At 48.3% G+C, this 925,958-nt stretch overlaps 1 protein-coding gene across 5 annotated transcripts; it reads right to left on the bottom strand.

The window, feature by feature from the left end:
- Positions 1 to 184,288: 184,288 nt before the first annotated feature.
- MARK3 (microtubule affinity regulating kinase 3) lies at positions 184,289 to 791,171 on the bottom strand. Of its 5 annotated transcripts, XM_069638123.1 has the most exons (18): positions 790,622 to 791,121; positions 702,248 to 702,439; positions 677,911 to 677,964; positions 614,201 to 614,249; positions 610,284 to 610,349; positions 557,966 to 558,036; positions 555,931 to 555,987; positions 436,842 to 437,078; positions 436,583 to 436,702; positions 423,737 to 423,836; positions 399,873 to 399,985; positions 323,497 to 323,650; positions 300,997 to 301,214; positions 253,422 to 253,525; positions 249,310 to 249,567; positions 223,682 to 223,708; positions 186,578 to 186,622; positions 184,289 to 184,850 (listed from the first exon to the last, which is right to left on the bottom strand). In XM_069638123.1, the coding sequence occupies exons 1-18, from the start codon at positions 790,670 to 790,672 to the stop codon at positions 184,505 to 184,507; spliced, it is 2,262 nt and encodes a 753-aa protein (XP_069494224.1). In that variant the 5' UTR covers positions 790,673 to 791,121; the 3' UTR covers positions 184,289 to 184,504. The 5 variants fall into 5 exon arrangements, with proteins under 5 accessions (XP_069494224.1, XP_069494226.1, XP_069494225.1 ...); XM_069638125.1 differs by lacking the exon at positions 186,578 to 186,622 and having other exon boundaries at positions 790,622 to 791,143; XM_069638124.1 differs by lacking the exon at positions 223,682 to 223,708.
- Positions 791,172 to 925,958: the final 134,787 nt, after the last annotated feature.

Here is a 925,958-nt window from a genome sequence, read left to right as displayed (position 1 = left end):
GTGTCTTGCGTAAGACCCACCATAACCAATTTGGGCCCAACTGTAATTTTTTTTTTTTTTGGGGTGGACGGATACTACCGGATGTGAACTGGTGATGACAATCCATTGATGCTGCTTGGTGTGGTGGGGAAGGACTGGAATGGGATTCTGCTAATCCTACACCTAGCCACTGTCCTAATTCACAATCTTCCCCAGCAAGAATATCAGTCATGTCTGTCCCTGTGCATGGTGGGAGCAGGCAGCAGAATTTGAATACATCCCTGCATGTAGATCAAACGCTGTGTGCCATCTGTTTGCTGATTAGCATGACCAGTGTTCTGCGCTTGTTGCCAAGCATTTTCCAATATTGTGTCCTTGTATGGCTCATGAGGAAATTGATCCAAGTCTAGAATTTACTTTCTTTTAGTATCGGCAATGTCCTAACTTTCTTTTTCCTCAACTTGCACGGATCCATACACTGCAAGCTGCCTAAACCGTGTTTGCCTTTTGACTTCTCAGCTACTCCAGTTTTGCAACATGTCATAGCTCCGGGTTCTACTACTTTAGGTCCAATTCCAGCATTTGGTTCGTTATTGGAAAATCTGGTTATCTAAAAGCTAGTCTCCGGGAAGCCCCCTCCCCACCCAATTTTCCATTGACCATCTGACTTCCCCCTTTGCCTAATACAACCCCACAGTTCATTGTGAACAAAGTTTGAATGCAGTACCTCTGGGAACACAACTGACTACAGGTATAGGCAACCCAACCTTTGGTATAAGCTTGTACTACAGTTTTGGTAGCATGTTGAGCAGCCAGGCTTATCTCAAAAGGGGAAATGTGAGCTGTAGTGGAGTTAAACAAAGATTCAGTTAGATGTATTCAAAAACTCTTACAAGGTTTCATGCATAAACATTATCTGTCAGTTATAAAGCCTTTTTTCGGAAGGGAACAATATACTAGTAACGCACTTCAATACTGTACACTTTAAGTTTCTGAACCAGTGAAGACCCTTTTGGGATGGCCCACAGACACAACCTACACCCACGGGTGATTTCAATGACTAGGGTGCTGGGGGCATTAATATCTTTCTGGTGACTTTTAGAAATTGGAGGCAAAGGTTATTGGAACACGAGATCACAAATATTCTGTAGGCAAACACTTTTAGATCCCCCAAGAAGTCGTACAATTTAATAGGCTAAGCCAAAGTCAATGGGCAAAAGTCTTGTATAGGATGAAGCACTTCTGGTAAGTAAACAAAAAAGTCTTTGCACAAGTTCTTAGTCTTTGATGCAAAGAATCAAATGTAGGACCACAAGCTGATTAGGCTTGTGAGATGTAGAAGTTTCAAAAAACTCTACAGTAAGGTAAATTCTCTTTAGCTTGATTTACAGTCCCTTGGAAATGAAGAAAAGATGCAGCTGATGACTCTTTTCCTGTGCACATCTCACTGTTCCTGGGCCTCTGTCGTGGGGACAAGAGGGAGGACGTCGGGACTCCTGCAATGCACTGGGACGGTCAAAACTGACAACCGGCAAACCTAACTTTCAGTGGCTGTTTTATCATGTTTCAGCTCCGCGTCTACTGCAAATGGCAACACCACGGTTCCTGGCTGTTGAGGTGGGCTTTCCTTGATTCTGGGGTGCCGCACTCTGAAGGGGCTCAGGCTTGGTCAGTCCTGCTTCTTGGGAGTACGGAGGATCTTCCAAAAGCTCTAGGCCAGCTTAAAAGCAACGCACAAAAATCTGGTGTTCCTCTACCTGGCTATACGGTTTCCAGCAGCAACTCTGGAAATTCAACCAGCTCTGAGATGGATGTCCAGGTGGCTTACTTTGGAGTTGACTTACTTTGAAGTTGATTGTTCCCACCAACTCAAGGGGAGAAGTCCTTGCAGGGTCTTCTCTGTGAATGCAAACTTAGCGGTTTGGCACTGCAGTAGGGTGTCACTGGGCAAACCAACGGTCCAGGAGTTGCTGCAGGTGTCCTCTTCAAGCTCTTTGGTTTCTTCGTCCAGTGGTCAACTCTGCCTTCCAAACAGAAAGACCTGCCTTTTATTCAGTTCTCTCCCTTCATTCCAGCCTAGCTGTCACTCGGCCAGCAAGGTGGCTGTCTTTGCCAGACAGTCGGCCAGCCATCAACACAGTGCATTTGGGTCTCCTAGGCGACAAAGCAGTTTCGGGCACCTCACTTCCAGCCTACCCTAGACACAATGGAGCCAGAGGCGGGTTTCACTCCTAAAGCCTGCCAAAGGCGAAATGAACAAAGAGACACAACCTGGTTTGGCACGCAGAGAATCTCTAGAAGGACCTTTCCACAAAACTGGCGAAAAGAGAAGACTGGGGCCGGGGGGATTTTGTCAGATGGCTCTGCACTGTTTTGAAAGATGGCTCCTGAAGTTTTTACTGGAGCCGCGAACACAGCCTGCTGTATAGACATACTATGGTAGTTCGAACGCAACCACTGCCACCAACCATTCAGTGAGGAAAGGGTAACCTAAAATGTTACATAAGCTAGACAAAGGGGATACTAAAAGCCCTCCAGCACTCTATTGTAAGATGGTGTGCTCAGTCTAGAAAGTTACAATGGTAAGTAAAGTCAATTGCATTTTACTGCTCTGGGAAACAGTAGTTTATCCTAGAGAAGGTATTTAAACCTTTAGGAAATCTGGAACTTCACTGCACTGAAGGTGCTGTGACACAATGTAAAAGATGCCGATGGAGTTTGTCGGACTCCACAACCACAAGAGAAACAGGTAAAATTCACACTACATGAGTGGGGGAAAAAGGGATGCACTCTCTCCAGGTTAAAAAAAAAAAAATCAAGTCCTCAAAATCCAGCAAAGTTGCTGGTGGTCTCTAAGGGGAAGGGAATTGGCACGTTTTTGAGAATGCTCCCTAACTTGTTGGTGCAGTGGAGCTTGGTTACTCCCTCAAGATTAATCCAATCATGGGAAGTCTCTGCTTTATTGACACAGTAATGGATCATAGTTCAAGGTCAGACTATTGTGCCAGAATGTCCATATTCAGTCTACCCATGTAACATACTTGTACTATTTGGTCTTTTGCTAGAATTATCCACTAGCGTGCCCTTTCTTAGAACTGGGTATTAGTGCATAGCGTAACCATCTCTCCTTGATTACTTGCACTGCAAGTTCACCCAGCATCCTGATTTGCCATTTCTTGAATACATATGCTACGCTCTGCTATGTAGATTGATGGTTTTACTCCAAAGAGGCCATGCGGATTACGTCTCCTTTGCACAAGGGTAGCCATGTCTCCTGGCAGTTATGATGTTGTGCCAACCCATCACATCATGGATGCCATTGTAATGACCGTAAATTCTCCTGGCAGCTGCCATACGATTGAACATGTATACGCCCTTAGTGTTGGAGGCCATATGCAGACTAGTGATCTGAACCCAAAAGGGGCATTCCTGTCTAAACCGTTTAATTGCATAGGAACTACAAGGCAACAATATGCAACATCAGTCTTTGTCCACATGTGTAAAGTTGGCCATTGGAATTTCCTGGCAGATCTTTGCAAGATCTGAATTTGGTTTGTCAACCTGGTGCATTCCCTAGCCCTGTATATATTTGGAGTTTTCGGTAGGCCTAGGGTGTTCAATTTTGGTTCTGCTATGATGTCACAATTTCATGACTGTTGACGGAGCTATTCAATGTGTGCAAAGGTATTATTCAACAATGTGTGCAAAGGTCTCCAGTTATAATATCGAAAAGAAAGTGGAATGCAAAAATGTTTTTTTTTTAAAAATTTGTATGTTTTTTGAGTTTAGGTAGTACAAATAAACAGGGGGAACCCCCATTAAAAAACGCATTCGAATTTTTTTTCTACATTATTTTTAAAACCTTTTTGCAGTCGCTATTTTCACTATAAACCGTGTGCAAATGCTTCCAGTCTGGTGTGTAAGAAGCATAAACCCTTGGCTCCATGATCCTCTGCATTGATGGCTGCCTAGGGCTAATGCAGACCCTGTATGCACGCAAACCTAGGAGTCGTCCTTTCCCGCTCCACTAGAGCCATTGACCACCGACGCCGCAGCCCAATATCTGCACTGGGTCTATTGCTGGTCTCATGTGCAGGACCCGAGCAGTATCTTGGTCTGGACCATGAGCCTCAGGGGTGGAAGGTGTAGCTCAGACAGTTGCCTTATGCTTAGAAGACATGATCTCGGTGAACAAATGTGGTCTCTAGTTTGGACGGAAACAGGAATTTACTGGGTTGAGGGGTTGATCCTCTTGCGAGCACAGCTATTCCCATCTGAACGGTTGATGGGAAGTGTCAGTAGTGTGGCTAGGGTAGTTGTGGCCACCAGCTGGCAGCTTTCTGCAGAAACGGCACAGGAGTCTGGTGTTTAATAGTTTGAAGGAGCAGGGCATATCGATGGAAGGCCTGGCAACCAAGGCACCTTTTTTTTTGTGTGCATCAGTTCAATGAAGGGGAACTAATTGCACTGGAAAAGTTAAAAGGAAACCATAACAAAATACATACTGAGACTGCATACGAAACATTCATTTCATTTAAAAATGTAATTGAGGCAAGTCTGCTTGTCAAAGCATTCTTTACGAATGCTGTTATTGAGGGGGGTGGGCGGGGGCAATGTGAGATTGCAATCTACACGATGGTGGTGGGGATCTTATGTTACGCCCAAACCCGTGGGTGTCAAGTGTGTAAATGGAAACGGATTCATCGATAACATTCACAAATGGCTGCAGTGGATACAGTTAAATACTTTTACAGCTGGCAGCAACGGGTTCACAATACATACCAGTCAGATAAAGGGACAGGTGCACTGGCCTAGCATTTATTGAATAGCCAGGTTTTTAGGGACTTATTGAAGCAGTGGTGAGAGGGCTCATTTCTAGTGGGTAATGGGAGTTTTCCAGATTTTCGGAGCCATTACTGGAAAGCCGCCCCCCCGCTCTACAGCATTTGTAGCATGGGACAGAGGTGTGCATGTTTGTTAAATCTTAGTACTCGCTGTCTTGTTCATAGTGAGATATGTAGGTGCCTTCTTAGCGACACATTTGTGGGTGATGAATATGATTCTGGCTCTTATGGGTAGCCAATGGTGGTGGGCTGCTCGCAGAGCTTTATTTAGCAGAAATTGCAATTTGGCCAGGTTGGTGTTTGAGGTGCTAAGCACTAGAACATTAGCTGTCTAACTTCGACACAATGGGCCTCATTACGAGTCAGGCGTTAAGGGGTTAACGGCGCCGACCCTTAACGCCTGATTACAAGGTCCCTTAGCGCCATGGTGATTTTAACGCCTGGTCTTTGCAGGCGTTAAAATCCATGGTGCTCAGGGACCATGGTGCTAATTACACCACCGTAATTTACGGTGGCGTAATTATCGCCTTCCCCACTCCCATTATGCCCTATGGGGCAAAAATGGGGAAGGGTAAAATGGGGATTTACCGCCCCTCACTTTGGAATGGGGCGGTAAATCTGCCATCCACCATGGTGTAAACATGGTGGTAAGGGTACGACCCAGGCGGTAACTTACCACCTGGGTCGTAATGAGGCCCAATGAGAGCCCGGGCTAGGGTGGTTCAGTTCTGTGAGGAATTGACGACTTAATGCAATCAGTTTGGCTGTGTGGGAGGTGGCTGAAGATGGCGCATTAATGTGTTTGGACATCTAAGTAGACCCCTCATTTTTTGACCTGGTTTAGGACTAGAATGGTGGTTCCATCGATGTTGATTGCTGAGGTCTGCGTGCTGCAGGGCATTGATTCTGGCTGGGGAGCCTCCGATGAGTATCTGTTTTCTCATCGTTGAGGCAGAGGCTGTTTATTGCCATCCAGTTTTGGATTATTGTGCAGATTTTATTAATCATGGTTGTATCCTGGTCATAGTTACCAGTGATGGGGATAAGGATATGGGTATCTGCGAAATTTGTATAAATGGCATCCAGTGCAGCAAATGGATTACTGTATGAATTGTATAGCGTAGGGTACAGACTGGATCCTTGTGGGACAGGGATGGGCTCTGCAGCCTCTTTGCCAATGGAGACACGGGCTGTTCAATCAGCAAGGAAGGATTTGACCCAAGAGGTGGCATCTTGGAGAACTGGACATCCTTAGCTAGTGTGGCACATAGTTTATCATGATCGACTAGGTCGAATGCTGCTGATAAATCTAATGGCAGAAGAATGCATAGTTTGCCAGCGTCTCTTTGGAATCTGGATTTTAAGATCCAGAAGTGCTGTTTCGGTAATGTGATCGGGACGAAAACCAGATTGTCATGTTCTTAGGAGGTGGTTTTGTTCAAGGTGGGATTGAATTTGAGAATAGGTTATTTCATCGTTCATTTTAAACAAGAAGGTGACCGTAGTTATGGGACAATAGTAGTGGGGACTGTCACATCCAAGGAGGTTTGTTTTTTTTAGGAGCGGGGTAACCCATGCTTCCTTGATGCTGGCAGGGACGGTGTTGGTGCTGAAAGAGGCATTGACAAATTTGATTATGATGGGTGTAAGAGTGGGGGTGCACAATTTGACTGGATGTGCTGGAAAGTGGTCTCCTTTGCAGTTGGTAGATTTTAATTTGGAGATGGTGGCTAGCACTTGTACTTAGCTTAATGGGGTAAATTTGAATGGGGTATTGGTACTGTCGCTGATTTTGTCAATTGTAGGTGGAGGTGAGTTTAGCCACTAGTATTCTTTTGGTGGCAATTTTGGTTTGAAGCATTTGGATTTTAGAGGTTTGAGCATTCTGTATGATCATGCACCATGCTTTACTCGAGTTGATCTAAGTAGAGGGTGGGATAAGATTTTCAAACTTAGTGTTGTAAAGAGCTCTTTGCAGTTAGAAGCAGCATTGCTGCTAGGCGTGTTCAAGGCATTGGCTTTGAGCTATGATGGCTGCTTTGTATGTTTGGCTTGCGTTTAGCAATGCATTGGCACTGTCCATTGTGCAGTTTTTTTATGGATACGTTCCATGGACCTTTTGTTATGCCAGTGCTACAAGTTCATTGAACCAGAAATGTGAGCGTTTATCTGGACGTTGTGTTTTGGTTGTGAGTGGGGCTAGGGAATCAGTGGTAGTTAGGAATTTCTGGTAGATATCTGCTAGACAGCTGGGGTTGTCACTCGAGAGGGTTTTCGAGGCGAGGGCTTCCTCCAAAATGCGGGTAAGGCTGTCCGTTTCAAGTATTTGTCTCAACCGTGTCCATTTTGATAGGTGTGAGGTGGGGTTTCTCATAGCTGGAGAGATTGAAACTAATAACTTAGTGGCCTGTCCAATCAACTGGTACAATGGAGTCTATTGAGAGAAGTATTTAGCGCGAGTATCCAGTCTAATACTCTGCCCTTGTGCTTAGGCGCATTGACTAGCTGAGAGAAGTTCATATCTGAGTGAGGCGTGGAAGGCATTAGCTTTGTGCTCTAGTTTGTCGAAGCCTAGGTTCATATTGAACGCTGTTGTTCACCCCCTTCTCAACACTTTCTTCCTCTGGATTCAAAGGCTCTGTACTTAAAGGGATGGTTCGGCCAAAACATTTTATTTAAAAAATAGATGGGCAATATTAAACGATTGGCATTTTTTTCCAAGTCCCTATGTAAAATTTTGAGCAATTCAAGCTCAAAATTTGCAAAAGCAAGCACTGGGCGCATCCATTTTGTGAAATGGATGCCCGCCTGTGCTGGCTTTTGCGGCACTAATGAAGGAAAAGCCAGCCAGCTGTAGTAAACAAAAGCTTTTCCTTCATTGGTGCCGAGACTCGGAGGACGCGGACCGGAGACTACAGGCAGAAAAGCTGCAGCTGCATCTCATTTAAAAAAAGTAAGCACTAGCTGCGTTTTTTTTTCTAAGTTTTCCTGGCTGGAGGAGCGCGGAAAACTTAGAAATAAAACCGCAGCTTTTAAAACGTTGTATTTATGTTTGCAGTAGCTTTTGAAGCGACCGCAAACATAAATACAACGTTATTGTGTTTGAAAACGCTGCTGTTTTTCTTTCTAAGTTTCTCAGGCTCCTCCGAGCCTGAGAAACTTGGAAAGAAAAACCGCAGCATTTTCAAACGCAACCGCGTTGTTTCTGCCTAAATCTGCTTTACCGTTTGGGGCTCTGGGGATCCCCATGGGGAGCCCTAGAGCCCCAAAAGCAGATTTAGGCAGAAACACTGCAGCATTTCCCATTTGGGGCTCTCGGGGGGGGGGGGGGGCCCGTGGGGAGCACCAGAGCCCCAAATGGGAAATCAGCTGTAGGCAGAAACATTGCGGCATGTAAACACAACCGTGTTGTGTTTCTGCCTGCCTTGGCTTTCACTTTGGGTCTACGGTGCTCTCCTGGGGGAGCACCGGAGACCCAAAGTGATCGCCATGGCAGGCAGAAACACAACGCGGTTGTGTTTGAAAACGCTGCGGTTTTTCTTTCTGGGTTTCTCAGGCTCCTCCGGCTCGGAAAAACTTAGAAAGAAAAACCGCAGCATTTTCAAACACAATAACGTTGGATTTGTTTGCGGTCGCTTCAAAAGCTACCGCAAACATAAATACGTTTATAAAGCTGTGATTTTATTTCTAGGTTTTCCGGGCTCCTCCAGCCCGGAAAACGTAGAAAAAAAAACACAGCTAGTGCTTATTTTTAAAAATAAATAAATAGCACTTACCGAGATGCAGCTGCAGCTTTTCTGCCTGTAGTCTCCGGTCCCCGTCCTCCGCGTACAGCACCAATGAAGGAAAAGCCACCCAGTGGTAGCTTTTGTTTAATACAGCTGGCTGGCTTTTCCTTCATTAGTGCCGCAAAAGCCAAAGCGAGCACAGCGGCGGGCATCCATTTCACAAAATGGATGCCCCTCATGTGCTTTCTTTGAGCTTGATTTGCTCAAAATTTTACATAGGGACTCGATTGCCAATCGATTTTTTAAAATATTGCCTATCTATTTTTGAAATAAAAAATGTTGGGCGAACCATCCCTTTAACTGGCTATCCTCTTACCTCTCCTCCCGCTCATTCACTGTATCCTTGGGTGGCCGTTCCTCACCAACCCAGCCCTTGGAATACGGCGCACCCCAAGGCTCGGTTCTTGGCCCTTTCCTATTCTCACTCTACACCTCCCTCCTTGCCCCTGTTATCTCCTCATTCGGTTTTTCTCACCATTTCTATGCCGATGACCATCAGCTCTTCTTTTCCTTCTCTTCCTTCTCTACCGACCTCCACCTTAAGCTCTCTTCCTGTCTTACTGACATTAAAAACTGGATGCCATCCCACTTTCTTTCCCTCAATACTGATAGACTGAAGTCTTATTCTTCCCCTCCAACTCTCTTCCCCCTCACTCTCCTCCACCAATCATTCGCTTTCCTCCATCTAATCTCCCTTTCTCTGCCCACGCTCGCAATTTAGGTATTCACTTTGACTCCTCCCTCTCCTTTTCCCATCATATTTCTCATCTCTCGTGCCTGTCGCTACAACCTCTTCAATATTCGCAAAGTCCGCCCCTCTCTCACTTTCCATGCTACTAAACTTTTAATCTCCTCCCTTATCTTCTCTCGCCTCTTCTACTGCTCCTCCCTACTCTTTGGACTACCTACTTCTCATCTCGCCCCCCCTTAAATCTATCTACCATTCTGCCGTCCATACCTTGTCTCCTTACCTCCCGAGACTCAATTTCTACTTCCCTCTCATCCCTTCGCTGGCTTCCCTTTCACTCCCAACTTAAATTTCATTTCCTCTGTTTAGTCTTTAAATCGCCCCATGGTCTTGCTCCCCCTTATCTCCTCCCTCCTCTTTCTACACTCCCTCCCGCTCCCTTCATTTAGCTGGTCACTTCCTTCTTACTGTTCCTCCATCCCCGTGTGCCCCCTCCCGTTTCTGCTCCTTCCAGCTCCTAGCTCTCCTGCACTGGAACTCCTTACCTCCCTCAATCCGCTCTATACCTACCTTCTCCTCCTTCCGCACTTCCCTAAAATCTCTCCTTCTCCATCCACCGCCATGAAACCCTCCCCGCTTCTTGCTCCCCCTCCTTCCTTTGTCTCTTCCCCATGATCCTCTCCCTCCCCTTCCCCACCCACCCCATTCTCACCCTCATACCCCCTTCTGTTTTCCTCCTCCGTCTCCTCCTCACCCCTCCTTCTTCCCTCTGTTTAATTGCTCTATCCCTCTTCCCTCCGTTTAATTGCTCTACTCACTGTTTTGTTGGTTTGATTCATAATTGTAAATTGCTTCTACGGTTGTGTTATATGTATCCAGTTGTTAAAATGTACAGCGTTTTGGAGTAAAACACTATATAAACATAATAAATACAAATATTGGCAAAGATTATGAACTTGGTATTGGGTTTGAGGTGGGAGGTAAGGAGTAGTGGGATGTCTGATTCAGGGTGGGTGGTATTAGGAGCTCTGTAGGTGATCAAGATGTTCATAGTGCTTTTCGGGTTTATTGTGAATTCCTTTGCATACAGGAAGCTAGGTTGGAGCTGGTGAATATACACTTTGACTCGAGTAGTGGAAGGTGAGTTTATTGCACCCTAAAACCTGTGCCAAAAGGAGACTGGCATGTTGGTTGTGTATTGGCCAGTGATTGGAAAGAATCGTAGTCTTTTGGGAACGTCTAGAGATGGTCTCAAGTTTCAGACCACATGAAGGGTAGTGCCCACAAGGCAGGGCACTAGCATGTCTCCATGCCCAAGATATGCCTTCTATACAATCGGATTTACCAAGAGACTTGCACAAGCAGTTTCGAGCACAGATTGGAGAAGTCTTGCCAGTTGCATGGGGAGCTTCCTACTGGGATGACCTGGTGCACAACGTTTGGGCAGATGGCGTTCTCTTCCCTTGAACTGTGCATTTATACAGTGTAAGAACCATGTTTCCATCTATGAGGAGAAATGTCTGGTTGGAAAATGTGGTGGCGATGAGGCAGCTTTATCTGCCCTCTTTATGACATCGTTTAAGCTTAAGTGTTCATTGTATGACTCCCTAATTTACATGTTATTAATGACTCCTGGCAACCAATAAAGCATCACAATTTAGACCACCAAATTGTACAGCGACGAAGAATCGACAAAGTAGTCTCAAGTCCCTGTCCTTAAGGTCCCTGTCCTTAAGGTCCCTGTCCTTAAGGGGAATTTGCATGGGCCTGGGACATTATCGTATGTTAGCCATGCTTGATGCTCCTGCCAAAATCTTTGCCGGAGTGCTACTGAAAGAGTTGGGAACTTGATCAGATAGTAAGAACATTATCCCCTACAACCGAACAGGCTTTCGCAAGGGCTTGAACACTTCTACCAACTGCCTGACCTGTGCCACTATTATGTCTTGGTCTACCCACAAAACTCCAGTTTACGTAGCCTGTATTGTTTTCAGGTCAGCCTTTGATATGGTGGCCAGAGCTAGGTTAATGGGAAGGTTGCAGGCATGGGTATTCCGCCAGGCCTCCTAAAATGGATTATTGCTCTCAATCAGTGAAAAAGGGTTAAAATCTACTTGGATCAGCTTGGTACCCTAACTAGTTGGTTTCAGACCTGGAAGGGGGTCAAGTAGGGCTGAAACCTTGCCCCATGCTTTTTGATCTATACTTGGCTGATCTAAACTTTCTAGTGCACTTGCTATTCCATCAAGTAAGGTGCTGCTGCCGCCATACAATGGCTGCGTTATGCCGTTGACTTGGTCCTCTTTGACCTGTCGCTGGGCCGCCTGCAGTCTAACTCTATGAAAGTCAATCTGCAATAAACTTTCATTTTCACCCCATGAAATACAAAGGATTTAAATGGGGCAGTGAACGGATGATAGCACAGGGGCAACGCGCTGGTCTTTGAAGCAATACCATGCAGTGCAACAGGTTTGAATCCTGGATTAGTGCTTGGAAACCGATCTTGGTTATGGTATTAGGTGTGTTACTGGCAAAGCTGCACTCTTGCTCCTCCTCGATCTCTCTGCCGCGTTTGATCTGGTTGACCATGACATCCTCACCTCCCACCTCTCAAACGCTGCCCATTTCTCTGACAAAGCCACCTCATGGATAACCCCTTTTCTAGATGGAAGGGCCATGAAGGTCTACTCTGACCAAGCCAACGCAGACCCCACCACCATCAATTGTGGCGTCCCCCTGGGTCCATGTACTGGGTCCTCCCCTCTATGATCTGTATACCAAACCTCTGTTTGACCTGTTGGATGCACTCTGCATAGCCTATACAAATTATGCCGATGACACTCAAATGCTCCTCCCACTTACTGGAGATTATGATCATGATGCAAAAGCCCTCCTCCAGATATATACCACCATCCAAGCTTGGATGGCAATCAACGGCTTCTGCCTAAACGGGGACAAAACAGAGATCATCCTGAGCCCCAAGGAATTTCTTGCAAAACTAAATACTAAATACACTTACTTCACCATTGACCACACAAATATATCGGTCTCTACATCTGTAAAGACCCTCTGAGTCTACTTAGACTCTACACACTCTGACAAGACAGGTCAACGCCATCTCTTCTGCCTCTGCCCACACCACAAAACTTATAACTGCAATAAAACCCTCCCTAACCACTCATAACTGCCTATCCATCTCCAGCGCCACAATAGGAGCCAGACTCGACTACTACAACGCCATTCTGGCGGGCACCTCTACAAAAAACATCAACAGGCTCCAAATAACACAAAATAGTGCACTCCGTGCAGCCCTACACATCCCCAAAAGTGACCACATATCCCAGGCCAGACGTGAAGCCCATTGGCTCTCAGTCAACGAATGAATCAACTTCAAAATTCTCACCCTCAGACAAATGTATCAATTTCTCTGCCCCTTCCTACCGCTCAAACATTATCAAAAAACATCTCTGCCCACCCCACAAGAAGCTACCATGCAAACCAACTCCGCGTACCATCCATAAAAAGCCACATAGCACTTAAGCTTTGGAATGCCCTACCCAACGCACTTAGAGCAGAGCCCTCCCTACTTGCTTTTTGCAAATCCCTCAAAACCACTCTTCTCATAACCTTTACTACACCCTGACGCATTAGCCCTTTCTGCACTGAATTACCCCACTACTGCAACATATTTGCCATTTTACGTGTAACTGTAACCGTTAAGATGAACCTCAAATGCAATATATATACTTCTTTCTTCTCTTTACTTTGTAACTTCAATTGAACTGTAAAATGCAAATATCTATGTAACCAGCAAGATTTCCTCTGCAACCAGACATGCCTTCATGTAACAGCGCCACAATGCCTTTGGGCTGATGTGCGCTTTAAAAAATACAAATAAATTAAAAAAACAAAATATGATGGGGAAGGCTAGTAGAGGTGGTGTTGGACTACAGATGCGTAGGTATCCAGTTGGACTGTAGAGTACAGGCCTTAGTCGCCTCTGATATTAAGGTGAAAACTGTCCAGCTTGCCGTGCAATCTTTTCTTTCTCTCGTGTGGGGAGTGGCCCTGCTCTGTATCATGCAAATATGTTGCCAATTATCATTTATGGGGCAGAGACCTGGACGCCCCGGCTCCCCTGCAGATTTCCCCATAGCTGGCTAAACTGGAATCTGCCTCACTAAAGAGGCTACTCGGGCTCCCTGTTAACACGGCTCCTGAGGCAATATATTTGGAGTTTGATCTGGCCCCAAATTTGATGCGTTACCAATTGAATATCTTGCGTATTGTAAATTGGCAAATGCGCCGGCTGGCACCCAGAACAATTTAGTCTATGGTGTCTTACAGTCCAGAGCCACTCATATGCTGGCCAGTGCAATTGCAACTATTAAATCAGTTGCTGTAAAGTGGCTTGGCTTTGTGCCGGAAAATATCTTGGCAAGTATAAGCAGTCTTTGAATCTATTTTACGAGCTAATAGCAAGGACCAACTGATGAATCTGGACAGCAAGCTCTGCTTCTTCCTTCATTGACTATATTCAAACAAGGGACTGTTTTCCTGTACATTCATAATGTTTTGAGTAACACGCTGGTGTGGGAATATCAAATTCAATGTAGTAAGGACTCTGGAAATCAGGAGAATGGGAGGGAGCCCGAGTAGCCTCTTTAGTGAGGCAGATTCCAGTTTAGCCAGCTATGGGGAAATCTGCAGGGGGGGGGGGGAGGCTCCAGGTCTCTGCCCCATAAATGGCAATAAAATCCCCAGACACTCCAGGAATTGTAACTATGTGGGGATACAGTACTGGAATCAGCCAAACATCTGACGTGTTCCTCTGTGAAACCAACCTTTGCAAGAGGCCTTACTTGGATCAGCTGGTCTGAGAAGGGGCATATCGGCCAATGAACTCTGGTCACTCTATATGAAGGGTTCCCATGAGCCTGAAGCATGTATGGTTTATTTGATTATCTTCTGGAAAAAGATAGCAGCAATTCATTTGATCAATCTAACCATCTGATTTAGCCCTTTACTTTGAGAATGGATCTGGAGGATTATATGTGTTTGCTGTTTTATGATTTCATTATTTTGTGATTTGTCTGGATAAATGTTTGGAAAAGACATATGTATTAAAAGTTGATTTAACTGTAAAATACTAAATAAATAATTGTCATTTCAACACAGATTGAGAAATTCCTGGACCTTTAATAAGGCAGACATGGGATTGGATACTATGCCTTCTCCTAAAGCACTGTTGCAATAAGTCAGTGTAATTGATTCTGTGTCGGGAGCATCCTGCTATAGATTCATCTTAGCATCTCCCTCAATTGTCTGCGAGGAGGCTGGCCGCACAAGATTTGATAGGTCAGGCTCTTCCAGTTGAAGATCGCTAGGCCTATAGCATTGCCTAAACCTACCAGATTAATGAGCATCTTTGTTTGTTAAATCAAGTCTAAGGAACACTAACTGCAGACCTCTGGAATACAGATCTAGTTTATCAGAGCACAGGTTGGTGATGGAAGCGCTCTGTAGGTTAGTTTCTCATCCGTTTGGTAGTGCTTAGATCTATTGTGCGCCAATACACTGCGGGCCTGTATTCATTGGTCTCTGCGGATTGGCGTGCATGCCAGTTTTCTTATTGCATGCATCTTTCATTCACTTGGTCGTGTAACGCCTGCATGGTCTGCACGGTTTCTCTTGTACTTCTCTGTACCGTCTGTTGTCTCGAATGTTCGTGTTTTCACATGTGTAAACCTCGAGTCCATTTACTATGCTCGACATACTGTTTCTCCAGTATTGGCTCATTCATAGATTCACATGCTGTTGAATATTTCCCGTTGTTGGACCGGAAATCCTCAGCCATGTCGATGGAAATGCAAGAAACACTCCCTTCATTTTTGTTATTCATTTTGTGTCATTTACCCTGTAGCCAATAGGCAGTGCTTCCCCGAGCTGCACCTTCAGAATGCAGTCCTCAAGTTCTCCCTTTGACATTTGTACATACGCCTTGTAGCTGTAGTTGGAAGAAATGAATCATTTTACCGAAACGGATATATTCTTGTTTCAGGTATGTAGCTACACTCAGTAGGTACTGTAGGACGTGAGGGTCACAGGTTATCTGTGTTCCTTCAGCTTAGAGTCCATTGAGGTGTCCCTTCTTCTCACCATGACTGATCCTAAGCCTATGAACAGCCCTCTCCCCTTTTCCTCGACTATTCTTCAGATCGTAATACAGGCATTATTTTGAATTCTTAACTTTCTTTCTCCACTCACTTTTTTACTATCTCCCATTCCTCTCGTCTTCTCACCTCCAAGACTGCAAGGCTCCTTATGTCTTTAGTTTTTTCCTGCCTTATTTTATTGCTCTCCTCTCCTTCTTGGTGTCAACTTGTCTCTTTGTACAATCTGCCCCTTTTCGGTTCACATTCCATGTAGCCTAGCCCCTCATGATTCCATCTCTGCGGCCTTATTTCCTCTGCGTTGGTTCTTTTTCATCTCTTCTGCATCATTTTCTTTGTCTGCATATTGTTTAGCCCCACCCTATCTGTCTTTGTCTCTTTTTACCCTCCACCTCGTGCCCGCTGTCCAAGTACCTTTTTCTTGTGTCCACTCCTCATGCCACCTCTTGTGTCGCTTCTCGTTTTAGCTCCTTTTCACTTCTAGCTCCTAAGCACTGGAATATTCTCCCACTAGATATATGCCCAATTTCCTTGTTTCAAATCTCGTTTGAAACTATCTTCTATCTAATTAACTTGTACTACTTTTGATGTGCATGTATTGTACCTTTATGACTACTCTGTAAAGGGCTTAGGTGGCTCGTGCTATGAAAGCTCAATAGAAATAGATGCCATTTTACGATCTCCACTTGGAGGCTGTACGCTGACCATAACTTGGACACTGTTTCCATTTCTCAGTCTTTCTCCAACATGACCGTGAAGGATAGACACAGGAGACTGTTGAATGGCTAGAGGAGGACTTGGCGGCGTCTGCTTCAGTTAGGAGCTGTGATTCACCGCGTCCTCGCGGGCCACCAGAAAGGTCTACCTCTTGCAAAATAGCAAGGTCCCCTGAAGAGATCACCAGAGGGAAAATGGATGATTCCACCCAGTCTTCAAAAGGGTCTTGATAAGCCCTCCATGTGCGTCTTCCTCCTAGTAGTGCCTCGGGCTGTGCAAAGTGTCCAGGTCGGGACCAAGGATTTGTCTACGGAGTCGTCTGGAAGGGACCAGTCCATGAGCCAGGCAGTTCTCCACCCACAGTGCTATTGACGAACAAGTCTTTGCTGATGGCCCTGTCTACAAAGCTCACCCACAAACTCAACAATCGCTTTCCGACAGACACCAAAACCTTCAGTGACTAACCTGTCAGTGGCCATTCCACCGGTAGTGACTGGTGGCCTTTGTCCATTGACCTGGCTAAAGGGACTTGGGAACAGCAAATGACTAAAGCAAGCCATTTTCACGTTAAAGCCCTATGTTCCTCCTGTTTTGCAAGAGTACTCTAGTGTTCCTTCTGTGGACATCCTGGAACACATTGACTCCGATTCTGACTGCCCTGAGGGTGTTTTCTCCAAAGATGAGAAGGGGTGTCATGGTCACACCCGCTACCATACTGTCAAAGGCCCCATCATGTCCAATGGAACAATTGGGACCGTCTCTGGGGCTGAGCTGCATTATTTGTCTATGGACAGTTTGAATACCTTACAAGCGTCAGTATCCGAACTTCAGACAAGTGTGTTCCTAACTCCCCTCCAAGGCCTGATCCTTTGGCCCTGACTCAGTGCCATAGTAGACTGGCTGCGGCTGAAGAGTGTCCAGCTCTGCAACAACTGATCAATGTACCACTGGACTCCATCTCCAGTTGGCTGTCCACATTAATTGCTTTTTGTCAGCAGGCTATTAGGCCACTACCTGGTTGGCCAAAATCACATTCCACAAGGGCTGTATCTTCTAGTATGACTCTCTTAACAGATGTGCTGCTGTTGAACATTTGTAGTGGTTACATGGAGGTCCCTGTATATCATCACCAGATATTACTGTATAGAGACCAAGGAGTCCAGGGTCAGGCAGTGTTGGTAGTGCCAACCAATGCCTGGGGCAGTGTTGGTAGTAGCAACCATGGCCTGGGTCAGTGTTAGTAGCAACCAGGGCCTGTAGCAGAGAAACCGGGCCTGGAGCAGTATTGGTACGAGCAACCGGGCCTGGGATAGTATTGGTAGGAGCCACCAGGGCTGTAGTTGAAACCGGCCTTGTAGCAGTATTGCTAGGAGCAACAGGGCCTGGAGCTGTATATGGAAGAGAAACTGGGCATGGAGCTGTATCTGGAATAGAAACTGGGCCTGGAGGAGTATTGGTAGGAGCAAAAGGGTCTGGAGCTGTATCTGGAATAGAAACTGGGCCTGGAGGAGTATTGGTAGGAGCAAAAGGGTCTGGAGGAGTATTGTCAGATAAACTGGGCCTGCAGCAGTATTGCTAGGAGCAACAGGGTCTGGAGCTGTATCTGTAAGAGAAACTGGGCATGGAGAAGTATTGGCGGATAAACTGGGCCTGGAGCAGTATTGCTAGGAGCAACAGGGTCTGGAGCTGTATCTGGAAGAGAAGCTGGGCATGGAGCAGTATTGGCAGATAAACTGGGCCTGCAGCAGTATTGCTAGGAGCAACAGGGCCTGGAGCTGTATCTGTAAAAGAAACTGGGCATGGAGAAGTATTGGCAGATAAACTGGGCCTGGAGCACTATTGCTAGGAGCGACAGGGCCTGGAGCTGTATCTGTAAGAGAAACTGGGCATGGAGAAGTATTGCTAGGAGCAACAGGGTCTGGAGCTGTATCTGGAAGAGAAACTGGGCCTGGAAGAGTATTGGTAGGAGCAAAAGGGCCTGGAGCTGTATCTGGAAGATGCACTAGGACTGGAACAGTATTGGTAGGAGCAACAAGGCCTGGAGCTGTATCTGGAAGATAAACTGGGCCTGGAGGAGTATTGGTAGGAGCGGCCAGCTGTAGCTGGAAGAGAAAAAGGCCTAGACCAACTTACAGAAGACTAACGGGGCCTGAAGCAGTATTGGGAAGAGCAAAAAGGCCCAGAGAAACGTATAGAAGAGAAGCAAGTGTTTTCTGGTGAAATGTACTCAAGGCTGTGAACTGTGCTACAGCAGCCTATTGATTTTGTCTAATTGGCACTGCGAGCCGTCCGAGGCTCTTGCCACTACGAATCATCTACGCGCTTCCTGGAGGAGGCGTGTCCTGAACTGCACGTGACTGCATCACGTGTCGGGTTGCCACTTTAAAGCCCGGAGGCTGCCGGCCGCTCAGTGCAAGTGTTTTCTGGTGAAATTTACTCAAGGCTGTGAACTGTGCTACAGCAGCCTATTGATTTTGTCTAATTGGCACTGCGAGCCATCCGAGGCTCTTGCCACTACGAATCATCTACGCGCTTCCTGGAGGAGGCGTGTCCTGAACTGCACATGACTGCATCACGTGTCGGGTTGCCACTTTAAAGCCCGGAGGCTGCCGGCCGCTCAGTGCAAGTGTTTTCTGGTGAAATTTACTCAAGGCTGTGAACTGTGCTACAGCAGCCTATTGATTTTGTCTAATTGGCACTGCGAGCCGTCCGAGGCTCTTGCCACTACGAATCATCTACGTGCTTCCTGGAGGAGGCGTGTCCTGAACTGCACGTGACTGCATCACGTGTCGGGTTGCCACTTTAAAGCCCGGAGGCTGCTGGCCGCTCAGTGCAAGTGTTTTCTGGTGAAATTTACTCAAGGCTGTGAACTGTGCTACAGCAGCCTATTGATTTTGTCTAATTGGCACTGCGAGCCGTCCGAGGCTCTTGCCACTACGAATCATCTACGCGCTTCCTGGAGGAGGCGTGTCCTGAACTGCACGTGACTGCATCACGTGTCGGGTTGCCACTTTAAAGCCCGGAAGCTACCGCCCTTGTGGCTGTAAGCCCGGTGGACATAAGCCTTTTGGCTGTTATACGGCTGTTGTGCGCTGGTGGCGCGGTTAGTGGACGGGAGACTGTGGAGGTGTTCCCTCTTTGATCCCGAACCGTGAGTTAAAGCCTATGCTCTTTTCTAACCTATCTCAGGAGTTCCTCTGAGCACGAGGGGTGGTATATTCATCTAAGTGTATAGCAATACCTGCAAAGCGACATCCTTGTAGGCACATATCTTTTCCAGCATAAGATCGAAATTCCTCCTTCGTTTGTCATACTTGAAGAACTTGAATATCGAGCTGTGTCGCCCAGTGATTAGTAACTAAAGTACCTTATAATTTATATTGAGCATTATGTCATTTACACCCAAGTCGATAATACTTCCCGTGTTGGATGCAGCAAACAGCCCAATGGTTGCTGTTGCTACGCGATCCAAAAATAACAATCTGCAGAAAATTCAGTCAACAACGTCTATAATTCTGACACCGCGTGCAAAAACACGACAAAAAACTCAAATGGCAAACAGAGATATAAGACAGTTTTGTCCAACGGTTAAAAATCTTTCTTCGTCTCATACTTTACCTGTTACGTCACAAGAACCTAATGACGAACCCAATGTTCAAACTTTGTCTAATGCTGCTTCATTATTACAAACAGAGTCTGTTACAAACTTGTCTCCTGGTTGCCATGACAAATCCAATGAAACGAGTCCAAACATATTGACTCTTGTACCAGACTCAAATCAATTAGACCCGGTGATAAGTGAAGTCTTGCTCGTGCACAGCAATGGGGATGATAAAAATAATCTGCCAATTTCCGATAACACCATGATCCAGTCAACTACCCAGTTGGATCACAAAAGAGATCCAAAAGTACATCTGGATCAAATCTCTGAAATTCCAGAGGAGGAAAGCATCACAACCAACGAAGATGTTTTTCTAGATAGGCAAAAGCAGAATATGCAGAGACCTGTAAATATATCTCCAGATAAATCGAATGTCGACTACTATAAACGTGGCTCCATGGATTCATCCATTTCGGAATCTGCATCTTATATACTCCCTACACCAAGACATCGTGAATCTTCTCGTGAAAAAGGACACGTCCCCCCAAATACAGGTCTATTGGAAGTCACTCTTATGGCAGTAAACACGACAATCCAAAGTTTGTACAAATTATTTGAAACTCTCGAAAATAAAATAACCACACAATCTGCCAAAATCGACCAAATCTCGGCTTGGATTCAAACTCAAGCGAAAGAAAAGGAGACTTTGTGTCAGTTTACTGCACCTGTGAATGATCTGTCTCAAGACATCGAGATCATGACCATCCCCGCAACCCAGTCTACCACCTTGCCCATGTTCAATGAAATTATATACCCAATTGAAGAGGCGGTCAATGAAAATTCACACAAAAACACTTCTTGGATAAGTGTTGAAAGTTCTCCTAAAGCATCAAAACGCCAAAATGATAGAGCTCAATATGAACTTTTTAATAAACATCAACGAAATAAGGGTCGATCTAGGCATCTGGGAACTAAACCTTTTCAATCTACAAAACGAACTACTAAAACAAATAATCGCATCATGCGACCACATACAGTGGACTTGACTGAAACTGTAACTTTGCACATAGATCAAGCAGGTGAAAATGACATATCGAGACACAAGTCTCCTATCACAAATCCAATAAATCCAACATTGAATACACAAAATACACTTCTTAAACAGTCACCTTTAAGTCAACTCGTTGCAGTATTGGAAAATCGGAAATTAAATGACCCTTTATCGTCCAACAAAAACACGACTCTTGACACTAACTTAAAAGCAAAATCAGTTAATGTCAGTGAAAGTGTGGATCATGCATCGTCGCAGCTAGTGGAATCTCAAATCGATCAAATCAAAGCAGCAGTAGATTTATATATCCTGTGACGTGCGTCTGAATTAAGTGATCTGACAGCTAAAATAAATCTGCAGAATTGTGAGGGGCAAAGTCATCTGAACAATGCCCATCACATTGAACAGGCTGCTGACCATGACACTGCAGAATTCAGTGAACATGCATCTCAATGTACATCGGAGATCTACGACGTAGAAGTTAAAAAAACCTTCCAGAATAGTGTGGTAAAATGCTCCGCGGATAATACCCATCTCACCGAACATGATGTCGAACATGAAAACAGGATCTTCTCAGAACATAGAAGCCAAACTCCATCAAGGCGTGGCGGTGGACCTCCGCCAGTACGTGCATCACAAATGGTGGACCCTTGGAATACTCAAAATGAGAAGATCAAATTAATGGTCGATTCCTACTTGGCAACTCATATGGGTTTAGCACTTGCCACTCAAGGCTCCATGGAAAAGTTGACAAAAGTTAGGTTCTCTGATGACGTTAAAGCGGTCAATGACATTAATCCATGCCGAAAAGAAAAAGAAGCAAGCAGTGACTTGAACTACAATCAAATTCTTAAAAATCAAGGTTCAGTGAGCAAACAACAAAAACACGAGCTCATAAGAAAAAAAGAATTAGCGAGCTACCATACACTAATCCTGAAATGTCGCGCGGCTCCTCATCCTCAATATGATTTGTCCCGTGCGAGTGTTTTAAACATCTTTAGCGATGTGCCTGAGCTAGGTGATCTTACATCCTTCGATATTAATCAAGTAGAATTTATTTGTGACACCAACCTGGGTATAGTCCGATTATGGATGAAATCAGGGTTAGTAATGAACTCTCTATGGCAGGCTCGAATGAAGCTCTTTGCAATGGGATTTTTACTTACCCAAGATCCCGAAAGAAGAAATTATGAATATATCGTTGAAAAAGACGCAACTACAAAGTTATCATCAAATACTTGTCAGTGTGCTAAATGTAACGGCATTGATTTGGCACCCAAGATTCTGGCCACCTCACAGTCATAACCATCACTGACGCCAGAATTTCCTGACAAAAAAAATGGCTTGATAACCTTGGTTAGCTGGAACACCAGAGGTTTTTCCCATCTACTCACCAATGTCCATCCCGTTCTGATTGATGCAGATATTATAGTTCTTCAAGAAACTTGGTTAAGTAACCCTCCCCTATGGGATCATCATGATATCTTAGTTAACCCAGCGATTATAGCCCAAAAAGGGCGACCCATGGCAGGATTATTAGTCGCTGCTAAACTGGGATCTAAATTAAAATTACAGGCATGGGACAATCCAAATAAGTTTATACAGTTGGTAAAACTTTCGAACGAAGTCCAAAAATTGGCATTAATCAATGTTTACAGAAATCCAGCCGCTATTACAGATGACCGATTCTATAAAGATCTGTCCAAAATATTTGTCTTAATAGCACAAACTCCAGGAATAACAGATGTCATTCTGGCTGGCGATCTTAACATTGATTTGGTCAAAAGCGCATCGAAGAGTAAAACAGCTGAATATGTCAAGAGGAACCATATTATGAAACAATTTAACATGAGAATGGCCAATGGATCACTCCCGGGTGATATACCTCATCAAGTTACATGGTACAGAGGAAAGACGACAAGTACCATTGATTATATATATTTATCTGCAGGTTTATTCATGGCATCTAAAGAATTTGAGGTAATAACCCAATCAAAAAAAGGGATCATCACATGCTAAGATTGACATGGACGGGAGCTAACCAACAAGATCACGCCAAATCGGAATGGATGCCACAAAATCTATCAATTAATAATGCTAAATCTCGTTTTAGGTGGACATCGATTAAACTTGCTGCACTGAATGAAAGCATTAAACAACAAAATGATTTTTCGACATCACAGTCCTATGTGAACACTTTGTCTATATACAGAACCTTTTACCTCCCTTCAAACCGTTCTCACCTGCATACATTTGATCAACAATTATCACAGAAAAAAAAGGAATATCATAGAGAGTTGAGACAAGCCAAACAGCTTTCATGGCCCGAAAGGCTTCAAGTTTGCAAAAGGTTAAAAGTGCAGTATAGATCCTGGATACGCATGTATAAAGGAAAATTATTCCATCAGGACGGAGAGATCTTTCTTTCAGCTATAGCAAGCAAGACCTCTGCTCAAATTTGGCAGATACTCAATATGAACTCAAATTTGAACAATTTAAAGGCACAATTTAACGGAGTTTCAGAAAATCTTTGGGTTTCACACTTTGCTCTATTGTACTCGGATAAAGCCTTTCATACTCACAACTATAGATCTCATTCTTCAGGCTCATGGAATTTAGAATGCTCGGAAAACCTAATTGAGGCACTCATTCTTAAATCGTCTTCCTCCCGCGCGGCAGGCCCAGATGGTATCACCAACTTTATGTTTAAGCAACATCCTCAGATATGGGCGAAAATCCTGAATAACATCTTTCAACGTATATTAAAAACTCGCAGCATTCCCGATTCATGGTGCTCATCGGTCATTGTGCCAATTTTTAAGAAAGGGGATCGCTGCGTACCAGCAAATTATCGCCCGATTGCACTTTTGGATGCTCCAGGCAAAATCTTCAATCGCTTAGTGCTATTGGCCTTTAACATCTGGACATGTAAACACAAGCATCGTGATAGCAATCAAACTGGATTTGTACGTGGGTTGGGGACGTCAGTAAACCTCATGATTCTCAATACATTGAAAGCTCAAGCTCATCAAACTAAAACATCACTGTTTTTCGCATTTATAGATTTAAATGCTGCATTTGACTCGGTTTCTCGTATAAAACTCTTTCAGAAATTAATGAAAGCTCAGTGCCCTCAAGACATCGTGGAAATCATTATTGCTCTTCACACAGACACTTCCATACGAGTCCGCCTATCTACTACTGGCCTGCTATCCACAGTCATTAAAACATCAAGAGGATTAAAACAAGGGTGTATTCTGGCATCGGCGCTATTTAATTTCTTCATTCATGATGTACAAGAAATTTTTCTCAATCTATCCTCTGATTCACCAAAAATGAATGGCTCCACAATCCAAGCGCTCTGGTATGCTGATGACCTAGTCCTAATATCTAAGACACCGACAGGCCTTCAAAAACTAATTGATGTACTTTCAACGTATTTCGATGACAATGAGCTATCCATGAATATCAAAAAGTCGCAAATTGTACCCTGCGTTGCGAAGCGATCTCAGAGAACAAGGTTTGTGTGGAGGGTAAAAAACATCGCCCTTGACACTGTGTCGAGCTATAAATACCTAGGAACTCAATTTGAAGCCAGCTCGGTGACAACAGAGCATTTTCAATTACTTCAAAGTAAAGTGACAACTGTGATATCACAATCCAAATTGATATTACATAAATATGGTAAATTTTCTGTGGAGTCTGTTCTGCATTATTGGCAGCAGAAAGTAATACCAATGATACTCTATGGCTTAGAATCACGAGACATTTCAGATGTGAAGGAGCTCGACAAAATTGAAGCCAAATATTGGAGAACCCTTTTGCATCTGCCACAATCTGTACCCATCGCGTGTATCAGATATGAACTTGGTCTCATCTCTCTTAGGGCTAGATATCATTGGCAGCTCTGCGCCTTGCTTAGAAAATGTTTAATGAACATTGAATCTGAGACCATAATTGCTGTTCTGGCAAAACACCTGTTTCAATCACCTCAGAAATTCGCAGTGAAATGGACTACTTATGTGTACGAAATCATGGCATCAGCAGATGTTGATGTTGAAACCTTGATCCTGAACCCCGACCGTGCAAAAAAAAAAGTGCATATTCACGATTGGCGGACGAATCGTGAACTCTGCTTGAAATATAAACATTTCGATACGCATTCTTATCCTGATAAGAACATGAGATGTCCAGAAAAATATTTGCTAAAGTCACCATCTCCATACATACGCAGTGCATTTATGCGAATACGACTTAATCTATGGTTGACTAGAGACATCTTGGCTCAGCGTAAGCAAATACCCTTGTCGGAGAATTTTTGCCGGTTCTGTCTTGTGTCTCAAAAAGAAACTCTAGAACATCTATTAGTAGATTGCACGGCACTCTGCTCAATCAGAAACAATACATTTGGGAAAAATATGTGTGTGGTTGCTTCGGTCCACCCATCCTTGAGATGGTCTTGTCTTTTAAACTTAGCCAACATGAGTTTATCTATTGCATCAGTAAACTTTTTTAATAAATTGCGCTTAGATACCCCTGAACCTATCTAAAATCGTTATAAAATTAAAATACGTTGAATATGTATATATTATGTACACAGATAATGTAAAATTGTATGTTTTAAAGAATACCAACATCATTTTTTATTGTTAAATGGGAAATGTTTGAAACCTTCTTATAAAAATGTTCTTATAAAAATGTTCTTGTAAAAATCTTATGGTTAAAACAAGAATAATAAAAAAAAAAAAAAAAAAGAAGCTCACTGCTTCCAAAAAAAAAATTAAAAAAAAAAAGAGAAGCCAGGCCTGAAGCACTATTGGGAGGGGAAACCGGGCCAAGAACTGTTTGGCAGAGAAACATGGCATGAGCATTTAGGAATCGGTTAATATGCACTCGGAATATATAAGGAAAACTCCTGATTGTAGTGAATGTTTATCTCCAGTCCACACAGTAAAGAGAACAATTTCTGCTATTTGTTTTGTGAAGGCTGAAAATAGAACTAATTTATGAGTGAGCTGTTTTCTATACTCTTATTAGTTGTAAAACACTTTAATATGGCGGGCACTTTCGACACAAATAAGCACTGGTCATATTTCCGGTCTCCCATGGCGAAGGGGGAACTTTCACTCCCTGAGTCAACATTAACTGGAGTGGGGCAAAGTTAGAGGTTGCCCCCAAACGCAGTAAGTGCAGGCATATTTGGAAGCGTGGAGCCAGGAGGGATACAGTATTTTTGATCTGATAGATTTATTGATCCTTTGCATGCAGTAGATGAATTACTTAACAGCTCTCCGTGTCATTTGCACATTGGTGCAAGAGGCAACAGATCTCAACTCAGATACAGTTAGAATTGAGTTCAACATATTCACCTACTGATCTCAGATAAGCTGTGCCTTCTGTGTAATACAAGATAATGTGACAATCAGTTCCCTCTGAGCTGCCATTGAGACTGGGTTAAGTGTGTCCGGCCAGATGGTCTATAGTGGTGCGCCGACAACCAGTGAGATAAGTGTCAGGCGAGCCTTCTTCCTGAAGCACTGAACTGGTCTCGGGCTGTTCACCACTTGGTTAAAAACTCTAGATTGCTCATGCCTCCTAAGATGAATCTAGGTTTCTTTGGGGAACACGTGGGAGCCAATGCTATGAGTTTTGATCAGGTGTTCCAGCTGACCTGAATAAGTACCTTAGGAGATCGGCAAAATAGCTGATCCTTCTGGTACTTACGCTGCAAGTGACGTTGAATGTTCTAGAGTATGGATCTTAGGCTAATTTGGTTGGAGTGATTATATAGAAAATGTTTGCACCATGTTTAATGACGCCACTCTAATTGTCAATGTATTTAGGGGTCACTTTTGGATCAGTAGTGTTGAAAGCTGCGTATAGTTAGAGTAGAATAAAGGTGTACATTTACCTTTAACAACTATGGATAATGAGTAGCTTTTTTTCCAATGTTGAGTAGGGATTTTTCTCACCTCTAGTGGCCTGAAACTACACTAGAAATCTCTGAACCGGTCATTCAATATGAGAATTAAATTGGTTGATCATCGCAGTTTCAGGGCCAGAGATTGGGTGTAAATTGTGAGGATGTTGCATCTGTGGATTTATTTTTGCGCGAAGCGTTGCGTGCATTTTCCAATATTTGGTGGAGATCCCCAGAGTGCAGCAAGTTGAGTCATGTCTGTATGGGATAGAGTACAGCGAGGCCTAGGTTGATGTGTCTCAGGGCTATGCTATCAAAGGTGGATGTTTGTTGTTCCTGTGCCTTGGGTTTATGTTTTAATAAGCATGGCTCTTGAGTAAATCATAGCATGCTACATTTTCACTTGAAGTGTAGGTGTTGTGGGGGCAATTTGCTAAAGTCGATTGCAATCAATTTCTTTTCTAGGTGTTCATGGCTGTCCGTAGGGGGACACTAGGATAGAATAATTTCCTTGGGTAAAGGACAGATCATCCCACATCATGACCATGTCAAACCATGATATTGGCTAGTTACTGAGATCTGACTTCCCCATCTATGATGGGCTGAGTGGGGTCGAGCGAGGCCCAATAAAGCTACGACTAGACCTCCTGCAAAGGAAGTGTTGATGTCAGTCAATTCGATCAAGAGGGATCCAATAAATGTGATCACAAGTTATTTTGTAAGGAGGATGTTTTCATTCTTGTTTCCAGCCTTGTGATAGGGGTGAAGATTAAGAGGATCATGTTGGCTGTTTTGTGTCAAGATCGTGTCATAGTAGCTCACTTTGGCTTGCATTGTATGCATTTTATTGGCGAAAGCGCCAGCTACAATCTTAGGTGGGTTTGGCTAACTCGTTGTAGATCATGAACTTTTCCAGCATTGGATCTTTCACAGATTCACATGTTTGAATATTCCATGTTGTCAGACTGGGAATCCTTGGTAATTTAAAAAATAATACATATAAATAAATGTTTCCCTTAGTAAAAGCAATGCAGATTGCCCATTGTGCATGAAATGCACTCACTTATGTAGTCTTACCTCTTTTTGGTCCCTTTTACCCCAACCATTGAGGTGGCATGGTTTAATTTCGGTATTCGCCTATTTGACCAAATTTGACCTTTTCTGAATGGTCCAAATTGACCTTTTTTTTGCATCCGGTCAAAATTGACCTTTTTGTTTTTATGTCAACACTTACTTACCTGAACATGAGGTGCAGGATTGTCCCCTGCTCTTCATGTTCATGTATGTAGGTCAAAATGGGGTTGCAGGGATGTCCCCCGCATCCTTAACAATGGAAGTCAATTTGGTCAAAAGGTCAAATGTTTTAGGTCAAATTGCTGAGGGCAATTTGCAAAAGGTCAAACATACCCAAACCTTCATTTCCACCCTCGGCAGCCATCTTGAGATTTTTCACTGCAGTCTAGTGACTAGGGAATCCTCCACAGCTCTCCTGTGTATGGAGGGGTGGCCAGGGGGGTCTCATCCTTGAAATGATGGCGAGTGAGAGCCTCTGTTGTGTCCTTCAAGTACATACTTAGATTATTTTGCGACGTTCAAGCAGGTGAAGGGTTGTGGGGGATTGCAAGTAGGGACATCACGACAACTCCCCTGCTAGATCTGTCCCCACCAATATCCCACCCCCACTCCAAAACGATGTCCTGTGATTCCACAGAGGCCTTTAAACTCAATCATCTGTGCTTTTAATCCCAGAAGCTTGGTCTACCAGCACTCCGGCACCTTACTTCAATGTTACCCACATAGACGGTCCGGCCGTACTTACCCACATGCCCTCAAACGTACAAGAGGTACCTCTAAAAAATGTACAGCCTTATTCTTTCATTGTACACCCCTTCCACAATGTGCTCTGAAGCATCTGTCACGCAGTATAAGCACTATACAAACGAAACAAAATATGCAGCCTATTGTGACTGGGTTTGGGCTTTGTTGCTAGAGTGCAGGCTGGATCAGAGGTGGTAGCACGGTGCTAGTAGTTGCTGGCAAGAATGTACTTACTTAGGTACTTTGTTAAAGCAGGACACCATGTACAATCTGTGTCAAGATATGGCCAGAGTGGGCAGACCCCACCGGCCTGGTCTGCATCTAGGTTCTTGCTTTCTGCTGTGACTTCAATGGGATGGTCAGTCCGGTCGTACAGCGGTCTCTCAAATGTAAAAAGTCATTTATTTGATTTATTTTTAATGTGATTAGTTCATTACAAACTTTACACCTTTTTTTTCAACCAAGCATATTAAGCATTTCAAATTGGATATACATTGACATCCCAATAGCATTCCGAGTAACAACTCATCACACAAGACCAATAAAGCATTTCTTTCTGCAGGACCGTTAGTGGGGTGTTACTCCGTCCATCCTCTCAGAGGGCCTGAAGTGTTGATTGCTCAATCCTTTAGTTCTTTAGTCTACATTGTCCTGGAGCCAGCGTGTCAGCGGGGGCCTTCTGGGAAACCCTGGATATCGTTCTGAGTAGTCCAAGAAGGGTGCCCATGTGTTTAGGAAAGTGTTCAGGTTCCCTAAGCGAATCAGTTATTTTCTCTGCTACTACAATTTCCCAACATTTTGACCACCATAACGGGATTGAGGGGGCTTCTGTATTCTTTCATAGCCGGGCCATTGCAGGAGGTGAGTGCATAAACGCCATATCTGCCCTGAGAGCGGGAATTCCCCTCCCCCCGTTTCTCCCAAGAGTATTATTCCGGGATCCCACAGGATTGTCAGTCCAGTGATTGCTTTGATGTGGTCCATCACCCCCACCCCCTCTCAGTACACAAGTCCACAGTAAGTGGAACAGGGTACCCCTGGTTGCGCATCCTCCATCAGCCTGAGGGAATGTCCGAGTTGGTTTTGTTTAGTTGGTCTGGGGTAACGTAGTATTGATAGTAGACTTTATATCCCCCTTCTCTATTTGTGATGCATTGGGTACTTTTATGTAATAAAGCCCAGATCTTAACCCATTCTTCTATGTCTATTGCACGTCCCAGGTCCTTCTCCCAATTAAGCTTGTACTTTTCTTTTTTGGTAGGGTCCGTTTTGTCCAGAAGGTGATACAGCGTAGAGATTTTACCCCTTGGCGTCGCCGATATTAGGGTCAGTTCTAATGCGGGCAGGTCCCTCGCCCCCTTGTCCCTGACTATTTTGTGTGAGATCCAATGTTGTAGCTGGGCGTAGTGGAACCGTTCTGTCTCTGCTACCTTACATTTTTCTTTACATTTTTCGAATGTTATAGGAGAACCCTCTTCTAGGAAATCTGATATCTTCTGAAAACCTCCCTCCCTCCATGTTACAAAGCGTTGTGGGGAATTTCCTGGTGTACATGCTGGGTTGTTCCAGATTGGCTTGAGTGGGCCTAGGGTGCTTTTACAACCCCATTTCTGAGCTGCTTTCCAACTAGATACAGTATTTTTCGTTGCTGTGAGGGGGCCTTGGTTCACCTGGGCTTTTAGAGTCAGAATGTGCGGGACATCAGCCAGGGGAGTTGGACACCATCCTTCCTCTATTTTCCTCCAGAGAGGCTGGCTTGCTGTCTGTACCCACGTGAACGAGTGAGATGCTTGTGCTGCGTGCTTATACCTAGACACATAGGGGACTCCCAATCCCCCCAGGGTCCTCCCACAGAGCATAATCTTCTTTGCTATTCTGGGTTTCTTCCCCCCATATGAATTTTAATATATTTCTCTGTAGGGAGATTAGTTTGTTTTCTGGGATATGTACAGGAAGTGCCGCACACTGGTAGATTAGTCTGGGTATTAGGTTCACTTTTACTGCGGTTATTCACCCGAGCGAGGAGAGCTCTTGTTTCTTCCAGTGCTGCAGGTCCTGCCGGAAGTCATTGAACAGCTGTGGGAAATTGCTTTGGTATATTCGAGAGGTATCTTTGGGGATCTGAACCCCCAGGTACCCAATCGCAGATTCAGCCCATGGGACCGGGAGCAGGGGGCTAAGGTCCACCTTTTCCTTCTTTGTGAGAGTGATTGCCAGTGCTGATGACATCCAAATTCATCATTGGTCGCAGTCAAAAGCACATCATCTGCGTATAGTGCAATTTGGTATTCATGACCCCCCCCCCCCCCCTACCGTGAGTCCCTTTATCTTCAGGTTTTGCTGGTTCCTGTTTGCGGAAGGCAACATGGACAAGGAGAAAACCAGAGGCAATAGGGGACAACCCTGCCTTGTTCCCCTGGTAATGTGTATTGATCTAATGCCATTAATTGTCCATGTTATGAAGTTAGGGCCAAATCCTAGGTGTTAGTGTGTTTCTAATGTAGCCCCTGTCTGCCATGTCAAATGTCTTATGCGCCTCTAATGAGATGACCACCAATTTTTCCCCAGCCTGTCTGCACGTTCTATAAGATTTATGGTACGCCTAATGTCATGCGTCCCCCTCCCTGGGATGAATCCCGTCTGATCTCGGGCTATTATTTCTGGGAGGTGTGTTTTCAGTCTGATCGCCAACACCATAGAAAATATTTTCCCATCTTTGGTCATCAAGGTTATTGGTCTGTAGGAGGTTGTCTGCTCAGGGTCTATCCCTGGCTTGTGGGCGAGTATCATCAGTGATTCTGCCATTGATCTCATGATGCTACCTGTCGTCAAGATGGAGTTAAACAGAATGGTCAGTTGCGGGGCCAGTATGTGTGAGTAGGGCTTATAAAATTTAGCAGTTAGCCCGTCGGGGCCTGGGGCTGTGTTTTTTAGGGATTTTATGGCTTCCGCTGTTTCTTCCAACGTGATTCGAGTTTCTAAGGCTTTCAGTTGCATTCTATTTTGTTGAGGCTTGGTAGATCGCAAATAATGGGACTGCCTATCAGGAGATGTGGGCGGCCCTGCTATTATTGCCCTATGGTGATTCACTAGTGTTTTATTTTTTCCCCCTCAGTATATCGGGCTTTTACCGTCTTTTCCCATAAGCTGTGTAATGTTATTCCTCTTTTGCACCTTTTGTAATTTATATGCAAGTACCCGGTTTGCTTTATTGCTTTTACTGTAATGGAATTGTTTGGTATAGGCCAGAGATTTAGCTGAACGGCCAGCCCTGTGCATGTCTAATGCTATTTTGGCTTTTTTCTTTAGCTCCCTTTCAATTTTCCTAGTCCTGTGGCTTTTTGACTCTTTCTAGTGATGTTACCTTTTCCTCTAGCTTGGCTACTGCGATTTTCGAGATCCGCCGTTGTTCAGCCCCTGCGCTAATGAGTGTTCCCTTCACTATAGGCTTCATGGCATCCCAGACTATATCTATTGTAGTGTCAGCTGTCATATTTTCGATAAATTAATTGGTTAACATTTCACTAGTTTCCCTTATGATGCCTTCATCTAACAGAATGGCGTCACATAATTTCCAATATCTCTGGGGGGCGGGGGTGAGGGTGAACCTCTTATACATAGGACGGCCAACACTGGGGCATGATCCGAGATCATTCGAGTGTGTATCTCCACCTTGTCCAGGTAGGGGAACAATGCACTTGTGACCAGCAATAGGTCGATTCTTGAAAAATCCTTATGCACACTGGAATAATGGGTGTAAACCCTCCTCCCCATGTTGGCCAATCTCCATGAGTCCACCGTTTCAGTTTCCCTGAGGAGCTTGGCTAGAGTTAACGCTTGGACGTAATCTTACTTAGCTGGGGGGAGAGTTTTGTCTTTTAGTGGATCCGGGACCAGGTTGAAGTCTCCACCTATAAGGAGGTATCCCTCTGTGAATGCAAAAATAACCGGGATTAGGTTTGATAAGACTTTGTCTTGGGCGTTGTTAGGGCAATATACAGCGGCAATGGTGATTGGTTGTTCTAAGAGTTGCCCTTTCACTAAGAGATACCTGCCTCCCGGGTCTCGTTTTACCGTGATTTCTGTTAGAGGGACATTCTCACTCAATGATATTGCTACTCCCCTCTTTTTCTCCCCCAGATGTGGCAAAGAATGACTTTTGGAATCTTTTGAATCTGATGCGCCGCTCGTCTGTCTGCAGCAGGTGAGTCTCCTGGGTGAGCACTATATCTCCCACCAGTAGATTGAGCCTGTGCTCTACTGTTCTACGTTTCCACGGGAAGTTGAGGCCCTGGATGTTCCATTTAAGGATTTGGATTTCACTCGTCATCTGACCCCATGAGGTTCCTTAGTGGTTTTGGTTTTGAGTACTTACGGAACTTGTGTTCCCTGGATGGTATTGTTCTGGCTGTGTGCTTTAGTGATGCCTTTGGATGTCAGTGTGTTGCTAACTCTCGCTACTTGAGAGTAGGACTTTTGATCCACTCTCTTCAACCCCTTGCTACGCCCCCTCCCTAACCCTCTCCCCCTCCCTTGAACCAGTAGGGGTAACTGGCAGTGCTCCAACATCGAGCAAAATGAGGCCAACAAGGCCCAACATGTCAGCAGCGGGGTATATTAGCAACTCGTACTTTTAATTCCCTATAAAGCGGGCTTGCAACTTTTCTTTAGTTTGTTCCTTGTCTTCTGTCGGGGATTCCCGTAGTTCCCTGACCTTTGCCCCTGCTACCCCAAATTTCCTCTTTTTCCCCAGGAGGTCTAGAGTTGCAAGCCGCTTTTCACCACTGTTAATTGGAGACCTCCGGGGAGGATCGACTGACCTTAGTAACTTCTTTGACAGCTCAGCAAGGGTTAGGATTTCTTCACGGAGGACCTCAGATCCTGCATCTTCTATGTTGTCCATGTTGCTTCCGCCTATTTCTTGGTGGGATCTTGAGTGGCACTTTCTGTCTCAGATTCCCCACTACCCACCCCTGCGCCTATGAATTTTTCAGCTTCTTTCAAGGAGTAGATCTGTTGTTGGGCTCCTTCCCAGGTGAATTTTACAGAGGTTGGGAAGCCCCAACGGTAAGGAACCTTTCCTTCACGTAGCCATTCCGTTAATAGTCTGAGGGTTTTCCTTTTCTGAAGGGTGGAGTTTGCCAGGTCTTGATATAGTAGGATAGTAGAATCTCTGAAAGTGATTTGCTGCATTGATCTGGATTCTCTCATGTTCCCTTCTTACACTCTGTAAAAGCGAATCCTGGCTAGAACATCTGGTGGGGATGATGCTGACTGTCTTGGGACCGTTCTCTGTACTCAGTCGATTTCCAATGGGGAGCTGTCCCGGAGAGTTATTATAAATCTAAATAAGTCTGTTACGTATCTCTCCAGGTTTGAGTCTGGAATTGAGGTTGGAATTCCTTGGAGGCAGAAGTTATTTCGCCTTGATCGATTTTCAGCATTCTCTTGCTTTGCCTCAAGCGCTTCACATCTGGCCTCTAGGGCTGCCATTCTGTCAAGACCTTTCTCCATTTCAAATGTTTGGTCACATAGAGTGTTCTCGATATCTGCTGTCCGGTTCTCTACAGCTTCCACCCTCTTGTCGAGGGAGTTGATCTTCTTCATAACTTCTTCTGTTCCTTTTTGGATCTCCTACGTTAGGGCTGTAAGCAAGTCTTTCATGTCTGACTTTGTGGCTGATTTGGCTAGTTCTGGGGCCTCGGAGCTGAGGCCTGTGTTTGATGTTTGCTCCCCTGCTGGGTCACCTTTCTTCGGCTTCTCCGGGATGGTGCTGCTCATTAATGTCGCAATATCCACTTGCTTGGTCGCTTTTCTGCTTTTCGCCATAGTCTCCTGTTTGGTGCTAGGATTGATATGGGAGCGATAAGTCTTGCTGCTCCTCCGGTGATTCAAATCACCCCAGTGTCGTCCTGGGGACCCAAGGACTGGTGATCAGTTCTTCGTGGAGTTACTTGTTGTTCAGGGTCCCCTAAGATCCTTACTCTGTTGGTCCTTCCAGTGATGCAGTGTAGCCGGAAGTTGATGTTGTTCGCCTTGATCAGATCTCCCTGTTATGCTTAGAGCTTGTATTTTGGTGATTCTCCTTTTAGTAGTCACCTTTCAGTGAGGCGTGTGGTTACTCCACAGGCTGGATCTTTGGTGTATCGAGCACAGCTTTATTGCAGGTTACGCAGACCAGGTTTAGGATGCCCTTTTGGGAAGGTTCCGCGTGTCACAGTGCGTTCCGCTGTCGTGGTACTTCTTTGGTGTCTCCACTTTCACCTGTGTCCGCCTGGTGGCCCAATGATGGGTGGTCAGTTCTTTGTTGAGTTGCTTGTCGCTCAGGTTTCCGCATGCTCCTTGCGCTATTAATTCACCCTGTGAGGCGGCGTTGTCGATTGTTGGTACTATCCACCTTGTCTAGTTCTCCCTGGTATGGCCCAGTGGTTCTCTATTCAGTGGTTCTGCTTCTTGAAGCCTTCCAGCTCCACTCACCTCTCAGAGGGGAGAGTGGTTATTCCACAGACCAGGCTTTCGGAATATCAGCCACCATTTATTGCAAGTTGCGCCAGTCAGATACAGGATGCCCCTCTGGGTTGGCTCCGCTTCTTATGAGGTGTCACGCTGTCACTGGTAGTGCTACTCGCCTTGTGGGAACATCAAGCTTGCTGCGTGAAACAACCACGGTCTTCTCTTTCCCCAAGCGTTTCCTGGGGTGACTGCTCCTCCTTCAGTCTCCCGCCAACTTGTTATGATCCTCTGTTAGCGGCAGGGAGTGGGGGGTGCTTGGAGTATTGTCAGCAATCTTCTGCTTCGCTTTGCTGCAGCTACACCTACCACTCACTGGGCAGCTCTGGGAGATTGGGTTATTGTTGGCCCTGTGTGTTGAAGTGCACTGCATAGTACTCCTAGGGCCTGCCAAGGCTGTGTTACGCCTTTCAACTTGTTCTGGTCGCGGGCTGGCGGATCGGATTCTGGAGCCCCTTTTTGCCATGCTCCTGCAGCACGTCTCCCCCAGGTCCCGGTTGCCGCTGTCAGGTGTGGAGGGTGGAGGATGGGGGGATTGCCTACCCCCGCTGTGATGGAGGCCGCATACTCACCAACTCTCCCCTTGTCTGCGGCTTTGTACTGCAGCAGTGGGCTGGCAGAGATTGTGTTCCCTCCGCGTCCTCCGGATTGCTTGTCCGTTAATGCCTCGCCTCCCGACACGTTCGGCACCACTCGCCGTCGGCGCGCTCTGAGGGACTGGTGTTTGGGCCCAGCGCTAGAGCGGGCACTCGTCAGCGGCGCAGGCAAGGCTCCCGCAGAGACCGAGCTAGGTCTTTAATGCATCAAGGTATGTTGTTGCGCTAGTTTTCCAAAAGTCAGTGTTGTTGTGTCTGAGTTGCTACCTGCTGCGACAGCGTTAGGCTCCGGCGCATACCCTCGTATAGTGGCTCCTCCCTCTCTTGATCGCCAGGAAACTCCAGAATGAAGCGGCCGCCATTTTCTTTGTGTTTCCGTGCCGGTCCCAGGAACTTATTCCGGAATATACTCTTTCACCCCAGCATTTCTCTGCTTCACTTTGCAGGCGATTCCCGCTCCATCCTTCCCTCATTCCATATTGTTAATTTTGTGGCTTAACGGGTCTTCGACCCTGCGTAATCGCTCGATGTTCAGAGCTCGCCAGGAGCATCGAAGGAGCTATGCCTCTCACGGCAGCTCCAAGCCACACCCCCCAACATTACACCGATTTTAAAATAAATGTTCTTATACATCAATATTAATTATCATTTCTTAAAAAAACTCAAATTCATCACTACTAACTATAAACTTTTTCAATATGTTTAACAGCTTGCTACCAGACTCTATAAAGTGCCATATGCAAAGATGTGTTGTTTGTGTTTAAGCAATGGTGCCAGAAATCAGTTTCTTTTAAGGCATCATAGTTGTGTATGCAGTTTCCTAGGAAACGCATGTATATGGTGCCAGGTGCCAGGTGCCTGGCACTCCTTCATAACATGCTCCACAGTTCCTGTTGCAGATCTTATTTTGCACATACGACAGAACCTTTTGTCTTCAGGCAGTTTTAACATAGTATTTATTTATTTATTTATTTATTAAATTTATATAGCGCGCAGGCAGCCCAGGGGCATTGTGGCGCTGTTACTTGCAAGGAAGACTTACTTACAATGTGTGCAAACATATGCAAACATATGGGTTAGTATCCTTGAACTGTGCGCTAGGACCACTTCACTGCGTTATGTAACGGCAAGCTGCGCCATCTATCCCCCAAAGCCAACCCACAAAGGCCTTGATTAGATAACAATGCAAAAGAGGGGTTGCAAAAGAGTGTCTCGCGCTCTGCCTCTTGAAGTTAAGCTCGTAGTTGGTAAAGAAATGAGTCCTATAGCTCCTTTCGATAATCTTCCAATAGGTGGTTTATTGACAGAGAAGGTCAGCCGACGCGTGTTTCGCCCCTTAATCGTCCTCAATATGTCACGTCTCATGTAGGTTGCCCGCGTTAGCAATAGGATGAGTTAGTACTCGTTCGTATAGGAGCAGATTAGAGATTGATCAGGTGCGCGTGTTCATATATTGAATGGACAAAATCCCCCAAATGGTCTTGTGCGTATAGGTCCATGCCCATTATCTTGCTGCAGTCCCAGTTCTCACTGCCAACGCGCACCTGATCAATCTCTAATCAGCACCTATACAAACGAGTACTAACTTATCCTATTGCTAACGCGGGCATATTAGAAATTGGATCAGCGATTCAAAGTTAGTTAGTTATGGTCTATATATTTGTGTCGGATTACGATTGGCCTTGAGGACGACTAAGGTCAAACCACGTGTCGGCTGACCTTAGACTGACTTATAGGACTAATTTCTTTGCCAACTTCGAGCCTACTTAACTTCAAAGGGCTGAGTGTGAGACACTCTTTTCCAACCACCCTTTTGCAGTTTTAACATAGGCCCACGCAAGGCTAAAACTGGCAAACCATGTATGCGCATTAATAACAGAAACCTATGGACAGCTGGCAATGGGCACATTATTATATAACCCTGCAACTGTATATATTCATATGCTACGCGCACAACATCCCTTTAACCAATTGTTTATTATTCCGAGTCCAATCCCAGTTCTCCACCGTAACCCTAATTCCAGTTTTAATGTAGTAAAATAACATTACCAACCAGGATTCCATCCAATCCATTCAACAGAATTGGTATATCCCTCCGCATTTTGCTTCAAGGCACTCTCAATCACTGACAGCTGAGGGCATCTCGTTTTGTTCTTGTACTTAATGTATAGTATACCCTGCCTCATTAATGCCTGGCCATACAAAGACATGAGGCCAAGCTCAGGCCTCAATATCTCCATCGGGACAGCCAAAGGAACACCTACAATGTTCTTCCAAAGTTTACCTTCAAGAGTCTCAAGCCAACATGGGTCCTTCAGTGAGAGTGCCTCAACTCCATACAATATGGCTGCACAATAACTTTGCATAATCTAATTATCCCTTCTAGACAATGACCCCAGTTTGCTTAGAGAAGTAGGTAATCAAAAGAATAGGTTCAGCAGCTTTTCCTTCTTGCAGCTGCAATTAACTCTTATCCTAAATGCCATCAGCACAGACTTTCCTATATGAAGTTTTCAACACACCAGCCCAAATCTCTGGGTCATTTTTAAGACCAGTGTTAGCCAGTCCATTTGGGCCAGGGGCTCTTGATCCTTTACGTTTATGATCGTTTCTACTATTCCGTCCCTATCAATCTGATTTCTAAAGCTGGTATTTCTGGTGCGCACTTCACTTAAATCACGTGCCTTACGGTCGCAATTTTCTCACCTTTTCTCTATGGACAGGCCTCGCTTTCAGCTAGACTCTTGCTCTGTGGACAGGCCTCGCCTGCAGCTAGGCTCTTACTCTGTGGACAGGCCTCACCTGCAGCAAAGCTCTTCCTCTCTGGACAGACCTCTCCTGCAGCAAAGCTCTTCCTCTCTGGACAGGCCCCACAGGCCTCGCCTGCAGCTAGGCTATTTCTCTGTGATCAGGCCTCGCCTGCAGCGAGGCTCTTCCTCTTTGGATAGGCCTTGCCTGCAGCTAGGCTCTTCTTCTCTGGACAGGCCCCACAGGCCTCGCCTGCAGCTAGGCTCTTCCTCTCTGGACAGGCCTCACCTGCAGCTAGGCTCTTCGTCTCTGATCAGGCCCCACAGGCCTCGCCTGCAGCTAGGCTCTTCCTCTCTGGACAGGCATCGCCTGCAGCTAGGCTCTTCCTCTCTGGACAGGCCCCACAGACCTCGCCTGCAGCTAGGCTCTTCCTCTCTGGACAGGCCTCACCTGCAGCTAGGCTCTTTGTCTCTGATCAGGCCCCACAGGCCTCGCCTGCAGCTAGGCTCTTCCTCTCTGGACAGGCATCGCCTGCAACTAGGCTCTTCCTCTGTGGACAGGCCTCAGCTGCAGCTAAGCTCTTCCTCTCTAGACAGGCCCCACAGGGCTCGCTTGCAGCTAGGCTCTTCCTCTGTTTGACAGGCCTCGCCTGCAGCTAGGCTCTTCCTTTCTGGACAGGCCCCACAGGCCTCACCTGCAGCTAGGCCCTTCCTCTCTGGACAGGCCGCACCTGAAACTAGGCTCTTCCTATGTGGACAGGCCTCGCCTGCAGCTAGATTCTTCCTTTCTGGGCAGGCCCCAAAGGCCTTGCCTGCAGCTAGGCTCTTCCTCTGTGGACAGGCCTCGCCAGCAGCTAGACTCTTGCTCTGTGGACAGGCCTCACCTGCAGCTAGGCTCTTCCTCTGTGGACAGGCCTCACCTGCAGCAAGGCTCTTCCTCTCTGGACATGCCTCACCTGCAGCTAGGCTCTTCCTCTGTGGACAGGCCTCACCTGCAGCTAGGCTCTTCCTCTTTGGATAGGCCTTGCCTGCAGCTAGGCTCTTCTTCTCTGGACAGGCCTCACCTGCAGCTAGGCTCTTCGTCTCTGGACAGGCCCCACAGGCCACGCCTGCAGCTAGGCTCTTCCTCTCTGGACAGGCATTGCCTGCAGCTAGGCTCTTCCTCTCTGGACAGGCCCCACAGGCCTCGCCTGCAGCTAGGGTCTTCCTCTCTGGACACGCCCCACAGGCTTCGCCTGCAGCTAGGCTCTTCCTCTAGGCTCTTCCTCTCTGGACAGGCCTCGCCTGCAGCTAGGCTCTTCCTCTCTGGACAGGCCTCACCTGAAACTAGGCTCTTCCTCTGTGGACAATACTCTCCTGCAGCTTGGCTCTTCCTCTCTGGACAGGCCCCACAGGCCTCGCTTGCAGCTAGGCTTTTCCTCTGTGGACAGGCCTCGCCAGCAGCTAGTCTCTTCCACTCTGGACAGGCCCCACAGGCCTCGCCTGCAGCTTGGCTCTTCCTCTCTGGACAGGCCTCGCTTGAAACTAGGCTCTTCCTCTGTGGACCGGCCTCGCCTGCAGCTTGGCCTTTCCTCTCTGGACAGGCTTCGCTTTCAGCTAGACTCCTGCTCTGTGGAAAGGCCTCACCTGCAGCTAGGCTCTTCCTCTGTGGACAGGCCTCACCTGCAGCAAAGCTCTTCCTCTGCGGACATGCCTCGCCTGCAACTAGACTCTTCCTCTGTGGACAGGCCTCGCCTGCAGCTAGGCTCTTCCTCTGTGGACAGGTGTTGCATGCAGCTAGTCTATTTCTCTGTGTTCAGGCCTTGCCTGCAGCTAGGCTCTTCCTCTGTGGATAGGCCTGCAGCAAGGCTCTTCCTCTCTGGACATGCCCCACAGGCCTTGCCTGCAGCTAGGCTCTTCCTCTCTGGACAGGCATCTCCTGCAGCTAGGCTCTTCCTCTCTGGACAGGCCCCACAGGCCTCACCTGCAGCTAGGCTCTTCCTCTCTGGACAGGCATCTCCTGCAGCTAGGCTCTTCCTCTCTGGGCAGGCCCCACAGGCCTTGCCTGCAGCTAGGCTCTTCCTTTCTGGACACGCCCCACGGGCTTCCCCTGCAGCTAGGCTCTTCCTCTAGGCTCTTCCTCTCTGGACAGGCCTCGCCTGCAGCTAGGCTCTTCCTCTCTGGGCACGCCCCACAGGCCTTACCTGCAGCTAGGCTCTTCCTCTGTGGAGAGGCCTCGCCAGTAGCTAGGCTCTTCCTCTCTGGACAGGCCACACAGGCCTCACCTGCAGCTAGGCTCTTCCTCTCTGGACAGGCATCTCCTGCAGCTAGGCACTTCCTCTCTGGCCAGGCCCCACAGGCCTTGCCTGCAGCTAGGCTCTTCCTTTCTGGACACGCCCCACAGGCTTCGCCTGCAGCTAGGCTCTTCCTCTCTGGACAGGCCCCACAGGCCTTGCCTGCAGCTAGGCTCTTCCTTTCTGGACACGCCCCACGGGCCTCACCTGCAGCTAGGCTCTTTCCTCTGGACAGGCATCTCCTGCAGCTAGGCTCTTCCTTTCTGGACACGCCACATGGGCTTCGCCTGCAGCTAGGCTCTCCCTCTAGGCTCTTCCTCTCTGGACAGGCCTCGCCTGCAGCTAGGCTCTTCCTCTCTGGACAGGCCTCACCTGAAACTAGGGTCTTCCTCTGTGGACAGGCCTCACCTGCAGCGTGGCTCTTCCTCTCTGGACAGGCCTCACCTGCAGCTAGGCTCTTCCTCTGTGGACAGGCCTCGCCTGCAGCTAGGGTCTTCCTCTGTGGACAGGCCTCGCCTGCAGCTAGGCTCTTCCTCTGTGGACAGGCCTCTCCTGCAGCAAAGCTCTTCCTCTCTGGACAGGCCTCGCCTGCAGCGAAGCTCTTCCTCTCTGGACAGACCTCGCCTGCAGCTAGGCTCTTCTTCTGCGGACAGGCCTCGCCTGCAGCTAGGCTATTTCTCTGTGGATAGGCCTCACCTGCAGCTAGGCTCTTCTTCTCTGGACAGGCCCCACAGGCCTCGCCTGCAGCTAGGCTCTTCCTCTCTGGACAGGCCTCGCTTTCAGCTAGACTCTTGCTATGTGGACAGTTCTCACCTGCAGCTAGACTCTTCCTCTGTGGATAGGCCTCACCTGCAGCAAAGCTCTTCCTCTCTGGACAGGCCTCACCTGCAGCGAGGCTCTTCCTCTCTGGACAGGCCTCACCTGCAGCTAGGCTCTTCCTCTCTGGACAGGCCTCACCTGCAGCTAGGCTCTTCCTCTGTGAACAGGCCTCGCCTGCAGCTAGGCTCTTCCTCTGTGGACAGGCCTCTCCTGCAGCAAAGCTCTTCCTCTCTGGACAGGCCTCGCCTGCAGCAAAGCTCCTCCTCTCTGGGCAGACCGCGCCTGCAGCTAGGCTCTTCCTCTGTGAACACGCCTCGCCTGCAGCTAGGCTATTTCTCTGTGATCAGGCCTCGCCTGCAGCGAGGCTCTTCCTCTGTGGATAGGCCTCGCCTGCAGCTAGGCTCTTCTTCTCTGGGCAGGCCCCACAAGCCTCGCCTGCAGCTACGCTCTTCCTTTCTGGACAGGCCTCACCTGCAGCTAGGCTCTTCCTCTCTGGACAGGCCCCACAGGCCTCGCCTCCAGCTAGGCTCTTCCTCTCTGGACAGGCATCGCCTGCAGCTAGGCTCTTCCTCTCTGGACAGGCCCCACAGGCCTCGCCTGCAGCTTGGCTCTTCCTCTCTGGACACGCCCCACAGGCTTCGCCTGCAGCTAGGCTCTTCCTCTATGCTCTTCCTCTCTGGACAGGCCTCACCTGCAGCTAGGCTCTTCCTCTCTGGACAGGCCTCACCTGAAACTAGGCTCTTCCTCTGTGAACAGGCCTCGCCTGCAGCTTGGCTCTTCCTCTCTGGACAGGCCCCACAGGCCTCGCCTGCAGCTAGGCTTTAACTCTGTGGACAGGCCTCGCCAGCAGCGAGGCTCTTCCTCTCTGAACAGGCCCGACAGGCCTCGCCTGCAGCTAGAATCTTACTCTCTGGACAGGCCTCGCTTGAAACTAGGCTCTTCCTCTGTGGACCGGCCTCGCCTGCAGCGAGGCTCTTCCTCTCTGGACAGGCCCCACAGGCCTCGCCTGCAGCTAACCTCTTCCTCTCAGGACAGGTCTCGCCTGCAGCTAGGCTCTTCCTCTCTGGACAGGCCTCGCTTTCAGCTAGACTCTTGCTCTGTGGACAGGCCTCACCTGCAGCAAAGCTCTTCCTCTCTGGACAGGCCTCACCTGTAGCAAAGCTCTTCCTCTCTGGACAGGCCTCACCAGCAGCTAGGCTCTTCCTCTGTGGACAGGCCTCGGCTGCAGCTAAGCTCTTCCTCTCTGGACAGGCCCCACAGGGCTCGCCTGCAGCTAGACTCTTCCTCTCTTGACAGGCCTCACCTGCAGCTAGGCTCTTCCTCTCTGGACAGGCCTCGCCTGCAGCTAGACTCTTCCTCTGTGGACAGGCCTCGGCTGCAGCTAAGCTCTTCCTCTCTGGACAGGCCCCACAGGGCTCGCCTGCAGCTAGACTCTTCCTCTCTTGACAGGCCTCACCTGCAGCTAGGCTCTTCCTCTCTGGACAGGCCTCGCCTGCAGCTAGACTCTTCCTCTCTGGACAGGCATCTCCTGCAGCTAGGCTCTTCCTCTCTGGACAGGCCCCAAAAGCCTTGCCTGCAGCTAGGCTCTTCATCTAGGCTCTTCCTCTGTGGACAGGCCTAGCCTGCAGCTAGGCTCTTCCTCGCTGGGCAGGCCCTCAGGCCTTACCTGCAGCTAGGTTCTTCCTCTGTGGACAGGCCTCGCCAGAAGCTAGGCTCTTCCTCTCTGGACAGGCCCCACAGGCCTCGCCTGCAGCTAGGCTCTTCCTCTCTGGACACGCCCCACAGGTTTCGCCGGCAGCTAGGCTCTTCCTCTAGGCTCTTCCTCTGTGTGTCGAAATCGAAATAATATTGCACCTCCTATTGCATTGTTTGAATGTATGTTGGCCTACGCCAAGTTGTCTAAAAACATTGTGTAAATAGATTCCGCGGCAAGGTCTTGACCTTAATGTATTGTGTGAATCGCCATCTTGGATTTAGCCGCCATTTTAGGTTCTCTTGTAGTGTGGAAGTCACCCTGAACAACAAAATGGAGGCCGAATGACATTTCGAGTGGGATTCTGACCGTTGTGACCTCCGCACACATGAATAAGTAATATGCCTGCAGGCCTCTTGTTGGGGTCGCGAACTGAGACCTTGTCCTATCCCTGACCTATGTGTAAATGAACAACTGTATCAGCGAAACTGATCGAAATGCATACATTATGGGATCGACCTGGCAACGAACTCTAGCCCTGGTTCTAGGAATGGTTAACCCGCGAGGGGGTTAGCCAGAGCTGGATAAAAAGTATAAAAACCTGAGTATCCCAATGTACGGTCTCTCACACTAACACGGCGAACTACCGTTGATAGTTCGTTCTGTTACTCTGAGGGCCGAATAGCTATCCGTTTATCAATTGACTTTTGGTAATTGTTGTATCTTTGAATAAAGCGCTTTGTATGTTCTTTGTAACCTGTGTTGGTGTGTTTCCTTTGGGCTTCCCGGCCTCATATCAATTTTTCTGTTTCCACAGTTGGCGCCCGAATAGGGACCCTCAAGATTGATGCCGGATCATTGAAGGTTGACGCAGACTATCGAACCGGGATCGGACGGTGTGATTCTGCGGGCCTGACCGATCGAGACGCGATACCTCGGCAGCGCTGCACGATCCGATCCTTGGACGATAGTCGTGTGGTCTGACACGGCATCTTGACGAGGGTCCAATTTTGAGGCGGGCAGATTTGCCGAAACCACCAAACACAAGGTAAAATTCGTTAGGTAAGTTCTTTGGTAAACCGTACGGTCCTCCTTAGGTTTGGTCAGGTGCAGTCGTGACCCGGCTCTTAATTTAACCCTGACAATTAGAATTTGGCGTATTGTATCTGCAGACAAAATTATTGAACCAGGTAACACCAGTTTTTTGTGAAATGCCTGGGAAATTGTCTAGCTGCTTTAGGGCTCTGTTCCGCAGCGATCGATCGACAATCCTTGGAATTTAGCCGGCCAGCACCACAGGAGGGGTCGCCGGCGTGTACTATGTACTGTAAGTATGGCATTGGAAGTATAGTATTTAATGATATTTGGCACAGACAGACCAGACATGCCTCCGAATTTCAGTGGCCAATCAACGGTAGTTTTGAGATCCCCCGTATTGAATACTTAGAATCGATTTTGTTAAAGAAAAAGGCTAGAGCAGCAGCCTTTGATGTGTTACACAATTGGAAGAAAAAAAGCATTACAGCAGCTTAAAAGTAGGGATAAACATGCACGTCGTCATAAAACAAACGCTGAAAAGGCATTATTATATGATAAAGAAAAGCGGTCAGAATTAGTTAAAAATATGGATAGAGCCTTTTCACTCGGAATCCAAAAAATGTACCCCTCTAAAGATTTCCATGTTTCTGAGGAATTTATTGAGAAGTTATTAAATGAACGCAGGCCCGATGCCTCAGGGCCACCTCCGTATGCTCCTATTTTGGGCGCCCTACCCGTTCCTGTTGTCGCTCCTGTTGTTACTCCTGTTCCCCCTATACAACCTATTGTTCCTAGTCCTTTGGTGGTTGTTCCTCCGCCTATCGCACCGCCCCTTCCCTCTGCACCGATAGTTGCACCTTTGTTAAATTTACCTATACCTCCGCTCCCGAGTGGCCCCGTATTGACTGAAGTCGATCCAGGTGCAGGATCAAAGATTGTGACCCATAGTACTGTTTCTGCAGATAAGAAACAGGAATTGTTTGCATGGGCTAAGCATTGCATGGAGAAAGGTGATCAAGTTAATGTTTTTTCCACATTATCTAATTTGAATAGTTTTCCCGAGAAAAATGTTTTTATCGAAGGTCTGGGGACTCATTTATGGGTGATGTGTGGTAGATTACAAAATTCAGATCTTCCACAAGGGGTGAGATCTGAATGCTTTGGCACTTTCGAGGGACACGGAGCAGAAAGTATATGGACATGTTGAAAAATTGTTTGAGTTTAGGAAAGACTTCGAAAAATCGCGAGATGAGGACGATGAAGATGATAGAATATATGTACAGACACGGTTCCTCCCGTGCCGTAGAGCGACACCTGAGGAAGTACGAATTTGTACTAAAGATGCAGTTCGATGGATCTCGGATTCATTGATACCGCCAGACGAAGTGTATGACACGTATAGTCAGTATACAGTAGAAATGCAAAGAAAGGTAATTCAGGTGATGGTACAGCACCTGCAAGAGGAATGTGTAAGGAAGAGGGTTAGTTGCCCCATAGAATTATTGGGGATTTGTAAAAGGGCTTTTTCGCCCGATACTTCTACAGCTGCCTTAGCGCTCGACCTGGCTCTATTGCTTAGTAAGCGGCCGGAGGTACCTATATCTCAGTTGCCTATGAGAGAGGTTCCTCCGACCTTTGTCCCAAAAGTTGAGATCCCCGCCAATGCTGGGACTGGTGCCCCCGCTGTGGATATCCCTGCACATTATGCATCGCAATTTGTTCACGTCCCGTTTTCACGACAGGAAGTGAACACAATTAGACAATCAGTTCCCGATATTAGGAAAAACCTGACGGGGTTTTACAAAGAAATAGAGTCCGTTTTACAGTCCTCTGTGTTCACCTTGAGTGACATTGACTTGTTATTCTCTGTACTCCTACCCGTAGATGTATGGAAACAGGTTCGGACAATAGACAATGTGCCGGGGCTGGGAGATACGTGGGCAAATATGATTAGAATTGATGGAGAAAGACCAGCTGGCGAGAAACCACCATAGGTAATACTTACTTTACCTGATAGGATTGTTACGAAACTAAAAACTATAATTCCAGAGAAAAGGATTATTTGGGACAAGCTTACGGCCTGTGTCCAAGGGAAAACTGAAGGCGCCACCGAATTTTGTAATAGATTCGAGCAGGTATTTTCTGACTTCAGTGGACAGGATTTAGGTACAGAGTCGGGGAAGAGGTTGTTCGTGGACAAATTTGTACGTGGATTGTTACCGGACATCCAGTCACAGATTATGTCCTCTGAGAGCGCTTGGCAGGCAAAATCTCAATCTGAGGTTTTGCACATGGCTCAGTATTATGAGAACCGTGTTAATAATGAGAAGGAGAAAATTGAAAAGAGAAAGGGAGATTTGAAAACCAAAGTATTATTGCAGAAAATTGTTAGAAACCCCAGAGGAGGTACGACACAGACTAGAGGTCAGTACGTCCCAAAAGGAAATACTCCTTTGAGTCCTGTGAATATTAATCAATGTGCTTATTGCCGCCAGGAAGGTCATTGGCGAGCACAGTGCCCTGTCCTTCGCCAGAGGTCAAACAGTGCGTTTGGGGGTATGGGTAGACGACCTAGGGGCCGCCCTGGAGCAGGGGGCCCTGACAGAGGTCAGATTTTACAAGATTCTCAGCAACCTTTTTCACGGGAAAATCAGACCTCGAGTATGGACTCGAGAAACATATTTGATCACCCTTCTGCTGCCTACCTTTCTGAAGAGCTTCCTTCTGACGAGGCTCTGTTCCATTAGGATTGCCCGAAGCAGGGTTTGGAACCTTCGCCTATTCCTGTTAATCAGAAAGGCCCCTACGTTGAATTATTAGTAGGGAATAGGAAACATCAGTTTTTGATTGATACTGGAGCACAGAAGTGCTCCATTGATCATTCTCGGGTTCTAAACATCCCACTGTCAGGGCAAACAAATGTTTCCGTAGGGTTTTCTGGTATTACCAACTGTCTGTCCGGTTTCTGTGCCGGTATCCGTTTCTTTGGGTCCCTTTACGGACCATTGTCCCTTTCTTCTCACTTCAAACTGTGGAGAGAATTTGCTGGGGTTAAATTTGTTAAAGAAATTGAACGCAGTAATTCATTGTTCTTCGGATGGAGTACGGCTAATGGTTTCACCACAGCAACTTCCTAATTCTCAGTTTCTGATTCGACCTTTACCTCCCAAGTTTAGCATTGTCCCGGAATGTTTGTGGGCGGTGGACGACAATGATGTCGGTGCGTTACAGATTGAGCCTGTTAAAATAGTCCTGAAACATGAGGTGAAACTGCCACGCATTCCACAGTATAAAATATCGGTCGAAGGCGAACGTGCTTTGAAATGCATTGTCTCCGATTTTGTACATCGTGGGGTGATCGAGGAGATTACAGGTAGTTTGTGTAACAGTCCGATCTTACCCGTATATAAGAAAGGCGACAATGCAATTCCATACCGGTTTATAATTGATCTTCGTGCTATTAACCGAGTGGTCGCCCCACAATTTCCTATTGTGCCTGATGTGACGACGATATTGACAATGATCCCTGCTACGGCTACGCACTTCAGCGTTGTGGATCTAAAAAACGCTTTCTTTAGTATCCCTATACATAAAGAAAGCAGATATTTGTTTGCGTTCACCTTGGGGGGACGCTCATTTACATTTACAAGGGCACCTCAAGGGTATACTGAAAGTCCCAGTATTTATAGTAGAGCTTTAAAAGAGCAGCTCGACACCCTTGAATTGCCACCCACTTGCACGCTGCTTCAATATGTTGACGATTTACTTTTGGCTGCAGATTCTGAGAAGGCCTGTAAAGAAGGCACTATACTGTTGCTTGTTCATCTAGCTAAAAATGGTCACAAAGCTTCGCTTAAAAAATTTCAATATTGTTGTCAGGAGGTTGCCTATCTAGGCTACCTCCTGTCAAAGGAGGGGAGAAGATTGACACCTGAAAGAATAAAACACATTTCTGGCATGTCTGTTCCAAATACACAGAAGGAAGTCAGAGCCCTGATAGGTATGGCTTCTTACTGTAGGTTGTGGATCCCGAATTTCGCACTAGTGATAAAACCGATGTTGGCTTTGACGAAGAAGGGCATTTCTCTGCCACTGCCATGGGAATCGGAACATCAACGATCATTTGAGCTTCTCAAAACCGCGCTATGTTCGGCACCGGTTCTGGGTACTCCAAATTATGACAAGGCCTTTGTGTTGTTTGTGCATGAATGTGATGGATGTGCTTTGGCTGTGTTAACACAGGAACACGGAGGGAAGAATAGGCCGTGCGGCTACTACTCCTCCGCCCTTGATCCTGTTGCATGCGCTTTGCCAAGATGTTTGCGCGCTGTCGCTGCTGCCGCGTTTGTAAAACAGAGTGAGGGAATGGTCCTAGGCCATGATTTGATTCTGATGGTACCTCACTCTGTTGATATTCTATTGAACAAAACCCAAACGCAAAACCTCACCTCAGCACGGTTAACAAGGTATGAACTAATTCTGTTTGCCCCTCACATTCAAATTAAGAGGTGTTGTGTTCTTAATCCGGCTGAACTCTTACCTTTCCCGCAAAATACTGATTGCGGTGACGAAGAATTACATGACTGCCTGTATACCACTGAACAAGAAACGAAGGGCAGGATAGATCTCATAGATACTCCTTTGGATAATGCAGAAAGGGAGCTGTTTTGTGATGGCTCCTGCTTCAAACTTTCGAATGGTACATCTACAGCTGCTTATGCAGTTACTACATTGAGCAAAGTTGTCGAAACTAAGAGAATTTCGCATAACTCCGCGCAGGCCGCAGAGATTATAGCGTTCACCCGAGCTTGTGAACTTTCCCAAGGGCATAGAGTCAATATATATACTGATAGTCAGTACGCATTTGGGGTGGCTCATAACTTTGGAAAGAGGGTTCCTGACCTCACATGGGACCAAGATTTAGCATGGCCCCTTGATAGTGCAATTACTTTCGGCACTCTCACTCCCTAAACAGTTAGCGATCATAAAATGTGCAGCACATCGCAAGGTCATAGATGATGTGGGCAAAGGGAACGCTTTTGCGGATTTGATAGCCAGACAAACGGCCACAGACCTTAGCACGGACATGTATGCCTCAAGGGAAATGAGAGATGCTTGCATAATGGATGAAGGTATTGGGTCTGTGCGAGATATTCAAACTGATGCCACGACGGAGGAATCTAAAGAGTGGGCTGAAGGAATGGGGAAACTGGATGACGAAGGGTGTTGGGTGGATACATCCAAAGGGAAATGGTTGCTTCCTGATTCTTATGTATTGGCAATGGTTACGATGGCACACGGTCCTACGCATGTGTGTGCCCAGCAGATCACGAAAATGTTAGAACAGGTTTGGGTAAATGACAAGATTCTGGACACTGAAAAGAGGCACGTCCAGAACTCTATGATCTGCCTGCAGCACAATGTGGGTAAGGGGAAAGTGACTCCAAGGGGAAGTTTTGGGCCCCCTTCTGTCCCCTTTGAGGTCATTCACTTTGATTTTATTGAAATGGAGCGATGTAATAATCTAAAATATGTTCTTGTAATTATTTGTGCCTTCAGTAAATGGGTCGAGGCTTTCCCCGTCAAAGATGCTACCGCCATGACCACTGCAAAGATTATGGTAAAAGAATTCTTTCCTCGATTTGGGCTCCCGAGGATAATTTGGTCAGATAATGGTCCTCACTTTATCGCAGCAGTAATTTTGCAAATATGTGCAGCCCTGTGTATTGAGAAACGATTTCATTCAGCTAGACATCCCCAAAGCGCTGGGTTGGTGGAAAGACACAATGGTATTCTAAAGAATAAACTTGCAAAAACATGTGCTGATACCAAACTAAAATGGCCAGATGCCTTACCTATTGTGTTGTTAGCTATGCCTACCACACCTCAGACTAGAACTTGGCTTTCTCCATTTGAAGTAGTAATGGGGAGACCTGCTAACATTTGGGGTCTCACGAAACCTAAGGCCCTGAGGGAGGTGGAAAATGTATTGCTTGTAGACTACTGTAACCAGTTAACTAAAAACCTGTATTTCATTTATCACCTGGTGTATTCTGCTTTACCTGTACGGTTCACGGGCCCAGGTCACGATATACAGCCTGGAAGTTGGGTCCTCGTGAAGGCCTACGAGAGGTCTTCCTGTCTCGCACCTCGCTGCCGGGGACCCCATCAGGTGTTGTTGGTCACCAGGACAGCACTGCGGGTGGCTGGAAAGAAGAACTGGATTCACGCGACGCATGTCAAGAAACTTCCTCACACGACGCCACACGCTACAGAAGAAGCAGAACCCCTTGCTGACGCTACAGTCTCTGATCTTGGAGTAGCAAACAGCGCTGTGAGTGCGTCGGAGAAGTTCTCTGAGCCTGAGGAGCTTGGGGAACAGTCCATTTCGTCTCCGCACTCTTTTGAAAAATCACTTCCGGAAAACACTGTTTCGAGCTCTGCGACTTACGTCGCCACCGATACGTCGCTTCCCTCAGGAAGTGACGATACCTTGCTTCCGGTCCACACAATTTTGGGTACCATCAGGTACAACCTTCGACCAAGGAAATAGAACTACGGCACGAGTTTCGTGCATCTGGAAAAAAGGAAGTGATTGGAAAATTGTCTTGTTATGAGAAAGTTTTGTTGAACAAAAGGGATTCTGCTGGCTAGGGTTGGGAAGGACTAAGAAATCACGCGACCGTAGTGTCGCCAGCAACGAACATTGGGGCCGTCGATTGAGAAACTACGATGCCTGCCACCTTCACCGCTGCTCCCCGTACTGAACTTGTAAATAAGGGGGTGACCAAATCGAACAATGAACAATGTGCCTGGGCCCCGAAAACGTACTGTTGTCTTTTGATAATGATTATTGTTATTTTTGCAACTGCTGCTGTAGGACTTTGGTATTTTGAAGAAATCTATCCTTTGAAACAACTGTTTCGACTCCCTCTGTACACCTTCACACTCTGTCCCCTAGAGACTCCCAACATAGACAAAAGTATTATAATAACACTCTGATGATAGTAATGAATGCTACTCATGCCATTTTTAATAAGAGTAATTGTTGGTTTTGTACGCATTTACCGCAACATGGGAACAAGGGACTGGGATGGTATATACATCCTCTACCTTTAACGACTGCTTGCTATGCCTCTCTTAGAGCACTATTCTTTGGCCGATGGAATGATAGCATCTCAGGGAACTTTGATGGAACTAATTTAAATGATTTTGAGAAACGTGAATTGACTCCCCTGGGATGCTCGCTTTTTGCAAATAGAAGTAAACCTAACATCGCTTCTATTAGGCCGTCTGACAAACTATCTCTTCCTTTTCAAACTCTGATTTCCTTTAAAATGGCTCCGATAGGCAATAAGGACGCTGTACCTCCTTCTTATTCTATAAATCATAGTCCCGACTCGGTTCCCTTCTGTGTACAGAGAAATGGCACTAGGCCAATGGGAGATTTCGAAGCTTGTAAAAACATTGTAAATTTGACTGGGGAAAACAGGCCTCTGTATGTAGGGGGGCCTGTTTATTTTGTTTGTGGTAGTTTAGCATTTCCCTGGTTGCCCAAGGATTGGCAGGGAACCTGTTATTTAGGAATATTGTCACCCGGGGTATTTGTAGCAAGTACACTAGAGATTTCTAAGGCTCACCCGCGGCGAGACGACAACGGAGATACCCCTGGGCAAGTATTGGGGGACATAGCGAAATCAGTTGTGCCCTTTTGGGGACAAATAGCAAACTCAGAGAACATTAGGGGATTAGCAAGGGTACTGGAGAGAACGATCAACCGGACCACGGACATACTCTACAATATGACCTTAGAGCAAAAGGCGATAAGATTGGTAGCTCTTCAAAATCGGATGGCATTAGATGTCATCTTGGCAGAACGAGGTGGAGTATGCAAATTAGTGGGGTCCGCTTGTGTTTTCGTACCAGACTCCTCACCAACAATTTTTAAAGCAATTCAGAACTTGCATACTCTCAGTTCTGAAGTCCATATCCCTGTAGGAGACTGGAACCTTAGTACTTGGTTCTGGGATTCTTTGCGATCTTGGGGTTGGAAGTTGCTTTCCGTTATTCTGGTTATTTTAGGGATTCTGTTATTCCTTTGTTGCTGTTTTCAATGCCTCCCAAGTATGTGTGGAATGATAGGGGGATGTTGTGCTCAAGCAGTGAGCACAATAGGGCATAAAATATATGCCCCAGATACAGCGTCTAAAGAATTCATGTTACAAGAGGTTCTTATGAACGACCTTATGGCTATAGACATTACAGACAATGATGTGGAATCTATGGATGATAATACATGGAGTTATTTTCGAAAGTATTAGGGATGATGTTTAGCACTTGGCATAGGCCAAAAGGAGGGTCTGTGGAAATCGAAATAATATTGTACCTCCTATCGCATTGTTTGAATGTATGTTGGCCTACGCCAAGTTGTCTAAAAACATCGTATACATAGATTCCGCGGCAAGGTCTTGACCTTAATGTATTGTGCAAATCGCCATCTTGGATTTAGCTGCCATTTTAGGTTCTCTTGTAGTGTGGAAGTCACCCTGAACAACAAAATGGAGGCCGAATGACATTTCGAGTGGGATTCTGGCCGTTGTGACCTCCGCACACATGAATAAGTAATATGCCTGCAGGCCACTTGTTGGGATCGCGAACTGAGACCTTGTCCTATCCCTGACCTATGTGCAAATGAACAACTGTATCAGCGAAACTGATCGAAATGCATACATTATGGGATCGACCTGGCAACGAACTCTAGGCCTGGTTCTAGGAATGGTTAACCCGCGAGGGGGTTGGCCACAGCTGGATAAAAAGTATAAAAACCTGAGTATCCCAATGTACGGTCTCTCACACTAACACGGCGAACTACCGTTGATAGTTCGTTCTGTTACTCTGAGGGCCGAATAGCTATCCGTTTGTCAATTGACTTTTGGTAATTGTTGTATCTTTGAATAAAGCGCTTTGTATATTCTTTGTAACCTGTGTTGGTGTGTTTCCTTTGGGCTTCCCGGCCTCATATCAATTTTTCTGTTTCCACATGTGGACAGGCCTCGCCTGCAGCAAGGCTCTTCCTCTTTGGACAGGCCTCACCTGCAGCAAAGCTCTTCCTCTCTGGACAAGCCTCGCCTGCAGCGAAGCTCTTCCTCTCTGGACAGGCCTCACCTGTAGCTAGGCTCTTCCTCTGTGGACAGGCCTCGCCTGCAGCTAGGCTCTTCCTCTGTAGACAGGCCTCATCTGCAGCTAGGCTATTTCTCTGTGGTCAGGCCTCACCTGCAGCTAGGCTCTTCCTCTGTGGATAGGCCTCACCTGCAGCTTGGCTCTTCCTCTCTGGACAGGCCCCACAGGCCTCGCATGCAGCTAGGCTCTTCCTCTCTGCACAGGCCCCACAGGCCTCGCCTGCAGCTAGGCTCTTCCTCTCTGGACAGGCATCGCCTGCAGCTAGGCTCTTCCTCTCTGGACAGGCCCCACAGGCCTTGCCTGCAGCTAGGCTCTTCCTTTCTGGACAGGCATCGCCTGCAGCTAGGCTCTTCCTCTCTGGACAGGCCCCACAGGCCTCGCCTGCAGCTAGGCTCTTCCTCTCTGAACAGGCCCCACAGGCCACGCCTGCAGCTAGGCTCTTCCTCTCTGGACACGCCCCACAGGCTTCGCCTGCAGCTAGGCTCTTCCTCTCTGGACATGCCTCGCCTGCAGCTTGGCTCTTCCTCTCTGGACAGGCCTCGCTTGAAACTAGGCTCTTCCTCTGTGGACAGGCCTCGCTTACAGCTTGGCTCTTCCTTTCTGGACAGGCCCCAGAGGCCTCGCCTGCAGCTCTTCCTCTCTGGACAGGCTTCGCCTGCAGCTAGGCTCTTCCTCTCTGGACAGGCCTCACCTGCAACTAGGCTCTTCCTCTGTGGACAGGCCTCGGCTGCAGCTAAGCTCTTCCTCTCTGGACAGGCCCCACAGGGCTCGCCTGCAGCTAGGCTCTTCCTCTGTGGACAGGCCTTGCCAGCAGCTAGGCTCTTCCTCTGTGGACAGGCCTTGCCAGCAGCTAGACTCTTCCTCTCTGGACAGGCCTCACCTGCAGCTAGGCTCTTCCTCTCTGGACAGGCCCCACAGGCCTTGCCAGCAGCTAGACTCTTCCTCTCTGGACAGGCATCACCTGCAGCTAGGCTCTTCCTCTCTGGACAGGCCCCACAGGCCTCGCCTGCAGCTAGGCTCTTCCTCTCTGGACACGCCCCACAGGCTTCGCCTGCAGCTAGGCTCTTCCTCTAGGCTCTTCCTCTCTGGACAGGCCTCGCCTGCAGCTAGGCTCTTCCTCTCTGGACAGGCCTCACCTGCAACTAGGCCCTTCCTCTGTGGACAGGCCTCACCTGCAGCGTGGCTCTTCCTCTCTGAACAGGCCCCACAGGCCTCGCCTGCAGCTAGGCTTTTCCTCTGTGGACAGGCCTCGCCAGCAGCTAGGCTCTTCCTCTCTGGACAGGCCCCACAGGCCTCACCTGCAGCTAGACTCTTCCTCTCTGGACAGGCCTCGCTTGAAACTAGGCTCTTCCTCTGTGGACCGGCCTCGGCTGCAGCTTGGCTCTTCCTCTCTGGACAGGCCCCACAGGCCTCGCCTGCAGCTAACCTCTTCCTCTCTGGACAGGCTTCACCTGCAGCTAGGCTCTTCCTCTCTGGACAGGCCTCACCTGCAACTAGGCTCTTCCTCTGTGGACAGGCCTCGGCTGCAGCTAAACTCTTCCTCTGTGGACAGGCCTCGGCTGCAGCTAAGCTCTTCCTCTCTGGATAGGCCCCACAGGGCTCGCCTGCAGCTAGGCCCTTCCTCTCTGGACAGGCCACACCGGAAACTAGGCTCTTCCTCTGTGGACAGGCCTCGCCTGCAGCTAGACTCTTGCTCTGTGGACAGGCCTCGCCTGCAGCTAGGCTCTTCCTCTGTGGACAGGCCTCACCTGCAGCAAGGCTCTTCCTCTCTGGACATGCCTCACCTGCAGCTAGGCTCTTCCTCTGTGGACAGGCCTCGCCTGCAGCGAAGCTCTTTCTCTCTGGACAGACCTCTCCTGCAGCAAAGCTCTTCCTCTCTGGGCAGGCCCCAAAGGCCTTGCCTGCAGCTAGGCTATTTCTCTGTGATCAGGCCTCGCCTGCAGCTAGGCTCTTCCTCTCTGGACACGCCCCACAGTCTTCGCCTGCAGCTAGGCTCTGCCTCTAGGCTCTTCCTCTCTGGACATGCCACGCCTGCAGCTAGGCTCTTCCTCTCTGGACAGGCCTCCCCTGAAACTAGGCTCTTCCTCTGTGGACAGGCGTCGCCTGCAGCTTGGCTCTTCCTCTCTGGACAGGCCCCACAGGCCTCGCCTGCAGCTAGGCTCTTCCTCTGTAGACAGGCCTCATCTGCAGCTAGGCTATTTCTCTGTGGTCAGGCCTCACCTGCAGCTAGGCTCTTCCTCTGTGGATAGGCCTCACCTGCAGCTAGGCTCTTCCTCTCTGGACAGGCCCCACAGGCCTCACATGCAGCTAGGCTCTTCCTCTCTGCACAGGCCCCACAGGCCTCGCCTGCAGCTAGGCTCTTCCTCTCTGGACAGGCATCGCCTGCAGCTAGGCTCTTCCTCTCTGGACAGGCCCCACAGGCCACGCCTGCAGCTAGGCTCTTCCTCTCTGGACATGCCCCACAGGCTTCGCCTGCAGCTAGGCTCCTCCTCTGTGGACAGGCCTCGCCTGCAGCTTGGCCCTTCCTCTCTGGACAGGCCTCGCTTGAAACTAGGCTCTTCCTCTGTGGACAGGCCTCGCTTACAGCTTGGCTCTTCCTTTCTGGACAGGCCCCAGAGGCCTTGCCTGCAGCTCTTCCTCTCTGGACAGGCTTCGCCTGCAGCTAGGCTCTTCCTCTCTTGTCAGGCCTCACCTGCAACTAGGCTCTTCCTCTGTGGACAGGCCTCGGCTGCAGCTAAGCTCTTCCTCTCTGGACAGGCCCCACAGGGCTCGCCTGCAGCTAGGCTCTTCCTCTCTGGACAGGCATCACCTGCAGCTAGGCTCTTCCTCTCTGGACAGGCCCCACAGGCCTCACCTGCAGCTAGGCTCTTCCTCTATGGACACGCCCCACAGGCTTCGCCTGCAGCTAGGCTCTTCCTCTAGGCTCTTCCTCTCTGGACAGGCCTCGCCTGCAGCTAGGCTCTTCCTCTCTGGACAGGCCTCACCTGCAACTAGGCTCTTCCTCTGTGGACAGGCCTCGCCTGCAGCGTGGCTCTTCCTCTCTGAACAGGCCCCACAGGCCTCGCCTGCAGCTAGGCTTTTCCTCTGTGGACAGGCCTCGCCAGCAGCTAGGCTCTTCCTCTCTGGACAGGCCCCACAGGCCTCACCTGCAGCTAGACTCTTCCTCTCTGGACAGGCCTCGCTTGAAACTAGGCTCTTCCTCTGTGGACCGGCCTCGGCTGCAGCTTGGCTCTTCCTCTCTGGACAGGCCCCACAGGCCTCGCCTGCAGCTAACCTCTTCCTCTCTGGGCAGGCTTCGCCTGCAGCTAGGCTCTTCCTCTCTGGACAGGCCTCACCTGCAACTAGGCTCTTCCTCTGTGGACAGGCCTTGGCTGCAGCTAAGCTCTTCCTCTGTGGACAGGCCTCGGCTGCAGCTAAGCTCTTCCTCTCTGGACAGGCCCCACAGGGCTCGCCTGAAGCTAGGCTCTTCCTCTGTTTGACAGGCCTCGCCTGCAGCTAGGCTCTTCCTTTCTGGACAGGCCCCACAGGCCTCACCTGCAGCTAGGCCCTTCCTCTCTGGACAGGCCACACCTGAAACTAGGCTCTTCCTCTGTGGACAGGCCTCGCCTGCAGCTAGGCTCTTCCTTTCTGGGCAGGCCCCAAAGGCCTTCCCTGCAGCTAGGCTCTTCCTCTGTGGACAGGCCTCACCAGCAGCTAGACTCTTGCTCTGTGGACAGGCCTCGCCTGCAGCTAGGCTCTTCCTCTGTGGACAGGCCTCACCTGCAGCGAGGCTCTTCCTCTCTGGACATGCCTCACCTGCAGCTAGGCTCTTCCTCTGTGGACAGGCCTCGCCTGCAGCGAAGCTCTTCCTCTCTGGACAGACCTCTCCTGCAGCAAAGCTCTTCCTCTCTGGACAGGCCCCACAGGCCTCGCCTGCAGCTAGGCTATTTCTCTGTGATCAGGCCTCGCCTGCAGCTAGGCTCTTCCTCTCTGGACATGCGCCACAGTCTTCGCCTGCAGCTAGGCTCTGCCTCTAGGCTCTTCCTCTCTGGACAGGCCACGCCTGCAGCTAGGCTCTTCCTCTCTGGACAGGCCTCCCCTGAAACTAGGTTCTTCCTCTGTGGACAGGCGTCGCCTGCAGCTTGGCTCTTCCTCTCTGGACAGGCCCCACAGGCCTCACCTGCAGCTAGGCTTTTCCTCTGTGGACAGGTCTCGCCAGCAGCTAGGCTCTTCCTCTCTGGACAGGCCTCGCTTGAAACTAGGCTCTTCCTCTGTGGACCGGCCTCGCCTGCAGCTTGGCTCTTCCTCTCTGGACAGGCCTCGCTTTCCGCTAGAATCCTGCTCTATGGACAGGCCTCACCTGCAGCTAGGCTCTTCCTCTGTGGACAGGCCTCACCTGCAGCAAAGCTCTTCCTCTCTGGACAGGCCTCTCCTGTAGCAAAGCTCTTCCTCTCTGGACAGGCCTCGCCTGCAGCTAGACTCTTCCTCTGTGGACAGGCCTCGCCTGCAGCTAGGCTCTTCCTCTGTGGACAGGTGTTGCCTGCAGCTAGTCTATTCTCTGTGGTCAGGCCTTGCCTGCAGCTAGGCTCTTCCTCTGTGGATAGGCCTCGTCTGCAGCAAGGCTCTTCCTCTCTGGACAGGCCCCACAGGCCTTGCCTGCAGCTAGGCTCTTCCTCTCTGGACAGTCCTCACCTGCAGCTAGGCTCTTCCTCTCTGGACAGGCCTCACCTGCAGCTAGGCTCTTCCTTTCTGGACACACCCCACGGGCTTTGCCTGCAGCTAGGCTCTTCCTCTAGGCTCTTGCTCTCTGGACAGGCCTCGCCTGCAGCTAGGCTCTTCCTTTCTGGACACACCCCACGGGCTTTGCCTGCAGCTAGGCTCTTCCTCTAGGCTCTTGCTCTCTGGACAGGCCTCGCCTGCAGCTAGGCTCTTCCTCTCTGGACAGGCCTCACCTGAAACTAGGCTCTTCCTCTGTGGACAGGCCTCGCCTGCAGCTAGGCTCTTCCTCTCTGGGCAGGCCCCACAGGCCTTACCTGCAGCTAGGCTCTTCCTCTGTGGACAGGCCTCGCCAGCAGCTAGGCTCTTCCTCTCTGGACAGGCCTCACCTGAAACTAGGCTCTTCCTCTGTGGACAGGCCTTGCCTGCAGCTAGGCTCTTCCTCTCTGGGCAGGCCTCACAGGCCTTACCTGCAGCTAGGCTCTTCCTCTGTGGACAGGCCTAGCCAGCAGCTAGGCTCTTCCTCTCTGGGCAGGCCCCACAGGCCTTACCTGCAGCTAGACTCTTCCTCTGTGGACAGGCCTCACCTGCAGCGAAGCTCTTCCTCTCTGGACAGGGTTCGCCTGAAGCGAAGCTCTTCCTCTGTGGACAAGCCTCGCCTGCAGCTTGGCTCTTCCTCTGTGGACAAGCCTCGCCTGCAGCAAGGCTCTTCCTCTTTGGACAGGCCTCGCCTGCAGCAAAGCTCTTACTCTCTGGACAAGCCTCGCCTGCAGCGAAGCTCTTCCTCTCTGGACAGGCCTCGCCTGCAGCTAGGCTCTTCCTCTGTGGACAGGCCTCATCTGCAGCTAGGCTCTTCCTCTGTGGACAGGCCTCGTCTGCAGCTAGGCTATTTCTCTGTGGTCAGGCCTCGCCTGCAGCTAGGCTCTTCCTCTGTGGATAGGCCTCACCTGCAGCTAGGCTCTTCCTCTCTGCACAGGCCCCACAGGCCTCGCCTGCAGCTAGGCTCTTCCTCTCTGGACAGGCATCGCCTGCAGCTAGACTCTTCCTCTGTGGACAGGCCTCGCCTGCAGCTAGGCTCTTCCTCTGTGGACAGGTGTTGCCTGCAGCTAGTCTATTCTCTGTGGTCAGGCCTTGCCTGCAGCTAGGCTCTTCCTCTGTGGATAGGCCTCGTCTGCAGCAAGGCTCTTCCTCTCTGGACAGGCCCCACAGGCCTTGCCTGCAGCTAGGCTCTTCCTCTCTGGACAGTCCTCACCTGCAGCTAGGCTCTTCCTCTCTGGACAGGCCCCACAGGCCTCACCTGCAGCTAGGCTCTTCCTCTCTGGACAGGCATCTCCTGCAGCTAGGCTCTTCCTCTCTGGACAGGCCCCACAGGCCTTGCCTGCAGCTAGGCTCTTCCTTTCTGGACACACCCCACGGGCTTTGCCTGCAGCTAGGCTCTTCCTCTAGGCTCTTGCTCTCTGGACAGGCCTCGCCTGCAGCTAGGCTCTTCCTTTCTGGACACACCCCACGGGCTTTGCCTGCAGCTAGGCTCTTCCTCTAGGCTCTTGCTCTCTGGACAGGCCTCGCCTGCAGCTAGGCTCTTCCTCTCTGGACAGGCCTCACCTGAAACTAGGCTCTTCCTCTGTGGACAGGCCTCGCCTGCAGCTAGGCTCTTCCTCTCTGGGCAGGCCCCACAGGCCTTACCTGCAGCTAGGCTCTTCCTCTGTGGACAGGCCTCGCCAGCAGCTAGGCTCTTCCTCTCTGGACAGGCCTCACCTGAAACTAGGCTCTTCCTCTGTGGACAGGCCTTGCCTGCAGCTAGGCTCTTCCTCTCTGGGCAGGCCTCACAGGCCTTACCTGCAGCTAGGCTCTTCCTCTGTGGACAGGCCTAGCCAGCAGCTAGGCTCTTCCTCTCTGGGCAGGCCCCACAGGCCTTACCTGCAGCTAGACTCTTCCTCTGTGGACAGGCCTCACCTGCAGCGAAGCTCTTCCTCTCTGGACAGGGTTCGCCTGAAGCGAAGCTCTTCCTCTGTGGACAAGCCTCGCCTGCAGCTTGGCTCTTCCTCTGTGGACAAGCCTCGCCTGCAGCAAGGCTCTTCCTCTTTGGACAGGCCTCGCCTGCAGCAAAGCTCTTACTCTCTGGACAAGCCTCGCCTGCAGCGAAGCTCTTCCTCTCTGGACAGGCCTCGCCTGCAGCTAGGCTCTTCCTCTGTGGACAGGCCTCGTCTGCAGCTAGGCTCTTCCTCTGTGGACAGGCCTCGTCTGCAGCTAGGCTATTTCTCTGTGGTCAGGCCTCGCCTGCAGCTAGGCTCTTCCTCTGTGGATAGGCCTCACCTGCAGCTAGGCTCTTCCTCTCTGCACAGGCCCCACAGGCCTCGCCTGCAGCTAGGCTCTTCCTCTCTGGACAGGCATCGCCTGCAGCTAGGCTCTTCCTCTCTGGACAGGCCCCGCCTGCAGCTAGACTCTTGCTCTCTGGACAGGCCTCGCTTGAAACTAGGCTCTTCCTCTCTGGACAGGCCCCACAGGCCTCGCCTGCAGCTAGACTCTTCCTCTCTGCTGTGACTTCAGTAGGACGGTCGCACAGCGGTCGCTCAGGTGCAAGAGGGCGCTATGAAACTGCGGGACGCCAGGAGATGTTTTCTGTGCAATTAATTACAAGTTGAAGAAACAGTAATGTGCTGTGATTGGTGCTTTAAAGGCAGTGCACTTTTCTAGCGGGTTTTGAATTATTTCCCTGAAGTACTTTTGAACCTGTTGGATCATCGCTCTCGACGTGAAAATACTGCCCAGCGCGGAGTGACAGGTTGTATTAAAGTAATGCCGTGTTAGCCCGCGTGGGTTTGCGAGCGCAACCTTTGAAAGCCGCATTAATCCCTGGGTCTAATGGCCGCCTGTGGGTCAGTGCGCAGTAATAAACGAGCCGGCGGCCTTTGATCTCTGCATGTAATGTTCAGATTGCAACCCCCAGGCGTGTCCATGCTTGTCTCCTGCTCACACTGCGACGGGTGATTTATTTTCCACCCACCCAGGGCAGAAAATGCGCGCACTGTGGCTGTGCTTGGAAGCAAGCCACCACTTGGCCTTCAGGTCCTGTTAGGGTACGGCCAAGGCTGCCCCGAAGCCCAGAGAGTTATTGTGAATGCATTGAAGTAAAAGCACATTAATACTCGATAGTGCTACTCGATAGTGCTAGTATGGGCCTTCAGAACACTGCACATAAATACATCAAACCATTATATTACAGTAATCCGTATTGCACTGGGCTCTATTCTAAGATAATTGACCGCTCCACGAGGTAAGGTACCGAGACGCAGGCTCGGGTGTCTAATGCAGGTCAAGGTCACTTATCTCATGGTAATGCCTTCATATTCAAACAGCTAAACCACTTTTCTTCTTTTGATGCCCTAGTTGTGCAGGGTTAGTTTACAGGCAGTGTTTCATGGCATCTTAGAAATGAACCGTCAAGTGAGATTGTCATTGGCTGGTGCTGCGTTAGGTTTTGTTAAATTGATTTATACCACGCACTGCTACCATGGTCTCCAGGCGCTCACGTGGCTCTGTGAGAAGTGGGTGGAGTAGGAAAGAGGTTGTGCTCTTCTGTTGGTGCCTGCAGAACCAGGTGAAACTGGCGTCTGCGCGTGCCAGCTTTCTGACTGTCCTGGGATTGTGTGCACTGTGGTTATTGTGTGCGGTGGGGCAACGTCCAGTGCCTGGGTTGTTTGTGGCAGTTTGTTCTTTTGCAGTATGTGTGAGTTACATGTTAGCAAAGGCTAGCACATGAGGGTGTGGGAGGTAGGCAGGAGAGGAGTGGGTAGCGGGGTGGTTAGTAGTTTGTACAGTGTGGTTGTTTTATTGTTGGTTCCAGGATCCGTACTCTCCCCCGATTGCCTTGGGCCCGAGGTAAGAGTTGTGTGCATTGGCACAACAAAGGATTCTGAGTTGGGAAAAGCGGGCCACTGTCACCAGTTAACCCCCTCATTCTAAGAGTCTCATTGGTCAATCAGTGGAGTGCATAATATACTACTCATTACCTTCCACCCCCCCCCCACCCCTTCCTCCATGGAGGATATATACTAGAACCCTCTGCCCTTCTGCAGCGGGGTTCACAGACGCGAAGAAGAACCAGACTGCAAATCGAGACGAAGGGGCGATCGAGGCGTTTGCCAAGGAGGTCGATGCCGAAAGCGGACCTTGGCACAGCAAGGGCTCCCTTTAAAAGGTCTGAACGAAGCACATATGCCAATGAATAAGCCAAGCCGGCCCTTAATCCGATCAGCGGTGAGGGCCTTCCAGGGCACTCCGAGAAGAAGAGACGGAACCGACGGGTAAAGTCAAGAAGCACATCGTCCAGTAAATGAATTACTCTGGCACGCCCTAGCTTCCATACTGGAATCCTTCAAGGACAGCTGCAGCTCTCAGACTACCTGGGTGCAGAACCCCGAATCATGGCTTTCTAGGTCCTGCTCCCAGTGGCCCCTCCAGAAGGGAAGAGACCAGGCTGCTCCATGGAAAGCAGGCCCCGTCAGGACCATGGGCATTCTAAGGACCACTAAATACTGTGGGGTCCTTCCTCTGGACCACCAGAGTCCAGGGCTGAAATGAAAGAATCAATGCATCTGGCAATAGCAGAAGCTCCAGTCAAGGAGGGGCGTACCCAGAAGCCGGATGACAGGGGAGAAGTATCAGGTCCTGATGCTAACGGGCTATACGTACCAAAGGCATCGAGGCAAGCCCCGGCTGTAGCACATCTGGAAGGCGCTGGCATATCCAGACATGCGAGCGGACCAGGAAGACGAGACGGACTTCCTAAGTTCTCAAATTCCCATTACTAAAGCCATTCACAAGGCCATGACAAGAGCCGGGAAAAGGTAATAGTACCAAGGTGCTTATCAAGAGATATTTATTTAAGGAGTGTCAGCCACACCTATCAAAGCACACAGTGGACTCAAAGATTCCCAACCTTGCAGGCAAGCTGTCCATCGTAGCCGAAGATATTGCGCCAAGGGATGCCACAGACTAATGTCAATGCTGCACTACAAAAAGGCTACGTGGGCTCTAACATGACACTCAGTGATGTATACTACGTCTATGCTGCACAAGCCCTGTTTAAAGGTCTACAGGAAACATACAAAGTGATGAAGGCTAGGACCATGCCTTTTGTGGGGTCCATGCTGCCAAAATCCTACAAAGATGAGACTGATTCCCAGCTCTTATAAGGACATCCCTAGGAGAAGAGTCCACACCAAAGATCACAGCAGTCCAGGACTTCCCAAGGGACTGAGGGCTTCCCAAGAACTAAAGAACTAAAGACCACAGCAGTCCAGGACTTCCCAAGGGACTGAGGGCTTCCCAAGAACTAAAGAACTAAAGGCCACAGCAGTCCAAGACTTCCCAAGGGACTGAGGGCTTCCCAAGAACTAAAGAACTAAAGACCACAGCAGTCCAGGACTTCCCAAGGGACTGAGGGCTTCCCAAGAACTAAAGAACTAAAGACCACAGCAGTCCAGGACTTCCCAAGGGACTGAGGGCTTCCCAAGAACTAAAGAAGTAAAGACCACAGCAATCCTGCGTATTTTATAGAGACAGGTAGGAGAAAGACTGCAGCTCTTCAAAGAACGCACGGTAAGAGCTGCTAAAAGACCCGCACGCCACAAGTACAATCTCACAAGGTGCGCCACAGAACTGCCTGCCGCTCCTCGTCAGACAGAAATAGTGACGACGCAGGCTCAGAGATATCCAAAACAGGGGGGGGGGTCTGGGAATCTCTCTACCAGCACGAACACAGCCCATTGACCTGTTCTTGGGTGAGTAACCCCTGGGAGAGACTCTACCAAGTCTATAGCTCACTGTCCCTTTCACAGAGAAGAAATGTCCCTGCATATCAGAGATATCCAGTCCGCAGAAGAGTCTCGCAAAAGATGATACAAGAATTCTTACAGAAGAAAAAAGGCTAGTGGCGGCTTTCGATTGGTCCTAAACCTAAAAGCACACATTTGGATCCCCTGTATCCATGGTGCCACGGAGTCTGGTCAGAAGATGGTGTAGATGCACGACCTGACATCACTGGACCCCAAGATGCTCATCATAATCCAATCATGAAAGCTCACCAGAGATGTCTCTGGTTCCATTGGACGGGAGAGCGCCTTAAACATGCAATCGTCTCCGTCGTCTTGAAGTCGAGACCAAGGATATTCAGAACAGTCATAGCCCCAGTCAAGGTGGTGACAAGTACAACGCTACGTACCCATCTCAATTATTTAGGGCTCCTGGTGAATCACAAAACGTCTCAGTTAATTCCAGGTCAAAAAAACTGCACAACAGAGATCCCCAGAGGTCGCAGGCAAGATGGAAGCCTGACCGTGGAGCTCCCATGATGAGCCCGAAAAGGAATCTTTAATCTCCCAAAACGTGCACTATGAATTAGGGAATGCAGTGGTAGTTCTCCTCTAAACTATCCGGCACCCATACAGAGCATTGGGAGGGTCACGATTAGAGAGGAACAAGGAAAGCTACAGCCAAAGGAAAAGTAGGAAATCAACTCTGAGGGGACCAGTGTCCAGATTATTCCGGACCTCTCCTCTCTGGCACGAGCAAAACCTAAGAATTGTGGGTTGCTGACAACATGGCTTAGAGAGCATGGTGTGAAATACAGAAGGGGGTTCCCCTTTCTGCTGATGTTTCAATATCAAAGGGAGGGGGGGGGTGGAGGTCCCTCTCTCATCTAAAAGATCGAGACCAGGGCATTCGCCCGCCGCCAACCCTTTTGGTAAATTCAGCTTGAGATGGAGACCAGAGAGGCAACCACCAGAGAAGCCAAGCTGATGGTCCCAGAAAATGTAGGAAATTTACACTAGGAAGGTGACATATAGAGGGGCACTGGAACAGAACCAGAAAAGCTGAGTAATACGGTCCTGATCTCTTGTAGACTGTGTTCACGCCCATGTTGATGTTTGTAGCTCGAGGAAAGTAGAGGATGGGGCCCTTTAAAGAAAATTGGCCATGTAATGGGCTTGCTCTTGTGGTTAAAACATGTTTGTGAGGGACTGAGGCCATTTGGGGGGCACAGGGAAGATGGCGGCTGCTTAGCTGTACTCCGATCTCCCATTCTCTCTTCCAGTGGAGGGTGATAGAACCGAGCCACCTAAAGGACCCAAAGGAATAGCTTGAGGTGTGAAATGTTCTTGCCCACTGGTTGGTGTCTCCGGGGGCGGGAACATGGGATGGCCAAGTAATACGTTATGAAGACCGGATGCGAGGAAGATGGGGGTGCGGTGGAAGAATAAAAGCCACAGATCCCCTCTCCGTGACACCAGCTCCGGGTTTTAATACGTGTGCGTTGTTTTTTTGTTTTTCTTAGCATCAGATGGCTCTCCGGGTGGTACCGCTGAAAGCCCCTTACAAATGTTTGAAACCGACCCAGATTATGAGGCTTGGAAGACGGTGAAGGGGCAGAAACAACTGGTGAAAGTGGAGTTACAGGGAACCCCCCTGGAGTGCATGAGAAGGCGGCCATCTTGGGTTGATTTATGATGCCGCCTATTACAACAACATTATGAGAAAGGGGAAAAAGCGATGGGCTCTTTGCCTAGAGAATTAGAGAACAGAGAAAAGCAAGAACGGTGAGCGGTATCCCGAATAGAGAAGGTTGCTTACGGAGGGATAGTGGGGGCATTTGAGGGGTTTTATGAAACTTTGTACGTGACGGAATGGAAGGGAAATAACAAAGCAGATTTGTAGATTTTTGGAGTGGTTAGGCGTCCGCAGACTCAGCACAGAAGACACTGGGCTTCATCACGAGTTGGGGGCTAACCCCATTACCGCCGGGGCTATTAGCCCTACCGCTAAACACCCCGGCGCGATTAGCGCTGGATCACAGGTTTGGCGGAACTGTAAGTCTCCATTCCCCATTGGGCCTATTTGGGAATTTCGTATTCCCCATTTGGCCCAATGGGGAATGTTCGGTGCTATTACCACCGGCGCTATTACTGCCAGCGGTAATAGCACCGAAAATCGGCAAAATCGCAGCAGATTTGCCCCCAGCTCAGAGCTGGGAGTAAATCCGCCAAGCCCATGATTTGGCAGACCCTTAATTGCGGCGGTAATAGCATTACCACTGCATTTAAGGGTTACCACCAAACTCGTGATGAGGCCCACTATCTAGGAAATCCCCAGGGGAGGATGGGTTTACGTTTTATACAATGTTTCGCATTCTCCTGGCCCCCTAACGTGCACAATAATTTAATGGGGTACTTGAGGGGAATTCCTTGCCGAAATCCATACTAGGAGCAATATCACTGTTATTCCAAAGGACAGGAAAGACCGGACTAAATGCTCCTCACATAGGCCCATCTATCTGTTGAACATTGATGTAAAAATACTGGACAAAATATTAGACAAGATATTGGATAGGGTTCTTCCAACCATATTGCATGGAGATCAGGTGGGATTTATCAGGGGTCCGCAAGGCTTGGATAAAATAAGAAAAAGCCTAGCCCAATCCACCTGGGCAAAGCTCGAAAAGAGGAGGTCTATCTGATCTCTTCAGATGCCGAGACGGCATTCGATCGGGTGGAGTGTGAAAATATGTCCGTAATCTTGCCGAAGTCTGTATTGGGGGAAAGGTTTATGCAATGGGTGATCTCCCTACACAATTGTCCTATGGACAAATGTATGGTTAATAGTGTGCTGTCAAACCCACTCCAACTAACTAGAGGTACTCGACAGGGATGTCCTCTGTGTCCCTTTCTTTTTGTCTTGGTGAAAGGACCATTAGTAATGTCTATAAGGAATAACCCCAAAATACATGGGATAATCTGCAGGGGTTATAATTCAAACTCTTCTTATTTGTAGATAACATTCTTGGATACTTATCAAACCCAGGGGAACCACAAAGGGAGACGATGAGGGTCCTACATGAGTATTGGGAGTTGGTGCGACTTCGGATAAATCAAACCACCTTGTGCGTTTTTCCAATAGAAGCACCAGAGATACTCCTAGCTCAGAAAAAGGATCCATGTGGAATGATCATTGAACGACAGTACACAAAATACCTGGGCATTATAATTCCCAAGAACCTGATAGAGCTTTCTGAACATAACTATGTGCTCTTGCTGTAGGTGTAGAAACAGGACTTGAAAAGATGGGCCGAGATCAGGTTATCTTGGCTTGGCCGGATCATAGCAGTTAAAATAAACATTCTCCACAGTTTCCTTTTCCTGTTCTCCATGCTCCCCATGAGCCTTCCGGAGAATTCTTTTAAAGAACTAAACTATATCGCCTATCAGTATATTTGGCAAGGTCGGTGGGCTAGAGTGGGGTGAAAAGTTCATACTGTACCCAAGGATGAGGGTGGCTTTGAGTTTTATGATATTTTCCTACACTAGAAGGACACACAGCTGAGGCTTATGCTAGAGCACATGTGAGCAGACCTTAGGACCTATTGGCAGTTGCCCAGATAGGATTTGGAAGTGGGAGTATTTTACTCCCTATTTTTTAAAGTTGGGAGTAAAAATTAAAGTTACTTACCGTAGTGACGAGAGTACTCATAGTCCTAAGTCTCCTTTCCCACATCCTTGTGGGTGTCCCCCTACATGGGGATGGTACCAGAACCTTTGGCAGTGAAAAATGAAATACCCCTTTAAATTTAGCATATTGGGCAGAGGCATGGACCTCGGCGTATGAAAGCCCTTGAGGCCCCGCCCTCCAGCTCCTCACCTTAGTCCCCTTTCGACATATCAGACGCTTGAATACCTGGCTGTACTGACAATTTTAGCCACTGGCATACTAGCGGGGGAAGGTGGGTGGGACGTATGGAGGAAAGGGTACTAAGGACTATGATTACTCTTGTCACTACGGTAAGTAACTTTAATTACTCATACGTCCCGTCCCCTTTCCTCCATCCTTGTAGGTGATTCAACTGAAACAAGACAACAGGGTGGAGCTGAAACACATGCCTCGAACCTAGGTAGAAGCAAAAAGGTTCCTCAGAACTGCCTTAGCAAACACTGCATCCCACCTGGAGCTGGTATCCCGAGAGTGAGGCTTACAGAAAGCGGACAGAGTGTCCCACGTAGCCGCCTTACTAATGAATTCTCAAGAAGCATGCCTCTGAAAGGCGACAGCTGTAGCCTTGGCCCGCTCTGCTTGAGCATGATTACCCGTCGGCACTGTCTTACCCACAGCCATGTAAGATTCTGAAATGGCCTGAACCATCCAATGGGCGATGGAGGCCTTGGAGGCCTGGGAGCCAGGCGCCACACCCCACCCCCATATGTGATGAACAAAGCTTCCAACTTCCAGAAGAGATAGAGCTTGAGCACTCTTCAAAAGAAAATCCAGGGAGTGCAGCACTCTTTCAGCCTCTGATTGTGGATTTGGAATTAACACGGGCAAGCACATGTCCTAATTTGAATGCAACGGGGCGACCACGGGGCAAGAGTTTTGGATGAGTGCACAAGATCACCTTGTCGCTGTCGAACGATGTAAAGGGTTCACAGGAGGACATGCCTGCAGCTCGCTGATTCTACGCTCTGAAGTGAGAGCCGCCAACAAAACCACTTTCAACGTGACTCACCTGATGTTGACAGATGCCATGGGATCAAAAGGTTTACGCTGTAAGGTGGGGAGAACCACATTCAGGCCCCAGATTGGATGTGGCCTATGCACAGGAGGGAAAAGTCTGGACAAACCCTTGAGGTTGGCCTTAACCACTGGGTTAGCCGCTGAGAAAATCTCATCCAGCGAGTTCTTGTACATTCCGACGGCCGCCAAGTAAGTGCGGCAAGTATCCACTTCAACCCCCGACTGGCCCAGGTGCGCAGAAAAAGACATGTCGATTCCAAGATGGCTGTCAGCTGAAGCGGACTTGTGTGCTCAGTGTGCTCAGTGCTCCGCTCCGGCTCCGCTCTGGCAAACGAAGAAAGGCGCCAAAAGCATCCAAAAAAGGCATCTTCATGCCTGAAAATCTTGTTTCGCAGCTGCTCTAGAGTTGGGTAACAGTGGACCCCTCACTCAAGTCCGTGTGCTTCAGAAGCCCGCAGTGGAAGGGCGGGAGACGTGAGGGTGGGCAGTCCTCGGGCGGCCCCGCGGAGCGAACAGCCAAGTCCCCGACCGGGTGTGGGAAGCCGGACCGTGCAGCGGACATTGGCAAATTGTGAAGAGGAGGAAGGAAAATGAAGAGCCCTATTCGGGGGTTAGGCCAGCCGGCCGGTAGCTGGAAGCTGCGCCGGCGAACAGCGAGCTCGGAGAGCACCTCGTGGTGAGCAAAGTACCTGAGGGGGCAACGCGGGTCCCACCATCGGGCCGGCGACAGGGCCCGCCCCTGGAGAGGTACGCCCACAAAAGGAGTCAGCAGCCGCTCTGCTCGCCTGAAGGAGGCCGGCGGCCCTGGTCGGAGGAGGAGCAGGCCTGGATGAGAGGGCCCCCCCAGCCCTGATAAAGCAGTTGGAGGCCTGCCTGTAGTAGATCATCCGCCTCATTGCGCAGAGATACAGCACCGAGGCTGACGGACCCGCTGGGAACGCGCTTGAACCGAAAAGCGGGTAAGGAGGTGTGGGGGGTGAGAGAAGTCCCCAAGAAGTCCCCTGTCACGCAGGGAATCGGGCATCTGCCGATCCTGCAGAAGCACTGAGGTCCGGTGGCAAGATGCAGGGAAGAGCCACAAGAGGCGCATAAGGCCCATAGAGCTCATCTGAGCATGAAGAGTCCAACCCATAAGCTCCAAACTATCTATACAGCTGGCCCCCAGACTGCCCCCTCTTTTCACACCCAGATCATCAGACCTCAGAAAGGTGGACTAGAAGCTGCCCCGGGGTGCCACATTTGGGGGCATTGAAATTCTAAAGCTTCTGTTACTTATTTAGTCCCTGATTTAAAGCTGTGAGCAATTGCCCCCCCCCCAATGGGTGCAATCTGGTAGTGTAAATCCCCAAACAAAAGCAGGACAGCTCACTGAACCCAGGGAACATGGTCAGACGCAACAACAGACAGTAAAGGGGGGATCCGAAAAGCGGGAACCATACGCCGGTGGGGGGACCCCAGATCAGGAACACCGACAGAGAACAAGCCTGTAGATCCAGCTAGCAGTGCCCCTGGGAAACAGCACGCCGGAGTGGGAAAGGCGAGCGGACAGCCCAGATGCCAGGCGTCAGAACCAAAAGCACACCCCCAAGAGAGAAATGATCCCCTAAAAAACAGCAGGAGAACCAGCTCGATAATCTCTGGAATCTAAAACAGTCACGGGAATAAGCACCACCACAGACACTGCCGGACCAAACCGAATCAGGCGCTATCCCAACCCGAGACGTAATGAATACAGACAAAGAGGAACATCTGAACTGCCTAAAGGGTATGGAAATGAGAATGGCAAACGTGTTCCAAACCCAAATTGGCCAGCTCAAGGAGGACCTAACAGCCTCCCTGCAGGATGCCTGCAGAGAGGTGAACGAACTGGGAGATCGGGTAGATACGGTCGACAATGACGTCTCCAACCTCTCAGAAGAAACCAAACAGACAAGCCTATTGCTAGATCAAATAGCGACAGCCACAAACAACCTCGTACTGCAAGCTGAGGACCTCGAAAATAGGTCATGTCGGTCAAACATCAGAGTCGAGGGCCTTCCCGAGTCGATCCTAGAGGGGAAACTTAAAGATAATCTGCAATAGACATTCAGCAACATGCTGCACGACACTATGTCTGAATCAATCGGTTTCGACCGAATACACTGCATGGTGCTCAGGAGGCTGGAGCCAGGCGCGTGCCTTAAGGACGTGCTGGTGGCCCTCACCTCATACGTCATAAAAGAGAACATTTTACGAGCTGCCAGGACTGCAACCGACCTGACGATCAATGGCCACCCTATTCATCTATTCCAAGATCTGGTGCTCACAACCCTTCACAAGAGGCGACTCATGCGTCCAGTCACAAAGGCCCTTCGAGAGAGACAGGTATCTTACAGTTGGGCATATCCATTTGGCCTGATGTTTACTTGGGAGGGCAAAGTGAGGAGGATCAGCACTTGCGATGAGGGCCTGGCGCTGTTGAATCTGGGAGAAAATCAGAACAGCGGGGACATCAATTTGACACGAGATGCTCACTCTACAGGGACCACTCCCTGGGAAGGGCCCACAGCACGACGAAGCAGGTCCAGGTGAGAACTAAAATTGTCGGGCCCACAAGGCACCCAATCACAACAAGAAACTCAACGGCGATAGCCTTAATCCGAGAATTAAGGCCTGAAGAGGGGCATGAAGTTACACTCGAATGAAACACAAGATCCAACGACCTGCTGGAGCGGTAGCAGGCATAGTCACATCTTGGAACTCACCTCGAGTCTCGGACCTTCCTGGTCACTCGGAACCAATGTATCTTACAATGACCATACAACCCAGTTCATTAGAAGGGGTGGTCCTCCAGGACCCCGGTCATGGTAAACACAGGGGAGTAGAAGGGGTGGGGTTAGGGGTTGGGGGTTGGGGATGAGAGGAAGGGAAAGGGGGACGGATGGAGGGAGGGAGGAATCGGGTGTTCAAAGAATAGATAAGCGATGCAGAGTCTGGGAGGGGCAACAGGGAACAGGAGCCGGCTGTGAAGGGACACCACATGGTAGAATAAGTAATTCGGGGGGGCCAACAGGATAGGCGGGGAAGACAACAGTGCGCCCCACTATATTGATTAAATAGGTGGCAAAGATCCTCTACTCAGTAATGGCTGAGTCAAACATAATATCACTGAACGTACAGGGTCTGAACACGCCATTCAAACATTGGATTATTCTGGACAGGCTGAAATCAATGCAGACAGCGATAGGGATTGTACAGGAGACGCACCTCCTCCCTAAAGACGAGAAGAGAATGGCCCATTGAGCCTCTCCACAGCAATATTTTGCATCTAGCGGGGAGAAAAAGAGGGGGGGCATACTAATAGGGAGGGCTCTGGACTTCAAAAAGTCACAACTCCGCAGAGATAGAGAGGGAAGATACCTCGGGCTTAAGGGAAGGATAAAGGGTAGAATTTACACAATTCTGGCCATCTATGCACCTAATGAGCGTCAGGATAGGTTAATCAAGGACTTACTAGGCAAACTGGGCAGCTGGTGTGAGGCCCACTGATTACAGGGGGGGGGCTTTAACTGTGTTATGGACCCACAGCTAGATAAAACACTCCCTCCCACAACAGCCGAACAGAAAAACAGACAGGCTTTGGGTCGCTTCCTCAGAGAATTAGTAGTCTTGGCGATTCTTTCAAGGGGACAACAGAGAGTACACCCACTACTCGGCCGTCCACCTCGGATACTCCAGAATAGATATGATCCTAGTCTCCGTTACACAAATTCCACAAATAACAGGGGTAGAAATAGGAGTGGAATATCACTCGGACCACGCGCCGGAGTTGGTGGGGGTAGACTAGGGAAAAGAGGGGCACAAGGGAAAACCACCCTGGATGCTAAATGAAATTCTCCTGAAGGACATAGCATTGAGAGCTCACTTGGAGGCCTCCATTAACAGTTACTTTAAAGAAAACAATGGGGAAACAGGCTGGGTGGTGATTTGGGATGCAGAGAAAGCGGTGATCAGGGGAGAATTTATGTCACAGGCAGCGGCATACTACAGGAAAAGGGCATTGGTGATGCACCAGCTGGAAAAAGAGATGAAGGATGCAGAAACCCAACACAAATCCAGACGCTCAAGAAAGTCCCTGAGAGCGCTCCGGAAAATCAGAACCCAACTGGAGAGCCATACTGCAGACCGGATTGCCCAATCATTACTATACATGAAACAATCCTATTACATCCACGGGGGCAAGGCAAATAGATTCCTCGGTGCAAAATTGAGAAAACAAAAAGCCAGGAACTACATAGCACAACTGAATGACGAGCACAGAAAACCACACATGGCGGAGCTGGACAAAAAAGAAATAATGAAGCGTTTCCATGAGGAACTCCTTACTAGCGAGAACCTTGACCCAGACCGGCAACTCTCATATATCAGCTCTCTCCCCTTGCCTCAGATCGCAGAACAAGACAGAACTAGTCTTGGGTCCCAATCTCGTCACAAGAGGTCAGCAATGCCCTTTCAGCACTGCCGGCAAACAAGGCTCCAGGTCCAGATGGCCTCGGCAATGGGTACTACAAAACATTTCATACTCAGTTACTCAGCCCGCTGACTAGGCTATTTAACACAATCAGAGACGAGGGGAGGGTCACACCCGATATGGGGAGGTCCATATAACTATACTGCCCTTGAAGCCGGGAAAGGATCCCCACAACTGTGCGAGCTATCGTCCTATAGCTTTGCTGAACATCAACGCAAACATATATGCGAAGATTCTTGCCACTCGCCTGATGAAAATCCTCCCGAACATAATACATGATGACCCCAGGCGGGGTTAATCACAGACAGGCACACACAGGATAATGTAAGGAGAGCATTGGATGTAATCGAAACGGGCGACGGACACAACAAGCATTTGCAGTGGCCGCCCTAGATGCCACTCGGACATTTGACAGCATGGACTGGCGTTACCTGAAACTGATCCTGGAATGCTTTGGTTGTGGCCCAGAGTTCACCAAGATGGTGCTTGCCAACTACCAAAACCCATTGACAAGTTTCAAGATCAACGGGCAAAGCACAGTGTTCGTCAATATCAGAAGAGGTACATGCCAGGGTTGCCTACTCTCCCCCCTGATCTTCGTGATGGCAATGGAACCATGCGCAATGCAAATCCGACAGGATGACGACATCAGGGGAGTGCCGTTCGGTCAGGAGACCCATAAAATCACGCTATATGCGGACGACACCATGCTTTTCATGGGGGACCCGGAAGAAACAATGCACGGCTGGAGGAATTTAGGCAGGTCTCTGGGTTCTCCATAAACCTCTCCAAATCAAAAGCCATGAATATCACATCAAGGAGAGAAGTGATCAAGACATTGGAGAGGACATTCCCGGTGATCTGGGTGGGGGAAACACTAGAATACTTGGGCATCCACCTCACCAGAGCATTAAACAAGCTATACCGGGCAAACATAACACCGCTATGGAAACAGCTACAAGATGACATGCTCAGATGGGAGTCTCAAGAACTGTCATGGTTGGCCCGCATCACTATCCTCCCTCGTCTTCTCTACGTAATAGGATCAATCCCGGTACCCATACCTCTAGCCAAGATCAGAGAGTTGCAAAACGCAATATTCAAATTTATATGGCAAGGCAAGAAACCCAGGATCCAGAAACGAATCCTAATGCACCCCCCACGCCTGGGCGGCCTGAGAGTCCCAGAAATGGACTGATATATCTTAGCAGCACAGCTTGTGCCAATGGTGAGGTGGGCAAAACCTGAGAATCACAAGGGATGGTGTAGAATCGAGCAGTCCGCCTCGTTAACTCCCCTAATAACCCTGTTGAGCCTGAAAGAGGAGCATTGTGAAAGAGGGGGAGCGCTTTTAGAAATGACGAAATGGTCGCTACAAAGCTGGGACAAAGCCCGGAAAAAGAAACGCATCCCGCGTGGCTTGGGCCCATACACGCCGTTGATGTACAACCCAGACTTCACCCCGGGTCTCCAGAGAAAATATTGGGCGGGATGGTCGGGTGTTGAAACCTTGACCCTGAAAGACATGTACAAAGATGGTTTCCCCACTACTCTTTACAGACTGTCAGGATTGGGGGAAATGGGAAAATCCTCTAAGGCAAGGGGTAATTCAACAAACTGAACGGCACGAACACAAGAAAGGTACTGAATGTCGTTAATAACTGAGTGTAACTGTAATATCATAATCACCTGTAAGCCTTCAATTAAAAAATAAAGTTGTTTTAAAAAAAAAAGACAACATGTCATCCAGAGAGCAGAAGAGGGGATTGAGGCCCGCAACACGAGCCCAGTGACAGAACCATGTCCACGTACTCCTATATTGCGAGCAAGTGAATGGCCTCCTGGCCTCTTGTAGGATCTCACAGTTTTCTTCAGCGAACAGCGAGGAGTTAAAAATCAGCTGATCAGGAGCCAGGCCGAGAGATCTAGTCCAGCTGGATACAGGTGCTCAACTACCCTGCGCTGCTGAGTAAGGAAGCCCATGACAGGGATCGGCAGATGGACCAGGCCCTGCGTCCACAGCTGGAGGAGGTTGGAGAACCATGCCCTCGAATGCCAGTGGGGGGGGGGGGCGATCAGGATAAGTCTGCAGCCCAACGAGGTCCGAAATCTGCAGAGTCAGCTGGAGCAGATGAGGAGGAGGAAACACATGGCACCTGCAGCCATGCCAGCAGAGCAGGCTCTGACCCACCCATGACGCAAAGAGAGGGCACTTGGAGTTCTGAGGAGAAGCAAATAAGTCCAGATCCGAGAACCCCCACCTCTGGAAGAGCGGTAACAAGGAGTTGGTGTGTAATTCCCTATTGTTCACCCCCTAGTGGCTTAGCTGGTCTGCCTCTGCATTGCTGTACCCAGGGAGATGAACCGCAGTGATCCAGATCCCCTCCGACTATACCCACTCCCAGATGAGACCACTTGCATGTACAGGGGGGAGACCGGGTACCCCCCTGCTAGTTCAAGTAGAACATTGTTGTCCTGACTATGTCCGACTAACTCTTGATGACGGGCAAGAAAGCTTTGAGTGCTAGGCCCACCGCCCTGAGCTCCAGAAGGATGACATGGAGTTGGGCTTGCACCCTGGACCATGCACCATGGATCGAATAATCTGCCAGAGTCACCCCCCAGCCTAAGAGGGATAATCTGTCGTCACCACCAGAGTCGGATCCGGCTGAGAGAAGGGGGCCACCACTGCCACATTGCTGTCAAGGAGCCACCAATAAAGATCCAGAAGGTGACTCGGAGGGTTGGGTAGGTTGTCCGACTGTGCCCTCGTTTCCTGGTCCCAACAAGACACCAGGTGGTGCTGAAGGCTTCGCATCTTGAGTCTGGCATGCCTTACCGTGAGCATGCATGAGGCCGAGCAGGTGTTGGAACCACAGCGCTGAGGTAGTCGAGTTGGTCAGGAAGTGACGAATTGCCATCTGGAGGGTCAGAAGCTGGTCTGCCATGGGAAACACCCTCTGAACGGAAGTGTCCCACTTTACTCCGAGAAACATAAGGTCCTGGGAAGGGTTAACTGCGACTTCCACTGGTTGAGGGAAAACCCTGATTGGTGCACATCTGCTAGCCGCTGGCAGGAGTGAATGGCCCTCTGCATAGAGCTGGCCCTCACCAGCCAGTCATCCAGATAAGGATATAGGTGGTGGCCCTCCAAGTGAAGGAGGCACGCCACTGCGTTCATAAGCTTCATGGACACACAAGGAGCTAAATTGAGGCCTAACGGCAGCACTCTGTATTGGAACATGTAGGTACGCATCTTTGAGGTCTAAGGAGCACATCCAGTCCCCCCCACACAGCGACTCCACTATGTGAGCAGGAGTGATCATCTTGACGCTTTTGAGGGGTAAAGACAGGTTGAGGAAATAAAGGTCCAGGATAAACCTCAGGCCCACCTGGTTGTTCTTGGGCACCGCAGAAATCCCAGACTAACCCAGAGCCCCTATCTGAAGGGGGAACCTTTTCCACCGCCTGCATGTCCAATAAGAGCAGGATCTCCTTCAGAAGTGCAGGCGACCCTATCTGCAACAGTAGAGGAGAAGAAGAAGGAGGGGGAGCGGGAAGAGGAAGACTGAACCCCACAGAGACTACTGAAAGAATCCAAGGATTCAGGAAAAAAAATGCTTCCAGTTGCTCACAAAGAGAGCCAGCTGGCCCCTGACAGGAGAACTGTGGTCCCTGACCAGAACAGCGAAAAAAGCCCTGCAAAGTCTTCTGCTGCTTCCTCCTGTCAGTAGGTGACCTGTCTGGTTGGCGGGTTCTACGGTTGTGAAACCCCTTGAAACCGCTAAACGAGTGTGGCTTGAAATCCGACCTGCCCTGGCTCTTTGGGTAGGATTTCGGTCCCGGCTTGGTTAAAATCTCCAGGTACTTTGGCAACTGGGTGGATGTCTTTTTCTGTGTTAGTTCATCGTCCATAGGTGAGTGGAACAGATCTGGCCCCGCAAACGGGAGGTCAAGGAGCTTATCCTGCAGGTCCGGAGAAAACGTTGCGTGCATCCTTACTGTCTGCCTCATCTCGACACCCAAGCAGAGGCCCCTGCTGGCCGTATCAATGTTGGAGACGGAGGACTCTATCAGATCGGGCACAAACGTGTATGCCTCAGCTAGACCCGCCTTGAAGGTTGTCTGGCTTTACGGAGGCAAGCATGGGAGGAATTCCCCAATCTCATACAACAATTTCTGGTTCTCCCGACAGGATGGCCCCTGCACCCATTTTTGTCAAGTGGAGGAGAGTCCAGGTCCTGTAGCGGCGGAATCAGAGCAGTCCCCCCGGTCCACCCCTGGAGGAGACTGTGGAGCCACAGGCGTCTGTGGCAAAGGTGGAGGAGTTGGAGGAGAAGGAGGAGGGGATCCAGGACTTGATCGGCCACTGACTGCGGTACCGAGACTCCTGGTGGGACCAGAGGAGGGCCCAAAGGAGGGGGCCTTGGAGGCAATTTGGGGTACCACCACCTTAATCAGATCCTTGAGGAGTCCTGACATCTGTGGAGAGCGCATAGTTAGAAGGAAGTGCTTGAAAAAATGATCCTCGCAGGCCGCCGGATCGCAGGAGGGGGCTTTCCGCCCTCAGCTGGTGGGCTGATAATCTTATGGGACCGTGCCTCAGACTTGCGCTTGGAACCGGAGCTCGAAAGGCTTTGCTAATCTCATTCTTGTTAGTACTTCTTCTACCAGTTGAGTCTGTAATAGAATTAATTGCAGATTCTATTCTTTTTTTAAATATGAAGCTAAAAATTACCTGCCTTATTAGAGCCTTCATAATATTTAGCTTTGATTGGGAGCAGTTGCAAGCTTTTTCTGTACACATTTTATTACATTCAATACATCTAATCATTAATTCTTTTAAAGTATTATCAGATGAGTGATTATAATAATCTGTTTCAAGTGATTAAATAGAATGGAATAACTCATTGGAAATTTGATCATCTTGCTTTTTCTTAAAAGTGACAAATTGGATAATAAAGCCCCTGAGAGCAGCTTTAAATGCGCCCCAATTATAATGAATGGAAGTATCCTCGGAGCAACTATTATTAATGAATTCTAATATGAAATCATTGTTTTTTTTATAATAAAAGTGGGGTCTTTCAAAAGATATGAGTTAAATCTCCACCTGGAGGAATTATTATAATGGGGTTCCCATTCAAGGAAAGTAAGGACAGAGGCATGATCCCCAATAGTAAAGGGATCCATCTCGGAATTCTGTAAAGAAGAGGCTAAGGGTAAGTTAACAAAGATATAGTCCAGTCTAGAAAAAAATTGATGTGGTGGGGTGAAGGAATAAGTTAGATGTAATTCCTGTTCTCCAGCACTGTGTTGTGTCACTGGGGGGAAGCGATGGGGCACGCGTCAACCAGTTGTCCAGATACGGGTAAACATGAAGGCCTGAACACCATTGGTGGGCCACTTCTGGAGCTAGGCATTGGGAGGGTCACCTATGGCGCTGATTTGAGGCCAAAAGTCAGAGCCTGGAATTGGTATTGTCTTCCTGTGACCTTGAATCAGAGAAGACGCAGGTGCCGCCGATGAATGGAGATAGGAAAGTATGCATCCTCTAGGTCTAGAGAGGAAGTCCCCTTCTTTCAGCTGGTCCATGGTGTGCTGAAGGGTCACCATGTGAAAAGTCAGAGACTTGAGGAATTTGTTGAGTCTTCTGAGGTCTAGTATGGTTTGTCAACCTCCTGACCTTTTCTTCACCAGAAAGTATCTGGAGTATACACAGGTGCCCCGCAGGCACGCTGGTACAACCTTGATTGCCCCTTTTTTTTTTAGGAGGGATTGTACCTCTTGCAGTAGCAGGCATAGGTGTTTTTCTACCTTTGGGGCATGAGGAAAGTAGGGGAGGGGCCCAATGAACTCGAGTTTACGGCCCTGTTGAACGATGGATGACACCCATTTGTCTGTGGTAATGTATTTCCACTGTTTGACAAAGTTGGCAAGCCGCCTCCTACTAGGGTGTCGAACTGGGGGTGGTTGGGACCATGGACTGGTGAGGCCAGCTTCGGGATTTGCCCTCTTGAGGAAACACTGCATCGTCGCTGGTTCCCTCGATAAGAAGACTGATCTTCCTTTGTAACCCCCTTGGGCGACGCCCGTGCAGGATGTCAGGGAATGGTAGGAGGATCTACAATCCCTCAAAGTCCTTGAAAACCTTGAATTTCCTGAGCGAATGTACTGATGACGCTGTTGCAGGGTACGGTACCCAATTAACAAGCTTTTTTGGTGTCAGCCTTGATGGCAGGGTTTCATCCACCTTCCTCCCAAATAGATTGAATGAAGATCCTCAATGTACGTGTTCTTAAGGTGACAAATCAAGCAAGCCTTGAACAGACTTTTCTTCCTTGTGTCTGTCATGATGTCCACCGACTCCTGAATGCCTCAAATGGGACGGAAGAAGTACAGCGACCCCAGAGGTGACGGAATGGGCCGAACTTTCACACCAACCAGCGCCAAGCGAAACAGCACCTAACCAGATGATATTATGAAAATAATTAATCAAAAATAAATAAAATCATTGAATAGTGGTAGAAAGGTTTCTTAAGGACTCCCAACACTTAACATGCAGTAGAAAATCTGAAGCGAGCCACCATGGGTGGAGCGAAGGGGACCTGTCTAATCGACTGTCGGTAGTATGACCAGAAATTACTCTAATAGAGCACTAAAGTGACAAGCGGCCATTTTAAACATTTAAAGGTAATCTGCTCTAAAGTGACAAAAGTGCCACGTGTCAAACACATTTAAATCATCTTTGAAGTTAAAAAAACTCTTGTGGGATTTTGAATTCACAAACTCGGCCTTTGATTTACGCTCCATTAAGAAGTTACAAATCTGATTACAATCTCCACAAATGATTAAACAATCAGAATCTCTTCTGATTCATTTTTTTATGGGTTAGCAGTAGTGTCAAACCGGATATTAAATTATGCCTCCTATTATAACGATTTGTATGAATATTGGCCTATGCCAAGTTGCTTAAAATTGTACGCGAATAACTCTCTATGGCAAGGTTTTGACCTTAGAAATTGATGTAAGCCACCATCTTGAATCAAGCCTCCATTTTAGGTTAGAACCGCCATTTTGGGGGTTTTGTACAAAGTCACCCTGTAATCTAAAATGGCCGTCTTGTGTGCCCTTGTTCTTGCCTTAACCTCTCCAACCTCTGTAGGAGAGTTAATGTCCAACCTGCCTTCAGGCTACATGTTAGGGTCATGTAGACCTTGGCCCTCATTACAAGTCAGGCGGTGGACTGTGGTGCTATTAGCCCAATGGTCCATGCCGGATTCCGCCATGGTGGATGGCGGAATTACCGCCCCATTCCAAGGTGAGTGGGGCGGTAATTCCCCATTCACCATTTGCCCTTCCCCATTCCCATTTTTGCCCCATAGGGCATAATGGGGATGGGGAAGGCGCTAATTACGGCACCGTAAATTACGGTGCCGTAATTAGCACCAAGGTCGCTTAGCGCCTTGGACTTTAACGCCTGCAAAAAGCAGGCCTTAAAGTGTGAAACAGGCGTTAAGGGTCAACGGCGCCGACGGCGCCGTTAAACCCTTAACGCCTGACTTGTAATGAGGGCCCTTGTCCTTTGTTGACCTCGGGAGCAGGGGATTACTTGAATTAGCAATGTTAAACTACAAGTATACAAGAACAGTAATGCTATCCAAATATAATAGGTGAAACATTTGTTTGGTCTGTATTAAACCAGCATGTAAAGAGTGTAAATGTTAAATTAAAGAATAATGGAGTGTGTTAGTAAATGTATTCAAAAATAAACCGCATGCATGATATATGTAAATTAGGAAAGTGAACCTGGCGCGACCCTAGCCCAGTGTATGATTAACCTGTAAGAGGGCTGGACATCATTTTACAAATTGTATAAATGTGTCGATGTCCAGCTAGGAAATTCTGTTCACTGCTCACATTGAACCCTGCTGGTGGTCTCTGTGATGTATTGATGGCCAAATAGCCATTTGTGTTCTTTGTTGAATACTGTTCAGTTTTGTAATAAGGATTCTGGGAATCTTTACAAGCCCGTGTCGGTGTATTTTCCTTTGCTTGGTGTAACAGCTGTAATATTGTATTTTTTCTGATTCCACAGATGACGCCCGAATAGGGACCCTCAAGATTGACTTCGTCTCGTTGAAGGTTTGCTCGGCTATCGGACCGGGATCGGACGGTGCCAACAGAACCGGCCACTCTAGACGAGAAGTGAATTCCTCGACGAAACTGCACGATCCGATCCCTGGACGGTGAGCTGTAGCCCGAGACGATGTCTTGACGAGGGTCCATATATTTGAGGTGGGTACATTTGCCGAAAATCACCAGACACGTGGGTCCTTAGCATTGTCCTTAGTAACACAATCGTGCCTCCCAGTCCTTTGGTCAGGTGAATCGTGCCCCGATTCTTAATCTAACCCTGACAATTTGAATTTGGAGCATTGCACTCGCGAGCACAATTATTTAACCAGGTAACACCAGAACTTTGATATGCCTGGGAAATTTTCTGCCTGCTTTAGGGCATTATTCCGCAGCAACAGACAATCTTTGGAAGATAGCCGTCCTGCACCACAGGAGGGGTCGCCGGCATGTACTATGTACTGTAAGAAAGACTTTGGTAGTATAGCATTTAATGACATTTGGCACAGACAGACCAGACATAATTCTAATCTTCGGTGGCCAACCAATGGTAGTTTTGAAATCCCTCGTATAGAATATTTAGAGTCTGTATTAGTAAAGAAAAAAGCTAGACCTGCAGCATTTGACGCGTTGCACAGTTGGAAAACAGAAGCTTTGCAGCAACAAAAGAGTAGAGAGAAACACATGCGTAGACATATGACAAGTGTCGAAAAGGCACGGTTATATGATCAAAATAAACAATTGGAGTCAGTTAGGAACACGGACAGGGCATTTCAATTAGGCATTAAGAAAATCTACCTTTCAAAAGATTTTCATATGTCAGATGAATTGATTAATAAACTTTTGCATGAACGAAGGCCCGATGCCTCCGCGCCACCTCCATACGTCCCTCCTCCTGGCGCTTTGCCCCTTCCTGTTGTAGTTCCCCCTCCTATAGTTCCTCCGGTCCTCCCTGCTGTTCTTCCTGTTGTTCTTCCAGCCGTCGCCCCTTTGCCTGCCCCCTTGCCTTCACCTGTTGTTATTCAGAATGTGCCTACTCTTCCTCTTCCAAGTGATTCTGCATCGCTTGTAGTAGACCAGGGAGCAAGACCAAGGGTTGTGACTCGTAATACTGTGTCCCCAGACAAAAGGAGTGAATTGACTGCTTGGGCTAAACATTGTATGGAGAAGGGTGAACAAGCTGATGTTTTTTCCACATTCGAAAATGTAAAAGATATTCCTGAGAAAAATGTTTTTATCGAAGGATTAGGGACTCATTTGAGTATAATGTGGAATAGACTAAATGATGTAGATTTCCCACAAGGGTTACGGGATTTGAACGCTTTAGCGTTATCCAGAGATACTGCGGAGAAGGTATATGAGCATGTTCAGAGGATTTTTGAGTATAGGAAGGAGTTGGAAGAGTTACAGAATGAGGAAGCAGATGGTGGTAGTTTAGGTATTATGTACTTACAGAAACGGTTTTCTCCTCACCGTGAATTAAAAGGTGAGGAAGCGCAAATTTGTATAAAGGATGCGATAAGATGGATTTCGGATATGTCGATAACTCCAGATGAAGTATATGACACATATAGTCAGTATACGTTAGAAATGCAAAAGAAAGTGATACAGGTGATGGTAGAGCACCTGCAGAATGAGTGTGCAAGAAGAAAGATTTGTTGTCCCGCAGAATTGTTGAGTGTTTATAAGAGAGCCTTTTCGATTGATACTTCCTCGACTGCCTTAGCGCTTGATTTGGCTCTGTTGCTTAGTAAGCGTTCAGAGCTGCCTACTTCTCAGTTGCCTATGAGAGAGGTCCCTCCGACATTTGTCCCGAAAGTTGAGATTTCGGCCGATGCTGGACGAGGAATAGTAACCAGAGAAATTCCTGCACATTATGTTTCACAGTTTGTTCATGTCCCGTTTTCAAGACAGGAAGTGAACACCATAAAGCAATCTATTCCCGATATAAGAAAGAATCTGACCGGATTCTATAAAGAAATAGAGTTGGTCTTACAGTCGTCGGTATTCACTTTAAGTGATATTGACCTATTATTTCCCGTACTCCTGCAAGTTGATTTGTGGAAACAGATTAGGACTATAGATGACATACCTGGGTTGGGAGATACATGGGATAACATGGTTAGGCTAGACAGAGAAAGACCAGCTGGCGAACAACCACCTCAAGTGATATTAACCTTGCCTGATAGAATTATTGTGAAATTGAAAACTATGGCTCCAGAAAAAAGAATCATTTGGGACAAGCTTACGGCCTGTGTCCAAGGAAAGTCTGAGGGTGCTACCGATTTCTTCAATCGTTTCGAGCAGGTATTCTCAGATTTCAGTGGACAAGATTTAGGCACAGAGTCAGGGAAAAGGTTGTTTGTCGACAAATTTGTACGTGGATTGCTGCCTGACATCCAGTTACAGATTATGTCTTCAGAAAGCGCTTGGCAGGCGAAGTCCCAATCAGAAGTACTGCATATGGCTCAGTACTATGAAAATCGTGTAAATACTGAAAAGGAAAAACTTGAGAAAAAAAAGGGTGACCTGAAAACTAAAGTTTTATTACAGCAGATTGTTAGAAACCCTAGAGGGGGTAATCAATTTAGAGGTCAGTACATTCCACAGGGAAGTGCGCCCTTTGCTCCGGTAACCATTAACCAGTGTGCCTATTGCCGGCAGGAAGGCCACTGGCGCGCACAATGTCCGACCTTGCAGCAAAGGTCATTTGGGAACATGGGTAGATGATCCAGAGGTCGCCCAGGTGCAGGGGGCCCTGGCAGAGGTCAGTTTACACCAGAATCACAGCAACCTCCTTCACAAGATAAGCATGTTTCTAATGTGGATAATAGAAACATTTTTGATCATCCTTCTGCCGCGTACCTCTCTGAAGAGCTTCCTTTTGATAATATTCTGTTCCGCTAGGATTGCCCGAAGCAGTATTTGGAACCTACGCCTATTCCCGTTCATCAGAAAGGCCCCTACGTTGAGATGGCGGTGCGAAATAGGAAGCATCTATTTTTAGTAGATAGGGGAGCACAGAAATGTTCCATTGATCATTCACGGGTTCCAAATATTCCCCTGTTAGGGCAATCCAACGTTTCCATAGGGTTTTCAGGCACACCTGTAGTTTGTCCGGTCTATTTGCCGGTACCGATAACACTGGGTCCCTTCACGGAACAGTGTCCATTTCTACTTACCACAAACTGTGGGGAGAACTTGCTGGGGCTAAATTTTTTTAAGGCATTGCATGCAGTAATACATTGTTCTCCGGATGGAATTCGGCTAACAATTTCACCTCAGCAATCACTCGCCTCTCAGTTTTTGACTCGACCTTTACCGCCAGAATTTGGTAATGTCCCAGAATGCTTACGGGCAATTGATGATAATGATGTGGGCATTCTTCAAATTGAACCTGTTAAAATTATTTTGAAACATGGAGTAAAATTGCCTCGCATCCCGCAATATAAGATCTCAGTTGAAGGCGAACAGGCTTTGAAATGTATAGTTTCTGATTTTGTACATCGTGGAGTAATTGAGGAGATTACGGGTAGCATATGTAACAGCCCCATTTTGCCCGTATACAAAAAAGGTTATAATGTGATTCCCTTTCGTTTTATAATTGATTTACGCGCTATTAAGAAAATTGTGGCTCCTCAATTTCCTATTGTACCTGATGTTACAACGATACTAACCATGATTCCGGCTTCTGCCACTCATTTTAGCATTGTTGATCTTAAAAACGCGTTTTTCAGTATTCCCATACACAAGGATAGCAGGTATTTGTTTGCGTTTACCCTAGGTGGACGCTCGTTTACATTCACTCGTGCACCACAAGGGTACACTGAGAGTCCAAGTATTTATAGTAGGGCATTGAAAGAGCAGCTTGATACCCTCGAGTTGCCTACTACTTGCACGTTGTTGCAGTACGTAGATGACCTCCTCTTGGCTGCTGATTTCGAGAGCGCCTGTAAAGAAGGCACCGTGTTGTTGCTTTGTCATCTAGCAAAACATGGCCACAAAGCTTCACTTAAAAAATTCCAATATTGTTGTCAGGAGGTCGCCTATTTAGGCTATCTCCTGTCAAAGGAGGGAAGACGGTTGACACCTGAACGAATAAAGACCATTTCTGGTATGTCTGTCCCAAATACACAAAAGGAAGTTAGAGCCTTGATAGATATGGCTTCTTATTGTTGATTGTGGATCCCTAATTATTCGTTAACGATTAAACCAATGCTGGCTTTGACAAAGAAGGGCATTTCTTTGCCATTGCCATGGACTTTGGAACACCAGACAGCATTTGATTTGCTCAAATCCGCGCTGTGTTCAGCGCCGGTTTTAGGAACTCCGAATTATGATAAGGCCTTTGTATTGTTTGTGCATGAACGTGATGGATGTGCTTTGGCTGTATTAACGCAGGAGCATGGACGGAAGAATAGGCCGTGCGGCTACTATTCCTCCGCCCTTGATCCTGTACCATGTGCTTTGCCAAGATGTTTGCGCGCTGTTGCTGCTGTGTCTGTAAAACAGAGTGAGGGAATGGTCCTGGGTCATGCGTTAACTCTAATGGTACCTCACTCTGTAGATATTCTATTGAATAGAACTCAAACGCAACACCTCACTTCTGCACGATTGACAAGATATGAGCTGATCTTGTTTGCCCCCCACATTCAAATTCAGAGGTGTTGTGTATTAAATCCGGCCAAACTTTTACCTGTCTTTCAAGATACTGTTGATGGTGACGATACGTCACACGATTGCCTTTATGTGACAGAACAAGAAACTAAAGGCAGAATCGATTTGAAAGACACGCCTTTGAATAGCCCACAAGGGGAGCTATTTTGTGATGGCTCTTGTTTTAAACTTCCAGACGGTACATCCACGGCGGTTTATGCTGTTACTACTTTAAGCACGGTTGTGGAATCTAAAAGAATTATGCATAACTCTGCGCAGGCCGCAGAAATTATAGCGTTAACTCGAGCTTGTGAACTTTCTGAAGGGCTTACAGTGAATATATATACTGATAGTCAGTATGCCTTTGGGGTGGCCCACAATTTTGGTAGACTTTGGAAAGAACGAGGTTTCTTGACCTCGCACGGAACGAAAATCCAGCACGGCACTTTAATAGTGCGAATACTTTCAGCACTTGCATTCCCTGTTCAGTTAGCTATCATAAAATGTTCAGCACATCAAAAGGTTACAGATGATGCAGCAAAAGGGAATGCTTTCGCCGATCAGATAGCTAAACAGACTGCCACTGATTTTGGTTCAGAAATGTACGCTGTAAAAGAAATTATAAATGTTTGCACTCTGGGTGAAAGTATCGATGCTGTAAAAGATATTCAAGCAGATGCTACCATAGAGGAAACTAAGAGATGGATCGAGGGTGCAGGGAGATTGGATGACGATGGGTGTTGGGTAGACAATATTGAAGGGAAATGGTTACTCCCTGACGCCTACATTACAATGATGGTTATTATGGCTCATGGTCCGACACATGTTTGTGCGCAAAAATTGACAAAAATGCTACACAGTGTATGGGCCAATGATAAGATTTTCAAAACTGCGGAGCGTTTTGTCCAGAACTGCATGGTTTGCTTACAGCACAATGTAGTAAAAGGTACCTCGACTCCTAGAGGAAGTTTCGCTCCACCTTCTGTCCCGTTTGAGGTTATTCACTTTGATGTTATTGAAATGGAACGGTGTAACAATCTTAAATATGTATTGGTTGTTATTTGTGCCTTTAGTAAATGGGTTGAGGCCTTCCCGGTTAGAGATGCAAGGCCATAACCACGGCAAAAACTCTGTTGAAAGAGTTTTTTCCTAGGTTCGGGCTGCCGAGAGTCATCTGGTCAGATAATGGGCCACACTTTATTGCCACTGTAATCCTACAAATTTGCAAAGGATTACAGATTGACAAGCGTTTCCATTCAGCTAGACATGCCCAAAGTGCCGGATTAGTAGAAAGGCACAACAGCATTATAAAGAACAAACTCGCTAAGACGTGTGCTGGCACCAAGCTAAAATGGCCAGACGCCTTACCGATCGTGTTACTGTCGATGAGAACAACCCCTCAAACTAAGACTGGACTCTCTCCCTTTGAGGTGGTAATGGGGAGACCTGCTAATATTTGGGGTATGCCAAAAAGTCGCTCATTACGGGATATAGAAAATGTGCTTCTTTCAGATTACTGTAACCAGTTGACTAAAAATCTGTTTTCAATTTATCACCAGGTGCGAGAGGCATTACCTGTGCACTACGAGGGTCCTGGTCACAGTCTGCGACCGGGGGACTGGATCCTCACGAAGGTTTTTGAGAGGTCGTCTTGCCTTGCCTTGTGGAGGGGTCCCTACCAAGTCCTGCTAGTCACCCAGACTGCCGTGCGGGTAGCGGGTCGTAAACACTGGATCCATGCGATGCACACCAAACGGATCCCACAGTCCATGCCATACGATACAGAAGACACAAAATCCCTTCCCACTGCTGTAACTAGCGTGCCTGAAAGAGCAACAACCAACAAGGGAGAATCGGAGACCGCTTCAGAATCTGCAAGGCCGGACAAAACGGCCATCTTGTCTCCGCACTCCCCAACAGTGGAACTTCCGGATCAATCCTTTTCTGATCCCATTTCCGTCCATTCGCCACTTCCAGGAGGAAGTGACGACACTTTGTTCTCGCCAGAAACTGCAAAATATAATTTGCGCCCAAGGAAGTAAACGTACAGCATGGTCTGACTGTGCGATTGAGAAAATCATTTGAGGGCTTGCCTTTTTGGCCCGACTGTGCGGGAAGATTCTGTCGGCTAAGGGTTGTGGGAAAGACATTAAGAAGACGCGCGACTGGAGTCGCCAGCAAACAAACAATTGGTGTTTTTTCGGTTGAAGACGACAATGCCTGCACCCGCTACCGCTCGTACCGAACTTTTAGATAAACATTTGACTAGCAGAGACAATGATCAAGCATGTAAGGGGACCCCCAAAGTATATTGGTGCCTTTTTGTGATAATTACTGGATTTTTAGTAACTGTTGGGTTTGGGTTATGGTATCTGGAAGAAGCATATCCGTTAGAGGACTTTTTACCTATTGAAAATGTATCTGTTATTCCCACTCCTTCTGTGCAATTGCATACTTTGTCGCCTAGGGATTCTTTGCATAGACGGAACTATCAGAATAATACCCTTTTGTTAATAATGAATGCCACTCATGCAATTTTTAAAAAGACCAATTGCTGGATCTGTGCACATCTACCGCAACATGGGGATAAGGGGCTAGGTTGGTATATTTATCACTTACCTTTGACAACTGCCTGTTACGCTTCTCTTAGAGCCCTATTTTTTTGGTCGGTGGAATGACAGCATCTCAGGGAATTTTGATGGTACAAATTTCAATAGTTTTGAAAAGAATGTTTTGATGCCCCTGGGATGCTCGCTTTTTGCAAATAGGAGTAAGCCAAATGTTGCTTCTGTTAGGCCCTCTGATAGATTGTCTCGTCCCTTTCAGTCTTTAATCTCTTTCAAAATGGCTCCTATAGGCAATAAGGATGCCATGCCTCCATCTTATTCTGTTAATCATAGCCCCGATTCAGTATCCTTCTGCATACAGAGGAATGGAACACGGTCAATGGGTAATTTTAGAAAGTGCGCCAACGTTGCGAATTTGACTAGTGAAAACAGACCTGTGTACGTAGGCGAACCTGTCTATTTTGTTTGTGGTAATGTGGCATTTCCATGGTTGCCCAGGGATTGGCAAGGAACCTGTTATTTAGGTATTCTATTACCTGGGGTATTTATTGCCAGTACTATAGAAATTTCGAAGACCCGTCCACGACGAGGTGTAAAAGGGGATACTCCAGCGCAAACTCTAGGAGATATTATGAAATCCTTTGTGGGGACTAGCGAGAGTATTGGAGAGAACCATCAACCGGACCACTGACATACTCTATAATATGACGTTAGAACAGAGAGCGTTAAGATTAGTGGCTCTTCAGAACCGGATGTCATTAGATGTCATCCTGGCAGAGCGAGGAGGAGTATGTAAGTTAGTGGGGTCCACTTGCTGCGTTTACATACCAGACTCCTCTCTAACGATCTTTAGGGCTATCCAAAATCTACATGTTCTTAGTTTGGAAATACATGTTCCTGAGGGAAACTGGGAACTTGGTACATGGTTTTGGGACCTCCTACGGTCATGGGGATGGAAGTTGTTCTCGGCCCTGCTGATTATCTTGGGAAGTTTTCTGTTTCTCTGCTGTTGTATACAGTGTCTCCCTGGTATATGCTCAGTATTAGGGGGATGTTGTGCGCAAGCAACAAGTGTATTAGGGCATAAAATATACGCCCCGAAGGAGATTTCCAAAGAGTATGTGTTGAAAGAAACTCTGGTGTCAGATCTAATGGCAATAGATATGTCCGACAATGATTCGGGGTGTATGGACGATGACGTATGGAGTTACTTGTAAGCAGATCAGAAGTAGTGTTAGCACTTGGCATAGGCCAAAAGGAGGGTTTGTCAAACCGGATATTAAATTATGCTGCCTATTATAACGATTTGTATGAATATTGGCCTACGCCAAGTTGCTTACAATTGTACGCGAATAACTCTCTACGGCAAGGTCTTGACCTTAGAAATTGATGTAAGCCGCCATCTTGAATCAAGCCTCCATTTTAGGTTAGAACCGCCATTTTGGGTTTTTTGTACAAAGTCACCCTGTAATCTAAAATGGCCGTCTTGTGCGCCCCTGTTCTTGCCTTAACCTCTCCAACCTCTGTAGGAAAGTTAATGTCCAACCTGCCTTCAGGCTACATGTTAGGGTCATGTAGACCTTGTCCTTTGTTGACCTCGGGAGCAGGGGATTACTTGAATTAGCAATGTTAAACTACAAGTATACAAGAACAGTAATGCTATCCAAATATAATAGGTGAAACATTTGTTTGGTCTGTATTAAACCAGCATGTAAAGGGTGTAAATGTTAAATTAAAGAATAATGGAGTGTGTTAGTAAATGTATTCAAAAATAAACCGCATGCACGAGATATGTAAATTAGGAAAGTGAAACTGGCGCGACCCTAGCCCAGTGTATGATTAACCTGTAAGAGGGCTGGACATCATTTTACAAATTGTATAAATGCGTCGATGTCCAGCTAGGAAATTCTGTTCACTGCTCACATTGAACCCTGCTGGTGGTCTCTGTGATGTATTGACGGCCAAATAGCTATTTGTGTACTTTGTTGAATACTGTTCAGTTTTGTAATAAAGATTCTGGGAATCTTTACAAGCCCGTGTCGGTGTATTTTCCTTTGCTTGGTGTAACAGCCGTAATATTGTATTTTTTCTGATTCCACAGTAGGACCATAAATGTTCACAATGGTATTGGGCATTTGTATAGTGCCTTTTACCATTTGCACAATTCCAAAGCGCTGTGGGTTGAACGCCCTCAGAGACTGCAGTCTAGGTCAGTGGAGAGAGTAATGTAGTAAAACGTGCTTGGGTGCACTCGGTATGTGTGCAGCCAATGCGGAATATGTGGTGTGTAGCTGCATACTAGTGCTAGGTGTGGTTTGGTGGTTGTGTCAGATCAGTAGAATGTGCACAGCAAGGCCAATGGACTTGGCTAGCTGCATTCCGGTGGCGCTGGAGTTTTTGAATGAAATGATGTGTGCAACTAGGCCTAATTAGAGGGGTATAGCAGCGTTATAAAGAGTGTTGAGGTGATTGTGGAGGTGTATAAGTGTGTGTGCAGCTTGGCCGAAGTAATCGAGGGGTGTAGCTGCATTCTATTATTTGTTGGTAAAGAGGAAAGAGTTGGCATAATGGTGTGTTTGAGTGTCTGTGTGCTTTCCAGGGGGACCCTGTTCCTGTTGAGCTTCCAGTGCATGTTGAGGGGGTGCGATATCCCCTTGGGTCTCGGTCTTTTAGGCTAAAGCCCTCCACGTGTCTTGTTAGGTCAAATTGCTTTGGCGAAGACGGACAGGTGGCGACAGGCAGATCTGTCCCAACTCATTTTGTTACTGTATAGGTGCTAGAGACGTCCTCGGTTGGTAGTTCTGCTAAATGAATTCCCCCGATAGGTTGATTCTACTAAATATATTCCCACATAGATGGGATTAGCAAAGAATAAGAGCGAGAACGGTCCTTAGTATATAGTTCTGCCCACGGATTTCCAGATGTGTAGGATTAGAAAGCAAGGGCATTTCCTGGAATGATAGCGTAGTGCATATTTGCAGGGCAATGATCAAGTTAATGAGTGCTATTAGTGCCTGGGTTGGTAGCTCTACTAGATAGATTCCCGGGAGGTAGTTCTGCTAAATACATTCCCAGATAGGTGCGATTAGCAAAATAACAGTGACAGGTATGTTATTAATAGTTGCGTCACTTGACCTAAGGGCCTGCAACGGCAGATTTGGCAATAACCAACTGGCTAGACATGTGTTCTTTGGACCAAATGGCTGCTCTATAATTGACTACATCTTTGTATCGCTAACAGGCTGGAAAAGGCTATCTGGGTTTGAGATTTACGATAGACACGATGGCGATCACAAACCTTTATCAATTTCATTTTTGTGGGCAACTTATCCCACTGAGGCTAGTAGGGCTATGGACCCAAATGAGGCAATAGAGGTCGTTAGGCATGCCAGAAGAGGAGTGAAATGGGTTAAACGAATGGAGCGCGATATTAAACCAGCCCTTCCCTCTATTGGGACGATCTGTAGCGAAGCTACTCAAGACCAAGACGTCCTGGATGAATTTGACAAGATGATATTATGAATTCTCCTCCTTGTCATGCATACTAAAAGGGACCTTAAAAAGCATACATTGGCACGGGTAGGCTGGTTTGACCACGACTGTGAGCAGGCAAAACAAGTATTACTGGCAACTCTCGCACCTGGGATTAGTGTTGACAAGGTACGGCTGCAGTCTAGAATATCACAATATAAAAATTGAATTAAGGAAGAAAAAAGATGTGTATCTGAAGAAACATTGGGAGACGTTAGAGGCCTGTGAGGATGACTATTACCTCAAATTTTGGCAACTAGGCTCATGTGTGGAGCTCAAAGGAGATGCATCCATGCAATGCAGTATAACTCCTGATGTCTGGCATGACCATTTACCTGGCCTGTATGATGAGGGTACAGATAGAGGTGTGTTAACCGCCCCCATCCCAGCTCGTGCTGTGGAATATAACAGGCTCAAAATTAAATTGGAGGAGATTTTCATTGCCATTGATTCGCAAAAAGCAGCAACGCATCAGGCCCGGATAGAATGCCCATAGATATTTTTAAAGATGAGCCGACTATTTGGACCCTTGTATTTTGGAAACGTTTTAGAGGCTGTATTAATATGTAGAGGGTTCTGGCATCCTGGCAATTGGCAGAAATCATCCCCATCTTTAAAAAGGTGGGAGAGGGGTCAACCAGCCAACTACAAGCCAATTTCGCTTCTAGATGGTACAGGAAAGGTTTTCGCCAAAGTGATTTTAGACCATATCAAATCATGATCAATTGAAAACCGAATCATTAATACTCTGCAAGTGGGATTCCAAGCTGGCAGGGGCACTGTCGACCAGAGTTTTCATCTGTTTTTAATAATTCAGAAATGTACCACACGGTTGAATATGAAACTATATGCAGTGTTTCGTCAATTTTAAAACAGCCTTCAACAGTGTTCCCCCTAGATCTCCTGTGGCAGGTGTTAGAAAATAGGAAGATACCACACCACTTGTTGACTTGTGTACGGTCACTTTACAATAACTATAAAGATCTAGTGAGGTTTGGTTCACCCAGGGAAACAACATCTGAGTTCGACGTCTCTAAGGGTGTAAGGCAGGGGTGCGTCCTCGCCCCAATGTTGTTTTGCAGTAATAAAAGGACTGCTAGCAAATTGTTGGATCCTCCGAAAATGTGTCATGATATTTACTCTGCCTTTTATTTTCTGTGTGCAATGCCTTGTTATTGTCCACATCTTCTCAAGGCCTCTGGATCACACTGGCGGCTTTTACTACGAAGTGCTAGGAAATGAAACTGCATCTGAATATCGGCAAGACTAAATCTCTAGTCTTTAAACCGAAGCATACCAAACCCCAAGCTGTAGACATTAGGGTTGACAATCAAAAACTGGAACAGGTTAACCATCATGATTACTTGGGCATTCGTTTCCATGAAAATGGGCAGTGGTCATCACAGTTGGTGAAGGCTTGTGCAAAACTTGAAAAATATAGTGCTGCTACTTGTGCTCTTTTTAACAGATGTGGTAGGGAAGAGGTGAGACCCGCTTTGGACGGGAAGCAGGCTGTTGTAGCTGCTACCTTTGGAGCAGTACTCTGGGGCCACTTAAATATGTCAAACTTGGTGAAAGTTGAGAACAATTTTCTAAAAAACCTGTTGACGCTGTTGCATGATTCACTGAATATGGTAATTCATCTAGAAACCTATGTTTCACCAGTCGATACCACGGTTTCATTGAAACCAAGAAAGTATTGGTTACGACTATGGCAATCTACGGCTCTAGGGGATTTTATATATTAATTGATCCATATAATTAATCTGGAAGGGAAAAAAACATTTGTACGAAACAGGAGAACAAGACCTTTGGTTCAATCCTGATAACATCACTAAGGCCAAGATTAATAGATTGAAAAAAAGAAACGTCTTTATCCTTTCTAAGGAAAACTGAGGTCACGGCCTACGAATAGTTGTAATTGGGTTCTAACTTTCTTGGTCATAAATTGGAGTTTGGGCTCCAAACTTATCTCAACCAAGTTACCCAACAAGCCCATAAGGCAGAAGCCTTATTTCTTACATTCAGGATGGGCAGTTTGATGTTGGCATCATTTACTAGATTGTGGGGTTCTAATGGTTCAGGAATGTGTCCGCTGTGTGAATACTGTACAAACCGAAATGTCCTTCCTCTTTATCTGTCCGCAGCTTTGGGATGTATATATTTCAAGCCGATCTTGAAAGCATCAGGTATTAGAACAACCTGCAGAGCGTTGGAGTATTGGAAACTCTCTGATGACCCAATTGAAGTACAGAGAATGGCCAAATGTATACATCGCACGTGGCTGCTAAGACCTAAACACCGAAGATTGTGTATAACTGCTTTTAACAGGGGCTGTGATTGTACTCTCCGCAGTTTTTGTTTGTTATTCTTTTTGTTCTTTTTATACATATTTCCAATTGGCAATATGTTTTGAATGTGTAAATAACAGGATGTGTATGGGTTTTTATCTTGTTTTACACTTACTGCAGTTTGTATAAATGCACTGAACTGTACTCTTGTTCTAATTAAATGTTTTATGTGTTTGCTTTTAATGGTTTTTATGCCAAATAAAAGTAAAATGAAATGAAAAATATTTGTATCAATATTAATCCATCGGCAATTGAAATCCTTCTCTTCATTAATTAATTGATAATGACTTTTCTTGTTGGTAAGTATTGCAACTACATGTTTTTTCTAAAGAGAAGTTGAGAAAAAAAAGTAACCTGCTGACAGTTTTTTAAGTTTATTATTTTCACTTTCAGATTCCAGATGTGTTTCTGGGATGCAGGCAATGTCCATTTTAAATTTAGAAAATGTAGACACTTTTTACAGCACTTGACTGGATGATTAAGGCCTTTGACATTCCAAGTTACAACTTTGATACTCATGCAATGTTGATAAAGAAAGAAATACACCTGAAGGCTATAAAAGTAATAATAGGGATAATGGGGCATACATAATTGTTACACCAAACGTTAAGTTGAAAAACCTTAAAAACATATGAAGTGAAAACGCAAAGAGGATGACCCAGAATATAAAAGGTAGAGATGAAAAAAGTTATGATGTTTGAAAGACATAGAAAAAAGACTAGATAAAGAGTAGAGTAAGGAACATGAGTAGAGAAATTTAGAAGAAAATGAATGAGATAAAAGGGCAAAAAGTGATGGGAGAAATGGATAAAGAAGGACTAGCATTCATTGGGACCACCAGAAGTGGGAGAAAGATTAGCTGCAATGACTCCAGAAGTCTCTCACAATGAGAGAGAAAAGTGAGAGTAAGAAATGAGAGAAATAAAAATAACTGCGAGCACTGAGCTAACTAAACATGAAAGATAAGAAGAGGCATCATTAATACATCTAAAGAGAGACAAATAGATCCAGATAAAATACTAGAAGATGTATATTAATCTTGTAGAGATGCTGAAGTAGAATCATCTATTTTAATCGGACATCTAGAGGTATCCCTTGCCAGAGTCTTTTCTATGGCATTTATGGGCAGATTGTATAGGATGCGGATCATCAGGACTGATTTGCATGATATAGATGGATGATCTACTGAAACGGTTTCCATGGAATTAGCCTCAAGGAATTTTATAAGAATAATTTCCAACAATTCTTTAGTAGCACCATTCGGTACTGTGATAATCATTCTGGCAGGATCAAGCAAGCCATATCTAATTCCAAGTTCCGTTAAGACAGGTCTCATTTCTAGGAATCTTTTCCTTTTATTTTATGTTGCTTTTGAAAAGTCCAGCGATATGAAGACTTTTTGGCAAATATTATTGGTGATTGTTTCTTAGAGGCGGATAGATCTGACTGTGCTTGCTGATGTCTCAGGAAGCAAGCAATTAGTTGTCTAGGTGAGGAGTTATTAGCAATGGAACAAGATTGTATCCAGCGAGCTCTTTTGTTGTTCCAAAGGAGGAGAAAAGTAAATGCCCAGAATTGTAGGAATCCAGTTTTCTAGAAATGTAATCGGGTCATTTTGTTCAGATTTCTCTGGAATTCCATAGAAACGAACATTATTCCTGTCTTCTAGCTCTGAAACATCTGTTAAATTATTCTTTGCTACATATTTTCCATGCCTTCCATTCTATCTTCAGCGCAGGAGATGTGGGGGCAGATTCATGGAACAAATGTGCGCCTAAAATCGTAAGGAAGGCCCTGCGTGTGTTTTCCCCGGGATGTGCGCCAAATCCGTGCGTGGCGCACACGGGCGCACACGTCATTGCAACATCCAGAACCCCATGGGTGACGCACACAGCGAAAGTGCACAACGTTAGCGCACACACCAAAAAGGGGGCGGAACACGGGGCGGAACGCGCGGAATGGGGATCAACGCATGAAAATAAGGGCGTAACTGGGGAAGTACTGCTGGGAAGTACACGGAACGCCCACACGCACATGAACTGCATGCATTCATGGATTAGAATAGGGGAAAATGGCCAAAGACATGCACAGGCCTAAACACGTCCGCCACATGAACGCAGGCGGTAGCGTCCCTGCGCATTACAAAAGTGCGCGCAAACAACAAATACGTATATACAGCTACGATGAATGTCCCATTCTGTGGCCCCCTAAGAGAAATGACGTGTCGCGCAACACTCAGGCATCCCAAAAAAGCCACAAAAAGTAGCCCACATGCATGTAAAAAACACACGCAGTATGCTGTGGTAGCCAGGAACACATAAAATGCGTACGTGATCAACACACAGGCTAGTATGCCCGAAAAAAAAAGGGTACGCGATTAACAGGGACACCCGCAGTAGGAAAAATAGCATGTGCGACTCACCGTCTGCCTTGCATGTAGAAGAAGAACGCGTAGCCAACACCCACGCCAAAAGAAGAAGTATGCACTGTAGCCGCTGTGAAGTAATCGAATGTAAACCCCAACGTCTGGAAAACACACGCAGCGCTTTCCACAAAAAGCACATGCAGAGCAATGGAAACCCACGCGGGACCTTCAACCTGTGCCAGGGAAATGCCCATGTGCACGTTACGTCACCTACGCGCTTACGCGCCAAGGGACTTTCCTCGGAATTCATGCAAATGTGCTGTTTTTCACATGCCAAATCACTCCGTATCAAGCTGGCCACGCGACAACACGCGGAAGACCACGCTCCTGCCTAGAAAGCCGAATTACTGCCCCCGAGAGCCCTGAGCAGCCTCCCACGAGCCATCTGCTGCTGCCTGTCTGCCTGCTGCCACCGTGCCCTGCCATTTGGTGCCTGCACATCTGCCATCTGCAGAGGTCCAGTTGCTGTGACCACCCCTGCTGGAACAGAAGACTCCCGACTGGTGTTCCATCACTCCACAGCCCAGCCCCAGGACCCAGTTGCCCACCCACACCTGCCTCGGGGGTTGCCATGTCTGACACAACGCCTTCTGGCACCAGTGGCAACCCCCCAGCAGAGAGGCAGAGGGCTACCAGATTCAGTGAAAAGGAAGTTGGTATCCTGGTGGAGCAAGTTCTGGGGCATTATGATGCCCTCTTCACACCATCATGTGCTGACAAGGAAGGACGGAAGAGGATCTGGAAGGACATAGTGGGTGCCATCAACGCGGATGGGGTGGCACCCCGTGACATCAAACACGTCCAGAAGCGCTGGGAGGACTACAAGTCCAGGACCCTCAAGAAGGCCCGGTGCCTCTTGGAGGCAGTGGAGGCAGTGGGGTGCCGGGCCCCGCTTACCACCCAGCAGATGAGGGTCCTGGAGCGCATTTGCCCAGTGCTTCACCACCAGATCTTCAGGATGCAGGCCCGTCTGGGGTTGTGCGGTAAGTGGCCATTCATTAACATTTAAAACAGTGCATGTTGCAGTGTGCTGGTAGTTAGCTACTTGGCTGCATGTGTGACATGGGTCATGTTTGGATGTGTGGGTGCAGGGATATGATGGTGCTGCATGTGATTCCAGTTAGGCATGACCCACATGGATGGCGTATGTGTTACAATGCATCATGCAGTGCTGCATGCAGAATGCACACATGTATGCAGGTCTGGGTCTGTACTTTGACATGTTTGGGGTGTGAGAGATGTGTGCTGCTGTCATGGACATGCATGATGTATATGTCCGTGTGTCTGAGTAGTGTGTGCACCATGGGTGCATGACACATGTCCGTGACGATCTGTTGATTTACTGATACAGCCTACTCATCCTTGTATCCACTGTGTCTGTGGGTATACGTGGCCAGATGCATGACCCTCCGGTGATGCGTGTGCATGTGATCAGCATGTCCCATGATGCATGTGAGTTTCAGCCCACCATTGGATGTTTCTACGGTGCCGTGGAAATGTATGCAAATGTTTGTTGCATGTGCCATGCCGGTTCCTGCATGTGTGTTGCCTGCACTGACCCATGTGTTGTTGGGAGACATGATGGAAGTGACGTTTGACAGTGCCACTCATGTGCTAGTGTTTCTGTCTAGGGGACTATTGTACAGTACCCTGATGCTTGCGTTCAATGTCTCCCTTTACACAGCGGCGAGTGAAGAAGAGGAAAGCAGCAGGGATGCCTCCACAGGCCGGCGACGCAAGACCCAGTCACCCTCCCAGGAAATTCCATCATCCAGGAGCAAGGGAACTGGTGCCGCGTCTGTACCTATGGCTGCAGCGGAAGGGGTGGATGAGCCCCCACAGGGGCTTGCAACAGCAGAAGATGGTGCAGAGCTATCCAGGTTGGTGGTGTGTATAGAGAAGGAGGCCGCTACAGAGCCGCACATGGGGCCTGGTGGGCGTGGTACCACTGGTGCAAGTGGTGCTGTCCAGGGGCAGGAGGCAGCACAAGTCGCCTGTGCATGTCTCTGTCCCTGACACTGTGACTGCATCACCATGCACCATCAGGGATGCCCAGGCCCATCCGCAGGTAGGGGGGAGGTCCAGGTCATCTGGCACTCCTCTACCTGCGGACGAGGGGACCCGTGACCGGATGGAGTCCGTCCTGATTGGTGTCGCGTTGCGCACAATTAACATTCGTGATGACGTGCGTGCTTCCTGGGGGGACCACACACGTCATCACGAAGAGCTGTGTGCCAACGTGGCCCAGTTGGGAGGGTCCATGGTTGGGGGTTTCCTCCATGTGTCGGCCAGTCTTGCAGCCCTCTCTTCCTCTGTGCACACTATACGCCAGTCGTTCTCCGTGCCGTCTTCCGGCCCAGATGCCACCAGTGCCCCCTGTCGATCTGCCCCAACCAACGCAGCCAGCCTGGTGGAGATACCATCCCTGCCACAGTCGGGAGTCGGAGGTCCAGCAGGGGTGGACACCCCACCAACTGGACCCCAGCGGATGGAGGATGTGCCGGCATCATCGGGCAGGGCACGTGCACGATGGCGCCGGTGGATTGCATCATCCCGGATGCTGTTGTGGTGGCAGAGGCAGTTGCATCAGAGGCAGCGGCAGGCTCATCGTGGGAGGCATCATGGCTCGGGGCCATCAACATCACAGGGGCAGGCATCGGCCGGAGGGCAGGAGGACCCTGGATTGGGAGTGTCTTCCGTGTGGCAGCGGTTGGGCCAGCACATAGATGCGGAGCGGCGGGTGGAGGAGGCACGGCTCACTATGGCCAGGGCAGAGAACTCCATACGCAGAGCATTGAAGTGGGCTGAGTGCCTCGAGGCAACTTGCAGCGAGTTGTAGGAGGGCATGGCTGCATCCCTGCGAGACCTCGGGGCCAGGGAAGAGGCCCGCCTCTGGGACGTTGCAGAGGAGTTCGATGATGCCCTGGCCCGGAACATCAAAGAGTGAGCCGTAGGACTGGCCCGCCGCCTTTGAACATAGTCCATTAGGGTTAGGTTTCCTTTGTTTAATATTTTTATTTGCAGTTCATGGCCATTGCTCCACTTTATGTATATAGTTTTTTATTCATAGGACTTTTTTGTAGGTTTCCTTTTGTTTGTGGATCATGGACCCTTTGCACTTCCATTGTGTATAGTTGCAGACTTGTACATACTTTCTTTCTTTGGACATTTAATGGCGCAATGGTTTTTAGTTTATTTTAATGTACTTTATATGGACAATGGCAATGGACCACTTTTGTACTTTCCTGTTGTGGATTTCTGTTTTACATTGGAATTTTTCATTTTATTTTTTTCCTTTCATTATTTCTTAATTTGCACATTTGATTTTTCATTTAGTTATTTCATTACGTTTTTCAATAAATATCATATTAATTCATTATTGGTGTGGTGTACTCTCATTGGTTTTGTGCATGTCTCTATGAGCATTGCCTCAGTCATGTGTTGCCAGTTTGTGGCTCTGTTGTACTCTCATGCATGGCCATGCTGGTTCTTTTGAGACTCTCATGGTATGGCTAATTTGGGAGTGGGCACAGTGGATGGTTGTGTGCTTGTACTGGGGGGCAGGGGGATTGTGGTTGGCATTAGGGCCATGGGTCTGTTTAGTTATGACATTTTGTTTGGTGGGCCATGTGTCGGGGCCTGCTGGTAGGTGCCCATCACTGGTGGGTGGGGGGGGTGGCGTACATGAGTTGGGGCCTGCTGGCGCAGGCCCGTCAATGGGGGTGTAGGGGGACATGAGTCGGGGCCTGCTGGCAGGTGCCTGTCAATGGAGGGGGGGACATGAGTCGGGCTCCCAAGTGCATGGTGCCATGTGGTCTGCCTGTGGGGCATGCCCAGGGCTGATGGGCTGCCTGCGGGGCATGCCCAGGGTGGATGTGCTGCCTGGGGGGTATGGACTGGGGTGATGGGCTGCCTGCGGGGCATGGGGTGGGCACACCCGGGAGGACACACACAGTGGCTAGTCAAATGATCGACAGACAAATGGTCGACAGACAAATGGTCGACACAATTTGGTCGACACAATTTGGTCGACAGGACAAATGATCGATTTTTTTTTTAGTTATATATATATTTTTTAGGTTTTCGTTTAGGGAAAAAAAGGGGATTTTAGCAAAAAAAAAAGGGGGTTGGGTCCCCCCAAAAAAATAAAAAATAAATGTGAAAAAACAAAAAAAAATTTCGATCATTTCACCTGTCGACCTTTTGGTGTCGACCATTTGTCCTGTCGACCATTTAGATTCGACCAGCTGACCTACAACCCCTGCACACCCCTGGAATACACGTACCCCACTCGTGCCAGGCCAATCGTGTGTAAAACTTCACACGCACACCTCGGAATACACGTACCCTGCTTGCGCCAGGCCTATCGTGTGTGAAACTCCACGCGCACCCCCGGAATACGTGCAGGCAGCCCATCCACCCTCCCCATGCCCCGCAGGCAGCCCATTCCCCCTGGGCATGGCCCACAGGCAGCCCATCACCCCAGTCCATACCCCACAGGCAGCCCATCCACCCTGGGCATGCTCCGCAGGCAGCCCACTCCACAGGGGGGACTTTTCCCACATGGTTTCACTGCCGCGAGTGGGGTGCTTGTATTCCGAGGGGTGCGTGGGAAGTTTTACACGCGATTGGTCTGGCGCGAGCGGGGTACGTGTATTCGGAGGGGTGTGCGGGAAGTTTTACACGCGATTTCGCTGGCTCGAGCGGGGTACGTGTATTCCGAGGGGTGCGTGTGGAGTTTTACACGCAATTTCGCTGGCACGAGCAGGGTATGTATATTTTGAGGGGTGCGTGGGGAGTTTTACACGCGATTTTGCTGGCGCGAGCGGGGTACGTGTATTCCGAGGGGTGCGCAGGGAGTTTTATATGCGTTTTCGCTGGCGCGAGCGGTGTACATGTATTCCGAGGGGTGCGCAGGGAGTTTTACATGCGTTGTCGCTGGCACGAGCGGGGTACGTGTATTCTAAGGGATGCGCGGGGAGTTTTACACGCGTTTCCGAGGTTGGGGGACTGTATGCTGGTCCGCTGGCCTTTGCGCCATGTACTGGATTTGAGTGATGTTTTGGCGCACACGGCGGGGTTGGGGGCGTAACTGCCGCTACTGCAGGGTCGCTGCGCCACTCTGCGCCACGGCTGCTTATGGATGTATAAATCCATGAATAGGGTGTGCGCCTAAATGGGTTTTGGCGCACGTGGCTGGCACAGACTGCCGCACGCACACTCTGTGCACCAGCTGCGTGCGCCACTTGTGCGCTGAATTCTATGAATTACCCCATGTTCTTTAGCGTTTCCTAATCTTTCTGAAACAACTCTCATTTAATTTTTAAAGAAGTGGAAATCCTCTTGCGTAGATAATGAACGAGTGTCCAGCATTGAAATAGATGAGTGAATATTGGATAATTCCCTTTGAAAGTTGTCCAGGTGCAAATTTAAGGAAGAAATATCATTAGTAGAGATTTTTCTTTTCTTTTTAAAGCTTTATTTATAAACAGGTTCACGTCACCAACAATCAACGAAGAGTACACAGGATTATGAATGAAAACATGAGAAATAAACAATACAGGCACAAATTAGGGCAATGTACATAATACAAGTGCAAGAAACCTAAAAACTAAGCTCTATTCAAGCCAACAATAGACAGCATGAATTGGTAGGTCCTCGTGCCCCACTCCAACCATGCATACATAAGTCTCAAGTCCCTTACAACTTGGGAGGGTAAATGCGACAGGCGTGCCCGCCACCCGACCATAGCCAATACTTGTAATAAATATATCACGCAACTGTCCCCTGCTTCCTCCTTTCAGTGAAGACTGCAGTTATGAACTGGGAGTAGGCTTCCTCAGCCCTCATTTACTTCACCACCCGCCATCATATCGTTACTTGCAGCTTCCCTGGACTGTAAAAAAAAAAAGCCTGTACCGGGTCCCATATATCACTAGGCCTCGATCGGGCTGGCTTCATTCTACAATACTCCTGTTCTTATATCACAGCACCACACTAGGTCTTTTAGCCACTTTGCTGCAGTTGGGGCAACCAGCCTTGACCAAAGAATCAAGATACAACACTTTTGCCACTAGCATACATATGGACAGTAATTCTCCCCTTAGAAATCCCTGGCAGCCACCCAAACACGTCATGATATATCATACACCCGTCATTTCAGTCACTTGACGCCAAAAAGTCGCCAGGGAAGGGCACTGCCATAGAACGTGAATGAATCCAGCATTACCAATTTCACACCTTGGGCACCGTCCATCACAGGAGCTATCAAATTTCTTTAGATAAACCCGACGAAGAATTTTAAACTGAATAAGCTTAAACCGGGAGTTAATCGCCACTTTCCTAGTGTCTAAACACATATAATGCCACCTCTTATCCCCTAGGTCTGAGCCAATATCCGCTGCCCACAAGGATCTACATGCTGGAACCCCCTTGGAGCGGAGCTTAGGACCATCTGATAAATTGTAGATGCCACCCTCTTCGCATTCACAGAATTAACAGGGTATTTTAAAAGGGGGAATGTCTGTGGTTCCGAAGGAAAGGATGGCCACCAGGCCCGAAACACCTCGCGGATCCTGATGAACTGAAACCCCAATGCATCTCCTAGCTTGCCCCTAACTAGTTCCCAGGAAACAAAATTCCTGTTAGCATAGGAGTCAAACATATTATTATCCCCAAGTCGGACCACTCTCTTTTAATCCTGCTATCACTTGTCGGTGCTAGCCACTGAATATCCCAGATCAGGAGCTCTTGGGTATACAGAATTAGCACTTGCATTCTCTGGCACAACCTCTGCCATGCGTGGACGGTGCATACCGCAGGGTAGAAGGGGCACCTATCATTAATCTGCATAGCGATCAGGGTACTCTGAAGCGAATACAGGTTTGCCGACATCCTCTAAATCCTAACATGTGGGAAGGACTCGGAGCCCAGCATCCAATAGGAAAAAAAAAACAGTGCAGCCAGATAATACAGCTGTGAATCAGGTACATTCAATCCCCCCTGTTCCCACAACCCAGTCAGTAGGCCTCATTATGAATGTGAAGGTCCGGAAACAAGGGTGCTGGTAAGATTACGGGCACCCATGTTTCCGTACCGCCACTCCCCGAATCTGCCTGCCGGGGCCGCTGCACCCGACAGGTCTGACCCTGACGGACGCTGCCGCACCAGTAGGCAGACTCAACACGGAAGCACTGGGACCGTTATTGACAGTGCCAGTGCTTCCATGAACCCATTCCCGTGGAGTGCCATGGGAATGGGGAATAACATTTTCTGGCACCTAGCTTCCCGGTCCACCAGAAATGTAATGTCCTGGTGGCAACAGGAAGCTAGGTGCCCGAAACGGTGTTATGAGGTTACCGCTGACCTCATAATGAGGCCCAGTGTCTCCCACTTAATCCTAGGTGCCTTCGGGCTCCACACCAGTTTAGTCAACAGTGACTTCAAATTTGTAAACAATTGGGAGCCTGGCCACACCGGGACATTAAGAAATAAGTACAATCATTCAGGAAGTATCACCATTTTCATTATTGCTACTTTATTGTCTTTTTTTCATCTGCTTTTCACTGAGAGTGAGGTCCTGTTTCCACCCTCCTGGCCATCTGTTGTTTCCTGCCCATGTGGAGTTTGTGCCTGGGTGCTGACCCCTCCATTAGGTAGGTGCACTTTCTGTGCACTACTGCACCTCCAGGGGAATTATTGAACCTGAAAAATCGAGATTGAAAAAAAAGAAGAAAAAACGAAAATGTCTTAAAATTGTTGGAGTAGCACTGTTTTATTGGGCATTTTCATTGTGCTGTCATTTTTTAGCTTTTTAATACCTGAAGCTGCCTTGCTATTTTGAAGGCACAAGTTTTCCCACTATTGCCTACTTATTTGACTGATTTTTGGCCCTTCCAAAATGGCCACCATGGTTTTCCTTGCTGTGCAGGCAGGCTGGCTGAATCTACCTCTCCCTGTGCAGCACTCCCATTAGTTGCTGAGTGTTTTCTTCCCTCCAACCAGGGACCTGCAGGCTTTAGCCGGCCCTCTCAACAAAGGCCCACTTCTAAGGCCCCCTTCTGCTCCCTGTCCGCTTCTGGAACGCTAATTGAAGTCCTCCCTGCTCTTTAACCACAATGATGCTGCCACCTCACTCCTCTAAAAATCCAGACTGCCTTGACATTGTCACCTCCAGAACTATGGGTTAGTTCCCTCCTCCTGGACTCACTCCTACCACCTTTGACTATCACTGTTCTTTCTACTTGTTACTCCCATCTTGTCATCCTGATTCACAGTGTTTCTTAAATCCCTTTGCTAACATGTGAATCCCGGATTAGAAAGTCAAATATTGCTGTTTTTGCTTTTTTGTTAGAAAGTCAAATCTTGGTTGTTTTTGTTTTTTGCTAGATAGTCAAATCTTGATGTCTTTGCTAAATTCTCTGTATTTTGCTTGTATACTGTTACTTCTCTGTAACTTGTCAGCCCAGTGACCTCACCACTCTCTTTTGTGCCACACCTACCTGCCTTGGCCCCCCCGGTTTCTCCATCCTCTCCTCGCTTCCAACCCCATGGCGCTTTCTGTTTCTCCTATCTTTTCCAACTGCTTCTCCATTGACTATCCTTCCCTTCTCACTAAGTCTGGTAGGAAGAAGTTCAAAAAGGATATCTTGGCCTCTAACCCTGATCTCCAACACCTATTCCAGTACTTCCTCCAGACAGACCCTCACAGACATCCTCTCTGTCGTTCCTACGCCAGATCTATGGACTCTTCATATGATCTCTGTGCTCTGTCCTATCTCCTCCTCTCCCATTAATGGTGGCACTTGCTGGGAAGTTCTCATGGCTTCTTCGACTCCTCTAAAGTCATCAATAATGTCTACCTTAAAGGCACTGTCATGGTCCAAGGCCCTCAGGCCAATCTCCTCCTCTTTGATAGGTGCTTCCCTTGCCTCATCAATTTCCTTTCATCTCCTGCTGTCCCCTATGGTCCCCCCTTGGCTAACTTACCCTCTCTCTCCTCCTCCTCTGCCCCTCCTAGGGCTCTTTCTCCTCCACAGGGCGTACCTTGGATCTGTACCCCTCCTCGGAAGGTCTTTAAGGCTGGCAACATTCTTCATATTGCCACTCTCAACTCTCGCTCTGCTGTCAAACACTCCTCTGACATCTGCCACCTCCTTGAAGAACTAGACCTTGATGTCCTTTTTCTTACTGAGAAATGGTTCACGGCCAGCTCTGTCACAAGCTTTGACGCTCTCCTCCCTGATGGCTACAAGATCCTCTCTGCACCCAGATCCTCCCGGTCCAGTGGGGGAGGGGGTATCCCTGACATTTCCTGAGGGGATTCCTGCCTCTATCATTCCCACTCAGACCTACTCCTCTTTAGAATGCCTTGTCTGTAGGCCATCCCTCTAACTCTCCTACTCATTTTCTTACTGTATCTACCATCTACTGGCCTCCTGGTCAAATCACCTAATTTCTCTATGAGTGGGTGGACCTCCCTCCTGGCCTCCACCACTCAACTCCTACTCCTTGGTGACCTCAATATCCATTTAGACTCTCCTTGTTCCTCTGTACTCTTCCGTGACCTCTGCGACTCCTCCTCCCTGTCCATCCTCCCCTCTGGCCCAACGCACTCTGCAGGGCACACACGCAATGTCTTGATCTCCTCTGACCTCCCCCTCTCCATTGCTCTGACCACTCCTCTCTCCTGGAGCGATCACTCCCTCCTCTCCTCTCATTTCTCCCTCTCTTCCCCCCAAGCTAAGCCTACCCCAACACTGCCACCTATCTTCTCGAACATCCAGCCCATGAAGCGTGTGGCAGTTGAGGCTTTCGCCGCCACCTTCTCTCCCCCCCCCCTCCACCTCTGGCTTTCTCACATCCTGACACAGCCCTATCTCTGCTCTACTCTTCAATTTCTGATACTCTTGATGCTTTTGCCTCTGTCACAAGGATCTGTTTGAAGTCCAAAGCCAATTGCAATTCCTGGTATGACTCCAACCTAACTACACTTAAACATAAGTGTGGGGCAGCTGAGAGGAAATGGAGGGCTTCTTGTTCATCCTCTGACAAACTGGCCTGTCGCCTGCTCCAAAGGCAATACCGACTCCCTGTCCTTGCCAAGAAGAGAGTCCACATTCAAGCTCGTGTCTCTGCGGTATCTAACAACTCAGCCGAACTCTTTGAAATCTGCAAGGAGCTGGCCAACCCTGCAGCAGTCTCTACCCCTCCTGTTGCCACCAGGCTCTTTGCAATGCCCTTGTCTCTCACTTTATCTTAAAAATCTAGGACATCCTGTCCACCCTCTCCCCCCGTACTCTCCCCTCTACGTCTGTGCTTGCTGACCCTCCTTCAGCCACCTCCCACCCTCCTTCTTGTTCTTTCCTCTTTTCTCCCCTGATGAGGTCGCTAGACAAGTCCGTTCTATTAAAGCCTTATCAAAACAGGTTCATCCCTGTTCCTCTAAAACCATCAAGGACCACATTGACACCCTCGCTCTGGCCCATGCTGATTTTTCCACCACTCCTTTGCCTCAGGATCCTTCCCCTCCCCTCTGAAGCACTCCCTTGTGCATCCTCTTCTCATGAAACCCACAGCAGATCCTTCTTGTCTGGCTATCGCCCAATTTCCATTACTCCCTTTCTGGGCAAACTGCTGGAAAAGTTGGCGATCTCTCAGCTTAATCTTCATTCCAGTTCTGTTGGCTGTCTCCATGAGCACCAGTCTGGCTTCAGAGCTGCCAGAAGCACAGAAACTGCTCTCCTGAACATCCGTGAAGATCTGCTCTCCAACCTTGACTCTAAAATTCCCTCTGTCCTCATCCTCCTCGATCTCTCTTCTGCCTTTGACACAGTCAACTATACCATCCTGCTCAACCCTCTCCGTGATAACCTGTGTATCACTGATCAGGCTCTAGCCTGGTTGACCTCTTTCCTCTCAGATCGACCCTCCCAGGTCCAACTTGGGTCCTTCCTATCATCTATCTTCTTCTCTACCTGTGGTGTTCCCCAGGGGTCTAACCTCTCGCCCTGGCTTTTCAACCAATACCTGGCAACTCACGCCCACTGCATTGCCATTTAATGCTCAAATTTCCAGCGCTATGCTGACGACACTCAACTAATTTTCAGGCTGCCCTCGGCCACCTCCTCTCCCTCTTTCATCTCTGATTGCCTAACTGCCATTCACGATTGGTGTGCCGCCAATGATCTTTGTCTGAATGCCAGCAAGACGGAGATCCTTCTCATCGGCACTCCTTCACCATCATTTCCCCTCACTCTCTGGCCGGTCTCCCTTGGCCCTCCTCCTCCTACCCCCAACTGCGAGGCTAAGAACCTCGGGGTCATCTTTGACTTCACACTTTCCTTCTCCGCCCACATCTCTGATGTCTCTAAAAAGTCAAACTTCCTACTGCACCTCCTCAGAGGTACTCTGCCTTTCCTCTCCTTCCCCCAGAAGCTCATGATCTTCCCAAGCTCTGGTTCTCTCTAGGTTAGACTATTGTAACAGCCTCTTTCTAAATCTTTCTGCCTCTATTGTCCGCCCTCTGCAACTAATACTGAACAGGACTGCAACACTTGTCTTTGGCCTCAAGCCCTTGGACCGTATCTCTCCAGCTCTGAAATCTCGCCCAGTGGGTGCAAGGATTAAATTCAAAACTCTCTGCATTGTCCACAAGGCTTTCTGGGGCCTGGGTCCAAAATATCTTCAGCTATCCCTCTGCAAAAACCTCCCCTTTAGAGCTCTTTACTCCTCTACCTCTAACACCCTCAGGGTCAGTTGTTTTTTAAAGAAATGAGCTGGGGGTAGCTCTCTGTCTTCGGCAGGGGCCTTCCTCTGGAACAGCCTCCCTGCCACTCTGAAACTTGAGGAGAACCATCTCTGGTTCCGGAAGCACCTCAAGACCTTCCTCTTCGCCTCTACCTTTGTACCCCCTCTTCCCTGCTGATCTGTGTCTCTCGGCACGTGCACCTGGCCACCCTCTGTCTTCTGGGGCCCAGCAACCTGCTCACCCGCCACCCCCCGCACTGCCTCCGGGCCACCCCTTGCACTGGGTTCTGTATCTGTACCCATACTGTTCCCCCCTTTTTTTTCTTCCTGCACTTATCAGACCTACCATGCCTGCTGCCTTAAACCCAGCACTTGCCAATTGCTGGCTGCACTACCGCTGTTTGTTGCCTTTATTATTTATTTATCTGTTTCTCCTTTGCTCCGCATTTTCCACTTCTCCCCCTTCCATGCACTTTTCCCCTCCCCCGCTCCCATGCACTTGCGCATTCTCAATGTAACTGGGCCTAGTAAGATCGTTGTTTTGTTCTCCCTTGTTCCCCTTCCTTGCCTTGTCGTGCTCTGAAACACTTGCGTACGAGCGCGATAGAAATAAAATATCAATAGGGACTTCAACTTTGTAAAAAAGTGGGAGCCTGGCCACACCGGGACATTATGAAATAAGTACAATCATTTAGGAAGTATCACCATTTTAACTATTGCAACTTTCCCCATGTGAGAGATTGGGAGTGATATCCACCAATCAGCTTTACTCCGAAGTGTCTCTAAATAAGCCCCATGATTGTCCTTAAGCATTAGTGAGTGACTCCTACTAACTTGTAGGCCCAGATACTTTCTCGAAGTCTATTCCCAACAAAACTGTTCAGCGCTCCGAGTGGCTTTTGGGCTTCCGAGTGGCTTTATTCAGTGGGAATAGGATCGACTTAGACCAATTTACCCCCAGCTCTGACATGCAGACCAAATGCTTCAATTTCCTGCGAGAGAGGCTGTAGATTAAAATCCAGGTCCTTAACATAGATGATGACATCATCAGCATAGAGTGAGATGTATTTATTTATTCGTCATTTGTTAGGTGCTTTTACAATTAGCAAAACTGTTTCAAAGCGCCCACAGGGCGACAAGGTGAGGACAAGGGGAGGTAGACAATGAAATACAACAAAGATAAGTAATTAAATTAATAGTACAAACAAATAGTGAAAGTAACAGGGAGGGGAAACAAACCTACTATGCCTTGTGAGTGTTCAGAACGTGCAACTGCAGGGGGGAAAAGAACCTACTTGATTAGTTCTCAGACCCCTCCCAATGCCAGCCACCGATGGCAATGCAGCGCTCTCAAGCGAACTGCGAGCGGTACCATGGCAATTACAAATAATAGAGGAGACAACGAGCATCCCTATCGAGTCCCCCATCCCAACTGAAAAGCAGCCAAATGTCTACCAAAAAGTCCAATCCTCACGGTCACCTCTGAATACAGACCTTTAACGCATTGTAGGTAGTACGCCGGTACCCCCACCCTTTAGAGAACCGCAAACAGATAGTCCCAGGTAATGGAATCAAATGCCTTTTCCATGTCCGAAAAACGCTCCGATCACCGGCACAGATGGGTTAATCTGGCCAAGGACCGCAAACAGTTTCCGTAAATTACCCGGGATGAAGCCAGCCTGATCTAAATGCATTATGGAAGGGAGAAAGGGAAGTAGCCTATCACCCAGGATTTTAGAGAATATTTTCTTATCCATGTTAATGAGGGATTGCAAGACTTCCTGCCACACTTGAATTAAATAAACGGCAACCCTGGAGCCATACTCCTTAAAAAACTCTGACGTGATGCCATCGGTATCCGAAGCCTTAGCAGTCGGGAGATCTTGAATTGCTTTCATGATATCATTAACACTGATAGGGCAAGCCCCACCAACACAGCCTCCTCAATAAAGAGCTTCACGATGTCCTGCTCCGCACTACCCGTGGCAGCATATAAATTACCATAAAATTAGCAAAATCCTGAAAGGATTAAATCAGGGTCTGAAACCAATGTGCCATCAGCTCGCCTAACCACAGAGAAATCCGTTCGGCCTCTTGCACCCTTCACCAGCCTAGCTAAGTATCTGCCCGGCCTCCCCACTTCACCATACCTTCGTGCCAGTCGAGGAGTCGCGAGAAACCACACTTCCCTATCCACCTCATCCCTAAAGTGATCGAGGGCAGTTCGGATCGCCGCCAAGTTCTCACTAGCAGGCTTTCGCACTTCCACAGACTGTAATATTTTGAGCTCGGCTTCTAACTCACCCAACCACCTACGAATTGCCTTGAGCACCCCACATTCAATAAAGGTGCAGTGACCCCTCAAATAAACCTTAAACGCCTCCCACAGGGTCCTGAACAAGCAACTGACACTGTATTGCAGACAAAAAATTACTTCATAATCTCTAGCACTTCACTTCGATATGCCACATCTAATAACGCTTGGCTTTTCAAATGCCAGTGGGGTCTTGCAACCATTACATTTTCAATCTGAAACTTCCACAGAATTGGTGAGTGGTCAGACAATGGGTCTCATTACGAGGTCGGTGGTACGGGGTTAATGGCAACGGTAAGGGTTCCATTGTCGTTAACCCCTTATCTCCGTATTACGAGGTCCCTTAGCGGTAGCCGCTAAGAGACCAGGGAGCCAATTAGCTGAGTGTTGGAATATGCTAAGCACTTAATCCAAAGGGAGCCATAAAACCCAGGGTCATCCATGTTCGGACCATACACGTTTACCAAGGTAACTAACTTCCGAGCCGGGGTGCCTGACACTATGAAATATCTCCTATCTGGGTCACTTTCTTGGTGCAATGGCCGAAACCCCAGTGACTTATTGACAATAAACGAGACGATCCGTGAATAGGAGGAATAAAATGTGTAAAACCGTGGGTCTCCCCAGGATTTAGCGAACCCCTCATTCGATTGCCCGATCAAATGCGTTTCCTTGCCCCATGGCGCTCCCCATAAGCCAAGATCTTGCGCATCTGTGCGCGGTTATTCAGCCCTCATACATTCCAGCTGCGGAGGGTGCATTGTTCCCGCAGCAACAGCTTAGCCATCATTTAGCCAACGTACAGCCTATGCATGCATGCCTCCCCCAAGTATAACGTAACGCGACCATAACATTGTGTACTCCGCGCAGCATTCAAAGCAACTTGAACCCTTTTTACTTGAAATCCCAGACCCTCAACACACCGCACAACCTACCCCCTCCCTGTCACACCCCACCTGCCTTGATCACCCCACCTCTTCAACTTGCTAATGTCCCCCCCACCGCCACCCCCACTGTCCAATCCCAACTGTCAGTGATATCCCCCCCCCCCCCATTCCCCCCAAACAACTCCCACCTGGGCACTTATTCGGGAGCACGGGACTACGCTGCTTTGTTGGTCCGACCACTGTGAGCAGCCCCCCTAGAGGCTGAGGCCCAATTTGCACCAGGATAATTAGCAACTGGCCAATTTGTTACATAACCAAAAGAGAAAGACAACATTGTGGGTTCTTCACAACTACTACCCTCCAAGAACTCACCCTCCCTAGTTACCCACATATAAGTGCCCTGTCCAAAGCACATCCATAACCAAACATTGCAGGGAAATCCTATCATTGTAATGCCACACTCCCCCAATCCACCGCCCTCTCAGCCTTAGGCAGGGACTCGACAAATGCTATCGCTTCAGCTGGGTCTGTAAAGAAAAATGTCTTGTTATGAATAACACGTAGTTTACAGGGGTACAGCATAGCATATTGTATTCGCCTCTCTCTCGTCAATGTTTCACAGCCAGAAATGAGAGCCTGGCCTGCTGCACAGATGGAGTAAAGTCCTGGTAGAACAACACTCTGGATTCCTTATAATGCAGGTCCCCCAGTTCACCTGCCCTGCGTAGTATAGCATCGTGGTTGCGTTAATGCAGCACTCTCGCGATGATCGGGCATGGGTTCTGCCCAGGTCTAGGCTTCTGCACTGATACTCGATGAGTTTGCTCAACCAGGAACTTGGAGGAAAGCAGAGGATCACCTAGCACCTGCCTAATGATAGATTTCATAAACAGTTCCATGGTTTGCGCAGGCACTGATTCCGGGATCCCAACCACTCTCATGTTATTATGTCGAGACCTTGCTTCTAAATCTTCATTCTTGTCCCAGATATCCTTCACCTCCCGCTGCAGCCCTCGAATAGCCTGGGTGACCTCGCTGCTCGTATCTTCCAGCACCCCCACTCTGTGCTCAGCCTCGCAAAGGCGACTGCTTTCCTTCTGAATCCTCTCCTGCGCGCGGTCCATTTTATATCCATGCTATCCAATTGGGTATTCACTGACGCCAAGCCACTTTTAATTTACGCTTATATTAGGCTCAGGTCCGTGGTCTAGCCCATGGCTGGGGGCAGTTGGGGCCAACCCAGCCATCGCTGCCTACTCCTGCCCCGCTGTTCGATATGTAGCCATAGTGCCTTTGTACAAAGCAAAACCCTCTTTCTGAGTGAACTGCAGGCGGCCCTGCTTCTCATTCCCCTTAGCCATCCAATAACTGCACACCGACACCCTCGAAAAGTGCCTGCCGCCTCAACGCAGTCCACCAAGATAGGTTTCCAACAGGGAGGTTCACAGGGACACCAAGGCCTCCAAACTCCAACTGCGGTCACACTGTGCCCGTCGCTGCCGCCCTTCACATGCAACGGTGGATCTAGTGTCAACCAATGTGGGGCAGTATTCTACAAAAATGTTTTTAAAGGGTGCCGTCCCCCTCTGGCGTAAGGAGGGGGGGCGACAGAAGCTGACTTTTCACGTTGTACCACACCAAACATATACAGGCATTGCCTACACTCTGACGGAAGAGCGTCAGGAGTGCAGGGTAATTCAAGTAGTGGGATGGCCAGACTACAACCTCACAAGGGTCATGTTAGACCTGGGGGCAGGGCAAAGTGAGAACAGAGATGGGCTTGCAAAGACACGCTGTTTAGGGACCCAGTGTTTCGCACCGAGATGCAGGAAAATATTACATTTTCGGCCGCCTATGATTGACACTAGAGAGATTGGTACAGATATATCATGGGAACCCGCTAAGGCTACGTTTCAAAGGTCAGAGACTACCAGAACGGGCTGCCAAGAAATGAGAAAAGGGCAATGCTGAATGTGGATGCCAAACTCTTCACACGTATCTAGGTAGAGAGTCTTGAGCGATTCCCCCCCAGACTAACCAGTCAGATCGGGTGGGATGAAGTAGAGGGAGACGGGGCCAAGACAGCATTCGAAAGACTTTCGTCCTGATAGTAACCAGAGACGGGAGACTCATGGCTACTTTCCCTGGATGCCGAAAAGGCACTTGCCTGTGTTGGTTTGGCCATTCCTCTTCATGACCCTCAAGAGGATGAGGTTTGGTCATAAGTGGGTTCGAGGAATAGAAACACTGTACCGAGAACCATCAGTAATGGTTATGGTGAATCGAGTAGCTTCGTGAGAGTGAGAGAGGCGCTCTCCCCCCTCTTATTCGTTGTAGCCACTAAACCAAGGAAGAAAAAGCAATCCAGCGACTCCGGGAAGGGGAACATATGTATAAGCTGGCCTACTTTGTAGATGACATTCTGATATATATATGATGTATGACTTTTTGTTGGGCTTTACTGTCAACTTGAACACGTCCATAGCAATGCCGCCCCAGGAGGGCACAATAGCATCTAGAAACCTACTGACCAGAGCACAGATTCGAGTAGAAGAAGTGGGCATTCAATAAGTAGGTGTTGTAAGGGTGTGGAAGGAGGAAACCAACACAGAGTTTCTGTCTATATACTTTTATTGCAGTTAAAGCAAGAGAGAAAACTGTATCTGACACCAGTTCTAAGAGGAGTTTCCCTGCCTCAAATACTACTAGCGAATGCATCAGGAAGTCAGTCTAAAGCAAAGAGTTCAATGGTCCTGTGTCCAAAACCCTTTTTCACACTGTATTCATCTAAACGAAAGTGGCGGGATTCTGGATTCAGAAAAAAAGGCTTCTTTCTTCGGGGTGATGTTCAAAAGTTCACTTCTGGGTGATTAAAAAGGAAATGTTCTTCTTAAGGGAATCAAAAGTCTCAAAAAGAGTTCCTTGGATTGAGGTTCCAATAAGGCAGATGGAGCAAAAGAGCATTGCGTCTTCACTGTGTCAAGAGAAGGCCCCCCTCCTCTTGATTCCTTTTACAATGTCCACAAACACCAGGGGGGATGCCTCCCTTCCCTTCGTCCAGGCACATGGAACACAAAATCTAGTATCTTTACAATTTTCGCTGTGTTCACAGTCTCTCTGGTTCACTATTCTGCCAGGCACTGTCATTTTTACAAACGTTTTGTGTGTGGTTTGTTATTGTCTGTGGATCTCAATTTCTTCTTGCCTTTTCCTGGCTCTTAACAATTTGTACCCAATTCACTATCCCGCCAGGTATTCTTGCTGTCGGGGTCCCAGAGCCCTGTAGCATTAGCTTTCTTCTCTTGGTTCCCAGACCCTTTTGGCATCTTGCTTTTGGGTCCCAGGCCCCTTTGGCATCTTCTCTTGGGTCCCGGGCCCCTTTGGCATCTTGCTTTCGGGTCCCAAGCCCCTATAGCATTCATATCTGGTTCACTTTCCTGCCAGGTATTCTTGCTGTCTGGGCCCAAACTCCTGTAGCATTGGCTTTCTTCTCTTGGTTCCCAGACCCCTTTGGCATCTTGCTTTTGGGTCCCAGGCCCCTTTGGCTTCATACCTGGTTCACTTTCCTGCCAGGTATTCTTGCTGTCTGGGCCCAAACTCCTGTAGCATTGGCTTTCTTCTCTTGGTTCCCAGACCCCTTTGGCATCTTGCTTTTGGGTCCCAGGCCCCTTTGGCTTCATACCTGGTTCACTTTCCTGCCAGGTTTTCTTGGTATCGTGTTCCAGACTCCTGTAACATTGGCTTTCTTCTCTGGGATCCCAGACCCCTACACCATCTTCTCTTGGGTCTCAGACCCCTATGCCATCTTCTCTTGGGTCCCGGGCCCCTTTGGCATCTTGCTTTTGGGTCCCAGGCCCCTATAGCATTCATATCTGGTTCACCTTCCTGCCAGGTATTCTTGCTGTCTGGTCCCAGACTCCTGTAGCATTGGCTTTCTTCTGTTGGTTCCCAGACCCCTTTGGCATCTTGCTTTTGGGTCCCAGGCCCCTTTGGCTTCATACCTGGTTCACTTTCCTGCCAGGTATTCTTGTTATCGGGTCTTAGACCTTTTCATTACTATTTGAGGTATTCCTGGCTATTATACGGCAGAACGATTCTTAAAGGAGACAACCACTCATCCCGTTGCGCTTCCACAACCGTTCCTCGATGGAGGACATATGGTGCCGGCCGGTCACATTTCCTGAGTATACCCAGATTAAAACATGGATCTGTCAAGCCTTCATGGGTCGGGCTAGTGCGAAGTGATTAATGTAACGAGGGCGTGCCGTTGAAGCAATGGGGATTACCATTTGTAATCAAGGCATTACCTTACAACCCTTGCCGCTTTCCTCACTATTTGAACACATATCAGAGAGCTTAACATACAAAAGCACATGGGTAGAGAAGTTTCCACTGCAACACCCTAGTTATTGTGGCTATAACCATCACATACCAAGTTCCCTGTGTTGAGCACTGAACAAATGACTGTGTCATTACCCGGCAGAGTAGCTGAATAGTGCTCAATTAGCATTGGTGGTGAGGCCCAGATAGCAGCCCTGCAAATATCCTGGAGCAGGGGCCGCTCAGTGCTTATGCCCGAGTAGCCGGCAGGCCCTAGTTGACTTGCCCTGAATGATCGACTCAAGTAGTATGCTACAATTGGAAGGCCAGTGCTGATACCAAGCGTATGCACAGGCTGAGGAATTAAATGACTGTTTTAGACCCTCTTTCTGAACATTCTAGCGTGGTCTGACCGAGTCTGTTCTCTACAGATAATTAGATCTACCCTTCCTGTGGAAAAGCAGAGCTACATAATCACCCTGCTCTGAACTCTCCGAAGACCCAAGGCCTGGAAAGATCACACCCTCATCCAATGGAATCAAGAGCATATTTGGGGAATGAGATTTGGACCTGGCCTCAGTATTAACGAGGCACGTAGGATTCTCTGATGGCAGATCTGTAGCATGAAGCCTCTGCTCAGTCCTCTAGTATAAGCTACAGCTACAAATGATATAGTCTTACGCGACATGATCTGGAGGTCCACATGGGGCCTGTAGTAAGGATTTAACTACAAGGGGAATAGCCCCAAAGACTACAAGGGGAATATCCCCAAATTGTAACTGACTTCATCCTTGTAGGGATAAACAGTTTAAAACCCAGAGGTGTTGCTAGGGGGGCTGGGAGGGCTATTGCCCCGGGTCTTTTGGTTGTAGCCCCGGATAGAAGCTCAGGGCTTGCAACCAAAAAGGCTAGCTAGCCCCCAGTCCCGACAGTCCCAAAATTTGCATAGCTCCAGATCTCTTACAGACCGAACAACACCCCTGATAAAAACCCTTTAAGAGCTTGTGTACCAACTCCTCAAGAACCGCTAGATAGCCCAAGGGTTTCTAGTGCTGCCCACTGGACCTTGAGGGCTGACACTACCAGGCACTTCTGGAGCCCCTCCAATAGGAGGTTCAGGCCTGTGGGGGGTTCGCAGTTTAATGGATGAAGACCTCAAGTAGACCTGTGATGTGAATCGGCCCGACTTGTTGCAGGACTTCGAGCACTTTGTACTGTCACAGCAGGTTCCATAGATAACTCTAACTCTTGGAGGCTCTGCGCACAGTGCTCTGCCCTCCTTAAGGGCCGAACTAAGTGAAGCAGTCATTGGACCGTTTGCCCATGAGTCACCGAAAGCCCCAGAAGGAGAGAGAATCAGATTCTCCTGGACCACTGAGGGACCACCAGTATCACCGCCACACGGCCCCTTGTCAGATCTCCTCAGTCTCTTTGGATTAGGGGAATCGGAAGGAAGACATGAAGGAACCTCTTGGACCTGGTCTGGAATGCACCGCCCCTGATCCTCCATCCACCCAGAAGATCATGGTAGCGCTGCATCCACCTAAATAGCAATTGAAGCCATCTGAGGGGTTCTGTTAGTGTAGCTAATGAGGGCAGAGGTACTGCTGAACAGTCTCAGCAGTAGGGACCAGGCCGCAGCTGCAGGGTCTGCAGGAGGATCTCTGCCAGAGCTCTCTGCAGTATGTGCAGGAGCTCAGTAGTGTGCCTGCAGGAAGACAAGTAGGGTGGCCACAGAAGATCAATGTAGAACCTGCAGGATTTATTTGGGTACCTGCAGGAACTCAGTAAAGTCTACAGGTGCTCATGTTTGTCCCTGCAGAAATCGGGCAAGGCACCTAGAGATTGACCGCATAGTTTATATGCAGGAACCTGAATTCGTTCAATGGGGCGTCTGCAGGAGCTTAGTGCGCCACCTGGATTTATTTGCTGTCAATGCATGCTCTGAAGTGCTCAGTGCAGAGCCAAACAGATGTCTGTTGGGTGGCCATAGGGGCTCAGTGCATGCCTGCAGGAGTTAAGGGAAATTCCCACAGAACGTCAGGCGACTACTTGAGTTTGGGGTTTGGGGGTGGGCGGGCGCCTCCAGGCGCTCCATGGAGTGTACCTGCAGGAGCTAGGCAAGTTACGACCGGGATCTTGGTGGATTTATGAGAGATTGGGTATCATTATGGGTCAGGTGTTCCCGTGAAAACTCTGCAGGCGGGTGCGGGTGCCGTCCCACCCGGTAGGTCTGACCTGCTGGCGGAAGGCACTCTCTCGCAGCGTTGTAGTGTGCCGGACCGGAAACAACTATGCTGGTAAGCTTACCGGCACCATTGTTTCCGGACTGGTACACTTAGAATGAGGCCCATTATTAGAATCAGATCAGCTGCATTGTTGGGTGTCCTGTTGGGCACCACCAGCACTCATGAGCCCACCGGTTCCAGGTACACAATAAGCACACAGAGACTGATCTGGTGCTTATGGGCCTCGCTCGTGCACTGAACTGCGTGACGCCCTTTTATCAACCCAACGTCCACATAACACGCCTCCTTTTCCATAACATTAAGCAACTACAAACCTTAACTGTAAAACATTCAATACCAAGCAACGTGTGAATCACATGAGAACGTCATGGCCTTCAAATTACAATAATATAATCCTGCAAGTGTGCTGGGCAGCCTCTTCTCTGTCTAAACGGGTACAGTCGTTCTTCTGCCGGATCCCGACCATTTCCAGTTGGAAACTCTTCCGCTCTCCGCCCGCCTGGATACTACTCGTCATCAGCTGGTGGGGGCTCTTCACATTCTCCTTCTTCGTCAGTCTCGACCCCTGAAGGGGATCCAGACCTTCAAACTTCTTGAAGAAACAAGAATTTCTCATGACCGTATAACATCCGCTAGACCCCGTGACCATCGTTCCCTTTACATCCACCACTTCAGAAAGTAGAGGTTTATAGGTGAAGGATAATTTCCCAGTCGGATGTCGGGACCTCACCAGCACTGCATCCCCTAAAGCTACTGTAGTCGCTTAGCTTTCTCGTGGGATTCTCATCTTCATTGGCTTTTCTCCTCTCATCCATCACTTCCTGATCATCAATCTCACCGGGGATCCGGTGCTCAAAATCTGGTATTAGACCTCGTGGACAACTGTTGAACAGGACCTCAGTGGAGGGCACCACGGTGGAGCAATGAGGCGTCATGCGGTATTCCCTCAGGAATTAGTTCAGGGCCCTTTTGAGACACATTCCTTGGCCATGGACAATCTTAAAAACCTCATTGAGCTTCCTCATAAACTTCAGGCCTTCCCATTGGCTCTCGGCCACACTGGGGATATCTTCAGGTGATGAATTCCACACTCTTGCATGAATGCAGAAAACCCCTCGCCCTGAAAAAGTGGTCCATAGACTGAACATACTTCTTTCGGCAGACCACGGGACGCATACATCTTCTACATTGCTGGTAGAACATCGGCCAGAGCCATGGAGGCAACAAACTCCACTTCGGGATACCTGGACCACTGATCGATCATTACCAGATAGTGAGTGTCCCTGCAGGTGGATCCGAAGTCGATTTTCCCTATCGCCCATGCCATGCAACTTCGGGTCATCGACTCAATCCTCGGCTCCTTTGGACCGGAGCCACCACCTGGCACCATATGCAGGCCTTCACAAAATTGTTCATACTCTCTTCCAATTTTGGAAAGCACACCATCATCCTCAGGCATGGCTTTGTTCTGGCCGTTTCCTGATTGCTCTGTGGGTGAGTTCGATCCCTTTGGGGATAGGTTTAAAAGGTATCACCATCTTGGACCACCTTACCAACAGGCCGTGTTCTGTGAACGTCATTTTGTTTTTTGATGCCCCACAACTGTTCTAGCGCTACTCTGGCGATGTTAGTAAGTTTGTCCATACTCGCCAGCTCCCTTTTCCCGTCACCACTGGTGATGGCGGTTCGCATTATCTGGAGACATTCATCATTTTCTGACACCACCTAAGATCTTCACTGACAGTGATTTGAGTGTAGTTGCTTCTATCAGCAATCTTACAAAATCTTCAGTTCCAGCCTCCTCCATGATCGACTCAAAGGTTCGATGTACAGGATGCCTGGGCAGATAGCCTGCTGCATCGTCACTTCCAGGTCGATATACTAAACTGACATTGTACTCAAGGAAGGCCAGCATCCCCCTCTCAATTCTGGCAGGTGGCTTGGATGACCACAGGGACATCATTTCACCCAAGTGCCAGGGTTCGCGGAAGTGACATCCCATGGCCTCTGATGACATCACAGGAAGTTATGTCATTTGACCCCACCCCCAAGACAGGGGCATGGAATGGCAGGGTCCTCCATAAGGAGGTTTTCGCACACTGAAATCCCATTTAACACATTTAATATGCAAGGATATTTTGTGTGTGCTCACTGCTCATACACTGAACAGCCAGAACGTACCATCAGATTTTTCACACACTAACCGGCATAGTGTCCTCTAGGTCCTCACACACACAACTCTATAGTATTCTCCAAAGAGTTGTGCTCATGCACAGAACAGTCTGATGCCCCCAGTGTGTGCGTGCTTGCACACTGACCATCGGAGCATGCTCCCTGGGTGAGCACTCAATCAGACACTGGGTGTTGTTTGCTCTGACACTGAATACTAGAGTGAAATTACCTTTTACTTATGCAACACTTAAACTGCTGTAACTTCCTATGTAAGAAAAGTGCCTAGATGCCTTTTGGGTAGGCGCGCTATATAAATAACAACATACATACATGAATAAATAAAGTGTCCTTCGCGAGTACATGCCCACACAAAGAGCATCCCTCATGCTTTCCTTTATTTCATGATCACACAATGAACAGACTGGATTGTTTCCCTGTTCAGTGTGAGCAAGCTCAAACAATGAAAACGCTCAGTGGGCCTCATTAGGACCTTGGCGGAGGACCATGGCGCTATTAGCACCATGGTCCATGGCGCTAAGTTGCCAACTCCGCCATGGTGTTTGGCGGGCTTACCGCCCCATTCCGACCTTGGCGGGCGGTAAGTCGCCAATCCCCATTTACCCTTCCCCATTCCCATTTTTTGCCCCATAGGGCATAATGGGAGTGGGGAAGGCGTTAATTACGCCACCGTAAATTACGGTGGCGTAATTAACAACAAGGTCCCTTAGCGCCATGGATTTTAACACCTGCTAAAAGCAGGTGTTAAAAGCTCCATGGCGCTAAGGGACCTCGTAATCAGGCGGTAAGGGTCGGCGCTGTTTACGCTGGCGTAAACCCCTTACCGCCTGGGTCCTAATGAGGCCCAGTGTCTTTTTTGTGTCGTTTGCTCTCACAGTGAATACTACAGTGTGCTGCACGTGAGCTCCCACATTCTCTACTCCGCAGGAATCCAAAACGTATGTGCATTTACACACTGAACATCCCAATGACCTTCTTAAGTATGAGCTGTTACACCATGCATCCTAAAAATGTTCACGCACTCAACATACCAATGTCATTCATGAGTGAGTATTTACACACTGAGTATCCATTGGTCCTCAATGAATGAATGTTCTCCATTAGTGTGTGCTTATGCATTGAACATACCAAAGTCAATCATGAGTGGGTATTCACACACAGAGGATGAATGGGACCTTCACGGATGCTCTCTGCTAGTGTGTGCTGTTAGGAAGGCACGGTATCAAGAATAGACAGACACAAGTGATCACAGTTCAATGGTGTTTATTAAACTGTGTAATGGGTGAGATAAATGCCTAATCTAAACCTAAGATGGGAGCGAGCTACGACCATGAAATAATAATAAGCCAGCCCTAGTGGCGTCCTGTCAAATCAAAGGGTCTATACTAAAAGAAAACTATTGCCAACCCTTACAGCTTATTTCAAAAGAGTGTGGGATAATGTTCATAAGAAAAGAAAGAAGTGTTCACAAATGATAAGTCAGGATGTTATAGCCAGGGGTCTCCCTTCCCCACGTTTTTAGCACAGGACAAGGCAGGACCTTTGAACACAGCACACTCCTGAGCCTCGCCAGCACGAGGTTACAGTTTGTTTCCAAAATGTCAGGGCCTTCTCTGGCCAAGTCTCTTTCACCCAAAGTCTCTTGCTTCAGAGGACCTGATATGTTGCAATCAACCAAAACAAAAGTTCCTTCAATAAATCTTCATGTGGGTGTGGGGGGATTACGCTTCGCCTTAGGATCCCCCTTTGCCAGGCTCCGGTCCCTCGTACATTGTGGACATCCCTCATCCTGGTTTACGATTGTCGACACTATGTTAACTTTGCTTTATCAATATGCAGGATTCACTCTCCTTAGTTTTCACCTTGGTATCCCTCTGTCATGTTCACACAGCCACACAGTTCATGGTTTGCTCATTCTCATCAGAAAGCGGGGGTTCACCTTCCCCTAGCTTTCTTTCGGAATCCCTACATCGGGTTCACACTTGCCAGATTTTCCAAAGCTCACTTGGTGTTCACCATGTGTCAAAGACTTCCGACTGTACGAAGGATTTTACTTGACCCTTGTATGACCACTTAGACACTACTCACGGCCACCTTTACGGCCCCTTGGTCTTTGTAGTTTCGTTAGCAAAGAAATGTTCTCAGTTCAATACTTTCTCTTTCTTTCAGCAATGGAATACCATTTAGAGTCCTTCAAATGAGCAACCACGTCTCTCCCCGCCCTGGCAACCAGTACAGCAGTGTTCCTTGTACTACGGACCTCTGATACGCCACTCGCCATCTGCAACTCCCGGTTATGTTTGCTTTCACCGAGGCTTCGCAGGTCTGGGTTGAAAAGGTGAAGGGCTATTTCCTTCTGGTCGTCCTTTCAAATTGTTCTGCCTTTTTCCTCCTCTTGAACTGCCGGTCCGGTATGGCTGCTTCCTTGTGCGTTCGGCCTTGCTCGAAGTGTGCTTTCGTGCTTTGCCTATTATCCTTGTGGGGGAAGGGAAAGGGCCGTCAGGTGTGCAAAGTCAAGGTTAATTGCCTGACCCTTATGTTGGGACATGTCAGGTAAACGGGCCGGGTGTTGGTCCGTTGTCTGTCTCGGTGTAGGAAAGTGTTTCTGTTGGAAAAGGGGGAGGGGTGTGAACTTTGGAGTATCCTACGAGGTTGGATGGAGAAAAGGTGTTATTTGAAAGGGGGTACCGCGTCTCACCCGTCGGTGTCCCGCTTCTACTTCCCAAGGACCCCTCATCCAGGTGATCCTCTCGCACTGGTCCACCACCCCCAGGAGCTGGATCCAATAGCGATTGCCGTGTCCTGGCCACCTCGATGACAGCTCCCTGGGGACTAGTCAGGGAGGAACACCCATGGGTCCTCCGTGGGTGCTCTTCACTAGTGTGCGCTCACACACTGATCTTTGCTGTGTACTTCATGTGCTGGACACGCACATTGACCATTCCAGTGGCTATATGAGCACATGCTCACACACACTACGGAATTTCTTCAGTCGTGCCCTTCACAAGCGTGTGCTCACATACTGTGCGCCCGAGTGGACTCAATTACCTCCCCACGATTCTCAGTGAGTGTGCTCTCACACACTGCTGAGCATTCCAGTGTTCACCATCAGTGTGCGCAATCAGCCCCAAACACATACAATCTAAAGTATTACAAGGTAAAGCCCCTGCGAGGTGCTTGTGCCAGTTAGAAGAATGGAGGGGCACCTCAGCTGAACTCTCATGGTGGCATTACTGGAGACACTCTTGGGGTTGGCAGAACAGCATTTGTGTTTTTTCATTAGACAAACAGTCTTCCCGGATCGACTGGTGCACGGGTTAACCATGGTATCAGCAATACCAACCAACCAGCTGACACCCAATGTGCCCCCACACACCCACTGTGCCAAGCCAATGCCAAGGGCATTGACCCAAAATCGCTGCACAAAACACCAAAATAAACAACCACACAGAGACACAACTGTGTGGAAATGGAGGCAACCTCTCCCTACCCTTCCCACAATGCCCAGCTCTCCACTCACCATGTAGTGCCCGGGCTGCCGCTTGATGTCAAAGAAGCTCCTGGCACCGGATAACATGTTGGGACCTTTGCACCAGGGCAGGCAGGTTAGTGGCTGCTGCCAGGAGCGGGTGCCCGCTCCCTCCCCGGTGCATGGCCAGCGGGTGCGGAAAGGTTACTTTGTTCTGCTGCTCAGGGCTTCTGGAAGGGGGCTGCAAGCCGCTGCCAGCCTTGCTTTCACTGGATGCTGGGTATTATTTTAGTTTTGGGGGAGGTTTAGCTTTCTCTTCCTGCCCATTCCCTCCAGCGAGGTGCCTTTTCTGGAGAAGTGAAGGGAGGAGAGCGGGGTAGACTCTCTGTGCTCCAGTGAGAGCTGAGAGAGGTATAAGGCCCACGCAGCATCAACGAATGGAGCTGCAGGTGGTCAAGGGCACACTTTCATATGGAAGTTCTGATGGCCTTGGGTGCCAGGCTTTTTTACACGTGATTCGTGCATCGATGCTTGTATTTACTGAGGCCGCAAGTAGGATGTGGTCCAGGGCAGCTCCTCCGTCCCCTGTGCTTTCAAGATTTGTAACTTTTCATGGTTGCTAAGCAATCCCTGAAAGTTGCACATCTCTTTAAAGCAGCCTAAGCAGGAGACCCAGTGGCGCCTCAGGCAGGAAGCCACCTGTATTGGAAAAAGCGGATGCAATTATGTCTGTTTTTTTCAAATGTTAGGGGTCGCAAAGAGTAGCCGTGGGTCACAAGGGAGGACTGCAAGACATAGGACATCCCTGGATGAGGACCGACTTCCCATAGATATAAAGATGGAAGTGTCTACAGCCCCACAATGCGGCAAGTGCTGCAGTTTGTAAATATCATTGCCCTGCTTACCAGGCTCTACTCGTGTCAGCAAGTTTTCACTTCACCCCTCTTGTTGGACTGTGTGAGCACAGGCCCTATTCCTAAGGACCTGCGTTCACAAGTAATTCAGAATCTTTGTCTGGGTCAAAATACGGCATTGTGCTCTGAGCCGTGAGTGCACACTTGATCTCACCGGTTGCTGACTGCTCCAGAGGTGCTCCTTACCAGCTGTGCTTCTTCTTTCTCATATTGCAGAGAGGCTCTGGAATGGTGGCAAGAGCCCTGCTGAACCCCCAAAATAGGTACCCATTCCTAAGAAACTCCGAACTTCAGACACATTTGGCTGGGTCTGCTAAGACACCGCCCTAGTGCAATATGAACTCAAAAAACTTAACGTCGTTGTTTCAAGAATTCACATTTTTCCTTGTGAAGTTCAACTTCCTCATATTCTGTGCATCGCTGGACCAGCAGGGTATAACGGCGTGGACTTCATGGTGCGATCATTAATTTCCCCCGAAGCGTCAACATACATCTCCAACCATTCAATCCACAAGTTACAGCGTGGACCTAAACTGGACGGGGACCCTGACACACCAAACTCCACCAAAGGGGCCAGTGGCCCTTGTTGTCTAGGCAACCTGTCTGCGGCCGGCTCTTCATCCACCATAGCATGACTTGAATTCCAAATGTTCAACACAACTGTCTTATAGGCTTGTACATGGGAGACAGGGACGTGTGCAGTCACAAACAGCAACCACCCCTTTGGCCGAATAGCCCAGTGTGGCCGTACCATAACGGGATATATTCAGGATTCCAGGATGTTTGATATACGTTTGCTGTTAACAGTTACCAACCACTAGGAATTGGCACTTTGGGATTCAACTCAGAATGAAATGAGCCTACCGGTCGCACAAGCCGCAACCTTCCCAGCCACTCCATGCATGGCTAAGCTTTCTTTTTCTTTTTTCTCTGGCCTCAATGCAAGTATGCCCCTGAGGTATACGAGCACTCCACACTGGAGCGGCAGTCTTCGTATTGAGGCCTTCTGAGTCTCCCTATCAGGCACTCCTACGCACTCTCCAGGCCTTCGACCATCTGGCGATCGGCTCCGCTTCTGGTCCGCAGTGAGGAGCAAGCGGAGTGGGCTGCAACATTCCATCTGGCTGTCTGCATTGAACGTGCACCGTGATCAGTGATGCACACACCGCACCGCTCTTGGTGATCCGCTGCACCACGTTCAGGCAAGTTATGAGGACGGTCACACGGCCTATACCACCCCGTGGCCATTGTAGGTCGTCCAGTGGGGAACCTCCAGCACTCACAAGCCCACCAGCTCCAGGCACACAAGGAGACTGATCTGGTGCTTAAGGGCTGCCCTTTTATTGGCCCCTGTCCTGACATGGGCATAACACAACCCTTAAAGGCACCACACAGCACGCATTTGCATTGGAAAAGTCCTTAAGCTAAAAGTGCAGCTTGTTGAAAAATAGAGGGGGGTGGGGCACTTTCAGCATGTTGCCCAGGGAGCCACATTGACTAGAAATAGCCTTGTTCTGCCTCCTGCCTTGTCAGTTTCCATCTCATGTTCCCCATTGCAGTTTCCATGGCGCCAGCTCTGGTTTCACCCAGCTCCGGAGTTTCCGCGCGTTACATCATTTTGTTTAGTGCCTTGTTTGCTTCCTCTGGGGGTTTGGTGAAGTGACCGCCCCTCCCCCAAGGCTCTGATTTCTTCATTCATGCCATTGTACTCACAGGAGCTCCCTTGTCTCAGCCTGGCATGAAGCAGAGCCATGGGTTGAGATGTATGCCATGTCGCCGCCTCTTGCCAGCTCACCTCAATACATGTCACTGTTAAGATACCCTCATTACCCTTTCCTTTTGTACCCTTCACCTTATCTCTGTTTTGTGATGTTGCTGTTTATGTCCTTTCCCCCTTAACACATTCTTTTAAATGATTATAACTATGGAATTTATTGAGCGTGGACCTAGCTTTGGGAATCAACGGAGTGCTTTACAAGTCATAGGGGGAAGTACACAGCGGGGGAAGCAGATTGCAAGGGGGCAACACAAAGCAGCAGAGGGCTAACAACGGTCAAGGGATGTAATTTGGCAGCAAGGGATCTACCAACAACCAGGAGAGGGAAGAGGAACACAGATCATCCAGTGTCAGGTTAGGTGTGGAGTGGAGGGGAGGGGGTGTGGACCTACATGTTAGGGAGGAGCTATTCCTTGAAGAGGAGGGTCCTGGGCACCTTCTTGAAAGGTAGATGCACCCGGGAGAGTCAGGTGCATTTTACCTTCCTCAATATACACCCTTCGTTAAACAATTTGCTTTTTTATTCCAGTGAGTTTAATAGGTTTTGTTATATTGATAAGCGGTTTGTACTGTGCCCATCACAACTGTAGCAGTCTTGCAACACCGGGCATAGTGGCATATTATGCCCCTGTGCAGGGTAAACCAGGCTGTGGTCTGTGGAAAATGGGACAGTTGAGTGAACAGAAGCGGTAGTTTGATAGAAACAAACATACAAACTACAGGAAAGCTACAAAGAGGTAAAAAGGGAGGCAGTCCCACAGTACTAGAAGTGGTGCGCAGATAACCTTTCGGACGGGTCCAACTAATGGTGATTGGTGAAACAGGGGCCAACACCTGTACGCGATGCCAAGCAATCCCACTCACAGGCAGTTTCTAGTACATTAGTTGTTTGGCGCTACAATTAGCCGGCACGTGGTTGTGTGATGGACTCGAGATGCGCTCATGCGGTCAAGTGTGGTGCCTTCTTCACCAGATAAAGTTTTTATACATTTCCCCCTAATAACCAGGCAAAGCCAACATGCCATTCAATGAGTGAATATTCAGGGAACTGTTCCGTTACCGAGTCTGAAATATCTGGCAATGATAATGTGGGCAAGATACTAGCATACCCGCTGGCTCGCCCACATGCTGTTTTGCCTGCCTGGGATGACATGGTTAGGAGTTGGTATTCAAGAGTGGCGTTAAGTGGTTTGCTAAGGCTTTGGTGTCGACATTGCAATGACTTTAATCTCCTCTGTTAGGAAGAAAGATAGATAGCTGCTAAATATTTTTGCATAAGAAATGTCCTTGAACACGCTTTGTTTGAGGGTGCTATTGAGGCTTTGGAGGAATAGGGACTATCTGAAAATGGGCATATATGGGTAGACGTAAAAAAAGGTCTGAGTGGAGGGCCGGGCACTAGAGGACATGCATCATGTGTCTCCTCACTCAGTCTTCAAACCTTTCAATCATGGACTGGAAGGAGGAAGAGGAGGAGGAAAGGGACCCTGCATCTTTTCCAGAAGTAGTGTGCACGCTACCTGAGAAGAACAACAGTTTTGGGTACTGAAGAGCTGTGATCAAAGCTAGTCCCAGTTCATCTCATGGAACTTAGGCAAAGGAGATGCTTTGGGAGTAAATGAATGCATGAATAGAAAATTGTTCTGCACTGGTCTCCTAGCACCAATGCTTGTCCTGAGTGTGGATTGGGAACACGCCTGGGACAGCCCCCTGTGTGCACTTTCTCTTCTTGTGATGCATGCACAAGTCTTATTGGTGGCGATCTTCTTCTTTCTGGACCACAGTCTTGGATATCTGACTTCTCAGAGGCCAGTGGGGCAAGCATACAATCCTCTCATGGGGGCGAGTCAGGAACGCCTGGGTGCTTTAACATGGGGCATCTCCAGGCGTGTTTCACAAGCACCAGGGCCACACTCAGACCTCCACCAGCTGGTTGTGTGGTGTTTGGGGTCTGACTCCAAAGTTTAGTGCCTGCATTCACAACAGGTTTTTAACCCTGACTTTGGATACAAATTCTACAAATGCCCTCAAAATATTTTGAAATAACTCAAGCAGAGGGAAAGCAGTTTGCTGTGGTTACGGTGTTTCATTACACCCCGGCAGGAATTTAGAACTCACTGATGGAACTGGACTCGGAGATGGCTGGTATGTGGCAGTACCCACTGGATGAAACGCCGACCTCGCTGAGGGGAGACCTTGAGGTTAGTCTTCAGAACAGATCATTAAATCGCCTGGTATTCGATAAAAGTGTGAATGATCGGCGTAATGATGGGCGGATCAGTCAAATTTGTAAAATTCCACTAATGTGTGCAAATATACGACATCATTGGAGGTGGAGGTTTTGGTGACAGCATCTAAAGTACGGCTCTTTGAAACCACCCTCCCCCTAACACCTCCATTAACTCTTGCTCTGTTCGTTCTCCCCTTGTTCGGTCAGGGAACACAAGGGACTTAGAGTCCCAAAATGTACCTGTACTACTAGTGAAAGGAGGGTGGAGGCCCACAGCGACGTCTACAGGAGGTGCAGTGCCGGGTGCAAGGGTTATATCCACACCGAAGCTGTGCGAAGTAAAATTGGTTCGGAAATCTGGTGTTTCCCGGTCGTGCTCTTGTGGGGAAATGACGGACAGACCACAAGTAGTGGGACCAAGGAGTAACCGTCCAAGAAACTTAACACTCAACTTCCTGTGTCAGCAACAGACTACTCAGGGCAGCCACAGTTAACGATGATACTACCATCAGTGAGGCCGAGAGTTTGTTGCCCTTGAACACATTAAAAAAGACTCTAAATGGTGTACCAACTGAGGTCAACGACAGCAATCCACCTAAGCAGACCCAGGCTAACTTGAAGGGGAGAAAGCGGCGAAGAATTGAGCGGGTTAGGGATGATGACTATTCCCCTATTGAGTGTTAATCAGGATCGCAACTATTGGAAACATTGCTGCCTTCCCTCACCAATGCTAAGGGTAACGTGAAACCTCAGATGATACACGACACAAGACAAGATGGTGGGTCTGGTATTAATGCAAACACGGTAGCGGCCATGGCTATAACCATGTCCCCTTTGACAAAATTATATGAGTCAATACATGATCAACGCAGGAACCAGTCAACACTGTCCACAATGTTGCTCTCAAAATTTATTTTATTGAAGGCTTTGTTACTGCTGCTCAAGACGACCTAGATAAAAGCATATAAGAGATCATAAATATCCTACACAGCATTTTGGATCCGATTATAGAGGGAAAGAAATCAAAAAGACAATCAAGGGTAAGATGTGAATCCAGCAGCGACAGACTTGAGAGACCCCCTACACAGAGGGGGAATTTGGTACGTGCAAAACCTACCTCGGAACATCAACAAAGACATGTCCATCGAGTCATAGAAGTGGATACAAGGTAATTTTCAACACAAACAGCGCACGCTAGCACCAACAGAGACACTTCAATAATTGGGGCAGGGTTGACTGTAAGGAGCCCCAAGTCGGCCCAGGAGAACCTCATAGAGGCAGATGTGTTAGAAGAACAGGAGGGGGGGGGCAAGGTAGCCCAGTTGAAACAAACTGAAGAAGATTGCATTATGTTGAAGCCTATAGTTGCGAAAAATCAGAAAGTATATTCGAAACCTAGCGCAAAAAGGAGGAAAAACAGGGGAGCAGCCATCCCCTGAAAAGGTTCTAAAAACTGGAGACTAAAACATCTCAAAAGTAAAATCGAATGATTCTAATTAAAAAAAAATTACTACTCCGGCAAAAGAGATTAGATCCATCAAATCGAGAAAATCAAAGGAGACACAGAAATGTGTGAAAGGGCAAACAAGCAAGTCTTCCCTGAGAGATCGGTAGAGGACAGTGTCAGATGAGGACATGCTTGAACATCTCATGGGGCTGTCGACTCACTCACATGAGGAAGACTTGAATAATGACCAAGAATCTCATAGACCAATAATACACAGGTAAGAAGCCAATTATATGATATTCATATTGGAAGACAATAAGAAGAAAACTCTAGAGGCAACTCATGAGAACTCCGACTTTGAGTTTAAAACTTTAGAAAATAAACAATTGGCTTCGAAGGGAGTGGAAAAATTGTCCAGCACTCCTGTAGAGAACAAGAGATCTTTAACGCTGAGGTTCACCTATGCTACAGTAACTGAAAGCAAGGGTACCAGCCCACAGTACAGCAAATATGCTCACAAAAGATCTAGAACGGAAAATGGTAATAAGCTTGCAGATTTTGGAGAGCCTACAACTGCATTATAAAGGACTTCATTCATAGATGATGCCCTTATCTTGAAAAGAGGAAATGTACTTAGATTGTTGAATCACATCCCTAGGTTGACAAAAATCACAACCACAGACGATTTCCTGGATTGAATTTCTAAGTGAAGATCGCTTGGATAAATTGGCTTTACATTTAGAATCCAATCATATCAAGCAAATTATTTTGGAAGACATTTCCCCCCGCTAGGGTTTGTACTCACTGCAGTGGTGCAAAAGTTAGAGAAGAACGGTAGAGGGAAGGATATTAAGTAGAGGGGTGGATATTGACAAGGCCCCCGTGCGGTAAACACCCAAGGGTTGAATTAGAACAAGATAAGCGCCAATAAATTGCCATGTCCCGGAAGAGATGTGACTTGAGGGAGGTGGTGAAACCTACACTCTGAATTACAGTGGAAAATCCAAAAGCAATAAACAGAGAAGTTGCTATTGTGAAAGGTATTTAGGCAAGTAAAAGAAATTACCACGCGGCGCAACGGGAATACTGCGTGGCGATTGGCTCATTTGCGAGCCATACCACACGGTATTCCCTTTTACGCCATGCGTGCCGGCTACTCTGTTCCCGGTGAGAGGCGTAGCAGCCCCTCAGCCAATGAGGAGGCTCAAAACGGGGCAATCCCCGCTCCGAGCCTCCCCATGGCTGGAGGCTTCCTTCGTCCCCTGGCGGGGACTCAGGTAAGAATTTTTTTTTTCCCTCCCTCCGAACACCCCCCACCCCACCTGACTTACCTTCTATCCTGCGATCTCCAGCAGGGGACGTTGGAAACCTCCAGCCGTGTGAAGACTCGGAGCGGGGCCATCCCGCTTCGTTAAGGCCCGAGCTACGCTCGGGCCTGTAACTACGGCCCCGGGGGCATTACCTGGGGTGGTATTGGCCCGCCGCCTCGGGTCTTATTGCCACAGAAATGAGCAGAAAGATTCTTGGTCATGGTTAGCGCAAGCCTTACCTTAAAAAAGGATGCATCATAACTACCTTCTGAGTTGGCACAAGACATCTGGGTGACAGGTAGTTGGGACGCAAGAGAATTTGGCCACTTTTTCGCAAGTGAAGTGATTAGTTGGGATGTTTACGATATTGTCTGCCTGCAAGAAACTTGGCTGAAAACTACACCAGTTATGGACAGCTTCACTGCCTATTTCAATCCACCTGTAAAAGGAAGTAGGGGCAGACCTGCATCAGGGCTCCTCACTCTAATAAGAAATGGAAGCACCCTGGAAACAGTGAAGATATCGAATGTAAACACCTATACGGAGGTGTTGCAAATCCGGATAAAGGGAATAGAGACAAGAAGCCCAGATTGGTTGATCTTGTTCAACATCTACTGGAATTCAAAAAGAATCGCAGATCCCATGTTCATAAAAAGGATCATGGATCAGATTGATACTCTGATTGAAATCTTAGAAGATCCACTTATCATAATCTGTGGTGACTTTAATATGACAACCACAAAGAAAAACTTGAATTCATGTATTAAGGAAAACAAGCCTCTGTCTGATTCTGAAAAAAAGGCTTACTTTGGGAAGACGAGGGCAAGGTTTGTGGGCTACGTCAGCTAAATGGTTATACAAAAGGAGATATTCCGGCATGCCTGACATGGGGGCGACAATGGATATCCTCCACACTTGGTCCCACTTCCCTATATTCTTTGCGGAATTCTCAGGATGATAGCTCAGTGGCAACATGCTCGCCTTGGAAGCAAGACGACACGGAGCAACACAGGATCGATTCCCGGGTCCGCGCTTAGAAACCTCTGGGTATTAAGCATGTTATAAATAACATAACATATCATATCAATTGGTGGGACAGACTATGTTGTACCTGAAATCGGCAGCTCCTTCCGATTCAGTTCCTCTGGATGAGGTTAAACAAGCTGTGGCCATACCTCGTTTGAAAAAAACATCACTAGATCCTTTAACTCTAGCTAACTTTCATTCTATCTCGCTCGTACCTTTATCGATGAAGCTTCTTGAAGCTTTGGTGCCTCCTCTTCTTTCTACTTTTCTGAGTCCTCTGGGCTCTTGGAACCCTTCTAGTCGGGTTTCCGTCTGGGGCGTGGCACAGAGAGTGTCCTGGTTTCCGTGATTGATGATATGGCCTGGCTGGTTGACAGCGGGGGAGTGGGTGCCCTGATTTTGTTGGATCTTTCAGCGGCTTTGGACACTGTCGACCACTCCATCCTGCTGTCCCGCCTGGCCTTGGTGGGTCCCTCCGGTTCCTTCCTGGAGTGGTTTACCTCCTTCCCGACGGAGAGGGGCCAATCGCTTTCACTTCCACCATTTTCTTCCCCATCCCATTTACTATCTTGTGGTGTACCTCAGGGATCCGCCTTGTCCCCCATGCTTTTCAACATCTGTATTCAGCCTCTTGTCCGTTTTGTCTGCTCTTTTTGCCTCCAGTGCTACTCGTATGCCGACAACACTCAAATTCTGATTCGCGTGGATCTTAACAAGGTTGAGGTGTTGTCATGCCTGCGTCAGTGTTTGACGGCTTTTGGAGAGTAAATGAATAGCAATTGGCTGAAACCTAATGGGGACAAGACAAAGGTCTTGATGGTGGGTTCTCCTCCTATTCCTACGCTTTGGACTCCTTCATTTTGGCCGCCTACACTGGGTAATTATCCTCTTCCAGTGACATGGTGGAAAACGTGGGGGTTGCTCTTTCTTCCACTCTTTCTATGGCTTCTCAGGTAGGTGCAGTTTCTAAAGCTGGCCATGTTAATCTGAGGATACTTCGGAGGGTTCTACATTTTTTACCTAGTCTTCTTTGTCCTCCAGTAGCGGCTGCTCTTGTGCATAGCCAACTGGACTATTGCAATGCCTTGTTCCTAGCTCAACCAGTGCGACTGATCCATCGTCTCCAGGTATTGCTAAATTTAGCAGCTCGAATTGCTACTAACTCTCCTTATGGTGCCCATACTTCACCAGTCTTTCATTCACTGCAGTGGCTTCCGGTGGCCAGGCGCATTGACATCAAAGCTCTCTGCTTAGCTTTTTATCACCAGGGAGTAGTGCATCTGTGGGATAAATCTGTCCCTTATTGTCCTGGCCGTGGCCTTCGTTCTGTCAACGCCTGTCAGGCGGTGATCCCTAGGTTTCGTCTTTCTGGAGTCTGTGCATTTTCTACCGCTGCTGGTAAATTGTGGAATGCTCTGCTTTTTGCACTTAAAGCTACCCCAAATCATTTGGCTTTCAGGCGTCTTCTTTAAAAGCTACTCTTCTAGACTGAAGTCGGCTGTCTTCAGGTTGTTTCCTAGCTCCAAGATGCCCTGGGGCGAACAAGCGATTTATAAAATTGGATAAAATAACATAGCTTTCGTGCTAAAACAGTGGTCTTCAAGTTGGGGGGCCTGGAGGACGTCCAGGGGTGAGGGGTGTGCAGACTCTCTGAAAAGGGATTAAGATGACTGTTTTTAATATAATTTTTTTTAAAGGATTAAGGTGACTGCTTTTAATAGAAAACATGAGCACTAGACAATATGCTTCTATTTTAAAGCGCCCCCTTTGGACAACATTTGGGCCCCCTAGGCCCAGAAACAATATTTTTGCTCTCAAGAGGGGCAGGGGAGGGGCTTGATATCCCAAGACTCCTGTACTGTGTTGTGGTGGATATATGGCTCCACATAAAGTTGGAACAACAAAAGCCACCTGATGCTTCACAAATGTATTTTTGTTCTGCAAGGCTTAGTCTCTGGCTTCCATGACAGCCACGGCGTTGCCGGGGCGTCGCCGGGGCGTCCCGGTCACTCTTGCGATGAATGCTCATCAACGGCCAGCCCAGGCAGCCATCTGATGCCAGCTGTCTTTGGTTACACTTGGTTTGACAATCTACACATCAATACTTTACAAGTAGTGCGGCCAAGAAAAACACTGCGACGGTCCCGCGCGACGTCATGTGGTGGATCCAATGCTCCAGGATCCGCTGGACCGGTAACCGTGGAGAAAGAAAAAAGACCCATGGCATTTGCATACACATTGAAAGGCAAGAAGGCTGTTGCCAGGCGCTGGAAGCCACTGGGGCCATTCAAGCTTACATGTGCCACAGAACAGACTGAAAGTATTTGATGCTTTGCTCTTCCATTGTCCTAGCCAACAAGCCTCAATTTCCATTTACCATAAGCAACGTTGAGTTGATGAGATAAGGGGTCGCTGGTAATGCTTTCATAACATATATATGTCCATTGTAATGCCCGTCTTTAGGCAGTCTTAAGGAATGGCAGAGCCAGTGCAATCAGAGCCCAATTGAAGACCAGCCAATGACACATAGCAAGCAATAGCAGGCCACAAAAAGTTGCAGCTCCTCCAAAAACCACTGTGACCCTCATGAACTGTAAAAGGCAAAACTTTACCCAAAGCAAACTTAAGATGTAAACGCAACACACGCATGGTTTACACATTCAGGCCCCTTTTTGCTCAATGTTCAGGGACAGACAAGCTTCTTGTTTGTGTTGCATATCTGTATGGGAATAAAGGTCTAGACGCCGGGCAGGGGGGACTAAAGGAGGTTCTACAGGAAGCATTCTACAACCCTAGACCCAGTTTACAGAATAGCCCAGGCATTTACAAAATGGCTGCTCCTAGCCTAACAAATGCCATTGTGCTCAATTTTCAGGGACTTATACATTTTTTCTTGGTGTTATTTATTTTAGTTTTTCGCTGGTTTCGCATGAAACAATGGAGGGAAATATCCCATTGATTTTGTGGTCAAAGGGCACACACAGCAGCTGCACAGTTTAGGAGCCTGTGGGGGGGTCTCATGATGCCTTCTGTGACATTTTTCCTTAGACATCTTACCAACTTGTGCAAAAGTGGTAAATGTAAGAGCACAATTCAGTCACTACACCACATACTTCAGTGAGATAGCCTGACAGACAGCCTCCCTCTCCTCTTCAGTTGAATAAATCGCTGTTAATAAGTGCGGCAGTACCTTCCCTGCTCCAGGAGACCCCCTTTGGGGAACAGCTCGCACCTTGTGCATATGCTAATCCGTGACAGACACTCCCTACACTTGGGAGGACAGCCCTTAATATCTAGATGCAGAAAGGCACGGCTGAATTTGGCCTGGTCCCATCTTTTAGCTGCAGCCCAAGAAAGGAAATCCTCCCATGATCCTTAGCCATCAAGGGCTCAGAGAGACTGTAAACTTGAGACTAGAGCCTTAATGGAAAGTCCCTGACCCTACAAAATCCTGCCAGTCATTGAGAACACACTGCTCTTCAACATCCAGCAACCATCACACCTCCCAGTTGCCCCTATTAGGCCAAGGTGCTGCACATTTATTTAAGAAATCCTCACTCCACCTTCCATATTTTCTGCTCCTCCTTTCATCGTGAAGAATCCCCTGCTTGGTTGCAGCATCACTCTGATGCAGAAGGCCTGGTGCCACGTCAAAATTGGTTGAGTTGTGGCTTTTGGGAGGAGGGCAGTGGGATTTCATTTTGCACTGTGTGAAAAGAGTTTGGGGCTTGTGGGAAACAGCAGGGTAAACCTCTGGGAAACATAAGCCAGGACTCTGGCCTCTGGCCCATGCCCCAACCAATAACTGCTGATGCCTGACAAACACCTTGATCTGCCTCAACAGGCCCTGCCCACAAGGGGCACACGTCCCAGCAGGCCACTGAGTCTAGCACCTGAGCATGTTAGAGTGAGGTTTGAGTCATCTCTCAGCCTGCTAACCAACATACTAAGGAAAGTGAAATGGGTGACTGCTGTTCTTAAATTTCAAGCTGCCCTTTGTCTGAACCTGACCTTCTTGTCTCCCATAGGCCTTAGCAGGTTATGGTAATGTCTGAGTTTCTACACCAACCCTTTCCCTCCTCTGCAAACTCGCAGAGGCTAGTTTTGTTCATCAAAAGATACAATGTATTTATTTGAGAGAGGTAGGAGAGAGGAGAGGAGCAAGGTAAGGGGGGGGGAGAGAGAGGTGTCATTAGGGGCTATAGAAATGGGACATGTCTGCAAATGGCCTGGGGTAGGAGTGCAGGGTTGCAGGTTGTTTTGTCTTGTAAGGGCTACAGCCACCTTCCCCCCAACTAACTGACTCGTTTCTAAGATCACCTACTACCTTACACTACACAAACAAACCACAGGCCTATCCGTTACCACATCAACACTATCCGATCCACAACTAAGCTTTCCTCTTTAGCCCTGTTGCACTTTCCCACATCAGCGGCTAACTAGACGCAAAATGATGTAGTCTGTCAGGTCTTAGGGTATACCCTATGGATAACATACAGGTGTCTCCACCAAACCCATAGAAAGTAGATTGGCACTCAGGAACCTGGTGCTGCCGACCTGCACCCATTAACACCACAGATTTCAACCACTGTCCCATCAATGAACCCCACACCCTTTCTTTCTTATAGAGTCAAGCGCAGCAAGGCCACACTTAGTGGCAGAAGGACCATTATACAAGACCACTTCGATTACACAAGTACTGACTATTTCAGGGTTCTGGAATCTGTGGCTCTCCAGATGGTTTGCACTCTGACTCCAATGATCGCTTGGAGAGGGGAAGGTTGCATACTGCCGTTTTTGGATTTCAAACATTGAATTTCCAGCACAATTCCTGGAACAAGTGACTATGTAACATATCACTGTGCCCTCAAAGAATTATAATCATGGATTCATAGAGAGCACACCTAGCTGACAAGCATATTCGCTGCAGGGGGAGGAACATACAGCATGGATTGGGTTGGGAAGAGTTGGAAGACAAAATGTTTCCATCTTGGCGATGATGTGCTTCTAGTGTTAAGTTGCACACCCAAATAAAGTTGAGGGTGGATTTAATAGCAGGCTTCCAGGGGTGACCAGTGCAGTTCCCTGAGAAACTGGGTGATGCAAGGAATCAGGAGTAGGACGCAGACACAGGGGTGGCATGGTGCTTGGAAAAAACCTTTATTAACTAAAGTAAAAAGGGGGCTGGAGAAAATCCTATCTCGTCCTAACTCTAAAAGGGAATTTCCAGCCTCAACAAAACCAAATGGTGTCTGTGTCAGAATGTCCAAAGTAACATTCTACATCCTCTGTTCAAATCCTAACCTGACCCTTACATGGTAAATGCAATATAATGTGAAAAGGAAAATGTCTCTCAGTTGTTCACTCGCAGCTCTTTTCCAAAGCTCCAACATAAAGATCAAAAGAAAGGTGCTGAAAACAAAGTTCCAAAAGTCTCAAGTGGGGGTGTGGGGAGGTGGGGGGCTTCTCTTCCCCCGAGTTCTTTCAGACTCTCAATGGGTATGGGCCTTCCCTTGACCTTCCTCTGATTTCTACAGTTCACAACCCCACAGGGTGTGACTCTTCCTTTAAGCTTTCCCAGATTTACGCACGGTCAAGAAGTGAGCAGTTCCACTTCGCTTAGCCTCTCGACCGCACCAGGGGGAAATGATTCCTGGTCACAATATGTCCCAATTCTAGTTCCAGGGGGATGGACTCCCTTCCCCCGGATTCCACACACTTCACATGCCCAAGGTATATGGGCTTTCCGTGACCTTCCTCTGATTTCTGCAGTTGACAACCTCACAGGGTTTCACTGTTACCTTGTGTTTTCCCAGATTCTCACAGTTCACAATATTAAGAGGCATGACTCTTCCCTCGAGCTTTCCCATATTAACATACGGTCAAGAAGCAGGTCCACTTCTCTTAGCCTCTTGGTAGGACCAGGGGGAAATTATTCCCTGGTCACAACATGTCCCAATCCAGTTCCAGGGGGATTGACTCCCTGCCCCTAGATTCCACACACACACTCCTGAAAATTCAACAAGCGTGAGATTGAGTCCCAGACCCTCCTCTGTCAGTCTAGTACACTATCCAATTATACTTTAATGATTTGGATCAACACAAATGGGTGTGGGTCCCAGACTTGTAATCCTTCTGCATGGTATACTCTCCTGCCAGGGATTTCTTGTATAGTTTGTATGTGTTTGGGTGTGGGTCCCAGACTCACAACCCTTACGCCTGGTCTACTCTCGTGCTAAGGCTTTCTTGACTTGTTTATATGTATTTTGAGTGTAGGTGCCAGACTCAAAACCCTTTTGCCTGGTATACTCTCCTGCCAGAGCTTTCTATCAATGAACAAACGTTCCTTCTTTCTCAATGTTAAACTGTTTCAAGATTTGATATTTGCTTCTTTCATTCTTTGGGTCCTCGGCCCGTTCTCATCTGCCTTAGTTTCTCTCACCAAATGTCTCAGCACCCCAGCGCCCCTGATCGGGCTCACCAAGTTCCTACAATTCTGTTCTAATGGTACACGATACACACCACGAAGCGCCCCGGTTTCCCAACTTCCCTCAGTTTGCTTCCTTGTCTGACAGGCATCTCGTCGGCTCTACAGATTCCCGCGATGCCTGACATCACTCGGCAGCTTCATCCATTCACGGCATTCACATGGCAAACCTGTTGCTTCAGAGCTTCTTCTGATGGCACCTCCAGGAGCTTCCTCGTTCCACTCTGCAGCGTGCTTCCATTGGATTTCCTGACTCGCGTCGTGAGTAGTGAGACTCCATCTTTCCTGACTCTTGGTGCTTTTGAATGTCCCAGTGTTGGGCAGAAACCTGTGCAGTTCCCTTGGGGACCACTGCAAAAAATTTAGGACTACAGGTGTTGGCAGTAAACCCACTTGGTAGCAGTCTGTACCACCCAGATTTACCTGGTAGCTGTGGCTGAGCAGTCAGACTTCCCTCAAGAAGAGTTAGGCAGTATGCAAAGAATACACAATAGGCACTCAAGTACAATAGCACAAGCAAACACTGACCAGAGCTTTGGTATCAAGGTATATAATTATTAATTTAAAAACACACTTATTGAAACACTCCAGCACTATTATGGTAAATCACTCTAAACACAGTTACTATTGTTATATATACATCCCTTATTCCTTATCAGACAAGTCTTAGTTAACACCACTTATTTCCAGACAGAGGTGAGCGCTTAACTATAGATGGCACTCCAATAAGTTAACGAAAAAGGGAGGGAAAAGGGCAGAATGTATGAAAATACACCACACTAATACTTAGGAACTCTTAAGCAAGGCAGGAAAGTCCAAAGTTACTTGTGAGCCAAAGTCCATAGGCCGGGCCCACTCTTGGAGAGAGCAGGGCACAAATGCACCCAAGATCACACAATGACAACAGGCTTAAAAAGTCTTGCAGGGAGCTCAGAAAGGTTTTAGTTAGGTTTCAGAAAAGTTTAGCCAGGGTGTCCCAGGCTAACCCAGGGTCGAAAGCCAGGGGCTAAAACTACCCCGTACAGTCGGTTGCAAGGGAAGCCAGGCGGAACACGGTACCTTATGTGGAAAGGATCCTCCAGCGGGGGCAGTTGTTCCTGGCAGCGGGTGCAAGTCGCGGCGTCGTCCAGAGGAAGAGAAGATCTCGACGTGAAGGAAAGATGAAGGTCGTTGCACTGCCAGGGAAGAAACCAGCCGCAGAGTTTTCCGGTTAAAGGTACTACCCTTTGATTCGCGGTAGTGGTAAAATGTGGTATCCCGGTTCCCGGGGTGCTTGGCACAGGCAAGGCGGCCACAAGATGCTCCAGGAAGCGAAAAAGGAAGCAGACTGGTTATCCCCACCAGTCAAAGGAAGAAGACTCTCTGGGCTGGAGATCTCCTCTGTCGTTGGGAAAAGTGGTGAGACTGTTCACCAGGGCTCAACCGGTGGTGTCGTTGTAGCAGGTCGGCTCAGCTTCTCCCTCGTCGGATTCTTAGGTCCTGTGGCGACTTCTAAAGTTCCAGTCCCCAAAGCCCTGCTTTTATGCAGAAAACCCCCATTCACTCGGCCTAGCTGTCACTCAAACATGCTAAGTGATGAGCCGGCCGGTTCACCACTTGGGCCAATCAGGGCGGAGTGCGACTTGCGTTGCCTAGGCAACTCAGTCCAGGGTGCCTAAATCCCCCTCTACCCCTCCTAAGTACCCCAGACAGAGTGGCACCACTTTGGAGGGCTTCTGTGGAGAAGCCCGCCAAAAAGTGGAACAAAGAGATCAACTTGGGTTGGAGCTACAGAAGCGAACACAACCGCCATTTTAGAACAGAGTTCTAGCAAAAAAAAACAACTGGAGAATTAATATTAAATAAATAAACCGGCGGTATGTTCGAGGCTATAGGAATTAAATAATTAAAGTTGGTAGCCTCGAACAATGGGAAATCCCATAGGGATATATTCGCGGTCGAATATAAAAAGTAGTATCCACTGCCACCAGCCAAAACTCGATCAGGGGGGACGGAGACGTGCCCCCTCGACTAACAGACCCCGGGGCAATTGAATTGCCCCAGCCAGTACGTCCACAATATTATGGTTTGTACTGGTTCTGTTCAGAATTTAAGACTAGTAAAGTCAATGGTGACTTTGCATGCCCTGGGAGACAGTAGTCAGTCCCAGGGTATGGAGTCTATACTGGGGAGTCACCATGACACCCCTGTGTTACTGCACTGAGGGTGATGTGTAACACACATCACAAAAACACATGAAGCCCTATGGAGTAAAAGACCCCATCGCCCATTAAACACATCTAGAGTCAGAGACACACTCAATTCATGTCCAAGAGTGAGGGTAAAAGAGTCTCACTCTTGGCAGGAGAAAAAAATAAGCGCCAAAAATCCAGCAAAGCTGCTGGGGGACTCTCTAGGTTAAGAAATTCAGCCTAAACAGAGAATTCTCCCTAACACCCAGTACTTATCAAATCCTCTTAACTAGAGCGCATCTCTTGCTTCTCAGCCTCAGAAATCCTCATTGCTCTAGTCCTCCTCCTCGTCTCAGTATTATCAGACCTTTTCAAATAAATATATGAAAGAGCTTTACTATTATTCATGACTGGAGGTTCTGGTCTAACATTACAATATGCTATGGAGGATTGGGGAGTTACAGGGGTGTTATCGGGCTCTAAGGGGAAAGGGAGATACAATGTTCAACCAAGCGAGTTAATTTCACTCCCATGAGGGTCGTCTTCCCCTCATGTGATCCTCCCGCAGGTGGCTGCACGCAGGGTCAGGATTGCGTAGCTTCTGCCTTTCCCTGGCCACACAAGGAGAGTCTTTCCCCGGGGAGACAGTGGTGTCATCACTAGATTTATCACAGTGATGTGTTTGAATTTCTGCCCACCCAGGCTGTGTCAAACTGTGGCATGGTGGACGGCCTTTAATGGCTCAAACGTGGAAGTTGGGATGCCTGCAAGGAAAACATTGCTGCCATCCAGAGGAGAGAGAACCTAGGCCTGGATAGCGGCCTCAAGTTTGAGGCAGAGAAAAAGGGATTAATTTTACATAAGAGGGAGAGCTGGCACCAGGCTTTTAAAACTTTCCTGCTGATTAGGTTCTTGAAGAAGATCACCATTGAGTGTCTGGGGAGAAGTCACAAAAAAGTAGGGATGTCCCAATGTGCTATTGTGAATTTTTGGGGGAAGATAGACAGTATTCAAACAAGAGAGAAGGAAAAATCCACATATGTTCACCAAGTTATTTGGAGGTGTTAGTCATGAGTGTTTAGAGAAGACCAGTACTAATGCTCAAAAGTTGAGTCATCAAACAAGAAGGAAAAGCAAGAAGAATACAGATATGTCTTCAAAATTATGAACATTTATTTTCAACATAGAAATTATTTCAAATATTCATAGGTTTGTAAAAAAGGAACAGTTGAAACAAATAAAAACACAATTAAACAGGAACCACATTCAGAAAATTACTTGAAATGGTTGTGTGGTAACAGAAATGTAGAAAAGGAAGGTCTGGAAACAATTAAATGTTTTTATCTACCGCTACTATTTATCAACATTTTCCCACACAGGTTAGAATTAAATCATGTAGGTGGCTACATAGAAGGGTAGAGAATAATGTGTGTGTATGATCAGATTCTGATCATATCTGGTTGTATAAAACTTTGCCAAATCTGCGAACCTGTTTGCCTGTGTTACAGAATAGTCATAAAAGAGCTTCCTAAAGTAATTAACCACAGCGTAATAAACAAAGAACAAAAAAGGAATGAAATTGGTGTGGTTAAGTTAAGCTCTGTGACGCGTTTCGGCTGGCCGGGTTTGGCGGCATCAAAGGTTCAGCCTTCTTCGGGGCAAAAACAGGGACCTCAGTCTCCCTGAATATTCGGCCAGGGGTATTTTGGAGGTGTAGACTTAGTACTGGAATCGCAGACTTCCTATGGTGTGGCCGTGCTGGGCAGTGCTCTTATTTAGAACAGAAAGCTGCAGTAGTTTCCTGAGTTGGCTAATGCAGATGGTGACAGGGGGATATGACTTAACCCAGGTAAAGTACCATGGCAGGTAATGGTTGCAATTGCCTCTAGGAAAACCGATGTATGGTACTCGAAAGTATAGCTGTGCATGTATATTAGCCGATCGATCTGCACATGGACGTGAATACTGTGGATTGCGGTGCGCAATACAGTCAGAGTTCAAAATTCACCCAGGACGAGGCCCCGTACGAGTGGGGATCGCGCTGCAGGATCCTTTCAGTCTTGCTGGCACATCGATCTGCCGGAGCTGGGACCGTGTCTGTGATCCGCGGGCGTCTTCGTGTGTGACTTGAGAAAGGCGGAGTCTCGGGAGAAGTCATTGACTTTAATTTCTAACTACCATATCTCTACTTGTTCAAAGAGTTTCCCATACATTTTATGAAGTCACGCAACATTAATTGGATACAAGGCAGTGTTTGGTCGATGTCGTTCATGAGCGGAAGATTGCTCTGTTGTGTGTCAAATGGATGTTGGTTGATTGTGATGTAAATGAGATGTTCCCCTGTGGTTCCATGTAGTAGCAGAGGAAGACGGCAGAGAATACGTAGCCTTCGGGTGAAACTCATATGATGGGGCAATGTTGCGATATGTTGGTGCCTATCAAGATGACCCAGCATCTGTTGTCTGGATTTACCACAGTATGATGGATTTGTCGAATCCCCCGTTTTTGGCAAGGATGTTGAAGAGGTGTTTGTGGGCAAAGGTGTCAATGGCGGCAGAGAAGTTGAGTAAGACTTGCAGCTAGGTGGCCGCCTTGTGAAGGATAGGAAGCGAGGTTGAGCAAGGCCTGCAGCTAGATGGCCACCTTGTGAAGGATAGGAAGAGAGGTTGAGCAAGGCCTGCAGCTAGGTGGCCACCTTGTGAAGGATAGGAAGAGAGGTTGAGCAAGGCCTGCAGCTAGGTGGCCACCATGTGAAGGAAAGGAAGAGAGGTTGAGCAAGACTTGCAGCTAGGTGGCCACCTTCTCAAGGATAGGAAGAGAGGTTGAGCAAGGCCTGCAGCTAGGTGGCCATCTTGTGAAGGATAGGAAGAGAGATTGAGCAAGGCCTGCAGCTAGGTTGCCACCATATGAAGGAAAAGAAGAGAGGTTGAGCAAGGGCTGCAGCTAGGTGGCCACCATGTGAAGGATAGGAAGAGAGGTTGAGCAAGGCCTGCAGCGAGGTGGCCACCTTGTGAAGGATAGGAAGAGAGTTTGAGCTTGAGCAAGGTGTGCAGCTAGGTGGCCACCTTGTTAAGGATAGGAAGAGATGTTGAGCAAGGTCTGCAGCTAGGTGGCCACCTTGTGAAGGATAGGAAGAGCGGTTGAGCAAGGCCTGCAGCTAGGTGGCCACCTTGTGAAGGATAGGAAGAGAGGTTGAGCAAGGCCTGCAGCTAGGTGGCCACCATGTGAAGGAAAGGAAGAGAGGTTGAGCAAGACTTGCAGCTAGGTGGCCACCTTCTCAAGGATAGGAAGAGAGGTTGAGCAAGGCCTGCAGCTAGATGGCCACCTTGTGAAGGATAGGAAGAGAGATTGAGCAAAGCCTGCAGCTAGATGGCCACCTTGTGAAGGATAGGAAGAGAGGTTGAGCAAGGCCTGCAGCTAGGTGGCCACCTTGTGAAGGATAGGAAGAGAGATTGAGCAAAGCCTGCAGCTAGGTGGCCACCTTGTGAAGGATAGGAAGAGAGGTTGAGCAAGGCCTGCAGCTAGGTGGCCACCTTGTGAAGGATAGGAAGAGAGATTGAGCAAAGCCTGCAGCTAGATGGCCACCTTGTGAAGGATAGGAAGAGAGGTTGAGCAAGGCCTGCAGCTAGGTGGCCACCTTGTGAAGGATAGGAAGAGAGATTGAGCAAAGCCTGCAGCTAGGTGGCCACCTTGTGAAGGATAGGAAGAGAGGTTGAGCAAGGCCTGCAGCTAGGTGGCCACCTTGCGAAGGATATGAAGTGCCTCATTAATTACCTTGATTGCTGCGGTCATGAGTTTGCATCTTGGCTGGAAAACAAATTGGTAGTCACAAAGTAGTTTGGAGATTGTATCGCGATTGGTAGATGGCCAATTATTTGTGTATGGAGGTAAGATCTGATCTGTCTTGAGATTATTATGGAAGGTATTCAAGATCTAATTTTATTAAAAGTAAATGTAATTTTCAATGTATTGAGTTATGTAATTATACGAAAACTATGTTAACTTTGTTTATAACATATCTAACTTCATCTATTAATAAAAAATGATTGAAACAAAAATAAATTACATCATAGCGTAAAACTTGTCATAAGTGGCCAATGCCTTGCACAGTTACATATAAAGTTGCCAGAAATAAAAATCAATTTCAGAAATGAAACACTTTTTGCTGAGAGAGACAAATGTACAATAAAAAAGGCCAACTAAACAAGCAAATTAAAAAAGCACAAGTATAAAAGCACAACTAAACAAGCTAAAAGCACAATAAAAAAGCACAACTAAACAAGCCACCAAAAGCCTTCACAGGGGACACTTAACGAGAGGCATTGGTGGTGGTGAAGAGTGGGGTGATAGTTCCATGTGATGGATTTCACGAGGGAAGCAGAGAGGGTGTCTTGTTTGTAAAATGTTGACCTGGGGTGGTGAAGATGAAGGATAAGGTCTTCTTGGGTTACAATTTTCGACTTGCCCCATTTTAGGTTGTTTCTCAATGGGAAGCGCAGGATGTCTGACGTGGGTAGAGTTTTGGAAATATGTTGCCTGGTCTTCTCCGGTTTGTCAGTGGAGAATTCATGGATAGAGGTGCATTTTTCTGTTTGTGTAGAGGCCTCTGCTTTCGTTGGCTGCTTGGTCATATGTGCTGCTGGTGGTGGTGGTCTTGTTCCTTTAAGCAAGACATAGGGACTTGAGGATGGTGTGGTATTCCTTTAGTTAGCACTCATGTCAGATTTATTTTCTTCAGAGCAGAAGTTGTTTGCTTGTAGTAATGCTTCCAGGAGCCAATATGCAGATGTGTTATGCCAGTTATGTAACGGTTTTGAGAACCGTGTTGGAATGTTCGATGGATCCTGTTGTCATAAGGTCTGTCATTTCACAGAGAAAGATGGGTTTGTTGGTCTAACAAAGTGAATAGATCAGGCGGGGGGGGTTGCTCTCTGTGCGTGCATGCTTTGGAAGAAACGGGTGAGGAGTTACATCAGGTGAGAAGGGAGAGCTTGCACATGGCATAGGATCACGAGTATATCTTCTAATCTTCCCTTATGGTCACGGTGTACCCGTGTGATGAATTGCAATCAGGCAAGGCTGTGAAAGCCCTGGCTTTTTTGATTTGTATTAACTTAATGACATGTTGCAGGTAATTCCATCTCTGAAAGGGAGATCTGCTGATCAGATTCCCCTTTCATAAGCGCCATGCCAAAAGCACACTGTGTAACCTGTGTCCTGCTGCATCAGTACCCTGATTTGTAGCGCCTGCCCTACCACTGGCACAGAGCAGGTTCAGAGGTCACAGGTACACATTTGACAGCTAAATCGCAGCAGCTCACAGACTGCATTTAGGATATGCACTCCTGTTCCAAAACCCTTTAATTATGGGGGTACCTCCCTGTGGCAGAATAATCTTCAAATATAAGCCACACCCGAGTTAGGGTTTGGTGGATGTTATTCTCGTCATTATTACAGCCATATCCAATTTGATATCACAAATGTGTCAGCTCCTCTGAGCCAAGCTCAGCTGTGAAAGGGAATGTGTATTCGGGCTACAAGGGTTGTCATCGACAGGACAGAGTCCTGAATGGCCAGGCCTCTTCTTTGAGCTCTTTGTTGGAACAGGCAATACCCTCCACCAGGGACAGCCACACTGCAACCAGCTGCCCTATGCGCAGGCATCAAAGGAGCACACCCATCCATAGGGAGTAGCCTCACACCACGGTGCCGCACTTCTAAAGGCCTTTGTTCCTACTGAGCTGGAAGAGGAGGCGAGTTCGGATGAGCCAGAGAGGGGTCTGCATAGTTTCCAGAGGATGCTGCAATTTGGATTCTCTCTGCCTCTCTTTCCAGTCCTCTCCACTTCCTCTGGAGCTAAGCACTTTGGGTGTGACATCATAGGGTAAAGTCCACTCATTTTAAGAGGAGAGATTGGACCCCTAAAGCAGGCTAGATTTAGTCCAACGGGCTCCCACCACTTTTCTGAATCATCTTTGGATCATCATTTGAGAAGATGGCACTGGACCCTGCTGAGAGAGCAGTCCTTTATAAAGTCCTCCAGTTGTGAGCTGAAGGCAGGAGTTCCAAGGTAGATCCCAGCTCTGTCCCCCAACCATCCCCAGGGACCATTGTGGGTGATCTGCTCCTGGAACAGAACCTGCCCCTCTGCCAGCCACAGACGTACCCAGGTTCTCACTGTGTTGAAAGACCCCTGCAGTTGCATGCCTGCCTCCTGTGTGTTTAGGAGCCTGAGAACAAGGAACTATCTTGTCCCCGAGCCCCTGAATTGGGACTTGCAGCACCCTGGGAGCCAAGACACTCAGCATCCTACTGCTTTACACCATTGAACTGCTTGGAGCGCGTTTCAAGAACTGTTCAGCACTTTGAAGCAGCAGAACCCGCTGTTGCTGCCTTTTGCTTTCTCCGAGCTTCACACAGTGCAAGAAGTCTTGTTTCGGCACTGCTGAACCACCAAGAACTGCATCCATGGTACTATTGACTAACTGACCCCATTGTCCATTTCTGGGCCCTAGGGACTGGTTACACCACTTTGAACCGTGTTCACTCACAGGTGCATATCCTTTTCCAAGAACATTGTTGCTCTTGCTTGCTTTTCACCCCTGGCTCAGTACCCACAGTGCTGCATCTACCATCGTTGTTCATGCTATGTTCTTTCCTGGGGGGTGGGTTTTGTGTAGTGTTTTCCAAGTTGGTTATTATCATACATGGTGTGTTTAATTAAAGTGCATATACTTTTATAGAACCTTGGTTGGACATTCCTCTATTTTGGACTGTTAAACTTCGCCGTTTGGGTTGCTACTGAACCACATCCATACCCTTCTTAGGAATATAGCCGACCAACGTTACCACAAAAGGGAAAGCAGGTATGTCACTTGACTGTGCCTGTATTACCTTGACGATTGCGCTGTCTCTTGGTCTGTATGGCGTCTGAGGGCAGAGTGGGCGTTTTAGCCTCTACTCACCCTTGTACTCCTGCAGGGCAGAAGTCAGTTCATCACAGCCTTGCTGAATTTTGCAGAAACGGGGCATTAGGGGGGAAACACTTCTCTGTGATAACAAGCGCGGCCATGTGTGCAGTAAGGATCTCTGCAGATTGTGTGTCCGCGAGTGTGAAGTTGCATGACTGGTGAGTAAGGGTAAGCAGGAGGTGGGAAGAGTTTATGGGGGTTTCGGGGCATATGGGTGGTCAGTTTTTGCATGCTTGACTGCGGGTACGAATGAAGCTATGTGCACGTTTTTTCGATGCACACTGTGGTGCACTATGCTTAATGCACTATGCTCTGGAACAGCATTCCTAGAGAGACGTTCTGCTAAGAAAGATCAAGACCCAACAGATCAAGAGAATTCTGTTCAACTTTATCCTTTCACTCAATGTATACTTCGCATAAGGTTGTTATATTAGCATCTGGCAGGCCAGGAGTCGCCCAGTTGGTTTGTAAGGCTTCTTAATCCTTCATGACTAAAACAAAGCTCCTCAAACTCTCAAAAGTGGTAACCTACAAATGTGTTGAGGTCCATCCTTCTGTGGCTTTCAGCTTGGCGAGCAGGAGTGAGTGGCGCATTACATCCAGTGGCTTATCGTTAGGATTTGAGGCGGGTAATCTTGAAGTTCGTATTGATGGCTTTCACCATTCTGGATTGTGGAGGACTTGTTCTGGACTGGACATGCTGCAGCGTGCCTGGGGATGCTTGTGGTCCCGTGCAGAAAGGATGTGACCAAGCAGTCAGTTTACACAGGGCTGCCCCGTCTGGGGTGGGACCAAGCTTGACGTGCATAGGTCTTCCCCCTTCTCTAATGGCTTGGGAGGCTGAAAGACAATGCTCGGAGGTCATTCTAGAACTTCCAGCCATCGCTCTTCTGCATAAACCAAGCCCAGCTATGTCCTTAGAAAGTGGGAGGGAGAGCAGAGTAGCCGCGTCTCCAGCCCACTCTGAATCATTGGTGACCCTTGGGGGTTTTAATGATGACGGCGGCTTCTTCCAAAACCTCAGAACGAGATGCTAACAAGTAGTTTGACTTAAAAGTGTTTGGACACCAGAGAGGCAAAGTTCTATGACCACACCCCACCCCGCGACCCCGTGGCTTGAGAAGTGTCAACGAAGCTTCCCAAAAGTTCCATTAAAAGGTTCCTAAACATAGCGGACAGAGGTTGGACGGCGAAAACCTCCGGCTCATCTGCTTCGCGTTAAAAGTCAGTTTACGTTCCCACAAGCTCATTAAAAACAGGCGTCAAGCGACAACATTAAGTGCAGTTTTCTTCAGAAAAAGGCCTTCTTTCTTTCTGCTCGTCAGGGGAATTGAGCTGAAGGTTAAGGCAGCTCTCCTGTAATGCTTCACACTCACAACAAGGGAATATTAAACCAAATTTAAAAAAACCTCTGCCTTGGACCAGCTCCTCTTCACACAGCCCTGCCCTTGATGATTTCCTGACCACAGGTCTCCCCTCTCCAGTGATCCATCTGCTGGGCAAGACTTTGGAGGAGAGAGGGTTCTCTCACCAGGAACAAGGCTTGGTAGAGGGTGGAGGATTTCAGTCCAGTGTTAGAGTCAGTCGCGTTACGGAATCCGTGGGATTCATGGCAGTACGGTGGCAGAGGTCTGCATGGTCAGGGGCATAGCTCACCCTACCCCCACTCCAGGTGGAGCTGGTGTCCCATAGCACCATGGGGCCTGATGGATGTCCATAGCAGGCCCCACCACATAGAGAACACCACAAGTCGTGGTCCACCCTCACTTCTAAAGGGCCTCTGGGCCCCCTTCCCCGCAGAAGAGGGCGTTTGAGGGCACTCAGGGGCTCGCACCTCATGTCTATGAGGCGCAAAGATGTGTCTTTATTGACTGGAAACATGGGCTCTGTAGAACACATGTCGCCTGCACGAGGCGGAGGCACCCATCGATTCAGCAGGAAAGCGCGAGCAAAGCAATTAACGGAAAATCAGGTCCATAACCTGCCCGTGGAAGTCAATTAGACGCAGCGCCTCAGACCAATTAAAAGGGTCCTGGGGAGGTGTTTCCGGCTTGTGGTGTTCGGCGGTGCGATGGCGCCCCCTGGTGTCTGACAACACGTCACACTAACGTGAAATGAGTGCTCGTTTCAGATCGGACTTCGTCCATACTTGAGCATGAGCAGCCCCCGCCCCTCCCTCTCCTATTCATTCTTCATGGTGTAAACCTAGCACATAAGTCGAACCGTACTGTTGTGTTATGTTACTTGCCATTTATATAGCGTCTTCTAGATCATTGGTATGACCTCAAAGCGCTGTACTCGGGTTTCCATGTGAGATGTACACTTGTGGCAACACAGATGGTAAATATTGCACTGCTGTGCATGGCAGGAGGCCTTACCCTGGATTCCTATGGACTTGGGGGGAGGGGGCAGGAGGGGCAGGGTGGGAGGGGGATGTCAGGATTGGGTGAAAGGGCCGTTTTAAAAATATCAACAATTGCACTGGACGGCGCCATGAACATTTCCACTTAGGAACAAAAGTCTCTCTGTAGAGTCTACCTTTCTAAAATGCAATGCAAACAAGCACTGGCAATGCCAACAGTTTGGGATTTTGAGCAAGCATGATGCATGCATTTGCCAGGCACTGCCGTAATGGTACTAACTGGCCATTATGGTTGAAGCTGCAAAATGGTGCGAGTACCTGCGGAGCGGCTTATAATGACAGTGCCCGGCAAACGCCCATCTGTACAAGCAAACACCACTGGCTTTGCCAATGCTTGTTTTTCCCAGGACCCCAGTGAAGGACTGAAGGCACACTTCATTTCGGGCAGTCTTACTAATCCATGAATGCATTCACAGCTCCAATTAAACCATTAACTCTCAGAAAACGGCTTTGAAATAACACTGGCAGGCACTTACAGCACACAGTTTGACATCACTGCTTGATAGAGCCAGCTCAAGGAGATCCCAGTAGAATGGGTTTTGTGAGGGGAAGAAAGTGGGTGCGAATGGCCTTAGGGGTTACCATGGTTAGTCAATGGATGGATACACATCACTAAACTGCACCCACAATCTTTGTGCCCCTCCTCATATCCCATGTACCTCCTAGCTGTACTCCAATGCAGTAGTCGGCTCCTGGCACTGTAGCACCACCTAGAGGGCAAACAAAAAAAAAGGCTCTTTGTGTTTAATCTTCACTTGCCAAATCAGTTTTGGCCAATACGTGAAGGCACCCAGCAATTAACGATAGCGCAAGCCATTCACAGTGCATTCTGGGTAATACATTCAAGTTGACTACATTGCATTACGGCCAGCATGACAATCAGGTGCTGGTGCTTACGCAGTCGGATTTTGTCTGCGCATCGAAAAAGCTAGCAGACATACTAATTCCGATCAGGCTTGCAAGTCCATCGAAATCCCCGGGCTGGTAAAAGCGGCAGTAACCACTAGCAACACTAATGACCAATCCGAGGGTCTACAAAACGCCCCCTATGCCTGATTTTTTACAAGTGCAAACCAACATCTGGATTCCATGTTATTTTGAAGTTTCTCGTACTGTGCAAGGTTGCCACTTGCGTGGCCTCTTGGCGCTCTGGCGGGTCTGCAATGGAAAGAGGATTGCTGGGTTTGTTAGTGGGACCGAGCGGGAGAAAGAGCAAGAGTGCTGTGATGTGCTGTTGGCAGCTTCAGTTCAGAGAAACCGGTCACTGAGCGGTGGTGCGTTTCCGGTTGGTAGCCGTCATGTGGTGTTGCGCTGTGGTTTGTTTTCATGTAGGAGATCAAAGCATATGCGCGTCATGTCCAATTCAGATGCGGGTGCAGATGCTGTCGGATCTGTGATGTGGAGCTCAACGGGGGTGACCAGTGCCTCTGCGCTGCCAAACTGATCCACCAATAGGGGGCAGTGTGCAAAAAGCTTTTGCGAATGGTCTCTCCTTCCTGGGAGATACAGAATGGTGCTAGTCAATCGTTTCTTTGTTATGGAGATATTGCAATATAAAAGGTGCATTTATAGAAATGGAACTAAAGTATCACATTTCCAGCAACCAACAATAACTTCTACAAGCACGACAGAAATGCTACACCCTTCCCATTACTCGGAATCAAAATTAAATACAACTTCTCTTTTTTGAGTGAGTTAAAACATATCTTGCAACCTTTAAATAGAAACATCTTATAGCTTTGAAAGCATAAAGGAGTTTTTAAAAATCCATACACATTCTTATCCAAATCCCACTGTTAGAGAAGGCACTAGTTGGTAGACACCTCTGAACAAAGATTGCATTTCAAATTGGTGGACGCAAAAATGGGCCACAATAGCCATTTTCTGAGGAACACCTTTTTATTTTGATCGAACTGTCTCTTCTTCCCTTTTTTTTTAATACTGCATCTTTCCCCCTCTGGGGCCCTCTTTTACCTTTCTTTTCTGCCTTTTAGTGACCTTTCCCTGACCCCATTCCACTCCTCTGGGCACTACAGGATGTGTCAGTGACAGTCACCATGACGAGGCAGGCGTTTTTTTTTCTGTGTGCAGCATAATTCGTGTGCAAGGACCCCTTTCGCGAGGACTCTTCGCACTAAGCCTGGCCCTTTATTTCCAGGCTTTCAAACAGCCCTGTTGCCATTTTTCACACTACAAAAACAATCAAATAAATAAATGGGGCAATTTTGGAAAGTGACATTTAAATTGACACACAGTTCATAACAGTTTACAAATATTTTACTCGGGGCTGCTTTGAAATATGGTTTATCTGAAGAGGCGAGTTCTCAGGTCGCACGCAGCCTCGCCTGCTCTCGCAGTGGTTACCTCAAATGGCCTCCACCCAGGCCCCAATAGCCTCTTCTTCGGGTGGCTTTGGTTGGGACTCAAATACAGGAAGCTGGGTCGTTTATTTATTCAGGGGGTTAAAAAGTTGCATTGAAAAGGTTCATAAGACAGAGCAAGCAACATTACAATCCTTACCAAGTGCCTCGCAGAGGGCGACAGACGCACACAAGAAGAGTTCTTGATGTACACCCGAGGCCTGGCACAGAAGTAAAACGCTATTCGCTTGGTATACACGGAGAGCCACCATGTCTGAAACGGATGTATTTACACCGAACATGTACGACCTCTAAACATGAATAGGTAATAGAGGGTTTATAGTCATAATTTCGACAACAAAAATGTCGAACGTCAAAATATCGAAAAAAAGTCGAAAAAAAAATGTCGACTTTTTTTTTCAATGCATTTTTTTTTTTAAATGGGGGGTTCCCCCCCCACCCCCCTTTTTAATTTTTTTTTTTACATTTTTCCCTTTTTTTTTAACTCCCGAACCCCTAAAATAAATATATAATTAAAAAAAACGAAAGTCGACATTTTTTTTTCGACATTTTTTTGTCGACATTTTTGTCTGTCGACATTTTTTTTTCGAAATTATGACCACCCACCGTAATAGAGATCTCTTAGTTACATAACCTAGAGTTGAGCGGGAACGGAAATCGGGAGAGGAGTAAGATAAGGTGGAGAGAAAACAAAGGCCACCTGAAGAAAGAGGAAAGGAGGGGGAACCAGCAATAAGCTCCGTGATGTAATGATCTGTGCGCGTCCTATGGGGGGAGCTTTGCAAAGTAATTGCGCAGTATAATATGAGAGAGAGTTTTGTGCTACAATTCTGAGGTGAAGCGGGGAGATGTTGTAATTAGTGTGCGCTATGTAGCAGTATGAGAATATATTGTAAGGGGTGGGGTTGGGGGGGTAGCCCAGCTATGAGTGTCTAAGAATTAGCGTAGTTCTTTATTATGGCCTGTGATGAAACCGCCACGAAGAGCATTTCTTGTGTGATATGGAGTGCTTCGAGCAAGTGGAGCCGCTGGATCACTGCGATGATCTGGTGATCTCTTGGGAAGTGCTTCATGATGCCCGATTGACAGATCCCAATGGGGCAGTGCTCATTAGCGCCCGGTGTTGTAAAAACGTTGTGCGAGGAGGTTTTTGGGAACCCCGTCGGTTCTGGCGCTGGATTGATGGAAGAAATACTCCGGAAGCTTGTGCGTGGGGCGCGTGAGAATGAGGACTCATACCACTGCAATGAGTTGTACAGTGGTTTTTCTTAGTATGATATACCGTTTTTTCCAAATGCAAAGCCAACAAGTGTTTCAACCAAATGGTTCTTTGTCAAGGCTGTGGTATAATGCAGGTGGAGTTCCAAGTGATTTTTTTTTAGGTGAGTGGTCATTATGCGTGAGTGGTGATGGGAATCGTGAAAGGTAAAACATACGTCAATTGAACCAAAGCGGGAGGATCCAGTTTTCAGCACCTCGCACCAAAAAATTGGAATGCCTTGCCTACCACACTAAGGAATGAAAGATCCTACACTACCTTCCGCAAAACTCTAAAAACCCTACTATTCTGCTAAATGTATCCAATTAACCAGCATATACATGCTGTTTCTCTGTAACCCTAGCAACAGCAGAATGCACGCTCTTTTTCTGATGTCATCGTCTGATACCGGTTTACTATGTATTCGATATTGTTGTGTTACCTATGTAAGCTAAGCACTCTGTAACAGTGCCACGATGCCCCAGGACCGTTGTGCGCTTTATAAATGCAAATAAATAAAAAATAAATTGAGGGGATAATATTTACAATGCATTTGAACACAATTATGTAGTGACCATATGTAACATTTAACATTGTATACATTTCAAGTCAAAAAGACAGCAACAATACATATATAACATGTACAGTTCCAAAAGATTGAGAGCCCCGTTAACAAGGCGATGTGGCAGCACCAAGGAGGAAGGAGAAGTGGAGAGGTTCGATAAAAGTCTTGAATGATATGGGCTACTGCTAAATAGTAACGAGATCTTACCATTGTCGGTATGTGGTAATGGGATCCTGTATACAGAAGCTGGAGGGCAGCTACAAATCGGAGAGAAGGGAGTTAGGTACACAGTGGGTAATACTGTCCCCGGGGTGCTGAATGCATTCCCCTGTATGGTTTATCAAAAGGTGCAAGGAAGGCCAGCTGGCCGTGGCATTCCATGTGTCAGTCAAGGTTGTTGGGAGACTGCTGGGAGGAGGGGGGGGGGTGGCTTAGATTGGCCATCCGGAGTTAAATTGTGCCCAATTCTGCCCATGTGTGATTGCCAATATCCTGGATGGTTAATGCCGAAAGCATAGTTAAAATGTGGGAACTGCTTAGATTCACATGCTATGCATATGCTGACATCTAGTGGAAACTGCAAAGTATTACATTTTTTGTTTTCGAAACTCGAAAAGGGACTTTGATAGGGCATGCCAGTAATGCTATGCCTAGTGTGACGTCTATGGTACCCATGGTCCTTCATGTATCGAGGTCCCTCAGGTTGTTTTGTTTCCGACATGAGGTATCATGAAGTGTAGCGTGAGTACAGATGAGATAAAAACAGAGGAGAGCAGATAAAAAAAATAAAAAAAAACAGAGACATCTATGCACCTTCTCTGCCACAGTGGGTGGGTGCATGTGAATCTAAGCAGATACAAGCATCAGAAATACGATTACGGTAAGTAATGTATCCCTTCTGAGGCTCGTGGATCTGCTTAGGTCACATCCTATGCATAGATTAGCGAGTGGCGTCTGGAAAAGGTGGTGGGCTGTGAGAAGGTACAGTAGTAAATAGCACTGCTTGTCCCACCTGCGACTGCTTTAGAACCTGTCAACGCAGTAGTGCTGAGTAAAAGTATGAATAGAGCTCCACATAGCTGCTTTGCAAATGGCATCCAGCGGGACAGTTGCAATAAAGGCCAAAGTAACTAATGTACTCCTGGTAGAGTGAGCTCTTGGTATGAAAGGCAGAGTTTTATTTGACAGAGTAGCAGAGTTGTATGCAGCCGAGCATGCAGAACCAGGTAAATGCATGAATCGATCATCCCGAGAAAACGTATTCCATTGTGTAGTCACTACCACTAGTACCTTGGTAAACATCCTTGGAGCGGAAGCTATGCCGAAGGGTAGCACCTTGAATTGGTAGTGTTGATTTGCTATTTTGAAGCGCAAGAATCTTCTGTGCGCTGGGAACATTGAAATATGAAAGTATGCATCTTTCATATCCAAGGTTGCCATGTAGTCCCCCTGTTTTAGCAGTGGGATTACTTCCTGTAGCATTGTCATGCAGAATGTTTGTGGCTGGACATGGGTGTTTACAGGGCACAGGTCTAGGACAGGGCACATCGTTGGATCTTTTTTCAGCACATTAAATAAATACCCTTGTTTACCTGGATCGACGGGACGATTTCCAAGGCGTCGCTTAGTAGTAGTGCTTTGACCTCTTCCAACAGGGTGCGTTGTTATTCCTGTGACATCTGTCTTTGTCTTGGCGGGTGGTTGGCTGGTGTTTGAATTAGCTTTATGATATACCCACCCCCTGCCACGGTGGAAAGTACCCACTTGTCCGAAGTGATCCACTGCCATGCGTGGGTAAAGTGTGAAATACAACCCCCTACTGGAGTGGCATGGGAGGGAACCTCTAGCGGGCGGTCATTGCTTAGGAGGGGTTGAGCCCCCTCTTGAGAAGGATCTGCCCCTACTCCTAGACCTTCTTTGGCCTCTTTGAAAACCCTGTTGGGACGACTGCCCTTGTGAGTAACCCCAAGATAAACTTTGCCCACCTAGGTTGTAATTAGAGCACCGCTGGCAGTTCAGTCCTCTAAACTGGCAAGAGTGTGAGCCCCCTCTCAGCCAAAAGGGTTCGTTAGTGAGCTGTCCCACCCCGGGATTTGAGGGCATTATATTCCTCTTTCGCGCTTTTAAGTGCATCCTCCACTGCTTTGCCAAATAAAGCGTTGGGTTCAATGGCCAGGTTTAAGAGTGTAGCCTGGGTTTCTAGTTTGAAGCCTGATTGACGGAGCCATGCGTGCGTTTGATCAGAGTGTTTTCTGCTGCGTCCAGGTTATTTCTTTTTAAGAATGCAGCTGGCTACCGGTTTCCCCTCAGCAATGGTGAGCCAGAGCTGTGTCTTTAAGGGCTCTGAGGCCGAGTCTATTTGTTGTGCCATCTTGTTCCACTTGTGGTAATTATAGCTGGCTAATAGCATGTTATTAGCTATCCTTGTTTGATAGACTGCCGAGGAAGCTACCTTCCTGCCAAGGGTGTAAATCTTTTTACTCTCCTTGTCAGGAGGGGCTTCAGCAGAGACCAGAGGGGTTCCCGCTCTCTTTCTTGTAGTGGTGACTACTAGGGAGTCAGGCTTTAGCTGCCCCCCTAACGTATAAGGGATCTGAGGGGGCTGGTCTGAACATCTTTACAATGCACGGGTTGACTGCCTGTGGCAAACTGGGTGTAAGCAGAAAGGGCTGAATACGTCTCTGCACTGATTTTAACAGGGGGATGCATAGAGTTGCTGATTTTTTTTTATCCTTTTATCCCCAAGGATGTCCTCCCCAAAGTCTTTGTGAACTTGGGCTTTTTGGGTGTCTACTTTGAAGTGTTCTGCAGCTTTCAGGAGCTATTATTGCAGGATTATATTGCAGTTGGTAATCTCCCGGGGTAATCAGCCACCAGTGGGCCGGAATCTGGATGATGTAAACGTCCTGATCGTCATATAATTGGTCCAAGTCTCCTGTGTCCCCTTGGTCCTCTGGGTCTATGTATGAGCCAGTGTCCTGTGAGCCCTGAGTGCTATAATAATAAGTGTCATGACCCAGGTGTCACGACCTCCATTTTAGGTGTCCCAGCCCCCATCAAATCATTAGCCTACTCAGACACACAGGCCACAAAACCCTTTAATAGGCCTTCTCACTCCTGCATCACAAGAAGAAACCCGGACTCAGTTGGACCAGAGCATGGTGCATCTGGAACCAACTATGGTCATCAACACTTGAGGGGTAACCCAACATGGAGGAGCAAGTATCAAGGCACTAAAAGCAACGGGCTAGTTGTTATCACAGCTCTGGGTGTGGCTGGCCATATAAGCCACCCCCAGGCAAGAGCCCACGCTTCGTGTTGCTTCTGTTGTCAACAGCAGACGCTCACCGCAGACCCAGAGCATTACTGCATGCTCATTCTTATCCAGCTTCGTTCCGTTAGACTTCACCGCAATAATACTTACCAGTTATCAGCTCTGACGAACAGCTCAACAACCTGTTACCAGCACCGGAGCTCCGGCCGCGCCCCTCGCCTTTCACATCTCAGCTGATCACAGCTCCGCAGTGGCCTCTCTGCATCGGGCCCGCACCTCCCGCCTTTCACATCCCAGCTGATCGCAGCTCCGCAGCAGCCCCTCCTCTGCATCCAGCCCGAGCTTCTGCCACTCGAATCAGTGGGTCAGCTGTTCTCCTGGCTTCAGTCATCGGCTACATCCCCAGGCCGCTCCGAGTCAGCTTCACTACATCTGTAAAAGAAGAGATCACACTTAAAAGGAAAAGTATCCAGATAAAGACACTACCCTAAGAAAGACTGCAAATTAAGGACTCACTGAAGAATAAGACTGAAGTTCCTTACAGCAATTACAGGATCATCTGCTAAAGCAGAGACATTCCAAGCCACAGCAGGTCTGTGCTTTAGAGGATCAGTGAAGTAACTGGCCCTAATGGACAATTGTGCTCCTGCTCCCACACACACATATATATATATATATATATATATACACACACACACACACACACACACACACAATCAGGCTCCTAATCTCATTGCTGCGCTACCTTATTCCCACAGAACAATCCTCCCAGAGAAAGGTGTCACGCTGAGTATCCGGATACCCCCGCAGAGACAAGGTGAGCGGAACACCAGGTCCTTATGTGATGAGGTGGTAGCCTGTATGGTGTCCAGGTAGGCTTTTTTGGCAGTGGCTCAGTGACTGCTGCACCACTCTGTGAGGTCCCCCTGAAGGTTGTGGAGAACTTTGGAGTGGTCACCAAATCAGTTTCTGGACATTCTCCTCATGACCCTATCGAATAGTTCTTTGGTCCATTGGGAGGCGCTTGGCAACACAGAAAGAGTAAGTGGGGCAGGTGTGGGTGGAGGTTCTGGGATAGGGGTATTTTTATGATGTACAGCGCCTGAAAGGGTGTGTTCAGGATTGGTGTAATACCTGCTTTTAGTAGTCTGTAATTTTAACCTGGTGCAAAGATTTATGGTTTTTCGACGTTCTGGCCTTTAATAGTGTGTCAGGAACATGTTTTTAAAGTAACTCACTCAGTTTTGAGGTTTCTCGAGGCCATCAACGGGTCTTTCGACATCCAGTCATCGGCACCCAAGGATTTCCCAGACTTAGACCTGGTGTTGGAAACCAACTTTAACATGTTTTGGGGGCCTGTCATGTGGTGACCACGATGGCAGAGGACCGAGAATGTTCGGACCTTTCTCCTCAACACCACGTGTGGCTTATTGGTCGACAACATGGTTGACATTCAGCCATGGGGGGTGTGATGTGACTTGATGGTGCTTTAGCTGCCGGGTGTCGTCCCCATAGTAGAACCACTGGCCTGCCTGTTGGGTTCAGGGGCTTGCACGCAGGAATCCAATGGATCCCGATCACCCTCGGCATCACTTAGGACGTCGATGTTACCATCGCTGGAGCCTCCCTCAACGTCCATGACTGCCTCAGCCTGCATGGCATGGTGGGCCCAGCACTTAGTCTTGCCGTCCTTTAAATTCTTTGGGCCGAAAAGTTTGCAAGAGTTGCACTGTTCTTTGGCATGTTCCCTGGGGAGACAAAGGTTGCACACTCAATGCAAATCCTTCCAGGGTAACTTTATGTTATAGGAAGGACAACATTTAAAAAGGAGTGTTCTCCATGAGGTATAAGGATGGCAGCATGGCGAAACAAATGGGAGTAAAGAGGAAGGGAGTAGTTTCTTACCTGTAACTCCATTTCTCCAGCGTTGGTATCTTTCATGGATTCACACGCTTAGAATATTCCCCGTCTTCCCAGCCTGACGACGGAGAATATTCAAAGCATGTGAATCCATGAAAGATCCAATGCTGGAGAATATACATTCTCTTAGTAAGACTGAAATATGAACCACGTCCCACTCTCCCTACTGTGCAGGGCCAACACCCGATGGGCCTGGAGAGTCCATAGACAAAGGATTGTCAAGACAGGAGTCACTGTCGCCGACAAATGAACTTGTCTTCACGGCCATTACCAGAGATCTTGCAGTAAAAGGTTGTCAAAAGGACACAGAAATACTAAGATGAAACCTTTACTAAGTAATGGCATCAGCCAAGAAGGAACTCTGCGATGTGTGTCCAACTACGATGGCAGAAAAAAAAACAATCTGAGGGACCCCGCCGCATGAAGGACCACGGGTACAGTAGATGTCATTAAGGATAGTATTACTGGCACACCCAGTCAACGTCCCTTTTCGAGTTTCAAAAACAAAAAAATGTAATACTCCGCAGTGTCCACTAGATGTCAGCCTATGCATAGCTTGTGATCTAAGTAGAACCACAAGCCTCAGATGCTCTCTTGCAGCAGGACAGGCGCATGCGACTCAGCAGATACAAGCCTCAGCAAGATGATTACTGGTAATATTGGTCCTCTGTGGCTTGTGAATATGCTTAGATTCACATGCTGTGCATAGATTAGCAAGCGGTCCCTGAGGCAGGTGGCGGGCAACCAGAGAGTAAAAAAAGAAGTACTGCCTGACCCACTTGTGAATCTGAACATGCATGTATATCAACACAGTGTTGTGTGAAAATATAGACTCCAAAATCGCAGCCTTGCAAATTTACTCCAGTAGTACTTTGACAATAAAGGCTAGAGAGAGGCTGCAGTGCTGTGTGTGGAATGTGCCCTAGGTTTAAAGGGCAAAGTCTTTTTTTGCTGCATTCACTTGACAGTCTGTGTAGAAACGGTGGCCTTGGTAACTGGGTCACCCTCTTAACAGTAGACCAAGAATTGGCTTGTGTTGCACAATTCTTTTGTTTCGAGTAAATAGAAGGTAGTGTGTAGTGCCTTTCATTCTATTGATTTGAGGGGGAAGCGGGGGCGGGGGGAGAGATGCCCATTTTATGGAGATGAACAAGTTACTTACCAACTGGTAACTTTCTTTCAACTGGATGTTCCTCCAACATATTCCACATCTTTGACATGTAATGTCCACAGCTGTGCACTTCAGAAACTTTTTCAGCAGAGGGCATTCTGCGTCGATGGCGTCGGGTCAATGTCCATCGAAGGCCTCCATCGAGGGCAACATCACAGGATGTTATAAATAGGACGCACGGCCCCCATAGCCTCAGTTTAAGTTTTTTCCCCCCAGAACGTGTGGCACCAGTCTCATGCCTGCTTGACTGCACTTAGCATTGCGGAAATGGAAGCTACAACCGCCTAAGAAATTCTCCTGAGGGGCAGGCAGGGCAGTACAGCCCGTTTCGGCGCGGGCCAGTTTGTCGCGACCGCTTTGGCACGGGGACCAGTTTGGCAAGCCCATTTTGGCACAGAAGCCTTTCTGGCGCCGTCGATTTGGCGCGAGGGACGTTTGGACGTGGCTGATATTGCAGCCACGTCTGAACTCCCTCACGCCAAATTCAAAAGCATAATTCTTTTCAAATGCAACACGTTGGCAGGTAATGTTAACGTGTTGCATTTGAAAATAAATGTGGGTGTGGTACCAGAGCAGAGCCTGCGTGAGCAACTGCTGTGAGAGCCAGCATGCCAGCCCCCCACCCTGCCCCAGCGGTGCACTGCTGGCGGCACAGCGTGAAGTGCACCAGGATCACACAGCTCTCTCGTACAATCCATGTACTGCATGGGTTGCTGCAGTGCAAGCTTCTCTCTCGTACACCCCATGTACTGCACGTGTTGCTGCAGTGCAAGCTTCTCTCTCGTACACCCCATGTACTGCACGGGTTGCTGCAGTGCAAGCTTCTCTCTCGTACACCCCATTCTACACCGCACCAGTGTACATATAAATGGTTCACAGCAGTGCAAGATTCCCTCTTACACAAGTTCTTCTGAAAGCAGCAGCCAAGCTTTACACTCAGACTGGGGCCCTTCAGCATGCAAGCTTCTATGGCATGGGCAGCATCAGTACTGCAAGCTTCTCTGGCATAGGCAGCACCAGTACTGTAAGCTCCACTGGCACTGAGAGAAGAGATGCAGTGCAGGCTTCCTGCACACCTGCCTGGGAGTGGCAGCATAACTCGCCGCATCTGAACATCAAATGCCCTCTGATTTCTGCTGTTAGACCCGGCACCGCTCATGGGTGTTACACTCTGCCTCACCCCAGCAGTGGCGCGCAAGTGCTGTTCGCTGGGTCGCACCGGCAGCGGGCCGTGCAATCTGCCTGTGCTTTCTGTATGCTGTGTTGGTGGATTGTAACGTGAGATTACAGCTGAGGTTATAGCGGCGGTGCGAGGTTAGTGACCCTGCTTATGGTATTGTATAGTTGGGATTGTATAGTTGGGTGTTGGTCTGCGGTCCCCACTTGTCTCTAATGCCATTAGCAGTGCTCGAGCCTCTGTTCGGATCGGGCACTAGTTGAGCGCTTTTTTTTTCAGCACTGGAGCCCGTTTAGTAAAGAACCATCGTTCTAGTTCCCTGTACTTAACGAGCAGCTGGCGCTTACCTGGTTCAGCTGTATAAGAGTAAGAAAAATAGTCTCACAAGCAGTGATGTACTAGTTAAAAATACCCCGCAGGTTAATAATGGTTGTATTGTCATAGAACGTCACTTTAGAGGGTGAAATAGCCAATATCCCGTTCGATTCGAGCCAGCCCAAGAGGCATCCTCTGAAACGCGTGCAATCTACTGCCGAGACTCCATGCAGCCCGATCAGAGACCTCTGCTCACTGAAAATAAGGCCTTATGACATTAGCATGGCTCTCCCATTCCATCTTGGCAAGGTGGACGTGAAATAATAAATAAAAGAAGAAAGAGGGCGAAGAACATTGTTCTGGCTGAATTCCAGAATATCTTTGAAACAATAGACATACAAGTCGCCTCTAAGTGTTCTGGAGTTATTAAGCTCAATCCCCCCAACAGGCGCAAGACGGAAACCTCAAGCAAAACTGGATATAATTGAGGGAAATAATGATGGATAGGCAATCCCATGAGAGTGAACCTCAGGACTGCAGACACGCTCTCCAGTTGCATGTAATACAGCGCACCCATGAAATAGTTCCACTGAATCGAGCTGTGCCACTTTATAGTATAGGGGAGAGCTCTCCTCCCATGCCAATACCCGCACCAAAACATGCTGGCGCCCGAACATCACTGCGCCGAAATGGCCGCGCCAAATCGTCCTGCTCCGAGGCTGGGAGGGCGATGTGGAATACGATGGCGGAGCATCCAGTCAAAAGAACGTTACCAGTTGGCAAGTAACTTGTTCTTCGAATGGATTGTGTCCGCCAACATATTCCACATCTTTGACAGACTCCCAAAGCAGTACCAGTAAATGGAGGCGGGAAAAGAATTTAGAATACCCAATTAGATAGCGGAATAAAGAACCGCCTTTCCAAAGGCCCTATCCTGTCCATGGATTGTATCCAGGTAATAATATTTTACAAAGGTGTGGATGGAAGCCCATGTAGCGGCATCACAAATATCCCTAATAGGAACACCACGCTGGAGGGTGGTGGAAGTAACCACGCCCCTAGTGGAATGAGCCCTCAACAACCCTTCAGGAGGGTCCTTACCCGCCAATCGGTAACACTCTGTAATGGTAAGGATAATCCACCGGGACAAGTTCTCTTTGGAAACAGCCTGGCCCAATCAGTGTCCAGCATATTCTACAAAGAGTTGATCGTCCACTCGGACCCTGGACATCCTAGAAATGTAAAAGGTCAGAGCTTTCCTAGGATCCAACCGATGGAGTCGCTCCATCTTTACCAAGAGGAGAGTAGAAAGATGGAAGAACCACGTTTTGTCTCAAACGGTGGTTCAGAAACTACCTTAGGTAGAAAAGAGGGACGTACCCGCAGTATAACCCCGTTCTTATGAAACACAGTAAAGGGTGGCTTAGATGAAAGTGCCTGCAATTCACTCACTCTGCGAGCAGAAGTAACCGCAACCAAGAACAGTCTTGAAGGACAATCTCAAAGGACAAGAGTACAAAGGTTCAACCGGTGCACCCATGAGAACTTTCAAAATCAAATTCAAATCCCAAACCGGCACCCGGAAAGGGGACGGCGGGAAAACATTAGTGAGTCCTTTAAGAAACTGAGAAATCAGAATGAATCTTAAAGTACGAACGCTTAAAGATGGACAGCGCCGCCAGGTATCCTTTAATGTTACCTACTTGAACATCCCTGTGGGCCAAAGTAAGGCAGACAAAACCATAGGAATAGAGCACTGAAAAGTAACAATGCGATCTCTGCACCAGTTGCAGAACCTATGCCAACAGTACAGGGATTTTGTTGCAGGCCGCCTGGTCAAAACCAACACCTCCATCACGTCATCCAGGAGGTCCCAATCCTTATACCTTAACTCATCAGATACCAAGCATGAAGGTTGAGAGTATTGACCTCTGGATGGAGAACCTGACCAAACACCCTCCTCCCGCGAGAGCAGATCCTCTCGGTAGGGAAAAGGGCAGATGGACATTTCTAGAAGGCCCAGGTACCATGCTCTCCTGGCCCAATCCAGAGCAATGGGGATCATGTGGGATCCGAACCTCGTAACCTCCTAAACACTTGAGGAATGACGATGACTGGAGGAAATGCGTACAGCAGTGGGAATGACCAATCCACCACAAACGCGTCTAAGAAGGCTCCTCTTGGAGGAAATTCCCTTGAGCAGAACCTCTCGCACTTGCGGTTGCCACTGGTGGCGAAGAGATCCACTTGCAGGGTTTCCCCAAAGGGCGAAGATTCCATGAAGGACTTCCTGAGCCAACTCCCACTCGTGGGAGAACGTGCACTGTCTCCTCAGAACGTCCGCCGCCAAATTTCCGTCTCCAGCCAGGTGAACTGCAGAAACCGAAAATTGCTACTGGATGGCCCAGAAAGACAGCCGCATTGCCTCTCTCCACAACGGAAGTGACCCTACCCTACCCTACCCTACCCTACCCCCCCCCTTTTTGTTGCAGTAATGCATGGCCACTGTTGTCCGTCATGATCGGGACACTCCTCCCCCGTACAGAGGGCAGAAAAGCCTTAAGGGATAGCCTGATGGCCCTCAGCCCTAACAGATTGATGTGGAATCTGGACTCAGACGGAGATCAACGACCACTGGCAGTCAAGTCGTTGGCACGGAGATCAACGACCACTGGCAGTCAAGTCGTTGGCATGAGCACCCCATCCTGTGAAGGAAGCATCCATCACTACCATCACCTCCGGCCACAGTTGCCAAAACTGTTCCCCCTTTCATCAAGTTCCCTTCGTCAGCCCTCCACAGAAGATCCTGGGAGACCAAGAGTGGAATATGAACGGGATCCAACATCGTGCCGGAAAACTGACCACTGCATCTTGAGAGCCCACTGCAGGGATCTCATCCACAGCCAGGCCTCTGGCACCAGAAAAATGCAGGAAGCCATGAGGCCGAGCAAACCTAAGAATTTGAAAGCCGGGAGACTCTGGGCATGTTGAAACTTGTCCACCAGCTGCACATTGTGATGAGCCCTTACTTTGGGAGGCGAACACTTTCCCAAGGACGTGTCTAAAACAGCCCAGATGTACTGGAGCTGTTGGGAAGGTGTAGATGCGACTTCTTGAAATGCAGGGAGAAGCCCTCCCTGTGGAGGGAGCAGCAGGTGACACTGATGATCCAACGCCAGCTCAGGAGAGCTCGCTCGGATCAGCCAGTTGCCCAGGTAGGCGAGGGAGGACTCGCGTCTACCCCTGAGGTAAGCTGCCACCACCATTAGCTTGGTGAAGTCCCTCGGGCAGAGGTCAATCCGAATGGCAGGACCCAAAACTGAAAGTGCGAGTCACCAGTTGCAAACCTCAGGTACTTCCTGTGCGCAGGATGAATTGGCACATGAAAGTAAGCATCCTTGAGGTCCAAAGACACCAACCAATCCTGAAGTTGAAGGGCCTGGAGGACTTGAGAAAGAGTAACCATCTTGAACTTGTCCTTCCTGAGAAGTTTGTTCAACCAACACAAGTCCATGATGTGTCTCAATCCCCCCCCATCTTTCTTTGGGATAAAAAAAAATAAGGGAAATACCATCTCTTGTTCCTCTCCGATACAAGCACCAGTTCTATAGCGCCTTTCTCCAGCAGGCTCAAGATTTGCTGCGCAAGGAGCGGATCCGGAAACTTCAAAGAGTTTGCCCGTTGGATTGTCGCGAGGCCGCTGAAGGAAGGGAAGGCAGTAGCCGTGGGCAATGGTATCCAGAACCCACACAACTGAAGTAATGGCACGCCATTCTTCGAGATGCTGAGACAGTCTGTCCACAACCGGCAAACCATGGGACATGGCCTCCTGACTGTTTGGAAGCAGCTGCGGCAGTGTCTGAAGGTAAAGAGGCAGCTGCCTGAGCGGCTTTGGCACTACAATTTCCACGACCACCACAGGTACTTTTTCGCTGGGCCCTTTGACTGGAGGCCCCTCTTGTTCTACCAAAGGAGGAGTAGTAACAAAAGGAACCTCCCCTCCACTGCTGTCCCCTAGGACGAAAAGGCGGAGGTTGACGCACCGCGCCGCTTAAAGATTTCTCTGCAGCCTTTGAGTTCTGCAACCTTTCAAGGCTCTCGTTAGCCTTGGTGCCAAACAAATATGTGCCATCAAAGGGCATGTTCAGAAGACAGACCTGCACATCTGGAGCCAACCCCAACTTCCGCAACCATAGAAATCTGCGTATAACAGTGCTTGTAGCCTTGGACCAGCTAACACTGTCGGCCGTATCCAAACCTGACTGAAGGGATTCACACATGGCATCTTTGCCGTCCTGAACGAGAGCAAGGAACCCATCCCTTTCTTCCCCCTCAGGAATATGCTCAGCTGCCAAAGAAACAATTCCAGTGTGTGAAATCCTTGCCAAGGCACACATGGAGTTGGCAGATTTCAGAGCCATGCTCCCAGCAGAACACACCTTCTGGGCCCAACCGTCGAAGCGCTTGTCGTCCCTATCTGGAAGGATGTTCGGGTATGCTGCCTGCCCCGAGGTGGCCGTAGCCAACAACCACCAAACTCTCGGGAGTGGGGTGAGTAGATAGATAGCGGGGGTCACTAACGTAAGGGCGGTATTTCTTGGTCAAAGAACAGCCAGAAGAGATTCCAGGGACTGCCAAGCAGCTGCCACCCTTTTCTGCAAGGTAAGATGAAATGGCAAAACAAGGTCAGAGGACGGACCTTATTCCAAAATGTCCGTCAGATCATCCTGCACAAAGTCTTCAGAAGGACTAGCCCAGCCCAGATACTCCAAGACACACGCCATGAGCCTCCCATAAGAAGACTCTGCATGAGCCCCAGGCTCATGTCTACCAAATTCCACTTCCAGGGAAGTGTCCAGCCCACTGGCATCATGGAGGGTCTGCCTCAACTCCTCCAACTATCTATCGCCAGAAAAAAAAGTGGATCATCAAGGTCACCAGTTTGCTCAACCTCAGACCTTTCCTCCTCTTCTTAAATATCATCCAGAGGGAGTCGAACACCAGGTCTGGGGGACAGAAGAGGGCTTGGATGCCAAAACCAGCCTCACAGACTTCGACGTAGCCTTCCTTGGAGGATCCACGATATCCAGGTACTCCAATGGCAAATTTTGAGGGGAAAAAAAAAGTCCCTGAAGGCTTCGACATCGAGAGCATCAACAACCTCGACGCCGAGATTGCAGAAGGCTTCAGCGTCGACACAGGTGCCAACGGCAAGGCGTCAATGTCCGAACGAGTCGACGCGGGCCCCAAGCCCTCAATACGTTGCTGCGGTCTTGCTGGAGACGAGGACCGAGACCTAGAGACAAGTCTCTTCGAATCCTTATCCGAAAGGGACCTCGACAGAGCCCGATGCGAATCACGTGGTGTACCCGAGCCCGAAGGCGTGCAAGCCACGGTACGAGACCGATCCTGGCCGGCTTCATCAGAAGGCATGACCGGACCCGTGCCCTGCGATTGAAAAATCACTAACATGGAACGCTGCCCATTCCTCCGGAGTCAAGGACTTTGTAGGGCACATAACCTTCCTCGAGGCACCATCCTCCGAGGACGACGGGGAAGGCGACTGGCGACGGCACTTCCTAGAGTGCCGGGAACCACTCCGGGACCGAGATCCCCGGGACTCCTTCCGACGCAGTCACCCCTCGAGTCGTCGGTGGAAACCCCCTTGGACTTGGAAGTCCCGGACTTAACAGGCTTAGAGCCCCTACCTACCTGGAGCTTCCCCTTCCGCTCTTGCAAGGCCTTGGCAGTCAGCGACTGGCATTTCGAGCAGTTGTTGGTGTCGTGCGACTCACCCAGGTCCCACAAACAAATGCAGAGGGGGTCGGTGAGCGTCATCTTCAACTTTCAGACCCGGCAGGTCTTGAAGCCGGACCGGAGTTGCAGGGGTCAAAGAGAAAGACATCGTAATGATGAACACACAAGGCGTGCAGTCTCACAAATTAACACGTTTGTGGAAAAAAATTGAACTGAGGCTACAGGCACCATGCGTCCTATCTATAACATTCTGTGACGTAGCCCTCGACAGAGGCCTTCGAGGGACATTGACCTGACACAGGACACCCTCCGCCAAAAAAGTTTCCAAAGTGCACAGTTGTGGACATTACATGTCAAAGATATGGAATACGTTGGAGGACACAATCCATTCGAAGTGTGGGTGGGTGTGAAGCACTACCGTGTGTTTATATATTGAGATGAAAGGCTCAGAAACTGACAATGCTTGCAACCAACTCTCCTGTTGGATGTGATGGCTATTAGCAATGCTACTTTATAAGAGGCCTTTTAAGGTGGATTTGTGCATAGGTTCAGCAGGAAATACAATGGGTCTTTGTAACAGTTTAAATCCCAACCCATAGGGGGTGGGAGCATGCAACAGGTGGGTGTATCCTGCGACCTCTTCCATGAACGCCTTAACCACTGGGACTCTCCACCAGGATAAGTCTCCTGAAATGTGGAATAAGCTGCTAACACTGCCAGGTGTACTTTAAGGGAGTTGTAACCTAACCCAGAGTCCACTAGTAAAATGAGGTAGGTAACAATGTGCATTGGTGAGCACTCAAAAGGCGCAACGCTATTATAATTGCACCAACTAAATCTTTTTTTCTTCCCCCACTTGTCGTAATAAGTGTCCTGCATTAGATTTTCTTGCCTCCTTTAATAGTTCCTTACATCTGGGGGTAACTGAATGTGGCATACTCTATAGCTTCCGGAGCCATGCTGCTAAAGTCATTATTTGTGGACAAGGATGCACAGGTTTGCCTTGTTGTGTTAGCAGGTTGTGAACTGGGTGTAGGTTGAATCGCCATGTGTAGAAAGCAAGGATTCCAAGTCTGTTTTGCCACACTGGTCTATTTAGCATAAGGGGGCGTACGCAAATGTCCCTAACGAACGTATCCATAGTATATTTCCCAGTGACCCTTTATGCGGGTACCTGGATGCAAAGTGTGGGCATCTTCTTGTGTTGTGCTGTTGTAAACAGATCCACTATTGGCATTCCCTACATACTTCCCATTTGTGGTTTTGTTGGAAAACCCTGCAGAGGTCATCTGCCAGGTGATTGCTCTCGCCAGAGACGTGCTGTGCTGCATGGAATTCCTTTATTCATACACAAAGCTCCCGGGCCAGAATTGACAGTGCTTTTGAATGTCTTCCTCACTGCTTGAGTATGTAGCCGTGGTATTGGTCTGCATCGATCAACACACTTTTGTTGTGATATTCTGCGTGAAAAGATTGCAGTGCCATCTTTATCGTGAACAGTTCCAGCACGTTTATGTGCTGCATGGTTTCTTTTACAGTTCACGTACCGGTGCAGTGAGTTATTGTCAATGGCGTACCCCACCAACCAGCATTGAGGCACCTGTTGTGATTGTAGCCTGCACTGTTGGGAGTTGGAAAGGCCTGCTTTTTAAAAGGTTATTTTTTTTGTCCACCACTTCAGAGCACTTACTATTTCCTTTGTTGTCCCCACTAGATCGTACCATTGGCCTGATAATAGGGGGGGGGGGGGGAATAGTGACACTATGTAGCTACACGACTCCCTCGTATATAGTAGTTTCATTACCCGTCTCATTGTTACCCAAACACCATTCTGGAAACGGGGATTCGGTTTAGGAATGCATGCATCATGGCTGTGGAGAGGTAAGCTATGGCTTGTTCCGAATCTATAATGGCTCCCGGGAACATTCCTTTTCTGGGGTGCAACCAGGCTTGCTTTGTTTAGTTTATGGTGAAACCCAACATGAAAAGCAGGTCCACCATCCTCTGGGTGTTGTGTAGTCAAGCCGCCTTTGACTCCCCTTGGTATCAGCCAGTTGTCCAGGTAAGGGCAAACGGGGACCTTTTTCCCTTGGTTGGTGTACCACAAGCCCTATTCCAAACGGTATCTTGAGCTAGTAGCGACATTGCCCCATTTGCTTTATGCGGGGGAACATGGAAATATGAAAGTATGCATCTTCCAGGTCTAGCATGGCCATGAATAATCGTCTTCTTAGAAGTGGAATGACATCCTGTAGAACGGTCATACTGAACGATTGGGGTTTTACATACCAAGTTGCTTGCAACATACCGAACATTAGCCTTTTTTATTTTTCCATTTTGGGTAACAAAACGTCAAGAGTGAACCCCCTCCCACATTCACCTCGTTTGGACAGTCTTGCTCAATGACACCTCTTTTTAGTAGAACCTCAATCTTTTTCTGCAGGAGCTCCCGATCGTGTGTTTGTTCTAGTGGCAAGTTGCAAGGGGTCTCTACCAACGCTATCCAATATCCCCTTGCAACTGTCTCTAGCACCCAGTGGTTGAAGTTATCCACTCCCATGCATGGGCAAAAGATAATATGCAACCCCTCCTCACATGGGAGGGGACCTGAATGATGGAGTCATTGTTTAGACGCTGAGAACGCTCCTCTGCTACTAAGAGGAGAGGACGCTCCTCTGGAGGTAGGTCATCTTCCCTTGGGCTTTCCTCTCCATCTAGTGGGGCATGAATAGGTGCTGTTGCCAATTCCCTATACCAGCTACTGCCCTGAGCCTGCTGGCATTGGCCTGTTGGTTGTGACTATGTACTGGGCCAAAAGGAATGGCAGTTAGCCTGTGCCCATCTAATTTAAAAAGATCTGTCTCAGCATCTTTAGTGTATTGGGGTCTTTTTGGCCCTTGCCAGGTTTCCATCCACTGCCCTACCAAATAGAGATGCCTCCTCTTCGCCATGGATGTCATTTTACAACAGTCAGCCCTGCCACTTTTCACATTAAGCGTTTCCTCGATTATGGCATTTGTAGTCTTGTTCCACTATAAGATGTTTTTGCGGAATGATGCCTGAAATTCAATGATATGCTTGTCTAGCTACTCAATGTCACCCCACTGTGTTCTACTGTACCCATATTAAAGCTGTATTAGCAATCCTCACGCTAAATGCCACAGACGTTGCTGCCTTGCATCCAAAAGTTAATATCTATCTCTCATCCTCAGGGGGGATAGTCTGTGGCAGATATCGGTGTGTTCTGCCTCTGTCTTTGACGACAACTACTAAACCTGGGGCAAGTTACCCACTGATTTGCATCAGATATGAATTTGAGGGTTTATATTTCTTCTCCATCCTTAACAGGTTTAGTGGAGACCGGTTTGGATAATGACGGGTATCCTTTCCTTAACTGGTGCCAGCAGTGGGATGCCCATTTTATCTCCAAGATGTGTTCTACACAATTCTTATCATGATCTGATATCTTTGTAAAAAAAATACCAAAGCATTCAGCTGCCCTCTTTAGGTGGACTATAGCAAAACAAAAGGGGTGATGGCTGGAAATTTTAGAATTAATCTCCACTGCTGGCATTGCTCTGGCCTGGCCAACCCAACCAACCACCAATCCCCCTCCCCCTCCCCCCCCCACCCCCCCCCCCCCCCTCCCTCCCCTCCCACCGGACCATTGTTCTTTGCCCGCCAAGCCATTACAAAAGAGGAGAGACCATATGCAAATCAGGCTTGGTCCAACCCCAAAAGGGACAGTCCAGCCAAACTACCTGGTCACATCCCTTCTCCAAGTATTACTAATTTAACTGCTTTCTCAGATTGACTATGGTACAGGTCAGTTAAATGAGCGAATGCAATTAAAAGCCTTTGTAGAAATCCCTTTATTAACATATCAAATAAGTACTGGTTTAATAAGAACTATGTACATGCACTGGAAAGCTCGTTAGATCAACTAGGGCCTTTCTGAACCAGTGATTGACCCTTCATATACAAACCTGATAGAGCAAACCTTCAAGGGATAACAGTAAAAAGAAAAAGGCACATTCCCATTGATCCCGATAGGCCTAAACACAGAACTACTGTGATCACATTTTACACGTGCAAACACCTGCAATTCCATAAAATTGGAGAAAAAAAAAATAATTCGTACTGGCAACCATTGGCACTTCAGCACGCTTTAAGAAAAACTATAGTTGGTAAGAAACATTAGAAAAATGTTCTTAAACTGGATCCGCCAATATTTAGCACCACTTAACACAAAGTAATGCATAGGACTGACGACCACCTTTCCACTGAGGCATGCCATTATATGGCAAAGTAAGAGTACAAGTTATTGCCTCTTGTACACAGTCCATAGGCCACTTTCCTCCATAATTAAACAGTATCGACATCGAGCAGGGACTAGACCGGCCAAGATAAACAAGCGACTGGGCAGCCATGATCGCATCAAGCCCTTGTATTAAATGTGTTAATTCAGCATCAGATAGGGCGGGGTCGCCCCTTCTACAGAAAGCAGAGGTGGGCGGAAGAGCTCCTCCGGGTGGGACGGTACAGGTATAGAAACGGCAGTCACTCCTTGAAAGACAGCCTTGCAGAGATGCACCTTGTGTACCATCGGCTCAGGGAACCTTTGTATGTCGCAACAAGATTGGAAATAAATCCCTGGTAAACACATTTAGCAGGGACGCCCCCAGGTTGGACCTTGCCTGGGAAACCTGCACAGAACACATGATCAACTCACTACGGGCCAGGGAGGAGGGAGCCAGAGCTCAAGCTACAAGTCACAGGCAGACCAAAGCAGATGACAACACTGGGTGATGTAATGAGGACAGAAAACCAATCCTACAGGTACTCAGGGGCAGAAGAAAAATAGACCTGAGCCAGCGAATCGGTCACAGAGCCACAAGTGCCTATGGGCAGGTGGTTGTGGGAATGGGAAGCTGAACCCAAGAGGACCACACAGTACATTTCTATGTCCCTGGGACGTGGCCAGCCTTCAGAGTATCTACCACAAGGTTTGCAAAGCTTGTTATACAGCAGTTACTTTGTAAATGGCTCCCTTCCCACCAGAAGCGGGGTGTCTAATGTGCCTTTCACGAGGGGAGGGGTCACAAGCAACGCCACATGGGGAAGCAAGATGGGAGACTGTTGAACGGTTAGCTCCAATCACCTTCTACTAACATTCGTTAGGATAGGACAGTGGAAACAATGAGTTTCATGGGAATCTGGGAAAACATGAAGCATTTGAGCTGCAACTGTTTCTAATACCCTGCCCACTGTATTCAGAGTATATGGAACAAGTTACTTACCTGTAACTGTTCTTCGCCAGCATGCGTGTGGCATGGATTCACATGCTCATGAATATTCCCCGTCCGGCTGAGAATACTCCGGAGAAAGTTCAGAAATGAAACTGTTTTTCTTTTACTAACAACCAATCACTGAGCTCTGGGTCATACTGAGCTCTGGGTCATACTGCCCTCAGCCAATGACTGCCCTCAACCTAAGCCCCTCCTATGCCAGTCATCTTCAGATTTGGTAGCACGTAAAGTGGCCTTAGGCCCAAGAGAAGAGCTGCAGATTGGCATTGATTCACCTGCAAAACCTTCTGCCTGACGCATTATGAAGAACAACAGTTACAAGTAAGTAACTTGTTCCTTCTCCAGCATGGGGTCTGGCATGGATTCACATGAATAAACAATACATAGAAGTACACACATGCACAACCACAGGAGGTGGCATTGCTCAACATAAGCATCTCTTACCTCCTCACCAGGCTCACCAAGCAAACAGGTTGCGCAGCACTGCTTGGCCCACTCTGGACTCCTCCCCGGAATCCGTGTCCATGCTGCAGACTCTCGTGAAGGTGTGCATAGACCTCCACGTAGCAGCCCTGCAGATGTCAGCTCCAGCAGGGGCACCCCAGACAGGAATGCCGTTGTAGCAGCGGTCACTCTGGTAGAGTGGGCTCTCAACGGCACGCAACGGTCAGTTTGCCAACCGGTGATACAGCCGGAGAGCCACCTGGAAATGGAAGCCTTGGACAGGGCCTGGCCTTCCCATGGTTCACAGGACCAACGTTCAAAAAGTTGAGAAGTTTTTTGGAAACTCTACATGCGGGCCACTTAAAACTTCAGCGCTCAAGCCACAGCGAGTGCAAAGTTCTTTCAGCTGGCAACAAAGGCGTAGGAAAAAAAAAACAACAGGTAACACCAAGAGTTCGTTGAGGTGGAAGTCCGACAGAACCTTGGGCATGAAGGAGGGGTGCATCCGCAGCACCTCCCTCATTTTGTGGAAAGTTAAGCAAGGTGGTTTACAGGAGAGTGCCTGGATCTCCCCCACTCGTCGTGCAGAGGTGATGGCCACGAGAAACGCTGTTTTCCATGACAAAAACTTGTAGAAAGCATAGGCGCGAACGGAGGTCCCATGAACCTAGTAAGCACCACATTGAGTTCCCACGCCAGGGCCAGAGCCTTTCCCCGGCAGGAACCAGCATAATAGTCCCTTGACCAGTCAGTGCAAACAAAAGGATGGTTGTCCTGGGGATCTGGTGTAGCGGGAGATAGCCGCCAGATGAACCTTGACGGAGGCGTGGGCCAGTCCCCAATTGCCCAACAACAGCAAATAAGGAAGTATTCGAGGAGCCTTGACCCTCAGTGTGTCGAGCTTCTGGGAAAGACACCAAATGGCAAATCTCTTCCACTCGAGTCTGTAGCATTACAAATTAGAGTACTCTAGCCTTGCCAAGAACTTACTTGCAGTCCGCTGGGAGGTCACAGCCACCTTATTCTAGCACTGCAGGAGCCAGGCTTTCAGGTTCAGAGACCCTGGATAGTGGTGAAGAATTCCCGGGCAAGAAGATCCGTGACCACAGGCAGCTTGACTGGTGGTGCTATGACATGCTGAGAAGGTCCGGTTACCAGACCTGCCTCGGCCCCACCAGTGCAGCGAGGATCATCCAGCACAGACACTGAGTAGATTGATGACTCAAAGTAATAACGGCGGGCACACAGAAAGAGGCCTTCCGAAGGGAATGAGAATGTTGTCCCCCATGATGCCCTGCTGGGGAAACATGCTGGCAAACCTCTGGCACTTGGTGTTCGTCACAAACAAGTCCATCTGGGGATTTCCCCATTTGCGAAACAGATTCTCTACTAGGTCCTGCCGAAGCTCCCACATGTGGCACGAGCGAAGCTCCCTGCTCAGAGAGTCGGCAACCATGGTCTTGACTCCTGTTGAAGACTTCCAGTGTGGGCTCCTCATTTCTCCAGGGAGGTGTCCATCGCTCCCATCTCCCGATGTGGTGAGGCTTGGAAATCCACACCTCTGGTCAGATGAGAGTGCATGCCCCACCATCTTATCACCTGACAGAAAACCTCGTCGGGAGCAATCTTGTCCATGAAGCTTCCGGATACTTTAATCCAACAGGCGACGAGGAACTCTGCATCTGCAGGCTGCAGAGTCGGATGAGGTAAATGCATGACGGCATCATGCCGAGCAGAGACTTTATGGCCCTCACTGCGGCAATCTTCAGAGTGAGCAGCTGTTGCACCTTGCCCAGGATGGACGCCACTCTCCTCCGACAGTGACGCCAGCATGACACCGTGTTGAGCCGGGATCCCATGAACAGCACGACCTGCGATAGAGTCAAGCATAATTCACGGAGAACCCCAGATCAGTCAGTAGACAGAAGGTCCGATGTTCCTTGAGAGGGCCCAGATGAGTCATCCAGGTAAGGTTAGACGTGGATTCCTTGCAGTCACAGATGTGCTGCCACTGGCACCAGGCACTTGAAGACGCTTGGCGCCGACTTCAATCCGAAGGGAAGGGCCTTGAATTGTTAATGCTTCCCCCTGAACGACGAAGCACAGAAACTTGTGGTGTCCTTTGTGGATTGGGATGTTGAAGTAAGCATCCTCCAGTTCCAACAACAGAAAGTCTCCCCTCTTCTAGCTGTCCGCGCACGTGCTGAAGAGTGACCATTCAAAACTTCTGGGACTTGATGTATTTGTTCAGTTGTCAAGCCACAACAAGTGCAAAGTTGTCAGAGGTCAAACATGGACCTCCTGCTCCCAGTCTTTTCTCACAAGGAAGTACTTTGAGTACACTCGGGAGCCCCAGAACCACTTTGGGACAAGCTTTATTACCCCTTTCTTTAGCATGGGCCGAACCTCCAGCAGCTGAGGGACATGGTTTTCCTGATGGGCCACCAGTAGTATTTGGGGACACTTCTGTTGAAATTCCAGTGTCCGTGGGCAAGAGCGTCCAGCAACCAATGGTCAGTAGTGATGGTCTTCCACACGCTGATGGAGTTCGCCACCCCAGCTCCCGCCGGGGTGCACAGGTAGGGGCCCAACGTCACGGCCGGTTCATTCCTGCTTGGACGTCGATGAGCGCCTTGGGGTCCCCGGCGACAACGTCCTCCTCCGAAAGACTTGGAACAGCCCGTTGGTCTCTTGGGCCAAGGAGCGGGAGGGTTGGCTGAAAAGATGGCCTCTGTCAAAGGGCAGATCCAAAACCCTCATATGGACATCCTGTCGAAAGTTGGTGGCCTTGAGCCAGCCACAACAATGACAAAGGCAAACACCATCGTCTTCGGCCACCTTGATGGTATGGTCGAACAGCATCTCGCCTTCTTGCAAAATTTCCAACACCTTCAACCTCTTGTCGTCGGGGAGGAAGTCCAGGATGGAATTGATCCCACAGCTCCCGGTCGTAGGGCGCTACGATAGTAAGCGCATCGGCGGCCTTTATGGTCGTCGCCGCAGAGTAGATAACACGTCGTCCCATGGCATCTAACTTCTTCCACTTGCTGTCTGAGGGGTGGACCCTACCCAGGATGAAGCACCAGACGACTTCTTATCCCCCTGCCGAGATCACCGAGTCCGGTGACAGTTGTGTCTGCAAGCACTTGAGCGCAGAGTCTGGCACCCTGTACTACTTCTCAAGGCAATCCCTCTTTGCTGGGACCGTAGAAGGGTTCTTCATGAGAGACAGGCCCTCGTCCCAAATGTCATCCAAGAGTGGGACCGAAAGGATGGTCTTTCTATTCGCCTTGCAGCACTGGTACACGAAGCCCTCCTCTGGAGCGAGCTGGCAGAGCTCCAAAAGTCTGGAGATCATTGCGTGAAACAAGTCTCTCTCGTCCGGCACGGAGGGAGGATCCGAGAGGCAGCGACAGGAGGTCCCCCATCCCACAGTCATCTCCTCATCCCTCGTGGCGAGGGGAGGCAGTGGGTGCCTCTCTTCTTGGCCCGTGGTTACACTGTCACCATAGGGTCAGCCATCATTGGGGCCCCAGCACAACAGGTATACTCATCTATCTCAGAGACAAGAGTATGTAGAGAGAATGCCCACAGAGAGGTCTCTAGGCAGCAGCAGAGGAATAGGAAAGCTGGGGGTGCAGGAAGAGAGCCAAGGCCTTCGTCGACCTGTGGCTTTCCGTCACCTTCCTAGACTGTTATCCTTATCATCGCCGCCCTAATAGTGGGGCCCAACTCAGATGTTCTCCTCCTGGATGGTCTGAAGGTAGATAAGTAAGATCCTCCGAGGAGATATATGTGCCCTGGAGGACCTCCGGGCCCACCCCCCCCCTTCACATCCAGAGGGGCCGGTCTCAGGGAGATGACAGGCATCTTCTCCAGGGTCTTCTCTATGAGCTAAAATGAAGACTCCCTCCTGTCAGGGAGGGAGACTTGCATTCGGGGATGCAAAATGCAGGTCCACCTCTGAAGCCTTCGAGAGGGACACCGCCACCACCTTGATGGAAGGCGGGGCCTTCACTGTCAGAACCAGTCCCATGCCCTGCTTGGCCTTGGTCATCCAACGCCTTGTCCTGCAGGGGAGGGTCAGAGCCTCGGTCCCCCTTGGCCTTATCCGGTAGGTTGTTTTGGCCTTCTTTCCAGTCTCCAGGGCCACCATGAGTTTGCCCGAATGGTCAGACTTCCTCTTGGATGACTATCCTGAGCTCTAACTGGTGACTGAAGTTTCTGGAGACGTCCAACGCACACTGGCCGCTGAGGAGCCTGCCACAACGACGCTCCCAGTGGTAGTGGACTCGCAGTCCTTAGCCTTTTGTTTGACTCCTGCGGGAGGGCGCCCTCAGAGGACTTAGAAGCCCACTCAGCATTCCATGGAGAGGCATGCTCCTGGGACCCACCCAGTGCAGAGGCCTTGGCCTGTAGCCATTCCTTCAGCCATCTACGCCGATCCTTCATTGTGCGAGTCGAGAGCTCCCAGCAAAACGCACATTCTTCCTGCTTGTGCGTAGAGTACAGGCTGTAAAGGCACTGGGAAAGATTAGCGTCCATATAAACATTCCACAGACGGTACAAAGCTTGAAGAGTAGGGGGGGGGGGGGGGGGGGGGGCGGGGATTCCTTCTCGCCTGCCATGATCCACGTGGTGTAGGCCTCGAAGAATCTTCTGGAAGCCTCTGCAAAGAAACTCAATAAAATTCATCCCCTTGAGGGGCGCTGAAAAGAAAAAAAAAAAAAAAAAAAAAAAAAAAAAACAAAAAAAAAAAAACAGGCCCCCGTTAATCAGAAGGTTGATCGATTGACCGAAAAATAGAGTAAAACTCTTCCAAAAAGCAAAAACGCAGAAAAAAGCTTGAGAGCTAAGCACAAGGACTCCCAACACTTGAACGTGCGGTAAAAATCTGAAGATGGCTGCCAGCGGAGGGGCTTAGGTAGAGGGCAGTCATTGGCTGGGGGCAGTATGACCCAGAGCTCAGGGATTGGTTATTAGGAGAAATGTTCTTACTGAAGATTCCCAGCCGGACTACAGGGAATATTCATGAGCAGGTGAAACCATGCCAGACCCCCATGCTGGAGAAAAGGAATGTTCGCTCTATGCCCAGATGTCATCTCTCATCAATCAGTTCAGTTCAACTCTTGTTTGATTTGTGCTCACCGATCATTGCTTCTTGCCTGGTGTTTTCTCTCATCATTTTTATATGGTTGGATTGGAGGATGCCTAATACAAGCCCCCCCACAACCCCCAAGAGCTATACCCCAACTGCAGGTTATTCGATCTTTTCATTCTAGGCATGTGCAGGGGCAAGTACAATTATCAGGGAGCCGAAGGGGTGGGGGTTCACTACCAAACAGAAGCCAAGTCTCCATGGTCAGTAGCTTCCATTTATTCTCCCCTCTCCCGCACGTCCCCCACCTCATCTCATTGCCTTTCAGGAGATTACAAAGCATAGTTTAGAGAGGGGGTCAGGGTGGGGGGTTGTAAGGTGGCAGCCTGGGAAACCAAGTTTAGACAACATGGTTGAACTTACTTCTGCTGCCATCAGGCTTCATTCCTGACCCTTTCCCAAAATGACATCCCATAAGTAGAGGAAAGAGGACAGGATGTCTGAGTAAGAAGGAGATGAAGGCGGCAGTGTGGGCAAGCAGGAGTATTCACACTGGGCATCCTCCCGACATTAATAGTCGAGTAAAAGCTTTGCAAAGGCTAGGGCCGGTCATCAGCAACTTTTGGAACGACAGATTTGGACTGCAACTCCCATCATCCCTAGTTAGTGTAGTCAATGAGGGGTCATAGTTCAAAGTATCTGGAGAGACTGAGGATACAGACTCCTGGGCTTGGGCAAAGCTGGCACAGCCCTGCAGTTAGTCAATGGGAACATTCCTATGGAGGAATTTTCTCGGCTGTACAGCAGTCCAGAAGATGGAACACAATCCAGTGAGCAATTAAGGCCCTACATTCTGTTTGACAAAGTGCTGACGTTATTCAGGCAATCTAGTCAATAAGATCAACCCCTTAGTGCAACCCTAATAGAGTCACTGCTTCATGCACAAATGGATCAATGACTTTTTGCTTGCAAGGAAGGTTGGCAATTAAAGTTAAAATCAAACTAGATTGAACGTGGGGGTTGCCCACACCACAACCCTGCCATTGTGGATAAACTAACAGTTAAACTGCCAAAATGGATTAACACTCACTGCCGATGAGCTCAGGTAATTTCAATGAAAGCATCTCCCCCCAACAATTAAGATTTCATAGCCATTTAGGTTCAGGAGCCCTGTAAGCCCATGTTTGAATAACAAACAGGGCGAGTATTTTTCCATGTCCTCATACATTAAATTGCATCTTCCCAACGATAACCAGCATGCAATACCAATCTCAGATCGGGAACTCATTCAGAACTCCACACGAATAACAGAGCAGACCAGTGACAAGTAAACAGCCAGGTCATGAGGGGCATAGGGGCGGGGGGAGCAGTCAACGCAAAGACCTTTGGCAAAGGTGAATCCACATGCTCTGAATTTTAGTATGTGGACTCCTTCATTGCAGTCTAAAGACTATCCTGAGAGCACCCAAGTCACAAAATTCCACACTTCCTCAAGAACCAGACAAACTTCACCTACCAAGGGAAGGGGTGATCTAGACTGTTTATAACATGCCTGTACACAAGTGTTTCCAGCACAACAAGACAAGGCAGACAAGACAAATGATCCTACGAGGCCTTGTGACATTGGGATTGTGCAAGTGAGAAAAGAAGTGCAGGGGGAAAGAGGGGGAATGTGCAGGGGAAAGGGTAGGGCTGAGTGCGATTTGGGCAGCATGGGTCTGAGTAAGTGCAGCCAGGGCAGCGCAGCTCTGGAAAAGTGCAAGGAGGCTGTAGCAGTAACAGTTACAGCACCTAAGTGCGCTGAAGGACAGAAGACAGTGTAAGGAAGACTGGTCATGGAGGAGCCTGGAACCCAGTGAGAGACAGAGGGTACCAAGCGAATCAGTCAGCGCAGCAGACAGTTAAGTTAGGGAGCGAGAGAATGCAGGAGAAAAGGAGTGTCTTCAGCCACTTCCGGAACTTCACGTGGTCCAGCGCAAGTTTGAAAGGTGCAGGGAGGCTGTTCGAGGGAGGCATCTGCAGAGGTGCGAGATTTAACCCCTCCTCCCCCACTCTGCTTGGAGAAGTGTCTGACCTTCAGAGAGTTCAAGGTAGCTGAGCAAAGGTCTCTAGAAGGATGGCATTTAGGCAGAGAGTTGGATATAGTGAGGGCACCAGCCCCATAACGCCTTGTGGACGATGCAGAGGGTCTTGAACTTGATCCATGCCGCCACTGCGAGCCAGTGGAGAAGATTTCAGGGCAGAGACATACTGTCCCTGGGCTTGAGGCCAAGGATAAGTCTTGTAGTCCTGTTCTGGATTAGTTGCAGGGGGTGAAGAGTAGAGTTAGGAAGATTGGGAAAGAGGCTGTTACAGTAGTCCAGCTTGGAGAGAACTATTGCTCTGGAGATAGTGAGCTTCTGGGGGAAAGGTGAGAAAAGGTAGACTACCTCTGAGAAGGTGCAACTGGAAGTGGGCCTTTTTGGCAAGGTCGTGATTGTGAGGCAAGATGGAGAGAGTGGAGTCGAAGAGGACACCAAGGTGTTTTGCCTCACAGGAAGGCACGGGAAGAGGGCTCAAAGAGGGTGGCCAGAGTGAAAGGGAAAGCAGGGGTCCCAATGAGCAGGATCTCAGTCTTACTGGCATTAACGCAGAGGTCATTGGAGACACACCAATCATGAATAGACAATCTGGAAAGAGTGAGGAAGGAGAGGAGGCTGAAGGAAGCCCGTTCCATTATTACCTCTTTTTGGCTAAAATAGCTGGAATCACTGAGGATAAGTGGAAAATAAGAAAAAAGCATACATTTACATGGAAGTAAGACCACTGCCTAGGGAGAATTCCCCTTTTCTGCATCCAGGACACCAAGGTCACTTGTTGGACAGTATTGCAAACCAATCCACCGGCACATAAACCCATATCTGGAAGATTTGAACAGCCAATGGACAAAGGCCCCCGATGTCCATCTGACATGTATCAGGGAGATGGGTCTCGACTGCACATCTGCCCACAAATTGAGGGCCTATACAAAGTGAGTGGCCATTGTGAGCTCCTCCCCCCACTGTCACACTACCCAACCCCCAATGCTCGCCTTTGGCACATAGGTAGCCAATGATGGAACAAGGAATCCAAGAAGATTTGGTGTGTTGACAGAACCAAGCAATGACTGCATCTGAACCAGTCACTCTTTAAACATTCCATCTACAAGTGCTGGATCTGAACATGTAGAAAATTGTGCCAAGACCCGCTTTACCTCAGCTCTACACAGGAAAATCTTCAGGATCCCCTTCATGGACCCCTCGCCCAGGGCTCTCCTACGGCATGCATCATTTGGAGTCCTACTACTTCAATCCCTATTAGGATAATCAGATGAACCTTTGGCCATCTCGAAAGATGGCCATGAATTAACTGACAAGCATTAAGTGGGAGGCAGGCCTGAACTTTAATAAAAGGAGGTTCCAATTGTTAGAATTTGTGTTTCGAAGTGGAGTCCTGACCCAAGAAGGACTAGAGTTCATTACCACGCTGCAGACTCCCACTGCACCAAAAACTAACAGTGCCACAGAGAATATGCATTTTAAGACTTCTAAGTAGTCACAGATGTACATTAGTCAGTGAGCAAACAGAAAATTCTGCCCTAAGGCTATTAGTCTTTAACTTATTCAACTTCTTACTTGACAAGAGTGAGAACTCCACGAGAACTCCACACCATCAACGGGCAACTAGAAGAGCTCGTCTCAGGACCAGAAAACACGCTTGTGGCCTTCAGTCTGCCCAGCCTCATTTCACAAGTGATTACCTCGACAAGCATAGCACCCGGGCTGCTCTTCCACTTGTGATGTAAGCGATATTGGCAGACTTCTAAATGGCTTCCAGGTAGGAGCAGTACTACACCACTCCTGGGATCTGCAACACTGTCACAGATGCAAAGTGCCAAGAAAAATGTAAACATTTAAATGGACCTTAATGGCTTTCTTATGCACAGAGTCACTCCAGTAAGGAAACAACTTTTAACGCTTCCCACCATTGAAGTCCCAGGCAAAAAGTAAATATGTTGCACTAAGGCCAAAAGTGACAGAGGACCAAACAACCCCATCATAGCATACAGGAAGAGAGACTTAAACCAGACATGAGCAGGAAGGTAATGGAAAAGAACTGGAAAGGCTAGTGAAGAGAAAATACATGCATCTTGTAAACTTTAGAAACCCTACCACGAACCACACAGCAGGGAAGCGTCCACGCAGAGATAACTATTGGCCAAAGCAGGAGTGCATTAGATGGTGGCTGGGGGCATGGTCCCAGCTTGCACTCTGTTTTCGCAATAATTACACAAGTTTGCCTTGTAAAAATCACCAGCCCTGTCCCGTGGGGGGAGGGGGGAGTGGTGGACGTCCTATAAGTAAGGAGGAAATGGGATAAAATATACAAGTTTCGTGTGTACATAAATCTATGCATTTTATAACTAATGTCACTTGACTGGAGAGCTGCCAATTAGTAATTTGTGGCATATGTCAAACTAAAATTCCTGCATAAAATCTGGCAAAAAGGCATTTAATTTACTTTCCAATTTTCGGTTCCATGTATGGCATGAGTCCTAAAATGCACAAAGCACTCCAACAGACGTTGAAAGAAAGATAAATTGATATCTCAGGAGTGTGCGGAGAAACGAGTCTCCCGGCTTCCATTGCCTAAGGGCATTTCCCAATACTGGATGAACCATGGGGCCAGTGGTAGGGTATGTATATATTTATATGATTTACACACAGGCATACAAGGGTGTTCAAGTGCAAGAACGAGTTTCATGCCCCCCTTCAAAAGAGCAACTGAAACCGGGCACAGCTAATGTACATGATAGGCAAGTTTAATGCTGTAGTGCACTTGGATATATATATAAAAAGGTCCAAATGCTCCCTCCTAGTGCAGCAGCTCAGATCCATCCCAATAATGGTGTACTGTATATCTTGATTCAGAAGATGCAGGAGTTATTACACTATACATTTCAAACCGTGTCCTGAAAAAAAATAACTTTGAAAATGCTAATTTACAGGTCAAATGTCTTTGTTACAGCTTTAACTCGTTGGCGATTTTGGAAGCAATGTTTTTAAAGGCTATGGATGTTCCTGAGATCCGTTTGAAGCGCACTCCGTTAAGCGACAGTCTTGGGAGCTTGCACACCTCCATCTCCCACTGTACAAGGCTTTCTGCATGTCCATCTCCATGGACACAAAAGAGCAAGAAACGTTCCCTCTGCTCATAGTCGCAGTTATTGACATCCAGGACTTTGCGAATTTCCTTCATCATGTCATTGGGATCCATGGAGCTTGTAGTCTTCATACTCCAGGTAAATCGCAAGGAACGTGGCTTGGCCTCCTTGGTTTCATCCTTCTGATCGCCGGATATATTGCGACTAAAAGAAAAAACAAATCTGTTCATATCAGTCAAACTTGTTGGAAAAAAAAACATGGCCAGTTGGCAACGACATTTGGTACGACATGTTTTGAACCTCAACCATTTTCCTTTAGATAACCAACATCTTAGAGTACCTTAGCTTGAAGACTGAAACATTTTGAATGTGAGCACCACCGAAACCCAACCAGAACAGTGTTGCCCAATTATTCTTATTTGCAGGTAAGGTACACCAGCAGCACATGAGATCGGAGCACCACAGTGACAAGTGTGGCACAGTTCAAGGGTAATAGGAAGATACTTCTAAAAGAAAAGGGTGGTAAACGCAGAGTCAATGCAAGACCCCCATCTGAAATAAAGTGGGGCAATGAGTAAGAACAGAGATGGGGAATAAGTTAAGCCCGTAGTGAAGCAGACAGGTTGGATGAGTCTATGCATGAGACCCAGAAGAAAAGGGGAATAGGGTACTTCACACATGTAACAACTAGTAGTTGCACAATTTTATTGACATGTTGCCGGTGGCAAGTCCTGAAACGGCTACAACTGTTAAAAGGCATATTGTATAACACAACTGACTGCCCCACGTTACCCATGACACATTTTCCAGACACAGTTCATCCAGACCCACTAGAACCCCTTACATGCACCAACTGAACATTCCCAAATTCAATCTAAAAACAGCACGTGGATCTAGTTTCCCTGTGCTAGCAGCAAAATGCTGGAACGCACTCCCCATGATAATCTGGGACGAAGAATCATTCTGGCCATTCAGAGCCAAGGGGAAAACGTGGCTTTTACTGCAGTAAGAATTAAATTCCTACATAAATGTAATCTACTTTGTACTGCAACCGTGTCACAGACCACATTGTAGCTGGTCCTCTTGCTACCTACTGTATTTCGCATGTGCAACCTCTCTAACTTTTGTTGTTCATCAAGTCTATGCACCCAGTTACCCTAGGGTTTGGCTGCGCTATACAAATAAACTAACTAAACCACTTCCACGCATGCCGACTGAACCCATTCTCAACCTGGAACACCCTAATCCTTAAATTAGGAATTTACAAAGATGGATAAGAAAACCGCTACACTATGGCTGAGTCAGGGTAGTTGGGATTAAGCATTAACATTACTAAAGGCCAATCAATGGGCTGTAAATCGGACATTAGGACGTGCATTGAAAAACAGCACAGGCAAACTGTCAAAAATACATTCAGGGCAGAGTCAAAAGACGCATATCACCCCGAGAAAAGACGCTAGGCTACATCTGGAGATGGCATGGCCTTCCTCATGGAGGGTAGCCTCTTCAATGTCCTAGCAAAATGAGAAGGATCCTGTAGTGGGACATTGGGGTGTTGGCTGCCTTGCCAATAGACACGAAGAGCAATGCTAGCACATTCTTGGCACCAGTCTCAGTGGCGCCTAGTCTGGATAAGGAAGTCCCCCAGTACTAGCATTAACGTTCCCAGCTAAAGGGTTTACTTTCATAATGCAGCTATGAAAAACTATAAGCTTCACCATGCCCTCTTGAAAATCTGAGATGGTGGACATCTGCAAATGGCAAAGTATCAGAGAATTTGCCTCTCCAGGAGCAGGAATTAACTATTCCACTAGTTACCTCTTAAATAAAAGCAATATACACAAGCACAATATGTGTAAAACTTGAAACATTTAAGTGCATATTCATGACATCACAATGCAGGCATTTGAAACAAATGGGATTCCCCTCACCTGGAGCCCTCATATCCCACATTTCGCTCTGATTCGAAAGGAAGCCTCATTGAAAAGAACATGGAAGCAGGAAAAAGAAAAGAAATCTTACACTAGACAGTAGGGTCTAGAAATCATCATGGTAAAGGTTAAGCGAAGCATATAAATTCCATTGGGATTATGAACACAAACAATAGTTTTTGTTAACATTCACAAGTTACCCAGTACGAAGTTACTTGCCTGTAACAGTGTTTTCTAGTGTTCGTTATTTTATGGAGCATATTTAATGTTCCCGTTGGTGTTAAACTAATCTGGATTTAAAAAGAAAATGGTCAAGACATCCACAGGGCTGAAAATTCCTTTTTGACGAATGTCCTCAGAGAAGCTGTAAAGGCACAGTCCTACCCCAACCCCCAGGCAACACTCATGTTTCAGTAGGAAGAGGATGATAAAGAAATTAATTAGAAAAGTAATTTCTTTGGAGAACCACTGACAGGAAAGTAACGTCGGAGGGATTTCCTCTGCTTTGGATTAAGTACAAGTTTGAAAAAAGAAACAAAAAAAGACACATCAAGAGAACCAAGAACTGAACCTTCACTAAAAGGTTTCTGCAAAGCGATCCCTTCAACAACTCAGAAACGGTGCTTGAAGAATGTGTGTTTCCAAAAGGTATTCCTAGCTTTGCTTTCAGACTAGTATTAGAAATTCTATGCAATGTGGACACTATGCCATAGTGACTATTGTGTTCCTAGTAGGTAGTCCCAATTCTCCATACTTGCAGTGGTGGTGTCTGTGGGACAGGGAGGACAGGAGGACAATCCAAGCATGGGGGACGGGCGTAGTCTGCTAAAGCGACAGCTGCCTTGTGAAGATGCAAGCAATAACCACTTTAAAAGCAAACCTTTACCCTTTGTGTTTCTCCCCAAAGGCCTCAATCTTGTCCTAGTACACTACATCTTGAGGAGAACAAGATACTTACCAAGTGGTAACGTTCTTTCGATTGGATGTTCCTCCAATTTATTCCACATCTTTTGACATGCAATGTCCACAGCTGTGTACTTCAGAAACTTTTTTGGCAGAGGGCGTCCTGCGTCGAGTCGATGTCACTCGAAGGCCCCCCCATCAAGGGTGCCGTCACCGGATGTTCTAAATCGGACGGACGGCACCCGTAACCTCAGTTTATGTTTTTTCCTCCATAACGTGTGACATGCACATATCCAATGCCTGCTCGACTCCACATAGCCTTGCATAAAAGTAAGCTGCAATCGCATAGGAAATTCTCCAGAGGGGCAGGCTGAGAGGGCGATGTGGAATACGTTGGAGGAACATCCAATCGAAAGAAAGTTACCAGTTGGTAAGTAACTTGTTCTTTGAATGGATTGTATCCTCTAACGTATTCCACATCTTTGACAGAGTCCCAAAGCAGTACCAGAAAATGGAGGGAAAAGAATTTTGAGTACCCAATCAGATGGCGGGATAAAGAACCGCCTTGACCATGGATCGTATCCAGTTAATAATGTTTAACAAAGGTGTGGATAGAAGTCCATGTGGCTGCATCGCAAATATTCCCAATAGGAACTCCCTGTTGTAGGGCTGTGGAAGTAGCCACGCCCCTAGTGGAATGAGCTTGCAACCCTTCAGGAGAGTCCTTACCCGCCGATCAGTAACATTCAGTAATGGTGAGGCTAATCCACCTGGACAAGGTCCATTTGGTAACAGCCTGGCCCAATCGGTGTCCAGCATATCCCACAAGGAACAAGTTACTTACCTGTAACTGTTCTCCAGCATGGGTCTGGCATGGATTCACATGCTCATGAATATTCCGTCGTCAGGCTGGGAATCCTCGGTAAAGAAAAAAGCAGTTTCAGTTTTGTTTCTGAACTGTCTTTCTCCCAATAACTAATCAGTGGTCTCTGGGGCATACTGCCCCCAGCTTATGACTGCCCTCTAACTAAGCCCCTCTGGCAGCCATCTTCAGATTTGGTAGCACGTAAAGTGGCAGTAGGACCAAGTGAAGAGCCGCAGAGGGGTAGGGGGGAGGGTTTGCATGTGAATCCATGCCAGACCCATGCTGGAGAACAACAGTTACAGGTAAGTAACTTGTTCCTTCGCCAGCACGGGGGTCTGGCATGGATTCACATGCTCATGAATACAAGAATACATAGTAGTACACACATGCACGACCACAGGAGGTGGCAAGGCTCAACATTAAGCATTTCATCACTCAACGTTAAGCATCTCTTATCTCCTCACCAGGCCCACCTTCAGGCTTACAGGTTACGTAGCTCTGCCTGGTCGACTCTGGACTCCTCCCTGGAATCCCGGTCGACAGTAGAATCTCGTGAAGGTGTACGGCGACCTCCAGGTAGCAGCCTTGCAGATGTTCAGCAGGGGCACACCAGATAGGAACGTTGTGGTAGCAGCGATCGCTCTGGTTGAATGGGCTCTCGGACGGCCTGGCAACGGTCAGTTTGCCAACCGGTGACAGTGCATGATGCAGCCGGAGAGCCATCTGGAAATGGAAGCCTTCGAGAGGGCATTCCCTTGGTTCACAGGTCCAAAGTACACAAACAGCTGTGATGTCTTCCGAAAACTCTTCGTGCGGTCCACGTAGAACTTCAGCACTCTAGCTACATCCAGCAAGTGCAAAGTCCTCTCGGCTGGCGACAAAGGCGATGGGAAGAAAAGAGGCAACACCAAGGGCTCGTTGAGGTGGAAATCCAACGGCACCTTGGGCATGAAGGAGGGGTACATCCTCAGCACCACCCTCGTCTCGTGGAAAGTCAGGTATGGAGGTTTACAGGAGAGGGCTTGGATCTCTCCCACTCGTCGTGCGGAGGTGACGGCCACAAGAAACACAGTCTTCCACGAGAGGAACTTCAACGGTGCTGAATGCACAGGCTCGAATGGCAGCCCCATGAGCCTGCTCAGCACCACTTTGAGCTCTCAGGCCAGGGCAGGAGCCTTCACCGGCGGGAAGGATCGGAACAACCCTTTCATAAACTCCTTCACCAGACGAAGGGACCACAGAGAGGATCGTCCTTGAGTTCTGGTGTAGCGGGAGATCGCCGCTAGATGCATCTTGGAGGCGTGCGCTAGCCCCGCCTTGGCCAGCAACAGCAGGTACGGCAGCACCTGGGGGGCTGTAATCCACAGAGGGTTAATCTTCTGCGCACGGCACCAGATAAAGAACCTCTTCCACTTATGTCCATAGCACGAGAGTCGAGGATGCCCTAGCCTTTGCAAGCACCTCCTTGCAGTCCGCCGGGATATCGTACCCTCCAAACTCTAGTACTGCAGGAGCCAGGCCTGCAAGTTCAGCGACCCCGAGTTGTGGTGGAGGATGGCGCCTCCTTCTCTGGCGAGGAGATCCGAGTCCGTCGGCAGTTTGACTGGGGGGTGGGGGGGGAGAGGGGTGGACACTGACATGTATACAAGGTCCGTGAACCAGATCTGTCTCGGCCACGCCAGTGCGACGAGGATCATCCTGCACCAGGACCGTCTGAGTTGGTTGATGAGTCGCAGCAGCAAAGGTAACGGTGGGAACTCATACAGGAACAGACCGTCCCAGGGGAATGAGAAGGCATCGACCATGCTCCCCGGCTGAGGAAACCTGCTGGCGAACCTCCGACACTTGGTGCTCGTCGCGAATAGGTCGATCTGGGGATTGCCCCATCGTTGGAATAGCAAATCCACTTGATCCTGGCGTAGCTCCCACTTGTGGCACGAGCACAGCTCCCTGCGGAGTGAGTCTGCGATGGTGTTCTTTATTCCTGCCAGGTGGAAGGGTACCAGAAACATCCCTTGGGTGACGCCCCAGTGCCACAGATCCTGCGCCTCCTTGGATAGGGCTGGGGATCTGGTACCTCCCTGCTTTCGGATGTAGAACATTGCGGTGGTGTTGTCGGTGAAGATCCTCACCACCTTGGCCTTGTGGTGATGAAGGAACGACCTGAGGGCCCAGAACATGGCCCGGAGCTCCAGTACATTGATGTGGAGTGACCTCTCCTCCAGGAGCCAAGGGCCTTTTGCGTGGAGATCTCCGGTGTGCGCCCCTCCCCCCCCCCATCCCTCCAGGGAGGCGTCCGTCGTCACAGTCTCCTGATGCGCTGGGGTCTGGAAGTCCATACCCGCCGCCAGATGCATGCGGGATCCCCACCAGCGGATCGCTTGCCGAAAGGTCTCATTGAGCGAGATCCTGTCTTCAAAGCTGCCCGTCACTTGCATCCAACGGGGGTCGAGGAACTGTGGCATCCGCAGTGTGCACAGGCGCACTAGGAAGATGCACAAGGACATCATGCCAACAGCCGCTGCACTTTCCCCATGATGGCCTTCGTCCTTTCCTCTGACGGCGAGGCCAGTCGCGCCACTGTCGAGCTTAGTTCCCAGAAACAGTGCATACTGCGACGGAATATGGTGGGATTTGGCAAAGTTGGAGAATCCCAGGTCCGTGAGCAGTTGGACGGTCTTCAAAGTGTGCCCGACGGCAAGATCTCTGGTGTTTGCTCGGATGAGCCAATCATCCAGGTACGGATGGACGTGGACCCCCTGCAGGCGCGCCGCCACTGGTTCTAGGCACTTGAATACCCTGGGCGCCGACTTCAATCCGAAAGGAAGGGCCTTGAATTGGTAGTGCCATCCTTGGACTACGAATCTGAGAAACTTTCGATGTCCTTTTAGAATGGGGATGTGAAAGGAGGCATCCTCCAAGTCCAGCGATGAAAGGAAGTCACCTTTCTCCAGCTGCCCGAGCTGGAGGGTGACCATCCGGAACTTCTGGGCCTTCATGTACTTGTTTAAACGACTTAGATCCAGGATGGGTCGCCAACCGCTGGTGGTCTTTTTTACGAGGAAGTATCGAGAGTACACTCCGGAGCCTCTTCGGTACGAGATCGATGGCTCCTTTCTTCAGCATCGCCCTTACTTCCAGCAGCAGTTGTGGTACGTGGTTTTCCTTCCTGCCCACAGGTGGAATGCAGGGGCACTTCCTTAAAAACTGGAGTGTGCCCGTGGGCCAGGGCATCCAGCACCCATCTGTCGGTGGAGATTGACTCAAACACGCTGACTAACATTGCCAGCCAGCCTCCCACTGGGGTGCTCAGGTGGGGGCCCGACGCCACGGGCGGTTCAGTCCTGCTTGGCAGCGCCCTTGCCACCTTGGCGACGAGATCCTCTTGACTTGCCGCCTCCTCTGTAGGCCTCCTGCAACGATGAGCGGGCCGCCTGGCGGTACGTCGAGGAGCCGCTGCCGCATCCTTTGGAGTCACCTTGCTTGCCTCTGGAGTTCCAAAAGGGCGGCCGTCGTTGCTGCAAAACCCCCAAGGGCCGGACCGTCTCTGGCCTTGATGGCCTGCAGTGACTCGTCCACTGTCTTACCAAACGGGTTATTCCCGTCGAAGGGCATGTCCAAAACTCTGGTTTGCACGCCCTGGCGGAAATCAGTCGCCTTGAGCCAACCATGCCATCGAAGACAAACACCGTTGCCCAATTGATGGAAACCAGTGTCAGCAATGTCCGTGGCCACAGTTATGGCGTGGTCCGATGCCACCTCGCCCTCCTTTAGGATCTCCAGGGCCTCCACCCTCTTGTCTGGTAGGAAGTCCAGCAGAGAAGCCATTTTAAACCAAAGCCCCCTGTCATAGCGGACCACAATAGCTAGGGCATTGGCCGCTTTTATAGTCGTCGCCGCCATGGCCCGTTGCCCCATGGCATCCAGTTTCTTTCCCTCGCTGTCCGTGGGGGGCAGGAGGGAGGTTGAAGTCAAAGCCGTAGCCCCCCGTCACCTTCTTCTTGGCTGCCACCGAGACGACTGAATCCGGGGTCGGCTGCGCCTTAAGGCACTTCTTTTCGTACTGGTCTCTCTTGGCAGGGGTCGTGGACGGGTTCTTCAGGAGCAACAGCCCCTCGTCCTAGATGTCAAGTAACGGGACCGAGGGGACCATCTTCCTTTTGGCTTCACGCCGTTGATAGAGGAAACCTTCCTTCTGTTCTTCGGGGCATAGCTCAAGAGCTCGAATGCCCTGGCAATCATGGCGTGAAAGGAGCCAATTACGTCGGGCGGGAAGGCCCGAGGGGGTGGTGATGGAAGGCCTATCCTGTCGTCACCACCGTCGTCATCCATCCCCGTCGTGGCCATCTCTGTACCCATGTCCTCCCTAGGATCAGGGGAAGGAGATGAAGGCTGGAAGGGTAGGGGGTTGGGGGAGTGAACTCTCCTCTGCTTGTTTGGAGGGCTCCCCGACGGGCCAGGCTCTGCTGGATCGTCCGTTTGGGGGTAAGGGCAACCACGTTCTCATCTCCGTACATAAGGCCTGGATCGCAATTAAGATGGCTCCTGAGTTGTCCTGTGGCTCGGGTACCGGCTGCGACGGTTGGGGAGTGGAATCATCCGCCTCCACGGGAACCTCGTCGGCACCGCCGTCGCTCTCTTCGTCCGCCTCGTCGGGATCCCTCCCGTGGGACCGGATGACCTCAAACTTCTTGTTGAGGATCTTCACGACTCCAGCCAGCTCCTCTTCAGAGGCTGTATCCGTGTCTGTGATGGCCATCGCCCCCCACCAGGGTTCTCACGGGGGCGGGGGGGTCACTGCCTCGCTCCCCCTTAGCTGCTTCCATCAGGATCGACCGGGGCTTCTCCAGAAACTTACCTGGGATCTCCGATTTGCTCTTCCGAGCCAGAGCGTTGGCTTGTGGTTGATGGCGTTGGTGAAAGTGCGCCCTGCCTGGCAGCCGAGGAGCCCACCGTTCGGCACTCCCGGTGCCCGCGGACTCGCGGTGCTTAGCCTTCTGTTGGGCCCCTGTCGCCGGAGTGCCCTCAAAGGACTTAGAAGACCGCTCAGACCTCTTCTCACCTACCGCTTGGCTCTTCCCTTGCAGCCAGTTGGTGAGGCGGATCCGCCGATCCCTCAAGGTCCGCTCCGACATGTTCTTGCAAAATGCAGTCCTACTCCATGTGCGTTTTGTCTTCGTGAAGGCAGTAGAGGCATCTAGAATGCTCGTCCTCGAACACATTCTGCAATCCGCATCCAGGGTAGTTCCTGAACAGCTTGGATCCGGACGTCGAGCTTCCTTTGTCCTGGGCCATGTCCACGGGGTAGGCCTCAAGGTCTTCTGGAATCCTCAAAGAAGCATAGCTCGACAAAAACTTCACCCTTAAGGGGCATCGAAAATTCCAAAACGGGTCCCCACTGATCAGAAGTAGAAACGGTGGCGCTTGAGGCTCGATTGACTGAAAAAATTAGATTAACTTTTTTTTTCCCTCTTCAAAATCACAAAACGCAGTAAAAGCTCGAGAGCTATAGCACGAGGACTCCCAACACTTGAACGTGTGGTAAAAATCTGAAGATGGCTGCCAGAGGAGGGGCTTAGGTAGAGGGCGGTCATTGGCTGGGGGCAGTAGGACCCAGAGACCAGTGGTTATTAGGAGAAAGACCGTTCAGAAACAAAACTGAAACTGATTTTCTCTTTACCGAGGATTACCAGCCTGACGACGGGAAATATTCATGAGCATGTGAATCTATGCCAGACCCCATGCTGGAGAAAGTTGATCGTCCACTCCGACCCTGGACATCCTAGAAATATAAAAGCTCCGAGCTCTCCTAGGGTCCAACCTATGGAGCATCTCCTCTTCCTTACCAGGATGAGGATAGAAAGACTGAAGAACCACTTTCTGGCTTAAATGAAATTCAGACACCACCTTAGGTAGGAAGGACCGACGTACCCGCAGTACAACCTTGTCCTTGTGAAACACAGTAAAGGGCGGCTTAGAGGAAAGTGCCTGCGATTCACTCTCTGTGAGCGGTATTAACTGCAACGAAGAACAGTCTTGAAGGACAATCTCAAAGGACAAGAGTGCAAAGGTTCAAATGGAGCACCCATCAGGAATTTCAAAACCAAATTCGGATCCCAAACCGGCACCTGAAAAGGAGACGGCGGGAACACAGTCAGTCCTTTAATAAACTGGGAAATCAAAGGAATCTTAAAGTAAGAACATTCTTCAGACGAGCGCTAGAAGATAAACAGCGCCGCCAGCTAACCCTTAATGGTACCCACTTGCAGGCCCCTGAGGGCCAAAGAAATCAAGAAATACAAAACCACGGTACTGGAACACTGAAAAGTATCAACATTTTGTCCTCTGCACCAGTCACAAAACTTACACCAACAGTACAGGGATTTTGTTGCTGGCCTCCTGGCTGAAAGCAACACCTCCATCACATCATCCAGGAGGTCCCAATCCTTATACCTCAACCGTTCAGATACCAAGCATGAAGGTTGAGAGTCCCAACCTCTGGATGGAGAACCTGACACCACCACCACCACCACCATCCCCCCCCCCACACGAGAGAGAAAGGATCTCTCTGTAGGGACGACAGCATGGAGGACAAATGGAACTTTTGTTAGGCTCACCTGGTCACTGCAGAGGCATTGGGGCACGGTTGCAGCCCTCCCTGAACTTGAATCTCCCCCTTCAGGCCTCTCCCTCAGTAGAAAAGCTGTGAGTGGTGGTACGTGGTGATACTGCTCCTGCGTGGAGATGTGCGTGAGTGCACCAATGTGCGATTGTTGTACCTCTCGAACCCTTCACCCCCAAAATATGGTTTCTGTGAGCATACGCCGGTCCATAAAGCTCACCTGTGAATTATGGAAGATAAGTTCTCCGTCTTGCTTCTTCTGGCAGGGGTGCTTCAAATGGGATCTATTTCCTTCACTGATCCCTGATAAGGATTAGTCCAGTCCAGCTGTGACTATGCTTCTCCTTATGATTGGTAAGTCTTTCTTGAGCTCTTGTGATGCTGCTCATTCTGTTTAATGTCTCTATATGTTGCTCCCATTTATGCTCGCAATAACGTCTCTTCTGTTTTCTTCCCTTAGATGGAAATGCGGCCTCAATGCAGCTGTGAGACGCGAGACGCGGCCGGATGGAAGATGGATGCTGCCGCAATGTTCGACAGCAGGTAAGTGATGGTTTAAGGAAAGCGCGAGGTATGGCAAAGCGCAACCTTAAACTGTTTTTCAATGTCTAACCTCGTCTTCCGTTTTTACTTGCAGGCGCTGTCGTCGACGATGGAGCGTGTTGTGCTGCAGTGCAAAGATGAAGATTTCAGCGTTCCGGAAAGTGTAAAGATGAATACTTGGTTCGCCGAAGAGATGTACAGGTAAGAACAGCTTCCCCCATTTGGTAAGTATGCCGGCAGGATGTCCAGGAAGCAGGATCTTCAGAAGGTAAGTCTGACCTCAGGCGATGGTGAGCGTTACGCTGCTCGCAAGTGCAGTGTAACGCAAAGCGTTTGTCTTGAGGATTAGGGCAGCTTATATAGCTGAGATCATGGGCACACCCATTAGGGCCGGCTTACCAGCCACACCCTGCCACTCCTAGAGAGTGAGCACGTGCAAAGGCAATCCATTAGCAGCCACACCCAAGAACACATTTGGAGCTGCTTAATGGATGGAATGTTCAAGGTTAATGCATCCTGCTTAATGGATGGAATGTTAAAGGTTAATGCATCTGAAGTGCGATGTCCATAATAAAAGCTGTGTTAAATGGATGTTGTTTACTTTTGTTCATGAACCTGGTGCCAAAGGCCCCAGGACAGTGTCCACCCAGGTCTCCTGTGCATGCAACCCCTGCATGCCTGTGCCCCAGACTTCATGACTATGACATATTTCTAGAAGATCTGGGTACCACGCTCTCCTGGCCCAATCCGGAGCAATGAGGATCATGTGGGATCCAAACTTCCATAACCTCTTTAACCCATGAGGAATGACTGGGACTGGAGGAAACTCGTACAGCAGTGGGAATGAATAATCCATTATGAATTAGTCTGCTAACACTCCTCTCAGGAAATTCCCTTGAGCAGAAACCCACACTTCTGGTTGGCGCTGGTGGTGAAGAGATCCACTTGTGGGGTTCCACAAAAGGGCGAAGATCTCCAGAAAGACTTCCTGAGCCAACTCCCACTTGTGGGAGATCGTGCTCTGCCTGCTCCAAGCATCCGCCGCCGCATTGTCCTCTCCGGCCAGATGAACTGCCAAGAGCGAAATTTCCTGCTGGATTGCTCAGAACGAGAGCTGCATTGTCTCTCCCCACAAAGGGAGTGACCCCATCATCCTTTTTTGTTGAGGTAATGCATGGCCACTGTGTTGTCAGTCATGATCAGGACACACCTCCCCCGCAAAGACGGCAGAAAAGCCTTCAGGGCCAGCCTGATGGGCCCTCAGCTCTAACAGGTTGATGTGGAATTTGGACTCTGATGGATACCAACCACCACTGGCAGTCAAGCCTGCGGCATGAGCGCCCCAACCCATGAGGGAAGCGTCCGTCACTTGTCACCTCCGGCCACAGTTGCCAAAGCTGCTCCCCCTTCATCAGGTTCCCCTCATTGGCCCACCACAGAAGATCCTAGGAGACAGATTGGAATCTGAACGGGATCCGACATTTTTCCTGAAAACCGACCACTGCATCTTGTGGACCCATTGCAGGGATCTCATCCTCAATCTGGCCTCTGGCACCAGAAAAATGCAGGATTCCATGAGGCCAAGCAACCTTAAGAATTCAAAAGCCGGGAGACTCTGGGCATGTTGAAACGTGTCCACCATCTGCACAATGTGATAAGCCCTTACCTTGGGAGGCGAGCACTTCCCCAAGGACGTGTCCAGAACAGCCCCGATGTACTGGAGCCGTTATGAAGGTGTCCGATACGGCTTCTTGAAATTTAGGGAAAAGCCCAGCTTGTGGAGGGAGCGGCAGGTGAGCCTGAGGCGATCCACTGCTTGCTCGGGAGAAAAACGCACGGATCAGCGAGTCGTCCACGTAGGGGTAGACATTAATTCCCCCCCCCCCCCCCACACTCCGCCTGAGATACGCTGCCGCCACCACTATTGGCTTGAAGACCCTCGGGCGGTGGTCATTCTGAATGGCAGGACCTGAAACTGAAAGTGCGAGTCGCCAGCTGCAAACCTCAGGTACTTCCTGTGCTTGGGATAAAACGGCAAATGAAAGTAAGCATCCTGTAGGTCCAGAGACACCAACCAATCCTGAAGTTGAAGGGCCTGGAGGACTTGACAAAGAGGGACCATCTTGAACTTGTCCTTCCTGAGAAGTTTGTTCAATCAATGGAAATCCAGGATGGGTCTCAATCCCCAGTCTTTCTTTGGAATAAAAAAATATGGGGAATACCATCCCTTGTTCCTCTCCGCTACAGGCACCAGTTCTATAGCGCCTTTCTCTAGCAGGGTCAAGATTTCCTGCATAAGGAGCGGATCCGAAAGCTTCAAAGAGATTCTCCAGTGGATTGTCTTGAGGCCGCTGTAGGAAGGGAAGGCAGTAGCCATGGGCTATTGTATCCAGAACCCACACATCCGAAGTAATAGCTTGCCATTCTTCGAGATGCGGAGACAGTCTGCCATCAACCGGCGAACCATGGGACATGGCCTCATGACTTTTGGAGTGGCTGCGGCAGTGCCTGAAGGCAAAGAGGCAGCTGCCTGATCGGCTTTGGCACCACAATTTCCCTGACCACCACAGGTACTTCTACGCTGACCCCTTTGACTGGCGGCTCCTCATTCTACGAAATGAGAAGTAGTAACGAAAAGAACCTCCCCTCCACTGCTGTCCCCTAGGATGAAAAGGTGGATGTTTACGCACAGCTGCGCTTAAAGATTTCACTGCAGCTTTTGAGGTCTGCAACCTCAAGGCTCTCGTCAGCCTTGCTGCCAAACAAATGCACGCCATCAAAGGGCATGTTCAAAAGATGGGCTTGCACATCCGGGGCAAAACCCGACTTCTGTAACCACGCAAATCTGCGTTTAACAGTGCTTGCAGCCATTGGACTGGCTAAACCTGTCGGCCGTGTCCAAACCAGACTGAAGGGATTCACACATGGCATCACTGCCATCTTGCACGAGAGCAAGGAACCCTTCCCTTTCTTCTCTCTCGGGAATATGGTCAGCCGCAAGAGAAACCATTCCAAAGAGTGAAAATCTTACCAAGGCACAAGTGGAGTTGGCCGATTTCAGCGCCATACTCCCCGCAGAAAACACCTTGCGTGCCCAACTGTCGAAGCGTTTGTTGTCCCCATCAGGAGAGATGGTAGGGTATGCCACCTGCCTCGAGGTGGCCGTAGCCACCTGAACCACTAAACTCTCAGGTGTGGGGTAAGATGAAAGGTAACTGCAATCGCTAACGGAAGGGCGGTATTTTTTAGTTAACGATTTGTTAACTGCCGGAAGAGATTCCGTGGTCTGCCAAGTAACCGCCACCCTTTTCTGCAAGGTCAAATGAAAAGGTAAGAGGACAGACCTTGATCCAAAATATCCGTCAAATTATCCTGAACAAAAGCCTCAGGAGGAGTGGACCAACCAAGATATTCTGTGACCCCAGCCATCAGTCTCCTGTAGGACGACTCCACATGAGCCCCAGGCCTACCAAATTCCACCTCAGGAGAGGTGTCTAAGCCACTGGCATCATGAAGTGATTGCCTTAACTCTTCCAATTGGCTATCCCCTGAAAAGACAGGAGCCTCATCAGGCTCAACAGGGTCAAAATCGAAATTTGACCTCTCCTCCTCATAGATGTCATCTAGAGAGGTAAAAGTCCTGTCTCGGGACAGCCGAGGGCCTGGAGTCCTTAACAGGCCTTACAGATTTGGAAGTAGCCTTCCTTGGAGGATCCACCATACTAGAGACCTCCGACGGCAAGGTCCCGAAGGCGTCGGCGTAGAAGTCAACAACTGTGCCGATGGCTGGTACTAAGACAAAGCTTTGACGTCCGTACCTGACGGACACAGGGCTGACGCCGAACTCGAGCCCTTAGCAGGTTTCGGCGGTCTTGCTGGGGACATGGACCGAGACCTGGAAGCACATCTCTTGCGACCATCCTGAGCCTTGTCCAAAGGAACAAGTTACTTACCTGTAACTGTTGTTTTCCAGCATGGGTCTGGCATGGATTCACATGCTCATGAATAGTCCCCGTCGTCAGGCTGGGAATCCTCGGTAAAGAAAAAAACCAGTATCAGTTTCGTTTCTGATCTGTCTTTCGTAGTAATAACCAATCACTGATCACTGATCTCTGTGTCATACCGACCACAGCCAATGACTGCCCTCTACCTAAGCCCCGCCTCTGGCAGCCATCTTCAGATTTGGAAGCACGTGAAGTGGCAGTATGACCAAGAGATGAGCCGCAGAGGGGTAGGCGGGAGGGTTCGCATGTGAATCCATGCCAGACCCATGCTGGAGAACAACAGTTACAGGTAAGTAACTTGTTCCTTCTCCAGCATGGGGTCTGGCATGGATTCACATGCTCATGAATAAAGAATACATAGCAGTACACACATGCACAACCACGGGAGGTGGCAAAGGCTCAACATTAAGCATTACATCAAACTCAACATTAAGCATCGTACCTCCTCACCAGGTTCACCTCAGGCGAACAGGTTGCGCAGCACTGCTTGGCCGACCCTGGACTCCTCCCTGGAATCCCGGTCGACGCAGTAGAATTTCGTGAAGGTGTGCGTCGACCTCCACGTAGCAGCCCTGCATATGTCCAGCAGGGGCACACCAGATAGGAACACCATGGTAGCTGCGATCGCTCTGGTGGAATGGGCTCTCGGATGGCCAGGCAGCGGTCGGTTTGCCAACCGGTGACAGTACATGATACAGCCGGAGATCCATCTGGAAATGGAAGCCTTCGAGAGAGCCTTCCCCTGATTGACAGGTCCAAAGTTCACAAAGAGTTGTGACGTCTTCCGAAAACACTTTGTGCGGTCCACGTAGAACTTTAGCGCTCTAGCCACATCCAGCGAGTGCAAAGTCCTCTCAGCCGGCGACGAAGGCGACGGGAAGAACACAGGCAACACCAAGGGTTCGTTGAGATGGAAGTCCGACGGTACCTTGGGCATGAAGGAGGGGTGCGTCCTGAGCACTACCCTCGTTGCGTGAAAAGTCAAGTACGGGGCCTTGCAGGAAAGGGCCTGGATCTCTCCCACTCCTCGTGCGGAGGTGATGGCCACAAGAAACGCTGTTTTCCACGACAGAAATTTCAACGGAGCTGAGTGCAGAGGCTCGAACTGAGGTCCCATGAGCTTGGTCAGCACCACGTTGAGCTCCCACGCCGGGGCCGGAGCCTTCACCTGCGGGAACGATCTGAACAGTCCCTTCATGAACTCTTTCACCAGACGATGAGACCACAAGGACGTCCGCCCCGTGGTTCTGGTGTATCGGGAGATCGCAGCAAGATGAATCTTGATGGACGCATGTGCCAGTCCAGCTTTGGCCAGCGTCAGCAGGTACGGCAGTACTTGGGGGGGCCGTAATCCGTAGAGGGTTAATCTTCTGTGCGCGGCACCAGACAGAGAACCTCTTCCATTTGTGTCCGTAGCATTTAAGAGTCGAGGACGCCCTTGCCTTTGCAAGAACCTCTCTGCAGTCGGCCGGTATGTCGTATCCTCCAAACTCTAGCGCTGCAGGAGCCAGGCCTGCAAGTTCAGCGATTTCGGGTCGTGGTGGAGGATGGCGCCCCCTTCCCTGGAGAGTAGATCCGCGTCCACCGGCAGCTTGATTGGCGGGGACGCTGACAAGTCCAGAAGGTCCGGGAACCATATCTGCTTCGGCCACGCAGGTGCGACGAGGATCATCCTGCACCGTGACCTCTTGAGCTGGTTGACGAGCCGGATTAGCAGTGGCAAAGGAGGGAACGCGTAGAGGAACAGGCCCTCCCAGGGGAACGAGAAAGCATCGCCCATGCTCGTCGCCTGGGGAAACCTGCTGGCGAACCTCCGGCACTTGGAGTTCGTCGCCGTCGCGAACAGGTCGATCTGGGGTGTGCCCCACCGTCGGAAGAGGCGATCCACTAGATCCTGCCGTAGCTCCCACTCGTGGCACGAGCGCAGCTCCCTGCTGAGTGAGTCGGCGATGGTGTTTTTTTTATCCCTGCCAGATGAAACGGCACCAGAAATATCCTTTGGGCGACGGCCCAATGCCACAGGTCCTGCGCCTCCTTGGACAGTGCTGGGGACCTGGTTCCGCCCTGTTTCCTGATGTAAAACATGGTGGTGGTGTTGTCGGTGAAGATCCTCACCACCTTGCCCTTGAGGGACGGAAGGAAGGACCTGAGGGCCCAAAACACTGCACGGAGCTCCAGGACGTTGATATGTAGGGATTTCTCCGTCGAGAGCCAAAGGCCTCTTGCGTGCAGATTTTCGGTGTGCGCTCCCCACCCTTCCAGGGAGGCATCCGTGGTCACTGTCTCCTGGTGGGCTGGGGTCTGGAAGTCCATGCCCGCCGTCAGATGCGCGCGGGTACCCCACCACCGGATCGCTTGTCGGAAACTCTCGTCGAGTGTGATCCTTTCCTCGAAGCTGCCCGTCGTTTGGATCCAGCGCGCGTCCAGGAACTCCTGCAACGGGCGCATCCGGAGCCTGCACATGGGAATGAGGTAGATGCAGGAAGACATCATTCCGAGGAGGGACTTGATGGACCTCACCTTGGCCGCGTCGGCCACCAACATCCGCTGCACCTTGCCCAGGATGGTCCTGGTCCTCTCCTCCGACGGGGAGGCCAGAAGGGACACTGTGTTGAGCCTCGCTCCCAGAAACAGAGCGTCTTGCGCGGGTACCAGGTGGGATTTGGCGTAGTTCACGGAGAATCCCAGGTCCGTGAGAAGTTGGACGGTCCTTGCCGTGTGAACCACGGCGAGCTCCTTCGTCTTGGCTCGGATGAGCCAGTCGTCCAGGTAGGGGTAGACGTGGACCCCCTCGCGGCGCAGCTGCGCCGCCGCCACTGGTGCGAGGCACTTGGTGAATACCCTGGGTGCCGACCGTAGTCCGAAGGGGAGGGCTTTGAACTGGTAATGACGCCCTTGGACCACAAACCTGAGGAATTTTCGGTGCCCCCTTAGAATGGGAATATGGAAGTAGGCATCCTCCAAATCCAACGACGACAGGAAGTCTCCTTCCTCCAGCTGACCCAGGACGTGCTGGAGGGTGACCATCCGGAACTTCTGTGCCTTGATGAACTTGTTCAGACGTCGCCGGTCCAGGATGGGGCGCCATCCTCCAGTCTTCTTCACGAGGAAGTATCTCGAGTAAACTCCGGAGCCCCGAAGCCTCTTTGGGACGAGTTCGATGGCGCCCTTCCTGAGCATCGCTTTTACCTCCAGGAGAAGTTGAGGGACGTGAAGTTCTTTCCTGGCCACGGGGGGGACGCGCGGACACCGTCTCTGGAACTCGAGCGCGTGGCCCCGGGCCAAGGCGTCCAGCACCCAACGGTCGGTGGAGATGGACTCTCACACGCTGACGAAGCTCGCCAGCCGGCCTCCCACCGGGGTGCTTCGGTGGGGGCCCGACCCCACGGCCGGTTCAATCCTGCTTCGACGAGGCTTTGCCGCCTTGACCTCCTTGGCGACGACGGCGGGGTCCGCCAGACTTGCCTCGTCCTCTGTAGGCCTCCTGAGACGACGAGCGGGCCGCTTGACGGTAGGTGGAGAAACCGCCGCCGGAACCTTTGGAGGCGCCCTTGCCTCCGCTGCTCCGAAAGGGCGTCCGTCGTTGTTGCAGAACTCCCAGGGCCCGGGCCGTCTCAGTGTCCGCTTTAATGGCCTGAAGGGAATCGTCCACTGTTTTCCCAAACAGGTTGTTCCCATCGAAGGGCATGTCCAGGACTCTGGTCTGAACGTCTTGACGGAAGTCCGTAGCCTTGAGCCATCCACGCCGCCTAAGGCAAACGCCGTTGCCCAACTGGCGGAACCCAGTGTCGGCGATGTCCGTCGCAACGGTAATGGCGTGGTCAGAAGCCACCTCACCTTCCTGCAGGATCTCCAGGGCCTCTGTCCTCTTGTCGTCCGGCAGGAAGTCCAGCAGGGGAGCCAGTTTGTACCAGAGCTCCCTGTCGTAGCGGGCCACGATAGCCAAGGCGTTGGCCGCTTTAATCGTCGTCGCTGCCGACGAGATGACTCTGCGTCCCATAGCGTCCAATTTCTTTCCCTCACCGTCCGGTGGGGAAGTCTATGTGGAGGCCGCACCCCCCCCCGCTTTCTTCCTGGCCGCCGCGGAGACGACGGAGTCCGGGGTAGGCTGCGCCCGGAGGCACAGGGGGGCCGTGTCCGGGACCCGGTACTTCTTCTCGTACCGGTCTCTTCTAGCTGGCGTCGTGGAAGGGTTCTTGAGGAGGGTGAGGCCCTCATCCCAAATGTCGTCCAATAGAGGCACTGAGAGGACCGTCTTCCTCTTGGCCTCGCGCCGCTGATAAAGGAAACCTTCCTTCTTCTCCTCAGGGCAGAGTTGGAAAAGCTTGGATGCCCTGGTGATCATGGAGTGGAACGATCCAATCTCGTCGGGCGGAGAAGCCCTGGTGGGAGGCGACGACGGTACATCCTCGTCGTATACCTCGTCGTCCGTACCAGTCGCTGCCGTGTCAGTCCCCGTATCATCCCCTCGGGTGGACGGGGAGGAGGGCTGGACGGGGCGCGACGGCTGAAAAGGAGGTGGAGGGTGGATCCTTCTTTTCTTAGTAGGGGGAACACCAGAAGGTCCCGGTTCTGGGTCCCCAGACGGGAGAGGTTCCTCCGTCGGCAACGGTAGTCTCGTCCTTATCTCTGAGCATAAGGCCTGTATAGCCAACAAAATGGCCGAGTTGTCTCGCGGCGCTGGCAGAGGGGAATCCGACGGGCGAACAGGGGCCCCGTCGGTACCCTCGGCGATGTCGTCGTCACCTGCGTCGGGATCCATCCCGACGGGTCGGTCTTCTTCCACGCAGAGGCCGTGGCTTAAGACCTCGACCAGTTCCTCCTCCGAGGTTGAGGCCGAATCTACGACGACGCCCTGCCCCCCCTTTCTCTTCCCCTCGGGGGATTTCACGGGGGTCCTATCGATGGGCACAAAAGAGGACTCCCTCCGAGGTGGTAGGGAGACTGAGCCCCGAGGTCGCCACCACTGGTGTAGCCTGCACAGGCTGAGCCAGGGCCGCCGCGACAGTTTCGATAGAGGGCTTGGCCGGATGGATTAAGGCCTTCACCACCTTAGGTGCGCTCACCGCCTTATCCTTGGGGGGGGGGGGGACACCGCCTCGCTCCCCCTCCGCCTTCGAGCTCGACCGGGGCCTCTCCAGGAGCTTCGCCGGGTGCTCGGCCTTCCTCTTACCCGACCCAGAGCGTTGGCTCGTGGTTGATGGTGCCGGGGAGGGTGCGCCCTGCCTGGCGCCCGTAGAGCCCGACCGGTCGGTGCTCCCGGTGCCAGCGGACTCGCGGTGCTTGGCCTTATGTTGGACCCCCGTCGCGTCCTCAAAGGTCTTAGAAGACCGCTCGGATTTCTTCCTCTTCTTCTCGCCGGACGGGCTCTTCCCTTCCAGCCAGTTGGCGAGACGTTGATGGCGGTCCTTCATGGTCCGCTCCGACATGTTGACGCAAAACGCACAGTCCTTCTCCACGTGCGTCTTGTCCTCATGTAGGCAGTAGAGACAAAAAGAGTGTTCGTCCTCCTTGAAGACGTTCTGCAGCTGGCATCCAGGGCAGACCCTGAACAGCTTTCCGGGCGTCGAGCTTCCCTTCTCCTGGGCCATGACCGGGCCCGAGAAACTTCTGGAGTCCTCCAAAAGCGTAGCTCGACGAAATCTTCACCCTTGAGGGGCGCAGACGAATCCGACACGGGTCCCCGTTGATCGGATAGAGAGTCGGTGGAGCTTGAGGCTCTTTTGACCGAAAAAAGGAAGTTTTTTGAGAAAAAACGTGAAAAAATAGCACTAACGCTCGAGAGCAATAGCACGAGGATCCCAACACATGAACGTGCGGTAAAAATCTGAAGATGGCTGCCAGAGGCGGGGCTTAGGTAGAGGGCAGTCATTGGCTGTGGTCAGTATGACACAGATCAGTGATTGGTTATTACTACGAAAGACAGATCAGAAACGAAACTGATACTGGTTTTTTTCTTTACCGAGGATTCCCAGCCTGACGACGGGGAATATTCATGAGCATGTGATTCCATGCCAGACCCCATGCTGGAGAACGGGACCTTGATGGTTCCCAATGAGGATTGCGCCGAGGACCCGAGCTCAAAGGTGCACGAGCCACGGATCGAGACTGTTCATTGCCAGCTTCATCAGAAGGCGTGGACAGAACTGCCCTGCGATTTGGGAGGGGGTGGGGAATAGTAAAAGAAAATCCCCAACATCTGCTCCCTGAAGGCAGCAAATTCCTCCGGAGTCAAGGACTTTGTTGGACAAGCCACTTTACTCACGGCTCCATCCATCGAGGAGGAGGACTGGGAAGGCGACCGGTGCCGGTACTTCCTTGAATGGCGAGACAAGGACAACCAATGGCGGGAACCACTCCGGGAGCAAGACCCCCAGGACTCCTGACGCAGAGAGTCGCCCCTCGAATCGTCAGTGGACATACCCTCAGACTTAGATTTACAGGACTTCCTGGGTTTAAAACCCCCTACCTACCTGAAGCTTTCCCTTACACTCCTGCAAGGCCTTAGCAGTCAGCAACTTGCATTTGGAACAGTAGTCGGTGTCGTGACTCTCGTCCAAGCACCACAAACTGTGATGCAGTCCCGGCAAGTCTTGATGCCAGATTGCGGAGTCGGGGAGGGGGAGAATACACGAGGCGCGCCGAGTCTCCAAAGCAAAAACCTAAACTGGGGCTATGCGCCATGCGTCCCATTTATAACACCCGGTGACGTAACCATCGACGGAGGCCTTCGAGGGACATTGACCCGACGCAGGACTCTCTCTGCCGAAAAAGTTCCTGAAGTACACAGCTGTGGACATTACAGGTCAAAGATGTTGGAGGACTCAATCCATTCGAAATGCTAGTTTTCCATGCCAATCAATCTGTCCATGTCTTCTACAAGGAAATGTTTTGAACTTCTGTGCCCCAAGTGGCTCAAGTAAGACTTGGATTCAGAGACATGCCACTGAAAGAGCCACAGGAAAGCTCAATTGCAACAGCTAGTTCTCCCAGAGCAACCTATACCAATACAACATGTTAAAGGAAATGGGATTGCTGTTTTGTGAACTTCAAGGCAGCATTTGACAGAATGGGCTGTAGCAGATTCTGAAGACACTGCAGAATAGAGGAACATTCCTGGTATACCTTAATGAAAGCCCTGCACCTACACACCCAAGCATTAGTGCAGACATGGGCATAGTGGTAGTACCTTTTAATGGTAAAGATTGGCAATATAATGACCACAAGTCTATATACGGATCAGCCTATAGTGGTTGTCCTGGTCTGCAAAAGTGAAGTACTGGAGAGTAACACAATAAGTTGTTGCTCTCAAATGTAACCGCACAGAACAAGCAAGCACAAAAACGGGTAAGACTTTAAAGTGCAGATTCCCGGTCAGACAGCTGATATTATCCCACACCTATTAACCAAAGAAAGGGCCTCAATTCTAAGTCGGACGCTCCAGTAAAAAGGTGCCAGTATTCATGGGTACCAGCACTTTACCATACCAGCCGACTCTAGGTTTGCCAGTGGCGGGGGGGGCACCTGTCTAACCTCCAGCTAAAAACTGGAGGAAAGGCAGGTGCTCTACCGGCAAATAAAAAGCCCTCCTTACCGGCAAATCCCCTCATGGCGTCCTATGCGACTCCATAATGGGGATTTACACCGTCACAGGCACTCTTAATCCGGCAGCAGCTCAACATGGTCGCTAGCAGGGTCTTGGCCACTCCCATCAACCTTCATATAGGTTGAAACGCACAGTCTTAACACCCCTGACAAACCTTCCATACCACAGACTTTGGAACCCCAAAGGCGTTTAACAGCATTATGAGGCCATACCAAAAGGCGCTATACAAATGCCATATACATTACCTTACTTGAAAACAAACACCAGATGCCTTTTAATGAAGCAGCCAGAGATTAGAATCACAATTAAACCCACAGAAAGAAATGAAGAAATTGTCTCTTAAAATGTTTCTATCCCAGAGTCTTCTAGATCTTCCAGTCCAAAGAGACCTTGCATGCCTAAATAAGCAGCGAGTATGTATGATCTGAAACTTGATATTTTGGATTGGTTGGGTGCTTTTGAATATAACTATTGGATTCAGGGTATCTCAGGGAATCAGTTGATTCCTTGGCTTTTGTCTAGGCTCCCCCAGGTTGCAACTGATGCTGTAATAGAGGTGGGGGAACTTGAAAGGTTGGAGTATGAAAATGCGAAGCTAGCTTTGATAGCTAGATTTGAGAAAACTCCCTCCCAGTACCTCAAGAGGTTTAGGACCCTCAAAAAGACTGATGGTACCCCTTGGGCTACCTTGGTGTGTGAATGTTTGAAAAACTTAGATGGTTGGGTTAAGGGTTACAGAGTAACTACTTTTGAAGGAATGAGAAATCTGTTTGTTGGAATCTATTTTTGATGCCTGCTCTCCTGAGCCGAGACATCACTTGTCGGACTCAAGAGATTGATCCCAAGAAGCTAGCAAAAGCTGCTGACTTGTGGGTTGCCAACAGGGCTACTCGCAAGGATTCTGGGGATACTCGCAAAAAGGATGAGGGGAAGCAGCACAAGAAAGATGACAAATCTAAAACCTCCCATCCAAAAGAGGGCCACAAACATAAGGGTAAGCCATTTGGGAAACCAGGTTAGTCTAGTGAAACCAATGGTGCCAAACCAGAGGGAGGTCAGCAGAAGCCCCCATTTCTGGAAAATGTTATGCTTGTGGGTCAACTGACCATGTGAAAGGGGATCCAGGTGCAAGGGTAAACCTTCAGGGGTCCACACCGACTCCTTAGCCTTCATTCCTGAGGGAGCAGTACATATGGCAAGTGGAAAGTTTCAATTACTGGCTGAAGACCCCATTGGAGTCTCTGCCAGAGTTTGTGGCCCTGGGTCTGTGGGAACAGCAGAATGTAGATGTGTATAACTATACCAGATAAAACAAAATACTACAAGGACAGTGTACTTGTAAATGGTCGGGAGACCCCTGCCATTAGGGACACTGGGGCTAACATCACAGTGGTGGATGAAACCTTTTTCAAACCTGAAGATGTTGCTAAGGCACCCAAAGGCCCTACTAAACTTGCTGGCGGCCCTATCCAGATGGTTCCAATACTATCCGCTCTCATCCAGTGCAACAATATGACTAAGAATACCCATCAGTGTACAAAGTGAGGTGCCTGGGAGAGTCCTGACGGGGAATGACTTGGCCTCCCAGTAGAAGTAAGCAGGAGCAGAATAGGAAGGCCAGAGAGCTCACTTTAAATGACTCTCGGTGGGTTGTTACAGAAGAACCTATTACACCCAGTCCACAGGAAGAGCAAACTTCTATTTCCAGGAAAAAAGAGCCAAAGGGGACACCCAAGGTCTCAGGAAACAAGAAAGATAGCACTCCTGTGCATCAAACCAGGACATCCACGAGAGGAAAGTCCAAAGTCACACCTGTGACTACTCCCCCTACTGATGACAAGAGCTGGAAGAAGACCTGGAACAGGAGGAGTGCAAAGCTTTGTTAAATCAGTTTGCCCCTCTGTTTTAAACATCAGGCTTGACCCCTTGGGGCCAACATGAGATTCTCACTGGTGACTGTTTAACTGTTAAAAGCAGAGGTTACAGGATGTCAGACCATGTAAGAACCCAAATAAAGGAAGAGGTCAACAAGATGCTTGGTCTCTGGGTACTAGAGCCATCTACAAGTCCATGGTCTAGTCCAGTTGTGCTAGTACCAAAGGCAGGATCCAAGGAGTGGTGATTCTGTGTGGACTATAGAGCCCTTAATGCAGTCACCATGACTGATGCCCATCCTTTATCTAGGACAGATGAACTGGTGGGCAAACCTGGTTCAGCCAAGTACCTCAGTACATTTGACCTAACCTCAGGCTATTGGCAAATGGCTCTGAAAGACGATGCCAAGGAGAAAACCGCATTTTCTATCCCAGGAGGCCGCTACCAGTTTAAGGTTATGCCTTTTGGACTAAAGAATGCACCTGCTACATTGTTCTGAATGGGATGAGGACTTCTGCATGGCATACTTGGATGACATTGCAGTTTTCAGCCCTACTTGGAAGGAACATATTGGAGCACCTGGGATATGTATTGCAGGCTCTTGAGCAGGCCAATCTGACCATGAAGGCAAGCAAATGGGTCAGAGTAAAGTGGTCTTCCTTGGACATGAGGTAGGAGGAGGTGAAATAAGGCCACTGCCTAGCAAAGTACAAGCTGTACAAGACTGGGCCACCCCCACTGCTCAAACCCAAGTGAGAGCCTTTCTAGGTCTCACAAGCTACTATAGGAACTTCATTGAGAACTATAGCTTCTCCCTTGAATGTGGTGATCTCACCCAAATTCCCCAAGGTCAGGTGGAATGAGGAGTGCATTAAGGCATTTGAAGGACTTAAGCAAGCCCTTTGTCAAACTCCAGTCTTAGGGCTCCAGACTATAACCAATCCTTTATTTTACAGACTGATGATTCCAATACAGGTATAGGTGCAGGTCTGAGTCAGCTGGATCAGAAAGGCAGGGAACACCCAATCTGCTTCATCAGTAGGAAACTGAAGAAACCTGAGAAGGTGGTCAACCATAGAACTTGAATGTTTTGCCATTGTGTGGTCTTTGAAGAAGTTTAGACTATACTTGTATGGATCTACTTTTGTAATTCAAACAGACCACAAACCCTTGAAATGGTTAATGCAGATGAACGGGGAAAATCCTAAATTGTTAAAATGGTCAATCAGCCTACAGGGGTTTGATTTCACCATTGAACAAAGGTCAGGGTGTAATCACCAAAATGCTGATGGTCTCTCCAGAAAGTAAGACCGACTGGAGTAAGGAGATTCATCCAGGGGTGGATAAAATCCTCCTGTCCATCAGTTTTGGGGGGAGGAGGGGGGGGCGGCGGCGAGTGTTAGGGAGAATTCTCAGAAATTTGCTAATTCCCTCCTCAGAGAACCCCAGCAATTTTGCTGGATTTTGTGGACTTGATTTTTTTAACCTGGAGAGAGCGAGACCCTTTTCCCCACTCATGTATTTTAATGTGATTTCTGGACTTTGTGCGTTTTGGTTGTGCAGTCTGACAAACTCCACAGGCAGCATCTTTCACATTGTGTCACACAGCACCTTCAGTGCAGTGGCACAGGGAAGTCTTTGAGATTTCCCAAAGGTTTAAATACCTTCTCTTGGCTAAACTACTGTTTCCAAGAGCAGTAAAGTGCAATTGACTTTACTTACAGTTTTAACTGTCCAGACCCAGCACACACTATCTTACAATAGGGTGCTGGAGGGTTTACCTATTATCACCTTTGTCTAGCTTCTCATGTAACATTTTTATGTTCCCCTTCTCTCACTGAATGGCTGGTGGCAGTGGTTTCATTTTAACTACTGTGGGGTGCATGTACCGCAGGCTGCGGTCTTTCTTTTTCCAACATTTCTTTGTGAAAATGTCCTTCGAGATTTAATCTGCATGCCAAACCAGGTCTGGTCCCATTGTTTGCTTTGCGTTTGGCGGGATTCACAAGTGAAGCACGCCTCTGGCTCCAGGCTGTCTGGGGTGGGCAGGAAGTGAGGGAGGTGCCCGAAACTCCCTGTGCTTGGTCTCCAAGGAGACCCAAATGCGCACTGTGGTGATTGGCTGGCTAACTGTCCGGCAAGGACAGCCACCCTGCTGGGTGGCTGAAATCTAGGCTGAAATGAATGGGAGAGAACTGGACGAAGGAACCAAAGAAAAACAAGGACGTCTGTTGCAACTCCTGGATCGTTGGTTGGCCCAGTGAAGCCCTGCTGCTGTGCTGAAACTCCAAATTCGTATCGACAGAGAAGCCCCGCCAAGGACGACTTCTCCCCTTGAGTTGGTGGGACCAATCAACTGGACATTCTCTCAGAGCTGGTTGTATTGCCATAGAGTTGCTGCTGGAAACCGAAACACCAGGGAGAGGAACACCAGATTGTGTGTGTTGCTTTTAAGTTGGCCAAGAGCTCCAGGAAGGTCCTCCGGACTCCAGGAAGCAGGACGGACTGAGCCTGAGCCGCCTCAGGGTGCGGGTCCCCAGAAGCAAGGAAAGTCCACCTCGACAGCCAGAAACTGCAGTGTTGCTATTTGCAGTAGTCCCAAGGAGCTGAAACACCGAAGTGCCACTTGTTTGAAAGATTGCCGGTTGCGAGCAGTGACCGTCCCATTGTAGTGCAGGAGTCCCTATTAGTCCTCCCTCTTGTCCCCACGACTGAGGCCCAGGAACAGTGAGATCTGCAGAGATGCACAGTAACAGAAGTCATCTGCTGCCCTTTTTCTTCAAAACAAAAAGGTACTGTAAAGTCTGAGAGAACTTACCTCTCGTTGTAGTGTTGCTTGCATCTTCTACTACTCTCAAGTCTCATCAGCTTGTGGCCCTACATTTGTTTCTTCTTTTATTCAAAGACTTCTAAAACATTGTGCAAAGACTTTTCTTCTTACCTACCAGAAGTGCTTCATCCTATATAAGACGTTTTTTGCCCATTGACTTTGGCTTAGCCTGTTATACTGAATGACTCTGCTTAGAGGATCCAAAAGTATTTGCCTGCTTAAGCATATTTGTCTCTTGTTCTAATCTTTTCCTTTTACCAACTTCTAAGAGTATTCGAGATGCCAAAAGTAATATTAATGTCCCCAGCACCCTAGCTGTTGAAGTCACCCGAGGGTGTAGGCTGTCTGTGGGCCATCCCAAAAGGGGCTTTACTGATTTAGAAACAAAGTGTACAGTATTGAAGTGTATTTGTGTTACTTTTATATTGCTCCCTGCTGAAGAAGGCTTATTCTAACTGACTGATAAATTAATAATTGTTTATTCAAGAAATCTTGTGTATAAGAGTTTATTTGAATACTTGTCACTGTGAATCTCTAACTCCACTACAGCTCACACTGACTCCACTTGTGATCAGCCTGGCTGCTAAACCCGCTACCAAAACTGTAGTACAAGCTTATACCAACGGTTGGGTTTCCTATACCTGTAGTCAGTTGTGTGTAGTGCACCCAAAGTGTACTGCCTACAAGCTTTGCCCAACAGTAGAAAAATGAAACTACCACCAACAATTCAAAGTAGTGAGGGTAACTTAAAATATTTTACGTAAGTAGCAAAAGGGGCTACTAAGTGACCACCCCAGCACTCCACATAAGATGGGGTGTGCTGGACCTACAAAGAGAAAAGTAAAGTCAATTTCACTTTACTATTCTTGGGAGCAATAGTTCTCACAAGAAAAGATATTTAAACCTTAAGAGAAATCTACAGGATTTCGCTGCAACACTGCACTGAAGGTACCATGTGTCACCATACAAAAAGTAGATGCCTATGGAGTTTGTTTACTTTGTTTTCTGAGTCTCACAATCTAAATTAGGTCAAAACACATGAGTGAGAAAAAGGGCTTTCACTTCAGGGTTAAAATTAAAAAGTCCTAAAGTTCAGCGAAAGAGCTGGGGGTCTCCAAGGTTGAAGGGATGAGAATGCTCCCTAACATACGGCAAGGGGGCGGTCTGGCTGTCCGATCAGGACAGCCAGCCCCCACTGGGAGTGGTTTCATTTCAGGCAAGGTGGCAAAGGCCTGCAGAGTTTTGGACTCCTCACTCGCTTTCTGCCTTTCCAGACACTCTGGAGCCTGGGCGGAGAATCCAGAGGATTCCTGCTGAAGACAAAACAGCCACTGAGGTGGTTCCCTCCTAGAATGGCAGGGGACCACCTCAGAAACAGCAAACACAAATGGCAAAAGAAGGAGCCCACCATTTTAGAACAATGGTGGCCCTTCAGTCATTACCGAGGCTAAATTAACAGTCAGAGTAGAAGACTAAAAGTCAAGGGTAAAACCACTGCCACCAGCCATTCATGTTACCAGGTAAGTAAGAAAGGGGATGCATTGTAACCCCCGCGCACTCTACATAAGGTGGGGTGTGCTGGCTCACTATATAAAATGTAAAAAGGGAGGAAAATCCTTCCTACATGGGAAATGTACTTCACCCAAGTACATGAAAGAGAAATTAACAGGGGAGCTGCCCATAGGGGCAACCCAGCCTAAGCTCAAAAGTTGTAGGAAACTAACTTCAACCATACACTATGGAGAGACATAAAAAGGTCACCCATAAAAATAAATTTAAAAAAAAAAGTGTAAAAGACTAGATGAGCAGGGGGGACGGGGGGGGTGAGAGATTCCCACTCACCTAGGGACAAGGGAAATCGATACCTAGTCAACGCAAAATGTTCTGAGGTTGACACAGGTCAGGAAGATTCATCATTGATATGAACATCTTACCTAACGCATTGCTTCTCTGCACAGTGGTAGTAAGCCTACACCACCTCTTCTTGAGGTAGTACATGGCCACCATGTTGCCCGTCATTATCAGGACATTCTTTCCCCATACAGAGGGAAGAAAGGTCTTCAGCGCAAGTCTGATCGCCCTCAGCTGCGAAGGTTTGATGTGTAGTTTGACTCCGATGGTGACCAACGACCGCCGATTGTCATATCATTGGCGTGGGCTCCCCATCTCATGAGTGAGACGTCCGTCACAACAATCATCTCTGGCCATGGTTGCCAAAAAGGTTCTCCCTTAAGAATATTTTCCACGCAGACCCACCACAGTAGATCCTGTGCAACCCTGTTTGGAACCTGAAGTAGGTCCGACATCTTGACTGAGGATTGAGACCACTGTATTCCGAGAGCACATTGAAGTGATCTCATTCTCAGGCGGGCCACTGGCACCAGAAAAATGCAGGACGCCATGAGGCCCAGCAACCTCAAAAAAATCCAAGGCCGGAAGACGCTGAGCACTTTGGAATGTGGTGACCATCTGCAGAATGTGGTGAGCCCTCACCTCGGGTGGCAAGGCCCCCCGCCCCCCCAAGGAGATGTATCCAGGACTACTCCGATGAACTGGAGTCTTTCAAAAGGTACCATGAGAGACTTCTTGTAATTGAGGGAGAAGCCCAGTCTGTGGAGAGTGTGGCAGGTGACAGATGTTCCCAGACTTGATCAGGAGAACTTGGCCTGCTCAGCCAATCGTCCAGGTGGGAACGTTGTGAATCCCCCAGTTAAGGAGATTTCTCAGAAATGTGCCAATTCCTCTACCTTAGAGACCCTCAGGACTTCTAATTTTCAACCTGGAGAGAGGGAAACCTTTTTCCCCACTCATGTATTTTACTGCGATTTAAACTCTTGTTCCTTTTGGTTTTTGGAGTCTGACAAATTCCATAGGCATAATCTTTACATTGTGACACACAGCACCTTCAGTGCAGTGGCACAGGGAAGTCTTTCCCAAAGGTTAAATACCTTGTCTGGAATAAACTACTGTTTCCAAGAGCTGTAAAGTGAAATTGACTTTACTTACATTTGTAACTTTCTATAACCAACACACTTACAATAGGGTGCTGGAGGGGTTACTTAGTATCCCCTTCGCCTAGTTTCTCGTGTAACAATTTTATGTTATCCTTTCTACAATTAGTAGCTGGTGGCAGTGGTTTATTTTTAACTGCCATTGGGAGTTGTTACCACGGGCTGTGTTTGCAGCTGCAGTAAAGCAATGAGGGGGACCCATTTTGTCAAAATGGCCCTGCTCGTCTTTTTTTGCCATTTGTTGCTGGAAAGGCCCTTCTGCGTGCCAAACCAGGTTTGGTCTGTTAGTTTTGCCTTTGGCGGGATTCACGAGTTAAGCCCGCCTCTGGCTCCAGTATGTCTGGCAGGAAGTGGGGGAAGTGCCCAAAACTCATGTCTTAATCCCCATGGTTACAGGAATGCGTCCAAAAGTGATTGGCTGGCTGTCCATCAAGGACAGCCACCCTGCTGTGCGATTGACAGCTAGGCTGGAATGAAGGGGAGAAACTTGCATAAAAGGCGAGGCTTTTTGGCTTGGAGGCCAGAGTCGACCGCTGGACGAACAAATCTGAAGAACTCAGAAGAGACGCCTGCTGCAACTCCTGGACCGTTGGTTTGCCCGGTGAGGCCCAGCCGCTGTGCTGAAGCTCCGAATTCACCTTGATTAGAGAAGTCCTGCAAGGACGACTTCTTGCCTTGAGTTGGTAGGACCAATCAACTCCCAAGTGAACTCGTTTGGACACCCTCTTGAAGCTGGCTGTACTTCCAATGCTGCTGCTGGAACCGAAGTATCCGAGAACCACAGTATTGCCATTTGCTGTCAGACGCGAGGAGCTGAAACACCCAAGTGTCACTGAATTGAAGTTTGCCCTTTGCTGTCGCCGCCCGTCCCAGGAGTCCCCAGAAGTCCTCCCTCTTGCCCCCACGACTGAGGCACAAAAACAAAAAGGATCTGCAGAACTACACAGGAACAGAAGCCAGCTGGAAACATTTCCTCTAACCAAAGGTAATGTAAAGTCTAAGAACTTGCGCCTTGTCTTGTAGCCTTACTTGTTCTCAGTTGAGACCCGTCTTGGTCGCTCCTGTAGAGTTGCTTGCATCTTCTACACCTCACAAGCCTCCCAGCTTGTGATTCTACTTTTTCTACAGACTTCTAAAACATTATGCAAGACTGACTACCTGCAAGAAGTGCTTCAGCTCACCTAGACTTTTGCCCAATTGACATTGGCTGGCCTGGCTCCCTGAATGACTTCCCTCCTGTGTATTGGTACCTTCCTTCCAGGAAAGGGTTAACTTACTTTGCATTGGGCGGTTCAAAAGTATTTACCTGCTTCAAAATATTTGTGATTTATTGTCTTATTCTGAAACCCCTTTACTTTGACACACATCTCAGCATTAATCAAAATGTGCCAGTGATATTAAATCCCACTGTGTCCTACCTATTAAAGTCAGCTGAGGGTGTAGGAAGTGTATGTGCCATCCCAAATGGGAATTTGTTGATTTAGAGAAACTAAGAGTGTGTATTTTGGGGTCTGTGTGTGTAACTATTATATTGCCCCTTCTGAAGAAGGCCTATTCAAACTGACTTAAATTAATAATTGTTTAATCAAGAAATCTTGAGTGCAAGTGTTTATTTGGATACTGGTCACTGAATCTCGAACCACCCTGCTGCTCACATTGACCCCTCTTGTGATGAGCCTGGCTGCTGAGCCACACTGTCAACCTGTGTAGTATAGACTTATACCAAAGGTTGGGTTCCTATTGCCAGGAGGTCAAGGTTTTTGTAGTGCACCCAAAGAGTACTTCACCAAATCTTGCCTAACACCCCCCCCCTCTCCTGAGTCTTGCTGCCACCACAGCCATCAACTTGGTGAATACCCTCGTGGCAGATGTCAGCCCAAATGGCAGAATTTGAATGGATAATGAGAACCGTCAACAGCAAACCTCAGGTACTTCGTGCTTCTGCTGGATTGGCACATAAAGTAAGCATCTGGAAGGTCCAATGATACCATCCAATCCTGTAGCTGGAGGCCCTGAAATGGTAACCATCTTGAACTCGCCCTTCCTGAGGACCTTGTTCAAGTTTCTCAAGTCCAAGATGGGTCTCAATCCTCTGTCCTTTTTGGGGATTAGAAAATAGGGAGAGAATCACCCTTTGTTTCTCAGTCACAAGTAGTACTGGTTCTATGGCACCTTTCTCTAGCAGGCTCCATTTCCTGCACAAGAAATGGATCTGGAACCCTGAAAGGGTGGCCCCCAGTGGATGGTCCAGAGGCCTTTTTAGAAAGGGGAGGCAGTAAACCGGTGCTATGGTTTTCAATGCCCATGCATCTGAAGTAATGCCCTGCCATATTTGCAGATATAGTGGTCGTCTGCCTCCTCTTGTGAGCTAAGGCATCAAGAGGTTTTGACACGACTGAAGCAACAGCTAATGGTAAGGTAGCCGTTGCTTGTGCAGGTTTTGCACCTCTCCCTCCACCACGAGGGAATCTTCTTTGGCCCCTTCTGACTTGCGAATCCTCTCGCTCTTCCAACTGAGTAGAAGCGAAACGACTTATCCCTCCAAGATGATCCACTGGGATGAGAGAGTTGAAGCCTACTTATAGCAGCTGCAATGGACTTGGCCGCTTGTGTTGAGGTCTGCAGCTTCTCCAGACTCATCAGCCTTGTTGCCAAACAGCTGGGTGCTGTCAAAGGGCATGGCGAGGAGCCTGGACTGCACGTCAGGTGCAAAACCAGACTTCCTCAAACACGCAAATCTATGCATCACCGTGATTGCCGCCATGGCACTGCTGGTGCGGCCAGCTGAGCCCAATCCTGCTTGAAGAGACTCGCACATTGCCACTTTGCCGTGTCTTACAATGCTCAGGAAGCAGTCTCTTCCCCCTTCGGGAATACGGCCAGCTGCCATAGCTACACATTCCCACAGGGTTTTGCTAAAGCGCGAGTGGAATTTGCAAACTTGAGCGCCATGCTGCCAGCAGAAAAAAAACTTAGGGTACAAAGTCTGTTTTGAGGTTTTCACCGCTGCCTGCACAAGCAGGCTTTCAGGTGTAGGATGTTTCTACAAATGGGTAGGGTCGCTACTAGATTGCCTATATTTTCTGGTGAGATTCTTGTTCACTGCAGGGTTTGCTTTTGGAACCTCCCAATTTGCCATGACGCTTTTCTGGAGATCTACATGAGGAAGTATGGGATCGTTTTGTGGACCTTTATCCAGGATTTCTGTTAGGTCGTCTTGCTCAAACGGCAGAGCAGGACTGCTCCATCCTACATTACTCTGGTCATTAGATGCCTATAAAATGCACCAGCATGGTCTGCCGGATCCAGTTTGCCAAAATCCATCTCGGGTGAAGTGTCAATCCCACTAGCAGACAGCAAATTCATATACATATCCTTGAGTCTAGATTCTTGTGAAATCTGACATTCTGGGACGGTTCCATGTCTTTACAACACCCTAAATAAACAACACTTAAAACTACACCTGAATAACGATTAAACATTGTTTTTTTAATTTGGGGGTTCCCCACAAACATCCAGTTTCTACAGCCTTTTTACCCCCCCCCCCACTACCCTTACCCCGCTTTAATTTCTTACCCCACACCCATATATACTTATACGTTTATTTTTGTCAATATTTTAGGTGTCGTTAAAAAAGTGTCATTTTTCTTTCGTTAAACACTGCATAACTCTGGGACATTAGGTGTGCTTAGATCTAAACCAAATGGTGGTCAATCTTGATCCGATGGCATATTACTCAGAAATTCAGGATACAGACTACAAGAACTTCTTTGGTAATGGCTTGTAATAGTTCTCAATTTCTTTTGGTATTGAAGGTAAAGGTGTTCATGGCTTGGGTAAAGGTGTCGATGACCAACTAACTGCATCAACTAATTTCGATTGCGTTGACTTTCGACGCCAAGGTTGTCGCCGTTAGAGTACTTCGACTTTGCCTTCGACCGAGCACGCAAAGGGCTTGACCCGCTACTTAGAGTCTTCAACGATTTCTTGTTGTGTCGAGTTCTTTAAGGTTCTTGGTGGGTCTCCGATGGCTGGAGATTGTGAGGTTGAACCCGCCCTGCCCATTGCAGGACCCGCTTGCGCAGCGACTCCAACAGAAATGGACTCGCAGTGCTTGGCCTCGTCTTGGGCCCCCACAGATGGGGCGCCCTCAAAGGGCTTAGAAGCCCGCTCCTCATACCGGTTGGTCCGGGGTGAGTCATTCCCCTGCTTGGGGGCACAGGGTAGAGGCCTTGGCGCTGGGCCAGACCAAAAGTCTACTCTGACGATCTTTCATGGTTCTCTTGCTGAACCCGAGGCAGATCTCACAATCTCCTTCTCGATGGTCTGGGTGGAGACAGTAGTGGCACTGAAAGCGTTTGTCCTCCACAAACACGTTTTGCAGTCCGCAGCCGCAACAGAGCTTGAAAAGAGCTTTCCTCCTTCTCTTCCGACATGGTTGGGATTGTAGAGTAGGCCCAAGGGCCTTCCAGAACTTTCGATGAACACCTGACAATCCTTGCCCTTGAGGGGCGCCAAAATTCACTTGACAAATGGATCCCCGCTTGCCTGCCGATGTAGTGGAAGAGCAGAGAGACGGTTTGACACCCATAACAAAACCTGAGGACTCCCAACAATTGAATGTGCAGTAAAAATATGAAGGTGGCTGACAGCGGAGGTGCTTGGGGAGAGGGCAGTCATTGGCTCAGGGCAGTATGACCCAGAGTGCAGTGATTGGTTTATAGGAGAAAGACAGTTTGAAAGGGAAACTTTTTTTCATTTATTGAGGATTCCCGGCCTGACGGACTATTCATGAGCATGTGAATCCATGCCAGACCCCATGCTGGAGAAGGCCAGCTTCTCCAGGAGTTTCCCCACAAATGGGGTGATAGAAATAGGGTAGTAGTTGGCTGGGCAGGTAGTGTCCGCTGAAGGTTTTTTCAGGAGTAGGCCACAAGGGAGGGCTTGAGGGAGGAGGGGAAAGAACCAGTAGCAAGAGAGGGGTTGCAGAAATCAGCGAGTGCAGGAGCAAGAGAGACAATGTTGAACTTGATGGTTTTGGAGGAGCAAGGGAAACTGGTTTGGGCAAGATCTTCCTAAAGCAGACAACTCTAGTGACCTCATCCAGTGCAACAGGAGAGAAAGGAGGGTGGGATGCCATAGGAGGAATGTGTGTGGGAAGGGTTGGGGGGAAGAAAGGGTGTTCAGGATGTCCAGCGTTTTATTGGTGAAGTGTGTGGCCAGCGCATTGTAAAGGGCCTGGGAAGGCACTGGTGAAGAGGAGACTGGAAGGGTTGGCTAGTTCCCTGCAGAGTTCAGCCGTGTTGTTGGATTCACCCGATACCCGTGCCTGGATGTGGGCTCTCTTCTTGGCAAGGATGGAGAATCCTATTGCCTTTGTAGCAGGCAGCAGGTCAGTTTGTCAGAGCTGAGCATGAGGTTTGCCACTTCTATAACGCGACTCTGCACTTGCATTTCAGGGCTGCAAGTTCGGAGCCATACCAGGCATTACCCTTGGAGGCAGGTTTTAGGCGGATCCTTATGACTAGGGCAAGAATGTCTAGAGTGTTAGTAATGGTCATATGGGGGTTGCTGAGAGTAGAGGTAGAGTCTGGGGTGGGGATAGAGGGGGGATGAAGGTGGAAGAGAAGGCAGCAGCTAACACTTGTTTCATCGGACATATGTTATTGAACGAGGTTGGCAGGGCTGGAGGAAGTAGAGGGCGGAGGGGACCCAGGTAAGAGGAGAGTGTTCTGCCCAGGAGAAGTGCGATCAATGGGGGAGAGATCAGAGTGGCTGAGAGTCAACAGTGTGTCCTACTGTGTGGGTAGGGCCAGAAGGGAGTGTGAGGTACAGAGGTCAGGGAACAGAGTGGATGCTGTGATAGCGGAGCCCAAGTGCATGTTGCAGTCACCCAGGAGAAGGAGTTTGGAGGAGGCTGAGCGGAGAGGGGAGCAGAATCAGCCCATTCAGAGGGGAACAGGGTGGTCACTCCCGGGGGCCTGTAGATCGTGGCAATGGTCAGAGAGGAGGAGGGAGAGATTGTCCAACTTGAAAACCAGGCTCTCAAAGGAGGAGTAAGGCTGGGTGGGTATGAGTGAGGAAGGAATCCACTCAGGGAAGATTAAGGCACCAGCACGGTTAGGTTGTGGCTTGGAAATGATCTTGTAGCCATTGGGGAGAAGGGAGTAAAAAGCAGTGACTGAGCTGGCATTGAACCATACCTCGGTAAGAGTGAGAATGTCAAGGTTAATGTCTTCAAGAAGGAAGCAGATGCCTGAGTGTTTGTTGGCTGAGCGGGCGTCAAGTGTGGTCATGTGATAGAGGTCTCCACCTTTAAAGGTTTTCTGAGGAGGAGTACAGGGACATGGTACACCAGTCAGAGGGGGAGGAAAGGAGAGAGTGGTTGGGGGAGAGGCAGGTGAGGGAAGGAAGTTAATGAGGGACGACAGGCACCGGTTGAAGAGAAGGCGGTTGAGGTCCCTAAACGAAGATAGTGCTGGTTTGCTAGACCATGATACAGCGGGATGATGAGAAGCCCACAAAGAGAACTTCCCACTTGGTGCCAACATTAATGAGAGGATATGAAAAAGAAAGTAGAGATGAGGGGTCCATAGATTTGTGGAGGGTACAGAGAAGAGGATATCGGTGAAGACCTGTCTGGAAGTTGCACTGAGATAGGTATCTGCAATAGGTAGGCCAGGGTTGGTGATTAGGATGTCTTCTTTGTGCTTTGGTCTTCCAGACTTCGTAAGAGCGGGGTAGGTGATAGTGTAGCAATTAAAGAAAATAGAGTTGGTGAGTGCCATCATGGTGGAAGAGGATATCCGAAGATGGAGGAGTAGTTGCACTGCACAGTCCTAGCCCAAGGTCACCAAGTGGCCTACTAGTTACAGGGGGACACAAAACAATGCAGTGGGGTGCAAGATGTTTATGGTGTGCGCGCGCACACAAATTCGAAATCTGAAACAGGGCTCAATAGGAGCATGGCTTTTCACCTTTTCCTTTGAGGGGGTCAGGGCCTCTTTCTTGAAGACTTAACACAGCCTGCCTGAAATCTTCCCACTGAGCTGGAGTAGAGGATTTGGTTGGACAGGCTATACTTCTCTACGGAGAGGAATCAGATACACTGGCATAGTGCGACCGTTAATGACTTTTCTTCGATTTCCTCGAAGACTAGGACTGCTGTGACCCACTCCTGGAGCGTAATCTTTTTTATAATCTCTTCCTCCGAGGAGATGAATGCCACGACTCGGTTAATCTTTTTCTCAATGGGGTCATCGAAGGGGATTTAGTAGTGGTCCTAACCGCCGCTAGTTTTCCTTTACGCCCTTCAGAGCCTTACCGGTCATCGACTGACATTCCGCCATTTCATGTTCAGCGCCAAGGCACCACAGACAGTCCCCGTTGAGGACATATTGGCACCACAATTGTAGCACTTTTTGAACCTGGTCTTACAGGGTTGTCAGACACAATCCATTCGAAAGGCCTGCTTAATGAGTTATTACATTGCAATACAAGTCTGGTGTACATGTATTGGTCCTAGGGCTTGGCAGCCTACTTCTTTAAAGGACAAGTTCTATCCAATTGGGGACCAAATCACTCATGTCCCATTCTTAGGACAGCCCAGCAACTTCAGAGCCACTCGTACAATCTTACAATACACCCACAACATTACTTGTAGCCTTTCCAGTCACACATTCACACATTTCAAGCTTTTTCCTTTTCTCATTCACTTTCTATTCGCTCTTGTCCATCTCCTTGCCCTTATTTTTTTCTCATGCAGACTAAGGATCTTGAGATCCTGGGGCATGGACAGAATACGTACTAAAGCTCCCGACAAGGGCTGGCGCTCGGAGACCAATACGATGGTGATTCAGCGCATCATACAAGCCAAATTAATATACATGGATATGGGGAAGAGTGCTGCCTGGATCAGTCCGCGTATTGAAACAGTTTGTGCAAAGCCGTGGCAGGATGGGGGCTACAGCAGTCTAGGAAAAGACACCAATCTAAGGAACTTTTGGGTAAGTGAAATTGTGAATCTCTCCTTCATAGTTTACCGCCATATTCAATGTACACAACGCAGTGAGTGCTACTCCTCTGACTAATGATGTTTAGCTTTCTCTTTTTTGGAAAAGAGACTCGATTCAATGCTGCAGGGAAGTGACACAGGGAGCGTGAAGCAGCAGACTACATTATCCAGCCCCACTTCCTGCAATGCCCAATGGGGTCTGAACATACACCATGAGGAATGTCTGAAATTTGGGAATTTCATATTTCAGGATTTGGCAGCACGACGGATGAACTGTGTGGAACTTGCCACATGGTGGCAATAATAGGCTGGGTATGTTCAGGTGGGGGCACTTTTGGGGTTTAGGTATCATTTTTCCCCCATTTTATTTGCAACATGGCTGTTAGTGAGACTTCAAAAGCAGAGGAATCTGTAGGGATAAAAGTGAGGAACAGAATCATTCTTCAAGCAGGATGAACAATTATTATTGTAGCAATGCCTTCATGGTGTCCATATGCTGCTTATTAATGGTTTACATTGACCCATTCAAGAGCTGAACATTTCTGCACTTGCCTTTAATAGGACAGCAACATTTCAAACTTAACACAATCACACAAATCAGTCATATGCATGCCAAAGGGATTAGTAAAGAGTAGAAACAATTATTTCAGCCAATCCCCAGGACTGCCATCAGAGAGCAGAGTGCTTCAGGCATGCGTAGCAGTGTTACAAGAAGTCATGTCCTTGGAGGAGTCATTTGTCAATGCCGAAAAAACCTAATCGATAGATTTAGGAAAAACAGATCCAGAAAGCCAAGCTTAAACATAATTACAGAAAGCAACTTCATCCTACCTTTTGATTAACCTGAATGACATGTTTCTAAAAAGAAATTAAGCACAAAATAAATAAAAATGTTGGAATACAACATAAAAACAGTGCATTAATCATGTCAAAATGAAACAATGAACTGTTAAAATTAGCTGATCAAAAAAACAAGTCTTCAGAAGACAATTCCCATTGAAAGCAAACAATGCATTTACCCCAAACCTTCAAAACAGCCTGCCTAATATGCACCTGAATGAAGACTTCTGGCATTTGTGCGCAGGTGGTTGATACACCTATCCGCACGGATTATGAACATAATTTTAGGCTGTGGCGATTCTGCAGAGTGCAAAGATGAACTCTACACCAATCGCACTAAAGCAGAGCTCAGGTTTTCTACGTTCATTAAATTGGCCATCAATTAATTTCACAATTTTACAGACACTAGGGTCGCTGTATATGCTCACTGGCAAAGTCGGAACTACCAGTCAGGCTTGCTTGGTCGGAGAATATCAGTGCTCCAGTAAAGTTTGAATTGACACTTATTTCTACACAGTCTGCCCATTCTACCATGTGCTCCAATCAAAGCAAACACCTGCCTAGTCACTAAGAGTACCAATTCATTTTAGTTTTCACATCTCAAGTGAATGGGTCTGAAGACCAATTTATGACCCAAGTCCCACTTTTCCTTGACCTGTATGTGTGTAGACTACCTTGCCCCTTCTTCCCTGCGATTAAGGAAACAGAAAATCCGATGTTCGAGGCCGATTCTTCACCTGCCTATTGTAACCTCCCTAATAACTTTAATAGAAACAGCCAGCCAGAATAATTTATTGATCGAAATGCGTGGAATTGCACCGTGTTCAGACAGGGCTCGAACTTGAGGGGAGATGGGAGCTATTCAACTCCCGCGTGTAACCTAGAGGAACCTTATTAGCTTGACAGAACCAGCTACCAGGAGCTACTTTGGTCTCCCATGGTCAACTGATGACGAACAAGCACACCTATGTGAATTTAACTAGGTTTTGGGGACAATCTATAAATAAACATTAGGACACATTTACGATATTTAAAACAAAGTGCCATAAATGGACAAAATGGGTTTCTATATTACGTGGAAGTTCGAGTTGTGGCACGCTATGTACTAGCTCCTCGTTCCCCAGTGGTAGCTCCTTGTCACTAGTTAATGCTGGATACCCAGGAGCTGCTTTTAGCTCCTGCGTATCCAACATACATTTTCAAGCCTTGTTCAGATTACCATTAATCCTTTGGCGCACTATGAAGGGTCAATTGCTTGAAGCTAGCCTGTGCGAGACAACTTCTATTAACCCACTTCCCTCACCCCAATATCCAGTCCCTTTCATCTCCACTTAAGTGGAGCCCCCCACAGCTAGGATGGAGGCCCACATGCTTTATAACAAAGCACACAGACAATTACACAGACAATTCACCTCGTTTGAGCATTGTATGTAATTGTGGAAAGAAAACCAGCAGCTGGGAAAATAAACCAAATACAAATGACACTGGTTGAAGTTTAGTCGGGAGCTAAAAAGCTTAGGTCATTAACGACACTACGTGCATAACACCATATGGTCAGGTAGCATGACCGCAACAGGTAGCCATTGTGCTACTTAAATATATCCAGTGCTAAAGCTGGGCCTGTACGAAAGGCATCATTTCACATGAAATGAATGTGAACAAGTTACTCGCAATCTTAGTTAATCGCAAGATCATTACCAACTTCATAAAACCTTTCTCCAACTATGTGGAACATATCAGATATTGGTTTAATACATTTTAAACTCAAGAAATATTGCCTATCGGGATTACTGTTTTTCACAATTGTTTGACCTTCAAAGGAATATGAATGTTTTAAAAACAATTCCTACACCATAAGAATAACGGATAACTATCAGCCAACATCGGCGGCCATATACAGATCTACAGAGGTAACTCGCTTTGCATGGTGCTGGCGGCTACTGGAACGGAAAGGAATTTTTTTGAGATGTATGGGGCAACTGACTGCTATTGATTTACAACCTGGTTACGGAGAACTAGGAATACAAGCAACTTCCCTTTATCACTAGTTCTTTACTGATTTCCAAACAGTAAAAAACACAGCAAGTTAATTTCTTAAAAGAAGGGTGGAAAGCCATAAGAGGACAAAGAATGTGTGCCATGGAAATATCTTTCATATGAAATTACGTAAGGTTTTTGGAATATCTGAATACATTACTCGGATTTCTCAAGAGCCTGGCTGACCAGAGCGTCTGCCTAGCATCAACTAGAAAGGACTGGCTGTCACAAGTGTAGACAGACTTGCAGGATTCTGCTATGCAAATCTCTGCAGTAGGGGCGCTCTTCAGAAGAGCAGCACTAGCCACTTAGTGGTGCGAGTTCTGGGTCTGCCCGAAAGGAGACCATTCGCTTCCTGGTATCAAAGACGAACCATCTAGCAATTCATTGCTTGCAGGCTGGGAAAATCGTGAGAATAGCTTCAAAGTTCCAAATAAATGTGAAGATTTTCCAAGGTCTTTAGTTACGTCCAAATAGACGCTTCAAGGGCGTAAGGACTTCGGCAGGATTAAAAGAACTTTGTTGTAACAAGACAATTTCTTTGTGGTTCATTTTCCAAAGTGCATGGAGGAGATGTGGTCTTATATTTGCAAACAGTTAATGGCACAGGGGCAAATAGTCTTTATTGGGCAACTTTGCTTGCAGAAATGAAGGCCATTATAATCGTCTTCCTTTCATGACCGATTAAGGAGGTTTTTTCATGGACTCAAAAGCCCTTGCTCTCGTATGCTGGCCACAATATTAAGCTCCCAGAGGGGAGAATTACCTCCCAAAGAAAATACTATTTATTCAATGTGGTGTACTTCATGTAGACTAATGGCAGATACAGTAAACATATGAAGAGAAACTGAAGGGCACGTTTATTCAGATACAGGTTAGGTCATCTGTTCCTTCTTGACAAGAATTCAAAGCAATAAAAAGTAGAACCTCTTCCATCAAATACATATGAGATCTAATAGACTATTATTCTTGCTCATTTTAAGGCTAGAGCCAGGTGAAGGGTGACGCCATCAAACCAAAACTTATACAGGGATCCAACCACAAGATGGCCAAACTCTTTACCAGTAGCTACGGCAGAGCAGACAGGCTTCACACAAAGAAGGTAGGTGGATATGTACAGTGAGTCCCACACAGATAACCCAGAAGACAGTACACAGGTTTACATTATACACCTTAATAAAAAAGTAAGGCACAATATGTATAGAAGTAGTGGAGGGCCACAAGACCCTTTGCGAATCTTACGTGGTGGTAAACACTACCTATAATGCTAAGGAGAGGGGAGAAAAGGGGAGCCCTTCACAACAGTAAAAGGGCATTTACATAGAATCAGGACCTATAACAAACTCTGTACCTAGAAACACTTGTAAACAATATGCTAGATTGAGAACACTTTAACAATACCCATAGGTCCACCAAAAAGTCGGAATAGGCCTAGCCATCCAATACCACACCTGAATGCTTGTATCTGCTTAGATTCACATGTGCATAGGCCGACACGACATCTAGTGGAAGCTGCAGAGTATTCGTTTTTTTTCCCCTCGAAACTCAAAAAGGGGCGAACTAGGGCATGCCAGTAATACTATCCCTAGTGTGACGTCCACTGTACCCACGATCCCTCACGCATGTTGGAACCTCAGATTGCATTTCTTTCTGACATGAGGTAGCATGAGGAGTAGCGCGAGTACAGTGTATCCAAGCAGATAAGATAGATAAGACTACAAGCATCCATGCGCCTTCTCTCAGAGGGGAGGAAGGGCGGACGCATGTGAATCTAAGCAGATACAAGCATCAGAAATACGATTACAATGAATAATGTATCCCTTCTGAGGCTTGTGGAATCTGCTTAGATCACATGCTGTGCATAGATTAGCGAGCAATGTTAGGAGGTGGGATGTGAGAAGGGTCATGAGCGAACAAATGTCTTAGAACCGCTTGTCCCACTTGAGTGTCTTGGAATGAGTGACAATACAGTAGTGCTGAGTAAAGGTGTGAATAGAGCTCCATGTAGCTGCTTTGCAAATGGTGTCAAGGGGTACATTTGCAATGAAATCCAGAGTGGCCCCAGTAACTTGTAGAGTGGGCCCTCGGCATGAAAAGCAGTGTTTTATCTGAAAGGGAGTAGCACAGTTGGATACATCTGACTATCCATTTAGAGATGGCATTCTTAGAGACACGATCTCCCTCTCTGCCAGGAGCTATGGAGATGAACAGTTGATCTGTCTTTCTTAGTGGTCTGGTCTTGCCCACGTAGTAGAGGACTGCTCTCCTCACAACAGCAGAGCTCTTGGGTTCTTGGAAGAAGGCTGGTAGCTCAATGGACTGGTTAACATGGAATTTTGAAATGAATTTAGGTGAAAACCTAGGGTGAGTGTGAAACCAGTTTATCCTTATGAACAGTAAAAGGATCCTGCACTGACAGAGCCTGAATTTCACTGACCCTTCTTATGGATGTAATGGCTACTGAGAAGGCATTTTTATAAGTCCTGTGTTTGAGATTAGCTTTATGCATGGGTTCAAAAGGAGGTTCCATGAGTTTGGCAAGCACCACATTACGGTCCCAACCTGGTGGTGGGTTAGAAATTGGAGGGTGGAGTCTCTTTACCCCTTCCATAAAGGCCTTCACCACTGGTACTTTCCACCATGACACCTGGTTATGGGAGGTGGTGTAGGCTGACAGCGCCGCCAGGTGTACCTTGAGTGAATTAAATACTAACTCTCCAATAGGTGGAGCATATTGGAGACAATATTGGAAGGAGTACAATCAATTGGGTTTGTTTATTCTGGCACCAAATAACGAATCTTTTCCACTTATTAAAGTAACAGTGCCTTGTGTTAGGTTTTCTAGACTCAAGATGTCCATACATCTCTGGGGTAAATTGAGATGGCCAAACTCCGACTTCAGCAGCCATACTGCCAAGTTCGAGTTGGGCTGAGGATGCACTGTTTGTCCTTTGTGCTGGGAGAGTAGATTGTACCAGCCTGGGAGCTTGATGGGGTCGCACACCGCCAGCTTGTGTAGGTGTGGAAACCATGGTTGTCTCGCCCACATAGGAGCCTGATGGAACCTGGATGCAAAGTCTGGGCACTGTTTTCGCCTGTGGCGAATAGGTCTATAGTGGGGAAACCCCACTGAGAAGAGATCTTCTACGACTTCGTGTAGTTGGCATCTACGACTTCGTGTAGTCGGCATTCGTGTTCCTCTGGGAAGGGATCTCTGCTCAAAGCGTCCGCTAGTGAATTGATATCCCCCGGAACATGTTGGGATGACAGGTAAATGATCCGTCTGAGTACCTATTTCCAAATTTTCTGGACAAGCTTGGACAGATTTGGCGAACGAGTGCCCCCTTGCTTGTTTAAGTAAAACATTGCCGTCGTGCTGTCTGTTAGGATCTGCACTGACAGGTTGGATAGGAGGGGTTCGAATGCCCGGAGCGCTCTGAAGACTGCCCGAAGTTCTAGCAGATTGATGTGATTCTGAGCCACTGTGAGAGACCAGAGACCCTGAGCTGTGTGGTGAAGGTGGTGAGCTCCCCACCCTGCCAGGGAGGCGTCTGGATCGTAGAAGGGTTTCCCCTTCGTAAGATTCTCTTGTCCACCAGCGAAGACTTTGTACTAGTGTTGGTGAAACGACCTCTAGATCGTCCCACTGACCACTTGCCTGAGACCACTGTTTCGCCAACGATTCCTTCATGGGTCGCCGGCGCGCATGGGGAACCAGGTAAATGCAAGATGCTATCATGCCCAGCAAACACATCTCTTTGCGCACCCTTATTTGGCTACCGGACTGAGAAATTTGCAGCAACATGTTCCAAATTCTTTCCTCGGATGGAAAGGCCAAGCCCTCTTGTGCTTTTAGGAGAGCTCCTAGGAACTGATTTGGAGGTGCTAGGCACCAGGCTTGATTTTTTTCTCGTTGATTGAGAAGCCCGATTGGAAGAGGTTGATTGTTCTTTGAATATTTAGTCTGCAAATTAAGGGGGTTTCCCCTGTGATGAGCCAGTCGTCCAGGTAAGGGTACACTGTGATTGCCTCCCTGCGTAGGTGGGCTGCCACCACCGCCAGTACCTTGGTGAATATTCTTGGAGCCGAGGCTATACCAAAGGGCAGCACCTTGAACTGGTAGTTTATCTTGAAACGCAAGAATCGTCTGTGCGCTGGGAACATGGAAATATGATATAGGCATCTTTCATATCCAATCTTGCCATGTAATCCTTTTTTAGTAGGGGGGGGGGGGATTACCTCTGGAGTGTAATCATGCAGAATTTGTGTGGCTTGACATACTCATTTGCAGGGCTCAAATCTAAAAGTGGGCACATTGTTAAATCTTTTTTTGGAACAAGGGAGTAGGTTGAATACATACCCCCGTTTACCTGGTTGCCCGGGACGAGTTCTATGGTGTCCTTTGCAAGTAGAGTGGCGATTTCCTCGAGAAGGATTTTCTGGTGCCCCAACAAGTACCTTCTGTCTTGGAAGATGGTTGTGGGGGCGCGCTAATAGTTCTATACAGTATCCTGCAGACACTGCCCAGCAACCACCTGTCCGAAGTGAGCCCCTCCCATGCGTGGGTGAAGGTGGAAATGCGCCCCCCTGCTGGGGATGCATGGGAGGGGACCCGCAGCGGAACATCACTGTTTACTAGGTGGCATAGCACCTCTGGCGGTGCTGCCTCTATCCCTACTACGGCCCCTGTGCTGGCCTCTGGTGAATCCCTGTGATGTCTGGAACTGATTGTTGCCCCATGAGGTTCCTTGATTTTGGTAGTAGCTGGAACCCCTCAGGGAGCCTTGACCGCGAAAAAGGGACAGATATTATAATTTCCCCTCTGACCTGAGGATTTATTTGCGAGTTGACCGAGAGATTTTAGGGTCTCGTACTCCTCTTTAGCAGTCTTTAGTGCCTCCTCCACTGCTTTACCGAATAGAACGTTCGGCTATACTGGCATGTCTATAAGCATGGCTTGGGTCTCGGGTTTGAACCCCGACTGCTTTAGCCAAGCGTGGCGTTTTATTACTGTGCCTTCGGCTATCAGTCTTCCAGCATTATCTGCTGCATCAAAGTTTGCTTTAAGGATGCATCCAGATACGGACCTTCCGTCTGCTGCAAGTTGGGCCAACTGGCTCTTTAGTGGTTCAGGTGCAGAGGCTACTAGAGCAGCTACTTGTTCCCATTGGTGACAGTTCTAGCTTGCTAAAAGCGTGGTACTGTTAGCAATACGTTCCTGATAGGCTGACGTGGAGGCAACTTTCCTACCCAGAGCATATATTCTTTTGCTCTTCTTATCGGGAGGAGCTTCTGAAGAAGAAAGTGGTGTACCGGCTATCTTTCTGGTGGTTACCACCAGGGAGTCCGGTTTTAATTGACCCCTCATGTACATGGGAATCGGAGGGTGCGGCTCAGAATAATGTTTCCACTCGTGGATTCACTGCACAAGTACGATTTGGGGTTACCACCGAGGTATCAATTCTATGCTGGACTGATTTTAATATCAGGATGGCTTGGGTAATGGCTCTTGTCACCTAGGATTTCTTCTGCGAAATCCCTATCTTGTTGGACACCCTGTGTGTATCTGAAAATGGGCTGCTGCTTTGGACAGTACCTCATTGAGAAGTGGTTGATTATCAATTGGTGAGTCATGCAACGGGGGGAGGGGGTCCTTAGGAATTGGGGAGTCAAGATTGTAGGCTTCAGCCTCATCCTCCTGGCCCTCGTCATCCCCTTAATAAGAGACCCCCTGTCGGGCCATCTACCATTTGTGGTTCTGTCTCCTCACAGTATGATTCAGTGTGGTAAGATTCAACCACCAAAGGGTCTGTGACCAAACTGAGAACCTCAGAGTGGAGTCTTTTAACAGGGGGCTGAGAGTCTTTAGAACCCGAAGGGGCAGATGTAGCGGGGGTGTTAGCATAACTAAGAAAATAGTTTGGGTCTTTCTCATAGAAGTCTGCCATAAATGACATTCTTCTCATCACCCTATCAGTTGTGTTCCATTCCCTGGAACTGGGAATAAACCTCTCCTGTTCTGGTACCTCATCCTGAGGAGTGGGAGGGACAATTTTACTCTTTGGGGTAGTGTCAGTGACTTTGGACTTCCCAATTTCTTTAGGAGCCTTATGTTTGTCCTTATCGTGTTCTGCAGGTTTGTGTTGTTTCTCCCCCTTCCTGTGACTAGAGGAATGTTTTCTGGAGGTTTTAGGGGTTTCAGAGGGTTTCGCCACCTCGCACTGAAGTTCGGAGGTGGTCTTAGACGCTTTGCGTCGAGTCAGATGGAGGTTGCTGAATCTCAGGAGTAGACGCTACGCGCTTTGACTTGGGAGCATAGAGGTCGGAGTCATCTGACGAAGGAGCCTCTAGGACTATTGGGAGTGGCACCCTTTCCAACCATGGTCGGCATTTGTCATGTGGCGAACGAGAACGCCCAGAGGATACAATCGTCGGACCGTTCTTTCGGTGCCTTCCGTTGCCGAGCGCTCAGATTGTTGGCCAGTCCTCCGAGGTCAGGGGCTTCTGCATGGGTGTCTGAAGTCACCCCTCTGCCCTGGCCGTCCGATACAGTGACGTTGCTGCCATCGCTTAACGATCCCTCGATGTCTATGGCCTCTAGCTGCCTGGTGTAGTGGGCCCAGCGCTTCGTTGAGCGGTCCTTGAGTGTTTTGGAATTTTAAAGGAGTAATCTCCATGTGTTACAAATTGGCAGCGGGCAGGTATGTGTAGGAAATAAAGTGGGAAAAGTTGTATGACCACCCCCCACTCTTCCTACTTGTGCAGGGCCAGAGGCCTTCGGAGGCCGAGAGTCTGTCGTGTAGTCCAGACGGCTGGTTCCCTTGACGTGGAACTTCAGCGTAGTGTGGAAAGAAACGGGGATGTTTTGTAATATTACATTTCTGATAATGGCTATAGTCGAGGGAACTCCGCAATATGCATCTGACAGTATGGCGGAAATAACAATCTGAGGGTCCTAAAACCCATGAGGGATCATGGGTACAGTGGACGTCACACTAGGGATAGTATTAGTGGCACGCCCTAGTTCAACGCCCCTTTTCGAGTTTCGAAAAACAATAATGCTCGGCAGCTTCCGGAGAGGGAGGAGAGAGATCACAAGTACAAAGCAGTCATTTAAAGCAATTAAATATGTAATAAATTGAGCACATGCTACAATGCTAGCCTTTTGTAGAAAAATTCCAATGTTCAGGAGAGTGCCTTTAAAAGTCCAATGTAGAAGAGTTGCAAAACTGCAGGATGTTACCGTAGGATTATAACAGGACAAATCCAATCAGCAGTGTCACAGTTCGAGGAAAAGGCAGGTGTCTTTTCAAGCCCACAGGGGCAGGAAAAGAAGCAACCAGCCCTTAGAGCAGGTCAGAGACGACCCCCTGAAAGCATTTCATAAGCAGGTCAGATTACAGTCGACGAGAAAGGAAGCAGGGGGGTTTAAAAGGTGAACCGCAAAGGAGGAGGCCTGTATCACCCAACCAATCCAGGACATGGGCAACTCTTGATGGACAATGTGAGGAAAAATCCAGGAGTACAGAATCCAGGCTCAAGTACTCCCAGTGCCAGACTCAAAGGACTTGGCAAGAAGGATGTTCTGCAGCGAAAAAAAGAAGCCGGAGGAAGAGGCAACTGAACCAGAACTAAGCAGGTATGGCTGAACCGGCTCGTAAAATCTAGAAGCCCAGCTTCGCTGAAAAACCCTCCAGCATTTCAGTTAAGAATCAAACTTGAGAAATGACATCTATATTGTCACTCATAGGCGGCCAAAGCCAGTCCAACAATCACAAAGCTGGCCGATGCAAACTCTTTGTCAGCCAGTTTATCAGGTTGTATCTAAAAACGAGCAAACACTTTGGTCCACCTGCACAGTTTGTGTATTGGGAGTTTTCGGGGCAGAGGAACAGTCAAAACCAGTCCAAACCCCTACACATTTGTGCACAACAGCCATTCTAAGGCCCAACTTGCGATCTCACAAACAAAGGGATCCCAAAACAAGAGGGCTGGCAGTAGGACTCAAAGGACTTTAATAACCCAATGGCTACTATAATGGTACATTGGGCTACTAATGTGGTAAAACTAGCTGCACCCTGGGTGAAACCATAACTTAATTCCAGCTGCCACTAGCCTACACCCCAAAAACAGGGTAGTGTGATTTTTGGCAGGTAGAAGCCTCTGATAAAATAGTCAGATATCCAGAAAAGCCACGAGGAAAAGCAAGAAAGGTCAGAGCTTCCATAAAACGGGACAGCAGAACCCCCTAAAACAAGCCATCAAGCACCCTCCTAGAAACTCAAAAATCCATAGGTCAAGTAGTCTGAAGCCATGCTGGCAAGTTCAGCATGGGGAGCGGATGGTTCACAAATTCTAAATAGATCTGGTTTGTAGATTGTCTCAACAATGTGTGGATCTTGGTGCTGTGAAGCAGGGGCAATCAGATCCGATTCACCTCAGAATACTTTAATTTCAGTACCACCTGAGACAGAAGAGGAACGATCAGACCCATACTAAAAACTGTCCAAACAGTTGATCAAGTGCATTCCTGATGGATGCCGGATCTGGGAACATTGAGGCAAAGTCAATAATTTGCGTTTTCTGCCTTGGCAAAAGATCCAATTTGTGGAATTCCCAATTTTTCCAAGAGAACTTGCATTTGTTGCCATCTTAAATTATGTTCTCAGAGCATCTGTTTAGGCATTTTGTATTGTAGGAAGATTTACCTCAGATTGATAAGTTTACGGCAAGGAGCCAGAGCAGGCGATCAAAGTATCCCCGATCATGGTCCTGGTGCTCGTTCAGGCAACTTATTGTGATATCCGTTTAAATCAAGAATGAAGTCGACTTTATGGACAGATGAAAATTCAGAGCTATGTGGAGTGTTCTAATCTATTGCCCATTTGGCAAGGTCTACTCTTCCCAACCAGGTCTCTTGGGTTGTCACATGGCGAATTTGAGTGTCTCAGCCTATGAGTGAGGCATCAGTAAACAACAACGGATCTGTGTGATCCGACCGCAGCTTCTTTTACCGCGACTGAAAAGATTGCATGGGAAATGCACGAACACAAAATGTTCATACATTTCCCATGCAAACATTAAAAACACTACAAAAACCACACCCCTAACCACAATACACCCCCCCACACACACCCTACTTACCTTGCGCCAGTTCCCTTTCACTTTTGTGAACGGGAACTGGCACCACAGAGTCCCTTTCTTTTTTTGCGGGCAGCTGTGGTGGTTCCCCCTGCAACCCTGGCTCACTATACTGTTTTTTTTTCCTTTTCCCAGGAGTGCTGCAGGGGTGTACCCCACAACATCCCGCTCACTATACTGTACAGTGTAGTGAGCGGGGTGCTGCGGGGACACCCCCAGAATGTTTTTTTCTTTAAATGCATGCCACCAAAGGTTTGAACTTTTGGTGTTCAAACCTTTGGTGTCAAGCATTTATGACCTTTTTGTATAGGTAAAACTTTTTTTCAGTAATTTCTACCAATACCAACAATAACTGAGGGAGACCTTTGGAAGGAAAACTTTGTATGAGATTTCAGCCTCCGACTAACAAAATTAAGCTGCATGATGTGTCGGGTGGCCAGCCTGCTTGCACAAATTCTTTAGGTGGGAGGGTAATGAAACAAGTTGGGCAATGTTAGGGAGAATTTTCATTTTAGTGCTTAATTCCTCCCTCCTTAGAGACCCCCAGCTCTTTTGCAGGACTTCATGGCTTTTCATTTTAACCCTGGAGTGAGAGACCTTTTTCTCACCATTTGTTTCGACCTGATTTGGATTATGAGTTTCCTCTTTTTAGGTCTGACAAACTGCATAAGCATCTACTTTTTGTATGGTGACAGAGCACCTTCATTGCAGTGTCACAGAGAAATCCTTTAGATTTCTCATAAGGTTTAAATACCTTTTCTTGTGTGGACTGCTACCAAGAACAGTAAAGTGAAATTGACTTTACTTAGCTTTTCTCTTGGAAGGACCAGCACACTACCTTATGTGCACTGCTGGGGGGTTACCTAGTATGCCCTTATCCAACATTCTCATGTAACATTTTGAACGTTACCCTCAGTACTTTAAATCGCTGGTGGCAGTGCTTTAATGTTCCTACCATTGTGCTTTTCTAACGCAGGCTGAATCCTCGATTGCAGCATAGCAATGGTCCCGGTCGTCTTTTTTCGCCATTTTCTGTTTGTGAGGTCTTTCATGGGTTTTACTCTGTGCGTTGAGCCATGTTTGAGCCCTTTGTTAGTTTTGTCTTTGGCTGCCTTCAGCCCCAAAGCCAGCCTCTGGCTCCATTGTGTCTGGGAAGGCAGGATGTGAGGGAGGTTCCCGAAACTCCCCTGTCCTTTGTCTCTAGGAGTGCATACATGCAACCAGTCCAGATAGGCTGGCTGGCCTTTCAAGACAGCCACCCTGCTGTTTGACAGCCTAGGGTGTGCATGAATGGGAGAAATCTGCTTAAAAAGGCAAGGGTTTTGGGACTAGAGACCGAGTCAACCACTGGGAGAAACACCCAAAGAAACCATGAACGAAGCTTGCTGCATCCTCCTGGACCTTTGACTTGCCGTTGAAGCCCTGCTGCTGTGCTGAAACTCCTTCTTCCAAATCGACAACAGAAGCTCCGGAAGGGATGACTTCTTCCCTTGGGTTAGTGGGGCCAACTAACCCAGAGATGAACTCCACTGGACCATCTTCCCTGATTGGCTGTACTTCTTTGTTGCTGCAGGAACCGAGTGCCAGGAGTCGAGAAACCTGTAGTCAAGTGCAACGTCTGAAATCCAGCCAGAAGTTCCAGGAGTCTCCAAAGAACCCCTCCTCCCCAGAAGCAGGACGACCAGAGCTCAAGTCCCCTCACCACAGTGCAGGATCCAAGGAGTGAAGGAAGCCCAACCGGTATCCGGAATCCGCAGTGGTGCCGTTTACGTGAGCGCTGAAACGGCAAAGTTCTGCTGATGCGAAAAGGGACCATTCACGCAGACAACCTCCAAATTGTTGCTGCAGGAGCCCTCCAGACAGCCTCCCTCTTGTCCTCGCGAATAAGGCTCAGGAACCCATGGTCTGCAACCCCGCAGAAGGACAGAATCCAGCTGAACCACTTCTTCAAACCAGAGGTACCATTTAGACTTGGGTTACTTACCTCATTGTCTTTTTGGTTGTGCTCTTCTCAGTTCAGCCCTCTGTCGATTTATGCCACTCTGCCAGTGTGTCGGTGTGTACCCTGCCCCCATGATGTTGCTGTGTATCCCACTGTATTGCCCTACCCTCTAGTCCCCATGATGTTGCTGGGTGCCCACTGTGCCTGTGTGTCACTGTATCCTGCTTTCCTGTTCTAACCATGATGTCGCTATATATCGCACTGCCGCCCCTCCTGTCGCTGTAAGCCCAGCCCTCCGTCACCGTGTGTCACTGTGTACCCCTGCCTTCCTGTTCACCTACCTGGTCTCAGGCGCTTTAAGATGAACCATCATATCACATCACTACGCCTACTCTCTACTATACACCATCACACAATTAGAACACAGCTATACCACTGAAAAATTCGGCCTAGCTGTTCACATACGAACACTACCCCATGAACACCTCATCGCCCTAATAAAACGCAGCTATCCCGTGACAACCGGGCTTATTGCTGACATAAGCATCTTCCAGGCCTAACTCAGTCAGAACCCAGTCTGGGCGTCCACCCACCAGACTGCACACATTCCACTGATATCTTAACCACCACACTCAACGCTAGGATGCAGGTACCATCCGACAATCACATCAGCTGCACACATAACTGGTGCACCCACACACCATCTCTCACTGACAGACTACGGTTCCCGAGGGCGTTCAACCTACCAGCGCTTTGAGATCATAACAATAATATATAGAGCGCTATATAAATGCCAAATAACATATGCATTGGCTGCTTTTGAGAGTGGATTCCAGCTCTTTCACAGGCTTTACAGTGTGACCCTACACGTGATTTCTACAAAACTCTGTGTGCAAGACTAAGATATGCCTCAGCTCCGTAGACTGTTCCAATTGACTTGGCTGGCCTGGCTCCCTGCAGACTCTTCTAGTCTATGACTTTGATATTTCTGTCCCTCATAGGTGGTAACTTGTTTAAGACAGTTATTGCTGGGAAAGGCTTGTCTAGATCGCATTGGAAGATTTAATTATCCTCACCTATACTGAGAACCTGTTTAACCTTTTTCCCTCCTTTCTGCAACCTCAGAATCTACAAAGTATAACTAGTGATATATAAATGCCATTACTGTCCTTGTGAATGAAGGCACCTGCAGGAGTCAGAATTGTGTAAGGAACAAGTTACTTACCTGTAACTGTTGTTCTCCAGCATGGGTCTGGCATGGATTCACATGCTCATGAATATTCCCCGTCGTCAGGCTGGGAATCCTCGGTAAAGAAAAAACCAGTATCAGTTTCGTTTCTGATCTGTCTTTCGTAGTAATAACCAATCACTGATCTCTGTGTCATACTGACCACAGCCAATGACTGCCCTCTACCTAAGCCCCGCCTCTGGCAGCCATCTTCAGATTTGGAAGCACGTGAAGTGGCAGTATGACCAAGTGAAGAGCCGCAGAGGGGTAGGCGGGAGGGTTCGCATGTGAATCCATGCCAGACCCATGCTGGAGAACAACAGTTACAGGTAAGTAACTTGTTCCTTCTCCAGCATGGGGTCTGGCATGGATTCACATGCTCATGAATAAAGAATACATAGCAGTACACACATGCACAACCACGGGAGGTGGCAAAGGCTCAACATTAAGCATTACATCAAACTCAACATTAAGCATCGTACCTCCTCAACAGGCTCACCTCAGGCGAACAGGTTGCGCAGCACTGCTTGGCCGACCCTGGACTCCTCCCTGGAATCCCGGTCGACGCAGTAGAATTTCGTGAAGGTGTGCGTCGACCTCCACGTAGCAGCCCTGCATATGTCCAGCAGGGCCACACCAGATAGGAACGCCGTGGTAGCTGCGATCGCTTTGGTGGAATGGGCTCTCGGACGGCCAGGCAGCGGTCGGTTTGCCAACCGGTGACAGTACAGGATACAGCCGGAGAGCCATCTGGAAATGGAAACCTTCGAGAGAGCCTTCCCCCGATTGACAGGTCCAAAGTTCACAAAGAGTCGTGACGTCTTCCGAAAACACTTTGTGCGGTCCACGTAGAACTTTGCACTCGCTGGATGTGGCTAGAGCGCTAAAGTCCTCTCAGCCGGCGACGAAGGCGACGGGAAGAACACAGGCAACACCAAGGGTTCGTTGAGATGGAAGTCCGACGGTACCTTGGGCATGAAGGAGGGGTGCGTCCTGAGCACTACCCTCGTTGCGTGAAAAGTCAAGTACACGGCCTTGCAGGAAAGGGCCTGGATCTCTCCCACTCGTCGTGCGGAGGTGATGGCCACAAGAAACGCTGTTTTCCACGACAGGAATTTCAACGGAGCTGAGTGCAGAGGCTCGAACTGAGGTCCCATGAGCTTGGTCAGCACCACGTTGAGCTCCCACGCCGGGGCCGGAGCCTTCACCGGCGGGAACGATCTGAACAGTCCCTTCATGAACTCTTTCACCAGACGATGAGACCACAAGGACGTCCGCCCCGTGGTTCTGGTGTATCGGGAGATCGCAGCAAGATGAATCTTGATGGACGCATGTGCCAGTCCAGCTTTGGCCAGCGTCAGCAGGTACGGCAGTACTTGGGGGGGCCGTAATCCATAGAGGGTTAATCTTCTGTGCGCGGCACCAGACAGAGAACCTCTTCCATTTGTGTCCGTAGCATTTAAGAGTCGAGGACGCCCTTGCCTTTGCAAGAACCTCTCTGCAGTCGGCCGGTATGTCGTATCCTCCAAACTCTAGCGCTGCAGGAGCCAGGCCTGCAAGTTCAGCGATTTCGGGTCGTGGTGGAGGATGACGCCCCCTTCCCTGGAGAGTAGATCCGCGTCCACCGGCAGCTTGATTGGCGGGGACGCTGACAAGTCCAGAAGGTCCGGGAACCATATCTGCCTCGGCCACGCAGGTGCGACGAGGATCATCCTGCACCGTGACCTCTTGAGCTGGTTGACGAGCCGGATTAGCAGTGGCAAAGGAGGGAACGCGTAGAGGAACAGGCCCTCCCAGGGGAACGAGAAAGCATCGCCCATGCTCCTCGCCTGGGGAACCTCCGGCACTTGGAGTTCGTCGCCGTCGCGAACAGGTCGATCTGGGGTGTGCCCCACCGTCGGAAGAGGCGATCCACTAGATCCTGCCGTAGCTCCCACTCGTGGCACGAGCGCAGCTCCCTGCTGAGTGAGTCGGCGATGGTGTTTATCCCTGCCAGATGAAACGGCACCAGAAATATCCTTTGGGCGACGGCCCAATGCCACAGGTCCTGCGCCTCCTTGGACAGTGCTGGGGACCTGGTTCCGCCCTGTTTCCTGATGTAAAACATGATGGTGGTGTTGTCGGTGAAGATCCTCACCACCTTGCCCTTGAGGGACGGAAGGAAGGACCCGAGGGCCCAAAACACTGCACGGAGCACCAGGACGTTGATATGTAGGGATTTCTCAGTCGGGAGCCAAAGGCCTCTTGCGTGCAGATTTTCGGTGTGCGCTCCCCACCCTTCCAGGGAGGCATCCGTGGTCACTGTCTCCTGGTGGGCTGGGGTCTGAAGTCCATGCCCGCCGTCAGATGCGCGCGGGTGCCCCACCACCGGATCGCTCGTCGGAAACTCTCGTCGAGTGTGATCCTTTCCTCGAAGCTGCCCGTCGTTTGGATCCAGCGCGCGTCCAGGAACTCCTGCAACGGGCACATCCGGAGCCTGCACATGGGAATGAGGTAGATGCAGGAAGACAACATTCCGAGGAGGGACTTGATGGACCTCACCTTGGCCGCGTCGGCCACCAACATCCGCTGCACCTTGCCCAGGATGGTCCTGGTCCTCTCCTCCGACGGGGAGGCCAGAAGGGACACTGTGTTGAGCCTCGCTCCCAGAAACAGAGCGTCTTGCGCGGGTACCAGGTGGGATTTGGCGTAGTTCACGGAGAATCCCAGGTCCGTGAGAAGTTGGACGGTCCTTGCCGTGTGAACCACGGCAAGCTCCTTCGTCTTGGCTCGGATGAGCCAGTCGTCCAGGTAGGGGTAGACGTGGACCCCCTCGCGGCACAGCTGCGCCGCCACCGGTGCGAGGCACTTGGTGAATACCCTGGGTGCCGACCGTAGTCCGAAGGGGAGGGCTTTGAACTGGTAATGACGCCCTTGGACCACAAACCTGAGGAATTTTCGGTGCCCCCTTAGAATGGGAATATGGAAGTAGGCATCCTCCAAATCCAACGACGACAGGAAGTCTCCTTCCTCCAGCTGACCCAGGACGTGCTGGAGGGTGACCATCCGGAACTTCTGCGCCTTGATGAACTTGTTCAGACGTCGCAGGTCCAGGATGGGGCGCCATCCTCCCGTCTTCTTCTTCACGAGGAAGTATCTCGAGTAAACTCCGGAGCCCCGAAGCCTCTTTGGGACGAGTTCGATGGCGCCCTTCCTGAGCATCGCTTTTACCTCCAGGAGAAGTTGAGGGACGTGAAGTTCTTTCCTGGCCACGGGGGGGACGCGCGGACACCGTCTCTGGAACTCGAGCGCGTGGCCCCGGGCCAAGGCGTCCAGCACCCAACGGTCGGTGGAGATGGACTCCCACACGCTGACGAAGCTCGCCAGCCGGTCTCCCACCGGGGTGCTTCGGTGGGGGCCCGACCCCACGGCCAGTTCAATCCTGCTTCGACGAGGCTTTGCCGCCTTGACCTCCTTGGCGACGACGGCGGGGTCCGCCAGACTTGCCTCGTCCTCTGTAGGCCTCCTGAGACGACGAGCGGGCCGCTTGACGGTAGGTGGAGAAACCGCCGCCGGAACCTTTGGAGGCGCCCTTACCTCCGCTGCTCCGAAAGGGCGTCCGTCGTTGTTGCAGAACTCCCAGGGCCCGGGCCGTCTCAGTGTCCGCTTTAATGGCCTGAAGGGAATCGTCCACTGTTTTCCCAAACAGGTTGTTCCCATCGAAGGGCATGTCCAGGACTCTGGTCTGAACGTCTTGACTGAAGTCCGTAGCCTTGAGCCATCCATGCCGCCTAAGGCAAACGCCGTTGCCCAACTGGCGGAACCCAGTGTCGGCGATGTCCGTCGCAACGGTAATGGCGTGGTCAGAAGCCACCTCACCTTCCTGCAGGATCTCCAGGGCCTCTGTCCTCTTGTCGTCCGGCAGGAAGTCCAGCAGGGGAGACAGTTTGTACCAGAGCTCCCTGTCGTAGCGGGCCACGATAGCCAAGGCGTTGGCCGCTTTAATCGTCGTCGCTGCCGACGAGATGACTGCGTCCCATAGCGTCCAATTTCTTTCCCTCACCGTCCGGTGGGGAAGTCGATGTGGAGGCCGCACCCCCCCCGCTTTCTTCCTGGCCGCCGCGGAGACGACGGAGTCCGGGGTAGGCTGCGCCCAGAGGCACAGGGGGGCAGTGTCCGGGACCCGGTACTTCTTCTCGTACCGGTCTCTTCTAGCTGGCGTCGTGGAAGGGTTCTTGAGGAGGGTGAGGCCCTCATCCCAAATGTCGTCCAATAGAGGCACTGAGAGGACCGTCTTCCTCTTGGCCTCGCGCCGCTGATAAAGGAAACCTTCCTTCTTCTCCTCAGGGCAGAGTTGGAAAAGCTCGGATGCCCTGGTGATCATGGAGTGGAACGATCCAATCTCGTCGGGCGGAGAAGCCCTGGTGGGAGGCGACGACGGTACATCCTCGTCGTATACCTCGTCGTCTGTACCCGTCGCTGCCGTGTCAGTCCCCGTATCATCCCCTCGGGTGGACGGGGAGGAGGGCTGGACGGGGCGCGACGGCTGAAAAGGAGGTGGAGGGTGGATCCTTCTTTTCTTAGTAGGGGGAACACCAGAAGGTCCCGGTTCTGGGTCCCCAGACGGGAGAGGTTCCTCCGTCGGCAACGGTAGTCTCGTACTTATCTCTGAGCATAAGGACTGTATAGCCAACAAAATGGCCGCCGAGTTGTCTCGCGGCGCTGGCAGAGGGGAATCCGACGGGCGAACAGGGGCCCCGTCGGTACCCTCGGCGATGTCGTCACCTGCGTCGGGATCCATCCCGACGGGTCGGTCTTCTTCCACGCAGAGGCCGTGGCTTAAGACCTCGACCAGTTCCTCCTCCGAGGTTGAGGCCGAATCTACGACGACACCCTGCCCCCCTTTCTCTTCCCCTCGGGGGATTTCACGGGGGTCCTATCGATGGGCACAAAAGAGGACTCCCTCCGAGGTGGTAGGGAGACTCTGAGCCCCGAGGTCGCCACCACTGGTGTAGCCTGCACAGGCTGAGCCAGGGCTGCCGCGACAGTTTCGATAGAGGGCTTGGCCGGATGGATTAAGGCCTTTACCACCTTAGGTGCGCTCACCGCCTTATCCTTGAGGGGGGGGACACCGCCTCGCTCCCCCTCCGCCTTCGAGCTCGACCGGGGCCTCTCCAGGAGCTTCGCCGGGTGCTCGGCCTTCTTCTTACCCGACCCAGAGCGTTGGCTCGTGGTTGATGGTGCCGGGGAGGGTGCGCCCTGCCTGGCGCCCGTAGAGCCCGACCGTTCGGCGCTCCCGGTGCCAGCGGACTCGCGGTGCTTGGCCTTATGTTGGACCCCCGTCGCCGGGGCGTCCTCAAAGGTCTTAGAAGACCGCTCGGATTTCTTCTTCTCGCCGGACGGGCTCTTCCCTTCCAGCCAGTTGGCGAGACGTTGATGGCGGTCCTTCATGGTCCGCTCCGACATGTTGCCGCAAAACGCACAGTCCTTCTCCACGTGCGTCTTGTCCTCATGTAGGCAGTAGAGACAAAAAGAGTGTTCGTCCTCCTTGAAGACGTTCTGCAGCTGGCATCCAGGGCAGACCCTGAACAGCTTTCCGGGCGCCGAGCTTCCCTTCTCCTGGGCCATGACCGGGCCTGAGAAACTTCTGGAGTCCTCCAAAAGCGTAGCTCGACGAAATCTTCACCCTTGAGGGGCGCAGACGAATCCGACACAGGTCCCCGTTGATCGGATAGAGAGTCGGTGGAGCTTGAGGCTCTTTTGACCGAAAAAAGGAAGTTTTTTGAGAAAAAACGTGAAAAAATAGCACTAACGCTCGAGAGCAATAGCACGAGGATCCCAACACATGAACGTGCGGTAAAAATCTGAAGATGGCTGCCAGAGGCGGGGCTTAGGTAGAGGGCAGTCATTGGCTGTGGTCAGTATGACAGAGATCAGTGATTGGTTATTACTACGAAAGACAGATCAGAAACAAAACTGATACTGGTTTTTTCTTTACCGAGGATTCCCAGCCTGACGACGGGGAATATTCATGAGCATGTGAATCCATGCCAGACCCCATGCTGGAGAAAGAGCATTTCCAAAGAGTATCCATTAACTAGTGCTGATCCTGAAAAGTATATTTGATTGCTACATACATTGCCCTTTTTAAAGAATGTGCATTTAAAAATTGATGTTAAATAACTATTAACTGAAACCTTGAGTGTAAAGTGTTACTTGTAAATACGATTTCCATTGCTACAGCTCACATTTACCCCTCTTCACAGCCTACACCAAAAGTTGGGTTACCCAATTCCAAGCAGATAAATGTTGTGTAGTCTTGCACAGTGTTACTACACCAATTCTGACCTAACAGGCAACAAGCATACCTTACTGTCCACCTGACTCCCCTAGTGGTAAATCTGCCTGGGCAGTCAAGGACAACTCTTAGGAGGCGAGTAGGGTGCCAATGGATACAGTACAAACAATGTATTCAGAGAACACCCACTGCATAAAGATATTTATGCGTGGATGAATAAAGCCTTACGAATGTTTCCTTCCATATACCAGTCAAGAACATATTAACATCGATAGTTTGCGACGATAGCCTTGTGTATTGTTCATATTAAGTGGGACCCTCAGATGCACACTATACAGCAGGGGTCTGCAACATTTGGCTCCTCAGATGTTTTAGACTTCAACTGCCACTGACCATAGTTAGCGCTGGAGGGATCGCAGAAGTCACAGCCCAAAACATCTGTAGAACTACAGATTGCAGACCCCTGCTGGACGTGAACATTAAGACATGTAGACGTCCAATTCGGTGTTAGTGCCTCAGATGTAAATTGGAGCAACAGACATGCTTCTGACCGGCTGAGCAGATCACTGGTCTTGCTTCTTAGTTCTCTGAATGTGAATAGGCTCGATGTTGAGTAATTTGTAAGTATACGGCTCAATACGGTAGATCAGTCTCCGTTTAAAGTAAACTTGATACTTGCAAAAATGGTTTGAAAGTAAAGTTAAACAGTGGCAGAACCGGTCCCCCCAGCATCCAGCCTCAAGTGGAGAGCAGCTGGATGTCACCATCCTAGCAGTGCAGCATCCCTCTTCACAACAAATTCTGCACAGGGCACTCTGGCCCTTCTACTCCATTGTGGGTGTTAAAGTGCCCAATGATACCACAAGTAGCATTCAGTTTGGATGTCGACAGCTTAAGTTTGCCTGCCTGGTGAAGGAGTTTTCCTTCATATAGGAGCTCTCCATCTCTGAACCTGAATCGAAGCAGACATCAATGTGAAAACCTGCAATCTAAATGCGGTCTTTTGGTGCATTGTAGTCAGTCTCATCGTACATGGCTGCTCCCCAATCCGAGGGGCAGTCTACTGCCTCTTGGTAAGCTACAGGGTTAAGTTGACTGTTTGGGACACTTCCATTCCACTTTTAGATTAACATATCCTGGCAACGTGGCCCTTTCTGCCACAAGCCGCTCAAACTTTGTTGGTTTCCAAACAGGCTCTACCCAGATGGTCTAGAGCTCTGCACCGAAGCACTTTTACTTTGTTCTATGCTCCGTTCCTCCGGCTGAGGACTGGCCACCCCCCCCCCTTTTCTGGTATCGGGCAACAAAAAGTGGTTGGAATCAGGAACCCCTGCACTTATCCCATTTGAATGTGGACCACTACTAGTGGGGGGACAAGCCTGTCCATTAGCGTTTTAAGTGAACTAAATTGCAGTGGATAATTGGGGTGCAGTGACCCAAAAATGATTATCTTCTGCCCCTCTTCAGAAGTCGTGTTCAGTGTAAAGGCAGTGCTTTTCTTAACGAAAGTCACTAGGTCATAATTGGGAGACACCAATTAGGATTAGGAAGATAAAACCCGATATGGCTATTGCCTGCCCTGCACAGGAAGAAGATTGCCAACCAAGTGAGTGGTCTGAAGAGACTGGGCTTAAATTAGGCTGGCCATTGTAATGTCCAGACGTCACCCGTGCGGTAAAAATAAATGTGAGCCATAGTGCATCAGTACAAACATATACAAATACAGTACCACTATTCCAAATGGACCAAAAAAATAAAACCTCTAGAGGAAAAAAACTAGGGGACAGGGACTCATGTTCTGGTAGCCTTTCGTGCTAGAACAAGTGGGTTACAGTGGAAAGTTGGGTGGAAAAAGCACCTCACTTGACAAAAAGGGTCAGGAAAAACTTAAGAGCAGAGATAGGTCTGGAAATTCAGAACGAGCCCAATAAGCAGAAAAAGGACAATCTTCCCAAATGGCATCACAAGGACCCATCTCCTGCTATATTTTGCATGGTCTTAAAACTCATGCAAGTTCCCTTTGTCAGTTATTCAGATTTACAATGATAGGATTTCAGAAAATCAGTCATGTTAGTTAGTACAAGTGGGCAGAATCTGCATAGACGTTTTGAAAAATGAGAAATCTTTACTGTGCAGCATCGGCGCACATTTGGTAGATGTTCATTTGCATTTCTAGTCTTTGAGTTACTCTACGGTGGCACTGCCCATTGCATGGGTTAGAACAGGAATGGATTGGTTCAACTGCAAACATTTGTTAACCTCTTCCATTACAGGACACAAATGTGAGGACTAAAATGGACAAAGACTGTTAAAAACAGGACTATCCATTCCAAATAAAGCATCACCCCCAAATACTAGTGTTGCATTTGTAATCTAAGGATTGCACACAAGCAGATTATTTATTCATATTTTTATTAATCCAGTTACAATAATGAAATTCAGAAAGTAATTTAACTGCACATTGCATAGTCTCACCGTTAAATAAGCATTATCTCAATACTAAAAACAGACACCTATATGGGAGCCCAACAGCTTCTGGCCCAGCCAGATTACGGCTCTTCAAGATGTATGGCTCAGTATTAAAATTACAGCACGACAGGGTTCAGAAACCACACCAGATGCACTCTTTTCAGAATATAAAAAAAATATCACCCCAACACTTTATTGGGTATTTCTGTAGCATATACATAGTCATGGTTTACAGATATTAGGATCCAATTACATCAAATACAAACGGAGTGACTATCCTTTTTTCATAATAAACCTCTGTACAAATATTTATAAAATAAAACACATTACAAACCTTGAATAAGGTGTACGAGCAGTGCAAATTGAATCATCCACAGAAAGTAAAGATATGAACACCATTAAAGAATGACATTTTACCTACAGGTAAGGCACTTACATAACCACAAAGTAAACATATGCAAATGGTATTTACATGGGAGAGGATCCTAGAACCTGGAAAGGGTGATGGAAGCTTAAAGTGTAATGAGGCAAGAGCTCGGAGGAAAGTTGTCAGACTTGGGATAGTATTGAACAGAAGTCAAAGCATCTCAAAGAAGTGTTGAAGATCTTAAAGAAAGGAAGGAACAAAAAAGATTGATAGCAAGAACTGAATGATGGCACGGACATTCAAAAACAGGTAAAGGCTTGAAAGTTATAACCACGGGACCGCTCAAGAGAACAAATTGTTTACACAGTTGAGCTGAACTATCAGAAAACCAGAGGGACTTGTGCACGTTGTAAATGTAGTCCAGTGAATTTCCAAGTTGTCTTGAGTCGGTATTAGATGCCACTGTTGACCAAGTGGTCGGTTTCAAGGGCTGCAATTTGGAGACCGAATGGTGCGTCACTCACATTTAGGCTACTTCTCATTGGTTGGGGACCCAAACACTGCTTATCAGAGACACAGATTTTATCCATCCAGATGTTCTCTTGTGGTGTTACTTGACATATTCCCAAGAGCAGCAAGTCTGATGCTTTGTTAGCTACCCCTCAAGAGACCCCTTTGACTATCAGGATATGCTAAAGGACTTCTCTTTTGTGAGGTAGGCTTTACTGCACAGACTGCTGAATATGCAATTACAATTAATAGACTATATAATCCATCATAAAACTTAAGTTATTCTTTCATGTATACATTTCCTCTGCGCCTCAAAGATGTGCATTAACAAACATTAAACAAGGCCCTTTGGTGCCTGGCGATGTATCAAAGAGTTATTTGGCAATTGATGTGTTCTTATTGGCAGCAAAATGAGACTGAAGAGAAGCCTGTTGAGTAGTAGAGCCAAAGACGTTCTTTGATAGTGGCAACCAACGTGGAAGCTTCTAAAGAATAATTAGAACAGTTTCCAAAATAGGCAAGTGAGAAAACGTAACATTGGTTCCCCAGTTACACACCTTCAACCATTAAACTAGAGTCTACCACTAATGAGAATCCAACTTATTACACACACCATGCTAACAAATCAGACAAACAGCCGACTACCACAGATCTAATCTAGAGGTGAAGGGAAGAGCCAACAACAAGCAGGAGACTAACCCACTCAAGCATCACCCATATCATGTCATGCCCCTTCCCATTAAAGGATAAGGATCTATTCTACAACAGTGAAACAGGTTTACAAGGATACATTACAATGCCTGAACTGCTTAGTTGGCAGCACTCGCACCTCTGTCAGACGGAAAAGATTTGTGTTTTATAGAAATCCTTCCAAATACACCATTTTAAAATGTTAGCTTTGAAAAGCAAAGTTTGATTACATAGGTCAACACGTCTATACAGTTTGTGGGCACTAATAGGCCAGATGATGTAAAAAACTGTACATGTACAATTAATGTAAACAAGTATTCTGCACAATGCTTACAAAGAGCTCAAAAATCAAAATGGTTTACATTTCTATATTAACCACTTCAATGCCCAAAGACAATTCCTTAAATGGAGAAATGTTATGCGTTATGTACCCCCAAACAAAAAGCCCCTGTGGCTAAAATTTTGAAAAGTAATACTGAAAGGGCTACCTCACCTTGAGCTAGGATTGCCCCAATCAGACAACTGTACTCTGGTAGACAACCGCTCAAGGGACATATTAAAATTTGATTTAGAGTTCCATGTTGCAAAAAACAAAAAAGAAAACATGGGGGGGGGGGGTGTCTTTCGTTGATGAATTCTAAACCAGAAATACAAGCTATTAATTCAAGGCACTTCATTTTAGTAATGGTTTGACATGTGCTGCTGTGCAGTTGAAGTAGAATTAAATAACATTTATGAAATTTAAACTAAGAATTTAACATTTCTGAAAGTTAACATACTTAATCAGAACATTTCAAAAACCTGGCATGGTTAAATGTCAGAAAAGTTTGAACCATACAAACTGCAAGCAAGTTGTGCGGTTTATGGATTGCATTCCTCTTATAAAGACATCTATCCATTTAAATGTTAGTGCAAGTTAGTATTCTTGTGGCTATTAAATTCCTAAAACAAAACTTACCTCCTTGTTAATTTTGAAGTTAATTTACTAAAAAGATTGGCAGATGCTCTACTTCGAGTCTGTGAAAGAGGTGTGGCTTCATGTGATAGGCTGGGTGATGCAGGTGGTCCATTGTAGGTTGCAGTACGTCGCTCTCTCGATTGCCCATGGAAAGTGCTACGAATGCCAGTGCCTCTCAGGAAGCGAATACGATCAGGTGTTGTTGAGCTGCTTATGCTGTGGGTGGACGCAACTGAAGTTCTTTGATCGGGAACAGTGCTTTAAAGAAAAAAGTCAAGTGAATGTACACAATACACAAAGAAACACTAGTGTTAGGACAGTTTTTCTGAAGTCAAACTAAGGGCTTAGTAAAACCATACAACTGAGACAGTACAAAACTCCACTCTTGGTAGAAGGCTGTACCACCTGAGTATTTAGAAGTTTTGACAGAGTAGCTAGGCTTTTCTTAGGAGGGAGAGGAAAGTAGGAAAGTACAAAGAACCTGTAGCATACAGATGGTTTAAAAGAAACACTTACACCCAGATGTATTATAAAATATAAGGTTTTATTAAAAATACAAATAGGCCAAGGTAAATCTTGGTGGGTAAGTACTTTGTCACAGAATCATAAGCACAGTGAAAAAATAATAATGCTCAAGGTACACAGACCAAAGCATAGACCTTGTTCAGAATAACAGTATTTCTAAGCAAGTCAGACTGAATACACATTTAGAACCGAAAACCCTAATTCAGGGTGCGCAAAACAAGTTACTTTTAGATTACTTCCAGTAATTCAATGGTAGTAGACCCTGTCAGACATGCAGTGACAATCAGACAAGAAATCAATTAACAGTTAGTACTTATTCTCTATACTCTGGCCTGGTGGGCAGATGTATAGAAGGCCAGCCTAGACTGTGACAAGGGTCCACAACAAGTACATACAATGGGAATCACAAATTACACAGACAGTATACATGAAAATATTTATGGCCAAATATCACTATGAAAACTGGTAGAAGTATCACAAAACACTAATAGCTTATATATACAGTCACTAGAGTAAGGAATAATACAAATAAAACTCCTGTAAAAGAAAGTGCAGATTAGTTAATGTACTACAGGTCCACATAGAATTAACACCAACTTCAAATGTCTTCCTCTGTAACTTACCCTCATACACTGATTCTTCCCAGGGCTTGGCAGGTCAACAGAAGGTCTGAAGTGGCTTTTCCCGCCGCCAGCCTCAGTTCTGGGGCCCATCGCTGGTGCAAGGACTCTCGGATGAAGAATGCACAAAAACACGATGCAGGACCCCTCTCAGGACTTGACTCGGGTGAGCTGTTCAGAAAATGGCCACTGCAGCTCGGCGACGCAAAAGGTACTTGCTTGTCGCGGTCAGACTTTGCCTCCTATCTCAGGTACCCTGGACGCTAGGACTCAAATTTCGGCAAGGTAAGTATTGTAGGACAAGCTTAGGATCCCCCCAAACTCCAGACCTCAACGAGGAATGGCATAAGCAGCCCAAAATCACAGCTGGTCAGCCACAGGACAATTCAGGGACACTTCGGATGGCTCTTCGCAGGGTACAGAGCAGAAGACGTCGAGTATGGATCTTCCCTCTGCTCTTCGGGTCGCAGCTCCCCAACAGGACTGCAGATCGGATTTTCATCGTTACAAAGGTCCAGCACTCTACTGAGGGGACTTTTCGGACTTTGTGTCTCTGGAGACCCAACAGGATTCCCACAAAGTTTCAGCAAAATTTCGGAATTCGGAAGACTGCACCGCACAATGGCTTGGGTTCCCAGGGTATTGCAGCCCCACAATGTTGCAGTGCGGCATGGAATGGCTCAGAATGCAGGTATTCGAGTCTAGTGAGTCTCACCAGGCTCTGGGTCAGGTTTGTCGTTTTGGGAGTCCCCAGGTCGCTTGAAAGGGCTACAGCAGGCTCAGGTTACAGAGTAGGCTCTCCGGTCGCTGGAAATCGTCTCAGCCGCTTTTCCTTCACCCTCTTCAGTTTTGGTTCCACCGGTAGACAGGTCTTCAGCTTCAAAGTCTGCAGTATTTGAAAGGAATTGCAGTGCTACTTCTGCATGCTCTCCCTGCATTTTACAAGGGGCAGTCTAGTTGTCCAATTGGGAGAGCTTAACCCCCCCCCCTCCCCCACAGGGTTTACTCCCCATTCAGGCAAGGAGGAAGACAAAGGGCTGTGGACATTTGGACTCCTCCCTCGCTTCCTGCCCTCACAGAGACTGGAGCCTGGGCGGGGAGCCCAGGGGACACCCGCCGAAGATCAATATCAAAGGCATTCCCTGCCCTGGATGTCAGGGGAAGGAGGACAAAAAACACTAAAATGGCAAAAACAACCAGACAGGGGCCATTCTAGTAAAAGGAGCACCCTTGGGTGCCTTTACTGCAGCTGTGAACACAGCCCGCAGTAAATATGCACTGAATTAGTAAAAAAGCATCACTGCCACCAGCCATTGAAGACAAGCTTGTCCCTGTAACAATTGTTTTAGTGTGAAAGGGGATACATTGCATCTCCTCAGCACTCCACATAAAGGTGGCATAAAGGTGGGGTGTGCTGGTTTCTCCCAAAAAAATGTAAAAGGGATCCAAATTACCTTTCTACCCTTGGGAACTGTAGTTCTCTCAACTTTAGCCAGACAAAATTAAAAGGTGAGCCCCTAGAGCAACCCAGAAACAGGCACATATTGCCAAAACGTTGTCAAAGAGGATAGTCTAAAAAATGACACCCATAAAAAAAGAGTAAAAGATTGTGAGTGTAGTAAAAGGTTCCCACTCACAGAAGTATAAGGACAAATAATCCACTAGTAAAGCAAAAAGTTCAGGTAACCAAGGAGACTAACGACAGTTTCAGGCACCTCCCTTGCTTCCTGCCAAACACACTGGAGCCACAGCCGGGTTTCAGTCCTGAAGCCCGCCAAAGGTAAAATGAACAAACTGGTTAAACCTGGTTTGGCATGCAGAGTAAAACACAAGAAAGACCCCACAAAAAAGAAATGGCGAAAAAAAGACGAACAGGGCCATTTTGACAAAATAGTCACCCATGGGTGCTACACTGCAGCTGATGGTTCAGTCTGCAAAACAGTAGAAAAATAAACCACTGCCAGCAGCCATTTAAATTAGTGTGGGTGACAAAATGTTACATGAGTAAATGGGAAAAGGGGCTAATTAACCCCCTCAGCACTCCACATAAGATGGGGTGTGCTGACCTACATCAAAAAAGTAAAGTCAATTTCACTTTACTACTCTTGGGAACAGTAGTTCACCCAAGAGAAGGTATTTAAACCTTAACAGAAATCTAAACTATTCCTCTGCGACACTGTATTGAAGGTGCTGTGTGTCACCTACACAAAGTAGATGCCTATGGAGTTTTCAGACTCCAAAAACAGATTAGAGAATGATATGATATGATATGGTATTTGTAACGCGCCTATCCAAATCAAATCAAAATACATTAGAGTGAGAAAAATGTCAATCACTCCAGGATAAAAATTGAAAAAACCTAAAGTCCAGCAAAAGAGCTGGGGGTCTCTAAGGTTGAAGGGGAATTAGCACAGAAACGACAATTCTCCCTAACAGTTTTTATAATTGTGGTTGCATATAACGTGATAGTATAAGGCTGTGCCACTTAAATAAGTACTAAGTTGAGTCTTGTACTGTCTCAGTTGCATGGGTTTACTAAGCCCTTTTTTGGACTTCAAAAGAACTGTTCTAACTGTGTGTATATCCCCTACCAAACCTGTTTCAGGGTGCCAGTGAAATGAAAAAAGTGCCCTATGCTTTCACATGGAAAAAAACAGTCTAAAGTAAAGTCACTTGACTACGGGAATAGCACATTTGTGGCAAGATTGCAACAGTTTTGAGTGAAACTATTGGCAAGTTACTACATAATTCGTTTTACCAATCTTGAAATCTAAATCTTACACAATTGTTTGCATCAATGGCTTACAAATATTAAGAATTAGGACTGTCCTAAAAATGTAAATGCCTACATAGCCAATTCGAAGCACAAACAGGATTTTTAAGACTTAATTTTCAAATTTCAAGTTATTAGAATCCCAAACCACATTGACATGCTTCCATTGTTAACAGATAATTTGGGAAATGTACCTTTTGTCGCCTCCATTTTGTATTACAGAGTGCCTGTCTGTGGCTGGCCGTTCACTGCAAACGTATGTATTTCGGCGGGACATTCCTCCAGAGGTAGCATTGTTCTACATTAAAAAAGAAAAAAAAACACTTAACAAATCATAAAATTACCCTGCACATATTACAGATTATGTGCGCGACAAGAGAACAGACTTCAAAGGAGTAAAAGGTTACTTTCCTGTAACAATTGTTCTCCAGCATGGGATTGGCATGGATTCACATGCTGAAGAAGAAAGAATACATAGCAGTACAATACGCAACCACGGGAGGTGTCAAGGCTCCACAGAAGCAATTACTCTTACCTCTGGAACAGGTTCACCTTCAAGCGAACAGGTTGCGTAGCACTGCTTGGCCGACCCTTGACTCCTCCCTGGAATCCCTGTTGACGCAGTAGAATCTTGTGAGGGTGTGCGTAGATCTCCACTTTGCAGCCCTGCAGATGTCCAGCAGGGGCACACCAGACAGGAACGCTGTTGTCGCAGCGATTGCTCTGGTGGAATGGGATCTCGGACGGTTTGCCAACCGATGAGTGTGATACAGCCGGAGAGCCACCTAGAGATGGAAGCCTTGGACAAGGCCTTCCCATGGTTCACAGGATCAAAGTTCAGGACCAGTTGAGACATCTTCCGAAAACTCTGCGTGCGACATAGAACTTCAGAGCACAAGCCACATCCAGCGAGTGCAAAGTCCTTTCAGCCAGCGACAAAGGCTTGTTGAGGTGGAATCCGGACAGAACCTTTGGCATGAAGGAGGGGTGCGTCCGCAGCACCAACCTTGTCGTGAAAAGTCAGGTAAGGCGGTTTGCAGGATAGGGCCTGGATGTCACCTACCCTCCCAACAGAGGGGATGGCCATGAGGAAAGCCTTTTCCATGAGGAATCCGATGCATGGGCTTGAAGGCCCCACCCATGAGCCTAGTCAGTACCACGTTGAGTTCCACGCTGGGGCAGGCGCCTACACCATTGGGCACGATCGAAACAGTCCTTGGAGGAACTCCTGGACTAGACAATGTGACCAAAGAGAAGACTGTCCTGGAGACCTGGTGTAGAGAGATCACCACCAGATGCACCATGATAGAGGCGTGCGCCAGCCCCACCTTGGCCAAGGACAACAAGTACGGAAGAATCTGCATGGCTGTGAGCCTCAGAGGATTGATCTTCATCCGGCACCGCGTCGCAAAACGCTTCCACTTGTGCCCATAGCACTTAAGAGTCAACAACGCTCTGGCCCTGGCAAGGAACTTCCTGCAGTCAGCTGGCAACTCGTAACCTCGACCCTGGGTCGTGATGCAGGATTGTGCCTCTCTTGGTGAGCAGATCCGCGACCAGTGGCAGCTTGACTGGGTGGTGATGGGCTAAGATCTGGGTACCAAATCTGCCTCAGCAACGCTGGGGCGACGAAGATCATCTTGCATCGGCACAGTTGATTGATGACTCATAGCAGGAGAGGCAACGGAAGGAAAGCGTACAGGAACAGGCCGTCCCACAGGAAGAAAAACGCATCCCGCATGCTCCTCGGCTGGTGGAACCTGCTGGGCAATTTCTAGCATTTGGAATTCATTGTCGCAAACCGATCGATCTGCGGTCTGCCCCACTTGCGGAAGAGGCGATGTGTTCTTGACTCCCGCCAGGTGACAAAGGGATGAGGAACATCTCTTGAGCGACAGCCCAGTGCCACAAGTCCTGTGCGCCTCTGGTAACCCCCACCAGTCCCCCAGGTTTCCTGATGTAGAACATTGTGGTGGTTTGTCTGTGAAGACCCTCACCACTTTGCCCTTGAGGGACAGAAGGAATGACTTGAGGGCCCAGAACACTGCCCGCAGCTCCAGGACATTCATGCAGAGATCGCTCTCCTCCAGCAGGCACAGGCCTCTGGCGTGGAGATGCCCAGTGTGGACTTCACAGCCCTCCAGGGACGTGTCTGTGGTGACAGTCTCCTGGTACGGGAGGTGGCTCAGAAAACCTGTGCCCCCGGCGATGTTGGAGCACACACTCCACCACACCATCATTCGACAGAACTCCAAGAACAACCTTGTATGCAACGCTTCCGGACACCTGGATCCACCAAGCATCCAGGAATTCCTGAAGGGGTCGAATCCACAACCTGCAGAGCCGGATCAGGCAGATGCACAACAACATAATTCCGAGTAGCGACTTGATTGTCCATGGTGGTCTTCAGTGCCAACAGTCGTTGCAACTTGGCCAGCAGGGCCTCAATCCTCTCTTCTGAGGGAGCCGCCAGGCAGGAGACAGGCCATGGCCCCCAGGAACAGCGTGTTCTGCGATGGTATCAAGCAGGATTTTGGATAGTTGGAGAAACCCAGATCTGTCAGCAGCTGGACGGTCCTTTGTGCGTTTGCTTCCCTTGACTTGGGCCAGATTTGATTTTTTGATTTTTGTACATTTATAATGCGAACCGGACAAATGCAATCGTAATTGGGCGCAGATATATCAACTGCCACTAGAATAGGTCTTAATCCACTTCATCATATGAGATTGAAAGACACCAGCTGAGGTACAGGAGAGTTCTAACAAAACAGATGGGTCTTCACGGCCTTCCGAAATGCCGGAAGGGTTTTATTCACAGATTTCTCCGAGTAGTTTATTCCATGCTCTTGGACCGTAAACGCTGAATCTGCGGTCCCCTTTGCTCATATACCTGGTGCAAGGTACATGAAGCAGATTTTGATCTGCTGAGCGCAATTGTCGGGTAAGAACATGCCTCCTGATTTTATCCGATGGATATCTTGGTCCTGTCTTGTTAACACACCTATAAACCAAGCAGAGTACCTTAAACTCAATTTTTACCCTATACGCCAGCCTAACCGCTGCATTTTGGGCCACCTGCAATCTTCGCAGCCGATAGGCCGGTATACCCGACAGCAGTGCATTTCCATAGTCTAGCCTCGAGTTGACCAGAGTGCCAATGACTACTGCTCTGTCCTCATTCGCAATGAATGGTAGGCTATGTTTCAATAGGTGTAGTGAGTGGACTGCTGCTTGCACCTTTGCACTAACCTGAGCTCCACTTCCCATGTTATCCTCCCAGACAGCCCACATTTTTTATTTTCCTTGGAGAAATTCAGCTGTGTCCCCAGAAACATGGGAAGTGTAAATGCTCCCTCTGCAGATGGTGCTTTGAAGCGAATAGTTCCTTCTGTTTTGCTGCCATTCAGCAGTAACTGGTTCACACAAATCCAAGCCTGTATTTCTTGTAGGCACCATTCAACTATTTTGTACGTCTCCTCTAGATTCTGTATCCTGAAGAACACCTGAGGGACATCTGCGTACGAGTGAAACTGTATGCTGTGCTTCCTCAGAATGTCCATGAGTAGTTTAACAAATTAAAAAGCAGTGGGGAGAGGGAGGATCCCTTCGGGACTCCAAAGCTTTGTAATACTGAATCGGGCAAGAAATCACCAAGTCAAACTCTTTGTTCTAGAGAGAAAAGATTCAAACCACTGAAGAGCTCGTTTCCCTACCCCACCCACTTCTCTGAAGTTTCAGCAGGGTCCCATTTTCCACCGTATCCAAGTCAGCAGACAGGTCCAACATGACCAGCAGGGACACACCTCCCTGAGCTGCCATCTCCAATAGACTGTCAGCAACGGCGTCTCCGTCCCAAAACCCGGTCGGAAGCCGGATTGCAGTGGATCCAGCAGATTCTCCCGATCCACATGTTCCTGCAGCTGAGCTGTCACAATTTGTTCCAGAATTTGATGGCCATGATAATCCTGGCACTGGCCTGTAATTCTGGAAATTCTTAGGGTCTAAATTCTTTTTTTAGCAGTGGCGTGCCCACAGATTTCTGTACTACCCCAGATGTAAGATTTGTGAACACATTTTGTGATAAATGGGGTAATATCTGGAGCTATTTGTTTAGCTACTGAAGATGGAATAACGAAACGTGCATCATTGGTTGCCTTACGCAACGAAGAGCTGCTGTGTCGATCGAAGTTGCTGGGTACGATGCAGGTAAAATTTCAGAGCTCTCTTGACATCGAGAGTATGCAGAACCTTTTCCGCTGCTGACGATGGTGTTGCAAAGAAGGTGGGTAGGACCATGGCAGAGTGTTTATGAAAAATCGTAGGAACTTTCGGGATAAAACTAGGACTTGTCGACAAGATCACCTTGTCCTTGAAGAATCTGAGATACGGAGGGTCTATGACCAATGCTTGTAACTCAGATTCGTCTAGCCGATGTTATGGCTATTAGAAAAGCCACTTTCCAAGATAGAAACTTCATGGATGCCGTAGCCATTGGCTCAAAAGGTGATTTCATCAAACCTGCAAGTACCAAGTTAAGGCTCCACGTTGGTGGAAAACGCTTAACCGTGGGAAACGTCCGAAACAAACCTCTCATGAAATGTTTAACCAATATGTCACTATACAAAGGCGTAGAGTTCCTCCTTCTTGTGAACCTAGAGATGGCCGCCAGGTGAACCTTTAGAGATGAAAGACAAGCCACTCCTCGCCAAATGTAACAGATACGGGAGGATCTGTTCCGGAGTAACTGAGGCTCCAATTCCGCCTGCCCTTGGCACCACACAGAATCTTTTCCACTTACTCCTGTAAGACTTGTTGGTGGACGTGGCTCGCGCAGCCTGTAATATTTTCCGACAGTCCGATGAATGGTCAAGGCCCCAAACTCCGAAAAGTCAAGAGCCAAGCTGTGAGGTTGTGACTGTTCGGGTCGTGATGCCACACCGTTCCTTCGTTCCGGGACAAGAGGTTGGGCCCTTTCGGGAATGTTATCGGGTGGTCCGCTGACAGATGGAGGTCGGAAAACCATGGTTGTCTCGGCCAACACGGCACTAACAGGATGACTCGGCACCTGTACCTGCGTATCCACTGCAGAGTCCTCCGTATCAGGGGAAACGGAGGAAAGCCATAGAGGAAATGTCCGTCCACGGGAAGGAAAAAGCTTCTCCCACTGAATCTTCCTGTGGCCATCTGCTGGCGTACATTTTGCACTTCTTGTTTGCCTTTGTGGCAAAGAGGTCCAGCGTCGTTTGTCCCCATTTTTGGAAGACCTTCAGCAAATGATCGTCGTTTATTTCCCACTCGTGAATCTGGTCCATCTTTCTGCTGAGCGAGTCCGCCTGCTCGTTTTTCACTCCTGGCAGATGGGCTATGATGGATACATCGTGCTTCAGCGCCCAGTGCCACACCCGAGCCTCGATGGAGGGTCCTGGACCGCGTACCGCCTTGCTTTCGCAAATAAAACATTAGTGGTATTGTCCGTCAGAACTCTCACTGTGGATCCCCTGATGTGAGGCACGAACGCTCTCAGGGCCCAGCGGACTGCTCTCAATTCCAGAATGTTGGTGTGTAGGAGAGATTCTTTCTGAGACCAGTGGCCTTGTCTCTGCAGCTTGCCCATATGTGCTCCCCAGCCGGTTAAGGACGCGTCCGTTAAAACTGTGAACTGGAATTCCGGGTCCTGCAGAGGCACACCCTTGGAAATATTCCGACGATTCCTCCACCACCGTAGGGTTGACATGAGTTCGACGTAGTCAGTCAACTTGTCTGACCAAAGGCCCTGAGACTGCGTCCAACGGTCTGCCAAAAACTGCTGAACTGGCCTCATGAAAAGGCGACAGTTGGGCACTAGATGAATGCAGGACGCCATAGCTCCCAGGATTGACGTACATTTTCTTACCGACAACCTGGAATTGATCTTCAGCTGGCCTGCCAAACGACTGAGCCTGGTAATCCTGTCGAGGGACGGTGCGACTAATTCCAGCTGGGTGTCGAACTGGGCACCCAGAAACAGTAAGTTTCTGGACGGCGTTAATGAGGACTTGTCGAAGTTTATCGCAAACCCCAATCGTTCCAATAGGCTCAATGTGACCTATAGACTGTCGTGCGTCGACGATGGGGAAGATCCCCTCACCAACCAGTCGTCGAGATACGGGTATACATGGTGGCCCTGCCTCCTCAGCCAGGCAACCACCGGAGCCAGGCATTTGGTGAACGTTCTGGGGGAAGATTTTAGTCCAAAAGGGAGAACCACAAACCTGAGGTATTTGTGTCGCAGACACACCGGTATGTGAAAGTACGCATCCTGCAGGTCCAGAGACGCTAGAAAATCCCCTTCTTGAACTGACCTTATTACCTCTTGGAGCATGAGCATCTTGAACTTTATGTCCTTCAACGACTTGTTCAGTTCTCGCAGATCTAGGATGGGACGCCATTTTCCATTCGGCTTTTTCACCACAAAGTACCGGGAGTAAACCCCTTGACCCCTTTGCGACGACGGGACGTGTTCTATAGCCCCCTTTTTTTTTAGCATAAGTGCTACTTCCTGCAGCAACACGCTCAGATGGGAATGAGCTACCCGCACCGGTGGAATATGCAGAGGGTCGCTTTTGAACTGCAGGGCATGTCCGTATTCTACGGTGTCCAACACCCATTGGTCTGTGGTTATCAGCTCCCATTCCTTGATGTAACATGATACTCTGCCCCCCAGAACGTTCCGATGTCTGTCATTGTTGACTCTTAGCTCGCTTATCCCTCGTCGACGAGAAACCTGCTCTTTTCTTAGGGGCTTGATAGTCCCAGCGCTGTCTAGCTGCCTGTGAAGCTCCTCTGTATCCTCGAGAGGAATATGTTGATCTACCGAAGGAACGGTCCCTGGAGGAGAACCTGGAGTTCCCTGAAGCTCCTCTGAAGGGACGAAAAGACCGGGAACCCTGACCACTCTGGAGAGCTCCCAAAGAACGCGCAGTGTCCGAGTCCTCCTTCATGCCCTTCAGGGCTTCGTCGACCTTCTCGCCAAAAAGGAGGTCTCCTTCGAAAGGCATATCCAGTACCTTGTACTGCACCTCTGGTCGAAAGTTGGTGCATTTCAGCCACGCCTGTCGTCGGACCACACCGTTCACCTGCTTGAAATCGGACTCTACAAGATCTACCGCGATGTTAATTGCATGATTTGAAGCTTCCTCACCTTCCCTGACTAGTAGCATAGCCGCTTTTCGATGTTCATCCGGAAGATGTTCAAGTATGGGTGCCAGCCGGTGCCACATTTCCCTGTCGTATGTAGCGACTATGGCAAGAGAATTGGCCGCCTTAACCGTGGTGGCACCTACAGTCAGGACCTTCTTGCCAAACGCATCTTGTCGTCTAGCATCACTTTCCGGCGGGGTCGTACACTTGTGTTGAGCCCTCGCCTTTCTTGCCGCCGATACCACAGAGTCAGGTGTCGGTTGAGAGGAAAGGCACTTGGGAGTAGAGTCCGCGGCCTTGAATTTCTTTTCCAGACGACCTTTAACCGCTGGCTCTGAGAAAGGGTGACGCATGGTTTGCAGACCTTCCTTCCACACATGTTCTAGGATGGGCACTGAAAACACTGATTTTCTCCTTTGACCCATGTGGTCGAAAAGAAAGCAATCTTTCTTTTCCTCTTCTTGTGCCAGACCAAATTCCTTGCAGGCTTTAGCCATCATGCTATGGAATGACCCCATATCGTCGGGAGGAGACAGCTGGGCTGGGTTCCTCGGCGTTTCCAACTCTATAATCGGACTCCCAGGTCGGATCCCTGGAGGGGGAAAGTGAGACTATTGACGACGCCCTGCTGCCTGACTCCGAATCCAACAGCTCCCCTTCCTCGCGGCGTGGAGCCGAGGGGCTTGCTTCTGGAGGATGGCGAGACGGGCCCGGGTCGTCGACGACCAATCCGGCCGGGGCTGTTTGAGGCAGTCTATCGTCTAGTGTCCGTATCAGAGATTGCAGTGTGGATAAGACTTCCAACGACAGAATCTATTATGGATCCAGCAGGGAGGTAGAACCCGGACAGCTTTCGGAGACCGGCCTGGTAAGTTGCAACCCCAGGTCTGCCGGGGCAGCTACCCTTTCAACCTCCGGTAAAACTGGGTCGTAGACCTCTGGGCACAAGGCCCTCTGAGGGACATTCGTCGACGGAGCCATAGTTGTTCCCGTCGTCGTCTGCAATGCAGGTGCGGTAGATGTTAACTGCGTCAATGGCAGAGAAGTCGTCGACGACCGTCCAACCGTCGACGACGGTGGTGGTCGTGCAGGTTTATGCGTAGCTCCTGCTTTCTCTGAGCTCGACCTGCGTTTTTCCTTTTCGACTTGAGGTCGATCCATGACGATCACCTGAGGAGGATTTGGATTTGTCTTTATCTTTTCTCGTCAAAGATGAGGACGAAGAGGCCCCTTTCGAAGCCGAGTCCTTGGAGCGGCCTTCCGACGACTCCTTGACCACCGGTCTGGGCTTCTTCACCAGGGGCTCCGATGACGATGAGCGGCGCGGGGCCCCTGAAGATTTCGATGCCGAGGCCACGCTGCGTGTCGAGCCCACCTCTGAAGGCGGGTATGCCCCCGCTCCATCGTTCAACCATGCGACAAGTCTGCGACTTCGATCCTTAAGGGTTTTCTGGGAGAAGCCCTTACAAATGTCAGTCGTCGGCCGAGTGGTGAGGGTGCAGACAGTAAATGCAGTCCATATGCGCATCCCCCTCGAAGACCTTTAGGCCACACGTAGCACACGGGCGGAAAAGTGCTTTTCCTGACATCAGGAGAAGAGTGTAACCTAACCAAGTAGAAATAACACGAGGTGTTCCCACTTTGGACGGTCAAAATCTGGAAGGAGCCGCGGGGGCGGGGCATTTATACCGCTACGTCTTGGTAGGGCGTGCGTGCGCGGCCCAAAACAACGTAGATAGGACACTAAAGTGTCGAAAGTTTTCCTACAGGAAAAGGCTATATAAGTTTACCGAGGGTTCCCAGTCAGTCGACGGGGAATATTCTAAGGCTGTGAATCCATGAAAGATCCAATGCTGGAGAAGGAGTTTATCCAGCATAATGCCTTTCTTGTTCCTGGTGTAGGTGGCTGGTGCAATGATTGGTGCAGGAAATAGTGTGGTGGCTTTGATGGAAAAGGTTATTTTGTGGTGATCGTACTAAATACATGGTTCGTTAGCTAGCAGATCAATAGTGCAGTTGAGGTTGGTGAGCCAGTCCAATGTTCTTCCTTTAATATGCGTGGGCTCATGAATGATATGGGCATGACCAAGGTCTGCTAGAGTGTTGGATACGTCAATGGCGTTAGTATTAAATGGGTCATTAAGTCCAAAGTTAAAATTACCAAGTAAGATACTTTGTGAATTAGGTTTGGTATTAGTAGATATAAGGGACACAATGTCCTCAGTGGAGGTGGAAATGGGTCCTGGTGGTCGGTAGATGAGGTGCACTGTTGCTGTATGGTTAGGTGATAGTGGCAGTTTGATGGACAGGGATTCAGCAGAGTGAATTTGTAAGTCCTGAATTACTCTAATGTAGATGGTGTTTTTGAAGATGAAGGTGAGTCCGCCTCTCTTCACCTGGTTGGTGTTTTTATCACATCTGATGATAGCATAGTCATTAGGTATGGCTAGGGCCAAGGAGGGGCCAGATGCTGCGTTTAGCCAAGTTTCCGTAACCGCAAGTAGGCCAAGATTTTCAGAAGTTATATAATCAGCAATGTCCAATGCGTGGGCAGGGGGGGGACCTAGCATTCACTAAGGCTGCTTTGATGAGTGTCTGTTGCAAGGGTTTTCTGTGTTGGTAGGGAAGTGTCAGGCACAGTGTTAGAGGCCAAGCTAATATCTGGTTCATTAGCCTGGTTGGCTGGATTGTTTTGCTGACGCAAGTGTTTATTTCTCTTGTGGGGGGTGAGGCTGAGGAGTTTTAATCCACAGTCAAGCTCCTAATCTGAGGTTTCTGCATGTAATATTGTCGCGATGATGAACTATTATATAGCTAAGAGTATGAGCACCCTTTTAATGGGGTGGCTCTGGAGTTCAGTCTAAGGTTTCTGGTAATAGTACAGGGTTGATTTGGTGTTGGTCTGGTAGCAAAGTGGCGTATCCAAAGTGCAGGATGATCCAAATAAGGGTTAGCACAGACCATAGTGTTAATCCACAAAGTGTGGGTGATAGATACGTAGGGGGTGAAGGTGGACGTGTAATGGACAGTATGTAGGTGAGACTGGAATGTCCAGAGTCTGGTGTAGATGTACAGCAAGTGAAGGAGATTAGTTAGGCACCATTACATAATGGAGGTATGATGGTATTGTGTGCTAGTACTCTGGATATATAGATCTGATGGTACGCTAATATAACAGCCTATAATGAAAAACGTTTTACATACCAAACGTTTCACATACCCATCTGTACTAGGGAATACGAATGGCAGATATATTGACCAATGTAAGTGTAACAGTCAATACAGAGTATTGCTTACTTGAGTTGCAAAGCGCTGCGAGGCAGCAGAGATCAGGATGCAATTCTATGAGCACACAGTAACGGGTGAGGTGCAAAGCGCTACAATGCAGCAGAAATCAGGATGCAAAGTCATAGGCAGGCAGCATAAACACGGATTCAATGTGGTGCACGGCTGTGATAGGGCAGTAGTATTGGTGCCAGAACATGCAACACAACTTATACTTATGAATGGGCAATAGACAAAAATAAATAGTAACGTGGCATGTGGCCAGAGGCGAAGAGCTCTTAGGGCAGTATCTACTGGAGAGCACTAATGTAATTTGATAAATGCAAATGCTATAAACATTAAGTGCCAGGTGGGCTCAAATGCAAGGCAAGAATCAGAGGGTTCGAATGTCGAGATGCCTACTAGACACGCTAACTGCAAATGCTAAAAACATTACATTGCGTAGGTGCTCATTTGTCGAAATGCGCAATTGAGGTGCAAAGGGCACAGCAATACATTATCAGGGTGTGTGGGTGGTTAGAGGTGCGGCAGCGGATTGAGAGATGAGCACGGGCCGCGTGGTTCATTGCAGGGCATATGGAACGCAGTAATGATGTTACAAGCAATTGCAAACTCGTGGTATAGTTACGACTGGGGCACAATGTGTGGGGCTCAGCATGGCGTATAGATAAAGTCACTTAGGTTATTAGAGGCAGGTGTTCTTACCCGGCATGGAAGAGGATTCCAGGTAATGGTTCCAGGCGGGCGCGGGAAACACGGCCAGAGTTCCTGGCCCTGGCCTCCGCTCTGGACAAGATCAGGACAGGATCTTGTTCCTGGTTGGGTTCCTTAGTGGGTGGGCCGGCACTCGCCTGCCAGCGAGGGATTGGTCCTCTTAAGTGGTTAGAGGCCAATCAGGGCGACCTGGAGGGCCTGGTAATGATTGCAACTAGGCTGCATCAGTGGCCTGAGGAAGCGCCCATCTTAGATTGGAGTAGCCTCATGGTAGGCAATGGAGGCACAGCGATTTTCAGCAACAAAATGATTTTCAAATGTAGATGGTGCAAAAAGTAGCAATTATAAACGAGCGGCAGCACATGAGCATAATTTACATGTGCTTGGATCAGATTAGTCGGAGAAAACTGCTCAGCAGTGGGTGGCAGGGCAGCCAGGGGCCTACCTTCCGGACAGCTGAAGCTCCAGCTCAGCTGTGGATCGAGTCACTGCTCCTGCAGTGATCAGAGGCATCTGCTCCTCAGAGAAAGGGCACATAATCTATTGATATATTGTATCAAATAGCCTTGTGGAACTAGGAGGTGAAACAGCCTATGAAATCTCATTGAACCATGTTTGTCAAAAACATGCAGTCCAGGTCCTGTGATAAAATGAGCTCATGAATCTCTATTGCATGCTTAACAACTGATCTGGCATTTATTTTTATTTACATTTATAAAGCGCACAACCGGCCCCGGGGCATCGTGGCGCTGTTACAGCGTGCTTGACTTGCATAGCTACTATAAATGGAGCCGAATACAGTAGTATATACAGTATTGAATACAATAGCAAAGACAGGAATCAACTGAAGGCATAGAGAAGCGTGTATTATGCTTTTGCTATGGTTATAGTGCAACATGACTATGCAGGCTGGTTGTGTAAATTTAACAGAACAGTAGGGTTTTGCGGAAGGTATTTATGATTTTTCATTCCTTAGTGTGGTTGGCAAGGCATTCCAATTTTTAGGTGCAAGGTGTTGGAAACTGGACCCTCCCGTTTTGGTTCTTTTGAAAGCGAATACATAGATTTGATGAGAGGTGGGATCTGGTAGGTCTGTTGGAGGAATTGAAGGCGATTCAGAAAGGTAAGGTGGGGCATCTGATGTGAGGCACCTATGTGTGATGGCCATAGATTTAAAGAGTATACGTTCCTTTACCAGTACCCAATGGGCTTCTTTCCTAGCTTGGGAGATATGTTCCCTTTTGGAGATGGTCAATGCAGCCCGGAGTGTGCGTTATTTTACGTAACTTGGGAATTTTTAGATATTTTGCAAAAGTGCCCAAGAATAGTGCATTGCAGTAATCCAATTTGGTGCCTACTGTGACTCTGGCGATGGATAGGCAGTTTTTAGTGGAGAGAAAGGCTTTACTGCGTTGATCACCTCAGTGGTGAGTGCGGCAGAGGAGGCTGTGGCGTTGACTTGGCTGGACATGGATAGTGAGGCGTCTAGGTAGACACCTAAGGTTTTGACAGTCGTAGAGACTAATGGCGGAGTTGTTAATGTTGAAGGTTTTATAATGCGGTGAGAGTTTCGCTGGTACCTACAAGGAGGATCGGCCATTGGCACCCATCCATGTCTGGATGGCTGTGTAGATTTTAGTTAGGGCTGCTGTTGCATCTTCTTCATAGAAGAAGTGGGAGTAGTACCAGCGTGTCGTCCGCGTAGTTGGTGTACGCTATTGTTGCGACAGTCGAGATCATTGAAGCGAGGGGGAGTGAATATATTGTAGAGTGTGGGGGCGGTGCATGAGCCCTGAGGATGCCGCAGTGGATAGTAGTGTGGAAGCAGCTGCTGTGTCTGAGAAGACCGAGTCTTCCGTTTAGAAAGGAGGCCACCCAGGTGATGGCTTCTGGGAGAAGTGTGCTTCATTTTTTAGGTGCATGCCTAGGATATCATGTTTGACGAGGTCAAAAGCAGTGGACAGAGCCAGAAGGAGGAGAAGTGCCGGTTTGCCTTAGTCCATGATGTCTCAGTTACATTTTTAGATCGAGTAGGGCTGACTCAGTCCCGTGTCCTGGCCGGAAGCCTGACTGTCTTTTGCGTAAGATGTGGTTAGCTTCTAGATATTCCTGAATTTGCCTGTAGGCAACTTTGTCCAGGATCTTGAGCAAGAATGGCACTGCGGTGACGGGCCTATAGTTATTGCCAATTTCTGGGTCCAGAATAGTGTTTTTTTTTTTAGAAGGGGGCGTACCCAGGCTTCTTTTAGACTGTCTGGAACTGTTCTGGAGTTGAAGGAGGCGTTAATGAAGGACTTCAGAAATGGGGAGTGTGTTTCTGTGCAGTCTTTGATTAATCTAGCTGGGCAGGGATCTCCTTAGCAGTTGGAGGGTTTAATCCTGATCATTATCTCAATAACATCGCGTTCAGTTACTTCCCTGAATTTGAAGAGTTATAAGGGCTTTGGAGGTCAGGGGCACTGCGCTATAGGTGATCATGTGGTCTGTGCTAGTGAATAGTTTAATGTGCCCCTCTCTCCAATCTCACTTTTTACAAACTAATGACAATGAAATTAATATTTTTCTTCTGGATCTCCTTTTTGTTCTTTAAATAATTGAATGTGCTGTGATAGGTTCTTGTGATGCTCCTTGATTTTTTCTTGTAAGAGTTTGATTTTGTTTAATGGGGCAGATTGTATTGTGTTACATCAGGTTTGGTCTTTGATGATATCTTGGGATTTGGTAGCTGGTGTGGTGAGTTTTGGATTTGGGGCTAGCATTAGTAATTCTTTCATTATAGGACGCTGATTTGGCTGTAATGATCGCTTTTTTGTATTGTGTGGTAATTTTTTTGTAGGAGGATAGCGTGGCTGGGGAGGGTAACTTGCCAGATGTTCAATGCTTTTCGTTTGAGAGCGGAGCTCTTTTAATTCAGTGGAGAACCAGGTGTTGGAATGTTTGACTATTTTGGCTTTTTCTGTTCTGTAGAGGGGCAATGATCTCTATTGCGGAGCTTATGGTGGGTTTGTAGAGATCTGCTAGCACTGATGGGTCAGGTGACTGGAGATCTGTCGTGAGGGTGCTGAGGTGAGGTATGATCTTATCTTTGGTAAAGTTTTTTTTGGTCTTCTTGCCATGGCTGGGGGGGATAGAGTTATGCTTTTTGGACTTCGTGGTAGCGATGGGCATGAGGAAATGAATGAGGTGATGGTCTAACCAGGGGGTGAGGGTGATGGAGCTAACGTCGACCTCAATTGTTGTCGGCTATCCAGTCGAGGATGCGCCCTTTGTTGTGTGGGTGAGATTTTTTGGTCAAAGCCTAGTTCCTGTAGGGCTAGTGAGAGAATTGGCTGGTTTGTCCTTTTTGTCGTTGAATCCAAGGATGAGATCACCTAGAAGGATGCTTTTAGAGGCGATTTTTAGGTTTTCTGCTAGGAGGGGAGAGGTTCTCCTGGAACTTCAATAGTGGGCCAGGCGGGCGGTAGACCAGGTTGATGGTGGAGTTGGGGGAGAGGGCGATTTCTATTGCAAGGGAATCCGTGTTGTCACCCAGGTTAGATGGGATTTGTCTGACTTCTAGGTTATCTTTCATGATGAATGCTACAACACCTACAGTGGTGAGTTGGTCTTGCCTGATGGAATAGCCCTGTGGGATGGCAAGGATGAGAGCAGGCCCTGCGGCACTATGAAGCCATGTCTCGATAATAGCTAGGATATCAAGGTCCAGGATGATTAGGAGTTTGTGGATTTCAGTGGCTTGTGCAGGGATGGCTCTAGCGTTAATCAGGGCACATTGCAAGTTGTGGGGGGGTCTGGGTTATAGTTGGGGTGGTGTTAGGTAGTTCAGGTATGGCAGGGTTAGGGTATGTCATAACTGGTGTGGGTGAGGCTGGCTTGGATGTGTTAGTAGGCAGGTCCATTAACTTGGATGAGTTAGGTAGGGCCTGGTTTACGGTGCTGGGGTCTCTTGAACAGAGATCCAAGAGTTGGTTTCTGATGTTGGAGGGTCTTGGGCGTGAGGTTGTGGTGGGTGTTGGACAGGTTACTGTGATGTTACATTTAGTGAAAAATGAGGGTAGGAAATAGGGGGGGGGAATGTCAGAGTGGAAGGTGTGGGGGCAGCTGGCATATTGGTTGATTGAGGGTGTTGCATGGTGTGGGTTTGCAGGTAAGTGGTGTGTTTAGGCAGTGAGACGCGTGGGTGGCGCAGAAGTCAAGTCAGGTTCAGTGGAGGTTGTGTCGGAGGGTGGATGTGTGGGAGAGATGGGCTGTGGGCAGAGGGGACAGGGATTCCAACCTCAGGGTAGGTGGGGTGGGAAGACTAAATGTTTGTTCAGGGAGTTGGTATATAGGTAGGTGTAGGGCAGTGGAGTTATAAAAGCGTGGTTATACAGAGGAGTAACAGATGGTTGGTGTAGCAAGCGTCGGATAACAGCAGATGTAGGATTACACAGGGCTAGTGAGTACATTAGATTAACATTACAGTACACTAACAGATGCAGGATGGCAGAATTACAAGTAGCATTGTATACACGAGTGGCCTAGCGGCAGTTGTGAGCATGAGCAAACATGAAAGTTAATGCAGTGGGCTGATAAATCAGGGTGAAACATACGAGTAATGAAATGACAATGGGAAGCTCTGTGCATACAGTTGTAGGCTATGTGGGGCGCAACGCTTCGAGAAGGATAGACATTACTATGGCTCGGGTAGGGCAGGTCACAATAGTGCACAGTGGGGCAGTCGGGACAGTAAGTGCATGGATCACAAGAGTGTGGGCAATAAAGTGTACTTACGGGATGCGTGATCCTTTCCTGGCAGCATGCGGTGCGGAGGACACTGACAGGCACAGACAGGCTTGGCCCTTATAGCGCGGCCCTTACAGCGAAGGTCCGCTGCTGGCTTGCACCTTCCGGTCAGCTGGCTGCAGAGAGATAGGAGTCCTTGAACAATCAGGGGGCTGTCTGGTCTTCGCTGTGTATTGGGTTGCTTAGCAACCGGCCAACAAAGCAGCGGCCATTTTGAATGTAGCACACTGGAATCTCAGCAACTGAAGAAATAAAATGCCCGCAAGTGTAGATGCGGGGATCCAGGCTCTGGCGGGGGCCACATGGTGTCAGCGGTACCTTAACGGGACAAGGTACAGAGCATGTTGACGTCGATGAGAGCGCTGGTTCCCTTCTCCTGGGCCTGTAGGTCAAGGAGGAGAGGGAGGGAGCTCCTTTCCTCCACTCGCATACAGATGAAAAGAATGAGAACATTGAGTAGCATTGCTCTAAAAACATGTGTCCCATTATGATTTTTAATAGGTGTGGGTTCTATCCTCTTAATCCTTTCAATCCCGAGTTCCTAATTTTGTCTAAAGTGGGAGTGGTATAGTTGCTCCCTTGTTCCCAATCTCCTTCAATTCTGTACTCATATAGCTTATCTTGCTGTTAATTCCCGAGACTCATTAAACTAGACACTTAACTAGCTCTCACCTGTTCTTTTAGATTGTTATAGGCTCAAGAGGAATGGTTTTCTGCCAAATGCCTATAACCAGCTTTGCGCTGACACGGGCCAATTATAGCCTGCAGCGCGTTAATGAAACGTCAGAGCTGGCGCGCGGCTTCAGGAAGGCTGGGAAACAGTGTCCCTCCCAAGCACTAGTGTATGCCGGCAAAAGCCTGTGTTTCTCTCAAATTACAGGTAGGAGTTCCTAAAGCAACTCAGTGATACTACGACCAATGTAGTATAACAATTATATAAACATTTACGGATTCAAATAAATTAAAAACAATGGTAGTAAGTCTAAAATCAATATTTAACTAAGATCTGCATCTACAATATCACTAAGGTGCTATTTCGTCTGAAATGGAGTTTTTAAACACTCATCTAATAGTCGGTCAGATGAGCCAGTCGAGGTACAGGTAAACGCGTATCCCCTGTAGACAAAGATGGGCCGCCACTAGTGCCGGGCATTTCATAAAATACCCTGGGCGCCGAAGTCTGCCCAAAGGGACAGGCCTTGAATTTGTAGTGCTTTCCCTGTGCTACAAAGCACAGGACCCTCTGATGCTTCTTGTGAATGGGGGCATAGAAGTATGTGTCCTCCATTTCCAACCATGTCAAGAAGTCTCCTTCCTCCAGTTTGCCGAGCACTTGTCACAAAAATTCAGGATGTCACGTTGTAGCAATGTTTTTGTTTAGGCACTGCAGGTCTAGAATGGGCCTCAAGCCCCCGGTGGTCTTTACCAAGCAGTATCTGGAGAAGACGCGCAGGTTGGGAGAGGTGAGGGGAGGGGTGGTCGTGGGCTTGTGTGGAGGTTGATGTGGTGGCATAGGGTGCCGCTTCGTCTTTTGACAGAGGTTGGTCCAAGGCCACCAGGATCAGTTTCTGAATATCCGACACCAGGGTGTCCAGGGTCGAAAGGATGTCCAGCGATACGTCACTTAGAGGGGTCAGGCGGTAGACTTACTGGGCCCGCGCCATTGGCAGGTCCGCCGTCATCACCATCTGGATTTGCGTCATCCCCCACATCCTCCTGGATTGTGTGTGCAGGCAACTGGTCCTCATAATCCGAGGAAGAAATATCCATGCCCTGGGGTGCGGTTGAGGCCCCCCCCCTTTTGCATCCCGAGTGGTTCGGTGCGGGCTCAGGGATGTCATCCTCTTTTCTGGTGTCCTCTCCACCGGCTTGGCCGATGTCTCCCATCTAGGGGTTGGGGATATTATGGACGCTGCCGGAGCAACCTTGACTGGGTCAGCCCCCTTGGGCCTCCGAGAGGGCGTCTGCCACCAACTCGATCGTAGAGGACTTCACCTAGGCCGCATGGGGCAGTTCGGTCACCTTTTTCTTCTCCGGCTTTTCCAGCAGCTTTGCCGGGTTAGCCAATTTCCTCTTCGGGGGGGAGCTGGAGGCAGATTGTGAAAATGAGCGTACCCTGCACGTCGCGAGATCCATTTGCTCAGCACCCCCAACGGAAACAGACTTGCAATGCTTGGCATCGCCTTGGGCCACCACGGATGGAGTGCCCTTCAGACCGGCTGGTCCTGGGTGAGGCATGCCACTGCTTGCCGCACAGGCGAAGAGGCCTTGGCGCCGAGCGATGCAGCCGGCCTACTGTGATGATCCTTCACATTTCATTTGGAGAACCAGAGGCAGATTTCACAATCCGCTTCCCTGTGATCCGGATTGAGACAGGCACTGGAAGTGTTTGTCCTCTACAAACACATTCCGCAGCAGGAGCAGAGCTTGAAAAGGGAGCTTACATCCTCCTCCGACATGGTCTGGAGTGCAGAGTAGGGCCTGATGCCCTCCTGGAATCTTCAATGAAACTTGGGGCGTTTAAATTCACAGACAAATGGATCCCCGCTTGTCGGCCGATAGAGAGAGCACATGGTGTCAGGGTTCCACACTTTGTTCACTCTGTTTGGGGGTTCAGGCAACAGCTGGCGGTTCAAGCACTGGTTGAGGAGGTGTAGTAAAGGTCGTCTGTCTAAATATTAGGTTTGTTCTGGGGGTGAGCTAGGCTTTGGGTGGCTGAATTGGGCTGTAGTGTGTTTTCCTTAATTCCTTATCTAAGAAAGCCTATGTGTCCCCAGGCCAAGATGGAGGCTCAACATTACAGCAGTGATTGGCTCAGACAATTGTGTTGTCACTTGGAACCCTCAATGGAGTTCTAAACTGCCTTTCATTTTAGTTTTCTTCAGAGCAGGTCATTTAGCTCCAGTTAATAAAGAGTCTAAGTTCCCTAAAAGTCTATAGCCAGTTATTTTCTTCAGAGAAACTTTGAAGGTCAATCTGGGTTTAAGGTAAAATAAGAAGTAGCAGCAGGAGTTCATCTGAAAAACTAGAGTTGGAGGAAGCAGATCAACGGTGACAGCAGAAGATCAGATCAAGCTTAGTGTACCCAACGTCTTATTAGAGAAGTTTTGAACTGTAAATAAGTCTGGAGATTATTGTTATAAAACTGGAGATTTATAAAAGCTTTGAGTGATAATTTGAGAAGTGTGACAGTAATTGCAAGCTAGAAAGGGTAGTATATAGTGGAGAGAGCAGCGAGAGTAAACTACTGCCACATCCTCCAGTGCGAGTAATACTAACTTGAGCACAGACGTGTGTGTGTGTCGCGTAACTAAATAATCATTTATTGTACATACTAACTCATTTCGGGCAACGTTACTGGAGAGTTCGCTCGGGGCTAGCGCGAGGCTGTTACCAGTCGGAGCATGCGTTTGAGGAAAGCACCTTACGGCATGCGTCACAGCCATTTTCCAGGAAGTCCATTGTCGTCAGTGCGGCTTAGGCAATCTTTGTAAGGAGAACGGTTGGGCTCATAGTTTGTTGCTGTGAACAGTTTCTAGCAGGAAGCGTGTGAAATCCCAAGAACTGATTCCTGAAGTAAGTGGACGCGAATAAACACATCGTGCAAACAAGTTTAAATCTTCAGAGACCGTTTGAACAGTAAACAATGCTGAAGACTCATGAGGCTTTTGAGTACAGATAGCAATAACAATAGACAAATATATTTGAAGGTGAAGCGAGAGAGAAAGAACACACTTGAGGGGTATACAGAAGTGTGTGCAGAGCGTATCAGGTGAAAGACCACTCACAGCTTCTCCAGCTTATCACAGTCAGTCAATGAACAAGTCAAGAGCCTATAGGCAATAAAGCTTAGGCTGCAGGTATGAGAAGGGAGGTGGGGTGGATGTACTTTGATGTGAAGAAGGTAGAAAAGGAGTAGTAACACTTATTGCAATGCCTTCCTTTAGGTACTCTACCGACCAGACCATATCTCGAGAAGGCAGAAGACAAGGGCAGTAGAAGTTTCTGCGTTTGTTATTTTCTCCACTTCCCCTTTCCCCTCATGTTTGCCTGTCTAACTGTTATATAGTACAAGATTTGGCTGGCAGGCTTAGGGGGTAAGGTGGGCTATCATCACTCCTGCAGGATTCTTCAGGCAGAGCTGACAAACAGGCTCAGATTGTCAGAAAGCGTGAAAAACGTAGAACAGCTCACAGAGAAAAACACGAGGCCTCCCAACAGTTGAACGTGCTGTAAAAATCTGAAGATGGCTGCCAGAGGAGGGGTTTGGGAAGGGGATGGTAATTGGCTAGGGCAGTATGACCCAGAGCTCAATGATTGGTTTAGAGGAGAAACAGTTTGTAAATGAAAGTGATTTTTTCTTCTTTTATCTAGGATTCTCATCCTGGAACATTCAGGGGCATGTGAATCCATGCCAGACTCCTACTGGAGAATAGAGGGTTTCTTAATTAGTTTACTTTCAATTAAGAAAGATTTCCAAAATAAACTTCGAGTGTTGACTTTAAGACACCACCCTATTATCGTGAAAAGAGACACTGATGACAAGCCAAACCTAATCAAGGTATGGTGCAGAGCGGCAAGGCTTGGCTCCAGGAGAGCTGAGGGTAGGCTAGCGCTAAAATGGTTACACAGGTAAAAAGAACAAGTTACTTTCTTACCTGGTAAGATTCTTTCGATGGGATGTTAGACGACGTATTCCACATCCATGACAGGTAATCGCCACAGCTGTGCTGCTTCTGAATTTCTTTTTGGTGTCTGTGTTCTGCGTCGATGTGCTGTTCGAGGGCCTCCGTCGAACCGACGTCACCAGATGTTACAAGTATGACGCACGATGCCCGTAGCCTCAGTTGTAGTTTTTTCCCCCCCCAAGAACATGTGGCACCAATCTTCTGCCAGAATGACTACAGAAAGCCTTGCGGAAACAAAAGCTGCAATCGCTTAAGAAATTCTGTAGAGGGGCAGGTAGGGAGGGAGCGATGTGTAATACGTCGTCGGAACATCCCATCGAAAGAAAGTTACCAGGTAAGAAAATAACTTGTTCTTCGATGGGATTGGTTCCTCCGACGTATTCCACATCTATGACAGACTCCCAAAGCAGTACCAACGTAAGGAGGTGGGAAAAGAATTTATAATTTTAGGAATGCCCAATTAAATTGCAGAATAGAGGACCCCCTTACCAAAGGTCAAATCTTGCCCATGGATAGAATCCAGGGAGTAGTGTTTTACAAAAGTATGGACAGAGGCCCATATGTCTGCGTCACAAATGTTACGAATGGGAACACCCCTCTGCAGAGCAGTAGAGTCAGCCACACCCCTAGTAGAATGGGCCCGTAAGCCTACCAGAGGATCCTTACCCGCCAAGTGGCAACATTCAGAAATGGTCAAGATAATCCATCTAGACAAAGTCTGTTTAGTAACAGCTTGTCCCAAACGCCTTCCAGCGTATCCTACAAAGAGCTGATCGTCCACTCTGACCCGGGACATGCGCGTGATGTAGAAACTTAAAGCTCTCCTAGTATCCAACATATGGAGCCTCTCCTCTTCCTTACCAGGATGCAGAGGAGGATAGAACGCCGGAAGAATGACCTGGCTTAATTTAAATTCCGACAACTTTCAGAAGAAAAGAAGGACGAACCCTAAGGACAACCCTGTCCTTCTGGAACACTGAAGGGTGGCTTAACGGAAAGTGCCTGCAACTCAATCAGCGAGCAGAAGAAACCGCAACTAAAAATACTGTTCTCAAGGTCAACAGTCTCAAAGGGCAAGAATGTAAAGGCTCAAACAGAGCTCCCATGAGGAATTTTAGAACCAGATGAAAATCCCAACCGGGTACCTGGAAAGGAGACGGTGGGAACACATTAGTGAGCCCTTTCAGAAACTGAGAAATCAAAGGAATTTTAAAATAAGAACACTCCTCAGACGAACGCTTAAATATGGACAGCGCCGCCAGGTAACCTGTAATGGTACCCACTTGTGGGCCCTTGTGGACTAACAAAAGCAAAAGACAGAACCACAGGAACGGCACATGAAAAAGGATCCACACTCTTAACCCTGCACCAGTCGCAGAACTTTCTCCAACGGCAACAGTACAGGGACTTTGTTGCAGGCCTTCTGGCCGAAAGCAACACCTCCATCACGTTTTCAGGGTGTTCCCAATCCTTATACCTCAACCTTTCATAAGCCAAGCATGAAGGTTGAGGTACTTGACCTCTGGATGGAGAACCTGACCCGCCACCCTCCCGTGAGAGCAGATCGTCTCAGTAGGGAAGACGGCGTGGAGGGCAGATAACATGTTGAGAAGCTCCGGGTACCACGTTCTCCTGGCCCATGCCGGAGCAATGAGGATCATTCGGGAACTGAACCTCCGTAGTACTTGCGAAATGACGGGAACTGGAGGAAACGCGTACAGCAGTGGGAAGGACCACTCCACTACGAACGCGTCCCCCAAGGCTCCTTTTGGATGCCATGAGGCCGAGCAACCTCAAGAACTCAAACGCCGGGAGACTGAGCATGTTGAAACTTGTTCACCATCTGCAGAATGTGATGAGCCCTCACCTGGGGATGAAAAGAGCCCCAGGGATGTGTCGAGCACTCCTCTGATGTACTGGAGCCGCTTGGTAGGTGTCAAGTGGGACTTCAAGTTGAGGAAGAATCCCAGCTTGTGAAGGGAGTGGCAGGTGACTGACAGATGATCCAGGACTTGCTCGGGAGAGCGCGCCCTGATCAACCAAACGTCCGGGTAGGGGTAGACGTGAATCCCCCTTCCCGAGATATGCTACCACCACCGACCATGAGATTGGTTAAGACCCTCGGGGCGGAGGTCAATCCGAACAGCAGGACCCAAAACTGAAAATCGCCAACTGCGAACCTCAGGTACTTCTTGTGCTTGGGATGAATCGGCACATGAAAATTAAGCGTCCTTGAGGTCTAGAGACACCAACCAGTCCTGAAGTTGAGGGGCCTGGAGGACTTGACAGAGTAACCATCTTGAGCTTGTTGAAACCATGCAAGTCCATGATGGGTCTCAATCCCCCGTCTTTTTTCGGGATAAAAAAATATGGGGAATAACATCCCTTGTCCCTCTCCGCTACAGGCACCAGTTCTATGGCGCCTTTCTCCAGCAGGGATTTGATTTTCTACGCAAGGAGCGGATCCGGACTCTTCAAAGAGAGATTCCCTGGTGGATTGTTGCGAGGTCTCTCCCGGAAAGGGAGACAGTAGCCGTGGGCTATGATCTCCAGGACCCACACATCTGAAGTAATAGCACGCCATTCTACAAGATGCTGCACCAGCCTTCCCCCGGCGAACCATGGGACATTGCCTCATGACTGAGTTGAAGCGGCTGTGGCAATGCCTGAGTGCAAAGAGGCAACTGCCCGAGTGGCCTTGGAACCTCAAGTACCCTGTTTTCCACCTCTGGTACTCCTACGGGGGCCCCTTTGACTTGCAGCTCCCCTCGATCTACCAAAGGTAGAGTAGTATTGAAAGGAACCTCCCCTCCATTGCTGTGCCCTAAAACGAAAAGGTGGAGGTTGGTGAACTGCAGCGCTCAACAACCTCTCTGCAGCTTTGGAGGTCTGCAACCTCTCAAGGCTCTAGTCAGCCTTGCTGCCAAAAAGATACACCATCAAATGGCATGTTGGGAAGCCGGGCTTGTTCGTCGGGAGCAAACCCCGACTTGCACAGATTTGCGTGGTTGCGGATCACAGTGCTCACCGCCATGGAGCGGCTGACACAGTCTGCCATGTCCAGACCCGACTGAACGGATTCACACATGGCATCCTTGCCATCCTGAACGAGGGCAAGAAAACCATCCCGTTCCTCCCCTTCGGGAATCTGTTCAGCCACCAAAGAGACACAATTCCACAGAGTGAGTGAAATGTGCTAAGGCACACATGGAGTTGGCTGCCTGTAAAGCCATACCCCCTGAAGAAAACACTCTTCGCCCAGCCATCAAAATGTTTGTCGTCCCTATCAGAAGGGATGGTTGGGTAAGACGCCTGCTTTGCTGGGGCCGTAGCCTCCTGCACCACCAAACTCTCCGTGGTGTGCGTAGTCAAGTAGCAGGGGTCGCTACTGGCTGGACGGTATTTTTTCGGCAACGACTTGCTCACAGCCAGGACACTCTCCGGAGCAGACCAAGCCGCCGCCCTTCTCTGTAAAGCTGTGTGAAATGGAAGAACCGGGTCAGTGGGCAGACCTTGGTCAAGGATATCCGTCAGGTCATCCTGCAGAAAATCCACTGGTTGCGCAGACCACCCCCAAGTACTCAGTCACCCTCGACATGAGTCGCCTTTACGAAGATTCAGCATGCGTACCAGGCTCAGGCCTGCCAAACTAAGTATCAAGACCACTGGCGTCGTGCAAAGACTGACAGGTCTTCCAACTGGCTATGACCAGATAACAGGTAAACAGGAACCTCATCAGGAACCAAACCTTCCTGAGACCCTTCTTCCACCTCAGATGTAATCCAGAGGATGGAATAAATCCCTTGAGGAGGGCACAGAAAAAGTCTCAAATACAGGCCTTACATACTTCAGGGCCTTCCTCTGAGTTTCCACTGCGGTAAAGCCTCCAAAAAAGGTGTTGCGGGTGTCGACAAAATCGGCGTCGGGCGTGGCGCCAATGGTGGTGCCCCGAGCGTGTCCTTCAACAGCCTCTGTGCCGATGACTTCCTCGGAGGCAGAGCCTCGAGAGAGTCCCTTGACGGACATGGCGCCGATGGGGTCAACATCTTCTCAGAAGACCTCACAGGCTCCACCGGTCTCAAGGATGTTGAGGACCAGGAGCGGGCATGGCTAGAGCAATCCACCATGTCCGACTGGGACCTCGAAGGTTTCCCAGTGATCGCGCCAACCACCCAAGCCCAAAGGCGTGTGAACGGTGGCCCTAGCGCATTCCTTGCTGGCTTCTCTTGAAGGCACGGACTGAACTGAGCCCTGCGACTCGGAAATCGCCAACATTTCCTTACGAAATGCGTCCCATTCCGCAAGAGAGGAATGCTTGGTAGGACAAGCTACCCGCCGTCTGGCGGAGTCCTCGGACGAGGAAGGCGACCGGTGACTGCGCTTCCGCGAGTGCCTCGAAGAGGCAGAGGAATGGCTGGAACCACTCCGGGACCGAGACCCCCCTGGACTTACGCCGACGAATCCTTGGTCGAAAGCCCAGCGGATTTCGACTTACGGGGCTTGGAAACCCTACCTACCGACAGCTGCTTCTTTCGCTCCCGCAAGGCCTTTGACGTCAAAGACTGGCATTCGTCACAGTCATCGCTGGTGTGGTCCTCGCTGAGGCACCAGAGGCAGATGTCGTGCAGGTCTGTAAGTGACATCTTGGAACCACAGTCCTGTCACTTCTTGAATCCCGACCGCGGGGTAGAAGACATGATAATTTCTCAAACCAAGTTCGAAGAACCAATACAATCAGAAGAACCGAGGCGCGCCGAGCTCTCCGAAGCAAACGCGTTCGCGGAAAAAACGGAACGAGGCTACAGGCGTCGTGCATCCTACTTATAACATCCGGTGACGTCGGCTCGACGGAGGCCCTCGAGGACAGCGTATCGACGTCATTGATGCAGAATTATTTTCCCAAAGCAGCACAGCTGTGGTGATTACCTGTCAGATGCGGAATACGTCGGAGGAACCAATCCCTTCGAACAATGTATTAGGCCTTTAAAAAGCACAGCAAGTAAAACCACTAGGCCAATATTGTCACACTACCTATAAAACTGAATTATATATTCAACCCTAGAAGAATGAAAACATAGGATTCAATAACTAGCATGTAAGTAGTCAGACGAAATTAAGTCAAGACACTTAAGCAAAACCACAGAGCAGTTTAGCACAACACCTACCAAGTCGAGGACCAAGTACCTTTTGAGGCCTTGTGTCCTATAGTCACCAGTTCCAAAGTTATACTTTCCAGGTAGTTTTACTGGGATTGGATGATGGCAGAGGTTATGATATAAAGCTCAAACATATAAGTAAAGTTCAGGTAAGTAAACTCACTCCATTCCAGACACTAGGATGGGGCTAGGAAGAGATCCTTGACCAGGCCTTCCACCAACCAAATTCTGGAAAGTGTGATTTAAGGACCAGACTTTATGCCAGTATAACTATAGAAAACCGGAGCGGTGGGGGTAGTTAAAAGTTTGTTAACTTACCTCCCGATTCAGATTTCTCCAGCGACCTCTGCTGAGGTCCTGTAATCCACTGGGGACAGGATCGTCTATGGTTGATAGTCGAGGAAGGCCAAGGGGTCACTAGTGCAGACCTCACTTTTGGACAGTGCTTGAATCTCAGTTCGACACCTTCCAACTGAACACTGTTAAGTATTGGTATAGTCCAACTGGTGAAAACTACACAAGACTTTTCTGTTTAGCATTAGGTAACCTTTTAATATAGGCCTGTACTACACAAGTTGGTAGTGTGACTGAGCAGCAAGGCTTATATTAAGAGGGGCAATGTGAGCTGTACACTTGAAATGAGTAAGTACATGTAGCCAAGCCAAAAAAATATATATATTTATATATATTTCAGTAGAAAAACTTTGTTAAAGGGACGTTATGGATCCAAGTAAAACCGGAAAACCCATGAAATTCGCCAGTTATGGTAAGCTAAGCAACCATAACTCGCACCACCACCGTGCACTGCTAAGACTAACACCCAGGACAAAGTTGACATCACAAATCATTGATGACATCACATGTGCATTTACTTTATAAAGGGGTTATAAATGTAATGTTGGCAAAAAAGTATCAGGGATTATCGGGAAATGTGTAATAAGCTACATACTTCATTACGCAATGTAGTGTTCTAAAGAACATTCCATTGCAGTGTTCTTTCTATTACAGGAACCTACTCATACAGAAATGTGGGTATTGGCTGTAGTATACACCACAGAGGTGCTATATTTGTAATTTGCCAAAGTCATATAATAAAACGGTGACTGTTCTGCATTAGACTTTTCCGTACTGTGAAACATGTACTAAGTAGCTACTAATGCATCACTTACTACATATTTCTACTAATACACACAACAAATAGACTACAATGCATACAAATATGGGGCTTATATATGGAGAGTAAAGTAATCAAACAAGAGGCAGTATCATTAGCAACTGTGTATAATCTACATGATTGTATTCATGCACAAAAATGATTGCTGCGTTTCAGGCCTGCTTCTTCCTCTATATATGTACATCATAAGGTGCAATTAAATTCTAAGAAATAGTGTAAGAACGTGTGAGAATAGCAATATCTATAAATGGCAGTGAACAAAAAAGAAGGGGCTAGACATATTGATGACATCACTGGCATCATATTTGTGATGTCATCTTTGATGTCCTGGGTGTTAGTCTTAGCAGTGCGCTGTGGTGGCGCGAGTTATGGTTGCTTAACTCGAAAATTGGCGTCAAGCGAGGGTGTGCCAGTAATACTATCCCTAGTGTGACATCCACTGTAACCATGATCCCTCACGCGTTTAGGACCCTCAGATTGTATTTTTTCGGACATGAGGTAGCGTGAGTACAGAGTATCCAAGCAGATAGATAAGACAAAGCATCCATGCGCCTTCTCTCAGAGGGGGAAGGAAGGGCGGGCGCATGTGAATCTAAGCAGATGCAAGCATCATAAATACGATTACGATGAGTAATGTATCCCTTCTGAGGCTTGTGGAATCTGCTTAGATCACATGCTGTGCATAGATTAGCGAGCAATGGAAGGAGGTGGGATGTGAAAAGAGTCATGAGCGAACAACTGTCTTAGAACCGCTTGTCCCACTTGAGTTTGTCTTGGAATGAGTGTCAATGCAGTTGTGCTGAGTAAAGGTGTGAATAGAGCTCCATTTAGCTGCTTTGCAAATGGTGTCAAGGGGTACATTTGCAATGAAAGCCAGAGTGGCCCCGGTGCCTTTTGTAGAGTGGGCCCTTGGCGTAAAAGCCAGAGTTTTACTTCAAAGGGAGTAGCACAGTTGGATATATTTGACTATCCTTTTTGAGATGGCAACTTTAGAGACGCAATCTCCTCCTCTGCCTGTAGCTACGGAGACGAACAGTTGATCTGTCTTTCTTAGCGACCTGGTCTTGTCTACGTAGTAGAGGACCACTCTTGGCACATCTAAAGTGTGTAGTTTCACCTCAGCAGAGCTTTTGGGTTCTTGTAAGAAGGCCGGTAGCTCAATGGACCGTTAACATGGAATTTAGAGATGAACTTAGGTGAGAACCTAGGGTGAGTTCATAAAACCAGTTTATCCTTATGAACAGTAAAGAAAGGATCCTGCACTGAGAGCCTGAATTTCACTGACCCTTCTTATGGATGTAATGGCTACTAAGAAGGCAGTCTTATAAGTCAGGTGGTTGAGACTAGCTTTTTGCATGGGTTTCGGGGGGGGAGGGAGGGGTCTGAGTTTAGCAATCCACATTGAGGTCCCCACCTGTTGGAGGGTTTGAAATTGAGGGTGGAATCCCTTTACCCCTTCCATAAAAGCCTTAACCACTGGTACTTTCCACCACAACACCTTGTTATGGGATGTGGTGTAGGCTGACAGCGCCGCCCGGTGTACCTTGAGTGAGTTAAATACCAACCCTGTGTCAAGCAGGTGGAGCATGTAGGTGATAATATTGGAAAGAGTGCAATCAACTGGATTAATTTGTTTATTCTGGCACCAAATAACAAATCTTTTCAATTGATCAAAGTAACAGTGTCTTGTGTTGGGTTTCCTTGATTCTTTCAGGATATCCATGCATCTCCGTGGTAGATTGAGATGGCCAAACTGACTTCAGGAGCCATGCTGCCAAGTTCATTGAGTTGGGTTGAGGATGCACTGTTTGACCTTGGTGCTGGGACAGTAGGTTGTGCCAGCACGGGAGTTTGATGGGTTCGCAAACGGCCAGTTTGTGCATGTGCAGGAACCACGGTTGTCTCGTCCACATGGGAGCAACTAGGATGAGCGTCATCGACTATCTTGTTGACCACCTTCCTCATCAGGGGAGTTGGTGGAAAAGCATAGGCAAACATCCATGACCAGTTCATCCATAGAGCGTTCCATTTGGAGCCTGGCAGGGGGAACCTGGGCGTGAAGTCTGGCAATTGTCTGTTGTCACTTGAGGCGAACAGGTCTATAGTGGGGAACCCCCACCGTGAGAAGAGGTCTTCTACGACCTCTTCATGTAGACCCCATTCGTGTTCTTCCAGTAGTTGGTCTCTGCTCAAAGCATCTCTTAGTGAATTGAGATCCCCTGGAACATGTTGAGATGACAGGAAAATGTTCCGTCTGAGTGCCCATATCCAAATGTTTTGGGCAAGCTTGGAAGATTTTTCGACCGAGTACCCACCCTGTCTGTTTATGTAAAACATTGCTGTCATGCTGTCCCGTTAGGTTCTGCACTGACAGGTTTGATAGGTGGGGTTCGAACGCTCGAAGCGCTCTGAAGACTGCTAGGAGTTTTAGCAGGTTGATGTGATTCTTGGCCACTGAGACCAGAGGCCCTGCGCTGTGTGATGAAGGAGGTGTGCTCCCCATCCTGCGAGGGACGCGTCTAGTGACTACTGCTGGAATCTCCGGATCGTAAAAGGGTTACCCCTTTGAGAGATTTTCTCTTGTCCACCAGCGAAGACTTTGTATTAGTGTTGGCGAAACGACCACTAGATCGTCCCACTGACCTCTTGCCTGAGACCACTGTTTCGCCAACCATTCCTGCATGGGTCGCAAGTGCAGGCGGGGAACCAGGTAAATACATAACGCCATCATGCCTAGCAAACACATCGCTTTGCGCACACTTATCTGGCGACCGGACTGAGAGGAATTTGCAGCAGTAGATTCCGAATTTTTTCCTCTGATGGAAAGGCCAACCCCTCTTGAGTGTAGGGCAGCTCGGAGGTGCTTGGCACCAGGCTTCATTTTTTCTCGTTGATTGAGAAACCCAATTCGAAGAGGTTGATCGTTCTTTGGATGTTGGAAGTGCAAATTACTGGGGTTTCCCCCGTGATGAGCCAGTCGTCCAGGTAAGGGTACACTGGGATTGCCTCCCTGCGTAGGTGTGCCGCCACCACCGCCAGTACTTTGGTGAATACCCTTGGAGCCAAGGCTATACCGAAGGGCAGCACCTTGAACTGGTAGTGCCGACTATCCACCTTGAAGCGCAAGAATCTTCTGTGCGCTGGGAACATGGAAATATGAAAATAGGCATCTTTCATGTCCAATGTTGCCATGTAATCTCCCTTTTTTAGGAGGGGGATTACCTCTTGGAGTGTAGTCATGCAAAATGTTTGGGTCTTGACATACTTGTTTGCAGGGCGTAAGTCTAATACTGGGCGCATCGTCAAATCTTTTTTTTAGCCCAAAAAAGTAAGTTGAATAAATACCCTTGTTTACCTGGTTGCCCAGGACGAGTTCCATTGCGTCCTTTGCGAGAAGATTGACGATTTCCTCGAGGAGGATCCTTTGGTGATCCAGGGAGTGTATTTTTTGTCGGAGGGCGATTGCGGGGGCACTCCAGCAGTTCGATGCAGTATCCCGCGGACACTGGACAGCACCCATCTGTCCGAGGTGATTCCTTCCCATGCTTGGGTGAAGTTGGAAATGCGCCCCCCCCTACTAGGGATGCGTGGGAAGGGACCCTGAGCGGAGCGTCACTGTTTTGTGGGAGACGTACCGCCTCTGCCTGGGCTGCCTCTCCCTCTACCGCGGCCCCTTTTGTTACCTCTACTGTAACTTTGGGTACCTTGTTGGTTGCCACCCCACGATGTACCTTGCCCCTGTGAGTAATTGGAAAGCCGCTGGGAAATTTGTCTGCGTGTGCGACGAAAATTATTCCCTCTTTGGTTTGTGGGTTTGTTAGTCAATTGTCCCAGGGACTTTAGGGTATTGTATACCTCCTTGGCAGTTGAGTGCCTCCTCGACCGCTTTGCCAAACATGACATTCGGTTCAACCGGCATGTCGATAAGAGTAGCCTGTGTCTCATGTTTGAACCCCGACTGTCTCAGCCAAGCATGTCTCTTTAGGACAGTGCTCTCTGCAATGAGCCGGCCTGCGATGTCTGCAGCATTAAAGGTCGCTTTCAGAATGCACCCGGATACTGACCTACCCTCCGATGCAATCTGGGCTAATTGGCCCTATAGTGGCTCTGGTGCGGAGGCAATGAGGGCGGCTACTTGCTCCCATTGGTGCAATTATAACTTGCAAGCAGAGTGATGGAATTGGCAATTCTTGCTTGGTAAGCGGAAGCCATTTTCCTTACTAGACTGTATATCTTTTTGCTCTCCTTGTCTGGGGGAGCTTCAGATGATGCTAAAGGAGTCCCAGCTCTCTTTCTGGTGGTAGTAACTACCAAAGAATCGGGCTTAAGCTGACCTCTTATGTAAAGAGGGTCGGAGGGGGGGCCCTGAATAGTTTTTCAATTCTGGGGGCGACTGCCGGGGTGAGATTAGGGGTGGGAAGGGAGGGGTCAATTCTGTGTTGTATTGACTTGAGAATTGGGATGGCTTTCGCAACTGACTGCAGGAGAGATCATGGGGGACAAAGTCTCTTCCTGAGCCCCTTGAGTGTCTATGTGAAAGTGCTCTGCTGCCATCGCCAAGACATTTAAAAGTGGCCGATTATCCACAGGAGAATCATTGACAGGTGGATCTGTGTGGATAGGCGAGTATAGGTTATAAGCATCTGCCGCCTCATCCTCCTAATCATCCTGGTCCTCATCGTCTCCGTAATAATCGACCCCTGTTTGGTCGTCCAGTACTTGTATGTCTGGATCTTCAGCATACTGATGGTAGGGTTGAACTGGAGTTTCTTTCCGAGGTCTCTTACAGGGAGGCTGAGGGTCTTTGGATCCTGAAGGAGTAGAGGTGACAGGGGTATTCTGATAACTCAGAAAATAGTCTGAGATTTTCTCGTAGAAATTAGCAATAAATTACATTCTACGCATCACCCTGTCGATGTCCTCAGAACTCCACTCTGGAACTGGGAATGAGGACCTCCTGCTGAGGCTCCTCCTCTATTGCCATCTCCTGTAGATTGGGAGGAACAATCTTGGGCCTGGTGACAGGGGTTTTAGATTGGTCTTTATCTGAGGATTTATGCTTCTGGCCTTGGGGTGCAGAAGTTTTGATTTTTTCTGCCGTTCTCCCCCGTCCCCCTTGGGTAGAGGTATGTTTACCTGATTTTGGGGCCTTCTCGGAATCTTTCGACGCCTGGCGTCGAGATTCGGGGATGGTATGGCTAGTTTCTGAAGCTTAAGCATGTGTGCGTCAAGACTCTGAGGTAGACGAGGCAATGCCTACCGGAGTCGACTGTAGGCGAGCTGCTTGGGGATAGAGGTCAGATTAGTCTCCTGACGAGCCTACCTCTAACTTTGGAGAGTGAGGCACTCTTGGCAATCGTGGTCAGTTGCCTTGTGTCATGCGGCGATCTAGACCTCGAGCACCCAGAGGACACATTCTGTAGACCGCTCTCTTCGTGCCTCCTTTTTTCAGTGACTTGACACGTGGGTCGAGTCCCGGCTGGGTTTGGTGTGCTTAGGTGTAGTACTGTGGGTAGCGCTAGCGTTGCCGGGTGTAGCCCCCATAACTGCCCCGCCGGACAGTCCTGAGGCCGGGGACTTGCGCTTGGGTGTCTTTCGACGCCCCTGTTCCCTCGCCGTCCGAAACGTCAGCGTTGCTGCCGTCACTGAAGGAACCCACTGCCTTCATGGCCTAAAGCTGCCTGGCATAGTGGGCCCAACGTTTAGTGGAGCGGCCCTTTAGAGTTTTAAAGAGCTTACACACACTGCAAGTAGCTTCAGGGTGATCCCTAGGCAAACAGAGGTTACACGTGTTGTGTTTATCCACCCATGGAAACTTGCGGTTGCACTTGGGGCAGAATTTAAAAAGGAGTACTCTCCATATCTTGTCTTATGGCAGCGGGCGAGTATATATAGGAAATGAGTGTGTGTCCACCCCCCACTCTTCCTACTTGTAGGGCCGAGGCCAGAGGCCTTCCGAGGCCCGGGCCAAGGGCTTACCGGGGCCCAAATCCGTTGTGCAGTCTCGGCAGCTCTTCGTTCTTCAGATCTTGACGTGGAAGTTAAAGAACAGGGAATTCTGATAAATTATGACCAAATGGCTGAAAGCCAGGGAACTCCGCGAGTATGCTTCCGACAAGTATGGTGGAACAAACAATCTGAGAGTCCTACACGCGCGAGGGATCATGGGTACACTGGACGTCACTAGGGATAGCATTACTGGCACGCCCTAGCTCGACGCCCATTTTCGTGTTCCGAAAAACAAACATACCCCGCAGCTTCCACTAGATGTCGGCCTATGCACAGCATGTGATCTAAGCAGATTCCACAAGCCTCAGATATATCTGCTAGCAACATTAATTCAAGTTTGGATTCAGTTTGTAAAAGACAACAACTGGTACATACTGTATGCCAACATTTTCCAGCACACAGATGCGACTTCAGTTAAGGTCAGTATTGCACTTATTTTTAGTTACCAATTCAGTTAAGAGTTTGTAAAGGATGGAAAGGCTAGAATAAGACTGAGACCATGCTTTCAACAGTCCGTAAAACAATTACAATCTCCTAAAGTGAGGCAGGCAACCTATCCCAGCAAGAATAGTAATCACAATAACCTATGAGGGGGGAAAAGTATTGCCAAAGTCAGTAGGTTCAGAGGAGTGCCTTTAGGGAGCTAGGACAGTCAAGGTCAAATGGACAAAGTCAACAGTTCTGGTGCACTTCATCTAAAGTCTTGACAAAGTTAGTAAGTTCTGAAGAAATCAAAGTAACGCAAGTGAGCTACTTTGTAGAGAGCACAAGCCGTTAGGCCATTGCAGGCAAGTTGGTATCAACTCTAAAGTGGAACAAAAGCACTTCACAATTTATGGCTAAAAGGCGAACAACCCAAGCCCCCACAGTACCTGTGATTTGAAGAAACATGCTCCAGCTAGATTCCTCTTTGCTACAGCTTGGCAGCCCCTTGTTCCTGGACCTTGGTTGTGGTGACAAAAGGCAAGACGTCTGGCAGGCTCCTGTGGCAGTACTCAAGAGAGTGACTGCTCAGCTATGGATTTCCTTTGTTTCAGCAGCACTTCAGTGTTTTGGCGCCTTTTCCTCTGCATCAATGAAGACTTAATATCTTTGGTTGGAAGAAGCTTGCTCCCTCCATCCTGGACTCTGGTGCAGGGAACTCTAGGGTCCTCGGGATGCCCATGAAGATTTGACCATAATCGAACTTTGCAAGACAATTCACTCAATGGTCACAGGAGCCCTGGCATTGGGCTTCTGCAGCTCTGGTGAGGCAGAGAAAGTCAGGGGTTGCGCCAAATGGAAGCTTGTCCTGGGGCTAGTTGGTCCCAGCGGCCCAAGGGAGGAAGATGCCTTTTACGGGTCTTCCCAGACTGTATGAAAACTGGGTCAGCACAGCTGCAGGGCTTCACTGGACACTTTGCGGTCCAGGAGGGTGCTGCTGGAGTATTGTCACGTCTTTGGATGTTCCTCTCCAGTGGTCGACTGCCTCTAGTCTCAAAAACCTTGCTTTTTATGCTGTTTCCCATTCATTCACATCCTATGCTGTCAATCACAGCAGGTGGCTGTCAATTTAGGACAGCCAACCAATCAGGCCTGGTTTCATTCAGGCACAACTAGAGAAAAAGGACATCACCTCTTGTTTTGCTATCACCACCACGACTGGGACGGGTATGCCCAGACGTGGGTCCCGTGCCTGCTGGGCCTAGAGACCGAAGCTACTCCTCACTGAGGACGCCCAACAAGGCTGAAACATGTCTGGGGATGCTTGTGGTCTCATGCAGAAGGCATGTGACATAGCAGTTCAGGCTGGACAACCCCTTTTGCATATGGTTCTTCCCCTTTTGCAATGGCTTGGCAGGCGAACAACAATGGTCTGGAGGGTTGCCCAGAGCAATGCCAGAGGTTAAGATTTATTCTAAACCTTGCAAACATCACCTCTTGTTTTGCTATCCTTTGGAACTTAACAGGTGAATTCTTTAGTCCAAATGGCATAACCCTAAACTGCCTCCGGGGGTGCAAAATGCAGTTTTCTCCTTGGCATGGTTTGTCAAGGCTATTTGCCAATAGCCTTAAGTCAAGTCAAATGTACAGAGGAATTTGGCAGATACAAGTTTATCCACCAGTTCATCTGTCCTTGGTAAAAGTATCGGCATCAGTCTTTGTGACTGCATTCAAAGCCCTATAGTCCATGCAGAATCTCAACTCTTTGGTTCCTGCCTTTGGCACTAGCACAACTGGACTAGCCCATGGACTAGTAGATGGCTCAAGGATCTTGTTGACCTCTTCCTTTATGTGGGTTCTTAGATCAGACATTCGGTAGACACTGCTTTTGACATGGAGACTCACCAGTGAGGAGATCATGCTGGCCCCAAGGGGTCAAGCCTGGTGTCAGTGAAAATAGGCAAACTGACTTAAGAGATATGCACTCCACTTGTTGATGCAGTGTCAGATCTGAGGAGCGTTGAATTCCCTCAATGGATGCCCTGAGGACATCTGGCAGAGACTTGCTCATCTCCTCTTGAGCAGAAGCCAAGAGGAAAGCTAGTTCTGGTGTTAGGGAGAATTCAGAAATGTGCAAATTCCCCTTTGACCTTAGAGATCCCCAGCTGTTTCTGCTGGATCTTAGGACTTATTTTCTAACCTGGAGAGAGTGACACCTTTTTCCCCCCCACTCATGTATTTTTCAGTCATTTGGACTCTTGTTTCTTGTGACTTTGGAGTCTGAAACTCCATACGCATCATCTTTGCATTGTGACAGCACCTTCAGTGAAGTGGCACAGGGAAGTCTTAGATTTCCCAAAGGTTTAAATACCTTCTCGGTGGTGAAACTACCGTTTCCAAAAGCAGTAAAGTGAAATTGACTTTACTTACATTTTGCAACTTTCTAGACCCAGCACATACCATTTTACCATAGGGTGCTGGAGGAGTTTCTTCATATTCCCTTTGTCTACTTTCTCATGTAGCAGTTTTATGATACCTTTGCTACAATTAATGGCTAGTAGTAGTCGTTTACTTTTTACTACCATTGTGGTACAAGTTACTTAACTAACTTTTCTCCAGCATGGGTCTGGCATGGATTCACATGCTCATGAATATTACCCATCTTCAGGCTGGGAATCCTCTAAAGAAAAAAAAGAAAAATCAGTGGTTTCTGAACTGTCGTTCTACTACTAACCAATCACTGGAATCTGGGTAATACTGCCCCAGCCAATGACTGCCCTCTACTTAAGCCCCTCCTCTGGCAGCCATCTTCAGATTTGGCAGCACGTAAAGTGGCAGTAGGACCAAGAGAAGGGCCGCAGAGGAGTTGGAGGGAAGGTTCGCATGTGAATCCATGCCAGACCCATGCCTATCAGGTAAGTAACTTTCATTCTCCAGCATGGTGTCTGGCATGTATTTACATGCTCATGAATACAAGAATGCATAGCAGTACACACATGCACAACCACGGGAGGTGGTAAGGCTCAACATTAAGCATTTCAACAACTCAACATTAAGCATCTCTTACCTCCTCACCAGGCTCACCTTCAAGCAAACAGGTTGCGCAGCACTGCTTGGCTGACTAGCCTCCTCCCTGGAATCCCAGTCGACGCAATAGAATCCAGGACATTGATTTGTAGTGACCTCTCCTCCGAGAACCAAAGGCCTCTTGCGTGGAGATCTCCAGTGTGCGCTCCCCATCCTTCCAGGGAGGCGTCCGTAGTCACCGTTTCCTGATGTTCCGTGGTCTTGAAGTCCATGCCCGCCGCTAGATGTTCGCGGTTGCCCCACTACCGGATCGCTTGACGGAAAGTGTTGAGGGAGATCTGGTCTTCGAAGCTGCCCGCCGATTGCATCCAACGGGCGTCGAGGATCTCCTGTAGTGGCCGCATCCGCAATCTGCGCAGGCGCACGAGGTAGATGCACAATGATGATATGCCGAGCAAGGACTTGATGGACCTCACCCTGGCCACTTCTATGGTCAGTCGTACCTTGCCCAGGATGGCCTTCGTCCTCTCCGACGGTGAAGCCAACCGTGCCACTGTGTCCAGTCTGGCTCCCAGGAACAGGGCATTCTGCGATGGTACCAAGTGGGACTTTGCAAAGTTGATCGAGAATCGCAGTTGCATGAGCAGGTGGACGGTCTTCACTGTGTGATCAACAGCGAGTTCTCTTGACTTTGCTCGGATGAGTCAATCGTCAAGATAGGGATATACATGGATCCCTTGCAGGCACAGCCTCGCCACCACTGGTGCCAGGCACTAGGTGAAGACCCTCAGCACCAACTTCAACCCAAAGGGCAGGGCCTTGAACTGGTAGTGCTGCCCCTGGACCACAAACCGTAGGAACTTTCGATGTCCTTTGAGTATGGGGATGTGGAAGTAAGCATCCTCCAAGTCCAGCGACGAAAGGAAGTCGCCCTCCTCCAGCTGTCCCAGCACGTGCTGAAGGGTGACCATCCGGAACTTCTGGGACTTGATGTATTTGTTGAGGCGGCGAAGGACCAGGATGGGTCACCAGCCGCCGGTCTTCTTTCGGACGAGGAAGTACCACAAGTGTACTCCGTAGTCCCGGAGCCTCTGCGGGACGATTTCTATTGTGCCCGTTTTTTTAGCATTGCTCGTACCTCTAGAAGTAGCTGTGGCACATGGTTTTCCTTCCTGGCCACGGGTGGTAGACGGAGACACTTTCTTTGGAATTCCAGAGTGTGCCCGTTGGCCAGAGCATCCAGCACCCAACGGTCGGTGGAGATGGACTCCCATGCACTGACGAAATTCGCTAGCCGGCCTCCCACCAGGGTGCTCAGGTGGGGGCCCGACATCACGGCCGGTTCAATCTTGCTTTGATGTAGTCCTCAGGCCTTGCTGAGGCCTCTGTAGGCCTCCTGCGATGACGAGCGGGCCGCTTGGTGGTACGATGTGGAACCGCCACCAAATCCTTTGGAAGCACCTTGAGACCTGCCTCCAGGGGTCCGAAAGGACAGCTGCCGTTAATGGAGAGAACCCAAGGCCCGGGCCGTCTCGGTGTCCGCCTGGATGGCCTGCAGTGACTCGTCTACTGCCTTGCCGAACAAGTTGTTCCCGTCGAAGGGCATGTCCAGTACCTTGGTCTGCATGTCCCGATGGAAGTCGGTTGCCTTGAACCACCCGCACCAGCGGAGGCAAACGTTTCCTATCGGGGGGAAAACTGGCATCTGCGATGTCCGTGGCCACTGATGGCGTGGTCCAACGCCACCTCGCCTTGCTGTAGGATTTCAAGGGCCTCCGCCCTCTTGTCTGGCAGGAAGTCCAGGAGGGGAGCGATCTTTAACCACAGCTCCCTGTCGTAGTGTGCCACGAGGGCGTTGGCCGCTTTGAAGGTCATCGCCGATGACAAGATGACGCGTCCCATGACGTCCAGCTTCTTCCCCTCGCTGTCCGGTGGCGAAGTGGAAGTTGAGCTGTTGCCCCTAGCGATTTCGTCTTGGCCGCCGCGCAGACCACGGAATCCGGGGACGGCTGAGCTCTGAGGCACATCGGGGCAGAATCTGGGACCCGATACTTCTCATACCGGTCCCTCTTCGCAGGAGCTGTGGACAGGTTCTTGAGCAGAGATAGTCCCTCGTCCCAGATGTCGTCTAGTAATGGGACTGTGAGGACTGTCTTCCTCTTGGCCTCCCGTCGTTGGTAGAGGAAACCCTCCTTCTGCTCTTCAGGACAAAGCTGGAAAAGCTCAGATGCCCTGGCGATCATGGCGTGAAAGGAGCCAATTTCGTGGGGAGAGGAGGCCCGGGCAAGGGGTGATGGGAGATCTGTCCCGTCATCACCACTGTTGTCCGTCCCAGTTATCGCCGTCTCCGTTCCTGTCTCCTCCCTCAGCGGAGGGGAAAGGAGGTGAAGGCTGGAAAGGAGGGGGTAGATGGATTCGCCTCAGCTTGTTCGGTGAGCTTCCCGATGGTCCAGGCGCCGCTGGATTGTCCGCTGGGGGTAAGGGAAACCTCGTCCTTCTCTCTGTGCACAGGGTCTGGATGGCCATCAAGCTCGCTCCTGTGTTGTCCTGTGGCGTAGGCATTGGTTGCGACGGGAGCAACGGCTGGGCTGTGGGATCCCCAGTCTCCTCCACGGCTCGTCGGCTCCACAGTCGCTCTCTACATCCGCCTCGTCGGGATCCCTCCCGTAGGACTGGACTTCCTCGAAATTCTTTGTGACGCCAACCAGCTCATCTTTGGAAGTGGTATCTGTGCCCCCCTCCCCCTCCTCCTCGTCCCAGGGTTTCACGGGGGGGATCTTAATAGGTTGAAAAGAGGATTCCCTCCGGGGTGGCAGGGAAACTAGGCCCAGGAGTCGGTTCCACTGGGATAGCATCCACAGGCTTCGCCAGCGCCTCCACGACTCCTTCAATCTAGGCATTTGCCGGGTGAATCAGGGGCCACACGATCTTGCCCGCGTCTGGGGCCTTCACCTTAGGGGGAGGGTCACCGCCTCACCCCCCCACCCCCTTGGCTTTCTCAGTCGGGATCGACCAGGGCTTCTCCCAAAGCTTACCCGGATTCTCGACTTCCTTTTCCCCCCCGAGCCAGAGTGTTGGCTTGTGGTTGATGGCGTTGGAGACATCGCGCCTTGCCTGACAGCCCAGGAGCCTGAACCAACGGCACTCCTGGTGCCCGCAGACTTGCAGTGCTTTGCCTTTTGTTGGACCCCCGTCGCCAGAGCACCCTCAAAGGTCTTAGAAGACTGCTTGGACTTCTGACCTGTTGCTGGGCTCTTCAAATCCAGCCAGTCAGCGAGTCATTTACGACGGTCCTTCATGGTCCGGACGGACATGTTCTTGCAGAACACAGTCCTCCACGTGCAATTTGTCGATGTGAAGGCAGTAGAGGCACCGGGAGTGCTCATCCTCAAATACATTCTGCAGTCCACATCCTGGGCAGTTCATAAACAACTTGGATCCCAGTAGGCATCCTGTCTCCTTTGTCTTGGGCCATGTCCACAAGGGGTAGGCCTCAAAGATCTTCTGGAATCCTCCAAGAAGAGAAACGCGACGAAAATTCGCCCTTGAGTGGGGTAGAAAAATTCCAAAACTGGTCCCCGTTGATTGGAAGAATCGGTGGCGCTGGAGGCTCGAATTGACCGAAAAATAAGAGAAAACTTAGAAAAAAGGCAAAACGCAGTAAAAGCTTGCGAGCTATAGCACGAGGACTCCCAACACTTGAACGTGGGGCAACAATCTGAAGATGGCTGCCAGAGGAGGGGCTTAGGTAGAAGGCAGTCATTGGCTAGGGGCAGTATGACCTAGATTCCAGTGATTGGTTACTGGTAGAAAGACTGTTCAGAAACGAAACAGATTTTTTTCTTTATCGAGGATTCCCAGCCTGACTGGGAATATACATGAGCATGTGAATCCATGCTGGAGAAGTGTTTTTACCGTGGGAGGCAATCGCAGCTGCAGTAACGCACCCATGAGTGCCCTTTTTGTCAAAATGGCCCCAGTCTTGGTTTTGCCATTTCTTGTTGGAAAGGTCCTTCTTGAAATTTACTCTCCGTGCCAAACGATGTTTGGTTCCTTAGTTTGCTTTATCTTTGGTGGTATTCACGAGTGAAGCCAGCCTCTGGCTCCAGCATGTCTAGAAGGGACAGAAAGTGAGGGAGGTACCCACAACTCCCTATGCTTAGGTCTCATTGGTTACAGGAATGCACCCAAGGGTGATTGGCTGGAGGGCTGTCCTTGGAGGACAGCCACCCTGCTGTTTGTCAGCTAGTGTCACGACCCTCGCCCAAATCTCCCTCTGGCAAACCCATTGGCCAGGTGCAGTCAGGACTCGGGCCTCTAGAGCCTGGCATCCTCTTCAAAAGCCCTCATGGGGCCAGGCTCATACACCATGAAAAACAATGTGCTTGGGAACTACTTTATTGTATTGTCAGCCAACATAGAGACATCCACATAGCTTGGTTCCAAAGAACAAAGGTATGCAGTCTAGTGTTTTGGGTGTGGTAGCCTAGGGACTACTTTACCTGGACTATTTTGCTGGGGCTATTTAAACCACACCCGAGCAAGAAAATACACTTTGCGTTACTTTGCAGCTTGCAACGTGACACTCACCGTGTCCAGCTATTCCCTCAGAGAAGCAGAACCTGCAAGGAGACAAACGGAACATTAGCAGCAGCATCTCCCCTGCAGTCTTCATCTTTAAACACTTGCAGCTACTGAGAACAGCTTCCTCGAATCTGCACGCCTCCCGGACAGAACGACCTGAAAGAGGAAGAGGCAACATTAAAGAAAGCAGTAGAGACATTTACAAATTACGAACTGCTCAAAAGGCTTACCTGGCTGGTCGCCTCTCGGCTGGCACCACTCTGGACATTCCACTCGCGCTGAAGAACACCCGCGATGTACAAGGAAGGAAAACACAGGTTAGCAAAGGCAAGACTTCGCAGCGCCGCGCATAGCGCTTATTTACCGCATCATAGCGCTCTTAATGCGCCATCATTTACCAGCGGGGCTCAACCAAGCCAGTTTGCCGTGCTGAAGCTCTGCATACCTAAGGGAGGAAAAAAAAGACATTTTAAACAAAGAAAGGCATGCAGGATAGTAACAAAACTAAAGAACAGCAATAAGACCTACCTGAAGAACACCAAACGGGCCGCCGTCAGTGAAGTAACTGGACCGCATTCGCCCATGAAAGACAACACGCCCCTGCAAAGGCAAGACGGAGAGCACGCCTAATTCTACCACAAGGCAGAACCTTCTCCGCAGACCACATCAGGGCAAAGCTGAGAAGCATACCAGCTAGTAACCCGGCTGGGTGGCGTCCCAGTGGATACCAGGTGATCGTAACATCTAGGTTGGAATGAATGGGAGAAACTTGCATAAAAGGCTAGGCGTTTTGGCTTGGAAAGCAGAGTCGACCACTGGACAAAGGAATCCTAAGAAGAACTTGGAAGAGACGCCTGCTGCAACTCCTGGACCGCTGGTTTGCCCGGCGAAGCCCTACCTCTGTGCTGAAGCTCCAAATCCGCCTCGACTAAAGAAGCCCCTACAAGGACGACTTCCCCTTGGGTTGGTGGGACCAATCAACCCCAAAGTGAACTCTTCAGGACATCCTCTCCGAGCTGGCTGTACTTTCATTGCTGCTGCAAGAACCGAAGCGTCAGGGAGAGGAACACCAGATCGCGTGCATCACTTAAGTCGGACCCAAACTCAAGCAAGATCCTCCGGACTTCCCTGACCAAGCCTGAGCCACCTCAGAGTGCGGGACCCCAGATGCAAGGAAAGTAGAGTGGTATCCAAAAGACTGCAGTGGTGCTATTTGCTATAGGTGCAAGGAGCTGAAACCATGAAATACCGCTGAATTGAAGGTTGACCTTTGCTGCCGTAGACCTTCCCATTGTAGTGCAGGAGTCCCGACGTCCCCCCTCTTATCCCAACAACTGAGGCCCAGGAACAGGATCTGCAGAGCTACACAGAAACAGAAGCCATCTGTAACCATTTCTTCTAACCAAAGGTACTGTAAACCTAAGAAGACACCTCTTGTTGTGTAGCCTTACTTGTTCTCAGCTAAAACCTGTCTTGGTTGCCATTGCAGAGTTGCTTGGAGCTTTGCCTCTCACAAGCCTCTCAGCTTGTGGCCCTTCAAGTGAAGCTTATTTCTACAAACCTTTCTAAAAACATTGTGCAAGACTTACTTACCTGCAAAAAGACCTTCAGCTCTCCTAGACTGTGCTCATCTTACATGCACTGTCCTGGCTCCATGAGAAACTCTTCTTACCTCCAACTTTGTGCTTTTGCCCTTCCTCCAGGAAAGGGTTAATTTACTTTGCATTGGAGGGTTTAAAAAAGTACTTACCAGGTTATTAATTATTTAACCTGTGCGTTATTCCCATATCTAATCTTTACAACCAAACTCAGTATTGCTCTAAATGTACCAGTGATAAAATAAATGTCCACAGTGTCCTAGCTATAAAAGTCACCTGAGTGCAGGAAGTGTGTGCCATCCCCAATGGGCATCATCCGATTTAGAGAAACTGTTTTGAAGTGTACAATAAGTTTTACATGTTTTGCTCCCTTCTGAAGCAGGCTTATTTAAGTGACTTAAATTAATAATTGTTTAATCAAAAAACCTTGAGTATAAGCGTTTATTTGAATAACTCCCTGCGAAACTGTTAAAACCTTACAGCTCACATAGACCTCGCTTGAGATAAACCTGGCTGCTCAGCCACACTACCAACCTGTGTAGTACAGACTTATACCAAATGTTGGGTCCCTATTGCCAGGAGGTCAAGGTTGCTGTAGTCTCCTAAAGGGTTCTGCACACACGTTTGCCTAACATCTGGTCTGGAGACATAAGCCATCAAACGATTAGTGTGATAGACCCTAGGGGCCTCCTTGGGTTGCCCAAGTCCACTAAACAATGTACCTCTCCACGTTTGCTTACAACCTTGAAGGGTCCAATACATTTTTCCTATAAAGCCCACTGCCTAGTACAAACCATAACTAATACCAACTGGTCTGGAGTAAACTCCAACATGTTGGCCTTCTGGTCATGCTAATGCTTGACCAGAGCCGGACCAGCTGTCAGGTTTTCAGATGCTTCAATCATCATTAGTGCCATCCACCTCCTGGGGCCTAGCACATAGTGACACGGATTGGCTGCAGGGAAGGAGCACTTTCCAACCCTCCATTGATCAGGGCCAAGGGACCTCTGACTGGATGACCGTAGAGGAGCTTAAAGGGGCTGAAAGCCACTCCAGCTTGAGGCAGCTCAAGGCATGGCAATAGAAGGTCCCACTTTCTTGTAAGGGGTTCTTCTAAAGGCACCTAGCATGCTCTTCATAGTTCTGTTAAACCTCTTAAACTCATTGGTTTGGGAATGGTAGGAACTTTTGGGTTACTACAGTTTTTCCCACATGTCAGCATGTAGTGGGACTGTTCGGGAGAATTCTCAGAAATGTGAGAATTCCTCTCTACCTTAGAGACCCCCAGTAACTTTGCTGGATTTTGAGAACTTGAATTTTTAACCTAAGAGGGAGACCCTTTTCTCCCACTCATGTATTTTAATGCAATTTAAACACTTTCTTTTGGTTGTGGAGTCTGACAAACTCCATAGGCATCTTTTACATTGTGTCACAGCACCCTCAGTGCAGTGGCACAGAAGTCTTTCAGATTTCCCAAAGGTTCAACTACCTTCTCTTGGATAAACTGTTTCCAAGAACAGTGAAGTGAAATTGACTTTACTTACATGCAACTTTCTAGACCCAGCACACAGCATCTTACAATAATGTGCTGGATGGGTTTCTTAATATCCCGTGTCTAGTTTCTCATGTAACATTTTTAGGTTACCCTTTCCTCCATGAATGGCTGGTGGCAGTGGTTTACTTTTAACTACTGTGGTGTGCTTTTACCGCGGGCTGCGTTCGCAGCTGCAGTAAAGCACACTAGGGTGCCATTTTTGGCAAAATGGCCCGGTCTTTTTTCATCATTTGTTTGTGTAAAGGTACTTCTTGAGATTTACTCTGCGTGCCAAACCAGGTTTGGTCCTTTTGTTAATTTTGTCTTTGGTGGGATTCACGAGTGAAGCCTGCCTCTGGCTCCAGGGTGTCTGGCAGAGGCAGGAAGCAAGGGAGGTGCCCGAAACTGTGTGCTTAGTCTCCTAGGAGACAGGAATGCACTCTTAGTTGATTGGCCGGACAGCCACCCTGCTGGGTGACTGACAGCTAGGCTGAAATGAATGGGAGAAACCTGCATAAAAGGAGGTTTTTTGGCTTAGAAGGCAGTCGACCACTGGACGAAGGAATCCGAAGTAGTACTTGAAGAGGACACCTGCTGCAACTCCTGGACCCTTGGTTTGCCCGGTGAAGCCCTACTGCTGTGCTGAAGCTCCAAATTTGTATCGACAGAGAAGCCCCTGCAAGGAGGACGACTTCTCCCTTTGAATTGGTGGGACCAATCAACTCCAAAGTAAGCCACCTGGACATCCTCTCGGAGCTGGTTGGATTTCCACTGCAGTCGCTGCTGGAACCCAATAGCAAGGGAGAGGAACACCAGATCGTGTGTGATGCTTTTAAGCTGGCCAAGAGCTCTAGGAAGATCCTCCGGACTCCCAGGAGGCAGGACTACCCGAGCCTGAGACCCCGCAACAGTGTGTGGGACCCAAGATGCAAGGAAAGCCCATCTCGACAGCCAGGAACTGCAAGGTTGCTATTTGCGGTAGACGTGAGGAGCTGAAACAACGAAGTGCCACTTGTCTGAAGGTTGCGGTCCATGACCGTCCCATTATAGTGCAGGAGTCTCCAGAAGTCCTCCCTCTTGTCCCCACGACTGACACAGTAACACCAGGATCTGCAGAGCTGCACAGGAAATGGAGCCACCTGCTGCACTTTTCTTCAAGTCTGAGAGAACTTACTGCTTGTTGTGCCACCTTGCTTGCACTTGTTGGACTCGTCTCGGTTTCTCTTGTAGAGTTGCTTACAGCTTCTTTACCCCACAAGCTGGTAGGCAAGATTGTATGCAGTACCCTTTGGGTGCACAACAACCCTGACCTCCTGGCAATAGGAACCCAACCTTTGGTCCAAGTCTGTACTACACAGGTTGGCAGTGTGGGTGAGTAGGCAGGCCCATCCCAAGAGGGGTCAGTGTGAGCTGTAGGGGAGTTATGCAGATTCACAGAGACAAGTATACAAATAAACTTACACACAAGGTTTCTTGATTAAACAATTAATGCAGTCAGTTAGAATAAGCCTTCAGAAGGGAGCAATGTAAAGCAACACAAATAGACTTCAATAATGCACACTCTGTTTTCTAAATCAGCAAATACCCAAATACCCATTTGGGATGGCATGCAGGCACTACCTAAACCCACAGGTGATTTTAATAGTTAGGGTGCTGTTGACATTAATATATCACTGTTGCATTTAGATATGTCTCTGGAGGATAGCTCAAGGGGCAACGTGCTCGCCTTGGGAGCAACACAGGTTCGGTCCGTGCTTAGAAAGCACTGGGTATTAAGCGCGTTATAAATGACCTATCGTATCATATCAATAGTCTAGAGGAGTGTCAAAGAAAAGTTCAGAATAAAGCAAGTATTCACACAGTTACCCTTAAGCAGGTAAGTACTTTCAAAATAGCACCCCAATGCAAAGCCAGTTAAACCTTGGAAGGCAAAGCACATAAGCAGAAGAGAGAAAGGTCATACAGGGAGTCAGGCAGGCCAATGTTTAATTAGCAAAAGTCATGGTGAGCTGAACCACTTCTTGCAGGTAAGTAGAAAGTCTTTCAGAATGTTTAAAAAGTCTTGGTATGGAATGGAAGAAAAAGTAGGGCCACAAGCTGATTAGGCTTGTGAGATAAAGAAGCTCATAGCAACTCTACACATACAACCAAGCAAGTCTCCAACGAGGAGAAGTGGCTACACAACAAGAGATGTTCTTAGACTGTACAGTACCTTTAGATTGAAGAAAAGTGCAGCAGATGATTCTGTTCTTGTGCAGCTTTGCAGATCCTGCTGTTCCTGGACCTCAGTCGTGGGGACAAGAGGGAGGACGTCTGGGGATTTCCTTGATCCCTCGGGTCCTGAACTCTGGTGACAGGACTCTGGATGCAGATTTCTTGCTTCTGTAGGGTCTACTGGATGCCCCCCAAGATCTGGCTGGATTCGGACTTCGGAAGACAATGCACTCGCAGGTGGTCAAGGTACCCTGGGTATTGGGCTTCTGAAGCATTGGAAAGTGGCAGCAAGTCGGCCACAATAGAGTTGGTCTCGAGGCTATTTGGTCCCACCAGTCTTAGGAAGTTGTCCTTTACTGGTCTTTCCCGTAGATTCAGAAACCGGGTCAGCACAGCTGCAGGGGTTCACCAGGCACTTTGCGGTCCAGGAGGGTGCTGTTGGCGTCTTCTCGTCTTCCGCTTCGGATGTTGTCCTCCAGTGGTCGACTCTGCTCTTAGTCCCAAAAACATTGTTTTTTATGCAAGTTCCTATTCTTTCACGCCCTAGGGGGGTCAATCACAGCAGGGTGGCTGGCCAACAGGACAGCCAGCTGGCCAATTGGCACTGATTTCACTCAGGCACACCTAGAAACAAAGGGCAAGGATGGTTTGGGACCCTCCCTCACTTCCTGCCTTTCCAGACACACTGGTGCCTCGGCAGGCTTCGGGGTTGAAGCCCACCAAAGGCAAAATACACAAAGGACTCAAACCTGATGCAAAAAACAGAGTAAAAGCCCAGAAGACGAACAAGAAATGGCAATAAAAAGGGCCATTTTGAGAAAATGGTCACCCTTGGGTGCAGCACTGTAGCTGAGCCATCAGCCTGCAGATATACATCACTAGGTAGTAAACAAGAAACCACTGCCACCAGCCATTCAAGTGAGTTAGTGTAACACAATGTTACATGAAGGAATTACTATAATCACCCCCCCCTCCCCTGGCACTCCACATAGGGTGGTGTGTTCTGGACCCATAAAGTAAAAGACAGGGGTCATCTTGCATTCTTTATTACAGTAGTTCACCCAAGAAAATGTAGTTAAACATTGCCACTGCACAAAAGGTGCCGTGTCTCACCATGCAAAAGCGGATGACGATGGAGTTTACCAAACTCCATAAAACAGTAAGGAACATAGAACATCATAGTCCTGAAAACACGCATGAGAAAGGTCCCACTCATCGAGTAGTAAAAATTAAAAAGCCCCAAGTCCAGCAAAATAGCTGAGGGTCTAAGGTTAAAGGCAATTGGCACCGGAATTAAAATTCTCCCTAACATGGCAGACAGGAATCTCAGAAATTTAGTGACGTGCTCTGGAGTTCTCAACTGAGCTAATTGAAAGGTGAAAATGAAAGCAGTACTTACGCTTGGAACAACAGAGCTTTTTTTGCGGTCTGGAATATCAGCCTTGTTTGGATTATTTGCATTTCCGAGCATGGGACTCTGTGGCGTAACCCCTCTTCCTCCCACAGTGCCGATAGCAGGTTTACGAGGCTGTCCGGTGTCCTCTTTGAGGTCATTATCTGTGGTACTTGTCTGACTTCTTTTTGGGTATGCAACAACTGGAGGAACAGCCGGTCCAGCTACAAGGATAAAATATATATTCAAGCTTCATTTTATTTACACAACGAAAAGTAGGAGAATGAAGCATTTAGTAGATTGCTTTCTAGATTTTCAATGATTTAACAGTAACAAGACATCTTTGAGGCATTCGCTTCAGCCATGACCGTTTTGGCTTAGATTGCCTTTCCTCAAGGATCCCGTGAGTTGAAAGTGAACAGATACTAACTTGACATGTGAAGAGGATGCGCTGGGTAAATAACTTTCCTTGTGCAGCATGGACACTGTTGATACACATACATTTCATGGTCTTTGCATTTTGCTAAAAGTACTTGATGGGGTTCAATTTGTTAGACTTATTCGCTGTGAGGGATCAGGTCTATTGAGAAGTCGAAGAGGTGGCACTGATCAGGTCTGAAAAGTTAATCACTTCTCAATAAATTAAGCTTTCAGGAACTCGTTTTTGAAGGACTCAATATCTCACCCAGCACTTTGACAAACAGCAAACTGTGCTGTTGGGTAAGAATTTGTAGAGTCTAACTGGTGTGGGACATAAGACTTCCCTTGGCATTAGGTAACCCAACTTTTAATATAAGTCTGTACTACGCAGGTAAGTACAGTGACTGAGCAGCCAGGCTCATCTTAAGAGGTGTCATGTGAGCTGTAGAGCTGTATAATTTTATTAATATAGGTATCCAAGTAAACACCTACACAAGTACTGTTAGTATATTTATATATTCACAAGGATAATTGACAATCTTTAAAAAGCAGCAACTAATAGTAACATTAATCCCAAAGTTAGGATTCAGTTCAACAAAAGCAGTAAAGTAGTTGAGCAAACTTGTCTCATGCCATTATATTCCAGCACACTGAGTGGTGTCATTTGAGTTCAGCAATAACATATTTGTGATCACCATTACAATATTGAGTTTTAAGGAGGGAAAGTTAAAGACAGATCAGAACATACTTTGCAAGTATAGAAATGGTTACATTGTCCCAGAGGGTTGGAACAAGTTACTTACCTGTAAGTGTTCGCCAGCATGGGTCTGGCATGGATTCACATGCTCATGAATATTCCCAGTCAGGCTGGGAATCCTCGCTAAAGAAAAAAAGTGTTTCAGTTTTGTGTTTCTAAACAGTCTTTCCTATAAACCAATCACTGAGCTCTGGGTCATACTGCCCCCTAGCCAATGACCGCCCACTACCTAGGCCCCTCTGGCCGCCATCTTCAGATTTGGTAGCACGTATAGTGGCAGTAAGCCTAAGAAGAGCTTTATAGGGGCAGGCGGGAGGGTTTGCATGTGAATCCATGTCAGACCCATGTTGGAGAACAGTTACAGGTAAGCAACTTGTTCCTTTTCCGGCATGGGGTCTGGCATGGATTCACATGCTCATGAAGAATACATAGCAGTACACATATGGACAACCACGGGAGGTGGCTAGGTTGAACAGAAGCAATCGTACCTCCTCACCAGGCTCACCTTCAATCGAACAGGTTGCGAAGCACTGCTTGGCGGGCTCTGCACTCCTCCCTGTCGATATAGAAAATCGTGACGTGTGTGTCTACCTCCACATAGCAGCCCTGTAAATGTCCAGCAGGGGCACACCAGACAGGAATGCCGTAGTAGCAGCGATCGCTCTGGTAGAATGGGCTCTCGGACGACCAGGCAGCGGTCGGCTTGCCAACCGGCAACAGCCGGAGAGCCACTTGGAAATGGAAGCCTTGGACAGGGCCTTTCCATGGTTCACAGGACCAAAGCTCACAAAAAGCTGAGAAGTTTCCTGGAAACTTAGTGCGGGACACAAATCTTCAGCGCACTAGCCACATCCAGCAAGTGCAAAGTCGTTTCAGCCGGCGACAAAGGCATTGGAAAAAACACAGGTAACACCAAGGGCTCGTTGAGGTGAAATTCCGACCGAACCTTGGACATGAAGGCGGGATGCGCCCGCAGCACTACCCTAGTCTTGTGAACAGTCAAGTAAGGCCGCTTGCATGGCCTGGATTGCACCTAATCGTCGTGCAGAGGGATGGCCACGGGGAAAGGAGTCTTCAATGACAAACTTGAGCTGAGCTGAATGCATAGGTTCGAATGGAAATCCCCTTGAGCCTAGTCAGCACCACAATGAGTTCCCACGCTGGAGCCGGATCCTTCACTGGCAGGAACGAGCGGAACAGTCCCTTGATGAATACCTTAACTAGACTGATCACAGTAAGACCATCCCAGCTATCTGGTGTAGCAGGAGATAGCTGCCAGATGAACCTTGATGAAGGCGCAAGCCAGCCCCGATTTAGCCGAAAGTAAATACGGAAGTACTTGAGGGGCCGTGACCCTCAGAGGGTTGATCTTCTACGAACGGCACCAAATTGCAAAGCGCTTCCATTTGTGTCCGTAGCATTTTATAGTAGATGACGCCTTGGCCTTGGCAAGTATCTCCTTGCAGTCCTCCGGAAGATCATAGCCTCCAAACTCTAATGCTGCAGGAGCCAGGCCTTCAGTTTCAGAGACCCCGGGTCATGGTGCAGGATTGCGCCTCCTTCCCTGTCAAGAGGATCTGCAACCACTGGCAGCTTTACTGGAGGGGATGCCGACATGCTGAGAAGGTCTGGTACCAGATCTACCTTGGCCAGGGGGGGGTTGTGGGGGGGGGGGGGGGTTGGGGATGCATACAGAAACAGGCCTTCCCAAGGGAATGAGAATGCGTCCCCCATGCTCCCTGGCTGGGGGAACCTGCTGGCGAACCTGGCACTTAGTGTTTGTCGCCGTCACAAACAGATCGATCTGGAGACTCCCCATTTGAGAAAAAGATTGTCCACCTGGTCCTGCGAAAGCTCCCACTCGTGGCAAGAGTGCAGCTCCCTGCTGAGTTAGTCAGCGGCAGTGTTCTTTACTCCCGCCAGATGAAACGGAATGAGGAACATCCCCTGGGCAACGGCCCAGTGCCATAGGTCCTGTGCCTTTTTGGAAAGCGCTAGGAATGTGGTGCCCCCCCCCTGTTTTCGGATGTAAAACATTGTGGGGGTATTGTCCGTGAAGACCCTCACCACTTTGCCCTTGAGGGACAGCAGAAACTACTTGAGGGCCCAAAACACTGCCCGTAGTTCCAGGACTCTCGCGTGAAGACGTCTGGGGTGGACTCCCCCATCCTTCCAGGGAAGTGTCCGTTGTGACGTCTCCTGGAACAGGGGGCTCTGGAAATACATGCCTCTGGCGATATTGGAGGCGCCCCCCCGCCCCCACCTGATCGCTTGACTGAACTAGTCGAGCACGATCTTGTCCTGGAAGCCTCAGGACACCTGGATCCAACGGGCGGAACTCCTGTATGGGGCGCATCAGCAACCTGCAGAGCCGAATCAGGCATATGCATGACATGCCGAGTAGAGACTTGATGGTCCTCACTGTGGCAAACCTCGGTACCAACAGCCTTTGCACTTTGCCAAGGATGTTATGTTAGCGGTACTTGTATAGCGCACCGTCATCAATGGAATTGGTCTCCAGGTGCTCTGGCGGATCTGTAAACAGGAAGGGTGGGGTTAGTCGGGAGGAGGGGATAAGGAGAGTGGGAGAAGTGGTGTGCTGTTGGCAGCTTCAGCTCGGTATACACAGTACTGGGCTTTGGTGCTAGTATCGGATGAAGACCTCGAGTGCTGTGGGTGAAGTTTTATGTTGGTGTGGTAAAGTGTGTGCGGATTGCTGGGAGAGAGAGATGGTTGTGTGGTTTTGCGTGGGTTTAAGTATGCAGAAGATTGAGGGTTCGGTTAGTGGGGTCTGCATCCTGGTTCAGGTACTTATGATTCCGTTAGAGCTGTATACCTGTGGATTCGGATGTTGCTGGTTCCTTGTGGGCTGACTCGATTTGGTGTGTTGCACTGATCCAACTGTATCCTATTGAGTATAGTTTGGATTGGTGGGTGCGTCTGCACCTAATCTTCAGGTGTGGGACTGGGTGGGTGATATCTATTCTCAGGTGCTCTAGTGTGACCCTGGTCGGTTAAGGCTTTGGGTGGTTCACGGTCGGGGTTGTGTTGAAGTTTAGTCCTAGTGGATCCGTCTTGGTGAGCGTGTATATTCAGACGGTTGTATTCTTTTGTCCTGAATGGTACTTTGATTTCCGTGGGCTGAACATCCTTGGGGCTGTTTAGTTGTAGTTGTGTGCTGAGGCATTGTGCTTCCTCCTTTGTATTGGTGGACCACGTGTAGTGATGAAACATTCTGTTTCTCACCCATTGCATTGGCCCGTGGTGCAGTGCTTTCTTTCCTTCTCGGTTTTGTTCTAAGGGCTGTTGGGGAAGGTCAGTAAGGTCCTGGTCCTCTTGATTCGCTCTAGTCTCCATCTTAGTTTGCTATGTTTACTGTCTTTGGTCGTATTGCAACTGTCTGCCGTTTGGTCCTTTAGTATGCCGTGGGATATTTACCTCAGCTTTTCCCATTGATCGGTGCGTATCACGGTCGCTCTACGTTCATTGATATTTTTAGTTATGTCGGTGCCCCTGTGGCCAGTCTTTCTAGTTATGACGTGAAGAGCCAGGTTTTGAGTAATTTCCTGCATAATAGGTGGTTTGTGTTACGCATGTACTTTGGAAGGTAATTCCAGGTTTTCGGGGCCTGGCGAGAGAAGGAGAATCCTCAAAGTTTTTTGTTGTAGGGCTTCGGTTCCAGGCGGATGTCCATGCTTGATCTCAGCGTACTTGTTGGTTGATGTAGGCGCAGCTCGTCTTAGGAACTCATGATGGCTGATATCCTTTCAAATGGTGATGCCAGGCAGGACACGGTCAAGCCTCGATCCCAGGAACAGCGTATCCTGCGATGGAGTCAAGCAAGACTTTGCATAATTTACCGAAAACCCCAGTTCCATCAGCAGGCGGAAGGTTCTCGCAGTGTGGACGACAGCGATGTCCCTTGATCTGGCCCGAATTAGCCAGTCGTCCAGGTAAGGGTACAGTAGATGGACCGCAACCAGAGCCAGGCCCTTGGTGAAGACTCTGGGCGCAGACTTCAGTCCGAAAGGAAAAGCCTTCCATTGGTAATGCTTCCCTTGAACGACGAAGCATAGAAAATTGGTGTCCTTTGTGTATGGGGACGTGAAAGTAGGCATCTTCTAGATCCAACACCAGAAAGTCTCCCTTCTCGAGCTGGCCGAGCATGTGCTGCAGTGTGACAATCCTGAACCTCTGGGACTTTTTGTACTGGTTTAGTTGTCAGAGGTCGAGGATGGGCCTCCATCCCCCAGTGGTCTATTTTACGTGAAAGAACCTCGAGTAAACTCTGGAGCCCTGGCGTCACTTTGGATCCAGCTCTATTGCCCCTTTCTTCAACATGGTCTGAACCTCCAGCAGATGCTGAGGGAGGTGTAGCTCCAGTCGGACCACCAGTGGTATTTGGGGACACTTGTTGAAACTCCAAGGTGTGCCTGTGGGCGAGAGCGTCCAGCACCCATCAGTCAGTGGAGATTCTCTCCCACACGCTGACAAAGTTTGCCAACTGGCCTCCCACTCTGGTGCAGTGGTGGGAGCCCGACGTCTTGGCTGGTTCAGTCCTGCTTGGAGGTAGGGGCGCCGCCCTAGGAGCCTGGATGACGGCGGCTGGCTCCGAATGCCTTGGAGTGACCCCTGTTGGCTTCCAGGGTTGAGTAATTTGAGAATAAGCAGTAATAGAACGAGCCCCTACCAAAACCTTTCAAAGACCTGCTAGACTTTCCACCTGAGGAAAATAAGGACGACCCGTGTTGCCGGCACGTCTGTGTCGGCCTTGATGGATGTTGGGCAAGAATGTGTGCAGTATCCTTTGGAAGACTACAGCAACCTTGACCACCTGGCAATAGGAACCCAACCTTTGGTATACGTCTGTACTACACAGGTTGGTAGTGTGGCTGGGCAGCCAGGCTCATCTCAAGAGGGTTCACTATGAGCAGTAGGTGTTTTATACAGATCTTCACAGTGACAAGTAATCAAATAAACTTACACTCAAGGTTTCTTGATTAAACAATTATTAATTTAACAGTCAGTTGAATAAGCCTTCTTAAGCCTTCTTCACAAGGGAGCAATATACAAGTAAAACAAAAAAACACTTCAAAATACACTCTGTTTCTCTAAATCACCAAATACCCATTTGGTATGGCACACAGGATGTTCCTACATCCTGAGGTGACTTAAAAAACGAGGACACTGGACATTAAAGTACCACTGGTAAATTTAGAGCGATTCATTGTTATTGTAGTGCACCCAAAGAGTACTGCATATAATCTTGCCTAACAGGATTCTTCAGTAACGCTAGCCCTTCATCCCAGACGTTGTCCAGGAGAGGCACCGACAGGATAGTCTTCCTTTTTGCCTCCCAGCGTTGGTACAGGAAGGCCTCCTTTTCCTCCAGGGTGAGCTGGAAAAGCTTGACGTCCAGGCAATCATGGAATGAAAAGATCCTACCTCGTCCGGTGGAGGCGCACTCGGTCTCGCCGTACTGCATCATAGTCCATATCAGTCGTTGCTGTGTCCGTCCCAGTCACCGTAGCGGGTTGGTGAAGGGCGGAGGGTTCGGGGGGGGTGCAGGGGGGGGGGGCAGGGGCAGCAACGGTAAGATTTTCACAGAACTGGTCAATCTTCCTGACATGAGTCAACCCCAGAACCTTTTGCTTTACTAGTGGAATATTTTTCCTTAATACCTCAGTGAGTGGGAACCTTTTTCCACATTCGCATAATCTTTTAACTCTTTATGGGTGTCATTTTTTGACTCTCCATAGGGTCTTTAAAATTATCCTCTTTAACAACTTATTGGCAATAAGTGCCTGTTGTTGCTGGGTTGCCCTAGGGGCTCCCCTTTTAACTTCCTTTTGCTAACCTTGGGTGAACTACAGTTCTCAAGGGTAGAAAGGATTTTTGGAACCCTTTTACAATTTATTCTGTGAAGCCACCACCTTATGTGGAGTGCTGGGGAGACGTAATGTATCCCCTTTCACATTAAAACTAACAATTCTGTTACAGGGACAAGCTTAGCTTCAATGGCTGGTGGCAGTGATACCTTATATTAATTTGGTGCACCTTTACCACGTGCTGTGTTCACAGCTGCAGTAAAGGCACCTAAGGGTGCTCATTTTACCAAAGTGGCCCAGTCTTCTTTTTTCGCCATTTTAGTGTTTGTCGAGGGAGGAGTCCAAAACTCCACAGGCCTTTGTCTTACACCTTGCCGGAATGGGGACAAATCCCAGTGGGGGGCTGGCTGCCCCGATTGGATAACCAGACCACCTCTTGTAAAATGCGGGGAGAGAATGCAGAGGTTGTGCTGTAGTCCTGATAAATACCCTGAACCTGCAAGCTGAAGAAAAGTTGACCACCGGAACCAAAACCGAAGAGTATGACAGAAAAGCAGCTGAAACGATTTCCAGCGACTGGAGAGTCTGCTGCGTAACTGTAGCCCTTCCTTCCAATCAACCTGGGGACTCTGAAAACGACGACCCAAACCCAGGGTCTGGTGAGACCCACTGGACTCGAGACCTGCATTTTGAGCCATCCCATGACGCGATGCTGCAACCTTGCACTGCTGCAATACCACAATAACCCGGGACCTCGAGCCACTGTGTGGTGCACGATCTTCCAAATTCCGGATCTCGCTGAAACTTCGTGGGCATCCTGGTGGATCTCCAGAAACCCGAATAGAGTCTGAAACGTCCCCTCAGCAGAGTGCGAGTTCAACCGCGATTTTCTGTCTTCTGTGCTCCTTGAAAAGGCATGAAATCCTCAGACCCGCATTCAGCCGCGAGGAAAATCTTGCCTAGAGCCTTCATCGATCCCTGCTGCAAAGTTCCTTCCAAGGTCTTGTTTTCTGTCATCACGACAAGGAATCCACTGACCGGGTATTTGACTGCAGACCCTGAAGTCCCCCTGCTGCAAAATCTTCAATGCTGAGGTACTGTGTTGGCTTGGGTATTTACTTACCTTAAGCCTGTTCGGATTTCTGAGTAGCTGTGGGTTTTCTTCTGCGATGGGGAAGCCTCTCAACCAATGCACCCAGTCCCACTGCTAGAATCCTGCTAGGGTGTCTTCTGCAAAGCCCCTGGACCCTCTTCTAACCCTAGAAGTAAAGTACTCACCTGTTCGCCCAGTTTTCCTAAGGAACTCTGACTTTCGCTACTGAAGAACCTATTCTGACACTGCCTGTTGGTCACTAGTCCTAGTGGCCCCCCCACCCCCTTCTACCACGGAGAACACTCATGCTCCTAGAATAAGGGAAAGACTTTGAAGGGATTGGGACTTTTGTCTAGAAAAGAAAATAAGTGTTTAAAAGTTACTTACGTGTAAAGAGTTGGTTGGTAACTAACAGAGTGAAGAGTTACAAATGTTCTTATTTAACTTGGATGTGTGATGCACTATTCTTAAAATGTATGGTTAACATCTTTTCTTCCTTAACTGTTTTGCCAGTGTAATAGAAAGTAGATGTGAAGGTATATTAGTCCTGTGTTTAGGTTGTGCCTCTTCCCAAAAGTAAAGTGTTGGTTTCACCAGATTATTCCTGCAGGCTAATTGTAGGAGTATCCCCCAACTGGGTCTTGCTTCCCCTCACGTGCTGCTAGCCTGTCCAGAATAAGTCTACATTAGGTTGTTGCCTACCTAGAATAACAGTCATTAAATAAGTAACATTAGGGTTTACATTCCCTCTGCTATCTAACCTAGTATCTGAGGTTCCAACTGTTCCTGATAAGTCATAATTCAGTTATCCTTATAGCTGATAAAGATCTGACCTGGCCTGCTTGTGAGACATAAAAAGTATATGGGTTTTACTTACCTTGTGTTAGCTGTGTGCCATCCAAAAATAAGTTACAAGAGTTACTGCTCATCTCTGTGTTTCATGGATCTCAAAAGCACCTGTAATTGAATATTACAGCCTTAGGTCTTACTCACCGGGTATAACTCATCACAAACTTCGTTGCAGATTTTTACTGCACCTAGAAGTGTTCCACTATTCACCAAAAGAATATTGTCCAGTTGACCATTTGTGATTTGAACCGAGAGTCACTGTACAACTTGAAGGGTCTACTGCCTTTGCATTACTGAATGCAATTGAGAAAAGAAAACCATTGATTTTTACTTCCCAAGAATAAGTGTGACCTATACTGAATGTGTATGAAATGGTTTTGACTTTCCAAGAACTGTTAGGCATTTCAAATAAGGTCTATACTTGGGTCTGTGTGCCTTCAAGTGTGGTGTTTTAATAATTGTGATTTCATATGTGTTAGTGCTTACTTAGACTTAGATTTATCTGGGCCTACTTGTATTTAAATACATTTACATACATAGTTTCTCTTTGGACCATTTGCATTACAATTTCATTTTGTACTGATTCTACAGCCCTCTTTCCCTCCAAAAATGAGCCTGGCTGCTCTGTCTGCTCTACCATGTACTCAGGTGATACAGCCTTATACTAAGAGTAGAGTCTTATACTGCCTCAGTTGAATGGTTTTACTAAGCCCTCCATCACTATTGTAAGATAGTGTGTGCTGGGTCTAGGAATTTGAAAAGACTAGTAAAGTCAATTTCACTTTACTTTCTCTGGGAAACAGTAGTTTATCCCAGGAGGTATTTAAACCTTGGTACAGCCTAAAAGGCTTCCCTGTGTCACTGCACTGAGGGTGCTGTGTGACACAAATGAAAAGATGATGCCTATGGAGTTGTCTAAAACTCCATAATCAAAGAACAAAAGAGTAAAACGCATCAAAATACATGGAGTGGGGAAAAAAGGCTCACACTCTCCAGGTTAAAAAAATATAAAGTCCTCAAAATCTAGCAAAGTTGCTGGTGGTCTCTAAGGTGAAGAAATTAGCACATTTATGAGAATTCTTCCTAACAGCCGGGTGGAGACAATACAGGCACTGGGAATGCTCATCATCCAAATAAACATTCCGCAGTTGGTGCACAGCTTGAAGAGGGAGGCTTCATCCTTCTCCTCCGACGTGAACCAGCGCGGTGTAGGCCTTAAGAGTTACGGAAGCTTCCAAGAAGAACATGCAACGATTTCTGCCCTTGAGGGCAGTTGAAAGAGGCCTAAAAACGGGTCTGTTAATTGGAACAATGAACGATGGAGCACAAGGGCTTGATTGACTGAAATTGAATTCTCCAGTACAAAAAGCGAAAAACAAAAGCTCAAAGAGCAACACACGAGGACTCCCAACACTTGAACGCGCGGTATAAATCTGAAAATGGTTGCCAGGGGAGGGGCTGAGGGCAGTCATTGGCTAGGGGCAGTATGGCCCAGAGCTCAGTGATTGGTTTATAGGAGAAAGACAGTTCTGAAACTTTCCAGCCTGACAGGGAATATTCATGAGCATGTGAATGCATGCCAGAACCCAAGCTGGAGAACAGGAGGAACCCCAGTAAATGTGGTTAAGACTTGCTCCCAAAGAAAATCAACAGCGGCTCAAGGGGCCTCGGAACGTGATGAATAATCGCCCACTCCAGGACCAAAAAAATGTACTGCAGCCCGGCAAAACAACCCAGTTAGGTACAGGGCTTTTTCCATGTGCAGCTTGGAAGTATCCAGTGCATAGGGGCTCACACCCTCCACCAGCGAGGACTCAAAGGGAGCAAAGGACATTCCTACGACATTCACAATCAAACATGAAGTGAAAAGTTAGCAAGTAGCATTAAAGGGATGGTCTAGTAAAAAATGTTATTTAAAAAATAGATAGGCCACATAAAAAAAATACTAGCGCTCTCCGTTTTAAAACTTCCTATGTAAAATTTTGTAAAAACGTTGTATTTATGTTTGCGCTTTGACCGCAAACAAATACAACGTTTTTAAAGCTGCGGTTTTATTTCTAAGTTTTCCGGGCTCCTCCAGCCTGGAAAACTTAGAAAAAAAAACGCAGCTAGTGCTTATTTCTTGTAAAATAAATAAATAGCATTTACCGAGATTCAGCTGCAGCTTTCCTGCTCTGGTCTCTGGTCCCCGTCCTCCGGCTATAGCACTAATGAAGGGAAAGCCACCCAGCGGTAGCCTTTGTTTACTACAGCTGGATGGCATTTCCTTCATTAGTGCCGCAAAAGCAAAAGCCAGCACAGGAGGGCCTCCATTTCACAAAATGGCTGCACACCCCTGTGCTTGCTTTTGCGAATTTTGAGCTTGAATAGCTCAAAATTTTACATAGGAAGTTTTAAAACGGAGAATGCTAGTATTTTTTTTTATGTGGCCTATCTATTTTTTAAATGAAATTTTTTTCTAGACCATCCGTTTAACTCGAAGATGGCTCCATTGAATGAATGGACAAAGGCACAGGCCAAGGCCAATGGCTGGAGTCACCCTCGCCCAGTCAAGTCTCAGCACACTTCTGAAGTCACCCACAGCAAAGTGAACGATGCTGTGGGGATGCAGCAATAAACTGATCAGAAAACTGTTGCAATATGGAATGCGGGACCTAGCAGATGTGGGAAAGCAGCAGAAGTCTTCAGGAAGCCTGCACAAGGGAAAAAACAAACCAGGATAGGACCATGCCACTGTACCAAGCCAATATGGTCAAGTAAGGGCTTTAAATGGCAAGAACTGTGGATTTGAAAGGAAAAACTCCTCAAGTCATCTGCTTCCTTCAATAAGGAAAACAGCAAACCCAGAGAAGGAAGCAGGGCCAAAGCAGGTACTAAAGTCCAACGCAAAACGAGGCTGACCAAAGGGCAGCCCTACCAATCACTGGAGGAGCCTGCAGGCAAAGGGTCAAATCACCAACCACAATGGTTGGTCATTAGTATTGCCAATTTAAAACAAAACAGAGGTTGCCATGGTGAGCTCACAAACAGCCAACATGGTAAAAACTGCCATCTTCAGGTTACCACACGGCTACCTTGAACAGAGGATATCCTAAAAGAAAATAACAGGAGGATTTTAAGAAACGCACTGGTGCCCCGATGTCTAAAGGCACACTGGGTAAAATGGCTTGCATCTCTGGCAAAGCCCGTTAGGTTTTAAAGTCCACCTAAGGTAGTGGCCTTCAAACTTTTTTGGCCTGGGCCCACACCCTGAGCAAAATTTGGGCAGGCTGTGCCCCCCACAAATGCCAAATGGACAGTGGGTACAAATGGCTATGAACTATTGTGCGCCGTCACCACTCCCTACTCCCATCCCAGTCCCCTGGCTCCCCCACCTGCTCCCACCAAAGTCCCTGGGCTCCCACCAAAGTCCCTGGGCTCCCACCAAAGTCCCTGGGCTCCCACCACCCCGGACCAACACAGTACAACGGCCAGCAGGAGCTGGTGAATTATTTAAGTGGAGTCGCATAAATATTTCGCACAAAAATGCCATAGCGACCGAGCACAGCGAGGGAGCCCGAACCAATCAAGTTCGGTTCGGTGTGTTTTCCCCTGTGAATTTTTTTTAAATAATGGGTTAAAAGTTTGCATTTTGTAGCATACTTTTAAAAACAAAATGGGTAAAAAGCCAAACAGTTTACAATAGGCGCTGGGGAGCCAACGGGGAAAGCATGGTATTTTTGACTGGACATCTATAATAGATAAAAATACTATCCCTGTCCCCTGAGCACCACAGCGCCTCGGAAGGAGAGTTGATTTTGGCAGGTGGGTAGGGGCATTATGCAACAAAGGCATTTTTAAAATGCCCCCCCCCCCCCCCTCCATTCGCCAAAATCAGCTCAACGGACCAAAACAAACACCTTCACACAGCAATCACTATCATTCATACGATCAACATACACTCACAACACAAGCATACATGAATCCATACACATTTAAATAAAAACAAAAATGAACATAAACATACCTTCTGCAGGGACCTGCGTGTGGGTGCTGAAATGCCCCACTCCAGGTTGCTCTGTACGTATGTGCGAGGAGGTGCAGGACATGCAGTGCCCCAGCCAGCATTTCCAATGAACTATGTAAGGCTGGCGAAACAAAACACCCCCAGCCTTGCATAGCTCAGTAAGCATGTGCGGCTGGGGTACTGAACTGTCAAAGGGGAAACCGTGTTTCCCTTTGACAGTTCAGCCAGCCCAGGAGCACTCCCTCATCTGGAAAAGACAGCCAAGGGAGTACTCACTGGGCTGGGTCATCGGTTCCTCCATAATGGGTGAGGGTCCCCTGGGTGGACGCCCCCTAGCCCATTATGGATGAGCCGCCGGGCTCAGACTGGCCTATAGGGTAATAGGGCAACGCACGTATCAAAAACGCAAAATGCTTGTGTAGGCCAGTCAAAATGGGTCATTTTTTCAGCCAATGAGCCATGATCCTCACACTTCCATGTCAGAGCTGGTGGTATGTCTCCTACTGTGCATCCATTTAACATTTGTAAGTTTCTTACACTCATTTCTTTCATCCATTTTGCTGCTAAGTTTATACTCTGGTGTTTTCGGGTTAAAATGGTCAATATTCAAATCACCACTGAGTATTATATTGGTACCCATTTGTTCACCAAGTAGGCGATCGATGCTTGATAATGTATCAAACTCTTCTCGCCCCGCTCTTCCATGATTCCAATATACATTTATTATGGTGATTTGTTCTGTTATTTGAGACCTGCAGTTTAATTTGCCAATCGTAGACTCCTGTATGTATGGAGAGTGATTTGCTGACTTAAGAATATCAAAGCCAGAATCACTTCTTACCAAAGTTATCAAGCCTGCCGTAGGGCGTCCCTTTTCTAGTAGAACGGCTGGGTTTACAGCAATTTTGAAGTCCGATATTACTGGGGTAGTACTTATCCAAGTCTCTTGTAGACAGGCAATGGATAAGTCACCCAGCCACTCCTTGTTAAAGTGTCTAAATCCCTGCGTGTTCCAGGAGCCCAAGGTGATATGTTGTGAGACCTGTTTCTTATGGCATTATTGCGGGTGCTTAGTGTTTAGCGTTACAGCTAACCATTGCCAATTTTGCAATGATTCGTGCGTGTTATTTGACGGTATAATGGCCGTGCATCCATCATTTAATGTCTGACCTTGTATGGGTATACTTATTTTGTCAAGCTCCTTTGCCGTTTCTGGTCTTTGAGCTTTCGCAAAATGACATTTGTCGCATTGTAGGGGGCTCCTTGTTGGACCTCGGTCCGTCCTCTCCGATATTGTTGCAGGATGATAGCATAGGTTTCGCCGGCCTGGTAAAAGCCAATTTGTCTACGCCTGTTGAAGGTGACAGGCTAATGAACGCTCATATATAATGTATCCTTTCTTTGTCGTTGGTTTGGACTATTGACTGAGCATCGGATAACTTCTAAACATCAAAGCCCAAAGAAAATAGAGACATTAGCCTCTAAAATCGAGGTAGCAATTAGTGGCGAAGCTATGTGAATCACTGCTTTGTCATTTCGCCGCTCATCCGGAAATTCGACAATCTGCAGATCTTCCGTGTTGATTGAGTGCAATCCTGGTTTAAGATGTAGAAGTTTCATAATATAACTTCGATTTAAAATCAAGTTGTCAAGCGACTTTAGCCTCTCAATCATTAGTCTGACTCGGTCTCGAGACCCTCCACCTCCGATGTGGTTCCATCCTGTCATCGATGGATCTACGTTGTGGTTTTTTGGAGGTTTTCTCTCATCTTGATTGTCAGATTGAGGATGCCGTACGTCCCGCTCCTCACAGCCTTGAACGTGTCTCGCCCTTGTGTCGCTCCATTGGGGCTCCATATTCGCCTTTATTGTGTTTTGCTCGTGAGCATCTCTCTGTATCTTTAGTCGTTTTTCTTGCATTGTCTGAAAAATAGGGCTCTTCATTCGTGAACGTACAGGTGAGGAACCTCTTCCTGAAACATTGGTGTCACCGGGCGTTTCAAAGGAGGGTAGCAGTGCTGCCTGACTAGAGGCTACCGTGTCTTGATTGGGCACTTTGGATTCAAGCACTACCAGTCTGCCTTCAGGCCTTTTATGTGGTACTTCCTTGTGTGTGGCTTTTTCACTATTAAGTTGATGTTTCCCACTAGTCGTACAAGGAGACTCAACATCTTCATATTCCATTTCGTCGTAAGTTGACATGTTCAACAATTCAGGCGGAAAGTCAAGTTCTTCATTTCCATTCGCCTTTACAGTGTCCCTCGTTACATTGGGCGACGTAGTTGACGGTCAGGTCCAGTCTTGAGTCTTCCTGCAGGAGTGATGCTGGCCCACCAGACACCCCCCAAGCCCCCCCCCCCACCCCAAGTCTGCCCGCCTAACAGTCTCTCAGCAGATAAACTACCAAGCTGGCAAACCCAAGCGGAAAGGGTAATTGGAGAACAAAACAAAGACAGATCTTCACAGAACTGCACTGATGCCCTCTGGTACTGGATTGCTCGATTGCTCGCCTCAGTGTCTGTGAAATCTAGGAAGAACATATATGTTGGTATATATGTGATAGATATGTAAACATTTTCTTTTACTATTTGCTTTCTTTTTCCTGAAATACCTGTTGCCTATGCTTTAGTGCTGATAGGCTTTCTTTTCTTTTCAGATGATGTTGAGCATAAACTTCTGTAGACTTGAATAACTTAAATGTCAGCTGAAATGTCTTTATATATTAAAATGATTTGTAATACCCTTAACTGAATTGCTTTTGACTAAAACTAAACTTATAGTACTTCAAACAGAAAAGTCTGTGCACACTTCTTTTGAATTGCGTGCACACAATACGAAGACTGCTGTACTGATTTGGATCTGCACATGAATTTGATGCTTCTCTTCTGGATACACGAACCGCGCTTCCTTCCGACGTAAAAAATAACCTACCGCGCTTTAATCCGAATCTTGCTTTGCTTACTACGAACAGCGCTGACTACCGTTGCTCGATTTCTTGACTGAAGAACCGAGCATCCATCCGACACTTGCTTCGTTAACGAGCCGCGCACAGCTTCCAAAAAAGAAAAGACGTGTACGCGACGGCACGTAATGAACGTAAGTTTCTTTACTCTAACCTTACTATAACGGCAAAAAGCAAGACAAAGATACGCTCGCGCACGGAACTACTAAATAGTTTAAAACACAAATACAGCCCGAGCTTAACTGTATTTGTAAAGGAAAATATATTATATATATATATTTTTTTTAATAAAACCGCGCAAGTGTTAGATAAACCTTGCGCATGTAAAAACTGTATGAACACAAAAATATATCCACGCCATATGCAGATAACGGAATCAATTCTGATAATGGAAAATTCAGTTTTTTCAGTATTGCTTAAACAAATGTCTCTTCAAAGAATAAGGCAATTGAAAACCTCACTCAATTTCAGAAGTCTTGAAAAAGTGAATCACTTAGCTTGCTTCATCTGTATCTTCACTGCTCCTAGGAAAGTCTTGAATTTAATGTCTTCTGAAAACCTTCGGAAATCTTTAAAGCTCTTCTGGAAAAAGCTAACTATACATATTTTAAAATATACTCTAGAGCCAAGTAGACTGCGACCTGCCACAAAGACAGCTAAAATGAAAGGCAGTTTAGAACCTTGAGCAGCATTCCAAACTACCTCATAATCTATTTACACCAATCACTGCTGCAGAAAATACCCTCCATCTTGCTTTGGGGAAATAAGCGATTCCTGAATGTACATTAAGGAATTTTAATACAAGTTATATTTCTAATTCAAACATAACCCAAACATCACACTATTAAGTAAAACTACATCCAAAAGGGTTTTGTTGCTAAATTATGTTTTCTTACTTAAGTGTGAGCAATTGAAATCTATGAAAATTATCTTGTAATAACAGTATGTCTTTTGAGGTTGTGACCTTTGAAACCCTAGAAATGTACCATGGATTCCTGACATTGACGCTGCTTGTTTTTTAGCTGCGGTAGACAAACAGTTATTGGTTTCATTTGGTAGCACGTGGACCACTGATGTTCCTAAGGAATTTCCGAGCTCCGTTTAACTTGTTACCTTTCCTTGCCGGTAAGTTTTTAGTTTTCCTACTTTGCGGGACTTTCTGCACTTTTCCCTTGTTAGTGTATTAAGAAGCTCCTTCCTTGTTAAAGATAGGGAACAGTATAGGGGCTGTACTTTCACTGGCAGTTTTCAGACTGGCATTTTTTGCGGCCTCCAGAGGACGAGTCTTTCAAGTCGATTCCACTGAGATAATTGCATGAGCTGGATTTGCTGAACTTCTGGCTTGTTCAAACGCAGTATGAAAAGACATGTCAGCAATTTCAATGAGTGGTACAATAGTTTGACATGGTGTCTCAATACTCCGATATGCTTGAGTCCGTAGTTGACTGAGTCTTGTCCCCATTATTGTTGGAGTTCGAGGTCGAATACACCGTCTTCGGTGTTTGATTGTGTTGTATGGTGATAGCTGAATTCCATTTAGTCTGCGACTCGTTGTCCATAACGGCAAGTTTAGCACCAGTAGATTTTTCACAAATGCCATGTTTGGTGTTAAGCAATACGTCGACGGCCGTAGATATACTTTGGTGTGCAATTGTGCTCAGCAAGTAGGGTTCTTGGCCCGGTTTAAATAGCGCAAGTGCTTCCCTTGCAACTTCCGCCAACAACTGTTTGTCAATTGCGTCGTTAGTTCTTTGTTCCGATAATAGCTTATGTAGGCCATCAACTTTTATCGAGTTCTCAAGTTGTTTATTTTGAAATTGGCCACGTTTGTTCCACATTTGCAACCTTGGAATTTAGCAATGCCAGAAGTGTTGTTAAAACTCTTGTTGCCTTGTGTAAACTTTCGTAAAGTTTTGTGAATGGAGATAGAGATGGACATTGTGGCTAGTATTAGTTCTTGTAATTCTCTTAACGGTAGTTTTGTAGATGGGTCTATATCACGTTTCACGGCTTTAGCGTGATGAGGCTCGCTGTTGTCATAGCGTCTGTTCCTAATTTTAGGAAAGGGTCATTCCATGAGTAAGAGGCAGCCAAATCGGCAGTGTCAGACTCAGAATTGTCCGATATGGACAATTGTGACATTCGTGTTTGTTTTTGAGGCCCTACAAATGCTCGTACCTTTGGTATTGGAACAGAGCCTTTTCTGGGACAAGACCAGTAAGTCAGACTGGTCGAAAAGCGGCCCAATATATTTGTCTTTTTCAGACGTTTTCGCTCTTTTATGAGGAATATTCAATAGTGCTTCGTCACCAAGGTCTGAAGTCCCTGTGAAATGGCGTTTCAATGAAACCTTTGAGCAACCCTTATGTGGCTGGGTTGAATCGCACACATTCGCTTTACAAGCCTTGGTCATTGAGTTTTGCAATACATTGTTTGCTATGTCCAATGAATCGCGTCACGCATCAGGAGTATTATTTGTTGTGATCAACGTTTTCGGGTCTACCATCATAACTATGTTTGGTCCTGTATGATGTAATTCGCACCCTCTCACGAAACTGGCATCCAGCGGCTTTAATGTAGGAGCATGTTCGATGTCACGCTCTTTGCCCCCCCCCCCCCGGCGCCTCACGCAGAACGGGGGCCGTGTCAACATTCGGCACCTCAAGCGAACTGTGTCGCAATGGGCATGTGGAGTGTTCACACGCATCGATCGATCTGTGCTCGACAACTTCGGTCTGGCACGTTATGCGTGCTATCATCTCACATCTCTCAGGACACCCATCAAAACACTCGATCACGTCGCCCTGCAAATCACCCAGCGTCTCCACGGCATCCTCAGGCCCGCAAGTGTCATCGAGTCCGGTCGCCACAGACACAGGCACCGAACCCTGATCCTCGCCGCAGGTATCTTTCTGTCTGAAATCTTGTCGGCCGTGTGAGTCGAGTGCGTCAATGTCGGGTGTTTAGTTATGGCCGCGCAGATTACATTGGAGTCTCTGTAATGATTTGTCAACATTTCCTCGTGTTGTGTAAGGGTATCAGCAACAAAAACCTCAGGAAATGTGTCTTCCATTGTATTGATCATGTTCTCATCTATTGACAAAGTTGTAATATCAGGTGTGTCGGTAAGATTTTGAAAGGCTGCCTCAATGACATCACTATTGGACGCGCATGAATAATAATGACTTCGTGTTTTGATTATCTGCATGAAAAGCGATATGCCCTTTAGCATCACCTGTACACTCACGTTTAGTCTGTGCTCGTGTTTTCAGCGTGGTCGTTGATGTGGCTGTGACAGTCGGCGTCTGGCTTGGTTTTTTCGCATTCGTCATTGTTGTGCCGCTGCGCACTCGCCAAACAGCCCAACAGCAATATTCTCAGCCCTTTGCACCTCAGGGCTTAGCACCACAAGGGCGCAGGAGGCGGCCTTAAGTACCATGTGTCTGGGTGATTAGCCTCAGCAGTTGAAGCAATTAAAAGGTACAGGCACCTCCACGCTTGTCCAAGAGAAAGTTAAGTCCAGCAGCAAGGATAGCGAGTCAGTATGCTCTCCACACTCGCCACAGCCCAACAGCAATATTCTCAGCCCTTTGCATATCACAAATTGCTTACATTTTAACAAAAAAAAAAACCTTGGGTACTATTCAAACATTCTGTGCCTAAAGGAATGAATATCCATTTTCAACTGTGGGACACTCATTGGTGCCGGAGCGGTTTTAAGGTCCAGTCTGACAATGTGAGCCGCCCCTGCCCATATCCTGCAAACAAAAAAAAAAAACAAACAGTTGAAGACCTCTGACCTAAGTTAAGACTTTGTAAAAGCGGACCTCTCGAGTATACAGCAAGCTCCAAATTCTAGTATAGGCCTCTACCACGCAGGTAAGGGTAGCTATGGCAGTGCAGCCAGGCTTAGCTTAAGAGGGAGATGTGGGCTGTAGGTTAGTACAAATTTAGACTATACATAGGCCCAAAAAAACACTTAATAAAATTATATATACACAAGGCAAAGATAAATCTGCAGAACATGAAATACTGTTTCAAACTAATAGAAAACCAATATAGCAATTCAAAGTTAAGTAAAACCAATGTTCTAGTTACTCAATGTTCTGTTGGAAGGAATACACACCACCAACATTAGCAGGTAAGCACCAAGACTTGCAATGCCTTTCGTAGGCCTCAAGTCTTTAGCAGTCCATCCCTATGTTGGTATGAGTTCCTAAAGGTCAGATTGCATGGAAAAGTAGGTAAGGCACACTGAAGTGTTGAAGTTCCAGAGGATTCATCAGTTGACCAGTAAGTAGCAAACTTTAGATGGTTAAAAGGGGTTCAGGGAATTCATAGAAAGCTCCCTGAAGGCACACAAGTGTTTGGCCTGGGTGAACAGTATGGGTGAACACCCAAACACTGGTATCAGCACTCCAGCAGCAAAGGAGCAACAGAACAGCTCAAGCAAGTTTAAGTATTACCAGGAGTCTCTCAGTGTCTTAGTAGTGATGAAAAGGAGGAAGCAGATGCCGTCACAATGCAGCAGCTGTAGACCTGGTTGCCCGTTCCTTGGTCGTGGTGACGAAGGAGGGACTCGGAGGTATTTTGCAGCAACCGTCGAGAGTGGTCATCCAGTGAAGGATTCTACATACTCTAAGCAAATCTGGTTTTTGCACATTTTCACAGACATCAAGGAAGAATAGTTATCACCCGATTGATTCTCCTTGCTTACTCGGTCCTGTACTCTGGCGTGGGACTTTGAGGGGGATCTTGGCCCTGGAGATTCCGGAAGAAGGCCAATGTTTCTGGAGGATTTGTTTGCAGCAAGATAATGCACCGCAAAGTGGTTGCAAGTCCCCTGGTATTGGTGTTCTGCAGCTCAGGAAGGTTGGAGAATGTCAGAGATGGCCCAAATTAAAGGTTGTTTTAGGTATAAGTATGCCCCACCAGTCCAAGGGAGGAGGAAGTCCTCTTCAGAGCTTCCATGTCAATTTGAAAACTGGGTCAGTGTTTGGCAAGAATTGATGCAGTCCAACTGGTCACCCTTGGGTGCTGTACTGCCACTGAGGATTCAGCCTGCAGATAAATGGCACAAGGTAGTAAAAATGAAACCACTGCCACCGCCCATTCAAGTGAGTTAGTATAACAGAATGTTGATTCTAAGCAGATTAACAAGCATCAGAAAAAGGTGTTACTAAGTTACCCCCAGCTATCCACACAGGGTGGTGTGTGCTAGACCCACAAAACAAAAAGACAGGGGTCATCTTACTATTCTTGGGAACAGTAGTTCACCCAAAAAAAGTAGTTAAACATTTAAAGAAGCTCAAGGAACTTCTCAGTGGCAATGCACACAAGGTACCATGTGTCAATGCAAAAAGCAGATGCCTATTGAGTATTAAATAGTAAACACAAAAATCCTAGTCAGAAAAAAGCCAGACTGAGACTAAAGTCCCATTCACTCAGAAGTTAAAATTAAAAAGCCCTGAGTACATCAAAAGAGCTGGGGTCTCCAAGTTAAAGGGACTTGGCACAGAAATGAAAATTATCCACAAGAGTCAGGACAGCACTGAAATTCAGCAAGCTTGTCTGGTCGCTTCGAGGTGCTGCAGCATCTCTGGTCGTCGTCTTCTGATCTTCAGTTCGTGGTCGACTACTTCAGCCTCGCCTTTTAGGCAGGGACCAGGCCAATAAACATGTATGTAACATTCAAACTAGTTCTAGGCAGACATGCGAGAAAACAAAGACCACTGAAGTTTCAGGCTCCTCCTCAGCTTCCTGTCCTCACAGATACACTGTCGCCTTGGCAGGCTTCTCAGAGGATTCCAGTCTAACAAAAACTCAAGGAAGGACCTCCCCACATCCTGCATGGCAAAACGAAGACCAAGATAGGACAAGCGCACAAGAAATGGTGAGGAAAAAAAAATAATAAGTCGCCATTTTGACCCTTCTGTGCATTACCATGAGTGAACACAGCCATCGGGTAAAGAAAATACACAAAAGTCAGCAGAGCATGTCCACTGTCACCAGTCATTCAGGCATGCTGGTCACCAACAGAAATGTTACAGGAGCAGTGAGAAAGGGGGTACAGTGCGACCCCTCAGCATCCCACCCAAGGTGGTGTGCAGATATCACAAAAATAAAAATAAAATGAATGTATGGTTCATAAAAAAAGTATCCCTCTCCTTGGGAACTTTAGTTCACACCGGGGAAAATAAAATAAGGGAAGCCCAAAGGGCTCCCAGGAACACTGCACAAAAGGTGCAGTGTGCTGCAAAAGTAAATTACATATGCCTTACAAAAGATGGAGGAAAGTAAGACTCCATAAAATAAAGTACAAAAATAATAAAGAACAAGGGTTCACATAGTCAGAGGAACACAATGTGCTCCCGCTCAGAATAACAGACAAAAATCCCAGAAGTCTAGCAAAAAGTGCTGGGTGTCTCTCGTGGAGGAGATTTGACATAAAAATGAAACATCTCCCCAACGGTGCATGTAATCCCTGCCTTGCTCCGTGAATTACATGCATAGATTATCACTGCCCCCCCACCCCTCCATTCGTGTGCAATTCCTCAATAACCTGACCGTATAAAGAAGCCACCAACTTACCATGATCACTGTAGCGCCTTTGTTTTTGGCTGGAAGTGATAGTCTTTGGACCTTTGTGATGAGGAGACTGTCCAGTGCTGTTGTTGAGATCACTGCTGGGCCTAACCTTTGCGAGTGAAAGATTGCTGCTGGAACTTGAATCACTTGCGTCAAGCTAAAAGACATAAAAAGTGAACTCATTCCATACTGAATGTCTGTAGGTCATTCCAAAGGTACTAAAACACAAAACATTCACCCCCACATATTGCAGATGTAATGGACAAGCACAAAGAAATCTGATACAACACATGCTTATTTAAACAAACAAGCTACATATTTGAAATTGTTAAACAGTACAACACAAATAAGGATTTAAAAAAGTACATGCCTTAAGTAGGTGTCACTGCAACTGAACTTATTTAATATTAGGGTAGATTCTGATTTTTGAGGGTTCTTCTATCCCATTTAAGGGGCTCTGTATACAATTTGTTTTTTTCTGTTATTTTTCTTGAGTCTTTGACCTTATTTTTGTGGGCCTAGAACCGTCAATATATGTGCCCCTGCTTCATAAACTTTAGCCCCAGGGTGATTATATAACCTGTAATTATGCTCAAGAGTGTCCTGGCAGCAGTGATATACTTTGGCATCACCAGGGATCCAGCCATTATTTTGGCCCCATTAGTAGCTCAATGTACCAGCATGATAGCTATTGTGATAATGTTTTTAAGCTCTCGTCCTAACCAATTTGCTTAGAGCTGTCCCTTTGTGGGAAACATGAGGCGGCCTTAAAAACGCTGTTGTGCTAACATGGATTCACCCTGACGCCAGCCGTCTACACTGTAGCTTTGTGTAACTTCATATGGTGCCAAAGACAGCCCAGGTACACATCCAGTGTGGAGTGTTTAATAGTTTTTTGGCCAGTCCAATTGGCTGGCCAGAAAACATGTGTGTGATTGGAGGGCTGGCCAGCCCATGAGTGAATGTGCTTGTCCAGATGGCACGCCGTGCATTCCTGACATCACTTCATTTTTGCCTGAAATGCTGAAAGATTTGCCATAATGATGAGCAGCTGATTTTCTGGGACAAGGTTTGGCTCTTCTGACTTGGCCCCAAGCCCTTTGTCTAGGCTCCTGTTTTTTCCATCTGCCAGACAACCTCTTCCTGGGCAGTTCCTTATGGTTGTCATAGCTGGACTAGATGTCCCATACCAGGACTGATTCTGGTCCGTACTCATTGACTATTACCTTGTACTTTCAGGCTAACCAAATGTCTAAGACAGCATGACCAAACCTCAAAAATAACAAAACTAGTGTTATACCATTATGTTTGCAAAAGCTTGATGAGCCACACAGAGGGCTGGCTAGCTAATCTCCTGAAGATGTAGGATCCTCAGGGTAAAAAGGGAAAGGGCAGGAAGAAAGCATGACCACAGAGACGTGGTACAGATGCAGACTAAAGGATTAAAGGGTGGGCACTACCGTTACATTAACCTCCTTTAGGAAATCCAAGACACAAGATAATATAAAATGTATATTATCCCCATGTATGACATACATTACTTACTGTAATCAAATTTCTGGTGCTTGTATCCGCTTAGATTCACATGCTGTGCACATATAATCTGACATCTAGTGGTAATCGCGGTGTATTGTATCTTGTTTTCAAAGTTCAAAAAGGGATGTCAACCTACGCATGTCTTACACTATCCCTAATGTGACGAGTAGTTACCCATGATCCCCGTTAGGAAAGAATTGACTGAGAGACTACACAACCCTTATCTGCTTGTTATTAGGTAAGCCACCTTTTGGTCTGTCCTACACAATTTGTTAGTGACTGGGCAGCCAGGCCTATCAACAGGTGTAAATGTGAGCTCTAGAGCTGTACAAATGAAATACGTAAATCCAAGTAGCCAAGTAACACTTACACTCAAGGTTTCAGTTACAAATAATGTATTGAATGAACATCACATTTTAAATAAGCGTTCTTTAAAAAGGCAATTCATACAACGTCAACATACTGCAGAAGTACTTTTCTGATAATTCTCCCCAACAAGTATCCACCAACTTGTTTTGATTCTGAAATGTGCCAATTCCCTTCTACCTTAGAGGCCCTTTGTGGGACTTCAGGACTTTTCATTTCTAACCTGGAGAGAGCGAGACCTTTTTCCCACTCGTGTATTTTTTTCTGTGATTTGGACTCGGTTTCTTTTGACTTTGGAGTCTGACAAACTCCATACGCATCATCTTTGCATTGTGACAGCACCTTCAGTGCAGTGACACAAGGAAGTCTCAGATTTCCCAAAGGTTTAAAATACCTTCTCTTGGAAAAACTATTGTTTCCAAGAGAAGTGAAGTGAAATTGACTTTACTTACATTTTGTAACTTTCTAGACCCAGAACACTCTTACCATAGGGTGCTGGAGGAGTTACTTAGTATCCCTTTGTCTAGTTTCTCATCTAACATTCTTACGTTAACCTTTCTACAATTAATGGCTGGTGGCAGTGGTTCACGTTTTACTACCATTGTACGTTTTTTACCACAGGCTGTGTTTGCAGCCAGAGTAAGGCACCCATGGGTGCCCATTTTATCAATATGGCCCCAGTCTTCTTTTTTCGCCATTTCTTGTCAGAAAGGTCCTTCTTGAGATTTACTCTGTGCGCCAAACCAGGTTTGGTTCCTTTGTTAGTTTTGTCTTAGGATGGATTCACGAGTGAAGCCCGACTCTGGCTCCAGTATGTCTGGCAGGAAGTGAGGGAGGTGCCTGAAACTGCGCGCGGCTGGCTGTCCAGCAAGGCCAGCCACCCTGCTGTGCGATTGACAGCTAGGCTGGAATGAATGGGAGAAACCTGCATAAAAGGTGAGGCTTTTGGCTTGGAAGGCAGAGTCGACCACTGGCCAAAGGAATCCGAAGAACTACTTGATAGACACCTGCTGCAACTCCTGGACCGTTGATTTGCCCAGTGAAGCCCTGCTGCTGTGCTGAAGCTCCGAATTAGTTTCCACTAGAGAAGCCCTGCAAGGACGACTTCTTCCCTTGAGTTGGTGGGACCAATCAACTTCAAGGTAACTTGTTTGGACATCCACTCGGAGCTGGCTGTTCTTCCACTGCCGCTGCAACTGAAGTGCCAGGGAGAGTAACATCAAATCGAGCAGATCGCTTTTAAGTCTGACCCGAGTGCTAGGTAGATCATCCCGACATCCCTGAAGCAGGACTGACAAAGCCTGAGCCACCCCAACAGAGTGCTGGACCCCAGATGCGAGGAAAGTCTGAAGTGGTATCAGAGAACCGCAGTTTTGGCATTTACTGTGACACGAGGAGCTGAAACACTGAAGTGCCGCTGAATGGAAGCTTGTCCATTGCTGCTGCCGACCTTCCGATTGCAGTGCAGGGGTCCTTAGACACCCTCCCTCTTGCCCCCACGACCGAGGACAAGGAACAAAAGGATCTGCAGAGCTGTACAGGAACTGAAGCTGGAACCATTTCTTCTAACCAAAGGTACTGTAAAGTCTAAGAACATCTCTTGTTGTGTAGCCTTACTCGCACAGTTTAGACCGGCCTTGGTTGCCCTTGCTGAGTTGCTTGCAGCTTTGCCCTTCACAAGCCTCCCAGCTTGTGGCCCTTCTATGATTTTTTATTTCTACAACAAGGTCTAAAAAATTGTGCAAGACTTACTTACCTACAAGAAGTGCTTCAGCTGACCTTGACTTTTGCTCGACTAACATGGGCTGGCCTGGCTCCCTGAAAGGCTCTTCTTACCTCAGACTTTGTGCTTCACCTTTCCTCCAGGAAAGGGTTACTTTACTTTGCATTGGGGGTTAAAAGTACTTACCTGCTTCAGAATATTTGTGAGACCTGTGTATTCTTAAACCCCCTTTTTTTACACCAACAGTGTATTGCTCTAAATGTACTAGTTCTATTTTAATGTCCACAGTGTCCTAGTTATTTAAATCACCCCAGGGTGTAGGAACCATTTGTGTGCCATCCCAAATGGGTACTTGCCGATTTAGAGGAAAGGAACAAGTTACTTACCTGTAACTGTTCTCCAGCATGGGTCTGGCATGGATTCACATGCTCATGAATATTCCCAGTCAGGCTGGGAATCCTCGGTAAAGAAAAATCAGTATCAGTTTCGTTTCTGATCGGTCTTTCGTAGTAGTAACCAATCACGGATCTCTGTGTCATACTGATCACAGCCAATGACTGCCCTTCCCTAAGCCCCGCCTCTGGCAGCCATCCTCAGATTTGGTAGCACGTAAAGTGGCAGTATGACCAAGTGAAGAGCCGCAGAGGGGTAGGCGGGAGGGTTCGCATGTGAACCCATGCCAGACCAATGCTGGAGAACAACAGTTACAGGTAAGTAACTTGTTCCTTCTCCAGCAAGGGGTCTGGCATGGGTTCACATGCTCATGAATATAAGAATACATAGCAGTACAAACATGCACAACCACGGGAGGTGGCAAAAGGCTCAACATTAAGCAATACAACAACTCAACATTAAGCGTCTCTTACCTCCTCACCAGGCTCACCTTTAGCGAACAGGTTGCGCAGCACTGCTTGGCCGACCATGGACTCCTCCCTGGAATCCCGATCGACGCAGTACAATCTCGTGAAGGTGTGCGTCGACCTCCACGTAGCAGCCCTGCAGATGTCCAGCAGGGGTACACCAGATAGGAACGCCGTAGTAGCAGCGATCGCTCTGGTCGAATGGGCTCTCGGACGGCCTGGCAGCGGTCGGTTAGCCAACCGGTGGCAGTGCATGATGCAGCCAGAGAGCCATCTGGAAATAGAAGACTTCAAGAGAGCCTTCCCTTGATTCACAGGTCCGAAGTTCACAAACAGCTGTGATGTCCTCCGAAAACTCTTTGTGCGGTCCACGTAGAACTTCAGCGCTCTAGCCACATCCAGCGAGTGCAAAGTCCTCTCGGCCGGCGACAAAGGAGACGGGAAGAAAACAGGTAACACCAGGGGCTCGTTAAGATGGAAGTCCGACGGCACCTTGGGCATAAAGGAGGGGTGCGTCCTAAGCACCACCCTCGAGGCATGGAAAGTCAAGTACGGTGCTTTGCAGGATAGGGCCTGGATCTCTCCCACTCGTCGTGCGGGAGTAATGGCCACCAGGAATGCAGTTTTCCACGACACAAACTTCATCGATGCGGAGTGCATCGGCTCGAATGGGGGCCCCATGAGCCTGGTCAGCACCACGTTAAGTTCCCACGCCGGGGCCGGGGCCTTCACCGGCGGGAACGACCGGAACAGTCCTTTCATAAACTTTTACCAGTCGATGGGACCACAGGGACGTCCGACCTGTGGTTCTGGTATATCTGGAGATAGCCGCCAGATGAATCTTAAGGGAGGAATGGGCTAGCCCAGCCTTTGCCAGCGATAGCAGGTATGGCAGCACTTGAGGGGCCGTAAACCGTAGGGGGTTGATCTTCTGTGCTCGGCACCAGATAGAGAACCTCTTCCACTTGTGACCGTAGCATTTGAGAGTCGAGGACGCCCTGGCCTTTGCAAGAACCTCTCTGCAGTCGGCCGGTATATCGTACCCTCCAAACTCTAGCGCTGCAGGAGCCAAGCCTGCAGGTTCAGCGACCCCGGGTTGTGGTGGAAGATGGCGCCTCCTTCTCTGGAGAGAAGATCAGCGTCCGCCGACAGCTTGATGGATAGGGACGTTGACAAGTCCAGAAGGTCCAGGAACCAGATCTGCCTCGGCCACGCCGGTGCGACGAGGATCATCCTGCACCGGGACCTCTTGAGCTGGTTGATGAGTCGAAGCAGCAACGGAGGGAACGCATACAGGTATAGGCCGTCCCAGGGGAACGAGAACGCATCGCCCATGCTTCTCGGCTAGGGAAATCTGCTGGCGAACCTCTGGCACTTCGAGTTCGTCGCTGTTGCGAACAGGTCGATTTGGGGTTTGCCCCATCGTCGTAAGAGTTGATCCACCTGATCCTGGCGCAGCTCCCATTCGTGACACGCGCGCAGCTCCCTGCTGAGCGAGTCGGCGATGATGTTTCTTTCTCCTGCCAGGTGGAAGGGAACCAGGAACATCCCCTGGGCGACCGCCCAGTGCCACACATCCTGTGCCTCCTTGGATAGGGCTGGGGATCTGGTGCCTCCCTTCCGTATGTAAAACATTGTCGTGGTGTTGTCCGTGAAGATCCGCACCACCTTGCCCTTGAGCGACGGAGGAACGATTTAGAGCCCAGAACACAGCTCAGAGTTCCAGGATGTTGATGTCCAGGGGCTTCTCCTCCGGGAGCCAGAGGCCTTTTGCGTGGAGATCTCCGGTGTGGGCACCCCAACCTTCCAGGGAAGCGTCCGTCGTCACCGTCTCCTGGTACGCCGGCTTCTGAAAGTCCGTGCCCACCGTGAGGTGCGCTCAAACGCCCCACCCCTGAATCGCCCGCCGGAATACCTCGTTGAGGGGGACACTGTCTTCGAAGGTGCCCGTCGCCTGCATCCAACGGGCATAGAGAAATTCTTGAAGAGGGCGCATCCGTAGTCTGCAGAGGCGCACCAGGAGATGCAAGAGGACATCATCCCCAGGAGGGACTTGATGGACCTCACCCTGGCCACGTCCGGGGCTACCAGGCGCTGCACTTTGCCCAGAATGGTCTTCGTCCGTTCCTCAGACGGTGCCGCCAAGCGCCTCACTGTATCGAGCTTCGTTCCCAGAAACAGGGCCACCTGCGACGGTACCAGGTGGGACTTTGGGTAATTTATGGGGAATCCCAGGTCTGTGAGTAGCTGGACTGTCATCGCAGTGTGTTCGACGGAGAGTTCCCTCGTCCTTGAGCGGATGAGCCAGTCGTCCAGGTAGGGGTAGACGTGAATCCCCTGCAGGCGCAGCCGCGCCGCCACAGGTGCTAGGCACTTGGTAAAGACCCTGGGGGCCGACTTCAATCCGAACGGCAGTGCTCTGAATTGGTAGTGGCGTCCCTTGGCGACGAACCTGAGGAACTTTCGGTGACTTTTGAGGATGGGAACGTGGAAGTAAGCATCCTCCAAGTCCAGCGACGATAGAAAGTCGCCTTCCTCCAGCTGTCCCAGCACATGCTGGAGGGTGACCATCCTGAACTTGTGTGACCTGATGTATTTGTTCAAACGACGAAGGTCCAGGATGGGGCGCCAGCCGCCCGTCTTCTTCCTGACGAGGAAGTACCTTGAGTACACCCCAGAGCCTCTTCGGGACGAGCTCGATGGCGCCTTTTCTGAGCATCGCCCGTACTTCCAACAGCAGTTGCGGGATGTGATTTCCTTCCTGGCCACAGGTGGAACGTGAGGGCACTTCTTCAGGAATTCGATAGAGTGTCCTCTTGCCAGGGTATCCAGCACCCAACGGTCGGTGGAGATGGACTTCCACACGCCGACGAACTACGTCAGCCGGCCTCCCACCGGGGTGCTTCGGTGGGGGCCAGATGTCACGGCCGGTTCAGTCCTGCTTGGAGGTGGTGGCCTTGCCGCCCTGGCCACCTTGCCGACGGCGGCGAGGCGCTCCCTGCTTGCCGCAACCCCTGTAGGCCTCCTGAGACGAGGAGCGTGCCGCCTGGCGGTAGGACGAGCCACTGCTGGATCCCTTGGAGGCCCCCTGTCTGCCCCCGGAGCTCCTAAAGGGCCGTCGTTGCTGAAGGGCTACTAGGGGCGCGGGCCGTCTTCGTGTCCGTCTTTATGGCTTGGAGGGATTCGTCCACCGCCTTCCCGAACAAGTTGCTGCCGTCGAACGGCATGTCCAATGCCCTGGTCTGGACGTCCTGACGGAAGTCGGTCGCCCGGAGCCAACCCCGTCGTCGTAGGCAAACTCAGTTGCCCAGCTGGCGGAACCCGGTATCGGCAATATCGGTTGCCACCGTTATGGCGTCGTCCGACGCCCCCTCGCCTTCTTGAAGTATTTCCAGGGCCTCGGACCTCTTGTCATCCGGTAGGAAGTCCAATATGGGGGCCAGCTTAAACCAGAGCTCCCCTGTTGTAACGGGCCACGATCGCCAGGGCGTTGGCTGCTTTGATCGTCGTCGCGGCCGACGAAATGACCAGTCGCCCCATGGCGTCCAACTTCTTTCCCTCGCCGTCCGGAGGGGAATTCGACGTTGAGGCTCCTGACCCCGCCGCTTTCTTCTTCGCCGCCGCCGAGACGACCGAGCCTGGCATTGGCTGGGCCCTGAGGCACAGGGGAGCGGTCTCGGGGACCCAGTACTACTTCTCGTACCGGTCCCGTTTGGCTGGTGCCGTGGAGGGGTTCTTGAGTACCGACAGGCCCTCCTCCCAGATGTCATCGATTAGAGGCACCGCGATGACAGTCTTCCTCCTGGCCTCCCGGCGCTGATAGAGGAAAATGGCGTGGAACGAGCCAATCTCGTCGGGCGGAGAGGCCCGGGAGACGGGAGACCCGTTCCGTCGTCATCGCCCTCAGAACCCGTCGTCGAGCCCACCGCACCATCATCTCCCGACTCGTGGGAGGTGAGGAGGGAACTGCAGGCCTTACGGGGGTGAGCGGAGGGGAGGGTTGGGTCCTCCGTCATTTGTTCTGAGGACTTCCGGACGGACCAGGTTGCGGGTCCTTCGGCCTGGGCCGTGGTAATCTCGTCCTTATCTCAAAGCATAAGGACTGGATCGCAAACAAAATGGCCGCCAAGCTATCCTGAGGCCTAGGTTCCGGCTGTGCCGGAAGGGAAGGCTGCTCTTCCTCGCCATCTTCCTCGGTTATCTCCCGAGGATCTTCCTTGCGGGATCGAACCTTCTCGAATTGGACTTCGAGATTCCACACGACCTCGGTCAGTTCCCCCTCCGAGGCTGACTCCGAGCTCGAGGAGGCTACCGTGCCCCCCCCTTTTTCCATCACGGGGGCCATGACGATGGGCTGAAAAGAGGATTCCCTCCTTGGTGGCAGGGAAACTCTAGTCCCGGAGGCAGTCTCCGCTGGCGGGGTCTCTGCCGGCTTGGCCAGAGTCACCGCAATCACCTCGATAAAGGCCTTTGCCTGCTGGGTAGGGGCGTTCACCACCTTAGGTGCGTCCTGGGCCTTCTCCTTAGGGGGAGGGGCGACGCCTCGCTCCCCCTCTCCCGAGATCAGACGGGGCTTCTCCCGAAGCTTACCCCTCTTCCCCAAACCGGAGCGCTGGCTCGTGGTTGACGGTGCCGGGGAAGGTGCGCCCTGCCTGGCGACCGAAGAGCCCGACCTTTCGGCGCTCCCGGAGCCAGCGGACGCGCAGCGCTTGGCCTGGTGTTGGGCCCCCGTTCTTCTTCTCACCCATTGAGCCCTTCTCCAACCAGCTGGCGAGACGGGATCGACGGTCCCTCATGGTCCGCTCCGACAAGTTCTTGCAGAACTGGCAGTCCTTCTCTACATGAGTCTTGTCCCCATGAAGACAGTAGAGGCATCGCGAAACACATTCTGCAACCCGCATCCAGGGCAGCTGCGAAACAGCTTGGGTCCGGGTGACGAACTTGCGTCCTGGGCCATCTCGAAGTAGGCAGCACATCTTCTGGAATCCTCCAAGAGGTTGATTCGACGAAATCTTCACCCTTGAGGGGTGTAGGAAAATCCCGCAACGGGTAACCGTTAGCGGAAGTAGAAACGGTGGAGCTTGAGGCTCGATTAACCGAAATAAAAGTGATAATTCACCTGAAAAAGCGTGAAAACGCAGCAAAAGCTCGAGAGCTAAGCACGAGGACTCCCAACACTTGAACGTGCAGTAAAAATCTGAGGATGGCTGCCAGAGGCGGGGCTTAGGGAGAGGGCAGTCATTGGCTGTGGTCAGTATGACACAGATCAGTGATTGGTTACTACTATGAAAGACAGATCAGAAACAAAACTGATACTGATTTTTCTTTACCGAGGATTCCCAGCCTGACGGGGAATATTCATGAGCATGTGAATCCATGCCAGACCCCATGCTGGAGAATAAGAGTATTTTGGAGTGCATGTGTGTGTGTGTTGCTTATATATTGCTCCCTTCTGAAGAAGGCTTATTGAACTGACTTGTTAAATTAACAATTATTTAATCAAGAAACTGTTACACCTTGCTGCTTGCTCCCTGCACATTGACCCTTACACATGTCTGAGCAGGCAGACTCATTCAATGAAGGAGGCGCACAAAATCATTGCCCTCCGTCATGGTGTGCAGTGCTTTACAGCTCCATTCTACACGCAGTGGAAGTGCCATGGAGAAGGGGATAATATGGACTACAATTCCCATGAGGCTCTGCATCACGTGAGCCGCTCCCCCAATCACGCACTACAGACTTCTTGGTTACGTCCGCTCCCGTTCCTTCATTGATAAAAGCAGCTGTGAACTTCCAAACGCTGCTTCTGTTTAAAGTTGCAATTCCGGCTCTGAAAAGTTCCATCTTCGTGCCCATCCTTTTTGTGCTATTCCCGTGTACCAAACCCTTGCCCGTTATCTGGACTTCTCTGCATCATGTGTACCGAAATCATCTGCCTGTTTTACGGACTGTTGGTCTCCTGTTTAAACACCAAACCGCTAGCCCGTATACTAGAACCTTTTGCCTGCTTTGCGGATTCCTTCTGCCTTCTGTTCAAGTAATTGCCATCTGTTTACCAGATGCCTTGCCTGCTTTACAGATTCCTTCTGCCTGCTGGCGAACCTTCTCCTGTCAGCCTGCGTGCCGGGCTCATCCCTCTTCCCGGACTCTCCTCCTGCTCTGACTTACCTAGCGAATCTTTCATCTCCGCTCCAACACAGCGAGTCTGATAGTGTTTTCTAGTGTGTATGGGGAACGTCCATCGACCTGCTCTGCATACGTCCCTTTTTGAATAGTGGCCTGGGTATTTTTATTCTGTTGTGCCTTCTGGGAGTGTCTATTGCCATCTCTGCTGAACCTTGTTACCTGGGACAAGAAGAAATCTTTATTGCTGCATTTCACCATCAAACCGTACTGGGACTGCATATTATCCACGTATCCTCAAGTGCACAGAGGGACACTTTGCAGAGTGTGCACCAGCCCGTATCTAGTGCGCTCCTCATGCCGTCCGGGACTAGTACCCTCACTAACCTCCCTGTGTTATTTAGTACGGTTGTTGTCTTTTCCGTGAAGCTGATCCCAGTTAACTAGTGGTAAGAGTAGCTCCTCTCCTCACAATAATCCTTCCCTGGTTGTTTGATAGGTGTGGGAGGAGAGGGTCTTGGAATCCCCCCCCCCCATCCCTCCATTCTACACACTTCCTGGGTAGGCCCAGCGGCGGCTGCTGTGGGTTCAGGGCCCCGGCCCCAGAGCTCCCGTGTGGGAACACCCTTAGGAACTGTGACCCCCCAAACCCCCTCAAGACAGGATGAAACCAGAGTTGAATGAGACTCCATTTTGAAAGTTACCAACTCCATTTTGTTATGACAAAACAGTCATGAAATTAAAACGCAGGCCCGGCGTTCCCAGTCGGGCGCACACAGCAAGCCAGCTACCCCTCACCTCCCCTCTGCCGTCTCTGCAGTTTGGTTCTCATGAGACTAGCCACGAGAATGCAACAAACTTTACACTATTTTCTGCCTTCCGTCTTACTTCATCGACCCTGACATGGCCCAGCACAAGAGTCATTCATCTCTATAAACCTGCCCCCCACCAGAAGGCCCTAGCCATAAAGAATACTGTCCCCACATTCCTTTACACAAGATCAAGCAGTTGAAGCAACCCTCAAGTATATTTGATTGGCTCTCGCATGCAATCAGGAAATGTTGCTCATGGGCCGGTTTTAATCGTGTAAATATTGCAAGGATTGTAGTAGAATAGGTGTGGTAACGCACTGTATGTGTGTAGTAGAAAGCCCTAACGTTCGAATTCAATTATAAAAGTGTGATGTATATTAATGTATAGTATGCTGCTGCTAATGGAAATGGATTGCGTAACGACACGCATAACCAACATAAACGCTGTGCACGCCAGCATAAAGCTACCTCGCCTTTCAGTTCAACTGAATACATGAATGATTGTGTGAAATTAATACTGCACCCAATTGCTCTAACTAGAATGTTCGTATTACGACAATGTGTGTTAAAGCCACATGTGCAGAACCTGAACCATGATCCGTTTAATGTAGAATGGACATTAACCCTGGCATAAGTCTACGCTCATAATGAGATTCATAACAATGAAGATATTTAGCTCAAAAGAAATATAGTATGCATTAAACAAATATAACCAAACTGTAAAGTAAAAGGCCACGTTTAAAGAGCCCGTATGAAAAACCTGTTTTTGAAGGCCCGGTCTTTTGATGCAATCCAGAATTATACCGCAAAGGTGTTTCGATTCCCCTCCACCCTTCATGGCGTCAAAGAAGATTAGCAGAGATTTAATGGTGTTTGAACAACCGACCACCAACTCCCCACAATGAGATTTATGCCCATAATGGTATGTGCCTCTTGTGACCGGTTTCTAATTGTAATTCCAGTCTTAGATGTAGAGCCCTCTTTGTTGTTTATCAGATGGACATTCCAGATCATGCAATGAGCTCAAAGGCCTCACCTCTTTAAGCCAATACATCTTGCATTGTATCCACACAGTTAAGATGCCTACCAACACATCAAGTGCTACATTTAATGGCTACATTCTGACCTATGCCCACAGATAAATTAACCTGTACTTGAAAGACATTCTTCTTAAGTGTCTAAGTGTACAAATCTTTGAGTTCACCGGACAGGCGGAGTATGGTAGTGAATGAATGGGAATGTGTGTCCACAAGGGCAACTGTCAAACGGTTATTTAATACACCACACTGCAACAAGTTGCTGATCCACATGCCAATTCGATGAGCCCAGCTGACCGATTGACCAGAGGAACGTCACCTCTACACCACGTGTTCCTGAGCCAACCACAGTCCTCCGACCCTAGGGCACCTATAGAGTCCGCTCTTAGTGACCAATCCCAACTGTTCATGTGCCCCCCCTTACGCCTTCCCTCTGTTGATGAATTTTTTGTATAAAAGTAAATTGTAACATGTTTTCTGCAGAGCGCTCTCGGCGTGAGCAGAGTAGATTCTGCTTGCCCCAGCTAGATAAAGCCTTTTTTTTTTTAACATCAGTACTTGGTCTTGGTCTCATTCCCTCTTGGGATGTGTCTTGATTGACTATTGAGCAAATTGACCATATTTTTGGGGGCCTCTCACTTTTTCTTCATAACAATTCTCTGTATTTGTAGGAAAAAGTACATCCATGTCCCTCGTGACAAGTCGGAGAAAGTATTTTCAGGTATACTCCCTTAGTGTTTTGCGGATTGTTAAGACTCCTACACTACCTGTTTCTCATTGTCTGTTCTTTCTTTTCAGCTGGTTCCGTGGCAGTGAGTTCTCCGCGCTCTTTTAGGGGATCGGTCTCTGTTTTTACAAACAGCAAAGACATCATAGGAAATATCTTTTTTCCCCTCCGAGAGGAGGCTCGGGTGGAGGCTCCAACCCGAGCTCTTCAATCAACAACCCAGGGCAACACAGACGTGGTCTGCCTCAGTCATTCACCGTCCGGTGATTAACAGAAACCTTGTAAGAGTTTGAATACTTGTCACTGTGAAGATCTGTGTAAAAACCCTACTGTAAAAACCCTACTGCTCAAATTGACCCTTCTTGAGAAGAGTTTGGCTGCACAGCCACACTACCAACCTGTGCAGTACAGATGTATACAAAATGTTGGGTTCCTATTGCCAGGAGGTCAAGGTTGCTGTAGTCTCTCAAAGGGCACTGCACACAATCTTGCCTAACAGTCTCCAAGGTTGAAGGGAATTAGCACAGAGGAACAAGTTACTCTTACCTGGTAACATTCTTTCGATTGGATGGACAGACGACGTCTTCCAGATCTATGACAGTAATCACCACAGCTGTGCTGCTTCGGAAAATCTTTCTGCGTCCTGCGTCTATGACGTCGATACGCCGTCCTTGAGGGTCTCCGTCGAACTGACGTCACCGGATGTTACAAGTAGGACGCATGACGCCCATAGCCTCAGTTGTAGTTTTTTCCCCCAGAACGTGTGGCACCAATCTTCTGCCAGTAGGACCACAGAAAGCCTTGCGGAAACTTAAGCTGCAATCGCATAAGAAATTCTGTAGCAGGGAAGGCAGTGAGGGAGCGATATCGAATACGTCGTTGGCCCATCCCATCGAAAGGTTACCAGGTAAGAGTAACTTGTTCGAGGGGATTGAGTCCTCCGACGTATTCCATATCTAGGACAGACTCCCAAAGCAGTACCAACGTAAGGAGGGAAAAGAATTTAGAATATACAAATTTAGAATGCCCAATCAAATTGCAGAGTAAAAGACCTCCTTGCCAAAGGCCAGATCCTGCCCATGGACAGAATCTAGGGAGTAGTGACGTACAAAAGTATGGACCGAAGCCCAAGTGGCTGCATCACAGATGTTGCGAATATGAACACCCCTATGCAGGGCAGTAGAGGCACCCATACTCCCTAGTCGAATGGTCAGTAAGCCTACAGAAGGGTCCTTACCCGTCAGGCAGTAACATTCAGAAATTGCCAAGATAATCCATCTAGACAAAGTCTGCTTCGTCACAGCTTGTCCCAAACGCCTTCCAGGGTAACCAATAAAGAGCAGATTGTCCACTCTGACCCGGAACATGCGTGAAATGTAGAAACTCGAAGCTCTCCTAGGATCTAACCTTTGGAGCCTCTCCTCGTCCTTACCAGGATGCGGAGGATAAAATGCCGGAAGAACAAACTTCTGGCTTAAATGAAATTCCAACACCACCTTCAGAAGAAAGGAAGGACGAACTCGAAGGACAACCCCGTCCTTATGAAACACAGTGAAGGGTGGCTTAACTGAAAGTGCCTGTAACTCGCTCTGCGAGCGGAAGTGACCGCAACTAAAAATACAGTTTTAAGGGTCAACAGTCTCAAAGGACAAGAATGTAAAGGCTCAAAAAGAAGCACCCATTAGAAACTTGAGAACAAGGTTCAAATCCCAACCGGGCACCTGGAAAGGTGATGGAGGGAACACATTAGTGAGCCCTTTTAGAAACTGAGAAATTAAAGGAATTTTAAAATAACAACACTCAGACAAGCGCTTAAATATGGACAGCGCCGCCAGATAACCTTTAATGGTACCCCACTTGAAAGCCCCTGTGGGCTAAAGAAAGCAAAAAAGACAGAACTACAGGAATGTCACATGAAAAAGGATCCACATTCTGAACCCTGCACCAGTCGTAGAACTTTCTCCAACGGCATCGGTACAGGGATTTAGTTGCCGGCCGTCTGGCTGAAAGCAACACCTCCATCACCTCTTCAGGGGGGTCCCAATCCTTATACTTCAACCTTTCAGAAGCCAAGCTTGAAGGTTGAGGGACCCGACCTCTGGATGGAGAACCTGACCCCCCTCCCGTGAGAGCAGATTGTCTCGGTAGGGAAGACTACGTGGAGGGCAGATGGACATGTCGAGAAGGTCCGGGTACCACGTCCTCCTGGCCCATGCCGGAGCAATGAGGATCATCCAGGAACCGAACCTCCGCAGCACTTGTGGGATGACTGGGACTGGAGGAAACTCGTACAGCAGTGGGAATGACCACTCCACCACAAACGCGTCTCCTAAGGCTCCTCTTGGAGGAAATTCACGCAAGCACAACCTTTTGCACTTCCGGTTGACACTGGAGGCGAAGAGAACCACGAGAGGTCCCCCAAAGGGCGAAGACCTCCAGGAGAATCTCCTGAGCCAACTCCCACTCTGAGATCGCGCTCTGCCTACTCTGAGCCTCCGCCGTCTCGTTTTCGTCTCAGACCAGATGAACTGCTGAGATCGAAATTCCCTGCTGGACGGCCCCGAACCAGAGCTGCATCGCATCCCTGCACAGAGGAAGTGACCCTGCCCCCCCCCATTTTTGTTGAGGTAGTGCATTGCCACTGTTGTCCGTCAGAATCAGGACATTCTTTCCTCGCAGTGTCGGCAGAAAAGCCTTCAGGGCAAGCCCGACGGCCCTCAGCTCCAACAGATTGATATGGAGTCTGGACTCAGACGGAGACCAACAACCATTGACTCAACTCGTTGGCATGAGCTCCCCATCCCATGAGGGATGAGTCCGTCACGATCGTCACCTCCGGCCAGGGTAGCCAAAATGGAGCTCCCATCAGAACGCCTTCGACGGCCCACCACAGAAGATCCTGGGCGACCGAGGACGGCACCTGAACGGGGTCCGACATCCTGCCAGAGGACTGACCGCTGCATCTTGAGAGCCCATTGCAGAGATCTCATCCGCAACCTGGCCTCTGGCACCAGAAGAATGCAGGATGTCATGAGGCCGAGCAATCTCAAGAACTCAAACGCTGGGAGACTCTGGGCATGTTGAAACTTGTGCACTATCTTCTGAAGGTGGTGAGCCCTCACCTGGGGAGGGAAACACTGCCCCAGCGATGTGTCGAGCAAAGCTCCAATGTACTGGAGCCGCTGTGTTTGCGTCAAGTGGGACTTCTTTAAGTTGAGGGAGAAGCCCAGCTTGTGAAGGGAGTGGCAGGTGACGGACAGATGATCCAGGACTTGCTTGGGAGAGCGCGCCCTGATCAATCATCCAGGTAGGGGTAGACGTGAATCCCCCCCCCCCTTTTCCTGAGATGCGCTGCCACAACCACCATGAGCTTGGTGAAGACCCTCGGGGAGGAGGTCAATCCGAACGGCAGGACCCGAAACAAAGTGAGAGTCCCCAACCGCGAACCTCAGGTACTTCTTGTGCTTTGGATGGATCGATACATGAAAATAAGCGTACTTGAGGTCGAGAGACACCAACTAAACCTGAAGTTGAAGGGCTGTAACGCTCACCTGATTCCCGCAGAGGCGCCGGTCTTGACTGGGTGAATGCCGTATCTTCAAAGGTGATGTGTAAAACACGGTTGGCTCTTTGGGCTGGACCTCTGTGCAATGTATGTCTGACTCGAAGAGTAAGATGTCTGCAGATAGAAAATATGGGATTAATGAACTGGGGTTATTGGGTGCCTCTCTCCTCTTCCCTTTCTCTTCTCCTGTAGAACCCCAAAGGTTAATGCCCTCACCTTAGGTAAGTGAACGCCGAGCTCTCCATCTGCCGTAACCAGTTTCTTCACTGGATAAGGGTGCAGGCCTCTTGACCTCAGAGGACTGCTGTCCGTCGTTAACTGCACGAACGGTAAGTTCTGGGCACTTCAAATGTCAAGTCTTTTGTAATGATATCTCTTGTTTTGCAGGGTTCCGGCGATGGCGGGCTGATGAGAGTTGAGGATCGAAACCGCGTGAGGAATAGAAGCGCCTGGAAGCACGTAAGTAAGCGCTTGTAGCCTGCTTCACGATGCGCACTAACTGTCCCTTTTATCTTGCAGGTACAAGTTCGGAGCTTTAGAGAAGCTGAAGGGTGCTGGAATACCCACTGGATTCGGCGTGGGAAGGAGTAATGGCACGTGAGTAATAAAGTTGCCCAATGTCTTTAAACGCACCTTCTTTTGTCTTTCAGATGCGGGATGCAGCGCCGAAGGCCTCCGGAGCGTGCGAAGAGCTGGTAAGCTTTTGTCTTTCAGATGCCGGAATGCAGTGCGAAGACCTCCGGAGCATGCGAAGAGTAGGTAAGCCTTTGTCTTTCAGATGCCGGAATGCAGCGCGAGGCGTTGGTGACAGCCGATGGACCAGGTAAGAGATGCGCTACCACTGAAGACCGTAGTGCTAACCTGTTCTTTCTTTGTCTTTACAGGTGCTGCTGAAGACTGGATTCCAGGATGGTAAGCCTTTGTTCCCTTAGGCCCAGGATCAGAAGCAGAAGACACGATGAGCGTTCTGCTGCAGAGAATCCAGAATAACGCAAAGCAAGATTCATCCATCGGGTGTGGTTTTAAATAGCCTCCTGTAGTGCTTAGGTGTCTCCTTCCACAGCCACGCCTAGGTAAGAAAAGAGGTCCTGCTTTCCAGAAGAGTTCCAGTGTTCTGAACCTAGGGAGTGGCTCCTGCCCCACCCAACAGGAAAAGTAGTCCCAAACAGAAGAGGATCAGGGGTTCAACTGGCAGGTAAGTGAGCAGCATGGTCTGCTGCAGGTAAGTCCACCCAAGCATTATGAGCCCGGCGCTTCCAGCGCTGGGACTGGGCATCTTTATGAGCCTGGTGCCACTGGCGCCAGGACAGGGTCCAAAAGGTCCCAATTGGGACTGGCTGGCACTCGGAACCGGGGTTATGGGTCTGCTTCCAAGGGAGTCGGGCAAGTCCTGATCTTTTGGAAGCAGAGATCATGACAAGGGCCTGTAGTACTTGAGAAAGAGTAACCATCTTGAACTTGTCCTTCCTGAGGAGCTTGTTCAAACCGCGCAAGTCCATGATGGGTCTCAATCCTCCGTCTTTCTTCGCAATCAAAAAATAAGGGGAATACCAACCCTTGTTCCTCTCCGCTACAGGCACCAGTTCTATGGCGCCTTTCTCCATCAGGGATTGAATTTCCTGCGCAAGGATCGGATCCGGACTCTTCAAAGAGGTTCCCTGGTGGATTGTCGTGAGGCCTCTGCCGGAAAGGAAGACAGCCGTGGGTTATGATCTCCAGAACCCACACATCTGAAGTAATGGCACGCCATTCTACCAGATGCTGCGCCAGCCTTCCCCAACCGGAGAAGCATGGGCCTCATGACTGAGCTGAAGCGGCTGCGGCAGTGCCTGAGGGCAAAGGAGGCAACTGATCGTGCGGCCTTGGCACCTAGAGAACCGTGTTTTCCACCTCTGGCACTCCTACGGTTGCCCCTTTGACTAGCAGCTCCTCTCGATTTACTAAAGGAGTAATATCGAAAGGAACCTCCCCTCCATTGCTGTCCCCTAGGACAAAAAGGCTGAGGTTGGCGAACTGCAGCGCCCAACGACTTCGCTGCAGCTTTGGAGGTCTGCAACCTCTCAAGGCTCTAGTCAGCCTTGCTGCCAAAAAGATGGTCACCATCAAAGGGCCTGTTTAGGAGCTGGGCTTGCACATCAGGAGCAAAACCAGACTTACGCAACCACACAAACCTGCGTATTATGGTGCTCGCCGCCATGGACCGGCTGACGCAATCAACCATGTCCAGACCCGACTGAACAGATTCACACATTGCATCCTTGCCATCCTGCACGATAGCAAGGAAACCATCCGTTCCTCCCCTTCGGGACTATGATCAGCCGCTAGGGAAATACAGTTCCACAGAGGGTGCGTGAAACAAGGCACAAATGGAGTTGGCAGCGTGAAGCGCCATACCCCCAGAAGAAAATACCTTCTTCGCCCAGCCATCAAAATGTTTGTCGTCCCTATCAGGATGGATGGTAGGGTACAACGCCTACTTTGTGGGGGCCGTAGCCGCCTGCACTAACAAACTTTCCGGAGTGGGGTGCGTGGTCAAGTAGCAGGGGTTGCCACTGGCTGGGTGATTTCTTCAGCAAGGACTTGCTCACTGCCGGGAGACTCTCCGGAGAAGTCCAAGCCGCAGCCACCCTTCTCTGCAAGGCCATATGGAATGGCAGCACCAGGTCAGCTGGTGGATCCTGGTACAGGATATCAGTCAAGTCATCCTGCTGAAAATCCCCAGGAGGGGCAGACCACCCCAGGTAATCCGTGACCCTTGACATCAGGCGCCAATAAGAGGAGTCGGCATGCGTGCCAGGCTCAGGCCTACCAAATTCAACCTCCGGAGAGCTGTCGGGCCCACTGGGGGCAAATGACTGGCGCAGCTCCTCAAGCTAGCTATGAACATAAACAATGTCATCAGGGACCTCTGCAGGAACCACTCCTTCCTCAGACCCCTCATCCACATCAGAAATATAATCCAGAGGCTGGAAAGAGGGAACCGAAAAAAGGAACAAAGACATGTTTTGCCTTAGCCAGAGCTTTTCTAGGGGGTTCCCCTGTACCACGAGGCATCCCCGACAAAACCGCCTCGAAAGGAGTCAATGGAATCGGCGTTGACATCTAGCGCGGTGCCGACAGCGTGGACACAGGCCTTGAGGGCGGAGCCCCGAGCGTGTCTCGACAGCCTGGGTGCCGATGGCGTGGACTACTTCCCCGGAGGTGGGGCATCGAGAGAGAGAGAGTCCGTCGACGACCTCAGCGTCGATGTCTTCCTCGAAGACATCAGGTTCACACGGTCTCGATGGCGTTGAGGACTGGGACCTGGAACGGGCATGTTCTAGAGCGACCATCCTTGTCCGACCGGCACCTCGAAGGCGCCCGGTGGTCGCGACGACTGGTTGAGCCCAAAGGCTGACGAGCGGCGTCTCTAGCACGGCCACGACCGGCGTCCTCAAACGGCGCGGGCGGACTGGAGCCCTGCGATTGAAAAATTGCCAACATCTCCTTTCGGAAGGAATCCCATTCCTCAGGAGTGGAATGCTTGTTGGGACAAGCAACCCGCCGACGGGCAGAGCCCTCGGAAGAGGAAGGCAACTGGTGACGGCGCTTCCTGGAGTGCCTTGAAGAGGCAGAGGAATGGCGGGACCGACTCCCAGACCAAGAACCACCAGACTCCAGACGATGATGCAGGGAGTCGCCCCTCGAATCGTCCGTCGAAAGACCAGTGGAACGCAACTTCCGGGGCTTGGCCACCTTACCGACCAACAGCTTCTTCTCATGCTCCCGCAAGGCCTTCGATGTGAGCGATTGGCAGTAGACAGTCGTCCGTATCATGGTCCTCGGAGGCACCAGAGGCAAGCGTTGTGCGTATCCATCAGCGACATCTTGGACCCGCACACCCGACACTTCTTAAACCCAGACCGCGGAGTGGAAGAAGCCGAGGACGACATTCGATAGCAATGAAGAAACAGGTTTGAAGAACCAAAAGAACAGGATTCAGTAGAATCGAGGCGCGCCGAGATCTCCGAAGCGAACACATTCGCGGAAAAAACGGAACTGAGGCTATGGGTGTCGTGCGTCCTACTTATAACATCCAGTGACGTCGGCTTGACGGAGGCCCTCGAGGACAGTATCGACGTCGACGACACAGGACGCCAAAAGATTTTCCGAAGCAGCACAGCTGTGGCGATTACTGTTAGATATGAAATACGTCGGAGGACCCAATCCCCTCGAAATAAGAATTCTCCCCAACTTAGCTCAGAGCAAAACTCGAGGACTCCACGTGCAGTAAAAATCTGAAGATGGCTGCCAGAGGAGGGGCTTAGGGAGAGGGCAGCCAATGGCTGGGGCAGTATGAACCAGAATACAGCGATTGGTTTAGAGAAGAACAAGTTACTTACCAACTGGTAACATTCTTTCGACTGGATGTTCCTCCAACATATTCCACATCTTTGACATGCAATGTCCACAGCTGTGCACTTCGGAAACATTCTCAGCAGAAGGCGTCCTGTGTCGATTACATCGGGTTGAAGGCCTGTCGAGGGCAATGCCACTGGATGTTATAAATAGGACGCACGGCGCCCGTAGCCTCAGTACGTTTTTCCCCTCAGAACGTGTGGCACCAGTCTGATGCCTGCTTTACTGCACATAGCCTTGCGGAAACTGAAGCTGCAATCGCATAGGAAAGGCTGGGAGGGCGATGTGGAATATGTTGGAGGACATCCAGTCGAAAGAAGGTTACCAGTTGGTAAGTACCCCAAGGTTCGGTTCTTGGCCCTTTCCTATTCTCTCTCCACCTCTCCTTGCCCCTGTTCTCTTCATTCGGTACTTCTCACCATTTCTATGCTGATGACACCCAACTCTTCCTTTCCTTCTCCTCCGACCTCCACTTTAAACTCTTCCGGTCTTACTGCCATTAAAAACTGGATGTCATCCCGATTTCTTTCTCTCAATACTGATAAGACTGAAGTCTTATTCTTTCCCTCCAACACTCTTCCCCCTCCACCTTTCATTCACTTCCCCCCCCCTCTAATCGTCCCATCTCTGCCCACACCTGCAATCTAGGCATTCACTTTGACTCCTCCCTCTCCTTTTCCCACCACATTTGTCTCACCTCTCGCGTCTGTCGCTACCACCTCTTCAATATACGCAGTCTGCTCCTCTCACCTTCCATGCTACTAAACTTTTAATCTCCTCCCTCATCTTCTCTCACCTCTTCTATTGCTCCTCTTTACTCTTTGGACTACCTGCTTCTCATCTTGCCCCCCTCAAATCCATCTACCATTCAGCTGTCCGTACCCTCCGTCTCCTTGCGCCTCATGACTCAATTTCTTCTTAGTTTTCCTTTCTTGGCTGGCTTCCCTTTCATTCCCAACTTGACATATGCATTACTTACCGTAATAGCATTTCTGATTGTATCTGCTTAGATTCACATGATGTGCATATGGTCCGACATCCAGTTGTAACAGCGGAGTATTGCATTTCATCTTTCGGGAACCAAAAGGGGACGTCGGCATAGGCGTGTCTAACACTATCCCCATCGTGATGTGTAGTGTACCCAAAATCCCTCACGCCCCGAGGTCCCTCCGATTGTATTTCTTCTGCAATGAGGTACCCCAATGCTATTGCGAGTGAGTACATGAAGAGAGAAGTAGTAAGACGTCCATGTTCCTTCCATCGAGTGGGGAGGTAGGGAGGGCGCATGCGAGTCTAAGCAGATACAATAATCAGAAATGCTATTACGCCAAGTAATGCATTGTCTTCTGATGCGTGTTAATCTGCTTAGAATCCCATGCTGTGCATAGACTAGCGAGCAGTACCCAGAGTTGGAGGTGGGTTGTGAGAAGCAACAGTAGAGAAAAGATGTCTTAATACTGCTTGTCCCACCTGAGAATCAGACCTAGAATGAGTGTCTAGGTAATAGTGTTTTGTAAAGGTGTGTACAGAACTCCAGGTTGCCGCTTTGCAAATGGGCTCAAGGGGAACATTTGCAATAAATGCTATGGATGCCCCAGTGCCCCGAGTAGAATGCTCTAGGCTTGAAGGGCAGTTCTCTTAGCAAGAGAACAACAGTGATGCATTTGACAATCCACCTTGAGAGAGAGAGTGTGTATATATATATATATATATATATATATATATATATATATATATATATATATATATATATATATATATATATATATATATATATATATATATATATATATATATATTCTGGAAAAAGGTTTGTAGTTCATTCGATTGGTTCACATGGAACTTCCAGATAAATTTAGGTGCAAATCTGGGGCGAGTGCGCAGAACTACCTTATCCCTGTGGACTGTAACAAAAGGGTCTAGAACAGAAAGTGCCTGTAGTTTGCTAACCCTTCTAATCGTGATAGCCACTAGAAAGGCTGTTTTGTAAGTCAGGTCTTTTAGACTTGCTTTATGCATTGGCTCAAAGGAAGCTCCCATGAGCCTGGTCAAAACCACGTTTAGGTCCAACCCCGGAGCTGTGTGAGAAATTGGAGGATAAATCCTCTTAACCCCTTCCATAAAGGCCTTAATCACCTGCATCTTCCACCACAACACCTTTTGTTGTGAGGTGGTGTAGGCTGAGAGAGCGGCCAGATGAACCTTTATGGAATTGAAGCCCAACCCAGTGTCTAACAGATGGGTAAGGTACAGCACAATGTGTGTGGGTGAGCAATCGATGGGATTGACGCCCTTGGAATTACACCAGATGACAAAACGTTTCCATTTGCTGGCATAGCAATAACGTGTGTTAGGTTTCCTAACTTCTCCCCACCCCCACCATCTCCCCCCTGTTCGAGACAAAATGTTGTATGGGCAGGGTAGTTTTACTGGTGGGGAGAAGGACATTTGCATCAGATGAGCGAACCAGGGTTGGCGGGGCCACCGGTATCATGGTAACTGGTTCCTGGTGCATCTTGAGCAACATCTTGTTAAGGGGAGTCGGGGGAAGAGGGTAGACAAATTTCCCTGACCAGGTTATCCAGAGATCGTTCCCCTTGGAGCGGTTCCTGCAGGCATAGTCTTGGCATTGGGCGCTCGCCCAAGTTGCAAACAGGTCGATCTCTGGGCAGCCCCATTCTGCAGAGACGGACACCGTCTTCGTGCAGATGCCATTTGTATTCTTCGTGCAGAGGAAAATCTCTGCTGAGCACGTCTGCCAGAAGATTGAGTTCCCCTGGAACATGTTGGGACAACAGAAACATCTTGTGTCTAAGAGCCCATATCCAAATGTTTTGGCACAACTTGTTCAGGTAATACATGGCTGTAGTGCTGTCTGTTAGAATCAGCACTGTTTTCTCTTGTAGTTGCATCTGAAAGGCCTTTAATGCCTTGAACACCGCTAATAGCTCCAGCAAATTTATGTGGTTGGATGCTACTGGAGCCCCCCCCATCGCGTGAGAGATGTGTCTGTCGTGAGAGTGGCTGGTGGTGAAGTTCTTGCCCCTTCAAGAGGTTTTCTCTTGACAACTGCAGGGAGAACGAGGGCTGGCGAGACAACTACCAGATCTTCCCATTGTCTGCTGGTCTGACACCACTGGCTGTTGAGCCACTCTTGCATGCGAGGCATGCGCAGCTGCATGTGGTTAACCAAGTATATGCACGACGCCATCATTCCTAGCAAATGCATGGCTTTGCGCACCGTCACCTCCCGACTGGCTACATAGAGGGATCTGAAAAAGCATGTTTTGAACCCTCTCGTTGGAGGGGAAGACGAGGCCGTCTTTCGTCCGGATTAGAGCTTCCCACAAATGGTTTTATTTTGGGGGCTAGACTGGATTTCTTCTCGATTGATAATCCCAGACTGAACAGAAGGTCTACGGTTTTTTGGGTGTTCAAACATGTGTCGTACAAGTCTCTGGTTATGAGCCAGTCGTCGAGGTAAGGGTAAAGCGAAACGGATAACATGCGCAGGTGAGCAGCAGCGATTGCCAGGACCTTCGTTAAAACGCCCTTGGCGCCGAGGCAATGCCGAATGGGAGTACCTTGAATTGGTAATGCTTGTCCTCCATCATGAACCTTCGATACTTTCTGTGGGCTGGCAACATTGAAATATGAAAGAATGCACCTTTCATGTCCAATGTTGCCATGTAGTCCCCTGTTTTAACAGTGGGATTACCTCCTGTAGCGTTGCCATGCGAAACTTCTGAGGTTTTATTAACTTTTTCACTGGGCGCAGGTCTAGAACAGGGTGCATGGTGAGGTCCTTTTTGGGTACAAGGAAGTACACTGAATAAATACCCTTGTTTACCTGAAGAATAGGGACAGCTCTATGGCGTCCTTTCCCAGCAGCGCTTCCACCTCTTGATTCAGCATCTCCAGATGGTCCGGTGAAAGGCGCCGTGAACGCGGTGGTCTGAATTGTGAAGGTCGGGCGAATCCCATGCAGTACCCATGGGCGACCGTCTTTATGACCCACTGATCTGAAGTTATCCCCTCCCATGCCGAGAGGAAAGATGTTAAGCGCCCCGCGACTGGGGTGACATGGGAGGGGACCTGGATCCAATGGTCATTTCTGATCGGAGGCTGCGGCTCCTCTAGGATTGGGCCCTCTACCTTTGCCACATGGCTGACCGCTTGGAGGGTAGTATGCGGGGCTTCCTGATGTTTGTCCGGCATTGAAGTTTCCCGTGCCATAGTTATTCTGACTTGCATGGAACTGCCCCCGAAAGCACCGCTGAGAATGGGGACGGTCTTTGAGTGATTTGTTGCAGAGACTTAAGAGTTTTAGTTCTTTTTGGCTTTTTCTAGGGCCTCATCGACCGCCCTTTGAGAAGAAGTTTGTTTCTTCAATTGGTTTATTGATGAGCGAGCGTGCCTTTTGAGTAAGGTTCCTTGGGCCAGAGACCTGCCTGCTATTTCAGCCGTGTCCAGGGTGTTTATTACATTCTGGTTCACCCTTCGGCCACAATAGTGAGAAGCTTGGACCTGACGGGCTCTGGAACCTCCTGGAGACCTTCCCGTACTAGGTTCCATTGAGCATCAGCATAACTCTCATAGCGTAGTGTTATTTGCTATGCGCGTAGTATATGCGGCAGCCAAGGTAACCAGTTTACCAAGGGCATATAGCCTCTTGGATTCCCTATCTGGAGGCACCTCCCCCATAGCAAGGGGTACTCCTGCCCGTTTCCGGGTGGTAGTCACTACCAGGGAATCGGGGGTAGCGTGCCCTTTAATGTATCGAGGGTCCGAAGGAGCTGGCTGAGAACTTTTCAACTCTTGGGTTCACTGCCTGGGTTTGAGCTGGTGACACCAGGGAGGGAGCCAATCTTCTCTTAATAGAATTAAGCAGGGGAATGGCCTGGCTAGAGGGAGGGTTCTCCTTAAGAATATCCTCTACAAAGTCCTGCTCAGGCACTGCCTCTTGAGTAGAGATTTGAAAATGCTCAGCTGCCCTCTATAACATGGTATTTAAGGCCATCTGGTCATCTACAGGCGAGGCCTGGTGAGCCGGGGTGGACGGAGGGGAATCCAGGCACAACACATCAGTGTCATGATCTTGATGGGGAAGCGTCCATGTGTCCGGCCCAACTCGCCAGGAACAATTGGGAAGAAACCCAGCTTCTGCCTGGCCCTCAATTCTGAAGGAAGGTTCTTCATCTTCACTGCAAATGTCCCTATAAGTATCCATCTGGATGATCTCTTCATGCTGGACGGGGACAGAAGGCTGATCTTGGAAACGTGAAGCAGATTGAAGATTAGGCTCTCCATGAGATTATTTTGGGGAAAGATGCTCAGAAAAACTGCTAATTCTTTCAAGACGGTCCATACACCCTTCAAATTTCTCTAGTCCATTTAGAGGACCCTGAAGGGCCTACTTGTGGAAAAGTGTCATCTTCCACCCTTCGGCGCCAAAAATGGTCTCTTAGGAGGACAGTCCAGAGCCTCTTTCCAACACCGTAGGTATCTTGAGAATCGGGGCACCATGGCGTATCCAAAGATTTGTCCATGGCCTGCCCCATGTTTTTCAGCGGAACAGGAATAAGCCCAACCACTGAAGTAATTCTCCCAATGCTCTGTTCGATTATCGCCAAATCGGCAGTGGGTCCAAAGGACTATCAGTAGACTTATTGCCTTCTGCGGCGTTAGAGGGCCCAGCGGTCGTTTTTTCGCACTGAGGCCTAGTCATGATTTTTGGGCCTACTGCAGCGTTCGGGACCGTCATAGCGTCGGATTTGTGCACTTCGACATGTAAACTTGATTTAGGGGTAGCGCCCTTGTTTGTCTAGGAATGCTCAGTCACAAGCTGCAGAAAAGGCTTTGGATCTGCAAGATCCGAGGAATCCGCTGAAATTTGATGGTCCTGCTGGCGCCTTCAACTTTTTCGACTTCCCATCGAAATAGGTGTAGGGGTTGTGTGCTTAGTGAAATGCGATTGTACGCCCCTGTCGCCGGGTACTGTCCCTGAAGCGAGACCAGAGTCGAGCTTAAAGGGTCAGGGACGGGCGTGGCAGGCCTAGAAGTGTCTGCCTCGAGGTCTATCGCATCCGCAACGCATGTTTGGTCATCGAGGTACCCCTGTCACTTTCGGCGGGTGTGGCGGTGGGGGAAGGGGATTCCACCCATGACCTACTGTACGCAGCCCACCGCTTTACACGGCGCTCCTTAAGGATCTTAGGGTGAAGGAGTTTAAAAGCTGCACACCGCTTCTCGTCGTGATCTAAGGTGAGACAGGAGTTGCACGTCCTGTGTTGGTCCTTCCACGGGTATCTGATCCTACACAGGGCAGAACCTAAAAGAAGTCCGGTCCATAGCAAAAGGGGACGATGGCCAGAACTAGAGGGGAAAGAGGAAAGACATACCGGAAATATGGCCACCCCGACCGCACTATCCCTAATGTACATACTGGCCAGAAGGCCCAGCCACATGGAAGCTTCAGCCGCCGGATCTAAGCGCCGAAATCCACCGCCATAAACAAGCCCCCCGTAGTCTTCAAAGTTGTTCTTGGCATCAAAATGACTTAAGGGGGGGTAACCAACAAGTCGGTTTAGGATAAACAATGTCTCTTATGTAAGAGCTCAGCTATAAGGCGACCAGTTATCTGGGCGGGAAAAAACAATCTGAGGGACCTCAGTGCGTGAGGAATTTTGGCTACACTACACGTCACGAAAGGGATAGTGTAACAGACGTGCCTATGCCGACATCCCTTTTGGTCCCCGGAAGACAAGATGCAATGCTCAGCTGTTACCACTGGATGTCAGACAATATGCACAGCATGCGATTCTAAGCAGATTAACAAGCATCAGAAATTTAATTTCCTCCGTCTCGTCTTTAAATCTCTCCATAATCTTGCTCGCCTTATCTCTCCTACACTCCTACCTGCTCCCTTCGTTCAGCTGACCACTTCTTGCTCACCATCCCTCCTTCCCTATGTGCCTCCTCCGTTTAAGCTCCTTTCAGCTCCTAGCCCCCTGCACTGGAACTCCTTACCTCTCAATCCACGCTATACCTACCTTTTCCACCTCCTGCATTTCTCTGAAATCTCTCCTTTCCCCACCATGAAACCTTCCCCTCTCATTCTCTTTCCTTCTCTCGAATCTTCCCTATGATCCTCTTTCCCTTCCCCTTCCTTAACCCTCCCTCATTTTCACCCTATACCCCCTTCTGTTTCCATCCTCCTTCCCCTCCTCACCCCTTCCCTCACAAACAAATTGCTCTTACTGTTTTATTGGTTTGATTCATGATTGTAAATTGTTTCTACTGTTATAATGTACTATGTATTTTGTTATAATGTAAAGCGCTTTGGTTTAAAGCGCTATATAAATAATAAATACAAACTTGTTCTTCGAATGGATTGTGTCCTCCAACGTATTCCACATCTTAGACAGACTCCCAAAGCAGTACCAGTTGGAGGAAGGAAAAGAATTCAGGAGTACGCAATCAGATTGCGGAATAAAGAACCGCCTTCCCAAAGGCTATATCCTGCCCATGGATCGTATCCAGAGAAGTCATTTTTAACAAAGGTGTGGAAGTAGCCACGCCTGTGGTTGAATGAGTTTGCAGCCCTTCAGGAGGGCCCTTAACCCGCCAATCGGTAACACTCCGTAATGTTGAGGATAATCCACCTGGACAAGGTCTGTTTGGTAACAGCCTGGCCCAATGGGTTGTCCAGCCTATCCTACAAAGAGTTGATAGTCCACTCTGACCCTGGACATCCTAGAAATGTAAAAGCTCAGAGCTCTCCTAGGATACAACCGATGGAGTCACTCCTATTCCTTACCAGGATGAGGAGGAGGGCAGAAAGATGGAAGAATCACCTTTTGTCTCAAATGAAATTCAGATACTACCTTAGGTAGAAAGGAAGGACGTACCCGCAGTACAATCGTGATCTTGTGAAACACAGTAAAGGGTGGCTTAGAGGAAAGTGCCTGCAATTCACACTCACTCTGCGAGTGGAAGTAACCGCAACCAAGAACAGTCTTGAAGGACAATCTTAAGGGACAAGAGTGCAAAGGTTCAAACTGAGTACCCATGAGAAATTTCAAAACCAAATTTAAATCCCAAATCGACATCTGAAAAGGGGGAAGGCGGGAGCACATTAGGCAACCCTTTTAAGAAATTGAGAAATCAAAGGAATCTTAAAGAACCTTCTTCAGACGAGCGCTTAAAGATACAGTGCCGCCAGGTAACCCTTAATATACCCACTTCAAGGTCCCTGTGGGCCAATGAAAGTAATGATAATTTGGCATTTATATAGCGCTACGAACCCCTCAGGTATCCGAGCGCTGCTTATTATTACCCACGGTGTGCGGTGCTCATATATCGAGCTCGGAAGGATGAAAGGCTGAGTTTGGCCCCGCCGGGATTTGAACCTGCGTTAGCAGGCTCTGCACAGATGTCAAAGCGAGCGCTCTACTCGCTGTGCCACTTGACCGGCTTAGAAAGAAACCCATAGGAATGGAGCACTGAAAAGGATCAACATTGTGTCCTCTGCACCAGTCACATAACTTAGGCAAACGGCAACAGCACAGGGATTTTGTTGCAGGCCGCGAGACCGAAAGCAACACCTCCATCACGTCATTCGTGAGGTCCCAATCCTTATACCGCAACCTTTCAGATACCAAGCGTGAAGGATGAGCGTCTTGACCTCTGGATGGAGAACGTCGCCCCCCCTCGCAAGCGCAGATCCTCTCGGTAGGGAAGACGGCGTGGAGAGCAGATGGACATTTCTAGAAGGTCCGGGACCACGCTCTCCTGGCCAAATCCGGACCAATGAGAATCATGTGGGAACTGAACCTCTAACAAGTAATGATGGGGACTGGACGAAACTCGTACAGCAGCGGGAATGACTAATGCACTACTAACACGTCTCCTAAGGCTCCTCAGGAAATTCCCTTGAGCAGAATCTCACTTCCGGTTGACACTGGTGGTGAGGAAATCCACTTGTGGGGTTCCCCAAAGGGCGAAGATCTCCAGAAGGACTTCCTGAGCCAACTCCCATGCCTGCTCAGAGCGTCCGCTTCCGCATTTTCCTCTCCGGCCAGATGAACTGCTGAGACCGAAATTCCCTGCTGGATGGCCCAGAACCAGAGCTGCATTGTCTCTGCACAACAGGAGTGACCTTACCCCCCTCTTTTTGTTGAGGTAACGCATGGCCACTGTGTTGTACGTCATGATCAGGACACTCTTCCGACACAGACGGCAGAAAAGCCTTCAGGTCTAGCCTGATGGCCCTCAGCTCCAACAGGTTGATGTGGAGTTTGGACTACACCAGAGACCAACGACCACTGGCGGTCAAGTCGTCGGCATGAGCGCCAGTGGAGTTTGGACTACGCCAGAGACCAACGACCACTGGCGGTCAAGTTGTCGGCATGAGCGCCATATCCTGTGAGGGAAGCATCCGTCACTACAGTCACCTCCGGCCATGGTTGCTAAAACAGTTCCCCCTTCATCAGGTTCCCTTCGTTGGCCCACCACAGAAAATCCTGGGAGACAGATTGGGATTCGACATCTTGCGGACCCATTTGCAGGGATCTCAGCCTGGCCACTGGCACCAGAAAAATGCAGGATGCCATGAGGCCGAGCAACCTTAAGAGTTCTAAAGCCAGGAGACTATGGGCATGTTGAAACTTATCCACCATCTGCACAATGTGATGAGCCCTCACCTTGGGAGAAGAGCACTTCCAAGGACGCGTCTAACAGCCCCGATGTACTGGAGCTGTTGGGAAGGTGTCAGATGCAACTTCTTGAAATTCAGGGAGAAGCCCAGCCTGTGGAGGGTGTGGCAGGTGAGACCGAGGTGATCCAATGCTTGCTCGAGCGAGCGCACCCAGATCAGCCAGTCGTCCAGGTAGGGGTAGACGTGAATCCCCCAATCGCCTGAGGTAAGCTGCTGCCGCCGCCACCTCTAGTTTGGTGAAGACCCTCAGGCGGAGGTCAATCCGAATGGCAGGAACCGAAACAAAGTGCGAGTCGCCAGCCGCAAACCTCAGGTACTCTGTGCTTGGGATGAATCGGCACATGAAAGTAAGCATCCTGTAGGTCCAGAGACACCAACCAATACTGAAGTTGAAGGGCCTGGAGGACTTGACAAAGAGTAACCATCTTGAACTTGTCCTTCCTGAGAAGTTTATTCAACAAACGCAAGTCCATGATGGGTCTCAATCCCCAGTCTCTTTGGGATCAAAAAATAAGGGTAATACCATCCCTTGTTCCTCTCTGCTACAGGCACCAGTTCTATAGCGCCTTTCTCCAGCAGGGTTAAGATTTCCTGCACAAGGAGCGAATCCAGAAGCTTCAAAGAGTTTCCCCGGTGGATTGTCGTGATGCCGCTGAAGGGAAGGCAGTAGCCATGGGCTATGGTATCCAGAACCCACGCATCTGAAGTAATGGCTCGCCATTCTTCTAGATGCTCAGACAGTCTGCCCCACGTGGCGAACCATGGAACATTGCCTCATGACTGTTTGCCTTCAGGCACTGCCTCATCCACTGCCAAAGAGGCAGCTACCTGAGTGGCTTTGGCACCTCTATTTCTGACCACCAGGGGTACTTTTTCGCTGGCCCCTTTGACTGGCGGCCCGTCTCGTTCTACCAAAGGAGGAGTAGAAACTAAAAGAATCTCCACTCTACTGCTGTCCTAGGATGAAAAAGCAGAGGTTGATGGACAGCTGTGCTTAAAAGATTTTGCCGCAGCTTGCGAGGTCTGCAACCTCTCAAGGCTCTCGTCTGCCTTGTTGCCAAGCAAATGTGCATCATCCAAGGGCATGTTCAGAAGACGGGCTTGCACATCCGGAGCAAAACCAGACTTCCGCAACCATGCAAATCTGCATCTAACGGTGCTCACAGCCATGGTCCGGCTAACACTGTTGGCCGCATCCAAACCAGACTAAAGGGATTCGCACATGGCATCCTTGCCGTCTTGCACGAGAGCAAGGAAGCAGTCCCTTTCTTCCCCCTCGGGAATATGCTCAGCCACTAAAGAAACAGTGTGCGAGAACCTTGCCAAGGCACAAGTGAAGTTGGCCGATTTCAATGCCATGCTCCCTGCAGAATATAACTTCCGAGCCAAACCGTTAAAGCGCTGGTCGTCCCTATCCGGAGGGATGATAGGGTACGCCGCCTGCCTCAAGGTGGCCGTGGCCGTAGCCGCCTGAACCACCAAACTCTCAGGAGTGGGGTGAGTGGATAAATAGCTGGGGTCTCTAACGGAAGGGCAGTACTTTGTCAAAGCTTTAACAGCCGGAAGAGATTCTGGGGACTGCCAAACAGCTGCCACCCTTTTCTGCAAGGTGAGATGAAACGGTAACACCGGGTCAGAGGAAGGACCTTGATCTAAGATGTCCGTTAGATCATCCTGTACAAAGTCTTCAGGAAGACTGGACCAGCCCAGATACTCCAAGACCCTAGCCATGAGCCTCCTGTATGAAGACTCAGCATGAGCCCCAGGCTCAGGTCTACCAAATTCCCCTTCCGGAGAAGTGTCCAACCCACTGGCATGAAGGGTTTGCCTCAACTCCTCCAACTGACTGTCTCCGGAAAAAATTGGAGCCACATCAATTTCACCAGGGTCCTCGAATTCAGACTTTTCTTCCTCTTCATAAATGTCATCCAGAGGGAGTTGAAATCCTGGCCTGGAGACAAAAGAGTGCCTGGAGTCCAATACTGGCCTCGCAGACATTGCAGAAGCCTTCCTAGGAGGATCCACCACATCGGGGCACCCCAATGGCAAATTTCGGCCAAAAATACCAAAAGGTGAGTGCAGAAGGCTTCGATGCAGAGAGTCGACAACCTTGACGCCGTGAGCGCCGAAAGCTTTGGCGTCGACACTGGTGCCAACGGCGCTGTGGGCTGATAAAATGGCAAAGCGTCAACGTATAAATTGGACAGACACGGGGCCGACCAAGTCGACGCCGGCTTCAAGCCCTTAGTAGGTTGCTGCGGTCTCACTGGGGACGAGGACCAAGACCTAGAAGTATGCCTCTTGCAACCTTCTGAAATCTTGTCCAAATGGAACATTGAAGTCACAGACCCGAGCCCCAAGGCGTGCGAGCCACGGTACGAGACCGATCCTGGCCGAGTGGAGGACTTAGTCAGGCACGCCACTTTCCTCACAAATCCATACTCTTTTACTGAGGGTTCCCGGCTTGACGGGGAAATCTTCATGAGCATGTGAATCCATGCCAGACCCCCCCCCCCCCCCATGTAGGAGAACTGTAGTTCTCACAAGGTTAGCCTAGGGCAACCCAGCAACAATAGGCACTTCTTGCCAATTATTTGTCAAAGAGGATAACTTAAAAGACACTATGGAGAGTTTTAAAGGTGACAACCATAAAATAAGTCCCCACTCACAGTGGTACAAGGAAAAATAATCCACCAGTAAAAGCAAAAAGTTCTGGGGTTGACACAGGTCAGGAAGATTTATCATTGCTGTTAGGCAAGATTGTATGCAGTACCCTTTGGGTGAACTACAACAACCCTGACCTGGCAATAGAAACCCAACTCTTGGTATAAGTCTGCACTACACAGGTTGGTAGCGTGTGGAGCAGCCAAGCTTAGCTCAAGAGAGGTCAATGTGAGCTGTAGGCTAAGATACATAGAGATTCACAGTGACAAGTATTCAAGTAAACTCCTATACACAAGGTTTCGTGATAAAACAATTATTAATTTATCAGTCAGAATAAGCCTTTTTCAGAAGGGAGCGATATAAAACAAATACACTCCAAAAATAAACACCACTAGTTGTCTAAATCAGCAAATACCTATTTGGGATGACACACAGGCACTGCCTACACCCTCAGATGACTCCAATAGCTAGGGTGCTGTTGGCATTAATATATTACTGTTCCATTTAGAATATTCTTGGGAGTAGTGTTCAAGAGAAGTGGTCAGAATAAAACACGTATTCAGTTATTCAAGTAGTTAAGTACTTTCAATACAACCCCCAATGCAAAGTCGGTTAACCCTTTCCTGGAAGGAAGGAAAAACACATAAGCAGAAGAGAGAACAGTCATTCAGTGAGTCTAGGCCAGCCAATGTTAAGTTAGCAAAAGTCAAGGTGAACTCAAGCACTTCTTGCAGGTAAGTAGAAAGTCTTTTCCAATGTTTAAAAAGACTTGGTAGAATAGAAAATCAAAGTAGGGGCAGAAGCTGATTAGGCTTGTGAAGTTGAGCTGGCAGCAATTCTACACATGCAACCAAAGCAAGTCTCAGAGGACAAGTGGCTACACAAGAAGCAAGTTCTGACACTTCACAGTACCTTCAGGTTTAACAAAAAGTGCATCAGATGACTACTGTTCCTGTCCAGCTCTGCAGATCCCACTGTTCCTGGGCCTCAGTTGTGGGGACAAGAGTGGGGACTTCTGGGGACTCCTGCACTGTAATGGGACGGTCACTGCTCGCAACCGGCAAACTTCAAACAAGTGGTTGTTCAGTGTTTCAGCTCCTTGTCTCTACCGCAAACAGAAACACTGCGGTTCCTGGCTGTCGAGATGGGCTTTCCTTGCATCTGGGGTCCCACACTCTGTTGAGCGGGCTCAGGCTCTGTCTGTCCTGCTTCCTGGGAGTCCAGAAGATCTTCCTGGTGCTCTTGGCCAGCTTAAAAGCAACGCACACAAACAGGAATTCCTCTCCCTGGCTATCCGGTTCCAGTAGTGGCTGCAGTAGATACTCAACCAGCGTTGAGGATGTCCAGGTGGCTTACTTTGGAGTTGATTGGTCCCACCAAGTCAAAGGGATAAGTCGTTCTTGCAGGAGCTTCTATGTCGATACGAATTTGGAGTTTCAGCACAGCAGCAGGGCTTCACCAGGAAAACGAATGGTCCAGGAGTCGCAGCAAGCATTTAAGAAGTTCTTCGGATTCCTTCGTCCAGTGGTCGACTCTGCCTTCCAAGCCAAAAAGCCTCGCCTTTTATGCAACTTGCTCCCATTCATTCCAGCCTAGCTGTCAGTCACTCAGCAGGGTGGATGTCCTTGCCGGACAGGCAGCCGGCCAATCACATAAGAGTGCATTCCTGTCTCTTAGGAGACAAAGCACAATGAATTTCAGGCACCTCCCTTGATTCCTGCCCCCGCCAGACACCATGGAGCCAGAGACTGGTTTCACTCATGAAGCCCGCCAAAGACAAAACTAAAAAGGACCAAACCTGTTTCGGCGCGCAGAGTAAATCAAGGACCTTTCCACAAAGAAATGGCAAAAAGACTTGGCCATTTTGGCCAAAATGGCACCCATGAGTGCCTTACCATGGCTATGAACACAGCCCGCAGTAAAATCCCATAATGGTAGTAAAAAGTTAACCACTGCCACCAGCCATTCAGTGAGGGATGGTTCAAATTGTTACACGAGAAGCTAGTCACGCCTCCACCACCCCATTGTAAGATAGTGTGTGCTGAGTCTAGAAAGTTATAAATGCAAGTAAAGGCAATTTAAATTTATTTTATTTATATGCATTTATTTTACGCCCAAACCCAGAGGTACCACGGCGTAGATTACAGAATACATAGTCTTGGTCGTCACATTTACATCAATAAGCAGTGCGGTTTACAATTGCTTTATGTATTACACATAAAAACAACAGAGGTACGCATTAAAAATAGCATAATTTACTGCTCTGGGAAACAGTTTATCCCAGAGAAGGTAATTAAACCTTTGGGAAATCTGAAAGACTTCCCTGTGTCACGGCACTGGAGGTGCTGTGTGACACAATGTAAAAGAGGATGCCTATGGAGTTTGTCAGACTCCACAAACAAAAGAAACAGTGTGCAAAAATCACATTAAAATACACGAGGGGGGAAAAAAGTACCTCACTCTCTCCAGGTTTAAAAAAACCAAGTCCTCATAATCCAGAAAAGTTGCTGGGGGTCTCTAAGGTAGAGGGAATTAGCACATTTCTGAGGATTCTCCCTAACAATTGCTTTGAAAATCTTACCCAACAGTAACATCTGGATACTTTTAGCAATCCATTTATAATCTGCCAACTTAGGGACAGGATTCCCTTCTCTACCAGTGGCCATGGAGACAAAGAATGCATCTGTCTTCCCAAGTGGTCTGGTTTTATTCAGGTTGTCCATCACTGCTTGCGAACCATCTAGTGTATGTAGACTTCTTTCAGCAGAAAGAGTTGGATTCTGAAAGATGGAAGTTCTATGGATTGAGTCACATGGAATTTGGAGATGAATTTAGATGCAAAGTGTGGATGTGTACATAAACTATGATTTCCTTCAGAAGGTAATAAATGGGTCTTGAACTGAGAGCTTCAGTTCATATATCCTCTGTTAAGTAAGCATTGGTGCAGCCACACCAAGACTACATAACACCCATCTGCTTGGCATTAGGTAACCCACCTTTTGGTATAGGTCTGTACTACACAAGTTGGTAGTGTGACTGAGCAGCCAGGCCTATCTCAAGAGGGGGTAGATGTGAGCTGTAGCAATTAGATGCATGCATACAATTATCCAATTAACACTTGCATTCAAGGTTTCAGTTATACATTTAACATCAGGTGTTTAAATAAGCATTCTTTAAAAAGGGCAATTCATGTAACGATCAAAATATACTTTAAAAATACATTTCAGAATCGAAACAGGTTAGTGATAATCTTTCAATATGCTTCTTACACAAATCCTACACCCTGAGGCGACTTCAATCACAAGGACAGTAATGGCATTGCAGATTGAGGTTGCAGAAAGGAAAGGTTAAATGAAGGAACAAAGGTAAACCGGTTCAGTATAGGGGAGGATAATTAAATATTCCCATGAGATCTAGACAAGCCTTTCCCAGCAATAACAGTCAAACAAGTTACCACCTATGAGGGACAGAAATATCAAAGTTATTGGACTATAGGTCTGCAGGGAGCCAGGCCAGCCAAAGTCAATTGGAGCACAGTCTATGGAGGCGATGCACTTTGTAGATGGAAAGTCTGGCAAAAAGTTAGAGAGTTTGTAGAAAATCACTTGCAGGGTCACAAGCTGTAAAGCCTGTGAAAGGAGAATTGGAATAAACGCTCAAAAGCAGCCAACGCACATCTCAACTGAGAAGAGCACAACCAAAACAATGAGTCAAGTACCCCAGGTCTAAATAGTACCTCTGGTTTGAAAAGGGATCCATCTGGATTCTGTCCTGTTGCCGCGACGCAGACCCTGGGTTCCTGCGCCTCAGTCGTGGGGACAAGAGGGAGGATGTCTGGAGGGCTCCTGCGGGAGCAATTTGAAGGCTGTCTACAGCTATGGGCTCTTTACGGATCAACTGCACTTTGAGGTTTCAGCGCTCTAAACAGCACTTTTGCTGATTTTGGCTACTGGTTGGGCTTCCTTCACTCCTTGGGTCCTGCACTCTGGCGAGGAGACTCAACCTTGTGTCGTCCTGCTTCTGGAGGGTCCTTGGGAGACTCGTGGAGCTTCAGGATGGATTTCAGACATTGCACTCTACAACAGATTTCTCAACCCCTGGAACTGTTTCTTGCAGCAGCAAAGAAGAACAGCCAATCAGGGAAGGTGGTCCAGTGGAGTTTGGTTTGGGGTTCGTTCATCCCACTAACCCAAGGGAAGAAGTCGTGCCTTCCGGAGATTCTATGTCGAAATGAAAAAGGAGTTTCAGCACAGCAGCATGGCTTCACCGGGGCAATTCAAAGGTCCAGGAGGATGCAGCAGGCTTCGTTCATTGTTTCTTCATCGGGAATTTTTCCCAGTGGTAGACTCCTCTAGTCGCATAACCCTCTGCTCCTAAAATCCTACTTTCTCATGTAACATTTTTTGTTACCATCACTACTTTAAATGGCTGGTGGCAGTAGTTTACTTTTTCCTACCATTGTGCTTTTCGACCATAGGCTGAACTCTCCGCTGCAGTACAGCACCCATGGGTGACCATTTTGTCAAAACGGACCACATCTTTTTTTAACCATTTTCTGTTTGTGAGGTCTTTGCTGGCTTTTACTCTCTGCGTTGAGACAAGCTTGAGCCTTTTGTCTTGTTTTTGGCGGGCTTCAGCAGTGAAGCCCGGCCCTCGCTCCAGTGTGTCTGGAAGGACAGGATGTGAGGGCGGGTCCCGAAACGCCCTGGTCCGTTGTCTCTAGGAGCGCCTGAACAAAACTAGTCCCGATTGGCCGGCTGGCTGTCCTAAGAGGACAGCCACCCTGCTGCATGACAACCTAGGCTGTGCATGAATGGGAAAACTTGCTTAAAAAGGTGAGGTTCTTGGGACTACAGGCAGAGTCGACCACTGGAAGAAACTTCAGAAGAAAAAATTTGTGAAGAGAATCCCGCTGAAACCTCCTGGACCTTGAGTTTACCGGTTAAGCCCTGCTGCTGTGCTGTTCTTTCACCTCGCAGAGAAGCTCAGACGGAATTACTTCTACCCTTGGGTAAGTGGGGCCAACTAACCCTGAGACAAACTCCACTTGGGTGCAATCCCGACTTGCTGTGCCCGTTGCTGCACAAGCCCAATGCCAGGGGTAGAGTGTCCATAGCAGAGTGCAACATCAGCCACGGAACAAATCTGGCCAAAAGTTCCAGGAGCCTCCTAAAGACACACCAGAAGCAGGAAATCTTGATCCAGAGTCCCCTTCACCACAGTGCAGGACCAAGGGAGCAAGGAAAGTTCAACCAGTGTCCATCGTTCTGCATCAGTGCTGTTTGCGAAGCGCTGAAACTGCAAAGTGCCGGTGAAACAAAGAAAATTTTAGATGCCGACAACCTCCTCAGGTACTGTCGAAGGAGCTCTCCAGACGTTCTCCCTTGTGCCTACGACCGAGGCTCAGGAGCCACGGTCAGCTTGGCTGTAGCAACAAGGAATCCAGTTGGATCCCTTTCTTCCAACCAAAGGTACTTTTGGGCTTGGGGTACTTACCTTCTTGCCTTAAGTCGTGCTGTCTAACTTGAGACTTGCACATGCTTACATTCCGAGTTGATTCAACTTCCTTTGCACAGGCTTAACAGTTTGTTCCTATAAGGGCTTTTTCCGAACTCCAACTTTGTGCAAAACCTTTATCCAAGAAGACTGTCCAAGAAGACTGTCCAAATGACTGGCTGTCCTGCCTCCCTAAAGGCACTCCTCTAAATTCATTGACTTTGGTATTTCTTATGCCCCTCAAGTTCTAGCTTGTTAAACAAGGTTACTGCTGGGAAAGGCTTATCTAGACTTCATTGGAGGAGTCAGTTGTCCACATTTTCTTTTCTAACTTTACTTCCCTTCATTTCAGCAACTCAGGATCTACAAAGTATATTGGTGTCATATATAAATGCAAATACTATTCTTGTAATTGACGTCACCTCAGGGTCTTGAAGGTATTGAGCATATCCAAAGATTATTCACTGCATTTATTGATTCTGAAAAGTAAGTTCAAAGTTTATTCTAATTGTTACAATCATTTGACTTTTTAAAGAATGCTTATTTAAAACCAATGTTAAATAGCTACAAATGAAACCTCGAGTGCGTTACTTGGCTACTTGCATTTACAAATTTAATTTGTACAGCTCACATTTACCCCTCTTGAGATAGGCCTGGCTGCTCAGTCACACTACCAACTTCTGTAGTACAGACCTATACCAAAAAGGTGGGTTACCCAATACCAAGCATTTAAGTAATATGCAGTCTCACACAGTGTGACTGCACCAATTCTTACCCAAATCCCTCAAAAAGGACTGTATGGTTTGTTGGATATTTGATTCAGTGACTGAGTCTCGTGCTCTTTTTTAACTGTCTCTAGAGCTTCGTCGTCTGCCTTCCCAATCAAAGCAGACTCCTCTATTGGTTTGTTAATAAGGGAACCCAGCGTCTCTAGTTTGAACCCAGAGTTCTGTACCAATGCATTGCGCTACAGTAGAGTTTCTTCAGCTAAAACTCAGGCTGCTGTCTGGGCGGAGTCTAAAGTGTTTTTTTTAAATATTTTGGGTGACCCGGTCTGCCCGGATACCCAATAGTGAGCAAGTGCGACTTGGTTGACTCAGGAACACTTTCCAGGCATTCTTGTACAAGACCCCATTGGGCAACTCCATTGGACAAGTAAAATAGTGTTTGCAGTATGGGTAGTAGAGGCAGCTGAAGTTGGGATCCTTTTGCCCAAGGCATACAACCTCTTACATTCCTTGTCGGGAGGAGCTTTAGCTGAAGACAGCGATACCCCTGCACACTTCCTGGTTGTACTAACAATCAGAGAATCAAGAACAGAGTGTACCCGAATGCAAGGGGATCTGACGGAGCAGGTCTAAAAAATGATTGTGGATGACATTCTTGGAGACAGTATAGCACCCAAAGTCGACCATTGTGTCAAAATGGGCCTGGTCTTTTCTCGACATTTGTTTGTGAGGTCTTTCTTGGGTTTTACTCTGCACGCCAACCCAGGTTTAACCCTTGCTTGTTTTTCCTTTGGTGGGTTTCAGTACTGAAACCTGCCTCTGGCTCCAGTGTGTCTGGCAGGGCAGGAAGCTAGGGAGGTGACCGAAACTCCGTCCTTCGTCTCCTTGGCTGGCTTGAATGCACCCAGTGTTGATTGGCTGGCTTGCTGCCCTTGCAGGACAGCCACCCTGCTGTGTGTGTGACAGCTAGGCTGTGCATGAATGGGAGAAACCTGCATAAAAGGCGAGGCTTCTTGAACTGAAAGCAGTCGACCACTGGACGAAACATCCGAAGGAATCGTGAATAGAAGCTTGCTGCATCCTCCTGGACCGTTGAACTGCCTGGTGGAGCCCAGCTGCTGTGCTGAAGCTCCAATTCCGAATAGACTAGAGAAACCCCAGAATTCTTCCCTTTGGGTTGGTGGGACCAACTAACCCAAAGACAAACTTCCGGCAGGCGGACTTCTTTGCTGCTGCTGGAACCGAGTGCCAAGGGGTTGAGAAATCCGTATTCAAGTGCAATGTCTGAGCTGGAGCGAAGCTCCAGGAAGGACCCTCCGAAGCTGGAGGACCCACCGAAGCAGGACGACCCAAGCTCCAGTCACCTCACCAGAGCGCTGGACTCGTGTGAAAGAAGCCCTTCAAGTGTCCAAGATCTGCGGTGGTGCTATTTGCCGGTAGCTGAAACCGCAAAGTGCTGCTGAACTGAAAAGAGCCCGAAGTAAACACCGACCTTCGCACTGCAGGAGTCCTCCAGATGTCTACCCTCTTGTGTCCACGACCAAGGCCCAGGAACCCAGGATCTGCAAAACTGCAACCAGAACATAAGCCAGCTGGATCCTCTTCTTCTAACGTAAGGTACTGTGCCGACTATAAGGTACTTTACTCTTGTCTGTAGCTTGCATTATCTCACTTGAGACTTGCAGTAGCTTTTTGCAGAGCTGATCTCGGCTCCACTCACACAAGCCTACCAGCTTGTGGCCTAACAGTGATTGTCTACAAAGTAACTTTGTGCAATACTTTATGCTTTAAGAAGTGCCTCAGCTCCATAGACATTGTTCAAATGGACTTTGGCTGTCCTGGCTCCCGGTAGACTCTTCTGACCCGTTTACTTTGATTCCAACTGTCCCTCATAGGTGGTACATTGGTTTAAAAGTATTGCTAACATTTTTTTTTATCTAGAATTCATTGGGAGATTAAAAAGTGCTCACATGCTCCAAGAACTGGTTAACCTTTTTCCTTCCCTAACCTTTTCCACAACCTCAGAGTTTTACCAAGTGCAACAGTGATATAAATGCCAATACTGTCCTAGTAATTGAAGTCCCCTCAGGGTGTAGGAAGTTTGATGAACCATCTCTAAAGAGCATCTATGTGCTTATCTTGATTCTACAAACAGGTTAGGAAGTGCATTTATTGTTGCACATTGCCCATTTTCAACTCTCTCAACTTTGGCTCGTGTCACATCTAGAAAGGATTGTAAATGTTAGCATGTGCCACACTTGGGGGGGAATTCCTGACTTTGGCCTGCGTCGCATCCACATAGAAATGTGAATGTTAGCATGCGCCACACTTAAACTGTGAATGATCACAGGTGCCAGACGTGGATGGAATCATGATTACTGGCCTACCTCACATCTAGACAGAATACTGAAGATTAACAAGTGCCACACTCAGATGGAATAGTGAATCGTAGCAAGCATCACACCTAGACACAATCGTAAGCAATCCACTAACAAACTCATCCCTCTGCATACACCTCTCAAACACTAACCAAACAACCACAAGCCTAAAACACAGCAATCCGCACAAACTTCACTACAACAACTCACCGCCCCCCCCCCACCACTTCCTCCCTTTTTCAGAACCGCCAGAGCGCCTGGGACCACTCCGGTGGTGATAGTGCACAGTCCAAATATCCTTTAACATTAAAATTTTAAAGAATGCTCATTTAAAACGGACCTGTAAATCATTGTTTTACTAGAAAACGTAGAGTATAAGTGATTTGTGGATTTCAATGCTACAGCTCTACAGGTCACATGTACCCCCTCTTGAGGAGTCTCACTACCAACTTGTTGGGTAAGATTTTCACATAACTGGTAAATCTTTCTGACCTGGTGTTAGGGAGAATTCTCATTTTATGGCTAAATTCCCACACCCAGCGAGTCCCCCAGCAGCTTTGCTCGATTTCTGGAGTTTATTTTTTTCACTGGTAAGAGTGAGCTTTCCCCCCCACTCTTAACCTTTTTTTGCGATTGTGGACTCTGGAGTACACCACTTCAGTAGTCCCCTTCTTTTGTGTGTTACACAGCACCTTCAGTGCAGTGACAGGGTTGTCTTTTAGACTTCCCACCGACTGCATTTCTGAGGCGGACTACAGTCCCTCAGAAAAGGGTAAAGTTGCCATTAACTTTATCTAGTCATTTAACCACAGACCCAGTACACCCCATCTTACATGGAGTACAGGAAAGGGTTACTCCGTATCCCTTTTTATCTATACCTCTTAAACATTGTTTTGCTCTTTCAACATTTAGACTTGGCTGGTGGCAGTGGTATCTACCCTAACCTTTCTACCGCGATTATATTATATAAACGTGGTATTGATTTAGACCATTATATTAGTCTCGAACATAAACCCGCTTGACCAAATACTTTTTCTTTTGGCTCCGGTCGGGTTTATTCACCATTTCTTTTTGTTAAAGTCCTTCTTGTGTTTTACTTTGCGCGGCAAACCAGGTTTGCCTCTTTTGTTCACTGTCTTTTGGTGGGCTTCTGCCAAGAGGCCCTCCTCCAGGCGCCTGGGTGTCTAGGTGGGCTGAATGGGAGGGGTGTAGTCACCCCCTACACAAGGTATCCTAGGAAACCCAAGTCGCACTTTGCCATGATTGGCTGAGGTGGTGTCTGGGCTGGACAACCCGCCTGCTGCCTGATTGACAGCCAGGCTGTGCGAATGGGGGATTTTCGCATAAAAGGCAGGTCTCTTTGGGCTAGAAGTCAGAATCGCCACAGGAACTATAAGGAACCGAAGAGAAGCGGAGAACACGACGGCTGCGGCAACTACCCCGTCCCGGTGAAGCCCTGCTGCAGTCCTGAGCTATCTACCCTTCGATGACCAGAGAAGATCCAGTTCGGAGTCTTCTTCACTTGACCCTGGTGGGGATAATCAGCTCATCTTCCACAGCCAGAGGATCCTCTTTGTGGTCGAAATCGCTGCACACTGTTGTAGTGGTCCGGATAGGCATCTGAAGAGCCTCTCCTGGTTAACAAGCGCACCTTTTATTCACCGTCGCTGCTGCCGGCTTCATTCCTTTGTGGTGCACACCCCTCCAGACGTCCTTCGCACCGAAGCTCCAGGAACCGTGGGTCTGCAGGAAACCAACAGGAACAACTGCTGTGGCACCAGCTTCTTCATTGAATAAGCTGTGTTCTGCTTGAGTAATTAGGGTGAATCCCTTTCTTCACCTCCAAGGCTTGCCCTCGTTTTCCTTCCTTCTTATAACTTTTGCTTCCTCTGTTGACAATATCCAAGTACTCCTGGCTATGTTGAATCTGGAGCTGTCCAACTGTGATCCTCGACAACAGGAACCCGGTTCCACTTGACACTGGCTCCGGCCTATTGACTCTAATTCCGTCAAATAGTGTTCTCTGACTCTGTCTGCTTTGACAAAGGTATTACCTATGATTTTTGCCCCCAACTCTCTCTGGTTAACTCAGGTGCTAAGTATGTTTTTGCCCCAGTAACATCTCTTGCTGCAGATACGCGCTTCTTTAGTAAGACCGAACTGTCATTACTGTCAAAAAGTGATCGCGAGTGTATTCCCGGTAACGTCTTTTGTTGCACAACACCGGTCCGTTAAAACATAGGGTACTTACCTTGAGTTAGAGTTTACCAAAGTGAATTGGTTGGGTGTAGTGCATTTTACGTGTGGTTTTGAATAGAAGTGTTGTGTTAATAACAAATGGTTTAAACATAAATGTACTTATATTTTTTACCTGAAACCTTGAGTCAGTGTTTGCTCGAGTCACAGTAATTGTGGTCCCTTTGTGTAATCTCTGCTACTGCTCATACTCTAGAGATAAGCCTGGCTGCTCCGCTACTGCTACCACTTTAACATAGTAGTACAGGCTTGTACCAAAGGTAAAACCTGTATTGCCACCTGTAGTCTTAATTGTGTGTAGTGGTCCCTAAGGGCACTGCACAACACCTGGGTCAACCCCACAACTTTTTGCTTTACTAGTGGGATATTTTTCCTTATAACCTCAGAGTGGGAACCTTTTTCCACACCCACCAAATCTTTCTCTTTATGGGAGTCATTTTTTTGACTCTACATAGTGTCTTTTTAAAATCATCGTCAACAACTTATTGGCGATAAGTGCCCATTATTGATGGGTTGCCCTAGGGGCTCCCCTCTTAACTTTCTTTGGCTAACCTTGAAAGAACTACAGTTCCCAAGGGTAGAAAGGATCTTTCACTCCATTTTACATTTTATTCTGTGAAGCCAGCACACCCCACCTTATGTGGAGTGCTGAGGAGATAGTGTATCCCCGGTCACACAACTAACAATTCCGTAACAGGGACAAGCTTACCTTCACCATCTGCTGGCTTGTATTAATTTGGTGCACCTTTACCGTGGGCTGTGTTCACAGCTGCAGCACGGGCACCTAAGGATGCTCATTTGACAAAATACTAGGGCCATGTTGATCTCCATTTTAGTGTTTGACTCTTGTTCCTTCTTCCGACATCCAGGGCGGGAAATTCCTTAGTGTGATCATCTTTGGCGGGTGTCCCCTGGGCTCCCCGCCCAGGCTCCAGTCTGTGAAGACAGGAAGCGGAGGAGTCCAAATCTCCCCAGCCCTTGGTCTTCCTCCTTGCCTGAATGGGGACAAATCTCATTTGGGGGCTGGCTGTTCCGATTGGACAACCAGACCGCCCCTTCTTGTAAAATGTGGCGAGTGAATGCAGAGGTTGTGCTGTAGTTCCTGTTAAATACAGCAAACACAAGCTAAAGAGAAGTCTACCACTGGAACCAAAGCCGAAGAGGATGATGGAAAAGGGGCAGGAATGAGTTACCGCGACTGGAGAGCCTGCTGTTTAACCGGAGCGTGCTGTAGCCCTTCCTTCCAATCGACCTGGGGATTCTGAAAACGTGGAACCCCAGCCTGGTGAGAACTACTAGACTCAATAAGACCTGCATTTTGAGCCATCCCACGCATTACTGCGACCTTGCATTGCAGCAATACCCCAATACCCTGGGACCTCAAGCCACTGTGCGGTGCAGTCTTACGAATTCCGAATCTCGCTGAAACTTCATGGGCATCCTGGTGGATCTCCAGAGTCACAAAACTAGTCCGAAAAGTCCCATCAGTGTGCTGTACATTTGTAACAATGAGGATTCAACTGCGATTTTCTGTCTTCTGTGCTCCTTGAAAGGGCACCAAATCGGCAGAAACGCATTCAGCTGCGAGGTAAAACCTTGCCTAGAGCCTTCATCGATCCCTGCTGCAAAGTTCGTTCTGAGGTCTAGTTTTCAGTCACCACGACAAGGAATCCACTGACCAGGTATTTGGCTGCAGACCCTGAAGAAGTCCTGCTGCAAAACCTTCAAAGCGGAGGTACTGTGTTGGCTTGTGTATGTACTTACCTTAAGTCTTAGGCTTTATTTGTAGCTGTGGGGTGTTTTCTGTGATGGGGAGGCCTCTCATCCAGTGCACCCAGTCCACTGCTAGAATCCTGCTAGGTTGTCTACTGTGAAGCCTCTGGACCCTCTTCTAACTCTAAAGTAAAGTACTCACCAGTTTGCCCGTCTTCCTAAGGAAGAAACAAGTTACTTCGCTGCAACTGTTCTCCAGCATGGGTCTGCCATGGATTCACATGCTCACGAATATTCCCTGTCAGGCTGGGTATCCTCGATAAAGGAAAAAAAAAAAAATCGGTTTAATTTCTGAGCTGTCTTTCTCCTAACAACCAATCACTGTCCTCTGGGTCATACTGCCCCCAGCCAATGACTGCCCTCTACCCAAGTCCCTCTAGCAGCCATCTTCAGATTTGGTAGCACGTAAAGTGGCAGTAGGACCAAGAAAAGAGCCGCAGAGGAGTAGGCGGGAGGGTTTGCATGTGAATCCATGCAGGAGAACAGTTATAGATAAGTAACTTGTTCCTTCATCATGGGGTCAGGCATGGATTCACATGCTCATGAATATAGACTACATAGTAGTATACATGCACAACCACGGGAGGTGGGAAGGCTCAACATTAAGCATCTTACGTCCTCACCAGGCTAACCTTCAAGCGAACAGGTTGCGCAGCACTGCGTGGCCCGACTCCTCCCTGGAATCCCAGTCGATGCAGTAGAATCTCGTGAAGGTGTGAAGCAACTTCCACGTAGCAGCCCCCGCAGATGTCCAGCAGGGGCACACCAGACAAGAACGCCGTAGTTTCAGCAACCGCTCTGGTCGAGTGGTGTCTCGGACGGCCAGGCAACGGTCGGTTTGCCAACCGGTGACAATGGATGATGCAGCCGGAGAGCCACCTGGAAATGGAAGCCTTGGAGGGGGCCTTTCCTTGGTTCACCGGGCCAAAGTTCACAAACAGTTTTGACGTCTTCCAAAAACTTTGTGCGGTCCACGTAGAACTTCAGCGCTCTAGCCACATCAAGCGAGTGCAAAATTCTCTCAGCCGGCGACAAAGGCGACGGGGAGAAAACGGGTAACACCAAGAGCTCGTTGAGATGAAAGTCTGACGGCACCTTGGCCATGAAGGAGGGATGCGTCCATAGCACTACCCTCGTCTCATAAAATGTTTATGTACAGAGGTTTACGAGAGAGGGCCTTGATCTCTCCCACTCGTTGTGCGGAGGTGATGGCCACAAGAAATGCAGTCTTCCACGATAAGAATTTCAGTGGCGCCAAATGCATAGGCTCGAACAGTGGACCCATGAGCCTAGTCAGTACCACATTGAGATCCCACGCAGAGGCCATAGCCTTCACCGGCAGGAAGGTACGGAAAAGTCCTTTGATGAACTCCTTGACCCTGGCCGTATGACCACAGCGACGACTGCCCCAGAGTTCTGGTGTAGTGGGAGACAGCTGCCAGCTGAACCTTGATGGAAGCATGAGCCAATCCTGCTTTGGCCAGCAACAGCAAATACGGCAGCACCTGAGAAGCTGTAATCCGTAGAGGGTCCATCTTCTGTGCACGGCACCAGACGCAAAACTCTTCCACTTATGTCTGTAGCATCAGTGTAGACCAAGCCCTGGCCTTGGGAAGTACCTCCTTGCAGTCCACCAGGATCTCAAATCCCGTAAACTCTAGCACTGCAGGAGCCAGGCCTGCAAGTTCAGCGACCCGAGGTCGTGATGCAGGATCGTGCCACCTGGCGAGAAAATCTGTGACCACCAGAAGCTTGACTGGAGGGGATGGTGACAAGTCCAGAAGGTCCGGGTACCATATCCATCTCAGCCATGCTGGTGCGACGAGGATCAACCTGCACCGGGACCGGAGTTCATTGATGAGTCGCAGAAGCAACAGGGAGACCGCATAGAAAAACAGGTCGTCCCAGTGAAATGAGTACGCATCCCCATGCTCCCCGGCTGGGGAAACCTGCTGGCGAACCTCCAGCACTTGGTGTTCGTCGCCGTCACAAACAGATCGATGGGGGGGGGGGGGGGGGGGGAGGATTGCCCCATCGTCGGAACAGAAGATCCACTTGGTCCTGCCGAAGCTCCCACTTGTGGCACAAGCGCATCTCCCTGCTGAGGGAATCGGCGATGAGGTTCTTCACTCCTGCCAGATGAAAAGGGAAGAGGCACATCCCCAGGGCAATAGCCCAGTGCCACAGGCCCTGTGCCTCTGGAGAGTGCTGGTACCTGGTGCCCTCCTGCTTCCGGATGTAGAACATCGGGATGGCGTTGTCCGTGAAGACCGGTATCACCTTGCCCTTGAGGGACAGAAGGAAATACTTTAGGGCCCAAAAGACTGCCCATATATCCAGAAAGTTGATATGCAACGACTTCTCTGGTAACCACAGGCCTCTTGCTTGAAGACTTTGTGTGCGTGCCCCATACCTCCAGGGAGGCGTCCGTCGTGACCATATCTTGATGAGGTGGGGTCTGGAAGTCCGAGCCCGCCAACAGATGTGTGCGGACACCCCACCAACATATCGCTTGACGGAAATTCTCGTCGAGCGATCTTGTCCTTGAAGCTTCCAGATACCTGGATCCTACAGGCGTCGAGGAACTCTTGCAGCAGCCGCAACCGCAGCCTGCACAGTCAAACTAGGTACTGCGGCCTGACGACATGCCGAGAAGGAACTTTATGGACCTCACCCTTGTGATCTTCAGGGTCAACAGCTGTTGCACCTTGCCCAGGATGGCAGATATCCTCTCCAAAGGCGATGCCAGGCAAGACACTGTCGAGCCGAGACCCCAAAAACAGCGAGTCGTGCGATGGCACCAAGCAAGACTTCGCATAGTTCACCAAGAACCCTAGCTCAGACAGCAGCTGGACGGTTTCTGCCATGTGCGCGGCGGCAATCTACCTCGATTTCGCTCGGATGAGCTAGTCGTCCAGGTAGGGGTAAACGTGGATCCCTCAGACGCAGTTGCGCCATGACTGGCACCAGGCACTTGGTGAAAACCATTGACGCTGACTTCAATCCGAAGGGAAGGGCCTTGAACTGATAGTGTTGCCCTTGTGAATGGGGATGTGAAAGTAGGCATCCTCCAAGTCCAGCGATCACAGGAAATCCCCTTCTTCCAGCTGTCCCAGCACGTGCTGAGGATCCAAATTTTCTGGGATCTGATGTACTTGTTCAGACGGCAGAGGTCCAGGATGGGGCTCCAACTGCCCGTCTTCTTGACGAGGAAGTACCAAGAGTACACTCGAGCCTCTTTGGGATGAGCTCTATATTTCGCCCATCTTCAGCATGGCCCGCACCTCCAGCAAAAGCGGAGGGACATGGTTTTCCTGCTGGGCCATGGGTGGTATGGGAGGACACTTCTGTTGTAATTCCAGAGTGTGTCTGTGGGCCAGAGCGTCCAGCACCGAATGGTCGGTGAAGACTGACTTCCACGCGCTGACGAAGTTCGCCAGCCTGCCTCCAACCGGGGAGCGCAGGTGGGCCCCCCGCCCCATTCCCCTGACGTCATGGCCGGCTCAATCGTGCTTCCTGTGGAGGTGCCGCCTTGGGGAACCTTGACTATAGAGACCTCCTCCGGACTTGCAGCAGCCCCTGTAGGCCTCCTGGGCTGAAGAGCGGGACGGTTGACGGTACTATGATGAGCTTCCGCTGAAGCCCTTGAAGGAACCTTGGGACTTTCCTCCAGAGGTATGAAAGGACAGCCATCGTTGTTGCAGGGTGCACAAGGCACGCGCCATCTCGGTATCCGCCTTGATGGCCTGGAGGGACTAGTCCACGGTCTTTCCGAACAAATTATCCCTGTCGAAAGGCATGTCCAATACCCTCGACTGCACCTCCTGGCAAAAGTTTGTGGCTTGCAAACATCCCCGCCGAAGAAGGCAAACCCTGTTGCCCATTTGGCGGAATCCTGTATCAGCAATGTCTTTGGCCACTGATGGCATGGTCCGATGCCACCTCGCCCTCCTGCAGGATCTCCAAAGCTTCTGCTCTCTTGTCCTCGGGGAAGAAGTCCAGGAGGGGAGCGATCTTAAACCAGAGCTCCCTGTTGTAGTGTGCGGTGAGGGCCCCCTTGATGGTCGTCGCTGCTGAAGTGATGACTCGTCCCATGGCATCCAACTTCTTCCCCTCGCTGTCCGGGGGAGAGGAGGTCACAGACACTGCCGAGCCAGAGGATTTCCTCCTTGCCGCCGCTGAGACTACTGAATCCGGGGAAGGCTGGGACCTTAAACACTTGGGTGCAGAGTCCAGCAACCTGTATTTCTTTTCATACTGATCCCTCTTCGCTGGGGCAGACAGGTTCTTCATAAGGGACAACCCCTCATCCCAAATGTCGTCCAACAGAGGAATCAACAATGCTGTCTTCCTCTTCACCTCGCGACGTTGGCACATGAACTCTTCCTCGTGGGTCAGCTGAAACAGGTGCGAGGCCCTAGAGATCATGGCATGGAACAAGCCTATCTCGTTGGGCGGGGAGGCTCTGGGTGGCGGAGACGGGAGGTCTACTAACCTGCCGTAGTCTGTCGTTGCTGTGTCTGTGTCCGTATCCTCCCTCGGAGGGGAGGGGGGCAACAGGTGAAAAGGAAGTGGAGGGTGCACTCTCCTCTTCTTGGTAGGGGGGAGCACCTGTTGGCCCCGGGCTCTTCTGGCGCCGCTGGATCCTCCGTCAACGCAAGGGGCATCCTCGTCCAAATCTCTGAACACAAGGTGTTGAGTGCCTGGAGAATGGCCACCGAAATGTCTGCTGGGGGTGGAGGTGGTTGCTGAGGTGGCGGCGGCGGGAGCGACTGTGGCAGCGGTGTAGGGTTCTCCAACTCCTCCATGGCCTGCTCCTCCTTGTCGGTCTCGTTGCCACTCTACGTCCGTAGACCTTGGTTGCGACAGATTTCTTCTCCAAATTGGTCTGGAGAGTAGAAAGCTCCTCCTCAGAGGAGAAGTCCGGGCGCTGCAGGACTACCGTGCCCCTGCCCCTCTTCTGTTTCGGGGAGATGACTCATCACCTTCTCCGGTGTCTTCTCTGTGGGCTGGAACAATTCCCTCCTGGCAGGAAGGGAAACTAGTCTTGGGGACCATACCCTGTGAACCCGCAGCCTTCGCTAGGTACGCCACCACACATTCGCCGGATGAAGCAGGGCCTGCATGACCTTGGTCGAGCTAGGGGCCTTCACCTTGGGGGGGGGAATCGGCACCCCGCTCCCCCTTGTCGGACTAGCCCGTCAGAGTATTCTCCAGAAGCTTACCTGGGTAATCCGACTTCCTCTTTGCCGAACCAGAGTGTTGGCTTGTGGTCGAAGGTGCTGGGACGCGGTGCCCATCCTGGTCGGCCAGGAGCCCATCGCAACACAATCCCGGTACCCCCGGAATCACAGTGCTTGGCCTTCCGTTGGGGCCCGGTCACCAGGGTGCCCTCAAACGACTTAGAAAACCACTCAGATTTCTTCTTGTGGCTGGGGAGGCATGCTGCCGGGACTCACCCGTAGCAGGGGCCTTGGCCTGCAGCCACTCCATGAGACGCCTGTGCCGATCCTTCATGGTGCGGGGGACCATCTCCTGGCAAAACGCAGTCATCCTCCATGTGCGATTGGTCGGAATGCAGGCAGTAGAGGCAGACTGAATGCCCATCGTCCAAGTAGATGTTCCGCAGGCCACATCCAGGACAAATCCTGAACAGAGGCGTTTAATCTTCCTTACCCTCTGCGATGTCCACGCGGGGTAAGCCTCAAAGCAGCTTCTGGAATCCTCCAATGAAAAATCGGCCTCGCGGGGCCCTGAATAATCTGAAAACAGGTCCCCGTTAATCGGAAGATGGATCGATGGAGCTTGAGGCTCAATTAACTGGAATAATAGAGTAGAACTCTTAGAAAAACTACAAAACAGTAAAAATTCGAGCTATAGCACAAGGACTCCCAACACTTGAATGTGCGGTAAAAATCTGAAGATGGCTGCCAGACGAGGGGCTTAGGTAGGGGCCAGTCATTTGCTGGGAGAGGGGGGTGGGGGGGGGGGGGGGAGTATGACCCAGAGACCAGTGATTGGTTGTTAGGAGAAAAACAGTTCAGAAATGAAACGGAAACTGATTCTCTTTACTGAGGATTACTGGCCTGACGACTGGGAATATTCATGAGCACGTGAATCCATGCCAGACCCCATGCTGGAGAACTCTGACCTTTGCTACTTAAGACCCTATCCTGACACTGCCTGTTGGTCACTAGATCCTAGTGACGACCCCCCAGCCCCGCCCCCAGCCTCCAAGGCCACTTCTGCCACTGAGCACACTCATGCTCCAAGAATAAGGGAAAGGCTTAAGGGATTGGGACTTTTGCCTAGAAAAGAAAGAGTTGGTTGGTAACTAAGAGTGAACAGGTACAAAAATTCTTACTTACCTTGGATGTGTGATGCACTATTCTTAAACGTATGGTTATCATCTTTCTTTCCTTAGAAACTGTTTTGCCAGTCTAATAGAAAGTAGATGTGAAGGTATATTACTCTCCTGTGAGTAGGTTGTGCCTCTTCCCAAAAGTAATGTGTTGGTTTTACCAGATTATTCCTGTGAGGATAATTGTATGAGTGTCCCCCAACTGGGTCTTGCTTCCCCTGACTTGTGGTTAGCCTGTCCAGAATAAGTCTGTATTAGGTTGTTGCTTACCTAGAATAACCTTGAGTCATTCAGTAAAGTGCAACATTAGCGTTTACTTTCTCTGTGATATCTAACCCAGAGTCTGTGGTTCCAACTGTCCCTTATAAATCCTACATCAGTCACTTGTATAGTTGGGAAGGATCTAACCTGGACCCTTGAGCTATAAAAAGTATATGGGTTTTACTTACCTGGAGTGAGCTGTGTGCCACGCCAAACATAAGTTAACGTTAAAGGATATTTGTACCGAGAACCATCACCACCGGAGTGGCCCCCTGGCGGCTCTGAAAAAAGGGAAGGGGGTGAGTTATTGGGAATAAGATGGAAAAGTGCAAGAGAGGAGCAATGTGCTGTTGGCAGCCTCAGCCCGGTGGGTCCATTGGCTGGGCTTGGGGTGTTTTATGGTCAGTAGTCGTGTACTGTTGTGCGAGTCTATGTGTGGTTTGTTTTGTTGTTGCAGTGAAGTTTGTGCGGATTGTTGTGTTGTAGGCTTGTGGTTGAGTTTGGTTAAAGTTTGAGAGGTGTATGCAGAGGAGTGACATTGTTAGTGGATTGGTCGTTACCCTCTGGGAACACTACAAGCAACTATGACTAAGGTTTAAACAAACCAACCTTTGGTACAAGTCTGTACTACACAGTTTTGTTAGAGTCTTGAGCAGCCAGGCTGATCTCAAGAGGGGAAATGTGAGCAATAATGTTACACAGGTCTACAATCACAGGTGTTCAATAAACTACACTCAAGGTTTCTTGGTTAAATACTTAATTTATTAACCAGTAAGTTATAAAACATTCAATAGAAGGAAGCAATTATATAATCCTACACAAATATACTTCAATAATGGACACCAAGTTTCTGAATCAGATGACTTTTGGGATGGCCCCCAGACACAACCTACAATCATTGTTAACTTTAGAAACAAGGGTGTTGGGGACATGAATAGCTTACTGTTGGCATTCGGAATACTTTAAGAGGAGTAAAAGCCAAAGGTTATTAGAACATAAAAAGGTTAGAATTATCCTTTGACAGTGTAGATATTTTGAGTTCACCAGAAGAGTCAGTTTGTTTTAGTTCAATTCAATAGGTTAGGCCAAAGTCAATGGGCTAGAGTCTTGGATAGGACAAAGCAGTTCTGGTAAGTAGACGGAAAAGTCTCTACACAAGTTCTTAGAAGTAGTTTGAATCATATGTTGGGTCACAAGCGGATTAGGCCTTTGAGTTGGAAAAGTTTCAAGCACTTTCACTGCAAGAGGCAAGTACAGTCTCATTTTACAGTACCTTACAAATGAAGAAAAAGAGGCAGGTATAACTTCTGTTCCTGGCAGTTCCTGCAGATCTCGCTGTTGCTGGGCCTCAGTCGTGGGGACAAGAGGAAGGACGTCGGGGGGACTCTTGCACTGCACTGGTCAAAGCTAGCAACTGGCAAACTTCAATTTCGGTGGCTGCAAGTAAAGCACACAAACTGGTGTCCCTCTCCCTGGTTCTATGGTTTCCTGCAGTAACTGAGGAAATTCAACCAGCTCCGAGACGGGTGTCCAGGTGGCTTTATGTTGAGTTCATTGGTCCCTCCAACTCAAAAGGGAGAAGTCGTCCTTGCAGAAACTAGGCGATTCGGACCTGCAGCAGGGCTTCACCGGGCAAACCAACGGTTCAGGAGTTGCAGCAGCCGTCCTCTTCAAGCTCTTCAGTTCCTTCATTCCAGTGGTCGACTGCCTTCCAAGCCAAGAAACTCACCTTTTATTCAGTTCTCTTTCATTCCAGCCTAGCTGTCACTCACCCAGCGGGTGGCTGTCCTTGCCAGACATTCAGCTAATCACCACAGAGTGCATTTGGGTCTCCTAGGAGACTAAGCACAGGGAATGTCGGGCACCTCCCTCACTTCCTGCCCACCCCACTCGGGCGCCAGAGGCGGTCTTCACTGCTGAAGCCCGCCAAAGATGAATGAACAAAGACCAAACCTGGTTTGGCACGCAGAGAAAAACTCTACAAGGACCTTTCCAAAAAGAAATGGCGAAGAAAGAAGACCGGGACCAGTTTTAATAAAGGGGGCTCAGATGCCATTTTGAAAAACATGACTCCCGCGATTTAACATTACCGGAGCTACGAATAATTTGCGGTCAGGAAAAATCATGGTAGTTCGTTGTAAAACCACTGCCACCAGCCATTCTGATAGGAAAGGGTAGCATTTCACTGCTACATGAGTATCTAGACACCAGGGATACCAAGTAACCCCTCCCGCACTCTATTGTAAGATAGGGTGTGCTGGGTCTAGAAATGTAAAAAGACTAGCTAAGTCAATTTAACTTTACTTTCTCTGGGAAACAGTTTATCCCAGAGACGGTAGTTAAACCTTGAGACAACCTAAAAAGCTTCTGTGTCACTGCACTGAGGGTGCTGTGTAACAAATGAAAATATGTGGAGTTGGTTAGACTCCATAACCAAAGAAAAACAATTAAAAGTACAAAGTCCCAAACTTCAGCAAAAGAGCTGGGGGTCTCCAAGGTAGAGAGGATTTAGGACATTTATGAGAATTCTATCTAACATTGGTTAATTGGCATTGCTGTCTGGAAGTGAGGCGCTGAATTTCTGTATTCTCTCCAGGTGGGGTGCGGGAGCATCTCCGAATCTGTCCTGATCTGGGCTGTCCGGTACTCTCTGTCCCTTTCACACATGGCATCCACTCACATTCATAACCTTATCCAAGTTCGGCCCCGGCTACCTACTTGACACCTACCTGTATGCCTGGCAGGCGTTTGTGTATCCTTTCAAATCGGGAGCATTCTCAATACAGTCAGTGCACGGCATGGACTAGCCAAGGCTACTCCATCCATACGTGCCGGGAGGTTGGCATTCATGATCTTATTCAGTTTATGCAGGCTATCGCTTCCAGCCCCTTCAAAACGTGGCACAAGATTTACTGCTTTAATGATATTGAAAGCACCTCTAATTGAATATTACAGCCTTAGGTTTTACTCACCTAGTAGAACGGTTTTTCTGTACCTGGAATAAGTGTTTCACTATTCACAAAAAGTAGATTGTCCAATTGACTGATTATGTGTTTTGAACCGAGAGTCACTGTACAAGTGGTAGGGTCTACTGCCCTTGCATTACTGATTGTAATTGTGAAAGTAACAATTGGTTTTTACTCCCCAATAATAGGTGACCTATACTGAACGTGTACAACAAGGTTGACTTCCCTAGAACTATGGTTAGGTATTCCAAATAAGGTTTATACTTGGTGTGTGTACCTTGAAGTGTAGTTGTTTTTAGAATTGTGATTTCATATACTGTTTTAGTACTTATTTACCCCTAGATTTATCTGGGGCTACCAGTATTTAAAAAAACACTTTATTTTTACATACATAGTGTTTCTTTGGACCATTTGCATTACAATTTCATTTGTACTGATTCTACAGCCCTCTCTCCCTCCTAAGATAAGCCTTGCTGTTCTGTCTACGCTACCATGTACTTAAGTGGTACAGCCTTACACCAAGAGTGGGGTCTTTAATTGCCTCAGTTGAATGGTTTTAATGAAGTTGGTAGCACTTCAGAAAAAACGGTGCCAACACAACTTATGTAGTACAGACCTGTACCCACAGCTGGGTTACCCAATACCAAGAGGACAAGACTGGTATTCTCCCACAGGTTTACTGCATACAATCTTGCCGAATACCAGGATCCCAAGAACCAGAGGGCTCTAGGATGTAAAGATCAAGAGAGGGGTCAAGGTACTGTGAAGTGGCCTGGGTGGAAGTGCAGGGCTGTGAAGGGTTCATACATGGCCTTTTAGCAGATGGCTCATCCCTGGCTACTCCTTTCTGTGTAGGGCCCTGAAAGTACTTGAGGTGCTCCGTGTAGCGGTCCACGAAGTCCACAAAGCAGGACATTCTCCACATAACTACCAAAACTCACTGGGGTCCACTCAGTTGCTATAGGAAATACTGAGGGGGGGGAAGGAGGGCGGGGGGAGGTAGGGGTGCAAGTTGCTTGTGATGCATGGTCCCTGAAAGGGTGTCTCAAGAGGGAGTAAGGCAGCTAACTTGGGAGGTAGAGGGCTGGGATGGTGGGGGGTGGGGGGAGGGAATTTTCCTGTTTGACATTTTTTATTTTAAACATGTGACTGGGATGTGCTTTGAGGAGTTCCCTCATTTTGGACGTGTAGGTGGGGGGCGCCTAAGCACCTTTCAAAGCATGTCCTTCGGCATATCAAAGGAGGGCTTTTTTAGGCGCAGTGTCTGAAACTGCTTTCGGCACCTGTTTGAGGCCTGTCGTGCAGCAAATAAGCACGATCGCCCAGGGGACAGGCATGACGCAGGACCTCTCCTTCAACACTGCGTGTCTCTGAACAGGCGACGCAGTGGACGGTCAGCCAAGGGGTGTGTGTTTAGTGTGATGTGTGTGCGCCTGAGCCACCCAGTGATGTCTCCATCACAGAGCCGCTGGCTTGCTTGTTGGAGCCGGGGGCTCGCACATGAGGTTCCATTGAACCCTAGTTGCCTTTGGCGTCACCAAGAAAGTCGATTCTACCCTCACTGGATTCTCCGGCCATGTCTATGGAGGCCTACGCCTGGCATGGCGTGTGCACCCCAGCGTTTGGTTTCATGGTCCTTAAGGGTTTTTGGACAGAAAGGTCTGCACGACTTGTTTTTCTCAGGGTGATCCCTTGGCAGACCGTGATTGCACACTGTCCTTCCAGGGGTATTTCCTGTTGCAGGGCAACATTTTAATGGAGTTTACCATGACTAACAGAAAGGGGTGTAGGTGAAAGGGTCGACTGCAATTGATTCAAATGCAATAGTTTCGAGTCAAGAGGACCGAAAAAAAAGGTTGAAGTTTTTTTTGTGGGGGTCCTGACCCCCAACCCTCCCCACCCCCCCGGTCCTCCCCAAACCCCGGTTTTTGCTGTAAAAAACACTTCCTATACGGAAACCAAAAAATAAAAATACATTTTAAAAAAAAGGCATTCGACTTTTTTTTCGGTCCTTTTGTTTCAAAACTATTGTAATTCAAAACAATGTATTCGACCCTTTGACTGGACACCAACAGAAAGGTCAGTGCAGCAATAAAAGGAAAGATAAGGGGTCAGAAGAGACATTCTCTAAAAAGGTTATAACGTGTATGACCTCCCACCACACTCCCTACTGTGAAGGGCCGAGGCCCAGTGAGGCCTATGTAGGCCGCAGTATTCGAGTTTCAAGGCAGTTGATGCCGTAGATGGAGCCGTCCATCAAAGCAGTTGGAAGTGCAGCAGGCGGGTTGTTGAAAGAATAGCAAGTCTAAAATTAAACTTAGTCAAATGAAAGGCGTTAAGTTAGCCAGAAGAACTCTGCAAACTATCGACTGACCACAATGGTGGGAAAAAAAACAATGAGGGACCTAAACACTTGAAGGACCATGGGTAGAGTAGACTTCAGACTAGGGATAGTTTTTACTAACACGCCCAGTCGAAGTCCCTTAATAATCAGCGACTAAAACTAGATGCCAGCCTATGCAGAGTATGTGATCCAAGCATTACTTAGCGCAGTAGCATTTCTGACGATTGTATATGCTTAGATTCACATGCTGTGTATATAGACCGACATCTAGTGGTAATCGCAGAGTATTGCATCTGGTCTTTCGAATACCGAAAGGGGAGGTCGACATGGGCATGCTTGTAACACAATCCCCAGCGTGACGTGTAGTTTGCTCAAGATCCCTCACGCGTCGAGGTCCCTCTGCTTGTGTTTTTTCTGCCATGTAGGAGAGTTACGACTAACGTGATCGAGTACAGATAGAATAGTAAGGCGTCTATGTTCCTTCTACTCCGAGCAGGGAGGAAGGGTGGGCACATGTGAATCTAAGCAGATACAATCATCAGAAATGCTATTACGGTAAGGGAGTAGTTTACCTGTAACTCCATTTCTCCAGCGTTGGCATCTTTCATGGATTCACATGCTCTGAATATTTCCTGTCGTCATGCTGGAAACCCTGGTAACTTTAACATAGTGTTCTCCTATGGAAAATTTTGACACCAAGTGTACTATCGGTGTCTTTTTGGGTGCTTTAGGCTGCACCAATAGGACATCTAGTATGAAGAGTCCTGCCCCCGGTGGCTTCCTGTTAAGCAAGATTGTATGCAGTACCCTTTGGGTGCACTACAACAACCCTGACCTACTGGCAATAGGAACCCAACCTTTGGTATAGGTCTGTACTACACAGGTTGGTAGTGTAGCTGAGCAGTCAGTGTCATCTCAAGAGGGGTCAATGTGAGCTGTAGATGAGTTACACAGATTGTGATGAGTATTCAAATAAACTTACACACAAGGTTGATTAAACAATTTATTTAGTAAGGCTTCTTCAGAAGGGAGCAATATAAAGCAACACACAAATACACAGGAGTATGTGTTTTCTGTTACCCATTTTCATGCAGACCGGCGGGCCTCCTGGGGAGGACACCGTGCAGAAGTCAGCCAACGCATCCGCCAATTACTTAGGGGATGAGGTGTAGCGCCTAGTTACCATTCCTGTGAGCAGAGGTGGCGCTTTGTTCGCCTATAATATAGTCAACTATTTAAGTACAGGTTTTCATAGGGCAAATCTTTCTGTGCACCTTCAATTAGCTAGGTTTGTTATTCTATCCATTTCAGGGAGATCCGGGGCTAAAAGCAGCATCAGGGAGACTTGGCATGTGTGTGCAACCTCACAGCCCGTTTCCTGGGGGTGGGGAGGATGGGTCTGCGGGGGTGGAGGCAGTGTGGCTGCAAGGAGGTATCCTGCACTCCACTGCTGGGGCGGGGGGCTTGCAGATAAGTCTGCTGAACTGAGAGGGCTGGCAGGAAACTTGCAGAGGGTCGGGGCACGACAGATAACTTGCAGCAGCTCACGGGCTAGTGCAGAGAACTCATCAGGGCCGAGACTCGAAAACTCTCAGGGGTACCAAAGGGGCAGAAGTCTCAAAGAAAGCGGAGTTGAACTCACATCAGCACATAACTAAGGCGGACAGCTTACCGCAGCAGAGGAACTCTGAGCAGCGCACTAGGTGAACTCACGAGGACAGAGTAGGAAACTGAGAACTCCAAGCATTGACCTCACTAGCGGCTCATCAAGGGTCTCAACAGCTTCTCCGGTAGAGCGCTGTCCTTTGTTAGAGAGGACCAAAACACCTGCCTTAGAGTTGGTGTCCGCTTTTGAAGAACGCGGTAAAGTAGTGTTATTCTGCATTAGTAGTGTTTCATTTCTAAGGCTAAGAGGTATCCGACTGTTTGTGGGGCAAATCTGAAATGCATATTTTGTCAGGTCTCCTAATTTCTACTAGCTAAAATGCAGGAGTCCTAACTGTAAGGAAGAGCTGGGATGCCCCGGGGTTCTGTTGCGTCAGGTCGGCACACCTGTGCCTCAAGGAGCACTCCCCCATGCGCTTCTCTTGTTTCTTTTGGGCTGGTGGTGTTCAAGCCTTTTTATGCTGAACACCCCGGGATAGTAAAATATTGTTGCTGCAAATGTGTACATTTTTTATTCAGAAGGCATAGTGTAATTTAAAACGAGCCACCCCAACAAACATTGGGTCTTATTGCATGCTTGATTTCTAATTTGTTTTTGTTGTCCGTTAAGTTTCGTTTCCAAAAAGTAACGGATCGAGCATATTGGCTTTCCTACGAAGCACACCTGCAGTGCAGGTAAATTACCAGCAGGTGTTGTCGCTCTAACAAAACCCACCCACCTTCTGAACTCTGCAAACGGCCAGAGCCTGCATCTACTCTCTCCGCTGTGCTAATGTTTAAGAGCATATGCGACAGTGTCTGCTGCTGCTGTTTTGCTTGTCTTGTGTGGATTAGAGAAGGCCCTGAGGCCCCTTGCATACCTGCTCGCACCCCACGACCTCTTCCTGCTTCTCCGTCTCATCTCATCTGCTCCTATTGGTCCCCTCCGTCCTCATCACTGCTACTTCCAGGGCAGCCCTCTGCCCATGCAGCCCTGCGGCTAAGGGCCCCAAGGCCAAGGGCGGCTCCAACAGAGGCGGCTCTAAGAAGTGTCAGCAGGCGAAGTCAGTGGCCAGTCGTCCACCAGCAACTACAAGGACCAATAAGGTAGGAGTGGCCTGGGTCAGGAGTAGAGCAACTACTCTACACCAGATTCCGAGCCACTTACCAAACCCATAGTAAACAAGGTGATTCCACCCCACTACATCTCACCCTCAAATGTAATTATCTAATACTGTTACAATCCGACTGGTTAGGCACAGACCCCCTTCCTCTGTATATACTCATATAGGTCTCAAATCTAGTTGGGATTTGTGTCCAGATTGCATTGTATGATATGTAGATTGCATTGATAGGCCTGTCTCTCAAATCTAGCAGGGCTTCTAATTCCACATTGCATTAAGTAATATCTAGTATGCATCAATAGGCCTCTCTCCCACTATACAGGTCTCAAATTTAGCAGGGGTTCTGTCTCCAACTTGAATTGTATGATATTTAGATTGCGTTGATAGGCCCGTCTCAAATCTAGGAAGGCTTCCATGTCCAGACTGCATTAAGTGATATCTAGAATGCATCAATAGGCCTCTCTCCCACTATACACGTCTCAAATCTAGTTGGGTTTTTTGTGTCCAGATTGCACTGTATGATATCTAGATTGCATTGATGGGCCTCTCTCCCACTATGCAGGTCTCAAGTTTAGCAGGGGTTCTGTCTCCAAAGCGCATTGTATGATACTCAGACTGCATTGAGAGGCCTGACTCTCAAATCTAGCAGGACTTTGGTGTCCGGATTGCATTAAGGAAGTAAGTCCTAGCTGCGCCCCTCAAACCCACTCCTCAACTAGTACATGTCCTCCCTAAACCTACATGGCTAACTCACCACAGTGAACCGTGTTCAGGGAGACGTCCACTGTGAAAAACTCCCAGATCTAGCTGTGTTTGATATTGTGCTCCAAAGCTTCAACTGACCCTCAGATCTAGCTGTGTTTGGCATCATACAGTACCGTTTCAAATGACCCTCAAATAGTTGTGTTTAGTCTGATACCCTGTTGCTCTCCCAGGCGTGGGCCTCTCTCCAACAGTGCAGGACCTCAAGTCTAGCAGTGCCTGGTATGGTGCTCCACTGTTTCGGTTGACCCTCAAATCTAAATGGTCCAGTACTCCATCGCCTTCTTGGGCGTAGGCCTTTCTCCCACTATACAGGGCCCCAATCTAACTGTTCAGTTCAGTACTCTACTAACCCCTGAAACCCATCACTACCTAGCTTGAGTCCTATACCGTCCAGACCATTCAATACAGGCTGAGCCAGAGAGCACCCTAGCGTATCCAGAGAAGGAACAACCAAGATTACTGCGCCTGCACAACAGCATAGAGGACCAACTACCCTACTACGTCAGCACCCTGAACTGAAAAATGGCCCGCCCAGAAAAGGATGTCGAGAAAGAGCAAGATCGTGCAACAAGGGACGCGAACACACAACACCAACAGAACGCAGAAGCAGCCTCATTGGCAGTAAACACAGCTAACGTGGTTATAACCGGAACAAACTAAGTAAGAAAAGAACAAGTTACTCTTACCTGGTAACGTTCTTTCGATCGGATGGACCGACAACGTATTCCATATCTAGGACGGTGATCACCACAGCTGTGCTGCTTCGGAAAATCTTTCAGCGTCTGCGTCGATACGCCGCCCTGGAGGACCTCTTCCAACGGCACCGGATGTTATAAGTAGGACACACGACGCCCATAGCCTCAGTTGTAGTATTTTCCCAGAACGTGTGGCACCAGTCGTCTGCCAGTCTGACCACACAAAGCCTTGCGGAAACATAAGCTGCAATTGCATAAGCAATTCTCTAGCGGGGAAGGGAGGGAGCGATATCGAATACGTCGTCGGACCATCCCATCGAAAGAACGTTACCAGGTAAGAGAGTAACTTGTTCTTCGAGGGGATTGGGTCCTCCGACGTATTCCATATCTATGACAGACTCCCAAAGCAGTACCAACGTAAGGAGGTGGGAAAAAGAATTTAGAAGATAGACATTTATAATGCCCAGTCAAATTGCAGAGTAAAGGACTGCCTTGCCAAAGGCCAGATCCTGCCCAGGGATACAGGATACAATCGAGGGAGTAGTGACGTACAAAAGTATGGACCGAAGCCCAGGTGGCTGCATCACAGATTTTACAAATAGGAACACCCCTCTGCAGGGCAGTAGAGTCAGCCATACCCCTAGTAGAATGGGCCTGCAAGCCTATCGGAGGGTCCTTACCCGCCAAGCGGCAACATTCAGAAATTGCCAGGATAATCCATCGAGACAGTGTGCTTAGTAACAGCTTGCCCCAAACGCCTTCCAGCGTAACCAATAAAGAGTTGATCGTCCACTTTGACCCAGGACATGCGTGAAATATAAAAGCTTAAAGCTCTCCAAGTATCCAGCCTATGGAGCCTCTCCTTGTCCTTACCAGGATGCGGAGGAGGATAAAATGCCGGAACAATAACCTTCTGACATAAATGAAATTCCGACACCACCTTCGGAAGAAAGGAAGGACGAACTCCAAGGACAACCCCGTCCTTGTGAAACACAGTGAAGGGTAGATTAACTGAAAGTGCCCAACTAACTCACTCTTACAGTTTTAAGAGTTAACAGTCTCAAAGGGTAGGAACGCAAAGGCTCAAATGGAGCACCCATTAGAAACTTGAGAACAAAGTTCAAATCCCAACCAGGCACCTGGAAAGGTGAAGAGGGAACACATTAGTGAGCTCTTTTAGAAACTGAGAAATTAAAGGAATTTTAAAATGAGAACACTCCTCAGATGAGCGCTTAAATTTGGACAGCGCCGCAGGTAACCTTTAACGGTACCCACTTGCAGGCCCTTGTGGGCCAAGGAAAGCAAAAAAGACAGAACCACAGGAATGTCACATGAAAAAGGATCCACATTCTTAACCCTGCACCAGTCGCAGAACTTTCTCCAACGGCAACGGTACAGGGACTTTGTTGCCGGCCGTCTGGCCGAAAGCAACACCTCCATCACGTCTTCAGGGAGGTCCCAATCCCTATACCTCAACCTTTCAGAAGCCAAGCGTGAAGGTTGAGGGATCCGACCTCTGGATGGAGAACCTGACCCCCTCCCGTGAGAGCAGATCGTCTCGGTAGGGAAGACTACGTGGAGGGCAGATGGACAAGTCGAGAAGGTCCGGGTACCACGTCCTCCTGGCCCATGCCGGAGCAATGAGGATCATCCGGGAACCAAACCTCCGTAACCTCCGCAGCACTTGCGGAATGACGGGGACTGGAGGAAACACGTACAGCAGTGGGAATGACCACTCCAAAACGAACGCATCTCCTAAGGCTCCTCTTGGAGGAAATTCCCACGAGCAGAACCTTTTGCACTTCCGGTTGACACTGGAGGCGAAGAGATCCACTTGAGGGGTCCCCCAAAGGGGTGAAGATGTCCAGGAGAATCTCCTGAGCCAACTCCCACTTGTGAGTGATCGCGCTCTGCCTGCTCAGAGCGTCCGTCTCCTCGTTTTCTTCTCAGGCCAGATGAACTGCCAAGACCGAAATTTCCTGCTGGATTGCCCAGAACCAGAGCTGCATCGCCTCCCTGCACAGAGGAAGTGACCCTGCACCCCCCTTTTTGTTGAGGTAGTGCATGGCCACTGTGTTGTCTGTCAGAATCAGGACATTCTTTCCTCGCTCAGTCGGCAGAAAAGCCCTCGGGGCAAGCCTGACAGCCCTCAGCTCCAACAGATTGATATGGAGTCTGGACTAAGAGAGACCAACGGCCGCGGACTGTTAACTCGTTGGCATGAGCTCCCCATCACATGAGGGATGCGTCTGTCACGATCGTCACCTCCGGCCAGGTTAGCCAAAACGGAGCCCCCTTCATCCGATTGCCTATGACTGCCCACCACAGAAGGTCCTGGGCGACTGAGGGTGGCACCTGAACGGGGTTCGACATCCTGCCGGAGGACTGAGACCACTGGAGCTTGAGTGCCCCTTGAGAAGATCTCATCCGCAACCTGGCCTCTGGCACCAGAAGAATGCAGGATGCCATGAGGCCGAGCAATCTCAAGAACTCGAACGCAGGGAGACTCTGGGCATGTTGGAACTTTTGCACCATCTGCTGAATGTGATGAGCCCTCACCTGGGGAGGGCAACACTGCCCCATGGACGTGTCGAGCACTGCTCCGATGTACTGGAGCCGCTGAGTTGGCGTCAAGTGGGACTTCAAGATGAGGGAGAAGCCCAGCTTGTGAGGGAGTGGCAGGTGACGGACAGATGATCCAGGACTTGCTCAGGAGAGCGCGCCCTGATCAACCAATCATCCAGGTAGGGGTAGACGTGAATCCCCCTTTCCTGAGATGCGCTGCCACCACTACCATGAGCTTGGTAAAGACCCTCGGGCGGAGGTCAATCCGAACAGCAGGACCCGAAACTGAAAGTGCAAGTCGCCAACCGCAAACCTCGGGAACTTCTTGTGCTTTGGATGGATCGGCACATGAAAATAAGTGTCCTTGAGGTCGAGACACCCCAACCAGTCCTGAAGTTGAAGGGCCTGGAGGACTTGAGAAAGAGTAACCACCTTGAACTTGCCCTTCCTGAGGAGTTTGTTCAAACCGTGCAAGCCCATGATGGGTCTCAATCCCCACCCAATCTTTCTTCGAAAGAAAACAATAAGGGGAATACCATCCCTTGTTCCTCTCCGCTACAGGCACCAGTTCTATGATGCCCTTCTCCAGCTGGGATTGCATTTCCTGAGCAAGGAGCGGATCCGGACACTTCAAAGAGATTCCCTGGTGGTTTGTCACGAGGCCTCTGCCGGAAAGGAAGACAGTAGCTGTGGCCAATGATCTCCAGAACCCACACATTAGAAGTAATTATATGCCATTTGACAAGATGCTGCGCCAGCCTTCCCCCCCCCAACTGGCAAACCATGGGACATTGCCTCATGACTGAGCTGAAGCAGCTGCGGCGTTGCCTGAGGGCAACGAGGCAACAGCCCGAGCGGCCTTGGCACCTCGAGTACCTTGTTTTCCAACTCTGACACTCCTACGGTGGCCCCTTTGACTAGGAGCTCCTTTCGCTTTACCAAAGGATGAGTAATAACGAAAGGAACCTCCCCTCCATTGCTGTCCCCTAGGACGAAAAGGTGGTGGTTCGCGAACTGCAGCGCCCAACGACTTTGCTTCAGCTTTTGCGGTCTGCAAGCTCTCAAGGCTCTCATCAGCCTTGCTGTCAAAAAGATGGACACCATCAAAGGGCATGTTGAGGAGCCGGACTTGCACATCAGGAGCAAACCCCGACTTCCGCAACCACGCAAACCTGCGTATTACGGTGCTCGCCGCCATGGACCGGCTTTCACAATCTGCCATGTCCAAACCCGACTAGACGGCCTCACACATGGTATCCTTGCCATCCTGGACCATAGCATGAAAACCATCTCGTTCGTCCCCTTCGGGAATATGTTCAGCCGCTAAGGAAACAGTTCCACAGAGTGTGCGTAAAACGTGACAAGGCACAGAGTCGGCAGCCTGAAGAGCCATACCCCCTGAAGAAAACACTTTCTTCGCCCAACCATCAAACGCCTGTCGTCCCTCATCAGTAGGGATGGTAGGATACGACGCCTGCTTTGCTGGGGCCGTAGCCTCCTGCACCACCAAACTCTCCTAGGTGGGGTGCTTGGTCAAGTAGCAGGGGTAACTACTGGCTGGGCGGTATTTTCGCAGCAAAGACTTGCCCACTGCCGGGAGACTCTCCGGAGCAGTCCAAGCCGCTGCCACCCTCCTCTGTAGAGCCATATGGAACGGCAGTACCGGGTGAGTTAGTGGACTTTGGTCGAGGATATCCGTGAGGTCTTCCTGAAGAAAATCCCCTGGGGGAGCAGACCACCCCAAGTACCTTGACCTAAGGCGCCGGTACAAGGAGTCGGCATGAGTGCCAGGCTCAGGCCTACAAAACACCTCCGGAGAGGTCTCCAGACCACTGGCGTCGTGCAGTGACTGACGCAGGTCCTCAATCTGACTATGTCCCGAGAGAATCTCATTTGGCACTGTATCAGGAACCATGCCATCAGAGCCCTCATCCACCTCCGAAATGTAATCAAGATGGTGGAAAGTGGGCACAGAATGGGGGTCAAAGCCATGATTTGCCAGAGCCTTTCTAGGGGGTGTTCCACCGTACCCCGGGGTACCCCCATCGAAACAGCCTCGAAAGGCATCGAGTGAATCAGCGTTGACGCCGAACGTGGCGCCGACAGCATCGACACAGGCCTTGCAGGCGGAGCCCCGAGCGTGTCCTTCGACAGTATGGGCACTGACGGCTTCCTCGGAGGCAGAGCCTCGAGAGAGTCCGACGACTTCTTCAAAGACATCACAGGTGCACACGGTCTCGAGCGCGTCGAGGACCGAGACCTGGAACGGGCATGACTAGAACGATTCCCCTTGTCCGAGCGGGACCTTTCCCGCGAATCGTGCCGACCACCCGAGCCCGAAGGCTGCCGAGCAGTGTCTAGTACGGTCACGCCCGACCCCACTCGGAGGCGCGGACGGACCGGTGCCCTGCGATTCAAGAATTGCCAGAATTTTCTTACCAAAGGAAGCCCATTCCTCCGGAGTCGCATGCTTGGTCGGATAAACTACCCGCCGACGGGGAAGGCGACCGATGACTGTGCTTCCGGGAGTGCCGTCAAGAGGCAGAGGAGTGGCGGGACCCACTCCGGGACCGAGACCCCCCCCCTAGACTTCCGACGACGATGCGGAGAGTCGCCCCTCGAATAGTCAGTCGAAAGCCCAGTGGACATCGACTTCCGGGGCTTGGACACCTTACCGACAGTTTCTTCTTGCGCTCCCGCAAGGCTTTGGACGTAAGCGACTGGCAGTCGACACAATCATCCGTGTCATGGGCCTCCCGAGGCAGGCGTCGTGCGAGTTAGTCACCGACATCCTGGACCCGCAGTCCCCGCATTTCTTGAAGCCCGGACGCGGGGTGGAAGACGACGACAAAACTGGTTCGAAGAACCGAAAGAACAGAAACTCCAAAGAGTCGAGGCGCGCCGAGATCTCCGAAGCGAACACGTTCGCGGAAAAAATGGTACTGAGGCTACGGGCGTCGTGCGTCCTACTTATAACATCCGGTGACATCGGCCGTCAGAGGAGGTCCTCGAAGGCGGCGTATCGACGTCATCAACGCAGGCGCCGAAAGATTTTCCGAAGCAGCACAGCTGTAGGGGTGTCACAGTATTAGTTTTATGGTGGTACGATAACTTTATTGCCAAATAGCGGTATATCATGGTATAGCAGGTGGAGTCAACTAATCTTAAATATTTTCATAAAAGGTCATAAATTGTCAGATTTATGAACAAAACCAGGCACCCAGGGCCAGAATTGGGCTTTTCAACATACTTTCTACTGAAATGCCACCCCTTGCTTCCACCAAACACAAACACATGTGGAGAGGAGGAGGAGGGGGGGGGGGGGGGGGGGGCAGGGGGAGCCCTGCTGCGACTGGCAAAGAAAACGTAATAGCTTTTCTTAAGTGGTCATTTAGGCTTTTAGCTACCCCACTGGCTACTGGTGAAGATGAACATGTTGCAATCTTGATAATCTGCATGCCACAGATCAATGGAGGCTGATGGTAGTATGCGCGTGTGCGCATACACACGCACTCTCTACCTCCTTTACGTTACAGCCTTTAGTTTACTTGTGGGCCAAAAGGTGTTCAGTAATCATAGACATGTTACCCTTTGGTATGGCAGAAGGGAATACCCGCAGAGATGAGTGAATTTTGCAGTGTTACTTATTATATGTAAATTCAATGCTATGACAATGGGGGGGGGGGATTTCCCTGGTTCTATGCTTAGAAAACATTATCCATCATAAATATATAAATCCCAAAGCCGCCAACCCAAAGTAAATCCTTTTCCTTCTTGGCACTCTATTTATTCTTCCTATTGCTAACCTATTGATTTTGTGTCAGGAACGCATGGTTTATGGAATGGCATTAAAAACAGCTCTAACTGAAACTACTTGCACCAAAAAAAAAAAAAAACTTTTTACATTGCCTTTTTGCATGTGAAGTTCTTTAACTTGCCAGTAAGTCAATGCTTTTAGTTAACCTACGAATACGCAGGCAGGATTTTCCAGCTGTAGCAAGGTAGCATTTTGAAACTTGTATCTGCACATATTTAGCTGATCCTCCAGGAATCTAAGGCAGCTGCAGAATTGGTCTTTCATTGCGCTGACTTGTTGATCGCCTTGAATGAAAGAGTGACTAGTGGAAGTGTTATAATGCACATTTTGAGCAATGAGCTTGCTGCTCAGTCACAGGTCATCGCTCTGAAAATTGCCCTCGACTTGCATTTTTTTGGAACCACGTGGCATGGGCATCATGACTCCTTGCTGCGACAAAGCTTGTATTGACAACTCTTTATTCCATTAAAAAGGGAGAAAAGTCACTCATGTGCGGTCTGAAAGCCCATGTCATGTTTGTCAAAATGCCATAGCCAACACAGACACACCAAAAGGTTGCATAGTGATCTAATCACTATATCTTGTTTACCATCTGCCTGGTGTATTATGAAGGTCTGATGTCGGAGTCATCACTGACCATGTAATCCTAAAAGGACAGCTTGTAGTGGGCGCTGTTGATTTCTTTGTTGATTCTTGCAATACATGTTCATTTACCTTCTTAAAGATAGTGGGGAAAAAAATAATACTTTGAAAATGACAGTTAAAATACATATCGGCACAAATATGGCCTAGACCACCACCTCACCACAGCCCCATCATTACCGTTTTCCCAGGTCTGAGTGCATTAGGACCCTTGTGATGCGAGTTCAGAGGGATGAATGCTTTCATGGGTGGTGTCACAAATTGAGAATAGACTTAAGGAATGTGTCAACCCCATTGCTCTGGATACTTCAAATTGAATGTAGAATCTGTCCTGCCTGCTTGAGTCCGGTGCCATATCCAGAAGGCAGGTAGGTGAAGGATCAAGCCAGGCAACAACTCCAGTTCCAATGGGCAAATCTACACAGAGGACCGTGGGTTGGGGGGGGCAGTCTAGCAGTAAGCATTGTTAGGCCCAGAGTTCACACAGTCTACAGCAGGGTCGGACTGGGGCATAAAATTGTCTCGGGCACCAACATAAAAGTGGCCCACAGCTGCAAATGGGAATTCATTTCTTTTGGAACACTGAATAGTACCGAAGGGGGAGACTTGATAAAAATGTGATGCAAATTGTACATTTAAAAGAAAATGTATTCAGCAACAGTGGTAAAAACTATTAGCCGCATAGTGAAGTCACTCATGAAACTGGCCCATACAAGCATTTTGCGTTTTTTGGTTCGGCCATGGGCCTATTGCCCTAAAGGCCAGTCCATACCTGGTCTACAGAGGTAAAGTTGTTTGTGGACATGCATCAGAAGGGCATCCAGTTAATTCCCTCTGAATTCTGGGATGTGCAGTTCCCCATCTTTCAAATTGGTGGGAAAACTACAAATCCCAGAGTTCCAAGCTAAAACAGAAATGGATGGCTATCCGATCCATGACTATGAGAAACTTAAGTTCCTTGACTCTAAATCTTCGGGAGAGTAATTTGATATGCATGACTGCACTGGCCACCTTTTTTTTTTTACAATTTGCACAGCCAGAGCAAGAGCTGTTCCAATGTGTGTTTGCTTAGTGCAGTAGGACCTTAACTTACTGAACTAATGGCACATGATACCGGGCCAGACTGAATTGATACATTTCTGCTCCTGTCGGCTGAGTGGTTGCCACTGTTTTGCAAGTCACTGAACGTTTTATTACATTTGTTTACATACGAACAAAAATTAAATGCTCACTTTCAGTTCAGGCCCTCAGCTCACCCTTATGATGACCCTGCGGTTTTGTAATTGCAAATAGAAAATCGGGACAATCATAAAAGATTTGACCTAGAGCACGCAGCAGCATGACTGAAAATGTTTAAAATCTGTGTGCTGCCTTTCAAATATTAGTTTGCCCATGAAATCCAGATGTGGCAGAGTCTGAACTGGAGTCTCCGGTATGCTTATAGAGCCAGTTAGTCAGCTTATCGTGATCAGTTTTGCATGGGGAACACAAAGGTTCAGGCACTGGACAGCTCTCAACACAATTTGTGCAAAGTCATCTGATCTGTGACCCGACTCTACTGATGACAGAGAAAGAGCTGTCAGAGCAGCAAAGCTGCATTTACTAATGTGACCTCCCTTTCCTTATGCTCTTGTCTGCCAAACAAGGCCCCTTTGGCAGATGGCACATCCAGCAGTGCAGGACCAAGAATGCGCAGCACTCGCTTATTGCAGCCTTTCCAAATCAGATTGAAAAGCACACTTAACGGTATAAACAGTATACCGGTATAAACAATGATGGTTATTATTGTTCAATTAAGTTGTTCACAGTATCTTTAACGGTATACTGTTATACCATTACATCCCTACACAGCTGTGGTGATCACTGTCAGATATGGAATACGTCGGAGGGCCCAATCCCCTCGAAAAATCCTTATACCTCACCTTACAACAACCACGGAACACAAACACCTCAACACAGAAACCTCAAGACATGCAAAGAATTTCCCGAAACATCCAGAAAAAAGACGGGAGCACTCAAGTAGAGTGGGATGACTCCAACCCCATTACCCCTTACATCACAAGAACAAATGGGCACCATCTATTTCCACAATAGATCACACAACACGACGAAGCCCCGACAACAATGCCACCTTCAACCTAACAATGTGACTCAATTAAGAAGCCATCGCTGATCTTCAACCAAGCATCATCGCACCAAGATTGATCAGCCCTGCCATCAACCTATTGGACTGCTTCAATGAAGAAGCAGCTGTCACCGTTCTTCATCCTACCAACATCAATACGGAAACACCATGACAGGACAACTACAAACCTGAACAAATAACCCCAAAACGAAATCACACCTGGAGAATCCACTAACTAAACGCAAGGTCAATGTTCAAACATTCAACCAAAATATACAACCTCCTATTTGTAACCGAAACATGGCTAGACGACAAATCCAAGATCACCCTCAACAACTGCCTGAAAACTTCAAATTCATCCAAGCAAACAGGAAATCCAAAAGAGAGGTGGGGGTGGGAACTAGCGATCATCCACAAAGAGCAACTGGCCATCAAAAAGGAAGACCCACTAAATATCGATAAATGCAAATCCTTAATATCAGTAAACCCCAAACCAAACCTTAAATTCATACTAACAGACAGCCAACCTACGATGCGACTTTCACGGAAGCAATCACCACCCTAGCCATCAAGTACAACCATCTGATCATCCTTGGAGATTTAAACATCTGGTTCGATGAAGAAACCACAAAAATAATCAACTGCCCAACTTGCAGCCATGAACCTACAACAATTAGTCAAAGGAGCAACACACACAGCAGGGCACACTTGATGTAATCTTCGCCAACAAGGATCTCATCACCACGGCACCCCCAATTCAACTACTCTGGAGTGACCAACTCATCATTCCATTCATAATCACAACGGCCATTCCAACAAAGCAGCAAGAAAAACCACAGATCATGATGAAGAAATTGGAGAACTTTCAGTTTAGTGCTAAATTCCACCCACCTTAGAGACCCACAGCTCTTTTGCTGAACTTTGGGACTTTGTACTTTTAATTTGATGTGCTCTGTGTTTTTTGACTTTGGAGTCAGAAACTCCAAAGGCATCCTTACATTGTCTCACACAGTACCTTCAGTGCAGTGGCACAGGGAAGTCTCTCTGATTTCCCAAAGGTTCAAATACCTTCTCTAGGATCAACTTCTGTTTCCCAGAGAATGCAAAGTGAAATTGACTTTACTAGCCTTTTCCAAATTCATAGAAACAGCACACACCATCTAGCAATGGAGTGCTGGAGGGGTTACATAGTATCCTCTGTGTTTAAACACTCAAGTAGCAGTCAAATTCTACCCTTTCCTATCGAAATGGCTGGTGGCAGTGGTTTTACAACGAGCCATGATTTTTCCCAACCACGAACACCAGTAGCTAAAATTGCAGGAGCCATGTTTTTCAAGATAGTGCCTTAAGCCCCTTTGTTTAAACAGATACCGGTCTTTTTTCGTCATTTCTTTTTGGAAAGGTCCTTCTAGAGTTTCTCTGCACTCCAAACCAGGTTTCGTCCCTTTGTCTCTATGCCTTTGGCGGGCTTCAGGATTGAAGTCCACCCTTGGCGTCTGAGTATCTGGGGTAGGCAGGAAGTGAGGGAGGGGCCCAAAACTCCCTGTGCTTAGTCTCCTAGGAGACCCAAATGCACTCTGGCGTGAATGGCTGGCTGACTGTCCGGCAAGGACAGCCACCCTGCCGGGTGAGTGACATCTAGGCTGGAATGAAAAGGGAGAAAAAACTGTTTAAAAGGTGAGTCTCGTGGACTGGAAGCAGAGTCGACCACTGGAATGAACCGAAGACAAGCTGGAAGAGGACGTCTGCTGCAACCACTGGCCCGTTGGTTTGCCCTATGAAGCCCTGCTGCAGGTCCGAATTACAAAACTCCATTCGACAGAGAAGCTCCTTCAAGGACGGCTTCTTCCTTTGAGTTGTTGGGACCAATCAACTCATAAGACAACGGATGTAAAGAGGGTCTGTAGGCGAGGGGTGAAAATGTTTCTACCTGTGGGTTATCTGCCCTTGTTTGTGATGGAGTCAACAAAGAGGGGGCGACACGCCTCTTGATGAAGTTTAACAGAGGTATTGCCTGGCTTGCAGGGGGTTTCTCCTTCGAAATATCCTCTACGAAGTTAGTGTCTTGCACCACCTCTTGAGTGGCAATCTGAAAGTGTTCAGCTGCTTTAAGGATAGCATTGAATACCATCTGGTCATCGATGGGAGATGCTTGTCTGATGGGAAGTGAAGCGGGAAGATCTATGCACAGTGTCTCTGGATCCGGGGCAGTGGACAGCAACAGCCCTGCTGCCTCACCCACTGGTTGTTCATCGTCCCAATCTGGGGAGTTGTCTAGAGGTTCCCCAAAGGGATCCTCACCCTGATAAAGGTCCTGAGGGGTCGTCTCTGGTTCTGTTAGATCAAACACCTCATGGGGAGTGGTTGGATGTTGAGGGGATTTTTGCCATCCTGAGCCCCAAGTGAGTGAGGCTGCTCGCGACGACCCTCCCGGGACAGTTTTTGCCATGTGGGTGCCCGTTTGATGCCCATGCCCCATCCATGCATACTATAGCTTCCCCGGCTCCCCACCCCTCACACTCCCAGCCTGCCATGTGATCCTGATTGGAGTTTCAAAGCCTTTCAAAGTGGGGAGACCAACCTGATTGGTCAGACATTTACTCCAAACCCATCCTCCCTGGGCAGCCCTCTGCCCGGCAGCACCTGCGGCTAAGTGCCCCAAGGCAAAGCGCAACTCCCCCAGAGGCGGCTCCAGATAGTCTGTAGGTTTCCACTGGCTTCACTGGCTTCCCCTGCAGACACCAATTGTAAGTGTGGCTTGGGTGGGGAGTGGAGCCATTACTCCACTCCAGAAAGCCCGGCCACTCTAAATTACCCTACCACTGAACTGTGATAACTAGCATTGTGCCACTCGGATGGAATTTGAAAGTTAGCATATCCCACACTTAAGACTCTAAACATTAACCTGCCTCTCACCTAGATAGGATTGCGAATGTTAGCTAATGCCATATTAGATTGAATACCGATAGTTAGCAAGCGCCACACCTAGATAGAAAAGTGAACATAAGGCTGCGCCGCCATCTAGACAGGGTAGTTAATGTTAGCATGTGCCACACCTAGACAGAACTGGTAATGTTGGCATGTGCCACACCTAGAGAGAACTGTGAATGTTGGCATGTGCCACACCCATATAGAACTGAAGGTTGGCATGCCATTCAGCCAATCCACTAACAGTTTCACCCCTCTGCATACACCTCTCAAACTAACCAACCACAACCCTATAGCACAACAATCCACACAAACTTCACTACATTCCAAAAACAGAACACAGACACAACAGCACACAACGGCACACAACGGCTACCGACCAGAAAAAGGCCCCAAGCCCAGTAGGATATTAGTCTTCCTCTCGTGTCCTTTTAGGGATGATAAATCCACAAATTTAGAAAGTTTATTCATCTAACCCCTCAGACCTGTCCCTGGTCCATAAGGATGACCCAGAGGGGTCTGGAGGTGGAACCGGCTCTTTCTTGGGCCTTGTGTCTTTAGGTTGTCGAGCATTTTCTGACAGTCTTAGACAGGGGCTGAACCATCAGAATATTCTTCCTGAGCCTCTTGACGTGTTTCTCAACGTGTCTCTAGGTTTGTTTGCTGCCGAGATGATTATTGCGAGACTCTTGCAGATCTCCAGCATGTCTGGGAGAGATTGCGACGGGCCTTTTGGCTTAGTCGCAGTTTACGCCACTGCCGAAACATTAGGCGTTGACGCACTAAGATTTGGTGCTGACGCCCTAGTGACATGAGTGCCCGGACGCATGCCGCCTAGACTGTTGCGGGAGGGTGGCCGACCCTGAGGCTCAGTGGGTTCCATCAAAGATAGCGGCGTACCCATTGGCATCTTTGGTGGTCCCGAAGAGTCCGTTGAGGCGGCCCGGGGGTTGTGCATTTTCCTTTGTGTGGTGTGTGCACGTCCCAGTCGTCCGGAATGTACACTCCGCATAGCAGGACTGGTGTCCTGTCTGTCGGGGCTAGGGATGGACGCCTCAGAGCATTGATGCTCCAAAAATTGGTCAATGGGCTCTGTATCGGAGCCACGGCTGTCGCTCACATCCTAGTCACTCGAGGCGCCTTTGGCGGCAGGGGAATCTACCTGCTGCATGGCGTAGGCCGCCCAGCGTTTCACTCGTCGATCTTTTGACGTCTTGGGACATAAAAGCTTGCCAGACCAACAGGACTACACTTATTACACTGCCGATGTGCATCATTCCAGGGATACTTGCCGATGCAAAAAGGGCAAAATTTTTAAAAAAGGTGTCCTGTCCATAGCTCAGGTTGATAGCAACAGCAAAACCAAAAGGGATAAGGAGGAGAGAAGGAAATGCATTCTTGAAAAGAAACAGCCACGGACCCCACTCTCCCTACTGTGTAGGCCTGGCCTGAGGGCCGATGCCACACGGTGGATCGGAGCACCAGCCGCCAAAGTCTGGAGTTGTCTTACACGGTCTCTGGTGTTGGCTGTGAAGTAGTCGAAGGGGACTAATAAAATGACTGTCATGTACAAATGTTATAATAGCAGTTTTTCGAGCTCCACATAAGGCGACCAGCTTTCTTGGTGGAAAAAACAATCTGATGGACCTTGATGCATGAGGGATCTTGGGTACGCTACAAGTCATGTTAGGGATAGTGTTAAAAGCACACCGATGTCAATGTCCCCTTTCTATCCTTGCAATACTCTGCGATTACCACTAGATGTGGGACTATATAAACAGTATGTGACTAAAATTCACAAGCATCAGAAATATATACATAAAAAGGTCACCACTATATGGTGTGAAACTATGTTCAACAACCATGGGAACATTAATTTCAAATAAAGTGCTAGACATAGCATTGAACAGCTGCGACATGAATACAAGCCAACTGAAACAGACACCGAGGAGACACATACCTTAAACATTTTGATAACTTACCTCAGAGGATTTCCTACCCAACAGCAAATATGTTGCTGTGATTTCATCATACTTCATTTTGCTCAAAGATTCCTGGATTTCATCTTTTGAATAGCCCATTCCCATCATTATATCTAGAAAATAAAAAAGGACAATCTGAGAATTTATTGAGTGCTAATTGAATAACTTCCCAAAAATATACAAGACTATGTGGAAGGCAAGTGCAGAGGTTTATCGGATCACTAAAAACTAGTGCCAACTAGTACAAAAGGGTCTGTGCATGCAAACCAGTCACGTTAAGAGGTATGTAAGGGTGCAGAAATGGAGGTGGGACATCATCAACTCCTTCCTCTACTTCTCGCCTCACATCATGGATATTGCCAAGGCGGCCAACTTTTAGCTGCACCTCCTCCTAGACATTCTCTTTCCTCACCTTCGCCTAGAAACTGTCTCCAGAGCTCTGGCCCTCTCCAGGCTGGACTACTGCAATTGCCTCTCTCAACCTGCCCAACTCCTCCCTTTGCCCTCTTGCAAGTGTTAGGCAAGACTATGCAGTACCCTTTGGGTGCACTACATTAACCGTGACCGCCTGGCAATAGGAACCCAACCTTTGGAATAAGTCTATACTACACAGGTTGGTAGCGTGTTGAGCAGCCAGACTAGCTAAGGGGCAAGGAGGGGAGGGGGGGGGGCAATGTGAGCAGTAGGAGACTTGGAGATTCACAGTGACACTTGTTCAAATAAACACACAAGGTTTCTTGATTAAACAAATAATGTATCAGTCAAGTTAGAATAAGCCTTCAGAAGGGAGCAACAAATACAAATACACTTCAGAATACACTTAATTTTAGAAAATAACTTAGGGAGAATTCTCAGAAATTTGCTAATTCCCCTCTACCTTAGAGACCCCCAGCAACTTTGCTGGATTTTGAGGACTTGATCTTTTTAACCCAGAGAGAGTGAGACATTTTTCCACACTCGTGTTTTAATGCGATTGTGTACACTTTATTTTGGTTGCAGTGTCTGACAAACTCAATTGGCATTCAGGGAGCAAGGCCCAGCACACGCTATCTTACAATAGGGTGCTGGAGGGGTCGGTCTAGAAAATTACAAAATGTAAGTAAAGTCAATTTCACTGAAGGTGCAGTGCGTCACAATTTAAAGATGATGCCTATGGCATTTGGCAGACTCCAAAGTTAAAAGTCTAAATCACAATTACAGGAGGGTAAGAAAAAGGGCTCACTCACTCCAGGCTAGAAATTAAGAGTCCTGAAGCACAGCAAAAGAGCTGGGGGTCTCCAAAGTAGAAGGTAATTAGCACATTTTTGAGAATTCTAAACAGCAACAATTAAATACACTTCAGAAATACACTCCTTCAGTTCAGTAAAGTGGATACCCTTTTGGGATGTCAAACTTCCTACACCCTGAGGAGACTTCAATAGCTAGGACACTGGACATTAGGAACAAGTTACTTACCTGTAGCTGTTCTCCAGCATGGGTCTGGCATGGATTCACATGCTCATGAATATTCCCCGTCGTCAGGCTGGGAATCCTCGGCAAAGAAAAAAAACAGTATCAGTTCTGTTTCTGATCTGTCTTAGTAGTAACCAATCACTGGTCACTGGGGTCATACTGCCCCCAACCAATGACTGCCCTCTCCCTAAGCCCCGCCTCTGGATGCCATCCTCAGATTTGGTAGCACGCCAAGTGGCAGTATGACCAAGTGAAGAGCCGCAGAGGGGTGGGAGGGTTCGCATGTGAATCCATGCCAGACCCATGCTGGAGAACAACAGCTACAGGGAAGTAACTTGTTCCTTCTCCAGCATGGGGTCTGGCATGGATTCACATGCTCATGAATAGAATACATAGCAGTATACACATGCACAACCACGGGAGGTGGCAACAGGCCCAACGTTAAGCAATAAAACAACTCAACATTAAGCATCCCTTACCTCCTCACCAGGCTCACCTTAAGCGAACAGGTTGCGCAGCACTGCTTGGCCAACTCTGGACTCCTCCCTGGAGCCCCGATCGACGCAGTAGAATCTTGTGAAGGTGTGCATCGACCTCCACGTAGCAGCCCTGCAGATGTCCAGCAGGGGCACACCAGACAGGAACGCCGTGGTAGCAGCGATCGCTCTGGTCGAATGGGCTCTCGGACGGCCGGGCAGTGGTCGGTTTGCCAACCGGTGACAATGCATGATGCAACCGGAGAGCCATCTGGAAATTGAAGTCTTCGAGAGAGCCTTCCCTGGATTCACAGACCCAAAGTTCACAAACAGTTGTGACGTTTTCCGAAAACTTTGTGCGGTCCAAGTAGAACTTCAGCGCTCTAGCTACATCCAGCAAATGTTAAGTCCTCTCGGCCAGCGTCGAAGGCGACGGAAAGAAAACTGGTAACACCAAGGGCTCGTTGAGGTGGAAGTCCGACGGCACCTTGGGCATGAAGGAGGGGTGCGTCCTCAGCACTACCCTCGTGTCATGAAAAGTCAAGTATGGAGGCTTGCAAGATAGGGCCTGAATCTCTCCCACTCGTCGTGCAGAGGTGATGGCCACGAGGAACGCCGTCTTCCATGACAGGAACTTCAAAGGCGCCGAATGCATAGGCTCGAATGGGGGCTCCCATGAGCCTGGTCAGCACCACATTAAGCTCCCACGCCGGGGCAGGAGCCTTCACCGGCAGAAATGATCGGAATAGTCCCTTCATGAATTCCTTTACCATGAGACCACAAGGACGCCCGTCCTGTAGTCGGGTGTATCGGGAGATGGCAGCCAGATGTATTTTTATGGAGGCGTGAGCCAATCCAGCTTTGGCCAGCGACAGTAGGTACGGCAGCACTTGAGGGGCTGTAATCCGCAGAGGGTTAATCTTCTGTGCATGGCCCCAGACCGAGAACCTCTTCCACTTATGACCGTAACACGAGAGTCGAGGACGCCCTGGCCTTTGCAAGAACCTCTCTGCAATCAGCCGGGATATTGTACCCTCCAAACTCTAGTGCTGCAGGAGCCAGGCCTGCAAGTTCAGCGACTGTGGGTCGTGATGGAGAATGGCGCCTCCTTCTCTGGAGAGAAGATCCGCGTCCGCCGGCAGCTTGACTGGTGGGGACGTTGACAAGTCCAGAAGGTCCGGGAACCAGAGCTGCCTCGGTCACGCTGGTGCGACAAGGATCATCCTGCACCTGTACTTCTTGAGCTGGTTGATGAGGCGGAGCAGCAACGGAGGGAACGCGTATAGAAACAGGCCGTCCCAAGGGAATGAGAAAGCATCGCCCATGCTCCTCGGCTGTGGGAACCTGCTGGCGAACCTCTGGCACTGAGTTTGTCGCCGTCGCGAACAGGTCGATCTGGGGTTTGCCCCATCGTTGGAAGAGTCGATCCACTTGGTCCTGGCGCAGTTCCCACTTGCAGCACGAGCGCAGCTCCCTGCTGAGTGAGTTCGCAACAGTGTTTTTTATTCCTGCCAGGTGGAAGGGAACCAGAAACATCCCTTGGGCGACAGCCCAATGCCACAGATCCTGGGCCTCCTTGGATAGGGCTGGGGATCTGGTGCCTCCTTGCTTCAGTCTATAGAACATCGTGGTGGTTTTGTCGGTGAAGATCCTCACCACTTTGCCCTTGAGGGACGGAAGGAACGACTTGAGAGCCCAGAACACTGCTCGGAGCTCCAGAACGTTGATGTAGAGAGACCTCTCCTCCAGGAGCCAAAGGCCTCTTGCGTGGAGGTCTCCGGTGTGCCCCCCCCCACCCCCAACCCTCCAAAGGTGTCCGTTGTCACGTCTCCTGAAACACCAGGATTTGAAATTCCGTGTCTGTCGTGAGGTGAGCACGGATGCCCCACCAAAAGATCGCCCGATGGAACTCCTCGTCGAGAGGGATCCTGTCCTCGAACCAGCCCCTCGCTTGGAGCCAGCAGGCGTCGAGAAACTCCTGTAGCGGACGCATCCGAAGTCTGAAAAGGGGTACAAGGTAGATGCATAAGGACATCATCCCGTGGAGGGACTTGATGGACCTCACCCTGGCCACATCCGTGGCTAGCAGGCGCCCCACCTTGCCCAGGATGGTCTTGGTCCTCTCCTCTGAAGGGGAAGCCAATTTCCCCACTGTATCGAGCTTCGCTCCCAGAAACAGCCCCATCTGCGATGGAATCAGGTGGGATTTGGGGTAGTTAATGGCGAACCCCAGCTCTGTGAGCAACCGGACGGTCCTCGCCGTGTGTTCGACGGCGAGCTTCCTTGTCCTTGCGCGGATTAGCCAGTCGTCCAGGTAGGGGTAAATGTGGATCCCTGCAGACGCAGCCGCGCCGCCACTGGTGCCAGGCACTTGGTGAAAACCCTGGGTGCCGACTTTAATCCGAACGATAGGGCCCTGAATTGGTAGTGGCGTCCCTGAACCACGAACCTGAGGAACTTCCTGTGCCTTTTTAGGATAGGGATGTGGAAGTAAGCATCCTCCAGGTCCAAAGACGATAGGAAGTCGCCTTCCTCCAGCTGTCCCAGCACGTGCTGAGGGAGACTATCCTGAATTTCTGCGCCTTGATGTACTTGTGTAAGCGACGCAGGTCCAGGATGGGGCGCCAACCACCTGTCTTCATCTTGACGAGGAAGTACCTTGAGTACACTCCGGAGCCCCGGAGCCCTCTGGGGACGAGCTCGATGGCACCTTTGAGCATCGCCTTTACCTCCGACAGTAGTTGAGGGACGCAATTCTCCTTCCTGGCCACGGGAGGAATGCAAGGGCACTTCTTTTGGAATTCCAGCGAGTGCCCGTTGGCCAGGGTGTCCAACACCCAACAGTCGGTGGAGATGGACTCCCACACGCTGACGAACTTAGTCAGCCGGCCTCCCACCGGGTTGCTTTGGTGGGGGCCCGACAACCCGGACGGGTCAGTTTTGCTTGGAGGCGGCCTTGCCGCCTTGGCCTCATTGGCGGCGGGAACCCCCTTGCTTGCCGCGACCTCTTCTGAGGGCCTCCTGGGAAGAGGAGCGGGCCGCCTGGTGGTAAGTGGAGGAGCCACCGCTGGATCCTTTGTAGGCACCCTGTCTACCTCCGGAGCTCTGAAAGGGCCGCCGCTGTTGAAGTACCCCCAGGGCCCGGACCGTCTCCGAGTCGGTCTTGATGGCCTGTAGGGACTCATCCACCGCCTTACCAAAAAGGTTGTTGCCGTCGAACAGCATGTCCAACACCCTGGTCTGGACGTCCTGGCGAAAGTGTCACCTTGAGCCATCCTTGTCGTCGGAGGCAAACTCCGTTGCCCAGTTGGTGAAATCCGGTATCGGCAATGTCCGTTGCCACAGTTATGGCGTGATCCGATGCCACCTCGCCTTCCAGCAGAATTTCTAGGGCCTCCGCCCTTTTGTCATCAGGCAGGAAGTCTAGCATGGGAGCTATCTTGAACCAGAGCTCCCTGTCGTAGCGGGCCACGATCGCTAAGGCATTGGCCGCCTTAATCGTCGTCGGCGCCGAGATGACTGGTCGTCCCATAGAATCCAACTTCTTGCCCTCGCTGTCTGGCAGGGAGGTAGAAGTTGAAGCCGCCGCACCCGCTGCCTTCTTAGCCGCTGCCGAGACGACAGTCTGGCGTGGGCTGGGCCCTGAGGCACAAGGGGGCTGCATCGGAGACTCAGTACTACTTCTCGTACCTGTCCCTCTTGGCAGGTGTCATGGAAGGGTTCTTGAGGACAGCAAGCCCCTCCTCCCAGATGTCATCGAGTAAAGGCACCGCGAGGACTGTCTTCCTCTTGGCCTCTCGTCGTTGGTACAGAAACCCCTCCTTTTTCTGGTCTTCAGGGCAGAGCTGGAAGAGCTCGGATGCCCTGGTTATCAGGGCGTGGAAAGAGCCAATTTCGTTGGCTGGAGACCCCCGCAGGGGTTGGGGGGGGGGGGGGGGGGTGACTGATGTCTGCTGTGTCATCGCCGCTGTCATCGTCCGTCACAGTCGCTGTATCCGTCGCCGTATCCTCTCTAGGGTCCGGCGAGGGGGATGAGGGGTCCACCGGTCTCGCAGGCACGAAGGGCAGAGCGGGGTGGACTCTCCTCCGCTTGTTAGGAGGGCTTCCCGACGGGCCTGGTTCTGGATCCTCCGTCGGGGTCCGTGGTAATCTCGTCCTCATCTCGGTGGATTGATTGCCAACAAAATGGCCGGCGAGCTATCTTGGGGCTCGGACAATGGCTGCAACGGACGGGGTGACCGTTCCACTGGGACCTGTTCGTCGTTGCTATCTTCGATCACGTCAGCAGGGACCGCCCCCTGGGATCGAATCTTCTCGAACCTCTCGTTGAGGCCCTTCTCGGTTTCCACCAGTTCCTCCTCAGAGGCTGATTCCGAGTCTAATGTCCACTGGCCCCCCCCCCTCTTTCAGCTGGGGGCTTCACGGGGGTCTTAGCGGCGGGCTGGAAAGAGGACTCCCTCCGCGGTGGCAGGGATACTCTGGGCCCGGCAGGCGTTTCCACAGGCGTAGTCTCAGCCGGCTTTGCCAGGGTCGCAGCGACCACTTCGGTAGAGGCCTTTGCCGGGTGGATCAAGGCCCTCACCACCTTAGGGGCGTCCTGGGCCTTCGCCTTGGGGGGGGGGTCAGCACCTCGCTCCCCCTTCGAGATCGACCAGGTCCGCTCCAGCGGCCTACCCGGGTTCTCGGACTTCCTCTTCCGGTACGTTCGACTACGAGCCAGCCAGAGCACTGGCTCGTAGTCGAACGTGCCGGGGAAGTAGCACCCTGCTTGGCAACCGAAGAGCCCGACCTTTCGGTGCTCCCAGTGCCGGCGGACTCGCGGTGCTTGGCCTTCTGTTGGGCCCCTGTCGCCGGGGCGCCCTCACAGGACTTAGAAACCCGCTCAGACTTCTTCGCCTTCTCGCCTGCTGTGCCCTTCTCCAGCCAGGAGGCGGGAACAACGATCTTGTTTGGTCCGTTCCGAAAGGTTCTTGCAGAACGCACAGTCTTTCTCCACGTGCGTCTTGTCCTCATGGAGGCAGTAGAGACATTGCGAATGCTCGTCCTCCTTGAAAACGTTCTGTAATCCGCATCCAGGGCAGCACCTGAACAGCTTGGATCCGGGCGTCGAGCTTCCCTTGTCCTGGGCCATGTCCGTTGAGGTAGGCCGCAGATCTTCCGGAATCCTCCAAGAAGTATAAACGACGAAAACTTCACCCTTGCGGGGCGTAGAGAATTCCGAAACGGGTCCCCGTTATCGGAAGTAGAAATGGTGGAGCTTGAGGCTCGATTAAACCGAAAAAATGAGAAAATCTCCTGAAAAAACATGAAAACGCAGTAAAAAACTCGAGAGCTAATCACAAGGACTCCCAACACTTGAGCGTGCGGTAAAAATTTGAGGATGGCTGCCAGAGACGGGGCTTAGGGAGAGGGCAGTCATTGGTTGGGGGCAGTATGACCCAGAGATCAGTGATTGGTTACTACTAAGAAAGACAGATCAGAAACGAAACGGATACTGATTTTTTCTTTACCAAGGATTCCCAGCCCGACGACGGGGAATATTCATGAGCATGTGAATCCATGCCAGACCCCATGCTGGAGAAATTTATCATTTTAATACTTAAATGCAATACTGGGATTGTGGAAAAAGGGAAAGGTTAAGGACGGAAACAAAGGGTAACAGTTCTCTGAACAGGCAGATACTTTACAATCCCCCAATGAAGTATAGGTCAAACCATTGCCAGCTATACAAGTAACTTATGTATGACTTTTTGAGGGCCAGATAAAAACAAAGTCAGAGGGTAAGAAGAGTCTTCAGGGAGCCAGGACCGCCAATGTCAGTTGAACAAAGTCTAGTGGAGCTGCGGCATTCTGGTAGATAGCACAAAGTCTTGCACAATGTTATATGAAGTTTGTAGAAAAGAATCAATGTAGGGCCACAGTCTGGGATGCTTGTGAGAAAGCAAAGATGCAAGCAACTCTGCAAAGGGCAGCCAATGCAGGTCTCCAGTAAGGGCAAGCAAGCTACAAACAAGAGGAAAACACCCATAGTTAGACAGTACCTTAGGTCTGAAGAAAAGGATCCAACTAGCTTCGGTTCTGGTTGAAGTCCTGCAGTTCCTGGGCCTCAGTCGTGGGGATAAGAGGAAGGACGTCTGTATGACACCTGCACTGCAGTTCGAAGGTCTGCGGCGGCAATGGGCTTACTCCAGATCAACAGCACTTCGCTGTTTCAGCATGCCAGCAAAGAGCACCACTGTGGTTCTTGGACACCTTGAAGGCTCTCCTTGCTTCTAGGGTCCAGCACTGTTGAGGTGGCTCAGGCCACCCAGCTTCGGGAGGGTCCTCAGGATCTTCCTTGAGCTCAGTGCTGGCTTAAAGACTATGCACTTGTTCCTGGTGTTCTGGTCCCCTGGCACTCCGCTCCAGCCGAAGCGAAGTACAGCCAGCAGGGAGAGGGGTTCCGTTCAAGTTAGTCTTGGGGTACGTTGGTCCCACCAACCCAAGCCAAGAAGTAGTCGGTTCCGTGCTTCTCTAGTCGATACGAACATTGGAGCTTCAGCACTGCAGCAGGGCTTCAGCAGCCAAACCAACAGTCCAGGCTTCTCTTCTAGTCTCTGCTTCAGTTCCGTCATCCAGTTGTCGACTCAGATTTCCTTGCAAAAGACGCTGACTTTTATGCAGGTTTCTCCAGTTCATTTGCAGCATGTCACTCACAGCAGGGTGGCTATTCTCCAAGGACAGCCAGCCAATCACCTTTGGGTGCATTCCTGTAACCCAGGAGACCAAGCACAGGAAGTTTCAGGAACATTCCTTGCTTGCTTCCTGCCCTGCCAGACGATTGAGCCAGAGGCAGGTTTCAGTACTTAAGTCCGCCAAAGACAAAACGAACAAAAGGTTTAAATCTGGTTTGGCACACAGTAAAACCCAAGAAAGACCTCACAAACAAGAAATGGCGAAAAAAACACCAGGGCCATTTTGACAATTGTCAACCATGGGTGGTATACTGCAGCTGAGGGTTCACACTGCAGTAAACATGCACAATGTTAGTGTTGGGTAAGATTTTCATAGAACTGGTTGTTAGGGAGAATTCTCTGTAGAGGCTAATTTCCCAAACCTAGTGAGTCCCCCAGCAGCTTGGCTGGATTTTTGGGGTTTATTTTTTTCTCCTGCTAAGAGTAAGACTCTCTTTCTCCCACTCTTAGACATGATTTGAGGTGTTCCTTTGACTTTGTATGTGTTTTATGGGCTATGGGGTCCTTTACCCCATAGGGCTTCATGTGTTTTTTGGTATGTGGGTTACACAGCACCCTCCGTGCAGTAACCCAGGCGTATCGTAGCAACCCCCAAACAGACTCCATACCCTGGGACTGACTGTCTCCCAGGGCATGTAAAGTCACCATTGGCTTTACTAGTCTTAAATTGTGAACAGAACCAGTACAAACCATCATATTGTGGACGTACTGGTTGGAGCAATTCGATTGCCCCGGGGTCTGTTGTTCGAGGGGGCACTGTCCAGTCCCCCCCCGACCGGAGTTTTGGCTGGTGGCAGTGGATACTACTTTTTATATTCGACCGCAAATATATTCCTATGGGATTTTCCCATTGTTCGAGGCTACCACTTTTTAATATAGCCTCGAACATACCACCGGTTTATTAAATTAATATAGATTCACTGGTTGGTATTTTTTCCCGAAACACTGTTCCAAAATGGCATTTGAGTTTGCTTCTGTGACTCCAACCCAAGCCCTTTGTTCCACTTTTTCTCCACAGAAGCCTCCAAAAGTGGTACCACTCTGGGTACCACAGGGGGGCGTGGGAGGGGGGGGTTCAGGCACCCTGGACTGAGTTGCCTTGGCAACTCAAGTCGCACTCTGGTGTGATTGGCCCAGTGGTGAGCCGCCCGGCTCACCACTTAGCATGTTTGAGTGACAGCTAGGACTGATGAATGGGGGTTTTCTGCATAAAAGCAGGGCCTTGGGGACTGTAACTTCAGAAGTCGCCACAGGACCTAAAGAATCGGAGGAGGGAGAAGCCAAGCCGACCTGCAACGATGACACCACCGGTGGAGCCCTGCTGAACCGTCTCACCACTTTTCCCGACGACAGAGGAGATCTCCAGTCCGGAGAGACTTCCTTTGACTGGTGGGGATAACCAGTTTGCCTGACTTTTCGCCTTCCTGGACCATCCCGGGGCCGCCTTGCCTGTGCCAAGCACCCCGGCAACCGGAATACCACGGTTTACCACTACCGCGAAGAAAAGGGTAGTACCTTGTAACCGGAAAACTCCACGGCTGGTTTCTTCCCTGGCAGTGCAACAACCTTCATCTTTCCTCCACGTCGAGACCTCCTCTTCCTCTTGACGAAACACCGACTTGCACCCGCTGCCAGGAACAACTGCCCCCGCTGGTGCGTTCTTCCCATTTCAGGTACTGTGTCCCGCCTGGCTTCCCTTGCGACAGATCGTTCAGGGTGACCGTAAATCCTCGACTTTCTAACCTGGGTTAGCCTGGGGCCTGTTAACTAACTTTTCCTGACTTTAACTCAATCTTTCGTGAACTAGCTACAAAGACTCTTTGGGCATAACCCCACTGTGTGATCCTGGACACATTTCGCTTGCTGTCTCTAAGAGTGGGCCTGGCATTTCAACTTCCTTGCTCTCCCGTAGACTTTGCCTAACCTGCCTCTCTGTGGTTCATTGAAAAGTGTTGAAATTGTGTGCTTTCATAACTCTGCCTTTTCCCTCCCTTTTACTATAACTTAGAGTGCCATCTTAGTTTAAGCGCTCACCTCTGTCTGAAAATAAGTGGTGTTTCTCACTAAGACTTGTCTAATAAGTAATTAGGGATATATTTATATATATTATATATATAAGAGTGACTGTTGAATGTACTTAACTTTTTGTGCTAGTGTAATTTACAAGTGTGTCTTTAAATAATTATATACTTTTACACCAAAGCTCTGGTCAGTGTTTACTTGTGCTACTGTATCTCTGTACACTCTATATACTGCCTAACTCATCTTGAGAGAAGTCTGACTGCTCAGCCACAGCTACCAGGTAAATCTGGGTGGTACAGACTGCTACCAACTGGGTTTACTGCCAACCACCTGTAGTCCTAAATCTTTTGCAGTGGTCCCTAAGGGAACTGCACAGGTTTCTGCCTAACACTGGTAAAGCTTCCTGACTTGGGTCAACCCCAAAACATTTTGCTTTAGTAGTGGGATATTTTTGATTAATACCTCTGTGTGGGAACCTGTTTCAACACCAAAAGAACCATTTACTCTTTATGGGTGTAATTTATTTTGACTCCCCATAGTGTCTTTATAAATTATCCTCTAACAACTTATTGGCAGTAAGTGCCTGTTGCTGGGTTGCCCTAGGGGCTCTTTCAACTTACTTATGCTAATCTTGGGTGAACTACAGTTCCCAAGGGTAGAAAGGATCTTTGAATCCCTTTTACATTTTATGAAACCAGCACACCCAACCTTATGTGGAGTGATTGCATTCCCCCAATGTATGCTTTCACACAAACAATTCTGTTAGTGACAAGCTTACCTTCAATGGCTGGTGGCAGTGATACCTTATATTCATTTGGTGCACCTTTACTGCGGGCTGTGTGGACAGCTGCAGTAAAGGCACCTAAGGGCGTTAATTTTACCAACGTGGCACCTGTCTTTTCACCATTTTTGTCCTTTCTTGTTCCTTCCCCCTACATCCAGGGCGGGTAATTCCTTTGTGTAAATTCAATCTTCGACGGTAGTCCCCTTGACTGTCCACCCAGGCTCCAGTCCGAGGGCAGGCAGCGAGGGAGGAGTCCAAAACCCCACAGCCCTTTGTCTTCCTTCTTGCCTGAATGGGGACAAATCCCAGTTGTGGGGGGGGCGGGGGGTTGGAGGAGGGCTGTCCCGATTTGACAACCAGACCCCCCCCACTTGTAAAATGTGGTGAGAATGCAGAGGTTGTGCTGTAGTTCCTGTCAAATACTGCCAACCTGGAAGCTGAAGAGAAGTCGTCCACTGGAACCGGAAAGGATGAAGAAAAAGCAGCTGAAATTATTTCCAGCGACAGGAGAGCCTGCTGTGTAACCGGAGCCTGCTGCAGCCCTTCCTGCCAATTGACCTGGGGACTCTGGAAACGATGACCCAGAGCCTGGTGAGACCCACTAGACTCAAGATGACCTGCATTTTGAGCCATCCCACGCATTGTTGCGACCTTGCGTTACTGCATTACCCCAATACCCTGGGACCTCCAGACACTGCGGTGCACAGTCTTACAAATTCCGAAGCTCAGTGAAACTTCCACCAGGATGCACAAGATCTCCAGAGACGAAGCGAGTCCAAAAAGTCCCAACAGAGTGCCGGCCCTTTGTAACGACAAGAATTCAACAGCGATTTTCTGTCTTAGCCTGCGCTCCTTGAAAAGGTGCCAAATCCGCAGACCGCATTCAGCCGCGAGGAAAACCTTGCCTAGAGCCTTCATTGATTCCTGCTGTAAAGTTCTAGTTTTCAGTCACCACGACAAGGAATCCTCTGACTGGGTATTTGGCTGCAGACCATAAAGTCCTCCTGCTGCAAAATCGTCAATGCTGAGGTACTATGTTGGCATAGGCATGTACTTACCTTAAATCTTCGGACTTATGTGTAGCTGTGGGGTGTTTTCTGTGATTGAGAGGCCTCTCATCCAGTGCACCCAGTCCCCACTGTTAGAATCCTTCTAGGGTGTCTTCTGTGAAGCCCTTGGATCCTCTTCTAACCCTAGAAGTTGCTAGGAAGAATTCTCAGAAATGTACTAAATCCCCTCCACCTTAGAGACCCCCACCAACTTTGCTGGATTTTGAGGACTTGATTTTTTTTTACCTGTAGAGAGCAAGACCCTTTTCTTCCCACTCATGCATCCTAATGTGATATCTGAACTTTGTGTTTCTTTTGGTTTTGGAGTCTGACAAACTCCACAGGCATCTTTTACATTGTGTCACACAGCACCTTCAGTGCAGTGGCACAGGGAAGTACTTCAGGTTTCCCAAGGTTTAAACACCTTCTCTGGGATAAACTGTTTACCAAAGCATTAAAGTGAAACTGACTTTACTTACATTTGTAACTCTAGACCCGGCAGACACCATTTTAAAATAGGGTGCAGGAGGGTTGCGTAGTATCCCCTTTGTCTAGCTTCTCAAGTAACATTTTTAATGTTACCTTTTCCTCACTGAATGGCTGGTGGCAGTGGTTTACCTTTAACTATCGTGGTGTGTATTTACCACGTGGTGCGTTTGCAGCTGCAGTAAAGCACCCAAGGGTGCAATTTGTCAAAATGGCCCTGTTTTTTCATCCACCATTTCTTTGGTCGAAAGGTCCTTCATGAGATTTACTCTGCACACCAAAACCAGGATTGGTCCCTTCATTCATTTTGCCTTTGGCGGGATTCATGAGTGAAGCCTGCCTCTGGATCCAGGGTGTCTGGGGTGGGCAGGAAGTGAGGGAGGTGCCCAAAACTCCCATGCTTAGTCTCCTACGAGACGCAAATGCACTCTGTAGTGATTGGCCAGCTGACTGTCCGGACAACCACCCTGCTGGGTGACTGACAGATAGGCTGGAATGAAAGAACTGAATAAAAGGCTAGGCTTTTGGCCTGGAAGGCAGAGTCGACCACTGGACGAAGGAACCGAAGAAAAACTTGACAAAGATGCCTGCTGCAACTCCTGGACCATTGGTTTGCCCAGTGAAGCCCTGCTGCTATGCTGAAACTCCAAATTTGTATCGACAGAAGCCCCTGCAAGGACTTCTACCCTTGAGCTGGTGGGACCAATCAACTCCAAATTAAGCCACCTGGACATCCTCTCAGAGCTGGTTGAATTTCCACAGAGTTGCTGCTGGAAACCGAAAAATGCCAAGGAGGGGGAACACCAGATTGTGTGTGTTGCTTTTAAGCTGGCCAAGAGCTCCAGGAAGATCCTCCAGACTCCCAGGAAGCACGACTGACCAAGCCTGAACCCCCTTAACAGAGTGCAGGACCCCAGAAGCAAGGAAAGCTCATCTTGACAGCCAGGAACCGCAGTGTTGCCATTTGCGGTAGAGGCGAGGAGCTGAAACACCAAACAGCTACTTGTTTGAAGATTGCCGGTTGCGAGCAGTGACCGTCCCATTGCAGTGCCAGAGTCCCCAGAAGTCCTCCCTCTTGTCCCCACGACTGAGGCCCAGGAACAGTGAGACCTGCAGAGATGCTCACGACCAGAAGCCATCTGCTGCACTTTTTCTTCAATACAAAAAGGTACTGTAAAAGTCTGCGAGAACTTACCTCTTGCTCTACAGTTTCTTGCATCTTCTACTACTCACAAGTCCAATGGCTTGTGGCCCTACAGTGATTTTTCTTTTTCTGCAAAGACGTTAAAACATTGTGCAAAGACTTTTCTTACTTACCTGCAAGGAAGTGCTTCAGCTCATATAGACTTTTGCCCATTGACTTTGGCTTAGCCTGTTCCACTGAATGACTGAGGGATCTGAAAGTATTTGCCTGCTTAAGAATATTTGTGGTCTCTTGTATATTCTAATAACCTTTTTCTTTGACTTACTCTTAAATGACTAAATGCAACATATATATTAATGTCTCCAGCACCCTAGCTATTGAAGTCACCCAAGGGCGTAGGTTGGGTCTGTGGGCCATCCCAAAAGGGTACTTAATGATCTGGAAATATTAAGAAAGTTGTCAAGGAGAATGCTCATATATTTGCCAATTCCCTTCACATTAGAGACTCCCAGCAACTTTGCTGGATTTTGAGGTTTTACCCGGAGAGAGTGCGAGCCTTCCCCCCCAACTTGTTGATGTATTTTGATGTGTTTTACTCGTGTTCTTCGATTATGGAGTTTTAGACAACTCTATAGGCATCATCTTTTCATGCGTGTCACAGCACCCTCAGTGCAGTGATACAGGGAAGCCTTTTAGGCTGTCCCAAGGTTTACATACCTTCCCTGGGATAAACTGTTTCCCAGAGAATGTAAAGTTATATTGACTACTAGTCTTTTCAAATTCCTAGACCCCAACACACCCTATCTTACAATAGAGTGTTGGAGGGGTTCCCTAGTATCCCGTGTCTAGATACTAATGTAACAGTCAAATGCTACCTTTTCCTATCGAAATGGCTGGTGGCAGTGGTTTTACAACAAACTACCATGATTTTTCCCGACTGCTAACACCAGTAGCGTTAAATTGCGGGAGCCATGTTTTTCCAGATGGCGTCTGAGCCCCCTCTGTAAAAACAGGTCCCGGTCGTCTTTGACCATTTTTGTGGAAAGGTCCTTCGGGTTTTGCTCTGCGTGCCAAACCAGGTTTGGTCCTTTTTTCCATCGCCTTTGGCGGGCTTCACGACTGCAGAACGCCTCTAGCACCAGTGTCTCTGATGTGGCCAGGAAGTAAAGGAGGTGCCTGAAACTCCCTGTGCTTATTCTCCTATGAGACCCGAATGCACTCTGGTGTGACTGGCTGGCTGTCCAGCAAGGACAGCCACCCTGCTGGGTGAGTGGCAGCTAGGCTGGAATGAATGGGAGGAAACTGGATAAAAGGCGAGTCTCTTGGCTTCGCAGGCAGAGTCGACCACTGGAAAAAAGAACCGAAGACGAGCTTGAAGAGGACAGCTGCTGCAACTCCTGGACCGTTGATTTGCCCAATGAAGCCCTGCTGCAGGTTCGAATCGCTACGTTCATCTCGACACAGAAGCCCTGCAAGGACAACTTCTCCCTTTGAGTTGGTGGGACCAATCAACTCGTAAGCCACCTGAATACCATTCTCGGAGCTGGTTGTATTTTCCCCAGAGTGCTGCAGGAAACCGAATAACCAGGCAGAGTGACACCAGTTTGTGTGCTTAACTACAGCTACCGGAATTGAAGATTTACTAAGTGCCAGCTTTGACCAGTCCCGGTGCAGGAGTCCCAACGTCCTCCCTCTTGTACCCAAGACGGAGGCTCAGGAACAGCGAGATCTGCAGAAACGGCCAGGAACAGAAGTCTTCAGCTGCATCTGTCTTCATTGTAAGGTACTGTGAACACCCGAACAGGAGAACCTACCCCTCACTGCAAAAGTGCTTGGAACTTTTGCAACTTGCAAGCCTAGTCGGCTTGTGACCAAACATATGAGAAGTTTGGCAAAGCCTTTTACGTTTAACTATTTTTATCCTATACAACACTTTAGCCCATTGACTCTGGCCTAACCTATTGAATTGGCTCCTCTGACTTAACTCAAACTATTTGCACTGTAAAAGTAACTGTAAATATTTGTTTAAATTAACCTATGCGTGTTTGCTCCTACTTCAAAGTATTGTGAATGCCATTTTGGTCCTACTTGAAAGTAGTTTAAATGCTTCAGACCCATACAGTGTAAAGTACTGAAGTATATTATTGTGTGATATAGATTGCCTCTTTCTAGTGAAGGTTTTATAACTGACTGTTGAATAGATTAATAGGTGTTTAACCAAGAAACCTTGAGTGCAAGTTTATTTGAATACCTATGATTGTAGACCTCTCCAACATCCTTACAGCTCACATTCTCTCTTGAGATAAGCCTGGCTGCTCAGCTACGCTACCAAAAACTGTAGTACAGACTTATACCAAAGGTTGGTTTTGGTTACACCTGTAGTCATAGTTGTGTGTATGGTCCCAAAGAGTACTGCATACAAACTCTGCCTAACACTGGTGGCAGTGGTTTCCTTATTCCTACCATTGTGTTTCTCCCACGGGTTGCAATTGCAGCTGCAGTAAAGCACCCATGGGTGCCCATTTTGTCTAAATTGATATTTTATTTCTAACAAGCTCGTACACGAGTGTTTCAGAGCGCGACAAGGCAAGGGAGGGGAACAGGGGAGAACAAAAACGATCTTGCTAGGCCCAGTGACATTGAGAAAACGCAAGTGCATGGGGGAGGGGGAAGTGTGGAAGAGGGAAGAAGTGGAAAGTACAGAGAAAAGGAGAAACCAATAAAGGCAATAAACAGGTGTAGTGCAGCCAGCAATTGGCAAGTGCTGGGTTTAAGGCAGCAGACAGGGTAGGGCTGATAAGTGCAGGAAGAAAAACAGGGGGGAACAGGACTGTATGGGTACAAATACAGACCCCAGTGCAAGGGGTGTCACGGAGGCAGTGCGGGAGGGTGGCAGGGTGAGCAGGTACCTTTGCTCTGACGACAGAAGGAAGCCAGGTGCACGGTGCCAAGAGAACAGATCAGCAGAGGAGAGGGGGAGCGAAGACAGAAGCAAAGAGGAAGGTCTTGAGGTGCTTCCGGAACTGGAGATGGTTCGCCTCAAGTTTTAGAGTGGCAGGGAGGCTGTTCGAGGGAGGCCCCAGCCGAAGACAGATCAACCCCTAGCTCGTTTCTTTGAAAAACGACTCACCCTGAGGGAGTTGGAGGTAGAGGAGCGAAGAGCTCGAGAGGGGAGGTATTTGAGGGATAGCTGAAGGTATTTTGGACCCAGGCCTCAGAAAGCCTTGTGGACAATCCAGAGGGTTTTGAATTGGAGCCAATGGAGAGATTTCAGAGCTGGAGAGATGCGATCCCAGGGAGTAGAGGCAAGTAGATTTAGAAAAAGGCTGTTACAATAGTCTTAAAAGGCCCCAGTCTTCTATTTCACCCCCCCCCCCCATTTCTTGTTGGAAAGGTCCTTCTTGAGATTACTCTGCGCGCCAAACCAGGTTTGGTCCCTTCGTTCAGTCTTTGACAGGCTTCACAAGTGAAGTTCGTCCCTGGCTCCAGCGTGTCTTGCAGGGCAGGAAGCCAGGGAGGTGCCCAAAACTCTGTGCTTAATCCACTTGGTTACAGGAATGCACCCAAAGGTAATTGGACGACTGGCTGTCCGGCAAGGACAGTCACCCTGCTGTGTGATGGACAGCTAGGCTGGAATGAATGGGAGAAACCTGCTTAAAAAGGAGAGGCTTTTTCGCTTGGTTAAGAACTTGGAAATGACGCCTGCTGCAACTCCTGGACTGTTGGTTTGCCCGGTGAAGCCCTGCTGCTGTGCTGAAGCTCCGAATTCGCCTCTACTAGAGAAGCCCTGCAAGGAGACGTCTCCCTTTGAGTTGGTGGGACCAATCAACTCCAAAGAAAGCCACCTGGACATCCTCTCGAAGCTGGTTGTATTTCTACTGCAGTTGCTCGAAAACGAAGAGCCAGGGAGCGCTGCTTACAAGTTGGCCAAGAGCTCCAGGAAGCTTCTACGGACTCCAAGGAAGCAGGACTGGCCGAGCATGAGCCACAACAGAGTGCTGGACCCCAGATGCAAGGAAAGCCCATCTCAACAGCCAAAAGTCTGCAGTGGTGCTATTTGCTGAGACGCGAGGAGCTGCAACCTTGACGTGCCAATGAATAGAAGCTGGTCCTTTTCTGTCGCCCCAAGTCCCATTGCAGGTGTCCTCCAGACCTCCTCCCGCTTGTCCCCACGACTGAGGCCCAGGAACACAGGATCTGCAGAGCTGCACAGGAACAGAAGCCAGTTAGAACGTTTTTTCTTCTAACCAAAAGGTACTGTAAAGTCTAAGAGACCTTCCCTTATTTTGTAACCTCACTTGTTCTCAGTGGAGACTGGTCTTGGTTGCTTCTGTAGAGTTGCTAACCGATTCTTTACCTCACAAGCTTAATCAGCGTGTGGCCCTACTTTGATTTCTTCTTTTCTACAAAGACTTCTAAAACATTGTGCAAGTCTTACCTACCTGCAAGAATTGCTTCAGCTCACCTAGACCTTTGTCCAATTGACTTTGGCCTGGCTCCCTGAATAACTTCTTCCCTCTGTGTTTTGTCTTCCTTCCAGGAAGGGGCTAACTTACTTTGCATTGGGGGTTACCAAATGTACTTACCTGCTTCAGAATATTTGTGAGATCCCTTGTTTTAGTCTAATCTTTTTCTTTGACATACTCCCAAGTTTTGCTCTAAATGCAACAGTGATATATGAATGTCCACACTGTCCTAGCGATTTAAGTCACCCGAGGGTGTAGGAATTATCTGTGTGCCATCCAAAATGTGTATTTGCTGATTTAGAGAAAATAAGTGTATTTCAGAGTGTATTTGTTTTAGCTTTATATTGCCCCATCTAAAGAAGGCTTACTCAAAAGGACTTAAATTAATAATTGTTTAATCAAGAAACCTTACTTGTAAGTTTATGTGAATCTCTGTGGAACTCCCCTACAGCTCGCATTGAACCCTAATGTTCCATCTTACCAGGTATTACTGTATGGGCTGGATCTTTCACTCGTGGATTAAGGCGATTACCTTAATGTTCTACAGGGTACTTTATGGAAAAAGGTGTTAGGTCTGGCTTCTTTGTTACCCAATTCTATAGGCATCACGAATTGGGGTTGGCGTCCTTAAAGGCATGTTAATTATGCAGACAGATGCTTAATTCTATGTCAAGACCGGCGGCGATCATTATGCTCAAACTCTTTAATGACACTTCCCAAAGCAGCTATTTTCAAAACTTCACACCTTCAGTATAAAGAAAACCTTTTTTAACAGTGAAATAGGAACAAACAAAAAACAGTCCACAAAACTACCATGATCTGGGACTACCAAGCCCCACAAGTCTGCAGTGTTCTTGTAGTTTTGATCTCACGCTGAACACCAATTCGGGGAGTAGCACTGTCCATGCCTCACTTCCTGCCTGTACTCCTTAGCTGCTTCGATAACACATAAGTCAACTTGATTTTAGCGCTCAGTATGGAGATAGGTCAGTACGATTGTGATGGTCTGAGAGCAGCGCAGCTAGAGCAGATATTACGGTAAGAAGAATGTGTCTGTATTAGAGATAGATTACCTTTTGAAGATGAGTGGGTGCACGCAGCGGGTTCTGCAACGGCAGGGGTTGCTGATCTTTAACAGAGGGAGTGTATTCTTGAAAGCAGTGCGAGCACCGCATCTCGCTCGCTTCAGGTGACTGCTCTCATGCGCGGTACCGGAGAGGCCGCATTGAGGTAGTAGGTCCTTTCCAGCTGCATAGCGGCTAAGAGGAAAGGACCTACAACGTTCCCCAATCACATGGGGAGCGCATCGATTCTTGCATGCGCGTTTCGCCTTTGAGGGAATTTTACACTGCGTAGAGCGAAGCATTCTCCGTCCACAAAACTTCCTGGAGGGGAAATATATAGCGCAAAGCCTCTCGTCCACACTGCCTCTGCTAGGCATTGGCAACCCAGGCACAAGACAAAAAAAATAATCAAAGGGATTTTGATATTAAAGATCAGACTATCTAGAAACAACTTTGCCCATAGTGAAATGGAGGGAAGCACCACTCCTGAATACAGTGATGAGTGGGAAGGAGACAGGGACCTGTCTCAGTTTGAAGACGATCCTGGGTGATTCGCCAACAATCGCGGTATCCCAAGGGGTGAGACCCATTCAGGAGCGCCTAGAGGTGTTCGAATCCCTCGTAGCAATGAAGGTCCCTAAGAAGGACTAGAGTGCTCAGCCCGGAATAGGGCACATAAAAGACACAAGAGGCAGGTGCCAGCGCAGAAGGGTGTGGACAAGACCCGGAAGAGCCCCCACTCTTCTACCCCCCCCCTTCTCACCCCACCGGTCCTTTCAACAAGCTGACAGCAGCTTTTTTGGGGTAAGACAGCAGTGTCAAACCTCAGACCCCCTACCCCAGGGGTGTTAAATACATGGGAAGCCGATTAATTGATATTTAATTTCTATCGTGCTCGTAAACAAGTGTTTCAGAGCGCGACAAGGCAAGGAGGGAGGGGAACAGGGGAGAACAAAACAGCAATCTTACTAGGCCCAGTGACATTGAGAATGCGCAAGTACATGAGAGAGGGGGGAGGGGAAAAGTGCATGGACGGGGGAAAGGTGGAAATTGCCAAGCAAAGGAGAAACAGATAAATAACAAATAATAAAGGCAACAAACAGTGGTAATGCAGCCAGCAATTTGCAAGTGCTAGGTTTAAGGCAGCAGACAGGGTAGGTCTGATAAGTGCAGGAAGAAAAAGGGGGGCTGTATGGATACAGACCCCAGTGCAAGGGGTGGCCCGGAGGCAGTGCGGGAGGGTGGCAGGATGAGCAGGCACCTGGACCCAAAGGACAGAGGGTGGCTAGGTGCATGGTGCCAAGAGAGAACAGATCAGCAGGGGAGAGGGGGAGCGAAGGCAGAAGAGGAAGGTCTTGAGGTGCTTCTGGAACCGGAGATGGTTCTCAAGTTTTAGAGTGGCAGGGAGGCTGTTCCAGAGGGAGGCCCCAGCCGAAGACAGATCTACCCGCAGCTCGGTTCTTATAAAAAGGACTGACCCTGAGGGAGTTGGAGGTAGAGGAGCGAAGAGCTTGAGAGGGGAGGTATTTGCAGAGGGATAGCTGAAGGTATTTTGGACCCGGGCCCCAGAAAGCCTTGTGGACAATGCAGAGGGTTTTGAATTTAATCCTTGCATCCACTGGGAGCCAGTGGAGAGACTTCAGAGCTGGAGAGATACGATCCAAGGGTTTGAGGCCAAGGACAAGTCTTGCAGTCCTGTTCTGGATTAGTTGCAGAGGGCGGAGAGTAGAGGCAGGTAGATTTAGAAAGAGGCTGTTACAATAGTCCAAGCTAGAGAGAACCAGAGCTTGGGATACAATCAGCTTCTGGGGGAAGGAGAGGAAAGGCAGAGTACCTCTGAGGAGGTGCAGTCAGAAATTTGACTTTTTAGAGACCTCAGATGTGGGCGGAGAAGGAAAGGGAGGAGTCAAAGATGACCCCGAGGTTCTTAGCCTCGCAGGTGGGGGTAGCAGGACGGCCAAGGGAGGCCAGCCAGAGAGTGAGAATGAAGGTGGCAAATCCTCACAAAAAGGGGGAGGACTAGGTCGAAGAAGTCCTTGTAGAAGAGAAGGTGGACAGTGATGGCAAGAGCCCTCAGGTACTGGACGGCATGTTCGAGCCAGACAGTATAAGACACCCGGAGTCCTCAGAATCACTGGCTTCCCGCAAGGTAGCTCAATATATGACCCAACGAATTTGCAAACCCCCAGAGAGGGAAGAGCGCTTCAGAATGAGGGTGGAATATCCCAGGCCGGATCTCCCAGGCAAGGTCATGGCGACTCCGTATCTAGACGCCAAAATGGTCATTTTTGTGACTAAAGCCACGAAAGACGTCAGGAGAGGTGTAGACACCACCTGAAGTCCTGCCATGATGAAGTGCTGGTTATGGCAGGCCCCCTTGCGAAGATCATGGACTTTGCGGAAAGATCCAGGGACACTGTGGGAGCCGGTGGAAATGTATACACTGGCCAGCTGGGCGCAGACAGCGGTTTGCCAAGAGGCTCCAACAACCAGACAATTCCTTGTACATTGACCTCCAGCAATTATTGAATGATTCATAGATATCCTCAGTCAGTTTTAAGCTTAGGATGCAGACCATACTGGCAGGCTTGGGTGCAACAGAAAAGATTTTTTCTGCAGGTAAGGTAAAACTAAAGCCATTTAGGTATGATTGGATGATTACTTTGGAAGGACTGCACATGTATTCCACATATTCAGAATATGTGAAATTCCCACATAAGAGAAAATGTTGGCCTATTCAGCATGTTTCCCTTTCAGCAAATTATAAGCTTAATCAACTGCATACAGGGGAGAGGACTGGGCATTAGAAATCTACTGATTTATACACAAGCTCGGAATGTCGCTTTTGCAGGTCAAAGGACCAGACAGACCTCACGACACTGGGTTGCTTGTCCTGGCTGGATTAGCTCCAGACTTCGGATATTCAGTAGATTCAGTGAATGTTTTGGGATGGAATTTTCAAAAATATATTTTCTGTTCAAGGCTTGTGGGATGAGAATGTTTCATTGATCATTGCTATGTTTAATTAAAGGAAATTAATGTATTAAATTAAATGAATTAATTTTAACTATGTTTTATTAATGTATGTTTGCATTCTGTGTAAGGTTTAATTGAAACCATATCACAAAAAAGAAACCCTCGAAACCATCAATAAAGTCGTTGATCTTGCATCTGTTGTGTCAGTGTCATACTTGTGATAGATGCCCTGCCTCCCAAATATCAGTATGGTGTAAGGCCTAACTTTTCCTATAGCTAAGGTACGGATTTAGCACACTTAAAAATAAAACTTCGTGAAGTGTCTCCAAATCCAAAGGCTCCCAGTCCTGCATCCTCCAGCTGCAGGTCCTGCAGGATAAATGCCTGCGTCCAGACCTCCAAGTCTCTTCCCAACAGAGTCTCGGCTTTGGCTGTTGCGTGTATGGGTCCTCCCCTTTTATACAGCCGAACCCTATTAAGCGGCCATTGGTGTGAGTTGTTGGCTTGACCTTCCAGACCATAATTAATCCAATCAATGAGACAGGCCAGACCTTCAGTGTTGGATGTCTTCATACCCCTCTTCCTCGTCCCAGCGCCACAGTGATGTTTCTAATAGAAATTGTGTATTACTCCTAGTTGCTTCCTCCTCTTCTCAGTACTCAGTGGGTATTTATAGGGTAATAAAATGTCTGAATGAAAATAGCCCATGAAGGGAGGGTAAGTCAGTGTCAGGAAAAAAGGACATACCATGTGTCGAGAACATCCCATTCCCAGTCCCCTAAAGACCGTCCACCCAAGTGATCCTTGCCCGCTTGTCCACCCCCAGGGTCAGGATTCAAGAGCGATGTCCTTTCCCTGGCCACCTGCGCAGAGGATCCATGGGCAGTAGGAGGCAGACTACCCTCAGGTTTCTCACATAGCATAGTATTGCCATCCATTGCATGGTGCTAAAGTTTCACCTCTCAGGACCCTGTCCATGCACTAAGGGGCTGGGAGGCGGGGGGGGGGGGGTGGGGTGGGAGGGGGGGGTTAGTGTAAGACAACCTTGCAGTGCAAGCATAAGAACATTTCAAGTCACATTAATACAAAAAAGATGCATATGAAGTGAACTGTCTAATTTTGTCCATTAGCATAATGTGAATGAAACTGTTGAACCAGCACATTCAACGCATTTAACAGTACACAGAAAAAAATAGCAATTAAAAATATACCGATTCGTTTCTGGTCAGAGATATCCAGCTGAGGTTCAACAAAAGGCTTGAGTTCATCATCTTCGTGTCCTGAATTGATCCATCGGTCCTTCATAATTTGCTAAAAAGATTTTAGATGTCAGTCAATGTACATTTTGCTAGAAAAAAGCGACCACAATTACATTTAAAATTACGCAATTGGCATGTGCAGGGTGTAGCCCTGGGAATAAGGGTAACTAGCCATTTTGCTTATTTGTAAAGCGCACCAAGCCCTTGGGCATCTGGGTGCATATCTTGTGTTATCAGCGTTACATATTTACATTATGCAATTGCATACATAATACAAAATGACATGTTGCACAGTATTTAGAAAGGGCAGTTGACATTCACAATAGTTTGGTGGTAATCAGTTTTACACTGAGCTTGAACATAGGTTAAGGGATTAGTTATACATGCTGCATAGTACATACAAAGGGCATCATTCAGAATAGTCTGGTGGTAGTCAGTTTACACTAAGCCCGAGTACAAGTTGACTGGTAGATTCAGTCTGAACTGGGCCAGGAGTGACAGAGGTAGGTGCATTAATGTTCTTGCGCTCGTAACCAGGTTTTGACTTTATAACCCTTTTTGGAGGGAAGGGGGAGGGCAGAAGGATGTTTACAAATGCCGTCTTTAAGATCACAAAAACTGCCAAACTGCTTTGATGTTAACTGCCCTTTGTGCAAGATATTTTATCCTCCGGTTTGAGGAAGAGCAATCGCTTACACCTTCTCTAGTATGGCAGAAGCAAAGGGGGAAAATAAAGTGGCCTTGCTCTATGCACTGTCCATCAAAGAAGGTCCCATTCCAATCCATCCATCCATCCATCCATCACCTTCATCTTTTATGAAAGAGGGAGATCTGGGCAGGTGCTCAGTGGGCTCTCAAAGAAAGGAGGAGAAACGTCCAATACCTGGCAGAAGAAACTAGAGTTCCAGTGCTCAAATGCCCAATCTTTTAAAAGGGGTGTTGAACAATAAATTGCTAACTTTCACAATTTGCCACTGAACTATACTAGATTGAAGGAGGTATTGGACAGGTTGCAGGAAGAAATTGCAATTGGTCTTAAGAGGACTGCCAAATGACAGCCACTTTGATATGCAGAGTCTACTATGGAAGCAGAAGGCAATTGCATCAGGGGACAGCCCTTTGTCTTGCTTTATACTTCTGGATAAAATGCTCAAGTAAAGGCTTTCAGACGGCACAGAAAGAGTTAAATTCTGCAAGCAGTATTCATTTCACTTGTGATTAAAAGTCCCTCAAGAGAAGGCCGGGCTGTAAGAACTAAACTAATAGAGATAAGTGGTTATCTAAGAGAATTCTAATGACAGGAAGCCCAGCTTGTATTGCACAGACAATGGTTAGGGAGGACAAATGGGTCCCCCATTAACACTTGTAACTCCAAGAGTTTGACAAGTACAGGTTTCCTGAAGCTGGAACAGATTGTGTTTAGCTCATATGCACAATCAAAACACACTTTCAGAAAAAGCAGTTCAAGTTTATAAAACTTGAAAGCACTGTAGAGTCAAAAACAGAAAAAATATAACATTAACTGATCAATGTGCTCCAATTTAGTACTTTCAATGAAAATAAATAATTTTATGGTTGCTGGTTGTACATTCGTGCAGGTAAAGTCCTAAACGACCTTTGGCAAGGCGCACTGAACCTTTTAATTAGGACTGATTTCTCTACTGCTTTTTACTTCATGAGCCCAAATATGCGGCTTCATCCGAGAGAATGCTCCATAATGTGCCCATGAGAGATCAATGAGCTCAGTACATGTCACGCTAGAGATAGTATTACTAAACACGCCCTGTCGATGTGTTTGAGTTTCGAAAACACAACTTGTAATATTCTGCGATTTGCACTAGATGTCGGACTATGCAGAGCATGTGAATCCTTCGCGCATTGAGGTCCCTCAGATGGTTTGTTTCCGACATGAGATTGCATAAAGTGTAGCTCGAGTACAGATGTGATAAAGCAGAGAGTGATAAACCAGAAAACATCCATGCACCTTCTACTCCTGCAGGGGACGAAAGGTGGGCACATGTGATTCTAAGCAGATACAAGCACCAGAAATACGATTACGGTGAGTAATGTATCCCTTCTGGAGCTTGTGGCTTTGCTTAGATCACATGCCCTGCGGGCAGTATCTGGAGAAGGCGGTGGAAAGTTAAGGTAAAGAGGTTTTAGGACAGCTTGTCCCACCTGTGAATCTGCTTTAGAGTATCAATGCAATAATGCTGTGTGAACGTATGGATGGAGCTCCATGTAGCAGCCTTGCCAATGGTGTCCAGCAGGATGTTTGCAATGAAAGCTAAGGTAGCTCCTGTACCTCTGAGAGTGTACTCGGTGTGAAAGGTAGAACTTTCTTGGATAGGGAATAGAGCTGTATGCACTTGACTATCCATCTGGAGATGGCGTTCTTCCATATGTGATCGCCTTCTCTACCCGGCGTTACGGAAATAAAGTTGGTCTGCTTTTCCTTATGGGTTTTGTTTCGTTCACATAGTACAAGACCGCCCTCCCTCCATACACTTGATGTACGCTTTCTGCCGAGTTTGATGGATTTTGAAAGAAGGTGGGAAGTTCTAGGGATTGTGTCCATGGAGCTTTGAAATGAACTTCGATGAGAACCTAGGACATGTTCGGATGACAACCTTGTCCTTGTGTATAATGAAAAAAGGGTCTTGTTAGGGAGAAATCTCAGAAATGTGCCAATTACCTCTACCCTAGTAACCCCCAGCAACTTTGCTATATTTTGAGGGCTTTTTTAAACTGGAGATAGTGAGACCCTTTTGATTTTGTACACTTTCTTTTGGTTGTGGCGCCTGACAAACTCCATAGGATCAGATTTTACATTGTGTCACACAGCACCTTCAGTGCAGTGGCACAGGGAAGTCCTTCAGATTTCCCAAAGGTTCAAATACCTTCTCTGGGATAAACTACTGTTTCCCAGAGCAGTAAAGTGAAATGGACTTCACTTGTGTAACTTTGGTGCTGGAGGGTTTACCCATTATCACTTTGTCTAGCTTCTCATGTAACATTTTTATGTTACCCTTTCCTCACTGAATGGCTGGTGGCAGTGGTTTACTTTTTACTACCATTATGGGATTTTACAACGGGCTGCGTTTGCAGCCACGGTAAAGCACCCATGGGTGCCAATGTCAAAATGGCTGCAGTCTTTTTGCACCATTCTTTGTGGACAAGTCCTTAAGATTTACTCTGCGGGCCAAACCAGGTTTGGGCCCTTTGCTCATTTTGCCTTTGGCGGGATTCAAGAGTGAAGCCCGCCTCAGGCTCCAGGGTGTCTGGTGGGGACAGTAAGCGACGGAGGTGCCCAAAACTCTGTGCTTAGTCTCCTAGGAGACAGGAATGCACTCTTAGGTGATTGGCCCGCTGGCTGTACGGCAAGGACAACCACCCTGCTGGGTGACTGACAGCTAGGCTGGAATGAATGGGAGCAAGCTGCCTAAAAGGCTAGGCTTTTTTGGCTTGGAAGGTAGTCAACCAATGGACGACTGAATCCAAAGAAGAACTTGAAGACACTGCAACTCCTGGACCGTTGCTTTGCCCGTTTAAGCCCTGCTGCTGTGCTTAAACTCCAAATTCGTATAGACAGAGAAGCCCCTGTAAGGACAACTTCTCCCTTTGAGTTGGTGGGAACCAATCAACTCCAAAGTAAGCCACCTGGACATCTTCTCAAAGGTGGTCGAGTTTCCACGGCAGTCGCTGCTGGAACCGGATAGCCAGGGAGAGAAGCACCAGATTGTGTTTGTTGCTTTTAAACTGGCCATGAGCTCCAGGAAGATCCTCCAGACTCCCAGACAGGACTGACCTAGCTTGTGCCACCTTAGAGTGCAGGACCCCAGAAGCAACGAAAAGCCCATCTCAACTGCCAGGAACTGGGCTGGTGCTATGCGCAGTAGACGCGAGGAGCGGAAACACAGAATTGCCACTTGTTTGAAGATTGCTGGTTGCAAGCAGTGACCGTCTCATTGCAGGAGTCCCCAAACGTCCTCCTCTTGTCCCCATGACTGAGGTCCAGGAACAGCAGGATCTGCAGAGCTGCACAGAAACAGAAGTCATCTGCTGCACTTTTTCTTCAACCTAAAGGTAGTGAACAGTCCAAGAGACCTTACCTCTTGTTGCGAAGCCACTTGTCCTCGTTGTAGACTTGCTTGGTTGCATTTGTAGAGTTGCTATCACCTTTACCTCACAAACCTAATCAGCTTGTGGCCCTACTTTGATTTCTAACCTACAAAGACTTTTTAAACATTGTGAAAGACTTTCTACTTACCTGCAAGAAGTGTTTCAGTTCACCTTGACTTTTGCTACCATTGGCTGGCCTGGCTCCCTGAATGACTTCTCTCTTCTGCATGTGTTCTGCCTTCCTTCCTGGAAAGGGTTGACTTTGCATTGGGGGGTTATTGAAAGTACTTACCTGCTTGAGAAACATTGTGTGCATCCTCATTTTATGCTAAACCCCCTTTCTTTGACACTTCTCCAAAGACTATTCCAAATGCAAACGGTGATATATTAACATCCATAGCACCCTAGCAATTGAAGTCACCCAAGGGGGTGGTTGTGTCTGTGAGCCATCCCAAATGGGTATCCACCGATTTTGAAAACTAAGTGTATTTTTGAAGTGCATTTGTGGGTTGCTTTATATTGCTCCCTTTTGAAGAAGACTTATTCTAACTGACAGATAAAATTCATAATTGTTTAATCAAGAAACTTAAGAGTTTATTTGAATACTTGTCACTGAATCGTGTAATTCCCCTACAGCTCATATTGACCCCTCTTGCGATAAGCCTGGCTACTCGACCACACTACCAACCTCTGTAGTGCAGACAGGGTTGTTTTAGTGCACCCAAAGGGTACTGCATACAATCTTGCCCAACAATCGGACATACAGACAATCCTGGAGGAGATATGGGGTATGAGGACGGACATGGGAGCAAAATTGGCTGCTTTAACAGCCAAGTTGACCACTCTGGAGGATAGAATGGATTGTCGAATCAAACATCTACATGCTCTTGGAAACGCAGATGGGGGCCTGCTCTATGGAAATGGAGCGCCATGAAGAGGAGCTACATCTCAAGGTAGATATTGAAAACCACGAGAGAAGGAACACTCTTAGGATCTTCAGACTCGTGGAGGTGGAAGGGGAGACCCCGGTAGGCCTGGAGCACAAGGTACAAGACATAAGGAAGGTGCTAGGCTCGGGAGACTGAAAATGCCACTATAGACAGAGTTCACCGGGCTGGGGTCGAGCCTGAGGACCGAGGTCGGTCCTGGCATGCATGCACTACTATGGCGATAAGGTCAAGATCTTGGCAAAGGCAAAACATGAGAGAAGTTAACTATGGTGACTCAAGGGTGACCATCTTCCATCGGCGCACACCCTACTGAGGCAGACGAAATGTGGGGCCCTCACTAGATGGCTGCAGGAGAAGGGGTTGAGGTACCACTGGGGATAACCCTTCTCGCTGATATGAGTGTGATTGGGAGATACACCATTTAGTGGCAGAAGACATACAAAGGGTCACAGAGGACCTGGTCAGCAGTCAGGAAGGCATGTCCTCGGACCGGGGCAGCAAGGGAGTGTATCCCAAGAGGTGGCACTGGGGCCCGGAAGCGATGCATGGGACAAGGAGGGCAAAAGGAGGTCAGAAATATCAAAAGTTGAATACCCCTCCATCTTGGAATGCTGATACCTGAAGGAGACACCTGTACACTGACATTGAGGACTTGCATCTTTTATTTACCACCCTGTCCAGGACGGGGGACCCGTTTGCTTCGGTTCAGCTCGTTTGCCTCTTTATGGCTGCCGGAAGGGTGATAAGTTGAGCAGCCAGACTATCATTTGAGTTGAAAGAATGAGAAACTGTTCTCAGGGAGCTGCACGTTTGGTGGGGGGGTGGGGAGGGTGGGCTGGCTATATTTGTTGGGGGGCGGAATTCGGGAGTTTTGGTTTGAGATTTAGTTCGGAGCCGGGGGATTGAATTCTCCCCAAAGTTGGAGTATGTTAAAGTGAAATGACCGCTTCACAGGGGGTCCACGGTTGCGGAATGAGTCCCTGTTGGTTCGACAACCATGCTCAGCAAGGTGGGAGTATGGGGTCGGACGCCTTGACCTACAGTAGGGAGAAGGGATGGTTGGTGAGAACAGCACATTCCATGGGATCAACACACTGAAAGGGCTTGTAGCCTAGTTGGATACAGGAGGAGTAAAGGGAGTTTGGTGAAGAGGGGAAATGGCTGAACGGGCGGTTGGTACACTGAACGTTAAGGGTCCGAATTCTCAAATTAAGAGATCCCCGATGTTAGGGAGAATTCTCTTATAAGGCTAATTTCCCAAACCTAGTGAGTCCCCCAGCACCTTTGCTGGATTTCTGGGTTTTTTTTTCTCTCCTGTTAAGAGTGAGACTCTTTTACTCCCACTCTTAGACATGTGAGGTGTGTCTTAGACTTATGTGCTTATGGGCTCTTTTTACTCCATAGGGCATCATCTGTTTTTCTGTATGTGTGGTACACAGCACACTCAGTGCAGTACCACAGGGGCGTCAGTGACCCCCAAACAGACTTCATACCCTGCGACTGACTACCGTCTCCCAGGGCATGTAAAGTCACCATTGACTTTACTAGTCCAAAATTGTGAACAGAACCAGTACAAACCATATTGTGGAAGTACTGGTAAGGGTTAATTCGATTGCCCCCTGGGTCTGTTTTTGAGGGGGCACTGTCCCGTCCCCCCTCATCGAGTTTCTGGCTGGTGGCAGTGGTTACCACGCGAAATATTCCACCAGAATATTCTCTATGGGATTTTCCCATTGATTTTAAAAGCACCACTTTTCGGTGCAATGTTAAAGATACAGCTGGTTTATTAATTTATTAAATCACCGGTGAGGTCTTTTTGCCAGAACTCTATTCTAAAATGGCGTTTGTGTCCGTCTCTAACTCTGACCACAGTCGAGCCCTTTGTTCCACTTTTTGGTGGGCTTCTCCACAGAAGCCCTCTAAATGGTGCCACTCTGTCTGGGCTTCCACAGGATGGGTGGGGAGGGGAATTGGCACCCTGGACTGCGTTGCCTTAGCAACCCAAGTGGCACTATTCCGATTGGCCCAGTGGTGAGCCGCCCGGCTCACCACTGGGCATGTGTGATTGACAGCTAGGCTGGTGAATGGGGGTTTTTCTGCATAAAAGCAGAGCCTTTGGGACTGGAACTTCAGAATTCGCCACAGGACCCAAGAATTCGAAGAGGGAAGAAGCTGAGCCATCTTTAACCGACGACACCACCGGAGAAGCTCTGCTGCAACAAACTCACCACTTTTCCAACGACAAGAGAAGATCTTCTGCTGGATAGTCTTCTCCCTTTGAGCTGGTAGGACCAACCAGTTCGCCCTTTTTCGCTTCCAAAGACGTCACTTGGTCGAATCGCCCGTGCCAAGCACCCTGACGGCCAGATAGCCAAGCTCACCACTTGACCACGAATAAAAGGACCGCACCTTTTAAAATGGGAACTCCACAGCTGGTTTCATCCCTGTGCAGTGCAACGACTCCACGTTTCCTTCTCGTCGAGATCTTCTCTTCCCCTGGTCGGAACCAGTAACTTCAACCACTGCCAGGAACAGCTGCCCCCGCTGGAGCTTCCTTTCTCTTTAAGGTATTGTATCCTGCCAGGCCTCCCTTTCTACAGATTGCTAAAGGTGACCCTTAAACCCTTGGCTTCTAAACTGGGTTGGCTCCAGGCCTTCTAACTAGATCTTTTGAATCACCCCAACCTCTTTTGAACATGCTGCAAAGACTTTGCGCACTTTAAACCATATGATCCTGGGCACATTTTGCTTAGCTCCATTTAAAGTGGGCCTGGCCTATGAACTTTGGCTCTACAGTATAACCTGCCTTTCACCCCTTGCTCTGAACTAGTGTTGGGCACTGTTTTATGCTCTGCCTTTTCTCTCCCTTTTTAACCTAAACTATTGCAGTGCCATCTAGGTTAAGCGCTCACTTCTGTCTTAAGAAATAGTTGTGCTTTAACCCTGACTTGTCTGATAGTTAACAAGGGAGGTGGGTATACTTACCTGACTGTTTTAAATTACTTTTCATTGAGAGTGCTAGTGTATTACCTAAAGTGTGTTTTGAATAAATTATATACTTTATACAAAGCTCTGGTCAGTGTTTGTTTGCTCTACTGTGTTTTGGCCCTATTGTGTGTACACTGCATACTGCCATACTCTTCTTGAGAGAAGTCTGACTGCTCAGCCACAGCTACCAAGTAAATCTGGGTGGTGCAGTCTGCTACCAATTGGGTTTACTGCTTACTCATGTAGTCTTAATCTTTTTGCAGTGTTCCCCAAGGGAACTGCACAGGATTCTGCCTAACACCCGACTAGCAACATGTTCCACAAACGAAAATTAATAGTCCTCGTCCTACAAGAGACGAACTATCGATAAGGGGCCGAGTCACTGATTAAAGGCAAAGAGATAGGAAGGAACTTTTGGGCTTCACATAAATCTTCTAAAAAGGAAGGGGTGGGTACACTCCTGGGCAAACCAGTCCATCTGACAGATTGAGACCAAGAGGAGTTTCGGGGAATGTTCCTGGGAATGAAGGGCACATGCAAGGGAATCCGGATCACACTTTGCACCCTTTACACACCCAATGTCGGACAGGTGAGATTCTAAGGCGGGTGATGTACGAGTGGGCAGAGGGAGCCATGCTATTGGGTGGGGATTTCAATTTGATATTAGACCACAACCTGGACTGGTGGTCAGCGAAGGGGTTGGGGACAAGAGTGGCGACAAGGGACAACCTAGCCCCGAAAGACCTTTTTTTGCAGGACCACTTCTGGGTGGATGTGTGGCGCAGATCTGGCTGCGACCAGGGGGCTATACCTTTTTCTCAACCCTGCTTCAAGCATACACGAGAACTGACCTCCTGCTGTTGTCGGGGGGGAAGGAGAGGTTGGAGTGCCATGGGTGGAGGCCATTACGTGGTCAGACCACAAACTGGTGGTAGTTCATTGACGGCTAACCAAGGCACTGCAGAACTGTAGGTGGCGATGTAATGACGCTCTTGCGAGACCAAGTGTTCAAGAGTTTTTGAGGAAGGAGATCCAGGTCAATTTTTAAATTAATGACAATGGGGAGACAGACGGTGTGGGAGGCAGCTAAGGCCACTTTTCAGAGTTTGTTCATTACGGAGGGTTCCCATAGGAAACGCGAAAGGGCATGGATCAAATGTAAGCTTTGAGAAGAACAGAGCCATGTGTGTACAGCTGAATCAGAGCAGTCCTTTTGGGGGAAATGAGACGAGATCAAGCACTTCACTCAGTCCTAATTGGAGGTTGTCAAGAAGATTAGATTCATCCGACAGAGGTACTATGAGAGGGGCGACATGGTGGGGACACTGCTGGCAAATAAAAGAGGTTGCAGGGCGGAAGGTATCTGGGCCGCAGAGGCCGGCTGTGGAAAGACAGGACAGATAACTGAGCGCTTTGCAGTTTTCTACAGTACGACGTCCTTTCACCATGAAATGTTTTTCACTGCAAATTATTTTGGGGGGTTGAGGGATTAGAAAAATATATAAAGTGGGTGTTTAGGAATATATTTAAAAAAACACAAAGGGGGTGGGGCTTGAGGGCCCCCCCCCCAAATAAAAATTCAATTAGTTTTCTTCATTAAAAAAATCTGCTGTAAAAAAACCAGCGAAAAAACATCCCGCGATGAAATGACATGGAACCGTTTCTACAAGGAGTTATACACTAAGCAGTAGGAGGAGTCAATGGAGGACATACAGCAATACTTGGCCAGACAAAACCTCCAAAAACTCACAGGTGCAGAAAGAGAAGCTTTTGGAGAAGGAGATAACAGGGGAAGGTGTCCTGAAGCCATTAAAAGGTTGAAGACCGAAAAGGCCCCAGGATGAAAACTGCTTTACAGAACATTTCTACAAGCAATATCAAACCCTGTTGGCGAAACCACTAAGCTGTTTAACCTAATGGGGCAGGATACAAAACCGCTGACATTTCTTCAAGCCCTGATCGTGGTCATAACAAAAACACGGAAATACACTGCAGAGTTTGCCTCATACAGGCGCATCTGCTTTCTAAATGTGGACGCAAAGTTTTTTTTCTAGGATCCTAGCGACGCGCTTGGAGATAGGTCTTCCTCCATCGATTCATGCAGACCAGGTGGGGTTTGCGTTAGGCAGGGGGCAGACAGAATGCGGAAAGCTCCTCGTGCTGTGTGCACCAGGTGCCCGGGAGGAGGGAGCTCACTAGCTATCCCTGGATGCCGAGAAGGTGTTCCAATGGGAGAGCTGGACCTTCATGGGGGAGGGGTTTTTTCGTCATTGGGAATGGGCCTGAGATGGATGGGTTAGATATCGGCCTTGTACTCAGAGCTCATGGCTAAAGTTGTGGTTAACAGGAACAAATCAAGGACCTTCCCACTAGGGGAGGTCGGGGGGGCACACATCAGGGATGTGCCCTATTCCCGCTCATATACGCACTGGGATGGAACCATGGTCGGCATCGATCTGGGACAATGGGGAGATTAGGGGTGTCATGGTGGGATCCACTGCAAGCTCAGCCTATTTGCGGCCAATGGACTACTCTATTTCCAAGCCATCCCAAACTGTGCCCCATGTGGTGCAGAGTTTGGAACGTTGTGGGAATAGGTCGGGCTTCAAGGTCAACCTGGGGAAATCTGTGGCGTTCATAGCATGAGGGCTGCTGGCCAGAGAAAGGTAATTTGTGACAGGGCTTCCTTTTAAGGTGCAGAGGCACATTTTTTGCTACTTGGGGATTCATGTGACACGATGCCCGGGGGACCTATTCACCAGCAACTTTCTCCCCCTCTGGTCGTCAGTGAAGCGAGACATGGAGAGGTGGGCAGGGCTGGGGTTTTTGTGGATGGCAAATCTGAACTCTAAAGATGGTGGTTCTCCCCAAGTTCTTATTCCTGTTCCAGATGCTCCCGGTCCTTCAATATAGACACCAAGCCCTGAAACTATTGCATAGGTGGCATTAACCTCCAGTGAGGATAGCCAGGATGAGGGAGGACTGTGACCCCCCCCCCCACTGCTGGAAGTATCACAGTGAAAACAGGGATTATATGCACATGTGGTGGAATTGCGTCAGGGTGCAGCCATATTGGAGAGCGGTCATGTTGTGGAGAAAAGGGATGGATGGGATTCAGAGGTACCTCTCCACGTGGCTCCTCCCTTTTGGTGTAAATATGGAAGGGAAGCCCGAGGAAGAACAGGGTCGCATGTTTCATATGTTGGTGGCGGTGAGGTGTTGTCTGGCCCAACGTTGGAAAAGTCCACGAATGCCAAGGGAGAAGGAGTGGAGCTCAAATCTGTGCGATATGATATTGAATACCTAACCCACCTCTTCGATGAGTCCAGATCGGATATTGACGGAATGTGGCTACTGTTCTTAGAAATATGGTTGATTGGCCTAGTAAGGCTGGGACATAGCTGGAAGATTGACTGAAGAGAGTGTTGGTACTAAAAAATATGTCAGACTGGATTGTTGGCCAAGTTGGGGGGCGGTAATCGCACATACCCAGTGTTCTAGGAGAATTACCCTGATTCGGAAAAAGGATATTAACAGGGTGCTTTAATGTTGGGGATAATGAGTAATGTATAACTACTATTCTGTGTCATCAAAATGGCAATAACTTTTTTTTTTTTTAAATCACGTCTTGCCCCTAGGTCTTGTCCCCAGATCCAGGGGCTTGCCCACGACACTCATCAGCGCTACAACAAACACGAGGCTTTCAGTAGACACTACAGCACTGCCAAGTCTACTAAACATGGTCTGCTCGAAGCACAGGTTGCTGCTTGTGCATGTGACAACTGCTTCAGAACAGGAAGTATGTGTCCTGAAGCAGAGTTATCACATGCAAGAGCAACTCATGTTTCAACTGACACCTTCAGTAGACTCTGCATGAGCAACTGAACACAAACAGCCAAAGCCTCGTACCTGTGTAGCTGTCCATACTGGTACATATGTCATGCAATGTAGAAACATTAGGGTTGGGAGTAGTGTGACCAATTAAAACTGTATAGCCCCACTTCCATTATTAGCTCAAAAGGGTTTCCTACGGAAGCACAATAAGGCATGCTTCAAATTTAAAATTCTGGGCATACTTAAGATCCCATAATGCCCTTTGCTTTTATGCCAATTGCCATGATTGGGTTCTATTAAGAGCTACTATATTGTGTGACATGGCCTGCCCTGCCCCCTCCAGCAGGTCCTCCTTGGCCCCGCCCCTCCAAAGATTAACGGGTTCCCCCAGTACATTTTACTCCATTTTCAGCACTGCTTGTGAATTTACTTCTAATCACCCCCACCCCCCACATTAGATATCTTACAGAGCTCATGATATCCCGATGTAACTTCTAATCTAAAGTGACAGTAACCCATGCTGGTGTTACCCCAACTGTGGACCTAAATGGTTTTAAAGAGTGATTCAGTTCACACCAAGTCTACCTCCTCTTGGGTCTGAGCCAGTAGCCAGACTGCTCAGTCACTCCCCTTCACGGTTTGGTCAATAACAAAATGCAATCTCAAATGAACGTGCGTTGGCTTCTCAGAACCCCTGACCAAGTTCTGAAAAAAAACCTCTTGGCAAAAACATTACACAGACACCAGTTAAGGGGAACATACAGAATGAGAAGGTAATAGTTTCTCATTAGTGAAAACTACAGCCAAACAAAAACTTAAATAACTACGGAGCGATGGATCTGGGATAACATCTATTCACTGGGACAAAATCCATTCACTAGGACACCGCTCAGTCCAAGGTTACCTCCAGCGTGCCTCTCTTGGTTGGGTTCAGCACCAGGAAACGTTTGAGAAGATTTTCACAGTCTGTGGACATGTAGAACGGGATCCTGTACTTCCCTCTTAATACTCGTTCCCTTAGTTCCTTGTCAAAGGGAAGAACACAAGACTTATAAAACACACCAGTACACATGAACTTAAAAAGCGGGCAGAACTGTGCAAGTATGACAATGGCTTTTCCAATCGTCAACCATAGGTTAAAGGTGAAGTAATTTGTCATGTACCTTTAGGTTTTGTCCATCAAAAGGTAGCGATCCACTCACTAGAGTGTAAAGGATGACCCCTAAACTCCAGACATCCACTTCCGGGCCATCATACTTCTTGCCTTGGAAAAGTTCCGGAGCAGCATATGGAGGGCTTCCACAAAACGTGTCCAGCTTGTTGCCAGAGGTGAACTCATTACTGAACCCAAAGTCTGCTATTTTTATGTTCATATCAGAATCCAACAGAAGGTTTTCAGCCTATCAAAAATAAAAACCATGATAAACCACATTAAAAGATTTACAAAGAGAATCCAAGCAAACTGAAGATGTGAAGTTAAAATCATTGTGGCAAAAAACTAATTGGAACTAAATTCAGAAAATGACAGTAGCAGGTTCTACTTCTCAACATACATAAGTAACATTTATCTTTAGAAATAAGCACACGTTTCCTTCATTGATTGTTATGTAAACTGTATATAACAAGCTTAGGGTAGGAAATGATTAGGTACTGGGAGCTATTTAGCTCCTGTGTGCAACCAAGAAGAGCCTGTCTTGATACCAACAGGTACTGTTAGAACAGATTTCCCTCTTTGTGCGAAATTCTCTCCACCGGTCAGTCCCAGAGCACTTTCTGCTGGAATCTTGGATTTTTCACCTGAATAAGTGGGGACCTTTTTTCACACTCATACTTTTTATATTGGGTGTATTTTGTTGCGAGATAAGCACACCCGACCTCATGACAAGTTATGTTAGCAGTGCTGAAGAGATCTAAAAAGGCATCTCATTTCCCCCCACTCTCCAGTAACATTTTGGTTACTAGGGGTGGTGGCAGTGTACCCTTTACACAACTTTGTGAACTCATCACAGGATGTCTTTGCATCTGCCATAGGGGGACACAAAGGACAGCATTTGCCCAAAACAGTGGCTCTACTACTATAAGCTCTAAACAAGATGGTCACTCCTTTCTGTTGTCTTTCTACCCTGCTAGGTGGTGGAGGGTAGCCTTGGAAAGTCTCAAGGGCCATTTGAGTGCTGGCAGGTCAGACAGTGGCAAGGCCAACCGAAACTCCCCCCTCCTTTATCCTGCAGCGTGCCTGAGAGAAACCAGTTCAGACAGGGAGGCCATCTCTCCCCAATGGACCGCCATCCCGAAGTCTGAATGGAGCATGGGATACGAATGGTGGACTCATCCAGGATTCCTGCATAAATCCAGAGGTCATAGAGCTGAAACACTGAGTAGACTGAACAAGAATCCAAAGAAGAACAAAAAACCCAGCAACTCCCGGCGCCTGCAGAGTAACCGCTGCTGTCCAGATGTCAACTTCTAAGCAACGGGGACGATCTGAAGCAATCTTCCTCCCTTGGAATGGCAAGCCTAACAATGTAAGAATTAGTGCAGCTCCACTGGTGTGGGACTACACAAGACTTCGTTTTAGACCAATCTTTTAATATAGGCCTGTACTGCACAAGTTGGTAGTGTGACTGAGCAGCCACGCATATCTTAAGATTGGTAATGTGAGCTGTAGAGCTGTGCAAGGAAACCAGTAAACAGGTACTCAAGTAAACACACACTTAAAGTTATAATATATTTATACAAAGATATTTAAAGCATTCTTTAAAAAGCAGGAGTCATGTCATTTGAGGCTAGTTTAACATGTATACAGTATCACCTTTGCAATATTGATTTTCTCAGGAAGGAAAGGTTAGGGTTAGATCAGAACAGACTGATAGGTTATAAGAACAGTTCGATTCTCCCAAAGGGATGCAGGCAGTCAATTATCCAAGCATTAAAGTGTTCAACATTTAAGACCTGTAAGGGAACAAGCACTGATAAAGGCCTCCTTCCGAACCTATTGGCTTTAGGGAGCCAGGACAGCAGTCAATGAACAAAGTCAAAGTTCTGATGCTCTTAGATATTTTTGCTTAAATACTGTTCAAAAGAGAAATCACAGCAACTCGAGAGAAGGCACCTTTTAGAAAGCACAAGCTTTAAGGCCAATGCAGGTAAGTTGTGGTGAGCTTCATGTTGGGTTAAAAAGCACTCCCAAAGGGTAGGAAGCACCCCAAATGGCAAAAGGATAAAATACCCCAAACCCCCACAGTACCTAGAAAATGAAGAAAATTTTACAGCTGTTGCCTTCACGATGCAATGCAGTGGAGTGGACCCTTGTTCCCGGTCCTTCGTTGCGCTGACCGGGAGTGGAGAGGATGTGTGGCAGGCTCCTGCGGCAGCACTCTAGGGGCTCGGCAGCAATGGATTTCCATCGATTCAGCGGCTCTTTGTAGTTTTGGCACCTTTTCTCAGCGCCAATGAAGAAGGAAAAGCTCCAGTTAGCATTTCCTTGATCTCTGTCCTGGACTCGAGTGAGGGGACTTTGGACAAGGATTTCTTGCTTCTGTAGGGTCCTCTGGATGCCTGCGAAGATCTGGCAGGCTTCAGACTTCGTAAGACAATACAATCACAAGTGGTCGAGGTATTGCGGCGATTGGGCTTCTGTAGCCTTGGAAAGTGGCAGCAAGTCGGGGGTTGCGCCAAATTAGAGCTCGTCTTGAAGCTAGTTGATCCCACCAGCTTAAGGGAGGAAGTCCTTTGCAGATCTTCCCCGTCGATTCGAAAACAGTCAACAAAGCTGCAGAGCTTCAGCGGGAATAGATCACATACTTACACAGTGCAAATAGTTTCAGTTCACCAGAAGAGTTCAATTCAAGTCAATAGGCCAGGCCAAAGTCAATGGGCTAGTGTTCTGGATAGGAAAGAGCCGTTCTGGTACCAAATCGTAAAGTCTTTGCAAAAAGTTCTCAGAAGTAGCTTAGACAAAAAAGAATCATTTGTCGGTTCACAAGTTGATTAGGCCTGCGAGCTGAGAAAGTTTCACAAACTTTCACCGCAAGAGTGGCGTTCTCCCAATCGGGTTGGCTCAGTACCTTTGTATGAAGAAACAAATGTTGCTGAAGTCGTGGTTCCTGGCAGGACCTGCAGATCTTGCTGTTCCTGAGCCTCAGTCCTAGGAACAAGAGGGGGGGGGGGGGGGCCGGGACCCGTTTAAACAAAGGGGCTTAAGGCGCCATCTTGAAAAACATGGCTCCCGTGATTTTTAGCGACCGGTGTTATTGGGCGGGAAAAATCATGTAGTTTGTTGTAAAACCACTGCCACCAGCCTTTTCAATATGAAAGGGTAGCATTTGACTGCTACATGAGTCTTTAGACACGGGATACTATGCAACCCCTCCAGCATTCCATTGTAAGGTAGTGTGTGCTGGGCCTATGAATTTGGAAAGACTAGTAAAGTCAATTTCACTTTACGTTCTCTGGTAAATAGTGCTTTATCCCAGAGAAGGTATTTAAACCTTTGGGAAGTCTAAAAGACATCCCTGTGTCACTGCACTGAGGGTGCAGTGTGACACAGGAAAATATGATGCCTATGGCGTTATCTAAAACTCCATAATCAAACACCACAAATGTAAAACACATCAAAACACACAAAAAAACAAAAAAAAAAAAAAAGAGTGGGGGAAAAAGGCACTCTTTCCACGGAAAAAAAAAAATCAAGTCCTCAAAAATCCAGCAAAGTTGCGGGGTTCTTCAAGGTGAAGGGAATTAGCACTTATATAAGAATTCTCCGTAACACAGCTAGCCGGCCAAGAGGGACACCTAGAGACAAAGGACAGGGAAAATCCCTCACTTCCTGCCTTTCCAGACACACTGGAGCCTGGGCGGTCTTCTGGGCTGAAGCCAGTCAAAGGCAAACTACACAAAAGGCTCAAACCTGATGTAAACAGTAAAAGCCTAAAAAACGAACAAGAAATGGTGAAAAAAGGAGAGGCAATTTTTGGAAAATGGTTGCCTCGTGTGCAGCACTGCAGCTGAGGTATCAGCCTGCAGATAAGAAACCATTGCCACCAGCCATTCAAGTGAGTTAGTGTAACAAAATGTAACATGAGGAATGAGTTAAAGGAATTACTAGGTTATTACCCCCCCAGCACTTGTGTGCAGGACCCATAAAGACGGACCCGGATCATCTTACTATTGTTGGAAGCAGTAGTTCACCCAAGAAAATTTAGTTAAACATTGATAGAAGTTCAGGGACCTCGTGGCACTGCACAAAAGGTGGAGAGTCAATGCAAAAGCAGATGCCTATGGAGTTTACCAGACTGCATAAAACAGTAAGGAACGAGGGAAGAGTCTAGCTGACAGTTGCACTAGATGTTGCTTCAGTGAGCTCTGAGGCCTAAGCCCACACCGCGAGTCCCCAATCCCAGGGGCGTAGGAGACCCATAAAATCTGGGGGAGACAGGGGACACCTTGGTACTTTGCTTTATTTATTTGTTTATTTATTATATTTTAGTGAAAGAACTCGACTTGTCACAAAATTAAAATAGCAGTAGGTATTAAATCACATCTCACTGTATAAAACAAGAGAAAAGAAGAAAGAAAACAGAAGAAAATTAAGAAAAAGAAAAGCAGTTCAGAGTACAAAATCATTCAATTCTGTCCCTCTTAACACTACGTTTTTTTTCAATGTTAGTCATATTCACCATTTTTTAACACAAACACAATAGTTTCAGGGTGTTTAAAAAGCATGGGTTATTATAACATAATGGAATTTATTTCGGCAACCTCGGGAATAAAGCACCAATTCTATCCCACTCGCAATCAAACCTGTGGACCATCTGATCGATAGATCTTTTATGTCTGCCCCAAAAACACCTGCCCTCAGGCTCCCTTCACTGGGGTGCAAGCTAGAGGGAAACCAGCCAATTTTGCGCCATGAGGGGGGCAGCCACAGGACTGGAGTGACTGTCAGCTACCACATCTGCCACGGCGTGAGTAGCCACTCAGCCAAATGTGACTTGCATGGATCCCCTTACGTTACCAAGAAAGTAAGTTACTTACATCTGGTGACGACAGTAAAACGACTTGAATTCTTGTATGGAATTTAAAAAGCACGGGTGAACATTGCACAAAAAAACTGACGTTTGAAAAGGACTGGTTGCTTTCAACAGGTATTAATGGTCGCGGGAACAAATCTGCCTCCAATGGGCCTAAACTGATTTACAACTAAAGGTAATGCACACAGCTCCCCTCAGACACAGCCACTGTCTTTTCCTGTTATCATGATTCATGAAATGAAACAAGGGTACGCCCCTCAGGTTTCTCAATTCATTAAACAGTTTAAGAGGCCGGGATTCCTTCCCTGAAGTGCCCATCTTCCTATAAATACCTGAACAAGCCTCTTGTTTATTGGTCTCAGTCGCATCTCACAATAACTCTGCACTCACCTACTACTCCATGCTCACACACTAGGGTGGGGGCCTCTCTACAAGCTCCACTGGAGGCACCAAAGTTTAAGCTTTAAAATACATATTTAAGGTCTCCAAATCCTTATTGGAATCAACCATGGGAGTGAAGCAAAGTCTCCTGTTGATACTTAAAAAGCTGCACTCGCGCAGCAGCATTCTTATTGACTGTTCGCCTGACATTTCTGCAATTAGATAAAAGAAACAGAACCTGTGTACATTCTGATTGGAATATAGACTCTGTGTGCGCTTGGCTTCTGTTGAGTTGAGATGGGCCGGATGTGCAAAGGACGGAGTATCTAAGACTTCATAATGGTAGGTGATCCCCAATCAGGATACACTCCTGGTTTCAATACATACAAAAGTATTGAAAGCTTCAAAGCAGTATCCAAGAGACGCATTTTACTATTTAACATCTGGGACAATAAGAGGCCACCACTTCTGGCGAGGATACCATACACAAACTCCTTACTCTGAGGCATGACTCAGCATTTCGAATTATGGCCATTAACTGAGCTGAACTATTAACAAACTTTAGAAACATGATACACCGATGGAATGACAGGGCACGATGTTAGGCCTTCTCCTAGTGCGATAGATTTTCCTGTATGTGCAGGCAAATAAATAGCCTTGGAAACAGTAAACAGCAAAATCGAGAGGCGAATGCTTAATGTAAAACTCTGGCTGATGCTGGTCTTTCATTGTGGTGTGCTCTGCTCCATCTAGTCCTAAACCTGTCAGGAGAATTGCCCCTTTTAGCAGAGTTACATCTTGAAAAGATTTGAAAACACAGCATTGTGTTGATGTTTGTTGTGGTAGCCAAGGTTTGTTGGTGCGCGACATCTGCTTAATGGGTTTGAACTGTGCAACTTGAACAGGAAGCTTTTTGATGAAAGTTCACAATGCATTTCTCGCTTACACAGATTTGAGTATACATAGTGCACTACACGCTGTAGTGAGTGGACACTGGGTGCAATGCAGTGGGCCTGCAGTAAATACACGCTCAATGAATTTCCTTCAACTTAGTTGCCATCGACTCATCAGCGCACGATTCATCTCCATGACTTGTGCAAGTCTTGTAAAAAAAAAAAGTTTGATCACATCTTTGGATGTGACAGCCAGGTGAGGGGCCTCTGCCAGGTTGGAACATCTGTGTATTCAGTCCAATAGACTTATGGCTTGCACGAGTTCAGTGTCCTGAATGAAGAGGAGGGGTCACAATGGGAACACCCCTTTGTAGTCAGCTATCACCCTACTTCCTTTTCCTCCCCATAAGGTGCGTGCTGCAAAACACATGCGCAAGGGAGCACACGTATGTGACTGCAGTCAGAGCAGTAGGAAGGCATCTACCGCAGCGTGCAAGGCCCCTGTGCCCTGCAATGTCTGGGCAGTTTGCCGTCTGGCACCCACCTCATGACGGCCCTGTACATGATCAGTCATGCCATGACGTTTCCATGTGTCAGCATGTAAGCAATCACATTTTGTTTCGTCGCTAGCCAGTAGCAGATTGAAAAACCATGACTACACTGTGCGCAGTGCTCCAAGTAAAGTGGGTCGGGTGGACTTTCTAATATATAGAACAGATCAGGACTCATGCAATGGGACATTGTTTTGTCAAGGGTTGCTCCTAAGCAGAGGACATTGCATTGTTGGGGGGTGAATGTCTTCCTCCCATAAACTCTCCTCTGCGAGGCCTGGCAGTGGCTCACAGCCAAGCTTGGGTGACAGTCCAGCCAGCCTTCAGCATTCAGTGTTCAGTGTTCAGGGGGTCCCAGGGCCGGTCCTGCAAGGGGGAGGGAAGGGGGGGGGATATAGGCAAGCAGGCGGGACAGGGTTCATCCAAACCCTGGCCCCGGGCAGAACCCACCGGGGCATGGGGCTGTTTCAATGCCCAGTTTGGAGCTCTAGACTCATCCCGTCCACAGCAGTGCCAGAGAAGATATTCAGGGTTCTACTTGCCAACCACTGCCATTTTCTCTAAAGGAGGAGAGGCCTGAGGACACTTCAACGAGGGGCATCAGGGCACCCAATGACTACGAGGAGTGGGGAAAAATGAAAGGGATGTTGGTCATCACCTTTCTGGCGCTGTCGAGTTTCTCTTTGGGTAAGAACGATGCAAATACCACTCTCGTCACCATCATTAGCAGCCGATAGGGGTTTGGGGATTTTTTGGCATGGTGAACGAAAAGTACCACCAATGGCTGTTTAAAGTGTGCCTTATTTTTTTTTATGCGCGGAAGGCAGGGGAGGGAGGGAGGAAGAAACTTCTTTACCCGCTGCAGCTGTCTGAAGTTTGTTGCACGCATCACTGCACAGGCTGCAGAGCGACAAACTGGGGGAAACTGGGGGGATAAATGCAATTGTATCCCCCCACTTAAAATTGTGGGGCGATTTGTCCCCCCTGCCTCCCTCATGTCCTACCCCACATGCCCAATCCCCCAAATGAAAGTGGCCTACCCCCGACTCAGCAGGCAGGGGTCGGAACCACCTCTCAAACAAGCACACCGTCCAGAGCAGATTGGGGCCAAAGCACTGGAGATCGAGGCAGGGCAAGTTCAAGCTGACTCTCCCAAGGTGCAACTTTGGTATAACATCAGCAACCCGAAACGACCTTGGACTGCGAGATAACCTGCATCCACCCTCGCAAGCACAAGTGAGCGACGACGATCGAAGGAGGGGACTACCCTGTTCCCACCCCAAATCATCCCCCCGCCCCAATCGGAATTACAACTGAAGGTGCGGTAAGGAGTCCTACAGACCTGGAGGTAGGGAGCAGGGACATGAAGGCCTAATGGCACGTGAGGGCCGACCAGGCGGGGCCCTGAAACAATAAGCTTTCCTGTGTGATTAGTAACAGAGACCCGCAACACCAAAGTGTAGAAGGCTTCACCATTAATTCTAAAGATACCTGTAGCAGGACACACGGAAAGTATCACAACCCAAACATTTTTCTTGCTCTCTGGTGAAACTTCACATAACGGTATAGGACACCCCTCCACTCAAGGGATGGAGTGGGCCAGAACAGCAGAAACAAGGGGGAAAAGAGACGCATTAACAGTCGTGGGGGGCAGGTGGGCAGAATTAAACAGTGAATATGTCAAAGCAATCAGACAAATAAAAGGCTGCACTCGGGTGACATTAAAACCATGTTGCAGGGGCCAAGAAACCAAATAGAAGGCACAACAGACAGTGGCACAGGTTCAAGTATCACTGGAGCGGCATACACAAGCTAAGGTCGAGGACCCACCCACAAGGCGGTCAGATTTGCAAGACATGCTGGCCAAAATCAAGCAATAAATTATAGACTTAACTTTACAAAAATCAATAAACGTTAATGAGCACATGCTGGCAGCAAAGAAAGAAAGTGGAGGAGACAGAAACAGCATTGTGCAAGCAGGGGCACAAACAGGAGGAGATTGTGCGCAGAATGACGCCACTTTAACAAATGGAATGGGTTTCCAACAAGCAAGACTACCTTGAAAACAGATCCAGGAGGATCATCAGGCTCCGGGGGAAAACATGGTCTGCCCCAGACACAGAATTGGAGTACTATGTAGTGTCCCGTTTAGGCAAATCTTGGGAGACAGGGCAGACAACGACCTCATAGAACCAAGGTTTGGAGGGAGGGGACTCCCATTTCTGGACAGACTTGGTAATGTTATGCATATGATGGAAGGGAGTTGGTGGGATGATCTGCATTGGCTGAAAAGTGGGGCAAGAGGGGGTAGGAATGAATCTTCATATTACTCTGCTTGGGAAGAGGTTGGATTGGGGGCCCTGGGTGGGGACAGTCCGGATGCTGACCAATGTTCCCAGGGACATGTTTTTCAGCCCTGGTTGGGCTAGTGGCATTACTTGTCGCTGAAAAGAAGGCGTTTGGGTTTGTTACGAGGGAAGGGGGGAGATTTGGTGGAGGGGGGGTTGTTAGCGGTTTGGCTAACTGGCTCGGCACCCAGGAGGCAAAAGGAGTGCTGGCACGATGAGAGCGACTCTGCGAACTACACATTTGAGGATAGCCGAGATAAAAAGGGTTTAACTCCCCAATGAAGCTCTGTTCTATACTACGTCGCCTGGTGGAACTTGGGGCATTGGTGGCATTCATACAGCAAACATCTGCTACCACAGGACGTGGTAAGAATGAGACCCCCACCGGGGAGGTAATAAATAAAATTATACAGGTAATTCCATCTCAGAACGTGTGGTCTACTATTCAGATACACTTTTCAGAAAGCCAGTAGCACAGTGTGTACCTGCAGCCCCTGCTTTCCTGTGGTACAGAGCAGGCTCAGAGGTCACATGTGCCCTGTTTGAAAGCTGTTGTGACAGCAAAGTCACTGCAGTATAGAGGCTGAATTTAAGTCTGCACATCTGTCCCAAAACCATGATATTATGATAATCTACCAACCTAGTAGCAGGCCAATCTGAAAATATGAGCCATAGCTAGGTTGTGGTACGCTGGCGGGTTGGTCCCATCATTATTAAGAGCCACACCCGATTCCTTTCATACTGATGTCAACCCTATGAGCCTTGCTAGCCATGGACAAGCTGTGTAAATTCTAGTCCGATCTCCGTCTGTGATCACCAACAGGCCAAAGAGCAGAAAAGACTGAGCCGCTCTTTGACCCTTTGTGAGGTCAGGTAACACCTCTCTAGCAGGACAGCCCTCATAAGAAGCTGTCTTGGGAAACAGGCTTCAATGGGCATGCCCTCAAGAAAAGGGTGAGCCTCCAATCAAGGTGCTACATACCAAAAAGCCTTTTAAGTGCAGGATTCGAGAACAGTCCTGGGCAACAACGCACTTTGGGTATGATTCACAAGGCTCAAGCCACTTCTTTTCAAGGATTGACTCTTAGTCAGGACCTCACTGGAGAAGGACCCCTGCAGGTTTTAGTCCACCTCCCCCTGTTTGGGAGACCGGTAACAAGGTGTCATCTTGTCCATTACCGGCAGGATTTTGCTATATAATGGTTACTTTTAGAATAGCAGCAAATACGCCTGGCTATGCAACAAATTAATTTAAACAGCAACAAACAAATATGAATATGGTACAGCTAATTTAAGTCTGTATTCAATAAGTCTAGATGTTCAATAAATTAATTTTAAGGTTGTATCAAATGATTGTCCATGCAGACACAGGTGAGTCGCCCCAACAGTGTACCCTCCTGGGCCTCCGTTTAACTGATTTTTGCTCGTGGTTTGGGCACCCCGGGTGGGGCTACATCCGTTTGTCGGCACGGCTTCCCTTCCCCTCTCCTCCCGCCTCCCAGCCCACCCCCGCCCCATATAGGTTGAATCACTATTCATAACTGACCACCCCAGGGCAGCCCTCTGCCCGGCAGCCCCTGCGGCGTAGGGCCCCCAGGCAAAGGGCGGCTCCAGAGATTGTCATCAGGTGTCCGCAGGGGAAGCCAATGAAGCCAGCAGTTCAACAGATACCAACAAAGTGTGGCATGGGTGGGGTGTAGAGCAATTACTCTACTCCAGAAAGCCAACACCACTCTACCTTACCTTTCCATAATGTAGCCTGCCCCCGACTTAGAACCATGCACACTTAGAGAGTTTTGGAACCACCAGCCTAAATCTATTCATGGCTGGACTGTAAATGTTGCCTTGCATTACATACTAATATACCTGCCAATGTCAACAAGTGCCAGACCTAGAGAGGACTGAAGATCGGCATGCATCACGTCTAGACAGATGTAACAATGTTCCCTTATGCCACACGTAGTTGGAATTATTAACTCTAGCCTGTGTCGCATCTAGAGAGGATTGTGAATGTTCGCATGTCCCACACTTAGAGGGAAAGGTTATCAATAGCCTACCTCGCATCTAGATAGGATATTGAAGATTAGCAAATGCCCCACTCATATGGAATAGTGAATGATAGTAAGCATCACACCCTGACATAAGTGCAATGACAGCAATGCCAATTAACCAATCCACTAACAATGTCAACCCTCTGCATACACCTCTCAAACTCTAACCAAACAACCACAAACCTACAACACAACAATCCGCACAAACTTCACTACAACAACAAAACAAACCACACAGACTCGCACAACAGCACACGATGACTACCGACCGTTATACACCAAGCCCAGCCAACGACCCACCGGGCTGAGGCTGCCAACAGCACATCACTGCTCTCTTGCACTTTTCCAGCCTATTCCCACTAACTCATCCCCCTTCCCTTTTTCAGAGCCGCCAGAGCGCCAGGGGACCACTCCGGTGGTGATAGTGTGCGGTACAAATATCCTTTAACAAGGGGTTTCCCAGAGATTTTTAGCATCAAGTGGAACTAAGAGTGGTGGGACTACCGATATACACCACATTGGGATTTAAGAAGCAATTTCTATACTGGGACCCCGACGGTCTTTTTCTAGTACTTAAGGGCATGTTTGGGTGGGAGGGGTTGCGAAATTCACATTTATTTTGGTGTACGCTCCTAATGAGGAACAGTATTGCTTTTTGGCCATGGTAATATAGCGAGTCAGAAGTTGGTGTGAGGGTCAGGTAGTGGCAGGAGGTTATTGTAATTGCTTAATGGACCCCACACTAGATAAAATATTGGCACCCACAGGCAATGATTTGAGATTTTGGCACGCCCTGGGGAAGTTCAGGGATCTGGGACTCCCTAGAAAAATAGAGGTTCTTTCACAAGACAGATCGGGACTATACGGTTTACTCAGCGGCGCACAAAGGCTTCTTGAGAATAGATACGATCCTGGTATCTGAAACTGATACCACAGGTGCTCTCGATTGACATTGGGTCTGCTATCTCACAGATCATGCCCCTGTGATCCTGCAGACGGAAGTACCCGTTCGGGAGGAGGAGTAGGAAGAATAGATGGAGGCTGAATTAACTAACTCAGACACACTACAATCAGGGAACATATGTTAATGATAAAGGATATTTGTACTGCGCACTGTCACTACCGGAGTGGTCCCCTGGCGCTCTGAAAAAAGGAGGGGAGGTCGAGTTAGTGGGAATGATCGGGAAAAGTGCAAGAAAGCAGTGATGTGCTGTTGGCAGCCTCAGCCCGCTGGGTCCGTTGGCTGGGCTTGGGGCGTTTTACGGTCGGTAGTCATCGTGTTCTGTTGTGCAATTCTATGAGGACTTTGTTTTATTGTTGCAGTGTGGTGAAGTTTGTGCGGTTTGCTGCGTTCAAGGCTTGTGGTTGTGTTTGGTTAGAGTTTGAGAGGTGTATGCAGACGGATGAAATTGTTAGTGGATTTGTTAGTTGGTAACATTCACTATTGCATGAAGCGTGGCACATGCTAACATTCACAATTCTTTCTAGATGTGACGCAAGCTAACATTCACAATTCCTTCTAGATGTGACGCAAGCTAACATTCACAATTCCTTCTAGATGTGACGCAAGCTAACATTCACAATTCCATCTGGATGTGACGCAAGCTAACATTCACAATTCCATCTGGATGTGACGCATGCTAAGGTTAAGATTCCAGCTGAGTGTGGCACATGCTAACATTCACAATTCCATCTAGATGGGACGCAAGCTAACATTCACAATTCCATCTAGATGTGACGCAAGCTAACATTCACAATTCCATCTAGATGTGACGCATGCGAAGGTTAAGATTACAGCTGAGTGTGGCACATGCTAACATCGGCGTGTATGTTAGTGCGTGCAACATTTATAGTCCATCCAAGAATGGATTTAGGCTGAAGTTAACAAATCTCTCTAAACATGCATGTTGTAAAACTATGACAGTCTATGTTATGGAGAGGCAAGGTAGAGTGGTGAGGGCTTTCTGGAGCAGAGTAATTGCTCTGCCCCCCCACCCATGCCACACTCCTGGTTTTGTTGGCGTCTATTGGCTGCTGGCTTCCTTGGCTTCCCTGCGGACACCTGCTGATACCTCCCGGAGCCGCCCTTTGCCTTGGGGTCCTTAGCCGAGGGGCTGCCAGGCAGAGGGCTGCCCTGGGAAGAATCTTTAAGTCCCGGGAGTCAGCCAATCACGGGTGAGCAGCACACGCGGCCTGGGGCCTGCGACTGGAAGGCCCAAGAGTTTTAGAGGGGCCAGGGGGCTCCAGAGGACTCACCTGCTGACCGGGGGACGCCGGATGTTAACGGAGAAATCCCCCGGTTCAGCAAGCATAATATACAAGCCTGGAGCCAGGCAGCCAATCACGGGTGCGGGAGGGTTGGAGGCAGGGAGGACCACGAGAGTTGGTCTGGGCTGCTAAGCAGCACACGCGGCCTGGGGCCTGCGAGTGGGAGGCCCAGGAGTTTTAGAGGTGTCAGGGGGGCTCCAAAGGACTCACCTGCTGACCGGGGGACGCCGGATGTTAATATGGAAGAGGCAATTGCAAATTACTTTAGTGAAAATGACATGAGGAAGGTGGATTGGTTAGTATGGGATGCAGACGTGGTGAAAAATAGAGAGTTACAGCAGACAGCTTGAGAACAGGAGGTGAAAGACAGTGAGATGATGCACAAAATCCGGCAGACAGCGTAATCGTTACTGACACTACGGAAATCCAGAGCAGAATGAGGCCCGTATGGCAGACCGCTTTGCTCAGCTCCTACATAACACAAAACCGTTATATTCTTTTGGGGGAGGGAGGGGCCAATCGTTTGTGGCAAAGCTCAGGAAACGGAACGCAGAATTACTTAACACAATTGAGGGATGGGACCGATGTGCTGAAAATAAATGACAAATTGACGATCGTGGAACAGTTCCATGCAGAACTGTCATGGAGAGTAAAAATCTGAGCCAACAGGATGGATTTTTTAGTAGGCTTCCGCTCCCATAATTATCAGATGAAGACAGGACGTATCTGGAGGGACCTCTAACCTCCGAGGAAGTGGCAGAAGCCGTTAGCTCCCTGCCAGCCAACAAAACACCCGGTCCGGATGGGTTTGGGAATGGGCATTATAGAACATTTAGGGAGTAGTTCATACAACTAACCAACCAGACTTTTCAACGAGATCAGGGACTGTTGAATCGTGACAGAGGATATGGTGATATCCACAACAACATTTCTCAAACCCGGTTAAGACGCAACAGACTGTACAAGTTACCGCCCCATACCTCATGAATGGTGACAAAAAAGTATGCTACAATCCTAGCGACCAGACTGGCAGGGATATTGCCAAAATTAATCCATCTGGACCAGGCTGGGTTTACCCTTGGAAGACACTCCAGATAAAGCGGGCGATAGATTTGATAGAGCGCAAGACTAAATCCGGACAACGCTTCTCGGTTGAGGTCCTAGACGCAAGGTGAGCCTTCGATAGTCTTGACTGGCGGTTCCTGGGGCATACACTGAAGGCCTTTGGGTGCAGACCAACCTTTACCTGCATGGTTTTGGCAAACTAAGATCCCCTCCAAACAAATATAGTTAAATGACCAACTTACAACCCAAGTCCAGATCAGACGTGGCGCTCGTCAGGGCGGTCTCGTCTCCTCCGATTTTTGCCATGGGAATGGAACTTTTGGCAGCAAGGATTAGACAAGATCTGGGGGTAAGCTGCAAAATAGGCACCCACAAACTTGCGTTGTATGCGGACGACGTTCTCCTAGTCATGAAGGAGACACGGACCACACTGTCCAGAATGATGTCTGTGCTCCAGGACTTCAAGGAAGTATCAGGGTTTGCTATTACTCTAAAGCCTTAAACATCAGAGAGCCATGGGATATTGAAATTCTACAAGGAGAATTCCCAATGGTCAGGGAGAAGAAAGAGCTGGAATAATTTAGTTGGAAATCCTATGCTTCATCGGGTATTAGAAGCGCCCAAGGGTGCCAAGATGGGTTATGCTCCGACACCAAGGGTAGGATGGTTGGGAGTATCTGAAATCCAGCGATATACATAGGTGTCTCGGGTGGCATCCATGCTATATTGGTCTGGAATGGAGCAGGGGAAAGCGTGGTGCAGGAAGTCATGAATATCCCACTCGAGAGTTTACAATTCTTGAAGGGTGCGGCCTAAGTAGGAGGCCATCTTGGGTTACTGGGACCAAACTCTGCAATGGAAACAGATACCCCTTGGGCTCAGCCCGTTCAGTCCGATGGCTTACAATTTAAACTTCTCCCTAGGATTGAGTAAAACCTTATGGCAACATTCTCAACATATGGTCCCCTTTTATGATCATGTTAAAGAAAGGGAACAGCAATTCAGACCAAGATTCTCCACAATGTGATCGGGTGAAAAAAGACCCTATGGACTAAGAGTGCAAGTAGTTAACCGACATTAGGAGTCAAACCAAGCCTTAGTATGTTGGGGACTGGGTGGCGGTAGTTATTTTGAAATAAATTAAAACTGCGTCACTTCAGAGCTAGGGGACTTTGGAAAAGATGGTTGTTCACTTGTCTATTGCTGAACGAATGTAAGGGCTTGACTTTAACGTACAGCTCATTTGAGCCCAACTTTGTATTGCTCTGGTGGAATCACTTAAAGAATTAAAAAAAATGTATAACAGTAAGGAACAAAGAAAATCAGTCAGGAAAACAGGAGTGAGAAAAAGGTCCCACTCAGGAGTAAAATTTAAAAAGCCCCGAGACCAGCAAAAGAGCTGGGGGGTCTCTAGAATTAAACGGAATGGGCACAGATCAACAAGTTACTTACCAACTGGTAACGTTCTTTCGATTGGATGGTCCTCCAACGTATTCCACATCTTTGACATGTAATGTCCACAGCTGTGTACTTGCACTTCGTAAACTTTTTCGGCAGAGGCCGTCCTGCGTCGATGGTGTCAGGTCAATGTCCCTCGAAGGCCTCTGTCGAAGGCGATGTTATAAATAGGACGCACGGCGCCCGTAGCCTCAGTGTTTTTTCCCCCATAACGTGGCACCAATCCAATGCCTGCTTGACTGCATATAGCCTTGCGGAAATGTAAGCTGCAATCACATAGGAAATTCTCCAAAGGAGCAGGCTGGTATGTAGAATACGTTGGAGGAACATCCAATCGAAAGAACGTTACGAGTTGGTAAGTAACTTGTTCTTCAAATGGATTGTGTCCGCCAACGTATTCCACATTTTGACAGACTCCCAAACCAGTACCAGAAAATGGAGGAGGGAAAAGAATTGACAGTACCCAATCAGATGGCGGAATAAAGAGCACCTTACCAAAGGCCATAGCTTGACCATGGATCGTATCCAGAGAATAATGATTAACAAAAGGTGTGGATAGAAGCCCATGTGGCTACATCACAAATATTTTGAATAGGAACTCCCTATTATAGGGCTGTGGAAGTAGCCACGCCCCTAGTGGAATGAGCTTGCAACCCTTCAGGAGGGTCCTTACCCGCCAATCGGTAACATTCAGTAATGGTGAGGATAATTCAACTGGACAAGGTCTGTTTGGTAACAGCCTGGCCCAATCAGTGTCCAGCATAGCCCACAAAGAGTTCATTGTATACTCTGACCCTGGACATCTGAGAAACAAAAGCTCAGCTCTCCAAGGATCCAACCTATGGAGTCGCTCCTCTTCCTTACCAGGATGAGGCGGAGGCAAGAAGGAAAAACCACTTTCTGGCTCAAATGAAATTCAGATACGACCTTAGGTAGAAAGGAAGGACGTACCCTTAGTACAACCCTGTCCTTATGGAACACAGTGAAGGGCGGCTTAGATGAAAGTGTCTGCAACTCACTCTGAGCGGAAGTAACCGCAACCAAAAACAATGTCTTGAAGGACAATCATCTCAAAGGACAAGAGTGCAAATGGTTTAAACGGAGCACCCATTGGCAATTTCAAAACCAAATTCAAATCCCAAACCGGCACCTGGAAAGGGGACGGCGGGAACACATTAGTCAGTCCTTTAAGAAATCAAAAGGAAACTTAAAGCAAAAAACATTCTTCAGACGAGCGCTTAAATATAGACAGCGCCGCCAGGTAACCTTTAGTGGTACCTACACGAAGGCCCATGTGGGACAAAAAAGTAAGAGACAAAACCATAGAAACGGAACACTGAAAAGGATCAACATTTACGCCAACGGTACAGGGATTTCATTGCTGGCCTTCTGGCCGAAAGCAACACCTCCATCACATCATCCGGAAGGTCCCAATCCTCATATCTCAACCTTTCAGATACCAAGCGTGAAGGTTGAGAGTCCTGACCTCTGGATGGCGAACCTGTCCCCGTCTGAACCCCCCCCCCTTCTTGCGAGAGCAGATCCTCTCAGTAGGGAAGACTGGGTGGAGGGCAGATGGACATTTCTAGAAAGTACCACGCTCTCCTGCCCCAATCCTGAGCAATGAGGATCATGTTGGATCCAAACCTCTAACCTCCTTAACACTTGAGGAATGACGGGACTGGAGGAAATGCGTACAGTAGTGGGAATTACCAATCCACTCCAAATTAGTCTAAAGCTCCTCTCAGAGGAAATTCCCTTCAGCAGAATCTCTCGCACTTCTGGTTGGCACGAGCGGCAAAGAGATCCACTTGTGGGGTTCCCAAAAAGGGCAAAGATCTCCAGAAGGACTTCCTGAGCCAACTCCCAATCATGAGAGATCATGCTCTGCCTGCTCAATGCGTCCGCTGCGCATTTTAGTCTCTGCCCAAAAGAACTGCCGAGAGCGAAATTCCCTGCTGGATGGCCCAGAACCAGAGCTGCATTGCCCCTCTGCACAACGGGAGTGACCCTACCCCCCCACCCCCTTTTTTTTGGAGGTGATACATGGCCACTGTGTTGTGAGTCATGATCAGGGCACTCTTTCCCCGCACAGACGGCAGAAAAGCCTTCAGGGCTAGCCTGATGGCCCTCCGCTCTAACAGGTTGATGTGGAATTTGGACTCCGGCGAGACCAACGACCGCTGGCGGTCAAGTCGTCGGCATGAGCACCCCATCCTGTGAGGGAAGCATCAGTCATTAGTGTCACCGCCGGCCATGGTTGCCAAACGGCTCCCCCTTCATCAGGTTCCCTTCGTTGGCCCACCACAGAAGATTCTGGGAGACCGAAATTCGAATCTGAACTGGATCCGACATCTTGCCTGAACTGACCACTACATCTTGAGGACCCATTGCAAGGATCTCAGCCTGGCCTTTGGCACCAAAAAAATGCAGCATGCCATGAGGCTGCACAACATTAAGAATTTGAAATCCAGGAGACTCTGGGCATGTTGAAACTTGTCCACCATCTGCACAATGTGATGAGCCCTCACCTTGGGAGCAAGCACTTCAAGGACGTGTCCAACACAGCCCAGATGTACTGGAGCTGTTGGGAAGGTGTCAGATGAGAAGTCTTGAAATTGAGGGAGAGGCCCAGCCTGTGGAGGGAGTGGCAGGCGAGACCGAGGTGATCCAATGCTTGCTCAGGAGAACGTGCACGGATCAGCCAGTCGTCCAGGTAGGGGTAGACATGAATCACCCCCTCGTCTGACATACACTGCCGCCACCACCATTAGCTTGGTGAAGACCCTCGGGTGGAGGTCAATCCGAATGGCAGGACCTGAAACTGAAAGTGCGAGTCGCCAGCTGCAAACCTCAGGTATTCTCTGTGCATGGGATGTATCGGCACATGAAAGTAAGCATCCTGTAGGTCCAGAGACACCAACCAATCCTGAAGAATGGCCTGGAGGACTTGAGAAAGTGACCATCTTGGACTTGTCCTTCCTGAGAAGTTTATTCAACCAACGCAAGTCCAGGATGGGTCTCAATCCCCAGTCTTTCTTTGGGATAAAAAAGGGGAATACCATCCCTTGTTCCTCTCCGCTACAGGCACCAGTACTATAGCGCCCTTCTCTAGCAGGGTCAAGATTTCCTGCACAAGGAGCAGATCCAGAAGCTTCAAAGAGATTCCCCGGTGTATTGTTGTGAGGGCGCTTTAGGAAGGGAAGGCAGTATCCGTGGGCAACTGTATCCAGAACCCAGGCATCCGAAGTAATGGCTCGCCACTCGAGATGCTGAGACAGTCTATCCCCAACCAGCGAACCATGGGACATGGCCTCATGACTGTTTTGCAGCGGCTGCAGCAACGCCTGAAGGCAAAGAGGCAGCTGCTCAAGTGGCTTTAGCACCTCCATTTCCCAGACCACCACGGGTACTTCTACGCTGACCCCTTTGACTGGCGGCTCCTCTCATTCTACCAAAGGAGTAGTAGACGAAAAGGCAGAGGTTGATGCAAAGCTGCGCTTAAAGATTTTGCCACAGCTTTTTTTTTGCAATCCATCAAGGCTCTCGTCAGCCTTGCTGCCAAATGTGCGCCATCAAAGGGCATGTTCAAAAGACAGGCTTGCACATCAGGAGCAAAACCAGACTTCTGCAACCACGCAAATCTGCGTGTAACTGTGCTCGCAGCCATGGACCGGCTAACATTGTCAGCCGTGTCCAAATCCGACGGAACAAGAGCAAGGAACCCATCCCTTTCTTCCCCCTCGGGAATATGCACAGCCGCAAGAGAAACAGTTCCACAGTGTGTGGAAATCTTGCCAAGGTACAAGTGGAGTTGGCTGATTTCAGCGCCATAATCTCCGCAGAAAACAGCTTGTGTGCCCAACCGTCGAAGCGTTTGGCGTCCCCATCAGGAGGGATGGTAGGGTACGCCGCCTGCCTAGAGGTAGCCGCCTGAACCACCAAACTCTTGGGAGAGGGGTGAGATGAAAGGTAGCTGGGGTTGCTACCGGAAGGGCAGTATTTCTTAGTTAACAATTAGTTAACTGCCGGAAGAGATTCCAGGGTCTACCAAGCAGCCGCTACCCTTTTCTGCAAGGTTAAATGAAATGGCAACACTGGGTAAGAGGACAGACCTTGATCCAAAATGTCTGTTAAGTCATCCTGAGTAAGAGCTTCAGGAGGACTGGCCCGACCAAGGTATTCAGTTTCTTTAGCCATAAGTCTCCTGTATGACGACTCAGCATGAGCCCCAGGCTCAGGCATGCCAAATTCCACCTCAGGCGAAGTGTCCAGGCTATTAGCGTCAGGAAGAGATTGTCTCAAGTCTTCCAATTGGCTATTCCCTGAAAAGACAGCAGCCACATCAGGCTCAACCTGGTCAAGATCTAAATCTGACCTCTCTTCATAGAGGTTTTCTAGAGGGAGGTAAAAGTCCTCTCGGAACAGCCGAGGGTCTGGAGTCCATAACAGGCCTGGCAGACTTGGAAGTAGCCTTCCTTGGAGGATCCACAGTACCAGGGATCTCAGACAGTAAATTTCGGCCAAAAGGCCCCAAAGGCGTTGAGAGCGCCGATGGCTTTGGCGTGGAGGGCTTCAGTGGCAACAAGGGCGCAGAGGGCTGCTACGGAGGCAAAGCTTCGACATCCGTATCAGACAGACACAGCGCCGACAGCGTTGACTACGCCTTCAAGCCCGTCGGTTTCTGCGGTCTTGCTGGGGACGAGGACCAAGACCTGGAAGTATGTCTCTTGCGACCATCCTGAGCCTTGTCCGAACAGGACCTCGAAGGTTCCCCATGAGGATCACGCCGAAGACCTGAGCCCAAAGGCGTACGAGCCACGGATCAAGACTGTTCCTTGACGGCTTCGTTAGAAGGCGCGGACAGAACTGTGCCCTGCGATTGGCAATCCGCAAACATCTGCTCCCTAAAGGCAGCCCATTCCTCCGGAGTCGAGGACTTAGTTGGACAAGCCGCTTTCCTCGCAGCGCCATCCTCCGATGAGGACAGGGAAGGCGACCAGTGACCGCACCTCCTAGAATGCAAAGAGGACAAATGGTGGGAACCACTCTGGGTCCGAGACCCCAAGGACTCCTTCCGACGCAGAGAGTGACCCCTTGAATCGTCGGTGGACATACCCTTGGATTTACTGGGTTTCAAACCCCTACCTACCTGAAGCTTGCCTTTACTCTCCCACAAGGCCTTAGCAGTTAGCGACTAGCATTTGGAACAGTCAGTGTCATGACTCACCAAAGCACCACAAACAAATGCGATGCAAGTTAGTAACCGACATTTTCTTGAAGTCAGTCCGCCAAGTTGGAGGGTAGGATTGAAGAAGACATTCACAAGGAATACATGTGGCGCGCAGAGTCTCCACAGCAAACACATTTGCTGAAAAAACAGAGCTGGGGCGCCGTGCATTTTATTTAGAACATCCGGTGACGTTGCCCTCAATGGAGGCCTACAAGGGACATCGACCAGACTACTGACGCAGGACGCCCTCTGCCGAAAAAGTTTCCGAAGTACACTGCTTTGGACATTACATGGCAAAGATGTGGAATACGATGGAGGACACAATCCATTTGAAATGAAAATTCTCCCTGCTACCATGGGACCACAGCTGCATTGCTGTGCATAATCTCCTTTGTGAGCATCCGGTCAAGTGGCACAGCGAGTAGAGCGCTCGCTTTGACATTAGTGCAGAGGCTGCTAACGCAGGTTCGAATCCCGGCGGGGCCAAACTCAGCCTTTCATCCTTCCGAGGTCGATAAATGAGCACCACACACCGTGGGTAATAAGCAGCGCTCAGATACCTGAGGGTTCGTAGCGCTATATAAATGACAAATTATTATTATTATTATTATTATTATTCTAAGCATACAGTGACCTGATCCAGCTCCCAAAAGTCCCCTCACACGGGACAAGGCCCAAGAAACGTAAGAGTCACCAACAGAGACCCAAGTGCTTCAAATGTGTTAGGGAGATGTATCATTTGTATGCTTCATTCCCCTCTACTAGTGAGATCCTCAAGCACTTGTTGCTGACTTCTGGATTTTTTCCTCATTCTGAACGGGTGGAGCCTTTTTCCACTCATTTTTATTTGCTATGTCTACTGGAACTCTGTTCTGTTTCATCTTTGCTATGAGTCCACTTTGCTCCATATCTATTTTAAGATATCCGTTTATCTTTTGTAGCACACAGCTCCTTATGGGCAGTGTTGCTGGGAACCCTTTGATATTTTTATCCTTACTACAGTTAAGGATAGAGGGATGTTTTAGTTACCTGTAACTGTATTTCTCCAGCATTGGTATCTTTCATAGATTCACATGCTTGAATATTCCAAGTCGTCAGTGATTTAAATAATTAAAAATTCAATATCTACATTATCGCCATAGAAATACAATGTAGATTGCCCCTTATGGCCTATGAGCCATTCACGTGTGTAGTCCCTCCACCTCAGTTTGGTCCTTATGGCCCAAACCAATGTGTACAGACCCGGAGCAGCCTGGAAGCTGGTTTCGACCAGTAGCACATCTTGGACACAATTCTGCTACTGAGTCACCTCTACCTTACCCCCTCTGCCCCCCCTCTTTCCCCCCCCTGTTTTTCCCCTCCCCCCGCCTCCATCCTTAATATAGCCACTATTGGTAACCAGTGGCGAGAGGGGTGTGGGTGATACCACTTGGGGGAGTCGGGGGGGGGGGGGGGGGTGTAAGTGGGTGCCTTAACGAGACGGCCAGGTCCGCTTACCTCTCTGCCCTGCCTCTTTGTGGCCATTGGGCCAGTAGTGGGCCAGCACCGGCAGATTGCTGGCAACCTTGCTGGAACACGGGGGGCGGGGGGGAATTGTGTGAATCCCTTAGGCAGAGCAGAATAGAAATCTTAAATTTAACAAACTGGGGCATTTTGATACGCTGGATAATATTCATTAAAAGACTGAGCCAGAACACCTGCGGAGTTAGGTTTCACGATATCAGGAGACTGCAGGCCTAGTGCCTTTGATCCTGTTGTAGGACTAAAGTGGGTCCTGGTAAATTGAGCCCCGTGGACAGAATTTAGCAAGTTAAGATCTTTAGCTTGCTGAAGGTTAACTGCCCAGGATATTTTCCTGGCCTACTGTAAGGGGATTACCAACTGGTCGCTCCAAATGCAATCGGGAAATGGGTGGATTCAGACCAAATATAATCTAAGAAGAACTAAGGAGATGGCAAAAACCCGGAGTCCAGCCAATAAAATCGAAGAATACCATTCCCGCAAACCAAGGTGTGATTACGGAATTTTTTCCACAAAATCCACCCCTTGACAAACTCCACCACCATCGAAGAAACTATACACCAGATAACTGCGAAAATGGCCCATTGAGCTAATCAAATTTTGAAGCCATTGATAACTCGCTATTAGAACTATGCCTAAACATGCAAAGAAGTTTGACACCACACCCCGAAGTAAGGTCAAGCAATAACAGTGGAACACAGGCAGATAGACTGATGACCACACCACCGGGGACATCTACCACTGGAGGGGGACTAGGTAGATTATCAATCTCACCTAATCTAGCAATGGTCTCAATGGAGGATGTTCCAGACATTGAAAGATTGTTTGGACAAGCCCTACCCAGGGGCTGCAGAGATAGCAGAGATCCTGTCATCAGTAGCATCCTGCTTAAGATGTCGGGGCGAATACTGGCCAATACTAACGCACTAACCATGGAAACAATGAGAGGGCAAAAACTGCTGAACAAGCAGAAACTAATCTCTCCGAAGCCATTCATATTGCTAAGGAAATTGAAGAGCAGCAAAACTTGGAGAGAGACCAGAATCTGGGCAGTCCTAATCCATTTCTTTCAAGAAAACAGCAAAGATTAGCAAGAAGGGCAGGAAAGAGTAAAAGAGCCAGTACTATGATTTCCCCGACGATGGAGCAGGGCCCGGCTAGGTTGCCCACCAAGAAGATTAGGAAAAGAGCAGCAAGAGCCAAGAAAAGGAAGGCAGCTAGTGAGGGTTACCTCACTAGCTGGCTGCTACGTGAACAAGTTATTGAAAATGAGTTGGAAGAGGTGATAGATATTTCGGAGGTGGAGGTTGTGTGCGACAGGGATGTTCCTAATATGGACAAGGTATTAAGCCAATCTATTGTGCTGGAAAAACCAGGAACTACATTAACTGCCATCACGGAAAACAAAGGGAAGGCGACAGGAAGTCATATACGTTTGATCAAGAATCTGTATCAGAGCAGGGACAACAAATGGCTATCGCGCTCTGAATTTGACGAGATTATACTCAGTGCCACAATTGCGGGACCTTAAATCTGATGACTCAATTTGTGGAACCACTGAAAGGTCCAAACCCTAAAGTATCTGCACTACATTGTAAGTTCCTATCCACAGCCGAATTATTAAGAAGCTACAAAGGGGAACTGAAAGCAGTGGATGTCGAAGTATAACCGATTTAAATGAAATAGACAGGAGCTGCCCGATTGGAGAGGCAGAGATCCCTCTGGTAGTCGTAGAGTGCTCAAGCTCAAAGGGAAAGAAGGTCGAGGCATCAGATTTCCAACAAGTATTAAAATGGTTGGTGGATGCACTTCCTGACATGCTATCAAAACAATGAGATCTCTCCATACTCTTGGAACTGTTGGAGCGTCGCACATCTTTTATCATCGGAGGGCTCTACAAAATTGCTCGACAAACAGTTTCTGCCTACAAGAGACATGGGCTATGGACACGAATATTAGATGGATATGTGATATACCATTCTGCAGCTAAAAGGAGAAAAAGGTAGGCCTTATGGTCGATTATAGGGGTGGCTAATACTTTGAGCTCGAGACAGATTAATTTAAACCTTGAAAGCAATTTGATTGCAGTCGAAGTGATCCCTAACAAAAAGGTCCCAAGGGTTCATTTCTACTGGTGAGCCTATATAATCCACCTGGTGTGGTGTTAAGCGAGCAATTGCAAGACTCTCTCCATGACCTATTGGCGAACTGGTTGTCCATATCTGGTGATACAGGGATAATAGTGGTTGGTGACTGCCATATGATGGGGCATAGGGGTAAATTGCAGAATCCCAAATTAAAAGAAAAGGGAGTCATGGTTCACAAAAAAAAAAAAGATCTTGAGGGTGGTGCATGGGAATATCCGAGTCCTGGGATATAGAAATGCTTAACGGTAGAACTAGCGATCATCCTGGGCATCATGCATGGTCAAATGGTAGCTCTCATAGTACGTGAGACTATATATTTGTGTGTTCCAAGATCCAACAGGTGGAGGACATGATAATTATCCCTAATGAATGGAGTGACCATGCTGCCCTGAAATGTGAGATCTATATTCCTAGAGAGGAGCCCTTGTCCAGTAATATGGGTATTGTGAAAACTAGAAAAGCGGGTACCAGGATTTCCTTGTCAGATAAAAACGTAATGCACTCTATTGAAGCTCTAGGGGTGGTAGGATACAATCCGCTCCCTAATTTTATTGGGATGACAATTGATTCTGTAGATGATTGAATCCATGCTTTTTCAGGAAAGCATGCAGCAGCATCTATGGGGGCTATGATAGGACTTGAGGGGAAAAACTGCCTTCTGATAAGACGATCAGAGATGCGAAAAGGAATCTCAGTGCTGAGCTTCGCAAGGCCAAGAAATCAATGGTCCCTGGGGAGGTATATTATGCAAAAGGTAGGGGTATCAAAAACCGATATAAATCAGCCAATAAGGCAAAAAGAAGGGCGGATAAGGATCTTCCCTGGCCAAGATTAGTGAAGACCATATGTGAAGGAAAGACTCGTAACATCTGGTCCCTTATGGGTGAGGCTCGAGGTGTCAAGAATTGGGCACTAGCTAACCCCATTGAAGCTAGGGTGTGGACAAAATTCCTGGAAAGTCGGAATGCCGACTTGGAGGATGAGAAACCAACCGCATTGGGTAATTCCCCCACCAGTGGCACCTTTGGTCATGTCAAATGAACTCATTGAACAAGATCAAAGAGAAAATCTTCACGAGCACCGGGCCCTAATGGATTGGCCAACATTTTTATTAAACTGTATTCCATTAGTCCCCCCCGCTACCTCCCCCCTCCCCAGTTCTGGGCCAGTCTGCTGGGTATATTTGAGAAGATTCTAAAAACAGGTAAAATACCCCATTCATGGCAAACAGTGATATTAATCCCAGTGTTTAAAAAGGGAAACAGCAGACTTGAACCAAGTAACTATAGGTTGCTTTCAATGTTAGATGCCACTGAGAATATATTTGCCTCACTTTTGTTAAAAGAGTTACAACTATGGGCGGAGGGTTCCGGTATACTGTCCAAATTTCAAACTGGGTTTAGACGGGGATATTCCACCTCCCATAACATCATGGTTATGGACCTGCTACAATCTAGAGCGAAGAAGGGGGGCTGCCCCACTGTATGCCTTATAGACTTCACAGCGGCTTGCGATTCCATCCCTAGAAGTCGCCTGTGGCGGAAACAAACTAATGGGCTGCCCTGAAGGTCTGTTATATTATCTCAGACTACTACATCAAGATAATTCAGTAAAATTGAAGTTAGACCAAGAAGGCCACACTACAGCTAAAGTTCCCCAAAATAGGGAAGTAAAACAAGGCTGCATCACAGCGCCTCTAATTTACAACTTATATGTTTACGACATCCCAGAAGCAATATCTGCTGTAAATCACTGCCCCCCTAAAATTGGAAAAGCCATGTGTCCCGTATTAGCGTACGCGGACGATTTGGTGATATTTGATTACACCATTAGTGGGATGCGTAGATCGGCGGCAGCCCTCGGAGTAGGCAGATGTGAATGGGCTTAGTATCAATTTGGGAAAAACGAAGGTCATGAGATATACAAATAAGAAAGTGTCTCGTGTGCAGTTTACTGTAGGCACAGTGAGAATCTACGTTCCCCAATATCGATACCTTGGCATTGACTTTGAAGTCACTGGCGATTATGTGGCTTGTAAACAGATGCGTACCATTAGAGCAGCACAACTGACTGCCTTGTTCTATAGGTTTACTGTCAAGCAGGGTGGTTTTACTCTATGGGGCATTCGCCAATTATACTTACAAGCCTTCTCTCTGGCTATAACATACAGGCTGGAAGCCCTTCTTGAGATTGACCTAAAGTGGCTACAGGTGATTGAAGGGAGATTCTGGCGTATTCTTGGCCTACCCCCTAGTATTCCAATGGCCATAATAAGGTTAGAGCTTGGCCTGATTTTCTTTAAAGGCCTGGGTGTTGAAGAGGCGGGCCTCATATCTAAAAATGACTCGAGACACAAGCAATGGATTACTAACAGCTGTCCAACAGGAAATGGCGAGGGAGAACTCTTCATGTACAACCATTGGTCAGATGGCTAAACTGTTCCAGGAAATAGGCAGGCAATCTAGGGATGGGTGTTATTCAGAAGAGGAACAAAGGGCATTGAGTAAACAAATAGATCTCTGGGATTGGTTAGAGAACTACGATCATCTAAGGAGTTTAAAAAGTTCAATTTGTGCAGTACAGATTGTATGAGTTTAAGAAACCGCAGCGATACCTGAACATTTGCCCATCAGCAAGACAAACGGTTTATTTTATTGCTCAGATTGGAGCAATTATCCACTATTATCACGTGAGAAAGGATAAGATTGCTGTTGAACTGCGAACATGCCGTCTACGCAAAGTAAAAGTTCAGCTGGAGACGGCAAAGCATCTTTTGACTAAATGCCTGAAAATGGCTAGTACATTTAACCTTCTCCTTGGTAGATCCATCCATAACAAGTACATTAAGGACAACCTCTTTTGGCACAATTGTATCAACTCTAATAGTATGCGCCTGTTGACAGCTTTATATACCATCTGGCTGAGAGTTGAAGTTAGCTTGGGCATAACACTTTAAGATGCTGATCAAGAAAGTCTATATTGTATTGATAATTGACAGTTGGAAATATGACTGTTTATGGATTATGTTTTTATGACAAGTTTTTTTTACATCTTTACATTTGTATGTGTATCATGTATTATCTTATTATTTCAAAAGTTTGTGTAAACTTTATAATCTAAACTATATTACAATACATATTGAGGTGGCAGGGTTTAAGCTCCTCCCCCGGCAACCTATTTGCTTCATCAGTATGAAGCATAAGGACTGTGAAATAAGGTGGGCAATTATAGAGCGCAAGGGGGGCGTGGCTAAGCAGCCATGGTGTAAGACGCACTTCTGACCGTCTCCTGCCGATTCGTAATGATCCTTGGGTGTATGGGCACCTTAACCCTAACATTCGCTACCTGAGATAGACCGGAGCCGCTGGGAACACCAGCTGCATCGAATGATGGAACTCCGCTCAAAATTCATCAAGTATTAGAGCGGCTACTGCGGAAATTGTGCTGGCGGTGGCGGACGGCGCTCAGAATTAAAGATGGCGGCTGTGCGAGCTCGCCGAACAAAGGAACGGGAAGACTGAGGAGGGCTTGTTGCGCGCCTTGAGGGGGAAACACCCTTTGTCAGCTGGGAAAGTGGCCCAAGTGGCAATATGAAGCGCCCAAATTGTGCTGCTGCGGAATGCGTAGGAGCCTCATATGAGGCTCCGGACCGGGTACACACGAACGGGGAGGCACGCCCTGCCCTTCATTGCCGTGTGCCCGGCGCATAGGACACAGGGGGCCCACAGAAACGGGAGTGCACGTGCACTCAACAGACCCGGCGGCGCACAAGCGCTCTGTGGATCCGACACAATAGATACAGGACACCACCGAGGGGCCCCGAAAGCGGCAGTAAATAAGGCCGCAGCACCCGACTGAGAGGCAGCTGAGGCCAACAGAGGGCCCCCAACGTATGGCTAGCCCGGTGGCTGGTTAGGAAGACTGCGGGGCCTCCCAGGTCCACGACAACGTGGCTAGGGGCCAGCAAACCTCGCCTTAAAAACTGGGGGATGCCAGACAGCAGGATGACATTCAAACTCCCCAAATCCAGGGGGAAGCAGCCCACAATGGAAGACTTCACCAAGATCCCACAAGAGGCAGAGGGGGCGAGACCAAAGGACAAGATGCCACCAGAGGACACCACTCCGACGAGAGTTGACCAGCAGATCCTAGAAGCAATTGCAGACCTCAAGGCCACGTGGGAAAGCAAGCTAGAGGCAGCCACTGCCGAACTAAAGGCAGCGCTGGAGCTCAAAATTGCTGCAGTACAGGAGGTCAACTTGCTCAGATCGGACGTGCAGAAAATGGTGGAATGCACAGAAGAGCTGGAGAAAGAAGTGACCATAAACACGACATCCCGTGCATCTCACGCCTCAGAGATCCACATACTGAGGCAGCAGGTGGCCAACCTGGAGAACAGGGCAGAGGAGGCCGAAGGACGCGCCCGAAGGAACGTGCGCATAGTGGCCCTTCCGGAGGGAGAAGGCGGCCCTAACCCGACGGACTATGTTGAAAACATGCTGTTGCAGGAAATAGGAGTTGGGGTCTTCACACAAGGCTTCACGGTGGAGAGAGCACAGAGCGCTCAAGAGGGGACGACCCCCCCCCCGGACTCCCCCCCCCCCCGGACGGCCAAAAGAATGATGCCCGATCCCAGGACCGAGGTGGTGTACATATTAAGACTTTATTATAATACAGTGTAGAGATGTGTTGATTCTCAGGGCGACAAATTCTATTGTGATATGGAGGATGCACAACGTATAATGGTAAAAGCACTCTTAATCCCAATAGTTAGGACGTTAGTTAGGTCACCAAAATATTGGTGACACCCTGCCGGGTTCCAGACGTCAGCACTCCGAGGCAGGACCAAACGCAGGGGAGCCTGAGATCCAGGGATGGAGCTGGGCATTAGGGGGAGGCGGCACATACCTTGCATGGCTACAGATAGTCTCAGAATTGTAACTTGGAACGTAAGAGGTCTCAGTTATCTGAAAAGGAATAAAGTGATGATGTACCTGAGAAGGCTGAAAGTGGATATAGCATTACCACAGGAGACCCACCTTACCAGGGACAAACTAGAGTTAGTTAAGAGAAAGTGGAGGATGACCATCACGGGAGCCACATACTCAGTGTATGCGAGGGGGTGGTCACGTAGGTAGCACCTCATGTACCCTTCCAGCTGATTCTATCCACGCCAGACCCAGATGGAAGAATGCTAGTGGTATGGAGGATGCTGGAGAACAGGGAGGTGAGCATCGTAAACACATGTGCTCCCAACCAAGATACAGCGGCCTATTACAGGGCCCTGCATGATAAAATTAGCCCCCTAATGGGCAGCGCTACCATCTGGGGAGGCAACTTCAATTGTACATTAGACCCCAGGATGGACAGGTCCGACAAGAAACTAGAGAGGCCCACCCCAGCAGCGAAGGCACTATTGGCCCTCCTGCGGGACTTTGAGCTAGACGACATATGGAGGCTGCTGCATCCGGCGACAAAAAGTACTTGCATTACTCGGCCCCCCACAACCTATACACTAGACTGGACTATATGTTTGTGACCTCGGCGATAGCTGGGGAAATGATTGGCCTTGTATTCCCAACCTGAGTGCTTTCGGACCACTCCCCCCTTGGTGGCGGAGTGGAGGCATCAGCCCCACAGGGCGAGAATCCCGACGTGGAAACTCAGCTGAGGTTTTGCAGGACTCGGGGTTCCGAGAGGATCTAAGGGAGGCTATTACCGAGTATTTTGACATTAATACTGGTAATGTGCAGTCGGAGGGGACCCTATGGGAGGCGTTCAAAGTGGTAGTACGGGGCGCGGCCATATCTAAGTCCAGAGGGCTCCAAGGAGGCAGAGCGGAAGACAGCAGGAGCTGGAAAAAATAATACAGAAGGGGAGTACCTCACAGGAAGATACGGCAAAGGTAAACCTACTCCAGCAGGCTAGCAGTGGGCGCTGGGACAGGCTCTAAGTTAAACTACAAAAAAGATACATCGAAAGGCAACATGCAGGGGGGAGATAAACCGGGCAGGCTGCTGGCGTGGCTATACAAGAATGAAACGCTGCGCTCAGTGACCAGGGAGATAAAGGATGAAGATGGCCAGACCTGGGATAACCAAGAAAGAGTCAATGAGGGGTTTCTTGGATTCTACAGGCACCTATATGAGGAGACGGGGCAGGAGACCCAGGAAACTTTGGAGGATATAGGACTGCCTAAGATTAGTGACCAGGAGCGGGAGGACCTAGATGCCCCAATCACTCTTTAAGAACTAGAGACGGTGGTACAGCACCTACCCACGTGTCAGACCCTGGGGTCAGATGGTCTCCCGAGGACATGCATTACTTACCGTAAAAGCATTTCTGATGATTGTATCTGCTTAGATTCACATGCTGTGCATATGGACCGACATTCAGTGGTAACCGCGGAGTATTGCATCTTGTCTTTCGGGGGACCGAAACGGCACGTCGGCATAGGCGTGTCTGAAACACTATCCCTATCGTGACGTGTGTAGTACCCAAAATCCCTCACGCGCCGAGGTCCCTCCGATTGTATTTTTTCTGCCATGAGGGAGCCCAAGGCTATAGTGAGTGAGTACATGAAGAGAGAAAGTAGTAAGAAGTCTATGTTCCTTCCACCCCGAGCGGGGAGGCAGGGAGGGCGCATGTGAATCTAAGCAGATACAATCATCAGAAATGCTTTTACGGTAAGTAATGCATGTCTTCTGATGCTTGTTAATCTTAGAATCACATGCTGTGCATAGACTAGCGTGCAGTACCCGGAGTTGGAGGTGGGTTGTGAGAAGGAACAGTAGAAAAAAGATGTCTTAGTACTGCTTGCCCCACCTGGGAGTCAGACCTAGAATGAGTGTCTAGGCAATAGTGTTTTGTAAAGGTGTGTACAGAACTCCAGGTTGCCGCTTTGCAAATGGACTCTAGGGGGAACATTTGCAATGAATGCTATGGATGCCCCAGTGCCTCGAGTAGAATGCTCTAGGCTTGAAGGGCAGTTCTCTCTTTGCAAGAGTGTAACAGTGTGATGCATTTGACAATCCACCTTGATATTGCTGATTTAGAGACAGGGTCCCCCTTCCTTCTCTACCAGCTGCCACTGAAACAAAGAATTGTTTAGTTTTCCTTCGTGGTTTATCTATCCATGTAAAACATGACTGCCCTTCGCACATCCAGTGTGTGAAGGCTTCTTTCGGCCATGTTAGTAGGTCTCTGGAAGAACGTGGGTAGTTAGATTGACTGGTTCACATGGAACTTCGAAATGAATTTCAGCGCAAATCTGGGATGTGTGCGCAGAACTACCTTATCTTTGTGGACTGTAACAAAGGGGTCCAAAACCGAGAGAGCCTGTAGTTTGCCAACTCTTCTGATAGAAGTGATAGCTACTAGAAAGGCTGTCTTGTAAGTCAGGTCTTTCAGACTAGCTTTATGCATAGGCTCAAAAGGGGGTCCCATGAGCCTAGTTAAAACCACATTTAGATCCCACCCATGGGCTGGGTGAGTGCTGGGGGGGGGGGGATACATTAACCCCTTCCATAAAGGCTTTAATCACAGGTATTTTCCACCACGACACCTTCTGCTGTGACGTGGTGTAGGCTGACAATGCCACTAGGTGAACCTTTAAGGAATTGAAGACTAACCCAGAGTCCAATAGAACACAATGGGTGAAGGTGAGCAATCAGTGGGATTGATGCATTTGGAACTGCACCCGATGACAAAACGTTTCCATTTGCTGGCAAAGCAATAAAATGTGTTAGGCTTTCTTGCCTCCCTCAGTATGTCCATGCATCTGAGGGAGTTGCAGATGTCCAAACACTAAGACCTCAGGAGCCAGGCTGCTAAGTTTAGAGTTTGTGGATATGGGTGCAGAGTCTCCCCCCCTGTCCTGAGACATGTTGTACGGTCAGGGCAGCTTGACTGGTGGGGAGACGGACATTTCCATCAGGTGCGCGAACCAGGGTAGGCGGGCACACATGGGAGCCACCAGAATCATGGCGACTGGTTCCTGGTGCATCTTGTGTACTATCTTGTTCAGAGGGGGAGTCGGGTTAAGCGTAGACAAATTTCCTCGACCAAGTTATCCAGAGACCGTTCCCCTTGTATCGGTTCTGGGGGTACCTGGAGGCGTAATCTGGGCATTGGGCGTTCTCCTGAGTAGCGAACAGGTCGATCTCTGGAAAGCCCCATTCTGCAAAGACGTTGGATACAATGTCTTCGTGCAGTCGCCATTCATACTCTTCTGGCAGAGGAAAATCTCTGCTGAGTACGTCTGCCAGAAGATTGAGTTCCCCTGGAACATGTTGGGAAATCAGGAACATCTTGTGTTTGAGAGCCCATATCCAGATGTTTTGGGACAGCTTGTATAGCCCTGGAGAGTGAGGGCCCCCCTGTTTGTTCAGGTAATACGTTGCTCTTGTGCTGTTGGTTAGGACCAGCACTGTCTTCCCTTGCAGTTGCTCCTGAAAGGCTTTCAATGTTTTGAACACTGCTAGTAGTTCCAGTAGGTTTATATGGTTGGACGCAACCTGAGGGGACCACACTCCGTGCGCTGTCTGCTGAAGCAGGTGAGCCCCCCCCCCCACCCCGTGAAAGATGCGTCTGTCGTGAGAGTGGCTTCCACTGCAAGGGTGGTGAAGGTTTTCCCCTTCAAGAGGTTCTCCCTCGACCACCACTGCAGAGAGAGAACGAGGGTTGGCGAGACAGCAGATCTTCCTATTGTCCGCTGGCCTGACACCACTGGCTGTTGAGCCACTCTTGCATGGGACGCATGCACAGCCGCGCGTGGGGAACCAAGTATATGCAGGACGCCATCATTCCTAGCAAACGCATAGCTTTGCGTACCGTCAGCTCTCGACTGGCTACATACTGAGGAACCCGAAAGAGCATGTTCTGAACCCTCTCGCTGGAAGGGAAGACTAGACAGTCTTCCGTACGAATTAGAGCCCCAGGAACTGTTTTACTTGGCCGGGGACTAAGCTGGATTTCTTTTCATTGATAGAAAATCCCAGGCTGAACAGTAGGTCCACTGTTTTTGGGTGTTTGAAAAACAAACATCGAACGAGTCCCCCGTGATGAGCCAATCGTCGAGGTAAGGGTAAACTGGAACTGAAAGTCTGCGCAGGTGTGCCACTGCCAGGACCTTAGTAAACACCCTTGCCGCCGAGGCTATGCCGAAGGAGAGTACCTTGAACTGGTAGTGTTTGTCCTGAATCACAAACCTTAGGAATTTTCTGTGCGCTGGCAGCATTGAAATATGAAAGTATGCATCTTTCATATCCAATGTTGTCATGAAGTCCCCCTGTTTTAGCAATGGGATCACCTCTTGCAGTGTTTCCATGCAAAACTTCTGGGGCTTTATGAACTTGTTCGCTGGGCGCAGGTCTAGAACAGGACACATGGTGAGATCCTTTTTGGGTACAAGGAAGTACACGGAATAGATACCCTCATGTAGCTGAAGAATCGGGACGGCTTCTATGGCGTCCTTTCCCAGCAGCGCTTCCACCTCTTTGATCAGGATCTGCAGATGTTCCGGTGAAAGGCGTTGATGTTTCGGCAGTCTGAACTGTGGAGGTGGGGCGAATTCCACGCAGTAACCATGGGCGACCGTCTTTAAGACCCACCGGACTGAAGTTATCCCCTCCCATGCCTTGAGGAAAGATGTTAATCGCCCCCCGACCGGGGAGACATGGGATGGGACCTGGACTTGGTGGGCATTTCTGACCCAAAGTTGACGCTCCTCTGGAATTGGAGCCTCTGCCTCTATTCTTTCCACGCTTCTGACCCCTCTGGGGGTAGTAAGTGGGGCTTGCAGCCGGTTGTCTTGAGTTGAAGTTGCCTGTGCCGAAATTGTTTTGAGCGACGCGGGCTTGTCCTCGAAAGGACTGCCGAGAATTACTGCCCCTCTGTGAAGAGGGTTTCTGGGAAATTTGGTGCAGCGACTTAATAGTCTTGTGCTCCTTCTTGGCTGTCTCCAATGCATCGTTTACCACCTTCCCGAAGAGGTTTGCCTCTTCGTTGGGTTTGTTGATAATGGATGCTTGGGTCTCAGGCCTGAAGCCCGACGTGCGCAGCCACGCGTGCCTCTTTAGGAGTGTGAGACCTAACTGCTGTCTCTGCGGTCCAGGGCATTCTTTACCACATTCTGATTGGCAAGTTTGCCTTCCGAGACAAGTGCGAGAAGCTTGGCTCTGGTTGGTTCCGGAACCTCTTGAAGGCCTTCCTGGAGTAGGTTCCATTGCGTGTCGACGTAGCTTGCTAGTAGCGTCGTGTTATTGGCAATCTGGATGGTATAGGCCGCCGCCGACGTAACCCATTTACCTAAGGCATACAACCTTTTGGACTCCTTGTCCAGGGGTGACACTCCCATGGCAAGGGGAACCCCTGCACTCTTGGGAGTGTTGATCACCACCAGCGAGTCTGGGATTGTGTCCTTTGATATAAAGCGGGTCTGTGGGGGAGGGTCGGAAAGGTTTTGACCCTTGGGTTCACAGCCCTAGTCTGAGCAGGTTTGAGTAAGGAAGGGGCCAGTCGTCTCTTTACAGAGCTCTAGAGAGGGATAGACTGGCTTGCCGGAGGCTTTTCATTAATAATGTCCTCTGCAAAATCCTGTTCGGGCAAGGCTTCAAGCGTGGCCATTTTAAAGATTCTTTTTTCAACATGTTGAAAGCCATTTGATCATCCACCGGGGAAGATTGACGAATCTGGGTGGATGGGGGAGAGTCGAGGCAAACGATATCGGAGTTGTGATCGTCCTGCTGGGTGTCCCCCCCCAGTTGTCCATTGCTCCTTGATCTTCCCCATAGTTGTCCAGAAAATAAGACTCCTCTTCTGTATAGATGTCTGTATACGTGTCCATCTGGACATCTTGATAGTCAACTTGGTGTTGGACATCTAGGTGTTGGACGTCGTGTGCTTTTTTCGGTGGAGGTTCATCAGAAGCCCTGAAAAACTGCTCCAGCCGATCCATACACCCCTCGAATTGCTCCGTGGTCCACTTGGATGACCCAAATGGACCTAGGGGAGTAGGAACCGTGTTCTCCGTCATAAGGCGTTGAGAGGATCTTCTCAGGGTGCTTGAGAGGGGTACCTGGCTTTCTTCGTAAGAGTCTACGGGATCGTCTTCCCAATCCGTGGAAAACCTTTCGGCGGATTGGCCCATAACTGTGGGCGGAACAGGTACCAGGCCCACCGCCGTAGCAATCCTATTAATGCTCTTACAGATAGTCACCGAATCTTCGGGAGACAACGCCTCCGATGTGTCGGCAGTGAAAATGTCTTCCGCAGCTCCAGAAGGACCAGCGGGTGGCTTCTCGGGTAGAGGCCTACTTGTAGTTTTCGGGCCTGTACAGGCCTTGGAAACCTTGGAATCTGTCGAAGTTTCTTGTTCTGAAACTCCGGCGCGTGTAGTTTGGGGAGTAGCGCCCTTGTTATGTTCGTTATGCCCAGTCATGCGCTGCTGCAGATGCTGGGAAGGCTTCGGATCAGACCGATCCGTGGGTGCCACTGAAGTTTCCGGCGGAACCGTTGGCGCTTGGGTTGTGTGCTTTGTGTGGTGCGATACGCCCCTGTCACCGGGTGTGGTCCCTGTAGCAAGACCGGAGTCGAGCCCGGAATGGGACGGGCGTGCCGGCCCTAGAATAGTCCGCCTCAAGGTCTATAACATCCGCGTTGGACGTTTGGTCATCGGATGTACCCCCCCCAGCACTTTCGGCTGGTGTCACGGCAGGGGAGGGAGGCTCCACGCGTGACATACCGTACGCGGCCAACCGCTTCAACCGGCGCTCCTTAAAGGTTTTAGGTTTAAGGAGTTTACACGCCGAACACCGCTTTTCGTCGTGCTCTAGGGTGGGGGGGGACAAGCGTTACACGACGTGTTCGTCTTTCCACGGATATCTGACCCTACACACATGGCAGAATCTAAATGAGTCCTTTCCATAGCAGAAGGGAAGGGTGACCAGACCAAAAAGGAAAGCAGTGGAAGAGAGGAAAGACATAACAGTATGGCAAACCCGGAACCCACTCTCCCTGTGTAGGCCGGCCAGAAGGCCCGACCACGTGGAAGTGCGAACGCCGGATCTTAGGCGCGAACCCCACAGCCGTAGACGATTCCCCCTAGTCTTCGTCGAAAGATGTTCTAGATGGGCGAAGTGACTTAACGGGGAATAACCGACAATTCGGACAGATAAACAATGTCTCATGAAGAGCTCCACTATAGGGCAACCAGTTATCTGGGTGGAAAAAAACAATCTGAGGGACCTCGGCGCGTGAGGGATTTTGGGTACTACATACACACGTCACGATAGGGATAGTGTTTCAGACACCTATGCCGACGTCCCCTTTCGGTCCACCCGAAAGACAAGATGCAATACTCCGCGGTTACCACTGGATGTCGGACCATATGCACAGCATGTGATTCTAAGCAGATTAACAAGCATCAGAAGTACAGAATTCCATCCACACATTCTTGGGATGAGAGGACAGCAGGAGGGTGTTGATATAGTCCTCCTCACACGCTTGAGTCCAGGTGAAGGACCCCAACCACATCTCAAACAAAGGGGGGGGGGGGGGGAAATCGGCACGTCCAACATTGTAATATGCACTTTTTGGCTGCTATGGTGGCCACATTCAGAAACCTGGCCACCTTCCTCAGTTCAGAGTTATCCCACAGGCCGAACAATATTGCTAGGGGTTCTGGAGGGATATGGGATGCTGTAATTTCTAAGAGAGCGTCTATTATGGCTTTCCAGTAGGGGCCCAACGCATTGCAGGACCAGAACATATGAATGTTATCTGCAGCAGGAGACTTACATCTAGGGCAAGTGCGAGCCTGGGTGTGTGCGAACCTGTCCAGTCTGCGGCGTGTAGTATAATCTATTCAGGAGCTTATATTGTATACACCTATGTCTGGCATTCAGAGAGGTGGTTCGGGTGTCTATGCACATTTCTTTCCACATAGCGTCAGTGATGGGGAGGCCCAGCTCCTCACCCCACGTATTTTGTGCCGTAAGTTGCACGTCCTTATGGTCGGCCATCAGCAATTTGTATAGCGAGGACGCTATCCCTCTAGCTTCGGCCGAGTTGGATATGTAGTGAATCTCTGGCGAGTCTGGGGGCTCATCAGGGTATGAGGGCCACCAGGCGCGGAACACCGCCCTCAACCTGTAGTATTGTAATAGTTCTAGCGCAGTGCCGAGGTGACCAGGGCGCAACGTCTGCGGAGTGATAAACTTGCCTTCAGGGTAGAAGTCGGTCAAGGCCTGGTAACCCAAGTCGTGCCAGTGTTTCATTAGGAGTGTATCATGTGTAGGGCTGAGGCCTGGGAACTGCCGGATGGGGAGCCATTTGTAATATGGGTGATGGCCGGGTTGTGTCTGCAGGATACGTTTCCAGGCCCTAACAGTGGCCGCTACGGGGTCGGCATGAAATGTATGGTGGAGTACGAGAGAGAGGATGTGGACTCCCTCGCTAGCTAGTTTCTCGAGCTTCACATGCGGGGGAGGGTCGGAGAGCGTGTACCAGTATATGGCTTGTTGGGCCTCTGCGGCTGTCCAGTATTGAGCAAAGTCAGGGGCGTTGAAGCCCCCATTTTCATAAGGAAGAGCCATGTGCTGCCATTTCTTACGAACCGCGCCAGAGTGCCACAAAAATTGGGCGCATGCAGTGTGCAGGTTCCTGAATTATCGCTTTCCAGGCCAAATCAGCACGTTAGCGAAGACGTAGAGTAATTTAGGGACAGTTCTTTTGATTAGAGACAGTCTACCCGACAGGGAGAGTGGGAGACTGCGCCATTTCAACATTTGAGCCTCTGCAAGCTGCGCCACAGCCACGTAGTTGTCGGCCAAAAGTGAAGCTTAGTGAGGGACACCTGCACCCCGAGGTATCTGATGCCCTTCGGTGACCAACGGAGGGGGAATTCACAGGGCGGTTGTGTAGTGGTCGGGGTGAGCGGCAAGATTTCAGATTTGGTATAATTTATGGTAAAGCCTGAGAAAGTACTAATTTTGGTTATGTCTCTTAATATCGGGTCCAGGTGGGCAGCCGGGTCTCTAATATAGAGAAGCACGTCACCAGCATATAGTGAAATAATCTCGGGAGTATCACGAAGACGTATACCTTTGCGCGTGTTTGTCCCCAATGTTGTCAGCCATGGGTTCTATAGCGAGCACAAAGAGTATCGGGGAGAACGGGCAGCCCTGGCGGGTACCTCTGGAGAGCAAAAGGGGCCGAGGCCCTGGAGTTGACTAGGACTCTGGCCACAGGGCTTGTGTAGAGCAGTTTAATGTACAATCTCATGCGTAGGGGTGTCTCGGTATTTGTTTTATGACGGTACGATAACCTTCTTGCCAAATGACGGTATATCATGGTTATCGCGGTATAGCAGGTGGAGTCAACTGATCTAACCAATATTTTCTAAAAGGTCATAAATTGACAGATGTACCATCACAAACAAAACCAGGCACCCAGGGCCAGAATTGGGCTTTTCAACATACTTTCCACTGAAATGCCTTGCTTCCACCAAACACAAGTGGAGAGGAGGGGGTGGGGTGGAGGCCTGCTGCAACTGGCAAAGCAAACTGAATAGCTTTTCTTAAGTGGTCATTTAGGCTTTTTGCTTCCCCACTGGCTACTGGTGAAGATGAACATGTTGCCATCTTGATAACCTGCATGCCACAGATCAATGGAGGCTGATGGTAGTATACGCTTGTGCACACACACTGTTTTTCATGGTGTATGAACCTGGCGCCATAGGCGCCAGGACTCGCACCTTGAGGGCTTTTGAAGAGGATGCCAGGCTCTAGAGTCCAGAGTCCTGACTCCACCTGGCCAATGGGTTTGCCAGAGGGGGTTTTGGGCAAGGGTCGTGACAGCACTCCCCCCTAAGGTCCCTCCCATGGTGTTCCTTCTGTCTGGCCCAGGTTTGGTTGGGAAGTTCTGATGGAATGTCCTGATTAGAGAGACACACACACACGCACTCTCTCTTTACGTTACAGCCTTTAGTTTACTTGCGGGCCAAAAGGTGTTCAGTAATCACTGACATGTTACCCTTTGGTATGGCAGCAGGGAATACCCACAGATATGAGTGAATTTCGCAGTGTGACTTCTATGTAAATTCAATGATAGAACCAGGGAAATCCCCCATCGCCATATGTTTAGAGAACATTATCCATTATAAATATATAAACCCCAAAGCCGCCACCCGAAAGTAAACCCTTTTCCTTCTTGGCACTGTATCTATTCTTCCTATTGCTAACATTGATTTTGTTTAAGGCACGTGTGGTTTATGAAATGGCATTAAAAACTGCTCCAACTGAAACTACTTGGCAGAGGCACATCCAACAGTGCAAAACCAAGACTGCGCAGCAATTGCTTACTGCAGCCTTTCCAAATCAGATTGAAAAGCACACTTAACGGTATAAACAATGTGACGGTTATTATTGTTCAATTAAGTGGTTCACGGTATCTTTAATGGTATACCGTTATACCCCTACTCATGCGTGGACCAAATCCCATTTTGTCGAGCACCGCCCACATATTGTCATAACACCATATCAAATGCCTTCTGGGCATCGAGAGTGACCGCCACGGCGTTTGCGCTGGGGTCAATTCTAGACAGGACATTAAATGGGCGACGGATATTGAGGGCGGTGGACGTGCCGGGTACAAAACCACTCTGGTCGGGATGAACTAAGTGATTTATAATGGGGAGCAACCTATTTGCAATAATCTTGGCAAATATTTTCGTGCCAGTTGATTAGGGAAAGGAGTCTATAGGAGCCACATTCGTCCAGCGGTATACCCGGTTTGGGTAGCACAGTTATAAGCACCTCACACATGGATTGGGGTAGGATAATCAACTAATGACTCGTTCCACAGCTCCAGGAGTCTGGGTGCCAGGATGGCAACATGTTCCCAATAAAACTGAGGTTAGGCCGTCCAGGCCTGGTGCTTTGCCCCTAGGGCAGTTAGAGATAACCACTGTCATCTCATCCAGGGTGATAGGAGCTTCAAGTAGGTCGCGCGGGAAAGGAGTATCATGGGAATTTGATCTAACAAGGTGTCCGTGTCCTGCAGGCTGTGTTCTTGCTGGGGGCCAGACAGGGTCGTGTAAAACACTGAATGTCCCGAGGATGTCTTGGTCGGACCAGCACAGGGTGCCTCCTGTGTCTTAAACAGTCAATGCGGTTCCTGCCCCCCTCAGAGCGGACCAGTCTGGACAGAGTCCTACCTGGTCTATCCCCCCCACCAAATTTCCTGGCCGCTACAGGACAGGCGTAGTACTGAACTTCTCTTTGACCATGGGTCTCGAATGTTTCTAATTCCGCTCTGATCTCTACCAGTATGGTCGGGGAAGGGGCGGTGGCATATGCCCTCTCAAACTCTTAATTTTGCTTCCGACTGCTGCAAGCTATTTTTTATGGCTTTGAGGACCCCTGCCTCTAGAAATGCACATCCCCCTGATGAAAACCTTGAATGCCTCCCAGCGTACCCCATCAGAGGTGTCTTGCCTATTATTGCATTCAAAGAAGGTGTTGATATCATCTAGGATGTCAGCTTTAAAAACTGTCTTGGAGGGCCTCTGACTTAAATCTCCAGGAGGAGCGAGGGGGCTTGTCATGTCCTAATGTTATACAAAGTGTTACCGGTGAGTGGTCCGACAATGTGCGCAGTAATATCTTGGTCTCTGTGGCCCTGCCCACCATGTAGCCCGATATGAGGAAAAGATCGATTCTGGAGAGGCCATCATGTACCGATGTGTAGGTGGTTTACTCCCTAGCCTATTGGTTGAGGGCTCTCCATACGTCCTGAGACCTAGTGTCCATGTGGGCGTGTAATCTGTGGGCCACGCGTGATGGGGCTCTTCGGGCCGTCCCTGATTTGTCCAGGTCATTATCTAGAATTAAATTCAAGTCCCCGGCCCATATAATGGGAATACCAATATACTTCAGAAGCGTAGTGGTGATGGCATCAAAGAAATCAGGGGCATCAAAGTTAGGGGCATACGTGTTCACAAGGAGGCATTCAATATTAGCAAGTGAGCAATGAAGTATTACATATCTGCCCTCAGGGTCAATGTGGCTGGTACGCAGAGAAAACTGGACTGACTTATGGATTAAGGTTAGGACCCCCCCGGACTGTGTGGAGTACTTTGTATAGTATCTATTGTCGCCCCATGTGGGGGCGAGGCATGTTTCTACGCGCCCAAGGGCATGAGTTTCTTGGAGAAAGGATTTTAGTGCCATGCCTTTGGGCATAGGCAGTTATCCTGCGGGCCTTAGTAAAATTGCTCAGACCACGGATATTCCATGTCATGATATTCAGGGCCATAGTGTCACATTATGGTACATCCCAGTGGTAGTATTCACTACTTACCCGCCGCCTGCACCTGCCATGTGTACATTTATGTTGAGTCGAAGTCGTGTATCTCTGCCATGTTTTTAACTTAACCCAGCCCCAACTTTGCCACCCTCCACCCTCACTGCCCAACCCCAACCTGCAGTGCAGACCCCCCCAACCCAGAACACAAGTCGCCCTTTGGGCCTGATCCGACCGGGAAATAAAGGTCAGACGGCCAGTCCCAACGTGGATAGGGCCACATCCCAGCCCAACAGGGGGCCAGTCCTTAAGAGGAATAAAATGAAAGAAAACATTTCAACTGCAACGGGGAGCGCTGGTGCCGTGCGGCCTGCATCTTGAACTTGGCGGGTGGCAGCAAGAGATGCCCGCATGTGTTGCTGCGGTAAATGGGTATCACAAACAGCCTCTGAGACCAGAGAATGCACTCTGGTAGGTTGACATTGCAGAAGAGTAGGACACAGGGCTAGCTCCGGGAACCAAAAGGGGGCGAAGGCAGAGTAGACAGTTTAGGAGCTAGAGTGCTGCCCAAATACATATGATAGGAGGCCATAGTTGCTAAGTGGGCACAGTGAGGTTGCTATCAACACATCTTAAGGCAAGGATCAGTTGACACTATAACATCATGCGCCATGCTGCTTATGGTGCATGGTCGCCTCGCGGCCCATGTAGAGGTATATGTAGCTCGATGAATTTCACCGCTTCATCTGGGACGGTGAAGAAATAGATCTTGCCGTCATGAGTGAATTTTAGCAGTGCCGGGAACAGGATGGCGTATGGGATGTTGCGCTCCCTGAGCAGCTTCTTGACGCCTAAGAATTGACGGCTCCCTTGCTGCACTGCCAGTGAGAAGTCTGGGAAGATTCTGATGGTGTGGGCCTCAAATCGCAGGTCTCCCTCTTCCCGCGACAGACGGAGGACGAGATCTGTCGCAGTGATTAAGCATCTTGGCGATAATAGGTCTGGGAATGTCGGCGGGTCTGGGGTGCGGCGATAGGGCCCAAAGAGCCTGCTCGACCATGAAATATGGTGAGAGGGCAGGGTTATCCAGCAGGTCTTTAAGTAGTTTCTCCACTGCGTCTTCCATCCGCCCCTTGAGGGCATTCTCGGGGACCCCAATAATGCGCAGGTTGTTTCTGCGAGAGCGAGATTCCAAATCGTCACACTTCACCTTAACACTTTCCATGTCACATGTTAGGGAGGCCACGGTGTCTTGGAGCACGTGTGCCATCCTCATTCGCCGAAATTCTATTTTCGGCCTCAGTGATCCTTTATCCCGCCTGGTCTACTCGAGTCTTTAGTGAGGCTACATTAGCATTAATGTTGTCTAGTTTTTCGTGGAAGGAGGCAAAGTTTTTAGCCATAGATTCCATTAGTAGGGTGAGGTCAGGTGTTCCGGCCACCTGGTGGGGGTTCAGGTCTGGTTCGTCCTGCGGGGATGACGCTCAGGCCGGCTCATCACGAGGAACCGCTTTGGTGAACTTGTCTATCGTGCCCCCCCTGGGCAGCCGCCTTGGATCTGCTAGGCATTGTTGCTGTAGTGGGCCCGGGTGCAGAGCGGGGACGATTACGAGTAGGATGTAGCAATGGGGAGAGTGCATGCCCAGGTAGGGCCGGAGGCCCCACACTAATGACACAGTTCCAGCGAGTTGTGCAGATGGCAGCAGGGACGGACAGAACCAACCGTAGTGTCTCTTGTCGTGGCAGGCACCACAGGGCAGCCGGAGGACCGCTGCGGGCAGTAGCGAGTTACTGGCGGAGCAACCAATCTGCAATGGCCGGCGTGCGCGGCATCCACTTGTGTGGTCTGTTCCGGGGGGCTCGTGCATAGCTGACGATGGTGCTAGCGGGTAAGTGGGGTCATTGGCGCCCTCAGGGGGGAGAAGTCTGGACATGGCGCAGGGCCTTAAGGAGGATGTGCGGAGATGAGGCAATCAGAAGGCACGGCCTGGTTGAGAGATGTAAAGCCGATGCCCCAGCAACAGCGGCTCGCCCGGGCCCCAGAGAGCTGGCTGTAGCGGGGTTATGATAGAATGCGCAATGCAGGGCACGTTTCAGCAGCTGGGGGGTCCAGTAGTATGGTGCATCCAGTAGGCAGGTAGGCCGCCAGCAGCTGCGCCAGCAGCACGCAGTCCGCTCACAATGCACCCCGGGGGGTCCGCAGCGCAAGAGCCGTTCTCCCCGCCACTCACAGCCAGGCACCGAGGGCCGCAGATGGGGCACGGTCAGGTGCAACAGGGGGATCCCTGATCCGGAGTCCACGGGGGCTCAGATGGTGCAAGGGAGCGGTCGCGGCCCGGGGAGAAGTGTGGATGCAGGCGGGACACATCTGTTGAGCAGTAATGGCACCTGCAGGGGCCAACAAAATCGCCCGAATCGGGCAGAGGCTTCGCCACATGCACACCCCAGCGCCGCTCACCTGGTCCACCGTGGCCTCAGGGCAAAGAAACCTTCAGTTCTGCTGGTGTCGGGGGAGGCCGCGCAGAACACCGCCCGCCCAACAGAGGGCCTGGCCGGCAATTTGCGGCAAGACGTAGCGTCTGCAGCTAGTCTCCCCGGCGGGTGCAGCAATTCCTCGGAACGGCACGAAACAGGGGGCTGCCGCCTCAGCAGCCCCAGGGGCGAGCAGGGGGTCCGGGAGACAGGCAAGTCAGGCGAGTGGGCCAAAAGCCCAGGTGCCGCCGGGGCCAGGTGGAATGCGAGGCCCAACTTCAACAAGGGCGCCAACCAGGTCCCGGGGGACCGATCGAGTCCAAAGTTGCACAAAATGTGCAGTGGCGGAAGCAGCACGGCCAGACGATGGTCCTACACAATGTCGGGGACCGCAGATGCGAGCAGGTGAATGCTGAGACCGCACAGAGCTAAAAAGGCTAGGCAGCCATCTTGGGCTGATCCACAGCGCCACCAAAGTATTTTTAAGTAATCCTATGTGTGTTGGTTAAGTGATCCAAGTAGTAAGACATTCCTTGTATAAATACAATATGTATATCATCTGTGTAAGTTTCTCTTTGAACTACTGTACGAACTAATTTCAGTGTACTTACCTACAGCTCACACTTTCCTCTTATGAGCCCAACTGCTCTGGCACTAACATTTTTCAGTAGTGTAGACTGCTACTAAGAGTTGGGTACCTGTATACCATTGGGGTAGTTTTATGACGTCTTACCTGAAGTGGAATTTAGGGAAACTTCCTTAACACACAGAGCCTGAAAAAAGGTGCGAACAAGCCAGAACCCAAAAGATCCTTTGCTCTGCGTCTATCTGCATGAGAGCCTTCACCAGAGTCACTGAAGTCACTTTCTTCGGTCGCCAAGGCCGAGAAACCTGTAACTGTTCTGCTGTCGCCTCACCACTGGAACCGTCCTGCAGCAACTTTCTTTACCTGAAGGTACTGTCCTAATCCTGGCACAACTTACCCGTGGGTTGTTTGCCCCCAGGCTGTAGACAGTTTTATCTCGCACCACTCGAGGTCTGATAGTTACATTGGAGTGGACCACCCATTGGACTCGAACACTGCCTTACGACACTGGTCCTGGGGCCCTCCTATAAATGGGAAACCGACTCCCTTGCCTTCATAAAACTAACTACTTAACTGCAATAGTGGAAGAGACTCCTCCTGCACTGTGCCATACTGAACAGTTACCCCCCCACCCCCTCTTTCCTGCTCTACCCCGGGACAATGGTGAACCAGCTGAACACAGACTCACATAAGATAGGGTTTGACTTTAGACAGGCTGGAATAAAGTTATTATTCCATATATATTCCAGATTATTTTACAAAGGCATTTGTTACTACCAATACTATTGTAAAGTTACTGCTGCTGTGGTTTATAATCCAAAGACTACACCAAAGTGATCGCTGTTGGGGCAGTTTTTCGAAATCCAACTAGGGGCTTCATAAAACCATAGATCTGAGACAGTACATAAGCTCCACTCTTAGTAGAAGGCTGTACCATCTTGGTAGCATGACAGAGCAGCCAGGTTTATCTTTTGATGGAGAGAGGACTGTAGATTGGTACAAAGAAAGTAGCATACATATGCTCCAAAGAAACACTGAAACACTATCTATTGTATAAATAAAGGGTTTATTTAAATACAAGTAGGCCCAGACAAATCATGGGCCAATAAGTACTATATCATATAAACACAATCATAAAAACCAACTCAAACTTCTGGGTTACAACCCAAAGTAAAACCTTATTGATAATACAATCAGTCCGGGTGAGACAAACCTACAACACATTCAGAATGGCAGTCAGCTATTCTTTTCGGAGTAAAACCAGGTGAGGTATACTTTTAGAATATCAGTATTTCAAGGGCAGTAGACCCAGTCAGTCATGCAGTGACAATCAGAAATCACATAATAAACCAACCCTGACACAAGTATGTGCCTTGCAACATTACTTTTTAGAACTCAGTTCAGAACTAGTAAAACAACTTCCTTTCTGGAGGAGCCTCAAGCTATGAACACTATTTTAGAATGCACTAAAATCCGGGAAAGCAAAACCCAATTACGCTTTAAGACACAATGTATTTCCAGGTAAGTAATTGACCTATTGGCACAACTATCTGCTACCTAACTGCTAGGTTAATCCAGTATACTTTTAAGAAGTGTAGAATACAGTTTTAGGTAAATAACCTATTTTAGAATAGCACCAACGTAATTCAGGGAAGCACAACCCAGGGTTACAAGCCTAGAAGAGCAGCAGTTATTCAAAGTGAGTCAGGCCTATACACTTAAGAGGGCCTACCAACAACTCAAAGAATAGTATTAACTCAAAGATTGTTTTAGATCTGTATAAAGCAGGCCATGGAAAGCAAGCCCCAATAGTCCGCTAAGAAAGACAATGCATTCAAAGTAGGTAAACCCTATTGGTAAGCTTTTACACTCAGTTAAGCAATGATAAAACAGTACCAATGCTTTTCAGAAGGGGGGCAATTCAAAGTTAGTAAAGCAACATGTATATGTTTTAAAGGAGCAACCAGCAACTTAAAAGTAATAACTTGTAGACACTTTGTAACTTTTCTATTGCAGAATTCAGTTACATCAACTTTGACAAGTACATTAGCACTTGTTAATCTTTCAAGACAGAATGCTTATTTTATACATGTCTTCCTAGTCTATAGCATGGGGTTTCAGAGGCAGAAGAGGGACACGAGTGGTCTAGGCGAGCCCCCCCCCCTTGTATGTGTTCCAGCATTAGGCCTGGTCAAGTGGTATGGGCAAACTCCCAACCACACAAATCACCCACTCAGCCTCACTGGATGAACACCAGACTTAAGGTTAAGTAATACCTAAGCCGACACAGTAACTTAGGAGAAAAGAGCAGCTTTGGCCGTGGATACCTTCAGGATGCAACAGCACAGGACCCGGTCCCTGGATTCTTGGTCTGGAGACTAAAGAACTGTACACTGGATAGGACTTTCAGCAGCAGTCAGTGGAAGCTTCCAGCAAAGGATACTTCACAGATTCTTGCGGCTCTGTTGATTTGGCACCTTTTTACAGCAGCCAGATGAAAACGAACATCACCAGTCGGATTCTCTTCACTAATCTGGTACTGCACTCTGGTGAGGGGACTTCAGGGATTTGAATAGTCTCTCTGGAGATCCAGGGGTCCAAAGTTTCAGACGGATTCAGCCTTCGGAAGACCATGAACTGCACTCAAGGTCTCAGGGTTTTGGCAGTTTGGAGCCCAGCAACATCCCAGCACGTCATTGGAAGACTCAAAATGCAGGTCTTCTTGATACTATTGTATTCCACCAGCCTCTGGGAAAAAGTCATCACATTTGGGACCCCCCCCACAACCCCCGAGATCGATTGGAAGGAAGGGTAGCATCAGGCTCTGGTTACACAGCAGGCTCTCCGGTCGCTGGAAATCGCTACAGTCTTGTCTTAAGCTTCCTCTTCAGAGTACGCTCCAGTGGTCGACTTGTCAACAGCTTCCAGGTTGGGAGTATTGTAAAGGTGGAATCATGTACCCCCACCTCAAGCTCCTCCCCTATGCTGCCTATGTTGGGAGCCAGAGTGTGAGATAAGTGCAGTACCCATAAAAACACCCATACCGAAGAGAATCCTGGAAGCAAGGTTCCCGTTGAGAAAGCCATACAAACATACACAACACTATGATGGTCATTTGAATAAAATCCTGGAATAAGTGGGAAAACTGAGGAAAGGTGCAGATTGGTGACAGAAGCAGGGTTGACGCACCCAGAAGTGATGCAGAAACGAAACACCACAAGCATTCTATCGAAACAGCGGAGGATGGGTTAAAGATGAGCAACATTTCAGGCTCGAGATGAAGATGCACATGCTACAGAAAATTATGACGATATTAAGTCTTTTTTCAAATGTACAGTCTCAGCAATGTAAGTAGAGAAAAGTATTCTTTAAGGCTGGCTATATAGCAAATAGATTGCAGCGATGCGCCAACGTATATACATAGGAAATGTAAGGACTATGGATGATTCCATAATTTTAGCAGGACTGGATACTGAACAGAAAGGATTTTTCAGTGTGTCACAGTTTGAAACTAAAAGCTTAACCATGGAGATGAATCAAAGAAGGGCTTGGGTGGCATAACACCAAGTAGTAAAGGCCACCATGAGTCAGTGGTCTTGCACAAGTTACAATTAACGCGTGAACAAAAACTCCTGCTGAGATGAGGAACACTAAAGACGTCAGAGGTTCTTCATTTAATACAGCAAAACCCTCTGAAATCATGGTCTGCAGTCACGTAGTTGGCTGAAAATAGACACTGGACTGAGCTGAATCGCAACTGGGAGGCAGGGGATGCCTACACGCCCTCATATTCCCAAGCACAAAAAAACAAACTTAAGACCAATCTTCAAAGCCTTAATTGACTGGCAGAGTGATGGAGAGTAAGGCCAATTGGTGGGAAGCTATGATTATTACCAGCCTACCAAGCACCTGGGTGCCAGCCTGCGTACCGATTATGCTTGTGGAATATTACAGGGGGGTACAAGGGTGCCAAACAATTACAGGGATATGCAATAGAGAGCCCTATAGTTTGTGTAACGAACGGGACGTTGTATATTTGATTACATTCATTATGACCTGTATTAGACGAGGGCTTAGTTGCCCACCTGATATTAGCTACCCAGTCACCTTCCTTAACCAGTATGGAACATACACCTAGATGTTCCTTGTAAGCCCATCACCATTCCAATTAGGTTTTGTAGCCTGCCATGCAGGTAGAAGTCAATGGTGACACGTTTTTAGTATAAAAGTGATGTTTATTGTGAAATGTTTTCAGAGATTGCCGTGCGACGCCAGATGTCCGTTGTAACTCCCGTTTTAGATAACTGATATTAAAACTGTTAAACTTTGCCAACTTCCTGAGTCAGTTTGATTTAGGTAGAGTATATTCTGCATCACTATCCATCTCTAAATATTGCTACCTTGTCTTAAAGAGCTGGGAGATCTGCCCCGGTTCACGTTGTAGCAGAAACCATCGAGTTAGTAAGGGTGTGGGCAATATTAGACGTCTCTGCCATTTAGCCAAAAGAAAGTGAAGCTCCTTGTAGAAAGTGTTAAAGGCAAACCTTGCAAGTACAGGTGGGACGGGTTCCTTGGTTTCAAACAGAATTTCCCTCCCTATTTCTACAAGAAGCAGAGTGAACCGAAGGCTGAAGCGGCTGGTTTGAGAGGGAGACTATCCCGAGGGTCGGAAGTTGAAAACGCGAAGGGTGAGTAGATTGCATGAGATGGCAAACTGATCAGTATGGAGTACTTTTCTCCAACTATGCACATGACACGCAATGTGTCATCCCGCTCACAGGGCATCATGGACTGGATGAAATAGAATTAAACAGAATATTTGCCGTAATTGAGTGCTGGATGATGCAGAATAATCTGGAACTCAATCGTGGCAAAACAGAACTTATGGTGGTGGGTTCAGTGGGAATTCTTGCCAAATGAGACCGAGCATATAAACACTTTCAGCTGGGTGATGTGGAAATCCCCACACTCCCGAAAGTGAAAATCCTAGGGGCTGTGTTGGATAAGTCATTGAACATTAAAGCTTATGTAGGCTGTAGTGTTGCATTATCATCATACTATATTAAGTTACCAGCCCATTTGAGACCTATTTCTCAAAAGAACGCAGAGGCAATCGCGCGAGCAATAATAGGTTCCAAAATAGATCATTGCTGTAGCCTTTTGGCAGGGGCCAGTAAAGCAACCATTAACAGACTTCAAGTGGTGCAAAATGGAGCAGTGAGAGTAGTTCGTTATAGGTCTCTCATAATGGTATCATGTCAGCATTACATTGGCTTCCAGTGGAGGCTCGAATCACCTTTAGGTTTCTGGTTACTACCTGTAAGTGTCGAATGGGGACTATGCCTTCCTACTTACAAAAGCATATAATGGAAAAACCTGGTTAAAGAAATTTAAGATCAGCAACCAAAACCTATTTCTGCCCAGATGTAAAAACAAAGAAAGTCTAGACAGGAGTGTCCTTTTGTATCGAACCACAGAACCAAAAAGGAGGTAGAACTGCTACTGCCAAGGTTCATCACCAATTTATGTCAATAAATGAAGCAAAACAAGTAATTTACATTGGGGAACCTGGTATACTAGTACTAATGGATTGAATCCCCAAGTTCATAACCCATGAAATTGTCCAGAAGGGAAAAAAAACACACAAAGACTGGATATACATAATTTGTATTGAAAAACATCAAAAGGCAATTGTGAAAGCATACATATAGCAGAATTCAATATTCTGAGCACAGAAATGGTGAAAACAAAATTTCAAATCGTCTTCAGTACATGATTAGTTTGCAATATGTGGCATAACCCGCGAGGGAAAGGTACATAATTTACTTGAAATGCAAAACTTAACCCATGAATGAAACATGTGGAAATCAAAAGCGCCGGTAACTTGGCGCTATAGTCGACCTGTGGCCATCTAGGTCCTAAAGTAGCTTAAATGCAGAAAGTATTTAATCTTTCAGGTGCCAAAGCATCTAGTCTTACAGGTGCCAACGTGGCAGGGAGAGGGGGGCCAGGATTAGATATTGAATTCTAGCCAGCAAACAATAGTGGAAATTATATACACAATATATAATAACACCCCAAAGACATGGGTTTATACAACCCCCTTGCACATAGTACACGTTTCGGTGGTAAAGTCATCCAACTTGAGAATACATCAGAGGGATGTGTACTATTATACGAGAACCACCTTCATCAGGGCAGTTGGGTGGCCCCTATAGCAAGAACGAAAAGGGAGAAGGAAGAAATAAGTATAAAATTCTTGTTGGTCAGAAACTTAATCCCTTCTCGAGATCACTGGTTTAATTAGTAACAAACATATTATTCAAAGGACACAATGTTGTCCAGGCGTCTAAAACCGATTGAGTAAAATAAGGGGTTGAAAACAGGAAAATGTGGAAATAATGACACCTATAGTATGAGAGTGGTGGGGGTAAAGAATGCCTAACTCACCACTGTAGCCTTGTAATGTGGGGCAGGCTCTCCGAACAGGCCCAACCAGTCAAACTGATATTGTTGCGGGCAGGGAGAGTATGCAGCAAGCCCCCAAAAATGGGCAGCACAGAAACGGCGTGCTCTGGAAAAAAAGGGGTTAAAGACTTTCATTTAAAAAGAGCCTAATAGAGCTGCGTGCTGCACACATAGAACAGTAGTGCAAGTCAAACATGGAGTGACGTTGAAATTGTTTGAAAATGTGTGCCCACCGGGAATGGGTGGGAAGCCGTTAGGAATTATCTGGAGTGCCCATGCATTATATACAAATTGAGCATACAGATCGTGAATTACCTGGGCTTTTGCTTGGGTTGCTCCCCGAGTCTTTGTAGGAGAACAGCTGGTGAGGTCCGAGGGTGCCTCTCTTGAAAGCATCGCCGTAATAAGGTAAAACTCTGGCAACTAAAGAGTTGGTGCCTGGAGCTCCTATATGTGCGGAGAAAAATAGAAGAGACAAAAAACCTTCATTGAAGGGTATAAAAGGATGCTTGTGGTGAACATATCACGAGACAAGCTATGAGCATTGCCTGGGGAGTAGTTCAAATGCACGCACAAATTCGTGCCTAAAGTTGCTCGTATATGCTCATGAGCACATGTTTGTTAGTCTGGTCTGCAGTGAATAAATCCGGGCTTCAGTTTCAAGTTCCAAGCCGACGCTCTGCTGAGGGCATCTGAAATGCTGGCGTCTGTAGATAAAGAGTGTGTGTACGTCTCGCAGCCAATGGAAACTTAGGGAGTGCAAAGGCCTGATTGGTTCTTGCATCAGGAATGCGGAACCAAGTTGATGTTACTAGAGAAAGCCCTGGGGCGGAGTAACCGCTCAGGACGACGCGAGCCGAACCGGCGAGGAGAGTCAACAAAGTGTAAGGGTCGCTGGAAGGCACCAAGCTGAAAAATGTGTGCCGTGAGGAAAGCACCCTAAAGGAAGAGTCTGCTCCTGTAAAGGAGTGTGCGAGCATGGGCCCGGTCTTGTATCAGAAAAAATGGGTGTGTGGCAGCCCTCCACAAAGTGCACAGCAGGAGCTGTGCCCTGTTTGGAAGCAGTGCCTCACACCCAAAATCAAGTGCTGCTGCTGTTGGCATTGTGTTATGGACAGCCGGCAGAAAATGCCTGCGGTGCAATGCACAGGAAAGTGCTAATGTTGAGTTATGGCTTGCCCATGTGAATGGGCTGCATGCTCTTTTAAAGGAGTAGCGTTTCAGTAAAAATTGCGGCTAAGGGGTATCCACTGGGTTGGGGTACCTCATTAATGGGCTGAAACTCATTCAAGGCAAAATGGCAGCCTGCTGATGGATTAGTCTGAGGATCCCAGTGGAGCTGGTCAATCCCATTAATGCGGGAAGATTTGTTGTTCGTTGAGACCGTGTTCTATAGAGTCCAATCTATGTATCCACCTGCATTATAGGTCCAGGAGTCGGCCTTGAATGTTAGGCCCATTACGGACTCTATCAATGACCCACCATCTGATGTCTTGTGTGGTATGTTTTTTATCCAAATAATGTTGAACCAGAGGAGACTTGAGATTTTTTGCACCTGATCCGTGTACCAATGTTGCGCATAGTTTGCCCAACATAACGTAGATTGCAGGGGCACTCTATGCAATAAACCACTTGGTTGGTTTTACAATTGGAGATGTCATTAAGGATCCAGATTTTTTTGTCCAGATCGGAATTGCTGTATTTTGCATGTAAATTGGCAGACCGAGCAGGACCCACATGGATGATGTCCTTTTAATGGTCGTAAGTTCTAAAAAGTGCTTTGCAAGGATTTTTGATGTACATGAGTGCATCAAGTGCTCTCTGATGTTCCGTGCCCTTTTGTATGCAAATCGAAGTTTGTTGGTCTGGGAGGCACAGTCTGACAATTGGGCAGTATTTCTGAACAATTTGTTTAATTTGAAAGGCATGTTGACCATGGGTGATCACACATGTAATTTGGTCTTGAGGTCCCTCTCGAGTTTTGGGAGTGAGGAGTGAGTCCCGGCATGTGAATCGTGCCCTTTTCAAAGATCTGGACACCAACCTCTTTGGGTAACCTCTTTCGTACAATCTGTTACTAAGCAAGTCGGCGTCATGGTAGAAGTAATTTAGAGAGGTGCAGTTTCTGCATATCCACAGAAATTGCCCATATGGTAAGTTCTCTTTGATGTGTTTCGGGTGATCACTCTGGAAATGCAATAGGGTGTTCCGATTGGTGGGTTTGTGAAAAGTATTGCAAACTAATTTTCCCCGATTGTGTCCGATCGTCAAGTCCAAAAAGTTAATAGTGGTCTTACTGTATTCCATTGTAAATTGTATATCTGTACTGCAAGTGTTCAGCCAGACAGACATTTTGCAATGTGTCTTCTGATCCTTCCCATAAGCATATGACGTCATTGATGTATCTATGCCATTGTTTAATGTTGTCCTTCCACATATTGATTTGATTAAATATGAACTTCTGCTCAAATTTGGCCATGAAAAGGATTGCCAAACTCGGGGCAAATGCAGCCCCCATAGCAGTTCCCTTGATCTGTAGATAAAACGGTTTGTCAAATTCAAAAAAATTCTTGCAAAGGGCTAGTGTCATGACTTAAATGACGAATTCAGGTGGAGCTTTGGTCGTCCTATTGGTTGCAATGAGATATTCATATACACAATCAATAGCGGCTTGTGGAATACTCGCATATAGTGACTTGATATCTAAAGTCACTAGTAGATGCTTTTGTGGATCAAAGTCCAGGTTTTCAAACACTTGAATCATGTGCATCGTATCTCTGATGTATGATTCTGTGGTGATACTGATGGGTTTAAGGAAATAATCCACAAACTTACATAAAGGTTTCAATATAGATCCGCACCCAGAAACAATAGGTCTTCCGGGGGGATTGGTGGAATTTTTGTGGATCTTGGTTAAGGCGTATAGGCAGGGAGTTATGCCTCCTGTAGTGACGAGAAAGTCAGATTCTTTCTCTGTAATCTAATCTCTTTCCAGAGCAAAGGAGACCATGGCAGAGATTTCAATAGTTAGCTCCTTCGTTGGATTTTTTTTAGGGGTTTGTAACTGTGTCGTTAAGTTCCATAACCATATGGAAGTAGTGTTCTAAATTCATAACAATCCCGCCACCTTTGTCAGCGGGTTTTATTACTAGCTCAGATTTTTGCGCTAGTTCAGAAAGGGCTTCCCTTTCTGCTCGTGTGACGTTTTGTTGTCCATTAGTCCAGTTTCTTTTACTTAAATTTCTGAGATCTCGCAGGACACATCTTTCAAAAGTCAAAAGGTCAGCGGGGACTTGATTCTCAGAGGGTAAAAAAGTGGATTTAGGATGTAATCCTGTATCATTGGAATCCTCACTTGTTTCATGTTCATTGAAGAAAGTGCGTAGTCTGATGGTCCGTAAGAACCGCCGGATTTCCATCTCTGTATTGTACCAATCGGTATTCCCGGATGGTACAAATGATAAACCCTTTGCTAGAACTGAAGTTTGTGTGGCCGGAAGTGGAACATTAGCTAGATTGAAAATAGACCCAGGGGAAGACCTGAGTCTCCCTATCACCTCCTCTGGCATCTCGGGCGTCTGTTGACCTTGGAAACCAGGGTTCCATGGTGGAGGTCCCCATCCCGTCCCTCCTCATCCTAAAAAAAGTTTGAAAAGGTGGTGGGATAGTTGTGTGATTGTGGTTGCCCAAATTGATTATACTGGTACAGGTTATAGTTCGGATTGGAGTTCCCACTGGATGAGCTGCTGCTTGACCCAGAAAAAGACACCCCCCCCCCCTTCTCTTTGGTTTCTGATGACCAGACTGCGTCCCTCCTGGCTGGTTGGGTTTCTTGGAATATTCTTCTGTTGTGTAGGGGTAGATTGACAAGTTACTTCTTACCTGTTAACGTTCTTTCGACGGGATGTTCCTCCGACGTATTCCTTATCTTTGATAATACGTTTCCAGCTTGCTGGCCTCGGAAATTTCTGTAGAGGGCGCTGCGCGTCGATGTCCGCCGAGTCGATGTCCTTCGACGGCCACCGTATCGGCGCCGACGTCACCATGCGTCCGTTGCTCAGTTCCGTTTTGTAGCATAAGAAAAGTCATGCCTGAATTGGTTATTGACCTTGAAGGAGCGTAAGATGCAACCACAAGAGAAGTTATCACTGCGGGGATGGTTGGGAGGGGCGATAAGGAACACGTCGGAGGAACATCCCGTCGAAAGAACGTTACCAGGTAAGAAGTAACTTGTTCTTCGAAGGGATTGTGTCCTCCGACGTATTCCTTATCTTTGATAGACTCCCATAGCAGTGGAATGTAATTGGAGGCGGGAGTGAGTGTTATGTATCCCTTAAGGGATGGACCGAATGTAATACGGCCTTGCCAAATCTGGTCTCTTGACCAGTGGAGGAATCCAGATTGTAAAATTGTGTATGTATGTGCGGACGACCATGTGGCAGCCGCACATGTCCTGGACCGGTACCCCTCTTTGGAGAGCCGAAGAGGCTGCGATACCCCTGGTTGAATGAGCCCTGAGATTTTGGGGTTGCTCTTTCCCTGCTAGTCTAGAACATTCCAGGATAGCCAAAATAATCCACCTGGAGATGGTTTGTTTTGTTATGGGTAGTCCCAACTTGTGACCCGAGTATCCTACAAACAGTTGGTCTGCTTGCCTGATCCTAGCCATTCTGCTGATGTAAAAGCTGAGAGCTCGCCTAGGGTCCAGCCTATGTAGCCTTTCCTCCTCTTTCCCCGGATGGGGAGGGTAGAACGAAGGCAAGGTAATTTTCTGAGTAATATGAAATTCAGAAACCACCTTTGGGAGGAAATTAGGCTTCCCCTGTAGGACAACTTTGTTCTTGTGGAAGATTGTATGTGGGGGTTTACAGGAGAGAGCTTGTAGCTCGCTCACCCTCCTAGCAGATGTTAGTGCTACCAATAGGGCAGTTTTAAGCGTGAGAAATCTCAGCACGCAAGAGTGAAGTGGTTCGAATGGAGTGCCCATTAAGATGTTTAAGACTAAATTTAAGTCCCATAAGGGAACCTGGAATGGTTTGAGGGTAAACATTAGTTAGTCCCTTGAGAAATTGTACCACTAGAGGAATTTTGAAATACGATGGTTCCTCCGCAGTGCGCTTGAAGATAGAAAACGCTGCAAGTTAGCCTTTTACAGTGCCCACTTGAAGGCCTGAGTTTGCCAAGTAGAGTAGAAACTATAACACCGTTGGTGTACCACATGAAAAAGGGTTGATATTCTCTTCCCTACACCAGCTGCAAAATTTGTTCCAATGGCAGTGGTATAAAGACTTTGTTGCTGGTCTTCTGGCCGAAAGCAACACCTCCATGACGTCATCAGGGAGATCCCAATCCTTGTACCTCAGCCTTTCAGAAGCCAAGCATGAAGGTTGAGTGTTCTGGTGTCTGGATGGAGAACCTGACCTCCCTTCTGTGAGAGAAGATTCTCTTTGAGTGGAAGACGGATTGGAGGACATATGGACATATCTAGAAGGACCGGGTACTACTTTCTCCTGGCCCAATCCGGGGCAATTAGGATCATGGTCTTCCGGAATCTTCTCAACCTCCTGGTCATTTGAGGAATAACAGGGACTGGAGGGAACGCGTAAAAGAGTGGAAACTCCCAGTCCACTACGAACGCATCTCCTAGAGCTCCTCTCGGGGGAAATTCCCTTGAGCAGAACAGATCGCACTTCTTGTTGTTGCTTGTGGCGAACAGATCCACCTGAGGGGTTCCCCAAAGGGTGAAGATCTCTTGAAGGACTTCCTGAGCTAGCTCCCACTCGTGGGAGACTGCTCTGCCTGCTCAGAGCGTCCGCTGTCAAGTTCTTCTATCCGGCTAGGTGGACAGCCGATAGAGATATTCCTACTTGGATCGCCCAAAACTAGAGCTGCATCGCCTCTCCGCACAGTGGCACTGATCCTACGCCTCTTTTGTTGAGGTAGTGCATGGCCACCGTGTTGTCCATCATTATCAGGACATTTCTCCCCTGTACTGATGGCAGGAAAGCTTTCAGCGCTAGTCTGATCGCTCTCAGCTCTAATAGGTTGATGTGTAGTCTGGACTCCGATGGAGACCAACGACCGCTGATGGTCAAGTCGTTGCCATGGGCTCCCCACCCTGTGAGTGTCTGTTATCTCCGGCCATGGTTGCCAAAACAGTTCCTTTCAAGAGGTTCTCTGGATAGGCCCACCATTGAAGGTCGCGGGCTACCTTGTCCGGAATCCGGAGGTGATCTATCATTCTCCCTGAGAATTGCGACCACTGACCTCAGTGCCCATTGAAGAGATCTCATTCTCAGGCGAGCCTCTGGCACAAGGAAGATGCAGGATGCCATGAGGCCTAGCAACCTCAAAAAGTCGAAGGCTGGGAGACGTTGGGCATTTTGAAACTTGGTGACCATCTGTAGAATATCTTGAGCCCTCACCTCTGGTGGCGAAGCTTTTCCCAGGGAAGTGTCCAGGACCGCTCCAATGAACTGGAGTCTCTGTGATGGGATCATCTGTGACTTCTTTAAATTGAGGGAGAAGCCCAGTCTGAAGGAAGTGGCAGACATAATCTAGCTGGGCCTGGGCCGAAAATACAGCCCTGATCAGCCAGTCGTCCAGGTAGGGGTAGACGTGGATCCCTTCCCTCCTTAGACTCGCTGCCACTACCGACATCAGATTGGTGAAGACCCTTGGGGCGGAGGTCAGCCCAAATGGCAGAACTCGAAATTGATGAGTTGCCAATTGCGAACCTCAGGTATTTCCTGTGTTTGAGATGGATTGGCACATGGAAATAAGCATCCTGAAGGTCCAGAGATACCAGCCAGTCCTGGAGCTGGAGGGCCTGAAGGATCTGAGAGAGTTACCATCTTGAACTTGTCCTTCCTGAGGAACTTGTTCAATTCTCGTAAATCCAGGATGGGTCTCAGTCCTCCGTCGTCCTTTGGTATGAGAAAGTAGGGGGAGTACCAGCCCTTGTTCCTTTCCGCTACAGGTACCGGTTTTATGGCACCTTTCTCTAGCAGGTCTAATTTCCTGCAAGAGGAGCGGATCTGAAACTTTCAGGAGCTGTTCCCCGGTGGATGACTGTGGAATGTGTAGAAAGGGTAGGCAGTAACCTTGGGCAACAGTTTCCAATGCCCAAGCATCTGACGTTATAGCCTGCCATTCTGTCAGATGGTGAGTTAACCTGCCCCCTACAGGTGTATTGTGTGGAAAGGCCTCAGAGTGGTTTGGGGGTGGCTGATGCAGATGCCGAGGGTAAAGAGGCACCTGCTACTGCCTTAGTACTTTTGACCCGTCCACCTCGGGTGGATCTCCTTTGGCCTCTTTGAGCCGGCTGTCCTCTGCCTTTCCCGAATGCGGAATAGCAAAAGGACTTTCCTCTTCCAGAGGTTCCCGAGGGGAAAAAAGAAGGTTGGCGGATAGCAGCTCCTAAAGATTTTGCTGCTGCTTTAGAAGTCTAACCTTTCCAGACTGTCATCAGCCTTTTTCCCGAATAATGAAGAGCCGTCAAAGGGCATACTCAAAAGTCTGGCCTGTACATCTGGAGCAAAGCCCGACTTTCGCAACCACGCATGCCTGCGGATTGTTGTACTTGCCGCCATGGCCCTGCTGATACTCTCAGCGGAATCTATGCCAGTTTGAAGTGATTCGCACATGGCATCCTTGCCATCTTTAATAATGTAAAGGAAGGCTTCCTTTTCCTCTCCTTCGGGTATGCAGTCAGTCGCTGATGAAGCACACTCCCATAGTGTGTGACTGAACCTGGCGAGCGTACAGGTGGCGTTTGATGGACTTCAACGCCATACTACAGGCAGAGAAAAATGTCTTCGCCATAGAGTCGTACCTCTCATCATCTCCATCCTGTGGGACAGTAGGGTAAGCGGTCCTACTGCTAGATGAAGTTGCCGCTTGAACCACCAGGCTCTCTGGAGTCGGGTGTTTTGATAAGTATTCAGGGTCAGCAGCCGCTACCCTATACTTGGTTGACAATCTTTTATTGACTGCAGGGATAACTTCGGGCGTTTCCCAATTAGATGCAATTTTTCTTTGTAAGGCTGCATGGCAGGGGACCACCGGGTCCTCCTGTGGGCCTTTGTCTAATATTTCCGTTAGGTCATCCTATTGAAAAACAGGTAAAGGCGCAGACCAACCCATAAACTCAATAATTCTTGCCATCAGGGTTCTATAGGGTGTTTCGGCATGTTCCCCTGGGTCTGGCTTAACAAATTCCACTTCTGGGGAAGTGTCCAGCCCACTTGCCTCATGTAGTGACTCCTGTCGGTCTTTCAGCCTTCTTTCCTCAGAGGTGAAATCCTCTGAAATAGGCAGTGTGGTCCTCTGTAACCCGAATGTTTCCTGGTCAGAATCTTCCCCCTCTTCATAAATTGAAGAAAGTCCAGGGTACTCGGACCTCTGAAATGGTGTAAAACCCATCTCTAAGGCAGGAGCCAAACTCGTCGTTATTGGACGAGAAAACGTCAATGCCGATGTAACAGGTTTCGAAGGTGCTGAAAACGGCGGCGAAAAAACTGGAAGGGGTCTCAGCGTCGTGCTGGAGGCCCTTGAAATCACCGATGGCTGTGGAGTGGACTTGGTCCTCTCGTCGGCGTCGAGTCGATCGACTGATGTGTTTAGGAACACTTCGACAACGGCGTTGATGGAGCCGATCCGTGCGTCGAAGGAATCTTCGACGACGGCGAAGACGGTGCCTTTTTACCAGATAGCTCATGGCGCTCTCGGGTGGAATGTTTCGCCGGGTGCTGCGACTCGCGGCATTTTGATATTTTGGGTTTTTCACCCGGGGTATCGCCCTCAGCTGTCTTCGAGGGGGTCGAGGCCGCGTTCCCGATGACGCTTAACATTTTCTTTATGAAGCTTGAGAACTGTGTTAAGTGGGACAGGAGACCCTTTCTGGGGACACAGAAGAGGAATGGGACCGTCGACGTCTCTTTGAGTGTCTTGATCGACGAATGGTGGGAGCTGCTTCGAGATCTAGAATGGGAATGTTTGACGGCGAGGAGACTAATGCCTCGACTCAGCCGACGAAACTTTGAGGAGGTTTTGGCTGACTTACCTCTCTCGAGCTTCGCCTTGCGCTCCTTCAAGGCTTTCGCCGTCATGGACATGCAGTCCTCACACTCCGAACAATGGTGCTCGGATCCCAAGCACCATAAGCAGATCCTGTGTGGATCCGTTATTGACATTTTTTTACCGCAGTCTCGACATTTCTTGAAGCCGGATTGCGGCGTCTGTTCTGATGAAGAAGCCATCGAGAACGATAAGGTATATTCGAGTAGAAATAGATGGTTATCCTGACTGAACTGAGCAACGACATTCCGAGGCCCCACGAAGCGCGGAAAAACAGAACTGAGCAACGGACGCAGCGCATGGCTATTTATGGGCATGGTGACGTCGGCGCCGATACGGTGGCCGTCAAAGGACATCGACGGACGTCGACGCGCAGCGCCCTCTACAGAAAAAATTTCAGAGGCCAGCAAGCTGGAAACATTATCAAAGATAAGGAATACGTCGGAGAACACAATCCCTTCGAATAGTTCTGTTTTGAATTCTTGAATGTCTTTCTGTAATTTGTTGGTTTTCTTCGTCACAGTTGGTTTTAAAGTTGCAAATTGTTTGTTAATTGCCTCCATTTGATTTCTAGCATCAGTTATAAGTGAATTATTTGCAAACTTTCTCTCTTCGTCGTCTAGTGTCTTTTGTAATTCCAAACTAATTCTTTGTGCTGTAGTGATTGTGAGGACCATAAGATCCCTACTGCACTTAGTAGCAATCTAGCTAAAATTTGTTGTATATTCCGTCTTCAAGAAACAAACAAGGTTAATTTCTAACAACTAAACCGGTAGGAATAATGCTGGCTTGTAAATATTCCTTCAAAAAGTGCCCATGTAGTTCTGTCCGGAACACCTTTTTTTAAGACTAAGGTCGTCTCCTGTACTTGTAGGGGGCCCGGGTACATTGGGTCCCGTGGGATCAAAATATGATGGCCCTGATAGTAGGTCTGATGTCTGTTCTTCTGTATAACTTAAGGTGGCACTTTTTACCATTGCATGTAACCAGCTTACTGTACATTAGACCTGTAGGGGAACGCAGAGGCAATCGCGCAAGCAATAATAGGTTCCAAAATAGATCATTGCTGTAGCCTTTTGATGGGGGCCAGTAAAGCAACCATTAATAGACTTCAAGTGGTGCGAAATGGAGCAGTGAGAGTAGTTATATGTCTCTCATAACAGGATTATGTCAGCATTACATTGGCTTCCAGTGGAGGCTCGAATCACCTTTAGGTTGCTGGTTACTACCTGCAAGTGTCGAATGGGGACTATGCCTTCCTACTTACAAAAGCATATAATGGAAAAACCCGGTTAAAGAAATTTAAGATCAGCAACCAAAACCTATTTCTGCCCAGATGTAAAAACAAAGAAAGTCTAGACAGGAGTGTCCTTTTGTATCGGACCAACACTGTGGAACGCCTTGCCGTTTTCTCTGAGAAGTTCACTGTCCCGAGTACTTTTAAAAAAGAGAGCTCAAGACCTTACTATTCGATTAGTCGTTTTTCCTTGGACCGTTGGTCTTGGTGGAGATCTCCATCACCTCCCTTTACAGAATCTTGAATGTTTTATGTCTTGTCTGTCTTCTCCACGCCCTCACACCCACAGGTTTATGGCTGCGCACTACAAATTGACTAAAGAGTGGAGAAGAGTGCTAGAGTAACAGACAGTTGCTTGGGGCATTTTATTATTTAAGACTTTGAGCGTCATTATGGGAGACGAGCGTCACAGTTTAAGGTATACATATGAGCGTTCTAGAAGAGGAAGCCTCTACGTCAAGGACGTTTAGAAGGAGCTTGTCCTAAAGTCTGAGACGACATATATAGGCTACGAACGACCAAGGTGTCCTTAAAGATGACCGCTCATACTCCATTGGAGACCTTTTAGGGACAGAGGAAAGGTCATGAGGAGCGTGAGCCAAAGTACATGTGGGCCGGCCAATCTTGTCAAGCATGTGTGTTTATATATTGTATGTGGTAAATGAAAAGAAATGGGCTGTGTTAGAAATAGAGATTTGAAAATTAATTCTTTATTTTGTGACTAACGATGTTCAGTAAATAAGTAGATTAAAGTAAAACGTGATATGGAGGATTGGAGCTGCGATGATTGGTGCATGCTCATATCCTGTTATATTTCTGAAAAGCATCTATTTGTATAAAATAGAGAACTTGGATAGTCGATTGGGAATAAAAGTCATGGAGGACGTTACTCAGCTTATACATTTGTGCAGACAGCTGCCAAAACACACGCCCAAGTTGAAACGGCACAGTGCAGAATAGGTTAAAGGGACGGCAGGTAAAATTCATACCATGGCCGCAATGGGGATCATTGTCCAAAGTAGTTTTGCAGCATAGGACACATTTGCATGCTGCGTACAGAGGGAATACGTTAGAATAAAGGTTAGCGAGCTTAGAGCTCTGGAAAATGTTATCAGGAGGACTGGATGCTTAGCCAGTGTAAAGAGGGGGGGGGGGTGAAGAGCCTTCTGCTCCCCCTGCCGCGCCTGACATAGGGCGATAGTTCAAAGGAGGAAGGGTTATATCCTTTAAGAGCTTAAGGCAGCGACAGGGTATAGTAACCCAAAGTATAAGTCACCTGCATGCAGCAGTGGCAAGAGTCCAGAAAAGACTCCAGAAAGACAGGATTCCTAAAGTCTCACGGGACAAGGAGAGAAGGGACAAAGAGAAAAGTGACACGTCAGCTATGTCTTTGGACATAGAGAAATAGAGATGGAAAGAGAAAAAGCCGAAGAGGCAGCGCTCATGTAGAACGAATGGATGGGTGGTCCGATATTGCTCAAAATTGATGGAAAGAGCATCGAGGAAGTAAGGCAGAGGGAAGATGAGAATGAGTAGGATAGAAAAGAGCAAGAAAAGAGACTGAAAGACAAAGATAAGAGTAGACAAAGGCGAGAACAGCTGTATCAAGATGAACAGTTTGAAAAACAAGAAAAAGCAGAGTAGCAAAGGAAGCATGGTAACAGCAATCGAAGAGCGAGACAGATTAGAAAAGAAGAACAGAAATGGAGATAAAAGAATTCAAAGACGTAGAGATGAAGTGCATAGAGCAAATTAAAGATGAAGAGGCAGGAAGAGGATAGGGTTACAGAAGAATAAAATGAAGGGAAGTTGATGAAGAAATGGAACGAAGACCAAGGGCACGCGACCTCAAACGCATTGAGAAGGAATTAATGGAGCCTAATCTAGTAGTAGCATAGGAGAATCTAGAAATATTGTTCCCGACACGCCATTGCCAGGCCAGCTAGACCTAGAGGATGACTGACCTAGGAGCCACAGGAAAATAAACTGATGGGGTCTATCATGAAATGAGTGTCAAAAGTGAATTAAAAAAATAAGGGGAAGTGATCCATTCGAAAGTACACAGCCGAGAGGCAAGGAGGGAGTTCATTTAACCTAGAGCATAAAGCCTAGTCTTGTGACAGGCTGAATCTGAATATGGACGAGAAAGAGGGAAGCCACACGTGTTGAGGACTGGATATGTCCGACGAAGATGGAGAATCCTTCTGTGGGGAAGTGCGAGTTAGTGCATGTGGGCCAGAGAAGTTCTGACAGAAAGTATTTAGATGGTCCGATCTAGACCTACCCAAACCGAGGACGCCAGAATCACTGGTGTGGATAGATCGACCTAAAGGGAGCTCCCATAGCGCGAGGGAGGGGGGTCCTCCCCACCTTATGTGACCAGGTTAAGATCATTACCTGGAAGACAACGGTGCAGAACCATTGTCCCTGCTATGGACAGGCAGACGATGGGGGGTGGTAGAGGAGGGGGGGGGCGAATAATTTTGGAATCTCAATTCGTTATTGGAGAAAGGAGGGGTAAGACCACAATATATACCATGGCCCCAGATGGATGAGGATAATTTAAGGTGCAAACTCCCAAATTTGATGTCGGGTGCTGGAAAATGGTTAGGAAAAATGACAGCGGCCAACACGTTAGCTAAAGGGGACATGAAGTGTCTTCTAGCAGCTATAATTGGGAAGAGCTGACATTTGGTCGAGAGCAGGATATGCAGGAGTCTCTGCTCAAAATACTGCATTGCAGAGCGGCAGTCTAGAAACGCTTCAAGTGCAGTATCCAGATACGTTTGATATAGGAGCTATGTCACGAAAGATACAGGAAGGAGAAAATCTGTTGATTTAAATTCAAAATTTCCAAGAGCAGTGGTCACCGGAAACGCGCGAGCGTGGGGAAAATCTATACCGGTATTCTATCATATTATGTCAAGGGTTACCAGATAAGGTACAGAGACATCTCAAGAAACTAGTGGGTATGGAAGCAAAACCATGGCCAGAAATACAGCTGACCAGAGCGCATCATTGCCAACTGCTGCAAGAGGAAAAACCAAAAGAAAGAAGGCAGGAAGCTGGAGAAGGCTAAGCTAGTACAGAAAAAGCTATCCAAGTATGCTATCGAAGGGGCAATCTTGACTAGTGGAGAAGGGCCAGGATCACAGCAAGCAGTAGGTATGACAGGTGAATAACCAATGGCAGTTTTATCAAGGAGGGAATTAATTTGCATCACGAGGAAAGGGAAACTTCGGCGGAAGAGGGAGCTTTCAGAACAATCAGGGACGCTTCAAGAATAACCAAGGGGGGTTTCAGCCCATGCAGAATAATAATCGGGGCATGCAGGGAGGGCAAATTCAGAGACTTCCTCTTGAATGTTGGACATGCGGAATGACCGGACACAATGAGAACGTGTGTAAACCAAGGGTATATGCAGACTGGGCAATTCTTGAGGGGGGTTTGAGGGGGTGGACACTTATCCGCCTTCCTATAGCTCACAGAATAGAGTTGGGTTTGCCCAAGATCAAGAGGTGGACGGATTTTTCCCTTCGAGCTGCAAGCAGCTGCGGTGCGTGGAATTTTGGCTATGCTTGTAGGCTTTGATGACAATGGCAGGACATGGAGCACAGTAATTGCTATTGGGGAGGGTTACAGATTGACTGACGTCACAGATAAGGATCTATTCAAGGATGACCCATCTGAGGACGAGGTGGTATTTGACATAAGCATTACATATTGGCACAGAGCAGAAAGACGTGAGGTTACACAGAAAATGATACTGCAGCATCGTCCCACATGTTATGTTGAAGATATGAGAAAAGTGCAAGTTTCTTTATGGACTGTAGGCCCTTATGACCTAGGCCTGTTAAAAGGGGTTGGAGAAGTCCACAAACTGAAGCCAGGAGCAATTTCACCTAAAGTACGTCAATACCCAATGTCTCGAGATGCAGATGGGGGTATTTTTAAGACACTATCTGCCATGATGGATCAAGGCATTTTAGCGACGTCAGTCACTGTGCAATACAGGAGCGTACCCTGTGAAAAAATTCGAAGGGGGTCGTGGCATTTAATTCAGGACATGCGCCCAATTAACCACATTGTAGAGGCAGAGTTTCCTCGAGTTCCTAACGCAGCGACAATCTTATGTAGTATCCCTGTTGAGGCGCAATATTTCACTGGGATTGACTTGAAAAATGTGTTTCTTAATCCCATTGCATAAAGAGTCAAGATTGGACGTCATTTACGTTCATACAGACAAAGTTAGAGCACAAGATTATCCCCAAGGGTACTGAGTCCATCGATTTTAAATAGAGTCCTGCAGATGAACTTAGGCAATATTGATTTGCCAAGTGTTGTGCTGCAATACGTAGACAATATTCTGGTCTGCAGTACTTCAGAAGAGTATAGGCATAAGTCAGTTCAGTTAATGGTTATCCTGGCAGAGAAAGGATACAAGGTGGACAAAAAGAAATCGCAATATTGCCAGGAAGTAGTGTTGGACATAGGCCAGTTCATTTTGCATGAAGGAAATAAAGTTACACCTGAAAGGGCTGAGGCAATTTTGAAAACTGCAAAACCGCACACGATAAAACACATGCAGCAATTTTTAGGATTGTGCATTTATGTGAGTGCATGGGTTTGCGATTATAGTTCATACACGAGGCCATTGTTGCAGGCCCTGAAAAAAGCAGAATAGAATCAAGAAAAGATTGTATGGACTGCAGAAATGCAGGACGGGTTTGATGCATTGAAAAAGGCAATTTGCATGGCTCCAGTTTTAGGGATTACCAATTAGTCTCAGGAATTCTTATTCTCGCACAGAAATGGAACAGTAATGACAGCAGTACTCGCACAGAGAACGACGTTGGGGTACAAGCCTTTAGCATATTAGTGGGATTTTAGACCCACAGTAATGAGGGGTCACTTCCCCCTGCGAACAATCGCTGGCAACTGCCGCGTTCACCATTTAAAGGTCTGCCAGCATAGTAACGGGGTGTTCCACGACAATGTTTGTTGCGCATGCATTATTTGCGGTTCTGGAGAAGCCTAAAGGTGCACCAACATCTCAAAGAGCTTATGCAGTGGTAATATCAAACACAGCGATTAAAATAGTAAGATGTAAAATAGTGGATCCTGCCATGTTTAAAGCTGAACCAGTGGCAGACGAGCAGGCACACAATGGCTCAAACTATGAAAAATTCTATGATTAGATTCCAAGGGTAAAACAAAATGCTTTGGCAGCTGGGGAGATTTTTCCTTGATGGTTCTTCAAAAATTTATCAAACTGATGGGATTAGATATTCAGGTGCCACTGTTGTAAGACCCATGGCTAATTTGAAATATTGATAAGTGCACGACTACCGTCTCACTTTTCAGCAGAAGCTGCAGAATTGGTGGCGCCGATTTTCATGCTCGAGAAGCACGCAGACCAGGAACAAACCGTGTACAGCGACTCTGCCTGCGTGACGTTGACAGTACACAGGGCTTGCACGTTGGAAAAGGAGGCGCTACCACCGAGCGGATGGCACTCCAGTGCAGCATGCCACTTTATTGGACAGGCTTACTAAGGCACTACCAACTCCCAGTAACCATCGCAATAATTAAGTGTGTAGCGCACACCAAGCAGACTCACTTGGAAATCAAGCAGCAGACGAGGAAGCCAAAAGGGCTGCATATTCGAAGGACATAATGAGTTGATAAACCGGATGTAAATTAAAGAATGGTGGTAATGATGATTGTAAATTAAAGTTTTAACAATCTGTCAAAAAACCAATTGAAGGAAGATCAAGGTGAAGCACCACAGGATGAGAAAGATCTGTAAACGCGAAAGGGGTGTTCTTTATACTCTTCCAAAGCATTATGGCGACAGGAAAGCACTGGTAAACAGGTGATGCTTGTAGCCTTAAGGGTTGCGTTTGAACAGCTGCACTACCCCGCGCATGTCACTAGGGAAAGCCTCGCAGCAACCATTGCAGAGGAATGGTTTGTACCAAATGTATTAGGAAACACTGCATTTTGTGTAGTAAATTGCACCGTATGTCAAAGGTTTACTGCTGGGCACAGTCAGGTGTTATTCCTCAACCAAATGGTCCATTTCACATTTACATATTGATTATGTTGATATGCTGCAGGTCTGTATTGGTTACAGATATAGAATAGTGGTGGTGTGCCCGTTCTCAAGGTGGATCGAAGTTGGTCTGTGCACACATCCAGATGCCACTTGCGCTGCAACACTTTTAGTTAGAGAAGTATTTCCCAAATGGGGAATTTGTGAGGCATTAAGATCAGACAATAGTGCACATTTTGTAAATGAAGTGTTCGAGCAAATTAGTGTATTGCTTAGTATACAGCATGCATTTTTTTCGGCTTCTCACCCGCAAGCAAATGGATCTGTGAGGCTCAACGGCCTGCTTAAAGAAAGCATAGCCAACTCAAACTAATGTTGGAAAAAGGATGGTTACATTGCCTGCCTCTTGCATTATATGCATTGAGAAATCAACCAGTCTCCCACCACCATCTTACGCCCCATGAACTAGTAACAGGGAGGCGAATGAGAACGCCTCTCACTCCATCGAAGACTAAAAGTGATGCCCAGACAACAGCAGAATTGTTAGGAGAGGAGTTATGATGTGCATACTTCAACTGTATGACTACAAGTGAGACATTTCAGATCAACTCAAGCGGACTTGGTTCAGGTCTCAGAACGCAGATTAAGACCATACAGCAGCCGGAACACAAGAACTTTTATCACCTAAACTATTTCCAGGCAATAGTCTTGATCAATAACTTTGTTCACAAGCAGCATGAGCCACGATTTAATGGGCCATTCATTGTGGAAGACATCACGCTATCGGCACTGCAAGTCTTGGGAAGACTGGCTTGGCTGTTCCTTGGTGACGTGAAAGTATACAGCGGCAAGACCACTACACCCCCCACCCAATTTGGAAGCAAGCATCGGAGAAGTTGTTCCGCATGTGCAGACTAGATCGATGACTAGGAAGGACGACGCAGACACTGTCCAGTAGACAAGGAGTTCATTGGACTGGGGTTCATTCGAGACATTCTTTGCAGCTGTTAAGCAAATAGTGAAGCTGTTCAGTGGTGTGCTGGTTAGACACTTTGGGACTGAAACGAAAAATGCCAAAATTTAACTTGTGTCAGCAACTGGAAGAGGGAACAATATCCCAATTCCTTTTTCACCAAGTTTCTCTTTGTGAGCACCCATGGTGGTGCTTGATGGCAACGTTCACTGGATCATTCTTGCCGTTTTTCTCTTCATTCTCCGTGCTTATACTGCACTGGTTGGGAGAACTGTTGATGTACACGTTTTCCTGCAAGATCCTAAAAATGGTCCAATCGTGAATTAACTGCTCATAGCGACAATCAAGCAAGTTCTCCAGCTTCCGGAGCACTGTGTGGAAAATACAGAAACCCCTATCTGATAATGCTCACAGATTAGTTGGAATTGTCTTTTATTTGATTCAAGAACACCTGCATCTTGTTGGAAGACAAACCGACGTTTGTACATTCCTGGGAGATCCTAGGAATCAAGTTGCAATCAAACAATTGCTACATGACGACATTGAAAAAGTCTGCCTATTCTGAGGCTATGCCGTGAGCTTTGATGGTGTTAACGAATGAAGATCTTCAGAACTTATTAGCTTTGGCTTTTTATAACCTGTTGGAAATTCATCCGCATAAGGTTTGGCAAAAGGACGACTCCTTTGTATTCATCAGGAACCCTGTTAATCGTCCTGCGATCAGCCAGCTGCTCGTGGAGAAGATAGTTACTACCGGAGTATTTTATGTTACCCGATTAAAAGTTGGTTTTTCCTTCCTTAAAGTTGGAAATGGGCAACATCGATTGTAACAATGTGGCAAACAACGAGAGACCACCACGGCGTGCAAGGGGCTATTGGCTGTGTCTGCTGCACCTATTGGTGTATTATGTTCATTATTATACTGCTTTCTCCCTCAGCACACACTTATGTAGATCCAAACAAGGCAGTTTCTGTGCATCTTCCTATGCAGCAGGTGGGTACAGAAGTGGCAAGTGCAAGACCACCGAGGCCTTATGTGATTGTTTCTACTCCAGTAGCCCATGTGGAAGCGCCTGGCTCCGTGACAAGTGTCACAAGGCATCTTTATTCAGGAAAGAATTTTTTTTAGAGATTTTTGCTGAGCACCAGACACAGATGTCTAAGGAAAAGCAAAGGAAGAGATCCTTTCTGATCAACCCCACACAAGTAGCACATGTAAATACACGAAGTTCACTGACAAATGTTCCTAGGATTCCCCAAGTGAAAAGGAATGATGCGGTCATACTTTGTGAGAGGATTAAAAACTCATGAGGCAAGGAGACCTAAAAGGTATAAGAGGATGATCATGACTTAAATGATAATCTAGACAGCACAGCACATTTGCGAAACCGGTGGTATCAGCACATGAGGTAGGCAAACAAACTTCAGAAGAGGAATGCTATGTATGTGCACTCCTGTCCTACAGTATGGGGGAGTCAAAGATATTCATAGCTATTGAACAGCACATTGCCTATCTCACATTGCACTCTGCGGGACAAGAGGTCAATGTATGGGCCGAACAGCCTATTTAGTGTGGGAAACAGAATGGACAGATCCAGACGAAGATGATTATCTACAATATACAAAGACAAGACTCAGAGCCCACACTAAAAATCATGTGATCAGGTACGAACAGCCTTGAGTGAGAAGGGCTGGAATCAGATCGGAAGTAATCAGAAAACTTGAGAGTTCAGGAAGGACTGCAGAAGACATTCAAAGATGGGAGAACAGCAGCCAGATGCAGATTTGGGGGGGATCAGTACTTTCTCCAGATGGATGGGAAGAAGTGGTTATCTGCAGAGCCTGGTTAATAAATGGTGTTTACAAACCAACTGTTTACATGATGCAGAATGAATGCAAGCCTCTATGGCGGAAATTGGCCAAACTATTGAATTGGGTCGAAGACAAAGGAGGCCCCCTGCAGATGGTGCCTCTAGAAAAAGCAAAGCTGTGTTTCAGAAATAATGGCACAAGAAAAAAGTGGAGAAACTCTGAACTGCAGACAAATCTTTGGTGTACCAGAAATGAGCATTGGGACAGCAGTGCCAATGGATCACTATTGAGCTTGTGGATCCAGAGCTTAAATGAAGTTGCCCAAGTACTGGGGAAGACTATGTTGCATAGTAAACATCCATGTTCCAGCATTAGTGATTCCTAAAAGCGACCTGAACATTGGCGAATTTCTAAAAGCAGATGCTTACCCGAGGAAGAAGAGCTGCTGATATTTATCGATATTTACGATAATCTTCATGCCCAGGATCCAGACAGATGCAAATACTAAGTGGTTACAAATGACAGGATTCAATGCTATCAACGAAGAGCTGAGAGCCATACGACTGAAGACTCTTCAGAACAGATAGGTTTTAGAAATGATCACAGCTTTGGATGGAGGTGTTTGTGCCAAAATTGGAGAATCGTGTTGCATTCATACCTTCTCACAACAAGAATGGCACCTTTACGGAAGCTATAGGTATGCTGACGAAGTTACTCGGCCAAATGATAGATGAAATGGAAGACATTGCTGATGACAGCTAGTTTTGGATCACTTTTTTCATGGGTTCCACAATGGATGGGAGATGTATTCAAGTTTCCTGGAGCCCTGATAGTGATGCCGATGCTTGGTTTCTGTGCGATCAGGATGATAATCTCACTGTGCAAGAAGACTGCAAGGAAAGCTATTGAATGAAGGTCATGATCGATGTTGAATCAGGATGGAAGACTAAAGAACTGACAGAAGAAATCAGACTATTTGAAGACCAGTATTTATGCACCCGAGGGAATGAAGTTCCTGTACCCCAAGAATAACAAGTAGTATGTGGGGTAATTGAGGTGCTGCAGTCCAAGTGGACAATACATGCTTAGGTCTTGGAGTAAGGACGAGCATGTGAAATCAGCAGGATGCCTGAAAAGTTATAAAGATAAGGGTCCCAAGGAAGCCTTTCTTCAGATAAGGTTGTCTAGAGGAGATGACTGATAAGAGTGGTAATGAGAGAGGGGGAATGCAAAGGTGGAGCCAAGTACTCCCACCTAAAGCTCCTCCCCTATGCTGCCTATATGTTGGGAGCCAGAGTGTGAGACAAGTGCAGTACCCATAAGAATACCCATACCGAAGAGAATTCTGGAAGCAAGGTTCCCATTGAGAACCATACACGACAATATGACGGTCAGTTGAATGAAATCCCAGAATTGGGAAAACTGAGCGCAAGTGCAGATGGGTGACATCCCAGCAGCAGGGTTGATGCACCCAGAAGAGCTGCGGAAACGAAAGAACACAAGCATTCTATAGAAACAGCAGAGGTGGTGTGAAAGATGAGCAACATTTCAGGCTCGAGATGAAGATGCTTATGCTACAGAAAATAATGAAGATATTAAGTTGTTTTTCAAATGTACAGTAGAAGCAACGCAAGTAGGAAAAAAGTATTAAGGCTGGCTATATAGCGAGTAGATTGCGGCGATGCACAAACGTATATGCATAGGAAATGTAAGAACTATGGATGATTCCATAATTTTAGCAGGACTGGACACTGACGGAAAGGATTTTTCAGTGGGTCACAGTTGGAAATGAACAGCTTATCCATGGAGATGAATCAAAGGACGACTTGGTTGGCCTAACATCAAGTAGTCAAGGTCACCATGAGTCAGTGTTCTTACAGAAGTTACAATTAACGTGTGTACAGAACAAACTCCTGCTGAGATGAAACCACTAAAGACGTCAGAGGTTCTTCACTGAATAGAGTTTAATACAGTAAAATGCTCTGAAATCATGGTCTGCAGTCATGTGGATGGATGAAAATAAGACACTGGACTGAGCTGAATCTAAACTGGGAGGCAGGACATGGCTACACTCCCTCATATTCCCCAGGCACAAAGAACACAACTCAAGGCCAATATTCAAAGCCTTAATTGACTGGTAGACTGCAGAGTAATGGAGTAAGGGTAATTGGTAGGAAGCTATGGTTTTGACCAGCCTAGCAAAACACCTGGGTGCCAGCCTGTGTGCTGCTTACGCATGTGGAATATTACATGGGTTCAAGGGTGCCAACCAATTATAGGAGGGATACGTAATAGAGAGCCCTATAGTTTGTGTAACCAATGGTACATGTATTTGATGACGTTCATTATGACCTGTATTAGAGGAGGGCTTAGTTGCCCAGCTTATAGTAGATACCCAATCACCTGCCTTTACCAGTATGGCACATATATAGATGTTCCTTGTAAGCCTATCACCATTCCAAGTAGTTTTTGTAGCCAGCTACGCAGGTAGAAGTCAATGGTGACGTGTTTAGTATAAAAGTGAGGTTTATTGTGAAATGTTTTGAGAGATTGCTGTGCAACATCGTAAGATGTCGGTTTTAACTTCCCGTTTTAGATATTTGATATTAAAACAGTTAAACTTTGCCAACTTCCTGAGTCAGTTTGATTGATGTTGGAGTATATTCTGCATCACCATCCATCTCCATGTATTGCTACCTTGTCGTAAAGAGCTGGGAGATCTGCCGCGCAACTGAGGGAGACTTTAGTTTACAGTATTTACAAATAAAACACCAGAAACAGTAATAGGTTAACACCAACTTCACAAATGCGTACCTTGTACTTATTTACAATTCCCTCCCCCACCCATCCACATCCATCAGTACAGCGAGGCATTTCCCCCATATTTTTTCAAATAAAGCAAGTTTTTTGTCTTTCTGATAAATCACTTTCCATCTCTGCCAAATTATGCATTTCATCAATCCATATCTCAATTAGACTTGAAATTGTAACAATGCTACCAGGTAAGCAAGGGGATTTAATTTATCCCCAGCACTCCACATAAGGTGAAGTAGAAAGGGGATGAAAATCCCCTTCAGCCCTTGGGAACAGTAGTTCATCCAAGTACATTAAAAAGAAATTATCAGGGAAGCCCAAAGGGGTAACCCAGCCCAAGCCCAAACGTTACAGGAAACTAACTCTCACACTATGGAGACAAAAAAGTCAGCCATAAAAAAGGTGAGGGGGAAAAAAATTCCAATTCACCTAGGGAGTAGAATCAAGTCCAAGCAAAGGTTTCTGGGGTTATATTAGATCCATGGAGCACCCACATGGCAATGACTTCACAATAGCGTTATTGGTATTCAGCTGCAGCAGCCCCAAACCTTTCCATCAAGGCTCATCTGAACATTTCTCTCAGGCCTAGATGGTACACATTACTGAGTTCCATTTAGAGGTTCCATGTCAAAGTCACGGCAACAATGGCTGTGAATACAAAATATTGCGGCATTAATGCTGTGGTTTTGCCGCCACAATCACGTAAAGGTTGCAGGGGACACCCCCCACAACCCCTGCTCCCCTTAAATGGTATAATGGGGTACACCTTTAACGGGGTCAAAGCACAGCAAGTTTGCCGCAATTTATTTTACCAGCGACATTTTTGCCGCAATTATATTACCTGATACCTGGTACATTATTGAGCACCATTTAGAATGCACAGCCAAGCCTATGCATGATGCCAAGAACATTGAATTAACATTACCAGAACAGCAGACACTATATACAACCCCAACATAACTATGTACACACGCACAATCCAATACATAGGTGCTGGACCATCCTATTGATAGCCCAACCTAATGTGCATAACTTATTATAAACAAACATATGACAATGCATTACTTACCGTAAAAGCATTTCTGATGGTTGTATCTGCTTAGATTCACATGCTGTGCATAGGTCCGACATCCAGTGGTCACTGCGGAGTATTGCATTTTGTTTTTCGTAGTCGAAAAGGGGACGTCGACAAGGCGTGTCTGTAACACTATCCCTATAGTGACGTGCGTTGTACCCACAATCCCTCACGCGTCGAGGTCCCTCTGTTTGTATTTTTCTGCCCTGAGGGAGCCTTTTAGCCGTGAGTGAGTACAGAAAAGAGAGAAATATATAAAAGGATGTCTATGTTCCTTCCATCCGAGCGGGGAGGAAGGGTGGGCGCATGTGAATCTAAGCAGATACAATCATCAGAAATGCTTTTACGGTAAGTAATGCATTGTCTTCTGATGTTTGTTAATCTGCTTAGAATCACATGCTGTGCATAGACTAGCGAGCAGTACCCGGAGTTGGCGGTGGGTTATGAGAAGGAACAGTAGAAAAAAGATGTCTTAATACTGCCTGCCCAACCTGGGAATCAGATCTAGAGTGTGCATCTAGACAGTAGTGTTTTGTAAAGGTGTGCACAGAACTCCAGGTTGCCGCTTTGCAGATGGACTCAAGGGGAACATTTGCAATGAATGCTATGGAAGCCCCCGTGCCTCGAGTGGAATGTGCTCTTGGCTTGAAGGGTAGTTCTCTCTTAGCAAGAGTGTAACAGAGAGTGATGCATTGAACAATCCATCTAGATATAGTGGATTTTGAGACCGCATCTCCTTCTCTTCCTGCTGCCACCGAGACAAAGAACTGATTAGTCTTTCTCAGTGGTCTGGTTCTTTCCATGTAGAACATGACAGCTCTGCGTACATCTAGTGTATGCAGACTTTTTTCTCCCGAGCTGGAAGGGTTTTGAAAGAACGTTGGTAGTTCTATAGTTTGTATACATGAAATTTCGAGATGAATTTAGGTGCAAACCTTGGGTGTGTGCGTAGAACCACCTTATCTTTGTGAACTGTTACGAAGGGGTCTAGTACAGAAAGAGCCTGTAGTTCACTTACTCTCCTAATGGAGGTGATAGCTATTAGGAAAGCAGTCTTAAGGGTGATATCTTTAAGAGTTGCCTTGTGCATGGGTTCGAAGGGAGGGCCCATGAGTCTGGAAAGTACCACATTTAAGTCCCATCCGGGAGCTGGGTTAGCTATCGGAGGGTGTATCCTCTTTACCCCCTCCATGAAGGCTTTGATAACTGGTATCTTCCACCACGACACTAAGTTGTGAAGTGGTGTATGCAGAAAGTGCCGCTAGGTGGACTTTAATGGAATTGAACACTAAACCTGAATCCAGTAAATGGGTCAAGTATAGAATAATGTCAGTAGGAGAGCAGTCAACTGGGTTGATGCTAGTACGTCTACACCAGATAACGAATCTTTTCCATTTGCTAGAATAGCAGTGTCGAGTATTAGGTTTTCTGGCTTCCCTGAGGATGTCCATACATCTCTGTGGGAGTTGTAAATGTCCAAATTCTATGATCTCAGGAGCCAGGCTGCTAAGTTCATGGTCTGAGGGCATGGATGCAGTGTTCTGCCCTTGTCTTGTGACAGCATGTTGTACGGGCAGGGAAGTTTCACTGGGGGAGATAGGGACATCTCCATCAAGTGAGCGAACCATGGCTGCCGGGCCCACATTGGGGCCACTAGTATCATTGTAACCTGCTCCTGATGCATCTTGTGCACCACTTTGTTGAGAAGGGGAGTCGGGGGAAAGGCGTAAACAAATTTCCCTGACCATAGAATCGACAGACCGTTCCCCTTGGACTGGTTCTGGGGGTATCTGGAGGCGTAACTTTGGCATTGTGAGTTTTCCAGAGTTGCGAACAGGTCTATTTCCGGGAATCCCCATTGAGTGAAGACGTCTAAGACGATGTCTTTGTGTAATTGCCATTCGTACTCTCCGGGCAGGGGGAAGTCTCTGCTGAGTTTGTCTGCTAGAAGATTGAGTTCCCCTGGTACATGTTGTGATAGTAGGAACATGTTGTGTCTGAGAGCCCACTTCCATATGTTCTGGGACAGTTTGGACAGTCCTGGAGAGTGAGTGCCTCCTTGCTTGTTGAGGTAGTACATGGCTGTGGTGCTGTCTGTGAGGACCATCACTGTCTTTCCTTGTAGCTGTTTCTGAAAGGCTTTCAGTGCTTTGAACACCGCTAGTAGTTCCAGCAGGTTTATATGCTTGGATGCTAAGCTCGGAGTCCAAACTCCGTGGGCCGTCTGATGGGATAGGTGAGCCCCCCATCCTGTAAGGGATGCGTCTGTGGTTAGAGTGGCTTCCACTGCGGGTGTGGCAAAAGTTTTCCCTAATAACAGGTTTTCTTTTGTCCACCACCGTAGCGAGAGAACCAAGGCCTGCGAGACCACCACTAGATCGTCCCATTGTCCGCTGGCCTGACACCACTGGCTGTAGAGCCACTCTTGCATTGGGCGCATGCGCAGGCGCGCGTGAGGTACCAAATAAATACATGACGCCATCATCCCTAGCAAGCGCATTGCTTTGCGTACCGTCACCTCTTGGCCTGCTACATAATGGGGAATCTGAAACAGCATGTTTTGGACCCTCTCGTTGGAGGGGAATACGAGGCCGTCCTTTGTTCGAATTAGAGCCCCTAGGAATTGTTTGATTTGGCTGGGGTCTAAGCTGGACTTCTTTTCGTTGATGGAGAAGCCCAGTTGGGACAAAAGGTCTACGGTCTTTTGGGTATTGGAGAAGCATGTTTCGTAAGAATCCCCTGTTATGAGCCAGTCGTCGAGGTAAGGGTATACCGGGATGGATAATCTGCGCAGGTGGGCCGCTGCCACTGCCAGTACTTTCGTGAATACCCTTGGTGCAGATGCTATCCCGAAGGGTAGTACTCTGAACTGGTAGTGTTTGTCCTCTATCTTGAACCTGAGGTATTTTCTGTGCGATGTCAACATTAAAATATGAAAGTATGCATCTTTCATGTCCAGTGTTGTCATGTAATCCCCTTGTGATAACAGTGGGATTACCTCCTGTAAGGTCACCATACGAAACTTTTGGGGTTTGACAAATATGTTCGCTGGGCGCAGATCTAATACAGGGCGCATGGTTAAGTCCTTTTTGGGGTACAAGGAAGTACACTGAATAAATCCCTTCTGTTACCTGTGATAGGGGGACGGGCTCTATAACTTCTTTCTTCAGTAGTTCTTCCACCTCTTGAAGAAGAATGGAGAGGTGTTGCGGTGTCATGCGTCGGTTCCGTGGGGGTTTGTACTTCGGGGAACCGTTGAACTCGATGCAGTATCCGTGGGCTATGGTGGATAATACCCAACGGTCTGACGTGATTCCCTCCCATGCTGAAAGGAACGATGTTAGCCGGCCCCAGACCGGTGATGCATGGGAGGGGACCCGAATTTTCGGGTCATTTGCTGGTATTGGGCGTGGAACCTCTGGGGCTGGAGCCACGACCTCTTCCTCTGCCACGGCGTTGGCCTCTTTGACTGAACTGGGTGTTACCCTGGTTAGTGGGCCAGTTGGAGCCAGAGTAATATTGTTGTTGTTGGTTCTGCTGCTGTCTTTGGCCACGAAAGGAGCATTTATTACCATAGCCTCGCCTGTTAGGGGGCCTAGAAATTTGATCAAGAGTCTTGATGGTATCAAACTCTTTTTTAGCATGTTCTAGGGCCTCATCTACTGCTTTCCCAAACAGATGCGTCTGTTCAATGGGTTTATTTATGAGGGAGGCTTGGGTTTCAGGCTTAAAACCTGAATTGCGTAGCCAAACGTGGCGTTTGAGAAGTATTCCCTGCACTAGGGAGCGGCCAGCCGTCTCAGCGGCATCTAGGGAGTTCTTAACGATGCCCTGGTTTACCAGTGTGCCCTCTGATATTATAGCTAGCAGGCGAGAACGCAGAGGTTCAGGTGCTTCCTCTGCTTCGCTGCGCAGCTTGTTCCACTGTGCATCTGCGTAGCTAGCTAAAAGTGAGTTATTAGCAATTCTAGTAGAGAAGGCGGCGGAGGTCGTGATTCTCTTCCCCAGTGCGTAGAGTTTTTTGCCTTCTTTGTCTGGAGGTGCTTCACTAGTGGATAGTGGCACCCCTGCTCTTTTTCTTGTGTTGGTAACCACAAGGGAGTCCGGAATAGAGTGTCCTCTGATGTATAAAGGGTCAGAGGATGAAGGGCTGAAGAGCTTTTCTATTCTAGGGTTGACCCCTCTTACTAAAGCTGGGTTAGTAAGGGAAGGAGAAATTCTTCTTTTAATAGAAGCCAGGAGTGGAATAGATTGGCTAACAGGGGCTTTTTCTTTGATGACTTTTTCTACAAAGTCAATGTCTGGAAGAGTTTCCCCTGTATCAATTTCAAAATGCGCTGCTGCCTTGCGCAATAGTGCATTGAGGGAAGGTTGGTCATCTATGGGAGAGGAGTTCCCATGTGAATCCTTGAGAGGAAAAGGGAGAAAGGCATCAGGGTCTGAATGTACTGATGGGGATTGCCAAGGCTGCACTGACGGTGAATGCCAGGGCTGCGAGGTAGCTGTATCCTCTTCAAAACCTGTAGCAGTGGTGTAAGGATCTTCTTCGAACCCCTCTTCCTCAAGTTCTACCTCTTCTTCTCCACCCAAACACTCATCTTCTTGGAGGTATTGCTCCTCCTCAGTGAGGTCAACCAGCCTAGGAATCTTGACTCTAGGGTCATCCTGTGGCCATTCTCTCTGTCTTTTGTGAGTGGGTGGTTCTTGGTTTCCTAGAAACCTTTCCATTTTCTCCATGCAAGAATGGAGTCTTTCAAGGGTCTCATGGGGTACCCCTGAATAGTCTAGAGGGGGGAAATTAGTGTTTTCGCCTTCGAATCGTTTCGAACGCTCCCACAACGTCGACGAGAGGTTCCCGTCTCCTTCTGAAAAGCCTTCAGGTAGTTCGGAAGCGTCCTTTGGAGAAAGGGGCAGTTCCTGGCTACTTTTATGTTTTTTCGACGCGGTATTCGACGTTTGTTTCGTCGTCCGCGTACGTTTGTCTTCGGCGACAATTCTCGCTAGGCTCTCGACCACGATCTTGTCCGTCGAGGGCTCTGGTGTCGACGTTGTGTGCGTTGCGCGTTGTACCTAGACGGTCGCTCTATGGAGCGTTGCGTCGGATGTTTTTGGGGTAGCGCCCGTGTTAGATGGAAGCCCAATCGCTGGTCGCGGCTGCGTTTGCGGGTGGGGCTTGTGACCTTTACGGTCTGCGGTAGACGCCGGAGTGCCCTGCGTCCCCTTCGGCGCTGATGGATCCTTCGTTCTCGACGAAGAAGAGCCGTGGGTAGTGTGTTTAGCCTTATGGGGTTTGTGTGCGTCCTTGTCGCCGGGGTGTTCATCCCCATAAGCAGGGCGTGAGCCGAGCCCGTCGGGGCCGGGGACGGACGACGAGGAGCGGGAGCGCTCCTTCTGGGGGTTCATGACTTCCGTAACGGACGTCGAGTTATCGCACTCCTCGTCACTTTCAGTAACAGCGGCAGCGGGTGAGGAAACTGACTTCGACATCGCGTAGTCCGCCCACCTCTTAACCCTACGTTCTTTAAGAGTCCTGGGTTTTAAGAGCTTGCAGGCTGCGCAGCTGTTCTCTATGTGATCGAGGGGTAAGCAACGATTACAGAGCTTGTGCTCATCTTTCCAAGTATATTAGCCCCTGCAGCGTGGGCAAAACTTAAATGGTGTCCTCTCCATAGCTGAGGCAATAATAGCTGGCGATAACAACCCCAAGGGAAAGAAAGGGGAGAAAGAAAGACATTCTCAAAGAGAAGAGACAAAGTTCTAACCCCCACTCTCCCTACTGTAAGTTGGCTGTCGAGGCCAGGCCACGTGTTCGGCAGCGCCGAAGGATCTCCTCCGCTCTTCCTCTCCGTCGAAAATCAGTTCGGCGGAGAAACAGCTTCACAGCTAACGTCGAGGGGGAGGGATCGTTATCAGTATATTAAGTTATGACAAAAGGACCGAGGTCCGTGGCAAGTATAGCAATGTCTCTCTAGGAGCTCCGCGAAAGGCGACCAGAAACTGGGCGGAAAAAAACAATCTGAGGGACCTCGACGCGTGAGGGATTGTGGGTACAACGCACGTCACTATAGGGATAGTGTTACAGACACGCCTTGTCGACGTCCCCTTTTCGACTACGAAAAACAAAATGCAATACTCCGCAGTGACCACTGGATGTCGGACCTATGCACAGCATGTGATTCTAAGCAGATTAACAAACATCAGAAAGTAAGGTTACTTATACAGCACACCTCCCTGTTGCAGGGTACAAGATCTTTTGACTTGGTTCAGGTCATTGTCATTTCCTTTCATAACCGCCAACCTCTTTATTCCACTATTCTGTAAAACTTACCTAGATCCTTCACCAGAGACGAAAAATTCACAAGACCTTTGTCCACTCACCTAGCCTTTATCTGAACCATTGTACCTTCCTCAATGCGCATTGCTTCGCACAATTCTTCTCCCTCCTTGGTTCTTTTCTGCGCATCCAAAATCCTCTGCTGCAATACCCCCATTTGTACCCCTTAAGCACCAACAAACTCATCTAACATGGAGTCGACCTGGAATTCGGCAGCCTTTTCCGTAAAGCTTCAAACAAGGAAACTCCCATCACCTGACTAGGTGCAATCACATTTACTACACGCTCCATTACAACACACTCCCACTCTCCACCTCAGACAATGGCAATACTGATTACTTTCATCAGAGTCCTTTAAACCTCTCTGCAGTCGCATTCCCTTTAGTATTATACAGAGCCATTGTGGAATGTCAAATGCCAGTGTCGTCCAGAAATTCCTCCATTTCCCTCCCCACAAACTGGGGACCATTGTCCAAAACCATCTATCTGGGAATTCCCTCCCTCAAGAATATCTACTCCAACCATTGCGAGAACTAATATCCCTCACAATGCACCCCTCAGGCCACTTAGACAAGTCCACCAACACAATTAAATATTTGTTCTGGGTTCCCCCATCACATACAGGGCCCAAAATATCCATGTGCACAACACCCAACACTGAATTGGGAGGCTCCACAATCTTCATCGGGGAACTCTGGTACTTAATGTCTCCATCACTGTCCATACAGGCCTTACACACCTTCAAAAACACCTCAATACCACGGTGCACACAGGCCACCAAAAATCTTGCTGTGTTAGACCCTTTGTTTTGCCAACACCGAAATGTCCCTTCTGGGCGATAACCAAAACTATCCTCATGCCCTTTGGCACCACCATTCGCACAACCCTAGACAGAAATCCTTTTTCAACACTACATTTGTTTCACCCTCATGTAGCCCATCAATTCTTCACAAATCTTCTATAGGCAACCCTTTCCGGAAAAACATTTGTCACTGCCTTGTACATCACATCTTTCTCACACTCCTTGGCCACTCTACAGTTAAAAACCTCACCTTCCTCCTCACACCATATGATACAAGTCAGTTATAATGCGCCTGTACACAAGTGTTTCTAGGTGCAACAAGACAAGGGAGGGAAGACTGAAGGAGCACAAGACAAACAATATTAGTAGGCTGTGTGTCATTCAGATTGTGCAAGTGCATGAACGAGAAGTATAAGGGGAAATTGGGGAGGTGCAAGGGAGAGGTTTGGGGAAAACATAACAGCAAAGCTCTGAGTGAGTGCAGCCAGAGCAGCGCGGCTCTGGGTAGTGCAAGGAGACCAATCCCCCTCCATGGGATTGCGAGACAAGGTATCTGCAACAACATTTAGCTCGCCTTTTTAAACATTTTATTTTCATTTAGTTTACAAACTTTTGAAAAACATTTTTTAAAACTAAATTCTTTACTGCATACAGTCATTAGCTACTAAACTTCTCCCAGATCCATGATCCCCTAATCATTAGTTTCAAAACTTCACAGGTTCTTGGTTATCCTTCATATCCCAAAGCTTACTTCAGATCAGGGAGCAAGTCATTTGTTAGGATTTCAATAGAGCCATATCATTCTCTTGAGCCTCCTGCCAACTGCTGAGTTTCTTGGTCTTTTTTTAAAAATCAGACTTTCCAACTGTTGCCGAAACAGGGCAAGTGCCAGTGACAGCTTTTTTGTGTGAACTACAGTGCAGGCGTACTCAACAGTTTTCTGCACTGTATGTTGCAACCAGATTTCTATCTTGGAACAAATATTTAGATCGTAAGTCTTTGAGCCCTGTACAACACAATACCAAATGCTTCAGTGTTTTTGTCCTCCTGACAAAAGCGACATTTCACTTCTTGATCCGTCAATATCCTTCTATAGCTGTTAAATTCTCTAGTATCATACAAATTCAATCTGAATCTCAGATAATATCTTCTTAGAATTTTGCACTGAAACATTTCCATGTATTGAAATGTCTGGTTAACACCCTTTACTTCTACTGGGTTGTTAATCATGCATTTTTGGTGGCTTCTCTCTAAGGTCCTGATCCAATCCTGTTCCAAAAGTTTTTTTTTACAGCATTCGGATTGGTTGTCAGCATCTTGACATCTGCCCCCAATTTCTGCAATTTGCTCTCCATTGTTGAAGTATCGGCTGGCTCGGTGATGGCTCTTGCTCAGCCAGTAACTCAAATTGGGGTACTGATGTTTCAATTGTCTTGCCATATAGTAATAGCATATTCCATGTGATTCTTGCGTTCAAGGTCACCACACCTACTTCATATAGGGCGCAGGCCGTTGGATAACTTATTGGTATTCGCAGGATCTTTTTCCAGAACATGCCCTCACACCACGACCATATTTCATGAGCAACCAAACATACTTTCCGCTCCGAATATTAATGCTGGGACTACTTTGCTTTGGTAAAAGTTAATCACGGGCCTGTATGAAAATTTCCCATATTTGCTATGTACCACCAGCGCTTGTGCTGTTAGTTGCTTGCATTTAGTGTTTTGAGTACCATTGGTTCATCACATAGACTTGAGTTGATGTAAACTCCTAAGTATCTGCAGCTCTTCACTTTGAGTTGGTCCCTTCCTAGCGTCCAGCAAAATTTTCATTTTCTCAAGGATGCTCCTTTTAGATTTTCAAGGATCAAGATCTCCGATTTAGCTGTATTCACTTCTAGGCCCATCTTCTCAGTGTAGGCTTTCAATGCTGTGAGTTTCCGTTGCAGGCCTATCGGTGTAAGATCTAATAACACAATATCGCCTGCATACAGGAGCCAACTGATTTTAGTCCCGTTCAAAGTGGTTGGTGTACTTCTTACTTCGTCAAACACTTTCCCTACTTCGGAAATGTAAATAACAGCGTTGCACCCAAGGGGCAGCCTTGTTTTATTCCTCGGGCGGTAGTTATTGCTTTGGAGTAGTGGCCTTGATTGTCTAGCCGGATCTTCACCATTGTTTGTGATTAGAACTCATTGCCAGTATAAGACTAGTCTGGCATCCTTGTTTTTTTAGGTTCAGCCAGAGGGTTTCGCGATCCACTCCGTCAAAAGCATGTGCCAGATCAATTAGTGCTAAATATACTCTGACCTGAGCGGATCGCCTCAATTTTTAATAGATTGAGCAAAAGGTGGTTCAAGCTGCACCCCACTCCCTTTACAAAGCCTGTTTGTCTAAAATCTAACACTTTGCTTGCTTTCAGCCAGACAGCTTCTGTAAAAGTAGAGTAGCGAAGATTTTTCCTACCACATCTAGCAGGGCCATCGGCCGATAGTTTGTTGCTTCAATTTTACATCCTTTTTTAAAGATTGGTACAATTCTGCCCTCTTTCCAAGAGAGTGGTATTCAAGCTTCTTGTGTGATATTTTTGAATAGCGTGTCGCAGAACTAAGTCCATTCTTCGATGTTTCCCTTTAACAACCGATTTGATAGGCCGTCTGGGCCAGCTGCTTGTGAGGCACTACATTTTTTGATGCACTCCTTTATGTCATCGTGTTTGAATATCAGATCCCAGGGTTGTATTTTAGGGAACTCGAGATTTAGTTGCCATTTTTTTGTCCAAACCGACAGCTGTAGTGGGTTTTCCATTGTGTTTGTTACCATATTTTTAATCACTGCTTTTTGTGGGTTATCTGCTTTGTTCATCAGCGACCAGAAACCTCTGGAGTTTTTGCCCAAGGATCTTCAACATTGTTTCCGCATCTTTTTGTTCCATCATTGCTCTATGGATTTTCACACAATTCCTATATTTGTTCTTTATTGCTCTTATTTTTAGCCACTGGTCTGCCTTATTTCCGCTTCTAATTTTACGGCAGTTTTTCCTTAGATCTTTTCCTTTCAGCAATTTGTTAATCAAATGTGTTTTATATTTGAGCTTCCCTGGGCCTTTAGATACCACTCTGTAAATTTCCATAAATTCACGGTACTCAGATGTTTGTTTTGAGAACCGGCTTGTGGGTTTATCACTTCCTCCAGCATTTTTATATCTTTGGCTCTCATTCTCAGTCGATTCCGTCCAGGTTCAAGTTCAAATGCTTGAGTCAGTTGTGATTTTTCCTGGGGAATTGTTTGGTTCCAGGTAAGTGTTACTAGATTGTGATCCCTTTGAGAGGTCTTTATCACTTTCAGCGTTGTAGTTTCGGATACCATTACTTCGGTTAGAAAGAAGTAATCTAAGATGGATTTTTGTGTTCCTCTCTCCCACGTTTCAACTGGTGGGATGTCTCCCTTTGTGTTCCCATTCATCATGTTCAGGGACCGATCGTCCATTTCTTCTAGCCATATTTTTTTGGATTGCAACTCCCTTTTTTGAACCTTCACCGATTTGTTTGCCTCTGTTTCTATTAATTTTAGGTTGAGATGGCCACATCACCATGTTCAACACATGATTATTTGCCATCACACTATCCAAAAGCTCGTCCATTAGATGTTCTTGTTTTGGATCCTGATGGTTCCAATAGATGTTAAAAATGTGGACATTTTTGTTTGCCCCTCACAGGGTTTAACTCTAATTTTACATATTGGATATTGGGTGACAAATCTCGTGGATTGTATCCGAAATCCACAGCAGTTAACTAAAGTGAGCTGGCCTGATATCGGGCTGCCCTTCTGGACTACAACAGGGTTCATTGCGACCTCAAAGCCTTCAATACATGGGCATTTAGATATCTTATGTTTACAGGAAACATGGCTATCACATGTTCAAAGTACCTCTGCTGAACGAACTGCTAGGTGAGCAAACCCCCCCCCCATCCCACCCCCCCACCCCCCAATAGTTTTCCAGGTTGCCCACGTAACCTGGTTTCGTTCATCTTGACATTAGCTTCTCGGGGGTTCGTTTAGGACCTTCACTAACCAGCTCCATTTTCTTTCCTCATCCATACTGCACCCATTATTTGATACCGGGCTATATACTCCTGTAGCCGCTAGTGTGTTAGGCACTGTAATTTCAATTTTGTTTACTTTTGATTCATCACCCAAAGTAGGCACATCATCCCCGGTTTGCTCTAACAGAATCTTTTCTCTGGCTCTCGATCCTTCCAGGGTTGTTCGGGTTCGTGCTAGGGTTATTCTTTGGGTGTGTCCTCTTGGGCGGTAATGCATCATCTACTTCGTAGATCTGAAATCCAGCTTCTATTAGTAGTCTTTCGCACATCATCACTGGAGTTGTCTTTAATGATTTGATGTGTAACAGTGCGCTTGCGCGGCCAAATTCGTTTATCAGTTCTACTAGACTTATTTCTGCACTCTTAATTGATCGTAATGCCGGGATGAAATGAAACAGTTGGAGCACCAGATTCCTGTTTAGCGGCTTATCGGCCTTTTTTGGCTCAATTCTTTCAATCAGCAATCTAAAGGGCAGATTAGCCCTCTTGTGTCTTTCGTAATCTTGATTATCTGTCTTAGTCTCTGACCATCCTGCTGAGCCTCTGCTGTTTTTGATGTGGCAATGGCTAGATTTGTATTACACATTTGCTGGGAGGCTTTCTTCACAGATTGTCTTTTCGTCCATTCCTACCTTTTTCTGGCTCTTTTCTGATTCCCGCTTGTTTTTCATCAAGCTTCTTTTCAGTTTCTTCAATCGTATAGAAGGGTTTTGCGTTCAGCGAGTTTGCCTCACTGTCACCAAGTTGAGAATCCTTTGTTTTTTCCGGTGAGGCAATTAGCCGAATCACTCTTTTCATCGGTAGTTCATCGTTCAGTTTACCAGTCTCGGGTGTTTTTTGTCTCAGATTGTGCAACAGATTCGACTTTTTCGCTGGTATCCGCTCCTCCTCTTTTGTCTCTTCGATTTGATCGTGGATGCTGTATACTGACATGTTCATCAGATCTTCACCATCACTCTCTTGGTCACAGTCCTCAACTATCGTATATTTCTGATCGCCCTTCTCTATTGGCGCGATCATCTCCGACACGTCAATTTTCGTTTGTTCTTCAGAGCTCTTCTTGTTGACCACCTCCCCGTCTGCCTCGGCGTTAGTCACATTCCAGGCCTTAATGTATCTAAAAAAGTTTGATGTACTTTTTGCATTTTTGTTCTTCTGTATCGCCAGGTTTTGTTTTCTTTTTACATTTGCCTTGCTTGATTTCACCTTTTGACTTAGTTTCCTTTCCTTGCTTTGAGGTGTGCGGTTTTTCAAATATCTCATACCACTCATGTTCGGTGGACTTATCTTTTTGCAACGACTGCTTTGGCGTGATGCCCCTTGGGGAGCTGTCTCCGTTCGGTGGAATTATGTTGGAAGACACTAGTGATGCACTTGGTGGGGGGGGGTTTGCCCCTTTGTGGGGATCTCAACCCTCACTTCCTCACCGGGGTTACCGGATTACTCTGGCTGTTCACTTACTGCATCTCTGAAGGGGCTGGTGCCATCTGGACCCCGCTGAGCTTCCATTGTCAGGAGGCTACACCTTTTTGATTCACACTCGACACCATCGATGCTTTCAGAACTTGTGGGCATGTCCTCACTATTAGATTGCAAACTCCTGTCTCGTTTGTCACTTGACTATGCATTGGGGAGAACTGGCTCATTATATTGGTCCGGCTGGCTTTGGTTCTCTTGTACGTCGGGTCATGCTTTCGCTTTTTCGTGATCGTGAGATTGGTCTCTCAGTTCTTTTGTGCTAATGGGCGCAGTTCTTCTATCCTGCTCTTTATTTAATGTTGTTAATGCTTGTTTTGTGACTTCTGCTAGCAGGCGTTTGTCCTCAGCGTTATTTTTCAGTGCTTCCTTCAGGAAAGATACTGTTTCCACGACGTGTCTTTTTTTGCAAGGCCATTTCTGGCAGGTCGCTTTCCATTTTTATCATTTTAGCATTTAGTAAGGCAATCAAGGTGTTCTGATCCTTGCAGGTGTCATTTAGCTGCTCGTATAGTTTTGTCAGGGGAGCTACCGCAATTGTTGTAGCTGACATCAGGAGCGGCCGTAGTTCGTTCACTACTTTTTCGATTACTGCCTTTGAAGCCATCATCCCATCCTGTTCTTTCCTGGAGAGCAACTTTAAAATGTGGTCCTTCTGCCGGACTCCAGTTGATGTTTCAGATTCGGTCTCCGGAGATGATGCTTCAACCCTCTGGATCAAGCCACTTGTCCTGATCTGCTGTTTGGTGATATCAGTTTTACATATTGATCTCCACACTTGGGTTTTTAGCTCGTTTCTGCGAATGATGAAATTCACTTTGAGCTAGCTTCATTGCGGATCCTTTTTGGCTGACCTTCCCTTCTTGCCTTATTCATATTCTCCATATGATGGCTTGGGGCAGCCATGGTCGGTGGCGATGTGCCTGTGTGTATGAATGGTTTTGTTCACTTCATTCGTCCCTTGCATTCTGCTGCTTGCTGGTAGCGGGATCGGTGTTGCCATCTTTGCATTCAATATTGTAATTTCTCTGATCACTTGATCCGCTATTGCAATGGAGTTTTGCCGAGGTTGCACTAGGGGATTTGTATGGTTCTCACATTGTAAAATAGTAGCAGATGCAGGTGACCATGTTTCAGCCTCTATTTGTTCATAATAGGGTGCTAAGGTGATCTTTTGTTGGAGTGAAGAGTCCCCCCCTTCAAATGGGTTGCTCCACTCATGTTCGTCTAAAGAGGATTGCCCTTGAGTGGGCCTCCACACCCACTGTTTGATTTTCTTACGCCTCTGAGCACTCATTAGGGGTGTTGTTGCCCACTTTGAATGTGTTTGGCTCATCTCTGAGCAATCTTCAATTCTAGCCGTACTTGTTTGGCTGCTTATGCAAATATATTGAGGCAAGTTCCTCCCTTGATTGAAGTTTTCAGGGTTGATAGAGGGAGAGTTACTATTTTCATAACTTTTGATATTGGATCTCCTAGCGTTTACTTTCTCCATTCCACTTTTGTTTGCGTTCTCAACCTTCTTCCACGCCAGCATTTTTAGTGTACTGATGCTTGACTTATTTAACATGGATTATACACGGTAATCAGCGGATTCATTTCGTGCTTTGACACTCGCACTTTCTTTCTCCTCTGTAACACGCCCAACTGAGTGGCGGTGTCACACTCGCTTCTAGACTCTCTCAAACCGTCTCTCCTCCAGTCTACAGCCGGGCTGGTTCTGCCACGGCATTGCTTCGCATCAGGCAATCTCCCCACCTCCTCCTCCGCTCCACCCTCAGCCACACCCTCCTCGTCCTCCCTCAGCGCCAGCCGCGGGCTTCCCCATACCCACCGCTGCTACGGAGTCAGAGAACCCGCTTACGGTAAGTTGTCACTTTCGTTTCATTTATTTTTAAAGTTGCATCGCTGACGATGGTTGTTTGTACGGATTTTGTCGGCGGACATCGGGAGTCGAATTGGACTATAGAGCATATTCAACACAAGGGGCGGAGGGACGGCTCTAAATTCTCCAGGGCACCCAGAGCTTCCGAGTAACTAACGAGGTCAGGGGCTACACTAAGGAGGTCATGCAAGTCTTTAGTTGACATCAGGCATCCACCCTCCTCCCCCTTCCCCCACGGATCACCGGCCTTCTCTTCTGTATGCGAGTGGCTGCGACATTGTTTATGTTCGTATTGGGGTACAGGGGTAACACCTAGGGGAGAAGGGGAAGAGCAAGGCTCAGAACTCACTGCTTCTATAAGGGCATGATGCTTCCTTCTTCCTGCAGTGATTTCGCCACGCTCCACTCGCCTTAACTGAGCGCGGGTCAACAGGATACCGGTTCGACCAGACATCCCTTTGCCGCTCCGCGGCCCCCAGGGAACACAGGCAACACACTCCTGCGACGCTCCATGTCTCGTCAGGGGTTTTAGCACTTCTGCTCCTCCCACTGCAATGGAGCTGAAAGAAACTTTCACAGAGCAGGGTCCACAGGCAACACACTCCTGCCACCTCGCCTTTTACATGCCTTACTCCCATGTATAAACCCTGCAGAGAAAAAACCATCTGACGAACCTCCTTGAAACACCATCCAACCCCTTCCTGTTAAAGATGTCCACTAATGGCTTGGGATCAGTCACTGCCACAGCTTTTCTTCCCGACACGAACTGGCACTTCTCAATCCCCCACACACAAGCCAGGGCTTCCTTTTCAACAACCAAATAATGCTCCTCAGCCTCTTTTAGAAAACAGGAGGCAAATACTGCATGCAGTGCACCCCCTCTCCTCTGCATCAATACAAAGCTAAGTCCACACTCACTTGCATCAGTGCATAGTGGAACCTCCCAGACCTCTTTAAATCCTATCGGGGCATTCGCCAAACAACTTCTGATATCTTCAAACTCCGCTTTGCACTTTTCACACCAAACAAATCTTACAACTTAACCAAGGTTCTCCTGGTCTTTATCCTCTCGGCCAAATCTACAATTACTTTCCATAGAATTGGACCAACCCCAGCTGGGAGGATAACTTATCCTTACGGGCATTCATCTTTTTTTTATAGCTTCCAAGGTTGCATATTTTGGTTTTGCACCTTCCGCAGACATGGCGTGTCCCAAATACTGAACTTCAAGCTTAAATTTACATTTGTTCATAGATAGTTAAACCTGCTTCTGCTATTCTCTACACTCCCTTCAGTAGCTCATCATGCTCTTCCTCAGTCTTCCCACACACCAACATATAATGCTGACAACAGGTGTCTACAAGTGCCTCCAGCAGCTTTTTCAAAACCCTCTGAAATACACTGAAGCGGAATCCAACCACAACAGCATCCTTTTACAACAGTACAGGCAAAAAGGTGTTATAAATGCGGCTAGGTCCATCGAGTTAGGATGTAGTCTTACATGATGGTAAGCTGCCTTCAGATCAAGGGTTGAAAAAAGTTCTGCTCCTCCAACTTTCATCAATAAAATCATCAATCTTAGGAAGTGGAAAACTATCTGGCATCACATTTTTATTAAGACCCCAGACATTTATGAACAATTTCAAGCTCCCATTCAGCTTACGTATGGCCACAATGGGACTTATCAATTCTGCTGCTTAGGCCTCCTCCATTATGCCCTTGCCCATCATGCGCTTAAGTTCATTCTCCACATCAGCCCATAGGGCAAAGGGTATGGTGCGAGCTTTCGACCTTACTGGCACTGTGCCTGACCTTAACCTAATTAGATGTACATGTGGCGAGCTCTCTTCGGGAGGCAAGGCTTTGCCCGAGCAGGTATCCAGGACTGCTCCAATAAACTGGAGTTTCTGTGATGGTATCATGTTTGACTTTGAAAACCCTAGCAGGACAGATGCCGCTGCTGGGGCAGATCTAGCACCTTTTCCTCGCCCCCGAGGACATTTTCTTTGATCTCTTTGACTGGGCTGTCCTCTTCCTTTTCCAACTGAGGAATAATAACGAAAAGGACGACCCCTCTAGGAAGATGAGCCTGTGTAGGGGGCGTTGTGGAGGTTGTTTTACAGCGGCAGAGATTACGCTGCCGCTTTGGAGGTCTGCAGCTTCTCCAAACTTTCACCCGCCTTGCTGCCAAACAACCTCGAGCCGTCAAAAGGCATTAAGAAGGCTGGATTGCACATCCGGTGCAAAACCAGACTTTCTTAGCGACACAGATTTACGTAGCACCATGCTAGTTGCCATGGACCTACTGATACTGTCAGCTGTGTCCAAACATGATTGAAGGCATTCACCCAAAGCCTCCTTTCCATCCCTTATGGCTAGAAAGCCATCACGCTCTTCACCTTCTAGGATGTGTCCAGCTGCCGCTGACATGCAGTCCCACAGGGTATATGTGAACCTGGCCAAGGTACAGGTTACATTAGTAGACTTCAAATCCATACTCCCCGATTTAAAAAAATCTTCCTAGACCATGCATCCACCTTTTTATCGTCCCCATCTGGAGGGATTGTAGGGTATGCCGCATTTCTTGTGGAAGTGGCTGCTTGTACTACCAGACTTTCTGGAGTTGGATGTTTACTCAGGTATTCTGGATCAGAATTGCAGGGTCCATATTTAGACACATTTTTTATTAACTGCCAGGATGGCTTCAGGGTGTTCCCATGCAGAACTAACTTCTCTGCAAGGCAATGTGAAAAGGGAGAATGGGTTCTTGTTGAGGAGTCCCTGATAGTGTATCAGTTAGGTCATCATCTTGATAGACTGGTACTCTTCTACCCCCACCACATACATTCTGTAACTCTTCATGAGTTTCCTGTAACCCGCATTAGCCTGCTCTGATGGGTCTGGTTTGTCAAATTTGTACTCTGGGGAAGTGTCCAGACCACTTGCAGTCTGTAAACATTCCTGTAGATCTTCAATTTTTGATTGAGGATTAATTAATTCCTCTGGAACAGATCTTGTGCAAAATTTAACACCAGCAGAGGCGACTTCCTCTTCTGATTATTCTCCCTCATAGATAGATGACATGGTCCTGGAAAAGTCATGTCTATTCACAGGTTGAAAAACCTTTTCTGCTAATGTAGGTTTTTCCCTTATCAAAGGCTTGGGCGTCGACGTAAACGTTGATGGCGCCGATGTCCTAACCATATCCTTAGACGTCGTTGAGGGAACCTTCGATGACCTCGATGTAATCGTCGAGGGAGTTGCGGAAACTGTCGAAGGAGCTTTCGAAGTTATCGAACGTGAACTCAATGTAGTTTCCTTCGAAAGAATTTTCGACTCGAGGGCCTTCGAAGGCATCGATGTCTACTTTGATGGCGTATGATGTTTCGGAGCCATTTTGTTTCCCTCTACCTTCGATTTTTGCACCAAAGGGTCTTTTTCATGAGGTGATCAAGAAGAGTCCTTAAATGACCCCCTCGACGACTTTTATGAGTAGGGGCATGGTCTTCTTTAGCCTTTTTTGAGGGGGGTCTCGGCCGCGCTCTCAAAAAGGTTTAGCATGGAAACTCAAAAGGCTTCCCATTTACTCGGGGAGTCATGCTTTGATGGGCATGCAATCACCTCCTCTGAAGAAGTCTAGGAGGAGTGAGAGATCGATGCCGTCTTGTCTTTTTGGATGACGAAGAGGAAGACTCGATCTACTCCTCGACTTATGCTTTTTACAATACTTTTTCGAAGAATTGGCAAAGTCTTTCCCTTTAGAAGTAGACTTCGATGAACCCTCCCCCATCGCCAGTTTACCTCTGCGTTCTTTCAAGGATTTATGGGTCATCGACTGGCACGAACCACAGTCTTCAATTCAGTAGTCAGAACAGAGGCACCAAAGAATGTTTGTGTGGATCAGTCAGACATTTTCTTTCCACACTTCAGGATTTTTTTTAATCCAGTCTTTGGCGTTGAAGAGTTCGAAGAAGCAGACATAGCTTTTGCTTCACAAGCAATTGAAGCACAGTTTGAAACGATCCGAAGTGAAGCTAACGGAAAAACAGAACTGAAGCCAGCGGGCGCACTTGAGGCTCTTATGCAGGCGATGACGTCGGTGTTAAACGGGTGCCGCCGAGGGACATAGACGCTGCGGCCTCGAGGGGAGCGCCCTCGGATGGAAAGGAGAAAACATTTTTACGAAGCAGCAAGCTGAAGGTAAGGATATATTTAAGATGAGGAATACGTGGGAGGACAATATATTTGAAGTGACCCTTTCTTCCACAGTCCCTACAAAACACCATTTGATGCTAGCAAGATGATCAGGGTTTCCACATCTAACATCTCTAAATCAAGAACCTCCCGTCCATCTTCTGCTTGACGTCAGCCTTCTTTTTATATGTCTGTTTGATTTCCTCATTACCTTGTGGCTTGCAAGGTTTATTTTGATCAACATCTCGCAGATGCAGCCTTTGCGGGTTCCGCATCTAAAGCCTTGATGCACTTTTCCATTTGTTATACCATTTTTGCAATTTCGATAGCCCTTTCCAGGGAAAAATCCACACCACTTTGCTCCTTCACACCCATAGGGCTTCCCTAATGTTGTGCTCAGCACATCGTATTATTACCGGATCCCTAATATGTACATCCCTGCAATGACTGGTCACATTTTGCTAGGCTGCAAAGAACAGCAAGAAATTCCTGTACCTTTCTGGTCTCTTATGGCAAAGTGGGACCAGGACAAAAAAAAAAAAAAAAAAAAATCTATGAAATGATTGCCCAATTTCAACAGTCTGCTCAAAAATGGACAAACTCTGCTTCCTGAGTCTGCAAGTTAAGCAACTTCTTGAATATTGTTAGGGAGCATTCTCATACATTTGCAAATTCCTCTCTACCTTAGAGAGCCCCAGCAACTTAGCTGGATTTTGAGGACTTGAATTTTTAACCTGGAGAGAGCGAGACGTTTTTCCCCCACTCTCGTATTTTAATGTGATTTAAACACTTTCTTTTGGTTGTGGAGTCTGACAAACTCAATAGACCTCTTTTACAACACAGCACCTTCAGTGCAGTGACACAGGGAAGTCTTCCAGATTTCCCCAAGGTTTAAATACCTTCTCTGGAATAAACTACTGTTTCCCAGAGCAGTAAAGTGAAATTGACTTTACTTATATTTGTAACTGTTACTTTCTAGACCCAGCACACTATCTTACAATTGGGTGCTGCAGGGGTGACTTAGTATCCCCTTTGTCTCGCTTCTCATGTAACATGTTTATGTTACCCTTTCCTCGATGAATGGCTGGTGGCAGTGGTTTACTTTTTACTACCATTGTGCGTTTTAGGAGCTGCGTTCGCAGCCACGGTAAAGCACCCATGGGTGCCATTTTTGTCAAAATGGCCCCAGTTTGCTTTCACAATTTCTTTTTGGAAAGGTCCTTCTTGAGGTTTACTCTGCACACCAAACCAAGATTGGTCCCTCTGTTCATTTTGTCTTTGGCAGGACTCATGAGTGAAGCCTGCCTCTGGCTCAAGGGTGTCTGGCAGGGGAAGGAAGCAAGGGAGGTGCCTGAAACTCCCTGTGCTAAGAGACAGGAATGCACTTAGTGATTGGCCGGCTGGCTGTCCGGCAAGGACATCCACCCTGCTGGGTGACTGACAGCTAGGCTGAAATGAATGGGAGAAACCTGCATAAAAGGCAATGATTTTTGGCTTGGAAGACAAAGTCGACCACAGGACAAAGGAATCCGTAGAAGAACTTGAAGAGGACACCTGCTGCAACTCCTGGACCGTTGGTTTGAGGCGAAGCCCTGCTGCTGTGCTGAAACTCCAAATTTGTATCGACAGAAGCTCCTGCAAGGACGCCTTCTGCCTTTGAGTTGGTGGGACTAATCAACTCCAAAGCAAGCCACCTGCACATCCTCTTGGAGCTGGTTGAAATCCCACTGCAGTTGCTGCTGGACCAGAGTAACCAGGGAGAGGAACACCAGATCACGTGCATTGCTTTTAAGCTGGCCAAGAGCACCAGGAAGATCTTTCGAAGCAGGACTGAGCCCCAACAGAGTGCGGGACCCCAGATGCAAGGAAAGCCCATCTCAACAGCCAGGAACCGTGGTGTTGCTATTTGCGGAAGACACGAGGAGCTGAAACACCGAAGTGCCACTTGTTTGAAGATTGCCAGTTGCGGTCGGTGACCATCCCATTACAGTGCAGGAGTCCACAGACATCCTCCCTCTCGTCCCCACGACTGAGGCCAACGACACCAGGTTCTGCAGAGCTGTACAGAACAGAAGTCACCTGATGCACTTTTCTTCAACCTAAAGGTACAGTAAAGTGAGAGAACTTACCTCTTGTGCTGCCTTGCTTGTCCTCGGAGAATTGTCTTGGTTGCTCTTGTAGAGTTGCTTGCAGCTTCTCTACCACACAAACCTAATCAGCTTGTGGCCCTACTTTGATTTCTTCTATTCTACAAAGACTTTTTAAACACTGTTAGGCAAAGTTTGAATGCAGTACCCTCTGGGAACAAACTATCACTACAGGTATAGGCAACCCAAACTTTGGTATAAGCTTGTACTACACAGTTTTGGTAGGGTGTTGAGCAGCCAGGCTTATCTCAAGAGGGGAAGTGGGAGCTGTAGTGGAGGTGCAAAGATTCACAGTTACAGGTATTCAAATAAACTTACACTCAAGGTTTCCTGCATAAACAATTTGTCAGTTAGCAAGCCTTCTTCAGAAGGGACCAACAGAATAGTAACAAATATACTTCAAGTGTACACCGAGTTTCTGAATCAGACAAGACCCTTTTGGGATGGCCCACAGACAACCTACAGCCACAGGTGACTTCAGTAACAAGGGTGCTGGGGACATTAATATCTTACTGTTGGCATTCAGAACACTTTAAAAGTTAGTAAAAGGCAAAGGTTATTAGAACACAAGAATTTACAAATATTCATAAGCAGGGCAAATACTTTCAGATAGCACTAAAGAGTCATTCAATTCAATAGGCTAAGCCAAAGTCAACAGGCCAAAGTCTTTGTATAAGATCCCGCACTTCAGGCAAGTAAATGGTAAAGTCTTTGCACAAGTTCTTAGGAGTCTGAGAAAAAGAACCACCAAATGTAGGGCCACAAGTTGATAAGACGTGAGTTGCAGAAGTTACAAGCACTTCCACAGTAAGAGGAAAGTTCTTAGGGTAGTTTTACAGTACCTTAGTAAAGAAAAAAATGCAGCTGAAGACTTCTGTTCCTGTGCAGCTCTGCAGATCTCAATGTTCATGGGCCTCAGTCATGGGGACAAGGAGGACATCGGGGGACTCCTGCACTGTACTGGCACTGTCAAAGCTGGCAACTGGCAAACTTCACTTTCAGTGGCTGTTTCGCGTTTCAGCTCTTTGCGGTACAGCAAACAATAAGCGCTGTTCATGGCTGTCAAGGTGGACTTTCCTCACATCGGAGGTCCCACACTCGATTGAGTTGGGTGCGGGGGGTGCAGGGGGGAGGTCAGGTTTGATCAGTCCTGCTTAGCGGGATTCCGGAGGATCTTCCAAAAGCTTTAGGCCAGCCTACAAGCAACGCACACAATCTGGTGTCCCTCGCCCACGCTCTACGGTTTGCTGCAGCAACTCTGAGGAAATTCAACCAGCTCCAGTGGCTTACTTGTGAGTTGATTGGTCACACCAACTCAAAGGGAGAAGTCATCCAGGGCTTCTCTGTCAATGTGAACTTGCCAATTCGGACCTGCAGCAGGGCTTCACCGGGCAAGCCAACAGTCCAGGAGTTGCAGCAGCCGTCCTCTTCAAGCTCTTTGGTTCCTTTGTCCAGTGGTCGACTGCCTTCCAAGCCAGGAGACTCCCCTTCTATTCAGTTCTCACCCATTCATTGCAGCCTAGATCCCACTCACCCAGCAGGGTGGCTGTCCTTGCCGGACAGTCAACCAACCAAACACCAGAGTGCATTTGGGTCTCCTAGGAGACCAAGCACAGGGAGTTCGGGCACCTTCCTCACTTCGCATCTACCCCAGACACTCTGGAGCCAGAGGCGGGTTTCACTCCTGAAGCCCGCCAAAGGTGAATGAACAAAGACCAAACCTGGTTTGGTGCGCAGAGAAAAACTCCAGAAGGACCTTTCTACAAAGAAATGGCGAAAAATAGACGACCAGGAACCATTTTAACAAAGGAGGCTCAGCGCCATTTTGGAAAAACATGGCTCCCGCAAATTAACATTACCGGAGCTGCGAACAGTTTGCGGTCTGGGTAAATCATGGTAGTTCATTGCAAAACCACTGCCACCAGCCATTCTGAGGAAAGAGTAACAAATGTTACATGAGCATTTACACAGAGGGGGTACTAGGTAACGCCTTCAGCACTCTATTGTAAGATGGGGTGTGCTGGGTCTAGCAAGTACAATGCTAAGTGGAGTCAATTTCACTCTACGGTTCTGGGAAACAGTTTATCCCAGAAGGTGCTTAAACCTTGGGAAGTCTAAAAGACTTCCCTATGCCACTTCACTGAAGGTGCTGTGTGACAATTGTAAAAGATGATGCCTATGGAATTTGTTAGACTACATAACCAAAAAGAAACTGTATATAAAACCACATTAAAATATATGAGTGGGGAAAAAGGGTCTCGCTCTCTCCAGGTTAAAAAAAATGACGTCCTCAAAATCCAGCAAAGTTGCTGGGGGTATCCAAGGTGGAGGGAATTTGCACTTTTTTTCTTTGTTTTTTTTCCAGAAGAGGAAATTGGCAGGAGTGGCTCACATGGTCAGACTGGACCATGAAACTGTCTCGGGCACCAATGAAAAAGTGGCCCGCAGTTGCAAGGAACAAGTTACTTACCTGTAACTGTTGTTCTCCAGCATGGGTCTGGCATGGATTCACATGCTCATGAATATTCCCCGTCGTCAGGCTGGGAATCCTCGGTAAAGAAAAAACCAGTATCAGTTTCGTTTCTGATCTGTCTTTCGTAGTAATAACCAATCACTGGTCTCTGCGTCATACTGACCACAGCCAATGACTGCCCTCTACCTAAGCACCGCCTCTGGCAGCCATCTTCAGATTTGGAAGCACGTGAAGTGGCAGTATGACCAAGTGAAGAGCCGCAGAGGGGTAGGCGGGAGGGTTCGCATGTGAATCCATGCCAGACCCATGCTGGAGAACAACAGTTACAGGTAAGTAACTTGTTCCTTCTCCAGCATGGGGTCTGGCATGGATTCACATGCTCATGAATAAAGAATACATAGCAGTACACACATGCACAACCACGGGAGGTGGCAAAGGCTCAACATTAAGCATCACATAAACTCAACATTAAGCATCTTACCTCCTCACCAGGCTCACCTCAGGCGAACAGGTTGCGCAGCACTGCTTGGCCGACCCTGGACTCCTCCCTGGAATCCCGGTCGACGCAGTAGAATTTCGTGAAGGTGTGCGTCGACCTCCACGTAGCAGCCCTGCATATGTCCAGCAGGGGCACACCAGATAGGAACGCCGTGGTAGCTGCGATCGCTCTGGTGGAATGGGCTCTCGGACGGCCAGGCAGCGGTCGGTTTGCCAACCGATGACAGTACATGATACAGCCGGAGAGCCATCTGGAAATGGAAGCCTTCGAGAGAGCCTTCCCCTGATTGACAGGTCCAAAGTTCACAAAGAGTTGTGACGTCTTCCGAAAACACTTCGTGCGGTCTACGTAGAACTTCAGCGCTCTAGCCACATCCAGCGAGTGCAAAGTCCTCTCAGCCGGCGACGAAGGCGACGGGAAGAACACAGGCAACACCAAGGGTTCGTTGAGATGGAAGTCCGACGGCACCTTGGGCATGAAGGAGGGGTGCGTCCTGAGCACTACCCTCGTGTCGTGGAAAGTCAAGTACGGGGCCTTGCAGGAAAGGGCCTGGATCTCTCCCACTCGTCGTGCGGAAGTGATGGCCACAAGAAAAGCTGTTTTCCACGATAGAAACTTCAACGGGGCCGAGTGCAGAGGCTCGAACGGAGGTCCCATGAGCTTGGTCAGCACCACGTTGAGCTCCCACGCCGGGGCCGGAGCCTTCACCGGCGGGAACGATCTGAACAGTCCCTTCATGAACTCTTTCACCAGACGATGAGACCACAAGGACGTCCGCCCCGTGGTTCTGGTGTATCGGGAGATCGCAGCAAGATGAATCTTGATGGACGCGTGTGCCAGACCAGCTTTGGCCAGCGTCAGCAGGTACGGCAGTACTTGGGGAGCCGTAATCCGTAGAGGGTTAATCTTCTGTGCGTGGCACCAGACAGAGAACCTCTTCCATTTGTGTCCGTAGCATTTAAGAGTCGAGGACGCCCTGGCCTTTGCAAGAACCTCTCTGCAATCGGCCGGTATGTCGTATCCTCCAAACTCTAGCGCTGCAGGAGCCAGGCCTGCAAGTTCAGCGACTTCGGGTCGTGGTGGAGGATGGCGCCTCCTTCCCTGGAGAGTAGATCCGCGTCCGCCGGCAGCTTGATCGGCGGGGACGCTGACAAGTCCAGAAGGTCCGGGAACCATATCTGCCTCGGCCATGCAGGTGCGACTAGGATCATCCTGCACCGTGACCTCTTGAGCTGGTTGACGAGCCGGATTAGCAGAGGCAAGGGAGGGAACGCGTAGAGGAACAGGCCCTCCCAGGGGAACGAGAAAGCATCGCCCATGCTCCTCGTCTGGGGAAACCTGCTGGCGAACCTCCGGCACTTGGTGTTCGTTGCCGTCGCGAACAGGTCGATCTGGGGTGTGCCCCACCGTCGGAAGAGGCGATCCACCAGATCCTGCCGTAGTTCCCACTCGTGGCACGAGCGCAGCTCCCTGCTGATTGAGTCGGCGATGGTGTTTTTTATCCCTGCCAGATGAAACGGTACCAGAAAAATCCCTTGGGCGACGGCCCAATGCCACAGGTCCTGCGCCTCCTTGGACAGCGCTGGGGACCTGGTTCCGCCCGGTTTCCTGATGTAAAACATGGTGGTGGTGTTGTCGGTGAAGATCCTCACCACCTTGCCCTTGAGGGACGGAAGGAAGGACCTGAGGGCCCAAAACACTGCACGGAGCTCCAGGACGTTGATATGCAGGGACTTCTCCGTCGGGAGCCAGAGTCCCCTTGCGTGCAGATTTTCGGTGTGCGCTCCCCACCCTTCCAGGGAGGCATCCGTGGACAGTCTCCTGGTGGGCTGGGGTCTGGAAGTCCATGCCCGCCGTCAGATGCGCGCGGGTGCCCCACCACCGTATCGCTCGTCGGAAACTCTCGTCGAGCTTGATCCTTTCCTCGAAGCTGCCCGTCGTCTGGATCCAGCGCGCATCCAGGAATTCTTGCAACGGGCGCATCCGGAGCCTGCACATGGGAATGAGGTAGATGCAGGAAGACATCATCCCGAGGAGGGACTTGATGGACCTCACCTTGGCCGCGTCGGCCACCAACATCCGTTGCACCTTGCCCAAGATGGTCCTGGTCCTCTCCTCCGACGGGGAGGCCAGAAGGGACACTGTGTCGAGCCTCGCTCCCAGAAACAGTGCGACTTGCGCGGGCACCAGGTGGGATTTGGCGTAGTTCACGGAGAATCCCAGGTCCGTGAGGAGTTGGACGGTCCTTGCCGTGTGGACCACGGCGAGCTCCCTCGTCTTGGCGCGGATGAGCCAGTCGTCCAGGTAGGGGTAGACGTGAATCCCCTCGCGGCGCAGCTGCGCCGCCACCGGTGCGAGGCACTTGGTGAATACCCTGGGTGCCGACCGTAGTCCGAAGGGGAGGGCTTTGAACTGGTAATGACGCCCTTGGACCACGAATCTGAGGAATTTTCGGTGCCCCTTTAGGATGGGAATGTGGAAGTAGGCATCCTCCAAATCCAACGACGATAGGAAGTCTCCTTCCTCCAGCTGACCCAGGACGTGCTCGAGGGTGACCATCCGGAACTTCTGCGCTTTGATGAACTTGTTCAGACGTCGCAGGTCTAGGATGGGGCGCCATCCTCCCGTCTTCTTCTTCACGAGGAAGTATCGCGAGTAGACTCCGGAGCCCCGAAGCCTCTTTGGGACGAGTTCGATGGCGCCCTTTCTGAGCATCGCCTTTACCTCCAGGAGAAGTTGAGGGACGTGAAGTTCTTTCCTGGCCACGGGGGGGACGCGCGGGCACCTTCTTTGAAACTCGAGCGCGTGGCCCCGGGCCAGGGCGTCCAGCACCCAACGGTCGGTGGAGATGGACTCCCACACGCTGACGAAGCCCGCCAGCCGGCCTCCCACCGGGGTGCTTCGGTGGGGGCCCGACCCCACGGCCGGTTCAATCCTGCTTGGACGCGGCCTTGCTGCCTTGACCTCCTTGGCGACGACGGCGGGGTCCGCTAGACTTGCCTCGTCCTCTGTAGGCCTCTTGCGACGACGAGCGGGCCGCTTGACGGTAGGAAGCGAAACCGCCGCCGGAACCTTTGGAGGCGCCCTTGCCTCCGCCGCTCCGAAAGGGCGTTCGTCGTTGCTGCAGGACTCCAAGGGCCCTGGCCGTCTCAGTATCCGCCTTGATGGCCTGAAGGGAATCGTCCACTGTCTTCCCAAACAGGTTGTTCCCGTCGAAGGGCATGTCCAGGACTCTGGTCTGGACGTCCTGCCGAAAGTCTGTAGCTTTGAGCCATCCACGACGTCGAAGGCAAACGCCGTTGCCCAGCTGGCGGAACCCAGTGTCGGCGATGTCCGTCGCCACGGTGATGGCGTGGTCCGACGCCACCTCACCTTCCTGCAGGATCTCAAGGGCCTCCGCCCTCTTGTCGTCCGGCAGAAAATCCAACAGGGGAGCTATCTTGTACCAGAGCTCCCTGTCGTAGCGGGCCACGATAGCCAAGGCGTTGGCCGCTTTAATCGTCGTCGCTGCCGACGAGATGACTCTACGTCCCATAGCATCCAATTTCTTTCCCTCGCCGTCCGGCGGGGAAGTTGATGTGGAGGCCGCACCCCCCCCCGCTTTCTTCCTGGCTGCCGCGGAGACGACGGAGTCCGGGGTAGGCTGCGCCCGGAGGCATAGGGGGGCCGTGTCCGGGACCCGGTACTTTTTCTCGTACCGGTCTCTTCTAGCTGGCGTCGTGGAAGGGTTCTTGAGGAGGGAAAGGCCCTCATCCCAAATGTCGTCCAACAGAGGCACTGCGAGGACCGTCTTCCTCTTGGCCTCGCGCCGCTGATAAAGGAAGCCTTCCTTTTTCTTCTCCTCAGGGCAGAGTTGGAAAAGCTCGGAAGCCCTGGAGATCATGGAGTGGAAAGATCCGATCTCGTCGGGCGGAGAAGCCCTGGTGGGAGGCGACGACGGAAAATCCTCGTCGTATGCCTCGTCGTCCGTACCCGTCGCTGCCGTGTCAGTCCCCGTATCATCCCCTCGGGTGGACGGGGAGGAGGGCTGGACGGGGCGCGACGGTTGAAAAGGAGGTGGTGGATGGATCCTTCTTTTCTTGGTGGGGGGAACACCATAAGGTCCCGGTTCTGGATCCCCCGACGGGAGAGGTTCCTCTGTCGGTAACGGTAGCCTCGTCCTTATCTCGGAGCATAAGGACTGTATGGCCAACAAAATGGCCGCCGAGTTGTCTTGCGGCGCTGGCAGAGGGGAATCCGACGGGCGAGCAGGGGCCCCGTCGGTATCCTCGACGATGTCGTAGTCGTCACCTGCGTCGGGGTCCATTCCGACGGGCTGGCCTTCTTCCACGCCTAGGCCGTGGCTTAAGACCTCGATCAGCTCCTCTTCTGAGGTTGAGGCCGAATCTACGACGACGCCCTGCCCCCCCCTTCTTCCCCACGGAGGGTTTCACGGGGGTCCTATCGATGGGCACAAAGGAAGACTCCCTCCGCGGAGGCAGGGAGATTCTGGGCCCTGAGGTCGCCACCACTGGTGTAGCCACCACAGGCTGAGCCAGGGCCGCCGCGACCGTTTCGATAGAGGGCTTGGTCGGATGGATCAAGGCCTTCACCACCTTAGGTGCGCTCACCGCCTTATCCTTGAGGGAGGGGGCACTGCCACGCTCCTCCTCTGCCTTAGAGCTCGACCGGGGCCTCTCCAGGAGCTTCGCCGGGTGCTCGGCCTTCCTCTTACCCGACCCAGAGCGTTGGCTCGTGGTTGATGGTGCCGGGGAGGGTGCGCCCTGCCTGGCGCCCGTAGAGCCCGACCGTTCGGCGCTCCCGGTGCCAGCGGACTCGCGGTGCTTGGCCTTATGTTGGGCCCCCGTCGCCGGGGCGCCCTCAAAGGTCTTAGAAGACCGCTCGGATTTCTTCTTCTTCTCGCCAGACGGGCTCTTACCCTCCAGCCAGTTGGCGAGACGTTGATGGCGGTCCTTCATGGTCCGTTCCGACATGTTGCCGCAAAACGCACAGTCCTTCTCCACGTGCGTCTTGTCCTCATGAAGGCAGTAAAGGCAGAAAGAGTGTTCGTCCTCCTTGAAGACGTTCTGCAGCTGGCATCCAGGGCAGACCCTGAACAGCTTTTCGGGCGTCGAGCTTCCCTTCTCCTGGGCCATCTCCGAGACCGGGCCTGAGAAGCTTCTGGAGTCCTCCGAAGCGTAGCTCGACGAAATCTTCACCCTTGAGGGGCACAGATGAATCCGACACGGGTCCCCGTTGATCGGATGTAGGATCGGTGGAGCTTGAGGCTCTTTTGACCGAAAGAATCGAAGTTTTTTGTGAAAAAGCGCGAAAAATAGCACTAACGCTCGAGAGAAATAGCACGAGGATCCCAACACATGAACGTGCGGTAAAAATCTGAAGATGGCTGCCAGAGGCGGTGCTTAGGTAGAGGGCAGTCATTGGCTGTGGTCAGTATGACGCAGAGACCAGTGATTGGTTATTACTACGAAAGACAGATCAGAAACGAAACTGATACTGGTTTTTTCTTTACCGAGGATTCCCAGCCTGACGACGGGGAATATTCATGAGCATGTGAATCCATGCCAGACCCCATGCTGGAGAAATGGATATTCATTCCTTTAGTCAGACTGTTTGACTAGTGCCCAAGGTGGTGTTTTTTGTTAAAATGTAAGCAAATTGTGATATTTAAAGAATATTTATTCAGCAACAAGGTCAAAACTTCTAGCTGCATAGTGAAGTAACTCATGAGGCCATTTCCATCTGGCGAGCTGCAGTGGAGTGCTGCCTGTGTGACCGAACGGGACCTTGATTAGCCTTTTAGATTTGTTAGAGCCCTCAGGCCCCGGCGTCCTTCCTTTCCTGCACGCTGCCCCTGCATTGCTTCGTGTCCCTTCCCCTCCCTGCTCCTGCCTCCCAAGCCCACCCTCCTCCCTAGATAGGTCCTCCTTCTGCAGGCCATTGGTTTCAGGGCTAGTGACCCAATATCTGACCCCCTGCTTCTTTCCCACCTAACGAAGCAGGTGAGTGGAGCCCTCACCCCCAGCTCCTCCATTTCAGGCTATTCTATAGAAACTTCAAGGCCACGCCCACCCCTCTGATTGGCAGACTCAACTGGTCTTAACTGACCTCCTAGGGCAGCCCTCTGCCCCGCAGCCCCTTTGGTTAAGGGCCCTTAGGCAAAGGGCAGCTCCAACAGAGGCGGCTCCAGAAAGTGTCAGCAGGTGTCCGCAGGGGAAGCCAATGAAGCCAGCAGTGAACAGACACCAACAAAAACTGTGTGGCATAGGTGGGGTGTAGAGCAATTACTCTACTCCAGAAAGCCACCACCACTCCACCTTACCATAACAGACTGCCATAAACTTACCCCAGCCATACATAGAGATTTGTGACCACCAGCCTACATCTATTAGGGCTGGACTGTAAATGTTGCCATGCATTACATATTAACATAATTGCCTATGCCACACTAGTGCCACACTAGTGCCACACCTGGAGAGAACTGAAGATTGACCTGTGTCTCATCTAGACTGAATAGTAAACGTTAGCATGTGCGACACACTTGGATGGGATTCTTAACCTTGGCTTGCGTCGCATCTAGATAGAAATGTGAAAGTTAGCATGCAGCACACTTAAATGAAACTGGGAATGTCACCAAGTGCCACACTTACATGGAATCGTGATTGCTAGCTTCCCTCACATCTGGATAGGATATTGAAGAGGATCAAGTACTGCACTCTGATGGAATAGCAAACGATAGCAAGCATCACACCTAGACATAATTGCAAGGACAAAAATGCCAATTAACCAATCCACCAACAACCTCACCCCTCTGCATATGCCCCTCATACTCTACCCAAACAACCATTAGCCTACCACACAACAATCCACACAAACTTCACTACACTGCAACAAAACAAACCACACAGACTCGCACACAGCAACTACCGACTGTAAAACACGGCAAGCCCAGCCAACTGACCCACCAGGATGAGGCTGCCAACTGCACATCACTGCTCCCTTGCACTTTTCCCACAAACTCACCCCCCTCCCTTTTTCAGAGCCGCCAGGGGACCACTCTGGTGGTGAGTGCACGGTACAAATATCCTTGAACATTAACACACTGAAAGACTTTCTACTTACCTGCAAGAAGTGCTTCAGTTCACCTTGACCTCTAATAACTTAACATTGGCTGGCCTGGCCCCTGAATGACTCCTCTCCCTTGCTTGGGTGTTTTACCTTCCTTCCAGGAAAGGGTTAACTAGCTTTACATTGAGGGGTTATTTTGAAAGTACTTACCTGCTTAAGGATAACTGAATACTTGTTTTATTCTCAACTCTTTTCGTGAACACTCCTCTGAATGATATTCTAAACCCAACGGTGATATATTAATGTTAACAACACTCACTATTGAAGTCAGCTGAGGGTGCAGTTAGTGCCTGTATGCCACCCCCAAATGGGCATTTGCCGATTTAGACAACTAAGTGTATTTTTTGTGTTGTTTTATATTGCCCCCTTCTGAAGGCGGCTTATTCCAACTGACAAATTAATAATTCTTTATTCAAGAAACCTTGTGTATAAGTGTTTATTTGAATACTTGTCACTGTGAATCTCTAATTCCTACAGTTCACATTGACCCATCTTGAGATAAACCTGGCTACTCGACCACACTACCAACCTGTGTAGTACAGATTTATACCCAAGGTTGGGTCGCTATTGCCAGGTCAGGGTTGCTGTAGTGCACCCAAAGGGTACTGCTGTCAAGACCACTGAGGGGCACACGTGCCACAAGCAGGCTCCAACCAGAACTCTGAGGGCCTTTAAACCACTGCAAAAGGGCTCCTGGAGCCAGTCCTGGTGCTTTTGGCATCAGGCTCATATGTAGGAAGGAAGGGCTGTTCAAACTAGGTCCCATTTATTTACATGGGCCTTTAAATCCAACATGGAAGCACCCACACAGTCTAGTTCTAAGAACCATGCCATGCAGTCTAGTGTTTTGGGTGTGGCAGGCCTGGAACTACTTTCCCTGGTAATACTTTACCTAGGCTATATAAAGCACACCCTGACTGCAGAACATGCTTCGTGTTATTCTGCCACCAGCAGCGTGACGCTCACTGTGTCCAGCTCCTGGTCTTCAGCATCTTCCTGTAATCCTGCAAGAACAAGATTCTGTTTTTCCTGAGAAAACACCATCCAGCACTCAGCATCTCAACTGGGCTGCAATCTGTGGAAACAGGAAGAATCACTCACCTGTGAGTACTAGCTTAAGGACTTCCGGAGAACCGCTACCACAGCTGCTGTTCGAGCATTGCGACCTGCAATAACGAGAAAGGGAAAAATATTAGAACGCACGCTTCCAAAACATCGAATTCCATCAGTCTTACCTGAAGACCATTGTGCTACACCACGCTTCTATCCGGAGCACCACAGCAACATCGGCAAAGGAAAAGAGACATATTCAGGTTCACTTTCAATATTAAACAACTGCACAGCGCTGTACTTACCTTAACGGATTCCTGAGTCCAGTTTTTCATCGCGCTCATCCACTCGCAGCACCACAGCGGTCTGTGATGAGGAAGAAAACACAGGTTAGCTTTAAAAGACAATAAAGGCGCTGCGCGCTGTCTTACCTAGAAACGTGCCTCCATCCGGCACGCCAGCATCAAGATCGCTGCACCTGAAAAGAAGGCAAAGACATTAACGAATTCCCACCATAAACAGAAAACTTACAATTAACAAACCTACCTGCCTACCAGCAGATTCGGTGTAACAGCAAGCCTGGGCTCAAGAAAGGCGAACTGCACCAGTGAAGCAACTCGGGCAGCTCGCCAACAAACTTCAAGCGCCCCTGCACAAGAAACGCAGGACGGATAGCTCACCCTACGAATAACTAAGGTGAGAAAAGAACCCAGTGGGAAGGGAATCTGTCTGAGGGAGGTGGGAGATTCACCCATTAGAGACAGTTATCACAAATCCTCTCTTCTGTAATTGCGGATTCATTATTCAGCACTGGGCAACTACGCATCCAGGGTTCCAGATCTCAGAGCCTTCCAGATGCCCCCGGGGATATCAGGTGAGCATAACAACTGCATACAATCCTGCCTAACAAATATCATTTGACCTTCTTGGCCCCACAATGATATAATAGAGTCTTTGCAGTCTGCAACAAAATTACTGCTATAAACTCCATGCAGGTATCTCATGAAACCTTTCCTGTCTCCACACTTGTTCATGCAAAACAATGGAGCAGGGTCTGGGATATTCATCTCGCCTGGATGCTACCGATTGCTCACGGAGCGCACTGTGCAATGTAGTCCCCTGCCAAGTTCTACAATGTCCGGGAGCACCTTCAATGCAAAACTGCCATGAAAATTAACTTTAAAAGCATAGCTGCAACACATTGAGGAAATGTTTTCAAAATATAAACAGTACATATGAAGATGCTTGTTCTGTAGTCCCACAACATAAAATAGGTGATCCACTAAAATTGCTTGGTCTTGTAATGACGGAGCTCATCCAAGCAAGGTACTGTGTCTGCAACCTCGCCTGACCCAAAGGTGACAGGTGCAAGCTCTCACGATAATTCACTCGCTAGAAAGACTGTTGCTGCGTAGCATGGAGTCGGGGAAGGAAGGGTAGACTTCCACGAAACCATCGGGCATCATGCCAGAAATGCTGTTGCGTCCACCGACCTGGAAGGGCTTCAACTCCTGGTTCAACTGCTCACCTCAGGCTACTTTGTTTGCACAGAGAGCAGTCTGGTCATTCTCTCCTTTATCAGGCTGGGGCTGCTGGTCTACATTTTCATCACCAGTAATCTATCCATGGAGCACCCGCACACAGTAATGTCTTCACAACAGCTTTATTGGTATTCAGCTACAGCAGCCCTAAACCTCTCCATCAAGGCTCAACAGAACATTCCTCAGACCCAGATGTACATTGAGCTCCATTTAGAATGCACAGGCAAGCCTATGCATGATGCCAACATTGAACTAACATTACCATAACAGTGCAGACACAACTATATACAACCCCAACATAACTATGTACACACGCACACCCAATACATAGGTGCTGGACCATCCTATTGATAGCCCAACCTAATGCGCATAACTTTCATTATAAACAAACATATTGTAAGGTTACAACACATTGACAGGTCAGGAAGATTTCACACATGAAAATCTTACCCAACAACCTTGTATTATCTTACTGTTTTAAAGTATGTGACTTGTGAATTATCACCTCTACCTTAGTGTATATAAGTAAAGCCTCTTTTTTTTAATATTACTCCTTCAAGCTCTTCACTTATCCACCTCCAACTGTGCGTGTCGGACCCTTCTCCAGAATGTGTGGCAAGATCTCTCCTCGGCTGGTGCCTCCCTGCCTCAAACTTGAGCAGGACCACCTCAGGTTCCAGAAGCTACTGAAGACCTTCCTCGTTTCCACTTGCTCTCCCCTGCTTACATACTAATCTGCTGTGCCAACTGGTTGCTAGTCCGCCCGCAGAACATCATGACCCGCAGGCTCCCACCCGACCAGTGCCCTTGCAATGCCCTTGGGCTTACCTCACATTTATGGACTATTACACAACCCTCAGTCCCCTGCCTTCTGTGCACTTACCCAGAGTCGGCACCCCGGCTGCACTTAGTTGAGGCTTGCCCAACTGTACTCCACCCCCCACAGCACTTCCCTACCATCCTCTGGCACGAACTGAATGACAAGGCTTAGTAAGATAGTTTGTTTTGTCTACCCATTGTCTCCCCTGCCTTGTCGCGCATGGAAACACTTGTGTACATGCACGTTATAACTTATTTATATCCAGTGTAATGTTTTCTTGGTCCAAGTGTATGCTCAAAATTCTTTGCACTACAATTATACAGCACCTCCTTATAATAAGCCTAGCTGCTCGCCATTCTACCATGTGGTTCAGGCCTAAACTGACGTTTAACCCTGCTCACATAAAGTGGGCTTTTCAAAGTTCTGTTATAGTAGCGCAACTGGTTTAAAACTCCTTAACAGCTACCAATGATCAAATGTTGGGTGCCAACAAAGACATATTTACTGATTACAATAACTTCAAGGTAATTGGTAAAGCAATACACCTTTGAAAGATTGGAGATGCTTCGAGAAAGTGTCGATTCAAATAGGTTGAAGAAAAGACTTTAAACTGTAATCCTAAAAATGTCCTTTAGCATTACAAAATAAAGGACGAATTCCTCAAGCTACAAATGCACAGGTTGAACATGGAGGATACAGATAACGTAAAATGTTCTGGAATTCTCATTCAGTTCATAAAAACAAGCGATCTCAGGTGAAATGCAGTCCGAGGCCACCGGTCAGAGGTTTGAATCTATACAAGGCCAAGGCATCCTTTCATTCACTAAAGCATAATAAAATGCATTCATCCATAAAGTGTGACAAAAGATAATCATGTTTTCTTAGGGGCGTGGCTTCATGGCTGTGGGATAAAAAGCATCTCCCGTGAGCTCCTGCAGATCCTTTCACTGATCCTGGAATAAGATGTACTACTGACCGACTGTGCAGGCTCATTCAACAACTAGAATAAGCATGAATGTTGGGGCTGTGCACCAAACACTCACAGGAGAGGATTTGCAGCCTACGGACATTATGGCGAAGCATTGAAATTTGCCAGTGCCCAAACCCGCAGGGGACTAAAATGGCGGCCGGGCAGAACAAAGGACCGGAAAACGGCCCAGCGAATGCAGTGCAGGGTGTAAATTAGGGAGCAACAACGAAACACGGCGAAAAGCGGACAAGGCGAGCCCTGCAGGAGAGAGACACATCAGCCAGAACCACATAGCACCAAAGTGAAGGACTTGGGAGTGCGCACCCGGTGTACTGGGCGCAGGAAGGCACAAGCCGGGTGCAGTGACAAGTAGGTCACGGAGCCCTGATATCAAGTAAGCTAGCGGCGGAAAACAGAACACCCCTTCCTATTCCCAGTGACCTGCGAAATAGGAGACCCGGAACGTGGTGAGCAAGGTCCAGCAAGTTCCCTATGAGTAAGAAAAGCACCATAGCCTGCAGCACCGGAGTGTTACAGAGCGTCTAAAGGACACATTTGTAATAACAGGATTGGCATTGAGGCCGTAGCAAGGCTCCGGAGAGCAGACAGCCCGGAAACAAGTGCACTGAGGCTGCCGGGGTGCAACCCGATAAGGTTAGACGCAAAGTGGGACAGGAGGCTAAAACCGGACCTGGACAAGCTATCAAACGGAGAGGAGGCTGGAGCCGGAGACTGGCAAGCACCAGTAGTGAGCTGCCCAGCAGAATGTAGAAGAGGCAAGGAGCGTGGAGGCCAGGAGCATACGATCTGATTGACTGTGCATAGAGGGCCCCCGGCCTCCTCTGCTGCTCCTGCAGATAGCAACGGGACCCCTGCCCTCCCTTGGTGCACGATCAGCCTGGGGCAGCCTCTGTACTCGGCCCTTGGAAATGCAGCAACGCCAGAGGGACGCAGTGCTGACTGCAACACGTCAGCAAGGAACACAGGCCATCTGGGTGGAAAGGACCCGAGTGCCAAGCCATAGACGCTGGAACAGTCACTGGACACACTCAAACGGGACCCCCACTATAGGTGGCTCAAAAGGCGCACCTTTACAGGGAGCTATGGTACAGCGCACCTTTAAGAGTAAACGCAGCAAACACAGAATATAACAGCTAAGAGGCACCCAACAATGCCGCCAGTAGAAGGATAATGCCAGGGCATTCACCCAGCATGGGCCAGTGTTACATCAGCTGTGTTGTGTTAAAAAAAAAAAAAAGGGGGGCTAAAAGCCACCAGCAGAGGAGACCGTCAGTTTTCCCAAGTGTAAAGGGCTCCACGGAACTTGCTATGGCAATGTCGAAAAATATCAAGATAAAAAATAAACTACGTTGGGAACATTCACGACAGGCCAGGCGCCCAGGCTAGAGAATGTGGCGGACAAGAAGGGGAAGCAGTTGCCAACCCAAACACCAGAAACCAGTAATCAGCAGATACTGGACGCGATTGGGGCTTTACAAGCCAAGCTGGAAGGCAAGACAGATGCAGTGGCGATTGACCTAGCGCTACTGCGCCAAGATGTTGGGGTAACCTCAGAACGCACAAGCAAGTTGGATGAAGTGAAAGACAACACCGAAGTTCGGGCACAGATGACGAAAGATGTGGACATTCTTATGCAAAGACTGAAGCTGCTGGAAGATGGGGCAGAGGAAGTGGAAGGGCACGCCCGCAGGAACCTATGCATCGTGGGCCTTCCGGAAGGAATTGAGGGAGCAGACCCCACCAATTATATAGAAAACCTACTCCTGCAAGAATTTGGGGAACTTTCCCAAGGGTTCACGATTTAAAGGTGGCATTGCTCACTAATAAGGAGACCACCCTCCCTCCCCCCACCCCTAGTGCACCGCCCAGACCAGTGTTTGCCAAGGCGCTCAACTACAGAGATCGAGAAAAGATACTGGTATATTCTAGAGCCGGGGGTAGGATACAGAGGGACTCAGCCAAGATAGCTGTATACCCAGACTATACATTTCAGGTCCAAAAGCAAAGGGCACAGTTCATTACCACGAAGGCCAGACTACGTAAGGTTGGACTTAAGTATATGCCGATATACCCGGCGAGACTGCAGGTGATACACAATGGAAAGTCCCTATTCTTCGAAACAACCAAGGAAGTGCAGGAATGGATGGACCGGACACAATTGCCTGAAGAACTGGAGTCCGGCCAAGGACCTGGACAAGCAGCGGCAGAAACAAGTCAGGGAGACAATGTAAAGGATCAAGAGACAGAAAGGAGATGACTGCAGGAGACCTGCAGAGGGGGGGCAATGTAATGTTGGAGTAAAATGAACAAATGGTGCAGGAACGGAAGATGTGGATGTCTAGTAGAGGGTACGTTAACGCGAACCTTATACCTCCCTAGTAGAGGGCAGAATGGAGCGGAAATGGGATCATCCCATCATGCGAAACATAGCAAGATTTGTTAAATTTGCAGTCAGGGTGGAGGGTGCGGGGGGGGATTTGCGGATCCTAACAGTGGATTGCATCAAACTCCTCAAGCTGACCAGGGGCTGGTGGCCTCACCGATTCTTCAATATGAGCAAAGATGGTTAATACGATTAGAATTAGGTCTTGGAATGTGAGGGGGCTCAATAACTATGAAGCACAAGAGTGAATATGTATATCCAACGCAACAAGGTTGGAATAGCGCTATTGCAGGAAACTCATATGGGCAGGAAGAAACAGGAAAGACTACAGAGGGCATGGGGTGGGGCTCGACCAACCTGACCTATGCGAGAGGGGTCCTTATCTGGATAGCCCCAGATATAAAGCTTTAAGTATTGGAAGTGAAAACTGATATGAAGGAAGAATGGTGCTGGTGTATGGGTTGCTACAGAATCGGGCGGTTTGTGTGGTGAACACCTATTGCCGCAAACCCCCCCCACCCCCATCACGATGCCACTGTATTCTTTAAATCATTGCATGCGAGGCTGAGCTTACACTGAGATGGCACCCTGGTTTTGGGGGGCGGGGGACTTAAATGGTACACTGGACCCTGATCTGGATAGGTCGGATGCGAAGTACAAGAGTCCATCAACCCAGGCAAAGATACCGAATTCGCTGGTCGGACATCTAAATTTACGCGACCTATGGAGGGTGGAACATGGAAGAAAGAGGGTATTCTTATTACTCTGTGCCACACAAGGTATATACCAGCATAGTTTTGCAAAGGTAGCGGGCACCCCTCTCTCGAAAGAACAGACTTGATGACCTGTTCAGTGGTTATTAACCACTTGAGAGTTCGCAGCCACTGCTTTTACTCACTGTGCCTTTCACAGATGGGAAATATCCATTTGCATATCAGTCTTTGTCCTGCCCAGGGGCAGTCCAGCACCGAAATGCAATGGCAATTCCAACCTGAACGAGAGTACCACCAGCAACCCCATACACGTGTTTCACCCTTGTTGGGGATCATCAGTGAGGTGAAGCTGATGCCTCTCTAAGCACAGTGAGAGGGAGACCACGTCTGGTTGCCCCCAGGAGACCTAGGGTTACCAATCCCAGGTTCCTTGAAACAGACAATATGTTCATAGGAGCAGAGATCAGAACAGATTTCTTTGAGACAGAATACTTGTATAGAATATGGTCTGATCACTCGCCACTGGTGACCAGATGGCGCATCGGCCCCTAGACCGTCAATCCCCACGTGGAAATTGAGGAGCGAAGCACTGCAGGATACAGCATTTGCTGAAAGTCAGGAAAAATACAGTCGAATATATGAACGTTAATGAGGAGTGTAAACAAAGTGAGCACAGTATGGGAAGCATATAAGGTGGTAATAAGGAGGGGTGATAGCGGACTCCGGGCGAGTGTATAAGGTCCTTGTAAGGGAGTTGGAGAAAACAGAGCACATAAGGAACAGGCGGGGGGAAGCCCAGACAGGGCAGGAAAAGCTGGAGCAGATGATAGCATTGAAGCAGACCGGACTGGCACAATGGGATAGGCTTGGGAAGTTCAATTATGCAAGGTACCTGGAAAGGAGTCACGTGCAGGGGGATAAGCCGGGGAGGATGCTGGCATGGCTGTGTAGACAGACCGTTAGGTCTCCGATTTGCTTGGCCATGAACGCGGAGATGGAGGAGGTTGGGACACAGGATGGAATAAATTAGGTGTTCTCCGAATAATACAAGGCATTATACGCAACTCACCGGGGCGACATGGCAGAGGAAATACAAGATATAGCTCCCAGTTAGACCTGCCTAAACTGGAGGGCCCCCAGGCAGCGGAGCTTCTGGCAGCCCCCATAGCAGAGGTGGCAAGCACTAGCAGAGCCCCTGCTGACGTGGAAAGCACCGGGTACGGATGGGCTTCCGAGTGAGTTCTATACGGCGTTTGTTGATATACTGTCGCCGTTGTTGGCCATGGTATACAACGAAGCGTTGGCAGACAGCATCCATCCTGCAAGCAAGAGAGAAGCCTTGATAGTGGCACTGCTCAAACCAGGCAAAGAGCATGGATTGTGGATCTATAGGCCCCTATCCCTACTAAACTAAGATGCAAGATCCTCACAGCAGTGTTGGCGGGCAGACTCAGACAGGTAATACACAGGCTGATTCATCCAGACTGGATACATGTCCAGACTATCTCCGAGAACTTGCGACGACTCCACCACGTGATTCATAGCATGGCAGATAAGCCCACACAATGCGCAGTAGCCTCCTTGGATGCTACGAAGGCATTTGACTCAGTTCGCTGGGATTGGCTGTATGCCACGATGGTGACAATGGGGATTGGACCACAGTGTACGAGTTGGGTGCGCTTGATTTATACAGAACCAATGGCAAGGGTCAAGACAGGCAGCAGGTACTGAGTAGCATGGCAATTGTAAAGAGGAACGAAGCAGGGGTGCCCGATGTTATACATCCCAATGGCAGAACCCATGGCAGCATGCCCGAGGGGGAATACAGAGATGTGGGCATAGATATAGATGGATAGGGCACGTGATATCGATCTAAGCGGATGATGTGCTGTTATATATATGCGCGACCCCGCAGTGAACTTGCCATTTATACTAGAAGTGCTGGACAACTCTAGTGAGTTCACCGGTATCAAAATAAACCAGAAGAAATCATGTTTATTCCCCCTAGCGGCTCCACATGAGAGGAAGGGAAGAGAGGACAGGAACCTGCCGATCTTCCACTGCCCTGGTGCTGGGCTTCTTTCAGGTATCTAAGTATCGACATTCACAGAGACCCCTCCCAGAAGAATGAAAACAACAATGCGGGCCAAAGCAGGATTGGTTGAGTCTATGGGGTTCTGGCGTAAAACTGCCATTGTCGATAATGGGGAGGGTGGCATTGTTAAAAATGGTAGCGCTACCACGACTCATGCACTACTTGGGAATATCCCATACGATATACTGGGGAGATTCTTTAGGGAGCTGGAGAGTTAATGTAGGGGGTTCTTTTGGCAGGACGGGAGGCACAGGGTAGCCTTGAATAAAATACAGAGACAGTATGAGCAGGGTGTTCTGAGGGTACTGAATTTCGAGCTGCATTTCCTGGCGTGTCAGCTGCAGCACATGGTGAAGTGGATGTCTGACGATACCACGATATAGATGATGCTCCTGCAACCAACACTAAGGGGATGTCCCCTGAGAGACCTATGGGCTCCTGCCGGTGGTCAGAGGAATGGCTGCCTGGTGAAACAGAGTATGAATCTGGCATAGGGCCTGTAAGTTTGTTGGAATTAAGGACATGCTTTCCCCACAGAAGCAGATAGTAGCAGTTCTGGGGAACAGGGAGAGTGAACAGGCTATGATAGAATTGATATGGGAGGTGGATGGGGTGGCTATGGTGGGGGGACCTTAGGAGTGAGCTTAGATGGAAAACTTGGAGTTGCAGGAGTCTGGCATACAGGCGGGGCAGTTCCTGTGGGCTGCTCGGCATGAGATGGCCAAAACATTGCAGAGGGGGAGTTGGGAAACAAGGACATTGAGACGCTCCTTGCGGTGGCAGGACGACATGCGGTGTCCAGAATTTATGAGGTTTTGTTGGACTGTGTAAACACAAATGGGAGACAGAATTAGGGAGGGCGCTGGGGGAGAAGGAATGGGCTGATATAAAGCGATACCACAAGAAAGTGTCCCGGAATGCTAGGCTGCAGTTGATACAACTATATATAGTTCAAAGGGCATACCTCACACCTGCCATTATTTACTCTTTCAAAGAGGTCAGGATGCAAGTGTGCCCTAAATGCATGAAGGAAGAGGCCGGGCTCATACATATGTTTTGGGGATGTCCGATCATACAAGAGCTCTGGAAGTCAGTGAAAGAAAAAGCCGCCCTGGGGGAAGTTTAACTGGATATTGAAACGCTGGAAGCCTGCATGCTGGGGCGCTACAAGAGAAACAAAAGACAAGCCGCTAAATAAATTAATAGACTTGATGTATATTATGACTAAACGTAGCATAGCCATGGGATGGAAAGAGACAAGTAAACCGAGTATATGCAACTTGTGAAAAGAATTGGAAAATGGTGTGCAGTGGAGACAGAGACGTGGGAGATAGTGCTCAGGATACAAAATGTAGAGCCTGGAATAGATATACAAAGATGGATAGTGCTAAGGAAAATGCACAACAGTTGGAGGATACTGATGCAAAAGTGGTGATTAAGGCTAATGTGAAGGCAGTGGTTCAAGGGGGGGGTGTGGAATAGGGGAAAGTATAATTTGTAATGTGCAACAGTTGAACCCGTTGCTCTGAATGTTGTGGTTATACATGTAAAAATGAAAACGTTTTTTAAAAATGTTGGTTCTGTCTTAACTGCTTTAGAACAAGCTTTTCACTGCCAGGATTTGCTAAATATTGTGTTGCTTGTATCCACCAAATCCTCCAATACAAATGTCATTTGAGCGCAGCAAAAGTGTAATAAAGTGTTACGGTTTGCAAAAATATACATATAGGCACACCAGATAAGATTTAGAGGTTGGAGTATTTTACTCCCTATTTTTAAACTGAGTGTAAATGTGATTTCAAGAGTAAAATGTGTGTGATCCAGCTTGTGCAAAAACTGTATGGAAATCATTAATATGCAGCAGCTTTCTGCACTGTGACAGAATACACCTTTCATCATTTCTCCAAGGTCTGGCCATTTGATGATCTGTATATATTTAAATGTTGAAAACACAAACACGTAGCCAATTATCTAGTAAAGCAAACATGAATTGTTTTGTGTGTTTTGAGATTCGATAGCATATTTGTCTTTTGTTTAATGAAAGTCCTCATTTCCTGGTGCTATTACTACCCAAATGGTATGATACAACAGTGCAGAGAGGCAAGGACTCCCTAAATTCTATATCAAATCTTATTGTCAAATGGTTATTTATATGGCGCTTTTGGCAAAGTGCTGTACATGAAACATTTATCACAATTATCACCAAACCAAAGTCGGTACTCCTTTATCGACCTCGAAAGATGAAAGACTGAGTTGGCCTTGCTGTGATTCCAAGCTGCAATCTACAGATCGCAGCAATGAGCACTCAACCAGCGGAGCTATCTTATTGGCCAACATCCTTCAGAGGTTGGTAAACTGAGTATTGACTGAGGTATAATCACAGTGCCTAGAAGTTGGACAAACCATGTATGAAGCATTACATAATCTTTGTTTTTGAGCTGTGCTTGCACTTCCTGGAGGCAGAGTCAGGTTTTGGATGTTTTAATTGTCTTGAAGATTTGAGAGGCTAGAACACCTGTGATTGGTGTAATGACAATCACTCGCACTTGAGCAAAGACTCTGCTGCCACTGACCATTTATAGTAATGTACCCCATTGACTGCAAGGTTGAATGGATGTAAACTATACTGTGCACAGTCATGATTTTACACACGGTTTATGATGAGTTAAATGAGTAAAATGATCTGCCTCCACATTGTTATGCACAGCACAGGAACTCACAATTATGCAATACTGGTTTGCTTTCACTGGGAATAAAATGCATAATTTAGTACAAAAGATCAATTCTCAATTGCAACTTAGTTTTCTTATTGATTATATAATGCTAAAATGCTAGGAAAATAAACATGCAAAGTGCTCCTGTTTGCTCCATTAGCACAGCAGAAGCTGAATGGAAAGAAAATATTCGTCACCACAGTGAAGTTTTTTGTTTGAGGCTTCTCAATGGAATGCAATTACATCCATTTATTTGCATTTATAAAGCACACAACAGCCCTTGGCATCGCAGCACTGTTATAGAAGCGTTAGATACATAAGTTCATCGAAAAACATACAAAAACATCCATGTTGCCTAACCCCATGTTGCAGGGCGGCAGCAGCATCCAAATCCATAGTCAGTTCAAGTGGCACAAACATGTTGCATCCATGTAGATCGAAAGCGTTCTGGTTTCCGTCAAGTAACCTGACCTTTGCACTGCCCTCTGCTCCAAACTCGTGTGCAAACGTACACAGGAAAATAATAAAGCTGTCGTATTTACAAGATTTCCATGCGTAAAAAGGCCTAGTACGCACCTTATCTGAGACCTGGGCACACTGTCAAGATAAACAGAAAATGTAGACTGCCTATACAACCCAACAGTTCCTACCCCATGAAAAGTTCCTGGTGCAGCTCAGATTTAGATTGAATTGGCAAAGTTTAAAAAGCAAACCAGTGTCTTCCAAGTCAGGGAACTGCACAGCAAGGGGGGGGGGGGGGGCGAGCAAAGGATTAGCAATACTTTGTAGTTTGTTATCCCGCAATTTGCTTCTTGGAACATAGATTTACATTAAAGCCATTATTTTCAAATTGTTTTAATAGCTGCCATGCAATACATTTTGCATTGTCTACTTTTAGGCCAACTACTATCAAACACTTCTGTGCTATACCGTTTGATGCCAGTGAGTGATGCAATGGTTTAATTTCTCTATAAAATGCACATCTTGTTTATTAGCAAGCATCTGGACATGACCTACCTTGAGATCCCTATGGACAATATGTTTCTGATGGCAATACTGCACTGCAGATACGATCTATAAGAAAACATGGATAACAGACAATATCACTAGTATGCACACAATGCATTCCTATGCATCCCCATTACAGGTACAAAAGTCCCAAAGAAGGTCTGGAGAGTCATGTGAAGTTACGCCACTTCAGGCCTTAAGTATAACCTTTTCATGGGCACGCTCCGCATAGCATTGTGAATGGGTGCATTTATAAAGCACGCACGGCGGTCATAAACCACTCTTGGCATTCTGCCAGTTCCTGAAGAGGGAGTGGCTGGTCATGGACAAATTTCCACACAAAAAACAACCTATTAAGTTATCACTTTGCAAAACATGTATTAGGAACGTCTATGGGACACCATTTTTTTTTTTGCTTTGTTTTGGCTGCTGACCTAACTTTTGGGAAGTAAAGCCTTCTGTTTTACCTCACTTGCTTTGTGCTCAATTTTATGGGGAACTGATTAGGTCTTAAGACTACCAGAACTGGGGACTGTCACCCTTAAAGGATGTCTTGTATTTTTAAAGCTGCATTCATCACCTCACAGAGAAGTCATTAGGAGACTTGGTATCTTTATAACCTATGACATTTTAGTCACAAATGCAATGTGTACAGGAAGGTCCGATTGGCCGCGAATACGATTTCTACTCCAATACTGAAATTTTTACTCATGCACTAGTCTTTTCTGCATGTTGTCTCAAATGGCAGTGCCACAAGATTTTCACATGTCCTCTGGCCATGTTGGTCTTTGGTCTTCTTCCTACCCTCTATGGTCTGGCATTGCCATACAAGGAAGACTTTCCCAAGCAAAGTCCCAGTTTTCCACAGCAAAGGTGTGTGTGTTGGGCTGCACTGTCCCGTCTACAGCTGGGTCCACTGGTGTCCTTTGCTAGGAAGAATGTGTGGCCAGTTAATCATTGGATCGCCACTGCCAGTTTGAATGTGCAGATTCTTACCATTGGTGGACAAGAGCGCGTTTGCAGTCCAAATCTTGGATAAAGGGGATCCTGCAGCAATTTGAAAGATCGTTGAAACCAAGACCCCTACATAAAGTGCAGCTTGCAGAAACTCCTAGGACACCCATTTCAGCTGACCAGCATCAACTCCAGTACAGTTCCGGGAAAGCCCTGCTCCGCTGTCCTGATCTAAAGAAGTCCCTAGTCGATGCTTTAACAGATGGTCTGATGGGACCAACCTGTCTCGACCCCTGCTCGACAACACATGCCTGGTGGATTGACCAGCACCCTCATGCGCTACCTAGTTAGTCGTCGCTGTTCAGAGTGCATCCTTGGAACGTGGAGCATCTAGTTGCGCTACAAGACTCCGGACCCTGAATTTTCAGCTTTCTAGTCCCAAGAGAAGGCTTGCAGGACATGCTCCTTGGTTCGCCCATTGAAGATCCCCTGTTGCCACCTGATCGTGGTAAATCTCATTGCAAACAGTCTTCTTACTGCCTGGAAGTCACCAGCGGTGCAGAGGTAGAGTTAATTTCGTCGCAAGGTGTTCAGCTTGACAGTGCCTGGAACGGTAACACACGTACTGTGACTAACCAGAACTAAATTCTGCGTTCGAAAGTGACTTCTGCACCTCAATCTTTCTTAGCAGCAGCTTTAATTTCCCCCCCGCAATCAAGCTCAAACACATTACCTGTTGTGTGCTCATTTATAAATTGGAGGATCGGTAAGGTAATTATCATATCAAATTGAATAATTAGCACTGCATTGGGGTAACAGCAGTTTTGGCTCAAACTGACCAAGGTGCGAGGCAATGACCTTTGAATCTCAAGTTATTTTTAGTGCAAGGGCAAATATCAAAGCTAGTTTTATACTCAAACCTTTGAACATGGACTACCTTCAGCAAAGCAGACAATGTAGATAACATCCATGCAAAATGAAATATATTTAAAGTATTTGTTCCCTGTGAAACCCATCTCTTCTGAGCAAAGAAACACATCAAGACAGTGGATTTTAAAATGGGACTTGGTGAATCAGTTCGACTGCATACCTGCCTGAACTTTGTCCTCGCTTCCTTTTCCTTCATTCTTCCGTGTGCAACCAAGTAGTCAAATACTTCACCTGAAACAAATTAAAATCAGTGGGCAATGAGACACGGCTAATTTCCAATATTGCTACTTCATTGTATATAACAACTCCAGCCTCGTATTTACAAAACTTATGAACAGTTCATAACTGATATCTTGAACAGAGGCATTGTACCATGAAGAAATGTCTAGAAGGGACCTCCTTTTTACAAGACTACTTTCCTGTCCACATTCTGGTCACAGTTGAAACACAACCTCCCCTTCCCAGTTCATGTACATTTTTCAGTTCACATGGTGCTTTAAGTGGACTCCAGGGCCAACAATTCCCTTTGCATATGAATCGCAGTGTCTTGTCTGCTGGCTCATGAATCAGCCCAGGCAAAAGCTATTGGATGCTCATAACCAGGCCAACTCCTGCTGTTTGTCAATCGATCCAATCAATCCTTTCGATGCTGTGTTGAGGATCAACTGGCTTTCAGGATTCACAGGGTCGGGGCAGCTGACTTCTGAAGTCGATATTCAAAGGATAGAGCGCGGCTCTAAGTGAACCTGGAAATAGCATTTGGAACATGGTTCCAGGGAGCTGTAGTGGTCAAGGACTGGAGTGTTACTAAATGAATCCCCCCTCCTACGATGGACTTTCAACAAGGGATTACCAGAGCCACGCCACATGGCCAGCCCCATTTAGGATACAGAGGCAATCAAGGCCGTCCAACATGTTAAAGTGATTCATATTTACCTCAAATCATTTGCAGGAGAAATCTACTTTATTTGAAACGTCTATGCAATACCTTCAAGTCCTTGATTAAAACTGCTGACCAGATAATTACTGGCTATTAGAGCAAGCAAATGGCATCAAGTAGCAAGGCCTCCGGAGGCGACAAGGTATATACATTGGAACACTGAATATTTTATCTGTAAATGATTATGCTTTCAAATGGAGAAACCCGTCTAGGCAGATTGTGTGCATTTGACACAAATTTAATAAACATAGCAGTATTATGCCCTTCATGTTGCTGCTCAATGAGTACATGTTTACTTCCACTACTGAGGAACTTTGACATTAGATCCTGTGCACCATCAAACACCACCACTGTTTTTTCCGTGGCACATTTTATCTAGGCAGCATGGAACATTTGCAGAAACATCAAGTGCTTTTCTTTTACTCATTCTGTAATGAGTAACGTTAGAACATTAATCCCTCTGCATTGTTCCGGAGATTGGATTTTGCTGTATGTCGCTCCACGAGAGGCCCCAAGTCACAGGATTGTGGAGTTTCAAAAACCAGCCTGGTTGGGGGCGTGGCTGGGAGCCATGGAGGTCGGACTGGCTCTGTGAGCTCCCGGCCAACGACACGCAGCCGAAGAAAATGCACCAGTGAAAACAAATTTCTGCTGTAAATAAGCGGGGATTCCGAGCTTTGAAGCAGTGGGGCGTAAGGTGTCCAACACTCACCGCTCCGGGATGTATGGAACCCTTGGTTGGAGCAAGACCGTAGTGGAGCAGGGAGTTCACCCCGGCTACAAAATGGCAGACAAGTCAACGGCCTGAACTGGCGGGCATGGGCAATCGCGCAGAGGCTTAAGCGGTGCCAGATGCTGAGAGCCCCACCAGAAGGAATGATTGCCTAACCGGCAGGGAGTCTGTGTCCCTTCAGCGAGGAGGATGGAGCAGAGACAGCAGGGGGAGCAGAAGGGTGCCGGCTCCGGATCCCCTCACCCCACTCCCAAGGTCCAGGCGATCTCCCTAGGGAAGCAGACCCGGAGCAGCGTCTGAGCTACCACTCTGCCCCATCGTGCTGAAGCTGGCCAGAGGTGTCTGGTGGAGGGAGCGGATTCTCCCAGAGGCGGGCGGAGGGTCGGCAGGGGGGCCGGCTACCTCCGATCTGAAGTCAGGCCAGGCGGGCCCAGGCACAGTGAGACCCCAGATGGTCGAGCCTGGACACTGGAGGAGAGCCTACGAAGGAGGAATGCACAGCCATCAGCAGTTTCGCCTACGGCCCGCACTGAACCTCTACGACAGCGACTGTCAAAGGAACCTGAACACTCCCGCACCATCAAGACCATGGGGACAGGCTCCTCCCAAGACACTTGCACCCACTCGTGAAAATAGGTGATCACAGACTTGAAATCGGGTGCCGGAGGGAACTGCCATGAATCACACGGCTGCTGCAACCGGGACTTCTCGCCAAACTGTCCCTGTGCCAGAAGCGAGCACAAATTGGGCCATAGCACGGTAGACTTAAAACCACGCACAGGGGGCGAGTCAGCTCACAGCGGGTCTCTCCGGAAGGCGGACATCCACCCTGCTGTGAGATTGAAAGCCTAGGCTGTGCATGAATGGGAGAAACCTGCCTAAAAAGGTGCAGTTTTGGGCGCTAGAGGCAGAGTCGACCACTGGGAGCAATACCCAAAGAAACCAAGAACTAAGCTTGCTGCATCCTCTTGTTCCTTTGAATTGGACAGTGAAGCCTGGCTGTGCTGAAACTCATTTTGACAGAAGCTCCAGAAGGGACTTTTTCCCTTGGATTAGTGGGACCAACTAACCCATCTTCCCTGACCGGCTGTACTTCGCTGCTGCAAGAAGCGAGGGGTCAAGAAATCCATAGTCGAGTGAAGCGTCTGAAATCCAGCCAGAAACTCCAGGAGTCCAAGGCCCCTCCAGAAGCAGGACAACCAGAGCTCGAGTCCCCTCAGAGTGCAGAACTCGAGGAGTGACTAAAGCCCAACTGGTATCCGAGATCCACAGTGCTGCCGTTTACTGCACGCTGAAACCGCAATGTGCCACTGATCCGAAAAGGAGCCCATACATGCAGACTACTTCCACATTACTGCCACAAGAGTCCTCCAGATGTCCTCTTGTCCCCACGACCGAGGCTCAAGATCTGCATTGCTGCAACAGAACACAATCCAGATGGACCAAGTCTTCAAATCAGAGGTACTGTTTAGACGTGGGGTACTTACCTCAGTTTATTTAGCTGTGCTCTTCTCAGTTGAGACTTGCATTGGCTACTTTTGTTGGCATTGATTCCAACTCTGATTTTCACAAGTTCAGCTTGTGACACTACAAGTGATTACTACAAACCTTCAACTTTGTGGGAGACCTTTTATCTAAGAATTTCCCAGCTCCATAGACTGTGTTCCAATTGATTTAGATAGTCCTGGCTCCTTGCAGACTCTTGTAGTTCATGGACTGATGTGTCCCTCATAGGTGGTAGCTTGTTTTAGACTGTTATTGCTGGGAAAGGCTTGTCTAGACTTCATTGGAAGATTGAAGTATACTCGCATGCCCCGACAACCTGTTTAACATTTATCCTTCCTTTAACCTTTCCTTTCTGCAACGTATATAACGCGATATATAAATACCATTACTATCCTTGTGAATTAAGTCACCTCTGGGTGTAGGAAGTGGGTAAAAAGCATATTCAAAGAGTATCCACCAACTTGCAGCGATTCTGTAAAGTATTGTTAAAGTTTATTTTGATTGTTACATGAATTGCCTTTTTAAAGAACGCTTATGTAAAAATTGATGTTAAATCATTTATAACCGAAACCTTGAGTGTAAGTGTTACTTTGATACTTGTATAAAAAAAAATGTCATTGCTACAGCTCACATGTACCCCACTTGAGATGGGTGTGGCTGCTCAGGCACACTACCAACTTGTGTAATACACCCCTACACCAAAGGTTGGGTTAGCTAATACCAAGCCGATAAGTGATGTGTAGTCTCACAGTGATTGCACCAATTCTTACCTAATGTTCAATACCTAGGAGCTGCCTTTAGCTCCGTCGTAATCAAATCTTAATTTCGATCCCTGCTTGGCCTACTGAAATGGGAAATCGACTGGAACCATTTAAAGTGGTCAAATATCTTGTAATATTAATGAAGTTAACACTCAAACCGCAAGTCAACGCACTAGTAAAGAAATGCTTCTTCCACATGCAGACAATCAAGCGGAATGCTTCCCTTTTTCACCTTCCCACATAGGACACTGAACAATTTCTCTAATCATGTTAAGACTAGACTACGCCAAAACATCTCTCAGATCACTGGACTACCTTACCAAAAAACTACAATACAGAACGCAGCAGCAAGACTACTCCTCAGACTCACTAAGACAGAACATCACACCAGCACTGAGAAACCCACATTGGCTGCCAGTCAAAACTCTCTGCATGACACCCAAAGCAATCCAAGGCTAAGTAATAGAATGCATACAGGGGAAAAATGTCATCTACCATCAAAACTGAACACCAGGGGTCCGGCAACAGAATTCACCCTCTAACCTAAATACGCAAAGCGGACATTTGGGGGTGGTGGGGCAATAGGTTCACAGAAAAACTTTTGAACTTGCTCCCAAAGGGAATACCAACAAAAGATAACAAACAATTCTGAAAATCACTCTTGAAGTCACTGAGCTAAACAGGAAAAATCTAAAGGTAAACTGCCAACACATCACAATGGAAACACCAAAAACACCGAAACCTGATGAGCCGAAACAGGACAGCCAACAAAATAAAACACCAAATCACCACAGAATATGAGCTTGACAGATCAACAAAACCACGTCACAACAGGCTTACCTGTTAAAACAGTTTTTATGACGTCCAACTAAGGGCTTAGTAAAACCAAATGAGGCAGTACAAGACTCCACTCTTAGTATACGGCTTGTTAGGCAAGATTGTATGCAGTACCCTCTGAGAGACAGCACCAGCCTTGTCCTCTTGGCAATAGTTAGCCCAACCTTTGGAAGAAGCATGTACTACACAAGTTGGTAGAGTGACGGAGCAGCCAGGCTTAACTAAAGAGTGGTCAATGTGTGCTGTAGGGTTATTAAACAGATGCAGTGACAAGTATCCAAATAAACACTTACACCCAAGGTTTGATTAAACAATTATTTAATCGCCAGTTTGAATAAGCCTTCTTTAGAAGGAAGCAAATATGTAACAAAGATATACTGCAATAAATACAGTTGATATGGCATTTGGGACGGCATAGACACTTCCTACACCCTGGGGTGACTAAAATAACTAGGACAATGTGGACATTGATATATCACTGGTACATTTAGAGCAATACTGAGTTTTGGTGTCAAAAGGTAAAGGTTAGAGGAAGAAGCAATGGTTAACAAGTTCCTCAAATAGGTAAGCACTTTTGAACCTCCCAATGCAATGTAATTAACCCTTTCCCAGCTACACAAGTAAGAGATGTGGGACTTTTTGGAGGGACAGATCAAAGCACGAATTCAGAGGAGCCAGCACAGCCAGTCAATTGAGCAAAGTCTAGGGGAGCTGAACATCTTCTTGAAGTTAAGTAAAAAGTCTTGCAATGTTAGAGAGTTTGTTGAGAAGGAAATCACTCTTGGACCAGAAGCTGGCAGGCTTGTGATGGGTAAAGCTGCAAGTAACTCTGCAAAGGTAACAAAGGCAAGTCTCAACTGAGAGCTAGCAAGTTACACAGCAAGAGGTAAGTACCCCATAGTTTACTGTACCTTTGTCTGAAGAAATTGGTTCCAGCTGGCTTCTGTTCCTGTGGTAATCTGGCAGATACTGTTCCTGGGCCTCAGTCGTGGGGACAAGAGGAAGGGTGCCAGGGGACTCCTGCACTACGATTCGAAGATTGGCGGCAGCAATGGGCGAACTTCAGATCAGCTGCACTTCGCGGTTTCAGCTTCTCGCAAATAGCACCAACGCAGTTCTCGGATACCTTATGGGATTTCCTTGCTTCAGGGGTCCAGCACTCTGTCGAGGTAGCTCACGCTTGCTTAGTCCTGCTTTGAGGGAGTACGGAGGATATTCCTGGAGCTCGGGTCCGACTTAAAAACAATGCACTCTATTGTGGTGGTCCTCTCCCTGGCACTCGGTTCCTGCAGCAGCAATGGAAGTACAACCGCCTTCGAGAGGATTTCCAGATGTGTTAGTCTTGGGGTTGGTTGGTCCTACCAACCCAAGGGGAGAAGTCATCCTTTGCAGGGCTTCTCTAGTCGAGGTGAATTAAGAGCTTCAGCAGGGCTTCACCTGGGCAAACCAACGGTCCAGGAGTCGCATCAGGCCTCCAAGTTATTTGGATTCCTTTGTCCAGTGGTCAACCCTGCCTTCTGTCTAAAAGACCGCTTTTCATGCAAGTTTCTCCCATTCATGCGCAGCATAGCTGTCAATCACACAGCAGGGTGGCTGTCCTCCAAAGACAGCCAGCCAGCCAATCTCCTTTGGGTGCATTCCTGTAACCAAGGAGACTAAGCACAGAGTTGTGGACACCTCCCTCACTTCCTGCCAGACACGCTGGAGCCAAAGGCAGGCTTCACTCGTGAATCCCAAAGACAAAACAAATAAGGGCCCATACCTGGTTTGGCACGCATAGTAAATCTCAAGGACAACCTTTCCAAAAAGAAATGACAAAAAAAGAAGACTGGGCCATTTTGACAAAATGGCTACTCATGGGTGCTTTACTGCAGCTGCAATTGCAGCCTGCGGAAGAAACTCAATGGTAGTAGAAAGTAAACCACTGCCACCAGCCATTAATTGTAGAAAGGGTAACAAAAATGTTACATGAGAAACTAGACAAAGGTGATACCAAGTAACCCCACCAACACCCTATTGTAAGAGTGTGTGCTGGGACTAGAAAATTACCAAAGTAAGTAAAGTCAATTTCAGTTTACTGCTCTTGGAAACAGTTTATCCAAGAGAAGGTATTTAAACCTTTGGGAAATCATAAAGACTTCCATGTGCCACTGCACAGAAGGTGCAGTGTGTCACAATGTAAAAAGATGTCTATGGAGTAGGTCAGACTCCAAAACCAAAAGAAAGTTCAAATCACAGCGGTCTCACTATCGCCAGGATAGAAATTAAAAGTTCTAAAGTTTAGCAAAAAGAGCTGGGGGTCTCAAAGGTAGAAGGGAATTAGCACATTTCTGAGAATTCTCCCTAAAGGGGCTGTACCACCAGAGTTCATTTTAGCGTAGAAAGAGCTGTTAAATCAGTACAAACGGTAATACAAGTGGTCCAAAGAAATGCTGAAACTACGCATTGTAAAAAAAGAAATGGTTTATTTAAATACATGCAGGCACAGATAAAGCTTGAGGGAAATAAGTAACATCACATTATAAAATCACAACTTTAAAACGCAACCCTATGCTTGAAGGTTCACAGACCAAAGCATAAACCTTATTTGGAATACCCAACAGTAGTTCTAGGGAAGTCGCTTTTCATACACATTCAGTATAGGTCACACCTCTTCTTGGGGAGCAAAAACCAAAGGTTACTTTCAGATTACATTCAGTAATACAAGGGTAGGAGACCCTACTAGTTGTACCCTGATGCTCAGCAACAAATCACATAAGCAAACTGGACAATGTACGTTTTTGTGAATAGTGGAACACTAATTCCAGGTAAAACCGTTGATAAAACAGTTCTACTAGGCGAGTAAAATCCAAGGATGCAATATTCAATTAGGAACAAGTTACTTACCTGTAACTGTTCTCCAGCATTGGTCTGGCATGGATTCACATGCTCATGAATATTCCCCGTCAGGCTGGGAATGCTCGGTAAAGAAAAATCTGTCTCGTTTCTGAACGTCTTTCTCCTAACCAATCACTGGTCTCTGGGTCATACTGCCCCCAGCAAACGACCTCTCTCTACCTAAACCAATCCTCTAGCAGCCATCTTCAGATTTGGAAGCACGTAAAGTGGCAGTAGGACCAAGAGAAGAGCCACAGAGGGGTAGGCAGGAGGGTTTGCATGTGAATCCATGCCAGACCCATGCTGGAGAACAGTCACAGGTAAGTAACTTGTTACTTCTCCAGCAAGGGGTCTGCATGGATTCACATGCTCATGAATAAAGAATACATAGCAGTATACACATGCACAACCACGGGAGGTGGCAAGGTTCAACATAAGCATCTCTTACCTCCTCACCAGGCTCACCTTCAAGCGAACAGGTTGTGCAGCACTGCTTGGCCGACTCTGGACTCCTCCCTGGAATCCTGGTCGACGTAGTAGAATTTTGTGAAGGGGTCAGTCGACCTCCATGTAGCAGTCCTGCAGATGTCCAGCAGGGGCACACCAGACAAACGCTGTAGTTGCAGGGATCACTCTGGTCAAGTGGGCTCTGACGGCCAAGCACAGGTCGGTTTGCCCATCGGTGACAATGGGTGATGCAGCCGGAGAGCCACCTGGAAATGGAAGCCTTGGAGAGGGCCTTCCCTTGGTTCACAGGGCCAAACTTCACAAACAGCTGTGATGTCTTCCGAAAACACTTTGTGCGGTCCACGTAGAACTTCAGCGCTCTAGCAACATCCAGCGAGTGCAGTGTCCTCTCAGCCAGCGACAGGACGAAAACTGGTAACTCCAAGGGCTTGTTGAGATGGAAGTCTGAAGGCACCTAGGGCATGAAAGAGGGGTGTCCACAGCAGCACCCTTGTCTCGTGGAATGTCAAGTAAGGTTGTTTACAAGAGGGCCTGAAACCCTCCCACTTGTTGTGCAGAGGTGATTGCCACAAGAAACGCTGTCTTGCACAATAAAAACTTCAGCGGTGCCGAATGCATAGGTTCAAATGCGGGGCCCATGAACCTAGTCAGCACCACATTGAGCTCCCACGCCGGAGCCTTCACTGGCGTGAACGAACGGAAAAGTCCTTGAATTAATTCCTTGACCAGGCGGTGTGACCACAATGACGACCGCCCAACAGTGCTGGTGTAGCGGGAGCTAGCTGCCAGATGAACCTTGATGGAAGCATGGGCCAACCCTGTCTTGGCCAGCGACCGCAAATACAGCAGCACCTGCGAGGCCGTAATCTGTAGAGTGTCGAATTTCTATGCACAGCACCAGACAGCGAACCTCTTCCACTTATGGCCATTGCATTTCAGTGTAGACAGAGCCCTGGCCTTGGCAAGTCCGCCGGGAGATCGTATCCAAACTCTAGCGCTGCAGGAGCCAGGCCTGCAAGTTCAGCGACCCTGGGTTGTGGTGCAGAATCGAGCCTCCTTCACTGGCGAGAAGATCTGCGTCTGCCGGCAGCTTGACTGAGGGGATGCCGCCATGTCCAAAAGGTCCGGGTACCATATCTGCCTCGGCCACGCTGGTGCGACGCGAATCCTGCACCAGGACTGTCTGAGTTGATTGATGAGTTGCAGAAGCAATGGCAGCAGGGGGAACGCATTGAGGAACAGGCCGTCCCAAGGGAAGGAGAATGCATCCCCCATGCTCCCTGACTGGGGAAAACTGCTGGCGAACCTCCGGCACTTCGTGTTCGTTGCCATTGCAAACAGAGCGACCCGGTGACTGCCCCATCGTTGAAAACAGTAGGCCCACCTGATCCTGCCGAAGCTCCCACTCGTGGCAAGAGTGCAGCTCCATGCTGAGTGAGTCGGCGACAGTGTTCTTCACTCCTGCCAGATGAAAGGGTACCGGCAACAGCCCAGTGCCATAGATCCTGCACTTCCTTGAAGAGGGCCAGGAATCTGGTGCCCACCTGCTTTCCGAATGTAGAACATCGTGGTGGTGTGGTCAGTGAAGACCCATACCACCTTGCCCCTGAGGGACGGAAGGAATAATTTGAGGGCCCAAAACACGGCCTGGAACTCCAGGACGATGTGCAACAACTTCTCCTCTGGTAGCCAAAGGCCTCTTGCATGGAGATTCCTGGCATGCGTGCCCCATCCCTCCAGGGAGGCGTCCGTCCTTCACCGTCTCCTGATGTGCTGGGGGCTGGAAGTCTGTGCCCGCTGCTAGATGCGTGCAGATGCCCCACCACCGAATCGCTCGACGGAATGTCTCGTTGAGGTCAATCTTGTCCTCGAAGCTTCCCGATACTTGGATCCAACGGGCGTCGAGGAACTCTTGCAGTGGCCACACCCGCAGCCTGCACAACCGAACGAGGTGTAGGCTTCCTGGGCTGAGGAACGGGGTGGTTGACAGTACGAAGAAAAGTTTCCACCAAATCCTTTGGTCCGCTGCCCGCATCCTGGGCAGATCCTGAACAGAGGCGTCGAGTCACCTTTATCCTCGGCCATTTTCACACGGTGTAGGCCTCCAAGAATCTTCTGGAATCCTCCAAGAAGTGAAATCGAAAAATGACCCTTGAGGGGCGTAAAACGTTCCGAAAAACAGGTCCCCGTTAGTCGGATGATCGATTGATGGAGCTTGAGGCTCCATTGACTGAAAAATAGAGAGCAAAACTTAGGGGGCGACAAATCGCAAAATGCAGTAAAAGCTCAAGAGCTATAGTACGAGGACTTCCAACACTTGAACATACAGTAAAAATCTGAAGATGGCTGCCAGAGGGGCTTAGCTAGAGGGCAATCATTGGCTGCGGGGAGCATGGCTCAGAAACCAGTGATTGGTGGTTAGGAGAAAGCCTGTTCAGAAACTGAAACTGATTTTCTCTTTACCAAGGATTCTCAGCCTGACAGGAAATATTCATGAGCATGTGAATCCATGCTAGCCCCATGTTATGTTACTTTGCATTTATATAGCGCCTTATGTACCATTGGTATGGTCTGAAGGCGCTGGTAGGTTGAACGCCCTCAGGAACCGGAGTTCAGGTCAGTAGAGAGTCAAAGGTGTGTGTGTGTGTGAGCACCGGATGTGTGCAGCTGGTGTGGCATTCGTTCTTAGCGGTAGGTGTGGTGGTTGAGAGATCAGGAGTATGTGTTCGTTCTGGCAGGATTTATCCAGACCGTATGTGGCTGTGTTAGGCCTGAGCAGAATGCCTGGCTGGGGGTGTGTAACCAGCAGTGTTTAGAGTGATGGGGAGTATGCAGCAGATGTTAGTATGAGAACAGCTATACCGAATGGTGTCATAGTATCACTGTGTTCTAGTTGAATGATGGTGTAAAGAAGAGAGTAAGCGTGGTGATGTGATATGGATTACATGCTCTTTCAAACGTTCCATGCACCCCAAAACGTTCCATTTAAGTCACGCAATTCCACCCACCTCAATCCGCCCCACGCACTTGTATCCGTTTCATGCATTCAAATCTGTTCTATTTACTATGATCCGTTCTGTGTATTCTAGGTTGTTTTATGCACTTCATCCATAGTATGGATGGAGCATAGTACCCCCACCCTACTACCACTCATGCATTTTGAGAGAGTACAAAGACATCCACATTCTCTCTGCAGGGCTCTTACAAGCCCATCAAAATCTGACTCCTTAGAGGTGGGTAGGACTGACAGTCATATGGGCTTGTACACAACTGCACCACAGACCAGTTTAGCAGGACTCTACTGTTGGAAAATATACCTTGAGAAAATAGGTGTCGATTACTTTTGCACACAGTGTTGAGTTTTGTAGACTAAGTTTGATTAGACAAAGATATTTTCTTTTTCTGGACAGAAGATTAATATTCCTGGCTAAATATAAAGAGATTGAGGGACTTCTTTATTTTGCAAATTCTATGGTACTTGCAGTTAAGAAGCCCAGCTCTGCCCCTCCCCCACTCTTTCCATTAGAGTTCCCAGAGTGTCAAATAGTGACATGTTTACATAATCCTGAAGGCTGTGAGAGACTTAATTTATATAAAGCAGAACCCGGGCAAAGTACTTGGAGCCACTGTAGACAGTCCCATAAGCCACTGGGAAAAACAAGGACTGAACATTACTGATGAGATATGGAACGGATGTTATTACTTGCCAAAACTATTTTAAATCATAGCAATACAATCAGCATAACCTATTGCAGTAGAAGTTTGTTATACAGCCGAGTTTGATTAAATACCCCTAAAGATTGCCAGAATTGCCCCAAATTGCAAGACGGGGAACACAAGTATTCTCCACCAGTTGAAATGGCCACAAATTGCTATGTTTTGGGATACAATCTAGGCCAAAACAACCAGAATCACCAAGAATACAGAGCTCAGGTTGACAACTTTGCCTATTGGGTGTTTTGGAGTCCATGAGTAAACGGATTGGGCTTTTTGTGATGCCGACATGCCAGCTAGAGAAATGACTGATCAATAGGTTATGTTATTTTGCATTTGTATAGCGCCTTATGTATCATTGGTATGATCTCAAGGTGCTGGTAGGTTGAACGCCCTCGGGAACCGCAGTTCAAGTCAGTTGAGTGTCTAAAGTGCGTGGGCGCACCAGGTATGTGTGCAGCTGGTGTGGTTGTTGCACGATAGCTGCTTCTTAGCGGTAAGTGTGGTGCTGAGGAGATCAGTTGAATGTGTTCAGTCTGGGGGTTGGACATCTAGACGGAGTTCTGGCTGCGTTAGGCCTGGGAGAACGCCTATGCTAGCCGGTATGTGCTAGCTAGCAGTGTTTTATTAGGATGCGAAGTTTGATGAGACATGTTAGTATGGGAACAGCTTTACCAAGTATGTCATAGTACTGCTGTGTAGTTGAATGGTGGTGTATAGGAGAGAGTAAGCGTAGTAGTGGGATATTGTGGTATGCTGGAGAAGTGCTTTGGAGAGCAGTGAAACACAGATTGAGATAAGCAGCAACTCTTGTAACTTATTTTGGATGCACACAGCTAACTCAAGTTAAGTAAAACCCATATACCTTTTCAAGGAGCTAAAAGCAAGTTGGTGCAGGTATAAACCCAAGACTCTTTTCCTGTGTCTAAACAGACGAGGGAAAGCAAAACCCTAGGTTACACTTTATAAAATGAGTTATTCCAGGTAGGTAAAACCTAATGCAGACTTATTCTGGACAGGCTAACAGCAAGTCAGAGGAAGCAAGACCCAGTTGGGGGACACTCCTACAATTATCCTAACGGGAATAATGCGAAACCAACAGCATCACTTTTGGGAAGAGGCACAGCCAAATCACCGGTGAGTAATATACCCTTACAGCTACTCTGTTACAATGGCAATTTCTAAGGAAAGACGGATGTTACATATACTTTTCAGAATAGTGCACCACACGTTCAAGGTAAGTAAGAAGTTTAACTGTTGAGTTACCAACCACCTTTATTACAAATAACTTTTAAACACTTATTCTATTTCCTAGCAAAAAGCCCAATCATTTAAAAGTCTTTCCCTTACTCTTGGAGCATGAGGGTTCTCAGTGGAAGAGGGGAGGGTGGGGTGGGGGTCACTGGGGTCTAGTGTCCAACAGGCAATGTCCAGACAGTAAGTAGCAAAAGGCAGAGTTCCTTCGGAAGTCTGTTCAAACAGGTGAGTATTTTACTTAAGTTAGTTGAGGGTCCAGGGGCTTCACAAAAGACATGCTAGGAGCATTCCAGCAGTGGGACTAGGTGAAATGGACAAGATCCTCCCAATCACAAAAAACACCCCAGAACTACAAAAGGAACAACAAGATGCCAACTGGCAATCAAAGCACAGCGTCTGCACCAAGGAAGAATTCAAAAGGCTATCAATTCAATATAAAAAAGGAACATTCAATGCCTAGTCTCTGGATATCTAATGCCAACTTGAAATCTAAGGGAATGTTCTCCATTTTTAAAGATCTCATCACCCCAGCCACCTGCCCTGATGAGATCAAAGTTGAAGCCTGGTGCTCCAGCAAACAGGAACCCCTGCTAAGCAAAATGACTCCTCTCCACGATCAAATACAAAATGCAATGCAAACCACTACCCAAGCCCGACTGTTGTGCCATGCCCAGCACCCCCTGCATAAGCTCCCCACCTCTGTTCTCTGTCAGACGTCTCAGAATCAGAAGTCGTAGATCTCCAACGTCTTAAACCTTCCATGTGTAAAGGAGACATCTGCCCACCCAACATCAAAAACTGCGCTGAATCCCTGCCCCCTCATTACGGCTTTCATTAATGCCTCATTCAATACAAGTTCTCCCCCTTCTTAAAAACCCTCCCTAGATCCCACTTCCCCAACAACTACCGTCCCATCACCACAGTCCCGTTCCTTCTTAAATCTCTAGATAAATCTGCCCAAACCCAGATCCAACAGTTCCCAGAATTGAACACTATCCTAGGCAAAAGGCAATCAGGATTCCATAAAGGTCATGGCACTGAAACCACCCTCCTGGACCTTAAAAACCAAATAACCGAGATAACGGACAAAGGCAAACCAGCCCTTCTATTACTCCTGTACCAGTCAGCCGCGTTTGATCTTGTTGATCACAAGATCCTTACACACCACCCCCCGCCCCCTCTCCCCTCCTCTCACCTCCTCTCACCTCCTCTCACCAATGCAGCTCACTTCTCCAACAGGCCTCCTCTTGGATAACCTCCTTCCTAGAAGGCAGAGCAATGAAGGTCTTCTCTGATCAGGCAAATGCAGCTCCTGCCACCACCCACAGCGGAGTTCCCCAGGGCTCCTGCACAGCTCTGACCCTCTAGAACCTGTTTACTAAGCACCTTTTTGACAAACTGGACTTACTCGGCATAGCTTACACGAACTATGCCGACGATACACAAGTACTTCTCCCCCTTACGGGATCGTACAACCAAGACTTAGCAGCCCTCCTCCAAATATACACCACCACCAAAGCCTGGATGGCGGCCAACAGACAATGCCTTAATGGAGACAAAACAGATCATCCTCATAGGCCCTAAAGAAATACTGTCCAAAACCAGCCATAAATACTGCAACTTCAGCATTGACAATACCATCACCCCCATCTCCTCTTCAGTGAAGACCCTCGGGGGTTTTCCTAGATACCACTCGGTCTAGGTCTACACAGGTCAGCGCACTTGCTGCCCACACCACCAAACTAATGCTATAAAACCATTCCTCTCCAACCAAAAATGCCTCTCCGTCGCTCGAGCCACCATTGCAGCCAAACTAGACTATTGCAATGCTCTTCTAGCCGGCACCTCGGCCAAAAATCTAAAATCGGCTCCAAATAGACCATGACGCGCTCAGAGCACACAATGGATCAACTATCATGGTCAGATTGGAGACAAGTATTGCTTCTGTTCTATTAAGCTACGACGCGACTATACTTGTCTGTTTCCCATAACAATTTATTGGTTTGAATAGGGGACAACTTTTTTACCTCACAGGAGATACTGAGTGTTCAGTCTTGCCTGGATGAGTGCCCTTGTTTTTCTGTTTTTTCTTTTTCTTTTTGGTTTTTTCTTTTTGAATATTTTTTCCTTTTTGTTTTTTCTAGTTAATTCAAACTACCATTATAATTTTCCCAGTGTATTTATTCCAATATGTTAGGAATACTATCAAGCTAATATGCACTTTAATAGGAAATGTGGAGTATTGATGGTATGTTTTTATGCTGCTTTTATTGTAATTTCAGCACTATGTATGATATAATTGAATGTGTGCCTATTAAAGATCGATGAAATTCGACTTTCCTTGACCTGATCTATCCCCCGACTTGACTCCTGTGCTTTTTGTAGTTTATCCCGGCGATTTGTTCTCCGTTTGCATACATGTGAACCCCTCTTCCCTCTTGGTACATATTATTTTGGTTCTCCCCTGGGTTCATGTGGTCGGGGACGCCTATTCTTTGTTTTAGCGCTCAGAGCACACAACATTCCCACTTCACACAGACTACAAGGGCTGCCCACTGGCTCCCAGTAAAGGAAAGAATCACCCTTAAGACCCTCATATTAACAACTGTGTAAGGCTCTCTGCCCCTCCCTAGCTATCTGAAACCATCAGAGATACCTCCTCGTGTCCCAAGAGAACTCAATATGCCAACCAATTGCGCATCCCGCCCATCAACAGGGCAAAAGCAGGGGGGAAAATCGGCTTCCCACACTTAGCGCCTGAACTGGGTAAACCCTGCCCAACACACTGAGCGGAGACATCCCTTGCAGCTTTCCGCAAAGGACTCAAAACCACTCTTCAACACCCAGATCCCTGCAGGTTTGTTATGCACTACACTAAGCATGTATATCCAAACACACCAAGTATGCTCTTGTTTCTGTAACCAGTAATGATCTGCAACAGTGCCACAATGCCTTGGGGCTGCTGTGCGCTTTATAAATGTAAAGAGACTTAAGGTAAGTAAATACCCAAGCCAGCACAGTACCTCAGCACAGAAGGTTTTGGAGCAGGACGACTTCAGGATCTGCAGCCAAAAACCTGGTTGCTGGATTCCTGGTAATGGCAGCTGAAAACGGGACCTTGGAAGAAACTTTGCAGGAGGGATCAACGGGGAAGACTCTAGGCAAGGGTTTCCTCGCAGCTGGATGCGGCTCTGGATTTGGCGCTTTAAGGAGCACAGAAGACAGAATATCGCCAGTCGAGGGGCGTGGCTAGCAGCCATGCTGTGAGGACACGTTTCCTACAGCTCCTGAAGATCCCGATGATCCTAGCCTGAAACATTGGCAAAATAAGTGGAAACTGCTAGCCAGCGCAACCAGCGACAGATGAACCGGGCTAGCACGGCTGGGTGCAAGCACAAAACTGGCAGAAAGAGTGCTGAATTAGGGCTCAACAGGCTTGACGTGTAGCCTGCGATAGCAGAATTAAGATGGTGTCGGAGCGGATGAAGACTGAGCACATATAGAACAAAGACCTCCATGTTAATGAGGAAATCTCAAACTAGTACCCTGTGGGCCCTGCGCACCCAAATGAGCGGAAGAGTGGGAAGAGGTCTAGAAGTGGCAGTGTTCAGCGCAGAGACGATCTGCTGCAGACACAAACTGCAGGAGGAACAGCGAGGGAGACTAGTACAGGCGGAGGAGTTTTGGACGTGCAAGGGCACATGCAGTAAGTTGTGTGGGGGATACTGAGACTCTGACTAAGAGTTGCCTGATGAAGCTCAGAGCCCCCACCCACTCGCCATTGGACCCACATCCAAATTTCCCGAGGCGGACCATGAAGGAGACCGGACCATGTTGCAGAAACTAGAGGGCGGGCCACGAAGGGGACAGGCCCACACTTTGAGTAGCCCGGCGGCGGACCACAAAGGCGACTGGAGCCTAATTTTGTTTCACCCCGAAGCAGACTGCAGAGGGGACTGGCCGACACTTCCAAAGGGCCCCGAGGCAGAGCGCATAGGAGACTGGAGGCGCTTACGGAGTAGAGCAGGCCTGGCCTGTGAGCGATATGGACAAGGTGCTGCAACAACAAGAGCCCACCGGTATGATCGTACAGTGGACAACGAAGCAGACACAATGAGACATAAGCCAGCATTAACACAACAGTGAGATAACCAGTCAGATACTGCAAGGAGCACAGGACAGTGCCGCAGTAGGACATACACCATGCACTGTAAGTCGAGGACCCCGGGACAAGCAGCCCTACAGCCAATACTGTAAGGACAGAAGACCTTGTGCGGCAGGGGCAATACAGACGCACTGAAGAAAAAGGGAACCGGGTGCACAAGGCAGTACCAGTCTCCCCGGACACCAGATTGGGAACACCAGAAGTGGACGACAGGCAGCTGCAGACCGTAGCCGATGACCAATGCGTATGGGGGCACGTACAATACCCACGTCAGAAGTGATGGAAATCAGACAGTAAAAGTGGAAGGGCTAGAGCACACTACACCATAGTGCAATCCATATGCATACAGGCAAACCCCAGAGGCGGAGACTGCTGGGAGCGCATAATGGCCTACAAACAGTGCCCCAATATTGACCAAGAGCGTATTGATTTGCGCTAGAGGCACATGAGGCAGCGCACCAGAACAGCAAGGGTAAGGCTCCAAAGACCTGCCAGCTGGACAGTGAAAGGGCTAGAGAGGGTGCGGAGAGCCATTGGCCGGATGCAACAGAGACCGCGCTCAACAATGGCAAAATACATGAAGTCCCTTGAGTGAGGCAGTTCAAGCAGCAGATTGCAGGCCCACAGCTAGTTCTTAACAAGCCACTGTGTACCCTAACTAGGAGTGCAATCGAAATAAGTCCCAACAGAGGGCAGCATGTAAAAGCAAGTGCTAGCGGAAACTACCTGCAGGGACAGAATTGTAATGATATTGCCCTGAAGGGGACAAAACTGCACTGACCCTGCCTTTTAGAAGGATAGCATCATGCCACCGACATGAGTGGACACAAGGATCTGCTGCGACTCAGACAGGAGCATCAGCTATAGTATTGCACCAGATATTCTGAGCAGCCCACATCCAACAATGGAGAGTGATGAGAGAAATGACCAGCGACAAGTGCAGAACCAAGGAGAGGCGAAGGAACCGGAGCAGGGAACGGATCATGGCGTCCAAAACGCAGAAGAGCAGTCAAAGCAACCCACTATAGACAATTTAGCCAAATCCACAAATACAACAGAAAAATGCTACGCTGCTGACCCCAGCTTCACAAGGGGAACAGATTCAGACTAAGGGAGACCAGCCAGTGCTGGATGCCATTGCAGCATTATAAGTGGCGGTGGAGTCCAAGATGGATGCTATCAGTTTGGATATTAACCTCCTGAGGCAGGATGTCGCACTCGGAGCGCACAGGAGCTCTAGAAAAGGAGACTGCAGCAAACAAAGGGGCTCAAGGACACAGATGTGTCCATATTACATCAGCAAGTGAAGAATCTGGAGGACAGAGTGGAGGATGCAGAAGGAAGGGCAAGACGTAATGCCAGAATTACTGGACTCCCGGAAGGAGAGGAGGGGAGGGCGCGAACCCCACCAGTTTCATAGAATATATATTGTTTCAAGAAATTGACCCAGGGCTTCACAGTTGAGAGCATAGAGGTACCTGACGAGGAAACCACCAGGAGCCCCTCCTTGACCCATTATAGCCCAAATTCTGAACTACAAAGATGGAGAACGGATACTCGAACATTTTGGCAAAGGCGGCACAATACAGTGCGCATCAGCCATTATTATGGCACACCCAGATTACACCATGCAGGTGTAAAGACAGGATGAATTTCACATCAGTGAAGGAGGATGTGCGAAGCGAGCCTCAAATACATGCTGCTGTACCCCGCACGACTGAAGGTACTAAATGGAGGAAACCATTTTCTTTGATACTCCGGATGAGGCACACAAATTGATAGATACGCAAAATATGCCCGGGGAGGGGGGGGGGGGGGGGGTCGAACCAGCGGCAGATGAAAAGGCACACACTAGAAACCCAAGTAGAAAAAGGGAGGAAGATGCAGAATTATGTATATCAACGACGGCTGGAAGCAAAGGTTTGGGGCGTTATTCTGTACATATCCCAGGCACTACTTATGTTGCAAAGAGCAGGAGCTGGCAGGGGGTTCCCATCCAGGTGCGCACTGCGAGGAAGTGTTCTTTGCCAAAGAGGACTTGGTTATGGATACTAGCGGTTAAGTATCCAGCTGCTGCACCCCAACACCTGGAAAACTGACTGGTAGGAGGGCAAGAAGCAGGAATGCTTGAGCACAAGGAGTTGAGCAGGGCAATTGTTGGGAGGGGGAGGCTTGGGCAGTTAGTTGGGAGTTAGCCTATAGACCCATACAAGGGAAGCATACTATGTATAACAGACTACTCAAACATTCAGTAAGTACAGTCTATGATGGGGGAACTTAAATTCCCCCGTGGAACGTCAAGAGGGCTGAATAGTTACATTAAAACGAATAGGATAATGACCTATTTGCGGTGCCAAAAGGTTGACAGTACTCCTACAGGAAACGCACCTCACAAATGAAAAACGAACAGTATTTTGGCTAGGAAATGAGCGGTATGACAGTAGGTGCATCATATTTGGAGTATGCTAGGGGCGTCCTAATATGGGTTGCTCCAGCTGTGCCGTTTAAAGTCCTCAAGACCTTTAGAGAGGACGGGAGGATGATCATGGTACAGGGAATCAGAACATAGAACTCTGCATTGTCAATACCTATGCTCCAAATGACGGTACAGCAGCCTATTTCTGATAGCTGTACCAGCAGATTCGGGCATGTAGAGAGCACATTAGTGTGGGTAGGGGATTTTAATTACATGTTGAATCCAGCGTTAGACCAATCACATGGTAAGGTGGCTAATCAGGGTCCCACAGCCAAAGCCTTGAATGCATTACTGCAAGCATTTAAGTTGTCTGAGATATGGAGGGACCAGCATCCGCAAGCCCCAGGTTAGGAGTGAACCCCTTAAAGAACCAGTGTTCCGTGAGCACATGCATAGAGGGGTGAAGGATTACTTTAAAAACAATACAGGAAGTGTGAATCAGCCGATACATTAGGGGAAGCCTTTAAAGTTATCAGAGGAACAGCGATCACCATAACGAAAGTCACGCAAGCAGTATAGAAAGATTTACATAAATTGAAGTTAAATTAGCAAGCATGGATGGAGCTGGCGAAACGCCTAAAGACAGGGCCCAAGACGTTATTCGCCTGCAGCAGGAATGTTTAGAACATTGGGATAGACTGGTCAAGTTGAGCTTCAAGAAATATGTCGAGAGGCAGCATGCCGAAGGAGACAAACTGGGACACATGTTTGCATGGCTATATAAAAGTGAGATTAAAAAGGGACATATGGGAAATTGCGGGTGAAAATGGGGAGATAGTCAGGACAAGCAGGCAAAAGAAAGTGCTTCCAAGAGTATTATACAGGGCTATATGCAGAGATGTCAGACACGCAGTCAGCTGATATAGAACAGGCACTTGCACAGATCAAGCTACCCAAGTTGGACACAGTAGCAGTCAGTAAGTTAGAGGCCCCAATAACCAGAGGAACTGGAAGCCACCATTAGAGGGTTGCTGACCAGCAAGGCCCTGGGGGCAGATTTGTATTTATATAGCGCACCTGGCCCAAAGGAATCTAGGCACATATCTTAGGTTAGAATCACAGCATCAATATACATAAACGTGTTAGGTTACATTTGCAGCATGAGTATACAATTACATACTATACAAAGGTGACATATATACAAAAATTACAGGCATTTAAAGTATTACTATCCAGCTAAGACAGTTGCAGTGAATAGGCTAAGTACTGGTATTAGAGGTTATGGTAGAGGAGTGAGTCTTGGGCCAAGAGCCATGATTTGGCTTTGTTCTTCAAGGCAAAGAACGAGGATTCTAATCTAAGAGAAGTTCCATAGTTTGGAAGCAAGGACCGGGAAACTGGCGCCACCAGATTTTTGAAGTTTGAATCTGGGTATAGATAGGCAATGGGTTTGGGCTGCTCTTTGTGGCCGGCTTGAAGTTTGCAGAGAACCAGGTGGCCAAGTATGGGGGTGCCTTGTCAGCCACACATTTATGTGCGAGGGCCAGAGCTTTAGGGAGACTCTTTGAGCAACGTCTTACTTACACAGAGTTCTAGCAAGCGTGATGGTTAGCTGTGGTGATGAATGGGCAGCAGGCAGTGAGGAGTTTGCAGGTGTATGCAGATGCTGAGATCACAGCGTTAGTTTGTCTCGAGAGAGATAGGGTGTAGTCCAGATAGATACCTAAAGTTTTGGTGTCATTAATTACCTTGATAGTGTTGCCATTGATAACAGATTTGAATGTGGGGTCTAGTCTCAGACGGTTGGGGGAACCCAGGATGAGGAGCTGTCTTTATCATTAAGAGAGCATGTGTTGGGCCATCCAGGCCTGGATGATCATATAAATATTGTTTAAGGCTTTGGTGTCAGCTGCCCGAGATAGGGATGAGTATCATCCGCATAATTGGTATAGGCGACACCCAGATAGTGGAGTACATCAAAGAGCGGTTTAGCGTAGGTGAAACAGGATCCTCGGGAGACACTGCAGAGAACTGTAGCGGGTTCAGCTGAGGCAGACAGAGAAGACCCTCATGGATCGGTTAGCCAAGAAGGATTTAATCCAGGTGGTAGCTTGATCTGAGAAGTGGGCTGCCACTTTCAGGTGATTGCAGGATTGTATGGTTCACAAAATCGAAAGCGGCCGATCGGTCCAGTTTTAAGAGAGCAGCGATCTTGCAGTTTTCTTTCAGGTCCTCAATTTGAGTTTTTAGATCTAGCAAGGCAGTTTCAGTTCCATGCTTGGGGTGGAAGCCCGACAGTCTGAGACGAAGGAGATTATTATGGTCCAAGTAATCCAGGACCTGCAAGAAAACTGCTTGGTCTAGGATTTTTAGCAGGAACCGCACGGTTGTGATAGGCCTATAATTAAATGGGTAAATTTGGGTCTAGTGAAGGGTTTTTGAGAAGGGGATGATACAAGCATCCTTCAGGTTATCTGGCACAGTGCCTGTGCTGAACAACATTAATTAGCGCTGTGATGAAAGTAGCTAGCTCGTGGGAGGCCTTCTTTATAATGGGAGCTGTACAGGTGTCACCCTGGCAGTTAGAAGGTTTGAGTTTGCTAATGATCTTCTCTATCTCGGGGATGGTTACAGGTGAGAAACTGAAAGGTATAAGGGTGTGTGAAGTAAGGTTAGTTTTGTGGAAGTTGGGGAGAGCGTTGGGCTGGAGGCTACTTTTTGGCATTAATTTTGGCCTGGAGTGTTGAGATTTTGTCTAAGAGCGCCATTTGTATGTTTGAGCACCAAACGCTGTCTTCACTGCATGTGTCGGGTGGTGTGCAAAGTGTTTGAGTTCTTTAAGGATCTTGAAGAGCTCTCTGGTATTAGATTCAACTTGCACAAAAAGTTTGTTATAGGTTTCCCTTTTGGCTAGGAAAATGCTCTTTGTAGTTAAGCGACGCTATGATAAGGCTATCCTTGTTGGGAACAGTAGGGTGACTTTAACCAACAGGCTTCTGTGTTTTTTTCTTTATGTAAGGCCTTCAGATGTGGTGCGAACCACGAATTGAGAGCCGTGGTTTGGCTTTCCTAGATTTAATAGGGGCAATGGTGTCCATTGCTTTAAGAATGGTGACATTGGGGGCGACGCCTGCGACCGAGCGATGTAGACGTGCTCTCCTGTCGCTCCCAGGCTGCCAACTGAATCCTGAAAAACATCAGCATATCCTGATAAAAACACAGCTACGGGTAGCGGAACCTCCATAGCATAGAACGCTGCAAAATCTGCTGGATTCGGACGCTGACGCACATAGAAAACGCTGTTGAAGTCAGCACCCGCAAAAGTCGCGTTTGAAACCAAGATGGCTGCCGGAGTAAGAACTGAGAAGCGGGTGCGCGGTACTATGCAGCGGGGATGTCCCCATAAAGAACGTCCCGCGCTGGCTGAGCAGCGGGCAGAGGAGACGCTGGCCCTGCACCCAGCCCGTCGCTACTAAAGACATAGTGCACTGCGACTGGGAGCTGGAGGACGACGACTCACCAACCCCGGCTGCGGAAAGTCCCCGAAGCATGGAACGAGGAGCCGGGATCGGGTGCACCCTCGGAGACCGAGAGGCCCAAACATATGGTGTGAGCTGGTCGCTGCAGTGCCTGAACGGACCAGTGAGGGATCACAGATCCATAATCGTGATCCATGAGGTACCGTTGCTGTGCCCTCCTCCCCCGCGGCCATACTGTAACCTCCATCATAGCTGCGAGCATGTAGGGCGGCAAGCTACACTGCTGGCGAGATGGATGCCTCTGAGCCGAGAAGACACGTTGCCCTCTACCACTGTTCTAAAAGTAGTGGGCCTACGGAAACAGGTGCGTAATACGTGGAAGTCGCGGGCGCTCCGGGTAACGTAGAGCGCCTGCTGCACCTCACCTGCTGTTTTTCTGGAGATCTTCACAGCGGTAAGGAGAGGGGGAGGTGAGCAACAACGGGCATAACCACAGCGAACCATAGGGTGTGGGGGCCGCTGTGGTGGAAGGAACTTTTGCAGACCAGGCCCTGTTAATCTGAGACCCCCCTCCTGCAGGGCACAGCCTACATCCATCTCCGGCTCTCTCGGAGCCGCGGTGCGCCCTGCAAACCACAATGCACGGGCACCGCGTCGGCACGGTGCCCCCGACAAGCTGAGATAACACGGAAAAGACAGAGGGTGAACATCGTGAGAAATCAGCTTCCCATAAACCAAAAATGGGTCAATCCCAATGAACTAATATGAGGTTAATAGTGCAGTTATGCCATATATGTCAGCGAGATGGACAATCCTTGCCTCAGGACCACCGTATGAGAAGCTACACAGCACAGCATAGATACACTGAGGTGGTGGTACTGGACCCGCAAGATATAGACATAAAAGACGTCCATCCGACACACAGCATAAATAAGTGATAGTAGCACCCGAATCACTAACGCCAGACAAGTGGACCATTGCACAACGGCCACCCACACCATAAATCACCCGAACGGTCTGCAACGTGGGGTGTGATTCAGTAGAGAAGTTGAAACGTGCCTGGCAATTGCCAAAAACAAGGGCAATACAGAACGGAGGAAAGATCAACTCCAAGATGGGCAAGGAGAAAATAAAGAAACCAGGGACCCAGAGCACCATGGAGCAGAACACAACTCCGGCCTCACCGCCCTCCGCTGATCAAATCAGACCAGATAACCTGCAAGAATCCTCAGAAAACATCTCACTTAAAGATGTGATGAATGCTATCCCTAGCTCACGAACATCCATGGAAGTCAAAATGGACAGCATTAGCACCGATGTGTCCCTGCTACGTCATGATCTTCAGAAACTGGCGGCCCAGACGGGTGAAACTGACTCGCATTTCAGTGGCAGAAAACGACCTACGAGGCATGAGTCAACAAGTGACCAGTGCAATAGCGCGCATCAAAGCGCTAGAGGAGAGTGGAGGAAGGCGAGGGCTGCTCGAGAAGAAACATCCAGATCCTCGGCCTGCTGGAAAAAGCAGAAGGGGCGAGCATGGAGCTCTTCCTGGAACAGCTGCTTGCTGACCCGTTTGCCCAAAAATCCCTGTCCAAATTATTTTCCATTGAGCGCGCCCACAGAGTACCAACAGGCAGACCAATCCCTGGGGCGCCACCAAGAACTGTAATCGCTAGGCTTCTTAATTATAGAGACCGGGATGCAGTGCTCCAGATGGCCAGGGCGAATGGCGCAATCACATAACGGTTCCAAACTAGCATTCTTCCCTGATTTCACGAAGGAAGTTCAGAAAGCAAGACAAACATTTGACCCACTGAAAAAAGCCTCCAAGCACTGAATGTGAAGTACGGCCTGTTATTCCCGGCTCAGCTAAAGATATATCACAACGGCACGACAGTACACTTCACAGACCCAAGGGAGGCATGGAACTGGTCAGAACGTCATTTAGGAGGGGACTGGAACCAGCGTAGGAGACAAGAAAATAGAAGGAATAGACCTCGACAGGATAGACCACCAGATGACCCACCACAGCGGCAACCCAAAGAAGAAATGCCCCCAGACAACGATGATTAACAGCGGAGATAGATCATACAGACATCAGGATCCGTACCCCACCCGCTTAACTAGGAAGTATGCTGAATAAGGAAACTGGCAGCCCTGCGATGAGTCACTTCGGGCACCCCCCCCCAAACACGACCCCCGGTCGGCATATCCCGCACTGGTCATAGACTTGGGGAGTGCCGCAGATATGAATCATTGTACGAGTATCACGAGTGTATAACTTTTGTTTTAGTGTTTGAGTGACAATGGGGCGACAGATGCTTCAGTTGGGGGCGAAGTATTGGGGGGGGTGGTTGGTTATATGTTCAGAAGATGGAATAGCTCAAGGAAATACCGAACTCTACATAAACCAGGTGTTAGTCGAACACTGCACGTTGTTCTCTGCAACAAGACTTGTATAAGGTGGCTCTATTGTAACCCCTAACCATGAACGCCAACGCATCTGTGCGGGATGATGAGACCCGAGCCTTAAAACTCACATGGAACGTCAATGGCTTAGGAAACAGCCTGAAAAGGAGATTGGCGAGACAGTTCCTGAATAGACATCGCCCGGATATAGTTTTTCTAACAGAAACTCACTTAGCAAGCACAACCAACTCGTCGTTCAATTGCTCCAATTATTGCACAATATCACAGGCAGGCTTCACAATGGGAGCCAGAGGAGTGATACTAATACACAAAAGACTGCCATTTATCCTCTCCAATACAACACTAGATACTGGAGGCAGATTCACGTACACTACAGGAACACTCTGGAACAAATCAATATCTCTATTGGCGATTTATGACCCGCCTGCACTACAAACCACGTTGTTGGAGGATATAGCGTCTCTCCTAACTAATGATACATCTGATATCCTAGTCCTAGGAGGGGACTTCAAGGACGTCATGAGTAACATACAGGACCGCACGCACCTACGTAATAGAGACCCCAACCGAAGGACCAACTTGGCTACATTTGTGGAAGCATTTGGTATCAGACGCTTGGCGAGACCTACATCCTGAAGAAAAAGAATACTCTTAACACTCCGGAGTACATGCATCACTGTCACGCTTAGACTACTTCTTTGTCCCGGCCGCAATAATACACACAGTAACTCAAGCACAATACCTCCCAAGAGGCATTTCGGATCACTCCCCCCTGCTTATGTCAATCACAACATGCAAACCGACCCCCCCACCAGTGTGGCGATTGAATAACTACCACCTGGGCTCCCTCAAGCTGATAGAACGCCTACAAAATGCCAGCAAGACATATTTTGAATTAAATGAGGGATCGGTGAGCTGCCCTCTTATTCTGTGGGAGGCCTACAAACCAGTGATACGTGGTGAAATTATCTCCTGCACTACAGCACAAAAGAAAGCGCACCTAGCAGAATTGGAGGAGGCCGAAGCAAACGTGAAACGAGCAGAAGAGACACACTTAACCCAGGACTGCCCTGACACGAACAGAGCTCTAGTGCTGGCCCAGAAAAAGTTACAAAACATTGCATTAGATAATGCTAAACAAGCTCATAGAGCAATGAAAGCCAGGGTCTATGAAACAGGTGACAAAGCAGGGAAGCTGTTGGCCTGGCTCGAGCAGAGAGATGAGGGGCATAATCACGTGAGAGCAATTATGCCTCAGAATGCAGAACCGAGACTGGCGGATGCAGACATAGCTGAGGAATTTGCAAGATACGAGGATCTCTACAGAGCACCGGCGACCCCCCCTGGGACCTCCATAATGGAAGGCATCAACCTCCCCTCGCTAAGCTCTGAACAAATGGCTTACCTGGAAGAAGAAATCACGGAAGACGAAATCACGGCAGCTATGATGCAGCTCCAGTCCGGAAAGACTCCTGGACCAAACGGCTTTCCCATAGAAACCTGGAAAAAGATAGGAGGTAACGAATTGGCCCCCCACTTACTTAAAATGTACCAACAGGCTCGAAGCACAGGACAATTGCCAGCGGAAAGCCACAATTATTGTCATACCCAAAGCAGACAAACCCCGATATCTGCAGCTCCTATAGGCCGATCTCCCTCATCAACACAGATGAAAATATTGGCTAAACTGCTGGCGATACGCTTACAGCGTGTTATAACGTCTCTGATTCACCCAGATCAATGTGGATTTATGCCTGGCAGATTCACGAGAATGAACATACGGAGAATACATCTAATCATTGAACGAGCCAAGGCCTCTAGTATTCCCCTAGGAGTACTCGCAGTGGACTTCGAAAAGGCGTTCAATTCCATCTACTGGGAAGCACTCTGGGGGATTATGCGGAAAATGGGTTTTCAAGAGCGATTCATGTCCTGGGTCCAACTACTGTACAACGCACCAACGGCCGAAGTTAGAGTGAATGGCTGGACATCACGGTCCTTTGCTCTGGGAAAAGGAACGCGCCAAGGCTGTAATCACCCCCCCCCCCCCCAATCACCCCTCCTCTTTGCACTGGCCATGGAGCAGTTGGCTCAACTATTGAGACACAACCACATGGAGAGGCATCCCGGAAGGGCCAGAATGGGAGGACAAAGTCTCACTGTACGCGGATGACTTACTGATATAGCTGCAAGATCCCAAGACGACGTGTCCAGTGGTGACGCAGCTGCTGCATACATACGGAACCTTTAGTGGCCTAAAAGTGAATTGGTCCAAATCCACATTATTTGCATTGAATCATTTGGGAATGGAGACCCCCCCCGAACCCTGCCCATATAAGATAGCGCCCGACCACTTTCAATACTTGGGAATTAAGATCAAGAGAAACCTCGATGATTATGCCTCCAATAATTTACAGCCCATCACAGAACGATTTGCGGGAGATGTGCAGCACTGTATGTCTCTACCCTTAACCCTTCTAGGTCGAACTGCACTGTTTAAAATGCTAACGCTTACCCGCTACTTATACGTACTGCAGAATGCCCCATTGCATATACATGCGAAGACATTCCAAAAGATAGATGGCATACTTAGAAAACTCCTGTGGGCTGGCGGATGCCCGAGAATAGCACTTCAAACGTTACAAAGGTCAATATGGGAAGGTGGCATTGGCCTGCCGAGGCTACAGACATACTATTGGGCAAGCCAAATGTCGGTGATAAATGACTCAATACACAAAGAAGCCACAATACCACATGTACGAGCATCGCCCCCACTGGAGATATATGCTGCAACACCTAGAATAACCCCCAGAAATATGGCAGACGTCTCGCATCTGGACGGAGTCACATGCCTTCATAGGATGGGGACAAGGTCACGCCGATACAACCACTGTGGAACAACAAATCTCCCTGAGGTAGCTAAATTGCCAAAGTGGCCAATATGGACGAGATGCGGGATAGAAACGGTGGGGGACCTCATAGTAGACGGTGCCATCAGACCCTATGATGAGCGGATTATGTCTTTTGACCTCCCAGAAGTGGAGAGGTACCATTACACGCAGTTCAGACATGCCTTACAACAACCTCTTCCTGTTCTGATATGTCGGAAAGCACCCCACTGGAGCGAAACGTAATTACAGATCACATCCAAGCAAAGGTCACCACAGTGATGTATAGTGTTATTACCTCTTTTGCCACGCCTGAACTGGAAGGGCTGAAAACAAAATGGGAAACTGAGGTTGGGGAGATCATGCCAGAAGATTGGGTTCAGATACTAATGTACCCACGTGAGGTCGCCATATCAACCAGACTACGTCTAGTCCAACTAAAGATATTACACAGAATCTATTATCCAAGGATAGCCCTATATAGATGGGGCAAAATAACAGAACCTAATTGCCTACGCTGCCGTGGAGAGGAAGGGACTTTCTTCCACATACTATGGGCGTGTCCGATCAGCAGCTATTGCTGGCAACAATGCTGCAATGTCCTTACAAGAGTCCTGCATCAGTCGATCCCCAGAGACCCCAAACTACTCCTATTAGGAGCAGACAGTGAAATAGACCCATCAAGGTATGAAAAGCTCTGCTTCATGACAGCAACAGCAATAATCACAAGAAATATAGCGCAGCTACGGGGGGGCTGCAGAAACGCTGCAAGTAGACCAATGGATCACTGACGTACAAATCTGCATCACCATAGAAAGAAGGGTGTATAAGGCCAGGTGATGTCCCGAGAAAGCGGACAAAATTTGGAAAAGATGGGAAGACGTGATGTGAACATTTAATGACTAAACGCCATAGAAGGTAAAGATATGTAATTTAGAGTAAAAAATCTTGTTATAAGATACGTTTTGTATGTGAACCATATGAGCATTTATCCCATCGAAAGTTATTACAATCTGGCCCGATAAGGACCAGTGGTTGTATGTTATAAAACCAATAAAATATGATATTAAAAAAGAATGGTGACATTGTAGATATGAACTAGGAATGTGGGGTCTGAACAGGATAATACGTTTAGGGTGGGCAAAATGTGCAGATTATCATCTCTGGTTATGTCTTCTTTCTAGTACAAATTAGGGGTGTGAGGTCTGGACTGGAGCATTGATAGTTAGCTGAGATGTTGAAAGTAATAGTGTGATGATCGGACCAGGCGCTAGGTGCGTTAACTACTGAGGTGATGGTACAGTTTAGATCTGCTAGCCAGTCAAGGATTCTTCCCTTTTCGCGAGTGGGTGGGTTCAAGGATACGATGAGTGAAGCCCACGTCAGTTAGAAAGGTCAATGGCTTTGGAGTCATTGGGGTCTGAGGTCGCCTAATATTTGCGAGTTGACCTTAGTTTTGCCCACAAGGGTAGATGTGATATCGTCTGCAAAGGTGGTGATGGGTCCTGGTGGCCTGTAGATTAGGTGCAAGATAGCGGTTTCATTGCGTGAAACAGGAAGTTTGACCGAAAGGAGTTCTGCGGACGGGATCTGTTGACCAGGTATGATTTGCATGGTGATCGATTTCTTATGGATGAAGGCAACACCACCTTTTGCATGATTGGCGTTATGATCACATCTAATGATAGTATAATTAGGTATGGCCAGTGAGAGGGGACCTGTCGCTGCATGCAGCCAGGTCTCCATGACAGCAAGGAAGTCTAGGTCTTGTATGGTAATGAGTTCCGCAATATTGAGTGCGTGGGCGGTAAGGGACCTGGCGTTGATGAGGGCACCCTTAATGGTGGTGTCTTTGGGAAAGTGAAGCGTGCTTGGGTTATGATTAGGTATGGAATTGTGTGTAGTGGTGTGTCTATCGGCGAGGGTAGTGCTGTGGTGTGAGGTGATGAGCGGAGGTGGGGATATTCGTGAGGTGGTGCGATGGATAGAATGACTAGCAGTACGGGTAAATCTGGATCCTAGTCTGGAATTCCTGGTGTGTATGGAGCATGATTCATTGGGTGTAGGTTTGGCTGCAAAATGCTCAAGCCAAAGAGCAGGGGCGTTCAGATATGGGTTGAGAGGTGGTGAGGTAGGTGTAGTTGTGGTCTTGGTACTGTGCTGTAGGTCTGGAGGGGGACAGGATATGGGCAGGTGAGATGACAGTGCAGGGCTAAAGCGCCCAGAGTCTAGCATGGTGAGGTTAAAATGCTGGCCTGAGGCTGAACAGCCAAGGTAGGTGTGTGCCAGGATCAAGAGATATATGGAACCAAGTAATAATGGGTAGCAGCGTGTTTGGGTAGGAGTACGCATATTGTGATATGGAACGGGTGTATTATGTAATAAAAACAGGTGAAATATGCAGAAGGTACGGATGAATTATGTGGATGAGTGCATAATCAACTTCGAATACGCGGAACAGACTCGAGTGCGCGGAACAGAGTGGAGCTCATAGAACCACGCAACATACATGGAATGGTTTGGGATGCATGGAACGTTCGAAATAGCATGTAAACCATCATATCACATCACTACACTTACTCTTTACACCACCATTCAACTAGAACAGATACTATGACACCATTCGGTATAACTGTTCTCATACTAACATCCGCCTTATACTCCACATCACTAAACACTGCTGGTTACACACCCTCCAGTCAGGCATTCTCCTCAGGCCTAACGCAGCCAGAATCGGTCTGGATAAATCCTGCCAGAACGAGACATACTCTATCTCACAACCACCACACCCAATGCTAAGAAGCAGCTATTACACAAATGCCACACCAGCTGCACACATATACAGTGCTCGCACGCACCTTTGACTCTCCCTACTCTCTACTAACTTTAACATCGGTTCCCGAGGGCGTTCAACCTACCAGCGCCTTGAGACTATACCAATAGTACATAAGGCGCTCTATAAATGCAAAGTAACATAACATGTGTCATCAAGGATAACTGGCCTCAATGTCGCACTAATTTCCACAAGGACAGTGTGCACGTTTTAAAGGGGCGGGTAGGCTAGATGGAGATCAGCATTGGTAGAGGACGGTGGTGCGCTTAGGATGCACAGCAGAGTGATGGGTAAGCGGCATTAGGAACAATGAAAGGTAAGCAGCAAGTGGGGCATGAAAGCGGAAACGGGCAGGTTAGGGGCACATGGGGCATTTACACAATTGCCCGATAGTATCTTGTGTAAAAACAGTAAACAAAACATTGGATAAGGCAGGGTGCAAGTAGGTTATACAGCGAAGTGATTGTAAAGCAATTGGGAATAGTTGCCACGTGCCTGTAGAAGACAGTGTGCGCATGTGCAAATTACGAAAAATGTAGCAGTTGCGCATAGTAGGGAAGGTTTGCCATCTTAACACATACTTAGACGCCCTCTTATAAGCAAAAAGAAGTGTGAAACAGTTGTGTGATAAGCAAGTGCAGGATCAACAATTCACTCAAATCGATGCAACAATTTAGAACTCACATAGCGAACAGTGTCGAAGCATAGTAGGGGAGAACGGGTGGAGGAGCATAGGCATGGGGAAATATAGCGCAATTGACAGGTTAAAGGTTGCTTGCACGTAGATGCAGAGCTCGAGTTAGCCTTAGCATTGTGTTACACATCAAACTAGGGCAGTTATACAACAGTAAGGAACAGATGCCAGGTGACTGTAGTGGGGAGTGCTAATATGCTAGTGGCAGTCCTGCAGTATGAGATGATCACAGTACAACTTAAGGGGTTGCAGGAAAGATCCAATTACCTTAGAAGGTATGAATGTTGAGTCACTCGGAAGCAACCGTGTAGGTCTGATGGTCAACGTGTAGGGGGACGGGCCCTGGCCTCTGATCAGCTCTGAGACAGGCGCCTTAGTTCAAGCACCTTGGTGCAGGAAGCCGGCTAACGCTTGCCGGCGTCTGGTTGGTGGAGATGTTCTGTTGGTATTTAACTCCATCTATGGCAATCTAGATAATGATGCAATACCAACGGCTGACAACCAAAATTAACTAAAACAAGCTAACAGGAACTCGCCCGGGGACAAAGTCCTATTAAGGTTGCCGCCAGAGTGCATAAAAGTTTCAGTTGGTAACCAATCAGGCGTCGGAGGCTGGAATTAGGCAAAATTCGGTATGATGCTGCTTCAGCAAGATAGGAGGGCAGTCATCTTCTCCTGTGCTAGGCCTCAGAGCACAATGAGGGGAGGTTCAAAATGCCTCAAATGCAGCAAAAGAAACCTATATATCAGTTGCACAGCGATCAGGGGTTACAGCTGCAATTGTGCAAATGTAGCTGTGGAGCACGTTCCGCCGCGCTTATGATAACCGCCGATTTCAAAGTGAAAACATGCACGGGGCCCACGGGCTTATCTGGGCACTCCGAATGGGAGCGGACACTGCAGTGTATGAGGGGCTCCAGGTCCTCGGTGGTGGGGACAGCTGCTTCTGGCAGATGGGTTAGCTAGTGAATTCTATAAAGCGTTCCTGACACAGATACTACCCCCCACCCCGATGCTAGCAATGCTGAATGAGGCGCTGGTGTAACGCTCACCTGATATCCACGGGGACGCCACTCAGCCGGTCCGGACTTCCGACCACTTCGAACTCTTCCCTGGACTTGCTCAACCAAGCACTGGGCCTGAAACACAGTATTAAAGGTCAATTCCCTATTGGTCTTGCTTGTCTGGCCCCCCTTTTCTTCCCTGGGTCCCAACCTTCCCCCGGACCTTTCCTCACCTTGTTTTTTGATGTGGGGCGCTCTGTCCAGCCTTCGATGCAGAGGTGCATTGGGTGATGCGGGCTGGAGGGTGCCTAGTTGCTTCACTGGCACGGGCTTGCTGCAGCTTCAGCCCGACCGGTAATTTGAATGAGTCTTACAAAAGTTCTGATGGCTCTAGTCCCTTTAATACTGTGTCTCTTTCCTTAGGTGACGAAGGTCTTGAGGATGGTGATGCGCTGTTGAAGTAGGAATGCGGAGCGTGATGCTTATTGGCTTCTTTAGCACTAACCAGTGTTCGTCTTTTCTGTGTCTTTTTAGGTGCCACAGTAATCCAGCATGGAAGCGAGCTGAGGAGATGAGCTGCGGTGAGAAAGCGCGATGAGCGGCGCCTCTTAAATGTTATGCGCTAACCTGATGGGTGTCTTCCCCTTTTTCAGATCGGAGGGATGCTCCGGAGCAGAAGTTGTCCGATCGACGGGAGTTCAGGTAAGGATTAAACTATTTGCAAATTCGAGAGAGCTAAGTATTGCAGAATGCTTACTAACGTCTTTTCTTCTATTCTTCTCCCCTTTGGTAGGGCGCGACGTGCCAAGATGGCGATGATTCTGCCGTAGGAATCCACAAGGATGGGAAGAACTGGAAAGCAGTTGGATGCTCTTCAAGGTGAGTTTGGCAACAAAGTTCTTATTCTTGCAGGTGCGCTAGCGCTGAAGAAAGAAGTGGGCCTCTTCAGGAGATCCGAGCACGGTCAGTGTCACGCTGCAGGTGCAGAGAAACGCAAAGCATGTTTCTCAGGCCGGGTGTGGTTTAAATAGTCTGTAGGTATCCCAGGTATCCCTGGCTGAGCCACACATGAAAGACTGGACCGCTCATCCAGTTCAAGGAACTGAATTACATGGGGCATCCATTGCCCCATAATACATTGCAAGTCCAATACTAAGTGGATCTCAGGACTGTGTGAGCTTGGTGCCAAAGGCGCCAAGTCTGAGTCCAAGTAGGTGTCTGGGGAGATGGAGAGGCCCTTGGGGGTCGACTAGGTGGCCGTGACCTGGCTCCAGCCTGATATGCCAGGGGGTTGGGGGTAGGAATTGTGAAAGCTGGAGACAGGCATACTACCAGGGTCAAAGTCCATTATTGTACCGTTTTCAAAGCCAAATAAGCCAAAACATTGACTGTGGATCTTCTATTTTTAAATTTGTTTGGCATTTTCAATAGTGTCAGGTACATAATGTTCAAGTATGCCTTACACAAATAGGAATGACAATGCTTGTAATCTTAACATTATAACAACCAACATTGACTATCTCCTTATGTAGTTCACGTTTTGCAATATCTCTTAAATTGGGCTTGGCTAAGCTGAGTGCGAGCCCAGCATGAGTTCCTTGGTTCAAGGGGGCTTATCAGAGGGATGAAACATTTAGTGAGTTCCTTCCATGCGTCCAGCGCCATGCTGGAGTCATCAGTGGACCTGGCCACCCATTGCTCCCATGCCTTGGTCTCCGCTAGCACCCATCGCTCCGTCTCATTGTGCCATAGTTTGTCCTGCAGTCCTGCAGGTTTTTTCCAAGCCATTGCGATGGTCCTTTTGGCCAGTACACACGATATGTCCATGAGCCTTACTGTGTGTTTGAGCTTGGCTAGTCTAGGGTAAGTTCCTAGGAGGCAGTCCTCGGGTGTCCATTTGTATTTGTTCAGTCCTGCTTTTTCACACGTCTGCTTTACTTTGTCCCACAGTGATCTTTTTTGGGGCATTCCCACAGCATATGAATCAAGTCAGCTTTCTCCCCCCTGCACCAGGTGCAGGTTGGTTGTGCCTGCTTGTTGAATATAGCTATTGGGCTTGGGGTCAGGTAAGTTCTATGCAGCACATTCCGTTGAATCTGTCGAAATCTGTGATTCCTGGACACCTCCTTGGGGAACGTAAGCGCTCTATTCCACTCCCCCTCTGTTATTTCCTAGCCTATGTCCGCCTCCCATTTATTTTTCATTTCCATGCTTCGGGGATTGGATAGGTCGTTCAGGTGACCGTATATTTGGGATATTGGTCTGAGGCCCTCTCCCAGATTGTACAGCAGTGTCAAGAATGGGTCTGTCTGGCTCTTCGGGCCATGTGACCCATTTGTGCCGAGCTATGGTTCGGAGTTTTTGGTACCACAGAAATTGGCCGATGTGGATACCTTCATTCTCCCGTAATGAGGCAAACTCTCTGAAGGCGCCCTCCTCATACAGGTCTCCCCAGGTGTAGACCCCTTTCTCTTTCCCATAGCCTGAGTTGCTTCAAGTCTGTGTTTGTTATGCATAGATCCATGATCAATGGTATTTCTGGGGCATAGGGGCGCCTTAAGTGGGTAAGCACTTTCACCCTGTTCCAGATTTTTCTCTCACCAGAACAGCTAGGAAGGGTATATGTTTCCCAGTAGTTGTGGAGGTGCCAAGATCAGTTATTTCAGTTGGAACGGAGGGATCATGCCTTGCAGCAGTAGTTTGATGTGGGTTCATCGGCCAGCCATTTGGTCACAAAGCTGAGTTCCGCTGCCAGATAGTATTTTTCCAGGTTTGGAAGTTGTATTCCACCTTGCTTGTATGGTACAACTAGCGATGATAGTGCTATCCTGTGTCTGCTTTTCCTCCAGAGAAACTCTCGCACTATTGTCTCCAACAGTCGGAAGAAGGGCTTGTTGATTATGTAGTGTACATTCTGGAACCCGTAGAGGAACTGTGGGAGGACGGTCATTTTAACTATCGAGGCCCTACCCATCATCGATAGGGGGAGTTTTGCCCAAAAAGTCATTGATTTGCGCAGAGCTGAAAGTGCTGCTTTTGTGTTTTGCTCATGCATTAGTGCAGGGGTGTGCATTATGTGAACTCCAAGGTATCTGAATGACGTCTGCCATTTGATCCCCACTGCAGGGAGTGACTGTGTCCATGTTTTTCAGGGCTGCCAGGGGGAACAAGCAGGATTTCAGCCTGCTAAATTGTATTCCGTAGACCTTAGAGTAATTGTCCAAAACCTCAAGCATGGTCGGCACATTTAAGTGTGGGTTTTTGACATATGAGATCTGCATTAAGTGAAATGGTATGGTCTAAGTCTCCCAGCCTTATGCCTGCGTCAAAAAATTGCTTCCTAAAATATATGGCAATTGGTTCCAGTCCTAATACGTACAACATTGGGGACAATGGGCAGCCCTGTCTAGTTCATCTGCGTATATCCCAGGCCTCCGACACATACCTCCCAGATTTCACCCTTGCTCTAGGTTTAGTGTACAGTATTTTGATCCATCTGATAAACCCAGGTCCAAAGCCAAATTCCTTGAATAGAGCCACCAGCCACTCCCAATAAATGGAATCGAACGCCTTTACTGCGTCCAGAGACAGCAGTGCGTAGGGGTCCTTGTCAGTGTCAGTTTGTGCTACGACATGTTGAAGGCCTGGTACAAAACCGCTTTGGTCAGTATGTACTATGCCTCCTATTATTCTGGCCAGTCACTTAGCTAAAATTGGGGTTAAAATGTTCACGTCATGATTAAGCATCGCAAGTGGGCGATAGGAGTCACATTGATCTGCCGGTTTGTTGGGCTTAAGGATCGGGACCACAAGCATCTCATGCTTTCGGGTGATATCCCTTCTTTGTACGCCTCTTGGTAGACAGCATGTAGCAGAGGGGGCAGGGAGTGCTTGTATATTTTAAAGAACTCTGACGTTAACCCGTCAGTGCCAGGTGCCTTACATGTGGCCAGGGATCTGATGGCCTCAGTTATATCTTTGGTCGTGATTTCTGCTGCAAGAGTGTCGGCTAGTTCAGGGGACAATCTGGGAAGCCCCATCTCTTCCAATGTGTCCATTAACTGTTCTTGGGGGACCTGCTTCTCGTCAGAGTATAGGTGTGCGTAGAAGCGTTTGAATGTGTCATTTATTTTCTGCTGTATGTAGTGCGTGTTCCCGTCTTTGTCCTGTAATGTGGTGGTAGGATGTCTGGGGTGCTCCTTTTGGCAGAGCCAGGCCAGTAACCTGCCCGGTCTGTTCGCTTCTACATGTGCTCTGTTCGTTTTGGCAGTGTAATCTAACTTTTACAGCCTGCACCACGCGGTCACATTCCTTTCTCCAAGCTCCTTAAGTTTCTCTTCCCCTTGTTGGGTGTTGGCGGTAGTGGCTCCTATTCTTTCAATTTCCTGTTCCACCTGGTCTAATTCTTTCCGGAGTAATCTCCTAATGCCCCCCGCTTTTGCAATGATTTCTCCCCTGGCCACTACTTTCAGAGCATCCCACACTGTTCTTATGTGTTCTACACTGCCCATGTTAACCTCCAAGTAGGTATCAATAGAATCTCGTAGTTCCTCTCTGAAGGCTGAGTCCCTCAGGGCTTCCACAGACATTTTCCACATGGGGATCGGGGGTCTGGGGCCCTTGTGATTCCATGTCACCAAGAGCAGGGAGTGGCCAGAGATTGTCCTTCCCAAATATTGTGCTCCCTCCACTTGGGATAAGTGTTCCCTGTCTCTGAGGATATAATCTAACCTCGTGTGTAGGTTATGCAGGGACGAGTAGTACGAGTATTCCCGCAATTCTGGGTGCGTTGCACGCCATGTATCTGCCAGGTCCAGCCTGCTCAGCATAGAGGCCAGGGCTGTTGTCGCTGCCGATGGGCCTTTTGGGTGGGGCATGGATCTATCCAGCACAGGGTCATGCACGCAGTCAAAATCCCCTCCCCATATGAACAGGCCGTTCCTGTGTTGTGCAATTCTGGGCTACCGTGAATTCAGGTATGTTGGTATATTGTTGTTAGGGAGATAAGAGTTCATAATGCATATTGCTTCCTGCTCAATGTATCCCCATAGAATTACAAACCTGCCTTCCGGATCCATTTCTGACTTGGCCATGTGGAACGGGAGCTGTGGGTGAATCCAAGTGTAGACCCCTCTAGCGTATTTAGAATAAGCGGTGCCAAATCCCTGTCCCCCCCAGTGTGTTTGAAGTTTGGTCATGGAGTCTGCTGTGCAGTGGGTCTCCTGCAGCAGTGCCATCATCAACCCTTTTCTGTACAGGTAAGTTTTAATTCTGTTTCTGCGGAAGTACTCAAGCCCTTCACATTCCATGTTATTATTTTGATTGTTGTTGTGGTCATGGTGGTTCAATAAAGACATCAAGGCCATCCTGCTTCCCCGTCCCAGCTGTCCGCGAGCTTAGTCTAAATATCAAGAGTTCTGCCTGAGTTCGGGCCCGGGCCCCCCTTCTCTTCCCCTCCCCCTCCCCCCCGGTATCCTCTGGAGACATAACAGTAACCTTCAAACTGGTCAATGTGAACTGCAAACTGTGCAACTTTAAATTGCCCCCAGCAGTTGCTTCCAACTTGCAGCGCTCGGGGGTACCCAAGCCTTTTGGACCTAACCAGGCCTTCCGGTGCGGGTAGTGTGTTGGCAGTCGGCCTGCACGTTTTCTGGAGGGGAGTGTCGACGTCATCGTCACGTGTATGGGTCGGTGAGCTCCTGCCGGTCATTGCTTTCGTGGTGCTGCAAATCTTAGTGCGATGCAATGGTTCCTGTATTAGTCGTGCGAGCATTGCTCTTTTTTCTGTTGCTTGGGATATTCAGTGGCCTGTGACCTTCTCCATTCTCTCCTTATCTGCAAGGTTGTTGTCCTCAAGCCACAAGTTAACCACTGCTGGAGTCTCTAGGAAGGAACAAGTTACTTACCTGTAACTGTTGTTCTCCAGCATGGGTCTGGCATGGATTCACATGCTCATGAATATTCCCCGTCGTCAGGCTGGGAATCCTCGGTAAAGAAAAAACCAGTATCAGTTTCGTTTCTGATCTGTCTTTCGTAGTAATAACCAATCACTGGTCTCTGCGTCATACTGACCACAGCCAATGACTGCCCTCTACCTAAGCACCGCCTCTGGCAGCCATCTTCAGATTTGGAAGCACGTGAAGTGGCAGTATGACCAAGTGAAGAGCCGCAGAGGGGTAGGCGGGAGGGTTCGCATGTGAATCCATGCCAGACCCATGCTGGAGAACAACAGTTACAGGTAAGTAACTTGTTCCTTCTCCAGCATGGGGTCTGGCATGGATTCACATGCTCATGAATAAAGAATACATAGCAGTACACACATGCACAACCACGGGAGGTGGCAAAGGCTCAACATTAAGCATCACATAAACTCAACATTAAGCATCTTACCTCCTCACCAGGCTCACCTCAGGCGAACAGGTTGCGCAGCACTGCTTGGCCGACCCTGGACTCCTCCCTGGAATCCCGGTCGACGCAGTAGAATTTCGTGAAGGTGTGCGTCGACCTCCACGTAGCAGCCCTGCATATGTCCAGCAGGGGCACACCAGATAGGAACGCCGTGGTAGCTGCGATCGCTCTGGTGGAATGGGCTCTCGGACGGCCAGGCAGCGGTCGGTTTGCCAACCGATGACAGTACATGATACAGCCGGAGAGCCATCTGGAAATGGAAGCCTTCGAGAGAGCCTTCCCCTGATTGACAGGTCCAAAGTTCACAAAGAGTTGTGACGTCTTCCGAAAACACTTCGTGCGGTCTACGTAGAACTTCAGCGCTCTAGCCACATCCAGCGAGTGCAAAGTCCTCTCAGCCGGCGACGAAGGCGACGGGAAGAACACAGGCAACACCAAGGGTTCGTTGAGATGGAAGTCCGACGGCACCTTGGGCATGAAGGAGGGGTGCGTCCTGAGCACTACCCTCGTGTCGTGGAAAGTCAAGTACGGGGCCTTGCAGGAAAGGGCCTGGATCTCTCCCACTCGTCGTGCGGAGGTGATGGCCACAAGAAAAGCTGTTTTCCACGATAGAAACTTCAACGGGGCCGAGTGCAGAGGCTCGAACGGAGGTCCCATGAGCTTGGTCAGCACCACGTTGAGCTCCCACGCCGGGGCCGGAGCCTTCACCGGCGGGAACGATCTGAACAGTCCCTTCATGAACTCTTTCACCAGACGATGAGACCACAAGGACGTCCGCCCCGTGGTTCTGGTGTATCGGGAGATCGCAGCAAGATGAATCTTGATGGACGCGTGTGCCAGACCAGCTTTGGCCAGCGTCAGCAGGTACGGCAGTACTTGGGGAGCCGTAATCCGTAGAGGGTTAATCTTCTGTGCGTGGCACCAGACAGAGAACCTCTTCCATTTGTGTCCGTAGCATTTAAGAGTCGAGGACGCCCTGGCCTTTGCAAGAACCTCTCTGCAATCGGCCGGTATGTCGTATCCTCCAAACTCTAGCGCTGCAGGAGCCAGGCCTGCAAGTTCAGCGACTTCGGGTCGTGGTGGAGGATGGCGCCTCCTTCCCTGGAGAGTAGATCCGCGTCCGCCGGCAGCTTGATCGGCGGGGACGCTGACAAGTCCAGAAGGTCCGGGAACCATATCTGCCTCGGCCACGCAGGTGCGACGAGGATCATCCTGCACCGTGACCTCTTGAGCTGGTTGACGAGCCGGATTAGCAGAGGCAAGGGAGGGAACGCGTAGAGGAACAGGCCCTCCCAGGGGAACGAGAAAGCATCGCCCATGCTCCTCGTCTGGGGAAACCTGCTGGCGAACCTCCGGCACTTGGTGTTCGTTGCCGTCGCGAACAGGTCGATCTGGGGTGTGCCCCACCGTCGGAAGAGGCGATCCACCAGATCCTGCCGTAGTTCCCACTCGTGGCACGAGCGCAGCTCCCTGCTGAGTGAGTCGGCGATGGTGTTTTTTATCCCTGCCAGATGAAACTGTACCAGAAAAATCCCTTGGGCGACGGCCCAATGCCACAGGTCCTGCGCCTCCTTGGACAGCGCTGGGGACCTGGTTCCGCCCTGTTTCCTGATGTAAAACATGGTGGTGGTGTTGTCGGTGAAGATCCTCACCACCTTGCCCTTGAGGGACGGAAGGAAGGACCTGAGGGCCCAAAACACTGCACGGAGCTCCAGGACGTTGATATGCAGGGACTTCTCCGTCGGGAGCCAGAGTCCCCTTGCGTGCAGATTTTCGGTGTGCGCTCCCCACCCTTCCAGGGAGGCATCCGTGGTCACAGTCTCCTGGTGGGCTGGGGTCTGGAAGTCCATGCCCGCCGTCAGATGCGCGCGGGTGCCCCACCACCGTATCGCTCGTCGGAAACTCTCGTCGAGCTTGATCCTTTCCTCGAAGCTGCCCGTCGTCTGGATCCAGCGCGCATCCAGGAATTCTTGCAACGGGCGCATCCGGAGCCTGCACATGGGAATGAGGTAGATGCAGGAAGACATCATCCCGAGGAGGGACTTGATGGACCTCACCTTGGCCGCGTCGGCCACCAACATCCGTTGCACCTTGCCCAAGATGGTCCTGGTCCTCTCCTCCGACGGGGAGGCCAGAAGGGACACTGTCGAGCCTCGCTCCCAGAAACAGTGCGACTTGCGCGGGCACCAGGTGGGATTTGGCGTAGTTCACGGAGAATCCCAGGTCCGTGAGGAGTTGGACGGTCCTTGCCGTGTGGACCACGGCGAGCTCCCTCGTCTTGGCGCGGATGAGCCAGTCGTCCAGGTAGGGGTAGACGTGAATCCCCTCGCGGCGCAGCTGCGCCGCCACCGGTGCGAGGCACTTGGTGAATACCCTGGGTGCCGACCGTAGTCCGAAGGGGAGGGCTTTGAACTGGTAATGACGCCCTTGGACCACGAACCTGAGGAATTTTCGGTGCCCCTTTAGGATGGGAATGTGGAAGTAGGCATCCTCCAAATCCAACGACGATAGGAAGTCTCCTTCCTCCAGCTGACCCAGGACGTGCTGGAGGGTGACCATCCGGAACTTCTGCGCCTTGGTGAACTTGTTCAGACGTTGCAGGTCTAGGATGGGGCGCCATCCTCCCGTCTTCTTCTTCACGAGGAAGTATCGCGAGTAGACTCCGGAGCCCCGAAGCCTCCTTGGGACGAGTTCGATGGCGCCCTTTCTGAGCATCGCCTTTACCTCCAGGAGAAGTTGAGGGACGTGAAGTTCTTTCCTGGCCACGGGGGGGACGCGCGGGCACCTTCTTTGAAACTCGAGCGCGTGGCCCCGGGCCAGGGCGTCCAGCACCCAACGGTCGGTGGAGATGGACACGCTGACTAAGCCCGCCAGCCGGCCTCCCACCGGGGTGCTTCGGTGGGGGCCCGACCCCACGGCCGGTTCAATCCTGCTTGGACACGGCCTTGCCGCCTTGACCTCCTTGGCGACGACGGCGGGGTCCGCTAGACTTGCCTCGTCCTCTGTAGGCCTCTTGCGACGACGAGCGGGCCGCTTGACGGTAGGAAGCGAAACCGCCGCCGGAACCTTTGGAGGCGCCCTTGCCTCCGCCGCTCCGAAAGGGCGTTCGTCGTTGCTGCAGGACTCCAAGGGCCCTGGCCGTCTCAGTATCTGCCTTGATGGCCTGAAGGGAATCGTCCACTGTCTTCCCAAACAGGTTGTTCCCGTCGAAGGGCATGTCCAGGACTCTGGTCTGGACGTCCTGCCGAAAGTCTAGCTTTGAGCCATCCACGACGTCGAAGGCAAACGCCGTTGCCCAGCTGGCGGAACCCAGTGTCGGCGATGTCCGTCGCCACGGTGATGGCGTGGTCCGACGCCACCTCACCTTCCTGCAGGATCTCAAGGGCCTCCGCCCTCTTGTCGTCCGGCAGAAAATCCAGCAGGGGAGCTATCTTGTACCAGAGCTCCCTGTCGTAGCGGGCCACGATAGCCAAGGCGTTGGCCGCTTTAATAGTCGTCGCTGCCGACGAGATGACTCTACGTCCCATAGCATCCAATTTCTTTCCCTCGCCGTCCGGCGGGGAAGTTGATGTGGAGGCCGCACCCCCCCCCCGCTTTCTTCCTGGCTGCCGCGGAGACGACGGAGTCCGGGGTAGGCTGCGCCCGGAGGCATAGGGGGGCCGTGTCCGGGACCCGGTACTTTTTCTCGTACCGGTCTCTTCTAGCTGGCGTCGTGGAAGGGTTCTTGGAGGGAAAGGCCCTCATCCCAAATGTCGTCCAACAGAGGCACTGCGAGGACCGTCTTCCTCTTGGCCTCGCGCCGCTGATAAAGGAAGCCTTCCTTTTTCTTCTCCTCAGGGCAGAGTTGGAAAAGCTCGGAAGCCCTGGAGATCATGGAGTGGAAAGATCCGATCTCGTCGGGCGGAGAAGCCCTGGTGGGAGGCGACGACGGAAAATCCTCGTCGTATGCCTCGTCGTCCGTACCCGTCGCTGCCGTGTCAGTCCCCGTATCATCCCCTCGGGTGGACGGGGAGGAGGGCTGGACGGGGCGCGACGGTTGAAAAGGAGGTGGTGGATGGATCCTTCTTTTCTTGGTGGGGGGAACACCAGAAGGTCCCGGTTCTGGATCCCCCGACGGGAGAGGTTCCTCCGTCGGTAACGGTAGCCTCGTCCTTATCTCGGAGCATAAGGACTGTATGGCCAACAAAATGGCCGCCGAGTTGTCATGCGGCGCTGGCAGAGGGGAATCCGACGGGCGAGCAGGGGCCCCGTCGGTATCCTCGACGATGTCGTCGTCGTCACCTGCGTCGGGGTCCATTCCGACGGGCTGGCCTTCTTCCACGCCTAGGCCGTGGCTTAAGACCTCGATCAGCTCCTCTTCTGAGGTTGAGGCCGAATCTACGACGACGCCCTGCCCCCCCTTCTTCCCCACGGAGGGTTTCACGGGGGTCCTATCGATGGGCACAAAGGAAGACTCCCTCCGCGGAGGCAGGGAGATTCTGTGCCCTGAGGTCGCCACCACTGGTGTAGCCACCACAGGCTGAGCCAGGGCCGCCGCGACCGTTTCGATAGAGGGCTTGGTCGGATGGATCAAGGCCTTCACAACCTTAGGTGCGCTCACCGCCTTATCCTTGAGGGAGGGGGCACTGCCACGCTCCTCCTCTGCCTTAGAGCTCGACCGGGGCCTCTCCAGGAGCTTCGCCGGGTGCTCGGCCTTCCTCTTACCCGACCCAGAGCGTTGGCTCGTGGTTGATGGTGCCGGGGAGGGTGCGCCCTGCCTGGCGCCCGTAGAGCCCGACCGTTCGGCGCTCCCGGTGCCAGCGGACTCGCGGTGCTTGGCCTTATGTTGGGCCCCCGTCGCCGGGGCGCCCTCAAAGGTCTTAGAAGACCGCTCGGATTTCTTCTTCTTCTCGCCAGACGGGCTCTTACCCTCCAGCCAGTTGGCGAGACGTTGATGGCGGTCCTTCATGGTCCGTTCCGACATGTTGCCGCAAAACGCACAGTCCTTCTCCACGTGCGTCTTGTCCTCATGAAGGCAGTAAAGGCAGAAAGAGTGTTCGTCCTCCTTGAAGACGTTCTGCAGCTGGCATCCAGGGCAGGCCCTGAACAGCTTTCCGGGCGTCGAGCTTCCCTTCTCCTGGGCCATCTCCGAGGCCGGGCCTGAGAAGCTTCTTGAGTCCTCCGAAGCGTAGCTCGACGAAATCTTCACCCTTGAGGGGCACAGATGAATCCGACACGGGTCCCCGTTGATCGGATGAAGGATCGGTGGAGCTTGAGGCTCTTTTGACCGAAAGAATCGAAGTTTTTTGTGAAAAAGCGCGAAAAATAGCACTAACGCTCGAGAGCAATAGCACGAGGATCCCAACACATGAACGTGCGGTAAAAATCTGAAGATGGCTGCCAGAGGCGGTGCTTAGGTAGAGGGCAGTCATTGGCTGTGGTCAGTATGACGCAGAGACCAGTGATTGGTTATTACTACGAAAGACAGATCAGAAACGAAACTGATACTGGTTTTTTCTTTACCGAGGATTCCCAGCCTGACGACGGGGAATATTCATGAGCATGTGAATCCATGCCAGACCCCATGCTGGAGAAGATGGCTTTTCCTTTATACAATACTTTGAGACACGACGGGTACATTAGCATATACCCAAGGTTGAGTTTACGTAGCCTTGCTTTCACCGGCACAAATGAGTTCCTTGCTCGTTGCAATGGGGGTGTAGTCAGGGTAGATGACCATTTTGGCATCTTGTCTCTTAATTTCCCCACCCTCTCTCGAGAATCTCAATATCATCTATCACAGAAATTCAAAACTTTTGCGATTATTGGGCGCGCGTGTGAGCCCGGAGGAGGTGTTTTTTGCAGAGATCGGTGGGCCCGTTCTCTCGAAAACCCCTGGGACAGTTTGCCGGCCCCGATTTCCTGCAGTATCATTGTCTATGAACTCTGTTGGGTCCGGACCCTCCATATCTTCCAGGACCCCCAGGATTCGGATATTGCTGCAGCGGGCTCGCCCCTCCGCATCCTCAGACCATGCCTCCAGCCGCGCCACCTTCAGTTCAAGTTCCTGGACCTTGGATCTGAGTTGTGTTGCCGACATTTTCCTGCAGTGTGGCCTCTGCTGTGGTCCCCCTTTCAGTAAGATTGCGGGCGTCTTGTCTCATGAGCTGCATGTCTGACTTGATTTTGTCTATTCTGGTTTCAATGAACGTGCGTAACGCCGCTATGGCCTGCAGTACTTGCATATTCATGGGTTAGCCTTCTTGGGTCGTTAGTTCCTCTGCGGCCCCTGCGTCCTGTTGCAATTTGGGCCTGACCGTTGTGAAGGAGTCCATTGTTACAGGTTTCGATTTACCCTTGGGGGTCACATCACTTGCCTCCATGTTCACCCCCCCCCCCGGCCTTTCTCCTTATGTCGGGGATATTTGTCCAGTGGCCGGTTGCAGAGGTGGTGGCAGTCTTTACTGGGTTGAGTGGTGGTTAGCTCGCTGGCCGCCGGGGGCGAATAGCCTTTCTGTTGGCATGTATATTTGCTGTTAGCGTATGTGTTCTAGTTGTACACCTCCGATCCTCCCTGTGTGGCGGTCCCTCAGAATAGTTCAGAGGTTTGCGGGACTCTTCAGCTCGCTTGTGTGTTTGCAGCTTTGGGTGTCAACCACTGCCTGCAGGGTTCGAGTCTGTTGCGTGGTGATACATACTGTCTCGATAGTGCTGCTAGTGTGCGTGCCCACTTCGGCTGTGGTGCCTGTCCTTGCTGGTTTAGGCGGGGGCCCTACTTTCCCCTACTTCCTCTTTATAGTGCACCCTCAAGGTAGGCGTCTGTCATTGCAGTGTGCACCTTTTGTATTTTTGCCTGCTTTTCTGGTGGACTCCTCGCACGGCTTGCAGTCACTCCCGTCTTGTTACACCTCTTGTCTCGGTTTTTCCCCAGTCGGGTCTCTGGGTGCCACCTTAGTGGGAGCAGCACGCGCAGCTAGCTTCCCGGGCGCTGGCTGGCCTGACGTTAGAGGGCGTGCTTCGCAACCTCGGTTGGGGTGAGTTGTTCGGGTCCCAGTATGCCTCCCTTGCCCCCCAGTTAGTGCTTTGCACGCTGACGGGGTCTCCCGCAACAGTCAATGTTGTGCTTTCAGCGCTCTCACCTCGAGGAGTCACAGTCCCAGTTGTGCGGAGCTTCTGCATCGGGTCGCGTTTCGCCCTTCTTCGACCTTCGTGTGTCTACCCGCGTCCTGTCCAGTGCAGAGTTCACTATCGGTTTGGTGATTGTGACTTCATTTTAGCCCAGGCTTCTTGGGTTGCCACTTTTGGGGATTGCTCCCCCGGACATTTCCTTGATGCCTGCCTTCCCCAGTGTCTGCTTCTTATGTGGATGTGTGGCTGCCTTTCTGTGAGTGGCCCTGCGTTCCTGGGGGCCCCTTGGCGAGGCCACCGCGGCACCTGGTGGCCTTATCGGGCTCAGTCAGCACAATCTAATTATTCCATGCTGCTGCCAACTCAGCATCCCTGCCTGTGCTTCGTAGGCCAGCCGTAGGCCCGCCGTCCCGCAGCACCAGCCTGCTGCCCCCGTGCCTCGGATTACCTTCTCCTTGCATTGGGGTGTCCGTTCCCTTCAGCCGTCTTCACTCGTGGGCACTCAGCTCACTGTCTGCCGCAGTTCCTCTTGCGCGGTCTGCCGCCTGGCCTGGGTCTGTTGTGTGGTCCAGTCTAATTGTGCTGCAGTCTCTGCGGCGCCGCCTCCGTTGTCGGCCTCCGTCCACGGGTGGGGCGCATTGGTTGCCGCTCCGATGCCTATCCCGACTTGTGTGCAGTGTCCGTTCCTTATGGCCGCCTTTGCTCGCGGGCACTCTGCTCGCGGTCCGCCGACTCTGCTGCAGTTACTCTTTCGTAGTCTGCTGCCTGACCTGGGTCCGTTGTGCGGTCTGGTCTGATTGTACTGCAGTCTCTGCAGCGCTGCCTCCGTTGTCTGCCTCTGTTCCTCCCGTTGCACTGCCACGGCTGGGGCGCATGGGCTGCTACTCCAATGCATGTCCCGACTTATTTGCAGCCCTGCTTCTTGCGCCCTTCCCATGTTCGGGTTGCCGAAAGCTCTGGGCTCTCAGTCACAACGGGGTCTCGGCCGCCATCTTGGGTTCACAGGGGAACCACTTTGCTGGCCTCTGACTCGCTTTCTGGGCTCTTGTTCGCAAAGGTGTTTGTGCGGAAGTGAGGGGGATCAGTTCACGATTCCACTGATTTTTGATGGCTAATTTTGGTTGTTTATTATGCGTTCGTAGGATCTATTTGAGGATCTCGGCAGGAGCTTCGCTCATACGCAGCCTCACGCCATGAGCTCAAGCCACGCCCCCTTGACTGTGGATCTTCTAGACCCCTGTGACTACTTAATCAAGAAAGCAAAATGGCCAACAGGCAAGACAATAATATCGAAGCTTATACACGCGGATCAATCGGGTATGTCCCGGACAGAAAAATCACATGCAACTTGGAGATTACAGCATATCACTGATCAAACCCAAGATGACTAGTCTGCACCCATATGTGTTAGCCTCGCTTGATGCGGTCAACGCATTTGATTCGGTCAGATGGCCTTGGCTACTAGCGGTCCTAAGGAGCTTCGGGGTGGGGCCCACGTACATGAAATGGGTGCAGCTGCTATACAGCAGCCCGAAGGCAAGGGTCAAGACTGGCTACCACATTTCAAACCAATGGCTCCTAGAGAAAGGCACTAGGCAGGGTTGCCCCTGGTCCCCCATTTTATTTATATTGACACTGGAGACATTAGCAGTGTATGTCAGGAAGTAATACCAAGAGGCTGGCATAACGATGGGGGAGAATAATTTGATCTCCTTATACGTGGATTTTATGTTATATTTACAGCACACTAACTTGCAGTATAGCCTACATGTGCTAGACTGCTATGCAGACCTATCGGGTATTGCGATTAACAAAAAAAAGTGCTAATTTCCCAGCAGGATACGCAGATAAACGCCCGAATACATTGTCTCCCACTTAATAGGTAGTATCAGCAAAGTCATTCAGGTACCCAGAGGTGGATATTTACCATAATCGAAAGATGCAACATGCACAGAACACGTTGCAAGTGATAGAATAGAGAGGTTGATTACTTTCTGGGCTAGATTGCCGCTCTCTGATGGGGAGATCAGCGTTGCTGAAAATGGTGGTGCTTCCGCACTACTTTACTAATGTTCCATACAACACACGACAAGTTATTTTAGAAAGCTCGACACGATATACCGTAGTTTCCTATGGCACAACACAAGATGCCGGATGGCACTGGTGAAAGAGCAAAGACCATATGAACAAGGAGGGATAAAAGTGCCCCACTTTGGAGGCATACTTTGTGGCATGGCAGCTGCAGTTTGGTACAGGGTGGTTGTCGAACCAGCAGACCCAAAAACCCTGTGTTGCATCCTGCGTTCTCCCCCTTCTACTTGAGGGAGGAGATATGGAATGATACACCACAATCCCTGAAACCCGGGTTACTGGGGTAAACCGATGTGGCTGAGGGCTTGTTGCTTCTTGGGGCTGAAATCGCCTTATTCCCCACAGTTTATGCTGGTATCATTGAAAGTGGAAGATAAGCAACTCCCTGACTTCACAGCCAGACTGGAGCCTGGGCGGGCGGGGGGGGTCCAGGGGACTCCTGCTGTAGATAAAAATAAAAAAATAAAAATCACACAAAGGAATTTCTTGCCCTGGATGTCAGGATTCAAAGATCACTTCTACCCCTGGGAATGGGTCTGGGGAGGATGTCAGTCGAGAAATACGGATACCTATACTTTGAGACCGCAAACGCATTTTGGTGGCCGTGGACCAACCGTCTCATGCACAATACGACAGAATATAGGTTTTCGAGTTTGCCAATCAACGGCCATTTTGATGTAACAAGAATCGCCTTTTTGTTTTCCAACAATTGCTCATTGCTTTCTGTTCCTATTGCTTCGCAGTATTATTTTCCGCTTACGCTGCTCGACTGTGGAACATTGTTGTCTGTATGTGAAAAGGACAAGGCCGCAGGGCCGTGAGGATAACAAGAGTTCGCTGAAACACAAACGTAGGAAGCGCCAGGAAGAATGCCCGGCTCCCTCCCGAATGTAGCCTTGAAGCAGAGCTGCAGGGCATTTAATCATTTCACAGCTGCCAGCCAGTCTCGTTATAGGGTAGAATATGTTAGAAAAATACTGCTAAAGGCTTGAATTATGCTGTTCTAATGACCCCCCCTTTGCTGAACCTGCTAGAGCATGTCTGCTCCCAGGACGCGAATAGCACCCGATAGATAGCAAGGTCCGGAATGCAACTTCCCCCCCTCCCCCACCCCCCGTATGTAGTTCACTTCCAAGAACAGAAGCGTCGTGTTCTATTCAATAAGCAAAAGATGCCTTCGCACTCACAAATTACAAATTGTTACTAGAATAGATGTTTGAAGGTGTCATAGTGGTCGGAGATGTCCATCACACCAAGTTCAAAGAAACCCAATAAGGGGGGGGGGTGTTAAACATGTCATAGCCGATTGTTTGATATGCATTTTGTATATATGTAACTGATGTGCGTAATTTGCGCTCTTGCGTCCCTCGAGGTCTAGAGATACACGTCGCGGGGCGTGAGACCGAGTTGGCCAACTGAGACTTTTGCTTTGCAATAAAACCCTAGCTTTGGGAATACAACCTCGTGTCTGGAGTCTATCGTGTGTGGTGACCCGCCTTGTTTCCATAGACATCAGGGTCCCCTAGGGGCCCCTTTCAAGAATAGCTCAGTCTTGTGAGGATAGCTCACGGGCAAAGTGCTCGCCTTGGAAGCAAGACACGATGGAGCACCACAGGTTCGATCCCTGGTTCTGCGCTTAGAAACTTTTGGGTATTAAGTGCGTTATAAATAATCATATCAAGGTTAGCAAAAGAAAGTTAAGGTGAGCCCCTAGGGCAATCCAGCAACAACAGGCACTTCTTGCCAAAAAGTGGTCAAAGAGGATAACTTTTAAAAGACAATGTGGAGAGTCTAAAACAAATGACACCCATGAAAAGAGTAAAAGATTCTATGAGTGTGGAAAATGTTCACACAGAGGTATAAGGAAAAATAATCCACCAGTAAAGCAAAGATTTCTGTGGTTGGCACCATTCAGGAAGATTTACCATTACTATGAAAATCTGACCAAAGAACTAACCCTACAAAAAACACCCCAATATCCTGCAAACCCACCCTAAGACCGAACAAAACACTGATGTCTCTACTGGAGCAAAAACCTAAAGCCATCACAAACTACACACTCTGCAACACCCAACAGGAAACCAATTACACAAGTCACCTATACACACACATCAAACACCACACAGTCTACCAACTAAAAACAAACCAGCACACAGACTTTTCCGCACTGAAGCTACCAATAGCACAAAGCTTCTTTTTCCTGCTCAACCCCATCAACTAAGCCCGCTTTTTTTCAGGTCCGCCAGATCGCCCGAGACCATGAAAATGGGGGCAGCGTCCGGTATAAATCGCAACATAACGATTGACTACTGCAATGTTCTTGTTCCACCAGTAAGGAAAGTACTGCATAGTGTTCTTAGCACATTGATCTACTGAAATTCCCTCACCCCCTACGAGACCGTAGCTCCCACTTTCCCTTACTGAATTGTTGATAGCGCTGGCCCAATGCAATACTATTCTTATTCCCTCGTCTTGCATTGTAAAAGAAAACTAAGTTTAAATAGCAAAGTTAGCATGGCAGAACCAAATCAAATCCCAATATCATCGGACATGACAGCTTTCAGAGCAAAAGGAGACCCACATCACCAATCTGCCTTTATTCTGATCTAAATAGGCCATTATGTCATTTACATAATACCAGTACAGCCCGCTTTAGGAGTGCCCAAGATTCCTGCAGAATGAGCACATTATACCCAGTCGGAAATGCAATAGTATGATCATATTCTGTAATCTAAGTCAGCAAAAGCAGTTTGATGGGTATATTACCCTTGCCCCCTCCCCTCGAGGTACAGCTAAAGCTTGTTGAAAGTTAATCTCTTGCGAATGATCGGAAAGGAAAAACAGCATGCTGCATGACCAGTCTAGTTCAAACTTTTTTGATCACTCACTCTGTACCTTCAAGGTTCGCAGGAGTTGTGGGTATATATTCCAGAAAGAACATTCACACTCCAGCTCTTTTAGGGGGTTCACTAATTAAAGTGGCAAAAAGAGGGCCATCCGGCATTAACCTGCTTTGCCTCACTGCAGCAACTTGGGAATTGAAAACTTACACTGGCAGAAAGAAATCACCTGAATGAAGCAAAGATTTGACCTCTCAGAAAGTAGATGGTCTTCCTGAAGTCTTACTCGATACTGCTAGGACAGGAAGTGACACAGCAGAGTATAGCATCACACAGATTGATGCAAGTTTATGCTACACTTCACGATGCCATGCAACTGCAGGTAGGAAGTTGGAGTGGTAAGAGCAGCCATTAGGGAACAAGTAGAGTTGAAAAAACTGCTGTAGGGCAAAAACTGAGCGACTTTGTAAGGGGGCCACATTCAGCGGGCACCTGCAATCGCCACTTGTGTGTGGGATTGTGATAGGGCAACACATGTCAACTGCATGCTCAGCTTGTTCTACTGAACATTCTGCCAAGGGGCGCTTTTGTTCATGAGTCTTATCCTCCTTTAATCAAGGGCATAAATAGGCAAGTGTCAATATTACTGTAATTAGAAAAATCATATTTATTTGCATTTGTTGAGCACAGCAGACTGAAGGCATCGTGGTTCTTGTTACAGTGTTGCTTATACTTAGTTACATACAGTTCATATCCGTCGGTGTTACATAGGACGATATTCTTATTTAGTTACATACATGCATTGAGCAGTAGGCGAACCAAGTGAACAATGTTAGTTGAAGAGGGCGGTTTTGAGTATTAGCACTAATTACTTTCCACAAAATAAATCGATCCATAAGTATTGGTGATGGCTACAGGTTGAATCGTATGGCAGGTTCGAGCAGCTCACAGATCACATGCTCAGTAGACATGGCATTGCTCATGGAAACCTTTGCCATTGTAAGGGCAACCATATCGGACAGCAGCTTACCTCCACTTGCGTACTCCATAATCAAGTACAACGTTTTTTCAGTCTCAATAACTTCAAATAATTTTACTATGGAAGAAAAAAAACAGGGTTCAATTACAAACAGGCAAACAAAATAACCAAGCCTAAACCTTCGGGATTAGGACTGGGGGTCCACAATAAGTGCTCAATTCAGGGTCTCCAGCTGTGCATTAATTCAGCTAAAAAGACTTGTATTGAAGCACATGACCGCTGTGAGCATTAACAAGAGTGTTTTCTTCATGTACTAATCCTAAAATGAAAGCCAACTGTTCCAGCTGCCATGCACAGGTGGCTGAATTTCACTAACAGGTAGGTGGCATCAGGATTTTTGATAGGCCGTGTGTAGGGCAGAGAAAGACCAATTCACACTGAGAAATCAGGAGAAAACACTTTTACAAGTAGATAGTTAGAATTATAGTTTCAGGGCAGTGCATATGTCCCAAAACTCTAATCACTTTTGACTGCAAAGTTATAAATCACAAATTTAGAACTTAACCAAAACTGAATATACAACAGGATCAACTCAAACGGAAAGCCCAGTGGTTAAAGGCAAAATGAGCAATCAGTCTGCAGAATCAGTATAAATCAGTGTTTGGGACAATTTACACCCAACATTAACTATTGGCCAAACAAGAGCAGAAATCATTGCAGATATAGCGTAAATCAGACATCAAAGTTGCAATGTAACCACAAAGACGGAAGTGGCTACCGCTGGTAAGTGCCGAGAGGCGAAACAGATGCAGGCACTCTGACCCAGCAGCCACAGCAGTACTGGGTGGCTAAACAAAGTGTAAATCTGTTCTTGGGCTGTCCGAAGTGAGCCGTTCAGTGTCCAGCAGGTGCGTTCAGAGAACATGGAGTCATGGAATTGGGAGTGACCCAGGTGTCCCCGGCAGGCCAGTGGAGGGAAGAATTTATGTGGAGCCCTCTGGTTGCAAGAAAGAAGTCTGGATTAGCATTTAAAGAACAGGCAGTCCTTTCATACCAAAATTGTTCACAAAGTAGCCAAAAACAAGTCAACCCTACAGATGTTTGCCTTTACATAACAGCATTGTTGGATTGATACCAAGCGATGAAGGGACACAAGTGGAAACATAACAGGAGGGAAGTACATTACACATTTACAACCAGAGGCCACCATTTACACAAATTATACAAAATGAGTTCTGAGAAGAGACTTCTTCCATTAGCAAGTTCGCTTTGAAGCATTCCACTGATGAAAACATTTCTGTGAGTGGAGCTAGAAGGGTAAAGGCCCGAGAGAACAGGGGAGCTGATGGACCAGAAAGTAAGAGCAGCGAGATGAAAAAAAAAAGTGGAGACTGTCCAATTGGAGAGCCGGCCACTCCCATTGTGCCCAGCAACAGTACATACCCTAGCAGAAGTGTAGATTGGGACTACACCATCCTAAAGCCCGGTTTCAGCCAGTTCCCTCACAATGAGCACTGACTGGGTGTCCAGTCCAGACTACAGCAAACGTGCTTCGAGAGTTCCCTGTATACCAGATTTCCGATTGGAACGCTACATTCAGCATTCTTTACTAAAATATGGGGCCAGGGTGGGTTAGGTATATGTCTTCTTTGTGGCTTGGGTATGGAAACTATTACTCCTTTCCTGTTTATTTGTGTCGAATTGAAAGATCCGAGAAGCGGACATTTAAGACAATTGTTTAGTGCTGCAAGCATTCAATCTATTATTGAAGCCATGAAATTTTGCAGAACCTCTGAGCACCATATTGTATTTGCAGTAGCCCGTTACATTCATAGCTTAGGCTAAGCATCTATGTGCTATCTGAAAAGACCAAGGATGATGGTAGCAACGTGGTTTCTATGCAGCGAGTACACTGTATGGTGTAGTAGATAGTTATTATATGGGACTTAAATCCAGGCTGCGAGCATGCGCTCCTCTTTAAAAAGGTTAAAGATATGGCTCTTCAGACATTAAAACAAATTATGAATCTGTTGAAAAATGTAAATTGGAAAGAAAATGAATGTTTCACTCCCATTCCTTGCGTATTGAAAAATGGTGTTCTAGGTCTATTACATGTTTTTATTTTATACTTTCTGTACCGAATAAAGTATTGAAAGAGAAAAAAAAGTGCCTTTCAACGTTAGAAGGAAGGAGGATGGCTAACAAAGATGGCACAAAGGGGGTCTATTGAAAAAAAAATACTCTGCCATCAGCCGGTTGAACAAACCTCACAAAGTACCTGGGATGTTACGTAAAGATGACTACAAGTGGGACAAAGTATCCCTGTAGCACTCAAGCAAAGGTGGTTTCGGCTTCAATAGCCATTCTCTGCACTGGTAGCCATAGGGACAGACCAATGCACCGAACCATGCGAGTTCTTCACAAATCAACGATCCAGCAAAAGCAGATATGCTGGAGGACTTCACTGAGGAAAGCTGCAAAAATATTTTCCCAACAGCGCTGCAGCCCATTTACCACGAGGAGTCGGTTGACCTTAAGGGAAACCCCGTTTCTTAGGTCTTCCTCACACCATGAAACCAGGGCAGGGGAAATTAAGTACCAAAGACCTCAGAGTTGTAATGTGAAAGTTATTGTACTCATTCGTTCTTGGGGTAGCAATGTGTAGCCAGTAACGATGATACTAAAGGACAGGACTATAAAAACAAGCCCACATGTCAGTCTGATGGACCCAGGCCTCTTGGTAGGAAGGGCTGCAGAGCCAAATAGCAATTAAGGAATAAAGTAGGATCATTCTAGCCCACTTGTACAGACCGCAGGATTTCTTAAATTGATGAGATTCAGCAGGTGCTCAAAAGCATCAGACTGACCTCAGAAACGACCAATGCATTTCATCAGTTAACTGCACGACATTGCAGTACAAGCCCCACTTGCTACAGAGGAAATTGACGGATGTCTTCATGACCCCAAAGAAATGCTGGCACCAACATTTTTTTCTGCCGCTTTAATCCGTAAAAAAGGGGCAAATCATACAAGCAACACAAATTAGTCATGAATGCGAAAGCAGTGTATGTTTTTGCGTCGTTATAGGTTTGCTATACCACAGATTTTAAAACAGTGAAGTAACATTGAGACAGTCGGCGATGAGAGATTGCTCCGTGTTGCACGGTGCTCGCCCCAGACAGATGTGTTCAACCAGTTGTACACGGGATTATAGCCTGGCACTGCTAACAGTAAGAAGAATCCTTCAACTACCATTACATTTGGCAATAACATCCATTATACCATTAATAAGTGAAGGACTCCAGCTATGAAGTATTCTTTTTTAAAAAAAAGAATAATCTACCTACTTCATGTGTGTTTACTGCAACTAAGACCAGGAGAGGCGTAGCCAGGCTTGTCTGACAAGGAGGGGCCCTGAAGCCAGTGTAGATGGGCCCACCGCAGGGACATTAAATCTGTAAATGCCCACACATTGCTGCTGAGTGGGCATTTGCAGATTTGGGTGGGTCTGGCCAGCTCAGGCCCTACCTACCCCGTCTACACCTCGGCGGCAACTTTAGACTTCAAATATGCTCTTTAAGACTTGAGGCGTCAAAAGAACCAGTCTGCCATCAAATTGTTTTTTCTGAGGATAACACTTGCTTGGGACTTTGGTATTGCACTATTCACCAGCGATAAAGGCCAGACCACACACTGAATTCACTTAGAATTCCTATCGCCATCCAATGGTACCCATTTTTTAGGAAAGATAAAGGGCTGATCTAAATTAAATTAAAAGTATTCTTGGAGTAGTGCAGACCACATGACAAATACTATATTAAGAGCGCTGTAATTCATGGTCTTAATTTAAACTTTCAGGAATAGAAAATACGTTCCTACATGTGTTCACATGTAAACTGGAAAGTGAGAAAAAGCATAGGTCGTGGTAAAATAAGTCAAGCAAAGCAAAGCTGCAGAATGGAATTTACCAATGTTCGGATGGTTCAGTATTTTCATTATTCGCACCTCCCTGAAAAGCTAAAAAAAAAAAAAAAAAAGTTATTCCAAACAGCACATTTTGTAGTAGTACTTTCCCAAAACATTTTCACTTGCACTTCGAAGTGCACCTTGTTAGCATTGAATAAACATGCCAGTGGGGTTATAAATTGCGCCAGATCTTTTCAACACAATGCCCATACAAAGTACCGCACAGAACATGCGTCAGTTAGCTTGAACATCTACAATGATGGAAACAAAATCAAACACAAGGGCTCACAATAAGAATAGATTAATATCATCCGACACCTATTAGAAGTTACCAGACTCCTGCAGAGGACTTCATGAAAAGCTTACTCTTGTGGCTTGGGGATTAGGCGAAGGACCAGCTCCTAGAGGGAACCCAATAATGGCAAAAGCCAAATGTCAAAGGGGAAACTAGGGGCCCCAAGTAACTCCTTGCAGGGATCCAACTTGCGTGCATTGAACGTTTCATAATGGCATCCATTTAAGGAGGGGGCTCGAAAGGCAGAGCAGCAGAAGTCAAATTATTAAGTCACATACTTGCCTCACTTTAAAATAAGCTATTGAAAACATTCCAAGTACCAAAAACGCAATTTAGCATAGTAGAGTTTACATTTTAGGACTGCGTCTGTGGCTCTCCAAGTGGTAAACGTGATGGAGCAGCCCGGGCCGAACAAGGGGGTGGCGGCTCACAGGTGCAGCAAACCATTTTCAATACTAAAAAGAGCAGAGTTCCACACTATTGCTTAAAAAAAACACATTTATATTGAGACCAAAATATCTCCAGCTTTCTCTTCAGAAATATCTTCCTTCTCGTGCTCTCCACTCCTCCACGAGGGTCAGTCGCTTTTCTAAGCAACTAGTTGGGGGCAGATCTCTCTGCGGCCGGCGCCTCCTTCTGGAACAGCCTCCCTCTCTGAAACTATCAGAACCATCTCTGGTTGCGGAAGCAGTTCAAGACTTTCCTCTTTGCTTCTGACGTCTACTTCCACTTCTCTGCTGATCTCCAGATCTCCCGTCTGATACTGCGCTAGGTACCTTGCTACCATCTGAACCACGGACCAGGTTCCCGACCTCCAAGTTGCACACCTGCACTGCCTCCTGGCAGCCCTGCAATTGGGGCTGCATCTGAAACCCTACAGTCCCCCTACTTGCACAGAACACCTGTTTGCTCTTAACCCCTATACAGCCACCTGCTGGCCGCACTTTTGTCCTATGTCTTGATCCTATGTCTCGCACTTCTCCCCTTTTCCTGGCACTTTTTCCCCTGCACTAGCGCAATCTCAATGTCACTTGGCCTAGTAAGATCGTGGTCTTGTCCTCGCTTGCCTTGTCGCGCCTTCGTGTATAGGCGCACTATAAAATCTATCAAGAAAAGCCAAAGTGAAAAATACACTAGCCAGTAAGTACATTTTTCCAAACAGGAAGCCACAATGTAACGAAAAGTTAGCAAAAACATGTCTTGCGTCATTAAACAGCCCTACATGATAAGGTAACCAGAATGTAAAGTTTTTCGATCAGGCATTCAAGTTCGGAAGAGAGCAATATTGCTAACAAGGACAGTCTTTGGCAGGATAGAGTTACCACAAAGCCAAAGTGCCCCCAGGATGACGTTCTGGAGGGAGATCATCAAGAGTAGGTGCATGAATCAGCCCAGGGATGAAAAAAGGTCATGACTAAATCCCGCCAGTACCATGTTAAGGAGAACCTTCCTTTCTGTGCTAATTCCTCCCACCTTAGAGACCGCAAGTACCATGTTAAGGAGAACCTTCCTTTCTGTGCTAATTCCTCCCACCTTAGAGACCCCAAGTACCATGTTAAGGAGAACCTTCCTTTCTGTGCTAATTCCTCCCACCTTAGAGACCCCAAGTACCATGTTAAGGAGAACCTTCCTTTCTGTGCCAATTCCTCCCACCTTAGAGACCGCAAGTACCATGTTAAGGAGAACCTTCCTTTCTGTGCCAATTCCTCCCACCTTAGAGACCCCAAGTACCATGTTAAGGAGAACCTTCCTTTCTGTGCCAATTCCTCCCATCTTAGAGACCCCAAGTACCATGTTATGGAGAACCTTCCTTTCTGTGCTAATTCCTCCCACCTTAGAGACCCCAAGTACCATGTTAAGGAGAACCTTCCTTTCTGTGCCAATTCCTCCCACCTTAGAGACCGCAAGTACCATGTTAAGGAGAACCTTCCTTTCTGTGCCAATTCCTCCCACCTTAGAGACCCCAAGTACCATGTTAAGGAGAACCTTCCTTTCTGTGCCAATTCCTCCCATCTTAGAGACCCCAAGTACCATGTTATGGAGAACCTTCCTTTCTGTGCTAATTCCTCCCACCTTAGAGACCCCAAGCTCTTTTGTTGAACTTAGGACTTACTTTAACTCATGAGTGGGCCCTTTTTCTCACTCATGTTTCCCCCCCCCCCCCCAACTCCCTTCAGTGCAGTGTCACTGAAATCATTTGGATTTCTCTTAGGGTTTAAATACCTCTTGAGTTAACGACACTTCCCAAAAATAGTCAAGAGAAATTGATCTTACTTACCTTTTTCCTTTTGTAGGTCCAGCACACCATTTTATGTGGTGTCCTGGGGGCAGGGGGTTACTTCGCCCCTTATCCTACTTTGTAATATTTTGTGTTACCCTCAATACTTTAAATGGCTCGTGGCAGCGCTTACATTTTTACTTCGTGTGCTTTTTTTTACTGCAGGCTGAACCCTCTGTTGCAGTACAGCACCGATGGGTGTCCATTTAGTCAAAATGGCCCCAGTCTTCTTTTTTCACCATTTTCTGTTTGCGAGGTCTTTGACTTTTACTCTCTGCGTTGACAGGTTTAAGCCCTTTGGGTTTTGCCTTTGGCGGGCCTCAGCCCTGAAGCCCGTCCCTGGCTTATGTCTGGAAGGACAGGACGTGAGGGAGGGTTCCCAAACTCCCGTCCTTTGTCTCTAGGAGTGCTGGAATGAAACCAGTTCTGACTGGCCGGTTGGCTGTCCGAAAATAACAGCCACGCTGTGCATGAATGGGAAAACCTTCATAAAAGGCAAGGGTTTTGGGACTAGATGCAGAGTCAACCACTGGAAGAAACGGTTGTATACGAATTGTTCGTTTTACAACTGCTCAAATGACAATTGCCCTTTTCACAATTGACAGAATTGTGAAGGTCAATTGTACCATATATGTGGGGGGAAACCCCCCACAACGTCTATATATCAATTGTGAAAAGGTCAATTGTGACCCTTTAAATTCGGTAATACCGAAGAAACATCCAAAGAAACCGTGCAGAGAAGCCAGCTGCAACCTCCTGGACCTTGTATTGCCCTGTGAAGCCCTGCTGCTCTGCTGACCTTTTTCACCTCAACAGAGAAGCTCCGTATGGAACGACTTCTCCCCTTGGGTTAGTCGGACCAACTAACCCCGAGACCAACTCCACTTTGGCGCAATCCCTGACTTGCTGTGCCCCTCCGTTGCTGAAGAAGCCCAATGCCAGGGGTAGAGTGTCCATAACCAAGTGAAAGGTCTGCCGTACAACGAATTCGGCCAAAAGCTCCAGGAGCCCCCTAAGGACACTCCAGAAGCAGAAAATCCCAATCCAGAGTCCCCTCACCAGAGTCCAGGACTTAGGAAGCAAGTAAAGTCCAAACTGAGATATTCGATCTCCATCAGTGCTGCTTGAAAGGCACAGAAATTGCGGAGTGCCACTGAATCGAAGAGAGGCCGCGGCTGCTGAAGTCCTTCCCGAGTACTGCCGAATTAGCCCTGCAGACGTCCTCCCGCATCTTGTCCCCACGACTGAGGTTCAGAAACCAGGGCCTGCATGGCTGTAGCAAGACTGCATCCAGCTGGACCACCGTCGTTCTAACCAGAGGTACTGTTTGGGCTTGGGGGTACTCGCCTTCTTGCCTTAAGTCGTGCTGTCTCACTTGAGACTTGCTTAACTTTCCAAGTTGATTTCAACTCCCATTTGCACAGGCCTAAAAGCTTGTGTCTTCAGTGATTTCCTTTGCACCATCTGACTTTGTTAAAGACGTATCCAAGAAGGGCATCAGAACTATAGACTTTGTCCAAATGACTTTGGCTGTCCTGGCTCCTTAAAGGCATCCTTTTCATACATTGACTTGCACTGCTTGTCCCTCATAGGTTGTAATATGTTGAACACTTAGTGTTGGGAAAGGCTCATCTAGATTTCATTGGAGAATTCCAACTGTACTTTTAAAAGAAAGCAGTTCCGAGCTGAGTTCGTCTGCCCCAGAACTCTGTTGTGAGAGGACGTGTTTCTGCAGCAGTGCTCCATTTTCACTGCGTTTCATTGCGTTTCACCTTTAAGAAAAAAAAAAAGCCCAACCGACCTTCAAAAAGCCCGTGGCCGCGCGGAGCGCGCGCGGAGTTCCGAGCTGAGTTCCAGTCTGCCCCAGTCCGCTCCGGGAGCAGAGGGCTGGGGGCTGGCGGCTCCACCAAGGACTCGCGGTCTGAGGGACTGAAGTGCTACAAGGACCTAGAGGTAGGATCCTTCCTGTTTTCCTGTGTCTGCTGGCGCTGGTGTTGACCTCACGAACCATAGGCAGTTTTTTTCTCACCGCTCTGTGCTCCCTGCTGTCCCCCGGATTTCCCACTACCGTCGGCTTATTATTGGCGGAAAGCTACTGACTTGGTTCCTCCCTCCCCCCCCATCCCCACCACTCATTTTCTTTTCTCCCTCTTCCCTTCCTTTCTTGCCCCTTGTCCCGTCCCTTGCTTTCTCTCTGTTCTTATCCCTTTCCCATTTCCTGCAAGCTTTTTCCTCCCCGCCTCTTCCCTTCCCTCTTCTGCCCTTCCCCACTGCCGTTTCTCTCCCCTCTCTTCCCCCCCACCCCCCTCTCTCCCCTGCCCTACCTGCGATGGAGGAAGATCTGGACCAGCGTCTCCTAAGGAGCCGCACAAAGAAAACTCTAATGACGGCGCCTCTGTCGGTGCCCAGCAGCGCCGCAGGCTCCGTCCCGTTTCTGCACCCGGCGAGAGTGTTAGCGGCCAGCAACCCGCTTTCTCGAGAAAACCTGGGTCAACCTGACACAAACCTGGATAACGCTCACCCTGGGTTCACCAAAGAACCCTCTCTGACTGATAGAGATAACGACCACGGTCTGAACCCACCCCTCCATCTGGTGGGCCTAAGCAATGTATCCGTACTATCTACTTTCTGCCCGCCCGTGGCTCCACGGACTTCTCTGTCTCTACAGGCCCCTAAAGACAGAGCACTTGGAGGCCGACTGGGCCAGCGGCAGTCTTTGGACACTGAACCCTTCATGGCCCACCCTCGTACCGCCTCGGCGAGTGACCACCCCTGTGCGGGGACCGGAGGGCCCCTGTCAGGGGGTCTGGGGGTGGGCCCAGCTGCAAGTGAAGCGTTACGCGACACTCAACTTTCTCCAAATCCGCCTGCTCCTCCGGCAACCAACTTCCAAGAAAATTTAAGTGTCTCCGACCTGTCTCAACAGCCACAAGATGCTCAGCGGTCACTCCACCTGATCACCAACCTTTCCGCCCAGGCCCCGCTCCTCATTTCACATGTTACCCCGGAAGCCCAGACCACTACGGCCCTGATTCACCCTGCCGTGCCGGGTAGCCGGGGCTCTTTCTACCGCGGCGGTGAAGGGCGTCCAGAGAACCCAATGGCCTCTGCCAAGACAGGCCAGCACCCCGCTCCGGACGCTCTCACACCACCAGGGATGGGTGTGCCGCCAGCCCCTCCCGGCAACATCCCTGACACCGGGGACTCAAGGCCGTCCGTCATCCTACCCTCAGACCTGCATAATCTTCCAATTTCCTCGAATCTCCCTCTGGAGGAGCTTAGTGAGGCAGACTCTGACCCCTGTTCTGTAACCTCAGACAAGAGCAGCCGTAAATTGACAACTCACCAAAAGAAAAAAAGACCGATTTTCAAAAAAAAAGTCAACTCGGCATCCAAGTCCATAGATTCACTGTTTACTGTTAAACCTATAGCCGTCTCTAGACAGCCGAAAAAGGCTGTTTTGCAACAAGGCCAGAAGAAGAAGACCCACACACAAGCCACTTTACCGATTCCACTTTTGTCAAATGCTCTGCTGAATCTCTTTCAGACGCAAGGCAAAAGGAAACTGTCTAATGACTCAGAACTTTCGGATGCGGAAATTCTTGAAGTCCTGGATGAGACTCAGGCATCTAAATCTAGGAAAATCTCTACTCTCGTCAATTCCCAGAGCTCGTTTCCCGGGCAAATCCCGGCTTCAACTATACCGCCCCTCGGTCCACTAGCAAACTCCTCCCCGCGATCTGAATTAGGACTCGCCCATCTGGACATTTCGACCTCAACCGCATCCGAAGCTGTTCAACTGATTGCACCACCGCTAGCCACGCCAAGTCGGCAGGTCCCAGCTCCAAGTCCATCAGACCTCGGTCAGGCGAAGGTTCCATCACTACCGCTTCCAAGGCCGGCGGTCACTACAACGTTCAGCCCATTAAGCAACAAAAGGGCCTCATACCAGCCCCTTTCAGAAATCTTTGACTTGCTACACACCAAAGGCGGGCCACAAAGAGAAATGTCGCCTCAACCCTGGTCAGAGAACCATCTGACGACTACGTTGCCTGCTGCCAGGCACCAAGATCCCCGGACTCAGTTACCTCAAACAAGGGACCTAAATCTGAGGTCCTTTAGCACGTCTGACTCTGGAGAGTGCAATACTAGGCGCAGACACTCACTAGCGAACGCGGCGGCTCCAGGCCCAAGGGACAAGGGACTTGACAGCAAGCGGAAGAACTGATTTCTCTTCATTACCTCAGAAAGACCCACTTAACACCAGAAAAGATCTCAACAATAATGTCGGCAATCACCATCTCTTTGGCCCCGTTCTGCAAGCTGTATGAAACGCTAAGTGACGTTTCCAAAGACAACACGGCCATTTTAGCAAGTATTCAGTCGAAGTTAACCTTCTTAGAAGGCTATATAACAGCTATCGACTTAAAGTACGAATCTCCGCCCACAACAAAAGAGGCGGTACCCTCAGCTGTGGAGCGGTCTGTGGCCTCGTCACCAATACAAGGCCCTTTACCACCACTGATAAAGCACAAATCTACACAGACGACTCAGTCAAAATATCCAAATGAAATTGCTCCAGTGTTCCTACACAAAGCAAAAGTGTCCCAAACATCCAACCTGTCTACATCTACTTTAAATCTGGCCTTGGGAACTTGCCCAGGCTCGATCCAACCCCTGTCTAAAGGAAAGAAAATCCTGAAATTAACCGGGATCGATCAACCACTCTCTTTAGCCGACAATCCAAATGATCATAGCCCCCCACGAGAGGACTTGCCTTTCAATCCTAGAGATCCCGGAAGTTCGGCTGAAAATGTCACACGCTCAGGCTCCGTGATGGACCTCACCCAGTCCCCGAGACCGATAGCAGTCTGTTCGACCTCAGGTATACAATCCCCAACGCTGCCTGGCAAGGGGTATTCCGCTCTTGCGAATGTCCCTATTCCTTGCGAGACTAACTTGAATCCCAGAGCGCCTCCTCACTCCAGCCGGAGGGAGGCCCCTGAGCTGAACAAATCGACGAAGATCCAACATAATGAAGCTCCTTCAAGATATTCAACAGATTCTCAAAATAGACCCAGGACGAGAACTCTCGGCCAGGTCGTCATCGCAGGAGATGCAGACATCCAGAAGCGCAACAGATAAACACACCCTCCGCACAAGGGATAATTCTACCCGCCTCTTTAAAATAGAGCAACTTTCCAGCAAAGATAAGTACATCATCCTGAACAGAAAAACTGTGCTAAAAATTACATCGACTACACCTTCGCTATGCAAACTAAATTCGGATGATTTCAAAAGGGTGGAGCCTTATCACAGAGACAATAAAGCTAAAGCCTACTTGCAGATCTATTCGTCTGCAACTCAAGATATAGGCCCCCGAGCTTGCGACGAACTTAAAGCGCATGGCCTCTTACTGTCAGAGCTAAAGACCCCGGCCCTTAAGAATAATACACAAGACCAACATTCTACAAAAGGAAGACCTAGTGTCCATAGTCCGTCCCAACGGCTTAACGATCGAAGAGACACATTGAAGGCACACTTTCTCTATCCATCAAGAACCCGGAAACCGAGGCAAGACTCACCTGAACGCCCCATAAGACCCGCCGGGGACTCTCTGGATCCATCTCCACGGCCATCTCAATTCTCCAAGCGGTCTATTGACACTCAAGACCAAGCCAGACAACGTCTACGGCATTCCCCATACCAGCGACCTCGCATGGCGCAAAGAAAGCTAAGCTGGAGAGATCAATCTCCACGAAGAGATCATGCACCTCACAGATCGGGTGGGCAACCCAAACTACCACCGTCGCCAGTTCCGAAAAAATCTGCTCCGCAAACTGGCCCTTGGGACTGGATAAAAGGGGCCCTATCATCCCACCGTCTTAGATAGCAATTACCCAAAGAAGCCGACGCCCATCTAAGTGATAAACTTTTGTCACTGGCCTCCTGGAACACCAGAGGTCACGCGCATCTGACTGACCCCAATACCTTTGACCTGGGCCACTTTGACATCTTCTGTTTGCAAGAAACTTGGCTCCAGGATACACCCTCTATGGACGGGTACGACATTGTGATCTCGCTGGCGACAAAAGGGCTGTTAGGCCGTCCTTCAGCAGGTTTGCTCATTGGTGTACGGTCAGATCAAAATCTAAAAATGCTCAGGACCATAGCCAGTTCATATGGGGTACTGGCAGTCCTAATTGAATGGAACCCTGCTTCGGTACCTCTAAATCGCCGGTCAAAGCAACCTTCATCTCCACCACTCGCTTTGATCACCACATACTGGAACCCGCAAAGAACCACAACGCAACTCTTCTGCCAAACTATGGCAGAGGTCATTGATGAGATCCTTATTGAATGGAACACTCCCTTCATATTGGTATGCGGTGACCTCAACGCGAAGTGCAGCCAGCAGAAGACAGTCCCTAAAAAATCAACCGAGACAACGCAAGCAGAGCACAGAGGACAAGCATGGATGACCCTCATGGCATCCCGGAACCTACACAACGTTGCCTGGATCCGTGAAGGACAGACGCCTCTCCCGACCTGGGAGAGGGGCCGGTCGACAGCCACATTGGACTATATTTTTGCGTCTCAAGCTCTGTGTGCTGCAATTCAAGACTTCAAGGTGGTTAAAACGGCCGCCAGCGACCACAACTTGCTCACCACTTCTTGGAGCTCTTCAGCAAGGCATTCAACTTATTATTTACCATCGATTGAAACAAATCCCCAACAATCACGCTTGCGACTGACCCTGGCCAACATTAGAGCTATCACCGATCAGTACGTGGCCGAATTTGGGATTGATCAACTTTCCATACCATCGCCCAGGCCGGACTACCTTCCCCTGCTCCTAAAGTATAGACATCATCCGGCAGTGGGCCTAGCTATCCCTAAACCTTGCAACCACCAGTATGACATGGAAACTGCGAGGAAGAAAAACAGCTTGAGAAATCTGAGAAGACGTGCAAAGACCATTAATACCGTAGAGGCATGGGATCGCTGGAGCACTGGAAAAAAAGCCTACAAATCATGGATCAGGGCACGTCGTGCTGTTTTATACCAACAGGACGCAGAATCTATGATGAAAGTCCTAAATGCAAAAAAAACGGCAGATTTCTGGGACTTGGTAAATGCTACGCAAGGAGCCACAACTTACAATATGAGCAACTCTGTTGCGGAACAAGTTTGGGTCACGTTCTTCACTGAGCTATTCGCCAGCCCAACCCAGGATATGATCCCGTCCTTTGACACCACCGGAGCCCCCTGGATCGACCTTTCCCTAATATCAGGCATAAGTACAGCCATTCAAAAGTTAAAATCATCCAGAGCCCCAGGCCCGGATGGCCTGTCGAACATAGATCTAAAGAAGCATCCCGTGGAATGGGCCGCCTTTATGAGCATTCTGTTTGACCACTGTAGATCTACCAGACAGATCCCATCATCATGGTGTAAAGCAATCATCATACCTATCTTCAAACATGGAAGCAGAGAAGTACCGGAAAACTACCGCCCGATTGCCCTATTGGACATAATGGGAAAACTATTTGCCACCCTTCTTTTGGATCACTTCCACCGCTGGGAGAAAATAGCTCCCTGCAGCGATCCCTACCAACTAGGCTTCAAGAAAAACGGCAGCACCACATTGAACATCTTCATACTTTCAATTCTAAATAAGGCAGGGAGCCCCTGCGGTGTATGCGGCTTTTATTGACCTTTCTCAGGCGTTCGACAAAGTGGACCGACCTAGACTATGGAGAAAGCTGGAAAACTGGAAGTGTCCTCCGGCGATACTACACCCTATAATAGCCCTGCATACCAATACCTCTCTTAACGTCCGTCTAAATAAACAGGGGGCCCTGTCCAGAAATATACAGGCGCATAGAGGTGTTAAACAAGGCTGCCCTCTGGCTCCGGCACTTTTCGTGGCTTTTTTGGGGGACTTCAAAGATTCAGAAGCGTTGGTGCGATGCTTCCCCCCGAAGTTTGGCAATCTTCCCCTGTCCCGCCTCCTATACGCCGATGATATGATTTTGTTTGATCAAACGCCGATCGGCCTCCAAAGGCAGTTGGACAATTTGGCAACCTATATGACCACCAATAGTCTACAAATAAATCAGACTAAAACTAAAATTATGATCTTGTCCTCTGCACGCCACCCGCCGAAACCCACCGGGTCTTGGTCAGTCTGCGAAACCAGAATTGAAGTGGTCCATCAATTTAAATATCTAGGTGTGCTCCTAGACGGGTCGTTACATGAAATCAAAATGCAGCAACACCTCTGGACCAAAACAAAACAATTGACTTCCCAATTACGAGCACTCGACAGGAAGTTTGGCAAATTCTCACTAATGCCGGCCATCAATTTCTATAAGGGTAAAGTGGTACCCTCTTTGACCTACGGCATGGATGCCATGTTCACCGTACCTTCCCAACTATGGCGGAAACTAGAGGCCTACATATGGAAGTCCCTCTTAGGTCTGCCGAACGCTATTCCCATAGAAGCAATCAGACGAGAGCTGGGCCTTTTGTCTCTAAGCGCCACCGTTAGTGGGGCTGCACTGGCCCTATTCAGGAAAACATTAATTAAAGACAGTCTGCCAATCTTCAAAATAATTGGGCAGGAACTCGAATCAACCACTACCAAGTCGGTCCAAAAGTGGGTCTATCTTCAAAAAACCAAACTGGAAGGCCTGCAATGCTCACTCAATGACCTGATAACGAATCCACAAAGAGTAAGTGAAAAACTAAAACTGCAGGACTGGATCACCACCGTGGACAAAGCAGCCTCCACCAAGTGCTTAAACCATCTACCTCCAACCTATAATAAATTGAAACTTCTCATGACGTACTGTCTCCAATTTCCAGATAAAAAACTACGCGCAACATTTTTAAGGGCTCGCTTAAATCTGCTCCATACCCGTGAAATCTTAGGAAGAAGATTGCAGGCCAGCTCAATTACATGCAGATTGTGTGAAGACCCTGGCTCTGTGGAGAACATCCGCCATCTGCTCCTAAATTGCCCGGCTTTGAACGACATTCGCGCCCCATTTTTGACTCCGCTTTGGCATGACTCAGTCTTGATCGAGGAGCACACGTGGTGGTGCCGTTTAATATCTGGCGAGAAGTCTCGATGGGCGGTAGTCACGGCCAAAATATTAGAAGCAGCCTTTATTAAAATCGGCGGCTTAGCCAGTGACCGGCCGAACATGGCTGTTTAATTGATGTTTCTGTGTAACCATTGAAAAATTTCTGTGAAGCTGAGTCGCTGGGCTGTAACTTGGTGAACCTTTCTTCTTCTTTTGATTTTCATTTACTGTAACTATCAACTTCTTGTAAAAATCATTTTCCTTTGATTATACACAAGTAATAAAAAAAAAAAAAAAAAAGAAAGCATGTTCTAACCTTTCTATTTTTTCGGTAACCTTTCCTTTCTGAAACTCAGTCTACAAAGTATATTGGTGTTCTATATAAATGTAATACTATCCTTGTTATTGAAGTCACTTCAGGATGCAGGAGACATGTGTTGGCATATCCAAAGACGATTCACGAACTTTGACTGTTGAAGTTATTCCAAAGTTTGCTTCTCACAAAGAGTTGCCTTTTTAAAGAATGTGTTATTAAAACTGATAAATAACTATTTAGAACTGAAACCTTGAGCGTGTTAGGCAAGATTGTATGCAGTACCCTTAGGGTGCACTACAACAATCCTGACCTCCTGGCAGTATTAACCCAACCTTTGGTATAAGTCTGTACTACACAGGTTGGTAGTGTGGACGAGTAGCCAGGCTCATCTCAAGAGGGGCCAATGTGAGCTGTACGGGAGTTACAGAGGTTCACATTGACAAGTATTCAAGCAGATACTTGCACACAGGGTTTCTTAATAAAACACTTAATTTACCAGTCAGTTAATATTAGCCTTCTTCAGAAGGGAGCACTGTGAAACACCACACAAATATACTTCAAAAGTATAACTAAGTTCAGGATCAATAAATAACCATTTGCAATGGCATACAGCAGAGACACCCACCCACAGGTGACTTGAATTGTTAGGGTGCTGACAAATGTATTACTGCTGGCATTCAGATTTAGTTAAGAGAAGGCAAAAAGAAAAGATTAGAGCAAACAAGGTACCACAAGTATTTCTTAGGCAGGGAAATACTTTCAGATCCCCCATTAAGAGTAAACCAAGTCATAGTCAATAAGCAGGAGTCTATAAGGGCTGAAGCACTTCTTTGAAGTTAAGTAGAAAAGTCTTTGCACAATATTTCAGAAAACTGAAGAAAGTTGAATCCATGTAGGGCCACAAGCGGTTAGACCTGCGAGTAGTAGAAGATGTAAGCAACTCTACAGCAAAAGGTACATTCTTAGACTTTGTACAGTGCATTTAAACTGAAAAGATGCAGTAAGGGACTCCCGTTCCTGTGCAGATCTCGCTGTTCCTGGCCCTCAGTCGTGGGGACAACGGGGGACTCCTCCACTGCCCTGGGATTGTCAAAACGTGCAACCGGCAAACCACTTTCAGTGGCCGTTCAGTGTTTCAGCTCCTCGCGTCTACTGCACAAAGCAACACTGTGGTTCCTGGCTTTAGAGATTGGCTTTCCTTGCTTCTGCGGACCCGCACCCTGTTGAGGGGGCTCAGGCTCAATCAGTCCTTCCTGGGAGCCCGGAGGATCTTCCTGCAGCTCTTGCCCAACGTAAAAGCAACGCACACAAACTGGTGTTCCGCTCCCTGGCTCTATGGTTTCCAGCAGCAACTGTAGAAATTCAACCAGCTCTGAGATTGATGTCCAGGTGGCTTACTTTGGAGTTGAATGGTCCCACCAAATCAAGGGAGAAGTCGTCTTGCAGGAGCTTCTCTGTCGATGCAAACTTGGTGTTTCGGCACTGCAGCAGGGCTTCACCGGGCAAACCAATGGTCCAGGCGTTGCAGCAGGTGTCCTCTTCAAGTTCTTCTTGGGTTCTTTCGTCCAGTGGTAGAGTGCCTTCAAAGCCAAAAGACTTGCCTTTTATAGAGTTCTCCCCTTTCATTCCAGCCTAGCTGTCAATCACCCAGCAGGGTGGCTGTCCTTGCCGGACAGTCAGCCAGCCAATGAGAGTGCATTTGGGTCTCCTAGGAGACTAGGCACAGGGAGTTTGGGGCACCTCCCTTACTTCCTGCCTACCCCAGACACTCCGGAGGCAAAACTAACAAAGGGACCAAACCGGGTTTGGCACGCAGAGTAAATCTCAAGAAGGATCTTTCCACAAAGAAATGGCAAAAAAAAGACCAAGGCCATTTTGACAAAAATGGCACCCTTGGGTGTTTCACTGCAGCTGCGAACACGGCCCGCGGTAAATGCACGCCATGGTAGTAAAAAACGAAACCGCTGCCACCAGCCATTCAGTGAGGAATGGCTAACAAAAAACTTACATGAGAAGTTGGACAAAAAGGGGATAGGTAACCCCTTCAGCACCCTTTTGTAAAATAGTGTGTGCTGGGTGTAGAAAGTTACAAAAGGTAAGTCAATTTCACTTCACTACACTACTCTGGGAAACAGTTTATCCCAGAATAGGTATTTAAACCTTAGGGACATCTAAGAGACTTCCCTGTGTCACTGCATTGAAGGTGCTATGTGCAACAATGTGAAAAGATGCCGCCTATGGAGTTTGTCAGACTCCACAACCAAAGGAAACGGTACAAAAATCACATTAAAACAAGAGAGTGTGGAAAAAGAGGGTCTTACTCTCTCCAGGTTAAAAAATATCAAGTCCTCAAAATCCAGCAAAGTTGCTAGGGGTCTCTAAGGTAGAGGGAATTGGCACATTTCTGATAATTCTCCCCAACACTAAGTGTTACTTTTATTGACCGATTTCATATGTACAGCTCTACATTTACCCCTGGCTGGTCAGTCACACTACCAACGTATGTAGTACAGACCTATACAAAAAGGTGTTACCCAATACCAAGCAGATAAGTCTTGTGTAGTCTCACACTGTCTGCACCAATTCTCATCCAACATACCACAATATCCTGGGGCTCTCAAGCATTTCAGCAGGATGTGGTTGCTCATTTCCAGAGATAATTCATCATGGGTTGTTCATTAACCAATTTAGACTCCATTGCTGGACAGGACACCCAGACCTTTGAAAAGGACCATTATTCAGGATTTGGGGATTCCGAGATCAGGGGCTGGGGACACAGGAGCGGAGAGTTGGCTTGGCACCGGTTGCCAGGGATGCAGGGTTCTCGCATCGTCCTCAGGCACAGGATCCAACTTTTAAGGCAATTCTAACGAGACCCTGGCAAATAGCGAATATTGAAGAAATTGCACCTGAATGGAGGCAGTCACAAATGAAGGACTAGCAATGCATGTTTGGGGGTGCACACATAGGATTCGGAGCAGCATGGCCCTTTGGTTCCATCTCCCCCGGTCTGGGCAACTCCAGAGTACTGTGATGAAAATTCTCAGGTCAATTCAACAAGCCTACAGGGCTAAGTCAAGGGTAATCCAATTTAGGGTCCGGCGATGCAAGCACTGTCAGCAGCTTCAGAGAGACGAGGCCTTAGTGGAGACTCAGTGGTTACCATCGGATATGGGGAAATTAGCATTGCTGTGGGGTCCTTCTGGACTTCGATTTAGAAGCTCTGACTCTCCAACAGATTCTTTAGGGCATGAAAGGATGCTAGTGCAAATCTTTGGTCGTTCCTCAAACATGGCAGGTTTGGACATCCAGCTGTAGACAAGGTGAGTGGTCAAGGGGTCTGCTTTAATTCTTCATTGGAACTAAGTTAGCACCATACCCAATCACACACCAAGCATGATTCAAACAGAGGGATGATTTGCTGTTGAGGGATTTCTAGAATCTGACCGGGTGGACAGATTTAAGGGGAGACCTTCGTTAGACTGAACAGGGCAACTCAGGGGTTAGCCAAAACCCAATTAAGGCAATCATAGAGAGCAGTCAACAATAGTCTCATGTGAGAGTGGAGTCAGCGGTCCACAATGAGTCCATGGAGAAGCCTGGTAGCCAGTGAGATGGAGGGTAGCCAAGCAACCAGTCAGCGCAGCAAACAGTCAGCGAGAGGGAGAAAGGAGAAAAGGAAGGTCTTTAGTGGCTTCCAGAACTTCAGGTGGTCCAGCTAAAGTTTGAGAGGGGCAGGGAGGCCCCTGCAGAGGAGAGAGAGAGATCTGCCTCCCACTCTCTGCCTAGAGAAGCGCCGGACCCAGTAGCTGAGGGAAGGGCTCGAGAAGGAAGGTATTGTGGAAGAGCTGGATGTAGTGTGGGCTCCAGCCCTAGGAAGCCTTGTGAACGGTGCAGATCGTCTTGAACTTGATCTTTGCGGCCACCGGGAGCCAGTGAAGAGATTTCAGGGCTGGAGACATACAGTCCCTGGGCTTGAGGCCAAGGATATGTCTTGCAGTCCTGTTCTGGATTTGTTGCAGAGGGAGGAGAATAGAATAAGGCAGATTGAGAAAGAGGCTGTTGCAGGAGTCCAGCCTAGAGAGAACCAGGGCTCTGCAGACACTGAGCTTTTGGGGGATGGTGAGAAAAGGAATATAGCATAATAGGATTATGTGTGGTGAGAACACATCCCCGACCATTGCAACTGCAAAGATCTTACAGCGTCTTAAATTAGAGGGCAAAGTAAGGAGACAAAAGGACACAGAGGTCCAGTTAGACAATGCACAAAAAGGGTAAGAAACAAACAAGGGATAACTGTCAATAAGGGCTAACTACCAATGTTATGGAACAAGCACATGTACAAATTTTGTAATAATTGTCAATGTTACAATTATACACAAAAAAATAATACCTCTGAGGTGCAGCTGGTAGTGGGACTTCTTGCCAAGGTCCTTAATGTGAGGAGAGAACGAGAGAGGAGTCAAAGATGACACCAAAGTTTTTTGCCTCAGAGGAAGGTGAAGGAAAATGGCACAAGGACAGCCAGAGTGAGAAGGAAAGTGGGAGCAGGGGTCCAAAAAAGAAGGATCTCCATCTTAATGGCATTAAGGCAGAGATCGTTGGAGGCACGCCAATCCTGAATCACCGATACAGTCGGGAATGAGAGGATGCTGAGGGGAGCCTGAAAGAGCAGAGCGTCATCCACATAACACTGAAAGTTAGAAGGGAGAAGGGAGAGATCAGGGCCAAAAGGGACCAAGTAAACATTGAAGAGCCAGGGTGAGAGGATAGAGCCCTGGGCAACACCACATGTGGAAAGAGGTGGAGAGAAAGGACCCAAGTTGGACCTGCGTGGGTTGGTCCAGGAGGAAGGAGGTCCATCACTCCAGGGCCTGATCTGTGATGCAGGGGTCACAGTAGATTGATCAGGATGGCATGATGGACTATCAAAAGCTGAGGAAAGATCAAGGAGGATGAGTACAGAAGGAAAGCTGGAGTCAAGATTAGGCAGCAGATCTTCACTGTGTTCAGGAGAGCAGTTTAGTGCCTCAGGCTGCTCTGAAGGCAGACCAATGGTCATGGAGACAACCTACAGATTCAGTGTGGAGTGTAAGCTGGGAAATGGCCAGATTTTCCAGGAGTTTGCCCAGGAACGGAGTGAGCTCGGGCAACCATTTGCCGGACAGGTAATATTGGGCGAAGGCTTTTTAAGGAGGGGGTGCTTGAGGGGAAGGGGGAAGATCCAGTGGAAAAGAAGCAATTGCAGAAATCAGCCAAGGGTGTCAATGTGGTCATTGATGGTTCTCGAGGAGCAGGGGAGCACCTGTTTATACAACACTTTCAAAGATCGAACTTGTTTGTTTATATAGCACCCCAGACCCTGGGGTTCCTGGGCGTGTTACATGTTGCATAAAGGTACTTTTTACATTAAAATTTCGCTATACAAGAAGCTGTCATTACACAATTGCATAATGAATTAACAGTTATAAAATCAATGTTTACAAGGCTGTGCGGGCAATAGCAGGTGAAGTGGGACGATAGGATGTGGCCATCTAATGCTGGTTAGAAGTCCCTAGCAAAGAGCCAACTATTTTTTCTGAATCTGAAGAAAGATGGGTCAGATCTTAAATCTGTGGGCATGGCGTTCCATAGATGTGCTGCCATGATGGGAAAGCTGCTTCCCTCTGTCTTTTAAAGGATACATCTGGGGACTGTGCAAGTACGCTGTCCTGGTCGGTCATGCAGATATGTTTTTGGTTAGCCATCAGATATTTTGGTGCAGAGTTGGCTAGGCATTTGTGGGTGAGGGCTAGGACTAAGTTGAATTCTGTCATTAATTGCGAGCCATTTGGTATTGCATCTGGCCATATAAATCTGTTAAGTTCGCAGCATGCTTAGTGCTTTTCCGAGGGCATTATTCTGTAGAATTTGTAATTTGTTGATGTTTTGCTTGCTGGAGCCAAGATAGTGCGTTGCAAGTCTAATTTTAAGAGAACTAATGATCTGGCAAGAGTAATGCAACTGGCTGCAGAAACGAACGGTTTACAGGCGGGGATAAGCTTACAAGTGTATGCCGTCGCCAATGCTGTTGCATTTACTTGTCTTTTCCGGTTGACAGCTGAGTCTAGGTGCAAGCCCAGCGTTTTTACCTCTAGCAACTAAGGTCTATACCATCAATGTTAAATGATTGGAAGTGGTTGCTTAGTTTGACGAGTCTGGCTGGAGCTCCTATGAGCAAGAGCTCTGTCTTTTCATCATTCAGAGACCATCCATGTCTGAATGAAAAGATGGATCTATTCAACAGGGCAAAGTCAGTCACAGTCACCCGTCATAGGAATGAGAATCTGGGTGTTGTCTGCATAATTAATGTAGGTGACACCCAGATTGTCTAGGTCCTCAAACAGAGGCTGTGAATATATTCTACATCATTAGCGATACACATGAACCTTGTGGGACTCCACAAGTTATTGGTGTCGGCTCAGCTGAAGCAGTGTATTAGAAGACTCTTATGGAGCGATCATTTAGAAAGGATTGAATCCAGGCCGTCTCCTCCGGAGGGAAGTGAGCGGCTGTGGATAGGTGTTTGCAAAGCACTTTATGGTCCACCAAATCAAAACGCAGCAGAGGTCTAGTAAAAGGAGGAGCACCAATTCTCCTTTGTCCTTCAAGTCGTCTATTTAATTTTTCAAGTCAACTAGTCCAGTTTGTGGAGTGTTTGGGTTTAAAACCAGATTGTCAGAGCCCTAGAAGATGGTCTCTAGGTAGGTCTGAATTTGAATGTACGCAGCTTTATCAAGGATATATTTTTTTTTTTGCAGGAATGGTACCATGGTTATTGGTCTATTTTGTTGGCATATTTGGGTCCAGAGTGGGTTTCTTTAGTAACGGGAGGACCCAGGCATCCTTGACATTGTTGGGAACTGAGCAGGAGTCAAATGAAGCTTTAAGGACGTGAGGAACGGGGCCAAGTCCCTAGCTGCTTCTTTGATAATGGCAGCTGGGCAGGTGTCTCCCTGGCATGTGGAGGGTTTGAGTAAAGTTATTATGTTCTTCACATCCAGGACAGACACCGGGGAGAACTTGAATCTGTTAGGTGGTTTCACAGGGACTGGCAGATATCCTTGCGGTGGGGTGGGGGGGCTCGGGATGTTCCCTTTTTTAGCTTCAATTTTATTGGACAGTGCAGTTTGAATATTGGTACACCAAGTCTCAGCCTTGATGCACATATCAGGTAGGGGTGTGGGGGTCTCAAGTTCCAGGATAACAGCTCTCTTGTGCGTGAACTCACTTTGATTGTCATTTTAAATATCACGTTTGGAGAATCTCAGATCTATATTTCAGTGAGATTTCGGAAAGGCTATCCTTATTTAAGGCCGAGGGGTTGTTTCGCCAAAGGGATTCCGCTTTTCTTTTTTCTGCTCGTAAAGCTTTGAGATTCGGGGTGAACCAAGGGTTGAGGTGGGCTCTAGGTTTACTTTTGCACATGTAAGGGTGCAATTTTGTCTACGGCTTGATTGAGTTATTTAGGTCAACTAAGGCTGTCGGGTCAGTGCTGTCAACCAATGGATTAGTGATGGGTTGGAGCAGCAGCATCAGTAAGTTGTTCACTTATGTTCCGTTTCTTTCTCATGTGCAACGGGGGTGCCATAAGGTTGGACCGTGTAAGTTGTGGGCTATTCTTTATAGTAAATATTAGGCGATGGTCTGTCCATGCGCAGAGTTCAATGGACAGTACTGTAGTCTTGCAGTTGAGGTCAGCCAACCAGTCTAAAGTTCCGCCTTTAGAATGTATTGGAGTAGTAACCCTCTGCATAAAGCCAATTTCTGAAATGGTATTGGCAAGCACCCAGACATGCTGGTCGTTCAGGTCATTGAGACCAAGACTGAAGTGTGCAAGTATTAGAATTTGAGAGGTGAGTTTGGTGTTTGTTGAGCGTAATGTAGTTATATCTTCTTCAAAAGAGGCAATGGTGCCAGGTCATCAGTATAGCAGATGTATGGTTATGGTCCGTGAGGCTGAGTGGGGTAGTCAAGAGTTCACCTGCTGGGAAAGGTGAAGGAGTAGCGATCCTTAGTTTTAGGCTGGTTCTGGCAATGCTGCCACCTCTGGCTGTGTCTCTGTCCTGCCTTAGGATGGTAAAGGTTATATGGAATGGCCAGTGAAAGGGCAGGGCGTGCAGCTGCATGGAGCCACGTCTCTGTAATTGCTGGGAAGTCTAGTTGGTTGGCTATCAGGTCTGCGATATCCAACGCACGAGCAACCAAAGACCTAGCATTAATTAGTGCACCTTTAATGTAAGAAGGGAATAGTTTCTTACCTGTAACTCCATTTCTCCAGCATTGGTATCTTTCATGGATTCACATGCTTAGAATATTCCCAGTCAGACTGGGACCCCTCGGTACACATATATAGCCTTTTCCTATAGGGAAACTTCTGACACTTGTGTCCTATCTATGTCCTTTTGGGGCCCGCATACGCATGCCCCGTAGGACGTCGCAGTATAAAAGCCCCGCCCCCGCGGCTCTATTCAGATTTTGGCCCCTCCAAAGTAGGAAGGGTCAAACCTATCAAGCATATACATTGCATTCCGGGGCGGCTGGCGGGCGCATGCGAATCCATGAAAGATACCAATGCTGGAGAAATGGAGTTACAGGTAAGAAACTATTCCCTTCTCCAGCATTGGATCTTTCATGGATTCACATGCTTAGAATAGATTGTATAGCAGTAAACTGGAAGACGGCGGTGAGAATGCAATATACACCCACAGAAATACACAATGCATAGGTACACAAGAAATAGGTTTACTCATATCTGTACCTCCATAAAGCATACGGTCACCAACAGGCAGAAAAAAAAAAACTCTCCACAGTGTAGAGCTTACCTTATTGAAACAGATGGCGCAGGACTGCTCTTCCCATCTGCACCTCGTCCGCATGCTGCCTCGCAAGGCAGTAGTGGCGGGTAAACGTGTGGGGCACCGACCATGCTGCAGCCTGGCATATGTCCGTTAGCGGAATTCCTGCCCATAATGCTGCTGAAGAGGATGTTGATCTTGTAGAATGGGCTCTAGGATGCCCTTGCAGCGGCCTTGGAGTGGCAAAACGCAATCTTCGACGAGACCCACCGAGCCAGTCCTTGCTTAGAAATTGCATTTCCTCTGGTCGACGGACGATACGTGATGAACAGTTGTCGAGTAGACCCGAGTTCTTGTGTACGATGTAGGTAAAATTTTAGGGCCCTCTTAACGTCCAAGGTATGAAGAGCTTTTCCCGCTGCCGATGATGGGGTCGCGAAGAAAGTAGGGAGGACAATGGACGAGTGTTTGTGACACACTGTAGGAACTTTCGGAACGAAAGTAGGATTAGTTGCCAGAACCACCTTGTCTTTAAAGAATCTTAGGTATGGAGGGTCTACGACCAACGCTTGCAGTTCCGAGATTCTCCTAGCTGACGTGATAGCAATTAAGAACGCCAACTTCCACAATATGAATTTCATGTCCGAAGTGGCCATAGGCTCAAAGGGTGGTTTCATTAAGCCTGCCACCACTACGTTGAGACTCCATGTTGGTGGAAAACGTTTTACTGGGGGAAAAGATCGAAATAAACCCCTCATGAAGTGTTTCATTAATCTGTCGCTGAATAAAGGAGACTGTCTCTTCCTCGTGAACCTAGAGATGGCCGCCAAGTGCACCTTTATCGATGTGAAAGATAAACCCCCCCTCTGCCAAGTGAAGCAGATAAGGCAGAACTTGCTCCGGAGTCACCTTTAACGGGTGTAGACCTTGTTGCCCTTGACACCGCTCACAGAACCTTCGCCACTTATAGGTGTAAGATTTGTTGGTAGAAGGGGCCCGAGCCGCTTGCAGAATTTTCTGGCAATCCTCCGAAACGTCTAAGGTACCAAATTCCGAAAAGTCAGCCAGGCTGTGAGGTTGCGACTGTCCGGGTCGTGATGCCACACCGTACCTTTGTCCCGGGACAGTAGGTTGGGGACTCTCGGAAACGCTATTGGTTGTTCCATCGACAGGTGAAGCAGGTCGGAAAACCACGGTTGCCTCGGCCAGTACGGTGCCACTAGAATTACCCGGCAACTGTACCTGCGTATCCACTGCACCGTCCTCCCTATGAGGGGAACGGAGGAAAAGCGTGAAGGAACTTGTCAGTCTATGGGAAGGAGAACACCTCCCCCATGGAACCCTCCTGAGGCCATCTTCTTGCGAATTGCTCGCATTTCTTGTTTTCCTTCGTTGCGAAGACGTCCAGTGGGGGGGTGACCCCATTTCTCAAAAACTTTCATCAGCTGAACTGTGTCCATTTCCCATTCGTGTATCTGGGCCATCCTTCTGCTGAGGGAATCCGCTTGCGAGTTCCTCGCTCCCTGGAGATGGTGAGCCACGATGGATATCTCGTGCTTTAATGCCCAATGCCACACTTTCTGGGCCTCCATGGAAAGGGTCCTGATCGCGTCCCCCCTTGTTTTCTCAAATAAAACATGGCCGTCGTATTGTCCGTCAGCACTCGTACTCTCGATCCCTTGATATGTGGTAGGAACGCCTTCAAGGCCCATCGCACTGCTCTGAGCTCTAACACGTTGATGTGTAGGAGTGACTCCGTTTGAGACCAACGACCTTGCGTTTGAAGAGTGCCCATGTGAGCTCCCCAGCCGGTTAGAGACGCATCCGTGACTATGGTTAGCTGGAACTCCGGTTCCTCTAGGGGTACACCGTTGTGGAAACTGCCTCCACTGAAGAGTCCGAAGCAGTTTGTCGTCGATGTTTATCTTGTCTGACCACGATCCTTGGGCCCGTGTCCACCGGTCCGCCAGGAACTCCTGCACTGGCCTCATGAATGGGCGACAGTTGGCCACCAGATCGATGCAGGACGCCATGGCCCCTAGGACCGAAACGTATTTTCTCACTGAAAGCTTGTTTCGCCGTAGTCGACTCGCCAGTTGATTGAGTTTTGAGATTCTGCTGAGGGAAGGCTTCACTAGCCCCGACTGGGTTTCGAACTGTGCCCCCAGGAACACCAACATTCTCGATGGCATCAGTGAGGATTTTTTGAAGTTTATGGCAAATCCCAGCTGTTGTAGAAGCTGCATGGTGGCTTGCAAACTTGTGTTGGTCGAAGCTGGGGAGGATCCCCTTATCAGCCAGTCGTTGAGATATGGGTATACATGGTGGCCTTGCCTTCTTAGCCAGGCCGCTTCTGGGGCCAGGCATTTCGTGAACATTCTGGGGAGGTTTTGAGCCCAAAGGGAAGAACCGTGAACTGGTAGTGAGTCCGCCCTATCACAAACCTCAGGAACTTCCTGTGTTTCCGACACATTGGAATATGGAAGTACGCGTCCTGCAAATCCAGGGACGCCAGAAAATCCCCTTCTTGAACGGCTCGGATCACTTCCTGGAGCGTGAGCATTTTGAATTTTAGGCTCTTTAAGGACTTGAGATCGCGTAAGTCTAGAATAGGATGCCATTTTCCGTTTGGCTTTTTCACGACGAAGTATCTTGAGTAAACCCCTTGACCTTTCTGTGATGCTGGAACTAATTCTATCACACCTTTTGCTAACATGAGTGTTAACTCTTGTTGCAGTACCCTCAGATGGGAATGAGTGACAAACGCAGGCGGAATGTGCGGAGGGCTGCGCTTGAATTGTAGAGAATGCCCGTTCCTTATTGTGTCCAGCACCCATTGATCTGTCGTTATAGGCTGATACTCTCCCCCCCCCACCCCAGAACGGTGTGTTGCTCGTCATTGCTGACCTTTATTTTGCTTCTCTCTCAACGATGGATAGGATGGTCTCTTCCTGAAGGTCTGGAAGTTCCGGCGTCGGTTTGCTGTTTGGGAAGCACGCCTGTATCCCTGGGAGGGGTACGCCGACCTACTGAAGGATCTGTCTCCTGACGCAGAGAATCTGGAATTACCTGAAGCCCCTCTAAAGGGACAAAAAGACTTGTAGCTTCGGCCACTCTGGAGGGCACCCAATGAACGTGCCGTGTCCGAGTCCTCTCTTTCCCTTTAGGGCCTCATCTACTTTCTCTCCGAATAGGTCTCCCTCAAAGGGCATATCTAATACTTTGTATTGTACCTCCGGCCTGAAGTAGGTACACTTAAGCCATGACTGTCGTCGTAACACAACCCCATTATTGACTTGCTTGAAGCCCTATTCAGCGAGGTCCACCGCAATGTTTATTGCGTGATTGGAGGCTTCCTCACCCTCTCGGACAAGTAACATAGCCGCCTTCCTATGCTCTCCCGGAAGATGATCCAGCAACAGAGCCAGCCTGTGCCACATTTCTCTGTCGTATCTGGCTACAATAGCCAGAGAGTTTGCAGCCTTTACTGTAGTTGCTCCCACAGATAGCACTTTTTTGCCAAAGGCATCCTGACGTCTTGCCTCGTTTTCAGGCGGAGTTGTGCACTTGTGCTGGGCCTTCGCTTTCCTTGCCGCTGCCGCCGACACCACCGATTCAGGCGTTGGTTGGGAGGATAAGCACTTGAGGGTAGACTCTGGAGCCTTAAATTTTCTCAAGGCGACCTTTTACCGCCGGTTCCGAAAAGGGGTGACGCATTGTCTGCAAACCCTCCTTCCACACGTGATCTAGTATGGGTATTGAAAACACTGACCTCCTCTTACCCATGTGGTCGAAAAGAAAAGTCCTTTTTCTGTTCTTCCTGGGACAAACCGAATTCCTTACACGCCTTCTCCATCATAGAATGGAATGATGCAATATCATCCGGGGGAGACGGGTGAGCCGGGCTCCTTGGGGTTTCTAACTCCACCTCTGACTCCCAGGCTGGATCCCTGGAGGGGGATGAGGAGATAGACATGGCTCCTCTGTCAGACTCCGAATCTGGCAGCTCACCTTCCTCTTGGGGTGCCTGTGGTGCCGAGACTGGCGTGCGTAAGTGAGTCGGTGGACGGGACAGGCCCGGCTCGTCGATGGGTGACTGTGGCAGGTTTACCTGAGGTAGTGTCTGGTCCAACGACTGTACTAAAGACTGAAGCGTGGACAGAATCTCCAACGACAAAACAGATTGAGAAGAGGGGCAGACACCGGAATTCCGGATCCCCTCATCAACGACTTGTCAACCACTCGTAGCCAGAGGTCTGCCGGGCCAGCTATTCCCCCGCTCTCATCCTCTCCCGAGGACAGCAAAGCTGCCGGTTCCTGCAGTAAAGTATCCGGAGGGATCGGATCGAAAACTTCAGGCCTCCAGGCTTCCTGTAGAACCTCCGTTGATGAGGCCACCGTCGCAGTCGTCGGTGGGACGGTAGATACCACATGCGTCAGTGGTAGGGAGGAGACCGATGACTGGACCGCCGACGACGGTGGCTTAGCAGGTGGTTTCGGCGGTCCCGCCTTTTCTGCACTTGGCCTGCTTTTACTCGACTCTCGACTCGTGGTCGATCTATGGTGATCGCCCGAGGAGGATTTCGACCTTTCCTCATCATGCTTTGACGAAGATGACGATTTTCTCATCGAAGATTCTCTAGCTGAATGACTCCGAGATGACTCTTTCTCCGCCGGTCGAGATTTCTTCGCTGGTGGTTCCGACTATACAGCACGGTGTGATGTTTTTGCCGATTGTGTGGAGCCTACCTCCGAAGGGGGGTATGCCCCCGCACCATCATTCAACCATGCCACCAGCCGTCGATTTCAGTCTTTGAGGGTCTTTTGAGAAAACCCTTTGCATATGTCACAGTTATCAGCCGAATGATGAGGGTGGAGACAGTATATACAATCCATATGTCCATCCCCCTCGTAAACTTTTTTCAAGTCGCACGTCGCGCATGGATGGAACAGCACCTTTCCCGACATGAAGGAAAAATTCATGTAACTCCAAGTACACAACCTTGTACAAAATAATAAGACGCGAGGAGATCCCACTACTTTGGAGACGGTTGAAATCTGAAGGGAGCAGCGGGGGCAGGGCTTTTATACCGCGACGTCCTACGGGGCATGCGTATGCAGGCCCCAAAAGGACGTAGATAGGACACAAAAGTGTCAGAAGTTTTCCTATAGGAAAACGCTATATGTGTACCGAGGGGTCCCAGTCTGACGGGGAATATTCTAAGCATGTGAATCCATGAAAGATCCAATGCTGGAGGATTGGCGGAATGGCGGCATTAAGGTAGGCTATCTGGTTGGGCATATTGGTGGTATGGTTGAGTTTGGGTTTGAGGCTCCCCTTTGGCAAAATTAGAGGATTCTTCCCTACGGATCAGAGGGGGCGAGTAGTTTAACCATCTAGACCCCCAGCCTATAATTTCTAATATTAGTAGGGCATGGTTGATTAGGAGTCGGTTTGGTGGCAAATCATCAAATCCATTGGTCAGGTGTTAAGGTACAGGTAGAATCCAAATATGCCATGTTAGAGAGCTTCATGTTAGGCTAAAGGATTAGGTTGAGACCAAAGTGAGGTCGGTTTAGTGGTATTAACAAGGGGCAATATTCTTGCATAGTTAATGAAAGTGGTACATGTGGGGAGGTATTTTAGATGCCATGTCCTAAAGTCCAGCGGAGCGACAGCCAGACAGGGGCCGAGAGAGGAAAGGACAGGATGTCCCGAGTGAGGGAACAGGAGAGGTAGAGACAGCAGAAGGATTGGCCAGCTCCTTGAAGATTTTAAAAAAAGTTTGGCTGTGTTAGAGGCTGCAGAGACGCGGGCTTGGACGTGAACTCTTGGATAGGACAGAATCTGTATTGCCTTTGGAGCACGCGCCATGACAGTTTGCCAGAGGATGCGCCCAAGCCCCCCATTCCTCTCAGCCAACCTGCACTTGTGTTTCAGGACAGCGAGGTCAGAGTCATACCAAGAGTTGCACTCCGAAGTAGGATTCAGACTGATTCTCATGACAGGGGCAAGGATGTTCATAGTGCTGGAGAAAGGTGCAGGTTAGAGAGCCGTGTCTGAATGTGAGGTAGGAGGAGCAGAGAAAGTAGAGGCAAAGGTATCCACTGGCACACACTTCATGGGCCGCATGACAGAAGGTAGGCGGGCTGGGGTGGGCTTTGCCTGAAGGACAGTTTCAGGTGAGAGGAAAGCAGAAAATTGGTCAGTCCAAGAGAGGAGTGGTGAGAGGGTTAGAGAGAGGGGGATGTCGGAGGAGATGAGAACATCAAAGGTGTGTCTGGCAGAATGTGTCGGACCAGAGGCTAGTATGGAGAGCAAGAGTCGTAGAGGTTGCAGAAGAGCACATGGGAGGGATTAGAAACATCCAGTTAGATGTTGAGGTCTTGGAGGAAAAGATGAGGTAGATGCAAGGAGAGAAGCCGAGGTCAGCCCATTTTGAGAGGAAGAGGGTGATCTGGCCCGGTGATCTGTAGATTGTGGGCACAGTCCGAAAGAGGCCCCAAGAGATAGAGAGCCTGCAGACCAGGCATTCAAAGGAGTAAGCCTGCGTAGAGATGACAGAAGCAGGGGCCCACGGAAAGATCAGAGCTACTCCACCTGGTCGGTTGGTTCTGGGCTCGGAGGCGATCTTGTAGCCATCAGGGAGGAGAATGTCAAAACTTGTGACGGAGCTGGCCGTGAACAATGTCTGAGAGAGAGGATATCCAGGTCAAGTACTTAGATGAGGTGGCAGATGTCAGGAGTGTTTCACAGCAGAGCAAGAGTTTAGAGTAGAGACACAGAGCAGGTTGCCACATTTGAAAGACTTCCAGGGTGGGGTATAGGCTTGAGGTACCCTCAGCCGAGGTGGCAGAAGGGCCTGAGAATGGGCAGAGGTGGTAGCAGGAGGTGGCATAGTAGCAAGAGAGGAAGGTGGAAGGCGGCAGTGGCAGAGAAACCAGAGAGGTGCTAGGAGTAGCAGCAGAAGGAAGGAAGTTGATAAGACGTAGGAGGCGCCTATCGAGAAGGATATGGGGCTGAGGGCCCTGAATCAAGACTGTGCCATTCAGATAGACATTAATGATGGTCTTGGTTGAGTGCCACCATTAATGGAACAGGAGAGCGCAGCGATAAGAAAAGGTGTACTCCTCTGCCGAAGAAAGACTTCAGTCTCTCACCTCCATTTTTGAGTAGGATGAACACTCTGATGAAGGCGAGGCTCCTTTTGGTCTCCGGTTTGGCACTCCTAATGTGCCAGAATGCCTCATCTCGAAGGAGAGTAGGATACAGGTCCTTTGCGATGCCTTGCATAATGCAAGTGGGATACGCACTTCTGAGCTGGAGTTCGGCAGACCCTCGTGAGCATGACGATTTTTACCGACACCTTATGTCGAGTGTGGTGGAGTATTTGTGCTGGGCTAGGACTACTGCCCACTATGATCTTATGGACATTTTGGATCAGGGTCCGCCTACAGATCCCATATTGCCCTTTTTATGGCTCTGCAAAACTGGCAAAAAATTGGGAAACCCCAGAGACTAATCCGGCAGTGAACAAGTCTGACCAGAAAATAACACCCCTCCAAGTAGCGACCCTGGCTATCACTCGTCTCACCCCACTCCTCAGTCTGGTGGTCCAGGCAGCCACAGTTACCTTGAAACAGGCTGTATACCCTACCATCCCTCTGGATAGGGACGATAAGCGCGTGGATGGATGGGCGCGCGCAAGGTTTATTTCAGCTGGGAGTATGGCGCTAAAGGCGGCCAACTCTTGTGCCTTGGCAAGATTTTCGTACACTGTGGGAGTGCATTTATATGGCGGCTGAGCGTATTCCTGAAGGGAGAAAAAGGGAAGGCTTCCTAGCTATTAAGCACGGCAAGGAAGTCATGTGTGAATCCCTTCAGTCTGGGTTGGATGTTGCCGACAGTGTCAGCAGATCCATACGAGCACCATAATACGCAGATTTGCGTGGTTGCGGAAGTCGGGTTTTGCACCGGATGTGCAGGCTAGACTTCCGAACATGCCATTTGACAGGTCTCATCTTTTTGGCAGCAAGGCTGACGAGAGCCTTGAGAAGCTGCAAACCTCCAAGGCAGCTGCCAAGTCTTTGGCCACCACTGTTAAGCAGCCTCAGCCTTTGTGTCCCAGTGGACAGCAATGGAAGGGTAGATCCTTTTGGTACTAATTTGGAAGGGAGAGAGGAATGGCCAGTCAAAGAGGCCAGTTTCCTCGTGGTGGAAGTGGTAGAGGTGCCAAAGCCACTCAAGCAGCAGCCTCTTTGCCGTCAGGCTACTGCCGCTTCAAACTGCTCGGAGGCCTTAAGTGACAGCTCACCGATGGGGGCAGGCTGTCTCAGGATCTGGTAGAATGGCGAGCCATTACTACGGATGCTTGGGCTCCGAATACAAAAGCCCACGGGTACTGCCTTTTCTACAGAGGCAATTGACATCTATCCCTACCTGGACAATTGGCTGATCAGGGCACGCGTTCTCCCGAACAAGCCTTGGAGCATCTCAACATTACCAGTCACTCCCTTCAGAGACTTGGGTTCTCTCAATTTCAAGAAGTCCCATGTGACACCTTCCCAACATCTCCAGTACATCAGGCTGTCAGACACACCCTTGGGGAAGAACGCTCCACCCAAGGTGAGTGCTCAGAACATTCTCCAGATGGTTACCAAATTTCAGAACGCCCAGTGTCTTCCAGCATTCGAGTTCTCAAAGTTGCTCGGCCTCATTGCACCCAGCATTTTTCTGGTGCCAGAGGCCTATCTGAGAATGAGGTCCCTTCAATGGGCCCTCAGGACTCAATGGTCCCAAAGTTTCAGATGGGTGCTCCATTTGAACTATTGCACTCCTTTCCATTGAGGCTGTTAACCTTTAAGACTGATGTTCATTGCTCTTAAATCTGCAAGAAGGAGTTGCAGGCACTTTCTTCCAAGCCACCCTTTACTATATTCCACAAGGGATATGGTTGTGTTGAGTCAGACTCTCCTTTCTGCCTAAGGTAGTTTCAGACTTTAATTTCAGTCAGAGAATTATGCCATCATCCTCCGCATCCTGGTAAGGAAGAGGAGAGGCTTCATAGGTTGGACCCTAGGAGAGCTTTGAGTTTTTAGATTTCCAGAATGTCCAAGGTCAGAGTGGATGGCCAGCTCTGTGTGGGGTATACCGGGCACAAACTAGGCCATGCTGTGTCTTTTACGTGGATCATCCTCCCTATTCCGGAATGCTATACTTTGGCGGGCAAGGTCCCTCCCAAGGGCTTGCATGCTCATTCAACCAGGGGCATGACTGTGTAGACAGCCCTACAAAGGGGTGTCCCTGTAAGGAACATGTGTGCATCGAAGGCCATGTTGCAGCATCACATGTTTACCAGGCATTATTCCCTGGATCCTTCCAATGCTCCAGATGTGGCGTTTGGTAAGGCAGTCCTTTAACTTTGAACATTACTAAATTCTCAATCCCTCCTCCAATTATAGATACTGTTTTGGGAGTCAGTCAAAGATGAAATACGTTGGAGAACACAATCCATTCGAATAACAAGTTTCTTACCCCTGGAAATGTTCTTTCGACTGGATGTTCCTCCAACGTATTCATAATCGCCCTCCCAACCTGCCTCTGTAGAATTTCCTATGCTATTACAGCTTTCGTTCCAACAAGGCGAATTATTGTTTGTGCCTACGTCTGTTACATGAGTAGGGGTGGGGGGACAAGAACGGAGGCTAAGGGTGCCGTGCGTGCAACTTATAACATCCAACATCACTCGGAGGCCTTCGACCCAATGCCATCGACACAGGGTGCCCTCTGCCGAAAAAAATACGAAGCAGCCGAGCTGTAACACTACATGTCAAAGATGAGGAGTAGGTTGGAGGAAAGTCCAGTCGAAAGAAAGTTACCAGGGGTAAGTAACTTGTTCTTCTGTGCCAATTCCCTTCAACCTTAGAGACCCCACAGCTCTTTTGCTGGATTTAGGACTTTAATTTTAACCCTGGAGTGAGACCCTTTTCTCACTCGTGTTTTTACATGATTTGTATTTTGTGTTTTTACTGTTTTTGGAGTCTTACAAACGCCATAGGCATCTGCTTTTGTATGGTGGTGACAGCACCATCAGTGCAGTGTTGCTGAGAAATCATTTAGAATTCTCTTAAGATTTAAATACCTTTTCTTGTGTGGACGACAGTTCCCAAGAATAGTAAAGTGAAATTGGCTTTACTTACCTTTTTCTCTTAGTAGGTCCATCACACACACCATCCTATGTGGAGTGCTGGGGATTACCCAGTATCCCCTTAACGTACATTCTCATAACATTTTTATGTTACCCTCACTACTTCAAATGGCTGGTGGCAGTGGTTTACTTTTTGCTACCATTGTGCTTTTTTACAGCAGGCTGAACCCTCCGCTACGGTACAGCACTCATGGTTGACCATTTTGTCAAAACAGCCAATGTCTTTTCGGCATTTTGTTTGAGGTATTTGTTGGGTTTACTCTGCGTTGAGAGATTTCAGCCCCCTGTCTTGCCTTTGGCAGGCTTCAGCCCTGAAGCCCGCCTCTGGCTACAGTGTCTGGTAGGACAGGATGTGAAACTCCACTGTCCTTAGTCTCTAGGAATGCCTGAATCCAACTAGTCCCGATTGGCTGGCTGTCCTAAAAAGGTAAGGGTTTTGGGACTAGTGGCAGAGTTCACCACTGGGAGAAACACCCGAAGAACTGAACGAAGCTTGCTGCATCCTCCTGGACCCTTCAAGCCCTGCTGCGGTGCTGAACTTTTTCACAACAGAGAAGCTCCTTCGGAACGACTTCTCCCCTTGGGTTAGTGGGACCAATTAACCCAGAGACTAACTCCACTGGACCATCATACCCCAGACCTGCTGTGCCTCTTGCTTCAGAAGAGGCATGCCAGGGGTCGCGTATCCGTAGTATATTGAAACATCTGAAGCTGTAACTGTGATGCTGGAAATGCATCTGAGGGACAGGGCCTCTGAATCCTTGTCCTATTACTGCCTTTTATCGTGTGTTCTGTCATGTTTTCTGCCCAGGAGTCCATGTGGGACTCCTGGCAGTGCAGCTCTTTTGGTTTGGTGAACAGACCCATGGGATACCCTTATGGCACCCATGGGTAGGGGTACAACCCTGTGCCCCTAGTGTATGTTTTTGGGCACCTGTGGGTGGCCCACAGAGCAGGGTATGGGCTGGTGGCAGCTCCATGCTGAATGTGACAGGTGCTCTGGGTGTCCTCCATTTTGGGATACCCAGGCCCTGCCATTGGGATCAGTTGATTCCTGATAGAAACAAGATGGCCCCTGTGGCCTCTTGCTTTCTATTGCCTGTTTTGTTTTTCCCAAAGTCCTGGGAAGCCCTGACTCTGTCCCTTCCCCCTGACTGGCTGTTAGGTGGAAGTTCCATATATGGTGTTGTTGTGAAGGCCCAGCTAGACTGACTGGAGCCTTCCCAGTGACTGTATGTTATGGGTACCTCCTGTGGGTGGGACCTGGGTGAATGGAGTGGGTGACCAATATGCACTCCTTGTTGTGGTTGTCTGGTTTCTGGCATGTGAGACAAAGACTGAGACAGCCCTGCCCGAAACTGGCCTGAATGCAGTGTGTAGTGTTGAATGGCTGGGTACTTGTCCCAATCCACATTTCTTGTGAGTGTCTGAAAGGGAGGAGTGTGGCCTGAATGCACTGTGTGCCTGATTGGCTGACTGACTGCATGAATGCCCTTCTGTGTGATTGGCTGCTGTGTGTGTGCCAGCAGTGTGGATGAGAGACAGAATAGTATATCTGGGGACCTCTCACCACTGGAAATTGTTCAGAAGTGTTCAGAAGCTGAGTCTCCACTCAAGAGTAACTGGAACTGCTGATCCTCGACGTCCAGCTGGAAGAAGACTTGCTGCTGCATTTGCTTCGACAGATCTGAAGGTTGCCGAATTCGCCGAGGACTGATCCGAGAGAGGACCTGGTAAGGCGCCCTCTTCCCGTGCTCCGAGGGACCATCGAGCACCGCTGAATCTTCGCCGAAGCGCCCTGGAAGTCAGACCCTCGAAAGGCTGCCAACCCGGGATCGCCGAGGAGATCGAAGTGAAGCACCCGGACATCGACGCCGTCGAAGTCCATTGCCGTCGACCAGGGTTCGCAGGCTTGTGTAACCGCTGGAGGCCCGTCGAAGTTGTGTTGCCCAGCCGTGGGAACCACTTGACGCCGTGCCGCCGATGACCGGAGCCGTCCGCTCCTTTGCCTAAGAACATTCAATCGAAGGACTCTCTCGACCACTTCGTCGACCGCTTATCCTGCCGGAGAAAGTCGAGGACGACCAACGCGCCGAGGAGAAACCTGCCGGTGGGTTTCCCGCCACCCGACGACCTCAAAGACTCGGACGACTCGACGCCCTTGCTGGGCTCCCGTCTCTACAATCTTTGCGGTCCAGAACTATTGTCATCGAGGTGCCCCGCACACCTCCGCCCAGCAGGACGTCGACGAGCATCGCTCGGACGAAGCTGCCGCCTCTTCGACACCTTTCTACCTCGTTCGTCGATGGACGTTCGACGCCCCGTGCCTCCCGCTTGTAAGGGAAGGCATTCAAGAAGGGCCGTCGATTCCCCGTCGCCGAACACCGAGTCCCTCGACGTTTGTCGACGCCTTTTCTAGGAACTCGACTCCACCAGGTACATTGGGGGGGTAAAAACATAGGGGAGAATAAGACTTACAGAGCAATATATGGACTGGGCTTGTGTTATATCTTTTTTTACAGGTTGCCCAGGTGGGGGGGATCTCCACACAACTGTGCCTAGTGGTAGGGGTCAGTATTCTGCCTATTACTCAACCCTCTTATTTCCTCTCCTCTCTCTATTGCTGGTTTCCCTCTATTGGTCTGTGTGACACTGTACAGTATTGTTCATGCACTTCAATGAGATCTAGGGTGGTACCACTTTAGGATTGTAAATATTTGCCATTGTAGATTTTGCCAGAGTACAAAGTGAGTTACTATGATAAATGTACATAACCTTAACTATTGATTATATAAAGACTGTTCTAACCAATACAGAGTGTGGATATTCCTTTGTGGGGGCTTGGGGATACACTGTACTTAAGAACCAGCCTGCATCACCTCCTGAGAAGCTAGGCCTTGATTGCTCGACCATTGCTACCGAATAGAGAATCTTGGCTGGGGTCTCCTGTGCCTCTCCTCCACCATATAGGGAGTGGGAGTAGAGACACCCCCCACCGGTCGTTGAGGCCCGTCTCTCACAGTAACTCATCCGGCTAGAAGCTTCAGAAGTCTCCCAAGGACCCTCCAGAAGCAGGATGACCAGATCCAAAGTCCTCTCACCAGAGTGCCAGACCCAAGGAGTGAAGGAAGCCCAACCAGTATTAGATCCGCAACAGTGCTGTTTGCAAAGCGCTGAAACTGCAAAGTGCTGCTGAAAAGAAAAGGGGCTGTAGCTGCAGACAACCTTCCAAGTACCACCGTCGGAGCCCTCCAGACTTCCTCCCTCTTGTCTCCACGACTGAGGCTCAAGAACAAAGGTCTGCACTGCTGTAGCAAGACAGAATCCAGCGGGACCACCCTTCTTCAAACCTGAGGTAATGTTTAGGCTTGGGGTACTTCCCTCCGTCGTTTAGCCGTGCTCTTCTCAGTTGGGAATTGCATTGGCTTACCTGTAGTGTTGATTCCAACTCTTCACAGGCTTATCAGCTAGTGACCCTACAAGTGATTATCCTAAAAACTAAATTTGCAAGCCTTTGATCCAAGTACAACAGATCCATAGACTGTCCCCCAATTGACTTGGCTGTCCTGGCCCCCTGAAGACTCTAGTCCATTGACGGTTTGTCCACTCACAGGTGGTAGCTTGTTGTACACTGTTACTGCTGGAAAGTCATCTTGATTTCATTGGAAGATTGTTGTCCTCACATATACTGAGAAACTAACCTTTCGCTTCCCTAAACTTTCCCTTTCTGCAACCTCAGAATCTGCAAAGTATAACTAGTGTGATATGCCATTACTGGCCTTGTGATTGAAGTCACCTTAGAGTATAGGAATTGTGTAAAAGCATATCCAAAGATTATCCACCAACTTGTTTTGATTCTGAAAAGTACTTTATATATTTACATTGTTACACAAATTGCATTTTTGAAGAATGCTCATTTAAAAAATGGATGTTAAATAAATAACTATTTATAACTGAAACCTTGAGTTTAAGTTACTTGGCCATTTGTATTTACGAATTTCATGTGTACAGCTCTAAAGCTCACATTCACCCCTCTTGAGATAGGCCTGGCTGCTCAGTCACTCTACCAACTTGTGTAATACAGAACTATACCAAAAGGTGGGTTACCTAATACCAAGCAGCTAAGTGTTGTGTAGTCTCACACAGTGTGACCGCACCAATTAACGAAAAATACGTATCCTCCAAACCCACTTTAGATATTGGCTTCTGGCGTGCACTGCTGGAATATCCGCTGCATTTACGCAAATTGCCATAGCCACTTCTGTGCATCTACATCCATGCCCCCAAATGAAATGCCTCTGCAGAGGCAACGTTGCAGGACACACCAGTATCAAATGCTTTAGATTCTCCATGCCACCTCTACATAGGACACAAAGCGATGACGCACCAGCATCCCATCTGTGTACCAACTCTGCTGTAGGCAGGATACCAAATCGAAGTTTCACAGAGGGACCTTTCGAGCTTAGGACTGATACGATCCAGGTATTGCTCAAACCCCCTCCACAGTCTTGATTGTAAGATAGCGTGCTAGGGATTTGGAAGTTGTAGCTTTAACCAGCGTATCCCGCCACATTAGAACCAATGCTGCAGCTTTAACCCTAGCTTTGCAATGTGTGGTAATGGCAAGAGGCTCACTCCAATAGCTACCCAGATCCATCCGACTCTTTATATGAAGTGCCCATTTCAAATTCATGCCCCCATGCTGAGATAACATCCGGCAGTGCTTCTCTGAATTTTAGTAGCTTTTTGTTAGACCACAGCCAGACCCAGTAAAGAGCTGGACCCAATTGGCAGGCAGATCTATTCCTTGCATGCACGCCTCGAGACGCACCGTCAGGCTCGGGGAGCAGATGGGCACTCCCAATAACTTCAGATACTACTTTCAACAACTGCCAGGGTGTGTATGTTAGTCCGCCTACAAATCTCTGTTCCATACATTGCAGCTTGCCATGCCTGGGCAGTATATGCTTTGAGAGAAACATGCATGGCCCCGTTTCCATGCTCTGCAGTAAATCTGACCAGTCCCCCACTGTAGCTCACTTGATTCAGCCTGGCCTCCAGCTTCTTCACCCAGCCAACGGTTGCCATTACTCTTATCCGAAGGAAGTATGTGGCACCCTGTTTGATCACCCCTTCACCCAGGCTTAATTTTAGTCCCCTTTGCTTCCTTCTGTTATTAGTATTAAAAATCATAGCTTTGGTCTTCTTTGTGATGTTAAATACCGGACGTTCCTTTTGCAGAATGACATGCATTATTCACTGTAATAGCATTTCTGATGCTTGTATCTGCTTAGATTCACATGCTGTGCATATGGTCTGGAATCCAGTGGTAACCGCAGAGTATTGCATCTTGTCGTGACATCGGCATAGGTGTGTCTGTAACACCATCCCTACCGCGACGTGTAGTGTTCCCAAATATCACGCGCTGAGGTCCCTCAGATTGTTTGCAGTAAATATATCCAGCTGCCTAAGGGCACCCGCGGGTGTCAAAGGTAACAGAACAGCGTCATCCGCAAACAGCAGGGAATCCTTTCCCCTGCCAATGTCGGTGCATCGTTCGACTTCCAGCAATTAATTTATCATGCCATTAATAAACAAGCAGAAGAGCTTGGGAGCCAGTACACATCCCTGGCAGACACTCTTGGTTATTCTAATGCTATCGGAGGTTCTCCCATCACTGCTCCATCTAATCACTGAAGTATTGCCCGTGTATATGGTCTGTATTGCAGTCAACAAGGGCCCCAGGATGCCCTGCCTCCTCCGAGACGCTTCCTAGGGTGAGTGTCAAAGGCAGTGCACAGTTCTGCAAAGACTGCATACACACCATCTTTTCTCAGGACTGCATACTTGTTGCACACCGACCTTAGTCAGAGACTTTGGTCGACTGCTCAAACCTTCCAAGAACCCTGCTTGACAGAGGCGTATTATTGACCCGCTAGTTGCCCAAGAGTCTAATTGTGTTAATGCACTGGCAAAACAAATTCCACTTGCATCTAGGAGTGAAATGGGCCCATAAGTCAAACAGTCATGTCTGGGGTCTTTTTTATAATTTGGGACCAGCTATGCTGTTCTCCATGACTCTGGTACCATGTTCATGCTTAAACAACGTGGTTCGATATGGCACCCAGACTGCAATCTCATTCCTATAAACCATATACCCAGCTTCTGTCACACGAATGCCTTGCCCACCTCCTTGCATGTTAAATTCAGTGGGGTATAGTTCAAAACAACTCTTTCCATGGGGCACACTTTATCAGGGCTAGTCTTACCAGACACGTCCCCTCTGCCCCATAGACTACTATAATGTTCAACACAGGCTCGCTCTACAGGCTTGCTACGTGGGGGTCCCCTTACCCACCCGAGTAAACCCAAGAATCCCTTTGAATCTCCTTTTTCGAATGGATTGGGTCTTCCACGTATTCCTCATCTATATTTGTATCTTGCCAGCTTCGCAAAAAAAAAAGATTCGGCACAGGGCACTGTGCGCGTGGTGGTGGCGTCTATGTGCATCAAGAGCCGCCATGGCGTGTCAATGTCACCAGTGGTACAAATAGCTCATGCCGCGCCCGTTGGCTTCAGTTCCATTTTTCTGATAGCTTCGCTTTAAGATAATGGTGCGCTTAGATTTTTCCCTCAAGAAAAAATGTCTTCATCTTTAACCCATTCTACCTCTAAGTTCGGGTTTAAGAAATGTCATAACTGTGGAGCAAAAATGTCCAACACAGACCCTCATCGCAACGGCCTTTGGTGTTTGGACCCGGACCATCGGATCGACAACTGCGGCTCTTGACAGTCTGATGAAAAAGTTCTTCACGAACGCAAAGGTAAATTGGCAGTGGGGCGGGAAGCTTCGAAGGGCTCTTCAAAGAAATATACAAAATCCAGTAAGTCCAAAGACTACTCGCCATAAACACAAAGAGGTCTCGATCGAGGAGTCGATCGACACAATCTTCGTCTAATAAGAAGGCGAAGTAAGATGCCACAGGTCTCCCGCAGGCACCTCCAAGGAGGTTATACCATGCCCAACTAGGTCGGATTGTCCTAACAAGTGGAATGCTTTTAGGGTGGAAATGATGCAAATCTTTGAGAACGTAGCCTCAACCGCCTCAAAAGAGCCTTGCAAGAGAGTCAACCCAGTCGCTCCCCTGGAAGACACAGGAAAGTCAAACTCCTTCGGCAAGTAGTAAATCCCGACCAGACTCCAAGGGATCGAAGGTTCCGTCCCAAGAGTCAAGTCAGTCCCAGATTCTGGCAAAAAAACATAAGCCGTTGAAACAATCGACGATTCCATCGGTGCTGATCACTTCGCCGCTGAAGCCAAAGGGGACAGTTCCTCCTGTATCGAAGAAATAGTCGACATCCTCAACAGTACTTCGATTCCCTCGAGGCAAATTCCAGTGTAGGAAAAAATGTACACACCTGTATCGAAATCTGACTTTTTAGGTCAATGTCCTCCATCTTTAAAAGAGTAAAGTGCCTCGGGAGGAAGATATTTTTCCTTTAGGAGTCAGATTATGGCTCTAGAGAAGTACCTGAAGAATTAATGGACAATGAGTGAAAAATGAAAGATCTTTGTGACTCCGTCCACTCTGCCAGTGGTATTGATACTTCAGAGTTGGAGTTTGCTAAACCGGACCCTTCAGGACATGCAGATTCAGGGTACAGGAACCTCATGAACAGTGTCACCGACTACATGGGTTGGAGTAGGGCCTCACCAACCTTTGAGCAGGATGACATGACTGACATCCTGGATCAGAGTCCCCAAAAAGACCCAGTTCTACCTTTCCATAGGGCTCTCCAAAAGGAAAGAAGCCAACTGGGAGATGCCAGAATCTGGGCCAGCTGTCAATAGGAATTTTACCAGAAAGTATAGGCCATTGTTAGGCAAAGTTTGAATGCAGTACCCTCTGGGACCACTACAAACAACTAGGACTACAGGTATAGGCAACCCAACCTTTGGTATAAGCTTGTACTACAGTTTTGGTAGCGTGTTGACCAGCCAGGCTTATCCAAAGATGGGAAATGTGAGCTGTAGTGCAGACAAAGATTCACAGTACAGGTATTCAAATAAACTTACACAAGGTTTCTTGCATAAACTATTTATCAAAAGCCTTCTTCAGAAGGGAGCAATGTAATAGTAACACAAATATACTTCAATCCTGTACACTGAGTTTCTGAAACAGACAAGACCCGTTTGGGATGGCCCACAGACAACCTACACCAACAGGTGACTTCCGCAACGAGGTTGCTGGGGAGATTAATATCTTACTGTTGGCATTCAGAACACTGTAAAAGATGGTAAAAGGCAAAGATTAATAGAACATTAGAGATCAATTATTCCTAAGCAGTTCAGGTCCTTTTAGAGTTCACTAGAAGTCATTCAATAAGCTAAGCCAAAGTCAATGGACAAAAAAGTATTGAATAGAATAAAGCACTTCTGGTAAGTGAATGGAAAAGTCTTAGCAGTCTTCAGAGTCTTTGAAGAAAAGTAGTATCAATTGTAGGGCCACAAACTGATTAGGCTTGTGAGTTGTGGAAGTTACACGCACTTCTACAGTAAGAGGTAAGTTCTTAGACTTGTTTTACGGTACCTTGGTAAAGAAGAAAATACGCAGCTGATTACTTCTGTTCCTGTGCGGCTCTGCAGATCTCACTGTTCGTGGGCCTCAGCCGTGGGGACAAAAGGGAGGACATCGGGGCCTCATGCACTGCGGCTGCCAAAACCTGCAAACCACTTTCAGTGGCTTTTTCGCATTTCAACTAACGCAAATCGCAACAACGCGGTTCCTGGCTGTCAAGGTAGACTGTCCTTGCTTCTGGTGTCCTGCTCTGACGGGGGCTCAGGCTTGGTCAGTCCTGCTTCGTGGGAGTGAGAATCTTCCAAAAGCTTTAGGCCAGCTTAAAAGTAATGCACACAATCTGGTGTCCCTCTCCCTGGCTATATGGTTTCCTGCAGCAACTGAGGAAATTCAACCAGCTCCAAGATGGGTGTCCAGGTGGCTTACTTTGGAGTGGATTGGTCCCCACCAACTCAAAGGGAGAAGTCGTCCTTGCAGGGGCTTCTCCGTTGATGCAAACTTGGCAAGTTCACTGCAGCAGGGCTTCGCCGGGCAAACCAACGGTCCAGGAGTTGCAGCAGGCGTCCGCTTCAAGCTGCTCTTCAGTTCCTTCCTTCAGTAGTCGACTCTGCCTTCCAAGCCAAAACACTTTCCTTTTATTGAGTTCTCGCCCATTCATTCCAGCCTAGCTTTCACTCCCCCAGCAGGGTGGCTGTCCTTGCCAGTCAGCCAGCCAGCCAATCACCAGAGTGCATTTGGGTCTCTTGAGAGACTGAGTACAGGGAGTTTTGGGCACCTCCCTCACTTCCTGCCCACACCAGACACCCTGGAGCCAGAGGTGGGTTTTACTCAGAAACCCTGGCAAAGGTGAAATGAACAAAGACCAAACCTGGTTTGGCGCGCAGAGAAACTCTAGGACCTTTCCACAAAGGCATGGCGAAAAACAGACTGGGGACCATGGCTGTATGCCATTTTTGAAAAAGATGGCTCCTGCGGTTAGCGTTACCAGAGCTGCGAACAGCCACGGTAAATGCAAACAAAACCACTGCCACCAGCCATTTTGTGAGGAAAGGGTAACAAAAATGTTACATGAGCAGTTAGACACAGGGGATACAAAAGAACCCCTCCAGCACTATCATAGGATGGGTTGCGCTGGATCTAGCAAGTACACCGCTAAGTAAAGTCAATTTCACTTTACTGTTCTGGGAAACAGTAGTTTATCCCAGAGAAGGCATTTAAACCTTGGGAAATCTAAAAGACTTCCCTGTGACACTGCACTGAAGGATGCCGCCTATGGAGTTGGTTAGACTCCATAGCCAAAAGAAACATAGAAAACACACTGAATTGAAAAGTTCAAAGTCCCAAAGTGTAGCAAAAGAGCTGGAGGTTTCTAAGGTAGGAGGAATGGGCATATTTTTGAGAATTCTCCCCAACAGCCATCAACCAGTGACCCAGACTATCTCAGGAAACACCCTATGCCTGAGAGTTTGGTGGTCCAGGCAGAAACTGCCACCAGACAGTCAGCATATCCCTCTATTCCCCCAGATAGTGTTTACCTCGGGCAATATGGTCCTAAAGTCCACTAATGTCACCTGTACCCTAGCCAGGTTTACTCCTACCCTGTGGGACTGTGTCAAGATGACGGCTGAGCATATATCAGAAGAAAGGGAAGGCTTTCTGAATATAGTCAAGGATGGCAAGAAGGCAATGGGAGAGTCTCCAGGCAGGGCTGGATCCTGCTGAAAGCAGATCCATGGCTGCAAGCACGGTACTGCACAGATTTGCCCAATTGAGAAAGTCAGGGTTTGCACCGGACGTGCAGGCCAGGCTTTTCAACATTCCTTTCGACAGCTCGAGGTTGTTCAGCCGCAAGGCGGATGAGAGTTTGGAGAAGCTGCTGACCTCTAAGGCAGTGGCCAAGTCCCTTAGCGCCTCCATTCAGCAACCTCCGCAACCTTTTCAGGCTCATCTTCCTGGAGAGGTCGTACTTTTCGTTACTATTCCTCATTTGGTAGAGGAAGAGGACAGGCCGCAAAGGACAAAGAAAATGTGCTCGTGGTGGACAAGGAAAGTGTGCCAGACCAGCCCCAACAGCGGCAACTGTGCCCACAGCTGCTGCTGCAGCCGCCTCTAAGCCACTCGGAGGCCTTGACCAACAAGACCCCGGTGGGAGGCGGAATCTCTCAGCATCTGAACGAATGGCGGGGTATTACCTCATATGCTTGGGCACTGGAAACAGTAGCTCAAGGTTACTGCCTTCTTTTTCTAAAAAGGCCTCAGGATCATCCACCGGGAACCAACTGCCAAAATTCCAGGGCCGCTCCTTGTACAGGAAATGTTACCCGTGCTAGAGAAATGTGCAATAGAACATGTACCTGTAGCGGAGAGGAACAAGGGTTGGTATTCCCCCTACTTTCTCATTCCCAAGAGGGATGTAGGATTGAGACACTTCTTGGACTTGAGAAATTTGAACAAATTCCTCAGGAAGGACAAGTTCAAGATGGTTATCCTGTCTCAGATCCTTCAGGCTCTCCAAATCCAAGAATGGTTGGCATCACTGGACCTTCAGGATGCTTACTTTCATGTGCCAATCCATCCCAAGCACAGAAAGAAGTTGGCGGTTCTCATTATCAGTTTCAGGTTCTGCCATTCGGGCTGACTTCTGCCTCAAGGTTTTCACCAAACTGATGGCAGTAGTGGCAGAGAGTCTCAAGGGAGTGGTTGTTCATGACTACCCCTACATAGACGATTGGCTGATCAGGGCACGTTCTCCCGAACAAGCCCTGGAACATCTCTGCATCACCTGCCACTCCCTACACACTGGGCTTCTCCCTCAATTACAAGTCGTCCCATATGATACCATTCCAAAGGCTCCAGTTTATCAGAGCGGTCTTGGATACTTCCGCGGGGAAAGCCTCGCCTCCTGAGGCGAGAGCTCACATTCTGCAGATGGCCACAAAATGCCCAGCGTCTGACGGCGTACGATTTTCTGAGGTTGCTCGGCCTCATAGCATCCTGCATTTCTTTTGGTGCCAGAGGCCCGATTGAGGGGGAGGTCCCTTAAATGGGCCCTCAGAACTTGAATTGCAGTTTTCGGGGAATAGATCAGATCTTCTGCAAGTTCCAAGCAGAGTTACTCAAGACTTTATATGGTGGGCTTGCAAGAGCAATATTCGCAAGGGAGAATCTTTTTGGCAGCCATGGCCGGAAATAACAGTAGTGACGGATGCCTCACTCACAGGGTGGGGAGCCCACACCAACGATCTGACAATCAGCGTCCAAACTACACATCAACCTTTTGGAGCCGAGGGCAATCAGACTATCGCTGAAGGCCTTTCTACCCTCTGTACGGGGAAAGAATGTCCTGCTGATGGAAACAGTGGCCATGTACTACCTCAAAAAGTAAGGATGCATAGGGTCTCTACCACTGTGCAGTAAGGCAATGCAGCTCTGGTTCTGGGGAATACAAGAAGGAATCTGTCAGCAGTTCATCTAGCTGGAGAGAAGAACACCGCAGCAGACGCTGTGAGCAGGCAGAGCACAGTCTGCCACGAGTGGGATCTAGCTCAGGAAGTCCATCAAGAGATCTTCAACCTTTGGGGAACCCCTCAAGTGGATCTGTTGGTGACCAAGGTGAATTGAGGTGCGAACCGTATTGCCCAAGGGAATTTCCTCTGAGCAGAGCTTTAGGGGACACATTCGTAGTGGACTGGAATTTCCACTCCTGTACACATTTCCTCCAGTCCTCATCATTCCTTCTGTAATCAGGAGGTTAAGAAAGTTTGGGAAAACCATGATCCTAATTTCTCCGGATTGGGCCAGGAGGATGTGGTACCCGGACCTTCTGGACATGTCCATCTGCCCTCCAATACGTCTCCCACAAAGGATCTTCTCTTGCAAGAGGAAGGTTGGGTTCTCCATCCAGAGGTTAAAACGCTCTGCCTTCACACATGGTTTCTTAGAGGCTGAGATTATAAGGATTGGGACCTCCTGGACAACATAATGGAGATCTTGCTTTCTGCCAGAAGGCCACCAACCAAATCTTTGTACCGTGTCATTGGAATAAATTCAGTAACTGGTTAAAATCCAAGATTGTGAACCCATTTCAATGCAGCAATCCTATGGTGCTGTCCTTCCTATTGCATCTGGTCAATCTGGGGCTCCAGATTGGAATAAAATGATACTTGGCTGCATTTTCAATATTTAAGTGCTCCTCTGAGGTTTCATATTTCAAGGTTCCATTAATTAACCAATTTCTGCAGGGACTTACAAATGTGTACCCTCCAGTACCATTTCATGTGCCAGCCTGGGATTTAGATCTTGTGTTCAAGTACCTAACGGGTATACCCTTTGATCCTTTACATTCTTGCCCTTTAAGGCTCTTAGCACCACAAGAAGGGCAGTTTCCAATGTTATCAGCCCGCAGGGTGAGTTACAAGCTCTTTCATACAAACTTCCTTATACCATTTTCAGTCCTTTAGTTAAACCATCTTTCTTGCCAAGTAGTTGGACTTTCACTTATCACAAAAAACACTTCCACTTTCTACCCTCCGCCTCATTTGGGTAAAGCGAGGAGAGGTTACATAGAATAGACCCAAAAAGGGCTCGGTTTTTATATATCGAGAATGGCAAAATTACACCAAGATGACCAACTTTTCGTAGGATATACTGGCCTTAAATTGGGTTTGGCAGTGACAAAACAGACTATATCCCACTGGATTACTCTAGTTATTGGGGAGTGTTACAGGCTAGCGGGAAAGGAACCACCGGAAGGGCTTCAGGCTCATTCTACAAGGGGCATGGCAACTTGCGCCACTCTTCAGAGGGGAGTTCCCGTGATTGACATCTGCTCAGCTGCAGCTTGGGTGTCAATTCATACCTTTAAGCATTACTGCTTAGATTCTTCTTCCCAGGAAGGCCTTTTCGCAAAGGCAGTACTTCATTACATCCATAAGACTAAATAGTACTCACCTCCTAAATTCTCACTGCTTTGGGAGTCTACATAGATGAGGAATACGTGGGAGGACACAATCCATTCAAAGAACAAGTTACTTACCAACTAACATTCTTTCGACTGGATGTTCCTCCCACATGTTCCATCGCCCCCTCCCAGCCTACCCCGCTGTACGATTTACACGTTGCGTTTCCGAAGAACTTACAGCCTGGGGCACGTCTGCATGGTTCCTCGAATTATACAACGAAGAAAACAGAACTGAAGCCAACAGGCGCGGCACAAGCTACTTGAACTACTGGTGACATTGACACGCCACGGCGGCCCTTGCAGGACATGGACGCCACGACCACAAGCACAGCGCCCTCTGCTGAGAATTCTTTCCGAAGCAGCGAAGCTGGCGAGATACAAATGTAGATGCGAATACCTGGGAGGAACATCCAGTCGAAACGTTAGTTATTAAGTAACTTGTTCATCTATGGCATACAGCAACTCCCTCCAAATGTTCTCATGCCAACCTTCCCCGCTGCCGCCCCCCCCCCCCCACCAATCAGAACCCTGCAGTAATCGGCTTTGGCCAACCTTAGCCCATTGCCAGGTGCTCCTTGTCTTCAATCTGCCTGCCCTTGGCCAGCTTGCAATCTTTGTCATACCAGGTGTTTGAAACCTTCACAGGTTTCTGCACTAATTTTAGAGAAGTGTTCCCACATTACTGGTGGTCATTGACAAAAGAAATCCTCTGGATATTCAAGCTTTTATATGGTCATGGATTTTTGTAGTTTATTAAACACATGATTGATTAAAAATGAATGTTCACCACCGCATGTCCTTTTTACCCCATGTGGTAGCCTGCTGTACTCTTTCCTGGCTTTTGGGATTTTGTGACTTTTGCACGATTGCCAAACTTAATCTAAAATCCTGACTGAGGTTGTAGCTACAATTGTGTGCTCCGCCTTAATAGTCGCTATGACGTCTGAGGCAGGGGTCCCCTACAGTCGCCCAGAGACAGTAGCCTCAGTCATGTGGCTAGGCTTGTGGTGGTGCTTTTGCTTGTGCAACAGGGTTCCACAGGATGGACCCATTTTACCAGGTAGGGTCCTTTTTTGACCCCCCCTCAGTCCATCACAATGGAGGTTGTAGTAGTTTGCCTTGAAGCCCTGAGTTGTCACATGACTGGCCCTTGTCCCTCTGTTTATGGGAGGTGGGGCCATCTTGCACCTCTGGTTGTGTCCCACAGGACTGGAAAGCTGTAGTTGGCCTGAAAACAGCTATGGCTGGCAGATGCTTGTCTGGAACAGTGTGGATTCACTGTGCAAGCGCCCTTCCTGTATGCACAGGTGTGCTTGGAGGGGCGGTTTGCCGGATTGGTGGCTAGTTGGCAATGTTAGGAAAGACTTTTGGCAACTTTGCCCTCCTTATACGATGGACCAACATACATTTTGCTTTTTGTTTAACCTGTCTTCAATTTTAACAGGGAAGTGAACTCTTCAGCTTCACTCCACACCTTTTGCTCATTTTGTAATGCGGAAACTGATCAGTCCATCATACTATCAGGTTTAGGTATTTTAGTAACAGGGCACACAGCATCTTAATGCAGTGCCGTGGGGATACTTTATCACACTAGCCTTGACACTTTGAATTTTTGGTTACTTTTATATATGTGCCTAAAGACAAGCTGTTGGCAGCAATCACATTTTTGCATTATTTTTGGTGTGAACGTTTGCGCTCATCACGTATGGCTACTAAAAGTGGCTAGTAGCCTAAAATGGCTGTGCTCCGATTTTCGCTTGTTCTTTGGAGATGTTGTTTGGCTGTCTTGGGCCAGGAAATCCCTTCTTAATGTCATGCACTTGTCCAGGAAAACTGCTGCTTTCGTGGGCGCTTGGCCCAGGAAAGGGTGGGGCTGTCTAGTCCCACTCCGCATCCATGGTTTCTGAAAGTCTGGGGGTGGGACATCAGTGTAATCCACAGTGGTCCCTGATTGGACCACTGTTGGCTATTTGTATGGTGCAGATCCTTCCCATTGGTGGGATTGTACTTGCTTCCAGCAAGGATTTCAGATAAGACTCCTGCAGTCATTTTGTCAGATCCGCTTTGGCGCCAAGTATCCTGTGTAAAAGAGCAGCCGACTGAAGATTGAGGACTACTCACAAAGAGGCCTGGCATCCCTTCCTGTGTTTGGCCCGGTGACGCCCTGCTGGACTTCCTGATCTGCAAAGGCCCTGGCCAGTGCTTCAACCCTTGGACTGGTGGGACCAACCAGTCACTACATGTTCTAGGACTGGTCAGCCATCCTGAGCCTTTGGAAGTGTCCCTGGACCACCTGGTGGACGGACCATCTCCAATGCACAAAAAGGGGGAACCCCAATATTACTACCTAGGTAGTAGCTCCACCTTTTATTGGGTAAGACAATATTATAGACGTAGGAGGTAGTTAGCTCATATCAAACAGTCTACAGTCAGTATATATTAAATCAATGCTGTAGGAAATACATTTTTAATCATCTTTTAATATTCAGTTACTTTGAAAAAACACATTTCAAACTTAAAAAAGCAGTGGGAGGATCCCATTGACTTCAGATAGTAATACTTGAACACACTGTCTAAAAACAGACAATTTAGTTGTAACACATGGATTTAAATGCAATCTGATAATATCTAATTGGCTAATGGTGGTTTAAATGATCTCTGCAGGGAAGGATTGCTACCTTGCCCTGATGAGACCCTCTTTTGGGGTAGTTATTTCATCAAACTAGTAGGTGTTAAACTAGTTGGGAAAGACTAGGCATGTTTCAGTTCTGATTTTTCTCATAACTTTCTTCAGGAGTAGTGTCACCATCTAAACAGGTACAGTAAAAAACAGCAAAGAACAGCAACAGGAAATGCTATAAGTACATATATCATTTGTTAGTTGTTGCTGTAGGCAGTGTTAAATAACCAACTTGGATATTCTTTCTGTAGCTAGTCTTGTCGGGACGAGTGGTTAGTTTAGAGGTATGTTCCCGAATATAGCAGGGATTTTTCTCATGGTCTGTAGTGGACTCAAATTTGAGTTTCAAAACAACCTCTTAATTGGAGGCTCTATATGTCCTTATGGAGTGGGTTCTTGTAGGTAGAGGCTCTGAATTTAAAGAGTGGTGATTCATTTGTCAATTGAAAAACCTGGCACCGGGTTTTGCCTTCAACGTGGAAACACTAAAATGGGCGGTTGTGTTCCCTAGTGTCTTTTCGATTGGTTTGCTCTTCAGTCTACTGCTGTAGTAGTGGTCAGCATAGGGTAATGACTTGTCACTCGTTTGCCACGGTTTCCTCCAGAGGCTGAGCTGCTCGTTGTAGTAATCCAAGTGGCCTGACCATCTCTCCAGTGGGCTACATCCCTAGAACCGTCGCTGTTCAGTGTTCACCGCCGAACTTCGGTAGACGCAAGCTTGTGTTGCAAGTTGCTTTCCTGGTGAAGTTGGTCTTCCCAGCTTGAAGGGATCTTGTCGGGAAGGTCATCTAGCGTGACGGTAAGGATGCCTGCTATCGCCTATGTCCGGTGGCTGATGCTGAAACCCCGGCTGGTGAAGTGTCCAGAAGAGGTCTACATTGGTGCCTTCTGCATTTCTTCCTCACCAAGACTTACTTTGCTCCCCCTGTTAATCTTGGAATAAACTTTGATTATTTCATTGCTTTTTGATGGTTGCGTCTAAAAGCTGCTGTACCTGAAAGATAGTAACATTCATGAACACTATTAACTTTGAAGAATGTCTCTGGAACATTTCACTAACCCAAGAACTCTTCCTACACCAGACCCCTTTCCTAAGAAGAAGTTTGTGACTTTTTCGGAACAAGGTCCCACTCATCATAAGGATTGGATTTATAAAGTTAGGGTCCATTTCTTGTGACTTGGTTCTATGCTACTGCATCATTACTTACCTTCTTGAATAGAATGCATTCCTAGGAACCTAAAATGTACTGTTTTTGTTGTATATTGTTGTGTAATGTCACCTGCTTGTTACATTTCCTAGTGTTTTAGGCTTAGAACAAATAGTATTTTTGTAGTTGCCGGTTTAAATTGGATTCTTAAGTGCTTCAATGTGCAGACTTTTAAAACTTTTTCTGAAGTCCAACTAAGGGCTTACTAAAACCTTACAACTGAGACAGTACAAAACTCCCTTCTTAGTATAAGGCAGTACCAACTGAATATTTGGTAGCGTAGACAAAACAGCCAGTCTTAAGGGAGAGTGCTGTAGGCAGGTACAAAGAACCTGTAGCATACAAATGGTTCAAAAGAAACACTTGCACGAAGGATTATGAAAAATAAAGGTTTATCATCTCGGTGGGCAAGTGCTTTGTCAGAATCAAACCCAATATAAAAAACACCAATGCTTAAGGCGCACAAACTTTGTTCAGAATAACTAACAGTATTTCTAGGCAGGTCAGAACCAATCGTATTCTTTTAGAACAGAATATACGTATTCAGGGGGAGTAAAACCACAAGTTACTTTTGGATTGCTTACAGTAATTCAAGGGTTATGCATTGACACTCGGTTAATAAATCATAAAGTAAACCAACCCAGTTACCAGGATACTTTTCTAAAATAGTTAAACACAAATTCATGAAACAGTATAAACCTATAAGCACATTGAAATAAGCTCCAGGTAGGCCACTCAAGGCAGAGGTGGCATAGTTGCAGGAAACCATGATCCTGGGCTACAAGTAGATCTGCCAAGTCGTAAGCTCCAAGTTGATACCAAGTAGGGTGCAGCAAAGATGCCTCTTCAGTAGATAGTGGGTCCCCAGCATGCACCAGTGACACTTCAAAGTTCACTGGCAGCAGGACCGCATTTGAAGACATGAGACTGGATTTGCCCAACAGTCTAGGGGAGGAGGGCATAGACTAAGGTCTTCCATGGTCCCTGGAGATGCAAAGGGTCCCCCTGTGGCTGGCTCTGACCATGCATGTTCCCTCAGCGGCAGACTACCAGCTTTCTCTGGTACCTTCTTTCTTTAGAATCTTGTTTCCAAGGAGATGGACTTTCCCCTTATCCGAAATCCAGTTTGGATGTCACCCAGCCCACCAATGGAATTGCTCTGTGTCCTGCAAACCAATAGCAGCTGTTCAATCATGGAAACCCAGCTGACTGACATGCCCAGCAAAAGACTAGACTTTCCCCCCCACCCCCCTCTCTGGCTGTGATGTGGTTAAGGAACAGAGTCTGTACCCCAGTTTGCATCTAGTTCCATGCACACAAAGCATTGTCCATGAATTCAAGGCCTGCAAAAGTGCATTAACTTATTTGGGGCCTTCCAGCCTCAATGGGCAGAAAGACAGCCAAAAAGCATGGTGGCATAGAAGACATCTCTTCAACCACACAACCATTTTGGAGTGTATGGTAAAATTAAACAATTACTGCCACCAGCCTGGCCAGCGGGCATCTTAAACATACCAAAAAAGAGGAAGGGGAAAAGCACACTGTTCCTAAAGGTGGCGGGCAAATGGAGGAAGGAATGTGAGGAAACTCGCCCAGCACAATAACCTTATTGACGGACCTTTTCCCCTAAAACAAGAGTTGAGCAGTGAGCGAGGTTTAAAGGACTCCACTCAGCCCCAAATCAGCCAGGACAAAGTAATCTACCGCTATGGTAGGGGTTCCATAGACATCAATGTACCAATCACCCACGCCTGGGGGGGCCTACAGGGCTGGTAGCTTGCGGCAGCACAAGTTCTGAGGTCAGTACCAGCCCTGCATGCCCCCCCACACCCCCAAAGCAAGGGCGATAACTATTCACACCCCTGGGTGTCAACCAGGGGGCGCATGTTTTTTTTTATTTATTTTTTTAACTATAGACTGTCTCAGCACAGGGCTGCACAAGCCCAATGCCTTGTTAAAAAAACAAAAGATTGTTTGCCAAAATAGAAAAGGGACTTGGTGCATTGTGGCAGCCACAAGCTGGAAGGAGCACCGGAACAGGCGCACATAGATCCAGTCTAGCATGTAAGTGGGGAGGGAGTGGGAGTTGGGAGATGGGTGCAGAAAGTCTTTGCAGTGAGGTGGGGTTTGTAGGGATCTGAATGGCCTCGAGTGGCTGGAAATTACAGGCAGTACACTGTTCCTGCTTGAATTTCCAGCCACCCGATTGGCTGAGTGCCCTTGCACGGATGCAACTAGAGGAAAAATGGCCCAAACACATCTTGCACTTTGCATACATATTCCTCTTTTCACTAGCTGATTGCAACCATTACACATCTTTTGAATAGCTTTTTCAAACTTCCACAAGAGTGGGATAGCCTTTCACCAGAGTTTGGTCCTATGGTGCAGGTTTATTGTTCCTCAAAGAGTTACTGTTGTCAGCAGTGTTGCGCACAACTGCTTAATTTGTGCCATCAGAGGACGAACCAGGTTCAGTTTGAGGCGAAAGGTCACCACTAAGTCGCCTTCCTCTTTGCTGCTTCTTAGGGGGTTTTACAAAAGCCCTGAGACAGCAATACGGAAAGCCCACCTTGGGTGAACAGGGTTACACTACTCAGATTTTAGCCTGAACTACACAATGTTTTGATAGAATGGTTGGAGCAGCCAGACTTCGTTTGAGGAGGGAGGAGGCCTGTATTGAGGTACAAAGAATTCACTTAGTCCAATAAAACACTGCTACCCTTAGAAGTTATACAAAAACAAGTTACTTAATATATAGACACTAAAGCACATTGTTCTACCTTTCAAGTTAAGAATCAGATGTTGCAGGACAGTTCCAACAGTGAGATGACAGCAGACCCGGTCACAGGTTTCTCGGTCTTGGCGACAAAAGAAAGGGACTTGGTGGATATGGCGACAGCTCTTGTGCAGACGGATTTTCAGCAAGGAACAAGTTACTTACCTGTAACTGTTCTCCAGCATGGGTCTGGCATGGATTCACATGCTCAAAGATTTCCTGTCAGGCTGGGAATCCTCGGTAAAGAAAAAAAATCAGTTTGGTTTCTGAATTGTCTTTCTACTAATAACCAATCACTGGTCTCTGGATCATACTGCCCCCAGCCAATGACTGCCCTCTACCTAAGCCCCTCCCCTGGCAGCCATCTTCAGATTTGATAGCACGTAAAGTGGCAGTAGGACCAAGAGAAGAGCTGCAGAGGGGTTGGAGGGAGGGTTCGCATGTGAATCCATGCCAGACCCATGCTGGAGCACAGTTACAGGTAAGCAACTTGTTCCTTCTTCAGCATGGGGTCTGGCATGGATGCACATGATACAAGAATACATAGCAGTACACATGCACAACCACGGGAGGTGGCAAGGCTCAACATTAAGCATTTAAAAAAAAAAACTCAACATTAAGCATCTCTTTCCTCCTCATCAGGCTCACCTTCAAGCAAACCGGTTGCGCATCACTGCCTAGCCGACTCTAGACTCCTCCCTGGAATCCCGGTCGACGCAGTAGAATCTTGTTAAGGTGTGCGTCGACCTCCACATAGCTCTGTAGATGTCCAGCAGGGGCACACCAGACAGGAACGCCGTAGTAGCAGCGATCGCTCTGGTTGAATGGGCTCTGACAGCCGGGCAACAGTCGGTTTGCCAAACGGTGAGTGCATGATGCAGCCGGAGAGCCATCTGGAAATGGAAGCCTTCGAGAGGGTCTTCCCTTGGTTCACAGAACCAAAGTTCACAAACAGCTGGGATGTCTTCCGAAAACTCTGCAGTCCACGTAGCACTTCAGCGTTCTAGCCGCATCCAGCGAGTGCAAAGTCCTCTCAGCTGGCATCCAAGGCGACGGGAAGAAAACAGGTAACACCAAGGGCTCATTGAGATGGAGGTCCGACGGCACCTTGGGCATGAAGGAGGGGTGCGTCCTCAGCACTACCCTCGTCTCGTGGAATGTCAGATATGGAGGTTTACAGGAGAGGGCCTGGATCTCTCCCACTCGTCGTGTGGAGGTGATGGCCACAAGAAATGCTGTCTTCCACAATAGGAACCTCAACGGTGCCGAATGCAGAGGCTCGAATGGCGGATCCATGAGCCTGGTCAGCACCATGTTGAGTTCCCACGCTGGGGCCAGAGCCTTCACCGGCAGGAACGTGCTGAACAGTCCTTTCATGAACTCCATCAAGCGACGAGACCACAGCGACGACTGCCCCGGAGTTCTGGTGTAGCGGGAGATCGCTGCCAGATAGATTTTGATGGAGGCATGAGCCTGCCTTGGCCAGCGACAGCAAGTACGGCAGCACTTGAGGGGCCGTAATACGCAGAGGGTTGATGTACCGTGCATCGCACCAGACAGAGAACCTCTTCCATTTGTGTACATAGGACTTAAGAGTGGATGACGCCCTGGCCTTGCAAGCACCGCCTTGCAATCTGCTGGGATGTTGTACCCTCCGAAATGTAGTGCTGCAAGAGCCAGGCCTGCAGGTTCAGTGAAATCTGCCTTGGCCATGCCGGTGCAACGAGGATCAGCTTGCACCGGGACCGTCTGAGTTGACTGAGTCGCAGTAGCAACGGTGGGAACGCATACAGGAACAGGCCGTCCCAGGGGAATGAGAATGCGTTGCCCATGCTCCCTGGCTGGGGAAACCTGCTGGAAAACCTCCGGCACTTGGTGTTCATCATTGTCGTGAACAGATCGATCTGGGGATTACCCCAACATCGGAATAGGAGATCCACTTGATCCTGCCGAAGCTCCCACTTGTGGCAAGAGCGCAGCTCCCTGCTGAGTGAGTCAGCAATGGTGTTCTTTATTCCTGCCAGATGGAAGGGTACAAGGAACAACCCGTGGGCACCTGCCCAGTGCCAGATCCTGCACTTGCTTGGATAGGGCTGGGGATCCGGTGCCCCCCCCCCTGCTTCTGGATTTAGACCATTGTGATGGTTTTGTTGGTGAAGACCCTCACCACCTTGCATTTGAGGGATGGGAGGAAAGACCCGAGGGTCCAGAACACTGCTCAGAGCTCCAGGACATTGATGTGCAGTGACCTCTCCTCTGGGAGCTAAAGGCCTCTTGCGAGGAGATCTCCCATTGACAACTCCCCATCCCTCCTGGGAGGCGTCTGTCGTTAGTTTCCTGGTGTGCAGGGGTCAGGAGGTCCATGCCCGTCGCTAGATGCACGCGGGTGCCCCCACCACCGGATCCCTGGCGGAAAGTCTGGTTGAGGGAGATCTCTTCAAAGCTGCCCGCCGCTTGCATCCAACGGGCGTCTAGGAACTCCTGCAGTGGCCTCATCCGCAACCTGCACAGACGCACATGGTAGATGCACGATGACATGCCGAGCAGGGACTTCATGGACCTCACCCAGGCCACTTCCATGGTCAACAGCCGTTGTACCTTGCCCAGGATGGCCTTCATCCTCTCCTCTGACAGTGAAGCCAGCCGTGCCACTGTGTCGAGTCTGGCTCCCAGGAACAGGGCATCCTGCGACGGTACCAAGAGGGACTTGGCGAAGTGGATTGAGAATCCCAGTTCCATGAGCAGGCGGACGGTCTTCGCTGTGTGATCGATGGCGACTTCTTGACTTTGCTCGGATGAGCCAATCATCCAGGTAGGGGTAAACGTGGATCCGCTGCAGGTGCAGCCGCGCCGCCACTGGTGCCAGGCACTTGAAGACCCTTGGCGCCAACTTCAACCCGAAGGGCAGGGCCTTGAACTGGTAGTGCCGCCCTTGGACCACAAAGCATTGGAACTTTCGATATCCTGTGTGTATGGGGATGTGGAAGTAGGCATCCTCCAATTGTCCCAGCACGTGCTGAAGGGTGAACATCCGGAACTTCTGAGACTTGATTTGATGAGGCAGCGAAGCTCTAGGATGGGCCACCAGCCACTGGTCATCTTTCGGACGAGGAAGTACCGGGAGTATACTCCGGAGCCCCAGAGCCTCTTTGGGACGAATTCTATCACGCCCTTTTTTAGCATTGCTCGTACCTACAGAAGCAGCTGTGGCACATTGTTTTCTTTCCTGGTCACAGGTGGGAAATGGGGACACTTTCTTTGGAACTCCAGTGTGTGCCCGTGGGCCAGGGCATCTAGCACCCAATGGTTGGTGGAGATGGACTCCCACACGCTGACGAAATTCGCCAGCCGGCCTCCCACCGGGATGCTCGGGTGAGGGCCTGACGTCACGGCCAGTTGAGTCTTGTTTCGCCGAGGCATTGCCACCTTGGCGACAACAGTGCCCTCCTGTCTCTTTGCGGCTTCTGTATGCTTCCTGCGAGAAGGAGCGGGCTGCCTGGCGGTATGACAAGGAACTGCTGCCTAATCCTTTGGAGGCACCTTGAGACTTGCCTCCCGAGGTACAAGGACGGCTGTCGCTGATGGACCCAAGGCCCGGGATGTCTCGGTGCCAGCCTTGATGGCCTGCAGTGACTCGTCCACTGCCTTGCCAAACAGGTTGTACCCGTCGAAGGGCATGTCCAGTTCCCTGGTCTCCATGTCCTGATGGAAATTGGTGGCCCTGAGTCAACCGCGCCGGCAAACACAAATGCTGTTGCCCATCTGGCAAAAGCCAGTGTCCGCGATGTCCGTAGGCACCGTAATGGCGTGTTCCAAAGCCACCTCACCTTCCTGCAGGATTTCAAGGGCTTCCGCCCTCTTGTCTGGGAGGACGTCCAGGAGGGGAGCGATCTTGAACCATAGCTCCCTGTCGTAGCGCGCCACAATCGCAAGGGTGTTGGCTGCCTTGGTCGTCACTGCAAACGTGCAAGTCTAGAAAATGCCCTTCCATAGCATAGACGCTATATTATGTTGGCCTAAAACCAACCGCATCATATCTAGCATCGTTCGTATAGAATCAGCTTAACCATAGAGTGTCCATTTTGTAGGGAATAGAATGCAATTTGCTTTTCTTGTTCTGTTCAAACTGCTTTGCTGTAAATGAATTCTATTTAATTTTGCTCATGCACAGAGCAAGGCCACAAGTTGCATGTTGAAAAACTAGCCCAGACAGCAAGTCCCCGGTTCCCTCCCTCACAAGTCCTTGGAAGTAAGCAGAAGGCATTTAATCACTATGCAGGTGCCAGCTAGTCTCGCTGGAGGGCAGAAACTGTAGAAATGAACAGTTAATGGCTTGACTTATGCTCTCTTCTGCGACCCCCCCCCCTGCTTCACTGAGCCCCTGCAGATCGAGCTGACCTCTAGCCCACAAATAGAAACTTGAAGATAGTGAGGCCTGGAATGTGTCTCTCCCCTGAACGCAGCTTGCTTGTAAGAACAAGAGCATTACGTTCCCTAAAACAAAGAATGGTGTCTGCATCTTTGCAAATTGCAACTGTGCCTGAATAATAAACTTAAAGGTGTCGTATTCGTCATAATTGTCAATCATCAAACCATTGCAAAGAAAGATACATTATGGCCGGTTTTGAATGTGTCACTACTGATAATGTGATGGTCATTTTGTATATATGTAACTGATGTAAAATACTTGCTCTTGCGTCCCACGAGGTCTGGGAGACGTGTTGCGGGACGCGAGAACCAGTCGGCCGACAGACTATTTGCTTTGCAATAAAGATTTTGGAAATTGAACCTAGTGTCTGGCGTATCAGTTTGTGTGTGGCGATTGTGCCTTGTTTCCATACACGAGGGTCCCCTAGGGGCCCCCATCAGACGAGGTGACCCGTCATCCCATGGCTTCCAGCTTCTTCCCCTCAGTGTCCGGTGGGGAAGGGGAAGTTGATGGCGTCGTCGCCCCTGCCGATTTCTCCTTGGCCGCCGCAGACACCACCGAATCTGGGGACAGCTGTGCCCCGAGGCACATAGTAGCTGAGTCCGGGACCCAGTACTTCTAGTACCGGTCCCTCTCCGCAGGGGCCGTGGACTGGTTCTTCAGAATGGACAGTCCTTCGTCCCAGATGTCGTCCACTAACGGACTGAGGATGGTCTTCCTCTTGGCCTCCCGTCATTGGTAGAATAACCCTTCCTTCTGCTCTTCGGGGCATACTTGGAAAAGCTAATGGCCTGGCGATAATGGCGTAAAGGAGCCAATTTCATCGCGAGGGGAAGCCTGGGTAGGGGGTGATGCCAGACGTCACCACCGTCCGTCTCCGTCCCAGTCCCCTTCCTCCGAGGGACAAGACTGGGACGGAAAGGGGTGAAGGGTGGAAGGGAGGGGGAGGATTGACTCACCTCCGCTTGTTCGGTGGGCTCCTCGATGGTCCCGACGCTGCTGGATCGTCCGCTGGGGGTAAGGGCAACCATGTCTTTATCTCCGTACACAGGGTCTGCAAAGCCATCAAGTTTGCTCCCGAATTGTCCTGTGGCGTAGGCATCGGTTGCAATAGGAGCAAAGGCTGGAAGCGCCGTGTCCACCAATTCCTCCATGTCCCGCGGCTCCTCGTCAGCCGCACCGTTGCCCTCCTAACGTCTGCCTCGTCGGGATCCCTCCCGTAGGCCCAGACCTCCTCGCACTTCTTGTCCAGGATAGCTTTGATGCCAGCAAGTTCATCCTCGGGGGCGGTATCCATGTCCATTAGGGCTACCGTTGCGCCGCCCCCCCCCCCCCCCCTCTGGTACTGAGGTTTACAGGGGTCTTTGATATGCTGGAAAGGTGTTTTCCTCCGGGGTGGCAGGGAAACTCTAGGCCCGGAAGTAGTCTCCACTGTGGTAGCCTCCGCAGGCTTCGCCAGGGTGCCACGACTCCTTCAATCGATGCCTTTGACGGGTGAATCAGGGCCTTCACCTTAGGGGGGAGGGTCACCACCTCGCCCCCCCCCCTTGGCTGTCTGGATCGACACGCTTCTCCCGAAGCTTACCCGGGTTCTCCAACTTCCCTTTTCACCAGAGCGTTGGCTCATGGATGATGGCGTCGGTGACATTGCGCCCTGCCTGGCAACCGAGCAGCCCAAACCAATGGCGCTCCCGATGCTTTGCCTTTTGTTGGGCCCCCGTCGCCGGAGCACCCTCAAAGGTCTTAGAAGACTGCTCGGACTTCACTTGCTGCTGGGCTCTTCCCCCTCCAGCCAGTTTGTGAGCCGAGTAATACGGTCCTTCATTGTCCGGACAGACATGTTCTTACAGAACGCACAGTCCTCCACGTGCAACTTGTCAGCGTGAAGGCAGAGGCACCGGGAGTGCTCATCTTCCTTGAAGACATTTTGTAATCCACCTCCTGGGCAGATCCTAAACAGCTTGGATCCAACGGGCGTCGGGTCTCCTTAGACCTGGGCCATGTCCATGCAGGGTAGGCCACAAAGATCTTCCAGAACCCTCCAAGAAGTGAAAACTCGAAAAATCGCCCTTGAGGGGTGTAGAAAATTCCAAAATGGTTCCCCGTTAATCAGAAGACGACTCGGTGTAGCTTGAGGCTCGAATTAACCGAAAAAATAAGAGTAAACTCTTATGAAAAACGCAAAACGCAGTAAAAGCTCGAGAGCTAGGCATGAGGACTCCCAACACTTGAACATGCGGTAAAAATCTGAAGATGGATGCCAGAGGAGGGGCTTAGGTAGAGGGCAGTCATTGGCTGTGAGCAGTATGACCCAGAGACCAGTGATTGGCTATCAGTAGAAAGACAGTTCAGAAACAAAACTGATTTTTTTCTTTACCGAGGATTCCCAGCCTGACAGGGAATATTCATGAGCATGTGAATCCATGCCAGACCCCATGCTGGAGAAAAACTTTGCGTTTCTGGCTTGTTGGTGCCCTTTTGGAGGTTTGGGTGAAGTACGTTTGTCATGGAAGTTGACCTCAGTTTCTCTGTTCTCTTAGGTGCGGGGAGTTTCAAGAGCTGGCTTGAGTCACTGTGGGCTTATGAGGATTGCCGCAAAGTTCCAGGCGACGATTCAGTGATGCAGCAAAGGTGCCCGGGTATTGGTGAATTGCAGGCCGTGGAGGTCGCAGCTCTTCCAGGGATGGCCCAAAATTGTACTCCGTCTTGGGACTGGTTAGGACTACCAGTCCAAGGGAGGAAGTCATTGTGTATGGATCTTTGCTTAGAAGTGGAGGTCGGAACAGCAGCCGTTACTCAGCAAGCTCGGGCGGTCCCTGGGAGTAGGCTAGTGGTGTCATTAGTTCTTTGGAATTTTAGGTTCCAGTGTTAGAGTGAGTTTCAGCTCCAGGACTTGGAATTTATCCAGGACCACTGGCTTAGTTCACCAATCATGAACCATGCACCATTCGGGGTGGTTGTCCAATGGGGACAGCCAGGCTCCCAGCCTGAACTGGTTTCAGTCAGCAACACTGCAGGACAAGGGAGTTTGTCACCTCCTCCACTTCCTGTCCTGCCAGTCACTCAGACCCTTCAGAGGCTTTCCGTAGGAAGCCCGGCGAAGACAAAGTGGCCAGAGAATCCTCCCCCATACAGAAGGGTAAGACATCAGAAAGGACAGGTCACCTTCAAAGCTTTAAGTGCCACCATTTTGGGTAAATTGTGACCCTGTGTGTCCACTACCGCAGCTGCGACAAAAGTCACAAAAAGTAATGCAAAAAGATACTGCCACTATACTGAACAGAGCTCAGACAAGGGGTAGCTGGGAACAGGCAGCTTGCCAAGAGACCAACAACTCACATTCTTGCACCTGTTCAGTCTCCCATATCTTAAAAAGTGGTCCCACTGAAACCAATTTTAGTTATTTGGTTCGTTGGTAGATACAAATTAGTAAGAGTAGCAATTTCCAACTGAGGAAGAGTGTGTGGGTTGCTTATGTGGCAGCAGGGTTGGGTCAGAGGCCGTGTGAGACACATTATGTCCCAGGCGGTTTAATGCTGGAACTATGGAGTGGGGGTTAGTATAGGTTAGTCTGAACCACAGAGCACCTAAAACCTAATTAATAAGCATGTGATTTACAGTGTATTGTGGGAACACCTGCACCAATCTTGGATTTTTGTATGCCTAGTCACTGCCTCCACGTACATGTCTCACCTTGGCCTCTCCCTCTTCCTTCCCGTCATGCTATCAGTTACTCTGGCATCCCTCTCCTTCCTTCATTCTCTTGCACCTGTTCCACCACTCTCCTTTGCTCTTGTTTAGTCAGAGCCCCTCTGACACTCCTTTAATCGCCTCAAATTCTGCCATTTGTCTCCTTGTTGCACATGTACATTTTCCTCTTCCCCACCTGTTCTTTCACTCCTTCAATGTCTCCTCTCTCCACCTGTCCTATTTGTATTTACTTTTCATATCGTGCCCCCCTTTGCCCGTCCTTGTGCTCTGTGCTTCACTCGTGCTATTTTATTTCTCCCTCCAATTTGCCATTTCCTCCTTTTCATTCTGTCTTCTCCAACCTTCCTGTTCTGTCTTGCCCTTTTCACTTTCCTTGAACGTGCCCCTTTTCTTCCACCTTTGCCCTCACAGGCAATTGGAAGGGGGTGAAGTATCTCCCTTCCTTTCTCCCTCTCTAGATTACAAGCACCTGGGCCAAAGGCTGCACTTGCCGCTCAGCTGTGCTTGCAGAGTGGCTCTTCATTTTTCTCAAGGTGTGGGCTTTGCGCACCAGCAGGCATGTGCGGAGGGTTTGAAGGACAGTCCGATTTGACATTCTACTAATGATTTAATTAAAGAATCTAGACATAGCCCATCTTTCCCTATTCTGCAAGGCCCCCTTACCTAATAAAACTAAGGTGCTTGTCAATCAGTGAATGACTGAAATTAAGAAACTTCCACTGTCCCACTAACCTATCCTACCCCAGCACTAAAGATAGGAGAGGGTCTCTACCCCTGATCTTTCATGACTTGCCTCAACCAATCAATGGATGATCTTTAGACAGTCTCTAGAGATAACTTTCACCAGTTCAATTAAGGTGTCCTTGACTTAAGTTTATTCTCCAGAGTTTCCTTATAAGGATTGATCCTTCTCGCTTTGGGTTGTTTTCCCAAAAATTAGTTTTCCCCTATGGGATATTTCCTATATTTCTAAACAGTTCATTTTCCTTGGCCCCTTTATCCTCCGCTTCCTGAGATAGTCAAAGTTTGAATCCTTGTCAACTTCCTCTTAGGAATTACCTCTGTCCCTTGGACCTTCTTGATATGGTTTATCCAATTACTGTCGTGCAGGTTTCTTTTTAGTAGTCTTGTTTTTCTCTGACTGTCGAGTAGGAGTGTTACAATTATTCTCTGTCTTATTGCATCTGGGTTCTCGTTACTATGACGAGTATGAGCATTCCAGGAATGATTTTATCTGTACTCTTGTGACTGAGTAGGAGCAGTCCAGTAAGATTCTCATCCACTCATACCTTTACTCTCTAGGCTGTTACATAGTCAATAATGATCCACACTCCCTTTCACTGGTGTCCAGTTATTGCCTTTAACTTCCGTGTGGAGCCTTCTCACTGTGTTGTTGACCTGATCAGGACAGGTTTCCTTTTCTCCCTTTCTGGCATCTCTCGTGTCTCCACCAGTTTCTTTCCTCCCATTCTTTCTGGTTAGCGGTAGTGTGTCCACTCATTCAGAGTTTGTGCGAATGTCTCGACAGTATATTGGGCTTACGGTCCACCATGAACCTCCTGTGGTCACCACTCTGTCTCGCTCTCACGTTTCCTTGCGACGCTACAAGTCTTTTCTCCTACTTGCTTCGTTTGTTGCTACAGACCTTAGCACCTATGACAGCTCTGGGCTTTGCACGACCGCGGAACACTGGACATCTCGCCTCGGCCCCTTGCAGCCAGCATGCAACACTATTTTAATATTGTGGGCTGTTATCAGTTCCCCAGCCTCCTCCACTTTCTGGAAGGACGCAACAAGAGGGATTCCCGTGCATAAAACGCCATTTCTTCTTCACTTTCTATACTTGGTTCTCTTTGCCTCCATAGGGCCTCTTCGTTCCAGTAGAATGGGATTTTAAATAGGTATTTTCTAAGTCAGGTTGACAGTAACACCTCCATAGCCTCACAGGGGTTCGGGAGATCTCCCCTTGGGGAGAAGGGACAAATACCCACAATTGGTCATATGGCTCCGAGCACCACCACGGGGGCATGCCCCACAGATTGAAGAACACTGCAGTAAAGGGTTCCAAATGTCTGCATCGCCAACACACAGTATATCGATCAAAGCCTTCCCCCCCTTGCTGCTGTCACCCTGACCATCTTCCTTAAATAGCCCCCCTCAACAACCACCCACAAAAGGTTCTCACCACCCCTTCACCCCACATCCCAACAGGCAGATCCACCCCCCCCCCGCCACCCCAACACAAGTACCTCAATATCTAGCCAAAGCACAGAATCCTCTCAGCACAGGACAAATTACTTCCAAGGCCACAGCTCCTAAACACTCCCAATTACTAGCCTACCACTTCCCCAGCCTGAATCCACCCATTTCTCACCTCCACCGGATGTACACAATACTTTGCTGCAATAAGTGTTGCAGTAAAGACGGATCTTCCAGGAGAATTTGCAGTTGATCATATTCCCAAATCCCTTCTGTTAATCTTGGAATTTTAAGAGCTTGTTCGACGCAGCTTTTGTCCCTTGGCCAGTATCCTTTCCCCTCATATAGAGCTTGAGATTATACATGGTTTCTTGAAATCATTCTTTCCACCTTGTTGGCACTGGCATCTGACATGCTTAATCTGCAAATGTCGACCCCCTCCCTTCCTGCGCAAAAAAAAGTCAAAATAGTGGGTGTCTATCCGCGTTGCAACTTCGACGTTGAAGCACAAAATGTTAAAGATTCATGGCCTGCTTTCTGCCGCAAAATCTTGAGTGGACGATAGCATGCAAACAATGAAATGTGCAGCACTGGGCCCTGTTTGCCTGAATTATAAAGTCCCATTAAGTTATGGTATTATGTAGAGAATTCCTTGTTACCTTGCAATTTTGAATATATCAGTCTAACCCTTCTTTTTATGAAAAGATCTCACGTGTTTCACTGTGGTTGTTACGGGTGTCTTTATTGGAACATAGTATAGACCCATTTGTCTGGTGAGCCGACACGCGTTTCAACCCCAGAGGGTCTTTATCAAGGCAGGAAGGAAGGAATAGTTCAAGGGGCAATTCCAAAAGTCCATTGGCAGGTTTAATTTCCAGTTTCAAAAGGTCATAGGCTGTTGCCTGTATCTAGTCATACTCCATCTAATTACCAGTTGCCAATTTGGAATTGTCCCTTGAACTATTCCTTCCTGCCTTGATAAAGACCCTCCGTAGTTGAAATACATGTCCGCTGACCACCTTCTCCAGACAAATGTGTCTATACTATGTTCCAATAAAGACACCTGTAACAACCACAGTGAAACGCACAAGATCCTTTCATAAAAAGGGTCAGACTGATATATTCAAAATTGTAAGGTAACCAGGACTTCTCTACATACCTTCCTCATAAGAGGTTTTTGGGTTTACTCGTTTCAACCTGTGACCCTGCAAAACAATTAAAACTTCAAGGAAGCTATTCATAAGAGCTTAGCACCGGAGTGTTTGTATCCTAGTACCCAACCCTATTAAGTTGTGGTATTAAGCTCCCCACCCTTCACTGGGAGGCACTGAGACAAGTTCCTTCTATTCTGCAGAGGACTGCAAAGGCTTTGACTAAATCAGACCTCTTGCTAGTCTTTGACCGATACGGCTCTAGTGCATAGAGCATGGCACCCGCCATTTCTCTGTTAACTTTAAAGCCATAGATGAGACTTCAACAATTTGTTCAACTAGGTCTGTTGTGATCCCGTGGTGGGACCCAGTTATGCTTCGAACCATAAGTTTTCAAAAAAAGAAACACTAGGCGGTATATATCTTGAGGAAGCCAAAAGTTTATTAAGAAAAATAATTTTAAACATGACTGTGTCCAATAGTCTTGGATCTCAAAATCTTCCTACTTTGACATTGCACAGGTATCAATGTCATTATCACTTCTAAGTTAGTCGCAATTTGAACAAATGCCTTACAAACACTGGTGGAGAAAAGAAATCTCAAGCAGGAGCCGACTCAAAAGGGCAAAATGCAGGTCATACTAGCATCTGGATACTAGTATGTACATGCAAATATCAAATAAATTGAAATATTCTGTAGAAACTAATTGATGGCAGCATCAAGTGGCCCAAACAATTGTCTGTCAGCCAGCCTATAGTTACTCCAACAGCTAAACAAACATACCGATAATTAAAATCAGGACTACACGCAAAAGAGGAATAACCTGTACTATAATATCACAATACTTCTGCATTAATTTCTTCTTGAAGCAGAAAGACAAGTGTTCCAGCATTTGATTATATTAACAGCCCCAAAAATTATACCCCACCCATGCACATTAATATTTTTAAAGAGTCTTTGCGGAAGGGTGCATGGCAATGTAATAGATCTTACCTTTTGGAGACTGGTTGGGTTCAACTGAGTTTTGTCTATTATTTTTATTGCTACCTGAAAATAAAAAGAAGTTTGAGATGACGCAACAGGAAATTCTGTAGGCATTGAAATAGAATGCACCCTTACTGCCAAGCAACCTCAGAACTATTACCAAAAAACAAATGCTCTGCACATGTACAAGATTGAAATACATAATTGAGAAACATTTATAAGATGAGGGAGGGTAAATGCTTCATATTGAGTGATTAAAATGCCGTCTATGGGGAAGATCTACATCAGAACTCCCTGCAACCAGGACCACGTAATTGGTGTAAATACTGCGGTATGACTCCAGTCATCTTATTTTTATTTTATTGTTTAAAGAGCTGACGCAGCTCAAGAGCAGCCGAATGCTGTATGGAGTGTGGGTAGCCAGCATTTGGGCTGGCTTTTTAAACAGTAGCGCAGTACTGTGTGGTCTGTGCGGACATTGGCATTAGTCCTGGTCAGGTGTTGTTGAAAGAGCCATGTTTCAAGAGATTTGCGAGAATTGTGGGGCATTCCAAGCAGACATCGGGATCAAGTTCTAGAAGGTGGGTGCATGACAAGGGAAGGATTGTTTGCTGGTCCTCTTTGCAGACGATTTGTGTGTGCTACTCGTGACCGCTTTGTAGACCATGCATGCATTCTTCAACAGTATCCTGGCTTGGAGTGGAAGCAAACGTAGTTTGCGAAGGATGGGGGTAATTTGTTCAAATATCTGTGCTCCCGTAATAAGAAGTGCTGCAGCGTGGTAAACTGTTTTACGGGAGCCAAGTGAACAGCTGGGAGCCCCATCAACAGAGCATTTGCCCCATCTATTTGCAAGACCACAAGGGCCTGCGCTAAGGCCCGAAGTCCTGCGGCGGGATTAAGGATTGATTTTTCAAGGGACAGATTCTGAGCCAGACTAAGCGCGTTGAAGCACTTCACCCCTGTATAAGAGCTTTACAAATAAACAATTACAATTGGGCATTCTTGGCTATGTGCTTCAGGATGGACATATTGCTGTTAATTGTGGTGTTGCCCAAGGATTTTGCCAGGTCTATAGTATATCAAATCCTTTAGGGTGCATATCATGAAGCAATTGTTTGAAAAACAAAAATTCTTAATTGTATTTGGCTCGTACGAACCTTAACAGATCTGCATTAAGATTGCGTAAAGAAAATTAACAGATTTCTAATATATCTAAAGAAAAAAAAGTATTAACCCTATCAGAACACATTTAACCTTATGCATTTACATAAAAGATTTGTAGCATCATTTATGGATAAAACAGTTCAAACAAAATCTGGCCTTAATTACTTTGGAATGGCCACAGCTAGGCACGAAAACTAACCAAAACAGCGGATGGCGTAAGAACTGAATCCCCACCAGCAAGTGCATCTAATTGGCCCAGCCAGAAAAGTGCTCATCCTCTGAAAAGTTATTGATGAGCTGCAAACATGGATCCGACATAAGATAATCATTGTGGCTGCAATACGCTGCACATGCATAATGACAAAGCAATGGTAACAATGTGCTAAAACTTCCAAAAACGAAGCCTAGCCCGATAGTTCCACTTGTACATGCATGAGTGTCATAAAGAGTCATTGTTGCAAAGACAGCACAAAAAAAATGACAGAATGTACAGTAAAAAGCTGGACTAAGATCATTCTGATCATGCTTGAGCCTCAGACACACTGCCAGATGACCTTTTTACATATGACAGTACAGTTATCAGCGACATACTCCTCAAGCCAACAAGAAAAATGTATCCAGCTATAACATGAGCCCGATTGCAAGGGAATGCAAAAAGGTTTTCATAATGAGATCAGTTATTGCTTGTCACTGTTCAAACTTAACTTCTGCTTGAATAGCTAGTAAAAACGGGTAAGAGATGGTATTAGAGACAGGTTTGTGCCCCACATGCATCGTATCCACAAAAGATTACGGGGAAAAGGTGAATCACATAGAAATGTGCCAAAGCACTCTGCTTTTCCCAGTATTTGCATAGTATAACAATATTTTAAAGTTTCTGGGACATCACCCAACTCAAAATCTACAGGCACCATCAGAAGGTACCGCCTTATTGATGCAGCGATTCTTAAAGCAGACATTTGTGTGGACCATATCTAATGCAAATGTAAGAAAGAGTACTGGCCGTATTACAGGGGAAGCATTACAGATCTGGCAAATTAGGAAGTTGACTGGCTAAATCTCGTGTATTGGATACGATTTTTACAGTGCATTACACTCCATAGTCGACCAGTCAAGTTGGAAATACCTTATTTTTAAACAAATAAGGGCACTCAAAGACATCTGTAGGCTGCATCGCTATCAAATGGAGTATAGAATTCATTTTCCTAGCAAAACGATCAATTGAAGATGGATATGCATTGAACAACATTTTTGCAAGGTAGTCATACAAAGTTGACTGATAGAATTAGTTAGCATCCTCCAATAAAATGTCGATGCCAGTGAGTTAAGGCAAAGCTTGTGTAAGAAGAATTAGGCAAAGATTTTGGGAGCCTTAAAACAGTTTTCCATATTTTCCCTTGGTTTAATATTTTATTAAATCCAGAAGACAGATCCAAACCATATAATAGCTTTCATCTTCAATAGATGGAATTCAAAAAAGGGCAAGAGCGAAAATCTGCGGTATCTGATATAAGTTTCATTTGTGAAATTAATTGCGCTACCTTTGTGTATAATGCTCTCCCACATTGAGAGGTGGCGTCGCAAAGGTTGTAACCCAAATATTGCATAGATAAAACACACTGAATAATACAGCCATCAATTTCCCATTTGAATGTACAAATTTTTCTCTTGTTGGAAAAAATTATATTAGATTTCATGAGACTGGTTGCCAAGTTGTGTCTCGGCATATAAGGAGAATAATCTAAGTTTGTTTTGTAGTCCATAGGGTGTTTGATCGAACAGAAGCGAATCATCTGCGAACGCTAGCCAATGCATGCGGAAGCCACCCAGTTTTACTGGGAATATGTTGGAACTATTCCAAATTTGGTCAATGTCGCATAAATACAAGTAAGAGAATTGCAGGTAGGTTACAACCATGTTTGACTCCAATTTGTGGAAATTGGATCAGTCAAAAGCCCAGATGGATTAATGCAGACTAATTTGTACGATCATGAAATAGAGCATTAATTCCTACCATGTGGTCAGGAATACCATACGCTACCATTTTATTCCAAAGAACCCCTCTTATGACACTATCAAAGGCGGCAGACATACAGCGATGCCATATAGATAGGCCACTTTGTGCGGTGAGGTTTCGAGAAGATGGGTGTGGATGGTGGCATTCAATGCCATGCCCATAGATTTCCGAAAACCAAGTTGGTATCGAGACAACTGTTGGGCTGTAATGAATTGCTCAAGTTCGTTATGTATGAGAGAAGTGAAGACTTTGGCGGAAATATCAATCAGGGCAATTGGTCTAGAATTGGACAGATCACAAGGGGAACTTTGTGTAAAGGATGGAGGAATTACTTTAGTTTGAAAAATCAAATCTTTGCTCTGGCCGAGAAGTTAGGATCGTCCTTTAGGACGCAGGGAGGTAACCCATCTGGCCCAGCTGCTTTTGAAAATGTACATTTTTTTTAATCACCCTTTGCACATCTTCCAATGACCATGGACATGTTGATGGTATATTTTTGACAAGGGTGTGAATGTCAACAGGGAGGTAACCCTTTGGTAATGAATACTTAATTTTGATTTAGACTGACCAGGCGTCTCCCGATATTGCGGCATCGAAGGAAGAGGTAATGCTGTTAGTTGAATTTCATTGTCCAGATATTTTTGACATTGCTTTTACATAGAAGCTTGATCAAGTTTTGGTTGTCTACCAGGTGACGTACACATTTTATGCTTTAGTTGATTTTTGTATTTGGAAAAAATATTTTTAGTAGTTGTGTACAAGGGCAAAATGTCTGATGCGTTTTTAAGCAATCTTCAATCCTTATTTTTCAAACTTGAGCATGGCAATGTTCTCATTAAATTGGTTAGGATGTGCATTGGTCAAAGTCGTATGCTCTTGACTGGCTAAATTCTGAAGATGGAATTGTATCATCGGCATATTTGAATCTTCTACACACTGCGTAGACAATACTACAGTTCCAGCATCCTTCATAACCCAGAAATCGCGACTAACCAAGACTGATAACTGCCTACACAAGCTAGGATTCCAACAAATGGATAGAGCAGGATGGTGCAGTTCAACTAGAGACAAGACAGAAGATTGTTGAAAAAAGCTCAGATTTCGATAGTGGATTGTAAAATCATATGTCACCTAGACCTGGGTAGAAGATGTAAATGGGCAAACCAACGCCCATTAGGTTACGTTAAACCCCAATATAATCTATGAATGACCTAGATGACCCTCGCATCCAAGTGAATTCCATTTGATTCGAGGCTATTAGGATGATGTGAATATTCCAAGCTTCGAAAAAAAAGAAAAAAAAAGTGTACCCAACAGGTACCTCAATTGAGACAATGGTCTAGAAGAATAATGCAGATGCAATGCAACCCGACCCATAAGTGTGGAATTGAAATCACCACCAATTATTATCTCAGTCAAGTTTACGATGAAAGGATTCATGTAGTATTTACAAGTATGGATGCCTGAGAAGTGAAATTAGGATTCCAATATAGTGAGATAAGAATCAGAGTTGCGGATCAAAATTAGTATGCTCGCAATTGCAGAAAGTAACAAGTAAATGATCCGACCCGGTGGTCTGCAACAAACGTGTCTTGGGGAACACACACGTTCATTGCAGACCACCAGGTCCGATCATTTACTTGTTACTTTCCGCAATTGCGAGGACATTTAAACAGTACAATCCAGGCACGCATGATCTCATGCGCAAGAATATAATCAACCCAAGCCTCGGAGGAAGAGCAAGGAACGTGTCAGGCTGCACAACGGTTAACCAAATAAATCTGCAATTTAAGCAGTTTCTATTTCCTTTTGTGCTGGCGCAGTGAGACTGCAAACACTCCCAAACAACTTTAATCTTACTGTGGTGTATCTGGGCAACGTACCCACATTCTCCAGCCACATGCTGCTGCTCCTCTTTTTCCTTAGGCTCGATTGCAAGCGTAGTGTCCCACTTGGCTTACTTACCCAGCCCCCCCTTGTCGTTCGCAAAATTAGTATGAGCTTCAATAACCAGAAATTTGTCATTTGAATGGAGAGTGCAAGTTGATAGTCTTAAGACTTGTGAACCAAAATGGTGAAACCGCCCGAATGACATCCAAGCAGACCACATTTTCCTGGATGGGTAAAAGATGTAAACCCATCTATGTCAATGTTTTGTATTGTATTTTGTGTTTAGTAGAAAGAAAGGAATGGTTGCAAGTCAAAAGATTTTTAAAGCCACAACAGTTCCAGGATAATATGGAAAGGGATGTATATTACGACTGCCCTAGGTTTGGAGCGTTATTAGTCGCAGATTTCATACAGGGTTCTAGCCATGCCAGGCCTTTTATTGCATTTGCAAATTAGGTAAATTGACTTAACATTTTTTGATTCAGAGCGGAGGGAGGAACACCTTCCTGATGGAAAATACCTTTGCCTTGAGTTGTTATCAGATGAAATTCGGTAAATATAAAGAGCCTTGCATGTTCGAGAAAGCATGTAGTTCAAGCCCAAGTAGAGCTAAATTTGCACGCTGATCCCAAAGCATTTTAGAAATGATTTGGGATTGGACTTTAGCTAACAATCGCATGCTATTATGCAAGGAAAGTTATATCCATGCAACACTTAAGCTGCAAAGGGGAATTTGTTTGAAGACTGAGCAGATGCAAGCAATTAGTTCTCTCATTTCCATTTAGAACCACATCACTGGTCCAACCAATGATGCGTTTCATGTTGTCAGGAACGTCTACAAAAGTAAGCGCTTTAACTGAAGCAGTGGGAGGTTGAATCCCTAACTATGAAGGTTCTTCTACCGTTGGTGGAAGAAATGGCAATTCTGACCTACAACACACTTCATGTTGGAGTTTGAGACAGCATTTGTTAAAGATATTAACACTATTTCGGCTCGCAACAGGGATCCCAGTGTTATTTAAGCCTGGGGGACAAGGGGAGCGGGTAAACCCTGCAAGTTACTAGTAAGAACTTCTGCCTGGAAATTAGGATTGAGTGGAATAGGAGCGGGCACTGTCTTTACGGTTCCAGGAAGGGAGGCAGAGTTTGTCAAACCAGAATTATGCTGCTCACCTTGATTGGATTTATGATGAGTTGATAGGATAGGCAAGTGTTGAAGAGCTACTGGATGAGAGGTTAAGGAATCAATGGATTGATACTGACTGCACACTGCAGCAGAGGTAGAGGGTTCATGAGACTGAATTGGATACTGTGACTTGAGAATTGGATATTTCACGGATATTGGTAGTAGAGAGGACGTTTTCCTGTGTGTCAACTCCTTTGACCTGCAGGAGAGCTTTGCTCTCGTAGTCATGCTAATTTTGGTCAAGGGCAGGGGTCATTAATGAAATGTTGCATAGTTTTTGATGTGAGAATTGTGCCCTTTGATCTTGCAAGTGGGCACATTTTTTGATTTTTTATTTGAAGACTCATTTTGAGTGCTATTAGTTTGTGTTCATAGCAGTCTGCCTTCTTTTTTGGGCTCTAAATTGGAGTCTTTTTGCGACAAAGTGCTTTGTGTGATGCGACTTCTCTTATCTGAATGAACTTCTAATTGTTCAGACGTTCCATTTTGAATACTGGATTGTTGATCAAGAAGGGCAGTTAATGCAGATGGACTATCTGGGGTCTCTTGACGAGATCTATCAAGGGCACATGTGGAAGTTTGAGTATGCGCCAAAGCCTGATCAATTTGCAGGATTCTATCGCGTTTCAGCTTAGCTACTTGAATTAGATCAATATGTTCAATCTCCTCCAGGGATGGCTGAGAAGATTCTTTCCCTTTGAGCACATCGGCATAAGATCTAATTTGCCCATTTACAGCAACAAAAGAATCATGGGCTTGCATGGACTGGTTGGTTGAAGTACCAGGAGTAGACTGGAAAACAGTATGAGCAGCCTGAAATAAAGAAAGACTCCTGAGCTAGCATAAACCCTTCCATCTTGTTAAGTTTTGCTAGCATATCATTTATACATCCTTTAATTTCTCTGATAGCGTAATGGGTAAAGCCATGACCCTTTCCCAAAAGGTTAAGTATACGCATCAGGAGAGGAAAGGCTTGAAGATTATGATCGTTCAGCTCAAGCAATGGCTGATGAGGAAAGGGGAAGGCTTGTTCCTGTGAGATATTGAAAGGCACACCGTGACCTGAGCCCATTTTTTTTTACAATTCAAGTGATCAAAATCATGAAGCTGTTCCAAGTTAGTATTATTCCTCAGATCAAAGGTTGATGGCGAGCTGGCCAACATCTGCATTTTTAACATTTCTGCAAGGCGAAACACCCAGATAGGGGGAGCCATGTCAATGTGAGCAATCAGATGTGGGTGCACTTGTACCAACCAGAGTCGAAGGACCCAGTGAGAGGCAAACTTGCTTGTCTAGTTCTGCCATAACTACTGGCGCAAGCATAGAGTTGTCGGCCACCGAGTCGTGGAATCGTTCCTCTGAATTACATGTCAGGGAACTACTGTTGGCAAATGTGTTGTGTAGCGTATCAAACATACTAGGTTAAGCATCATTGACTACTTTCAAAGAAAAAGCATGCTTAACATTTGCTGGTAATGCTGACATCTGAACCTGTGCTTCTATACGTGTAACCGAGGAGCAATAGGGAACAGTAGATAAGGTGCCTAAAATATCAGCATCAATGACTGGCAGACAATTTTGAGTAGAAACTGAACAGGACTCTTTTAGACAAGAGTCCAACATAGAATTCAGAAGTTGGGGAGGCTGAGGGCAAATTGAGGTTTTAGCCAAACGTTTGCCACTCCTCAAACTTCTGTCCATATTGAAGTAGAATACAGATATTCTTGAATTATACTGCAAAAGAAACAGTTTTAAATTGGTTCGAAAGAAAGGGCGAGCACAATGAATGGGGGAGCATTATTTGTGATTAGAGTAGTTTGAATCACCATACAATATTTTTAAGTGCGAGACATGGCTCACAACCAATCAGGGAGCCCCAACAGCAAGCTATCAGACTACCAAAAACATCAATTAGCTAATACTCACCTTCTAAATCTATAAATGCAGTAATACAAGTGCACAGCCAGCTATACATTCAGCTCAACATGAAATACAAGATTTGCAAATATTGTACCACCAGAACGCTTGCAGTAGATGCAAACTTGTTAAGTGCTAGATATTGCGGGTAAAAAGAAAAGCTAACGCAAGGTGCCAGCCAGGGGCACACTGGCTCAGTAATTGCTATAACATGCAAAGGAAATAACCCCAAAGTGTAGCAGATCAAATAAGATCATATAGCAGTCTTTCTGGATATACAACGCCGGGTGCCTTATTGATACATCCAAGCATACAGCCCTCTGCAAGCTGGTAGGCGAAACGGGCAAGTTCAGAGCTAATTCTTTATACGGCACACAAAGGGCATTAAAAATGGAGAGCTGCAGTGGAGAAATAAGCAAGTCGCCAAGCCGCCCAGTGCCAGACAGGTTCGACGGGCACTTCAGAGGCCCTTCGGGGGGAGCGCGAGCAGGGGCATGTGCCTGTGCCTTTTGTAGGAAGTGACCCGGATATGAGGGGCGGGCTTAGGCAGGACAGATATGCTGGAAGGTAAAAAGTTGCAATAAGTTCTTGATATTGGTGCAAAAGTCCAACAACAAGTGCAATGTGTTATAATTATAACATGAGAAGTCCAAATCCAGCAAGTAACACCATGACAGTAAAGAGGCAGCATAGCGTGGCTGCAGACTCAATTTGCGGCGACTCTCACAAGGCACTCAAGGCTCTCACCAGGCTCGACAGGCACTTCCTGGGGCGCGTTTAGCAGGCGGACCGATGACAAATTCAGTCTTGGATTGATTTAGTTTGAGGTAGGCAGTCGACATCCAGGTCTAGATGATGGCTAGGTAATTGTGGATGTCCTGCACGATATTTCTCATGTACAACCAAGTATCGAATGCGTATTGGTGGATGACTACACTGGGATCTTTGAGGAGTGCTCCATTTATTTTATTGGTAATTAGGCGCCTATACAACCAAACAGGCTTTCCTGGTGCCACAAGACAAAATGGGGAGGGAGCAATGGGAGTAAAATAAAGTGGCAAAGACAGTAAATCTACAATCGTGGTCCTACTAGGACCTGTGACATTCAGACGTGCAAATGAAGAGAAGTGCAGGAGATGGAGAAGGGAGGCAGAGTGGGCGGGAGCAGGGTTTGGACAAGTGCTGGTGGGAGCGAAGTGCAAGGGGAGGCAGGGTGGGGCCAATGGCACGTGCTAGGGTGGAGGAATCCCACAGGTGGGATGCACAGCCGCCAGGCACGGGGCCCCCACTGGGGCAGTGCTGAGGGGGAGGCTGCTGGTGTTGACTGGGTGGAGGGGCTGGTAACCTGCGAGATTCATAAGGACCAGGCCGCTAGTCTCATCAACAGTGGGGTGATTAGAAGGGACAGAAAAGAGGTAGAGAAAAGTAGAGCCTTTGAGACGTTTCCAGAACAAGGTCCATCTCAAGTCTGAGGGGGGCAAGGAGGCTGTTCCAGAGAGGCACCAGCCGAAGAGATCTGCCCCCTACTCTCTGCTCGGTGAAACTGACAAGCAGAGAGTTGGAGTAAGAGGAGTGGAGGGATCTAGCAGGGAAGTATTTAGGGAGGGAAAGTGTGGTCCCAGAAAGCCTTGTGGATGACAGTCCCTGGGCTTGAGACCAAGGATAAGTCTTGCAGCCCTATTCTGGATTAGCTAAAGGGGCGTAGGGAGGAAAGGGGAGAACAGGCTGCAGTAGTCCAGTCTCGAAAGGACTAGAGATTGAGACATTGAGCTTCTGTGGAAAGGGAGGACGCCTCTTCTAATATGAAGCTGGAAGTGGGCCTTCATGGCAAGGTCCAAGGGTGAATGAGAGAGCGGAATCGAAGATGACCAAGATTTTTGGCCTCACAGGATGGTGAGGTTAGAAGGGAAACGGGCGCAGGGGTCGCAATGAGGAGGATCTCCATATTACTGCCATTAAAAAGCTGCACACCATGTCTGGATGGCAGTCAAGAGTCAGAGTTAGAAGAGGGATGTTTGCAGGAGAGCTGTGTCTCATCAGTACAACACTGCAAGTGAGGAGAGAAGGATGAGGTGAGCAGTAGGTCCGAGATAGATATTGAAGAGACAGGACGACAGGATAGAGCCCTGGGGAACACTGCCGATAGAGTCAGGTGGTGGTGGAGGAGGAGGAGGAGAAGTAGCCGCCCAGTTGCAAAGGGCAGTCATTGAGGAAAGAGGTCAGCTAGTCAAGTGCCTGGTCCGTGATGGCAAGGTCACCTCAGAGCAGTTTTATGAGAATAGAATGGTTGACCATGTCAAAAGCAGAGGAGAGGTCGAGGAGAAGGAGACCAGCAGGATAGTTGGAGTCAAGATTTGCGAACAAGTATTCACAGGTGTTCAGGAGAGAAGTTTGTGCCTCTGGATGCCCGGAATACATATCGATGGTCATGGAGTCAACCAACCAGTTCAGTGTGAAGGATCAATTGGGGAGACTTATCCAACAGTTGAAACAGAAAGCGAGTGGTGGAGATAGTTAACTGGGCATGAGGGGTCAGATTTTTTTTTTAGGAGAGGGTGCACAAGGGAGTGCTTGAGGGATAGAGGGAAAGTCAGTGGTGAAGGAGTGGTTGCAGAAGTCGGCAAGAGCCAGGGCAATATAGAGGAGATGTTGTGCTTAATGGTTCTAGAGGAGCAGGTAAGCACCTGTTTGGATGAGATCTTCATACAGCAGACAATTTTAGAGACCTCATCATGAAGGGAGACAGTGTGGGGTGAAGATAGAGGAGCCAGGGGAACAGGAGCGGAGATTGTGGTGGAGTGAGGACAGATGTCCTGAGTTTTAGAAGTGAAATAAGGCCAAAGCGGTGCACAGGGCCTGGGAAGGCAGAGGAGAGGTGAAGACCGCAGTTGGATTGGCGAGTTCCTTGCATATTTTGAAAGTTCTGCTGTGTGTTAGCATCTTGATGGATGAGAAACAATATTGCCTTTGGAGCAGGCGACATGCCATTTTGACGGAGGTTGAACCGGAGGTCTGCCACTTCCGTTCAGCAACTCTACATTTAGATTTCAGAGAAGGTAGATCAGAGCCGTACAACCTGTTGCACTTGGAGGCAGGCTTCAGGCAGATACTCATGACAGGGGCAAGAATGTCAAGGGTGTTGGAGAAGTGAAGGTTGGTGAGGACAGAGTCAGATGCAGGGGTGGGAGGGGAGATGAATGTGGAGGCAAAAGGCACTAACTGACTTGCTTCATCGGTCGAATGGCACAAAGGAGGATGGCAGTGTGGCAGGTGGCTCAGACAGAGGGCTGAGGCACCCCAAATGGGATCAGAGGAGAGAATGGTTGGACCAGGAGAGGGGGGTGGTAACCAGGTTAGTGATCGGGATGGCGCCAGAGATGAAGGCATCCAGAGTGTCCCGCTGAGTGGGTTGGACCAGAAGGAAGGATAGTAAGAGGAATCCACAGACGTCCCTGAACTGTGAGAGTTGGATGTTCTCAAACCTGCCCCTCTCCAACCCCCTCAGCACTCTTCCCACATCCAAGCCCAGACCTCTGTAGCCTCGAACACGGGCAAATTCTTAAAATCTACAAGGCATTGGCCCATCCTTCAGCCTTCTCCACCTCTCGTGTTCCCTCCCAGGCTCTCTGTACGGCACTGGCTTTTGACTTCAACATTAAAAAAATCAGGACATCCGAGGCCACCAGGGGGCGCACAGGCGATTGCTGCCTGAAGACGCCGCTCCCGCCGAAACTGGGCCATATTGAGGGATTGAGCCCCCCACGAAACAGCTGCGGTTCTCAGTGGCGGTGAATCCCGGGCGAAAGAGCAACGCCGAAAGACCCTCAGACGCCTAAGAACGTGGCCCCGCGGCCTAAAGAGAGAATCCGCGGGAGGCCCCGCCACCCTACCCCGGTCATAGAGCACGCCAGCGCTTCGGCAGGGACTCCACCGTCGGGGCCTCGCGGCACGGGGGGAGGGTACCAACCAATCCAGCCAGAGGTGAGCCCACTTGACCCGAGCGCCAGATCACGGAGTCGAAAAAACAGGGGCGCCTGGACCCCGACCAACAGACCCTGGCAAGGGCCACCGGAGCAGTGTACTGCGGACAACAGCGGGGCAAGGCCGGTGAAGAAGGCGAGACTTATAAAGGTGGTGGCCCCTGGGCCCCGTCCCAGGGCAAGTGCCCACCTGGAGACGAACTCAGAAGAGAACACAGCCTGACCAGCACGCTGTGGGCGCTGCGCCCCCGGGGGCCCGGCCTGGTCCCTCACCCGATCACAAATTCGATACCCACCGCCGTCACAGGGACAGACGCCCACAAGCAGCGGGAAAAAGGGCGTGTAGAGAGTGTGAGGCCTCCCGCCGGGGACTGGTGGGGCGTGTGCCCACTCAAAGATAGCCCCACACAGTGATTTTATTTTGCCCGAACGGCGGTCTTCCAGCAGGATCATCGCTCTTGGCCCCCAAAGACCACCGACCGGAGGGAGAGATGGGGAGATCGGATGAGCTGGCGCCAAACCCTCCAGGAGTATCGCTACCAGGACGCCAGAAGGGAGATTAGCAGCCTGGATCGGACGACTAGAATGTCCCAGCCCGAGACCTCGCCCCCGTCCACCCTTACAATGGAAAAGGGCTTTGCCTCGGTCCTGCAGGAGATCAGAGATATGCGGGCGGGCATTGCCCAGAAAATGGAGAACATGGACCGCAGGGTGGACAAGGTCGAGGACAGACTGTTGCAGCTGGAGACCAACCAGTCTTCAACAACGACCCAAGAGATGGACATGTCCATGAGAATAGTTGCGCTAGAAAAAAGACGAGGAGAGGGCCAGGCAAACGGACGACTTAGAAAATAGGGAACGGAGGAACAACCTCAGAATTTTTGGGGCCCCGGAGTCGGAGGGAGAAACGGAAAGAGAACTGAACCGGACGGTGAGGGACATTATCACCCTTCTTTTCTCGGACGAGAAAACGACTGAACCAACGTTCGACCGGGTCCACAGAGTGGGGGGCAGAGCTGGGGGCCCCCGGTCAATCCTGGTCCGCTTTCATTACTACACAGAGAAAGCGAAGGTTCTGGAGGAGGCCAGAAAGGCACGGGAAATAACCTACAATAACGCACAAGTGTCCATTTTCCAGGACCTCTCTTCTTACACGCTGGCCAAACGCAGGATGTGCCACCCCCTGACACAAATGCTAAAAGAGAAGGGGGTGCGCTATAGATGGGGTATTCCCTTCTCCCTCTCGTTCGAGTACGGGGGCCAACGGTCGACCCTGATTACAGAGGACATCATTAGGGAAGCCATTCAAGGGTGTGTGTCGGACCCGGCCCCTTGAAGAGAACCTACGGGATTTGCAGCGGAAGGAGCCAGGGAACGCAGGTCACAAGGAGAGAGGAGAAAGAAGACGGGTCCACGGAAATTTAAGAAACTGAACCTGCCGTCCCCGGCGACGGACAGGGAAGACGCCGACCCCGGCCAGGGAGGAGCGGGCCGGTCGAGCCCGAGGTAGCCTGGAAGTACAAAAGGGTACGGGGAAACCAGGCAAAGAACTCACGCTCACAAACGTCGGGCCTGGCACAAGGACGAGTAGACTTCCAGGACTACGGGGCCTAAGGACGGAAGGAGCCTCCCAAAACAGCAAGTATGTCGGTTACCTAGAGGGGGCTCGGTGGGGGGGGTGGGAGGGGACAAAAAAGGGGGGCTCAAGGAGGAGTATTTTCCGACATTAGCCCAGCTGGAGGCGGTAGGCTGGTGATCCGGCCACTTACCAGCAATGGTGGAACTATTTGGCTGGACGCCGGGGTGGTGGGTGAAGGAACAGTTGGGGTTGTTCAGTTCGGGGGGGCACCAGGGGGCAGTTGGGGACAGGTTTAAGGCCCACCTGGGGGGCAGGGGGAGGTGGTAAGGGAGATCAGGTTGTAACACAAAAGGAGCAGGAAAGTAAAAGTGCCACAAGCCAGCTACCCAGTAAGATGTTGATCATTGACAATGGCTGAGGATCTGCCCGCCCTGGGCGTGGGTTCCCTTAATGTGCGGGGGTTGAACACCCCAACCAAGAGATCCTTGGTCTGTAGGAAATTTAGGAGGGCAAAGCTTGACCTACTCCTTCAGGAAACACACTGGGCCCGGGGGAAGGAACCGAAAATGCGAGGGGGCGGGATCGGGGAGGTCCTCAGTGCATCCCACAGAACCAAGAAAAGGGGGGTAGCCATACTATTAGCAAGGGACGTTGGCTTTGAAGTAGAAACCACGGTGAAGGATCCAGAGGGCCGATATCTGCTGGCTAGGCTAGGAAACGCAGCTCACTAGGGCCGCAGATGAAACCATGGCCCGTACATTCCAGAGGGTCAACGTGGAGCTAGGCCCGGTGGACACCATCCCGACTCCCAGGACAGGCCTCCCCTCCTTCACCTACTACTCAGCAATTCACACATCATACTCCCATATAGATTATATACTGGTAGATGAACCCCTTCTCCCACATGTCTCTGGCCACAGGGTTGACCCGGTTCCTTGGTCCGATCACGACTTGGTCCGTACCACAATAGCAGGGGGATGGTGGAGTGGCAGCAGAGGGCGATGGAAGTGTAACGACTCCCTGCTGAAGGACGAAGTTCTAGTACAGGAGGTGCAGGACGCCATCTCGGAGTATTTCGAGTTAAACGACAACGGCGAGGTGGGCACACACGCCTTTAAGGCGACCTTACGCGGCGTCCTCATTAGAATGAGAGCCCAGAAAAAGAGGGAGGCCCAAGAAAAATCCGAGGGAAAAGATAGCCCAACTCCAACCGGGGGACCTCCCGCAGGCTCCCCTGGAAAGAGCAGATTGCTACCCTGGAAAACTATAAACTCCAGTTGAAAGACCTCCTGTTACATAAGACCGAACGGAGCCGACAAAATCCTGGCCTGGAAACTCAGATTCAAAGGAACAGAACGGTGAAGGCAGTGAAGAATGATCGGGGATCATTAGATCTCGACACCCCTAACATTGGAACAGCCTTTCGCCGTTACTACGAAATGTTATACTCGTCGGAATATGACGGGGATGACATTCAGATAGGTTTCCTGGACTCCATCCAGATCCCGTCCCTGACAGGTGAAATGGCGGAGGGGCTAGAGGGCCGCGTGACGGAAGAGGAGGTGGAGCACGCGATCAGTGGGATGAAGGTGGGAACGTCCCCGGGGGAAGACGGCTTCTCTGTATACTTCTATAAGAGGTTTCAGGCTATCCTAGCCCCTTACCTGGTGAGGGTGTTTAACGGGGTGTTAGAGGGGGGCCTCTCTGCCAGAGACCATGATGAGGGCCATAATTGTGGACCTGCCCAAAGAGGGCAGAGACCCCACTGAATGCTCCTCATATCGCCCAATCTCCCTCCTCAATATAGATGTAAAGATCCTGGCCAAGGTGATAGGCAAACAGATGGAGGGGATAGTACGGGCGCATGACAGCAGTGAAAATGAACATCCTCCCAAGACTGCTGTATCTTTTCACGGCACTCCCAACAGGGGTCCCTGACCAGATGTTTCGAGACCTACAGAGGGCAGTCCGAGAGTTTGTTTGGCAAGGGAGGAACCCGAAGATAGGGAAGGCCATTCCAACGTTACCTAGGGAGGAGGGTGGTTTCGGGCTGTGGGACTTCCTTCTCTACCACCGAGCCACCTAGCTAAGGGTCTTGTTAGAACACATGAGGGAGGGGATGGGCACCTATTGGTTTTACCTGTAGGACATGGACGCCCACCCTCTGCAAGTACGCAACCTTTTGTGGCTGCCGCGTAAACACATCCCAAATAAATTGCAGACCCACCCAACCCTGGGAATACTCTGGTCGGTTTTGGAAGGAGGGACCCACAACTGCGCACCTCACGTCCTGGCCCTCCCCGAGGTCTTCGCTCTGGGGCCACCCGCTCAAACTAGGTAGCAGGGGATTCAGGAATGCCCAGTCCTGGTCGGATGGGGGGCTGGAATGGGCAGGGCAGCTGTTGGAGGGCGAGTTCCTTGAATACGAGCTGCGAGAAGCACTTGGGCGGGGGTCTCTTTCAGTCTTTGAATATTTGCGCCTGAAGGGCATCCTCTGTGACCAGACTTGGGGCCTGAATCTGCGGAGACAGCTGACCCCCTTTGAAAAGTTATTAGACACGGCCACAATGAGGAAGGGGGTAGTATCCAAAATGTACCAAATATTGAACACCGTCAACTTGGAAGGGAGGAGAGGGTTTCGTGGGTTCTGGAATGACCTGGCAGGAGAGGCTCTCGCAGAAGACGCATTGTCCAGGGTGTTTAAAATAGCTTTCCATGGGAACCTGTTCATGTCGGACATGGAGCATAACTAAGATTTTACAGGGATGGCATAGGGACCCATCTAAGTTATCCAGGATGTTCCCGGGGGTGTCCCCCAGTTGCCCAAGAGGATGTGGCCAAGTGGGGACGAGGGGTCACATGTGGTGGTCCTGCCCTAAGGTACAGGGGTTCTGGGAGAAGGTACGGGGATGGATGGCGGAGGTCACTGAAGAACTTCTCCCACTAAATCCACTGACGATATTGTTGGGCCTCCCACCGGAGGAGGCCGAAATACATAGGTACCCGAGAATGTGGGAGACCATGTTGCGAGCAGGAAGGGTGGCCCTAGCGCAAAGGTGGAAAAGTCCGGAGACCCCCTCTAAGGAAGACTGGCTAAAAAAACTGAAGAACATGTTCTTCATGGACAAACTGACAGCCATGGTAAACAACGAATCGATCACCTTCCAGGCAAATTGGTATGGGGTTTACCAGGCATGGGGTTGGGAGGCTCATTGACACTACGTGGACAACACGGGGCGGGGGCTATGGAGCCCGGAGAGAACCACTCAAGAACAATGGGGTAGCCCACGGCCCGGGAGACAGCGGATCCGTCTAAGCCAGCATTTAAGGGAACGCACAAGATGGCTCCAAAGCACTGAACTTTGGAGTATGGATGACGACTCCTGCGATTGGTTTTACGATGAACTCTGATCTGGGGGGAGGGGTGGAATTGGGGAGGGGGAGGAGACTACGGGGGTTCGATGATGTTAATGTGATATTCATACTGCTCCCGGTGTTGTCAGTGTTTCTTTTTCTGAAAAATTACCAATAAAACCAAAGTTTTAAAAAAGAAAAAAAAATCAGGACATCCTGTCCTCACTCCTCTACCTCTCGCGAACCCCCCTCCCCCAAACCTGCAAACTCCTCGAAAAGCTGACCATCTCCCAGCTTACTCTACACACTGTAGGTTGTCTCCATGGCCATCAGCCTGGCTTCAGAGCAGCTAGAGGCACAGAAACTGCTCTCCAGAACACTCCTTGATGTTCCCTCTGCTTTTGACATGGTCAACCACTCCATCCGATCAAGCAACTCAGTGAGAGCCTAGGCATCGCGGATCAGGCCCTGGAGTGGTGACCTTACTCCTGGACTGACCCTCCCGGTCCAACTTGGTTCCTTTCTCTCCACCACCTCACCTCACATTTGGGGTTCCCCAGGGCTCCAACCTCTCACCCTGGCTCTTCAATGTCTACTTGGCCCCTTTGACCCATCTGATATCTACAGTCTACTCTGTTTCAGTGTTAAGCGGATGACTCCTTTGGGCTCCCCTCAGCTTCCTCTTCCCTCTCGCTGATTCCCGTTCAGAGATTCAGGAATGGTAGGCCTCCAACGACCTCTGCCTTAATGCCAGTAAGACTGAGCTTCTCATTGGGACCCCTGCTCCCGCTTTCCCTCTCCCTCTGGCTGCCCTGCTTGGGCCCTCTTCCTTCACCTTCCTGTGAGGCAGAAACCTTGGCGTCATCTTCAACTCCACCCATCACGGATCTTGCCAAGAAGGCCCACTACAACCTGCACCTCAAAGGTGGTCTTCCTTTTCTCATTCCCCCAGAAGCTGTCTCTAGAGCCCTGGTTCTCCCTAGGCTGCATTACTGCAACAGCCTCTTTATCTGCCTTCTCCGCTCTCTGCAAATAATCCAGAACAGGACTGCAAGACTTATCCTTGGCCTCAAACTCAGGGACTCTCTCCAGACCTGAAATCTCTACTGGCTCCTGGTGGCTGCAAGGATCAAGTTCAAGACCTCTGCATCATCCACAAAGCTTTCTGGGGCCAGGGTACGCACATCCAACTCTTCCAAAATATCTTCCCTTCCCTCAGCTACCTCCAACTTGGAGGGTCAGACTCTTCTCCAGGCAGAAAGTGAGGGTCCGGTCGGTCCATCTTTGCAGAAGCCTCCCTCTGCAATGGCCTCCCTGTCCCTCAAACTTGACCCAGACAACCTGTAGCAGCTCAAGACCTTTACTCAAGCACAGGCTGGTTGCTTGGCTACCCTCAGTCTCACTGGGTGCCAGACTCCTCCATGATCAGTTGCCCTTGCACTGCTTCTAGACCTGCTGTCCCCAAGGGGCTTTAACTAACCTCTACAGTCCCCTGCCTCCTTGCACTTACCCAGAGCCACGCTGCCCTGGCTGCACTAGCAACAGAGCAATGCTGCCCTGATTGCACTTCCCCTTCCCTCTACATTTGGTTATTGCACTTGCACGATCTGAATAGCAAAACGCCTAGTAAGTTTGTCTTGTCCTCCCCCCCAACTTCCCTCCCTTGTCGCACCAAGAAATTCATGTACAGGCGTGTTATAAATGACATAATGGGATGGGGGCATGGTCAGACCAGTCAAGGGGTGAGAAAGTCAAACAGCCAGGAAACTATAAGTCCCAGTCAGTCCCGTTATGTTGAAATAGCTGTGGCGATACTGGATTGGTCACTAGAAATAAGCACACTGGGTGCATGTTATAGTACGGTTTAAGAAAAGGTCTATGTAAGGTAAATACAGACTAAATTGGGCATTAGCTTAACTTCAATTGTGGGAACAGTGGGTGGATCCTTGAGTTGTGTATTTGTTTTGGCCGTTTTTCGCTAGTGTTTCACCAATTCAAAATCAGTAGCTCCTTATTGTGGAATAAATGTACAGTACTTTCAAAACCAGCACTGCGTGAGAAGCCAGCGTGGGAGATTAGTGGGGGCTTTTCACACATGGCCGTACCAAATGCACTCAAGGAGGCATAGGCTGAGCAGTAAGGCTGACACAGGAAATCAGGGACTTTTGTATGTAGGTTGGTCAAGTAATACATTGCCACACAAAAATCTGAAAATACACCATTAGGCCCAAACACACACAAACCTTTACAATCAAATCATCAAAAAGTAAAAACACCCTTCAACACAGCAAAGCACAACTGTGGAAATTAGGAGGGAGCAAAAAGGAGTAAATGCCAAAAGTATACTTTCTGCATTCAATTGGAAGGTAGGCACCTTGTGTATTTGGAAGGCGCTTATACAAAAAGTAAATTGTGTTGCAAAGCACAAACAGGGCAAAAGGGAGGGAACATGGGAATGAAAAACAATTAAAACAATGAAAGATAGAGGCAGACCAACTAAGCCTTGTGTGCATTCACAACGTGCAAGTGCAGACAGAAGGGAAGGGTTAAGTGCTAGGGATACCAGGAGGAAAGTGATCAGCCGTTAATGCCTGGGTGAGTGATCAGCTGTCAAATAAGTGCAGGCCTGTGGTGCCATAGGCCAGTGAGTGCCAAGCCAAGTGCTGGGCGCGTTGAAGGGGATTGAGTGTGGAGGCCAGGGCCCCAAGGACACATAAGGGCCCTGGTCAACAATCTCAGCAACTGAGACTAGCAGAGCAGGGAGGAAGGAAAGGAGGAGAAGGTGAAACAAGTCAAGAATCTTACGAAATTTGAGGAGATCCAGCTCAAGATTACGAAGGGGGAGGCTGTTCCATAGGAGGGAGCCTGCTGAGGAAAGATCACCCGCCAGCTCTCCGTTAAGCAAAGAGCATGACACAGAGTTGGTGCCGGAGGAACATAAATATCCGGAGGGAGAGCAAGTTGTAGATCGCGTGGACCCCAGACAGTCTTACGGATGACACATAGGGAATTAATTTGATCCTAGCAGCAACCAGAGCCAGTGGAGAATTTAGAGCTGGAGAGTTGTGGTCCCTGGGCTTGAGGTTAAGGATAATTTTTGCAGCCCTATTCTGGATTAGCTGGAGGGCTCGTAGAGAAAGAGGGTAGATTAAGGAAGAGGCTATCGCCTTAGTCTAGCCTACAGAGAACCAGACGTCTAGAAACAGTGAGCTTCTGGCAGAAGTGAGGAAAGGGAGACTTCCTCTAAGGAGGTAGAGTTGATTGGGCCTTCTTGGCAAGGTCCTGAAAGGGGAGAGCCCATAGAGGATGGCAAGAGTGAAGAAAAAAGAATGCCAATGGGAAGGCTCTCTATCTTTCTGGCATTGAGGCAGAGATCATTGGAAGTGCACCAGGACTGTCAGGAATGATGGAAGTAAGGAGCGGGTCAGAGGGAAGTTTGACTAAGAGGTGTGCGCCATCTGCGTAACACTGGAAGTTGGGGGAGAAGGTGGAAAGGAGGTGTGCCAGTGGAGTAAAATGGGTGTTAAAGAGTCAGGAAGAGAGGTTGGAGTCCTGGGGACACCACAGGTGGAGAGGGAGGCAGGGCAGGAGATGGAGCCCAGAATAACATGGGAGGGGCGATCAATGACGAAGGTGGTCAGCCAGTCCAGTGCCCACTCCAAGATAACCACTCCATCTCCATCCTGGGTGACTATCAAATGCAGAGGAGAGATCAAGTAGAATGAGGACAGCTGGAGAGTTGGGATCAAAGATGCAAGCAGTTCCCGTGCCTCTGGATGCTCTGAATCCAGATTGATGGTTGTGGAGGCAACCACGGAGTTCAGTGTGCTGGGTAAGTTGGGGCAAGGCCAGCTGCTCAAAGAGTTTCCCCAAGGAAGGTGGTGATGGTTATGGGGCAGTAATTGGCTGGACAAGTGGGGTCTGCTGAATATTTTTTTAGGAGGGGGCACACAAGGGAGTGCTTGAGGGAGGAGGGGTAGGGATCTTTAGCTAAAGAGTGGTTGCAGAGATCAGCAAGTGCAGGGGGTAAGAAAACAAATATTGTCCTTAATGGTTCTGGAGGAGAAGGGGGAAACCTGTTTGGAGGAGACCTTCATGGAGCGAGACTGCGCTAGGGTGGGCTAGTTCCTTTCAGATTTTAAAGTGTTCAGCCGAGTTGTTGTATTCACCAGAGACGAAAGCCTGGATGTGGACCCTTTTCTTGGAGCAGATACAGTCTGTATTGCATTTGGAGCAGGAGACAGGCCACTTTGTCAGAGGGTGAGCCTGAGGTCTGCTACTTCTGTTCTGTAGGTCTATACTTGCGTTTCAGGTCAAGTTCAGAGTCGTACCAGGTGTTACACTTGGCAGGTTTCAGACGGATCCTCCAGACTGGGTCAAGAATGTCCAGAGTGTTAGTAATGACAAGATGGAAGTTGCTGAGAGCAGAGGTAGAGACTGCGGATGATGTTTGTGAACTAGGTTGGCAGGGCTGGGAGCGGTCAGAGGGCCAAGAGGACCCATGTGAGAGGAGAGCGTGGTCTGACCAGGAGAGAGGGTTGATCAATAGAGTGAAAGGTCAGTGTAGATGAAGGCATCAAGTGTCCAGCCGAATGGGTCGGACCAGAAAGGACAATAGAGAGGTTCAAGCATCAAGGAAGAGAGTGGATGCCATGATTGAGGAGTCCAGGTGGACGTTGAAATCACCCATGAAAAAGGAGGAGTTTAGCAGTCCTTAACCAGTGAGATGCGAGACAAATCCAATGTACTAAAGCATCTAGAAAGGAGGTTAAAATCACATTCCGGAAAACCAGTTTAGGTAAAAGTTAGGTGTAAACTCCACATGCCACCACATCCGAAGTTGCTTTTAGGCAGATTTTACATTAAGTACAGTGATCCAGCTCTTTAAAGATGCCTTTGCCTTCCTGAGTTAGGGGTAACAGTGATTACCTCAAGCTCACAAGGCTCTCTCAATTGTCATCTGGCAGACCAGCCCAGGTTAGACTCAGGGGGTGGAGTCAGATGGTTCCAGGCACAGCATAATATGCATGTCACAAACAACAAATGAAAGCTTGTCCAAACTAAATTCTTCTAAAAGCAATATAAAAAAAGCCAAGGGATAAATTACTACACTTATGTTTAAATACCTGTAACTATCTAAATTTGAGAGCTTAACCAGTGCAAACAGTAAGTGAAACTGCTCCAATAGGCCAGGAAGTTTCAAAGGTTTCGCTAGGAGGACCAGCCGAGCAGATTTGGGTATGCTTTGGTGGGAAATATTGATCTTCTGTGAAGATGTCTAAAGAAGCAATTCCTAGAGTTGGTGACTTTTAAGACTCCTAAAACCACGGTGATGAGGACTCCCCTCACTGCCACCCACTCCAGATAGACAAGCAAAAAAGACTCTCCAAGCAGCGCTAGAGGCACAGGCGCAAAACCCAGGTTCTAAAGATTCAGAAGTAAATCGTTTGGCGCTCATCAAGTTTCTAGCAATGGCAACAGTGCCGGAGGGACGCCAAGACAGACTTCGAAGGATGCTTTCTCAAGGTTTGGTGGTTGTTGGTTTGAGGGTCCGAGCCAGAGACACTGCGTTTGGAGGTAGTTGGTGATATTGGCAACATTACCCAGTTATCCTTGGGCTTCTGAGCTTGGGGTCAGCTTAAGAAGGACTATCGTGAAGCCAAGTACGGAGGAAGGACTGCGAGGCAAATTCAGTAGCGCAGTCAGAGAACAAAGACAAAGGCCCTGGGGTGTGAGGATGGCAGATGGAACTAGTGTGCACTGGCCCAATATCGTGTGATGAAGATACTCTGATCAGTTGGGCACATTCTTCAGAGTCCTGGCAGACGGCTGCATCTTCTGGATTTGGCAATGCAGGTGCAGTTAGGAGCTAAAGGCAAACTAGGCCTTTGTGCTAGAGATGTGATCCAATTGTCTCCACCGGACAAAGAAAAGCAATGAGACAGGATTCTGTCCAACACCTACCCATTCTCCTCCCATTGCGAGATCTTCTGGCAGAGGTCCAAGGCCTAAGCTTAGGCTCGATGACGCTGCAGTGACCTTGGAAAGCAAGGATACTTCAGGGAAAGCGTTGCTTCTTACTATAGAGAAGCAGCAGCAAGGCAGTCTTCTAAAGCCTCTGGAGTATTAATGCACTGGGAGGGTTTACCAAACCTTATGTGAACTGTGACATCACTTCTGGTTGTAAATGTGGGCGAACCGTTGTATCCAGTGAAAGTAAATTGAATGCGTGACCTGGCTGCATGACGAATGGTATACTTAAACTGCTCTGAGATTAAGGCTCCATGAGAATCAGCTGGTGCCTGGGAGCTGATGTGATGTAGGTCTGGTAGGTTCTTCTCCAAGGCCTCCAGGTGTGACTTCTAGCTGAAGATGGTGAAAAGCGCAACTTGGAACCTATACAGTGTCAGATTTTGTAGAGCCTGCAGTTGCCAGCTGAGCTATCTCAGAGGGAACATCCACTGCCACTCAAGTCACCAGCCACAAGCAGCACCATGCAGCTCCTCACAAACAGCTCAACTAGAACCCTGAAGTCTGTCCCTAAGGGAGTGCCCACAACAACTAATGTTTAAGCTACTAAGCTACCCCAGCTTAAAGAAATGTATAATGCAGCTGTGTTAGATCGATTAAATGAGCAGTTTTACAAGTGAGAAGTTTTTGGCAAGATATGAAATTGTAAAGGATGGCAGGAGTTGTTCATGGGCGAATTTCAAGATATTACTAGCGTTTTCAGAGCACACTACATTAACATTGGCTGATACAAGACGTCTTTCCAACAGGCAATCTATAAGACTTATAGTACAGGAAGTCACTATGCTCGAGTAGGGAGCAGAACCATATCTGTATAAGGTGGCAAGAGTTTATAAAAAAACAAAACAAATGTGCCCGCACTAGCAGAATCAGCAACTATGCGAGTGGCCAGCTAGAAAAAACAGTCCTTCACAGAAAGACCTTCCCTTGAAGCTGATCACTCAGACCACCACCACAGTAAAGAAACCTAGCATGCACCACCATCACATCACAAAGGAAATTCCTCAGAGGCGAACTAAGCAAAAAGCAAGCACCCTTCTCCCTAGTAGTCCACAAAATGCTAACATTAACACAAAGCAGTGTAATGGCTTCACTTTCCTTGCATCTTAAGTTTGGAGTGTATCGGAGCCAAGACAGCAGGAGATCGTAACAATTTATAGCAAGCAATTTAGATCTCATCTTTTGCATCCATTGACAAATCCATGAACATATCAAAATGAGTTACCTCTCTGCCTGTGAGAATGTGCCTGGCCAGTTTCACTTTGGCAAAGTTTCCTTTGCCAATGGTCTTAAGAAGCCGGTAATTTCCAATATGCGGCTGCTCATCCGTACATGAAGTGATTGAATTTTTGCCTCGAACCCCAGAGCGTGCAGATCGAGAAGGAGCTTCTGGTCGACTGTCCCCATGAGATATGTGCTGAAACAAAGATTACAACACCCGGTTAAACAACCAGAAGACATTTTCTTTTCACAGCGCAATTTACAATGAAAATGGGAACAAAAGTTTTCAACAATCACAGAATCTTACTTATCACAAACATACTTGTAGACCGTGCAGTCTGCACTCAAAAGGTGGGAGCTGGAACATGCTACTCTGGCTGATGTGCTTTTCACCACCTCTGACTTTTTCACCCCCCCGGGCCCCAATGCTCATCTCAGATGTGAATAACCATGTGTCCCCCATGTACAATACACTCTTTGCCCAATGTACATAGGCTTGCATTTGCAACTGAATGTTCCACTGTTGGTGCCAATAATTAATCAATTTTATCCACTTTCCCTGGCAGGCAGCATCCCTAGGGTCTCCCGTGGCATGGAGAATGGTTTGGGCATCTGAACTTGGTTCACTTTTTTTACTGTCATGCGCCATGGAATGGCATGCTCCTCTGCAAGTACCATGATGTTCCCGTGGGAGCACATGGCGGCTCTAGGATCCTGAATTTTAGGGTTTTTTTTTTTTTAAGTTGAGAGGGAATAAACATTTTAAAGATGTTACGGTATGGTATGGAGAAGGTTGGTATTCTCCCACAAGGACTCAGCCTCGGGCCAATTGCAATCAGCCTCCCATTCTGAGGGATAGAAAAACATTTCTGGGGTCCCACTCTCTGCAAGTTATTTCTCAGGGTGACCTGCTCTATGGATCCGACTGGACGAGAAATCCCACAGGCTTCCATATATCAGATGTCCCATTTCCTCACCTCTTTCAATCTTTACCGGGCTTTACGCACCACCTCTCTACATGATAGGAGGGATCGTAATTTTCGCTCTCCTTCCACCGGCTTCCCAAGGAGGTATAACAGATGACAAAATGGTGAGGTTCTAACCATAGATCTAGAGAAATGATGATCTTGTCCCCAGCAGGAACCATATAATCTTGGGTACAAACAAAGATACTGTTCCTCCTCTACTGCCTTCCGTACTGGAAGAATAGCCTGCAAGGTTAAGAGATTAAATATCCCATTCTAGGGCTCAAGATTTTGGGGACTACACTGACTGCATAGAGGGGCTGGCAGTTTTATTACTAAGATAGGAAAATTCTAGGGTCTCCCGGTTTGTGTCTTCTAGGCCAGAACCCACTACTGACCATCTAACGGGTTGCAGAAGTAAGACTGACACAGCAGGGTAATGGTAGTCAGCATAAACCTTTATTCTAAGAGCAGTTTCCCTGCCTCAAACAAAATAACTAATGTCCCGGTCAGGATGTCAAAGCAAAAGTCCCAATATCCAATGTCAGAATGCTAACTATGCCTCACACAACTAACTAAAAGGTTGTTAGCCCAAAAGGAGGTATTCCCTTCCCCTGGGCAAAAAGGCAGTTCTGGAGTTTTCAGTTCCAGAAGTGTTGGAGGAATGCCTCCCTACCCCAGGCTTCCAATACAGTTCATACACTGGTGGGGGATGTCTTCCTAGCCCAGCCTTCTTCAGGCTCAAAACACAGTTTAACAGTTGGCAGGGAAATATTTATTTTATTTCTGTTCCCCTGTTGGCCCTTCTCAGACTTCTTTTGTCTCTAGGACACCGACCTTGAAATAGACCCGGTTCCTTTCCTCCAGGCACAGGGGAGTTTGGATGAGTCTCCAAACTGTAGTGGGTCCCCGACCCTGGTTGGCAGATCTGTTTCCTCCTACAGGTACTGCAACAAAGAATGGCTTGGATGCTCCAAGCTGTGGTGGGTCCCAGGTTCGCTTTATGGTTTCTTGGTCTCACATACAGACATTGTTTACTCCCCTGCCAAGTACTGTCTTCATAGGAATTACAGTTCTCTTTACAAGTTATCTTTTGTGACAGCCCTGGGTTGCCTCCTCTCCAGGTACTGCCACAAGGAATATTAGACCTTGTTACTCGATTTATTTCTCGTAAGGGTCCCAGACCAGATTCCCCTCGTTACCATATCTTGGTAAAGTGTCTTGGTATCACAGAGGGCACATCTTCTCTTCCCCTTATATCCATTATGCTTTTCAGGGTTTATTGCACCCACTGGGGACCACCAACCATATGCTCAGTCACTTAAATACCTTCAGGGTCTGTGCTGCAGTCCTCTGGTTAGTCGCAGGCTTCCCAGTGTCATCCTTTGCTGCACTGGCATTCAGCGATTCTTCTTGGGTTGCCGCAGCGGCTCCAGACTCCCTTTCTGCGTCTCCCTTCTCACCGGACCACATGTCCCTGCTATGATATGGGCACTTCCCATAGCCAGCTTCCGTTTCCTCTGTGGATCCGGAGGAGACCAATCCTTCAGTGTCTCAACACCTTGGTCTGCTCTTGTCGTCCCCATCTTCAAGTCAGTCCCTCTTGCGGTTCCTCTGAGCATCTGACATTCAGGCAAGCTCATTCTCAGTTTTTTATGTGCGTTCCCATCAAGGTCTGCAGTTGAAAGCTAGAGCGTTCAGGTAAACACTTCTGAGTGAGTCCTGCGAATCTTCATCGTCTACTCGTATGTTCCGGTTTTGGATCTTCATGAGTTAAACCTATTCTCCCTAGTCCTTCCTACTTCCTGTATGGTACAGAAGTATATTGATGGGGAGAAAGGATTGAGAGAGTGGGGGTGAAAGAAAGGTGTAGGGATTGGGTGAGTAAAGGGTTCTCCACAATAGTCGCCACAGGTTCCACAGTGGGATTCCCATCAGATCCACCAACTTAGTACCACCGACAGGGAGACTATTGGGTAACTGCCTTACCTCCCTGGCTGCATGCAAGGGGCTCCCTCTATGGAAGCAGTGATGGCATCCTGCGATTCATCACAAATGGCGTTTGAGATTAGTGTACCATGTCACTTGCGCGTACAGCATAGGGCGGGTCCACAACTGGCACTCTGCGCGAGGGAAATGCTAACACCTGCAGGAAAATTTGCAGAGGGTGCCTGCAGCAATTTGGACCAGAGGGCCCCCTCAACTCAAATTGCAGGAAGGGGCCATGTTGTCCCAGGTCAAACAGTACCCTGTATCCAGGAGGGGGCGGGGGAGAATGGGGGGCGGATGAGGGGATGACACCATTGTTGCATTATGGCAACAGGGCATAATACAGGAAGACTCCATGTGTAAGATGGCCATCTACCTGTAAAAAAAGTGAAAAGAGAGGGGTGGGGGGGGTCTTGGAGTATGGTGCAGGATCTTCACCCACTCAACAACATCGTGAAGGCGGAGTATCCACTGGTACCAAATCCAGCCATGATTTTTTGTAACATTCCCAGGGTGACAACCTGCTTCGGTGATTGGCCTGAAAGCATAATTTTAAATACCACTAGATCCAGATTCCCAGTACCTCATTGTGTTCACTTACCGCGGTCAGAGATTCCACCAGACCACACTTCCACAAGGGTACTGGAACTCTCGAAAGCATATTTAAATAGGGTACTACAGGTAGAGTTGGGGCATGTACAGACAGCACAGTGATACTGTAGATGACCTCTAGGACGGATTTGATAACACTATTGACTTTACTGGCAGACAAAGGGTACAAGGTGGAGGGAAAAACTGAAATATTGCCAGAAAGAGGTAGTTTAACTAGGGTAGATATGGTCATTTGAGAGGAGATTACCCCCGGAAAGGGCAGCAGTACGGACTACACCCCATCTAAAAACACAGTAAAAGAAATGCATCAGTTGCTGTGCTTGTCCAATTACGGCCAGTCCTTAATTTTTGAATTCTGTTACACTAAACCATTACTGCAGGGGCTCAAGGCAGCACAGAAGGTGAAGGTCCATCCCCTGGACACCTGAAAGGATACATTCCTTTAAGGAACTAAAAGATGCACTAACCCATGCACCAATACTGGCAACCCCAGATAACAACAAAGAAGGTTTTCTGTTCTCTCATTCCAAAAGAAGTGATGACCTCTCAGAAAAAGCCCCAAGGACATAAAACACTGGTCTGCGCTGTGTGTTTGGTGCACATTTCGTTTTGACAGCAGTCTGATGCTAGCCAACACTGGACCCGAGGATGCAGAGCCCTATAAAACCAGCTACTTTGGTGGAGTGCGCTGAATGTTTTGGTGTTCGGTGGAAACAGAACCTTGCCAATGCCTCAGAAGTTCCACTGAGGATTGCCCGATACGGTGCTCTAGAGGTAACCGAGAGAACAACAATGTCAGCCGGCACCTGAACAAGATATAACAAGGGGGTTGTCCTACCCTCTATGAGTTAAAGAGTGCAAACATAAATGAAATGCAAACTGGTTATGGACCCTTATGAATGCCCATACAATTGGGGCAACCAGTGTGGGGCAACACTCACTGTTAAACACTAAACTCTTACTCATACGAAAAGTGTCAGCTTTTTATTATTCATAGGCTGATACTTTATCTTTTTAAAGATGTTGAGTATTTGTATATGCACATATCAATACATGATAACATTTCATAGTGTATAAACACCTAGCTATAATGAAAATTCAATGTTCCATGTTTACAGATGGCCTGCAGTGCAAACAATACACTTGAATATTTAACAGGCAGTTTGTTAGTAGGTGAGATGTGCCAATATAATTAGGTGCAGGAAACACACGGTGAAAAATGCGGTTTATGGGAGACGTTGGTTGTAAGTCTCCTGAGCCCAGCTAGTCTGACCTCATATTTGGTGTATGTCTGAATAGGGATGTTAGTAGTATAGGTGCAGCATTCAAAGCAGCCCGTGGGAGTTTCTGGGTCTGCAAGCTGCTGACGATTCGGCAGAGATAGATGGAAGCCTTCTTCTGACACCTGAACAAGATAGCAGATGAGGCTCTTAAAAGCCCCTCTTGATGTGGGAGTAATGCCAGTTGGGAACAATTCTGTAACTACAGGGGAAACCCTGGAGGGTTCCAGTAATGGAGCACAGCCCCCAGAGACTAGCCTCCTGGGCTTGATGTTGCAAGGAGATAGAGAATTAGTGTCCCTTCAGGAAGGGGAAGAAAGGAATGTGCCTGTCCGGGGTAGTGATCAGCAAGGGAATACTTGCGGCTCAATGCCAACGGAGGAGCAAGACATCGAACAGCAGTCCCCTTTTGCTCCCGAGCATCGGAACATTCAGGCTTCCTGGGGGAAGGAGACTGAGCAAGAAACCCCCTCAACCCCCTGAGCGGAATGAAGCCCCAGGCTACCAACTGTATGCCCATTCCCATGGCCCTGGTGTGCTATGTGGAAAAGGAGGTTGCTTGGCGCCCACTAATGAACCCAAGCGGGTACCCTTGATCAATTACATTACATTTGTAATGCGCACTATGTACGCCGAGGTATGAAGGCACAGACAATTACACAGATACATACAGATACACTTTGATGCCTGAAGTCTATAGCAGGGCCAAAGGTGAGAGTCCACAACAAGATTTAAGAGAATAGCAACGTTTTCAAGTCTCTTAAAAACTTGCAAAGAACTTTGGCTTCTCATTGTCACTGGTAACTGATTCCAGAGCTTAGGCACTATCAAAGAGAATGCACCATTCTCTGCTTTCGATGTTCGACACCAGGGGAGGAACAAGTAGTTCTGAGTGCAAGACCTCAAAGCCCTAATCATTAACTGTCAATGATGTACATCTGCAGCTAGGGTGGCATCTGGCCAAGTCTGCACTTAAAGGTGATAACCAATACCCTAAACTTGACACAAGCCTCTATTGGTAGCCAGTGAAGTGAGTGCCTAGCTTCTGAGACATGAAGGTGGCATAGCCCAATCACGACTCTAACTGCCCAGTTTGTTTGTAAACATCCCGCTTACATAGACCAGCCAGTAGGCTACAACAATACTCGATCTTGGCCCCTATTATAGCTCTGGCAATAGTTTTGGCAATTGCCTGAGTGATAAGCGAGAGCAGTTTGCCGTAATAGACCGAGGCAGAGACCACGCTAGTTACGTGGAGTCTCACGGAGTGTCTGGTCAAGGATCACGTCCAAAATCTTTATTTTAGGGAGAGGAATGATGTCCCCTAGCATGAAAGCTATAAGCCTGGTCCAGCTTACGCAGAGAAGCCAATCTACCCATCATCAATTCTGTCTTCCCCTTGTTTAGAGCAAGGTTGTTTAAGCATCCACTTCTCAATGAGGTTAAATATTTCCAATTCATCCTGCGCATGACAACCCTAGAGAGAGACATTGCGCGTCGCCAGCATAGTTCGAAATTCAATGCAAAGAGCGAATAAACTTGATAGCCCGACTATCTAAAGACACCCTAAAATCCCAACGAATATTGAGTCACCATGGTGCTATATCTTCTATGGATGAGCTGGTGTTTGCCCATAACCCCTTGGTGCAGTGAAGTCATAACGTTCTGAATAACCCCCTGCTCCAGCTCAGGATACGCCCCGATATGAAGGAAGTGGAATATGGGGGGTGGAAGGTTTCTAGCCTGGGGTCTCCTCCATATGAAGAAAAGATTGAAGATCAAGAAGTGGAGAGCCTGGTTAGATATCGCGGCAGAACCAAGATTCCCCAACCTGGTCTGATATGGATTCCATCTCCTCAGAGTGGACAATATTCTATTCCCCGAAGAGATCTGAGAATAGAATTGCAATGTGGTTTGGAGGCTGGTGACGCAGGAGATAGGATTGTGAGAGAATGCAGGCAACATTCATGGCATCACTGGCAATATCGATTGCTCCCTTTACAAAATGATATGAATTAAAGGATTCATTGAGATCAGGCTACTCTTATAGCCATGGCCCACACCAAGGTGTCCTACCTCGAAAGCTCTGATATAGCAAAGCAGAGGCCTCCTTAAATTGGCAAAATCACCCGAGTGATCTAGCCGGATGCGAAAAGTTGAATAAAATGACCTTAATGGAAGCAGTCCTAGAGGACTGCAAGTGGATGAGGGCTCAATTTAAGCCACACCAGGTGAGAGCTGACTCTAGGAATCCAGCCCAAGCACCCACGATAAGTACTTTCGAAACAGGGGGAAAATGAAAATCCACCAACAGCCTCACCACAAACCTAGATCAAACTTCACATATACAACTAAGAGACAGACCACTGCCTAGCTCCCAAGATGCAAGCTGGAGAGGAGGCAACAGACGGCTATTGCCAGGTCAGGCAAAGCCCTTCCAGAGAAAGTATCAAGACCGCAGAGGTCATGGCGTCTGGAGACACAAGCCCCACCAATGTGAATTGCCAACTACATATCTAGAGTGGCTCAGGGAATATTAGAAAAGTAAGGCAAAACATGAAGATGGGTGCAAAAAGGAAATGGAATGGGTCCAGGGCATCCTTTGAGACCGCTCCAATCCACACCACCTTCTTTGTCAACCCAACCCATTAGGTGCCTTAGAAGAGAGCCTATAATCGATACAGAAAACTCGGAGGCCCGGACTTTCCAGAATCAGAGATCAGGAAAAGACAACAACCAGAGGAAGGTGGGGTTTGTCGCAATTTCACACTCTTGTCTCAGTAACTAACTGAAATCATAACAAGGGAGAAAGATGAGGGATGGGCCAACCTGAGCAGGTTGGAGTTGGTATAAATAAATAGGCAAGTATCCCCCCTTTCCAAGGCTGATGCGCCCCCCCACCCGAGTGCAATTATTGGGGCTAACTATGGTGAAAGCGGCTGCAAAAAAAAAATCTACGCAAACATTTTTTGAACCTTGGCGGAAAAGAAACCGATGACTTGAAAAGAATCAGCGCTGCAACAGACGAAATCATCCAAAGATGTTAAACTAAAAGGCCTTGAGGATGGTGGTTGGAAACTGGGTATGTCACTGATAAAAACACTAGAGTATATCTGGAAATGTGCTTCTAAATGAAAACCTCATTCTGAATCAACGTAATGTGTCTGTTCCACCATATACCGAAACTAAGATCAATACCTATGGAGAACATTGTTCAGTTCGTAAATGAGAATCGTAAATGAGTATCGTACAGAGTGGGTGATTCGACATCTGCGTTCTCAACAAAAAGGAGAAATCTTGGCATTGAAAGAACTACTACACCCACTGGGGTAGAACCTGAGTGACTATCAAGATGGCGTCATCGTTTCAAACAAATGTTGCAGGCTGCTAGCTCACCGATCAACATAACTAGTAACATAGGCCTCAACACAACTGGCTAGAATAACTTCAATTGATCCCACTGGACTCGATCAGCTAACCATCAGAGTAACGTTTGCTAACACCAACCATAAAGGAAATACTTTGCTAAACTTCTGGTCCAGTGTCACTAGTTAAACGCAATAGTGGCCATGGCTAGCAGCAGCCCCGACAAAGCCGCGTCTGCCCAAATACAAGAAAAGGGAAGCCCGGCAACCCCTTCGCCTAGATAGCTGGAATAAGAATAGCAGAGCTTTTTGTAAATCCAACCCCGGGAAAATGTGATTATATGCTTGCAGGAAAAATGGCTGCGGAACATTACTGTGTGTGAGGGGTATAAAGTCAAACTGAATGAAGCACAAAAAGGGACTATGGGAAGACCAGTGTTGATAAAATGGCTAGAAAACTGCAGATAATCAAGGTGAATCAACCAAACCCCTTTGTTCAATCACTATGGATCTGGTTTCTGAACCAGGAGGGTAATCAAAATAAAATCTTACTCTAAATCAATGTATATTGGGGCATTAATCACGCAAAGGATGTTTACCTTGCTGACACCATAATGCAACTGATCGAAGCTTCAACAACAGTGGACGATCCCCACCTTATATTGTGTGGTGACCTCAATATGCATCTTATGAATGGTGTAGGGATGGTGCAACTGAAATCACTGCTTGATCAAAGGACTAAACTATGGTTGGATGAAATGAAATTGTGAAATGTTCAGGTTGAATGGCCAGATTAAGGGAGACATGCCAGCCACAAATAAATGGTCTAGAGGAGAACAAAGGGGCTTTATTGACTACTACTTTGTCTCACAGAACGTCCTGGTTGACAACCGCCTCCTAGTGGGGGAGGTGCCAACCAGTGACCACAATTTAAAGAGACGTGGATTGTAAGACTAGAATAAAGGGAGCACAGGGCCCAGTGGATCTCACATAGGGAAGAAAAAAAAATAGGCTTTCAATTCAACCACTTGTAAGTCCCACGAATCACTGGAAAGTATGAACAATTCACCCACAACCACCCTGGGGTATCAAACTACACGAGGATACTGCAGGCATACAGAGTAGCCCGAGCTCCTGGCACAACGCTAGACATCCGCCCTGCACACAAATACAAGAAATAGTCAGAGCCAGATGAGCCATGAGATCTGATATGAGAAGGATTAAAATGGCATAATGATCCATCAGGCAAAAAAAGAAAACAAAAATACTAAAATTGGCTTAAAGCTTCCAACGCGGACAGACTCAATTTAACGCAGAACAGATGCTCAAAATGCTAGGGAAAAACACAAGGCATGTATGGGAGCTATTGAATAATGGTGGCAACTTCAATTCGGTGCTGACCCAGAATCAAGTGCCAAAGGCTTGCTTGATGGATTACTCCAAGCTCTTCTCTCGGGGGGAGGGGGGTGGGGGACAATGAGCCACTGGTGCCAAACGTAAGCTGGACATTTAGCACGGACATAGAAGAAATCAAAACCATGATTTCCAAGCTAAGCTCTGAGAGCGGCAGGCCACGATGGCCTCGCAAACCTTGTTTTAAAAAGGAAATTTCGATGCCTGGGCTGACTTGACAAGTTATGACAACAAAGCAGATCCCCCAACATATGGAACAAGGATATATTAGTCCCAATCTTTAAAAAGGGCAATCGCAAGGACCCTAAAAACTACCGCCCAATATCCCTACTAGACACCACAGGCAAACTATCTGCCGGTCCGCTATTACATGATCTCAATCAGTGGGCAGTGCAGACATATGGACCTACGGCAGACTGGGTTTGTTAAAAAAAAAAAAAAACGGGGGGGTGGCGTCACCTCAGTAAACCCGTTCCTTTTGAACCTTTTAAAACAGTGATTAAAGCCAAAAGTGGAACTGCCCGTCGGATCTAGTTGAAGCAATAAGGATCCTGTATTCAACCTCTTCGATACAGGTGAGACTTCATTTCGGGGTACGGGAGGGGGTAGAGAATACAGATCCAACGGGGCCTAAAGCAAGGATACTCCTTAGCACTGATCATCTAACCCTATATATGCCATATCTGGGAGCATCACAACAAGGAATATGAGCCTTCCCTCTGAAATATGGGGAGCTAGAGCTCACTTGGGTCCTATATGCAGACGAGCTGGTCTTAATTGACCAGACGCCTATCGCACTCCAACGTAGACTAGATTGATTCACTGCACATTTAAAGCTGAACAATGAGGATTAAAATCCAAAGTTCTCATTATGGCTCCAGCAAGTAGGAAATTTAAGGGAGGTCAGATTTGGAAAGTGGTGCAGGAAACTATAGAGTAGGTTGAGGGGATAACATATCTGGGTACGGTGATTAACAAGAACTTAGATGAGCCCAATTAATAATGCCACGCGCTAAAGCTGGGAAATTTGCGAATCAGGCAGTAGTTCTGCATAAGAAATTGAGGTCTTTTTTGCCGTCTCCTGTGTTGATTTTTTATAAGCAAAAAGTGATCCTGAGTCACCTATGGGGCAGAAACAATCTAGTTTGAAAGAGTGGTGTGCACTAGGATGGTTTTAGAAGGTCCTGCGGCTACCTAAATCTCTCCCAATGGCTTGCATCTAATTTGAGCTGGAATTTGCAATCGATGAGTCTGGTGGTATGGAAAATCATTTCCCTCTATAGGAAATGCCCGACCCCAGACTCTGCGTTTTCTCTCAAAATCCTAAGACAAATCATCTCCCCCAGGTCAGACAAATGGCTTAAACAGTGGAAGAATCAGTGAGGAAATTATATGAAAGAACGTGACAGAGCAAGGGGAATAATTAACAACCCACTGAAAGCAACCAAAAAAAAAAAAATTACTGAAGCTAGATTGGATTAGTAACATCCAAAACCAGAAGGTCGTACAGGCTCTCCTTTGGGTTTGAGGATCCAAGAGGACTAAATCCGATCCAGAAATACTTGCAAAAGTTCCAATCTATTATAGGGACCCATTTATGTGATCTTGCTTAAATATATTGCCATCAGAGGAGGTGCTCCTCTTAGAAAGGAGGCAGATATTGGCAGGAGATGAACGCTGTAGACACTGTGGCGATCCGCAGGACAGAGTCCACCTTCCCTGTGGAAAATAACTGCTGCCTTAGTTGAGCCCTGATTGCGACTGTTGGGAAGCTTTCATAAACAAGCTGAAGCATTATCACCCAAGGAATGGTGGCACTGAGCACTACTGGGGGAGGGGGATAGTTTAATCCTTGCATTAATGTCTTTTGTGGAATCTGCTCAAACATGAATAGGAAAGGGACCCAAGTGAACTCATGGAGGGAGGTATTGATGATTCAGACATCTGAGTGATTGGGAGAGAAGGAAGAAACTGGAAAGAGCAAAAGTATTTTGGAATATAACTTTTGTAAGGGATAACATGACTATACTTGGAATAGGTGGTTTCTACTTTTCTACTATTCATTGTGTTTTTTTAAGAGGATCTGCTGTAAAAGGTTTATTTGCTTTGTCGCAGCAATGTAATAAAACCATATAAGTTTGAATTGAAAAAAATAAGCCCCTGGTTTAGAACAGTGGTATTTTATATGCAGTGAGGCTGGGGCATTGTCCATGCGAGCAAGCGATGGGCTGTCAAGTGACACTCCATGTACAGCATTCAGAATTTGCTATTCTGGAAAAATCGAAGGCTACCGCTCACCACCCAATGCTGGTTTCTACCCTGACCCTCAATTCACATTGTGAGGTGCCGCGTCAGTCCTGCGACTTTCGACGCCCAGCCAGTCCAGGAGGGTAATGATCAGGATTGCACCACATGCGAAGAGGGACCTGATGTTCTGCATACAGTGAGAGAAGAAGCACAAGGAGGAGGGGGGTTATTCTTTGTGAATGGTCATTGATTGACCAGAGCACAGAAGGTCGCAACACTGGGTCAGCAGTGGTGCGTTTTGGAGGGGAGGACTTGGTGGCAGCACAGATGAGATTACCATCACATCATTCAGCACAACAAACGTACGAATTAGTGGCATTGACATCAGCAGCAGAAATGTGCCACGATTTACTCAGATTCAGCATATGTCAACTACACAGTACATTCTGGATCATCTAGACGGAAGAGGGGCTTCAGGGGAAGCGACGGGGCACCAGTGCAGCATGCACACTTGCAAGACTGATAGAGGTGTTGCCATTACCCTCAGTTCTAGCCAGCCCTCCAGATAAGGCGCTGATAAGGCCTTTACGCACAGAAATCTGGTCAATACGGCCCTTTTAATTATTCCTTGCGTACCACTTACAAAGGCTATTTATGGCAGCACACCCTTTAAGCAATCTAAAGAAGCAACTGGGATGATTTCTGGTCCGTTTAATTTTTTTTTTTAACTCTCACCAGTTAATGGTGTTTGTTTATTATTTGTAATGCGCAAAACATACCCTCCGGTATCGGGGCGCAGCCTTTACAAGAAATTGCGAAGTTTAGTTACACCAAACATATTACAGCAATCTTAATATGTACAAAACACAGTAAAGACACAGGATAAGATACAAATATACATATGTGCCGTTAGGCACATGTGGTTACAGTGTGCAAGTGGTACATGAAGGTGAGACTTCGCACCTCAGTGAGTTGAGGCCTGTGTTATCCAGCCATTGTACTACCTTACAGCGGAAATTTTGATCAGGCAAGTCCTTTCTAAGAGCCGGCGGCAAGGAGTTCCATAATTTGGCTGCTGTTACGGAGAAACTGTTGCCACCAATAGTAGAGCGTTTGAAGTTGGGGACAGAGAGGCAGTCTTTGTAGGCTGTTCTTGTAGGTCTCAAGGAGGACTGTCTGAAATGTGTCAACCAAATAGATTGGGGCTGCATTGTTAAGGGATTTACGAGTGATGCCGTTTTCAGGAGGATTTTGTTTTTGATGGTCAGCCAGTTCTGCTGTTGGCTATATGGGCTGTAATATGCTCTCTATGAAGCCAGGGTCTGCCGTCAATCATGCACACCATTAAAAGCTATTGGTGGTTATTTTTAGCCAATGGAATTTGAAGATGTGCAGTGCATGGGTGGAGTTTACATTTTTAAGTGGGCATGGCACCATTCACATGTGCAGCAACTGGAGGACAACAAGTCACTATGGTGCCCCAGCAGTGAGCAGAAACCCTGCCAGGCAAGCCCAAGCTGTCTCATACCGTCTTCCTGTGTGTCTGCCTCAGATTCCCACAGAGAAAAAGGTAGATATTGGCTTTGTGGGCTCAGGTTTTTATGCCTTTCATAGAAGTGTTGTTTGCAAAGGCTGGGGATGTGTGCAGTCACACCCTTTGATAGTACCACCAAGGGGATTGGAGGAGCCAATTAAAATGATAACGTGTTGGCATCTCCTGTCAGCGACTGACTTTTACTCTTCGTGGTTGTAGCTACCAGATACGAGCCTCCTGGGAGTATCACGCAATAGGATCAGATCGGGGGATTTCGATGCCAGCCCTATCCCTCGCAGTAACAGTATTTTTTTTATTTGTGTGCCATGAGCTGCACGTGGTCACAAGGGTCCAATGCTTTGAGGCCTGGAAACGATTTTTGTACGGGTGTCAGTCAGGCACAGGATGTGTGGGGATGTGTTAGATGTGTTGGGAGGAAGGCTAGGTCAGGGGCAACGCATTAGTCTTGGAGGCAAGACAACAGCGCAACACCGGTTTGAATCCCGATCCCGCGCTTAGAAACCACTTGTTGGTATTAACCGCGTTATAAATGAATTAATAATGGTATCTGGGGTTACTATTGGGAGGTGAAAGCATCTGCTGAGTGCAAATGAATTTGAAGTAACAGCAAATGACTGTCTAAATTGTGTCTATGTGGGGTGACATGGGGGCAGATTGCCACAGAGTATTTCTCAGATTTCGGCTTGTGGATAGCTTCGAATAGGGACTGCCACAACATGGCACCTGAAGTGTTGTGTGGTCATAAAAGGGTGCAAAATGTTATGATTTGGAATGGACATCAGAGCAGCATCACATGCAGAGTAAGCTTTGAGTTAAAAGTTCAGAATGACAATCTGTGTGTCTCTTCAGGGTTGGCATGGGCACAAAAAGGCATACGTCATTTCTCATGCTGATTAGCCTCGGGTGCTGGGCCGAGTGTGAAATCAGGACTGAATGGGCACTGGATTAGAATGCGGGTGTTAAGACATCTGAGGGGTAAATGTGCAGGCTGCGCTGCCTCTGAATTGAATACAACAAAGACTGAATACGCAGTTGAATTAAAGAAATGAGGTTTTTAGGAGTTTACTTTTTGCATATATATATATACACACACACACACACACACACACGACAATGCATTACTTACCCTAAAAGTATTTGATGGTTGTATCTGCTTAGATTCACATGCTGTGCATAGGTCCGACATCCAGTGGTCACTGCGGAGTATTGCATTGTTTTTCGTAGTCGAAAAGGGGACGTCGACAAGGCGTGTCTGTAACACTATCCCTATAGTGACGTGCGTTGTACCCATAATCCCTCACGCGTCGAGGTCCCTCTGTATTTTTCTGCCCTGAGGGAGCCTTCTAGATGTGAGCACAGAAAAGAGATATAGAAAAGGATGTCTATGTTCCTTCCATCCGAGCGGGGAGGAAGTGTGGGCGCATGTGAATCTAAGCAGATACAACCATCAGAAATGCTTTTACGGTAAGTAATGCATCGTCTTCTGATGTTTGTTAATCTGCTTAGAATCACATGCTGTGCATAGACTAGCGAGCAGTACCCGGAGTTGGAGGTGGGTTGTGCGAAGGAACAGTAGAGAAAAGATGTCTTAATACTGCTTGTCCCACCTGGGAATCAGATCTAGAGTGGGCATCTAGACAGTAGTGTTTTGTAAAGGTGTGTACAGAACTCCAGGTTGCCGCTTTGCAGATGGACTCAAGGGGAACATTTGCAATGAATGCTATGGATGCCCCAGTGCCTCGAGTAGAGTGTGCTCTTGGCTTGAAGGGTAGTTCTCTCTTAGCAAGAGAGAAACAGAGAGTGATGCATTGTACAATCCATCTAGATATAATGGATTTTGAAACTGCATCTCCTTCTCTTCCTGCTGCCACCGAGACAAAGAACTGATTAGTCTCTCTCAGTGGACTAGTTCTTTCCATGTAAAACATAACAGCTCTGCGCACATCAAGTGTATGCAGGCTTTTTTCTCCTAGATTTGAAGGATTTTGAAAGAAAGTTGGTAGTTCTATAGACTGGTTGACATGGTATTTGGAGATGAATTTCGGTGCGAACCTTGGGTGTGTGCGTAGAACCACTTTATCCTTGTGAACTGTTACAAAGGGGTCTAAAACCGAAAGGGCCTGTAGTTCAATTACTCTCCTAATGGAGGTAATAGCGATTAGGAAAGCAGTCTTAAGAGTGAGATCTTTAAGAGTTGCCTTGTGCATGGGTTCAAAGGGTGATCCCATGAGCCTGGGGAGTACCACATTTAGATCCCAGCCAGGAGCTGGGTTTGCTATTGGAGGGTGTATACTCTTTACCCCTTCCATGAAGGCTTTGATTACTGGGATCTTCCACCACGATACTTTGAGTTGTGAAGTGGTGTAAGCCGAAAGCGCTGCCAGGTGTACTTTAATAGAATTGAATACTAGACCCGAGTCCAGTAAATGGGTCAGGTACAGAATAATTTGTGTGGGAGAGCAGTCAACGGGGTTGATACTCTTCCCTCTACCCCAGATGACAAATCTTTTCCATTTGCTGGAATAGCAGTGACGAGTGTTAGGCTTTCTGGCCTCTCTGAGGAGGTCCATGCACCTCTGTGGAAGTTGTAAATGTCCAAATTCTATGACCTCAGGAGCCAGGCTGCTAAGTTCATGGTCTGAGGGCATGGGTGCAGTGTCCTGCCCCTGTCTTGTGACAGCATGTTGTACGGGCAGGGCAGTTTCACTTGAGGAGATAGAGACATCTTCAACAAGTGAGCGAGCCATGGCTGTCGGGCCCACATAGGGGCCACCAGTATCATGGTAACTTGTTCCTGGTGCATCTTGTGCACTATCTTGTTGAGAAGGGGAGTCGGGGGGGGGGAAAGCGTAAATAAATTTCCCTGACCATGGAATCGATAGGCCGTTCCCCTTGGACTGGTTCTGGGGGTACCTGGAGGCGTAATCTTGGCATTGAGAGTTTTCCAGAGTTGCGAACAGGTCTATTTCTGGGAAACCCCACTGTGTGAAGACGTCAAAGACGATGTCTTCTTGTAACCACCATTCGTACTCTACGGGCAGGGGGAAGTCTCTGCTGAGTTTGTCTGCTAGCAGATTGAGTTCCCCTGGTACATGTTGTGATAGTATGAACATGTGTTTGAGAGCCCACTTCCAGATGTTCTGGGACAGCTTGGACAGTCCTGGAGAGTGAGCGCCCCCTTGCTTGTAGAGGTAGTACATGGCTGTGGTGCTGTCTGTGAGGACCATCACTGTCTTTCCTTGTAGGTGTTCCTGAAAGGCTTTCAGTGCTTTGAACACCGCTAGTAGTTCCAGCAGGTTTATATGCTTGGATGCTAAGCTCGAAGTCCACGCTCCGTGAGCAGTCTGATGGGATAGGTGAGCCCCCCCATCCTGTAAGGGATGCGTCTGTGGTTAGATGGCTTCCACTGCGGGTGTGGCAAAAGTTTTCCCTAATAACAGGTTTTCTTTTGTCCACCACCGTAGTGAGAGAACCAAGGCCTGCGAGACCACCACTAGATCGTCCCATTGTCCACTGGCCTGACACCACTGGCTGTTGAGCCACTCTTGCATTGGGCGCATGCGCAGGCGCGCGTGAGGTACCAAATAAATACAGGACGCGATCCTCCCTAGCAAGCGCATTGCTTTGCGTACCGTCACCTCTCGACCTGCCACATAATGGGGGGGATCTGAAACAGCATGTTTTGGACCCTCTCGTTGGAGGGGAAGACGAGGCCGTCCTTTGTTCGAATTAGAGCCCCTAGGAATTGTTTGATTTGGCTGGGGTCTAAGCTGGACTTCTTTTCGTTGATGGAGAAGCCCAGTTGGAACAAAAGGTCTACAGTCTTTTGGGTATTGGAGAAGCATGTTTCGTAAGAATACCCTGTTATGAGCCAGTCGTCGAGGTAAGGGTATACCGGGATGGATAACCTGCGCAGGTGGGCCGCTGCCACTGCCAGTACTTTCGTGAATACCCTTGGTGCAGATGCTATCCCGAAGGTTAGTACTCTGAACTGGTAGTGTTTGTTCTCTATCTTGAACCTGAGGTATTTTCTGTGCGCTGGCAACATTAAAATATGAAAGTATGCATCTTTCATGTCCAGTGTTGTCATGTAATCCCCTTGTGATAAGTGGGATTACTTCCTGCAAGGTCACCATACGAAACTTTTGGGGTTTGACAAACTTGTTCGCTGGGCGCAGATCTAATACAGGGCGCATGGTTAAGTCCTTTTTGGGTACAAGGAAGTACACTGAATAAATACCTTCCGTTACCTGAGATAGGGGGACAGGCTCTATAGCTTCTTTTTTCAGTAGCTCTTCTACTTCTTGAAGAAGAATGGTGAGGTGTTCCGGTGTCATGCGTCGGTTCCGTGGGGGTCTGTACTTCGGGGAACCGTTGAATTCGATGCAGTATCCGTGGGCTATGGTGGATAATACCCAGCGGTCTGACGATAATCCCTCCCATGCTGAAAGGAACAATGTTAGCCGGCCCCCGACTGGTGATGCATGGGAGGGGACCCGAATCTTCGTGTCATTTGTTGGTATTTGGCGTGGAACCTTTGGGGCTGGAGCCGCGACCTCTTCCTCTGCCACGGCGTTGGCCTCTTTGAGTGAACTGGGTGTTACCCTGGTTAGAGGGCCAGTTGGTAGCAGAGTAAAATTGCTGTTGGTTTTGCTGCTGGCGTTGGCCACGAAAGGAGCGTCTATTGCCATAGCCGCGTCTGTTAGGGGGCCTAGAAATTTGGTCATGAGTCTTGATGGTATCAAACTCTTTCTTCGCATGTTCTAGGGCCTCATCAACTGCTTTCCCAAACAGATGTGTTTGTTCTATGGGCTTATTTATCAGGGAAGCCTGGGTTTCCGGCTTACATCCCGAATTGCGCAGCCAGACATGGCGTTTGAGAAGTATTCCCTGAACCAGGGAACGGCCAGCCGTCTCTGCGGCATCTAAGGAGTTCTTACGATGCCCTGGTTTACAAGAGTTCCCTCTGAGATTGTAGCTAACAGGCGTGCACGCAGGGGTTCTGGTGCGTCCTCTGCTTTGCAGCTTGCTCCACTGTGCATCTGCGTAGCTAGCTAGTAGGGAATTGTTATTTGCAATCCTAATTGAAAAGGCGGCGGACGTCGTGATTCTCTTCCCAAGTGCATAGAGCTTTTTGCCCTCTTTGTCAGGTGGTGCCTCACTAGTTAATAGTGGTACCCCTGCTCTTTTCCTTGTATTAGTAACTACGAGGGAGTCAGAATAGAATGGCCTCTGATGTACAAAGGGTCAGAGGGCGAAGGGCTGAAGAGCTTTTCTATCCGAGGGTTGACCCCTCTGACTAAGGCAGGATTGGAAAGGGAAGGAGTTATTCTTCTCTTTATAGAAGCCAGGAGCGGGATAGACTGACTAACAGGGGCTTTTTCTTTAATAACTTTCTCTACAAAGTCTATGTCAGGAAGAGTCTCCCCTGTGTCTATTTCAAAATGCGCTGCTGCCTTGCGCAATAGTGCATTAAGTGAAGGTTGGCCATCTATGGGAGAGGTGTTTCCAATAGGTGAATCCTTGGGAGGAGAAGGGTGAAAGACATCAGGGTCTGAGTGCACTGATGGGGATTGCCAAGGCTGCACTGATGGGGATTGCCAGGGCTGCGAGGTAGCTGTATCTTCTTCGAAAGCTCCTGCACTAGTGTAAGGATCTTCTTCAAACCCCTCTTCCTCATGTTCTTCCTCTCCACCCAAACACTCATCTTCCTGGAGGTATTGCTCCTCTTCAGTGAGGTCATATACGTCTGTAGAAGGGGGAAACAGCCTAGGAATTTTGACCCTAGGGTCATCCTGGGGCCATTCTCTTGGTCTTTTGGGTGTGGGTGGGTTTTGGTTTCCCAAAAACCTTTCCATTTTCTCCATACAAGAATGGAGTCTTTCAAGGGTCTCATGGGGGTCCCCTGAATAGTCTAGAGGGGGGAAATCAGTGTTGTCACCTTCAAAACGCTTAGAATGCTCCCACAACTTCGAAGAAAGGTTTCCGTCGCCCTCTGAAAAGCCCTCCGGTAGTTCTGAAGTGCCCTTAGATGAAGGGGGCAGTTCCTGGCTACTCGTGCTTTTTCGGTGTTTCCATAGCTTTGTGTGCGGTATTCGACGTTTGTTTCGTCGTCCGCTTACGTTCGTCTTCGGAAACAATTCTCGCCAGGCTCTCGACAACGAGGTTGTCAGTAGAGGACTCTGGTGTCGACGTTGCCTGCGTTACGCGTTCTTCCTCGACGGCCGCTCTATGGAGCGTTACGTCAGATGATTTTGGGGTAGCGCCCGTGTTTGATGAAAGCCCAATCGCTGGTCGCGACTGCGTTTGCGGGTGGGGCTTGAGACCCTTACGGTCTGAGGTAGACGCCGGAGTGCCCTGCGTCCCCTTCGGCGCTGATGGATCCTTCGTCTTCGACGAAGAAGAGCCGTGGGTTGTGTGCTTAGGCCTATGGGGTCTGTGTGCGTCCTTGTCGCCGGGGTGTTCATCCCCATGAGCAGGGCGTGAGCCGAGCCCGTCGGGGCTGGGGACGGACGTCGAGGAGCGTGAGCGCTCCTTCTGGGGGTTAATGACTTCCGTAACGGACGTCGAGTTATCACCCTCCTCATCACTTTCTGTAACAGCGGCGGCGGGTGAGGAAACTGACTTCGACATAGCGTAGTCCGCCCACCTCTTAACTTTGCGTTCTTTAAGAGTTCTTGGTTTCAAGAGCTTACAGGCCGGGCAGCTGTCCTCCTTATGATCGAGGGGCAAGCAACGATTACAGAGCTTGTGTTTGTCCTTCCAAGTGTATTTGCCCCTACAGCATGGGCAAAACTTAAAAGGTGTCCTCTCCATAGCTGTGGCAATAATAACTGGTGATAACCCCAAGGGAAAGATAGGGGAGAAAGAAAGACATTCTCAAAGAGAAGATAAAAGTTCGAACCCCCACTCTCCATACTGTATGTTGGCCGGCGAGGCCAGGCCACGTGTTCGGCAGCGCCGAAGGATCTCCTCCGTCTCTTCCCCTCCGTCGAAAACCTGCTCGGCGGAGAAACAGCTTCACAGCTAACGTCGAGGGGAGGGATCTTTAACAATATAATAAGTATAATTAAGGACCGAGGTCCGTAGTAAGTATTTGCAATGTCTCTCTAGGAGCTCCGCGTAAGGCGGCCAGAAGCTGGGTGGAAAAAAACAATCTGAGGGACCTCGACGCGTGAGGGATTATGGGTACAACGCACGTCACTATAGGGAATAGTGTTACAGACAGGCCTTGTCGACGTCCCCTTTTCGACTACAAAAAACAAAATGCAGTACTCCGCAGTGACCACTGGATGTCGGACCTATGCACAGCATGTGAATACATACATACACATTGCCAGGATGCGCACAGGGCAGATGAGACTCTGCAGGGGTCTGCATTGTGTATCTCTGGGTTTGAACTACCACCCCCATGATCCCTCCATTGATTATGCTGGTGAGGGCTGATGGGAGTTGTAGTCCAAACCCTCTATAGAGAAATGTTGACTCCTGCATGCTGACAACATACCCACACTATTTTCCAATCGGACTACGATTAACTCTGCAATATATTTTTTATGTTTAGTGTGAGCACAGTAAAACATCTCTCACTGGTGGGCTATTTATCATGAACATTCTTTTAGGCTGCCTGGTTCATTTCAAGCTGTCTTCATTTGATTACTCTCCACGTTACAGAGTGAGCCACGAGATGGTACTCTATGCCGCATGAAAGGGTTAGCAAACATATCACGACTAAGCTTGTGAACACCCAAGGCCAGGATACCAAGTTTGATAAAGTGGATACTTATTCGGTTTAATGAGGCAGTCACTCACAAGCATAACTCTAGCAGGACTGTCGATTGCACGCTCCATTTATTTGCAAGAGATATGTCCAGTCCTTATAGAAACTATTTACTATTTAGAGACGTTTTTCGTGGCGTCGAGTGCACGTCACTGAAAGGCAAAAAAGTTGACAGTTTAAGAAATCAATGGTCTTTCTTTACGGAGCGTCACAGCAACGCTCTAGCTTTACTTTTCTTTCCGTGAACCATGATAGCAGGGTATTGTGAGATTCTCTTTTTATGAACATGTACATATGTTGACATAATACATCCTAAATAAACAAGGAATCAGCAGTGTACTAGAAAAGAATTACGCCGATTGCATTTATTACTGAGTCCTGTCTGCTAACTAGAAGATCATGGATCAAAAAGCATACACACCAAGATGACCAACAGCAAGCCAAGCTGGAAAGCACAATAGCTATACGGACACAACGTTTTCGTTTGGGCATTATGGGCAAAGCCAACGGGAGAATGCTCTTATTGGCAAGGCAATGCGTTCGAGTAGCATTGCTGGCAATATGTGCTAAGCTAAGGTTCTTACATGGGGGATACTGACAAATATTGAAGGACAGGACAGGATAGGGCACAGCCAGCATGATCCTGTGTTTTTATATACTAGCATGTATTGTGGGAAAAGGAATCATGGAAATATGTTGAATCTTGTACATTGTTGGTGTCTTGGCATCTAGTGCATTTTTTCATCTGTCACCCTGTGAAGCAGATGGCAAACTGGCATTTTACCCAGTTTTCACCAGAATTGTACTGTAAAATTAATCATTTTAACCCATTATTTTAAACTTATTTTCTCAGGACAACACCCTATTCATGGCAAATATGTACACCCTTCCAATTAATAATTTCACCAGCCACCACTGGCCTACTTATGTGCATGGTGCATAAAGGTAGTACTCCCAGGGCTGTGTAAGCACTAGGGCAGGGATCCCCCAACTTGTAGCAATTGAGCAGCTTGTTGCTTTCCCCCCTGCCCCTTTTTACATTGCTCCATGTTGCACTTGTCAGGGACAGCAGCCACGCATGTGGGTCCACGCTGCGGTATGACTGTTATAATCTTTTTGCAGGTAACTGGAACTCCTCTCCGTGTTAACCTGCACTGTTAAGTGTCAAGTGGTTCAAATAATGTACCTGATGTTTTACTCTTGCGAAGGAGAAACCTAATTTTTACACTTTTGAAATTGCATTTATGCTCTCATTCTAAAATTAGGGAGTACAATACTCTCACCTCAAAATCTTATCTGGAGCACTGAGTATAAGCTCTAGCGAGGGTGAGGCAACTGGTGTCTGACAAGAATGGCTTGGCTGCACGTATCAATTTGCACATGTAAGCTGTGGATGATGCTAGGGAGCTTGCCTGTCTATTTAAGGAGAAGTTGGAGTCCAGGTAGAATCCTAATGTTTTGACCTCTTGTCCCACTTTGATGTCGTTGCCATCAATCACAAAGGAGAAGTAGGCAGGGCCTAGTTTCTTTAGGCTAGTGGTAGTGCCTAAGATAAGTTCCGTTTTATCATCATTCAGGCATAGTCCATGTTTGGCCATCCATGATTCCATCAAGATGTTATTTTGTAATGTAAAAGGGAAGTTGTGTTTTGTTCACTTTAACTGCTTGCATTTTGTAGGTTACAGTGGTAAAGCATCTTAAATAATGAACATGCTTTTCACTTTGCTTTAGGACACATGTAGTATTATGTAAAATGAAAGTGGTTTTAAACGAGGGTGGCATTTCTGCTTCTTTTTTCTCAGTCTTAATCCGCTTTAATTGTGGTAGCGCAGTCACAGCAGCATGGGCAGTTCATATGCGGCTTTCATTTGATCATAGAAGCACACCAATTGCATTTAATGGCTTGGGCTTCTTGATCTCTTGAAGTTTTACAAGAGCCTCCCAGCAAGCAGATTGGCTTTTGCGAGAACCAAAATGTGTGGGGTGTTCTATATGATGTGATTTTTTGTCTTACGATTGCATGTGTTTGTGTGCATGCAAGGGCACTAGACAGTTTGATTTCTTTTAGCGCAACAGATAGCTAGGCATGTGGTCTGAACTTTAACTCCCTTTCTGACCACCCACCGCAAGCAGGTATAATGGATACAGATATCGATAGAAGCAGTGCTGTAAATATTTTCAGTGGCAGATTGTACCAGTACCTCTCAACAGGACTGATATTCAGGCAATAAGCATGTCATGGCACAATGGCACAATGGCAAATATTAACAGGGCTGATTGCATCCTGCCCACATTTCTTAGCAGGACTGCTATGTTTTGGGACAGTACCTGAATTTCTTAACAGAGCTACTGTAATGACAAAGCATGAACATGTGTTGCAATTTTCTAGTACTGAGAACAGTGAGCTTTTGCCACAAACCCCCTGAGCTGGTATGATGCACACTGGCAGACAGTGTGAGACTATGGCATTGCCGTCAATACTTCAATCCCTTCTACTCAGTCTTGCACTTTTCAAAACGTCTGCTTCTCCCATGTCCATTTACAGAGTCCCAGTGCCAAAATTCTAGCACATTTCAAAGCCTCTTTGGACTATCCTACATGAGTCTGGAGATTCCTAAACAGGTTGAGACCTTTTGGACAAGCCATTTATGTCAGGCAAGCCTCACATGGAACTGCAAGTGCCCTAACCCCATGTGCCCTTCAGTGTCAGGATGTTGGGAGAAAAACCCTGCTGCAGAGATTTTGTAAACTGTTCGTTCGAATCCTGTTGATAGGCGAGTTAATGAGTCTGCAACCGAGGTGTGCATTTAAGATGCAGGTAACATTCAATTGTAACAGAGTGGACTTACTTTTGACCGAAAGGACTAAATGTTCAGTGACTCAGAAGACAAAATTTAATCGGAATGCTCTACGTTTACGTGTAATGGCTCGGAACACAAATCAGGGATGCTATACCTGTGATTGCTCAAAACAACTCTTCAGGGCTGCTATGCTTGTAATGGATCAGAACACAGCTCATATGGACTCTACTTGTAATGGCATACAGTGTTGGTAAAGCACCTGCATTCAAGCAAGTGCTGCATCTGGTCAGACAAACCCAACTAATTCCCAGACTAAAGGCCAAAAGAAGGGTTGCACACATCTACAAAAAAGGAGCACCCAATGGCAAAGCTGCACTAGATTTTCCAATGGAAAAGCAATTTTCAGCTTTTTGGATATTGGTGGTATTTTAAAAGATGCACAGAAAAACAGGAAAAGCAACTCTGAACCTAAGCTATACAGCAGAATAAAGATGTGTGGGCTTGGGGGAGGGGCGGATGGACACAAGAGCACATACTAGAAAATCAAAAGCAGGAATTTGAGCAACAGGAAGAGAGCAATGAGCTAAATGATAGGGCAACAAAGAAAGTGAGAAGGGAAACGAGTTAATAGGACAAAAGCACAATTTGAGTGAGGGCTAGAAGCCTAGCAAGAGAGACATTTAGAGACAGTAAAATAAAACCGATCAACAGCAGGAGGGGAGAGATGGAAATAGAAAATACTAGAGAAGGGCAGGCCAATAACCAGTGCAAGATACAAGTAGTAGCAACCACAAAAACATGAAAAAACATACCCAGAGGTGTAATATCAACCGATAAACCAAGATATAGGAGGGGAAACAACAATGGAATGCTGAGATGGAAGAGGAAGTCCGATAGAGAAACAGGGCGCAAAACGTGGTATTGCAACACTTAAGGGTGAGAGGAAGAGAGTCAGAAAGTGAACGAGGGGAAACAGTAGCAAAGAAGGAGAGATTGAGCAAAAACAGAGTGGCTGTCAAACAGGTAGTGCCAAGCAACAACGTTAGGCCTGAGGGGCAGGGAAGTGATGCTGGTAGTGAGGGACTTGTGAATCACCCAATATAACTAGCTCTTAACAGAGTTTGTGCCCAAGTATCATGAAGATGTAGCTGGGTAGTATGCATCTACAAGGTTGTGTAGGGAAAAGGTTTTCCACAGGTGCAATTAATTATTTAGACCAACTTTGAAATGCAGCTGTTCTCACTAATGTTATTGAACAAAGTTAATTTTACACACAAAATAGATAATGGTCAGGCACTTTTTACTCTTGCGAAGGAGGAAACTCATTGTTACTCTGAACATTTTATTTACTCTCCAATTCTAGAACTTGGGAGTAAAATAATCACTCCAAAATCCTATCCGAGTACTGGTTCTAGCAGTGGACATGTGTGCCGCCCACATGGAAGGTAGACTTCATGGCACGTGGCAATGAGGAAGCAGACATGGCGGCCAAACAAACAGTTTATCTGCCATATGGACAAGATCAGCCACCCTTATTCACATACAAGACACAAGATCAGCCACCCTTATTCACATACAAGACACAGCAGCAGGTACAGTTACTGTTATAATGCTCTTTCAATAACACAGAAACAAGTTACAGGGCGGGTCGCCACACAGGAATTGTGGAAAAGAGGGGGTGCTCTTGTCCCCATTTGACCACATCCCTCAGTTGAGTGAGTAGTCTGAATCCCTACTGTACCTTTATTTTGACTTTTGGGGCCTTTGTTGCACTGATGTCGCTCAGCATCCGGTTAGTTTCCCTGCCCCGATCCTGCCCTGTGTCCTCCCCATTGGGGCCCATAGCGCATCAGGTTACTGGAATCCCACGGCTTTCAGTAGGTTCCACCTGGGCATGCTTGCCCAGGCAGCCCGCAAAGGGCAACAGCTAAGGGCAGCTCCCTACTAAGCAGCTCCACCCAGGGTTTGCCTGTGTCAGTCTGGGACACCGGAGGCAGACAACCTACAGCGACTGATAAAGTGTGGGGTGTGGGCAGGGAGTACAGCCATTACGGCACACCAATAAAACCCTGCCACTCTTCTTACTCAATTACCTTATACCTACTTGCATCTAGCCTAATTGTATAACTGATTCAACTTTGGCAGTCCACTGAATTACCAAAGTGGTTTTTCATTACAATGTTGAATCCAAGTGAGTTTTAAATCCAGATGCATTTTCCAACTGCTGTAAATTTTAAATGCAGGGGTATTTTCCCACTATTTTGTTTTGAATCTAGGTAAAGTCTTCCCACTGCTGTGTGATCTGAATTAAAATACATATTTCCAAACATGCTTTTTTGAATCTGGGTGCATCGCCCCACCCATCCAACTGTAGAGACCATGCTGCGCAACACCCAGCTGGCGCTCCAGAAACCCAACTAATGACCTTCCTGTCAACCTCTTCGACCAGACCATCCTCCCCCCATCCATACTCACAGCCCATTCACCACACTCAGTTAAACGCTCCCCTAACCCGCATAACCAACCACCCCCAATACCCACTCGTCCAACCTCAATGCAGATCTCGCTCCTCACATCAGATGTGGACGCTGGCAAGCTAGAAAAGAAACCAGACCCTTCCAGCCTCCCTCCCATCTCTCCTGCAGCCCCTCCCACTCCCAAAATGTTTCCACTTCTCCCACCTATCTCAACTCCTGCTCCCCCACCAAGTTGCATTGCCCATTGCCTAAGTGCAAGCAAGGGCCGCCCTGGCAAACGCCATTCTCAACAGCCCCCTCCACTCCCACCCACACACCTCTAGCCGCACAAACACCTTGCAAGGTCTTTTGTCTCGGACGTCCAAGAAGCCCACATCCCCTCTTCTACCTTGCTCCATCCTGAATCCCAATCCTTGCCCCCTCTACTCCACCCAAATCTCCCAACCCTATCCTAGCTCTATTCCCCTCTGCCCCCCCCAAACCCGATCTGCCCATCTACCACTCCCATGCCCTCCTCTGAACACCCCATCCTTTCCTCTGCCACCTCCCGCACCACCCTGCGACTATCCTAGTCAAGCCCTCCAACTCACCATGCTTCACTCAGTGACCCTTGCCTTTAACCGTAATACTCGTCCACCCACTCCCCTCCAGGAAACTGAACCTGCTATCCTGCACTCAACACCAGGTCTGTCGCCAAAAACAAATTGAACATCTTTGGTTTTATCTCAGATGAAAACCTTGACATAATCATAGAGACCTGGTTTGCAGACAATTACAACCCTATTGCACATGAGGCCTTCCCCCTGTGTACATACCGATTGTTCAGAACAGACCCAGAAGAGGAGGGATAGCCCATCCTACACAAACAGATCCCAGTCCTACTTGACTGCCTTAGCCTGCCACACTAATTTTGAATCATTGCTTGTAAAATTCCAACTTTCTGACCTTCTCCAACAGCCTTCTACTCCTATACATGACCCCATAACCCCCTATCTGAAACAGGAATTCGAGTGACACACGATCGACCACCTTAAATCAGCATCATTTGCTCATGCTACTGGGAGACTGCAACGGCTGTTTGACACTCCATCAAACCTAATGGCTCACTGTTACGGATACCCTAGAAGCCCTCAACTTCTCATATCCCACCCCTCCCACACACTAAATACGAAATTCAGTACCACAAACCTTATAAGCACCCTCCCCCTGGTCCTCCTAATCTGGACATCTCACGCCACAAGGTTCTTCTACCTGCTGACCTCCATCCCCTCCCTCCCCTGCCCCCCCCCCTCTCCCAGCCTGACCTGTCCAATCACCCCCTCCCACACCACTCTGGAATAAAGTCACCATTAACCTGGATCCAGGTAATTCCCTCCTCAAATCACTCCAGCAGTCACTCCAACAACTTGTGAATTAAAATTGAACGGCCAATCCTTACCCAGTACCACTCAGGAATCTTCCTGAAAATCTTCAAAACCTATTTCAAACCTCTCCTTAAAAAACCCTTGCTCAACCCACTCATTCCCCAGAACTACCAGCCTATTTCCAACACCTGCTTCATTGCCAAACCCCTGGTCCGCACAGCATATAAACCGTTCTGCCTCTTCAGAATCTAACAACCTTCTGGACACATCCCAGACAGGCATCAGACCCCTCTCAAGGAACGGAGTCCTCCCTTGTGTTGGTCTGGGAGGACTTCAAAAGAATATCGCTCATCCTTCTCGGCCCATCTGCCACCTTCAAGACAGGCTTCACGCCTTAGGAATTAAGGACTCTGCTGTAAAAAAAAAAAGTTCTCCTTCATCTCGAACAGCAAATCATGCTCCTCCCAACTTTCTCCTCCCTCTCTTGCCCATTTCCGAAAGGGCTTTAGCAGGGAGCTTCCCCGTCTGCCCTCTTCAATATCTACCATGACCTCTCTCTGTACTCATCTGATCTCATAACCTCATCTGTTACAACTACGCAGACACCCAGATCATCCTCAAGATCCCGAAACCGCCAATCTCCGCCCACTGGAGGACAACCATCACCTCAACCCTGGCAAAATTGAAATCCTAGTATGCATCAAATCTGTTCTCCTCGCCCCCACCCCCCTCCAACCAAACCCCTTGCCACTCCAAGACCTCCCCTTGCCCCCCTCAGCATCATCCACTTCTGTAAAAAACCTATGATGCACACTCTACCTGAACCCTTCCCTCTCCAAACACATCCACTCCGTTTCCAGAACCCATTTCTTACACCTAGGTCTCCTTATGCAAATCTTCCTGTACCTCAAACCACACCAAATCTCTGCTATTCTTGCCATCCTCTCCTGCATAGATTATGCAAACTGCCTCAATCTAGGCCCCTTGCATTGCAGATCAGGAAACAAATCCATTACGCCAATGCCAGTTTTCTCATTGGCCTCTCACCTAGAGTGCTACACTGGCTCCCAATCAGTCGACTGACCACCTTTAAAGCCATGTGCATCACTCACTGTACACTGCACAATAACTTGTTCTCCCCCCGCACCCCACTTCTCCCGGACACAACTTGCACTATTTTTCCTACTTTCCCTCCCCTTTGTTCCCTCCCTCTACCGCCTCCCCTAACCAGCAATAGGGTCCAGGCAGCTTTGGCTTCCCCTGCCTCCCTGCTCAGTGTAGCATTCAGCTAGCAGAGGAACCATGTAAATGGGCTATGCCGCTGCCACTTCATTGCAGTCAAGTTCCCCTCCAACCAGCTGTTTCCTGCCTTTGTGCTTTTCTTTCTCTTTTACCCTTCTCACTGACCTGCACTATTTTCCTGCTTTCCCTCTCCTGGCTTTGATCCCTCGCCTCCCCTGACTTGCAGTAGGCTCCAGGCAGCTTTGGCCACCATCTTCACCGTAGCACCCCGAGCTCCCGACTGAGCAAGTATATTCTGTTTGCCTGGGACGCCTGCCGCAGTCAACCAGCAGTGACGGATTTTGTAAGTTTGGTGTGGTTAGGGAGTACAACCATTACTGTACTCCATTAAAAACCCCACCACTTTGAATATCTATTATTAAAAAAAAGCTTGTTTTAAGGAAGCCATATTTCGTATTTAGCCCAATGGTGTTAGTTTGTGTGACGAATCAGTGATCCCTCAATGAAACCATGCCTAAATCACCCAGGTGGCCTGGGAAACGCAATCGCTTTCTGATCCTGACCTTGGGTACTACAGGAGGATCACCTGGGAGGAGACGGGCCCAGGGTAGTCAAGTTCCTGGGGAAGAGACAGTGTTTGTCCTTTAATAGGGAGAACATATTTAAGTTACTAGAACAGGTAAAGGCCTATATCTGAACTCTATAAAAGATCTGAGGCTCTGAATACAATTGTCTTTAAACCCAACAGAAACACCAGGCAAGGTATTTTAGGATACAAATCCTCCCTACTCCCAAATGTATAATGAAAAGGAAATCAGAAATACTGCCTTAAAACAGACTGTTTTCCTCCGTAACAATGAAGTGAAATGGTTCTTCATGAAAAATGAATATAAAGGAAATAAATATACCCTTAAAACCCAGAAGTTATTTGAAAGAACTAACTTGCTGGTGGGGACTACAAGTCCCATAATCCCATGAGTACCGGAACTGGGAAGAGGGCTGAAGAGGTATAGTGTGGTAGTAGTCAGGCAATTAATCCCAACAGCCCACACCTGAAGAAACCTGAGGAATAAAAGGCCCACTAGATGCAGGCAAGAAGAGAGGCTGGAGTTTGTGCAGAGGCAGAGAGAAGCACAGCTGGCAATCCAGGCAGAAGTGGGAGAACCAAAGGGACACCAGAACTTTGATGCAGATTTCATCTGCATGTTCCATGAGGGTCCTGTTCCCCCTTTGTTGCAGAGGCTGGACATTGGAAAGCGTGCAGGAAGGCTGCCTTTCCCCCATGTGGGCCTGATTGGAGTGCCAGAAGCATGTCGGAGACCGAAGCCAGGAGCTTTTTAAACACTGTGGGTCTCAAAGCAAGAGGAGGTACTCCTTAATCGAGTGGCCAGAAAAGAGACACCTTCAACGAGGAAGGGTGCTGGTCCCAAGTGAAGTCAGAAGCAGTAGTCCTACCAGAAGCAGTAGAAGTTGTCCAATGCGTGGAACAAGCATCACAAAAGGCAGCAAGTCTAAACTGGCGATCTTATTCCTTTACGTAAGCACTGCCACAGGAGTATCCAGCTTATTAACTTGCATAGAAGCAGAAGCGAGCTGAAGTCGTTTAAGTTATTAACCAAAGGCATTGTAGCACTCGCATGTGATAAGATTTCTCTTTCACTTGTGTGAAGAGCAAAGGCTGCAGAAAACCATAGTTAAACCCTTTAAACATTGTAAATCTGTTCTAAGTGAACAGATCTTTCTAAAGATCGATTTATAAAGACACTCCATGACTACAGGGAGCGATCTTTCTAAATCGAATTGTCACGCCCCTGCTGCACATAAGTGCTCATAGGGGCCGACAGGCTCAGTAGGACCACAAAGCGCAGGACGAGAACAGGTGAGTGCGCACATGTTGGTGTTTTACTTTGGGCGTCTTGGGTGGGGAGGAAAGGGGTGGGGTAGGAGAGATGGGGGTTTGGGTGGGTTTAAAAGGAAATCATGGAGGGCAGCGGTCATCAGGGGGTGGAAAATGCCCCAAATAATATATATGTTTTCAACTCATTGTAAAGCTAAAGCGTAAAAGACCTTTACAATGCCGGTTTTACCATCAAAAGAGAAATCGGTGATTGTAAATCTGTCTTTTTCACTTCAGACCTTAAAAAAAAAAAAAGGTAATTTCACCAAGAACCTGTAAATCTGTCATGTGCCTAATTTTGCTTTCCAAAGAATAACCATGCATCCTTATACACGCTAACAATTGCTCAAAATAAGTGTTTAAATGATGTATCTGTAGTTAGAGAGCAAGCATTGCCCAAGCCAAGAGTATTCCACCCATCAAGACTGAAAGAGCATTCCAGAAAGCAATCTAACCAATACTGTCAGGCCAACAGAAGTCCAACCCTGCATAAGATACCAGTGTGCAAGCATTACCTGAAGCCAAGGGAGTGGCGCAAAGGCTTCTGGCTAACAGTTGGCAGAGAGATGAAGGCAAAGTTGGGGAAGAGAAACATGCTGCTCAAATGTTATTTGAAGTTGACTAAACCTATATTGCCAAAGACTGACAGGAAAAGAGAAAAGTGGGTCATAAAGGGATTGTTGTGGCAGACAGATGAGAGGCAATGAGGCTGCCCCTTCTGAAGAGGGCTATTCGGAGGAAGAATGCCTTGCCCATTTGAAGGTGTTGTAGTGCCTTACAATAAATCTCGTCAGAACCAAAACAGGTTTTTAATCACAATACTGAAGCTGTGGTTGTATCACAAAATGCTGAAATGGTATTAATATATCTGGTGGCAGTAGATGCAAGACTTCAGTAGCAAAAGTGGCGTGGAATACTAGGAGGCAAAGGAGAATGCCCCGTTTGTAAACTGAAGTTGTTGAAGTAGAATGAGCAGCACAGTGAAGTCATCCTGACCAATATATACATCCATTGTGAATTCTAATTGTGTAAAAAAACATTACACCCTTTAACCAAGAACTGTATTTCACCAACACTTGCAGAAGCTGTACTTCTTATGAATTGTGAGAATTCTCCTCAAACAACTGGCAGTTGAGGAAAACATTGTGGCCAGGAAGAACACTGATGCTGTTGCAGTCAAGTGGAAAGTCGCATAACGGGGAGAAGCTTTGTTGGTGGAACTGGTTAGCAAAACTTGACATTGGAACATCTGAACTAAGACTGTTCCAACAGGGATTTCCTTGGTTCTCTTTTTGTTGAATATTGGAGCTGAAGTTCTTTGAATCCTGGGAAAGGGAGTGCACCAAGGTTTTATTTGAAATGGCATATATTTTCGGTTTGATGTTCAAGTGGGAGGGCCAGATATCTTGTGTTAATGCATTTCCCCTTAGTTTTGTTAGGAAGGGAAATTCTCGTTAGAGTTGGGCTAGTGAGGCATTTAATGATTGTGTATGGTAGCCACATTCTTCACCTGGCCCAATTGTGTGGGGTAGCAATATTCTGCATTTAGCAACTGCAAGGAATAGCCAAGCATCTCAGATAGACTTGTGAAGCATAACCATGCACCAGATTTGTGACCATTACTCATGCCATGCGCCACACTTCGATAGATCGGTGAGGATTTGCCACGAGTCAGACAGATGGCAAATTTAACCATGCAGATCACTAGATAGGCTTGTGAAGATTAGTCATGCGTCAGATTAGACTGAATTGTGTAAATTAGTCATCTAGAAGAACTTGAGTAGACAATGTACAAACCCCCCCGGTTCCTGGTCCCCCTCCAAAACACCACTCAAATACTAAATACACACCCACTGGGCTAGCCATATTATACACAAAGACACCCAACATTAAGTACTTGCATATAACAATCCCCGATAGTGGACCATATCCATACGGATACAACAAGCTAGTGCACACAACCTAAATACCAGCCAATCTACACATAAAACAGACACCCCTACCCCTCACAAACATTCAAATAGAAAAAACCACCCAGGCATTGGGCCATAGCCATACAGGCACAACAAGCCAATGCACACAATCAACCACCTGCAAGCCAACACAAGTCTCAATTTCTTCTGGTTCTGGGCCATCCCATCACTCTACCCACACTAACCAACCCCATCCACTTTCTTGCAGAGCCACGTAAACGCCTGGAGACTGCACCAAACACCTAGAACTCGCTTCATCGCTACATCTGCTGCACAGTTAACCACCTTTTTCAGAAAGGCCCTTAAAACTTGGCTATTCCCCTACTACAACCTGAAACCTTCTTTCCCCACCTCATTACCATCACCTTAGCCTTGTTTCACAAACACCAGCCTCACTGCCACCGAAACACCATCAAGTTACGTGTGCCACGGATGCAAGCTGTCGCAGCATCCCACCTTACACAATCATGAAAATCTCTGATACAGTCACAACGCGCTCTATTTGCTCCCATTCCTGCCACTTGGGGCCCGATTGGGGTGTATTCCCTACTGGACTGTCCTTACAGACCTCATGTAACAGTGCTGTGGTGAATTGGGAGCGCTAAATCCTTATTGTTCCTTCCATCCCGGGTCCATACCAGATTTTTGGCAGACAGTAGGCTGCTTTAATCAGACTATGCTTCCCAGAATGCCTGGCCCACTGCTTCATCTCCACCCGTTCAGGACAAGGTTGGGCAGAGGTTAAGCAGCACCTGTGGCTGCAGGTGCAGCAAGCAGCACACAGGAGGCGTGTTCTCATTAGCCAGCTTTAAAGGCCTCAGTTTGCTTCAGTCCAGCGCTGGTCATTGATGCAGCGTTCCTTTCTGCGACTGGTCTTGTTCCTGGTTTAGCTTAGTGGCTAGTATCTAGTTTCTAATTTCTTGTTCCCTTTTCAAATTTAGTGTGCTTATTAGTAATTTCTGCCTACTCGGTTTTGTAGTCCGCACTTTGCAGTGCTTTCCTTTTTCTGTGCAGCCCAGTTTGTCCGTGTTCTTTATTCCGTTGACTTTGCCCTATTCAGCAGCAAAATCTTGATCCTTTAGTCACTCATTAATAGATTTGGTATTTTGTCGCAGTTTGCCTTTCCCTCCTTGGATGGGGAGGGTGAGGTTTTGCCCCTTTATTTCGTTTATTAGGTGTGGTGTTGTAGCCAGCTCCTGAGCAAATTTCCTCACTATTCTGCAATCACTATTCCTACTTGTCCCTAGTGGAAGGTTATCCTCTTTGCCATTATAGCCTTTCTGGGCCCCTGTTAGATCAACAGGGTTTGTGTGCTTCGCTGACAGTTCAGGTGGTACTTCTCATCGTGACTATGGTCTTCAAGTGACCTTAAATACCATCAAGGGTGTTAGCTCACAGATCCTGTTGCTTGCCCTATATGTGGGCTTAGTGCCGACAGTACCAGTTGCATAGATTTTTATTCTCATCACTCTACTTGCACATTCTGGATTTTAGTGTACATGTGTCTAGGTTCCTGAGTGCATGTTAGATTCAAAGCTATTCACTGTGATTTTGTGCACATTTCCCTTGCCATATTCACTGCCTTTCTCCTCTCGACACATGCACAAACCCACAGGATGGCAGCCGGTAAAGTGGTGGCCCGCCCTGCTAACCCCAGTACACTCCTTGCACACAAACATCGGCCCGGGCCTTCTCCACTCTGTGCGCTCAGGCTATTAGTTCATAGCTCCGGACAGTCTGATGGTAGCCTGTAAGTCAATGAAAGTTTCAGGACAATCGATCCAATATCTAAGGGGACTACCAAAAAAGTACTCAAATTTCAACTAGATGGATTGTAGGCGGATAGGAAATGTGGTGCATCTAGTTGGATTTTTGTGGGTAGGAAATGTGTTATCATTAGATCATTTGCTGGGGGTGGGAAATGTGATTCACCTAAAGGATTTGAGGGAATAAAAAGGGTGTAGCACACTCTCACAAACCTGTTCTGGTTATGCTGATGTCTCATGAGGATATCCCCAGCCCTCAGAATATCAGAACCGGCCAAACACGCCTCAAGTCCTTTGAGGACAGAAGGCCACTTGCACCTTTGCCCCTTCTGTGCTTAAAGATCAGTCAGGCTAGATTGCCACCATTCCGGGTTCTAGTATTAGACCTGACAATTCCTTTATATTAGCCCATGTATACCAATATCAGTAAGGACAGCCATTGGAAAGTACCTAGATATGCAGTGTGATGAATCGAATTGAGGCATTGTTTTCCTGGGCAGTGACCTGCCATGAGGCCAGTGGTCAGCAGCCGCTACCTGATACTGACCCTGGGGGTGTTATGAGGGAGGATCAGGTGTAAGGTGAACTGTCGGGTGGAGCCGATGACAGATGCTGTATTCTTCCCTTCCCAATGAAGAATACCCCATCATTTTTAATGTCCTGTTGCCACTATACAAATCCCTCCTGTTGCAAAACTCTTAGCAGTTTGGACTGCGCTGCTACAATTGGTGGCAGTACCCGACTGATCTTGCATATGGCTGGACCCCTTTTGTAATGGCGCAGACGGGCTAAAAAACAGTGGTGTGGAAAGTTGCCCAGACCATTGCCAGTGGTACAGATTCATTCAGAACCCTCTACCCATCACTTTTGTGGTCACAGCAAAACCCTTAAAACAATTTATACAAAACATTCTTCACAACTCTCATACATAGCACAACATCCCCTGTCTGATGTTTTTTTGCTAACCAAAAATCCTAATCACCCAAAAAGTCCTATAAATCCTACGGACTACAATACCATAAAGCCTCAAGTACTGAAATGAGGGACAGAAAGAAGTTAACACTAAACTGAACATGATAGTTGTAACAAGACCCAAGTGTGCAGGACATTTAAAAATGGTGTTTGCATAGAAGCACAGAAGAGCAAAACATGGAAGACAGCATTATGCAACAGACTGCTTGAAAGTGTCAGCACCTTCAGACAGCCACTTGTAAACAGCACCTATCTGAGTGGTGCGAGGCCACACAAGAAACCACAAGCACCGTGGGAGTATCGCTGTGGAACTGGCAACAGCAGAGTTGCCGAGAGCACGGTCATGTCCAGAGGCAGCAGGCTTACTGACATGCTAGTGCAAAGCTGGCAGTCAACTGAGGGAAGGTCTGCAGAATGGGGAATGCCATCCCAGAATGAAAGCTTCACTGCAGTAACGTGCCATGGGTAGAGAATGCCATCAGATACAGGTGACTGCTCCAGTTAAGATGGAGTATTTTACTCCCTATTTTTAAACAGAGTAAATAGGATTTCAAGCGAGTAAAAATGACACTTCTCTGCAAGAGAGTAAAATGTATGAGACATCCAGCTGATGTGCGCAAAATGTATGGAAATCATCAATATGCGGCAGCTTTCTGCATTTTGACAGCATACACCTTTTATTATTTCTATAAGGTCTGGCCATTTTCTCTCATATATATATCTAAATGTTAAAAAAACACAAAAACCTAGCCAATTGCATAATAAAGCAAACCTGAATTGTGTGTGGGGGTTCGATAGCAGATTTGTCTTTTGATATTTAATGAAAGTCCTCATTTCCTGGAGCTATTACTACCGAATGGTATTCCAATATTATGATACAACAGTGCAAAGATGCAGGGACTCCATGCTAAATTATATATCTAATCTCATCGCCAAATGCTTATTTATATAGCCCTTTTGGCAAAGTGCAGTATATAGAACATATCACAATTATCACCAAACCGACCTCGAAAGGATGAAAGGTCGAGTTGGCCTAGCTGGGCTTCAAAATGCAACCTACAGATCACAGCAAAGAGCGATCAACCGGCAGAGCTATCTTATTGGCCAACATCCTTCAGAGGACGTTTAGCCGAGTATTAACTGAGGTATAGTAATTAGTGCCTGGATGTTGGACAAACCGTTAAATACCTATCTGATTTTTATTGGGGCAGGTTTTGCCGAGTTTCTATTACAATTAAAAATAACGATCATTTGTTTGTTTTTGAGCAGCGCTTGCACTTCTTTGGAGAGGTAGTTTTTGGATGGTTTAATTGTCTTGAAGATTATCCTGAAGCCAACGGCCCAGTGGAAAGCCTAACGGCCTGCTCAAGGAGCAGCTAGCTAAGTTATGCGATACACTTCACAATAGCTGACTCCACTGCTTGCTGCTTTTTTTTTACTTTGTGCAATCAGCCAAGGTCATATTACCATCTGTGAAGGAATCAAGAAGCAAGACCGACAGATTAAAAGTCCAAAATAAAAGGATTAACTCAAATGTCAGGATGGTTGAAGGCCTAACTTGCCCTATGCTAAGGTGAGATGTCCCTACCTGAACAAAACTAAGTAAAGTCAGAGTCTGAAAGTCCAACTTAAAAGTCTGTCCAAAACCTATCCCTGCCCTCACAACTAAAGCTAAACAATATGTAGGGATGTCAACAAATGTAATTGTGATGAAAAAAAGTTGAGCCTCTTCCAAGCCCTCTGCTTACTTTTCAGCTCCCCTTAGCCAAGTACAAGAATGTTCCAGAAAGTCCCCGGACTAGCGTTAAAGTTCAAAACAGCTCTACAAATCCTTGGGGTTCCCTTCCCCAAGTTCAAGGCAACAGTCTCACAGAGAAGGGGCTTAAGCATGCCGTCTTCAAGACCCCATCATCAAGTCTCAGAATTCCCGTCCCCAAGACTTGTCAACCTCTGCTTGGACTCCATCTCTGTTCAAAATAAGGTTTTCCTTCCTTATGTATAAACTTCTCAACGCTTTTTTTCCTGGTTCGCTTAAACAAAGTCAGACTTACACAGTAAAGGGTTTGCTGGTCTATGTGCAGTTTTCAGACCATACAGTCCACCCATCCCAGGTTGCACAACCAGGAACCTTAGGCCTCTTGACCCAGATAGGTTCTTCAACTCAATCTCTTGTCTCTTGGCTTTGCCACACTGTTACACAATTTGCACCATTCCTTGGTCTTGCCACACTGTTTTATTACAAGAGTTTACTTAGTGGTTATTTCCCTTCACCACCTTGCCATTATGCCCTCTAGCAATCTTATTCTTACTTTCTTGCCGCTTACTTGGCTGTCACAAAACAGTAGTTTTAGTTAATATGCATTTCTCATTTGTTATAACTTTGCTCAGTCACTCGGTATTAATATTGTTCTGCTTGCTTTGCCATTTCACCCAACCCGAGGCTAGCGCTATATTATATATGTTTTTCGAAACTCAAATAAACTAATACTCCGCAGCTTCCACTAGATGTCAGCCTATGCACAGCAATACACACACATACATACAATACATTACTTACCGTAAGTCTGATGCTTGCATCTGCTTAAATTCACATGCTGTGCATAGGCCGACACCTAGTGGAAGCTGCAGAGTATTAGTTTGTTTTCGGAAAATCTCGAAAAGGGATGTCGAACTAGGGCGTGCTAGTAATACTATCCCGAGTTTGACATCCACTGTACCCGTGATCCCTCACGCATGTAGGACCCTCAGATTGCATTTTTCTGACATGAGGTAGCATGAGGAGTAGGGCGAGTACAGAGCATCCAAGCAGATAAGATAGATAAGACTACAAGCATCCACGCGCCTTCTCTCAGAGGCGAGGAAGGGTAGGTGCATGTGAATCTAAGCAGATACAAGCATCAGAAATACAATTACAGTGAGTAATGTATCCCTTCTGAGGCTTGTGGAATCTGCTTAGATCGCATGCTGTGCATAGATTAGCGAGCAATGTTAGAAGGAGGTGGGATGTGAGGTGGGTCATGAGCGAACAAATGTCTTAGAACCGCTTGTCCCACTTGAGTTTCTGTCTTGGAATGAGTGTCAATGCAGTAGTGCTGAGTGGAAGTGTGAATAGAGCTCCTTGCAGTTGCTTTGCAAAGTGTGTCAAGGGGTACATTTGCAATGAAAGCCATAGTGGCTCCCGTACCTCTTGTAGAGTGGGCTCTTGGCGTAAAAGGCAGTGCTTGTTCTGAAAGGGAGAAACAACTGGATACATTTGACTATCCATTTAGAGATGGCACCTTTAGGGACAGGATCTTCTCTGCCTGTAGCTACAGAGACAAACAGTTAATCTGTCTTTCTTAGCTGTCTTGTCTATGTAGTAGAGGACAGCTCTTCGCACATCTAAAGTGTGTAGTTTCACCTCAGCAGAGCTTTTGGGTTCTTGGAAAAAGGCTGGTAGCTCAATGGACTGGTTAACACGGAATTTAGAAATAAACTTAGGTGAAAACCTAAGGCGAGTTTGTAGAACCAGTTTATCCTTATGGACAGTAAAGAAAGGATCCTGCACTGACAAGAGCTTGAATTTCACTGACCCTTATGGATGTAATGGCTACTAAGAAGGCAGTTTTATAAATCAGGTGTTTGAGACTAGCTTTATGCATGGGGTCAAGGGGGGTGGGGGGGGGGGGGTGCATGAGTTTAGCGAGTACCACATTAATGTCCCACCCTGGTGGTGGGTTAGAAATTGGAGGGTGGAGTCTCTTCGCCCCTTCCATAAAGGCTTTGACAACTGGCCCTTTCCACCATGACACTGTTACGGGAGGTGGTGTAGGCTGACAGCGCTGCCAGGTGTACCTTGAGTGAATTAAATGCCAACCCTGCATCCAGAAGGTGGAGCATGTAGGTGACAATATTGGAAGGAGTGCAATCAATTGGGTTGATTTGTTTATTCTGGCACCAAATTACAGATCTTTTCCATTTACAGTGCCTTGTGTTAGGTTTTCTTGATTCCTTTAAGATATCCATACATCTCTGGGGTAAATTGAGATGGCCGAAATCTATGACTTCACGAGACATGCTGCCAAGTTAGTTCGCTGAGGATGCACCGCTGGGAGAGTAGGTTGAACCAGCACGAGTCTGATGGGGGTCGCACATTGCCAATCTGCGTAGGTGTGGGAACCATGGTTGTCTCACCCACAAAGTACCAACTAGGATGAGCGACAGATGCCCTGTGTATCTTGTTGACCACCTTCCTCAGAGGGGTTGGTAGAAAATCATAGGCAAACATCGCTGACCAATTCATCCATAGAGGGTTCCCCTTGGAGCCTGGCTGCGGGAACCTGGATGCAAATTCTGGGCATTGTCCGTTTTCGCTTGTGGCGTATAGGTCTATAGTGGTGGAACCCCACCAAGAGAAAAGATCTCCTACGACTTAGTGTAGATGCCATTTGTGTTCTTCTGGGAGGGGATCTCTGCTCAAAGCGTCCGCTAGTGAATTGAGATCCCCTGGAACATGTTGAGATGGCAGGTAAATGTTCCATTTGAGTGCCCATATCCAAATTTTCTGGGCAAGCCTGGACAGATTTGGCGAATGAGTGCCCCTTTGTTCGTTTATGTAAAACATTGCTGTTGTGCTGTCTGTTAGCATCTGCACTGATAGGTTGGATAGGTGGGGTTTGAACGCCCGAAGCGCTCTGAAGACTGCCAGAAGTTCTAGCAGGTTGATGTGATTCTGAGCCACCGAGAGACTAGAGACCCTGAGCTGTGTGGTGAAGGAGGTGTGCTCCCCACCCTGACAGGGACGTGTCGGTTGCGACTACGGCCTGAATGTCTGGATCGTAAAAGGGTTTCACCTTTGAAAGATTCTCTTGTCCACCAGCGAAGACTGTACTAGTGTTGGCGAAACGACCACTAGATCGTCCCACTGACCACTTGCTCAAGACCACTGTTTCGCCAACCATTCCTGCATGGGCAGGCATGCGAGGGGAACCAGGTAAATGCATGATCCCATCATGCCGAGCAAACATCGCTTTGCGTACCCTTATCTGGCGACTGGACTGATGGAGGAATTTGCAGTAGTAGACTCCGAATTCTTTCCTCTGATGGAAAGGCCAACCCCTCTTTGGTGTCTAGGACAGCTCCGAGGAACTGTTTGGAGGTGCTTGGCACCAGGCTTGATTTTTTTCTCGTCGATTGAGAAGCCCAATTGGAAGGGGAGGTTGATTGTTCTTTGAATGGTCGATCAGCAAATTACGGGGGTTTCCCCTGTGATGAGCCAGTCGTCCAGGTAAGAGTACACTGGGATTGCCTCCCTGCATAGGTGCACCACCGCTTGTACCTTGGTGAATACCCGTGGAGCCGAGGCTATACCGAAGGGCAGCACCTTGCACTAGTAGTGCTGGCTGTCTACCTTGAAACCCAAAGAATCTTCTGTGCGCTGGGAGCATGTAAATATGAAAATAACCATCTTTCATATCCAATGTTGCCATGTAATCTTTTTACTAGGGGGATTACTTCTTGAAGTTTAGTCATGAGAAATTTTTGTGGCTTGACATACTTGTTTCCAGGAAGTACGTCTAATACTGGGTGCATTGTTCGATTTCTTTTTGGCACAAGGAAGAAAGTTTTGTTTACCTGGTTGCACGGAATGAGTTCTATTGCGTGCTTTGCAAGAAGAGTGACGATCTCCTTGGGGAATCTTTGGTGCTCCAAGGAGTGCATTTTCTGTCTTGGATGGTCGCAGGGGCGTTGCAGTAGTTCTATACAGTATCCCACGGACACTGGACCGCACCCATCTGTCCAAGGTGATCCCTTCCCATGCATGGGTGAAGATGGAAATGCACCCCCTACTGGGGATGCATGGGAAGGGACCTGCAGCGGGACGTCACTGTTTGTGAGGTGTAGCGCCTCTACCTGGGCTGCCTCTCCCCCTACCGCGGCCCCTCTTGACCTCTGAGGAAACCCTGGGTAGCTTGGTTGCTGCCCCATGGGGTTCCTTGGTTCTGGTAGTAATTGGACCCTCACGAGTTTTGGCCGCGAAAGCTACGACAATTGTTATTTCCGTGCTGGTTTGAGGACTTGTTAGTTGGCCAAGGGACTTTAAGGTGTCATGTTTGTCCTTCGCCGTCTTCAGCGCTTCCTCCACTGCTTTCCCAAACAGGACATTAGGTTCCAACGGCATGTCTAGGAGGGTGGCTTGGGTCTCGGGTTTAAACCCTGAATGCCTTAGCCAAGCATGTCATTTAATTACTGTGCTTTCTGCCATCAGCCTCCCTGCATGGTCTGCTGCATCGAAGTTAGCCTTGGGAATGCATCCGGACACTGATCTTCCTTTGTCGCAATCTGGGCCAACTGGCTCTTTGGAGGTTCCGGTGCGGAGGCAATGAGAGAAGCTACCCGTTCCCATTGGTGGAAGTTGTAGCTTGCTAGCAGAGTGGTGGTATTGGCAATGCGTGCTTGGTATGCCGACGTAGATGCCACCTTCCTACCTAGAGAATATATTCTCTTGCTCCCTTTGTCCGGGGGAAGCTTCCGAGGGTGCTAGTGGTGTTCACGCCGTCTTTCTGGTGGTAGTAACCACTAATGAGTCGGGTTTTAGCTGACCTCTTATGTACAGTGGGTCCGAGGGAGCGGCCCTGAATAATTTTTCTACTCCTGGATTAGCTGCCCGAGTAAGATTAGGGGTCACAAGAGAAGGATTGATTCTGCGTTGAATAGATTTTAGAATGGGGATAGCCTGGACAATGGATTTTTGTCCCCTAGAATACGCTCTGCAAAATCTCTTCTTGGGCACCCCGAGTGTCAATTTGGAAATTGGCTGCCACCCTTGCTAAAACTTCGTTAAGCAAAGGCTGATTGTCAACAGGAGTCCTTGGGAATATGGGAGTCAAGACTAGAGGCCTCCGCCTCTTTCTCTTCCTGGTCCTCATCGTCTCCATAGTAATCGACCCTGGTCTGGTAGTCTAGGATTTGTACATCCGAATCCTCACCATACTGCTGGTAAGGTTCAACACGGAAAGGGTCTGAATCAGCCTCTGAACTGGTGTCTCAGTACGGAGTCTTAAGAGATTTAGGGTCTTTGGATCCTGAGGGGGCAGAGGTAGCCGGGGTACTAGTAACTAGGGTCCTTTTCATATAAAAAATTATTTTTTAAAAAAAGAAACATTCTCCTCATTACTCTGTCAATGGCCGAGTTCCATTCCTTGGAACTGGGGATAATTCTTCCCTGCTGTGGTTCCTCATCCAAGCCCATATCTTGATGAGTGGGAGGAACAATTTTTGGTCTAGTGACAGGGTCAGGGGCCTTGGACTTTTCTAAAGATTTGGGGTGCTTGCATTTCTCCTTCTGAACCTGGTGTTCAGAGGCTTTATGTTTCTCCCCTTTCCCATGTGTAGAGGAATGTTTCCCTGACCCCTTGGACTTTTCTGAATCTTTCGACGGTTGGCATTGAGAATCGGAGGAGGGATCACGAGATTTGGGAGTTTTGGAAGAGGGGAGTTGAATCTCGGACGCAGATGTTGAACGAACTACAGGAGTAGTCGAACGTGCTGCCTGGGAGGCAGATGTCGGATTTGTCCAACGACCATACCTCCATGACTTTAGGTAGTGTGGCACTCTTAGCAATCAAGGATGGTTGCTGTGTGTCATGGGGCGACCGTGACCTGGAACGCCAAGAGGACACAGATTCGGCAGACCGCTCTTTGTGCCTTCTTCTGCCAATCACTCGACACGTGTCGAATCTCTGGTGGGTTTAGTTTAGTGGAAGAGGTGTGGGTAGCGCTATTGCCGCCATGTGTTGTCCCCATAACTGACCCGCCGGTCAGTCCTCCGAGGTCAGGGGCTTGCGCTTGGTGCCCGACACCCCTGTGCCCTCGCCGTAGATACAGCAGTGTTGCTGCCATCACTGAAGGAACCCACTGCATCCATGGCTGCGAGTTGCCTGGAGTAGTGGTCCCAACGCTTGGTCGAGTGGCCCTTAAGTGTCTTGGCTTTGAAGAGCTTACAAGCTCTACAATTTGCGTCGGGGTGGTCCCTTGGAAGATACAGATTACAAGTATTATGTTTGTCTACCCAGGGGAACTTACGGTTGCACTTTGGGCAGAATTTAAATGGAGTACTCTCCATATGTCAATACCTGGCAGCAGGCGGGTATATGTAGGAAACAAGTGTGCATGTCCACCCCCCACTCTCCCTACTTGTACAGGGCCGAGGCTAGAGGCCTTCTAAAGGCCCAAAGTCTGTTGTGTAGTTCCGACGGCTGTTGTTCCTCGGTCTCAAGTACCGACATCGATCTTAGACGTAGGGTTGGAGAACAGGGATTTTTTGATAATTATATGATAAATGGCCAAAAGCCAGGGACTCTGCGATTATGCTTCCGACAAGTATGGCGGAAAAAACCCATGAGGGTCCTACACACGTGAGGGATCATGGGTACAGTGGATGTCACGCTAGCGATAGTATTACTGGCGCGCCCTAGTTCGACACCCTTTTGAGTTTTGAAAAGCAAACCAATACTCTGCAGCTTCCACTAGATGGCAGCCTATGCACAGCATGTGATCCAAGCAGATTCGACAAGCGACAGAGAGTGTAAGAGTGTAAGAGTGTAAGAGTGTAAGAGTGTAAGAGTGTAAGAGTGTAAGAGTGTAAGAGTGTAAGAGTGTAAGAGTGTAAGAGTGTAAGAGTGTAAGAGTGTAAGAGTGTAAGAGAAATTTTGGCCAAAGGTTGGCATACCATCTGGGGTGTTCTGGCGAGGGTGAAATCTGTACAGGGTGGGGTCAGGCCCTGTGCTATCAGTATAGGCGATTTTGGGAGATTGCAGATTTAGCGGTTTTTCAAAAATAGGAAGTTATGACAAACCATACACAAGGCTATAGCAGACCCCAACATGCATGTCATATACAGACCTGTGCAAAGCTGTGTGGTACCACTAGTTTTGTAGGATTTCACTTGTTCAGTGTCTGCCTCATTCCACACAGCTCCCAGGAGTGCCGTGGTCTGAGTGACTTCATCCTGTGTCTGCCACCGGGTAAAGTGGCAGCGTTAGAAGACCCATTACTGAGGAAGTAATTGACACCTTTAATAGTATGACCGGGGGCAGAGCACCAGGTGAAGATGGCTTTGCGGTCCGATTCTTTAAAATGCTCCACTCCAGCCCCATTCATGACTAATACGCTGGAAACTGGCATATGCCCCAGATCCACGCCCTCAGCCCTAATAGTCATCCCGAAGGAAGGAAATGACACCCCAACGCCAATCTTACCCCATCTACTTACTGAACACGGACGTAAAGATCATGGAAAAAGTGTTAGCCAAAAGGCTCCATCACTTAATGGCCTCTCTGATCCATGGAGACCAGGTGGGTTTATCCCGGGCTGTCAAGGCTTGGATAATAAGAAAAACGATCAACTTAATACAGGAGGTGCAAAATAAAGGACCGAGGGCTTACTTTGTTTCAATAGACTGAGAAAGCCTTTGGCCGAGTGGAGTGGTGCTACATGGGAAAGGTCTTGTAAAAGATGGGGTTTGGTAGTAACTTTAGGCAATGGATCTTAGCCCTTTATAAATGGCCCAGTGGCAAGGGTGGCAGTGAGCGGCACTTTATTGCACATGCACAGCATCTCCGTACTTTCTACTTATCCTGAGGAACTAGGCATGGCTGTCCCATTTCTCCCTTGATGTATGCCCTTACGATGGAGCCCCTGGCAACTGAAATGAGGGAAAACCGAAGATTGCTGGAATTCAGTGTGAGGTCCTTATTTTAAACTTTCTCCGTTTGCAGACATTCTATATTACTTAACAGATACAGAAAAATCCCTGCCTGAACTTCACTCAAAGAATTTTAATTTCTCAGGCCTCAAAATAAACATCCCTAAGTCAAATATGATGTCCATTGGAGCCATCGACTCTGCAACTAGGAGGTAAGAGAACCATCTGTGGGATGAGAATCGAGCACACAGCATCTCCGTACTTGGGAATTAAAATTCCCCGGAACCTCTCAACGCTGGTATAGTGCAATTTTACTCCCATGTTGGAGAGGATTAGAATATACCCAATACGCTGGGCCCCCTTAACACTGTTTGGGAGAATTGTGACAAGATGAATGTCCTTCCCCGGTTCCCGTTTACTGCTCTTACAACTCCTCTCCTGGAATCCTCCTTTGCCAAATTAAAGCGGACCGTAAATACATTTATATGGAAAGGGAAGAGGCCTAGAATTAAACTGGCTACTTTAACCCTCCCTAGAGAATGTGGTGGCTTTGCTCCCCCCCCCCACCCCCCACCCCCCCCCCCAACTTCTGTTTGCATTATAAAGCGGCCAAACTACGAGTCATGTTAGAGCACCTTACAGATGAGTTAGGCACATACTGGACTTGTATCGAAGACCTATATACCCACCTAAAGAAAGTCAGACTTGTGGTTGCCAACAAAAGCCATCCCTGACAACATTAGGAGACACCCAACTCTTGCAGTCATGTGGAGACTATGGGAAAGGGGTAAAATCAATAACCGCCTCATCCTGGCCATCTCTGCTAAGTTCGGTGTGGGGGTCACCGCTCGCGGTGGTGGGCTGGGCTTTCACCACGCACAAAAATGGTTTGACAAAGGGCTAGAATAAGCTGGACAACTGTTCTCAGGGGACTATTTCATTGAATTCAAGTCCTCGACAGTCTGGGAGCCGATTCGTTGAGTGCATTAGAGTACCTGTGCCTAAAAGGTATGCCTGACCCAAGATGGTAATCCCCAGATTCCACAACCCCTTACACCCTTTGAGAAAGTCAGGTGTACTACTCAGGTCTTCAAGACAATTAAAACATCAAAATCCTGACTTCAGTGCAGCAAACCCTGTCCCTGTGAAAATCCAGATGGGTATTTAACTTTATGTAATGCTTCATGCATGGTTGTCCAACACCTAGGCACTGATTATTATACCCCAGATACTCAGTTAAGCGACCTCTGAAGGATGTTAGCCAATAAGAGTTCAGCCGGTTGAGTGCTCGTTGCTGCGATCTATGCATGACCTATAGGTTGCAGATTTGAATCCCAGCAAGGCCAATTCAGCCTTTCATCCTTTCAAGGTCAATAAAGGAGTACCAGCTTTGGATTGGTGATCATTGTGATGAAGTATGTACAGCGCTTTTCCAAAAAGCGCCATATAAATAGACATTTGACCATGACATTAGACATCCCAAAAGTAATAAGGAACACCAAAGATCACCTTAAATTCAGAAAATTACTAAAAACCTGCCTCTTCAACACCAGAGACTAAAACCGAAATAAGAAACTAATCAAAAAAGGACATTGACAAACCCCTAGAATCCGACAGAAGTACCCTGAGCACCAGTAGGGCCGACGCTGGACACAGAGGTCCACCCGCGAGACCCAGAGAAACGGAGGCAACTACTCCAGCCAACCCTTACCATCCCCCACCGCCCGTACAGCCACAACTAGGTACCACGGGGCTGTGGAACGGACAAGATACCACCAATCACCACACAATCGGAAGTATGGACACTAGCAGCTGCGCTAGTCATGTGGAGGGGGTGAGGAGCATGCAAGGTTATTAAAGGACCGGGCGGAGGGGACAGCTAAATCCTCAAACGGCCTCGAATGCAAAAACGGGCACGTACCTCCTGAGGCTCAGGGTGTACAAGCATCCCGTCGTGTAAGATTACACGAGCCCAACCGGTTCAGTCGAGGATAGAGATACAAACTAACCAATACCACTAACTATTTCCTTCTCTGCATACACCTCTCAAACTCCAAACCAAACAACCACAAACCTCTAGCGCAGCAAACCGCACGAACCTCACTACACTGCAACAACAAAACAAAAGCACACAGACTCGCACATCAGCACACAACGACTACCGGCCGCATACACCCCAGGCCCAGCCGACGGAAACACCGGGCTGAGGCTGCCAACAGCACATCACTGCAATCTTGCACTTTTCCAGCCTCCACCCACTAACCCACCCTCCCTCTTTCAGGGCCACCAGGGGACCACTCCGGTGGTGATAGTGCGCGGTACAAATGACCTTTAACATTAACATAGAATTTAGCATGGAGTCCCTGCCTCTGCACTGTTGTATCTACCATTAGGTAGTAATAGCTACAGGAAATGAGGACTTTCAAAAAACAATTCTGTCGAACCTCAAAACAATTCATGTTTGCTTTACTATGTAATTGGCTAGGTTTTTGGGTTTTCAACATTTAAATATATACAGGAGAGATCAAATGGCCAGACCTTAGAGAAATAATGAAAGGTATTCTGTCACAATGCAGAAAGCTGCTGCATATTAATGATTTTCATACAGTTTCTGTACATGTCGGCTAAATATCATTTTACTCTTGCAAAGGAGAAGTCATTTTTACTCTTGAAATCACATTTACTCAAAGTTTAAGGGAGTAAAAAACTCCCACCTCAAAATCTTCTAGAGCACTGCATACATGCACCACACCCTTTCTTACACGCCAAGAGTATCAGTGCAAATTGTGCACCCTGCTCCCTATCACGTCGTCGCATGCAAGGGGGCGTGGCCTGGAGCTCATGATTAGAAGAGGCTGAGTAGCCGAGCTCTGGCCGAGGCGCCGCATCCTGATCCTTTTTGCTGGCTTTGAGATCACCTTTGAGGAACGCAGCCTTAAGGGTGGCGGAAGCGGAGCCCATCACAGCACGCCTAATCTGCAGCAGAATCGGACCCCCATGCAGACGCAATACCACTCGACCCAACCCCCCCACCGCCATCGGCCGCATCCAAGATGGCCACCGCATCTTGAGACCAGTGTTGGCTGCGGGTGAGAGGCCGGCCGCCGCCCGGTCCAAGCGTGGGTGGTCGGGCCCACTGACCTGAGGATTGCAGAGTTCCCCCCTCCGGCGCTGACACAAGTGATCTGGCGCGGAGCTGGGGAGGAGTGCAACGCCACTCATCGATCCGCGACCAAAGTGAAGCAGACGTATCCCCGCATGTGACTGCTCTGTACCACTCGCTGAAGACTCGGGCCCCGCCCGCTGAGCCGGGGGCCGCCAGACTGATAAAGGCGCACACGAGAGCGAGGGGGAGCCAGAAGGAAGCGAGAAGAACGAGTCCCCTGAACAACCTAGGGAACACTAGGGTATCGGCGAGGAGGCAGCAGTTATACCTGAGGTGAGAAGGGCTGTGGGACTGACCAATTAACGATGACAATGAACCCACCTCACCAGATACAGCACTAGTAAACACCAACTGTGCTGCTGAAGCCCCTCCACTAGTAATTAAACCAAGAGCCTGCTGAAAAGTGACAGTCCGCCATAGAAGAGTACCCGCCACACTGGACCAGGGGGCTAATCAAGTGCAAGGCATCACAACACTGAACCATAAGAAAAGGCGACGCTTGGGGCTGGTTCCCATTTTAACTAGTCGCCACACTGAACCTGGACACACTTGGCAACACCCCTTACCCTGGGCGACATCTCGAACTGCAACACGCTGCCCCCGAGCTAAATCTAGGAACCGCCCCACCAAAATACCACCATGTCCTCCAGGAACAAAGGGAAACCAATCACCATGGACACATTAGTCATCACCAAGAACCAGACTCCACCACAACCCCAATCCTCCGCCCCCAACACGATGCAGGCGAAGGAAGCAGAGCCCAATACCCAAGTGCTAGAAGCCATAGCTTCACTGCGAACATTCATAGACTAAGATCGACGGATTCAAATCTGATATGCAACTCATGCGTCAAGGTGCCCGTAACTTAACAGAGTGACAAATGCTGAGACAGCCATAAGAGACATCAGAAGACAACAGATCAGAAGGCCAGGGTAGTGGACCTAGAGAAGAAAGTGGCCACGCTTGAAGCGAAATCCGAAGATGCCAAAGGAAGGGCTAGACGGGGCAACGTCAGAATACTAGGAGTACCGAAGGATCCGAGGGCCCCCACCCTACGGCCTACATAGAGACTTTTACAACAAGATATAGGTGCAGGAAAACTGACGCAAGGTTTCGCGGTGGAGAGGGCGCACAGGTCCCTCCAAAAGAAACCCCCACGTGCCTCCCATCCTTGCCCTATAATCGCCATGATACTTAATTTTCAGGACAGAGAAACTATCCTAAAATACTCCAGAGAGTGGGGGGGGGGTGGGCGGGGTTAGACATAGAACGCGGAAACTCCAAAATAACTTTACCCGGACTACACCCCGAAAGTCCAAAGGTAGCGAAACTCTTTCGTGCCCATTAAGACGAGGCTCCGACATTTGAACTTGAAATATATGCTGCTCTACCCTTCCAGACTAAAGGTCATCCACAAAGGCTCTGTGATATTCCTGGAGACTCCAGCAGCCGCCAATATGTGGATGGAACATGGAGGGGCGTGGCTAGATGGCCGCGAGCTAAGACGTGATCTCCAGGAGCTCCCGTTGATCCGTGCACGATCCGATGGAAAAAGAACACCCACAACCGACAAAAAGCTGAGCAAATACTGAAGATTCATGAAAATGCCAGGCATGCAGCGGTGCTGAGCGTTGGGCAAAACGTGGGGAGAGTGAAGCAGCGTGACGAAGAGTGGAAGAAGCAGTCTGCCGAGAAAAGAAAATGGCGCTCGGCCAAGAACAAAAGGACAGAGGAGCGCCGCCGGATCGAACAGCAGCGAGCTGAGAAGTTTGCCCGACAGCTATCCCGTGCAACCAGGTGATACGAGCGGAGTGAGGCAGACCGAATGTTGCGGCTGGCGTCGGCACACAGGGCTAAACAAAGCAGAGCGGCGGATACATTGTCTCAGCATACTGCAGGCGGGGGCCAGAGTGAGCTACACGGCACCGAATACATTGTAACAGGAAATGAAGTGCAATGGTATGCTGGCAAAGTAGGAGCGCGCATAAAAGCATGTGCCTCATAAAAGCAAGCAGACGAGGGCTGCAACGACAAAACATCACGTCTCACTGAGCCACGTTAAACCATATGGGGAACCGCTGTAGATAGAATGGACACTCAGAAGGGGGGAACATTGCTGAAACTGGCTAACACTTAGTTAGACGGAAAGGCAGCTGAATTGACAAACGTCCTAAATAAACGCTATAATTCTACCCCTGCGCATGGGCAAAGGCAGCGCCAACATAGCTAGTACAGAGGGAGGACACTGGACTGACACGAAGGGCCGGTTGAGGCAGGAGGGAACTGTTTTTGCAGATGGCAATGGGCCCCCTAGGATCGTGTGGCGTGTTATGGTCCACTGGAATGCATGGAATTGATAAGCCCTTATGAAGTGCACTTTCGCACGCTGCACATGAGACATTGGCATGGACATTGTCCTGGGGCGCCCAGATTGAAGTGACTGGAAAGGGGCACCCCGCAGCCACGAAGGTGCTCAAGTTGGCACAAGTGAGTAAGCAACGTGCATGGCACCGGAGGCCACCGTGGGGCATGCGCATTTAACATCAGCACAGTTGCGGTCTCCTGAGGCTGGAGGCATAAAGCGGAGGCATCGGGGCTAGCAGCGCTGGGCATTGGATGACCTTGGGATCGGCAAAGCGCTGTAAAGCAAAGCAGGGGATCAGAGAGCGCAGGCAAAAACAGGCCACCGAAAGAAGACGACATAGACCGGAGCTACGACCGACTAGTGCGCGAGTACGTGGGAGGACACAACCCATTCTGGGGTTGAGGGGAGCGACAAGAACACAATTGGACATAGTTGCAACGGCCCTGAACTGCTGAGAGCGGCATGGTGCCACGTGAACGTTTGTGCGTGAGGAGGCGCAGCTGGCTCACATTTAGACCACACAGCAGGATGTCCTCTAAGGTTGTCGACCCAGGATCAAACAGCCCACGATGGAGGCCTATGCCAAATCGCCCCCAGTGGCGGAGGGGGGGCAAGACCAAAGAGACCCCTACGACAGCGGCGGAGACACCGGGTACGATCCGTGAGGTGCTGGCAGCAATTGCTGACTTGAAAGTGGCCTGGGAGACCAGGCTGAGCCTGGCAATGGATGAACTGAAGGTGGGTCTGGACCTCAAGATCGGAGCGGTCCAAGAGGAAGTGAGTCTGCTGAGGCTGGATGTGCGGAAGATTGCGGAGCGCACAGGGAATTTGGAGAAGGAGAGGACCCCGACCAAGGAGGCGTGCGCCGCGCACACTAAGGAGCTCCACGCCCTCGTGCAACGGGTGGGCAACCTTGAGGACAGAGCTGAGCAAGCCGAAGGGTGCGCCAGGCGCAACAATATCCGCATAGTGGGTCTACCGGAAGGGATAGAAGGGCCAAACCCCACAGAATACGTGGAAACCTTGCTCTTACAGGAGATAATGGGCGGGATGCTGACCCAGGGGTTCGCGGTGGAAAGAGCGCATAGGGCCCTGACCAGGAGACCGGCCCCAGGAGCCCCCCCCCACGACCGATCGCAAAGATCCTGAATTATCGGGACCGTGAGAATATTGTTGAATTTTTTAGGAAGGGTGGAACGATTGAGAGGGGGTCAGCAAAGATTACAGCGTACCCGGACTATACGCTGCTTGTACAGCGCAGTAGAATGAACTTTGGATCGGTAAAGAGAAGGCTAAGAAGCAGGCTACCGCTACATGCTGCTCTACCCAGCCAAGCTGAAGGTGTTTTACAAGAACAGATCCCTTTTCTTTGATTCGCCAACTGAAGCGATGGACTGGCTGGACATGCAGGGCCAACCTCAGGAATCGGATGCCCAGAAGGAAGCTGCAGAAGATAAGTAGCGTGCTGCTGCGGCACCCAGGGTGACACAGCGGAGACATTGGGACTAGAATATAGTGTTGTATTACGTTTGTGGGGAGTTCTGGACCCGTAGGACGTATTTCTCCTAAAATATGTGGATGGAACATAATAACCTGGCAGAAGGCAGAGATACCCACCACGGGGAAGATTGAAACACGAACCAGCACATTAGATGGGCTAACACCCCCATCCAACACCCTCGGGGCAAACATACGCTCGACCAAAATCCAAGAAGGTAACCTACACACCAGCTTGCTAAACGGAAGCAGCCCTCGCTTGCCCTCCCTCTGGACTCAGGGCACTACCCCCATGAACAGACTAGGACAGGCCAGTTGCCTGTGCGGCCCACTCACGCCCGATACCCGGATGGGCCCAGGCGGCGCGAGAGCGCCCGAGCACTGCATGGAAACTGCAGTTGCTGGGCGCACCAGTTACAGTCTTCGATTCACTAGAACTAATGAGACATGGTACAAGACGACCTCAAGAATTAAGATCTGGCAGACTCAGGAACACAAACAGGAAACCCCCCCCCTGCTGGCAGCAGGGACCACCCCAGAACGCGAAAAGGGACCGAAGAGTTGAACTCAGTACAACACCTAAATGGCGACACAACTCAAAGTCATGACAAGGAAGGTCAGAGGAATGGGCTCTTACCTTAGAAGAAATAGGTTCGGATCCTATCCTATCCCCGTAGGAAGAAAGTTTCAATAACGATGCTCCAAGAAACCCATTTAACAGAAGAATCCTCATTCAAACTGTCAACGTTGTGGTGGGACAGGAAGAGGGGCACCCTACTCAAGTACGCACGGGGCATCTTTACGTGGCTGAATCCAAATGTACCATTCCAACTTCTGGGCCTGGAGGCTGATAAAGAGGGCAGATATCTAATGTGGGGTGCCATCGAACGCATTGCGGTGTGTCTTGTGAACTACTTTCCCACTCACGGAATACCCTCATCTTAAAATACTGTGCGCCAAGATAGCGCACCACAGAGTGAGAACCTTCATGGAGGGGGGGGGGGTTTAACTGTCAGTAATCGATCCATCGACAGGTCCGAACCGCCTCTACACCCAAATACCGCTGCCACCCAGGCACTGAACGACACACTTGAGCACCTCAACCTGGTGGACATTTGGAGGGAACACCACCCCGCCAAGAGGAACTACTACTATTCATCCCTGCACAAGGTCCACACGAGGATAGACTACCTGGGTGTCGACAGGGAACAAATTCCGATGGCAGAGACCACAGCATACCTCGGCAGGTCGATCTCAGACCACTCACCTCTGATTATGCAGTGGAAACTCAGAGGGCCCAGAGCACCGATCCCGACTTGGAGGATGCCCAACGCAACCCTCACCGATCAAGAATTCAGAGAAAATCTTGGAACCAAATTAGAGGATTATATAGTCCACAAGGGCTCGGTTGCAAGCTGGGACACACTATGGGAAGCCATGAAGGTGGTGACTCGAGGCGAAGTGATTTCAGGAGCTGGGGGCATCCGCAACAACTGAAGAGAATTTGAGGCACAAGAGGCGGAAATCACGCACCTGGAAACCTGCACTGATGCCACAACTGAGGGAAATCCAGGAGAGCTGTCGAGTGGCCTGGACAGACTAGCCAAGTTCAATTTCGCAACCCACAATGCCAGATCACACAAAGAGGCAGATAAGCCTGGCAGACTACTGGCATGGCTGTGCAGGCGTGAACACCCAAGACACCTCCCGACAGATCACGAGGGAGGAAGAACGCATAAGACACAACAGACTATTAATAAACGCATTTGCAGAGTTCTACTGACAAATTTTACTCCCATGAAAAACAAGTACCCAGAGTAGAAATCATAGACACCCTGGATGAGATGGAGATCCTGCAACTAACTACTGACCAGAGAGAGGCACTAGACCTAGAGATAACCCCAGAGGATGTATCGGAAGCAATCAGATCATTGTCCACGTGCAAGGCCCTAGGCAGCGATGGCCTACCACCGAAATTCTATAAAGCTTATGAACCAACCCTCACCCCAATACTACACGAGGTTTTCCTGGAAGCACACGAGAACGGAATCCTCCCCAACACCATGAAGGAAACTATCAATCCCTATGCTGAAACCGAATAAACCGCCCAACGATTGCGTCTCCTATCACCCATTAGCGATGCTGAACTACAATAGCAAGATCCTGACCACTATACTAGCCTAGACTCGCAAGGGTGCTGGGAACCCTAATCCACGATGACCAAAACGGCTTTGTCCCAGGACGTAACACCACGTCCAACCTTAGAAGTCTCCAGCACATCATGGCAGAAACTCACGAGAGAGGAAGACTTGGCCGTGCTATCACTTGATGCCATCAAGGCCTTTGATTCCATATTCTGGGAATGGCTGGTTGAGGTACTGAGAAAATTTGGCTTCGGAGAGGGCTTTGTAAGATGGGTTAAGGTGCTTTACAACTCGCCTGTGGCTAGAGTGAAATCTGGAGGAACAATGTCAAAACCCGGGGCGATACGAGGCACCAGGCAGGGATGCCCGCCATCACCGATTCTGTACATCTTGGGCCTGGAACCGATCACCATCTACTTTAGAAGGCAGTACTTTGATGCGGGCATAAAACTGAGCAATGAACACTCCATAATACCATTATACGCAGACGATGTGCTTCTATACCTATAAGAGATCCTCAACTCAACGCACAAGTCGCCCTAGACATCCTAGATAACTATGCAACCTACTCAGGAATCAAGTTCAGCAGGCAGAAGTCCTGCGCTTTTCCGCTAGCTAGACTCAGAGGCTTAGAGGGAAGTTGGGATAAAATGGCAATCTGACAAGTTCCGTTACCTGGGCGTCAACATAAAACATACCCCACACACACAAACATAACACAGAAACTGTAATGAAGGGGCTGCGCAAATCCATGAAATTCTGGTCAAAACTCCCACTCTCAATGATGGGCAGAGCAGCTATCACCAAGACTATCATCCTACCCCGGTTTCTATATTACTTTGTAAACATCCGCTACTATATCAAACCACCCTTCTTTAAGAAACTAGAAACCCTACAAGGAATTTCATTGGGGACCAACCAGGCATAAACTTTCATTATCGACTCTTACACTACCCTACAAAGCGGGGGGATACAACTACCTGATTTTCAGATGTATTACCTGGCAGCACAACCCACTCATGTAACTAAATGGCTCCAAGACGAACCAACAGCTGAAACGGGACTACTGAGTCAAATACCCTCATTGCTATTCCCAAGGGAAACACTTTGGAATCCGCTGAACCAGACACAGAACGTCCCCATGATCACAAAATTAGGCAGGCAGATATGGTCCAAAGCCTACTCAGAGGCTCCTCAAACACCCTTATTCTCCTAATACCCCCATACTGGTGGATGCACGCAGAAACCGAACAGACCTCACAACGGCAAGAAGATGGGAAAGCGCTGGGATCTAGTATTGGGGGACTTGTTTGATGATGGCAAATTCAGGGAATTCGAATCACTACAGTCGAAGGACTATCGAGTGGCCAGTTTTTTGTGGTACCTCCGACTCAAGCAGATAGCCAAGAAGAAATGGACCGACTGCCCAGAGGAACCCATCATAGATCCTCTTCTACAAGAGATGCACGACCTAACAGATGGCTGGAAACCAATAACCAGGCTCTACAGCCGATTGGATAAACCGAACCCCAAAAGTGTGACACTGAAGGAAAAATGGGAGACAGACCGAGATCTCGTTGTTTTAGGATGAATGGGAAAGTGTGTTACTCTACCCCAAAAAGGTATCCGGGAATGCCAGATTCAGGAAAATGCAACTGAATGTTCTATACAGGACTTGTATGACTCCCCAGAGAGTGGCCAGCTTTAACAAGCAAGCATCACCAAAATGCCCCTGGTGCGGCAACAACGAAGCAGATTTGATCCACATGTTTTGGACCTGCACCAAAACGATGGCATTTTGGTCCAGAATGAAACAGACCTGCACAGAAACGGGGCTAACCAGATACACCTGGGCCCCCCAAAGAATGTTTCCTAGGTGCCCACCCGAGGGCGGCCAAGTACAAACACAGTTAAGTTGATGGACATACCCTGCATCTTGGCAAAGAGAACCATAGCAATGGCATGGAAGTCCCCGGGGGGCCCGAGACATGAACGATGGTTCAAAGAACTGGAAAGGTGGACAGATGCTGAGACCAAGGCCTGGCAAGAAGGGGCCCGCACAGGAGATGAAAATATGAATGACACTCTCGAATCATGGAAGGCCCACCTGAGGGACATTCGTTTTACCGCTGACCACAAGCCACCATGAATTAATTACGCTCACTGGTATGCCCCGGAAAGTCGAAACTCACCTATGAAGACAAAGCACTGGAAGCAGGCCCCCGATCTAGAATCGGCCGGACCTTTACACAACCAACCCGAGTCGAACTTTTTTTTGAGGTCACCACGACGCAAGCAGACTATTAGTTGTTACCTCTGTTCATCATGTTTTTCGTTAGTTGTTACATGGAAGAAAAATGGTATCAACATGTACGCAATCCAACTCCTGTTGGACACCTGAATATGAATAATGAAATGTCAATAAAATATGTTACAAAAAAAAACGTCGCATGCAAACTCAAGAGCGGAGTTGGATCGGCTCATGCAGCCTTTGAACTACAGCTCTTCTGCCCTGCTAGACAGATTTTCGAGCATGTGCGACCAAACTGAAACCGCAACACTAGGCTTCAGAGGGTAATTTAGTGTTGCAGTTTGCTATTTTTGTTTCTAATTATATGGCATGGTTACGCCTATAGCATCTTATTCATAAACTGCATACTATAACAGCAACAAAGTGATAACGTTTTTATCGTTTAAAAAAATTTGCCAGTCGGCAGAGGCATTTCAGAAACGCATGTATTTAATGTACACAGGGACAAGGCTTGTTTTCAATCCTGTGTTATGTATACGTTGCTAACACTTGCTGTTTACCTTTGATCAGAAAGGGAAAATCAAAGATGTTTGCCTAACGATCATCAGCGCACAAAGAATCGATTATCCATCACGGAATCCTACTTTTAAAACTGAAGCGTTCTGTTGGCGTTTTAACAAAGGTGAGGTTATGTTCGGGATATGGGGAGAGGGGCGAATATGTCCGATTATGGGGCTTGGAGGCCTTAGTAAAACACTTTTTGGGGTGCAATTTAGTAATAACGTCGGGGTCCTTCACTCCAGTGCGCCCCTCCTGAAACACCCCCGCACAATAACATTCATTGGTGCAATACGCAAGTCAACTTATAACAGTGAACATTAAGCAGGCTGCACTGGTTTCTGGAGGGCCTAGGCGAAGACCCCTCTCTGAACATGGACGCACAGTACTGTCCCATCCGTTCTTACGAAGCAAGGTTCAGCGTCCGGAGGTCCTCCACAAGTCTGAGGCAAGCCCGGCTTTTTGGTGCTTTCATAGTGCTGCTGCCATCTAGTGGCTATTTAAGAAAATTCCACTGGGACAGTACAAACACTATTTAGCATTTATTTCAGTGCACCGAACCCTGAGGCATCTGGGCTCTAGTTACAGGAAGTGCATAGTACTTTACTAAAGTGCAAGAATATGCGTAAGTGCAGGCAAGGATTGATGTGTGCACGTCGAAAGGCCAGGCCTCACCTCATGGTACAGCGGCCGATGTCAAACATGCAGTCGCAGGTAGGTAAAAAGCAACATTGGTCTGGGTGCACTATTTGGAAAGCCGCACCTCATTGTACGGGGGCTATTTCAAACATGCAGTTACAGGTAGGTGAGAACATTCGAGTGTGAGCAGGTGCTGAGCATGAAGAAAGGAGGAGGAAGGTGGGGCTGGTGGGCTGGGGTGATCATTGACAAAAGGTATAAAATGCAGGAACAAGTTGCATGACACGAGAGCAGGCGTGCCATAGGATAGTCTGTTCACAGTGGATGCAGAATGGGAGAAACCAAGCCTCATAGGATCGCCGCATCAAACAAATAGGTTGTGGGAGTAGGCTTGGGTAGGGAACAGGATAAGGTTCAGGTGAGTCCAGACAGTGCTGAAAGAGGCAATGTGAATAGTAATTGCATGAAAAAGGTTACTGACCCATTTTACCTTGTATGTAGTGATGGTGGCACTTTAGGTAGATGCCAAGTGTAGTTATAAGATACGGGATGTACGGGCAGCGGAAGTTGACGCACCCAGCGCCCAATAGGACAGGCTTTGAGCCTTAAATGGACCTTGGATAGGGGACGCTTGCACAGCGACAGATCAGCTGATAGTCTGTAGGGCCCATAGAGGCAACCTCCGTAAGGCAAGTCGCGGTCTGCAGGAGGCACTGCAGATCGCTGGTGGTGGAGCTCATAGTGGCAGCCATCTTCTGGGAGCAAGTGCTCTGGCAGGGTACTAGCATCTCCTCTGCACCGGCCTCCTCCTGTCAGCAGTGCTACAAAAGGAGGCTGATTATTCACTCTTGAGGTTTGTAGAATGAAAACCATTATTGCTGGGTACTGATTAAGTGACTCCAGGAGCTATTTAGCACCAAGCAATTTCAAACCCTCAAGTTACTTTTAGAATCAGAGGGCTAGGATAGGTTTTCAGACAGTACATTTTTGCTTTGGACACCTTGACAGTTTTTGGTTTAGGTAGGGAAATGCCTCCTAGATTAGGGACAGTGAGGCATTTCCCAACCCCCTTTATTTAATAAAGGTTTATACCAATCACCATGAATCCTCTGTGACCATGTCTCATTCCTGGTTCCTCACAACAAGTGGCCCAAAATTCGGGCCTGCGCTTTGTTCAAGTCTGGTGAAAACTCAACCAGTACATTATTTTCTACGATTGTTCGAAAACAACTTCCCTTGACCATGCATCAAGAGATCAAGTCTTTTCAATGCGCTCTATGTGCATCAGGCAGTATGGACGGCCAACATAACGTTACCCAGTTTAGGTCGATAGTCAAACACTGGGCAGATCATACCCATATAACAAGTCTTTCACAAAGGCTTGGTTACACAATGAATAATAAAAAAAGGCACCCAAGTAGCAGCTCTTGCAGACACAATCTTAACTCATTAGTTTAACTATCCAGTTAGATTAGTGGAAAGAGTAAAATAGGAAGTTTTAGCACTGGAAAAAAAAAAAGCTGGTGTCCTCAAACTGCAACTTAGTAGCATGAGGGAAGCCACTGGTAGTGGAGAAACAACGATTACAACAGTTGATTCTGTGCTTCTAGTGTCGTTTAAGGACAAACACTTTGTGCATGTTCCAAAAATAACCAACCCCAACCGGGAGTGAGAATGTTCACCAGTAACCAGAGGTCCCTTTAAAACCCATTTCATATTTCCACAGGCTACATCACACAAGGTAAACAGACCAACCCCCTCCCCCACCACCCATCAAGGTTAGAACCTTAGACTGCGTAGCCGACCACAATTGTACAGGCATCATCATCATGGACTGACCATTCACTTGTGTCCTTCACATTATCAACTGCCAGACCTCAGCATATGGCCTCACAAAAAGAATATCGCAGTAGACAATGTGATCCCTGCTATTCTTCCTACCCTAAATCCTCTGCCTGATCAACTCGACCTGAGCACCCTGGTGCATGAATACAACAAAATCATCTCTCCACATTTGATAAAATTGCCCCTCTCAAACCAAGATCGAGGAAAGCTAAAGCCCACCTCAACAAGTGGTTCACTCCACAATTAAAGGACCTACGTCTACTAAAAAGAAAGTGTGAAACTGCCGGGAGATAAAAATAAGCCAAAAACTACGTAGGCACATTAGAAAAAAGAAGTCTGCCTAGCAAAACGAAAATCCTATAATGAATGCATTGCCAAATCTAATTCAAGTATGAAATAATTATTTACCATACTAAAAGAACTAGAGTCCCTGATCCCTATGCCTGACATATGTAACAAAAAAGATCTGGTGCTCAGATATTCAACAGGCACTAATAAAATAAACCCTCTCCAAAATAAATTAAAAGTAAAGAAAGACTCTGAACTTACCACAACCTGCTAACTCTCTCCCACCTAGTGATCTGACTACTGCCCAGAACAATAGATTTAACTTCACTAAAACATCCGTTTTAGAGTTAGAAAAAAATAATTTTATCCCTCAAGCCATCCACCTGCAAAGGAGATATCTTCCCAGCACATATTATAAAAGAGGCTGCCAGGGACCTTTCTCCATTTATCTCCAAACGGATCAACGCCTCATTCTCCTCCGGCAATATCCGGGCCAACCCAAAACAATCCTGGGTTCTGCTACCCCTAAAGAAGCAACCCTTAGATCCACTCATTGCCACCAACTACCGCCCCATCACGATTACCATTTCTACTTAAAATACTGGACAAATTTGTGTATACTTGGATCCAAAAATACCTTGAGCTTCACAAGCTTTTAGGGGTCAGACAATCTGGATTCCACCCTTTACATGGACAGAAGCTGCCTCGATTGATCTGAAAACAGATTGAGGAGTTGAGAGATAAAAGGAAGACAGCATTGCCCTTATTACTTGAGCTCTCTGCTGCATTTGACCTGGTAGATCACAAGGTCCTATGCAGGCACCTGGACTCAGCAGCCCACTTTTCCAAAGAGGCCATTAAATGGCTCGAAGATCATTCTTGAGTGAGAGAACCATGAGAGTTCTCCCCATCGGCAGCGGCTGACCCCACCCCGATCCGGTGTGGTGTACCTCAGGGCTCATGCGTGTCTCCTACTCTTTACAATATATTCACCAAGCCATTGTTCGACAATCTGGACCTTCTAGGTATCACCTACACTAACTATGCAGATACACATTCTCCTCCCGTTTCTGGGGATCATGGTAAGGACCTGGCGTTGGTCAATAGGGTCTATCTCATCATTCAGGCACGGATGGCCACCCACGGTCTCTGCCAGAATAAGACACAGCTGATCATTCTAGGTACCCCTTCTAACATCACTAAACTAGGTCATGACTATGCATCATTTATTATTGATGGAAATAGCATTAAAGTACCCAAGGAAGTAAAATCCCTGGGCTTTTACCAGGACTCCACTATGTCCTTCGAGAAACAAGTGAAATCCTTGGCCTCTACCACAGCCTACATGAGCAAGCTTATTAGAGCTGGTTAACCTCGCCTCTCAAATGACAGCTGCATTATCCTGGCTAGAGCATTAATTCTAGCCAGGCTAGACTATTGTAATGCTCTCTACAGTGGCACTAACAAAGCCATTATCCAGAGATTACAAATCCTGCAAAATAACGCTCTAAGAGCTGCACTAGGCATTAACAAAAGAGTACACATGGCCTTGACTAGACATCAGTACAAGTGGCTTCCTACTCAAAATACAGCTAAAATTGCTTGCCTGGATTCCAAGATGGCAGCCAGTAGGGAGTAGATGTACTGTCCGCACGCTCCCGACCTCTGGGCGAAAAGAAAGCAGTCCACCACCCCGCTGTTTGTTGGCAATCCGTGAGAAGTTGCGGCAGAACCCCCGGCGCTTACCGGGGGACATTGTGAGGTGCGAAGAAGAGGGGTTTCAGAGAAGCACTGTCCCGCAGTGTGGCAGCCTTGGGACAGATCGGCAGGTGGAGAAGGCAGTGAGGTCCCTTGCAGCTGGCGCGCGAGGCCCGGGCAGAGGAGTGGGTGCCTGACGGGCCCCTGGGGGCAAGCACTCCGCTGCGGGTGCCTTCTGTCTGAGTTTCCCCGAGCTGGAAGAACGCATGGAGGCGGCCCGCAGGTGGAGGGCCGGGAGTGGTGTGGTCCTGCGGCTCCAGCCGGGTGCCTGCTCCACAGGAGGAAAAGGAAGCGGTGCGGCCCCGGGGGGGCTGCGGGCAGCGGCCTCGGGCGGGTGTCCGCCCCCACAGATGGAGGAGGAAGCATATGAACTATACCTATTGGTGTGAAACTCACTGCATAGCCGCATCCTTCGGGGAGGCACCTGGGGCCATTTTAAGTCTGCAATTGATCAACCCACCAGCAAAAAAAAAGAAAAAAAAAATCCCCCGGTGGCGGCTCGCCAACGGCCTTTCAGCGATGAAACCCTAACCGGGGCCCTCTGGAGTATAGCAGCTCAGCGGCGCTAGAGGAGGCAGTAGTGAAAGGAGGTTCACGGCATTGCGCTGAACTGCGGCAGGCACGGCGCTGGTGGATTGGCCTTCGTGGGGATATCTTGCAGAGGTGTTACCCCGGCAGGTGGCAGGGGAGTTAAGGATAAGGAGGAGCCAGAACCCACACAGCTTGCTATAGTCTGATCTGATCTGATGGCCACACGTCACAAAGGGAAAAGCGGAAAGTCTTTGCAGCACCCACAGACCGGAGTCTCAAAGCACCCTCCACTCTCTGTGGCTGGTACAGGACATGGGTGAGGGCTTGGAGGGCTGCAACAAAGGTTTGGAGGAGAGGAGGGCAGCAGAGGGGACACAGGAGCTGACCCCGGTTAATAGACAGGACTTTCTGGGCGAAATCCAGGTGCTCCATACCAACTTGGCTAAGACATTCCAAGAACAGTTTCAGCTGATGCGGGCGGACCTGAATGAGGCTCTTGGGGAGATCAAACGGGATTTGAGGCAATTGAGAGAAAGAACTGATCTTCTAGAAAGGGGTCCCCAAGAAGTGGAAAAGGAAACTACCGCCAATAGGAAGTCCATAGAGCGCCTTGATGTGGCGACCAAGAACCTGGAGATTCAGATGGAGGACATCGAGAACAGGTCCCGGAGAATCAACTTAAGGGTGAATCCGTTACCAAATCATTTTCAGACAAGGATCTGAAACAGGAAATTCAGGGCATCTTCGCAGATATTTTAGGGGAGACGGTCCGGACAGCAGTGAATTAGACCACGTCCATAGAGTTGGTAGGCTTACTAAGGGGCCCGCCCCGAGACTGAGGGACGTTGTCACTGCCTTTACTAGATACACTCAAAAGGAAGCAGTTCTCCAGGCTGCGAGGAAAAAGGACCCAATAGTGTTCAAAGGCCAACAGATAGCTTTATACCAAGACCTGGCGAATATCACCCTGATAAAGAGGAGACAGATGGCACTGGTGCTGAAGGTACGGATGAGCACAGAGTACGCTACAAGTGGATATTTCCATTTGGAATATTCTTTAATTGGGAAAGTTCCCAGAAAAGGATAACGTCAGTCCAGGAGGGGGCTAATGTGCTGCGCATCGACCTGGATGAGGGCCCCTCAGGCGGTGCAGGGCGGGCCACAGGCAACAGGCCAAGGCAAAGGCCGTGGGAGTGGTCCAGGGTGTAAGACAAGAGACGGAAGGGCCAGAGAGGTAACGGCAGAGTGGAGGGGCCTGTGCAGAGAGTGGAATTGGCAGTAAGTGGAGCGTCTGAATTGGATCACAATGCACAAGGGGTGGTGGACCCTTAAGGGGGGCAGAGGAGCTCGGGGGCGCAACATATTGAGATCAGTAAGGGCGATGAGGCCCGGTGGAGGAGGGGGGGAGGGGGAAGGAAGGAGCGGAGGGAGCATTGGCTCTGGGGTGTTGTCAACTTGGGTGGGGTGGGGGGTGAGGGGGCGGTCTCACCCTAAGTTGGGGAGGAATGGTAGGACCGGACAAGAGGAAGGAGGGGGGGCAGGCAAGGGGGATGGATGGAGCACTGGGGTTGATAAAACGAATATGAAAGGGGCAGAGGGAGGGGAAGGATATATGCACCCTCCCCAGGAGGGGGAGGGGGTGTGGTAAAAGCAAAATTGGGGCACGGTTGGCACGATGCACCTCAATGCAGCATTCAGGTGGCTAACAATGTGAGGGGGCTAAATTCCCCCCTCAAACGAACAAAGTTGGAGCTATTTACTAAATCTCAAAAGCCGGATGTGCTGGCATTACAAGAGACGCATTTATTACGGCATGACCAGAGTCGCCTTCGTCTAAGGGGCTTCCCACTGATATTGTTTGCATCGGGCCCCACAAAGAAAGGGGGGGGTTGCCCTGGCTTTTGGGAAGGGAATTGACTTTAGACCCCATGATATCCTTAGGGATAGTAACGGGAGATACATTATGGTGAGGGGGGAGATAATGGGGTCACACTACTATTGCTTCGGTGTACGCCCCTGATGCGGGACAGGACCAATTCTTGCGTGAAACCCTGGGCATTTTAGAGAACTTTGCAAGGAGGCAGGTGATATTGATGGGGGACTTTACTCACGCTTGGGATAGGAAGGGGGACCGGTCCTGATACGAGAGGGAACAGGGCGGGGCTGTGGCTTCTCAGTTGAGGGCGAGTTGATGGAGGCCATAATTTCCCTTATCCACTAAGTAGGGAAGGACCCGGAGGAATGTACTTCCTACCGTCCCATCGCCCTTATAAACACGGAAGCAAACATTTTCACCAAGGTTCTGGCAAAGCACCTGGAAAAGCACCTACCCTTTTTGATCGACCAAAACCAGGCAGGTTTTGTGGTGGGGAGGCAAACCGCCGATATCAGAAGGGGGGCCCATTTAGTGGAGAAAAATCGCTTAAGACTACCACTCCGCCGATCCTTTTGGCGCTTGACGCTGAAAAGGCGTTTGATTGGGTGGAGTGGTCGTTCTTATTCCAGGTGATGGAAAAGATGGGCCTGGGAACGGGGTTTATAAAAATGCACTCAGTAAATTATAAAAATCCCACATCGCGGATCCTAGTGAATGGGGAGATGTCTCAGCCATTTAGATTGGAGCAGGGGACGAAGCAGGGGCGCCCCCTCTCCCCGTTTATATTTGGAACCACTTCTCCTGGCCATACATGAAGCGGTAGTGATTCATGGGGATACCATTTGGGGGGGCAACAAAGTAGCGGCCTTCGCCGATGACATGCTGCTCACCCTCACGAACCCAAAGGACTCATCAGAGCAAGCATAGAACTGACTAAATTTGGTGAGCTTTCTGGTTTAAGAGTCAATTTTCAGAAGTCTGAGCTTATGAACCTGTCCCTAGGGGAGCAAGAAGCGAGAGACGAGAGCAATTTCCCCGTTCAAGTGGAGTCCCTCCGGGCTGCGCTACCTGGGAGTCAGGATCACACCCTCTGGCGGGCTGGTATGGGGCAAACTATGAGCCCATGTTAGGTTATGTTATCGGTACTTGTGTGGCGCACTGTCACCAACGAAATTGGTCCCCAGGCGCTCTGGCGGATCTGTAAACAGGAAGGGTGGGGGTAGGGTTAGTCGGGAGGAGAAGGAGTGGGAGATGTGGTGTGCTGTTGGCAGCTTCAGCTCGGTTGACACCGAGTGCTGGGCTTTTGTGCTAGCATCGGATCGGATGAAGGCCTCGAGTGCTGTGGGTGAAGTTTGTGTTGTTGATGCGGTGTGGTAAAGTGCGTGCGTATTGCTGGGAGAGAGATGGTTGTGTGGGTTTAAGCAAGCAGAAGATGGAGGATTGGGTTAGTGGGGTCTGTATCCAGGTTCAGGTACTTACGATTGAAAATCAAAAAAGACTTGAGATGGGGCGCTCTAAGAATATCCTGGTTGGGAAGGGGTGCTGTCCTCAAAATGGTGGTTCTCCCCCGGGTACTATATCTTTTCCAAGCCATCCCCCTGCCAGTCCCGGAAAGTTTTTGCAAGAAATTAGATAGGAGGTCAAGGAGTTCATCTGGGAGGGTAAGAGACCACGTCTGTCCAGGCGGCAGCTATTGGCTTCCAGGGGAAGGGGGCTTGGCGTTCCGACTTTCGACACCATCATGAAGCAGCACAACTAAGGGTAATCCGGGAATGGTTTTTGGAGGCCTATCTTAAGCACTGGGTAAAAATGGACAGCTGTAGCTCGGCATCATTGGGGGGGGGGGGGGGGGGGGGGTTTGGGGGCGTACTGTGGCTCCCGCATAGACTGAGACCATCCCACCTATATTTAAGTGGTATTACGAAGGGTGTGGTGGATAATTGGGACAGGGCAGTTGAGAAGCGGGGGATTACGACCTTCCCGTCCCCGTTCACCCCAATCTTTAACAATGGGGACTTCACGCCAGGGCTAGAGAGAGGGGCATTTCTACAGTGGGAGAGAAGGGGTTGTAGAACCTTGAGGGACATGTTAAGTGGTAAAAGGGTGAAAACGTTTGAGGAATGCAAGCAGGAGTTTGGGGTGAGTGAACGGGAGAGACATCGATACTTCCAGGTAAGGCACTGGGTAATGTCTGGGGAGATAAGGAAGGCTGCGACTCGGGACCCCACGCAATTTGAACGGTTTCACACCACCCATGAGGGGTGCAAAGGGTGAATCTCGGAACTGTATAGACAACTAGAGTATGCGAGCCCAGAAACCACTTGGGCGTACATGAGGGGTTGGCAACAGCAGCCTGGGGTCAGTATGGGACAAGAGGATTGGGAGAGGCTATGGAAGCAGATACAAAAGGTGGCAAGGGCGATCCAGCTACAAGAGGCTTGGAATAAATATTTGTATGGTTGGCACTATACTCCGGCTCGCCTTCACGCGATGTACCCGGCAACTGAGGAGAAATGCGGGCTCAGCAACCAACATATGGTGGGATTGTCCCATTATCAGGCCTTTCTGGAGAGATGTTGTGCATGCCCTCTCCCAGTCGCTGGCGAGGGGGTGGGGGGGGGTGGGGGACCGATCAGGATCCACGCAAGATTCTACTGGGAAAGAGGGTTGGGGGGGTTGGGGGGGGGGGCAAAGAGGAGCAGAAAGGCAAAAGTTTTTTTATGTTGGCCGCGATGGCCCGCATCGCCCAGAGGTGGAAGACCCCCACAGTCCCGACTGAGCAAGAGTGGTTAAGGAAAATGTGGGAAATAGTTTTGATGGAATGGGCATCTTATGCAGCCAACAACAAGTTGGAGAACTTCTCGGCGGACTGGGGAGAGACATTGGCCTACTTGAAAGGGGAATTTAGGGAGCAATGGTGCCCTCAGAGACTCAAGCTGTTGGACATCTATGGTTGGGTTGCGAGGGAAACGACTAGGTGGGAAGTTCCATTGGCGCTATGGAGAGGGTTGGGGGGTTTTGTTCGATGCAGTTTTGATTCTTTTTTTCCCTTTCCTTGTTTTGTGTTCGTTTCTCTCTCTTTCTCTTTGATTATTATGAAAAATAATAAAAAGTTAAAAAAATATAAAATAAAATCGCTTCCCCGACACATGACCCTTTAAATAACGCTGCCTGAGCTATTCAACAAACTGTTGAGGAGACCGTCCAACAGGCCAACAAGAGGGAGTAATTCGAACTGTCTTGTGGTTCCGAGACTTAGACTTACCAAGATTGGCAGTAATAGTTTTCCCGTCAAGGTTGCTAAACTCTGGAACTCTCTGCCCCACGAGTGGAGCAGACCAACCCTATCCACACTGTAGAAAGATATATCGCCCATCTCAACTTGACTAAAGGCTAGTCATGTCTGTCATAATGCCCACACTGCTAACACTGCCCATCATTGTAAATTATAGCTAGAACCAAACTGTATATAATTGAATTGTATTTTACCGATAGTTTATATCTACACTATGTCTTGTATGTAATCTTACCTGTACACTTATGTTCTATTGTCAACCATTTTGAAACTTTGTAAGCCTTGCACCTTCTTAATGCTGTGCCCCGTTACCTCTGGGTTTGGTGCGCATTACAAATAAACACATGTACTGTACATCAAAGTAACTTGTAGAGAGCAGACCAACTAAGACGCACTTGGACAGTAGGGCCATCATTTATACCAACCCACATGGGTCTTAAACTAAACTCTTTAGGAAATACCCCTGGGTTGAAAGAAATGCTTTTGGTCAGTGCAAAGACTACTTTCTATTCAATGCCAGTCTCGATTTCTAGATTTTCATCCTTTAAGACTTAAGGAATCAGACAACCTCATCACTCATTTCTCTGGGGTAACCTTCCCTCATGTAGCCATGGTGAGGTAGACTCTTTCCGATTCAAACCCTGGGGGGCGGTTAGATGAGATGATCACCCGAGGTGATGCTCGGGGAGATGACAGCATCGTTAGAGGAAGACGCATAATACCCCCCACAACCTTTCCTTTTAGGGATGTTCCTTTCATTCCCCAGGCCCCGATGGCCTATCTTAATATTCTCCCTCAACTCTTTGCCAACTCCACCTCCAATATTCTCCCACATAACATACTGAACAAAATATCCACAACTGAAACTCGGAAGAGAGGGATCAGTAAATAAAGTCCAACATTCACTTCCTCAGTATTGTGCTAAAACCAGTCCAGCATCAAATGGGATGAGGAAGAGTGCCGGAGCAATAAAGAGGACTAGAACCAGCAAACCAATGCTGCAGTCTAGTCTTTGGAGAATGCTCAGCAAGGTCGGGAACTTTAAATTCAACAGCTAATGAGGTGTGTGAGCTGCAGGAGTGTGAACCGACCACAACGCCTGTCGCCGGTTAGAACGCAAAGCAGGAGCACGCCACACTAAGCAGGCAAGACCTGAGAAGGAAGCTGGAGTGCACAGAAGCCACCACTGCCGAGCGTGAAATAGGAGACGTGCACAGGTGGAAGAGGCCCGGAGAAAGCACAGCGGCAAACAGGACGCACACAGCCAGCAGAGAAGGAAACCGGAACAAAGACATGCCAAGAGCATTTCCAGCACCTGTTAAGGCCAGAGAAAGCGAACGGGTTACCGGGTTGCTTATAAGTATATGCCGCAATGAACAAGGGGCACGAGAATCTCAGAACGAATTGTATGAAGAAACAAGTCCTTATGAATTGTACCGCAGCTTACTGAACCAATATTTACAGGAGGAAAGTAAGGGCAGCAGTGAATATTAAAGAGAACTCTGTTGAACAAAATCTACCAAGCCAAATTTGGGCAAACATTGTTTTATGGACAAGAGGGAAAATAAAAGTCATGGCAGGAGCGTATACCAGGCAGAGCTTTGTGATTAACCAGGAATGAGACTCAGACACTAGGTTTCATGGTTTTGGTCTAAGACTTTAAAATAAAAAAGGGGTGAAGAAATGCGGCTCTGTCCCTGCACACGATTTTCCCTACCTAAAACCAAAACTAAAGTCCTTTTAAGGTCAGAATGTCCAAAGTACTATTCTGTGCTGTGAGTGGTCAGAAATGTGAGATGGAAACAAAGGTATCGTTTTCTCAAGATTTGCCATTTTATTAAATGAAAAGGGATGAGATACACACCCATCTTCCCCTAACCTAACAAGAATAGCCCTACCTAGCAAACTAAAGCTAAGTGAGTGGTCAGAAATGTGAGATGGAAACAAAGGTATCGTTTTCTCAAGATTTGCCATTTTATTAAATGAAAAGGGTTGAGATACACACCCATCTTCCCCTAACCTAACAAGAATAGCCCTACCTAGCAAACTAAAGCTAAGTGACTTGGTGTCCAAAAACAAAAAAGTCTGACCCTCACACTAAAACACAGCAAAATTATACAAGGAATAGTTGGCTGGCTTCAACTCAACCAAGCAATATACTCATTCAAACTTAAATGTTTCAAAAAGTACTCCATTTGGCCAGGGTTGGACTTCCTTCACCAATTAAATACCTTGAGCAAAGTTCTGATTCAACCAAGTTCTGTTCAATGTAGCATAAGTCTTTCCATCTACTACGTCCTTCCACGTTGTAAAGGAAATGTCTTTCACAAATGTTGGTTCATAAATATGATATATTGCACTCATACACAAGTGAGTCAGAGCGCAACAAGGCAAGCGAGGGCAACAAGGGAGGGTTAAATAAATAAAATGATCTTTCTAGGCCCAGTGGGTTGTCTTCATCGAAAATTGTTTCACCTAAATTTGATCACCAAATGCTTTTTTTAAAAATGTATTTATTTTGTTGGGGGTCCCCCTCCCAACCACCGGTTTACAACCCTTAAAACCCCACCACAAACATCTCAAACACAAAATGAACCCTTTACCCCACCCAAAAATATATTATGTGAAAAAATATTAGAAGAAAAATGTTTATGCAAAACATTTCTCGGTTTAAAGACTAGATTCCGGCCCAGTGACATTGAGAATGCTCAAGTGCAGGTGGGAGGGGAGAAGTGAAAAGTGCTGAGCAAGAGATAACAAGTAGTGCATCCAGCAAGGTGGCAAGTGCAAGGTTTAAAGCACAGACAAGGGGGGTCTCCTTCAAATCCAACACGGTACCCACCAACCTCAAAGAATCATGGGTCCTCCCACTACTGAAAAAACAAACCTTGGACCCCCCACTATCCCCACCAACTACAGACATATCACCACCTGTGCCATTTCTACTTAAAATCCTAGACAGAGCTGCCTACATACAAATCCAGGATTACTTGGAAGTTAACCACCTGCTTGGCTCTCGGCAATCTGGCTTCCGCCCACTCCATGGTACAGAAACAGCTGTTAGACCTCAAGACACAAATGGAGGAACTAAAGGATAATGGAAAAACAGCCTTGCTCCTCCTACTGGATTTGTTGGCAGCTTTCGACTTGGTGGGCCATGCAGTCCTATGCAACCACCTCGAATCTGCCGCCAACTTCACCGCAGATGCCATAGCTTGGGTCCGATCCTTCTTAGCTAATCGCACTATGCGAGTCTTCTCCACCTCCGCGGATCCCATCAAAATAACCTGTGGTGTCCCACAAGGATCCTGTGTCTCCCCTACCATGTACAACATCTTCACCAGGCCTTTGTTTGACAAGTTGGACAGACGGTGTCACCTACACGAATTACGCAGACACCCAGATCCTCATACCCCTTTCGGACGACTTCGCGGCAGACTCCGCCTTGGTGAACAAGATCTGAAACCAATATCCAAAAACTACACATCCTTCAGCATTGATAACAACCCTATCAAGGTGATGTCTGTGGTTAAAACCCTTGGATTCTATCTGGACTCCTCCCTCACTCAAGAAGCAAGTTAACACCCTCGCCTCCATGTCTAGGCTAGTCTACTGCAATGCCCTGTACTCCGGAGCAAACAAAGACATCACAGACTAAATTCAAAGACTGCAGAACAATGCCCGGAGAGCAGCACTAAACATCCCTCACAGGGAGCATGTCACCAAATTCAGGAAAGAGGTTAATTGGCTAAAAATAACGGACAGAATCCTACTCAAAACAGCTTCCCTCATCTCTAAATGTCTGAACAACCTAGCCCCCCAACGGAAACGGAAAAAATCACGAGGAAAACTTCCATGCGACCCACAAGATCTGATAACACCTTTAAACTAGTGACTCCCAGGTTTAAACGCTCAACCGCGGGAGGAACTAGTTTTCCTGTCAAAGCTGCTCACTGCTGGAACAAGTTACCGCTCGACCTCAGAACTGAACAACCGTGCCCTAAATTCAGACACAAGATAATTAAATGGTTGCGGGCCAATGACACATAACTTGACTAACGCAGCCCACTCCTACTTTGGCCCTTACCATACCTCTGCTTCCATGTATGTCTCCATACTAAGATAGCTGAGCATGCATCCCCACCTACCTAGCCCATACGATACCTAGATTTATAGTCTGACCTATAAACCTGATTATATATCCAATGTCTCGGGAGGATAGCTCATCGGCAACGTGCTCGCCTTGGAAGCAAGACGACATGGAGCAACACGGGTTTGATCCCTGGGTCCGCGCTCAGAAACCTTTGGGTATTAATCGCGTTATAAATAACATATCATATCTGTTTAGATAGTCTTGCAGAAGTGCCTCGGACATCCCAAGATATGCCTTGTACATATGTTTGTATATATTCTTGCATGTATTTGTTTTTTGTCTATGTGCTCTCTATACTCATGCCAAATATTAAAATAAGCTTAAGATTTCTTGTACACTGTTGCGCCCGGCTACCTAAGGGTTTGGCGCGCATTACCAAATAAACCAAGTGCAGGTAAGGGGACTGTAGGGTTACAGATACGATCCAAGTGCAAGGGTTGCCAGGAGGCAGTGCGGGTGTGTGGCTGGAGGAGGTGGGGGGGCAGGGACCTGGGCCAGAGATCAGAGGGTAACCAGTTGCAAGGTTCCGCGGCAGACCGATCAGCAGGGAAGAGGAAGAGCGAAGGCAGAAGCAAAGAGTAAGGTCTTGAGGCGTTTCCGGAACCGGAGATGGTTCTCCTTCTCCTCAAGTTTCAGAGGGGCTGGGGGGCTTTTCCAGAGAGGCCCAAGCCGAGGAAAGATCTACCACCAACTCGTTGCTCGGAGAAGTGACTGACCCTGGGGGAATAGGAGACGCGAAGAGCTCGAGTGGGAAGGTATTTACAGAGGGAGAGTTGAAGGTATTTTGGACCCATGCCCAGAAAGCCTTGTGGACAATGCAAAGGGCCTTGAATTTAATCCTTGCAGCCAAGGAAGAGATTTCAGGGCTGGAGAGATATGATCCCAGGGCTTGAGGTCAAGGATATGTCTTGCAGTCCTGTTCTGGATGAGTTGCAGAGGGCGGAGAGTAGAAGCAGGCATATTTAGAAAGGCTGTTGCAATAGTCCAGCCCAGAGAGAACCAAAGCTCTAGAGACGGTAAGCTTCTGGGGGAAGGAGAGGAAGGGAATACCACCTCTGAGTAGGTGCAGTTGGTAGTTTGACTTTAGAGACGTCAGATGTGAGGAGAGAAGGAGAGGGAGGAGTCAAAGAGAATGTTGAGGTTCTTAGCCTCACAGGTGAGAGCAGGAAGAGGGCCAAGGGAGGCGGGCCAGAGAGCGACAGGAAAGGAGGGTGCAGGTGTGCCAATGAGGAGCCTCTGTCTTACTGGCATTAAGGCAAATCCAAAAACAGTTGGTTTCCACAGTATCCTAGTGAGGCAAAGATTTCTCTCAAAACAAGTTAATACACCAAAATAATTGTTCTCTTCCGAATGCCAAACCATTGTTAGCAGATCACACTTTCGTCAAATGAAAGAATGTCAGGATAGCACAGCAACTACTTTGTCAAAAGGTAGATAAGAGTTCATTAGATCTTACCACTACACCTTCTTGCCACAGACTCAATTCTTCAAATCATCTTCGTTCCTGGTATACTCTCCTGCCAGGACTGCCTACTATGGTCCATTTCCTGGTGTACTTGCCTGCCAGGAAGAACATTTCTACAACAATCACTCTTAGAGGCAATAAATATTTGTTCCAAGATTCCTCACAACAGTATTCCCTGTGAGGTCTGAATAATGGCTGCCTTTTCTTACTGTCTGACTCTGGGTAAAACTGGAACCCACGTTGCCAAAACTGGAAATTCAAGATAGGAGACTTGTTCTGAGGCTCCTTATCTACTTCTTGGTAGCCTTTCAGCTGTTGGGAATGTGGGTTACAAATCCCGCCGCCCCCCCCGTCTGTATCTCATACAAGGAGAGTTGCACCCTTGTTGCCTCTAAAGTTTCTTCACAGCCTCCTGGCTGTTAGCAATGCAGGTTATAGGTTCCCCCAATTGGTGCCTCACATAACGGGAATTACACCCTTGCCACCGCTTTAATGTTTCTTTAATTGTTCAGTATTCAAAATTATATTTAACAAATTTCCTTTGCGGAGCACCCTTGAGTCAGCAATAGCCTCAAGCCAACACACTGGTCTCCGAGGAGTCTCCTCTTTGCAGTCAGCTGCTGCTGTCAACAGGTCCCATGCAACTATAGGCAGGCTGCACAGCTCTTTAGCCGTGCTTCTCCACAAACTGATTCCCTCTGTGTCCTCTGTACTGCTGCTCGCCTTCATTCCTTGAGTCGGCATCAGCTGGCATTCTTCCTTCTATGGCAGACCCAGAATCTCAGGTGGCCTCTGCTTCATCTACTCCTTCCATGTCTCCTTTCCTCAGATGTAACTCATTCCAGAGTTTAAATGGCCCACTCAAGTACCTTGTCCTGTAACTAGACCGCACATTGTGATTAATAGCACTTTTAATCCTCGCCTGACTCAGAGCCCTTCTTCCTCGTCCCAGTACCATAGGCATTATGGTTACTGAAGTCCTTAGTGGATAATACAGCAGCAACATTCGTTCCATTTTTCAGTTAGTTTTGACTGCATTATGAATTGAAAGGTGTCCATTTTATTTTATTCTTTTCATTTATAAAGCGCACAAACAGCCCAGAGGCATTGAGGTGCTATTACCGATTTACATTAGGTTTTCACATACAGTAAGTTTATGAATGTTAAAGCGAGCAGAGTGATTCGAGTTAAGCAAACAGCTGTGTTTTGAGTGCTTTTTGGAATCCCCAATAGGATTATGATCTAAGCAAGGGGGGGGTCAGAGGGGGTCCACTGCTTGAGCCACCTGCTTTTGCAATTTTTACATTTGGTAGAAGGCGGTTAACGTAGTGTCCTGCGGTGTCTTGTAGAGTGAGCTTTGGCTATTTTCTGGGAGAGGTATGGGGGCTGTGTTGGACAGGCACTTATGGGTGATGGACAGGGTTTTGAAAAGGTACATTGTCGGATGGGCAGCCAGAGGGCCTCTTCTAGCTACTGAGATGTTGTCTTTTTAGGGATGCTGCTCGGTGGGCATCGTTTTGTATTAGTTGTAGTTCATGGATGTTTCCGAAAGAGGTGCCTGCAGAGAGGACATTGCAGTAATCCATATTTGAGCAGATGATTGCACAAGCAATTTAGGCAACTGTCTTTGGAGAGGAAGGTGTTTTGGCGGTACAGTCAGGGTGGCGTCAAGGTGCACCCTTAGGGTTTTTACAGGGGCTGAGAGAGGGACCTCCAAGTTATCGATCTGGAAGGCAGTGTATTGACCATTGAGATTTTTTAGAGCCATGGGTGATCCGACAAGCAGGATTTCAGTCTTGTCCCCGTTATACAGGTGGTTAGTTGCCATCCATGACCATCAACGAATAGGTATTGTCAAGGGTCTTGGAATGGTTTGCAAAGCTAACTGCAAGTAGGAGCAGGATTTGGGTATCATCGGCATAGTTTGTGTAAGCTATGCCGAGTGAATCCAACATGTCAAAGAGGGGCCTAGTGAAGATGTTGTATAGGGTCAGGGATATGCATGAACATTGATGTACCCCACAAGATAGGGGATGGTGAGGTATTAGGGGATGGTGAGGTATTAGGGGATGGTGAGGTATTGGTGTTCTGAGAAATCCCTCATGGCTTCCTTTAAGGAAGGAAGCAATCCAGGCAGTGGACATGGGGGAAAAGTTGGCAGAGGTACAAGGTCATGCCATAAGATTTTGTCGTCAACAAGGTCAAATGCAGTGGGAAGATCTAGGAGAAGTGCTGATTCTCCCTCATCTCTGATCCCATCCAGCTGATTTTATATGTCTAGCAGGGCTGGAATCCAGACTGCTGTGTTCCTAGGATGTGGTTGGTTTCAAGGAAGTGCTGAACTTGCAGGTTAGCTTCCCCATCAAGAATTTTTAGTAGGAAGGGGACAGTTGCGATTGGCCTGGGGTTGGTAGGAATAGATGGGTCCAAGAATGTTTTTAGTAGGGGGGGCGGCAGGCTTCTATGGGGCTGACCAGGACTGATTGTCAAAAAGTAAGCATCTATAAAAGGCAGTGATGAGTGGGATAGGGTTTCAGCACATTCTTTGATAATTGGCACCAGACATAAGTCTCCTTTGCATCTCAAGGGTTTTAGACGTTCGATTATAGGACTTCAGTCAGATCTCCATGAAATGAAATTAGGGTGGGGGGGGCACGATTTGGGTTAACTAAGGCGTCAGAAGGATTTTCCACCCCCACACGAGTTCTGCCTGGCGTGTTTCTCATTACGCACGCATTTCTAGGTGGTCAGAGGTGAACTAAGCATTGGAGTGTCTGACTGGTTAAGATTTTAGAGTAGCAAGTGGGTCAATGGTGTTCACTGCATGGATAGGGTAGAGGCGTGTGTGTCCACTAGTGAGTTAGGGTCGGCAGTGAAAGGGGGCTTAAGGCATGGTATGTTCAACCAAGGCATGATATTTTCATTAGTGAGCTTCCATGAGACTGCTGGTGGTAGCAGTGTGGCAGTAGGTTTATTTTTCCTAGGGCGGGGATGGAGAAATCAATGGTGGTCAGACCAAGGACAGAAGTGTTGGCGCTGGTAAAGACCTGGCAGTCCAGTGTGCAGCCCTTAACACGAGTTGGGTTTGGGTTGCAGTGTCCGAAACCTAGGGATTCTAGGGCATTAGCCAAAAAGGTAGCATGTGGGTCAGTAAGGCCCCGGTTAAGGTCTCCCAGGAGAATAATTTGGGAGGAGGCAGTGATGTTTTCTTCAATAATGTGGAGGAGGTTCTCCTCGAAGTTTGTGTGAGGCTAGGAGGGGCAGTAAGTGAGGTGAATAATGATGGTACAGGTAGGTGTGGGGAACAATGTGAGGGAAAGCAGGTCTGCATCATCATTGGGGGGTGGCGTTGACCTGCCTAATTGGGAGGGAGTCTAGCCACATGAGCGACAACAGCCTCTAGATGAGACATTCTGGTAGATGGTATAGCCGCAGGGAATGGCTAGGGATAGTGCAGGGCTTGATGCTGCATGAAGCCAGGTTTCTGGTGGTAATGAGGTAATTTCAAGGGCAGGTACGGAACATACATTAATGAGGGCACAGGTCATGAGGGGTTGAGTAACTGCAGGGATAGAGTGAGGCTGAGTGGACTTCGCCTGTTTGGTTGTGGCTGGGTGTTAACCCGGACCCATGGGTAGGCTGATGCCAATGTGTTGAGTCAGGTAGTCTGCTCACGTGCATTTGCTTATTTTTTGGGATGGGGTGTTCTGCAGGTCAGTGTTGGCATTGGATACTAAGCTGAGGCAGGTATGGGAGTGTCGGTTAACAATGGCTATATGCTTTGTGGAGATTGTAAAAAAAAAAAGGAAGTAATTCAACATTGGAGTGAGGATTTCTGTCTAATCTAGAATGACAATTAAGAGGTCATTTAATTCCCAAAGTACAAACCTGTGTGGCCACACGGGAGACAACTGCATGGGGTTTACTGATGACTATGCAGGATTCATCACAGACCCTCACAATGACAAAATACACCTGAAGGTGAAAGGGATAACTTATTTGGCATTGCAGGATGAATAAATGTTCAAAAAGTGAAATGGTTCAACTCCTACACAAAGGTTCGAGAACAATAGGAGTTCCTTATCCCAGAGGGTGGTTCCCCTTCCCCTGAATTGCTCTTCCTTCTGCTGTAGATTGAAAGTGATCAGTCTCTCTTGTTCCACAACAGATACACAAAACATCATGGCTCTTTGGCGTTTTGTCAGAATACCTAGTGTACTCTCCTGCCAGGTTTTACACCCCGGCTCTTAGTTTCGCATAGCCTTTTCAATAACTCTGATTTTATCCTTCTCAGGAGCCCTTTTACATAAAGTGTTCCCTATACACTCTTCAGATTGTCCTTGTCTGGTATACTCTCCTACCAGGACCTTTTTTACTGCCAAGTTTTCTAAATGCCTTCACTTACACTTGCCTGGTGCACTCTCCTCATGTGGATTCTGCACAATCTCAAAAGATGTTCTTTTGTTTGCTTCATCTGACACTGTATGCCTGCTATATTATTTTGCCTGTTCTTTCCTCGTATATGTATCGCATACACTCATCACTTTGAAAGTTCCCAGCATTCGCTCTTTTGTGCCCATTAAAAAATGCTCAGCTTCTTTCTCTCATATCATGTGCTTCCCTTGCAGTCATTCGCCTTTGGCAATATCGCCAATATGCCCCCGCTTCCCTTTCTGGGACTCAAAAGGTCTTGCTGGTTTCAGTGATTCTTCCCATCCTGCCACCTTCATTTGGCTTCTCCACCTCTCGATGTTGGTGCTGGACTCCTCTGCTCCATGCTGCGCCGGTAAGGCAATCGCTGTCTCGCAACACCTGCGAACCCCTAGAAGTCCTGTGTTGGCTTGGGGCATTCCTGCAGGAGCATGTTTTCCAGCACTGTCGGCCTGCTTTCTCTTCCTTTATGGGGCAGTTAGCTCAGCGACGCCTTCAGTCCTTCGATGCCTTAGTCCAGAGAGAAGCATCTTCTCTCCAGCAGCAGTGCAACGCAGTCAGCCATATCTGCTGTTTAAATCTCCTGGCTACAGGTACATGCTCTGAAGAACTAGCAGAGCCTGGACTCTTGGTCTTTTCTGCTCTACTCTATCGCACCAGTTATGGGAACGGAGTCCATCTTTGTGTACATTTTCTAAGAAGTCTGTAAGGGCAAGTTGGTCCTGAATAATATGTAAGAAGAGTCCGAGAAGGTACTTTCAGGAATTTTAGGGGGCACTCCAGATCTTGATGGTTCACATGCAGATCTTGAGTGAAGGTCTTCAGTACCTTCCCTAGGGAAATGAGGGGGAAGTGAAAAAATATGCCATTAGAGCATTAGGTATGGATGGGGTATCCTCAAGAGAGGAAGGGGAATACCATGCCCTGTTTGATTGTGTCTCACTACTCCCCCGGAGTTTGTCTCCCCTCCATGTGATCCTCATATAGCTGCCCCCGGGATCAGGTAGCAACTGCCATCCCCATACCACATGGAGAGTGGTCAATGCCAGGAAAGGGGTGATGCCACCATCGGATTCAATACTGCTAAGTATTTGAGAAGGACTGCAAGCTAAATACTCAAAGTCTATACAAAAAGACCTGGCAAAGGAGTAAACCAGGCACAATTAAGTGAACCAAACATCATTAAAAAGGAGATTACCTCAAGGAAGATGCATGCCCTGGAGGCTGAGAGTTATTGGAAAAAGTGGAAAAGAACCTGGCAAGGGAGTTTACCAAATGACCTGCAAAGCTGAGTCACGCACTCAAGTTTTGACTTAACAAAACACCAAGGAAGACGCATGTCCGTGGGATCCTGTATGTTTGCGTGGGAGGTTGGGGAAGGGAAGCATCACCCTGAGCATACTGAACCCTCCAAGGAAAGGAACTGCCCCTTGATTTACCAGGAATGTGATCATTCTTTTTGAGTGTGAATTTTCATATTGGTGAAGATTAATTTGGGAAAGCGAGTCATCCCCTGCAACTTTGAAAAATGTACTGCTTGAAACTCTTGGTTGAACTTATATTTTGTATTGGAGTTGAACGCTTCTGCGCCTTCAAGATGCAGAGAATACCCTGTGCACCTTAGATTTAGACTGAATACCACAATAGGATCACAGATGCAGAACATAATTTTGCACATCTCGACAAAGGGCAGACTCAGTTTTGGTTGAGGTAGGGAAATACCTCAGACTAGGGATAGTGAGGCATTTTCCCAAACCCTTTTGATTTAATAAAAGTATTTATTCCAAAACATATGTTCTGTGTCCGTCTCATATTCCCGTTTTACCACATGCTTCAAATGCACCACGTGAGTTTTCCAATCAGCCACACAGAGCTTTCCTAGAGTAGAGTCATAGCTACCTGGAATGCAGCTAGATCTTCAAATCATTTCTAGGATGGAGAGTCCTGAACCTGCCAATGTGAAGGAACTACAGTGGGACACTTCTTTCTACAAGCACTAGCCATGACCACATCCAAATGATTTGCACTTGCCATTGGTGTGTGAGACCGACTCTTGGCAAGTGAGAAATGGTGTTCTATGGGGTGAGCAATTGAGGGGGCGAGTGACTGGCAAATAGCTTGAAACATCACATGTGTACCCTTGATTGAGCTCTTAAAGGAACCATATTTACCAGATGCCCTCCGGTGGCTGTTGCCTTTAGGAATCTCTGCCATAGGGGAACATCTTTTGAAGTTATTACTTTGTTGTAGCTGGAGATTTGGGTTCTAGTGAGTGGGCTTTATAGTTAACCAAAGTAATCCGGTTTTATATTCCATGTAACCTCAATCACGAACCTAGAGGCACCTGCAGGAAGATCGCCAGAATCTGCTTTGTACAGACTGTATAAGCCAACAACTGACAGCTCTGGTGGGTGCATTTATTTTTAGGCTTTGATTAACGAAGTTCAACCATTGGCCGGGGTCACAATATACCAAAAGAGGTGTTTGCTTTGATGCTGGAGATGCTGCGCGCGTCTTTGAGGAATGGGTGCCTTCCAAGTTCAACAAGACATGCTTCAATCTCCGTTTTTCTGAAGGAGGGACGAACACCAGTGAAAACTGGCAGCTATGGGCCGATCAGCTTATTGAACACGGACAACAAGATTTTCGCCAAGGCGTTAGCTTTGATGATTGAGAATGCGCTGATGGATATCATAGATGTAAGCCAATCTGGATTTGTAAAAGGCAGACATGTTTCAGAAAATGTGAGAAGATTGTTGCCGACACTATATGAAAGCAAGGAACACCATAATGATGTGGTGACATTGTCCTTGGATGCTGAGAAAGCTTTCGACCGTATTGAATGAACATATCTTTTTAGTACATTGAAAGGCTTTGGTTTTGGAGATACCATGATCGGATGGATAAGACTGCTGTATTCCCGGCCGACTGCTTGTGTTCGGACTAATGGCATGGACTCGGGCATTTTTGAACTTGGGAGAGGCATGAGGCAAGGCTGTCCACTGTCACCGATTCTGTTTGTGATCGCCATGGAATTGCTGGCTGTGAGGATAAGAGAAGAGGATAGAATTGAGGGCGTACGCTTTGGTGCAGCCTCCCAGAAAGTTTGGTTGTATGCGGATGACATGCTGGTGGTGGTTCAGAATGTGGAGAGCTCCATTCCTGCGCTGATTGGGTTGATCGATGTGTTCAACCAGGTTTCTGGATACAAGATCAATTGGACCAAGTCGGAAGCGATGCCGTCATCAACCACGTGCACTGTGTAGAAGATGCGGGACTTCCCCTTTAAGTGGTGTCCGAATAAGATGAGATACCTTGGGATTTGGCTAACGAAATAATGGATGTCAATATTACACATGTGATTCAATCTTTGGAGCTGGACCTGAAGAGATGGAATGCACTTAAATTGAGTCTCTGGGGGAGAGTGAATGCCATCAAAATGACATCAACACCGCGAATCAACTATGTGCTCAGTGTGCTTCCCCTGGACACGAAGAAGGGCCATTGGAGGACAAGTGAGAGTTTAATCCAGTCTTTTCTCTGGGAGAACAAACAGCCACGCCTCAGCTTGTGGAAATTGCAGCTGCCCCAAGACTGTGGAGGTTCAGGGGTTCCTGACTTTGAGAATCATCATTTGGCCTTTGGAGCCAGGCATCTGGTTCCATTTATTGAAGATTCGGAGGATGTTTGGACGCTGGCGGAATCAAGTAGTTCTTCTCCGTTGCCGCCTAGGGCCATACTGTCCACGGTGGATCGCTCATTTCCGCCGACAAGATTCCTGAGAACTTGTTGGAGGGAACTATGGAAGAAAAGTAAGCGCAATGTATGTGATAATGATTACATCCCTATCTGGTTGAATCCAGGTATTTTGCTGAATGGGAGGCCGCTATTGTGGTTGAACTGGCTCCTGAGTGGTGTACTATGGTTGAGTGATCTGATGGAAGAAAGCAAATGGATCAGCTATAGAAGACTTGCACAAATTAAAGATCTCAGAGACTGTACAATGAGTGAATACAGAAAATTGAGAGGTTTGCTGCGGAACCAGAGAACTGTTGATGGCGGTGGTTGGCAGTTATGGCTACCTGAATATAAGACATTAGGTGGTATGGCGTCCAAAGTATATAGAAATCTGAGCCAACAGTACACGCCAGCAGAGGGGTTAACTAAGTGGCCTGAGGTCCTTGGCTCCGATATGACTGTGGAGAGGTGGAGGTTTCTTTGTAAAAACGTGACTGACATCCATTAATCTTGGAGAACAATGCCGCCAAATCAAAATTCTTAGTAGGGTGTTTTGGACTCCCCAGAGACTTTATGCGAGAGGGATGGTTGACTCAGAGGCCTGTTGGAGGTGTAAGCATGATGTCGGCTCCTTTGAAAACTTGATCTGGGACTGTTATGAACTGAGGACATTTTGGAGGAGGGTCACTGAGAAGATTAATGAGGTTCTATTGCTGCAAGAGGATTTTGATTATAACACTATCATCTTGGGTGAGGATGACTCACTTACCCACAGAAATGCTGTTTTTTAGGGCTGCAAATTCTGCAAATAAAATTGTTTTGAGAAAATGGAAATGTGATGAGAGGCTGACCTGTTCAGAATGGGTGGAGGACTTGAGGCAAGTGGCCAGAGTTGAGAAGGTTATCCTTCGCAGGAACAAAAAGTTGAAATTGTTTGATACGTGGGGTGGGTTTTTGGATGACATGTGATAATAAATTGGTCTGTTTTGCTTTTTAGATTCTGTGAAGGTTGGGGGTGGTTATGGGGTGTGGATTCTATGCAATGAGTTATACGATTACAATGCTGATAAGTTTGTTGTTTGTAGGTTTTCTATAAATTTCAATAAAATTAATAATAATAAAAACAATATACCAAAGTGGATGCCCTGTCTCAGGCTTGTCCGCTTACCAAGACACCACCAGTAGGATCACATTACACTGAACAAGATCATGGCCGCCCTACCCTCCTTTGTGCAGTACACTCAGAAATATTATACCCTAAAAGCAATTCCTGGAAGAGACACGAAACAATGAACACTATACAATAAACTCCTCTGTTCACTTACAAATCAAAGACGAATCATGCTCCTTTGGGGCGCAGGACATTTCAATACAGGCATAACACTGCATCTGGTGATGGTATGCATCATAAAAACCCCTTCAACAAGATGTCACAGAATATAGGCGTAGGGACCCAGCGTGTGGCCCTACCAAGACCTCTTGACTAAAGTCTGAAAACATTAACGTGAACACTTGCTAATGAATGCTGCATGCCTTTATCTTTAATTGCCCTGCTCCACCTTCAGAACTTCTCAGCCAACAATGCCACTAGCTGAGCCAGAGAAAGCTTGCAGGAATCCATCGTGCCTAGCTGTAGGTCAATGCCACACAGACCCTGACTAGAGCGGATAGAAATCTCCATAACTGCCCTGGCAAGAATGGGTGTGCCAGTCTGCCCATCACTGCTTTCCAATGACACATGGTATCAAAGAAAAACAAGCATAGGGCTCAGAAAGAGCTATGGAATGCATACAAAGGGATTCCTTGACCACTGCAGATTAGACCGACGGGCGCATAGAGTTCACATTGGAGGCAACTATGTATTTTTTCACACCGTTAAGCCTGGTTAACCGAGTTGGCAGATCCGATGAGCCCTACAAATCTACAATAGTGCATTGGTCGAGGTGAACAATGCTAGTTTTTATGCAAATCAGTTTCTAACCACATGTACTATTCATTCTTTCGAGTGCTCTGTGGGGCAGAGACTGCTTCGCACATTTCCACAGTTTTTTTCTCCAAAAACTTATGATAATGAGATGAATACTGAAATTCCAGCAGCTGCAGTGAGTTTGTTACTGCTGGGAATGAGCAGCAGTGCCAATTCTGCACTCTTTAACGAGTTGTCTTGGTTTTTGGAGGAGTTTTTCTGATTACGTTGGTTTAGGCATAGCCTGCCAATGCACGTATATGTGAGGTTGCAGATGTAAGGCTCAGACACAATGATTACATGTTTTTGGGCAGAAAGGTTTATTATACAAAAAAGGTGGAGAAATGCCCTCTATCCCCAAAACTAAAAGGGAGTTTCCTGCCACCAAGTAAACTAAGGAAATAGTCAGAATGTCCAAATTATGAAGTCTGTCACTGTTAAAGCGCCTAGTTTAGTCCCGAACACTAATACCTGAAACCAACTGTGCAAGGGTGATCTCTTCCTAAAATAAAGTATTCTGTGAAGATACAAGCAACATAAAAATTCACCGTCTCTTGGGCAATCACAAGTGGCAAAAATAAAGCAATGTTCAAAACTGAAGAACTACATGATTAGGGAAGTAGTCCTTTCCCCTAGAACCTTTATGGGCACTCTCAGGAGTGTACCTGCTTAACCAAATGTCAATAGGCAGTTCAAAAAATAGTCATTAAACTCACCAATTTGACACTCCTTTTGAGCCAAGTGTAGGATCTGTTTACACAATGCATTATTCGGGTAGTATGGCTCCGGGCCACAGACGTGCACTATTCTGAATGGCTTGGTTTCTTCCTTGCCAAATTCCCTCTCATGGACTGTCCCTCTTTAGGGTGGGAGTCGAGACTCAGGAATATAACAGCTTGGTTCACTCACCTGCCCAAGTAGTTACCTTTTCGTGAACCTCTTGTTTGGGTGTGGGTCCCAGACTCACAACATACTGTTTTGATTTGGTTCAGTTTCTCTTACACATGCAGGTCCCAGACTAGAAATATTCTTATTGGCTCATGTTTATCATATGGTTTAGTCTCCATTCGCACACTATAACTCAGACTGGAGGTACTTTTTTACAGACCACTTATAAACACCCCTCCAATAGACTGATTCAAACAATACATCATGTTTAAAGGGTCTCCTTCGTTCCCAGGGCCCCAGAACCCCTTAATCAGACTTCCGCCTTCACCCCCAAACCTCTAGCCCACTTTGGTATTCCACTGATCTGTTTGTTACCTTCTGGTAGGTACCAGCGTTTCAAGAGCATCTGCGTCTCTGGTTGTGTTAACATAGTTATGTCTGTACAGCACACCTTGTCTGGGAAGTCAAAAGCTCCCGGTAGCTGGTTTCAAGCTAACCAGGCTCCCCTGGGCTATACCCAGGAGCTAAACAGCTCCCAGCTCTTGCCAATTTCGATCACTGACCCTTACCTGCTGGGGTTTGTTTTGTACACCTTTTCTCTTATGGGGTCTCTGGATGTAAAGTCCACTCTTATATGTCCAATCCTCTGGCTTCTCAAACTGGGGAATACTTTCCTTGCTTGTCAGGGTGTTGGTCGCTAGATTTTGATTATCTCGTTCTCAGATTTAATTGTGCTTCTGTTTCTCACATTAAAGTTCACCTTCATCAACTTGTCAATTTCACTAGGACTGGGGTTCTCCTGTTGAATAAAGATTACCTGGGGGCCTACCGTTCTAGTTACCTCTGGTCTTAGAGGGGAACTTCTGTGATTGCACATGCGTTCTGCCCTCCATCTATTAGTGTCCAATGGCTCGTTACTATGGCAGATGGTAATAATTTGCAAGCTGCCCACCACAAAGTCGCTGGGGTTACTCCACCACCAGGCTATGCATCCCCTATTCTCCCATCTCTTGCTGTGGGCCAATACTGGTTTTCCAGGCTCTGTTCTGGCGGTCAGAATATTATTCTAAGTTGCAGGCTCTCAGCCCCCCCCCCTACTTGCGTATGTTGTATGTTGCTCTCTTCCTCTACTCGTCTTGTCCTTTTTCAGTTCACTCGTCCCAATTGAGTGGATGGAGGTCTCTTTAGAGACAAAAACCTTTTCCCTTGTAGCAAGAACATTTTAGCTTTGCCTTCAGCCAGACAGTTTCTCAAAGGAATGAGAGTCCTACTTGCCCAAACCCCTAGGGAGGGCATTTGCAAAGGAGGCTCACCTCCCTAGCTTCAAAAGGTGGAGGCCCCCCGTTTGGGCAGAAGGGGAGGGGGAATTGCCTCAATTCGTCACACACATTTCCCCTCATGTTTGTGGCAATCCCCTTATTGACGGATAGGAAACCAGCTTAGACAATTTCACTTTTCCTTCCCCTTTTGATGTTCAACAGTGATGAAACAAAAAAGTTGTAAGTCCAAAAAGCACCTCATTACTCTTGCATTGGTGTCCTTTCTTGAGCTTGTCCAGGTCAACAGTGGATGGTCTGCTGTCAAGTTATACCTCAGGTGCATGGCAGCCAATTTTATCACCAATGCATCAAGTTACAATGCAGCATAGGATTGCTCTCTTGGAAAAAGATTCTGGCTTCAATATAGCACTGGATGTTCTATGCCGTCATATTCTTGCGAGAGCACTGGCCCCAACCCCCCATTCCATGCATCCGTTTGTAGTATAACTTCTTTATCGATTTCTGGTATATTGATTGGTTCAGAGCACAGAATATTTTTCTGGCTGTCAAAACTGGCTTGATCTTCTCTTCCCCAGGTTAATATGTGGTTGGGCATATTTGTGAGGTTAGAGGCTATGATAGAATAGCTAGTTATTAACCTTCTATGTTTAGCCCAAGAAAGGCACAAAGGTCTCCTTTAGTCTTTGGAGTAGGTGTTCATTGGACCACCTTAATTTCTCTGCCTGCAGTTGTATCAGGATATCCCCAACAAAAAATGTGAGGTAATTCACCGCAGATTGGGCCAGATGACATTCCTGGGGATTGACGTTTAAACCTGCTTTTCTCAGGACATGGGTAACTGGGTACAGGTGATGAATGTGGTCTGGCAAACTCCCTGTGGGTGACAGTGTCATCTAGATACGCTCTATTAATCTCTGAAAAGTGGCTGGGACTACATGGAGACCAAAGGGTAAGACCTTGAAATGAACATGCCTTGTGGCGTTGAAAAGGCAGTGTCCCCCTCTCCACCAAAGTCAACTGGGGGATTGTGTAGTCTTCCCTTATGGGTTTCTCAGATATGTCCCATTACCTGCTTGCGAGTTCAATACCTTGAACTATTTCACTGGGACAAGTTTCTCCTGTTGAAAAACTATTCCCCAGTGGCATCTGGTCCTTCCAGTTACCTCTGGTCTTATAAGGGGGGCTTCTCTGGGGCCTGCACTCACTCTGGTTCTTCTAGTTTATTCTGCCTCGGCATCTGTTCGTTTCACCAGCTCACCACTCTGGGACCTCCCTCTGCCTCCAGTTTACACTGCAGGTAATACGCTTGTTGGCTGAATTCACAACCCGGTTGTTTCGGCGTCATTGACCATGCTCTCTGCCCAACACTGGGACATGTATCCCATTCTCTTCAGTCTCTTGGTACAGTCAAACACTGGTTTTCCAGTGCTCCGCTCTGGCTGTCAGAACACTGCTGAAAGTCACGGGCTCTGTGGCTCTCCTTGGCTCCCAGTCTCCGGTACTACAAAAGTTCAGGCACCTCCCCCGCTTCTGTATGCATATCTTTTCCTCACCTTAGCTGGGCGTATTCTGCTTTTTCAGCTTGCTTGTCTCAGTTGAGTGCAAGCCTCTTCAAAGATACAAAAGCCTTTCCCTCATAAAATGTTAGCTTTCCCTTCAGCCAAGCGTCTGGATTTATATTGTTCTTCACGTCAGACAGGCCTATGAATGCTATCATGGGGAATGGCTTAAGGAGTTCCTCAAAGTAACAGGGTTCTAGCTACCTATGGTGGAGTCTCTCCCACTGAGGTCCGACTTGTCACAACCCCTAGGGAGTGTCTTGTGAAACGGGGTCCCCTCCCTAGTCTCAAAGGGGAGGCTATTCCATAGGGAGAAAGAACAGATTCCCTCAATTTCTAGCAAGACATAACCCCCAACAATTAAATATGGAGCAAAGACCCAGGGACCGAAATTGAGATTGGATAAGGAGCTTAAATTAGCTCCTGGGAATCTAGCATTAACCAGTGATCAGGAGCTACCAGTGGAGAACCAGGAACTATTGCATAGCATTCCGCAAATCTAACTACCACGTGAGATGCACATTTTGTCCCTGGTTTATGACCCATCATGCTTTAAATATGGCACACGTGTTCTACTGTTTGTTTATAGTTTCTACCAAATAAACAGAGCTAAATTCATATATGTGTGTTTGTTCTGCATCAGACAGCCTAGGGGAGCCAACGACGACTCCTGGCAGGTGTTGGTGTGAAGCTAACCAGGTTCTCTTCTAAGCTATAACAGGGAGCTATATAGCTCCTAGCACCCCTCCATTTCGAACTATAGAGACCTTTTAAAAAATCAACAAGTTCTGCTCCTCCGCGTCTCTCTCACATCCCTGCTTTACATGCAGGGAGTGGCCAGACCACACGCACGACAGCCACACGTGTGCTACCCCAGCTCACGCATCCTCACTCCCAGACAGACACAGACAGGCAGGCATCCTCACTCCCAGGCAAGCATCCTCACTCCCAGGCAAGCATCCTCACTCCCAGACAGACAGACAGACAGGCATCCTCACTCCCAGACAGACAGACAGACAGGCATCCTCACTCCCAGGCAAGCATCCTCACTCCCAGGCAAGCATCCTCACTCCCAGGCAAGCATCCTCACTCCCAGGCAAGCATCCTCAGCATCCTCACTCCCAGGCAAGCATCCTCACTCCCAGACAGACACAGACAGGCATCCTCACTCCCAGACAGGCATCCTCACTCACAAACACGTTCCATCCCACAAAAAAGAGCGAGGTAAAGTAGTCAGTACACACTAGGTGTCTTGTCCCAGACACAGGGTGGGTAGTTCTCCCTCCCCCAAAGAGTACTCACATTTTCCGTCTCTCGCTCGTTCACGGTGGGCAGGGGCGTCCTTGTGGACATGGTACTGGCTGTGTCAATCCCCGCCGGTCCCAGAGTTTAGGGCTGATGTCCGGAGTGATCCAGAACAAGTCCTGCAGTCCAGTCGTCCAAAACCGTGAAAGCTGTGCTCCAACTCGGGGAGCTCAGGCAGCTCAGGCCTGGGTGCTCCAGTCCCCTAGGGCCAACGGTGCGGGGTGCTGTGCCCCCACCCCGAGCCGCCTGAAGTCATGGCACAGGCGGCAGCCGGGCTAGGCGCAGGGTCTCAGTGCATAGGGAGCTGGTGCAGGTGTGCCCGGCGCAGCCCATGCAGGCACGGCCACCCGCCAGGGGCTCACAGCCTGCTGGGGCTCCCACGGGTGAGCTTACTCATGGGTGACAGCGCTGCCCCTTCTCGCCCCCCCTCTGCTCTGCCCGTCCCTCCCTCCGCCTCTCGCTCTGTCTCTGCTCCCATCCAAGATGGACGGTGCACTTCCGGCCGGAGCCAGCCAAATAGGCGAGCTCCGGCGCCCACGCCGGAAGTGACGCCGCGACGCCGGCTCGCACGCAGGGCCCCCCCCCCGAGCAGGGCGCACGCGCTTGTGTTGCTGTTGCTAAGAGAGACCAGGGGCAGGGCTGTCAGGCTCTGAGCCCCAGCTGGGGGAAGAAGTGATGGGTCTTTCACAGCTGCAGAGGCGAACAGTTATTTATTATTATTCCCCAAGCTACTGCTTGTGCATTCTATAGTCCTGCCACTCTCAGGATGAGGGCATACATATAACGGATGTTTAGTGCATTTATATTTATTGTGTTTTATATAGCGCCTTTGTCCAAAGCGCTTTACATAGGACAGTCAACAATATAATGAATCAGAATGCAAATCAGCGTTCATAAACAGTAACATTCAAACTGTGTTAATAAATAGTAACAATCAATTAGCATTCCTGGGAGCAAGCAGTCAATGGGCCTCATTACAACCCTGGCGTTAAGGGGTTAACGGCGCCGTAAAAGGCTGCGGCGCCGTTAAACCCTTAACGGCCGATTCACACTTTAATGCCTGTTTTTTGCAGGCGTTAAAGTCCAACCCGCTAAGGGACCTTGGTGCTAATTACGGCAACGTAATTTACGGTGCCGTAATTAGCGCCTTCCCCATTCCCATTGAGCCCTGTGGGCCAAAAATGGGAATGGGGAAGGGGCTATGGTGAATGGGAATTTACCGCCCCCCCAACCTTGGAATGGGGCGGTAAATCTGCCATCCACCATGGCGGAATCCGGCATTGGACCATGGTGCTAACAGCACCATAGTCCAACGCCAGGGTTGTAATGAGGCCCAATTAGTGTTTATAAACAGTAACAATCAAGGGGCCTCATAACGACCCCGGCGCTAAACCATGGTGCTTTTAGCACCATGGTCCATGCCGGGGTCCGCCATGTTGAATGGCGGAATTACCGCCCCATTCCAAGGTTGGCGCGGCGGTAATCCCCCATTCACCATGGCCCCTTCCCCATTCCCATTTTTGGCCCATAGGGCTCAATGGGAATGGGGAAGGCGCTAATTACGGCACCGTAAATTACGGTGCCGTAATTAGCTCCTAGGTCCCTTTGCGGGTTGGTTTTTTAACGCCTGCTAAAAGCAGGCGTTAAAGTGCAACTCGCAAAGGGACCTCGTAATCAGGCGTTAAGGGTTTAACGGCGCCGACACCTTTTACGGCGCCGTTAACCCCTTAACGCCTGGGTTGTCATTACAACCCTGGCGTTGGACCATGGTGCTATTAGCACCATGATCCATGCCGGATTCCGCCATGGTGGATGGCGGATTTACCGCCCCATTCCAAGGTTGGCGGGGCGGAAAATCCCCATTCACCATGGCCCCTTCCCCATTCCCATTTTTGGCCCATAGGGCTCAATGGGAATAGGGAAGGCGCTAATTACGGCACCGTAAATTACGGTGCCGTAATTAGCACCAAGGTCCCTTAGCAGGTTGGACTTTAACGCCTGCAAAAAGCAGGCGTAAAAGGGCCTCATTACAACCCTGGCGTTAAGGGGTTAACGGCGCCGCAGCCTTTTACTGCGCCGTTAACCCCTTAACACCAGGGTTGTAATGAGGCCCAATGTGTGTTAGTGTCACTCAATTAAGTCAGGAACAGGTGGATTGTTTTATATCCCATACATGCCAACCCTCCAGATTTTCCAGTTAAAAATTTTGCAGTTTTTTACTTTCTCCCACCTAAAATATTTAAATCCCCAGTACAGTCCTATGACAACATTTCTCTCTTCCGATTTCTATGGTAAGATCTCCCACCCAGGTGCCCAAGATTGTTGGCATGTATGTATCTCAACACACCGGAAAAGTGTTTCCTAGGATCGCCGTTGCATACCTGATAGGGAAGTGTGTATGGAAGAAAAGTAGGGGGAAATCACTCTGGAGAATATCATATTAAGATGTGGATTACATTAGGCCAGTGATGAAACCATCTTGCCCCTCCTAATCCACTTAACTGACCCAGAACCTCTATTTTTGTTACTGAGATCCAGTGCTTTAAGTGGCATACAAAAGCAAGTGGTGGAAATGGAACAAGGGTGTGACCAAATTGTGCTGTCGGTCTAAAGGAGGAGCAGGTGACTTAGGCAAGGGTCACCGGCTCCAAATAAAATACATCCTGAGGCCAAGCGTCACCCAGCATGATTTCATGTGTTCTTGTATGTATCCATTCTGGAGACTGTAAATACAACTACCTCTCTCAGAAGATGACATCGGCTTGCCAAGAAAACGATTTCTCTTCAGGGTAGAAGGAGACCCCGAGTAGCAGACCTTGCGGCAATCCACACGGAGTGCCAGAAGAAGCCGACTTTGAATAAGACCTGTTGAATCAGGAAGGAATCGTTGGGAGGCAGCTCGGAGGACAGGCAGAGAAATACAGGGGCCAAGTAAGCAACTTGGGCAGTGGCCAATCCCATCCCGCCCCCAATTATTAGCCAACCCACCCCCAATTATTAGCCAAACACTAAGAGCCCAGCTCAGGGAGACCCTATAAAACAAGAAACCTCATAGTACCAATTTGGATTATTGGAGAAGGTTCTGGCAGGTGGTTATTATCAGCCATCTTTTGTTATAAAGATGCTGGTGGCGTGCAATGGAAAGTTGGAGATGCCAACATTGAGCCACCCAGCAATTCTCTCTGGGTACATTATCAGTCTAGTGGTTGTCTGCTTCGATGTGCACCTAGAAATCCATTTCTTTTGCCGGATACCTGTTTTCTCTCTGTTGCAACATAGCCAGTAAGCCTCCCTGCTGCAGACACTCATCCTTTCCTGAAGTTCCCTGCTCTTTGTTCGTCTCTGTCCTAGTCTGCCTTTGCCGTTCCCTGCATCCATCCTAGTTCCATTTATGTCGCTTCATGTGTCTCACAAGCTACCTGAATACCGGCTTGTGTCTTCACTTTCCACTCCTGGAAGTCCTGATTCTGTTGGTTGGCTCAGCGTCTTCCACCAGAGTTTTTGCCCATTCTGTAGGATTTTTCCCCTGAGAACGCCCTTGGCTGTGACCTCCAGGAAGGCAACGTGGCTAAGGAGAAAGGACGGCCTTACCTCTTCACTTCTCGACGTACACAGAGAAGCAAGGTAAGGCCGGGGACTGACAGTTTTCTAACAGTACTAGGAGCATTAAGGAAGTGTTCTGACTGTTGGTGTTATGGATTAGATTGCTGATCACAGAGCCCATCTGCATAATTTTAAGAGCATGTGTTTTATATGTGTTAAGAACATTGTGTGAGTGCGCACAGCCACATGCGCTGACTGTTTTGGCTGTTTGGCATGCTTGTAGCTCTCGCAACGTGTGTTGCCCTTCTGTTGCCCTGCTTCTTTGTTGCCTGGGTCACCTGTGACGGCCCTGTACCTAGTGACAATATAATTAAGCATAAGCAGTGGTTTTTGTTTTTCCTCTCCCTCATTAACAACACAGAATGGAATGAGCGGTTGCTTGGGTGTTCACTTATCCACAGGAAAAGGTGACTATTGCAGTAAGGCTGTTCAAAGTTTTTTGTTATACTTTCAGTGGATCTTGCTTAACACAGTGTGACATTTGTGAGCAGTGAGTTTGAGAAAAGTGGCAGTGGCCTTCGTGACGAATCCAGGGAATTTGTCACCTCTCCCCAAGGGGGAGCCACCCCCTTTGGGACTAGGCAGCTGAGTCTGCTGAGCTTAGCACTCACTAAAGGACAGGGCAAGCGGGATCCCGCTGGGGGTGAACCTCCCCCTTAGAGGACAGGCAATCTCTAAATAGAATATGTGTTCTCCTCCAGTTATCAATAGACCATTATGGAACGGGTCCCTCTGGAAGCACAGTATCTTATGGACTGCCTTTGGTTGCAGGAAAGGCCCAAACAAGCATGGCCGCCACCTTACTCAATCCTTGCCCGTTCAAAGATGGCTGCAGAATTAGTTGCGTCTGTCCGATGCTGTGTAGAATGATGACACCTGTGATGAATCCTATGGAGTCCTCACAAAAACCCTACCTAAATTATCCTCTCAGGTGGCCAGAGAAAGCAAGATCCTGCCTGATCCTGACCCTGGGGCAGTGTTAGCCGGGAGGATTTCCTAGGAGGAGAAGGACTCCAGGGAAATAGGAATACTTCATGGGATATGCCGCAGTACTTGTCTACCCCCCAGGAAAGGAATACCATTAATGGCATGTTGTCAAAGAGAATGGGTACTCCCTAAAGTTAATTGTAACAATGTGAGTGAAGGCGATTATAACCGGTAATGTATTAAGAGTGAGAAAAGCTATTACAAAAATGATAACACTCCCAGAAATAGGAAATCCTATCCTATGCGTCTCAGCAAATGCATGCAGACAGGGTTTTTAAACGACCAATCTGAAACTGGAAAAACCGCAATCCTCTGTAAAACCAGATATATATTTTTATCCTTGTGATACCCCTTTAAGGAATATGCTTAAGGAGAAAAAGTAACTTGGTGGGGAAAATATTATTGAGAAAACTGACATTCGGATTAGGGACTTCAAGTTCCAGAATTCCCAGTGTACTGGGACGAAGAAGAGGGCTGCAGAGGCACAAGGTTGCAGAGTGCAGCCTATTAAGATTAATGACCCACACATGAGGATGGCTGAAAGGTATAAAAAGCCCCCTCAGGTGACAAGAAAAAAACGCACACAGCCGGTGAGTTGGCAAGCGACATGTCAGACTGGTGTGTGTTAAGGAAAGATTGAAGTTGCAACATTATATCGCACAATTGTTCCCCTCCCTTGCCTTGTCGCGCTCTGAAACACTTGTATACGAGCGCAATACAAATAAAATATCATATCATATCACAATTGAAGGCTGCACGCGTGTGAATGAGACGCAAAGAAAGGCAGACCTGTGAATGAACTTTGAAGTAACGATAGCTGTGAAGTCAGCAATAATGAGTAACAGAGTGGTCCGGCGAAAGGAAGTAGCCCGCTCGAAAGTCTCGAGGAAACGTGGAAAGTTTGTAGTGATAAAGTGAATGAACTGTAAAAGCAAAGTGGCCAAAATTAACCATGAGGAAAGGGGAGAGTAAAAAGGTGAACATTGAACTTTGGTGCTTACAACATTGAACTACCCAGACTAAAAAGCACTGGGGCAGATTGCACAAGAATGTGAGCTGAAGGGAAAGTCGAAGTGGTCCTGCACAGCTCTGTAAATAAAAGCCACGCACATTCGAAAGTCTTTGATATCAGAAAACGGTTTGAGCCCGACTGAGGGAGACCAGAAGGATGTGAATTAAGCTTGGGGAAGGGAACACCTGCAAGTGCTTTGAGCATTTGCTTTAAGAGGTCTGAGCCCGAACGGTGGGGGGGGGGGCGACGTGAACATTTTGTTGAACTGTGTTTCGAAAGTTGGAAAGAGAGACTTTAACATGGAAGCACAGGCGTGCCTCGATTCATGTTTTGAACTGCCTTTGTGTTAAAAACCTGAGCCAGAGTGTGTCATCCTGCCTATGGGGGCCGCCTTACTCCATGCTGTCTAACGTGGGGAGGAGAGCTGACTCAGCCACATTTATTCTTCATATTTGAACACTGACTTTCCTTTGCATATATTTTCTCCATTGCACACTTTTTCTACAAGAGATAGGGCAGGCATTATGTTTTATTAGTATAGGCCATTTTGATTTGACCGACTCAACTAGGACTGTTTTATTTATTATTTGATGGTCGAGACTACTCCCATCCTAGCTATACAGCAAACTAGGAGTTTTTACAAAGCCTGAATATTGGATAAAGGTTTTTCAAATTGAACCTTTTGTGTCAGTGCGGTTATAGGTCAAAGATTCGAATGCAAAGGATCGAATGACAAAAGGGTCGAATCAAAAGGATCTAAAACAAAAGGGTCAATTGTTTTTGTTTTTGTTTTTACATATTTTTTTGGGCCCCGCCCCCAAACCTCCTTTTTTGTGGTAAAAATCACTTTTTTTTCCAAAACGGAAAGTAAAAAAAAAAGATATTAAAAAAAATAAAAATGGCCCCTTTCGTTTTAGATCAAATTGACTCAATCCTATGGCATTCGATCCTTTTGGATTCAAATCTTTGACTGGACACCTGTCAGTGCCATATTTGTGATACAATGCCTCCTTTACAGATGGCATAAAGGGACTTTAAAGGTCCCACCAGAAGGAGGTGATTATGATATAGTGGGTGATGGGTGGTGCTCGAGAGCCCAATCAAAATGGCAGCAGGGTGATCGAGCTCCTGCGACGGCAGGCAAACGGACAATAAAAAAGACTGCACTGCCCGTGCGGATTGACACCCCTCAGTGATATACAGCAAGATTATAATGTGAGGAACGACAGCAGTTCGTTTCCTTTTGAAATGCAGGTCAGAGAGGCTGGAGGACACTGCTGCGATATGGCGGCCTACGCAGCCTGAGATGTGAGCGATTCTCCCAATCACTAGGTGGGGACGGAGACTGACCAAATCCAGCAACTGCTGAACGCACCGAGACATAGCACCTCCTGAGGCCAGCAGCGGAGCACCAATGAACGTTACTCTACAGCGGGCCCCCAACTGCTGTGAGGTTGAATGATCACAGCCTCTCAGTTCGTCCTCCCGCAACCCGCTGTAGCTCGGTTGACAGCGAAAACGAGGGACGGGATAAAGACAGCGGAAACCCAACCAAATAAATCATGCCTGCCTGCTGAATCAACCACCAGCTACCGTGGACTGCACGCCTGCATTACACCACTCGCCAGGAGGGTGACAACTATGCGGTGCTGGTGGGACCCAGGTCGCTACGAAAGACGGCAGTAAGTTTACCCGCCCCTATGATGATATACCACACAACTGCTGCTACGGTCCCCATTCCCCAACCTCACCAGATGGCCTGGAGCCGGGCTTATGCAGCCCCATTGTGCAGGAGGACACACACCCCCATGCACACCCACTGCTACTAGCCCTGGCTGCTTGATACAAACTTCCTGCAAACAACCTGGCTCATAATAGGCAAAAGGAAAACCCCACAATGGCGGCATATGGGAAAGCACTAACCTCTGGTTAAAGACATCCTGGTCACACAACAGTTAGGGAGTCTTCTGCTGATCACCAAAGACGGCAATGATAACAAAATCGCTTGCAATATACACCTCAGAAAGAAGGCAAACTACCCACTCTGGGCAGTAACAATCAATATAAATAGGGGATCCATCCCTGTTACAGAAAACGCTGTGGACGTGCTTACCAACCCTTGGTGTGCTTGGCAAGCCTGAAAGACAGAAGGCATACTCCAATAAATCTAGCACAACAAATACTGGGCTACATCTGGTGACCCGAGGTCAGCCCCATTGCCCTGCAAATACCAACCCTTATAGATCACCAACCCAGTGGGCACGGCAAAATCTGCACCACAAGGCAGCATTAACTGAGACATCGACCTGAGCTCGGTGGAACTATCCCCATGCCACTCTTCACGCCAACAACCCAAGACGGATGTCCAAAACCAACTGCAAGTTATTCTCACAGAAAGGAGGGTTATTGTCCAAAGAACACAGGAGACAAATACCACAGTCCAGGAAATCAATGGTGATCTACAAGAGGCACAAACTCACATGAATGTCCAAGCAGAACGCACTACGGACAATGAACAACGCATCAGTGCACTCAAAGATGATAGTGCAGTGAACACTATGGAACTAGATGTCTGATAAGAGAGGTCCAGCACCTCAGGTCTAAAGTTGGGGACTAGGAAAACCGCTTTCGGCACAACAACCTCCCCTCAGCCTTGTATGTTTACCTGAACAGGTAGAGGGATCGGACCTGGATGCATATGCATATCGCTTCTTGTAAGAACATCTACACATTAAAGAACCAAGGACCTATACGATTGAAAGAATACATAAAGCTCCCATTCCAAGACCGGCAGCAGCTGAAGGGCCATGCTCCATCACCATGCGTCGCCCCAATTTCCAACATATTTAACGATTACTCTGCTGAAGTTTCTCGTGGGAGAAAACGATTCAGCCCTTTATTTGAGGCACTACAAGGCTGGATTTCAAATACTATCTAAAATTTCCAGCCGTCTAGTGCATCCATTTGGACAAAAGATGGCACTCCTTCGATGACCCAGAGGAAGCATGGCACCTCCTACAACAACGCAAGATCGTTTCGACTGACTTTCCTGCTGAAAAGGAAGGCGAAGGAATGACCATCCGCACAGAATCTTCACAATGGCACCAACAGCAACGATCGAAGGGCAAAAGGCTGCGAACTGACAGGAGACCAACTGGACCTGAAAGACTTTGACCCATAATTTCTCCTTATCAGCATCCGCACTATGCATTGATCCCTCTGACACTATGTCCAACCCCCCTCTGACCACGATTATGGCATATGAAATAACAATTGTCCTACCACCGACATCTCAGAATATACTGCTGACCTTATTACTATCAATCGAACAAGTACTATTCATGTGGACAAAATCGTGATACCACGCCCACCACCCTGGTCCATCCCCAACCCACGCAATTGAGTTATCTGAGGTACCGGCGACCACTTCTAGGCTCACTAGCATGACAGGGTCATGCGCGAGATAGCCATTATCTCTTCTACCCCTTCCTTGAACATGGGCATACACAATGTAGTATTGGGATATTGTTCAATTGTCCCAATGTTTGTTTAACGGTTTTCAATTTTGAAGCTCCTGCTGATATATTAGGGATTCTTGTTTGTTATTTTATTAGTACACACATGTATGCACCACACGATCAAAAGGAAAGACCCCAGTATAACTGCACTACCCGACATAGAGACCTCCCCACTCACATACCATGGCAAAAAAGAAATGTCTGACCTACGCTAAGTGACCTTTAATGTACAAGGGATTGGACATCCTAATAAAAGACGATGAGTGCTCAATCTGCATGATTTACAAAGCGATATTACATTCCTCCAGGAAACACACCTTGAGACACATGAATGAGGGAAATTATGTTGCGGAAGGGTCGGACAGCTGCACACTCTCTGCATCGGGGAAAAAGAGGGGTATCAATTTTAATCCATAAACTCATCCCATTTCATACCCTCCACTCCATGGCAGATAAAGAAGGGAGATACGTCCTGCTTCATGGACACATCCAACAACAACCCCTGACCCTCTTAAATGCACCTACGACAGATACACCCACCTTCTTTACGTATACATTTGCAAATTGCGCACACCTCATGGGAAATCTTACCCTCATTGGGGGTGATGGGAACACAACAATCGATCCAACACTGGACAGACAAGGCGCACCCCTATCACAAACACTGGACCCACACAAGCACACATCCCTATGAACCTTTATGACCAAATTGGGGCTAGTAGATGCGTGACGCGCCCAACACCCAGAACGCCAGGACTATACTTTCTACCCAAACTGCCATAAATCCTATTCCAGACTACATTTCTGGCTGACCCCCGCGACTGCCCTATCAAACATGCACCGGTGCACGATACTACCCATGATCATGTCAGACCATGCGCCGGTACTCCTCCACATTAAACTCACGGACAGCCCATGGAATTGACTGTTGTAGTGCGCTGAACTACCCAGACTTTCTCGAACATCTCAAAATGGAAAATGTGTAGCCTGTACAGAAAATGTCTATTAGGCTTCACGAGACCGAATATCGTAGACATAGTAGCTCAGTATGTTTTCACCTCAAACGAAAGGTTTCCTAATATTTGGTCAAATAATGTGCTAGATGCTTTATATGATGCAGGCATCTCAATTGAACTATTGTTGTTAAATCACACAAAGGCTAATGTGTCATTACATCGTTTTGATTGGATAAACACTCAGGACCAATGTAGGAAATATCAAGACTTCAACTTGGCAATATTCCCACACAAAAGATATCGATCTACGGAGAGTTATTTAATAAAATGCCCATCAATGCTTCGTTAGAACAAAAATGCTCAGAATTCGATTGCATCTCTGTTGCTCTAAGCAGATTCTAGCAAGAAGAGGTATGATCAGTAAATACCAAACCGTATGTCGGTTCTGTGAAGACTTAGACCAAATTGAAACTCTTCCGCATTTAGTGATAGCTTGTCCGGCATTGGATACTATTCGACAAATATATTTCAGTAACTTGTGTCAATTTATGTGTTCCCATTTTGAAGACGATATATGGGGATTTTTATGAACTAGTCCAAGAAGCGCAATACATATCGCACTTGTTCAGTTTATAAATGCAGTATTCCCAAGAGAAATAAAACAGAGCTAGACTGTGCTAAGATAAATAATCTCATTCATAGTGAAATAGACGATGATGTATGTATACATAACTATGTTATCTGTGTTAGCGTGAATGGCCTTCACTTCCATACCATGCTTTCTCTGAGATGAATTAAGCGTGTTTGTAATATAGTTTTTAATATTCTATATCTGGATTTTAGTAACACCACTGTTATGAATAATGAAATGTTATGAATAATGACATTTTGTATGTAAAATAATTGTAAAAATTGAAAGGTTGAATCATTCAGTCAAACAAATAAAGTAAAAAAAAAAGAAAAAGAAAAAATTGACACAGATTTATTTTGGCAGACCAATTTGATCCCAGGATACTCTCCAAGGCAGCACCTGCTGTGACGCTTACCAAGCCTTCTTCAGGGGGCAGTGTATTTCTAGATGGGCCCACAAATTGAAGGGATGGAGGGAACAAGATACACAGACTAGCGCTGATATCTCGCATAACGAAACCCAACACAAATACACCCATAGCCCCCATTTATACACCCAACTTGTTAGGCTGAGAGTGGAACTCAAACAAATCTCCACTCAACGAGCGCAAAGGTCGTTCACCAGTTGGTTGCAGGTCTATTACCAGGACAGTGACCGAACCCTCCATCTGATAGCGCTTGCCCTTAGCACCAGGCAAGCTTTGCAAAATATAACCGGTATCTGAGACCAAACTGGGACCCTATCAATGGAAGAAAACAATAGGAATAAACAATTTGCAGAATATTACAGCAAACTATATACTATCCCCGACCCAATACCACTAAATCGGATAGACGCCTTTCTTGTGGATCTCTGACTAAAAAGAACCAATGACACACAAAAGGCTGATCTAGAAAAAACAATCAAGGTCGCAGAGATAACCCAAGCCATAGGATCTCTATCAACGTGCAAGGCATCCGGACTGGATGGAATGCCCATCGGCCTATATAAAGTAATGTCGGACCGCCTAGCCCCATTGCCGAAACAGTATTTGCCGAAGCACATTCTGATGGTCATCTGCCACAATCAATGCTTGCGCCCAACATAATGGTCTTTCATAAGCATGGCCGTGATCCAGAGGACTGCGGATCCCACTGGCCAATCTCGCTGATGAACACAGACACCAATATATGGGCCAAATGTTTAGCAAAGAGTAGAGACAATCCTCCCACAACTTATCCATGGAGACCAGACCGGTTTTATCCACTGCCGACACTCAGCAGACAATGTGAGGTGACTGTTACACGTCATAGCTGGACATTCAACCCTGAAAAAGCATTTGCCAAAGTTCGATGGGACTTCATGTTTTGGGTTTTGGCGGTATACGGCTTCCCATCAGTGTTCCTAGGGCTCATACGGCTACTACATACAAACACCACAGCCTCAGTGACCACTAATGGTATCACCTCAGACCTGTTCGACCTCTACTCTGGTACCAGGCAAGGCTGTTCTCTCTCTCCCCTTTTGTATCCACTCTCAATCGAACCGTTATCTGAAAAACTGTACACTGACCCGGAATGGACAGGTGTGATATGGTGGGGGGAGGGGGAGGGAGAAAACCGGATTTCTCTTCATGCGGACGACCTCCTGGTATATGTTAGTAGATCTGAGACATTGCTTCCACGGCTGCACCAACTGCTCCATGACTTCGGCCCCATGACAGGATACAGGGTTAACTGGATGAAATCGGAGGTCCTCCCACTTAGACCTGACATTCCATTGGACCCGGGCTGGGTCACTCCTTTCGCCTCCAGCTACATTTCGTTAAATAACTTGGGGTTTTCATTACCCTGTCTATTCACGAATTTGCGGAATTAAGCTAATCACCGAATCTTCTGAAGATCAAATCTGATCTAACCAGGTGGAATACACTAACATTGTCCCTAATAGGCCACATTAACGCTTTTAAGATGTACTCCCTACCCAAACTCATATACCTGGCGACGATGTTACCTTGCGATCCATCGCTGTAAATGTACAAAGGCTTAGATACACATATCACCAGATTCATCTGTAGGGGAAAAAGGGCACGGCTTTGGCTGAAGGTACTACAGGCCACCAAAGAAGATGGCGGGCTAGCAGTGCTAGCTTGGCAGCCCTACTACCAGTCAGCCCAAATATGCTGGGCCAAACGCTGGCTCGATACAACCGACACATCCAGCTGGAGATCTGTGGAACTATCCCTGCTTGCACCATACTCCCCAGTGGAAATTCTGGCCATCCCTCTGAACAAATTGCCTATCCATATTAAGACACACCCACTGATAGGCCCAACATTGATCCAATGGCATAGAATGAGAGCACTCCTTGACTCGGACACCCGGGCAGCCCGGCATGGATTAGTGTACAGACAATTCTCTCGATCGGCCTCTACCACACATTACATAAAAACCAAGACTCCCATTGGCTAGGGATTAGGGTAATGGACCTACATGACAGGGATACACCCATCGGCTTCCATGAAGCTAGCCAAATATTACAACTACAACACAAAGAATGGCTTCAATACTATACCCTACACAACATGACAGTCGCTACAGGCTGGACCGACAACGGGGGAATCGGATATGGAGCAAAATGTGACCACGTTCCTGTGCCTGCACATATTCTACACCATATGTACCCCTAACAATGTCAAATGTAATCAGACACTTGCAACACAGTGGTCCAACAATTTGAACACCCTAGTAGACGTAGGTGATATATAGGACTTTTTCTAATATATACCTACAACATCACACAACATTCGCAATAGGGAGATTCAGTTTAAATTGGTCCAAAGACTATATTTTACACCTAGCAAACTCCATAGGATGGGTCTTGCACACCCACATGCCGACGACACTGCAGAGAGCTGGGCACAATGGGCCATATCCTGTAAACATACCCGAAGATCAGAGCATACTGGAGAATGGTCCACAAACACAGCACCTGGGCTCACTTAGTCATTGTAGAACTGGCTGCCAGCCCAATGTTATTTGGCACATGGGAGGTTGGGGGGGACTGGCATACCAACCCCACTGTTAGGAAACTGGTCCACATAACACTTTTCTCAGCCTGCAAGCTCCTGATCATTCACTGGAAAACGGTCATGGCCCCCACCAAACAAGCCTTGCTAACCCTGCTCACCAAAATCTGCTTGCTTGAATGCTCCGTTCTTAGATGGCAAGGCAAGACTGTGCCAGCAAACCATTTTAATGGACACATATATCTGATTGGACATGACTGTTGAGATATGGAATAGGACCTTTACAGATGGAATGGTCTATATTATCATGCAAGAATTTTCATGGCAAATGTATGATTACTCTCATGTTACCCGTTGGGAATTCCATATTGCAGTGGAAGCAAACTATCGACGGCCGAGCTTAGAATACGAGCAAAATAGTGTGCGATCATGTGCATGTGTGATTTATGGGGTAGGGGTTGCACACACATTATGTGTAGGTGATTGTTGGGGAAGATTTGAGGGTGGGAGGGAGGGGGGACAACAGGAGGAAGGGAGTGATCACTATTAATGCCCTGCCAATGCCCTGGACTGGGCAGGTGCACTGCTTGTCTGTTTAACGCTAAACAAATACTCAATAAAAAGAGTTTTAAAAAAATGATATAGTGGGTGATTATAACAAGCAATCACAAGAAGGGCCAGTTTCTCGGAACGGACCCATAAACTGCCATTGCCAAAGCCAAAAGGGACGCACATTAATGCAATTGAGAAACAACCAGGGTTGCCTAAGCCAAAAGAAAATAACTGAGCCTAACAGTGTGTGAGAAGAATATTTCCCAGGTGTAGAGAACATTTTAAACCCAAATTGCCAAAGCCAAAGACGTGTGAAGAAGAGAAAGAGTTATCAGCATTTGGTTAATATTAAAAAGGTGCAACAAGATTGTCAGGAGGGCTGCCCTTCTGATAAGAGGTTCAGAGGGAAGGAAGTGTGAAAAACCAGAGGGTGTTTCACAGCCCAGTCCCTGGGGATCCCATACTAAGGTGGCCAGGGAAAGGCCCTCGCTTTTGGATCCCAACCCTGGGGGGTGGACATGCGAGGGAGGATCACCTGGGTAGGGGGTTCCCAGGGGTGGGGGTGAAGCACCTGATTGTGAGACTTCGTATCCCCCTTTTTCCTTAACCCATCTAACCCCTATCCGTGCTTATTTTATGGAAACTAAAACTCCCATAATTCCTCCCCACTTTACATTGACAACACTACTGAGCTGAGGAAGATGAGGAATGAGGCCAGGAGGATTACCTCTACGGACTTGCAATGGCTCTGTCCCTCTAATGAGATCAAGCAGAGTCAGGCATGTAATATGAATTACATACACCTGCCACTTGTTAACCATCCCTGTCAGGATAAAAGGTGGCGTGCACTGGCACACTCTGAGCAAGGCTGGGTGCGGGAAGAAACAGCTCTTTCGGGGCTGATGAGAACCAGGCTATGGAAGGCCTAGGAGCAGATAGGCTGCTGCAGAGAATGAGGGAGAGCCAGGCGAGAATTCCATCCTTTCGGGAAGCCGTAAACGTTCCACCACGGAAAACGAGTGAGCGGAAAAGAGAAACCTTCAAAGTGCTTCCACGTAGCCCGCTGCCCTCCCAGGCGAACAACAGGGTTGGGGAGGAGCAGAGGAGGCGTTGGTAACGGCCATGACTGTTACGGGAAAAGCATTGACAATAGAAGCCCAATTAACAAGACCAGTGTGTTATCGAAGGCAAACAAAAGCCCAGTTTTTGTTAAGAGCAAAAGAGGCATGGAACAAGAGTTGAAGGTTGTGCGTTTGCCGATAAAACACCTAATGAAGAGAACAATGATTGAATGCTGAAAAAAGTATACAAAGTAACAGAGTGGTCCAGCGAAGCGGAATCGCACATTCAAATGTCTCTGTGAAATGTTCTGAGTAATGGAAAGCGGGAAACAAAGGCAAGAAAGTAACCGCAATACTGAACGAGAGTTGATTGAGTGAAAAGCAATCTATATGAACTTTGAAAAACGCCAGGAGGGCAAAAGTAAAACTACAAGTACCAAGGAGCATTGGTGTTGTGAAGACTGTTGATGGTCAAATTGTTTAAAAGGAGGTCGAAGTGGTCATGCAGAGGTTTACGTAAAATGCTTGCAGTTTTGAAAGTAATTTGACGTAAAAGAGAAATTCTGCTTTCCCTTTGAAGTCCTCTTCAGTCAGAGGATTTTGTTTTGTATCTAGCAAATGGTTGTAAAATGGGCCTAGAATAAGATCTTCCTTTTGCGCTTTGTTCAAGTCCTGATCTAGAGTATCAAAACTCCATTGCGCTACAGGCTGTTGAACTGCTTTTGGAGTTTTGGAACGTGTTATCCCATTTACTTGTATTTCACCAAGCAGGTGTTCAATAGGAAATAACTCCCCCATTTCAGCTCCAATTCTGGCTAAATGATCTGCTGTTACATATCGGCCCTGACCTGCAGTGCCTCCCTTTTCTAGTGGCTATATACAGGGACAAGCGCGTTCCAGAACTTCGTTGTGGCTTCAGTATCGGTTGCCGTGGCGCCTGGCTGTGCAGCAGAGGACGCCGCATCAGCTGAGACGTCCCATGCACAGAGAACGCGTAAGGATGCCCCGCCCCCCTGCACCATAAAAGCTGAAGCAACTCAGCGGCTTGTTGCTGCTAATTGTGGCGTTACGTTCCTTCGGATCCAATCCCGCTTCGGTGCTTATTTCCTTTTCCTCTTGATTACTTGAATTCCCGGCGCTTCAACCCACCTTTTGTCTTCTTGGGTTGTCACTGCCTTTTCCTCCAGCCTGATTTATGAACTCTGTTGTTCCCGACTTCGGACTGTCCTTGGATTGCAATTGCCTTTTCCTCCAGCCTGATCCGTGAACCCTGCTGCCGACCTCGGACTGTCCTTGGATTTCTATCGTGCCTTCGCCTTGTCTGGTGAGGTTACTCCCTCTTGCCGCACTACGCAATTTGAGTTACCTTTCCAACGCGGATTTATTTATTTATTTATTCGGATTTATTTAAAGCGCACGTCAGCCCGGGGGCATCGTGGCGCTGTTACATGAGGACATACATAATCTGGCTACCGTGGAAGGAAGATGGTTACAAAGCAGTTTTCATTACAAGGCACATTTCGTATCAGACATATTTCGTAACAGACGTATGCGAGCTGGTGTGGGTGAAAGAAGGATGGAGTTAGTTGAATAGAGTGGTTTTTGAGAGATTTGCGAAAGGAGTACAGAGAAGGTTCTGCTCTGAGTGCGTTAGGGAGGGCATTCAGAGCTTAGGAGCTATGTGTGGGAAGCCAATGCCGCCGGCTTTGGCTCTTTTTACAGTGGGTACTCGGAGTTGGTTGGCGTGGTGGCTTCTTCTGGGACGGGTGGAAGAGTTCTTAGTTATAGTTTCAGATAGGTAGGGGGGGTGCTGTATGATTGATGCACTTGTGTGTGAGAGTGAGGATTTTAATGTTGATTCTTTCCTTGACTGGGAGCCAGTGGACAAATCTTCTGGCCTGTGAAATATGTTCAGTTTTGGGGATGTGTAGTGCAGCACGGAGGGCATTGTTTTGCACTATTTGGAGTCTGCTTAGGTTTTTTGACGATGTGCCTGCCAGGAGGGCGTTGCAGTAGTCCAATCTGGCTCCTATAGTAGCTCTGGCTATGGAGAGGCAGTTAGGCGTGGTGAGGTAGGGTTTTATGGCGTAGATGAGTTTGGTGGTCAGAGCAGAAGCTGAGGCGATGGCGCTGGTTTGTCTAGTCATTGAGAGTGTGGCGTCAATGTAGACTCCTAGGGTCTTGACGGCGGAGGAGACAGGTATGCTAATACTGTCGATGATCATGTGAGAATAGTTGGGGCTAAGTTTGGTTAGTGTTTCGTTGGGGGCTAGGATGATGATTTCGGTTTTGTCTCCATTTAGGCAGAGACCATTGATAGCCATCCAGGTTTGGATTGTCGAGTAGATTTTGAGGAGGGCTTCTGAGTCTAGGTCGTAGTCTCCGGAGAGGGGGAGGAGAACTTGCGTGTCATCTGCGTAGTTTGTGTACGCTATGTTGTGGGAGTCCAGTAAGTCAAAGAGGGGTTTGGTGAATAGGTTGTAGAGGGTCGGAGCAGTGCAGGACCTTTGTGGGACACCAGTTTATAGTGGTGGGGGGGCGCTGTCCTGGTCAGAATACACTTTCATGGCCCTACCTTCAAGGAAGGATGTGATCTAAGTGGTAGCCTTGTGAGAGAAGTGTGCAGCATTGAAGAGGTGAGATGTGAGAATGCTGTGGTCGACCAAGTCAAATGCTGCAGAGAGGTCGAGCAGAAGGAGGAGAGCAGGTTTGCCTGTGTCCATTATTTTGGTAATTTGATTTTTTAAATCTAGAAGGGCAGTTTCAGTCCCATGGCCTTTGCGGAAGCCTGATTGTCTTTTGCCTAGGATGGTGTTGGTTTCCAGGTAGTGTTGGATTTGATTGTGCGCGGCTTTGTCTAGGATTTTGAGGAGAAAGGGGACGGTGGTAATGGGGCGATAGTTGTTAGGGGGGGAAGGATCGAGAGAAGGTTTTTTCAGGAGCGGGCGGACCCAGGCTTCTTTTAGGCATTGTGGTACAGTTCCAGATGCAAAGGAGGCATTGATGAAGGCTGTAATGATGGGGGTGAGGGATTCTGAGCACTCTTTGATTACTGAAGGTGGGCAGATATCCCCTTTGCAGGTGGAAGGTTTAATTTTTTTGAGGAGGTCCTTGACTTCCGTTTCTGAGACTTCTCTAAAGGCAAAAAGGGGTGTTTGTGAGAGAGAGTTATTGGTGGAAGGTGTGGGTGAGCAGGTGGGGGTGTTGAGGGCTTTGCGTTGTGAGGCTATTTTGTCTTGGAGAGTTTTAACTTTATTGAGGAGGGCAGCCTGGATGCCTGTGCACCAGGCTTCATCCTTGATGATTTCATCTGGGACGGAGGCAGGTGTGGAGAGTTCTTTGAATATGGAGAATATTTCTCTTGATTTGGAGCTGGCATTAGTAATTCTCTGATTGTAGGATTCGGATTTAGCATGGAATATGGCTTTTTTGTAGGTCAAGGAGATCTCTTTAAAATCTTTAAGCGAGGATTGATTAGGTGCTGCTTGCCATCTGGATAGGGCTTTGCGTTTCTTGGTGCGAAGGTCAGATAGTTCTTCAGTGAACCATGAGTTGCAGTGCATAGATTTTTCCCTTTTCTTTCTTCTAGAGGGGCAAAGAGATCGATGGCTTGAGTGGGTGTGCTGGAGTAGATGTTGGCTAGAGAGGTAGGGTCATGGATGAAAGGAGGCTTGAGTTCAGGGATGTCGAGGAGAAGGGGCAAGGTTGGAAGCAGTGAGTTTTTTGGAGCGTCTTACTTTAGCGGGTGGGGCATGAGTTAAGGTTTTATGAGTAGGCATGGTAGGAATGGAGAATTGAATGAGGTAATGGTCCGTCCATGGGAGGGCTGAGATGGAGGTAATTGCAGATGAGCAGTTGTGATCCGCTAGCCAGTCAATGGATCTGCCTTTGTTATGAGTGGGGGCAGTAATTTTGTGTTCGAACCCCATGTTTGATAATTCTTTGGCTAGATTTGCGACTGCTTTGTCCTTTGGGTCAGCTAGACCAAGGTTAAAGTCCCCTAGAAGGATGCTTTTGGTGGTGCTTTTGAGGTTGTTGCCTATGTTTTGGAGGAGTTGTTTTTGGAAGTCTAAGGGTGATCCTGGTGGTCTGTAGGTGATAAAGAAGTTTATGGTGCAGTTAGGTGAGAGGGCTAGTTTAGCCGTGAGTAGCTCAGCGTTGTTGTCCCATTGTTGATTACACATTCTTATGGAGAGGGTGTCTTTAAAGATGAGGGCGACGCCGCCACCACTTTTGGAGTTTTTTCGGTCCTGTCTGAGAATGGTATAGTTTTGAGGGAGAGCGAGGTGGATGGAAGGACTGGAGGCTTCCTGGAGCCAGGTTTCGGATATGGCAAGTAGGTCAAGATTGTGGGTGGTGATAAGGTCATTGATTTCAATGGCATGGGCATGGATAGAGCGCGCATTGATGAGAGTGCATTTTAAGTCTGGTCGTAGGGTGTGTGTGTTGGCGTTGGTGGTGTTGGGGGTGGGCGATGCGTATTTGGGTGTGTGAAGCTGGGGCGTGATAGATACAGCGTGATGGGTGCTAGGGTAGTGAGCGTGGTCAGAGAGGTGAGTCTGGGCGGCTGATGTATGGGTGCGAGAGCTGAGTCTGTTGTTCCTAAGGAGTGTGGAGTGCTGCGGAGAGTTAGGAGGTGTTTGGTGCGTGTTCTTAGTCTATAGAGCCTGAGGTGGAGTGGGTGATGTCCGGTCGGATTGGTGGGGTAGTTGAGTGTGGACTGGAGTGCAGATGGCGCTGTGGTGTGTATGAGGTCAGATGGTGGGGTAAGGCATGGGTGGGCATGCAGGTCTGGGTGTGCATGCGTCATGCTGTAGATGGCCAGAAGGAAGAGGGATGTGAAGGAGATGGATAGGGAGAAAGGGAGGTGTGTAGGCGCTTTGGGGTTTGAGCCAGGGGGCTGCATTTGTAGACAAGAGATGTACAGCAGGGCCGCAAGGGGCATGCAATAACACAATAGAGCAGGGCCGCTAGGGGCAGGCAGTACAGGGCCGCTGGGGCAGGGCCGCTAGGGCAGGCAGTTACGCAGTGGATCAAGGCCGCTAAGGGCAGGCTAGGTTCGAATGGCAGAATATCACATCAAAATGGCTAGATTTGAATGGCAGAATATCACATCAGAATGGCTAGATTCGAATGGCAGAATATCACATCAAAATGGCTAGATTCGAATGGCAGAGTATCACATCAAAATGGCTAGATTCGAATGGCAGAATATCACATCAAAATGGCTAGATTCGAATGGCAGAGTATCACATCAAAATGGCTAGATTCGAATGGCAGAATATCACATTAAAATGGCTAGATTCGAATGGCAGAATATCACATTAAAATGGCTCGATTCGAATGGCAGAGTATCACATTAAAATGGCAAGATTTGAATGGCAGGGTGACACAACAATTGGCTAGATTCGAATTTGTATGGGCACACTATGGAATGAAGGCTGATTTTTTTGAGGTAGGGTAGGCATATAATTTTTTTTAGTGGCATAGACTGGGCAGGACATGGAGTGGCTAGCAAGGTACATATGCATTGAGTGCGTAGCTAATAGTATGACTATGGCATTTTGAGCGGCACATATGAAAGTAACATGCATGTCTGGGGATAGTGCAAGGGGTAGATAAAGCCCGAAGGTTTACCTTATAGGACAAAGGTCAAGGGACAAGGTGTCTCTGTTTTGCTCCTGCAGTGTGGGTTGCTGTGCGGGAGCTCCTGCTCTGACCCCTGTGCGTAACGGTCTTGCGTAGCAGTGCAGAGCATTAAGGGTGGGAGTAGTCAGTGTCCGAGCAAATGGTTGTGGCTAGTGGAAGCTGCTCGAGCATATGTGGCCGCAGGTCCGTGGCGTCCCGGGGCGAACAGGGGTGGAACAGGGCCTTTTTCCACGGGCCTTCTTCCGGGAGCCGGCTTCCGCCTGCCGGCGTTGCGGATTGGGCACGGATAAAGCTAGTTGCTCAGCAACTAGTGGCAGCCTCGTTTCGGTGCCGCGTTGCGACCGCCATTTTGGGGTCAGGCCGGAAATGAGGACAAAGATGGTGCACCTCCGGTGCAAAGGTGTGCTAAAGCACGGATGGACAAATCTGGCAGGGGAAAAGACCAGCTTGTAGGTGCTGCTGGCTTCAAGTGGCCTATATGGACGCAGATTGGCCTCACCATGTGCGTGGAGTAAGCTGGATGCTTAGTCTGCTGGGGTCAGGCATCACGTGCTGGTCGAGTGGCATGGATCACGTCGGTCGTGGTCTTGGCGGTAAGGGAAGGGCTCCAGCCCTCTCACCCTTCGGGGGCACGGAGAGATTGCCACGCTGCACCTTACAGAGTGCCCCGCCAACTTGACCTGTGGTTGTGCATTTCTTTGCGGGTGCTACAGCTGGCCACAGATTGCTTCTATCTACTTCATTCAACCCATGGCAGTATTGTGTGTTGAAGACAAGGTAAAGCTCGTCCCAATTCTCCTTTATTGTTCATTACCTGAAACTAAATCAGTCCTTCTCATAAGTGTGGATTCCTGGAACAATCTCATTAATTTACTGCGTTCTCTACCCTAACCGAGTGCATGGAAGTGACGCTTTCCAGTGCATGCACCAACCCGTCACTAGTGCGATCCTCGTGCCGCCCGGGTATACTCTTCCTTTACTAACCTTCCCATTTGTTGTTTTGTACCTGCCATTGTACTCCTCTCAACTGGTACTCCATTTATCCTTAGGAATCCCACTTATCAGGTCTGTTGGGTATTGTATCAGTCATAGTGAAGTTGTGATTACCACTAGTGCATACTCATAGTCTTGGGTTTTCTTGTAGGTTCATCATTAAATTTCCAACACCACCTCAACCATTGTCTAGGTACTTAGAGAAATATCTGAATGTCTGATTGTCTGGTTTAATTCCATATTGCCTTATTGCTTCTAATCATACTGTGTTTTTTTTGCAGCATTGGTTATTGGCGGTGTGTGTTTTCCTCGCTCTTTAGGCGATAGACATCTCTGCTGGCTTTTACTCAAAACGGCAGAGAGGTACATCGTAGAAAAGAGCCCCTCTTTAGAGGAAGCCTGAATCACAGATTTCAGGGGAGCTGGAATCCTGGAGGCTGAACTCAAACCTATTAAATCCTACCTCCGTCAGCGAGGTCGTCTTACCTAAGCTCCAATCAGCATACGGAGCGGTAAGTAACATCTGCATTATCATTTCCCTCCTTATCCTTAACTGTGTTTTGAAATGACCACGTATTTTCCTCCAATGGATTATCAGGTCATTTTCTGACACATGCTTGTCTATAGCCTGAATCATCTTGCCATGTTTAAGTGCTTGTTGTTATAGGTGAGCATACCTTTCACTTTCCATACAGGTAAATACTATACGAAAATATTTCGCACATAATCAGAATCAGTTACTAGAACTATTTCTTTGAGCTTATTTTCTACTGCTGTGTATATTGCCTTATAAATAGCAGCCAATTCTGCCACTTGACTGCTGGAGCCTATCCTCATGCTTACTCTTAGAATGTTGTCACATTTAAACGATATGTTTCCTATTCCCGCTACTAGTTCTTACTCCGTGTCTTTTTCTACATGGTATGCACATCCATCTACATACACATTTGGTAAATCCTTATATGTTTCTTCGTTGAATGCCTTGTATGATGGGTTATTTACAACTTGTCTTGGGAGGATAGCTCAGGGGCAACGTGCTCGCCTTGGAAGCAAGACGAACGCGGAGCAACTCAGGTTCGATCCCCGGGTTCGCGCTTAGAAACCTCTGGGTATTAAGCGTGTTATAAATAACCCATCATATCCAAATGCTAATGTACAGGAAGTAATTCTTGACTGGGCCAAATTCCCTGATCTGATTCTCTTACTTTGCAAAAATTGCAGAGGCTGGTGATTTGTTTCAACAATCACCCGCTCCCTTTGAATTATGGGACGGAAATGTTGTAATGCCCAGCCAGAGGGCAGAAGTTTGTTTTTCACATTCATTAGATTTGGGGCCTCATCACAAGTTGGGCCTTTCCGCCGCTATTAGCCTTACCGCCAAACCCCCCGGCGCTATTAGCACCGTATCACGGGTTTGGCGGAACGGTTGGTTCCCGTTCCCCATTGGGCCCATTCGGGAATTCTCCATTCCCCATTGGACTCAATGGGGAATTTTCACACTATTACCGCCGGCGGTATTAGTGCTGGCGGTAATAGTGCTGAAAATCGGCAGCATTGTGGCAGATTTGCCCCCAGCGCAAATAAACCAAGTCCATGATCTGGTGGACCCTTAAATGTGGCGGTAATAGCGCTAGCGCTGCATTTAAGAGTTACCGCCATAATCGTGACGAGGCCCTTGGTCTCTACCTCTGACAATGCCTTGCTAGCATATGCAATGGTTTGGTTATTTGCATCATGTTTTTGATATAAAACTGCTGACATGCTTTGATCTGTAAACCCTATTTCTACAAAGAAATCCTTATTTTTCATTGGGTATGCCAAATATGGTGCTTTCATTAGATGCTCTTTTAGCCTGGCTACTACCTAATTTCTTTCCTTTTGCCATTTCCAGGGTACGCCCTGCCTCAGTATACTTGTTAAAGGTTGTGTAATCTCAGCATAATTTTCAATACATGTTCTGTTGTATCTTGACATTCCTAACAAACGCTTTAAACTTTTCAAATTAATGGGATCTTTTAGTTTATGAATCACCTCCACTTTTGTTTATGTTTATGTTTTTGAATTTATATAGCGTGCCAGGTACCCAAGGGCTTACGAGCGTGGGTTTAACCCATGCTTTGTCACTTCATGACCTAGGAAGTTTACCTTTTTTCTGCACCACTGTGCTTTCTGTAAATATACTTTTGCCCCAGCCTTCTGTTGCTGACTGAGCACATGTCTAATCTCATTGAAGTGGCTTTTTAGATCTTCATTTTTGATTAGCACATCATCCACATAGACTATTGTCACCCTTTCAGCTGCATCCAGGAACACCTTGCTCAGGAATATCCCATTTACATCCCACTGACATACCCAAAAGGGGCCTGCCACCAGGCATATTGTGATTTGTCAAATGAAAATGCAAACACATTTTGAATATATAGCTAGTGGCACACACCAGTACCCAGCTGTAAGGTCTAATGTGGTAAACACCTTTGACCCATGAATCTGTGCAAGACCCTGATCAATAAATGGAAGGGGCCCCCTTGAAACAGGTACCTTTTTGTTTAATTCTCGTAGATCTGCACACAAGCACCATTGGCCATTCGGTTTTAGCACACCTAATATAGGGGTATTTGATATACTATGAATAGGCCTAATGATTCCTCTAAATTCTAGATTATTTCAGCTAGTGATTCCAAACATAGCAGGGGTAACCTATATTGTCACACAAATACGGGCTCCCCACCATGTTCTTCCGGTCGTGTGGCAACATGCAAATCAATCAGCCCAGAGTCATATGCATCTTTGCCAAAAACCTGTTTAAATCTATAAATATTTTTCTCAATTGGTCTTTTTCTTACTCACGTATGTAAGCATCTTCAGTTGAATTTGCTCCTCTACCATTTTAGAAAACTCTGCGAAGTCCTCCAAAGTAGGAACCTCTGTACGTTTCTCTAATCGTGTTGCAGTGTCTCTTTGGAGGGTCTCTATGCTCAAATATTTCAGAATATTGACCTCCATTTCAATATGCTGTCTTTCTCTTTTAGATTCACTTAATTCGAATAGAATACAATCATCTTGACACACTACACTATTTCACTTGGTTCATAAGGGTAAACAGACTGAACTTTAAATATTCCTTAAGGCGAAGACTCCAATGATTCTGGCAACTCACCTTGTGCAGTCACGTAGCTTTCAGGAATGATTTCTGTATTGCCATTCCTATTGCTTAGTTTTCTTCCAAATTAATATCTTGACACCCTTCATTGTCCACCAGGATTTGAATAGGTCCATTCCCAATCTCTATCTGTGGTGTATATTCACATTCAAAAACTTGCTGCCTCGTGGAGTCATTTAGGCATACAAATGCATCAGAACCTTTATCTGTTGTCTCTTTCTTTATTGTAATGCTACTGTAAATTGTCTGGTGAATGCGACAATGGTAACATCCTTTTTCATCTGCAGTTCAGCTGCATATGGTGTCATTTGGGCACAATGATAGACTGGTCTATTGTCTTCAAATTCAGGTGCAGGTCCCCGTAACCTGGACCAAACCTTTTGATTTAGAAAGTCTAATCCCATACACATTCTGTGCATGATGTCATTGCCCAAATAGAATTTCTTTTGTGTCCCGCTCACGATACACACATTGTGACAGTGGTCGAAGGGAAAAAAAGAAGTAGTGGAACTATGGTCCCTGCTGGCCTGCCTCACTCCTCACAAACCCCATCACCACGCCCCCTCCCACGCACAATACAAACCTCAAACACTTGCACCTGATGTTTGAGGGAACATTTAGTGCAGTGCACTGAAAGTGCAAGTTTTAACTTCTTCCTATGCTTTTATTTTAAATAGAAACCATTCCGGAATGGTTTTGTTTTAAAATAGAAGTATAGGAACTGTACAACTTAATTAAAAAAAGTAGAGGAGCACTGCTCGCAACCGCTCCCACTCACTTCGACCACTGCATTGTGATGAATACTCTGAGGGCCAATTGTAATCTTTAACATACATCTTCCTACAATCCTTTGTCCCGACTCGGGGTCATCTAAGCCAAAAATTTGTTGATTCTTTATTCTGAACTTTGGGCTCTCCTCCCTATCAATTATATTTGCCGGAGTATCTTTTCATTAGTGAAACTCCTTTCATGTTGAAGCGCCAAAGTGGCTTCAATCATTTCAGGATGCCCATTCACATGGATAGGGATCCATGGTTGCCCCTCTCCCATGTGTATTTCTGAGATGGTTGAGGTGTGCTTTTCTTTATTTACCTCTGTAGTGATATTTGGCTTACATTTTTCTTCATTTAGATAAAAATGCAGCATATTTTCATCTATTTCTGTTTGACATTTTTTCCTGGGGTCCAAATAGATCCTCAAAGACTGTTTTTCTTTTTCTCCTCACATTTCATCCTGACACATGAGAATGACAGTGACACCGGGCACGCAGCCATTCTGAAGATTTACTTCCACTGAATTTTCTTATTTCGCAACAGTGTGGCATTCTTTTACACTGCTGCTTTGTATCATTATTTTCTTAGGTCTCAATGGCATTTTAGCTAAGGACCACAATACTCCATTTACCCCATGAACGAGGGTCGACTATCTCTAAAGGCAATTCGTCCATATGAGAAAGGGTATTTCCTTAATGGATGTGATCAACACTTCCTGTCTCATCCAATGCTTCCCTCAGTGACACCTTCGAAAGATATCTCTTCCCCATTGAAATTGTGCACAGGGGATTTATTTTCCGTCACCTCTGTATGATTTTGTGGGGATCTCCATTCATTGATACTTTTCACTAGTTCTTTTGACATTATTGTTGCTTGGGCACCTGTATCAATCATTGCAAATGCATTACATTTTTCTTCTATAGTAATAGGAGCATAGTACCTATCTTCAACCTCTTCTAGTACACATAAAAAGTGTGAATTTATGCTGATTTCAGGACTTACTTTCCTTAGCTCTTTTTTACTCTTTGTTAGGCAAATGGGCACATGAAATGACATTTTACCCTCCTTTTTGGCCACTTGATTTTGAATTTCTTTGTCTGTTCTCCCGGGCTCAGAGCCCATTTGGAGTTTAGCTGCTGACTGCCCGTCTGACATGGGACCACTAGTGTTCACACCCCAATTTCTCATTGTACTTTTCTCATTATCTGGGTCCCCGCCAGTTATTTCTACACTGCAGACTTTTGACTGGGCATTTTCACAAGTGTCACGTGACAGCCTGTCAAATTCTAGCGCATGACAATTATCTGTGTTTTGCATGGAGCCTGTCCTGTCTGTCCCTTGGAATATCTGTGGTTCAAAATACTCCTCAGGTGACTGACATGCACCCTCCTTTTGAGCTACTGTTTCCTCTGTATGGGTATCAACAGTATTCTGACTATCAAGTAAGGATAATCTATCTGTTGATCCTAAGTCTTCATCTTGTGTTTTATTTTCATATTGGATTATCTTTTTAAATCTGCTTTTAGCACTCAGAGCTGCCACTAAAGATAAAGCTTGTCGACTCTGTAAAGATCGGCAAACTACAGAAACAATTAGACATCTCTTGATGGTCTGTCCGGCAATAGAACAAGACCGAACGGCCTTCCTTGGTCCGTTGTTTACAAACTCACTTGCTGATGATGAAGAGATATGGTGGAACCGTCTTATCACAGGAGCTCAAACCAGATGGCTAATACCAGCAGCAAAATTCTTAAGCATCATTATGGAAAAGGTCAACTTATCACAGGAGCCGAAACCAGATGGCTAAACATCTCAGGGAAAAGGTCAACTAACTAACCTTAATAAACATTAATTTCAACTTAACGTGGAAACAAACAAACAAACCAACAAACTCCCTCCTTGAAACATTAGACCTCCACGACATCGGCATAAAAAAAAAATCTATAGATCACGAACAATTTGTATTCACGAAAACTCTTTGTAAAAATCTAATAAGATTATATACAAAATAAAAAAAATAAAAAAGAAATCTGCTTCTCTGCTCTTTGGGGTTTTCCTGTTCATTTTCCCCCTCTTGTTCTTCATTTTCGCACACCTGAATAGTCTGGTACAGCTCTAAATTTAACTTCACACCCTTTTTGTGTGTGTTGAAAATCCCTGTCTCACTTTCATTCGTTTGTTTTCTTATTTTTAAATCAGCAAGCAATTCAGTACTGTTATTCAAATGTGATTTATAGGCATCTGTGTTTTCATCAGTGCAGAGGTGATCAGCTAGTCACTAGTTGTCAGAACGCACAAGATCACTCCAATGGCCTTTGCCACCTTCACTTGGCTGTTGCTTTTGGACGAAACATAACCTTACTATCTGTTCAGACAACATTTTGACTTGGGCCTCTAAGCATTGAAACCTGTCCATGGGCCTCATTACGATTTTGGCGGCAGCCATGCCGCTATTGGCGGCATGGCTGCCGCCAAAATCGGGTCCGGGTCTGGGTTCCCAGAACGGGGAATTACTGGGCCATTCTGAGTTCGGAGGGCCCGGTAATTCCTCCCTCCAGGAACCCGGGCCCGGACCTTCCCCATTCCCATTTCAGCCCCCATAGGGCTGAATGGGAATAGGGGAGGGAGCAAACAATGGGCCGATTACGAGCGGCCCGTTGTTTGCTCCCTCTTCCCCTCGCGGGACCCTGTAAGCACACCTGGTTTGACCAGGCGTTACTTACCGGGTCCCGCGAGGGGAGCTTGTAATGAGGCGGAACGGGTTTAACGGGTCCGCCTACTTTAGCGGGTCCCGTTAACCTGTTCCGCCTCACTTGTAATGAGGCCCCATGTCTCTGGATTCCTCTCTTTGTGGCCTGGGCCGGTAATGGTTAAACTCACCCTTATAAGGCCTTTTGTGCTATCTCTCAGGAGATTGATTTCTGCTTGTGTTACCTCTGATTTCATGTGACACAGGAGGTGGAGAACGCAGAGTGATCATCCTTTGACCATGGTCAACTGGTGGTGCCGATTGGTTATATTGGCGTGGGACATAATTCATATTTTGTCTTTCATTTGGTGGGAATTGTCCCCTATGCTAGTTTCCATTTTCAATTAATCTATCCACATATCTTGGTCTTTCCTGGTGGCCACATACCATTGTATTAGGGTCAAATCTACTCTGGGCCCCTAGTGTCTGGTATGGGCCATTGTACATTTGATTTTGATTGTTATTTAGGCCTGACATATCGTGGTGAAATCCCACTCTGGGAGAATGACCCAAATATCTGGGGCTAATGTAAGAATCCATATTGCTGGGATCAATGGATTGGAACATTGGCGTTTGGAGTGATGTCCTCTGTGGAGGCATGCCCCTTTGGCTAGGTGTCATGTTGTTTCTTGCCTGAGTTTGGGCTGATTCTAGCAGCATCTTTACAGATTTGACCTTCAAAATCACTGGTGTGGGTTCTTCAGACTTTGGTTTTGTCTCCTTATTCTTAGGCCCCTCCTCTCTCTGACCAAATATCACTTCATACAGCTTGCTCCCCTGTTCTATTATCCATTCTAGTGATTTTTCCCTGTCAAATTCACAAATTAACTAGGAGAAAATTTCTTTTTGGAGCCCATAAAAGTATGCAGTCTTAAATGTTACATAGTTAGGGTTAAAGGCCACATCAAAGCGTGAAAATGCACTTTTCAAATTTTGAAGGTATTGGTGTGGTGACATATCTGGCTTTGCCTTCATAGTATAAGCTGCTTTTATGGCATCCTGTATAGACTGGTAAGGTGAGAACTGACGTCTAACCTCTTTCTCAAAGTCCGCCCATGACAAACTTTCCTGTTCATTGAGATCACGAATGACACTAGCAGATGCTGAATGTAGGGTTAGGTGAAAGTACTGTCTATATTGTTCTCTAGGTATTTGGAGGGCTTTGAATATATCGTGAACAGTTTCTAAATGGTCTTCCATGTAACAATCTCATCCCTTTTTGAATGGTTTAATTAAAGTCTTGGACGATTTCATAATTTGTATAGGACTACATGGGGCATTCGTGTGTCTTTCATTTTGCCGCTCATTCCTGTTCTCTTGTGGGCAGGAATGCGTGTGAATATTTGCAGGTGATACAGACCCCGCCGTTGTGTTATAACCAGGTCTGGCCACAGGGAACGCTGTTGGTACATTGATTCCTTGGCCAGAGCTGTCATTGAGTTCACTTCCATTGAATGTAGTGCCTTGTCGCCTTTCCTGAACCTTGAGATTAAATATTTGCTGTTCTATGTTCTTGCACTGTCCATGAAGCTATGCTGCCTCACGACGGAGATCCGAATTCCCATCCCTGACCTTATTGATTATTGCTTGCAATTGATTGATTTGTATCTCATACTGATTAAGCGCTTTGACCTTTTTGTCATTTTCATCCAGTAATTTAAATATCTCCTGTTCCATGGCATGGAATTATTTATCTTTCTCCTTGCCATCTTCTCTAGGGGCTTGTATTTCCGAAATAGCAACATCTTTATCTTGTACTATTTCATCTAAAATTGTCTTTAAGTGGGTTAATTCTTGCTTGCTCTCATTACATTGTTTCTCTCTCTGAGCCAATTAAGCAGCCAGATCGCTGCATTTAGCTTGCAATTCCGTGTCTAGCTCCGTCTGCTTTAACTCCGCTTTTAACTGCTCTGCCTGATCACATTCATTGTCCAAACTGTATTGCAACTTGCTAAGAACTTCAATGTCATTCCTTTGCATTTTATAGATCTGTGGAGCAGGACCCATGTGCACAGTCTGAGGATTGAGGATGCAGTTTTTCTCCTCTGTGCGGTCTGATGCTCGGAATAACCTAAGGAGGCACACCAGCACAATGCTTCCTTCCTCAAAAAATGTTTTCAAATGCCTCCCATTCTACCTCTGTGGTAATACTGTCGTTCCATATTGTCACATTTTCCGAGGACCAAACTGCATGGGCATAAAGCTTTGCCTCAAGATAATTTGACAATTCAGAAAACTCAGCCAGAATCTGGGACATGGCGGCACTATTGTGAGTCAGATGAGCACACAGTACTACACTACCTCACAGCACTAATTCAACTAATGTGTGCACAATATGGTTATGCTTTAGAATGCAAGGCCACGCCCAGTAATTGTTTTAAAGTTTCCCAATGGCCAACGCACCAAATCTGTAAGATATATTTTGGGATTATATCTATTGCTTTGTGGTATTTTATTGTGGTATCTTTGCCATGGTGGTATTTGGTAGTATTTCTGGTAAACTTGTAGGGGTATTTTTTATAGCGGTGAGAATGATTTCAGAATACTGCCTGATAATTATCTTTACCAGGATCACTAACAACAATAAATGCTGTACTTAAAACACTCTGAATAGATGGCTCATGCCCTCCTGTGGTACCTTATGTACAATACCACACTATGCTCTTTTTGCTGAGTTTCAACAAATGCAAAGCATGCAATTGAAATACTGCACATTCATTCAATCTCTCTAGATAAACATCTCACTGCAGCTAGTTTGCTTTGAGTTATTTCTTACCACACGTCTGCATCTCTCTAAGCATGTCAAATGAAAGGGACTGAACGCGGAAATAAATATAATGAGACAAACTTATTTTTTTTATTTTTTCTATATTGTAAAATAGAATTATGCAAGTGACACTTATGCCCACATTGTACTTCAAAGTGCAAGTACATACCTTCTTGCAATAACTTTCAGTGCTTTTTTCTGTGCAAAACCCTGCTAATTGACCTTGGCTTCATGAAACTTGTGAAGAAGAATATATATTTTTTTAAAACAGCACAACTTTGAGAAATACGGAAACAGTAATGCATGCACGTTGTAATTAGAATCTGTAATACAGCACCTAAAATGAAGTGAACTACGTAATCTGGGCTACCTAATATCGTTCACATCACCAGCCCCTCACTTAACCTCATATTTACCTAACTCTGTCGGTCGTATTCCCGAATCAGCTTGGCGGTGAAATCTTCCTCAGCCTTTCTGCCTGCCTTGCCCAGGGACATCCAGATAAAGATTCTCGAGACTGCAGTTTTTTTCAAAAGATCATCAACCCAGGAAACATAGCTTTAGTCAGCCTTAGCCCAGCAGACAGTCAGCTTGTTGGCACTGAACTCCGTCTGGTCAGCCAACCAGCCCTCTGCTCCTTCATCCATCAGTGCCAGAAGAGCAATGCCCCTCTACTTTGCCTCCAAACCCTTTTCCATTACTGCCCTTTCAATCACGAGCACCTCCCCTTGTCCAGACCTACCCACATCACACGATTTTTCTCAGTGTCTTCCTTTTTGTGCTCACTGTGCTGCTGAATAGAAACATGTTTCATTTTCTTTTGCACTTCCTGCTACAAAACAAAGCTATGTTTTAGCAGAATGGAACTTCACATTTTTCAGCCACCACACAGCGCAAATCCAGCCTACACGTCTGAAGTCCATTTTTCTTCCCATTTTCAGAGCATTATGCATTTTCATCAGTCTGCATCCAGCTTATTTCATGAGCTTATTTACAATAAATGTTATTTTGGGAATCTGTTATATGTTAAACGGGTTGGGTTAATTGGTATGTTAGATTTAGGTTAGTATTAGATTTAGTGCAATTTTGTTAATTGAAATAACATCCTGAAGCAAATGTCAGATTCTGTGGGTCCCTCCACCTTGACTCTCCTCACCTGGTTCTTCCGTAGGGCTGTCCTGTATGGATGCCTTCTGCCTTCCTCTTCTGTCTTTCTTAGTAGTCTCCTCGTCTTCTTCTTTCTTCTTGGCCTTCTTTTATTTCTTCTGCTCGTGGAGGTAGGGGCGAGCTCCACCAGAGGCCACCTTGACTGCGGTAGAGACAGCGGTCAGATGAATCCAGAGGAGCTGGCTCCCTAAAACAGGGAAAAAGCCTATTAGGCAGAAAAAACCCTGTGTTGTTGGAAGGTGGGCTTGATGACCTGGAGAGGAGGCTGGTAAGGCTGGATTTGACTCTGATGACAAAGGTAGGGACCATCGTGATCCCTAAGACTGAAGAAGTCCTTGCAGATGAGTTAGAATCCAAAGACCAAGGCAGTCGGTGTTAACAGAGCAGGAAGTCCCTTTAACAGAGACACAGGAAGCTGAATAAGCCAGATGGGAATGGACGACAGTTCCAGCTTTGTGGTGAGTGGCAAGGGAGCTTGAGTGCACTGGCTCGGAAGGCGACTGAAAAGGTAAGAGGAATGTAGGAATGGTAGTGCGAGAGATAGCGAGAGAGAGAACGAAAGAGAGAGCGAGCGTGAGAGTGAGAGAGCGAGAGTGGGAGAGAGAAAGAGAGAGAGAGTGAGATGGCTCTGCGAGACGAAAGGAGTAAACTGCAGAAGCCGGTGTCAGAAGAGAATGTTACCCACAGAAGGAAGGCAGAAAGTGCCGGTTCCGCAGAGCTGGTGAGAGGGATACGGAACGCAGCACGAAAGGGTAGGGAATAACAGAAAGGGGGAATCTAGGTAAGTGTCATGATCTTATCCCCACCAAGGGCTCACGGGGCCCTAGGGACCTTATTCGGGTCCCCTCGGATGCCTTGGAGGCAGTCCTGGTGCAGTTGGCTTAAGAGACGCTTGCTGGGACGGGGTTTCTATGGACAGAGGATAAGCATGGCTGCCCCCATGCGGAATACTGGGGAACTGCATTCTGCGGTCTAGCCTTCAGGGTGGGGCCCGGGGTGGGGCCCGGGTGAGGCCCGCCCCAAAGACACCTGGGATACCGCCTTGCTATTTAAACCACGCCCGACTAAGGGCAGGCGCTTCGCGTTATTCTGCCTTTGCAGCGTGACGATCATCAGATCCTGCCCTGCCATCCTTACCTGTTCTGCAGTATCCATCGGCTCCGAAGTCATCCAAGGCAAGAACCATCACCATCCTTACCTGCTCTGCAGCACCCTTCGGCTTTGAAGTCATCCAAGGCAAGAACCATCGCCATCCTTACCTGCTCTGCAGCACCTCTTGGCTTCAAAGTCATCCAAGGCAAGAACCATTGCCATCCTTACCAGCTCCACTGGTCGCCCGGAAGGACAACATCTTCAAGACATCTTTCATCCTGTCAGATTCCCGGGGGACATTCTTCACCTGGTTGTCGCGACCTACAGAACAAAACAAAACCACAGGTTAGCCTCTTGCTAGGACGCTCCCAGCGCCGCTTGGTGTTCTTCTTACCTGTTCGAACCGGGCTTCGGCTTCTACTGCAGCACTCGCCCGGAAGAGTGTGGTCCAGGGGTGAACCATTATCACCCTTGGGATCTTTCATTTAGTTAAAATACCTTGTATTTTTTGGCTGTTTGACCACGTCAGGCCCTCAAAGGCAAGAGACTTTCAAAGGAAACGAGACTTGGACATCGACAGTCCTGAGAGCAGCCATTGGAACTGTCGTTTTGTGCTGGAAAGGCCAGAGACCGTAATGTGCTCCAAGATCCCACCTTACCCCGTGCTCAAAATGGGTGCAGGGGAGACCTAGGCTACCACATCCTGACATATTATTTGAGAACACTTCTTTCTTTTCTTGAAAACTATCCCACGCCCCTTTTTGTATTAGTTGTAAGGTTTGGCAATAGGTTTCTTAGTATAGGCCTTTTTATTTGACTCAACGCCACTAGGACTGCCTTATTCTTCTTTTGATGGTCGACGCTTGCTCCCATCTTAGATTTAGGTTCAGATTAGGCGTTTTTCCACCCTACATTCATTGTTCAATAAACACCCCTGTACTGTGGGTTCTACGTGATTTCGCGGACCTAATTTTGGTCGTGGTACTTTTCATCGCCGGATTTTACATCGCCAGAAACCCTGTTTTTGGTTTTCTTTTTTATTCTGGAGGGGGGTTCCCCCCGCCAGACCCCCCTTACTATTATAATAATACCCCAACCCCAACAAAACACCCCGCAAAATAAAAAAATAAAAAAATGGGATTTCTGGCAATGTAAAATCCGGCGATGAAAAGTACCACGACTAAAAATAGGTCGGCGAAATGCGTGTATACCGAACTGTGATCACTTGTGTCTGTCTTACTTGTTGCCACCATGTGTTCCTTACATATGGTGTGAGCAGAAGTGGGATGTGACTCAATTGAAACAAATTGGGGAACCCTACAATTTCAAAAGCTTAGTCAGAGAGCCTCTAACCCTTCCATTGCCACCAAGGAATAAATAGGGATCAATATCTGCAGCAGTAGGGAAGCTATGAGGAATTATTCCTATTGTCTTAGTTTTGATACCCCCTCTGGGGTGCTACATACGATTAGCCACAAAATCTGTCTTAGCCAGGAAGTTCAGGATAGACGTTTTAGCAGGCATTATTGACCCACCCACTTTCGGGGAGACTTGAAGGTTCTCTTGCAAAATCATGGCGAAGTCCCTTTTGAGGTACGTCAGGGAGACCAAATTGCAAAGGGAATCTTGGTGAGAGCTCTGTTCCCTCAATTCAAAGAAAGCAAACCAGATAAAACAGAAAGAGGTAACTTAGGCTTTTGGGAAGATGATAAATCTATTTCCATAGAAGAAAGGAAAGAAGAAGAACCCACCATCTATCCCGACCTAGCCATTGCCCAGCGAAATGATCCAGCTGTCACTGAAGCTTTTTTACAAGCAATTCCAGAAGAAGGCATCATAGAAAAGGGAAGTCCCTTTTTCATCTTAAAACTGGGATTACTTTACAGAGGAGAATCCTCCCCAGAAGGTTTAATAAAAACGCAGCTAGCGATACCTAAAAGCCATCGAAAGGTCATGCTAGAAATCGCACATTACCATCTCAGAGGAGGGCATTTGGGTCAAGTTAAATCCCAGGCACATATTAGTGGAAAGTTTTACTGGCCAGGTATCCATGCTATATAAAAACTTTCATACAGACCTGTGAGATATGTCAAAAGTCCAGCCCACACGTCCCATTACCTACCCCTCTGAACACTTTGCCAATCATAGCAGTCCCCTTTTTCGCAAATTGTTATGGACATAATAGGACCTCTAGAAAAATCTAAATTGGGCAACAAGTATGTCCTGGTGATCGTGGAGTATGCGACCAGAAATCCTGAGGCATTCCCCTATGCGAAATAATACCACTCAGCAGATCCTGAAACATCTTCTGTCGTATTTCTCCAGGATCAGTTTTCCCAAGGAAATACTAACAGACCAATGTTTGAATTTTATGAGTAAGCTTACTCCACACATTACCACCCTGCGAACTTATGTGTAGCATCCTCAAACTGAAGGTCTAGTAGAAAGATTCAATAAGACCTTGAAACAAATTCTACGGAAATTGGTAGACAAGGACGGGAAAGACTGGGACCGAATTAGCCCATGGGCATTATTTGCAGCAAGGGAAACCCCCCAGCTTCCACAGGTTTCTCTCCCTTTGAGCTACTCTATGGATGGGAACCGAGAGATGTCCTACACATGCTGCAGGAGACCTGGGAGGAAGGAGAGGAGGCCCCCATTCCAATATCACAAACCACCACTAGAATGTGAGAACATATGAAGTTGGTTCAAGACCTAGTTTAAACTCATGTGGGGAAGGCCCAGAACCAAAAGAAGGCCATTTATGATTTAAAAAAAGTAAATTTAAGATCTTTTTCTATTGGACAGAAAGTGCTAGTCCTCTTACCCACATCAGAAAACAAACTCGTCTCCAAGTAGCACAGACCTTATGAGATAATAGAATGAACAGGAACGTGCATGTATAAGGTAGCCGAACCACACCGAAAACAGAAGGTCCACTTATATCATATTAACCCCTTAAAAGAGTTGACAGAGAACCTGTCAACCACCCATGCCAAGGTTTTAGCCTGCCTGGTTCCCAGAAGACATAGAAAACTTTTATTTAATTCCTTCCGAGTTATCTATCCAACAACAGGAAGATATAAAAGATGTAGTGATCTCCTTCCCAGGAAGAGAAAAGGGTACATACCATTATATTCAAACACATAGAGGCAAAGTAGTCAATCTAAAACCCTATTATCTGTAATAATAATGATAATAATAATAATAATAATAATAATAATAATAATTATTATTATTATTATTATCATCAGAGGCACGTAAACAGATATCGTGTTGATCACTAAACCGGACCATTCCTGGAGATTCTGCACAGACCTCTGCCAAGTTAACGCCATATCAGACTTCGATATCTATCCCATGCCACCCATTGATGACCTCATTGATAAACTTGGAACAGCCACCTTTTTATGTACCCTAGAATTAACCAAGGGGTACTGGAAAGTCCCGGTATAGGGCCAGATAAGGAAAAAACTGCATTTTCAACAGCCCTGGGACTATTCCAATTTAGAGCCCTCCCTTTTGACCTACACGGGGCACCAGCTACGTTCCAACGCCTCATGGATAACATCCTACAACCTTATTCTGATTTTTGTGGAGCTTACATTGACGATATTGTCCTTTATACTAAGACCTAGGAGGACCATCTATTCCATCTTTAAACCTTCATGAAAGTCCTCAGGAATGCTGGCCTAACTGTTAATCCATCTAAATGCAGATTGGCCCAATCAGCCGTGAAACATCTAGGTTTTTTCCGTAGGGAATGGGAATGTACGACCCCAACATGAAAAGGTAAAATTTGTCTTGGATACTTTAACTCCAGAGACCACAAGAGACCTTAGAGCTTTCCTTGGGTTAATAGGATATTCCCGTAGATTTATACCGAACCTTTTGGACAAAACAGCCCGCTTGACAGATAAACTTAACGACGTATGCTATAACATCTTAAAGCAGAAGTTATGCCAAAACTCAATCCTAAAGGTTGTCGACTTCTTGAAGGAGTTTGGGTTACAGACAGACGCCTTCCTTACAGGGTTAGGAGCAGTCCTGTCCCAAATTTGTGATGGACTAGAACATCCCATATTATATGCCAGTCGCAAGTTGTTGCCACGTGAAAAAAATTACTCTGTGGTAGAACTAGAGGCACTTGCCATCAAGTGGCCTACTATCCATCTTAGGTACTACCTATTGGGGTGAAGTTTCACATTGGTAACAGACCACTCACCCTCAGTTTAGAACAGCCAACGCAAAAAGTCCAACCTTCGGGTCATGCAATGGTTTCTAGACCTACAACCCTATTGTTTCACAGTGGAACACCGGAAGGGAAAAGAACAGGGAAACACAGATTTTCTTTCACGGTTCCCCTCTGAAGCAAATGTGGCTACATCGCATGCAGGAAGGGTATGTGAGAAACCTGAAGGTGTTGCCCTAGCTAGTCTCCGGGGATCTGTCATTCAGGGGGCCAGGACACAGCCATCGCTATTGGATCCAGTTCCTGGGAGTGGACCAGTGAGGGAGGATCACCTCCATGGGGGGGGTCCTCAGGAAGTGGGAGTTGGACACTGAAAGGTGAGATGTGGTATCCCCCTTCACTGAACACCTTTTCCCCATCGTCTCACGTAGGACATTCAAAAACACTGCCCCCCCTTTTTCAACACAAACACTTTCACACAACACGAAAGGCGACAGACTTACACCAGAGGCGTTAACTTGATATGTCTGAATATAAGGGGTCAGGCAAAGTCACGCAATTGATCAGAATCACACACACCTGATGGCCCTTTCCTTTCTCCACATGGATTAAAGGTGGAGCATGGCAGACAGCACAACGAGACGGCTAAACAGGCACGGCAGTTCAAGAGAAGGAGAAAGGCGGTGGGAAGTGAGAGGTGGAGAGGAGAGAAGTGACCTTGTCCTTTGCGTCCCAGGCCCCCGGAACCTTTGTGGAAAAGGACATATGGCTGTGAACAATAGCACAAGTCTCTTGCAGCAGATGCAGCAGATGTTAACGGTACACGGGACAGGGCAAGCCTACGCCGATAAGCAGGAACGAGGGAGATTCCTGCCACCAGGGTAGCAGCCTTGACTGTTTAAGATGGAATGCCAAGCAGTTCATCACAGCCGGTGAGCCGAGGGGAGAACCGATAAGAGCCGGGCTGTGGTGGAGGAAAGTCACAAAGTGGTAAATTGAACTGTTAAAGTGTAAAGGGGAGATCAACTGCAGAAGGAACCAGCACCACGTCGGTGCTAACCTGAGTGACTCTGGTCGATCCCCATCTGAGTGAAACTACAGATACCAAAAGGCTGTAGAAAGGCTGCCAAGCCAAAGTTTCATGTGAGCCTCAAAGTACATATTCACGTACCACTTTGGTGGACATCTACCACAGGCATGGCTATGCACCTGCATGCATGAGAATACAGCGACGACCTACGACAAAAAATCGGTCTAGCTGGTGTGAAGGCATCATGAAGCAAGACACAGCCAACAGACTTATATTTAAAACTAAAGCACTTAAGTAAATCAAATGTCAGGATGGTTGAAGGCCTATCTTGCCTTAAGCTAAGGTGGGATTTCCCTATCGGAATAAAACTAAGGATAGTCTGAGTCAAATAGTTCCATTTGAAAGAATGTCTGTGTCCACAGCCTATACTTGCCCTCACCAATTAGAATGACAATGTGTAGGGATGTTAATAACCAAAGAAGCAAAGTTCAATGCAAAGTTCAGTGCCTCTTCCAGCTCTCTGCTTTCTTTCCCCAGGATAGTCCCACAAAGGTCTTCGAGATCACTTCTCTCGAGCTCCAAACAACATAGTCCAAGATAATCCTTCCCCAAGTCCCATGCAACACAATTCCAAACAGCGAGGGGGTTAGGGTCTTGAGACTTCGCTCTCAAGACAACATCAACAGGGTTTTCAGTCTCAAAGCTCCCTTCCCTAAGACTTCAACTTTGCCTTTTGTACTTGTAGTTTGTTTATATCAGTTGGTTTTCCCAATATTCTGGGTCTTCAGTATTCCGGGTTCACTGGTCTAGGCTCAGTTGTTAGACAAAATGGCCCACCCATTACAGGTCACGCAGCCAGGATCCCTGGGCTCTTCAGCCCTTTTCCAGTTCTCCTAGGCACTTGCTTCAATGCAGCAAGGGTTTCCTTGATGCTTGTTCCTGTGCCCCACAGTGTTCCTTGGTACTTCCTCCTATGTACCAAGGTGCTGCTCGGCACTTGCTCCTGCATACCGAGGTATCTCTGCTTAATGTCTTTAGGTAGGCATACTGGCCCTGTACAATGTATTTAGGTGAGCCTCCTGGCCCTGTATACAATGTCCCACTCTTTTTGGCTTCCCCTTTTATCAGCCTCTGGGGGTTCTACTTCCATGTTCTTGTTGGGCTTCACATATAAATTGCTTAATGGTTGTATTATGCTTTGAATGTGAATTTCTCTCAATTCTATAGTTACTTGTGTTGCTTACAGTATAATTCTCATTCCCTTTATTATTTATTTATTGTTATTTATCTGTTTCTCCTCTGCTTTGCACTTTCCACTTCTCCCCCCCTTCCATGCACTTTTCCCCTCCCCTCTCCCATGCACTTGCACATTCTCAATATCACTGGGCCTAGTAAGATCATGGTTTTGTTCTCCCCTGTTCACCCCCCTTGCCTTGTTGCGCTCTGACACACTTGTGTACGAGCGCGATAGAAATAAAATATCAAATATCAATATCAATATAATTCTGGAAAAAACACTCTTGTTTATTATAAATTCATTCTTGTCCTTGAAGTTCAAATATAAGTTTGAAATGCACTCTTGTAAGTTAAATATAAGGGTTGCTTTCCATTCGGTATTCAAAATGCACTTTGGTTGTTAAATGTAGGTTTGCTTTCAGTCCTCTCTGATCCTGATCTGCTGGTTTCTGACACGCCGGCATCCCCGCTTCTCTTGCTTCTGGAGCTTCTCACACTTCTGGAGTTTATCGAGCTTCTTGATTGGGTGTTCCAAGTCCCTCAATGTATGTACTTGAAGCCTTCAGACAAGTTGCGGGTGTGCCTGGTCAATTAGATCTGCCTGACCATAGTTAGGAAGACATGCCTGACCTTCCCAATGCTCGGGATGCAGCTTCATCGTCCCAATACCTAAGTGGTGAAAATGTATGGTGTTTGTTTCTCTTAGTCTCCTCTTCCTCGTCATAGCACTATCATATGTCACATTAGGGAAAGTGAGGGAAACGGGCTTACAATAGCCCATAATGGTCGGGTTAGGGTCAGGTGGGTTGTTGGTAGGAAAAGGGGTATACCATGTCTCTCTCAAGGGCATCCCACTGCCAGTCCCCAAAAACCCTACAACCCAGGTGATCCTCCCTCGCTTGTCCACCCCCAGGGTCAGGATCCACGAGCAATGGCCTCTCCCTGTCCACCTGCGCAGAGGATCCATGGGGAATAAGGGTAAGAGTACCTTCAGGTTTCTCACATTGGACACATAAGGACTCGCCTCATACAACAGACTAAAACATGAGCACATCACTGCTGCCGGTTTAATGCAGCAACGACCTATGACAGAAAATTCAGGCTAGCTGGACACATAGGGAGTCCCTTGCACTTGTGCACTCCCCTGACCACCTCAGCACCCATCCACACGCCTTACCTTCCTGGGTAACTTACTAGAGCTCGGCCAGCCCACCTAACTCCTTATCTTGGCCAAATGCACACATGCATTCTAATTCTTCAAACAACATTCCCATACCATGGACCTCGTTGCCCCGAGGGCGTTCCCACTACAAGTGCTTTGAAGCCATACTAATGGGATAAAGGCGCTATATAAATGGCAAACTACTACTGCTACTAAGCAGACTGGGGTTGTGGCAATTGATGTTAAACAGTAGATCAACCAGAGATATACCAGGGGAGTACACATGGCACTTGGGTAATTCTAAGGCTGCATTAGATTATGTTTTTAATAACTTTAATCATTTAAATAATGTGTGGGAACATACTATTAATGACAACTCCCAGAGCAATCACTCAACTCTTTCCCTCTCACTCGAATTATATTATAAAATAATGCTAGTCTTAAATATGTAGAGGATGTTAAGATCTCAGAAAGTGTTCTTCGAGTTCGATGGACCACTCAAAACTTCACTGCATGTTTCTATCTTATTGAGTTTTGTTTCTTGGAAGAATACTCCTTCAGCTGGATGATGACCCTAAAATGTTTTCTTTTTCGGCACAAGAATCAAGGGTGAAAATCAGCTGAGGTTTCAAAGGTGGCGCAGTTAAAGGTCACAATATCACATACATTTTGGTTATTGCAAACAGGGCAGTTTTTAACAAAGCAGAATGTGCTGCCTCTACTGGGCAAATAGTTACATCTGTGTTCCGAAGCTAAGATTATTGACCTACTTTTGAGAGGCAATTTGTCTAAGCTCCTGGTCCAGGTGGTCTCTCCACGTCTGTTTTAAAAGTAGATTATATTTTATGGGTGCTCTGACGAATCACTGGATGTCGTCACTTCTCCCAGAGTGGGCGTCCTTTCCCATGAGGCCAGGGAGGTGAGGCTACTACCCGATAGACCTTAGGGGGTGGTATAATGTGGGAGTATCTCATGGGGAGGGATTCTCCCCCTAGGGAGAAGGACAACCCTCTAGGGTACAGCCCTTATGAGAACATCAGAACCCCACATACTCTAACCTCTCCTTCTGCTAACCTCTTCGTTGCTAACCTCTTTGTAGACACTAGACCTATGTACTGAAATAAAGCAGACTACTTCAAGGTACTGGAAAGTACTGAGACAAAGAGCAACATCAGGAACATAGATAATCCAAGTACTGGGATGGGTTGACTGCACGGAGCAATGAAGATGAAACATGTGAAAGAGACAAATGACTTATACAATGGGCCCAGACACTGCTGGTCACATTGTATACAAATCGGCAATGCACTAAGCACTGTGTCTCAGGCAGCCGCGGAGGACAGCAGGTGTGCTGCGCACCAAACACGAGAGAAACAAATCTGCATCACTGATCCGGAGAGGGAGAACTCCAAGGATGCTGGCAGTCTGCCGCGCCTGAAGATCGGGAGGTATGCAGGAGCATACCGTTGCCCAGAAGCATTGAGAGAAACGGAGGAAGGAAAGCATAAGGCAGAGGGGAACCCTCTCGCACAGCTGCAGGGAAGCCAAGATGCCAGAGAAGCCGAATGGAATGCCTGCCATCCCACGAAGACCGGGCAACGTGTCGAAGGCCTCAACAAGGTACAGGATGGCACAGGAGACCCAGAGGGAACACAGGGGGAGGAGGAGGAGGCACAGGGTGGCTTTACCTCGAAGGCGCATGCAGTTGTCTCTAGGCACCTTTGCAACCATTACGCCTGGGTGGCATGGCAGGGGCAGAAAGCCTACAAACTTTCTCTTCTTAATTTCAAGAGTGAAACAAAGCCCGTTGATTACCAGGGAAAGGGTCGAGGACCCAAAACACCCCAAAGAGAACTTGAGAGGGAGACTCCCTCACAACAGTAGTGGAGAGGAACCCAAGAAGTGAGAAACCAGGGTCAGGAAACCAAACCAAGAGAGAGATATGAGTCATCTTCCTCATGGCAGTACTTGGCAGATAAGTGAATCAAGTGGGTCCAATCAAAGAAGGAGAGAAGCCAGGGTCACCGTCGCGTTATAGTGAGAGCACCCTTAACCTGGTGAGTCTCTTCTCAAGGATCAGGGATCCCTGCAATACTTGATTACGTTTTTTAGAACTGGCCTTACTGAAGACTCATAGAAAGTCACACAAATCTCAGCCCCTGTGCCCACAGCGAGCCAAGTACCAGGCCAGGATATAGAAAATATATGGAACAAGTTACTTACCTCTAACTGTTCTCCAGCATGGGGGTCTGGCATGGATTCACATGCTCATGAATCTTCCCTGTCAGACTGGGAATCCTCGGTAAAGGAAAAAACTGTTTCAGTTTCATTTCTAAACTGTCTTTCTCCTATAATCCAATCACTGAGCTCTGGGTCATACTGCCCCCAGTCAATGACTGCCCTCTCCCTAAGCCCCACCCCTGGCAGCCATCCTCAGATTTGGTAGCATGTAAAATAGCAGTAGGACCAAGAGAAGAGCCGCAGAATGGCCAGCGGGAGGGTTCTCATGTGTATCCATGCCAGACCCATGCTGGAGAACAACAGTTACAGGTAAGTGAGTTGTGCCCTCTCCAGAATGGGTTATGGCATGGATTCAAATGCTCATGAATAAAGAATACACAGCAGTACATAATCACACAACCATGGGAGGTGGCAAAACTCAACAGCTCACCTTCCAGCGAACAGGTTGTGCAGCACTGCTTGGCCTACTCTGGACTCCTCCCTGGAATCCCTGTCGACACAGTCAAATTTCATGAAGGTGTTCGTCGATCTCCATGTAGCAGCCCTGCAAATGTCCAGCAGGGGCACACCAGACAGGAATGCCGTTGTGGTAACGATCGCTCTGGTGGAATGGGCTCTCAGACGGCCATGCAATGGTCAGTTTGCCAACCGGTGACAGTGAGTGATGCAGCCATGGAAATGGAAGCTTTGGACAGGGCCTTCCCATGGTTCACAGGACCAAAGTTCACAAAAAGCTGAGAAGTTTTCCAGAAACTCTTTGTGCGGGCCACATAAAATTTTAGCGCTCGGGCCACATCCAGCAAGTGCAAAGTCCTCTCAGCCAGCGACGCAGGCGTCGGAAAAAAAAACAGGTGTCAGAAAAAAAACCAGGCAACACCAGTTGCTTGTTGAGATGAAATTCCGATGGAACATTGGGCATGAGGAGGGGTGTGCCCGCAGCATCACCCTCATCTCATGGAATGTCAAGCAAGGCTGCTTACAAGACAAGGCCTGGACCTCACCTACACTTCTTGCAGAGGTGATGGCCACCAGGAAAGCTGTCTTCCACGACAGAAACTTGAGCGGAGCTGAATGCATAGGTTTGAATGCAGCCCCCATGAGCCTAGTCAGCACCACGTTGAGTTCCCACGCCTGGGCCGGAGCCTTCACCGGCTGGAACGAACGGAACAGTTCCTTGATGAATTCTTTGACCAGACGGTGCAACCACATTGAGGACCGTCCTGGATCAAGTGTAGCAGGAGGTAGCTGCCAGATGTACCTGTTGGAGATGTGCGCCAGCCCCAATTTAGCCAATGACAGCAAATATGGAAGTACTTGAGGGGCCGTCACCCTCAGCGGGTTGATCTTCTGTGACCGGCACCAAGTCGCAAAACGCTTCCATTTGTGTCTGTAGCATTAAAACCTTGACGACGCCCTGGCCTTGGCGAGTACCTCCTTGCAGTCCGCTGGAGGGTCGTAACCCCCGAACTCTAATGCTGCAGGAGCAAGGCCTTCAGGTTCAGCGATCCTGGGTCGTGGTGCAGAATTGCGCCTCTTTCCGTGGCGAGGAGATCTGGGACCACCGGCTACTTAACTGGAGGGGACGCTGACATGCTGAGAAGGTGCAGGTACCAGATCTGCCTCGGCCACGCTGGCGCGACGAGGATCAGCCTGCACCGGAACCGTCTAAGTTGACTGATGACTCAAAGTAGCAGCGGCAACTGTGGGAACGCGTACAGAAACAGGCTTCCCAGGGGAAGGAGAATGCGTCCCCCATGCTCCCCGGCTTGGGGAATGTGCTGGTGAAACTCTGGCACTTGCTGTTCGTCACCCTCACAAACAGATCAGTCTGGGGACTGCCCCATTTGAGGAAAAGGTTGTCCACTTGATCCTGCCGAAGCTCCCACTCATGGCAAGAGCGCAGCTCCCTGCTGAGAGAGTCAGCAATGGTGTTCTTTACTCCTGCTAGGTGAAACAGAATGTGGAACATCCCCTGTCCTGAGCCTCCTTTGAAAGCACTGGGGATCTGGTGCCCCCTGCTTCCAGTTGTAAAACATTATGGTGGTATTGTCCGTGAAGACCCTCACCACCTTGCCCTTGAGGGACGGCAGAAACAACCTGAGGACCCAAAACACAGCCCGTAGTTCCAGTACATTGATGTGTAGCATCTTCTCTTCCGGCAGCCATAGGCCTCTGGCGTAAAGACGTACGGTGTGGGCTCCTCACCCCTCCAGAGAAGCGTCCGTCGTGGCTGTCTCCTGGTAGAGGGGGCTCTGGAAGTCTGTACCTCCAGCGACCACCTTATCGCTCGACAGAACTCCTCGTCGAGCACGAGTCTGTCCTGGAAGCCTCCAGACACCTGGACCCAACGAGCATCGAGGAGCTCCTGTAGTGGACGCATCCGCAGTCGAATCAGGTATATGCATGACGACATCATGAAGAGCAGATGGTCCTCACTGTGGCGATCTTCAGTGCTAACAGCCGTTGCACCTTGCCCAAGATGGCTGCTATCCTCTCCTCCGATTAAGACGCCAGGCAGGACACTGTGTCAAGCCTAGATTCTACGAACAGCGTGTCCTGCGATGGAGTCAAGCAAGACTTTGCTTAATTCACAGAGAACCCCAGATCTGTCAGAAGTTGGACAGTCCTCGCTGTATGATCGACGGCAATGTCCCTTGACTGGGCCCGGATAAGCAAGTCATCCAGGTAAGGATAGACATGAATCCCCTGTAGCTATAGATGGGCAGCTACTGGAGCGAGGCACTTGGTGAAGACTCTGGGTGCCGACTTCAGTCCGCAGGGAAGAGCCTTGAATTGGTAATGCTTCCCTTGAACAACGAAGTGCAGGAACTTGCGATGTTTCTCATGTATGGGAATGTGGAAGTACGCGTCCTCTAGATCCAACGACGACAGAAAGTCTCTCTCCTCCAGCTGGCCGAGAACATGCTGCAGTGTGACCATCCTGAACTTCTGGGACTTTATGTACTTGTTGAGTCGAGTTCCTGTTGGGCCACCGGTGGTATTTGCGGACAATTTGGTTGTCCATGGGCGAGCGCGTCCAGCACCCATTGATCGGGGTAGAGATGGTCTCCCACACGCTGACGAAGTTCCCTCGCCGGACTCACACTGGGGTGCATGGGTGGGGGCCCGACATCCTGGCCGGTCCAATCGTGCTTGGAGGTCGAAGCGCCGCCTTGAGGTCGTTGACAATGCTGGCAGCCACCTTGAAGGCTTTGGAACAACCCCTGTTGGCTTCCTGGGTCGAAGAGCGGGAGGGTTGGCAGTAAGAGGAAGAGCCCCCACCAAAACCCTTTGAAGACCTGTTAGACCTCCCTCCTGAGGAACGAAAGGAAGGCCGGTGTTGCTGCAGAGAGCCCAAAGCACAGGATGTCTCTGTGTCCATCTTGATGGCTTGGAGGGATTCATCGATGGCCTTCCCGAACAGGTTGTCTCCATCAAACGGCATGTTCTGAACCATCATCTGGACCTTTTGTCTAAAGGTGGTGGCCTTGAGCCAGCCACGACTGCGAAGGCAAACCCTGTTTCCCATCGGACGGAAGCCAGTGTCCACAATATCCAGGGCCACTGTAATGGCGTAGTCCGACACCACCTCACCTTCCTGGAGGAAAGCCTTGACCCGTTTGTCATCTGGGAGGAAATCCAGGAGCAGAGCCATCTTGAACCAAAGCTCCCAGTCGTTTCTGGCCATGATCGCCAAGGCGTTGGCCGCTTTGACCGTCGTCGCCGCTGAGTAGATGACCTTTCTACCCATGGAATCCAACTTTTTTCCCTCGTTATCTCGAGGTGCAGATAAAGAAGACATCAAGTCTGATAATTTCTTCCTGGTGGCCGCCGAGACCACTGAGGCAGGTGGCGGTTGCGTGCGTAACCACTTGGGTGCGGACTCCAGCACTCAGTACTTCTTTTTGAGCCTTTCCCTCTTGGCCTTGGCTGAGGCGGGGATCCTCAGCAGTGCCAGCCCCTCATCCCAAACGTCGTCCAGGAGCGAGACCAATAGGATAGTCTTCCTCTTCGCCTCCCAGCGCTAATACAAGAAGCCCTCCTTCTTCTTCTCCTCCGGGGTGAGCTGAAAAAAGCACCGACGCCCGGGCAATCATGGAATGGAAGGATCCCACTCCGTCTGGTGGAGAAGCTCTCGGCTGTGGCGATGGAGGGTCTTGCATCCTGCCCTCATCGTCTGTGTCCATTGTCATCGTATCTGTCCCGGGCCCCTCAGGGGGGAGGCAGATGACGGTTGGAATGAAGGTGTAGGATGTCTCTTCCTCTTCTTCGCCAGAGGTTCCCCCACTGTCAACGGGGTCACCGGCAGTGGTGTCGATGGCGGTGCCGCTGCCGGCGCCATCGGCCTCCTCCTCTGAATCTCCCACATCAGCATGTGGAGGGTTGATAGGATGTCCTGCGAAAAATCTCTAGGAGGTACCTGGGGAGCCGTGTCACTGGGCCCAGTGCCCATGTCATCATCCTTGTCGACTGTGACACTGTTGCTGTCATTGTCGCCACTGGGCATCGTCCCAACGTTATCCTCGTCGTCGTCACCACCCTGAACGGTGTGTACGGAAAATATCTCATCCTTGTTGGACAAAGAAATGCCTTTGCCTTGGAGTTCTTCACCGCCCCCGCCTCCTTCTCCCAGCCCTGAGTGGTCGGTCTCAGGCTGAGGTCCGGCATCCTCTTCTCCGGAGTCTTCTCAACTGGCTTGGCCAAAGCCTCTCTCCTGGGAGGAAAAACCACTCTGGCTGTCATCGGAGTACCATGGGCCGGGTCAGCCCTTTTTTCTCTTTGAAAGGGAGGCCACCACCACCTCGATCGAGGGGGATGGCTTGGCCTGATGCACCTGAGCCTTCACATGCAGGTCGAGCCCCTTGTCCTGCTTGGCCTTCTCTTTCACTGGAAGGTCAGACACCTTGTCCTGCCTGACCTTCTCCTGCTTGACCTTCTCAGGTGTCTCCTACAGCTACCCTGGGGTAGCTGACTTCCTTTTGGACGGAGAGCTGGAGCGGTGGCTGGAGACCGATACTGACGGAGACGATGAACGCGCCCTAACCATCACGGGACCCGAAGGAGCGGCGACCCCGACAGTAGCGGACTCGGAGTGCTTGGCCTTGTGTTGAGCCCCCACGGATGAAGCGCCCTCAAAGAACTTAGAAGCCTGCTCAGCTTGACTGGATCTGGAGGAGGCATGCCTCTGTGAATTATCCAGGGTAGAGGCCCTGGTCTTGAGCCACGTCACCAACCTGGCGTGCCAATCCTACATTGTGTGATTTGTGAAGCCACGTCAAATCTCTCAATCAGTCGAGTGTAGGCAATAAAGGCACTGGGAATGCTTGTCGTCCGAGAAGACATTCTGCTAACCGCAGCTGGAGCACAGATTGAAGAGGGAAGCACAGTCCTCCTTCTCCTCCGACATGATCCACTCAATGTAGTCCTGATGAACTTCTGGAAGCTTCCAAGAAGAACACTTGATGATTTCTGCCCTTGAGGGGCATGGAAGGTGCCAAAAAACGGGTCGCTGTTAATCGGAAGGCTAAACGATGGAGCACAAGGGCTCGGTTGACTGAAAAATAGAATTTCCTATACAAAAAAGCAAAAAAACGCAGAAAGCTCTCTGAGCTAAGCACGAGGACTCCCAAAATTTAAACATGTGGTTAAAATCAGAAGATGGCTGCCAAAGGAGTGGCTTAGGTAGAGGACAGTCATTGGCTGGAAGCAGTATGACCCAGAGCTCAGTGATTGGTTTATAGGAGAAAGACAGTTTAGAAACGAAACTGAAACAGTTTTTTCTTTTACCGAAGATTCCCAGCCTGACAACGGGGAATATTCAAACCCCATGCTGGAGAATTGTGTTTATTTGAATGATAAACAATGAAGATCCCCTTAAAACCAAACATGCCATCTTCTTCAAGGCCCCAAACTAAATTTCTGTTTACACAAATAATTCACACAAGTTGGTTGGGAAAAACACAAATCACAATGATTTACTTTATCCCCATTTCACTTCTGGAAATAATCAACACTGGTCAATGAACAAAGGAAATGTACAGATGTAGTGCTGCGCAATTCTGATTATCCTGCATGCTTAAAAGGCTAGCAGCTCGGTTTATAGATTGGTACAAATGCATATTGCAATTATGATTTCACCCAAATGTTTGCTTTCAAATAAACACAGGGGGCCTCATTACGACTCAGGCGGAACGGGTTAACGGGCTCCGCTAAAGGAGGCAGACCCGTTAAACCCGTTCCGCCTCATTGCAAGCACCCCTCGCGGGACCCGGTAAGTAATGCCTGGTCAAACCAGGCATCCTTACCGGGTCCCGTGAGGGGAAGAGGGAGCAAACAACGGGCCGCTCGTAATCGGCCCGTTGTTTGCACCCTCTCCCATTCCCATTGAGCCCTATGGGGGCTCAGATGGGAATGGGGAAGGTCTGGGCCCGGGTTCCTGGAGGGAGGAATTACTGGGCCCTCCGAACTCGGAATGGCCCGGTAATTCCCCATTCTGGGAACCCGGACCCGATTACGGCAGCAGCCATGCCGCCAATAGCAGCATGGCTACCGCCAAAGTCGTAATGAGGCCCAGGGTGTTTTAGCGGTTTGTTTTCAGACCCCCCCACCGCCTCACTTAAAGGTCTGTGTTGGGGGAAGTTGGATAGTAAAAATTGGTATGATTTAAGAATTTTGGATGCTCAGCCACCCTCCACTTAAAGATCAGTGTTAGGGGAAGTTGGACAGTAAAAATTGGGATGATTTAAGAAAGAATTTTGGATTTGCACCCCCCTCCACTTAAAGGCCTGTGTTGGGGATGCAGGACCCATAGGATTACCCTATTAAATAACAGTCTTTAGTTTTCAGCACACACTCGGAATGAGCTTTGTTAATTTTGAATTTTAACAAAAATCACCCATAGTGTTCCGCCAAGGGGAATTAATTAAATTAATAGTTTTAGTTAAATATGCCAAGGATCTAAACAGTTTTGCCCCCACCCACTACAAAGGGAAAAGATTTAAGGCAAGTAGATTCCTCCACCTTTTTGTTTCAAAGGGGTCCATTCTACTTACATTGAAAACCTCTGTTCAATGTTCAGTCAAGCCAGCTGCATTTCAGGACCTTCTGGGAAGAAAGGGCAAGGGTCTGGTCACTCCACTCTGAAGGATGGTCTCCAGCTCTTCACCATAGGGCACAGACTGCTTTTTAAGCCTCCCCAGCAATAGAGAGCTCCACCCAGATGCAATTCTGATTTTCCTTTGGTGTTTCCTTGTGGCAGCCAGATGGTCATTTTCAGTAGCTCTTCCTTCTCTCACAGTGCACCCAATTTATATGTCAGTGATGACACCATCAAAACTTCAATATTGGGCAGTTCCCTGCAAGAGTTCTCGCAACCACGATTGGATAGTTAGCCTTCTTTCTCCTCCCAAGTCCAACCTCTCTCTATGGATTGGTTTAGGAATCTGGAACAGACATATTGCAACTTCCATTTGAAATTCCCTTTTGTTTTACAAAAATCTAGTTATATGTCAAAACATTGTGATTTACTATTAACTTCCATATATATATATACCACTTCAGCTAATCATGGGCAATTAAATAAAGCATCATCCAGATACGCACCATGTTGCACAGGCATTTGGCAATTTGCAGCCATTTTTACAAAAAGCCTAATTGTTAGGAACATGCAGTTTACTCCCCCACATTCCTAATTTTACCCTCCACCAGCACACCAATTCTCAAATTCGGGACGCCAGTGCAGCCAGGAACACCTTTTAGCTGGCCATTACAATTCCCCAAGTCTCAAGTGGTTGAATTTTCTTTCAACAAAGCCTTCAAATTATATAAAATCCGATGGAAGACTCACTCCTGAATGTTCTGGAACCGCAAATGGAGGATACTAGGCCAAGTGCAAAGGGCCTACAGTTAAGTGCATGGCTAATTGAATGGGGACTGAGATCAATTAATGGACGTATCGAGCCTGATATCCCGGGGAAATTAACCTTTCATACCCATTTGGGCTCCTTCACAATTGATTACTTCTGTGTATCTCTAGATCTATGGAGCAACATAGTAAGCTTTAAAGTAATGGCAGATTATAATAGCGACCATAACCCCTTGGTTTTGAAACTAAGAGGGTTGTTTATGGGGGTGGATTGGCCAAAGGAGGAATGTGTCGGGTAGAAACTGAAGTTCTTTCCAAAAGAAGAATAATCTGAGAGAAATGTCAGGACTCAGGCCTGCATTTGAGTATTATGGCAGGGACCATCCCAGAAATGAATGGCATCCTTGAGAATATGGCCAAACCAGGACAGGTGGTGGAGCACATCAAGGGCACCTAGGGGCCCTTACTAGGGGCCTTGTGGAACAGTATAACTCAAGAGGGAATGCCAAAAGAAGGGGATGGTTTGATCAAGCCAGTAAGAGCGCCAAACAAGCCCTTTTGAATGCCTTAAAATCTCAGGTCATTTCAAAAGATCATCCAAGCAAGAGCCCATTATAGCTTGGCCATAGAGGAAAGAAAAATGGAACTTGAGCAAGAGGCGTGGGAAGGCTTTCTTGAGGCCCCTAGGATCAATGATTCCAAAAGATTTGGGGAATTCATAAAGGGGGGATTGTTTACAAGTGAAAGGAGGGCCATTGCGGCACCCAGATAGCAGCAGAGACCTGGGTGTCGCATTTGTATCCTTGTCTGGAGCTAGAGGCTCACAAGAGGAAGGGGGAAATATTAGTTTGACCCTTTGTTTTACACTCAAAGAGGTTTCACTCGCAATGAGGCACACGCCTGTAACCGAGCCCCCGGACCGGATGCTATACTTGCTGACCTAAACTGTAATGGGATCAGCAAGACAGTCTTCCAAGTTATTGTCCCATGTGGCTGCCTGGTGCAGAACAGTTTTCCTCTAGGCCAAGTGGAAACACAGTAGTTTTGCAAGAGAAAATCTGTAGGAGGCTGAACAGTGGCTTAGAGTGGTAGGGTTGGCATGTGTGGCAAAAGCCCCTCTCCTCAACACATGCACAGGTGTGCAGCTGTTCAGAAAACATTACCAGCACCTGCAACACTCCCCATCCTGTCTGTATTTCCCCTTTTTAGTTTTGGCTATTAGGTGGCGCTTGACCCACCTATAAGCCGAAACTATTGCATTAGAGTACACAGATAGGGAGAAATGACATATTTAATTTACTTTCGTCATTTGTATAGTTCCTTTCACCATGGGTATGGTCCCAAAGTGCTGTAGGTTGAAAGCCCTCAGGGGACCGAAGTCCGAAGTTTGGGAAAGTTAGGCGGTGCTACTATGCGTGTGTGCATGATGGCCATTAAAGGTAACGCGGGCTTGGCAGAGTCCCTGTTAACCACCCATGTCTAAGTGGGATGTGTTTGGGTGGAGAGATACACTAGGGAAATAGGCTGGAGGGTGTGTTCAAGAGGATAGTCAATGATGTGTGTAGCTACAGTTTGAATTTGTGTCATGAAAGGTAGCTACATTCTTGTGGCAGAGGTGTTGTGCAAAGTGTCATTCGAGTTGTATGTGAAAACAGATGCGTGCGTGAGGAGTGCGAGAGGAAACATGCATTGTTTATAATCAAATGAAAGCCTTGAATTGGTACATTCTGCAACATTTTAAAACACCTGGGTTGATAAATTATGGTGGCTACATTCAGCATGCATCCAGCTATCATTAATGAGGAGGGAGGGAGGAATCTGAGGGTATCCTCACCCCTTTCCCAGCCAATGCCTCCACCCAGGTGGCCAGGGAATGGCTGAAGCTACCGGATCTTTACCCTGCGGGTGGATATACAAGGGAGGGCTACCTGGGCGGAGGTAACTTGGGGAGAGGAGGTGTGGTACCCTTAGGTGAGACACAGTATCCCCCTTTTCCCTTTCATAATGAACCTTCCCTTTTTCAAGCCTTTGTAGGTTATTGACATTCCCTTCCCCAAGTTCTCAGTGAGTCACCTACTAACATCCCAGGTTAAGTATTGGGACGAGGAAGAGGCAAACAAGATCAATGCATCCTTTTCCCATTGACTCGCACAATCACCTACACCAGTTAGGTACTGGGATGAGAACGAGGCATGCAAGAGCAATTCAGAACTCCCAAACACGTAGTGAGCAGTCTAGTCTTGTTTGGACTAATCAACCTGGGGGAGGTTTAAAACTGACATGAACAGAGAAGATGGCGTCAGCTGGGAAAGCAGGTCCACAGACTGCTGGAGGAAAGCAGACCCTTACTGGAAGGCGGCGAGGCAAAAAAGAAGCACTCGAGACCACCAGACCGATGCAGAGCATATACAGCGGGAAACAGAGCTGAGGGAAGCTGGAAGCCCGTGGCAGACTGCAGAGAGGACGCAGTTATGACCAGGCAGAGCTGCGAGAGAACTTTCAGTGGCAGATGCAAAGCCACAGAGAGCTGCTGCGGAGGAAAAGTGAGGTGCCACATGGACGTCATTTCACCAAAATGCCAGGGGTAACGGAAGTGAAATCGCATGACCCTTGACCTCTGATGACATCACAGGAAGTGATGTCATTTGACCCCAGCCTGAAGTGACATCGTGGGAAGTGATTGTACACAAACTTTTACCTCTTGACAAAATAGGAAGTGGCATCACATAGCATTGTTCCTAAGTACACTATGAAAAATATGGTTACAATAGCACTGTAACGTGATAAACATTTCATACAAGAATGGATCACCATATGTATCGTCAGAAAAAATGCTATAACTGCAACTTGCAAAGAGCAAAATATATAGTCTGAAATGGATGCTTATTCTACTCTAGATGCTTTTTGGAGTTTTGTGTCTGCATTGTGAATTTGAGGTGTTAAGAACAGACTAAATGAAATAAACCTTTAACGAGTCTAGCAATTGTTGTATAGAATTCCAGAAAGTCAAATTATTTGTTATTCCTATTCTTTCTTATTTAGGGGCACTGATCAAAGAGTTACACTTGTGAAACCCCCTGTTTTTTTTTTTTTAAAGAAGTCTGAACAAGAAAGCCAGCCACACTAGAAACAAAGAGCCACATGGCAGTAGCCACAGCCCAGGAGCTTCAATGTGTACAAAAAATATATATATACATATATATATTTTTTTAAATATTTTTTTAGGGGTTGCAAGAGAGACTACAGGGGTAGCAAGGGAGACATCAGGGGTTGCAAGTGCGACCCCTGGTGACCCCTAAATGACGTCCCTGGTGCGCAACAATCAGTGAGTCAGACTAGGAAAGGGGGACATCAGGCACAGCAGACCCGTGAGAACATTTAGTTTTTTAATAAAGATATGAATGAAAGCCAGTACTTTTTAATACTAATTTGAACAAAAGCAATTACTTTGGAATACCAAATTAAAGGGAAGGAAAAAAAGAGCAAGTGTGAAACCATTTAAAGAACCCATAAGAAATGGAAAGGGGACTTCTTGGAAAACCACATTTTCTAAATCTATGAATGAACTTTATGAGTTGAGAGAACAAGCATTGATATGATATGATGATATGATATGATATGGCATTTATAACGCGCCTATACACAAGTGTTTCAAGGCGCGACGAGGCAAGGGGGGGGAACAAAGGGAGGCAGAAGCCATATGAATGCATGAAAACAGTAAGAGATGTAAGGTGGCAAAGCAGTGGTACCATGTATACAAGGAACTGATGAGAATTGTCAAGTAGTGTGTATCGGTTGTGTGACCTGTGGTGGGTGGACGGTGTGGTCTGAAAACTGTGCCTTGACAACGCATACCTATTGAAAGCCACTCAAATAACAACAGCGAAACCTGTGTTTGAATATAAAGGAAGTTTTGTGTTTCAAGTCAAGGAACCTTTGCTTTGTGAATCCTGTGAAATGTACCTTTGTGAAATCAGTGAAAAGCAACCAAATCAGAGGCGCTGGAACTAAACCCTGAGAACTGTGTTTTGGTGAATTTGAGAGACTTGAAAGCTTGGGGAAGGGAACCCCTTTGCATTGCGAACTGTCTTGAAGTTTGGGACAGGGAATCCGTTGGCATTGTAAACTGTTTTGAAGTGGGGAAAGAGAACCCTGTTGCAAGCCCAGAGCTGGGAGAAGCTTTGAACAGTTATTGAACACTTATTATTTAGATATTTAAACCTGTACAAATTTTCGCAAGTATTGAGTGAGGGCCAGGTTAGGTTTGGACAGAGACAGAACTTTTAAATTGGACATCCTGACGCAGACTTTCCTTCGTTTTTGTTAGGTAGGGAAAATTCCCCCCTAGAATAGGGCAAGATATGCCTTTTTCCCAAACTTATTTTCATTTAATAAAAGTTTATAGTCAAAACTATACATCTCTTGTCTGTGTCTACTTCATGATGCCTTCACAAGGGAAACACAGCTTGTAGGAGTTGTTTGGTTATTTAACCAGCCATTGACTGCCCATGGCCATGGTAATCCATATGGCCATTGCCACCCATCTCCTGCCCCTCCCTACCCAAAAACGCCTTCTCATGGGAACACTTTGAGCTTGCTTTAACCAAGCCTCACCACCACCAAACTGTGTACTTGAAATACCTGCCAGGGTTTTTTTCAGAGCAGTCTTCTGAGAGTGATTAACGTAATTGGAGCTGTAAACATGCTACTGGTATGATACAAATGTCTTAACCAGGTCTGCCTTCAGCCACTCGATTCCTCTGCACTGAAGGCCTGTTAAAAACAAGGTTTGGCAAAAACAACAGTTTTGGCTCGTTTATAAGGCATTTGACAGGCACTGCTATTAGATGTTCAGGTACTAACACCAGTTGGACATGCTACCCTCACTAGCCAGTTAATGCCACCACGGCAGTCCCTGGCAAGTACCTTTCCCATGCCTGCACAAATGCCCAAACTGTTGGCATTGCCAATGCCTGTTTGTACAATGCTCTGGTGCTTCCTGTCTAGGTTGGCTTTATATTAAATCCAATGAACACACACATTCAGTAGCAAACTGTTACATATCACCAGCAAGAAAGAATCCCAGATGTACACTTTACAAGGCAAGGCACACTCACATATACTTGGGTGCCCCCAAGGTTCGCCCACGTGAGCAGCGTTGTTTTTGTTACCTTAGCCCTGTTAGATACAGCCCATTGAGAGAGATTCCCAGGGAGTCCTCGAATGATCTTTGCTTTCAGGGAGACTACAAAGAACGCAGGATGCCCAGCAAGTACTTGCACGTGCACTCTAAAGCCTGCTTCTCGATTCGCGCGCAGTATTGACATTCCTGGTTTTCAGAACTCCTGGGAATGAGATCCAGTAGTCCTGCGTGGGGCCTGATATCTTCCCACCATTACGACAGAAGGTTTTGATTCAGTACAGACACAGCAGGAAACAGTGTGGGAGGGGAGTGGACTATACCACTGACTCAGAGAGGAAGGATACCCGCATTTAACTCTGTAAAAGGACGTGTGCAGAGAAAGAAGGTCAACACAGCCCTGCAGCAGTCCTGCTTGGAAAAGGAAACACACACATCCATAGATCTGGTTCTTGACAGCTCACCAGGCCCCTTTTGATCTGATGCTTGTATTGTGGTTCGCTGTTTAACCTCTTAACTGCTGGGCTATCATGCAAGTCTATTAAAATAGGACGAGCACACTCGTCCTCAGCTCCTGTGGCCTTCAGCCTAATTGTTGTCCGCAGACGTGCACGCACCGTAATGACGTGGGTCATCCTCTGCTTACGGGTGGGACAATCTGGCCATGTGATAATAGCTCAACCGTGGCAAAGTAACACTGATCAAGAAGCTCACAAACAGTGCAACTGCAAATCCAAGGCTTTAAGTGGGCCACAGCAAGCAGGGGCAGTCTCCAAAAAGGGCTCCAGTTAAACGGATCCCCTCAGGCAGCCTCTTTAGCCAAAGAGCTGCATGGTTAAAGGGCTGCCTGCAGGCGTCGGCACTTGTGATTAGAACAAAAGAGAGGCATCAGCAGCCCTTTAACCATGCAGCTCCTTGAGTGAAAGGGCTGCCTACTGTGTGTTGGCTCCTCACTATAACATAAAAAAAGGAGAGGCCATGCGCCACAGCTCCTCTGTTTCTTTGCGAGAGTCGCTAACCCCAAGCAGTCGCTAACCCCAAGCAGCCAACCCTTTCACTCAAGGAGCCGCATGGTTAAAGGGCTGCCTAGGGGTGTTGGCGACACAGCATCTTTGTGTTTCTACTGTGACAAAGTCCCTGCCTATTTTTAGGGACATCTCATGGAGTAACCAGGGGAGGCCTCCATAAGCCAGTTGATGCTGCACGGTATGGGGAGCATACCCAGGTCCCTCACACTTTGCCCCATCATTTGCCAGAACACATATGATTCCATAATGTCAGGACTCAACCCTACAAGATTGGCACTGCATACAGCCTCCGGTGGAGGTTGCCATAGTGCGCAGGGCAAGGCATGCCTCCGAAAACTGCAACCCTGTCACGCTGTGCAACCAAGACATCATAAACAGCACGAAACATCTGTGCATGCAACTCTTCAGAAGTGTAGCAGCACTACAGGAAAACGGCATTCAGGATAAAAAGGCAGAAGAAGCCTAATGCTGTAGTTCTAATTAACTTCAATAGAGCTCCAGCCCATGAGCAGCTTCCCACTTTACCTCAAATCTTTATCTTTTGCATTTTTTTAATTGTGATTTATTTACAAAAAACCTACACAAAATTAAAAAATGCATCATCAAGAAAAAATAAAGCCATATAACAAAATGACATATAGGATCAGCTTAACACATAACTTAGAAACGGACACAACGCAATTATTAAAGGAATGGTGCGGTCAGAAATATTATTGTCCCTATTGTTCGGCCATGTGTTTTCACCCATATGTTGATCGATCGTACAAACATTTCCTATGCACCTTACCGTAGTTTTCGTCTTTTGTACACAAACGAAATCCGGCCGCAGGGCGTGGCCATCTTGTGATAATCTTATCAGTTGCCGCATCGCCCTGGGTGGACTGCCTTTGCGGCACTAAATCATATCCCCCGCCCCTGAGCCTGACATCACCAAATCATTGATATTCTCCGCCTCTCTCCGTGGCGTTACTGGGGAGCGTAGCCAAATGCCCCGAGTCATCACCTACGCGACTTGATGCAGAAACCCGGAAAACAACACACATCGTCTCACAACACAGCGCGTCACAATTCGGAATATGAAACTGTACTTTAAAAGGAAACAGCAAGACTGTACATTTATTTCACATGAAATGCTTCGAGAACATTCGGCGATTGACATATTCAATCAAAATGGAACTTTTTTTCTTTGCTCTCGATCCGCAAATGTTTATCGTGAGTCACACACTGTTCCTTTGGGGAAAACAGGGTTGTCATGTTGGGTAAACGAAGCACTTTGGTCGCATAGTGAATTGCAAGGCTGGTGCATCAACTTGGCACTAGACCACCGTAAAGGTTTTTATGTTGCTCCTAATCGCTGGTACAGCATAAGGGCATATCAGCCATTGGCGATCGTCCCAAAAAAAGAGTCAACTAAATCCAGTGATTGACATGTAGATGCAGCTGGCGGTTGAAGAAACCATCGGTTGGGGTCTGGAATAGATGACAATCGCATAATGGCAGGATCTACCTGTTTGCAAAACATAAAAATAGAAATGTGTCTCAGTAGCCGATCTTTATTACAATGAATCATTTTACTTATTAGCACAGATGTGACACAATGTGAACCGAGAGAACACAACGTGGAAAGTACTCCGCTATTTGCTTCCGAGGATAGTGCAATGGAGTATGTTCAGCTCTAAACGTAATGCGTAAACTGAGGCAACAATTCGAGGTGCACGATGTAATGATTTATTAGCGTTGAACCAGGGGGAAACGAGTGGTGGTCTACAAGCGTGTCGACGCTGGACTGCCCACGTGCCCGGTAGAAAGACCAGCACACAAAGGTTGTACTTGCGCTTCATTGCAATATGCCACACAGAACGAACAAGTACAATGGCCCTCATTACGATACTGGCGCTAAACCATGGCGCTATTAGCACCATGGTTGGTGCCAGTATCGTAACGAGTCCGCCAATGTTCAATGGGGAATTACCACCCCATTCCAAGGTTGGCGTGGCAGTAATTCCCCATTGAACATTGGCCCTTCCCCATTCTCATTTTTGCCCCATAGGGCTCAATGGGACTGGGAAAGGCGCTAAGTACGGTACCGCAAATTGCGGTACCATACTTAGCAACAAGGTCCCTTCGCGGGTCCCTACTTTAACGGCTGGTCTAGACCAGCCGTTCAGGTCGGGTCCCGCAAAGGGACCTCGTAGTAAGGCGCTAAGTGTTTAACGGCGCCGCAGCCTTTTACAGCGCCGTTAAACACTTAGTGCCAGGGTCCTATTGAGGGCCAATATAACCGAGCACTAACGGTCATCTATTGATATTTGGACTAGTTCTGGTATAAAATTGTCTAAAGAGAAACTTACATTATATTCAGCATTTCCATTCTCTTGGCGTAACGCAGACTCCGTTCGTGTCAACGATTTTTCATAAACTGAACTTACATGTAACTAAGTCCAGTTTTGGAATGGACAACCTTATCATATCTTACGTTATTATACCCCTCCTTCAATTCAATCCCTTTCAGAATGGTCTCTGTCCCTCAAGATCAAAAAACAAAAGAACCTTACACTGTGTGTGCAACGCGTGGGCCTCACTGTGATGCTGGAAATGCATCGGAGGGACAGGGCCTCCGTATCCTTGTTCTGTACTGCTTTTTATCGTGTGTTCTGTTGTGTTTTCCGCGCAGGAGTTCATGTGTGACTCCTGGCGGTGCAGCTCTCTCTTTTGGTTTTGGTGAACAGACCCATGGGATACCCTTATGGCACCCATGGGTGGGGGTACAACCCTGTGGCCCTAGTGTATTTTTTGGGCACCTGTGTTTGGCCCACAGAGCAGGGTATGGGCTGGTGGCAGCTCCATGCTGAATTTGACAAGTGCCCTGAGTATCCTCCATTTTGGGATACCCAGGCCCTGCCATTGGAATCAGTTGATTCCTGATAGGAAACAAGATGGCCCCTGTGGCCTCTTACTTTCTATTGCCTGTTACCTTGTTTTTCAAAAGTCCTGGGAAGCCCCGACTCTGTCCCTTCCCCCTGACCGGCTGTTGGGTGGAAGTTCCATATATGATGTTGTTGCGAAGTCCAGGCCAGACTGGCTGGAGCCTTCCCAATGACTGTATGTTGTGGGTACGCCTGTGGGTAGGACCTGGGTGAATGGAGTGTGTGACGAATACGCATTCTGTGTTGTGGGTGTCTAGTATCTGGTGTTTGACACAATGACTGAGACAGCCCTGCCCGAAACTGGTATGAATGCAGTGTGGCGTGTTGAATGGCTGGGTACTTGTCCCAATACACATAACTTGTTGTGAGTGCCTGGAGAGAATTGAATGGCCTGAATGCACTATGCACCTGATTGGCTGCCTGCCTGCATGAATGTCCTTCTGACCGATTGGTTGCCGGAGTGTGACCCAGCAGAATGAATGGGAGATCAACTAGTATATCTAGGGGCCTCTCACTGCTATAATTCGTGTTCAGAAGCTGAAGAGTAACTGAAGCTTGACCTTGAAGCCCTGCTGGAAGAGATGAATTGCTGTTGCTCTCCTTCATCAATCTGAAAAGCTGCTGTGCCTCCAAGGACTGACCCAGAGAGGATCTGGTAAGGTGCCCTCTTCCCGAGCTATGAGGGACCATCGTGCACTAGCTGATCTTTGCCAAAGCTCCCTGGTGGACAGACCCACGACAGGCTGCTGACCGGAGACGGGGACTGCCGCGGAATCCCAAAGAGAAGCACCCGGACTGTTGTCCGCCTCTGTCGACGACCGTCGTCGCCGACTCGAGCCGCCGTGCTCCCGTTTGCCTAAGAACTTAATTTGAGCCAAGGACGCTCTCGTCTGCATCGCCGCCTGCTTTATCCCGCTGGAGAAGGCCCGACCGTCGACGCACCGAGGAGAATCCGCTGGTGGGTTTCCTGCCACCTAAAGACCACAGAGACGCCGACGACTCGACGCCCTTGCTGGGCCACAGTTCTTCAACATCTCTTTGCGGTCCAGAACTACTGTCACCGAGGTGCCCCGCACGCCTCGTCCTTGCAGGACGCCAACGCTCCGTCGTCAACGAGCACCGCTAGGAAAGAAGCTGCCACTTCACTGCTGTAGTTCACCCTGTTCTCCGTCGGACGTTCGACGACCCGTGACTCCTGCCTTAAAGGGAGGACACTCAAGAAGGGCCGTCGATTTCCCGTCGACGAACGCTACAATTCCAGGTACATTGGGGCTGCAGAACTATTGTAGAGAGAAATAAGACTCGTAGAACAATATATGGACTGGGCTTGTGATACTTCTTTGCTTTACAGGTTGCCTAGGTGGGGAGATCTCCACACAGAATTGTGCCTAGTTGGTAAAGACCAGTATTCTGCCAATTGTTCAACCATCTTGCTTTCCTTCCTCTCTCTACTGCTGGTTTCCTCCATTATTGATCTGTGTGACATTTTGACAGTATAGTTGATGCACTTTAATGAGATCTGATAATATTTGTGGTACCACTGTAGAACTGTATATATTTACCATGGTTCATTTTCTGAGCACAAAGTGAGTAATTGTGATAGTGTACATAACCTTGAATATTAATTATATAAAGGGTGTGTTTTAACCAATACATTGTGTGGACATTCCTTTGTGGGGGCTTGGGGACTACACTGTACTTAAGAACCAGCCTGCATCACCTCTTGAGAAGCTAGGCCTTGAATGCTTGACCATAGCTACCAAAGAGAAAATCTCGGCTGAGGTCCTCTGTGCCTCTCCTCTACCAAATAGAGAGCAGAAGTACAGACACCCCCTCCAGTCTTTACACTGGTGGCAGCGGTGGGATGCTTATGGTTTTAAGAATCAGTGTATAACCGTGCCACTTACAAGGATATCTGCACTTTATTAAATTGAGGTTTAGTTGTGTACAAGATAACTGCATTAAAAGCAATGGAATCTATTGCAAATGGTAAATTGACTCGGATGAGCTTAGATGCTCTCCAGAGTGCTTGTGAAGCCAGGGAGTTAAACTTTGTGGATAAGTCTAGGGCTGAGCTGATACCTGCCCTGGTGGACTACCAGACTGATTGTGAAACTCTTGAAGGGGGGGATGCAACCAATGAGGACTCTACTCCGAGGGTTGTCGCCGAATCCGATTCTGGGAATGCCACCATTCCTGCTGCCTCTGTTCCGAACTCCAGCAATTCCTTGGAACTTGAGTTATTAAGGATCAAATTGGCCTTTGAATATCGCAAGTTGGAAATAAATGCTGAGCTTAAGAAAGAGGAGTTGGCACAGCAAGTGGAACTCAAGAATAGGGATCTTGAACTCAAAGACAAGGACACTGAATGTCAGCGAATCCAGTTAGAGAAAGCTCGAGTGGAGACTTCAGCTAAACCAGTTGAGAGTGTCAGGTCCCCAGCAACCAAGTTTATGAAAGATTTGGTTGGTGTGTATGCGCAGGGTTCTGATATCCTCCAATGGATTGAAGCGTTTGAGGTGGCTTGTGCAATTCATGATGTTGATAAGAGAGATTGGGCTAAGTGTTTGTTAAGCAGAGTGCCTCAAACTGGATATGACTGTATTCTGAAACTGAGTGTGGAAGAAAGGGGTCAGTATGAGTGCATGAAGTCTGCTTTAATTGCCAAGTTTGTTAAGACACCTACCCAATACCTAAAATGGTTCATGGATTTTAAGAAAAGAGAGAATGGGCCTCATTACAACTATTGCGGAATAGGTTTAACGGCACCGCTAATATTGCGAGGTTCCCTCACGGGACCCGCTCTGGACGACTGGTTTTACCAGACGTCCAGAGCGGGTCCCGTGAGGGGACCAGGGAGCTAACAACGGGCCGGTCGTAATCGGCCCATTGTTAGCTCCCGCACCCATTCCCATTGAGCTCTACGGGGGCTCTAATGGGAATGGGGAAGGACCTGGCCCGGGTTCCCTGAAGGAGGAAATACCGGGCCCTACATACTCGGAATGGCCCGGTATTTCCCCATCACGGTTTTGGAGGCAGCCATGCCCTTATTAAGGGCATGGCTGCCTCCAAGGTCGTAATGAGGCCCAATGTGTCACAAGTCTCTCCCCTTCTTACCTGTTTCTCTTTACTTGTGACTTTCTTGGATGTGACTTCCTTCTTTCGCACGGTCCGGGATTTATACAGGCCCGTGTGCAGGTCTTCGGAATCTAGCGTGAGGATTGCAAGTCCTACGCCAAGTAGCGTTCAAATTTCCAGGACCGGGAACCAGGAAGGAAACAGTATCCTGACTCGGAGGTATGGAACACCGTGGAACCGAGCACAGGACAAATCCAGGAAGATGAGCACGGAAGAAGGTATGACAAGGAAAGGGGACGGAAAGGGAATATAATCAGGAAAATGGGAAACGGGACTCGGAAGGAAGCCCCGAGCGAACTCCGGCAACACACGTCTGACTACTCCAAGCGGTAGCGTTGAGACGCGCAGAGCCGCGGGGCGTGAATGTTTTGTAGGAAGTTGAATGTAGCGCGTAAAGGCTGGTAAGCTGCGTTTCATATTCAACGGCCATGTTGGAAGGATCACGGAATTCAGTCCTCTATGGGTCAGGGACCACGAAGTCCAGAATGAACGTAATCGGCGGTTCATGACAGTATGCCTCCTCCGAAGCCCCGCACCTCTGGGTTTGCCTGGGTTGATAAGATGATATCTTCGTATCAGCCGGAGGGCATTCATGTTTGAGACTGGTTCCCAGGTGCGCTCACTGGCAGGGTATCCCTTCCCTTCAACCAAATATTGTAGTTGACCTCGTCGGTACCTGGAGTCACAAATCCTAGAGACCTCGTATTCGAGTTGGTTATCGACAATCACTGGAGTAGATCTTGGAGCAGTTTGAGTGGACTGTACATATGGTTTTAACAGAGAAGTGTGGAAGACTGGATGAATCCTTTTCCACGACTCTGGAAGTCAGAGTCGAAAGGCCACTGGATTAACAATTTCCTTTATGGAAAAAGGTCCGTAATACCTGGGAGCCAATTTATTTGGTCGTAGGTGACGAGGAAGGAGTTTCGAAGATAGCCAAACATTATCTCCTATTGAATAAGGAGGACTAGGCCTTCTTTTAGTGTCTGCATATTGTTTGACATCTTTTCGGGCCTTTTCCAGGTGTTCCTTTGCTTCTTTATGTACATTTATCAGTGTTTCTGTCATGATTCGAGCCCCCTGGAAGCTGTGGGAATGATGGAGGAGGAAATGAGTCGAGTACGCTTCTGGCGAAGTCGGTGTAACGTTCTAGTGTTTCACCCTGACTTCGCAATGACGTGTTTAAAGATGCGTCGAAGCTAGCCCTCGGCGCGTTGCAACCCTGCTTTCACCGACGGGTTTACACGCTGCTCGAGTGTTCCGTTTTCTGCCTTCAGTTGTACTTTCCCCTCTAGGCATTTCGCCTTTGTTTTTTCTCCTTCCGCGTTACTCTTAATGCTCCTCTGGCATTTCTGCTGCCGTCTCTTCGGTGGTTCGGTGCCGGTCTCCTGGTTTCCTCCTCTCCTCTTCCGCCCATTTACCTCTGAGTATTTCCTACCTTATCCACGGCTACTCTTGTTCCTACCTGAAGCTTCACCGGCTACTGGTCAATCTTTCTCCCGGGTCCAGTGCATTCTAGGAATCGTAGTATCTACGCTCTCAAGACCTACCAACAGGATAAGAAGAGTATTTACCCGGTCATTCCATTATCAACCATCAGAGGATCAACATCAGGGTTTTTCTGCAAAGGCTTTTCCCTGAAGTGGGGTGGACTCCCTGGGAGCCCCTACTGCCAGCTTATCGCTAAAATGCAGTGTGGCTTCCAGAGGAGCATACCCTAAAATCTGCAAAGAAAAGCCTAACAACTCCTGGCGAGAAAGACGACAGATTTCCTCCGGAAGTTCCTCAGACGAAGAATCCACAGGTGAGGAGGCAGAGGAGGTGGGAGACTAAGAGGTTGAGGATATATTTGCTATCAAACCTGAGAGTTTGCAACGCCTAAAGATGGCTAGTCTAGAACAATACCAGGAGTTGGTGAACGCTATCCAAGGGATCAATGTTGAGGTACAGAACCTCAAGACTGATAATGCTGCTCTCAGAGCAGATAATACCGCCATGAGACAACAGTTACTTCAGAGGGAGGAAGTAAGAGGAGACCTCCCCCCGTTACCACTATTATGCGGCAAATATGACGGGAACCCAAGGAAGGTCAAGGAGTACTTGGATGCATGTTTGATATACTTTACATTCCGCCCTAAGGCATTTGAACATGATAAGGCCAAGGTTGGCTTTCTTATATCTAATATGGTGGGTAATGCTCTAGCATGGGCCACCCCATTGGTGACAGGTTCCGATCCTGTGTTGGATGACTACGGTCAGTTTGTCCAGCTGTTCCGTACCCGCTTTGAGAGACCCAAAGTACAGTATTCTTCCTATGAGAACTTGTTGGATACCAAGCAAGGGACTTCGGACGTACAATCTTATGTGTCCACATTTCAAAGACTGGCGCAAGAAACCGGATGGCCGGATACTGCTAAACAAACGTTATTCCGGAGAGGATTACAAGAGGAGATAAAAGACGAACTGGCCAGAGTTGCCAGACCCTCCACATTTCAGGATTTGGTCACACTAGCTCTACAGATTGAGTTTCGCCTGTCAGAAAGGCGAGCAGAAAAGAAAAGACCCAAGTCTTACCCTCTGTTACCTCCTAACCTCCCGATCCTTTCTGAGAAGACATCCGTAACATCCTGTTCCGAAGAACCTATGCAGATCGGATCAACCAGAGGAGCCTTAACAGCGGCAGAAAGAAAGTGAAGGAAAGACCTGAATCTCTGTTTGTATTGTGGTTCGGAGAGGCACTTACTCCGAGACTGCCCTGAAGTTCCTCCAAGATGGGAAACGACAGACCCCGACCCTGAACAGGGACAAGGAAGGGGTTCAAACTGCTAATCCCTGTCTTCCTACCCCTTCAGTCACTTTGGACGCATCACATCATTTAATGGTGTTTAAAATATTCCTCAAATGGGTGAACCACTCTGGAGTGGAGTGTCTTGCCATGTTAGACGTGGGGCTGCAGGTAATTTTATGGACAACCAATGGGCCAGAAGACAGTCCATACCAAGGAAGGTAAAAACCCAGCCCATTCCAGTTGAATGTGTTGACGGCACTCCCTTGACATCAGGACCCATCATTGAAGAAACTCAGGAATTGTCGGTACAGATGCATTTCCACCAAGAACGACTGGGTTTCGATCTCATGAAGGCTGCACATTTTCCAGTTATACTGGGTATACCTTGGCTCAGAAAACATAATCCGTGTATTGACTGGAAGGCTAATACAGTGGAATTCCAATCCGAATATTGTTCTGGTTCTTGTTTTACACAAACGGAAAAGACCATAACTCAAGAAAAACCAGTACCTATACTTAGTTTGAACATCGTGCCCCCACAATACAAAGATTACACAGATATATTTTTGGACGTACAACCCCGGCCTTTACCTCCTCACAGACCAGAAGACTGTAAGATAGACTTACTGCCAGGGGCGGTGGTTCCATTCAGGCGTATGTTCCCATTATCCCTCCCAGAAAAAGAAGCTTTGAGGGAATGCCTAAATACAAACCTTCAGAATGGATTAATTCAGACATCCACTTCCCCTGCGGGAGCATCGCTGTTCTTCATTTCTAAAAAAGGGACCACAGAACTTAGGCCATGCATAGATTACAGAGGTCTAAACAGCTATACTATCAGAGATAGATATCCTATGCCTCTTATCAAGGATATCATGGAAGCAGTTCAGGGGGCCAAATGGTTCACCAAATTGGACCTGAGAGACGCCTATCACCTGCTCAGAATAAAAAAAGGGGACGAGTGGAAGACGGCATTCAGAACACCTCTGGGGCATTATGAGTATTGTGTTATGCCTTTCGGTTTGGTCAACGCTCCTGCTCAGTTCCAACGATTTATGGACAAGGTCTTTGCGGATTTACTCTTCACATCAGTTATTGCATACTTAGACGATATACTGATCTTTTCAAACACCCTGGAAACCCATCATCAACATGTCAGAGAAGTGTTACAAAGACTCCGTCAAAACAACCTTCTTGCCAAACCAGAAAAATGCATATTTGAAGGTACCACTGTCCCATATTTAGGCTTTATCCTAAGCGCTAATCTAATAGAGATGGACCCACACAAGACGGAAGCCATAAACAAATGGCCTATTCCTGAGTCAGTCAAGGATGTTCAACGTTTTTTGGGCCTAGCAAACTTTTACAGGAAGTTTATCGGCAGGTTCTCAGAAATGGTTTTACCCATCACTGCGTTATTAAAGAAGGGAGTGAATTTTTCAGGGACCCCAGATGCTGATTTGGCATTCAATCAACTGAAAAGAGCCTTTACTTCGGCACCCGTACTCAGACAACCGGACCAGTCATTACCTTTCATTCTGGAAATCGATGCCTCCCAAGGAGCGATAGGTGCTGTCCTTTTACAGAAGAAGGAAGATCAATTGGAACACCCCATAGCCTACTATTCGAAGACATTAACCTCAAGTGAAAGAAACTATTCGGTACTCGAAAAAGAACTACTCGCTATAAAAAGAGACTGTGAGGAATGAAGGCATCTGTTACAAGGGGCTCAACATCCCTTTTGTGTACGTACAGATCACCGAAACCTAAGTATACTACAACAAATGGAATGTCGAAATTCACGTCACGCAAGGTGGGCCTATTTCTTTTCTCAGTTCGATTTTGAACTCACCTATGTACCTGGGAAGGACAATCAATTAGCAGACGCTCTATCCAGAAGTTATGGAGAAGACTCTGGGAAGTACATTGGACAAGAGCTTTTGTTATCAGGAAAGAGATTTGTGTGCGCCGTTAACCTGTTTCTACAACAGGTGTACGATGCCCAAAAAGACAACCCCATTCCCCTTGAGGAATCATTAAACAAGAAAGTAAAATACTGGTTTAAGGAGAACCAGTTGTACCTACCTACTCAAGAACTTCAATCCAGGGCCTTATGATGGTGTCATGATATACCTACGGCAGGACACAAGGGTCAAGCAGCCTCTCTGGGGCTAATCAGAAGACACTTTTGGTGGCCTACTGTTGTCAGTGATGTCAAGACATATGTTTCCTCTTGTCCCACATATGCCCAGAACAAATACAGCACAGCCAAACCATTGGGCCTTCTACAACAAGAGGAACCTCCAACCGGACCCTGGCAACACATATCAATGGACTTCATAGTGGAATTACCTGATTCTAGGGGTCATACGGCCATTATGGTGGTAGTGGATTCATGCAGTAAATTGGCTCACTTTGCCGCTTTAAAAGGAACACCTTCTGCCTCCATAACGGCAGAAGTATTCCTCCGAGAAGTAGTCCGACTCCATGGAGTCCCTGTTACTATTGTGTCCGACAGAGGAACACAATTTACCTCCAAGTTCTGGGCTTCTCTTTGTAAGCAACTCCACATCCAGCGGGCCATGTCCTCTGGATTTCACCCAGAAAGTAACGGTCAAACAGAACGTCTCAACGGTACCCTGGAACAGTACCTAAGATGTTTCTGTAATCAAGCACAAGACAACTGGTATCAACTCCTGTCAGTTTCTGAATTTTCGTACAACAACACCTTTCACTCAGCCATTGGTATGAGCCCGTTCCATTGTACCTATGGGTACAACCCCAGACATTTACCTTTTTCTGTTATCCAATCTACCAAAGCACCCACACTTGATCAGGTTTTAAGCATCCTGAAGGAAATCCATAAAAAGGCTCAAGAGACTCTGGGACACGGTCGACAAAGATACAAAAGGTGGGCCGATCCAGGAAGAAGAGCTAATCCAGAATGGCAGATCGGAACCAAGGTTTGGCTTTCTACCAAGTTTCTACCCAGGTGGGTACATCCCGGGAAATTTGCCCCAAGATACATAGGTCCGTTTACCATCACAGAATGCATCAATCCAGTAGCGTTCAAGCTGTTGTTGCCTCAGTCATTACGAAGGATCCATCCTGTATTTCACTCATCAGTACTCAAAAAATATATATCTGATCCCCATCAAAGGAGATATAAAAAGGAAAGCACAAAGACAATCCTTCCACAAGAATATGAAGTATCCCGTATTCTTGATTCCAGATACAAGAATGGAACATTGCAGTACCTGATACTCTGGAAAGGATATCCCTAGTCAGAAAGGACCTGGGAACCAGCAGGGAATCTTAAGGCTCCTCGACTCCTATGTCTTTTTCATAGGCAGCACCCCGGAAAACCAGGAGGGATGCCATTGAAAAGGGGTCATACTGTCATGATTCGAGCCCCCTGGAAGCTGTGGGAACGATGGAGGAGGAAATGAGTCGAGTACGCTTCTGGCGAAGTCGGTGTAACGTTCTAGTGTTTCACCCTGACTTCGCGATGACGTGTTTAAAGATGCATCGAAGCTAGCACTCGGCGCGTTGCAACCCTGCTTTCACCGTCGGGTTTACACGCTGCTCGAGTGTTCTGCTTTCTGCCTTCAGTTGTACTTTCCCCACTAGGCATTTCGCCTTTGTTTTTTCTCCTTCCGCGTTACTCTTAACGCTCCTCTGGCATTTCTGCTGCCGTCTCTTCGGTGGTTCGGTGCCGGTCTCCTGGTTTCCTCCTCTCCTCTTCCGCCCATTTACCTCTGAGTATTTCCTACCTTATCCACGGCTACTCTTGTTCCTACCTGAAGCTTCACCGGCTACTGGTCAATCTTTCTCCTGGGTCCAGTGCATTCTGGGAATCGTAGTATCTACGCTCTCAAGATCTACGCTCTCAAGATCTACGCTCTCAAGATCTACCAAAAGGATAAGAAGAGTATTTACCCGGTCATTCCATTATCAACCATCAGAGGATCAACATCAGGGTTTTTCTGCAAAGGCTTTTCCCTGAAGTGGGGTGGACTCCCTGGGAGCCCCTACTGCCAGCTTATTGCTAAAAGGCAGTGTGGCTCCCAGAGGAGCATACCCTAAAATCTGCAAAGAAAAGCCTAACAATTCCTTGCGAGAAAGACGACAGATTTCCTCCGGAAGTTCCTCAGACGAAGAATCCACAGGTGAGGAGGCGGAGGAGGTGGGAGACTAAGAGGTTGAGGATATATTTGCTATCAAACCTGAGAGTTTGCAACGCCTAAAGATGGCTAGTCTAGAACAATACCAGGAGTTGGTGAACGCTATCCAAGGGATCAATGTTGAGGTAAAGAACCTCAAGACTGATAATGCTGCTCTCAGAGCAGATAATACCGCCATGAGACAACAGTTACTTCAGAGGGAGGAAGTAAGAGGAGACCTCCCCCCGTTACCACTATCATGTGGCAAATATGACAGGAACCCAAGGAAGGTCAAGGAGTACTTGGATGCATGTTTGATATACTTTACATTCCGCCCTAAGGCATTTGAACATGATAAGGCCAAGGTTGGCTTTCTTATATCTAATATGGTGGGTAATGCTCTAGCATGGGCCACCCCATTGGTGACAGGTTCCGATCCTGTGTTGGATGACCACGGTCAGTTTGTCCAGCTGTTCCGTACCCGCTTTGAGAGACCCGAAGTACAGTATTCTTCCTATGAGAACTTGTTGGATACCAAGCAAGGGACTTCGGACGTACAATCTTATGTGTCCACATTTCAAAGACTGGCGCAAGAAACCGGATGGCCGGATACTGCTAAACAAACCTTATTCCGGAGAGGATTACAAGAGGAGATAAAAGACGAACTGGCCAGAGTTGCCAGACCCTCCACATTTCAGGATTTGGTCACACTAGCTCTACAGATTGAGTTTTGCCTGTCAGAAAGGCGAGCAGAAAAGAAAAGACCCAAGTCTTACCCTCTATTACCTCCTAACCTCCCGATCCTTTCTGAGAAGACATCCATAACATCCTGTTCCGAAGAACCTATGCAGATCGGATCAACCAGAGGACCCTTAAGAGCGGCAGAAAGAAAGTGAAGGAAAGACCTGAATCTCTGTTTGTATTGTGGTTCGGAGAGGCACTTACTCCGAGACTGCCCTGAAGTTCCTCCAAGAAAGGTGGGAAACGACAGACCCCGACCCTGAACAGGGACAAGGAAGGGGTTCAAACTGCTAATCCCTGTCTTCCTACCCCTTCAGTCACTTTGGACGCATCCCATCATTTAATGGTGTTTAAAATATTCCTCAAATGGGTGAACCACCCTGGAGTGGAGTGTCTTGCCATGTTAGACTGTGGGGCTGCAGGTAATTTTATGGACGACCAATGGGCCAGAAGACAGTCCATACCAAGGAAGGTAAAAACCCAGCCCATTCCAGTTGAATGTGTAGACGGCACTCCCTTGACATCAGGACCCATCATTGAAGAAACTCAGGAATTGTCGGTACAGATGCATTTCCACCAAGAACAACTGGGTTTCGATCTCATAAAGGCTGCACATTTTCCAGTTATACTGGGTATACCTTGGCTCAGAAAACATAATCCGTGTATTGACGGGAAGGCTAATACAATGGAATTCTAATCTGAATATTGTTCTGGTTCTTGTTTTACACAAATGGAAAAGACCATAACTCAAGAAAAACCAGTACCTATACTTAGTTTGAACATCGTGCCCACACAATACAAAGATTACACGGGTATATTTTTGGACGTGCAACCCCAGCCTTTACCTCCTCACAGACCAGAAGACTGTAAGATAGACTTACAGCCAGGGGCGGTGGTTCCATTCGGGCGTATGTTCCCATTATCCCTCCCAGAAAACAAAGCTTTGAGGGAATACCTAAATACAAACCTTCAGAATGGATTAATTCAGACATCCACTTCCTCTGCGGGAGCATCGCTGTTCTTCATTTCTAAAAAAGGGACCACAGAACTTAGGCCATGCATAGATTACAGAGGTCTAAACAGCTATACTATCAGAGATAGATATCCTATGCCTCTTATCAAGGATATCATGGAAGCAGTTCAGGGGGCCAAATGGTTCACCAAATTGGACCTGAGAGGCGCCTATCACCTGCTCAGAATAAAAAAAGGGGACGAGTGGAAGACGGCATTCAGAACACCTCTGGGGTATTATGAGTATTGTGTTATGCCTTTCGGTTTGGTCAACGCTCCTGCTCAGTTCCAACAATTTATGGACAAGGTCTTTGCGGATTTACTCTTCACATCAGTTATTGCATACTTAGACGATATACTGATCTTTTCAAACACCCTGGAAACCCATCGTCAACATATCAGAGAAGTGTTACAAAGACTCCGTCAAAACAACCTTCTTGCCAAACCAGAAAAATACATATATGAAGGTATAACTGTCCCATATTTAGGCTTTATCCTAAGCGCTAATCTAATAGAGATGGACCCACACAAGACGGAAGCCATAAACAAATGGCCTATTCCTGAGTCAGTCAAGGATGTTCAACGTTTTTTGGGCCTAGCAAACTTTTATAGGAAGTTTATCGGCAGGTTCTCAGAAATGGTTTTACCCATCACTGCGTTATTAAAGAAGGGAGTGAAGTTTTCATGGAGCCCAGAGGCTGATTTGGCATTCAATCAACTGAAAAGAGCCTTTACTTCGGCACCCGTACTCAGACAACCGGACCAGTCATTACCTTTCATTCTGGAAACCGACGCCTCCCAAGGAGCGATAGGTGCTGTCCTTTTACAGAAGAAGGAAGATCAATTGGAACACCCCATAGCCTACTATTCGAAGACATTAACCTCAAGTGAAAGAAACTATTCGGTACTCGAAAAAGAACTACTCGCTATAAAAAGAGCCTGTGAGGAATGAAGGCATCTGTTACAAGGGGCTCAACATCCCTTTTGTGTACGTACAGATCACCGAAACCTAAGTATACTACAACAAATGGAATGTCGAAATTCACGTCACGCAAGGTGGGCCTATTTCTTTTCTCAGTTCGATTTTGAACTCACCTATGTACCTGGGAAGGACAATCAATTAGCAGGCGCTCTATCCAGAAGTTATAGAGAAGACTCTGGGAAGTACATTGGACAAGAGCTTTTGTTATCAGGAAAGAGATTTGTGTGCGCCGTTAACCTGTTTCTACAACAGGTGTACGATGCCCAAAAAGACAACCCCATTCCCCTTGAGGAATCATTAAACAAGAAAGGAAAATACTGGTTTAAGGAGAACCAGTTGTACCTACCTACTCAAGAACTTCAATCCAGGGCCTTATCATGGTGTCATGATACACCTACGGCAGGACACAAGGGTCAAGCAGCCTCTCTGGGGCTAATCAGAAGACACTTTTGGTGGCCTACTGTTGTCAGTGATGTCAGGACATATGTTTCCTCTTGTCCCACATATGCCCAGAACAAATACAGCACAGCCAAACCATTGGGCCTTCTACAACAAGAGGAACCTCCAACCGGACCCTGGCAACACATATCAATGGACTTCATAGTGGAATTACCTGATTCTATGGGTCATACGGCCATTATGGTGGTAGTGGATTCATTCAGTAAATTGGATCACTTTGCCGCTTTAAAAGGAACACCTTCTGCCTCCATAACGGCAGAAGTATTCCTCCAAGAAGTAGTCCGACTCCATGGAGTCCCTGTTACTAATGTGTCCGACAGAGGAACACAATTTACCTCCAAGTTCTGGGCTTCTCTTTGTAAGCAACTCCACATCCAGCGGGCCATGTCCTCTGGATTTCACACAGAAAGTAACGGTCAAACAGAACGTCTCAACGGTACCCTGGAACAGTACCTAAGATGTTTCTGTAATCAAGCACAAGACAACTGGTATCAACTCCTGTCAGTTGGTATGAGCCATTGGTATGAGCCCGTTCCATTGTACCTATGGGTACAACCCCAGACATTTACCTTTTTCCGTTATCCAACCTACCAAAGCACCCACACTTTATCAGGTTTTAAGCATCCTGAAGGATACCCATAAAAAGGCTCAAGAGGCTCTGGGACACAGTCGACAAAGATACAAAAGGAGGGCCGATCCAGGAAGAAGACCTAATCCAGAATGGCAGATCGGAACCAAGGTTTGGCTTTCTACCAAGTTTCTACCCAGGTGGGTACATCCCGGGAAATTTGCCCCAAGATACATAGGTCCGTTTACCATCACAGAATGCATCAATCCAGTAGCGTTCAAGCTGTTGTTGCCTCAGTCATTACGAAGGATCCATCCTGTATTTCACTCATCACTACTCAAAAAATATATATCTGATCCCCATCAAAGGAGATATAAAAAGGAAATCACAAAGACAATCCTTCCACAAGAATATGAAGTATCCCGTATTCTTGATTCCAGATACAAGAATGGAACATTGCAGTACCTGATACTCTGGAAAGGATATCCCTAGTCAGAAAGGACCTGGGAACCAGCAGGGAATCTTAAGGCTCCTCAACTCCTACGTCTTTTTCATAGGCAGCACCCCGGAAAACCAGGAGGGATGCCATTGAAAAGGGGTCATACTGTCATGATTCGAGCCCCCTGGAAGTTGTGGGAACGATGGAGGTGGAAATGAGTCGAGTACGCTTCTGGCGAAGTCGGTGTAACGTTCTAGTGTTTCACCCTGACTTCGCGATGACGTGTTTAAAGATGCGTCGAAGCTAGCACTCGGCGCGTTGCAACCCTGCTTTCACCGTCGGGTTTACACGCTGCTCGAGTGTTCCGCTTTCTGCCTTCAGTTGTACTTTCCCCTCTAGGCATTTCTCCTTTGTTTTTTCTCCTTCCGCGTTACTCTTAACGCTCCTCTGGCATTTCTGCTGCCGTCTCTTCGGTGGTTCGGTGCCGGTCTCCTGGTTTCCTCCTCTCCTCTTCCGCCCATTTACCTCTGAGTATTTCCTACCTTATCCATGGCTACTCTTGTTCCTACCTGAAGCTTCACCGGCTACTGGTCAATCTTTCTCCCGGGTCCAGTGCATTCTGGGAATCGTAGTATCTACGCTCTCAAGATCTACGCTCTCAAGATCTACCAACAGGATAAGAAGAGTATTTACCCGGTCTTTCCATTATCAATCATCAGAGGATCAACATCAGGGTTTTTCTGCAAAGGCTTTTCCCTGAAGTGGGGTGGACTCCCTGGGAGCCCCTACTGCCAGCTTATCGCTAAAAGGCAGTGTGGCTTCCAGAGGAGTATACCCTAAAATCTGCAAAGAAAAGCCTAACAATTCCTGGCGAGAAAGACGACAGATTTCCTCCGGAAGTTCCTCAGACGAAGAATCCACAGGTGAGGAGGCGGAGGAGGTGGGAGACTTGGAGGTTGGGGATATATTTGCTATCAAACCTGAGAGTTTCAATCCAGGAATCAACCGCAGGAACTGGGGTAGGATGTGGGAGAACGGATGGTAAAACTGAAGGGTGAAATCCTTGGCTACAAAAGAAAGGGCTGGTCTTGATAGCTGAATGATCCGAATTGTTGTAAGCGAATTCGGCCACAGGTATCAAGAGTGACCAATCATCCTGGACTTTGGTGCGAAGGAGCGAAGATATTGTTCTAAGGTTTGGTTTACTCGTTCTGTAGCTCCATGTCATGTCTCCCGGCACACACTCGCCTATACATACTACAGGTACACCAACTAGTCCTCACCTACCTGATACAGCGACCACCCATCACCGGGGCACTGGTGATCCATGAGCCCATGCACATAAGCAGCGGCGACATTCTGCCAGACAGAGGAGATTTATGTTCTGCAATCGAGGAGTTTTCCGACCCTCCCTCCGCTGGCAGCTGCCATGGAAACTCCTGCATGGCTGGCGCTGCCGCCCGAGTGCACGGGGGGTCCTGCGTCATGTGATGAGGCATCCACAACAGCCTCGGTCAACATCGCGAATCACGTAACGCGCTCTCTACGTCTCCCCGTGGCCCTCATCACGTGATTTCAGTGCGCAGTTAAATGGATCAGAAAACACAGAAACAGTGCTTCACAGCTGCTTTCGTAAGGACTGTTTGGCGTTTGAATTACTCTTGGATTATTTAGGTACTACGACCATGGAACGTTACTTGGATTGCTTTTTCTTGTCCCCTGTACTTTTTCCTCGCATTGGTTACCTGTTGGAACATTACTTTGGATCTTGTTGTTTCTACTGGCTCCCGACCTTGGATTTGTTCACTGGACTGCACTAGGATCATCCTCTGTATTGAACATTTTTGGATTCTATTGGTTATCGACCTCAATTCTGGTAGCTGGACTGTTCAAGGATCAACCTGTGTAAAGAACATTCTTGGTTCAGGTGTTTTCCCAATTACCCTGAGTGTCACCGGTATCCTGTCCCACATCCCCTGCTGGTGATTGTTTCCATTAAGGCCCCTGTCATTCTTACACTTAGGTAAGCCTTACTACGACTTGTCCTTTACACTGCATTATTGTCCATTTGCACCTGTTGACTAATCACACATTGCCTTACAGCGGTCAGGGGATCCTTCCGGCGTTCCTGGTTCCAGTTTGACGACACTCTACACCTGTGGCCTCAAAGATTGCACTGGTAGTAATTGATATTTCTACCCGTGTGGTACTTGGGGACGGAGGTATCATTAATCTGCACGACCATCAAGAACAGAACAGACTGTGAAGCCTTTCTGGTCATCCAGATCATGGATACCTCCGCCGGGGATCCTGTGACCGCTCTAATGCAGGCAGTTGCGGCCCTTAGGACCGACATAGCCGCAGCCACGACTGCAATCCACCATTGTATTGATGCTTTACAGAGCTCCCGTCATCCTTTACCCGCTGATTCCGAATTCGGGGACCCCACGCCCCAAGACCCATCTCCTTCCACTTCCTCTACTACTCCTACCCCCTTGGTACTCCCAACCCTGTTCCCTCTTGCCGCCCCAGAAAGATATCAGGGCGATCCCAGGAAGTATCGCACATTCCTGAATCAGTGCAAGCTCCACTTCTTATGTCGGCCCCAAGCATTCCCCGACTCAGTCACCAAGGCTGCCTTTCTTCTTTCCCACTTATCCCGAGTGGGAGCTACCTGGGCTAACCCATTATTGGAGAATAACCACCCTGCACTATACGATTTCGACCTTCTAGTGAACGAAATGGCCAAGGTGTTTGACACTAGATACAAGGCACAATCCCGAGACATGGAACTACTAGATCTTACCCAGGGTAGACAAACACTTATTGAATACATTACCCGTTTTAACCAACTCGCTGCAGAGACGTCATGGCCTGAGAACAAAAAGGCTATTGTGTTTTACAGAGGTCTATGTAGCGCCATGAAAGACGCCCTCTCTGTGGTTCCATCTCTTCCCTCCGTCTATTCAGATCTAGTGGACCCCACCCTGCAGGTAGACGCTCGTAGAATGGAGCGTAGGGCGGAGACCGGCTTTCCTAGTCAACCACCTCTACCCTCGGCAAACACAAATTCTGAACCCATGCAAGTAGGCGGGATTCGAAGTCCCATAACTCAGGCTGAACGAGAACGCAGGAGAACAGATAACGCCTGTTTTTACTGTGGAATCAATGGGCATAATGTGAAGGAATGCCCTCGTCGCCCGAGAAATAAGAACCCGGGTTTTCAGAAGGCTTGCCCCTGAGATCGGGGGTACGGGCGAGCACTTCACCAACCCCCACTGGACCCGCCTTCGGTCCTATTAGACCTATTGTAGTCCAGGCCCTGTTGAAACCCACTAGGGATTTTGTACACCCAGTGCACATAGTAATCGACTCAGGGGCCACCGGCTGTTTCATAGACGTCGCACTGGCCCACAATCTCAACTTATCCCTGATAAAGAAGGAACACCCAGAACCAGTGCAGGCAGTGGATGGCACCTACCTTGCTTCTGGCTCGATCAAGCATCAAACTGCCCCTATGGAAGTGGTGATTCAGGACACCCACAAGGAAACCTTATCCTTTGATCTCATCACAACACCACAGTTCGGTATTTTTCTGGGCATTCCTTGGCTGAGACAACACAATCCGTTGATAAATTGGGGTACTGGACAGGTTAGCTTTGAATCGGAAATCTGTCAACATTACTGTTTGACGGAACCTGACACGCTCTCCACTCCTGCTAGCATTCTTGGAGCTATGGCTTCTTCCCATATAGAAGAGGTAGTCCCGACTGTGACCACACCACATACGGTGGGTGTGGTTCAAGCCGGAATCCCCAGTGAATACCATGAATTCGTAACAGTTTTTGACAAAGCCTCATCAGAGGGTCTACCGCCACACAGACCCTACGATTGCCCCATTGATTTGGTTCCTGACGCATTGATACCGAAGGGCAGAATATATTCTTTATCTCAATCAGAGGAACAGGCCCTGAAAGAATACATCCAGCAAGCTCTACGCTTGGGTCATATACGGCCCTCCAGTTCTCCAGCCGCCAGCCCTATCTTTTTCGTTCCTAAAAAAGAAGGCGACTTATGTCCTTGTGTCGATTACAGACGATTGAACGCTATCACCATTAAGAACCGGTACCCCATTCCTCTCATCTCCACACTGTTAGACAGGTTAACACGTGCATCTATCTACACAAAGCTGGACCTCCGGGGGGCGTATAACCTGGTCCGCATGCGTCGTGTAGATGAGTGGAAAACAGCGTTCTGCACCGACAGGGCCTATTTAAGTATACTGTGATGCCTTTCGGCCTATGCAACGCCCCAGCTATATTCCAACGTTTTATCAATGAAGTATTCAGTGATATCCTAGACGTATACGTGGTAGTCTATTTGGACGACATCCTGATCTTTTCTCCCACCCTGGAGGAACATATTGTCCATGTCAAAGAAGTGCTGTCTCACCTCAAAAAGAATGCCCTATTTGCTAAACCCGAAAAGTGTTTGTTTCACACTAAAGAGGTAGATTTCCTTGGTTTCCACATAACTCCCAGAGGTCTTTCCATGAATCAGTCAAAGGTCTGTGCTATCACAGAGTGGCCCGGCCCGGTTAACCTCAAACAACTCCAATCCTTTCTGGGTTTTGCTAATTTTTACTGGCGGTTTATCGCTGGTTTCTCCTCCATTATGGCACCTCTAACTGCTCTGACTAGTCCTCTTGTCCCTTTCTGTTGGACCCTAGATCATCAGGAAGCCTTTGAAACCCTAAAAACCAGGTTCATAACCGCCCCTGTACTTCAGCATCCTGACCCGGACCTCCCTTTTATCTTGGAAGCAGATGCTTCCTCCTTTGCATTAGACGCGGTGCTCTCGCAACCATGTCCGACCACGGGTCATCTACACCCTGTGGCATACCACTCACGGAAGTTCACATCAGCCGAATCACATTACAAAGTTACTGAAAAGGAACTACTGGCCATAAACGACGCACTACAAACATGGCAACACCATTTTATGGGGGCAAAACACCAAACCGTGGTATATACAGATCATAAGAACCTGCAAGATTTGGCCTCCCTTAAGTGCGTGAACAGTAGGCAGGTACGCTGGCACTTGTTTTTTGCAGCATACGATTTTGTGGTAAAACATAGACCGGGAGCGGCCCACGGGAAAGCGGATGCGCTTTCTCGTTCTCCAGGGGGGGATTCTCTTCCTTCGTTTCCTGTCACATTATTAGAAAAGGGTCATGTTGTTTGTATTTGCACCCCGTCCTCTTCCAAAATATCCGTCATTCGTCAGTGGGTCTCCCAACATCCACACGCATTGGCAGAATGGGACCTTGTCCTTCAAGAGGGGTTACCGTTCATTCAAGGAAAGCTGTTTCTTCCCACAAGCGATGCACGCAACCAGGCGCTTGAGTGGTCGCACGATGCCGCCATCAATGGTCACCCTGGGCAATGTCACACCTTAGAACTATTGAAACGTTTGTGTTGGTGGCCAACGCTGAAACGCGATGTGGAGAACTATGTGAACACCTTTTCAATATGTGCGCAGTGTAAATCGTGCAGGGGTCGCCCACTAGGTCTACTCCAACCTTTGCCTATACCCCCTAGACCGTGGCATACGGTTTCCATGGACCTTGTCACAGACCTACCCCGCAGACAGGGTTATGACACAATTTGGGTCGTTGTTGATTCCTATTCTAAGATGGCCCGCTTTATACCCTGTATGGGTATACCCTCAGCTCCTACACTGGCCCGGTTGTTCTTCAAGTCGATTTTCTGCCTCTTCGGTTTGCCACAGGTCATAGTCTCAGATCGTAGTTCACAATTCACGTCCCGTTTCTGGCAGGCCCTTACCAAACTCCTTGGCATCGATGCCCGCTTCTCCTCAGCATATCATCCAGAAAGCGATGGGCAGACAGAGAGAGTGAATCAGGCCCTAGAACAGTACTTACGCTGCCTGACACTCCAGTATCAAGACATATGGCTCAATTTGCTACATCTTGCAGAGTTTGCCTACTACAATTCCTGGCATTCATCCACTGGCTTTTCCTCTTTCTATTCCCTGTACGGTCAACATCCCCGCACCCTTCCTCTCCCAGATTTCGTTTCCTCTGGTACTCCTGCTTCCAATGCCTGCGCCCGTGACCTTATCTCAGTCCATGCCCAGACCCTTGTCCATTTGCGTGAAGCCCAGGTTACCATGAAGACGAGTGCTGACAGGAAGCGGGTAGCAGCCCCTGACTATCATGTGGGAGACCGTGTTTGGTTATCGACTCGCCATTTACATATTCCTGGTTGTCCCAAATTGCTTCCCCGGTTCATTGGCCCTTATCGTGTTGCCAAAGTCCTGAATCCTGTGGCCTTGCGACTGGCGATTCACCCTGCATGGCGTATACATCCGGTTTTCCATACCTCCTTGCTCAAGCCTTGCCCTGGTCCTACTCGTATCATAGCGCCTCCTGCTCCTGTCTCTGTGTCTTCCCCTGATGTTTTTGAAGTCAGTGCCATTTTGGGTTCCTGCTTCCATAGGGGTTGCCTACAGTATCTTGTGGACTGGATGGGATACGGTCCTGAGGATCGTTCTTGGGTCTCCTCCCGGGATGTCCATGCCCCGCAACTTGTTGCGCGTTTCCATCGGGACCATCCTTCCAGCCCACGGGGTTGTGGGCATTTAGGGGGGGCTCTGTCATGTCTCCCGGCACACACTCGCCTATACATACGACAGGTACACCAACTAGTCCTCATCTACCTGATACAGCGACCACCCATCACCGGGGCACTGGTGATCCACGAGCCCATGCACATAAGCAGCGGCGACATTCTGCCAGACAGAGGAGATTCATGTTCTGCAATCGAGGAGTTTTCCGACCCTCCCTCCGCTGGCAGCTGCCATGGAAACTCCCGCATGGCTGGTGCTGCCGCCTGAGTGCACAGGGAGTCCTGCGTCACGTGATGAGGCGTCCACAACAGCCTCCGTCAACATCGCGAATCATGTGACGCGCTTTGTACGTCTCCCCGTGACCCTCATCACGTGATTTCAGTGCGCAGTTAAATGGATCGGAAAACACGGAAACAGTGCTTCACAGCTGCTTTCGTAAGGAATGTTTGGTGTTTGAATTACTCTTGGATTATTTAGCTACTACGACCACGGAACGTTACTTGGATTGCTTTTTCTTGTCCACTGTACTTTTTCCTGCTTTGGTTACCTGTTGGAACATTACTTTGGATCTTGTTGTTTCTACTGGCTCCCGACCTTGGATTTGTTCACTGGACTGCACTAGGATCATCCTCTGTATTGAACATTTTCGGATTCTATTGGTTATCGACCTCCATTCTGGTAACTGGACTGTTCAAGGATCAACCCGTGTAAAGAACATTCTTGGTTCAGGTGTTTTCCCAATTACCCTGAGTGTCGCCGGTATCTTGTCCCACATACCCTGCTGGTGATTGTTTCCATTAAGGCCCCTGTCATCCTTACACTTAGGTACGCCTTGCTACGACTTGTCCTTTACACTGCATTATTGTCCATTTGCACCTGTTGACTAATCACACATTGCCTTACAGCGGTCAGGGGGTCCTTCCGGCGTTCCTGGTTCCAGTTTGGCGACACTCTACACCTGTGGCCTCAAAGATTGCACTGGTAGTGATTGATATTTCTACCTGTGTGGTACTTGAGGACGGAGGTATCATTAATCTGCGCGACCATCAAGAACAGAACACTCCATTGGTATGTGGATGATAGCCCGAGGACAAGGCATACTGGATCCCCAATATCCGACATAGTTGTTTCCAAAACTGGGATATGTACCGGGGCCCTCTGTTGGAAATGATTTTGGAAGGTAGTCCATGAAGCCGGAATATGTGTTCCAGAAAAATCCCAGCTAGTTCTGATGAGGATGGTAGTTTGTATAGAGGTGTAAAATGAGCCATATGTGTGAACAAATCGATGGTAACCATTATGGTCGTGTATCCTCTGGAAGAAGGTAATTCCACGATAAAATCCGTGGCAATGATTTCCCAGGGTTTTGTTGGCATTGCTGGTTGGTGTAGGAGACCTTCTGGTTTTCTATTATTATGCTTATTCTGATTACACACTGCACAGGTTTGGACATAGGTTCTTATGTCATCTTTCATCGTTGGCCACCAGAACTGTCTCTGTATAAGACAGAGGATGTTGGAGATTCCACGATGTCCCGAATGGAGGGTACCATGGCATAGGTTTGTGATCTTATGTCTCAGCCCTGGAGTGGGAATGGCCAGCAGCGTATCCTTGAATAGGTATCCGTCTTTTATCTTGAGATTCCATCGATTGGCTCCTTTAAACTCCTTCCAAAGTTCGGAAGACTGTGTTTTGGCTCGAATATCCTCCAGGAGAGTAACGGCTTGAGCTACGAATACTGTGTTGGGAAACATCTTGGGAAAGGTCCGGTCCTCAAGGGGTTCATAATCAGGACGTCTGGATAAGGTATCGGCTATGATGTTATGTGCTCCAGGAAAGTGATGGATTCGAAATTGATATTGGGCAAAAAAGAAGGCCCAGCGGGTCTGACGGCTATTTCTGCACTCCAGGGATTGTAGGACTTGTAGATTCCAATGGTCCGTACGGACTTGTACTGGGTGTTTGTCTCCCAGAAGGAGATGGCGCCAGTCAGTGAAGGCTTGTCGGATGGCTAGCAACTCCTTCTCCAGGACGGAATAATGAGTTTCACTGGGAGTCAAAGTACGGGAGAGATAGGCAATGGGGTGTTCCATCTTGTCATCAAGTTCTTGTTTCAGAACTGCTCTGATGGCGTAGTCGGATGCATCAGTCTCAACAAGGAAGGGACGGTCAGTGTCGGGTTGAGCCAGGATGGGGGCTTGTGTGAACTCCGACTTCAACCGTTGAAACGCCGAGTCTTGAGCTGAGGACCACTGAAAGGGGGTGTCTTTCTTTAATAGTGTGACAATAGGGTGTACAATATCAGAAAATGCGGGTATGAATTTCCTGTAAAAGTTAGCGAGCCCCAGGAAGGATTGAATTTGTTTCACAGTGGCAGGAACAGGCCAAGATAAGATGGAATCAACCTTGGAAGAATCTATTCCAATAGCCTTGGGGCTAAGAACAAATCCAAGATATTGAACATTTGATAGATGGAAAAGGCATTTTTCAGGTTTGGCCAGGAGCTTATGTTCTCGTAAATGCTGTACAACTGCCTTAACGTGTTCTTCGTGTCTCCGAGGTTCTATGTCGTCTAGGTATACAATGACGAAAAGGAACAACATGTCAGAAAAAACCCGATCTATGAAACGTTGGAATATTGCAGGGGCATTAGCAAGTCCAAAGGGCATAACCAGATACTCAAAGTGGCCAAAGGGTGTTCTGAAGGCTGTTTTCCACTCATCACCTTCTTTCATACGAATGAGATGGTAGGCACCCCTGAGATCTAGTTTTGTGAAGATTACTGCACCCCTCACAGCTTCCAGGATGTCCGAAATAAGAGGCAATGGGTTACGGTCCTTGAGGGTGCATCGGTTAAGGCCACGGTAATCCAAACATGGTCTAAGCTCCTTGGAATCTTTCTTAGGAACGAAGAAGAGGGAGGCTCCCGCTGGGGACTTGGAGGGTCGAATAGTTCCATTCATTAAGTTGGTGTCCAGATACTCCCGTAGGGCCCTTTTTTCAGGTTCGGATAGAATGAACATTCTTCCGAAGGGAATCACTGCTGAAGGCTAAGTGTCAATGGCACAATCCTCAGGTCTGTGGGGTAGGAGAGATTGAACAATGGCTGTTGAGAACACATCTGAGTATGTCTGGTAAGCTTGGGGAATCTGGATAATGTTGGAGACAATTACTGGGGATTGCTGGATTTCTTGGAGGTCTTCTGAGGGGCTTGGCAAGGTGGTAGGAGATAAACAATGGGACATACAATGTTCTGAACCAAGGAACAAGGAGCCTGCTGCCCAATTGATGTAAGGATTGCGTTTCTGCAGCCAGGGCATGCCCAGAACCATGGGATAGTGGGCAGATCTTATGATGTCAAATCTAATCCTCTCTTGGTGGTTGTTTATCGAAAGAAGAATCTCTTTGGTTCGGTGGGTTATGGGTCCAGAAGACAAGGGTCTCCCATCAATGGCTTCAACAGGTTGCATTGTCTCTTTTGCTTCGCGGGGAACGTGATGGCTGACGGCCCAATCATGATCTATGAATATGCCCATGGCTCTGCAATCCACTAAAGCCAGGATGGGGTAGGATTCTTTCTTGGAAGGTGACAAGAATGCCTGTAGAATCACAAGATTGTTCTGTCCTGGGGAGTTCAAGGAAGGAATTGATGAGGAGCAGACATCTTTCTCCCAAAACTGTGCTCCACTTAGGACCGGGAGCTGGCGTTTCCCGAACGCTGAGGTGGCACAATAGGGCACTCTCTTACAAGATGTTTATCAGAGGCACAATACATGCACAGTCCGGTATTTATCCGACGCATCCTTTTTTGTGGGGTAATGGGTCCTCGGAAGGCACCTAGTTGCATGGGTTCTGGGTCTGAGGCTAGAGATGCAGCGGTTTCTTTTTTGTATGGGTGGTCAGTAGCTGCCTTTGGAGATGTAGGCTTAGACTTCCTTTTCTCTGCCTTTCTTTCCTGGATCCGGAAATCGATCTGTAGAGAAGGGTCCATGAGAGCTTGGAAGGAGCTTGGGCGGGCTACCCTGGCTAATTCATCCTTTATCTCATCATTTAGGCCTCTTCAAAAGAGGGTGAAGCTGGCTTCTTGGAACCAATCGGCCTCTTTTACTAATTGTTTAAAGCGGGTCACATATGTGAGCATATCCTGGGACCCTCGTGGAATTGAGGCAGTCTTTCTTGAGCATTATAAATGATTTCTGGGCGATCAAACATGGCTTTAAGGGCTTCCACAAACCCATCGTAATCATCCAGGAGTGCGTCGCCCGCATTGACTGGGGGGGGGGGTTGCCCAGGTCAGGGCATTGCCCGTGAGGTGTGATAGCATAAATCCCACCTTTGCTCTTGGGGTGGAAAAGTAATATGGCTTGAAGGTAAAATGTACCAAACAGGAATGAAGGAAGGAACGGAAGGTTTTTGAGGAGCCATCGTATTTGTCCACTACTCCTCCCAACAAGGCACTTTCTTTGGCTGCCGAGTCACGAGATAAGACTAACTGCTTTAATGCAGCGTTCTCTGCCTTAAGGTTCTGGACTTCAGTGGTTAACTCCTGCATACCTCGCATGAGGTCTTGAGTCGCGGCTTCCATCTTTGTCTTTGTATCAGGTTTAAGGCGTCTCAATCTGTCACAAGTCTCTCTCCTTCTCACCTGTTTCTCTTTACTTGCGACCTTCTTGGATGTGACTTCCTTCTTTCGCACGGTCCGGGATTTATACAGGCCCGTGTGCAGGTCTTCGGATTCCAGCGTGAGGATTGCAAGTCCTACGCCAAGTAGCGTTCAAATTTCCAGGACCAGGAACCAGGAAGGAAACAGTATCCTGACTCGAAGGTACGGAACGCCGTGGAACCGAGCACAGGAGAAATCCAGGAAGATGAGCACGGAAGAAGGTAGGACAAGGAAAGGGGACGGAAAGGGAATATAATCAGGAAAATGGGAAACGGGACTCGGAAGGAAGCACCGAGCGAAACTCCGGCTAAAAAACGTCTGACTACTACAAGCGGTAGCGTTGAGAAGCGCAGACCCGCGGGGGCGTGACTGTTTTGTAGGAAGTTGAACGTAGCGCGTAAAGGCTGATAAACTGCGTTTCGTATTCAACAGCCATGTTGGAAGGATCACGGAATTCAGTCCTCTATGGGTCAAGGACCACAAAGTCCAGAATGGACGTAATCGGCGGTTCATGACACAATGGGCCTCATTACGAGGTTGGAGGTAAGGGAAAAATGATGCCGGTAAAGGATTACCGGCATTGCTTACCACTCCGGTCTATTACGACCCGCCAACCTGTAAATAACGGTGCCTCTAATAGCGCCATTTGCGCGGGCACGTGACCCTACATGCCGGCAATAGCGGCATGGCGTAAACAGGAGCTGAACACAAGTCAGGCGGACATGCAAATAACGGCCTACAGAAGCCCGAAAAGTACCTTACCGGCATGGAGTAAATACCGGCATCGCGAACCACCCGTAAACGGCCATGTGCACGGTTCCCAACTGCCACAGGTGCACACAATCATCACAGGGGGAGGCAATGTAGACTGGGCCAGCACAAAAGGAGCACACCCTACCCCTTCCCACACCCAGTCACACACAAAAATGATACGAATACTAGTAGCAATGTTGGGGCTGGAGGACATGATTGCAGTGGAACTCCAGCAACAACAACAACAACAGGCAGCACAGAGGAGACGCAGGAGGAGAAGGAGGGTGAGGCAGGCACAGCATGCACCACCAGTGCAGGCAGTTGTACCACACAGGCAGCCCCCCATTCCCTCGAATCAGAGCCAATCCATTCAGCCTAACCCCTGAGCAGACCCACACCCGGTACCGTCTGGACCGGGACACCATCACCACCATTGTGGACATGATACATAACGACATTGCCAGCCTCATAGACATCCGTACCGCCATCCCCCCTCTACTGAAGGTGGTGTCTGTGCTCCACTTCCTGGCCACAGGCACCTACCAGCACACAGTAGGGCAGATGCATGGCATGTCACAACCATTATTCTCACGTACGCTGAACCAAGTGCTCGATGCCCTCCTGAAGCACACAGGCAACCACATATTCCTACCACGGACAGCCCACGAGATCTCCAACACCAACGTTGGCTTCCATTCACTGTCAGGCATCCAAGGATGCATTGGTGCCATCGACTGCACCCATGTTGAATTGGTGGTCCCACATGCCATGGAGGTAGTGTACCGCAACCGTAAGTTATACCACTCCATCAACGTGCAAATGGTATGTGACTCAAACAAGATCATCACACATTGTTGTGCCCGATTTCCCAGATCAACCCATGATTCAATGGTCATGCAGAACTCCACGATACCACGCTACATGGAGCGACACACAGGGCAAAGATCCTGGCTACTCGGTGAGTTGCATGTCAAGCTCATGGCAGTGTGATGTGGGGAGATGATTGGGGGGAGAGATGCATACTTCATCTGGCTGAGATGGGGGGGAGATGCATACTACACCTGGCTGAGATGGGGGGGGGAGATGCATACTTCACATGGCTGAGATGGGGGGGAGATGCATACTTCACCTGGCTGAGATGGGGGGGGGAGAGATGCATACTTCACCTGGCTGAGATGGGGGGAGAGATGCATACTTCACCTGGCTGAGTTGGGGGGAGAGATGCATGCTTTACCTGGCTGAGATGGGGGGGGAGATGCATACTTTACCTGGCTGAGATGGGGGGGGGGAGAGATGCATACTTCACCTGGCTGAGATGGGAGGGGGGGAAGCATACTTCACCTGCCTGAGATGGGGGGTGGGAGATGCATACTTCACCTGGCTGAGATGGGGGTGGGGGAGATGCATACTTCACCTGCCTGAGATGGGGGGTGGGAGATGCATACTTCACCTGGCTGAGATGGGGGGGGAGATGCATACTTCACCTGGCTGAGATGGGGGGGGGAGATGCATACTTCACCTGGCTGAGATGGGGGGGGAGATGCATACTTCACCTGGCTGAGATGGGGGGGGAGATGCATACTTCACATGGCTGAGATGGGGGGGCGATGCATACTTCACCTGGCTGAGATGGGGGGGGGGGAGAGATGCATACTTCACCTGGCTGAGATGGGGGGGGAGATGCATACTTCACCTGGCTGAGATGGGGGGGGAGAGATGCATACTTAAACCTGGCTGAGATGGGGGGGAGATGCATACTTCACCTGGCTGAGATGGGGGGGCAGATGCATACTTAACCTGGCTGAGATGGGGGGAGAGATGCATACTTCACCTGGCTGAGATGGGGGGGGATGCATACTTCACCTGGCTGAGATGGGGGGGGGAGATGCATACTTCACCTGAGTGAGATGGGGGGGGAGAGATGCATACTTCACCTGGCTGAGATGGGGGGGGAGGAGAGATGCATGCTTCACCTGGCTGAGATGGGGGGAGAGATGCATGCTTCACCTGGCTAAGATGGGGGGGAGATGCATACTTCACCTGGCTGAGATGGGAGGGGGAGAGATGCATACTTTACCAGGCTGAGATGGGGGGGGGAGATGCATACTTCACCTTGTGGGATGTTTTTACCCATGCATCCAAGCCCTACCTCAAAAACTGTGCAGTACTGGCATTAAAAACATCATGATGGCCAGAGCTTCCCAGAAAATGCCTAGGGAAAGGCATGAAGAATAGGCTGCCACCCATGTTTGCCGATGTTATGGGCACAGAAGGGCACTGCCTAAAACCACCATTGGACTACCCACACCGTAGTCTGAAACCATTGGGAATGGCAATGCTGATTGCCAAAAGCAACCTAGAATTGTGGGGAATTCATTTCTTAAATCCCAAAAATGGTTGCAGCACCAGTACTCACCACTATCAGAAAGCCGGCGTTTTAAAACCACCAGACTTTTTTGTGTAAAACTGAATAGATGAACCCAAAGCCGGCCAAAGAAAGACTTACTGAGAGGTGGATACCATGTAAAGTTATATTCTGAAGTGACTTGAAGGTTTATAACAAGACTGGCTGAGCTGTGGATTTCAGCAGTTTAAGTAAATTTGGACTGAAAGACACTAAAAATCTAAATGTTTAAAAGAAATGAGTGACCTACTTTTGAGTGTCACATAGGTTGCAATTGTTTAAATGTCATAGTTTTAAACTTAGAATCAGCATTCTAGCTGCATATGTAAACATTGTCTTGACTTAAACTGGGTAACAAAAAGTGACATTTTATCTGAAACCTGGCTTAAGGAACTGAATTCTGCCCACCAGCTACCCCCAACAGGAGATGAGACTTGCACAACAGCTGTGTTCCCAGGCCTAGCTGTCCTTTTGCTGCTCCCACCAAAAGGGATATGACACTTCTCTGATTGAATTACCTGGGCTCTGCAGGAAATTGAACAAAGCCCTGTCCTGACTCAGGCAAATGTTTTATTACGGGGGTTGTAAAAGTAGCTTCCTCCTGAAGGAAAGGGGAGGAGCACTGCCTGTGAGAGCAAGCTGGCTTGGCAGAACTGGAAAAACCAGAAATTCAACCTTGTGCTGGGGGGAAACCACACCCCTTTGGGGCCAGAACATAACTCTAAAAAGATGAATAACTCATAGTACGGACTTGTGAAAATTATTTAAATGACACCATAATTCTTTTGATTTTTCTGCCCACATTTTAAGAGGTTTTTAGAACCGGTGGCATGATCTGGGGGCAAACTAGCAGTTAAGAGGGTATTACTTAAAATGTATGCATGTTAAAAATCTGACATTTCATCAAGTAATGTCCATACCCCTTGCGCACATGTGTATAAATTTGGGGTAATGTCCGATATTGCGAAACCAGTTAAAAAGTGCAAATGTCGCCATTTCTGAATGCAAGCTCCCAGGAAGAGCAGATTTGGACAGGGTATACCTCCTGTAATGCATGATGGGTGCATGTAATTTCAAACCACTGTGTAGCTATGAAATATTTCTTTTGGGTCAAAATATAGATTGTGTGTAATTTGACAGGGGTGGGTTCTCTGTATCATAAACAGACCTCATCATGATGACACTTCATTTCATTCCCCCAATCAAGGGGGAGAGGATGAAGTGGCCAATGACAAGTGGAGAGGGGTAGAGCCTAGTGATGCTGCACACACACCCATTTTCAAAACACATAGAAGCAGACAGTCAGGACAGATAGGGACCTTCAAATCCATTTGCTGCGGGACGCTCTGCCGGGAAAATCCATACTTTACCTCCATCAACCTTCAGAGAGCCAACATAGAGACTTCAAATCTATCAATATCCAGAACCAGAGGCAGAGCAGAGCTGACCCAGACCGCTGTTAGCAGAACCAGAGAGCTGACCCAGATCACTGTGAAGTGCCGAGGCCAGACCAGAGTCCAGTCTAAAACCTGACCAGATCCATGGCGAGGCCCATTTATTTGAAAAATATATTGTGAGTACCTAGCAGAACTGTGTAGAACCAATCTCTTAGTTAAAATACTATAATTCAATCTATTTTAATCTAAGTAGAACTGCCTCCTAACTGTCACCTGTCATTTTCTAGTTGCTAGCTGTCACTTGTCTTTTTGAACTTTAAAATTTCAAATCTGAAAAACGACCTTTACCATATTGCTCATATCTCCGTGACCGTTTGTCCTAGAGACTTGCAGTAACTTTCATCTGGAAGCTGAGATCCTAGGACCCCAAAACGATAGTGCTAGTCCTTGTAGTTCTTCTGTAATCGCGAAAAACGCACTCGCGAATTTTACCGCGATTTGCAAATTTCTCCACGTGTGAAAACAGCAGTTTCCCTGCTAAAAATTCGTTTGCCTCTTAAGAACCGTCCCTGTATCATTGCTAGAGTGAGCCTGGACTAATATTAACTAGATACCACTCACCCTGAACCTCTAGAGGGAATTAAAAGCATTTTAGCATATTTTTCACTTCATTGCCAGCACATGTAAAAGCATTTTGGGCCTGTGTTTAAAACTCCGATCTGTAGTCTAAGCTTGCTGGGGTGAACTGAATTACATTTGATTGCATTTCTGAGAACTGTGTGCTTTCCTTCCATTTCCTTGCATTGCATAAAGGGGGGAGTGGATTGCCAGAGAAAAGTGATTACATTGTTTTGTTGAAATCATATTGAGTATTTTCTGTATTGCATTTTTCATTCAACATTACATCCATCTGAACTTATATAAAGCATTCTCTACCACCTTCTTCTTCTGTTCCTATTCACAAGTGTGCTAGTGCCAGACTATCCATTATTGATTACTGCTCAGATTCAGTGTGATATTCAATTATTAATTTATTATAAAGCGTGATATATATATCTATTGTTTAAATTATCAAATAAACCTTTTTAACTTGCAAAACAGAGCTACTCCTTGGTTCAGTGGGGTCAGGGAAAACTTCCAACCAAGAGAGGGGTGTTATATAGGGGTAGTCATCCAGAACGCATGAACTGGACATAAAGATATATCCATAAGGGTTTCCATTCAGTATCCCAGACTAGGCATTGACTTAGCTGTAGTGTTGAATTGAATCCTCTTACAAATTGGGGGCTCGTCCGGGATGTTTGGGTTAGATCTACCATTTGTGCAGATTAATACAGCGTGCCAGCTGACCAGATACACATATCCGGTCGGATCACCACGCTGTGTTACGCTGTAAAGCACTCCTCAAAGGAACGCTCTAAGGAAAAGGTCTGTTTTGCAAAAATAAAATGCAAACTTCTGTAAGTCAGGAAGGAACTCAAATTCCAGAATGACGACCTTAGTAGACATGAAAATAGCCAGAGAGCACTTCTTACCTAAGTTATTTGTGAGAGGTGAGTGGACTCATCAGGACCAGACGGTCTGGTTGCAAGCAATCGCACCCAAGATCACGGAAACAGGGTCAGATATATGGAGAGACCAGGGTCCCTTACATGTGGCCCTGAGTGAACTATATATGTCCTCTAAGGCCAAGGATGAGCACCACAAGATTGCCAGGGTAGCGGCATATTTATATTTACATATGGGAGCCATGCAGGACAAATGTGCTGAAGGCCAAGATCTGGCGAGTAGGCAACTGCTGGCATTACAGAAGGCCCAATCTGATCTGGACTCTTCTGAGCAGAGGCTGCAGAGGAGCCAGGAGTCAGAAAATGATAGTAGGCAGTATATCATTAAAATAAAAGAAGACATGGATATACTGCAACAGGAAAAGGCTGACCAGGATACCAGAATTCTGGCTTTGCAGAAGGAACGCCAAGACAGTTTGGACTCCCTCCTGCAGAGCCAGAAAAAGCTGGAGCAACAGATCAATTTCAACAGGGCATGCACAGAGCAGGTAGCCACCCTGCAAATCCAACTAGACAGAGAGAAAGAGGAGAGCAATAAACTGATCCTGAAAGACCTGGATACCCAGGCAGAGTTTGATCAGGAGCGCCAGAAAGCTGGTGCCTTCCAAAGGCAAAGGGACGACCTGGCGTCACAAATTCAAGCTCTTGGTCAGGAAAGGGACACCTTAGGCCAGGAAGTCTGCCACTTAAGAAGAAAAATGGAAGAAAATCACCTGGCCCAGCAGGGACTAGGTGACCTCCAAAAAGAACACCAGGACTTGCTAGAGCACACCAGGAGGGTGGAGGAGGCTCTGGCAAGACAGGAGCAGACCAGTAGGGATGGGACTCAGGAGGTAACCCTCCTGCAGCAAAGACTGGCCCAGTGCTCCAGGACCAACCAGGAAACGCTGAGAGAGAATGAGGCTCTCTGCCAGCACAATGATAGACTCCAACAACAGGTAGCGATGCAGGAGAGACTGATAGAGTCTAGTAAGGCCTTAACTGAGGAACTGAAGGCGCAGGCTCTTGCGTTGCAACAGGGAGCAGGGGCGGATAGAGATGAGGTTCGCTATGAGAGGGAGACTCATGAGCATAACCTCAGGAGCCCTAGTACCAGAGGCCTTTATCTCTCTCAGTCCCTGGACTCTGCCACCCCATGTCCCCTGGCGCACGTGAGCACCGGGCCACAGGGATGGCAGATTGCTATCCAGCCAGAAGCATGGGGCTCATAGGCCAGTACCTCCCAGGAATGGATGGGCGGGCATCCGGGTATGGGCACCCAAGCACAGTGCAATTTGATGGGGAACCCCAGGAGAGTAGGCCCATTAAGGGCATCCTGAAAACCTCTGCCCAGTTAGGTCAGTGGGGGGGGTACCCATCAAATCCTGGCAGCAAAGAGGAATCTGAAGACTCCTCTGAACGGTACAGGACACAGGAGGCCAGGTCCCCACATTCTGCCTGCCATTCCCAGGCTCGCAGAATCCGGGAAAACCTGGAAGATCAGACAGGAACCTCTGGGAGCAGTACCTCTGAGTCAGAGGACGAATGGACAAGGGTTACCCGAACCAAAAAGGCCAAAAAGACAAAAAGGGCCTTGCTTAAGGACCCCTTAAAGCAGATTAAGGCAATCAGGAGCGTCATCACGCCTTATCATAAGAACGCCAAGTATTCTGTTTGGGAGCACTTAGAGTTGTTTGAGCAAATGATGGAGACTTTCCATTTGAAGGACAGCCAAAGCTGTATTCAATATGTAAAGTGGACCTTCTCCCCGGAATACTCCAGTTTCTTTGCGAGGCTGGAGGACCAAAATCATTTAAGATGGTCCACCTATAAGGCGGCCATCATGAAACATTTTTCTACTCATAGAAATCCTCAAGAGGCTCGCAAGGCAGCCTACAATTTACAATGTGGGGAGGATCAGGCCCCACAAGAATTTGTGCAGGAGTTAAAGCGTGCTTTTGCACAGACCACAGGAAGGGTGCGCACGGATAGCAGAGAATTTATTAATACGTTTTTCCATGCCTTGCCCAAATACATAATGACCCAGCTCGTGAGGGATTTTCACGAGAAAAGATCTTTAGACTGGGTCATTGAACAGGCGACCCGGATCTATGAGGTGCAGAAGCCAATAGAAAATAAAAATAATGCGCCCAAAAACCCCAAAGCCAACAACACCCCTGCTGCTGCCAAGGTGGCAGAGGTAAAGGTCACCCCCGTTTTAGAGTTGGAGATGGGGGTGCCTAAAAACCTACCTGCACCTAATAATGCTAGGCCCAGAAGGTCCTCGGGCCAGTCACAGACAGGGGGCCAGGGAGGCAGCCCCACAAATGGGGTCCCTCGCTCTCCTGATTATGTAAGCCCCCGGTACAAGGGAAACCGACCCATCCTGGGTTATGTGTGGACTCTTCCAGCCAAAGGGGGGGATCCAGCCAAGCACCTAACCCAGAGAACTTCCCTCCCAACTTCCCACCGGAGGGCAGAAATTCTCCAAATCCTGGGCAGAACTTTTTCCCCAGGTATCCACCCAACTTCCAACCCCAAAATCATCCATCCTTCTTTCCCCAATTCCCTGAGCCCAGACAACCTAATCTGGGAGAGGGGAGGCCAAGGGTGGAGGGGTATCCAAATCTTCCCAACCAGGGGTACTACCAAAGAAGGGATAGCTACCCTTCCCGGGATCAGCCCAGGGGAGAAAACAGGGCCCTGTATCAGCCTGAGCGGGTTTCCCAGTTAGAGCGCCAGGTTCAAAACATGGCGCGGGATCTGGGTCACATACTGAGGGCTCAGCAGAACCCTCAGATCGGCATGCTGGCGCAGAACGCACCCAACTCTGGACCTGGTGCTCCAGAACAATGACGGGGGCAGCACCCCGATAACTCACCGGTTCCCAGGGAGGAGGCACAAGGGGAAGGGGGGTGTAAAGCCCTGGAGGAAGCTTCCTTCCTCACTTGTAAACAGCCCCTGGAAACCCAGGAACCGGAAACAAAATCTCTTGCCCCTGAAAGTCTGCCTCCTAAGGAGCAGAGGGGGGGTAGGAGAAACAAAAGACCCAAACAGACTCAGTTTGAGGAGGAGGTACAGATCTTCCAATTTGAGGGAGAGGGATCCTCAGAGGATCCTGGGAAAAGGATCTTCTCCTTCAGAGAGGGGGGAACTCCTCCCAAAGAAAAATGGGTCCCTAGGGATGCAAATCCAGACTGGGGAGATGTGGAGACTGAGCTACCGCCGCCCACCATCTCATCCCAGAACCAACAGCAAGAAAATCCCCTGGTTCAAACCCATCCTGGTGACTGCCTCCAAAAAGGGGGGGGCGGCTCGGAACCGGAGCCAGGGGAACCCACAATGGCTCTGATCTCCAGTTGCCAACTTTTTCTTTCAGATTCCCAAGGCTCTCCACAGAATTCTGCCCAAATCTCTTCGCTAGCGATGTCCAAAACCAGAAAGTTAGCCCACCAGTTGTCCAAAAATGTGCATTATCTGTGCCCCCTTGAGGAGAAGGATGGAAGATACTACGCCCCGGTACAAGTACAGGGGCAGGGTACAATTTTGGCACTGGTGGACACTGGATCTCAAGCTACCCTTCTGTCCAGAAGGGCCTTTGACGAACTGAATGCAGGAAGGGGAGAGAATTACCAAATTCCTCTCACCTCTCTTCCTGGACAACTCCAGAACTTTGACGGGAAGGAAATTCCCGTTGAGGGGACTGCAGACTTGGACATTAAGATCGGGCGACACAAGGTGAAACACCCGGTCATAGTAGTGACTCCAGAGGGCACCCCTTGTTTACTAGGGAATGACCTCCTGAGAAGGTTGTCACCCCTAATAGATTGTGTAAACAAGGTCCTCTGGACCCAGACTAGCCGACCAATAAAATTAAAACAGAGTGTCAACCATGTTAGTTTAAACGGCACCTGCCACATGGTTGAACAAAAATCTGACCAAGTAGAATTTCACTTCCAGAATAGCCAAATTCCAGACGTGACAGTAATAGCAGTAGGACAACAGACTGGTGATGGGGGGTCCTCTCTATTCCTGAAAATCAACCTTCCTTCCAGTCTAAAGTGGTATTCCACGCTGGAAGGAAACACTCTGAAATTCTATACTAATCCACAATCAGAAACTCCCACTCCTATAGTCCAGAAAGATGTGAAATCAGCTCAGAGCCTGGCTGATATTCAGCAAATTGGAGAGCAGTTGTTCATCCCTGTCCAGTTAAATGATGGGAAGGACTCTGTTCTCGCTCGAGTGTGTGTGAACAACGGTAAGAGCTTCATCAGCGAAGCCATGTTCCGCCAACTCCCAAAAGATCCAGCCATTCCCACATTCAAACTGATAGACAAATGGGAAATGGACCTGGAAGCGCCTAATTCCAAACATCTCCTGCCAAGCAGGTGTATGCTCAAAATCTCCATTGGCAACAAGAGCATAGTCCATAATTGTTGGGTCGTGCGAGACGTCACTGCCGCCTTTTACTTAGGCAGTGACATTCTCAATCGCTTTGCCATTAGTTTGGACCTAATAAACTTCAAAGCTTGGTCCCGATTAGCGGATAATCCCATGGGCTTTGATGATCCAGAAAAAGTATTTAGGTCAGCTCAATTGCTACCTTATGCAGTTGAAATTCAGATCAAAGAGGAAGTCACCATCCCAGAAAGGACCCGACAATTCTCCCTGGAAGTGAAAGTTAAAAGAGGACAATATTTGCAAAACCCTGATGCTTACATACATCTAAACGCTTCTCTCCAACAGCAAGGGTTGGGGGTAAACCCAACTCCATTAGTCAACATAGAACATGACACCATTCTAATAGAGGTGGATAACAGCGACTTAAAGAGTATTACTCTAGCCGCAGGCACCATTATTGGAATGGCGGTTGATGACCGACATTTTTCCATAGATTTAGGTAATGAACTGTTAGGGCCAATCCCCAAGGACTGCTTTGACAGTGACAGTGATGACAATACAACACCAGACAGGATTTTTACCCGGCATGGGGGGAACTTCCTGGTGTACACTTCCTGCCCCTATGGTAAGGAAGATGTGACTTGTGACTTCAGGAGGGATGAGGTGATTTTCCAGGTCCATGAGGGCTGCCTTTCCCACCTGAAGCCTCCAGTCCAAATCAGCACTCTGACCAGGGACTTCTCCACCCAGCTGGAGGAGGCCGCTGAAATAGCCAAACCAGAAGTCTTTCCAGGCTTCAGGCAGATGGTGGAAGAGAGAGTCAACCTAGCTGATGCCTGTGTGACTCTGGAACAGAAGCAAAAGTTGAAACAAGTTTTCTTGGATTTCCAAGATCTCTTTGCGGTAGACTCGTATGACTGTGGTCGCACTGACATCCACACAACAACAATCCCCACGGACCCTGGCATGACTCCAGTGTTTGTGAAGCAATATTGTTTGCCTCTCGGATCCATGGAGTCCCTTACTGAAATAATTAAGAACCTTGAGTCCAGGGGAATAATCCGTCCCGTCCACAGCACCTTCAATAATCCGGTGCTGGGAATATTGAAGCCAAACGGCCAGTGGAGACTCTGTGCCGACCTTAGGGAGCTCAACAAACGGGTCCATACTTCCCGATGGCCTCTGCCCTACATTGACCAAGGGCTGGCCCAGATCCAGGGGTCACAGGTATTCACTGCAATAGACCTGACCAATGGATACTGGACTGTGCCTGTCAGCAGGGAGGACCAATACAAACTGGCTTTTACCTTTGGGGGCCAGCAATACACATGGACCCAGACTCCCTTCGGATACCTTAACTCCGGTAATGAGTTCAACATTTTCCTACATAAGGCCATGCCCGACCTGGGTGCGAGGGGTAACCTGGCTTATGTAGATGATGTCCTCATCAAAAGTTCATCTGTGGAGGAACACATAGCGGAGATCAGTTATGTTCTGACGCAGTTGAGGGCCGCCGGAACAAAACTTTCCTTTCAGAAAGCACAGTGGTGTAGAACCCGTGTTAATTTCTTGGGGCATGAGATTACTCCTCAGGGTCTCTGTCCCCAGGAAAAGAAAGTGGAAGCACTTCAAAAACTGAAAGACCCCACAACTCTGCGGGAACTAAGGAGCCTCCTTGGACTGACTAATTACAGCAGAAAGTTCATTGAGGGCTACGCAGAGATCACCAGACCCCTGATTCATCTCCTGAAGGGGGGGGGTCAAGTGGGAATGGGGTCCAGAACAATCCGAGGCAGTAAGACAACTCAAAAGAAGCCTCTCACAAGCGCCTTGCCTAGCTTACCCTGTCAGAAACAAGGAGTTTTTCCTGGAGACGGGGTTCTCTAATACGTGCTTGACGGCAGTATTATACCAAAAGCATGACAAGGTTAATAAAGTAATCTCCTATGCGAGCAAAACTTTATCCTCTGTGGAGGAAAAATTCAACGATTGTGAGAAGGCACTCCTGGCAACGGTGTGGGAATTGAAGAATTACCGCCCGTTTATCCAGGGGGAACACATCATAGTGGAGACTCCACACCAGCCTCTGCAATATCTCCAAAGTGACAGAATCCGGGCCGTAAATGTGAGTAATTCCCGAATTACTTCCTGGATTCTGTCAATGCAAGGCTTTTCTGTGGAGGTCAGATATGGCCAAAACAAGAAGAGTCCCCTCGCGCAAGGTCTGGCTGACTTGCATGATTGTGCCAGAGAAAACTGTCTCGAGGACGAAAGTCTAAAAATAAAGGACAACATGGAGGCATACCTTAATTCCCCCCACAAAGTCTTTGAAGAGGACAAGTGTGAGGGAATGCCCACTGTCTATGTGGATGGATGCTCGTACCATGTTGACAACGACGGGGAGAAAGAACTGGTGGCCGGCGTAGGGAATGCATGGGTGAATGAGTCCCCAGAACCCTCCGCTGGATACAAAATTGGTCCCCGAAGTAGTCAGGTGGCAGAATTGATGGCTGTGCATCGGGCCATCCTCACTGCTGTCCAGCATCAACTCCGCAAACTGGTCATAATCACAGATTCGGATTATGTACGGAACAGGTTCGTGGAGCACCTGGTTAATTGGAAAACCAGAGGCATGTTATGTGCTAACAACAAACCCTTGAAACATGGGAAGTTGATCCAAAACATTGATGATCTGGTCACCTCGAATGAGATGACCATCTATTGGAAAAAGATCAAGGGTCATTCCAAAGTAGAGGGACCAGACAAAACTGGAAATGACTTAGCTGATCAGCTGGCCAAAACCGGGGCCATCCAAGGGGATCTAATTGAGAATGAGTCCCTGTTGGGGGAAATCCAGGTCACTGCTATCACTAGGTCCCAGACAAATGCTCACAACGACCTTTCAAATGCACAATGGAGTAAGGAGACCCCTGATGCTGATTTGATTACCGCTCAGAAGGGGGATCCAATAATTGGTAAATTTTACCAGCACCTTGAGGACCCTGAGAACTTTCCCCTGACGGATACCGATTACACTGGGAAAGAGGACCTAAGAGTGTTGATGAAATGTCCAAAAATGTTCCGGATCCAAGACGGTTTGTTGGTAAGGAAATCCAAAGCTGGCCACGATCAGTGGGTGGTTCCTACCTCATTCCGAAGCCTGATGTTAAGTCACTCCCATGATGCGGCCACCGCCGGTCATAGGGGGTTTCACACAACACTGGAGATATTAAGAGAGGTTGCCTACTGGCCACACATGGGGCAGGACCTCGACCAATACTTGAAGTGGTGTCTCCAAAAGAGGTGGATGACACTGCCATGGTCAGATTTACAAATCGACTTTGTAGGCCCCGTGATTCGCTCTGCTAGGGGGAATAAGTACATGTTGACTGTGACATGCTTGTTTACCAAGTGGGTGGAATGTCTCCCAGCCCCAAATTGCAAGGCAGAAACCGCAGCTGCCCTGATGATTAACCACATCTTTTCCCGTTTTGGTCTACCTCAAAGGATTGAGTCAGACAGGGGTAGCCACTTCACCAGTGAAGTAATGACAAAGATGTGGGAGATACTGGGGGTCAAAAGGAAGTTGCATATTGCTTACAGGCCAGCTTCTTCTGGGGCAGTAGAGAGATATAACCGAACCATTGTGAGCATATTAAAGAAGTTTGTGGCAGATTCTGGGCCAAGTTGGGATATCCGATTACCTCTGGTCCTAATGGCCATCAGATCTACCCCTTCATCTGCAACCAAAATGTCACCATTCGAGTTGATGACTGGACGCAAGATGGTGCTTCCTCAGCATTTGCTCTACAGGACCCAAGAGCAGACACTAATAAATGCCTCCACAACTCATGAGTATGTGGAGAATTTAAGGAAACACCTTCAACATGCTTTTGCTTATGCTCAGAGGAATCTAGAAAGATCAGCTGATAGCATGAAGACCCACTATGACCTGAAGACTTCCAGGAAGGAATATCAGGTGGGGGACCGGGTCTATCTATACAATTTCCAAAGGAACCAGGCCAAACAGCGAAAATGTTTGCCTACATGGAAGGGACCCTTTGAGATTATAGACAAAATCTCCCCTGTGGCCTACAAGATCCGCATCCCCAAAGGCGGTTCGGCAGAGGGGGAAGACAAGTGGGTCCACATTAACCAGTTGAAGTGTTGCCATCCCAGGCACACTCTGCAACAACTGGAGGAATCCTCTGGAATCCTAGAGGGTACTGTCTCAGATTAATTCAGTTCTAACTTAAAATATCCTACATATCGCCTATCGAATTCTGAGTTTCTCAATGTGGGTGTTTTAGTTCTTGAATGCAAAAAGAAATGTGCATGTTCATATGTTTTGACTATAAATTTATATGCCACCCCACTATATCAATGGTGGGGGAAAAATGTCTATGAATAGGTATTGCCGCTCTTCCTTTGTCGTCCTAGGAGAAAGAAAACCTGAAGACGGGCCAAGGAGGACGATCCGGAGACTGGGAGCAGAAACGCGAGGGGCCCGGGGTACCGCCCAATATTCCCATCAGGACCGGCGAGGAGAACCGATCGATCCGACCGGATGGAGGAAAAGATGCTGAACTGTGCCACCTATTGGAAGAAGATGAGGAAACATCCCAGGTCATGCGAGTCCCATCAGTGAAACAGAATGGCCATCGCAAGAGGGGGGCTTGTGGGATGTTTGTACCCATGCATCCAAGCCCTACCTCAAAAACTGTGCAGTACTGGCATTAAAAACATCATGATGGCCAGAGCTTCCCAGAAAATGCCTAGGGAAAGGCATGAAGAATAGGCTGCCACCCATTTTTGCCGATGTTATGGGCACAGAAGGGCACTGCCTAAAACCACCATTGGACTACCCACACCGTAGTCTGAAACCATTGGGAATGGCAATGCTGATTGCCAAAAGCAACCTAGAATTGTGGGGAATTCATTTCTTAAATCCCAAAAATGGTTGCAGTACCAGTACTCACCACTATCAGAAACCCGGCGTTTTAAAACCACCAGACTTCTTTGTGTAAAACTGAATAGATGAACCCAAAGCCGGCCAAAGAAAGACTTACTGAGAGGTGGATACCATGTAAAGTTATATTCTGAAGTGACTTGAAGGTTTATAACAAGACTGGCTGAGCTGTGGATTTCAGCAGTTTAAGTAAATTTGGACTGAAAGACACTAAAAATCTAAATGTTTAAAAGAAATGAGTGACCTACTTTTGAGTGTCACATAGGTTGCAATTGTTTAAATGTCATAGTTTTAAACTTAGAATCAGCATTCTAGCTGCATATGTAAACATTGTCTTGACTTAAACTGGGTAACAAAAAGTGACATTTTATCTGAAACCTGGCTTAAGGAACTGAATTCTGCCCACCAGCTACCCCCGACAGGAGATGAGACTTGCACAACAGCTGTGTTCCCAGGCCTAGCTGTCCTTTTGCTGCTCCCACCAAAAGGGATATGACACTTCTCTGATTGAATTACCTGGGCTCTGCAGGAAATTGAACAAAGCCCTGTCCTGACTCAGGCAAATGTTTTATTACGGGGGCTGTAAAAGTAGCTTCCTCCTGAAGGAAAGGGGAGGAGCACTGCCTGTGAGAGCAAGCTGGCTTGGCAGAACTGGAAAAACCAGAAATTCAACCTTGTGCTGGAGGGAAACCACACCCCTTTGGGGCCAGAACATAACTCTAAAAAGATGAATAACTCATAGTACGGACTTGTGAAAATTATTTAAATGACACCATAATTCTTGTGATTTTTCTGCCCACATTTTAAGAGGTTTTTAGAACCGGTGGCATGATCTGGGGGCAAACTAGCAGTTAAGAGGGTATTACTTAAAATGTATGCATGTTAAAAATCTGACATTTCATCAAGTAATGTCCATACCCCTTGCGCACATGTGTATAAATTTGGGGTAATGTCCGATATTGCGAAACCAGTTAAAAAGTGCAAATGTCGCCATTTCTGAATGCAAGCTCCCAGGAAGAGCAGATTTGGACAGGGTATACCTCCTGTAATGCATGATGGGTGCATGTAATTTCAAACCACTGTGTAGCTATGAAATATGTCTTTTGGGTCAAAATATAGATTGTGTGTAATTTGACAGGGGTGGGTTCTCTGTATCATAAACAGACCTCATCATGATGACACTTCATTTCATTCCCCCAATCAAGGGGGAGAGGATGAAGTGGCCAATGACAAGTGGAGAGGGGTAGAGCCTAGTGATGCTGCACACACACCCATTTTCAAAACACATAAAAGCAGACAGTCAGGACAGATAGGGACCTTCAAATCCATTTGCTGCGGGACGATCTGCCGAGAAAATCCATACTTTACCTCCATCAACCTTCAGAGAGCCAACATAGAGACTTCAAATCTATCAATATCCAGAACCAGAGGCAGAGCAGAGCTGACCCAGACTGCTGTTAGCAGAACCAGAGAGCTGACCCAGATCACTGTGAAGTGCCGAGGCCAGACCAGAGTCCAGTCTAAAACCTGACCAGATCCGTGGCGAGGCCCATATATTTTAAAAATATATTGTGAGTACCTAGCAGAACTGTGTAGAACCAATCTCTTAGTTAAAATAATATAATTCAATCTATTTTAATCTAAGTAGAACTGCCTCCTAACTGTCACCTGTCATTTTCTAGTTGCTAGCTGTCACTTGTCTTTTTGAACTTTAAAATTTCAAATCTGAAAAACGACCTTTACCATATCGCTCATATCTCCGTGACCGTTTGTCCTAGAGACTTGCAGTAACTTTCATCTGGAAGCTGAGATCCTAGGCTGTCCTAGGACCCCCAAACGATAGTGCTCGTCCTTGTAGTTCCTCTGTAATCGCGAAAAACGCACTCGCAAATTTTACCGCGATTTGCAAATTTCTCCACGTGTGAAAACAGCAGTTTCCCTGCTAAAAATTAGTTTGCCTCTTAAGAACCAACCATCCCTGTATCATTGCTAGAGTGAGCCTGGACTAATATTAACTAGATACCACTCACCCTGAACCTCTAGAGGGAATTAAAAGCATTTTAGCATATTTTTCACTTCATTGCCAGCACATGTAAAAGCATTTTGGGCCTGTGTTTAAAACTCCGATCTGTAGTCTAAGCTTGCTGGGGTGAACTGAATTACATTTGATTGCATTTCTGAGAACTGTGTGCTTTCCTTCCATTTCCTTGCATTGCATAAAGGGGGGAGTGGATTGCCAGAGAAAAGTGATTACATTGTTTTGTTGAAATCATATTGAGTATTTTCTGTATTGCATTTTTCATTCAACATTACATCCATCTGAACTTATATAAAGCATTCTCTACCACCTTCTTCTTCTGTTCCTATTCACAAGTGTGCTAGTGCCAGACTATCCATTATTGATTACTGCTCAGATTCAGTGTGATATTCAATTATTAATTTATTATAAAGCGTGATATATATATCTATTGTTTAAATTATCAAATAAACCTTTTTAACTTGCAAAACAGAGCTACTCCTTGGCTCAGTGGGGTCAGGGAAAACTTCCAAGAGAGGGGTGTTATATAGGGGTAGTCATCCAGAACGCATGAACTGGACATAAAGATATATCCATAAGGGTTTCCATTCAGTATCCCAGACTAGGCATTGACTTAGCTGTAGTGTTGAATTGAATCCTCTTACAACCTGGCTGAGATGGGGGGGGGGATGCATACCTATACCTCACCTGGCTGAGATGGGGGGGGAGAGAGATGCATACTTCACCTGGCTGAGATGGGGGGGATGCATACTTTACCTGGCTGAGATGGGGGCGGGGGGGGAGATGCATACTTCACCTGGCTGAGATGGGGGGGGAGATGCATGCTTCACCTGGGTTGACATGGGGGGGGAGAGATGCATACTTCACCTGGCTGAGATGGGGGGGGAGATGCATACTTCACCTGGCTGAGATGGGGGGGAGAGATGCATACTTCACCTGGCTGAGATGGGACGGCGGAGAGATGCATACTTCACCTGGCTGAGATGGGGGGGGAGAGATGCATACTTCACCTGGCTGAGATGCGGGGGTGAGATGCATACTTCACCTGGCTGAGATGGGGGGGGAGATGCATACTTCACCTGGCTGAGATGGGGGGGTGAGATGCATACTTCACCTGGCTGAGATGGGGGGGGGGGGAGAGATGCATACTTCACCTGGCTGAGATGGGGGCAGGGAGATGCATACTTCACCTGGCTGAGATGAGGGGGAGATGCATACTTCACCAGGCTGAGATGGGGGGGAGAGATGGAGAGATGCATACTTCACCTGGCTGAGATGGGGGGGGAGATGCATACTTCCCCTGGCTGAGATGGGGGGGGAGAGATGCATACTTCACCTGGCTGAGATGGGGGAGGAGAGATGCATACTTCACCTGGCTGAGATGGGGGGGTGAGATGCATACTTCACCTGGCTGAGATGGGGGGTGAGATGCATACTTCACCTGGCTGAGAAGGGGGGGGGAGAGATGCATACTTTACCTGGCTGAGATGGAGGGGGGAGATGCATACTTCACCTGGCTGAGATGGGAGGGGGGGGAGAGATGCATACTTCACCTGGCTGTGATGGGGGGGGAGAGATGCATACTTCACCTGGCTGAGATGGGGGGGTGAGATGCATACTTCACCTAGCTGAGATGGGGGTGAGATGCATACTTCACCTGGCTGAGAAGGGGGGGATGCATACTTCACCTGGCTGAGAAGGGGGGGGGGTGAGATGCATACTTCACCTGGCTGAGATGGGAGGGGAGATGCATACTTCACCTGGCTGAGATGGGGGGGGAGAGATGCACACATCACCTGGCTGAGATGGGGGGGGGAGATGCATACTTCACCTGGCTGAGATGGGGGGGAGATGCATACTTCACCTGGCTGAGATGGGAGGGGATGCATACTTCACCTGGCTGAGATGGGGGGAGAGATGCATACTTCACCTGGCTGAGATGGGGGGGAGAGATGCATACTTCACCTGGCTGAGGTTTATAGTCATAATGTCGACAACAAAAATGTCGACAGTCAAAAAGTCGAAAAAAAAATGTCAAAAAAAAAATGTCGACTTTTTTTTCAATGCATTTTTTTTTCGAAATGGGGGGGGTTCCCCCCCCAGCCCCCCTTTTTTAATTTTTTTTAAAATTTTTCCCTTTTTTTTTAGTCCCGAACCCCTAAAATAAATATATATTTAAAAAAAACAAAAGTCGACATTTTTTTTTTCGACATTTTTTTGTCGACATTTTTGTCTGTCGACATTTTTTTTTCGAAATTATGACTGTCCACCCCTGGCTGAGATGGGGGGGAGATGCATACTTCACCTGGCTGAGATGGGGGGAGAGATGCATACTTCACCTGGCTGAGATGGGGGGGGGGAGAGATGCATACTTCACCTGGCTGAGATGGGGGGGGAGAGATGCATACTTCACCTGGCTGAGATGGGGGGAGAGATGCATACTTCACCTGGCTGAGATGGGGGGGAGAGATATGCATACTTCACCTGGCTGAGATGGTGGGGGGAGAGATGCATACTTCACCTGGCTGAGATGGGGGGGGGTGCATACTTCACCTGGCTGTGATGGGGGGGGGAGATGCATACTTAACCTGGCTGAGATGGGGGGGGAGAGATGCATACCTCACCTGGCTGAGATGGGGGGGAGGGAGAGATGCATACTTCACCTGGCTGAGATGGGGGGGGATGCATACTTCACCTGGCTGAGATGGGGGGGAGAGATGCATACTTCACCTGGCTGAGATGGGGGGGGAGAGATGCATACTTCACCTGGCTGAGATGGGGGTGGGGAGAGATGCATACTTCACCTGGCTGAGATGGGGGGAGATGCATACTTCACCTGGCTGAGATGGGAGGGGGAGAGATGCATACTTCACCTGACTGAGATGGGGGGGATGCATACTTCACCTGGCTGAGATGGGGGGAGAGATGCATACTTCACCTGGCTGAGATGGGGGGGGAGATGCATACTTCACCTGGCTGAGATGGGGGGGGGAGATGCATACTTCACCTGGCTGAGATGGGGGGGGAGATGCATACTTCACCTGGCTGAGATGGGGGGGGAGATGCATACTTCACCTGACTGAGATGGGGGGAGAGATGCATACTTCACCTGGCTGAGATGGGGGGGGAGAGATGCATACTTCACCTGGCTGAGATGGGGGGGAGATGCATACTTCACCTGGCTGAGATGGGGGGGAGAGATGCATATTTCACCTGGCTGAGATGGGGGGGAGATGCATACTTCACCTGGCTGAGATCGGGGGGGGATGCATACTTCACCTGGCTGAGATGGGGGGTGGGGAGAGATGCATACTTCACCTGGCTGAGATGGGGGGGGGAGATGCATACTTCACCTGGCTGAGATGGGGGGGAGATGCATACTTCACCTGGCTGAGATGGGGGGAAAGATGCATACTTCACCTGGCTGAGATGGGGGGGGAGAGATGCATACTTCACCTGGCTGAGATGGGGGGAGATGCATACTTCACCAGGCTGAGATGGGGGGGAGAGATGCATACTTCACCTGGCTGAGATGGGGGGGGAGAGATGCATACTTCACCTGGCTGAGATGGGGGGTGGGGAGAGATGCATACTTCACCTGGCTGAGATGGGGGGGAGATGCATACTTCACCTGGCTGAGATGGGAGGGGGAGAGATGCATACTTCACCTGACTGAGATGGGGGGGGGGGCATGCATACTTCACCTGGCTGAGATGGGGGGGGGGGAATGCATACTTCACCTGGCTGAGATGGGGGGGGGGAGATGCATACTTCACCTGGCTGAGATGGGGGGGAGATGCATACTTCACCTGGCTGAGATGGGGGGAGATGGATACTTCACCTGGCTGAGATGGGGGGGGGGGAGAGATGCATACTTCACCTGGCTGAGATGGGGGGGGAGAGATGCATACTTCACCTGGCTGAGATGGGGGGGAGATGCATACTTCACCTGGCTGATATGGGGGGGGGAGAGATGCATACTTCACCTGGCTGAGATGGGGGGGGGGATGCATACTTCACCGGGCTGAGATGGGGGGGGAGATGCATACTTCACCTGGCTGAGATGGGGGGGGGAGATGCATACTTCACCTGGCTGAGATGGGGGGGGAGAGATGCATACTTCACCTGGCTGAGATGGGGGGGGGGGAGATGCATACTTCACCTGGCTGAGATGGGGGGGGATGCATACTTCACCTGGCTGAGATGGGGGGGAGAGATGCATACTTCACCTGGCTGAGAGGGGGGAAAGAGATGCATACTTCACCTGGCTGAGATGGGGGGGGAGAGATGCATACTTCACCTGGCTGAGATGGGGGGGAGAGATGCATACTAAACCTGGCTGAGATGGGGGGGATGCATACTTCACCTGGCTGAAATGGGGGGGGAGAGATGCATACTTCACCTGGCTGAGATGGGGGGGGGGGGGAGATGCATACTTCACCTGGCTGAGATGGGGGGGAGATGCATACTTCACCTGGCTGAGATGGGGGGGGGATGCATACTTCACCTGGCTGAGATGGGGGGAGAGATGCATACTTCACCTGGCTGAGATGGGGGGGGAGATGCATACTTCACCTGGCTGAGATGGGGGGGGAGAGATGCATACTTCACCTGGCTGAGATGGGGGGGAGAGATGCATACTTCACCTGGCTGAGATGAGGGGGGGAGAGATGCATACTTCACCTGGCTGAGATGGGGGGGGGGGGAGAGATGCATACTTCACCTGGCTGAGATGGGGGGAGAGATGCATACTTCACCTGGCTGAGATGGGGGGGGGAGATGCATACTTCACCTGGCTGAGATGGGGGGAGAGATGCATACTTCACCTGGCTGAGATGGGGGGGGAGAGATGCATACTTCACCTGGCTGAGATGGGGGGGGGGGATGCATACTTCACCTGGCTGAGATGGGGGGGGGGTGCATACTTCACATGGCTGAGATGGGGGGAGATGCATACTTCACCTGGCTGAGATGGGGGAGGGAGATGCATACTTCACCTGGCTGAGATGGGGGGTGGGGAGAGATGCATACTTCACCTGGCTGACATGGGGGGGGAGATGCATACTTCACCTGGCTGAGATGGGGGTGGGGGAGAGATGCATACTTCACCTGGCTGAGATGGGGGGAGATGCATACTTCACCTGGCTGAGATGGGGGGGAGAAATGCATACTTCACCTGGCTGAGATGGGGGGGAGAGATGCATACTTCACCTGGCTGAGATGAGGGGGGAGATGCATACTTCACCTGGCTGAGATGGGGGGGAGATGCATACTTCACCTGGCTGAGATGGGGGGAGAGATGCATACTTCACCTGGCTGAGATGGGGGGGGGAGAGATGCATACTTCACCTGGCTGAGATGGGGGGGGGAGAGATGCATACTTCACCTGGCTGAGATGGTGGGAGAGAGATGCATACTTCACCTGGCTGAGATGGGGGGGGAGATGCATTTTTCACCTGGCTGAGATGGGGGGGGAGAGATGCATACTTCACCTGGCTGAGATGGGGGGGGGGAGATGCATACTTCACCTGGCTGAGATGGGGGGGAGATGCATACTTCACCTGGCTGAGATGGGGGGGAGATGCATACTTCACCTGGCTGAGATGGGGGGGAGATGCATACTTCACCTGGCTGAGATGGGGGGGAGAGATGCATACTTCACCTGGCTGAGATGGGGGGGAGATGCATACTTCACCTGGCTGAGATGGGGGGGAGAGATGCATACTTCACCTGGCTGAGATGGGGGGGGGGAGAGATGCATACTTCACCTGGCTGAGATGGGGGGGGAGATGCATACTTCACCTGGCTGAGATGGGGGGGGGAGAGATGCATACTTCACCTGGCTGAGATGGGGGGGGAGAGATGCATACTTCACCTGGCTGAGATGGGGGGGAGATGCATACTTCACCTGGATGAGATGGGGGGAGAGATGCATACTTCACCTGGCTGAGATGGGGGGGGAGAGATGCATACTTCACCTGGCTGAGATGGGGGTGGGGGAGATGCATACTTCACCTGGCTGAGATGGGAGGGAGGGGATGCATACTTCACCTGGCTGAGATGGGGGGGTGAGATGCATACTTCACCTGGCTGAGATGGGGGGGGAGATGCATACTTCACCTGGCTGAGATGGGAGGGCAGATGCATACTTCACCTGGCTGAGATGGGGGGAGAGATGCATACTTCACCTGGCTGAGATGGGGGGAGAGATGCATACTTCACCTGGCTGATATGGGGGGGAGAGATGCATACTTCACCTGGCTGAGAAGGGGGGGAGAGATGCATACTTCACCTGGCTGAGATGGGGGGGAGAGATGCATACTTCACCTGGCTGAGATGGGAGGGGGGGAGAGATGCATACTTCACCTGGCTGAGATGGGGGGGGAGATGCATACTTCACCTGGCTGAGATGGGGGGGGGGGAGAGATGCATACTTCACCTGGCTGAGATGGGGGGGGAGAGATGCATACTTCACCTGGCTGAGATGGGGGGGAGATGCATACTTCACCTGGCTGAGATGGGGGGAGAGATGCATACTTCACCTGGCTGAGATGGGGGGGGAGAGATGCATACTTCACCTGGCTGAGATGGGGGTGGGGGAGATGCATACTTCACCTGGCTGAGATGGGAGGGAGGGGATGCATACTTCACCTGGCTGAGATGGGGGGGGTGAGATGCATACTTCACCTGGCTGAGATGGGGGGGGAGATGCATACTTCACCTGGCTGAGATGGGAGGGCAGATGCATACTTCACCTGGCTGAGATGGGGGGAGAGATGCATACTTCACCTGGCTGAGATGGGGGGAGAGATGCATACTTCACCTGGCTGATATGGGGGGGAGAGATGCATACTTCACCTGGCTGAGAAGGGGGGGAGAGATGCATACTTCACCTGGCTGAGATGGGGGGGAGAGATGCATACTTCACCTGACTGAGATGGGAGGGGGGGAGAGATGCATACTTCACCTGGCTGAGATGGGGGGGAGAGATGCATACTTCACCTGGCTGAGATGGGGGGGTGAGATGCTTACTTCACCTGGCTGAGATGGGGGGTGAGATGCATACTTCACCTGGCTGAGAAGGGGGGGGGGGAGATGCATATACTTCACCTGGCTGAGAAGGGGGGGGGGATGCATACTTCACCTGGCTGAGAAGGGGGGGGGGGTGAGATGCATACTTCACCTGGCTGAGATGGGAGGGGGAGAGATGCATACTTCACCTGGCTGAGATGGGGGGGAGATGCATACTTCCCCTGGCTGAGATGGGGGGGGGGAGAGATGCACACATCACCTGGATGAGATGGGGGGGGGGAGAGATGCACACATCGCCTGGCTGAGATGGGGGGGGAGAGATGCATACTTCACCTGGCTGAGATGGGGGGGGGAGAGATGCACACATCACCTGGCTGAGATGGGGGGAGATGCATACTTCACCTCGCTGAGATGGGGGGGAGAGATGCATACTTCATCTGGCTGAGATGGGGGTGGGGGAGGGATGCACACATCACCTGGCTGAGATGGGGGGGTGGATGCATACTTCACCTGGCTGAGATGGGGGGAGAGATGCATACTTCACCTGGCTGAGATGGTTGGGGGGAGAGATGCATACTTCACCTGGCTGAGATGGGGGGGGGAGAGATGCATACTTCACCTGGCTGAGATGGGGGGGATGCATACTTCACCTTGCTGAGATGGGGGGGAGATGCATACTTCACCTGGCTGAGATGGGGGGGGAGATGCATACTTCACCTGGCTGAGATGGGGTGGGGAGATGCATGCTTCACCTGGCTGAGATGGGGGGGGAGATGCATACTTTACCTGGCTGAGATGGGGGTGAGATGCATACTTCACCGGGCTGAGATGGGGGGGAGAGATGCATACTTCACCTGGCTGAGAAGGGGGGGAGAGATGCATACTTCACCTGGCTGAGATGGGGGGAGGGAGAGATGCATACTTCACCTTGCTGAGATGGGGGGGGATGCATACTTCGCCTGGCTGAGACGGGGGGGGTGCATACTTCACCTGGCTGAGACGGGGGGTAGAGATGCATACTTCACCTGGCTGAGATGGGGGGGGAGAGATGCATACTTCACCTGGCTGAGATGGGGGGGGGAGAGATGCATACTTCACCTGGCTGAGATGGGAGGGGGAGATGCATATTTCACCTGGCTGAGATGGGGGGGGGGGAGAGATGCATACTTCACCTGGCTGAGATGGGGGGGGTGCATACTTCACCTGGCTGAGATGGGGGGAGAGATGCATACTTCACCTGGCTGATATGGGGGCGAGAGATGCATACTTCACCTGGCTGAGAAGGGGGGGAGAGATGCATACTTCACCTGGCTGAGAAGGGGGGGGGAGATGCATACTTCACCTGGCTGAGATGGGGGGGGAGAGATGCATACTTCACCTGGCTGAGATGGGAGGGGGGGGAGAGATGCATACTTCACCTGGCTGAGATGTGGGGGAGAGATGCATACTTCACCTGGCTGAGATGGGGGGGGTGAGATGCTTACTTTACCTGGCTGAGATGGGGGGGGTGAGATGCATACTTCACCTGGCTGAGAAGGGGGGGGGGGATGCATATACTTCACCTGGCTGAGAAGGGGGGGGGGTGAGATGCATACTTCACCTGGCTGAGATGGGAGGGGGAGAGATGCATACTTCACCTGGCTGAGATGGGGGGGGGGAGATGCATACTTCCCCTGGCTGAGATGGGGGGGGAGAGATGCACACATCACCTGGCTGAGATGGGGGGGGGGGAGAGATGCACACATCACCTGGCTGAGATGGGGGGAGAGATGCATACTTCACCTGGCTGAGATGGGGGGGGAGAGATGCACACATCACCTGGCTGAGATGGGGGAGATGCATACTTCACCTCGCTGAGATGGGGGGGAGAGATGCATACTTCACCTGGCTGAGATGGGGGTGCTGGAGAGATGCACACATCACCTGGCTGAGATGGGGGGGGATGCATACTTCACCTGGCTGAGATGGGGGGAGAGATGCATACTTCACCTGGCTGAGATGGTTGGGGGGAGAGATGCATACTTCACCTGGCTGAGATGGGGGGGGAGATGCATACTTCACCTGGCTGAGATGGGGGGGATGCATACTTCACCTTGCTGAGATGGGGGGGAGATGCATACTTCACCTGGCTGAGATGGGGGGGGGGAGATGCATACTTCACCTGGCTGAGATGGGGGGGAGATGCATGCTTCACCTGGCTGAGATGGGGGGGGAGATGCATACTTTACCTGGCTGAGATGGGGGGGAGATGCATACTTCACCGGTCTGAGATGGGGGGGAGAGATGCATACTTCACCTGGCTGAGATGGGAGGGGGAGAGATGCATACTTCACCTGGCTGAGATGGGGGGGAGAGATGCATACTTCACCTGGCTGAGATGGGGGGAGGGAGAGATGCATACTTCACCTTGCTGAGATGGGGGGGGGGATGCATACTTCACCTGGCTGAGACGGGGGGGATGCATACTTCACCTGGCTGAGACGGGGGGTAGAGATTCATACTTCACCTGGCTGAGATGGGGGGGGGGGAGAGATGCATACTTCACCTGGCTGAGATGGGGGGGAGAGATGCATACTTCACCTGGCTGAGATGGGAGGGGGAGATGCATACTTCACCTGGCTGAGATGGGGGGGGGGAGAAGCATACTTCACCTGGCTGAGATGGGGGGGATGCATACTTCACCTGGCTGAGATGGGGGGGTAGAGATGCATACTTCACCTGGCTGAGAAGGGGGGGTAGAGATGCATACTTCACCTGGCTGAGACGGGTGGGTAGAGATGCATACTTCACCTGGCTGAGATGGGGGGGGGGAGATGCATACTTCACCTGGCTGGGATGGGGGGGAGATGCATACTTCACCTGGCTGAGATGGGGGGTGAGATGCATACTTCACCTGGCTGAGATGGGGGGGATGCATACTTCACCTGGCTGAGATGGGGGGGGATGCATACTTCACCTGGCTGAGATGGGGGGGAGATGCATACTTCACCTGGCTGAGATGGGGGGTGAGATGCATACCTCACCTGGCTGAGATGGGGGGGAGATGCATACTTCACCTGGCTGAGATGGGGGGTGAGATGCATACCTCACCTGGCTGAGATGGGGGGGACATGCATACTTCACCTGGCTGAGATGGGGGGGGGGATGCATACTTCACCTGGCTGAGATGGGGGGGGGGATGCATACTTCACCTGGCTGAGATGGGGGGGATGCATACTTTACCTGGCTGAGATGGGGGGGAGATGCATACTTCACCTGGCTGAGATGGGGGGAGATGCATACTTCACCTGGCTGAGATGGGGGGGAGATGCATACTTCACCTGGCTGAGATAGGAGGGGGAGAGGTGCATACTTCACCTGGCTGAGATGGGAGGGGGAGAGATGCATACTTCACCTGGCTGAGATGGGGGGGGAGAGATGCATACTTCACCTGGCTGAGATGGGGGTGGGAGATGCATACTTCATCTGGCTGAGATGGGGGGGAGAGATGCATACTTCACCTGGCTGATGCATACTTCACCTGGCTGAGATGAGGGGGGGGGAGAGATGCATACTTCACCTGGCTGAGATGGGGGGTAGAGATGCATACTTCACCTGGCTGAGATGGGGGGAGAGATGCATACTTCACCTGGCTGAGATGGGGGGGAGATGCATACTTCACCTGGCTGAGATGCGGGGGAGATGCATACTTCACCTGGCTGAGATGGGAGGGGGAGAGATGCATACTTCACCTGGCTGAGATGGGGGGGAGAGATGCATACTTCACCTGGCTGAGATGGGGGGGAGAGATGCATACTTCACCTGGCTGAGATGGGGGGGGCGAGATGCATACTTCACCTGGCTGAGATGGGGGGGGGATGCATACTTCACCTGGCTGAGATGGGGGGCGGATGCATACTTCACCTGGCTGAGATGGGGGGGGGGATGCATACTTCACCTGGCTGAGATGGGGGGGAGAGATGCATACTTCACCTGGCTGAGATGGGGGGTAGAGATGCATACTTCACATGGCTGAGATGGGGGGGAGAGATGCATACTTCACCTGGCTGAGATGGGGGAGGGGGCAAGATGCATACTTCACCTGGCTGAGATGGGGGGAGACGCATACTTCACCTGGCTGAGATGGGGGGCGGATGCATACTTCACCTGGCTGAGATGGGGGGGAGATGCATACTTCACCTGGCTGAGATGGCGGGGGAGAGATGCATACTTCACCTGGCTGAGATGGGGGGGGAGAGATGCATACTTCACCTGGCTGAGATGGGGGAGGGGGCGAGATGCATACTTCACCTGGCTGAGATGGGGGGAGATGCATACTTCACCTGGCTGAGATGGGGGGCAGATGCATACTTCACCTGGCTGAGATGGGGGGGGGAGATGCATACTTCACCTGGCTGAGATGGGGGGGTGAGATGCATACTTCACCTGGCTGAGATGGGGGGGAGAGATGCATACTTCACCTGGCTGAGATGGGGGGGCGAGATGCATACTTCACCTGGCTGAGATGGGGGGGGAGATGCATACTTCACCTGGCTGAGATGGGGGGAGAGATGCATACTTCACCTGGCTGAGATGGGGGGGAGAGATGCATACTTCACCTGGCTGAGATGGGGGGGAGATGCATACTTCACCTGGCTGAGATGGGGGGGAGAGATGCATACTTCACCTGGCTGAGATGAGGGGGGAGAGATGCATACTTCACCTGGCTGAGATGGGGGGGAGATGCATACTTCACCTGGCTGAGATGGGGGGGGAGATGCATACTTCACCTGGCTGAGATGGGGGGGGAGATGCATACTTCACCTGGCTGAGATGGGAGGGGGAGAGATGCATACTTCACCTGGCTGAGATGGGGGGGGAGAGATGCATACTTCACCTGGCTGAGATGGGGGGGGAGATGCATACTTCACCTGGCTGAGATGGGGGGGAGATGCATACTTCACCTGGCTGAGATGGGGGGCGGATGCATACTTCACCTGGCTGAGATGGGGGGGGGGATGCATACTTCACCTGGCTGAGATGGGGGGGAGAGATGCATACTTCACCTGGCTGAGATGGGGGGTAGAGATGCATACTTCACATGGCTGAGATGAGGGGGAGAGATGCATACTTCACCTGGCTGAGATGGGGGAGGGGGCAAGATGCATACTTCACCTGGCTGAGATGGGGGGAGACGCATACTTCACCTGGCTGAGATGGGGGGCGGATGCATACTTCACCTGGCTGAGATGGGGGGGAGATGCATACTTCACCTGGCTGAGATGGCGGGGGAGAGATGCATACTTCACCTGGCTGAGATGGGGGGGGAGAGATGCATACTTCACCTGGCTGAGATGGGGGAGGGGGCGAGATGCATACTTCACCTGGCTGAGATGGGGGGGGAGATACATACTTCACCTGGCTGAGATGGGGGGCAGATGCATACTTCACCTGGATGAGATGGGGGGGGGGGAGATGCATACTTCACCTGGCTGAGATGGGGGGGTGAGATGCATACTTCACCTGGCTGAGATGGGGGGGGGGGAGATGCATACTTCACCTGGCTGAGATGGGGGGGCGAGATGCATACTTCACCTGGCTGAGATGGGGGGGGAGATGCATACTTCACCTGGCTGAGATGGGGGGAGAGATGCATACTTCGCCTGGCTGAGATGGGTGGGGGGGAGAGATGCATACTTCACCTGCCTGAGATGGGGGGGAGATGCATACTTCACCTGGCTGAGATGGGGGGAGAGATGCATACTTCACCTGGCTGAGATTGGGGTGGGGTAGATGCATACTTCACCTGGCTGAGATGGGGGGGAGAGATGCATACTTCACCTGGCTGAGATGGGGGTGGGGGAGATGCATACTTCACCTGGCTGAGATGGGGGGCGGATGCATACTTCACCTGGCTGAGATGGGGGGAGATGCATACTTCACCTGGCTGAGATGGGGGGAGAGATGCATACTTCACCTGGCTGAGATGGGGGGGAGATGCATACTTCACCTGGCTGAGATGGGGGGGAGATGCATACTTCACCTGGCTGAGATGGGGGGGAGATGAATACTTCACCTGGCTGAGATGGGGGGGAGAGATGCATACTTCACCTGGCTGAGATGGGGGGGAGATGCATACTTCACCTGGCTGAGATGGGGTGGAGATGCATACTTCACCTGGCTGAGATGGGGGGGGGGGGGAGAGATGCATACTTCACCTGACTGAGATGGGGGGGGAGATGCATACTTCACCTGGCTGAGATGGGGGGGGGGAGAGATGCATACTTCACCTGGCTGAGATGGGGGGGGGGAGATGCATACTTCACCTGGCTGAGATGGGGGGGAGAGATGCATACTTCACCTGGCTGAGATGGGGGGGAGATGCATACTTCACCTGGCTGAGATGGGGGGAGAGATGCATACTTCACCTGGCTGAGATGGGGGGGGAGAGATGCATACTTCACCTGGCTGAGATGGGGGGGGGGCGAGATGCATACTTCACCTGGCTGAGATGGGGGGGAGATGCATACTTCACCTGGCTGAGATGGGGGGCGGATGCATACTTCACCTGGCTGAGATGGGGGGGGAGATGCATACTTCACCTGGCTGAGATGGGGGGGTGAGATGCATACTTCACCTGGCTGAGATGGCGGGGGAGAGATGCATACTTCACCTGGCTGAGATGGGGGGGGGGCGAGATGCATACTTCACCTGGCTGAGATGGGGGGCAGATGCATACTTCACCTGGCTGAGATGGGGGGCGGATGCATACTTCACCTGGCTGAGATGGGGGGGGGGAGATGCATACTTCACCTGGCTGAGATGGGGGGGTGAGATGCATACTTCACCTGGCTGAGATGGGGGGGTGAGATGCATACTTCACCTGGCTGAGATGGGGGGGAGATGCATTGAGATGGGGGGGGGGAGATGCATACTTCACCTGGCTGAGATGGGGGGGAGATGCATACTTCACCTGGCTGAGATGGGGGGGAGAGATGCATACTTCACCTGGCTGAGATGGGGGGGAGATGCATACTTCACCTGGCTGAGATGGGGGGGAGATGCATACTTCACCTGGCTGAGATGGGGGGGAGAGATGCATACTTCACCTGGCTGAGATGGGGGGGGGATGCATACTTCACCTGGCTGAGATGGGGTGGAGATGCATACTTCACCTGGCTGAGATGGGGGGGGAGAGATGCATACTTCACCTGGCTGAGATGGGGGGGGGGGGAGATGCATACTTCACCTGGCTGAGATGGGGGGGGAGAGATGCATACTTCACCTGACTGAGATGGGGGGGGGATGCATACTTCACCTGGCTGAGATGGGGGGGGAGAGATGCATACTTCACCTGGCTGAGATGGGGGGGGAGATGCATACTTCACCTGGCTGAGATGGGGGGAGAGATGCATACTTCACCTGGCTGAGATGGGGGGGAGATGCATACTTCACCTGGCTGAGATGGGGGGAGAGATGCCTACTTCACCTGGCTGAGATGGGGTGGGGTGAGATGCATACTTCACCTGGCTGAGATGGGGGGGTGAGATGCATACTTCACCTGGCTGAGATGGGGGCGGGGAGATGCATACTTCACCTGGCTGAGATGGGGGAGGGAGATGCATTTTTCACCTGGCTGAGTTGGGGGGGGGAGATGCATACTTCACCTAGCTGAGATGGGGGTGGGGGAGAGAGATGCATACTTCACCTGGCTGAGATGGGAGGGGGAGAGATGCATACTTCACCTGGCTGAGATGGGGGGGAGATGCATACTTCACCTGGCTGAGATGGGGGTGGGGAGAGAGATGCATACTTCACCTGTCTGAGATGGGGGTGGGGGAGAGAGATGCATACTTCACCTGGCTGAGATGGGAGGGGGAGAGATGCATACTTCACCTGGCTGAGATGGGGGGGAGATGCATACTTCACCTGGCTGAGATGGGGGTGGGGTAGAGAGATGCATACTTCACCTGGCTGAGATGGGGGTGGGGGAGAGAGATGCATACTTCACCTGGCTGAGATGGGAGGGGGAGAGATGCATACTTCACCTGGCTGAGATGGGGGGGAGATGCATACTTCACCTGGCTGAGATGGGGGGGGGGAGAGATGCATACTTCACCTGACTGAGATGGGGGGGAGATGCATACCTCACCTGGCTGAGATGGGGGGGAGATGCATACTTCACCTGGCTGAGATGGGGGGGGGGGGAGATGCATACTTCACCTGACTGAGATGGGGGGGAGAGATGAATACTGCAACTGGCTGAGATGGGGGGAGAGATGCATACTTCACCTGGCTGAGAGTACCTGAGAGGATGGACCATGCTCATACCCCAAAGCAGGTCAGACTGGACCTGACACCGGACACCTAAATGCAAGACGTAAGCTGCCCTACTATGAAAATGAGGCAGTGCTACAACCATTCCATAGCCATCAACATGTACACTGCACATAATCAGACCGTAGCCCCTGCAACACAATGCAGCGACATTTGTTTTTTATTTTTTGTATTTTATTTATTTATATAGCACACCAGGCCCAGGGGCAACCGGGCACATCACATAGTTACAGCAAGATAAAAGCAGACAGGGCAGTACTTACAGATTGACAGGTCTATTACAAAGTATGCAAGCAAAATAATAATAATAAGAGGACAAGCAGAAAATATATACAGGGTACGTCTGAGTACAGGTTAAACAGTGAGTCCAGTGTTAGATGTCTTGGGAGGACAACCAGGCTTTGGTAAGGTGTTTGAATCTCAGAAAGGAGGGTTCTGCTCTGAGCTCATTGGGGAATGAGTTCCATAGTTTAGCTGCCATGATGGGGAAGCTGGTTCCACCTGATCTTTGGAGGTTAAATCGAGGGATGACAAGGCAGTTGGCTTGGGCCATTCTGCGAGGTCTAGTGGTACTGTGGTAAGCAAATCTGTTAGCTAGGTAGCAAGGAGCTTGGTTATGAAGGCATTTATGGGTAAGAGTCAGGGATTTCAAAGAAATCCGGTGTGGGATTGAGAGCCAGTGAAGGTTACGTCTAGTGTCAGATATGTGTTGGCGCCTGGGAATGTTAAGGGCCGCTCTGATCACATTGTTTTGGACAATTTGTAGCTTATTTAAGTTATAGTGATTAGTGCCTAGGTACAGGGCGTTGCAGTAATCAACCTTTGATAGTACAAGGGTCCTAGCCAGGGTCACACAATTGGCTGTAGAGAGGAAAGGGCGGCAGGCTGTAATAAGCTTACAAGTATAAGTAGCTGCGGAAGAGACTAAGTTAGTTTGTCTAGACAGGATAAGGTCGAGTCAATGTAGATCCCAAGGGTTTTTGTGTCCTTAGCGGTTGGGATAGTATTCCCATCGATGGGGAAGGACTTAAACGCAGGGTCAAGCTTGGTGAGTTTATGTGGTGAGCCAAGGATGAGGAGCTCTGTCTTTTCATCATTTAGACAGAGTCCGTGTTGAGCCATCCACGCTTGGATGACCTGGTAGATGACATTGATAGCGCGGGAGTCAGCAGTGTAGTCACCTGTGATAGGGATTAGTATCTGTGTGTCGTCAGCGTAGTTGGTGTAGGTGACACCCAGATAGTCCAAAATATCGAAAAGGGGTTTGGTGAACACGTTATATAACGTGGGTGAAACGCACGATCCTTGTGGCAAGCCACAGGAGACAGGTGTGGGTGGGGCGGCTGCTAGAGGAGAGAACACGCGCATTGATCTGTTGTCTAAGAAGGAGCTAATCCAGGTTGTAGCTTTGTCTGAGAAGTGAACAGCTGATTTGAGGTGGTGACAAAGAATTTCGTGATTGACAAGATCATAGGCCGCCGATAGGTCCAAGAGGAGTAGTAGCGCAAGTTTGCCTTTGTCTTTTAGATCTTCGATCTGTGTCTTTAAATCAATAAGGGCGGTTTCAGTACCGTGGCGTGGCCGAAACCCAGATTGCATAAGTCCCAGAAGTTTGTTTGATTCAAGGTAATCTTGGATTTGTAGATAAGCAGCTCGGTCAAGGATTTTTAGAAGAAATGGGACAGTAGTGATTGGCCTGTAATTTGTGGGTATACTAGGGTCCAAGGTAGGTTTTTTTCAGAAGAGGGATGACCCACGCGTCCTTTAGGTTATCAGGTACAATCCCAGAGCTAAAGGAAGAGTTGATGAACGTAGTGTTGAATGGTGCCAGGTCATGAGCTGCTTCCTTAATGATGGGCGCAGGACAAAGGTCGCCTTGACAGTTGGAAGGTTTAAGGCTAGCGATGATCTTTTCCACTTCAGAGATGGAGAGTGGAGAGAAGCTAAAAGGAGTCAGAGAATCTGGGATGGGGTGGTTTAGGGTAGGGATAAGGTTAGGTTGAGGGTTAGATTGTAAACTGGTTTGTTTGTTGGTAATTTGGAGAGTGGCAATCTTGCCTAGGAGAGCCTCTTGGATTTCAGTGCACCAGGAACTATCTTTGGTGCAGGTGTCTGGAGCAGTGACAGGAGTTTCAAGTTCTTTTAGGATTTTGAACAATTCTTTAGTGTTAGATTTGGCTTGTTCTATGCGTTTATTGTATGTGTCTTTTTTGGCCTGGGGTATGGCTTCCTTGTAATTGAGGGTAGCCAGGAATAGACACGATTTGTTGGTTGGAGACTGGTTGCTTTTCCAATGTGATTCCGCAATTCGTTTTTCTTTGCGCAAGGTTCTAAGCTGTGGTGTGAACCAGGAGTTTAGGTGGGCTCGAGGTTTGGATTTTCTCAGTTTAGATGGGGCGATGATGTCTAAAGCTTTTTGCATAGCGCAGTTAAATGTGTCAACCAGCGTCGTAGGGTCAGAACATGTGCGAATCTGGTCATTGAGAGCAGGGAGGAGGAGTGGGAGAAGTCTGTCGCATGTGATGTCACGTTTATTACGTGTGTCCATAGCAGGTGAAATGCTAGGAGAGGGGCTCACAGGTTTGGACTGGATGTTAAACGTGATTAGGTTGTGGTCAGTCCAAGAACACTGATGGTTAGGTGTGATATTGATAGGACAATTGTGGGCGGCTAGCCAGTCAAGGGTTCTGCCCTTGGCATGGGTGGGTTGGTTTATGAGCTGTGTGAATCCTGCATTCATGAGCATATTGTCAATAGCCATGGCCGCAGTGTCGTTAGGGTCAGAGAGGCCCAAGTTGAAATCCCCCATTATCATGGCTTGGGATTTGGATTTGGTGTTGTGAGTGTCCATTACTGCGTACAAAGGAGTCACATGAGGGAAAAATACATGAACCCACTCCTACACCAACACAGAGCTCCAGCATAACAGCATGGTAACATCTGCCGTGAAAAGTGAGATCATCAAGAGTCTGCCATCAACGGTGACAGGATGAAAGCATACAATTGAGTACACATCACCTAGATCATGGGAACAACCGGCGTGGACTACCACAGTGCATGAGCACTCATAAGGAATAGGACACCCCTGCGCCCACTAGACGATGCCACGCACTCCTGTCAATCAGATGAATTCACACATTGCAGTTATTTTATGTGGCTCTATTCATGCATGGATATGTGGATGGAAACAGGAAATAAATGCATGCTACTGTGTCATTGATACAGGTCCCATTTGATGTAATCACTTACACATAACCATTGTTGCACACATGCAGGTGATGCTGGCTATCCCTTGAAGAGGTGGCTCCTTACCCCTGTCCGGAACCCGCAGAACAGGCACGAAGAGGACTACAATCGTGCGCATACACGTACCCGTGTGGTGATTGAGCAGACATTTGGCCTTTTGAAGGCACGGTTTCGCTGCCTCAGCAGGTATGGTGGGGCACTCCTGTACGGGCATGAGAAGGTGGGCAAGATCATCATGGCATGTGTCATGCTACACAATATGTGCATCAGACGGAATGTGCCTCTGCCCCCTGACACTGAACTGCAACCACCTGACGAGGAGGATGAGGAGAGAGGGGATGGGGCTGCACTTCAGGGAGGTAGCGATGCACAGGAGAGACGTGCCGTGCACCAGACTTTGATTAACCAATGTTTCTAACACACATGGATGCGGAGTGTGCTATGGAGGTGGGACTCAGGGCACTGGGTGTGTCAGGGACATGGACACTGTACACTGTTCACCAATAAAGCACACGTACACAATAAGCAATGTCCGGTCATGTGAATTCTCATTTCACAACAGGTGTATTGAACAAATAGAACATAGAAAGTGCACAAGCCCTCCACCCCAGACACCCTCTGCCCCCTCCGCCTCCCCCCTGAACTTCCCCACACACCCTCTCTCCCTCCCCCTCCCCCCTGACCTTCCCCACACACCCTCTCCTCCCTCCCCCCTGAACTTCCCCACACACCCTGTCCCCCCTCCCCCTCTCCCCTCCCCCTGAACTTCCCCACACACCCTCTCCCCCCTCTCCCTCCCCCCTGAACTTCCCCACACACCCTCTCCCCCCTCCGCCTCCCCCTCAACTTCCCCACACATGGTGTGCACTTGCATGCCCCATTAGTCTTCATGAGTTCCGAATGGCAGGCTGCACCTACACCCCTTGTCCACTGCCAGCATCTGGTGTACCCCTGTCCGACCTGCGCAAGTCCCGCCCAGACCTATGTAGGGGGCTGGTCTGAGTGGAGCTGGCATTTGAGGAGGTGCCAGGTTGTTCAATGCTGCCACCATGTGCGTGAGGACCTGCCTCACAGCCGCCAATTTGTTGCATATGTCTTTGGAAGTAGACTCAATGGCAGATTTGAGGGACGCTGCGCATTCCCTGATATCCTCCCTTGCCTGGCCACATTCAATGATGTGCTGGGTCACCAGCCCTGTCAGCTCCTCCTGGCGCTGTTGGATTACCCTGATCCCCTTTTGCCTGTCCCGGACACTGGTGGATGTCGAAGGTGCATGTGACATGGTTGGTGCTTCATGCATGCTCGCTGTGGGGCTGAGGCTCCCAGGCCATGATTCCACAGCAGACAGCTCATGGCTGCTGGTATTGTGTATGCTGGGTGGGGAGAGGTGGGTGTGCCAGGTGTCGGACTATGTGCTTCATCATCTGACATGGCTGCTGTGGCAGCTGCCTCTCTGACAGTACTGCTGGCAGTGGATACAGTGCCTTCAACCACTGGCTCCTGTATGGTTGTGGCTGGCGTGTGTGCTGTGGTGGTGGGCATATTGCACATTGGTGCTGTAGGTTCTTCGGTTGTGTGGGGCTTGTGAGGTAGTGCTGGTTTCACTCTTGCGCTTGATGTTGAGGGCCTGTTTGCTCCCTCCATGCCCCTGGACTTCTTGATTGGTGTCGCAGGCTGCTCCCTGGGGTCATGATCATCGCTGTCAGATTGTGTGCCTGTGGGGGACGAAGAGAGGGAGAGCATTAGTGATGAGTCTACGTGCATCAGGCATGCATTGGGGTAGCTGCATTTCTATGGAATGGCGGGTATTTGCCGTTGGAGCAGTGACTTACGGGTTGCTTGCTTTTTGGGTGGGTCATGCAGGGATGCATATGGGCTGACACATGTATGGGGTGCATCATGCATGTGGACAAGATGGTGCTGTGCACTGCCTGTAGGCAGGTTTGCGTACATGTGTCTGGTGTTCCCTGCTTTGCATCATTACACTGTCAGTTCGGGGGGACATCTTCATTTCATGGTTTCCATTACACTGGTTTATTTGGGGCACCTACCTGCATCAGCCGATGATGGGGCTCCACGATCCATATCCTCCACTACCTCAATTACCTCCATTCCGATGGTGCTCGCACGTCTCCCCCCAGCGGTTCATCTTTATGGGTGAGCGACCTCCACCACCTGTTGCCATTCCCTGGCTACGGTTTGCCGAGATGATATTCCGGACGCGTAGCCGCAGGTCATCCCAGCGCTTCCGGACATCTTTCACTGTGCGCGCGGTAGTGCCTAACGCACTCACTATACGCGCCACCTCCTCCCAGATTTCTTTTTTGGGCAACAGTGCAGGTCAGTGCATGTCATTGGAAAACACAACATCCCCATATTCTGCCAAGGTGTCCGCAAGCATGTTGAGCTCTTCTTCGGAGAAGCGCTCCTTGCGCATGCACGCAGCACCTTTTTTCAGGGCCTTGGGCATTCTAATATGCTGATGGTTTGTTTTGGGACTGGTGTGGTGGTGATGTGGATCCTGGTTGCAGAGGATGGCAATGGATTGTGTTTTTCAAGATGGCCACCATGCTCTTTCCCGTTCCTGTGCAGTGACGCTACTTCCGGTTCCGCCTATTTGCGATCACCGCTATTAACGGTGGCCACTATTAGCGGTGACCGCTAAGAGCGGACGTCACCGCTAATGACGGAGGTATGGATGGCGGTGGTGCTATCTGCACTTTACTCAATGCCACTAAGGGCGATTTTTGGGTCTTTTGCGGCATGGCGGTAAGGTCGTTACCGACATGGCGCAAAGCTCATGCCTGCAAAGTCATAATAGCCCTCTAATAGCGGGCTCTAGGCTACACGGACACAGTATTTGCTCCATGCCGGTAAGGACCGTAACTTACCTCCAACCTCGTAATGACCCCCAATGTGTCTTGGGTTGACTGGGTGAGTGCTGCACACATGAACATGATGGGGTGGATTGATGGTTACAAAGTGAAAACGTTTGTTGAATTGTCTCACCTTTTGTTTTTTGAGAATTTTTCTGAAGCCTGTTCACCAAAGCTGCGGCAGTATGTTGCTGACCAGAACATTTTGGATCCCTTTAAGCTGGCTAGGTTGGCTGACAAGTGGGTCTCCCACCAGGTGTCCCCTAAGGACTCCAGTGGGAAGGACAATGACAAAGAAAAGGGGACCTCTCAGAAAGCTGAGGAGTCGCAAAAGCAGTCACAGTCCGGTAAACCAAAACCTTCCTCTCCTAAAACCCAAAAATCTAGTGGGAATAGGTCATCTGTAGGTGAGAATAAGAGTAGTGGTCCACCTGCTGCAAAGCAGGCTCCCAGTGGTTCCAGTACCGTACCCCACATTCCCGGCACTTGTTGGGATTGTGGGGCTCTGGATCACAGAAGGGGTGACTCCCAAGTGTAAAGGTAAGGCACTTGGAGTACAGGCTGTCAGCCTGAGCTACCCTTACCCCATGTCTGAGGTGGAGGCTACTGTCCTCCCTTCCTCTACAGGAATCACATTTGGTGCTCCGTAGAGATTTCCTTAGTGCCCCTTGGGGCCTGGGACCAGTACGCAGAAGTACTGGCGACTATCCCACAGAACACCCGTAGGTTTTTGAGGAGTGTCCTCTTGAATGGCCAGCCTTCTACTGGTTTGAGAGACACTGGGGCAAGCATGACAGTGGTGGACAGGACCCTGCTCAAGCCAGAGGACTATGTAGGTGCTCCTCTGAGAACCACCAGGTTAGCTGGTGGGCCTCCCAAATTATCGCCTGTAGCCTTAGTCAACATTACGATTGGAGACAAGACAGCGAAGCTTCCGGTCCTGGTTCAGGACAACGTGCCTGCGAACATTTTGTTAGGAAACTATTTGTCTAGTTGGGGATGATCACGGATGGTCTACCCATGGTTGCTGTGGCAGTCACCTGTTCGCAGGTCACACAGGATCCGGCTGCGAGCCTGGTATCCTTGCCGACAGGAAAACCCAAGGCACGAAGGAAACGGATGAGTAAGAAGGTCACCTCTGTGGAGGGAGCCCCTGCTCTTCCTGCTGTTCTGACAGTACCCATTGGGATCCACGCACCGGACGGGCTGGGTCCAGTGGTGAATCCCATCTCAACTCCTGTGGGGGAAGAGCCAGAAGACTTTCCTGTGGGAGAGGGTCTCAACCCGGAGGATCATCCCGACCTTCAATGCTTGTTAGCTGAAGGGAGACCCTCCTGGGCGGACTTCTGTAAGGGACAGAGAGAGTTCCACTCTCTCTCTCGGGTCTGGGGAAACAGGCCCTGTCGCAGGCAAAAGGAGAAGTGCCTAGGACCTTCCGGATATATTGGGAGGGTGAGCTCCTTGTTAGTGAGCTCACTAAACCTGAACCTGGTGCCCTCAAGAGGTTGGTGGTTCCCCAGGTTTACAGGCCCTTCCTGCTGCAGTTGGCGCATGAGGTGCCCTTAGCTGGTCATCTTGGAACCAAGAAGACTAAGCAGAGGCTCTCTGCCCATTTCTACTGGCCTCGGATGGGAGTAGAAGTGGAGTCCCACTGCAGGACCGGCCCAACTTGTCGGTTGTCTGGCAAGACTGGAGGCAGTGTCATTGCCCCACTGCAACCATTGCCAGTGGTTGGCACACCGTTTGAGAGGGTGGGCATCGACATTGTCGGTCCCCTTGACCCTCCCACTTCAGGTGGATATCGGTTCATCCTGGTCTTGGTTGATCATGCCACCAGGTACCCTGAGGCTATACCCCTTCGGACTGTAACTGCCAAGGTGGTTGCCAGGGCTCTCCTGGGCATTTTCACCCATGTTGGATCCCCTAAGGAGGTTGTCTCTGACAGAGGATCCAACTTCATGTCTAGTTACATGAAAACCATGTGGAAAGAGTGCGGGGTAACCTACAAGTTCTCCACCTCTTGCCACCTCCAGACCCATGGTCTGGTTGAGAGATTTAATAAAACTCTCAAGGGCATGCTAGGCGCTTTGGAAGAACCCCTAAGGAGGAAATGGGATCTCCTCCTGCCATGCCTGCTGTTTGCTTACAGAGAGGTACCTCAAGAGGGTGTTGGTTTCAGCCCCTTTGAGTTACTCTTTGGACATCCCGTGAGGGAACCCCTTGCCTTGATCAGAGAAGGTTGGGAGGCCACCCCTCCAGGTCCCGCCAAGCAAGTGGGGGACTATGTGTTAGGCCTCAGACAGAGGATGACACAGATGATGGGGTCAAGCAACAGCAAATCTCAAGGCCAGCCAGGAATTAAATAAGTACTGGCATGACCTTAAAGCCTCGCAAGTGGATTGGACTCTGAGACAGGAAATCCTTGTGATTGAGCCTACCAAGCCTAGAGCTTTGGCAGACAAGTGGACTGGACCCTTCAGGATCATCTCCAAGATGGGCAATGTCAATTATCTGGTTGACATGGGAATCCCAGGGGTAGCCCCTCAGGTATTCCATGTTAACAGGCTCAAGCCTTTCCGCAGGCGAGCAGAAGTCTCATGTCTCTTGCTAGCATCAGAGCAAGAAGAGGATGAGAGTGAGCCCCTTCCTGATTTGCTGCATAGCAATCCTCAGGATGGCTCAGTGGAGGGAGTGCATCTCTCTCCCGATCTGACGACAGAGCAGCAGAAGGTCTGCAGGACTTTACTCCGGCAGTATGCCTCTCTGTTCTCGCTGACACCAGGCCTTACACCGTGGTGTAAGCACGAGATTGGTACTGGTGACAGTGTACCTGTCAAAAGCAGGTGCTACCGTTTGTCAGATACTGTTAAGAACCACATCCAGGCTGAAGTCGCCAAGATGTTGGTTCTGGGTGTTATTGAACCCTCAACCAGTCCCTGGTCCAGTCCCGTGGTCCTTGTCCACAAGGCAAGTTCCCAGGCAGGTACCAAGGATTGGAGGTTCTGTGTGGACTACCGAGGAGTAAATGCCGTCACCAAAACTGACGCACACCCATTACCCAGGGCTGATGAGCTCATGGACACCATAGGTGCTGCCAAATTTGTGAGCTCCTTTGACCTTACCTCAGGCTATTGGCAAATAGCTCTGACGGACCATGGCAAGGAAAAGACGGCGTTCTCAACACCAGAGGGACTCTACCAGTTTAGGGTCATGCCTTTTGGGTTGAAGAATGCCCCTGCCACCTTCCAGAGATTGGTCAATCATGCGCTCAGTGGGCTGGAGGCCTTTTGTGTGGCCTACCTAGACAACATTGCCGTCTACAGTTCCACCTGGGAAGAGCATTTGACACACCTGGATAAGGTGTTGCAGGCCTTGAAAAGAACTAACCTCACTATCAGGGCCACCAAGTGCCAGATAGCTCAGGGGAAAGTCACGTATCTTGGTCATGAGGTAGGAGGGGGTCAAAATTAAGGTACTGGATGTACATGACTGGGAGACTCCCACTACTCAAACCCAGGTGAGAGCCTTTTAGGCCTCACTGGGTATTATCGCAATTTCATGGCAGACTATGTAACCATAGCTGTATCCCTGACAGCTCTGGCTTCACCCAAACAGCCTAGGAAGGTTAATTGGACTGAAGACTGTCAGCGGGCCTTTGATGGCTTGAAAGAAAGTCTGTGTAGGGCACCTGTGTTGTGTGCGCCTGATTACAGCAAGCCCTTTATCGTTCAAACTGACGCCTGCGACACCGGAATTGGAGCTGTCTTGTCCCATTTAGATGACAAAGGGAGGGAACATCCAATCATATTCATCAGTAGACAACTCAAGGGTAGAGAACTTAGGTGGGCTACTGTTGAAAAGGAATGTTTCAGCATAGTTTGGAGCCTTAGGTGTTTTAGGTCCTACCTTACGGGGCCTATCTTCAGGGTCCAAACAGATCATAAGTCCCTGAAGTGGCTTATGCAGATGAAGGGTGAGAACCCAAAACTGCTCAGGTGGTCCATTAGCCTGCAAGTGCTAGACTTCACTATAGAGCATAGACCAGGGAAGAGTCACGATAATGCAGATGGCCTTTCAGAAAGTATGTTGACCATCTGGATGAGGGTGTCTATCTCGTTGGAGATTAGGTACCCTAACCTCAGTCTGAGGGGGTCCACTGTGATGCTGGAAATGCATCGGAGGGACAGGGCCTCCGTATCCTTGTCCTTTACTGATTTTTATCATGTGTTCTGTCCTGTTTTGCGCGCAGGAGTTCATGTGTGACTCCTGGAGGTGCAGCTCTCTCTTTTGGTTTTGGTGAACAGACCCATGGGATACCCTTATGGCACCCATGGGTGGGGGTACAACCCTGTGCCCCTAGTGTATGTTTTTGGGCACCTGTGTGTGGCCCACAGAGCAGGGTATAGGCTTGTGGCAGCTCCTTGCTGAATTTGACAGGTGCCCTGAGTATCCTCCATTTTGGGATACCCAGGCCCTGCCATTGGAATCAGTTGATTCCCGGTAGGAAACAAGATGGCCCCTGTGGCCTCTTGCTTTCTATTGATTGTTACCTTGTTTTCCCAAAGTCCTGGGAATCCCTGACTCTGTCCCTTCCCCCTGACCGGCTGTGGGGTGGAAGTTCCATATATGGTGTTGTTGTGGAGTCCAGGCCAGACTGGCTGGATCCTTCCCAATGACTGTATGTTGTGGGTACGCTTGTGGGTGGGACCTGGGTGAATGGAGTGTTTGACGAATACGCATTCTGTGTTGTGGGTGTCTAGTATCTGGTGTTTGACACAATGACTGAGACAGCCCTGCCTGAAACTGGTATGAGTGCAGTGTGGAGTATTGAATGGCTGGGTACTTGTCCCAATACACATAACTTGTTGTGAGTGTCTGGGAGAGAAGGGAATGGCCTGAATGCACTATGCACCTGATTGGCTGCCTGCCTGCATGAATGCCCTTCTGACCGATTGGTTGCCTGAGTGTGACCCAGAAGAATGAATGGGAGATCAACTAGTATATCTGGGGGCCTCTCACTGCTAGAATTTGTGTTCAGAAGCTGAAGAGTAACTGAAGCTTGACTTTGAAGCCCTGCTGGAAGAGAAGAATTGCTGTTGCTCTCCTTCATCAATCTGAAAGCTGCTGTGTCTCCAAGGACTGACCCAGAGAGGACCTGGTAAGGCGCCCTCTTCCCGAGCTATGAGGGACCATCGTGCACCAGCTGATCTTTGCCAAAGCTCCCTGGTAGACAGACCTACGACAGGCTGCCGACCGGAGACGGGGACTGCCGCGGAATCCCAAAGAGAAGCGCCCGGACTGTTGTCCAATAGTTCTGCAGCCCCAATGTACCTGGAATTGTAGCGTTCGTCGACGGGAAATCGACAGCCCTTCTTGAGTGTCCTCCCTTTAAGGCAGGTGTCTGCCACTGTCGACAACCGCCGTCGCCGACTGGAGCCGCCGTGCTCTCGTTTGCCTAAGAACTTAATTTGAGCCAAGGATGCTCTTGTCTGCATCGCCGCCTGCTTTATCCCGCTGGAGAAGGCCCGACCGACGACGCGCCGAGGAGCATCCGCCGGTGGGTTTCCCGCCACCTAAAGACCAGAGACGCTGACGACTCGACGCCCTTGCTGGGCCACAGTTCTTCACCATCTCTTTGCGGTCCAGAACTACTGTCACCGAGGTGCCCCGCATGCCTCTTCCTTGCAGGACGCCAACGCTCCGTCGTCGACGAGCACCGCTAGGAACGAAACTGCCACTTCACCACTGTAGTTTACCCTGTTCTCAGTCGGACGTTCGACGACCCGTGACTCCTGCCTTAAAGGGAGGACACTCAAGAAGGGCCGTCGATTTCCCGTCGACGAACGCTACAATTCCAGGTACATTGGGGCTGCAGAACTATTGTGGAGGGAAATAAGACTCGTAGAACAATATATGGACTGGGCTTGTGATACATCTTTGCTTTACAGGTTGCCTAGGTGGGGGGATCTCCACACAGAATTGTGCCTAGTTGGTAAAGGCCAGTATTCTGCCAATTGTTCAACCATCTTGCTTTCCTTCCTCTCTCTACTGCTGGTTTCCTCCATTATTGATCTGTGTGACATTTTGACAGTATAGTTGATGCACTTTAATGAGATCTGATAATATTTGTGGTACCACTGTAGAACTGTATATATTTACCATGGTTGATTTTCTGAGCACAAAGTGAGTTATTGTGATAGTGTACATAACCTTGAATATTAATTATATAAAGACTGTGTTTTGACCAATACAGTGTGTGGACATTCCTTTGTGGGGGCTTGGGGACTACACTGTACTTAAGAACCAGCCTGCATCACCTCCTGAGAAGCTAGGCCTTGATTGCTTGACCATAGCTACCAAATAGAGAATCTTGGCTGGGGTCCTCTGTGCCTCTCCTCTACCAAATAGAGAGCAGAAGTACAGACACCCCGCCTCCAGTCTTTACACTCCCCAGCTCTCAAGCAAAAATTCAAAGCTGGTGACCTTCACTCACAATGAACATACATTCTTAGTTTGCAACATCTCATGTCAATGCATCCATGAAAACTGGAATCGTGAAGCACGGGCCCTGGAGGAAAAAATTGGGGTCTGTCACTGCTCGCTGTTCGTGGTGCTGCTGAGGGGTAGGGGAAACTTGCCAATGACAGAATGCGCTCTACTTCAAAATTGTAGGCGAGGAAACACAAAAACAGAGTCAAAGTGTGTCTAGTATTAGCCCTACCTCTGCTTATCTCACGGCCTCCTACCCCATGGCATGTTTTCACAGTCAGTACTTCTTGCGTGCCTAGTATCTTATGTAGCCTAGGTCTCATCCCTTTTGTGTGACGAGCAGTTATTCAGCTGTTTGGGGAACTGTATGGCAAGGCAACTGCCGAAACCCAAAGATTTTTACACACTGTTATCCATCGGGCCCTACCACGATAAATGAAGGTCCCACAGTAGCTCGACGAAACTGTGAAATGTGAAAGCACAGTGTTACATTGTATGGCAATCGTAAAAATTGTACTATTTGGAAAAAAAAAGGACAAAGAGGATAGATTTCAAAAGGGAAATTGCATACTTTATTTGAAAACTTCATAAAAGCATTTTTGGCAAAAATAAAAACAGATGGTAATCATTTGTACCGGGATTTGAACTGTTCAACAAGCTCTGCTTTGGGTGGACATGGGACGTTGGCAATGTTTTGTGGCAATGTATGTGTGCTCTGAACAAAATCGCGAACAATTCCATGAGTATGCATCTCTAAGACATTAATAATAAGATATTTAACAAAATCTAATTCCATTTCCTCATATACTGGCTTGACCACCCAATGTTTGCTTCTTTTCGTAAAGGCCATAGTGTAGCGAAGCATCCCTAAGTTTCCTGCAGTCCTAGATTGTTCACGGCCTACATTCTCGTTATGCGTTAATACGGCTAGTAATGTCCTATATTTCATCCCTCCGATGCCGAAATGCAATCTCTTTGGCCTGTACTTTAGGCACATATTGTGGAACACCTCCAAATCTTCTGTGTGACAGAATTCTGTGAGTCCCTTCAGATCTCTTGAAAGAGTTTTATCAAACACAATCTTTTCAAGTGCTTTGTGTGGAGGTGAAGATGGAATCAACCACTTCTTCTTCCGTGCCTGCTCCGGGGACAAAGGGCCATGTTCACATTGGTGGAAATGTTGCTTTTCTGTCCGGTGGTGAACGTTGGAACAGTGGTGCATTAGTGAACTCCATTTTTCCAGTAGAATTTCCACAGACCCATCACATGTTTTGGAGCTCCACCAAAGATGGTTGCTGAAAGACTGGGACCACTGTGAAATACTTTCCAAACCTTTTTATTTCCCTGCAGACGAGATTTTATTATTGATTGATTTTGCAACATGCCATACATCAAATTGATGTTCAATATTTGGAAACTGCTCTCTCATTGTCTTGGCTATTGAAACGTGTCTGTCCGTGGCTATGAGGTCGATTTGCATTCCCCTTGATTGTAGATCTTCCAGTGATTTTATAAAAGCAAGTTTCTCCATGGCCACTGAGGATTTACATTCGGACACCTGCACGACCACCAAACTCACATTTTTTTTACTTTCCATGTCCTGAAAGTGGTATGTGCAGTACTTGGCAGAAAATCCGGGGCTGCCACACTGTCCATCGCCGGCTAGCCTGAACCATTTGTCGGAGAATGTACTTTGAATAGATAATTGTTCACGTTGATATTTGTAGTACTGCGTTTTAGAAATGAAATGTAGTCCCACAAACTGACAGAAACAGGATAACTTCCTGAAACATGAGCCACTGAAAAGTAAAGCTGCTGCACACAGTAGATTGCCAGCTGGCAGTTTCCCCAGCATCGGTTGAGTGGACCATGAAAATGTTTTATTTAACATTTCACAGGTGGCATGTATTTTGAGGTTACTGCCTTGTGTTAGACGAGTCACATTCACCAATGGCTTCCCACATACTTCCCCTCTCACTGAATACACACATTTCAGCATCTTTATAATCTCCATCAAGCTGCTGTCAAATACTATGTATTTGGCCTCCTTTATTAGACTGTCATCCTGCATTAATGTTGTTTCGGATTGAACCGTTGTGGACATATCAGCCAAACTGGACATACTATAGTTGAGATCTTTGTCTAGTTCGTCGGTCAATTGTGTTGATGCTTCAGTCTCTGTCATTTCAACATCTGTTACTTCACCGTGAATAGGAGAAAACATCAATGTCGACTGCTTTTTGGGTGGCATTTTTTGGGCGGGTGTCGATTGTGTCAACTGCTCTGCGACTAATCTAAAAGTATCTTCTATACATTCAGTTTCATCTTCATCTGGTGGAGCAGTCGCATTGTAGCAATGGTCTAAAAACACTTTGCTGGATTCGCTGGTCACATTAAATTCATTTTCTGGCCATTGGACAAAGGCATCTCGAGTGTGAACACGCCGTGCCTCAATTAATAGTTCCTGCATGATGAAAACAGTTTGGCAAGCAGTATCTCTCATTTGTGTCGCTGTCTGTGTCTGTATAGTCCGTACTCCATGGGGCAACTACAGGACAGATAGGAAAAAGGATGTTCAATGTGAATCCAACACACAGTATCGTACAATTTACATTAAAAAAAGCATATAATGAAGGCCTCAGCACAAAACAATTGCTAAAAATAGAAACTGTTTATAAATAACCTTATTTTTCTTTCTTTTCGTTGAAACCTTCTTTACTCTAACATCACCAACAGCAAGCTAGTGCACTGACTCAGATCCACGTGCCTCCCGTTCAATATACAGATCTTGTATACATCCCTAGAAAAGAGTATCCATTTAAAATAAGTCATTTGTATTACAAATAAAATTAGACCGACTTTCTTTCATTAGAGGGTGCTGTCAGTATGCATACCTCTGGCTCCGGATCGACTACAAGGGATGATGTAATTGTAGAGGACGCTCCAGCAACTCACTGGAACACAGTACTTGCGTTAGTATAGATGAAAATATTGGAAATTGAACACCCACTTTGGAAAGACTACAAAGGTAAATATAAATATTAAACCACAAAGGAAACATTGTGTAAAAGAATTACACGATATGTAAATATGATCAGATTATCTCATTCGATGGAACTGTCAGTACCCATACCTCTGGCTCAGGATCAACTACAAGGGATGTTGTAATTGTAGAGGACACCCCAGCATCTCCCTGAAACAAAGTACTTGCATTAATAAGGATGAAAATATTGGAAATTGAACACACACTTTGGAAAGACGACAAAGGTACATATAAATAGCAAACCACAAATGAACCATTGTGTAAAAGAATTACACGATATATAAATATTATCAGATTATCTCATTCGATGGAACTGTCAGTACCCATACCTCTGGCTCTGGATCAACTACAAGGGATGTTGTAATTGTAGTGGACGCTTCAGCATCTCCCTGAAACACAGTATTTGCATTAATAAGGCTGAAAATATTGGAAATTGAACACACACATTGGGCCGCGGACAAAGGTACATATCAATAGCAAACCACAAATGAAACATTGTATAAAAGAATTACACGATATGTAAATATGATCACATTATCTCAAATTCCATGCATAAAACAAGTCTGGAACTGAATAGCTAAGTAAGATTACCTGATACGCGCTCAAAGTGGTTGATGACTCCAGGCAAGACATGGATGTTGAATCTTGTTGCTTCATATTCGGTGGATAGTCATGGAGTTGTAAAGGGAAAGTATTATTTGATTTAGAAATGCTAATATT

The sequence above is a fragment of the Ambystoma mexicanum genome, chromosome 14 (genome assembly GCF_040938575.1).
Source record: "Ambystoma mexicanum isolate Mex_15411 chromosome 14, UKY_AmexF1_1, whole genome shotgun sequence".
In the NCBI taxonomy this organism is placed as follows: domain Eukaryota; kingdom Metazoa; phylum Chordata; class Amphibia; order Caudata; family Ambystomatidae; genus Ambystoma; species Ambystoma mexicanum.
This window is presented reverse-complemented; position numbering and strand designations above follow the sequence as displayed.

What these genes read in the sequence shown, in the direction of transcription:
- MARK3 (XM_069638123.1), bottom strand. Translation starts at nt 790,672, where the DNA reads ATGTCCACAAGGACGCCCCTGCCCACCGTGAACGAGCGAGAGACGGAA. An exon ending in CGAGGACAAAGTTCAGGCAG is followed by an intron (nt 555,988 to 557,965) that starts GTATGCAGTCGA and finishes GTTTTCTTATAG; the next exon opens with ATCGTATCTGCAGTGCAGTA. An exon ending in TGGGTAGGAAATCCTCTGAG is followed by an intron (nt 323,651 to 399,872) that starts GTAAGTTATCAA and finishes TATGTCTTTTAG; the next exon opens with CTTGACGCAAGTGATTCAAG.